The sequence below is a fragment of the Xenopus laevis genome, chromosome 8L, assembly GCF_017654675.1.
Source record: "Xenopus laevis strain J_2021 chromosome 8L, Xenopus_laevis_v10.1, whole genome shotgun sequence".
NCBI classification, from domain to species: domain Eukaryota; kingdom Metazoa; phylum Chordata; class Amphibia; order Anura; family Pipidae; genus Xenopus; species Xenopus laevis.
Window position 1 is genome coordinate 121,440,253 of NC_054385.1, and position 1,085,000 is coordinate 122,525,252.

Here is a 1,085,000-nt window from a genome sequence, read left to right on the forward strand (position 1 = left end):
CTATCTATCTATCTATCTATCTATCTATCTATCTATCTATCTATCTATCTATCTATCTATCTATCTATCTATCTATCTATCTATCTATCTATCTATCTATCTATCTATCTATCTATCTATCTATCTATCTATCTATCTATCTATCTATCTATCTATCTATCTATCTATCTATCTATCTATCTATCTATCTATCTATCTATCTATCTATCTATCTATCTATCTATCTATCTATCTATCTATCTATCTATCTATCTATCTATCTATCTATCTATCTATCTATCTATCTATCTATCATCTATCTATCTATCTATCTATCTATCTATCTATCTATCTATCTATCTATCTATCTCTATCTATCTATCTATCTATCTATCTATCTATCTATCTATCTATCATCTATCTATCTATCTATCTATCTATCTATCTATCTATCTATCTATCTATCTATCTATCATCTATCTATCTCTCTATCATCTATCTATCTATTATCTATCTATCTATCTATCTATCTATCTATCTATCTATCTATCTATTATCTATCTATCATATCTTTCTTTCGCTTTCTTTCTCTCTGTATCTACTTAAATCTGCTAATCACACACAGATGAGGAGCATGAGCAGTAACACCCACACACCCATTGCTACAATCCTAATACTAAACTCAGTGTCTCTCTACCATCCGTACAACATGCAGGCAGTGTATGCTGAGCTGCTGCTCTCCCTATCACTCTCCCTCGCTCTCCTTCCATCAGGTTAGTAGAATATTTACGGGTTTATTTGGTTGAATTAACCCTATGTTTTGTGTGTTTGGTCATATTAATTGTACGGGTGCAGCAAAGATCATTGTCATTATAGAGATAGAGGGTTAAATCGAGAGTTTATTAAATGTTACAGACTGGAAGTGAACATTCTATTTCTTTATGACTGATTCCTTTCAGCATGAGGGTCCTGGGTTCAGTTCTACTCAGAGAAATTGAGTCTGTGTTTGCCTTATGTATAGCAGTTCCCTTTTGTTCTCTAAAATACACAGGCAGGTCAATTGGCTCATGATAAAACTGAATCTATCTAAATGTAATAGGGACCTTAGATTGTAAGCTCCACTGGGGCAGGGACAGAACTGAGAAGTTTGTGCTATATAAATAAAGGCTATGGGGTATATTTATCAAAGAGTGAAGTTAATAGTGAAGTTCCGCCACTAGAGTGAAATTCCGCCACTTCCCATTCATTTCTATGGGGTTTTTAAAGACGTATTTATCAAAGGGTGAAATTTCACTTTCACCCATTGATAAATACGCCTTTCAAAATCCCATAGAAATGAATGGAGAGCTGCGGAATTTCACTCTAGTGGCGGAACTTCACTCTTTGATAAATTTACCCCTATGTTGTACTGATTTGTAAAGTGACATCTTCTGCAGAGTTTAGGAGAGAGAATCGATACAGAATCTATAACTCCTGTGACTTTCATCTAATATAATATTAAATGTAATATTTATCAGGGTATTACATACCCTTTAAATATGAAATGAAAAAAAAATGCATGGGCGTGCTTAGTGGCAAACTACTTTCTGGAATGTGTGAGCTTTTCCCGATGTTTTTCAATACTTTAGAAAACCAATAATAAAACATAATTCTAGGAAACTTTTCAAAATGCATTTGTTTAAAAAAAATGTAATTGTTTTGATGCTATTCATAATTTTAATTCCTATGGAAAGCAGCATCTGTCTAGTCTTTTGCATGCACTTGCACTGCTGGATTCTGACTCCTGAAATAATGTAGCAGAAGCCAGCAGATTACATTGTATATTTGGTCAGTGCTTAAAAAGACATTTTCTTGTAAAATGGTTTTAAGTGCAACACCCTATTTAAAGAAGCTTTAGCACCAATAAGGGTTTATGCAGCTTAGTTTCCATTAAGTAAAATGTACCTTAATTATTAATACAGGAAAATAGGAAGCCGTAAGAAATTAAAAACTGTTTGTTTAAATTTCTATCTGTAGCACTCCTAATATTTATACAATATCACTGTGTTTATTTATTTATTTATTTTGGCTTGAAATCGTAAAGTAAATGAACACAGTGTTGGGTGCTGTGCACTGAATCTTTCGAGCATCCAGATTCCCTTTATTATATGACACAGTTGAGTTTGGGGGTGAATATAATAACACCCTCAATCTAATCAATCAGATTGTCGCTTTGTTTGTTATGACTACACCGGACCAATGAAAACGAACTGCTACAAATGTTATACAGGTATAGGATCCATTATCTGCAAACTCATAAAGCTCCAAATTACGGAAAGGCCGTCTCCCATAGGCTTTATTTAATCTAAATAATCCAAATTTTTAAAAATGATTTCCTTTTTCTCTGTAATAATAAAACAGTAGCTTGTACTTGTTCCCAACTAAGATATAATTAATCCTTATTGGAAGCAAAACCAGCCTATTGGGTTTATTTAATGTTTACATGATTTTCTAGTAGACTTAAGGCACGAAGATCCAAATTACAAAAAGATGGTCCAGCGCATTCACGGGTCCGATACCTTTACCTTTTAGGGTAAGTTCACACCTGGAGATTCGGGGAGATTTAGTCACCCAGCGACTAATCGCCTCTTCTTTGGGTTGACTAATCTCCCCGAACTACAGGGGGAAGCAGATCGGGGAGATTAGTCGCCTCAAAAAAGAGGCGACTAAATCTCCCCAAATCTCCAGGTGTGACCATACCTTTACAAGGTTTCCCCTTTGTTCTCCTAGATATGCCTGAATGCCTAATGCTGGCCATAGACGCAAAGATCCGATCGTACGAATCCTCGATTTGTACGATTTTCAGACCGTGTGTGGAGAGTCCTGACATTTTTCGTCCCACGAAGATCATTCGTTTGGTCGATCGGACAGGTGAAAAGATTTCTGTCGGCTGCCGATAATATCTCTGCGTGTATTGCCGATCGGATGATTTTCAGTGGGAGACTGTCACTAGCTTTGTTGGACATAACTTTCGTACGATTGCTGTCAGGGGCAGAACATGGGCTGATCTGTTCTTTTACTACTTTATTTGATCTGAATGGTTAGTGGCAGGTCTGGAGATTAGAGATGTCGCGAACTGTTCGCCGGCAAACTTGTTCGCGCGAACATCGGGTGTTCGCGCTCGCCGGAAGTTCGCGAACGTCGCGCGACGTTCGCCATTTTGGGTTCGCCATTGTTGGCGCTTTTTTTTGCCCTCTCACCCCAGACCAGCAGGTACATGGCAGCCAATCAGGAAGCTCTCCCCTGGACCACTCCCCTTCCCTATAAAAACCGAAGCCCTGCAGCGTTTTTTCACTCTGCCTGTGTGTGCTGAAGAGATAGTGTAGGGAGAGAGCTGCTGCCTGTTAGTGATTTCAGGGACAGTTGAAAGTTTGCTGGCTAGTAATCGTTTTGATACTGCTCTGTTATTGGAGGGACAGAAGTCTGCAGGGGTTTGAGGGACATTTAAGCTTAGGTAGCTTTGCTGGCTAGTAATCTACCTTCTACTGCAGTGCTCTGTATGTAGCTGCAGTGGGCAGCTGTCCTGCTTCTGATCTCATCTGCTGACTGCTGCAATAACAGTAGTCCTTGTAAGGACTGCTTTTATTTATTTTTTTGTTGTTTTACTACTACTACTACTACTACTATAAGAGCCCAGTGCTATTAGTCTAGCAGTGTTGGGGAGTGGGACTGGTGTGCTAATCTGCTGCTCCTAGTAGTTCAGCAGCACCAACTTTAATTTTTTTTTTTTAATATTCATTTTTTTTTTATTTAACTTTTTTTTATTTTACTACCGCTGTAGTAGTGTATAAGTTGACCTTTTAGGCATTATTTGCCCTGTAGGCATTATTTGCACACTGTTTTCTTCAACCCGCCATCTAGCTGTGTGACCTTGTTCACATTCTGTCTAAATATCCATAATATTACCGTCTCCAGAAAAAACACCGGAGTGACTTTTTTCAAGCAGCCATAATATATTTTACGTAATCCGTATCCACCGCTGTAGTAGTGTATACGTTGACCTTGTAGGCATTATTTGCACACTGTTTTCTTCAACCCGCCATCTAGCTGTGTGACCTTGTTCACATTCTGTCTAAATATCCATAATATTATCGTCTCTAGAAAAACCACTTGAGTTACTTTTTTTCAAGCAGCATTCATATATTTTACGTAATCCGTATCCACCGCTGTAGTAGTGTATACGTTGACCTTGTAGGCATTATTTGCACACTGTTTTCTTCAACCCGCCATCTAGCTGTGTGACCTTGTTCACATTCTGTCTAAATATCCATAATATTACCGTCTCCAGAAAAAACACCGGAGTGACTTTTTTCAAGCAGCCATAATATATTTTACGTAATCCGTATCCACCGCTGTAGTAGTGTATACGTTGACCTTGTAGGCATTATTTGCACACTGTTTTCTTCAACCCGCCATCTAGCTGTGTGACCTTGTTCACATTCTGTCTAAATATCCATAATATTACCGTCTCCAGAAAAAACACCGGAGTGACTTTTTTCAAGCAGCCATAATATATTTTACGTAATCCGTATCCACCGCTGTAGTAGTGTATACGTTGACCTTGTAGGCATTATTTGCACACTGTTTTCTTCAACCCGCCATCTAGCTGTGTGACCTTGTTCACATTCTGTCTAAATATCCATAATATTATCGTCTCTAGAAAAACCACTTGAGTTACTTTTTTTCAAGCAGCATTCATATATTTTACGTAATCCGTATCCACCGCTGTAGTAGTGTATACGTTGACCTTGTAGGCATTATTTGCACACTGTTTTCTTCAACCCGCCATCTAGCTGTGTGACCTTGTTCACATTCTGTCTAAATATCCATAATATTACCGTCTCCAGAAAAAACACCGGAGTGACTTTTTTCAAGCAGCCATAATATATTTTACGTAATCCTTATCCACCGCTGTAGTAGTGTATACGTTGACCTTGTAGGCATTATTTGCACACTGTTTTCTTCAACCCGCCATCTAGCTGTGTGACCTTGTTCACATTCTGTCTAAATATCCATAATATTACCGTCTCCAGAAAAACACCGGAGTGACTTTTTTCAAGCAGCCATAATATATTTTACGTAATCCGTATCCACCGCTGTAGTAGTGTATACGTTGACCTTGTAGGCATTATTTGCACACTGTTTTCTTCAACCCGCCATCTAGCTGTGTGACCTTGTTCACATTCTGTCTAAATATCCATAATATTATCGTCTCTAGAAAAACCACTTGAGTTACTTTTTTTCAAGCAGCATTCATATATTTTACGTAATCCGTATCCACCGCTGTAGTAGTGTATACGTTGACCTTGTAGGCATTATTTGCACACTGTTTTCTTCAACCCGCCATCTAGCTGTGTGACCTTGTTCACATTCTGTCTAAATATCCATAATATTACCGTCTCCAGAAAAAACACCGGAGTGACTTTTTTCAAGCAGCCATAATATATTTTACGTAATCCGTATCCACCGCTGTAGTAGTGTATACGTTGACCTTGTAGGCATTATTTGCACACTGTTTTCTTCAACCCGCCATCTAGCTGTGTGACCTTGTTCACATTCTGTCTAAATATCCATAATATTACCGTCTCCAGAAAAAACACCGGAGTGACTTTTTTCAAGCAGCCATAATATATTTTACGTAATCCGTATCCACCGCTGTAGTAGTGTATACGTTGACCTTGTAGGCATTATTTGCACACTGTTTTCTTCAACCCGCCATCTAGCTGTGTGTATTATCGTTTCCAGAAAAACCAACTGAGTTTTTGTTGTTGTTGTTGTTTTTTTAAAAATAATGCCAGGCAAAGGCAGGCCGCCACGCAGAGGCCGTGCTAGGGGCCGTGCTGCTATGCAATCCTGTGGCCCTAGCAAATTGCCCAGTTTTAAAAAGCCAATGACCCTGAACTCCCAAAATGCTGAAGAGGTAGTTGACTGGCTTACACAGCACACCCCATCCTCTACCGTTTCTAACTTTACCACAACATCCTCCTCATCCTCCACTGCTATGGCCACCCCACGTAACACTTCCTCCACCACCGGTGCCCCTTCTTCACTGGGGTCAGAGGAGTTATTTTCCCATGAGTTTCTTGAACTGAGTAATGCGCAACCATTATTGCCAGAAGAAGATGAAGGAGATGAGGACCTTACACCAGATTTAATTCTGGCAGAGAACACGATAGAGATGGACATAATGAGTGATGAGGAGGAGGTCCCCGCTGCTGCTTCCTTCTGTGATGTGTCAGAAGAAATTGATGCATCTGAGGAGAATGATGATGAGGAGATTGATGTTTTGTGGGTGCCTAGTAGAAGAGAGCAAGAGGAGGGTAGTTCAGATGGAGAGACGGAGAGTCAGAGAGGCAGTAGGAGAATAAGACTTAGAAGAAGCAGGGAGGACAGCCCGCAGGGATCAGTAGGGCAACAACATGTATCGGCACCTGTGTTCAGCCGGCCAACGCACCCGCCATTGCCGCCAATGCCGCCAACTTCTACTGTTACCGCCAGATCGCACACTTCCAAAAAGTCAGCAGTGTGGGATTTTTTTAATGTGTGTGCCTCTGACAAAAGCATTGTAATTTGCAATGAGTGCAGTCAGAAACTGAGCCTTGGTAAGCCCAACAGCCACATAGGTACAACTTCTATGCGAAGGCACATGAGCGGCAAGCACAAAGCACTTTGGGAGCAACACCTCAAAGGCAACAGGCAAACTAAAAGCCACACTCCTTCTGGTCCAGCATCTTACTGCTCTACCTCTGCTCTCCTTGACCCGTCTGAACCACCCTCCACTCCGCCTTCCACCTTGACCACCTGTTCCCATTCCCAGTCATCTGCCACCAGCCAAGTTTCTGTGAAGGCCATGTTTGAGCGTAAGAAGCCAATGTCTGACTGTCACCCCCTTGCCCGGCGTCTGACAGCTGGCTTGTCTGCACTCTTAGCCCGCCAGCTTTTACCATACCAGCTGGTGGACTCTGAGGCCTTCCGCAAATTTGTAGCAATTGGGACACCGCAGTGGAAGGTACCCAGCCGCAATTTTTTTTCTAAAAAGGGAATACCACACCTGTACCAACATGTGCAGAGCCAAGTTACCGCATCTCTGTCACTTAGTGTTGGGCCAAAGGTCCATATGACTACTGACGCATGGTCCTCCAAGCATGGTCAGGGCAGGTATGTCACCTACACTGCCCACTGGGTGAACTTGGTAATGGCTGGGAAGCAGGGAATGGGTAGCTCAACAACAACAGTGGAGTTGGTGTCACCGCCACGGATTGCACGCGGTTCTGCCACCACCTCTACTCCTCCATCGCTCTCTACCTCGTCTTCTTCTTCTTCTTACTCTGCTGCTGGGTCCTCCTTCTCCTCCTCCACACCTGTGCACCCCCAGCTCCCCCTAGGCTATTCGATGTGCCAGGTACGCCGTTGTCACGCTGTCTTGGGGATGACGTGCCTGGAAAGCAAAAACCATACCGGATCTGTACTCCTGTCATCTCTGCAGTCACAGGCCGATCGGTGGCTGACCCCACACCAACTGCAGATCGGAAAAGTGGTGTGTGACAATGGAAGCAATCTGTTGGCAGCGTTGAGACTAGGCAATTTAACACATGTGCCCTGCATGTTTTCAGCATTTATATGGCATATTTTTTCTGGCAACTGTGCTTCAGTGGCTGCGTCCAAAAAAATGCATATTTTCTGCATTTATATGGCATAATTTTTCTGGCAACTGTGCTTCAGTGGCTGCGACCAAAAAAATGCATATTTTCTGCATTTATATGGCATAATTTTTCTGGCCTCTGTGCTTCAGTGGCTGCAACCAAAAAAATTTATATTTTCAGCATTTATATGGCATAATTTTTCTGGCCTCTGTGCTTCAGTGGCTGCAACCAAAAAAATTTATATTTTCAGCATTTATATGGCATAATTTTTCTGGCAACTGTGCTTCAGTGGCTGCGACCAAAAAAATTACTATTTTCAGCATTTATATGGCATATTTTTTCTGGCCTCTGTGCTTCAGTGGCTGCGGCCAAAAAAACTGGGCAAACAATGCCTACAAGGTCAACGACGTTGACCTTGTAGGCATTGTTTGCCCAGTTTTTTTGGCCGCAGCCACTGAAGCACAGAGGCCAGAAAAAATATGCCATATAAATGCTGAAAATAGTAATTTTTTGCCATACGTTGACTCAACGTATATGGCAAAAAATGACTATTTTCAGCATTTATATGGCATATTTTTTCTGGCAACTGTGCTTCAGTGGCTGCGACCAAAAAAAATGCATATTTTCTGCATTTATATGGCATAATTTTTCTGGCCTCTGTGCTTCAGTGGCTGCAACCAAAAAAATTTATATTTTCAGCATTTATATGGCATAATTTTTCTGTCAACTGTGCCTTCAGTGGCTGCGACCAAAAAAAATGCATATTTTCTGCATTTATATGGCATAATTTTTTCTGGCCTCTGTGCTTCAGTGGCTGCAACCAAAAAAATTTATATTTTCAGCATTTATATGGCATAATTTTTCTGTCAACTGTGCTTCAGTGGCTGCGACCAAAAAAATGCATATTTTCTGCATTTATATGGCATAATTTTTCTGGCCTCTGTGCTTCAGTGGCTGCAACCAAAAAAATTTATATTTTCAGCATTTATATGGCATAATTTTTCTGGCAACTGTGCTTCAGTGGCTGCGTCCAAAAAAACTGGGCAAACAATGTCTACAAGGTCAACGTATGGCGAAAAATTACTATTTTCAGCATTTATATGGCATATTTTTTCTGGCAACTGTGCTTCAGTGGCTGCGTCCAAAAAAACTGGGCAAACAATGCCTACAAGGTCAACGTTATGGCAGTTGTTTAAAGAGAACAGTAGATTACTAGCCAGCAAAGCTACCTAAGCTAAAATGTCCCTCAAATCCCTGCAGACTTCTGTCCCTCCAATACAGAGCAGTATCAAGCAGATTACTAGCCAGCAAGCTTACTATCATCTGTCCCTGAAATCACTAACAGCTCTCAGATTTTTCAGATACATTTTTGCCCTTGATCCCCCTCTGGCATGCCACTGTCCAGGTCGTTGCACCCTTTAAACAACTTTAAAATCATTTTTCTGGCCAGAAATGTCTTTTCTAGATGTTAAAGTTCGCCTTCCCATTGAAGTCTATGGGGTTCGCGAACCGTTCGCGAACCGCTCGCATTTTTGCGCAAGTTCGCGAATATGTTCGCGAACTTTTTTTCCGACGTTCGCTACATCCCTACTGGAGATGGGGAAGTCCCAGGATTCGAACAACCAGATCTTTGCACCTATGACCAGATTAAGTCTAAAGGTGGCCATACACGGGCAGATAAAGCTGCCGATATCGGTCGTTTGGACCGATTTGACAGCTTATCTGCCCGTGTATGGGGGCTTCCGACGGGTCTTGCCGATCGATATCTGGCCACGATATCGATCGGGAAGGTTGGATTTTTACCCGACTGACCCGTCAGAGCCCCTTGGCGCATCGTAATTCGATCGTTCGGCCATACGGCCGAACGTTCGAATTACCCCCGATATAGCCACGCAGTTTAGTGGCATATCGGGGAAAGATCCGCTCGTTTGGCGATGTTGCCAAACGAGCGGATCTTGGAGTCTATGGCCACCTTTAGGTTAATTAAAGTGAGATATCTGAAGTCCTAGACATCCTGGGACTTTGGCTGAACGGCACAATTATTTTCCTGTAATATTGGCAAGATCTGAAGGGAGGGCCAAAGGTTTGACCTCCAAGGAAGGTTTGAACTGTAAAAATCTGATAACCACTCCTGTAGATTGATATTTCTTGATGTAGAATACAACCCTTTATTGCATTTAAGCTAGTATAAAATTTAAAATTTAGAGGCCTAATAAAATGATTTTGTCTAGATCTGATTCATCAGAAGTAGTCACCGTATAGAGGGAAGCAGCTCATTACTCATGTTATCAAACCACAAACTAGAGCTGTGCAAGCGTGTGTTATTATAGATATTGTTCTAATCAAACGAGGTTTGGACTGGCTGGGATACTGGGGAATTCCACGAGGAGTCCGACTGGGCCTTTCCGCCTTTCTGAGAGAACAAAGCATTAACTCTTTACTACCTTTTTCTAGTTCAGACTGTTTATTTGCAGCAGTATTCTAAAATGAAAAGTGTGTTTAGCTTTTGTGGGTTTTAAGAAGAATGCATGATTCACAGTGCCTGGGGGATGGAAAATCATGTAAGATTTTTTTCATGTGAGAAAGAAAAGAAAAAGTTAGTTTAGGAGTCCAAGCTGGACAAGTGCCAGATTTCAAAATTAGCAGCCCCTTGGCTGACCCCCTACTGCGGCCCCTCATACACACCCACACGTATACACATCATGAGCTCACTTGTTCCTTCTGCTTCCCCCCATATCTCACACACCATCAGGGGAATGTAATAAAAGTCGCAAAGAGCAAAACAATTCGCACCAATAAGACTAACGGGGGAATGTAATAAAAATCGCTAACGGAAAAACTATTCGCAATGCGAAAAGTTATGCCTTTGCGCGAACAAATTTTGCTTTGTGCGAATTTAATATAGCTTTTGCGAGCCCGGAAACTGTTTAGCGACCACTTCCGACAGTGAAAGACCGTTTGCGAATTTTATAGTTTGCGCCAATGTAATAAAACTTCTTACTGAAAAAGTCGTTATGTTTGCTCCAAAAGATTACGACACCTTCAAGCACTTCTTATGCGTGCGCAATTAAAATTCGCAATGCAATAACAGTTTAAGGAACAATATTACTTTGCGAGATGTGGATTTTTAGTCTTATTGGTGCGAATTGTTTTGCTCTTTGCGACTTTTATTACATTCCTCTGTAAAAATCCACATCTCGCAATGTAATATTGTTCCTTAAACTGTTATTGCATTGCGAATTTTAATTGCGCATTGCGAATTTTAATTGCGCATTCAAAAGAAGTGCTTGAAGGTGGCGTAATCTTTTGGAGCAAACATAACGACTTTTTCAGTAAGAAGTTTTATTACATTGACTGCGCATTGGCGCAAACTATAAAATTCGCAAATGGTCTTTCACTGTCGGAAGTGGTCGCTAAACAGTTTCCGGGCTCGCAAAAGCTATATTAAATTCGCACAAAGCAAAATTTGTTCGCGCAAAGGCATAACTTTTCGCATTGCGAATAGTTTTTCCGTTAGCGATTTTTATTACATTACCCCGCATGTGTTCTAGAGACACTGCCAGACTGGACACAAGAGGTTTAAATCAATGTAAAAACCTAAAACCTATGATATACATGTAACCCTATAACTTGCTCCACCATATTGCTCTCCTTGACTAAAGGTTGCCATAAACACAATCAGGGCCACCATTAGAAGCCACGGGCCCATGCAACAACATTTTCGGGCCACCCTGGGCACCGCCCACACAAAAATTGAGGCCCAAGAGAATATTATTAAGGGGCCTATAGATTATTAAAATAATACATTGGTGGCCAGGGGATTAAGAAAAAAAACAAAAAACACTGGTGTTCAGTAGAATTGAACTCATGGCTTCAGGACTTCAACTTCGCCTCCTTTTGTGACTTCGGATCTTTTCATCGCTTCAGTACTTCAATTTTGTTTGTTTTTATGACTTCAGGTCTTCAGTTTTGGTTGTTTTTGACTTCGGGTCGGCCACTTCGGGACTTCGGCTTTGGCTATATTTGGGCTTTGAGTCTTTTCTCCGTATCGGAACTTTTAAGATCATACCCACATTAACAGTGGTGTGAACAATAGAGGTGTCACAAGTGTGAACAATACAGGGGATTAGAATCTGAATTTGAGGTTTAAACAATGCAGGGGCCAGTTTATCTCTGTAGTGATATCTTTTAAATCTTACATATGGTAAGTAGACACAGCATGTGGGGGGGCCACAGAATGATGGGAGGGGGGGTCGCAGGCCGCCACCAGTTGGACAGCCCTGATGTAGACAATTTGCAATTGGTTTTCATTTTGTATTATTTGTGGTTTTTGAGTTATTTAGCTTTTTATTCAGCAGCTCTCTAGTTTACTGTTTACTTAATGTGGTTGTTAGGGCCCAAACTACCCTAGCAACCATGCAATTATTTGAAAAAGAGACCAGAATATGAATAGGAGATTTGAATAGAAAGAGGAATAATAAAAAGTGGGTATAATAAATGTGTAGCATTACAGAGATTTTTACCTCATACCCCGGGCCGTGCTCCGATCAGTAGAAACCTGCATCAGTCTGGGGGCACCACTGAGAGATCGGCTTCCTTCTTCTTCTTTCTTCAAATTTCCCGGGGCAGACGCATGCGCAGTAGAACAAAATAGTTGACTTCTTCGTTAAAGTTCGGCTTTTCATGCTACTGTGCACGCACACCCATGCGAACAAAGAAGAAGAAGAAAGCAATCGATATGAGGTGCTCGCTAGAAGAACCCCAGTTTTCTGCTGATAGGAGCACCAGGGTTTCAGGTAAGTCAATACAATCACCCTCAAGTAAAGTTAGCCTTTCCTTGTTGACCCATGTATAGCATCAAAAAAGGATCGTAAACTCCATTATCCAGAAAGCTCTAAATTATGGAAAGGCCGTATCACATAGACTCCATTGTATCCAAATAATCCACATGTTTAAAAATGATTTCCTTTTTCTGTGTAATAATAAAACAGTAGCTTGTACTTGATCCCAACTAAGATATAATTAATCCTTATTGGAGGCAAAACCAGCCTATTGGGTTTATTTAATGTTTACATGATATTCTAGTAGACTTAAGGTATGAAGACCCAAATTTACGGAAAGATGTGTTATCCAGAAAACCCCAGGTCCCGAGCATTCTGGATAACAGGTCCCATACTTTATTATAAAAAAAACAATAAATAAGTATCAATACATATAGATTAAGTGCCATGTGGTATGAAACACAGTAGGAAGGAGGTCCCTGTCCTGTAGAGCTTACCATCTAAGGATATTAACCTTATTTTGGTTGATATTTTTTTAGATGTATCCTGTATGTTCAATGTATCCACCTATTTATTGTACAACCCTAGGGAACATGTTGGTGCTTTATAAATGTGTGTTAATAAATAATCAGGTCAAATCAATGTGAGCTGGTCATTTTTGTATAACTCGGACATCCCATCTGTCATTTAACTGGACACTGTCTGACAAGGAGTAAACTGCATGGTGGAGCATTCTGGGTGGTTAAGAGTTGGCATTGATGGAGCAGTGGGCAAGCGCGCTGCTGATATAATAGGGACTCATTAATGAAGCTCAGTGTATGGGTGAATATTTCTCTTAAAGGAGAACTAAACCCCAAAAATGAATGTGGGTAAAAATCCCATATTTTACATAATGAACTTATTGCACGAGGCTAAAGTTTCAGCTTGTCAATAGCAGCAATGATCCAGGACTTCAAACTTGTCACAGGAGGTCACCATCTTGGAAAGTGTCTGTGACACTCACATGCTCAGTGGGCTCTGATTGGCTGTTGAGAAGCTAAGCTTAGGGCTCGTCACTAATTATCCAGCAGAAAATGAGCTTCCTCTGTAATATAAGCTGATGCTACAGGTTTGCTGATTATTAAATTCTGATGCTAATCGCACTGGTTTCTGTGCTGCCATGTAGTAATTATGTGTATTAATTACTAATCAGCCTTATATTGTGACATTTCTATTCTATGTGTACTGTATATTGTGAGTGGGTCCCTAAGCTCAGTAAGTGACAGCAGCACAGAGCATGTGCAGTGAATCAGCAGAAAAGAAGATGGGGAGCTACTGGGGCATCTTTGGAGACACAGATCTTTTCTGCTAAAGGGCTGTGGTTGCCTTGGGCTGGTACAGAAGCACAGAACCTAATGTACAACATTTCGAGCTACTTCTTTAGTTAGGCTTTAGTTCTCCTTTAAGGTTCATTGCTGGGACAATCCAGCTAACTCATGAGAAGCCATTTTCATGCTTTTTAAGAGTGGCTCGAAAGCCACCTATCTGATCCCATATCAACACATAACATGAAAAAAACTGAAAATAGGAATCTTCACCACTGATCTCTCAGTGAACAGTACATTTTTCTACCTTACAGAAATGAGCAGAGACCTAGGGGCAGATTCACTAATCAGCAAATTTTCGCCACCGTCCATTTCGCACCCATCGCAACACTTCGCCGAGCGCAAATTCGCTCCGACTACACCAATTCACTAATATGTAGTTTCGTCCTGGGCAATGAACGCTGGTGACTTTTCGCTATTGTTACTTATAAATTATTATAACTGTTGATGCAAAAGGTTTAAGTTACCGGTTTATATTACACATGTCCAGGGAACCTTAATAAAGACAAGCATGGATGGATTGGGACTCAAAATAGGCCCTGGCATTTCAAGTACACGGAGGTAGTGATGGGCGAATTTATTCGCCAGGCGCGAATTCGCGTGATTCGCCGCCAGCGAATAAACTCGCGAAACGCCTGTAAAAATTTGCGGCAAAAATTCACCGGCGTCAAAAAAATTTTTCCGAAAAAACCCAAAAACGGGCGCCGGCGTCGAAAAAACGGGCTACCAGCATAAAAAACATTTTCAGCTCACATGATATGATGTAAGTGAAGATTGAGGGAGATCTAGCTACTTTATAGCACTTCGCCTGATCTGAGGTGGCGAAGGCAACTCTGGTGAAAGAGGTAATGCTCAGTAAAATCCGCAATTTAGTAAATTTGTGGAGTAACATCTGTTTGCTAAAGTGAAAAGTCACCTGGTGATAGAGTGCAAATGACCTCTAGTGATGGTCCCGTTCGCTAGCGAATTGGCGCCTGTGCCTATTAGTGAATTGGTGATGACCCTGTGGGTGGTAACGTTGGCGAAAAGTCACTAGCATTAGCCACTTCGCTCTTTAGTATATATACCCCTTGGACCGAACCCAAATCTCTTTTCATTATATTGCCAGAGAATTCCATGTCCAAGAAAAACTTACTGTTGACTATTTTCAGAAGGCACAGTATAAACTAAAGAACATGGCACATCTTCACCTTGTTCTTCTTGAATTTTTCAATATTCAAATGTTAAAAAATAAAGGTCCCTCCAAATCCATATCTTCTACAGAACAAATATGCAGCCAATACATTTTATTGATATATATACATATAATTTTCATGTATTAGTAGTTTACTTGACTGGACCACAGTCCACCTTTTGAGCTTGAGCCACCACAATTGTTACTTTGGCCTTCTGTTTGAGATCATTGTCCTGAATTTCCCTGTATTTTACCCCAATCCTTTTATTACAATCAGCTGCCCATTCTTTGTTAAAGGACAAGGAAAGGCAAAAAAATAAAATCCCATTTTTTCTCTCTTTAATGGAAAAGAAACCTGTCTCCAATATACTTTAATTAAAAAATGTGTACCGTTTTTATAAGAAACCTGACTGTATGCAGTGAAATTCTTCCTTTATTTACTGCTGTGGATAGGAATTGTCAGAGGGTCCCTAACTGCTGAGCAGGGAAACAATCATACTTATGAACAGCAGGGGGAGCCCCTGCCTTACTTCCCAGCCATGCAGAATTCAAGGAGCTTTGTTTATGCCGATCCCTAAGCAGACCAGACCAGACTGAGCATGTGCAGGGTCAGGCAAAGATGTTTAACAAAGTTACAAGATGGTGACCCCCTGTGGCCAACTTTGAAAGCATAAATCATTTGTTTGATTAGGCTTGTGGTGCAGTAAGTTCATGCTTATGTTTAGTATACAAAATACAGCATTTCTAGCCTTATTCTATTTTAGACTTTACTTGTCCTTTAATAAAAACTAGGGATGCACTGAATCCAGGATTTCAGTTTGGGATTTGGCCAGGATTAGGGCTTTTTTTTATCAGGGTTCAGCCGAATCCTTGTGCCTGGTCAACCCAAATCTGAATCCTAATTTGCATGAGAAAATTAGGGATGGGAAAGGAATTCACGGGACTTTTGTTCACAAAACAAGGAAGTAAAACATTTTTTCCCACTTTAGGATCTACAATACATTTGTACTAAGTGCCCTTATTAGAATAATCCATATTTACTCCTTTTTTCTATAGAAAGTTATCCTTCTCTGGTCCAGGTGAATGGACTCTTAAATCAGTCTATCCACATGTCAAACTATTTGAAACAGATGGATCCAGTTGAAGATGTTGTCTGGCATCATGAATTCAGGGGGAAAATTTTCAAAATTGCAAGTTTTGATCGCTCAAAATTAACGGTCAAGAAAGAAGAACTAATCGACCGTCTTGAATCATCTGAAGATGGAACTTCTTTAACCATCAGAGAGCTGAGGATGGAAGATAGTGGGACCTACCATGCAACTATTACTTTCAAAAACCAAGAGTCTATTAAAATCTCATTTCATCTCACTGTCTATGGTAGGCACTTTAACTTTTATGGCTCACATGAGGTCTGAAGTGATGTAATATTGTGGTGTCAGATGTTTCTCACAAAGGGGCGTGCCCCCAAAATGTTATTATGTTATGTAAAAAATGTGTAGGGAACATCCCAACTTCACTTGCAGTTTATGGAAGTCCCTTTACTGCTATAGCATCATAATGCCCCTATGTACAAAGTGGGGCCTATAGAACTGCTTTTTTTTTGTGATAGAACATGTCTGAACTATTACCTCAACCAAGCTGAACACCTTGGAATGAATACAAGATAGGCCTGACTGTCCAACATCAGGTGCCAACCTCCTTTACTGTTTATAAATGGAGACCAATCAATTCCATGGGGCAAATTTACTTACCTCCAACGTTGCACCAGTGTTGGCTTCACCGCACTTCGCCAGGGCGCCACTAATTCAATAAAATCCAAAGTTGCGCTCAGGGAGGCGAAAGGTAGCGAAGTTGCGCTAGCGTTACTTCGTCAAGCAAAGCGAAGTTACGCTAGCGATGCCTAATTTTCATATGGCGCCAAGTAAAAGTACAATGGACGTATATGTAGCAGCAAATACATTACACTACACAAGCCTGAGAAACCTTCATAAAATAAAATAGAGGTGTTATTTTGCCCTAAACATGTGCCCACTGCATAGTTTAGGTGCCATATGTTAGGAAAATGTAGGGGGGAAGGAGGGTACCCCCAAAAAAATTTCCGATCTTTTTCAGCCTATCACCCTTAAAAAAGTAAAAGACGCCAGCGTTTTACTTAGAAAAAATTTAAACTTTTTTTGAAGCAAGCCTACTCTATTGCACTTTGCCTGGTCTGAGGTAGCGAAGGAAAGTCTGACGTTACGTTCAGTAAAATGCACAAGTTGGTGAATTAGCGTAGTTACGTCCCTTCGCCATAGCACAACCTTGCCTGGAGTAAGGGTGCGAAGTAGCACTAGAGTAGGTCCACTTTGCTAGTGAATGTAAGCCAGCACCCATTAGTAAATCGGCGACGTAACGAAATGACATCACGCTGGTGAATTTTCACTAGCATTAGCCACTTCGCCCTTTAGTAAATTTGCCCCTAAATGTTCTAGTAAAAAGCTTTCTGAGAAGAGTAAATGTTGTTTTAGCAGCAAAAAGAGGACCAACTTCACAGTAATCCCTTTGGTTTTGCAATTAGATGTTGGACAGGCAGATGCCTACATACTTTTGGCCATACAGTGTAATTTTAAAGGTTACATTGGTTCTCTGATAAATATATTTGGAATAACATCTGGAGGATATACATTGTCTTCTGACAATTACCACTTTCAGTTTTAAGGGGAAGCTATATGTATATATGTATTACAATTCCATAGGTGTACAACTGAACATTTTAAATATCCATTTAATGCAGTTAATTTTTTGTTTCCTAACAGAGCCCGTCCCAGTGCCGAGCATATTAAAGACCATAAAGGGAACATCTCCTGAATGGTGCAATCTAACCCTGCATTGCTTTCTTCCAATAAACGCTTCACTGCACGTGGAATGGAAAGAGAAGTATAAAGATCTTGGATTCAAACCCTCTAAAAATGGGAGCTCAATTGAACTTGCCCTACAACCTGAAATGTGGGGTACAGAGTTTCTGTGTTTGGTGAAGAACCCAGTGTCTTATAGCAATGCCTCGTTATTAATACAACAGGAATGTAGGATTTTGGGTGAGTTGTCATTGTCTCTGTGTCGTAATCTAATTACAACATTGAAAATTGGCAATGAGTTAAAAGGAAGAATCTAGGATTTTATTTAATGGAACAAGTCATACAACTACAGTATATTGTCATCATGTTGTCCATAAAGATGTACACTACTTACAGACTGTTCCCTATGGATCACTCAGATACAATTGTCTAACTCTACACAACTCAATACAGGACATCTGGCAGTAATATACTAAATATCTATCCCAGAAAACTTGGTCTAGTAACCCATAGTATCAAGGAGTTAAATAAGGAGGTAGGGATTCCTCAATGTCCCTGTTTCTATCCACTGGATCAAGGTTGGACCTTTGATGCTCTATTTATTGCCTTTCACTCCAAAATAATACTAAAATCCCAATTTATCTCATTATTTAAATTAAAAAACCAGGACCAAACTCCCATACCTTTACTTTATATACAGTATTATTAGAAAAGTTTGATTTAATCGCTTCCCATAAAAACCTGATAATATTGAGCGAAAACCCAAATTGTATGGTTTTTTTTCTCGAATTGCTCGATTATTTCAGGCTTTTCCCAGAAAAGCCAGAATTTTTCGGATTTTTGCCCGAAAGTCCAAAGTGGTCGGATTTTCGGGTTAATTCCAGCACAGACCAAAGAAACTTCTAAATAGGATAGGGACCTCTGCCATTGACTTATACACAACCTCGGCAGGTCTGAGATGGTGGATTTTCAGATTCAGGCTTTTTGCAGCATTGGGCTTTAATAAATCTCAAAAAATTTGAGTTTTGCCCCAAAAAGCCTGACCGGAGTTTAGTAAATAATCTTCTGAGTGTCAATCTCATGTGTTATATGGTATAATGTACCCCCTACTGTAAATGATAAGGATATTAGAAGTCACTGAGGGGTTCTGTGACCATATAAAGGCACAAGGCTGCAGGCTGAGTTATACAGGGAACTCTGAGTATCACTCATGTATTATAAGGGATAATGTACCCCCTACTGTAAATGATAAGGATATTAGAAGTCACTGAGGGGCTCTGTGACCATATAAAGGCACAAGGCTGCAGGCTGAGTTATACAGGGAACTCTGAGTATCACTCATGTATTATAAGGGATAATGTACCCCCTACTGTAAATGATAAGGATATTAGAAGTCACTGAGGGGTTCTGTGACCATATAAAGGCACAAGGCTGCAGGCTGAGTTATACAGGGAACTCTGAGTATCACTCATGTATTATAAGGGATAATGTACCCCCTACTGTAAATGATAAGGATATTAGAAGTCACTGAGGGGTTGTTCTGTGACCATATAAAGGCACAAGGCTGCAGGCTGAGTTATACAGGGAACTCTGAGTATCACTCATGTATTATAAGGGATAATGTACCCCCTACTGTAAATGAGAAGGATATTAGAAGTCACTGAGGGGTTCTAAAAAAAAAAACCCTGACCAGTTTAATTTGAAGTTTAGTAAATAACCCCCTTAATGATAATGTATTAATAGGTTTGAACACAAGAATGCAACATTCCATTCCATTGACTGTGGGGGGTATGCCTAAATATCTAAGGAGCATTAGGTACCCCAGATAGGTTTCTGCAAATATTTAATAAGATTGAATTGCTTGATATAATCATAGCTCTTTTGGGATACTTATTTCAAAAGATTTAGTTTGATTTTGAAACATGTTAATTAAATTATCAATACAACTTGCAAAATTTATACAATCAATAGCATCTGTTTACCAAATGAGTGGATTCCTGCTCAAACTGGTCATATTGGTGGTAAGTTTATTTGATCAAGATAGTGGTATACATAAACGTGTCCGGAGAGATGTGTATTGGGCCATGGGATTTTCAAATCAGGTCAATAGAAGCCAGACAAAATTAAAATTAATAAGACATATTAGGTCTATATTGCAACACACTAAAATGTAGGTGATCTGTGCACTTAATTTAATCCAGGTCCCACACAAGGAACATAAATAACATGTTTGTTAAAATGGCTTTTTTGCAATTTTCTTTAATTTTCTGTCTTTTTAATGACAGAATACAGTGCTCATCACCGTATCTATATCTTCCTGTTGGCAGCTGTTGTGATCTTACTCCTACCATTAGCTGCAGGCATAATAATAAGCAGAAGGAAGACAAGGAGAAAAGGTAATCCATTATAACCCTACAATTTATTACTGTACTCTTTGTAGCTAACCTGCCTATGTTTGCTTTCTTGTTACCGTATATACTCGAGTATAAGCTGTCCCGAGTATAAGCCGAGATACCTAATTTTACCTCCAAAAACTGGGAAAGCTTATTGACTCGAGTATAAGCCGAGGGTGAGAAATGCAGCAGCTTCTGGTAAGTTTCAATCAAAAAATTTAGGGTTTCTGCTCCCATTGGAGGTTCCGGCGTCTCGTTTTTGGAAGCCGGCGACCATTCTTGGACGCCGGCGAATATTCTTGGTGACTATTCTTGGATGCCGGCGACTATTCTTGGATGGCGGCGACTATTCTTAGGCGCGGCGACTATTCTTAGACGCCGGCGACCGTTTTTGCGCTTGACCAGAGTATAAGCCGAGGTAGAGTTTTTCAGCATATTTTGGGGGCTGAAAAACTCGGCTTATACTCGAGTATATACGGTACATAGCTTTTCCCTTATCGGAATGAACAGTTAGCTAAAGCACAAAAGCAAGGGTTAATAACATAAATCTGTGTTCAGGTTTAGAAGAGGTTTAAAGGGCAACTGTGCCCACATTTTTCCAGTTGAAAAGTGATTAGTACAGGGTAATACCTATGGTGACAATGTAATTTGGTATCTTTGGCTCCTTAAACTTACATTGTTCATAGAAGACTCTATAAGCTAAAGCTTTTCCACTGCATTTTAAAGCATAGTGGGGCTTGTCGGTGTAGTGTTAAAATTTCTTATTTGAAGAGCATGAAATTTGTAATACATTTAATTGGAGTCCCTGGCCTGCCCACTCAAGCCCCCATTCTTACTTTTTCTCTTCCATGTAATCAAACCTCAATGCTCCCGTGTGTTATCACCCTGCCTTATTTTGTCACCAGCTTTTCCCTTTATATCTGACCCAGGCCCTTTATGGCACAACCCACCCCTTTTATGTCACGACTTGACTCCTTTTATCTCTGCCCCCTGCTTCGAGGTTTAACATTTTGGAAAATCCTAGTCAACTACTATATAAGTAATAAAGAAGATTTAAAACAACCACTATTAAATAGATAGGATATGCTAGGTGCTGTGGTTCAAGAGCAGGTTGAGGGCTACAAGTTGGACATCTTTAATCTATAGAAAATATATTCCTTTTACATGAGGTTCTTAGTCTTCCTGTATTGACAAAAACCCACCTTTTCTACAACCTGACATGCAGGACAATATAAGAAACTTGTGCTTTCGTCTCTGTTGTGGTTTTTCAGTGCACAAAGGATGTTCATCAGATGCTTATCTCGTTTTATAGAACCTGCTCCATCTACACGGGAAGTTAAATGTAAAGAACCTGCATTTGCAGTTGTGCAAAAGTGTCCTCAGGATGTTAGTGATCTGGTAAGAAAAATGTTTTGTGGTCACATATTTATATTCAGCCTTATCAACGTTTGTCTGTTCCTTATCGACCGCAGCACTTTTATTGTTTTATATATACAGTTCCAGTGTAGGGCATGCAAAGTGTTTACCCCCCCACAAATCCCAATGTCGGAAATTTCCCTGTAGTGCAAACTGTATCCTGGAGAGATGTCTCCATTTTGGCCCATGGATGTTATGGGTATTTCCTAATTTATGAAAGGGGATTCCACAGCAGAAGTAGTGAGGTTAGATGTTTCTGGGTGATCTAGATATGGAGACCTTTATGATAAGGAGAATCTTGTTTCTACAGTAAGTAAAATAGGTACTGATCATCATGCGTTAAACATGGTAGCTAGAAAGAACAGCTGTGTGTTCCAATGAGGAGACTGTACTGTAGGGAAGCTCCACAGACTGTAGGTTTCCAGTGGGTAAGACTCAGGGAAGTCCCCAGGGAAATCCCTTGGATGCAGACTAAGAAATTCTGGTATTCCAAGGCTGGACACCTGCATTGTGAGCAATGTCCAAGTGAAAGTGCTCTTATATGATCATCTATAGCAGGGATCCCCAACCTTTTGAACCTGTGTGCAACATTCAGCACTAAAAGGAGTTGGGGAGCAACACAAGCATGAAAAATGTTCTTGGGGTGCCAAATAAGGGTTGGGATTGGCCATTTAGTAGCCCCTATTTGGATTGTCAACCTACATTGAGGTTCTGTTTGGCAGAACACCTGGTTTTTATGCAACCAAAACTAGCCTCTAAGCCTAGAATTAAAAAATAATCACCTGCTTTGAGGCCACTGGGGGCAAAATCCAAGGGGTTTGAGAGCAACATGTTGCTCACAAGCTACTGGTTGAGGATCACTGATCTATAGTAAATATTCTGTGCACTAAGCGAAATACCTTTGTTGCCTACTTTGTCTAGTAATAAAGTTGGTGTTTCTATTTACAAATCACTGGTTCTGAAACCACTGTGAAGTGTGTGAGTAACAAGCGATGCCTCATACTTGCTGCCAAGCACATGCTCCTTAACCAGAATGACTCATTTTGTTCTATTTTGTTCAGGAGTCACATGTAGGTTTGTAACGTATAAACTGGAGATTGGCAGAATACTGAGCCACAAAGTAGACCAGAAGAGAAAGAAAGATAATTGAATAGTTGGTTACATGAAAACAACATTTCTTAGAGGCAAAGTCCAAAGGTTCATATCAGAGAAGGAATAATTATTCAAATGAAACAATAGTAAGAAGGCTTATTTACAAAAGCAACCACGAGTGCAGTGGGGAGTGCTGAAATGGAAACCAACCTGAGCCCATGTTGATACCACTGTGTTGAATTTACCAGATCTTCTTGCTCATTAGCTTATACAGTAATACAGGCATGGGACCTATTATAGAATGCTCAGGACCTGGGGTTTTGGATCTCCGTACTTTTTGTCTACTAAAAAAAAATGTAAACATTAATGGGCAGATTTATAAAAGGTCGACTTTCGAATTTATGTGATTTTTTTTTACTCGAATAAATTTGAATATACTCACAACTCAAATGGGAGGTTATTTAAGAAAAGATTTGAATCTCAAAATTCGATCAAATAGCCCCGACCCGAAAATTCTAATCTCATTCAAATTGAGTTTTCCCTCTTAAAAAAAAATCAATTGTCAGAAAGGCAATTTATACAGGTATATTCAAATGGCTCAACGGACCTGCCATTGTCTTATAAATTAACTTGGCAGGTTTTAGGTGGCGAATTTTCCAATTAGAATTGTTTCCATGGTCGAGGTGTGATAAATATCACATTTGGATTTACATTTAAATCGGGGGATTAAAATTAGAATGTGTGAATTTTGACACCAAAAAAAATTTGAAAATTCAAATGTACTATTTGGCTCATAATAAATCTGCCCCTAAATAAACCCAAAAGGCTGGTTTTGCCTCCAGTAAGAATGAATTCTATCTTATTTGGGATCAAGTACTAGGTAATGTTGAATTACAGAGGAAAAGGAAATATTTTATAAAATGTTCAATTATTTGATTAAAATGAAGTCTGTAGGAGATGGCCTTCCCGCAATTTGGCACTTTCTGGATAAAGGGTTTCTGAATAACAGATGATATTTAACTCTTAAAATAAGCTCATATGTAACTATACTAAAAGGAGGGTCAGTAGTGAACTCCCCTTTTAATAAAAAAGTTTAATTGTACTCTAGTTAAACTCAACATAATAAAGGAAATCCAAAATAATTAGTTTTCAAATTAACCAGGATCCGTGTGAAGAATTTGTGCTGGGCACCTCCGTAGGCTCACATCAATACAAACCCCCAAGAGTCATCACTCTTCATAGACTGTCAACCTGCCTCCACGAATCTCCCTTATACATATTATACATATTTATTATAAACAGGATAGCTTTCTTCACTGGGGTACACGCTCCCACCACCTTCACAATCTTGCTGCCATTTCTTCCTGGGCTGAGGGTGCTCCCCACAAGGTGGCATTTTTTCTTGGCCCTTTATCAGTTCAGCTATAAGCAGTTCTGGAGAAGGGGTCTTCTCCTCCAAACTCCTTTGGGAGCTTTCCAGCATCCTCTCCTATTGGTCTAAAAATTGCAGGATGATTCCTATTGGGTCTCTATGAGTACCAATTTCTAGTGGTTGAGGAATGTGAGAGAATTTTACCTTCCTGCTACATAATTAAAGGGACACTATTTGTATTAACTTTGTATTTGTTCCTGAAGAAACATCGTGGGGCAGATTTATCAAGGGTCGAAGTGAATTTGAGGGAATTTTCAAAATTCGAAAAATTTGAAATTCGAAATTTTTTGGATACTTCGACCATTGAATAGGATACTACGACTTCAAATTTACTTCGACTTTGATTCAAAAATCGTTTGAATATTCGACCATTCGATAATCGAAGTACTGTCTCTTTAAAAGAACGTGTTTCAATTCGATGGGCGAATTTCGAAGTATTTTTTACTTCGAAATTCGACCCTTGATAAATCTGCCCCCATGTGTCATGTTAAGTTAAGCAGAGTAGTTGTTTTTACTTAGTTTCGATTAGATCTTGAAATATTATTGTCAATGTTGTGATTGCAAAAAATAAATATTATATATTTATATATATAATATATATACATAATATATAAGTGGTTTGTCTCCTTCCTCTAGGTCTTTTGAGTGTATTCTGCCAGATACAAAATACATGTGTGTGTGTGTGTGTGTATGTGTGTGATACATATATGATATGATACATGAGGATGTGCTAGAGATATGTCATGAGCAAGATTATCATTGATCTATATGTAATATTATATTGTAGAATCTAATTGAAACTAAACCAAGATCTGAGCAGCCACCCAAGGCAAAAGTCCACACAATATATGATGAGCTTAGACCTTCAGGGTGAAAAGAAAAGTGAAACCTGATCTAGTTGTTTATACCAAGGTGAGACACTTATTAAAAACAATAATTTTACAAAAATGTGCATTCTCAGTTTGAGTGGGATGGTGGGTGATATTGGTTTAAAGTTACAAGGCTTTTAATAAATGCTTGTTGCTTGGCTCAATTGGTTGCCAACTGATTGCATTTAATGTTTTTGTTAGTATTCAAATGACCTTTGTAACAATTTATTACAGAGACAATATAAAACTAAAAAAACCTTTGCTAAAAAAAGAGTGCGATAAATTAAACTTATGTGAAGAATGCTTATTCTTTTAATAAAAGTAAACATAAAAATCCATATTTTCCCAATTGTGTGCCATCATAACGATTCTTTTCACAAATGGGCAGATTTATCAAAGGTTGAATTTCAAATGTATGTGATTTTTTTCTCTTTAATAAATTTAAATGTGATTGTCTAAAATTAGTTTGAATGGGAACAACCCGAAAATTAGATTCGTATTTTATTCGAATACGAACAAATTTCGAATTGAATTTTCCTCCGAGAACAACTTGAATATCAGGAAGGCTATTAACATCTTCAAATGGGTCAACAGACCTCTGCCATTGACTTGTAAATTAATTCAGCAGGTTTTAGGTGGAGAATATTCGAATTCAAATTAAAACTGTTTCCATGGTCGAGGTATGATAAATCTAAAATTCGAATTTACATTCGAATTGAGGGATTAAAATTTGAATGCATGAATTTTGACACCAAAACAAATTTGAAAATTTTAGTTCACTATTTGACCTTAATAAATCTCCCCCTAAATGTCCTACCTCTCCCCAAACAACCCCCCACCCTTGCCTAAACAAGATCCTTTGAACAGTTCATTATCAAAGGGATTCTCATTAGACTGGTAATTAGTTTTATCAGATACTTCTCTGCTCATCGAAAGTGACAGGAAGTGCTTAACAGAAATCGTTTTTTTTTTGTGTTTTTGGTGTCAGAAATAACAAAAACCATAGATATTTCTGAATTAAAACAATGTAAAACAAAACTATGTTCAGCATGAGCCCTATACATTAAGGGGAAGTATACCGTCAATATTTCTGTTGGAATTCTCCTTAGCAAAGAATAATAAGTTATGAACAAAGTTATGGGTTTATTAGCGCAGATTGTGCTTAGTACAGGGGACTACCCTTTTCGGCATAGTTGATGGATCGATACAAGAAATGGAAAGGCCTTAAGACTGTGTTAACTGACTATAAGTAGGTGAGTTCTCTAAGACCTAACATAGTAAAATAAACAGAATAATTCAATCCTAAAGGGTTAAATGTTTGGGGCATTAAAGATGACAAAGTACATATGCCTCTGTATTACGATCCTAAACTTTCTTTATTTTCTCAGTACAACCAGAGATCTCATATGTCTTCCATTATTCCTGACATGCTTGAGCGCTGATCTGAAGGACTTAATGTTATGAACCTCATCATCACCTCTCTTCTCTCCTTCTGGACTGCTGACTACTAAAGATGATTGGTCTGCACGATCAGTAAAACCTACTAATGTAGTTAATGTGCACTGAAGAGGATCCTCCAAGGCTAAACTCAAAAAGTCAAGTAGACATTGGATGTTTTGGAATTGGACATTTGTTTGAAAGGAAAGCCTTTCTAGATGGACACTTGGAAACACTGGTTAATTTTCTACTGAAAGGAGTACCATTGACTGGCAAAACACATAGGGGCAGATTTGCTAAATTTAAGGTTCAAATGGTAAATTCTAATTTTTGAGTTGGTTTTTTGGTCAAAACTCATAATTTCAATCTTAAAACCACCAAAGCAAATTCGAATCCGAGATTTATCATTCCCCTACCCTGGAAATAACTCGAATTTGATAGGTTGCCATCTAAAACCTGCCAAGTTCATGTACAAGTCAATGGCAGAGGTTGACCCAATAAGTTAACCAATTTGAAGATGTTGATAGCCTTCTTGACATTCAAGTTTTTTTTTCGAATTTGTTTCGAGTTTCCGGGTTCTTAACATTCGATCGAATTTTAGACCATGTTTTTTCATAAGTAAACTCCAATTCGAGTTGTGACTACATTTGAGTTTATTAGAGTAAAAAAAATTTGCATAACTAAAATGTGACCTTTGATAAATCTGCCCCATAAAGAGTGACTCTTTTTAAGTTATAAAACAAGCAGATATTTGGCCACTCATGTGCTGGGTCAAATCAGGATTATTTGCTGGTCTGGACCAATAACTGGATCATGATTATTGGATTGTGTTTGGATTCTACTGAGCAGCGTATGGCCAGATACATTAGATTGCTTTATGGGGCTGGATTAGCAAATACAGGGTTATTGAAAATAGCTCTTAGTAGAAAGCTGATCCTGGGTCTGGTCTGATTGCCATTTTTGGCAATTTGGAAAGGCTTCAGATGGGGCTTTTTTTACTTCTTATATGAAGCTAGGCTGATTTTATATAGACATAATAGGTTGAACTCAATGGACGTGTCTTTTTTCCACCTACAATAACTTACTATGTAACAAAGTAGATAAACACTGCATAATACTGTATGCATGCTATACGTATTATTATTATTTGTACAGCTCTACAGAATATGTTGGTGCTGAATAAATATGTGTTATTAATAATAACAATGTCTGATGCTGACTGTATCTATATCTTTTCAATATCTTTATATAGTGCTACTAGCATTCCAATACATATAGTAGCTATGTAGAACACATTCCCTGTCCCTTACAGCTTGCAATTTAATGCAGAAGCTTAATGATAGTCTTTTCTTTCTCTTAGGGCTTTTTTGGATATATTCCCAGAGCTGACATACAGGAAAAAGAAAGAGTAGTTAAAAGCAATGCTGTTTACACCGATACTTTATAGAAGAACAATAGATTTTATTACAAACGGTTTCCTCTACTATTCCCTGTTCTACCCTGGGGAAGGGAGTGTTGGAAGAATTCTCATGAACAAACAATGTGTGCAGATTGGCAAAGATATGGTCACGGGTCAAGGCAAATATTCTCCTATGTATTTATTCATAACTGTTACATTTATTTACCAAAAGGTGCTTCCGTTGTTACATCCCTCTCAGTCTTTGTAAATAAATATTTACATCTTAAACCACTTTCTAATATCAAATATATAAATAGTTAAAGAAAAATATTTCTAGAAGGCAAAAACTTTGACAAGAAGATTGACACCTGCTGGTTACACCTGGAAAAAGAATATATATTCTGATTTGTTCCTCATTTAATGTATGAATAAATGTAAAATAATTGGAACATATCAATAATCCATAGTTCTTATTTTATTATTGTCTTTCAAGCAATGTAACTTAATATACGTCTCCCCATGTACCGGTTAAGGTTAGGGGGTTATTTATAAAAGTCCGAATGTCAAAAACTTTTTTTTTACTATAAAACCCTCAAAAAACATTAATTTTTCATAATTTATTATACCCCGAGACTGGCAAAAGTCCGAATCCAAAAATACTCCATCTGCAAGCTGTTGGGGTCCTGTAGAAGTCAATGACAAAGGTCCCATTTCAAATTAGAAGATATCCTGGTCTGCATGGATTTTCAGCCCAAAATCTGATAAAATCACAGGTTTTAAAAAATTTTATGAAAAATTAGATCGTTTGGGGCATAAAACCCAAAAAAAATCGGGGGGGTTTTCGCAAAAACCCAAATTCAAATCGAATTCGATCAAACTCGATTCCAGTTTTTTCTCTGAAAAAACTCGAATGTCAGAAGGGCATCCTCAAATTGATCCCTGAACCTCTCCCCCGACTAAAACAGCAATTCGGCAGGTTTTAGGCGGCTAATAGTCAAATTAGAATTTTGAATTTTTGAATTTTGAAAGGGCCAGAGTATGATAAATCTTGAAAATCAAATTAAAAATGTTTTAAAAAACAAAACAAATTTGACTAACTCCCTAGTCGAAGTGTTTTGACCATAAAAACAATGTCACACATGGACATGATGTAATAGTGAATTTAATACTTTACATTTAAAGGGATTCTGTCCTGATTTTTTGGTGTTGTTTTTATTCCTAAATTACACTGTTTACACTGCAAATAATTCACTCCACCAGAGTAATCCAACAAGTGTATTTTTTTTAGTTGTAATATTGGTGTGTAGGTGCATCTCAGGTCATTTTGTCTGGACATGTGCTTTTTAGGATGGAACTGCTTTCTGATAGGCTCTTGTTTCTCCTACTTAATGTAACTGAATGTGTCGCAGTGGGACCTTTATTTTACTATTGAGTGTTGTTCTTAGATCTACCAGGCAGCTGTTATCTTGTGTTAGGGAGCTGTTATCTGGTTACCTTCCCATTGTTCTGTTGTTAGGCTGCGGGGGGGAAAAGGGAGGGATGATAGCACTCCAACTTGCAGTACAGCAGTAATGAGTGACTGACGTTTATCAGAGCACAAGTCATATGACTGGGGGCTCATGGGAAACTGACAATATGACTAACCCCATGTCAGATTTCATAATTAAATGTAAAAAATCATTTTGCTCTTTTGAAAAACAAATTTCAGTGAAGAAGTAACGGATGTGTTTTGAAAAAAAAAAAAACATGTTTTCCCATGACAGTATCCTTTTAACCTGGGATATTGATTTACTTGTTTTCTGCAGAACAAACATTTGGTTATACTAAACCATACCTCCTGACTGTCCCATTTTGAGCAGGACAGACCCGATACAAAGTTTCTAACTTAATTGGCTTTTGGCAGAGAGCCCAGAATAGATTGTTAGATACTTTTCTATCAGTTTTAGATAAGGAGGTCTCGTGGGAGAACTTAAGACTCACATCTTAAAGGGCAATTCACCTTCATTAGCAAAACTTTCATAACGTAAAGACCACAGAAATGTGTTCAAACTTTAATAAACTGCCACATTTTGTAAAATGAACATGGTAATCAGGTGTGTGGCCACAAAATGGGCACGGTCAAATCTTTTTGTCCCTCTTTCTCTTTCCAAAATGTTGGGATTATGCTTAAATCCAAATTTTTCAGCTCACGAGCTATTGACAATAGTGATTACATGTACACCGGGGCCCTAAATCTATTCTGAACTTCTCACAAGTTTAGTTCACTTTAATAAAATATAACTTTCAAATGAATTACCGTATATACCCTAGTATAAGCCGAGTTTTTCAGCATCCAAAATGTGCTGAAAAAGTCTACCTCGGCTTATACTCGGGTCAGCAGTACCCCACCCGAGTAGCTGAGATTGCAGTCACTTTTAATCATTCCTATACCAACAGTTCACTTGGGGAGAGACTGCAATATCCCACAATGCCCTCTGTTGGTTATATGAAAGAATAACAGTGACTGCAATATCACACAGCGCCCTCTGTTGGTTATATGAAAGAATAACAGTGCGCCCTCTGTTGGTTATATGAAAGAATAACAGTGACTGCAATATCACACAGCACCCTCTGTTGGTTATATGAAAGATTAACAGTGACTGCAATATCACACAGCACCCTCTGTTGGTTATATGAAAGAATAGGTACAAAATATTAGAACTTTCTTCCACTAGAACTTTTATACTTCTTATATGTGGGTAAATCGATAAGAGGTGCTCAAATGTTAGCTCTGCTGCCAAAAAGAGCTTTCATCAAATGTCCACAAAAATAGAAACAAATGGCACACTAACTTCAATGCTTCTGCATCAATTCAAACTGTTAACATCTTTATTTCGGTGAGATCCCAGCAAACGTTTCGGGGTCAAGCCCCTTCATCATATCACACAGCACCCTCTGTTGGTTATATGAAAGAATAACAGTGACTGCAATATCACACAGCGCCATCTGTTGGTTATATGGAAGAATAACAGTGACTGCAATATCACACATAGTGCGCTCTGTTGGTTATATGAAAGATTAACAGTGACTGCAATATCACACAGCGCCCTCTGTTGGTTATATGAAAGAATAACAGTGACTGCAATATCACACAGCGCCCTCTGTTGGTTACATGAAAGAATAACAGTGACTGCAATATCACACAGTGCCCTCTGTTGGTTATATGAAAGAATAACAGTGACTGCAATATCACACAGCACCATCTGTTGGTTATATGGAACAATAACAGTGACTGCAATATCACACAGCGCCATCTGTTGGTTATATGAAAGATTAACAGTGATGGCAATATCAAACAGCACCCTCTGCACATGGTAGTGGGACAGTGGGACAATGCACACAATAATCCGTTTGGCAATTCTCTGTCACCATCAACTTTGCAAAGAAGTCCGGTTGATCGCTGGGGGGGTCGCTTTGGCAGAATGTGCGCTGCTAGGAGACAGGGCTGTAGTTGTGTCTAGGCTTATACTAGAGTCAATCCGTTTTCCTAGTTTTCGTAGGTAAAATTAGGTACCTCGGCTTATACTCGGGTCGGCTTATACTCGAGTATATACGGTAGGTTAATTTAAACTAATAATCGGGGAGCACACTTAAGGGCAGAGACACATGTGGAGATTTGGGGAGAATATTCGCCCGGCGAAAAATCACCTCTTCTTCGGGCGACTAATCTCTCCGAATCACCGGCACCGTGGCACTCAGAGCAATTTGTTTTCCGAAGTTGCCTCGTGAACAAAAAGCGATTTGTCGATGGGCAACTAATCTCCCCCAAATTGCATCATATGGCTCTACCCTAATATGTATGTATATTTTTATTTGTATAATATTAGTTAGACTTCTCACAGGACTTAATTGCCAGACTTGTGTCTCACAGGAGCACCAATGTTTACTTCCACTTTATTTACTTAGCATAAAGTACCCTGTCATGTAAACCAGACATTTGTGGTATTTAATTCACCATGTTAGGACCTGGCTTGGCACTTTTATCAGTCATATTGACTAGGATGAAATGGGAGCAGCAAACTAACGCCAATTCGCGGTCCTACAGCTTTTCAGTGTAGCCTGAAATCTGTTCATTAAATAGTCAAAACTAGGGGGCAGATTTATCAAGGGTCGAATTTCGAAGTGATAAATACTTCGAAATTCGACCCTCGGATTGAAATACTTCGACTTCGAATATCGATGTGGAAGTATTTTTCACCGAATTTGGCCATCGTACGATCGAAGTAAAATTGTTCGATTAAATCGTTCGAACCGATTTTAGGGTACGATCGAACGATTTTATTTCAATGCATAAAGACTTAGAAAAATGGTCCCCATAGACTAACATAGCACTTCGGCAGGTTTAATTTGGCGAAGCATTGAAGGCAAAGTTTTTTTTAAAGAGACAGTACTTCGATTATCGAATGGTCGAATATTCAAACGATTTTACTTCGAATCGAATTCGAAGTCGAAGTCGTAGTATCCTATTCGAAGGTCGAAGTATCCAAAAAATGACTTCGAAATTCAAACTTTTTTAACTTCGAAAATTCACTCGAACCTTAGTAAATATGCCCCAATGTGTACACAGGTCAGCATTTTCCCTTACGTCAAACATGTATTGGGCAAACAAATACGTCACACGGCACCTAGCGTGGTTGCGTGCGGCCGCATTTGACTCCACCCTACACGTTTCGTCACGCAACTTCACTTCGGCAGGAGGCGGCTCAAAGCTTCTCGGTAGTGACGTAGCAGTTGTCGTAGTTACGCCAGACGCGCTATTCACTCAACTTTATTGTTCACTATTCGCAATTGCATCAGGAGCTGAAAGAAAGGGGAGATGTTCACATTTAAGTTACCAATTACTATGTTATAGAATGTCCTATGCAGAGCAATTTTTCAATTGGTCTTAATTCTTGATGTTTTTTTTTAAATATAATATGCCTCCCTTTGGCTTCCTCTCTCTAACTTTCAAATAGGGTCACTGACCCCAGCAGTCAACAAATTAATTGCTTTGTGAGGCTACAGTTTTTATGGTATTCTTTCTTTTTATCTTATCTTTCTATTATCTATTATCTCTTCTATTCAGGCCTCTCCTATTTCAGTCTTTATATTATATTATATATATAAATATATAATTATATTTCAGTCTCTCATTCACACCACTGCCTAGTTGTTAGTAGGGCTGCCACCTTTTCTGGAAAAAAATACCGTTCTTCGTATATTCTTGCCTTTTTTTCCTATTAATAAAATTGGCATCAAGCATCATTTTTACTGGCCATCCGGTAAAATACCGGCCAGGTGGAAACCCTAGTTGTTAGGGTAAATGGAACCCTAGCAACCAGATAGCTGCTCATATTCCAAACCGAAGAGCTGCTGGGCAGAAAGAGAAATGTAAAAAAAAAAGGCAAACATTTCAAATGAAAGCCAGCTGAATACTGTCTCAGAAAATCAATATAACCTACCAACACAACAGATTCCATTTTTTTTTAGCATCTAAACAATGAAGACGGCTCTGTATTGTTTGACGTAAAATATTGAAACAATTTACTCTGTGCGTGTGTGTGGTTAATCAATACTGATAATATTGGTGAGCAGCAGGGAGGAATCAGTATTATGCTATAGATAATTCTGTAGATTAAACGGGTACAGAAGTACTCAAAGTGTCCATGTGGTGGCAGCATGTTATTATTTTAAATTTTATCAAATAGAAAACATCTAGTATCGTTAGAATTAACTCATTTTGAAAGGACCTTGTCATTGTCAGCATCGTGATTTTAAAGTTATAAGTGAATACATTTGCAGTTACAAAAAAAAAAAAAACCCCCGTACACAATTAGGACAGAGAGCTGAAACAATTTTGATTTCAAGAAAAGAAAATACCAAAAGGATAACACTGTGACACATGGGAAAACCTGCTTGTTGCTAGAAGCTGGAAAAAAGGAGACCTGATCTTTTTGCAACTTAAATGTCTGGGGTTAATGGATTGCTCATTGCTCATTTCTGCAGTAAATTTACTGGCATGTCTGTTTTTGGACAGGAATTAGGGTTGCCATCTGTCCTGTTTTGACCTGGACAGCCCGGTAATTTGAAGGGCTGCCCGGTTTTCCAAACTAGGAAAAAACCGGGCAGGATTTCCCATGACTGACACAGCATCATAGCCATGCCCCTGATGTCACGGCCGCCCTGTGCCGCATCATTAAACCGCCCCTCTGCGTCACGGCCCCACCTCCTGCCCGGTCTCCACCAGCAGAAAAGGTGGCAACCCTACAGGAACCCACATCATCTCTATATGTAAACAAGTTCTCAGTTCAAAGGTGACTGCAGTCGGAAGGCCTTAAAATCCTCCTGTTTGTGCTTAAAGTTACCAACCCACTTAGACTGTAAACAGGGCCCAATTTATCTTTCTTGCCACCCTAGGCCCAGCTGCCATGATGCCTCTCTCCCCACCACATGTTACTCTTTATTAAAACACATAAAAAAATCTACTTATCTGGGATCCGACTCAGGTAGAGATATAACGTATTTGTCCAGCCTCACACAGAGTCAGCGCCGGATTTCTTTTCCGGCCGCACGGTCTGACCAGGCGTCCGCACGGTCCTAGCACCCACCTTCCCAGCGCGCCGCGAAAAAACGCCGGCGCAGCTGGTGTAGTTGAACGGGGATGCGAATGTCCCCATAATGTGGCTGGGCGGCATGCCGCCCCTATTTTTTGCCGCCCTAGGCCCGGGCCTATGCGGCCTTGCCGCAAATCCGGGCCTGCACAGAGTAACAACACCATGTTGTGTGCGCTAGTGCAGTCACGTCATTCCATCACTCTGCACGTGGCCATGCAAATATATATTTCTCTGAGTTGGATCAGATAAAGCGATCTTTATTCAATTTAATAAAGCACAGGCATGGCAGCTATGCAAGGCTGCAATTATGATATTAATTATGACATTATCCTATACACTCATTCTCATGGTGCTGCAGGTGGCCTGATTGCTGCCCTAGGCCTGGGCCTTTGTGGCCGTTCCCCAAATCGGGCCTGACCAGGGTCGGACTGGGGGGCTTGGGGCCCACCGGGACTACTGCCCCAGGGCCATGCTCCGGCACCCGCTGGCGCTCCTGCGTGCTTTATTGGGCTAGTGCGCATGCGCGCGGCGCCACGCTTGTGCGCACGCGCGCAGCGCTACCCTTGTGCGCATGCACAGATCTCCTATTCTACCGCGACCCCGACAAAGTGGGATCGCGCCACCCAACTAAGTAGCGGATGTGAGCCGGCGGGGCCCAAAAGAGCCCGGGGCCCACCATTTTTTTTGTCCGACACTGGGCCTGACTGTAAGCTCTACGGGGCAGGGTAGTGTCAGGGGCATGGCACTTGTCCTAACATTTCCTAAGTGCTAATATTTCACAAGTGCTATGAAAATGGCAGTTAAACAAGGCAGTTCCATGGAACTAACTCCTTTCTCTTTTCATTCCTACAAATAATTCTGCTCATCTGTGTACTGCTATATACACCACGCTATTGTAACTCCTGTATATTGCTTAATTATGTAATTCTGTTCATCTGTATACTGCTATATACACCTCTTTTGCTCTTTAACTTAAAGGGATACTGTCATGGGGGAAAAAAAAATTCAAAATGAATCAGTTAATAGTGCTGCTCCAGCAGAATTCTGCACTGAAATCCATTTCTCAAAAGAGTAAACAGATTTTTTTATATTCAATTTTGAAATCTGACATGGGGCTAGACATATTGTCAATTTCCCAGCTACCCCAAGTCACGTGACTTGTGCTCTGATAAACTTCAATCACTCTTTACTGCTGTACTGCAAGTTAGAGTGATATCACCCCCTCCCTTTTTCCCCCCAGCAGCCAAACAAAAGAACAATGGGAAGGTAACCAGATAGCAGCTCCCTAACACAAGATAACAGCTGCCTGGTAGATCTAAGAACAACACTCAATAGTAAAAACCCATGTCCCACTGAGACACATTCAGTTACATTGAGAAGGAGAAACAGCAGCCTGCCAGAAAGCATTTCTCTCCTGAAGTGCAGGCACACGTCACATGACTTGGGGCAGCAGGGAAATTGACAAAATGTCTAGCCCCATGTCAGATTTTAAAATTAAATATAAAAAAATCTGTTTGCTCTTTTGAGAAATGGATTTCAGCACAGAATTCTGCTGGAACAGCACTATTAACTGATTCATTTTGAAAATTTTTTTTTTCCCATGACAGTATCCCTTTAACCACTTACTTCTATCTGTAATGTAACTGTATTTTATAGGGGTCATTTACTAACAATCAAATTAAATTTTACTCCCATGCTAAGAATACGTGGCTTTCTCATTTTTTTAAAAAAAAAAAATCTGTAAAAATTACAGATGTATGAAGTGCAAAAACCGGGAAACCACTAATACAAAATTTCGCCAGGCAAAAGATGTTGAGGTCCCATAGTCATTGAGAGCTGTGCTGTTCCTATTTGACCCCTCTAAATCAAATCAGGCATCATGTGTGAGGCTAAAATGTGTTTATTGAAGTCTATTACCCCTGTTCATTCTCTGTATTGCTTATGTAGCCACAGCTTCTTGCCCACGTATTACTGTCGTAAACCTGAAGTGAAACATAATAAGGGCAGGAACTAGGAGTAGGCAGGAGCCTTAGTCACAGTATTGGGGAGGGGGTGCAGTTTTTGTTTAAGCACTAATAGTCTGCACTGGGCCCATTCCCTGCTTGTCTCTGTCCTCCAAGGTTTTAAGAGAAATGAGTGAGGGCTGTCTCTAGGGCTCGTGATCCACTAATATGTATTTAACACAAATGCACAAATGACCTGTAAATTATGTCCTTATAACTGGTCCTTACTGACGTCATCAGATAAAATTTGTACAGGTGATGTCACAGAATTCATTCAGAATTATAGGTTGTAAAAAAGAATGCACTTTTGAATTCAAAATATTAGAAGTCATCTCAAAGTTGCCTGTCCTGCCTGCAGCGTTGTGCCTTTATATGGTCACAGAACAACCCCTCAGTGACTTCTAATATCCTTATCATTTACAGTAGGGGGTACATTATCCCTTATAATACATGAGTGATACTCAGAGTTCCCTGTATAACTCAGCCTGCAGCCTTGTGCCTTTATATGGTCACAGAACAACCCCTCAGTGACTTCTAATATCCTTATCATTTACAGTAGGGGGTACATTATCCCTTATAATACATGAGTGATACTCAGAGTTCCCTGCATAACTCAGCCTGCAGCCTTGTGCCTTTATATGGTCATATACATAGTACCCCAATTAGTTCTTGGTACAGGATAATTTCCAGGAATGCAATGCATAATGGCAGTTTATATGTAAGTACTACCCTGGAATTTTGTGGGTAATACCTCTTTACCAAGCTGAAGGGAACACACTGCATGCACACACAAAATGTGTAACACGTCAACTCTAAAGGAAATGGTCAGGCCACATGCTAGTTTTCCATTTACCGGTAGTAGAGTTTCTGCATTCTAATATTTGATTACCCAATAATTTGGTTAACACATATCTACAATGGATTGTAGGGCGAGACTTTCCATTTTACTAAGGGGAGTCTGAAATGCCAGCCAAAGCACTCATGTCGGTATTGGAAGCCTCACCTATAACAGATATGGTCAGGCTCTGCTCGTCATTTCTTATGTAAAAGGTGGTCAGGATGTTCTTTTTCCTTTGTCACCTTCTTGTGTGGGAGAGACACCCTTCTTACTCTAATCAAACAAACATATATATATATATATTTATATATATTATATTTATATATATTTATATATATATCCAATCCAAAAATGCAAAGAGGTCCGCACTGTCAGGACTTCTTAAAGGGAAAAATTGTTTTATTGCAGAAGTTACAGACTGACGTTTCGACCTGGTCCCAGGCCTTTCTCAAAGTAAAAATTCAATATTGAAAATGCATTTTATACACATGATAAGGCGGGAAAACAACAGTCTGATTGACGTGATGTAATCGTCAGCATTTAGCGACTGCCAATCAAACCAACTTTCATGGCTGCACGTCAGTGTTGCTTAAATAGGTAATTTATCTAAACCCATTATAGGGAACCAAAAGGCTACTTATAAATAACAGTTTAAAACAAAGTTAAAAGCAAACCACAGTGTTGCAATGTTACTTGTTGAACTAATTATAGTAAAATGAAGCCCTTTTTGGGATCGGTGTGATACATAATTTATTGTATGGGTAGTTTACTTTGAAGTTATACATCCTTTTAAGAAGTCCTGAGAGTGCGGACCTTATTGTATTTTGGATTGGATATTGGCATGTAAACCTTTTTGTCAAGAGTGCTGGCAACATGGAGGTTATATATATAATACACAAAAGCCATGAATATCCTGTAAATTCTATCCTTATTAACGGTGAGTTCTGATGTCATCAGTTATAAACGGTGAGTTCTGATGTCATTTCTGTCACATGACTCACTGAAACGTGTGTATTATAATAAATAAAGTACCCCCCGTTGCAAAATATGAGGATATTAGAAGTTACCTCGGAGTTCCATGACCTGTATAAAAACACTCGGCCTTCGGCCTCATGTTTTTATATGGTCATGAAACTCCTCAGTAACTTATAATATCCTTATATTTTACAAGAGGGGGTACTTTATTCACTATATATCCCTTTTTTTCCTATAACAATTTTTTGTTATTTTTTAACTGGGCCCCCCCTATTTCTTCCCGATGGTTTCCTATGATTTATGAATAAGTATTTTATTGTAAAAATAAAACAGTTGTTTGTACTTCATGGGGACTAAGCTGCATGAAATCATGGGGACAAAACAATCCTGTTGGGTTTATCATGGGGCAAAATAATCCTATTGGGTTTATCGTGGGGGCAAAACAATCTTATTGGGTTTATCGTGGGGGCAAAACAATCTTATTGTGTTTATCGTGGGGGCAAAACAATCTTATTGGGTGTATTTAATTATTTTATTTCTTGCGCCTGCGTATGCGGAGTATAGGGAAGAGCCGAACTTTAATAAATAAAGTTGGCTATATCGTTCTACTGCGCATGTGCCTGCTCCAGGAAATTTGTAGAAAATCACTGCACTGCCCCTGAAGCTCGTCTGGCTAAATCAGATTTTTTCCGATGCTGAATACTGCTGTAAATTACACAACTAGTACTATGCAGAAAACTCCAACTATGTACAGTACATGTGAGCAAAGAGTTATGCTAACCCCCCCCCCCAAAAAAAAATAACTGCTCACAGATTGGAATATCTGCATTTCTAGTTATTGCCCCAACTTGTTTATGAAACTTCTACAGATAGAGCAGACGTGTAGATTATAATGGCTGCAGCATTTTTCCTTGTTTTAAAAGTTTTTAGCTGAAAACATAAGGCACTCGTCCTGAAGGATTCCCAGCTGACCAAACTTTAACATGTATAATAACACTAAGTAGTCTGAAGAGAGTGCTTTAATGAACTGTTATATTTATCAAAGCCATTGCACATCTGCAGTATAAAATTTACATTTTATTCTACACAGGGCTTCTTTGGTGAGTCCGGCATTAACAGACAGGTACAACTTTTTGCTATCCAACCTGTGAGTGCAAAGAGTTAGGCTTGTGAGTAGCAGCACTTGCCCCCCTCATGGTAATGGAGCCCTTTAATGTCTATATTTATAATATATAAATATTCCTCATTTGGGTTTGTTAAAATTAGAATTTACTGGCTAAACTGCAGATACATTATTGTATTATACTTTTATTTTAAAAGTTCCCAGTAATAAAATAATTTTCTTTTAATCATAAGCTATTACTAATACTCCACAAAACCGAATCAGGGAAGGGATATTTTTTGGTAGGTTTAAGTATTTTATGGACAATTCTCTTTTTTTGCTACACTTCTCAGCCTATGGGGTTTTTCAGGATTGATGTGGGTCAGCTATCCTGATGGACATGTTATGTCACCCAAGTGTCTGTCAGTTAAGGGCCTTTATAAGCCTGCACCATGCAAGTTCCCATTGCTTGATCATTGAAGCCTCAGAGTCAAAGTCTTATTCTTGTTCCGTGCCTGATTCCTGCCTTTGGTCCTGAGTAGTGATGAGCAAATCTGGCCCATTTCGATTTGACAAAAATTTTGCAAAATGGTGAAAAATTTGCGAGAACGCATTGAAGTCAACGGCCGTCAAAATTTTGATGCGAGCGACAATTTTTATATACGTGACTCTTTTGTCAAAATGCTTTAAAGTCAATGGGCATCCAAATAATTTTGACGAGTGCCAGTTTTGACGAAACTGTTCTAATTTTGCGACAGTTTCGCAGTCAGCAAAGGTGCAGAAATTTGCAGTGAATCCATGCCTGGTGAAAAAATTTGCCCATCGCTATTCCTGAGTCTATACCTGGTTCCCTGTTTCCATGCCCTGGTTCCTGTGCTCCTGTTCCCATACTTGTCTAACTACTGTTTGGACTCCTGGTATTAACTTTGACCTGTTTACTAGACTACCCTCTGTTTTCAGCTTGCCCCCAACCTCGGCCTGTTATATGGAATGTCATTGTTGCTGACTGCCCCTGACCTCTGGCCTGGTATAAGGACTTGAGTATTTCTTACATTTGCTTTGAATCTTGGCGTCTTCTTGTTTAGCATTAATAAATAGTTTCTGCATAGTAACATGACTTCTGCTTCTCATCTAGCCCCATTTAGGCTCCAACTTGACACTAGAACAGTCTGTTTATGCTGCATTTATGCTTTAATCCCTTAGTTGTTTCGATTCCTAGAAACCCTGCCCAGCCACTCATGTTTCACATACTAGCAGTTTACTTTCAGTTTAATATCTTGCATTGGAAAACTGCTTTTTGTACTCATAAAATGTTGTCTACTCTTACATCTGGGTTATAGTACATTGTTTTGTGAACCTTCTAATTTTTTTAAAAAAAATCTTACTGCCCAAAATATAAGGAATATAATGTTGACATTTTCATCTATATGTGGTCATGTCCTCTTATTAAAACATTTTGGGAAAATATCCAAAAATTTATAAGAAAGTTAACTAAATCCAAAATTAAACTTGTCGACAATTTGCACTGCTTGACCTTATAGATTACCTTAAAAGAGTCAGATGATTCAGTTTCTGATTTTTCTGTTGAAATGGTTAATTTTTGTTTTTTTAGTTATGGTAGCAACAATGAAGTCAATCTTCTTAAAGGGATACTGTCATGGGAAAAAAAAAATTTTTCAAAATGAATCAGTTAATAGTGCTGCTCCAGCAGAATTCTGCACTGAAATCCATTTCTCAAAAGAGCAAACAGATTTTTTTTACATTCAATTTTGAAATCTGACATGGGGCTAGACATTTCGTCAATTTCCCAGCTGACCCAAGTCATGTGACTTGTGCTCTGATAAACTTCAATCACTCTTTACTGCTGTACTGCAAGTTGGAGTGATATCACCCCCCTCCCTTTCACCCCAGCAGCCAAACAAAAGAACAATGGGAAGGTAACCAGATAACAGCTCCCTAACACAAGATAACAGCTGCCTGGTAGATGTAAGAACAACACTCAATAGTAAAAACCCATGTCCCACTGAGACACATTCAGTTACATTGAGAAGGAAAAACAGCAGCCTGCCAGAAAGCATTTCTCTCCTAAAGTGCAGGCACAAGTCACATGACTGGGGGCAGCTGGGAAATTGACAAAATGTCTAGCCCCATGTCAGATTTCAAAATTAAATATATAAAAATCTGTTTGCTCTTTTGAGAAATGGATTTCAGTGCAGAATTCTGCTGGAGTAGCACTATTAACTGATTCATTTTGGAAAAAAAAACATGTTTTCCAATGACAGGATCCCTTTAAACTGAATTACAGATGCTATTCCAGTTTATAACCTTTGTTTACAAGATGCAGTTAGATATAAAGTAGGAGATCATATAACAAGGAAACATTTTAGAACAAAATGGTCTATTTATTTAGAAACATTAGAGGGAACAAAAAAAACTATTTATTTACAAATTTTTGGGTCAAAATTGGAGTTCCGAACAGGTTACGTTACCGATCTAGATGAAATTTGAATTTGTTCCATTCACATAATTATAAATATATTTTCTGTTTTAGGTGTTTGTCAGACATAGAGTTGTAGTCAAACATTTTGGCCACATGGTAGTCATTAGCTATTGCTTAGTGCTAGTTATTTCTAGTTTTTACTAGTGTTGGTTGATATATTCTAATTAATTATTTTATTTTATTTACTCTCAAATGTCATGTTAACATTTAATCCAGTGGGTGTATTTTCAGTCATATTACTGGCTTGTGGTAACAGAACACTCATTTCTTTTTCTCAGGCATGTAGTCCTCTTTTTTTTTTTCTTCTTCTCCACATAATCTTATTTTCAGGGCATTGCTGCTTATTATTTACCCTCCTGTCTCATGTCTGGCAGTTCAGAAATCTAAAAAGAGGATGGAACACATTGAACTTATATATTTTCTCTCACTGGTCTTACAAACTTTCTGTGGTAAGTATGTGAGCAACAAAATAATGACAGTCTACTGTTTTATTATTTATTGAATTCATATTATACCTCTCCCATCTGTTTCTCTGGGATTCCAGATGGGTACAAGTATGGGACCTATTATCCAGAATGCTTGGGACCTGGGGCTTTCCGAATAATGGATTTTTCCATAATTTGGATCTTCATTAGTGATTGGCGAATCTGTCCCTTTTCGCTTCACCATAAAATCTGTGAAAAAGCAAAAAAAAACTCAAAACTTGCAAAACACATTGTGGCATCCAAATAATGGGCGTCCAAATAATTTTTACGAGCAACAATTCTGACGCGCAAATTTTAACAGCAGTTTCGCGAAAACATTCGAGGTACGGAAATTTGCCGCAAAACCATGCCTGCCAAATAAATTCGACTATTCCTGAGTCCATACCTCATACCTCCCAACTGTTTCATTTTCACTGGCACATTTCTGCCCATTCAGCTCATCCCGCAGTCCCGCTTTTGTACTGAAATGGCCCGACTTTCTCTGCACTAAACAGCCAGAAAATGAAACAAAATTTCGAACTTAATTGGCTTTTGGCAGGGAGCCCAGAACAACCAACAGGTGCACTAAGATACTTTTATAACAATTTTGAGATAAGCAATTGTAACAATTTAGATAAACAGGTCTCTTGGGAGAAGTTAGACTCACAGCAAAACTGTAATAACTGAAAAAAAAAAAACAGAAATATGTTCAAACTTTCATAACCTGTCAAATTTTGTAAAATGAACATGGTAATTAGGGGATGTGGTCACAAAAATAGGCCTGGTCCAAAAGATTTGCCGCATTACAACTTTTTTTGTCCCTCTTTTTATTTCCAAAATCAGTGGCATAACTAGATATCACTGGGTCCCACAGCAAATTATTTTTCAGGCCCCCAAAATTTTTAGCAGTTGACTTGTTTTACCAATATTTATTGAAACTGTATATGAATTAGGGCCTTGTGGGGCCCCTATATCTCCTGGGCCCCCCTGCAGGCACAGGGTCTGCTTCCTCTATAGTTACGCCCCTGTCCAAAATGTTGGGAGGTATGCATACCTGGTTCCCTGTTTCCGTGCCCTGGTTCTTGTGCTCCTGTTCCCATCCTTGCCTAACTACTATTTGAACTCCTGGTATTGACCTTGATCTGTTTACTAGACTACCCTCTGTTTTAAACTTGCCCCTAACCTCAGCCTGTTATATGGAATAGTCATTGTTGCTGACTGCCCCTGATCTCTGGCCTGGTATAAGGACTTGAGTATTTCTTACATTTGCTCTGAATCTTGGGATCCTCCTGTTTATCATAATAGTTTCTTCATTAACATGAATTTAATTTAGCCCCATTAGTGTGTTAACCACGTTACTCAGCATTTAGGCTCCAACCTGTCAGTTATGCATTAATCCCTTCGTGTGTTTCGATTCCTTAGAAACCCTGCCCAGCCACTCTTGTTTCACATACTGCAGTTTACTTTCAGTTTCATTTCTTGCACTTCTGATAAGCAGGAAAACTGCTGTATGTACTCATACAAAGGAAATGTTGTCCAACCCAGTGTGGGTGTATTTTCAGTTATATAAGTGCCTTGTGCTACAGAACACTCATTTCTTTTCCTCAAGGATGTAGTTTTTTTGTTTTTTTTTTTCTTCTTCTCCACATAGTCTTATTTTCAGGGCATTGCTGGTTATTCTGGATTCTCTTTACCCTCATGTCTGGCAGTTCAGCAATCTAAAAATAGGATGGAACACATTGAACTCATATATTTACTCTCACTGGTCTTGCAAACTTGCTGTGGTAAGTATGTGAGCAACAAAATAATGGCAGTTTTATTGTTTTATTATTTATTGAATTCATATTATACCTCTCTCATTTGTTCCTCTGGGATTCCAGATGGGAAAAGGTATGGGACCTATTATCCAGAATGCTTGGGACCTGGGGCTTTCCAGATAACACAGTTTTCCATAATTTGGATCTTCATTAGTGATGGGCGAATCTGTATTGTCAAAAAACTTGCAAAACGCGAAAAAATTAACAAAACGCTTTGAAGTTAGTGTTGTCAAAATAATTGACGCACAACAATTTTGACACAAGCAACCATTTTTATATGAACTACTATTTTGTCCAAATGTATTAAAGTCAATGGGCGTCCGAATACTTTTGATGTGCAAAATTTTTATGCACGCGCCAATTTTGACATTTTTTTTGTTGCAGCAAAATTTCAGCGCAGTTTCACTGAAACATTCACGGGCGGAGAAACGTGGAAATTCCCCGCAAATCCATGCCTGTAGAATAAATTCGCCCATAACTAATCTACTAGAAAATCATATAAACATTAAATAAACCCAATAGGCTGGTTTTGCTTTCAATAAGGATTAATTATATCTTAGTTGGGATCAAGTACAAGCGACTGTTTTATTATTACACAGAAAAAGGAAATCATTTCTAAAAAGTTGGATAAAATGGAGTTTATGGGAGATGGCCTTTCAGTAATTTGGAGCTTTCTGGAAAACGGGTTTCCGGATAACAGATCCCATACCTGTACTAATATCATAGCTGTCCCTAATTGCATCTGTATGTCACTGGCAAGCAGGGGGCTGTGGGATTTCTTTTCCTTCCCCCTGTATCCCTCTTCTCCAGTGCCTAATTTTACTAATAACCCTGTTCCCAATAACTGACATTTAATTTTATTTGATTTTTATATGAAATTAATAATTGCAAAAGTCATTTATTTGGGAGGAAGTTCTGAAATCAGTCAAAAAGAACGCAAGCAATGAAAATCTTGTGTTAGAAATGGTGTTTGCGAATGTTTTTTGCACTAACAAAACATTAGATTGCAAGCTCCATTGGATTCATGTGATTGATTTTAGATTCTCTGTTCAGTTCCCAGCTTGAGTGCAGCAGAAGTTTGGTTATCATAGTTGCCATTCCTTTTTTTTTATATCCTACAACATGCATAATTAGAAAATCAGGACAATGTAATAGCGTGTACAAAGTCTGTTGCTGGTCTACTAACTCATGGAAACCAAATAACAGTTGAGTAAATGCTTGGATACAATGGGTTAGTAGGACTGGAGGAAACCTTGCAGCAGGGGTTACTGAACATAACCACTACAAATTTGTGCAACTTGTAACCAGTCAACCAGCTGAAAGAAATCTGTTGCCAAAGCATAACCATTGTGAGATGAACTCCTTTCATGTAACCAAGGTCTTATCCCCATGCCAATTCAGCTTGTAGACAGGGGAAGGCTGTTTATTTATGTGGCATTAGTAGGGCACGGTAGTAAAGAGTGAAACTGTTTTGCTTTATTGAAAAATTTGTGTAACTGGAAAAATTGACTATTTTAGTGTCAGTATTACTTTAACACCTCTTCTCCACCATAAACAACCCCAACTTGCCCGGTGTTTCTTCATAACTGAGACTTTGTTTTCCCCTAGGTCCTTCTCCATTAAGGATTTGCCCAACTTAAGTTGGCCAAACGCAGGCTGATATTCAGCCCCTACACACCAAATCAGCAGCTTATTGGCTGTTTCTGGTAGAAAATCAGCCAAATCATTGCCATGCAGGTTTAGAAAGCCCTTCAGTTAAGGACCATCAGCACATTGATGAGATCCTTGTATGAATGATGTATGCCCCACTGTTCTGGTGGGACCAACAATCAGCTTGATTCAGCTTAGCTGATGGGTAGCCTAATTCATAGTAACATAGTAGGTTGAAAAAGACACAGGTCTGCAAAATGGCAATCGGACCAGTCCCTGGATCAACTTGTACTATGAATTATCTCCCATATCCCTGTATTCCCTCACTTGCTAAACACCATCCAACCCCTTCTTAAAGCTATCTAATGTATCAGCCAGCCAAAAGTCTACTTGTTTGGCAAGGTCTAAATGTAGATGACCTGCTTTAATCCCATTTTAGTTATGAATTTTATATGCCACTTAGGATTTAGACAAAACATTGCGAGGATGACATACCTTACACCTTACCCCCGAGCTCCAAAATCCATGTGCCTTATTTTCCCCCTCAACTGCTAACTTATTTAAATTGATTTTGTCAGAGAAAAACATGTTGTTTTACAAAATGCATTCATTAAGGGGCCGATTCACTAACTTCGAGTGAAGGATTCGAAGTAAAAAAAACTTCGAATTTCGAAAGTGTTTTTTGGGCTACTTCGACCATCGAATGGGCTACTTCGACCTTCGACTACGACTTCGAATCGAAGGATTGAACTAAAAATCATTCGACTATTCGACCATTCGATAGTCGAAGTACTGTCTCTTTAAAAAAACCTTTGACCCCCTAGTTCGCCATCTAAAACCTACTGAACTCAATGTTAGCCTATGGGGAAGGTCCCCATAGGCTTTCCTAAGTTTTTTTGATCAAAGGATATTCCTTCGATCGTTGGATTAAAATCCTTCGAATCGAACGATTCGAAGGATTTAATCGTTCGATCGAAGGAATAATCCTTCGATCGTACTATCTGCGCTAAATTCGGAGTCGAAGGATTTTAATTCCCAGTCGAATATCGAGGGTTAATTAACCCTCGATATTCGACCCTTAGTGAATCGGCCCCTAAAAGTACTTTTCCAGACGAATTCCATTTTCAAAAGAGAAAACAGATTTTTCTATATTTAATTTTGAAATTTGAGGTGGGGCTAGACATGTTGTTGATTTTCCAAGTGTCCTCACACATGTTACTTACTTTGATAAACTTCAATCACTCTTTACTGCCACATTGCAATTCAGAGTGCAATCACCCTCCCTTTCCCACCCAGCAGTACAACAGGAAGGTAACAAGATAACAGCACCCTGACACCTGCATTGCTAAAAATGCTGTAATTAAATACAAATGAGGGAGCACCACCCATCAAATGAGAGAAACAGTTGATGGTGTGCAGGGTTAAAGAGATAAATAGTAATTGAAAAGAGAAAAAGCTAAACCTTAAAGTTGCACCTCCCCATCATAGGATCCGGTATCTCAAGGAACAAATTAAAACTTAACGTTTACTAATAAATAACATAAAAACCATGGGTCCAGGAAAACATTTAAAATAAAGTTAGGAACAGGGAGAAGAAGAAACTGAATATAGGTTAAGCGATATGTGCAGGTCCTGAAGTAGGTGTTAGACCGATCTGTCTGCAGTGAGACGCTAAAATAATAACGGGGTGAGGATAAAGACAATTGTCTAGTAACCTAGAGAAAAAAAATGGGTATCAAACCCACCTGCCCAGCTTAAAACTGGTTCACTTCCAAACCCCAATTAATCAGACACCCCTTTACCCTCACTTTAACCCTCCCAGTTTCCTGGCATGAACGACGGGTAAGTAAAGTGGCAATTGCACGGATCAATTACACATAACCTGCAAACAATGGTCACAGACCCACCTGCACAATCCACCAACGGTACAATTCCCCTAAGTCTTTACTTACCCCTTGGTGCAGATTCTGTCCAGTGGATTCTGGACAGAATCTGCACTGAGGGGTAAGTAAAGACTTAGGGGAATTTGCCTGTGGTAGCAGCTAGGCTGGGGGGGGGGGAGGAGGAAAGGTAGTCTATGTAGGGTAGGGGTAGGGTTTTTTTTTACTTTAGGGTTGAATTCTCCTTTAAACCAGGCTTTGGATGCCATTGAACCATGTTATTATTTTTGTGGCATACAGATAAGTCAATACAATATGATATAAGATCAAAGAAAAATAGCAGAACACTGAGGAATCCTGCCTAACCCTTTGAGCTGGCATTGAAAGGTCAAACAACTCTCTAAATCATAATATCACTGTTTCCCATTCAAAAGGCTATGTTGGCTTTGTTGTTAATTAAAGGGGCAATTGTTGAACATGAGTGCAATGAATAAGGCTTGAGTTGAACATACTGTACTTCTTGTGTGTTGTTTTTGTAATTTTTTGAGCTTCATAGGACAAACAAGGAAAAAGGAAAGAACCTCCGTGTCTGGTTCTTGTGAGGTAGGGGTAGATAATAGATTTTTGTTAAAATGACAGGCAAAAGTATGTTCAGCCAAGTTGACAAGTTCAGCACCCTGACTATTACATTTTTCACTAGAACAATAAGTCAGGATCCCAAAATGAAGATTTTCCCCATTCCCTGGCAGTTGTAGGGGGTTATTTATCAAAGTCCGAATGTATCTCAATATTTTCTGCTACAAACTCAGCTCAGTCTTTCACACTTATTTATTATTACATTTTCCCAAAAATCTCCTTTCCGGGAAAAAAAATCTGATTTTCACGTTTTTTTCTGATTTTTTTCATCCGATTTTCATAAATTTCACGATTTTTTGGGAATTTTCACCCGAAAACTTCGGGGTATTGCACGAAACCCAGTGCACATCTAAAAGTCATTGGGACTTCTGCCATTGACTAATATGCAACCTCGGCAGGTCTGAGATGCCAGATTTTCAGATTCTGACTTTTTTATTAAATTCAGAAATATCTGTGACTTTTTTAAAAGTCTGATTTTATAAAAAAAAAAAGTTTTTTTTGTGATTTTTGCATTCGGAGTTTAGTAAATAACCCCCGTAGTGTTTTTGTCCATCCTATTGACCAGCTCAAATATGATTTATGTTTATGGCTAACACTGAGCTATATAAATGCTAATCATTTCCTATTCTTCTCTTTATTGTGTGACCAGTAACAGGGAAGGATCCTGATCCATTGACTGGCCATGTACAAGGGTCTGTTGAGTTGCTATACAATATTCCAGTTCCAGTTGATCTAGCAATTTGGGATTTTTCATGTAGTGGAAAAAAAGGTAAAGTGGCAGAATTCATTCAGCAAAAGTTTAGTATCACCCGGGAAGAATTCCGCAGTCGATTGGAATGTTCTAACAATGGAACCACATTAATAATCAGAAATCTGACTAAAGAGGACAGTGGCATCTACACTGTACAGATTTATGACACTGAACATGATAAATACGAAATGTCTTATAATCTCTCAGTATTTGGTAAGTATAATGTTTGCACTTCCTATGCAAATTAAACTTTTCTATTGATCTTCATTATATATGTTTTATAGTTTTTAATAAATTGCCACCTTCTTCTAACTCTTTTTTCAACTTTCAGATGGGGGGTCACTGACCCCCATCTAAAAAAACATCTTTCTATACAGACCCCCTCCTATTCATATTGCAGTCTCTTATTCAAATCAATGCATGGTTGCTAGGGTAATTTGCACCCTAGCAACCAGATTGCTGAAATTGCAAACTGGAGAGCTGCTGAATCAAATCTAAAAAACTCAAAAAAATCACAAATAATAAAAAAATGAAAACCAATTGCAAATTGTCTCAGAATATCACTCTCTACATCATACTAAGAATTAACTCAAAGTTGAAGAACCCCTGTAATGCTGAATTGCAGTTTCCTGTGTGTTATTAAACAATAAGTGGTTAAAAGTAGTGATGGGCGAAAATTTAGTGAAACTCAAAAATTGACGCTTGCATCAATTTTGACGCGAGCGTCTTTTCCGATGCGTGTCCAAAATTTTTTGATGGCAAATTTTTGCAGTCAAATTTTCATGGGATTTTCACGAATGTATTCACCGGCGGTGAAACGGTGAAATTCACAGCGAATTCGCGCCAGTCGAATTTATTTGCCAATCACTAGTTAAAAGGTACTCGATATTCGGTTTATTAAGCTGCTTCACTGAAGCTTCAGTTTTACATTTTTGAATTTTTGTTCATATGAACTTTTATCCACAAACCAAAGCTCAATTTTTTATTATAAATGAAAAATAAAGGAACAATTTTTTGCACAAACACATAATAGTGTACATATAGGGGCACATTTACTAAGCTCGAGTGAAGGAATAGAATAAAAAATACTTCGAATTTCGAAAGTTTTTTTGGCTACTTCGACCATCGAATTGGCTACTTCGACCTTCGACTTCGAATCGAACGATTCGAACTTAAAATCGTTCGACTATATGACCATTTGATAGTCGAAGTACTGTCTCTTTAAACTTCGACCCCCTACTTCGCCACCTAAAATCTACCGAACCTCAATGTTAACCTATGGGGAAGGTCCCCATAGGCTTTCTAAGCTTTTTTTGATCGAAGGAATTTCGTTCGATCGATGGATTAAAATCCTTCGAATCGTTAGATTCGAAGGATTTAATCGTTCGATCAAACTATTTTTCCTCCAAAAAAAGCTTAGAAACGAATTGCGGTAAATCCTTCGACTTTGATATTCGAAGTCGAAGGATTTAACTTCGACAGTCGACTATTGAGGGTTAATTAACCCTCGATATTCGACCTTAAGTAAATGTGCCCCATAGTGTACTTATATAGTGTACATATATTCATACCGTAATAAGTGATTTATTTCTAATCACAGAGCTGGTTCCCAAGCCACAAATCAAGGAAGAAGAGAAGAGGAATGAAACTGGCCAATGTAATTATACTCTTCACTGTTCCGTCCCATCAGACTCATCAGCTCTGTCCTACAGTTGGATGTACAGATATAATAACTCTGAGTATCATCACTATGCAAATGGGAGCACAATCCACATCTCATCACACAATAAACCACTGGAATGTATCTGCTTGGTACGAAATCCTGCGCACAAGAATAATGACACTTTTGTTTTACCAGCCTGTTCTGAGATACTAATGGAAGGTATGTATTTTACCCCAACACCAAACTATACGTAGAGGCCTATTTAGTCCGATTTTCGTAGTTTTAGAGGTTTTACTAAACCCACAAACTGTAAGGGGCAAATCTATTAAGGGTTGAATTGAAGATTCAAATTGTGAATTATCCAAACTCGATTTGGGTTTTGATTCGAATTTCAATTTCGAGATTTATCATACCCTGGCCCTTTAAGAACTCGAATTCGACTATTCGCCGAGTTCATGTATAAGTTAATGGGAGAGGTCCAGGGAGCAATTTGCACATGTAACAAAATTCGATTTGAGTTTTTGAGTCTGTAAAATTAGTGTGAGTTTTAGATATTAGATTTTTTTATTAAATAACCCCCCAATTGAATTGAAGATTCAAATTGTGAATTATCCAAACTCGATTTGGGTTTTGATTCGAATTTCAATTTCGAGATTTATCATACCCTGGCCCTTTAAGAACTCGAATTCGACTATTCGCCGAGTTCATGTATAAGTTAATGGGAGAGGTCCAGGGAGCAATTTGCACATGTAACAAAATTCGATTTGAGTTTTTGAGTCTGTAAAATTAGTGTGAGTTTTAGATATTAGATTTTTTTATTAAATAACCCCCCAATTGAATTTCGAGTGTATTCAAATTTAAAGGAGTTTAAAAAAACTCACATGAGTTCGAAATTCCACCTTTGATAAATGTGCCTCCCCATCTACGAATGTCATGACATTATTAAAAGATCAGAATAACTACAAATAGAAAACAATTTGATAAAAAATTTGAATACCTCTAAAATCTTGGACAATTCTGAACAAAAAAATTGGATTTAAAATGGTCCAATAGGATCAGCACGGCTCCCATTGACTCCTATAGGTCCTCGACAACTTTTCCCTGATGATGTTTTGTATTAGTGGTTATCATGGTTTTTACACTTAGAGGCATATTTATCAAGAGTCAAATTTCGAATTGAAAATACTTCGAAATTCGAATTCAAAAAGACAAACTGAAATTGAGTTGAAGTTTTTTTGGTCGAATAGGTCCATTTTCAGTTGATTATGTCCGTATTCGGCTGAGTTTAAATCGCTCGAATCGAAGGAATATCGCATTCGATCGAATGTGATTCAAAGTTTTACCCCAAAAAACTTTGATATTTCAAAGTCCACCAATTGACTCCAAAGAAGTTCTAGGAGGTCCCCCATAGGCTAAAACAGCAATTCGCAGGTTTTAGATGGCGAATGGTCGAAAACGAATTTTTAAAGAGACGGTACATGATGAATTTCTATATTCAAATTTTCATTGTTTTTTCAAATTCAAATCGAAATTTGGACTATTCCCTAATCGAAGTAAACACAAAATAGCTCGAAATTCTATTTTTTTTCATTCGAAAATTCACCTCGACCTTTGATAAATCCCCTTAAATCTCTAATTGTTTGAGCTTTTTGAAAAAATAGGAAACCCACAAAATTCTGTTGTTAGTAAATGGGCCTGTTAGTTGATATAAAGTGAAAGCATTAGGGAGTAAAGTCACAGGAGATGCAGCAAATTCAGTTTTACACTTACTACGGGAACAGTCAGGAACAGGCTGTAAAGTGATCCGGCTCTTTAGAGTTTACCGTCTTAAAGGAGTAGAAAAAGGACATGGGAGGCATCAGCATTATTTACCATGATTATATCCTGAATTACTAAGTGACATGTTTTTTTTTTTAAATAAGCTCAGCATTGTTTTCTTGCTCATGGTGGTAGTAAAATATAAAATGTACAAGCACAGATGATGTTTTTAATAGTAATTAAGATTTCGGAGACACATACATATTAGGGTAGTGCTGGCACATGGGCATGTAAATGACTGATAAGGACTCATTACTATGGACAGGGTCACAAGCACTAAGGAACTCAATTTAGTGCCGAGAGTCCATACTTTTGGCATTTTCGCCCCGGCTTAAAGGATAAGTAAAGCTTTAAAACAAGTGAGTGCACTTTGTCGAGAAGGAATTAGAGGGAACATTGTTTAGGGTTCCTTTGTGCCCGTCAGAGCAGCTTTCCTTATTAAAGGATAAGTAAACCTTTAAAATAAATTAATGTAAAATTGATGAGAGTGCTATTCTAAGACCGTTATTTATTCTTTTTTGTATTCCAAGCTATTAAGGGATACATGTACTGTTAACATCAAAGCAGCCTCTTTCTTTCTCCTGACAACTTCCTTGACTACTTGGTGATCAGAATGGTCAGAAAATCCTAATCTGGAAGGTCCTGGGTCCAAAGTATATCAGATTATAGGTTTTATACTGTACCTATACTTTATTTACAGAATGTACCGTATGTCAATTAAAGTTTAGGGAATGTAGGATTATTAGCAAAACTGAGGTTCATCTGTCATAGAAACTGATAATACTGGGCTGATTGTGTATAAACCAGCAGAAAAAAAGATGGGGAGCTTCTAGAGGCACCTTTAGAGCCACAGATCTTCCCTGCTAAAGGGCTTCATTGGAGTATACCTTTAGGGGCTAATCTATTAAAGGAGAAAGAATAACCACAATAGTGCAAGCTATACCACTATATTTATTCTGCAGAATGCTTTACCATACCTGAGTAAACAGCTCAAGAAAATCTCTCTGTTTGTTTAGGATAGCAGCTGCCATATTAGCTTGGTGCGACATCACTTCTTGCCTGAATCTCTCATAGCTCTGGGCTCAGATTACAGCAGGGAGGGGAGAGGGAGTGAGAGAGAGGCGCAAACTGAGCATGCTCAAGCCCTAGTCCTGGAGGTTTAAGTTGAAAACAGGAAGTCTGATACAGAAGCCCATGTGTACACAATAGAAAGAAATGCTGTGTTTCTTTTGACAGAGGACTCAGAGCAGCATTACTGTGAGGGTTTACTGGTGTATTTATATAGACCTTTCTGATAAGGCTTACTTAATTTTAGCCTTTCTTTCTCCTTTAATAATCAAACCATTGTTTTTTTTTTTCAAAAAATAAAAAAAACTTGTCTTAGGTGGCAAGTTATTTTTTTTTTTATAACCGCAAGACAATAAAAAGTACTAATAGATGATAAAAATGTGTATATAAGAAATTGCTGTGGACAAAATGATAAATAAGGCACAACTGACAATTTTTGGCACTTTGCTCAATGCATTCTGCCCTTTATAAATGACCGCAGGCCTCTCCATTTCGGCTCACAGAGACCTGTAGCTAGCCCTTTGAATAGAACACTGCTTAGGCACATAGACATACACACTTCCATCCCCTACCTGTCCCCTAACTTGAGCGCCCCCTAGTGCTCTAATACATGCCCCACAGGGAAAAGTAAATGCCCCCTATTGTGCTAAAGAACACAGTTGTGTTATTAATGACAACAGCCCCTAAAAGTGTGATTGCAAACACAGGAAAAAGACTTGGACAGTGTTATGGAGGCTAAAAAGAAAGGAGACGCTTGAGGACTAAAAGGGAAATGAAGTTGAAAGCTGCAGGAAGATCTAGTATTTGTATGGAGGAGTGTTCTATATAGACTTTTGCACTTTATTATTATTGAGCAGTGCTGCAGAGGTTTCTGTAGAATGTTATAGACATTTACGCAGATTATTGTCAATCTTGTCATGTTACCAGTAGGTCCTTCCAACTGACACAAGGTCACCCATTTCGATCAGAAGAAAAGAGGTTCCGCCTAAATATTGGGAAGGGGTTTGTTACAGTGAGAGCTGTGAAGATGTGGAATTGTCTCCCTGAATCAGTGGTACAGGCTGATACATTAGATAGCTTTAAGAAGGGGTTGGATGGTGTTTAGCAAGTGAGGGAATACAGGGTTATGGGAGATAACTCATAGTACAAGTTGGTCCCATTGTTATTTTGGAGTCAGGAAGGAATTTTTTCCCCTCTGAGGCAAATTGGAGAGGCTTCAAATGGGTTTTTTTTGCCTTCCTCTGGATCAACTGGCAGTTAGGCAGATTATATTTAGACTTAAAAGGTTGAACTTGATGGACGTGTGTCTGTTTTCAACCTAACTTACTATGTTACTATGTAATAGTTTGCTCCATCTTTAAATCCTCTATTCAAACATTTTTATTGTTTTTTTTAAAAATAAACAAGCAAGCATTTATAATGCAGCCAGTCATAAGTGGCTTTCTAAGAGATATGATATGTAGATATGACATTTGACAAATAGAAAAAACGAGACATTGACAAAACAAGCAAGGTCTAAAATGGTGCCATCTGTAAAGCAGACAAATCAAAAAAGAACCCAAGTTGTACACGTGAATATTACAATGGGCTTTTAAAGCACCATTTAAGTGAAAGGTATTTCTCTCAAATATCATACTTCAATATGTTTCAACGTAATATTTGTGTTTTATTGTTCTTTCCTACTTAATGCAGAAAAGAAAAGACGTCGAGATTCCCTGATCATCATGATCTGTGTATGTGGACCTTTTGCTGGCCTTGCAGTTGCACAAGTTTTTCTTTTTGTGAGAAAAAGAAGACAGAGGAAAAAGGTAATACAATTGGGTAACAAATCACATCATTCCTTTCCATTAATTCATTTCTTACGCCCACAGGATATAGCTCTAGGTTACACATACAAGGGTATTTCCCCGCTCCTATCAAATCTGCCCACAATGCTCAGTAGGAGGGTGATAACTCCAGCAGATGCACATTTTCTTAAAGAGCTACTTTAAATGACAAGAATGAGTTTGTTTTTCAAACTGTATAAAAAACGGTGATCAAATATACCACCTGATCATCAGACGTCAAACCGTCACTTTTTTCAAGTTGTGTATTCAGTTATGGGGGCCCATTTATTTAGTTCGAGTGAAGGAATAGAATAAAAAAAAACGTTGAATTTCGAATGTTTTTTTTGGCTACTTTGACCATCGAATTGGCTACTTCGACCTTCGACTACGACAACGATTCGAATTAAAAATCGTTTGACTATTCGACCATTCGATAGTCGAAGTACTGTCTCTTTAAAAAAAAACTTTGACCCCCTAGTTCGCCATCTAAAAGCTACCGAAGTCAATGTTAGTCTATGGGGAAGGTCCCCATAGGCTTGGCTAACTTTTTTTGATCGAAGGATATTCCTTGGATCGTTGGATTTAAATCCTTCGAATCGTTCGATTCGAAGGATTTAATCGTTTCGATCGAAGGAATTATCCTTTGATCGTTGGATCTAACTATCTGCGCTAAATCCTTCGACTTCGAAGTCGAAGGATTTTAGTTCCTAGTCGAATATCGAGGGTTAATTAACCCTCGATATTCCACCCTTAGTGAATCGGCCCCTAACATTACCTGTTACTAGTGATGGGCGAATCTGTGCAGTTTCGATTCGCAGAAAAATGTGCGAATTTAGTGCGAAAATAGTTTTGACGCGTCAATTTTTATACGCACGACTGTTTGGTCCAAATGCATTAAAGCCAAAGTAAGTCCAAATAGTTTTGACGCGCGTCAATTTCGACGCGGGAGACAATTCTGATGCATGGCAAATTTGTTTTGATGCAGCTGATTTTTCTGACTGAGGTTTCGCAAATTAATTCGCTTGCGGCGAAAGTCGCAAATTCGTGTCTGGTGAACTTATTCGCCCATCACTACCTGTTACCCCATTTTTATATTCATTTTCTTAAAATTTGCACCGTCTTGCAACCCATAACAGCCAGTCGGTTGGTGGCATTTATTGGACAGCTGTTTAATGCAAACATAGCATTGGTGGTTCCGCTTTAATATTTCGCTAATTAGTAGCCCTTATGGCCTTGCAATTTTATTGTCTGATGGATAACTAGCTACAGTATTTAACAGGGAAGAATGTCACACTATGAAAGCATAGGGAGTTCATTTAGCCTGAAGTGAATAATAAAATCTTGTTTTATTTTCCAGAAGAAAGATATGACATATAGTAAAATTCAATTTAACACACAGAAAAGTACCAACCAGGTGAGAAGTGGCCTCTGCTCTTTGTTATCCAAGAACCTCTCTCTCATACTTCCTACACTGTCCATAAATGCAAACATGACATAGAGTGACTGCTGAGATGCTACATATCTAATGCAAAGCAATAGGGATGCTCAGCTCATTTGACTAGTGATGGGTGAATTTGTCCCGTTTCAGCGAAAAATTTGTGAATTTCCAACAAAATTTGTAAAACGTCTAAAAACATGTGGAAAAAATAGATTTTTGACACCTGCGTCTATTTTTTTGCCCAGGTCAATTTTGACGCCCGCATTAAAGTCAATGGGCATCCGAATAATGTTGGCGCAAATTTTTTTGACGCAGCAAATTTTCGCCACAGTTTTGCGGTGGCAAAACGCGGAAATTTGCCATGAATTCGCTCCTGCCAAATTTATTCACCCATCACTACATTTAACCGCACATTAAGGGGCAGATTTCTCAAAGGTCGAGGTGAATTTTTGAATGAAAAAAATTCGAATTTTGAGCTATTTTTTGTGTACTTCCACTGGGGAATAGTCCAAATTAGAAATATAGAAATTTATCATGTACTGTCTCTTTAAAGATTCAACCATTCGCCATCTAAGACCTGCCAGACTGCTGTTTCAGCCTATGGGGAACCAATTGGAGTCAATTGGTAGAAAAATAGGTTTTTTTGGGGAAAATTTTTTAATCAAATTTGATCAAATGCACTATCGGTTCGTAGGATTCGTATTTGGCCGAATAATGACCTATTCATTTCGGTTGGTCTTTTCGAATACCAATTTTGAAGTTTTTTCAATTAGAAATTAGAGGCACATTTATCAAGGGTTGAATTTCGAATTCATGCGAGTTTTTATAAAACTCCCATAAACTCCCATGAACTCGAAATTCGACCAATCTAAATTTATTATAAAAATCTATTTTTTTTTATAACACGGATGAATATAATCGACCCGAAACCCCAAATCGAATTTGATTCGAATTAAAAAAAACTCGATTCGATTTTTTTCTCTGAAAAAAACTTTAATGTCAGGAAGGCTGCAAACAACTCAGAGTTTATCCCTGGACCTCTCCCATTGACTTAAACAGCAATTCGGCAGGTTTTAGGTGGCGCATAGTCGAATTTGATTTCTTAAGGGGCCAGGGTATGACAAATCTCGAAACTCGAATTTGAAATTTTTTAAAAACTCGAATCGAATTTGAATAACTCCTTAGTTGAATTTGACAGTTTTGATGAATCTGCCCTTAAAGATGTGCATAATAAAAGATAATGTAATTCTAAGCAATTGTCCAATATATAGTGAATAAAGTACCCCCTCTTGTAAAATATAAGGATATTATAAGTTACCGAGGAGTTTTATGACCATATAAAAGTACGAGGCTGAAGGCCGAGTGTTTTTATACAGGTCATGGAACTCAGAGGTAACTTCTAATATCCTCATATTTTGCAACTGGAGGTACTTTATTATAATACACAAGTTTCAGTGAGTCATGTGACAGAAATGACATCAGAACTCACCGTTTATAACTGATGACATCAGAACTCACCGTTTATAAGGATATAATTTACAGGATATTCATGGCTTTTGTGTAGTATATGTCCATTATAAATGTTTTAAGTTATTTCAAAATGTAATGGCCACTGAAAGCAGTGCCTGTCTGGCTGTTTGTATTTTCTGAATGGCTTTCTCTCACTCCTGATACAGTAAAACTGAAGCCAGTTGATTAACAGACCTGCAGAACTGACTATTGTTAAATAGTTCCAAGAGTCAGAATCCGAGACCAGAATGGGATAAGGAAACGCTGCTTTCAACTGCAATTACATTTGAACCTAACGTTTAATCATGTAAAATGTGTAATTAGTGTATATTGGAAAGATGCTTAAAATTAAATTTTCTTTCATTATGCAAAAACAAAACATTTTAGCCAGTGGAATTCTTTTTTATCTAACTGTAAATGATGCATTTGTGTTGAAATAGAACCTGCAGTCATGAAAGTGACTATAAGTGCCCTATACAGTAGCTCACTGAATTACTGAGCTTATGTAAATGTTCTTAAAGCTACAGCCACAACTGGCAGATTCTCAGTCTGTGGATAAACACAAACCAAGAAACAGCCCTTACGCTCCGATCAGCCTACCCTGTGTTTATCCGCAGGCTGAAAATCTGCCAGGTGTGGCTGTAGCCTAAGAGCAGAGACACATGTGGAAATTCAGGGAGATTAGTCGTCAGGCGACAAATCTCCTCTTCTTTAGGCGACTAATCTCCCCGAACTGCCTTCAGATGGCTAGAATTAAAATCGCCAGCGGGATGGCACTCAGAGCACTTTGTTTTCTGAAGTTGCCTCATGAAGAAACTTCGGGCGACTTCGGAAAACAAAGCACGCTGAATTCACTCCGGCGATTTGGATTCTAGTCACGGCAATGCATTTTGGGAAGATTAGTCACCCGAAGAAGAAGTGATTTGTCACTGGGCAACTAGTCTCCCCCAAATAATGCCTCTACCTTTATAGAGAGCTGTGTTAATTATGTGTAAATATTTGATTTTAATCTTCCTTTTAGAATTTACATCATTTCACTAATAATACATCTGCATTTCTCAAGGCAAAGCTATTTTGAATTTGTAACTCTAATTTTCTTTTTACAGACTGTGCCTAGCAGAAATGGATTCAGCAGCAATCCTTTGTTACATTCAGAAACAACCTATATTGATGTAAAGAGATAGCTAGGTAAGTAATATCTATGAGGATCCTTTGTTATTACAGTATATTTGGTATGTAACTGCCTAATATCAGTCAAAGTCACACTCCAATATTGCCATTGAATGGAGGAAGAACACATCAATGCTGATATGGCCAATTTTTGGGTAGATATGAGTTGGGCAAGGCCCCATACACACTTATAGTACAGCACTGTAACACTATGCTGTACTATACGGTACAAGGGATATTCTCTCTCTGTTAGTGTGATTGCGATTCTGATACCTCTGATGGATGCTTGGTCTATTGGCAGTTTGCGGCTGCTGGATGGAGGTAGCGCCGCTCTACTTAAAAGTTAATTACCGTAGCAGGGGGTTAAATAGTGTAATATGGTGGTTGAAGATTCTATTTAAAAAATAAAATAAAATAAATAAATAAATAATAAAATGTCTCTATTTGAAAGGAGATAGGTTAAATATTTACTATACAGAAGTATGAGCGGCCAATGAATGCGTGACACGTCTCCAGGGGACGAGAACTTCGCGCCTTTTACTGTACATATAGGGTTTGTCTGTAAAGGTGTATGTGACTTTGACAAAGGCTGCCGAAATGTTAGTTTATCTTTAATAAAGCATTTATATATTAGTAAGACCTGTGAGTGCGGCTTCTACTTTGGATGATTGTGTACATGATCAGTGACACGCACCCAGTGCTGTGATTTATATATAATATATATCTATATATATATATATACTATATAGAAAGAGATATTGCCGCACAACCCTCTTGGTTTCTGGGTGCAAGTAGTCAAAAAGGCACTGCCAAAGTAGCCAATATCATAGAAAAAATAAAAACTGACACAGCACTCCAAGTTTTGTATGCAAAAAAAGATATATATTGTAGAAAAACATACCAAAGCCCATAGGGCTATATATATATATCAGTCCAGTGAAAGCACTCACGGCATTGACTCCTCAAATATATATCAAAGGGCTTTTATTAGTGCATGGTGCATCAACGCGTTTCGATTCACATGGAGCCGTCGTCAGGATGAAGAAACAGGAAGTGAAGCAAAACATTAAATCAACCACATATCCAATCAACTTGTCAGTATTTAAAATACCACACATGTGAATTAAAAGGTATCCGCCTCTTAGCATTTATTAAGTATGAAAAAAAATCCACACAGTTCTATTAAATATCTATTGAGACCAAAATATCACAAGGTGACCATTAAAACCATTATGTTAAGAAGCCCTACATAGGCCATATCCCACACAAAATATTAAAAATTGGGTATATCTTTTAAAGTGTATATAACTGTCAGTGAAACCCTTCAGTAAACATGTATCATTTTGGTGTATCAAATGTGACATCTAAAAACGGTTGAAAACAATATGACTCGGAAACTGTGTAACTTGTTAATAAACCACCACATGTCTTACATCCCACACAGCGATAACAGCCATTTCTGTTCCTCCCCAACCAAGTGCCCACATCAGCATTCCTTAAGTCCGTTTTCATTAGGATGTCCCTTAATGATCATTCCTCATTCCTACAGGTAATTCTGCTATATCCATATACTGCTACATATCTATTGCAACTGTTTATTCTGGTTATTCTGCTATATCCCTACTTGTATCTGTTAATCCCAATAACTTTTGTCTGTCAGGCCTATTCTACTTTAGTTCTTTGATAAATATCTCAAGCACACATCTGTGTCCCCTCCTCAGTGAACAAGAGATATTTTTATAGCCCCAAACCTGGTTCTGGTGTCTGTAAAACTCTGCCCTTTGCTAGCTATTTAATTGATTAATTGATTAATTAGGCTCTGGTTTTCCCAATCAGCTACATATAAATTCAGACCCAGTATTGGGGATGGCACTCGTGTCTGGGGCATGGCAACAGTGCTTACATTTCACAAGTGCTAAAATTTCACAAGTGCTTAGAAATGACAGTTAAACAAGGCAGTTGGACAAGACATTGACAAGGCAAAATGAACCGGATTCCCCTGCAATCAACAGTGAACCATCTGGGATAAGAAGAATACAGATTTGTTTGTACCTGCTAGTTTGTTACTTCTTACTCCAAACATGCTTTATCCTGCATTTCTCCTCCTTTCACTCTCATGTTTCATAAAACATTTTTCACTACCTCCTCCATCAAATCCCATTTCTATACAAATCTCAGCCTCTCTACTCTCCTCTCCTTCCCTCTCCACACATGAAGTTTATAAAGTACTCTGTTTAGCTATTCCACAAAACTCCTCTTTTTCATACAAACTAAGAATTTACAAATCCCAATCTCACTTAGTCTTTCTTTCCTTTCTATTGCTGGCAGCTGGGGACGTTTCCCCAAACCCTGGCCCTTACCCCATCCCAGTTATATCACGGCCACGAGCTCCTTCTCTCCAGAGCAAATTCCAACATTACAGAACTCTTACTTCTATACCCTAAAACCCAGTTAATCTTTCCTGTGCTCTCTGGAATGCCAGATCTGTCTGCAACAAACTCACCGCTATACACGACCATTTCATTGCAAATTCTTTTAACCTACTCGCACTTACTGAAACCTGTCTCTCTCCTACTGACACTGCCTCACCTGCTGCCCTGTCCTATGGGGCCTACACCTTACTCATACTCCCAGACCTGGTAACAGACCTGGAGGTGGGGTAGGTTTGCTTCTCTCTCCCCGCTGTACTTTTAAAGTTCTTCCACCTGTTCCCTCTCCATCATTCTCCTCATTTGAGGCTCACTGCATTAGGCTCTTTTCTCCTGTTTCACTCTGCATTGCTGTTATATATCGACCACCAGGACCAACTGCACAATTTCTGGACAACTTTGCTGCTTGGCTTCCTTACTTTCTTTCATCTAACATCCCATCCATCATATTAGGTGACTTTAATATACCCGTTAACAACACTAACAACTCTTCTGTCTCTAAACTTCTTTCACTAACCTCCTCCCTAGGCTTAACTTTGTGCTCAGACTCCCCCTCTCACTCCAATGGTAATGCTCTGGATCTCATATTTACCAGACTCTGTTCAACCTCCAATTTTACTAACTCCCCATTTCCCCTCTCTGATCACAATATGCTCACATTTCAACTCTCACTAACTCCCTCCTCACCCCCTGCTATTCCCCAAACACGTACTTACCGTGACTTGCAAGCTGTAGACGTGTCACATCTCTCTTCTTCCTTTGACTCTCTTCACTCTAATATCTCAGCCATCTCATGTCCTAATGTGGCTACCTCTGTCTACTATAGGACTCTCACCACTACCCTAAATGAGCTTGCTCCTATAAAAACTAAACGTTCTAGACCCAAACCACTTCAACCTTGGCATACTGCTCATACAAAAGCGCTCCAAAGTCATTCACGTGCACTTGAGCGTCGCTGGCGCAAATCCCGTTCAGACTCAGGTTTTTGGAGCTACAAATCTGCCCTGCGCTCCTATAACTCCAGCCTCTTCCAAGCCAAACAAACATACTTTACTTCACTCATTAACTCCCTTTCTTAAAAAACAGCACAACTTTTCTCCACCTTTAACATTCTCCTTTCCCCTTCTCCACCCCCTCCATGCACATCTGTCTCTGCTCAAGATATTGCTGAGCACTTCAAAAACAAAATTGACACTATCAGAAGGGACATTACACTTCTTAACCCCCCTAGACTTCCACCACCCTCCCTCCACATTGCCCAGTCTCTCCTGTGCTCCTTCACCCCTGTCACTGATGAGGAAGTCTCAAAGCTTTTGGCCTCTCTGACAATAACCTGCTGGACCCCCTACAATCTGGTTTTAAGCCACAACACTCCACGGAAACTGCCCTGACTCGACTAACTAATGACCTTTTAACAGCTAGAGCCAACAATCATTTCTCACTACTAATACTGCTTGATCTCTCAGCCGCATTTGACACTGTAGATCACCCTCTCCTCCTCCAGTCCCTCCATTCGCTTGGCCTTCGTGACACAGCCCTGTCCTGGTTCTCCTCTTACATCACCAATCGTTCCTTCAGTGTCTCCTACAGTGGAGTAGCATCTTTTCCCCTACCTCTTTCTGTTGGAGTTCCTCAAGGCTCTGTCCTGGGACCATTACTATTCTCCCTCTATACTTCCTCCCTCTGCAAATTAATAAATTTGTATGGTTTCCACTACCACCTCTATGCTGACGATACTCAGATCTATCTCTCCTCTCCTGATCTCAACCCAGAACTCCTAACTCGTGTCTCCTCCTGCCTGTCCGCTATCTCTACCTGGATGTCGCAACTCTACCTTAAATTAAACCTCTCTAAAACTGAAATGGTTCTCTTTCCTCCAACTAACACCAGTAACATCCCGGAAGTATCCATCATAGTTAAAAATTCCACTATCACCCCCTCTCCCCAGGCCCGGTGCCTTGGGGTTATCCTAGATTCTGCCCTGTCATTCACTCCTCATATCCAGTCACTTATTAAATCATGTCACTTCCACCTAAGGAACATATCCAAAATACGATCATTTATCACCCAAGATGCTGCCAAAATTCGTATTCACTCTCTCATCATATCCCTTCTAGACTACTGTAACTCTCTCTTACTTGGCCTTCCCCTCCAGAGACTGTCACCTCTCCAGTCCATAATGAACACTACTGCGAGGCTCATATACCTCAGCAACCACTCCTCCTCTGCCTCACCATTCTGTTAATCCCTGCACTGGCTTCCGTTACCTTTCAGAATCAAATTCAAATTAATGACACTGACTTTCAAAGCACTTCATAACTCTGCCCCACCCTACATCTCTGAGCTCATCTCTATATACTTACCCAACCGCTTACTACACTCCTCTACTGACCTGCTACTCAACTCTTCTGTCATTACCTCCTCACATGCTCGCATTCAAGACTTTGCAAGGGCTGCACCCCTCCTCTGGAACTCTTTCCCATGGTCTGTCCTACTTTCTCCCAACCTTTCTGCTTTCAAGAAATCTCTTAAAATGCACTTCTTTCGAGAAGCCTACCCTCACTCTGCTTAACTACCAAACGCAACACCACATACAGTACCACATTTCTCACCCACTTAATTCGATCTTGCCCACTCCCACACCTTGTGTATTACTCCCTTCCCTTTAGAGTGCTCGTTCAAGTTCGGCATTGAGGAAAGCAAGTTTGTAGCCCCTCTCTAGAAAGATCCCGCATTTCTTGAGCCTGCTGTATAGCCGTATCCATATTAGAGTTAATCCTAAACACTCCCAGAAAGGTATTGATTTCAGAATGGAGGGAGAGTGGTAGCTATGGGCATGCAAGATTGTGTTTCGAGCTGTATTCTTTCTAAATAAAGTGGTGCCCACTCCCCCTACAGTGCGAAATATCTTCACATCCAAAAAATCAACCTTATCTTTATCCAAGGTCAGTGTAAATTTGACCGGGGTGGGTAGTGCATTCAACTCAGCTGTGAATGTCTGTACTGCAACGGGGTCCCCTCGCCAAATCAAAAAGATATCATCAATATGCCTACAGTATAGTATAAGATATTCAGAATACTTAGGGTAGATGTATGTGTGTTCAAAGTGATCCATATAAAGATTGGCATATGAGGGGGCCACATTGGATCCCATCGCCATACCGGTCTTTTGTAAAAAATAGGTTTGTTCAAATCGAAAATAATTACATGTCAAAAGCATTTCCAATAGGGTACACAACAATTTAACTGGTGGATGTACCTCAGGGTTCTTGCCCAATACCTCCCTACAAGCTGCTATCCCCTTCTCAATGGGAATGATAGGATATAGACTACTCACGTCGAGTTTGGCAAATACAGTATCATCTGGTAGAGGTCCTATTTGGCACAAAATGTCCAATAGTGAGGACTTATCAGCAATGTACGATGGCATCGTAGCACACAAGGGTTGTAAGACGCTATCTAGAAATCTAGCCACATTAGAGAATAAAGAACCCCTTGCTGATATTATTGGTCGCCCTGGCGGTGCTGTGGGGTGTTGGTGTACCTTGGGTAGGGTATAAATGATTGGCCTTCTAGGATTCACCGTGATAAGGTATTGGAGATACTTTTCACTGATCCACCCTGCCAGCTGAGCCCCTGTCAGGAAAGTATCAAGTTGTGATTTATCAGTCGGATCATTGGAAAGTCTCTCATACACCTCCACATCTGAAAGCTGTTGTAGGAGTTCTTGTCTATAGTAAGTATGATCAAGTAGCACTATTGAGCCACCTTTATCAGCTGGGTGTATGATTAACTCTTTATCACCCTGTAATGTTTCAATGGCTTTTCTCTCTGCTACTGTCAAATTAGAATAATAATTACTCGGCTGATGCAGTGCCTCAGAACATTCATTCTGTACAATGCCACAGTAAGTTTTAATGGACACGGCAGTATTGGGTGGGTCAAATGTGCTGACCGGGCGGAATGTCTCCTTCTCTGTTAACTCACAATTTCTAAAGTGGTCTCTTAGTTTTAATTTACACTGGAATCTAAAGAGATCCACTTCCTAATCAATTGCATCATTTCTATTAACTGGCACAAATGATAAACCACGTGAGAGAAAAGACACCTCGCCCTGCGTCAGCACATGCCCACTCAAATTGAAAATTACAGTGTCGGTTTCCTTGGTGGTCTGCCCCTTCGGGCCCCCACCCTCCCGCCTGACGTCCACCAAGAAGCCGGCACTCTCGACAAAAGAAAATAATATGCCTTTGTGCAGAATCATCAAATCCTCCACAAGACCCAAACATGAGCCGCACACTCACAGGACTTACAAAATAATAAAAAAAAAATTTAAAGGAGAAGGAAAGGTTAAAACTAAGTAAGCCTGATCAGAAAGGTCCATCTAAATATACCAGTAAAGCCCCAAAGTAGCGCTGCTCTGAGTCCCCTGTCAAAAGAAACACTGCATTTCTTTCCTTCTATTGTGTACACATGGGCTTCTGTATCAGACTTCCTGCCTTCAGCATAAACCTCATTGCCCTGGGCAAGAGCATGCTCAGTTTGCTCCTCTTCCCCACCCCCTCCCTTTTCTACTGTAATCTGAGCCCAGAGCAGGGAGAGACTCAGGCAGGAATTGATGTCACACCCCATTAATACTGCAGCTCCTATTCTAAACAAACAGAGAGTTTCTAGAGCTTTTTACTCAGGTATGGTAAAACATTCTACAGAATAAATATAGCATTCTAGCTTGCACTATTGCAGCTTATCTATTGGCAATAAAATGCCTCCGTAGCTTTCCTTCTCCTTTAATGAAGGTTAAATTAAACAATATTTTTATTATTTTGTAAGTCATATGAGTGTGGCTCATTTGTGGGTATTATATATATATATATATGGGTGGGTGTCAGGTAGAACTCTATTCTACCCCCCTAATTTCTACCTTATTCAGACATGTGTACATTAGGGAGTGCTGGAATGTGCAAAGTGCAGCAGACCCTGCAGGGTTAAGTTGCTGAAAGTCCTAAAACTGTGGTTGTGATCTTGCACTTGAGTAAAAGGCTTTCATAAATGAGCCCTGAGTGGCATAAACAAGGCCTTAATTCCACTCATTCTCATCCTAGGGCCAGTTGCTTACTCCTGTACCACAGACAAAAAGTTCTGTTACAAGGTATATAATATCCTTTTCTGTTTTAATTTATGTAATGTCCTCATTTCCTTAGAAGTGAAGTTACTGGATGTTGTTATGGGATAGGCTAATGAAAACTGGAACTTAAATGTTTTACTCATAATTGTTCATTTTCTTTTCAGATATTGATGAAACAGATAATGTTATCAATACAGTTACTAACTTCCCTAGAAGTGTAAAGTCATCACTCTCTGGTTGACAAGGTAATGGCATTGAGTATCCAGCTCACCTGGTGGTACATTGAAATATGCGCAGAATGGATAAACTAAACCACTGAGTACTGTATATGTTTATATAAATATATTTGTTAATTATGCTATATTAAAAGCTAATGTTAATAAATGTAACTTCTGACAATTTGCCAAAACGTAATCAAAAACCTGTTTCTTGGTTTCATTGTATAATTCATGAACTGAATGTCAATTTTGAGTCTAATTTAGGTTTATGTTGGGGAGTAAGGAGTATATAACCCCCAAGCTGTCAAATACTCGGTTAACTACTTAACTAACTGTCAGTAATAAAATATATGAAGCACCCAGGCCATCTGACATATTTTTAGGGGTGCAACGTTTTCCCATTTCTATATATATATATGTTTATATAGATATATATATATAGTACAGGACTACAAGTTCTAACTATGACAGAGTTAAAGAAGAACAAGGAATACAGTTCTCTTTGCTTGGCTGAAATAACCCTATATGTATTTCTATCCTTTCTTGGGAGGCTCCTTAGTGCCTCCTACAAGCTAAAGACTACCCAGGGTTATGCATTGACACATTACTGATAAGCTTAAAGGAGAAGGAAACCCCCTGGGTGCAAAACCCCTCCCCTGTGTTGCCCCCCTCCCTCCTCCCCCCTGGCCTACCTGTCCCCCCGGGCAAATGCCCCTAACTTGTTACTCACCCCTCTGCGCAGGTCCTGTCCACGGAAGTTCACAGGTGCCATCTTCTCCCACGCGCGTCTTCTTCCTGCTGCATGCGCAGTAGGAACATTTACAGGTACGAATCTACTCTGCATGCGCCGAATGTCACGAAGAAAACTTTTGGCTTTTGGCGCATGCGCAGTAGATCCGTACCTGAAAATGCTCCTACTGCGCATGCGCCAGAAGACGCCGGTCAAAGCAGGAAGAAGACCGCGTGGGAGAAGATGGCGCCTGTGAACTCCGTGGACAGGACCTGCGCAGAGGGGTGAGTAACAAGTTAGGGGCATTTGCCTGGGGGGACAGGTAGGCCAGGGGGGAGGAGGGAGGGGGGGCAACACAGGGGAGGGGGAGGGGTTTTGCACCCAGGGGGTTTCCTTCTCCTTTCATGTCAGGATAGATGGGTACATATATACATCAGGCCACAGGGAAGTTTTAAGTCTTCTCTTAAATGCGGCTGGTCGCATGCCTATGGTCTATACTTCAGACCAAAAGTTTTCAGGTTATATGAATCCTCAAAGTGTCTGTTAGATAATAGAGATGGCCTTTGTTCAAGATACAAACAGGACTGGCCCAGTATAGGAGTATTTTGCTTATACTGCCAGCAAACCAAAGCATCATTGTGGCTTAAAGGCCAGGTTTCTGCTCTGCGTCCAGAAGGCAGATTTATTTCGGGTCTGTTTTTTCTTCAGTTTTCCAATCCCCTAGTTAGTGTTTTTTTAGAATACAGGGCTGGCTGTTCTTCCATACCAGATAGGTAACTGATTAGACAGCAGATGGAAACATCCAATGAGTGCTATTTTTTTTCCTCTCTAATTTAGTGCCCTCTTGAACCACCAGCAGTAATCGAATCTGCCTCCTCACAGTTACATACTGGTGTTTCTACCTGTTCTATTGCCTCAGGCTGTAACGGACTTGATTATCCTGAGCAGGATCATAGTCTTCCCTTATGTGAGACGAATGCAGTTATTACAGTAGAGTGCATTCTCCTACATCTGCCAGCCTTATTCATTTCATTCTGAATGAATTGAGGATATTTAAGTATCTGTCCTGCAAGTCTGTCTAGCTTCAAACAGGATGTGTTTATGTCTGTGTTGTCCATGTCTATCACATTATTTCTTATACTATGGGGATTTACATTAACACTGGCTGAGAATTGAGTCTATTGTACATTCTCACAGGGCTCGCTGTCCAGGTAACTTTCCAGATGCGACACTTCTATTAGCCCTGCTTGTTCTCTGATTCACATTGCTGTGCCACTTCTGATTCATATGACCCAGCATGGCTCTAGTGGATTAGAAGCCCTTCTGACACTTACTGGAACATCCATAGGGCCTCTCCAGTCCTAAGGTCAGCTTCAATTAGGGAGTTCATATATGTAGTATAGTGGACTCCACATAAAAATATGTCCCTTACAGGTGGGATGAAAACACCGGTTTCGTGGGTGACTCTAACCATCTCTCCAGGGCGTACAATCTGCCTTCATGAGTCATGGGATTTCCCTTTCGCTGCACTGAGGTTATTTTGGATCTGTAACCTTAGGGGTATCCAGTTATAACTCTCATAAGACTAGGTTGGGTCAACCAACAAGGGCTCTTTTCCTTAAGTACTGTAGTTCCTCTGGTTTTCCCTGTTAATTGAGTCTACCTCAACACAGGACCTAACACCATGTAAGGAATTCTAACCCAATTTATGTCTCAGGTGCCCTTGTCCCTGTTCTTTTAGGATCTGTTTTCTGTTAAAACAGTTCTGACTGCTAGGAATTCTGATATGTAGATGTTTTTGGTATATGCCTTGTGGTACTTTGTTATAGTCTAAACAGGTCATACCTACAATGGGTCTGTTCTGGGTTCTTACTCCTACCAAGTGTGTCTTACAGGTACCTTGAAATTTGCACTAAGACTAGGCATACATGTAATGGATGCTTCTTGGTGAGTAGGAGAGTAAGTATTTCAGCTTGCTGAATTTACCATGTGCAGGGGTGTCTTCCTTTCTCCCTCTCCCTCCCTCTCTCTCTCTTCTGGAAGGGTGAAGTGGTTGTTATTGAACTCATTTGTTCCTCACTCTGACTCTAACACTCTCTCTATAGTATATTCTATACTATATGTGGCTATTCTTAGCCCCGTGAACTTATTCTGGGGTTTTCACTTGGTGTCTAGTGATGGGCGAATTTGCGACGTTTCACTTCGCCGGAAAATTAGTGAATTTCCTGCGAAATTCGCGAAACGGCGGAAAATTTGCGAAACTGCGTCAGCGACCCGTTTTTGACGCTGGCGTCCATTTTAGTGAAAAAAAATTTTTACGCCGGCAAATTTTTTCGATTGAATTTTCGCGGGCGTTTCGTGAATTTATTCGCTGACGGCAAATCGCGCAAATTCACCGCGGATTCGCGCCTGGCAAATAAATTCGCCCATCACTACTGGTGTCTCTATATTAACTTATAAAGGTTGCCTGATTGTGGACTATCTAGTCAGTGTTATTCCATTCCTGATTATAGATTCTTCTTAAAGTGTATTCCCTCCCATTGGGAAAATTGTAACTTGCTACATCCCGATAAGTACTGACATGGAGTTTGTCTAGGGAAAAAGGAAGATTATTTCATACTTACCATGATCTTCCTTTCCTGGACGAACATCATGTCAGTACAGCCCGTCCCTTTTTCCGGTAATTTGAGAGCTTGTAACAAAGACGCCAGTAAGTGGGTGGGGTTGGCCTTTTAAAGGCTTGGGTGAGGGTCTTTCTAATGGGAGCAGGGAGGAGGGGCTATCCCGATGAGTACTGACATGGAGTTCGTCCAGGAAAAGGAAGATCAGGGTAAGTATGAAATAATCTTCCTTTTTCTCCGCCACCAAAGTTGTGGCGTAATTCAGTTGCAGAATTTGCACAAATCTGTTAACCTTAGGGTTCATTACCCCTTATAAGACATGAACTCACCAGTACAAATGCATCACAATGTTTTATGCAGTGCCCTCCCAGGATATTAGCATAACTATAACTGCTTAAAGTTGTTGCAAAATTTCTTCAATTTGGTCTCAAAATTTATGATTGGCAAATGGTTCTCACTTGCAGGAAAATTACATATAATTGAATTGACATTAATGTTATGCTATTTTAAAAATAGCTTAATTAGAAATAGAAATTAAAGAAATATTAAAATTAAAGGAGAAATATTTGCTGTCTTGACTGAAAGGGTTTTTAAGGGGATATTTGCATTTAAAAATTAGCATTTTGCTGTTGATTTGTTTCATTTGATCAAATAGCACATTGGTTTATATGTTTATGTACATAAATACAGAACACATGCAATCGAATTATTATATGGTATTATTCTGTTGCATTTAGTTATTGAGTTATTGCAGTATTATCTTGCACCTTATTGATTCACTTACCTTTTCAGGTTTCCGTATATACTCAAGTATAAGTCGAGTTTTTCAGCCCCCAAAATATGCTGAAAAACTCTACCTCGGCTTATACTCGGTTCAAGCACAAAAACGGTCGCCGGCGTCAAAGAATAGTCGCCGGCGTCCAAGAATAGTCGCCGGCGTCCAAGAATAGTCGCCAGCGTCCAAGAATAGTTGCCAGCGTCCAAGAATAGTCTCCAGGAATAGTCGCCGGCATCCAAGAATGGTCATCGGCGTCCAAAAACGAGACGCCGGCACCTCCAATGGGAGCAGAAACCCTCAATTTTTTGATTGAAACTTACCAGAAGCTGCTGCATTTATCACCCTAGGCTTATACTTGAGTCAATAAGCTTTCCCAGTTTATAGAGGTAAAATTAGGTACCTCGGCTTATACTCGGGGCGGCTTATACTCGAGTATATACGATATATATTTATACACATATGAATAGGAAGGGTTTTTGTGTAAAGATTTGCACAGTAGGTCTTTAAGGCCTTAGTGCTTGGTGTTTTTATAGTATTGTTGCAAAGGCGTGTCCATAAATATCTTCAAAGGAACGAAGATTGTTACCAGCCATGATTATATACCACATATGAGCAAACAAGCGCTCAGGGAATGAGTGGTATAAGCAGCCAAAACCATGGATAAAAAGGCAAACGTGAAGGAGTCACACAAAAAAGACAATGGATACTGTTTTTTGTTTGTTTTTTGACTCAAAATCAATAAAAAAAATTTATTTCCAACATCATTTTAGTGCTGACTTAAAGGGGGTTATTTATCAAATTCTAAATTTATCTCAATATTTGTTTTTTTTTTTATGCTTATTTATTATTACATTTTCCCGAAAATTTGCTTTGCGGGAAAAAATCTGAATTTAAAATTTTTTTTCCGAATTTTTACTGAAAGCTCTGAAAACTTCGGGGTATTGCACAAAAACCTAGCGCACATCAAAAAAATAATTGGGACTTCTCCCATTGACTTATATACAACCTCAACAGGTCTGAGATGCCGGATTTTCAGATTTGGACTTTTCCATCCTCAGGGTATAATAAATTCCAAAAAATTCGTGATTTTTTAAAAGTCTGATTTTATAAAGAAGAAATCACACATTTTTCGTGATTTTTCCATTCAGTGTTTAGTACATAACCCAATTCAAAATCGGGAGTCCATATAGTTATTCAGCCAGGCCCAAGGGACTCGCCCCAGTTCAAAAAGGCATTCAACTGCAGAAAAGTTTATATCAAAAACGATATAAGTCCCAAGGCCTCTTCAAGTAAAAAATATAAATTTTTTGTTATTCACATTAAAACAGTAGCTAGTACATACTACCCCACATACCCCCAGGTCAGTCAATTAAATTTTAGTAAAAGTAACTTTAATGGGAAGGGACTGAAGTACAGAGAGAAATGCAGATGAGATAGAAAGGGGAAAGCAGAAGTGAATGGCACATGGGGGGTACAAGGAGAAGAGATTGGATGGAGGTAAGAATCGCACAGTTGCATCTGACAAAGGTGGAGTTTAGAAAAGGTCTTCAGTCCCCTACACCTGTCAGAAAGAACTTTAACTTACTGTTCATAAACATGTAGGACAATTCTTTATATGGCAGTGATGATTGGCTAATTGGGCAGATTAAATTAATAGTCCTGAAGTTGGCCAAAGTCATCTGGCTTGGTCTCTTACAGATATATCATGGCATTTATGAAATATGAATGAACTTCCACTTCACTGGTTTAAACAGCTACTGGTGCTACAGAAAAGGAATAGGATTTTCTTTTCTATGGAAATAATTAGGGGAAAATTGTGTGCGTATCCACATCTACTATAAATCAACACTTCTCCAGTCGGACTTTTGCCTACTCAAGTTTAAAAAACAAAATCAGTCCTTCTGCACAATTTCTGGTGTCCCTTAAAGAGGTGGTTCACCTTTAAGATAACTTTTATTATGTTACAGAATAATAAATACTCTATGGGGCAAATTCACTAAAGCGTGAAGCACCGAACGCTAGCGTTAATTCGCTAGCGTTTGGCATTTTCGCTACTGCGCAAATTCACTAACGAACGCTGGCGTAGTTTCGCTAGTGTTACTTCGCAACCTTACGTCAGGCGAATTTTTGCTAGCGACGAAACTACGCAAATTCACTAACTTGCGCAGTGTACTGAACGCTACCTTTTACGCTAGACTTCCTTCGCCACCTCAGACCTGGCGAAGCGCAATAGAGTAGATAGGGATTGTTTAAAAAAAAGTCAATTTTTTTTCTAAGTCCCAAAAAACGCCGGCGTGTTTTCTACATGATGGCTGATAGGCTGAAAAAGATCGAAAATTTTTTGGGGCTCCCCTTCCCCCCCCTACATTTCCTGACTCATGGCAACTTACCTAGACAGTGGGCACATGTGTAGGGCAAAATAAAAATTTTATTTGCTGATTTGAAGGTTTTCTAGGCATTTGTAGTGCAGATACGTGTTCCTCCATTGAAATTTGAATTTCGCGCCGTATGCAAATTAGCCTTCGCTAGCGTAACTTCGCTTTATATAGCGAATCAACGCTAGCGCAACTTCGCAACCTTACGCTACCCCTGTGCGCAACTTCGGATTTTAGTGAATTTGCGGAGCCCTGGCGAAACTACGCATCTTAGTGAATTTGCCCCTATGAGTGTGCCAGAAAATCTGCAATTATCAAGGTTTTTGCACTTTAGTAAACCTCCTCTGTTTTTGTTTTCATTATCATTCATTCATTCATTATCGCTGTCTATCGCTCTTTAGTTAACAGGCATCTTCGGCAACTGTTTACTAAAGTTGGGAAAATTTGTCATTGCTTAATAACGGTGCAAATATTTTATCTGCAGAATTAGTTATCACCGCTCCCATGTGACACTTTTGTCTTGTGATTAGTGGTGTAACTTACACAACGTAGCAATTAGTAAAGAGGGAACATTTTCAGCAGGTATGGATTTTCAGTTTCTGCATTTCACTATCTGTCAATATTTTGCAAAACAGTCTCACATTTTTTTCCATGAAAAAATCCCCAAAGAACCCAATGTACTTTACACAGAAAAAGACACTATGAAAAGACTCCCATTGACTTCAATGAGTTTTGCCACGTTTCCCGAGGTTTCGCAAAATTTTTCAGCTACGCAAAAACAGGAAAGATTTGCTCGTCATTAGAAGCCATTTGTTTCAGCTTTATTTCTTTCACAGTTAATTATTATCAATGGATTCTCTAATACTACATATATAAGTATTACTCTTCTGCAGTGGAATCACTCATTTTCACGGCTCATGTTAAAAACACGAAATCACATCTCTCTTACCGTATCATTTCTGGCACTTTTTTACTTTTAACACCCCTCTTAGGGTGGCTATAGAATTGTTAATAATGTTATATTTATTTGGTGATGATTCTGCTTATACAGCGTTGATGCAATAATAAGAGATAATATATATATATATGGGAGCCAGAAAATCTGCAATTACAGAAGTGTTCTCACTTTAGTCCACCTGCTCCTATTTTTCCTGGTGCAAGTCATTATCTCTGCCTATCAGATTCAAAAGACGTTTCCAGTGTCGGACGGGGGCACCTGGGGCCCACCAGAGAACCTGATCTCAAAGCCCATCAGGGAAAATAAAGGAAGTTCAGAACATTTTTATTTCTATGAAAATAGAATAGACTTATTAAACCAGATAACTGGTAGACATTAGTATATAATACACAAGAGCCATGAATATCTTGTAAATGATATCCTTATAAACGGTGAGTTCTGATGTCATCAGTTATAAACGGTTCTGATGTCATTTCTGTCACATGACTCACTGAAATTTGTGTATTATAATAAATAAAGTACCCTCAGTTGTAAAATATGAGGATATTAGAAGTTACCTCAGAGTTCCATGACCTTCGGCCTCGTGTTTTTATATGATCATGAAACTCCTCGGTAACTTATAATATCCTTATATTTTACAATAGGGGGTACTTTATTCACTATATAATCTACAGTCTGGTCATTTCCCTATGGGACCAGACGGTAAATTATATCCTTATAAACGGAGCGTTCTTGCGTCAGAACGAGCCGTTTATAAGACAGAGACAGCACCTACGCTGCAGCTCCCTCCCTGCGTCTCCCCTTCCATCTTACTTTCAAGCACTGAGTTCTTTTACTTCATGCGGCGCTGCTGTCCCTCTGCCTGTCAGCTATCCGCCCCTCAGTTTCTTTCCCTGCCCCTTCGTCTCGTTTCCCCTTCGTTTTGCTCCACCCTCCCATGATGCCTCTCTCAGGATCTCATGCGGGTCCCCCTCCCACTATGGCAAGTCTCCTCCTGTAGAGCAGAGCTTTTTGTAGATCCGGAGTCATAACAAGAGTCAGGGAGTGAGGCAATGGGTTTTTGCTCACTGTCTGCAGCAGGCCCTGACTGGCAATCTGTGGGTTCTGGCAAATGCCAGAGGGGCTGCTATAAGGTCCCATAGAAAGTCACTATTTAGTGGGCTGGTGGGGTCTGTTTGGGCCTCATTGTGGGCTGATTTTGGCCGCTGTGTACCTCAAATGCCAGGGCCTATTTTAATAGTCAGTCCTGACCTGGTCTGTAGTGCATGAGGAGCTGTGTGTGTAGGGAAGCCGAACAGCACAAAGGTCGCTAAGGAAAGTTCATGGGTGGGAGAGTTTGGTCCCTATACACTGTGCCAGTCACACTACCCGCCCCCACCTGAGACTGACAGCGATCAGCACAGCCAAGGGACGCACACACTTTATTCTGTGGCTCCCAAGCATGAGCGAGGAATGTGACCTGTCGTCTGGCAGTGGAGATAACTGAAAATCTCTCCCTCTATGTTTTACTCCCCCTCCCATGCTTCGTGGCTTCTCTTGACACGGCCTCACTCCTCACTCACTGCCTTTCCCCATCCTGTGTAGCAGCTGATGAATACACCCATGGCAGGCACAAAAGAACAAGCCGAACAAAACTGTATGCAACACAAATAGAGGTACAAACAACTACAGGGAAACAAAATTAAATAAGGTGAACACACACAGGGGGAACAAACAAATTTGGCCGACACAAAACTAAACACAACACAGTGTAGCACTTCGAAGAACATACATGAAAGCCATATATAAAAGTGAGATAATTGTAGATTATAATGCATAATGTACCCCCTACTAAAATTTATAAAGATATCAGAAGTCACCTCGGAGTTATGTGACCTGTATAAAAGGTCACATAACTCCTCTGTGACTTATAATATATTTATAAATTACAGTAGGGGTTCATTATCCACTATATCAGGGCTGTCCAACTGGTGGCCCGTGACCCCCCTTTATATGGCCCTCCACATCAAAGTCTGCCTGCTGTGTTTGTAAATTATTAAATAAACACTTGAAAAGTGCGCCCCTCAATGATGGTGCCCTAGTCAGCCACCTACTCTGCCTACCCCTAGTTCTGGCCCTGATCCCTGCAGTGAGCACCAACCATCTGGTTTTTTGGTGTGCTATTAATGTGGGCATGGTGTTGTGGTAACATGGGTGTGGTTTAAAGTGGGTGTGGTCTAAAAACAGGGTTTTTGTGTTTTTATATGGTCATGAAACTCCACTTAGGATAGGACCAACTTTGTAACTAAAAGAGTCTTTTTTAAGAAAGTTACAGATCAGTTGTGCAAGAATATTTTTTCAGGGGGTTATATATTGAGAGTGCTGGGGCTACCTTGTTTAATATATATATATATATATATATATATATATATATATATATATATATATATATATATATATATATATATATATATAAATGTTCATAAAGTACCTGCACTCCTTCCTTTCGGTATGGGTGGGTGCCTGGTCAGTCAGGGTATGTAGATTCAAGATGGACCAGCACTCCAAGTTTTTCAATCAAACAAGTGTTTATTTTAACATCACTCAAATGTCCAACGTTTCGGCCCACATTAGGGCCTTTATCAAGGATAAGTGTGAGTGGTCATGTGGGTGTTTAAATACAAAAAAAGGTGGGCGTCAGAATGACTTCATTACCAATCAATTAATGCAAATGAGCATCACAGTGCATACATGTGAATTTTGTGTTTCAATTCCTGATTTGACCTCTAGGTGTCAGCATTGTACCAATTACACCATTTTACTTTTTGTGATAATCTTTGTGGATACCATTTCGTGGAAAATTTGGTATACTCCTGTGTATTTAAATATGTGTGTACAATGTGTATCAAGAGAATTATTAAAAACAATAAAAGAATGTGTTATAAAGAAAGTTCTTTTGGTCGCTTATTGGACTGCTTACTTTATCTCAGCACAGTAGGGCTACACACACCATCTAAAAGAAAAAAATGTATATCACTGTTACAAATAATGTTGCTATTCATGTTTCATTTTGCATCTTATTATATTGTTTCCTTATTATGTTTCGCACCTCTACTCATCATTGCTATTTGAGACTGGGGAAAAAAGTTTTTTAAGTTAGGAAACAGTTAAGGTTTAACTGCCCATTTAGACCCTTTGGTGCCACGCAGTCCAGCTCATGTATCCAGCACAATTACTATCTGATACTAAAAATTGGGCACTTTCCCTGGATCGCGCTGAAGTTATGGGCGAACAGGGAAGGTCAAAAAGATGTAATGAAACTAATAAAAGAGAAAACCTCTACTATGTTAGTCAGTATGATATACATAGCATGTCTACCAAAAAAAGTGTGGTAGAACATTGGCCCATAATAACCACAGATGAGAACATCTCTAAATATCTACCTCGGAAACCGAAATTCAGTTTCAGAAGAGGTAGGAATCTAAAAGAAACCTTGAGCCCCTCTGACCCTGTGGATAAATACCTAAAAAATAGGGCACAACATTTTTTATCTGAACGACCAGGGGTTTACAAATGCACGGGCTGTGTGATGTGCGGGACATTAATACAAGGGACATACTTTTCCCATCCGCAAACAGGCAAAAAATACAAAATTAGACAAAGATTAACATGTGACTCAGCTGTGGTGGTTTACATAATAAAATGTCCGTGTGGGCTAGTGTACTGCGGGAAAACCACTAGGCGTTTGAAAGAGCGCATAGCAATGCACAGGTCAAGTATAAGAGCAGCTCTGGATCCAGATAGATCACAAAAAATTAAGAGTAAAAAACAGGACATTTCACAACAACCCGTAGCCAAACATTGGGCGGAAGCAAGGCACAGCCCCTCGGCATTCAGATGTATGCCAATTGATCAGATTCCCAAAAAAGTAAGAGGGGGCAACTATGATGAAATGCTTCTAAGGAAAGAGGCTTTCTGGATACATGAGCTGGACTGCGTGGCACCAAAGGGTCTAAATGGGCAGTTAAACCTTAACTGTTTCCTAACTTAAAAAACTTTTTTCCCCAGTCTCAAATAGCAATGATGAGTAGAGGTGCGAAACATAATAAGGAAACAATATAATAAGATGCAAAATGAAACATGAATAGCAACATTATTTGTAACAGTGATATACATTTTTTTCTTTTAGATGGTGTGTGTAGCCCTACTGTGCTGAGACAAAGTAAGCAGTCCAATAAGCGACCAAAAGAACTTTCTTTATAACACATTCTTTTATTGTTTTTAATAATTCTCTTGATACACATTGTACACACATATTTAAATACACAGGAGTATACCAAATTTTCCACGAAATGGTATCCACAAAGATTATCACAAAAAGTAAAATGGTGTAATTGGTACAATGCTGACACCTAGAGGTCAAATCAGGAATTGAAACACAAAATTCACATGTATGCACTGTGATGCTCATTTGCATTAATTGATTGGTAATGAAGTCATTCTGACGCCCACCTTTTTTTGTATTTAAACACCCACATGACCACTCACACTTATCCTTGATAAAGGCCCTAATGTGGGCCGAAACGTTGGACATTTGAGTGATGTTAAAATAAACACTTGTTTGATTGAAAAACTTGGAGTGCTGGTCCATCTTGAATCTATATATATATATATATATATATATATATATATATATATATATATATATATATATATATATATACATATATATATAATGCATGATACAGTTCCCTGATTTTACATTTTCCCCCAGATGTTACCCTTGTTTTCTGGTCTCCTAATAAACCTAAAATGGGGGTTCAACTGTATACAGTGTGTATAAACCACACACACATTTCTATGCACCAGTATTCCATCAGCTCCATAAATTGCATTTCATTTAATCAATTTGTAATTTATTAATTGACATTAAAACAATTGGATATGTTCAATTAATCAAGAAATAAATAATTCAGGGATCATTTCATTTATTTAATCAACTTTTAATTAATTTATTGTAAGCACTCCTACTGTAAAATAATTCAAAGCTAGCTCAATCAGGGGTACACGATGGAGACACGGAGGGCTGAAGCAGATTATGACATGCAATGTGTAGTGCATTGAGTAGGGGAAGTTATGGCTTCAAGATTTAAAAATATGTGAGACAGCAAACTAAAGGGGCAAACAAACATTAAGAGACCATGGGGGTTTAAAAGTAAAAGTAAGTTAAAGAATTAGTCCACTAGTGTTCACACTAGTAAAAAAAGTAGCAGCAGGAGCCCGATCAGCAGGCCGCCACTCCTTTCCTTATGCTGGCACCTCTGTCTCGCATTTGAAGGACACCAGCACCAGTGACATCATCACTATCTATGCATATGGCTGCGGAATTGGAAGTAAATATTGTGGAAGGAGGCTGTGAAGTTCCCACTGGAAGCAGTCCTGGGTCACAGAAGGGGCAGGTGGTCTAATTTCCAGTGGCGGAGGTGCCAGGACCCACAAGGACCAGAGCCCACCGGGAATTTTCCTGGTACCCCAGTGGGCCAGTCCAAGCCTGGATGTCTCTGTTAACTATCATGACCTTGATAAAGGTCTCAGAGGCAGTGGCTGGACAAGTCGGTGTCCTAAGGGATCCAGCCGACTGCATCGCCCCCTCCTCATGCATGAACAGGTGTGCATTGTTGAAAGAGTGCACACATCAAGGATGCATGCATGTACATGCACAGAATAGCACAAGTGTGAAAGATAAAGGAATTGCTGCTGCAGCTCCCCTAGTTCAGGGTCTGAACTAGGGGAAGGTGGCATAAGAGGTATGTGCCTGGCGCCCCTACACCTTTGTGCTCTAGGCATGTGCCTCTTCTATCTACACCTAATTTTGGCCCTGCTCAGAAGAGAGCAAAACATTGGCTCACAAATAAAACATTTCACTTCTGAGTGCCTTGGCTTGGGTCAATTTGTATAACTCTTTTGCTACATGCACCCAGGGTAAGACTGCACTGGCACAACACCGGAGAAACCCTGGAGGACCCGGCCAGTCCAGACCTGTTCCCCACCTCCTCCTGAACCTTTACACTCTCCGAGCTCCCAGGTATGCGCTTGCAGAGGGGGTTGCGGCTGGTGCAGGGGGCCTGTGTGCATTCTCAGCTAAATGTGAGTCCAGTTTTCTGGTGGGAATGAAGAAAATAGAACTATAAGTAGGGTTCCCAATGGAATGAGACTTAGGCCTAAGTGCTACTTGATGATGATGATGATGATGAGGATGATGAAGCTTATAATACTTTTTTCCCCCACTGTTCAGTTGTTGTCATTGACCTGTTAATAAATAAAAGAAGCAGTTAGAATTACACCACTCATAGCTTGTTAATAAGATGAATTACTGACAACGAAGGACTTCGGTTGCAGTGTTATACCCAGTAATAAACAGGTCCAGTTAGCAGTTTAGTTTTCTTAGACTTAAATGAAGTTAGGAGGGTTCAGTCAGAAGCACAAGCTACTTATTTTAAACACACAAGTCGTTGAATGATATATTTTTAAGTGAAAAATGTATTATTAGGTGACCAGACCTGATGTGACCTTGTATTGCTACCTTAAATGTTGTACGGCTAATCTATATTCACGGTTCTGCCTGTATTGTGAGGCATATTTATAAATGCATGATCATTTTTTGTAACTGAAGAAATTAGGGAAAAGCATATTTAGAAAGATGCATATTTCTGATAATCTGTCATTTTAAATCAGTAGAGTGTCAGCGCTGTAGAGTCATCTGTGAACCCCAGTGTGGCTGCTTCTGTGATCATACCTGTGAGAAGAACACCATTGGGAGGATATTGGCAAAAGTGCAAGTGTGTGACCTCTGTGTGAGGAAAGGTCTTGTGTGTGTGTCTGCTACTTGGGACCAACTGCCTTTTTCATGGTGAGGAACCTGGGGTGTTAAGTGGGGGAGAGACTTTGTGCCAGTAACAAAATTGTAAAGTATCATTAATTATATTATTTGTACACTAATAGCCAGCTTGTGTTTTGCTGGTTAGTCAGACAGATCACAGTGTGTTCCATGATTAAGTTCCAGGTTTCTTAGCCTCTCTCACCAATACATTCAAGGATTTCCAGCTTTGCCTGATCACATTCAGATAAGGGCTCTGTGAATGCTGGAATGTGATCTTGTTCTAAAAAAGTGTGGCAAAAATGGTTATAACATGCTGCAGTTGCAAAAGATCCACATGTAAAGTGTATCTTACCTGTAACTTCCTTTATTTAACCAAAACACTCAATTAGGGGGTTATTGAGTAAAATTTGAATATATCTTATCTTTTTATTACATCAAGCTTGGCCAAACTCCCATCTGTTATGTTTTGGTAGCCGAGGATGAGTAGAGTATAACAGTGCTTTATTAGCAGGATCATGCAGCTATAAGACAACAGTAAGCCATTCTAACACCACAAGCTGTATAGAAAGTATGCACAGTTTAAGTCTTGAAGACATCTACAGGTCATTTGTATAAACACCACACCATCCATGATTTTATCTTATTTATCATTAAAATAACTCTGAAAAAGACTAAAGAAAATCTGGAATCATACAAATTTTTCAGATTTTATGCACAAAAACTACAAATATTTTGGATTATTGGATAAAACCCAGTACAGATTACGATATCTTCAAATTGTAAAAGGGACATCTGGCATTGACTTATACTGTTACAGAGTCCCAAACCCAGAACTAGCGCCAAGGTCCCAGTCACTGCTCACTTTTCTGCCAACAACAACCACCTTTCAGGAGCCCTCCACTTCTCAGGTGCCGCCAGGTCTTAACTTGAGAGAACCAAGGATAGAGTTCTGGGCAGACAAGGGAACTGGAACGGAGAACAAGGAGCGTGGTCAAGGGACAGGCCGAGTCAAACACACCAATATTAAGTACACAACAGGATCCGAGAGAGTAGTCAAATAACAGGCAAGGGTCAGGTCAGGCAACAAGCAAGAGAAGGTCAGGGACAGGCAGGGTCAAGAACAAGGATCAGATAGTATACAAGCGCACCCAGGAACTATGAAGAAAGACCTACATTGGGTAATGAGTTTTTGCCTGTGGTCCCTTTTGCGCCTGGTCACGAGGCACGCCGAAGAGAAAGAACACACAAGCATTGACGTACACTTCAAACCTGGAAAAGCGATCATTGGCGTGCATTGGAAGACTAACACTGATCGGAGGACTAACACTGCGGGACCTACTGGACCACCAAGAATTCTCACATATACATGACCTCGACAAGTTTGCGATGGCAGATTTTTGGATTCAGAAATTGCAGTTTAGTAAACTTCCTAAGTGTTTTGTTCCTAATTTTCTATGTCTGTTTTACATTTTTTTTAACCAGTTTTGGTGTTGTAATGAGAGGAGTTTGATCAATAATGGCTCATGGTAATACTTTGATACAAATATATGACTTTGATAGAAATATAAGACATATAAGAACTGTTATCAATAGTGGCTCATGGTAATACTTTGAAGTTTTCATGGGGCCTTCCTTTATTACAGCCAGGGGCAGTATATGTACTCAAGAACTTCTAACTTATTAAATAATATTTATGCTTCAGATGTACTTATTGGGAGTCTGGTCAGATACCGATGAGCGCATGGGAAGCGAGATCTGTTGTTGACCAAGTTGTTGAATGTGTGAGCTCATTGTTTTTGAGCATATAAAACTGGGGGTCTCCATTTTGTTTGCTGAGATCTCTCCTGTGGAGTAGCACACGTACTGCCCAGGACCCTTAACTCCCACTTGAGACCTCTCTGCTGACTGAAACGGGATCTCCCAGTTGCTTGGACAGATGGTGCTGACTTAAACTGTGATATATTCTTGATTATTTGCTGATTTGCTGTTTTATTTTATTCTTAATTGTTTTTACTGATCTCATTGGTAATAAAACACGCTTACGGGTATATTTATCAAAGAGTGAAGTTAATAGTGAAGTTCCGCCACTAGAGTGAAATTCCGCCACTCTCCATTCATTTCTATGGGACTTTTATAGGCGTCTTTATCAAAGGGTGAACTTTCACTTCACCCATTGATAAATACGCCTTTCAAAATCCCATAGAAACGAATTGAGAGCTGCGGAATTTCACTCTAGTGGCGGAACTTCACTCTTTGATAAATTTACCCCTTAGTGTATTAAGTGTGGTCTTTGAATTATTTCTGAGAGACTCATAGTACCTCAATCAAAACAGGTGTATTTGACAAGCAAAAGTGACACCCACAGGTGAGTTACATTATTGCTGGTGGGGAAGCATTTGGAGGAGACTAATTGCCTGAGCTAGTGGACAGCTAATCTCCTTGTGTGTCAGCATCCTAAAAGTTCTGTGTTTGCTTAGTTTAGAGTTTATATAAATGAACTGCTGTGTAGCCACGGGGGGGGGGGGGGGGGCGTGCAACCATTCCAACTGGAAGCAGATATATAGGGCTTATCTGTTATCAGCTAAGTAACCTGAGCCTTTTCTTGTTTTTCAGCCTGAATGGCTGCCCCATGGCTACACAGCAGCCTATTTATATAAACTATAGTAGTCTTTCTGAAGCAAACACACCAGTTTTACCAGTGTACTGTAAATTATATTCTAATTACTTTAATATGCTTTCATTTTTTGGGGTTACCTTTATTATTGGTCTTCTTCTGCAACATAAAAAAAAGCTAGAATGGCAAGGATAACAAATGGCAAACATATGGCAATTAAGGGCAGATGATTTCTTCCAGTTTCTGAAATGAAAAAAAAAAAATCAACGTAGATTACAAAATATTTATCTCAATATATACATACCTTCTTAATTTATTTTCTGATTTGGAGAGGGCCACACAGGTCAGTTAATCTATAGGTGTGGCCGTATCTAATGTAGCATACTTCAATCAGGTTTAAGTATTCAGAGTTCATGCAGAGCTAGGCTAATACCATTGGAATACCTAGGGTTTAGTGGGCCTTCCTGAAGGGGAGCTTTAGCCCTCCCCACTTATTGGGGGTTTTGGTTGTGGGTTCCAGGGCAAATAGGATATGAGGTGTGCATATGATCTGCAGGATCAGACATGCTCTCCCGATACTTGCCAATAAAAATGAAAAGTTTTTGTAATGTCATTGAGGTTGGGGCAAGCTTTGTAGGTGTCTCATTAAATTCATTATTTATTTATCAGACTCTGACCAGACGGTGGAGACCTTCAACACCTCAACTTTGGCATGGTCCTATGGGGCCTAATTAAACCTATAGTTTATACACATGTGTTAGTTAGAGTGTCATGGTTTTGTAAATTATTTGAATATATGATTTGATAATTTAACATGGATGTTACAATGTCAAATGATAACCATGAAGTTCCAACATCAGTTATATCCAACCCCACGTCAGGAATGCTTGCAATACCAAAACAGGCTGTCTGTCAAGCTGGACACTTTTTGCAACAATGTTGAGTGGGTCACTAATGAAGGAAGAGATAATTTGGCAACAAGAGGCTTACGGGTGTCTTATATACAGCCTTGAAGAATGATTGGAAAGAGTGTAGGACAACACAGTCTTCCATTAACATCTGCACAAGAACATCTTCATTATTTCATGAGAAATTAAACTTACAAAGAATCTTAAAGCCACAGCTAATGCAACTTGCAGAAACACAGTTAGATTTTTATAAGATAGGCTAAAAGATAATTTAAAGCATGCCATAGCAAGTTTAGGAAAGTAGAGGGCACTATCACCACAATGCTGATTTTGTCACACCTCAGTCTGCAGAGAGTCATTAGATTAGGAGTTGAGTTGAGTGGGCTTTGGGACTCTCCAATGAAATGGAGTCTTATGGTTTAGCCTAGATGGGAGTGGGCTTTGGGACTCATATACAAATTAAATGGAATCTTATAGTTTAGCCTACTGTAGATGGGAGTGGGCTTGAGACCTCTCTACCAATGAAATGGGATCTATAGCATTGCCTTTAGAATACGCTACTTGCTGGTATTATAGACTACGGTTCAGTGCTGAAAGGTTTCATGTAACATTTCATGAAAGACACCAGCATTTCCAAAAAGACGCAGCATGTGGGTCCCCAGCATATCACATAACAGATGCAGTGTGTGACCCACCAGCTGTTCATGACACATATAGTATGTGGGTCCCCACCATTTCATGGCAGAAAAAGTATGACCCCCCCAAATCTTCATTACAGACACAATGTGACACCCCCAGCTCTTCATGACAGACGCAGCGTGTTAGTCCTCACCATTTCATGGCAGACACAGTGTGACCCCCTTCCGATCTTCATGACAGACGCAGTGTAAAAATTGTTGCTTGCATCAAAATTATTCTGACGCCCATTGACTTTAATGCATTTGGACAAAAGACTCGGGCATATAAAAATTGTCGCTCGTGTCAAAATTGTCATGTGACAAAATAATTTTGACGCCCATTGAGTTTCGCTAATTTTTTTCAGAGATTCGCAAATTTCTCTGCGAATACCAACAGGACAATCGCCCATCACTACTTGTGTATTCAGCACTGATTATTAAAGTTATATGATATGAAATATTGTAAATACTCTGAAAGCTGAAATATGATGCCTAGTGTTAGTGTTGTGTCCCCCAACCCCATACCTACCTTTTGTTTGTGTCTTTGTTTGTGTCTCATCACATGAATATAAAAGGACTGACACATTGTTGATATGAGCAGGATTTTGTACCAAGCAGATAAATTGTGTCCCCAATGTCTTACCCTTCAGTGATACACTGATTGTGCTGCCATTTGCATATAGTATGTCAGTGTCTTTATCTCTGTAGATCCAACTGTAGGACACACTTGTTGAGTTGGATGGGACAGAACAATGAAGATGACACAGATCAGTGGAATTTACATCTAATGTCTTTTCTATTTCTGGTGTAGGGATAGGCTCTGTAATTAGAAACAGATTATATTTACAGAATACTTATAATAAGCAATGTTTAAACATCAAGCTAATAGTTATAATGAAGATTTCTTTAAAAAAGCTTGCTGCTTGAGATTAATTGAGGTCCAAGGCACACATACAATCAAGTCTAATTCAACTTACAACCTAATGGTGATCAGTGCTCCCCTGTTTACCCAAGTGTCCACAACAGAGATCCTCAAATTAAAGGGGTGGTTCACCTTTAAGTTAACTTTTAGTATGTTATAGAATGGCTAATTCTAAGCATTTTTTCCATTGCTCTTCTCTATTTATTTTTTTTTATGATTTTTCAATGTTTTGCCTTTCTCTTCTAACGTCTAACGCTTTTGAACAGCGGTCACTTTCCCATCAAAAAACGAATGCTCTGCAAAGCTACAAATTTATTGTTTTTGCTACTCTACTGTATATTACTCATCTTTTTATTCAGGCCCTCTCCTATTTATATTCCAGTCTCTTATTTAAATCAATGCATGGTTGCTAGGGTCATTTGGATCCTAGCAACCCCAATGCTGAAATTGCAAACTGGAGCGCTGCTGAATAAAAAGCTAAATAAGCTGCCTTCAACTGACCCCCATCCAAGTGATAAAATCTGCTAGAACTACAAACGATAGACTTTCCCTTCTATAACTATTTTTCAAGACATTAGAATGCTTAATTTCTATGTTTATTTTTAGTATTCATGCAAGTTGCTAGTGCAGTTTTATTGTGTGATTTCTTTTGTAGATTTTACAACTGGCTTTAAAATTACTGTAAAAATGTGAATTGAGCATTTCAGCAGTTCTCTGGGCTGGCGATTGTGCGGCACTCTTCAGTCCATTGCCTCAATAAATTATATCAGGTTCATTTAATTTTTATATGATTTTCTAGTAGACTTAATGCACCAAGATCCAAATTACAGAAAGATCCGTTATCTGGAAAACCCCAGGTCCCAAGCATTCTGGATAACATGTCCCATACCTGTACTAAAATCAGTAAAACATATATATTTTTCCATATCTTAAAATATTCACTGGTTTTCCTTTAAAATTATGTATTCATTTTTAAATGTGTCTTTCACTTCTTTTCCTATCCAACCATCAGAAGGGAGCTATAGTGTGTGGACATTCTAGGTCTAGCATTGCAATCTACCTGGTCTGATTTTGAAGAACTTACCCAACACAGTGAGATTATAGGATATGTCTCTCATTTCTCCATTAACAGAAATCTGTGCAGTGAAGACTCCACTATCCTCCATTCTCAGCTCTCTGATCTGTAATGAGGTTCCATTGTTAGATCCTTCCAGACGGTTGAGGAAATTATTCTTATTCATTCTGATAAACTTCTGTTCTCTGAATTCAGCCAGGATTGTTCTCTTCCCATTGCAATTAAATATCCATGTGACTCTAACAATGGGATGTGTGAGATTCAGACGGGGTGTCAGTGTGACAGTCTCCCCTACACGGCCAGTCACCTGGAGAGGGATGTCTCCTCCTGCTGTAACACATACAAGTAGGGAATGATCAGCAATCCCACTCAGATTCACAATTTAAGGGTCAGTTTTTGGGTGAAAGAGAGTGGACAATTTTCTATAGGTGACAGTCTGAGAAGGAACTGTGTTGGTAACAGATGTAAGAGAATAGGGACAAGGGTTGCGTACCTTGAATTTGGCTTAACAGGAAGGAACATTGTCCCTTCTTTCTGTAACATTCTGCCTGGATTTGAACCTATTGTTTTCTGGCTTTCTGCATTGCCTCTGTTCTATGTGATCAGACAGCTATGGTCCTGGTTCACTCTTATCCTTGCAATTGCAAGTAAACATGGCTTGTTTCACCTGTTGCCAATCTGTAAACCATTAGTTTGCCCATATAGCCCCTGTTCTCACTGGCTACATGCCCAACATACAGTAGGTCTATTTCAGGCAATTCCTGGGTGTGATCTTTGTCTGATTTACTGTTCCATTGTGACCATTGCCTGCTTTTGACCTTTGCCATATCACTGCCTGAACCAACCTTTGCCTGTTATTGACCACTCTTTTGGATCTCAACTCTGCACCATGTTACCGATTGGATTGACCCTGGCCTGATTACACTGACTACGCTCCTGGTTCCTGACCCTATACTGTATTTTTTGATTGGTACGGTTGCTTCCTGTTCCCCGTTATACTTGTAAATGTTATGGTTCCCTTGTCTGCCCAGAACTCTCTACTTGGTCCTCTCACTTCAAGACCTGGCTGCATCCAAGTAGCAGAGGGCTCCTTCTGAGCAAAAACCAGTTGTTATAGGCAGAAGCGTGGGCTGAGACTGGGACCTTTGGGTTTGTTCAAGGTTTTGGGATATCTTACTTTAAATTACATTGGGCAATGGGTCAGTGCAGTAGTCACATTTGGCCAGGTGGCTTCAGTCTGAGCATAAGATGTTATTTCAAGTTGCAGTTGGAAAAGTGAGAGGGTAACTGGGAAGATATGTGATCCTTGACAGAGGTAGGTAACTTGGATAGAAAGGTTGGTCCTCTTGGGGGTTTGCGGGTATAGTTTACTGTTGTTTAATGTTTGCAGTACAAACGGTTCTTTTTAAATAAGTTATGGATGATTATATATATGCTAATGTATGTTAAATATCTCTGTTAATGGGAGAGGTCCAGTGACCAATTTGGAGATGTTTGTAGCCTTGTTGACGTTCAAGTTTTTTTCAGAGAAAAAACTCAAATTCGATTTGAGTTTTCAAGTCGGTAAAAGTCATCCAAGTTTGAGAGATTTGTTTTTTTTTTTATAAATAACCCCAGTCAAATTTTCAGTATATTCGAATTCATATTGACACATAATAATGCTTGTAATATAAATAAAAATTGCCTAGTCATTTTTATAACCTTACGTGTGTCTCTTGTTTTCATGGGGAATTTAGATATAATGGTACAGTATGTCAGCCCTAGGAGTTCTATACATTACACATTGGTTTAACTGGTAAATGTGTAGGTTTACAGTATGAGGCTTTGTAGCTTATAGTTTAATTTATCCAGGGTTGGACTTGCCCACAGGGACACCGGGAAAAATCCCCTGTCCACATTTACTGTATGTTGACATAAGTGCAATTTAGGGGCTTTTGTGGACTGTTCATATGGTTTTATGTGGTTAATACTGTGATTTTTGTGACAGCATCAGAAGCCAGTTCATAACTGTGATGTTTTGCATCCCCAGCCCTGTTGTTTATGAGAACAAAGAAAAACATGCACTGCCAAACAAGGGGGAGGTAAAAACATGACTGTCATCCATAAAGTCTTCTCTTTGCTTCCAGAATATTCAGAAAAACAAGATTTTTTTTTACTTGAACAATATTCTTTCTGGGTTTTTAATTAATCCTTCATCCCTCTGCTATATCTGCCTGTCAGTTTTTTCCCTCAACTAAAGCTGGCCATAGATGTTGAGATTTTTAAAAGATCAGATCCTGATCGTGAGACCACGATCTTCTCAGAACGATCGTACGAATTGACCATCAACGAAAAAGACCAATTTGCCAGGAAAACAAAGGGGAGCTGCCTGCTTGGCCCTGCAAACATAGAGAGATTGCACTGGGACCGACAAAGATTTTTTGACCTGCCCGATCAATTTCCTGACAGATGTCGGCCGAAAAATCGTAAGATGTACGATCGTTCGAATCCCACTAACCGCACGATAATTTCGAAGGATTGGTCGGACTTCCCTAAAATCGGTCGTTCGGCAAGAAGAATCGTCGCGTCTATGGGGAGCTTAACTCCCTTTTTATAAATTTTTAATCTCCAGTTAATGTGTAGCTCTATGAACCATTTTTCCTATTCTATAAATGTTTTTCCTGCATTTTTCATTTAGTAAACCCTGTCACAAGAAGAGAATAGATCACAGTATTATATCAGTTAAGGACACGAACTTGCCACCAAACTGAGTTTACTTATTTTCATTTCTAGCAATTGCAATACATTGGAAGGTGTAAAACAATGAAATAAAACACATTTTCAGAATTAGCAATGTCTAGAAAAGGGCATCAGTCTGATGAGTATCTGTACTTTAAGGCTTTTATACTTTTCTTTTATATGTAACCAGGGTGCACAGTTATAATTTATGTTTATCCACGAATTTCAAAACCGGCACACCCATATAAAAATCTTTACCTCTTTATTTTTAGTACATAATATCAGAGTCCAACGTTTCGGTCCTCATTGAAAAAGGTCCTAATGAGGTCGGAAACGTTGGACTCTGATATGATGTACTAAAAATAAAGAGGTGAAGATTTTTATATTGGTGTTGCCGGTTTTGATATCCGTGGATATATCTATATATATATATATATATATATATATATATATATATATATATATATATATATATATATATATATATATATATATATATATATATATATATATATATATATATATATATATATATATATATATACGTAGATATAGAGAGAGTGGTGTCAGCTCAGTACTGGGGTGGGGGTCCTTAAGTGGCTGGAGGAAATATAGTGAATAAAGTACCCCCTCTTGTAAAATATAAGTATATTATAAGTTACCGAGGAGTTTCATGACCATATAAAGACACGAGGCCGAAGGCCAAGTGTTTTGATACAGGTCATGGAACTCCGAGGTTACTTCTAATATCCTCATATTTTGCAACTGGGGGTACTTTATTTATTATAATACACAAATTTCAGTGTGTCATGTGACAGAAATTACATCAGAACTCACCGTTTATAACTGATGACATCAGAACTCACCGTTTATAAGAATATAATTTACAGGATATTCATGGCTTTTGTGTATTAAATAAATATATACATACAACAGATTTTGTCGTGTGAAACATTTTTTTTACGATCCAAAAACGCTTAGACAAGTTTGAAAATTTGAATGAAATTGGTCAGTGAATGGGACAAACAGAATTATCTTTAAATGAACATTCACTGTGCATGGCTTTTGCAGAGTTAAACAAAGGAACTGATAGGCATTGGTTAATATATAGTAGATCTTGCAGCCAGCGCAACACAAACACGGCAAAAGCCTCCTGACATGCATTAACCATTGATGAATGACTGGTTCTTTAAAACGTTTGGTTATCCGACAAGGTCTGGCCACATAGATATAAAAAAAAATTTGGGAAAAAGCCTATGCTAAAACTAAAGCAACAATAACGTAGTTAAAAAAATTCATATCGCATTAGAAAAATCACAATGAATTCGATTTGCAATGACAACAAATAACTTTTCAGATGTAAAAACATTGTTGGTTTAACAAACATTTCAGTGGCTCTACATGTGAAAAATTTAGAGAGACATCTAGGAAACAGATTGCCTTACAAGTAAAGTGTTTAGTGGAGGGGCCCCTGAATTTGCAAATGATCTGGAACAGGGGTCACCAACCTTTTGAACCCATGAGCAACATTCAGAAGAAAAAGGAGTTGGGGAGCAACACAAGCATGAAAAATGTTCCTGGGGTGCCAAATAAATGCTGTGATTGGCCATTTGGTAGCCCCTATGTGGATTGTCAACCTACATTGAGGTTTTTATACAACCAAAACTTGCCTCCAAGCCAAGAATTCAAAAATAAGCTCCTGCTTTGAGGCCACTGGGAGCAACATCCAAGGGGTTGGAGAGCAACATGTTGCTCACGAGCTACTGGTTGGGGATCACTGATCTGGAAGCTTTACCTTAAACATGAGCCAGTGTAGAGGTGAGTATAACCAACTGTGGAAGTTGAGGTCTTTTCAGATCTGTGGCAAATATAATGTAACGCCGTCATGTTTAGTCAATGCCTCTGTATAATATGGGACAGGAGACTGCTGAATATAATTTACTCACCACGGGTTAGGTGAAACGATGTCCATAAGATGACAAGGAATCCAATGAATTTCATCATGTTGTTTGCAAGCATTTTTTTTTCCAGTTGCGTAAGAGATGATGATAGTGTTGATAATCCCAGAAGATTATCTCCTGCTGTCCTTGGTATCTGAGCGGCGCTGCACTGGCATTGCTGAAATGAACGCCTGTATTTGTATAATATGCAAACTGGATTCAGTGCTCTGAATCCAGTATTGAGTTTGATTAAAAAGACAAGACAATAATACCTGTAGCTGCAGTCATCAGTCAACGATGGCCAACGTTTCGACTTCTTCTGTTAAGACCTATGCAGACGATTGTGAAAGCAACCGGGCAAATGATCTCAGAAAGGAGAAGATTTCAACAGAAAATAGGAGGGGGTAGGAAGTTTGATGGGGAACTGTTGAAGAACAAAAGGGTACAGAAAACATCGCTGCTACGGGACAAGAAAAAATAAAGATAAGGCAGAGCTTTTTTCTTGAGATTGCTGAAGAGTTTGGTAGTTTATCTCTCTGGCAATGACCACATCTGGACACACGGATAATGCTCAAACTCAAAAGATATGGTTTATTGAGGAGATGCACCAAAACTGCACATTAGCAAAAGCAGCAATCGACGGCTCCGGACAAAGAAGCGGATCCTCCTTTCATTAGTACATTCAATTGTATATTTATTGCATTTTGCTATTAAGCATTTTCTTTTATTCACCCCCCTTATTTCGACACAAGAAGAACAGCATGTTTGTTTCCCAATGTCCTTGGTACACCCCCGTCTATTGTACAATCAGTATCAACAGTGATTTGCCTGAATATCAGCAGTCTATGGAACACACAATTTGGACATGACAGGTATTAAAGCTGACCTCCTCCATCACCAGTATATACACCAAGACAACAGTAAAGACAATAATACTTGAAATATTGCAGAGGGGTATTCCCATTATTTTTTGCAGAGCTCATAAAATTTTTGGGCAGTGGTATGCCGCAATGGAAAAAGGGCACACTACTGTCTCGAAATGTTTGATCCTCCTATTCTGTGTGTCCTGAGCACAACAATATTATAGCAGGTAGTATTGTCTTTACTTTTGTCCTTGATATCAGCAGCCAATCCATAATTGATATGTGTTTCCATGGGCATCCACAGAAAATTTTCCAGAGGGGGCCAAAGTCATCAACCAAAAACAAGCTGTTTTTCTTGGCATGTGTATACAATAACTAGATGGTTTTACTATCCTTTTTCTTTTCTTTTCCAATAACTAGATGTACAGGTACTGCCAAGTTTGTAAGAATCACTTTATTGGTAAAGCCCATAAAGTCACTCACAACTTACATAATTAGGGGAACTGTTTAAGTAGAGCATACAGTATATCATGAGACTGTGCTCCACATTACATAAAATAATAAGTAAAACATTTATCCGGAAGCAGTCACTTATGTATATATATATGTATATATATCTAAGCTGGAACAAATAAAGGCTAAAATGACCACTATATGGGTTATAGGAGGGAGTACATAGACATATTGGCATTATTTTTTTTATATATTTTTCTGTATATATTTGATGATTTAAAATTGTGTATATTGGGAGACATATTGGGATAATTTAGAATCAGGATATGACTGAGCCAAAAAAACACTTTATGGGAAGTGATATCCACACAATAAAACCTCCCTTCTCCTAACAGAATACAGAGGGGTCAGGTTGGTGGGTATACACACACACACAATGGATAGATTGAAAGCATTACAGACTTTTCTTCTTTCTTAATGCTAGCATGAAGCTTGCCCGGCTCTGCCTCCCACATATCTAAAATTCCTGCATAATGATTAAAGGTGGCCATGGGTTCCATCTTTGAAATTAGGGCATCAAGGTAGGGCTTGGTGGGCCCTGGGCAAATATTATTGGTGGGACCCCTCCACCTGCAGCAACCCCCTCTGGCAGTCTTTTCCCTCAACCTTAAACATACAGACACACATATAGAGACTTGCACAGCCACATACACTAAGGGGGTTATTTATCTCAATATTTTCTGCTACAAACTCTGATCAAATCTGCTCTGTTTTTTTACAATTATTTATTATTACATATTCCCAAAAATTTGTGGGAAAAATCCGATTTTTTTTCGGAATTTTCATCTGAAAACTTTGGGGTATTGCACGAAACCCAGCGCACATCAAAAAAGCATTGGGACTTCTCCCATTGACTTATACGCAACCTCAACAGGTCTGAGATGTTGGATTTTCAGATTTGGACTTTTCCATCCTCAGGGTTTAATAAATTCTTAATAATTCGTGATTTTTTAAAAGTCTGATTTTATAAAAAAAAAAAATCACAAATTCTTCGGGATTTTTGCATTCCGAGTTTAGTAAATAACCCCCTTAGGGGGTTATTTATCAAAATCCTATTTTTTAAGTAAAAAAGTCAGACCAAACTAGAATCCACGATTTTAACTTATTCATCACTGAAAAAAAATCAATAAAATCTGTTCGGAAAAATTTGGGTTTTTGCAAAGAAACCTTGAATTGCTTAAATTTTTGTGAAATCGCTCGAAACCCCGGATTTTTGTCCGAAACTCACCGCAGACCATGATGTCTACAAATTTGAAATGGGACCTTTGCCATTGACTGCTACAGGATCCCGACAGCTTGGAGGTGGAGTATTTTTTTATCCGGATCCAGTCTTGGGTATAATAAATCGCAAAAAAATTCTAGTTTTTTTCCACCAGAAATTCAGATTTTAGAGTAAAAAATTGTTTTTATTTTTTTAGCTTTTGGCATTCTGACTTTAATAAATAACCCCTATGTCCTACAGTGCTCAGTGCAGCACATTATAAACCAGGGACAGTGGCTTTTGATTTGTTACTGAGGTGCCCAAGCCTTTCTTTGGTCTCATGCTCAGGTCATATTCTGTACGAGTGTTATATCATTTAAAGGTTATAGGACTGACATGTCTTACCACCCACAGCTGTTGAGGGGGTGCTCTCTTTTTTATATACACATAGTTATCTGAAGCTGAGAATAAAAGAGGCTGGAGTCAGAAAGTAAGGAGGGGGTTGGGGCTGAGTGTGTATCATGGTGTTTGGTTATTCTCTGTCCAAAAGTGACCAGGGAGCAAGAGATGACAGCAATGAGGAGATCAGGAAGGTCACATGGTCAGTTCTGCTCCCCACTGCAGCTGACCCATGAAATTAAATAGACTCATTTTCTTCAATGCCATCCCAATTTTTTACATGAACACACATCACACTTCACCAGTGCAGCAAAACTTTGAATGGGACAGGGTGGAAGATGTCGGTCTGCAGTGCAGTAGGGCAGCTAGTAAGAGTGGCCTGTCCCTTTTTGAAGGCAACATTCCAGGGGGTGGCATGTGCCTCCTCCCTTGCCCCTATTTTTGGACGCACATGTGTGTTGCATCTCCTGTCTTTCTGTTTATGAGAACAATTCTACCTTTTCCACATAAACAAAACCATGTATACCCAAACCAACAAAAGTGACTTTTTCATCAATCCGTAACTTTTCCTCGTGCTGTATGAAAAGTAAACATCAGTTCTTTCTGTTCTCTCTGTTGCCGGAGACTTGATACAGTAGGTGGGGGACATTTGTGCAAGAGGGAGGAGGATCCACCATTAGAGCCACATTCTCTATATTAGTTTCCTCATCATTTCATGCTTGAACAATACAACATAGCATTGACAAATACAAAATGCATCATATCAATTACTATATAAGACATTTCTAAAATTAGTAGAAGTAGGCAAAAATAAAGAGAGTAAAGAGCAGCAAAATGAAAAGAGGCCAAAGAAGGAGGGAAAGGAAGAAGTAAATATCAAAAGATATCAAATATATATCCTCCAACTATGGTTAAAACGTCATGTAAAGAATCAGAGATACATTCAGTTAGGAAGTCTGTCCTGATTTCATTTTATATAAGGGCAATAAGTACAGAATGTTTTTAGCAGAGGGGACCCTGGATTTGTCAAATGATCTGTAGGCTTTTCATTAAACATGAGCCCATGTAGTTGTGAATAACCAACTATTGAGATCCTTTTGAGATCCATTGCATTTGTTCTGATTATGCTGGAACTGCACCATGGATAGCCAAAGCCTCTGTGTAATATGTTGTTTGTGCTGAGTCTGACGAGGCTGACTTAAAAATAAATAATCCCAGGAGAACAATCTACTATTGCCCTTGGTACCTGAGCTGCACCGTACTGGAACAACTGAAAACAAGAGCTTGTATTTGTGTCCTAGTATGAGTAACACATACACCATCAGTTTTTGTAAGCAAATCTTCTTAAAGACAAATCTTCTAAAGACAACATCAGTGCGTGATATGTTCTGCAGTTGTATATTGCTCTGACCACTTGATCTCACTACCACATGTTACCGTTCTGCTGCACCTTTCCCTTTCCCCCGCACATGTACATGAGGGCCCAGATGAGACTGAGAGTCTGATCTAACTAGTACTCTACACCAGTTAAGTGGGAGCTGGTCCTTGGTGGAAAAAAAGGTTACAATTCCAACCCTGATTAGTGAAGTGGGCAGGTCTAAGGAGGAAGTTAAAACTATATTTTCAGTAGAAATGCACAACAGTCCCCCTAAAAGGAGTCACTTTCCTGTCACCCCTAAAACAATCACAAATGAACTATTCTTCCCAAACTGGAACATATCATCAGATGCAATGAAAATAAGGTAAGTAATAGAAATGTCGGACCTTGCCGATACCTTCATGCGACACAACACAACTGTCGGATGTGAACGCCGCTCATTGCGTCAGATGAACGCAGCGACAAGGTCCAACATCTCTATTACTTACCTTAGTTTTGTCACATCCATCTTGGCGCATCCGTTTCCTCTGATCTCGCCTGGATTGGACCTGCTCGCATCACGTGTTTCAGCCCTTAAAGGGGTTGTTCACCTTTGAGTTAACTTTTAGTATGATGTAGTGAGTGATATTCTGAGACGATTTGCAATTGGTTTTCATTTTTTTTTTTTATTTGTGTTTTTTGAGTTATTTCGCTTTTTATTCAGCCGCTCTCCAGTTCGCAGTTTCAACAGTCGGGTTGCTAAAGTTCAAATATACCATAGCAACCATTGATTTGAATAAATGACTGGAATATGAATAGCAGAGGCCTGAATAGAAAGATGAGTGATACAAATTAGCAATAACAAGATTTCTGTAGCCTTACAGAGCTTTTGTTTTTAGATGGGGTCAAGAATCCCCATCTGAAAGGCAAACAATTCAAAAACTATAACAAAAAGAAAAAGTTGAACTGAAAAGTTACTTAGAATTAGGCATTCTATAACATGCAAGTTGATTAGTTGCACAGATTCCACATGTAACCACTTGCCTGTGCCCCCATACCCTAGTCATAACTTCCCCTCCAGACACCCCACCCAAGCCACAACCCTCCTCTGGGCCTCCCACGTTTACAGGTCCTCTAGTTGGGACCAGGGGGTGAGATCAGGGGGCAGCGTGGGCCCTTGCAGGCAGTTGACGGGTGTGAGTCTGGTGCAGTGAGGTCCACAAAGGCCGAGTCCCACCGAGTTTTTACCCAGGTTCAGTATTGTTATTGAAATAGTCCTCCTGCTTAGCCAGGTGGTACTAATTAATTGTGTGAATCTGCCCCCTTAGGGTTCAATTTGGACACAACTACTAAAGAAAAAATATGGTCTGGCCAGTTTCAGGATACGTTTACATTAATTTGCCCAGACTCAGTAGACCTCCCTTTTCACCTCCCCAGTGACAGTAATAAGGTTTGAGGTTTTCATCACTTTGCTCCACTATTTCCTGTTTGTAGACCCTCCTAGCTCTGATATACCAGCGTTTGTTGTGGTCTTTCCACCAACTCATGTGTGAATTTGGATTACCTGTTGCTGAGGATAAGAGAGAAGGATCCACAAGAGTTATAACCTCTCTGGGTATCAAAATTGATTCCCGAAAGGTAATTTTAGGCTCCCCTGTGATAAATTGTTGTCCCTGTTGGTTCATAGGGCTAAGACATAAAGGAAAATGACTTTGAGGCAGGTCCAGTCCATGAATGCTCCTTAGCTTTTACAACCACAGTAATCCCTATGGGTAGAGCATTTAGCAGGAGGCTGTCTCTAGCAATCAAAGGCACAACAGACCCATATCACTTCATCCAACTGAGCAAGAGCTGATCTAATTGAGGTTTTTAGCTGAATTTCATGGCCAAAATTGTCAGCAGGAACCACAGATGTACCACACTAATTTAGAACTGGTTACAGACACTGCAGACAGTGTCAGTATGGGTGCATATTTTAAATAGTTAGGGGAGAACAAGGTGCTCCAGAATTGTTAGTAAAGTAACTCACTGAACAGCGGGTGCACCAGCCCCAGACCCCCAGCATCAGGGAGCGGTACAGCAGAAGATACGAAAGCAGAGCACTCAAACGGATCCACAAGACCAGCCCATGACTAAGCACCTGAGGGGTGCAAAACGCATAGGGTGGATGGAGATGCAGCTATATTTTTAACTTTTCTAGCAAAACGCATAGGGTGGATGGAGATGCAGCTATATTTTTAACTTTTCTACCAATAAATTTGTTTTTTAACTGAATATCTCTGGTCTTGTGGATCCATTTGAGTGCCGGTCAGCTCTGCTTTCATATCTTCTGCATATTTTAAAGGTGTGCTGCAAAGTGGCCTCCAGAGTGGATTGAGTTTACCTGTAGTTTACCTGTAACCTTACATTTTTAGAGCTGTTCCCCATCTTGGTAGCTGTAAATGTCTCAATTGAATGCCTTAAGACAGGTCAGTTAACTGTGTGACAACCTTAGGGGGTTATTTACTAAACTCCGAATTCAAAAATCCCGAAAAATCATGAATTTTTTGGAATTTATTAAACCCCGAGGATGGAAAAGTCTGAATCTGAAAATCTGGCATCTCAGACCTGTCGAGGTTGCATATAAGTCAATGGGGCAAATTCACTAAGATTCGAAGTTGCGCCAGGCGCAACTTCGCCGCACTTCGCCAGGCGTATTTTCGCCAGCGCTTTGCAAATTCACTAAAATCCGAAGTTGCGCACAGGGGTAGCGTAAGTTTGCGAAGTTGCGCTAGCGTTAATTCGCCAAGCGAAGCGAAGTTTCGCTAGCGATGGTTCATTTGCATACGGCGCCAAATTCAAATTTCAATGGAGGAATACGTATCAGCACTACAAATGCCTAGAAAACCTTCAAAACATCAAATAAAAATTTTATTTTGCCCTACACATGTGCCCACTGTCTAGGTAAGTTGCCATGAGTCAGGAAATGTAGGGGGGAAGGAGGGGGGCCCCAAAAAATTTTTTCGATCTTTTTCAGCCTATCACCCATAATGTAGAAAACACACCAGTGTTTTTTGGGACTTAGAAAAAAATTTGACTTTTTTTGAAGCAATCCCTATCTACTCTATTGCGCTTCGCCTGGTCTGAGGTGGCGAAGGAAGTCTAGCGTAAAAGGTGGCGTAAAGAACAATGCGCATGTTAGTGAATTTGAGTAGTTTCGTTCGTTGCGCAAATTCGCCAGGCGTAAGGGTGCGAAGTTACACTAGCGAAATTACGCCAGCGTTCGTTAGTGAATTTGCGAAGTACCGAAAATGCCAAACGCTAGCGAATTAACGCTAGCGTTCGGCGTTTTCGGCGCTTAGTGAATTTGCCACAATGGGAGAAGTCCCAATCATTTTTTGATGTGCGCTGGGTTTCGTGCAATACCCCAAACTTTTCTGAGTTTTCGGGTGAAAATTCCGAAAAATACGTGAAAATCGGATGGAAAAATCTGAAAGAATCATGAAAATCTGATGTTATCCCGCAAAGCAAATGTTCAGGAAAATGTAATAAGAAATAAGCGTAAAAAACCCGAGCAGATTTGATCCGAGTTTGTAGCAGAAAATATTGAGATAAATTTGGACATTGATAAATAACCCCCTTAGTGTTGTCCAAGTTATTAAGAGCCAGACATCGGCATCTGTTCCACTCCTTACTGTACTCAAACAGCTAACATTGAATTGCTTGCACCTTAAAGGAGAATTGAACACTAATAATGAATATAACAAAAAAATCCATATTTAATATAGGGAACTTATTGCACGAGGCTAAAGTTTGAGCTTGTCAATAGCAGCAATGATCCAGGACTTCAAACTTGTCACAGGGGGTCACCATCTTGGAAAGTGTCTGTGACACTCACATGCTCAGTGGGCTCTGATTGGCTGTTGAGAAGCTAAGCTTAGGGCTCGTCACTAATTATCCAGCAGAAAATTAGCTTCCCTGGCTGTAATATAAGCTGATGCTACAGGTTTGCTGATTATTAAATTCTGATGCTAATTGCACTGGTTTCTGTGCTGCCATGTAGTAATTATGTGTATTAATTACTAATCAGCCTTATATTGTGACATTTCTATTCTATGTGTACTGTATATTGTGAGTGGCTCCCTAAGCTCAGTAAGTGACAGCAGCACAGAGCATGTGCAGTGAATCAGCAGAAAAGAAGATGGGGAGCTACTGGGGCATCTTTGGAGACACAGATCTTTACTGCTAAAGGGCGGTGGTTGCCTTGGGCTGGTACAGAAGCTCAAAACATAATGTACAACATTTCTAGCTACTTCTTTAGTTAGGCTTTAGTTCTCCTTATCTGGTTTAGGGCAAAACATGTTCCAGGATTTGGCAATTGCGTAGCTGACTCTCTGTCTTGTTTTTTGTTCACCGAGTTCCAAAGACTTGTTCCTCATGTGTAATATAGATATGTTGCTGTATGTATGTTTTAAGTACAGTAGAACCCCCATTTTGCGTTTTTTATGGGACCAGGAAAAAATTATGTTAAATCCGGGAAAATGTAAAATCATGGAAATGTGCTAAAGTAACTTTTTCTTCAAGACCTGAAAGGATATAAGCACAGGAGTGTTAATGATACACTATAAGAGGCATGGGCAAGACTCTCTGTCAGTCACATACATGACCTAAAGCAATAAGTGATTGGTGCAGGACTGTATAAGGGACAGAATAATCAGAATTGACCATTTAAAGGCAGAACTATGACAAAATATACATCTGGTTACTATTTTAAACCTCTTTATTTCACAAATAATACAATTTTTTGGGTACATTAGGACAAAATTTGGGAAAACATTACTTAAAATCAGGGAAATGCACCCATTGAAATGCATTATAAATTTCTTGGGACCACAAATAAAAAATGGAAAACTTAAAATCAGGGTACTTAAAATTGAGGTTTTACTTTTGCCTTTGCATAGACCATGGTGTGCTAAATTTATTAAAGGGGACCCATCACCAAAAAAAAACATTCCAAATCCTATTTTATCACATTAGTCAAGCAAAATGAACTTTAATTACACTATATAAATTATTTGAATCTTGATTCCTTCAGTCTGGGAATTCATAATTATAGCAAGCAGGCAGGAGCCATTTTGTGGACACTGTTATTAAGACAAGTCTTGTATCATCTCAGAATCTTGTTTGTGCACCAGAATGGGGGACCTGATGTCCATCCCCATGTCCTGGCTACACAATTAAATGGTGAAGAGAACGGGGGAATGTGGGGAGAGCAGTGACATGTAGGAAGTGCTGAATGGAAAGTGAAAGTAATTGTCTGCCCCGCCTCTATGCCACTGGCATAGAGGAGTGGCAGACAATATTTGATTGACAGCTGAGATTTTTAAACGAGCTTACAACAGCTATGAATGCTTTAATAAAAAATAGAAATTGGATTTCATGTTTAATTTGAAAAGGACTTTTATTATACAGATTTTTGTGTCTGGATGACAGGTCCACTTTAAGGTGTGCATTGGGCTCACAATAATATACTTTAATGTCTTTGATATAGAATATGAAAAAAAAACATTTTATAAAAGTGTGCCCTCCTTACTTTGTATTTTGTCAATGTATGGATCCCATGGCTGCCAGTGGCAGATTCAGAGTGGGGCATCTGTGATCATAAGGACAGGGTAGAGGCCTCTTTTGCCCACTTTGTTACTATAAAGGATCTAGGGTGTTCTGGAGCTATGGTGGAACGGAACCTGGCAGTACTTTCTTTCCTTTTTCCAACTCTTCCAGAGTTCCCTATCAGGTACATGCTTAATGAATGGAAACAGGCTACCAAAACCAATAACTTAAAATGCCCAGTAACATTCCAGTTATGATACACCCTAACCAATGCTATACCAGAAATGTTCCAATCAAAGCCAGAGTCCTTGTTATGCCAAACCAGATTCTCTGTTGCCTTAGGCATACCATAGGCAAGCTAGTTTCCCAATCAGTGACCAGGCCGGGAGGGGTACAACTTCAGGACCTGCTTTTGTCACAGGATGGTGCCCTTCTAAAAATTAGACTTTTCCAAACAGACAGGTGGGAAAAGGAAACATTCTTGCCATATCAGCAATGGAGGGGGGGCTGTCGCAAAAATAACAAGATTGTTCTTGGCTTTAGTTGATGTGTATTGAGATACAGCAAACAGTTCTATTCCCTAGGGAATATCCAGTGACTGGGTGAGCAGGCTGAATGTAAAAATAACCTCACCAGATAGCATTGTGAAAAGACATAGAAAGGGTGGCATAATAAGTAATATTCTTAGGCTAACATTGATGTTCGGTAGGTTTTAGGTGGCGAAGTAGGTGGTCAAAGTTTTTTTTAAAGAGACAGTACTTCGACTATCGAATGGTCGAATAGTCAAACTATTTTTAGTTCGAATCGTTCGATTCGAAATCGAAGTCGTAGTTGAAGGTCGAAGTAGCCAATTCGATGGTCGAAGTAGCCAAAAAAATACTTTGAAATTCAAAGTATTTTTGATTCTAATCCTTCACTCAAGCTAAGTAAATGTGCCCCTTAGTGTTTATGTGCAGTGTTTCATATAATTCCAAGAACGCTACATTCATTTGTTTGATCTGAGAGCAGATATTGCAAGTTCTACATTCTTCTCATTATATATCTTCTTGTGCTATTGAGATGTAAAGAGTGTCACTGTAGGCCTGATAGTGGTCTATGGAGTCATCTACAATGAGTCATGAGTGATTTTCTTTCGCCCGGCATGGATTCGCAGAGAGTATGGGACATAAAGCATCTGTCAGAGCTGTGTTCTGCAACTTGAGTTGGTGTTTTTATCTAGCTCAAAGAGAGGAGCACAGAAATTCCCTAGGTTCAAATTATGGGTTATTGCGTACTAAAGGGCATGACATGGAAATTGGTATACATTGTTAGCAACTCCCTGGTTTTGAAGCAGGGACATGTAGCATTCCAGGCACTACTCCTCCTGCTTGAGCCACAGGAGGCGGTGTGGTGCTGGCCTGGTTCTAATGAGATGCCTGTTTCTGTTCCTGATCATTAGGGATGTAGCGAACGTCGGAAAAAAAGTTCGCGAACATATTCGCGAACTTGCGCAAAAACGCGAGCGGTTCGCGAACGGTTCGCGAACCCCATAGACTTCAATGGGAAGGCGAACTTTAACATCTAGAAAAGACATTTCTGGCCAGAAAAATGATTTTAAAGTTGTTTAAAGGGTGCAACGACCTGGACAGTGGCATGCCAGAGGGGGATCAAGGGCAAAAATGTATCTGAAAAATCTGCCTGTGTGTGCTTGGAAGAGATAGTGTAGGGGGAGAGCTGTTAGTGATTTCAGGGACAGATGATAGTAAGTTTGCTGGCTAGTAATCTGCTTGATACTGCTCTGTATTGGAGGGACAGAAGTCTGCAGGGATTTGAGGGACATTTTAGCTTAGGTAGCTTTGCTGGCTAGTAATCTACTGTTCTCTTTAAACAACTGCCATACGTTGACCTTGTAGGCATTGTTTGCCCAGTTTTTTTGGACGCAGCCACTGAAGCACAGTTGCCATAAAAAATATGCCATATAAATGCTGAAAATAGTCATTTTTCGCCATACGTTGACCTTGTAGACATTGTTTGCCCAGTTTTTTTGGACGCAGCCACTGAAGCACAGTTGCCAGAAAAATTATGCCATATAAATGCTGAAAATATAAATTTTTTTGGTTGCAGCCACTGAAGCACAGAGGCCAGAAAAATTATGCCATATAAATGCAGAAAATATGCATTTTTTTGGTCGCAGCCACTGAAGCACAGTTGACAGAAAAATTATGCCATATAAATGCTGAAAATATAAACTTTTTTGGTTGCAGCCACTGAAGCACAGAGGCCAGAAAAATTATGCCATATAAATGCAGAAAACATGCATTTTTTTGGTCGCAGCCACTGAAGCACAGTTGACAGAAAAATTATGCCATATAAATGCTGAAAATATAAATTTTTTTGGTTGCAGCCACTGAAGCACAGAGGCCAGAAAAATTATGCCATATAAATGCAGAAAATATGCATTTTTTTGGTCGCAGCCACTGAAGCACAGTTGCCAGAAAAAATATGCCATATAAATGCTGAAAATAGTCATTTTTTGCCATATACGTTGAGTCAACGTATGGCAAAAAATGACTATTTTCAGCATTTATATGGCATATTTTTTCTGGCCTCTGTGCTTCAGTGGCTGCGGCCAAAAAAACTGGGCAAACAATGCCTACAAGGTCAACGTCGTTGACCTTGTAGGCATTGTTTGCCCAGTTTTTTTGGCCGCAGCCACTGAAGCACAGAGGCCAGAAAAAATATGCCATATAAATGCTGAAAATAGTCATTTTTTTGGTCGCAGCCACTGAAGCACAGTTGCCAGAAAAATTATGCCATATAAATGCTGAAAATATAAATTTTTTTGGTTGCAGCCACTGAAGCACAGAGGCCAGAAAAATTATGCCATATAAATGCAGAAAATATGCATTTTTTTGGTTGCAGCCACTGAAGCACAGAGGCCAGAAAAATTATGCCATATAAATGCAGAAAATATGCATTTTTTTGGATGCAGCCACTGAAGCACAGTTGCCAGAAAAAATATGCCATATAAATGCTGAAAATAGTCATTTTTTGCCATACGTTGACCTTGTAGACATTGTTTGCCCAGTTTTTTTGGTTGCAGCCACTGAAGCACAGAGGCCAGAAAAAATTAAACCAGTAGGGTTTGCACCCTAGTTTGTAACGGTGGCGGAGGGAGGAGGAGGACGCTAAAGGACAGCTGTGTGTGGAGTCATGAGGCTTGAAGAGAAGGACAGCTGCATAGAAGTCAGAACAAGTCTTCCGGCGTGCAGTAACCCTCCGAGATCCACCCCTCATTCATTTTAATAAAGGTCAGGTAATCGACACTTTTGTGACCTAGGCGAGTTCTCTTCTCAGTTACAATCCCTCCTGCTGCACTGAAGGTCCTTTCTGAGAGCACACTTGAGGCTGGGCAAGACAAGAGGTTCATGGCAAATTGTGACAGCTCTGGCCACAGATCAAGCCTGCGCACCCAGTAGTCCAGGGGTTCATCGCTCCTCAGAGTGTCGATATCTGCAGTTAATGCCAGGTAGTCCGCTACCTGCCGGTCGAGGCGTTCTTTGAGGGTGGATCCAGAAGGGTTGTGGCGCTGCCTTGGACAGAAAAACATTTGCATGTCTGACGTTACAGACTGGCCAAAGGGCTTTGTCCTTGCAGGTGTGCTCGTGGCAGGATTACTGGCACCTCTGCCCCTGGAATGTTGATGAGTTCCTGAAGTGACATCACCCTTAAAAGCATTGTACAACATGTTTTGCAGGCTGGTTTGTAAATGCCGCATCTTTTCGGACTTGTGGTATGTTGGTAACATTTCTGACACTTTATGCTTGTACCGAGGGTCTAGTAGCGTTGCGACCCAGTACAGGTCCTTCTCCTTAAGCCTCTTGATACGGGGGTCCTTCAACAGGCATGACAGCATGAAAGACCCCATTCTCACAAGGTTGGATGCAGAGCTATCCATCTCCGCTTCCTCATTATCAAGGACTGCATCATCCACGGTCTCCTCCCCCAGCCACGTACAAGACCAGGGGTCCCCAAAAGGTCACCACTAGCCCCCTGGGAAGCCTGCTCCTGTTGGTCCTCCTCCTCCTCCTCCACAAAGCCACCTTCCTCCTCTGACTCCACTTCTGGCACCTCTCCCTGCGTTGCAGCAGGTGCCTGGGTTCGTTCTGGTGATTCCGACCAGAAATCGTGCGCTTCCAGCTCCTCGTCACGCTGGTCTACAGCCTCATCTGTCACTCGTCGCACGGCACGCTCCAGGAAGAAAGCGAAGGGTATTAGGTCGCTGATGGTGCCTTCGGTGCGACTGACCATATTTGTCACCTCTTCAAAAGGTCGCATGAGCCTGCAGGCATCGCGCATAAGCACCCAGTAACGGGGGAAAAAAATCCCCAGCTGTGCAGATCCAGTCCTACCACCCAGTTCAAAAAGGTACTCGTTGACGGCCCTTTGTTGTTGCAGCAGACGTTCCAACATAAGGAGCGTTGAATTCCAGCGAGTCTGGCTGTCAGAAATCAAACGCCTGACTGGCATGTTGTAGCGCTGCTGAATGTCAGCAAGGCGTGCCATGGCTGTGTAGGAACGTCTGAAATGGGCCGACACCTTTCTGGACTGGGTGAGAACGTCCTGGAATCCTGGGTACTTGGAGACAAAACGTTGGACTATTAAATTTAACACATGTGCCATGCAGGGCACATGTGTTAAATTGCCTAGTCTCAACGCTGCCAACAGATTGCTTCCATTGTCACACACCACTTTTCCGATCTGCAGTTGGTGTGGGGTCAGCCACCGATCGGCCTGTGACTGCAGAGATGACAGGAGTACAGATCCGGTATGGTTTTTGCTTTCCAGGCACGTCATCCCCAAGACAGCGTGACAACGGCGTACCTGGCACGTCGAATAGCCTAGGGGAGCTGGGGGTGCACAGGTGTGGAGGAGGAGAAGGAGGACCCAGCAGCAGAGTAAGAAGAAGAAGAAGACGAGGTAGAGAGCGATGGAGGAGTAGAGGTGGTGGCAGAACCGCGTGCAATCCGTGGCGGTGACACCAACTCCACTGTTGTTGTTGAGCTACCCATTCCCTGCTTCCCAGCCATTACCAAGTTCACCCAGTGGGCAGTGTAGGTGACATACCTGCCCTGACCATGCTTGGAGGACCATGCGTCAGTAGTCATATGGACCTTTGGCCCAACACTAAGTGACAGAGATGCGGTAACTTGGCTCTGCACATGTTGGTACAGGTGTGGTATTCCCTTTTTAGAAAAAAAATTGCGGCTGGGTACCTTCCACTGCGGTGTCCCAATTGCTACAAATTTGCGGAAGGCCTCAGAGTCCACCAGCTGGTATGGTAAAAGCTGGCGGGCTAAGAGTGCAGACAAGCCAGCTGTCAGACGCCGGGCAAGGGGGTGACAGTCAGACATTGGCTTCTTACGCTCAAACATGGCCTTCACAGAAACTTGGCTGGTGGCAGATGACTGGGAATGGGAACAGGTGGTCAAGGTGGAAGGCGGAGTGGAGGGTGGTTCAGACGGGTCAAGGAGAGCAGAGGTAGAGCAGTAAGATGCTGGACCAGAAGGAGTGTGGCTTTTAGTTTGCCTGTTGCCTTTGAGGTGTTGCTCCCAAAGTGCTTTGTGCTTGCCGCTCATGTGCCTTCGCATAGAAGTTGTACCTATGTGGCTGTTGGGCTTACCAAGGCTCAGTTTCTGACTGCACTCATTGCAAATTACAATGCTTTTGTCAGAGGCACACACATTAAAAAAATCCCACACTGCTGACTTTTTGGAAGTGTGCGATCTGGCGGTAACAGTAGAAGTTGGCGGAGTTGGCGGTATTGGCGGCAATGGCGGGTGCGTTGGCCGGCTGAACACAGGTGCCGATACATGTTGTTGCCCTGCTGATCCCTGCGGGCTGTCCTCCCTGCTTCTTCTAAGTCTTATTCTCCTACTGCCTCTCTGACTCTCCGTCTCTCCATCTGAACTACCCTCCTCTTGCTCTCTTCTACTAGGCACCCACAAAACATCAATCTCCTCATCATCATTCTCCTCAGATGCATCAATTTCTTCTGACACATCACAGAAGGAAGCAGCAGCGGGGACCTCCTCCTCATCACTCATTATGTCCATCTCTATCGTGTTCTCTGCCAGAATTAAATCTGGTGTAAGGTCCTCATCTCCTTCATCTTCTTCTGGCAATAATGGTTGCGCATTACTCAGTTCAAGAAACTCATTGGAAAATAACTCCTCTGACCCCAGTGAAGAAGGGGCACCGGTGGTGGAGGAAGTGTTACGTGGGGTGGCCATAGCAGTGGAGGATGAGGAGGATGTTGTGGTAAAGTTAGAAACGGTAGAGGATGGGGTGTGCTGTGTAAGCCAGTCAACTACCTCTTCAGCATTTTGGGAGTTCAGGGTCATTGGCTTTTTAAAACTGGGCAATTTGCTAGGGCCACAGGATTGCATAGCAGCACGGCCCCTAGCACGGCCTCTGCGTGGCGGCCTGCCTTTGCCTGGCATTATTTTTAAAAAAAACAACAACAACAACAAAACTCAGTTGGTTTTTCTGGAAACGATAATACACACAGCTAGATGGCGGGTTGAAGAAAACACTGTGCAAATAATGCCTACAAAGTCAACGTATACACTACTACAGCGGTGGATACGGATTACGTAAAATATATGAATGCTGCTTGAAAAAAAGTAACTCAAGTGGTTTTTCTAGAGACGATAATATTATCAATATTTAGACAAAATGTGAACAAGCTCACACAGCTCGATGGCGGGTTGAAGAAAACACTGTGCAAATAATGCCTACAAGGCCAACGTATACACTACTACAGCGGTGGATACGGATTACGTAAAATATATGAATGCTGCTTGAAAAAAGTGACTCCGGTGTTTTTTCTGGAGACGGTAATATTATGGATATTTAGACAGAATGGGAACAAGGTCACACAGCTCGATGGCGGGTTGAAGAAAACAGTGTGCAAATAATGCCTACAAGGCCAACGTATACACTACTACAGCGGTGGATACGGATTACGTAAAATATATGAATGCTGCTTGAAAAAAGTGACTCCGGTGTTTTTTCTGGAGACGGTAATATTATGGATATTTAGACAGAATGGGAACAAGGTCACACAGCTCGATGGCGGGTTGAAGAAAACAGTGTGCAAATAATGCCTACAAGGCCAACGTATACACTACTACAGCGGTGGATACGGATTACGTAAAATATATTATGGCTGCTTGAAAAAAGTGACTCCGGTGTTTTTTCTGGAGACGGTAATATTATGGATATTTAGACAGAATGTGAACAAGGTCACACAGCTCGATGGCGGGTTGAAGAAAACAGTGTGCAAATAATGCCTACAGGGCAAATAATGCCTAAAAGGTCAACTTATACACTACTACAGCGGTAGTAAAATAAAAAAAAGTAAAATAAAAAAAAAATGAATATTAAAAAAAAAAAATTAAAGTTGGTGCTGCTGAACTACTAGGAGCAGCAGATTAGCACACCAGTCCCACTCCCCAACACTGCTAGACTAATAGCACTGGGCTCTTATAGTAGTAGTAGTAGTAGTAGTAGTAAAACAACAAAAAAATAAATAAAAGCAGTCCTTACAAGGACTACTGTTATTGCAGCAGTCAGCAGATGAGATCAGAAGCAGGACAGCTGCCCACTGCAGCTACATACAGAGCACTGCAGTAGAAGGTAGATTACTAGCCAGCAAAGCTACCTAAGCTTAAATGTCCCTCAAACCCCTGCAGACTTCTGTCCCTCCAATAACAGAGCAGTATCAAAACGATTACTAGCCAGCAAACTTTCAACTGTCCCTGAAATCACTAACAGGCAGCAGCTCTCTCCCTACACTATCTCTTCAGCACACACAGGCAGAGTGAAAAAATGCTGCAGGGCTTCGGTTTTTATAGGGAAGGGGAGTGGTCCAGGGGAGAGCTTCCTGATTGGCTGCCATGTACCTGCTGGTCTGGGGTGAGAGGGCAAAAAAAAGCGCCAACAATGGCGAACCCAAAATGGCGAACGTCGCGCGACGTTCGCGAACTTCCGGCGAGCGCGAACACCCGATGTTCGCGCGAACAAGTTCGCCGGCGAACAGTTCGCGACATCTCTACTGATCATGCTCCAGTTTCTGCTCCTGTTCCTGATGTTGTAATCTTGTCCCCTTCCTGCTCTGTTCCTATCTGGTCCCTGTTTCTTCTGATATTGATCTCCTGGTTTTGACCTTGGCTTGTTTTTGACCTTTGACCTGTCACTCATCTTTTTGTTTGCCGCCTGCCCTCGAATTTTGGCCTGAATCTGGACTTGTTTTGCTGCTTTGTTGTACTATTCTGCAGAAGTCTGTGCACATTTTTCCCTCATTAAAACTGTTACACAGCAAATTAATTCCTGTCCCATGAATCTTTACATACACTCTCCTATCTGCCTGCTAAGTTGCATGTCATTCAAATGTGAAAGTAAAGAAACACCAGTGGTCACTTAGTACCAATGAAACCAGAAACATAAAGAACCTTCAAGGCAACCATGTCAAACATCCAAACAAGTTTATATACCCACAATCCCATAGGATTGATAGGTTTAATGGGATTGTGGGTATATAAACTTGTTTGGATGTTTGAAGTGGTTGCCTTGAGAAACGTCACGTCGGCTTTACATGTGATTTTCTAATACACTTTGACTATTCACGAAGCATCTCGATGTTGCTGGTCATTTGTCTTCATATATATATATATATATATATATATATATATATATATATATATATATATATATATATATATATATATATATATATATATATATATATATATATATATATATATATATATATATATATATAACCACTAGATGGAGATATCTGGAAAAGCAATACAGAAACAGAAATTAGATAAATAGAGCACTTCTTGACAGAGAAAGAAAAAGGAAATGTAATAAATAAGTAAATGCAAATAGCTGCCTGCATAATAAACCATGAAGGTAGTTACAGAATTCATCAGCTTCAGCTTTATGTTAAAATCCTGCGTCCAGATCCCAAAATGACATCCCTGTTCCACATTTTGATGTAACAGAGAAAATTATTGACAGCATTTGACCTTGTTACATTGTTATCAGGGAAGAGTTCATTGTGCAGCTCATTTGCTGGTAACAATTGATCCCAGTGCCACCAGGGAAAGGAATGTATTCTTTATGTAAGGAGTAAATACACACAGTACCATCAGAAAATAATACTCTGCATAGAAAGCAGTAAAATGCATTTTAAAGAACAGCTTGTATCCAAGTTATTGAAGATCTATGGAGTGTGTGAGTATCAGGTTGGATTAAAGTTGACACCACTGTTGGCCTGGGGGGTTTGGGTCCACCGGGGCTGCAGCATCAGGGCCCTCAAATCCCTTTGGGTTCCCCAAAAACATCCCTCCACCCCAGCTGCAAGTCCCCTCCAACCTTCTTATCTTCTCTTCATGATTGGGGCGGGGGAGCATCGATTGGGGCAGGGGGGAGCAGCGATTGGGTGCAGGGGGAACCAGCGATTGGGTGCACGGGGGGAGCAGCGATTGGGTGCAGGAGGGAGCAATGATCAGGTGCAAGGAGCACACAACCTAATGTGCCCATGGGGAGTGGGTCCAGCCCTGGTTGCCACCTTTTAAACTGGAAAAGTAAATTTCTTTGCACAGGTAGTCCTCTTCAAATCTGCCTGTCCGGACTTCAGAAGTCTAAACCTGGGGTTGCCATCTTTTCACCTGGACAGACAAGTTTTCAAGAGGGCTGTCTGGGTGAAAAGTGCCGGTCCAGCTTTCCAAATTAGGAAATTGCAGTATGCTACATCATAACCCCACCCCAACATCATATCCCACCCCCAGATCAGCACTGGGCCGCCCCTAATGTTATCTTTTTGCCCCTGGCAGCACTGGGCCGCCCCCTGGGTCTCTGCAGTTGGCCAATCATGGACTGCTGTTTCATAACCCCAATCCCCTGATATCACCAGCCCACCCCCCTATGTGTCATCATCCATCCCTCTTCCATCATTAGCTCCACCCCATATTCAAATTTTCAAAAACACAAAGGTGCAACCCAAGGCTGGATACTCTTCCCTCTAGTGCTACAGTAAGGGCCCACCAGAAAGAGAGTTATGTATAATCTTTTTTAATTACTAAATGCAATTTATTTCACAAGAAAAAAATGTTTTCTGTACAAGGAATGCAGAGACCGTCTTTGTCTCCTTTGAGTATAACTAATTAATAAATATTTATTAGTTATGTAAAATAAATATGTTACAATCCAATCCATAATCATACCATCCAATTACCATAGCAAATGAACTTTTTCAAATCGGTTACAAAAATCTCTATATACAGTATGTATGATAAGGTTTATTTTTATAATACCATTGTTTTCAATACTGATATTTTTAATACTTTAACTACTGTAAACTGTACATGTCAGCTATATTAAGACATGAAGCGCTTTGCACAAATGCAGTAAAATTAGACACAAAGTTGTTATCACTTATAGATAAAAGTTCAGGTACAGGTATGGGACCAAAACATTATACAACAACAACAGCGTGAACATTTTTTGAACCCGAAAATACTCCCAACTAAAACCTGTCGAAATCATGCAGAAGTCAAAGGCAGATGTCCCTTTTACAACTGGAAGATCTTTCTTTGATTCGTGGTTTTTGGAGGTTTTTAGGTGTTTTTGACGCTGGCTTTTGTGAGACAATATGGAAAAGTCAACGTTATCGCATGGCAAGCCAAAAAAGTCTTGGGTTTCATGACTTTTCTGCGAATTTTCACATTCTTTTAATACATTTCATGACATTTGTGGAAATTAGTTTATTCGAGCTTTCAAAAACGTCTAAACACTAAAATTCGACCTTGAATAAATAGGCTTTTGTGTATACTTACAATTAATTATACATTAAATAAACCCACTAGAAGTGTTTCGTTTTTAAATGGAAAACCAGGCAGGATTCGCTATGCTTGATCAGCCAATCGATAATCGCCGAAAAGTTTTGCTTGAATTTATCCTATCGATTTCAAGGGTGCATACCTAAGGGGTTTAATACAATTACATTACTCTCCATTAGTCTGTAAATACACACATAATCCAGATTAGCTCTTTGTAATGGGCAATTTCTGCATGATACTAAGGACTTCCATAGAGCGTTGTGGGTAACACCTCTGTACCACTGCAGGAAACAAGCAGATAGTCAAAGCACGCGCTATACAATGTAAAACACGTCATCTCTAAAGGAAATGGTCAGGCCACACGCTAGTTTTCTACTGGGAACGGTAAATGGTCAGAAGCAAAATAAATTTTTTTATAACGGTATTAAGATAAAAATTTATTATAGAAAAAACTTATCATACTGAAAATGTATCACATTCAGATATGGGATATATAAATATCCATATATACCTACATATGTCCAGGAGAAGCACTTGCAGGCCTTATGCAAAACAAAACTAAAAAATGTATTGATGCATCAGTGTTTGGTTCTGTAATTACACCTTTGTAAAGATGCAATGTACCCCCTCTTTGCAGGTAAAACTTAGTCCCTTTGTAAAATGTATAATGAAGCAATAGAATTCTTAATGAATCTGATGAAAATTGACCATAGGACTGGCCAGATATGGGATGACTTTGACGTAGTTGGCCAGCTTAAATATATTGCAATATATGGACAAACAATCCCTGTGTTGTTTAAAGGGTAAGACATTTTTAGTAGTTTAAGCAGGGCCGGAACTAGGGGTAGGCAGAGTAGGAACGCGAACGCATTCGCCTATTTGCGCATGCACTGAAGCGTCTTTTCGTGCATGCGCAGAAGCGCGCAGCTAGCCGGCACAGCAGGCTGCCTAGGGCGCCTGCCCGGCTTGGCCTGGCTCTGAGCTTAAGGCACAAAATGTTTCAATGTCCTTAATATATTTATAATGGTTTGAGTGTAGAGGACCTCACTACTCAAGTGCCACACTTTTGGCTTTTTCTTGGCTCTTATTCTACACGGTGTCTGTAACAACATAGGAATCACATTTTGTGCCCACCACCCTCAAACCACCATAAACTAAAGGATTTGTTGACCTATACATTAACTTTTAGTATGATATAAAGAGTGATATTCTGAGACCATTTGCAATTGTTTTTTATTTTTTGTTATTTGCGGTTTTATTTCAGTTATTTAGCTTTTTATTCAGCAGTTCTCCAGTTTGCAGTTCCAGCAATCTGGCTGCTAGGGTCCAAATGACCATGGCCATCGTGCATTGATTGGAATAAGGGTCTAAAATATGATTAGGAGAGGGTCAGAAGTAACAAAAAGTAGCAATGACAATATTTTTGAAGCATTACAGAGCATTTGATTTTTAGATGGGGGTCAGTGAGTTCCATTTCAAAGCTGGAAAAAGTCAGAGGAAGAAGGCAAATTATTAAAAAATGATAAAAAAATAAGGCCAATTGAAAAGTTGCTTAGAAATGACCATTCTATAACATGCTAAAAGTTAGCATAAAGGTGAACTAACCCTTTAAATGAATGCAATAAATGACATACAAGGTTAAAGTTATACTCCAATTCCCTGATTTGCTCGGGGGGAAACCACCTTGCCCAAACACTAAATACCTCAAGTATATAAAGGAACACAGTTCCTAATGCTGATGAAAGTGACATAAACTCAAATTGTGGGCATCGATCCCCTTACATCCATATTGGTGTATCGTGCACAACTGCAATAGACGCAATGATGATGGAGTTCTGGAGTAAAATTTGCTGTGTGGAAAAAATATGGTGATTTGGACTTAATCAATGAGCTTGCATATGGTTTGTTACAAAATTGTGTTTTCACCATTTAATAAATATGTCTAAACCTTGAGCATTTAGTTTACACTTCCTATATCTCTTACAGTGGTTCAAGCTTTGCCCAGTCTCAAGGGCTTCAAACAAACCACAACCCATTTGCTCTCATCTCCAGTTTACACAGATCTGATCTGAGGGTGTGTATTTTAGTTACACCACATTTCACTCCATTTTCTTTCTTTTTGCACTCAGAATTGTTTTTCTGCTTGTTATTCTTTAAGGAAAGTATCCTAACGGAATAACTATACTCTGCAGCACACGGAGAAAGGAGCCACAGTATTCTGGATTCACTCCTGTCTGGCAGTTCAGCCATCGAAAAAAGAAGATGGTAAACACTGAACTTAAATTGATTCTCATACTGGTCTATGAAATATCTTGTGGTAAGTGTCGGGGCTTCATTTATTCATTCAATTTAACAACATTTTTGAAATGATTACAATCATGTTACTAAAACTGTGTTTGAGTCCAAAAAAATAAGCAGATTCAGTGTCATTTAATTTTGTAAATACTGAACATACTGTACCTCTCCTGCTTGTACCCTGGGATTCCAGTTGGACCTTATAGAGAAGCTATTGGGAAAATTAAAATGTAATATAAGCTTCAGCATACTGAAATAAGAAACTTTCTAAATACAATCCATTATACATTCTATACTGTTTCCTAAAAAAGTTTATCTATTATCTTCACTATTCCTCTCTCAGCATCTGTTTCTATTACCCTATGGTATTAAATCTGAATATGTTCATATATATATATATATATATATATATATATATATAATATATATATATATATATATATATATATATATATATATATATATATTATATATATATATAGTGAATAAAGTACCCCCTCTTGTAAAATATAGGGATATTATAAGTTACCGAGGAGTTTCATGACCATATAAAAACACGAGGCCGAAGGCCGAGTGTTTTTATACAGGTCATGGAACTCCGAGGTAACTTCTAATATCCTCATATTTTACAACTGGGGTACTTTATTTATTATAATACACAAATGTCAATGAGTCATGTGACAGAAATGACATCAGAACTCACCGTTTATAACTGATGACATCAGAACTCACCGTTTATAAGGATATAATTTACAGGATATTCATGGCTTTTGTGTATTATATATATATATATATATATATAGTGGTGTGGATAAAAAACATATATTTACAGACAATCAAAATATACTGTAATGCTATGGGGCACATTTACCTAGGGTCGAATATCGAGGGTTAATTAACTCTCTAAATTCAACTGCCGAATTTAAATCCTTCGACTTCGAATATCGAAGTCGTAGGATTTTGCGCAATTCCTTCGATCGAACGATTCGAAGGATTTGAATCCATCGATCGAAGGATTATCCTTCGATCAGAAAAACCTTAGAAAGCCTATGGGGACCTTCCCCATAGGCTAACATTGGCCTCGGTAGGTTTTAGGTGGCGAACTAGGGGGTCGAATAAATTTTTAAAGAGACAGTACTTCGATTATCGAATGGACGAATATTCAAACGATTTTTAGTTCGAATAGTTTGATTCGAAGGTCGTAGTCGAAGGTTGAAGTACCCAATTTGATGGTCGAAGTAGCCAAAAAAAACATTAGAAAATCGAACTATTTTTCCTCTATTTTCCTCTATTCCTTCACTCGAGCTTGGTGAATGGGCCCCTGTGTGTCCCTTGGAGTCTTTCCAAGGCTTATCTATAGAAGAAAAGATTTTATTACACTAGTTTCAGCACAGACAAGGTTTGTGACAGTGAGAGACGGATTTCCTGTAGGGGAGTTTATGGCTAAAAATGTGATGTATAATTTCTAATCATTTTCTATACATGTCTTTTTGTATTGTGTGACCAGTAACAGGGAAGGATCCTGATCCAGTGTTTGGCCATGTACAAGGGTCTGTTGAGTTGCTATACAATATGCCAGTTCCAGTTGATCTAGCAATTTGGGATTTTTCATGTAGTGGAAAAAAAGGTAAAATGGCAGAATTCATACAGCAAAAGTTTAGTATCACCCGGGAGGAATTCCGCAGTCGATTGGAATGTTCTGATGATGGAACCACATTAATAATCAGAAATCTGACTAAAGAGGACAGTGGCATCTATACTGCACACATGTATGACACTGAATTTGATAAATATGAAATGTCTTATAATCTCACAGTATTTGGTAAGTATAATGTTGGCGCCTCCTGTGCAAATGGAGCCAAGATGTTGATCTAATGTTATTTAAGTTCCTTGGAAACTTTGATATAAAAATAAAAAGCTCAATGAAGACAGCTTTATAGTCATTACTGTTATATATATATATATCAAAAAATAGTAGTGATTACTATTATATATATAAAAAATAAGCACTACTGTACTAACAGGCATTTCATTGGTGCCTTATACTGTATATGCTGCTCAAAATCTTGTAAGGTCAGTTATATTTCATATTAACTCTTCCTTTAAGTTGGGGAAACAAGGGGTTCCTCAATGCTGAATTTGCTATGAATAAAATGTATACATATACAGGTATTGGACTTGTTATCCAGAATGCTCGGGACCTGGGGTTTTCCGGATAACGGATCTTTCCATAATTTGGGTCTTCATGCCTTATGTCTACTAGAAATTCATTCAAACACTAAATAAACCCAATAGGCTGGTTTTGCTTCCAATAAGGATTAATTAAATCTTAGTTGGGATCAAGTACAAGTTACTGTTTTATTATTACAGAGAAAAAGGAATCATTTTTAACAATTTAGATTATTTGGATAAAATGGAGTCTATGGGAGACGGGCATTCCGTAATTCAGAGCTTTCTGGATATTGGGTTTCTGGATAAGGGATCCCATACCTGTAATAACTTGTGCAGTCAGATTGTAGAGGGTCAAATGGGATAAAATCCCTTGGCAAAGACGCTGGGGTATTCCTAGATTTTTTCCTAGATTTTGGAAGCCTGTGCTCTCTATCCAGTAACATTGACTTTATGTAACATTCAGTCATGATGTTTTGTTGATATAATATTGGTAGGATTGACTCTGTTATAGCTGGCAGCCTGATATTACTATCGCAGAACCCATCTTCAGTGTCCTCTACCTTTTTGTTTTAATAGAGACATTTACTCCCCCAGTGCTGACTCCATAGAAGTCTATCAGTTTTATAAGACAACATCTTTTCTTTTGACTCCGGCCATGATTTTGTTTGCTGTTAGTGATGGGCGAATTCGCGGCCAATTTGCGCAATTCGCCGCCAGCGAATAAATTCGCGAAACGCCCGCGAAAATTCGCGGCAAAAATTCGCCGGCGTCAAAAAAAACTTTTCCGAAAAAACGAGACGCCGGTGCCGTTTTGCAAATTTTTCGATGTTTCGCGAAATTTCGCGCGAAATTCGCGAATTTTTCGGCGAAGCGAAACGGCGCAAATTCGCCCATCACTATTTGCTGTGCCTTGTTCTGCACATTATTGCACAATTAGTTGTTTAAAGCTACTCTATGTGCGGTTTATTGAGCTGTTTCCCTGCAGCTGCAGTATTACATTTTTTGAATTTTGTTCCTATGAACTCTTTTCCACAAATCAGAGCTCACACACAGATATGGGACCTGTTATTCAGAATGCTCAGGACCTGGGGTTTTCCAGATAACGGATCTTTCCATAATTTGAATCTTCATACCTTAAGCCTACTAGAAAAACATGTAAACATTAAGGGGGTTATTTATCAAAGTCCGAATTTTTATCAATATTTTCTGAAAAAAAGTCCTACCAAATCCGCACAGGTTTTTTGGGCTTATTTATTAATTCCCCTTTCCTGAAAATTTTGTTTACAAGAAAAAAAACTGAAAAAATCGTGAAAAATCAGATTTTCAGATTTTTCATCCAAAAACTCAGAATTTCACCTGAAAACTCTGAAAAATTCAGGGTTATTGCCAAAAACCCAGCATACATCAAAAAATCATTGGGACTTTCCCATTGACTTATATGCAACCTCGGCAGGTCTGAGATGCCGGATTTCTAATTCATGACTTTTCCATCCTCGGGGTTTATTAAATTCTGAAAATAAACCCAATAAACCTAAATAAACCCAATAGGCTGGTTTTGCTTCCAATAAGGATTAATTATATCTTAGTTGGGATCAAGTACAAGCTACTGTTTTATTATTACAGAGAAAAAGGAAATCATTTAAAAAAACAACGATTATTTGTATAAAAGAGAGAGAGTCATTTGTTTTCTGTACACCATTATAAACAACAAATGACCCAGGTGCTACTCACAAAATTTAATTAGATGCAGATCCAAGGTAAGTGGGGGCACACCAAGAGCCTTCAAAAGTATTTTTTAAAAAAAACAAATCTTTTATTAGAACACTTTTAAAAACAGGCCGATGTTTTGGTCTCCATCTTACATGGAGACGGAAACGTTGGCCTGTTTTTAAAATGTTCTATTAAAAATGTTGTATTTAAAATACTTTTTTGAAGTCTCCTGGTGTGCCCCCCACTTACCTTGGATCTGTATGTGTATATATATATATATGGAAAGACATCTTGAGAAAGGTTCAAGTCCAGGAACCGAAACGTTGATGTTTGTGCATCAAGTATGCTAAATAAATAAGTATTTTTACCCCTTGAAACGGTGTGCGTGGAACTTTGGATCCTTATATATATATATATACAGGTATGGGATCCATTATCTGGAAATCGTTATTCAGAAAGCTCCGAATTACGGAAAGGCCGTCTCCTATAGACTCCATTATAATCAAATAATCCAAAATTTTAAAAATGATTTCCTTTTTCTCTGTAATAATAAAACAGTAGCTTGTACTTGATCCCAACTAAGATATGATTAATCCTTATTGGAAGCAAAACCAGCCTATTGGGTTTATTTCATGTTTACATGATTTTCTAGTAGATTTAAGGTTTGAAGATCCAAATTACAGAAAGACCCGTTATCCGGAAAGCCCCATGTCCCGATGATTCCGGATAATAGGTCCAATACCTGTATATATATATATAGTATATCCAGGATTCGGTTCGGGATTCGGCCAGGATTCAGCCTTCAGCAGGATTCAGATTCAGCCGAATCCTTCTGCCCGGCAGAACCGAGTTCGAATCCTAATTTGCATATGCAAATTAGGGATGGGGAGGGAAATCACGTGTCTTTTTGTCACAAATCAAGGAAGTAAAAAAGTTTCCCTCTTCCCATCCTTGATTTGCATTTGCAAATTAGGATTCCGTTCATTATTCAGCCGAATCTTTCGCGAATGATTCGGGGGTTCGGCCGAATCCAAAATAGTGGATTTGGTGCAGCCCTAATATATATATAATATATATATAGATATATAGATATATATATAGATATATATATAAGATAATCAGGAAGCCGGCACAGCACGTCAAAAAGTCATCGCTGCCTGGGTGCAATATGCCCAAAAATTAAGTAGAGAAGTGAAGAAGCTCGCACTCACAGGACTTATCAAAATCAAAAATGGTGTTTATTTTTGATTTTGATAAGTCCTGTGAGTGCGAGCTTCTTCACTTCTCTAGATATATATATATATATATATATAGATATATAGACACATACAAGAGTATATATTTATATATATATATATATATATATATATATATATATATATATATATATATATATATATATATATAGATATATATATAGATATATATAATGATGTACAGTATATTAAAAATATTAATTTAAGTATTAATTTATTTTTAATCACAGAGCTGGTTCCCAAGCCACAAATCAGGAAAGAAGAGAAGAGGAATGAAACTGGCCAATGTAATTATACTCTTCACTGTTCCGTCCCATCAGACTCGTCAGCTCTGTCCTACAGTTGGATGTACAGATATAATAACTCTGAGTATCATCACTATGCAAATGGGAGCACAATCCACATCTCATCACACAATAAACCACTGGAATGTATCTGCTTTGTGCAAAATCCTGGACACAAGAATAATGACACTTATTTTGTACCAGCCTGTTCTCAGATACTAATGGAAGGTATGTATTTTACCCCCAACACCAAACTATACGTAGAGGCCTATTTAGTCCGATTTTCGTAGTTTTAGAGGTTTTACTAAACCCACAAACTGTAAGGGGCAAATCTATTAAGGGTTGAATTGAAGATTCAAATTGTGAATTATCCAAACTCAATTTGAGTTTTGATTCAAATTTATTTCGAGATTTATCATACTCTGGCCCTTTAAGAACTCGAATTCGACTATTCAACACCTAAAACCTGCCGAGTTCATGTATAAGTTAATGGGAGAGGTCCATTATTACACAGAAAAAGGAAATCATTTTTAAAAATTTGGATTATTTGGATAAAATGGAGTCTATGGGAGACAGCCATTCCGTAATTCGGAGCTTTCTGGATATCGGGTTTCCGGATAAGGGATCCTATAACTGTACTTCTAAAATCTTGGACAATTCTGAGCAAAAAAAAAAAAAACCCAAAAACTTCTAAGAGTCCGAATTGATTTAAAATGGTCCAATAGGATCAGCACCGCACCCATTGACTACTATAGGTCCTCGACAACTTTTACCTGATGATGTTTTGTATTAGTGGTTATCATGGTTTTTACACTTAGAGGCATATTTATCAAGAGTCGAATTTCGAATTGAAAATACTTTGAAATTCGAATTCAAAAAGACAAACTGAAATTGAGTTGAAGTTTTTTTGGTCGAATAGGTCGACTTTGATTCAAAGTTTTTCCCAAAAAAACACTGATTTTTCAAAGTCCACCAATTGACTCCAAATAAGTTCTAGGAGGTCCCCGATAGGGTAAAACAGCAATTCGGCAGGTTTTAGATGGCGAATGGTCGAATTTTTAAAGAGACGGTACATGATAAATTTCTATATTCAATTTTTCATTGTTTTTTCAAATCGAAATTTGGACTATTCTCTAATCGAAGTACACACAAAATAGCTCGAAATTCAATTTTTTTTTCATTCGAAATTTCACCTCGACCTTTGATAAATCCCCTTAAATCTCGAATTGTTTGAGCTTTTTGAAAAAAATAGGAAAACCACAAAATTCTACTGTTAGTAAATGGGCCTCTTAGTCGATATAAAGTGAAAGCATTGGGGAGTAAAGTCACAGGAGATGCAGCAAATGCAGTTTTACACTTACTACGGGAACAGTCAGGAACAGGCTGTAAAGTGATCCTGCTCTTTAGAGTTTACCGTTTTAAAGGAGAAGAAAAAAATAGGACATGGGAGGCATCAGCATTATTTACACACAGTGGTAAAAGGATATCAAAGGCTTTGGTAGTCCGCTCCCTCTGCCGGTTCCCAAAGGGGTCTGTTCTCCCTCAGACTTGTATAGAATCCAATTCAGAGTTGCGAAAGGAAACCAGCGCTAATCCAGCACGAGGTGTAGACAACAAGAGAATGATTCTCATATAGTGTAGTATTTTTATATAAATGTAATACACCACTTTGTGAAATTAGAGTAATAAAACAGTGCCCTTTATAAATTATACTGTTTGCCGTGCCACTTAGAGATGTCGCGAACTGTTCGCCGGCGAACTTGTTCGCGCGAACATCGGGTGTTCGCGCTCGCCGGAAGTTCGCGAACGTCGCGCGACGTTCGCCATTTTGGGTTCGCCATTGTTGGCGCTTTTTTTTGCCCTCTCACCCCAGACCAGCAGGTACATGGCAGCCAATCAGGAAGCTCTCCCCTGGACCACTCCCCTTCCCTATAAAAACCGAAGCCCTGCAGCGTTTTTTCACTCTGCCTGTGTGTGCTGAAGAGATAGTGTAGGGAGAGAGCTGCTGCCTGTTAGTGATTTCAGGGACAGTTGAAAGTTTGCTGGCTAGTAATCGTTTTGATACTGCTCTGTTATTGGAGGGACAGAAGTCTGCAGGGGTTTGAGGGACATTTAAGCTTAGGTAGCTTTGCTGGCTAGTAATCTACCTTCTACTGCAGTGCTCTGTATGTAGCTGCAGTGGGCAGCTGTCCTGCTTCTGATCTCATCTGCTGACTGCTGCAATAACAGTAGTCCTTGTAAGGACTGCTTTTATTTATTTTTTGTTGTTTTACTACTACTACTACTACTACTACTACTATAAGAGCCCAGTGCTATTAGTCTAGCAGTGTTGGGGAGTGGGACTGGTGTGCTAATCTGCTGCTCCTAGTAGTTCAGCAGCACCAACTTTAATTTTTTTTTTTAATATTCATTTTTTTTTATTTTACTTTTTTTATTTTACTACCGCTGTAGTAGTGTATAAGTTGACCTTTTAGGCATTATTTGCCCTGTAGGCATTATTTGCACACTGTTTTCTTCAACCCGCCATCGAGCTGTGTGACCTTGTTCACATTCTGTCTAAATATCCATAATATTACCGTCTCCAGAAAAAACACCGGAGTCACTTTTTTCAAGCAGCCATAATATATTTTACGTAATCCGTATCCACCGCTGTAGTAGTGTATACGTTGGCCTTGTAGGCATTATTTGCACACTGTTTTCTTCAACCCGCCATCGAGCTGTGTGACCTTGTTCCCATTCTGTCTAAATATCCATAATATTACCGTCTCCAGAAAAAACACCGGAGTCACTTTTTTCAAGCAGCATTCATATATTTTACGTAATCCGTATCCACCGCTGTAGTAGTGTATACGTTGGCCTTGTAGGCATTATTTGCACAGTGTTTTCTTCAACCCGCCATCGAGCTGTGTGAGCTTGTTCACATTTTGTCTAAATATTGATAATATTATCGTCTCTAGAAAAACCACTTGAGTTACTTTTTTTCAAGCAGCATTCATATATTTTACGTAATCCGTATCCACCGCTGTAGTAGTGTATACGTTGACCTTGTAGGCATTATTTGCACACTGTTTTCTTCAACCCGCCATCGAGCTGTGTGACCTTGTTCCCATTCTGTCTAAATATCCATAATATTACCGTCTCCAGAAAAAACACCGGAGTCACTTTTTTCAAGCAGCATTCATATATTTTACGTAATCCGTATCCACCGCTGTAGTAGTGTATACGTTGGCCTTGTAGGCATTATTTGCACACTGTTTTCTTCAACCCGCCATCGAGCTGTGTGACCTTGTTCCCATTCTGTCTAAATATCCATAATATTACCGTCTCCAGAAAAAACACCGGAGTCACTTTTTTCAAGCAGCATTCATATATTTTACGTAATCCGTATCCACCGCTGTAGTAGTGTATACGTTGGCCTTGTAGGCATTATTTGCACAGTGTTTTCTTCAACCCGCCATCGAGCTGTGTGAGCTTGTTCACATTTTGTCTAAATATTGATAATATTATCGTCTCTAGAAAAACCACTTGAGTTACTTTTTTTCAAGCAGCATTCATATATTTTACGTAATCCGTATCCACCGCTGTAGTAGTGTATACGTTGACCTTGTAGGCATTATTTGCACACTGTTTTCTTCAACCCGCCATCGAGCTGTGTGACCTTGTTCCCATTCTGTCTAAATATCCATAATATTACCGTCTCCAGAAAAAACACCGGAGTCACTTTTTTCAAGCAGCATTCATATATTTTACGTAATCCGTATCCACCGCTGTAGTAGTGTATACGTTGGCCTTGTAGGCATTATTTGCACACTGTTTTCTTCAACCCGCCATCGAGCTGTGTGACCTTGTTCCCATTCTGTCTAAATATCCATAATATTACCGTCTCCAGAAAAAAACACCGGAGTCACTTTTTTCAAGCAGCATTCATATATTTTACGTAATCCGTATCCACCGCTGTAGTAGTGTATACGTTGGCCTTGTAGGCATTATTTGCACAGTGTTTTCTTCAACCCGCCATCGAGCTGTGTGAGCTTGTTCACATTTTGTCTAAATATTGATAATATTATCGTCTCTAGAAAAACCACTTGAGTTACTTTTTTTCAAGCAGCATTCATATATTTTACGTAATCCGTATCCACCGCTGTAGTAGTGTATACGTTGACTTTGTAGGCATTATTTGCACAGTGTTTTCTTCAACCCGCCATCTAGCTGTGTGTATTATCGTTTCCAGAAAAACCAACTGAGTTTTTGTTGTTGTTGTTGTTTTTTTAAAAATAATGCCAGGCAAAGGCAGGCCGCCACGCAGAGGCCGTGCTAGGGGCCGTGCTGCTATGCAATCCTGTGGCCCTAGCAAATTGCCCAGTTTTAAAAAGCCAATGACCCTGAACTCCCAAAATGCTGAAGAGGTAGTTGACTGGCTTACACAGCACACCCCATCCTCTACCGTTTCTAACTTTACCACAACATCCTCCTCATCCTCCACTGCTATGGCCACCCCACGTAACACTTCCTCCACCACCGGTGCCCCTTCTTCACTGGGGTCAGAGGAGTTATTTTCCAATGAGTTTCTTGAACTGAGTAATGCGCAACCATTATTGCCAGAAGAAGATGAAGGAGATGAGGACCTTACACCAGATTTAATTCTGGCAGAGAACACGATAGAGATGGACATAATGAGTGATGAGGAGGAGGTCCCCGCTGCTGCTTCCTTCTGTGATGTGTCAGAAGAAATTGATGCATCTGAGGAGAATGATGATGAGGAGATTGATGTTTTGTGGGTGCCTAGTAGAAGAGAGCAAGAGGAGGGTAGTTCAGATGGAGAGACGGAGAGTCAGAGAGGCAGTAGGAGAATAAGACTTAGAAGAAGCAGGGAGGACAGCCCGCAGGGATCAGCAGGGCAACAACATGTATCGGCACCTGTGTTCAGCCGGCCAACGCACCCGCCATTGCCGCCAATACCGCCAACTCCGCCAACTTCTACTGTTACCGCCAGATCGCACACTTCCAAAAAGTCAGCAGTGTGGGATTTTTTTAATGTGTGTGCCTCTGACAAAAGCATTGTAATTTGCAATGAGTGCAGTCAGAAACTGAGCCTTGGTAAGCCCAACAGCCACATAGGTACAACTTCTATGCGAAGGCACATGAGCGGCAAGCACAAAGCACTTTGGGAGCAACACCTCAAAGGCAACAGGCAAACTAAAAGCCACACTCCTTCTGGTCCAGCATCTTACTGCTCTACCTCTGCTCTCCTTGACCCGTCTGAACCACCCTCCACTCCGCCTTCCACCTTGACCACCTGTTCCCATTCCCAGTCATCTGCCACCAGCCAAGTTTCTGTGAAGGCCATGTTTGAGCGTAAGAAGCCAATGTCTGACTGTCACCCCCTTGCCCGGCGTCTGACAGCTGGCTTGTCTGCACTCTTAGCCCGCCAGCTTTTACCATACCAGCTGGTGGACTCTGAGGCCTTCCGCAAATTTGTAGCAATTGGGACACCGCAGTGGAAGGTACCCAGCCGCAATTTTTTTTCTAAAAAGGGAATACCACACCTGTACCAACATGTGCAGAGCCAAGTTACCGCATCTCTGTCACTTAGTGTTGGGCCAAAGGTCCATATGACTACTGACGCATGGTCCTCCAAGCATGGTCAGGGCAGGTATGTCACCTACACTGCCCACTGGGTGAACTTGGTAATGGCTGGGAAGCAGGGAATGGGTAGCTCAACAACAACAGTGGAGTTGGTGTCACCGCCACGGATTGCACGCGGTTCTGCCACCACCTCTACTCCTCCATCGCTCTCTACCTCGTCTTCTTCTTCTTCTTACTCTGCTGCTGGGTCCTCCTTCTCCTCCTCCACACCTGTGCACCCCCAGCTCCCCCTAGGCTATTCGACGTGCCAGGTACGCCGTTGTCACGCTGTCTTGGGATGACGTGCCTGGAAAGCAAAAACCATACCGGATCTGTACTCCTGTCATCTCTGCAGTCACAGGCCGATCGGTGGCTGACCCCACACCAACTGCAGATCGGAAAAGTGGTGTGTGACAATGGAAGCAATCTGTTGGCAGCGTTGAGACTAGGCAATTTAACACATGTGCCCTGCATGGCACATGTGTTAAATTTAATAGTCCAACGTTTTGTCTCCAAGTACCCAGGATTCCAGGACGTTCTCACCCAGTCCAGAAAGGTGTCGGCCCATTTCAGACGTTCCTACACAGCCATGGCACGCCTTGCTGACATTCAGCAGCGCTACAACATGCCAGTCAGGCGTTTGATTTCTGACAGCCAGACTCGCTGGAATTCAACGCTCCTTATGTTGGAACGTCTGCTGCAACAACAAAGGGCCGTCAACGAGTACCTTTTTGAACTGGGTGGTAGGACTGGATCTGCACAGCTGGGGATTTTTTTCCCCGTTACTGGGTGCTTATGCGCGATGCCTGCAGGCTCATGCAACCTTTTGAAGAGGTGACAAATATGGTCAGTCGCACCGAAGGCACCATCAGCGACCTAATACCCTTCGCTTTCTTCCTGGAGCGTGCCGTGCGACGAGTGACAGATGAGGCTGTAGACCAGCGTGACGAGGAGCTGGAAGCGCACGATTTCTGGTCGGAATCACCAGAACGAACCCAGGCAGGTGCCAGAAGTGGAGTCAGAGGAGGAAGGTGGCTTTGTGGAGGAGGAGGAGGAGGACCAACAGGAGCAGGCTTCCCAGGGGGCTAGTGGTGACCTTTTGGGGACCCCTGGTCTTGTACGTGGCTGGGGGGAGGAGACCGTGGATGATGCAGTCCTTGATAATGAGGAAGCGGAGATGGATAGCTCTGCATCCAACCTTGTGAGAATGGGGTCTTTCATGCTGTCATGCCTGTTGAAGGACCCCCGTATCAAGAGGCTTAAGGAGAAGGACCTGTACTGGGTCGCAACGCTACTAGACCCTCGGTACAAGCATAAAGTGTCAGAAATGTTACCAACATACCACAAGTCCGAAAAGATGCGGCATTTACAAACCAGCCTGCAAAACATGTTGTACAATGCTTTTAAGGGTGATGTCACTTCAGGAACTCATCAACATTCCAGGGGCAGAGGTGCCAGTAATCCTGCCACGAGCACACCTGCAAGGACAAAGCCCTTTGGCCAGTCTGTAACGTCAGACATGCAAATGTTTTTCTGTCCAAGGCAGCGCCACAACCCTTCTGGATCCACCCTCAAAGAACGCCTCGACCGGCAGGTAGCGGACTACCTGGCATTAACTGCAGATATCGACACTCTGAGGAGCGATGAACCCCTGGACTACTGGGTGCGCAGGCTTGATCTGTGGCCAGAGCTGTCACAATTTGCCATGAACCTCTTGTCTTGCCCAGCCTCAAGTGTGCTCTCAGAAAGGACCTTCAGTGCAGCAGGAGGGATTGTAACTGAGAAGAGAACTCGCCTAGGTCACAAAAGTGTCGATTACCTGACCTTTATTAAAATGAATGAGGGGTGGATCTCGGAGGGTTACTGCACGCCGGAAGACTTGTTCTGACTTCTATGCAGCTGTCCTTCTCTTCAAGCCTCATGACTCCACACACAGCTGTCCTTTAGCGTCCTCCTCCTCCCTCCGCCACCGTTACAAACTAGGGTGCAAACCCTACTGGTTTAATTTTTTCTGGCCTCTGTGCTTCAGTGGCTGCAACCAAAAAAACTGGGCAAACAATGTCTACAAGGTCAACGTATGGCAAAAAATGACTATTTTCAGCATTTATATGGCATATTTTTTCTGGCAACTGTGCTTCAGTGGCTGCATCCAAAAAAATGCATATTTTCTGCATTTATATGGCATAATTTTTCTGGCCTCTGTGCTTCAGTGGCTGCAACCAAAAAAATGCATATTTTCTGCATTTATATGGCATAATTTTTCTGGCCTCTGTGCTTCAGTGGCTGCAACCAAAAAAATTTATATTTTCAGCATTTATATGGCATAATTTTTCTGGCAACTGTGCTTCAGTGGCTGCGACCAAAAAAATGACTATTTTCAGCATTTATATGGCATATTTTTTCTGGCCTCTGTGCTTCAGTGGCTGCGGCCAAAAAAACTGGGCAAACAATGCCTACAAGGTCAACGACGTTGACCTTGTAGGCATTGTTTGCCCAGTTTTTTTGGCCGCAGCCACTGAAGCACAGAGGCCAGAAAAAATATGCCATATAAATGCTGAAAATAGTCATTTTTTGCCATACGTTGACTCAACGTATATGGCAAAAAATGACTATTTTCAGCATTTATATGGCATATTTTTCTGGCAACTGTGCTTCAGTGGCTGCGACCAAAAAAATGCATATTTTCTGCATTTATATGGCATAATTTTTCTGGCCTCTGTGCTTCAGTGGCTGCAACCAAAAAAATTTATATTTTCAGCATTTATATGGCATAATTTTTCTGTCAACTGTGCTTCAGTGGCTGCGACCAAAAAAATGCATGTTTTCTGCATTTATATGGCATAATTTTTCTGGCCTCTGTGCTTCAGTGGCTGCAACCAAAAAAGTTTATATTTTCAGCATTTATATGGCATAATTTTTCTGTCAACTGTGCTTCAGTGGCTGCGACCAAAAAAATGCATATTTTCTGCATTTATATGGCATAATTTTTCTGGCCTCTGTGCTTCAGTGGCTGCAACCAAAAAAATTTATATTTTCAGCATTTATATGGCATAATTTTTCTGGCAACTGTGCTTCAGTGGCTGCGTCCAAAAAAACTGGGCAAACAATGTCTACAAGGTCAACGTATGGCGAAAAATGACTATTTTCAGCATTTATATGGCATATTTTTCTGGCAACTGTGCTTCAGTGGCTGCGTCCAAAAAAACTGGGCAAACAATGCCTACAAGGTCAACGTATGGCAGTTGTTTAAAGAGAACAGTAGATTACTAGCCAGCAAAGCTACCTAAGCTAAAATGTCCCTCAAATCCCTGCAGACTTCTGTCCCTCCAATACAGAGCAGTATCAAGCAGATTACTAGCCAGCAAACTTACTATCATCTGTCCCTGAAATCACTAACAGCTCTCCCCCTACACTATCTCTTCCAAGCACACACAGGCAGATTTTTCAGATACATTTTTGCCCTTGATCCCCCTCTGGCATGCCACTGTCCAGGTCGTTGCACCCTTTAAACAACTTTAAAATCATTTTTCTGGCCAGAAATGTCTTTTCTAGATGTTAAAGTTCGCCTTCCCATTGAAGTCTATGGGGTTCGCGAACCGTTCGCGAACCGCTCGCGTTTTTGCGCAAGTTCGCGAATATGTTCGCGAACTTTTTTTCCGACGTTCGCTACATCCCTAGTGCCACTTATAAAAATTCACACAGTGAAGTGAATCTTATGTGAGGGTACTCACGAACGTTTAAACGAGGTTTTGGCGTTTAGAAAGATAATGTAACATTCATCCTCTCACTTCTCTCCAGATTCTGTAGCTTTAAAACAATGCGCTGACATAGTGTAAAATCGTCACTTTTTTAATCTCAAAATATGCTATTTTGAGATTAAAAAAGTGACGATTTTACACTATGTCAGCGCATTGTTTTAAAGCTACAGCATCTGGAGAGAAGTGAGAGGATGAATGTTACATTATCTTTCTAAACGCCAAAACCTCGTTTAAACGTTCGTGAGTACCCTCACATAAGATTCACTTCACTGTGTGAATTTTTATAAGTGGCACGGCAAACAGTATAATTTATAAAGGGCACTGTTTTATTACTCTAATTTCACAAAGTGGTGTATTACATTTATATAAAAATACTACACTATATGAGAATCATTCTCTTGTTGTCTACACCTCGTGCTGGATTAGCGCTGGTTTCCTTTCGCAACTCTGAATTGGCATCAGCATTATTTACCATGAATATATACACCAATACTAGATCACAAAGTTGCATGTTTTTTTTTAAAAAAAAAAGTTTAAAATAGTTTTATTGCTCACGGTGTTGCTAGTTGCTAGTTGCTAGTTTGTTACTTCTTACTCCAAACATGCTTTATCCTGCATTTCTCCTCCTTTCACTCTCATGCTTCATAAAACATTTTTCACTACCTCCTCCGGCAAGTCCCACTTCTATACAAATCTCAGCCTCTCTACTCTCCTCTCCTTCCCTCTCCACACACGAAGTTTATAAAGTACTCTGTTTAGCTATTCCACAAAACTCCTCCTTTTCATACAAACGAAGGACTTATAAATCCCACTCACACTTAGTCTTTCTTTCCTTTCTATTGCTGGCAGCTGGGGACGTTTCCCCAAACCCTGGCCCTTACCCCATCCCAGTTATATCACGACCACGAGCTCCTTCTCTCCGGAGCAAATTCAATCAGTACAGAACACTTACTCCTATACCCAAAAACCCAGTTAATCTTTCCTGTGCTCTCTGGAATGCCAGATCTGTCTGCAACAAGCTCACCGCTATACACGACCATTTCATTGCAAATTCCTTTAACCTACTCGCACTTACTGAAACCTGTCTCTCTCCTACTGACACTGCCTCACCTGCTGCCCTGTCCTATGGGGGCTACACCTTACTCATACTCCCAGACCTGGTAACAGACCTGGAGGTGGGGTAGGTTTGCTTCTCTCTCCCCGCTGTACTTTTAAAGTTCTTCCACCTGTTCCCTCTCTATCATTCTCCTCATTTGAGGCTCACTGCATTAGGCTCTTTTCTCCGGTTTCACTCTGCATTGCTGTTATATATCGACCACCAGGACCAACTGCACAATTTCTGGACAACTTTGCTGCCTGGCTTCCTTACTTTCTTTCATCTAACATACCATCCATCATATTAGGTGACTTTAATATACCCGTTAACAACATTAACAACTCTTCTGTCTCTAAACTTCTTTCACTAACCTCCTCCCTAGGCTTATCTTTGTGCTCAGACTCCCCCTCTCACTCCAATGGTAATGCTCTGGATCTCATATTTACCAGACTCTGTTCAACCACCAATTTTACTAACTCACCATTTCCCCTCTCTGATCACAATATGCTCACATTTCAACTCTCACTAATTCCCTCCTCACCCCCTGCTATTCCCCAAACACGTACTTACCGTGACTTGCAAGCTGTAGACGTGTCACATCTCTCTTCTTCCTTTGACTCTCTTCACTCTAATATCTCAGCCATCTCATGTCCTAATGTGGCTACCTCTGTCTACTATAGTACTCTCACCACTGCCCTAAATGAGCTTGCTCCTATAAAAACTAAACGTTCTAGACCCAAACCACTTCAACCTTGGCATACTGCTCATACAAAAGCGCTCCAAAGACACTCGCGTGCACTTGAGCGTCGCTGGCGCAAATCCCGTTCAGAATTAGACTTTTGGAGCTACAAATCTGCCCTGCGCTCCTTTAACACCAGCCTCTTCCAAGCCAAACAAACATACTTTACTTCACTCATTAACTCCCTTTCTAAAAAACCAGCACAACTTTTCTCCACCTTTAACACTCTCCTTTCCCCTTCTCCACCCCCTCCATGCACATCTGTCTCTGCTCAAGATATTGCTGAGCACTTCAAAAACAAAATTGACACTATCAGAAGGGACATTACACTACTCAACCCCCCTAGACTTCCACCACCCTCCCTCCACACTCCCCAGTCCCTCCTGTGCTCCTTCACCCCTGTCACTGATGAGGAAGTCTCAAAGCTTCTGGCCTCTTCTCACCTTACCACCTGCCCGCTTGATCCAATTCCCTCAAAACTTCTCCGCAATACCAATCCTTGTCTAATCAAAGCCTTAACTCACCTATTTAATCTTTCCCTCTCAACTGGACTGTTTCCTTCTCAACTAAAACATGCTCTTGTCACCCCCATTCTGAAAAAACCCTCTCTTGATCCCTCCAATCTTGACAACCTCCGACCTATCTCTCTGCTACCTTTCATCTCTAAACTACTTGAGCGCCTAGTCTACAACCGACTTACCTCATTCCTCTCTGACAATAACCTGCTGGACCCCCTACAATCTGGTTTTAAGCCACAACACTCCACGGAAACTGCCCTGACTCGACTGACTAATGACCTTTTAACCGCTAAAGCCAACAATCACTTCTCACTACTAATACTGCTTGATCTCTCAGCCGCATTTGACACTGTAGATCACCCTCTCCTCCTCCAGTCCCTCCAGTCACTTGGCCTTCGTGACACAGCCCTGTCCTGGTTCTCTTCTTACATCACCAATCGTTCCTTCAGTGTCTCCTACAATGGAGTAGCATCTTCTCCCCTACCTCTTTCTGTTGGAGTTCCCCAAGGCTCTGTCCTGGGACCATTACTATTCTCCCTCTATACTTCCTCCCTTGGCAAATTAATAAATTCTTATGGTTTCCACTACCACCTCTATGCTGACGATACTCAGATCTATCTCTCATCTCCTGATCTCAACCCCAAACTCCTAACTCGCGTCTCCTCCTGCCTGTCCGCTACCTCTACCTGGATGTCGCAACGCTACCTTAAATTAAACCTCTCTAAAACTGAAATGGTTCTCTTTCCTCCAACTAACACCAGTAGCATCCCCGAAGTATCCATCATAGTTAACAATTCCACTATCACCCCCTCTCCCCAGGCCCGGTGCCTTGGGGTTATCCTAGATTCTGCCCTGTCATTCACTCCTCATATCCAGTCACTTATTAAATCTTGTCACTTCCACCTAAGGAACATATCCAAAATACGATCATTTATCACCCAAGACGCTGCCAAAATTCTTATTCACTCTCTCATCATATCGCGTCTAGACTACTGTAACTCTCTTTTAATTGGCCTCCCCCTCCAGAGACTGTCACCTCTCCAGTCCATAATGAACACTGCTGCGAGGCTCATACACGTCAGCAACCGCTCCTCCTCTGCCTCGCCATTCTGTCAATCCCTGCACTGGCTTCCGCTACCTTTCAGAATCAAATTCAAATTAATGACACTGACTTTCAAAGCACTTCATAACTCTGCCCCACCCTACATCTCTGAACTCATCTCTATATACTCACCCAACCGCTTACTTCGCTCCTCTACTGACCTGCTACTCAACTCTTCTCTCATTACCTCCTCACATGCTCGCATTCAAGACTTTGCAAGGGCTGCACCCCTCCTCTGGAACGCTCTCCCACGGTCTGTCCGACTTTCTCCCAACCTTTCTACTTTCAAGAAATCTCTGAAAACGCACTTCTTTCAAGAAGTCTACCCTCACTCTGCTTAACTACCAAACGCAACACCACATAAGTACCACATTTCTCACCCACTTAATTCGATCTTGCCCACTCCCACACCTTGTGTATTACTCCCTTCCCTTTAGACTGTATGCCTATGCATAGGGCCTTCCTCACCTTTTTGTACCTGTATTGATTGTGATGTTTGTTACTCCATATATTCTATGTATGTAATTCATGTGATGTAGTTGTATAATCACATTTACTTTACAGTGCTACGCAATATGTTGGCGCTATATAAATATATGTTAATAATAATAATAACGTGTCAGATGTGCAAGCACAAGTGATGTATTTTAATAGTAATTAAGATTGTATCTATTATGTATTTTACTTGTGTATGCTTACATTATATATTCTAATAGTTTTAAGGTGTGATGATTCAAAATACACAAAAACCTTTACTCTGGAAAGCCCCAGGTCCAAAGCATTCCAGATAACGGGTCCCATACTGTACCTATACTTTACAACATTTACTGTAAATAAGCCAGAGGTTCAACAGCCTTATAACAATAATAATCCATATCTACAAATTTGCCCAGCCATCTTCTGAGAGTGTTAGGACATCTTTTCAGTGTCAGTGGCACTGCACATGCTCTGTGTGTTCTGGGCTGCTGTTGACAACCTAAGTTTGAGGAATGAGGGATTATTAGCAGAAAGTGAGGTTCATCTGTCATAGACGCTGATGCTACAGGGCTTATATGTGGATCAGCAGAAAAGAAGAGTTACTGGGGGCATCTTCCCTTATTTAAGGTAGGGAATGGGGTATACTGTATGTAAGTATGAAAATGCAAGAATACCCTTTCCCAGTGTAACCCTTTACACTGCACCCATGAGCAACTTAAACTCAAATAGTGTAGAGCTCTCAGTCTCAGCTGGGCCCTTGCTTATATATCTGGTGGAAGGCAGAGGTGTTGAAGAACTATACCTCTCAGCTGCTCAGAACAAGATTTTTTGACGCCATGAGTTTTTAACCCAAATAACATGTTATTTCCAGTGACATGGTACTCGTACACTACACAAGTATTCAAGGCACATTCAGTAACAGAGCAAATCACACACTGACACCTTTGAAGACAAAATTGGCAAGAACACCACTTCTCCCCACTTCACACTTTAGTAGACTTGGATCACCTCCAGTGGAACCTCCAGGATTCCCTATCCACTATTCAGTGGACAATAACATTAAGTTCACAAAGGAAGATGTCCATGAGAACAAACTTGCCTTTTTGGACTGTTTGATATGTATACAAGAGGGGGGTAACTTGTAAATGGAAGTATACAGGAAACCCACTCATACGGATCAATATCTATTGTTTGACTCCCACCACACAAACTGGGTGTCATTAGAACTCTGCACCACCGGGCGGAATGTGTGGCAACTGATACAGAGTCCAAAGACAAAGAACAAAAACATCTCAGAGGAGCTTTGAAAGCCTGTGGCTCCCCAGACTGGGGCTTTGTCAAAACAGCAGCAACCAAGTCCAACAGGAACACCAATAGAAATAACCGCCCGGAGACACATAGTAGGCGAAACATAGTCATCCCATATGTAGCTGGAGTGTCTGAGAAACTCAGGAGGATTTTCGACAGCATGATAATTACATGATAATGTAATATTAATTAGAAATTAATTAGAAATAATTGGATGGCATGCAAGTGTGATGCAGAATTGACTATTATATGTGGCTTCTTTAATATTTATAGACATGTATAGGGCAAAAAAAAATGCTGAAGACTGAATGGCAAGTTGAACAGACCAGTATTAACAACATCTTGACTCATGGGGTCTATTAAATGGCTTTAAATCATTGCATAATGTTTCCAGAATAAATGATAAAACGACTGTATTGTTTAGGGATGTCTCATGATTTCTCAAGAATACATAATGTGTTTTGACTTCCTCTGGATCAACTGGCAGTTAGGCAGGTTAAAAAAAGTTAAAAGGTTGAACTTGATGGACGTGTGTCTTTTTTCAACCTAACTTACTATGTTACTATGTATATATAGTTAAATATACTGTAATATTCATGATAATTATTACATGTAATATTCATGTAATATTACATGATAATGTACTTATCTGTTATCTACTATTCATCCTGTGCTTGAATGGCTGCTCCCATGGCTACACAGCAGCTTGTTTATATAAACTTTAGTAGTACTTATCTGATATCTGCTGTGTATCCTGTTCTTGAATGGCTGCCCCCATGTCTACACAGCAGCTTGTTTATATAAACTATAGTAGTACTTATCTGTTATCTACTGTGTATCCTGTGCTTGAATATCTGCCCCCATGGCTACACAGCAGCTTGTTTATATAAACTATAGTAGTACTTATCTGTTATCTACTGTGTATCCTGTGCTTGACTGACTGCCCCCATGGCTACACAGCAGCTTGTTTATATAAACTATAGTAGTACTTGTCTGTTATCTACTGTGTATCCTGTGCTTGAATGGCTGCCCCCATGGCTACACAGCAGCTTGTTTATATAAACTATAGTAGTACTTATCTGTTATCTACTGTGTATCCTGTGCTTGACTGACTGCCCCCATGGCTACACAGCAGCTTGTTTATATAAACTATAGTAGTACTTGTCTGTTATCTACTGTGTATCCTGTGCTTGAATGGCTGCCCCCATGGCTACACAGCAGCTTGTTTATATAAACTATAGTAGTACTTATCTGTTATCTACTGTGTATCCTGTGCTTGAATGGCTGCCCCCATGGCTACACAGTAGCCTGTTTATATAAACTATAGTAGTACTTATCTGTTATCTACTGTGTATCCTGTGCTTGAATGGCTGCCCCCATGGCTACACAGCAGTTTGTTTATATAAACTATAGTAGTTCTTATCTGTTATCTACTGTGTATCCTGTGCTTGAATGGCTGCCCCCATGGCTACACAGCAGTTTGTTTATATAAACTATAGTAGTTCTTATCTGTTATCTACTGTGTATCCTGTGCTTGAATGGCTGCCCCCATGGCTACACAGCAGCTTGTTTATATAAACTATAGTAGTACTTATCTGTTATCTACTGTGTATCCTGTGCTTGAATGGCTGCCCCCATGGCTACACAGCAGTTTGTTTAGTGAACATAGGTGTTCAGTGTAAACTTATCTTTAAAATTTGTCAGGCAGTGTTATTCATCCTAGGCAACCGCAACAACTAAATAACTCAAAAACCTTCAAAAATAAAAAAATGAAAAACAATTGCAAATTGGCTCAGAATTTCAAAGGTGAACAACCCCTTTAAAGAATTAATTCACCTTTAAAGGAACAGTAACACCAAAAAACTTAAAGTGTATCAAAGCAATATAATGTACTGTTGCTCTGTGTTTGCTTCGGAAACTTTACTATAGTTTATATAAAGAAGCTGCTGTGTTACCGTGGGGGCAGCCATTATAGCAGGATAAAATGCACAGATACGCTCTGTGGATTACAATGGTGTTTTAGCGGTTATCTGCTGTGTATCCTGTTCCCTTTCTCCTTTTTCCAACTTGAATGGCTGCCCCCATGGCTACACAGCAGCGTGTTTATATAAACTATAGTAGTAATTATCTGTTATCTACTGTGTATCCTGTGCTTGAATGGCTGCCCCTATGGCTACACAGCAGCTTGTTTATATAAACTATAGTAGTACTTATCTGTTATCTACTGTGTATCCTGTGCTTGAATGGCTGCCCCTATGGCTACACAGCAGCTTGTTTATATAAACTATAGTAGTACTTATCTGTTATCTACTGTGTATCCTGTGCTTGAATGGCTGCCCCCATGGCTACACAGCAGTTTGTTTAATGAACACAGGTGTTCAGTGTAAACTTATCTTTAAAATTTGTCAGGCAGTGTTATTCATCCTAGGCAACCGCAACTTTTTCTTTCTCAGTGTCTTTGGTTCTTTTCGGAGGCGTTGGCTCCCATTCAGCAGCTTCCACTTTGGTAACTTAGATTAAGTTTTTATTTTCTTGTTGGCCAATGATTTGTCAGTTATTGAAACTGATTAATGTGTCTTTCCAGTCTTTAATATTTAATAAGATAGTACTGTAAATACCACTATAAATTCATACACCTGACTTTACCCTGATTTTTTTCTTTCATCCATATTTCAATTAGTGTTAATCAACCCCAGGACTAATGTTATCTTTCTCCTTTCTTTTAGATACAGATGGAATTTGCTGGATGAAATTATATATTTATCTTCCTGTTATTGCTCTACTCTCTGCAGTACTCGCTACAGTAATATTTGTTACTCGATAAAAACACATATGGACTGGCCATGGAACCAAAGTACAAGGTTAAACGAAACCCCATACAGCCACTTTATGGTAATGGCCCACTCAATTTGCTACTGTTACCGTCCCACATAATTAAAGGAGAACTAAACCCTAAAAATGAATATTGCTAAAAATGCCATATTTTATATAGTGAACTTATTGCACGAGGCTAAAGTTTCAGCTTGTCAATAGCAGCAATGATCCAGGACTTCAAACTTGTCACAGGGGGTCACCATCTTGGAAAGTGTCTGTGACACTCACATGCTCAGTGGGCTCTGAGCAGCTGTTGAGAAGCTAAGCTTAGGGCTCGTCACTAATTATCCAGCAGAAAATGAGCTTCCCCTGTAATATAAGCTGATGCTACAGGGCTGATTATGAAATGTTGATGCTAATTGCACTGGTTGGGCTCAAGCCTGAATTATGTACCAGGAAACACTCAACAGTTGTTTGTATAATAAAAGTATTTCCACAAATAGTTACATTTTTTACATTCTCTAAGAAGTATTGTCCAAAGGGGCTGATTCCTAGGATTACTTCTCCTTGATTTTGGACTCAAGGGGGATAGCACTGTGATATCACTGATGGGGGGGGTGGACTTCTTTTACCCCATCCACCACTTGATCTTTTAAATTTAATTAAAAAAAAAAAGTTTTTTTTATACTTCTCAGAACAGTCATGTTGTAGGACTTCTATGGTTTAACACCCTATTGTAGAACCTGCTTTAATAATAAGTCCCCTTAGCTGAGAGAGTGTAACCGCAGGCTCTGTCATACCTAAGAAATCTAGAGGGTTCCCTGTTAGCAATATCATTACTCAAGCTTTATTAGACCCTAGTCAATATACAATGATCATAGGTCCCATCTATCACTTAAGGTGGCCATACACGGGCAGATAAAGCTGCCGATATCGGTTGTTTAGACCAATTTGACAGCTTATCTGCCTGTGTATAGGGGCTTCCGACGGGTCTTCCCGATCGATATCTGGCAACGATATCGATCGGGAAGGTTTGATTTTTACTCAAACGACCCGTCGGAGTCCCTTGGCGTATCCTAATCCGATCGTTCGACCATACGGCGAATGTTCGGATTACCCCCGATATAGCAATGCCGTTAGTGGCATATTGGGGAAAGATCCGCTCGTTTGGCGATGTCGCTGGTACCGCTCTTGTGTCTGTACATCCAACTGTAGGACAGAGCTGATGACTTTGTTGGGGCAGAACAATGAAGAGTGAAATTGCACCAGTATATATATAAACATCCCCACCCTTCCTTCACAGCACCAGGAATTTACTCCCCCATACATGAGGGTGAGAAATGATTCCACACCATGACAGAATGTGCAAAAGCAACAGCGTAACACATTATACTAAAAGAGTATTTCACCTTATCTTTTAGTATTATACAGAAAGAAATATTCTGAGGCAATTTGCAATTCATTTTTTGCAGTCCTTGAATTGTTTAAAAATATTTTCAACAGTTGGCCAGTTTGGAAATTCAGCCATTAATTAGATACTAGGGTTTACCTGATTTATCTTAGCAACCAGAAAATGATTTGAAAGACTGACTGGGGAAGAACAGGAAGATAAGTAATAACTGCCAGTTGATCTAGAGGAAGGCAAAAAAAAAACCCCCATCTGAAGCCTCAGAGGGAAAAAAATTCCTTCCCGACTCCAAAATGGCAATGGGACCAGTCCCTGGATCAACTTGTACTATGAGCTATCTCCCATAACCCTGTATTCCCTCACTTGCTAAACACCATCCAACCCTTCTTAAATCTATCTAATGTATCAGCCTGTACCACTGATTCAGGGAGAGAATTCCACATCTTCACAGCTCTCACTGTAAAAAAACCCCTTCCCAATATTAAGGCGGAACCTCTTTTCTTCTAATCGGAATGGGTGACCTTGTGTCAGCTGGAAAGACCTACTGGTAAATAAAGCATTAGAGAGATTATTATATGATCCCCTTATATATTTATACATAGTTATCATATCTCCCCTTAAGCACCTCTTCTCCAGCGTGAACATCCCCAATTTGGCCAGTCTTTCCTCATAGCTAAGATTTTCAATACCTTTTACCAGCTTAGTTGCCCTTCTCTGTACCCTCTCTAATACAATAATGTCCTGTTTGAGTGATGGAGACCAAAACTGTACGGCATATTCTAGATGGGGCCTTATCAGTGCTCTATACAGTGGAAGAATGACCCCCTCCTCCCTTGACTCTCTGCCCCATTTAATACAGCTCAAGACCTTATTTGCCCTTGATGCTGCTGACTGGCATTGCTTGCTACAGCCAAGTTTATCATCTACAAGGACTCCAAGGTCCTTTTCCATAATGGATTTGCCTAGTGCAGTCCCATTAAGGGTATAAGTGGATATTCTTACATCCCAGGTGCAGGACTTTACATTTATCAACATTGAATCTCATTTGCCACTTAGCTGCCCAGATTGCCAGTTTGTCAAGATCCTGTTGCAAGTCTCACATCCTGGATGGAATTAATTGGGCTGGATAATTTTGTGTCATCTGCAAACACTGATACATTACTTACAACACCCTCCCCTAAGTCATTAATGAACAAGTTAAATAAAAGTGGACCAAAGTATTGACCTGTAACAATGAGGAGGGCAGGAGAGAGAAGGCAGAGCAGGAGCTTCTCACTGACCGACATTTTCCTCTGTCTCTCTATGTACAGTCATGTGACAGTGACCGGCGGGGGAGACAATCAGGGGCCACAGGAAATGTCTATGAGGGGACCATTAGTTACAACAATTCAGTTTTGGATTCATACTAAGCTAAATCCTTAATGCAAAAGGACCTCTTGATTAGGGATGTCGCGGACTGTTCTGCGGCGAACTTGTTCGCGCGAACATCGGCTGTTCGCGTCCGCCGCAAGTTCGCGAACGTCGCGCGACGTTCGCCAATAGGCGTTCGCGTCAAAATCGTTCGACCATTCGACCATTCGATCGCTAAAATCGAACGATTTTCGTTCGATTCGAACGAAAATCGTTCGATCGAACGATTAAAATCCTTCGATCGTTCGAATCGAACGATTTTCGGATGTTCGAAGTTCGCGAACTGTTCGCATTTTTTGCCGGTGTTCGCGAACGGCGTTCGCGAACACATTATCGGCGGTTCGCTACATCCCTACTCTTGATGCAATCCCACATTTATTGGCAATGTTCAATGATATCATGGTGGGAAAAATTCTGAAATTCTACATACCAACATTTGCGGGAAAAAACAGGTACTGGGTGGGATTGCCCAGATTGTCAGTAAAGGTTTATTTACTACTTTCGAGATATTTCAGTGGTTAAATGACTGTATTCTTTATTCGTTACTTTGCTTCCAACTCTTGTTTGTAAGGAAACATTTTAACTATTTTTGAAATTCAACCAAACCTGGTGATGCAAAAGCTGACCAATGAGGAATGACCATGAAGATCACAGGAGGACCTTGCCTTGTCAGGATAAGAATTGCAAAGTAATGTTTGTATAGAATGGTTATTATATAACATTCCTTCCTTCTTAGAACCCCTTAAACATACGGGTGCAAAATAATTTCAAGTCTTGAGTGAATATGCAAAAGCAGGTCCTGCAGCAGAACACATCATATTAAAGTGGTGCTTCACCTTTCAGGAAACTTTTATTATGTTATAGAAAAGCCAATTCTAAGCAACTTTTCAGTTGGTCTTCATTATTTATTTTATATAGTGTTATAGTTATTTGCTTTTTTCTTCTGACTCTTTGCAGCTTTCAAATGGGGGTCACTGACTCCCTTTTAAAAAACAAATGCTCTGTAAGGCTACACATGTATTATTATTGCTACTTTTTATTACTCGTCTTTCTATTCAAGCCTCTCCTATTCATATTCCAGTCTCTTATTCAAATCAATGTATGGTTGCTAGGGGAATTTGGACCCTAGTTACCAGATTGATTAAGATGCAAATTGAAGAGCTGCTGAATAAAAACTAAATAACTCAAAAACCTTCACTAATAAAAAAATGAAAAACAATTGCAAATTGGCTCAGAATTTCAAAGGTGAACAAACCCTTTAAAGAATTAATTCACCTTTAAAGGAACAGTAGCAATAAAAAATTAAAGTGTATCAAAGTAATTGCAATATAATGTACTGTTGCTCTGTGTTTGCTTGAGAAACTTTACTATAGTTTATATAAAGAAGCTGCTGTGTTACCGTGGGGGCAGCCATTATAGCAGGATAAAATGCACAGGCCACATAACAGATATGCTCTGTGAAATACAATGGTGTTTTAGCTGTTATCTGCTGTGTATCCTGTTCCCTTTCTCCTTTTTCCAACTTGAATGGCTGCCCCCATGGCTACACAGCAGCATGTTTATATAAACTATAGTAGTACTTATCTGTTATCTACTGTGTATCCTGTGCTTGAATGGCTGCCCCCATGGCTACACAGCAGCTTGTTTATATAAACTATAGTAGTACTTATCTGTTATCTACTGTGTATCCAGTGCTTGAATGGCTGCCCCCATGGCTACACAGCAGCTTGTTTATATAAACTATAGTAGTACTTATCTGTTATCTACTGTGTATCCTGTGCTTGAATGGCTGCCCCCATGGCTACACAGCAGCTTGTTTATATAAACTATAGTAGTACTTATCTGTTTATCTACTGTGTATCCTGTGCTTGAATGGCTGCCCCCATGGCTACACAGCAGCTTGTTTATATAAACTATAGTAGTACTTATCTGTTATCTACTGTGTATCCTGTGCTTGAATGGCTGCCCCCATGGCTACACAGCAGCTTGTTTATATAAACTATAGTAGTACTTATCTGTTATCTACTGTGTATCCTGTGCTTGAATGGCTGCCCCCATGGCTATGCAGCAGCTTGTTTATATAAACTATAGTAGTACTTATCTGTTATCTCCTGTGTATCCTGTGCTTGAATGTCCGCCCCATGGCTACACAGCAGCTTGTTTATATAAACTATAGTAGTGTTTCTGAAGCAAACACACCACTTTTACCAGTGCAGGGCAACAGTACATTATATTATAATTACTTTGAAACACTTTCAGTTGTTGGTGTTACTGTTCTTTTAGTATGCTGAAGAAACTGATATTCTGAGACAATTTGCAATTGGTCTTTTATTTATTCAGCTGTAAAACAGCTCTGGGTTTTCGGCAGATAATGTCTAATTTACCCTAACAACCAGGACATGGTTTGAAACAGTGGCTGGAAGAGGAAAATGAGAGGCCTGAACAGCAATACAAGCAATAACACGTAACCATAAGAGTAGAGCTTTATAAAACAATCGTTTTTGACTGTAGGTATCAGTGACCCCCATGAACTGACAGTTTTTAAAGCTGCAAACAGGAACATCGAAAAACTCAAAATTCTAGACTAAACTAGACGAAAAAGACTAGGTGAAAAATTCAGAACACTTCTTTGTTTAATACACTAGAACCATTACTGTTATCTATTATAGGTTCAAATCATGCAAATGATGCCCTTTCTTGTGCCTCCAGCAACAAACTCAATAGAGCAGGGACAAGAATCAATGTAATTTTATTCTTTATCTGTTTTACACAGGATTGGGGTCAATTATATTCACAGACCACAATAGATTCAGCACCGCAAAGCATTTCTTTAAAGTTTCATTGCTCAGTAGTCTTTTTACATATGACCCCATTTCTCTATTTGTTTCCTCAGTAAAGGTGGTGAGGAGGGTTTTGATGTTGCTAAAGATTGCTTTTTGTTCTGCTAATAGTCTCTGCGTTCTTAGTTGATTAATATCATCAAAAGACACCATGAGATGTTGAAAGCGTAGGAGAGGAGAGTTTTAGCAACATACAGTATGTCTCTCTGATCAGACTATCTGCTGTTTATCTTTCAGTCTTACTAGCGGGAGTGGGACCTTATCAACCAAATAAAGTGGAGAAAAGGTGTACATAATGTTAAAAAATCACACAGAATAAAAAAAAAGACCAACGGCAAATTGGTTTAGAACACCACTGTCTACATTACCCTAAATGATAATTTGAAGGTAACAGACCCTTTAAATCACCCCTTAATTAATTGCTCTACTTTAGACATATAAGGCACAGTTTACTAAGTTTACAATGGGCAAAAATTGTTCAAAAAACCTCCCAACACTGACATAGGAAATGGGGAATTTATATCACCCCTCAATCAGCCCAAACCACACCCATTTATACTCTGATCTGTCATAATCTGTGCTACTTATTTGCTCTTTTTGGGTCTGAAATTTGGACAATTACATGTATAAGGGCTGGGACACACTGGGCGATTTGCGGAGATTTAGTCGCCTGGCGACTAATCGCCACGACTTTCTGCGACCAGTCTTCGCCGAATGCCTTCCCTCGCTCTGCGCCTGGCTAAAATGAAAAATCGCCTGCGCTAATCACACGCAGCGATTCGTTTTCCAAAGTTTCCTCTGGAGGCAACTTCGCGCGACTTCAGAAAACGAATCGCCGTGTGTGATTAGCGCCGGCGACTTTTCAATTTATCCAGGCGCAGAGCGAGGGGAGGCATTCGGGGAGATAAGTTGCGGCGATTAGTCGCCAGGCGACTAAATCTCCCCAAATTGCCCAGTGTGTCCCTGCCCTAAAAGTATGCAATGATAATGGTTTATTGGTAGCAAGAAATGGATCTCAGTTACAATTACCCAAAGAACTCTAGTTAAGGTGATAATCATTAGTTGGTCCCAAGTGCCGTCTTGAATATCATAAATATAGTTTCTCAGCAACAGACCCACTCCAGGGCTTCATAATGCTGAGAAAATAAACTTTTCTTGAGAAAGGTCCTAAACGGACCCAAACATTGACATTAAACATTCTTTCTTTATTTTCACAGTATTATAAAACCCTGGAGTGCATCTGTTGCTGAGAAATAGTGATTTGTGGTCCGGTCCGATTCCTGCGGGACCTCGTACTCCTCTTCGCACCTTCAAATGCCGACTTCCTGCTTCCGACTTTATAGTCGTGTGCCTGCTTGCCCCGCCCCTTTGGTGATGTCATCGGTGGGGCGGGTTGGCGCGGGTCTATAAAGGGAACCTGGAAGTTAGATGTGGGCGCGGGTTGTGGGAGGGTGGGTCTAGGTTTTACCCGACCCGCACATCACTACTAAGAAACTTTATATATATATATATATATATATATATATATATATATATATATATATATATATATATATATATATATATATATATATATATATATATATATATATGTTTGTATACTCCTGATGAAGATCCCTGTGGGGGATCAAAACGTTGAGTCCAACTTTTTTTTTATTTGAACTTCCAAAAAAACCTGTGAATGTCGCTATTTTCTACTTTTTCTACTTTTATATTTATAAATACACATATATAATATGATACTGAGTAACAAGGGAATGGGCTTCCTGGACCAGCAGGTATCCATTGTATCATAACTGTATCCATTGAACCAAACACCCTTTTTATAACATTTTTACTTATAATGTCACACTTTATAACATTACATTGGCTTTTGCAGCTGCTGCCTGGCACTGGGCACTGCAAAAACCTTGTTATCCACTGTTATTCCAATATGCTTCTAGTCATGATTTGCCAGAAATAATACACTATAATTAAATTGCATGGTACTCCAGCTTGTTATATAGGACTACTGCCATTGAGACTATGTTTGGGGCATGAAGTCCACTGTGTGCCTAGCACCCAAATTATATTTTTATTAGTACAAAGACGTGACACCCTATACTCTTGACACTGCAAGTAGGCAGCATTCTTATCATTCTCCAGTGTCAGCAGTTTTAATTGGAAGCATCTATTTTTAGCCAAATAAAAAGTTCATCTCAGATTCACTGGCCCTGGTCCTCAGACCCAAACAGTGTCAGTATCATGTAAATATATAGCTATAATAAGATAATTAAATAAAGTGAATGTGTTATTGCTAATAGTGCAGTCATAAAGGAACACATCTCTGCCACAAACACTGACGTTCATAAGAAATGACGTAAGGAGCCTGACCATATCCGTTACAGATAAGGGACCCAATACCAGCTTGCGTGCTTTGGCCGCCTGCTTCGCTTCCTTTACATAGACGGAAAGTCTTGAACTAGTCTTGACTTGACTTGAAAGTCTTGAGCTTGGTATAAATGTGTTAGCCAAATAGTAGTTACACACTAAACCGAACTGACAAATTCAGATTTTTAAAAAATGTACTGGAAAACAAGAATTGAAATAACAAGACAGCTAAATGCTAAGAGATAAATATCCCCCACTGGAAATGCAGCCTTTAATATATATTGTAAATATATTACATATATTATAGTTTGTCTCATAAGTAGTTATATTATTTTGTTTTTGTGTGTGTCTCATAAAACTGCATTTCCAATAGGGAACATAGTATCTCAGTATTTTGTCATCTTCTTATTTTGTCATTTATTAAGGAGATACCCACATTCTTATCATATCAGTTAGCTAAAGCTCATCAACAGTTTACAAGGCCTAATTTAAATTAACAAATATGTTCATGAAACGTATCCATATCATTTTTTTTTTTAGGAATCTCATTTAAAAAGTATATTTCAAAACTGAAGAAAATGTAGATGGTTTCTCTTTGACAAATAATATTATTTAAAAAAAAATTAAAACGGTAGCTTATTTTTAACAAAAAAAATAAAATTTCAGACATTAGTATTGTAAAAAATCTAATTTTCTTTCGCATTTTTTGCAATACAGGTATAGGATCCGTTATCCGGAAATCCATTATCTAGAAAGCTCCGAATTACGGAAAGGCCATCTCCCATAGACTCCATTTTATCCAATTAATTAATCAAATTTTTAAACATAATTTCCTTTTTCTGTGTAATAATAAAACTGTAGCTTGTACTTGATCCCAACTAAGATATAATTAATCCTTATTGGAGGCAAAACCAGCCTATTGGGTTTATTTAATGTTTACATGATTTTCTAGTAGACTTACGGTATCCGGAAATCCATTATCCAGAAAGTTCCGAATTACGGAAAGGCCATCTCCCATGGACTCCATTTTATCCAATTAATTAATCAAATTTTTAAAAATAATTTCCTTTTTCTCTGTAGTAATAAAACAGTAACTTGTACTTGATCCCAACTAAGATATAATTAATCCTTATTGGAAGCAAAACCAGCCTATTGGGTTTATTTCATGTTTAAATGATTTTCTAGCAGGCTTACGGTATGAACATCCAAATAGATCCATTATCTGGAAATGCCCAGGTCCCGAGCATTCTGAATAACAGGTCCCATACTGTACCTATATTTACACTTTTTGTTCTTTAACAAAGGTATGAAATTTCGGCTGCTATTGTGTTGCTAGTGATAATTACCCTAACAACCAGGAACCAGCTTGTAATCAGAATAGAAGACTAGAATAGAAGTAGGAGAGATTTTTAAACGAAAGCAGTTGAAACCAATTACAGGTATGGTATCTGTTATCCGGAAACCTGTTACCCAGAAAGCTCCAAATTACAGGAAGGCTGTATTAATTAATTAGACTCAATTTTACAATAATTAAAATGTTTCAAATTGATTTCCTTTTTTCTGTAATAATAAAACAGTACATTGTTTTTGATCCCAACTAAGATATAATTAATCCTTATAAAACAACCGTGTTGAGTTTCTTTGATGTTTAAATAATTTTTTTAGTAGACTTAAGGTATAGGTATCTAAATTATGTATCTTTATCCAGAAAACCCCAGGTCCTGGGTCCTGTACCTGTATAACAATTAAAATTAAACCCTAGACGTCGTGGTTTTTTTTTTTTTTTTTTTTGTTGCTGGGTCAGTGACCCCCCTCGCAACAAAATATTAATTTTAGATGAAGAGAGGAAATAGAATAGAAAGGTTATTCATTGAAAAGAAAGCATGCAAAATAATTTATGAATAGTGATGGGCGCATTTGCGGCGTTTCGCTTCTCCCAAAAATTCGCGAAACGGCGCCGGCGTCTTGTTTTTGGTGCCAGTGTCACGAAAATTCGCCAGCAAAAATTCGCATGCGTCCAAAAAATGACATCGGCGAATTTTCACCAGCGAATTTTCCCGGCCGTTTCGCGAATTTATTTGTGAATTTATTTATGAAGGCTGATTCAAAGGTTATTTAGAATTGATTCTATAAAATATTAAAATATATTATTAAAGTTAATATTCATGCAAACATCCCTTCAATTAATAGAATTGAACTAATACATTAATAAAATAAAAACAAATTCTGGACTAGAGCATCTTCTCACCGCAGTAAACTGTCACTGGTATTTTACTCAGGAGCCACCTCTTATCTCCTGTTTCCTGTTATTCTCTATTACAGAGAGGACATTACTGTCTCTAACTGATAACTGCTGCCAAATTATTCTTATCATTCTTTTATCTCTTATCTACTCAAACTAAAGACTCACCAGATTTATTTGTTCATATTGAGGATTTGCTTGAGTTTTTATTTTTTTTATTTCACAGACAACGGACATGGGTTACCCATAGTGAAACGCAATTGTGGGTTTTTTGTTTTCAGCTTTACCCCCTGTAGAGCCGCTTATCAATCAAGAGCAGAAGGAGATTGTTCTTCAGGGATCATTATCTTTATTGTCAGCTCCTGTTAACTGGAAAACCGAGTCGCTCTCACCAACATAATGACATTTATTTCCTGGGATCTCCTCCTCGTCTTTTATGTATTTCTCATTCCCTGTGCTGAGTATATTTTATTCTGTCTCATATACAATATTACATTACATTGTAATTTGCTACTGTTATATTTTCAACAAAAACCAGAACAAATGCCAAGCACCCTGGTCTCGGCTCGTGCTTCACCTGTAGTGTGACCGCCTTTGGCCTCGGGAGGAGCCCTCAGCTACTTGGATGCCACCAGGACTTAAACGAGAGGTGCAAGGCTAGAGGTTCTGGATAGACAGAGGGGCACGATTGTTAGCGAGAGTCTTTGGGCAGAAGGTCGTAGTACAAGGCGTTAGGCAATAGAGTAGTCAGATCAGGTCGGGGCGGGGCAGTCAAAGTATAAACGTAGTCAGGCAGACAAGGGTCAAACCAGGAAGTCAATCAGAAGGTTAATCAGAAGAGGTAGTCGGTATTCAGGCAAGGGTCAGGATCCAGAAGTCAGAATAGTCAAAAAGCCAGGCAGGGGTCACAACAGGAATCAAACCAGGTTCAAAACAGGATTAGCAAACACTCAGAAAGCTCCAGGAACAAATTCCTATCACGGGCAATGGTCTATATGCCAAAATCCCCTTTTGAGCGTTTGAATTTCGCGCCATTGCGCGTCTATAAAGAAAATGAGACTCGGGTGCATGCGCCCTAAGGAGTGGTGACAGGGCAGAGAGAGGAGCGGCGGCCGTCCCCGCTGCACCCCTAGACCACCAGGGTGAGTTTCTTTTACTACACCTTTACTCGCTATTTTAGATGTTGCTATTGCTTTTATTTTTTTATAATGAAGGGAAAGTTGTGCTCACCACTAATTTTGAAACCATTAGACGGGGGTGCAATGAGGCTGTGATAAAAATATTCATACAGACAAATACAAGAGTCCTCAGCACTCAACCCATTATCAGTATATTAAGGACATTTTATGCCTCAAGTTTCTAAATAGAATGCCTTATCCTCTAAACAAAACAGGGATTGTTTGTCCATATATTGCAGTATATTTAAGCTGGTCAACTTTTGTGGTCACATCCTCATTGCACCCCCGCCTATTGGTTTTAAAAACTAGTGGTGAGCACAACTTTCCCTTGTTTGTTATAGTTCTACAGGAGCAGTGACCAGCTCCATGTTGTAGCTCCCACCCTTCCCAGCTATAGTCAGGTGATCCCACTGGTGTCTAATAAAAGGGCAGCCAAGTTTGGGAGTTTTACTTTGAAAGCAGCAAGTAAGTTGCAGGTAAAACTTAGTCCCTTTGTAAAATGTATAATGAAGTAATAGAATTCTTAATGAATCAGATGAAAATTGAGCATAGGACTGGCCAGATATGGGATGACTTTGACGTAGTTGGCCAGCTTAAATATATTGCAATATATGGACAAACAATCCCTGTTTTGTTTAAAGGGTAAGGCATTTTTTAGTAGCAGTATGCACAAAATGTTTTAGGGGCAGATTTATCAAGGGTCTAATTTCGAGTTCATGGGAGTTATTTAAAACTCCCATTAACTCCCAATTTGACCAATCAAAATTTATTTTTAAAAAATCTAATTTTTCAAAGTCGGCTGAATAGGATTGACCTGCAAACGCGAATCAAATTCGAATCGAATTTGATTTGAATTTTAAAAACTCGATTGGAGTTTTTCCCCCATAGGAAGGCTGCAAATACCTCCAAATGAATCCCAGGACATCTTCCATAGGCTAAAAAAGCAATTCGGCAGGTTTAAGGTGGCGAATAGTCGAATTTGAGTTCTAAAAGAGCTAGTGTATGATAAATTTTGAAATGTATGTATGTATGTATGTATGTATCTTTTTATTTGTAAAGCGCTCCATGAGGGCAAAGCACTTTCCAGCAAAAAAATAAATTAGTAGTAACAAACAAGGGGTCATTGGAATAAAAAGTAACAATAAGTGCATTATTAGAAATACAATTCACATAAATATAAAATATAATTACAATACAGATTAAGTGCTCAGTGCCAAGGAAACAAAAGGCTAGAGGACCCTACCCCGTAGGGCTTACAGTCTAAATGGGAGGGTAATATACAGACACAATTCAGAGGGGTATTAAGGTGCTGTGGGTTACAGTTTGTTACACTGTTATATAAGTGCCAGTTCAGGTATCAAATCAAATTGTAATAATTCCCTAGTCAATTTGACAGTTTTGGCCAGTGGAACCTCATTACAGATCAGAGAGCCGAGAATGGAGGATAGTGGAGTCTTCACTGCACTGATTGTTAAAGGACATGTAAAGGCAAAAAAATAAAATCCCATTTTTACTTTCTTCAATGAAAAAGAAACCTATCTCCAATATACTTTAATTAAAAAATGTGTACTGTTTTTTATAAGAAACCTGACTGTATGAAGTGAAATTCTCCCTTCATTTACTGCTGTGGATAGGAATTGTCAGACGGTCCCTAACTGCTGAGCAGGGAAACAATCATACTTATGAACAGAAGGGGGAGCCCCCGCCTTACTTCCCAGCCATGCAGAACTCAAGCAGCTTTGTTTATGACAATCCCTAAGCAGCCCAGACCACACTGAGCATGTGCACAGTCTTGGTCTTGCAAAGATGTTTAACAAAGTTACAAGATGGTGACCCCCTGTAGCCAACTTTGAAAGCATAAATCATTTGTTTGATTAGGCTTGTGCTGCAGTAAGTTTATGTCTATGTTTAATATACAAAATACAGCATTTCTAGCCTTATTCTGTTTTAGACTTTACATGCCCTTTAATTGTTAATGGAGAAGAATAATCTGACAGTGAGGCTCATTTATCAACACTGGGCAAATTTGCCCATGGGCAGTTACCTATAGCAACCAATCAGTGATTAGCTTTTTAAAGCCAGCTGCAAGTAGAACAATGAATGCAGCAATTTGATTGGTTGCCATGGGTTACTGCCCATGGGCAAATTTGCCCAGTGTTGATAAATGACCCCCAGTGTTGGGTAAGTGAGGTTATGAGAGATACTGCAGCTCAGAGCAGACAGACTTGAATGGAGGAACTGAATTTATTGTATAGAGGCTGGGGAACAAATCTTACTTTGTAAGTACTTACTTTGTTAGTAACAGGAAAGAGCAGTCTATTTAGGGTGTGGAAGGAAAGGAAGTTCTTCTCAGAAACTACCACATACGTGTTGCTCCCCCATTAGGTCAGAGACCAAACAATCTTCATTATTATGTGAACTTGCTCCTGATTGGCAGGCTGTATATTATCAAAAATATTTAAAGGTACAGTGCCCTGCAAATAAACTTACGAACCCTATCTCTGTGTTTGATTGTGGAACAGAGGCGTATTTAAACTCAGTCTGTCCTGATTCATTCTATTCTATTCTAAAGTGAGTAGTCAGACATCCAGTATTGTGACTTATACCTCCTGTAAATATAATCATTTACTTTAGACCCCGGGTCAGCACTTCTATTTGCTGTAAAGTGCACTGCCCATGTAATAATTCCTTTGAGCACCCAGCCATCATTTATATTGAGGTCCCAGGAATCTGAGTGTGAGTGCTGATGATTCCCTACTTGTATGTGTTACAGCAGGAGGAGACATCCCTCTCCAGGTGACTGGCCGTGTAGGGGAGACTGTCACACTGACACCCCGTCTGAATCTCACACATCCCATTGATACAGTCACATGGATATTAAGATGCAATCGGACAATAATACCCCTGTATATGTCCATGAGCCAGAAGTATTTCAGAGTGAATAATAATTATTTCCTCAACCGCCTGGAAAGATCTAACAATGGAACCTCATTACAGATCAGAGACCTGAGAATGGAGGATAGTGGAGTCTTCACTGCACACATTCTTGTTAATGGAGAAATAATAATAAATTCTTATATTCTCACTGTATATGGTAAGTAAGTGAGTGTAGGTACACAAGGGAGCAAGAGTTATTACAGCTCAGAGCAGACAGACTTGTAGGAACTGAATTTATTATTTTACCCCCCCCCCCTGCTGCCCTAAGATGGCTTTCATGCTGCTGCCACCCCCCCCTCCCCCACACTCACCTATCCAGGGGGGAGATCATGACAATCCACTATGCAATCCCTAATGGTTTGATAACCAGAAATAACCAGAAAATAGGTAACTGGTAACCTCAATTGGGCAGTGCCCCTGGTAGTGACACCTTTCAGTGGTTTAAACACAGAATATATCCTTATCTGCTGCTGGTTCTGTCTCTTGAAACAGCTTAAAGGGCAACTAAAGAAATGCTGTATTTTGTATACTAAATATAACCATGAACTTACTGCACCAGCAGCCTAATGAGTTATGCTTTCAAAGTTGGCACAGGGGGTCACCATCTTGTAACTTTGTTAGACATTTCTGTAATATCAAGACAAGCACATGCTCAGTGTGGTCTGGGCTTCAGTTGGGAGGCTAAGCTTAGGGATCGTCATAAATTATTAAGTCCAATAATATCTGCCATAGAAGCCAATACAGCAAGACTGATTAATAATCACAATATAAAGATTGCACTGAGTCTCTGGATACAAATCTCTACAGGGAATCCAATTTCTGGGAAGTAAGTATGATTGTTTTCCTGCAGAGCAGTTGGGGACCGTCTGAAAATTCCTATCCACAGCAGTAAAAGAAGGGGGAACGATACACATTTTTTAATGAAAGTATATTGGAGATACATTTGTTAGATTTAAAGAAATGCAAACGCTCAAACATTTATGTAAAATTGCCCAGTGTCTTCTTCTGAGAACTTTTACCATTTACATTCATATTTTTCAACTGCCTACAGTCGGCTGAAAATGAATTTCCTCGCCTTTCAGTGATGCTCTGCTTCTAAAATGAAGTCAGTGGATTGAACAGAGAAGCATTATATGTTTCTCCATTCAGTTACCTGAACGACATCACGAGATGTTTCTTTAATTTTCAGGAAATTCATTCTCAGCTGATTGTAGTCAACTGGCTAGCAGCAGGCAATCTTGTTTCAAATTCATTATTGGTTTAATAACACTAGAAAAAAAATAATGTAAATTGCTTAGAATACCATGCGTTTTGAGGGTTTCCTTTAAGCTTAAACTTTCATTTTCCTGGTGTTTCAGACTGACAGCTCAGTAGCCAGGGCAAACTCTCTAAACTTACTCCATTAGTTGATATATTACACTGAACAACACAAAAGGGGGGAGGGGCTACAAGTTTGTACTCAAATAATACATAGAAGCTTCCATCAAACTACTTACCCTTCAGCTACCATACTGCTCCTCAGGAAGTCAAGGGGTGCTGCACCTGTCTCAGTCTTTAACCATTTTAATGCTGAAAATGATAATTCGGAAATATATATAGGGTATATCTTTCAATACCAATCATATAGCAAATTAAATAATTTTTGAGTAAAAAAAATGATTTCAAAATTATGGACACATTAAATATGTATGGAAACCTAGTTCTCTTTGCAAAATCTTCAAATTGCCACTTGTATGATTCCCTGAAAACACAATGAACTCATCTTCTCTGGGACATTATTGATCAAATGTACATGTTTTAAAGGACAAGGAAAGGCAAAAAAAATAAAATCCCATTTTTACTTTCTTTAATGGAAAAGAAACCTATATCCAATATACTTTGATTAAAAAATGTGTACCGTTTTTATAAGAAACCTGACTGTATGCAGTGAAATTCTCCCTTCATTTACTGCTGTGGATAGGAATTGTCAGATGGTCCCTAACTGCTGAGCAGGGAAACAATCATACTTATGAACAGCAGGGGGAGCCCCCGCCTTACTTCCCAGCCATGCAGAACTCAAGCAGCTTTGTTTATGACGATCCCTAAGCAGCCCAGACCACACTGAGCATGTGCAGGGTTAGGCAAAGATGTTTAACAAAGTTACAAGATGGTGACCCCCTGTGGCCAACTTTGAAAGCATAAATCATTTGTTTGATTAGGCTTGTGGTGCAGTAAGTTCATGTTTATATTTAGTATACAAAATACAGCATTTCTAGCCGTATTCTATTTTAGACTTTACTTGTCCTTTAAAAAACTTTTGCTACATTGCTGGACAGAAAGCACGATAGTTTTCATAGGAAGTTGTGATGAGCAAATTGTTTCAGCAGTCATGGATTAGTGGCTAAATTCCTTGTTTCGCCATCGGTAAATTTTCTCTCAAAAAAATTGCTGGAAAAAAGTTCACAGCAAAAATAACACACATTAACTTCACTGCATTTGGAGACAGGGACTGCCCATGGACTTCAATGCATTTAGCAAGAGAAATAATTGAGCAAAAACAAAAACTCCCCTTGACTTCAATGCATTTTTGCATGAATAAAAACCCTGCTGTTTCGCAAACTTTTTGGGGAAGTGAAATGAGACAGATTTGCTCATCACTAATAGGAAGCAAAAATGGTGTATAAACTTTCTTTATTATATGCATTCTGATAATATATAACAATGTGATCTTTTTCTAATTACAGAGCCTCTCCCTATCCCTACACCAGTAATAGAAAAGACATTAGATGTGAATTCCACTAATCTGTGTCATCTTCATTGTTCTGTCCCATCCAACTCAACAAATCTGTCCTACAGTTGGATCTACAGAGATAAAGACACTGACATACTATATGCAAATGGCAGCACAATCAGTGTATCACTGAAGGATAAGACATTGGGGGCAGAATTTATCTGCTTGGTACAAAATCCTTCTCATATCAACGTTGTGTCAGTCCCTTTATATCCATGTGATGAGACACAAAGAAAAGGTTTGTATGTCCACTGCAATATTTTAGATTAGAAAAAAAATTGATCTTACGACAGATATGAGGAATTGATTGAAGAAGCGGATCTGACTTGTGGCAGTATTTATGTGAATTTGTATAAAGAAAAGAAAGAAAAGTATCCCCTTTCAATCAAAACAAAAAACCCAGGGCAGATCTTGGATCCCTGCTAACTCACTGTTTCTATTTGGGTGACAAAAAAGGAGGGGTAATGCTTGTCCCCTGTATTTCTGTATTAGGCTTGACTCTTCAATCAAAGGCTATCAGTTATCCTCACTGAGTAAGGGATCCTATAAAGTGTGAATGCTTAAATTCAATAAATTAATTAAATAACCTCTATTGAGGCTTTTAAAAACGTCATTTATATTTTTAGAGTGAGTCGGTGATAAAATAATATATGAATAATTAAGTGAAATTAATTTACAATGAATTGCTATATAAAATCATTTATCATTCATTGCCCGTTCATGTTTATTTTGTAAATAATATAGAATTGGTAATTCATTAATATTCCAAAACTAAAGTGCTGGAGTGCCAAAAAGGTTGATAAATAATCTAATTGATCAATTTTAATAAAAGAGGAATTATTAGCTCTGATTGTGGGAGAAAGTAGGAAAAGGAAATAAAGATGGGTGAAGGGGTGAAGGGGAGAAGTCCGACTGAGTGTGCTAGTTATAGACCAATTTCTTTAATCAACTTGGATCAAAAAATATTTGCTAAACTCATAGCAGTCAGGTTACAAAAATACTTACCGATGCTGATACAAAAAGACTAATGTGGATTTGTACCTAGAAGAGAAGGGAAAAATAATATAATTAGAACATTTAATCTGATAAAGATAATACAAAAAAGAAATCAGGAAGCGGTAATTATATCAATGGATGCAGAAAAAGCGTTCGATAGATTGTCTTGGGAATTTATGGAAAAAGTATTATGGTATATGGGATTTGGGATTTGGAGATAAGCTATTGAGAAAAATAATGTCACTATACATAACTCCAAATGCAAAGATAAAGATTAATGGCATTCTATCTGAGAGAATTAATATAGGAAACGGCACCAGACAGGGATGTCCCTTATCCCCTATATTATTTGTTTTATGTATTAAAACTTTACTTATTGCAATTAGAGAAGAAGAAGACATAAAGGGAGTTAAAATCAGGGGAACCCACCACAAAGTAGCAGCATTTGCTGATGATTTACTACTCTGTGTATCTCAACCTACAATAACAATACCGAACATTATGAGAATATTAGAGAGATATAGAACATTCTCAAACTTTAAAATTAATTATAAAAAATCAGAAATACTAAATTTAAATCTGAAAAAGGAAGAGGTAGAACAATTGAAAAAAAATTAATGTTAAAATGGTCAAATAAGGAAATTAAATATTTGGGAATCCAGATTACATCTCAAGTAAACCAGCTATATACTAGAAATGATGTACCATTATTCCAAACAGTAGGAAGAGAACTGGATAGATGTAAAAATATTAATATATCATGGTTTGGTAGAATGAATATTGTTAAAATGATGATCCTCCCACAGATATTGTATATATTCCGATATATATACCAAAGGGATTTTTTTCTAGAATGAAAAATATTATGATGAGATTTGTTTGGAAAGATAAACCACCAAGGGTGTCCTATGTGAATCTGATTGGGGGAAAAAAAGAAGGAGGAGTGAGTTTCCCATCTCTCCATACATATTATGAAGCAGTACATATATCAAGGGTATTGAACTGGGCTTTAAGATGAGTCATCACCATGGTTTAATGCTGAAAGAGGAGATAAGGGCATATTACTAGGAGCTGTTTTTGGATTAAATACAACACAAGATGTAAAAATAGATAAAGAAGAGCTAACAGTCGCGCCAACCCTAAAAATATGGGGAAGGAAAAATAGAAAATTAAATATAATTACGTACCCATCGATTATGAATCCAATATGTGATAATCCCATCTTCGTTCCAGGGCAAGAAGATAGACTATTGAAAAAATGGGAAGAAAAGGAAGGTAAAATAATGAGAATAAAAGATTTCATAGATAAAGATGGGATAATTACAATAGTGAATCTGATAGCAAAGTATGGATATCACCCTAGATCTGATGGGTATTAAATCAGATAAGACATTTCATCTGCTCCTTAAGATTGGAGGATAATATGAGACCCCTAACCTGGTTTGAGAAACTTATAGATAGAGGAGATAAAATACAACATAGTCTTTCGAGGACCTATAAGGAGTTAATTAAAGGATCCTTAAGTAAACCGTGTTTTTTTAAAAAAAATGGGAAGAGGAATTAAAAATATCTTTATCAGATCAAGAGTGGAACTGTATCTGTTAAGCTAATATAGAGATTTCAAAGGATACAAAACTGCAAGAATTTAGTTATAAGTTAATATCCAGATGGTACCATACACCAACTAAACTTCATAATATGTATGGAATGTCCGAGGTATGTTGGAGATGTGAAAAAGAGAAAGGAACATATACCCACCTATGGTTTGAATGTGAAGTGGTCAGGCCGTTCTGGGAATATGTTCTATCTGTAATAGAGAAAATGGGAACCTATATATCAGATACAGACATAACACAAATTGTACTGTTTTATGACTATAAAAAGAAGAAAATTATTACAGACCCAGTAATCAAATTAATGATAGCTGTTGCAAGGAATATGATACCACATAAATGGAAAACAAAAACACCAATAAATAAAATAACATGGATTAAGGAAATTGAAGAAATAAGAGGTATAGAAGAAATAATAGCCAAAAAAAGAGGTAAAATTAATAAACACCATAAATTATGGGAACAATGGTGTGATTTCTTAGAGAATGAAGGCCAACTAAGAAGGGGGTGACAGTACTAATTTCCTTATTATTATTTTTTTTTTTGTGTGTTTTTATGTGTTTATGTATACAGATAAATGTATTTAATGGGTCAAAGATGACTATGCAATGCGAAAACATTTATTGCTGTACTGTTCTGTTATGTACTTTATTCTTTGTTTTAACCAAAAAAAAAAACTGAATAAATAAATTAAATATAAAAAAAAAAAGTCCCGTATAATCGAACTGATCGAACTGATCATTTGACTAACTGCGGGACCCCACAAAGAGGGAGAAGTGAGTGCTTCTGGGACTGTGGTCTCAAATGTAACCTTATCTAGCTGTAATTATTTTTTTCTAAAAAAAAAAACACAATTCCCAGAGCACTTATAGTAAAAACTGAAATGAGAATAAAGTTAAGATCTCCTTGATCAGAGCTAAAAAGAAGGAGCAAAAATATCGTTAATACAGATAAGTAGGTGTTAGGTGACACACATATCACAGGAATATTTTAACAAATACTAAAAGGGACAAAGAGTTAAATCTGCCTGTGTTCTGGCTTATGTTTCTGCTACTTTTCCCCCACTTGCCTGTGTAAGGTAAATCCAGCCAGGAGGGAGTTTAACTGAATGAACCTCAAGTCATAGGGCCAAGAACAGGGGATATAATTACAGAGGAATCAGATCCTGGAGTCCAGGAGTGTAGAGACCCAGTAAACCCCTAATTAAGGAGTAGTTTCAAGATATCTTGATAGAATTGGTCAATTTACCAGTATTTAAATTGAATTTGATGTGGGGCCCACTAACGCCTACTTACACCATTGGACAAGAAATCAAAGGCCCCAGAATAAGGTTAGTATATTATTTAATAGGAGGAACTCCGCCCAGAAACTATGTTATGTACAACAGAAGAAAATATTCTAACCAACATTCCAATTGTCAGAGCCTAGAAGCTGAAAAAGGTTGGAGTTGGGACCAAGGATGAAGCTGTTATGCACATTAACAGATAAAAGTCCAGTTAGTGTTACAAATGAGGTTAAACAATTCAAGTTCAAAATCCAGACAAAAAATCAAGGGCAGGCAGCAATCAGCATAGTCAGTAACAAGTGAGAGATCAAAATCCAGGAATCAGTCAGTAAGAGAATTAGAGAACACTCAGGGGTAGAACCTATATTCAAGTAATGAACCTGGGACTCTGGTGTTCTTTTATTATAAATTTGGCACCAAACATAAATGCGTTGACAACATAACCATGCCCAACCCAATTTGGAAGCAGTGTTTAAAAGGAGAGGAGCACCATCGGGCGATCCTCACACTGATATACAAAACAGTCAGCAAAATTCATTCAGTGATTTAATAGTTATATGTTATATGCTGCCAAAATTCTTATTCTTATTCACTCTCTCATCATATCACGTTTAGACTACTGTAACTCTCTTTTAACTGGCCTTCCCCTCCAGAGACTGTCACCTCTCCAGTCCACAACGAACACTGCCTTCAGGCTCATACACCTCAGCAACCGCTCCTCCTCTGCCTGGCCACTCTGTCAGTCCCTGCACTGGCTTCCGCTACCTTTACCAATAAAATTCTAATTATTGACCCTGACATTAAAGCACTTCATAACTCTGCCTCTCTGCTAACTCTATATACTCACCCAACCGCTTACTACGCTCCTCTACTAACCTGCTACACAACTCTTCTCTCCTTACCTCCTCACATGCTTGCATTCAAGACTTTGCAAGGTCTGCACCCCTCCTCTAATTCTCTCCCACAGTCTGTCTGACTTTCTCCCAACCTTTCTGCTTTAAAAAGATCTCTTAAAAGGCACTTATTTAGAGAAGCCTACCCTCACTCTGCTGAACCACCAAATGCAATACCATATACATTATCACGTTCAGCCGCAGGGGAGCGCAGGAATAGACGGATTAAGCTTTTTTCAATGGGGCTGTACTCACACAGGCGCGTGTAGGCGCCGAACACAGGTTGAGACGCAACATGCTGCATTTTTCCTGCGTTCGGCGCCTACACGCGCCTGTGTGAGTACAGCCCCATTGAAAAAAGCTTAATCCGTCTATTCCTGCGCTCCCCTGCGGCTGAACACAGAAAAACGGAACACAGGGGAGCGCAGCTTCAACCGCTCGTCAGTAAGAGCCCTTAAACTGTGCCGGGGCCTTGGGTTTCGCTACATGAAGCTCACAAGACCTATTGGAAAACTGATTCCTACTATGTTGTAGGAGTCAGTTACTAAGAGTCAGTCACAAAACCAGTACAAATGTCTAATGAATAAATAATGGGAAGCTGCTTAGAATAACATTTACTTACAACGAATGAACAGTTGCTTAGATGTTACATTTTCTTTCATTTTACACAATTGTATATCTGGGTTTACATTTCCAAATGTTGTAGCTGATGTAGCATAAAGGACCAGCCTGTGTGTGCGGTAGATTGTTTAATAGCAAAGAAAATACCTGATAACATTTCGTATTGTGATTTTCAGTGAATGTTTTGTTCATCCATATTATAATTAGTGTTAAGCCAATGGTAGGACTGATGCTAATTACTGTTTTCCTTTCATTTTGGTACATGTGATTGCTGGATGAAATTATATATTTATCTTCCTGTGCTTGTCATACTCTATACAGTACTCGCCACAGTAATATTTGTCACAAGATAAAAGCCCACAAGAAACCAAATTGCAAAGTGAAACCAAACCACTCAAATATGTGTAGGGCCAAACAACAACAAATACCGAAGACTGAATGGCAAGTTGAACAGACCAGTTGAAGTAGGAACAATTTTGACTGATGGGGTCTATTTATATTTGCTTTAAATCATTGGATAATGTTTCCAGATTAAATTGAAAACTACTGTAAATATAGTTAAATATTCTGTGTAATAAAGATGTTTCCTAAACCCATTTGAAACATGGCTGAATAGTTATTTATGGGGTCGGAATGTGTAAGGGTTTATAGCTTGAAGCTTATCAACCACCTCCTGGCATTGAATACTCTTACAACAAAGGACACTGATTATGACACATTCTCTCCAAGATCTTATTATAAATCTTTGTTTCTTTTATTTATATAAATTCATTACAAGCTGTTGGCATTGGCTCAGTGTAATAAACACTAACTGATGCGTTTCATGCCTCATTTCTAGGCACTTCATCAGAGTATGAGACAGCATTCACAATTTGCAACTTTATAGGTACTCCTACCCTCAAGCAAATCCTTAAAGGTACACATGGAGGATGAAGGATAGAATTTTAGTACATATAGCCTGTATCGGGAGAAAGGATGTTCCATCCTCTAGCACACACCACATTTTAAATGCACATCAGCAATGACAAATATATTTCCTTCCGAAATGTAAAACTTGTAAAATTAGGAAAAACGACGGGAGATATAGAGAAATTATTGAATAAGAAAGAAGTGTGGTGGATGTGTACTTTATAAACAGAGAAACTAGTAGATATTAATAAAGATTGGTAACTAAACTACTATATAGAGTAGAATAGAAGAGGTACAGAATATAAGGGTATAGTTGAGTGGGATGTAACAATATAGAAATGGAATTATGTCTTATGGAACTATTATGTATTCTAGAGAAATCTTGAGACATCCCTAAAGAATAAAGTAGGTACATGTGTGTCAACTCATTTTATAGTCTAGTAGTGTTTTTTTTTTTAAAAAAAAAAAAATTAAAAAACTAATAAAATAAAATGTAAAACATAGCGTTTAGGGGTAATCTTATACCTTTAAGGATAGGGTAGGAGTACCTATAAAGTTGCAAATTGTGAATGCTGTGTCATACTTTGAGGAAGTGCCTTGAAATGGGGCATGAAACGCGTCAGTAGTTTATTACACTGAGCCAATGCTGACGGCTTGTAATAAATTCATGTAGATAAAAGAAAAGACTATTTTAAATAAGATTTTGGAGAGAACGTGTCATAATGGATTTATGATAAATGTTTTGAACTCTCTCTCAAACCTACATGCCGGCCCAGACCCAATGCCCATCAGTGCTCCCCCAGGCCGCTGATCTCCCTCCCTTGATGCACTGAAGGTAGGTTTAGGCTAGGGGGAGTGGTGGTGGCCCATGTAGGGGTGTGTGGGCAGCGCAGCGGGGCCCCTTGGGGGGTGCGAAGGGCCCTGGTATGGTAGCCCCAACGCCCTTCACCCACCTGTCTGATCCTGCCTACACCCCATCCATAACACAAGTCTGTTTGCAGTGGGCTTACACCTGAATTGTGTACTGTGTACACCAACCTTCACAGTTGCTTGTAGAATAACAAAGTTTGCACAAATAGTAACATTTTAATAAGCTTAAAAAATAATAAACACAAATGATACTCTTTGCAAAAACATACAAAGAGATATAGATAGATAGAAATCAGATAGAAATCGGCAGCCCTTGTGTTTTTCTCCATTCCTCTGTTGCACAGTTAAATGGGAACTCGTGTTCTCAAGAAATCTGGTTGAGGTTTAAGGGTCCTTACCATGGGGAGCTTACAACTGAAATATTTGTGCCTGGGGAAGGGGGATATATTTGTTGGGTTTGCTAAAAAGTACAAAAAATAAACTGTGAGACAGCAAGCACAGCCTGCATGCACTCAAACTTAATTCCAATTGGAAGAATTATAACACAAATTCAATATTCCATTGCATATCTAATGATAGGGGTGGAGTAAAATAATATAAAAAAACATTACTGGTCAATAAGCATGCACTCTAAGTGGCATTTGACCTTCAATATGTAAGGGACACTCACCCTGGTGGTCTAGTGGGCCAGCGGGGACGCCTGCCACGGTGATCTTTCTCCTTCAGAAGCCAGAGTTCCTATGGCACGTGGTGCGCACTTCCAGGTTTTACACAAAGCGTCGCCGGCATCATGACGTCATCAGGTTTTGCAGCGCAATTTGAATATTTCGAATCAAACTTATTGCCCCTTGTTAGGTCTAATTAATTACTTCCTGAGTGCGATATTTAGCCTGTTTGATTCCTGTTTTGACGCTTGCCTGACTTTTCTGAATTCTGTAATCCTGACCCTTGCCTGCCTGGCTACTCTGAACTCTGTTACCCTGACCTGTGACTGCTTGACCATTCTGAAGATCTTCTGGTTTTGACCCTTGCCCGTCTGACTTCACTTGAACTCTGCCCGCACTGACCTGGCTATTTGTCTTATCCTGTACTGTACCTTCCGCCCAAAGACTTTGATAACGACGGTGCCCTGTCCAGAACCTTTACTTGGCTCCTCTAGGTTAAGACCTGGCGGCATCCATTTAGCTGAGGGCACCTCCCAAAGTGAAAGGTGGCAGAAGCAGAGCCGAGACCAGGGAGCCTAGCACTGGTTCTAGATTAAGAGTGCTATTCGTGACACAATACCTTGAAGTCTTTGTTACTCATACACACCTATACCGGTGGTACTGCTTTCCTAGGCCCCTGGCATGGTGTCACAGCAATAAGCAATACTTGGAAATGAGGGACTCTCACTCAACCACAATGGATCTTAGGCTTTTAGTAACAGCCATACATGTGAAATTGTAAGTCAGTGTAAGATTAATGGGGTTATGTAATAAAAGGCACTGAGTTTGCCCAGGAGCAGTAACCATAGAAATCAATCAGCAGGAAGCTGAGTGATTGTTCACCTTTAAATTAACTGTTAGTATGATATAGATAATGATATTCTGAGACAATTTGCAATTGCTTTTCATTTTCCATAATTTGTGGTTTTTGAGTTATTTAGTTTTTTGTTCAGCAGCTCTCCAGTTTATAATTTCAGCAAACCAGTTGCTAGGGCCCAAATTACCATAGTACTTGAATAAGAGACTGGAATATGAATATGAAAGGGCCCAAATAGAAAGATGAGTAATAAAAAGTAGCATGCATGTACCTATGCATTAGTAGCCATAAATACTATTTTTTCTAGATGGGGTCAGTGACCCCCATTTGAAAAATGAAGAATCAGAAGAAGAAGAAGGAAAATAATTCAAAAACTTTTAAAAAAAAAAATGAAGGCCAATTGAAAAGTTGCTTAGAATTGGCCATTCTACATTGTAATATACTAAAAGTGAACTTAAAGGTGAACCACCCCTTGAAATGCAAACATCTTATTGGTTGCTATGGGTTACTGCTCCTGGCCAAACTTAGTGCCTTTTATTACATATGGGGGTAAAAGTCTAATCATCATCATCATCTTTGCCAGAGCATAAGCTGGAACATCACAGACCTCTTACACTCAAAAAGGTGTACCCAATATTGCAGGGGTGCATAAAGGAATCAAACAGAATAGACACGCTCATTATTTCACCAAACGATGAAAAAAAAAAAAATACAGTTGGCCCTATGTAAAAATCCAGATAGGGCCAAGAACATATTTCAAGTACCACCATCACAATAGTCCCTGGTCTTACTCTATAATCATATCTTCTCTTAATTATAGCAATATTATAAAATCCTATACAGGTATGGGATCCGTTATCCGGAAACCCATTATCCAGAAAGATTCAAATTACGGGAAGCCCAACTCCCATAGACTCCATTTTATTAAAATAATTCATATTTTTAAAAATGATTTCCTTTATCTCTGTACTAATATAACAGTAGCTTGTACTTGATCCCCGTTAAGTTATAATTAATGCTTATTGGAGGCAGAGCAATCCTGTTGGGTTTAATTCATGTTTTAATACATTTGGAGTAGACTTAAGGTATGGAGATCTAAATTACAGAAAGACCCCTTATCCAGAAAACCCCAGGGCCCGGACTGCCAATCTGTGGATTCCGGCAAACGCTAGAGGGGCTGCTTCAAGATGACATTGACAGTCTCTATTAATTGGGCTGGTGGAGGCTGTTTCGTCCTAACTGTACTTGGAATGCCAGGGCCTGTTTTGAATTCCAGTCCAGACCTGGTCCCGAGCTTCTGGATAACAGGTCCCATACCTGTACTAACATACCAGCATACTGTAACTATACCTATACAAATATCTGGGCTGCTGTACTGTATGCAGGGCCTTAATTAGAAATCACAGGGCTTCGTACAACAACATTTTCGGGGCCCTGCCCACCCCAGCCCCACAGATCCCACCCACCCCACACCCCAGTTAAAAGACCACACAGACCACTCAGCTCTAAAATCTGTAAACCCCTCCCCCCCCACACATAGTTATAAAAATCCATTGATGGTTAGGGGCCCCTTTAAGTTAAGAAAAACTGTGGTGCTAGACCCACCCAAAAATTTTTTTAAAAAAAAAAAATTGGTAGTCAAGGCCCCCCTACAAGTTAAAAAAAATAATTGGTGACTAGGGCCCCCTATAAGTTAAAAACAACAACACATTGGTGCTAGGGCCCCCCATAAAAACTTTTTAAAAAGACATTGGCGCCAGGGCCCCCCTTACAAGTTAAAAAAAAAAACATTGGGGCCCCAGAGAATATTTTTTAAAAAAAAACATTGGGGCCCCAGAGAATATTTTTAAAAAAAAAACATTGGTGGCAGGGGCCTATAGATTATTAAAATAATACATTGGTGGCCATGGGTTTAAAAAAAAATAAAAAAACACACATTGGTGTTCAGTAGAATTGAACTTGTGGCTTTAGGACTTCAACTTTGGCTCTTTTTGCAGCTTCAGGACTTCAAGTATAGGTCCTTTCATGACTAGTTCTTTTTGCGGTTTCGGGACTTCAAGTTCGACTCTTTTTGTGACTTCAGGACTTCGGCTTTTCGGGACTACGATGGTTCAGGACTTCAGAAGAGGCGGCACAGCTTCGTCGCTGTCAAGGGGGGCCCAGTTATTCAAAAAAGTGCAGCACAGCCAGGTACCCCTTTAGGCCTGGGCCCGGTACAGGAGTACCCCCTGATGGCGGCCCTGACTGTATGTACATACAGTACATTGCTGGAATACAAGTGTTTTTTGTCAAACGTATATAGAGGTATGGGACCAGTTATTCAGAATGCTCGGGACCTGGGGTTTTCTGGATAGTGGGTCTTTCTGTTATTTGGATCTAGTCTACTAGAAAATCATGTAAACATTAAATAAACCCAATAGGCTGGTTTTGCTTCCAATAAGGATTTATTATATCTTAGTTGGGATCAAGTACAAACTACTGTTTTATTATTACAGAGAAAAAGGAAATTATTTTTTAAACTTTAGATTATTTTATTATAATGAAGTCTATGGGAGACGGCCTTTCCTTAATTCGAAGCATTCTGACTAATGGGTTTCCGGATAATGGATCATATACCTGTACTTTAATACGGTCTGATGGCTCTATATAATTAAAGCTGGCCATACATGTTGAGATTTTTAAAAGATCAGATCCTGATCGTGAGACCACGATCTTCTCAGAACGATCGTACGATCGTACGAATCTACCATCAACTAAAAAGACCAATTTGCCAGGAAAACAAAGGGGAGCTGCCTGCTTGGCCCTGCAAACATAGAGAGATTGCACTGGGACCGGAATAGATTTTTTGACCTGGCCGATCAATTTCCCGACAGATGTCGGACGAAAAATCGTAAGATGTACGATCGTTCGAATACCACTAACCGCACGATAATTTCGAAGGATCGGTCGGCTTCCCTAAAATCGGTCGTTCGGCAAGAAGAATCGTCGCGTCTATGGGGACCTTAATGCCTAAAATATCTAAATACTAATGGGTAAAGGTGCATAGTAGGAATGCTAGTGAGAATGACATTGAGCTGCAGGGAGTAGCAGGTAGGGGTCAGTAAAGCTGCACAGGTTGCACCACAGGATAGGGATGTGGTCACCCCATGGTTTCTAACACCCAGTGCTGAATGTGAAAATAACTCTTTTTAAGAACAAGGCTAAAAATGTATTGGACCAGTATTGTATTATTGGACCACATAGCACTGCTTCTCTGTGTAACGGGACACGACTGATACTTATATACTGATATTTAATGCTTTATAAACTGTCTCTACTTGACTGTCACATGACTGTTCATTGAGAGAAAGAGGAAAATGTGGGTCAGTGAGAAGCTCCTGCTCTGCCTTCTCTCTCCTGCCCTCCTCATTGTTACAGGTCAGTACTTTATTCATTCATAACTCTCACTGATTCTCTCTATTTCCCTTACTACAAACTCGCCGGGAAATCAGACTGTAATGTGTTATTGAATATTTCCTTCTGCACTTTGGCATCACAGGAGGTTCTCAATTTTGTTTTTGGAAGTTTTCTTACAATCATATTACAGATTATGTTTGTTGCTCCCCAGATCAGTTTGACCCACTGGAAATAATGATTTTATTTATACCCATGTGTACGAAGTACTGTATGCAGTAAATATTAGTTAATTTATATATTTTACTCTGCTATGGTTTCATTTCTGCATTTCTTCTGTAGCTCAAGTCTCCCCAATCCAGGTGTCTGGACTAACAACCCAGTCTGTCAGTCTGGCACCCACTGAGCACTTGGCACATCCAGTAGAAGATGTCTCATGGTATTATACAAACAATGGAACAAGATACAGACTGGCAGATTTCAGGAACCAGCAGCTGAGTATCCGGCACAGTCAGTTCTCCCAGCGACTGGAGGTTGATAACAGTGGAACAAGGTTATGGATCAGGGAACTGAGGAGTGAGGATACCGGGAGTTACACAGCAAACATTGTACTTCAAGGCACAACACAAACAGTAGAACTGTCATTTACTCTCACTGTGTATGGTAAGTGTTCATATAATGGTACCTATTTATTATTATACTTTGATATGATGGATGATTTAATTGATATATGATGAGTAATTCACTAACACTTATATGATTGCCCTTCCTAGTCATCTTTTTTTAAGGTGGCTACTTAAAAAGCTTTTAGTTTATTGGGGGTCACTGACTAACTGCTTTGTGAGGCTGCAAGGAGGACCACCATTACCTCTTAGTATAGAGCATTGGGTATATGCCCTCCGGAGCTCACATCTGAATTACACACAAATTAAGTGATGGGCCCCCGTTTGCCTCTTCCCATTGCCCCCACTGCAGACACGGGTCTCTGTATTCCACTCTAGAGCCTGAGACAACTTTGCAAAGTGTAGGACACAAATGTGCAAAAACATTGGGATTTTTCACACTTTCTACCCGACCCTGTACTTTGCAAATAAGACCAAACAGAAGTCAGCTAATGTCCCGTAACTTCAATCCTCTTCTTAGACACATAGGGGCAAATCACTTACCTCCGGAAATTCGGCAGCTACGGCTTCGCTCACATCGCCGCACTTTGCCAGGTGAAAATTCGCCAGGCAACCGCTAATTCACTAAAATGCGAAGTTGCGTTCATGGAGCCGAATGATGGAGAAGTTTCGCTAGCGTTAATTCGGCAAGCAAATCGAAGTTGCGCTAGCGTTGGCTAATTTGCATACGGCGGGAAGTTAAAATTTAATGAATATGTTGCAGCAAATACATTACATTACACAAGCCCAAGGAAGCTTAATAAAATAAAATAAAGTTATTATATTGCCCTACACATGAGCCCAGTGTATAGTTTATGTGCCATATGTAAGTAAATGTAGGGGGGAAGCCGGTTACCCAAAAAAAAATTTACGATCTTTTGCAGCCTATCACCCTGAAAAACTGAAAAGTCACCAGCGTTTTTTGGGATTTAGAAAATTTTTCAAATTTTTTTTTGAGGAACTCCTATCTACTCTAGAGGTGACAAAGGCAATTATGGTGCAAGAGGTAACGTTCAGTAAAATCTGCATCTGAGTGAATTTGCGTAGTTACGTCCCTTCACCAGAGCGAAAATTCACCTGGCGTTAGAGTGCAAAGTAGCGCTACAGTCTTATCTCCTTCGCTAGCGAATTTACACCAGCGCCCGTTAGTAAATCGGCGAAGTCCAGAATTTTCACCAGCTTTAGTCACTTCGTCCTTTAGTAAATTTGCCCCATAGTTTTTACTTATTAGGAACAAGTTTAGACCCATTTATATGTAGTATGTAGCACACACACAAATAGGGTTTCATTTCTGCATTTCCTCTGCAGCTCAAGTCTCCCCAATCCAGGTGTCTGGACTAATAACCCAGTCTGTCAGTCTGGCACCCACTGAGCACTTGGCACATCCAGTAGAAGATGTAACATGGTTTTATACAAACATAGTAACATAGGAAGTAAGGTTGAAAAACATGTCCACCTTTTTAACAAACAATGAAACAAGATACAGACTGGCAGATTTCAGGAACCAGCAGCTGAAGTGCGAGAAAATAAATCACCTATATTGTATAGATTACAAATTCACTCATCTCATATTATAAACTTTGCATTTCCACTTGTACAACCTAATGTTTTGTTTATAGACTTCAAGCCTTATGTCATTTAAGTGTCCACACTGAAATGGAGAAAAGATGCATCAGATGGAAATGTCAGCTGCTACAAACTAAAAGTTACATATTTGCAGATGAGATGGACTTCTTAAAGTGTGCCTTATCTGTGCATCGTTACTTACAGTACCGTTTGCCAACAGAACTGACATAGGGGTCTTGTAGAAAAAATTAATTTCCTACTTGACTTGACAGTGGCCATTAGTTATGTGCAAGTTGACCTATACCTGACTCACAGCTGCCTGCTCCCAACCCACACCAGACCCGCACCCAACTAGAACTTTATTTATTTATAGACCCACGCCCAACCCACCCATCTCTGACATTGTGAAAAGAGTCAGGGCAGGCATATAAATAGTGGCTGTCGGAAACAGAATTTCCTGATAATCCTTTCTAGGCCTCAATATCATTCTTGTTTGCCTCACATCTGTCCAACAGTTTCCCAGCTCACCCTTCATCTAGGACTTTATTCCAAACACAATGACCGGTGGTCCCAAAGACTGTGCTGTGACCCCCAGTAATTATAGCTTTACCCACTACTTAATTGTGTTGTTTAGTTAATTTTAAGTAATCTGAAGCTTGACTATGGGTTTCTCAAGTAGCCCAAAGTTTCCTAATGAAGCAAATTCAGAAAGCCAAAACAACATGTATGTTTCCCCACTGGTGATTGTCTGTGGGAAGGAAACTAGGGAAGTTTTGTCACCTGTAGTCGACAAAATGTCCCACGTGCTATTGCTCTTAAAATACTCTTTTCAGAATTGGACAAGATAATCTACAATATTTCATTTCAGTTTTCTGTACAAGTAAAATTAATGTTTCTATACACAGAGCCTGTTCCCAGCCCAGAAATAAAGATGGAGAAGGTGCGGATTACCCCTGACTGGTGCAATTTCACTCTTCATTGTTCTGCCCCAACAAAGTCATCAGCTCTGTCCTACAGTTGGATGTACAGACACAAAGAGCGGTACCAGCCCTATACCAATGGTACCACAATCCATGTGTCACTGCAGCCTGAATCCTGGGATGAGGAGTATCTGTGCTTCATACACAACCCGGCTCATCACAAAAATGTCTCTATTGCCCTTCGGGAATTCTGCTCTGATACCAACCAAACAAAAGATATCAATGGTGGGTACCATTCAAGACACATTGCAGTAACACTGGTTTATATTCAGAAATGCTTGTCAGAGTCATGTTGGCGTCCGTGGGCATCAATGTCTTAAAAGAGGTTGTGCAGAAGGGGACAGTGATAGGTAAAAGACTACTTGGAACAAACATCATGGTGCAATTTTGCAGACCCGAGAAATGTCACATTTTCTACTTATAGTAAATTAAGTTAATGGCTGTAATGTCTATGTGTTTCAGATAAAAGCTGCAGGATGAAGCTGTACATCTACCTGCCAATACTCACTGCTCTCTCCTTGTCACTAGCAGCTCTCATCATTGTCACAAGAACTAAAGAATTACAACATCAGTAAATGAGATATTATTATCAATTCTTCGAGGGAAAGGAAAAATTATACTCATTTAAAAACACTTTCAGCTTTCCTAATTTCTTTGGTGCACAGATAACATGGGGCTTATTATTGCTGTCTATTGCTTCAGGTTCTGGGTTTAATTCTGAAATGGAAATATAAAAGAGTTTTGTATGTTTCCGCTATGTTTGTGTGGACTTTTATGTGGATGTTTGAGTTAAACTGAAGAAGCAACTTGGATGAGTGGGGAAACTTTTTCAAGAAAAACTCTGAATTCTACTAGATACTTTGTGTGGACTTGCTCCAGTTTCTATCCATAAGTCAGATATCCTGGTTTTTAGGTAATTGACTGACCCTAAGGTGTGTGCCTGGAAAATAAATAGTGAGTTTAACTATGTTGGTGGCCATATACGGAAAATATTTGCTTCTTTGGTGACATCTGCAAATTAGAAGACTTTACGTGCTTGCCCAGCTTTAGTTCAATGACCATGACTGGCAAATATGAAGATGAATATGAGTGTTGAGACAGGCAGTATATGACTTACTGGAGTCACTTGTATGGGTTTTGAGTGGTTACTTTTGCTAGGGTAAGAGTAGGGAAGCCCTGACAAGGACTGATTCAAAGTATGTAATACTTTTGCACCTAAATCCCCTTAATAAACTACGTTAGTAATAGTTATAGCTTTTCAATCTGGGCCCTACAGCAAATTAATTTTTGGAACCCAACATAGCCAGAGGTTGTCCTGTTTTACAAATATATGTTGAAATTGCTTGTTATTTGGGCCTCATGCAGCCCCCTATACCTCCTGGGCCCCCCTACAGGGTCCACTTACTCTGTAGTTATATTCCTGGGTATGCATCCTCAGATAAGGAATTCTCTATCTGTATGAGACCTTATACTTATACTATATTAACCTTTCTGTTCTGCTTATACAGGACTACTCTTTACCCTCAGCTTATTTCTAGAGGGTGCTTTTATAGGAGCTAGTCCACTATCTAGCTAATCATCTCTCATGGGATCCCTCGCACTCCCTTCATTGGGGGTGACCTCCTTACCTCAAGCCACTTCTTCTTTACTAGGACCTATTTAGCTTTGGGCATCATCTACCTTTCTCGAAGAGTAAAGTCTATAGGGGCTCATGTCTTCGATCATTTCTCCTTTATAGTCTTGGAAACCAACCTGGCACACCTGGAGGAATAAGGATCCTGTCTCAGGACATGCATCACCTGAATGGGAATTACCCCCACTTACACATACCTCTATATGACCCAATTTATAGATGTAGTTAATCCTAACTGGGGCATTCCCAAATAAGGTAATTGCTGAATGCCTAAATTCATCCAATGAGGAAAAGGGATGAAAAGGTAGAAATCTGGTCCAGAGCCTCTACTGTTCTGTTTTCTTGTTTACTCTATGGGGCAGATTTATCAATTTCGAAGTACAAAAAACTTCGAAATTCGACCATCGAATTGAAAAACTTTGAATTCGAATATCGAATTCGACGTTTTTTCATCGAATTTGTCAATCCTATGATCAAACAAATTTAGCGTACAATCGAAGGTTTTTTATTTGATGTGTAAAGACTTAGAAAATGTTTGTAGAAGGTCCCCATAGGCTAACATAGCAATTCGGCAGGTTTAATTTCGCGAAGTATTGAAGTCGAAGTTTTTTTTAAAGTGACAGTACTTCGATTATCGAATGATCGAATATTCGAATGATTTTTACTTTGAATCGAAGTTGAAGGAAATTCGAAGTCGTAGTATCCTATTCGATGGTCGAAGTATCCAAAAAATTACTTTGAAATTCGAACTTTTTGTACTTCGAAAATTCACTCGAACCTTAGTAAATCTGCCCCTATGTCTCAAACTCTTATAAGGCATGAAATACTGTTTTGTAATGTGAATAAATGTTATGTAAGCCGGAGCCATGGTTTTAACCCTTTTTTGGTTTAAACCCCCATTTGTAACACCTGCTTTAATAATAAGTTCCCTTAGCTAATAACAAGATAACTCAGAGATAATGTGTATATTGCCAAACCTAAGGAATCTAGAGGGTTCCCTGTTAGCAGTTTTCTTACACAAATATCATGTTCAATATACAGTGATCATAGGTGAGTTCCTACTCTGTGGGTGTAATACCCCGGATAATCCTTCTAACTCTCCTTGTTGCAGCTTTAGGCTGCTCACTTGCTAACCTGATCCTATCTCTCATTCCTGGAGTGAGCTATTACAGATCCATCATTACATTATCTTTAGTGATGGGCGAATTTGCGCCGTTTCGCTTCGCTGAAAAATTCGCGAATTCCGCGCGAAATTCGCGAAACGGCGAAAAATTCACGAAACGGCGCCGGCGTCTCGTTTTTGACGCCGGCGCCTGTTTTTTCAACGCCGGCGCCCGTTTTTGACGCCGGCAAATTTTTTCGGCGAATTTTCGCGGGCGTTTCGCGAATTTATTCGCCTGCCTGCCACATCTTAATCTGTCTCTCTATGTACAGTCATGTGACCAGCAGGGGGAGACAATCAGGGGCCACAGGAAATGACTATGAATTGTGTGACATGTGCATGTGACAAACAGACTTGTCTCACAAACAAAAGACGGTCAATGTAGAAACCAACACCATTTACCAACACACTTACATTGCTCGAGTGAAGGAATACAATAAAAACAAATTCGAAAGTTTTTTTTTGGCTACTTCGGCCATCGAATTGGCTACTTCAACCTTCGACTGCGACTTCGAATCGAACTAAAAATCGTTCGAATATTTGACCATTCGATAGTCGAAGTACTGTCTCTTTAAAAAAAACTTCGACCCCCTACTTCGCCACCTAAAACCTACCGAGGCACAATGTTAGCCTATGGGGAAGCGCCCCATAGGCTTTCTAACAATTTTTTGGTTGAAGAAAAATCGTTCGATCGATGGATTAAAATCCTTCGAATCGAACGATTCGAAGGATTTAATCGTTCAATCAAACTATTTGTGGTAAATCCTTCGACTTCGAATATAAGTTGAAGGATTTAGATTCGGCAGTCGAATATCGAGGGTTAATTAACCCTCGATATTCGACCCTATGTAAATCTGCCCCCAGGTGTCAGTGCATATTTGCACTCATTTGCTATGAGTTGAAAGCTCTGGAGTAAACAAACTGGTAATAAACCAGTACAAATAGAAATTAATGCAAATTGCAGAAGTGCTCGGGGGACTATAAGTAACTTTATATCTATTCATTTTCAGGTGTATATACCTATAATACAACTTAAATAAGTTCTTCATGGCAAAATGACTCTGGATTCAGTTCCACAGTCAATGACAATGTTCCGTGATATATGTTACCTCCTGAATCTCTTCTTGCCAACATGTTCTCCACTAAAACCTGGATAATACCACTCTGTTCTCTAAAATTATAGGCCAGTCCGTTAAGGGGCCAGTGAGAGCAGAATTCATTAGCTACATACGTCCAACACATCATGAATCAATTCATTCATAGACATGCATTTCATTTTAACCTTGTTGATCTAAAGAAATGAAACAATTCAGTTGATAATATCAAAACAAGAACAAAACCACACATCATGTTCAGCACTATAGTTAGAAATAGTAAAAAGCATGTGTATTATTATTATTAATGTTGTTATTATTATTATTATTATTAACATGTATTTTTAGAGTGCATTTGGCAAGCCAGGTGCATCTTACTGCTGTTCAAGAGAGGACAAATAGGATGTACTGCAATCCTTACAACTGTGAAACCAGATCGGGATCATATTTTTAAGTGTTTTTATATTTCATTAAATCCCTCTTTTGATTTTAAATGAACTATTAAATGTTATGTTTTATTGGGTGATTCCTTCTTCTACAGACTAGTGGAATGTGAACTGTTGCTTTGTAATTAGCACCCCTTACACTATTGCACTTCATTAACTCTTTATTGTTTATCACAAGATATAATAATGACAACACAATGAATTTATTTTGAATGAATTTATTTGCACTCATCAAAAACGTCTTTTAAGTAGTGATGGGCGAATTTATTTGCCAGGCGCGAATTAGGGGCGAATTTGCGCGTTTCGCCGCCAGCGAATAAATTCGCGAATCGCCCGCGAAAATTCACGTCAAAAACGGACGCCGGCATCGAGAAAACGGGCGCCGGCGTCAAAAAACGTTTCGCGAATTTCGCGCAAAATTCGCGAATTTTTCGGCGAAGCGAAACGGCGCAAATTCGCCCATCACTACTTTTAAGCCATTAATTATTCCTTTCATGGTTTCCAAGTTACACACACAATCCTAATTATATTCATTAATAAGGCTGTGCGACCTCGTTAGCTCTTCTTTGCAGTTCCTTTCTTTTTGGTACAAATTCATGCACAGAAGGGGGAGTGAAGTGTAGCTACAATTTTCCTAAAATAAGTATTCAAGTCATGTCTTTGAATCAGCAGTTACAAAAAGGTTCACGATTCGAATTGACGCATGATTTCGTCAAAACTTTTTTTGCATTGACTTTTTCAAGAAGAATTATTGGTAAATTAATAGGATTCAGGTTTGGGTGTTTGGTCACATTTTTTTCTTTTTTTTACTAGAGTGAGAAAAAAGTTTAGTTTTAATACATACCCCCCTATGTCTTCGGCATCAATATATAATTTTTACTCCTAATGGAAGTACAGGACTCGTACTTTAATTATCATATTCTTTACTCTTCATGTTGTCTTCAACTCATTTTTGCATATACACTTCATGCTGTGTGTCTTGTATTGCTATTAGAATATGTTGCAGCATGAAAGCAATTCACTTATATAGCATTAAAATAATACACGTTGTGATTTTCTCTGATATTCTTTATCTGTTTTAAACAGAATTGGGGCCAATTTTACTCACAGACCACAAGGGATTCTTTCTGCTTTCACATATTCAGCAACAGCGTCAGCACTGCAATGTATTTCAGTAATGTCTGGTTGCTCAGACGTCTTTCTTTCTAGTTTTTCTTTTCCTCTTGTCTGGTGAGTGTGGTTGTGATGTTGCTATTGATTTCCTTTTGTTGTGTCTCAGTGTAACTACCGTAAAATTATCTGCTTTCTGTCAATTAATATCAATATAAGACATTAACTAAAACACAGGAGTTGGGAGTTGTAGCCAAATAGAAGTCTCTGGTTGGTCTATACCTAATTTAAAGTTTATTATGAAGCTGGTAGGCTCAGTTTTTTTTACTGTTAATAAAGAGGGAATACATTTTTAAAACATTGTTTCCTATTACTAAAAGGGCAAGTCAGAGTGTAAATAGTGGTTTTGGGGGTGGTCTAAATTTCCCACTTTTTATATTCTAATGCTGGGACATATTGTGCACATGTTTTATCCTTTTCCCCCTGCCCGCACTTAGTAAATGACCCCTATATGTCAGAATTACTATTATATGATATTAAGTTACAAGGGTAGGGGCTTCCTCATTCAGAAGGGCATTGTATATATTTGTATGTGTAGAACACAGTCCCAATAAGGTGACCTTTTCCCAGAGAAAGTGACTAACAGAGATTACAGAGAGGAAGATTGGTTAGAGAGAATCACACTATTACTGTCTCTAAAGCTGGCCATAGATGCAAAGATCCGGTCGTACGAATCAATGTACGATCGGACTTTCCCATCTCCCGACCTGCAACTAACCATTCAGATCAAAGTCTTACCATTCCGATAAAAATAAAGTAGTAAAAGAACAGATCAGCCGATGTTCTGCCCCTGACAGCAATCGTACGATAGTTATGTCTGACCAAAGCCGGTGACAGTCTCCCACTGAAAATCGTACGATCGGCAATACATGCAGAGATATTATCGGCAGCCGACAGAAATTTTCTAACCTGTCCGATCGACCAAATGAACGATCTCTGCCGGACGAAAAATGTCAGGACTCTCCACACACGTTCTGAAAATCGTACAAATCCAGGATTCGTACGATCGGATCATTGCGTCTATGGCCAACTTAAGTGATAACTGCCTCCAACTTATCCTTATCATTCTTTTATCTCGTATCTACTCAAACTAAAGACTCACCAGATTTATTTGTTCATATGTTCTCTTCATATTTCTGATTGTTTTCTTTGGTTTGTTTTGATTCCACAATTCATTAATCAAGCACACAATTAGGATTTTTGCTAGATTTTGACGAATTTTTCCCAGATCTAATTAAATCGTGCTTTTTTAATAATAGATAAGGTCACACTGTGGATTCTAGTTTAGCCTGCCTTTTTTCATTTAAATACTGATAAATAAGGCCCATTGTATTGTAATTGTATCCGCTGCATCATATCTGTATCCATTGTATCAAACACATATAACGTCACACTTCTAGTGGCCTTTGTAGCTGCTGTCTATCAAATGTGCTCAGATGGTCAGTCATCATCTGTTCCTTTAACTCCCAGTGGAGTATAGGGCATCTATGAAGACTCTCCATTCAGTTCTATTTGTTGCTATTCTCCTGATCTCATTCCATGTTTTCCCATTTTTATAACTTATTCTTCCACTGATTTTCTCCATGTTTTTCGAGGCCGTCCACTTCTTCTTGATCCCTGTGGATTCCATTCTAGGGCTCTTCTTTCTATAGATTCCTCTCCCTCCCTTAGTGTGTGTCCCATCCAATCCCACTTCTTTTTCCTTAACTGAATTTCTAGTGGTACCTGGTTAGTGTTTTTCCACAGTTCTTCATTTGTCACTTTCTCCGGCCATTTTATATTCCAGTCTCCGTAGGCACCTGTTTACAAAGATCTGGATTTTTGTGGTAATGGTTGTGTGACCTTCCAAGTTTCACTTGCTTATGAAAGGACTGCTCTCACATTAGTATTAAAAATGTGAATTTTGGTTCTTTTTAAGATGTTTTTATTTCTCCAAATAGGGTACAACTGGATAAATGCTCCATTTGCTTTCTTTATTCGATATTTTTTGATCATCTTCTGCACCACCATCTTTGGTAACAGCACTTCCCAAGTAGAACTGGTCTCCACCAGTTCTATTTCACAGTCTCTAATATTCAATCTTTCTGTAGCAGTATTGTTTATCCTCATGTCTTTTGTTTTTCGTTGCCATTGATACGTAGCCCTGCAATTTCTGCTACGTTTTGTAACCTTTCCAGTTTTTCTTTTATATCTATATACCTTTGAGATAATAAACATATTAGGGATGCACCAAATCCACTTTTTTGGATTCAGCCAGATCCCAGAATCCTTCATGAAAGATACCGAACCAAATCCGAACCCTAATTTGCATATGCAAATTAGGGGTGGAAAGGGGAAAACATTTTTTACTTCCTTGTTTTTTGACAAAAAGTCACATGATTTCACTCCCCACCACTAATTTGCATATGCAAATTAGGGTTCGGATTCGTTTTGGCCAGGCAGAAGGGTTCGGCCAAAATCCGAATCCTGCTGAAAAAGGCAGAATCCTGGCCGAATCCCAAACCGAATCCTGTATTCGGTGCATCCCTAAAACATATGTCATTAGCAAATTCTAGATCTTCCAGTGTTTCTATCATGCTCTGTTCCCTTAGAACTCTTCTCATTACGCTGTCCAATACCAACAGAAATATTGTAGGAGACAGGACGAAGCCTTGTTTCACCCCTTGTGTTACTTCTATGTAGTCTGACAGCTTACCTTCATGCAGAATTCGGCATTAAAAGCCATTGTACATGCCCTTTAGTAGTGACAAAATGTTCCTAGGGATTCCATATTTTTCTATCGTGCTCCACATGAATCTTCTATTAAGGGAATCAAAGGCTCTTTCGAAGTCTAGAAATGTCAAGTATAGTGTAGTTCTCCATTCTGCACTTTGATCTAAAGATGGTCAGTGAGTTTGTTTAATTGCTCCCCAAAAATATAGAAATATAGGGGGTGCAGCTAATTGATAGGAGCTCACAGTGCTTCTCCTCATAAATCAGCCTCACTATATTTTATATCGCAGTTCTGCCACTGAGACTGTTTGAGATTGAGGTCCACTGTATCCCCCTAAATTATATTGTTTGCATTATCCAAAAGATGTCTCTCCCCTAGACCATTATGTGACATATGAAGTGACGCACAAGTTCTGACCATATTGGTTAAATGTGATGCCATGTCTCTGGCCGACTGTTTCACACCCCTTAGTAAAATAGAAACTCTCGCATTACAGTCTGGTATAAATGTGTTAAACAAAATGAACCGCAAAAAAAAAAAAAAAAGACATTTAAATTACAAGATAACAAATTACTGAGACTGTGTTCCCCACTGGAAATGCAGGCTTATAACATATACAACAACAAACATAATATACTATTAACGCAAATATGAATTTTATTTTATTGGTTTGTAAAGGTTTGGGAGATTTTTATATTTGTCTGGTAGGTTTAATAAGTATTTTCTTACAAGTTACTGTATTATATGATGTAGTTAGTGTGTGTTAAACTGCATTTCCACTGGGTAATTAATACTCATTGATTAGTGAGGCATACATCTGAAAGCTACCATCTTTTGATATTAATAAGCTTTAATTACCATATATGTTTATTAAATGTATTTTTTGTAATTGAAAATAAGGACACATTTAAGAAAACTAAAGAAAACTAGATGGATTTCTCTCTTTTATATATGAGGTCAATTTTGACACCTTAAAGGAGAAGGAAAGCTCCAAGACAGTTTACTGCCAATAGATTAGCCACAATAGTGCAAGCTAGAATGCTATATTTATTCTTCAGAATGCTTTACCATACCTGAGTAAACAGCTCTAGAAGCTCTCTCTGTTTGTTTAGGATAGCAGCTGACATATTAGCTTGGTGTGACATCACTTCCTGTCTGAGTCTCTCCCTGCTCACTTACAGCTATGAGCTCAGATTACAGCAGGGAGGGGAGGAGGGAGTGGGAGAGGAGCAAACTGAGCATGCTCAAGCCCTAGCCCTGGAGATTTAAGCTGAAAACAGGAAGTCTGATACAGAAGCCCATGTGTACACAATAGACGGAAAGAAGTGATGTGTTTCTTTTGACAGAGGACTCAGAGCAGCATTACGGTTTTCTGGTGTATTTATATAGACCTTTCTGATAAAGCTTACTTCATTCTAGCCTTTGCTTCTCCTTTAAAGTTACCTTTTAATGTAATATAGACATCATTATTCTAAGAGAATTTGTGATTTGTGATGCCTTTTCGTTCAGTTTTTTCAGAGCTGCCCCTGTGTTGCTAGTGATTAATTACCCTAGCAACCAGGAACCAGTTTAAAAGTCAAGATAGAAGAAGGAGAGGTTCTTAAATTACAATTAAGCAATTCAACATAAAAATAATAGAAATGAACCTTGAATGTGGGTTTTGGTTCCTGGGCCAATTACCCCCCTCTAACAAGTCAAATGAAGACTAGAAAGAGGCAAAATAACAATGTTATTCATTGAAAAAAACGTACAGGATAATTGATGAAGACCAATTGAAAGGTTGCAAAGTTAATTTAAAGGAGAACATTGTCTTAATGTATATAAATTGAATACATTATAGGCAGATTTTATTAAGATGCATTATATGAGTGGTGTTGCTGCACAGGAGTTTTTCTTATTATTATTATAATTATTATTAACATTAATAACAATCGCTGGTATATTACTCACAACCACTTCTTTACCTCCTGTTTCCTGTTAAACTGCCTCTTCTCTATTACAGAGAGAACAACTGGAAAGAGAGAATCACACTATTACTGTCTCTAACTGATAACTGCTGCCGACTTATTCAAAAATCAAGGGAGGCTGGGGATTGATCTTGTTGGATTATTATACTGATTTTCAGTTCATGTTTAACTAGAATAACTAGTTCACCATCACCATCAACATAATGACATTTAGTTACTGGGATTTCCTCTTCATCTTATGGACATCATTCTTCATACCATGTGGTGAGTAAAATATCAGCAGTCTCATTTTCTACTACTTTACAAATCTGTTTACTAATACCAATATGCAGTAAAAATCTCTCTCTCTCTCTCTCTCTCTCTCTCTCTCTCTCTCTCTCTCTCTCTCTATCTATCTATATACTATATATATATATATATATATATATATATATATTTATTAGTATTTAGCAGTAGAACAATAGACTGTGCCAAATACAGTACAGATAGAGCAGTTTGAATTAAGTAACAGTAATAGCGAGGCACATCTTCCTGCTTTGTAATTTATACATTTTATCTGGTTGCTAAGGTCACACTCACCCTAGAAATCTTCCATGACAGCCTGGAAGATGAACAGGAAAAGGACTGAATATGAGGATAAAGTATATAAGTAATAATAACACCAATAATAATACTGCTAATAGTTATAAGCAGAACAGAAAGGAAAATAATTCAAACACTAAGGGTCAAATTTACTTAAGGTCAAATATCGAGGGTTAATTAATTCATTCATTCATTAATTAATTAATTGAAATTAATTAATTGAAATCCTTCGACTTCGAATATCAAAGTCGAAGGATTTACCGCAATTCGTTTGATCGAACGAAAAATCGTTCGATCAAATGATTAAATCCATCGAATCGTTCGATTCAAAGGATTTTAATCCATCGATCGAACGATTTTTCTTCGACCAAAAAAAGAAAGCAAAGCCTATGGGGACCTTCCCCATAGGCTAACATTGACTTCGGTAGGTTTTCGGTGGCGAACTAGGGGGTTGAAGTTTTTTTTAAAGAGCCAGTACTTCGACTATCGAATGGTCGAATAGTTGAATGATTTTTATTTCGAATCGTTCGATTCGAAGTCGAAGTCGTAGTCAAAGGTCAAAGTAGCCAAAAAAAACATTTGAAATTCTAAGTTTTTTTTCCTATCCTATCTATCATTCACTCGAGCTAAGTAAATGGGCCCCTAGGAAAAAATGACGAATTGTACATTGTCACGCGATATTACTTTCTACCTCTTAGTAAAAGCTAATTGTTCAGCAATAGTTTCAAGAGTATATGGGGCAGCAAGTTAATGTTCAACTCGTATATCTCACCTAATTGAACTTAAAGGGATGATTCACCCTTAAGTTTTAGTATGTTATTGAATGGCCAATTCTAAGCAACGTTTCAATTGGTTTTCATTTTTTCTTTTTTTATAGTGTTTGAATTATTCACCTTCTTCTGCTGACTCTTTCCAATTTCCAAATGGGGTTGACTGCCCCATCTAAAAAACTAATGCTCTGTAAGTCTACAAGGTTATTATTAATGCTACTTTTGCTATATTTTATTACTCATCTTTCTATTCAGGCCTGTCCTATTAATATTCCAGTATATTTTTTCGAATCCGTGCATGGTTGCTAGGGTAAATTGGACCCTAGCAACCAGATTGCTGAAATTGCAAAGTGGAGAACTGCTGAATAAAAAGCTAAATAATTCAAACAAACCACAAATAATAAAAAATTAAACCCAAGTGCATTTTTAAAGGGGTAGTTCTGACCAACATTGTTATCGTGAGACAATTTGCAGTTACAGTATCTTTGTTTTTTTTATTTCTGCTTTGTTAAGCAGTGCATTCGTTTGCATTATCTTAGCAGTTATTTTTTTTTCTAGGGCCCAACTGACCCTTGAATAAGACACAGGCAGATGAATAGAACAGAGCTTGAATACAACGATAAGCAATAAGTAGTAATGAGCAAAATTTTCACCAGGCATGGATTGAAAAAATTGCCATTGGCTTCAATGCATATTGAGCAAAAATTGTTCTACAATTTTTTCAACATAGTGAAAATGGACACACTGTGGGGCAGATTTACTAAGGGTCGAATTTCGAAGCACAAAAAACTTCGAAATTCGACCATCGAATTAATAATCTTCGAATTCGAACATAGAATTGGAAGTTTTTTCAACAAATTTGGCAATCCTGCGGTTGAATAAAAATCAATTTTTAGCGATCGATCGAAGGATTTTTATTCGACCAAAAAATTTTTTTAGAAAAGTGCTGTGGAAGGTTCCCATAAGCTAACATTGCACTTCGGTAGCTTTAATTTGACGAAGTATGAAGTCGAAGTTTGTATTAAAGAGACAGTGCTTTGATTATCGAAAGGTCGTATAGTCGAACGATTTTCGAATCGAATGGTCAAATATAGCCTTTTCAATGGCCAAGGTACCCAAAAATTTACTTCAAAATTTGAACTTTTTTAAATTTGAACCCTCACTCGAGCTTAGTAAATCTGCCCCTGTCTCATCCCTAGTAATAGAATGTAACAATAAAAATAGAACGTCACAGAGCAAAAGCGTTTTGGTTGTGGAGGTCACTGACTCCCCATTTCATAGCTGGAAAGAGGAAGCATAGGAAGGCACATAATTAAAAAAATAAAGGCCAACTGAAAAGTTGTTAACAATAGGACACACTATACTGCAACTATAGTGTCTTGAGCCCACGTGAGTTCAGAAATTCATCACATTTTGAGTATATAACGTAAATAAAGGATGGTCCAACCTCACAACATGGGGACACAGACATCCTATCTGAATCTGACAGATCCCATTGAAGAAGCTGATGGATGTTTTGGAAAAATGGGAATAAACATTCCTGAATTAAGCCAGTAATATTCTCGTTTAAATATTACTGGCTTAATTCAGAATCCAGGGTCACTCCCTAACGTTCATGTCTAACTTACCAGTTGGGGGACTTATGAAAACAGAGCTGTTGAATGCAGACAGTGATGTATTTAAAGGTAAAGCACAGGTCTTTGCACGCCATTTTTTATATGAAGGATCAGAGACAGAGAGCTAAGAGATGATAAATATATATATATTAAATTCTCAACGTGTTTGCCATGTGCAGTGTTCTTGCATATTTGTTACCCATGAAATAAAAGTAGATATTAGATGGATTAAAGGGCATGTAAAGTCTAAAATAGAATAAGGCTAGAAATGCTGTATGTTGTATACTAAATATAAACATGAACTTACTGCACCACAAGCCTAATCAAACAAATGATTTATGCTTTCAAAGTTGGCCACAGGGGGTCACCATCTTGTAACTTTGTTAAACATCTTTGCAAGACTAAGACTGTGCACATGCTCAGTGTGGTCTGGGCTGCTTAGGGAGCATCATAAATAAAGCTGCTTGAGTTCTGCATGGCTGGGAAGTAAGACGGGGGCTCCCCCTGCTGTTCATAAGTATGATTGTTTCCCTGCTCAGCAGTTAGGGACCATCTGACAATTCCTATCCACAGCAGTAAATGAAGGGAGAATTTCACTGCATAAAGTCAGGTTTCTTATTAAAACGGTACACATTTTTTGATTAAAGTATATTGGAGATAGGTTTCTTTTTCATTAAAGAAAGTAAAAATGGGATCTTATTTTTTTGCCTTTACATGCCCTTTAAGCTGATGGCACATTAATTAACCCTCGATATTCGGCTGTCGAATGTAAATCCTTCGACTTCGAATATTGAAGTTGAAGGATTTACCGCAATTAGTTTGATCGAACGATTAAATCCTTTGAACAATTCAAAGGATTTTAATCGATCAAACGATTTTTCTACGACCAAAAAAACCTTAGAAAGCCTATGGAGACCTTCCCCATACGCTAACATTGAGGTTCGGTAGATTTTAGGTGGCGAAGTAGGGGGTCAAAGTTTTTTTTTAAAGAGACAGTACTTCGACTATCGAATGGTCGAATATTCGAACGATTTTTAGTTTGAATCGTTCGATTCAAAGTCGTAGTCGAAGGTCGAAGTAGCCAAAAAAAACATTCAAACAAGTTTTTTTTATTCAATTCCTTCACTCGAGCAAAGTAAATGTGCCCCTAGGGGTTATTTAATGTCACACTGCACACAAAAGCACACTCCAAAATACTCAATCAAAAAGCACTTGTATCTGTGGCATGGGTGAGCTTGGCACGGTCAATGAAATCCCGCAGTGAAAGAGAGAGTGAATTTCATGTGAAAATGTGTTTCCATGTTTCTACAATGGATAGAAGAAATCAGATGAAGAAAATGCCTAGTGTGACCTAAAGAGTCGGAACATGGGTAGGTAATAGAAAGTTGGGCAAAAAGCCTGAGAATAAATGACTTAAATGAGGGATGGTCCAAGCTTTATTGGGTGGGGCCCACTTTAACTCTTGTATTGGTTATTGATAGTTTTGTATGTTTTTTTTGTACCCCCATTTATTGCACAAAGCTAAAGAGTGTGAATGTGAGTGTGAGTGCTGATCATTCTCTACTTGTATGTGTTACAGCAGGAGGAGACATCCCTCTCCAGGTGACTGGCCGTGTAGGGGAGACTGTCACACTGACACCCCATCTGAATCTCACACGTCCCATTGTTAGAGTCACATGGATATTTAATTGCAATGGGAAGAGAATATTCCTGGCTGAATTCAGAGAGCAGAAGTTTATCAGAGAAAATGAGAATTATTTCATCAACCGCCTGGAAGGATCTAACAGTGGAACCTCATTACAAATCAGAGAGCTGAGAATGGAGGATAGTGGAGTCTTCACTGCACACATTCTTGTTAATGGAGAAATGAGAGAAATATCCTATAATCTCACTGTATATGGTAAGTAAGTGAGTGTATTTACATGAGGGAGTGAGAGTTGTTACAGCTCAGAGCAGACAGACTTGTATGGAGGAACTGAATTTATTGTTACACAGAGAATGACACAAGCCATTAAATGAGAAGCCAATGTCAATTGTGATAGTCACACACAGCAATCGTATAGTGTGTTAAATATCAACATTCCACGATAGACTCTACACACTTGCATACTTTATTTACATGTAAAAATAACCTTTAAATCTATAACATATTAGTCTTTTGAAACTGTCAAGAGAATATTATAACTGCTAAATGTCTGCGACTTTCAGTGAACAAATAAAGCCATTGATACAAAAAGCTAATTTATAAAGAATAGAAACAGTTCATATAATTGACTAACAGACGTTATTCCTTGAGTTGAAAAGTCTATGAGCAAAGCAAACATTTCATGCTGGTCTCTAAACGAGGGGTTAAGCGAATATATAGATAAATTGATCCAACCAATGGTAATGCAACTGCCCTCTTTTCTACGAGATAGCGGGGATGCTATCAATAAATTATCAAATATTGAGTGGAAAGAAGGATATATGTGGGTGACGATGGATGTCACGGCCCTATATTCCTCCATCAGGCATAGTGATGGGATTTTTGCATTACAATATTGGTTGAGAGAAAAAGGTCTTTTTACAAATGAACAGAACGAGTTTATAATAGAAGCAGTCGAGTATCTATTGACACATAATTATTTTATGTTTAATAATGAATTTTATTTACAGCGATGTGGGACAGCAATGGGGGCGCGGTTTGCGCCCTCATATGCTAATCTATTTATGGGCTGGTTCGAAAAACATCATATTTTTAGTGAACAATCTATATATAAGACCAATATAAAAGGTTATTACCGCTTTATTGACGATCTAATAATCATTTGGGAAGGTACAGAATTAGAGTTGAAACAATTTATTGACTACTGTAACAATAATGACAAAAATATAAACTTTACTTACAAGTGTGATAAGAACACAATAGAATATTTAGATATACAATTTATCACTACAGGTACTCAAATAGATACTGATATATATAGAAAGTCTATTAGCAGAAACTCTTTGTTGAGACGTGAAAGCAATCACCCTGGGCCTCTCTTGGAAGGGATCCCAGTGGGCCAGTTCATACGTCTTAGACGAAACTGCTCCACATGGGCTTCCTTCCACGACAGGTCCATGGAATTGTGGGATAGATTGACACTTAGGGGCTACAGCACAGAATGCATTAAAAAAGCCTATGAAACAGCAGTACTTAGTAACAGATCAGATCTCTTGATAAATAAACAAGGTGGGCACAGAGATAGGAAGAACACGTTTGATAAGAATAGAATGAAATTTATCACTACATATAGTATGGAAGCGAGGAAAATTCAGAACATAATTTTAAAACATTGGGGCATTTTAAAATCAGACCCTATCTTAACATCACTTGATTTAAAAAAACCTCAATTTATTTATAGAAGGGCAAACAATCTACGAGACATGGTGTCCCCGAGCATGCTACCAAATAAAAAGGATAAGACAAATTGGCTGAATGTGGTTGGAACATACAGATGTGGTGCGAACATCTGTAAGTGTTGCAGATTTATAAATGTGTCAAAGGAATTTCATAGTAGTATAACAAAGAAAACATATAATTGTCGAACATATGCAAACTGCAGGACATTAAATGTTATATATTTAGTAACATGTCGCTGCGGTAAACAATATGTCGGCAAGACCAAGAGATGGCTTAAGGACAGGGTACTTGAACATCTAGCATGTATAAACAGGTCAGATGTAACCTCAGCAGTAGCAGAACACGTAATACAAGAACATGAAGCTAATGAATACTTTGTATCTTTCCAGGTAGTTGAAGCAGTTAAACTGGGGAAGAGAAAAGGTGATATAGATACATTGTTGTCTAAGAAGGAAGTCAAATGGATGACCCTATTGGATACAGTTACACCATATGGGCTGAATAGAGAGTGTGAGATAAAAGCCTTTATTGGATAGACTGCCTTATTTATATTCTGAATTTGTTAGTCAATAAAATTTACTTTAAATTTATATTATTGATTAATTAAAGATATATTAATAGAATTTATTTCATTAAATATAACATAATTTTTGATTAGTTTTATATTAATTTGAATAATTTATTTATAATTTACATATGCTTATATGCAGTAGTGTCAGTCTTTCCAATACAGGTTTTTAGTAAATGATATTTTAAGACATACTAAATTTGGCCACTAATAATAATTCCCTATCTATTATACTGTTCTAACAAGTGGGTGGAAATTTAAGTAATAAATCCTAGTAATAAATAGAGATAAAGGAAATGCTTTCTTTTAAAAAAGTTTATGATAATTATAGTGATACCCTAATTAGGTTTCTTGGTGTTATATGGATGTGCAATTTTAAACGTGATTGGAAACACAAAACTACACAAATGAATGAAAATATATTCCTTCCCCCATTTGCTCACTAATGAAAGCACATCATTCTATCACTAATACACTTTTAGACCAAATTATTATGGTTAATGAATTACTCACCAAAGGATATCCCCCCTTTTTTATAAAATTAATCACAGATTATTGATTATTTATTTATTTAATATTTTATTCATATACATGAGTCTATTGAATTAAGTAATAATGTATACGACACAAATTTTCACTAGGATACTTCTTTGACTGTCATTTTGATACAGATATTCATATGTTTTATTTTATGTATATGTATAATTTTGAATATTTGTATATTATTTTGTGAGAATACTTCTTTTTCCCTTTAATCTATTAATGATATGCATAGGTGTCACTATTTAAGCACCTACACATGTATGCACTAATTACTCTGATGAAGTGTCAGGTTTACTGACACGAAACGCGTTAGTTGTAATCCCCCTCCACTGTACTTTTAATGCGCTTAATAAAGCCAACATCTTGATAATGAAACGCCTGACTCCGTGACTGCTTTGGACGGCGCTCCGCAGCGATACTATTGGAGTATGTGTTAAGCCGGCTAGAAGGAGCCAGATGTATCGCGAGAGCTGCGACTCAGCAGGAGCCGGCGTACCACGGGTGAGCTCCGCCATTAACCGCATCGTTTCTGTGTTTGTTATTTCATGCTGGTAACTGGTCTACAGACAGAAGTATTCTAAGATACTTTGCAGTTAACATTTTTCTGTGCTGTTCTTCAGTTTATCTGGTTGCTAAGAGCCCTTACCCTAGCAACCAGGCAGTTGTTTAAATGAAAGATTGGAAATTGAACAGGAGTGCTCCAAATAGATCATTAATATTATTAAAGGGATACTGTCATGGGAAAACATGTTTTTTTTCAAAACACATCAGTTAATAGTGCTGCTCCAGCAGAATTCTGCACTGAAATCCATTTCTCAAAAGAGCAAACAGATTTTTTTTATATTCAATACAGTTACAATTTGGTAGGCAAAATACTTGATCTTTTTCAGGTTTTGATCCCCTTTAAATTATTAACATGTTTAATAATATGTGGAGAGAATAAAGTATTTTTGATTAAGGGGCCGATTCACTAAGGGTCGAATATCTAGGGTTATTTAACCCTCGATATTCAACTAGGAATTAAAATCCTTCGACTTCGAATATCGAAGTCGAAGGATTTAGCGCAGATAGTTCGATCGAATGATCGAAGGATAATTCCTTCGATCGAACGATTAAATCTTTCGAATCGAACGATTCGAAGGATTTAAATCCAACGATCGAAGGAATATCCTTCGATCAAAAAAAGTTAGGCAAGCCTATGGGGACCTTCCCCATAGGCTAACATTGACTTCGGTAGCTTTTAGCTGGCGAACTAGGGGGTCGAAGTTTTTTTTAAAGAGACAGTACTTCGACTATCGAATGGTCGAATAGTCGAACGATTTTTACTTTGAATTCAAAGTCGTAGTCGAAGTAGCCCATTCGATGGTCGAAGTAGCCCAAAAAAAACTTCGAAATTCGAAGTTTTTTAACTTCGAATCCTTGACTCGAAGTTAGTGAATCGGCCCCTAAATGTCTGTGAAATTTAAGTGAATAAGAATTTTTTTTTTTTTAGAAAAGGCAAATTCATAAAACAGTTCCTGTAATTATTGTCTTACTTTCTACAGACATATGCAATTCAATTTATTATACATGTAGCAGATTATGATATGCATAAGTGATGGGCAAATTAATTTGCCAAACATGGATTCGTGGCGAATTTACAAATTTCATCATGTGGGAATTTTCTCGTGAAACTGCATAATTTGCATAAAAAAATCACTGTAAAGAAAAAATGCGCATGGACTTTAATGCATTTGCAGCAAGAAAAATTGCCGCTCGTAAAAACAGCCATCGACTTCAATGCGATTTGTGAAATTTCGCTGTTTCCTGAAATTTTTTTCGCAATTTTGCAAATTTTTCAGCGAAGTGGGACAGATTCCCTTATCACTATTATGCATCTGTCTTTTCTACTTGTATTTGTGGACATTTTCTATAATTTAAAGGAAATGTAAACCCCCAAGAATTAATGTAAAGTAATGTAAAAATGTGCATTTTAGTCTGTTACGGGTATAGGATCCCTTATCCAGAAACTCGATATCCAGAAAGCTCTGAATTACGGCATGCCCGTCTCCCATAGACTCCATTTTATCCAAATAATCTAAATTTTTAAAAATGATTTCCTTTTTCTCTGTAATAATAAAACAGTAGCTTGTACTTGATCCCAACTAAGATATAATTAATCCTTATTGGAAGCAAAACCAGCCTATTGGGTTTATTTAATGTTTAAATGAATTTCTAGTAGACTTAAGGTATGAAGACCATGAAATTAAAGAAAGATCCGTTATCCGGAAAACCCCAGGTCCTGAGCATTCTGGATAACAGGTCCCATACCTGTAATACAGAATAATGAATTTGAACCCATAATACAACTTGCTGGTCATTTATGCTACAGTCGGCTTGAAATGAAGTGAGAAAATCTTATGATAAAATCTTATCATAAAAATGTATAAAATTCTTTATCATATATATATATATTCTGATAATATGATCTGTTTCTAATTACAGAGCCTCTCCCTATCCCTACACCAGTAATAGAAAAGACATTAGATGAGAATTCCACTGATCTGTGTCATCTTCATTGTTCTGTCCCATCCAACTCAACAAGTGTGTCCTACAGTTGGATCTACAGAGATAAAGACACTGACATACTATATGCAAATGGCAGCACAATCAGTGTATCACTGAAGGATAAGACATTGGGGACACAATTTATCTGCTTGGTACAAAATCCTGCTCATACCAACAATGTGTCAGTCCCTTTATATCCATGTGGGGAGACACAAACAAAGACACAAAGTAAAGGTATGTATGGGGGGCAAATAAACAAAAATAATCAGTTTTGGATCCAGTGTTTTTGTAAATCAAAGGTAATTAGGATCAAAAGTAAAATGGCAGCACAATCAGTGTATCACTGAAGGATAAGACACAAGGTGGGACATTCACTAAGAATCGTAGTTGCGCTGGCGTTCGCTACGCCACACTTCGCCAGGCGTATTTTTGCCAGTGCTCCGAAAATTCACTAAAATCCAAAGTTGCGCTCAGGGGTAAGGTTGCGAAGTTGCGCTAGCGTTGATTCGCCAAGCAAAGCGAAGTTACGCTAGCGATGGTTAATTTGCATACGGCGCCAAATTCAAATTTCAATGGAAGTATTCGTAGCAGAACTACACAAGCCTGGGAAACCTTCAAAACATCAAATAAAATGTTTATTTTGCCCAACACATGTGCCCACTGTATAGGTAAGTTGCCATGAGTCAGGAAATGTAGGGGGGAAGGAGGGGAGCCCCAAAATTTTTTTCGATCTTTTTCAGCCTATCACCCATAATATAGAAAACAAGCCAGCGTTTTTTGGGACTTAGAAAACTTTTTAACTTTTTTTGAAAAATCGTTAGGTCGAAAGATTAAATCCTTCGAATCGTTTGATTCGAAGGATTTCAATCCACCGATGGAACGATTTTTGTTCGACCAAAAAAAGCTAGCAAAGCCTATGGGGACCTTCCCCATAGGCTAACATTGACTTTGGTAGCTTTTAGCTGGCGAAATAGGGAGTCAAAGTTTTTTCTTAAAGAGACAGTACTTTGACTCGAATAGTCGAACGATTTTTAGTTTGAATCATTCGATTCAAAGTCGAAGGTCAAAGTAGCCCATTCGATGGTCGAAGTAGCCAAAAAAAAACATTCAAAATTCGTATTTTTTTTCCTCTATTCCTTCACTCGAGCTAAGTAAATGGGCCCCTAGATGTTGCCTTTAGATGCATGCTATAAACACATATCAGCTGTTCTCAAAGAAGAAAGATTATAGAATGGGACACTGGCACAGATTGATGTGTTTGTAAAAAGATTTTAGATGTCAGGGTCACGGGAGATTTTATTTGCAGGGGTCTATGCACAGAAAATGAACACATGCCTGTTGCCATTAGTTACAAGCGTACTTTACTATTAAAGGGGTGGTTAACCTTTAAGTTAATTTTAAGTTAACTATTAGTATGTTTTAGTTTGTACGTATGTAAGCAACCTTTCAATTGGTCTTCATTATTTATTTTTTATGTGTTTTTTTAATTATTTGCCTTCTTCTGAATCTCCAGCTTTCAAATGGGGGTCACTGACCCCATCTAAAAACAAACGCTCTGTAAGGCTACACATTTATTGTTATTGCTACTTTGTAGGACTCATCTTTCTATTCAGTCCTCTCCTATTTATATTCCAGTCTCCTATTTGAATCAATGCATGGTTGCTATGGTAATTTGGACCCTAGCAACCAGATTGCTGAAATTGCAAACTGGAGAGCTGCTGAATAAAAAGCTAAATAACTCACAATAATAATAATAATAATAATAATAATAATAATAATAATAATAATAATAATAAAAAAACAAATAATAGCAAAATGAAAACCAATTGCAAATTGTCTTAGAATATCACTCTCTAGATGGGAGAAATGGTTAAAGGATATCTACACCTTTATATTAAGTTAATATAAAGTGCACCAGAGAGCAAATCTAAGCATTTTTGCAATTTGCATTCATTATTTTTCCAGGATTAAAACTAGATTTTAATGAAAATGTTTACAGGTACGGGATCCGTTATGTGGAAATCAGTTATCCAGAAAGCTCTGAATTTTGGAAAGGCTGTGTTCAATACACTCTATTTTATCCACATAATCCAAATGTTTAAGCATTATTTCCTTTTTATCTGTAATAATAAAACAGTAGCTTATACAGGTATGGGATCCGTTATCCAGAAACCCATTATCCAGAAAGATCCGAATTATGGAAAGGCTGTCTCCCATAGACTCCATTATAATCAAATAATCCAAATTTGTAAAAATGATTTCCTTTTTCTCTGTAATAATAAAACAGTAGCTTGTACTTGATCCCAACTAAGATATAATTAATCCTTATTGGAAGCAAAACCAGCCTATTGGGTTTATTTAATGTTTACATGATTTTCTAGTAGACTTAAGGTATGAAGATCCAAATTAAAGAAAGACCCATTATCCGGAAAACCCCAGGTCCCGAGCATTCTGGATAACAGGTCCCAAACCTGTACTTGATCCCAACTAAGATATTATTAATCCTTATTGGAGGCAAAACCAGCTTATTGGGTTTATTTAATGTTTACATGATTTTCTAGTAGACTTAAGGTATGAAGATCCAAATTAAAGAAAGACCCATTATCCGGAAAACCCCAGGTCCCGAGCATTTTGGAAAACAGGTACCAAAACTGTACTTGATCCCAACTAAGATATAATTAATCCTTATTGGAGGCAAAACCTGTCTATTGGGTTTATTTAATGTTTACATGATTTTCTAGTGGACTTAAGATATGAAGATCCAAATTATGGAAAGATTATCCGGAAAACCCCAGGTCCTGAACATTCTGGATAACAGGTCCCATACCTGTACTGCCAATATAATGAGATTTGTTATACCAGCACCACTTGCTGATCAGTTGCTAAACATATTGCAGTTGAGGGACTTTTTAGAAGAAAGAAAGAGGACTGTTGTGATGTTCCTTTGAGGTTTCTGATGTATTCACATGTGTTAACATACTGCACACGTATGCACAGACCCACACTAATACATTCACACACATTCACACTCTCACTCCTACAAATTTAATAATACAACCCATTGATGCCTGAAAATACTGCAGGAACTCAGATTCATCTTTTGCCTCCTTCTTCACCAACAATTCAATCAATTATTTCAGCTTTACTATTTAATAAGACACTACTGTAAATATCATATAAATCTCCCATCTGGCTTAACCTTGACTCTATTCATTTTATCCATATTTTTCATAGAATTTGGCCAACAACATAACTGATGCAACCTTTCTCCTTTTTTGTTACAGATGGTGTTTGCTGGATAAAATTATATATTTATCTTCCTGTTCTTACCCTATCCATTACAATACTGACTACAGTAATACTTTTTACAAAATAAAAACATGAAAGAAACTGAATTGCAAGGTGAAACCAAACCACAGTAAACCAAAGCCCATACAACCTTCTTTTTGGAACTGTCACTGTCACACACACCCAATGGCGCGGCTCTTCTCTTCCACGTCAGATCCAAAATGGCGGTGCCCACGATCTCCGTGCAGATGACGTCACACGGACCGGTGCCAAATTCAAAATAAAAGGACGTCCGGGACGCCGGTTCAATGTCCGTAGGTTTTGTTTTGAACATTCCTGTGTGCTTTATTATTCCTGTTGAACTGTTTTCTGGACTTTGACCCTGCCTGTTTATTGACTTTGCTGTTTATCTGCCAGCCTTTTTGAACATCTGCCTGGATATTGATTACGACAACTCTTAAACCCTATCTGTACTGCGAACTTGGACTTTGACCCCTGGGCTTCCTCCTTGGTCCAGACTACTCCCGCTGGGAGCCGATAGGCCCTCTGACACCCACCTAAATTTGATTGGAATATGCAATTATAATGCAGAATAAAGGGTTGGCTTTTCTAGGTACATTAATAGATGCTGCAGATGACAAAAGAGTGCTTGATTGATGGAGTGGAGATGGTAGGTACCGTGGCTGGTATGAAGGATCTCAATGACTAATTATCCTTATTCTGCTTCCCAAACACAGTCTAAATACTTGGATTGAATGGCAAGTTGGACAGACCAGTTCAGTACTCTCTCTAGAGAGAACTCACCCTTTCACCTGCTAGTCCTCTGACCATCTCTCATTTCCTTACTTCAGGACACTCCTTCTTTACTTGGACCTATTTAGCTTCAGACTTCCTGCATAATACACCCTTCTCTTAGAAGTGTTGTCCAAAGGGGCTCATGACTAGGAGCATCTCTCCTTTATCGGCTAGGAAACCCACCTGACACCTCTGAGACAATAATAAGTTCCTTCCTGTCTCAGGGCACCTGAGTGGGACTCACCTCCACTCATACCTACCTTTCACTCACACCTACCTTTCACTCACACCTACCTTTCACTCACACCTACCTTTAAATGGCCCTGCCTATGGATAAAGTTTTTCAAATAAGTGAATGGCTGAATCTCTACTCCACTAAATTGTTCAATGGGGCAGGGGGATGAAAATGTATGAATCTTCTACAGAGGATCTACTATTCTGTTTACTATTTGCTCCATGCCTCAGACCGTCTTGAGGAGTTGCATACTCCAGTGTATGTCAATACAAAGACTTTATTGCACCATTCCATAGTTTTTGAACGTTTTCAACTCTATTGAAGCACCAACTGCAATAACAAGTCCCCCTTAGCTAATGACAAGAGAACCCAGGGAGAGTGTAACTCCAGGCACTACCAGACCTAAAGGACTTGGGGTTTCCCCACTAGCATTATCCTAACACAAGCTTACAACATTGGTCTTATCTGTAACTTGAGGACATATTTATGGTCCTTTGAGGATCATGGTTGGTTAGCTAATGCATGGTTAAAATAAGAGCTAATTAGGAATAGGCTGCACCTGCCGGTTAATGCAGAGCAGCTGAATATAATGAACAGTGCCAGGGCTAGCCATAGTATCCTCAGAACAGAGTAAACACATACCCCTAATCTGCCTGAATATTAAAGAGTAAAGGTAAAAGGCTACAATACATAAGGTCCCTGGTTCAAACCCAGCAGAGGGATGATTCCTTACAATCTATCTATCTTGCTGGCTATCATCTGTGGATCTAACTAGGGGGTGAATCAAATGCAAAATGATTTATGGAAAATAAATCCCGGTCTCACAAACAAAAGACTGTTCTGGCAGGCAATGGGGCACGACTGTTTACAAGGATGCTGGAAGATAGGAAGCCACCAGGAACAGGCAGGCCGGGCCAGCACAAGCAGATAGAATAGTCGGACAGGCCAGAATCAGGATAGAGATCGTAGAATAGTTGGAGGACATGCAAAGGTTTCAGGATTGGAGAGGTCAACGTAGTTTCAGACAGGCAAGGTCAGGATTGGAGAGGTCGGAGTAGTAAGCAGGCAGGCAAGGGTCAAACACAGTAGATCAAGACAGGAATCACAAGTAATAACACCCAGGAACAAGCTAATTGAACATAACAATGGGCAACTTGCAGATAACTAAACTCCCCTTAAATACTGTTTGAATTTGGCGCCATTGCGCGCTGACGTCACACGAGTGTGCGCCTTTGAGGAAACCGGCATTAGATGGAAGGAGGAGCTGCGCAGCGGGCGTCCACGCCGAAGGAGCGGCGGTGGACCCTGCTGCCCACTAGACCACCAGGGTAAGTCCTGACAGTTTCCTATTACTAAAAGGGCAAGTCAGAGTGTAAATAGTGGTTTTGGGGGTGGTCTAAAATTCCCACTTTTTATATTCTAATGCTGGGACATATTGTGCACATGTTTTATTAAGTTCAGTGTCGGACTGGGACACCAGGGACCCACCAAAAGTTTTTAGACCAGGGGCCCACTCTCAGTACTATTTTCTTCCTCTCCCCACTTAACCTCTATTCTCCTAGTCTCTTTTCTCTACATACTATAATCTATTACTCCATTTATTTAGCCTCTTTGTTAAGGAAATAAGGAATGGCCATGAAATAGGCCAAATGAGGGAGTGTGGGCCCACTGGCACCTGGGCCCACCGAGAGTTTTCCTGGTATCCCGGTGGGCCAGTCCAACACTGATTGAGTTGTAAGGGTATTGGCTTCCTCATTCAGAAGGGCATTGTATACATTTGTATGTCTAAAATACAGTCCCAATAAGGTGACCTTTTCCCAGAGAAATTAACTAACATTAGTCAACTGTTTATTTTATTTTGAGCATTCCTTTAATTCGTTTGGTATTCCTTCCATGGTTGTGTTCTACTTCTTCCATGTTGTTTTGTAGATGGTTGCCAAAAACTTCACCCCATACTCAATATATGGTCTAAGGGCTCTTACACATGAGCGTTCCAACCTGCGCTCCCCTGCGTTCCGTTTTTTGGCATTCAGCCGCAGGGGAGCGCAGGAATAGACGCAAGTCATTATTTGAAATGGGGCTGTAGGTTCAGACGCAACATGCTGCACATTGTATTACAGGGCAACCCTTTTGAAATAAGTGGTATGAAGGTAATTAGTGATGGGCGAATTTATTCGCCACGGGCAAATTCACGGCGAATTACCGCAATTTGCCACCAGTGAAAAAATTTGCGAAACCACCGCAAAAATTTGCCGGTGTAAAAAAAAATGGACTCCGGCGCCGTTTCGCGAGTTTTTCGCAGTTTTGCATTTTTTTTTTCGGCAAAGCGAAACGCCCCAAATTCGCCCATCACTAAAGGTGATACCTTTATTGGCTAACTAATATAATCATAACAAGCTTTCAGAACAATTTAGTTCCTTTTTCAAGCTGATTACAATGAAGCTGTGGTGTTCTCTGGTATATTTACAACATTCAACTCATAGGTCAAATGACCAACAGAAAGGAATATCAATCTATGTGTGAGGTGTCAAAGTCATTTACTTGGGTATCTGCAAGAGACAAGCAGATAAGGTACAAGATAATGTGGGTCAAAGAGGCCGAGTATAAATTAGGGCGGAATTATTGGAGTGTAAATTCAAAGGAATTCCATATGATCTCTTAGTCCATATCCAGACATGTTGGTATTTCTGACCTGGTGCAGTCCTTTCTTAGTCCACATAATTAGCCATAAATCCAAGGCCCAGCTTTAGTCCATTCTTCAGAGAATTGAAAGTCTCCATTAATTTGTATTCACACACTTTTCTTTCATCTTCTTTTTTAAAATTGAACCAAAATTCTTAAATCCTTTATGGAGAGATTAGGCCATTGAAATGATTTCCTATTGGTGTGTCCAGTTTTTTTATTGGTAATAGTGAATCGGTGGTGTGTATTTCACTTTCCCAGGCTTTGCCCAGTCTCTCCGATATAAAGTTCCCTTGTTATGCATTTAGTGCATTGCATTAAGTACACCACATTGGAAGTAGAACAGTTGTAGTGACCATGGATGTTGTATTCCTCTAATGTGTCTGGAATTGGTATTTTGTCTGAAGTCAGGATGTGTGGGCAGATTTTGAATGTTTTTTGCCACAGGTATATGTTCCATTTTTGGTGGGGTGCAATAAGGCACTTCTTGTTATTAGTGACTTTAGGTTGGGAGGCTGTCTGAATGCTGGGAGTGGTGGGTCTGGAATATGCTTTTGAGCCTCTCGTCCTTATGAAGTGTACCTTGTAGATATCTGGCTATTTTTCTGAGGGTCCTTAGTTGTGGATTGTATGTGACCACTAGGGGAACCTGATTTATTTCAGGTTTTTGTTTATATAGTAGAAGATAACTTCTGGGAATCCTGGTGGCTGCATGAATGTATTGATCTACAATCATGGGGTTGTAGCTCCTGTTGATGAAGTCTGCTTTGAGTGTTTTAAGGTGGTGATCCCTTTCAGCAGTGTCCAAACATATACAATTGTATTCTTCCTCACTACACTTTGTATTGTAATTGTATCCGCTGCATCATATCTGTATCCATTGTATCAAACACATATAACGTCACACTTCTAGTGGCCTTTGTAGCTGCTGTCTATCAAAAGTGCTCAGATGATCATTGAGGGTTGGGGTGCAGCTGACTGATAGGAACTCACAGTGCTTCTCCTGATAATTAACCTCACTCTATTTTATATAATAGTTCTGCCACTGACTCTGTTAGAGACCTGAGGTCCACTGTATCATCCAAATTATATTTTCTGCATTATCCAAAAGATGTGCCTCCCACGGGCTAGTATGTGACATATGAAGTGACGCACAAGTTCTGACCATATTGGTTAAAGGTGAAGGAACGTGTGTGCTCTGGCCGACTGTTTCACTGCCCTTAGTAAAATAGAAACTCTCGCATTACAGTTTGGTATAAATGTGTTACACAAAATGAGCCACAAAATATGAACTAAAGATTGCAATATAAATGTTCCCCATTGGAAATGCAGCCTTATAACACATACAATAAAAAGCATAATAAACTATGACTATTGATGAACATATGAATTTTAGATTTATTGCTTGGTTTTTAAGGGTTTTATGGAAATGTATATTTGTCTGGTAGGTTTAATAAAATTTGTATTTTTATCATTAGTTACTGTATTATATGATGTTGTTACTGAATGTTTTAACTTCAAACTCTATTTCCACTGGGGAAATAATACCCATTGAGGCATACAGCTTTAACTCATCCAAAGCCTCATGTAAATGACCATATATGTTTGTTAAATGTATTTTACTACTTGAAAATGAGGACACATTTAAGAAAACTAAAGAAAATTAGGTGGATTTCTCTCTTTTATATATGAGGTCGATTTTGACACAATAAAATTACCTTTTAGGGGAAGATTTATCAAGAGTCAAAGTGAAATTTTGAATTTTGAAATTCTAATTTTTGAGTTTTTTTGTGAAATTCGACTAGGGAATTTGATTTAAGTTTTTTAAAAAAAATAGAATTACATTGTCTAAATCTATCATATACTGACCCTTTAAGAATTTAAATTTGACTATTTGCCACCTTAAACCTGCTGAATTGCTGTTTTAGCCTATGGGGGACATCCTGGGATCAATTTGGAGTTGTTTTCTGGCTTCCCGACAATTCGGAGAAAAAACTGAAATTGAATTTTAAAACTCAAATCAAATTCGATTCCAATTATCGGGTCGATCCTATTCACCTGAGTTTGAAAAATTCAAATCAATGAATTTCGATTGGTCGAATTTTGGTCTAATTTTGAGTTCATGGGAGTATATGGGAGTTTAAAAAAACTCCCATGTACTCGACCCTTGATAAATCTGCCCCTTAATGTAATATAGACATCAGCATTCTAAGGGGTAGATTTATCAAGGGTTGAATATTGAATTGAAAAAACTTCAAAATTCAATTTCAAAAAGACCAACCGAAATTACGTTTAAGTTAACCAAGATTGAGTTGTTGTTTTTCTGGTTGAATAGGTCCATTTTTGATCGAAATAGAAATAGGTCAGTCAAAGGAAAAGCGCATTCGAAAAACGCATTTGAAGTCCACCAATTGACTCCAAATAGATTCTAAGAGGTCCCCCATAGGCTAAAACAGCAATTCGGCAGGTTTTAGATGGCGAATGGTCGAAGTCAAATTTTTAAAGAGACAGTACATGATAAATTTCGATATTGCAATTTTTTAATTTTTTTCAAATTTAAGTCGACTTTGGATTATTCCATAGTCGAAGTACACAAAAAATAGCTCAAAATTAAAAAAATTTTTCATTTGAAAATTCACCTTGACCATTGATAAATCTGCCCCTAAGAGAAATTGTGATTTAGTCTTTGTTTTCATTTTTTTTTTCAGAGCTGCCCTTGTGTTGCTAGTGATTAATTACTCCAGCAACCAGGAGCCAGTTTGAAAGTCAGAATAGAAGAATAGAAGGAGAGGTTCTTAAGTTACAGTTAAGCCATTCAAAATAAAAATAATAGAAGTGAATCTTCACAATCAATGTGGTTTCTGGTTTCTGGGTCAATGACCCCTTATAACAAGTCAAATGAAGACTAGAATAAGGCAGAATAGCAATGTTATTTATTGAAAAAAAGCATACAAGATACATGAATAAAAATAAAATAAATAAAAGGTTGCAAAGTGAATGTAAAGGAGAACATCGTCTTAATGTATATATAAATGAATTACTCCACTTAACTATAGTCCTATTTTATTAAGATACATTTTATGAGTGGCATTGATGCACGGGAGTTTTTATTATTATTCTAATTATTATTACCATTAATAACAATCGCTGGTATATAACTCACAACCACGTCGCCTCTTGTTTCCTGTGAAACTGCCTTGTCTCTATTACACCTCGTCTCTACTTAAACGCAAGACTCGCCAGATTAATTTGCTCATAAAGTCTCTCCACGTTTCTGATTATTTTCTTTGGTTTGTTTTGATCCCACAGAACACTGTTTTCAGTTTTTTGTTTTCAGCAGCACCGACTGGAAATCAAGGGCAGCAGGAGACTGATCTTGTGGAATTATTTTACTTATTTTCAACTCCTTTGTAACTGGAATAACTGACTCACCATCAATATAATGACATTTAGTAACTGGGATCTCCTCTTTATCTTATGGCCATCATTCCTAATAACCTGTGGTGAGTAAAGTATCTTCAGCAGTCCCATTTGCTACTTCTTTACAAGTGTGTGTGTGTGTGTGTTAATTAGTATTTAGCAGTAGAGGATTGAACTGTGACAAACTGGTTCAGTACTAAGGGCGGATATAACCAGCTATAGCCTATTGTATTTCAGCTTAAACCTCCAGGCATGCTCAGTTTACTCCTTTCCCTCTCCCTCCTCCCCTCCCTGCTATAATCTGAGGCCAGAGCTATGAGTGAGCAGGGATAGACTCAGGCAGGAAGTGATGTCACACCAAGCTAATATGGCAGCTGCTATCCTGTTCTGTAACAAACAGAGAGAGCTTCTATAGCTGTTTACTCAGGTATGGTAAAGCATTCTACAGACTAAATATATCATTCTAGCTTGCACTATTGTGGCAAATCTATTGGCAATAAACTGCCTCTATAGCTTTCCTTCTCCTTTAAAAATTATTCTAAAATATGTACTTTTTAAATGAGAGTATTATTTTTCCAAACGTCCATCTTGTTGCTAAAGTCTCACTTACCCTAGAAAGTAACAATTCTAATAAAAAAAAAACTAAAAAAATGTGTGGAAAAAATTAGGAAAACTCAAATTGTTCAAGTTGACGCCCAAAACGCTCACATTTTTTGTGATATCGGGCAAAAACTGAGGAGACCATGATATCTTCAAATTGGAAATGGGACCTGTGACATGGAAATTTTGTATTTTCGGAGTCAGTGGTATAATAAATTCGGGGGTTTCAGGGTATAATAAATGAGTTTTATAGTGACATTTTTTTTTTCAAATTTTTCTAGATTTCCCTAATCAAACTTTAATAAATAACCCCTTTAATGCCACACTGCACACAAAAGCACAATCCAAAGTACTCAATTAAAAAGCACTTGCATCTGTGGTCTGGGTGAGTTTGGCACAGAATTGAACCCGCAGAGAATGTGAATTTCATTTGGAAATGTATGATTTTATGTATTCACAATGCACAGGAGGCAGAGGAAGAAAATGCCTAGTGGGATCTGCAATATTGGAACACAGATAGGTGAAAAACTAAATGAGGGATGGTCCAAGCTATTTTGAGTAGGCCCTTTTTATCTCTTGTAATGGTTATCGAGAGTTTTGTATGTTTTCGTGTATCTTCATTTGTTGCACAAAGCTGAAGAGTGATGAGTGTGAGTGTGAGTGCTGATGATTCCCTACTTGTATGTGTTACAGCAGGAGGAGACATCCCTCTCCAGGTGACTGGCCGTGTAGGGGAGACTGTCACACTGACACCCCATCTGAATCTCACACATCCCATTGATAGAGTCATATGGATATGTCGTGTCAACGGGAAGAAAATACTCCTGGCTGAATTCAGAGAGCAGAAGTTTATCAGAGTGAATGAGAATTATTTCCTCAACCGCCTGGAAGGATCTAACAGTGGGACCTCATTACAGATCAGAGAGCTGAGAATGGAGGATAGTGGAGTCTTCACTGCACGATTTCTTGTTAATGAAGAAGAGACAGAGATTTCATTTAATCTGACAGTGTTGGGTAAGTGAGTGTATGTGTGTTCCCTAAATCAAATTTTAAAAGCGTTTTTTTGGGAAAAACATCGAATTGAATTTGATACAACACACTATTCCTTTGATTCTTACGATTCGAATTCAACCAAATACGGACCTATTTGATCAAAAACGGACATGTTTGGCAAAAAAAAAAAACTTCGACTTAAATTCAGTTGGTCTTTTTGAATTAGAATTTCGTAGTTTTTTCATGCCCCTTAATCATATACACACAAATTGTTGTACAGCAATCAAACCTACCATGGATCTAATACTTCCCACTCGTATATATAGGTGGAAAAATTATAAACCTACCAACATATAGCCCAACATATAGCAAAGCACGGCAACAGCACATGGATGTATGAACACAACTGTGTGTTAAATATCAACATTCCATGATAGACTCTACACACTTGCATACTTTATTCACATGAAAAAATGATCAAATCAATAAAAAATGTAATCATATTATTCTTATAAATTAACTGCAACATGTCTTTGACTATTCAGTGAACAAATAAAACTGATACAAAAAGCAAATAGAAACAGTTCATATAATTGACTAACACAAGCAATTCCTTTAGTTACTAAGTCTATGAGCAAAGGAAATAGTTCATGCTGACAGGCCCGGATTTGTGGCGAGGCCACATAGGCCCGGGCTTAGGGCAGCACTTTTTTACAGGGCGGCATGCCGCCCAGTCGCTCTATGAGGAGCTTGCACGCCACCGCTCTTGTGCCTGTGTGAGGTAGTGCGGGCAGGCGCTATGACTGCGCAGACCACGCGGCCTAGGGGCGCCTACCCAGAAAATCCGACGCTGCATGCTGATAATTGGTCAATAGACAGAAGTATTCTAAGACACTTTGCAGTTCACATTTTGCTGTGCTACGCTTTATTTTATCTGGTTGCTAAGAGCCCATACCCTAGCAGCCAGGCAGTTGTTTTAATGAAAGATTGGAAAATGAACAGGAGTGGTCTATATAGATAGATCAGTAATATTATATAATAATATTAGTAATATTAGTACAGGTATAGGATCTGTTATCCGTAAAACCAAAAAGCTCTGACTTACGGGAAGGCCATCTACCATAGACTCCATTTTATAGAAATAATCCAAGTTTAAGAAAATGTTTTCCTTTTTCTGTGTAATAATAAAACAGTACGTTGTACTTGATCCCAACTAAGATATAATTAATAGTGATGGGTGAATCTATCCCATTTCACTTCGCTAAAAAATTTGCGAAACTCAGAAAAAATTTGCGAAACAGCAGAAAAATGCATTGAAGTCAATAGGCGTCAAAATAATTTTGAAAATCCATGCCTGGCGAATAAATTTGCCCATCTCTAATAATTAATCCTTATTGGAGGAAAAACCAGCTTATTATGTTTACTTGATTTTCTAGTAGACTTAAGGGATGAAGAGCCAAAATACAGAAATATCTATTAACCGGAAAACCCCAGGTCTCAAGCATTCTGGATAACAGGTCCCATACCAGCCTCATCATGAAACTGGTTTCTGATTACAAGGGCTTATGAGGGTCAGTATTTTACATTTCAGCTTACAAAGAGCTAGAGGAGAGGTAAATAAAACCGTGAAAAAAATTGCAAATTGTCTCAGAATACCATTGTGTAAATCAGAGGAAGAAAAGCTGGGCCTCCACCTTAGAATAAAACCTTAAATCAGTGAGCGTCCAACTTAAGACCCTGGAGTTACTGGTCATCGACAATTACAATGATTCTCTGTCTACTTGAGGCTATTTATGGCTGATGACATGCTGGTAATCATATATACAACATATATTACACAATCTAACAATATATACTTTATACTAGATAATATATAGTTAGTGATGGGCGAATTTATTCGCCAGGCACAGATTCGCTGCAAATTTACACGATTCGCCGCCAGCGAATAAATCCGTGAAAATTTCACCAGCGTCGGAAAAAAATGCAGTTTTGCGAATTTTTCGCCGTTTTGCGAATTTCGCTGGAAATTCGCAAATTTTCCGGCAAACCGAAACGGCACAAATTCGCCCATCACTATATATAGTAGGGATGCACCGAATCCACTTTTTTGGATTCGGCCGAACCCCCGAATCCTTCGTGAAAGATTCGGCCGAATACCGAACCGAATCCGAACCCTAATTTGCATATGCAAATTAGGGGTGGTAAGGGGAAAACATTTTTTACTTCCTTGTTTTCTGACAAAAAGTCATGCAATTTCCCCCCCGCCCCTAATTTGCATATGCAAATTAGGATTCGGATTCGGTTCGGCTGGGCAGAAGGATTCGGCCGAATCCGAATCCTGCTGAAAAAGGCCGAATCCTGGCCGAATCCCGAACCGAATCCTGGATTCGGTGCATCCCTAATATATAGTGTGTAAATACTACAGAATATTACAGTATAATAATGAATAATTTGTACAGTACTTGCACTAAGGACAAATCCCAAATAAAGGAATTGTTTAGTGTAAAATTAAAAACTGGGTAAATAAATAGGCTGTGCAAAATAAAAAATGTTTCTAATATAGTTAGTTAGGCAAAAATGTAATGTATAAAGGCTGGAGTGACTGGATATCTGATATAATAGCCAGAACACTACTTCCTGCTTTGCAGCTCTCTTGCTTTCCACTGATTGGTTACCAGGCAGTAACTAATCAGTGACTTGAAAGAGGGGGCACATGGGTCCTAACAGTTTTCTTTTGAATCTGAGCTGAATGTTGAGGGTCAATTGCAAACTTACTGAACAGTTATGTCCCATGTGGCCCCCCTTCGCTGACTAACTCAGAGTTAGAGAGCTGAAAAACAGGAAGTAGTGTTCTGGCTATTATGTTACACATCCAGTTACTCCAGCCTTTATACATTATATTTTTGGCTAACTAACTATATTAGAAACATTTTTTCACAGCCTATCTATTTACCCAGTTTTTATTTTCACAATGAACTGTTCCTTTAAGGGACAAATTATTTCTCTGCCTCACTTGAAAACTGACCCATAAAATGTGAATGAGTTTTAGGGGCACATTTACTAAGGGTTGAATATCGAGGGTTAATTAACCCTCGATATTCGATGATTGAAGTAAAATCCTTTGACTTCGAATATCGAAGTCGAAGGATTTACCGCAAATACTTTGATTGAACGAGCAAAGGATTTTAATCCATCGATCGAAGGCTTTTCCTTCCATCAAAAAAAGCTTAGAAAGCTTATGGGGAAGGTCCCCATAGGCTAACATTGTAGCTCAGTAGGTTTAAAGTGCCGAAGTAGGTAGTCAAAGTTTTTTTTAAAGAGACAGTACTTCGACTATCGAATGGACGAATAGTCGAACAATTTTTAGTTCAAATCGTTCGAGTCGAAGGTCGAAGTAGCCTATTCGATGGTCGATGTACCCAAAAAAAACCTTTGAAATTCTACGTTTTTTTTCGTTCAAATCGTTCACTCAAGCTTAGTTAATGTGCCCCTTAGTGTTGATCATTGTTTCCTTGAGAGAATCTACACACTGACAGACTTCAGCTACATTTTTCAAAACAAATAGAAAAAAGATTAGATTAGACAGATAATTATTTAAAGGGGATATAAAACCCCCAATACAATTTTCCCAAGTGAAAGACATAATTCTAAGCAACAGTGTTACATTCATTAACACATTTCATTGGTTTTGATATAAATGTGCTACATGTAACTGCAGTTAAAATAACTATTTTTTCTCTGTTTCTTTCTTCACTGCTGGTTCTGTCTCTCGAAACTGCGTAAAGGAACAGTTCAGTGTAAAAATAAAAACTGGGTAAACAGACAAAAATGTTTCTATTATAGTTAGCAAAAAATGTAATGTATAAAGGCTCGAGTGACTGGATGTCTAATATAATAGCCAGATTAGAAGATTACCTGAGCATTTTTATAAGGGTTTATAAGGGTTTCAATGATTTCCTTTAAGTTTAAACCTTAATTTTCTTCATTTTGGTGTTTCAGACACACAGCTCAATAAATCAGGGGCAGACTATCTAAACTGTTACAAGATACAATTATAGATCAGCGCCACAGGCTATGGAAAGAAACAAATAACAGAACCTAGTGCAATATTGTTAATATTCAGTGCAGTCACCAAAGTATTACAACACTAATCTGTGTGTGTCTTGAACCATAGAAAGTCTATGCACAGATTTTTCGTGTGTGTTTAAAAGTGCTAAAAATTTTTCTACAAGGTGCTATCTCCAAATTAAAATTATAATTAAGACAAACAAGGTGCTTTTAGTGCTTGCTTCAAAGGGTAAAATGAATTAAAATAAGGTGCAATGGTGTTTTCTTCAATCAGTAAAACTCAGCATGTGACTTCTCACTCTCTGGTGGGATTGGCAATTTACAAGATTCCTGATTTCAAAACAGAATAACAAAATCAGCTCCAGGGTATTTGTTTCTCTGTAAAGATTTTAAAAAGCAGGGACAGCGCCCATAGTGTAATTTGCCTTTATTTTTTAAAAGGTTTAAAAACTTTTTGCACTTACATAAGTCACACTTCTGAGCGTATATCAAACAATCCAGTCTTATGGTGCAAATCATGGAGGTGAACCTTTGCAATACAAAGAGATGGGTTTTGCTGGCGTCTCCCTCTCCTGTATGTTCCTCCTGTACATCCACTCACTGCTGAGACAGGAAGTGATGTCACACCTGACGCATTTCGCTGAGGTCAGCTTCTTCAGAGGACGCTCTTAACTGTTACACTTTGCTCCATTAGATGATATAGTATCAGTAGAAGTCAGCTGTTAGTGTATCAGTTGTAACAGCTGAATAGTGTTAAGGACAAGGAGAATGATCAGAAAGGCAAAGCCATAGAAATCAAAACAGCTATTAGACCAGTGTATAAAATTATTTATTATAAGTATAAATATAATATGATCTGTTTCTAATTACAGAGCCTCTCCCTATCCCTACACCAGTAATTGAGAAGATATTGGATGTGAATTCCACTGATCTGTGTCATCTTCATTGTTCTGTCCCATCCAACTCAACAAGTGTGTCCTACAGTTGGATCTACAGAGATAAAGACACTGACATACTATATGCAAATGGCAGCACAATCAGTGTATCACTGAAGGATAAGATATTGGGGACACAATTTATCTGCTTGGTACAAAATCCTGCTCATACCAACAATGTGTCAGTCCCTTTATATCTATGTGATGAGACACAGACAGAGACACAAATAAAAGGTATGTATGAGGGGCAGTGGATCCTAAGTTTATATAAAAGAAAAGTGTTTAGGATTTTAAATGTTACAAGTAAATACAGATCAAGCACTATATGTATCTTCTCATTCAAGGGTTCCCTTTCCTTCCCAGTGGGTTACATCAATGGGCAAAACTGCTGCCAGTCGAATCAGACCAATCATTAATGCTGTGAGCCAAAATGAATGCTCTCCCCATTATGAAAGCACAAAATTATTTTCTTTATGCAAAGCAAATTCGAATGAATACCCATATTGGTTCATTATGGAGAAGCTGCAATAACACTGTTAAAAGAAAACGTATGAGATTTGCTATAACAGCGCCACCTGCTGATCAGCTTCCAAACATAACCCAGTTGAGGGACTTGTCAGAAGAATGAGGACTGTTCTGATGTTCCTTTGAGGTTTATGATGTATTCACATGTGTTAAAATACTGTTCATGTATGCACAAACCTGTACTGATAGAATAGCTCCATTAGCTACAGACACCCATCACTCACATTCGCACTCTCACTCCTACATATTTAATCATACAGTCCATTGATGCCTGAAAATATATACTGCAGGAACTTGGATTCATCTTTTGCCTTCTTCTTCACCAATGTTTCCATCAGTTGTTGAAATTGATGAACACGTGTCTTTTCAGCTTTACTATTTAATACGACACTACTGTAAATATCAATATAAATCTCCCCATCTGCCTTAACCTTGACTCTATTCATGTTTTCCATATTTTTAATAGTGTTTAGCCAACTACAGAACTGATGCAACCTTTCTCCTTGTTTTGTTACAGATGGTGTTTGCTGGATGAAATTATATATTTATCTTCCTGTTCTTGCTATATTCGTCACAGTAGTCGCTACAGTAATATGTCTTACAAAATAAAAGCACAAAAGAAAGCAAATTGCCCATACAGCCTTCTTTTTGGAACTGTCACTGTCCAACCTAAATAAAGTTGATGGGAAACTGAGCAATAATAATGCAGAATAAAGGGTTGGGTTTTCTAGGTACATTAATAGATGCCACAAATGATAAAAGAGTGCTTGCTTGATGGATCAGAGATTGTAAATCCTTTTGGCTGATGTACAGGATCCCTATGAGTAACGGTCCCAGGAGATTAATGCACCAAATGTTATCCTGATTCTGCTTCCAAGACAGAGTATAAATACTGGAGACTGAATGGTGAGTAGGACAGACCAGTTCAGTATTAACAATTTCTACAAGATCTCGACTAATTGGGTTTATCAAATTGATTTAAAGCATTGAATACTGTTTTCTGATAAACAAGAGATAACGGTGGAACTCATTCCTTGGAGCAAGTCAACCAACCATGTCTGGGATGGACTCAAGCCTGAATTATGTACCAGGGAACACTCAACAGTTGTAGAGAAAAAGATGTCTAGAAACAGTAAAATCTTAGCAAAAATACTAACCACAAATGATACTCTTTGCAAAGTTATGACTTCTCTGCTATTTACCCTCACCGTAATCCTTACTCCTATTACAGGAGCTAGTCTTCAATCTAGAAAGCGCTCACCCTTTGGTCAGCTAGTCATCTGATCATCTCTCATTGTCTTACTTCAGTACACTTCTTCTTTACTTAATCAATAAAGAGCTCCTCCCTTACTCAGGTCATGCCTCTCTTGGGTAGGAATAACCTCCACTCACAGTCACACCTACCTCTGAATGACCCAGTCTATGGACTGTCTTAATCCTGGCTGGGACTTTCCTATATAAGAGAAGGTCTGAATCTATACTCCAGTCACTATTTCAAAGAGGGAAGGGGGGTGCAAAAATATGAATCTCTTCCAGCGGATCTACTCTTCTGTTTTACAAGTTTACTCCATGTCTCAAACTGTTTTGAGGAATGATTCCAATAAATGTGAATAAATGTTATGTAATCTTTATGAAATAACTTTTTTGGCACAGACTTTATTGCACATTTTTAGGCCATGGTGTTTGGACTTTTTTGGTTTAAGCCTCCATTGAAGCACCAGCTTTAATAACAAGTGCCCTTTGCTAACAAACCAGGGAGAGTGTAACTCCAGGCACCACCAGATCTACGGGATTTAGAGGACTCCCTGTTAGCAGTAGGTTTGCACAAGCTTACAACATAGGGCCTGTCTGACATTTGGGGACATTTAAGATCCCTTAAAGGCAGAAAAAGCAAGTAAGTTCCTGAACTCATGTTTTCTACATCAATAAGCAAAAATTAAAGGGATACTGTCATGGGAAAAAAATGTTTTTCAAAACTGTTAATAATGCTGCTCCAGCACTGAAATCCATTTCTCAAAAGAGCAAACAGATTTTTTTATATTTAATTTTGAAATCTGACATGGAGCTAGACATATTGTCAGTTTCCCAGCTACCTGAGTCATGTGACTTGTGCTCTGATAAACTTCAGTCACTCTTTACTGCTGTACTGCAAGTTGGAGTGATATCACCCCCCCCAACTGCCTAACAACAGAACAATGGGACGGTAACCAGATAGCAGCTCCCTAACACAAGATAACAGCTGCCTGGTGTTTAAGTATAACATACTTGCACAAAGCAAAACCTATAGAGAGAAATTTTTCTGGGATAGTAGTGCAAGAATGTGATTGGCCTACACAGAGCCCTGATCTCAATCCAAATGAACATCTATGGAATGAATTGGAACACAGATAAGAGCCAGACCTGATCCTCAACATCAGTACCCAATCATTTCTAACTCATAAGAATATATCACTGTTCGGTTGCTGTGGGTACTACTGAGTACTTCAATTAGTAAACAAGCCCATCCAAGCACTACAGAAGAGCCACACACCACTATCTGTGCTTTTCATCATCTGCAGGGTCAGACTGGATAGCTGGGGTGCTGGTTAAAAACCCGATGGGCCCCAGCTTTGGTGGGCCCTAGACCCTCTGGTTACATTGGTGGGTGATGCAGGAAGGATGAAGGAGGCCAGAGAGAGGAGCTGTAGTAGCCAGCCAGCAGGTTTGCCAGCCCCCTCCCAGACTGTACTTACTGAGGGCCTGAGGCAGTGGAGCGGTGCAGACGTGAAACGCGTCACCTCCATTTGACGCCAATGGCTTACTAGTCTGCTCAGCAGGTCCATCTTACCTGTTCCCTCCATTGCGGCGGAGGGGACAGGGAGAGACCAGCCCCACACAGTGCCTGAGGTACTCGGTGCCCTCCCTAAGGTTTCCCTACCTAAGGTACGTTCTGGGGTGGTTAGGGGCTGGAGAAGGGTTGCAGGGGAGTGTGGGGCCCTGATATTGCAGCTCCAGCCCCCCCCCCCAGTCCGACACTGATCATCTTTGCACACAAAAAAGGAAGGGCTGAAAGGTTCTCAATGCTTTTCCATTTGGTTGCAGGAATATAAATAACCTGTGCTAGTAATGTTCTGCCTTTTAGTTCTTGTGACAATGATGAGAGCTGCTAGTGACAAGGAGAGAGCAGTGAGTATTGGCAGGTAGATGTACAGCTTCATCCTGCAGCTTTTATCTGAAATACAAACACACACATCACAAAAACACTTTAAAGGACAAGGAAAGGCAAAAAAATAAAATCCCATTTTTTCTCTCTTTAATGGAAAAGAAACCTGTCTCCAATATACTTTAATTAAAAAATGTGTACCGTTTTTATAAGAAACCTGACTGTATGTAGTGAAATTCTTCCTTCATTTACTGCTGTGGATATGAATTGTCAGATGGTCCCTAACTGCTCTGCAGGGAAACAATCATACTTATGAACAGCAGGGGGAGCCCCCGCCTTACTTCCCAGCCATGCAGAACTCAAGGAGCTTTGTTTATGATGATCACTAAGCAGCCCAGACCACACTGAGCATGTGCAGGGTCAGGGTCAGGCAAAGATGTTTAACAAAGTTACAAGATGGTGACCCCCTGTGGCCAACTTTGAAAGCAGAAATCATTTGTTTGATTAGGCTTGTGGTGCAGTAAGTTCATGCTTATGTTTAATATACAAAATACAGCATTTCTAGCCTTATTCTATTTTAGACTTTACTTGTCCTTTAAAGACAGAGAGACAGGGATGCCTCTAATAAGGCTCTGATGTGAATACATTTTTATCTATGACAGATATGAAACCAATACTACTTCAACAAATCTTGAATTGTACCCACCCTTTATGCCTTTTGTGAGACTGGTATCAGAGCAGATTGCCTGAGTAGTAATAGAGCCATTTTTCTGGTCAGCCGGGTTGTGTATGAAGCACAGATATTCCCCATCCCAGGATTCAGGCTGCAGTGACACATGGATTGTGGTACCATTGGTATAGGGCTGGTACCGCTCTTTGTGTCTGTACATCCAACTGTAGGACAGAGCTGATGACTTTGTTGGGGCAGAACAATGAAGAGTGAAATTGCACCAGTCAGGGGTAATCCACACCTTCTCCATCTTTATATCTGGGCTGGGAACAGGCTCTGTGTATAGAAACATATTCACTTTCATTCTACTTGTACAAGAGAAACTGATATAATAGACTTTTTGGAAATTTAGCATCTAATTTGTTGCTAGGGTTTAATTTACTCAAGCAACCAGGAGATGATTTGAAAGACAGACTGGAAAACCAAAAGTAAAGACCTAAGTAGAAATAATTTATAACAAGCAACAATAATGATATGTTTGCAGCCAGTAGCTGAGGCCAGTGATCACCCAATAAGACAACAAAATTAGTCAGTTGCAAACTTCAAAGAGGAAGTCAAATAATAAAAAAAAACAACATTGTACAATGAAGACCATTTTAGTTTAGTTTAAAATAGTACATTCTATAATATATACTAAACTCTGCCTTAAACATGAGCTACTCCTTTAAATATGCTCTATTTAGGTGCCACTCATGAAAATGATACAAGTATTGTATATTGTGCACTTTTTTAATAATGTCTTTGTGCCTCCTGCAACAAACTCAACAGAGCAGAGACAAGTTATGGGTAAATTACTCAGTGTACATAAATTAAAACCATCATAACAAATTCTAATAATACAGGACGTGTCCTTATATGAGCACTTACCATACACAGTGAGAGTAAATTACAGATCTACTGTTTGTCCTGTACCTTGAAGTACAATGGCTGCTGTGTAACTCCCGGTATCCTCACTCCTCAGTTCCCTGATCCATAACCTTGTTCCACTGTTATCAACCTCCAGTCGCTGGGAGAACTGACTGTGCCGGATACTCAGCTGCTGGTTCCTGAAATCTGCTATTCTGAATTTAATTCTATTGCTTGCATAATACCATGCTACTTCTTCTACTGGATGTGCCAAGTGCTCAGTGGGTGCCAGACTGACAGACTGGGTTATTAGTCCAGACACCTGGATTGGGGAGACTTGAGCTGAAAAATACATAAATCAAGAAATATTTGTTTCTATATTACATTCTGTGTACATATGGGTCTATATTTGTTCCAAGCAACATAAAATCATTTTCTTCTGGTGAACAAGACAGATCTGAGAGCATCAATCATATCCTGTAGAGTCAGAGTAAGGTAACCACAAAAGCCACAAAAGAGAACTTACTGTGATGCACAAATATAGATGCGTAAGAAAGAAATATACAGTAAAGCCGTACAGTCTGATTTCCCAGTGAGTTTATAGTAAGGGAAATAGAGAGAATCAGTGAGAGTTATGAATGAATAAAGTACTGACCTGTAACAATGAGGAGGGCAGGAGAGAGAAGGCAGAGCAGGAGCTTCTCACTGACCGACATCTTCCTCTGTCTCTCTATGTACAGTCATGTGACAGGAAGAGAATCGAAGACCACAGGAAATGGCTAAGTGAGCATCACAAGTGTAACTGACAAAGACTCAAAAACAAAGCCTAGACTGTCAGTTTTGAGACCAATACCAGTTGTCAGTCCATGTTTGCACACATTTTGCTATGTCTCCTTAAAGGGGTGGTTCCCCTTTAAGTTAACTTTTAGTAGGTCATAGAATGGCTAATGCTAAGCAACTTTTCAATTGACCTTCTTTTTTAAATAGTTTTTGAATTGCAGTACTTGCCCTTTTCTTCTGACTCTTTCCAGCTTTGAAATAGGGTTCACTGACCCCCACCTAAAAATCAAATGCTCTGTAAGGCTTCACATTTAGGGGGTTATTTACTAAACCTCAAATTAAATGGTCGGGCTTTTTAGGGCAAAAGCTGACTTGAAGCACCAGCTTCAATATCAAGTTCCCCCTTGGTTAATAAGCCAGGGATAGTAAAACTGCAGGCACCACCAGATCTAAGGGACTTAGATGACTCCCTGTTAGCAGTATCCTTACACAAGATTACAGCATAGGGTCTGTCTGACAGCTGGGGATATATTTCTGATCCCTTAAAGGAGAAGGAAACCCAGTCGGCAGTTGCTTCCCCTCCCTCCTCCCCCCTGGCCTACCTGTCCCACTGGGCAAATGCCCCTAACTTGTTACTTACCCTTCTGCGCAGGTCCAGTCCACGGAATTCACAGGCACCATCTTCTTCCACGCGATCTTCTTCCTGCTTTGACCGGCATTTTGGCGCATGCGCAGTAGGAGCATTTCACAGGTATGGATCTACTGCGCATGCGCCAAAAGTCACGAAATTTTCCGATTTCACTTTGTGACTTTTGGCACATGCGCAGTAGATCCGTACCTGCAAAATGCTCCTACTGCGCATGCGCCGGTCAAAGCAGGAAGAAGATCGCGTGGAAGAAGATGGCGTCGGTAAACTCCGTAGACTGGATCTGCGCAGAAGGGTAAGTAACAAGTTAGGGGCATTTGTCCAGCGGGACAGGTAGGCCAGGGGGGAGGAGGGAGGGGAAGCAACACAGGGGAGGGGGTCAGGTTTTTTGCACCGACTGGATTTCCTTCTCCTTTAAGAAAAAGCAAGTGAGTTCCTAAACTCGTGGTGTGTAAATCAAAAAGCAGCAATTAAATGTTATAAATATGTTTGTGAAGATTCTCTTTCATCCAGGTCATGATATATCTGTAGAAATAAGTCAAATCAACTGGATTTGCTGTGGTTTTTTTTCTTTTTTTCTTGAAGACGTTTCACCAGTCACCCAACTGGTTTTCTCAATTCAGAATAACTTGTAAATACAATCTTTGGGAAAAATATCCTCTGGTATGTTGCTCCAATCAGCATAATCTGTTCATCGTAATCAAGCAAGGATGTCATGAAGTTAAGGTGTTGATTCTATTAAGATTATTAGAGTTTTGAGGTGTTAATAAACCATCCAGGAAAGGGTGCCTGAACAGCATCGTATGATGATGTTTGACAATATAGATGGTTAACCTGCCCTTAAGAGACTTAGGAGTAGTGATGGGCGAATTTATTCGCCAGGCGCGAATTCGCGGCGAATTTGCGCGATTCGCGGCAGGCGAATAAATTCGCGAAACGCTGGCGAAAATTCGCTGAAAAAATTCGCCGGTGTCAAAAATTTTTTTTCGAAAAGACGGACGCCGGCGTCAAAAAACGGGCGCCGGCGTCAAAAACGAGACGCCGGCGCCGTTTCGCGAATTTTTCGCCGTTTCGCGAATTTCGCGCGAAATTCTCGAATTTTTCGGCGAAGCGAAACGGCGCAAATTCGCCCATCACTACTTAGGAGGCCAGAGTGATGCCCCATTCTACTTTAAATCAAAGTGCACAGCAACCCATCTCGTAAGCAAGTTAGACCTTGAAAAGTAGGCAGGTGAACTACTGAAAACATGTTACTTTGTACAAATTCATTTATCCACAGAAAATTTGGGTCTGGAAATTACATAGGGGCAGATTCACTAAAGGGCGAAGTGGCCGACTCTAGCGAAAATTCTCCAGAAATCCTATCTGCAGGGACTTCACTAGTTTACTAACAGGCACAGACGACAATTCGTTAGCGAAAGAGACCTTTGCTCGGGTTAGTTCACACCCTATCGGCAGACAAATTTTCGCTCTGTCGAGCGGTCGTTACTCCGCAAAGTCACCAAGAAGCGAAGTTTACTGAACAATACCTCTCTTGCCAGCGTTTACTTAGCCACCACAGACCAGGTGAACTGATGAATGAAGCAACATCTTTCTCAATCTTATATCACTTATAAGTGACATCATATCCTGTATGCCAAAAGTCCTAACTATTAAATATGTTTGTGTGAACATTTTTTTTTTTAACTAATTTGAGGGGCATGCCACATTTGTTTAAGGGTGGGCTCATGTCTATGGCGTTAGAAGATCTCTTCTGTCTTTATTATGGCTCATTGAACATTTGTATGTCAAGCATTTGCAATGTGGAATGCTCGCACAGCTGAAGTAAGGCTATGAAGAATTTGCCAGCATTTGGCTGCTGAGATGTAACTAAGCATTTTAGTGAATTAGCATAGTGGTAACGAGTTCGTGCCTGGCGAAGTGGCGTGGAGTGTGTTGAATGGGTCGCTGGCGAAAATTCACACTTTAGCGAATTTGCCCCATTGTCTTTGCCATAAAGTTCATCTGCAGTCACACAGGCTTATTTGACTTATAAACCCTGAAGCTTCTGAAAGTGGCTGCACAAGTGGCTGGTGTGTATGTTCTTCCATAATCTCTTGTAATGACACTGGCTCTAATAAGGATATAACTATGAAGGATCTATATCTATGTGCACTATCTATCTATCTATCTATCTATTATCTATCTATATATCTATCTATTATCTATCTATCTATCTATCTATCTATCTATCTATCTATCTATCTATCTATCTATCTATCTATCTATCTATCTATCTATATCATCTATCTATCTATCTATCTATCTATCTATCTATCTATCTATCTATCTATCTATCTATCTATCTATCTATCTATCTATCTATCTATCTATCTATCTATCTATCTATCTATCTATCTATCTATCTATCTATCTATCTATCTATCTATCTATCTATCTATCTATCTATCTATCTATCTATCTATCTATCTATCTATCTATCTATCTATCTATCTATCTATCTATCTATCTATCTATCTATCTATCTATCTATCTATCTATCTATCTATCTATCTATCTATCTATCTATCTATCTATCTATCTATCTATCTATCTATCTATCTATCTATCTATCTATCTATCTATCTATCTATCTATCTATCTATCTATCTATCTATCTATCTATCTATCTATCTATCTATCTATCTATCTATCTATCTATCTATCTATCTATCTATCTATCTATCTATCTATCTATCTATCTATCTATCTATCTATCTATCTATCTATCTATCTATCTATCTATCTATCTATCTATCTATCTATCTATCTAATCTATCTATCTATCTATCTATCTATCTATCTATATCATCTATCTATCTATCTATCTATCTATCTATCTATCTATCTATCTATCTATCTATCTATCTATCTATCTATCTATCTATCTATCTATCTATCTATCTATCTATATCATCTATCTATCTATCTATATGGATCTACCTTTATGCTGCACAAAAGGTGAGCCACATGTAAACTGATTTATGGAAAATGGGGACATGGGTTTGGGATCTTAAATTTAACAAGACAAAATATACAATCATTCATACAAGATAGAGACTATAGACTGAATATGAATGCATTTTAAAAAGAGATTTAGACCAATAGTGTATATTTGCCAATGACAAAGAAAAGTCTGCAGAAACATATTTTTAAAATACAGTAGTAACTATACACTTATCTAAGTTGATGTATGGTGGTGTAAGAGCTAACAAAACAAAGAATATCAGCAAATACTGCACTACCTTAGAATATACAGCTTATACATTAGCATATATTAAGAGAATTAACAGTGTTCAAGAAGGAGCAACTGAAAGAAGTAGAAGCTGGCCAGACACTGGATTAATGATTACATGTATTATTTCCTGTTGTGTAACACCACACATTGCTCTTTTAATCACGTTTTACTGGCAGAACACCCCTATATTACACTTTATAAGTATGTGGGCACCCCTTCCACTTACATCAAACATAAACATAAAATAAAAGGGGCATACTGAATCGGGTTTAATGCCCATTTTTAAAATGTTCCTGGCTGTACTTTGAATAGTGTATTTGTGCTGTTATCAACAGTTCTTAGGTCTCTGCCTGTTCCTAAAATCTGTCCTGAGCATTGCCTGTTTTCTAACTAAAAGTTTGATTAATCCTCCGGATACAAAGTTATTGGAATTTGACCTGTTTTCCAGTGTTAATTGTAAGTACTAAATACCACTCTAAAGATCATACAGTTAAAGGGGACCTGTCACCCTAAGAAATCATTTCAAATTCTATACTATCATGTTAGTTGAGCAAAATAAACTTTACTTACACTGTATTTATTATTTAAATTTTGTTTCCATCTGTTTTGGAATTATACAATCACAGCAAGCAGGCAGCTGCCATTTTGTGGACATGGTTATTAAGGGAAATTGTGTATCACCCCAAAATCTTGTGTATGAACCAAAATGAGGGACCTAATGTCCATGTGCAGTGCCCTACACAATTATAGAGCCTGAGGAGGGAAGGGGGAATGTGAGGAGAGCAGTGACATGTAGGAAGTGCTGAATGGAAAGTGAAAGTAATTGACTGCCCCTCCTCTATGCCACAGGCATAGAGGCGGGGCAGGTAATATTTGATTGACAGTTTAGATATTTAAACACCTTTATAACAGGTATGGATGTTTTAATGAAAATTTTTTTGGGGTTCCATGTTTAATTTGGAAAGGACTTTCATTATGTAGTTTTTTGTGTGTAGGTGACAGGTCCACTTTAATCAATTCTTTGCTTTCTCTTTTGTGTCAACAATTTGGGGAACGTCCTTCATGTTTAAGTATAATAAACTTGACCAAAGCAAACCCTATACAGAGTCAGTTTCCTGGGATAGTAGTGCAAGAATTTGATTGGCCTACACAGAGCCCTGATGTCAATCCAAATGAAAATCTATGGAATGAATTGCAACACAGATGACAGCCAAACCTGGTCCTCAACATCAGTACCTAATCCTTTCTAACTTGTAGATAAGAATATATCACTGTTTGGTTGCTGTGGGTACAACTGAGTACTTGAAGTAGTAAATGAGAGCATTCAAATTCTACAGAAAAGCAATACCACTAATCCACACATCACCATCTGTGCTCTTCATCATCTGCAGGGTCGGACTGGCCAGCCAGGGTTCCGGGTAAAAACCCAGTGGGCCCCAGCTTTGGTGGGCCCTAGGCGCTCTGGTTACATTGGTGGGAGATGCAGGAAGAATGAAGGAGGTCAGAGAGAGGAGCTGTAGCAGCCCACCAGCAGGTCCGCCCATCCCCTGCCAGACTGTATTTACCGAGGGCCTGAAGCAGTGGAGTGGTGCGGAACTAAAACTTTTGATGCTAATGGCTGGCTGTTCTGCTGAGTGGGTCCGGCTAACCTGTCCCCTTCAGTGCGGTGTGCAGGGTTGGACTGGACCCTGGCCCTCAGGGGGCCTACAGATGATCTCCCTATGGTCTCCCTCCCTAAGATATGTGTTGGAGGTGGGGTAAAGGGCTGGAGGGGGTAGCAGGGGAGGGGGGTTGCAGGGGGTGCGGGCCCCTGATATTGCAGCTCCGGTGGGCCTGCCCCCCCGGCCCACTCTAGTCTGACACTGATCATCTGTGCACACAAAAAGGGAAGGGCTGAAAGGTTCTCAATGCTTTTCCATTTGGTTGCAGGAATATAAATAACCTGTGTTATTGATGTTCTGCCTTTTGGTTCTTGTGACAATGATGAGAGCTGCTAGTGACAAGGAGAGAGCAGTGAGTATTGGCAGGTAGATGTACAGCTTCATCCTGCAGCTTTTATCTGAAACACAAACATACACATCACAAAAACACTTTAGAGACAGAGATGCCTCTAATAAGGCTCTGATATAAATAACAAATATCTATTTATTCCAAGATAGAAACCAACACTTATCTTGAATTGTACCCACCCTTTATGGTATCAGGGCAGAATTTCTGAAGGGAAATAGAGACATTTTTCTGGTCAGCCGGGTTGTGTATGAAGCACAGATACTCCTCATCCCAGGATTCAGGCTGCAGTGACACATGGATTGTGGTACCATTGGTATAGGGCTGGTACCGCTCTTTGTGTCTGTACATCCAACTGTAGGACAGAGCTGATGACTTTGTTGGGGCAGAACAATGAAGAGTGAAATTGCACCAGTCAGGGGTAATCCACACCTTCTCCATCTTTATATCTGGGTAGGGAACTGGCTCTGTGTATAGAAACATATTCACTTTCATTCTACTTGTACAAGAGAAGCTGATATAATAGACTTTTTGCAAATTCAGCAGCTAACTTGTTGCTAGGGTTTAATTTACTCTAGCAATCAGGAAAATTATATGAAAGACAGAATGGAAAACAAAAAGTAGAGACTTGGGTAGAAAGAATTTCTACAATAGCAACAATAAATATATGTTTGTAACCAGTAGCTGGGGTCAGTGACCCCCCAATAAGCCAACAACAGAGCAGGGAAAAGTTATGGGTAAATTACTCAATGTACATAAATTAAAACCATCATAACAAATTCTAAAGATGCAGGAGGTACCATTATATGAACACTTACCATACACAGTGAGAGTAAATGCCAGTTTTACTGTTTGTGTTGTGTCTTGAAGTACAATGGCTGCTGTGTAACTCCCGGTATCCTCACTCCTCAGTTCCCTGATCCATAACCTTGTTCCACTGTTATCAACCTCCAGTCGCTGGAAGAACTGACTGTGCCGGATAATCAGATGCTGGTTCCTGAAATCTGCCAGTCTGTATCTTGTTCCATTGATTTTATAAAACCATAATGTCTCTTCTACTGGATGTGCCAAGTGCTCAGTGGGTGCCAGACTGACAGACTGGGTTATTAGTCCAGACACCTGGATTGGGGAGACTTGAGCTGCAGAAGAAATGCAGAAATGAAACCATTTTTTGTGTCTGTGCTGCAAACTACATATACATGGCTCTAAACTCCGGAGGGCACAGGCTTAATGGAAGCTACTCTATACTACATAAATAAATCAAGTAATATTTGTGTCTGTGCTGCATATTTACATATGGGTCTATATAAGTGTTATCATCATAAAATCATTTTCTTCTGTTGAACAAGACAAATCTGAGAGCATCTATCATATCCTGTAGAGTCAGAGTAAGGTAACCACAAAAGCCACAAAAGAGAACTTACTGTGATGCACAAATATAGATGCGTAAGAAAGAAATATACAGTAAAGCCGTACAGTCTGATTTCCCAGCGAGTTTATAGTAAGGGAAATAGAGAGAATCAGTGAGAGTTGTGAATGAATAAAGTACTGACCTGTAACAATGAGGAGGGCAGGAGAGAGAAGGCAGAGCAGGAGCTTCTCACTGACCGACATCTTCCTCTGTCTCTCTATGTACAGTCATGTGACAGGAAGAGAATCGAAGACCACAGGAAATGGCTAAATGAGCGTCTCAAGCGTCACAAGTGTAACTGACAAAGACTGAAAAACAAAGCCAAGACTGTCAGTTTCTGTCAGTGTCAGTCCATGTTTGCGCACATTTTGCTCTTTTTTGTTCACCTTTGAAAACCAACTGTTTACAGAGTATGTAATAAAATTTAAATAAGATACCTTTCGAGTTCATTTCAGGTAAAAAAAAAACCTCTTACACTCAACCTTTGATAAATAACCCCATAGTCACACTTATAAGATCACATTCTACTGGCCTTAGCAGCTAGGGTTGCCACCTGGCCAGTAAAAATGATGCTTGATTCCAATGTTATTAATAGGAAAAAATGGCATAAATATAGGAAGGCCGGTATTTTTTTTACAGAAAAGCTGGCAACCCTATTTGCAGCTGCTGTCTATCAAATGTGCTCAGAGCATGTAAAGGCAAAAATATAAAAGCCCATTTTTAATTTATTTAATGAAAAAGAAACCTATCTCCATTGTGTAAAAAAATGTGTACAATTTTTATAAGAAACCTGACTGTATGCAGTGAAATTCTCCCTTCATTTACTGCTGTGGATAGGAATTGTCAGATGGTCCCTAACTGCTGAGCAGGGAAACAATCATACTTATGAACAGCAGGAGGAGCCCCCGCCTTACTTCCCAGCCATGCAGAACTAAAGCAGCTTTGTTTATGATGATCCCTAAGCAGCCCAGACCACACTGAGCATGTGCACAGTCTTAGTCTTGCAAAGATGTTTAACAAGGTTACAAGATGGTGACCCCCCTGTGGCCAACTTTGAAAGCATAAATTATTTGTTTTATTAGGCTTGCGGTGCAGTAAATTCATGTTTATGTTTAGTATACAAAATACAGCATTTCTAGCCTTATTCTATTTTAGACTTTACTTGCCCTTTAAAGGAAAACTATAGCTCCAAAATTAATAATTAAGCAACAGATAGTTTATATCAAATTAAGTGGTTTATTAACGAATCTTACCAAACTGGAATATATATTTAAGTAAATCTTGCCCTTTTACATCGCTTGCCTTGAGCCACTATTTATTGATGGTCTGTGTGCTGTCTCAGAGATCACCTGACCAGAAATACTTCAACTCTAACTGTAACAGGAAGAAGTGTTGAAGCAAAAGACACAACTCTGTCTGTTAATTGGCTCGTGTGACCTAACATGTTTTGTATTTTTGTGTGCACTGTGAATCCTACGATCCCAGGGGGCGGCCCTTATTTTTTAAAATGGCAATTTTCGATTTATGATTACCCAATGGCACATACTACTAAAAAAGTATATTATTATTAAATGGTTTATTAACATGAAGCAGGGTTTTACACATGATTTTTATGCAATATCTTTGTATAGAGACCTACATTGTTTGGGGTATAGTTTTCCTTTAAGTAGCTGCCTCATAGGAGTTCACATTATTTCTCCTGATAAATAAGCCCCATTATATTTTATATAGCAGTTCTGCCACTAAGACTGTTTGAGACTTGAGGTCCACTGTACCCCCCATTATCCAAACGCTGTCTCTCCCACAGACTAGTATGTGACATGACTAATTTAATGACACACAGGTTCTGACACTTTTGGTTAAAGGAGATACAATGTGGGTGCTCTTTCTGACTGTCCCCTTAGTAAAACAGAAAGTCTCATACTACAGTTTGGTATAAATGTGTAAACCAAAAATGAACCACAAAAAAATAGACTCACTTAAATTATAAGATAAATTACTGTGTTCCCCATGGTAAATGCAGCCTCATAACACATGCAATAAAAAAACATAATATAATGACTATTTATCAAAATAACATTTTAGAAGTATTGCTTGTTTTTTAAGGATTTTGGGGATTTTTATATTTGTAGATAATATTTTTATTATTAGTTACTCTATGATATAATGTTGTTACTGTATGTGTTATACAACTTAAAACTGTATTTCCACTGGGGAATTACTACTTACTGATTAGTGAGGCCTACAGTTGAAATATCTTATGATATTAATTAATTACAGGTAATTAATTGAAGTAATTTACTAATTAAGTTAATTTACTAATCAATTTACTAATTAAGTTAATTAATTAAAGTTAATTAAGTTAATGTACTAATTAAGTTAATTTACTAATACATTTACTAATTAGATTAATTAATTAAAGTGTAGGAGGCCATCTTTAAATTACCATATATGTTTGTTAAATGTATTTTTATAACAAGACAGCATTGCCAGATGAAGACTAGAAAGACTCAGAATAGGAATGTTATTTAGTGATGGGCGAATTTATTCGGCAGGCACGAATTTGCGGCAAATTCGCTAAACCGCTGGGAAACCTCTGTGAAAATTCGCCCACGTCAAAAAAAGATGCCGGCACGGTTTCACAAATTTCTTGCCGTTTCGCAAATTTTTGGGTGAAGCAAAACGCCCCAAATTCACCCATCACTAATGTTATTCATTGCAAAAATAAAATAATAGATAAATGATGAGGACCTGCTAAAAGATTCTATAACTTATAACTCACGGAAACATATATCAAGTTAGTATAAAGGAGAACATCCTGTTAATATATATGAAGTAATTAAGACAGTTAGGGGCACATTTATCAAAGGTCGAATTTTTTTATTTTTTTTAATCTCTTTTATTTTTCAAAAATAGATATATTGACAGAGAATAACAGAAATATCTTTTCCAGTACAGAACATTGCAATTAGTTCACAACAGTACAACTCCAAGTAGTATAACATACATTAAACGCATTGTTTTGCTCAAGGTTGTAGAAACCATGTGAATTTTTTTTAACTAAATTTGGCGCTCAATGCTATACAAGTCTATGGGCGTCATTTTGCCTATCCCTACTAGTAACATCTTCAAATTAGTCACTGGACCTCTCCAATTTACTTATACATGAACTCAGCAGGTTTTAGGTGGCGAATAGTGAAATTGGGAAAAGTGATAAATCTAGAAATTCTAATTTGAATTAAAATTCGAATTGAGTTTGGATTATTAACAATTCAAATTTGACAGTTTTGACCATGACATTTTTTTTTAAAATTTGATTTTGAATTCAAATTTTCAATTCGACCCTTAATAAATCTGCCCCTTAAAGAAATAAAACATGAATTATGGGCCTATTTTATTGATACATATTTTTAAAGGAGAAGGAAATGCATTTTTACTTAAAAAGTTAGGCACCCCCACGTGATTTTATTTACTTACCTGACACCCCAGGCCGGTGCTTCTATCAGCAGAAAACTACTGAGCCTGAGGTTCTTCCAGTGAGCACCACAGAGCAATTGAATTCCGCCTTCTTTGTTCAAATTTCCCGCGAGAAGAAAGAAGAAGCCGGAAGACAATTGCTCCATGGTGCTCACTGGAAGAACCTCAGGCCGGCACAGTTTTCTGCTGATAAAGGTCATAAGGTAAGTAAATACACTGCCTAACATTTGGCACCCCCAAGTATACCATGCCTTTCCTTCTCCTTTAATTAGTTAATAATGCATTTCCAAAACATCGAATCAGTAACCATCACTGGTAGTAAATTCAAAACCACTTCTTTACCTCCTGTTTCCTGTTAAACTGCCTCTTCTCTATTACAGAGAGAACAACTGGAAAGAGAGAATCTCACTATTACTGTCTCTAACTGATACTGCTGCCAACTTATTCTTATCCTTCTTTTATCTCTTATCTACTCAAACTAAAGACTCACCAGATTTATTTGTTCATATATTCTCTCCATATTTCTGATGATTTTCTTTGGTTTGTTTTGATTCCACAGATCATCACTGATCAAACACAAATGTGGGCTTTTGTTTTCAGCTTTACCCCTGCAGTACAGACTGGAAATCAAGGGCAGTAGGAGACCGATCTTGTGGAATTATTATACTTATTCTCTGTGTAACTGGAATAACTGACTCACCATCAACATAATGTTATTTAGTTACTGGGATCTCCTCTTTATCTTATGGACATCATTCCTCACATCATGTGGTGAGTACATTATCCTCAACATTCTCCTATCTCATATTACTCACAGACATGTGTTACTCTTAAAATCCTTACAAATATAACAGTTCAGCTTTAATTTCTGAACAGGGAATTCCTCCTTGTTAGTGATGGGTGAATAAATTTGGCTGGCATGAATTCGCGGCGAGACGCCGGTGAAAATTCGCTGCAATCAATTTCCGATTTTCAAGTTTTTTTCGGAAAAATGTCAGATTTTCATGATTGTTTTTGTGATAATGTCCGATTTTCACGATTTTTTTGTGAAAACCTTTAAATTTTATGATTTGTTTTTGAAATCTTTCAAATTTCACGATTTTTTTGTGAAAACCTTCAGATTTCACGATTTTTGAGTGAAAACCTTCAAATTTCACTATTTTTGAGTGAAAACTTCCAAATTCCATGATTTTTTTGTGAACTTTCCGATTTCACGAATTTTTCGCCGTTTCGTGAATTTTGCGGGAAGCAAAATGCGAGTTCGCCCATCACTACTCCATGTTCCTGTTTAAGGTCTGGTTACAAGTTCATTTGAAAGCTCAGGAAAACCTACAGTTCTCTTTCATTAGATTAAAACATCTAATACCAATATACAATACAAATATATTGAAGCAGAACAAAGCCAACCTGGCATTACTATAGGCTGATATAACCAAATTTAGTACAACTATAGCCTATTGAATTAAGTAACAGTAATAATGAGGCACATTTTCTTGCTGGGGGATTTCATGTTTGACAGGAAAGCAATGAATAAGGCCTAAATTAAAGGGACCTTAACATTATTTACAGATATGTATTTTATAAATGAGTTAATAGTTTTTTGTGCTGTACATTTTATCTGGTTTCTAAGGTTACTTACTCTAGCAACCAGGCAGTTGTTTGAATGCCAGCCTGAAAAATGAATATGAAAAAGTTTGAATATGAGGATAAAGGCTATAAATAAAAATAATAATAATAATAATAATAATTCAGGCTCAGAATTCTGTTTCTGAGTGTCAGGGCTGATTAATTTCAGGTTCAACTGAAGCAGAACACATAGGCAAATAATTAAAACAGCGGAACAAATTGAAGATGAATTGTACATTGTCTCACACTATTACTTTCTACATCTTAGTAAAAGTTACTCATTCAGCAATAATTTCAAGGGTGTGCGGGACAGATGTTCACCTCATATATCTCACCTAGTGATGGGTCGAATTTGACATTTGCGAAACGCATTGAAGTCAATGGGCAGCAAAATAATTTTGATGCTCGTCAATTTTGATGCAAGTGGCAATTTTTAGACGTGCGACTATTTGGTCCAAATTTATTTACGTCAATGGGTGTCCGATTAGTTTTGACTTGAATTTTGACATGAGACAATTTTTTTTGACCCGGCAGATTCGTTGCAAATCATTGTCTGCTGAATTTATTTGCCCATCACTAATCTCACCTAATTGAACGTAATGCTTCTTGGAGAGCCTGAAAAAACAAACAGACATTCTACCCAAATATCACCCGAAGTAGAATTTAGTTTACATTTCCTAACATATGGCAACTCAACGATACACTGGGCTCATGTGTAGGGCAATATAACACCTTTATTTTATTTTTTAAGGTTTCCTGGGCTTGTGTAGTGTAAAGTAGTTGCTGCAGCATATAAGTCCATTATTTTAACTTTGAGACGTATGCAAATTAGGCATCGCTAGCGTAACTTGGCTTTGCCTAACGAAGTAATGGTAGTGCAACATTGCTACCGTTCGCCTCCCTGAGCGCAACTTCGCATTTTAGTGAGTAGCGCTGGCGAAACTACGCCTGGCAAAATGCGGCGAAGCTATCGCTGGAGCAACTTCAGATCTTAGTGAATTTGCCCCATAGTGGGAAGGAGGTCCCTGCCCTGTAGAGCTTACAGTCTATGTGGATGGGATGAAAAAGTGCACAAGGTAAGGCATAGTCAGTTGGGACAGGACTAGGCTAATGTTCTAGTGGGGGTCACTGACTCCATCTAAAAAGCAAATTCTCTGTAGGGCTACAAATGTATTGCTACTGTTACTTTTTATTACTCATCTTTCTATTGAGGCCTCTCCTATTCATATTCCAGTCTCTTATTCAAATCAATACATGGTTGCTAGGGGAATTTGGACCCTAGAAAGAGCTGCTAAATTAAAAGCAGAGAGGGGGCATCTAAGTGCATCTTTGAATACAGCAATGTTGGATGCAGGTAGTAAAGTATTTAAAGGGGAAGCAAAGGTCTTTGCACTACATTATGGATTAAGGATCAGAAAGTTCAGAGCTAAAAATAAACCCAATTGTCTTTGAATATCACAACATTCTTAAAGCTCAACTAAAGTTGACCTACAATGTAGGAACTCAAGTAAGTGAAGGAAAGTCTGGCCAAAAGGCTGAGAATAAGTGATGGGTGAATTTGTCCCGTTTCGCCACAAAATTCTCTAATTTCCTGCGAAATTCGCGAAACACGGAAATTCAACGTGAATTCACGCCTGACGAATCGCCCATCACTACTGAGAACAAATGACTTAAATGAGGGATGGTCCAACCTCCTTTGGGCGTGGCTCTCTTACCTCTTGTATTGGTAATTGTTTGTTTTGCATGTTTTGGTATATATGTTAAATATATACAGCCATTTATTGTTCAAGACTGTGGTATATGTTCATGCTTTATAAATACATGTCAATAATAACCTGGAGTTACAACTCTCATGATTCTCTGTCTGCCCGAGTCTAATCAGGGCTGTTGTAACTTGTATATTATAGTTGAACAATAACTTGAAGAACACATGCAGGGTGTGAATACTACTGATATCTACAGATATTACACAGTATAACATTATGTACTTTCACAAGGCAAAATGTCCAACTAAGGTACTGGGGCCTGAGGAAAAATTCTCACCTAAAAAATTTAAATGTGAGTGCTGATGATTCCCTACTTGTATGTGTTACAGCAGGAGGAGACATCCATCTCCAGGTGACTGGCCATGTAGGGGAGACTGTCACACTGCCGTGCCGTCTGAATCTCACACATCCCATTGAAGAGGTCACATGGATGATTTATGTTAATGGGAAACAAATAGTCCTGGCTAAATTCAGAGACCAGAAGTTTATCAGAGTGAATAAGAATTATTTCCTCAACCGCCTGGAAGGATCTAACAGTGGAACCTCATTACAGATCAGAGAGCTGAGAATGGAGGATAGTGGAGTCTTCACTGCACTGATTAATGTTAATGGAGAAATGAAAGACATATCCTATAATCTCACTGTATATGGTAAGTAAGTGAGTGTATGTACATGAGGGAGTGAGAGTTGTTACAGCTCAGAGCAGACAGACTTGTATGGAGGAACTGAATTTATTGTTACACAGAGAATGACACAAGCCATTAGCTGAGTAGTCAGACTTATAGTCAAAGCACAGACACTGCACATGTTTTCAGGTGATAGATAAAAGATATTGCATTCCATTACTTTTCATTGAAATACTGTACACATTGGCAGGCTTGAGCTACATTTTCAAAACAGATAATTAGATTTAAATGATATAAACCAAAAAAAAATGTAATTTTCCCTAGTGAAAGATGTAATTCAAAGCAACACTCCAGTGTACATTTATTGACACAATTAGTTGATGTAAATGTAACAGCAGTTAAATGCAGTCTTTTTTTTTTTTCTTCTATTCTGCACTGCCAGCTCTGGGGCAAATTCACTAAGATTCGTAGTTGCGCCAGGCGCAACTTCACCGCGCTTCGCCGCGCTTCGCCAGGCGTAGTTTCGCCAGCACTCCGCAAATTCACTAAAATCCGAAGTTGCGCACAGGGGTAGCGTAAGGTTGCGAAGTTGCGCTAGCATTGATTTGCTAAGTGAAGCGAAGTTACGCTAGCGAAGGTTATTTTGCATACGGCGCCAAATTCAAATTTCAATGGAGGAATACGTAGAATCACTATAAATGCCTAGAAAACCTTCAAAACATCAAATAAATATTTTATTTTGCCCTACACATGTGCCCACTGTATAGGTAAGTTGCCATGAGTCAGGAAATGTAGGGGGGAAGGAGGGGAGCCCTAAAAAAATTTCGATCTTTTTCAGCCTATCACCCATAATGTAGAAAACACGCCAGCGTTTTTTGGGACTTAGAAAAAAATTTGACTTTTTTTGAAACAATCCCTATCTACTCTATTGCACTTCGCCTGGTCTGAGGTGGCGAAGGAAGTCTAGCGTAAAAGGTAGCGTTCAGTACACTGCGCGCGGTAGTGAATTTGCGTAGTTACGTCCGTAGCGAAAATTCACCAGGCGAAGTAACACTAGTGAATCTACGCCAGCGTTCGTTAGTGAATTTGCGAAGTAACGAAAATGCCCAACGCTAGCGAATTGACGCTAGCGTTCGGCGCTTCAGCGCTTAGTGAATTTGCCCCTTTGTCTCTTGATGAAGCTTAAAGGAACAGTAATACCAAAAATAGGGATGCCCCAAATCCACTATTTTGGTTTCGGCCGAAACCCCCGAATCCTTTGTGAAAGATTCGGCCGAATACCAAACCGAATTTGCAAATGCAAAATAGGGATGGGAAGGGGAAAACGTTTTTACTTCCTTGTTTTGTGACGAAAAGTCACGCGATTTCCCTCCCCACCCCTAATTTGCATATGCAAATTCAGATTCGGTTTGGCCCGGCAGAAGGATTCGTCCGAATCCGAATCCTGGTGAAAAAGGCCGAATCCTGGCCGAATCCCGAACTGAATCCTGGATTCGGTGCATCCCTAACCAAAAAATTAAAGTTTTTTAAAGTAATACAAATATTAAGCAGTGTTGCCCTGCACTGGTAAAACTGGTGTGTTTGCTTCAGAAACACTACTATAGTTCATATAAACAAGCTGCTTGGGAGCAATGGTGGAAATTGAAAAAAGGCTATATGGCACAGGTTAAATAATGGATAATAGATAACACATTGGGGCAAATTCACTAAGATTCGTAGCTGCGCCAGCGTCCGCTTCGCCGCACTTCGCCGCACTTCACCAGGCATATTTTCGACAGCGCTACGCAAATTCACTAAAATCTGAAGTTGCGCTCAGGGGAAGCGTAAGGTTGCGAAGCTGCACTAGCGTTAATTTGCCAAGCAAAGCGAAGTTACGCTAGCGATGCTTAATTTGCATACGGCGCCAAATTGAAGTTACAATGGAGGTATATGTAGCATCACTACACAAGCCTGGGAAACCTTCAAAACAGCAAATAAAATGTTTATTTTGCCCTACACATGTGCCCACTGTATAGTTAAGTTGCCATGAGTTAGGAAATGTAGGGGGGAAGGAGAGGAGCCCCAAAAATTTTTTAGATCTTTGGGACTTATAACATTTTTTAACTTTTTTTGAAGCAATCCCTATCTACTCTATTGCACTTCACCTGGTCTGAGGTGGCGAAGGAAGTCTGGCATAAAAGGTAGCGTACAGAAAAATGCGCGCGTCAGTGAATTTGCGTAGTTACGTCCGTTGCGCAAATTCGCCAAGCGTAAGGGTGCGAAGTAACACTAGCGAATTTACGCCAGCGAATTAATGAAAATTCAGACCCAACAGAACATGAAAGAGAAAGGGACAGATAAAAGCTGCTTTTAATAGCAATTATATATACTGATGATTTTGAAGCCAATGATAATTTGCAATTAATGCTATTGAAAAATCATGAATAATGGATGTTCGGGTTTACATTGCCTTTAAATTATTGGCATATTTAATAATATGTGGAGAAAATAAAGTAACTTTATCAAAAGGATAAATAGCTAAATGACTTTGTTAAGTGACCTTTAAGTAAGCAAGGAAAACATTTGTTCAAAAAAGGCAAATCTATGAAACAGTTTATGTAACTTATTGTCTTACTGTCTATAAAAATAAGCAATTAGTGAGTTTATGCATGAAACAAATTATGATAGGCATCTATATTTTCTACCTGTTGCTGGGTGATCCATGAATTTATGCACCAAATATCAGTGACATAATGCAATGGTACCTCATTTATGATAATATTTATGACTGTTATTTAACATGTTACATTTGTTATCACAAGAGAGGAGCACTGATTACTGTATTGTTGTGAGTTGGATTGCACCCTAAACTATTAGATTGATGTATAGACATTCTTTATTATATGTTTTCTGTAAAAATGTTCATTGTCTAATTACAGAGCCTCTCCCTATCCCTACACCAGTAATAGAAAAGACATTAGATGTGAATTCCACTGATCTGTGTCATCTTCATTGTTCTGTCCCATCCAACTCAACAAGTGTGTCCTACAGTTGGATCTACAGAGATAAAGACACTGACATACTATATGCAAATGGCAGCACAATCAGTGTATCACTGAAGGATTATACATCAGAGGCAGAATTTTTCTGCTTGGTACAAAATTCTGCTCATACCAACAATGTGTCAGTCCTTTTAAATCCATATGCTGAGATTCAAACAAAACGTAAGTATTTCTGATGCAAAATTTGCAAAATTCATTCTTTGCTAAAAGCTAATAGTGTACAATTAAAGGAAAACTATACCCCTCAAACAATGTAGGTCTCTGTAAAAAGATATTGCATAAAACAGCTCATATGCACAACCCTGCTTCATGTAAATGAACCGTTTTTATATTAATATACTTTTTTTAGTAGTATGTGCCGTTGGGCAATCATAAATAGAAAACTGCCATTTTAAAAAATAAGGGCCACCCCCTGGGATCGTATGATTCACGGTGCACACAAATAAACCAAACATGTTAGGTCACATGAGCCAATTAACAGACAGAGTTCTGCCTTTTGCTTCCACACTTCTTCCTGCTACAGTTAGAGCTGCAGTATTTCTGGTCAGGTGATCTCTGAGGCAGCACACAGACCATCATGAAATGGTGGTTCAAGGAAAGAGATGTAAAAAGGTCAATAATTACTTAAATATATATACCAGTTTAGTAAGATTCTTTAATATGCCACTTAATTTAATATAAACTATCTGTTGCTCAAGTATTTATTTTGGGTGGATAGTTTTCCTTTAACTTCCCCAGCTTTCCCTCTCATTCATGTAGTCTTGTGTAATATCCTTGCACTGAAAACCATTAACCTGTACTGTCTTCTGTCCACATGACTGCAAGAAGTATGAGAAATGTAACCAAGTGAGGAGGTGTTGGTCTATAAAATCTGGGCAGATATTTAGAGGCATTTATGTTGTGCTTTTCACTCTCAGACCGAATTATGGTTTCACTCACACTCAGAGCTGCTCCAGCCATGAAATTAGGTGAGACCCTTGCCTCAGGTAGCAGTGATTAACTAGTTACCAGCAAAAGGTCACCTCTGTAACTTTGTTTTCAAACCATAAATGTGGCTCTAGTAGTGAAACCAGCTCATTAACTCTTGCTGCATTAGCAATGAAGCCCCCCTTTGACCTGCTCCATCACTAAGGTTTTAAGCACGGAGTGGAAGGGGGAGGCAGCATCCCAAGAAATCAGATGGCAGCAGCCCCAGAAATGTCGCTGCTCAAACTATCAAACTGATTATACTGTACTTCCATTTGAAAGCTGGAAATAATCAGAAGAAGAAGGCAAATAATTCAAAAACGATCAAAAATAAAAAATGAAGACCAGTTGAAAAGTTGTTTGGGATTAGCCATTTTATTAGATACTAAAAGTTACCTGAAAGGTGAACTACCCCTTTAATCTACACATAAGTGCACACCCATAGTGATCCAACTCTACAGATACCCCCCCTCACACACATTCACACATCCCTCCTACATATTAAAGCATACATCTCCTTACTCACATTGGGGCTCATTTATAAACAGTGGGCAAATTTGCACCTGGGCAGTAACCCACAGCAACCAATCAGTGATTAGCTTTTTTCAGACAGCTGCAGGTTGAGCACTGAAAGCAATCATCTGATTGGTTGCCATGGGTTACAGCCCAGGAGCAAATTTGACGACTGTTTATATATAGTCCCCATTGATTCTTGAAAATCCATTCTGTGGGAACTTAGATTAAGGGGGAAATTTACCTAGGGTCAAATATCGAGGGTTAATTAACCCTCGATATTTGACTGCTAAATTGAAATCCTTCGACTTTGGATATCGAAGTCGAAGTTGAAGGATTTAGCGCTATTCCTGCTATCGAACGATTAAATCCTTCGAATCGACGATTCAAAGGATTTTAATCCATCGATCGAAGGATATTCCTTCGATCAGAATATTGTTAGGAAGCCTATGGGGACCTTCCCCATAGGCTAACATTGGCCTCGGTAGGTTTTAGGTGGCGAACTAGGAGGTCGAAGGATTTTTTAAAGAGACAGTACTTCGACTATCGAATGGTCGAATAGTTGAGCGATTTTTACTTCGAATCGAAGTCGTAGTCGAAGGTCGAAGTAGCCAATTCGATGTTCGTAGTAGCCATATTCGACCATTCGAAATTCGAAGTATTTTTTCTTCTATTCCTTCACTCGAGCTAAGTAAATGGGCCCCTTTAAGCGTTTGTCTTCTTCATGGCCAATGATTTCTGTAAATTGTTCAAACTGATGAATGAGCCTTTTCTAATTTACAATTAATAAGACTACTGTAAAGATCAGTTTAAATCCTCCCATCTGCCTTAACTTTGACTCTTTTCATGTTATCCATATTTCCAATTGACGTTACCCAACCACAGGACTGATGCTACCTTTCTCCTTTTTTTTGTTGCAGATGGTGTTTGCTGGATAAAATTATATATTTATCTTTCTGTTCTTGCTATATTCACTACAGTACTCGCTACAGTAATATTTATTACAAAATAGAAGCAAGAAACCAAATTTCAAGGTGAAACCAAAACCACTCTAAGCTAAACCCCATACAACTATTTTATGCTAATAGCTCACCCTTGGAAGGGTAAAGTAAGGATGATTTGGAAGGATGCAAATATGATGCAGAATTCACTAGTACGTACAGTTGTTTTCTAGCTACATTGATAAATGCCCCAGATAGTAAAGCAATGCCTGCCTGATGGATCAGAGATGGAAGGTCCTAAAGGTGGCCATACAAGAGCAGATAAAGCTGCCGATATCGGTCATTTAGACCAATTTGACAGCTTATCTGCCCGTGTATGGGGGCTTCCGACGGGTCTTCCCGATCGATATCTGACCACGATATCGATCGGGAAGGTTTGATCTTTACCCAACCATTCGAATTACCCCCTATATAGCCATGCCGTTAGTGGCATATCGGGGAAAGATCCGCTCGTTTGGCGATGTCGCCAAACGAGCGGATCTTTGAGTCTATGGCCAGCTTAAGTCTGGTGAGTGAGATTGATGCACCAAAGTTATCCTGACTCTGGAATACTGGAAATTGAATGGCAAGTTGGACAGACCAGTTCAGTATTAACAATTTACGCAAGACCTCAGCTAAATGGATTATTAAATTGATTGATTATTACATTGATTTAAAGCATCAGATGATGTTTTCAAAACTACTGTGTATATATATTTATCTAAATATTCTATACAAATTATATTCTTTATAAAAAAATCAATTTGAAATATGGCTGATTAAATTATTATGGGGCATGAATGCTAATGATGGAACTCAATCCTTGAAGCAAATCAACCAAGTTTGTGTGAGATCTGCTTAAGCCTAAATTATGCATCAGGGAACACTCAACAGATGTTTGAAAATGAACTACCACAAATTATAATTTACTATTTACCATCACCTTAATTCTGACTCCTAAAGAGCGCTTTCTTTTCTTTTTCAATTGTTTTTATTGAAGTGTCAACAGACATTCAGATAGATCACAAAATATCAATATTATTGACAAGAGAATCAATACAGAAATTCAATCGAATGGTTGATAGCAAAAAAACTATAGTAAACATATTTAGTTAATTAATTGGTTAATTAGTTAATAACTTATCTCTCTGTTTTGGAGGAAAACAACATGCCAGAGTATTATATACGTGGAAAGTTGAATGTATAGCAATATAATCTTAAAAAAGTAGAGGTTAAAAAAAAAAAATCAAATTGTACATTAAGGGGCAGATTTACTTAGGGTCGAATATCGAGGGTTAATTAACCCTCGATATTCGACTGCCGAATGTAAATCCTTTGAATTCGAATATCGAAGTCGAAGGATTTACCGCAATTCGAATGTTCGAACGATCGAACGAATAATCGTTTCAAGGATTTTAATACATCGATCGAACGATTTTTCTTCAATCAAAAAAACATTAGACCTTCCCCATAGGCTAACATGGCACCTCGGTAGGTTTTAGGTGGCGAACTAGGGGGTCAAAGTTTTTTTTAAAGAGACAGTACTTCGATTATCGAATGGTCAAATATTCGAATGATTTTTAGTTCGAATCATTCGAGTCGAAGTCGAAGTAGCCCATTCGATGGTTGCAGTAGCCAAAAAAAAAACATTTGAAATTCGAAGTTTTTTTCCTCTATTCCTTCACTCGAGCTAAGTAAATGGGCCCCTTAAAATTGTACATAAATGTTTGAACTTCTTTTCTATCAGGTCTAGGTATATGGACCAACTATCTAAAAAGCATGTTCTCATTTTTAAATCACCATATCTAAATCTAATCACTTCCTAGAGGCAAAGAGATGTAAGATATGACAGATTTTCTTTCAATACAGGAGGTGCCTCTGTAATCCAACGTAAAAATATGGATTTACGAGCTGCTGCTGACACAAAAAATACAAATTCTTCAAGTTTTTTAATGGGATCCCATTAATTTTACATTCTTTGTATAAATCCAACAAAGCTATATGTGGGGAGACCTTTATTTTAATTTGGAAAGTTTTCTGTAAATACAATTCAACTTCCTTCCATATAGCTTTTATTTTAGGACAATTCCATAGGTAATGCAACACCTTTATGTTGTGTTCTTTACACTTAGGGCAGAAGGAATATGTTGACCCATCAGCATTTTTTAAATGCAGTAAGACATCTTGTAGCCTAAATGTATTAATCTATATTGTTGATCTCTCCAGTTTTCGCAATCGATATGTTTGTAATAATTCCTTATGAAGGAAGTTAGTAGTTGAGGAGAAATGATGGTATCTAAGAATAAAGACCATTTACCAGCCAGAAGAATGAAAGTCACAATTAGTTGGTTGAAATAATTAACTAGTAATTAGGGATGCACTGAATCCACTATTTTGGATTTGGCTGAACTCCCGAATCCTTTGCGATAGATTCGGCCGAATACCGAACCGAATCCGAACCCTAATTTGCATATGCAAATTAGGACTGGGAGGGGGGAAAAACATTTTCTTCCTTGTTTTCTGACAAAAAGTCAAGCGATTTCCCTCCCCACCCATAATTTGCATATGCAAATTAGGATTCGGATTCGGTTCGGCTGGGCAGAAGGATTCGCCCGAATCTGAATCCTGCTGAAAAAGGCCGAATCCTGGCCGAATCCCGAACCGAATCCTGGATTCGGTGCATCCCTACTAGTAATGACAGGTATTTTGTTTTGAGAATAGAGTGCTATTACATGAGCTAGTCTTAAGGTGGCCATACTCGGGCCGATAAAAGCTGCCGACAGACTGTGTCGGCAGCTTATTGGCCCGTGTATGGGGGCCCCCGACAGGCTTCCCCGATCGAGATCTGGCCGAAAGTCGGCCAGATCTCGATCGGATGGGTTTAAAAATCCCGTCGGATCGCGGCCGCATCTGTTCGTTGATGCGGTCCCGCGATCCGACCACCCGTTTGCCGAATGCTAGGATCCGATCGTTGGGCCCTAGGGCCCACGATCGGATCTGCCCGATATTGCCCACCTCAAGGTGGGCATATCGGAGGGAGATCCGCTCGTTTGGCGACATCGCCAAACGAGCGGATCTATCCATGTATGGCCACCTTTAGAGAGAACTCACCTTTTCACTAGCTAGTCCTCTGGTTATCTCTTATTGCCTTATTTCAAGACAGTGGACACATCTTTACTTGGACATATTTAGCTTCAGGCTTCCTGCATACTACAATATACAACTATTGTCCAAAGGGACTGATGCCTAGGATCATCTCTCCTTTATTGTATATATCAATAAAAGCAGCAGCACTCCGGTATTATTTGTAAAAATTGAAAAACTTTACTAAAGTGGCTAAAAGGCAATGTTTTGGGCTACTCTAGCCCTTTGTCAAATATTTAATTACAAATACCATCATGTGTTAAAACCAACAGGAAAGGGAGGGGCCACAAATGGTCACCTCCATATTATATCCATGATATACTGTAAAACATTTTAGTGTCTTATACAATATCCTTTGATACAATGTTGATAAATATCCAAAGTTTTTAATTTTTACAAATAATACTGTGCTGCTGCTTTTATTGATCTTTACAATGTTGCCCTGGCAGAGGGTACAACTTGCACCTGGAGCTGCAAAGAGCCTTCTCCACTTTTTGAGCACACGTTGACTGAATCTCTCCTTTATTGGCAACAAAATCCAACCTGACACCTCTTGGCCAATAAAGAGCTTGTTCCTTTATCAGGACATGCCTCTCCTGGGTGGTAATCACCTCCACTCATACCTATGTCTAAATGACCCAGCCTATGGATTGAATTTTGTTGGGGATTTTGCTGAATTTTGATTGAACACCTACTCCACTATATTGTTCAAAGGGGAAGTAGGATGAAAATGAATGAATTTTGTCCAAAGGATCTACTGTCTTGAGGAGTTACATACGCCAATGAATGTAAATAAAGTTATGTGAAGCATTATTAAATACTTCTCAGCACTGGAATCATGGTTTTAGGACTTGCTTCAAGAATAAGCCCCCTTAGCTAATAACAAGAGAACACATGGAGTGTGTAACTGCAAGCAACACCAGGCAGTTTGTTGGCATAGGAGTGGAAGAATTTGATTGACCTACTCGGAGCCCTGACCTCAACCAAAATGGACATCTATGGGAATGAATTGAAACACCGGCCCTGATCCCCAACATCAGTACATAATTATTTATCACTTGTTGACTCATTAATATATATTACTGCTGTGGGTACAACTGAGTACTGGTATGGGATCTGTTATCCAGAAACACATCATCCAGAAAGCTCTGAATTAAGTAGACTCCATTTTATCCAAATAATCTAAACTTTTGTAAATTATTTTCTTTTTCTCTGTAATAATAAAACAGTACATTGTACTTGATGCAAACTACGGTATCTCTAGTCCTTATTTGAAGCAAAATCAGCCTACTGTGTTTATTTAATATTTAAATTATTTTCTACTAGATGTAAGTGATGAAGATCCAAATGATAGAAAACATATTATCCGAAAAACCCCAGGTCCTAAACAGTCTAGATAACAGGTCCCATACCTGTACATCAGTATCAGTAATTGAGCCGATTCATGCAGTTGTGCAGAACAGCAATACCAATATGCCACACACCAATATCTGTGCTCTTCATTATCTGTGTACAGAAAAAACGCAAGGGCTAAAAGGTTCTCAATGCCGTTTCCTTCAGTTGCAGAAATACAGGGAATGTCTGTTAGTGATGTTCTTGCTTTTTAGTTCTTATGACAATGATGAGAGCTGCTAGTGACAAGGAGAGAGCAGTGAGTATTGGCAGGTAGATGTACAGCTTCATCCTGCAGCTTTTATCTGAAACACATAGACATTACAGTCATTCACTATACTTATTATAAATAATGTAACTTTTTCAGTATTTCTGCAATTCCCTCATGATTTATACCAGGATTCACTTACTACCTCCTTCAACACACCTACTTTACAGATATAGACACCCACTAATGCTATTAAGGCTCTAGTATAATATGTAAAAAAATATATCTATGTTTAAAAAACAAACATTACCCTAAATTATCTTGAAATGTACCCACCAGCTGTGCCTTCTGTGAGACTGGTTTCATTGCAGACTTGCTGAGCAGTAATAGAGACATTTTTGTGATCAGCCGGGTTGTGTATGAAGCACAGATATTCCCCATCCCAGGATTCAGGCTGCAGTGACACATGGATTGTGGTACCAGTGGTATAGGGCTGGTACCGCTCTTTGTGTCTGTACATCCAACTGTAGGACAGAGCTGATGACTTTGTTGGGGCAGAACAATGAAGAGTGAAATTGCACCAGTCAGGGGTAATCCACACCTTCTCCATCTTTATTTCTGGGTAGGGAACTGGCTCTGTGTATAGAAACATATTCACTTTAATTCTGCTCATACAGGACAAATTGAAAGGAGATGTAATAGAATTTTAGCAATTTGAGCAGCTAACCAGTTGCTATGGTCTAATTTACTAGGAAATGATTTGAAAGAACATAGAGGCCGGAGTTACAATAACAATTTTTGACTGCCTGGACCAGTGACCCCCAATAAGCCAACAGCTTTTTCAATTGCATGCTGGAAAAAGGATGAAGTAAAATGCTTAAAAAAAAAACTAAATAGAAATGTACAATGAAGACCAGCTGAAATGTTAAAAATTATTACATTCCATGATATAGTTAACATTACATGAGCTACCCTTATACGTTCAACTGCATGAACTATAAGACTTTTTTTATGTCTTTGCGCCTCCAACAAGAAACTCAACATAACAAAGCCATGTTGTTAGTAAATTACAGTGCACATTTATTAAAACCCCATATAAATTTATAATAATACAGGTACCATTATATGAGCACTTACCATACACTGTGAGAGTAAATGAAAATTCTACTGTTTGTCCTGTGCCTTGAAGTACAATGAATGCTGTGTAACTCCCGGTATCCTCACTCCTCAGTTCCCTGATCCATAACCTTGTTCCACTGTTATCAACCTCCAGTCGCTGGGAGAACTGACTGTGCCGGATAATCAGCTGCTGGTTCCTGAAATCTGCCAGTCTGTATCTTGTTCCATTGCTGATGTAATACCATGATACATCTTCTACTGGATGTACCAAGTGCTCAGTGGGTGCCAGACTGACAGACTGGGTTATTAGTCCAGACACCTGGATTGGGGAGACTTGAGCTGTAGGGAAAATACACCAATCAATAAATATTCACGTCTGTGCTGCATTCTATGTACATATGGGTCTATATTTATTCCCATCAACATAAAATAATTATGTCTGGTGAACAAGACAGATCTGGAAGCATCAATCGTATTCTGTACTGTAAGAAAATCTCAAAATACTAATTAAGAATTTACTATGATGTGAGAATCACTAAAACCTTATAGACTGACCTCCCAGTGAGTTTACTGTGCAATAAATAGAGAGAATCAGTGAGAGTTATGAATGAATAAAGTACTGACCTGTAACAATGAGGAGAGCAGGAGAGAGAAGGCAGAGCAGGAGCTTCTCACTGACCCACATCTTCCTCTGTCTCTCTATGTACAGTCATGTGACAGGAAGAGAATCGAAGACGACAGTAAAAACGTAAAGTCTAACTGACAAAGACATTGATAAAATGCAGAGTCTACGATGGCCAGTTTAGAAACCATTTATTAACACTGTAAAAGTTTGTTTGTCTCCATTGTTAATAAATTGTCTTCATTGGGAAAATTTACAAAACGGCTAAAATTCGCCAGCGACGGCTTCGCAGCCATCACAACACTAATTTACTAACATGCGAAGTTGCGTCCAGGGTGACGAATGCTGGCAAATTTTTGCTACTTCAGCAATCAAATCAGAGATGCGCTAGCGTTCAATTCTGCCTAGCGCAATTTCGTTAGAGGTCTTCGCTCAGGCTAATTTGCATGCGGCGGGAAATTATAAAGTTGAATGGACGTATATGTTGCAGCAAATACATTACACTACACAAGCCCAGGGAACCTTAATAAAGACAATAGAGTTGTTATATTGCCCTACACATGAGTCCAGTGTATAGTTTATGTGCCATAACATAACCCGGTTACCCAAAAAAAATTTAAGGACTTTTGCAGGCTATCACTCTGAAAAAAGGAAAAGACACCAGTGTTTTTTGGGACTTCGAAAGTTTTTCCACTAAAATATGATGTAAGTAGTGATGGGCGAATTTATTCGCCAGGCGCAAATTCGCTGCAAATTTGCGCGATTCGCCGCCAGCGAATAATTTCGCGAAACGCCCGAAAAAATTTGCCGGAAAAATTCGCCGGCGTCAAAACAAAACGGACTGGGACTAATTTTATTCACAAACCAAAAAATTCTTTCTGTTTTGACATATTCAGCAACAGCGCTGTCATGTATTGCACTGAGGTTCCATTCCATAGAAGTCTCTGTTGGTATTTACCTGATTTAAAGGTGTTTATTATAAAGGGGCAGGCCCAGCTGTTTGCACCATTGATAAAGAGGGAATATATTATTAAAATAATGTTTCCTATTACTATAAGGGCAGGTCGGAGTCTAAATAGGTGTAGTTTAGGGGGTGTTCTAAAATTTCATGGGACATATTGTGCACATGTTTTATCCTTTTCTCCCTGCCCTGCACTTATTAAATGACCCAGAATTATCATTATATTATATTAACAAGAGTTTTCCCTTATTTATTATTAAAAAAGCTGGATTTAATCAGTTCGGGTAAAAACTCGATAAAATCGAGCAAAAAGCCCAATCGTATGATTTTTTCGGGGTTTTTTTTGCCCCCCTGGCATTTTCCCGAAAAACACAATTTTTTTTGTATTTTTGCCCAAAAAGGCTGAAATGGTCACATTTTTGGGCTACTTCCAGCGCAGACCTCAGAAACTTCAAAATAAGATAGGGACCTCTGCCATTGACTTATACACAATCTCGGCAGGTCTGAGATGGTGGATTTTTGCAGCATCTGGCTTTAATAAATCTTGAAAAATTTGAGTTTTGCCCCAGAAATCCCGACCAGAGTTTAATAAATAACCACTAGTGCAAGTCACAATTATAAGATGACATTATACTGGCCTTTGTAGCTGCCGTCCATCAAATGTGCTCAGCTGTCTGAACTGGAACTCACAGTGCTTCTCCTGATAATTAAGCTTCACTCTATGTTACAAAATAGTTCTGCCTCTACGACTCTGTTAGAGACCTGAGGTCTACTGTATCCTCCAAATCATATATTTTGCATTATACAAAAGAAGTCTCTCCCACAAACCAATATGTGACAAATGACGCACAGGTTCTGACCATATTGGTTAAAGGTAAGACAACGTGCTCTGCCGGACTGTTTCACTCCCATTAGTAAAATAGAAAGTTTCATACTACAGTTTGGTATAAATGTGTTTACCAATAATAAACCACAAAAAAATAGACTCTTTTAAATAGTTTTCCCCATTGAAATGCAGCCTTTTAACACACTAACTAATACAAAACACAATCGAATGACTTTTAATGAAAATATGACTTTTAGATTTATGGCTTGGTTTGTAAGGATTGTGTGGATTTTTATTATTGTTTACTTTATTTTATGAGATTGTTATATGTGTTGTAAAAAATGAAAACTAAAAACGTATCACAAGTTTAGGAGGTCAAATTAAAGTTATGAAATATGGTTGTTAAATGTATTTTATTTAACTGAAAGTATTGACAAATTGAAACTGAAGAAAATGATTTGGATTGCGCTCATCTTTTAATATAATTTACACCTTAGGATTCTAAGACAATCTGTGATTAGTCTTTATTCACATTTCTTTTCCCGTTTTTGTCTATGAAATATAGCTACTTTTGTGTAACTATTGATTCATAAACCTAGCACCTTATGATGGGCGAATTTCTCCTGTTTCGCTGAAAAAGTTTAGAATTTCCGCCAAAACGGTAAAAAAATTGCGAAAAATCATGAAATCAGAAAGTTCACGTAAAAATTCTTAAAATTTGAATGTTTTCACGAAAAAATCATGACATTTGGCCGTTTTCATGATAAAATAGCGAAATTCCAACGGTTTTACTAAAAAATTGTGAAATTCAAACGATTTCACAAAAAAATCATGAAATTCGAACGTTTTCATGACAAAAAGTTGAAAATCGGAAATTGACACTGAATTTTGGCAGGAAATTCGCAAATTAATTTGCCTGCACCGAAACGCGGAAATTCGCTGCGAATTCGTGCCAGACTAATTTGTTCGCCCGTCACTACTAGCAACCAGGAACCAGTTTGAAAGTTGGAATAGAAGACTAGTGCAAACGTTTTTCAAATTAAAGTTGTCATTTAAAATATAAATAATAGAACTGAACCTTTCTGGGTTAGTGACCCCCTATAACAAGACTAATGGGGGAATGAAATGTTTCATTACCGCAAAAGACATATATAAAGACCATTTCGAATGTTAGCGACCATGTTTGCGTCCTTTTTGACTGATTACAGACCTCAATGTCTTCCTTGAAAAAAAATTTCAAAGCATATTTTGCAACTAAAATATTTAACGATACTCCAGAGCAGGTTTTTACGCTAACCTTTACTTAGCGATGTAATGATTTTGTAGCGAGCTAATGATTTTATATTGCGAGCAGAAACATTCTCAAAAATGCCATTTTAAACATCACTTGCAATTTTTCATTACATTCCCACTTTGGAATGTTAATTATTGAAAAAAACCATGCTAAATGAATTATGAAGACCAACTGAAAGGTCACTTAGAATAAATTATATAATATGCAACATACTAAAACATATATAAAGTTAAAGTAGAAGAGAACAGCCTCTTAGGGGGTTATTTATCAAGGTCCAAATATTCGAACCTAGAATAATTTCTGGTTTTCAGAGGGGAAAAAACCCACATTTTTCGAGATTTATTAAAGTCCAATGGTCTAAAAACTCCATATCTGAAACCAGTGGCGGAACTACCGGGGGAGCAGGGGATGCGAGCGGGCCAAGGCCCGCACCCCCTCAGGGCCCCCCGGCAGTCCGCGCGCCGCACATTACCGGACAGTTTCTGGGTGTACGGAGGGGGGCGAGGGCCCGGCTGTGCATCCTGCGCCAGGGCCCGCCCCCCTCTAGTTACGCTTCTGTCTGAGACCCCAGCATCTAAAAGCTCTCAAAGTCCTGTATAAGTCAATGGGGAAGGTCCTAGTGTCTGCGCTGCTGTCCATACCGATATCCGATGAGTTTGTGGTTTCTGCACAAAGAACTCCGAAAACTATGAAAAAATCTTAGTCTTTGTGCAAAACTCTGAACAATTCAGAGTTTTCAGGGAAAGCTCCAAAGTTTGCCCGACCCTATTTTTTCTGGCTTTTTTCTTCATAAATAAGGTCCATTCAGGCAATCGGAGTTGCTCGGATTTCTAACTTAGAAATACTGAGATAAATTCAGACCTTGATAAATAACCCCCTAAAAGTCTTTAACTTAACTAATAAAACATTAATTATTGGCCTATTCTGTTAACACACATATTTCTTTAATAGGCGTTATTGATGCATAGAAATTTTTAACAATTTTTAGAGCCTTTCCAATCACGGAATCAGTAACTATCACTGGTGTTAAACTCACAACCACTTCTTTACCTCTTGTTTCCTGTTAAACTGCCTCTTCTCTATTACAGAGAGAACAACTGGAAAGAGAGAATCTCACTATTACTGTCTCTAACTGATAACTGCTGCCAACTTATTCTTATCCTTCTTTTATCTCTTATCTACTCAAACTAAAGACTAACCAGATTTATTTGTTATATATTCTCTCTCCATATTTCAGATGATTTTCTTTGGTTTGTTTTGATTCCGCAGATCATCACTGATCAAACACAAATGTGAGCTTTTGTTTTCAGCTTTACCCCTGCAGTACAGACTGGAAATCAAGGGCAGCTGGGGATTGATCTTGTGAGATCTCACCATCACCATCAACATAATGTTATTTAGTTACTGGAATCTCCTCTTCATCTTATGGACATCATTCCGCATAGTATTTGGTGAGTAAATCATCTTCTACTGTCTCCTATTCCAAATTATACAGAGACATTTGATACTTTTAAAATCTTTACAAATATAACAGTTCAGCCTCCAGTTTTGAACAGTGAATGAAATACATCTTTTCCCTTTTTCCTGCTGAAGGTCAGTTAACAGATCATGTAAAAACTCAGACACCTCTAGTTCAAAAAGTAAATAACATTAAGGGGCAAATTCATCAAGGGTCGAATTTCGAGGGGTTAAATCCCTCAAAATTCGACTGGGGAATAGAATCAAATAGAATCGAATAGACAATTCGGGCGAATTTACGCGCTGGCGAATAGTCGAATTGGCGACTATTCGCCAGACGAATATGCGCTTGATCGAATATTCGATCGAAGGATTTTCATTCGATCAAATGCCTTTTTATTCGATCAAAAACTTGGAAAACAAGCCTATGGGACTTTCTCATAGGCTTTAAAGCAATTCGGTAGGTTTTAGGTGGCGAAGTAGGCAGTCGAAGTATTTTTAAAAGAGACAGTACTTCGATTATCGAATGGGCGAATAGTCGCAGCGTTTTTGTGCTCGATCCAGTACTTCAACTATCGAATGGCGAATAGTCGTAGCGTTTTTGCGCTCGATCTATTCGAATCATTCTACTCAGGCGAATTTACGCCAATTCGATAGTCGAGGAGCACAAAAATTCGAAGTTTTTTTACTTCGAATCCTTCACTCGTGAATCGGCCCCTAAAAAACAGGGCTTCTGCTTCCAAAGAACACATTTTTATACATAAAGAATAGAAATACAGATTCCAAAGGAATTTTCTTTTTTGTTTTAATTCACCTGTTTCTTTATTTGTTCACATATTGTTGGATTAAAACTTTGAATACCCATAATACTGAGTCATGTTCTCCTGCTAATTACGAATAAACATATCTGCATAGATATATTTGAACCGTTGCCTCACAATATTGCTGACTAGATTTTAGCAAAAGTAAATGATTTAGCAATAGTTTTAAGAGTATATGGGACAGCAAGTAAATGTTCCCCTCATGGATCTCAACTAATTGACCTTAATGCTTTGGGAAATCAAACAGACATCCACCCAAATCTCACCAGTGACATTCAGACAGTTTTTCCCAGATTCTTATAAAAATTACCCACATTTTTCTTTGATTTCCTGCACTGATGCCAGAAAAAGATACACAATTTCTAAAACTGAATTAAATAAGACATTTTTGACAGAGAGCCCAGAAACTAAGCACCTGCACTTAGATACAATTGCAACTAAGAAGATAAGCAGGTCTCTGGGGGAACAGACACTTGCCACTTTTTACCTCCATAGCAAAACACATAAAACCTGACCCTAGGGGGCACATTTACTATGGGTCGAATATCGAGGGTTAATGAACCCTCGATATTCGACCACCGAAGTTAAATCCTTCAACTTCGAATATCGAAGTCAAAGGATTTACCGCAATTTGTTCGATCAAACGATCAAAGGAAAAATCATTTGATCAAACGATTAAATCCTTCAAACCGAACGATTCGAAAGATTTTAATCCATCGATCAGAAATTGCTAGGAAAGCCTATGGGGACCTTCCCCATAGGGTAACATTGACGTTCGGTAGGTTTTAGGTGGCGAAGTAGGTGGTCGAAGTTTTTTTTAAAGAGACAGTACTTCGACTATCGAACGGTCGAATAGTCGAACAATTTTTAGTTTGAAACGTTTGATTCGAAGTCGAAGGTCGAAGTAGCCAATTCGGTGGTCGAAGTAGCCAAAAAAATACTTCGAAATTCAAAGTATTTTTCCTTCTAATCCTTCACTCTAGCTTAGTAAATGTGCCCCTAAAACCCCCCAGAAATGTGTTCAAACTTTCCATAACCTGGCACATTTTATCAAATGGGTGTGGTATTTAGGGAGTGTGGGCTCACAATGAGAGTGGTCAAACGTTTTCGTCCTGCTACACACGGTTTATCTTTTTGTTCCCCTTTACATTTTTCAGATGTTGTGAGGTATGTGGATTCTGTACTGGATCCAGCGCCGTTTCTGTATGCATTGCCGCCTGAGGCGGCTCCAGTAATGCCGCCCCCCCCAGCCCGATTCGATTTCCGGGGGGGAGGCAGCAACGCTAGTGCGGAGAGCGCAATTGCGCTCTCTCGCCCTAGTAAAGCCGAATTTCCGGTTCAAAAACCGGAAATTCGGCTCTTAAAGGCTTTTTGCCGCCCCTGGAAACCTAGCTGGCGATGCCGCCTGAGGCGAGCGCCTCAGCTCGCCTCATTGGCGGATCGCCCCTGACTGGATCATATAAAGGATGTGGATACTACACAATATTACATGTACAGTAAACACTTTGTACTTTCACTAAGGACAAATCCCAACTAATGGACAGATTCTCTCTCTGTTTCACCTGAAAATTGACCCATAAAAAGTGAATGTGAGTGTGAGCACTGATGATTTCCTACTTGTATGTGTTACAGCAGGAGGAGACATCCCTCTCCAGGTGACTGGCCGTGTAGGGGAGACTGTCACACTGACACCCCATCTGAATCTCACACATCCCATTGATACAGTCACATGGATATTTCATGTCAATGGTAAGAGAATACTCCTGGCTGAATTCAGAGAGCAGAAGTTTATCAGAGTGAATAATAATTATTTCATGAACCGCCTGGAAGGATCTAACAGTGGAACCTCATTACAGATCAGAGAGCTGAGAATGGAGGATAGTGGAGTCTTCACTGCACAGATTCATGTTGATGGAGAAATGAGAGAAATATCCTATAATCTCACTGTATATGGTAAGTGTGTGTAAGTGCAGTAACTGCAATGCATTACTTTTCCTTGGAAGACTCTGCACACTGTCAGACTTCAACTACATTTTTTTTTAAAACAGATAAATAGATAACCCACAAATTACATTTTCCATAGTAAAATATGTAATTCTAACAAACCTTCCAGTGTAAATGCATTAACATTTTTTATTAGTTTTGATAAAAATTCAATTGCAGATGAATGCAGTACGTTTTACTGTTCCAATCTGCACTGCTGGCTCTGTTCTTTAAAAACAGCTTAAATCAGTTACAGCTTAAATCAGGTGTGTCCTTCTTTACAGGTTACCGCTACATTGCTTCAGAATTCAGAATATGAAATAGAAAGGAACGCATACTGTAAATAATGCTTTCAATAGCAGTTATTAATGTTTACTAGTAATGAGTGAAATTTTAGCCAAGGTTTGCCGCAAAAAATGATGCCTATTGTCTCCAATGGGTGTAAAAAATTGATGCTTCTCAAAAAATGTTGTTGTCCATTGACATTTGGAGATTTTTCAGTGAAGCAAAATGGGTCAGCTTCACCCATCACTACTAATAACTTGCCATCCATGATGACTGATCCATGAATTGCTGCATCAATTATCAGTTCAGTGTTGGACTGGCCCACTGGTATACCAGGAAAACTCCCAGTGGGCCCAAGTGTCAGTGGCCCCTCCTGCTTGTAATCATTAGGCCTATTTCATGGTCATTATACATTCCTATAAAAACAAAGAGGCTAAATAGATGGAATGATAGATTATAGTATGTAAAGAAAAGAGTCTAGGAGAATAGAGGTTGAGTGAGGAGAGGAAGAATAATAGTACTGAGAGTGGCCCCTGGTCTAAAGTTTTTGGGTGGGCCCCTGGTGTCCCAGGTTGACACTGTGTGGGGGCCCCTGAGGTAGCAGTCCCAGAGGGCCCAGGACCCCCAGTCCGACACTGTATCAGTGATTGGCACAATACTATGGTACCTAATACACTTATGACTGATTTAACTTCAGGGTGTCTCAAATTTTAGGTAAGAAGAGTACCACTAATTACTGTATTATCCAGAGTTGGATTGAACCCTAAACAATAACCAAGGAATACTCAAAACAGCTATTATATCAATGTATTAAACATATTTATTATATGTACTATGATCTTCTAATTACAGAGCCTCTCCCTACACCGGTAATAGAAAAGACATTAGATGAGAATTCCACTGATCTGTGTCATCTTCATTGTTCTGTCCCATCCAACTCAACAAGTGTGTCCTACAGTTGGATCTACAGAGATAAAGACACTGACATACTATATGCAAATGGCAGCACAATCAGTGTATCACTGAAGGATAAGACATTGGGGGCACAATTTCTCTGCTTGGTACAAAATCCTGCTCATACCAACAATGTGTCAGTCCCTTTATATCCATGTGGGGACAGACAAACAAAGATCCAGAGAAAAGGTATGTATGGGGGAAAAAAACTGTTTTGGAGAGTTTATGTAAATCAAAGGTAATTAGGATTATTAACGTTACAAGTAAAGCAGGTCATGCACTATATGTATCTTCTCATTCCAGGGTACCTTTGCCAGTGGGCTACAATAACAGGCACAACTAACTTCTGCCGACTAGTGATGGGAGAATCTAAAAAATTTGCCAAACGGCAAAAAATTTGTGAAATGCATGGCGTCAAAATAATTTTGAAGTGCGACAATTTTTACACGAGTGACAATTTTTATACGCGCGACTATTTTGTACAAATGCATTAAAGTCAATGGGTGTTCAAATAATTTTGACACATGACAATTTTTATGCGCGTGACAATTTTTTTTGTTGCAGCTAATTTTTTGCCATGAATCCATGTCTGGTGAATATCTTCGTCCGTCACTACTGCCAACTTAATGACCCTAATCCCATTATTAATGAGTCAGAATTGATGCTATCCCCATTGTCAAAATGTCTACTGCAGCATGCGCGTGCAATTTACAGTATAATAAGCAAATTTGAATTTCTGCCCATATTGGTTCAATTCAGATAAACTGGGATTACAGGCACCTGTAGTAATGCTTGAATTCTAGGGGAAATGATGAATTGTGGGTAAGAAAGCATGTTGACTTGCATCTAAATAGTGTACTGTGACCTTGTGTTTGTGTAATTGAACCCTAATAAGTGTTGGTAAGAGGTTAAGTATAGTGGTGTGCGAATTTATTCGCCAGACGCGAATTCGAGACAAATTGCCGCGATTAACCGCCCGTGAATAAATTCACGAAAATTCGCCGGTGGCCATTTATTTGGACGCCGACGCAATTTTGCCAAAAAAAACGCAGCAAAAATTCGCCTGCGTCCAAAAAAACAGACGCTGGCGTCAAAAAACGAGATGAAGGGGCCATTTCGCAAATTTTTTGCTGTTTCGCGAATTTCGCTGGAAATTTGCAAATTTTCCGGCGAAGCAAAACGCCCCAAATTTGCCCATCACTAGTTAAGTACATTGAGATGAATTTGTTTCATTTATACACAGTGTAGCTGTACTGACCCACTAATGGAATGACGGTTACATTGGCCTAATGGCTCAGATAAGTAAATGAATTATCAGTATGGGGATTGCTATTACCCCTCTAATTCACTCCTGGCCAAAAACTGCCATTGAATTGAAAAAAAACAAGTTTTTCCTTCACAGAACCTATTTGCACAGTGAAAAAAATTGTCATTCTAAGTGAATTGCCAAAATACATTTATTACATATTTTAACTGCTTTATAAGTTACTTGTAAATGTCATTGCAAAACTGTCAGTTGGTTTTTATTGTCTGCACTTTTATTTAATAAACCACTGCAATTTTTAAACAATGTACATTGGAAATGCATCATTTATGTAATTGGTGTTATATCCCTGTCAAGGTCAGTGCTGTAAAAAAGGGGTAATATACACTGTTTAATAATTATATGGCAGACTTAGTTTTAATGGACTGTTAATAAAAGGGAAAACACTTTTCAATGTAAGATATAATTCCCTCCTACACTTCTCATAGCTCTGAGGACTGTACTGTTTGAAAGCTTTACATCTAAGCAGATTTGCACTGAACAAAGTGCTATTAATAAATGCAGTGCAAATCCCATTTTCCCCCACCAATATAACATATTCCCCCAGATTTCCTTAGTCATTACAGTCCCACTCTGGGTTACATTAACTACAGTATATTGTGAGTTCCATGGACTGCAATCAAATTTTCTACAGCAGGAATGGTGTCACTTCTGGAATACCAATGCTTAAGAGTCTAATACAAGTATAAGATCATTATCCGAAAACCTGTTATCCAGAAAGCTCTGCATTATGGAAAGGCTCCATTTTATCGAAATAATTATTATTTTTTTTAAATAATTAGCTTTTATCCTGTAATAATAAAACAGTGCTCTGTATTTGTGTCTTTTCAGCTTTATCATTTAAATAGACAGTACTGTAAATATCAGTATCAAATCATCTGTGCCAACCATTATCCTGATTTGTTTGTCCTTATTTTTTGTTAGCTTCAAGGCACCCTAACGACTAATGTTAATTACTCTTATTCTTTCTTTTAGTTACAGATGGAATTTGCTGGATGAAATTATATATTTATCTTCCTGTTCTTGCTGTACTCTCTACAGTACTCGCAACAGTAATATTTGTTACAAAATAAAAGCACACAAGACATCAGATTGAAAGGTGAAACCAAACCGCAGCAAACCAAACCCCATTCAACCTCTTTTTTGGAACTGTCACTGTCCCATCTGAATAAGGATGATTGGAAGAGAGGGCTAACCATTTTGCCAGAAAGACGTCTATTCATCCTTCATTGCCTTACTTCAGGACACTTATTATTTTCTTGGACCTATTTAACTTCAGGCTTCCTGCATCATCCACCCTCTTCTATAAAATTGTGTCCAAATCGACAGGATCATCTCTCCTTTATAGGCTAGGAAACCCACCTGAAGCTCCTTCTTTTCTCAAGGCATACCTCATCTGGGTGGAAACAACTAGGGATTGGCAAATTTTTTCGTCTTGTTTGACGCCCATAGACTGTGATGGGCATCGGCGACATTTCGCCGGTGGGGATTTTTTAGCGAAACGAAACAGGTCAAATTTGCCCAAGCCTAGAAATAACCTCCACTCATACATACCTATAAATGACCCAGCCTATTGATGAACTTTATCCTAGCTGGGGCTTTCCTATATAAGAGAAGGTCTGGATCTATATTCAACTAAATTGTTCAAAGAAGGAGGATGAAGAGTAATTAATCTTTGTTTAATCTGTTTTCATGTTTACTCCAAACTGTCTTGAGGAGTTACATACTCCAATGAATGTAAATAATGTTATGTAATGTTTATTAAATATGTCTTGGCACAGACTTTATTGCACATTTTACGTCATGGTTTTTGCACTTTGTTTTGGTTTACGCCTCCATTGAAGCACCAGCTTCAATAACAAGTCTTAGCCCTTATCTAATAACAAGAGAAGCCAGGGAGAATGTAATGGCACTACCAGACCTAGGGGATTTAGAAAGTTCCCTGCTAGCAGTGTCCTTACACAAACTTACAATATAGGTCCTATATGACACTTGGGGACATATTTATGATCCCATGAAGATTATGGTTGGGCAAAGGCAGAAAATACAAGTAAGTTCCCAAACTCACATTTTCTACAATTAATTAGCAGAAAATAAATCTTATAAGACATAGCGATTTTTGCCAATATACAGTAGATGGCTGAACGTCCTTGATTATGAGTCTTAAAAAGTCAGAGTTCTGCCCCGTTCTACTTTAACTCAGAGGGCACAACAACCCATCTCCTCAGCAAGTCAGGCCTTGTAATATAGGTTGGTGGGTCTAGAAATGACATAGGCACTTTCTGAAAAAAAAGAGAGAATTTAGCTTTTTCAGAAACTTCAAATGCAGTCACACAGGTTGACCTGGACCTATAAATCTCAGTGCTACAAATAGCCAGGAAATTAATTGAAATTGGCATTGTATAATATAGTTTGTGTATTCTGTTACCCATAATGCTTCTGGAGGTTGCTTCACACGTGCCTGATGTTTATGTTGTTCTCTCATCTCATCACACTGGCTATGATGAAAAGAAAATAATGAAGGATCTATCTATCTTGCTAGCTAGTTATCATCTATAGATCTACCTAGATGCTGCATAAAGGGTAAGCCAAATGCAAATTAAATTATGGAAAATGGGGACAAGGGGTTAGAAACTTAAATTTAATAAGACAAAATATAGAATAATTTATACAAGATAGAGAGTATATAGACTCATTATTACAAATATGTAGGCCAATAGGATATAATCACCAATAACAAAGCCAAGACATAACTTTTGAAGCCAAGTCTGCAGAAATATATTACAAAAAATAGTAACTATACAGTTATATAAAATTTCACTCATCACTAGGCACTGTTAGACTTAAAGGGCAACTAACGTCTAAAATAGATTAATGTTAGAAATGCTGTATTTTGTATATTAAATATAAACATGAACTTACTGCAACAGAAGCCTAATAAAACAAAAGATGTATGCTTTCAAAGTTAAACATAGTTGCAATACCAAGACTACACACATGCTCAGTGTGGTTTGGGCTGCTGTTGGGAGGTTAAGCTTAGGGATCGTCATAAATTAACAAAACAGCACAAGTTAAATAATATCTGCCAGAAGCCGATACAGCAAGACTGATTAATAATCAGAATATACAGACTGCACTGAGTCTGTGGATACAAATCTCTACACAGTTGCCGGCTGCTCTACGGGGAAACAAACAAAGCTGCTACTGGGAAGTAAGGCGGGGGGCTCCCCCTTGCTGTTTGTAAGTATTATCTTTTCCCTGCAGAGCAGTTAGGGACTGTCTCCTATCTGAAGCTGTCAGAGCAAGTTAAACAAAGGGGGAATTTCACTCCTTACAGTCAGATTTATTATAAAAACGGTACACATTTTTTAATTAAAATATATTGGAGATAGATTTGTTTTTCATTTCATTTTTGCCTTTACATCCCCTTTAAGGGATGTAGAGGGTTCCCTGTTAGCATTATCCTTACACAAACTAACTTTATTAGACCTTAGTCAATATACAGTGATCATAGCTCCTATCTATAACTTAGAGGCATATTTGAGATAGTTATTATATATCTAGGATCCCTTGACAATTATGGTTGGTCAAATTCTCTAAAACCACTTGTGTAATTTCTTTCCTAGCTCGACAAAAAACTTTTTTAAAAAAAAAAATATGCAAAACTCAACGTCTAAAACCCATCTGACTTTTTAATTTTGGCAGAAAAGCCCCTCATGAGAAAAAGAATATACACTTGGGTTTTTGAGAGAGGGTTGAGATTGCAGAGAATTCAGGGACAGCAAGATTTGGAACCTTTAGACTTTACATTCAGATGGATTGACATAAGAAAGGTATGAAGGCAAAATAAACAATGAATAAACAGTAATATATAAGAAACGTGAAAATGAAATCTTTTTTAAAGACAAAAAAATTGCCCAGTACTGATTTTAAACATGGAAAAAACTAATAATGTAAGAATAATGTAAGAGCTTTGCTTTTGGCAAAAACTTCAACTGCAGTTACAGAGACTTACGGGACATAGGAACCTCAATGCTGGACTTTTTATTACCCTTTATTGGTGTAGTACTGTACAAACATACTACTCCTTGAAAGTATGCAGACCCCTGTCACATACACTGTTGCTGGAATGATGACATAGATGACAAGGGTATGATGATGCCAAATCCAAAATAAAGGAGGCATCTGGAATGAGGATTCAATGCTTAAATGTGGGTCTTTTTGGGTAAGTTCCTGGGTGCTTTTTGTGTTTTTGCAGATTTCAACAGTTCTGCCTTTCCCTCCATTGTCTGTTTTTTGACTACAAGTTCGATTAACCCGTCAGATACCAAGTTATTGGAATGTTACCTGTTCTCTATTGTTAAGCTTCATTTTAAGTCCCAACTATTGCTTTAAAGGCCATGTGGCCCGGAGGACCTTCATCATCATCATCATCATTTATTTATATAGCGCTGTCAAGATACGCAGTGCTTTGAACCTTTGAAACCTTGAAGCCACAGCCATCATTGCTGAAATATTTACCATCATATTTACATCAAACAGTTGCATGCCTGACAATTCTGTGTAGTCATCAGATTGGGGAAGGCCCTTTTTCTGTTTTAGTATGACAATACCCGTGCACACAATCAAACCTATACAGTCATTTTGCTCAGATGGGAGCAGAAGAACATAACTGGCCTGCACAACCCAACAGAAAGCCAGAGGGAAGAACTGATCCCCAACATAATTGCCCAATCCTTTCTAACTTGTAGACTGATAAAAACATAGCTGCATGGTTATTCTGAGTACAGATAAGTACTTATATTAGTAATATCCTGCTCCATTCCATGCAGAACAGCAATACCACTATACCACATACCACTCTTGATGTCCTTTATTATCTGTACACACAAAAGCTAAAAGGTTTCCATTGCCTTTCCCTTTAGTTGCAGAAATACAATGAATCTGTGTGAGTGATGTTCTTCCCTTTTAGTTCTTGTGACAATGATGAGAGCTGTTAGTGACAAGGAGAGAGCAGTGAGTATTGGCAGGTAGATGTACAACTTCATCCTGCAGCTTTTATCTGAAACACAAACATCACAGTCAATCACTTAAATCTACAATATTTGGGTACAACATTTCAAGCATAAATGCAATTCTCCCATGATTCTTTAAAACACCCATGCCTCCTTCTATGTAAAAACGTTACAGATATAGATTCCAATTGATGCTAATATGGCTCTGACATAGAGTGAAAATTAATGTTTATAGTTACATAGTTAGTTAGTTACATAGTTAAATTGGGTTGAAAAAAGACAAAGTCCATCAAGTTCAACCCCTCCAAATGAAAACCCATCATCCATACACACACCCCTCCCTACTTTTAATTAAAATTCTATATACCCATACCTATACTAACTATAGAGTTTAGTATCACAATAGCCTTGGATATTATGTCTGTTCAAAAAATCATCCAAGCCATTCTTAAAGGCATTAACTGAATCAGCATCACAACATCACCCGGCAGTGCATTCCACAACCTCACTGTCCTGACTGTGAAGAACCCCCTACGTTGCTTCAAATGAAAGTTCTTTTCTTCTAGTCTAAAGGGGAGGCCTCTGGTACGGTGATCCACTTTATGGGTAAAAAGGTCCCCTGCCATTTGTCTATAATGTCCTCTAATGTACTTGTAAAGTGTAATCATATCACCTCGCAAGCGCCTTTTTTCCAGAGAAAACAACCCCAACCTTGACAGTCTACCCTCATAATTTAAGTCTTCCGTCCCTCTAACCAGTTTAGTTGCACTTAGTCTCTGCACTCTCTCCAGCTCATTTATATCCCTCTTAAGGACTGGAGTCCAAAACTGCACTGCATACTCCAGATGAGGCCTCACCAGGGACCTATAAAGAGGCATAATTATGTTTTCATCCCTTGAGTTAATGCCCTTTTTTATACAAGACAGAACTTTATTTGCTTTATTAGTCACAGAATGACACTGCCCAGAATTAGACAACGTGTTATCTACAAAGACCCCTAGATCCTTTTCATTTAAGGAAACTCCCAACACACTGCCATTTAGTGTATAACTTGCATTTATATTATTTTTGCCAAAGTGCATAACCTGCATTTATCAACATTGAACCTCATTTTCCAGTTTGCTGCCCAGTTTTCCAGTTTAGACAGATCACTTTGCAAAGTGGCAGCATCCTGCATGGAACCTATAGTTCTGCACAATTTAGTATCATCTGCAAAAATAGAAACAGTACTTTCAATGCCCACCTCCAGGTCATTAATAAACAAGTTGAAAAGCAAGGGACCTAGTACAGAGCCCTGCGGTACTCCACTAACAACACTGGTCCAATTAGAAAATGTTCCATTTACCACCACTCTTTGTAGTCTATCTTTAAGCCAGTTCTCTATCCAGGTACAAATACTATGTTCCAGGCCAACATTCCTTAATTTAACCAGTAACCTTTTGTGTGGCACTGTATCAAATGCTTTAGCAAAGTCTAAGTAAATCACATCCACTGCCATCCCAGAATCGAGGTCTCTACTTACATTCTCATAAAAAGAAATTAAGTTAGTCTGGCAAGATCTATTACGCATAAAACCATGCTGGCACAAACTCATAGTATTATGATTTGCTATGAAGTCCAGTATCTTATCCTTTATTAACCCTTCGAAAAGCTTTCTGGATATGAAACCAACATTACTACAACTTGTAGGGGGTTATTTATCAAAAGTCAAGTGTTGGAGTTTCTTTTACCTCTAATGATCGTGAAACGCGAATGTTATCTTATCAAATGTCTATAATGAGACTGAATAGGAATGCCGACAAAGTAATTTGAATCGAATTGGAGCGTAAATTGATCGTAACTCTTCAAATGAGTCAATAGACCTCTGCCATTGACTCCCACATGAATTTGTCAGGTTTTAGTTGGCGACCTGTTGAATTCGAGTTATTTTCAGGTTAGAGGTATGATAAATCTCAAATTCGAAATTTGTGTTTCGTGTTTTGGTGAATTTTGGACCAAAAAATTCTAATTTACCATTTGGACCTTAGTAAATGTGTCCAGTAGTGTTTAACAGCACACTTTTCAAGAAATGTTTCTTTATTCTTTGTTAATGCTTACTGTATAACATTAGAGGGCACCCTCTATAGCCGGCCATTTCTTCATGTAACTTATACAATCAAATTCTTCTGTGTTTGGGAGTGAAGACTTTACAAAACTGATCTTGAATTGTACCCACCAGTAGTGCTTTTTCTGATGCTGTTATCATTGCAGATTGTCTGAAGGGAAATAGAGACATTTTTCTGGTCAGCCGGGTTGTGTATGAAGCACAGATACTCCCCATCCCAGGATTCAGGCTGCAGTGACACATGGATTGTGGTACCATTGGTATAGGGCTGGTACCGCTCTTTGTGTCTGTACATCCAACTGTAGGACAGAGCTGATGACTTTGTTGGGGCAGAACAATGAAGAGTGAAATTGCACCAGTCAGGGGTAATCCACACCTTCTCCATCTTTATTTCTGGGTAGGGAACTGGCTCTGTGTATAGAAACATATTCACTTTATAAACTGAGAGGAAATGATAGTATATTATCTGATACCTTTAGTAAAGTATATAGAGGAACCATGAGACGTGCACAGTGGGTTTTCAATATTAATAGATATATAGATAACATAGAAAAACATACACAGGGCACAGACTGAATGGTATTTTACCATATTTTAATCCACAAATTCCAAAATATATTAAACCCCAGATTCTGTACCGCAACTAAAAGTGAAGGAAACACAGGGACATGCTGTGGTTGAATTACTCAGTGCACATAAATTAATACCATCAAAATAAATTCTAATAATACAGGAGGTACCATTATATGAGCACTTACCATACACAGTGAGAGTAAATGTTAGATCTACTGTTTGTCCTGTACCTTGACGTACAATGGCTGCTGTGTAACTCCCGGTATCCTCACTCCTCAGTTCCCTGATCCATAACCTTGTTCCACTGTTATCAACCTCCAGTCGCTGGGAGAACTGACTGTGCTGGATACTCAGCTGCTGGTTCCTGAAATCTGCTATTCTGAATTTAATTCTATTGCTTGCATAATACCATGTTACATCTTCTACTGGATGTGCCAAGTGCTCAGTGGGTGCCAGACTGACAGACTGGGTTATTAGTCCAGACACCTGGATTGGGGAGACTTGAGCTGCAGAGAAACAAACATAAATCAATTATTATTGTGTCTGTACTGAATTCTGAGTATAAATAGCCTACCCTTGTTCCCTGTAACATAACATTATTATTTGCAGTGGATAAGACCGATCTGGGGGGCATCAATCATATTCTGTAATGTAATTGTAAGAAAAACATCAAAAGACAAAATAAGAATTTACTGCGATGCTACAATATTCACTAACACTTGACAGGGACAGCGTCAATCTGATGGGCCCCTCCCAACAGCTTCTCCGCCTCAGTAACAAACCAACCACATGTGATATATTGGATGAAAAGGCTGCAGCTTATTTATTAAATCACATACATAATGACCAACATAAACCAAAACAGTTGATTGTCGGCAATGTACAGTAACATTTATATAATATTTAACTATTAAAGGAATTGTTCAGTGTGAAAATAAAAACTGTGTAAATAGATAGACTGTGCAAAATAAAACATGCTTCTAATATAGTTAGTTAGCCAAAAGTTTAATGTATAAAGGCTGGAGTGACTGGATGTGTAACATAATAGCCACAGCACTACTTCCTGCTTTTCAGCTCTCTTGCTTTCCACTGATTGGTTATCAGGCAGTAACTAATCAGTGACTTGTGGCCCCCCTTATAGTCACTGACTAACTCAGAGTTAGAGAGCTGCAAAGCAGGAAGTAGTGTTCTGTTCTGGTATGTTACACATCCAGTCACTCCAGCCTTTATGCATTACATTTATACATCACATTGGCTAACTAACTATATTAGGAACATTTTTTTTATTTTGCAACTGTTCCTTTAAAGGAGAAGGAAAGGCTTGGTGCACTCGGGGGTGCCAAACTTTAGGCACCCCAAAGTGATTACAATCACTTTGGGAACACTCCCTTCACTTCCACCCAGGAACTACAACTGCCATAATCCCTAACCCCCTCTTCCGGTTCACTCATTCCTATCTTTGTCATGACCCTGTTGTTCACAGTTCCTGATTCACTCCCCATGGGCATTCTGACTTCCCAGAGAGTTTTATTGTGCAGGAAATAGAGAGAATAAAATTGGAAGAGGGAGCTATGAATGGATATCCCTGAGTACTGACCTGTAACAATGAGGAGGGCAGGAGAGAGAAGGCAGACAAGGAGCTTCTCACTGACCGACATCTTCCTCTGTCTCTCTATGTACAGTCATGTGACAGTGACAGACGGGGGGGGGAAACAATCAGGGGCCACAGGAGCCACAGGAAATGACTATGAATAGTGTGAGTGTGACAAGTGCATGTGAACAAAAGCAAAACATAGACAGTCAGTTTAGAAACCAACCAAACCACTAAAACAGGAATTTCATGTAAATTGCAAAAGTTCTCAGGGGACCACTAGTAAACATTTTTGGGTTCATATTCCCTTGAATAAAACAAAGTCCTTGATGGAAAAGACCCCTGGATTCAATTCCACATTAAATGACAATGTTTAATGATATCACGTTGGGACACGTTACCAGCAGAAATTCTTCATGCCAACATTTGTGCTCCCCTAAAACCAAGAGAAGACCACTCTGTTCCTCAAAATTCTATGCCTCTTTCAGTGATAAATGTCACCCTTTGAATTCTTTCTAAGATAATAACCAGACAAATGAATCAGGTCATAGCTAAATTCATTGACCCAGACCAAATATAATTCATGCCAAGGCACCACACATGGGAAAACATAAAGTATGTGGTTAGCATATGTAACCCATTTTTGGCCGAGCCCCCCCCCCTGGTGCCAAGGTGATACATCACAATATTTACTGACTTACAGGTCCTGAGTCCCCTTTGCAAGGTGAAAGGGTAGTGGGAATTCTTCTCTCTGGCAATGCCTCCACCTAGTGATCCGGGAATACACCTGCGTGTGGCCCCATTAGGAATAACATGCAACACACACTTTGCTTTTATAAAAAACAAAGTGTTTGTATTCGCAAAGTGTTGCTCTTTGTGAATTTTATTACATTCCCCCTTAGAGAAGTTAAAAAATACACATTACAATTTGTGACAAAAATAGAAATTTGACTGTTCTAAATTGGTCCCATGGTGTAAATTTGAACATTTGTAAATACACAGACTTTAGGGGGCAGATTAATCAAGATTTCAAGGGAGTTTATGGGAGTTTTTATGAACTCTCATGAACTCAAAATTCGACCCTTGATAAATCTGCCCCTAGATCTCTGTGGGCAAAAATATCTCTCCTCCACAAAATATGCCTTGTTTTTATCTCACTTATGCTCTTTCATAAAGAAATAAGATTATAGCAGCCTCAAAAATACAGATACCAAAGAAATTGTTTACAATTACAAATACAATTTCATTTTAGGAACAATATGCAGTGTTGGACTGGGGGGGGGGCTGCCTTCTTCTTCTGACTCTTTCCAGCTTTTCAATGGGGGACACTGACCCCATCTAAAGAACAAATGCTCTGTAAAGCTACAATTGTATTCTAATCTCTCCTATTTATACTCCAGTCTCTTATTCAAATTGATCCATGGTTACTAGAGTAATTTGGCCCCTGGCAACCAGATTGCTGAAATTTCAATCTGGAGAGCTGCCAAATAAAAAGATAAATAACTCGAAAAAACACAACCAAAAAATGAAAACCAATTGTAAATTGTCTCAGAATATCACTCTCTACATCATGCTAACAGTTAACTCAAAGGTGAACAACTCCTTTAAAAAATGTAGAGCATGTATAAATGTCAATACTAAGTACTGAACTGTGCTGTAACCAATGATTTTTACACACTGTGCCCATTGTATCATACCTATTTCCTTTGTGTTAAGCACACTTTTTTTTAACATTTTTATTGTTTATTTATTTAACTTGATACATTTACGTCTACTAGCCTTTGCAGCTGCTGCCTGGCACTGAGCACTGACCTGAGCAACAAACCTTATTATCTGCTGTTACTCTTAGAAAGTTAAACTATGATTAAATTGCTTGTGACTTCAGTTTGGTATTATCATGTTAAAGGGGTGGTTCACCTTTCAGTTAACATTTAGTATGTAATAAAATGGCCAATTGTAATGATTAATTTTTTATAGTTTTATAATTATCTATCCTCTGACTCTTTCCAGCTTTCAAATGGGTGATGCTGACCCTGTATAAAAAACAAATGCTCTGTAAGGCTACAGATTTATTGTTATTGCTCATTTTTATTTCTCATCTTTCTGTTCAGGTCCTCTCCTATTAATATTCCATTCTGAGGTCCACTGTACATCTAGCTAGTACCCAAATTCATAATTTTATCAGTACATAAGCATGAAACACTATACACTCTGGGGCAAATTCACTAAGATGCAAAGTTGCGCCAGGCGCAACTTCGCCGCACTTCGCCGCACTTCGCCAGGCGTAGTTTCGCCAGGGCTCCGCAAATTCACTAAAATCCGAAGTTGCGCACAGGGGTAGCGTAAGGTTGCGGAGTTGCGCTAGCGTTGATTCGCTATATAAAGCGAAGTTACGCTAGCGAAGGCTAATTTGCATACGGCGCGAAATTCAAATTTTAATGGAGGAACACGTATCTGCACTACAAATGCCAAGAAAACCTTCAAATCAGCAAATAAAAATTTTATTTTGCCCTACACATGTGCCCACTGTCTAGGTAAGTTGCCATGAGTCAGGAAATGTAGGGGGGAGGAAGGGGAGCCCCAAAAAAATTTCGATCTTTTTCAGCCTATCAGCCATCATGTAGAAAACACGCCAGCGTTTTTTGGGACTTAGAAAAAAAAATGACTTTTTTTTAAACAATCCCTATCTACTCTATTGCGCTTCGCCAGGTCTGAGGTGGCGAAGGAAGTCTAGCGTAAAAGGTAGCGTTCAGTACACTGCGCAAGTTAGTGAATTTGCGTAGTTTCGTCGCTAGCGGACATTCGCCTGGCGAAAGGTTGCGAAGTAACACTAGCGAAACTACGCCAGCGTTCGTTAGTGAATTTGCGCAGTAGCGAAAATGCCAAACGCTAGCGAATTAACGCTAGCGTTCGGCGCTTCGCGGCTTAGTGAATTTGCCCCATATGACTCTCCAATGTAGAGCATTTTATATTTCAAATATATTGCATACATCTTTAGCCAAATAAAGTATTTATTCTAGATTCACAGGTCCTGGTGGATAGAACTGATCCCAGACCCAATCAGCGTCAGTGTTAGCTGAATCTATTATAAAGAAATAAGTTAACTGAATGTATTATTGATGTAGTACATTCATACAGAAATGTGTCTCTTGCACAAACATTGACCATTTGTTCATAAGAAATGACTCACAGGGACTGACCATATCCGTTACAGGTAAGGCTTCTAATACCAACATGCGTGCATTGGTCAGCTGTTTCACTTCCCTTAGTAAGAACGAAAGTCTCGCTCTACAGGTTGGTATAAGATTTAAAAAAAACTGAAGTGCAGTTAAATTCTAAGAGACAAATCGTACCCACCGGAAACAGCATTTAACACATATATTATCAATAATATAATGCCCGTTAAGGAAAATATAAATTTTAGATTTATTTATTTGATCTTTAAGGGTTTGGGAATTTTAATATTTTCCTTGTAGATTTATAAGTACAGTAGCTATATTATTTTGTTAATGTATGTTGTATAAAACTATACTTTCAGTCTGAAACATCGTCTCTCAGTATTTCTTCATCTTCTATTCATTTATTTGTGAGATACCCGAATTTTGAACATTTGTGTTTTGGAGTGGAAAGTCGTAGCTAGCTAAAACTCATTTACACTTTTAACTGAAAGAGAGGAGAGCTCTCAAACGCAGATTAACTGCTTGTGATTATTTATTAATCATGCTGCTTTACACGACATGTTTCAGGCAAGTGTTGCCCTTTCTCAAGTGTAAACATACAGGTACACAGTGAACCTTTTAAACACACCCCTCACACCCAGGTGATCTTCAACATCCAATCCTGGATAATTAGATAAGATAAAAGGTAAAAACCTAAAAAGATTTAAAAAAAATTCTCAATGTCTTTTAGTGGTTGCTTTTGGATTAATGTCCAATCCTGTTCATAAGTGCTGTTCAGTGCAATGTTGCCAATAAAATGATACATTAGTATCTAATGTGCAAAGTTCAAGAATACAGTTACAAAGTGTCCAGTGTGCACATACCATTCAATAAATACATAATAAGATACATTCAGCACAAAATCAACACCTGTTAAAAATACAAATACAAATACTTAGGGGCACATTTACAAAGCTCGAGTGAAGGATTCGAATTAAAAAAACTTCGAATTTCGAAGTGTTTTTTGGGTTACTTCGACCATCGAATGGGCTACTTCGACCTTCGACTACTACTTCGACTTCGAATCGAATGATTCGAACTAAAAATCGTTCGACTATTCGACCATTCGATAGTCGAAGTACTGTCTCTTTAAGAAAAACTTCGACCCCCTAGTTCGGCAGCTAAAAGCTACCGAAGTCAATGTTAGCCTATGGGGAAGGTCCCCATAGGCTTGCCTGTGATTTTTTGATCGAAGGATATTCCTTCGATCGTTGTATTAAAATCATTCGAATCGTTCGATTCGAAGGATTTAATCGTTCGATCTAACGAATAATCCTTTGATCGATCGCAGGATTTGCGCTAAATCGTTCAACTTCGATATTCGAAGTCGAAAGATTTTAGTTCCTAGTCGAATATCGAGGGTTAATTAACCCTCGATATTCGACCCTTAGTAAATCTGCCCCATAGTATCAAAAACTGGTAGTACTCTCAGTATTAATTAATTTTACCAACACTTTACCTTTAAAATCTTTAAAATCTACTAGAAAACCTCTTGAGGTTTTAACAAGTTACTTAGAACTATAAATTCTTAGACTATTTCTGCCGTTAATGTAACATTTTTGTTTCCTTTATGTTTTCTAGTTTCAAGGTCTGCAAAGTAAAAGGTTCCATTAAGCAAGTTTACAAATACGGTTTCAAACTCCAAGAATCATTTAATCCATCTGGATGGAGTGTACCTAGTTTTTTGATCCATCTCCCTTCAATCTGCAACAGTCTATTAATTCTATTATCTCCTCGCCTATCTACAGCAGCTTCATCAAGGACACACCAGCGCAGTTGCATCGGGTTATGTTTGCAAATAAAAACGTGTTTAGAGATAGAAGTGTCTGTCTGTGTGTTTTCTTTGAAATTTTTAATGTTCCTTTTGTGCTCTTGAATTCTTGTTTTTACTTCCCTTGAGGTTTGACCTACATAACCTAAACCACAAGGGCATTTAAGCAGGTAGACCACGTGAGTAGATTTACACATATCATATACGTTTAGGTTAATCTCATGTCCTTTACTGGGGTGATTGATCTTAGAGCCTTTTATTATAGACGAGCAACAATTACAGCTCAAACAGGGATAAGTCCCTTTCTTTTTCTTGCCATGAAACACAGATTTCTTATGGCGTGTATCTGATGGACAAAGTATATCTTTAAGACTACGACCCCTTTTATAGCAAAAACGAGGCTGCTCAGTAAATAAATGGCCAAATTGTCTATCTGCTTGTACTAATGGCCAATATTTTTTAATGATTTTCTCCATTTTGTTACTGTTAGAGTTAAATGTGGAGACAAATGTTAGTTTCTGATCACTACATTCTTTCTTTTTATGACATAGTAATTGATTACGGGGGATGGTACCCACTTCTTTCATGGCATTAATTATAATTTCTGACTCATATCCTCTTTCTATAAAGCTTTTAGTTAAACCTATTTTTGCTTCATTATATTTTTCTATACGTGAAGTAATTCGTTTTGCCCGAATAAATTGTCCTTTAGGGATTGCTTTTTTAACTTTTGGACTGTGAAAACTACGTACATGTAACATATTATTCTTATACACGCTCTTTCTGTATAGGTCAGTGTTTATTATCCCATTAGTTAAGCTTATTGTCACATCCAAAAAATTTATTTCAGAGAAAGAATATTCATATTTGAACTTAATTGTTCTATGGCTCTTATTTACTTCATCTATCATTTGTTTAAACAATTCTATAGGGCCTGTCCACATTAGTAAAATGTCATCGACAAATCTAAAATAGCCTAAGATGTATTGATAAAAGGGCTCTTTTTTAAGGAAAAAACAAAATAAATTTCTTACGGAAATAAATTTGCGTAAGAGGGAGCAACCGTAGCTCCCATTGACGTCCCTTGCGTTTGCCAATAAAAAATATCTTCAAATGAAAAATAGTTTTTCGTAAGTACCATATTTAGACAGTCCATAATTAAATAGATTTTTGAAGTGGGCAGATTAGTGTCCAACAACACTTCCGCCATACATTCCAATCCTTCATTATTTGGGATAGATGTGTATAAACTCTGAATGTCAATTCCACATGAAACCGTTTCTGGTTGGAGAATCCCCATATCATTTAATTTACAGAGTAGGTCAGTTGTATCTCTGAGACATATATTTATTTCTAACATTTCTTCCTGTAAGAAGGAGTCTACATGTTGTGTAAAGCAGCATGATTAATAAATAATCACAAGCAGTTAATCTGCGTTTGAGAGCTCTCCTCTCTTTCAGTTAAAAGTGTAAATGAGTTTTAGCTAGTTACGACTTTCCACTCCAAAACACAAATTTTCAAAATTTCAGTTAAAAGTGGATATCCTGGGATGATTGGTACATCTTTGTGAGAGGATTGAGGCATGCAAATGGGAAAGGATTACTAGGCAGAGCGCAGATCTACACAGCTTCTATTAAAACTCGTTTACAGTTTCATTTTAATTGTCAAAAATGTTCATTAAAGTGATACCGACACTAAAAAATACATTTTAAAAATATCAAAAGTTACCTAAAGTCACATAAATCATTTTTCACTGACAGTTCTGCTTTTGTAAGTAATTGTTAGTTGAAGTTCCTAAACCTGACGGTTTTGCCAACCTGACTGTCCCTTCTCAACCTGTCAGTTAGAGTTTCTAATACTAACAGACTCCTGCGCACAAATATGGCAGCCCCCTCATAGAGGAACATGGGGGTAAGAAAGGTAATGTAAAAGCATCAGGCAAATACTTTTATTAATAAATTATAAACAAAATAGCATTTGAAGACATTGTTATGATAGATATAAAAAAAAGTTTATTTTCTGGTGTCAGTATCTCTTTAAGGGGGTTATTTACTAAACCTCAAATTTCCTGGTCAGGCTTTTTGGGGCAAAAAAGCCTGAATCTGAAAATACGCAATCTCAGACCTGCCAAGATGTAGTCAATGGGGGATATCCCTATCTCAATTTGAAGAAATCATGGTTTCTGTTGGTTTTAGCCCAATATTCTGAAAAATTTGGGTTTTTTGGGCAAAAACCTCAAAAAAAGAATGATTCAGGGGAAAAGTCGGAAAATCATACAATTCAGGCTTTTGCTTTTTATAAAGTTTTTTTTAACGATCAAAAAAATCTGGGTTTGGGTCAAGCTTTTTTTATTGAAATAATGAATTTTAGTAAATAACCTCCTTAATGTTCATTTTTATTTTTTGGGATGTAATTGAAAATAAGAACACGTTTTATACAGCTTAAAATGGAAGAAAATCGATATAGTTTCTGTAGTTCGATTTTTACAAAAAATCTGTAATGGGTACAGATAGGTTTTCCTTTAAAATACCTTTAGTATGGTGTTTAAAAAGCAATGTTTAATTGGTCTTAATTTTTATTTTCTTGTGGTTGTTGCAATATTTGCTCTGTTTATTGTAATGTGACCTGTTATCCAGAATGCTCGGTACCTTGGGTTTTCTGGATAATGGACCTTTCTGTAATTTGATCTTCATACCTTAAGTCTACTAGAAAATCATGTAAACATGAAATAAACCCAATAGGTGGGTTTTGCCTCCAATAAGGATTAATTATATCTTAGTTGTGATCAGGTACAAGGTACTGTTTTATTATTACAGAGAAAATGGAAATAATTTTAAAAAAATGTGGATTATTTGGATAAAATGGAGTCTATGGGAGACTGCCTTTCTGTATTTCAGAACTTTCTGGATAACGGGTTTCCAGAAAATGGATCCCATACCAACCCTCAGAATTTCAGCTGCTACAGTGTTGCTAATAATTACCTGGAACAAGAAAACATACAAAATAAGCCATAAAGACCTTTGAAAAGGTTACTTTGAATACATTAAATGACATCATTAAAGTTAATGTAAAGGTAAAAATCCTTTCGATGGATGATATCAATATATCAACAAGATGATATCAAAAGAAATTAGTTGTTTTTTTTAGAGCATTGTTACACCATCATATGAGTAACCAACTCACAGTCACTTCTCCCCTCTTGTTTCCTGTTATTCTCTATTACAGAGAGAGCGATGGAATGAGAGTATCACAAGATTGCTGTTAACTGCTACCAACAAGAATGACATTTATTTCTTGGGATCTCCTCCTCCTCGTCTTCTATGTATTTCTCATTCCCTGTGGTGAGTACATTCTCTTCTGTGTCCTATCCCATATTACATAACAACAATTTATTTGCTACTGTTAAACTCTCCACAAATATAACAGATTTGAAGAGCTTTTAAAATCACAGTTAAAAGCAAGTTGCTGGACGGCACTAGTTCAATTTAAAGGGATGCAGTTCATGTTTATTTTTTAAAATTCATCAGTTAATAGAGCTTCTCCAGCAGACTTTAGTTCTGAAATCCATTTTTCAAAAGAGCAAACTGATTTTTTTATATTTAATTTTGAAATCTGACATGGGGCTAGACATATTGTCAGTTTCCCAGCTGCCCCCAGTCAAGTGACTTGTGATCTGATAAACTTCAGTCATTTTTTACTGCTGTACTGCAAGTTGTAGTGATATCACCCCCCTCCCTTTTCCCCCCCCCACAGCCAAACAACAGAACAATGGGAACGTAACCAGATAGCAGCTCCCTAACACAAGATAACAGCTGCCTGGTAGATCTAAGAACAGAACTAAATAGTAAAATCCAGGTCACACTGAGACACATTCAGTTACATTAAGTAGGAGAAACAACAGCCTGTCAGAAAGCAGTTCCATCCTAAAGTGCTGGCTCTTTCTGAAAGCACATGACCAGGCAAAATGACCTGAGATGCACCAACACACCAATATTACAACTAAAAAAAAATAAACTTGTTGGATTAGGAATGACATTTTACATGGTAGAGTGAATTATTTGCAGTTTACACAGTGTAATTTAGGAATAAAAACGGTATCATAAAAATCCCATCTGCATTTTCTAGATATTGCCCCAATCTTTCACATGAGATTGTAATGTTAGTTATACTATTTCGATCAGTATAAGGCATTAATGTAGGCTGTTTTTTACCTCTTCTTCTCTGTCTTACTTTTCTTCACTCTTCCTCTTTTTTTTAGATGTTTCTTTTTTTGTATAATTAATATTTTTTACCATTGTATAGACATGGCATAAGATAATATCTAAACTAGAGCACTTCTTTAGCAATAATGTTAAGTTGAGAATACTTATGGGGGTTATTTACTAAACCTCAATTGTTTCTGGTCTGAGTTTTTTGGGCCAAAAACTTGAATTTTTAGTGGAAAAAACTTCTTTTTTTGAGCTTAATTATAAGCCAATGCTGCAAAAAGTGCAAATCTGAATGTCCAGCATCTCAAACTTGTCGAGGTCATGTATACGGCAATGGCAGTTGTCCCTATTCCAATTTGAAGATATTGTGGTCTGTGCTGTGTTTAGTCCCATAATCCAAAAAATTTCAGAGAGATTGGGAGTAAAGTCAGACAAATTTGTACGATTAGGGTTTTCGTTCGATTTTATTGAGTATTTCTGTGATATGATTTTTTTGGGTTATTTTAATGATAAATAAGGTAAAATTGTGGATGGGAGTTTGGTCGAGCTTTGTTTAATAAAAAAAATTAGATCCATTTGGATTTTAGTAAATAACTCATACACAAGGGTGTGAGAGTTGTTACAGCTCAGAGCAGACAGACTTGTATGGAGGAACTGAATTTATTGTTACACAGAGAATGACACAAGCCATTAGGTGGGAAACCAGTATTATAGTTAAACCAGACCAACAGCTCATGCATTCAGCTCATCAACTATAGCGCAGCCTATTACTTTCCCTTTAAAGACTCTGCACACTGGCAGACTTTAGCTACACTTAGGGCAGAGACATGCGCTCAGATTTGGTGAGATTTGGTCACCCAGCGATAAATCACCTCTTCTAATGGGCGACTAATCTTCTCGAGTTGCCTCCTGCCTGCTAGAATCAAAATTACCGGCGGAAAGGCACTTGGAGCGCTTCATTTTCCGAAGTCGCCCAAAGTTTCCTCGTGAGGCAACTTCGGGCGATTTCGGAAAACGAATCGCACCAATTACCATCCCGTCTGTGATTTACATTCTAGCCGGCGGGAGGCAGTTTGGGGAGATTACTCGCCTCAAAGAAGAGTAGATTTGTCGCTGGGCGACTAACCTCCCGAATCTGAGCGTGTGTCCCTGCCCTTAACAGAGACGTGGATAAGAAAATGTTTAAATCAGTCACATATAAGAATATGCTAATTTTCCAGAAAATATAGTAACTGCAAACTGTCTATGACAAAATAAATATTTGGTACAAAAGGCACATTTGCAACTGTAGCGGTATTTTGTATTATGGACTAGTAAGAATTCCAGTTAGCAAGTCTGTGAGCAAATTAGTCCATAGACATGTGTATACTAAGACATGGTGACATTTATTTTGCTGCTCTTCACTTATTGGTTGCTAAGGGCCCACTTAACCTGGCAACCAGGCAGTAGTATGAAGGACAGATTGGTAAATGAGGGGAGTGGGTCTATACGGATAGATCAGTAATATTAGTATTAATAAATAATTTATCCTCAGAATGAATCTGCTTCCTGGTTAGCAGAGTTGATCATGCCCTGGATTGTATGTTTCAGGTTACAGAGAGCTAGAATTAAACAAAAATGTGCAACTTTTCTTAAAATATCACTGTGTTAATCATTCTCAAAGCTCATTTTAAGAAATTTCGGTAAGAGAAGAAAAGCTGGGCCTCAACTGAGATACTGACACCAAATAATGAGTTTTCAACCTCTCATTCTTTTATCATTGTACTTGTACCAGTTTTATAATGTCAATGTTATAGTCTCAATGTTATAATCTCAGTGTTATAATCTCAATGTTATAATTTCAACGAAAGATGGACTCAGAAGAAGGCAAATAATTCAAAAACGATAATAAAGAAAAAATGAAGACCAGTTGAAAAATTGCTTAGAATCAGCCATTCTATAACATACTAAGTGGCATATTTATCAAGGGTCAAATTTCGAATTGAAAAAACTACGAAATTCGAATTCAAAAAGACCAACCGAAATTAAGTTGTTTTTTTTTTTTTTGGTCCAATAGGTCAGTTTTCAATCAAAAAGGTCTGTATTCAGCCAATCATATGAATCGAAGGAATAGCGCAAGTTTTTCCCCAAAAAAACGATTTTTCAAAGTCCACCAATTGACTCCAAATAGGTTCTAGGAGGTCCCCCATAGGCTAAAACAGCAATTCGGCAGGTTTTAGATGGCGAATGATCGAAGTCGAATTTTAAAAGAGACAGTACATGATAAATTTCGATTTTAGAATTTTTTTCAAATTCTAATTGAATTTGGACTATTCCCTAGTTTTTTATTCATTGAAAATTCATCCTCGATCTGATAAATATGCCCCTAAAAGTTAACTTAAAGGTGAATCACCCCTTTCTGGAAATGCATACAATTTAATGGAGTATTCCAACACTGTCATGTGTCAATATCATGTTATTTGCATAAGAGCAATGACAAGTGTCCCATATTTGGTAAATAAATCTATATTTAAGTCTTTATTAAAATGTACCCCAATGGGTTACATTTTCATGTAGCTGCAGTTGGTCAGCACTCACCAATCTTCTCTGTCCCTAAACAAGTGCATTACACAAGCTGTCCACTTGTCAACTGGCTTAATCAATATCAATCCATTTTTAAAGGGAAAGTCAAACCCAAAATAAAAATGTGCCCAATAAAAGAAGACATCATTTTTTATATTTTTTCCAATATACAATTATTAACAATTGTCAGTGCTTTTAAAGTTATTTGTACAATTGCTATTGGAAGCAGCATTTGCTTAACTCCTGCTTGTTAGTGTTCAAACAAAGATGCAAAAGTGTTAGATCCCCAGCAGTAAAGACAGGTCTGTTAATCAGCTGCCCCGTCTCACATTGTATGAACAGTCTGAACCACCAGTGCAGAGAATAAAAAGGGGCAGACACTGCTTTCAATAGCAATACATATACAAATAAATCAAAGGAGTGGTTCATCTTTACGGTAACTTTTAGGGGCCGATTCATTAACTTCGAGTGAAGGATTCGAAGGTAAAAAGCTTCGAATTTCGAAGATTTTTTGGGCTACTTTGACCATCGAATGGGCTACTTCGACCTTCGACTACGACTATCGAAGGATTCGAAGTAAAAATCGTTCGACTATTCGACCATTCGATAGTCGAAGTACTGTCTCGACCCCCTACTTCGGCAGCTAAAAGCTACCGAAGTCAATGTTAGCCTATGGGGAAGGTCCCCATAGGCTTGCCTAAAATTTTTTGATCGAAGGATATTCCTTCGATCGTTGGATTCAAATCCTTCGAATCGTTCGATTCGAAGGATTTAATCGTTCAATCGAAGGAATAATCCTTCGATCGTACGATCGCAGAATTTGCGCTAAATCCTTCGACTTCGATATTCGAAGTCGAAGGATTTTAGTTCCTAGTCGAATATCGAGGGTTAATTAACCCTCGATATTCGACCCTTGATGAATCGGCCCCTTAGTTATAGAATGACTAATTCTAAGCAATTTTTCAATTGGCCTGCCCGTCATTATTTAATATTTATAATTTTAGAATTATTTCTGACTCTTTCCAGCTTTCAAATGGGGGTCACTGACCCCATCTAATAAAACAAATGCTGTGTAAGGCTACACATGTATTGTTATTGCTACTTTTTATTACTCATCTTCCTATTCAGGCCTCTCCTATTCATATTCCAGTCTCTTCTTCAAATCAGTGTATGGTTGCTAGGGGAATTTGGACCCTAGCAACCAGATTGCTGAAATTGCAAACTGGAGAGCTGTTGAATAAAAAGCTAAATAACTCAAAAACCACAAATAATAAAAAATGAAAAACAAATGGTCTGAGAACATCACTCTCTACATCATACGAAAAGTTAACTGAAATGTGAACAATCCCTTTGACCACCATAGAAGATTTATAATTAATGTACATTGCAAAATTACTTAGAATTATATTTTCTTTTACCAGGCAAAATTATTTTTTGGGTTGACATTCTATTTAAAAAGTCTTGGTCTCACATGACTCAGATCTCTGACCAAATATGATGTTTCAGGCCCAAACACTGTCTTTTTTCAAGTTAACCCCCCCACACACACACCATTGCACCCCAAAGCATGTGTCTCTTCTTTCTACCCCTAGTTCTGACCCTGGCCAAGTGTTTAGAAGAGCAGAGACTGAAGTTGCCCAGAAGTATGGGTGAAATTAAATAAGAGATCTGCCTATGGTAGGTGTTAGTGAAGAAAAATAAAGAAGAAAAGGATGAGAAGTGGCAGTTTGGGTTGCAAGGCAGTTGGTTGGTTTTACTATCAAAAGCAAAACAGAGAATTCCCGCGATTTTCCGCCGACGAATAAATTCGCAAAACCGCTACATAAATTCGCTGACAAAAATGTGCCAGCGTCAAAAAAACGGATGCCGGCGTGCAAATTTTTCGCAGTTTCATGAATTTTGTGGGAAATTCGCAAATGTTTTTGGCAAAGTGAAATGCGCCAAATTTGCCCATCACTATGCATGACCCATAGCTAGCTTTTGACACTCAATATTATTTTGAAAAGTAGGGTTTTTTTTTTTTTCATCTCAGTATCACTTTAAATTAGGGAGGGTCCAACAAAAAGCTGATATTCAGCTACAACTGCCATGTGTCTGTGTCTGCCTGAAGCTATTTATGGTCAATGGCAGGCTGGGAATTATAGGTCTAACATATATGATACAGTGTAACAATATACATTTATATATTCATATATAGAATATGAATCCTACAGATATATAACCAATATTATCATACAGTATAAAAATATAGATATATTTTAACTAAGGACTAATTCCCAACTAAGGGGAACAAATTACTTGAAAACTGACCCATAACATGTGAGTGTGAGTGTGAGTGTTGATCATTTCCTACTTGTATGTGTTACAGCAGGAGGAGACATCCCTCTCCAGGTGACTGGCCGTGTAGGGGAGACTGTCACACTGACACCCCATCTGAGTCTCACATATCCCATTAATACAGTCATATGGATGTTTAATTGCAATGGGAAAATAATAATCCTGGCTGAATTCAGAGAGCAGAAGTTTATCAGAGTGAATAATAATTATTTCATGAACCGCCTGGAAGTATCTAACAGTGGAACCTCATTACAGATCAGAGAGCTGAGAATGGAGGATAGTGGAGTCTTCACTGCACTGATTCTTGTTAATGGAGAAATAATAGATATTTATTATAATCTCAATGTGGGTAAGTGAGAGAGACAGAGACAGAGAGAGCAAGAGAGAGAGAGAGTATATATTAACATAACATATTAAACCGTGAAGAGAATAAAGTACCTGCTAAATGGCTGTTTTTAGTGAAAAAGTAAAGGAGCTGATACAAAAGGCACATGTAAGAGCGAAGAGATTATATCATGTATTGTCTAGTAAGATATATAAGCAATTTCAAAAATTAGCAGGTTTATTCAAATATACTGTATATACATTTATCATGTTTTATTAGTTAATAGTCCCAAGGTACTGCTGCTGCCCGTTTCCACAGTAACATGGGGAGAGGGTCTCCACATTTTTCCCAGTGTCCCGCCGTTTCAGTCCTACTCTGTCTGCATGATGCCTGATGTTGAGAAATTTAGTTTAAAAATAGCTGGAGCTCTACATCTGGGATGTGAATTATTATTATTATTATATATTGTATTATACAGTAACACTTGGGGGCCGATTCACTAACTTCGAGTGAAGGATTCGAAGTAAAAAAACTTCAAATTTCGAAGTTTTTTTTGGGCTACTTCGACCATCGAATGGGCTACTTCGACCTTCGACTACGACTTCGAATCGAAGGATTCAAACTAAAAATCGTTCGACTATTCGACCATTCGATAGTCAAAGTACTGTCTCTTTAATATAAACTTCAACCCCCTAGTTCGGCATCTAAAAGCTACCGAAGTCAATGTTAGCCTATGGGGAAGGTCCCTGTAGGCTTGGCTAACTTTTTATGATCGAAGGATATTCCTTCGATCGTTGGATTAAAATCCTTCGAATCGAACGATTCAAAGGATTTAATCGTTCGATCGAAGGATTATTCCTTCGATCGTTCAATCGCAATTTTTGCACAAAATCCTTCTACTTCGATATTCGAAGTCAAAGGATTTTAATTCCCAGTCGAACATCGAGGGTTAATTAACCCTCGATATTCGACCCTTGGTGAATCGGCCCCATATTGTATCTTGTAACAGTATCCACTTTGTACTTTTACCAATGACAAATCCAACTAAGGTAATTCCTTTTTATATCGAAGGTCCAATTTCCCTCTGTCTCACCCAAAAACTGACCCAAAAAAAGTGAATGTGAGTGTGAGTGTGAGTGCTGATCATTCCCTACTTGTATGTGTTACAGCAGGAGGAGACATCCCTCTCCAGGTGACTGGCCGTGTAGGGGAGACTGTCACACTGACACCCCGTCTGAGTCTCACACATCCCAATGATAGAGTCACATGGACGTTTCGTAACAATGGGAAGAGAATAATCCTGGCTGAATTCAGAGAGCAGAAGTTTATCAGAGTGAATAGGAATTATTTCCTCAACCGCCTGGAAGGATCTAACAGTGGGACCTCATTACAGATCAGAGAGCTGAGAATGGAGGATAGTGGAGTCTTCACTGCACTGATTCTTGTTAATGGAGAAATGAGAGAAATATCCTATAATCTCACTGTATATGGTAAGTAAGTGCAGGGGCGATCCGCCAATGAGGCGAGCTGAGGCGCTCGCCTCAGGCGGCATCGCCAGCTAGGTTTCCAGGGGCGGCAAAAAGCCGCTCCTGGTGCCTTTAAGAGCCGAATTTCCGGTTTTTGAACCGGAAATTCGGCTTTACTAGGGCGAGAGAGCGCAATTGCGCTCTCCGCACTAGCGTTGCTGCCTCCCCCCCGGAAATCGAATCGGGCTGGGGGGGCGGCATTACTGGAGCCGCCTCAGGCGGCAATACATACAGAAACGGCGCTGAGTAAGTGAGTGTATGTACATGAGGGAGTGAGAGTTGTTACAGCTCAGAGCAGACAGACTTAATACAGCACCACATGAGTTAGATCCACCATATTATCACCCAAAAAAGTGTAAGTAAAACCTCCTGACAAATTTAGTCACTTTTATTTAGCAACTTTTATTTATTTAATGATATAAAAATGTACTTTTACCTCGTTCAGAGAAATGCTAATGAGAGTTTTTGCACCTAATACTGTTATATGGTTAGAAAATCATTGCACCCTTACAATAGGCTGTTAATCCACATAAATATCTGGAGTCCCCCATACTGCCACCCAACTTGGGGTGAATGGAGTTTGGAAGAGGCAATGCAGAGCTGAAGTCACAGGGAAAAGTTACACTGAGCTTTACTCCCTTTTACAAAATCTTGTGAGAACATTTTCTGCTGCTCACCTTTAAAGTTTTTAGAAGTTGAAGGTTTTTTTTTTTTTTAAATCGTTCGATCGGTCGATTAAATCGTTCGAATTGTTTGATTCGAACAATTTCTACGTTCGATGGAACAATTTGAAATCGATCGAAAACTGCTAAATTTAATAAAAAAAAAACCTGTGACTATCGAATTTTTACAATTCGATGGTCGAATTTTGAAGTTTTACCACTTCGAAATTCTACCCTTAGTAAATGTGCCCCTTAGTATGACGTAGAGAGTGATATTCTGACATTATTTGCAACTTTTTTTTATTATTATTATTTGTGATTTTTGAGTTATTTAGTTTTTTTATTCAGCGGCTCTCCAGTTTGTAATTTCAGAAGTCTGGTTGCAAATGACCCTAGCAACTATGCACTGATTTGAATAAGAGACTGGAATATGAATAGGAGAGGCCTGAATAGAAAGAGGAGTAATAAAAAGTAGCCATAACAATACATGTGTAGCCTTACAGAGTATTTGTTTTTTAGATGGGAGTCAGTGACCCCCATTTGAAAGCTGGAAAGAGTCAGAAGATGAAGGCAGATAAATAAAAACCTATAAAAAATAAACAAACACACATAAAAATGTGCTTAGAATTGGCCATTCTATAACATACTAAAGGTGAACCACCCCTTTAATGACATATTCACAGATGTGTCTGTAAAGTGTCTTTCTTTCATCCAAATATGAGTCAAAATGTAGGCTGATTTATGTTTGTGAATATGGAGTTTGTATGTACACCACTTTTACTCCATAAAAATGCTTCCTTCACTCTTGTGAATTCCCCTCCCCCTTATGTAGTAGTCATTACACGTAGGGACAGATTTATGAAGGTTTGAATGGTAAATTCAAAATCGAATTTTCGTTTTTTTTGTGTCAAAACTCACAAATATAATTTTTAATCACCAACTCAAATGTAAATTCAAATGTGAGCTTTATTATACCTCAATGGCCATGAACCATTTGAATATGTTAATTGCTTTCCTGACATTTATATTTTTTTTTTTGGAGAAAAACAATTTGAATTCTATTTGAGTTTTCGGGAAGTGAGTTTTTCCATAAATAACCTCCCAATTCAGTAGAGAGTATATTCGAATTTATTATAGTAAAAAAATTTCACATAAATTTGAAATTTGACCTTTAATAAATAACCCCCATAGTCTAAACACATTAGAGGGGTTATTTATCAGGGTTATTTATCAAAGTCCGAATTTATCTCAATATTTTCTGCTACAAACTCCGATCAAATCTGCTCTGGTTTTTTATGCTTATTTATTATAACATTTTCTAGAAAATTTGATTTGCAGTAAAAAAAAAAATCAGATTTTCACAATTTATTGGAATTTTCACCCGAAAACTCCGGGGTACAGTATTGCACGAAATCCAGCGCACATCAAAAAATCATTGGGACTTCTCCCATTGACTTATATGCAACCTTGACAGGTCTGAGCTGCTGGATTTTCAGATTCTGACTTTTCCATCCGAGGGCGAGGTGAGCAGCCTGAATGGTTGCTGATTATATATTACCTGGCCTTTGCAGCCCCAGTCAAGCAGCAACCTGATTGGTTTGCAGTCAGCCAATCAGGGCTGACTCTGTCCTATTTAAGGCTAGCCCTCCAAACACTCCTTGCCTGAGCATTTGGTTCCCATCCTTGTATTGGGGCATTGCCCCTAGCTAAGGGTTCCTGTTCTAGCCTTCTTCCTATTCTGCCTTGCCTTACCTTGTCTTATCTTGTCTTGTCTGAACCCTTCCCTGTCTTGTCCTGCCTGGCTCTGAACCATGTCCTGTCCTGATCTGCCTTATCTTTCCCTTCCAGTTCTGCTCTGGTCCTGATTTAAACCTTGATCTTCCTTGCTTTTACCTTGCCTTGACCTTGCCCTGCTCAGCTTTCCTTGCTATTCTGAATCTTGCTTTGCTCCTCACTCCAAACCTGATCTTGCCTTAACCTTATTCTGCCTTGACCTTAACCTGACCTTGCCTTTCTGGTTCTTGCTTTCTGTTCTGACCTTTACCCTGTCTATATCTTCCCTGGTCTTGCTCTGCATCTTTTCCAGTCCTCTCATGCTATCTGCTCCAGTCCTCTCCTGCTATTCGATCCAGTCCTCTCCTGCTATCTGCTCCAGTCCTCCAGTTCCCGATGTCAAGCCTGCTCCCAAGCTACACCCGCACCGTTCTGTCCTATACTTGTAGTCTGCTCCTGTCTCCTGATCTAATCTACGTCCGCACCGTCCATCCCATCCAGTCTGTTCCTGTCCTGACCTTCGCCCTCTTCATCCTGTCTAGTCCAGTCCTGATCTTCGCCCTCTCTATCCTGCTCTGCACCTGTTCCAGTCTGACTCATCGCCCTTTTCAACCTGTACCTGCCTTCCCTTTACATGTTCCCTAGGCACATACAGCTTCTGCCTCAAGGACTCACCCTTCCCTCATCAGTCTCCACAGTGCCCCCTACCTAATCCTTGACATTACTAAATTTAAAAAATGTGTGATTTTTTTTAAAAGTCCGATTTTAAAAAAAAAAATCACGAATTTTGACTCTAAATGGGTTCTAGGAGGTCCCCCATAGGCTAAATTTTAGCAGGTTTTAGATGGCAAATGGTTAAAGTCAATTTTTTACATGATAAATTTCCATATTCGAATTTTTGAATTTTTTTTACATTTGAATCGAATATGGATCATTCCCTAGTCGAAGTACACAAAAATTAGCTCATTTTCGAATTTTTCCAATCAGAATTTTCACTTCAACCATTGATAAATCTGCCCCTAATTGTGTTAACACTGTATAACAAGATCATTGCGGATAGTACTATACATTCTGACACATAACTAACACATTCTTGTATAGTAGAGACTATGATAGCAATTCCATAGTTGAAAAAATGCAGATCTATCTCTTCTCTCCTGATTTCAGTAACTTTAGGATTATGATGAATTTTTAAATTTTTCTCTTACCAGACATGTGGCTCTTTCAGTGTAGATAGAACAATTATACTCATTACTCCATTGTTGCCACCACTACTCACATGGACGTGCTGCATCTGATCTGTTGCCTCAGGTGCTCCTGAGCATCCTTCACAAAATATCAAAACTATTATACCTAACTGATCTCAAGCAATGGTCAGAGGGTTCTCATAAGAATTGGGCATAAGCATTATTTAGTAATTTGATTCTGAAAACATGATCTCCTTCTATTTGCAGAGTCCATCCCTACACCAGTAATAGAAAAGACATTAGATGTGAATTCCACTGATCTGTGTCATCTTCATTGTTCTGTCCCATCCAACTCAACAAGTGTGTCCTACAGTTGGATCTACAGAGATAAAGACACTGACATACTATATGCAAATGGCAGCACAATCAGTGTATCACTGAAGGATAAGACATTGGGGACACAATTTATCTGTTTGGTACAAAATCCTGCTCATACCAACAATGTGTCAGTCCCTTTATATCTATGTGCTGAGACACAGACAGAGACACAAAGAAAAGGTATGTATGAGGATGGAAACTGAACACAAACAGTCTGTTTTGTATATTTACAGACAAATAAATATAAGAGGAAATCAGGGGAAAAATACAAATGCTAGCACACTTGCAAAGAACACACTGACAAAGGCAACTTGGGCCAAGCTCTAATGTGCTCATTCTGCCTGCTCTGATGAGCTGTGCCATGTCAAAACTGACAGTAATTCCAGGAATTCCTTAGCTGGTTGCATCCACAACTGATTTGCACCAAGTAAACTGGACACTAGTAAAACATGTAAATGTAGTAAAACATGACAGGTAGATACTGCTTTTGTTTGCAATTACAATCAACAATTGATTTCATTTTTATTTAGGGACAGACTTCTCAAAATGTCAGTTTGGAGCTTAATAAATAAAAATTCACCCACATTTTATTCATTCCTAAGGGATTTTTAGAATTGTATTTATCAATGGGTGAAAGTTAGAACTCACCATTTGATATAAACGGTTCTAAAAATCACACAGGAATGCATTGATTGTGGGTGAGTTTTCTATGTATTAAGCTCTAAACTCACATTTTAATAAATCTGCCCCTAAACAGGGCCGGAACTAGGGGTAGGCAGAAGAGGCAGCTGCCTAAGGCGCAATGATTGAGGGGCGCTGGGCAGCTACCTCTTCTGCCTACCCCTAGACCGGACACACCAACCACCCAGCTTGGGCGCTCTGCTACAAGAACATACGCACGTGACGTCACTGCACTTGCAACACCACAGCGCATGCGTGTGAGTGACTCCACCGTGCATGCGTGAGAGAGACGCCACTGTGCATGCACGTGGGTGAGGGAAAGGAGAAGGCTGGGTTGCCTAGGGCGCCCAGCCGGCCTGGCCCGCCTCTGAATAGTAAACCCTCAAAGTGATGCTGCTCTGAGTCCTCTGTCAAAAGAAACACAGCATTTCTTTCCTTCTATTGTGTACTCATGGGCTTCTGTATCAGACTTCCTGTTTTCAGCTTAAACCTCCAGGACTAGGGCTTGAGCATGCTCAGTTTGCTCCTCTCCCTCCCCCCTCCTCCCCTCCCTGCTGTAATCTGAGCCCAGAGATATGAGTGAGCAGAGAGAGACTCAGGCAGGAAGTGATGTCACAGCAAGCTAATATGGCAGATTGTATCCTAAATAAACAGAGACAGTCTCTAGTACTGTTAACTCAGGTATGGAAAAGCATTCTAAAATATAAAAATGACGTTCTAGCTTGCACTATTGTGGCTAATCTATTAGCAATAAACTGCCTAGGGAGCTTTCCTTCTCCTTTAATTTGTAAATTTACATTGAAAGGTTTTGTTCATAAAACACACTTTTATATTTGGTTTAACATTCCTTTTAAACCATATGAAGCAGATGAATTGACGCCCACTACTTCCCTTTGACATTTAAAATGTGAAAGTGTGTATTTCATAGTTATTTATTGGTGAACAATGCATATTTGAAATGTCTCACGTGGATTTTTAAAATGTTTTCAGAGCAAAATATTTTCAGGGGACACACTGGTATCCTCTGCCTTGTTACTCCTTCTGTCTTTTAAGTTCTGGAAGCAATAAGGGGTAATTAGTGATCGGCGAATTTACGCCGTTTCGCTCCACCGGAAAATTCACGAAATTCGCGAAACGGACAAAACTTTGCGAGACTTTTCGTTTTTGATGCCGGCGCCTGTTTTTGCCGCCGGCACCCATTTTTTTTACGCCGGTGAAAATGTTTTTTTTTTACGCCGGCAAATTTTTGCCTGCAATTTTTTGCGGGCGTTTCACGCATTTATTCACTGGCGGTGAATCGCGCAAATTCGCAGTGAATTCACGCCTGGCGAATAAATTCGCCCATCATTAGGGGTAATGTATGATGTTCCCAGGCAGAAGTGCAAGAGAACCAAGAGGTGGAAGAGAGTGTAGGGCTCTGTGTTCCAAAACAGAGTGCAGAGACGTGTGGCAATTCTGAGAGAGAGAGAGGAAGGCAGTGTTTATAATACAAGCATGATATTATAAAAAATATATAAATACATTCTGTGTAAACTTAGATTAAGCTTTTGCTTTGATTTTGGCCAATTCTTTTTAAAAAATGTTGAAATTAGTTGTTGTGTGTCTGTTCCTCAACCTCGGCTATTAAATAAGATACTATATGGTAAATACCAGTCTTTGCTTAACATCCTTGTTCGTCCCTATTTTAGTTAACGTTATAGGAACCTTATGACTAACACTAATTCCTATTTTCCTTTCATTACAGATGGAATTTGCTGGATTAAGATATATATTATTCTTCCTGTTCTTGCTGTGCTCTCTGCTACTGTAATATTTGTTATATTTGTTACAGTATAGAAACAAGAAATAGTGACAGACCCAAACTACGAGGAGATGATGACCACTTTATGGTAATGACCCAGTAATGACTTTTACAGTCCAAAGACAATGATGCAATTGAGATGGTGGATTTTTGATAATATGGCACTTCTTTACCATTTATAAATGTATATTTTATGTATAGGGTTATTAATGTGCTGCAGAACATTCATTTGAGTTATCAAGGTACTTTAATGCCATAGTTGGCACAGGAGTTCTTGCTTAGTAGAGTAGATGGAAGGTCCTGTAGCCTATCTCTTTGATCAATTGTCCCAGAAGACTTAGGCACCCAATATGATCTTGTTTCTGCTTCTCAGACAAAATATTTATACTGGAGACTGATTGACAAGTTGGAGACACGATTTTTAAAATTTCAAATGCTGTATATACGGTACAATTCAATATTCTGTGTAATAAACATATTTCTTAAAAGAGGACTAATGGTAGAACTTATTCTTTGAAGCTCATCAACCAGCAGTATTTCTGACATTGACAACTATCTGGCCACTACTGAGTCACTGTATTCTCTTGGCAATGTTAGTCAAGTGACTAGCTGCTTTCATTTTAGGTCCTTGAAATCTGCATCCCTGGAGTTTACTGAACCAGGTTTTTAGTTCTTCTTGTGAAATGTTAAATGGGCGATCCGGTTCCCAAGAGAAGGGGTTGATGTTTAAAGGGCCGATTCACTAACTTCGAGTGAAGGATTCGAGGTAAAAAACTTCGAATTTCAAAGTATTTTTTGGGCTACTTCGACCATCGAATGGGCTACTTCGACCTTCGACTATCGAAGGATTCCAACTAAAAATCGTTCGACTATTCGACCATTCGATAGTCGAAGTACTGTCTCTTTAAAAAAAACTTCGACCCCCTACTTCGGCAGCTAAAAGCTACCGAAGTCAATGTTAGCCTATGGGAAAGGTCCCCATAGGCTTTCCTAAGTTTTTTTGATCGAAGAATATTCCTTCGATCGTTGGATTAAAATCCTTCGAATCGTTAGATCGAAGGAATAATCCTTCGATCGTACGATCACAGTATTTGCGCTAAATCCTTCGACTTCGATATTCGAAGTCGAAGGATTTTAATTCCTAGTCGAATATCGAGGGTTAATTAACCCTCGATATTCGACCCTTAGTGAATAAGCCCCTAAGAGTCCTTGCCATAGGGAGATTATAATGGAAATATTTGTCTCTATAGAAACAGCTGCGTCTAAGTACAGCAAAACATAACAGATGAATAAAAAAAGACCGCAAGAACAATATGGGGCCGATTCATTAACTTCGAGTGAAGGATTCGAAGGTAAAAAGCTTTGAATTTCGAAGTATTTTTGGGCTACTTCGACCATCGAATTGGCTACTTCGACTACGACTATCGAAGGATTCGAAGTAAAAATCGTTCGACTATTCGACCATTCGATAGTCGAAGTACTGTCTCTTTAAAAAAAAATTCGACCCCCTAGTTCGGCAGCTAAAAGCTACCGAAGTCAATGTTAGCCTATGGGGAAGGTCCCCATAGGCTTTCCTAAGTTTTTTTGATCGAAGGATATTCCTTCGATCGTTGGATTTAAATCCTTCGAATCGTTCGATTAGGAGGATTTAATCGTTCGATCGAAGGAATAATCCTTCGATCGTACGATCGTACTATCTGCGCTAAATCCTTCGACTTCGATATTCGAAGTCGAAGGATTTTAGTTCCTAGTCGAATATCGAGGGTTAATTAGTCCTCGATATTCGACCCTTGATGAATCGGCCCCTATGTGTCCAGACTCAACTTGTATCAACTTGCAAGAATTATTAATTCTTCCATTACATATCCAATGAGGGGTGGAGTAAAATAACATAATACAATTATTGACCAATATTCCTGTAGTATGAATGGAATCTGATCTTTTCACAATCCCCAGTATCATTCTGGATGTAAATCACAGAAAGCATCATTTACGACTGGAAGTGCCATGTGCTAAATCCCCAGGTTATTTTCCAACAATGCAGTATTTTTTCTCCAAAACTCATTACACTTAAGGGGGAAGTTAGATTGCATTCAATACAATTGCTTCTGATGCATCAAAATAATCCCAATTGTGTTGTGCAAGTTGGAGCTAAAATCTTCATAACGGGAACAGGTCCCTTATGAAGTTCTGCAAGAAAATGGTGTTGGTGTGTGATCTTTTGGGCACAAGTCTGCTGAACTTAATGACACAGTCCACTGAGGAAACCCTGGCATGTTCAGAGTGGTGGCAGCTCCAGGATCCCCTAGCATCAGTAGAGGTAATGTGTGTTGGGTTTGGTGTTATTTCCTTACAAGTAGTAAAAGTTAGGATTAACAATAACACAGTGTGGCCTGACATCAATGGTGAAGCAACCAATTATAAAAGATGTAACTATACTTTTTAATGCATAATTGCAGCAGGGTGTGCTCTATACATTTTTGTTTCCTATACACTTAATAAATATCATCATAGTGCTTCTAAACCTCCCCATTCAATCAGTTTTGTCACTGATAACATAATGACATACTCATGCTGGTCACCCTCCCTGTGAGTACCTGCTGAAACTGGGTTGGTAGAACATCCCAGACCCTGTACACGCAAAAAGAAAAATTCCCCTTGATAAAGGCTGGGTGCCGAAACGTCGGGGTAATTTCCAATCATAGGCAAGGGTGTCCACTTCCTTATATTGCCTGGTTTTCCTGTTACAATTTGGTGGTATGTAGTTCAATATTATTGTGAATGTACTATATGTTTGATATATACTAATTGCACAGAGCATTTGTTGTCTACATGTGATTTCAATATACTGCCTATAAAGAGACTTTTTTTTAACAATACCACCAGTGAGTTTGTATAATTAGTTTTCAGTGTGCAGGCTTACAATGTTGAAATAGTATTCATAATGGCACCTTAAAACCAAACAAAATATTTCAAACCATAATGGCACTTTATGGGGGTGGATTGGGGCTTTCTTGCATCTCAGTTAACCTGTTAAATTGTCTGGGGGGATTATTTACTAAAATCTGAATTTATCTCATTTAAATAAAAAAAACACAACCAAACTCCCATATCCGATTTTACCTTATTTATTATTTATTTCAATACGTTTTTATTGGGGTTTTTTCAAGTTAAATTACAGCTTTTGGTAAAAGCCTAATATATACTTTAAGTAAAAGTTTTTACATTAACACATAATGACATTAATAATCACATTAGTTATTAAAATTTGTATAGAATTTGTCACAAACAATATGTTTATACAGTATTCTAGTAATAAACTTATATTTCAAAACATTGTTATAACAAACCTTATTGTTTGACTAAATACCTCTATTAATAGTAAGTCAAGGGAATTTTTCTAGAAAAGCTATAATTGTTTAAGGTAATAAAGTATTATAAGTATATATCTGTATTACACCCCTTATTTATTATTTAAAAAGCTTTATTTAATCAGTTCGGCTAAAAACTGTATAAAAACGAGTGAAAAACTGAAATAGTTTTTTCCCGAATCACTCGATTTTTTAAGGGGGGGGACCTGAATACGTGAGTGATACTCAGAGTTCCCTGTATAACTCAGCCTGTAGCCTTGTGTCTTTATATGGTCACAGAACCCCTCATTGACTTCTAATATCCTTATCATTTACAGTAGGGGGTACATTATCCCTTATAATACATGAGTGATACTCAGAGTTCCCTGTATAACTCAGCCTGCAGCCTTGTGCCTTTATATGGTCACAGAACAACCTCTCAGTGACTTCTAATATCCTTATCATTTACAGTAGGGGGTACATTATCCATTATAATACATGAGTGATACTCAGAGTTCCCTGTATAACTCAGCCTGCAGCCTTGTGCCTTAATATGGTCACAGAACAACCCCCCAGTGACTTCTAATATCCTTATCATTTACAGTAGGGAGTACATTATCCCTTATAATACATGAGTGATACTCAGAGTTCCCTGTATAACTCAGCCTGCAGCCTTGTGTCTTTATATGGTCCCAGAACCCCTCAGTGACTTCTAATATACTTATCATTTACAGTAGGGGGTACATTATCCCTAATAATACATGAGTGATACTCAGAGTTCCCTGTATAACTCAGCCTGCAGCCTTGTGCCTTTATATGGTCACAGAACCCCTTAGTGACTTCTAATATCCTTATCATTTACAGTAGGGGGTACATTATCCCTTATAATACATGAGTGATACTCAGAGTTCCCTGTATAACTCAGCCTGCAGCCTTGTGCCTTTATATGGTCCCAGAACCCCTCAGTGACTTCTAATATCCTTATCATTTACAGTAGGGGGTACATTATCCCTAATAATACACGAGGGATGCTTTTGTGCAAACAAATTGGCATCCACCTAGTGAATATGACTTTCCTTGCCCTTTAATGCAATGCTCTGGTATATGGACCATGCTCCATTTAATTTGCCTTATATGGGCAGTTAATCCTTTATGAATATCTTTTTGTAGACTGGTCTTGCAACATTTCATTCTAAATTATTGTTGAGTTCTCACTGGGAAGCATACCTCCTAACTATCCCATTTACAGCGGGACAGTCCTGCTTTTAACAGCTCAACCCGCAGTCCCGCATTTGCACTGAAAAGTCCAGACTTTCTCTGCACTGAACAGCCAGAAAAAGATACGAAGTTGCAAACTTAATTGGCTTTTGGCAGAGAGCCCAGAACAGCCACCAGGTGCACTAAGATACTTTTATAACAATTTTGAGATAAGCAAATAAGTAGTTGTAACAATTTAGATATAGAGGTCCATTGGGAAAAGTTAGACTCACAGCTTAAAGGGCAATTCACCTTCATTAACAAAGCTATAATTGAAAAAAAAAAACAGAAATATGTACTAACTTGTGAAATGAACATGGTAATTAGGGGGTGTGGCCCCAAAAAATGGTCAAAAAATGTTCTGCCAACTTTTTTGTCCCTCTTTTTATTTCTAAAATTTTTGGAGGTATGCTCTGTGCTGCTGTCACTTACTGAGCTTAGGGACCCACTCACAATATACAGTACACATAGAATAGAAATGTCACAATATAAGGCTGATTAGTAATTAATACAGATAATTACTACATGGCAGCACAGAAACCAGTGCAATTAGCATCAGAATTTAATAATCAGCAAACCTGTAGCATCAGCTTATATTACAGCCAGGGAAGCTCATTTTCTGCTGGATAATTAGTGACGAGCCCTAAGCTTAGCTTCTCAACAGCCAATCAGAGCCCACTGAGCATGTGAGTGTCACAGACACTTTCCAAGATGGTGACCCCCTGTGACAAGTTTGAAGTCCTGGATCATTGCTGCTATTGACAAGCTGAAACTTTAGCCTCATGCAATAAGTTCAGTATATTAAATATGGCATTTGTAGCCATATTCATTTTTAAGGTTTAGTTCTCCTTTAACTTCATTACTTATTTACTTACAACTCTTAGATCCTGTTCTTCTGTTATCACTGACAGTAAATCATTCTGAAATTAGCTTTAGGAGGTTACATTTAAAAGTTTACCTTATTGTAATGTATTTAAATCCCAAATGCTTGTGCAGTTCAATGATTCCACATAATGTGGTTACTAAAATAATATAATCTACTATACTTCATTTCAGACTTTTATGTACTGATAGTCAAGCTTGCAATAAGGAAGCACTCCTAAGTCCATGCGTGTTCATTGGCTGTGCTACTGCATGTAAAACCACCCACAGTCACAGAATGCGTAATCCAATAGAGAAAAGTCACATGGAGCATTAACACCATGGAGTGCACATATACATATATATATCACGCTTGATGCATTTTGTGGCCATGTCCACTTCCTCAAAAGCAATTAATCCATTCAGTGATACACACATACAGTAAACTGTATATATTGGAATGGGATATTGGAGTAAAGGGCATATTAATCTCATGAATATCAATATACTATACAATAAACACTAACTCGTAAATGTATAGTTTGCTTGTTATGTTATGTGCACTAAAATGAGGGGGTGATAAAGTCCATAATATCACTGGAAAATGAATTAGAAAAAGCACGTTACTTCCTAATCACAATTTTGTCCCCCATATACTTCCACAGTCCTGAGTTGATAAATAAAGAGTGAAAAGAGTGAAAGAGTGATATTCTGAGACAATTTGTAATTGGTTTTAATTTTTTTATAATTTCTGGTTTTCTGGTTTATCTTTTCCTCCAGTTTGCAATTTCCTTAATCTGGTAGCTCGAATCAAAATTACCTTAGCAAATATGCACTGATTTGAATAAGAGACTGGAATATGAATAGGAGAGGCCTGAATAGAAAGATGAGTAATAAAAAGTAGTACATTTGTAGCCTTACAGAGTATTGGTTTTTAAAGAAGGGGTCAGGGCCCCATTTGAAACTGGAGTCAGAAGAAGAAGGCAAATAATTAAAAACCTATAAATAATGAAGACCAATTGAAAAGTTGCTTGGCCAGTCTATCACATACTAAAAGCTAACTTAAAGGTGAACCACCTTTTAAGTCTGCTAAAAGTGATTTAAATATTAAATAAACACAATATTGATTATTTTGCCGCCAATATGGATTCATGCAGCTTAGTCACCATGGGAGATGGCCTTGATAACATGTTTCCAGATAAGGAGTCTCATACCTGTAATAATTCTGTCCTATTTTTATTTTATATAAAACTTTCCAAGGTGCCCATCATGTTCAGCCCATCAGGTAACAGAGGCAAATGGTCCGTTTAGTCAAGAAGCATTCACAACAGAAATGGACCCTCTACCCACTGAAGCCCTGATTTTGGAATTAAAGGGATACTGTCATGGGAAAAAAAAATTTTTCAACATGAATCAGTTAATAGTGCTGCTCCAGCAGAATTTTGCGTTGAAATCAATTTCTCAAAAGAACGAACAGATTTTTTTATATTCAATTTTGAAATCTGACATGGGGCTAGACATATTGTCAATTTCCCAGCTGACCCAAGTCATGTGACTTCTGCTCTGATAAACTTCAATCAATCTTTACTGCTGTACTGCAAGTTGTAGTGATATCACCCCCCTTCCCCCCCCATAAGCCAAACAACAGAACAATGGGAAGGTAACAAGATAACAGCTCCCTAACACAAGATAACAGCTGCCTGGTAGATCTAAGAACAACACTCAATAGTAAAAACCCATGTCCCACTGAGACACATTCAGTTACATTGAGAAGGAAAAACAGCAGCTTGCCAGAAAGCATTTCTCTCCTAAAGTGCAGGCACAAGTCACATGACATGGGGTAGCTGGGAAATTCACAAAATGTCTAGCCCCATGTCAGATTTCAAAATTAAATATAAAAAAATCTGTTCTTTTGAGAAATTGATTTCAGTGCAGAATTCTGCTGGAGTAGCACTATTAACTGATGTGTTTTGAAAAAAACATGTTTTCCGATGACAGTATCCCTTTAAGTTCTTAAGATTGTAATATATTTTACTCTTTGTGTATGTGCATTTATTTACTAAATTAATCTATGTGCCATAGGGTATTCCCTGTTTTATTGCTCCTCTCTGTAAAGAGCTTTAATTTTGTTCCTTTGCAGTTCACATAGTTCTAACCTCAGCAAGGGATACTCAGCAAGGGACACTGTAAGCAAAGAGCAATGTTTTTTCTCTAACTTAAAAACAATTTAAAACATGGGTAAAGTGGTGTAATTTTGAAAAAAAAAAGTTTTACTAAAAACAAATTTACCTTCAGCCTTGTTTTTATTAGAGATTAAGAACAATCAACATTTTTTGCCAAAGATAATTTCTGCAAGTGAAATTTTGCCCTTCACCATATTATTTCTATATTGTTTCAGGCAGGTGTGCAACATATTCCAGAACCATTGTGGGTATTCAAAAGATGAATTCTGAAATATACAATGCCTAACATTATGGGGCACATTCACCAAGCTCGGGTGAATGAATAGAGGGAAAATAACTCGAATTTCGAGTAGTTTTGTTGTGCTCCTCGACTATCGAATTGGCGTAAATTCGCCTGAGTAGAATGATTCGAATAGATCGAGTGAAAAAACGCTGTGACTATTCGCCCATTCGATAGTCGAAGTACTGTCTCTTTTAAAAATCATTCGACTGCCTACTTCGCCAGATTAAACCTACCGAATTGCTTTAAAAGCCTATGGGAAAGTCCCATATGCTTCTTTTCTAAGTTTTTGATTGAATAAAAAGGCATTTGATCGATCATTCGATCGAATGAAAATTCTTCGATCGAATACTTGATCGTGCGACTATTCGCCTGGCAAATATTCGCCCATTCAACTATTCGCCAGCGCGTAAATTCGCCCGAATTCCCTAATCGATTCTATTCCCCAGTTAAATTTAGAGGGATTTAACCCTTCGAAATTCGACCCTTGATACATCTGCCCCCATATATCTGACAACAACCGTCAAAGCCTTATTTTACTGGTCAGCTATTTTTTCTGTTTCCCAATCGGGTGGCATTGGTGTCTGCAGGTCAATGCAGGCTCAGTTTTTGGGTGTGATTTTTTTCTAAAGCAAAACTTTAGGGCAACGACACATGGTATGATTTGTTGTGGCTACAAAACTCCAGTTGTAATAAGGATGGTTCATTTAATGCTTGCCATACATGGACTAATATTTTCTGCAGAACTAGCCACTCCTAAGAAGAAAACACGTTGGCCTGTGAAAATGATGGCCTCTCTGGCCATATCTAAACCAGATATCAAACATACTGGCTGGAAATTCATGTCAGGCAGGGAATATAACAGACCATTGATGTGACACTCTTCTGAATAGTTTGCTCTGACTACTCATTTTATTCCATCATTAGCTGAGAACCAGATTATTGGAACAGCCTCAAGTGAGTGACCACATGCATGATAGAACCTACACATTGTCCAACAGCTCTACTAACCTCCACTAGGGTCTTTTTACGACTTCTTGTCCCTCTTCTATTGATTCCTGTCTAGTTGCCTGGAACAAGAAGGAAAAAAAGATGGAAGTGTCCATTGGGAGCGAAAAACAACTGTCTGTCAAGACTCATAGGGATGTTACCTGACTCAAGGTGAAAAGTGACTTTAGTGACTGTCATGAGAAAAAAAACACATTGATTGAGATTTGAAGAAAAGCCCTTGTGGCATATTCAGGCAGGAAAGCACTGACACCTGCACTTCTGTGTGTTTCCCATTAAATTCAGTGGGAGTCCCCAGAGGCAGTTCTGTACCAACAAAAAAACATGAGCAGGGAATCTGCTGTTTCTGACCTTTGCCTAAAGGTAACAGAGGGATGTAAATAATAATCCTGGCCCTAAACTCAACTGTCAGCTTATTCACTTACTGTATGAGCATGATACAGTGTATGGAGGTATACAGTATCTAAAGTCAATGTAGAGAACTGCAGAACTATTACATTCACTGATGCCATGTAAGGGAGAAATATATTATTGTTGTATGCCAGAGAAATGTATTCACCTTTTAACATTGTACATATTATATAATTGTGGCTTGTGCCCTTTATCTAATGCTATTTCTGTAGCATAATTTAGTTATTACTTAGTGCAGGCAGTGACAGAGCTGTCAACATATTTTTTGACAGAGTTTCCTAGTTTATGCAGCTCTACTGTATTTATTGCTTAGTTTGGAGTGTAACCTATTCCTGGTGCTCAGCAATAAATACAGTTGGACTGTTGACTTTTTGCAGATCTCTCTGCCCTATGGAACTAGCACAGTTAACGTGACCTCCAGCTGTTCCCTTCTCTTTTTGCCAACCTCTCAATACTGGATTCGCCCTTTCTTTTAGGTTTTCTTATTCTGTCCACTCACTGTTGCTGATTATTCAACCTGCTTATACTTTTTGGTTCCTTCCTAAGGGTTCGTTTTCTAAAGTCAGTAAGGAGTATTCACAGAAGGTCTTGACTCTTTCCCAGCTCATCTGTCCTTGCTGTTCATTGCATATCAGCATGACTCTTAGGGGGTTATTTCCTAAACTCTGAATGCAGAAAATCACGAATTTTTCTGAATTTATTAAACCCTGAGGATGAAAAAGTCTGCATCTGAAAATCCGGCATCTCAGAGGGTGCATATAGGTCAATGGAGAAGTCCAAATGATTTTTTGATGTGCGCTGGGTTTCGTGCAATACCCCAAAGTTTTCTGAGTTTTCGGGTGAAAATTACGAAAAAATCTTGAAAATCGAATGAAAAAGTCAGAAAAAATTTTGAAAATTTGATTTTTTTCCTGCAAAGCAAATTTTTGGGAAAATGTAATAATAAATAAGCGTAAAAAAACCCAAGCGGATTTGATCGGAGCTTGTAGCAGAAAATATTGAAATGAATTTGGACTTTGATAAATAACCCCCTTAATGAGTGAGGGCAGGTCATGATCAAACATGACTTAGCAGAAATCCAATTAAGATATAAACAGGAGCACCTACCGTAGGCAGAGTTTGTGGCAGAAAGAAGACCAACAAACTGACAAGTCATTGGTTTCAGTGATGCTTTTAACTTTGAATTTCTTGCAATCACTCCAGAGAGTGTGTTATGTGCCAGCAATTCAATGCAATAATATGTATTTGTTAGTGTATTGTTGTAACACTATTCAACAGGGCCCCAGCAGCTTGATATCAAAGCAGAATGAATTGTTGCAGAGATCATAAGGTAAGGAAATACTGGGGAGATTAAATAGAGATTTTTGTACAGAGCCAGTCTGGTTAGTGATACAGTCACATTATTATACATGTGAGAGTGAAGCATATTCATTAAAATATCTCAGATATGGATCCCTGTTTTTACACATTTATTTATAGATACATTTGTACTTAAGAAGTGGAGGACAGTTGAGTGGATGGAGGAAGCATAACCCACAACCTCAAGCACCAGCTATACAAATGACTAATAATGAAACTACTTGCCAGCCAGTATCCTTCTCTGCACCCCAAAAGTCATGGGTGCTGCTTTCTCTATAGTTGAACCCCTGGATACTGATACATTATATAAAAACTCACCAGTCATCTCCAAGTGGAAACTAAAGTGCTATGTACGATGCTGATACCTTTTTGCTGATGCTCGATGCAGTCCCTGAACATTCACAAGTTACTGTACATACAAATGTTCAGAAATGGGTAAATTTAGTACAAATTCCTTTTTTTTTTGCCCCTTTGTTTCTAATTATGAAATGTCAGGTGTGGGAAAATATAATTTTTTTGCACAGCTTTTTTTCCCTGCAAAATAGGAAAGATTTCACTATTTTTCTCTAAAAATGTTCACTATGGTGAAAATTTTAAATTTCCAAAGCTTTTATTATCAATGATGTTATTTGCCTACAATTAGGGGGTTGTTTACTTAACTCTGGTCTGGCTTTTGTGGAAAAACTTAAATTTTTGGGGTTTTATTTAAAATACTGCAAAAAAAAAAGCCTGAATCCAAAATCCACCATCTTAGACCTGCCAACGTTGTGTAAGTCAATGTCAGAGGTCCCTATCCTATTTTTACGTTTCTGTAGTCTGCGCTGGAATTAGCCTAAAAATCCAACCATTTCGGCGTTTAGGGCAAAAACTCCAAAAAATTCAGGCTTTTGGGGGAAAAACCCTTAAAAAATCGAGCGATTTGGTAAAAAACCTCAGGAAAAAATCATTTGATTCGGGGTTTTGCTTGACTTTGAGTTTTTACCAGGACCGATTATCGAGCTTTTCTAATAATAAATAAGGTAAAATCAGGTATTAGAGTTTGGTCGTGGTTTTTTATTTAAAAAGTGAGATAAATTCAGATTTTAGTAAATAACCCTCCTTTTTGCACCAGAATAGTTTTTATTGCAATCAAAATAAATTAGAAATGGAAACAGTAGCTGCACAAACAGGAGGTTATTTGGTGCTTAACCCATATATCGGATGCCACAGAATGCCTAAATGTTCATCAGCTAATTCTCAAAATGTTTTATGTTATTCCTTTAATAAGTATCAAAAGGCACCTTGAAAAGCGCTTTGGGCATATTGACTATCTCTTCATCTTGTAATAGTGGATAAAAGAACTAGTTCTTACTGACTGACAGTTATATGTACTTGAAATACAATGCTTTGGGTTCAGTTTAGATGCTGAGTACAAATAATAGGACACAAATCATATTCTGTCACTATTCTGTCACGTCATACTGTCGTATATCACAAACAGGTTATACAGGATTTCTCCCCTTGTGCAAGATGTCTAACATTCCTTGTTTGCTTTGAATCATTTTTTACTTCTTTGCAGCTTTCCAAGTCAGTATAATCTTTAGTTTTATTTCCTTATAAATTTGCCTAATGGGGAAAATAAAAGCTGAATATTTATTTGACATTGCTTTAGGTTTCAAAAACAGATGTAACTGGCTCAGCAGATACATAGTACAGTCCTGCTAAAATATATGCAAATATTGTGCTTATTGACACCATTTATAAGGGGATAATTTTGACCCCTTGGTTGTGCACACACCTCTTGTTACATGGTTCAAATAACAGCCGCAGTGGTAAATAAATAAGCACTAGTTGCACCGGAGTTTGATGACAGATACAGTGGTCCCCATTTCATAACACACTGTGGTACTTCTCGGCAGACAAAGTGTGTGACCCCCAGCACCTCATGACACACACAGGGGGTTATTTATTAAGTTCCAAATGGTAAAAACTAATTATTTTTACTATACTATACTATAAAATCCAAATTTTAAGTGTAGAAAAAAAATCAAATTTTTCGGGATTTACTAAAGCCCAATGCTGCAAAAAGTCTGAATCTGAAGTCAATGGGAGAGGTCCCTATCCTATTTGGAAGTTTCTGTAGTCTGCGATGGAATTAGCCTCAAAATCCGACTATTTTGGACTTTTCGGGCAAATATCTGAAAAAATTAAGCCTTTCGGGAAAAATCCAGAAAAATCGTACGATTCGTGCAATCGCTCGATTTACTCTGAAAAAAACGTACAATTCAGGTTTTTGCTCCATTTTATCGAGTTTGTCCCTGATCCGATTAAATTGTGCTTTTCTAATAATAAATGAGGTCACATTGTGGATCCTAGTTTTGATTTTTAAAATCAGAAAAAATGGATTTTGAAAATAACCCCCACAGTGTGGGTAGGGTTGCCATTAGTGAGGGGGGAATAAATTCGCCATACGCCATTTCACTGCAAATTTCCGCATTTTGCCATCGGCGAAAAAATTCATGAAATTTGCCGGTGAAAAATCTGCCACGTCAAAAAAATTTGGGAGTGTGTCACAATATTGACATGTATAAGAATTGTCGCATGTCAAAATTATTCAGACCCCTATTGACTTTAATGCATTTGGACAAAATAGGCTCGCGTATAAAAATTGTTGTGGGCGTCAAAATTGACACACTTCAAAATAATTTTGACGCCCATTGACTTCAATGCATTTTGCAAATTTTTCACAGTTTCACGAAATTCTCCCATCACTAGTTGCCACCTTTTTAGAAAAAAGAATACTGGCCTTTATATATTTTTGATATTTAGCCTGGAATTAGCCTGAAAATCTGATTATTTCGGACTTCGGGCAATTATCTGAAAAAAATTGGGCCTTTCGGCAAAAATCCAGAAAAATTGTACGATTTGTGCAATCGCTCAATTTACTCTGAAAAAACTTACGATTCGGCTTTTTGCTCAATTTTATCGAGTTTGTCCCTGATCTGATTAAATTGTGCTTTTCTAATAATAAATAAGGTCACATTGTGGATCCTAGTTTTGATTTTTAAAATCTGGAAAAAATGGATTTTGAAAATAACCCCCCAGTGTGGATAGGGTTGCAACTAGTGAGGAGGGAATAAATTCACCAGGCGCGAATTCACGGCCAATTTCCGCATTTTGCCACCGGCGAAAAAAATCTTGAAATTTGCCGGTGAAAAATCTGCCATGTCAAAAAAATTTGGGCGTGTCTCACAATATTGACATGCATAAGAATTGTCGCATGTCAAAATTATTCAGACGCCTATTGACTTTAATGCATTTGGACAAAATAGGCTCGCGTATAAAAATTGTTGTGGGCATCAAAATTGACACACGTCAAAATATTTTTGACGCCCATTGACTTCAATGCATTTTGCAAATTTTTCACTAGTTGCCACCTTATTAGAATAAAGAATACTTTTAGAATATTTTTTCCTTATCAACACTGACAGCAAACATCATATTTACAGGCCAGGCTGGTAAAATATCAGCCAGGCAAAAACGCTAATGTATGTGCTATGTATTATACTGTGTTGAGAACACGGGGGTAATACACCACGCATCGCCAGCCTTTCCCTTGTAAAAAAAAACAGTGTAAAAAATGGTGACGAATTTCTACGTCCGAAGCAATGCGGGATAAGGGCAGCAAATCTGGCATTCACATGGAGTAAAATTACATAAACCTTGATAAATTCGCAATTTATTTTACACAGCTTTTTACACCATTTATTTGGCAAATTTAAATTTACACAGCATTTTACGTCACAGCATTTTTGAGGTGCTGAGTATGACCAACAAAACACTGGGGCCCACAGACTGTATTATCCGTTTCAAATAAATAACAACCAATCTCATGCCTTGTGTGGGATTACATCTTCTCCTAAATGTACCCTATTTTGTCATGGTTATATTCGTATATTGTATACTTGTACTGTTTTGACTGTGACTTGATGTCATTTGTGTGTCCAAAGGAAATAGGTGCAAAGGAGCCTGGGAGAAAAGGGGGAGTGGTTTCCTGTGACAGGAGAGTGGCTGCTTCTCTTTGTTCTGAGGTAACTTAGAACAGAGTAAAGCAGCAGGAATAGAAATAGCATAGAAAGAAATATAATAGTACAGAAAAAGACAATGACTTATTATCATAGAAGCTGCAGGCAAAAAAAAAGAGAGTGAGAGAAGGATTCTGTGAGGTAATGGGAAAGTATATACCTCATATAAATGGTTTAAGAAATTGGCATCACAGTGAGCAATAAAAAAGCAAGTAAAAGTATAGGAACTGTTATCTGGAAACCCGTTATCCAGAAAGCTCTGAATTACGGAAAGTCCATCTCCCATAAAAATCAATTTTATTCAAATAATCCAATTTTATAAAAATGACTTCCTTTCTTTCTCTGTAATAATAAAACAGTCGCTTGTGTTTGATCCCAACTAAGATATAATTAATCCTTATTGGAAGCAAAATCAGCCTATTGGGTTTATTTAATGTTTACATGATTACATGATTGGCACCACGTGTAATGTGTTAATTATACAGTTAAAGTTAACAACTAGGGGCAAATTTACCTAGGGTCGAATATCCAGGGTTAATTAACCCTGGATATTTGACTGCCAAATTGAAATCCTTCGACTTCGAATATCAAAGTCGAAGGATTTAGCGCAATTTGTTCGATCGAACGATTCGAAGAATTCCTTTGATCAAAAAAACCTTGGAAAGCCTATGAGGACCTTCCCCATAGGCTAACATTGGCCTTTGGTAGGTTTTAGGTGGCGAACTAGGGGATCAAAGAAGAGACAATACTTCGACTATCGAATGGTCGAACAGTCGAACGATTTTTAGTTTGAATCGTTTGAGTCGAAGTCGAAGTAGCCCATTCGATGGTCGAAGTAGCCAAAAAAACATTCGAAATTCAAACTATTTTTCCTCAATTCCTTCACTCGAACTAAGTTAATGGGCCACCTAATGTTCTAGTTTATCTAGACAAAACTAGGGGTGTTATTTATTAAGCTCCGAATACCCGAAATTCCCCGAAATCCAAAAAAATCTTGATTTTTTTTTTATAAACTCGGACTTTGAAATAAATCACAATTTTTTCGGAATTTATTAAACCCCAAGGGCTAAAAAGCCAGAATATAAAAACACGGCATCTCAAACCTGTCGAGGTTGCATAAAAGTCAATTGGAACAGTCCCATTGATTTTTGGTTGTGTCGGGGGTTTCAGGGAATTTCACAATGTTTTCGGAGCTTTCGGGTGAAAACTCTGAAAAATTCGGAGATTTCGGGGGAAAATTCACGAAAATCTGAGCTTTTCCCACAAAGGTAATTTTCGGGAAAATGTAATAATAAATAAGCTTTAAAAACCCGGTTAGATCGGAGTTTGTAGCAGCCGGTACTGAGATAAATTCGGACCTTGATAAATGGGCCTCTAATTGTTTGCTGGATAAAAGACAATAGTGACAATTCAAAGGTCCATGATTCAGTCTTCACCGAATTAAATGAACCTCATAATACATAATAATACATAACCAAGCCATCACACAAGGGTACTCAAGGCTTCACCCACCTCTTCACCTCCTCATTGCAGCCACCACTCTCTGCTCCCAGTCGTCAACTCTTCTTTTTTTCTCTCCCTATTGCAGCTCCCCACTCAGAAATCCTGAACTCCAGCATCAGAGTTAGAAGAGGCACTAGAGGTATGTGCTTAGGCCCTAGTGCCCCACACACACACACACTATTGTGCCCTAGGCACCTACAACTAGTTCTGGCCCTGCCTCACTTCCTATTCCAACTCCACATTCCCTGAATATACCCTATGCCCTTTTTCCCTTCTGGCCATCGGTAGAGAAGAAGCATGTTTACCTGTCTAAGTGCCTCTGCATTATTCAAGTGCAGAAAGCATGTTGTCATGTTAACACGTGTTCTTCATTTTACATTTGTATGTACAGCATTGGAAGGAGGCCATGTGCATCTTCTCCCCTTACAAGACACATTGGGCCAGATTCAATTCAGTGAGAAAAAGGTTTATTACGTGAAACTCATGGATGAGATTCAATTTGAGATGCAATTCAACTCAGAAAAAAGTATCTCAAAGTTTATCACGTGAAAACTCTATTGAAGTCTAAGGAAAAAAAACTGGAACTGACTTTGGAGAAAAGTTTTTTCTCCTCTAATTGAATCTCATCCAAGATTTTTCACATGATAAATCAGGAGACAATTTTTTCTCATTAAATTGAATCTGACCCAATGTCTTTTCCCAAAAACAATGGAAATCCAGATATACTTTGGGCCATATTCAATTCAGGGAGAAAAAGTTATCCCCTGGTTTATCACGTGAAAAGTCATGGATGAGACTTCAGTACAGTGCAGTGTTTAAGTGATAAATCATGAGATAAGTTTTTCTGAATTGAATTGAATCTTGTCCGTGACTTTTCACGTGATGAACCCTTTTCTCACTGAATCGAATCTGGCTGTTTATTTAAACATTTACATGGTAACTGGGACCCCAAAACATTGCGTGTTGTGAAATGGAAACATTCTTAAATACAGTATATTTTGTTCCCTAGATCTGCAAATTCATGTGACAAACATTTACCTTTGTAACACACACAAATATTATACACACTTAGATCACTATGAAAGTATGCAGTCATGTATTCTATCCCCAAAGGAAAAATGTAAAGTACACATTTAAGCCTGAACTTCCACATATCTCAAGGGCTGTTTTCTCTGCATTTATTACCCCTTTTAGCCCTCTCTTTTTCACTGAAAAACTTATTTCCATTGTGATGCCACCCACACAAATTTGGCACAAGCATTTTGGCATCATCTGTAGAGGGCAAAATGATTAAGCAGCTTTCAAATAATTGTGCAACTTCAATTGAAAGCATTATCTGACTGTTCTTTAATGTTCACTGGTTGTAACTGTCAAAACAATGTTGCAGAAGTCAATCTCGTCCAGCCAAGACATGTCTGTTAATCAGCTGGCTTCTGCTGCATTGTTTCAAAAATCAGGACTACTCGCTGAATAGTTTTAATGAAGTTTAGATTTATATTTCCTATTCTGCAAAAATATGTACAGTTGGGTTTACTGCACATTTGTATAGTGGAATGCAGACAATAATCTGACTTCTTAGGCCTCCAAGGAATTCGGTGGCCAAACCTCCAAAGATGTAGCAAGATAACATAAAATGTCTATGTATAATATCCCAGAACACAACAGGATAAATGCATTATACTGTCCTTACACTTAGGGAGTTATTTACTAAACCCCGAATGCAAAAATCACGAAAAGTGTTTGATTTTTTTTTTTATAAAATTGGATTTTTAAAAAATCACACATTTTTCTGAATTTATTAAACCCTGAGGATGGAAAAGTCAAAATCTGAAAATCTGGCATCTCAGACCTGTCGAGGTTGTATATAAGTCAACGGGAGAAGGCCCAATGATTTTTGATGTACGCTGTGTTTCGTGCAATACCCTTTCGGGTGAAAATTTCTGAAAAAATCCATGAAAATCAGATATAATTTTTTTTTCCAGCAAACCAAATTTTCAGGAGAACTAAATAATAAATAAGCTTAAAAAGCCAGAGCGGGTTTGATTGGAGTTTGTAGCAGAAAATATTGAGATAAATTCAGACTTTGATAAATAACCCCCTTGGTCTTAACTTATGAAAACTCATGAACGAGATTTGAGATTCAGTTCAATTCAGAAAAACGTATCTCACAGTTTGTCACGTGAAAATTCTATTGAAGTTTATGGGAACAAACTGGAGGTGAATTTGGAGAAAAGTTTTTTTCAACTCAAATTGAATCTCATCCAAGAGTTTTCACGTGATAACTTTTTCTCTCTGAATTGAATCTGGCCCACTGAGTATTGCTTTGTAACAACATGTTGTCTTTTTTATTTGATGGAACCCATGATTTTGACACACTTTCACATGCTAATGATATTAAGATCAAAGAATAAAACTGCCATGTTTATCTCATCTTGCTATTGGAAATGAGTTCACTGTTATACTGTACCTGCAAACATTTTGTTTCCCACATCATCAAGCCTATGTTTTTTCTTTCTTTCACATAACAGACAATAACCTTTGCAACACACACAGTTCTGAAATTTTGAGGTCATGTATTCTGTCCCCACAGGGAAAAATGTAAAATAAACTTTTAAACCTGAGCATCCGCATTTCTCAGGCTCTTTTTGCATTTTTTCCCTGTTTTATGCCTTTCTTTTCACTGTAGGGTTTCCTACCACTAGTAAAATTATATTTTCTTTTATTTATTTTTATGTATTTACTATCTATTTAAAATACAAGACTCTTTAAATGTATTAGTTCATTTTACCATAATCTTATGCTTTATGAGAGTCACCCTCTAGTGTTAACATGCCATGTGGGAGGGAACAGATTTCTGTCGGCCTAAGGGGATTATGGGTACTCCTTAGTCTATAAAGGGGAGGGAAGCCCAGGCTTTGGTTTCTTTGGAGTCCAATCTATGAATGAAGCTGGATGTACTGGAGGGTCAATGTAAGACTACATTATTGGAAGGAAATACATTATTGGAAACAACAACTTTTTTGGAAAGGACCCTGTGAATTAGGACTAGAGGATTGAGTATTCTCAAGGCACCTGCACCAACTCAGACTCAATTGGGTTGGACCAGGGCAGTGCACAATCTCTAAGAGGCAACTGTCAGTTCTGGTATCCCGGGGTTGGACACTTCTGGGTAATCTATTTACATCATTGATCTGTATATGTCATTACTATTTTACTAAATTTAAGGAACAAAATTAAGGAGCAGTGGCAACCAAATTATTTTTAAGAATTGTGATGTGTTTATAATTCACTCTTTACCATCTGAAAAAGAAAGGGGCATGTAACGGTGCCAAACCTTGAAAGCAGCAGAAGCTAATTAAAGGGGTGGTGTACCTTTATTTTAACTTATAGTATGTTATAGCATGGCTCATTCTAAGAAACTTCAATTGACCTTCATTTTTTTCTTTTTTATAGTTGTTGATTTATTTACCTTCTTTTCTGACTTTGCCCAGCTTTCAAATGGGGGTCACTAGCCCCATCTAAAAACAAATGCTCTGTAAGGCTACAAATGTATTTTTATTGATACTTTTTATTACTCATCTTTCTATTTAGACCCTCTCCTATCCATATTCCAGTCCCATATTCAAACTAATGCATGGTTACTAAGGTCAATTGGACTCTAGCAACCAGGTTGCTGAAATGTCAAACTGGAGAGCTGCTGCAAAAACCCCACAAATAATGAAAAATTAATACCAGTGGCAAATTGTCACTCTCTACATCACACTAAAAGTTAATTTAAAGGTGAGCAACCTCTTTAATAATAACTTTACAATATCTTCTTTTTTTACAGATCCAATTAATAGTCTTTAGCCATAGTGGGACACACATGTTCAGCTTTGTTCCTGCAGTGCCACTCAGAAATAAGCAGTAGACTTACTTTCTGGAATTATTATTGCCCTTATTTTCAACGTGTTGTATATGGCAAACAAGCTCTCAATAAAACAAGATGAAGAAATTCACTTCTTTTGAGGCCCTGTTCCTCTTATGGACATCATTCATGATAACCTATGGTGAGTAAATTATATTAAGCTGTCTCCTATCCCACATTACACAGAGGCATTAACTAAAAAAACACACAAATTTTAAGTGATTTCAGATTCCACTTCTGCACCGTTTGTTAAAGAAACCTTTACACTAGTTCATGTTTAATGAGTTATATCAGTATAAGACACTGGTGAAGGCTCTTTTAATTTTTTTCTTCTTTTTTCCCTCTACCTTCTTTCTACTTCGTAGCTCATTAAACAAATTCCTTTCCATTTTTTATACATCTGTAACTGTTGAAATGTGTAGTAATAGCTTAAAAGGCACAAAGGGTTATTATTCTGACTTTTCACTTTTATTGAGCTCACAATATGGCTAGTTTGTGCAACACAGTTATTGGTCCCCTATCAGTCTTACATATTAGTCCTGCTGAAAGTGTTAAAGGGTACCTATCACTAAAGCAATGTCCACAGTAGAGTCCACACTAGAGATGGTGAAAACAATACTATTTTATGAATAATATGCCTTCATTTTGTGCAGTGCAGTGCACTGGAAGCCTACTCCGGGTGCAGGTGCCATGTTCAGACACCTGCATGTGAGTAATGAGCAAGTGCCCTGGCTTGCTCACTAGACACATGCATGTGATATAGAATTCAGGTGACATGCTGGGGTACTCGCTAATTGTTTGCATGCATGTGTTTTAGCATGGCAGGTTACAGGTGCAGGAGAAAAACCCATCATGGGTTGGGGATATGCTTTAGAAAATATTGTTTTCCCCATCCACTGTGTGGGCTCTGCTTAACCCACACATCTGGTGAGGGAAACAATGACTTGGTGATACAGTGGGTGTCCTTTAATGGATTATTGAAAAATTTGCTACTGAAATTCCAAGTAAGAATGCTATGCTGTGCCCCAGGCTCAGTTTGGGTGGATCCACAGGGTACAGAAATAAGGGGCACCATAAGAGCATTTTATAAGAGCCACACATGCTGTAGTAGATATTCTTTTAAGGTTTGTGGCGCTGTTATTTATAACTAGGGTCACTCCTGCCATGAGGCAGAATGAGAATCTTGTCTCAAGGGGCAGTGAGCATCCAGTTACCAGGGGCAACAAAAAGCCACCTCTGAAGAGCCACATTTCTGTTTTTTAAAACATGCAATAGCTCTCTCTGCATTAGCCATGCAGTCCCCCTTAACACACTCCAACACTAAAGAGACGGGGCAACAAAAGGGCTGCTGCCTCAGGTCGAAATCAATCTTTGTGTTGCAAGAGTAACAAGTGGATTGAAGAGAAAGGAGAGAAAAGGTGGAAATGGTTATAGGCAAAATGATGATAGAGAGATGGATATTGCCAAGGGCTGATATTTGTATGGGTCAACTCATGGAGATTCAGCATCAGCGCAAGGGGTGTGTTGTTATATTTGTACCTCTATGACCTCGTACGTAAAGGAAAACCACGAAATAGTGCAAGTTCAAATACAATGAGGTAGTTTATTGTGTCCAAAATACAAGACAATAGGTTTTGCCTGGGGAAGCAGTCGTGTGTCACCTGGGTGGTACCCGAATGCTTTTCCAAAGATACTCCCACATAACATAAGTTTATATACCCATCTTGATGTCATAGATGGGGGTGATAACAAATGGGGGTATGCCAATACCATACATGGTCTGACTCCTCCTTGTCCAATTAATGTCTAGATAATTTGCTTAGTCTTACAAGTATTTCAGACAATATTGCAACATATTGTTCTTAGTTCCAACGGTCCACGGTCTCGCAATCAGCTATTGGCTAAACATAGCCCTTGTGGTTATTCCAGTAAGTTTGAGCAACACTTATGCAAAAGGGGCAAGACAAACTGGCGTTATGCTGACACTCTGGAATTTAAGTAACAGAGTGGTGATCATTTATTTGTATGGCCTAGTATAAGCTATATGAGTGACCATTGTCCACAGTAGACCATTTAGCCCTTAAAGTCCATCCTGCCTTAGGCCATATAGCGTTATGGCGTCATAGAGGGCGGGGGTGACAAATATCAACCCTCTGACACTAGCCATTCGTCCGTCTTAGGATTTGGACCGTTCCAGCTATAAATTTCACTGTCAAGTGGTGGTGAGAAAATGAAGGAAAGCTATGTTAGGCTGAAAGAACAAATGGAATATATGAGAGGTTTTAGAAAGAAGGAAATCAGATTACAGTTGTGCTGCAATGCATTCAGAAAACAATCTGACCTTCAGCAACTGAAATGTTCATACAAAGCCTGAAGGCCCTTTGTAGGGTATAAGGCACAGGAAAGAAATGGGGTGTGATTATATGAAAATATCATTTTTATTTGTAGTACAACATGTAACCTATTTTTCATTAACATTTTGTGTATGTAATGGGATCTTCTGATTCCAGAAAGAGTGCTTTGCATTATCTGTACCACCATCTATTCTTCACTCCCAGTGATTGGTGTAGCTACCTTTAGCTGTGTGTACAAGCGGTGGAGTAAAATCAGAGCTTAAACACAGAAAATTATCTTCTTCTCTACTGTACATGTACACCACCCAGGGCAACAGGCAAGGACAGGGAGTGTCACAGCTCTCACTAGAATACCCCAGGTGTGGGAAGGATGAAGGGTGACCTGTGGTTTAAAGTTAAAGAATAAAATAATCACTGGTGGATGCCTAACATATTGGCACTCCCCAGTAATTAAGACTTTGGGCAAAAGAGAACAGCAGCCTGTAAGGCTGGACCTTGGTTAGGATTACTTTGAATGGTTCCAGATGAAGGGAAGTCTAAAGGCCCAGAACCTATATGAAGAGTTTGGGAAAGAGGGACATTTATTTAGCCTATTTATCTTGAAACAGGATCCAAAAAGTACAAGAGGTAGTTCTCTAATCAGGGACCAGTGCATCCAGGTTGACCCGGTATGTTAGCCAGAAGGTTATAGTCCTGTTATAGCTTACCTCTGAAGTGAAAGGCAGCCAGGCTAGATTAGCCTGGGAATAAACGAGCTGCTAGTTATTGCAGACAGTGTATTGTCTGGTGGGACATGAGGAGGAAAGTAGAAACTAGTCTCAGTTTTCATGAGGACCCAACTATATGCTGTTGGGCAACTATACTGTGAGGCTGCATTATTGCATTGTAACTAAGGTCCTTAATAGAAGGAAAGGAGAGAGAAACGTGACTCTGGATGTGTCTGTGGGCCATTAGTGCTGGAATAGCTGATTTAGTTATCAGAATTTATCTGAATTTTTTAATAAATGTTAGCCTCCTCTGTCCCACATACCCTAGTAATGTTGTAAGGGTTGATGATGCAACCAATTTCCCTCTTTCCCAAACTCTTCATATAGGTTCTGGGCCTTTAGAGAGAGGCAGATATCAGAGAAAAATAAAAAAAAGAGGAATTCCAAATTATGTCACAATGTCACTCTTGCATCTTGCTAGAAGTTAATTTTAAGACGAGCTGCCCCTTTAATAATTGGGGAGGTCCAGCCCACTAAAGAGAAGCTGTGATTCTCACCTTGAAAATAAACTACTTCAATCCTGAGTGGTCCAACATGGGACCTTTCAGCTGCTGATCAGCTGCAATTCTCTTCATTCCTTGTCTTCTTAAGCAACAACTGATGGGCCACATCTGGGATGCAAATACTGCAGATAAATAAATTGACGTACAAAAAATTCCATTTCTGCCCCAGCTAAACATAAACCCTTAAAATAGGACAGTGATATTCAATGTTGATAATTCCCTACTTCTATGTGTTTGCAGCAGGAGGAGACATCCAGGTAATTGGTCGTATAGGGGAGACTGTCACACTGCAGTGCCCTCTGAATTCACCAACAAAAATCTCATGGATGTTTGGTGACAATGGGGAAAACATACTCCTTGCTGAATACAGAAACCTGAAGTTTATCAGAGTGAATAACAAGTACTTCAGCAACCGCCTTGAAGGATCTAACAGTGGAAGCACATTAAGGATAAAAAATCTGAGAATAGAGGATAGTGGAGTCTTTACTGCTCGTATTACTGTTAATGGAAGTACTACAGACATTAATTATATTCTCAATGTCTTTGGTAAGTGAGTGTGTCTGTATGTGCATGTCATGTGAACAAGGGTGTGAGAGTTCTTGGAGTTTAGATCACACAGAATACAGAGGAACTGATTTTTTTGTTAAGCAGCATAAAATAACTTTGTTAAATACTGACTGTGTAGTGAATGAGTGAAGCAGTTCATACAACAGTCACATTTATCTAATTTTTTTTTTTAATAAACAAAGCTCGACCAAACTCCCATCCATGATTTTAACTTATTTATCATTAAAATAAGCCAATAAAATCGAGGGAAAACCAAAATTGTACACATTTTTCAGACTTTACTCACAATTGCTTGATCTTTTTTGGGTTAACGGCCGTAAACCCTGAATTTTTGTTATTATCGAATGAAACTCAGCACAGACCATGATATCTACAAATAGGAATAGAGTGATCTGCCATTGACTTATACATGACCTCAACAGGTTTGAGATGGAGGATTTTCGGATTTGGACTTTTTGCAGCATTGGAGTATAATATCTAGTGTAAATAATTCTAAAACAACTGGACTTGCTGAGTAATCATTGAAGACATTTCACTAATCATTTGAGTATCAATGATTACTCAGCAAGTCCAGTTGTTTTAGAATTACTTATACTAGATATACCATGACCTGGATGAATGAAAATCTTCATAGTCTTCAAAGTATAATAAATCTCGAAAAAAAAATTTGCCCAAAAAAACCCTACAAGATAAAGTTGAGGTTTAACAAATAACCCCCTAAATATCAGTTTAGAGACTGATGAGAAAAGCAAACAGGCTTAACATATAATAAAAATGTATCATACTACCTTACTAATAGATAATTTTAAGGTGAATTGTCTTCAGTAAGGGGTCCATGATTGCAAGGCAAACACCCTGTTGGTCTTACCCCTTAACTAGAAATCCAAATGTCCATGCTGATTACTCTCTACTTCTACGTTTCTATAGGAAGAGGAGACGTCATTCTCCAGGTGAATAGCCGTGTAGGGGAGAATGTCACATTGCCAACCTATCCGAATCTGGCAGCTGCCATTGAAAGAGTCTCGTGGATGTTTCATGTCAATGGGAAAAAGAAACTCCTTGCTGAATTCAGAAACCACAAGTTTATCACAGTGAATAAGAATTATTTCCTTAACCGCCTTGAAAAAGCTGACGATGGAACCTCATTACGGATAAGAGAGCTGAAATTGGAGGATAGTGGAATCTTCACTGCACACATTCTTGTTAATGGACGAAAGAGAGATATTTCTTATATTATAGCTGTGTTCGGTAAGTATGTGTGTGTCTATAAATGCATGCCATATGCACATGAGTGTGAGAGTCAGTGCAGACAGACTTGTATGGAGGAACTAAACTTAAAGTTAAAGAGAAAATAACAGAAGCCTAGTGATGGGCAAATAAATTAGCCTGCCACAAATTCGCAGCGAATTTCCAATTTTCACAATTTTTTTCGTGAAAACTTTTGAATTGCTCGATTTTTTGTGAAAACTTTCGAATTGCACGATTTTTTCATGAGACCGTTCGAATTTCACGATTTTTTTCATAAACTTTCCGATTTCACAATTTTTTGTAAATTTTTTGCCGTTTTGCGAATGTTGCGGTAAATCAGTGAATTTTTCAGAAAAGCGAAATGGGAGAAATTCCCCCATCACTACAGAAGCCATTAGGGAAGTAGACACAGGGCCTGAATTTATTATATAGGCCCCTCGGCCCTGTGCCTAGGATGGCAAAGTTTTGAGGGTCGGCCCTTAGGGTGCCTATTTTTTGTTTTTTTTAAAACCCTCCCCACCATCCACCACCAATTTTCATAGGAAATCCAGTGATGGAGCTAAGGGGGTGAGGGGTCCAAGGAAGACTGCAGAAGTGACATCACCTGAACGGCGTGCTGGCGTTACTTCCACTGAATAAGGCGTATGAGGTCAGTGCACCAGCACATGACATCAGAGCACACGACTTAGGGGCGTGTTTAGGTCCGATGCCTAGGGCGGCATCGGACCTAAATACAGCCCTGAGTAGACAGACTTATAACCAAAGCAATAGCACAAGGATTTAAGTGATGGACCTGTTGTGATGCAATAGATGACATCAGTTTCCCCTGATAGACTCTACACACCATCAGACTTAAGCTTCAGTTTATAAAACAGACACTATAAATAAACTCCTCCATCTTCTGTAGCAAACTATAAACCTCAAACTTTCAGGCAGATTATGGGAATCTCTTAAATAAGAGAGAAGTTTTTGACCATCGATTGTTGCATTTTTAGATACATTTGCTGTAATATTGGATGTACCTACTACTATAGGTCTTCCAGTAGAATTAAGACCCTAAAGTATTTTGGGATTCAGGTAAAAAAAAATATGATTTTACCATGGCATCCACGCTGAAGAGTTTCTCACTGGGTCACTATTTAATACGTTATATCTTAATCTCCAAACATCCATTATGATTTTTGTGTGCTTTCAGATTCTACAAAATGTCTCACTCTTACTCTTTAATACTTAATATTTCTTTATCTACAAGTCCCATTATCAAACTGTCAGGAAGTATAGCTGTGTAGACAGCTGTAATGAGCTGTCTAATAATTAAAATTATTCTAGTGCTGTTCAATATTGTGGACCTTGTTATTGTCCACCAGAAAGTGGTGGGAAGGGAACATGAACTGTAGAAAGTATTAAAGGGATTGTGATGACTACACCTACTTATGAGGTTTTAAATTGAGCAGCCATATGGGACAAGCTTCTCACCAGGAACTTCTGTCAGCAAAACATATTTGTCATACCAATACACCATGAAAAGGTTGGTATAGCTACTGTAGCTTTTGTCAGTTATATAGATTTTGGACTATATGAAACCAGGTTAGAAGAGTTTTTCTTCTGTAAATCTATACCTTAAGGTGAATAATCTTGGAACATTGTGTAACCCTCTCAGATAGATTCTTTTAACAATTGTTCACATCGTGGTAAACAAATCTGAAGGGAAAAAAGCTCCTCAAGGAGTAATTTATCATTTGGTATGGGTGCAAAGTTGAGGAGACTATTGCCTGACCACCAATTACCTAGTCAAGCTTAAAAATAAAAACGTTCACCCAAAATTAATTGTGATGCAAATTGTGGTGTCATATTTATATTTATTACATGAGCAAATGGTGCAATTGCATGCACAATGCCACTATGCCCATGTTATAAGCATTATATATGGCTATAATTGTGGGGAAGGAACTGAGGAAAAATTACCTTCTTATCTGAACTTGAGTGGGGAATTTTTCCTAGACAACCTCCATGTCAGTACTTTTCATACTGACATAGAGTTTATCTAGGAAAGAAGATCATGGTAAGTATGAGACAATCTTTCCCTAGACAACCTCCATGTCAGTACGTTAAGAACCGACATGGAGTTTGTCTAGGAAAGGAAGATCACAGTAAGTATGAAACAATCTTTCCTTTCTCTGTACAAATAGAATTCGATTATCCAGGTTCAAACACAATGGGGCAAATTCACTAAAGGGCAAATTTTCACCAGCAAAGGTTCTGCCACACATCGCACCACTTCTTCAGGTGCAAATTCACTACGACTTTGCTAATTCATTAAAATACGAAGTTGCGTCTCTGCAGCCGAACACTGGCAAAGTTTTCGCTAGCATTAATTTATCATTATCATTGCATAGCGAACTAGCGTTCATTTCTGCCTTGCAAAACTTCATTAGTACTCTTACACTACTCTTACACTTAGGTCAATTTGAATAGAGCGGGTACATATAGGTCATATATATGTCTTTATTAGATGTTAGTGCAAATGCTTGAAGTGGCCACTTATTATTACACATGTCCAAGGAAGCATAATGAATACAAAAGAGATCCTCTAATGTCCAAGACATGAGCCCACCCTAAAACAAATGTGACATGCCCCTCAAATTGTTGGAATAAAAATGTTAACACAAAAATCTTTCATAGTTAGAAGTTTTGAAGGCAATCCCACTTTAAAATATGAAAAAATACCAGCATTTTTTAGAACTTTTATGACTTTTCGGCATACAGGAGATGATGTCATTGACATAAGACTGGGGAGGATGTAGCTTCATAGTATCAGTTCACCAGGTCTAAGCTGGTGAAGGAAACTCTGGCAAAAGTGGTCATGTAATGTAAAATTAGAACTTTAGTGAATTTGCGGAGTAACAGTCGTTCACCTGAGTGAAAATTTGCCTGGGGATAGGGTAAATACTGCGCTATCGATGGTCTCTTTTGCTAGCGAATTGTCCTCCACGCTCTCCCTGTGAATGGCCACTTCGCCACTTTAGTAAATCTTCCCCAATATCTCTGAACTTGACGTACCTTATTCTGCACAATAAGGTTAAAAAAGGAGCCCTGATAACTATTGGATTGCCTGTTCTCGAGCAGGCATTTGTCCATTGATCTCAAGCAACCAGCAATGGCCAATGAGTTCTCACTGTGGACAAAGCACTTTTGAAATAAATATTATTATTGATAATTAACATATAATCACTAATAAATATATTTAAAATATGTTCTGTTTGTAATTACAGAATCTATACCAACACCAGTGATAGAAGTAACTTTTGATGAGAATTCCACTGATGTTTGTCATCTTCATTGTTCTGTCCCATCAAACTCGACAAAGCTGTCTTACAGTTGGGTCTACAGAGATAATGGCACTGACATACTATATGCAAATGGAAACACCATCAGTATATCACTAAGAAATATGTCATTAGGGGCAGAATTTTTCTGCTTGGTACAGAATCCTGCTCACAGGAACATTGTGTCATTACTTTTAAAGTCACTTGGTGAGAGACAAACAGATGTAAGAAAAGAGATACAAACAGAGACACAAACAAAGGTACAAACAGAAATATCTCCAGGAATACAAACAGAAATACGATCAGAGATACAAAGAGAGATTCAATCAAAGATACAAACGGGTATACAAAGCAAGATACGACCAGAGATGCAAACAGAGCTTTCTCCAGGGATAAGAACAGAGGTACAAACAGAGATACAAACAGAGCTACGACCAAAGATAAAAACAGAGATACGAACAAAGATACAAACAGAGCTCAAACCAGAGCTCAAACCAGAGATACAAACAGAGCTACGACCAAATATAAAAACAGAGATACAACCAAAGATACAAAAAGAGATTCGACCACGGATGCAAACGGAGCTACAACCAGACATACGAACAGAGATACAAACAGACATAAAGCCAGACATACAAACAGAGGCAAAGATTAAAGGTTTGTATGTATGCGGGTGGAGCAATCCCAACACTAGCAAACTGTTAAAATACTAACTTTAAATAAATAAGAAGTCATTAGGATTGATTTTAAACTCACATAAGCTATTGTAGTGTTTGTAAGTGTATTTTTACAGGGAAGCAGAATATGCATTGTATCCCAGCCTTAGAGAATATAATGTTCCAAGAAAGTCCAGAATATCATATTACAGTACATCAGTCTGTTTAGAGTCATGTGGTGAGACACAACAAAGGTAAAATGTGGGGGAAAACTAACTACATATTTGAATAGTGAGTTTATTACGCATCATATCCAGTCATCAACGGGTATGTGCAATATTTCATGCCCTAATCAGCTCTAAGAATGTCACATTACTCTTCAATCGCTTAATGCCTTCTTCTGCACAATGTAGCGATTACCATCTGTGAATCCCATTCAGAGTAGATAGGTATTTTCAGGTGGTCTGTTGCCACAGGGAGTGCAATTTCCTATGGAAGACAAAGCATCATATGTGTCATTAGTGCTGATACTTCAAGTTGCAAGTTCCCTTGCAATCTGTTTCTCTTCTTGTACGCGTGTGATTGAAAGGTTAACTCCATCTGGATTCATGTAATACTTTTCCCAAACACATGACATTTGATTTTGCATACTGTATTGTACTTGCTTGTAGCTGGGGGCAATAAACAACTCATACTCGAAGATGCCATGGTGAATAGAGTATATATTTTTTATTTTTAGTATGTCTTTGAGAAGTTCTGTCATAAACATTACAAATTGGTTATATACCCTACATGAAGGGGCCCATTTACTAGGGGCCCGTTCAAGTGAAGGAATAGAGGGAAAAAAGTTTGAATTTCGAATGGTCGAATATGGCTACTTCGACCATCAAATGGGCTACTTCGACCTTTCGACGATTCGAACTAAAAATCGTTCGACTATTCGACCATTTGATAGTCGAAGTACTGTCTCTTTAAAAAATTCTTCGACCCCCCTAGTTCGCCACCTAAAACCTACCAAGGCCAATGTTAGCCTATGGGGAAGGTCCCCATAGGCTTCCTAACAATTTCCTGATTGAAGGAATATCCTTTGATCGATGGATTAAAATCTTTCGAATCGTTTGTTTCGAAGGATTTAATCGTTCGATCGTAGGAATTGCGGTAAATCCTTCGACTTCGATATTCGAAGTCGAAGGATTTTACTTCGAAGGTCGAATATCGAGGGTTAATCAACCCTCGATATTCGACCCTAGGTAAATGTGCCCCCTAGTGTACTCTTTGCCAGTGCTATTTGATACATGGGGCTCAGCATAAAGTCAGCTATAAAATTTCAGGTGGCAGATGGACCTGAATCACTTCCATGCTTTACCCAGCTTCTTAAAATCTAAGTCACACAATAGTTGAGTTTAAAGGGGTTGTTCACCTTCCTAAATCTTTTATTCATTTCAGTTGTTTTTAGGATGTTCACCAGAAATTAAGATTTTTCAGTTGCTTTCCATTTTTTATTTTTTTACTATATTTTTCATAAAGTTGAATGTTGAAGGTTTTTCAGTTGGGAAGCTCAGTGATCCAGGTGCAGATTCTGGACTGTTACAATATACATTAGTTGATACATTTCTCAGCAGCATCTGTGGAATATTAGCAACTATTGTATATTCTATCAATTTAATGAAACTCAAGAGGGGCACATATACTACAGTGTGAATTTTCTCTTCACCTAACTTTACCAAAGTTTGCCTCACTTCGCTAGGTGTATTTCCACAACAAATCTCCATATTTGCTAAATATCGTAAGTTTGCTATCACTTTTGCAAGAGAAATGTGGTGAATTTTCTCCTGGCAAAAATTCTCTGCAAAAATTTGCCAGTGGCTGGTCTATCTTTATAATGGGAGTTCACCAGCCTGAACCTGGTGAAACAAACTTTAGTGATAACGGTAGCGCTCACACTTTAATATATTACCGGAATTTCGCTAGAGAATCTCAAAAATTCACTGGCGAAATGGTGCAATAATGAAACTTTACACTTCAATATTAGAAAAATGGTCACAAAATAAAATAGAAATTGGAAAATATCTAAAACAAAGTCTTTATTTCTGGTTAACTATTTCAAACCAATTGAACTGAAAAAAGTGTTGAAAGGTGAAAAACCACTTAAAAAAATTCTTGCAAGTAACTCCTACTTAGCTTTTAGATATTTAAGGGTCACCAATTCACCACTTAAAGGCCATCTTAGGCTTCTTATCTCTTTCCTGAGCAGAGCAACATCATAAAACTTCTCCATTTTTCTTTTGAAAGTTTATGGCTTTGAGTGTACACTTACAGGAACTAATGACAGGTGGCACTGTTGTTACAAAATCATTTTATTGTAATTTGATAAAAACTTACATAGTTCTGAACAGCTTTGGACTAGAGACTCCTGGGCCCACTGGGGCTACAATTTGAATGTCCCCATTGCAACCTCAGGGCTTCCCCTCCCAGTGTCCATCTTCCCCCTCCCCTGCCCATGAAATGCCACATACCATATACCTACTTCCTGTTCTTATATGGCTGTGGATGGGCAGATGTAAACAGACGAGGGAGCATTGGCAGCATCCCCTACGAGTGGGTCTGGGCTGGTGGCTGATAAAGGCTACAGCCTGTTTTTTTCTGTTATCCTGCCAGCCCAGAAACTGAAAAATTAAATAATTTATGTAAATTGCAGATTAACTTTTAATGTAACTTAGATATTGATATTATGAGACAATATGACCCTGGCTTTTATTTTATTCTCTATATTTTGAATTTTAAATAGTTTGTTGTAACAATATGCCCTTTATTCTTTCACCAAAAAAAATTCCAATCCAAGGGACTAGGGTCCGATAACAAATGCCCTCTCTGCCCAACCTGAAGATGAACCCTTAAAATAGGAAGGTGGGAGTCAGTACTGATTATTCCCTAATTCTTTGTGTTTGTAGCAGGAGGAGACATTCAGGTGATTGGCCGTGCAGGGGAGACTGTCACAATGCAGTGCCCTCTGAATCTACCAACAAGAATCTCATGGATGTATGATGATAATGGGGAGAAAGTACTCCTGGCTGAATACAGACACAAGAAGTTTGTCAGAGTGAATAACAACTACTTCATAAATCGCCTGGAAGGATCTAACAGTGGAACCGGATTGCGGATCAGAGAGCTGAAAATGGAGGATAGTGGAGTCTTCACTGCTCACATTACTGTCAATGGAAGTGTTATAGACATTAGTTATATTCTCACTGTGTTGGGTAAGTAAGTGTGTGTATGTGTAAGTGCACATGGGTGTGAGAGTTATTGCTGGTCAGATCACATAGACTTGTATGGAGGAACTGAATTCATTGTTAAACAGCATATTAAATATAATTTATTATTCAATGTATCTAAACACTAACAGACTGTAGCTACAGTTAGGTGGCAACTTATTAAAATTTAAATGCAAGTTTTTGCAGAGATTTATGAAATATTTTGTATTCACATATTCCACACTTACATTTTTGAGGTTTATCAATTGTAACAATCTTGAAAGCTTGAATATAAATATTCGGCAATTAAAACCTTCTATAGAAGTTAATGGGATGAGTATTCAATATAATTTATTTTTCAACATTTCTTAGATTTCTATAGACTCATTGAAAATAAATATAACAATTACTTTTTGCTGCAGTTGAGGTTTTTTTCTCGATGACATGTGACTGTTTCCCAAATCGATTTTCTAAATATGATAGCGATTGAAAAGAAAAAGGTGATTGTGTGAAAAAAGTTGAATCACAATTACTCTTTTATAAAAAAACATTTGAATCAAATCCATAAATGGAACTCCCTGCTAAACAGACAACTGCATATGACAATGTTTAAATCAGTAACATTCTAATCTGATTCAATTGTTGTTTTAAGAATACAATAACTGTTTAAATACTTTGACTGTTCGGTGAATGTGAAAAGAAGCTCATACAAGAGTCACATTTTTGAGGATAAATAATTAATGTTTGGTAAGACTCATAAGCAATATATTTAATGAGCACGTTTATGATCTAAGTTCAGTTTATTCTGGTAATTGGTTGGTGGACATTGGTATGTTAAGACAATTAGCAGTCACTCTTTATTTTTGTCTGTGGTTTTTGAATTAGTTATGGTTTTTTTGTGCTTCTCCGATGTATCTGCTTGCTAAGGCCAAACTTACATTAGCAACCAGACTGTTGTTTGAAAGTTCGGAAGATGAACAGGAGAAGATCTGAAAAGAAAGTAAGTGATAAAACAATAACAATCCAGCCTCAGAAAGAATTTGCAATTTTGCTTTCTGGTTTAAAGGGCTGATGATGCAAACAAACAAAAAGCATTATAATTTTTTGGAGAGAGGAGAAACAGTTCAGAAAACCACAAATCGTCACAAAACATCACTCTTTATATTATACTACCTTACAATGAATTAATTTTATGTTAATTTGATTTTATTATTTATTTATTATTAATATGTATTTTTAGAGTGCCAACATATTGTGCAGCGCTGTAAAATCAATTTGCTTATACATTGAAATCACATGAATTACATACATGAGTTACATACATACAACAGCAATCTCGTTTAAGGATCCGCACAAACACATACTATATGCTGTATGTTCAAATTTATTTAAAATACACCACTGTATCAACGTTTCGAGGGGATTTAACATCCCTTAATTATCAATCCTCCTGATGAAGGGAGGTTAAATCCCCGAAACGTTAATACAGTGGTGTATTTGAAATAAATTTGAACATACTGCATATAAATAGTGTGTGTGGGGATCCTTAAACGTGATTGCTGTTGCTGAGAGCCCTTGCCGGGTCGATGGATGACCAGAACCACCATTGCAGTGAGGTAAACGGCGGTGGATCAATTAAAACTTTACATACTTAACAAACAGTACCAGTACAAAAGGTGAGGAAGGCCCTGTGCAAAAGAGATTACAATCAAAAGGGAATGGAATGAGACAGAAGGTAAGGGAGTGGGCAATATCAGAAATAAGCAGGTGAGAGATGTAGCATATGGTATTGCATTTGGTAGCTAAACAGAGTGAATGTAGGCTTCTCAGAATAAGTGTGTTTTTAGAGATCTTTTTAAAGCAGAAAGGTTGGGAGAAAGTTGGACAGACTGTGGGAGAGAATTTCAGAGGAGGGGTGCAGCCCTTGCAAAATCTTGAATGTAACTTAAATAATAAGTAGTGATGGGCGACTTTATTCGGCAGGCGCGAATCCGCGTAAAATTTTCACCGCTGGTGAATAAATTTGCGAAATTGCCGCAAAGATTTGCCGGTGAAAATTACATTTTAAAATTAATTTCACACCGGCGACAATTCTGGCGCCGGCAACAATTCTAGGCGACCATTGACTTTAATGGGCGTCAGAATTTTCACCAGCGTCTGAATTGTTGCCGGCATCAAAAACACAAATTTTTTGCCATTTCGCGAATTTCGCGGGAAATTCGTGAATTTTTCAGCAAAGCGAAATGGGAGAAATTCGCCCATCACTAATAATAAGAAGGTGTTCAGGGGCCCAAGACAAATACTCTCTCTCTGTCTCACCCCATAAATGATCGATACAATGGGAAGCTGAGTATTATTGCTGATCATTCCCTACATCTTTATGTTTGTAGGAAGAGGAGACATCATTGTACAGGTGACTGGTCGTGTAGGGGAGACTGTCACACTGCCAACCTCTCTGAATCTGGCAACTTCCATTGAAAGAATCACATGGATATTTCATGACAAAGGGAGGAAAATACACCTGGCTGAATTCAGAAACCACAACTTTATCAGAGGGAATAAGAATTATTTCCACAACCGCCTTGAAAAAACTAATCATGGAACTGCATTACAGATCAGAGAGCTGAGAATGGAGGATAGTGGCATCTTCACTGCACACATTCATATTAATGGAAAAAAGAATGACATTTCTTATATTCTCACTGTGTTCGGTAAGGAAGTGTGTAAGTGTATGTACATGAAGTTGTGAGAGTTATTACAGCTCAGAGCAGACCGACTTGTATAGAGGACCTGAGTTTATTGTTACACAGAGAATGACACAAGCCATTATAGTCAAAACAGACCAATAGCACATGCATTTTCTTTGACGGACATTTTGTGATGCAATGTGTTACATAACAATTTCCTTTGACAGACTTTGATACACACCATCAGACGTTAGGTCTATGAAGATTCTCATTTATTCAGGTCACGATATACTGTACTGATCAGTTTCTAGTAAAATTAAGTCAGAGGCAACTGGACATTTAGAGTTTTTCTTGAAAATGTTTCACCACTCATCCAAGTGGCTTCTTCAGTTCAACTGAAGTGCAGGGGAATTCCCTACCACGTTTTCAAGTAAAACTGTAAATGTCCAGTTGCCTTTGACTTAATTCTACTAGATGCTGCATATCAGACTTTAGATACAATTTTTAAAACTATAAAATAAATCCTTCATCTACTGTAGCAAACTTCACACTGGCAATTTTTTTCAGGTAGGTCCCTCTAAAGTACTTGTAAAATGTAATCATGTCTCCTCACAGATGACTTCTCTTCAGTGAAAAAAACCCCAACCTTGACAGTCTACCCTTGCAGTTTTACTAGTTTAGTTGCATGTCTATATTGTCTGCAGCTCATTAATATGCTTCTTAAGGACTGGAGCCCAAAACAGCACTGCATACTCAAGTTCAAGCCTTACAAGGGACCTATAAAGAGGCAAAATTATGTTTTCTTCCCTTGAGTCAATGCTCTTTTTTATGCAAGACAGAACTTTATTTGCTTTAGTGACCACAGAATGACACTACCTAGAGTTACACAGCTTGTTATCCACAACAATACCAGAATTAAAACCAGCCACTCCACATAATTCAGCAATTCTAGCACAATGGTAGGCAAGCTGTTAAGTAGCATTCAGGTTTCTGTAGCATATTACTTCTAAGTGTCTGAACAAATATTGTCATTTTCAGTACCAAGGCAAGTAATGACAGTGCTCCATGCAGTTTGCTGAGCATGCACATTGACACCAAGCCCATGTTATAATGTAGGGGTCCCCAACCACCGGGCCGTGGCCCAGAACCGGGCCGCGGACAGTCCTGAACTGGGCCACCGAAAAATGAACGCAGTGTGCCGAATTGGACGCCGGAATGCCCGAATTGGATGCCGACCCCCTCCGACAACCTCCCCAACCCTCTCTGACCCCATAAACCATAGACTTTAGCTTCAGTTTATAAAACAGGCACTATAAATAAACTCCTCCATCGCCTCAAACTTTCAGGCAGATGATGGGAATCTCTTGAATAATAGAGTCGTTTTTGACCATCGATTATAGCATTTTTACATAAAGTTGCTGTAATACTGGATGTACCTGCTACTATAGGTCTTCCAGAAGAATTATTACGACCATATTCAAGTATTTTGGAATTTAGGGAAAAAAGATATGGTTATGTTACCATGGCATCCATGCTACAGAGTTCTTGTGGGGTCACTTTTTAATACTTTATATCTTTATCTCCAAACATCCACCTTTTGATGAAGTATTTTGGAAGTAATCTATCATGAATCCCATGTTTTAAAGGAGAAGGAAAGCTCCAAGACAGTTTATTGCCAATAGAATAGCCACAACAGTGCAAGCTAGAACGCTATATTTATTCTGCAGAATGCTTTACCATACCTGAGTAAACAGCTCTAGACAGTGGGGCTCATTTATTAAAGCAGCGCAGCGCATAAGTGGACGCAAAAGGTTGTCTGCGCCATCACAAGCGTGATCGCTAATATATTTGCGTGATATTGCGCATAACACAGAGCTTTTGCGATGGTTTTGTTTATGCGCATTGCGCAAAAGATTGGGCATTTATGTCGCAAACAATGCCGTGGTTGTTAGGGGCGTGGCTGTGGGCGTGGCTACAATGCGCTTGCACTGCGGCCGTCGCAGATTTGCGTCTGTATATGTGCAAAACTGCACCCGGGCAACAGCACCACAATTTTTACGCCTGCCTCTTCGTGGCGTAATAGTAACGCTCTTCAAAATGCGCATTCCTGCCCAGCTGCGCTAGTATATTCAAGATGAACAACCCTTGTAAAGTGCATATTAACCACGCCTTCCACCCAACATGTTTATATTGACCAAGGTTCCTTTAAGGGTATCAGGTAGGCTAAACACCTTTGCAACCAAACAAATATTAGCACAGAAACAAATGCAGATGCGTCTAAGTGAACGCAATATGCGCAATATGTGACGCAACTAATTAAAGCAGCGCATTCATACATGAGCACAACTAATCCTTACCTTTGCGGTATCTTCCTGTGCGCACAATTTATTATAAGCACTGCGACAGCTGATACGCAGTTTCACACGTCGCACCTGTCTTGTGTCTACATTAGCGCACAAATCGCACTGTTAAGGTATCGTGCGCTACATTATTAAATACTCGCATGCGCTGGGCAAATGTCTGGCCACTGCGCTCTTTTTAGCGCTGCGCTGCGTTAATAAATGAGCCCCACTGTCTCTGTTTGTTTAGGATAGAAGCTGCCATATATGCTTGGTGTGACATCACTTCCTGCCTGAGTCTCTCCCTGCTTACTAACAGCTCTGAGCTCAGATTACAGTAGGGATGGGAGGAGGGAGGGGGAGAGGAGCAAACTGAGCATGCTCAAGGCCGTGCCCTGGAGGTTTAAGCTGAAAACAGGAAGTGTGATACAGAAGCCCATGAGTACACAATAAAAGCAAAGAAATGTGCTGTTTCTTTTGACAGAGGACTCAGAGCAGCATTACTTTGAGGGTTTACTGGTGTATTTATATAGACCTTTCTGATAAAGCTTACTTAATTTTAGCCTTTCCTTCTCCTTTAAGAACAGAAATTGTACTAATTTGGTATGGGTACAAAGTTGAGGAGACTAGTGCTTGGCCACCAATTACCCAGCCAAACTTAAAAATAAATTTTGCCCAAAAAATTAATTGTAATGTAATGCAAATTGTGGTGTCATATTTATATTTATTATGTGAGCAAATGGTGCAATTGTGTACACATTGCCGCTATACACAAGTAATAAGCAGCAAAATGTTCACATGTGCAATTTTTCATTTTATTCTTGCACTGTAGAAGCACTCTGCTTTCATAGAAAAGTGCTAGAGCACCGCTTAGTAACTGTGCACATACCGGGGATAATGCCTATATTTATTGAAGTTGAGTGGGGCATTTTTCCTAGACAACCTCCATGTCAGTACGTTAAGAACTGATATGAAGTTCATCTAGGAAAGGAAGATTACATTTGTACACTGTGTTTTTACTGTGGACAAAGAACTAATAAAATGAATATTATTATTGATAATAAACATATCATATAATAAATCTATTTAAAAATATGATCTGTTTATAATTACAGAATCAATACCAACACCAGTGATAGAAGTGACTTTTGCTGAGAATTCCACTGATCTCTGCCATCTTCATTGTTCTGTCCCATCAAACTCAACAATGCTGTCTTACAGTTGGGTCTACAGAGATAATGGCACTGACATACTATATGCAAATGGCAGCACCATCAGTATATCACTAAGGAACATGTCATTAGGGGCAGAATTTTTCTGCTTGGTACAAAATCCTGCTCACAGGAACATTGTGTCAGTACTTTTAAAGTCACTTGGTGGGAGACAAACAGAGGTACAGAAAGAGATACAAACAGAGATACAACCAAAGGTACAAACAGAGATACCACCAGGGATACATACAGAAATACGATCAGAGATTCAAACAGAGATTCGATCAAAGATAAAAACAGGGTTACAAAGAGAGATACAACCAGAGATGCAAACAGAGCTACATTCAGGGATACGAACAGAGGTACAAACAGAGATACAAACAGAGCTACAACCAAAGATAAAAGCAGAGATACGACCCGAGATACGAACAAAGCTACAACCAGAGATACAAACAGACATACAAACAGAGCTACGACCAAATATAAAAACAGAGATACAACCAAAGATACAAAAAGAGATTCGACCATGGATACAAACGGAGCTACAACCAGACATACGAACAGAGATACAAACAGACATAAAGCCAAACATACAAACAAAGGCAAAGATTAAAGGTTTGTATGGGGGGTGGAGCAATCACAGCACTAACAAACTGTTAAAATACTGAGTTTAAATAAATAATAAGTCATTAGGATTGATTTTGAACACTACTGTAGTGTTTGTAAGTGTATTTTTACAAGGAAGCAGAATGTACATTGTATTCCAGCCTGAGAGAATATATGCAATATTGCATGTTCCAATAATGTCATGAATATCATATTACAGTACATCAGTCTGTTTAGAGCCATGTGGTGAGACACAACAAAGTTAAAATGTGGGGTTAGCAGGCCCATACAGGCTAGGGCTTGTTTTTTTTCTGGTATCCCACCGGCCCAGTTCGACCCTGGCTCTGAAACTGAAAAATCAAATAATTAATGTAAATTGCAAATTACCTTTAAATATAACTTAGATATAGATATGATGGGACAATATGGCCCTGGCTTTTATTTTATTCTCTATTTTTTTTAATTAGTTAATAGTTTGTTGTAACAATATGCCCTTTATTCTTTCACCAAAAATAAATTCCAATCCAAAGACTAGGACTCTGATAGCAAATGCCCTCACTGCCCAACCCGAAGATGAACCCTTCAAATAGGAAGGTGGGAGTCAGTACTGATTATTCCCTAATTCTTTGTGTTTGTAGCAGGAGGAGACATTCAGGTGATTGGCCGTGCAGGGGAGACTGTCACACTGCAGTGCCCTCTGAATCTACCAACAAGAATCTCATGGATGTATGATGACAATGGGGACAAAGTACTCCTGGCTGAATACAGACACAAGAAGTTTATCAGAGGGAATAACAACTACTTCATGAACCGCCTGGAAGGATCTAACAGTGGATCCGGATTGCGGATCAAAGAGGTGAAAATGGAAGATAGTGGAGTCTTCACTGCTCACATTACTGTCAATGGAAGTGTTATAGACATTAGTTATATTCTCACTGTGTTGGGTAAGTAAGTGTGTGTATGTGTAAGTGCACAAGGGTGTGAGAGTTATTGCTGGTCAGATCACCTAGACTTGTATGGAGGAACTGAATTCATTGTTAATCAGCATATTAAATATAATTTATAATTGAATGTTTCTAAACACTAACAGACTGTAGCTCTACGGTTAGGGGGCAACTTATTACAATTTAAATGCAAGTTTTTGGCGAGATTTGTGAAATAATACAATAACTGTGTTAAATAGCTCACCCTGTTTGGTGAATGCGAAAAGCAGCTCATACAAGAGTCCCATTTATGAGGAGAAACAATTAATTTTTGGTAAGATGCATAAGCAAATATCTTTAATTTTTTTTTGTAATTGTTGGTGGACATTGGTATGTTAAGACAATTTGCACTCACTCTTTATTTTTGTCTGTGGTTTTTGAATTAGTGAATTTTTTTTGTGTTTTTGTGATTCTCCATCGTATCTGGTTGCTAAGGCCCAACTTACATTAGCAACCAGACTGTTGGTGGAAGTTTGGAAGATGAACAGGAGAAGGTCTGAAAAGAAAGTTAGTGATAAAACAATAACAATCCAGCCTCAGAAAGAATTTGCAAATCTGCTGGTGATGAAGGGCTGATGATGCAAACAAACAAACAAAAAGCATTATGATTTTTTGGACAGAGGAGAAACATTTCAGAAAACCACAAATTTTCACAAATCACTCACACACATCACTCTTTATATTATACTACCATACTAAGAATACATTTTACGTTTATTTGACTTTATTATTTATTTATAATTACCATTTATTTTTAGAGCTACAACATATTTCGCAGATCTGTAAAATGAATGTGTTTATACAAAGAAATAACATGAATTACATACATAGAACATACAGAATTACATACATAACAATGAGGGCTGATACAAAAGGTGAGGAGGGCCCTGTGCAAAAGAGCTTACAATCAAAAGGGGAAGGGAATGAGACACAAGGTGAGGCAGTGGGCAAAATCAAAAATAAGCAGGTGAGAGATATAGCACATGGTATTGTGTTTGGTAGCTAAACAGAGTGAGGGTAGGCTTCTCTAAATGAGTGTGTTTTAAGAGATCTTTTGAAAACAGAAAGGTTGGGAGAAGGTCGGACAGACTGTGGGAGAGAATTCAAGAGGAGGGGTGCAGCCCTTGCAAAGTTTTGAATGCAACTTATAATAATAATGTGTCCAGGGACCCAAGACAAATACTCTCTCTGTGAGTGTCAGTGCTGATCATTCCCTGCATCTCTGTGTTTGTAGGAAGAGGAGACATCATTGTACAGGTAACTGGTCGTTTAGGAGAGACTGTCACTCTGCCAACCTCTCTGAATCTGGCAACTTCCATTGAAAGAATCACATGGATATTTCATGACAAAGGGAAAAAAATACACCTGGCTGAATTCAGACACCACAAGTTTATCAGAGGGAATAAGAATTATTTCAACAACCGCCTTGAAAAAACTAATCATGGAACTGCATTACAGATCAGAGAGCTGAGAATGGAGGATAGTGGCATCTTCACTGCACATATTCATATTAATGGAAAAAAGAACGACATTTCTTATATTCTCGCTGTGTTCGGTAAGTAAGTGTGTGTTTGTGCGTATGTGTATGTACATGAGGGAGTGAGAGTTGTTACATATCAGAGAAGACAGACTTGTATGGAGGAACTGAATTTATTGTTACACAGAGAATGACACAAACCATTAGTTGGAAAACCAGTATTATAGTCAAAACAGACCAACATGCATTTAGTTGATGGAAATTTTGTGATGCAATGTGTTAGCTACAGTTTTTAAAACTATAAACTATAAAATAAATCCATCATCTAATGTAGTAGCATATACTGTAAATTAGCTGTAAGTCTAGATGTACTTGCTACTGTAGGTCTTCTAGGAGGATCATTATGATCACTGCGTATTTTGGGGTTCAGGTAAAAATAAGACATTTTTGGGTATGTTACTATAACACCCAGGCTGAAAAGTAGGATTTCCAATTCTTACATGCACTGAAGAAAGTGTTAAAGGGATTTTGCTAACTACTACTACTTTTGAGGTTGCCATTGAAGCATTTATAGAGGACTTGTGAGCAAAATGTAGTAGTCGGCCCAGTATCTCATTTCAAGGTTGGTGTAGGTAAGGGGAACCTGCTATAGAAGTAATTGACAGTTATAATGGTCTCAGAATATATCAAATAACAAACAAGGCTTTTCTTCTGCAAATTACCACTTTGTGGTGCAGTTACAAATTGAGTTGCATAGTTAAGTATGGTTGAAAAAAGATTGAAGTCCCTCCAAATGAACCCCAGTGCATATATATACAAACGCTCATACTGACCTATCTATACACTCACATATATAAATTATATTTGCCATTGCCAATATCTGTATATTTAAGTATAACAATAGCCTATATTATTATTGTTGTTCAATAAATCATCAACCATTTAATGTATTAATAGAATCAGCCATCATAAAATAACCAGGCAGGGCATTCCACAAACTCACTGTTCTCACTGTGAAAAAGCACCTACACTACTTCAAATTAAAGATCTGCTTCTCTAATCTAAGGGAATGGCCTCTAAGATCTAAGATCCCTCTAATGTACTTGTAAAGAGTAATAATGTCTCCTCACAGATGACTTTTCTCCAGAGAAAACAACCCCAACATTGACAGTCTACCCTCCCAGTTTTTCTAGTCTAGTTGCACTTAGTCTCTGCATTCTCTCCAGCTCATTAATATGCTTCTTAAAGTCTGGAGCCCAAAAATGCACTGCATACTCAAGTTTAGGGATGTAGCGAACCGCCGAGTATGTGTTCGCGAACGCCGTTCGCGAACACCGGCAAAAAATGCGAATGCGAACTTCGAACATCCGAAAATCGTTCGATTCGAACGATCGAAGGATTTTAATCGTTCGATCGAACGATTTTCGTTCGAATCGAACGAAAATCGTTCGATTTTACCGATCGAATGGTCGAATGGTCGAACGATTTTGACGCGAACGCCTATTGGCGAACAGCGGCGGACACGAACAGTCGAAGTTCGCGCGAACTAGTTCGCCGGCGAACAGTTCGCTACATCCCTACTCAAGTTGAAGCCTTTTAAATGATGTTTTCTTCCCTTGCGTTAACGGCATTTTTTATGCAAGACGGCACTTTGCTGCAGTAGTTACAGAATGACACTGCCTAGAGTTACACAGCTTGTTACCCTTAAAAATACCCAATCCTCCTCAATTAAAAGAACAGTAACACCAAAGAATGAAACTGTTTTAAAGTAATTAATATATTATATACTGTAACCCTGCACTGGTAAATCTGACCTGTTTGCTTCAGAAACTTTATTATAGTTTATACAGTATAAATAAGTTGAAAGACAAGTGCCTGGCTACCAAGTACCCAGCCAAGCTTGGAACTGGCTCCCTACACATAATTCAGCAATTCTAGCACAATGGTAGGCAAGCTGTTTAGTAGCATACAGGTTTCTGTGGCATATTCCTTCTAAGTGTGTGAACAAATATTGTAATTTTCAGTACCAATTCACGAATTGTGGGTAAGGCAGGTGTTAATGACAGGGCTTCATGGAGTTTGCTGAGCATACACATTGACACCATGCCCATGTTATAAGGAGCTTTATGAATAACAGTTTCAAAAAGTGTGCAGGTTTTCCATTTGCTCTAAGCAGCAGTTTGGAGAATTCAGCCTTTGAAGAAAAATATTGCAGCAAGGCCTATCAATTCTTAAGGGGATTGATGGCTATATCTGCAGGAAAATAACTTTAGAATTTATCTGAATTTTAATGGGGCATTTTATCTGAATAAATGAGATAAGATAATCCAGGTTCAAACACAACGTGTAAATACTGTAGGTAGTTTAGCATCCTGCACTATACTATATGTCAATGATTGATTTTTTTGGACCATATCACTAAACTTGATACCCTGTGTTCTGCACAATTCCATTAATAGAGGAGCTCTGCTCACAATTGGATTGGCTATGCCCGAATAGGCCCACTATTCATCTCAAGCAACCAGCAATGTCCAAGAAGTACTCATTGTGGGCAATGAACTATTGATATAGAAAAATTCTGTGACCTGTTTTTACTTGCAGAACCTATACCAACGCCAGTGATAGACGTGACATCTGATGACATTTCCATTCATGTCCGTCATCTTCATTGTTCTGTCCCATCAAACTCAACAAAGCTCTCATATAGTTGGATCTACAGAGACAATGGTACCGATGTACTATATGCAAATGGCAGCACCACCAGTGTATCACTGAAGAATATGACATCAGGGGCAGAATTTATCTGCTTGGTACAAAATCCAGCGTACATGAGCAATGTGTCAGTTCTTTTAAAGTCACATGGTGGGAGGCGAACAGAGATACAAAAAGAGATAGAACCAGAGATAAATCTGAAGATGCAACCAGCAAGGATACAAACAGAGATACGGCCAGAGATACAAACAGAGATACGACCAGGGATACAAACAGAGATGCGACCTGAGATACAAACTGATATGCCAGCAACGATACATACAGTTATACGACCAGGGATGCAAACAGAGATGCCACCAATCATACAAACAGAGATACAACCAGCGATACAAACAAAGATGCCACCAAAGATACAAACAGAGATACACCCTGAGATACAAACAGACTTACAAACAGGGATACAAACAGAGGTACGACCAAGAATACAAACAGAGATACAAACAGAAATACAACCTAAGATCAAGACAGAAATGCTACCAAAGATACAAACAGAGATACAACCAGGGATTCAAACAGAGATACAACCAGGGATTAAAACAGAGATACAACCAGGGATTCAAACAGAGATACAACCAGAGATGCTAACAGAGATAGGACCAAAGATACAAACGGAAATACGACCAGGGATACAAACAGAGATACGACCCGAGATAAAAACAGAGATACGACCTAAGGCTGAAACCGAAAAGCCACCAAAGATACAACCAGGGATTCAAACAGAGATTCAACCAGATAAACAAAGAGATATACAATCAGAGATACAACTTAAGATACAAACAGAAATGCCACCAAAGATACAACCAGGGATTCAAACAGAGATACAACCAGATATACAAACAGAGATGCAACCAGGTGTTCAAGCAGAGATAGGAACAGGAATGCAAACAGAGATACAACCCAGGATACAAACAGAAATACAACCAAGGACACAAAAAGAGATACGACCAAGGATACAAACAGGGATACGTCAAGAGATGCAAAGAGAAACACAGATAAAAGGTTTGTTGGGGGGGTACCACAAAACTAATAAACTGTTAGAATACTACGTATATAAATGTCCCATGATCAAGAATGTCAATAATATATTACAGGAACAATTAATCAGTACTTTAAGGGCTATGTGGAGAGACAGATGTGAAATGTGGCATAAAACAACACTAATTAAGATTCTGAACTCATTTTAGTTACTGTAGAACAAGAAAGAGTTGTTATATTGTAAAATATTATGCCTCATATCTAATCCTCAGAGAGTGTGTGCAATATTCCATGCCCCAATCAGCTCTAATAATGTCACATTACTCATTGTGTTAGGGTAATGACACAAGGAGCAGTGCCACCTGTGGGAAATTACTCTCCTCATTACCACAAGAAGACAAAAAACTTCAATAGCTTAATATGTATTCTGCATTTTCACACAATTAAATAACTGAAGTGTTTTACCCCATCCATTTCAATATACCGCAACAGAAAGGTATTTTAGGGTGTTCAGTTGCCCCAGGGAGTGCAGTTTTCACCAAAAATATTTCAAAACCAAGGAACCAGGGAGCCATGACAATGCCCTCTCTTCCCCATCCAAAGATCAACCCTTTAAATGAGAAGGCAAGACTCAATGTTGATCTTTCCCAACTTCTATATGTTTGCAGCAGGAACAGAGATTCAGGTAATTGGTCGTGTAGGGGAGACTGTCACACTGCAGTGTCCTTTGAATCTACCATCAAGAATCTCATGGATGTATGATGACAATGGAGAAAAAATACCTCTGGCTGAATATAGAGATCAGAAGTTTATCAGAGTGAATAACAACTATTTCATCAACCGTCTGGATGGATCTAACAGCGAAACTGTATTACGGATCAAAAAACTGAGAATGGAGGATAGTGGAGTCTTCACTGCTCATATTACTGTTAATGGAAGCACTACAGATATTAGTTATGTTCTCAATGTATTTGGTAAGTGAGTGTGTCTGTATGTACATGCAATGTTTTTAAATTCAAATTTATGACTGTCAGTGCTGATCATTTCTTACTTTTGTGTGTTTGTAGGAAGAGGAGACATCATTCTACAGGTGATTGGCCTTGTAGGGGAGACTATCACCCTGCCAACCTATCTTAATCTGGCAGAACCCATTGAAAGAATCTCATGGATGTTTCATGACAAAGGGAAAAAAATAGTCCTGGCTGAGTTCAGGAACCACAAGTTTAGCAGGGTAAATAAACATTATTTCCATAACCGCCTTGAAAAATCGAATTATGGAACCGCATTAAGGGTCAGAGAGCTGAGAATGGAGGATAGTGGCATCTTCACTGCACACATTCATGTTAATGGAAGAAAGAGAGACTTCTCTTATATTCTAGTTGTGTTCGGTAAGTCTGTTTATGCGCATATCATGTGCACAAGGGTGTGAGTATTCTTGCAGCTCAGAGCAGACAGACTTGTATGGAGGAACTGAATGTATTGCACAGGAAATTACATAAACTATTAGGTCAGTAGACTCATAGCCTAGACTTTAGATACAGTGTTTAAAAGACAGTTTTGAAATTATAAATGGACTCCTCCATCTACTGAAGCACAAAAATGCTACAGTCAGGCTGATGTGGGGAATCTTTTACGAAAGACAATAATATTTTGACCATGGGTTGTAGCATATAATGCACATAGAGGACCACGTGGTCACCAAGAGCTTCTGTGAACAAAATATATTGGCTTTTCCTTTTTTCCATGAGAAGCTTGGTATAGCTAGTAGAAAACATGGCATGACATCACTCTCAGGTGTCATTTGTAATCAGTTTCAGTTGAAATGGGCTACACAGTGAAGGAGGCTAGAGAACAATTAGGTTTTTGTAGTATCTGATGTAGGGATACCAAAGGTGACCTGAGCAGCCAGAGACTTTTTATCAGTAGGAAAAAGATAATTAATGCATAGCAAAAAATTGCTTTATGTGATGGCCATTGTGATATTGCAACTCCTACAAAAATATTTGTCTGAATCGTAAACCTTAATTTGCATATTAAAATGTAAGAATTTTTGTTTTAAAAGAAACGATTGCATTCAGTTATCCAGGGATTTAGGTGTTTATGTAATAAAGGGCACTATGTTTGCACCGGAACAGAATCCTGGGCAATCAGAAGATAGCATTTACTGGTCACCTGTTTAAAAGCAACCATCTTATTGGTTGCTATTGGTTACTGCTCCTGGGCAAACTTATCGCCTTTTATTACATATGGGGGTTAAAGTCATATATGCTAATCCTTGGTTAATCCCTGCCAAACTTTCTTGGATATGGCCAAATTACGAATTGATTTCTGGATTCAGTATATCCTTTTATAGAGTCTGTATGCTACAGAGGTTGATTGATTAGTGAAGAAGATATGGAGGGAAGCATTCATGATTTGATGATTTATACGTATATGCAACAGTTTACTCGTTTAAAGGAGAAAGAAAGGTTAAATTACTGGGGCATGCCAAATGTTAGGCACCTTCCAGTGATTATAATCTCTTACCTGATACCCCAGGCCTGTGTTCCTGTTAGCATTAAACTGCATTGGCCCCAGGTACACAGGGAGCACTATGGAACAATCTTCTGCCATTTCTTTGTTTTTCAATGGCCCCCGGCCAGTAGAATGATAAAGTTGTCTTTTTGCTTAAACTTCAACTTTTCTCTCTACTGTGCATGTGCGCCTGGTGCAAAGAAGAAAGACGCAGGAATTAGACCACTCTGTGATTTTCACTTAGAAGTACCTAGGGGTCTAGTAACCCATATCAACCAATCAACAGGTAGCACTTACTAGTTACCTGTTTAAAAACAAACTTCCTATTTGTTGCTATGGGGTACTGCTCCTTGGTAAAAGTAGTGCTTTTTATTACATAAGGGGGAAAATGTACTAGGTACCCTAACATTCTGCACCATATGTCAATAAATGAGTTTTATACCTAAACTTGATGCTCTCTGTTCTGGACAATTACGTTTAAAGAGGAGCCCTTGTCATCCATTGGATTGGATATCTCCAAATAGGCCCTGTCCCTCTAATGCTCTAAAGAAACCAGCAATGACTAAGGAGGGCAGTTGGCAAAACAACTATGAGAATTACTATTATTTTTTATATATAAGCATTTTATAATGAAAGTATTTTAAAATATGATTTGCTTGTAATTTCAGAACTTATACCAACACCAGTGATAGAAGTGACATATGATATTTTTACTGATGTCTCTAATCTTCATTGTTCTGTCCCATCAAACTCAACAAAGTTGTCTTACAGTTGGATCTATAGAGATAATGGCACTGACATACTATATGCCAATGGCAGCACAATCAGTTTATTAGTAAAGAATATGGCACCAGAGGCAGAATTTATTTGCTTGGTACAAAATCCTGTTCACAGAAACAGTGTGTCAGTCCTTTTAAAGTCACTTGCTGAGAGACATCCAGAGATACGACCAGAGATACGACCAGAGATACGACCAGGGATACAAAAAGAGATACATCCAAAGATACAAACAGAGATACAGCCAGATATACAAACAGAGATAGAAGAAGAGATACAACCTGAGATACAAACAGAGGTACAAACAGAGATTCTTCCAAAGATACAACCAGGGATACAGCCAGATATACAAACAGAGATAGAAAAAGGGATACAACCAGAGATACGAACAGAGATACAAACAGAGATACGACCTAAGCTACAAAAAGAGACACGATCAAGGATACAGCCAGAAATACAAACAGAGATAGAGGAAGAGATACAACAAGAGATACAAACAGAGGCACAAGTAAAAGGTTTGTATGGGGCAGGGCAGGGCGAATGACAACACTAACACACCGTAAGAATACTGAGTCTAAATAAATAAGAAATAATCATCAGGTACTGTAGTGTATGTCAGGGTAAAAATTCGAAACGCCGAAAATTTTTCGAAACATCTGTCTGTTTTTTTGAGGCCGGCGTCCGTTTTTGGTGAAATCCATTGTTTTTTTTACGTCAGCGAATTTTCGCCGAGGTTTTGTGAATTTATTCGGCGGCGGCGAATGGCAGGAATTCACCGCGAATTTGCGCCTGTTGAATAAATTCGCTCATCACTACTTACAGGGCAGAGGATTACACATCATATCCATCCCCGGTGTGTATGTGCAATATTCAATGCCCTAATCAGCTCACATTACTCTTTGGGGGTTATTTATTACAATCTGAATGTTAAAATCTCAAAAACAAATAAATGTTTTTTTCACTAGAAAGCTCACATTTTTCCCTGATGCTGCTAAAAGCCGGAATCTGAAAATCAGCCATAAAAGACCTATTGAGGTCCTGTATAAGTCAATGGGAGATGCACCTATCTCAATTTTGTGGTCTGTGCTGGGTTAAGCCCGAAAATCCAACTTTTTTTGGGGTTTTCAGCCAAAAACTCGAAAAATTCCAGCGATTCGTGAAAAGAGCCCAAAAAATGTCAAGCAGTTCGGGAAAAAAGACAAAAAAATTCAAGGGATTCAGGTTTCCCTCGATGTTATTGAGTATATCTGTGATTATATCACGTTTTTTAATTAATAAATAAGCTAAAATCGGGCATGGGAGTTCGGTTGTGCTTTTTTTTAAATAAAATATGAGATATATTCTGATTTTAGTAAATAACCCCCCTGAGTGTTAGGGTAATGACATAAGAAGCTTTGTCTCCTGTGAGAAATCACTCTCCCAACAGGCAACAAAACACAGAAAAAACACCTGGTTGTTGCCAAAATTGCGAATTGCGGCATTAAAAACAATTAATTTGCTTAATGACTTCTTTGGCATTTTTTCATAATTTAGTGATTGAAGTCTTTTTCTGTAAATACATTTTATCACATTCCCCCAAACTTATCTTATAACCATAAGCGGATCTGGGTCACCCTGACTGATTAATAATATTTCCCCAGCTTAGTATCAAGTATAAGCTGCTGTTTTATTATTACAGAGAAAAAAGTAAATATTGTTTTTAAAATTGTGATTATTTGATAAAAATGGAATCTATAGGACATAGCCTTCCCATAATTTGGAACTTTCTAGTACAATACTTACTGGTAACTAAGTTGTGCAAACTGGTGGCCAGACAATCCTAATTGGGTTTATTTAATGTTTAAATGTTTTTAGTAGCCTTAAGTATGGGGATCCAAACAATAGGAAAAAACCCTAATCTGGAAAACCCCAGGTTCCAAGCATTCTGGATAACAGATCCCATACCTGTATAAGAGAACATACGTCATAAATTTCCAAAAGTGCCACAGAGATCATAATCACTGCCTGCACTTTAACACTTGATAATCAAATTAGATCCAGCTTGGAGCCTGCTATGCTGGACAGGGTCACATGTATATATCTATCCATGGCGCATTACAAAAGGATCAGACAAATGATAATGTCAAACAAATGAAGCAAAAACAATAAGACAGGGAGGGGAAATGAACATTTTTCACTATTCTGTTATGATGAATATATTATTTTTTGTAATTTCAGGACCAAAAGAAGATTCTCGGAAACTGACCGCAATAATTGCAGTTTCCGTACTGTGTGTAATAATTGTTGGTATAGGTCTTTATTATGGAATAAGACGAAAACTAAAGGTATGTGACTTTTTAAAATGTGGCTGCAGGGGGCCGAGGTGGTATAGGCGGCCCCATGAGGCTCTAATTAATGAGCATTTTAAATATATACTGGTAATACAGGACAACCTCTAGATACTGTATGTTGGGAGCTAACATAATTTGCTGTTGCGCCCAGTAACATATGATTACGCCACTGATACCAACAGCTAATTTATTCAGCACTGAATATAACTGGATCATCTTTGTGTTCTTCCATTTCACTAAAACGTGCTCAGATATTATCAATGATAACCCTTTCTTATCTAAGGTAGTGTGACTAAGAAGATTGGCAACATGACTGAAAAACTTTTCTGTGTTACAAAATGTCTAGAGAAGTCAGTAATAGCAACTGAGAAGAAGTGTGTAGGAAATAACTTAAACATCTTCCTCTGACTCTCTGTGGATTCAGAATACATTTTTATGATTGACAGTTAGGTCAAATACATTGATGTGTGCTCCCTTTGCCTAGACAATGTATTGGAGCTAACTGTCTTTCAAAATAACCGACTCTCAATCAAAGGATTTAAGCTGGGATGAAAATATCAAGTGTTTTATTTTTTCTTTCAGGATAAAAACAAGGCTGATACTATTACATACAGTAAAGCTCAAATAAATCCTCAGGTAAGGAAGGATTGTAAAAAAAATGTTAGTTCCTATATTAATTTGTATATATAATTTGTGTGAATGTAGGGAGGGTTGTGTGAATGGATGCTGTATTTTCATTTGGAGGGGTTGAACTTGATGGACTTTGTCTTTTTCCAACCCAATTTAACTATGTAACTAACTACGTAACTATGTAACCTGGTTTAAAAGTAATGCACTGTTCCTCAGTATAACATCCAGAACTGAGTTACTAACCTTAATGTACTGACTACCCATGCCACATTTACCCACTACTGGGTCTGTTCCTGGTCATCTCCCCTTCTCTTAAACCTGGACACCAATTTATTGTCAAACCAAGGGCTCAGAGATCACTATTCCTCTTAAATGGGCAAACAGGCATGGGTTACCTATAGACACTGATAATTATTAGGGACCTACAAACAATGCGATATACTAACCAGTAGGGATGGGTGAATTTTTTCACCTTGTTTCACGGTGGAAATGACGCCCATAGACTTGTATGGCGTCTTGCGTCCCAAAAAGAAGAAGACGCACATCAAAAAATGTCGCAGCTTGTCACAATTTTTTTGCTGCCCATAGACTTTAATGGGCGTTGGTGACATTTTGTCGGCGGCAAATTTTTGGCGAAATGAAACTGGTCAAATTCACCCATCCCTACTACCAGGCCATGCTCGGAAGTACTGACAAGTGAGAGACCAGCTCATAACCTCTTATTTCATCTGTAGGTTAAAAAATACAGAAAATATTCCCAGTATTACATTAATACATATGCTACTAATCTCCAGCCTTTGGGTCGGAAACAGAAACTATAAATATAGACCAACTGCCCGGACGCAAAAAAAAATAATCTTGAAAAATGCCATCTGTATTTTGATTCATGTTCCTTACCTTTTATTAAAGGTTAAAACACCTGGAAAATAGAGAGCAATATTGCTTTAATATTCAGTTTCTCATCTTGCTGGACTATAAAACTTTTCACATACTCTCCAGGCCAGTAGACAAATAAATGCAAGAACACCTTCCAATGAGATTCCTGCATACTCTATGTTCATTTTTATTTCATGCTATCACAGCTGAAGTCATTAATCTAACTTCAGCATTTATGACCTGTGATATTGGAGGAGGGTAATGATGTCAGATCTATGATGTTTGGGGAAGAGGGTGGAGTCTGAAATATGACATCAGGGGACATTGTTTGGTCAGTTTTTGTCCAGGTTTAAAGAATTCTTTTACGGTTATGCTACATATGATGGACAGTTGGGGGTGTGAGTAGGACAGCTTTTTGGAAAGTTTATGTCACATTTTGTTACAGTTTTTCTTTTCAAAGGAATTATATAGTTGGAATAAAAATAGCAAATCATTGTTTTATTATCTTTCAGGATAATGAACAAACAATGGACACTGTTACTTACAGCAACGTTCAGAAAAACAGTCAGGTAATGATTTTATAGTGGGGTTGTTTTTATTTTAGATTGGAACATTTAATTCTCCCATGGAATTAATCAATAAAGGTCAGACATGAGATTCAGGCTGCAGATCAACTAACAACTAAAGGGATAATTGTTTCATTTATTGTAACTACCCCGCTCCTTCTTGTATTTATATATTTTATAATATCAAATATATGAATACAAGAAGAAGATGGGTAGTTACATTAAGGGGCACATTCACCAAGCTCGGGTGAATGAATAGAGGGAAAAATACTCGAATTTCAAGTAGTTTTTTGTGCTCCTCGACTATCGAATTGGCGTAAATTCGCCTGAGTAGAATGATTCGAATAGATCGGGCGAAAAAACGCTGCGACTATTCGCCCATTCGATATTCGAAGTACTGTCTCTTTTAAAAATACTTCGACTGCCTACTTCGCCAGATAAAACCTACCGAATTGCTTTAAAAACCTATGGGAAAGTCCCATAGGCTTGTTTTCTAAGTCTTTGATCGAATAAAAAGGCATTCGATCGATCATTCGATCGAATGAAAATCCTTTGATCGAATATTCGATCGTGCGACTATTCGCCCATTCGACTATTCGCCAGCGCGTAAATTTGCCCGAATTCCCTATTCGATTCTATTCCCCAGTCGAATTTCGAGGGATTTAACCCCTCAAAATTCGACCCTTGATACATCTGCCCCTAAATATTATAGTCTTAAAGGATCACGTTTTGCCTGAAAAAAAGCACTAAGAAAACTGGCCTGCATTAGCCTATGATTGATTCAAAAGGGGAGGGTGGAGGTAGATCCCCCCCCCGTCTCCTAACTGCCCCTAATTTGAATATCATTCACAGCCCACATTTGAGTACTGTATTTACTACCTTCTAAGGCAGGCGTTAAGGACAAGGCTAGCTGCATGTCCTGCCACTATGCTCATCACTGAGCACTGGATTTTATCCAGCACAGTGCAGAGTGCAGCATACATAGGGGGAGCTCTAGTGACTTCTCGAATGAACATTAAGGGGTGCACTCATGCACCCCCTGGTCATACCCAACTCCTTACATTTACCCACTTCTGGATCTGTTTCTGTGGAATCACTCCTTCTCATGATCATATAGACCAATGTATTTTCAAACCTAGGACTCACTCTTTCTGTGCAAATCTTCTTAACTGCGCAATCAGGCACGGGTTACCTGCAGCCACTGAGGATTGACTAGGACCACATACTAAGTGGTATATTAATCATTTGGCAAAATGCAACCTTCATTTTGAATAATCTTCTATAATTACAAAAGCAATTCAATTAAACATTTGTTATAACAGAGAATGTTATAAGGATATGCCAGTCAGAGCTCCTTGGCTTGACACCCCATATATATAAATCTTCCATCAGCTTACCAGTACTAGTGGCCATAATAATGTCTCTTTACTTTATTTCTTTTCATAATAATTATTTAGCTGGAATGAAAATAACAAATCTTTTAAAATTCTTTCTTTCAGGATGAAGTGCAAACTAAAGACACTGAAGTTCAGATAAATCAGAGAAATATACAGGTTAAAAATGCACTCAGGTTTTTTTTACATTTTTGTTTGGTTTGGAATTTTACTCTTTGACATGTGAAGCTGATCAATGAAAGACAGACATGAGATCCAGGCTGCAGAGAAACAACTAAAAAGATACATTTGCAACTTATTGGAATTACTGTATCTGCTTATTTTTGAATTTGTTATGTAATGACATCATCTATACCCAATGTCATGGCCAATGACATTAGGGGGCACATTTACTAAAGGTAGAAGTGAATTTTCGAATTCAAAAACGTCGAATTTTGAAGTATTTTTTTGGGTACTTCGACCATCGAATAGGCCAAATTCGACTTCGATTCAAATTGAAAATACTTTGAATATTTGAACATTCGAAAATAGAAGTACTGTCTCTTTAAAAAACTTCGACTTCGACACTACGCCACCTTAAACCTGCCGAATTGCTATGTTAGCCTATGGGGACCTCCCAGAACCCATAGGCAACATTTGGCTAAGTTTTTAGAAGTCAAAGTTTTTTTCTTTGAAAATCGTTGGATCGAATCGCTGGAACGATTTTACTTTGACCAAATATGGCCATATTCAGTTGAAGTAATCGTTCGATCGATCAATTCGGTCAAAAATCGTTCGATCGATCAATTAAATCGTTTGAATCGATCAAACGATTTTACTTTGACCGAATATGCCCATATTCGATCAAAAAAAACTTTGACTTCAATATCAAAGTACTGCGATTCGATTAGTTTTTTCATTTCAAATTCGACCCTTGGTACAGGTAAATGTGCCCCTAGGGGTGGAATAATGATGTCACATTGGTGGATCTGTTGCATTCTATCACATTCTAAAAGTTAACTTAAAGGAACCACCCATGTAAATGTATCTAATACTTCTTTGTCTTTTAGGATAAAGAGCAAACTAAAAACACTTTTACATACAGTGAAAGTCAGAGAAATTCTCAGGTAAGGAAGTAAGGAATTTGCACCATATATTTCAATTTTGGCTTAGTTTGGAAATTTACTGGGTGTGTGAGTAGGATACTTTTATAGAAGGTTTATGTCCTTTAACATGTTTACTATTTAAATGAATTATTTAGCTGGAATGAAATATAAAATGATTTTATTTTTTTCTTTCAGGATGAAAAGCAAAATATAGACACTATCACATACAGGGCAGGTCAGATAAAAACTCAGGTAAGGAGTTAAGACATTTTCAGATTTATCTTAAGTTTAGTTTGGAATTTTTGAGTTTTCAAGGTTATTTCTGAGTCAAAAATCAATTTTGCAGATAAAAAAAATTAGAATTTGAGTTTTTTTCAAAAAATTTTTAAAGAATTTCTTCAAGATTTATTTTGCCCTGACCCTGAAAAAAGCTCGAATCATAAAATACACCGTCTAAAACCTGTCAAGGTCATGTAGAAGTCAATGGCAGAGGTCCCTTGAACCATTTGAAGATGTTAAAGGAACAGTACCACCAAAAAAGTAAAATGTATTAATGTAATTAAAATATATGAATATAATGAAAATACAGTATAATGTAGTGTTTTCCTGCAGTAGTACAAATGGTGTGTTTGCTTCAGAAATAATACCAGATAACAGATGCACACTGTAAAATGTCATTGTATTCTATTAACCAGCTTATCTGTTATCCACTTAGTAGCCTGTGCCTTTTCTCCATTTTCAGCTAGAATGGCTGCCCCCATGACTACACTGCAGCTTATTGTTATAAGGATGGTAGTCTTTCTAACGCAAACACATAACTTTTACCAAAGCAGGGTAACAGTATGTGACATTTGAATTGCTTTAAAATGCTTTTATTTTGTGGTGTTACTGTTCCCTTAATAACCTTCACGATTTTCCAATTTTCTTTTGAAGGGTTTTGCCCGAAAACTCGATCAATTCGAGCAATTTGAGTTTTTTTTTCCAACGAAAACTCGATCAATTTGAGTTTTCAAGTAGTTAACCGCAAACTCACTGGTTCGAGTTTTTGCAATTTGAGTTTTTTCTTAAAGGAGAACTAAACCCTAAAAAGTAATATAGCTAAAAATGCCATATTTATATAGTGAACTTATTGCACGAGGCTAAAGTTTCAGCTTGTCAATAGCAGCAATGATCCAGGACTTCAAACTTGTCACAGGGGGTCACCATCTTGGAAAGTGTCTGTGACACTCACATGCTCAGTGGGCTCTGATTGGCTGTTGAGAAGCTAAGCTTAGGGCTCGTCACTAATTATCCAGCAGAAAATGAGCTTCCCCTGTAATATAAGATGATGCTACAGGTTTGCTGATTATTAAATTCTGATGCTAATTGCACTGGTTTCTGTGCTGCCATGTAGTAATTATCTGTATTAATTACTAATCAGCCTTATATTGTGACATTTCTATTCTATGTGTACTGTATATTGTGAGTGGGTCCCTAAGCTCAGTAAGTGACAGCAGCACAGAGCATGTGCAGTGAATCAGCAGAAAAGAAGATGGGGAGCTACTGGGGCATCTTTGCAGACACAGATCTTTACTGCTTAAGGGCTGTGGTTGCCTTGGGCTGGTACTGAAGCACAAAAAACAATGTACAATATATTTAGTCTACTTCTTTAGTTAAGCTTTATTAATCCTTTAAATTAGAAACTATTTGAGTTTTGAGTTCATTTGAGTTCATTCAATGTCTAAAATTTACTCTTTGATAAATAACCCCCTTAATGTTATAACTTTACAACTTAATTTTAGCCAATTAAAATGTTTGTTTTGTCTAAAAAAAAGCAGGGAGAAAACCAGGCAAGGCACCACAAGCATCAGAAAGGAGAGTGGTCAGATATTGGCACAGGAACTTCACCAGATCTTAAAATGAATGACCTGTGGCAGGTAACTAACGGCCTATAGCACAGATTTGGACTTGTGTATTACAGTATTCTATTATCTATTACATTATTTTATTGAATATAAAGGAGTCTGTCAAGGAATGAGGGAAAAATGTAAATCTTTCCGTTCTGGCAAACTCCTAGCTTAGTTATAAGTGAATCAGTGGTATTTTGCAAAATTTTGTCCCGATGCATTGGAGTCCACTTTGTCATAAAGGAGTTTTCCATTTAGCAATAGCATATGTATTGCTACAAATGGTTCCCTAGTTAATAATTTCTTACAATCATGGTGGTGATTTCTCTGTAAATATCCTAGTATCTAGATATGATTTCTGCCAGTCCATTATATTCTTTAGTGAAGTTCTTCTACTCTCCAAGATCTCAGTCATCATTGCTGTTTGTACGGTACTCACTTGTAAATATTTAAGCCCTTTTATCCGTTTAAATTTTTTTCACAAAAAAAGTGTTTTGTTTTTTTCCTGAACAGAATATAGAAAATGTTGGTTGTCCTGCCCCTAACAGGCAAAACGTGATGAGCAGTGTATCTGGTGGTAAGTAAGTTGCTGTTTAACAAACATAAAAAAATCTTTAGAAACAGATAATATGGTTGATTTCCTTCACAAACTTAAATGAATGAAGCATACATGTATATGCTAAGGGGCCGATTCACTAACTTCGAGTGAAGGATTCGAAGGTAAAAAACTTAGAATTTCAAAGTTTTTTTTGGGCTACTTCGACCATCGAATGGGCTACTTCGACCTTCGACTACGACTACGACTTCGAATCGAAGGATTCGAACTAAAAATCGTTCGACTATTCGACCATTCAATAGTCGAAGTACTGTCTCTTTAAAAAAAAAAGCTACCGAAGTCAATGTTAGCCTATGGGGAAGGTCCCCATAGGCTTGGCTAACTTTTTTTGATTGAAGGATATTCCTTCGATCGTTGGATTAAAATCCTTTGAATCGTTCGATTCGAAGGAATTATCCTTCGATCGTTCGATCGAACTATCTGCGCTATTCGATATTCGAAGTCGAAGGATTTTAATTCCTAGTCGAATATCGAGGGTTAATTAACCCTCGATATTAGGCCCTTAGTGAATCGGCCCCCTAAATGTACTGAATCTGAAATACTTTGTTTATGTTACAGGGCTGAGATTAAGAATAGTCAATAATGATGTCAAGAAATAATGCATTCTGCCTAATGTTTCAAATTTGTAATTTTAATGTACAAAAATTCATTATATGTTGTTAGAATTTTACCTTTCAGATCGTCTTGAGCATTCTGGAGCAAGTCTGCATGGTGCCTCGTCACATCTGACCAGGTCTGCTGGATTATCAGAAGCTACAAGTCTATGTAAAAATTTCAATGAAGTCTCCATTCCAACCTCTGCATTATCTGCCTCTTTCTCTCCTGGATACCTTGTGTCCTCAATACAAAGCAACCATAAGGTAATCTCAGCAGGAATTTTATGAAATATTGTGAAATATCTAAGCTATTTCTACTAATGTTATACCCAGTGATGCTTGTGTTTTGTGTTGGGTTATTATCAGTGGCGTAACTATAGAGCAAACCGACCCCTATAGACCTCTTCCTCTATAATTGGAAATTATCACCCCCCCCCAGCTGCTCTCCTACCTGCAAGCAGAAGGGAGGAAGGATGTAGTTGGCCTGGAAGCGCCTACAGGAGGCGGGGAGTGGGCTGGAAAGGATCAGGCTGCAGGCCCCTTCGAAGATATTCTTGGCTCTCCACACTAGTTGCGCTACTTGTTATTATCATGTTAAACTGTGTTTTGGTGCAGGGTTGTGATGTCAGGTGTGGTGAATGTCCCAATATTTATTCAGATTTTTAAAGTCCAGCTGTGTAAATTAGTGGGAGCACTTACTGATCATCCCCTCGGCACCGACATGCTGCACATGTATTGTGATCCCAGACAGACGATTTCAGCGAAAAGTTCAATTAGGAACGGAGCACCAGGAAAAGCAAATGATTTTGCTTCATTAAACTTCATTTTTTAATCAACAAATATCGACTTCCCTTGTGCTAAGTTCCTAATTGAACTTTTCAATTTAGATTTTTAAAACCACCTATACTAGGTAGGTGGGTAGTAGGTGTGAAATGGTCAGTTTTGTGTGTTTTTTTAAATGTTTTCTTTTGGAAATTATTATTTAGATGGAATAAAAATAGCAAATGTTTATTTTGTTTCTTTCAGGTTAAAGAGCAAAGTAAAGACACTATAACATGGGACAGTGTTGGTCAGATAAATACTCAGGTAAGGAAGTAATGAACCAGGAGGCTAGTCAGTGACATTGGGGTGGGGTAATAACATCAGGTGGGTGGATCTGTTACATTTAGAAGCACGGTTCATTACATCATGAGCTGGGATATGATACCAGGGGTTGCTGTTTTATTATTAAATGTATCTATTAAATGTTTTATCATTTTTATTCAGGCTAAAGGAACTAAATATTCTAATACACACAATGAAGCTCAGAGAAATACTCAGGTAAGGAAGTAAGGAATTTGCAAGATATTAACATTTTTGTTTAGTTTGGAATGTTTTTCTACATATTTGTCACAATGGAGTTATCTATAAGAGCCAGACATGAGACCCAGACTGCAGAGAAACTAACAACTAAAAGGATAATGTTGTCACTTATTGCATTTATATATATATGTCTATATCTTTATTTATATAGTGCTACTCATATATACAGCACTGCAAAGCAGAACAATCAGTCAAGGAAAAGTTTAAGTTCTAATCGTTAACAAGCAAAAAGGAAGGAAGTCCATGCCCCATAGTGCTCCCGATCTAAGTGCGTAGCTAACCAGAATGAAAACTCATTTAGGTTCTATTAGCTAGTTCCTGGGTGCTTATTTCTACGTGTTTCCTTTTTGATCTTCTGGTGAATGGAGGTAGGTAGATCCCACCGGCCTCCTAACCACCCGTACTTTGGATGTCATTCACATCCGCATTGGGGCCATGTATTTACTACCTTGTTTTGTGACAAAAAGTCACGCAATTTAGCTCCCACCCCTAATTTGCATATGCAAATAGGATTCGGATTCGGTTCGCCCGGGCAGAAGGATTCAGCCGAATCCGAATCCTGCTGAAAAAGGCCGAATCTCGAACCGATTCCTGGATTCAGTGCATCCCTAATAATAATGTCTCTTTACATTATTTCTTTTCATAATAATTATTTAGCTGGAATGAAAATAACAAATCTTTTAAAATTCTTTCTTTCAGGATGAAGTGCAAACTAAAGACACTTTTACATGCACTGAAGTTCAGATAAATCAGAAAATTATACAGGTAAGAAATGCAAGAAATGTTTTTTTTTACATTCTTGTTTAGTTTGGAATTTTACTTTTTGTCATGTGAAGCTGATCAATGAAAGACAGACATGAGATCCAGGCTGCAGAGAAACAACTAAAAGATACATTTGCAACTTATTGGAATTACTATATCTGCTTCTTTTTGAATTTATGTTATGTAATGACATCATCTATACCCAATGTCATGGCCAATGACATTAGGGGTGGAATAATGATGTCATGTTGGTGGATCTGTTGCATTCTATCACATCCTAAAAGTTAACTTAACAGAACCACCATTTAAATGTATCTAATACTTTTTTTCTTTTAGGATAAAGAGCAAACTAAAAACACTTTTACATACAGTGAAAGTCAGAGAAATTCTCAGGTAAGGAAGTAAGGAATTTGCACCATATATTTAAATGTTGGCTTAGTTTGGAAATTTACTGGGTGTGTGAGTAGGACTCTTTTGTAGAAGGTTTATGTCCTTTAACATGTTTATTATGAATTATTTAGCTGGAATGAAATATAAAATGTTTTTCTTTTTTTCTTTCAGGATGAAAAGCAAACTATAGACACTATTACATACAGGCGTGGTCAGATAAAAACTCAGGTAAGGAGTTACGAAATTTTCAGATTTATTTTAAGTTGAGTTTGGAATTTTTGAGTTTTCGAGGTTATTTCTTAGTCAAAAATCGATTTTGCAGATAAAAAAATTTGAATTTGAGTTTTTTTTCAAAAAATGTTTTCAAGAATTTTTTCAAGATTTATTATGCCCTGACCCTGGAAAAAGCTCAAATCATAAAATACACCGTCTAAAACCTGTCAAGGTCATGTAGAAGTCATGGGCAGAGGTCCCGTGAACCATTTGAAGATGTTAAAGGAACAGTAACAACAAAAAAGTAAAATGTATTAAAGTAATGAAAATATATGAATATAATGAAAATACAGTATAATGGATGACTATGAAGATTTTCATTCATCCAGCTCATGCAAGTTCTCGGCAAATAAACTCTTCCACTAATCCAGTCACAATGGCACATTGTAACTCTTCAAAGAGGTGACATCTGAAGAAATTGATTCTGTGTAGTTACTGTGATATGATTATCCAATGTATCATGCAACTCCTAGATACAGGTGTTACTTGTGAGAGTTGCATGAATGGATGTGTGAAGTGTTCTGAAACCGCCGGGGTACAGAGTTAGAACAGCATTGTATGTAGCAGACAGGTGGTGTCGAAGGCCCCCGTCTCTATTCAGGGATGGTTTCTCCACCTTGACATGAATCGCCTCATTCAAACCAGCGATTTATCCAATATTTGGACCTTGCTATCTTCAAAGGAGTGTCCCTTGTCTTTTAAGTGTAGAAAGACAGCTGAGTTTTGCCCTGTAGAGTTCTCCCTCTTATGCTGAGCCATTCGCTTGGTGAGCAGTTGTTTTATCTCCCCAATGTATAGATCTGTGCATTCCTCCCTACACTGGACTCCGTATACCACATTGCTTTGTTTTTCTTTAGGGGTTGGATCCTTTGGGTGTACCAGTTTTTGTCTCAGTGTGTTGCTATGTTTGAAAAACACAGGGACGTGGTGTTTATTAAAAATCCTCCTGAGTTTCTCAGACACTCCAGCTACATATGGGATGACTATGTTTCGCCCACTATGTGTCTCCGGGCGGTTATTTCTATTGGGGTTCCTGTTGGGCTTGGTTGCTGCTGTTTTGACAAAGCCCCATTCTGGGTAGCCACACGCTTTCAAAGATCCTCTGAGATGTTTTTGCTCTTTGTCTTTGGACTCTGTATCAGTTGCCACACATTCCGCCCTGTGGTGCAGAATTCTAATGACACCCAGTTTGTGTTCCAGCGGATGGTGTGAATAAAACAACAGATATTGATCCGTATGAGTGGGTTTCCTGTATACTTCCTATCACAGTAACTACACAGAATCTACAACTCTGTGAATTTCTTCAGATGTCACCTCTTTGAAGAGTTACAATGTGCCATTGTGATTGGATTAGTGGAAGAGTTTATATGCAGAGAACTTCCCACACCAGTCAGTTGTACTGAAGAAGCTGCTCGGATGAGTAGTGAAACGTCTTCATTGATTACTCAGCAAGTCCAGTTGTTTTTAGATTTACCTATACTAAATACAGCATAATGTAGTGTTTTCCTGCACTAGTACAAATGGTGTGTTTGCTTCAGAAATAATACCAGATAACAGATGCACATTGTAGAATGTCATTGTAATCTATTACAGGGCTTATCTGTTATCCACTTAGTAGCCTGTGCCTTTTTCAGCTTGAATGGCTGCCCCCATGAGTACACTGCAGCTTATTCTTATAAAGATGGTAGTCTTTCTAACACAAACACATAACTTTTGCCAAAACAGGTTAGCAGTACATGACATTTTAATTGCTTTCAAATGCTTTTATTTTGTGGTGTTACTGCTCCCTTAATAACCTTCATGTTTTTCCATTTTTTTTTCTCGAGGATTTTGCCCAAAAACTCGATCAATTCAATTTTAGTTTAGTTTCTTTTTCACCGAAAACTCAATCAATTTGAGTTTTTGAGTTATTAACTCTGAACTCGCTGATTGAAGTTTTTGCCATTTGAGTTTTTTCTTAAAGGAGAACTAAACCCTATAAAGGAATATAGCTAAAAATGCCATATTTTATATTCTGAACTTATTGCACGAGGCTAAAGTTTCAGCTTGTCAATAGCAGCAATGATCCAGGACTTCAAACTTGTCACAGGGGGTCACCATCTTGGAAAGTGTCTGTGACACTCACATGCTCAGTGGGCTCTGATTGGCTGTTGAGAAGCTAAGCTTAGGGCTCGTCACTAATTATCCAGCAGAAAATGAGCTTCCCCTGTAATATAAGCTGATGCTACAGGTTTGCTGATTATTAAATTCTGATGCTAATTGCACTGGTTTCTGTGCTGCCATGTAGTAATTATGTGTATTAATTACTAATCAGCCTTATATTGTGACATTTCTATTCTATGTGTACTGTATATTGTGAGTGGCTCCCTATAGTCAGATATTGGCACAGGAACTTCACCAGATCTTAAAATGAATGACCTGTGGCAGGTAACTAACGGTCCATAGCACAGATTTGGACTTGGACATGTGTATTACAGTATTCTATTATCTATTAAATTATTCTATTGAATATGCAGGAGTCTGTCAAGGAATGAAGGAAAAATGTAAATATTTCCATTCTGGCAAACTCCAGGATTAGTGATAAGTGAATCAGTGTTTTTTTGCAAACCCATATAATTTTGTCCCAAAGCATTGGAGTCAATAGGAAGGGAAATTACTTTGGCATTTTCCACTAAGCAATAGCATATGCATTGCTACAAATGGTTCCCTAGTTGACAATTTCTTACAATCATGGTGGTGATTTCTCTGTAAATATCCTAGAATCTAGATATGCTTTCTGCCAGTCCATTATATTCTCTAGTGAAGTTATTCTACTCTCCAAGATCTCAGTCATCATTGCTGTTTGTACGGTACTCACTTGTAAATATTTAATCACTCTTGTCTTTTTAAATATAACTTTTATTTCACAAAAAAAGTGTTTTTTTTTTCCTAAACAGAATGTAGAAAATGTTGGTTGTCCTGCCCCTAACAGGCAAAACGTGATGAACAGTGTATCTGGTGGTAAGTATGTTGCTGTTTAACAAAAATGTGGTTTCAAAACTAATAAAAACATCTCTAGAAACAGATAATATGGTTGGTGTCCTTTACAAACTTTAAAGTGAAAGAAGCATACATGTATCTGCTAAGGGGGTTATTTACTAAACTCCAAATGCAAAAATCACGAAAAAATCGTGAATTTTTTTATATAAAATCATACTTTTAAAAAAATCACGAATTTTTCAGAATTTTTTAAACCCAGAGGATGGAATCTGAACATCTGGCATCTCAGACCTGTCGAGGTTGCATATAAGTCAATGGGAGAAGTCCCAATGATTTGTTGATGTGCGCTGGGTTTTTGGCAATACCCCGAAGTTTTCTGAGTTTTCGTGCAAAAGTCTGAGTTATTGGGTGAAAGATCCGAAAAAATAGTGAAAATCAGATTTTTCAGATTTTTTCCCAGAAACAACATTTTAGGGAAAGTGTATTAATAAATAAGCCCAAAAAAACCCATATGGATTTGGTCGGAGTTTTTTTCAGAAAATATTGAGATAAATTCGGATTTAAATAAATAACCCCCTAAATGTACTGAATCTCAAATACTTTGTTTATGTTACAGGGCTGAGATTAAGAATAGTCAATAATGATGTCAATAAATAATGAATTCTGCCTAATGCTTCAATGTTAAAAATGTAATTATAGAAATGTTGAATTTTAATTTAAACAATTCATTATATTTTGTTAAAGAATTCTACCTTTCAGATGGTCTTGAATACTCTGGAGCAAGTCTGCATGGTGCCTCATCACATCTGACCAGGTCTGGATTATCCGAAGCTACAAGTCTATGTAAAAATTTCAATGAAGTCTCCATTCCAACCTCTGCATTATCTGCCTCTTCCTCTCCTGGATACCTTGCATCCCCAATACAAAGCAACCATAAGGTAATCTCATCAGGAATTTCATGAAATATTATGGGATATCTAAGCTATTTCTACTTATATTACACCCAGTGATGCTTGTGTTTTGTGTTGGGTTATTATCAGTGGAGTAACGACAGAGGAAGCAGACCTCTATAGACCTCTTCCTCTATACCTGGAAATTATCACCCTCCCAGCTTCTCTTCTACCTGCAAGCAGAAAGGAGGACTCTGGTGGCCTGGAAACACCCACAGGAGGCAGGGAGTGGGTGGGCAGTGATAAGGCTGCAGGCCCCTTTGAAGATATTCTTGTGAGGGGGGCTACCCACACTAGTTACGCCACTTGTTATCATGTTAAACTGTGTTTTGGTACAGGATGGTGATGTCAGGGGGTGGTGATTGTTCCAATTTTCTTCAGATTTTTAAAACCACCTACTGGTGGGGTGTGAGCAGGTCAGTTTTGTGTGAGATTTATGTCTCTTTAAATTTTTTTTTCTTGGAAATAATTATTTAGATGAAATGAAAATAGGAAATGTTTATTTTTTTTTTCATTCAGGATAAAGAACAAACTAAAGACACTATAACATACAGCGTTGATCAAATATATACTCAGGTACGGAAGTACAGAATTTGCCAGGAGGCTAGTCAGTGACATTGGGGTGGTGTAATAACATCAGGTGGGTGGATCTGTTGCATTTAGTAGCACGGTCATTACATCATGAGCTGGGATATGATACCAGGGGTTGCTGTTTTATTATTAAATGTATCTATTAAATCTTTTATGTTTTTAAATTCAGGATAAAGGAACTAAATACTCTATTACACGCAGTGAAGCTCAGAGAAATACTCAGGTAAGGAAGTAAGGAACTTGCAAGATATTACAATTTTTTCTTAGTTTGGAACTTGTATACAGTACATATTTGTCACATGGGAGTTATCTAAAAGAGCCAGACATGAGACCCAGGCTGCAGAGAAACTAACAACTAAAAGGATAATTTTGCCACTCATTGTATGTGTATGTATGTAAAAAGCTTCTATATAGTGGGGTCTCTTGATAGTACAATGGTTACTCACCACGTCAATGAAGTGGCCCAGGTGCACCGCCCTGGGCCCTCAGCACAAGGGGCGGATAAACCAAAATCTCAAAATGGAGCAGGCACTCAAAGGCAAAAACTTCCACCAGGCAGATGTTCAAATGTGAAGAAGTTTATTGTTTTAAACAGCCTGACGCGTTTGGTGTGCCAAACACTTAATCATAGGCTCATATGTGTATGTATGTATCTATATTTTATTCATGTGTATAGTGCTACTTATGTACACATAGTTACATAGTTACATAGTTACATAGTTAAATTGGGTTGAAAAAAGACAAAGTCCATCAAGTACAACCCCTCCAAATGAAAACCCAGCATCCATACACACACCCCTCCCTACTTTTAATTAAAATTCTATATACCCATACCTATATTAACTATAGAGTTTAGTATCACAATAGCCTTTAATATTATGTCTGTCCAAAAAATCATCCAAGCCATTCTTAAAGGCATTAACTGAATCAGCCATCACAACATCACCCGGCAGTGCATTCCACAACCTCACTGTCCTGACTGTGAAGAACCCTCTACGTTGCTTCAAATGAAAGTTCTTTTCTTCTAGTCTAAAGGGGTGGCCTCTGGTACGGTGATCCACTTTATGGGTAAAAAGGTCCCCTGCCATTTGTCTATAATGTCCTCTAATGTACTTGTAAAGTCTAATCATGTCCCCTCGCAAGCGCCTTTTTTCCAGAGAAAACAACCCCAACCTTGACAGTCTACCCTCATAATTTAAGTCTTCCGTCCCTCTAACCAATTTAGTTGCACGTCTCTGCACTCTCTCCAGCTCATTTATATCCCTCTTAAGGACGGGAGTCCAAAACTGAACTGCATACTCCAGATGAGGCCTTACCAGGGACCTATAAAGAGGCATAATTATGTTTTCATCCCTTGAGTTAATGCCCTTTTTTATGCAAGACAGAACTTTATTTGCTTTAGTAGCCACAGAATGACACTGCCCAGAATTAGACAACGTGTTATCTACAAAGACCCCAAGATCCTTTTCATTTAAGGAAACTCCCAACACATTGCCATTTAGTGTATAACTTGCATTTATATTATTTTTGCCAAAGTGCATAACCTTGCATTTATCAACATTGAACCTCATTTTCCAGTTTGCTGCCCAGTTTTCCAGTTTAGACAGATCACTTTGCAAAGTGGCAGCATCCTGCATGGAACCTATAGTTCTGCACAATTTAGTATCATCTGCAAAAATAGAAACAGTACTTTCAATGCCCACCTCCAGGTCATTAATAAACAAGTTGAAAAGCAAGGGACCTAGTACAGAGCCCTGCGGTACTCCACTAACAACACTGGTCCAATTAGAAAATGTTCCATTTACCACCACTCTTTGTAGTCTATCTTTTAGCCAGTTCTCTATCCAGGTACAAATACTATGTTCCAGGCCAACATTCCTTAATTTAACCAGTAACCTTTTGTGTGGCACTGTATCAAATGCTTTAGCAAAGTCTAAGTAAATCACATCCACTGCCATCCCAGAAACAAGGTCTCTACTTACATTCTCGTAAAAAGAAATTAAGTTAGTCTGGCAAGATCTATTACGCATAAAACCATGCTGGCACAAACTCATAGTATTTTGATTTGCTATGAAGTCCAGTATCTTATCCTTTATTAACCCTTCGAAAAGCTTTCCTAATACTGACGTCAGACTAACTGGCCTATAGTTTTGAGGCTGAGAACGGGATCCTTTTTTGAATAGAGGCACCACATTAGCAATTCGCCAGTCTCTCGGCACTATGCCAGATCTCAATGAATCCTGAAAAATTAAGTAAAGAGGTTTGGCAATCACAGAGCTAAGGTCGCTAATTACCTTGGGATGAATACCATCTGGCCCTGGACCTTTGTTAATCTTAACATGTTCAAGTCTCTTTTGAATTTCTTCATGTGTGAACCATGCATCATTAGTTGTATTACTAGAATTGGGAGTGTTAAGAAGGAAACCTTCACTTACTGGTTCTTCATTTGTTTGTTCTACTTACACAGCACTGCAAAGTAGAACATTCAGTCAAGGGAAAGATTAAAGAGATATGGACACCAGAAAATATTATTATTATTATTAATATTAACATGTATTTATATAGCAACAGCATATTTTGCAACGATGTGTTTATACAACTAAATCACATTAATTACATACATAGAACATATAGAGTTACATACATCACAACCAATACCGGTACAAAAGGTGAAGGCCCTGTGCAAGGGAGCTTACAATCTAAAGGGAAGGGGATAAGACACAAGGTGTGGGAGTGGGCAAGATCAGAATTGAGTGGGTGAGAGATGTAGTATTGTATTGCATTTGGTGGTGAAGCAGAGCGATGGTAGGCTTCTCTAAAGAAGGGCATTTTAAGAGATCTTTTGAAAGCAGAAAGGTTGGGAGAAAGTCGGACAGACCGTGGGAGAGAATTTCAGAGGAGGGGTAAATAAAACTTTTGTGCATCTATCATAATATTGAGTTTGCATACTACTTATAATTTTACTATAAAGTATTGGCCTGATGATTTTCCATTACCTGTCTGACTCCCTGTGTTGGTCTATGAGGGGGCTGCCATATTTGTGCAGCAGGAGTCTGTTAATATTAGAAACTCTAACTGACAGGCTGAGATGGGGCAGGTTGGCAAAATAGTCAGGTTTAGGAATAAAATATTACATACAAAAACATGCAATCCAAAATTAAAGAAGGAAAAGGAACTCCAGCAGAATTACTGCAAAAAAAACCTTAATTTCGAGTGGTGGCAAGACATGTTTCGGGTTGTTAATGGTCCTATAATCACTTGATAAAGGGTATTGTACCCAAAACATGTCGCGTTTGCCACCACTCGGAATTAAGGTTTTTTTGCAGTAATTCTGCTGGAGTTCCTTTTCCTTCTTCAGTTTTGGATCACATTTAGTAGTTGCAGCACAGAGCAATCATAAAGGAATTGGACACAATTTGTTTGAAATTAGTACTGACCACCATTCCCATCTTCTATTTGGACTACGTACAAAAACAGACCTCTCAGCAAAAAACGATCAACTTGACCTATAGGTAACTTTGAATGTACATTCATATTTTAAAAAGTCGTTTTTTAATGTCATTATCATTTAAGTTCTAATTGTTAATGACTCTCATTAATAATGATAAAAAATAAAGTAAGTCCATGCCACATTGTTGCTCACCTATACCACAAATAGAAGGATATGTCAGTGTTGCAGGTAACAGCGGTTGTCACTATATTATAAGTGCCAGAAATTAGTCTAATATTTCTGCTCCATGAGGGATTACATTTTCGAAGAGCCTCCTTCTCAGGCAATCATAAAGAAAAAGCCACATGAGCTTTTGTAAGGAAGATACTTTACCAATCTTTAGAAGATTGCCGAGCCTTTTTTGGCACAAAACCCTGTGTGATTAGTAAACTCACATGGGGTTTACTTTACAATTGCATGAGCACAAAAGCTAGATATGAATCTATTGGATTTCATGAAACAAAATGTTTTATTTTATTTCAGGATAAAGAACAAACTAAAGATACTATTACGTACCATGAAGCTCAGATACATACTCAGGTATGGAAGTATGGAATGAGTAGGATAATTTCTAAAAATGATTGGTGTTGCTGAGCAGTAAAACGTTCCATCAGCCCTACGGCCAGATGAATTTAAGTGAATCTATGAGATTCTTGCCTGTTTTGTTTTTTTAAGATAAAGACATTAAGAACAATCTAACCCCAAATACACTACTAATTGGGATGCCACTTTTACTAGTTGTAAAAAATGGAATAAGGAGCAGGGTGATAATGCCAGGAGGCGGGGAGATTATATTGGAAGTTGGGTCATGATTTCTAGTGGAAGAATCTATGGTATTCAGGGATGGGGTCATGACATCGGGGGCTGGGATATGAAGTCAGAGGGTTGTGCTGCACATAAGCAATTCAATTAATGCTAAATAATAATTCAAAAATAATATGTAAAATAATTATATTAAATAAAAAACTAAAATAATTAAATGAAAAACTTGTTATAATAAAGGCTTAAACATAAACAGGGTTTTAAACCAGATTGTATATTAAAAAAAACGGGGCCGTCTAGTTCAAAACCAGACAGCAACCTAATTTCTAATGTTTGATGACAGCCAACATTTGCACCAACACTTTTCCCAATAGAGAGAATCATTTTTGCATCAATGAAAATTGCAAATGTGTTTTTTTTTCTTGCAGAATAAAGAGCAAACTAGTGACACTTTTGCATACAATGAAGTTCAGATAAATACTAAGAAAAATATGCAGGTAAGGAAGGAAGCAACTTGCAGAGGTTTTTTACATTTTAGTTTAGTTTGGAACTTTTCCAAATTTTGCAATTAATTGTAATTATCTGCTACTTTTTTAATCTTTACATTTTATATTATAGCTTTACAGGTTCATGCTATCTGAATAAAAAAAGTGTTGCTTTTGCCTAAAAAGAAGGAACCCACCCCATTAGGGTTGCCACCTTTACCAGTTATAACAAAACCAGACAAAGGGGTAAATGATAATGCCAGACGGTTGGTTGATGATATCAGAGCTGGGGTAATGACACTATCTATGCCCAAAAGGCTATTTAGCAATGTGTTTGCTCATCTAATTAGGGCTGCCAACTTTGCTAGTTGTAAAAAATGGACAAAGGGGCGGAGTAATGATTCCAGGAATCTAGTCAATGACATTGGGGTGGAGTTATGCTATCAGGTGGTTGATCTGCATGATCAGGCAGGGTCAAGATATTATCATGATATTATGGCCTGGGGTTGGTGTTTTATTGTTATATGCATATATCTATTAAATATTTTATTTTTTTCTTTCAGGGTAAAGAGCAAACTAAAGACATGATGACATATAGTGAATTTCAACCAAATACTCAGGTGAGGAAGTATGGATTTTGCACGATTTAGTTACATTTAAGTTTAGTTTAGAACTTTGCTGGAGAGCTGGGGGTGCAAGCAGGACAGTTTTGTAGAAGGGTTATGACTAAATTTGACATTTTTAAATTATTTGGCTGGAATGCTTTTTTTTTTTCTTTCAGGATGAAGTACAAACTAAAGTGCAAGTATACCGTAAAGGTCACATAAATACTCAGGTAAGGAAATTAAGGAATTTGCAGATTTTAGTTGAGTTTGAAACATTTCCACATATTCGTCACATGGGATTGATCAATGAGAGATACAGTAAATATGAGATCTAGTTTGCAGACAAACTGACAGCTAAAGGAATGTTTTCTTTTATTTACTCACTCCATATTAAATTCATATGTTTAATACTCTGATTTTATAAGTTTGTTCTGTCCACCAAATTCACTGAAAGGTGCATAATATTAATTTAATATTAATAATATTGCCCCCTCCCCAGTGATTTTATCGTTATTGTCCTTTACAGGAATATTTCAGTATAAAAATAAAAACTGGGTAAATAGATAGCCTGCGCAAAATAAAAAAAAAATGTTTCTAATATAGTTAGTTGGCCAAAAATGTAATGTATAAAGGCTGGAGTGGGATGTGTATCATAATAGCCAGAACACTACTTCCTGCTTTTCAGCTCTATTGGTTTCCACTTGGTTACCAGGCAGTAACCAATCAGTGATTTGAGGGGGGGGCACATGGGTCATAACTGTTGCTTTTGAATCTGAGCTGAATGCTGAGGATCAATTGCAAAACTCACTGAACAATTATGTCCCATGTGGCCCCCCTTAAAGTCACTGACTTACTCAGAGTTAGAGCTGAAAAGCAGGAAGTAGTGTTCTGGCTATTATGCTAGACATCCAGTCACTCCAGCCTTGATACATTAAATTTTTTGCTAACTACAGGTATATTTGAAACAATTTTAATTATATACAGTTTTTATTTTTACACTGAACTGTTCCTTTAATCTTACCTTATGTCTCTCAGTCTCAAACCTTAGAACTTTCTAAAAAAACTTCTAGATATGTAATCAGAAAATTCTTGAAATCACTGTTTCATGTAAAAATCCACAACATTTCACCAAAATGTGTTGGATGGGAAAGGAAATTCGTTTGTAGTTAAGATGTTTTTTGCTCAGCAAAATCATATACAATGTAATGCATAATGCATTACATTGCATTATACCATCTAGATATGCTTTCTACCAGCTGCTGATGCCACACTTTCTCAAAATCTTCTTCAGCCAAAACTCTTTTTTAAATGTTCATTTGTTATGCACTGTAGTGAGGTTGTTCTACTCTCCCACCAAGGCCTCAGTCATCATCGCTGTTTGTGTGATATTCCAACATATAGTTGTATTAGTCATGGACATGAGCTACTGAACAACATTGATGATGAATGATCTGTGGTAGAGGGGTGTCCCACTAACTCTGAGAAAGCCACACTTGTATGGAACAGAGTGTGCAGCTCAGTCTTTAAAGCTCTTTTATATGTTTAAAGGAGAAGGAAAAGCTAAAATTAAGTAAGCTTTATCAGAAAGGTCCATATAAATACACCAGTAAACCCTCAAAGTAATGCTGCTCTGAGTCCTCTATCAAAAGAAACACCACATTTCTTTCCTTCTATTGTGTACTCATGGGCTTCTGTATCAGACTTCCTGTTTTCAGCTTAAACCTCCCGGGCAGGGCTTGAGCATGCTCAGTTTGCTCCTCTTCCCCTCCCTCCTCCCACCCCTGCTGTAATCTGAGCTCAGAGCTGTAAGTGAGCAGGGGAACTCAGGCAGGAAGTGATGTCACACCAAGCTTATATGGCAGCTTCTATCCTAAACAAACAGAGACAGTGTCTAGAGCTGTTTACTCAGGTATGGTAAAGCATTCTGCAGAATAAATATAGCATTCTATATTGCACTATTATGGCTAATCTGTTGCCAATAAACCGTCTTGGAGCTTTTCTTCTCCTTTAAATATAACTTTTTTCACAAAAAAGTGTTTCTTTTCTTAACAGAATCTAGAAAAGGTTGGTTGGCAGGCCTCTAACAGGCAAAATGTGATGAGCAGTGTTTCTGTTGGTAAGGATTTTACTGTTTAACAAAAATATAGCATTTATAGTTTTCAAATAATAAAAAAATCCTTCAAAAACACTAAGGGGCACATTTACTATTGGTCGAATATCGAGGGTTAATTAACCCTCGATATTTGACCCTCACAGTTAAGTCCTTCGACTTCGAATATCGAAGTCAAAGGATTTAGCGCAATTCATTTGATCGAAGGAAAAATCGTTCGATCGAATGATTAAGTCCTTCGAATCGAACGATTCGAAGGATTTTAATCCATCGATCAAACGTTTTTTCTTCGATCCCAAATTGGCTAGAAAGCCAATGGGGACCTTCCCCATCAGCAAACATTGGTGCTCGGTAGGTTTTAGGTGGCGAAGTAGGTGGTCGAAGTTTTTTTAAAGAGACAGTACTTCGACTATCGAATGGTCGAATAGTCGAACGATTTTTAGTTCGAATCGTTCTATTCGAAGTCGAAGTCGTAGGTTGAAGTAGCCAATTCGATGGTCGAATTAGCCAAAAAAATACTTCGAAATTTGAAGTATTTTTTATTCTAATCCTTCACTCGAGCTAAGTAAATGTGCCCCATAATATGGTTGGTTTCCTTTACAAACATTAGAATGAATGAACCATGTATTTATGTGCTAAATGTATGGAATAGTTTGTATATGACTTATATGAGATTAACCAATATTCATGGTGGGGTTATTAATCTGAAGTGCTGAGTAGTTGAATCAAACACTAATTTAAAAATTAGTATTAAAACATTACTTAATTTCAATTTCCAGTACAGACTTTTTGGTTTAGAAAAAGTTTCCACATTCATACTGATACAAAACTGGTTTGGGTTCGTCAGATAGTTCTCAGTTCTGGACATTTGTTGCTGCAGCATGTTTTGCTTGCTCAATATTAGCAAAATGTATGCATTCTGTCTAATTTTCATTTTAACTTGTTTAAAAAATCTTCTTTCCAGATTGTGACGAATACTCTGGATCAAGTCTGTATGGCACCTCTCTACATCTGACCAGATTAGATGGATTATCTGAAGCTACAAGCGTAAGTAAAATTTGCTCCGGAGTCTCTGTTACAATATCTTCCTCTTCCTCTCCTGGATCCCTTGTGTCCCCAATAGAAAGCAGCCATAGGGTAACCTCAGCAGGAATTTTATGAAATAATTCATTTTTATTTTATAGTTCTAGCATGTCAGTAGGTCACATGATTCACAAGGCTGGAATCTGGACAGACACTTTTGAATCAGAGAATTCCTCTTCAAGAGCTATCCAGCTCAAAATTTTATTTTTTCTTTCAGGATAAAGCACAAACTAAAGACTCTATTACATACCTTGAAGGTCAGATAAATACTCAGGTAAGGAAGTAAGGAATTTACCATGAGGCTGGTCAATGACATTGGAGTGGGGTAATGATGTCAGGTGGGTGCATCTGTTACATTCAAAGGTAGGTTCATGACATCATGAGCTGGGATATGATGAAACATGTTGGTGTTTTTGCTTTTATTACAGAATAAAGAGAAAACTAAAGACAATATTACGTATTGTGAAGGTCAGATAAGTACTCAGGTAAGAAAGTAAGGAATTGAACATGAGGCTGGTCAGTGACATTGGGGTGGGGTAATGATGTCAGGTGGGTGCATCTGTTGCATTTAAAGGTAGGTTCATGACATCATGAGCTGGGATATGATGAAAGATGTTGGTATTTTTGCTTTTATTATTATTATTTTTTCAGAATAAAGAGAAAACTAAAGACAATATTTCATACTGTGTTGGTCAGATAAGTACTCAGGTAAGGAAGTTCATAATTTGCAGCATGGTATTTATTCTAGTTTTGGTACTTATTGTTATTTCCCACTCCTTTTTGAGCCCATATGTATTGTATGTATCTAAATTTGTATTTATATAGTGCTACTTATGTATGCAGATCTGTACAGCAGAACAATAAATGCATAGAAAGATAAAGTGCTAAGGGACAGATTTATCAAGGGTTGAATTTAGAAGTGTTAAATACTTCGAAATTCGACCATCGAATTAAAATACTTTGAATTCGAATATCGAAGTCAAAGTATTTTTCAACAAATTTGGCCATCGAACGATCAAAGTAAAATCGTTTGATCAACGATTTTAGCGTATGATCGAACGATTTTACTTCGAAGTATTGAAGTGGAAGTTGTTTTTTAAAGAGACAGTACTTCAATTATCGAATGGTCGAATATTCAAACTATTTTTACTTCGAATCGAATTCGAAGTAAATTCGAATTCGTAGTATCCTATTCAATGGTCGAAGTATCCAAATAATTTCTTTGAATTTTGAATTTTTTTACTTCAAAAATTCCCTTTAATTCACTTCGACCCTTAGTAAATTTGCTCCCAAGTGTTAAAGAAGAACTAGTAAGGAGGTCCCTGACCCATAAAGCTTACAATCTTAGATAATTTATAGGCTCAAATAGGAGGATATTAAGTGTTGCCATTTACAGTGGTTTTTACTGCATTATAAAGGGCAATAAAAGGTCAGATATTATGGGAGTGCTCCAAGAGGGAGCCTTTGAGTTATTGAGATTGGGCGAATATTATCTCCCCCTCAACATTTTGAATCATCTTCCTTGATTACACAGGGAATTACATTTAAAATTGTTATAGCTAGTAATGAGCAAATCTGTCCCATTTCGCTGTACCAAAAATGTGCGGAATGGCAAAAAATCAGAAAATGCCCCCAAAAACCCTTCTGGTAAGGAGGCTACCTTTGCTGGTTGTACAAACTGGACAAAGAGGTAGGGTGATGATACCAGGAGGTGGTCTGATGGATTTACAGTATTCACGGAAGGGGTTATGCCATCAGGGTTTGGAATAGGACATCAGGGGGTGGTGATTAATGTGATTTTGGATTGAAACAGACAGGCAGTTTCGAACCAGACAGCCCATAAAAAAAAAAAACAGGTTGTAAAGTTGAAAACCGGACACGTTGTAACCCTATTTCTAATAGTTGATGACTGTGTACTATTAAAAAGAAAAAAATTGCATATTCTTTTCTTGATTCTTAGAGAATCATTTTTCATCTATAATAAAGTTTAGGGCACCTAATTCATAGCTGGAATAAAAATAGTAAATGCTGGGTTTTTTTTTACTACCAGGTTAAAAAACAAACTAAAGACACAATTACATACAGTGACGTTCAATCAGATACTCAGGTAAGGAGGAAATTAATTTGCAGGATCACTTTTTGGTTCAGTTTGGAACTTTTCCACATATTTAATTCACCCTTTTTTTAAGAGAATACAGTGAAGCCTTAATTTTGCACCCCATGATTTTTAAATAGGAAACGTTTCATTTATTTCAGTTGATGAAAACTCAAACTAAAGGCACTACTACATACAGTGAAGGACAGCTAAATACTCAGGTATGGAAGTTTGGAAAAGTGTAGAATGTATTTTTGTTTTAAATTTAGAACATTTCCACGTGATTATCCAATGTAATTAATCAGTAGGAGCCAGGCATGATATTGAGGATGCAGAGAAACAACTAAATGGATATTTTTGTCACATTTTAATTACTCACAGTTTTTTTGTTTTTTTTTTGGAACTTCAGTAACTTATATCCTTATATTTTACAAGAGGGGTACTTTATTGATTATAAGTTACAGAGGAGTTCCATGACCATATCAAAACAAGAGGCCAAAGGCCATGGAACTCTGAGGTGACTTCTAAGATCCTCATATTTTGCAAAATACACATTTCAGTGAGTCATGTGACCGCAATTACATCACTAAGCTCCGATTATAACTGATGACATCACTAAGCACCATTTATAAGGCTATAATTACAAACAAGTGTTTCTTTCCTTAACAGAAGCTAGAAACTGATGCTTTTGCTGCTACTAACAGGCAACATGTGATGAGCAGTGTATCTGGTGGTATGTATTCTGCTGTTTAACAAAAATTTACAATTTAAAACTAATAAAAAACAGATAAAAAACCTTTGCTTACAAAGTGAAACTCAAATAGGACAGGTATTGAAAAAGCATTCTGCATTTTGCCCAATAGTTAAATGTTTAAGAAATCAACATTTTTATTATAATCAAAAAAAAATTTCATTTTATTTTGTTGAAACAATTCTACCTTGCAGATCATCTTGGATACTTTGGACAAAGTCTATATGGCGCCTCTTCACATTTGACCATGTTTGCTGGATTATCTGAAGTTTCAAGTCTATGTAAAGTTTGCTCCAGAGTATCGGTCCCAATCTCTGCGTTATGTTCCTGTTCCTTTACTGGATGCCATATGTCCTCAATGGAAAGTGGTCATAAGGTGATCTCAGGAGGAATTTTATGAAATACTAATTTTTAGAAAAAAATGTTTCCGTTATTTAACTACAATGCTGGGTGTCAGTTATTTATACTAATGGCATGACCAATGAAGCTTGCGTCAAGTGTTGCATTATTATCACGCTAAACTTCATGCCTAAACCTAAACATATACAATAATGCCATTTTATTTCATATATAGGTATGCGATCCCTTATCTTGAAACCCATTATCTGGAAAACTATTCCATTAAAAGCTCTGAATTACTAAAAGACCATCTCTCATAGACTCCATTTTATCCAAATAATCCAATTTTTTAAAAATGATTTCCTTTTTCTGTGTAATAATAAAACAGTAGCTTGTACTTGATCCCAACTAAGATATAATTAATCCTTATTGGAAACAAACCCAGCCTATTGGGTTAATTAAATGTTGACATGATTTTCTAGTAGACTAAAGGTATGAAGATCCAAATTACAGAAATATCCGTTCTCTAAAAACCTCAGGTCCCGAGTATTCCGGATACCAGGTCCCATACAGTACCTGTATATGAAATGTATGCTGTAGCATATTTAGATGCATGTTTGCACACAATTGTCTTTCTTCAAACAATTCTAGAAATTTAGATTTACACTACATAAATTGACTTTAGAGTAACATTTTAAGATTACATACAGAGATTGTGTGTATAATGAGAGTGGGTATTGGACAACACTGGCTGGCAATGATCTCTGTTTATAATCAATGTTTTTTTTAAACAGCTTGATAAATAAACAGCTTGAAAAATAAACCCCATAGAATGCTGTTTAAGGGACCACCATTTCAGGGATTGGTGGAAAGCAGGCCACCCCAGTTTTGAGAATCAGCACTCATTTAATAGATTATATAGAGTAATATCACTCTAATACTCAAGCTTAGATGTTACTGCACTACAAAACTGCCTATCGGCTCTCCAGGGCCAAATAAACGCAAGAAATTCTTCCAATCAGAATGCTGCATTTTTTCATAATATCCTTGCTGAAGGCATTAAATGTAATCCAGCCCCAAACACAGTAATGACAGTGTGTCTTTCTAATTATAGTTGCCATGTTTACTGGTCATAAAAACGAGACAAAGAGGCAATTGATATAAGGAGGCAGACTAATGATGAAGGGGCGGAAAATCAGTTTTATCAGATAGCCCCAAAAAAATTAGGCACTTTGGTTAAAAAACAGACAGTTGGTAACCCTACTTCCAGATTTATCAAGGGTCAAATTTTGAAGTGAAAAAACTTCGAAATTCGACCATGGAATAGGTGTAGCATGATAGTCAAAGGTTTTTTCCTTAAACTGAAAATCCTTCGAATCATTTGGTTCGTACGATTTAATCGTATGATCGTACGATTTTACAAAAAACCTTCAACTTCTCAAAACATAGCCAATGGCTCATATAGGTTAAACGGCAGGTTTAAGGTGGCGAAGTGTCAACGTTGAAGTTTTTTAAAGAGACAGTACTTCGATTTTCAAATGGTCGACTTTATGACGTTTTATCAATTCAAATCGAATTTTGGCCTATTTGATGGTCAAAGTACTCAAAAATTACTTCGAAATTCGAAGTTTTTGAATTCAAAAATTAATTTTGACCCTTAGTAAATGGGCCCCTTAATGTTTGATTACAAAGCCAAAATTATATTTCCTATTATTATTAATTTTGCATCTGTAATAAAGTTGAGGCCTAAGATGGTTAATTAACCCTCGATATTCGACTGTCTAAGTTGAATCCTTCGACTTCGAATATCGAATTCAAAGGATTTAGCGCTATTTGTTCGAACGAAAAATCGATTGAACGATTAAATCCTTCGAATCGTTCGATTCGATGGATTTTAATCCATCGATCGAACAATTTTTGTTCGACCAAAAAAAGATAGCAAAGCCTATGGGGACCTTCCCCATAGGCTAACATTGACTTCGGTAGCTTTTAGGTGGCGAACTAGGGGGTCGAAGTTTTTTCTTAAAGAGACAGTACGATTCTAAGTCGTAGTCGAAGGTCAAAGTTGCCCATTCGATGGTAGAAGTAGCCAAAATAAACCTTCGAAATTCTAAGTTTTTTTTTCTTCTATTCCTTCACTCGAGCTAAGTAAATGGATCACCTAATGTTTGATTAATTTGCACATTATTTGCCCTATTCTTATTAGTGAATCCTTTGGCATCTATAATAAAGTTTAGGCCAACCTCCACTAAAGAGATGAGGGTGTGCATAGGACAGCTTTGTGGAAGGTTTATGTCTCTTTACTATATTTATTTTCAAATGAATTATTTAGCTGGAAAATAGTAAATGTTATTTTTATTTTCTTTCAGGTTACAAAGCAATCTATTGAAACTATTACATACAGTGAAGGCCAGATGAATAGTCAGGTAAGAATCTGGATGGGCTGCCTGCAGAAACAGATGATATGGGACCTGAGACTATGGGGTGTGCTAACTATTTGACAAAAAGCAACCAATATTTTGAAGAATCTTCCTAAACTACATAGGCATTTACATTCAAAATATATTAAAACAGAGAATGTGTTCTAGAAATGTATGTTAATCAGAGCTCATTTGCTGCATTGCTAAAGGTTGAAGCATGTAGTGAGATAGGGACAAATATTGTTTTAATAATCTCTAATATAACTGGACTATAAAACTTTCTTTCCAGGACCAGTGGGTAAAACAATGCAAGAAAATACTCCAATACATGCTCCCTATACACCTGTTCATGCTATCTCAGTTGAAGGCATTCAATTCTATCTAACCTCTTAATAACAGTTTGTGCATGCCCTCCTAATTTGAGTTTGCTACCTTTGCTGGTTGTTAAAACTAGACAAATGGTCAGGGTGAAGATGACAGGGGGTGGGCTGATGATACTTAGGGGTGTCAGATGGATCTGTACAATTCAGGGGCAGGCTTGTGCTGTATGATAAGAATTCAGAAGGTGGTGATTGGCCAGGTTTTTGTCTTGTTGTCAAAGAGCTGAAATCCAGACAACCAGTTTAGTTTTGAATCATACAGCCCCTGAAAAAGAAAGACTATCTACTTCAACAGGTGGCAACACAACTTCTAAAATTTGATGATGGTGAAATCTTATAAACCCACATTCTTATCCCTGGTCTTATCAAAGAATCTGTAATAAAGTTTAGGACACCTATGCTGGAGAGTTTTTTCTTTTCAAAGGAATTATTTAGCCAGAATGAAAATAGCAAATTTCAGAATAAAAAACAAAGGTACTTTTCTATACAGTGATGGTCAGATAAATAAATAGATAGGAAGTAAGGAATTTGCAGGATTTTTTTTTTTTATTTTAGATTGGTTAGGAACTTTTCTATTGATTAGTCACTGGCAGTGATGGGCAAATTTGACCTGTTTCATTTCGCCAAAAATTCACCGCCGGCGAAATGTCGCAGACGCCCATTAAAGTCTATGGGCGTCAAAAAAAATTTGTCGCGCAGCGAAATTATTTTGTCGCACGTCTTTTTTTTTGACGCACGTCTCCATACAAGTCTATGGGCGTCATTTTTTCGGCGAAACAAGGCGAAAAAATTCGCCCATCCCTAGTCACTGGGACTGAGAGTAGACATGAGATCCAGGCTGTGGAGAAATTAGGGAAAATGTGTCACTTATTGTAAATACTCTGTTCTTTTAGCATTTATATATTTTTACAATATGTTACAAAGTTAATCTACTAAAATAAAATCAGCAAGGCTCCAGAAGCATCAGACATGAGAGTGGTCAGATATCAGCACTGATTAAGGTTGGCAGTTACAGAACTAACAGGATAATAGTGCACCCAGGAACAGGCATAGCTGAGATCTAAAATTGGCACTATTTCTAGGCTGAATTTGGTATTTAGGTGTTTTAACATTTAAGTGTTTAATGTTTTTGTGGCAATGTGCCTTGTAATGGCATTAAAATGCTATCCCTCCTTGCTTCGCATCATGATGTAAGAATTATGGGGCTGGTGAGATAAGAATTGTGGACTATTTTTCCCAGTAAATGGGGACTCTATGAACCCTATTGTGGTGAAAGCTATAACTGAATAGCAGCAGAATTGATGACTTCAACGATAGAGAGTGGATTAATTAATTTGGGGCTAAGTTTAAGGGAAGAAATCTGGTTAAGTAGTTCAGATGCTTCATTGGATTGAGGATGCTTATCTGAATAAAAATGAAATTTTCATCCTATGGGATTTGCAGAGGCATCTACAAGATTTAGGTATAAATATAAAGCATCTTTTAGAAATTTTCCAAAAGCAGCCCACTGTTTAGGAAAAAAAATCCCTAGCTGATGAGATAATCGGAGCAGAAACCAGGTCAGAAACTCAATCAATTGCACGAGCAACCACTAATCAGGCCCTTAAAGATGCAAACAAATTTAATGTAAAAATGCAGCATTTAAAAGTTGGAAAATCCATGTAGAATTCAATGGAAGCTGTCCTAGGCAAAGGGGAAGATTAAAGCTGATGAGATGAGTTTTCTGTGAGCACTAATTTTACACTTAGGGGCACATTTACTAAGCTCGAGTTAAGGATTAGAAGGAAAAAAACTTCGAGCTACTTCGACCATCGAATTGGCTACTTCGACCTTCGACTACGACTTCGAATCGATTAAAAGTATAAATCTTTCGACTATTTGACCATTCGATAGTCGAAGTCTCTTTAAAAAAAAACTTCGACTACCTACTTCGCCACCTAAAACCTACCGAGCACCAATGTTAGCCTATGGGGACCTTCCCCATAAGCTTTGCAAGCAATTTCTGATCGAAGGAAAACCGTTTGATCGATGGATTAAAATCCTTCGAATCGTTCGATTTGAAGGATTTAATTGTTCGATCAAATGATTTTTCATTCGATTGTTCGATCAAACTAAATGCGGTAAATCCATCGACTTCGATATTCGAAGTCGAAGGATTTTACTACAATGGTCGGCTATTGAGTGTTAATTAACCCTCGATATTCAACCCTTAGTAAATGTGCCCCTTAATCATGATAAATCTGCCCTAAGATGTGAGTGATTTAATTCAATTTGAGTTTTTCAAACCTCCATTATGTCCATATGTCCCTCCATATAAATATTTGGAATAAAACAATATTTTATTTTTATTTCTTTTAGAATGATGAAATACGTGAAGACAATATTACAGATGATATAAGGTAAGACATTTGCAGCTATTTCCTTTCAAGTTTTGCTTAGAACTTTTACACATATTTGTCAAATAGATGTGATCAGTAAATGCCAAAAATTTCAATTATGGATGAGAAGCTAATAATAAAAGACTGACTTACTGGGTACTTTATAAAAATACTACAAAAAGCCATCTCATGAGTTGGTCTGGATCCCAATAGGTTTTGAAAACACTATTTAGGAAAGGGGGCAGCAGCACTAGCAGGAACATTCACTGGAATGTCCAGAGCCTATGAATTCTATATTGGTCAGGCTCTAACGCAAATGCTCCCATCTGTGAGTTTGTGTCAGCATTGCTTTATGTGCAGTATATTTACCAGACGAATATAATTGCATTCTATGAGGAGGTGAGCAGGAACCCAGCAACGTACCTTTCCCTGGAGCACAAGTACTTATTAGTGGGCACTAAAGGGAGTGATGGCTTCAATAGAATTTTCTAATTGTCCCAGTGTTCTTAATAGAGTACCATATGGCTTTGTCCTGGGTTCTTTGCTTTTTAATCGGTTCATAAATTACTTTGTCTTATGGAAGTGTGTTAGGAGCCTCCTTAAGTGAGAAGGATTTGGGGATTTGTGTGGATAACAGACTGTGTAACTCTAGGCAGCATCACTCACTGTCAACTAATACAAATAAAGTACTGTCTTGCTTAAAAGGGTGCTGACTTGAGAGATGAAAACATAATTTGCCTCTTTTTAGATCCCTCTTAAGGCCTCGTCTTGAGAATCCAGTGCAGAGACGTGCAATTAAACTGGTTAAAGGAATGGAAGAATTAAGCTATGAAGAAAGACAATCAAGGTTTGGGTTGTTTTCTTACTCTTTACAACTACATTAGAGGACATTCTAGACATATAGTGGGGAATATTTACATAGTAACAAAGAATGAGAGGCCAGCTGTTTAGACATGGGGAACAGATCTTTTACTTGAACCAATGTAAATGGTTCTTCACAGTCAGGACAGTGAGGTTGTGGAATGCACTGCCGGGTGATGTTGTGATGCTGATTCAGTTAATGACTAGAAGAGTGGCTTGGATAAGCTATTGGACAAGCATAATATGCAGGGATCAGTATTCTCAATATCTACAATTAGTTATATCTATGTATGTTTATACATCAAAATACATGTTTATAAATTTATGTTTGTGTGTATATATGTGTAAATCGACTTATTTTCAAGCAGATTCTGTTGTAAAGATGTCCGTGGTGTGCCATCAATTTGCCCTCGATGTGTATATATATATATATATATATATATATATATATATATATATATATATATATATATATATATATATATATATATATATATGTATACTGTGTGTGTTTACTCACACTAGGGATCGCTTGCAGGGTCTGAATATGAAAGCCATAAATTAATGAATCGTCTCTTCCCATTCTTTTCTACAGTGGAAACTTTCCCCTGTAGCTCACAATCAAACAGACAGGGTCCATAGACTTGGGCAACATCACATCAACCTACATCTGTAGCCCTGAGAATTCTACTTCATGCAGTAAACATGTTACGAAGTCTGCACATACTTATAACAGTTTGCAAACTGACCTATGTGACAACATAATGAGGGAGAATCAATGAGTGGAAATGCACAGAAGAGACTTGCAGCCAACGGTTATAAGACCAGAACTTTGCAGCAATGGATTCCTTGAAATTCTCAAGACATGAGGGAGGACTAAAAATTGGAGAAATTGTGTTTGGAGGGCCCTTTACTTGTCTTTTAATTATTTTTTCTTTTTGAATCCAAATCAACTATTTGCTTATAATCTGCTTACATGGATGCTATTTGCTCATTTTCCTGCTATTAATTCAATAAGCATTACGGTATATCAATCAATGTGGTATTGTTGTTCATTCCTTTGTATATTGGCTGCAAAGCTGTTGATGGAACAACTTTCTTGACTACTTGGTGGTCAGCTGGCAGGTGGCGCTGTTGTAACAATATTCATTCATAGTAACAGTACGGGCCGATTCACTAAGGGTCGAATATCGAGGGTTAATTAACCCTCGATATTCGACTAGGAATTGAAATCCTTCGACTTCGATAGATAGTTCGATCGAACGTTTCGAAGGATTTAAATCCAACGATCGAAGGAATATCCTTCGATCAAAAAAAGTTAGCCAAGCCTATGGGGACCTTCCCCATAGGCTAACATTGACTTCGGTAGCTTTTAGATGGCGAACTAGGGGGTCGAAGTATTTTTTAAAGAGACAGTACTTCGACTATCGAATGGTCGAATAGTCGAACGATTTTTACTTTGAATCCTTCCATTCAAAGTCGTAGTCTTAGTCGAAGTAGCCCATTCGATGGTCGAAGTAGCCCAAAAAAAACTTCGAAATTCAAAGTTTTTTAACTTCGAATCCTTCACTCGAAGTTAGTGAATCGGCCCCTACATGTATCCCTTAATATCTTAAAATAAATAATGAATGTAAATGACAAAAGTTCTTAGAATAGCCCTCTCATCAATTTTACATTCACTTATTTCAAAGGTTTACTTATCCTTTAAGGAAAGAAACCCCAAGGTCCCGAGCATTTTGGATGGCAGGTCCCATAGCTGTACTATAAAGTGATTTAGGTATTTGACTAGTAGGGATGTAGCGAACGTCGGAAAAAAAGTTCGCTAACATATTTGCGAACTTGCGTCAAAAATGCGAACGGTTCGCGAACGTCGCGAACCCCATAGACTTCAATGGGAAGGCGAATTTTAAAAGCTAAAAAAGACATTTCTGGCCAGAAAAATGATTTTAAAGTTGTTTAAAGGGTGCAACGACCTGGACAGTGGCATGCCAGAGGGGGATCAAGGGCAAAAATGTATCTGAAAAATACATTGTTGACACAGCGCTGCGTTTTGTGCTGTAAAGGGCAGAAATCACACTACATTTCTAAACCTGTGTAATATAAACTGCTTTAAAACGTCCGGCATCTACATGCCAATCAAGTCGTGTAAAGGTTACAGCCTGTTCACACGCAAAGACGAAACGCGGCGCTTACTGCAACGCAAAAAAAACGCAAAGAGCTTTAATGAATGATACCGTCAAGTGAGCAAATAATAATTGTTAATTACTAGTTGAGCTTGTCACCTCCAGGATGTTCGTCCTGTTGGTGGCAATATTTCTGTAGTGGTGTGTTTAGCAGTCACCGTGCTTGTGCGCACGTGCACGGTCAGGCAGAGGTAATTCAATGTACAGTGAAGTGAACCAAAAAACACTGATTCTGCAGTGTGGGCCCAGTTTTGGTCTACTTTATTGATCACCTGCGGTGACCATAAAAGATGCGATTTTGCCACTGTTGCAGAACCCTGAAAAATTAGGCATGTGTACTTTCCTGAAAAATTATGTTTTTTTTGTCGCAGCCACTGAAGCACAGAGGCCAGAAAAAATATGCCATATGAATGCTAAAAATATAAAAAATTTTTGTCGCAGCCACTGAAGCACAGAGGCCAGAAAAAATATGCCATATAAATGCTGAAAATATGAATTTTTTTGGTTGCAGCCACTGAAGCACAGAGGCCAGAAAAACTCAGGATTTACCTGGATTCAAATGAAACCAGTAGGGTTTGCACCCTAGTTTGTAACGGTGGCGGAGGGAGGAGGACGCTAAAGGACAGCTGTGTGTGGAGTCATGAGGCGTGCAAAGAAGGACAGCTGCATGGGGAGTCAGAACAAGTCTTCCGGAGTGCAGTAACCCTCCGAGATCCACGCCTCGTTCATTTTAATAAAGGTCAGGTAATCCACACTTTTGTGACCTAGGCGAGTTCTCTTCTCAGTTACAATCCCTCCTGCTGCACTGAAGGTTCTTTCTGAGAGGACACTTGAGGCGGGGCAAGACAAGAGGTTCATGGCAAATTGTGACAGCTCTGGCCACAGATCAAGCCTGCGCACCCAGTAGTCCAGGGGTTCATCGCTCCTAAGAGTGTCGATATCTGCAGTTAATGCCAGGTAGTCCGCTACCTGCCGGTCGAGGCGTTCTTTGAGGGTGGATCCCGAAGGGTTCTGGCGCTGCCTTGGACTGAAAAACATTTGCATGTCTGACGTTACAGAGTGGCCAAAGTGCATTGTCCTTGCAGGTGTGCTCGTGGCAGGATTACTGGCACCTCTGCCCCTGGAATGTTGATGAGTTCCTGAAGTGACATCACCCTTAAAAGCATTGTACAACATGTTTTGCAGGCTGGTTTGTAAATGCAGCATCCTTTCGGACTTGTGGTACGTTGGTAACATTTCTGCCACTTTATGCTTGTACCGAGGGTCTAGTAGCGTTGCGACCCAGTACAGGTCCTTCTCCTTAAGCCTCTTGATACGGGGGTCCTTCAACAGGCATGACAGCATGAAAGACCCCATTCTCACAAGGTTGGATGCAGAGGTATCCATCTCCGCTTCCTCGTTATCAAGGACTACATCATCCACGGTCTCCTCCCCCCAGCCACATACAAGACCAGGGGTCCCCAAAAGGTCACCACAAGCCCCCTGGGAAGCCTGCTCCTGTTGGTCCTCCTCCTCCACAAAGCCACCTTCCTCCTCTGACTCCACTTCTGACACCTCTCCCTGCGTTGCAGCAGGTGCCTGGGCTCGTTCTGGTGATTCCGACCAGAAATCGTGCGCTTCCTGCTCCTCGTCACGCTGGTCTACAGCCTCATCTGTCAATCGTCGCACGGCACGCTCCAGGAAGAAAGCAAAGGGTATTAGGTCGCTGATGGTGCCTTCGGTGCGACTGACCATGTTTGTAACCTCTTCAAAAGGGCGCATGAGCCTGCAGGCATCGCGCATAAGCACCCAGTAACGTGGGAAAAAAATCCCCAGCTCTGCAGATCCAGTCCTACCACCCAGTTCAAACAGGTATTCATTGACGGCTCTTTGTTGTTGCAGCAGACGTTCCAACATGAGGAGCGTTGAATTCCAGCGAGTCTGGCTGTCGCAAATTAAACGCCTGACTGGCATGTTGTACCGCTGCTGAATGTCAGCAAGGCGTGCCATGGCTGTGTAGGAACGTCTGAAATGGGCCGACACCTTCCTGGACTGCCTGAGAACGTCCTGGAATCCTGGGTACTTCGAGACAAAACGTTGGACTATTAAATTCAGAACATGTGCCATGCAGGGCACATGTGTTAAATTGCCCAGTCTCAGTGCTGCCAACAGATTGCTTCCATTGTCACACACCACTTTTCCGATCTTCAGTTGGTGTGGGGTCAGCCACCGATCGGCCTGTGACTGCAGAGATGAAAGGAGTACAGATCCGGTATGGTTTCTGCTTTCCAGGCATGTCATCCCCAAGACAGCATGACAACGGCGTACCTGGCACGTCGAATAGCCTAGGGGGAGCTGGGGTGCACAGGTGTGGAGGAGGAGGACCCAGCAGCAGAGGAGGAAGAAGAGGAAGAAGACGAGGTAGAGAGCGAAGGAGGAGTAGAGGTGGTGGCAGAACCGCGTGCAATCCGTGGCGGTGACACCAACTCCACTGTTGTTGTTGAGCCACACATTCCCTGCTTCCCAGCCATTACCAAGTTCACCCAGTGGGCAGTGTAGGTGACATACCTGCCCTGACCATGCTTGGAGGACCATGCGTCAGTAGTCATATGGACCTTTGGCCCAACATTAAGTGACAGAGATGCGGTGACTTGGCTCTGCACATGGTGGTACAGGTGTGGTATTCCCTTTTTTGAAAAAAAATTGCGGCTGGGTACCTTCCACTGCGGTGTCCCAATTGCTACAAATTTGCGGAAGGCCTCAGAGTCCACCAGCTGGTATGGTAAAAGCTGGTGGGCTAAGAGTGCGGACAAGCCAGCTGTCAGACGCCGGGCAAGGGGATGACTCGCAGACATTGGCTTCTTACGCTCAAACATGGCCCTCACAGAAACTTGGCTGGGGGCAGATGACTGGGAATGGGAACTGGTGGTCAAGGTGGAAGGCGGAGTGGAGGGTGGTTCAGACGGGTCAAGGACAGCAGAGGTAGAGCAGTAAGATGCTGGACCAGAAGGAGGGTGGCTTTTAGTTTGTCTGTTGCCTTTGAGGTGTTGCTCCCAAAGTGCTTTGTGCTTGCCGTTCATGTGCCTTCGCATAGAAGTTGTACCTATGTGGCTGTTGGGCTTCCCAAGACTCAGTTTCTGACTGCACTCATTGCAAATTACAACGCTTTTTTCAGAGGCACACACATTAAAAAAATCCCACACTGCTGACCTTTTTGAAGCTGGCAATCTGGCGGTAATAGTAGAAGTTGGCGGCGTTGGCGGCAATGGTGGGTGCGTTGGCCGGCTGACCACAGGTGCCGATACATGTTGTTGCCCTACTGTTCCCTGCGAGCTGTCCTCCCTGCTTCTTCTAAGTCTTATTCTCCTCCTGCCTCTCTCACTCTCCGTCTCTCCATCTGAACTATCCTCCTCTTGCTCTCTTCTACTGGGCACCCACAAAACATCAATCTCCTCATCATCATTCTCCTCAGATGCATCAATTTCTTCTAACAGCTCACAAAAGGAAGCAGCAGCGGGGACCTCCTCATCACTCATTATGTCTATCTCTGTTGTGTTCTCTGCCAGAATTAAATCTAGTGTAACGTCCTCATCTCCTTCATCTTCTTCTGCCAATAATGGTTGCGCATCACTCAGTTCAAGAAACTCATGTGAAAATAACTCCTCTGACTCCAGTGAAGAAGGGGCGCCGGTGGTGGAGGAAGTGTTACGTGGGGTGCCCATAGCAGTGGAGGATGTTGTGGTAAAGTTAGAAACGGTAGAGGATGGGGTGTGCTGTGTAAGCCAGTCAACTACCTCTTCAGCATTTTGGGAGTTCAGGGTCATTGCCTTTTTAAAACTGGGCAATTTCCTAGGGCCACAGGATAGCATAGCAGCACGGCCCCTAGTGCCTCTGCGTGGCGGCCTGCCTTTGCCTGGCATTATTTTTAAAACAACAACAACTCAGGTGGTGTTTCTGGAGACAGTATTATTATTGATATTTAGACAGAATGTGAAAAAGCTCACACAGCTAGATGGCAGTTGTTTGAAAATGAAGAACACACTGGGCAAACAATGCCTACAAGGTCAACGTATACACTACTACAGCAGTGGATACGGAATATATTATTGCTGCTTGAAAAACGTCACTCGGGTGGTGTTTCTGGAGACGGTATTATTATTGATATTTAGACAGAATGTGAAAAAGCTCACACAGCTAGATGGCCGTTGTTTGAAAATGAAGAACACACTGGGCAAACAAATTGAAACAATGCCTGCAAGGTCAACGTATACACTACTACAGCAGTGGATACGGAATATATTATTGCTGCTTGAAAAACGTCACTCAGGTGGTGTTTCTGGAGACGGTATTATTATTGATATTTAGACAGAATGTGAAAAAGCTCACACAGCTAGATGGCCGTTGTTTGAAAATGAAGAACACACTGGGCAAACAATGCCTACAAGGTCAACGTATACACTACTACAGCAGTGGATACGGAATATATTATTGCTGCTTGAAAAACGTCACTCAGGTGGTGTTTCTGGAGACGGTATTAATATTGATATTTAGACAGAATGTGAAAAAGCTCACACAGCTAGATGGCCGTTGTTTGAAAATGAAGAACACACTGGGCAAACAAATTGAAACAATGCCTGCAAGGTCAACGTATACACTACTACAGCAGTGGATACGGAATATATTATTGCTGCTTGAAAAACGTCACTCAGGTGGTGTTTCTGGAGACGGTATTATTATTGATATTTAGACAGAATGTGAAAAGCTCACACAGCTAGATGGCAGTTGTTTGAAGAACACACTGGGCAAATAATGCCTGCAAGTGCACTACTATTGGTGCACTACTACGAAGAACAGCAAACAGCACTGGACACGTTAAAGAACAGTAAGATAAGTAAAATAAAAAAAAATATATATGTATATTAAAAAAAAAAATTACTCGGGTTGGTGCTGCTGAACTACTAGGAGCAGCACAGTAGCACACCAGTCCCACTCCCCAACACAGCTAGACTAATAGCACTGGGCTCTTATAGTAGCAACTAGCAAAGTAAAAAAACAAAAAATAAAATAAAAGCAGTCCTTACAAGGACTATTGGGTTATTACAGCAGTCAGCAGATGAGATCAGCAGCAGTGCCCACAGCAGCTACACACAGAGCACTGCAGTAGAAGGTAGATTACTAGCCAGCAAAGCTACCTAACCTAAAATGTCCCTCAAATCCCTGCAGAGTTCTGTCCCTCCAATACAGAGCAGTATCAAGTAGATTACTAGCCAGCAAACTTACTATCAACTGTCCCTCAAATCACTAACAGCTCTCTCCCTACACTAGCTCTTTCAAGCACACACAGGCAGAATGAAAAAACGCTGCAGGGCTTCAGTTTATATATGAAAGGGGAGTGGTCCACGGGGTGTGGGGGTGGTCCAGGAGGGAGAGCTTCCTGATTGGCTGCCATGTATCTGCTGGTCTGGGGTGAGAGGTAAAAAAAAAGCGCCAGCTAAGGCGAACCCAAAATGTCGAACGTCGCGCGACGTTCGCGAACATTCGGCGAGCGCGAACAGTCGATGTTCGCGCAAACAAGTTCACCGGCGAACAGTCCGCGACATCCCTAGTAGACATAAGGCATGAAGATCCAAATTATGAAAAGATCTATCTATCAAGAAAACCTCAGGTCCCGAGCATGAGTCTGCATTCTCTAATTCAGTGACACCCCAAGGCCCCAGTAACAACATACCTCCCAACATTTACGAAACAGAAAGAGACACAAAAAGATTTGGCGCACGTAGTGTGCTAAATTGTTTTTGGCCATGCCCATTTTTTGTGGCCACACCCCCTAATTACCAAGTTCATTTTACATAATGTGGCAGGTTATGAATGTTTGAACACATTTCTGTGATTTTTATGTGTTATTACAGCTTTGCAAATGAAGGTGAATTGCCCTTTAAGCTGTGAGTCTAACTTCTTATCTTATCAAACTGTTACAAAGAATGTCACGTATCTATCCTGGGCTGTCTGCCAAGACACAATTAAGATAGAAACTTTGTATCTGTTTCTGGCTGTTCAGTGCAGCAGATCAAAGAGAAACCCGGGACTTATCAGTACAAATCAGTGACAGCGGGTTGAGCTGTCAAATGCGGGACTGTCCTGCTCAATACGGGACAGTTGGGAGGTATGTAACAAGACAGACAAGAATGGTAGTGCAACTGAAACTGTAAGAAAGTATTCATTAGAAAAATGGCGATCAACAGCAGGACAATTTGTTTTTAATAGATCAGACTAAAACTGCAATAACTATAACAATTCAGCACGAATAGCCCCCTGAAGGAATCTCAAACCTTGGAGTGCACACCTACAGTAAGTCCCACAACATATTGTCAGCTGGATATAGTGTGTACTGGTGAGGGGCCCCTTACTGAGATGAAAAGACTGGATGGGCTGTAAATGACAGAGCAAAGTAAAAGGTAAACTCCACTTTATGTTAAAGGGGAAGTTCATCTTTGCGTTAACTTTTAGTATGATGTAGAGAGTGATATTCTGAAACAATTTGCAATCGGTATTCTTTTTTTTATTTTTTATGTTTTTTGAGTTATTTAGCTTTTTATTCGGCAGCTCTCCAATTAGCGTTAGCGTCAATATAGTTGCTAGGGTCCAAACGACCCTAGCAACCATGCACTGATTTGAATAAAAGACTGGAATATGAATTAGAAAGGCCTGAATAGAAAGATGAGTAATAAAAAGTGTTTGTAGCCTTGCAGAGCATTTCTTTTTAGATGGGGTCAGTGACTCCTATTTGAAAGATAGAAAACGTCAGAAGAAAAAGGCAAATAATTAAAAATAACTTTAAAAAAAAAAAGACCAATTGAATAGTTGCTTAGAATTGACCATTCTATAACATATTTAGGGGCAGATTTATCAAGGGTCGAATTTCAAACTCCAATAACTTTGAAAAAAAAAACTTTTCATCAAATTGTTCGAATTGAACTGAGATCATATTTGATCTACTTCGATTCAAAGTTTTTTTTTTAAAACAAAACTTCGATTTTTCAAAGTCCACCAAATGACTCCTAATGGGTTCTAGGAGGTCCCCCATAAGCTAAAACATCAATTCGGCACGTTTAAGATGGTCAAATTTTTACTTTGACCCTTGATAAATCGGCCCCTAAGTGTTAACGTAAATGTGAACTGCCCCTTTTAACTGAATTTTATCTATGAGTGTAAAGGCAACACAAGATGGCAAAAGTATAAATGGTGCTCCCTGTGGTTTATTTGGATGGAGGGGGAAGCTGAGGAATCTCTGAAGTCACCCGAGCAACTGTGCTGATGCACTGGAACAACACTCTCAGATGATGGTTGTAGTAAGTAGGGCCACATTGTGCATTGTGTAAACATCCAGCAACCCAGGCACTCCCCAGTTCATAGTAGCCACACAGTCTCCCAGATATAACAGGGCACTGTTAGGGCACAATATGTTTCTCCCGCCACTGGATGAGTAGGATAATGGCTGGCTGTATAACTTGTAACCCAAGAGTTAATAAGAAGGCTTTCTCCTCATCAACATGGCTGGCAGCGTCGGACTCGCCCACCGGGATACCAGGAAAACTCCCGGTGGGCCCAGGTATCAGTGGGCCCTCTTGATTCTAACCATTTGGCTTTTTCCATGGTCATTCCAAATTTCTTTAAGATGCTTGATAATGGAAGAAAAGAGTATAGTTTGTAGTGATAAAATACTAGAAAAATAAAGAGGAGTGAGGAGAGTAGGAATAATAGTTTGGAAGTGGGCCTACGATCTAAGGTTTTCTGGTGGGCCCCTGGCATCCCAGTCCGACACTACAGGCTGGATCTCACTAGGCCCTTGAAAAAAATTCCTTCAGGGAACAGCAACAACTCCCAGCAGGCTTCACACTGCAATGTTTCCCCCTGCAGATTAAAGGAAAACTATACCCCCAAAATGAACACTTAAGCAACAGATAGTTCATATCATATTAAGTGGCATATTAAAGAATCTTACCAAACTGGAATATATATTTAAGTAAATATTGCCCTTTTACATCTCTTGCCTTGAACCACCATTTCATGATGGTCTGTGTGCTGCCTCAGAGATCACCTGACCAGAAATACTTCAACTCTAACTGTAACAGGAAGAAGTGTGGAAGTAAAAGACACAACTCTGTCTGTTAATTGGCTCATGTGACCTAACCAGGGCCGGAACTAGGGGTAGGCAGAGTAGGCACGTGCCTAGGGCGCAAAGCTGAGGGGGCGCCAGGCACGTACCTGCTCTGTCGCCTACCCCGTGTCCGGTCCTTTGTCTCCCTGACTGGCGCCGGTAATTTGTTTAAAATGCGTGTAATTTCACGTATGCGTGCCAGCGCGTAGTTTCACGCATGCGCACCAGCGCGTAGTTTCACGCATGCGCGATTGAGCACACACGAAGCCGGTGTCCCTGCCCGGCCAGGTTGCCTAGGGCGCCTGGCCGGGTTGGCCTGGCTCTGGACCTAACAGGTATGGTTTGTTGGTATGTTTGTGAGTACAGTGAATCCTACGATCCCAGGGGGCGGCCCTTATTTTTTATCTCTTTATGATTACCCAATGGCACATACTACTAGAAAAGTATATTATTATGAAAATGGTTTATTTATATGAAGCAGGATTTTACATATGAGCTGTTTTATGCAATATCTTTTTATAGAGAACTACATTGTTTGGGGGGTATAGTTTTCCTTTAACAGCAGTCTCTCTGGCCAAACACTCAACAGGCTGCCAGTCTCTAAATATCCCGTTACATCTCTCCTCTCCTGGTCTTTGTGTTTCTCTTATTGTGGTCTGACTGTACCATAATAAAGATGGTTAACATAAAGCTTGTCTTACATGGATCCACATAATACATGCAGACTTGCTTGCTCCTGACTGTCGGAGAAGCCAGGGCATGGCCAGATATCAAGCAGCATGGCTGGAAACAATTATATCGCAATGAATGTGTCATTAACCTGATTGGTCAGCACCAACCCCCCATGTGACCCCATGATTAGCCTGTGGAGCAGACTATAACAACCTGATTTAATGTACCATATAGGTGACTAATTTGTGCAAAGATCAACTATATGTCCTTAGTGCCATTATTGCTAATAGAGGAGTCCAGTAGTTCCAGTAAGTTTTCAATGTGGATCTCACCTCTTAGCACAGGTCTCACCTGACTCCTTCATATTTTAGGGAGGTTTTGGTTACTTGGTGCAACTAAGTTTAATTGACATATACTTGTATGCAGGTAGACAATTAAGAACATAGAGTTTCAATATCTAAAAAGTAAAGGTCAAGTTTTTACATCAAATACACAATGGATGACACATGGCCCCAGGGCTGGACAGGGAGGTCCATTTACTTAAGGTTGAATTTTAGTTGCATTAGAGCTTTTTAAAAACCACAATCAAACTCTTATTTCTCCAAAATCACAAATGCCATTTAAAGTTATTAAAAGATCTGAATAAAAAAAGTACAGGTATGGGACCTGTTATCCAGAATGCTCGGGACCTGCGGTTTTCCGGATAACAGATCTTTCCGTAATTTGGGTCTTCATGCCTTAAGTTTACTAGAAAATCATGTAAACATTAAATAAGGCTGGTTTTGCTTCCAATAAGGATTAATTATATCTTAGTTGGGATCAAGTACAAGTTACTGTTTTATTATTACAGAAATTTTTTGATTATTTGGATAAAATGGAGTCTATGGGAGAAAGCCATACCGTAATTCGGAGCTTTCTGGATATCGTGTTTCCGGATAAGGGATCCTATACCTGTACAAATGAAAATGGCTGTCAACATTTTTTTTTTCTGACAGAACGAAAAGTTTGTCAGACAATAAATATTTTGATCTCTGAAAGGCTGACGTTTGCAAGAAAAGAAAGGGAAATTCCATTGATTTCAACATGACCTTGACAGCTTTTACTTCAATAACTTTTGTATTTGTAGATTTTATCGTTTTACACTTATTACAAAAAATGTGTTTGTTTGCGACTAAAACGTATGATTCAGAGAAACAAGTGTTCTATGAACTTTGTCAGCATGTTGAAGTATGCACCGAAAACATATGGTAGGCGTTTCCTGCACCAATAGATCGAAGTAGCAATTTTTAACTCAGGTGCTTCATGAGGACTACCAAAAATTCTTTGGGCCCTTTGAAACTTTGAAACTGTTGCATGCACTTTCACAAACCAGAGGCCAGCGGGTGGATTAAAAAGTAACTTTATTTCCAAAACTTTTATCCTCCTAACGCATTTTGTGTGTTAATATACATAGTCATAGGCATACCCTTTCAAACTTGCCAAACTTAAGGGGCCGATTCACTAAATTCGAGTGAAGGATTCGAAGTAAAAAAACTTCGAATTTCGAAGTATTTTTTGGGCTATTTCGACCATCGAATGGGCTACTTCGACCTTCGACTACGACTTCGAATCGAAGGATGCGAAGTAAAAATCGTTCGACTACTGTCTCTTTAAAAAAAACTTCGACCCCTTAGTTCGGCATATAAAAGCTACCGAACTCAATGTTAGCCTATGGGGAAGGTCCCCATAGGCTTGCCTAAGTTTTTTTGATCGAAAGATATTCCTTCGATCGTTGGATTTAAATCCTCCGAATCGTTCGATTCGAAGGATTTAATCGTTCGATCGAAGGAATAATCCTTCGATCGCAGAATTTGCGCTAAATCCTTCGACTTCGATGTTCGAAGTCGAAGGATTTCAATTCCTAGTCGAATATCGAGGGTTAATTAACCCTCGATATTCGACCCATAGTGAATCAGCCCCTTTATGTGCGGGGTTTCAATAAATCTGTTTTCGCATTTTTTCCCACTGTGGTTTTCTCTGTTCCTGTTAAATCTGAAATAGTTAGAAATATTTACTGAAAATCACATTGAAAGAATCTGGAAAGCACCTCCCACTGATCATGAGAATGATAATAGAGTGGTGTGCAGAAGAAGGTAAAGAAGAAAAGAAACACAAACAAAAACACAAATGATTACACTACATTATATTTTAATTACTTCAACAAAAGTTAATTTTTTTTGTGTTACTGTTCCTTAAAGATCTGTAATTTATAGAAAGATGATAAATTGACCCCAGTGCCTGTAAGGGCTGTGACATGCTTAATAGCCAAATTATAGACTAACCAAACCCTTTATAACCTTTAATACCCAAATATTATGCTGTGACTACAATACAATTAGGAATAGGAATCAAGCCCATTACAGACAACTTTCTTCCTCCGGACATGTTCTCATCTGAATTCCAAAGCCTTTGAGTTTTCCTTAAGCAATTGTTTGCAGTTTAATATTACAGTTCTGCAAATCCAGATACAAGTCTGACAACATTAATAAGGAGAAGAAGGAATTCCTATAATAGAAATGGTATCAGGCTGCCATGTTATTGTGTTGTTGAATCCTGGCAGATGCTGCGAAATGCAGAGGCAGTACAGGGATCCGTAACCCAGTATCCAAAAAGCTCCAAATTACAGAAAGGACATCTCCCATAGACTCCATTTTATCCAAATAATCCTAATTTTTAAAAATGATTTCCTTTTTCTGTGTAATAATAAAACAGTATCTTGTACTTGATCCCAACTAAGATATAATTAATCCTTATTGGAAGCAAAACCAGCCTATTGGGTTTATTTAATGTTTATATGATTTTCTAGTAGTCTTTAGGTATGAAGATCCAAATTACAGAAAGATCCCTGGAAAACCCCAGGTCCCAAGCATTTTGGATAACAGATAACAGGTCCCATACCTGTAACAGATCCATTAATTAAAGGTAAATCACATGTGCATTTATAGACTGTATACTGTTGTCTTGGTCTTGAGGGGTTTGGGTCAGGTTAGTCGTTTCTACACAATAATGATTAGTTACACAGAATGAAAATCAAATACAGGTAAGGGACTTGTTATCCAAAATGCTCGTGGCCTGAGATTTTCCAGAAAAGGGATCTTCATAACTTAAGTCTGCTACAAAATCATGTAAAGATTACATAATTATTAGAGAAAAAAGGAAATCATTTTTTTTAAAAAAAAAAATGGATTGTTTGTGAAGATTCTCATATATCCAGGTCATGGTATATCTGACTGGAAGGTTTTATAAGCCCTCAAAGCTCCAATCATGCTAATATAATAAACACCTTAACTTCATGACATCCTTGCTGATTATTAGAGATGAGAGAATCTCTCCCGTTTTGCTACGACAAAAAATTCACGAATTTCCCGCAAAATTTGTGAAAGATTGTGAAATCGCAAAATTCACGAAAAAAACGTGAAGGGAGACAGCCTTTCTGTAATTTGGAGGTTTCTGGATAATGGGTTTCTGGAAAAGGGATCCCATGCCTGTACTACACTATATTTTTTGTTTTTATCTCTCCTTGAATTCAGAAATGGTTCACGTCATACTTTACATATTTACAGACACCTTTCTGTGTATTCAAGTAGACACTCCCTAACTCACAGTCACGCACACACTCTCTGTATCACACAAATAGTGCACTGACTTTTTTTTATTAAAACATCCATACCTGTTATACATGTATTCAAATATCTCAGCTGTCAAGATCTCAGATCTCTTTACACTCAGTGGTCTAAACAAATTATCTGTAATTGCAGAAGAAAGTAAATTATGTTGTTTTTTTTAATTTGTTGTACATTTTCATTTCTTCTTTACAGCAGAGTTCACGTTTTGCACTGCTTAAAGGAACAGTAACGCTAAAAAATGAAAGTGTTTTAAAGTAATGACAATATAATGTACTGTTGCCTGCACTGGTACAACTGGTGTGTTTGCTTCAGAATCATTATTATAGTTTATATAAACTAGCTGCCTTGTAGCCATGGGGGCAGCCATTCAAAGTAGAAAAAGTAGAAAAAGCACAGGATACACAGCAGATAACAGATAAGCTGTGTATCCTGTGCTTGAATGGCTGCCCCCATGGCTACACAGCAGCTTGTTTATATAAACTATAGTAGTCCTTATCTGTTATCTACTGTGTATCCTGTGCTTGAATGGCTGCCCCCATGACTACACAGCAGTTTGTTTATATAAACTATAGTAGTACTTATCTGTTATCTACTGTGTATCCTGTGCTTGAATGGCTGCCCCCATGGCTACACAGCAGCTTGTTTATATAAATTATAGTAGTACTTATCTGTTATCTACTGTGTATCCTGTGCTTGAATGGCTGCCCCCATGGCTACACAGCAGCTTGTTTACATAAACTATAGTAGTACTTACAGGGCCGGATTTACCCTCCTTGCCCCCCTAGGCCCAGCTACTGTGCCGCCCCCCCCCCCTCCCGCACGCATTTTCTGGATGTGAATCTTTTTCCAATCAGGACATTTATGCAAAAGTGGATCAGATGGATCAACTAGCAGTTAGGCTTGTTTGAGATATGATATATCTATATATATTCTCTATATATAGACACCTTTTTATACATAGATGCAGAGAGAGATGTGTCCCTTGTTTTGATAAGTTTGTCAATTGTGCTCCAGTGGGCAGCCGCAGCATCAGTTAAATATTTATTATAAAATAAAAAAGTCAAATCTTGGCAGCAGCATAATCTTTGTAGTTCCTATTTCTCAGCAGACATTATCCCTTATAATACATGAGTGATACTCCGAGTTCCCTGTATAACTCAGCCTGCAGCCTTGTGCCTTTATATGGTCACAGAACAACCTCTCAGTGACTCCTAATATCCTTATCATTTACAGTAGGGGGTACATTATCCCTTATAATACATGAGTGGTACTCAGAGTTCCCTGTATAACTCAGCCTGCAGGCTTGTGCCTTTATATGGTCACAGAACAACCCCTCAGTGACTTCTAATATCCTTATCATTTACAGTAGGGGGTACATTATACCTTATAATACATGAGTGATACTCCGAGTTCCCTGTATAACTCAGCCTGCAGCCTTGTGCCTTTATATGGTCACAGAACAACCCCTCAGTGACTCCTAATATCCTTATCATTTACAGTAGGGGGTACATTATCCCTTATAATACATGAGTGATACTCCGAGTTCCCTGTGTAACTCAGCCTGCAGCCTTGTGCCTTTATATGGTCACAGAACAACCCCTCAGTGACTTCTAATATCCTTATCATTTACAGTAGGGGGTACATTATCCCTTATAATACATGACTTATGTATGACTCAATAACGTCCATTAATTATTTTAACCCCAATGAGACACAAAACAACATTTTATGGTGGAAAAAAGGCCGCAGCTTATTTATTAACACACACCAAGCTTTGTAAAACCATCCACCAACATACCCATAATATTAATCTTAATGTAACACATGCATAACCAATGAATAAGCTGAGACATATAAAATAATAGCCGCTTAAGGCTGCATAACATTTAACCTCTTAAGGCTGCATAAAATTTAACCGCTTAAGGCTGCATAACATTTAACATTATCTTATAATGCATTCACATAACTCTTCATAATCAACCCATTCTCCAGACTAAGCAAGCCTCCGTCCTGTTTTCTCCCTTACTGTGCCTCCTTGCCCCTAAGCCTAGCCCCAGGCCAATCTCACCTTAAGACTCCATCCCCCCTTTTTGGCTACCCATTAGGGCAGCCCCACACCGCCACTGCGCTGCCGGCTTAACCCCCTTATGCCGGCCGCGCCACCCCACCAATCAGCTGAAAGGCCCTCTCCACCCCAACTGTCAAATTAAGAGTAAACATATCCATGCCCACCTCCGACAGATGAACTCCGTCCCTCATGTAATGACTCGGCAAAGCCCTCTCCAACTCCTTATGTCTTACCACAACCCCACCGGACCTTCTGATGAAGGTGCTAAGCAACTTGTTCAGCTTCATCCTGCTCCGTTCCATCGCAGAATGATCCCTCGCCCACCGTCAGATGAGGCGAGGAACCATCTCCGACCACACCACCACCACACCCATGAACAATGAACGAATTTTATCAATATCAAACTTAATCAATCTCACCAGATCCTTTTGACTCATAACACCCATATCATTACCCCCAGCATGTAGAACCAGAACATGGGGATTTTCCTCCGTCCTTGCAGCCGCCACCAGTCTATCGAATAATCCAGGCCATTGAAGACCCGAAAAACCAAACCATTTTACCTCAACCTGGCGTTCCGAGAAGCCCAGCTGCCGACCATTGTTCCGAACTGCAGCTCTCCGTTCCGCCCGGCTCACAAAAGAATGTCCCACGATCCACACACGCCGACAATCACCTTAAACAAAAACAATAATCACCACCACCACTGTGAAAAAAAAATCCATTTTAACACCTGAAAACCACCCAACCCCATAAGGAAACATCACTGTAACAAAGTCGGGCGCACATAACTCCTAAATCTCCTCGACTCCCACCGCCCAATCCGTTTTACCACCTTATCGCCTAAGCCGAGGCGCGCCGCCTCCGTAGCAGCCCCAATACGGAAAGAATGTGACCCATACTCCAGTGGAGGTACACCCAGCTCCTCCAAGCCCAGCTTAAAAACCCTCACAAACTGAAATCTGGTCAGTGGCGTGCCATCCTCATGCAGTAAAAAGGGGCCGTCCCGTCCCGGGCGAGCAACCAAAAACTGTTGAACGTTTTCGTAAGGGCAAATTGTCCCCCCTCTCAATGCATACAGCACCACCTGCCGCCCTTTACCCATTTTATCCGTCTTAGACCTGCGGAGCCAAATACCTACATACTCCTGACACAATTCCACGTCCCACCTCTGAATACCCCCGGGCGCCGATTTGCTGCGGCTTACCAACTCCCCAATCCGAAAAGCGCCAAAAACGCCAAAATATACGCCACCCGGAATAACAAAACTTCGTATCGCGACCGACATATATTTTCCAAAACGCCGACCAATCCTTCTAACAGGCCAACCGACATCGGCCGTCTAGAATCCCGTTGTACGCGACCCCTCTTCAGCCCTTTCAACGCCTGCCCCACAACAAAACCTTTTGACAGGTCCTCCCACCCGTGCATCTTGAACCAAAAAGCCAGGGCCTCCTTACCCTTCTCAATCTGGGCCACCGAGCGACCCTGTTCCGCCATCCAGTACACCCACCACAGCATAATATCCTGCCTATCCCGTGGTGAGTGTGTATCCGAAGCCCATCGCACCAACCGCTCCCATTCACTCCAGACCTTACCGTATGCCGCCCATGTGGACTCGGCCACGGATGACTTCACCAACCCTCCAATCCTTTCGTCCCGAGCTGCCACAGGCACGTCGGGAAATGGTGTCCCTCCTCCTGCGCCCGCGGAGCCAATTGCCGAAAACGGTCCCACTGGAATCGAGACAAAGAGTCAGCAATCTCATTTCGCACCCCAGGAATGTGCACTGCCCTAAAACCCACATTAAGTAGCAAGCAGCGCAGAACCAGAACTTGCAAAAGTCGCACCACCTCAGCCGAGGAAGCCGACTGCTTGTTAATCGCCTGGACCACCCCCAGATTGTCCGAAACAAATATCACTCTCCGGTTGCACAAGCTATCTCCCCAAATGAAAAGAGCAACCACAATGGGAAACAGCTCCAAAAAACACAGATTCTTCGTCAGCCCGAACCTGGCCCAGTCCCCCGGCCACTCCGCAGCGCACCATTTCCCTTCCAAATACGCCCCGAAACCGTGACTCCCCGCTGCGTCTGTAAACAATTCCAACTCGGTACTAGTCACCTCCCGATCAGGAAATATCAACTTGCCGTTGAACATGTCCAAAAAGCGCCGCCAGATGCCCAAATCGCCTCTGACCTCCTTGGTCAAACGGACGTGGTGATGGGGTGCCACTGCCCCAGACAATAATTTGCCCAGTCTGCGACAAAACACCCTGCCCATCACGATCACGCGACAAGCGAAATTCAGCTTGCCCAGTAGCGACTGAACCTCCCGAACCGTCGCCTTGCGCCGACTCGCCAACCGATCCACCCAAGCTCTCAGGTCGCCCAATTTATCAAGTGGCAAGCGGCACTCACCTGCCCGCGTATCGATTTCCAACCCCAAGAAACAAAGGCAGGTCACCGGGCCCACCGTCTTGTCCGGAGCTAAAGGCACCCCAAAGTCTTTTGCCACCTCCTGAAGCGTCTCCAGCACATGCAGGCATTCGTCCGAAGACGCCGGGCCCACGCACAAAAAATCGTCAAGATAATGCACCAAACCTCTTGAATTAGCCCGCTGTCTAACTACCCATTCCAGAAACGAGCTAAATTTCTCGAAGTAGGCACAGGAAATCGAGCAACCCATCGGGAGACACAAGTCCACATAAAAGAAACCACCCAAAGTGCATCCCAGTAAATGATGACAATCCGGATGAATGGGCAGTAACCTGAATGCGGACTCAATGTCAGCCTTGGCCAGCCATGCCCCAACTCCCGCCCTCTTGACCACCTCCAAAGCGTGATCAAAAGAAGTATAGGAGACTGAACAAAGTTCCGGATCAATATCATCATTCACCGAAGACCCTTTCGGATATGATAAATGGTGTATTAAGCGAAACTTCCCAGGCTCCTTCTTCGGAACCACCCCCAGTGGAGACACCCTCAGGTCCTCCAAAGGAGAGGTTGCGAATGGGCCCGCCATCCGGCCCAGTTCCACCTCTTTGCTGAGCTTTTGCTGCACTATCTCCGGGTGTTGCACTGCTGACTTAAGGTTCCCATGAATCGCCCCCCCAGCCCTAGGCTGAAACGGTATCCTAAACCCCCGAAGGAAACCTTCCAGCAAAGTCTCTGCATCACCCCGCCTAACGTACCTGTCTAACCACGGCCGCATCACGTCGAGGTTCACCGGGGTCTTCCCCTTTGTGAGCCTCGGCTGGCTTGGCCCCGCCCTTTCCCTTCTTAAAACATCTAGCATAGGGGTGGGCCCCTCCGCAACCCGAGCACTCATGTTTATACTTGCAGGCAGTAGCCCACTTGCACTGCCCTTCATTAAACTGCCAGCAGAAGCCCGGTTTGTTAACTGCCGGGGAGGCTCCCTGCGAAGCCCCTCCGGCGCCTCTCTGAAAGGGATGAGCCTTCTGTGCCGTCATCAGACGCAATCATAGCGGCATATCCAATTGATCCCATCTCATCCCCGGGTTGGCCGCCAGCCTCTGACGAAACTGCTCGTCATAACGCCACCAAGCCAAGCCACCGTAAACCCGGTACGCCTCCCAAATCCCATCCACATAACAAAAAAGAGGGGAACAGTGTTCCGGCCGTTTTTCGCCAATGATGCTGGCTAAAATGCAGAAAGCTCTCAGCCAGTTGCCAAATGTCTTGGGGATCTTCCTAAACCGCTTGCTCCTCTCCTCCTCCTCTTTTTTCCCATCTTTCCTATCCTCGTCCTTCAACTCCACAGATTCCTCCAAAGGAAGGAGGGAAAAAATTTCCACAAATTCCCCCTTCCAAATCTTTTCACTTCTTTCCTAACATGTGAGCCGAGGGGGCCTGCAAAGGACACATAAGCCCCCCTCTGGGCAGCCTCCGGAACAATTCCCGACACCGGCGTTTCCCTGACTCCCGTAACCCCTTGCTCAAGCGAACCAGCCACACCCACTCCCACTGCCGCCACCGATCCCGCCGTCCCAGCGCAGAGCCGATCCCCTTCGGGCGCCGCAGACTCCTTCCTGCTAGGCTCTGCAGCCACCCTGTCCTCACTGCCAACCCACACCTTGGCCACCCCCTCCCGGGGCACCCCTGCCTCCCATTTTCCTAAAAATTCCTTCAACCCTTGCAGGAAACCAAGAGCATCAAGCGACCCAGATGCCCTGCCATTGGACTCACCGCCTGGCCCTCCGGAATTTCCGTCCTGTTGGGCCGTGCTCTGGACTCCACTCTGCCGCCGACTCCTCGGCCACGACTCACGGACCGCCGATCCACTGCCGTCACCTTCCAATCCACGTCCAGAGCTCCTAGGGGCAGACCCCCGACCAGAAGGAAAAACACAAGCATGAGTAGGGGAAACCACCGCCCTCTCCCCATCCCACCTGCGGTCCCTCCGATGCCTGCTGTCCCCCCTGCTGAAACGGCTCCCAGACCGGCTCCTAGACCTGGACCGACTACCGGGCCTGCTCCAGCCATCCTGCCCCCAGCCACGTGATCCAGCCCTGGAACAGGAATCCCCTCTCTGGGACCATCGACCACACGTGGACCTACTCCCACTGCGGCGCCATTCGGCTCCAGGCCTCCCTCCCAAGCCACCGACTGGGCTGCGTTCCCTCTGTCCCTCCCAGCTTCCCGGCCCGTCCACACCCTGGGCCTCTGGACCCGCCCCTACACTGGGCACGGCCCTTCCCGTGGCTGCCGTAACCTCCCCAGCCACCGCACCACTCCCAGCTGCACCCGCACTGCTGCCCTCAGCCCGACCACCAAGCCCCCCCGCCGGGGAGCTGCTCTGACCTGCAGCCGCAGCCGTCGCAGCCTGTCCCTGGCCCTGCACCTGCCGGGCCGTAAGACTCCGCCCCCTCCGGTGCGCACCCGACCCAGAGCCAGCCGGTGCCGATCCTACCACACCGCGCGTCCCCACTTGCCTGCCACTCCTCGCCGGTGTGCGAGCCGCGCAGGTCAGCGGCTCCCTGCTCCTGCCTCGCCTGCTCCCAGACGGGCCCGCAGCAGCCGACGGGCTCCCCCTGCGCCTCCCAGAGCCTCCGGTGCCAGGGCTCAATCGATCCGGGGGTCGGGTCCTCCTCTGCGGCCGCCTCCCGCCGTCCCCTACAGAAGCAGCGCCGTCGCCTGGGCTCCTGACCGACCCCAGCAGCGCCAACAGCTCCCTCCGTATCCTCTCACCCTCCTGGCCTGCCATCGCTATCCTGAGGCCCTGCAGCACGTCACTCCTGCTCTGGGCCATCCTAGGAGACCGAAACACTGCTCCCTTGCTTCAACTAAAGGTAAGCCTGCTCTCCCGCACTTTTCAGCTCCCTTTAAAGGCTCGCTCAGACCTGCCTACAACCCCCACAATGCCCCATTAAGACCTCCCCTTAATCTCCTATTCGTCCCCTAAGTCATGCCTTACTCCGCTCCACCTGTCCCAGGGTCCCTCCATAGGCCTCTTGAGTGATACTCAGTGTTCCCTGTATAACTCAGCCTGCAGCCTTGTGCCTTAATATGGTCACAGAACAACCCCTCAGTGACTTCTAATATCCTTATCATTTACAGTAGGGGGTTCATTATCCCTTATAATACATGAGTGATACTCAGAGTTCCCTGTATAACTCAGCCTGCAGCCTTGTGCCTTTATATGGTCACAGAACTCCTCAGTGACTTCTAATATCCTTATCATTTACAGTAGGGGGTATATTATCCCTGATAATACATGAGTGATACTCAGAGTTCCCTGTATAACTCAGCCTGCAGCCTTGTGCCTTTATATGGTCACATAACCCCTCAGTGACTTCTAATATCCTTATCATTTACAGTAGGGGGTACATTATCCCTTATAATACAAGAACTAAAATGGTTTTCATTTTGTAGGAAGCAGGAAAGGGACATAAAAAAATCTGTAACAGGTTTAGAAGTTAGAACACTTGTGATTCTGCACCTCCAGCAAATCTGCAAGTTGACTATGACATATTTCTCTACATGGCCGACATACAGCAGATCTGCAGGGGAAATGTTAAATATACATACCAGGAACAGATCACCTTGCTGGGACACACGCAGCACAGCAGAGGCAGCAGCAGGACGAGCACAGAGAGGAGTGGGAGGGGGCGGAGCCACAGCGGGAGATAGGCTGGAGGAGCGGTCCTAAAGCCAGCCGGATCTATCAGGAGCAGCCGATTTACACAAGATGTTATGGGGCGCCTTCTTGCCGCCCCTAACATCTTGCCGCCCTAGGCCCGGGCCTAGGGGGCCTTTCCCTAAATCCAGGCCTGAGTACTGATCTGTTATCTACTGTGTATCCTGTGCTTGAATGGCTGTCCCCATGGCTACACAGCAGCTTGTTTACATAAACTATAGTAGTACTTATCTGTTATCTACAATTGGGCCCCTGCATACAATGAACAGGTTTTAACGTTTTAGGGAATCCAAAAGGAAGGCCAGCAACCGTTTTTGTTCACAAACAATTGTTTCCCCCACCAGCAATGATCAGTCAATTTAACAGAACATTAGCATTTCAGAATCCCATAGGGATTTCTTACAAACTTAGCTTAATTATGATGTCTGTTTACCCCAAAATCACATATCTGCCCATTGGAGCAATTAGATGTTGCCGTTCCAAAGTATAGGAGAGTTACTTAACAGCAAGAAGAAGGGCAAAGCATATACATCATACTTATAAATGTGGTGAGCTTTATTCTGACTTCTGTCAGAACCACACACAGGGGTGCTTCGCCAATGAGGCAAGTTGAGGCTGTCGCCTCAGGCGGCAGCGCCCCTCTATGTACCAGGGGCAGCAAAAATGCTGCTCCTGGTACTTTAAGAGCGAATTTCTGAGGGAGGGGGGGCAGCAGCAACTGCTGCTGCCTCAGGCAGCCGATGGGCCAGGATCGCCCCTGACCACACACCTGCCCAACTGACCAATCAGATTATACTGTTTCATACTATCAGGTAAATAATCAGTTGGGCATTCTGCCAAAATGTAAAAGATATACAGTCCATAGTAGTTTTTCAGATGTGTTGAGCTTTAATTTGCTGACCCAAAAATCACCTACTTTGGCCTGATCATCTGAATGACTTGAAAAACAGCTGACCAATAACATTGCCTCATTTCAGAATATTGGAGAGGAAGCCATCAGGATATTGTGGCAAAGTATACAACAAAAATCCTCGGGGTGTTCATTGCTGCTGAGCTTCAGTGTGCCATCCATTTGCCCCAAAAATCACATGATCATCAAATCAAGGAGATTCTGCAATTCCATTGTACTGGATACTCAAGAGTATAGCACAGGTATGGGACCTGTTATACCTGTTCTGAGCTTTCTAGATAATGGGTGTCCTGATAAAGGATCCCATATCTGTATTGCTAAAGGAAAAACATGTCTCTAGGTGGTTAATCTCGGCTGTACATCCCCCCGAACAGATTCTTTACTGTGTGCCGACCCACCTACATTTCTGATTGATAACATAGATCTATATTACTGGAGAATTACTCAGCAACACAACAGGGATCATTAACACAATCATATGTGTTTCCTGAACTTTGCATTCTGCAAAGGCACACAAAGGCCTCTGCTCTTCAAAATGGAACACAAATCTGCATTATCCCCATTAATACAATGCTGCCTGCAAGACAAGTGTGCCTGGATTGCATATATGTTCCTGCCCTGCACATAAAAATTGCATCAACACAAAGTCAACACAAAGATCTGCATTCTCTCCACAAACATTTTCTTATAGTTATGAGAAGCACATGGAAGAAGAATGTTCTTGAAGGACAGGGCTGTATTGTGCCCACAAGTGCTGCACCATGATGCCTTGGATTATTTTTATCTGGTGTTAGATCCAAAGTGCAGACAGACACCAGATGGTAGCACAAAAAGTTCTCTTGGACTTCAGTCTGGCTGTATGGAAATGATTCCTAATGGTTTTTTTTACAATGTATGGTGCTGTTCATTTTAAGGGGTAACATCAAAATCTTTTTGTAAAATATGCTGACTTAGTAACAGTTTATTTTTTCATTAGTAATTTTCCAAAATGATGTCTGAAAACAATACATTGAAACCTGTTCAGTGAATGGTGTTATTGCTAAAAAAATCTAAAGATCACAAACACTTATTCTTGAATGCTTCTTGATACACATACCTGCTTTCTACCAATCATATCATTCCAGCTCAGTCTCACCTGATAATCAGTCAGTGGCCTGACATCTTTCTTTTAAGCTACATAAAAATGCAGCCCCAGTAAATATTTTGCAGATATTTACATTTTATAAATAAAAAGGGCTCTATAGACATCTTTGAGTGACATGATCATTATAAATTATACAGTGTCTGGCTCTTAAACATTTGATAAGACTGGCGCCACTAAATGCAAATAGTTGGACAGTCCAGGATTAAAAGCAATCCATAAAAATAGCAATTGCAAATTACAAATGTTCAGTATATAAACAGATAAAATCCCATGACTGTTGTAAGACTGACATACAAATGTTATAAATAATTAGAAAATACATTTTTAGGGTAATTTCTGCAAGCGAGAGCCCCTTAGTCCTCATTAGTGAAAAGCTTGCCGATCTGCTGCTTTCTGCTCCAAGGACCGGATGGAAAATCTAGTGCTCAGTGAAGGGATGTGTAAAATAGCCATCCCAGTATTATTTAGCAGGCAGTTTTCCCTATTGTTATAGCCACCTAACCGGGTCCTAAAATACAGTTAGGAGGGGTAACTGTTTCCTATTTCTGCTTTAGTCTGTGCTCCTTGTTGTTTCCCACAGTGACCAGTACCCTCTGAAGCCATGCTTTCAGTGTCCATCTTGTGCTGGCTCTAGTCTGAGCAGGCAGGCAGAGCTCGAGTGGAACCTAGACAGGTCAAGTCTAGCTAGTATAGGCTGCTCACCCTTATAGGTCACTCTAGGAGTGACAGACAGTCAGGATATTTAGTTGAGCAGCTTGAGGCTCCTTCAAGGATTGTTAGTGGGATTAAGATCCTGGGTACTAATTGCCCAGAAGTAGGGACTAAGTGTACAGACCTAGGGTAGAGTATTCCCCTCAGGTTCCACTTAGGGAAAAGGCTGAAAGCTGGGTGTACCTCCTCAAGGCTGCATACATTGTTCTCATTCATGAGGGAACTTATATTGACCAAGGTGCTGTGAGTATTATGCCTATCCAATGTTGATGTATGATCCTGCATGTTCTCTTTTATGTACACTCCGCTGAGGATTGTATATGTCCAATAAATCTGTTCAATATTTAAGTTATAAGAACCACTGGCGCCCATTTATTTGTACCCTGAATACAGTTACAGTTGCACTACACCCTTACTCCACACCGCTGTGAGGGCTTACTCCCTAAGATTTTAAGGTCTCATCCGGAGCACATTTATTGGGAGTGGAGCTTATAGTAGAGTAAGGTGCACTCAATTCACTATAGCGCTACATTTTGGCGCATAACGTGGGGCACGTACAGGGTAAAACTGTAACACAGTACTGCAGCCTAGTGTGAGAGGTGCTGCATGTGCGGACTCAATAGAAAAAAAAGGCCAGGAAAGAGGCAGGAGACTTCTGTGCTTCTTCTCTCACACAAAAACATTTTGGTGAAATCACAGTTTAGTACTGCGCTTGCAGTGAAAATGCCTACAATACTGCCCAAAGAAATGAAGGGCCATTCCCCCTTAGTTATCCCAGGATTGATAACTTCTGATGCAGTATATGCCTGGCTATCAAAGAAGGCATTAACCCTCGCCGAGCGGTGGTGATAGATGAAGTTCACCCACTCGCTCCTGTGTACCTAGCTGCATGGCCCTTAAATATGTTGCCAAGATTTGTAGGGTACAGATTCATAGCCCGTGCCCCTTCAGGGATTCTGGACATTGTTTGGCTATTGTGGCAAGTGGAAAATGAGCTCCCTGAGGATGGTGAAGGGCCCTCCATGATTTTTGCACATGGATTGCCTGACGGCTGCGCCTGTGTTTATGCAAGCCTGCCAGCTCAGTCTCCCGTGAAGGAGAAAATAGTCGCAATAACCCCTTCTGCTATGTATCTGTGGGCCCGGTTGAAGAATGTGGAGCCTTGTCAGGCCTTTGTAGTTGATGGCATACCTGGGTGCTGCCCCATAGACAGTGTACATCATGCTCTTATGGACTACCTGCTATTCGATGGGTTTGAGTATGTTACCCAGTGTGTTTCCTCAATGGAAAAGGGAAAGGTCTGGTTTCTATACTGGATCCCTGATGAGCCATTCAAGGAAACTTGGCCTTCCCGGGTGTACCCTATAGGAGCCTCTGCAGAGGGTTGCCCATGTGTATATCAGGATTTCTTCACTCCACAAGCTCATCCAGAGCACATTTATTGGGAGTGGAGCTTATAGTAGAGTAAGGTGCACTTAATTCACTAAAGCGCTACATAAGATTGACAACTAGCCCTGGCATGAAGGATGCCTGTTCTAGAATGGTCTAAAAGAGATCCCTTGTCCCAGAATGGCAAGTGAATAGTGAATAGAATTGGTAATAACTGTGCAGCAGCAAAAATTAACTTTGTATTAAGCCCAACCACACACACACTCTCAATCTTACAAGTACATTCCATGGTGCTTTTTTTTCGTTATATACAAAAAAAAATTATTATTTTTTTTTAATGTTACTGGTCCTTTAAGTTAAAGTTAGAAAAAGTCAACTAAATAGTAGACACAGTTACCATTCTGGAGGAGAATCACCACGCTAGAAAGTATGCAATCTTCTGGATCTCTGTTGGCACAAACATATTTGCCCCATGGGCATTTCAACAGCCGCACCTACTGGGATGCTTCAGCCAGAAGCTTATTCATTGTGTATTTCCTCATTCATTGTGCCAGAAATACCCACTAACCATTTTGCACTAGACTGTTCCCAGAGTGACCCACCAAATTTAACCACACCACTCGCATTATTGTGTGACTGCAATTAAAGATTTACTATTGAAGCAATTCACAACTGTTAATATTCTCATGATGTATTCAAATTCTTTGCTCTCTCCAGCAACTATAGATAAATTAAATTGTACCTCTTCCTTGGATAATATAAAGAAATATAAAAAGTGAAACTGCCCCATTCCGCCAAACCAAAATGATGAAATTTCATGCAAATTTTGACAAATGCATTGGAGTCAACAGATCTTTCTTCACCATGATTTTTTTTCCTTGTGTTTCTTGTGTAAAAAAAAAATGCTTGAGATGAGAAAATTCAAATAATGCACTCGTCATCTCTGGCCTCGGAGAAGCACAGAAGAAAATGTCGGTCACTCCGAGAGGCTTTGTAGCAATCCAATATGGCATCCACAGACAAATACAGCAGGGAAAGAAAGCAGCATTATATGCACTTTTAGAGAAAATGAATGTGGCTGTTTGGGTGGCAAGGTTGGTGCCTGTCATTTGGCAAAAATAAGTACAAGCAGGATGAAATACACACAGTTGCAACTGTTCCTGCTGCAGGCACTTGCACTTTGCTTAATCTCACTCTGTCTCCACCAGATAGACCTGGACATTCTGGTGTGGTTGTGCTACTGCCACACAGAGGTTCCCAATGTGGCAAGAATTTGAACCTTCAGATTGTGCACCAGCACCTGATCCCCTGGCCTGCAGAGGTGCTGGGTCAGCTTTTTGGGAGTCTCCTGTAATACAAAATTCCAGGACTCCTGCAGCCATATTCCCAGCACCCACACCCACGATTTGGGGCTGCATTCCAGGGGGCATCAAAAAACCAAATGCAGTCAGGCAAACAACTGCAAGACAGGGGTGTACCACACGGTGGCATGCACCATGTTATTACAAGCCCATACCACTTTAAAACATCTGGCAATCTCTCATGATACTCTTCCTCCAAAATCCTTAGTAGATTGAAATGGGTGGTACGGGACCTTGGAATTTACAAAGTTTGAAGACCAGTTGAAATTAAAATTTTGGCCCTGATCTGGCAGGGACCGCTGAGGGCATCCGGCTTTATGACATGTCCAGATCAAGTGTGCCATTTTTTGTGCTGTTTGATCCTTACAAGGGACCACTTCTGAAAACTTCGAAAAATGATCAATAAAAAAACAAAGTATAATGGTACCGCATCAGTTCTGCACCCCCCTGCAAAAAAAAAAAATCTTCAGGGGACACACACTGAAACCAGACCACACTCCAGCCCACCATAAATGAGAGAGCCAGGAACATTTCAACTTAGGATGTGGCTCGGGTCAGTGAACTGCAGTCCAGCTGGCCCCATGAACGGTCACAAAGTCCATAGCCACTAGCTCAAAAAGCTTACCAGTGCAAATCCACAGTAGCATGGTGTTATCTACTTGTACATCGTAGATGGGCCACTGTTGATCCATTGTTCATACCATAGTGCCTAACCCTGGGGCTGGCTAATTGTTCAATTTGACAGCCATAAAGTACCCCCATCCAGTTGTGTGCATTATAAAGCACAATTCCTGTAACTTATCTTGAGAATTACACTGTTCTAGCTGTTCTAGGGCACCCAGTTTTGTGGACCCTCGTGTGGAGGCACCCAAACATAGGCAGATAAGTTGCCAACTCAGTCTGAACCAGCAGATTAAATCTGCCCATGTATGGCTGCCCATGTTCAAAAGCTGCATGCAGCGTAAACTGAATTAAAGTACAATACACAAGAACTATGAATACATTGTAAACTATATATCCTTATTAATAGTTCTTATTGATGACGGACCGGTTATTATATGCTACAGATTTTGGGATTTTGATTTTGGGGCAGATTTATCAAGGGTCGAATTTCGAAGTACAAAAAACTTGGAAATATTAAAAAACTTTGAATTCGAATTTTAAGTTTTTTAAGCAAATTTGGCAATCCTGCCGTCAAATAAAAATCGTTCGATCGAATGATTAAATCGTTCGAATCGATCGATTGGAACGATATTAGCGTACAGAGAACGATTTTTATCAGATGTGTAAAGACTTAGAAAAATGTTGTAGAAGGTCCCCATAGGCTAACATAGCACTTCGGCAGGTTTAATTTGGCGAAGTATTGAAGTTGAAGTTTTTTTAAAGAGACAGTACTTCGATTATCGAATGGTCGAATAGTCGAACGATTTTTACTCGTAGTAGCCTATTCGATGGTCGAAGTATCCAAAAAATTACTTAGAAATTTGAACTTTTTGAACTTCGAAAATTCACTCGAACCTTAGTAAATCTGTCCCTTAGTGTTTTTGCCTCCTTCCTCTACCTCATATCTCCCAACTGTCTCATTTTCAGCGGGACAGTTCCACTTTTGAGAGCTCAACCCGCAGATTTTCTCTGCACTGAACTTGCAGAAAAAGAAACAAAGTTTCTTACTTAAACGGCTTTTGGCAGAAAACCCATAACAGCCACAGCAGCAGATAAGATACTTTTGTAACAATTTTGAGATAAGTAAATAAGTATTTGTAACAATATAAGATAACAGGTCCCTTGGGAGAAGTTAGACTCACAGCTTAAAGGGCAATTTACCTTTATTAGTAAAATTGTAATAACTAAGAAAACACACAGAAATATGTTCAAACTTTAATAACCTGTCAAATGAACATGGTAATTAGGGGGTGTGGCCAAAAATGGGCATGGTCAAAAAATTGTGTCCCTCTTTTTATTTCCGAAATGTTGGGAGGTATGCTACCTTAAATTTGAATCTCCCTTCAAGCACATTTTTTCAGCTTTCTATAAAACCTCTTTTCTCCTGTCTCTGTTCCCCCCACATCCTCCTCCCGAGGTTTTCTCCAATCGGACCATTTACAATTAGACATGTGCGTGCTTGAAGAGAGATTCACATTGTGGAAGGTGGAGGCATAAATCTACTGGAAGTGCTCTCTGTAAATAAACAACATACTGTATTTAACTTTTAGCTGGTGCAGCATTTTGTAATTGTAAACCAATACACATTCATTTAAAAAAAGTTCAATCATTTTAAAGTTATTTGTAAACGTAGCTGCCATTGAAAGCAGTGGGCAGCTCTGGTTCAGTCAGAACTCCAGTTCCCAGGCTTATAATTCATTTTTAGTAATACTGACATGTTCCTATGCATTTTCAAAGGAATATTTCAGTATAACTTTAAGTCGCTAGATGGCAGCAACCATGTGTGTGAATCCCTTGGGAAATTTCAAGCAAAGGGGCAGGTCCCAGTCATATAATCTATATAAGGGTGTTGGAATAGAAGAACGGCCCTTTTGCCTCTCAGAACATCTACAGTAGGTGTAGGTGTTCTGACACTGTATTTAATTTCAGCACAGTCCGATTTTGGATCTATCCTATCACAGTAAAGGCCCTAACAATTTTACTGAGGTGTCCCTATTTGCTTTGTCACAGGGACCAATAATATATGTTACCCTTTGTAATACAAAAATACAGATTCACTTTCAGTTTTGATTATCTACTACGGCTTAACAAATCAACAATGAAAAACCTTTTTTTCGTTCCTATATTAATGGAAAACAAGACTCTCAACCAAAACTTGAAAATGAATATACTCCTCTTCATATTATGGATACGGTTCCTGATAGCCGGTGGTGAGTAAATTATCTTTGCCTATCTCATATGATCCCATGTTACCCAGAGGCATTTGCAGAGCTCTCGGCTCGCGTTTGTAAACAGTCTGTTAAGAAATCGGATTAGTATACATCATTGGTGTAGGCTGTTTTGATTTTATTTTCTTCTTTCTTTTTCTTTCTGCATTGCTGCACTTTCTTAACACTCTTAGAGCTCTCTATTTAGTACTTGGTCAAGGAAACAAAAAGGAGAAGAAACTCTTGTGACTTTTATTGCTAGCTACCTCTGAAAATAACTTCATAATTTATTAAGGGTTACAAGGCAGCCAGGGTTAATATTCTGACACTACTAACGCTGAGATCACAGGGATATGGCCATGAATAGCTAGCCCACCATAATACTGTCCTATCAATTTCATGTAGTGCTCTTATTCGAGCTGATAATGAATGAACATTTTCTATTGTTATAATAAAGTTTATTTTTACTTCACTAAGGGGCAGATTTATCATGGGTCAAAGGGAAAATTCTAATTAAAAAAAATGTGAATTTCAAAGTAATTTTTGGTAGGGATGCACCGAATCCAGGATTCGGTTTGGGATTCAGCCAGGATTCGGCCTTTTTCAGCAGGATTCGGATTCGGCCTATGCAAATTAGGGACGGGTAGGGAAATCGCATCACTTTTTGTCAAAAACCAAGAAGGTAAAAATTGGTTTTCCCTTCCCACCCCTAATTTACAAATGCAAATTAGGATCCGGATACGGTTCGGTATTCGGCTGAAACTTTCATGAATGATTCGGAGGTTCGGCCGAATCCAAACTAGTGGATTCGGTGCATCCCTAATTTTTGGGGACTTCGTCTATCGAATAGGCCAAAATTTGATTTAAATTAAAAAATTAGACTATTCGAATATCGAAGTACTGTCTCTTTAAAAACTGCGACTTAGACTATTCGCCACCTTAAACCTGCCGAGTTGCTTTTTTTTTTTTTTTTTTTGTAACTTATATTTTTATTGACAGGTTTTAAAAGTTATACAAAGCTGAAAACATCAAGATAGACATCAGTAGCATATTAATACAGTGTATCTTTAAGAAAAACACCAAAAGCTAGGGCCGATATGGCCAACAACCAGATCTATGTCAATAAGCAAAATAATGCTCGCAAGTCCCGGGGGGAAGGCGAGACATTGTTTACAGTAGCATAAACAACAGGCAAAAGAAAAAGTTATCAAGTAGAAGGTACAACATCAAGGGTTCAAGTTAGGGCAGTACGAGTTCAAGTTCAGGCTATAGCAGCAGAGCGGGTGTGAGGAGCAACAGGAAGGACATGTGAGTGAGCTCAGGGATGGTCTCAGAAGATCTTAGTGGGGCAGGGCGGGTGCCATACCTCGAAGGTCCCATATGGACCAAATTTTGAGAAAACGGTCTGTGGTATGTTGGATGTGGGCTATGTTAGCCTCGAAAGACCTGTTGCTGTTCACCCTGTTAATAATCTCAGTCATTGTGGGAATCGTCCGGGTTTTCCATTTAGCAGCAATGGCTAATCGGGTGGCGGTCAGTATTTGATTAACAAGTGCTTGTCCACTCTTGTGAATCCGTGGCAGGGGTTTGCCCAGCAAAAACACTACCGGATCTAATGGCACTGGTCGGGAAAGCAGCAAGCAGAGAAGGTCCTGAACTTCCGAGTTGCTGTTTTAGCCTAAGGGGGTCCTCCTATAACCTATATGGAGTCTTTGGGTAAAGTTTGAGAAGTCAAAGTTTTTTTTATTGGTGAAATTGTTCGAATCATTCGATTTAATCGTATGATTGAACAACTCGAAATCGAATGAAAACAGACCAATTCGATCGAAAACGTCTTCGGTCGAAATTCAACCGTTGATGAATCTGCCCCTAAAAGTCCACCAGGTAGCATATTAACAAATCAGAGGGTTAATAAAACACGTCAGCAGAAAAAAATGGCCAAAATACAAACAAATATTCCCTTGTAAATAAAAGATATTACTGGAGTCACTGTATTGGGTATTAGACACAAGAGATGGGGTAGGATGTGAGAGTAAATAATAAGGGAACAGAAAATTATTTTTATTTTGTGGATTATTCCACATAAACTGTAACGTAGTTAGCAATGTATGTGAAATATCTTTATTGGTGAAAACTGCATTATTGAAAATATCATTTTTTTTTTTTTTTTAAAACCTTGATTTGCATGTTTTTTCTGTGGTTAAGAACAAAGAGTTTTGTAGGCAAAACTTGCACTTAACTTACTTAGTCTATGATTCATCTCAATGGAATGTTTAATAGGTGCACAGAATGTGGGTTTAAAGTTGTTATTCCTGTTTTGTTTTGTTTTTTACTGTTGCAGTTGTCAGGCTAGAAAAGTAAATGTTATCAGGTTTCTGAGGGTAAATTACTATAGCAACCAGGAAGCAGTCTTGAAAAAATGGAATGGAAAGAATAGAAGATAAATATCAGAGGGCCAGAGAACAATCTGTATGTAACACTAATTTGGTTACTGTCTCTTTAAATCACCACTTACCCTTGGCAATCCAGGGGCCCTGAGTCCCTTTTGCATTGAAAAGTACTGGGAACTGGGAATTACAGCGCAGTGCCTCCACCTAGTGAACACTGAGGAAGACACCTCAGGGGGTTACACTAGGAATAATAAAACACACAGTTTGCAATTTGAACCAATATAAACTTTATATAAACAAAAAGTAAACACTTGGGCAACTAATACACTCTGCACTCCTACACTGGGGACACGTGGGACACTCCCTAAACCACTATTAGGTGCTTAACTGTTGCTTCACACAGTCCTTGGTAGATATCACAGTCCTTGGTAGATATCACAGTCCCAATCCTCCTGAAGGGGTTAATAATAACACAGGTCAAATGATTGTCCCTTCCCCAGAGCTCTTACTCCCCAGGTAGCGCTACCTTATTCCCCAAAAGTACCTCTCCCTTTTGAATGTTGGCAGCAGCTCTCTCGTAGCAGGTAAAGGGTTAACAGCTGCCTTCAGTATGGGGCCCCACGCTTGTATCCGTGCCAGTATCCTCCCTTGGGTGGCTCACTCACCGGGGTGCTCTCAGAGGAATTCACACTGGAGATCACACACAGCTCTGCAGCAGAATCAGTCTCACTAGTGGCACCTTTCTCCTTCTGAGTTTGCAGCAACTTGGCAGGGGACAGGCTGGGCTCAATCTCCCCAGATTCAGCAGCTTCTTCTCTGCACCTCACAGTCTTACAGCTACTCACGCTGGCTCTCTCAGCTCTCTTCCTGGGAAACCCTGTGCTTTTGGCTCCAAAGTCAGGCACACCCTTTCTCCCCAGGATGCACTGGGGTTCCCAGCCAATCGGGTCACTATCCAGCATGCAACTGGGCTGGATGATGTCACTGGAAGACAAACAGGGGAAGTATTCTTCCTGTCCCCTACATTCTCCCCTTGGACAAACCGGCAACGACCTCGCTTGCCGTACGCCCTGGCATGCCTGAACAGTAAAACAGTCAATAATGTTGGTGTCACTACTGTTACCTGAGACCCTAACATTTGCCCTACATGAAGACCTGCGCTTACCCAGACCCAGTCCTTTAGATCTATCGGGGGTATCAGAGGTTTCAGGGACCACCTTCATGCCAATAGGGTTCTCCACAGTAGTCTTCTCTCGACTCAACACCTTATCCTCTTCAAGGGAGTCACTCTAACAGATGGAAGGCTCATAATAAGACTTCTGTACTGTAACATTTTTGTAAGTCTTACAATTCCGGGCCTGATGACCCATCACTTGGCACTTGTAACATCTTCCAAAGAAACTTCTACGCCTGCGGCGTACTTTACACAGTGCAGATTGGGTTTCACCTTCATCAGGAACTGGACAGTTTGGCTGGATGTGGCCAAGCTTGCCACACCGGTAACACTTAGGAATTTTCTTAGCCTCAGCTGGGGGTGGTCTGGCTCTCTCCGACAGTTGAGCTTTTAACTCCTCCAACTCTTTGCGAAGCTTCTTGTTTTCCTCCAACAGTTTAGCATCAGCAGGGGATTTCTCTGTATGCTCTGAAGTGGGACTTCGTCTGACCCTCACATAGGCATCCGCCTCCTCTCGCCGCACTCTCTCCAACAGAGCAATGTACCCAGGGGGTAACTTATCCTGGTAGTGTGCTCTAATTGTCATGGCAACAGGGTCACTATTCAGGGTCCCTCTCTTCAATTGGCGAATTCTCAGAGGATCCATTTCACCGTCTGAAATTGCACCACGGCTCACTAGCAGTCTCAGGCCTTGTTCTAGCCGCACAAGATAAACAGACAAATCTTCCTTCTCTTTTTGAAAGGTAGAGTGGAAGCGATGAAGCATCTCTGTAGCACTCTCTACAGGGCCAAACGTCACCTCCAGGACTTCAATCAGATCACCTGAAGTAGCATCAGGGTGGCCAACCATATAGGATTTAACAACATCCACGGCAGGACTGCGGAGACTCTCAAGGATCTTCCTTCTCATAGTCGTCTCGGGGCCAGTCCAATCTCTCACGGACACAACAGTGGAGTCTCTCCAGCTCTCAAAGGACTCTTCACCAGTAGGTACAGGATCTGTGCCGGAAAACACTTTAAGTCTCTTAAAATTACCATTCCAGGCCAGCTGTGTTAGTTGGTCAGTCAGTTGTCCCAGCGCGCTCACAATCTCTGGGGTATCCAGCCGGCAACCAGAGCTATGCCGACTCCCCTTGGAGACCACGCTCTCACAGGATGGACATCTCTTTACTTGACTCTTCCCAGCTGGTGAATCAAACAATGTCTTGTCCCGCAGCACACTTTCCTGTGCCTTCACAGCATACTGAGTAGTAAGGGCATCACCCTGGGAAGTTAACTCATCTGCATCATCAGACATATCAGGCAGAACAATCTTCCAGGGCCCTTCACTTTCAGCATCAATATCAGGGGGAACCCGGTCACGATCTATCTCTTTAGGGCTTTCTATAAGAACATTTAGTAGGACCCCAGCAGAATCTCTCCGTGACGCAGCCACTCTTGGGCGGTAAAAAGTCTGTTCCCCATCGAGAATTTGGTAAATAAATTCTTCTTTCACTCTGGGCACCATAGGCCCTACAGCGGCAACCTTTCGAGGGTTAAGTCCCAATGCAGTACACCACTGGCGAACAGTTTGTGGAGTTTCAAATGAAGACATATTTTCATCAAACATATCCAGCTTCCCAGTCGACATCTCAGCAGTGCCTCCAAAATGTAACACTAATTTGGTTACTGTCTCTTTAAATCACCACTTACCCTTGGCAATCCAGGGGCCCTGAGTCCCTTTTGCATTGAAAGTACTGGGAACTGGGAATTACAGCGCAGTGCCTCCACCTAGTGAACACTGAGGAAGACACCTCAGGGGGTTACACTAGGAATAATAAAACACACAGTTTGCAATTTGAACCAATATAAACTTTATATAAACAAAAAGTAAACACTTGGGCAACTAATACACTCTGCACTCCTACACTGGGGACACGTGGGACACTCCCTAAACCACTATTAGGTGCTTAACTGTTGCTTCACACTGTCCTTGGTAGATATCACAGTCCCAATCCTCCTGAAGGGGTTAATAATAACACAGGTCAAATGATTGTCCCTTCCCCAGAGCTCTTATTCCCCAAAAGTACCTCTCCCTTTTGAATGTTGGCAGCAGCTCTCTCGTAGCAGGTAAAGGGTTAACAGCTGCCTTCAGTATGGGGCCCCACGCTTGTATCCGTGCCAGTATCCTCCCTTGGGTGGCTCACTCACCGGGGTGCTCTCAGAGGAATTCACACTGGAGATCACACACAGCTCTGCAGCAGAATCAGTCTCACTAGTGGCACCTTTCTCCTTCTGAGTTTGCAGCAACTTGGCAGGGGACAGGCTGGGCTCAATCTCCCCAGATTCAGCAGCTTCTTCTCTGCACCTCACAGTCTTACAGCTACTCACGCTGGCTCTCTCAGCTCTCTTCCTGGGAAACCCTGTGCTTTTGGCTCCAAAGTCAGGCACACCCTTTCTCCCCAGGATGCACTGGGGTTCCCAGCCAATCGGGTCACTATCCAGCATGCAACTGGGCTGGATGATGTCACTGGAAGACAAACAGGGGAAGGATTCTTCCTGTCCCCTACATGTACATTTAATGCTGACATCAATGACAACTAGGGTTGCCACCTGTCCGGATTTGAACCGGACAGCCTGGTTTTCAGGAGGGCTGTCCGAGTCAAAACTGCCAAATTAGGAAAACCGGTCAAGATTCCCTAACATTAATACAGCGATTGGCAAATAGCCAACTGTCACAGCATAGCTCCATAAAGAAGAAATCCACGGCACACAGGCTGCTGCAAGCAAGGAACCCCTTGCACGTTTAATGCGGAAGTGAGCAAAGTTTCGGGGTCACGCCCCTTTGTCAAGCCTACGGTAATACAAGCATAAATAGCCATACAAAAGCAATGATTGGTGCAACAATAAAATCATGTGATAACAGTGCTAAGTGCATTTTGACAAAAATGTTCCAATAAAGATACAAACATTCTCATACATAGTAGAAAAACATTTTTTTTAAACATTTTTTTTAAAAAAACTTTTTTTGCAAAAATTGAAAAAATTGAAAAAATTCAAAGTCCTTTAGTGATACCAACCTAACTAAAGTCCATAAAGTTTCTAAAATTATAGAATAGGCAAAATTAGCGCACAAAATACAAAAAGTGTACAAAGATATAAAATACATTTATTTTCAATCAGAAAATCTTACCCTACCAGATGATGGGCAACGGGGTACAGTACCTGTCCCTGTCATATATTATGGGATATTATCTGTAAAAAAAGAACAACTGTCTAGTTGCCAAGTTGTACTCCTCATTCAAACCCTGAGGTTGCTTAGATTGTAGGCGCCAAATCCAATAACATTCTCTTTGGTGCAACAGTTTTTTTATATCCTGCCCAGGCCTAGTGACCACCCGCTCTAATATCTGCCAGCGCAATTGCGCCACCCGGTGGCCATGGGCAAAAAAAGTCTTGCCAACAACCTTTCTTTCCTCTCTTTTTTATCCTTTATCTCACCTTCCATCATACCTTCGACCGGTCGTGATAAGCCAGTAGCTGGTTTGTAATTCCTTATTATAGATTTATGCTCGTTAAGCCGAGTCTAAATGGGTCTCGTGGTTTGGCCTACATAGGCCATCCCACATGGGCATTTTATACAATAAATCACATTCGAAGTGTCACATGTAAAGAAACCTTTTGTCTTATGCTTAGTGCCGAGCGATGGGTGCATTACCACATCCCCTGGAATAATGCCACTGCATTGTCTGCAGTTTCTGCAGGGGAAAGTACCATTAGACTTAACCGAATGATGGACATCCATTTTACACTTTGGTTTGGGTTTAATTAAGTCACCTATATTTCTGCCCCTTCTGTATGAAAAGAGAGGTGGCGATTGAAACAAATGTCCATATTTCGGATCAGCCTTCAGAATGCCCCAATACATAATTTAGAGTTGGAATCATATGAGGAAATAAATGGTATACGTGTTGACACAGTACTGCTAGAAACCTTACGTTTTAATGTTTCATTTCTAGGGATTGCCTTAACGGCCTCCCTAGCCACAGCTAACTCCTTAGCGTCATAACCTTTATCACCGGATTTCTGCATGATATTTACGGATTCTGCCACAAATAATTCTTCTGTAGATGTAATGCGCTTAACGCGCAACAATTGACTCCTAGGCAAACCTTTCAGCAACCCTGGGGGATGAAAACTTGAGGATCTAACCAGATTATTCTTGTCGGTCGGTTTCGTATACAATGACGTAGAAAAGGAATTACCAGTATACTTAATCAAAACATCCAAAAAGTGTAGTTCACAGGGACTAGCCTCAAAGGTGAATTTAATGGTGCCATGAGTGTTGTTTAAATAGGTGACAAAATCCTGTAATTTGGTAAGGGAACCTGTCCAGATAAAAAAAGTATCGTCCACATACCTCATGTATGATTGTTTGTGTCTGGAAAATTCAAAATTAGAGAAGATAAAGGTTTTTTCAAAAAAATCCATAAAAATATTAGCATAAGCGGGCGCCATATTGGCCCCCATAGCGCAGCCCTGCTGTTGAAGGAAAAAATCACTTTTAAATTGGAAGTAATTCTTGGTGAGTACACACTCCAACAATGTACACAAAAAATTAACCATATAGGTAGGTAATATTCCCTTGGAAAGGTACGTCCGCACACATTCGATGCCCTCATCATGTGGTATAGATGTGAAGAGATCCTTCACATCTAAAGAACACAGAAAGAAAGGTTCAATAGGTATTTCTACATTGCCTAGTCTGGTGAGAAATTCAGTGGTGTCGGTTAAAACCGGTTCCAATGTGGGCAATACCTCCTGTAAGTACAAATCAATGTAAATGGAAAGGGGTTGCCAAATAGAGCCAACATTAGAAACGATAGGCCTCCCTGGGGGTTGTGTTAAACTTTTATGTATCTTTGGCAAAAAATAAATTTGCGGTGTCTTAGGAAATTGTGTTAACAAAAGCCTCCCAGTCTCATCTGGTATAATACCTTCCAAAATAGCCTCATTTAAAAGCATATTGATCTCATTCTTAAATTTACTGGTGGGATCACTATCAAGCCTTTTATAATGCACATAGTTATTTAGCTGGCGTTCTGCCTCTTTATCATAGTCGATGGTGTTAAGTATGACTATGCCTCCACCTTTATCCACTTTTAAAATGGTCACCTCACTATTGCTTTGTAAGGACTGTAATGCCCCTCTTTCGGCCCTTGTAATATTATACTGTTTTCCCCTAGTCTTATTGGCAAGTATTTTGGACAATTCACATGTAACCACAGACTCAAATGTATCAATAGCAGCAAAGATACCTGGTGAAATAAAGCTACTTTTTGAGCCTGGTTTTCAGGAGGGCTGTCCGAGTCAAAACTGCCAAATTAGGAAAACCGGTCAAGATTCCCTAACATTGATGCAGCGATTGGCAAATAGCCAACTGTCACAGCATAGCTCCACCCATCGACTCCCATGTTTCCCTGAGGCCTATGGGAACATTTTTGCACAGTGTGGCAACTTTTCATACCTGGTTAGTACTTCTATTGTGCAGATTTATTGTGTGGCAACTTTACATACCTGGTTAGTACTTCTATTGTGCAGATTTATTGTGTGGCAACTTTACATACCTGGTTAGTACTTCTATTGTGCAGATTTATTGTGTGGCAACTTTACATACCTGGTTAGTACTTCTATTGTGCAGATTTATTGTGTGGCAACTTTACATACCTTGTTAGTACTTCTATTGTGCAGATTTATTTTCTGGAGCAGGATGAAATACACACAATTCCAATTGTTCCTGCTGCAGGCACTTGCACTTTGCTTATGCTGGGTATATTTAGTTGACTTTTTCTAACTTTAACTTAAAGGATCAGTAACATTAAAAAAAAATTATAAAAAAAGTAAATGTTATCAGGTTTCTGAGGTAAATTACTATAGCAACCAGGAAGCAGTCTTGAAAAAATGGAATGAAAAGAATAGAAGATAAATATCAGAGGGCCAGAGAACAATCTGTATATTTAATGCTGACATCAATGACAACTAGGGTTTCCACCTGTCCGGATTTGACCCGGACAGCCCGCCCCTAACCCACCCCCTCCAGATCCGCACCCGGCCCACTGCTGCCCCTCTATAGACCCGTGCCTGACCTGCCCCGCAGTGAGGTCACAATAAATTTAGGCGCCGGAAGCCGGAAGTGCTAGGTCGCCCACTGAGCATGTGAGTGTCACAGACAGTTTCCAAGATGGTGACCCCCTGTGACAAGTTTGAAGTCCTGGATCATTGCTGCTATTGACAAGCTGAAACTTTAGCCTCGTGCAATAAGTTCTGTATATAAAATATAGTATTTTGACCATATTAATTTTCAGGGTTTAGTTCTCCTTTAAAGTTCAAGGCTTTATTCGTTCCTAATGGTTAAATGTATTAATTTTATGCATCAACCTTGCCTCACATTGTAACAGGAGGGGCTTTCTATTGCTACCTCTTTGGGGACCCCGCACTTCCTCCAGTACCAGCCATCGTAGTATGGTGGGCTATGCTTTGGTAAATAAATATGTTTTCCAACTTGTGTGTGTTTTCTTTTTTTTGGAATCATTAGTGGTAATTGAATATCTGTGTTACCTTATTCTAATCTTAATCTGCCTAGAGGTATGTCCTATATACACACAGGGGCATTCTAATGCATAAACCACTGATTCAGTGTTGCATGTATAGTATCTCTTAATTGGAAACCTGTATCCTTTCTAAGGGTGTGTTATCGTATCTCCCCTAATGATGGAGTTGCAGTTTCCACATCCAAAACAGGAAAAGGTTTGATGTTTATTGGAGCCGGGAATCTTGTTTTTTGCATCTATTTCTCATGTATCAGATTTCACCAGTTTGTCTGCCAGGTTACTGCCCATTTGTAGGAAAAAAGTAGTGGTGACTTACAGTGTTTCCCTATAATAGAATCTTTCTGTAGGATGGACCAATGGTGTAAAACCAATTTCTCTCATTTTTTACTTAGTGGGCCATACTGGCTAACAAAATGGTCCTTTGCTCTATATGCTTTTTAACAGTTGTACCTGTAAGTAGTAGGGATGCACCGAATCCACAACTTTGGATTCGGACTAACACCTAAGTCCTTTGTGAAAGATTCGGCCGAATATCGGACCGAATCCAAATCCTAATTTGCATATGCCATTAAGGGGTGGGAAGGGGAAAACTTTCTTTTTTACTTCCTTGTTTTTACAAATTTTCCAATGAGTTTGTAAGCACTGTGTAAATATTTTTCATCACTTGAAGCAATATGTCTGATCTGCAAAAATTGTCCCGTTGATTGTGACTGGGACCAGCGCCGGACTTAGTAGACAGGCGCCTGCACCAACGCTGGGGAGCTGTGCTCCCCGTAAACGGCTGGGTGGCACATCGCCCCTATTACTCTGCCACCCTAGGCCCGGGCAGAGGCAGATTTATCAAGGGTGGAATAGTAAATTTTAATTTTCGAGTTTCAAAATTCACACATTCAAATTTGAATCCCCCTATTCGAATGTAAATTTGAATGTGAGATTTATCACACCTCGACCATGGAAACAGTCCTAATTCAAATATTCGCCACCTAAAACCTGCCGAGTTAATTTACGAGTCAATGGCAGAGGTTTGTTGAGCCATTTGGAGATATCCTTCCTGAAATTCAAGGGGTTTTTTTTGGGAGAAAAACTCAATTTGTATGAACCAAATACGAATCGAATACAATTCGACTTTTCGGGTCGGAACCATTAGACATTCTAATTTTTTTTAAAATAACCACCCAGTCGAATTGTGAGTTGAATTAAAAAAAATCACATGAATTCGACCTTTGATAAATGGGCTTCTAATAGGGTTGCCACCTTCTTTACTGCTGAACTCCGGGGCAGGGGGGGTGGGGCCATGCTTTATGGGGGTGGGCTATGATGTAATGGGCTGGGCCAGTAATATGATGGAGGCATGCCACAGCATCAGGGGGCGGGGCTATGATATGGGGATCGGCAATTGGTCGATCGCTACATCAATACTAGGAAATCTTGCCCAGTTTTCCTTATTTGGAAAACCGTGCAGGCAGTTTTGACCCAGGCAGCCCTTCAAAAAACTGTCTGTCCGCTTCAAGAATGGACAGGTGGCAACCCTAGCCTCTAAGTATCCATTTACATCACAGGCCTGTACATCCAAATAATGGATACTCACTTTTTCACATTCGTCGTGAATTTTGTGAGTTGTGTTTGGAAAGAATGTTCTCTATAAACCATAAAATTAAGACTCATGTGATTTCCAGATGATGAAAACATCCACAAAATAACAGTGGATGAGATGATGGAACAGTGGATTCTGAAGTATAATTTTACATTCTAGACCAGAGAGTTACCATGTCCCAAAAATAAGCAAAGATATTCCTAAGGGTCAATGTTTGTGGGTCAGACATAATGCTTGTATAGGGACCCATAGGGTTAATGCTCCCCTATGGCTATAAATAGCTACACTTCCTTGTTTTCTAGTTGCTGTGCAAAAACTCATGTATCTACTTTTGCTTATAAGCATAATGTGTAATGCATATCATTGGCCCAGAGTCTGATGACTAGTGATGGGCGATTAAATTTGACAGGCGCAAATTTGCGACAAATTTCCTGTTTCGCCACCAACTAATAAAACTCACCAGCTTGGAAAACTCACCAGTGAAAAATCCGCACGTCAAAAAAATTTGGGCACACGTCAGAATAGTCGGCGCCTAAACATTGTCGCACATCAAAATTATTAGGACGCCCATTGCCTTTAATGCATTTGGCCAAAATAGGCGCGCGTATAACAATTGTCGCAGGTGTCTAAATTGACGCTCGTCAAAATAATTGTTACTCCCATTAACTTCAATGCATTTCGTAAATGTTTGGCGAAACGGTACAAATTCGCCCATCACTACTGATGACAAGAAATCAATGGATCGCCCGATCTCCTGTTTTGAAGAGGAGTGAAAGCAGAGTTTTGTTAAGTTATTTCTTAATAAAGGCTTTGCGATTTAAAAGTTATATTTGTCTTGGTGTTTATTTTTCTATGTATACTAACGAATTAAAAAAAAAAATTAAGTTACAGGTCCTTTAAGTGTGGTAAAAAAATTCATTAGGCAGGATAGGATATGGACCCACATATATGCTCTGTATTTGTGCAAGCAAACATTTAAATGAATAGGAGAATCATCAATAAAGTGACATCAGCACGCAAGGACACAAGGACGTGACTTTGGATTTGGGATATACACAGATGGGAGTCAAGAATACTGACAAAGAACTGAGCGTAACACTTTTGCCAACCACTATGTATTTTTTGAAAGAAGTGTTTGTGAGTGCACTCTTCTATATTGTTTTAAAGAATTTTTAACAGCCCATGCACATGCCACTTTTTATTGTTTCAGTAAGCCTAGACAGTAAGAGACAGTCAGAGAAAGCACTCCAGTTTTTAACCCTTGATGTACCTGATGTGTTATTGATAAGTCTGCTATTCAGTTAAACGGCTGCTGAATTTTTTTTACCACACATAAGAATGTCATCACTGATGTGGTAGATTCAATACGATGGGCACTTTGGAGACTTATTTCCACTTATTCTACCTAAACTGAATTTTGCACAGTACACTGTGATGTTATACAGAATATCAAAAATACTACACTATTATTTTGTTTATTCTTTATTTTCTTTTTACCCTTTCCTCTGGTTTGAGCTGATTCTAGCAACAGATATATTTAGAATTTCAAGTTGGAAGTAAGGAGAGACTTTTTACCTGTCTTTGGAGTGTGGGAAACAATTGAATTGGGACAATAATGTTTTATCTTTTTTAAAACTCCAGTGTGACAGCTACTGTGAGCATCCTAGTGAGTTACAATTGTGTGACCCCATGTGGGAATTGTGGAACTCACACTTTAGCAGACTGTGTTAGTCAGGCTGTCACAGAATAAAGTTGGTAGGCTAGAGTGTAGTATATGCAGTTTCTGCTAGGAGGTTTCAGGAAATGAACCTTGCCTGTTAATAAAGAGCAGCTGAGTAAAAGTAGTCTCTGCAGCATAAGGGTAAGGGCACACGCTCAGATTTGGGGAGACTTAGTCGCCCGGAGATAAATCGCCTCTTCTTCGGGGCGACTAATCTCCCAGAACTGCCTTTCCCCAGCTAGAATCTAAATTGCCGTCACTCAGAGCGCTTCGTTTTCCAAAGTCGCCCGAAGTTTCCTTGTGAGGCAACTTCCGGTGACTTTGGAAAATGAAGCGCAAAGATTGTCAGCCAGATTTACAATCTAGCTGGGGGGAGGCAGCTTGGGGAGATATAGTCACCCCGAAGTCTTCCCCGCTGGCAATAATATGCATCTTTTTTGCTTTCCAAAGCCATGTGAAGTATCCTTGTGAGGCAACTTTGAATGACTCCAGAATGCAAGCACCACAATGCAATGCAATTCACATTATTTCCAGCGGGGAACATTTGGAGGACATCAGTTGCCCACAGAAAAGGAGATTTGTCGCAGGAATTGCAGCACTACAATACGTAGCTGACGACCACAAATGAAATGTGAATACTACAGTTAACTCACATATATTGCACAATTAAGTGGTATCAACATAAAGGACAACCCCCAAGCAAGGTGGTTTCCCTCTTAGACTGGGTAGCCCAAATCAAATGCTTTCTCTTTCTTTATCTCTCTCTTTCTCTCCCAAAAACTGACCCTTAAAATACAAGTGTGAGCACTGATGATTCCCTACTTGTATGTGTTACAGCAGGAGGAGACATCCCTCTCCAGGTGACTGGCCGTGTAGGGGAGACTGTCACACTGACACCCCATCTGAATCTCACACATCCCATTTATAGTGTCACATGGATGTTTTGTGACAATAGGAAACAAATAGTCCTGGCTGAATTCAGAGAGCAGAAGTTTATCAGAGAGAATAATAGTTATTTCATCAACCGCCTGGAAGGATCTAACAGTGGAACCTCATTACAGATCAGAGAGCTGAGAATGGAGGATAGTGGAGTCTACACTGTACGGATTGTTAATGGAGAAATGAGCGACATATCCTATAATCTCACTGTATATGGTAAGTGAGTTTTCTGTATATGGGGGTGGTGAGGATAAACTACAAACGACACTAGCAGATATAGTTAAAGGTGACATTTTATATAAACTTCATATTCAGATATATGTATCAACTTTCCTTAAAATATGTAATGATGCAGAAAAAAATGCTTTGAAAGCAATTTACCCCCTAAAACTGTCATTATGTCAGAGCTGCACAGATATGTTCTCTCCGGTGTCTAAGTTGAAATGAGAGGTGGGAGTGTCTCTTCATTCTCTCACAGGAAAACATCACAGAAGTGACTGATAGGCTGGACTCTGCAGTCTCTCTGCTTGTCTGTGTCTCTCTACTCCCAGTCTGCAAATATTTGCTTTAGCCTGCTAACAGATCTTGCTTTTTGGAGCTGTGAATTCTGGATCACTTGTAAACTGTAATGACTTGTCAGTTAGGAACCTCTATGGCAGCTGGAGCTTTTTCATGCACATGGGAAGCCCTGCAGTTGCTGGTGTTCACCGACACCCAACAAGGAACTTGCACAACCCAAAGAGAGTTTATGTGTAAAGGAAGTACTGGCAAGGATCAGGCAAAAACGTAGTTCAGAAACAGGCAAAAACGGTTAAAGCAGGAATCGTGGTCACTGACAGGCAAGGATCAAAAAACCAGGGAATCAATCATTATAAAACAATTCAGCAGGATCTGTATGTAACGGGGGCCAGAAAAGTGCATGGGAATTAACCCTTCGTTACCTGGATGGACCACTGTCCATCGGTTGGGGGAACACCTAGAAAGGGGAACACCTGGAAGGAGACACAGCACTAAGGGATGTGCAGTCAAACAAGTCCTTTTTTTATTCATCACGGCATACAATGGTACAGCAGTTCACCAATAGGGCTCAATTCCCTGGCCTTTAAACACTTTCCTTTCCATGAGCACCACAGAGCAATCCTCTTCCGTCTTCTTCTGTCTTCTTGCGGCTGCACATGTGCATTAGAGTGAAAAGCCAAACTTTAACTAAAAATGCAGCTTTTTCATTCAACTGCGCATGCGTCTGCCCCAGGAAATTTGAAGACAGAAGAAGACGGAAGAAGATCATTCCGTGGTGCTCACTGGAATAACCCCGGGCCAGTGCAGTTTTCTGCTGATAGGAGCACCGGCCCGGGTTATCAGGTAAGTCAATACATTAACTTGGGTGTGCCTAACATTTGGCACCCCCAAGTGCATCTAGACTTTCCTTCTCCTTTAACTATTAATTATACCTTATACTTAAACAATTAACCATTTCACCCTACTACATGTAAACAGAAATCAGGCACTGGAAAGGCCTTTTAAACGAGAATTCAAACATTGCGCCAGAAAATTACATCATGACACCTTGCAACAAATGTGAGCCTCACATGCACGAGCGTCAGACGCCCGCGTGCATCGTCCACGCATGCGCACCACTAAGCGAGGATGGACGTGCCGGGAGGTAAGGGATCGCACCAATCTCCCAGCGCACCTTACATAAAGGTCCCTAACACACACTATGATCAATTTAATTCTAACTGAATCAGCAAGCCTGTATATATAAGGAGAAGCAAGACTACCAGAGGAAGCATTGTAGACACAAATTATAATATTAATATGCTGAAAAAAACATGTATTTAAGGCAGTTTCTCAAATTAATTTGCTTGCGGTAATTTGCCACAAATTCATGTCTGGCGAATTTATTCGGTTTCCGATACAGATCTGTGGAAATAGTTCCATCTTCACATAGGGTTTGGCCAATAAGTGATTTTGTGTATCAGGTTAATCACAGTTAATGCCTCTGAGTCCTCTTCTTTCTGTTCTGCCCTCGCTCCCAGTAATTCTGGCATGGGTATGCCCATCTGTCCCTTAACTCTCTTGCCCGCTCTTCTGACTCTTTTCTTTGTTCCAATCCTAAAAAAGAGGAGTCGTTTATCCTGGAATTGCTAGTGTGATGGATAGTCTCCTCATTTGATTTTTCAGATATTGAGGCATCACTTTGAGAAGTCTGTCTTCTATTACTGGCCTTCCGACCCCATTGAAAATCGTACCCACTGAGTAATCAGTTACATCACAAACATATTTCTGTCTTTTTTTTATCAATCTTTTCTTGCACCACTCTGTCTATTTCTGTATTAATTCTGGACATTCTAATTATAAGTTGTTCATTTTGGGAATATTCAGACATTTGTTTTTCTAGTTCACTGATCTTATTGGTTAGGTCTGTAACACCTATTTGGGCCATACGGGGTTAATTCACCAGCTAGTGCACTAGAGCATGGGTTACACGTGACTCTAACACTATATGGAAGATTAAAGGTGTGGTGTGGTGTAGTGTAACTACAACTCCCACAGGCTACTGTGCAATAACAAAAGACTTGGGCGCCAGGAGGTTCTTAATAAAACAGGAACAAGGTTTATTACGATGCACGAGGCAAGTGACATCAGGTTTCTACTCACACAGGAATTGAGGCAACAACATATAGAGAGATCACACAGATCTGCAGGTAGGCTCACCTAGAGTGATCACAGGCATTTCATGAGGAAGGGCCTCCATTAGGCATTTGCAGAATTCACACACATTCCCTCCTGGAAGTCAGGAAAGCAGCTTCTACCCTACAGTCCCTTTTCACTGAGGTCCCTGACTGGAGGCAACACATAAAGCCTCTGGGAAGCTACTCCCTTACTGCAAATCCTTGTTGGAGCTTCAGCTGCTCTTTCTCTCTATCCTCTCTGCCTTTCTCTCCTAGAGAGACTATGACAAGTCTGCCCTAGTATATCTGTTCCTCATTCACGGGGTTACCTGGTCCCCGACTTGGACACATGCCTTCTTCAGTCCCTCTAAGCACATCCAGCTGGAATCACATCCAGAGGAGAAAGAGGAAGTGGCCACTCCTTACACTCACTATAGTGCAGTGTAGCAGGAAGCTGTCACACCTCTCCTGGCAGATCACTCTAAGAAAAAGGCGGGGCCCTTAAAGCTGCAGGGCAGATTAACCCATAGGGGCCCCTACAGATCTTTGACTGTGTGGTTTTCATGTTCACATGAGTCAAAATTTGCATGGAGCATTTATGTAACACATCCTCCCACCTTTTTCTGAAGCTATCATCGTAGACCTCAAAGATGGGGAGGATTCTAAAATGTAATCCCCTCGGATATTATTCTCAATGTATTTATTATATGTGGAAACCATCCACCATGCTTTAGCGTGTTTGATTTGCTGTTGCTGATGGTTCCTAAGAGTTACCCTCCAATTACCCTCATCATTTGGTGTACTCCTATCAGCAGAAGTTTTAACCGAGAATACGTCAGATAGTTGAGTAGACAATTTGTCAAATCTAGACTGTATAGTTGGAATAGGATTAGCCACTATTAGATTTGAAAAACCTTGTCAGTGGTACAATGTGTGCTATACCAGAATTCCCAACCAAGGGGAATATAGCCTTAAATATATATACAGAGAGCAAATGGTAGCACCTTCCATTGAAAACCAAAAAACAAATAAGTGGTGTGCAGGGTAAAATGATTAAATAGGTCACATAATACAAGGAGAAGAACAAACCGAGCTCTCAAGAAAAGGGTTCTCGAACATGCATCCAACAGATTATGCCTTGGACTGGATTATGCCTTGGACTGGATCAAAGCCAACAGAAAATTACCTCCAGTCAGTATGCATTTTCTTGAGTTTCACAATAATTCCAGTAAGGATCTGAAAGCTACTGGCTTATTCAGGATAACCATGGGTATTAGGGGGTAATCTAGAATCCTCCCTTCTAGCCAAAGAAAGTGATGAATGATGAATGCCCTCACTCCAAATGGCTTAAATGAAAGCATCACTATGAATGCCTTCATCTGACATCATCTAGCGATGAATAATTCAAATATGGTTTATTGTAATTGTGTGCTAGATGATGAAACATTTGGTACACTTTTCTGTCTCAACCTTATATAAGTGTTCCACCAGATCAAGTGAATAGCAGATAACTTTCTTACACAGTATCATGTCTTTACATGAGTTTTCCACTAGATAATCTGTTAGTCTGTAGTATACAATGGGATTCTTCAGACCATATCCATTATCTACTGTGTATCCTGTGCTTGAATGGAAGTTTTGAAGTTTTGAGGTACTCTGATTTTTAGTGCAGAGTTCAGCGTCATTTTTCGTTTGCACTTTTTTAATTTATATTTTGTAATAAATCTCACCACATTCGCAGTTTTAGAGTTTAGTGGTGGTTTCAAAAACCACAAAATTGAGACTGTTATTATATAATTCCCTATTTCTCCAAAACCACAAATGCCACAAAATTGGAAAAAAACTCTGAACGATGCAAAAAAATAATAATAATAATAAGAAATATATATATATATATATATAAATTGTGTGTGTGTGTCTATGTAGGTACCGGCACTCACGAAAATGCAAAAATTATGCCTGGGTGCAAACATCAAATATCAGTATCCACATAGTCCATAGAAGAAGCACTCGCTGGTCTTATGGCAAAAAATACGAAGTCTTTAATATAGGCACACAAAACTAGCGTTTCGGCTGGAACAAAATGTCAGTGCTTCTCACCAGTGAGAGTGCTTCTTCTATGGACTATGTGTATATATACATATATATATATATATATATATATATATATACATATACATATAGAAATAGCTGTAATACCTGGTTCTTCAGACTTTGACTGCTTTTACTTGTTTTGTGGTGAACTGCTTTATAAAAGTTCTGTCAAGATTGCATCATTTCCACCACTCAATGCCAAAATAACATCTGCACCTATCTGATCAAGTTGCCTGAGTCTGTTAACATAGCCAATCAAACAAAAAGGTGATCCCTTGTTAAATAGATTTATCCTGCGGTAGAAGCGGAGGTCTGACCTTAGTCAGTACAAGTTAATGATTTAAAAGAGAAAAAAGTACCCCACTAGCTTCAAAACTCGCTCAGCAGTCTCTAGTAGTTTAAACCTGCCTAATTAAATAATCTCAATTGCGTGCAAATTAAATTAATTAATTTAATATATATACACAGTAAAAATCTGCTGATGGTTAAATTAATTGATCTACTTCATGCAGAAAGTTCCCCAACTGTTTAAGAATCATGACCGTATTAATAAGATGTATGGAGAAGTGTCAGAGGGCAGTTGCACAGTCATAGATTCCCCGTGTCGGATAATAGCGTGAAGCTATCTGGTTACCAGGACGACGCGTACAAGCTAAGACGTACGTGGGCGAGGACAGGCAAAGTCTCGCGATAACTCCTCAAAGTGACGCACCATACGGAAGTGTTTTAAACCCGACGGCAGGGGAGCTTTCTCATTACGCCTTGACAAAGCCAGTATTGCGAAACGCGCGTCGGCGTTCTGAGTCCTTTCTAACCTTAAACTTTTTATATTTAAGTCAATTGGGTTTTCAAAGTAGTGGAGGGGGTGGGGAGGTCTCAAACCTCAACCAGTGCTCGGTTCTTCGCTAATCTATCTGATACTAAAGCTCACAAGAGCCCGTGGATTTGTGGTTTTTTAGGCTTACAGTATATAGTTTTCTTCCAGTCTAGGACTAGATTAAAATTTGAGACCACAGTCCCGGGTACTCTGCCTTCTTTGACTTTGTGGTGTCCCAGGGATAGAAATAATTAGGTAGTAGATTTGGGACAACTCCACCTTCTCCTCTTTTCCATTTCTGACTTATTTTCTGAACCTGAGCATTGTGTGTTTTTTAATATTTATCCTATTTATTGCGGTCTCTATTTAATCAATTTTCTCAACTTTAATTTATTGCTAAGCACTATCGAGCACTTTAAATTTTATGAATTTTTGGTCAGTCCGGATGAAATTATTATTTTTCATTAATTGTTAAGCACTTGCACTTTAAAGTTTTCTAACTTAAAGTGATTGGAGGGGGTTACTATTAACTATTATATATCCTGTAGTAAAAGGATATACACTATCGTGAAATAAAATTGGCTATAGCTAAGGGTATATGTGTACCTAATTTTCCTAACTCCTGTATATATAATAGAATGAACTGTATCACAATTATTTAATGAATTCATAATCATTGGACTTTAATCAGTTTTATCATAGCACAAGCACTTTTTTGGGATTTATATTAAAGTAATTATTTAATTAGGCAGGTTTAAACTACTGGAGACTGCTGAGCGAGTTTTGAAGCTAGTGGGGTACTTTTTTCTCTTTTAAATCTGTTAACATAGCTGTCAGTGGGAACACTGGAGCTACCACCACCTTCAAGGGGTGGTAGCTCCAGGGTTCCTTTACATCAATCTGGAATGGGAAGTGCAACAATGCAGAAGTGGCTTTGGATGCATGTACCTTTAATGAATATGTGCAACAACCCTGTCTGTTTTAGCTTAACTGCAACTTCTATAAATGAGCCCCATCATATTATCAGGTTAAATAAATGTTGTGCTACTTTCTGGTCATTTGTTCGTTACCTAGTCTAAACATGCTCGTAATCCCTTGCATCCAGTACTGATGCACCTACCTGGCTTGCCTTGATGAATTACTTGCTGGTGCATGCAACAACACATGAGAACTTTGAAATTACTGGCACCCTGCTCAGTACAATATCTCTGGGGGTTTCGCTTGTGGGTTGGTTTCAATAGCTGCTACTAATTTGTGCCAAGGGAACTGGATTTTAATGCCAAAAATGATGCCTCAGACTAGAAGCAATGGCATCCAAATGCAATCCATATTTGCAACAACTTGTTCACTTGTTCAAAATGTACACATTCATTAGATAAGTACTGTTAAGTTATGTGTTGGATTAGGCAACAGGCAATGTCAACAGGAAGCAAAACAATCTTAAATTAAAATATGTATTCTGTAAATATGATCTGTTTCTAATTACAGAGCCTCTTCCTACACCAGTAATAGAAAAGACATTAGATGTGAATTCCACTGATCTGTGTCATCTTCATTGTTCTGTCCCATCCAACTCAACAAGTGTGTCCTACAGTTGGATCTACAGAGATAAAGACACTGACATACTATATGCAAATGGTAGCACAATCAGTGTATCACTGAAGGATAAGACATTGGGGACACAATTTCTCTGTTTGGTACAAAATTCTACTCATACCAACAATGTGTCAGTCCTTTTATATCCATGTGGGGAGACTCAAACAAAGACACAAACAAAAGGTATGTATGGGGTTGGGGATTTATCAAAGCACAAAACAAAATTTTGAGTTGATTTTATATATAAACAGTATGTGATGTAATTAGCATTTTAACCTAATATCAGATACTGAAGTGATAATGCATCATATCCCAGTCCCAGACTGTACTTGCAATGTCCCATGTTATACAAAGTTCCAAGAATGTTGGATTGTCTATTGATGATTATGTATAAATACTGTATATAAGGGGATAACATAATAATCTATATAATGCTTTATTTACCAGTAGGTCCTTAAAGCTGACATGAGGGCACCCACTCTGATTAGACTAGAGCAGGCCCAGACTGGCAATCTGTGGGTTCTGGCAAATGCCAGAGGGGCTGCTGTAAATTGCCATAGGCAGTCACTATATTTTGGGCTGGTGGGGGGCTATTTGGGCTGCTGTGTGGCCTGTTTGGGCCTCTGTGTACCTGAAATGCCAGGGCCTATTTTGGATCTCAGTCCAGACCTGGACTAGAGGATGGTTCCATCTGAAAGGGGAACTCAGGCTTCCACACCAAAATTCGATAAAGAGGCCACATAACACAGAAAAACCCTAATATACACATCACTGTTATCGGTTTCTTCAAAAAGCATGAATCAATGCCATTTTCTATGCTGAAATCCAGCTGTTTAACAGTTCTTCTCTTTCTGCATCATTTGAAATCCTGGCAGGGAAGGAAGGACTAAACACTGATGTTACAAATTGTAACAACTTCTCCACATCTTACAGACAGCATGCAGGAACTACATAACCCAACATAACCCAATGCCAGGGTTATGTTGGGTTATTAAAAATCATGAAAAGTCTGCATATTTTTTAATTGATGTATATTGCAAAGTTGCTTGAAATTATGTTTACTTTTCAAAAAGCTCAAGTTATGTTTGTGTGGAGTTCCCCTTTAATATTAGGAAAGTTAGGTTTGTTACAGTGTGAACTGAGAAATTGTGCAATTATTTTTTCAACCTAAATTACTAGATTACCATGTGTGAGATCAGATACTGAACTTCCATTGCAATTTACTGAAGGAATGTAATAAAGGTACATGTTTAAGACCTGTTCTCAAGAATGTTTTTTTCCTGTGATGCAAAGTTGTCTGTAATATTACATGATCATATTGAACCCATGTGGGATTTTTGATAAATGTTCTGACAGCAGCACTGCAGCATATTACGGACACATTTATCAAAAATCAGAGGGAAGCTTGCAGATGTGCAAAAACATTGTACCTAAGCAAGACTAAACCTGACTGTTATTATGCCCATGATTTATGATTTTCTACATATTTTTAAAAAAATCACATTCAGGTTAATCATTATTGTGTACAATTGTTATGAGACACTTGAATCATAGTTTTGCATACTTTTTCAAGCCATTTCAAACCACCACAACTGCAGTTCAATTTTCTGTTTTTCTTTTATCATGCTTATTTTTGAATTTCAGAAAGCAGCAAATTCCATATTTTTCTGCCACCGTTTTGAATTTAAAAAATGACGGCAAAGTCACAGTGCCATTTGAATGAAGTTTTAAATAAATTAGCCCCCAGCTTAAAACAATGAGCTTAAAGGGAACATCCTGCTAAATTGACTACAAAAATGCCTCCAGCATTTAAAGGATGTTGGTAGATAGCCTAACAAGGGCATTGTAAGAGCTGTTTATTACTTTCTAATCACCCATTAGGGACGTAGCGAACTGTTCTGCTGCGAACTAGTTCGCGCGAACTTCGACCGTTCGCGTCCGCCGAATGTTCGCGAATGTTTGGGAACATTCGCATTTTGAGTTCGCGTTCGATTCGAATACAAGTCGTTCGACCATTCGACCATTCGAATTCCTTCGACCGCTAAAAATCGAACGATTTCCATTCGTTCGAACGATTGTAAGCATTCGATCGAATGAAAAGCATTCGATCGAATGGCTTCGATCGTTCGATTCGAATGAAAATCCTTCGATCGAATGATTAAAATCCTTCGATCGTTCGAATCGAACGATTTTAGCGGGTGTTCGAAGTTCGCGAACTGTCCGAGAACGTTCGCATTTTTTGCCGGTGTTCGCGAACGCCGTTCGCGAACACCAAATCGGCAGTTCGCTACATCCCTATCACCCATGGCAACCAATCAGCAGGTAGAATTTACTCATCAACATCAGATTGGTTGTTATGGGTCACTAGACATCAGCAAACAGACTAGATTTAGGTTTGAGCGAATGGAAGGAAGTGATCTAAATCACCCATGTGCCAGCAACCTAACAATACCGTATACTAGAACTTTATCCTGACTGGATCATGATACATTAGTCACAGCCATACCTACATATCTAATCAACTGCAGGGTAACTTTAAAATATTGAGTCATGATAATTTGAAGGAAAAATAATGTTAGTGGAGCAGAAATAAGAAAGCTGGGAGAAAGTTTAGTTGAAGTATTTTTTTATTGTGTTATACTGAGTTGAACATTTTATCATTTACATTGTTGTTTTTGTCATTTCAGGAACTGGAAGAGATGGTCTTCAACCATTAATAATTACCACGAGTTTGATGTTTGTTTTACTTGTGTTTATCATTATATATCTATATCGCAGAAGAAGACTAATAATAAAGGTAAGTGATTTATATAATGTTTCATGTCATACCATGTGTAGAGTTTCCTCTTTTATTTTTTTTTTATAGCTTGATTTCTTTTTTCTAGCTTAAAGCATTGGGTGCAAGCACCTCTACACTGAATGCAGCCCTGGATTCATGAGGTGTTGACTGGAGAGGTATATGGACATCCCCTTTGACACACCCTAACTTGTACATTATTCAGACCTACAAGTTAGGTAGTGCCAACGGAGCAAGGTGCCATTCACATATGCATGCAGTTACCACCTACCTATAGCATCTCCAGCAACTCAATATAAGGACTTAAGCATTAATGGGTTCTTGATTGGGACATATCAAACTGTCACAAACACCAGCTAATTTGAACCATATATGTATTCACCTATATGTGGATTTTACTACTAATTAAAATGTGTCTGAAAATGTCATTATCCTTATGAATAGTTATTGAACATCTGTGGGGTGCCCCTGTGTCTGTATGGTTATCATTACCATTACAATGTATTTATTTACTTTTTTCTTCTACTTACAGTATATACATCTTTGGGTAAGATTTATTAGCTATAGCAATAATGAACTGTAATCTATGGATTGATTTTTAGTGGTAGATTCGATTTTTTTGTGTTTTAAGTTCATCTGCAGATTATTATTGTATCAAGTTATTACAGAATGTTTAACTAAATATTGTTGTATAGAGTCTCCAGAAACAATATACTTATGGAGGTGCAGTGTGCAAACTGTTATGTTTTAGGTAGCCGAGGATGAGTAGAGTATAACAGTGCTTTACTAGCAGAGTCAGACAGCCATTACATAACAGTAACTTTCACTTTCACTTTTAAGCTGTCAGGGAGTATGCACTGTATAAGTCTGGGCACAGTGACATCTACAGGCCATTTTATAAACACCACATATTCCCCCTATAGTAGGAAAGAATTTGAGCAGATGTAATAAACAACAACAATGCATCTTAAAGCAATAATATACATTATTCACATCACATAGTCCTGGGTCCATGCAGGTAGTTTTCTGATTCTCTCAGTACGCCTTATAGGTTCACTTTCTTCAGGCCTATTGCAGTTGACATCAGGAGTAGGAAAATGTCTTGCCTTGCATTTGGCTTGTTGACGTTGACAATGTCAGCAGTAGATGATTTTGTAGGCACAGTATTTTGTGGAAGTTTGATGTCTGCAACATGTAACTTAGTGCGCATCTGTGCTCAATCTGATGGTGCTGGAAACCTTGTAGCCGATACGAACAGACTGAGGCCTCTCTGACAGAAAGTCCAAGATCCAATTGCACAAAGAGGTGCTCAATCCCAGCTCTCTTAGTTTCCCACTCAGCTTTTGAGGGATGATGGTATTGAATGCTGAGCTAAAGTCTATAAACAGCATTCTCACATAACTGTCTTTCTTGTCCAGATGAGTTAGTGAGAGGTGAAGTACAGAACATATGGCATCCTCAGTTGACCTGTTTGGCCGATATGCAAATTGTAGTGGGTCCAGTGAGCGGGGGAGGGTGCTCTTGATGTGTGCCATCACAAGTCTCTCGAAGCATTTCATGATGTGGTTAGTGCAAGGGGGTAGTCATTCAGGCAGGTTACTGAAGATTTCTTTGGCACTGGAATGATAGTGGTGGACTTGAAGCATGTGGGGATGATCATCTGGCTTAGCGATGTGTTGAAAATGTCAGTGAAGACGTCAGCCAGCTGATCAGCACAGTCTCTGAGCACATGACCAGGAATGTTGTCTGGTCCGGCAGCCTTTCGTGGATTGACCTTGGTTAAGGTTTGCCTCACGTCGGCCGTGGGTAGACAGATGACTTGGTCAGTGAGAGGAGGTGTGGCTTTCCTCACAGGCTCTTTGTTTAGCGCATCAAACCGTGCGTAGAACTTGTTCAGTTCCTCTGGGAGTGTGGCATCTTCGTCGCTGCTGCTCCACGCAGGCTTGTACTGTGTGACAGCCTGAATGCCTTGCCATAAGTTGCGTGAGTCTTTTGAGTTGTCAAAATGATTTTGAATCTTCAGTGTGTACTCCTGCTTTGCTTGTTGGATGGTTCGAGAGAGGTTGGCCCTGGCTATTTTAAGAGCAACTCTGTCCCCTGATCGGAAAGCGGCATCTCTCTCTCTTAGCCGTGCACGAACCTTCGTTGTAAATCAGGGTTTTTCATTGGCTCTCGTGGTGACAGTTTTGGAGACGGTAACATCCTCTATGCATTTGTTGATGTAGCAGGTCACAGAGTCTGTGTACTCCTCCAAGTTGATGGAGCCATTGTGGGTAGCAGTCTCCCTGAACATGTTCCAATCTGTGCAGTCGAAACAGTCCTGAAGTGCTTCCACAGCTCCACTCGACCAGAATGTGATGGTTTTTCTTGCTGGTTTTGTGCGTTTTAGCAGCGATGTGTATGTGGGTGATAACATCACTGTCCGGTGGTCGGAGGAACCTATGTGGGCACGCGCGAAGGCTTTGTAGGTGCCGCACACGTTTGTGTAGACTTTGTCTAAACAGTTCTCTCCCCTTGTGGCAAAGTTCACATGTTGAAAGAATTTGGGAAGCACTGACTTCAGGTTCGCGTGCTTGAAATCGCCAGCAACAACGATAAATCCATCCGGGTGTGTTGTTTGAAGCTTGTTGATAGCCTTGTATAGCTCTCCTAGGGCCAGGTTAACATTTGAGCTAGGCGGCAAGTACACAGCTACCACTAGTACTGCAGTAAATTCCCTCGGCAGATAGAAAGGCCAACATTTAACAATTAAAAACTCCACTTGTGATGAGCAGTGGAGAAACCATTTGAGCCATTAGAGGAGGTGTCAGTATGGAACATGACATTGAAAGTTGTGCTGTGGGTAGCGATAACTTCAGCCTGTAGAGTGGGAGAAATATCAGCGTTAGCGGTATCCGAACCTCATACAGTGATTTTCAAGGACCGAGTAGTGTTGAAGCCCGCATTTCTTTGTTTTTTTACCAAAAGTGATCTCGAAGTTCCATATGAACCTGGAAGTTGTCCTGCCTTCCTTCTTTCCATGTCCTGCATCGAAGCAAGAGGCAGTACGGCACACTTTAGATTTAGTGAGTGCCATAAAAATCTATCTGGAGAGAATGAAGACTTGGCGGAAGTCAGAACGGTTGTTCATAGTGCCTAATGGGTCCAGGAAAGGTCAAGCTCCATCTAAAAGAATGATTAGCTCCTGGATTGTAACAGCAATTGCTAAAACATACAATGTGGCAGGTAGGAAGGTCCCCAAGGGGTTGAAAGCACATTCTAACAGGGAATTTGCAAGTTCCTGGGCAGCATAAGCCAGGGAGTCGCCAGAGAGCATCTGTAAGTCGGCAAGATGGTCGTCATTGAATACTTTTGTAAAACATTATAAGTTGGATGTTTTATCTTCCTAAAGAAGCAACATTTGGGAGAAAAGTGTTGCAGTCTGTAGCATATTCTGATGATTAAAGTTCTGTTAAAAGCATTTTGTTTCCCGCCTCTATTTTAAGCTCTGGGAGTTCCCATTGGGTGAATGCTGTCCATTGTGAAGGAAATTGTTTAATACTTACCGTAATTTCTGTTTCCTGGTCACTTCCATGGCAACATTCACCAAGGAGTTTCCCACCCCTTTTTTTGTGGGGACAGCTTTTATACTGAGACTGAAGGGGAAAGAGGAAGCAGAACTTTTGAACTATTGGGGGAAGTCCTGTCGGGTTGGGTGAATGCTGCCATGGAAGTGACCAGGAAACAGAAATAACAGTATGTGTTAAACAATTTCCTCTTTTTTGTTTAGTGACAGAAATAACAGACACCATAGATATCGCTTAATTAAAACAGTAGCAAAAAGTATGCTCAGCACTAGCCCTATTCTCTGAGCTCATGTATACTTGTCCTTTAATGAACTGGATTAATACATGCAACATTTGTTTCTATTTAAGCTCAATCACACTTATAGCTGCATTCATAAATGAGTATTTAATGAGAATTTAAGAGTTATAGTGGGAATCCACAAAAATGTCGGTAAAGGAAAATGTCATAAAGATGTTGCATGTTTGGACCGACAGGCCAAATTTCAAAAAATGGTGGCTATTTTGGTGTAATATGTTCAACCTTTTTGAGAAGTGGAGGTCTATTTATCAAAGTCGGATTTTAGTGGTTTTAGAGCAGTGGCGGAACTACCATGGGCGCAGGGGGTGCAATTGCCCAGGTCCCACACCCACTCGGGGCCCGCCATAACCTCAGTTATGTGGGAATCCAGTGCCAGTGTTGTGTCTTGAGAGGGGGCAGGGCGGGCTGCACGTCCTGCACCCTGGCCACATCAGTCATAGTTATGTTTTAGACGTTTTAGAAACTACAACTAAACTCACTTTCTCTAAGATAAAACTTTATAACATGAATACTTGCCATCTATAAGTGAGCAATATGCAAGGTTCCAAGGCACCTCTGATGAAGTGCCCAATGGCGCAAAACGCAATAGGAGGGAGTGGCTCACATGAGTTATGCAGACGGGGGAAGTCCGAACGGGAAAAGTTGCAGAACAGCTGCGAAAAACTCAACTATTTTGAGTTGTCGCAGACAAACTACGACTTTATCATATTTATGCACAAATGTCTGTTTCAAAAACATCCACAAACCTTTAAAATCACAAATCAAATAAAGATCTTACAGTAGTAATAGGAACATCTGCCATTGACTTTTACATTTTTTTGACAGGTTTTAATTGGAGTATTTTCGTATTCGGAATTGTCTCCAGTTTTGTAGCATATTAAATCCCCAAAAAGTCAAACTTTTTCAGATTTTTGGCTTCAAAAAGTCAGATCCAAATAAATAAATTGACCTTTTTGTTGTACCCACAACATTTTTACAGACATCCTCTCTGCCATAATGAAAATGTTGGGGGGGGAATGTTTATAGGTTCATTTGGTTTAAGTCTGTATAGAGAATTTTTTTTGGCGCACAATAGACATTTTCACAGTGCATTAACACCAGTTTTTACCGTTTATATCGTGTATATGGTAACACTTTTTAAATTTTGGTGGCATTGCGACAAATACATAAAACGACAAAATACCTTTTGTGAATTTTTTGTGCTTCTGACATTACTACAATTTGGCGACCGACACTTTAAGAACTGTGTATTTACCAACACTTTTGTGTATTCCCCCATAGATTTTTTTTGAAAAATTTTTTGTAAAAAACACTAAAATCAAATTTCTGATAAATTAGATTCCCTGTGTATATCAGAAATTGCTCCTACATATTAAGCCAGGAAGAAAATGAAAATAGTAGTGAATATAAGATATACAGTATATGGCGTATTTTGACACGGTGGTCAAATTATCCTTCAATCAGAAACAGTGAAGAGTGTTTCTAAGGAGAGATCCACTGCAATTGCTTTAGGCTATATTAATATTAGTATGCAAAGCTGTGACTAGGGGATAACTTTGCAGAGTTTTACAACCTACTTCTATTCTATTGCATTAGCCTACCTGATATTATGGCTAAATAATAAGAATACGTATTAAGAATATTACCATATATTATTTCTTGTGCAATAGCATGGTCCCACAAACAAGCAGTTTAGACACTGAAAAAAGTATTCTGAAAAGAATACACTAAAAAATACAGAACTGCAGTTCATGTGACATCATGAATTTATGATTGTTTAGTAAGGTTGGTCCTGTGCAGTATGTGATATGTTTTTTTTTTTTGCTATTTAAAGCACGAGTGTAACTATGGAGTACCTGTTTGCCGTGCCAAGAAATCTGAAACAGAGGATGCAGCTCTTGTGGAAAATAAAGTATAGTTGGTGAGTATTTTGTATGTACACTGATGGTTGACTCATGCCAATCATGCAGGAAGTGACATTTGAAAGATTGCATTGCCAAGAAATCAATGCAAAAGTGCAAGATTCCATAATTTTCATAAGTAGTTTTTTAGTAACCAGAATATTAAAAAAATATAAATCCCATGTAACTTTTACATCAGCAATAATTTGCTTTGACTTTAAAGTGGACCTGTCACCCAGACACAAAAATCTGTATAATAAAAGTCCTTTTCAAATTAAACATGAAATCCAATTTCTATTTTTTTATTAAAGCATTCATAGCTGTTGTAAGCTCATTTAAAAATCTCAGCTGTCAATCAAATATTGTCTGCCCCTCCTCTATGCCTTAGGCAATTACTTTCACTTTCCATTCAGCACTTCCTACATGTCACTGCTCTCCCCACATTCCCCCCATTCTCTTCACCATTTAATTGTGTAGCCAGGACATGGGGAATGGACATCAGGTCCCCCATTCTTGTGCACAAATAAGATTCTGAGATGATACAAGGCTTTCCTTAAAAACAGTGTCCACAAAATGGCTGCTGCCTGCTTGCTATCATTTTGAATTCCCAGACTGAAGGAAACAAGATTCAAATCATTTAAACAGTGTAATTAAAGTTCATTTTCCTTGACTAATGTGATAAAATCGGATTTTAAATAATTTTTTTGGGTGACGGGTCCCCTTTAATGGGTTATTCCAGGTCCAGATGGAATAAAATAGTGTAATTTATGGTGTGCCTGTACTTGTGATGGAATGAACACACAAGGGAATGCTGGCCCAGTTGTTATTCACTTGTGAAGAGTGCGGCCTGGACAATATATAAATAAATATATGTCTTCAGAAATGTCTCAAATGGTCACAGCGTCGTGACGCCAGCGTCAGAATGGCCGCAGTTTCACAATGCCAACGTCATGACATCATCACATCCGTTTTGGTGCCAAAAGGGGCCTATTTAAGATGCCAGAACACTATAGACATTCCCTATTATAGGTTCTACCTTGTGTGTTCCCGGGTGCGCTTTATTGTATACTATTTCTGATTCCTGTGTTTTACCTCGGCCTGTTTATTCGTCTTGAACCTTACCTGCCTGCATTGATCTATCTGCCTGGACTTGACCATTCTTCTGCCTCATCCTTGTTGGTACCTTGAACTGTGTTGGACTGGTGTTCATCCTTGGTCCGCTTATCCTACTGAGCCTTCAGGCCCCTTACACCATCTTAGACTGAAGTTAGGGAAGAAGAGCCACCATTTTGTCAATGCAGTTGAAAGAAAAGTTCCCCACCTGCCCTGCCCTAGTTTGGGGTTGGTTTGTTATTTTAGTTTGTAGTATTGTAAGTGTCATGCATGTGCCCTGGAGGGCTGAGGCACACAAGTTCTTAGCAAGCCAGATAAGGGGGGTATTAGGAAAATCTCAGGACATTGGAATTAGCAGGGTAATTGCCATAGCTAATGGTTGGCCCATGTCATTCTGCTAGGGGCAAAGTGGTTCTGTCAGATATTGGTTTTCTAAGATGGTTTAACCCCTAAGGTGGGTTACCATGGTGTGTGGACAGAATCTTGGAAAACATACAAAGTCTCTGGGAACTAGAAGCTAAGCAAGATCTAGCCATCCAATGTCTCCAGAGGTTGTCGGCAAGGTTGGATGTTATCCAACAACAACTGATTGCTCCTGCTCCAGCTCTTGCCCCAGGAAGCAGACCACTACCTAAACCCTGGGTAACATTATGGTGGAACCAAAGGTCCCTTTCCCTGACAAGTTCAGTGGGGATCTTAGTACATTTTTCGCCTTTCAAGAGGATTGTAAGCTACATTTTGGGTTCCTACCCTACTTCTTTCAAACTGAGTCTAGGGTAAATTTCTTATTACCTACTCCAGGAGGACCCTCAGCTATGGGTATTTAGCTTATCTCCGTCAGACTCAGGTCATTTCACTCTCTCTGTCTTCTTCAAAGCCATGGCTACTACCTATGACGACTATGACCATTCCGCCTTTGATGACTCTGCAATCTGTAATCTTAGGCAAGGCAAAAGAGGCTGATGACCATTACACTGACTCTGGGGTCAGTGTCCACCCTGGAACTGGATGGGTTGGTTCCACAACATAACATTGTCCAAGAAGACACTGGCACACAGAGGCTAGTAACAGCAGGGTTATACCCTTGCGTGTTTATTCTGCAAACGTGCAACGTTTCGGGGTCAGACCCCTTTGTCAAGGGTATAACCCTGCTGTTACTAGCCTCTGTGTGCCCGTGTCTTCTTGGACAATTTGCTGAGGGGGGTGCCGATCCCTCCGACACCGTGCACCAGGCGTCGAATTGCTGAAGGCCAGGGTTGTGCAAGCGGGCTACACTACATTCCACAACATAACAGCCAGCTAATTCATGCATGCATGTTGCCAAATACATAGTAAAAAACTTTCTTCCAAAGTACTCATTTTGGTCTTCTTAGATTGGGATAAGGGTTGCATAAAGAGTTCTGCCGTCTTAGATTCTGGGGCAGCAGCAAACTTTTTAGATATTAACTGTGCATCTAGACACAGAATACCCATACAACCCCTGGTCCCATCGCTCAAGCTTTTAACTTTCGATGGTAGCTCCTTAGGATGGGGGATAGGGTCCTCTAAATCTGAAAGTCTCCTCATGTCCTTGGGCAATCACTCTGAACGATTTTATTTTACATTGAGAACTCTCCTTGTATTCCTGTGATTCTAGGACTTCCACGGTTGCAGAAACACAATTCCGAAATTGATTGGGTCACTAACAAGATAATGCAATGGGGAACAGGCACAGATCCAACAGACACACACAGTACCGTGCATTAAGAGGATAGCCACAAAAGGGTTTTTTTTATGCTGTTCCAAATAATATAGAATATAGAATAGAGAAAGGAATTATTTTCCCTCTCCCTATGCTATGGGTGAATATATCACTCTGGCTTTACAGCAGCTGGCCACATTTTGCTATACCAAGGTCAACTTTAATGTCTGTGTTTTTTTCCATAAAAATGAATAAAAATAGACATAACTCTGACCAAGACTATTGTAGAAGGGTTTTCTGAAATAAAAGGTGATATATTATTTGTACTGTTATTGTATATATTTTCTATTATATGTGTGTTTCTTTCTTGCAGAATTCTGGTGGAAAAATTACCAACGATTCCTTTTATATACTTTTGTCCGGCACTGATATTTCAGCAGGTAGCATTTCTACCAGTTGGGCACTATCTGCAATGAGATATGTTGTCTGTAAGTCACCAAGGAGTTCCATATTCCATGTACAGTTATTAAAATTCATTTACCACAGATATAACTTTGTTTTTGTGTAGTTACATGTAGATGTTTTTACAGCTGAATGAATGGGTCCTCAGTTAATTGTGGAAAAATGTGGAAGAAGGCATTTTTCCATGACAGCACAGGATTGTTGCATGTAATGGTTTTTTATATGAGGCAATCTGAATGTTCGAGAAAAAGGCAGGAGACTTTTTTAGGAGATTTCGTTGCCTGGGTATTGTAGATTTCCCCTGGGCCTTGTGTGCCATGGTCGTAACAGTACAGTGCCCCCTCTTTAGTTGGAAAGCTGTTATTACATTACAAAAAATTAAAATAAGAGATATAATTGTCACAACTCAAATAGAAACATTAAAGTATTTTAATTAGTTGCCTTCCTCTTCTATATCTTTCCAGTTTTTAAATAGGGGGTCACTGATCCTGGCAGCCAAAAACAATTGCTCTGCAAGCTTAACAATTTATTGTTACTGTTACTTTTTATTCCTTATTTTTCTATTCAGTCCCTCTACTATTCATATTCCTGTCTTTGATTTAAACCTGGTTGCTAGGTAAACAACACCCTAACAACAAAATTGTGGCTGAAATTGCAAACTGAAGAGAAAAAACACTGAACAACCATACAAAATTAAACACAATTGCAAACTGTCTTACAATATCAATGTCTATGCCATACAAAAAGATAATTAAAATAAATTAAAAATGAAATATCCCAGTAAAACTGTTTTGCCACCAGTATGGATTGATGCAGCTTAAGTACAAGTACATCAAGTACATTAAGTACATCAAGTTCAAGTTACTGTTTTATTGTTACAGATTAGGCTTACTTGACTAAAATGGTCTCTATGAGAGATGGCCTTCCATAAATTCATAGCTTTCTGGATAATGGGTTTCTGGACAAGGGATCGTAACCTGTATAATAACGGACAAGTCTAGGAGCCATATAAAAAAATTACTTGGAGTTTTTGATTGAATTTGTGGGTTTTTAAGTAAAAAATAAATGTAAAAAATCAAAAGTGGATGGTCAGCATTCTGAAACAAATTTAAAAGATTATAATGTTTGTAAATTATTGAGGACTTATATAAATAAATCCACAATTTATATCCAGGCCATCAAAGCTTCATTACAGTAAGTCATGTTTTTTACACTCAGCATCCCCCTTTAAATAGTTGTCACCAAAGCGATTAGGTGGCAAAGGGCCCATATAAATGGAATATCCATACTTAGGCAATAATTGGTAAAAGTCAGGGCCGGATTTGGGTTTTTGCCGCCCCTAGGCCTCCTGGGTCCTAGCGCCCACTCGTGCGCATGCGGCGTCCACCAGGTCCTAGTGCCCGCAAGCGAACTTGCACATATCCTTCCTCGGCGAGCATGGGAGTGCGCAAGCCAGGCCCAGACTGGCGCTGTTTATATATTTTATATCTTTTATATCTGGAACAGTCTATTTCCTATGCGGATGAATGGCTAGTGTCAGAGGGTCGATATCTGTTACCCCCGCCCTCTATGATGCCATAATGCTATAGGGGCCCAAGGCAGGATGGACTATAAGGGCTAATGGTCAACTGTGGACAATGGTCACTCATATAACTTATACTAGGACATACAAAATGACAATAAAATAATGTTATTAACAATAGAATAATGAGAACACCCTATTCCATGACTGGTAATGGCTGGTATTTAGGACTATTAATATAAATTAAAGATCAAGACCCCTCGTCCTGGTACTTACAAATACAAAATAAATGATCTCCACTCTGTTACTTAGATTCCAGAGTGTCAGCATAGTGTCAGCATGTCTCTTGGGGTCCCTTTTGCCGAAGTGTTGCTCAATTACTGGCTTTACCACAATGGCTATGTTTAGCCAACAGATGTTTACGAGGCTCTTGATAGTTGGAACCAGAAAACTCTTATGTTGCAAAACTGCACATCTTGCAGGAATGTATAAATGTATATATCAGTAAGTCTCCTCGCCAGACCGTGTATGGTATTTCCTTGTACCCCTTGTCACAATTACTGTAAATGCCTCTGAAAGTTATATAACGCTTGGACCAAGAGGTGGGTCTTTGGTGAGTCTTTGGGTGACATTCTGTGTGTTACTCCAACAGCTTACCCAGACAAAACTGTCAAGTTGTATTATGTATGAATAAATTGCCTGACTATTACTAAAGGTTTTCCTGGTAAGAAGGGATTCACAGGACTATTGGAGGTACATGCTGTAACAGGTGGATGGGTCAGGGTCTTCCTAAACCTTCCCTTGGGTTACTATCCACTGGTTTCGGTACCCGGGCAAGTGGTCCAACTCCCAGCAACTCCAGGTAGGCACAATATAATTAGACTCTATCTTCAGGTGGGACCCCGCTTCTGGTATGGAGAAAGGGATTACCACTTGGTATAAGCACACACAGTATTCACTCTTGATCAAATAAACTTTGGGTGCCAGTGGTTCTTTAAAACAGCAGAACAATTATTGAACAGATGGTACACCTCTCAATGGTAAATCACATATTCAAGATGTATGCTCAGATGGTACACTTCACAAGTAATGCAGCAGGTCATTTACGCACAATTGTATTACTCACGGATACTATGTGATCCTTTGTTAGTCAGCTTTGTGAATTGAGCTGCCTTTCCTGCCTCTGGTGCACAATCTCGATTGAAGGTGAATCTCACAGTCGATTCTACGCTCCAAGGATCTCTCTATCCCTGAGCCTAATCACTTAAGTCCCTAACCTGGCGGCCTTGTCACCGCAGAGTACTAACCCTTCACTAAACTCCTCATTGGAGCCTTAGCTGCTCACTAACTTTCCTGAACTTCTGTCACTCCTATAGTGACCTATTACAGTTTCTGACCTGACACTTGCTTCACCTATACTGAGGCCTACCTCAGCTCCTGGCCATAGCAGCAACACCCCACTTCCAATGGGTGCACTGGACAGAGACAGAACAGTACACATGGCAACATCCCTTTTTATAACCTCTGTTGAACTACTCCCCCTCCCCTATGGGAAAAGGACCCAGCTTAGCTGGCTAACACATTCCCTAGGGTATAGGAAAACCTTACACTCCTATACATATATAAAGAATTGGCTGTATACAGTACATAGGCAACCTTTTTAATCAGTTTTATATAATATACAGTATAACTGTATGCCACTGGCAGTGCCACCTATCCTCACCCAAACCATCCAGCAGTGATGGACTAAAATGCTATATATCCCACTGCACCCATGGGATGGGCTCTCACTGCAGATATTTTCAGGCCGGAGAGAAAGTGATACCAGCAAAACAGCCCACTGGGTTACTTACTGACTCCCATGGATGCAGTAACTGTATGTGGCAGGTATGGGATATCTTATCTGGAAACCTGTTATCCAGAAATCTCCAAATTACAGGAAGCCCATCTCCCATAGAGTTCACTTTAAGCAGATCATTCTAATTAATAAAAATTATTTCATTTTTTCTGTAATAATGTATCAGTACTTTGTACTTGGCATCTAAGCTGCATGAATCCATATTGGTGGTAAAACAATCCTATTGGTTTAATTTAATATTTACATGAGTTTAAGCAGAGGTACAGTATGGTGTGGTTAAGGTATGGAGATCGAAATTACAGAAATACCCCTTACCAGGAAACCCCCAGGTCCTGAGCATTCCATATACCTGTACCAATAAAACAGCAAAGTGGTTGATATATATTGCATGCATGTAACTTACTGTATATATATGTGCATTACTGACAGTAACGTGGGCATATTACCTACATTATTCCACATAAGAGGAGACTGTTACTGTGGCATATTACTCCCATAAACATGATACTGTTGGGTGCCCCCTTCCTTTAGTGTCCCGTGCTGTCCCACCTGACAGGCTGCCCATCCAGCACTGCACAAAAAGAATAGCTGTCTCTGTCATACACAAGGCATTTGTTAGGAATATCTTTCACATTCAGGTATTTGGCACAACACTATGGGGTGTATTTATCAAAAAGTGAAGTTAGAGATCACCACAGTCCTCTATAGTGAAATTCCGCTACTCTCCATTCATTTCTATGGGATTTTTAAAAGAGTATTCATCAATGTGGGAAAGTGAAAGTTCATCCTTTGATAAATATGCCTTTCAAAATCCCATAGAAATGAATGGAGAGGACTGTGGCGATCTCTAACTTCACTTTTTGATAAATATACCCCTTGGTTCTGGACTTTACAGATACCCTGGCTGGCAGTTGCTTCTCTCTGTACACAGTCAGTGAGATTTAGTGAGCAGGTTGCTTATCTCTTGGAAGAGAGCAGGTTAAGCCCAACATCTTTTTTTCCTTATTTCCTTGTTTTTAATTTTTTTATTTTTACTGTCAGGGAGGTTTAGGGACACTAGCATTAATGAATATCCACCCATGATACACACATAATACCAATGTGTTATGATAGATGGCAGCAGTAAAGTCCCCCAGGGTTTCCCTCTCACCCTGTAATATCCTCATTACCTCTGCCAACTTGAAATACCCATAGCGGTTTTCTTTCAACAATATCAGGGTAATCGGTAATTCTTTTAGAAAATTATCGAAGTGCTTCTCTCCTTACTTGACGTATATTGTGGTCTCCACAGTCAAATTGATGTTTCCTGAAGTACTGTATGTAAAATCAAAGATGGCTACCACTACCTAACAAATTAGAGATTTGTCCAAATTGCCGTCCTGCTGTTTCCTCTTCTCATTCACACTATAGAGCTATAGAGGCGTCAGCAAGTGTCTCTATATAATGTATATACAGGGTAGGAACTATTTTACGTTCCATACACAGCACAGAGGCACTGTCAATATTTCCTCTATACTTATGGTAAGAGTACTGTACAATAATATGGTAACGCCTCCTCATATGTATAATTGCAAATCATATTGCAGAGAAGACCCTGTTAAAGGTGAAGTGCAAATTTAATGTAAACTTGCTCAGGGTGCTTTTCTAAGCAATTTACATTTTAGAGCCATTTAAAGGGATACTGTTATGGGAAAACATGTTTTTTTCAAAACACAGTTAATAGTGCTGCTCGAGCAGACTTCTGCACTGAAATCTGCTTTTTCAAAAGAGCAAACACATTTCTTATATTAAATTCTGAAATCTGACATGGGGCTAGACATGTTATCAGTTTCCCAGGTGCCCTCAGTCATGTGACTTGTGCTCTGATAAACTCCAGTTACTCTTTACTGCTGTACTGTAAGTTAGAGTGATATCACTTAAGCAGCCTAACAACAGAACAATGGGAAGGTAACCAGATAACAGCTCCATGACACAAGATAACAACTCCCTGGTAGATATGCGAATAGCACTTAATAGTAAAAATCCAAGTCCTGCTGCAACTCCTCCAGTTACATTGAGTAGAAGAAACAATGGCTTATTTGAAGGTAGTTCCTTTCTGAAGCACTAGCTCTTTCTGAAAGCACATGGCCAGGCAAAATTACCTGAGATGGCTGCCTACACACCAATAATACAGCTTAAACAATTCCGGAATTTTTTTTATATGGTAGAGTTAATGTATAAAGTGTAAAAAAAAAAAAAACTATACCATAAATATCATGACAGGATGCCTTTAAGTTGTTATTAACTGCCAATATAATGCATTTTGGGACAGTGTCACCTGCTGGTCAGTTCCTGTAACTGTACATTCAAAGAGATATGCTTGAGAAGTGTTCTGATGTTGCTCTGTTGAGGAAGGAGATGGGAAAGGGCACGTGAGGCTTCTAATCTCTTTCCTGAGAAGAGCAACACCAGAATACTTCTATATTGCAGTAGCAGTCAAGCTAACAGTCAATCATGTCATTAATTAAAGGTACTTGCATGCAAAATCACTATTTGCTCATTGTGAAACTTTTCTGGATGAATTGTGTGCAAATGCACCAATCAACACTTGGGAACCCTGGAGCTGCCACTACCTCAATAATACAAAAAGGGGTTAGCTTTACCTGAACATAGCTTGCATTTCATAACCTTAGTGGACTTAGCCAATCATATAACAATAACAAATTAACATAATTGTTGATATGAGCATGGAAGATCAATGATAAAATATTTTATCAATTGTGTGCAGCTCCTGCTAGTGGCACAATTATACTAGAATTATGAGAGGAAATGCAGAACTTTCGGTAAAAACATGGTGATTAGTGATGGGCGAATTTATTCGCCAGGCGCGAATTCACAGTGAATTTCCGTGTTTCACCACCAGCGAATAAATTCGCAAAAATGCTGGCGTCAAAACTCGCATTTCGCTAATTTTTCGTCGTTTCGCAAATTTCTGCGAAACGGGACAAATTCACCCATCACTAATGGTGCTTTGTGTTCAAAATTACATTTTGCACACTTCACTTTGGAAAGTAAACGATCATTTGTTGACTTGCAGTGATATTACTATCTGAGAATCTTTGCATTCATTTTATACTTTCTCTTACACTTGGTTGTTATGGTTAACTGCAGTGGTACCTATGTTAGTAACTCCATGTCCTGCACAGCACTAATAGTATCACTTCTCTTTATAGTCTGTGCAGAAACAATAATGGAGGTTTAAAGGGTTATCATGCTTTTCCATTCTGTTTCAGGAAGGCAAAACATCTCATTGATTGATGTTATACACTTTTGGTTCTTGTGACAATGATGAGAGCTGCTAGTGACAAGGAGAGAGCAGTGAGTATTGGCAGGTAGATGTACAGCTTGATCCTGCAGCTTTTATCTGAAACACAAATCACAGTCATTCACTATACTTATTATAAATAATGTAACATTTCCAGCATTTCTAAATTGCCCTCATGAATTATAACAGGATTCATTTGCTGCCTCCTTCAACACCCCTACTTTACAGATATAGACACCAACGAATGCTATTAAGGCTCTGGTATAACATGTAAAAAATATAGTTATGTGGGATAGGAAACAATCATTTTTATTTATTTTAAATTGTACCCACCAGCTGTGCCTTCTGTGAGACTGGTATCATTGCAGAATTGCCGAGCAGTAATAGAGCCATTTTTCTGGTCAGCCGGGTTGTGTATGAAGCACAGATACTCCTCATCCCAGGATTCAGGCTGCAGTGACACATGGATTGTGGTACCATTGGTATAGGGCTGGTACCGCTCTTTGTGTCTGTACATCCAACTGTAGGACAGAGCTGATGACTTTGTTGGGGCAGAACAATGAAGAGTGAAATTGCACCAGTCAGAGGTAATCCACACCTTCTCCATCTTTATTTCTGGGCTGGGAACAGGCTCTGTGTATAGGAACACACTGACTTTCATGCTGCTTGTATAGTAGAAAATGTAAGTAATGTACTAGACTATTGTATATAGTTTTAGTAACAGTATTTTGCTATTTTTTAAAGTGTTAAACATGAGGTAAACTTCAAAATAAAGAACATACATCACATAAATCCTAAAAACACAGATAGCTTTTCTTATAGAGATTTAATTAACCCATTGGCACTTCCAGTTTTTTAACATTATTAGTACTGTACATGTACACATTCTGCCTATGTTTGAAAGACCCGCAGTTTGCTAAGTAGTCTGTTATACCTCTGTCTATATGCTATATTCTAAATTCCAGGCTCAACACTGTAGGCAGGCTTTGTCTTCTCAACAAACTAGCCACAGTTGCTCTGAGTTTACCATCAACCTGCCTATAAGCTCCCTTGTAGGTAAAGTTAGCTTTTTCCTGGGTGCCTGGGTTTTGTACAGCTATATTCTGTGTACACGCTGGGGGGGGGGATATATTGTAGATGACCGGTATATATCCCCATTCTTTAGGTTTTAAAACTACTTCTTTAAGAGACACCATGGGGTTAACCAGCCAGAGGTGGGCTGGACATCCAAGGGGTGTTTAATGGAGGCGAGCAGCAGGTGAAAGGTTGGGAGGTTTTTTACAAGTGGTAATTCACTGCTGAGTTGAACAGAAAATGCTGTCTCTCTAAAAGACTGGAGAGTTCATCCCCTAAAGACTGGATGGTATATGTTTGGCAAGTAAGCTATTCTTATTTTGGACTTATATACTGCTGAAGTGAATCTGTTTTTATTTTCTGTACAACTATTTGCTGCTGAAAGCCTAACCTGAATTGAGAAAAATAAACAGACTGTTTACCTTCAATCTGGAGTGGCCTGCATGTCTGGTGAAAATACCCCACTATGATCCCCCAAACTTCACATCTGGTTTCAGCTATATTATGTCTTGCCCTGGTTTATTCCATGAAATTAAATTCCTGTTTTTTTTATCCTGATCTGCTTAGAACTTTCCCTCATTATTATTTGGTGGCTTATCTGTTTGTGAACCTTCCCAACTAACTACACCTAGCTATGTCCATATAGGTACCTTCTCTGAATCTATGTGTGGCTCCCTTGCTTGCCCCAGTAGAAATCTTTGGATTCTCATGCAGTATGGTCTGGCGGCAACTGAGTAGCTGAGGACCAGGCCCAAAAACAAAAGCTGTTATAGGCTTCCCTGGGGTTTGCCTTACATTACAGAAATATGGTGGACAATTACGCTGATGGATTTAGTAAGTAACATTTGTCTTCTATCAGAGCATACCCAAGACATTTGAGAAAGGGAAGCTATAAAAGCATCTCTATGCTTGAAGAAAAACTATACCCCCAAAATGAATACTTAAGCAACAGATAGTTTATATCATATTGTGTGTATGCAGATTCCCCTGTGAGCCCGCCTACATGGATGGATTCTGTTCTCAAGATAGCCTTGGTCACTAGTACCCTGACCTTGAGGGCAGAGCCACCTGTTTGGCTGTAAGAGCAGTTCTTTTAGTTTTTCTGTGCTGTGGAGAGATATTGTTATGCTCTCCCACTGGTAACTCCCTTTTTACAAGAGTATAAAAACCATGTGCTCTTTGTTTGGGGTTCTGCCTCTTTGGGAGTTCAGAACTCATGGAGCTCACGTTAAATAAACTTTGTCTTTTACCTCAAGTGATCTCTGGTAACTGAATTTCAACAACAATTCAAGCCATAAAGTAATTGTTATATACATCTGTAGGGTTAATTTGCCCTAGAACTCAGGAAGTCCCATCTTCTAACCTATGCCCTGGGAGAGGGATTTTTACCATTGGCACGGGGCATTGTGATCAGTTGCTGTCCATATTTGATACAATGGGAAGGAGCACATAGCACTTTTGTGATTGTCTTCACCTACAGTAGTACCATGAGTGGATATGTTGGGAATCATGGCGCAGAAGGCCCCAGTAACAAGCTCTGTACCATAAGTTGTCCCAACAACTTTAGTGAATTCAGGGAGCAGGAACGGAGTGAATGAGTTGAAGGTACTGTTGGAAGCACTGTCATAACATACTCATTATAAAGTTAGAGCAGTGCATATTTATTCACAAACGGCTGTATTGCCCATGTTTTTATTTTCTTGCGAATGTGTGTATAAATATTCGCAATTTGTGACTACTATATTGAAAAAGCTCTTATGGACATTTGCAGCGCAAATGTGCAATTCTGTGTGCACATTAATTACACCACTCTTATCCAGCTTTATAAATATAACCATGCTTAAGGCTAATATGTTCACTCTGTGAATCATTCTGCTCTGAGCAAAGTTTATAAATGGGCCCCAGTGAGTTTCAATGTATAGTAATGTTGCTCTGCTACTGGGGTATTTAAAGCAAAGTCTTTAGACTTCCCCCTTCTACAGGTAGCACTTCCAATTATTTTTCTGAAGAGAGTTAAGGCTCTAAACGGTAAGTACTATAATCTATAGTGATGAGCGAATTTGTCTGTGACGAAAAATTAGCAAAACATATTGAAGTCAATAGGCATCAAAAAATTTTTTATGCAAGACAATTTTTTACGCTCCAAATGCATTAAAGTCACTGGGCGTGTTTTCTTGTGGCGACTTTTTTTGTGTCTCTGCAACTGTTTGGTCCAAAAGCATTAAAGCCATTGAGCATTTTTTTTTCTTATGGCTACTTTTTTATCTCTGCAATTTTTTGGTTGCGGCAAATTTGTGCTGAAAAAATTCTCAAATGGCAAAATGCCATTGCAGCAAATCCATGGCTCTAGAAAAAAAATGCTCATTACTGATAATCTACTATTAATAACCAGTGTGCTATGAAATTACCTTTTTGTTCCTTTTATTTTTGTTAATAAATCTGTTTTGAAAATGTGTGTGAGATATATCAGTGATTCATATAATGGGACAGTTATGGTTTTTATCCTTGGATCAACTGCCCTTTAAAATACGTAGGCTTTTTTGAACACTGACCAGTCTGCTATCTCAAAAAAATATACAAAGCTGATCTAGAGTTTTTTTGGACCGTTTTTAGATGGCAAGGCCAATTTTGAAGCCTTTTATATATGTTGGCCATAATGGAGAGGCTATATGATCAGATTTGATCAGGTGTTTTCTTTTGCAGAAATATAAGGCATTGCTTATGTAGTAACCACAATTCCCTAGAAATTATCTCAACAGTAATATTTCCTTGCTGTGTCATCTTTGGCAAAATGTGCTAGTACCTGTTGGTGGCATCAAGGAGGTTCATAGTGGGGGGGAGGGGTTTGCGAGAACTCTTAAAGGTTGATATGTTTATTTACAGGACTATAACTTTTATATAAACAATATGCCAGCCAGGGGAAGTTTTATATAGTAACAGATTGTTTGACCTGGTGGGAGCCCCCTGATAATGTGACCATTTCTTTTGAGTCCAGAGAAGGACTCTCTTTGGGCTTCTATGCCCTCCCTAAAATAGCATGCATATAAGGCTATTTGTACTTGGGGGGTTTGGTTGTCTTTAAGGGGTTGTTCACTTTTGAGTTAACTTTCAATATGTAGTAGAAAGTGATATTCTGAGACAATTTGTAATTGGTTTTCACTTTTAATTATTTGTGGTTTTTGAGTTATTTAGCTTTTTATTCAGCAGCTCTCCAGTTTGCAATTTCAGCTCGTTGCTAGGGTTCAAATTAGCCTCGCCACCATGCATTGATTTGAATAAGAGACTTTGTCATGATACAGGCCTGTAAGAGTTAATAAAGCAGGCCAAATTACCATGAAAAAACATTCTGCCACTAACAGAAATTAAATTATTATATAGTTATAGTTAATATGGATTTCAATAATGAATGATGTCACTTCCTGTGAATCCCTTTAAATGTAGTATGTTGTACCAGATATATATATATATAGAGAGAGAGAGAGAGAGATATGCTTACAAGTTAAATATATCATTGTTGTCAATAGTGATGGGAGAATCTCTCGCTTCACAGAAAAATTTGTGAATTTCCCGCAAAATTCGCGAAACGGCTAAAAATTTGCAAAAAATCGCGAAATCAGAAAGTTCACAGAAAAATCGTGAAATTCGAATGTTTTTACGAAAAAATTGTGAAAGTCAAATGTTTACACAAAAAACTCAAGCAATTTGAAAGTTTTCACTATAAAATCTAGCAATTCCAACCTTTTCACGGAAAAATCTTGAAAATCGGAAATTGACACCAGTGAATTTTCACTGGCAAATTTTTGCGGGAGAGTAACGAATTTATTAGCCGGCGGCAAAACGCAGGAATTCGCACAAATTCATGCCAGGCGAAATTTATTCGCCCATCACTAGTTGTGAACAATTTCTTATCCTGTTGTCTGTCTTGAAAAGTGCAGCTAATGTCTGTCAGTATCTGTCACTGAGGCTCATTTATGGACAGATTTAAACACTTATTGCAGGTAGAATAAAGAAAGCCAATCTCTAATCAGTTACTGGGGGTTAGTTCTCTTGGGAAAATGTTATAAAATGTATCCTTCAACCAATATTTATGGACTATTGACTAGCAGTGCTATGGGCTTTGTCAAAAGTCTGGCCACCTAATGGCTTGTGTCATTCTCTGTGTAACAATAAATTCAGTTCCTCCATACAAGTCTGTCTGCTCTGAGCTGTAACAACTCCCTCATGTACATACACTCACTTACTTACCATATACAGTGAGATTATAGGATATGTCACTCATTTCTCCATTAACATGAATCTGTGCAGTGAAGACTCCACTATCCTCCATTCTCAGCTCTCTGATCTGTAATGAGGTTCCACTGTTAGATCCTTCCAGGCGGTTGAGGAAATTATTATTCACTCTGATGATAAACTTCTGCTCTCTGAATGTAGCCAGGACTATTTGTTTCCCATTAACATAAAACACCCATGTGACCTCTTTAATGGGATGTGTGAGACTCAGACGGGGTGTCAGTGTGACAGTCTCCCCTACACGGCCAGTCACCTGGAGAGGGATGTCTCCTCCTGCTGTAACACATACAAGTAGGGAATCATCAGCACTCACATTTACATGTTATGGGTCAGTTTTTAGGTGAGACAAAAAGCTAATTTGTCCTGTGGATGGGAATTGTTATTGGTGAAAGTTCAACACGTATATTGTTATATTATATAATAACTGTTGTTAGATATCAATAGCACTGATATCCCTGATGTGGTCCTATAGCACTTCCTATCTAACACTTGTGGTGGTCTGGAACTGGTGTCTGAACAGAATAGTAAAATGTCTGCCTTTACTATTCTTAGGGGCATATTTATCAAGGGTCGAATTTCAAATTGAAAAAACTTCAAAATTAGAATGTTTTAGATGGCGAATAGTCTAAGTCGAATTTTTAAAGAGACAGTACATGGTAAATTTCGATATTCGAACTTTCAAATTTTTTGCAAGTTCGAATTTGGACTATTCCCTAGTCGAAGTACACAAAAAAAAACTTCACCTTGACCTTTGATAAAGCTGCCCATTAATCTTCACATTCTTTCTTCAGAAGATACTGAAGCTAGGACCAACAAATTTTTTATTACGCACAATAGCCTTATATACATCCATAGGGATGAACAGGTTAAACACTATATCTATATCTATATATCTCAAAGTCCTTAAGTGCTTGCTTTATGATATTTTAGTATGTTATAGAATGGCTAATTCTAAGCCATTTTTCAATTGGTCTTCATTTTTTCTTTTTTATAGTTTTTAAAACATTTGCCTTTTTCTTCTGACTTTTTCAAGCTTTCAAAAAGGGGTCACTGACCCCATCTAAAAACAAATGCTCTGTATGGCTACAAATGTATTGTTATTGATACATCTTATTACTCATCTTTTTATTTGGGCTCTCTCCTTTTTATATTCTAGTCTCTAAATTAATGCATAGTTGCTAGGGTAACATGGACCATAGCAATCAGGTTGCGGGAATTGCATACTGGAGAGCTGCTGAATAAAAAACTAAAAAGAAAACAGAAATAAAAAATGAAAACCAATTGCAAATTGACTCTTTGACTAATTATTGTTGGTGGAGTTGTCAAGAGAAGGAAATTACTTAAAGGACTAGTAACATAAAAAAAAATGTTTAAAAAAAATAAACACGAAAACAAATGAAACTTTTAAATAGCAAAGCCTTTATTAAGAAATAACTTACAGAAAGTCCACTTCCTGTCCTCTTCAGAAATGGCAAAAAGGCGACCATCCACACTGCAGCGATTGATTTCTCCTCCCTGGCTATTCACCGACAGGCATCCTCCTCCCGACCTCCAGCAGCAGCAGTGTCACAGGCTCTCCTCTCCTTCACCTTGCATTGGCTTCTCACCTCCCTCTTACAAATGACGTCTGAAAAACCATCAGAAGTGGCGCCTGCTGAGCGATCCTGATCAGTTAGCAGCGATAGGGTTAATCTCAGGCCAGTTCCCACGTGGGAGTGGAGGGCTCAGACAAGGATCGCTCACTGCTCTTGTGGGCTGCTTGCTCACATTTGGAATATTGGACGCCTGTATAGGAAAGGCCTTTGCTGAAGAGTCTACCCCAGTTATAAAACTTGCCCATGTCGTAAAGGGAATTTTTAAACATTTTTTTTTTGATGTTACTGGTCCTTTTAGAGAAGGAGAGCAGCTATGTTGTAGATCAAGCTGTTAGAAGGGTCTGAATAAGGGAATGGAGTTGGCACATGAAAATTGTCACAGGGAGTGGTGTATTATATTCTATACTAGCCAGTATAATTCTGTATAATATGACATCAGTATCTTGTTAAGCACATTTAAGGTGCAGATTTATTAAAATAAGGGATACTGTCATGGGAAAAAATGTTTTTTCAAAATGCATCAGTTAATAGTGCTGCTCCAGCAGAATTCTGCACTGAAATTCATTTCTCCAAAGAGCAAACAGATTTTTTTTATATTTAATTTTGAAATCTGACATGGAGCTAGACATATTGTCAGTTTCTCATCGGTCCCCAGTCATGTGACTTGTTCTCTGATAAACTTCAGTCACTCTTTAATGCTGTACTGCAAGTTGGAATGATATCACCCCCTCCCCCCCAGCAGCCTAACAACAGAACAATGGGAAGGTAACCAGATAACAGCTCCCTAACACAAGATAACAGCTGCCTGGTAGATCTAAGAACAGCACTCAATAGTAAAAGCCAAGTCCCACTGAGACACATTCAGTTACATTGAGTAGGAGAAACAACAGCCTGCCAGAAAGCAGTTCCATCCTAAAGTGCTGGCTCTTTCTGAAAGCACATGACCAGGCAAAATGACCTGAGATGCACCTACACACCAATATTACAACTAAAAAATACACTTGTTGGTTCAGGAATGAAATTTTATATTATAGAGTGAATTATTTGCAGTGTAAACAGTGTAATTTAGAAATAAAAACGACATCCTAAAAATCATGACATAATGCCTTTAACCCTTTCCCTGCCAGCCGTTTTGTCCTAGATGCGAACATCTACTGCCAAGCAGTTTTTAGATATTTTGCACTCTTTCACTTTAAGGGCCTTTCCTGGGGTGGTCTTTTAGTTAACCCAGGAAAACAATATATTGTTTTTTTCAGGACAACCTGAACTTTCACAATATGCAAGAATTTTGGTGTAATTCTACTTCTGTAAAAAGAATATTGGATTCTAAGTGTCAAATAAAATGAAAAAAATCATGTTTCACGAAGAACAATCACATATATCAGAAACATCATTCATTTTATGTACGAGAACACAGCCGAATTAGAAAGGTCTATGTCTCCTGAACGCGACAATACCAAATATATATAGTTTTATGGAGATTTCTCACTTGTATAGCTCAAAATCCACAAGCAGTACACAACCAAATTTCCAAAGCAACGCTACCCAAACGGCATACTTTTGATTTCAAGGCCAAACATTCCGCTAACAGTAGGTTTACCCTAGAAAACTACCCATTACTAGAAAGAACAGATTCTGGTGAATCAAAAATGGGTAGAAATATCTTTGTACTCCAAACCACCAAGTTGCAATTGTTTCCTAAAGTTATAATGTTTTATAGAAATTGGTGAATTCTTTGAAAAATGACCTCAAAGCTTCCACTCTACAGCAACATATCTCCCACACATCATTAGGTATCAATGTAAAACACCCCAAATATAAAATCCTGGGTCCACTGAACAGTTTGATGCCCAATAAGAATAGATGTACCCAAGCACGTGGCATAGGGGGCCCCAAAAGGAAGACCCCCCGTTTGTTCTGTCATTTCAGATACTGCAAAATCAACACATTTACATAGTTTTGGGGGGCGGCAAAGGTAGAAAAAAGTGTGTTCACCCAGAAAACCATGTATTTTCGGAAAGTACACATTCCCCTGAATCCAAATTGGGTATGTATGTCTTTCTACACCAAAGTACCAAGCGGCAAACCATTCCTAAATTTGGTGATTTTGGCGACATTTCCAAAAATCACTTAAAAATGTCTACCCTGCAGCATCGTATTTCCCACATACTTTTAGGTATCAAGAGAAATCACCCCAAATATGAAAGCCTAGGGTCCTCTGAACAGTTTGATGCCCAATATATACAGGTGTACCCAAGCACGTGGCATATAGGAGCCCCAAAAGGAAGACCCCCATATGGTCTGTCATTTCAGGTACTGCAAAATCAACACATTTACATCATTTTGGGGGGCGGCAAAGATAGAAAAAGTACGTTTACCCCAGAAAACCATATATTTTTGGAAAGTACACATTCCCCTGAATCCAAATTGGGTATGCATGTCTTTCTACGCCAAAGTACCAAGCCGCAAACTATTCCTAAATTTGGTGATTTTGGTGACATTTCCAAAAATCACCTCAAAATATCTACCCTGCAGCATCGTATTACCCACATACTTTTAGGTATCAAGAAAAATCACCCCACATATGAAAGCCTGGGGTCCTCTGAACAGTTTGATGCCAAATACGTATAGGTGTACCCAAGCACGTGGCATACAGGGGCCCCAAAAGGAAGACCCGCATATAGTCTGTCATTTCAGGTACTGCAAAATCAACACATTTACATTGTTTTGGGGGGGGCAAAAGTAGAAAACAGTAAGTTCACCCCAGAAAACCATATATTTTCGGAAAGTACACATTCCCACGAATCTAAATTGGGTATGCATGTCCTTGTACTCCAAAGTACCAAGCCGCAAGCCTTTCCTAAATTTGGCGATAAAAGCAACAGTTTTTACATTTTTGAAAATTGCCTAAAAATATTGCAATTGGCCGCATTTATCTCACCCAATTTCTTACATACAATTCTAAAACACCATAAATACTGATGCCAAGGGTCAACTGAACCGTTTGATGCCCAATATGCATTGATATACCAAGGCAGCTGGCATGTGCGGACCCCAAATGAAAATAGTGCATATGATTTTTCTCCGCTGCCGATTCGCCTTCTGTGAACATGTGCCTCAAGACCCTCCTAACAGCAAAGACCCCCCCAAAACCATATATTTTTGGAAAGTACACATTCTGACGAATCCAAAAAAGATAAAGACGTCTTTCTACACCAAACTGCAAAGCTTTTCTAAACGCAGAGGTTTTTACAACATTTCTGAAAATTGCCTAAAATTGTTGCAGTTTGCCGCATTTATTGCACACAATGTTTTACGTATAAAGAAAAATCACCCTAAATATGGACGTCAGAGGTCTACTAAATAGTTTGATGCCCAATATGCATAGATTTACCAAAATATGTGGCGTGTACAGACCCCAAATGAAAAACATGCCTATGAATTTTCACGCTGGCCAACTAAGCTGCAGAAAAGAGAGCTCCAACTGTGCATTATGTGCCATAAGACCCCAAAACTGTAAAAAGACCCCCAGAAACCCATATATTTTTGGAAAGCATATATTCTGGCGAATCAAACTAAGTAAAATAAATCTTTCTATACCAAAGCACCAAACAGCAAAACTATACTAAAGATACATAAGGAACAATAATGCATGGATAAAATTGCAATAAAACCACAAAAATAGCGCAAATCAATGAAATAACAAAATAATTGATCCGGCAGCGTAATTAGTGGCCGAAATCGATTATCCAATAGTCACGCTGTCAAAATAACATGCTTTTAGGCAAAACAAACCGTACAATGAATAAGTAAAAAAAAAAAAAAAACACCTGTTTGTGAGTTTTTGTGTATACATATTTGTGCACTAATAAAAGTTGTCTGAGTGTGCAAATACATGTAATTAAGTGTAAATAAGTGTACAAAATCGACCCAAGTGTGCTAAAATAAAAAATAAAAAATACAAATTTTTTCTAAAATGTTTATGTAAGTGTATAAATGTACTGTAGGTATGTGTAAGTGCAGGAAAGTGTATAAAAAAGTGCACTTACCGTTTTTGTAGCAGGAGGATAGCTGGAACCGAAGGAGGACTCCTAGCAGCGTGTCTGCAGAGTTACTGCGCAGCAGGAAGTGAGTGGGCGGGTGGTGCGACGAGGAGGAGGTAAGCCAGCAGCAGCAGCGCTTACATTGCGCTTCTGCTACTTTGAAGTTGGATCTGCGACAATTGCGTCGCAGATCCGACTTGACAGCCCCCCAGCCACGTTGCCCAGGGGGCTGTCTACCCTCCTGACTCTCTGCAAAAGCCGCCGATGCAGAGAGAAGGGCTCAGCTGCAATAGAACGTACGAGGTACGTTCTTGGCAGCCTGAGCCCAGAACCGCCAGCACGTACGCGGTACGTGCTTGGCGGTTAAAGGGTTAAGGGTCGAATTGAAAATTTTAATTCAAATTCCATTGTTCAAAAAAATGTTATGGTCTAAATTGTCAAACAATTGAAATTGTCTTAAAAAATATAAATTACATTTTCAAGATTTATCAAACTATGGCCCTTTAAGAATTGAAATTTGACTATTCGCCACCTAAAACCTGCCAAATTCATGTACAAGTCAATGGGAGAGGTCCAGTGACCAATTTGAAGATGTTAGTATCCTTCCTAGACAATTTTTTTCAGAGAAAAAACTTGATTCAATTAGAGTTTTCTAGTCGGTAAATTTAGTCCGAGTTTTAGATATTCGATTTTTTTAATCGATTTTTCAGGGAAAAATCTAATTTATTAGAGTTAAAAAGACTAACATGAATTCATACCCTTGATAAATCTGCTTAAATGTTCTTTGATATTAGAACACAGGAATGCAAATAGAAGCTGCTAAGGAGTGATTTATTTAGAATATATTTTGACTGGGCTAAATATGTAGGTGAATTCATGCCAGTAAGTAAACCAGTGGTTCGCGACAGTAAAATATTTCCCTAATAAACCTGGGGATTTATAATGGGGAGTATCATTCCTTCATGAAGAAACTCCTTTGGCCTAGTTTTTGTAAAACATCAAAATTAAATACTGAACATCTATAAGTACACCATTTGCTCCATTTAAAGTAGACCTGTCACCCAGACATAAAAAGCTGTGTAATAAAAGTAAAATTCAGATTAAACATGAAATCCATATTATTTTTCTTATTAAACATCATAGTTGTTTTAAAACCATTTAAAAATCTCAAATCAAATATTGCCTGCCCCTCCTCTATAGAGGCAGGACAGTCAATTACGTTCACTTTCCATTCAGCACTTTCTAGATGTCACTGCTCTCCCCACATTCCCCCGTTCTCTTCATCATTTAATTGTGTAACCAGGACATGGGGATGGACATCAGGTCCCCCATTCTGGTGCACAAACAAGATTATGAGATGATAAAAGACTTGTCTTAATAACAGTGTCCACAAAATGGCTCCTGCCTGCTTGCTATAATTATGAGTTCCCAGACTGAAGGAAACAAGATTCAAATAATTTATATAGTGGAATTAAAGTTTATTTTGCTTGACTAATGTGATAAAATAAAATGGAATTATTTATTAAGGTCAACTGACTGGTGTGGGAAAGAACTTCCCACACCAGTCAGTTGAACTGAAGAAGCTGCTCAGATGAGTAGTGAAACGTCTTCAATAATTACTCAGTAAGTCCCGTTGTTTTTAAATTACTTTCGTTAGATATACCATGAACGGGATGAATGAAAATCTTCACAGTCATTATGATATCTTATAGCCACTTACAATACTGTTTTGGCTCCTCTCCCTGGAAGGTTTAATAACACATCAAAACTCCAATCTTGCTAATACAATCAACACCTAATTTAATGACATCATTGTGGATTATGATGAAAAGATTATGCTGATTGCAGCAACATTCCAGATGAATATATATATAGTTGGATGACTGGTGAAGCATCTTCAAGGGAAAAAAAAACAGCAAGTCCAGTTGATTTGACTTATTTCTATAGATATACCATTACCTGGATGAATCAGAATCTTCACAAACAGATATCTCATAAAATACATTAAGCGCTCTAAGACTGTGTGAGATCTCATTTCAATTTACAGAAACAATATCATTAACATGGAAGCCAATTGCCAGTTATCAAACTGCAAAGCTTTGCTAAATGTAGTCATTTTTATGAAATGCGAAGCTTGCAGATTACTACATCATTCCACACATGTCCTCAGATTCAACCATATAAACTTATAAATATTAAAACCAGGTGTCAGATGTTGATGCCCAATATTTATATAATTACAGAACTATGTGGCAAGTACATACCCCAGAATCACAATATTGCATACAGTGCATTTTTATGAGCAAATATAAGCCATCAAGAACAATGTTGAATGCAATAAAATCACCAACACCTGATAATACCAAAGCAATTAAAAATAGTTCACATATTAAGATTGCAGGTCAAAATCTCAGTTATCGTAGGTGGGGAAATGAGGGAGAAATGAAAGAACATCTTGCCGTCCCTTCAATCCCTGACCTGGGACTGTTGTATAATGTTTAGCAAATTCCTCTGTATTAAATGAGATAGGAGATTGTGGAACATCATTTACTCACCATAGTTTATAAGGAATGATGGCAACAAAATGAAGAGAAGATTACAAGAAGTGGATTTCATCTTGTTTTTCCAGTAATACAGGCACTGCATATAGAAGTAGTAATCCCATAAGAACAATTTACTGCTGCCCTTGATTTCTGTACTGTTAATATCACCTGAGGCAAGTCGTGGGTTTGAGTTAAATGCAAGTACATAAAAATAAAATAATATTAATATAAAAATATCTTGCTATTAGCGGTCAGTTAGTGATAGCACTAGACTCCTTCAGTTATCCACACAGAAAATCAATGAAAGCAGCCAAGCAAGTTCTCTCGGTAAAGTGAATCAGAGGAAGCAGTTTAACAGGAAACAAGAGGTAAAGAAGTGGTTGTGAGTAGAATATCAGTAATGGTTACTAATGTCACCAAACTGAACAAAAAAAAAAGAAAAATGAAACTGGTGCAATTTAACACTTAGGGGGTTATTTATCAAGTCTGAATATCCGAACCTCGAATAATTCATAGTTTTCGGAGAAAAAAACAAACTACAAATGATTTGAGATTTATTAAAGTCCAATGGTCTGAAAACTCTGAATCCAAAACTCCGGCATCTAAAAGCTCTCGAGGTCCTGTATAAGTCAATGGGGAAGGTCCCAGTGTCTGCACTGATGTCGATACCGATAGATGATTTTGAGCAAAAAACTCTGAAAAAAAATCATAGTTTTTGCAGAACAATTCAGAGTTTTCGGGGAAAGCTCAGAAGTTTTCCTGACCGTATTTCTTCGGGCTTATTTCTTTATAAATAAAGTCCAATTAGGTAATCAGAGTTGCTTGTATTTCTAACATAGAAATACTTAGGGGGTTATTTATCAAGGTCCGAATTTTTCTAAGTACAGGTATAGGACCTGTTATCCAGGATGCTTGGGACCTGGGGTTTTCCGGATAAGGGGTCTTTCTGTAGCACAGACATAGCAAAGAAAGAATATAACAAGAATCAAAGCAATACATATGAATTAACTAAATCTACTCCTTTACGCAACTAAATGGCCAGGCCCCCTAGTAACCAGTGCAGCAGGCCTTTTGAAAGCCCCACTAGGGCATGTGTATTGTCTTACATTATCTTGTCTAGATGAAAGAAAAAGTTGGACCAGTATATTAGCCACAGTGGTCCCTCCCAACTTTGAGGCAGTGCACCCTTATACTATGTATAGAGAATATGTAGAAGTTGCCCTTCCCTTACAATGTTAGTGTAATAGCTTGTGGGAGGGATGTAATTCTTTTGGCTCAGAGGTGTTATGGGAAATCCCTAGTTTACATGATGGCAGGGATTTCATAGTTTTTTTCTCTTTGGACTCCACTCATAAGGAAAGGGTAAATGTGCTGGAGGTAGGAGACCTCAATACAAGAGAAGCCAAGACCCTAAAGTTTGTTAAGCACCTTATTGCAGCACTTACCAAACTAGATATTCTTAAACTTGAATGACAGTTACACTTATATTCTTCCTATATCTTACTCATGTCATGAATTAAGGGGAGTCCTTACCTAATGTTGACCTTCAAGGGCATCCTGTCCAGAGGTTAGACCAGGAGTGCCCATACTTTACTAATGCGAGGTCTAATTTTAGTGATGGTGTCTCATGATCTACATCCATAAAAGCATTGTTACAATTCTGTTCCGTGGAAAATATTACTTAAATATTGATTCATGAGAAAATGTATATTGCTATATTTAACAAACCTCTATTTCTTATGTAACCTTAACATAATAAATATCTGAATAAAAGCATGAAACAGGTGATTTAGAGAAGCTGTTTGTGGACAGTGTCTTGAGATCTACTGATCACCAGCTAAAGGTCTACTGGTAGATCCCGATCTATCTTTTGGGCACCCCTGGGTTAGACCTTCAAGCTAGACTTGAGTGGAAAAAGTTAGTGGAATTGAGGTAAGGGGTCCCATGAAGGAGGACTTTTATACAGTGGCACAGTAGTTCTTGTTAAAGTACACTTCAATAGTGTGATGTACACTGTGAACTAGTAAAAGCGGCTGTGTACTCCACCAAGGAGATTATAGTTTCACACAGTTTACTAGCTGATACCCTGGTAGAGACCCTGTTAGTTGGAACCCATGTATCATGTGAAATGCCTTTGAGGAAACACTGAGTTCCTTGTATGCTGATGTTAGGATTTAGCAAGCCTAAAAGTAAAAGTACTAGCCTTAACAAGGCCTAAACTAAGGGGCAGATTAACTAAGGTTCGAGTGAATTTTCGAAGTACAAAAAGTTCAAATTTTGAAGTAATTTTTTGGATACTTCGACCATCGAAAAGGCTACTATGACTTCGACCTTCGATTCAAATGTTTCGAAGTAAAAATCATTTGACTATTCGACCATTCGACAATCGAAGTACTGTCTCTTTAAAAATAACTTAAACTTCGCCAAATTAAACCTGCCGAATTGCTATGTTAGCCTATGGGGACCTTCTACAAACTTTTTTAAAGTCTTTACACATCGAATAAAAATCATTTGATCGTAAGCTAAAATCGCTCGAATCGTTCGATTCAAACGATTTTCGTAACGATTTTTATTCGATCATACAATTGCCAAATTCGGTGAAAAAATTTAGAATTCAAAGTTTTTTCAATTCGATGGTCGAATTTCGAAGTTTTTTGTACTTTTTTGGCGCAGACGGTGAATGTTTTTGCGAAACTGCAGAGAAAATTCACAGTGGGAAAATTCACTGCAACAAAAAAATTATCACTCGTCAAAATTGTCACACGTCAAAATTATTCAGACGCCTATTGACATTAATGCATTTCGACAAAAGAGTCACGCATATAAAAATTGACGCTCGTGTAAAAACTGTCATGCGTCAAAATAATTTTGACACCCATTGACTTCAATGCGTTTCATGATTTTTTCACCATTTGGCAAATTCTTCCGGACATACTTTTGATGAGCAAATGGGTCTTGCAGCTGCAGGCTGGCATTAAGCACTGTAAAAAATGTTATTTACTATCAGGAATGGGATCCGTTATCTGGAAACCCGTTATCCAGAAAGCTCAGAATTACGGAAAGGCCTTTTCCCATAGACTCTATTTTATCCAAATAATCCAAATTTTTTAAAATTATTTCCCTTTTCTCTGTAATAAAAAACAGTACCTTGTACTTGATCTTAACTAAGATATAATTAATCCTTATTGGAAGCAAAATCAGCCTATTGGGTTTATTTAATGTTTACATGATTTTCCAGTAGATTTAAGGTATGAAGATTCAAATTACAAAAATAATTTTTATCCGGAAAACCCCAGGTCCCAAGCATTCTGGATAACAGGTTCTATATCTTTATTCCTAAATCATTTTACATTACGGATTTGCCTACAAATATACCTGCAAAACTATAATGAACTTGCTTGATACTCCTGCCAAGGTCCATGAATTTAAATTGTTTTGCAAGCTCAAATAGATGTCTCCCCACAATATAGGGCCATAGCTGTGGGCTATCACCTGATTTATGCATTAATATAGTTATGTTTTCACTGCAGTCACTCAGGAAGGTGTCCCTCCCACTCACATGTAGGCGACAATGGAAAATAAGGTTCTGACCATCTGTTCATAAGAAAATGCCTGACCATTTCCTTTACTGATGAAGCTTCTAATGCTTATATGTGTGCTTTGGCCGTCTGTTTCACTCCCCTTAGTAAAACTGAAAGTCATGTACTACAGCTTGGTACAGACGTGTTAACCAAATACCTTTGAACTAAATATCAGGGGAAACAGAGCTTACAGATACAGTTTTAAGAAAAACATCAAAAAAAAATTACTTCAAAAAGTAGTCTAATTTAAACGACCAGATATTTAACATTTGTGAATCTAAAACTCGAAAATTCGAATTCAGATTTACTATTCAACACTTGATAAATCTGCCACTTAAAGGACAAGGAAAGTCTTTTTTCACAGAGTTGATAATTGGATTTGTCACATTTCCCCCTCCTAGATCGCTATTTTTTTTTAAATACCTCCTGTGAATTCGCTACTTTTTTTTTTTTTTTAAACACCTCCTCTGAAGTCTATAATCTTTGCGTGAAGTTGATCTCCCAATTTAATGATCGAGTCCACCATTTTGGACTGGATGGTGTCACCATGCTCCTCCTTCCTGTTACATTGCTCATTTGTAATCTTTGCTCTGTTCCTCTCCTCTACCCCTGGAAGCTGTGCTGTGAATGTGATCCTTTCTGATCTGAGCTCCTGAGACTGATCCAGCCTCTGACTTCTGTGATTCCTGACCCTTGATTCCTGGTTCTTGTGTTCTCTGCCTGGTTCTGTGTCCATTGCCTGTTTTCCTTGCTCCTTTTCCCACCTGGTTCCCATTACCCGTCTTCTCTTGATTCCCCGGTTTGACCTTCGGCCTGTTACTCGACTCTGCTTGACTGCTGCCTACCACAGACTAGAGATGTCGCGAACTGTTCGCCGGCGAACTTGTTCGTGCGAACATCGGGTGTTCGCGCTCGCCGGAAGTTCGCGAACGTCGCGCGACGTTCGCCATTTTGGGTTCGCCATTGTTGGCGCTTTTTTTTGCCCTCTCACCCCAGACCAGCAGGTACATGGCAGCCAATCAGGAAGCTCTCCCCTGGACCACTCCCCTTCCCTATAAAAACCGAAGCCCTGCAGCGTTTTTTCACTCTGCCTGTGTGTGCTGAAGAGATAGTGTAGGGAGAGAGCTGCTGCCTGTTAGTGATTTCAGGGACAGTTGAAAGTTTGCTGGCTAGTAATCGTTTTGATACTGCTCTGTTATTGGAGGGACAGAAGTCTGCAGGGGTTTGAGGGACATTTAAGCTTAGGTAGCTTTGCTGGCTAGTAATCTACCTTCTACTGCAGTGCTCTGTATGTAGCTGCAGTGGGCAGCTGTCCTGCTTCTGATCTCATCTGCTGACTGCTGCAATAACAGTAGTCCTTGTAAGGACTGCTTTTATTTATTTTTTTGTTGTTTTACTACTACTACTACTACTACTATAAGAGCCCAGTGCTATTAGTCTAGCAGTGTTGGGGAGTGGGACTGGTGTGCTAATCTGCTGCTCCTAGTAGTTCAGCAGCACCAACTTTAATTTTTTTTTTTTTAATATTCATTTTTTTTTTATTTTACTTTTTTTTATTTTACTACCGCTGTAGTAGTGTATAAGTTGACCTTTTAGGCATTATTTGCCCTGTAGGCATTATTTGCACACTGTTTTCTTCAACCCGCCATCTAGCTGTGTGACCTTGTTCACATTCTGTCTAAATATCCATAATATTACCGTCTCCAGAAAAAACACCGGAGTGACTTTTTTCAAGCAGCCATAATATATTTTACGTAATCCGTATCCACCGCTGTAGTAGTGTATACGTTGACCTTGTAGGCATTATTTGCACACTGTTTTCTTCAACCCGCCATCTAGCTGTGTGACCTTGTTCACATTCTGTCTAAATATCCATAATATTACCGTCTCCAGAAAAAACACCGGAGTGACTTTTTTCAAGCAGCCATAATATATTTTACGTAATCCGTATCCACCGCTGTAGTAGTGTATACGTTGACCTTGTAGGCATTATTTGCACACTGTTTTCTTCAACCCGCCATCTAGCTGTGTGACCTTGTTCACATTCTGTCTAAATATCCATAATATTACCGTCTCCAGAAAAAACACCGGAGTGACTTTTTTCAAGCAGCCATAATATATTTTACGTAATCCGTATCCACCGCTGTAGTAGTGTATACATTGACCTTGTAGGCATTATTTGCACACTGTTTTCTTCAACCCGCCATCTAGCTGTGTGACCTTGTTCACATTCTGTCTAAATATCCATAATATTACCGTCTCCAGAAAAAACACCGGAGTGACTTTTTTCAAGCAGCCATAATATATTTTACGTAATCCGTATCCACCGCTGTAGTAGTGTATACGTTGACCTTGTAGGCATTATTTGCACACTGTTTTCTTCAACCCGCCATCTAGCTGTGTGACATTGTTCACATTCTGTCTAAATATCCATAATATTACCGTCTCTAGAAAAACCACTTGAGTTACTTTTTTCAAGCAGCATTCATATATTTTACGTAATCCGTATCCACCGCTGTAGTAGTGTATACGTTGACCTTGTAGGCATTATTTGCACACTGTTTTCTTCAACCCGCCATCTAGCTGTGTGACCTTGTTCACATTCTGTCTAAATATCCATAATATTATCGTCTCTAGAAAAACCACTTGAGTTACTTTTTTTCAAGCAGCATTCATATATTTTACGTAATCCGTATCCACCGCTGTAGTAGTGTATACGTTGACCTTGTAGGCATTATTTGCACACTGTTTTCTTCAACCCGCCATCTAGCTGTGTGACCTTGTTCACATTCTGTCTAAATATCCATAATATTATCGTCTCTAGAAAAACCACTTGAGTTACTTTTTTTCAAGCAGCATTCATATATTTTACGTAATCCGTATCCACCGCTGTAGTAGTGTATACGTTGACCTTGTAGGCATTATTTGCACACTGTTTTCTTCAACCCGCCATCTAGCTGTGTGACCTTGTTCACATTCTGTCTAAATATCCATAATATTACCGTCTCTAGAAAAACCACTTGAGTTACTTTTTTTCAAGCAGCATTCATATATTTTACGTAATCCGTATCCACCGCTGTAGTAGTGTATACGTTGACCTTGTAGGCATTATTTGCACACTGTTTTCTTCAACCCGCCATCTAGCTGTGTGACCTTGTTCACATTCTGTCTAAATATCCATAATATTACCGTCTCCAGAAAAAACACCGGAGTGACTTTTTTCAAGCAGCCATAATATATTTTACGTAATCCGTATCCACCGCTGTAGTAGTGTATACGTTGACCTTGTAGGCATTATTTGCACACTGTTTTCTTCAACCCGCCATCTAGCTGTGTGTATTATCGTTTCCAGAAAAACCAACTGAGTTTTTGTTGTTGTTGTTGTTTTTTTAAAAATAATGCCAGGCAAAGGCAGGCCGCCACGCAGAGGCCGTGCTAGGGGCCGTGCTGCTATGCAATCCTGTGGCCCTAGCAAATTGCCCAGTTTTAAAAAGCCAATGACCCTGAACTCCCAAAATGCTGAAGAGGTAGTTGACTGGCTTACACAGCACACCCCATCCTCTACCGTTTCTAACTTTACCACAACATCCTCCTCATCCTCCACTGCTATGGCCACCCCACGTAACACTTCCTCCACCACCGGTGCCCCTTCTTCACTGGGGTCAGAGGAGTTATTTTCCCATGAGTTTCTTGAACTGAGTAATGCGCAACCATTATTGCCAGAAGAAGATGAAGGAGATGAGGACCTTACACCAGATTTAATTCTGGCAGAGAACACGATAGAGATGGACATAATGAGTGATGAGGAGGAGGTCCCCGCTGCTGCTTCCTTCTGTGATGTGTCAGAAGAAATTGATGCATCTGAGGAGAATGATGATGAGGAGATTGATGTTTTGTGGGTGCCTAGTAGAAGAGAGCAAGAGGAGGGTAGTTCAGATGGAGAGACGGAGAGTCAGAGAGGCAGTAGGAGAATAAGACTTAGAAGAAGCAGGGAGGACAGCCCGCAGGGATCAGTAGGGCAACAACATGTATCGGCACCTGTGTTCAGCCGGCCAACGCACCCGCCATTGCCGCCAATACCTCCAACTCCGCCAACTTCTACTGTTACCGCCAGATCGCACACTTCCAAAAAGTCAGCAGTGTGGGATTTTTTTAATGTGTGTGCCTCTGACAAAAGCATTGTAATTTGCAATGAGTGCAGTCAGAAACTGAGCCTTGGTAAGCCCAACAGCCACATAGGTACAACTTCTATGCGAAGGCACATGAGCGGCAAGCACAAAGCACTTTGGGAGCAACACCTCAAAGGCAACAGGCAAACTAAAAGCCACACTCCTTCTGGTCCAGCATCTTACTGCTCTACCTCTGCTCTCCTTGACCCGTCTGAACCACCCTCCACTCCGCCTTCCACCTTGACCACCTGTTCCCATTCCCAGTCATCTGCCACCAGCCAAGTTTCTGTGAAGGCCATGTTTGAGCGTAAGAAGCCAATGTCTGACTGTCACCCCCTTGCCCGGCGTCTGACAGCTGGCTTGTCTGCACTCTTAGCCCGCCAGCTTTTACCATACCAGCTGGTGGACTCTGAGGCCTTCCGCAAATTTGTAGCAATTGGGACACCGCAGTGGAAGGTACCCAGCCGCAATTTTTTTTCTAAAAAGGGAATACCACACCTGTACCAACATGTGCAGAGCCAAGTTACCGCATCTCTGTCACTTAGTGTTGGGCCAAAGGTCCATATGACTACTGACGCATGGTCCTCCAAGCATGGTCAGGGCAGGTACAGATGCAGCCACTTTGGTTTGTCTGTTTGACATAGAATAACTAAACACAGATATCCCATTTATCTCATTTAACACAGAAAACTGTGACACAACATCCCATCTAATTAAAGCATTCACCATTGTGAACAATGGTGCTTTGGTATGCTAATGAAAAGGTTAAATGCATTAAATGAGTTAAGATAACTTTAGATAACACAGTTTCTTCAATTAACTCTGAGTCATGACGCATTTAACTCACAAATCCAAGTGGCTTCATCTGTATGTCACCTACACTGCCCACTGGGTGAACTTGGTAATGGCTGGGAAGCAGGGAATGGGTAGCTCAACAACAACAGTGGAGTTGGTGTCACCACCACGGATTGCACGCGGTTCTGCCACCACCTCTACTCCTCCATCGCTCTCTACCTCGTCTTCTTCTTCTTCTTACTCTGCTGCTGGGTCCTCCTTCTCCTCCTCCACACCTGTGCACCCCCAGCTCCCCCTAGGCTATTCGACGTGCCAGGTACGCCGTTGTCACGCTGTCTTGGGGATGACGTGCCTGGAAAGCAAAAACCATACCGGATCTGTACTCCTGTCATCTCTGCAGTCACAGGCCGATCGGTGGCTGACCCCACACCAACTGCAGATCGGAAAAGTGGTGTGTGACAATGGAAGCAATCTGTTGGCAGCGTTGAGACTAGGCAATTTAACACATGTGCCCTGCATGGCACATGTGTTAAATTTAATAGTCCAACGTTTTGTCTCCAAGTACCCAGGATTCCAGGACGTTCTCACCCAGTCCAGAAAGGTGTCGGCCCATTTCAGACGTTCCTACACAGCCATGGCACGCCTTGCTGACATTCAGCAGCGCTACAACATGCCAGTCAGGCGTTTGATTTCTGACAGCCAGACTCGCTGGAATTCAACGCTCCTTATGTTGGAACGTCTGCTGCAACAACAAAGGGCCGTCAACGAGTACCTTTTTGAACTGGGTGGTAGGACTGGATCTGCACAGCTGGGGATTTTTTTCCCCCGTTACTGGGTGCTTATGCGCGATGCCTGCAGGCTCATGCGACCTTTTGAAGAGGTGACAAATATGGTCAGTCGCACCGAAGGCACCATCAGCGACCTAATACCCTTCGCTTTCTTCCTGGAGCGTGCCGTGCGACGAGTGACAGATGAGGCTGTAGACCAGCGTGACGAGGAGCTGGAAGCGCACGATTTCTGGTCGGAATCACCAGAACGAACCCAGGCACCTGCTGCAACGCAGGGAGAGGTGCCAGAAGTGGAGTCAGAGGAGGAAGGTGGCTTTGTGGAGGAGGAGGAGGAGGACCAACAGGAGCAGGCTTCCCAGGGGGCTAGTGGTGACCTTTTGGGGACCCCTGGTCTTGTACGTGGCTGGGGGGAGGAGACCGTGGATGATGCAGTCCTTGATAATGAGGAAGCGGAGATGGATAGCTCTGCATCCAACCTTGTGAGAATGGGGTCTTTCATGCTGTCATGCCTGTTGAAGGACCCCCGTATCAAGAGGCTTAAGGAGAAGGACCTGTACTGGGTCGCAACGCTACTAGACCCTCGGTACAAGCATAAAGTGTCAGAAATGTTACCAACATACCACAAGTCCGAAAAGATGCGGCATTTACAAACCAGCCTGCAAAACATGTTGTACAATGCTTTTAAGGGTGATGTCACTTCAGGAACTCATCAACATTCCAGGGGCAGAGGTGCCAGTAATCCTGCCACGAGCACACCTGCAAGGACAAAGCCCTTTGGCCAGTCTGTAACGTCAGACATGCAAATGTTTTTCTGTCCAAGGCAGCGCCACAACCCTTCTGGATCCACCCTCAAAGAACGCCTCGACCGGCAGGTAGCGGACTACCTGGCATTAACTGCAGATATCGACACTCTGAGGAGCGATGAACCCCTGGACTACTGGGTGCGCAGGCTTGATCTGTGGCCAGAGCTGTCACAATTTGCCATGAACCTCTTGTCTTGCCCAGCCTCAAGTGTGCTCTCAGAAAGGACCTTCAGTGCAGCAGGAGGGATTGTAACTGAGAAGAGAACTCGCCTAGGTCACAAAAGTGTCGATTACCTGACCTTTATTAAAATGAATGAGGGGTGGATCTCGGAGGGTTACTGCACGCCGGAAGACTTGTTCTGACTTCTATGCAGCTGTCCTTCTCTTCAAGCCTCATGACTCCACACACAGCTGTCCTTTAGCGTCCTCCTCCTCCCTCCGCCACCGTTACAAACTAGGGTGCAAACCCTACTGGTTTAATTTTTTCTGGCCACTGTGCTTCAGTGGCTGCAACCAAAAAAACTGGGCAAACAATGTCTACAAGGTCAACGTATGGCAAAAAATGACTATTTTCAGCATTTATATGGCATATTTTTTCTGGCAACTGTGCTTCAGTGGCTGCGTCCAAAAAAATGCATATTTTCTGCATTTATATGGCATAATTTTTCTGGCAACTGTGCTTCAGTGGCTGCGACCAAAAAAATGCATATTTTCTGCATTTATATGGCATAATTTTTCTGGCCTCTGTGCTTCAGTGGCTGCAACCAAAAAAATTTATATTTTCAGCATTTATATGGCATAATTTTTCTGGCCTCTGTGCTTCAGTGGCTGCAACCAAAAAAATTTATATTTTCAGCATTTATATGGCATAATTTTTCTGGCAACTGTGCTTCAGTGGCTGCGACCAAAAAAATTACTATTTTCAGCATTTATATGGCATATTTTTCTGGCCTCTGTGCTTCAGTGGCTGCGGCCAAAAAAACTGGGCAAACAATGCCTACAAGGTCAACGACGTTGACCTTGTAGGCATTGTTTGCCCAGTTTTTTTGGCCGCAGCCACTGAAGCACAGAGGCCAGAAAAAATATGCCATATAAATGCTGAAAATAGTAATTTTTTGCCATACGTTGACTCAACGTATATGGCAAAAAATGACTATTTTCAGCATTTATATGGCATATTTTTTCTGGCAACTGTGCTTCAGTGGCTGCGACCAAAAAAATGCATATTTTCTGCATTTATATGGCATAATTTTTCTGGCCTCTGTGCTTCAGTGGCTGCAACCAAAAAAATTTATATTTTCAGCATTTATATGGCATAATTTTTCTGGCAACTGTGCTTCAGTGGCTGCGACCAAAAAAATGCATATTTTCTGCATTTATATGGCATAATTTTTCTGGCCTCTGTGCTTCAGTGGCTGCAACCAAAAAAATTTATATTTTCAGCATTTATATGGCATAATTTTTCTGGCAACTGTGCTTCAGTGGCTGCGTCCAAAAAAACTGGGCAAACAATGTCTACAAGGTCAACGTATGGCGAAAAATTACTATTTTCAGCATTTATATGGCATATTTTTTCTGGCAACTGTGCTTCAGTGGCTGCGTCCAAAAAAACTGGGCAAACAATGCCTACAAGGTCAACGTATGGCAGTTGTTTAAAGAGAACAGTAGATTACTAGCCAGCAAAGCTACCTAAGCTAAAATGTCCCTCAAATCCCTGCAGACTTCTGTCCCTCCAATACAGAGCAGTATCAAGCAGATTACTAGCCAGCAAGCTTACTATCATCTGTCCCTGAAATCACTAACAGCTCTCCCCCTACACTATCTCTTCCAAGCACACACAGGCAGATTTTTCAGATACATTTTTGCCCTTGATCCCCCTCTGGCATGCCACTGTCCAGGTCGTTGCACCCTTTAAACAACTTTAAAATCATTTTTCTGGCCAGAAATGTCTTTTCTAGATGTTAAAGTTCGCCTTCCCATTGAAGTCTATGGGGTTCGCGAACCGTTCGCGAACCGCTCGCATTTTTGCGCAAGTTCGCGAATATGTTTGCGAACTTTTTTTCCGACGTTCGCTACATCCCTACCACAGACCTTGCCTGCCTTTCAGACATTGCTAAGTCTTCCACCAATCTTGATGTTCTCAGCCCGTTACTGGATTCACTCTGTCTCTACCCAGGCCTGTATCTGATTTTTCAGTTTGCACTTGTTTATTGTTGTTTTCAGTTTAACCATTAAACCTCCTTCACTTCACCATGGCTTCTGCCTTTAATCCTGCAGTAAATGTGTGTCATGTGGGTTATCCAGCATATAGGCTTCGAACTGCTGAACATTCACCAGCATTCAAACATGAGACCAGCTATAGGTGAAATAACATTGAAAACAATATTAGTGGTGTAAAACTTTGGCTACAGGAAGAGGATAGCTACAAAGCCATGTCTAGTAGTGATAATTCTAAAGTAACCAGATTGTCTAAGCAATCTTGAAAATGTTTCACCAACTTCAGTCATTTTAATCAGTTCAACTGAGTTATAGGAGAGCCAGCATATTAAAAAAATTTTAAGGCGTTTTATAGCTTTCTGTCAATCATAAGTGCAAAGACTTGGGCTTGTGCTGAATATACTTTTTGCTGTTTTGTTTTATTCATTAAAAGTATATGGTTTTTATTCTATCTTAGGCTAAACAGGGCAAAGAAAACCAAATCTATCCCATGTTTGATCATTGTGAGGTAGATATTGAAATTTCTAGTGCACATATAATACACACCTCCCAACTGTCCCGTTTTCAGCGGGACAGTCCTGCTTTTGACAGCTCAACCCGTAGTCCCGTGTTTGTACTGGAAAGTCACAGTTTTCGCTGCAATGAACAGCTAAAAAGATACAATATTTTAAACTTTAATTGGCTTTTGGCAGAGAGCCTAGAACAGCCACAAAAATGCAGATAAGATACTTTGTAACAATTTTGAGATAAGCAAATAAGTAATTGTAGCAATTTAGATAACATGTCTCTTTGGAGAAGTTAGACTCATATCTTAAAAGGCAATTCACCTTCATTAGCAAAACTGTAATAACTGAACTCAGGGTGAGGCCTTACCAGGGACCTATAAAGAGGCACAATTATGTTTTCATCTCTTGAGTTAATACCTTTTTTAATGCAAGATAGCACTTTATTTGCTTTAGTAGCCACATAATAACACTGCCTGGAATTATATGTGTTGTCTACAAAAAAACCCAGACTCTTCTTAGTTAAGGAAACCCCCAAGTGACTGTGACTGAATAAAATACATTGAATTGAATTGGCTCTCCAGAGTGAACTTTGCTTGAAACCTCCAACACACTGCAATTTAGTGTATGACTTGTATTTATATTATTTTTTCCAAAGTGCACAACCTGCATTTATCAACATTGAACCTCATTTTCCAGTTTGCTTCCAAGTTTTTTAATTTAATCGAAACATTCTGCAAAGTGGCAGCATCTTGCATGGAACTTATAGTTCAGCACAATTTAGTATCATCAGCACAAATAGAAACAGTACTTTCAATGTCTCCTCCAGGTCATTAATAAACAAGCTGAAAAGCAAAGAACCAAATACAGAGCCCTCCAGTACTCCACTAACAACACTGGTCCAATTACAAAATATTCCATTTACCACCACTCTTTGTAGTCTATCTTTTAGCCAGTTCTCTATCCAGGTACAAATACTATGTTCCAGGCCAACATTCCTTAATTTAACCAGTAACATTTGGTGTAGTAGTGTATCAAATGATTTAGTCCAAGTAGATCACATCCACTGCCATCCCAGAATCAAGGTTCCTGCTCACCTTCTCATAAAAAGAAATTAAATCAGTCTGGCAAAATCTATTGCACATAAAACCATGCTGGCACAAACTCATAGTATTATTTGCCAGTCTCTCTGCACCATGCCAGACCAGAAGAGGTTTGTCAATCACAGAGATAAGTGTTTTTAGTACCCTGGTATGAAAACCATCCAGTCCTTTGTTTTAGACTCTTCTGCATTTCATCTTGTGTGAACCATCCATCATTAGTTTTATTACTAGAATTGGAACTATTAAAAAGGCAACCTTCATTAGCCTCGTTTGATTAGCCAGACAAAAAATTACAGTTCAGAATCTCTTCTTTTTATCTATTCTCATCAACCAACTGACCTATTCTCTGATATTAAGGGTCCCATCTGTTCCTGCTTATTTTTTTTACTATTTACATACTTAAAAAATAGTTTTGTATTCTTTTTACTTTACTTGTTAAAGGTGAACCACCCCATTACATGCTGAACTGGGAAGCTGAATTTTGTCTATGGGTGTAAAGGTTACACAAGATGGTGATGTGTAAGGGACACCTCACCATCTTGTGTAAATGTATAAATGGCACTCCCTGTTGTAATGTTTCTGATTGTGAGGTTTAAACTGTTCATAAAGACACAGGAGATATTCTTGTTGTAAGGGATCTGTATTTCTATCAGTCCAGCAAAACTTAAGACGGCTGCAGGACCTCCCACATCAACAAGTTACACACTGTTATGTATAAAGCATTATCATATTATAGCGACACCTAGTGTGCGCCACATTATATTACATCACCCTTCTTTTAAAGAACATACATTTTTCAGCTCCCATGTGTCCTTGATGTGTCCAGTTCTGTTCTCATGGATTTTGGTACTACCAGCCTGTCACCTTTGCAGATGATGTTGTCCATAAGAACCAGTTCTTCACAGAAATTCCAAAACTCTGCTGCTGCTGCTGGAGGACAGGCATGTTTTGACCTTGGCCATCCATTTAATATGACTTTACTCACTGCTGCTAGTTGAGGGTCCTCCACAGTTGCACTTCTGAGCTGTTTCATTTTCTGGTCTGAAATGGGAAGGCTTGACATAACTAAATGTACTTGTGTTTCAAAAACCTCTTCTGTAGAACTTTTTTCTTGAAGGGGTAATCTGCTTAGGGTATCTGCAACAGGAATCATGTTACCTGGTTTGTATATCACCAGAATGTTATACTTTTGCAGGCGCAACATCATCCTTTGTAGCCTGGCTGGGGCAGATGCAAGGCTTTTTTTCATGATTATTTCCAAAGGCTTGTGATCTGATTCCACAGTCACTTTCCGACCATAGATATACTGATGAAAACGTTCACATCCAAATACAATTGCATACATCTCCTTTTCTATTTGGGCATAATTCACTTCTGTGTCTGTGAGTGACTTGGATGCAAAGACAACAGGTTTCCCTTCCTGCAGCAGTACTACTCCAAGGCCTTGTTTGGATGCATCCACTTGAACTGTTACCTCCTTTTTAGTGTCATAATATGTTAAAGTTCCAGCATTGGATATGACCTGTTTCATTTTGTTAAATGCCTCATTCTGCTGAGATCCCCATTGAAAATCAGAGTGTTTCTTCAAAAGTTCTCTAAAGCTGGCCATAGACGCAAAGATCCTATCGTACGAATCGTGGATTCGTACGATTTTCGGACCATGTGTGGAGAGTCCCGACATTTTTCGTCCGTCGGAGATCGGTTGTTTGGTCGATCGGACAGGTTAGAAAATTTCTGTCGCCTGCCGATAATATCTCTGCGTGTATTGCCGATCGTACGATTTTCAGAGGGAGACTGTCACTAGTGTTGTCAGACATAAGTATCGTACGATTGCTGTCAGGTGCAGAACATTGGGTGATCTGTTCTTATTTGATCGGAATGGTAAAGACTTTGATCTGAATGGTTAGTGGAGGGTTGGAAGATGGGAAAGTCCGATCGTACGTTGATTCGTACGATCGGATCTTTGCGTCTATGGCCAGCTTTAGGGGTGACAGAACATCAGCAAGGTGTGGAGTGAATTTTGCCAGGTAATTAGCAAGTCCTAAAACCGTTTCAAGCTCTGACCGACTGTCAAGTGGACTCATATTAGCTATTGCTGCAATTTTGTTTGGATCAGGTTTTAGGCCTTCCACTGACAGGATATGGCCGAAGTATTTTACTTCCTTGTTTCTCAGAGTACATTTTTTCACATTGAATTTAACTCCCCTTTCCCTGGACCTCTGAAGCATGGCTTTTAAGTTGGAATCATGTTCTTCCAGAGTTTTACCATAAACCAGAAGGTCATCCACATAAGCAGCAACACCCTGAAGATCTGCATATGTTTCATCAACTTTTCTTTGGAAAACTTCCTGAGCAGAGTGAATACCAAAAGGAAGACGTGTAAAGTGGTACCTTCCTTGTGGTGTGTTAAATGTTGTTAACATAGAACTATCCTGGTCTAATTTTATTTGCCAGTATCCTTATCTGGCATCTAGGAATACTTTGCTCCTGCTAGTCTGCTTATAATGTCTTCTAGGGTAGGCATTTGATAGTGTTCTCGTTTCACTGCTTTGTTTAGGTCTCGGGGATCTAGACAAATCCGTAGTTCTCCTGTGCGAGGTTTTTCTACTATGACCATTTAATTTACCCATTCAGTGGGCTCATCAACTTTAACAATGACACCCAGTTTTTGCATTCTGTCAATCTCTTTGGAAAGTCTTTCCTTAAGGGCCAATGGGACTCTGCGAGGAGCAGGTACAGTTGGACTGATTGTTTTATCCACCTGAATTTTGTACTCCCCAGCAAAATGTCCAAGTCCATGGAAGACATCTTTGTATTCGTTAAGAATATCACAACAATTTTTATCAGGTGTCCCTGTATTCTGTGAATCTACCACAGACAGTACCAGCTGAATTAGCTATAAGTCCAGACAGGCCCTGAGCCTCAAAACAGGATTAGCCATAGTCTTGAAAACATAAAATTGCAGCGTCTGTTTATTATATTTATAGTTACAGTCCAAAGTGCAAATCCCTTTCACATCTAGTTGTTCTCCACCATATCCATACAGCTTGTGATTGGTTTTTCTGAGTGGTTCTGAAAACCTTTTCTGCTGAAATATATTTAAAGGTATCACATTTACTTGTGCACCTGTATCCAGTTTGAATTTTACCAGTGAATGTTTGCTTCCTATGCCTATTTCAGTGAAAATCTGGGGCAGATCATATTTTGCATGCTGAGGGCTGGCCTGCCTGTGCTGAGCCTGCACATAATGCTCCCTGCCAGCACACGCACCACATCAGTAACATCAGAGGTGTGGATTTCTGTAGAGCAGGCTGCAGGCAAAATCACTATGGGGCAGGAAGAGTCAACTGTGCTTAAAGTATCAGGTACTGACTGAATCTGTCTTTTTATAAGAATGAATAAAATAGTAATGGATGTGTACAAAACCATCGCCTCTTTACATGTGGGCTGCTTTGATTTTTTTTACCTGGGCTGCTTTTTACTCCCAGTCTGGCCCCGGACTGTACCATAAAGATGTTAATGCTGGCAATACATGGAACTATATACTACCTGCAGATCTGCTTGCTCCTGAGATAAATTGAGAAATCAATTTACTGATCAGGGCATGACCAGATATCAAGCAGCATGACTGGAAACAATTATCTTGCAAGTGTCATTCACCTGATTGGCCGGCACCAACGCTACATGTGACCCCATGATTAGCTTGTGAACCAGACTATAAGAACAACCTGATTTAATGTACCATATAGGTGACTAATTTGTCCTTAATGACACTATTGCTAATTGGGGAATCCAATAGTTCCAGTAAGTCTCTGGTTATTTTCAGTGTGGATCTCACCTCGTAGCACATGTCTCACCTGACTCCATGATATTTTAGGAATGGTTTGGGTACTTGGTGCAACTAAGTTCAGCTCGTGTCTACTTATATCCAGGTGTTCTAGACAATTAACACAATAGAACTTAAATGTCTAAAGAGTAAAGGCCAAGTTTTTACATCACATTCACAATGGATGACACATGGCCCCATGGCCTGTGTACTAAAGGTTACATTTTAGTGGTATTAGAGCTTTTTGAAACCACATTTAACCTTGGTTTTTCTAGAATTACAAATGCCATGAACATTATTAAAGAATTTAAAAAAAAATATATATATATTTTAAGATTTTCTTTTTAACAACCATTTAAAGTGAAAAAAGAAGAGAGTATAGAAGAGTTTGAACTTCTGAAGAGTCCTAGGTAGAATAGGAAGAGTGAGGAGGGGATGGGCCTCCTTTGGGTGTCTCAGAATAACATTGGAGCGGATAGGTCTAATTGGGCAGACCAAAGTGGAAGAAGGGGTATTGTTCAGCTACTGTCCCTATAAGTCAATAGGCCAAGTCACTTCATATCATGTATACACAGATCCCCTAGTACCCTCTATAGAGGGAAAGTGGAAGACATTTCAATGCTCTGGCTCTCCCCCAACAAAACATTCCATATTTTCCTAAATTTTCCTGGGTAGGCTCTAGCCATGTAAGTTAACTTTTGACTAGGAATAATTTATTTCCAGTCCCCTTCATTTAAATGGGGGAATTCAGGCTGCTATTTGTGGCAGAAGTGTTGGAGCAGATCAAAATCATCCTGCAGGAGAAGTGCACAGAGCCAACTAAGCGACCTCGCAATTTCAGGGTGTCTCAGGTATTTTTCTAGCATAGTCTCCACTACCATGGGGACATCTTCTGGAAACTGGGCTGAAAGTGCATGCCGTAATTGCAAGGATCTAAAAAAACTTGATTTTGCAAGCCAAACTCTTCCTTCAACTGTGCAAATTGCTTTAGCTCCCCAGATCTGACTACATCTCCTAAAAACTTAATCCCCGCTGCTGCCCATGTGGCAGCATCGGGCAACAGCCTCAAATGTGTCAGGGTGTCATTCTCCTACAGAGGGGACCATTTTGGACCACTGTTTTTTCTTGCGATAAGGGGATAACACCATCTTTTGGAAAACCGAACATACCTTCTTCATACCGGGTGTGAGATTATATATCGAGGCAAGTCCCCTATGCAACTGATTCGCTAGAGCTTTGAATGAGGAGAGTATTTCTGCCTCAAGAACTACCGCTTGGTTGTTTGGATTGGGGTTCAGCCACCACCAGGCATATGCCAACTGAGTTGCATAAAAGTACAGTAGTAAATTAGGAAGGGCCAAACCCCAATCCTCGGGCGTTCCCCTTCCCATATAAATCCCCCTATTATGGTGTCTAAATTCCTAAACCAGTTCCTGGGGGGTATAACTGGGGAGTTGTGGAAGGCTGTAATGGAAATGGAAGTCACTACTCACATCCAAGATGGCGACGGCGTCCAAGATGGCAACTCCTTGCCCCTCCATGTGGATCCTGCTGGTCACAGCACTATGACGCCAGCGTCTTCCCGCCTGCCGATTGGTCGCCGGCGACGGAATGGTCGCCGGCGACAGAACGTGCGCCGGCGTATAGACGCCAGCATCAGGACGCCAGCATCAGCGTCATGATGCCATTGCGCCCAAACTTTGGCGCCAATCCTGGCCTATATAAAGCCTTCTGGCAACAGACATTGCCCAAGTATAGGTTTAACTTCGTGTATTCCTGGGTGTGTTATTATTGATTGATTCCTGTGTACCAACCTTGCCTGTTATTTCAGATTGACCCTTCGCTGCCTGGATTGAACTTTTGCCTGGACTTTGACTACTCTCTTGCCTCATCCTTCTGTTACCACGAACTTTGGTTAGCTACCTGCCTCCTCCTTGGTCCGCCCTCCAACTGTGCCTTCGGGCCCTTACATTATACTTGCGCCATGGACCCTTCTGAGGAGGCCTCTGCCCAGCCTAACTTCGGAAGAGCTTTCCATGGAATAGCCTCACACATGGAGGCCTATGAAGCTTGGCAGACTCACTTTGGCCAAGCTCTTGAAGCTATTTTGGAAAAATTGTCGGCCCTCACACCTACGGTCCAGGTTCCTGCCTCTGCTTCGGCCACTATTCCTGTGGCGCCGGTTCATGTTTCCGAGCCTCGTATTCCGGCACCTCCACTCTTCAGTGGTGATTCTGTGGCTTGTAGAGGGTTCATTAACCAATGTGAGATCCAGTTCACACTGCTTCCCCATCAATATGTCTCGGAACGTGCCAAGGTGGGGTACATCATTACTCGCACATTGGTTGCCGAGACTGGCTGGAACAATGACAGCTACCATGCTGCTTTCTACAATGGGCTCTCTATGTGCCTTAAGGATGATCTAGTCTCCCGTGAGTTGCCTACACGCTGGGAGGATCTTATTGCCTAGGCAGTCAAGGTGGATACTCGGCAAAGAGAGCACCAAGCTGTTAAAGAACGAGTAAGGAAGTTTCAACCCACCCTGGCTCCTCGCTTCCAGAGACCTTTTCTCCCCAGCACTGCTGCATCCTCTTCCTCTGCTCCTGCTTCTTCTCCCACTCCCACTGAAGAGCCTATGCAGATTGGACGTGCTCGTCTTTCCGAACAGGAAAAATTGCGGAGAAGGGCTGCAGGACTTTGCTTATATTGTGGGGGCAAATCCCACTTTGCCCATGAGTGCCCTGTGAATTCTGGAAATGCCAACGCCTAGGTAAGTTTGGGGAAACTTACCTGGGCTGAATTGATCATCTTCCCCAATCCTCTGCTCATCATTTTCTTCTTCCGGTACAGAGGCGCCTGGCGTGTTTATAGAAAGACACTGTTGTTGCTCCCGTTCCATATTGCCTGATGAAGCAGGAAATGCCTGCGAAACGCGTTGGAATACTGTTTTGTGAATAAACTATTATTGAAAATTACCACTTTCGTTGGTGTCTGCTTGGAGGAGGTAAGTTCATTACTACCTCCTCTGAATTACCCATTGGATTTTTAAGTGCTTTTAGCTATTTTTATCCTTTTGGCGCCTCTGTTTTGTCTTACTACTATATCGAGTCCACCCCGAGTGGAGGGGTATCATCCCCTTTTTCTTTTTCTACAGAGAGCGACATCTTATTCCTGAGTGGGGTCAGGATAATCTCCCCACCTGCCTATACAGAGGTTGCCTATCGGTAACCCTGGTTTGTGAGTATTAACTTGTTTACTCTACCATTACTCCTTGTAAAAACATATTACACTATTGGGGCTCTTGGTGTTTCTTTTTGTCTTCTTCCGGTACAGATCCAGCTTGCATCCAAGACCATTTCTACTCAAGCCTTCCATGACACAGAACTGTCTTCCGGCTCAGCCCCTCGTCAAGATATCTTCCGTGGTTCCTAATCCCTCCATACCTCCTGCTTACCAAGACTTCTCTGATGTCTTCAACAAAAAATCTGCAGAAACTCTTCCTCCTCATCGGTCTTACGACTGCCCTGTCGAACTTCTTCCTGGCACTATGCCTCCTCGAGGACGTACTTATCCGCTCTCTCCATCTGAAACTGCAGCGATGAAAGAGTACATCCAGGAAAATCTCCTAAGAGTCTTCATTCGTCCTTCTTCTTCTCCTGCTGGTGCGGGGTTCTTCTTTGTTGAAAAGAAGGATGGAAGTCTACGACCTTGCATCGACTACCGTGGCTTGAACAAAATCACTGTAAAAAACCGCTACCCTCTACCTCTCATATCCGAGTTATTTGATCAGCTCAAGGGTGCCAGCATTTTCACTAAGCTAGACCTTCGTGGGGCCTATAACCTCATTCGGATCAGAGAGGGTGATGAATGGAAGACCGCGTTTAATACTCGTGATGGGCACTACGAGTATCTCGTGATGCCTTTTGGACTTTGTAACGCTCCTGCGGTTTTTCAAGAGCTAGTTAACGACGTCTTCCGGGACTTGTTGGGTCAAAGTGTAGTCGTTTACTTGGACGATATTCTAATTTTTTCCTCAAATCTCATTGAACATCGGATCCAGGTGCGGGAGGTCTTATCTCGACTGAGTAAGAATAATCTCTTAACAAAACTTGAAAAATGCTCCTTTGAATTTTCTTCTATCCCCTTTCTGGGGTACATTATTTCCCAACAAGGCTTCAAGATGGACCCAGCAAAAGTTTCGGCAATCCATGATTGGCCTCTCCCCACCAGCACCAAAGCTATTCAGAGGTTTATTGGTTTCGCCAATTATTACAGACAATTCATCAAAGGCTTCTCGTCCAAGATCTCTCCAATTCTTTCCCTCATCCGGAAAGGTGGAAAACCTCAATGTTGGTCCTCTGAAGCTTTAGAAGCATTCAAAACCCTCAGATTCCTTTTCTTCTGCTCCTATCCTCAGACACCCTGACCCTCTTCTACCATTCTTCATTGAGGTTGATGCTTCCGATGTCGGGGCTGGAGCTGTATTATCCCAAAGGTCTTCGTATGATGGGAAATTGCATCCTTATGCTTTCTTTTCTAAAAAGTTTTCTTCCCCTGAGCAGAACTATGACGTGGGAAACCGTGAGCTAAGTGGAAGAAGGGGTATTGTTCAGCTACTGTCCCTATAAGTCAATAGGCCAAGTCACTTCATATCATGTATACACAGATCCCCTAGTACCCTCTATAGAGGGAAAGTGGAAGACATTTCAATGCTCTGGCTCTCCCCCAACAAAACATTCCATATTTTCCTAAATTTTCCTGGGTAGGCTCTAGCCATGTAAGTTAACTTTTGACTAGGAATAATTTATTTCCAGTCCCCTTCATTTAAATGGGGGAATTCAGGCTGCTATTTGTGGCAGAAGTGTTGGAGCAGATCAAAATCATCCTGCAGGAGAAGTGCACAGAGCCAACTAAGCGACCTCGCAATTTCAGGGTGTCTCAGGTATTTTTCTAGCATAGTCTCCACTACCATGGGGACATCTTCTGGAAACTGGGCTGAAAGTGCATGCCGTAATTGCAAGGATCTAAAAAAACTTGATTTTGCAAGCCAAACTCTTCCTTCAACTGTGCAAATTGCTTTAGCTCCCCAGATCTGACTACATCTCCTAAAAACTTAATCCCCGCTGCTGCCCATGTGGCAGCATCGGGCAACAGCCTCAAATGTGTCAGGGTGTCATTCTCCTACAGAGGGGACCATTTTGGACCACTGTTTTTTCTTGCGATAAGGGGATAACACCATCTTTTGGAAAACCGAACATACCTTCTTCATACCGGGTGTGAGATTATATATCGAGGCAAGTCCCCTATGCAACTGATTCGCTTTTTTGAGTTATTTGATCAGCTCAAGGGTGCCAGCATTTTCACTAAGCTAGACCTTCGTGGGGCCTATAACCTCATTCGGATCAGAGAGGGTGATGAATGGAAGACCGCGTTTAATACTCGTGATGGGCACTACGAGTATCTCGTGATGCCTTTTGGACTTTGTAACGCTCCTGCGGTTTTTCAAGAGCTAGTTAACGACGTCTTCCGGGACTTGTTGGGTCAAAGTGTAGTCGTTTACTTGGACGATATTCTAATTTTTTCCTCAAATCTCATTGAACATCGGATCCAGGTGCGGGAGGTCTTATCTCGACTGAGTAAGAATAATCTCTTAACAAAACTTGAAAAATGCTCCTTTGAATTTTCTTCTATCCCCTTTCTGGGGTACATTATTTCCCAACAAGGCTTCAAGATGGACCCAGCAAAAGTTTCGGCAATCCATGATTGGCCTCTCCCCACCAGCACCAAAGCTATTCAGAGGTTTATTGGTTTCGCCAATTATTACAGACAATTCATCAAAGGCTTCTCGTCCAAGATCTCTCCAATTCTTTCCCTCATCCGGAAAGGTGGAAAACCTCAATGTTGGTCCTCTGAAGCTTTAGAAGCATTCAAAACCCTCAGATTCCTTTTCTTCTGCTCCTATCCTCAGACACCCTGACCCTCTTCTACCATTCTTCATTGAGGTTGATGCTTCCGATGTCGGGGCTGGAGCTGTATTATCCCAAAGGTCTTCGTATGATGGGAAATTGCATCCTTATGCTTTCTTTTCTAAAAAGTTTTCTTCCCCTGAGCAGAACTATGACGTGGGAAACCGTGAGCTATTGGCTGTCAAATTAGCGCCAGAAGAGTGAAGACATCTTTTGGAAGGTTCCTCTGTACCAGTGTCTCTTCACTGATCACAAAAACCTCGAATACATCCAGTCTCTCAAACGCCTTAATCCCAGGCAAGGTAGGTGGGCACTCTTCTTTTCTAGGTTCAACTTTGTTATCAGGTTCCGTCCTGGTTCCAGAAACAAGAAGGCTGACGCTGTCTCTAGAAGCTTCATTCCTGAAGACACTTGTCCTGAGGATCCTGAACCCATTGTGCCTCCTACCAAAATCATTGCTGCTTTATTTCCCACCATGGCTTCCCAGTTGCTATCTGCACAATCTTCAGCTCCTGACGATACTCCTTTGGGAGTCGCATTCGTCCCTCCAGAACTTCGCCACTCCATCCTGTCTCAGTCCCATAACTCCAAACAGGCCGGCCATCCTGGAATTAAGAAGACCACCGAACTTCTGTCTCGCCTGGTGTGGTGGCCTTCACTCCGGAAGGACGTTAAGAACTTTATTTCTTCCTGTTCCACTTGTGCTACCTCTAAGTCTGGTCACTCCCCTCCTAAGGGACTACTTCTGTCTTTACCCATTACTTCCCGACCTTGGACTCATTTGACGATGGATTTCATTGTGGATTTACCTGTCTCCCTTGGGCATACGGTCATCTGGGTCGTGATCGACAGGTTCAGCAAGATGGCCCTCTTCATTCCTCTGCGCAAGTTGCCTTCTGCTCAAGAACTTTCTAAATTGTTTATTCAGCATATCTTTCGCCTTCATGGATTCCCGGCTGAAGTTGTGTCCGACAGAGGTTCCCAATTCGTTTCCAAATTTTGGAGATCCTTATGTAAAGCACTTCACATTTCTCTCCAGTTTTCCTCTGCCTACCACCCTCAATCCAATGGAGCTGCAGAGAGAGTCAACCAAGCATTAGAGCAATTTCTTTGTTGCCATGTGTCTTTGTGTCAGGATGACTGGGCAGATCTACTCCCTTGGGCTGAATTTGCTCATAACAAGGCTATGCACGCTTCCTCCGAGGTTAGCTACCTGCCTCCTACTTGGTCCGCACTCCAACTGTGCCTTTGGGCCCTTACAAAGGCATAGAGGAATTTGGGTAAAAAGACAATTTTCATTATGTTTATGCGTCCAGGCAGCGATAAAGGAGTTTCCCAATTCTGTACTTTGAGTTTTAGAGATCTAAAGATAGGGGCCAGATTAAGGTCAACATATTTCTCATTGTAGGAGGGGGCCATGTCTTATGTCCCACTGGACTCCAGAGTCAATGGGGAAAATTAGGGATTTCCCCCAATTTACCCGGAGGCCAGAGAAGTCCCCAAAGCTAGCTATCTAATGCATGAGCTTGGATAGTCCCTCGGGTCTGCCAGATAGACAAGCAAGTCGTACGCGTAGAGTGAATGTTGCCACAAGTAGGGCCACTCTATGGTATTGAAGGCCTTTTCAGTATCTAGGGATACCACGATTCTCTCACCCACATTCCGATGATCAGCCGAAAATATTGGTATACAGGCGTCTAATGCTAATATCTGTGCCATTTTCGGCATGAAGCCTGTTTTGTCTGGGTGGACCAGATGTTCTATTACCAGTTTCAGGCAATTCGCTAGGATTTTGGACAAATTCTTAACATCAGAATTAAGGAGAGCTATCGGCCTATATGACCCACAATTTTCAGGGGGCTTGCCTTCTTTTAAGATCAACACAATAGTGGCCAGTTTAGAAGTGGCTGGAAGGGGGTACCCTAGATAATATCATTGAATAGAGAGGTTAATTGTGGTGTGATATCCCCATGGGCCTTGTACCACTCTATAGGTAGGCCATCTGGGCCAGGTGTCTTGCCCTTTGGAAAGGCAGAACTAGCCTCTAGTACTTCCTCTGTGGTTATGGCCTGATTTAGTGATTCTGTATCCTCTCTGAAGAATTTAGGGAAGGGAATGCTATCCAGATAAGGGTTTAGGGCATCCTGAGAGATTGCCACTATCTGTTTTGTAGGTTCTCTGGATAGCATTGCCAATAATTTGCTGCATTTGTTCCCCTTGTCATACCAACTAGCTACCCGGTACATCTCCCTCTGCGAGTATTTCTCCATATACGCTAGGTTGATATTTCTTTGGGCAGTTAACAGGGCCTCACCAGAATCCTCTGTAGAATTATCTGAATGTGTTTTTTCTATTTCCTCCAAAGCCTTAGGGACTTCTAGTAGATCTGCCTTACGTCTAGCTTCTTTAATTAATGAGATGTATGTACCTCATGTGAAGGCCTTGGCAGCGTCCCACACTGTTTGAGCCGTTGCTGAACCTTAGTTGATCTCCCAGTACATTTTATATTGATGTACAAACGCCTGCCTGATGAATTCAGGTTGAATTCTTTGAGGGGTAGTTTCCACTGCCTCTCATCTGGTCGATGTTTAAGTCTCCGATCCATCTGCAAAGGAGCATGGTCCAAGCAAATGCGAGTGGTATAGCTAAAATCGAGTCTACAAATGGTCGAAGTATAGGGGAAGCAAGGGCTATGTCAATACAAAAGAGGGAAGCAGTGGAGATCATAAAACAGGAAAAACTGCTGTGTTCCCGGGTAGGACCAGCTCCAAACATCCGTTAAATTGGATGCCCGAAGCTAGTCCTTAACAGCAGAGTAGTCCCTCTTGCTCGAACTCAGCATAGCCACTTTCCCTAGTATAGTCTGCAGGAGGGCAATGTCCTCTGGAGGTGGAGAGTAGACATTCACCATTATAAATGGGGTTGAGGCTATGATCAGTTTAATAATTATATACTGTATCTACCATACTGGTCATAGATAATAGATTCTATTGTGGGTAAAAGTGTTTTCCGAAAAATGATTGCCACTCCCCTTGAGTAAGTAGAATACTCGGTGTGGAAGGTGAGATGAAGCCAGTGCCGCCTGAGAGCCCATACTCTTTGAACTATTACGTGAATCTCCTGTAAGAGTGCGATGTCTGCTCCAAGTTTTTTAAAGTGGTCCAGCAACAGGGATCTTTTCACCCTATAATTAAGGCCCCTTACGTTCAAGAGATTATTCTAATTTTTCACCTGCCATGATGCATGTAATGTGTTGATTTGATAGTGTAAAATACCTTTAGACCACTCACAGACTGGCCACAGGTCCAATTTATAATCGCCTGGGGAGCCCATTCTGAAGGAATAGTCAGAAGCAGAAAAGAGAGGAAAAGAACAGTTAAGTACAACATTTTAAACCCCCACAAACCCACCACCCTGTATCACCACCCAAACCTGGAGATTATTCCCTTAACTATCAACTTCACTTGTCTTTGGGTTATACAGTATTCCTGTATAACCAAAGAAGTCTCCATTAATCAAGAAAAATCTAAATTGGGAGAGAAAAAAATCCCTCCAGAACATAGGAGTTCTTGGTTAACAGAAGTATAAACAGTTGATTAGAGTCAATCCTCAGGTGTGTCCGCTACTAGGGTGTCAGAGCTCCTCCTATTACAAGTAACTGTTGCATTCCTCTCAAAGGTGCAAGAGGAGTGCATGTTATTAGGTAAATAAATATGGGAAGTTCCATGAGCTAAAATTGCCTCCCCCTACTGGTACTCGTATTGCCATTGTGCTATAACAATCCTTATCTCTAGGGGTTTCTCAAATCTTCCAGTATGGAATCCTGCAGCCGAGATGTAGTTTGCTCTCATGACCCTCCGTCCACAAATCAAGTGGAAGGCGATTCTGCTGGAGAGGAGGGTGGGCTGGCCTGCTCTGGACGTGGGCTTCGTCCTTGCCTTGAAAGGCGTGTTTCCCGCCAGTGGAGTGCCCCTTCCGGATGTTCAAAGAACTGTGGTATGTCTCCATCTATTATGCGCAATTTGGCGGGGAAAATCATACTGTAACTGATTTCCAGGTCCCGAAGCCGTCTCTTGACTCCTACGAAGGAGCTGCGTTGTCTCTGTAGTGCGGCTGAATAATCGGAGTATAGTGAGACACGTGTGCCCTTGTAATGCAGGTGGCCTCTTTGTCGTGATGCCTTTAATGCTGCGTCTCTGTCCCAGTAGTTATAAGGAATGGATGTGGAGGGGCCCCAGGAGGTAGTGACTTAGTGGGGACATGGTGTGCCCTTTCAGCAAAAAAATGTGTTGAGAAAGTTTCTGCCCCAAGTAGCTCTTTTAGCCATTGCTCTGCAATGGTCTCAGGGTTAGCTCCCTCACATCGTTCTGGCAGCCCCACTACTCTTATGTGTGATCTCCTCTGCCTGTTCTCCATGTCTTCGAATTTGTCAGTGGCTTGCTTCAGCTGCTTTTGTAGCTGCATTACATCAATATGAACAGGTGCTGTGCGATCCTCCAATGCACTCCTTGATGGCCTGCACATCATTCTTGAGGAGGGAGATCTCCACCTAAACCTCATCTATCTTGGCTGTGAGGGTGGAAGTAATAGAGGACTGACACGTCACAATCGCAGCCATTATGTCCTGTGGAGACGGTGCAGATTCCTCCAGACTTTCGGCAGAGGTATTGGGAGATGAGGCCTGTCCAGGCAATAGGGTTGCCACCTTTTACAAAAAAAATTTACCGGCTGCTGGGGGGCGGGGCCTCAAAGGGGCGGGATGTGATGTCAAAAGGGGCGGGGCCACGTCATGGACGATAGAAAAGGTCAGTTGGGGGCGATTGGGGGCAGGCCGAGGGCTCCTTTTGATCGTATTACAAATTTACTGGCAGTTACATTGCCGGTAAATTTGTAATACCGGCCCCGGCCTTGGCAGGTATTTTGCCGGGTAGGCCGGTAAAATACCGACCGGGTGGCAACCCTACCAGGCAATGGATTGGCGCTGTGGGCACCATCTTGTCCCACGCTATAAGCATACTGTCCCAGCTTTGCAGCCGCTTCTGTGCATACCTTGTGTGTGCTTTTACCCATGTCTAGGTTCGGAAGCTAGCAGTAGTCCTGAGGTACCGTCCATTATCCCACGTTAAGGAGCTTTGAATGGGCTGTACAGGATTCTTTGTGTTGAGCTCCCGGGTTATGCTTCCTAATGGTTCGGCATTCGGCTCTGCCCTAAAAAAAAATATATATAAATAAATATAAATATATATATATATATATATATATATATATATATATATATATATATATATATATATATATATATATATATATATATATATATATATATATATATATATATATATATATATATATATATATATATATATATGAAATTAGCTGTCAAAAATATTTATAAACTCTGAATTTTTTCGTGAAGGAACAAAAACTTTGTGACAATGAATGTTTTAATCTCTGAAAACCATGAATGAAAGGCTGATAACAAAGGGAATGTCCATTGACTTCTACATGACCTTGACAGCTGGTTTTACACTTTAAAAATTGTGATTGTAGATCAATAATTGTAGGGACACGTAGCGTTAATTCCCCTATGGTTTGAACCACATGATGGAAATCCCATAATGTGAAAAATACAGGGTCTACCTAGAGCTTTGGGAGGGGCTGGAGCCTTGTCCCAGTGCAGCATGCCTAGCAGATATCGGAGGGTGTCACAAGGCATAGCTGCTGCACCACTTTTGTATAAATAGGAGATGCCATGTGCTCACAGCCATTGTTGTTATTGCTGCCAGTGTTCCACTTTCACTTTGGATGCAGGATGGAGTGATTGTTGGCTGTGGTGCTGCAGGGGCAGACCTTAGGTTTTGGAGACACACCGTATGGCTGCTATGCTCAGGGATAACTAGACCCTGATATGCGTGGAGATGGATGCCAAAAACTGGACTACGTGTGCTCGAACTATGGACAGTGTTGGGAGCTCTAGTTCAGCTGTGGATCAAGCAAGAGTGTGCTTGAGTTGGAACCTTTAAAAATGCCATCACGTGGATGCCTGTTTCAGCTCTGTGTGAGCCCCCGGGTGATTCTGCCTGGAGAGGGTAGAGGAAAAGGATCCAATGTGTCTTCTATTGTGATACAGGCTTTTTGTGTGCCTGTCACATGAGAGCAAGTACCTTGTCCATCGGGAAAGGTATTTGGGCAGTAGCGCTTCCTGCAACCAAGTGTGCTCTTTTGGGAAAAGGGACTGAGACTCTTTGTCTGCAAAGGAGTAGTGTGGGACTTCGCCTGGCAGGGAATTACCAGGATAGGACTGTCACAGGTTCATAACTATATGAAAAATGTGTTAATTTGCACTAAAAAGTAATGAATAATGACACTTTCAGCTGCAGGTCACTTTAGGTGTGGCTATCAGTGCTCAAGAGCTCAGTCTCTCAAACACTGTGTACACAGGTTAGACTAGCACAACAACACCCCAAACACCAACCAATACCCCCAAATAAAAATGTTGAGGTATACACTGAAAGGTATTTTGGGCATTTCTGGCGCCAATAGATCAAGGTAGCAATTTTGAAACTCGGGTGCTGTATGAGGATTACCTAAAACCCTTTAGGGTGTGTAGTTTCAATAAACCTGTTTTTGCATTGCGGTTTTCTCTGATCCTGTTAAATCTGCCTGGAGCTGAACTGGTTAGAAATATATAAATCACACTTAAATTTTATGGACAGCACCTCCCACTGATCATGAGAATGGCGTGCACAGTCAAACTCTGAAAACAATAAAGAAAATGATTAGCTTATCTGCTAACTGCTATGTGAACTGTGGCTTTCTCCCTTTTTAGACTAACTACCCCCATGGCAACATAGCAGCATATTTGTATAAACTATAGTAGCATTTTTGAAGCAAACTAGTTTTACCAGTGCAGGGCAGCAGTATATTATATTTTAGTTAAAAATTAAACTTGCACCAGCATAGTTAATAAAATTGTGCAATAACTTTAGGTGTTGTTCACAATTTTAATTGCCAGTGTGACCAACTGGCAGTGAAGGAACCAGACAGCGTGTCTTGCAACATAAGGTGCAGCTTTTGCTTTAATTGGAGTTTGTATATCAAACAGGCCGCCCCTTTAAGGCTTACACAGAACAAAATAAAATCCTACTCCTGTCCAGAGGATAAATAAAGACACTGTTCTCGGGTGGCAAAATTGAGTATTAACTATCGATAGTACCCCCACTAACCCAAGAAAGGCTATGACCTGTTTTTTTTTTTTTAAAGGGTAAGGCCGGTTTTCAATGGCCTGTATTTTGTTTATTTGGGCCTTAATTGTGCCCCTTCCTACAGTATAACAAAGGTTTATTTTGCCCCAATTTGGCTTAAAGGAGAATTAAACCCTAAAAATGAATGTGGCTAAAAATGCCATGTTTTATATATATATATATACTGAACTTATTGCACGAGGCTAAAGTTTCAGCTTGTAAGGTGATTGAAATTGATGTTGTATGAAAATTAATGAGAACAAGTGTTTGGTATGTGCATGTATGATATTGATGTTGAAAAGTATTGCAATGTTTAAATTGGTGTAATTATAAGGGTTGACCATTAGATGGCAGTAGTGTTAAAGATATGTTCAGGAGGTTACATGCTGGACAGCACTAGTAAGGCACATGTATAGGATATGTGTAGAATGTGGGAAAACACATGGGAGAGGCATGTTATAGTAATGCTCAGGGCTAAGGGTATAAGAGAGGATAGCTATAGTCAGGGTTGATGGAATTGGAAGCAGGACAATTAGTGAGGTACATGTTAAATGGGGCACTAGGTGCCTTAGTCAGTCAGGCAAGTAAGCACGGGTAGCTGACACCCCACCAAGGAGATAGAGGCCTAATGGCTGTGGCTCGGCCACAGACAGGACAATTAGAGACAGTCAGGACAGTGTGGACAACCCAGGCCATTGGTGTAAAATTCCTACCCAGAAAAGCCAGGGGCACTGCTGCGGTGGCTTGCTGGCTGAAGGAGGGAGGTGGCACATCGAAAAGTCCTACCGGGCCAGAGGTGGAGGGCTCGTACGTCGTACAGCGGACTACCTGTCCGGTAGGTGGTACAACGAAAGGCCAAGGCTGGGTTCGCAGGTCTGATGGCTGTGGGGACTTTAAACATATGCTGTACAGCTATGGAGTAAATCCTGTTCACGTGTTGGTGATTTGATGTGCCTGGAGTAAAGAAGATCTACAATAAAATTCTTCAAATTTTTATATGTTCGGTGTAGTGTGCCCTTTAATGACCGGAGGGCCCCTTACAAGCTTGTCAATAGCAGCAATGATCCAGGACTTCAAACTTGTCACAGGGGGTCACCATCTTGGAAAGTGTCTGTGACACTCACATGCTCAGTGGGCTCTGATTGGCTGTTGAGAAGCTAAGCTTAGGGCTCGTCACTAATTATCCAGCAGAAAATGAGCTTCCCCTGTAATATAAGCTGATGCTACAGGTTTGCTGATTATTAAATTCTGATGCTAATTGCACTGGTTTCTGTGCTGCCATGTAGTAATTATCTGTATTAATTACTAATCAGCCTTATATTGTGACATTTCTGTTCTATGTGTACTGTATATTGTGAGTGGGTCCCTAAGCTCAGTAAGTGACAGCAGCACAGAGCACGTTCCTTACGGCAAATCATTTTGTTCCTCTTTCTATTTCCAAAATGTTGGGAGGTATAATAAACTATAAGCTCAATACATGATGCAGCCACTTTGCAGAGCAATCTGACTAGCCTTAGACTGGGGAGCAGGCTAGCTCAATAATACAGATAGAGCCAGCCTGGTTTGTGTGTCTGGCGTGCTGTAACTAAATGGGATACATGCACTATGCGCACTGTATGCAGTTCCCCACGTTGCCTTGACGAACAACAAAAGTTTCATTCAACTGCATTACGGAAAATGAACACCAAGTGGCGCATGGTACACTTCGCCCTTAATAGGAAGAACTTGACATCAGCAAACTGCTTGGTGTGCAGAAAAGTAAATCACATAAATGTATTGATTTCGGTCTGGGAAACTTGGCAAAACATTCCTCCAACTTTAGTTACTATTGTGTGCCACAATTTGAAATTTTAGGGTATGTAAATCATTTTGCATAAAGTCAGCTATAGGTCTTGAACTCATGACCCTCTGTTTCAAAAACAAATACCTAAACTATTAGCCTACAGAGCCCAAAGGTAAAGAATGTAGGAATTAGCACTTCATTAGCCATATAGAATTTTATAGAATGGCTAATTCTAAGCAACTTTTCAATTGGTCTTTATTATTTTGTTTATATTTTTTTAATTGTTTGCTTTCTTCTTCTGACTCTTTCCAGCTTTCAAATGGGGATCACTGACCACATCTAAAAACAAATGCTCTGTAAGGTTACAAATGTATTGTTATTGCTACTTTTTATTACTTATCTTTCTATTCAGGTCTCTCCTATTCATACAACAGTCTCTTATTCAAATCAATGCATGGTTGCTAGGGGAATAAGGACCCTAGCAACCAGATTGCTGAAACTGCAAACTGGAGAGCTGTTGAATAAAAAGCTAAATAACTCAAAAAACACAAATAATAAAAAATGAAAACCAATTACAAATTGTCTCAGAATATCACTCTCCACATTATACTAAAAGTTATCTCAAAGGTGAACAACCCCTTTAATGCATTTGGACAAAATAGTCATGCGTATAAAAATTATAGCTCGGGTCAAAATTGTTCTGCATCAAAATTATTTTGACGCCCATTTACATCAAATGCTTTTGAAGCAGTCTTTTCTGCTCAGAATGAAGGATCTATTGTATTTATATGTGTCTCTTTATTTGCCAACAGTCAGAATATAAGTATATACTGCCTTTGAATTTTTCGCTGTTTTGCATTTTTTTACTCTGTTTTGTGAATTTTGCGGCAAAGCGTATCGAGACAGATTTGCCCGTCACTATTCTCTACCCTTTCCTACAAATGTCCTAGGTGTGAACCTTTTTACATTATTAGGGCAGAGACACACGCTCAGATTCGGGGAGATTAGTCGCCCAGAGTCAAAACTCCTCTTCTTTGGTCAACTAATCTCCTCAAACTGCTTTCCCCTGCCTTCCCGTCGGCTATTTAAATTGCCGGTGGGATGGCACTCGGAGCGCTTTGTTTTCCATGGAAACTTTGGGCGACTTTGAAAAACGAAGCGATCCAAGTGCTGTGCGACTAAATCTTCCCCCGATTCTGAGAGTGTGTCTCTGCCATTAAACCCTTGTTCTTTCAAATGAAGATGAGCTGTCTTTGGCAACCAAGGTCAGATGTACTTGGAACAATGCTGTCCAACTGACTCCTTGTATGGCTCCCATTAAAGTCTGGCTTCTGTGTCTGTACCTTTTACATTGTGCTGGTACTGAGATTAACTGGCCCCTGCATTGTTCCCTGGGACTAAGGTGGTGCAGGGAAAAGAGGCTTTATTGTGTCCTGCAATTCCCCCACTTACACAACTGGTTGAAGCTGAGTGTTCTTACAGTGTGATGAGTGCGTCCAATTGGGCTTCCGCTCCACTTTCACTGCAGTATCTGTAGCAAGAAGCACTTGAAATGGTCCATTCCAGCACAGCCAGAGCACCTTTTGATGAGGACCCAATTTCTGGAAGCAAAGCTAGGTGATCATGGAACATCTGCTGGATCTGGTAATGAAGAATAAACTCAAGAATACAGTTTGGTCAGTTCCAATGCAACTGGGTAACATACTGAGTCAAACTTCCATAGTTCATGCAAAGTAGATCAGCAAGAGGAAAGTATCGGACCGTGCATGCTGGTCTTCCAAAAGGTATCTGTGAGCCTAGTTAGGAATAAAAACTAGGTTCAATACATCTGGCCATATAGTTCTGGTTTATGCGCGCACCTTGCAGAGTCTATTTTAATGATGCAATTTAACTTTTCCACTTTAACTTATGGATGGTAAGATATGCAAAACTTGATGTATTACTTGTCCAGGGAAATATGTACCTTGGTCTGTGGACAATGCCTTTTGGCAGTCCATATCTGCACATAATCTCCTAAACATCTTATTGCCATTGGTCTCCAGCGAAGCCTTTGCCTCTGGTCAAGCTTCTAGCCAACCAGAGAATTGATCAACATAAACAAGTACACATTCTAAAATGCAACACTTAGATAACTGAATATAATCTATCTATAACATCTGGAATGAATATATTGCTTAAGTAAGATGCTTAACAGGTGTTGGAACAGTTTTACCCAGATTATGTTGTGCACAAATAGGTCTACATCTGGCATTAAGCATTTGTTCCTTCTTTTCAGACATACCTTGGTTCTGAAGACCTGGTAAAACACTGCTAGAGGCAACCGGTAGAACAGATTCTTTTACAATAATAGCTATGTAGATTATGCCAAGTACATTAACTTAGTATAATGAGGTCATAACACCTAGTGGGAACCTGATACTCAGTGATAGTGATTGCTGATGGAAGCAATAAAACTTTGATCAGGCAATAATTTATACAATAAATCAAAACTTAAAGAGGCAGTATATGCTTATATTCTGACTGTTGGCAAATAAAGAGACACATATAAATACAAAAGGTCCTTCATTCTGAGCAGAAAAGACTGCTTGTTCAAAGATATGAAAATACTCCTGGTTGTAGCTTAATGATCAGGACTAAACAGTGTCTAAAAACTGAGCAGATAAGAGTTCTGTTATCACAGGATCTTTCCCTAATCAGGGATAGTTGTTGCGCAAATATACTTTCCCCCTTGGTAAGATACTTTCTTATAAACATGTTCGAAAAATATTATGAACACTGGTGCTGCATATTTAGGAAAGCCTACACTATCCCTCCTTTTGACCAGAGGGTCACTTGAGGGTGTGCACTTTCCAAGTTAGTGAAAATATGAAGCTATTTAATTTCCTTAGCTAATGTCTTATGAGACAAGCGAGCCATAGAGTTTCAAAATAATACATAAACCGTACTCTATGGATATATATAACGCACAGGTACAGTAAGTAAGTGCAGAACTGTTGCTTCTGAAGGTTATGAAAATGGATTTATTTTAGGAAATTATATGTGGGGCAGAAACCATTCTGTCTTCCCCACCCTTAGCCATCACCTCTATCTAACCCAATTGGCTGGACATGTAAATGGCTATGGGCAGATCCCTTGATACAACCACAACTAGTGATGGGCGAATCTGTTGCATTTCCCTTCGCCGAATAATTCACGAATTTCCAGCGAAATTTGCAAAACGGCGAAAAATTCACGAAACGAGACGCGCGGCCCGATTTCGTCGCGTGTCAAAATAATTTTGTCGCGGGCGCATATGTGTTTTAACGTGCAACTTTATTTTTGACGTGTAGTGCAATTTGATGAAAACCATCTTCTGTGGGTGTTTAGTTTGTATAACCTTTTTTCACCTTTGGGGCTACAAATAAAAAATTTTCCCTTAGTTTCAAGCTTTGTAGTCTGTGATGATAAATGAATATGGTATCTTTTGCTTTGTGTCTGAATGTGCTGAATTGGATTGGACTCCATGGGAAGACCAATACACATGCGTGTTTCACTTAGTATACTGCTACACACATGCCCTGCATTGTTAGAGGACTCCTATCTTGAAAAAATGGCTCCCATTTTGCAAGTTTCTTAAACTTTTAACGTTTGTGGATTTTTTTACATTACCTCTGGTCAACTGGTAATGGTATCTACTACTACTCTATATCACTGTTTAACCAAAAAGTACCATCTGTACTTCATATATCTAATAGTAGATTACTAACACAAGTACAACTAATAAATCTGAACAGATAGTATCTGGATGCTTTGTATCTCAGATAAAAATGAATAAACCATATGTTTATGTGAATGAACCTTATATTTACATCATGTAATTGTAATGATTCTGAAATACTATGTAATGTAATTTTAATGACTCCGATTAAGAATAGTCATCGTTGTGTTATTAGAATCCAAACAATTTCAAGTACCATGTGAGTATTAGTTTAGTTAAATGAAAAATTAACTCCAAATATAGAGATATAAAAACTTTTTTAATATACAAAATAGCACAACGGTGCTAGGCCAACAGATATAATAAAATTACAGTGGAGGAGGAGGAGCAACGACCCTCTGCAGGGATTCCACAATCTCCCTGACCTCTCCCAGATCCTTTCTGATGGCATTGACCTGGTGGATCAGGGTGACCAGGAGCTCAGTGTGGTCATAGAAGGCATTTTCAGTCTGAGTGCCTACACTGAGCCCCTGGTTAGGTGGTGGTGGTGCCTGGTCCGGTGGTGGTGCCGCCGCCCGTTTGGGTAGTGGTGCTGCCCGGTGAGGTGGTGGTGCCTGGACAGGTGGCAGTGCTGCCTGGTCAGGTGGTGGCAGTGCTGCCTCATCAGGTGGTGGCGGTGCTGCCTGGTCAGGTGGTGGTGGTGGTGCATTATCCCCATCAGATTCAGGATCATCCTGGATCCACTCAGCTGGCAATGAATAAATTTCAGTTTGAGTAACACAGCAATTGCATTTGTACAGTATGAATTATACAGGATAAGGTGTCATGTTGTAACTACAGGAAAATTAACTTTATTGTAGTTAAGAAGGGAAACCTATTTATTCCGTTTAAATAAATCTACCTTTATGTGAAGTAAAATTCTTATTAGCCTTGTCACAGGCCTAAACAAATACACATTTGCTCCAAAATACCAAATTAAATAGGAATCAAGTGCAGGGCAAGATTTACATAGTAGGCACCCCTAGGCCCACTGCCATTCGTCGCCCCTGTCCCCTCCCCTTTATTCGGCAATGGGGATTGCTGCATGGGAAACTATTGTATCTCCTGTGCATCCCCAGTGTTTCTCAACCAATATGGGTGTGGTTGAGCAGCATGCCGCCCCCTAAAATCCTCCAGCCCTAGGCCTGGGCCTTGGTGGCCTTTCCACAGATCCGAGCCTGATCAAGTGGCTTTATTGTAGTTAAGAAGGGAAACTTATTTATTCTGTTTAAATAAATCTACCTTTATGTGAAGTAAAATTCTTATTAGCCTTACCACAGGCCTAAACAAATACACATTTGCTCCAAAATACCAAAATAAATAGGAATCAAGTGGCTTTATTGTAGTTAAGAAGGGAAACCCATGTATTCCATTTAAATAAATCTATTATAATCTGTTTACATAATCTCCATTTGACAGCTCATTTACTTGTTATCTAACTTGTCTGCAATTATGTCAGTCAGTCAAAGTCAACTGTTCCAATCCTAATTACAGTATTCACTTAAATACATTTTTGCTGTAAAATAGCAAATCATTATAAGATGTTTTCTTTTTAAATAACTCTACCTTCAACCACCAGCTCTTCAACAAATGCGCTGTGGCGACTTTTTAAATCACTCCAAATCCTCTGGAGCTCCCGCAGACTTAAGCGCACGCGGAACTCCCTCCGCAGCCTGCTCCTCAGCCACTCCATGATGCTCCGCCAGAGTGCCTGGATGCCTCTCACACCAGGAGGGATATTGTCGTATCCCTCCCGGTGCAGGTACCTGACGAAGTACCGCAGCTGTTCTTCATTCATCATGCCAGGTCCTGCCATTTTCAAACTGCACTCCTACAACTGTAAGCACGGGCGGGGCTATTTATAGTGGCGACGCCCATTTTTGACGCACGCATGCGCATGCGCAAGCGCAAACCTAGTTTTGCTATGACGCGCAGAGTCTCGTCGCGCGGCGCCGAATTTCGTCGCAACTGCGCCGAAATTGATAAATTGACTACTGTAACACTCAAATAAATTGATTTTTTTAAATAAATTATATTAAGTCACACTATATTTGGTAATTAGGCACTATTAGAAGTAACATTATTCCCCTAGCAATCATGCGTTGATTTAAATAAGAGACTGGAATATGAATAGGAGAGGCCTAAATGGAAAAAAGTAGCAATGACTAACAATACATTTGTAGCCTGACATAGTATTTGCTTTTTAGTTGGGGTCATTGACCCACATTTAAAAGCTGCAAAGAGTCAGAACTTAGAAGAAAATTAATTAAAAAACCAAAATAAATAAATAATGAAAACCAAATTAAAAGTTGCTTAGAATTTGCCATACTATTGCATACTAAAAGTTACCATAAAGGTGAACCACCCCTTTAAGGGCTTTGCACTGGATCTATGAATACGTTGTGTAAAGTGTTTGGAAACAAAGGATGGCGTGTGTTCTCTTTGAAGGTTATGGACAGCAAACTGGGACAAGACTGCTTGTGAAGTTGAAAGTTGCAAAATAGCAGATGCAGCTGAAAGTGGGATGTAAGATGGACATCATCTTGGAATGAAATTCCTCTTTCCATTAAGCAAACTGTGTTGTCTCGTTTATTTAACTCAAGGACAAAAGTATTCATAGAGGACAAATTCCATCTAAATTATTGCTTACAGCATGAATTTAAGTAGAGTTTATGGCTATGTTTGCGTCACCCAGGGTTGCCAGGTTGGTTGGTTTCCAGTCAAATTTACTGGGCTGATGGTTGGGGCCGGTTTGGGCCTCTGTGTAATTTGAATGCCAGGACCTATTTTGACTCCCAGACCAGAAATGGCTTTGGGGCTACCATTAAAACATTTCCCTTACTTTTAAGCTTTGTACACAGTGATAAATGTATATATGCCATGTTTTGCTTTGGAGTCAATGGGAAGAGCAATTTGGAATTTCGCACCTATGTTTCACTCAGTTACTGCTACACACACATGCCCTCCCTGTATACATTTTTAGAGCACTCCTATCATTTCAAATGAAAGAATAATGACTGAGGCACAGGACTTTTGGCCGCAGTCGTTTCAGGGGTAATAATAGTGTGAATACATTTGACAACCAAGCAGCAAGCATTGTTGTAATCAATTGTACTAGAGCCAGAAGAATTAAATGAGGCAGGCATCAACCCGAAGACATTAGCCCACTAAGCAGCAAAAATAGAAGCAACATAATTAGAAGCCATGTTAGGCCTCAACCTCCAGAAGAAATTAGCCAACAATGTGGCAGTATTCGAAGGAACATTTTTAGAAGCCATGTTAGGCCTCAACCCAAAGAAATTAGCCAACAATGTGGCAGTGTTCGAAGAAACATTTTTAGAAGCCATGTTAGGCCTCAACCACCAGAAGAAATTAGCCAACTTAGCGGCAAAATTATAAGCAACCTATTTAGAAGCCATGTTAGGCCTCAACCCAAAGAAATTAGCCAACAATGTGGCAGTATTTGAAGAAACATTTTTAGAAGCCATGTTAGGCCTCAACCACCAGAAGAAATTAGCCAACTTAGCGGCAAAATTATAAGCAACCTATTTAGAAGCCATGTTAGGCCTCAACCCAAAGAAATTAGCCAACAATGTGGCAGTATTCGAACGAACATTTTTAGAAGCCATGTTAGGCCTCAACCACCAGAAGAAATTAGCCAACAATGTGGCAGTGTTCGAAGAAACATTTTTAGAAGCCATGTTAGGCCTCAACCACCAGAAGAAATTAGCCAACAATGTGGCAGTATTTGAAGAAACATTTTTAGAGGCCATGTTAGGCCTCAACCCAAAGAAATTAGCCAACAATGTGGCAGTGTTCGAAGAAACATATTTAGAAGCCATGTTAGGCCTCAACCACCAGAAGAAATTAGCCAACAATGTGGCAGTGTTCGAAGAAACATTTTTAGAAACCATGTTAGGCCTCAACCACCAGAAGAAATTAGCCAACAATGTGGCAGTGTTCGAAGAAACATTTTTAGAAACCATGTTAGGCCTCAACCACCAGAAGAAATTAGCCAACTTAGCGGCAAAATTATAAGCAACATATTTAGAAGCCATGTTAGGCCTCAACCAGAAGAAATTAGCCAACAATGTGGCAGTATTTGAAGAAACATATTTAGAGGCCATGTTAGGCCTCAACTACTAAAAAAATTTGCCGACAATGCAGCACAGTAGTATCTACGATAGCAGTAGGAGCTTTGATAGGCCCCCACCATAAAAAAATTTGCCGACAATGCAGCACAGCAGCAGTACTACTAGGGCTAGTAGCAGACTACAGCAGCAGCAGCAGCAGCAGCAAGGGCAGCGGGTGCAGACAGATGGGGAATGGGCAATACTACTGGGGAGGAGAGTATGGGCAGCAATGGAGAGAGGAGGCTAAATCTGAGGAGGAGAAGGAGGAGAGGAGGCTAGTCTCTGCTGTCTGCAATGGGCACTTGGATATCCCCGCTTATCCATGCCTCATTCATTTTAATGAATGTCAGCTTATCCACGCTGCCAGTGGATAGCCGTGACCACCCCACCTGAAGACACGCTCTGACAGGACACTGGCAGGGGGGCAAGCCAGCACCTCCAGAGCGTACTGTGCCAGTTCTGGCCACTGGTCGAGCCTCGAGACCCAATAATGCATGGGGTCATCGTCAGGGCGAATGGAATCCTGCACGCTGACTGACCCCATGTAGTCAGCCACCATATGCTCCACCCGCTGCTGGTGGTGGCTTTGGGTGCTGACTGGGCCTGCTGCTGGCCGTTGAGGCTCGAAAAAGCTCTTCCACACACCCATGAGATCTCCGCCCTTGCTGCTGCTGCTGCTAGGCCCCCGTCTCTGCTGGGTGTGTGGAGTAGTGGAGGCCTGAGAAGTGTCAGACTGGGGGAAGGCCTCCACTAATTTTGAGCACAGAGCCTTCCTCAATTGACCCATCCTCCTCTCTCTCTGGCTGGGTACAAGGAACTCCCCCACCTTTCCCTTGAACCGTGGGTCAAGCAAAGTAGCCACCCAATAATCCTCCCGGTCTTTGATAGAACAGACCCGGGGATCGCTTCGGAGGCAAGTCTGCATATGGGCAGCCATGTAAAAGAGGTGCCCCCGACCAACCTCTTCTTGACTGCCCTCCAGATGCAGCAGGTCATCTGGCTCGACCTGCCCCTGCTCTGTACCCTCCCAGCCGCGGACAATAGCTGGGGTGGTTGGGTGGCATGTGCCCTGCTCCCCATGCTGCGCAGGCACCCAGTCCTCCTCTCCCTCATCCTCCTCATCGGGCACCATTTCCTCCTCAGCCCCCTCTGCCTGCCTACGGGGCCTACTCTCCTCCTCCTCCTCCTCCTCCTCAGACACGTCACCCTCCTCTAGCAGCCCATCCAACATGCACTTGAGGTGGAACACCAGGGGTATCACATCACTAAGACACGCATTGTCCCTGCTAACAAAGCGTGTCGCCTGCTCAAAGGGGGCAAGTACTTGGCAGAGCTGCCTCATTTGCTGCCACTGCTCTGCACTAAAGTACCCCAAATCCGCCCCCTGAGTACCCCTGGCACTGTGCTCCAGCAGGTAATTGCTGACCACCCAGCGCTGCTCTACGAGGCGCTCCACCATGTGCAGGGTGGAATTCCATCGCGTCGGCAGGTCACAGATGAGCCGGTGGGGTGGCAGACTATGCTGCCGCTGCATCCGTGCCAAAGACGCGCTGGCGGTGGGGGAACTGCGAAAATGGGCACATACCCTACATACCTTCTCCAGCATGTCACCCAACCCTTGGTAGCTCTTGAGGAAGCGCTGCACCACAAGGTTGAGGACATGTGCATAGCAAGGCACGTGGGTCAGGTGCCCTAGGTGGATGGTGGCCAGCAGGTTGCGACCGTTGTCGCAAACAATGTTACCTGCTTGGAGCTGGCGGGGAGTGAACCACCGCTGCACCTGAGTCTGGAAGGCAGCCATGAGCTCAGGTGCAGTATGACTCCTCTCACCCAGGGAGAGGAGTTGCAGCACAGCCTGACATTGCCTGTGCTGCACTGAAGCGTAGCTGCGGGGACGCTTCAGGGGTGGCTCATCCATAGTGGAGGAGGAGGAAGTGGACATGTGGGGTTTGCCCTGTACCCCACGGGGAGGCACCTGTAGCCTGAGGGGAGCGCCCCGGCTTGCAACCTCCCCAGCACTCATGAGGGTGACCCAGTGCGCAGTGTAGGTTATGTACCTCCCCTGCCCATGCCTGCTGGTCCACGTGTCAGTGGTGCAGTGCACCCTGCCGCCAACAGCATGATCCAGCGACAGGGACACATTCTCCACCACCTGCTGGTGGAGGGCAGGGACGGCCTTCCTGGCAAAATAATGGCGGCTGGGGATCCGCCAGTTAGGGGCAGCGCAAGCCATCAGCTGTCGGAAGGGGGCTGCTTCGACTAGCTGATAGGTCAGCAGCTGCACTGCCAGAAGCTTTGCCAGGCAGCCATTAAGCCTCTGCACTTGGGGGTGGCTGGGGGAGAGAGGCGTCTTGCGGGTGAGGAACTGGGGGAGGGAAACCTGGCGGGACAGGGGCCGCATTGAGGAGGAGGAGGCTGCAGAAGAGGCTGAGCTACACAGTGGCTGCCTCCGACTGTGAGCCCCAGAATCCTCTTCCCTTGCTGCAGGGTCTGGGGAGCTAGCACCGGAGGAGGTGGACAGGAAGCACCGCTGCCCCCCGGTGCCCTGCCACTTTGGTGCTGCTCCCACGTCATCCTGTGATGACGTTTCATATGGGAACTTAAAGCTGATGTTCCCCATATGTGACCCTGCCTGCCCCTTCGACCTTCTGCCGGCAAAGCTGGCACACTGCTACTGCCTGGTCCTCTGTCTGGCACGTGAAAAAAGCCCACACTGCTGAAGTGCGGGCCACTGCCTTGCCTGCTATGGAGGGTTGGGGATGGTCCCCATCCGTACGCCCATAGGCTTTGGACCTAGGCGCAGAGCTGCCCTGTTGCCTGCCCCCCCTAGCAGTGGTCGGTGGAGCCGGCTCTTCATCCTCATCAACAACAAACAGTTCCCCCCCTGAACTGCTGCTATTATCCTCTGGAGCCGGCTCCGAGGGTCTGTCTCTGTCATCATCCTCCCCCAGACCAGACCCTGCCTCATACATGGCATCAATACCCACATCCAGCATGCTGGTGTCTGACCCCACACCAGCAACTTGCTGCCTGCCATAGGGGACCCTGCCCAATATCCCCTACTGATGTGGGCTGTGACATGACCTCCTCCTCTTCATCAGACATGAATGCCCCCCCCCCCCATTCCTGCCTGATCATCAAAAAATCCTGGGTGTCTGGGCCCAAGTCCACCTCAGGATCAAATAAGAGGGATGGGGTGTCATCCCACACTGAGCTAGCAGGTGATGCCACCTCCTGCCGCTCACTGGTGCCCGCTGCAGACGAGGTAGCCTGGGTCAGCCAGTCTACCACTGCCTCTGCCTGCTGCGAGCGTATGGGTCGCGAAGCAGTGGCAAAAAAATCGGGCACAGTCCTACGTGTGCCAGTTGCCCCACTACGACCCAAAGCCACCTGCTGCTGTGGCATTTGCTGCTGCTGCTGCTGTTGTAGCGGCTACTGCTGCTGTTGTTGTTGCAGCTGCTGCTGCTGTTGTTGTTGCAGCTGCTGCTGTGACGGCAGCTGCTTTGATGGCAGCTTGTGCTGCGCTACAGTGCCCAGACTGGGCATGGCACATGAGCTGGGCTGTTGTGGGGTTGGATGCCCACGGCCAGCACCACGGCCTCTTCCTCGGCCACCCCTCCCTATCCCACCCTTCTTCCCACCACCCCTCCCCCCTCTCCCACGGCCCGTCATATTGGGCAACTAAACTAAAAAAACTAAAAATATAAGGGGGGGGTTTGGATATTTCGGGGAAGGAAAGGAGAAAAAAATAAAACCCTCAACTAAATCCCCTCAGCAGAAGTGTGCACCCACAAGGAGTACACACACCAGCACAGACAAAGACAGTTAGCCCTAAAAAGGGCTATTGGGTGGTGAGCAGGCAAGCAGAAGAGGGAAAACAGTAAACTGAAATCCACAACCTCAACTTGCACTGACTCAGAAAAAAAAAGCTCTCTACACAAACTCCACTAGCTAAATCACACACAAATCTCTCACTATCCTGCTCTCTCTACCTCTACCAGAAACGCCACGAGTAATGGCCGCCTCTGCAGCTCCTTATATAGACAGTGGGATGGCTCACATCTTATTGGCTGCTGTGGGTGACGTTCAGTTTGTCGCGCGTCTTTTTATTTTGACGCGCATTCGCGGCGTCGCGGCTCGTCGCGCTACGAAATTTCGACGTGCGGCGAAACGAGTGGCGAGGCAAATTTTTGCCGCAATTTCGTGAAAAATTCGCGAAACGCAGAAATTCGCCGCAAATTTAACTATGGCGAATTTATTCGCCCATCCCTACTTTTTACTATTAATATACTAAAGAAACTTTTTGGGGTTAGTCTTAGCCTATGCTGCATGCACTCCTCATTTGCAGTCTTTGCCTTCCAGTTTTACAACATTCATTATAGTGTTTATATACGTTAAATACAGCTTCTGTTCCCACAGACTTGTAGCCTTTCTCTTTATTCCTATTAACTTCTTTAACTCTATATTAAGCCACATAGGGTATTTCCTGGTGCTTCTACATTTACTTAAGGGAATACATTGAGAACAGTAACAATTTAATATCATTTTAAATGACAACCATTGTTGTTCTGTGCATAATGTCCCAATCAATGCTTTGCAGGGCAATCCTCAAGGAGATAAAATTAGCTTTTCTGAAATTCAGGGTTTTTGTTGCCCCAGTGTATATTTGTTTTTTGCACCAGACATTAAATGATATAACATTATAGTCACTGTTACCCAGGGGTTCAATTACTTGCACATTTGCTATACGTTCTGGGTCATTAGAGATCACTATATCCAGTATAGCATTTTTTCTGGTTGGCTCCTCAACGACTTGTGCCATAAAATTCCATGCAAGTTTATAAACATGCGACATGTGATATGTGGTCCTCCCTGTCCTTAACAGTACCTCCAACCGTATCTCTGCCCCCATTTTCATTTCCTATGCCCACTTCCTTATCTAACCTATATTCCACGGAATCCTTTATTTCGACCCTCCCAATGCCTAGTTTAAAATATTCTCCAACCCTCTAGTCATCTTCTCTCCCATAGAAGCTGCAACATCATCATTGAGGTACAGCCCATACCTAGCAAACAGTCTGTAGCCAATTGAGAAATCAGACCAGTTCCCCAAAAACCCAAATCCCTCCTCCCTACACCAATCTCTCAGTCACACTTAAATCTCCCTAAACTCCCGCTGTCCAGCGCCAGATTTACATAGCAGGTGCCCCTAGGCCTGCTGCCGTTCATTCCCACAGTCCCCTCCCCTTTCCCTGTGCACAGATTTTCACCATCGAGTCCAGCGTACTGGAGATTGGTGCACAGGAAATTTTAAAAAGTATTGTATCTCCTGCAAATCCCCAGTGGTTCCAGACAAATGCAGGTGTGGTTGGGCGGCATGCCGCCCCCCTAAAATTCTGCCACCCCAGACCCCAGGCTTGTGACACAGGTAATATCGCTGAGAAAATTACATTGGAAGTCCTCACTCTCTTTTCAACTTCACCACCTCCTCTAAGTTTGACATTGTTACTTATGTGTACCAAGACTGCCGGGTCTTCCCAAGCCCCTCCGAATAATCTGTCCACTCATTCCACCACATGCTGAACCCTAACACCAGACAAGCAGCAGACTGTTTGGCATGAAGGGAAAACCTGCCTTTCCTGCTTCACACTCCCCCACTACCCATGTTAGAGTCACTGCCTCCCAGGGTGCTCTGGGTGCTCTGAGAGTCAGCCTGCTCCATACATGCCAGTTCAGAGCTGTCCTCCCCAGCTTTTTCTTCCCACAATGGCAAATCTGTTTTGTTTTTTTTAGTGGATCAGCCCACTAACCTTCTGTCCCCTACTTCCCCTCTTGACTGTAACAAACCTGCCTCCCTCATTAGCCTCCACTGCCCCTTCTTCACCCCCCACTACACTGGTCCCTACCAATGGTTGCTCTGTGAACCTCCTTTCCTCCCCCACATTTGCCCCTCAGTGCTGCATGTTCCCCCCTTAGAGTCTGCAGTTCAGATTCCAAGATGAAAACCCACCAACATCTGTCACATATAAATACTGCATGGAACTGCTGCTCCAACACCACATACATGTGACAAGACACCAGTGTCGGACTGGCCCACTGGGATACCAGGAAACTCCCGGTGGGCCCAGGGGTCAGTGGCCTCTTGCTTCTAACCATTTGGTTTATTACATAGTCATTCCCTATTTCTTTATGGGAAAAAAGAGCCTTAATAATGGAAGAATAGAGTATAGTATGTAGATATAAAAGACTAGTATAATAAATAGGGATGTAGCGAACGTCGGAAAAAAAGTTCGCGAACATATTCGCGAACTTGCGCAAAAACGCGAGCGGTTCGCGAACGGTTCGCGAACCCCATAGACTTCAATGGGAAGGCGAACTTTAACATCTAGAAAAGACATTTCTGGCCAGAAAAATGATTTTAAAGTGTTTAAAGGGTGCAACGACCTGGACAGTGGCATGCCAGAGGGGGATCAAGGGCAAAATGTATCTGAAAAATCTGCCTGTGTGTGCTTGGAAGAGATAGTGTAGGGGGAGAGCTGTTAGTGATTTCAGGGACAGATGATAGTAAGTTTGCTGGCTAGTAATCTGCTTGATACTGCTCTGTATTGGAGGGACAGAAGTCTGCAGGGATTTGAGGGACATTTTAGCTTAGGTAGCTTTGCTGGCTAGTAATCTACTGTTCTCTTTAAACAACTGCCATACGTTGACCTTGTAGGCATTGTTTTCCCAGTTTTTTTGGACGCAGCCACTGAAGCACAGTTGCCATAAAAAATATGCCATATAAATGCTGAAAATAGTAATTTTTCGCCATACGTTGACCTTGTAGACATTGTTTGCCCAGTTTTTTTGGTTGCAGCCACTGAAGCACAGTTGCCAGAAAAAATATGCCATATAAATGCTGAAAATAGTCATTTTTTGCCATACGTTGACCTTGTAGGCATTGTTTGCCCAGTTTTTTTGGTCGCAGCCACTGAAGCACAGTTGCCAGAAAAAATATGCCATATAAATGCTGAAAATAGTCATTTTTTGCCATATACGTTGAGTCAACGTATGGCAAAAATGACTATTTTCAGCATTTATATGGCATATTTTTTCTGGCCTCTGTGCTTCAGTGGCTGCGGCCAAAAAACTGGGCAAACAATGCCTACAAGGTCAACGTCGTTGACCTTGTAGGCATTGTTTGCCCAGTTTTTTTGGCCGCAGCCACTGAAGCACAGAGGCCAGAAAAAATATGCCATATAAATGCTGAAAATAGTCATTTTTTGGTCGCAGCCACTGAAGCACAGTTGCCAGAAAATTATGCCATATAAATGCTGAAAATATGCATTTTTTTGGTTGCAGCCACTGAAGCACAGAGGCCAGAAAATTATGCCATATAAATGCTGAAAATATAAATTTTTGGTTGCAGCCACTGAAGCACAGAGGCCAGAAAAATTATGCCATATAAATGCTGAAAATATGCATTTTTTGGTTGCAGCCACTGAAGCACAGAGGCCAGAAAAATTATGCCATATAAATGCAGAAATATGCATTTTTTTGGACGCAGCCACTGAAGCACAGTTGCCAGAAAAATATGCCATATAAATGCTGAAAATAGTCATTTTTTGCCATACGTTGACCTTGTAGACATTGTTTGCCCAGTTTTTTTGGTTGCAGCCACTGAAGCACAGAGGCCAGAAAAAATTAAACCAGTAGGGTTTGCACCCTAGTTTGTAACGGTGGCGGAGGGAGGAGGAGGACGCTAAAGGACAGCTGTGTGTGGAGTCATGAGGCTTGAAGAGAAGGACAGCTGCATAGAAGTCAGAACAAGTCTTCCGGCGTGCAGTAACCCTCCGAGATCCACCCCTCATTCATTTTAATAAAGGTCAGGTAATCGACACTTTTGTGACCTAGGCGAGTTCTCTTCTCAGTTACAATCCCTCCTGCTGCACTGAAGGTCCTTTCTGAGAGCACACTTGAGGCTGGGCAAGACAAGAGGTTCATGGCAAATTGTGACAGCTCTGGCCACAGATCAAGCCTGCGCACCCAGTAGTCCAGGGGTTCATCGCTCCTCAGAGTGTCGATATCTGCAGTTAATGCCAGGTAGTCCGCTACCTGCCGGTCGAGGCGTTCTTTGAGGGTGGATCCAGAAGGGTTGTGGCGCTGCCTTGGACAGAAAAACATTTGCATGTCTGACGTTACAGACTGGCCAAAGGGCTTTGTCCTTGCAGGTGTGCTCGTGGCAGGATTACTGGCACCTCTGCCCCTGGAATGTTGATGAGTTCCTGAAGTGACATCACCCTTAAAAGCATTGTACAGCATGTTTTGCAGGCTGGTTTGTAAATGCCGCATCTTTTCGGACTTGTGGTATGTTGGTAACATTTCTGACACTTTATGCTTGTACCGAGGGTCTAGTAGCGTTGCGACCCAGTACAGGTCCTTCTCCTTAAGCCTCTTGATACGGGGGTCCTTCAACAGGCATGACAGCATGAAAGACCCCATTCTCACAAGGTTGGATGCAGAGCTATCCATCTCCGCTTCCTCATTATCAAGGACTGCATCATCCACGGTCTCCTCCCCCAGCCACGTACAAGACCAGGGGTCCCCAAAAGGTCACCACTAGCCCCCTGGGAAGCCTGCTCCTGTTGGTCCTCCTCCTCCTCCTCCACAAAGCCACCTTCCTCCTCTGACTCCACTTCTGGCACCTCTCCCTGCGTTGCAGCAGGTGCCTGGGTTCGTTCTGGTGATTCCGACCAGAAATCGTGCGCTTCCAGCTCCTCGTCACGCTGGTCTACAGCCTCATCTGTCACTCGTCGCACGGCACGCTCCAGGAATAAGCGAAGGGTATTAGGTCGCTGATGGTGCCTTCGGTGCGACTGACCATATTTGTAACCTCTTCAAAAGGGCGCATGAGCCTGCAGGCATCGCGCATAAGCACCCAGTAACGGGGGAAAAAAATCCCCAGCTGTGCAGATCCAGTCCTACCACCCAGTTCAAAAAGGTACTCGTTGACGGCCCTTTGTTGTTGCAGCAGACGTTCCAACATAAGGAGCGTTGAATTCCAGCGAGTCTGGCTGTCAGAAATCAAACGCCTGACTGGCATGTTGTAGCGCTGCTGAATGTCAGCAAGGCGTGCCATGGCTGTGTAGGAACGTCTGAAATGGGCCGACACCTTTCTGGACTGGGTGAGAACGTCCTGGAATCCTGGGTACTTGGAGACAAAACGTTGGACTATTAAATTTAACACATGTGCCATGCAGGGCACATGTGTTAAATTGCCTAGTCTCAACGCTGCCAACAGATTGCTTCCATTGTCACACACCACTTTTCCGATCTGCAGTTGGTGTGGGGTCAGCCACCGATCGGCCTGTGACTGCAGAGATGACAGGAGTACAGATCCGGTATGGTTTTTGCTTTCCAGGCACGTCATCCCCAAGACAGCGTGACAACGGCGTACCTGGCACGTCGAATAGCCTAGGGGGAGCTGGGGGTGCACAGGTGTGGAGGAGGAGAAGGAGGACCCAGCAGCAGAGTAAGAAGAAGAAGAAGACGAGGTAGAGAGCGATGGAGGAGTAGAGGTGGTGGCAGAACCGCGTGCAATCCGTGGCGGTGACACCAACTCCACTGTTGTTGTTGAGCTACCCATTCCCTGCTTCCCAGCCATTACCAAGTTCACCCAGTGGGCAGTGTAGGTGACATACCTGCCCTGACCATGCTTGGAGGACCATGCGTCAGTAGTCATATGGACCTTTGGCCCAACACTAAGTGACAGAGATGCGGTAACTTGGCTCTGCACATGTTGGTACAGGTGTGGTATTCCCTTTTTAGCAAAAAAATTGCGGCTGGGTACCTTCCACTGCGGTGTCCCAATTGCTACAAATTTGCGTAAGGCCTCAGAGTCCACCAGCTGGTATGGTAAAAGCTGGCGGGCTAAGAGTGCAGACAAGCCAGCTGTCAGACGCCGGGCAAGGGGGTGACAGTCAGACATTGGCTTCTTACGCTCAAACATGGCCTTCACAGAAACTTGGCTGGTGGCAGATGACTGGGAATGGGAACAGGTGGTCAAGGTGGAAGGCGGAGTGGAGGGTGGTTCAGACGGGTCAAGGAGAGCAGAGGTAGAGCAGTAAGATGCTGGACCAGAAGGAGTGTGGCTTTTAGTTTGCCTGTTGCCTTTGAGGTGTTGCTCCCAAAGTGCTTTGTGCTTGCCGCTCATGTGCCTTCGCATAGAAGTTGTACCTATGTGGCTGTTGGGCTTACCAAGGCTCAGTTTCTGACTGCACTCATTGCAAATTACAATGCTTTTGTCAGAGGCACACACATTAAAAAAATCCCACACTGCTGACTTTTTGGAAGTGTGCGATCTGGCGGTAACAGTAGAAGTTGGCGGCATTGGCGGCAATGGCGGGTGCGTTGGCCGGCTGAACACAGGTGCCGATACATGTTGTTGCCCTACTGATCCCTGCGGGCTGTCCTCCCTGCTTCTTCTAAGTCTTATTCTCCTACTGCCTCTCTGACTCTCCGTCTCTCCATCTGAACTACCCTCCTCTTGCTCTCTTCTACTAGGCACCCACAAAACATCAATCTCCTCATCATCATTCTCCTCAGATGCATCAATTTCTTCTGACACATCACAGAAGGAAGCAGCAGCGGGGACCTCCTCCTCATCACTCATTATGTCCATCTCTATCGTGTTCTCTGCCAGAATTAAATCTGGTGTAAGGTCCTCATCTCCTTCATCTTCTTCTGGCAATAATGGTTGCGCATTACTCAGTTCAAGAAACTCATGGGAAAATAACTCCTCTGACCCCAGTGAAGAAGGGGCACCGGTGGTGGAGGAAGTGTTACGTGGGGTGGCCATAGCAGTGGAGGATGAGGAGGATGTTGTGGTAAAGTTAGAAACGGTAGAGGATGGGGTGTGCTGTGTAAGCCAGTCAACTACCTCTTCAGCATTTTGGGAGTTCAGGGTCATTGGCTTTTTAAAACTGGGCAATTTGCTAGGGCCACAGGATTGCATAGCAGCACGGCCCCTAGCACGGCCTCTGCGTGGCGGCCTGCCTTTGCCTGGCATTATTTTTAAAAAAACAACAACAACAACAAAAACTCAGTTGGTTTTTCTGGAAACGATAATACACACAGCTAGATGGCGGGTTGAAGAAAACAGTGTGCAAATAATGCCTACAAGGTCAACGTATACACTACTACAGCGGTGGATACGGATTACGTAAAATATATGAATGCTGCTTGAAAAAAAGTAACTCAAGTGGTTTTTCTAGAGACGATAATATTATCAATATTTAGACAAAATGTGAACAAGCTCACACAGCTAGATGGCGGGTTGAAGAAAACAGTGTGCAAATAATGCCTACAAGGTCAACGTATACACTACTACAGCGGTGGATACGGATTACGTAAAATATATTATGGCTGCTTGAAAAAAGTCACTCCGGTGTTTTTTCTGGAGACGGTAATATTATGGATATTTAGACAGAATGTGAACAAGGTCACACAGCTAGATGGCGGGTTGAAGAAAACAGTGTGCAAATAATGCCTACAAGGTCAACGTATACACTACTACAGCGGTGGATACGGATTACGTAAAATATATTATGGCTGCTTGAAAAAAGTCACTCCGGTGTTTTTTCTGGAGACGGTAATATTATGGATATTTAGACAGAATGTGAACAAGGTCACACAGCTAGATGGCGGGTTGAAGAAAACACTGTGCAAATAATGCCTACAAGGTCAACGTATACACTACTACAGCGGTGGATACGGATTACGTAAAATATATGAATGCTGCTTGAAAAAAAGTAACTCAAGTGGTTTTTCTAGAGACGATAATATTATCAATATTTAGACAAAATGTGAACAAGCTCACACAGCTAGATGGCGGGTTGAAGAAAACAGTGTGCAAATAATGCCTACAAGGTCAACGTATACACTACTACAGCGGTGGATACGGATTACGTAAAATATATTATGGCTGCTTGAAAAAAGTCACTCCGGTGTTTTTTCTGGAGACGGTAATATTATGGATATTTAGACAGAATGTGAACAAGGTCACACAGCTAGATGGCGGGTTGAAGAAAACACTGTGCAAATAATGCCTACAAGGTCAACGTATACACTACTACAGCGGTGGATACGGATTACGTAAAATATATGAATGCTGCTTGAAAAAAAGTAACTCAAGTGGTTTTTCTAGAGACGATAATATTATCAATATTTAGACAAAATGTGAACAAGCTCACACAGCTAGATGGCGGGTTGAAGAAAACAGTGTGCAAATAATGCCTACAAGGTCAACGTATACACTACTACAGCGGTGGATACGGATTACGTAAAATATATTATGGCTGCTTGAAAAAAGTCACTCCGGTGTTTTTTCTGGAGACGGTAATATTATGGATATTTAGACAGAATGTGAACAAGGTCACACAGCTAGATGGCGGGTTGAAGAAAACAGTGTGCAAATAATGCCTACAGGGCAAATAATGCCTAAAAGGTCAACTTATACACTACTACAGCGGTAGTAAAATAAAAAAAAGTAAAATAAAAAAAAATGAATATTAAAAAAAAAAAATTAAAGTTGGTGCTGCTGAACTACTAGGAGCAGCAGATTAGCACACCAGTCCCACTCCCCAACACTGCTAGACTAATAGCACTGGGCTCTTATAGTAGTAGTAGTAAAACAACAAAAAATAAATAAAAGCAGTCCTTACAAGGACTACTGTTATTGCAGCAGTCAGCAGATGAGATCAGAAGCAGGACAGCTGCCCACTGCAGCTACATACAGAGCACTGCAGTAGAAGGTAGATTACTAGCCAGCAAAGCTACCTAAGCTAAAATGTCCCTCAAACCCCTGCAGACTTCTGTCCCTCCAATAACAGAGCAGTATCAAAACGATTACTAGCCAGCAAACTTTCAACTGTCCCTGAAATCACTAACAGGCAGCAGCTCTCTCCCTACACTATCTCTTCAGCACACACAGGCAGAGTGAAAAAACGCTGCAGGGCTTCGGTTTTTATAGGGAAGGGGAGTGGTCCAGGGGAGAGCTTCCTGATTGGCTGCCATGTACCTGCTGGTCTGGGGTGAGAGGGCAAAAAAAAGCGCCAACAATGGCGAACCCAAAATGGCGAACGTCGCGCGACGTTCGCGAACTTCCGGCGAGCGCAAACACCCGATGTTCGCGCGAACAAGTTCGCCGGCGAACAGTTCGCGACATCTCTAATAATAAAGAGGTTGATTGAGTAGAGGAAGAATAATAGTTTGGAAAGTGGGCCCATGGTCTAAGGTTTTCTGGTGGCCCCATGGTCTAGGATTTTCCGGTGGGCCCCTGGCATCCCAGTCCAACGCTGCAAGACACATACTGAGTAATACCAGCAAACCCACTTGCACGCATATTTACACTGGTACTTACAGTCTCTCAAGTGGAATCTCACAAAAACACCTTTTTATTTTTAAATGCCTTATGGTTTTTAACGCTGCTTAACACTTAATTCACATGCAACACTCGCTTAGCAGTGCCCACAATCATTGTACAGTCACAGACTTATTGAGGTTTCAATTTATATTGTCACATTAATAATGTTATATAATTGTAATCTTTCCAAGGGTGTTCTTGAACTCACCTGAAGGCAGTTGAATTTGCTGTGTGCTCAGCATGGGCAGGGTGACTACTGTGATTGTGCCAAATGTGAGTTACAGTTCAGGTGAAGTAGTCAAAAACGTGTTTCTTCCCCCTCAGCCTGTGGGACTTGACTTGGTAAAATTGCACATTAATACACTGGGCATTTTCCAATACCTTTACCTATAGTAAAGAGTAATTCTTTAAGTATTAAGCTTGACACAACACAATATATACCTATAGCAGGATACAAGCCTTAAACTGAACCAACACTGTCATAATACTGGATACTTAGGGGCACAATATGACATGAAATGATGGGATGGTGGGGGCCACTGTGTCTGTTTTAAAAACCATAGTGCAGGTCAATCACTTATACATTGTGCAGAATTGTACCTATTGTTTTTGTGTAAATCGGTATCTGTAGCACTATATAGTTATTGTATACTTCCCAAGATTTGAATTGCCTAATAAATAACCAGTAAATTAGACCATGCCCCCATTCCACCATGACCATGTGTACTTACACATTAACACTCCCCTGATCAGCCCAGAGCTCTCCATTTACTAACATTAACTGATGCTCCTCCTTTTTCATCTTATATATTGTATACCTCCCAACTGTTCCCAATTTACACGGGACAGTCCGGATTTTGACAGCTCAGCCCACAGCTCTCCATACATTCCCGAGTTTCTCTTTGATCTCCTGCACTTATGCATGACAAAGTACAAAGTTTCTGAAATGTAATTAAATAATAGGCTTTGGCAGAGGGCCCAGAATACTCAGCGCCTGCTCTTAGATACAATTATAACTAATAGGATAAACAAGTCCCTTGGGGAACTGAGACTCACAGCATAAAGGGTTAGTTCACCTTCAAGTTAACTTTTAGTATGGTATAAAATGGTCAATTCTAAACATCTTTTCCAATGGTCTTCATTATTTATGTTTTATAGTTTTTTTAAGTATTTCTTCTGACTATTTCCAGCTTTCAAATGGAGGTCACTGGGCCCCATTGAAAAACACATTCTCTTTAAAGCTAAAATTATATTATTATTGGTACTTTTTATTACTCACATTTCTATTGAGACCCTCTCCTATTCATATTTCAGTCTCTTATTCAATTCATTTCATAGTTGATAGGGAATTAGGACCCTAGCAACTAGAGTGATGCAAACTGGAGAGCTGCTGAATAAAAAGCTATTAAAAAAACCCTCAAACATAATAATAAAAAATGAAAACCAATTGGAAATGGTCTCAGAAAATCACTCTCTACATCATACTAAAAGTTAACGTAAAGGCGAACAACCCCATTAAAGGGTAATTTCGCCTTCATTAGCAAAACTGAAACAATACATAAAATATGGCCCTAAACCCCCCAGAAATGTGTTCAGGCTTTCCATAAATGTAGGTAATGTTGTAATGACAGAATGCTGTTTTTCCGGTTAGTCAAATAATATGCCTTACGGAAAATCTCCAGCGATCAGTCGTGCACATATTTGCCCTTAGACACTGATGATCCTTTTCTAATGCAGAATCAGTTCATATAGCCACTATTTCCCGCAGTTAGGGTTGTTGTCTTTTTAGGAAAACATTACTTTGGCAACTCTACCTGCTGTATGTGAATGTTACCCTATATTGGATTTCAAACAGGGTTACCAGGTAGTTTTTGAAGGGGATGTCCAGTTCAAAACCTCCTGTCTGGTTTGAAAAACAGGCAAATCACAGCTCATTGTGCAGCACATGACATCAAACCCCTCTGTCAGTGGCACAATCCCACCAACCCAAACAACACTGTATGTCACTGACCCCTCTGTGGAGCTTAAGCCACAGTCATCATAGGCCACCACCCCATAGAGACTCATAGGGGTAACAAAAGCTGTCTTGGCCCTGTTTTTCTGACAGTAGCTGCTTGACAAATCCAGGTAGAGGGCCGACCCGACACTCATTGGAACAGTGGGTTTACCCGTGGCTTGAGTGGGTTCAAGCCAATTTCCATACACCATTGCACCAGGTTCGGGTTGAGGTCTTTCTTCCTCTCACCCTCCCCGCGACCTTATTTTACCGACTTCTGTGTCCACTGCACGACTTTAATAATCTCATGCTTGCTTGGCCCCACCTCCTTCTGTGATGTTATAGTGGGGCAGGTGCAAGTTTATAAATTCCGAGTTGAACCCGGGTTAGGGTCAGGTGTAGGTAGTAGCCCATAGGCAGTGGAGTAACTAGATGTTACTGGGCCTCACAGCATATTAATTTTAGGGCCCCCAACATATCCAGAGATTGTTTTACCAATATATGTTGAAATTGTTCATAATTGTCGCCTCATGGGGCCCCTACACCTCCTCGGCCTCCCTGCAGCTGCAGGGTCTGCTTCTGTAGTTACGCCCCTGCCCATAGGATCTGACTCTCCTGACTGATCAAGCAACTTACCATTTCCTATTTTAAGGGGGTCTTTCCCACCTCAGTCAATAGCACCCATAGGGGGAAATTCACTAAAGGGCGAATTTGGCATCACTTCATCAGATGTTAATTCACAGCACATATGCTAATTAATCAAAATGCAATTCTACATCTCGGCAGCCGCATGCTGCAAAAGTTTCGCTAGTGTTAATTTGTCAGCGTGAGCGTTTTATAGTGAACTTTCACTAGCGTTCATTTCTACCTAGCGAAACTTCGTTAGTACTCTTGTGCTTGGGTCAGTTTGAATAGGTACATATAGGTCATATACAGTATAAACGTCTTTATTAGAGATGTTGGTGCAAATGCTTGAAGTGGCCACTTATTATTACACTTGTCCAAGGAAGCAAAATAAAGACAAAAGAGATCCTCTAATGTCCTAGACCTGAGCCTAAGCTAAAACAAATGTGGCATGTCCATCAAATGGTAAAAAAAATGTATTAAAAAAAGTATATTTAACAGTTACAACTTTCCAATCTAATGGAGCCTATTTTACCACCAGTACCCACATGCTCAAAGAAGACCAGGGTCTTAGTAGTCACCTCAGAGCCAGTGTCCAACAGGCAGTGGAACATCTTTCCTCCTAACTCAGAGATCACAAAAGGCCAGGCCCTGACCAGACTCTCATCCTACCCCACAAAGCGCTTATTGTCCTCCCTGCCATTGGCCCCTTAACCATGGGTTGATCTAGTTTAATTGTAAATCCTCACAGTTGGGGCATGTGCAGGGCTGCCATCAGAAATCACGGGGCCCCGCACAACAAAATTTTCTGGGGCCCCCCCTCGCCACCCCTCCCTCAGTATGAAGGCCACACAAGACACAGGCATTAAAACATGAAGTGCCCCCTACAAGTTAAAAAAATAACTTTGGTGCCCAGACCCCTCCTACAAGTTTTGGTGGTCAGGTGGTGGTTAAAGAAAAAAAACATTGGTGGCCAGGGCCCCACACATAAAAAAAAAAAAAACAATTAGCCAGGGCCCCCACGCATCTTTAAAAAATAAAAAACAATTAGCCAGGGCCCCCACACATTTTTTTTAAAAAAAAACAATTAGCCAGGGCCCCCACACATCTTGAAAAAAAAATAGCAAAGGGCCCCCACACATTTAAAAAAAAACACAATTAGCCACGGCCCCCACACATTTTTTTCCAAAAAAAACCCAATTAGCCAGGGCCCCCACAAAATAGCAAAGGGCCCCCACACATTTAAAAAAAAACAATTATCCAGGGCCCCCACACATTTTTTAAAAAAACTATTAGCCAGGGTCCCCACACATCTTAAAAAAATAAAAAAAATAGCAAAGGGCCCCCACACATTTAAAAAAAAAAATCAATTAGCCAGGGACCCCACACATCTTAAAAAAAAAAGCAATTAGCCAGGGCCCTCACACATGTTTTTTAAAAAAAAACTATAAGCCAGGGACCCCACACATCTTAAAAAAAAAAAAAATAGCAAAGGGCCCCCACACATTTAAAAAAAAAAACAATTAGCCAGGGCCCCCACACATCTTAAAAAAAAAATAGCAAAGGGCCCCCACACATTTAAAAAAAAAAAAACTATTAGCCAGGGCCCCCACACATCTTAAAAAAAAAAAAAAATAGCAAAGGGCCCCCACACATTTAAAAAAACAATTGGTCAGGGCTCCCACAAGTTAAAAGAAAAAAAAAACTGCACGTACCTTAGCCAGGGAATTCAGATGCTGGTATCTTCAGTTTCTTGTGCTCTGATTCGCCAGTGAAATGTTAGTCCCGGTAAAGGCGCATGGTGATTGGATAAAGTTGAGGGGAGGTTCAAACTTCTCCCAACCAATCAGCATGTGGCTTTACCGGGACTTACATTTCACAGCCGAATCAGAACACAAGAAGAAGTCATTCGGAGCTTGGATGCAGGGGAACGGCTGTGCAAGTAAGTGCAGCACGGCCGGGCCCCCCTTAACTCCCCAAAACATCCGGGCCCGGGACAACAGTCCCCCCTGTCCCCCCCTGATGGCGGCCCTGGCCATGTGTTCCAGTATCCTGCAATACCAACAACAAGGGATTCCTACTCCATCTGCTCAGTATTGTTCCCTCCCCAGCAGTGTACAGCTCAGGGGCACAATACGGAGGCTTGCTATTTCCTTATTGTGGGTAGGGACTCCCATAGCTCATTCACCTTCCCTTCCAGACCTGGAGATGCTCCTTTAGCAGCTGCAGGAACAGTACTCGAAGTGCCGAGATACGGGCACGAAACACGTTAGTTTGCAATACACTGCTGTAAATTGTATATGTATGCTTTAATAAAAGCCGTGTTGATATTATAAACGTCTTCCCCTCTTGGATCAGCGCTCGCTAATACGAGGTAAATGTTACATAGTATAAGCCGGTTGAGAAGGTGCCGGGATCTCGCGGGAGAAACGACCAGATGGGATTTGATGATCAGGGTGAGCTCCGCCATTACCACAATACAATCTGTTAAATTGTTTGAGAATGCATGGCAATTTAGCAAAATCCCACCTACCTACATGGTAACCTTGATTCCAAGTGATATGAGATTTTATTGGACATAAAGAAAATCCCCTTTATCCATTTTGTTATTTGGTATTTGATCATGTATATGTTTATGCAGTGTATATCTTTATGTAGGGCTACTTGTGTGCACACAAATAATACATGAATAGTACAGGCAGGTGAAACAAACATTGCAATTAATAAAAGTAAATGTGTAATTAATATTGTATAACTGCTCCCATGCAGGTGCTTCATAGGTGTCCGCCATCGCCTCCCCATCTCAGTGCCAGTACCCAAGGGAGATATTAGGCAGCTAGTGTGGCAGTCTCAGGCTTCCTAATACAGCTGTCACTTGTAGTATTAGGAGTGAAGGGCAGAAGCAAAGTAAGAGTCAGCCTGAATAGGAAAAGTTACCTGGTAAAAATAAGATGTTACAATTAAGTAATACTGACCTTTTGGGCAATATGATTAAAGGACTTTAACTGAAACTCATCACCTTGCTCTTAGAACCTACTGAGTAAACCTTTATACAGTTTACCTTGCTTATAAACGGATCAGCTGCTAGTATTGTATTACACTTCTCCTCTGTCATGCTCAGTGTCGGAAAAAACCTGGTGGGCCCTGACCCTCATGGGCCCCCGCTGAGCCAGACCCCTTCTCCAGACTACCACTCTCTCTAAAAACATATTTTTTTTGTTTGGCGATGTGCAGCGCGGGCACCGAGCAGCGTTGTGGTGGTGATGCTTGACAAAGAGTGGAGTGCCACTCGAAACGTTGCATGATGTTGCTGTCCAAATAAGAATAAAGACGGTTTTATTGAAAAGGGAGTGCTGTCTACTGGATTAAATTTGTATAACTTGGAGCAGCCATTGTGAATAGGCTACTAGACGTGCACCCAATTATCAAACTTGGGCAGATAAAGTAAGTGCGGTCTGATTTGCATTTTCATGGTGATGTGCGCACATGAGCTCCTCCATGCGTACGCACAAGAGGCTCATCGGAGTAGCGTGGCGGGGGCTCTGGACAGCAGTCCCGACGCTGGTCATGCGCTTGTGTTTGTTGTTTGTTGTCATTATAACTGAGCAACCACTGACTGTTTGCTTTGAGATGCAGTCACGCCAAGCGTTTCTATATTTGAGTAACATTGTTATTATGATCCTTTAATTACAGAGAAGCAACACAGTCTGCAGGCTCTCAAGCCTTAGACGGAGGGTGATTTTTTTGTTGGAACAGGCTAACTCTAATATCAATTCTACAGTTTCTTCACCTGTGATTTTCCACTGGCGGATTCAGTCCCATATCATAATCATTGGCAATAAGGTGTAATTCACCTGTCTGAGAACACAGGGAATCTGCCCCATACATGGTCTGACTTAAGAGCTACTAACTGATGGGCTCACAGACTGCATGATTAAAGCGGTGGTTCACCTTTAAGGTAACTTTTAGTATGTTATAGAATGGACAATTCTAAGGAACTTTTCAATTGGTTTTCATTTTTTGTGTTTTATAGTTATTTGCCTTTTTCTTCTGACTCTTTGCAGCTTTCAAATTGGCGTGGCTGACCCCTTCTAAAAAACAAATGCTCTGTAAGGCTACAAATATATTGTTATTGTTAATTTGTATCACTCGTCTTTCTATTCAGGCCTCTCCTATTCATATTCCAGTCTCTTATTCAAATCAGGCTAGGGGCATTTGCACCCTAGCAACCAGATTTCTTAAAATGCAAACTGGAGAGCTGCTGAATATAAACCTAAATGACTCAAAAACCTTAAATAATAAAAAATGAAAACCCAATTGCAAATGGTCTCTAAATATCACTCTCTACATCATACTAAAAGTTATCTGAAAGGTGAACCACCCCTTTAAGTACAAAGTAATTTCCCACTTGCCATGGATGATGTCCAGACTATTTTGAAAATAATATTCATAACGACTATGAAGATTTTCATTCATCCAGGTCATGGTATATCTAGTATAGGTAAATATAAAACAACTGGACTTGCTGAGTAATCAATGAAGACGTTTCACTACTCATCCGAGCAGCTTCTTCAGTACAACTGACTGGTGTGGGAAGTTCTCGCCATATAAACTCTTCCACTAATCCAATCACAATGGCACATTGTAACTCTTCAAAGAGGTGACATCTGAGGAAATTCACAGAGGAGTTGATTCTGTGTAGTTACTGTGATACGATTATCAAATGTGTCATGCAACTCCTAGAGACAGGTGTTACTTGTGAGAGTTGCATGAATGGATGTGTGAAGTGTTCTGAAACTGCCGGGGTACAGATGTTAGAACAGCATTGTATGTAGCAGACAGGTGGTGTCGAAGGCCCCCGTCTCTATTCAGGGATGGTTTCTCCACCTTGACATGAATCGCCTCTTTCACGCCTCGTTCAAACCTGTGGCCTTCTTTATCCAATATTTGGACCTTGCTGTCTTCAAAGGAGTGTCCCTTGTCTTTTAGGTGTAGAAAGACAGCTGAGCACTGATTTTTTATGGTGAACAATCTGAAAATAACTCAACTGAAAAAAAAGTGTTTGGAAGGTGAATACCACCTTTAAAGGGATACTGTCATGGGAAAAACAATTTTTTTCAAAATGAATCAGTTAATAGTGCTGCTCCAGTAGAATTCTGCACTGAAATCCATTTCTCAAAAGAACAAACAGATTTTGGTATATTCAATTTTTAAATCTGACATTGGGCTAGACATATTGTCAATTTCCCAGCAGCCCCAAGTCATGTGACTTGTGCTCTGATAAACTTCAATCACTCTTTACTGCTGTACTGCAAATTGGAGTGATATCTCCCCCTCCCTCCCCCCCCAGCAGCCAAAACAAAAGAACAATGGGAAGGTAACCAGATAGCAGCTCCCTAACACAAGATAACAGCTGCCTAGTAGATCTAAGAACAACACTCAATAGTAAAATCCATGTCTCACTGAGACACATTCAGTTACATTGAGAAGCAAAAACAGCAGCCTGCCAGAAAGCATGGTTGAACTATTCAAGTAAGTGTTGGCTGAAACTCACACAGGTGAGAAAGTGTCATCTAGTCACAATAGTACCGTAACGACTGCATCACACCTTCACAGTTTCAGCTAATACCTACCTGAATAGTTTAATGGAACTGCCTTAATGAAAATCCACCTATGCCTGATCCCCAGAGAAAACAACCATCCTGGGTAAAGTTCAGTCTCGCCTAATAACTGTGTTTCGCACAAAGATCAGCTCATAAACTTTCCCATCTAAAATCTCACAGGATTTCCAGTGCAAAATTTCATGATGATATCACTAGAGTCACCAGGTAGGGATTTTCGAAAGACATTAGTCAGCACCGCCCCTTGCCCCTCCCCCAGACAATCTCAAATATATACATTGGTGAGACAGAAGATTTTTTTTTCATGAGAAGCCCATGCTGAAGAAAAGATACACAGCCTTTTGCACTAGAAAGGAGAAACATCAAGAGATACTAAAAAGAATACCAGCATTATTATTCCCCTTTACAAAGAAAATACTGTGGGACTGGGTGCTCAACCTCTTGGATGGACCACCCAGACTCAGCCCCTGTTCATGCCTTTCATGTGCTTAGGTGCTTAACCTACGGCTATTTCCCACCACCACTACCACTTGCACAACCCAGTGGCGTAATTAGATTATTACTGGGCCCTACAGCAACCTATCTTTCAGCTCTCCAAAATGTCTAGAGGTTGACCTGTTTTGCCAATATTTATTGACATTGTGAATTAGGGCCTCATGGGGCCCCTATACCTCCTGGGCCTTATAACCATTAAACCAGCCATATGCCAAACCTTGTCAGGAATGAGCCTGAGTGGGACACATTATACAAAATCCGGGGGGTTGTGGAAGCACTCTTAAGGCTAAATTAAAGTATATTTAGGTATAATGGAAGTGCTACTTACAATGCAGTCCCCCTGAGTGGGACACAAGCAATAAATTCCGGATTTAAGTGATTATTTAGTCAACAAAATGAAAACCAGTTGTAAACTTTTTCAAAAATATCTGTCTAAACGAAAAGGTCAGTTAATATAAACGTCCCCTTTAATGTTCTTTAAGTTTCAATTCCTTTTAGTTTCAGATTCTTGGAAAACACAAGCTGCCCGCCACATTCTTACTCAATATCCTGGAGGGAACAAACACCAAGAAATACTAAACAAATACCAGCATTAGTATTTCCCTTTACAAAGAACAACCCACAGGCTAGAATTGAAAATGTAGGTCCTGCAACTGCTCTTAGCACCCCCACTCCAATGGCGTAATTAGATATTGTTGGGGTAACCTGCTACTGACGCCCAGGGTCACCTTCACAGCGCGTCCGTACGTCCTCGGATCTGGGAGTTTGTACAGAGAGACACTAGTAGGCAGTGAGACTCATAACAAGTTCAGTTTATTGTCAGTATTACAACAGCTTATATGAAACTCAAGGACAAGGAATATTCCAAAATATTGACGTGTTACATGCGTGTAATATAAACTTGAGATCTGCAGCTGCGAAAAACATGTTTATGCTAAGTACTGCATATACTCATATTGTGCAAGAATATAGCGTAACAGAAAGACAAGGGGGCAAATTCACTAAGATTGTAGTTGCGCCAGGCGCAACTTTGCCGCGCTTCGCCACACTTCGCCAGGCGTAGTTTCGCCAGCGCTCCGCAAATTCACTAAAATCAGAAGTTGCGCACAGGGGTAGCGTAAGGTTGCGAAGTTGCGCTAGCGTTGATTCGCTAAGTGAAGCGAAGTTACGCTAGCGAAGGTTAATTTGCATACGGCGCCAAATTCAAATTTCAATGGAGGAATACGTAGAATCACTACAAATGCCTGGGAAACCTTCAAAACATCAAATAAAAAAAATTTTTTTCCCTACACATGTGCCCACTGTATAGTTAAGTTGCCATGAGTTAGGAAATGTAGGGGGGAAGGAGGGGAGCCCCAAAAAATTCTCTATCTTTTTCAGCCTATCACCCATAATATAGAAAACACGCCAGCGTTTTTTGGGACTTAGAAAAAATTTGAACTTTTTTGGAAGCAATCCCTATCTACTCTATTGCGCTTCGCCTGGTCTGAGGTGGCGAAGGAAGTCTAGCGTAAAAGGAAGCGTTCAGTACACTGCGCAAGTTAGTGAATTTGCGTAGTTATGTCCGTAGCGAAAATTCGCCAGGCGTAAGGGTGCGAAGTAACACTAGCGAATCTACGCCAGCGTTCGTTAATGAATTTGCGAAGTAACGAAAATGCCCAACGCTAGCGAATTGACGCTAGCGTTCGGCGCTTAGTGAATTTGCCCCGAGGTGTCTGGGTCAGCAAAAACTAAGGACAGTCGCAGGCCATAACACAGGATAGAACAAGAGACAAGAAAAGTAACCCTTCAATCCCCCCTTTGATCATAACACGATCATAAGACAAAGAATACAAAGTTAAGCAGGATTGTAGAGCTGGTCATGAAGAAGGGATAGCTGAGATTGCTCAGCAGTTTGAATAAGAGAATTAACACAAGAACGAAAAGAACAAATGCGATACAAATTAAACAAAAGAAAAAGGATTAAGATAACAGTAACAACAAGAATAGGATAAAATATAGCTTGCATCATTTGAGAACCAGTAGGAGACCAACCAGTAAACACATCATACCAATGGTGTTGTAAATCATCTTGTAACTGAGATCCGAGAGACAATAGTTTGTGTTTGGTAGCAACAGTTTTAACAACAGCATCATACAATTTATCAGTGTGTTTGCGATATGCAGCAACAGTGTCAGTATGATGATGAATAAGTGAACGAGAGAAACAGGGAGTTGATAATTGGCAATAGGTAACACTGGTGGGAAGTAGGTAAGGGAACGATAGATTGAAGGAATAGGAGAGAAGAATAAAAATGGGAATGCCATTGTAACATAGTAATATTAGAGAGACAGCCAACAAAGGGTAATTAGAATCAACAGAAGGAATCCCAATGGGAAGAGAGGTAACTAAACTGGTATGCTTTAAGGTGGGTTAGGGTGGTTTCCCACCATAACCAATAAGAAAAGAGTATTCAGTTTCAGAAATAACAAGTATTGAATGACCGTTCACCTAGTCCTGTGTAATGGGATCAACCTTGAACAGAGGCATAAGTTGTTGGTGGATGGTGCTTAGTGTCATGCTGACATACAATGTGGTTTCTGCTAATAGGAAAAAGACAACTTAAAGTGGTATACAACCATGTATTAGATATGATCTATGTGATTATAATAAAGGCCACTTTAACATTCCCCCCCTTTTTTTACACCCATGACCAAAATTAACCTAAACTATAAACTCACCTAAATGCAAATAACCGTATTGAGACTACTATGCTCTGAAGAGGGGCTAGGCCTGTCTTCAAAACCAAGAACCTATTCTTGACCAGCAGAATTAACACAACTACATGCTGGAGAATTCCTAATCCATCCCAATCTTGTTATTTACCTAACTACACAAACTACTTCAAGAATTAACATGAAGTATTACATCTCTAATTCAACCAACACCCAAAAGATTCCATGCCATATATTTTGAAATATTGTGTTTAATAAACATAAGTCTCTTTATCCATGTTCCAGTGCCGTTTAGAAAAGATGGTTTGAACTTATTTATAGTAAAGGCATCTGCAAAGGTATTGTCTCAAGTATAGTTCTTAGAAGTGATGAACTTAGTATACTTGCATCTCCATGATATAGTCGTGTTCTTGTAGAGACAGGTGTCAGCAAACATTGTCTTTAAAGTGCTTTGGAAAGAGACATGGAAAAGACGTCCGTAATTAAAGGGAACTGTGAAATAGGAATGGTTCCCATCTATCACCGATTTCGAATTATCAATAAAGAGTGTTCATTTGAAATCATTATCATCATAAACATGTAGCAAGAAAAACGATTGCCAAAATCTTCCACATGCTCAGTTGTTTATCTTGTTAATGCTTTAATAGTGCTATTTTCCAAGCCGTATATAAATAATAATTGTTATTGTTAAACTAGTTTATGAGCAGAAATTGGGAAAGCTACCATGGGTAGTCCCATTGAATCAGTTGGCCTAATGCCACGCACCCAACAATTAGTTCTATTTGCTTCCTTAGTTATTCTTTTTTTGTAAAGTTATGTAATGATTTGATTGTTCATAAAATTACTTTTGCTAAAGGACATATGAATGAAACCAAAAACCATTAGTACTCAAAATACAAATACATGCTTGTTGGGTACACTTGCTCTACATGAAACGTATATCTATATAATCTACAGTCTGGTCATTTCCCTATGGGACCAGACTGTAAATTATATCCTTATAAACAGCGCGTTCTTGCGTCAGAACGCGCCGTTTATATAGAACATCACTTCCGCCGCTGATCTCTCCCTGCAGCTCTCCCTACACGCTTCCCCTTTCCTGTCTGACTCGCAGACTCAGATTTTACTTTTACAGGACGCTCCCCCTGCCGATCCCTGTCTGCTCCGATCCCCCTCCCCTTCTTGTTAGAGCGGGGAAATTCCTTGGGGAGGAATAATGATCAAAGGGGTGACGAATGGATTGTGGAGCATTGCAGGTAATGCTGCTTTCTGTGTCCGTCCGTGCTGGCTGACAGGATGATATTAGCTCCTTCCCATTTCACCCGATATTGCTCTGGTGCTGTTCCAAAACTCACTGCAGATGGGGAGGGGCGGGCAGGAAGGGTGATAAGCGTCTGGCACTGCCTTGGGCACAATTTGCCCAAGGCCTGGCACTGACAGTCTTACGGTGGACTCCCTGTCTCTTGGTGTCTGCTCTGTCTAGCCCCCTCTCTGGTCTCCCTCCCCCCTCACATGGTCTCTCTCCATTCTTGCTTATCAACTCAACCAAATTTTTACATAACCTCCCTCTCAAATTACACTTTCCCTCCCACCTCAGTCTCCAGTCCTGCTTTAAGTTTTCCTACTTCCTTGGCCTTTCCCCTATGACATCAACTGTGGCAGGCAAGGGCAGAACAGAGCCAGACATCTTTAGGAATCAAGACACTGCACCCACAAACTGTAGATTATAATGCATAATGTACCCCCTGCTGTCATTTATAAAGATATTAGTAGTCACCTTGGAGTTATGTGACCTGTATAAAAGCACTCGGCCTTTGGCCTCGTGCTTTTATATGGTCATAAACTCCTCGGTGACTTATAATATCTTTATAGATTACAGCAGGGGGTACATTATCCATTATATATCTTTGTTATGTAATTTTACTGAAGTAGGTGTTATTGATTGCACTTAGAAAGGACCTTCAAACCTTGGGTCCAAGCTGTTCTTCATGTGCTTTTTCATCACTACCCAGTCACCCGGTTTAAGATAGTGTGAACCAATATTGACATTTGGATCTGGAATAGAATCAAAAACATATTTGTGTATTTCATTTAGACATTTCTGTACAATAGCTACTTATACAATCCCATTCTTAGGGCTGACCCAGACAGAATGTCATAGGGTGACAGTTTGTAAGGGCCTCTTGGATTGGTGCATATTGAGAACAAAGCAATGGAAGGCAGTTAACCCAAGGTTTTTTTGTTTTTTTTTTAGAATCTATTAAATTTTATTTTATATAACATCATTTAGGCTTTCAACCTTCCCAAAAATCTGAGGGTTATTTTTTATTATAGACATTATCTGCCCTGTAAAGTGTGTACCCCTGTTACTTACAATGTAGGTTGGTAAAGAATACCTACAGATTACTTTATTTAAAGTTTCTTAGCAGTTGCTTTTGTTGTATCCTTAGCAACTGGCCATGCCTCAGGCCATCCTGAGAACATGTCAATACATACTGGTACATATTCATATGGACCTACTTTAGGCAGTCGGCTGTAGTTTATTTGTAATCGCTGGAAGGGTTATTCTGTTTTAGCAAAGTGCTGTCTTGGAGATTTGACTACCTGACCAGGATTATGACGTAAACAGGTAACACAAAAAAAAACATATTTTGCAACAAATGCTGGAAACCCAGGTGCTATCCAACTTTTCTGATCTGAAGCAGCCATTGCATTCTTACCTGAGTGTGCAAGTCCATGAGTTAGGTGTGCCATCATAGCATACACTTCTTATAGATAGTATAATAGGCCATTTCTCCATAGACCCATGCCATCCTTGGAGGCTCCCAGCTTTGACCACCTTCCTTTTTCCATCTCAGGGGCCTAGTCCTGTATTATAGCCAGGATATCCATGTCCAACAGCCCTTTGTGGTCTTTCTGGATGCAACTTACTGTCATTATAGGTAAGAGGGCAGCTGACTTGGCTCTCTCATCAGCTTTTGCATTTCCTCGTAGCTTCTGGAGGTTGAAGCTTTGTGTGCGCTTGTACTTTAAGAATGGCTACCTCAGCTGGAAGCTGTAATGCTAACAATAACTGTTTTACTAAATTTGTATTTTTATTCTTATTTGGATTACCTGATGATATCATAACATTTCTGGCCCTCCAAATCAGAAGATAGTCGAGACAAATACCAATACAGTACCTGCTATCAGAAAAGATGTTTGCGCTTTGACCTTCAGCTAGTGTGCATGATGTGATGAGTGCTTATAGCTCAGCTTCTTGAGCTGACATATGTGGAGGTAGATTCTGCTGAACTAAAACATCAAACACATGTTACAACAGCATATGATATTTAGCATCCGAGAACCATCAAAAAACAATTCACAATAAGGATTTAACAAAGGTTCATCTTTTACATTATCAAACCCATGTACCGCACTTTGCCAGGGTGTGTGAAGCATTTGATGTATCCCAATGTCTTTACAGATTTGTTGCATTACCTGTCCAGTGAAATGTGTACAGGGCCGGATTTACCTCTTGTGCTCCCCTAGGCACAGCTGCTGTGGCGCCCCCCCAGATCAATGGCTCGCTCACTCCACTCTTACAAATGAGAACTGCACGACCGCGGCCGGCATGCAGAGTGACGTTGCGCCGGTGTGTGCGCATGCGCGGCGCAGTCGCGCGATGATGTCATTACGCGCGCTAAAGGAATAAGTTGTTTGCGCTCCTTTTCCTTTTGGGGCACAGTTACACAGTTATATAGATGTTAGGGGCGCCTGCTTGCCGCCCGGGCCTAGGGGTCTCTCTCTAAATCCAGCCCTGAATGTGTACCTCGGTTGGAGGATAATACCTTAGGCATATCTGCAAACAATCTCTGCAGTCGAAGCTTTTGCAATGGGCCAGGCTTCTGGCCACCCAGAGAATGGGTCAACACAACCGAGTACATATTCATAAGTACAACACTTAGGTAGCTGTATGTAATCTATCTGCAATATCTGAAATGGGTACATTGATTGTACATATTTGGCTGTGATAGATGAGAACCCGGGGCAAACCACACTCTTGATACTGCATCACACCTCCCCCCTTTTGAAATGTAGGTGAGACCATGAGAGGCAGCAACCAAATATGGTAAGAGAGCACGGGGTGCAACAGGGCAATCGCCTAAGCGCAAAAAAGAAACATCACCTTCTGGAGTTTTGCAACCTGCTTTGGTAGTCAGATTAGGCACTACCGGATAGGATGCAATAACAACTTTGTTAACTGCTGTGAGATCCTGAACAAAACGCCACTCATTCTTGCCGGGCTTTTTAATTGGCAAGATGGGCTGATCAACAGGTATGAACAATAATAGCAGGTTTGACATGAGCAGTCAGAACCTGCAGCCCCACTTTGGGCACCAAAATTGATAAGGACACAAACAGTCCTGAGGATATCTATTCCCATCCTAATTAGATTATGGGTGTACACCAGAAGAACCACACTGACACAAGATGTTCAGTATAGAAAAAGCTTCTGCCCATCCTGCTATTTTATCTACCTATGGGTCTACATAAAATCCCCCTGTGGGGCTACACCTATACACATATTGTTTACACATTTTCTCCGTAGACCTTTAGAACCTTTACTTCACATAATGGGAAAATTTCACAGAATTACAGTATAAATAGGTTGCAATGAATCAGGCGCTAGATAAAGCTGTCTTGAAATCAGAGGTCCCGACAAAACTTTCATTCATTTTTCGAGATAAGTCTTAATATTGCAACAAATTTAGATAATTGGTAAATATAGTGCAAGAAAGCTTAGTAAGGGTAGGCTGTTTTGGGATGAGATCCTGACAAAACCTGACACCTTAGTTCAGCGGTAATCCTTAATCTTTCAAAATATTTAGGATGCAATTAATGACAAAAACACAAAACACTTACCGGTATAACAAGACAATTATGACATGCACAACATGTAAAGAACACAAGCGCTGCAACCTTACAGGGTCACCCATCTCAAGTAGCAAAACCTGAGTTTACTACAAAATCTTGAGCTTACCAAAAACTCTTTGTGAGTCCACCACGACTCCTTGGAATTTAACCTAAAATTCCTATTAGGTCCCTCGTCAGGGATCCTCTTTATCTAATAGTCACCAGAGCTATTAGTACCCCAAACCTATACTTAGAGACACAGCATTAAGCATATACGGGTGGCAAGGAAAAGATCGTCAATAAAACAGATTTTTACCTACCCTCCATGCCGCTTGCTGTATCCCACTTCTGATACCAGATTGTTGGGGTAACTACTGACGCCCGGGGTCACCTTCACAGCGCGTCCGTATGTTCCTCAGATCCGGGAGCTTGTACAGAGAGACACTAGTAGGCAGTGAGACTCATAACAAGTTCAGTTTATTGTCAGTATTACAACAGCTTATATGAAACTCAAGGACAAGGAATATTCCAAAATATTGACGTGTTACATGCGTGTAATATAAACCTGCGGCTGCGAAAAACATGTTTATGCTAAGTACTGCATGTACTCATATTGTGCAAGAATATAGCGTAACAGAAAGACAAGATGTCTGGGTCAGCAAAAACTAAGAACAGTTGCAGGTCACAACACAGGATAGAACAAGAGACAAGAAAAGTAACCCTTCAGATATTACTGGGCCCCACAGCAAATTATCTTTCAGGTCCCCAAAATGTCTACAGCAGGAGTGCCTATACTTTACTAATGTGAGGTCTACATTTAGTGGTGTTGTCCCATTAGGATCTACATCCATAATATCACTGTTAGCATTCTGTTCCATTGAAAATATTATTCAAATATTATATTGATTTATAAGAGAATTTATACATATTTGGGATCTGTTATCCAGAAAGCCATTATACAGAAAGGCCATCTCCAATAGACTCCATTATAATCAAATCATCTAAATTTTAAAATATGATTTCCTTTTTCTCTGTAATAATAAAACAGTCGCTTGTACGTGATCCCAACTCAGATATAATTAATCCTTATTGGAAGCAAAACCAGCCTATTGGGTTTATTTAATATTTATATGATATTCTAGTAGACTTAAGGTATGAAGATCCAAATCACAGAAAGATCCTTTATTGAGAAAACTCCAAGTCCCAAACATTCTGGAGAACAGTTCCCATACCTGTTTTACTATTTTTAAAAAACAACTATTTCTTTTGTAACCTTAGAAGAATACATATCTGAATGAAAAGCATGAAACAGGAGGGTGATTTAGTCAAGCTGTTTGACAGTGTCTTGAGATCTACTGATCACCAACTAAAGGTCTATTGGTAGATCCAGATTTACCTTTTGTGCACCCCCGGTCTAGAGATTGACCTGTTTTACCAATATTTATTGACATCGCATATGAATTAGGGCCCCTAAGTACTCTGGGATTTGTGGTTTTATAGAAAAGGTAGTTCTTACAACAGATAGATAATGGTAAATTACTGAGACCACAGTCCCAGAAGTCCTGACTTCTCCATCTTTGTGGGGTCCTGAAGGTAGAAAAAATCAACTTAGTTTTTATGGGACTTCTCCACCCTCTTACAATTCCTTTTCAATCATCTACAAAACTTGAGCAATTACATTAATTCTACTGGACCAATTGTTAACCTTGGCACTTCATCACTTATAATTTATTAACTGGAGATTTAATCCAACCCAGTGGTATTTAAAAGTATATACAATGGTGGGTATTAATTACCAGTGATTGGAAAGTTGATAATTAAATTTGACTGATTAATCAATTTAGCACTTAGTCACTTTAAGCAGTGGTGGGAATTAATTACCAGTAAGTGGGAGGTTGATAATCAAATTTTTGACGCACTAGTGACTAATTTAGTCACTTTAAACTGAGCACTTAGTAACCTTAAATTAAAGGAGAGCATTAGCATTAGAAGTGTAGGGGAGAAGAGAAATCCTTCCCCTGCTTTTCTGTCTGTGACATCATTCAGCCCAGTAACAGGCTGGAGAGCGACCTGATTGGCTGGACACCGCATTGCATCCTGGGAGGAGAGGGTGTGCCAGACTGTGAAGCTGTGTGTGTAGGCCCTGCTGGATCTAACACGTGCTGTGGAGAAAGGATCAAAGGGGAGCCAAGTCCTGCAAGAGCTGCTGGATCTGTGAGTCTGCAGGACTGCAGAAGAGAGGCTGTCTGACCCTGCCACGCTGCTAAAGCTTCAGAGGAGGAAAGTGCCATTTGAGAAGAGTTTCCACTGTGATCTGCCTCTGAGAGAGATTGCTGAATAAATCCCTTGAAGAGAGGATTTGCCACAGTACTGAGCCTAACAGGAAGACAGGCCTTGTGTGATTTTGCCTGCTACGTGGGAAGCTGCTATTTTCCAAGGGAAAAGGTACTCTGGGGAAAGGTAGCGCTACCAGGGGAATAAGAGCTCTGGGGAAAGGGACATTGCAATTTGAACTGTGTGCTTTTAACCCTTCCAGACAAGTGGGACTGTGATACTATAAGAACTGTGTTTGAACAGATAGTTAAAACCTAATAGGGATTTAGGTGGTGTCCCTTATATTCCCATACAGGCGTGACTTGTGTATTAGTTACTACTTTACAGTTTATATAAAGTTAAATATTGTTATCCGCAAAGTGTGTGTTTATTATTTCCTAGGGGATTCCTCTGAGGTAAGTTCCTCAGTGCTCCCTAGGTGGAGGCACTGCGCTGTGATTCCCAGTTCCCAGTACTTTTCGACTTGCAAAAGGGACTCAGGGCCCCTGAATTGCCAAGGAAGCTATTATTTAAAGGGACAGTAACCAAAATAGCGTTACATTGGAGGCACTGCTGAGATGTCGACTGGGAAGCTGGGGATGTTTGATGAAAGTATGTCTGCCTTTGAAACTCCACAAAGTGTTCGGCAATGGTGTACTGCATTGGGACTTAACCCCCGAAAGGTTGCCGCTGTTGGGCCCATGGTGCCCAGAGTGAAGGAAGAATTTATTTATCAAGTTCTGGATGGGGAACAGATTTTTTACCGCCCAAGGGTGGCTGCGTCACGGCCGGATTCTGCCGGGGTCCTGTTGAATGTTCTTATAGACAGCCCCAGAGAGATAGATCGTGACCGTGTTCCCCCTGATATTGATGCTGAAAGTGAAGGGCCCTGGAAGATTGTTCTGCCTGATATGTCTGATGACGCAGATGAGTTAACTTCCCAGGGTGATGCCCTTACTACCCAGTATGCAGTGAAGGCACCGGAGAGTGTGCAGCTGAACAAGACGTTGTTTGATTCGCCAGCTGAAAAGAGTCACATAAAGAGATGTCCATCCTGTGAGAGCGTGGTCTCCAAGGGGAGTCGGCATAGTTCTGGTGGCCGGCTGGATACCCCAGAGATTGTGAGCGCGCTGGGACAACTGACTGACCAACTGACACAGCTGGCCTGGAATGGTAATTTTAAGAGACTTAAAGTGTTTTCCGGGACAGATCCTGTACCTACTGGTGAAGAGTCCTTTGAGAGCTGGAGAGACTCCACTGTTGTGTCCGTGAGAGATTGGACTGGCCCCGAGATGACTATGAGAAGGAAAATCCTTGAGAGTCTCCGTAGTCCTGCCGTGGATGTTGTTAAATCCTATATGGTTGGCCACCCTGATGCTACTTCAGGTGATCTGATTGAAGTTCTGGAGGTGACGTTCGGCCCTGTAGAGAGTGCTACAGAGATGCTTCATCGCTTCCACTCTACCTTTCAGAAAGAGAAGGAAGATTTGTCTGTTTATCTTGTGCGGCTAGAACAAGGCCTGAGACTGCTAGTGAGCCGTGGTGCAATTACAGACAGTGAAATGGATCCTCTGAGAATTCGCCAATTGAAGAGAGGGACCCTGAATAGTGACCCTGTTGCCATGACAATTAGAGCACACTACCAGGATAAGCTACCCCCTGGGTACATTGCTCTGATGGAGAGAGTGCGGCGAGAAGAGGCGGATGCCTATGTGAGGGTCAGACGAAGTCCCACTTCAGGGCATACAGAGAAATCCACTGCTGATGCTAAACTGTTGGAGGAAAACAAGAAGCTTCGCAAAGAGTTGGAGGAGTTAAAAGCTCAACTGTCTGAGAGAGCCAGACCACCCCCAGCTGAAACTAAGAGAGTTCCTACGTGTTACCGGTGTGGAAAGCTTGGCCACATCCAGTCAAACTGCCCAGTTCCTGATGAAGGTGAAACCCAATCTGCACTGTGTAAAGTACGCCGTAGGCGTAGAAGATTCCATGGGAGATGTTACAAGTGCCAAGTGATGGGTCATCAGGCCCGAAGTTGTAAGACTTACAAAATTTCCACCATACAGAAGTCTTATTATGAGCCTTCTGTCTGTGAGAGTGACTCCCCTGAAGAGGATAGGGTGTTGAGTCGAGAGAAGACTACTGTGGAGAACCCTATTGGCATGAAGGTGGCCCCTGAAACCTTTGATACCCCCGATAGATCTAAAGTACTGGGTCTGGGTGAGCGCAGGTCTCCAGGTAAGGCCAATGTTAGGGTCCCAAGTAACCATAGTGATAAAGACATTTTTGACTGTTTTGCTGTCCAGGCATGCCAGGGCATACGGCAAGCGAGGACGTTGCCGATTTGTCCAAGGGGAGAATGTAGGGGAGAAGAGAAATCCTTCCCCTGCTTTTCTGTCTGTGACATCATTCAGCCCAGTAACAGGCTGGAGAGCGACCTGATTGGCTGGACACCGCATTGCATCCTGGGAGGAGAGGGTGTGCCAGACTGTGAAGCTGTGTGTGTAGGCCCTGCTGGATCTAACACGTGCTGTGGAGAAAGGATCAAAGGGGAGCCAAGTCCTGCAAGAGCTGCTGGATCTGTGAGTCTGCAGGACTGCAGAAGAGAGGCTGTCTGACCCTGCCACGCTGCTAAAGCTTCAGAGGAGGAAAGTGCCATTGGTGAGAGTGATTCTGGAGAAGAGTTATTTGTGATTCCAATGTGATCTGCCTCTGAGAGAGATTGCTGAATAAATCCCTTGAAGAGAGGATTTGCCACAGTACTGAGCCTAACAGGAAGACAGGCCTTGTGTGATTTTGCCTGCTACGTGGGAAGCTGCTATTTTCCAAGGGAAAAGGTACTCTGGGGAAAGGTAGCGCTACCAGGGGAATAAGAGCTCTGGGGAAAGGGACATTGCAATTTGAACTGTGTGCTTTTAACCCTTCCAGACAAGTGGGACTGTGATACTATAAGAACTGTGTTTGAACAGATAGTTAAAACCTAATAGGGATTTAGGTGGTGTCCCTTATATTCCCATACAGGCGTGACTTGTGTATTAGTTACTACTTTACAGTTTATATAAAGTTAAATATTGTTATCCGCAAAGTGTGTGTTTATTATTTCCTAGGGGATTCCTCTGAGGTAAGTTCCTCAGTGCTCCCTAGGTGGAGGCACTGCGCTGTGATTCCCAGTTCCCAGTACTTTTCGACTTGCAAAAGGGACTCAGGGCCCCTGAATTGCCAAGGAAGCTATTATTTAAAGGGACAGTAACCAAAATAGCGTTACAGAAGTTTTGCACTAGCACTTTATTATAATACAGTATATAGGTTTTAAGTGCTGCCTATGGAGGCAATCTCTTGATCTGTATTATACTACAATAATATTGTATTTTGTACCTTAACACGTGGTATAATTATTGAAAAAAAAAATTAAGCTTTATAGATTTTTTTAGCCAATATAAAATACAGCTCTGAGAAAAAGGGGATATCTTTTTGTTTCAAGTATCATTTCTCAATTCACTGACGCAAGTCAGATCCCTCTCTTTAATCAAGGTACCAATAGATAGATATTTTCTCTACTCAATTCAAAGAAATATAGAGCTGTCAAATCTCCTGTGTGTCCCCAGTGCTTTGGAAAAAATTAGTATATGGCTGGGCGCCATGCTCCCCCTAATATTTTGACCCCCTATGCACGAGCCCTTGTAATCTTTACACAAATGCAGGACTGAGAACCATTAAACCAGCCATATGCCAAAGCTTGTCAGGAATGAGCCTGAGTGGGACACTAGTAACAAGTTCCGGATTCCAGATTTAAGGAATTACTTAGACAAAATGAAAACCAGTTGGAAACTGTCTAAATGAAATAAAAATATCTGTCTAAATGAAAATGTCAGTTACCATAAACGTCCCCTTTAATGTTCTTTTAGTTTCAATTCCTTTTAGCTTCAGATTCTTAGAACACACAAGCAGCCCGCCACACTCTTACTCAATATCCTGGAAAAAACGAAACTTTAACCTCATTTTTTGTCTAGTTTCCACTATTTAATTTTATGCAGCAGGAGATGACTATTATGAAATCTTTCCTGGCAACTGTTCATTTTTCCTAGTTAATGAAAATTTCGATATGGTTTACACCACCTCTCCCAGAACAGAGCTTTAGTAATCAAGTCAGTGGTGTAACTAGATATTACTGGGTCCCACAGCAAATTATTTTTTAAACCCTCAAAATGTCTAAAGATTGACCTGTTTTACCAATATTTATTGAAACTTTATATAAATTAGGGCCTCATGGGGCCCCTATACCTCCTGGGCCCCCCCCTGCAGCTGCAGGTTCTACTTCCTCTGTGGTTACACCCCTGAGTCAAGCCTCATTCTGATGGTCTGCTGTTCAGTTTAAAGCAAGAGATAATGGTTACATACTTCCTTTTCTACCTTTTCCCATTTGGGTCAAGACCTTTCCCATGTTCTGTCCTTCTTCATGTTTCTCTTTATTGTTCCTTATTTATTTCTCCTGTATTCATTTCTCTTCAGCACATTTCTTTTCTCAATTCTATTTCCTTCTCTGCCCAATATCAGTTTTGCTGCTGTTCACCCCCACCTGCTTCTCTTCTTTCTTCTCTTTTACAACTTTCTCAGTGTATCCTCTTGATCAACCAGTGAATAGAAAAACATTAAAGTAGACCCACTTGTTCTAAATCAGATCAATAAATAGGGCTTGTACTACACATACTTTTTGACTATTGTTTTATTTAAAAAAAAATGTTTTTTTCTGCAGCTAAACATAGAAACTGAATATACTTAATGTTTGGTCCTTGCAAGGTAAATAATTAGATCCTAGTGCAGGAGTTCATTATATAAGAGGTTAAATAATATTTAGCCAACCCACCCTCCTCCAGCAAAGCCTGTTATAAGCTAAGTAACCCACCGAAAGCCCTGGGTCAATAAGCAATAGTGATGGGCAAATTTGTTCTGTTTCGTTTTCCCGAAAAAATTCTAGAATTTCCAGAGAAATTCGCGAAACGGCAAAAAATTCACGAAACGCCGGCGTCAATTCGCGGGCTTCAAAATTGACACCGGCGACAAAAAATTGTCAACATTTTTCTTTTTCTGGAGGCAACGAATTTTAGCGTTAGTTTTGCGAATCTATTCGCGGGCGGTGAAATGTGGAAATTTACTGAGAATTCGCGCCTGGCAAATAAATTTGTTCATTAGCTATCTCCTCTTACAGCAGTGTAGTAACTAGAGTTTGGGGCCCCACCCTGAAGACAAACATGGGGGGCCCCCTCAAGGACAAATGAATCATATACTAGCTGGTAGATCCATACACTTAAAGAACAGAAAGAAGAACATACACTGTGGCACCTGCATTTCACGACAGTAAGATCACTGTAGTTAACACCAGACATGTCAGTAAGATCATTGCATAAATGGATAGATTGGAACTTGGAAGCATTAATTCACCCAAGCCGTAAGCCACAACAACAAAACTCACTTAAATCACTTATTCCATTTAACACAGATAATTGCATCACAGCATCCCATCTAATTAGGGAGTTTTTTAGCTGAGGGCTCATGTTGTAAGGTCTTGGAAAGATTAAATGTGAGTTTACATGAGTTTCGGTATCTTCGGGAAGTGAGCCAAGTTTTTAGCATATGTGCGGTTGGAGCCGGAAAGCTACGTAAATTTGTGAAAAGAAAGAAGAGAATCCGAAAGATACCGAAGCTACTGAACTTGGTGATCCTGAGCTCTGCTGCTCTACTCTGCACATATAGGCCCTGGTATTTCAAGTACACAGAGGCCCAAACAACAGCCCAATAAATAGTGACTGTCTATGGCAACTTACAGCAGCCCCTCTGGCATTTGCCAGAACCCACAGATTGCCAGTCCGGGCCTGTTTATAGATCAGTGTTGCTGGAAGGTGAGGAAGCAGGGAAGGGGCCGGTGGAGGGTGTCAAATGGGGGCTTTTAGCTATAGGGGGGTTTACTTCTCCTTTAAGATAACACAATTTTACACCACTGACCCACAGAACATGTTTTACCTCATTGGCCCTTGGCTGAATCTAATGCTAATGGGGGAGTTTATTGCCAATAGATTAGCCACGATAGTGCAAGCTAGAACACTATATTTATTCTGTAGAATGCTTTACCATACCTGAGTAAACAGCTATAGAAGCTCTCTCTGTTTGTTTAGGATAGGAGCTGCCATATTAGCTTGGTGTAACATCACTTCCTGCTTACTCATAGCTCTGGGCTCAGATCACAGCAGGTAGGGGGAGGGAGAGAGGAGCAAACTGAGCATGCTCAAGCCCTAGCCCTGGGGGTTTAAGCTGAAAACAGGAAGTCTGATACAGAAGCCCATGAGTACACAATAGAAGGTAATAAATGCTGTGTTTCTTTTGACAGAGGAATCAGAGCAGAATTACTTTGAGGATTTACTGGTATATTTATATAGACCTTTCTGATAAAGCTTACTTTAACCTATCCTTCTCCTTTAAGAGAACAAAGAAATTTCAACTGCCCACATTGTTCAAAAAAGAAAGGTAGTTGGAAAGTTGGAAAATGTCCAGAATAGGAGCTCCATGGTTACTCCTTGTCACAGCAAAAGTCACTTTATATTGTCATTTGTCTCCGGGAAAAAGGAAAAGCACAGAGTGTTCATTCATGTTCTGGAGTATTTATTGACAATAACATGGGAGAAAAGTCCCAAAGTTGCCGAAATACAATTGCACTTCTCCAACAGACAGTGAAAGGACTGCTCTTGTATTCTGTTACTGAAAGTGATAAAGCAACGTTTTGCCAATTATTATAACTACTAGACATTAAGCCCGTTAAATTAACGGGCGCTAGAGGTCCATGGGGCACATGCGCTTTAAAAGGCTCTGTGTGCTGTTTCTTTCTCATCTGGGTAGATGTCCGTGGGGCACATGCACAGTAGTGCAAACCCACCGACACAGGGACTGGACGCAGAGACACTTCAACTTTATTATATAGGATTGTTGGGGGGCAATGTGTCAGGGATATACAGACATATAATAGATATTATTGGGGGGCGGTGTGAGAGGGATATACAGACATATAATAGATATTATTGGGGGGCAGTGTGACAGGGATATACAGACATATAATAGATATTATTGGGGGGCAGTGTGACAGGGATATACAGACATATAATAGATATTATCGGGGGCAGTGTGACAGGGATATAATAGATATTATTGGGGGGCAGTGTGACAGGGATATACAGACATATAATAGATATTATTGGGGGGCAGTGTGACAGGGATATAATAGATATTATTGGGAGGCAGTGTGACAGGGATATAATAGATATTATCGGGGGGCAGTGTGACAGGGATATAATAGATATTATCGGGGGCAGTGGTGACAGGGATATACAGACATATAATAGATATTATTGGGGGGTGTGACAGATATGTTTGTGACAGGGATATAATGATATTATTGGGGGGCAGTGTGACAGGGATATAATAGATATTATCGGGGGGCAGTGTGACAGGGATATAATAGATATTATTGGGGGGCATGTGGACAGGGATATACAGACATATAATAGATATTATTGGGGGGCAGTGTGACAGGGATATAATAGATATTATTGGGGGGCAGTGTGACAGGGATATAATAGATATTATTGGGGGCAGTGTGACAGGGAATAATAGATATTATTGGGGGGCAGTGTGACAGGGATATACAGACATATAATAGATATTATTGGGGGGCAGTGTGACAGGGATATATATAATAGATATTATTGGGGGCAGTGTGACAGGGATATAATAGATATTATTGGGGGGCAGTGTGACAGGGATATACAGACATATAATAAATATTATTGGGGGGCAGTGTGACAGGGATATACAGACATATAATAAATATTATTGGGGGGCAGTGTGACAGGGATATAATAGATATTATTGGGGGGCAGTGTGACAGGGATATAATAGATATTATTGGGGGGCAGTGTGACAGGGATATAATAGATATTATTGGGGGGCAGTGTGACAGACATATAATAGATATTATTGGGGGGCAGTGTGACAGGGATATACAGACATATAATAAATATTATTGGGGGGCAATGTGACAGGGATATAATAGATATTATTGGGGGGCAGTGTGACAGACAGGGGAGGGAACAGACGTTATTTGGGGGCAGTTGGAAAAGAAGACATAAGTGTTTCCCACACATTCCTATTGCCACACAGAGAAGGGATAAGAACTGTGGGTTCCAGTGTCAGACAGGCCCGGGGAAGTGTCAGACAGGCCGGGCCAGGCCCCACTCTCACCTTGTTGAGTTGTGTCTCGGCCGCCTCCCGCAGGGCCGAGTCCATGGTGCCCCGCAGGGCCTCGATCAGGATGTTGGGGTCCATGTTTGCACGTGTGGGAGCGGCAGAGGCGCGGGTCTGTGGTACTGACCGAGGCTAAGAAGCAGCTGCGCACATTGAGCCGCCACACACCACAGCAACTGGCGCGAAAACCGGGCTGTAGCTCTGCCGCCATTAAGTGTCCCGTCTCGGAGCTTATGTCAGTGCCGCTATGCATGCTGGGGTTTGGGGGGACACTGGAGCAGTGTTTGATTACAGGGCAATTGAGCCCGGGGATAGCGGAGCGGGTGGGCGAGCTCAGTAGGGAGAGAGTCCGGGGAAGGCAGCGCTTGGCAGCAGGAGTCTACAGGTCACTGAGGGTCCAGGTAATACAGGGAAGTGTATGCTGCCCAACAGTCCCGTATTTCCCAACCAGGGCCGCCATTAGAAATCACGGGGCCCCGTACAACAAAATTTTTGGGGCCCCCTGGGCCCCGCCCACACTGACGACCAAGCTCCGCCCCATATCCCGCCCACATCGCAGTTAAAAGACCACACAGACATCAGCGCTAAAAAAGTAACCCCCCCCCACACAAGTTGTAAAAAGCTATTGATGGTCAGGGCCCCCTTATAAAAAAAATTGGGGCCCCAAAAAAAAAAAAATTAAAATTTTTTTTTTTAAAAAACATTGGTGGCAGGGGCCCCCTGTTAAAAAAAACTTGGGGCCCCAACAAAAGAAAATGTAAAAAAAACTAAAAAATAAACAAACATTGGTGGCAGGGGCCCCCTTCTAAGTTAAAAACAAATTGGGGCCCCAAAAAAAAATTTGAAAAAAAATTAATTTTTTTTTGAAAAAAAAAAAAAAACATTGGCGGCAGGGGCCCCCTTATAAGTTAAAAACAAATTGGGGCCCCAAAAAAAAATTTTTTTGAAAAAAAAATTTTTTTGAAAAAAAATTTTTTGAAAAAAAAAAAAAATGGTGGCAGGGGCCCCCTTACAAGTTAAAAAAATTTGGGGCCACCAAAAAGAAAATTAATTTTTTTTTTAAAAAAAAAACCCAAAAAAAAACAATGGTGGCAAGGGGCCCCTTACGAGTTAAAAAAAAAATTGGGGCCCCAAAAACAAAAGTTTTAAAAAAAAGATTGGTGGCAGGGGCCTATAGAATATTAAAATAATACATTGGTGGCCAGGGGATTAAAAAAAAAAAAACACAAACTGGTGTTCAGTAGAATTGAACTCATGGCTTCAGTACTTCAACTTCGCCTCCTTTCGTGACTTCGGGTCTTTTCACCGCTTCAGGACTTCGGCTTCGGCTGTTTTCGTGACTTCGGGTCTTTTCGGCGCTTCGTGACTTCGGGACTTCGGCTTTTTCCGTGACTTCGGGTCTTTTCGTCGCATCGGCTTCGGCTTTTCGGCACTTCCGCATTCGGCACTGAAGAGGCAAGACGTACGGCTCGGGCGCTCGTAAGGGGGGCCCGGATCTTCAAAAAAATGCAGCGCTGCCGGGCCCCCCTTCATGCCCGGGCCCGGTACGCTTGTCCCCCCTGTCCCCCCCTGATGGCGGCCCTGTTCCCAACCCAGCCCGCAGTCCCACACCTCCCAAAAAGCTCCACACAGAATCCCAAAGCCGCAAATCTCATCACGCGAGACTGAGATCGCGACTAGGCGGAAGCTAGAGGTCCGTGGGGCACATGCGCAGTAGCGCAATCCCACGGACACAAGGACTGGACGCAGAGACACTTGAACTTTATTATATTGGATGTGTACAGGTATTGGACCTGTTATGCAGAATGCTTGGGACCTGGGGTTTTCTGGATAACAGATCTTTCCATAATTTGGATCTTCATGCCTTAAGTCTGCTAAAAAATCATGTAAACATTAAATAAACCCAATAGGCTGGTTTTGCTTCCAATAAGGATTAATTTTATCTTAGTTGGGATCAAGTACAAGCTACTGTTTTATTATTACACAGAAAAAGGAAATCATTTCTATAAAATGGAGTCTATGGGAGACAGTCTTTCTGTAATTTGGAGCATTCTGGATAAAAGGTCTCCGGATAAAGGATCTCATACCTTTATAAACTAGGGAGATCAAATCGGGAAAGTTGTTTGGCGCGGTGTAGTTGTTCAGAGGTAAAACACATTTGTTTATTTGTAACTTACATTAGAATTAATGAATCATCTTCTAATTCTTGCCTAACTGCCACTCTTTCTGCCTCAGAGGCGTAGCAATTTGGCACTGGCCCCCCTGCAAACAGCGCCGGATTTCAATTTGCGGCGCCCCTAGGCCGCGCGGTACGACCAGGCGGCCGCGCGGTCCTAGCGCCCACCTCACCTCCCCTTCCCAGCGCGCCAGCGTTTTTTCGCCAGCGCAGCTGCTGTAATTGAATGGGGACGCACGCGTCCCCATAGTGCGGCTGGGCGGCATGCTGCCCCTATTTTTTTGCCGCCCTAGGCCCGGGCCTATGCGGCCTTGCCGCAAATCCGGGCCTGCCTGCAAAATAATCTTTGGATGGGCCCAGCATGCACTGCAACAGATCAAACCAACTGCCTCATCACCCACTCAAGTGCACCGGCACACCCTGTCCCCCGGGGGCCTCTCATGCATTCCTGTCCCCTGAGATTCCCCCCTCCCCCATGGGCGTGCACGACAGCTGGATCCGATTCCTATATAATTACTGTACACTGTACTTCAATGCATTTGGAGTGAGAAAAAAACACCCATTGACTTCAATTGTATTGTGTGTATCACAGTGAAAAAAGCGCCCATTAACATCAAAGTGTTTTGCGGATTTTTTTGAGGTTTTGTAATTTTCCGTGAATTTTTCAATCATCATTAGTGATGGGTGAATTTATTCGCCAGGCTCGAATTCGCGCGTTTCGCCGCCAAATAAATTCGGAAATTTGCAGCGAAAATACATTTGTATTTGTGTAATAAAGATATAGCCATCGGGGGGGGGACAGGGGGAGAGTTGTAGGGGGGCCCTGCCACGCCACACTTACTTGATTAGCCGGGCCGCCCCCCTTCTTTCTGAGAACTGCTGACTTTGGGAAGGTATGGATGTTTAAGGGGCCCTGGCCATCAATTTTCTTATAATGTGGGGGCCCTGGCCACCAATTTTTTTTTCTCATGTGGGGTCCTAGCCACCAATATTTTTTAATGGGGGGGACTGGCCACAAATGTTTTTTTATGGGGGGCCCTGACCACCAATATCTTATTATTTTTTATTAACATGTGGGAACCCTAGCCACCAATATTTTTTTTTGTTTCTTTTTACTGTGTGGTGGGGGGCGGACCTGTGGGGTGGGGAGGGCGGACCTGTAGGTGGGGCTTGCGGTGGGTGCAGCCCAAGGGGCCCAGGAAATTTTGTCGTATGGGGCCCTGTGATTTCTGATGGCGGTCCTGACTAGGAGGCCAGTGTATAGCGATTTTCTGTTTGTTTTCTGCCTTTACTGACTCAGCTGGCAGTTTTTCCTTCCTTTTAACCTCCTATCGCTATCCTGTTGTGTTATAGTGCCCAGACATGACGCCAAAGTGATGCATGGCCTGTTAGCTGAGTGCCATAATCATTCAGATAGGGCTCTAAATGTGAAAATAACGTTTAGCACATTTTTCCATAGTCACAAATTGCTTTTCCTGCAGGTTAAAAGTGCTAATACAGATGTAGATTGAAGAATTGCCTTTACTAGATCAGAGCCGGGCCACACTGAGCAGGCGCCCTAGGCAACCTGGGCCGACGCGGCGCCGCTGATTGTGCGCATGCGCAAGTTGACGCAAGCGCGCATGCACAAGTTGATGCTGGCGCGCATGCGTGTGTTAACGCCAGCGCACATGCGCAGAAGCAACAATCGATTGCAGGAAGACGGGGAGTGAGAGGACCGGACATGGGGTAGGCGCCCTCCCAGCTTTGCGCCCTAGGCACATGCCTTCTCTGCCTACCCCTAGTTCCGGCCCTGTACTAGATAAAGAAATGCAAAAATGAACTTGGGCTCAGATATACATACACTGTCCTACTGTTCATGACTTTCCCTCTGGCAAATGAAAGTCCTTAGGTTCCTGTTAGATCTTGTTAGATTCCAGGTGTAGCAAGGAAAATGCAAAGCATGTGTCTGTAAACACACACGGAGCAGGTTTCAGTATGTGCTTGTCATATTACTGTTTGCATTTCACTCATGAAGTCTAAACTAATGACCTCTTCAATGTTTTAGTTAGAACTAGATGTTGCCCAATGATATTTACATATAATCATGAGCTTTACCAGTGTCAAAGGGTACAAAACCTGTTTTTTGCTTTGCATCAATTAAACGCTCAGCAGATCCAGTTCTATTTTCTCTTCAAGCTTGGCCTACAGGAATATTAAAGGGGACGAGAAATCACCATTCCTCTGTCACCAAACACATGTATGGGATCTGTTATCCAGAATGCTCTTAATTTGTATCTTCATCCCTTAAGTCTACTAGAAAATCATTTATACATTAACGGGGTTATTTATCAAGGTCCGAATTATTGCAGTATTGCTAACTTAAAAACTCTGACTGCCCGAATGGACCTTAGTTATCATTAAAAAAGTCTGAAAAAATTGGGTCAGGCAAAAATGCGATAACTTCAGAGCTTTTCAGTAAATACTACAAATTATTCTGAGTTTTTGGTCCAAAATCCCCAAAATTATTGGATATTGGTATTGACAGCAGCGCAGACACTGCGACCTTCCCCATTGACTTATACAGGACCTCAAGAGTCGGACTTTTAAGACCATTAGGCTTTAATAAATTCTGAAAAATGTGTAGTTTTTTTTTTTAGTCTGAAAACTATTTTTTGAATTATTTGAATTTCGGATATTTGGAGCATAATAAATATCTCATGTCGCTTTCCCCATCGTAAACTCCTCTAAACAAACTTTGTAGTTCAGTGACTAACTCTGGGACTTCACTCTTGCAATTCTCTCATCCTGTGACACAACTGAATCATTTTGTTTGGTTAACTACCTCTAGTTAACAAATATCAACTTTAATTCCCCAGCGCAACCTGCGTTCCACCTACTTTTGGCGCTTGGATGTGCCTGTGTGAGTACAGACCTCTAAGACAAAATAGGCTGTGTTTCATCCTGCACTCCCCTGGGGCGGAACGCAGAAAAACAATGGAGTGCGCCCATGTGTGATGTCAATGCACTAAACAGTGAGCTCAAGGGATGGGGCAATGTTGCTGGCTGGGTTTCCTAGGGCGCCCAACTGACGTGACCTTGCTCTGTCTCCAGCAACAAATACAGCCACCCAAGAGGATGGTCACTTTCTTGATCTGGTCTTCACAAACAACTAAACCTTTCAGCACACATTTAACAGTAATCCATTTATCTTTTGGTTCATCTTTTTATCTCCTATACTTAATGCCCCCCCCCACCAGGGCAGCCGACAGGGGGGAGAGTTGTAGGGGCCCCCGAGGGTAAGGGGGGCCCAGCCACGCGACACTTACTTGATTAGCTGGGCCCCCCATCTTTCTGAGAGCTGCTGACTTTGGGAAGGCATGGACACTTAAGGGGCCCTGGCCACCAATTTTCTTATAATGTGGGGGGGCCCTGGCCACCAATTTTGGCCACCAATTTTTTTTTTCTCATGTGGGGTCCTAGCCACCAATATTTTTTAATGGGGGGGGCCTGGCTACAAATGTTTTTTTATGGGGGGCCCTGACCACCAATATCTTTTTATTTTTTTTGTTTTTTTACTGTGTGGTGGGGGGCGGACCTGTGGGGTGGGGAGGGAGGACCTGTAGGTGGGGCTTGCATTGGGCGCAGCCCAGGGGGCCCAGGACATGTTGTCGTATGGGGCCCTGTGATTTCTGATGGCGGTCCTGCCCCCCACTACAAACCCTAAGTCAAAGATCATGATTCATAACAATCGCACTGTTGGCACATTTGCTCTATCTCATTCTTTCAGTTTGTGCTTCTCTGATCCTGATGCAATAGTCACTACCTAAAATTCAATTCTGTCTTCCACAATCAACGCCCATGCCCCTGTGCAACGTAATGCAGCCGTGACCTCAATCCCTGCGCTTGGCTATAGCTTCAAACACAATTACTGCACTCATACTCATGATCCTCTGAGCACATTTGCATGAAATCCCACACAAAAACTGATTTCCTCTTTGTAAATTTCCCATGGCATGCCTCAAATCTCAAGATCACTATAGCACACTCATAATAAATCAAATTCACACTGCTTATTTTTTCCATTTTAAGCTTCCTTCTTCATCCCTCACCAAATACATTGTTCACATTTGTACATACCTCCCAGGGCTTTTTCAAGAGCAAAGTTGATGCTTTCTGCAAACAAATTCCCTCCTACATAAATTTATATCAAGCTTCTTAAAGGGGATCTATTGCGAAAATAACATTTTAATATAAGATAGAGCTCATGAAAATAGTACATTTTGTAAATATGTTTGATTAAGAGATACGTTTAGTTTATTAGTTATACTTTTTTTTTTCTCATGACTGACTCTCTGCATTCTCTCTCCGTCTGTTAACACGACCCGCTCTAGGTCGGGTCGTGTTTTGATTGACAGGTGAAAGTCTGCTTTTTATTGGTTGCTAGGCTATGCACAGCTCTTTCACCTGCAACGTTTTTTTTTTCGAGTTTGTTTTTTACAATCAGCGGGGCACCCTGAAGCCATGAGATCACTGGGGGAATATGGGCACTAGTGATGGGCAAATTTATTCGCCAGGAGCGAATTCACTGCCAATTTGCGAAACGGGCACAAAAATTCGGCGGCATCAAAAAAAATGGATGCCGGGTCCGTTTTTTTGACGCTGGCGCAATTTCGCCAGCGAATGTGCATTGGCTTCCAAAAAAAGGACATTGGCGTCAAAAATGGACGCCGGCGTGAAAAACGAGATGCAAATTTGCCCGTCGCTGATGGGCACTATTGGAGAAGCTAATACTTAGTGGGGTTGAGCTTTGCGCAGACAACGGATCTATTTAACTTAGCTGCACCGGTGTTTTTTGTGGATCCACCTGTCCACTTCATTCAATATGAATTATATGGGATTAGGTGCGCTGATTTCTGCTAGAAAAGGTAGTTCCCAAAGACCTAGATAAAAAGACAATATATAGAGTAGTACGTCCGAAACAGATGGCTTATAAATTTTATATGAAACTACTCACATATTCATTGTTTAAATACGAGTTTATCGTCTTCGATGTAATCCTAAAACAAAGAAGGCTTCAAATGGTGTTATATCGTCGGAACTTCAGAGTTGGCCCTGCGGGCTGTTTGCACTTACCGAATGGTAGTGAAGGGAGAGCTCGGTATGTTTATCAATTCTGGCGTGTAGTCAACGATCCAAAGTAGTGCAGAGATGCGATCCTTTGCTGGCAGATGAAATGTAATGCTTCCTATTGGATCAGACAATGGCGGCGTCTCTGCATGAAGGCTAGCGTTCGTGCTAGTCTAGCGATTCAAGTGTCTCCCAGCCTTATCAACTCGGTGGTCCGGATTTTTAGGGAAAGAACTTATTCAAGCAGAGGTTAGAGAACAAATTATAAATAGATTTTATTTGGTTATTACAAGCCCAACGCGTTTCATATCTCCTGATACTTCTTCAGGGGCATCGATGCCCATGAAGAAGTATCAGGAGATATGAAACGCGTTGGGCTTGTAATAACCAAATAAAATGTATTTATAATTCTGCTGCTAGAATACTCCTGCTCTTTCCTAAGAGGGAACCTGTTCAACTACACGTAAAATTTCTATCATCACTGCCTGTTGAGCAAAGGAAAGCATATAAAATCCTTCTACTGACATACAAAGCCCTTCACTCCTCAGCTCCTCACTACATCTCTTCACTTCACCGTCTCCATCTTTTCACACCATCCACACCCAATGCTAACTCTCCTCTTAAACTTCCTATGTAGGTTACTCAGTCTTTTCACAAAGAAAGTCAGATCCTACCATTTGCAGCACTAGAACATATCTTGTCTGGAACAGTCCTAACACTTATAGCCAATGCCGAAAACTCTATAGACTTTTACTGCTGATTTGTGTCTGTATATAAGCTCTGTGGGGCAGGGATGTCCTTCCTAATATGTCTTTTAGCACATGACACTTAATTTCTGTATATTTATATGTATTTCTTACGATGTTTGTTACTTTTATATTATTTATTATAATGCTTGTACTTTTCTACTTGATTGTAAGGGACTGACCTTGATGGGCAGTTGGTATTTTCAACCCAAATTAACTATATATAACAATAAACATTGAAACAGATAGTAAAAAGCTTCTGCTGGAGTTTTGCCATTTTCTTAACAATTAAAAACACATAATCTTATACAGGTATGGGACCTGTTATCCAGAATGCTTAGGACCTGGGGTTTTCCGGATAACGGATCTTTCCGTAATTTGAATCTTCATGCCTTAAGTCTACGAGAAATTCATTTAAACATGAAATAAACCCAATAGGCTGGTTTTGCTTCCAATAAGGATTAATTATATCTTAGTTAGGATCAAGTACAAGCTACAGTTTTATTATTACACAGAAAAAGGAAATCATTTTTAAAAATTTGGATTATTTGGATAAAATGGAGTCTATGGGAGAGTAATTCGGAGCTTTCTGGATATCGGGTTTCTGAATAAGGGATCCTATACCTGTACTGTCATATGATCTTCCCTGAAGGAAAAATACAGGTTTCAACCTGAGATCGTATTTCTTACCTCAAGCCTTTTCTTTCCTTCTACAATTAGTGATAGGGCCCAAACCCTCATAGTGGCTAGGGATGTAGCGAACGTCGGAAAAAAAGTTCGCGAACATATTCGCGAACTTGCGCAAAAATGCGAGCGGTTCGCGAACGGTTCGCGAACCCCATAGACTTCAATGGGAAGGCGAACTTTAACATCTAAAAAAGACATTTCTGCCAGAAAAAATGATTTTTAAAGTTGTTTAAAGGGTGCAACGACCTGGACAGTGGCATGCCAGAGGGGGATCAAGGGCAAAAATGTATCTGAAAAATCTGCCTGTGTGTGCTTGGAAGAGATAGTGTAGGGGGAGAGCTGTTAGTGATTTCAGGGACAGATGATAGTAAGTTTGCTGGCTAGTAATCTGCTTGATACTGCTCTGTATTGGAGGGACAGAAGTCTGCAGGGATTTTGAGGGACATTTTAGCTTAGGTAGCTTTGCTGGCTAGTAATCTACTGTTCTCTTTAAACAACTGCCATACGTTGACCTTGTAGGCATTGTTGCCCAGTTTTTTTGGACGCAGCCACTGAAGCACAGTTGCCAGAAAAAATATGCCATATAAATGCTGAAAATAGTAATTTTTCGCCATACGTTGACCTTGTAGACATTGTTTGCCCAGTTTTTTTGGTTGCAGCCACTGAAGCACAGTTGCCAGAAAAAATATGCCATATAAATGCTGAAAATAGTCATTTTTTGCCATACGTTGACCTTGTAGGCATTGTTTGCCCAGTTTTTTTGGTCGCAGCCACTGAAGCACAGTTGCCAGAAAAAATATGCCATATAAATGCTGAAAATAGTAATTTTTTGCCATATACGTTGAGTCAACGTATGGCAAAAAATGACTATTTTCAGCATTTATATGGCATATTTTTTCTGGCCTCTGTGCTTCAGTGGCTGCGGCCAAAAAAACTGGGCAAAAAATGCCTACAGGGCAAATAATGCCTAAAAGGTCAACTTATACACTACTACAGCGATGGATACGGATTACGTAAAATATATTATGGCTGCTTGAAAAAAGTCACTCCGGTGTTTTTTCTGGAGACGGTAATATTATGGATATTTAGACAGAATGTGAACAAGGTCACACAGCTAGATGGCAGTTGGTTGAATAACACACTGGGCAAAAAAATGCCTACAGGGCAAATAATGCCTAAAAGGTCAACTTATACACTACTACAGCGGTAAGTAAAATAAAAAAAGTAAAATAAAAAAAAAAATGAATATTAAAAAAAAAAAATTAAAGTTGGTGCTGCTGAACTACTAGGAGCAAGCAGATTACCACACCAGTCCCACTCCCCAACACTGCTAGACTAATAGCACTGGGCTCTTATAGTAGTAGTAGTAGTAGTAGTAAACAACAAAAAAATAAATAAAAGCAGTCCTTACAAGGACTACTGTTATTGCAGCAGTCAGCAGATGAGATCAGAAGCAGGACAGCTGCCCACTGCAGCTACATACAGAGCACTGCAGTAGAAGGTAGATTACTAGCCAGCAAGCTACCTAAGCTTAAATGTCCCTCAAACCCCTGCAGACTTCTGTCCCTCCAATAACAGAGCAGTATCAAAACGATTACTAGCCAGCAAACTTTCAACTGTCCCTGAAATCACTAACAGGCAGCAGCTCTCTCCCTACACTATCTCTTCAGCACACACAGGCAGAGTGAAAAAACGCTGCAGGGCTTCGGTTTTTATAGGGAAGGGGAGTGGTCCAGGGGAGAGCTTCCTGATTGGCTGCCATGTACCTGCTGGTCTGGGGTGAGAGGGCAAAAAAAAGCGCCAACAATGGCGAACCCAAAATGGCGAACGTCGCGCGACGTTCGCGAACTTCCGGCGAGCGCGAACACCCGATGTTCGCGCGAACAAGTTCGCCGGCGAACAGTTCGCGCCATCTCTAATAGTGGCATTAGTTATCTACTACAAGTAAAGGGGATCAAACTATTTCAGCAACATTGAAACTTTTGTGGTGTTTTTTTGTTGGAAAATAAACTAAAAGGTACTTACCATTTCCCAAATTTTACCCAGGTTAACCTCTGGATCCAATGTCTTGGGTATTATATTTTATTTTCTTAGGAGGCTTGAGGATCTAGGGTTACTGCACATTTGTATCTAGCTCCCTATGCTTCCTAAGCAATATGGGCCTGGAAAGTTGGATGGCCGATCGTCTAAGAATCTACCTAAAAAAAAAAACAAGAGTGTGTGATTTCCTAGATATCAGTTACTGAGAATAACATGGGTTAATGATACTAGATAATTTGTAATCAGGCAAAAATAAATCAGTTCAGTCCGGCTTAATGGATGTTTAGAATAATCAGCAACTTCTCACATGATTTGGTAAGCGTAACATCATCATTATAAAAATAAATATAACAAATGAACGATGTCTCATTGAGGCATATGCTACATTATAAGTATTTCTTCATTTCTGTTTCATTTACTGTCTCTAGCTCAAAAAAGTGAAACAGGGTATGAAGAGAGAACAGAAAGAAAAAGCCTGTGCATAGGGATCCTCTGTCCAGTGTGCTTTCATTTCCCCTACAGAAATAGGGATTGGTAGCACTGAATCTTAGTATTTACTGATTCCTTAGTGCTACAGTCCATAAAACTGAACAAGTCCAGCCCAGTCCTGTCTTTTTGCCTTTCTGGTTCTCCATCATTTTACCTCCCCCGTGGAGCTTACAGTCGAAAGTTCCAATCACATTCTCACATAGTGGGGTCAATTTTATAAGGAACCAATTAACCTGTCTTTAAGTTAAAAGTTATTTAACAAAGGTCGAATTTTGAATGGATGTGATTTTTTTTTGACTCTAATAAATTTGAATGTACTCACAAGGGAACTTAAATGGGAGGTTATTTATAAAAAAAAATGGAACGACCTCTATAAGAGAAGCCTGTGCAGCATGTCAAATAAATCTGAATGATATGATTGGTCTTTTCTATTCCGTAGTATCGTAGGTGGTGATGGGTGAATTTATTCACCAGGCGCGAATTCGCTGCGAATTTGCTCGATTAGCCGCCAGCGAATAAATTCACGAAACGCCCGCGAAAATTCGCCATAAAAAATTTGCCGGCGTCAAAAACAAGACGATGGCGCAGTTTCACGGATTTTTCGCGCCATTTTGCACGAAATTTTTCGGCGAAATGGCGCAAATTTGGCCATCACTAATCGTAGGGTATTGTAAGTACCCTGCAACGTAATATGGCAAGGATGCATCTAGGGCAGTGATCCCTAACCAGTGGTTTAGGAGGAAAATTTTGCTCACCGACCCCTTGGATGTTGCTCCCAGTGGCCTCAAAGCAGGTGTTTAATTTTTGAATTCCAGGCTCGGAGGCAAGTTTTGGTTGTATAAAAACCAGGTGTACTGCCAAACAGTCTCCTGTAGGCTGACAATCCATATAGGGGATATCAAATAGCCAATCACAGCTCTTATTTGGCAACCCAGGAACCTTTTTCATGCTTGTGTTGCTGCCCCCCAAACTTTTTACATTTGAATGTGGCTCACTAGTAAATAAAGTTGGGGACCCCTGATTTCAAATATAAATTTACCCAAAAATCAAAGATCTGTCAGTATCTCCTAGTATCAGCAGTGCATTGTTGTAAAGGGGAAACAACATACACAGGGATTTTATTTACGTGGTCTTTTTCTGCAAATATAATTACTTTATCAGCCAATGCTGGGTACAAACCTGTCTAGCTTTCTGACCAATGACATTACAGCTTTCACGAGCACAGGAGAACTTTTAAGCAGCACAGCTTTGGTTGTCTTGATAAAAGAAAAAACTATATTTAATTTTCCTAGGTAAACTAAACGTCTCCTGCAAACAATGCTCCTAAATTGAAAGCAAGCAAGATGTTCAAGAACTGTCTGACAGTGGGTAGAACTGAGACGCAACTGGAAGGGTCAAATAGGTGACGTGACAACTCTTAACTACAAGTTAAACTAAAAAATACTGTTCAAATGTTCCTCAACTTGTATGTCAACATTTTTTGCAGGCAGTTATATTTTGTTTATCACATACCACATACCATGTTTTTATTGTTTTCCAAGTTGAACAAGCAACAAAAGATTGAAGCAGAACAACGAGGCATTCCTATACAACTTGTAGCAAAAATAGGTAAATGAAGAGTAAATATGATTGGCGAAGCTCAGCGCTCAGCGAATGTTACTAATTTTCAAAATTGTACCAGTGTAAAGGGCTGTAAACAAAGAAAATATTTAAACATATCCATTGAACCCCCAAAGATTAGCTTATAAATGTAACAAGCGCATCGTGTGTGTTTTGAAGCTAGAGTCAATTTGATCCCAGAATAATGACTAATAGTGATGGGCGAATTTGTGGCAAATTTCCGCGTTTCGCCACCGGCAAATAAATTCGTTAAATCGCAGAGAAAATTCCCAGGCGAAAATTCAATTCAATTGATGCTCCGCCACGATATTCGTGAATTTCCAGCGAAATTCGCGAAATGGGATAGAAATTTTACAAATTTTGACACTGGCGTCAATTCACAGGCGTCAAAATTGGTGCTGGTGACAGTTTCAACGCCAGCGTCAAAATTCGCATTTTGCAAATTTTTCACCCGTTTGGTGAATTTCGTGAAAAATTCCCGAATTTCACGGTGACGCAAAACGGGACAAATTCTCCCATCACTAATAACCAAGTTTCAGTAAATGACTGTTTGGGATGTGGTTCTGCTGATTTAATCCTTATTGCTTCTTGCCAGCAGAGCTGGTTTAGGAGACTCGGAATGTCAGCCAATGAAGGAATGGACTCGGGCAGCCAATGTAAAAAACAGAAAAAGTAGACTTAACAATGGGTCTCTCTGGGATTTGGGTTGCTCCTTCAGTCCAAGCCCTGGGGAATCCAGATGTAGGAGAGCAAAGTTAGGGTTAAGTTTAATGTTAAGCTTTAGTTTTAGAATCAAAAACTTTTCCAAGGGTGACCATAACTTGTACAGTTTTGGACAACACCATAAGTAGTGACCTAGGTCCACATCTAGTTGGGTACATTTCGGACAGAAGGTCTGAGAACCCACACCTAAAGACTTTTCATATGGTTTACCATAGCCCAAGTGAACCTTAACTGGCTATGGTAAACCATAGCTGCACTTAGATACATATGTAACAATTAAAGATAAGCAAAGATACAATTGTAACTATTTAAGAGGATGCTTCTTCATTAGGATAACTTTTAGTCTGTTATAGAATGGCTAATTCTTTTTTTCTTTTTAACAATTCTTTATTTATGATTTCAAAAAAAAAGGGGGGGGGGGTACAGAAGTACAGAAGAAAGAAGGGAAAGGAGGGGGTAACAAATATCCACTTTGAAATATCATATCTCAAATGATTTTAGCAAGAAAACAACAAGTTCTTCCTCAGATCAAATACCTATACAAATAATTGCATCAATACTACAGATCAGATCCTATATATTCTCAACTGATCTATACTATCTATCTATTCTATTCTATCGGTATTTGCTATAGTGGTGTTAGAGGGCTTCACCTGTGTGTTAGTTCAACAACCTCAAAAATTTCACCCAGGGGTGCCATATTTTCCAATATTTATTGCTTTGATTATGGATGAGGTATGTAATTTCTTCCATTTGTCTCACTTCTTCAACCTTTCCCAAGCCATTTTCTAAGGGGGTTATTTACTAAACTCCGAATGCAAAAATCATGAAAAATTAGTGATTTTTTTTTATATAAAATCGGACTTTTAAAAAAATAACGAATTTTTCAAAATGTTTTAAACCCCGAGGATGGAAAAATCAAAATCTGAAAATCCGGCATCTCAGACCTGTCGAGGTTGCATATAAGTCAATGGGAGAAGTCCCAATGATTTTTTGATGTGCGCTGGGTTTTTGGCAATACCCCGACGTTTTTGGAGTTTTCGGGTGAAATTCTGAGTTTTTGGGTGAAAAATCAGAAGAAATCGCGGAAATCCAATTTTTCATGATTTTTTCCCACAAACAAAATTTTCGGGAAAGTGTTTATATAGTGTTAATAAACAAGCCAAAAAAACCCATGCGGATTTGGTCTGAGTTTTTTTTCAGGAAATATTGAGATGAATTCGGACTTTGATAAATAACCTCCTAAATGTGGGGACCTCTACTGATTTCCACATTATCAGGATTAACGCTTTAGCTGACTGCAGGAGATGTAAGGTAAGTGGATCCTTTATTACTTTATTAGTATTGTGATGTATATTTAGTAGACTCAGGATTGTCAGTACAAATGTTAGATTCTGTCACATCATTTTTTGTCTTAAGAACCTCTTTCCAATATGAATGTATATTCGTACAAGTTATCCACACGTGTATGATTTCCCTCAAACATGTTACATCTCCAACAGATCCCTGTACTGTTAGGGTATGTTTTTTTTCAATTTCATAGCTGTATGGTGCCATCGTGTGATCACTTTGTATACTGCTTCCCTTGTTTTAGCAGCTTTAGATGTCTTATATATTGATTTGAGAATATCTCTCCACATAGGGGCAAATTCACTAAGCTCCGAAAATGCGCTAGCGACGGCTTTGCCGCACTTCGTCACACTTCGCCAGGCGTAGTTTCGCCAGGGCTGCGCAAATTCACAAAGATCCAAAGTTGCCACAGGTTACCGAATTGTTGTGAAGTTGCACTTGCGATAATAAAGTTACGCTAGCGATGCCTAATTTGCATACGGCGTGAAGTTAAAATACAATGGACGTATATGTTGCAGCAACTACATTACACTACACAAGCTCAGGGAACCTTAATAGAATAAAATAGAGGTGTTATATTGCCCTACACACGTGTCCACTGTATAGTTTAGGTGCCAAATGTAGGGGGAAGGAGGGTACCCCAAAAAAAATTTTGGATCTTTTTCAGCCTATCACCCAGTAAAAAACTGGACCATTTTTGAAGAAACTCCTACCTACTCTATTGCACTTCGCCTGGTCTGAGGTGGCAAAGGCAAGTCTGGTGCAAGAGGTAACGTTCAGTAAAATCCACAAGTTAGTGAATTAGCGTAGTTACGTTCCTTCGCCAGAGCGCAACTTCGCCTGGCGTTAGGGTGCGAAGTAGGGCTAGAGCATGTCTACTTCGCTAGCGAATTTACGCCAGCACCCGTTAGTAAATCGGCAAAGTAACGAAATGATGTCACACTGGCGAATTTTTGCTAACGTTAGCCACTTCGCCCTTTAGTAAATTTGCCCCATAGAGTCATTTATGGCAATATTCATCTCTTTTGCCCATTCTAGGCGTTGAGATTCAGGACTTATAGCAATTGCTTCTAATAAGAGTTTATATGATTTATATGATTTATATGATAGGGGTTTACTTATGTCAGTCAGTGAAGACACTAGTGTTTTCCCAGCGTGTTTCAGGCGTATACAAGTCTCCGGAGGTTTTTGACTGGATATACATGTAGTTGCTTATAACCCCATACATCTCTGGGATGATGTCCTCATCTTTTTTGTATCTCTGCTAGGGGGATCATTTTTCCATTTTTGATAAGATTCTTTATTTTAGTCTCTCTGGTGCCCAAGTTCTCCCATCTAGTAAATGACCCTTTTTAGATACTTGGAGAGAATTCTGGGTTAAACATTAGCGGTTGTAATTTATAGGGAATCTTTGTTAATCCAAGTTTCATTATATTATACCCTCAATCTAGCCCCTACTAATGGGAGTTGCTTCTTTAGGAATATATTCTCCCTCCGTCCATAAGATATTGACTAAGGGATATCGTGTTGTTAGATGCTCTAGTTCACACCAATCTTTTTTCCAGATGACCAGTCTAGGATACGGACTAATGTGTAGCAACATAGTAAAGGCAGGGATCTGGCAATCCCAGTTCTTTTGGTGCGATTAATAGATTGTGCTTTAATCTTGGATTTTTCCTACCCCAAATCAATCTTGATATCAGGGATTTGATAGATGTAAAAAAGAGTGAGGAACTGCTATTGGTAACACCTGGATGAAGTATAAAAGTTTAGGCATAAGGACCATCTTAATGGCTTGTATCCTGCCATGTGAATAAGGATCATTACTCCCAGGGATTTCTTGATTATTACTCATATATATTTAGGGGTAATGATGCAATTTCATATGATTAACTTTAAAATGGATCATTACAATCAAGGCTTTATGCTTTCTGCATTGTTGGAGCATGTGTGACCTTTTAACTGGCTCATTTAATCCTTTTACATTTAATGAAAATATATTCTCTTCCATATCTGATGTTTTAGACACCCCATGGGGAAAATGCCAACGTTCATGAAGTTTCACATATTTGTTGTTTACTTGCAGAGTGGATGTGAGAAACCTGGGGTTGGGGTTTGAGGTGAAAGGGGAAGTATAAAGGGTTAACATATGCCGCAATAGACTTCTCAGGGTAAAGTCCTGAGCTGATATCGCTAAACAAATTAAAGTCCATAGTCATAAATTATGTCCACTGTACTTCTCTGGTAAGTTGGTAAATTAACCATTAAACAGAAGTTCTTTGTCAATCCTCGGTCCCTTTGGGTGTAATTAGTAGGAAAGTATAAATTCAGTAGAGGTCTCATTCTCTTCCTGCAATATTTCCTTAATATCATTTTTAGAAGGCAATTTGGCAATGTATGAGTTTATATCTACCTCATCTTCCATATCGCTCTCTGCCTCAGACTACTCTCTATTGGAATCAGCTTCCTCCCCTTCTCCTCTCGTGCTGCCACCAACTTGGATTTCAGCACACAGCGTTGTTTTTATTTAGGACTAATGGAGCAATTTCGCTGTTTGAGGGCTGCAATCTGCGCCCAGGAGTTTTGTACTTATCGGACTTTGTTTAGTGCATTTTCCCCATCGTGCTGCACAATCCGGGGTCGCCGGTTCAGGTCAGGTAGCACAGAGCTCTCTGCTTATGCGTGCATTCAGCTCAGCGTCAAGCCACACCCCCATAGAATGGCTAATTCTAAGCAACTTTTTAATTGGTCTTCATTATGCAATTTTTATAGTGTTTGGATTATTTGACTTCTTCTGACTCTTTCCAGCTTTCAAATGGGGGGGTCACTGATCCCAGCTAAAAAAAAAAATACTCTGTAAGGCTACAAATTTTATTTATATTGTTATTGCTACTTTTTATTACTCATCTTTCTATTCAGGCCTCTCCTAGTCATATTCCAGTCTCTTATTCAAATCAGTGCATGGTTGCTAGGGGAATTTGGACCATAGCAACAAGACTGCTGAAACTGCAAACTGGAGGGCTGCAAAATAAAAAGCTAAATAACTCAATAACCACAAATAAAAAAAAATGAAAACCCATTGCAAATTGTCTCAGAATATCACTCTCTACATCATACTAACAGTTCATTAAAGGTGAACAACCCCTTTAAGATAAGTAAGTCTCTTGCAGCTTAAAGGGTAATTTCACCTTCATTAGAAAAACTGTAATAATAAGTAAAACCTGACCCTAAAACCCCAAGAAATGTGTTCAGACTTTCCATAACCTGACAAATTTTGTAAAATGAGTGTGGTATTTAAGTAGTGTGGCCACAAAATGGGTGTAGTCAACAACGCACTGCAGATCTTTTTGTCCATCTTTCTATTTTTCAAGTGTTGGGAGGTATGTACAAATAATCAGACTAATGTTATTGTGCCCTTTCATTGCATCAGAAAACTATTGATCAGATCAATTTAATAGGTAAAACCATATACACAGGGGGTTGTTCAAGGGTGCTGAGTTTAGTTATGTGGTTTTTACTTACCTGCAATAATGATGGTTTACCAGCCAGTGTGGGGTACAGGTCTGCCTATCTGGCCAGGTCTGTACTACTGGTTCTGTAATGTAATGTACCCCCTACTATAAATGATAAGGATATTGGAAGTCACTGAGGGGTTCTGTGACCATATAAAGGCACAAGGCTGCAGGCTGAGTTATACAGGGAACTCTGAGTATCACTTATGTATTATAAGGGATAATGTACCTCCTACTGTAAATGATAAGGATATTAGAAGTCACTGAGGGGTTCTGTGACCATATAAAGGCACAAGGCTGCAGGCTGAGTTATACAGGGAACTCTGAGTATCACTCATGTCATGTATTGTGTAGCCCAATTTAAAGTGGATGGTAAAAAGTAGCATTGCAGGATTTACATCTTCCATGGGTTGCAGATGGGTGGAATGCTTAGCTGTGCCCAGGATTCTCCTTAGCTCCTTACATAAGCATGAGCTCTTCGCATTTCCACATAGTTGCGCTCAGAAGTGATCAGTCCATCCCGTCTTCCATTACGAATTGAGCACTGCTGTGTCTTTTGATGCACAACACTGTGCAAATCCTGGCGCTACCATCACTCCAGGCAGTCTATGAAAATATTCCATGCAACTGCATCCAATTAACAGCGAAGCGCATACATAGTTGTATCCATTTTGATGAATGAAACACAGTTGCACCAGACTTACATGCACCATAGCATAATATGCCATAACAGTTTTACCAGCACCAGGCATTTTTTCTTATGTTTTTTTGTTTTTGAGTGTACCAGATCAGGACTTTGTTTGTATATATATATATATATATATATATATATATATATATATATATATATATATATATATATATATATATATATATATATATATATATATATATATATATATATATATATATATATATATACATATACAGTATATATAGCAAAATAAATACCACACTCAACAGGCTCAGTTAGAGTAACTGATGTTAATAAACAAATAAAAGAAATTACTGTGTGTGTATATATATATATATATATATATATATATATATATATATATATATATATATATCTATATATATATATATATATATATATATATATATATATTCAAGAAGATACCAACACTCACTGGATTGTAGAATAAATACATAAATACTCACTTTATTGGCACGATCAATGTTTCGGCTTTTAACCCAGACTGTGTTAGACAAATTCCAAGTTGCAGTACGTTGACAATTGCCATCCATTCCGAGTGCCTAATAAATATGGACGTTGACAAGGGGAAAGTGCTGGAAGGGTTAAGCTTATGCTGCTCCTACAGAAACAGGGGAGGACATAGCACTGCATACTGCAGCTTATATACTGGAACATCGGAAAATGGAAACATTGAGAAAGTGTTGGAATTTGGAAATTATATTTAGGCAACCCTGTTAACTTTCTGAAAAGCCCCACTCCTATAGTATCATAAAATTATAGAACATTCCAGATCCAGCACAGGTACGGGACCTGTTAAACAGAATGTGCGGAACCGGGGGTTTTCCGGATAACGGATCTTTGTGTAAATTGAATCTTCATACCTTACGTCTACTAGAAAATCATGTAAACATGAAATAAACCCAATAGGCTGGTTTTGCTTCCAATAAGGATTAATTATATCTTAGTTGGGATCAAGTACAAGCTACTGTTTTATTATTACAAAAAAAAAAGTGAATCACTTATTTAGATATTTGGATAAAATGGAGTAAATGGGAGAGGGCTTTCCCACAATTCAGAGCTTTCTGGATAATAGGTTGCCAGATAATGGATCCCATACCTGTATAGCGTTCAATTGAATTTTAGTGTTTAATTCTTTGGATGTTTATTTGTATATTTATTGTATTTATTTATTGTATTTCTCCATTTAAAGACCATCACTCAATACCAATACCTTTACTGATGTACTGGGTCCCTTGGGCTGCCCTTTGTGTGTTATGTCAGATTCTGTATTATTAAATACTCAGCTGGTACAGGGCTGCAGAACTAATATGCTCTATACCAGTGGTATTTTATGCTAAAGGGAAAGATATTTCACCTGTCGGTGTCCTTGCATCTGTCTTTCTGATGTTGGATGATATAATAATATTAGCAAGCCAAAGGAAAAAAGAAATCAATGATTGGGAAACCTGGTACAGCTATGGGACCTGTTATCCTGATTGCTCGTGACCGGCTGTTTTTTGGATAACAGATATTTCTGAAATTCAGATCTCCCTACCTTAAGTCTACTTAAAAATAATTTAAACATTAAAAAGAAAACAATAGCATTGTTTTGCCTCCAATATTAAGGATTAATTATATGGGAATTAATTACAAGGTACAAGGTTTTATTATTTACATTTGTTTTTTTTTTTTTAGATGTGACTTATTTGATTATAATGGCGTCTATGGGAGATGCCCTTCTCTTAATTCAGACCTTTCTGTATAAAGGGTTTCCATAGCTGTACTGATATATATATATATATATATATATATATATATTTACGTTCGTACCAAACCATAGTGCACCATTTGACATTTGTGAGAGGAAGGCGTTAACCAAAGCAGACACACATCACATAGTATAAGATTTTATCTCTATAAGATATATCTGGTCCTATCTGGTACAAGAGGGACGTTTCCGGCCTTTTATCTCCAAGCATCAGCATTAGCTAACTACACATGTGGTCAGAAAGTTTTTCTGGTAGATTTGTGGGTATCAATTTAAAAAAAATCTAACATGTTAACACTCATTTAGAAAAGCTACACACTCACACTTCTGGTATAAATAGTGCGGATCAGTTATTGTACCCCAACATTGGTCACAATTCTTTTTTTTTTTGTGTTGAAATATTTTATTTGATTTTCACATTAAACAAATAAAATCAATAGACAGCAAATATTATGCCGAAGAAGAGAGAGAAAAAAAAAAAAAAAACGGTTTGTCACAATTCTAAAAATGTAGTTTGGGGGTTCAGCTAAAAAGTTACTGTTACCGCTTCACTGGAAGAGTATAACAGAGATAAAATTGCAAAAACAAACACAATTTGCAAGATTAAAGGAAAAGTAAATGTTTTCCTTTGCTGATCTTTTTCACAGTTCCTCCACTGGATCACTAAATCAAGATTTCAATTATATCTCAGAGCCACAGGCTTTGGAAAAAACAAATAACAGAACCAAGAGCAATATTGTTAATATTCAGTGCAGTCACCAGGGTGTTACAACACTAATCTGTGTGTGTCTTGAACCATAGAAAGTCTATGCACAGATTTTTCTTGTGTGTTTAAAAGTGCTATAGTAATTTCTATAAAGTTCTATCTCCAAAAATAAAACTATAATTAACTCAAACAAGGTGCTTATTGGTGCTTTCTGGTGTTTTTTCAATCAGTAAAACTCAGCATGTGGCTTTCACCATAATTTACAAGATTCCTGATTTTCAACAGCATATCAATATCAACTCCAGGGTATTCCTTTTTCTGCAAAGACATTACAAAGCAGGGACAGCGCCCACAGTGTAATTTGCCTTTATTCTTAAAAAGGTTTTAAAACGTATTGCACTTACATAAGTCACACTTCTGAGCGTATATCAGACAAGCACTTTCTCCAGTCCTATGGAGCAGATCATGGAGGTGAACCTTTACAATACAATAAGATGGGTTCAGCTGTCTCCCTCTCCTGTGTATCCACTCACTGCTACAACTTTTGCACCTTAGGTTCATTTAATTATAATTAATGTTGTACTTAATTATAATTACATTTTTTGAGATAGCACTTTGTAGAAATTACTATAGCACTTTAGATCACACAAGAAAAATCGGTGTGCAGATTTTCTCTGGTTCAAGACACACACAGATTATTGTTGCAACACCCAGGTGACTGCACTGAATATTAACAATATTGCATTCGTTTCTAGGAGTCCTTTTGCACCTTACTTTAATTCATTTTACCTTTTGAAGAAAGCACTACAAGCACCTTGTTTGACTTAATTATAATTTTATTTTTTGGAGATAGCACTTTGTAGAAATCACTATAACATTATAGAACACACGAGGAAAATCCGTGTATAGACTTTCTAGGGTTCCAGACACACACACAGATTAATGTTAGAAAACCCTGGTGACTGCACTGAATATGAACAATATTGAACTAGGTTCTAGGAGTCCTGTGTACCCCAAACACAAACATCACTAAACAAAGTAGGACCTCAATGAACAATGTCAGTCTCATCCCTCTCGCAGTGAAGAGGTGATATGGAAAGAGAGAATGGAACAGTGATGTTTAAGCCAAGCAATAAAATAGCGTCATCTGGTATAAGCAGGGCAGCCATCAGGGGGGGACAGGGGGGAGAGTTGTAGGGGCCCGAGGGTAAGGGGGGCCTGGCCACAGCCACACTTACTTGATTAGCCGGGCCCCCCAACTTTCTGAGAGCTGCTGACTTCTGGAAGGCTCTGGCCACCAATTTTCTCATAATGTGGGGGGGGGGGGGGGGCTGGCCACCAATTTGTTTTCTCATGTGGGGTCCTAGCCACCAATTTTTTTTAATGGGGGAGCCCTGGCCACAAATGTTTTTTATGGGGGGCCCTGACCACCAATATCTTTTTATTTTTTATTAACAAGTGGGAACCCTAGCCAGCAATATTTTTTTTGTTTTTTTACTGTGTGATGGGGGGTGGAACTGTGGGGTGGGGAGGGCAGACCTGTAGGTGGGGCTTGCAGGTGGGTGGAGCACAGGAAATTTTCTTGTATGGGGCCCTGCGATTTCTGATGGCGGTCCTGGGTTTAAGGGCTGCTAGTCTGACAATCTGTAGCAGTGTAAGAGAGCTAAAGCTCTACCAAAGAATGATATTATGACTAGTAATTCAGTGATATCAACCCCCAAGGAACTTGTTTGTATTAGAGTAATACATGATGATAAGTTTGCTTCGAAGAGTCTCAAGAGTTAAATGCAGCACTCAGCAGGAGATATAGAAACTTTCTTTTAGATTTTACTAGTTTAATCATTCACATGGGAAATGCCTCAAGGGCAAGTTTCTCTATTCTTTTCATTCTCTGGAATGTATTATTTTTCTTGCAAGGGACAACGTTCTCACAGGCCCGGATTTGCAGCAAGGCCGCACAGGCCCGGGCCTAGGGCGGCATCAATTAAAGGAATTGTTCAGTATAAAAATAAAAACTGGGTAAATACATAGGGGCCGATTCATCAAGGGTCGAATATCGAGGGTTAATTAACCCTCGATATTCGACTAGGAACTAAAATCCTTCGACTTCGAATATCGAAGTCGAAGGATTTAGCGCAGATAGTACGATCGAACGATCGAAGGATTATTACTTCGATCGAACGATTAAATCCTTCGAATCGAACGATTCGAAGGATTTAAATCCAACGATCGAAGGAATATCCTTTGATCAAAAAAACTTAGGAAAGCCTATGGGGACCTTCCCCATAGGCTAACATTGACTTCGGTAGCTTTTAGCTGCCGAACTAGGGGGGTCGATGTTTTTTTTAAAGAGACAGTACTTCGACTATCGAATGGTCGAATAGTCGAACGATTTTTACTTCGAATCCTTCGATTCGAAGTCGGAGTCGTAGTCGAAGGTCGAAGTAGCCCATTCGATGGTCGAAGTAGCCCAAAAAACACTTTGAAATTCGAAGCTTTTTACCTTCGAATCCTTCACTCGAAGTTAGTGAATCGGCCCCATAGACTGTGCAAAATAAAAAAAAAATTCTAATATAGTTATTTAGATTTAAATGTAATGTATAAAGGCTGGAGTGACTGGATATGTAACATAATAGCAAGAAAAATACTTCCTGGTTTTCAGCTCTCTTGGTTTCCACTGATTACCAGTCAGTAACCAATCAGTGAATTGAGGAGGGCCACATGGGTCTTAACTGTTGCTTTTGAATCTGAGCTGAATGCTGAGGATCAATTGTAAACTCACTGAACAGTTATGTCCCATGTGGCCCCCCTTATAGTCACTGACTAACTCAGAGTTAGAGAGCTGAAAAGCAGGAAGTAGTGTTCTGGCTATTATGTTAGACATCCAGTGACTCCAGCCTTTATACATTACATTTTTGCCTAACTAACTAAATAAGAAACATTATTTATTTTGCACAGCCTATTTATTTACCCAGTTTTTATTTTTACACTGAACTGTTCCTTTAAGGGGCAGCACGTCGCCCAGTCGCACAAGCAGTTTTCTTGCCGGAGCACTAGCGCCGAACGGCTAGTGCTCCGAAACCAAGCGAACAGGATGCGCATGCACGCTATGTTTACAGAGGGAGGGGGCGAAGGAGGACACCAGCCTCCGGGCACCCTCAGGGCAAATCTGGCCCTGGATTCTCATACACTTTAATAGCAAAGCAACTTGAGAATTTTTAAGAACGTGGATGATCTATTGCTCTATATCAGCAGGTTTGAGCTACCAAGATGGAAAACATATGAACAGGAAAAAATATCATCTATGGGAAGCAATTAATAATCTCTGGCTGCGTGTGTGTGTGTGCGTGCGTGTGTGCGCACGCACTACAGTGGCGATTTTCCCCCTCCCCCGGAAATTCGCTCTTAAAGTACCAGGAGCAACATTTTTGCTGCCCCTGGTACCTAGTGGGGCGCTGCCGCCTGAGATGACAGCCTAAACTTGCCTCATTGGCGAAGCGCCCCTGGTGCACTATAGCCAAAATCTACATAGGTAACTGTTACTTCTATTTCCCAAATGTTTAGGGAAGCATTTGCTCTTATTCTAACTAGGCTGCACCACAATCAAGACTGTGTTCTGCGTTCGGGGCCTGGTCAAATGCCCCTTTTGCTCATTCATTAAGGTGGCCCTAGCTGATCACTGCTTATATCAAATGCAAATATTATTTACATTGTTGCCACTAAGTCAGGCATCAGGTAGATTTCAATTTAGTGCTCCTTCAAGATGTGGCCCTCCCACTAGCCTAGTTCTACCTTCAGGGGCCACACTGGGCTTAACGAGGAACAAAGAAGATAATGAGCTGTAAAACAGTCAGGACACGTACTTGGAAAGCTAATGAAAAGATGTAGCGATTGTTTCACAATATTATCTATTTACTTATTAACTGTAATTATTAAAGTATTATTTCATTATTTATCCTTTTTTTAACTGTCATATCACTGAACATGCAAATGCTAATATTAATTCACTTTTTTTTTTCACTGACATTTTTCTTTAGCTGAATCCTTGAGTTCCGTTTCATCGGTTAACACGTATCTATACCGGACCCTAGTCGGAGACTTTGCATCTTACTAAGGGGAGTGAAACAGCCGGCCAAAGCACGCACGTTGGTATTGGATTACATACCTGTAACGGATATGGTCAGGTCTCATGTGTCATTTCTTATGAAAAGGATTTTTTTTTCCATTGTCACCTCTGTGTTTGTGGGAAAGACACCTTCCTGTGTGACTACAGTGAAATCCAAAAAAAAAAAAATGCATTAACCCCTCTCTCTCTCTATGCGGGTGTGTATATATATATATATATATATATACATATATATAGTGTGAAATGATGGCACGCACAGGATTTTAAACAAAAAAACAGGCAAAAGGTGTCAAAAAAGAAATAAGGTTTATTCATCCAACGTTTCGGTCCATACTGCATATCTTGTCGGCGCTATATGAATAAATGATGATGATGATGATGATATATATATATATATATATATATATATATATATATATATATATATATATATATATATAAATATATATAAAATCATCAAAGGATGGAGCAGAACTCCAGTTCTGATAAATAATCGTGCTTTTATTCACATATCATCGTGCGTCCAACGTTTCGGCCCGCATTGGACCAGCAGTTCCCTTTGGGAAACTGTAGATTTTTATTTCAATACACATATTAGTGTCCGAAACATTGGAACACTAATATATTTTAATAAAAATCTACAGTTTCCCAAAAGGAACTGCTGGTCCAGGGATGCATTATTCCTAATTGAAGTAAATGTCCAAATATTGACTGCGCACCCCATAGATCACTAAAGCAGAGTGCGGACTCTTAACAAAATGTTGGTATATATATGTGTATATCAGCCAAACAGATCCGCACTCACTTCGTTAACCCTTCGTTGGTCCGCCCGGGTGCCGCTCCTGGGATTCAGGTAAATATAGAAAAAGACGGTAGCGCACTCCAGGGGCTTGAATAAAAATATGTAGTTTATTTAAACATGGTACAAAATCGACGTTTCGGCTCCCCTCTAGAGTCTTGAGAAAGGCTCTAGAGGGGAGCCGAAACGTCGATTTTGTACCATGTTTAAATAAACTACATATTTTTATTCAAGTCCCTGGAGTGCGCTACCGTCTTTTTCTATATATATATATATATATATATATATATATATATATATATATATATATATATATATATATATATATATATATATATATATATATATATATATATATATATATATATATATATATATATACAGTAAATATATTAATAATACTAATAGAGGCTCACTCCAGGATTGTTTGGATTGTTTATTTAGTTAACACTTTAATGTCCTCAGCTTCAACTGAACCAGAGTTGAATGCACAGGGGTCATGAATAACATGTAAAATCTTTCCTTTATAATTTCGTTACTTATGTGCTTAGAAATCTCAGTATTGGAACCTCTGCATCATAAAAAAAATATAGCTCCCTACTTTAAAATATAAAGATGTAATTGTTAGTATTTATTTTCTTACAGGCTGAGACCATTGCTTTACCATGACATTTATAAAGACTTACAGTATATACTTTCATATCTCCATATGAGACAATAGGGAACTGCTTTGTAGATACACGTGTCCAAAAAAGGATACGATGTTTCCCCACATGCAGATCTATTGAATTGTTGTGCCATCCAGCCATACCTTAAAGTTTGCAGGGACATTAATAAACAATTGCCAGCAACTGATAATTTATATTGAAGTTTATGTTCCAAATCGGTGCTAAATCACAGAAAGGATTCCTGTGTCCCCAGCCTCTCCAGTCAGATAGCGTTGTGTCCGGAAAAGAGGTCGGCGCCTCTCCAATATACATAGAAACGAAAATCTCTCCAGACACTCAATGAGGAATTCAATTTGAATTGTTACCTGTAATGTCAGCTTGTGTCAATTTTTGTTGCTATGCTTAATTCTTTGTAGTTACAATGTGTCTTTTATCCCCTCTAGATTGTTTCAGTGAACGTGATTAAGACCAGGGAAAGCTTTCACCTAGGGTAAAGTAGTCTTTTTTTCTTTAGTAGTTTTTGCTGCTTGTAAATTTTGTACTCGTTTTGATATGTGTAAACGTTTTTAAATTTATTATCACTGGTTTTCAGGTAATATGTATCTTGCATTAATAGGTTGATTTAAGCATTAAAGGACAAGAAGAAAAACACTGGACATTTTCAGATTTTTTTGGATCACAGGATTTTTTATTCACATTTTCCCCACCCAAAATTTTTTTTTCAAAAATGTTTTTATTCACAAGGTTTTTTAACGACTTTTATGTACAATGTGGGTTTATATGGTATAGTATACAAAGGGTTATTAGTAAAGCAATGTCTTTGACAAATGTGTTGGGTTTTGTACTGGGAATTTGAATTGCCATCAGGTGATAAGTGTATGTAGTTATGAGGGTATTTATGTTGTGAGTGCACGCTATTTTGCATGTCTGAGGAACGGCTCTGCCCCTGAAACGTTATATCACAAGACTTGAATAAACACGCAGGGGTCCGCCCCGCTTCACTTGCTGTTGAGTGTCTGGAGAATTTTTCGTTTCCAAATCGGTGCTAAGCCTTTGATTTAATTTCATTATGAAATGTGAAATTTACAGTAAATGTAAATTTTAGATACCCAAACACAAGTATGGGATCCAGAAACCCGTTATCCGGAAAGTTCCAAATTACGGAAAGGCTGTGTACCATAGACTCTATTATAATCAAATAATTCACATTTTTAAAAGATGATTTCCCTTTTCTGTGTAATAATAAAACAGTACCTTGTACTTGATCCCAACTAAGATATAATTAATCCTTATTGGAAGCAAAACCAGCCTATTGGGTTTATTTAATGTTTACATGATTTTCTAGCAGAAATAGGGGGGAATGTAATAAAAGTCAGAAACGGAAAAAATATTCGCAATGCGAAAATGGATGCCTCTGTGCGAACAAATTTGCCGTGTGTAAGAGCCCTAAGAAAGAGTATCACATTGCGAAATCGAAATGAGACTTGTTCTTATTTGTAAGGCACAGAGACAGGTGGATAACAAAAGGGAAAAGAGAACACAAACAAGGAAGGGATAGGGTCATTCTCATGTGACAGAATTTTTGTAAGTAAATGTCATGGTTATTTTTACACTGGATTCAATACAAATGAACCTGCACACGATTTTGACTCATTTGTTTAGCGCTTGTTGTATTCATTCTAATAACAGAACTGTAGATGTCACTGGAAAATGAGTGCGTTCTGATTTTTTAAAGAATTTTTTTGAAGTGTTCAGAAGTTCCAAATAACATAGAAATTCCCATGTATGCTATGTTTATTGGCTCTTATTTTACATACTAACTGAACTTTCTAACGTGAGTTTATCCAGTCCTGTAGTGAGGGTGAGAATTTGGCTTTCTGTTTCTTTGGTATTGATAGTCCACCTTCCTGTTACTGATTGATTTTATTTTTATCTTTAAAGGGACACTGTCATGGGAAAAAACATTTTTTTCAAAATAAATCAGTTAATAGTGCTGATCCAGCAGAATTCTGCACTGAAATTCATTTCTCAAAAGAGCAAACAGATTTTTTTATATTCAATTTTGAAATCTGATATGGGGCTAGACATTTTGTCAATTTCCCAACTGCCCCAAGTCATGTGACTTGTGCTCTGATAAACTTCAATCAATCTTTACTGCCGTACTGCAAGTTGGAGTGATATCACCCCCTCCCTTTTTCCCCCCAGCAACCAAACAAAAGAACAATGGGAAGGTAACCAGATAGCAGCTCCCTAACACAAGATAACAGCTGCCTGGTAGATCTAAGAACAACACTCAATAGTAAAAACCCATGTCTCACTGAGACACATTCAGTTACATTGAGAAGGAAAAACAGCAGCCTGCCAGAAAGCATTTCACTCCTAAAGTGCAGGCACAAGTCACATGACCAGGGGCAGCTGGGAAAATGACAAAATGTCTAACCCCATGTCAAATTTCAAAATTGAATATAAAAAAATCAGTTTGCTCTTTTGAGAAATGGATTTCAGTGCAGAATTTTGCTGGAGCAGCACTATTAACTGATTCATTTTGGAAAAATTTTTTTTTCCCATGACAGTATCCCTTTAATTTAGGACAAGGAAAGATGGATTTGATTCCTTATATTAAATCTAAGCTCCATAAATGGGTTTGCAACCAAAGTATGAATGGAGATCCTAAATTTATGTTTCAAGGATAAGTAAACTTTTAAAATTGACGAGAGTGCTATTCTAAGAGCTTTTATAATTTACATTATTTTTTTTATCCCAAGATATTAAGAGATACACGTACTGTTAATATGAATGAATTTTGTTACAACAGCACCACCTGCTGGTCAGTTCCTGACCAGTCTGACCACCAAGTAGTCAAGGAAGTTGTCAGGAGAAAGAAAGAGGCTGCTCTGATGTTCTTCTGTTGCTTAGGGAAAAAAAACAGAAAACCTTCTCAAATTTTTCCTAAGCAGAATAACATCAGAGCAGCCTCTTTCTTTCTGAATTGCACTTCGCCTGGTCTGTGGTGGCGAAGGCAAGTCTGGCGCAAGAGCTAACGATCATTAAAATACGCATCTTAGTGAATTTGCGTAGTTATGTCCATTCGCCAGAGCAAAAATTTGCCTGGCGTTAGAGTGCGAAGTAGTGCTACAGTCTATCTCCTTCGCTAGCGAATTCACGCCTGAGCCCGTTAGTAAATCGGCGAAGTCCCGAAATGACGTCACACTGGCGAATTTTTGCTAACGTTAGTCACTTCGCCCTTTAGTGAATTTCCCCCATTGACTTTAATGCATTTGGACAAAATAGTCGCCCATATAAAAATTGTCACTCATATAAAAATTGTTGCGCATAAAAATAATTTTGCCGCCCATTAACTTCAATGAGTTTCGCAAATTTTTCACGTTTCGCAAATTTTTCAGGCCAAGTGAACGGGACAATTACTGTAATAAATCCACAAGCTGGCAGCTGAAGACATACATGAGACACAGGGGCATAGGATTGGGCTAAAACTCTTACTCTATCTGTGTGTTACGGGGTCAGCACTATTTATTTAGATAGAACCTATATATTATCACAAATCTCAGCACTTTTGAGTGGAGTTTTTATGCTGTAGTAAAGGAGCTCTGACCCACAGAGCTGGGATTTCTGGATTTATCTTCTCCCTTAAAGGTTAATTTAGTTTCAGGGAGGAGTTCTATGTGTTAGTTTCATTTCTCCAGTAACGACACGGCTGCCTATATCTGTTTACCGCTGAAGGAGATTAATGAATCTGAGATTAATGAATGTTAGTAATGAATAAGGCGTGTGTGCATACAGTACATGTTAGTTATCTAATCTCGCAGGAGATAAATATAAAGTATTTTATTTGCAACTGAAAGTAATTTATCTGTTTCTGCACTTTGTTCTCTGCACAAGTAGATAAGTTTCACTTGCATTTAAAATACAAATTATACAACTAAATCAAAATGTGTAAAGTTGCTTAGAATCATATTTCCTTTCCTTGTACAAAAATAAATTGGTAGAGTTTGCCTTAGATTAGAATAGATCACAAGACCTCCTTAGCTAACTCCCAAGCGGTTTTTATATGGTTCAACCATAAGGGCTCTTACTCACTGGCGTTCTGACCTGCGCTCCTCTGCGTTCCGTTTTTTGGCGTTCAGCCGCAGGGAAGCGCAGGAATAGACGCATGTCATTATTTCAAATGGGGCTGTACTCACTCAGGCGCTTGTAGGCGACGAACGCAGGTTGAGACGCAACATGCTGCATTTTTCCTGCGTTCGGCGCCTACACGCGCCTGAGTGAGTACAGCCCCATTTGAAATAATGACATGCATCTTTTCCTGCGCTCCCCTGCGGCTGAATGCCAAAAAACGGAACGCAGGGGAGCGCAGGTCAGAACGCCAGTAAGTAAGAGCCCTAACTGAGCTGTTAAACAAACTGGCACAGATGGATAGTTTGAGGGGGAAACGGCTGTCATCAGTGAGGGACAGCTGGGACTGCTGTAGAGCTAATAGAGCAAGTTTTTTTACATAGTAAAGGTGGCCATACACGGAGAGATCCGCTCGTTTGGCGATGTCCCCAAACGAGCAGATCTCTCCCCGATCGGACTGATCTGATCGTGGGCCCTAGGGCCCAATGATCGGATCCTAACGAATGGTAACGGGCGGTCGGATCGCGGGACTGCATCAACGAACATATGCGGCCGCAATCCGACGGGATTTTTAGTCCGACTTTCGGGAAGCCCGTCGGAGAGCCCCATACACGGGCCAATAAGCTGCCGACTCGGTCTGTCTGCAGCTTTTATCGGCCCGTGTATGGCCACCTTAACATAGTAAGTTAGGTTGAAAAAAAGACACACGTCCATCAAGTTCAACCTTTTCACTTTTTTTTGACCTGCCTAACTGCATTCCGGTTTTATGCGTTCAGCTGCAAGCGAGCGCAGGAGTAGATGCGCTGAATTATTTTCAATACGGCTGTACTCAAACAGACGCATGTAAGCGCCGAACGCAGGAGAAATGCAACATACTGCGTCCCAACCTGCGTTCAGCGATTACATGCCTCTGTGTGAGTACAGCCGCATTGAAAATAATTCATTGCGTCTACTCCTGCGCTCCCCTGCGGCTGAACACATAAAACCGGAATGCAGGGGAGCGCAGCTTCAAACGCCCGTGAGTAAGGGCCCTTACTGACAAGGGTCCTTACTGTACCGGACAATCAACATTTAAAAAATGCATACGTTTTTTCTGACTATGCTGGCTGCTTTTAGCAGTGTCCTTGTTAAGCCACTCCCTGTCCCTCCCCTTCTAGTTTTGCCTCCCTGATCCTTATTACTGAGCAACCTTGCCTGACTGCTTTTATTCACTCTCTGTGTATTACAAGAGACCTAATGATTTGCCTTTGCTTATAGAGCTCGGTGGTACTAGCAACAGTTGGAAAAAAATGTAGGCTTTAGGCTTCTGCTTTGCCTGTACTGTATAGTTTAAATATTAAGGTCAGCGGGACACTTGTTTTATGGGATTATTACCCCTGGAAAACCTGACAAACAACATGGTGAAATTCACTGAAAATCTCTTTGTCGTATCAACATTATTCCTGGTAATCTGTGGTGAGTATATTATCTTTATGAATATGTTATTATAAAGTGCCAACATATTCAGCATTGCTGTACAATAGGTAGATGTATACATTGAACAGAGATTACAGGCAATTATTAATAAATAACAGGAAATTAAAATTAAGCGCACCCTGCACAATGGAGCTGACACTCTAAACACCTCGAAGAATGCGACTGATTCGAATAGATTTCACCTGTTTCTAAATAATGTGTTAAAGTGCACCTCTAAATTATTTCACATTAAAGAAAATTCTAAATTAGTAGAAGACTGCTGTGGGATCTTTTTAGTTTAAATTCTTTGTTTCCTTATTCTTTCGATCTCTGTGCTTTTTGCATCTGCAACTCTCCCTCTTTTTCTAGGGAGCACTAGTCTTGGTATATTTGTTAGTACATTATGAAATGCATGCTAATGGCTTTAAATAACAAAGAAAGGAACAAAAGAATGAGGATTCCTATTTAGACTCATTTACAGAATAAAAAAAAATGTTACAATGTATTCTTATCATTTATAATAAACTCAGGCAGTACATATTTATTATTAAAGAGGGGAAGCAGAAGCGCTCAAACCACCCGCCACACTTTAATATCACAGATTGGAAGCTCTTTCTATATAGCGGTATGTTATAACATTCATTACAAGTGCGCTCACCGCTGTTTTAAATTGGCTCGGGTGCACTTGCCCCGGGCCCTCCGCTTAAAATATTCCAATATGGTAAGACTGCGGGTCACTCACCGCTCCTGTTTGGTGGTCCGGGTGCTGCACCCCGAACCCTCAGCATGGGGGAGACATCAAGGTAAGAAAACAACTGCTTGGCACGCACTCCACAGGACTCCAGGTAGCGGTAAAAAACTTTTTACTTTATTGCACAAACATATATTATCCTAACGCGTTTCGTGTGTTACCACACGTAATCATAGGCATGTGCAATATATATGTTTGTGCAATAAAGTAAAAAGTTTTTTACCGCTACCTGGAGTCCTGTGGAGTGCGTGCCAAGCAGTTGTTTTAGTACATATTTATTACACACACTAAGGGGCAGATTTATCAAGGGTCGAAGTGAATTTGTGGGAATTTTCGAAGTAAAAAAAATTCGAAATTCGAAGTAATTTTTTGGATACTTCGACTATTGAATAGGATACTACGACTTTGAATATACTTCGAATCAAAGTAAAAATCATTTGACTATTCAATAAACTTCGACTTCAATACTTCGCCAAATTAAACCTGCCAAAATGCTATGTTAGCCTATGGGGACCTTCTAGAGTCTTCACATGGTTTAATTGTTCGCTCGACCGATTTTACTTAGATCATTCGATGGCCAAATTTGGTGAAAAATACTCAATACTTCAATAATGCGGTGGTCGAATTTCGAAGTATTTTTTCCTTCGAAATTCGACCCTTGATAAATCTGCCCCTAAAGGAAAAGTATTTTGCCAGGGTTATTGTTCTGGCTTTTCGCTCACCCTGAGTGCACAAGGACAGGTGAAATTCATGTTATTGAATTTACTTATGGGTGTGACCAGAACTATACGCTTTGCAACCATATTAAACCTATAACTCTTAGTTGTTTAACTGGTTTACTACCTTACACAGTAACATAGTAGTTGAGGCTAAACACAAGAAACAATCTAGAACAGGCTTTGTTTTAGTGCGGTGCATTATTGAGAAGAAGGATTAAGATGACAGCCAACAACTCTGCTATATTATACTATTCCAGGAGAGTGTGAGCTTTAAAAAAAGCAGAGAGGGATAATTGGTTAAAGCCACTGGGGAGGGGGTGTTGTTATAATGAGATATTACACAACAACACTGAAGCCAACCAAAGTATTAGTAGTCTAAGAAAAATTACCTTTTTGTTTAACAAAAACTAACCAGGAATGTGAGTGTGAGTGCTGATGATTCCCTACTTGTATGTGTTACAGCAGGAGGAGACATCCCTCTCCAGGTGACTGGCCGTGTAGGGGAGACTGTCACACTGACACCCCATCTGAATCTCACACATCCCATTGATACAGTCACATGGGGATTTAATTGCAATGGGAAAATAATATTCCTGGCTGAATTCAGAGAGCAGAAGTTTATCAGAGTGAATAAGAATTATTTCCTCAACCGCCTGGAAGGATCTAACAGTGGAACCTCATTACAGATCAGAGAGCTGAGAATGGAGGATAGTGGAGTCTTCACTGCACTGATTGTTAATGGAGAAATAAGAGAAATATCCTATAATCTCACTGTATATGGTAAGTAAGTAAGTGTATGTACATGAGGGAGTGAGAGTTGTTACAGCTCAGAGCAGACAGACTTGTATGGAGGAACTGAATTTATTGTTACACAGAGAATGACACAAGCCATTAGCTGAGTAGCCAAATAACAGCAAATGAACAGTACATTAGCACTCAAGTACTAAGAATAAGGAAAGCACTATGTTTTTGTACTTTCACCTTTTGCTATATGTTTGTAATGAAGATTAAACAATGGCACCTGTTGTATAGTATATATACATAATATAGGGGATAATCATGGGTGGGGTGTGGTATTTCTCTACAATTTGCTGCACTCATGACATACAGGACAGGAGCATCAGATGATGCTAAGTGCAAAGAAAAAAGTGCAAAATCTGGTAACGGAATTAAGGGAATTAAGAGAGAAGGGAGTACATAGTGTTGTCTGTGTCTCTTCATTCTTTCTTCGTGTAGGATTCAGAATTATATTTAGACTAACAGGTCTTAGACCTCAGTGGTGGGGTGGGCTCTAGTTGCCTTCAAGATGTATTATCTTAATCTTTCAAAATAATCAATTCAGACATAAAATATGTCTCTTTGCATGAAGCCTTTGTGCTGCAGTTGGTTATTTTTAAAGACTGAAAACTAATACATTGTCTAGGATATTGCTGTCCAACTTATTTGGTACAAAGGGCTGGATTTTTTCTGGCCTAAATGATGGAGGGCTGGTAATGGAATCCAGTATTTACCCCCCCCCCCAATTTAACCACACCCTTTAAACCACATCCGTGTTAACATTCCTACTTTTTAGACTTCATCTGATTTAACAGAAACCACAAGAGAGATGGTTATTACAAAGTTGACAATGAATGCTTTCTGATACAATTGGCTCTTCCTCAAAGGGCTAAACAGTGAAGGAAGAACACAGGGAAGCAGGCACAGCCCAGTTTACTTGCCAGATGTCACAAGAAGCCATACAGCTATTAGACTATTGTTTACACATTATTTAATAAATGTATTTTTACATTTTGTTGTGTTTCTAATTACAGAGTCTCTCCCTACACCAGTAATAGAAAAGACATTAGATGAGAATTCCACTGATCTGTGTCATCTTCATTGTTCTGTCCCATCCAACTCAACAAGTGTGTCCTACAGTTGGATCTACAGAGATAAAGACACTGACATACTATATGCAAATGGCAGCACAATCAGTGTATCACTGAAGGATAAGACATTGGGGACACAATTTCTCTGCTTGGTACAAAATCCTGCTCATACCAACAATGTGTCAGTCCTTTTAGAGTCGTGTGATGATGAACAGAGTGGAGGTATGTAAGAAAAAACCCCATAACATTAACAAACTGGATATTGTATTAATTCATATTAAGAAAGGAGGATGACACTTTCCTGCTGATTTTGAAAGTTTCTAGACATGCTTTGCAGGCAGGGTACTGTTGAAGTTGCAGCTATACAGATAATTATGTTTTTCAGCAGAAGCTCACACAATTTTTTAATAAAAATAAAGTAGAACTAGATGTGAGAAAGATGGGTAATAATTCCTTAGGATTCTATGTTGGGGGCAGGGAAAAGATAAGAGGATAAATGCATTGCCACAGATAAGCAAGAGAATTCAGGGAGCTGGTAATTACAGTATATAGGGCTGGCAGGTGGACAGTATCAGATTGGGGTGTGCAGGGCCACTGGGACTTGACTTCATGAGTGCCACCCTCACCCGCCACACCACCAACCTCACTTAGTCCCTGCAGATGTGATGTGGGGGAGCCACAGTCAGCACCCACAGTTGGAAGCAGACCCAGCAGGTGGAATTTTTGCACTATTCCAATGAGAGCAAGAGCTTTATAATCTAGACAATTTAATAAATGGGCAAAAAGGACAGTTGCCCAGGACTCACAATCACACCTTCATCTGATTTGAGTTTTGACTAAAGCAAAAATGATAGATCTGGAAGAGCTCTACTACATAAGCATTAAATGACCAGTAATACCAAAATATGTTAAAACCTCCCCAAAAAATGCTATAATAATAAGTAAAGCTTACCCCCGTGGATTTACTGAAAGCTTAAAGGGATTCTGTCATGATTTTTGTGATGTCTTTTTTATTTCTAAATTATACTGTTTACACTGCAAATAATTCACTCTAGCACATAAAATTTCATTTCTGAACATCAAGGGGCAGATTTACTAAGGGTCGAATATTGAGGGTTAATTAACCCTCGATATTCGACTAGGAACTAAAATCGTTCGACTTCGAATATCGAAGTCGAACGATTTAGCGCTAATCCTACGATCCCCATCTCCGTGAGTCTGGTTACTCTCGATATTCGACTAGGAATTGAAATCCTTCGACTATCGAAGGATTACTCGTTCGATCGAACGATTAAATCCTTCGAATCGAACGATTCGAAGGATTTTAATACAACGATCGAAGGAATATCCTTCGATCAAAAAATCTCAGGCAAGCCTATGGGGACCTTCCCCATAGGCTAACATTGACTTCGGTAGCTTTTAGCTGCCGAAGTAGGGGGTCGAAGTTTTTCTTAAAGAGACAGTACTTCGACTATCGAATGGTCGAATAGTCGAAACGATTTTTAGTTCGAATCGTTCGATTCGTAGTCGAAGTCGTAGTCGAAGGTCGAAGTAGCCCATTCGATGGTCGAAGTAGCCCAAAAAACACTTCGAAATTCGAAATTTTTTTAATTCGAATCCTTCACTCGAGCTTTGTAAATGTGCCCCCAAGTGTATTTTTTAGTTGTAATATTGGTGTAGGTGCATCTCAGGTCATTTTGCCTGGTCATGTGCTTTCAGAAAGAGCCAGCACTTTAGGAGAGAAATGCTTTCTGGCAGGCTGTTGTCTCTCCTACTCAATGTAACTGAATGTGTCTCAGTGGGACTTTTTTATTTTGATCTACCAGGCAGCTGTTATCTTGGTTACCTTCCCATTGTTCTTTTGTTTGGCTGCTGGGGGGAATGGGAGGGGGTGATATCACTCCAACTTGAAGTACAGCAGTGAAGAGTGACTTAAGTTTATCAGAGTGCAAGTCACATGACTGACAAACTGACAATATGTCTAGCCCCATGTCAGATTTCAAAATGAAATATGAAAAAATCTTTTGTTCTTTTGAGAAACAGATTTCAATGCGGAATTCTGCTGGAGCAGCAAACTAATTTTAATATTTAATTTTGAAATCTGACAAGGGGCTAGACATGATGTCCATTTCCCAGGTGCCCCCCAATCATATGACTTGTGCTCTGATAAGCTTTAGTCACTATTTACTGCTACACTGTAAGTTAGAGTATCACCCCCTCCCTTCCCCCCAGCAGCCCATCAGCAGCCTATCTACAGAACAATGGGCAGCAAACCAGACAGCAGCTACCTGATACCTCTACTGAGGGATATGTTTATATTGCTAAAAGTGCCCCACCTTGTGGTAGACATAAGAATACCACCCAAGCAGGAAAACCATGCAAGGAGCATGACTTGGGTCATTTGAAGGACACTGAGAAGGGAAGAAACAATAGCTGTCTCAAAGCAGTTCTATCTTGAACTTCTGGCTCATTCTAAAAGCTCAGGATCAGGCACAATGCACTGAGATGCCTCCACACCAATATTACAGCTAAAAAAAAGAACATTTAGCTTTTTAATTTTTATTACAATGAAATGAATATTTTATAATTTACATTGCTGTTTTTTGTCATTTCAGGAACTGGAAGAGATTATCTTCAACCCTTAATAATTTCCATGAGTTTCATATGTGTTACACTTGTGTTTATCATTATATATATATCTATATATTGCAGAAGAAGACTGATAATAAAGGTAAGGATTTATAAAATGTTTCAAGTCATACTGTCAGCAAAGTTTTGTCCTTCAAATTCCATGACATACTTTTTATACATATAAAAACTTGAGAAGTGTGATATATGGAAGTCAGCCCTCACATAGAGGTTACTGGTACTTGTGCTCAAGCCAAAGTCTGTGTGAGGGTTGACTTCCAACTCAGCCTGATTTACCTTTGATGGAGCCACGTCATGCCTGTCTTTAGACTTCTGCAGTGTCCCAACCCTACACTCAGTCACAGAGACCCTGTCTCCTTGTCCCTATAATCAATTTCCCCATCATCTTTTATCATTCCCTCACCTACTCTGTTCACTCAGTAATCTCCAGCCTCCTCACCCCCATTATCACCATCAGTACTTATGGGCGAATAAATTTGCGTAGTTTTTCCACATTTCGCTGCCGGTGAATAAATTCTCAAAACTAGGGTGAAAATTCCCCACACAAAAAAAATTGTCACGAGTCAAAATTATTCAGACGCCCATTGACTTTGATGCATTTGGACAAAATAGGCACGAGTATAAAAATTGTCTCAGGCGTCAAAATTGACATGTGTCAAAATTTTGACGCCCATTGACTTCAATGTGTTTAGTGAATTTTTCGTCACTTCGCAGTAAATTCGCTAATTTTTCTGCGCAACGAAGTGGAACAAATATGCCCCTCACTAACCTTCAGTGCTGTCTCCTTCAGCTTTAAAAAGATCATTGAGTCTTCTCTCCCCCCCCCTTTTTTTTGGTTTTAGGGTTACACTCTTTCTCGAATCACCTTAATTTTGAAATTGCTTTCTTGATTCAGCCCTGGCATATTTTTGAATTGGAAAAGCATATTTTAAGCTATAGTCAGTGCCACTTTATTATAATAATAATGAGACATACAGGTACAGGTATGGGACCTGGGGCTTTCCGGATAACGGATTTTTCCATAATTTGGATCTTAATACCTTAAGTCTACTAGAAAATCATATAAACATTAAATAAAGCCAATAGGCTGGTATTGCTTCCAATACGGATTAATTATATCTGAGTTTGGATCAAGTACAAGTTACTGTTTTATTGTTACAGAGAAAAAGGAAATTATTTTTAAAATTTTGGATTATTTGGATAAAATGGAGTCTATGGGAGACGGTCTTTCCGTAATTGGGAATTTTCTAGATAATGGGTTTCCGGATAACGGATCCTATACCTGTACTAACAAACCAACATATTCAGCAGCGTATTCAATATACAATGAATATATAGATCTCTCACTTTGCTGGTTCCTGATTTTGCCCAATATCACATCTTGTGTCTCCTGACTCCTCTCCAGTTACACTGTCCTCCTAAGCTTCTGTATCAGTCAGTACAGGTATGGGACCTGTTATGTAATGGATATTTCCATAATTTGGATCTTCATACCTTAAGTCTACTAGGAAATCATGTAAACATTAAATAAACCCAATAGGCTGGTTTTGCTTCCAATAAGGATTAATTATATCTTAGTTGGGATCAAGAACAAGTATTTTAAACATTTGGCGTATTTGGATAAAATGGAGGCTATGGGAGATGGCCTTTCCGTAATTCAGAGCTTTATGGATAACTGGTTTCTGGATAACGGATCCCATACCTGTATTTGTATTTATCTATCTGAGGTACTTCTGTGGTACACAGTTGTGGATTCTGTTGGTACATGTTGATGATACTTGTTATGATAATAAAACACAGTCTTGAGCTAAACAACTTAACAGCACTATGTCCACCGTCCTTCTGTTTGGTTACAGTGAAAACACACAGCCAAATTGTCAATTAATTCCCCTGTTATTAGATAGTCCCTTTGCATGTTGACATTTAGGGGCTGATTCACTATGGGTCGAATATCGAGGGTTAATTAACCCTCGATATTCGACTAGGAATTGAAATCCTTCGACTATCGAAGGAAAAATCCTTCGATCGAACGATTAAATCCTTCGAATCAAACGATTCGAAGGATTTTTAATCCAATGATCAAAGGAATATCCTTCGATCAAAAAAACTTAGGCAAGCCTATGGGGACCTTCCCCATAGGCTAACATTGACTTCGGTAGCTTTTATCTGCCGAACTAGGGGGTCGAAGTTTTTTTTAAAGAGACAGTACTTCGACTATCATATGGTCGTATAGTCGAACGATTTTTAGTTCGCATCCTTCGATTCAAAGTCGTAGTCGTAGTCGAAGGTCGAAGTAGCCCATTCGATGGTCGAAGTAGCCAAAAAAAACCTTCGAAATTCGAAGTTTTTTTACTTCGAATCCTTCACTCGAAGTTAGTGAATCAGCCCCTAGGTTCATCTATTTTGGAGAGGGGAGGGCACAAATAGCAGAGTTTCATTGAAACGTTTATGTCCCCTATTTTGAATTAAAATTGCAAATGTTTTACATTGTTTCTTTTCAGGATAAAAAAATACCTAAAGATAATATTATATACACGGGAGTTGTATTTCCTGCCACAAATAATAATCAGGTAAGAAATCTGAAGGGATTTTTATTATGTCTATTTCCTTTGGAACATTCCAACATATTTGTCACATGGACACAATCAATATACATTAGACATGCTGAGAAACTAACAACTAACACTTTATTTTGTCAGTCATGGTTATATTTTAATGACTTTCATTTTTATCAAAAGCTTTGCATGGATACATAAATGCAAACGTGTTTGTTTTTGTTTGGAAAAGGCCTATAAAAAAGCCTTTTATTTATAGTGCAACTTTGCTGCCTGTTGATGTGATTAGAAAAACAAAGTGGCAGGAAAAAGGAACCAAACAAAAAAAAGCAAGTTCAATGAAATTTTGAAATTGATTTTTTTAACGAAGACAGAGTCTTATGGCTAAAAGTGATTTTTACAGTCATTGTGCCGGTAATATTACATACAACCATATTTATTAGAAAAGGTTATAAAGCAGTAATTAGGGGCAGATATATTAACAATCAAAAATCATATTGGGAGATTAATGTAAAAAAAAAGCCTGATAGAGATCTTTGGAGATTGTGTATGTTAATTTCCTTTTCCCTACAGTTGTGTTTATTTGTTGTGTATTGTTTGATTTGTGGGAGAGGAAAGCTTTCAGTATCAAACTCCCAACAAAGATAAAGCTATCAGGTTTTTGACTTTATACTCCGCAAACATGATCTCTGATTGTTAATAAATCTGCCCCTTATAGATTTAGTGGCTTCTGATAAAGTACATGTACATGGAATCCTACAACTGAGAGGGAGTAGGATATATAAAATATATTTCCACAGGCTACTATAGAATGTCTATAGGGCTCATTTATTCTGGAATGCAAGGTGCTAGTAGCAAATACAGGCACCCATAGGTGAGTTTAGATTAATCCTGGCATTTAGTGAAAATGTACCTAATTTTTCAGGGACATCTCAAATTTATTTATAGTGTGAACTGATAAGATGAAGCAACATCCTCAACATTATTATGCCTGTGACATCATATCCTGTATTCAATAAAGTCATAAAAAAAGACAAAACACTGGCGTTTTTCTTTCATTGAGATTATGCTTACAAGTTGTAACTGTTAAATATAAGTTACTTACACTTTTTCTAACCATTTGAGGGGCATGCCACATATTTTTTTAGGGTGGGCTCATGTCTAGGGCATTAGAGGATCTCTTTTTCTTCCTTGGACTTTTTTAATAAGTGGCCACTTCAAGCATTCGCACCAACATCATAAAGACATATACAGTATATGACCTATATGTACCCGTCATAAATTGGCGTAAGCATAAGAATGTTAATGAAGTTCCGCTAGGCAGAAATGAACGCTAGTGATATTTTGCTTAGAAACTTTCGCGCTGGCGAAAGTATGCCAGCATTTATTTGCCAAGACGAAACTTTGCTTTTTGATAAATGCGCATATTCACAGCAAAATAATGTCTGATGAAGTCGTGAGAAGTATGGCGAAGCCTTCCGAGGCAAAAATTGACCCTTTAGTAAATATGCCCCATAGTCCTCAGGAATCTTGTACAGGGCTCCCTTGTTGTACCGATAACCAAGTGCAGGGTTCTCTGTGAAGCAAGCCTTTATGCCTTTACTCATAAATATTATAAATCAATTTTAAACATTAAATTAAGTAAATATTACACACCTACAATTGTGTGTTTAATATTGCAATGTTATTTTCACATGTATCATTCCTACCCCCCCAAATTTCTTAAATTAAGCTCTAAAATAAATGAATAAAATAGTTCATAATGATTATACAAACATATAAAAAGATTCATTCTAATAAATATGGTGTGCAGGACACAATTCAGTTTGGAAACAATATGGTCCAGGGATTGGCAGGATTTACAGTACTTACAAATACAGGAATGGGGTCCTGTTTTTTTCTGGATAACAGATCTTTCCATAATTTGGATCTTCATACCTTAAGCCTACTAGAAAATCATGTAAACATTTAATAAAGCCAATAGGCTGGTTTTGCTTCCAATAAGGATTAATTATATCTTAGTTGGGATCAAGTACAAGTTACTGTTTTATTATTACACAGAAAAAGGAAGTCAATTTTAAAAATGTGGATTATTTGGACAATATATATATATATATATATATATATATATATATAATTCAGAGCTTTCTGGATAACAGGCCTCTGGATAACGGATCCCATACCCGTATTACAAATTCTAATATGAATATGCCATTTCCTTTCAGTCTCTTACAATACTGATGGCCATACCTCCAGCACATTAGACATTAAAAAATAGACAACTGTGAATGTAGGTCATGTGTTATCATACATGCATTGCCATTTTTGGTCATTTCTGTTTGTTGTTTATAGGGTGTGAGTAAGCTTAATGTTAGCAATTGCTGTACTGAACCTAAGACAACAAGTGAGGAATCATTATATGCTGAGCTTTTAAAGCCCAATGGAGTGACTGAGGAGGTTTAGTTGGTGAGTATATGTTCAATAGCACCCTCTTGTTTGTCTCTCCCCCATACTATCTGTATCATTTGCATCAGTCCAGTGTAACCACACTTCTTCATACTGTTATATTAGTGATCCCCAACCAGTGGCTCATGAGCAATATGTTGCTCCCCAAACCCCTTGGATGTTGCTCCCAGTGGCCTCAAAGCAGGAGCTTATTTTTCATTTCAGTCTTGGAGGCAAGTTTTGGTTGTATAAAAACCAGGTGTACTGCCAAACAGAGCCTCCTGTAGCTGCCAGTCCACATAGGGGATACCAATATCCAATCCCAGCCCTTGGCACCCCAGGGACTTTGTTTATGCTTTTGTTGCTCCCCAACTTTTTGTTATATTATACAGGTAAAAAAGGTTAGGGATCCCTGAATTATGTGAATCATCTTTAATGCAGCAGTTGGAGTCCTGAGTTTGATTCTGGCTTGGCAGCTATTTTCAATTAGTGTATGTTTTCCCCATCTCCGTGAGTCTGGTTACTCTGGATTTCTGCCACACTCCAACTACTGATAGAGACATTCACTGACGGCAGGTAAGATCTGTGTACAAGGACACCTCCCTATTATTAGCCAATAGCCCCCAATTAGTGTCCTCTGATAAAAATGACCCAAAGCAGATGAATGAACAAAGGGTTAAACGTAACATTCAAATTCAAAAGCCTAGAAACAAGTTTAATGTGAAAAAAGCCAAAAGGTTATCTTACGCACACATGGCAGAACTGAGACATAGTGAATACAACCCCCCCCCCCTTTGCTTTTTAGTAACCTCAGACCATAATGCTAGTTACTTGGAAAACAGGACTTTACAAATCTATTTACTACAATAAATAATAAACCCTCGATATTCATACCTCGAAGTTAAATCCTGCGACTTCGAATATCGTAGTCGAAGGATTTACCGCAATTCGATCGATCGAACGATTGAAGGAAAAATCATTTGATCCTTCGAATTCGAAAGGATTTGAATTCATCGATCGAACGATTTTCCTTATATCCCAAATTGCTAGGAAAGCCTATGGGGACCTTCCCCATAGGCTAACATTGTTCCTCGGTAGGTTTTAGGTGGCGAAGTAGGTGGTCGAACTTTTTTTTTAAAGAGACAGTACTTAGACTATTGAATGGTCGAATATTCGAATCGTTCGATTCAAAGTCAAAGTCGTAGTCGAAGGTCGAAGTAGCCAATTCGATGGTCGAAGTAGCCAAAAAAAACTTCAAAATTCAAAGTTTTTTTCATTTGAATCCTTCACTCGAGCTAAGTAAATGCGCGCATGCGCTGTGGGCGCATGCGCGCCTCCTTTTATGCATGTGCGGCTTCGAGTATGGAGGCCAGGGGGTCCTTGGACAGTGGTCCTGGTGGGCACTGGGCCCCCAGTCCGACCCTGTACACAAATGCACACCTGTACCTGCCATATTTATTTTCCACTGTTTCTCCACCTTAAATTATTCACACAAACGTCATCTGTTTGTCAGGCATAATATATAATGGGCTCATAAATATATTATGATAAATACACTGGCAAACACACAAGCAATAAGAGTGGAGTTTTTAGGAAATAAAATTTGAAACATATTTTTCTTCTCTCTCACTGACTGTGGATGAGCAGTAATCTAGCAATACAAAGCAAGATGTGGTGATTTAGCCAGGTTGTCAAACAGTGACCCAGTTGCTAGCATTTCTGCCACATAAGAGTGCATCTGTTAAATTTAACCTTTTTATATAATTAGCTACCTGCATAAGGGCCCATATACTAACAACTGCATTTCATTTTTTTCCATGAAGCTCTTAAAATGTGTGGATTTCCTATTTTTTTTTTTAAAAAAAAGCTCTAAAAAATTGAACTTTGTTATGTTTAAAAACCACAAAACCCACTACTCCCGACACGTAAGTGGGTTGGGCAGGGGCGGCATTGCAGGAGCCGCCTCAGGCGGCTCCTTAGTCTGAATCGGCGCTGCTGCTAACTCAAATGTTTTCTATTTTAAGAAAAAAACTCGAATGGAAAAAAGTTGAATCAGAGAATTCAGGAGTCAAATTAATTAAGTTTTCTGCTGAAAGTTGAGTTTTTGAGCAAAATTAGTTGAGTTTTTGAGCAAATTAGTTGAGTTTTTGAGCAAAAACCATTGAAAGAACCTGAACATCATGAGGTTATTAACATGTTCAAATGGTTCAAGGGACCTCTGCCATTGACTTCTACATGACCTTGACAGGTTTTAGCTGGAGTATTTTCAGATTCAAGCTATTTCCAGCTTTGGGGTTTAATAAATACATGAAAAATTCAAGTTTTTTTTTACCTGAAGTTTTGGCTGAAAACTAACCTCGAAAAACTCAATTTTTTCTGGAAAATACAACTCTACCTTTGACAAATAACCCCGTAAGAGTTTGTGGGGCTTATTTATAAACTTCGTGCAGATTGGTTCACACAGTGAATATATTTGCCCTGCACATAGTTACATTTATAAAGCTGAATAAGAGGGTGCAAACAGAATTGTGAATTTTTTTCACACTGCGAATGTCTATAAGAGCTATTTAAAGAGCTATTTAAGTATGGCAAAAATTGCAAATTGTGAATATTAGGTGCACACTCTGTGTTTGAATTAGGCCACAAAACAGTTTTGCAAATTGCAAATTTAAGTTACTGTCAACGCTATTTTTGCACACACCAACCTCACACAGTGGGCGCACTCATGCAAACACCTGCGAATTCGCAAAAACCTGAAAGAGGGGCAGAGCAGTGCAATATTTTAGCGTTCAGGAGAAAACATTGGTAATACAACCAATTCCGAAAAAATATGTGCTGCTCAAACTTGACCCCCTGTGAGTTTAATTGTGGTTTCAAAAACCTCTAAAACTACTAAAATCTGACCTTTTGATAAATAGGCCTCTTAGACTACTATATCTCCCAGCACAATAAAAAGATTCTGTGAGACGTTCCGCAGCTATTAACACATTATTTATTTTATTTACAGCTCATGGACTATCCCTAGAAAGAATATAGATAGGTAAAGCTGGAAACCTGGATCCAGGGACTGAAGAATTAAGGTGGGAAATGTGTTACTCCAAGGATCTCTCCACTGCTGTTTATGATGTTGGATTCTAACTGTCAGTTATATCAGTCACTATACATGTGTATATGGAGATCACTTTCTGTTATTCTGTGTTCTGTAAATATGAGTATATAACTGAGTATATAGAAGGAAAGTATGAATGTGATATTGTATAAGCGATGCCTAGCATATGTATTGTAGTCAGAACTTTTTTTTTAATACTTTCTTGCACCTCAAGGTCTACAAAAAAAAGGGCAGTTGTGGGAGCACTCCAGTGCCAAATACAAAAGAAGTGCAGCTGATGTGGCCAGGATAGTTACACGCATAAAAAAAAAATAATCAACACATATTCCCTGGTCCCGTTTCACAAATAATTTAGTGGCTAAGCGAATGCATGTATTTTGCAAAACAGGGTGTTTTTTTAGTTACAAAATTATGTTCTGTTTAAAATATTTTATTTGATTTTCATATTAAACAAATGAAATCAAAATGACAACAAATGTTATGCAGATGAAGAAAATATGTTGCAAAGGAGACAATGGCATGATAGTATCAAAACTATATCATTCATGAAAAATAACAAAAAAACGAACTAAAAATTAACTAAGCCAGTGGATGCACAAGTAATAAAAGAAAGAAAAAGCCCATTTATCATCTGGAGTGTCAGATAGGTCATCTAACTATTGAAGAAAGCGCATTATTTGATCGCCAGTATTGGAGTTACAGATTTCAAAATAAGGAGACCAAACCAGCCTGAATGAATCTTTGGAAATACTTCCTTTAGTTTTAGTTATTAAGGCTTCTTGCCAACTAAGCTGATTCATATAAGAGATGATGTCCGATAATGAGGGGGGTTCCTTTTGTAACCAGAAATTAAATAAAGCTTTCCTTGAAGCAGCTAGAAAAAAGGAAGTCAATAATTTACTCTCATGGGAGATAATATTTGACTTAGGATTTGCAGAAAGCATATTAATATCTAGATGCAGTAAAGCAATACACGGAGATAGTTTAATTTTTATCTTCAGTCTAGAATTCAAAAAATTAGTAACTTCCCTCCAAAAAAGGTTAATTTTTGGACAGGACCATAAATAATGAAAAATTGACACATTAGTCTCGTCACATTTAGGACAAAATGATATAGGACTATTAGAGGTACTTTTAGCAAACATTTTCCCATATCCTAAATGAATAAGCTTAAAGTGTTGTATTCTCCAACTCTCTGCCAAAATTAATTTATTATAAGTATTAATAGATTTCACCAAATCTGAGGGAGACACTTGACATTGTAAAAACTCAGTCCATTTAATGGACGATTTAGATAATGGATGTGAGTCTGACAAAATGATGTTGATAAGATTGATAAGCCGCACCATATCACGTCAAGGTAAACCCCATAGGTTGGTCCTAACTGGTTTGGCACCTCCCTGCATAACTGCATGTCTCAGGGTCAGTGTCTCCAGACCAAGGCATCGGCTTAAATGGGCTTGATCCTCCGCGACGCCAGTTGCATTTTATAAGAGGAGAGGTCGCCAATACCAAAGCATTGATTTTTTACTGAGGCTTGTTCTTTTCTCCCCACTTAAAGGACCAGTAACATCAAAAAAAAGTTTTTTTTAAAATTCGTTCGTATAAATAGAAAAAAAAAACCAAGACAAATTAAACTTTAAAATCGCAAAGCCTTTATTAAAAAACAACTTACCGAACTCTGCTTCCGCTCCTCTTCCATCAAACTGCGTTCAATTCTCCTCCCTGGCTATCTCCTATAAAGAAGTCAGGGAGGAGAAATCGAGCGCCACACGATGGATCGCCCGATCACTTTCTGAAGAGGAGCACAAGCGGAGTTTCATTTGTCTTTTTTCAATGTATACTAACATGTTTTTTTGTAAAAATTTTTGATGTTACTGGTCCTTTAAGGTAAAAGAGAGTGATTACCCAGACCAGCACTGAAGTACCGATCTAACTAGGCATTAGCCTCTCCTTTGTCACAGCATTTATAGGGGAGAAGTTGCTCTGATCTAAGCAATGGTTTCTTTTAAAAGAGAGTGATTACACCTCAAGGTGTATTAATTATTAAAGTTTGTGTTGTAATTAGGGTTGATCAATTTTAGGTAAGAATGGTTGTCTACCTCTGGATCAATAGGTTTCCTCTGGACAAAAAGGTTGAATTTGTGAGAGGTGTCTAGTTTTAACCTATGTTACTATGTGACTGATATTTGTCTATGACTTTCTATTCTTTGCACTGCTGCTTTGGACTTTTGAAACAATGTAGCACATGGCATCTAATCCTCCATATATATATTGTATATAAACATATCTGGATGTATTTTTTTTACAAATAAACACTGTCTACATGTAGTCATTATGCATTTGTTCATGAACTAATTGCCCCCAGTTTATAATGGTCTTTCTGTCCTCTCTCTTTGGACTTTTAATTCAACAACAGCTAATGGTACATTGATGCAGCAACAATGACAACAATAACAAGTGGTGAAGCACTAAGGGGTGCTTCGCCCCTTAGTGAGTTTATTATCCCACTGTTACTATAATCCCACTGTTACTATAGACACCATCTCTCCCTACTATACCTGCTATCCCACAGTCACACTTCCTTCCCAGAGACTATTATATCACTGTTACTATAGGCTCCATCTCTCCCTACTATACCTGCTATCCCACAGTCACACTCCCTTCCCAGAGACTATTATCCCACTGTTACTATAGGCACCATCTCTCCCTACTATACCTGCTATCCCACAGTCACACTCCCTTCTCAGAGACTATTACCCCACTGTTACTATAGACACCATCTCTCCCTACTATATCTGCTATCCCACAGTCGCACTCCCTTCCCAGAGACTATTATCCCACTGTTACTATAGGCACCATCTCTCCCTACTATACCTGCTATCCCACAGTCACACTCCCTTCCCAGAGACTATTATCCCACTGTTACTATAGGCACCATCTCTCCCTACTATACCTGCTATCCCACAGTCACACTCCCTTCCCAGAGACTATTATCCCACTGTTACTATAGGCCCCATCTCTCCCTACTATACCTGCTATCCCACAGTCATAGTCCCTTCCCAGAGACTATTATCCCCACTGTTACTATAGGCAACATCTCTCCCTACTATACCTGCTATCCCACAGTCACACTCCCTTCCCAGAGACTATTATCCACTGTTACTATAGACACCATCTCTCCCTACTATACCTGCTATCCCAGTCACACTCCCTTCTCAGAGACTATTACCCCACTGTTACTATAGACACCATCTCTCCCTACTATATCTGCTATCCCACAGTCACACTCCCTTCCCAGAGACTATTATCCCACTGTTACTATAGACACCATCTCTCCCTACTATACCTGCTATCCCACAGTCACAGTCCCTTCCCAGAGACTATTATCCCCACTGTTACTATAGGCAACATCTCTCCCTACTATACCTGCTATCCCTCAGTCACACTCCCTTCCCAGAGACTATTATCCACTGTTACTATAGGCACCATCTCTCCCTACTATCCCACAGTCACACTCCCTTCCCAGAGACTATTATCCCACTGTTACTATAGACACCATCTCTCCCTACTATACCTGCTATCCCACAGTCACACTCCCTTCCCAGAGACTATTATCCACTGTTACTATAGGCACCATCTCTCCCTACTATACCTGCTATCCCACAGTCACACTCCCTTCCCAGAGACTATTATCCACTGTTACTATAGGCACCATCTCTCCCTACTATACCTGTTATCCCACAGTCACACTCCCTTCCCAGAGACTATTATCCCACTGTTACTATAGGCACCATCTCTCCCTACTATACCTGCTATCCCACAGTCACACTCCCTTCCCAGAGACTATTATCCACTGTTACTATAGGCACCATCTCTCCCTACTATACCTGCTATCCCACAGTCACACTCCCTTCCCAGAGACTATTATCCCACTGTTACTATAGGCACCATCTCTCCCTACTATATCTGCTATCCCACAGTCACACTCCCTTCCCAGAGACTATTATCCCACTGCTACTATAGGCACCATCTCTCCCTACTATACCTGCTATCCCACAGTCACACTCCCTTCCCAGAGACTATTATCCCACTGTTACTATAGGCACCATCTCTCCCTACTATATCTGCTATCCCACAGTCACACTCCCTTCCCAGAGACTATTATCCCACTGCTACTATAGGCACCATCTCTCCCTACTATACCTGCTATCCCACAGTCACACTCCCTTCCCAGAGACTATTATCCACTGTTACTATAGGCACCATCTCTCCCTACTATACCTGCTATCCCACAGTCAAAGTCCCTTCCCAGAGACTATTATCCCCAACTGTTACTATAGGCAACATCTCTTCCTACTATACCTGCTATCCCACAGTCACACTCCCTTCCCAGAGACTATTATCCACTGTTACTATAGGCCCCATCTCTCCCTACTATACCTGCTATCCCACAGTCACACTCCCTTCCCAGAGACTATTATCCACTGTTACTATAGGCACCATCTCTCCCTACTATACCTGCTATCCCACAGTCACACTCCCTTCCCAAAGACTATTATCCCACTGTTACTATAGGCACCATCTCTCCCTACTATACCTGCTATGCCACAGTCACACTCCTTGGTGTGGCATACAGTAGTTCCTACAACAGAGAGGTGAGGTGTAGGGATGTAGCGAACGTCGGAAAAAAAGTTCGCGAACATATTCGCGAACTTGCGCAAAAATGCGAGCGGTTCGCAAACGGTTCGCGAACCCCATAGACTTCAATGGGAAGGCGAACTTTAACATCTAGAAAAGACATTTCTGGCCAGAAAAATGATTTTAAAGTTGTTTAAAGGGTGCAACGACCTGGACAGTGGCATGCCAGAGGGGGATCAAGGGCAAAAATGTATCTGAAAAATCTGCCTGTGTGTGCTTGGAAGAGATAGTGTAGGGGGAGAGCTGTTAGTGATTTCAGGGACAGATGATAGTAAGCTTGCTGGCTAGTAATCTGCTTGATACTGCTCTGTATTGGAGGGACAGAAGTCTGCAGGGATTTGAGGGACATTTTAGCTTAGGTAGCTTTGCTGGCTAGTAATCTACTGTTCTCTTTAAACAACTGCCATACGTTGACCTTATAGGCATTGTTTGCCCAGTTTTTTTGGACGCAGCCACTGAAGCACAGTTGCCAGAAAAAATATGCCATATAAATGCTGAAAATAGTAATTTTTCGCCATACGTTGACCTTGTAGACATTGTTTGCCAAGTTTTTTTGGACGCAGCCACTGAAGCACAGTTGCCAGAAAAATTATGCCATATAAATGCTGAAAATATAAATTTTTTTGGTTGCAGCCACTGAAGCACAGAGGCCAGAAAAATTATGCCATATAAATGCAGAAAATATGCATTTTTTTGGTCGCAGCCACTGAAGCACAGTTGCCAGAAAAATTATGCCATATAAATGCTGAAAATATAAATTTTTTTGGTTGCAGCCACTGAAGCACAGAGGCCAGAAAAATTATGCCATATAAATGCAGAAAATATGCATTTTTTGGTCGCAGCCACTGAAGCACAGTTGCCAGAAAAAATATGCCATATAAATGCTGAAAATAGTCATTTTTTGCCATATACGTTGAGTCAACGTATGGCAAAAAATTACTATTTTCAGCATTTATATGGCATATTTTTTCTGGCCTCTGTGCTTCAGTGGCTGCGGCCAAAAAAACTGGGCAAACAATGCCTACAAGGTCAACGTCGTTGACCTTGTAGGCATTGTTTGCCCAGTTTTTTTGGCCGCAGCCACTGAAGCACAGAGGCCAGAAAAAATATGCCATATAAATGCTGAAAATAGTAATTTTTTTGGTCGCAGCCACTGAAGCACAGTTGCCAGAAAAATTATGCCATATAAATGCTGAAAATATAAATTTTTTGGTTGCAGCCACTGAAGCACAGAGGCCAGAAAAATTATGCCATATAAATGCTGAAAATATAAATTTTTTTGGTTGCAGCCACTGAAGCACAGAGGCCAGAAAAATTATGCCATATAAATGCAGAAAATATGCATTTTTTTGGTCGCAGCCACTGAAGCACAGTTGCCAGAAAAATTATGCCATATAAATGCAGAAAATATGCATTTTTTTGGACGCAGCCACTGAAGCACAGTTGCCAGAAAAAATATGCCATATAAATGCTGAAAATAGTCATTTTTTGCCATACGTTGACCTTGTAGACATTGTTTGCCCAGTTTTTTTGGTTGCAGCCACTGAAGCACAGAGGCCAGAAAAAATTAAACCAGTAGGGTTTGCACCCTAGTTTGTAACGGTGGCGGAGGGAGGAGGAGGACGCTAAAGGACAGCTGTGTGTGGAGTCATGAGGCTTGAAGAGAAGGACAGCTGCATAGAAGTCAGAACAAGTCTTTCCGGCGTGCAGTAACCCTCCGAGATCCACCCCTCATTCATTTTAATAAAGGTCAGGTAATCGACACTTTTGTGACCTAGGCGAGTTCTCTTCTCAGTTACAATCCCTCCTGCTGCACTGAAGGTCCTTTCTGAGAGCACACTTGAGGCTGGGCAAGACAAGAGGTTCATGGCAAATTGTGACAGCTCTGGCCACAGATCAAGCCTGCGCACCCAGTAGTCCAGGGGTTCATCGCTCCTCAGAGTGTCGATATCTGCAGTTAATGCCAGGTAGTCCGCTACCTGCCGGTCGAGGCGTTCTTTGAGGGTGGATCCAGAAGGGTTCTGGCGCTGCCTTGGACAGAAAAACATTTGCATGTCTGACGTTACAGACTGGCCAAAGGGCTTTGTCCTTGCAGGTGTGCTCGTGGCAGGATTACTGGCACCTCTGCCCCTGGAATGTTGATGAGTTCCTGAAGTGACATCACCCTTAAAAGCATTGTACAACATGTTTTGGCAGGCTGGTTTGTAAATGCCGCATCTTTTCGGACTTGTGGTATGTTGGTAACATTTCTGACACTTTATGCTTGTACCGAGGGTCTAGTAGCGTTGCGACCCAGTACAGGTCCTTCTCCTTAAGCCTCTTGATACGGGGGTCCTTCAACAGGCATGACAGCATGAAAGACCCCATTCTCACAAGGTTGGATGCAGAGCTATCCATCTCCGCTTCCTCATTATCAAGGACTGCATCATCCACGGTCTCCTCCCCCCAGCCACGTACAAGACCAGGGGTCCCCAAAAGGTCACCACTAGCCCCCTGGGAAGCCTGCTCCTGTTGGTCCTCCTCCTCCTCCTCCACAAAGCCACCTTCCTCCTCTGACTCCACTTCTGGCACCTCTCCCTGCGTTGCAGCATGTGCCTGGGTTCGTTCTGGTGATTCCGACCAGAAATCGTGCGCTTCCAGCTCCTCGTCACGCTGGTCTACAGCCTCATCTGTCACTCGTCGCACGGCACGCTCCAGGAAGAAAGCGAAGGGTATTAGGTCGCTGATGGTGCCTTCGGTGCGACTGACCATATTTGTCACCTCTTCAAAAGGTCGCATGAGCCTGCAGGCATCGCGCATAAGCACCCAGTAACGGGGGAAAAAAATCCCCAGCTGTGCAGATCCAGTCCTACCACCCAGTTCAAAAAGGTACTCGTTGACGGCCCTTTGTTGTTGCAGCAGACGTTCCAACATAAGGAGCGTTGAATTCCAGCGAGTCTGGCTGTCAGAAATCAAACGCCTGACTGGCATGTTGTAGCGCTGCTGAATGTCAGCAAGGCGTGCCATGGCTGTGTAGGAACGTCTGAAATGGGCCGACACCTTTCTGGACTGGGTGAGAACGTCCTGGAATCCTGGGTACTTGGAGACAAAACGTTGGACTATTAAATTTAACACATGTGCCATGCAGGGCACATGTGTTAAATTGCCTAGTCTCAACGCTGCCAACAGATTGCTTCCATTGTCACACACCACTTTTCCGATCTGCAGTTGGTGTGGGGTCAGCCACCGATCGGCCTGTGACTGCAGAGATGACAGGAGTACAGATCCGGTATGGTTTTTGCTTTCCAGGCACGTCATCCCCAAGACAGCGTGACAACGGCGTACCTGGCACGTCGAATAGCCTAGGGGGAGCTGGGGGTGCACAGGTGTGGAGGAGGAGAAGGAGGACCCAGCAGCAGAGTAAGAAGAAGAAGAAGACGAGGTAGAGAGCGATGGAGGAGTAGAGGTGGTGGCAGAACCGCGTGCAATCCGTGGTGGTGACACCAACTCCACTGTTGTTGTTGAGCTACCCATTCCCTGCTTCCCAGCCATTACCAAGTTCACCCAGTGGGCAGTGTAGGTGACATACCTGCCCTGACCATGCTTGGAGGACCATGCGTCAGTAGTCATATGGACCTTTGGCCCAACACTAAGTGACAGAGATGCGGTAACTTGGCTCTGCACATGTTGGTACAGGTGTGGTATTCCCTTTTTAGAAAAAAAATTGCGGCTGGGTACCTTCCACTGCGGTGTCCCAATTGCTACAAATTTGCGGAAGGCCTCAGAGTCCACCAGCTGGTATGGTAAAAGCTGGCGGGCTAAGAGTGCAGACAAGCCAGCTGTCAGACGCCGGGCAAGGGGGTGACAGTCAGACATTGGCTTCTTACGCTCAAACATGGCCTTCACAGAAACTTGGCTGGTGGCAGATGACTGGGAATGGGAACAGGTGGTCAAGGTGGAAGGCGGAGTGGAGGGTGGTTCAGACGGGTCAAGGAGAGCAGAGGTAGAGCAGTAAGATGCTGGACCAGAAGGAGTGTGGCTTTTAGTTTGCCTGTTGCCTTTGAGGTGTTGCTCCCAAAGTGCTTTGTGCTTGCCGCTCATGTGCCTTCGCATAGAAGTTGTACCTATGTGGCTGTTGGGCTTACCAAGGCTCAGTTTCTGACTGCACTCATTGCAAATTACAATGCTTTTGTCAGAGGCACACACATTAAAAAAATCCCACACTGCTGACTTTTTGGAAGTGTGCGATCTGGCGGTAACAGTAGAAGTTGGCGGAGTTGGCGGTATTGGCGGCAATGGCGGGTGCGTTGGCCGGCTGAACACAGGTGCCGATACATGTTGTTGCCCTACTGATCCCTGCGGGCTGTCCTCCCTGCTTCTTCTAAGTCTTATTCTCCTACTGCCTCTCTGACTCTCCGTCTCTCCATCTGAACTACCCTCCTCTTGCTCTCTTCTACTAGGCACCCACAAAACATCAATCTCCTCATCATCATTCTCCTCAGATGCATCAATTTCTTCTGACACATCACAGAAGGAAGCAGCAGCGGGGACCTCCTCCTCATCACTCATTATGTCCATCTCTATCGTGTTCTCTGCCAGAATTAAATCTGGTGTAAGGTCCTCATCTCCTTCATCTTCTTCTGGCAATAATGGTTGCGCATTACTCAGTTCAAGAAACTCATGGGAAAATAACTCCTCTGACCCCAGTGAAGAAGGGGCACCGGTGGTGGAGGAAGTGTTACGTGGGGTGGCCATAGCAGTGGAGGATGAGGAGGATGTTGTGGTAAAGTTAGAAACGGTAGAGGATGGGGTGTGCTGTGTAAGCCAGTCAACTACCTCTTCAGCATTTTGGGAGTTCAGGGTCATTGGCTTTTTAAAACTGGGCAATTTGCTAGGGCCACAGGATTGCATAGCAGCACGGCCCCTAGCACGGCCTCTGCGTGGCGGCCTGCCTTTGCCTGGCATTATTTTTAAAAAAACAACAACAAAAACTCAGTTGGTTTTTCTGGAAACGATAATACACACAGCTAGATGGCGGGTTGAAGAAAACAGTGTGCAATAATGCCTACAAGGTCAACGTATACACTACTACAGCGGTGGATACGGATTACGTAAAATATATTATGGCTGCTTGAAAAAAGTCACTCCGGTGTTTTTTCTGGAGACGGTAATATTATGGATATTTAGACAGAATGTGAACAAGGTCACACAGCTAGATGGCGGGTTGAAGAAAACAGTGTGCAAATAATGCCTACAAGGTCAACGTATACACTACTACAGCGGTGGGTACGGATTACGTAAAATATATGAATGCTGCTTGAAAAAAAGTAACTCAAGTGGTTTTTCTAGAGACGATAATATTATGGATATTTAGACAGAATGTGAACAAGGTCACACAGCTAGATGGCGGGTTGAAGAAAACAGTGTGCAAATAATGCCTACAAGGTCAACGTATACACTACTACAGCGGTGGATACGGATTACGTAAAATATATTATGGCTGCTTGAAAAAAGTCACTCCGGTGTTTTTTCTGGAGACGGTAATATTATGGATATTTAGACAGAATGTGAACAAGGTCACACAGCTAGATGGCGGGTTGAAGAAAACAGTGTGCAAATAATGCCTACAAGGTCAACGTATACACTACTACAGCGGTGGATACGGATTACGTAAAATATATTATGGCTGCTTGAAAAAAGTCACTCCGGTGTTTTTTCTGGAGACGGTAATATTATGGATATTTAGACAGAATGTGAACAAGGTCACACAGCTAGATGGCGGGTTGAAGAAAACAGTGTGCAAATAATGCCTACAAGGTCAACGTATACACTACTACAGCGGTGGATACGGATTACGTAAAATATATTATGGCTGCTTGAAAAAAGTCACTCCGGTGTTTTTTCTGGAGACGGTAATATTATGGATATTTAGACAGAATGTGAACAAGGTCACACAGCTAGATGGCGGGTTGAAGAAAACAGTGTGCAAATAATGCCTACAAGGTCAACGTATACACTACTACAGCGGTGGATACGGATTACGTAAAATATATTATGGCTGCTTGAAAAAAGTCACTCCGGTGTTTTTCTGGAGACGGTAATATTATGGATATTTAGACAGAATGTGAACAAGGTCACACAGCTAGATGGCGGGTTGAAGAAAACAGTGTGCAAATAATGCCTACAGGGCAAATAATGCCTAAAAGGTCAACTTATACACTACTACAGCGGTAGTAAAATAAAAAAAAGTAAAATAAAAAAAAATGAATATTAAAAAAAAAAATTAAAGTTGGTGCTGCTGAACTACTAGGAGCAGCAGATTAGCACACCAGTCCCACTCCCCAACACTGCTAGACTAATAGCACTGGGCTCTTATAGTAGTAGTAGTAGTAGTAGTAAAACAACAAAAAAATAAATAAAAGCAGTCCTTAAAAGGACTACTGTTATTGCAGCAGTCAGCAGATGAGATCAGAAGCAGGACAGCTGCCCACTGCAGCTACATACAGAGCACTGCAGTAGAAGGTAGATTACTAGCCAGCAAAGCTACCTAAGCTTAAATGTCCCTCAAACCCCTGCAGACTTCTGTCCCTCCAATAACAGAGCAGTATCAAAACGATTACTAGCCAGCAAACTTTCAACTGTCCCTGAAATCACTAACAGGCAGCAGCTCTCTCCCTACACTATCTCTTCAGCACACACAGGCAGAGTGAAAAAACGCTGCAGGGCTTCGGTTTTTATAGGGAAGGGGAGTGGTCCAGGGGAGAGCTTCCTGATTGGCTGCCATGTACCTGCTGGTCTGGGGTGAGAGGGCAAAAAAAAGCGCCAACAATGGCGAACCCAAAATGGCGAACGTCGCGCGACGTTCGCGAACTTCCGGCGAGCGCGAACACCCGATGTTCTCGCGAACAAGTTCGCCGGCGAACAGTTCGCGACATCTCTAGTGAGGTGGGTAAGGCCCATGTAGTTGCCAGCCAAAAGTTAGAAGCATGATCCCTGCAGATGTGAAGCAACAGAAGTAGTGTGCAGTTAGTGGCAAGAGCTCCCTCGGTAGGAGATAGTAGTATGGAGAGTGTCATCTCTAGATGGCAATCCCCTATACAAGTTTACGAGAACCACATAGTTTACTAATCAGCCAGTGAGGAGGGCACCAGGAACAGGAGCAGGTTTGGTGAGCACAACAAATTTATGTTCAATTCTCAGAGAAACAGGTTAAGCAGCAACAGAAGCAGAAGAAACAGTGGGCACCATAGTGGCACAGGAAAGGTAGCAGGGAGGTTAAGAGTTTAGATGGGGTTCACCCGGGCAGTAAGCCATAGCAACCAATCAGTGATTAGCTTTGTTCAGTCAGCTGCAGGTTGAGCAATGAAAGCAAATGTGCCCAGTCTCCTCACACAAGGTGGTTCATGAGGTTCTTAATGCTTCAATGTCTGCAAATATACAAAAATCAAAAGTAAGCCCAACGCATTTAGAACATATTGGTCTTCCTCAGGGGCACAAATAACAAACAAACAAAAAGAAAAAGGCAGGATCTACAAATCTTATCAGCGTGCTGCAGCATTGTGGCAATTAGTAATTAGTGAAATTATTCATTCTGGTTTCACTGACAAAACACACCCCTATACTCCAATATATTGTGTGCGGAAAAAATTGCTGCAAAATAATAAAGTCAATGCAGCTGGGAAAAGACAAAAACACCCGTTGACGTCAATGCATTTCATAAATGTTTACAGTTTCTCAAATTTTCCAGTAAAGGAAAATTTTCGATCACTAGTGGGAATTGCAGTCACCTGGGGTAAACACCATGCTGTCTGTTTTTATTTATAATCTCACCAGCAACTTCTCCTCCCTGAGGCACCTATGAAAGCTCATCGCTGCACCTTCAGCAGCTAATGCTTATGCACATATGTTCATCATGCTAGTCAAAATGTTATAAATATTGGGTTACATTCATGTATTTTTGTATTTTTTTTTTCGTATGTAGGGTATACACTAATCCTTTTGCTTTACCACCTCTTCCATCTTCCTTCCATTCTAAGGGGCCGTGGGTTTGTGGCTTTTTAGGGCTATTTAGCCTCTTTTAACTGTTAGGGCAAGTTAAGTTACAAGGCCACAGCTCCGGTTACCCTGTCCTGCCTTTACTTTGTGGTGTCCCAGGCCTTAGAAACAAAATAGGCAGTTAGTTTTTGGGACAACTCCACCCTCTATTTTTTCAAATTTCCATGAACTTTATCTCTGGAGTATGACCGGATGACTTTTTAACCCATACTGAATTTTTGGCCATTTTTTAATGATTCCTTTTTAACTAATTAATTAATTACCAAGTCTCATTTTTTAGCCTATTTATTGCACTGCACTTTACTGGTGGAACTTAATTGCAATATCAATTTGCCAATTCTTTTTGATTAATTGCACTTTATATATTAATTAATGAATGAACTTATTTATTAAAGGAACAGTAACGTCAAAAAATGAAAGTGTTTTAAAGTAATTAAAATATAATGCAGTGTTTCCCTGCACTGGTAAAACTGCTGTGTTTGCTTAAGAAACACTACTCTAGATTTTATAAATAAGCTGCTGTGTAGCAATGGGGGCAGCCATTCAATGGAGAAAAGGTTCAGGTTACACAGCAAATAGCAAATAAGTTCTGTCTGTCTAATGGTGTTATCTGTTATCCATTAGTTATCCTGTGCCATATAGCCCTTTTTCAATTTCTGCCATTGCTCCACAGTAGCTTGTTTATATGAACTATAGTAATGTTTCTGAAGCAAACAGATCACTTTTACCAGTGCAGGGCAACACTACATGATATTTTCATTACTTTAAAACACTTACATCTTTTGCTGTTACTGTTCCTTTAAGGGGTGTAATTGGAATCTATTGGTGGGTTAATATACCCTTTGAATTCAGGAATAATCAATTTTTTCATCAGTCCTCGGACTGTTTGATTTCACTTTATTTATTTGCACTAGCACTTTACCTAAGTTATTAGACAGCACCTTTTATTAATTATTTTTATCATTAATTATCGCGGTCCTGCAATTTAAGGTTTGAGTTTACTTGGTATAGATACAGTATTAACTATTTGGTGGGGTTTCTTTTTCTTAAAAATACTGTTAATTGGGACTAGCATTGAGTCATACAGAAGAAATACAATTCCCACAGAAAAACACATGAACAGTTGTATTATCAAGTGAAATCACAGTTCCCTGTATTACCATTTTTATGTGATTCCCACGTGTATCAATTGGAAGTAAATGGAGGTGATTTAGAGCATTGCAATACTTCCTAGGGTTAGCTAGTAATAGTTGGTTTTGGCATATTTGCTCTAGGAGCAAGAGGAAGGTGCAGGGAAGATAGTAAGCAGCTTTTGCTCCAACAAGGACCCTGTAGTGTGTGAACCACTAGTGCAGGGACTTCAGTGGGTGAGTTGAGGAGCAGGTAGGGTGCCAGGATACAAGAGCCCAGCCTGAGGATCCCCTATGCACAGTGATGTACTCTCAGGGATGAGTTGCTTATGTTAATCTATCCCTCACTTGTTTCACCTTTGAAAGGGATCTTCTACTATTGTATTGAATCACATCAAAGTGTCTGTAAATTCCTTTATTTGGAGTAATTGTAAATAAATGTATTTGCTGCAAGAGACCTCTCCTAATGGAAAGAGGAGTATTCAAGGTGCTGGGAGTTGCTCAGGTACAAGAGGGTTGGTGGCACAATACAAGCAGCAATAGTTCTGTTCATACACAGTAATTCACATTGCTAAAGCACACTCAAGGGTGTGCTACACCTGCACCTTTTATTTCAAATTAAATGACTGCCTCCATGTCTACAAAATAAACAATAGTCGCGCCTTTGAAGCAAGCATACATTTTTTACTAATTCAGGATAACATTTAATTGTTTTTTTTTAATGTGTCATTTCTTCTAGAGCAATTCTGCTTAACTAACATTATTGTTTTTAATACAACCTTTAGGGTTGATTTAACAAAGGTGCACATGCTAAGCACACCCAGGGGTACAATAATACACATCTAATGATTACTCAGCAAGTACAGTTGCTATTGATTTACGTCTACTAGAAATACCATGACCTGGATGAATGAAAATCTTCATACACATGGCACCTTTTAGCACTTCACACTGATGCCTTCCCCTGGGCCCATTGATGCAAGGTGATTCTACTATTGTACTGTTATTTTTTATTACTTATTACTTTCTATCCAGTCATCTCCTAATCATCCAGTTTCTCATACAACCACTGCCTGGTTTCTAGGGTAAACTGGACCCTATCAACCAGGTAGTTGCTGGAATTCCACCCTGGAGTTGATGAACAAAATTGTAAATTATTCAATAACCACAAATAAATGAAGAGTAAATTGCAAATTGTCTCTGAATATCACTATCTTCATGATCTGAAAAATTTAATTTTAAGGTGAAATCTTAGCATTATAAAGAAAATATCCTCCCCAGGTGCCGAAGAAGAAGATAGGCAGGTAAGTAGCGAGAAATTCTTGAACTTATCCCACTGAAGTTGTTCCCTGTATACCTCCCAACATTTTAGAAATAGAAAGAGGGACAACAAGATTTGCCGCAGCAAATTTGTTTTGACCACGCCCATTTGTTGGCCAAAGCTCCTAATTACCATGTTCATTTTACATAATTTGGCAGGTTATGAAAGTTTAAACATATTTCTGTGGTTTTTATGTGGTTTGTTAATGAAGGTGAATTGCCCTTTAAGCTGCAAGTCGCAGCTTCCCCAAGAGACCTGCTTATCTTAAATAGTTACAAATTTATTCAAGTATATATTCTAGGCTCTCTGCCAAAAGCCAATTAAGTTTGAAACTGTGTATCATTTTCTGGCTGTTCAGTGCAGGAGATCAAATAGAAAGTTAAATTTCAGTAACAATCGAGGACTGTGGGCTGAGCTGTCAAAATCTGGACTGTCCTGTGAAAAACGAGACAGTTGGGAGGTATGGTTCCCTGTAAGGGCGCAGGCACAAAGCCTGTGTCTGTGTGCGGTTGGTCGTTACCTAGCAACTGGCTGTACAGTGATCCCAGAGCTGCAGGAAGTTACACAGCTGGGGAGGGGTGGCAGGAAGAGGAAGTAGCAGAACCTGGCAAGGAGCAGCCTGGCAGAAAGAACCACAAGGTGGACAGAGAAAGAGGCCAGAGAGCTGCTAGTGGGCCCAGATAGCTGAGAGGCTTCACCAAAAGCAGACATTGGGATCAGACTGACACAGGGACGCCAGATACTGTGCCCGGATTGACAAAGAGTGTGAAAGAAATCCAGATTGGAAAAACCAGCATCAGCAGGGGATTTCCATCTGAATATACAAAGGGGCTGGTAGTCTCACTGCAGGGCTGCAAGTAATGGACTCGCCTAAAGGATCTGTGTGAATCATCCCATGAGACTTTTGGAGTTAGAATCCTGTTTAAAGTAACAAGGAGTGCTTGAAGATTCAGAGACTTTGTTGTGGAAATACATTAAAGAAATTTGCCTTCTTTTTGTTAGGCAGATAGTTAGTGCAAGAGAGTTAGATAGTGAGGCCCCTATTTCCACCTGGTTAGGAGTGCTGTTTGTACTAGATGCCCATTTAATTCAGATAAACAGTTATTCAGTTCACTAAATACTGTGTGTGTGTGTTATTACTTTATTCCTAGTTGGGCAACCCGTAGGTTTATTGCCAGATCCCACTAGGTGGGGTTCACTGAGTTCACTGCAAGTCTCTGGTGTTCAGAAATAAAAGGGGTTTATCTGGTTCCGCCAGTCAGCCATATTTCTTTCAATCTTTGTTTTTATAAATAAGAGCTGCGAAAGAGCACACAATGGCCTCCAGTAACCAAACAAGCATTAGGAATGCAAAACAGTGCTCATGTATCACGCAACTCTCTTTCTTCTACAGAATATAGTATTTACCAATGGCGGGTTTATTTAACATCTCACAAAACAAAAATGACAGCTGTCCTGGAGGGGGGAAATGAATGTGTTATCCATCTGACTGCCTCATCAAATATTAACTCAACCATGTAAAGCTACATGGAAACTATTATACAGAAATAATGCAGTGTACCATTAGATCAATAGAATTTATCTTCCTTGTGGCACTCATTTTCCAGTCTTTCTTAACCAGGGGATTCAGATGAAATAATTTTAATTATTATGACCTGCATAGTACAGTGAAAAGGAGTATTTATCCCAGTGCTTAAAGAGAATTATGGTATCTCAGCCTAAACAGTGTATAGGCTCCATGTTTGGGTCGTGACTTAGAAATTAAAGTTTAAACTGGTTTGAGGATCACAAAAGTTGGGTTCCAGCTTTAAAGTGTTGTTTACCTTTAACATAACTTTTAGTATGACGTAGAGAGTGATATTCTAAGGCAATTTGCCATTGTTTTTAATTTTTTTATTACTTGTGGTTTTGGATTATTAAGTTCTTTATTCAGCAGCTCTCCATTTTTCAATTTCAACAATATAGTTTCTAGGGTCAAAATTACCCTAGAAACCATGCACTGAATTGAATGAGAGATTTCAGTGCAGAATTCTGCTGGAGTAGCACTATTAACTGATGAGTTTTGAAGAAAAAAAACATGTTTTCTGATGACAGGATCCCTTTAATTTAAAGGTTAACCACCCCTTTAAGTCCATTGCCAGTTTATTTTGACATGGGAACCATAGCACTATCATCCAGTGATAAAACAGGGAGAGGATTAAATCCAGTGAGAACTATTTATTAGTAGTGTAGGAATTCTCTGTACTGTTAAGACACTACTTAGATCTTTGTCTCATCTAGTTTGCCTAAAGAATTTAACTGTCCCAAAGCTGATGCACAATGAGAACTTTTAAGAGAACGTTAAGATCTATGGAACATGGAGTGATCCTCAAGCTTTTGGCATAAACATCAGCACCAGTATTCCCAACATTGTGCCTCTGCTGTTCCCCAATGCCTGGCCTAGTGCACATTTTTAGGCAATAATTGCTTGAAATTCACCAGTGCTGATCAGTATGTGATTTTCCTTGTGTGCCATTGGTCATTCACCTGCACCAACAAGGATATGCACTGGGAAATTAATGGGTGTATGCAAAATATAGGCAGGTATAACATGTACAGGTATGGGACCTGTTATCAGGACCTGGGCTTTTCCAAATTAAAGGTAATTAAAACATTGAATAAACCCAATAGGCTGGTTTTGCTTCCAATAAGGATTAATTATATCTTAGTTGGGATCAAGTACAAGCTACTGTTTTATTATTACAGAGAAAAAAGGAAATCATTTTCTGAACTTGCCTCATTGGTGGCGCCCCCCGGTACTCCCCATCCCAGGATTCAGGCTGCAGTGACACACAGATTGTGGTACCATTGGTATAGGGCTGGTACTGCTCTTTGTGTCTGTACATCCAACTGCATAAACATAACCTTTATATAAATAAATAAATAAATAAATAAATAAATATGTGTGTGTGTTCTAGAATCCTGCAGCGGGTCGGGTACACGCTGGTACCCGTGGGTTGCCCGCAAAAACCTGAGATACCCTGTGGGTTGCGGATAGAAGTTCTGGGTGCGGGTATAGACGGGGGTCGGCGGTTCTGTGGGTTTGCGGGTCGGGCCACGGGTCTTCTCAATAGTGATATTTACTCCTTTTTTCTGCTCACAGCTACTTCAGATAACGTCACTTCCAGATTACAATGACAGCACTTCCTGTTTTACTCCTTTTTTTTCTGATCACGGCTACTTCCGATGATGTCACTTTCGGTTTACAATAACCGCACTTCCTGATTCTTGATAGTCAGCGCGTTGTGGGTCCGAGTTGCGGATAAGGTACTTGCAGGTTGGGTAGCGGGTCCAAGCGGGTAAGAATTCGGTTTGCGGGTCTGGGTTGCGGATTGCAGGTTGCGGGTACAGGTCAGGTACAGGACTCTAGTGTGTACCCTGGTTAACACTGCCCTCTTGTGGGAAATTTAACACATAAGACATTAACACATATCTCCTGGTTTATCACATGAAAACTCATGGACGAGATTTAATTTGAGGAGAAAAAACTTTTCTCCAAATTCAGTTCCAGCTTTTTTTCCCCATATACTTCAATAGAGTTTCCACATGATAAACCGTGATATATGTTTTTCTGAATTGAATTGCATCTCAAATTGAATCTCGTCCATGAGTTTTCTGCACAAAAACGCGTCGGATCGCGCGGGAATCGTCCGTGGAGTCCTGCCCTTAATCATCAATTAACACAAGATGTTGGTGCCTTTTTAAAACATACTTCCATAACAGTTAGCACCACCAGCTGGCAGTCCAATAGATAGTCCATGGGTTGGGGAGCAACATGTTACTTGTGAGCCACTGGTTGGGGATCTCTGATATAACACATGGCACTGAATCAGCTACATGAAATAAAGTTATACTGAGAATACGAAATACTACGAATAGCAAACAAGCCCATGATAATTGTACAACAGTGCCGCTGCATGGTCAGTGCCTGGAACTGTACAGTCTGAAAGCAGTTGTGTGTTGCTATTGTTAAAAGCACTCAGGCTATTAAAGGAACAGTAACACCAAAAAATTAAAGTGTTTTAAAAGAATGACAATATAATGCGCTGTTGCCCTGCACTGGTACAACAGGTGTGTTTGCTTCAGAAACACTACTATAGTTGATATAAACTATTGTAGAGTTTCTTAAAGGGGTTGTTCGCCTTTGAGATAACTTTTAGTATGATGAAGAGAGTGATTTACAGGTAACCTGCCAGCCAGGAGCAACTTCACTCAAATAACACAGCTATTGATCTCTGGACTGCTGAAGGGAATCCCCACTTATGTGGCAGTTGCTTCAGAGCCCTAAGAAGGACTTCCTTTGGCTTTCCGTGCCCTGAGAAGAGCAGGCTTTGTTCTTTAGAGCCCTGACAAGGACCCCCTTTCCTTCCGCATCCTAAAGAGATGACGCTTTTCTGCCACTGGGGTTCCCTATTAAGTTTCACACACAAAACTCTGGGAGAATGTACACTGTACTTGTAGTCTGCTGATTCTATATCCCAGCAGCACTTCCTTTCTCCCTCTTCCTTCCTGTCAGCTCACAGAGGGTGGGGCTCCTCCCCCTCCTTGCACAGAAACAATACAGAGGAGAGACAAGTTTACACAGCTCTCCTACACCGGTAATTAGGGTCCCAATTACCCTAACAACCATGCATTGATTTGAATAAGAGACTGGAATATTAATAGGAGAGGCATGAAGAGAAAGATGAGTAATAAAACGTAGCAATAACAATACATTTGCAGCCTTACAGAGCATTTGTTTTTTTAGAAGGGAGTCAGCGACGGTCATTTGAAAGCTGCAAAGAGTCAGAAGAAAAAGGCAAATAACTATAAAACTATATAAAAAAAATAATGAAAACAAATTGAAAGGTTACTTAGAACTGGCCATTTTATAACATAATAAAAGTTACCTTTACGGTGAACCACCCCTTTAAGCAAGCTTACCACTTTTACCAGCGCAGCACAAATGTACCTTATATTTTCATGACTTTAAAACACTTTAATTTTTTGGTGTTACTGTTCCTTTAAGCAATTATGTTAGCAAATCAGTCCTTTAGAAAGCAGCACCGACATTAAAACGGTGTCTGTAACTTTAGCATCACCACCACCACCACCAGCAGAACAGATAGAGCACTGCAGGAATAAGAGGGCAGCTTCTTTACTGTCATTCAGTAGTGGGCTCTTTCTAGATAGTGACTGGTGCCAATCAGTGATAGGTTCAAAACAGTGGCTAAAAAGTAAGGATCCACCAACTCCTGCTTTTCAGGGTTCACCTGAATCAGTGGAATACCAAACCAAATCCTAACCCTTATTCAGTTCTTGAAAAGTCATCGCACCAGCAGAAATACCCTGTGTGAACGTGAAGAGCACACCTAAATGATTTTTGTCAATTAAATTAGATTTGGTTCAGCCATGCTCTTGGAATCAGCCAAATCCAATTCCTACTCTCGAATTAGGCTGAATCGCAAACCAAATCCAAGATTCAAAAGGTTGAATTTAATGAACGTGTGTCTTTTTTCAACCTAACTTACTATGTTACTATGACTGAGAGAAGATTTGGGATGCTGTGCACGTGGACCAATCAGCGGTTGCAGTTGAGCAAGCCAATAGGTGGCGCACGCAGGTGTGGGGGCACATCAGGAATGTCCCCTCTGCTGCATAGTAATAAACATGAACAAACCTTTCCTAAAAGAGCTGCTGTTAAACACTACAGGTTCATAAATGGAAGTTCTTACAAAAAGCTGAGAAATATAATGCTGCACTTATAATGATTGTAGAGAGAGAAAAGTGTGCAAAAAATAAATATGATCATTTTAGGTGATATGGCTATTCTTATTGTAGTTACCTGCTTGTGTGGCCATTTTGGTTAAGGGCATTCCTGCTGTTTTGCCATTGTCTTATGATTCACTCCTGTTCCTGTTTCCCTCTTCCTGTCTAAACTGAGAGCAATAATGGGACAGGCCACACCCATAGGCGTCAGAACCGGGGGGGGGGGGCTAGGGCGGCTGTAGCCCCCCTAGAATTGCCACACTCGTTTTTGTAAGCTGCAGGCTTACAAAGTTTATTGTAATTTTTTTTTTCTTTTTGTCAATTTTATTTTTAATTGTCCGACTGTGCCGCTGCAGACTGAGACTGTCAGACTGAGGGGGTGGGGGTATGAGTGCAGAGAGGTACTCCAGCAGCTACCTCCCCCCATGAAAGGCTTCCCCTGGCAGCTGCCGACGGCTCGAGTTGATTTGCCATGGAAGTGAACATTTCGCATGGGAAGGGGAGGGAACTTAGCAGGCAATTGTTTATCGGGCACTGTTAGTGTAATAGGATCTGTATGTACATTAATCCTATGTAGTCATCATTGTAGGTACGGAACACAATGGGTCAGTAACTTCTAAACTAGGATCACTCCCTAAGTAATCCCACCCCCCCTTGGAGATCCCCCCCTTGTACAGTCCGAAATGAAATTTTTCCCCCGTATGTAACTGGTAACCGGATCCCTTCATTCACTGCTTTTGCCCCATGTACACACAGTCTGGTGGTGCATCTTGTCAGGACACAGTCCCCCCCAGAAGGAAGAAGCTGCTTGTGACAATATGAGTGAACAGCAGGATTGAGAAGATGAGCCTGATGGTGACTCTGGAAAAAGCAAGCAGGCAGAACTGCAGCAGGAAGAAGAGCTGCAGCTCGTATTACCAATTCACTCATTCAAACTTCCCGCCCACACACAGGCAGTGTTGGGAAGAATTTTCATTCTGGGCTTTGCAGTAATTTTGCAGGCTACTTTACATATTCTCTCCCCCCCCCCCTCAGGAAGGAGAAGACTGGTAAGAATCCCAGCCTTAACTCTTTCCTTGTTGTCATCTGTCATTACCTCTGAAAATGTAATGTATGTGTATTTGTATAAATGTGCTGAGGCTGTAGTAAACAAAATTTTTCTGCCGCGCACTGCCGCTTATTCTCTTTCGGGTAGCCCCCCCTGCCAAAACCATCTTCTGCTGCCTATGGCCACACCTACCTGCCACCTGAACTAACACAGCAGAATAATTTAATCCAATACCAGCCAGTTTATCACAATTACATCTTGCAGCCTAACCCATCACAGGCCTAATAACATCTGACAAACTCCCAGGGGCATATATATCAAGGGTCGAATTTTGAAAAACTTCGAAATTTCAAATTCAAAAAGACAAACCGAATTTACGTCGTTTTTTTTTTTTGGCCGAATAGGTCGGTTTTCAAACGAATAGGTCCGTATTCGAACGAATTTGAATTGTATGAATCAAAGTTTTTCCTAAAAAAAACTTTGATTTTTCAGAGTCCACCAATTGACTCCAAATTGGTTCTAGGAGGTCCCCCATAGGCTAAAACAGCAATTTGACAGATTTTAGATGGCGAATGGTCGAAGTCAAATTTTTAAAGAGACAGTACATGATAAATTGCGATAATCGAATTTTCAAATTTTTTTTCAAATTCAAATCGAATTTGGACTATTCCGTAGCCGAAGTACACAAAAATAGCTCGAAACTCTAAATTTTTTCATTTGTATATGATTGTTAGACTCCAATGTCTCCTCCTAGCTGCAATCTTTCACCTGTTAGGTTTTAGCAGTCTCTTTATAATGTGCTTAGCTATAGTTCAACTACTACATAATAGGTTTAGCCAGAGATGTGGGAATGATCTATCCCGGTTTTTGGAAGGGCTGCCTGGGTGAAAAGTCCGGATTTCCAAATTAGGAAATCCAAACAGGACACTGAAGTAAATGACAATCGCTGATTGCTACATAATCATTCCCACCCCTGATGTCTCCTGCACTGCCCCCTACATCACTAGCCCACCCCATGTCCATTTTTGCTGAAAAAAAAGGTGGCAACTGTAGACTGGAAATATGCCACATATTCTGTATAGTATAATGAGTGGGTCTTATGAGACGTCTCTAGTTAGCTATAGTTCAACTACTGCATAATAGTTTTAGACACAGATGTGTGACTGATCATGTGCACACATATTCTGTATAGTATGATGTATAGGTCTTATAAGCAGCCACTCATAATACATATATAGTATTTTCCTTAGTGTGAGTTCACATTTTTGCAACAAGACTGAGCTGCTGAACTCCATCCGCCAGTGGGTCAATCAGCTGCTTTACTGAGCCACATATACCAGATTAATCCAATGGGAAACATTCACACATGGGTAGTCTCTGCTCACTCACAAACTGTTACACTGCTTTTGACAATGCTGCCATAGTGATGAAAATTAAGTTATGTAGTAGTTAAACTACAGCTAACTATGTGACTAAGAAACTGCTTATTTGGCCCACACATCATACTATACAGACTGTGTTTGTATCCCCAGTGTCTGGAGTGGCTGACTAAAGGTGGACATACACTGGCCAATAAAAGTTGCCAAAAGAGCTGCCTAGGGCCCACAAACGGATCAGACGAACATCACCCAGTGTCCATACTGGGGCAAGATCTGCTCGTTTGGCAACCTCTCCACTCCAGACAATGGGGACACACACATTCTGTATAGTATGAGTAGGATTATAAGCAGCTTCTTGGCAGTTTCCATTTCATCACTATGGCATTTTGTGAATGAGCAGAGACTACTCATGAGTGAAGTTTTCCCATATGGATTAATCTGGTAAAAAAGCTGAATGACCGACTGGCGGATGGAGTTCAGCAGCACAGTCTTGTTGAAAAATTCTGAACTGACTCTAAGTAAAATACTGTTTTTCTAATTCTATTATTGTATGACATGCACCTGGATTGCTGCTGGGCAAGGAACTCCGCAGTTCAGATTTGACAGTATTAATTATACAATGTCCCTAATTAGTGATGGACAAATCTGTGCCTTAAAATTCTCAAAACAGCAAAAATTCCCAAAATGCAATGGGCGTCAAAACAATTCTGACCCGTGTCAATTTTGACGCGAGCTACTACATGCAACTATTTGGTCCAAATGCATTAAAGTCAATCGGCATCTGAATAATTTTAATGTGTGTGTCAATTTTACTAGCGCCAATTTTTCATTTTGATGCAGCGGAATTTTTGAGGGCAGATTTTTTTGCCGGCAAATTAATTTGCTTGCAATGAAATGTGGTAATTCTCAGCGAATTTGTGTCTGGCGAATTTATTGGCCCATCACTAACCCTAATCACCAAGGTTACATATTGTACCACATAGAATTTAGGGGTCATTTATGACTACAGTTGCCATGTTTTTTTTACCACAATGCAGATGAGATGTCTGACACAGACAGAAATGTCTTTCAGGCCCCTAAAATGTCTAGTGGTTGACTTGTTTTACCAATATTTATTGAAATTGTATATGAATTAGGGCCTCATGGGGCCCCTATACCTCCTGGTCCACCCTGCAGCCACAGGGTCTACTTCCTCTGTAGTTACCCCCCTGCTTCTGCTACATTTATTACAACATGGCAGGTAGGTGTGGCCTGCCCCATTATTGCTCTCAGCTTACACAGGAAAAAGGAAACAGAAACAGGAGTGAATCATAAGATAATGGCAAAACAGCAGGAATGCCCTTAACCAAAATGGCCACACAAGCAGGTTACTAGCAGCCATGTGGAGCGGAGCTGGCAACTTCTCATCTTGTTTGTTATATGGAAATAAGCTTTGTTCCTATGGGTTCAGGAGTGTGACTGACAGTGTTGCTTCACAGAATGGTTATTTTATCTGTTTTGTGAAAGAAAACTTTCATTTTGTGGAAAGAATGAATCCTGTACTATAAAATTTTGCTTTCTGTCACAAATATCGATTTTGTCATTCAAAGCTAGCTTGACATGCACTAGTTAGTTACACTATTATATATTATGTCCAAGTTTTTTTTTACATAATTCATTCTGTAAGTAACTTTGCACATAAGTGTGTCTGTTACATGTAGGTTATACATTTGTGAGACAGATTGCTTGTTAAAATGTACAGAATGGAGTTTGTGATATAATGACATCCTTTTGTGCACTAACCAGATTTTGTTTTCATTCTTTAATAGAAATAAGTCTTTTGTATATTTTTTTATCTGTGTATGGTCACAAATATGTATATACCATGAGAGACATTCATTCTGTGTATTAGGGATAGTTTTGTATACAGAATGTATTTGGGACAAACGGCACCCCATATGTTACTGCAAGAACTTTTAAACAATGTCCACATGTATCACTCATATGTGAAAAATGTAAGTCGTATTAAAACCTACCCTTAAATCCATATGCCTCCTCCTCCCCTGTGGATAACACAGCACCCCCCCCCCCCCCACACACACACACAGGATTAACACTTCAGGGGCCCCTAACAACTACTTCCAAATGCTAACAAACCCCACGAGCAACCCCCTACCAGGTCCATGTCCCACAGAAAGCATAGGGAAGTCAAGAGTTTCACACACACATGCAGAGTATGATACACACAGGGACCATAGTGCAGGCAATGTATGGCACACATAGGGAGCAGAGGGCAGGCAGTGTATGACACACACAGGGAACATAGGGTAGGCAGATTATGGCACACAGGGAGCATAGGGCAGACAGAGTATGGCACACACAGGGAGCAGAGGGCAGGCAATGTATGGCACACACAGGGAGCATAGGGCAGGCAGAGTATGGAACACACAGGGAGCATAGTGCAGGCAGAGTATGGCACACACAGGGAGCATAGGGCAGGTAGACTATGGCACACACAAGGAACAAAGAGAAGGCAAAGTATGGCACACACAGGGAGCATAGGGCAGGCAGAGTATGGAACACCTAGGGAGCATAGGGCAGGCAGAGTATGGCACACACAGGGAGCATAAGGCAGGCAGAGTAAGGAACACCCAGGGAGCATAGGGCAGGCAAAGTATCGCACACCCAAGGAGCATAGGGCAGGCAGAATATGGCACACACAGTGAGCATAGGGCAGGTAGAGTTTGGCACACACAGGGAGCATAGAGAAGGCAAGGTATGGCACACACAGGGAGCATAGGGCAGGCAGAGTATGGCACACCCAGGGAGCATAGGGCAGGCAATGTATGGCACACACAGGGAGCAGAGGTCAGGCAGTGTATGTCACACACAGGGAGCATAGGGCAGGCAGAGTAAGGAACACAGAGAGCATAGGGCTGGCAGAGTATGGCACACCCAGGGAGCATAGGGCAGGCAGAGTATGGCACACCCAGGGAGCATAGGACAGGCAGAGTGTGGCACACCCAGGTAGCATAGGGCACATAGAGTATGGTACACACAGGGAGCATAGGGCAGGCAGAGTATGGAACACCTAGGGAGCATAGGGCAGGCAGAGTATGGCACATACAGGGAGCATAAGGCAGGCAGAGTAAGGAACACCCTGGGAGCATAGGGCATTCAGAGTATCGCACACCCAAGGAGCATAGGGCAGGCAGAGTATGGCACACCCAGGGAGCATAGGGCAGGCAGAGTATGGAACACCCAGGGAGCATAGGGCAGGCAGAGTATGGCACACACAGGGAGCATAGAGAAGGCAGAGTATGGCATACACAGGGAGCATAGGGAAGGCAGAATACAGCAGGAGACAGGGAAACTAGTCATGACCTCTCTAAGATGAACAGTTCCTGCTGTGCATACATACAATGACACAATTTTGGTGCCCCTCCAGCAGTTTGTATGAATGTGAATAGGTGAATAATGTGGGCAGTTTCAGTCTGGGTCTGAGATATGAACATTACAGGGCTTTAGGGGTGTGCACAATAGAGGTGTTACAGGTGTGAACAATGCAGAGAGGATTACACGAGTGAACAATATAGGTGATTACAGTATGAATTTGAGGTGCAAACAATGCAGGGGCCAGTTAATCTCTGTAGTGATACCTTTTAAATTTTACACATGGTAAATAGACACAGCAGGCTGACTTTGATGTGGGGGGCCACACAAGGGGGGTCACCCTTAAACCTGCCAGGAACCTAATAAGTCATAAAATAAAAGTAAATTGTTTATTGAATTATCTTTTATTTCCTCTAAAAGCTGTGACAAGTGAATTTTTATTTTGGATGGGGCTAAGAGCTTCCCCTCAACAATTACTTCTTTGCAACTGTGCCATCAAGTCTGCTCCTCTACAGACTTGATGGGCAATGTATGTGCAGAGTTTACTTACATGTACATAATGTAAATGCTGAGACTTCATAACTTTGTTAGTAACATCTGTAACCATAGTTAGAGGCATGTCAGATGCCACTAATGGTTGTGGAACACAAAATGAATTCAGACAATCCAACAGTATGCCCTATGAAGTCTTTTTGGATTCAGTAAAGCTTTACTGACACATTTGTATGAAAATCCATAGGAACGTGTCAGTATTAAGGGGGTTAAGGCTCCACCATCTATTTGCCCAAATATCCCCCCCAACCCTACCTTCCAGTCCAGAATTATTCAGTCCTGTCTGATCGTGTTACCGGAGGCAGCACAATCCTTCAATAGGAAACATTAGCTTTTAAATTCATAACCAGCCTATAGAAAATTCTAACCATGACACAAGATATTAACAAACCTATGTTTTCAAAACTGCAGAAAGGAAGGCACTTACACCCATTGGTGGTATTCCTGCAAATGTTTAGATATTTACTGGAAAAACCTTATCGACACTATAGAAACTATTAGGTCAAAACAGAGTTTGTAACTAAACTAGTCCTTCACTAGGACCCTATATCAAATATGGTACTCAGGAACCAATAAAGCTATAATAAAGCATTGGCGAAATGCACGTTGGCAGAATCTTCATTTTGATTTTAGAATCGATTCCGAATTATTTTTTAATCCATTTGTGAATTCTGGATGTTATCAGTTAGTCCTTACCACATTTAAACCTTCTCCACCTCTTGTTTTACTACATGGCACTGGAGGATTTGTGTTCTTATAGGGTTAAATAGTTCTTCATACTAGATAGAAAAGGAACAAATGTGACCACAGTCCCCAGTGTCCTACTTTCTCCCCGTGTGGGGTCCCAGGGCCTATAAAAATTCAACTTGTTTGAAGCTTATTTCAGACATCTCCACCTCTCAATTTCCTACTCATATTTCTTAAATGCCGGTTTGATTTAGGTTTTTTAAATTGATGAACTTGTTTCTTAACACCTTTCAGCACTAGCTATGTTTTATACCATTTCTAATTAACTTTATTTAAATCACTGGCAACCTACGGTTGCAATCAGGCTTAAGACTAGCACTGTAATTTAAATCAATTTTATCGGTGTATGATCAAAGGTTTATATTTAAAATATACTCTCATTTATTAATGAGCTAATATATTGACTCTAATTAATTGATATACAGAACTTGGAGTATTGACACAACACAAATTAAATTAGCACAGGCACCTTAATTCAATTGATTGAAAAAACATTATCAACTAATTACAACATTAAGAAATTTACACCATTGTTGACGTGGCAGTGGCTAGAGATTAAGGGGCAAATTCACTAAAGGACGAAGTGCCTAACGCTAGAGTTAATTCGCTAGCGAAGCGCATTTTCGTTAATTCGCCGATTCACTAACGGACGCTGGCATAAATTCGCTAGTGTTACTTCGCACCCTTACGCCTGGCGAATTTGTGCAACGGACGTAACTACGCAAATTCACTGACGCGCGAATTTGTCTGAATGCTACCTTTTACGCCAGACTTCCTTCGCTACCTCAGACCAGGCGAAGTGCAATAGAGTAGATAGGGATTGCTTCAAAAAAAGTTAAAAAATTTTCTAAGTCCCAAAAAACGCTGGCGTTTTTTCTTTTTTTATGGGTGATAGGCTGAAAAAGATTGAACATTTTTGTTGGGGCTCCCCTCCTTACCCCCTACATTTCCTAACTCATGGCACCTTAACTAGACAGTGGGCACATGTGTAGGGCAAAATAAACATTTTATTTGCTGTTTTGAAGGTTTCCCAGGCTTGTGTAGTGATGCTACATATACCTCCATTGTAACTTGAATTTGGCGCCGTATGCAAATTAAGCATCGTTAGCGTAACTTCGCTTTGCTTGGCGAATTAATGCTAGCGGAACTTCGTAACCTTACGCTTCCCCTGAGCGCAACTTCGGATTTTAGTGAATTTGCGTAGCGCTGGCGAAAATACGCCTGGCGAAGTGCGGCGAAGCGGACGCTGGCGCAACTACGGATCTTAGTGAATTTGCCCCTAAGAATTGGTTGGTGGTTGTAGAGCGGGCTTTCCTTTTTTTTCTTCCTTAAAGCTAATCTCAATCGAGTAATTTATACCTCCTCTCTCCAAGTAGAAATTTCTTGGAAATTAGCAATATTTTCTTCTTTTAACAATAATTCAGGTATCTTAAGCCTTGATCCCTTAGAAATGGAAAAACACAGAACCCCCAATATACCAAGGACTGGGTCAAACAAATGAAGGGGACATGAAAAATAATAACATTCATAAATGCTCAAAAATCTGGAACCCGTGGATAAACCGCTTCCATAAATCTAACTGAAAGATAATTTTCATCCACTAGAGAGAGCACTAAAACAAGACGAAACATTCCCTAGAAAGTTATACCCGAGACAAATTGCAAACGTATAACGATATACTGCATATTCAGACTTGTCAAACTAATTAAACTCATATTAGTAAGGTTGGACTATGCATTCTCCTACTTTTGTAATTTCTGTTGTTGAATTTACATGTGTGTGAGCTGATGTTTTTTATGATTGTAAATACAGACTCTGATATGTATGCAGACACTTCTCGGTCTTTTCCTGTGTTACCCTACTCAGCCCCTTCTTTTTCTGTACCACCCACTTTTTCTTCAGCTGAAAAACAAAACGGAGTCTGGAACTTATAAAACATTGTGTGTCAGGTTGGAGTGTATTCTGTCACATGTATATGATCACTGAGCAGCAGCTCCAGGGGACATTCAATTGTGAGAGATGAATTTATTTAATCTGGAAATCTGAATTACAGTATCTAAGGGGGCATTTTACAGCATTGGTGGGTGCATACATGGGCAAACATATGTGGCTCAGTTGGCAGCCACTGGCAGGAGCCAATGAAGTGGGGGTGGAGAAGGAATAGTTGATATAAAAAAGGGAGACAGGTTGCCTGACCATTGGACCCACCTGCTGTCTTCTTTACAGTCTCTTCTCTTCAGGCCAGTGTCTCTATACTCCACAGATCAAATGAACAAGGGTCACTATGGGCCTATCTAGTCCTAGTTCCCACTATACTGTGACTGACCCTTTTGTAACTCATTGTTGAAGCATTAGCTGCTCAACTAGCTGGCCAATATTTTCTTTAAGTCCCACATGTTAAGAAGGGAGACACTCATTAAGATGGTACATGCTGCTGCACACACACTGTCTGTAACTACCAACAAGTCTTTTACAGCTAACTATTGCACAAGTCAAAACAGTGAGACCTCTGGTGGCCAGTTGTAATTTACCATATTGCTACATCCTTTCTCATTGAAGAACACAAAAAATAAAAAATCAGAACAGCAAACATTGTCCTTAATAACAGTGCACAACCTAAAATCTTATATTGTGGCCAGTCTTATGTAGTCCTTGATGTGAGCTGCACATTCTCCCAGCTCTTTACACATATGGTGTTTCTTTGGAAGAATGTGGTACTTCTGAGGCATGCAAATCATTGACTGCTATGGGCTCTCCATTTTCTTGCTCTCCATATATTTCACCTGCTTCCTGCAGTATCTGTTATTGATAAACTGCTGTTGGAGTTTTTGTTGAAGGCCAAGTTAGATCTTCATCAAATGGTCTGTATGGATTCCAGTCATCAGGTTCTCCTGTCTTCTTTATATGCCTATGATTTCTTCTCAACACCTTTCCTTCCACTGTTCTGACTAGATAAGACCTATATCCTAGGTTCTTTATGAATTTTTCTGTTTGCCAGTGCTTACTATATTTTTCCAGTGTTGAACCCAAACATTATAATTTTTCCGAAGAGTTTGTTGATCTCTTGCAGATTTTATATTTGATGTGAACTGCAAGTTTGGGTTCAGAAGTTATTAAGTTATTGGTAAGAGAGCCTTTGTGTGTCTGTTCATTAGTCTCTAAACTGGACTACTCTCCAAGCCTTGTTTGGGTGTATTTCTTAAATACAGTAACATAAGATATTAAAATATGCCCTATATATTGTACTTCAGTCATTTCAAGCTTACATTTTTTCAGGTTGAGTTTAATTCCTTTTTATCTACATCTTTCCAGGAACTGAATTATTTTCAGAGCGTGATCACGGGAAGCAGATTCTTGGTTGTAACCTTCACCAAAAATATCTATGTCATCAGATATTGTCTTAATACCTAAAAGTCCCTCTAGTGCTTAATTTAGCCTTTGCTGAAATACTTCTGGAGCTGGACTTATTCCCCTGGGTATTCTGAGTCATCTATATCTCTCAAATGTGGTGGAAAAAAGTTGTCAAATACATCTTCTCTAGTTCCACATACCAGAATCCATTTTAACATCACATAATGAAAATATCTGGACTTTTGATAAATCTGGCAGAATATTTTCGATTGTTAGCATTGTGTAACGATTCCTTTTCAGGGCTTTGTTAAGTTGTTTAGGATCTTTGCATATACAAAGAGGCCCATTTATCAAAGGTTGAATTTATGTGAATTTTTTTAATTCGAATATACTCAAAATTCAACTGGGAGGATATGTAAGAAAAAAATTGAATGTCTTATATATGTAACCAGGCAAAAGGGGCATAACTTTATGCAAAAGTCTTTGGGCAGAAGGTCGTAGTACAAGGCATTAGGCAATAGAGTAGTCAGATCAGGCTGGGTCGAGGCAGGCAGAGAATAAGCATAGTCAGGAAGGCAAGGGTTGGCCAAAGGGACATTTTTCATTTTCACACTGCCCGTTATAGGAGTTTGTTCCTGGTGCTTCTGAACTTTAAGCTAAATCTATCTGAACCTGTTTTGATTCTTGTAGTGACCCCTGCCTGGCTTTTTGACTATGCTGACCTCTGGATCCTGACCTTTGCCTGAATACCGATTACCTCTTCTGCTAAATCCTTTCTGATTAATATCCCGATATTAATCAGAAAGGATTTAGCAGAAGAGGTAATCGGTATTCAGGCAAAGGTCAGGATCCAGAGGTCAGCATAGTCAAAAAGCCAGGCAGGGGTCACTACAAGAATCAAAACAGGTTCAGATAGATTTAGCTTAAAGTTCAGAAGCACCAGGAACAAACTCCTATAACGGGCAGTGTGAAAATGAAAAATGTCCCTTTGGGTACATTTGAATTTTCTCGCCTTTATACCAGGAAGAGACGCCGCTCGCGCCCTAGGAAACTGGCACCTGCGTTGGAGACTAGCGCGCGGGGGTCCCCACTGAGGGGGCAGCAGACGTCCCTGCCATCCCCCCACTAGACCACCAGGGTATGTTTTAACTACAATATATTATGGTTCCAACCTAAAAATTCTAATTGTATTTGATTCATATACGATTTGTACGAATCAAGTTTTTCTCCCGAGAAAAAAAACTTAAGTATCAGGAAGGCTAGGAAGGCTATTAACATCTCCAAATGGCTCAACGGATCTCTGCCACTGACTTGTAAATGAACTAGGCAGGTTTTAGGTGGCAAATATTCAACTGGTTCCATGCTCGAGGTGTGATAAATCTCACATTCAAATTAACAATTGAATATGGGGATTAAAATCAAAATGTGAGAATTTTGACACTTATCGAGTCAGTGCTTTTATGAACTGGTTCTATAATGTGTCTGCTGTGTAAATCCTGAAGTTCTTCTTTTAGTGGTTGCATCATAGCTACAAGTACTTTCCTTGTGGGTAGCCTGGATGGTTCCATGGCAGTTACATGCTCAGTGATGGAGGAATCGGCACCCTCCTAATCTTGGAAAGAGAAAGAAATTCACTGACACCCGTGGCAAATGCAAGCAAGTGTTTATTTGTGAGTGCAAGGTTTTGTTATACATACGTTCTTGCCCAGTGTGCTCTAGTTTAACCTCTTAAGTAAATGGAAGAGAATAACATTGCAGCTTGCTCCACAGTCCAGCTGAAACGTAATGGTTTTATAATCTAAAAAAACATTTACACTCTCTGTTGCTGACTGTTTGTGCAATGAGGCTGTTGCCCCATTGCACACCACCCACCTATAACCTCAGGGCCGGGCCAAGGTATTTTGGTACCCTAGGCAAGAGCTTCAATCAATGCCCCCCCACCCAGTCCATTTCCCACCTTACCATTCATATTGCCCCATGTACCTGTGCTAGCAGCCATCAAATTGCCCCCATTTGTACCTGTTCCAATGGAAGTCAATCCCTCCGATTGCTCCCTAGCCCACAATCAGTACCTATGTCACATGCAGCTAAAAAAATTCATAATTTTGCCCCTAATTTGTACCTGTGCTAGCAGGTGCCAAAAATCCATCATATTCCCCCACAAATCTGTGTACCTGTGCCAGCAACCATATTGCCCAATATACCTGAGCCAGCAGCAAAACCAATCCCTCATTTTGCCCCCAATCTTTAACTGTGCCAGCAGCAGCCAAAAAATCCACAAAATTTCCCTCAAATATGTACTTTTTCCAGCAGGAGCCAAGAGGGAGATGGGGAGTGCTTCTGCCCGCAGTATGAATCACGGGCAAGAGGGGTTTGGAACAGGCTTTTTATAAAATTGATACACTATTAAAGGCAAAGCAAACCAGGGTTTGAAAAAAATATCCCCTTAAAAGTGCGCCCCCCCCATGATTGCACCCTAGGCGGGTGCCTACTCTGCCTGCCCCTAGTTCCGGCCCTGTTTAACCTGCACCAGTGGGCTTTGCTCAGAGATTTAGAGGGTGGTTCCCCACTGACCCCTTAGCTATGCCCTTTTATTAGCTTCCATGTGCTCAGATGCCCCAGCACTCACCCTTCCCAGGTACAGCTCCTCCATCTGCTCGTCCATCCATTTCTCCACATGCAGGCGCTTCTGCAGCTCTTTGCTATCATACTTGACAATGACCTGGGCCTGTCGCCTCTGGATGCCTTAGTTGGACTTTTGGGTCTTAGATGGGGAATGAAGTTTATTTGTGAGCTTTTTGCAGACTTTATTGGCTGCTATTGTTGGGACTCCCAGACAGTGAGTGACAATCAATCCCTTGTGCTTGCGCAGCAATTCAATACAACTCAATGAGCACCAAATACAAAATTAATGGTAGCACCTCTCAAGCTCCAGGAGATTAACTGCAGTAATGAGTGGCCATTAACAAGATCAACAACAGCTAGCAGAGAGTCTTTAGCTAATGCTGCAATCTGTTTAGGGCCGACGCAAAGTCTCATCTCGCGAGACTTTTGACGTCAAGGCCAGGAAGCGCCGTTTTAACTCCTGGCAGGTCGAGGTCTACCAGGAACAAATCTGGGTTCTAATGGTAGACCGCGATCAATGTCCTGGGCACCCTTTTCTTAGAGTTTTAACTTCCCTATGTAAAATATATAATGAAGCAATATAATTCTTAATGAATCAGATGAGAGTTGAGTGTAGGACTGGCCAGATATGGGATGACTTTGAAGTAGTTGATCAGCTTAAATATATTGCAATATATGGACAAACAATCCCTGTTTTGTTTAAAGGGTAAGGCATTTTTCAGTAGCAGTATGCACAAAATGTCTCTGTCTTAAATATATTGATAATGGGTTGAGTGCAGAGGACTCTTGTGTTTGACTATATGTATTTTGTGGTCACAGCCTCATTGCACCCCCACTTAATGGTTTTAAAAATAAGCAATAAGCACAACTTTTCCTTTTTTTGTTATAGTCCTCTGATTCTTTGTCCTCAGGGCCGGATTTCTATTTCCGGCGCCCCTAGGCCGGCCACGGTCTCTCCGCTCTGCGCCTCCCACCGGTGCGCTCTGTGTTTACAGATCTGTAACTCGCTGCTCTGCCTGTACTGAGCTGAGAAATTATTTCTTTTGCTACAGACCCTACATGTAGGGCATTTCTCTTTGTCCCTTTCACACCTTTTACAACAGTATTTTCACAGTATTGATGTTCCCTGGATTTTATATTTTATTTTCCCTTTGACAGTTACTGCATGTACCATACTCTTAGGGGCACATTTACTTAGGTCCAAATTTTCTCTTCAGACATCTTCGCCATTCTTCAACTTTTTCAAAAGGTAATGAAAAAGCTGATAGTGAAACATGCATCAGGGCAAAGATTTGGCTCTAATTGATTTTAGTGCAATCCACCGAAGGGTGCGTTGGTAGTGGCGGTAGGGAATTTTAGCGACAAACTTTTCCTTGACTCTTTACTAATACTAATTATCCTTTCCAATATCTGTTGCGTTTGTGTTTTATTTTAGGGTATAATAGCCTCTTTCCACAGAGAAGTAGGAAAGGTAATAATCAAGACCGCAGCCCCCTCTCCCCTTCCCTGCTGTAATCTGAGCCCAGAGCTATGAGTGAGCAAGGAGAGACTGAGATAGCAAGTGATGTCACAGCAAGCTAATATGGCAGCTGTTATCCTAAACAAACAGAGACAGTGGGGCTCATTTATCAACACTTTGCAAATTTGCCCATGGGCAGTTTACTAGAGCAACCAATCAGCAATTAGCTTTTTACAGCCAGCTGCAAGTAGAAAAATGAATGCAGCAATCTGATTGGTTGCCATGGGTTACTGCCCATGGGCAAATTTGCCCAGTATTGATAAATGACTCCCATTGTCTAGAGCTGGTATGAAAAAGTATTCAAAATAAATGGCATTCTAGCTTGCACTGTTGGGCTAATCTATCAGCAATAAACTACCTTGGTACCTTTTCTCCCCCTCAAAAGCATGAGAATATAGTGACCCATCACCATCAGTGGTGTAATTATAGAGGAAGCAGACCACCATGGCCAAAGGGGGGCCAAGGTCTGCTTCTTCTGTTTAGGGGGCCTGCAGGGTGTCACATACTTTAAATCACCACTGGCCCACGATATTTTGCATGTTGAAGCTGATCCATGATATTTTGTTTGTTGCCAATTTTGGCCTGGGGGGATCCAAGACCCAAATGTTACGCCACTGATCCCCACAACTATATCTGACACAATCCATTCCAAAATAACTGCAAATCTTACAGAACAGATTCAATTTGGAAGCTGCTTTTTTTCTAAAACTGTGTTTGTGAGTGATCAAGGTAAAAATGTCAAAGCTTCCTGATGTGAGTTTTGTCTCTGTCCTATCACAGCGACATGATTTTGCACTTGGCACTGCTATTGATTGCAGGGTTCATTCATGCCACAACAAAATGCAGCAATTGGATGTGAATCACCACATTCTTTTTCCCCTCAATGTAACGTAATTGCCATAAACCAGGGTCATTGTCGGCACCCACAAAGTAGTATGGATCTCCATAACTTAAGTCTACTAAAAAATAATTTAAACGTTAAATAAAAAGTGAATCATTTATAAAAATTAGAAATATTTGATTAAAATGAAGTCTATGGGATACAGACTTCCCATATTTTACAGTTTTCCTGAATAACAGGGTTCCGGATAACAAATCCCACACCTGTATAAACTTAGTCCTTATCAGCTGTTTATTTTATCATACATTTGGGATCATTGTTTTTTTTTATTTTTTTTATTTGATTTTGAATAATGAACTGTTTATCAGTTTGCTGTCGTTTATTAAGCAGTAATCCAAGGTGGAGTCTTTGGTATGTGTTCAGGCATTGGACCTAAAATGCCAATCTTTAATGTGTTAGGGTTAGGCACAGGTTATGTTGCCGCAGGTTAGGGCTGGGTTTGAGAGTTTTTCTGTTCCCATGCAGAAATATAGCATAAATATACAGGTGTATAGCTTTTAACTGAAGTGCCCCAAACATTCATGTGGTGACAGGCAGAGTGATATTATCTCCATAATGCAGTTATTAAAGGTATAGGATGTATTAGATCTATAATTATTGGGATCTGGGGTTTTCCAGATAAAGGGTGCTTCTGTACCCAACAGGATTATTTTGCCACCTGGATTCATCAAGTACAAGCTACTGTTTTATTATAACAGAAAAAAAGGAAATCATTTTTAAATTAGAATTATTTGCTTAAAATTAACTCCTACAATTCAGAGCTTTCTATATAACGGGTTTCCAGATCCCATACTTGTATATATATTGTACAAATTGGGCTTTGGCTTGTTTTTTTTTTTAACAATTCGATTTTATTGAACACACAAAAGAAGGAAAAGATTTTACAATATCAGTGAATGTAGTAGTGTGGTACATGTGCTACATGACACCGTGCAGGGTGTAGTTAAACAATTAGACTAACAGTATCGAGAGTATAATTTACATATACACTGTAAATATATGTCACATATTACTACATTAATTGCAGATTTGCGTTAGTGGAGGTGTACTTTGTGGTTTGGCGGTTGCCCGCCTGTTGTGCCCCACTCTATGCATAGTAGTTACACACAACTAGGGGGAGAAATACGGGAGAAGGAGATGTATTTGTTGTCTGGGGAAGCATTTTGGAGTTGGCATTTTGAGTTTAACATTTTTTTTGTTGAATTAAATAAACTATGTGAAATTAAAATATAAAGTCATTAATAAAAAGAGAACTTCTTTTAACCAAAGTGTCTTTCCTTTTTGTTTCAGTCTGACTAGTGATGGAAGTGGTTTAGCTTTGCGGATGTGAAGGGTTACCTTTCTTTACATAGTATCTATCCATGGGTCCCATACTTTTTCGTATTTTTCTGGGCATCGAAGTCTGATATAGATAAGTTTGTATAAAGGGATTACTTTTACTTGGTTAAATTGTTGTTGCCAAAAAGACAAGGTCGGTGGTCTATGAGCTTTCCAGTGGAGGACTATGCATTTCTTTGCCATTATGAGAATGATTGCTAGTAGTGTTCTGTATGCTCTGGTAGGAGTCAGTGCTTCCACCTGATTAAGGAGTATAACACTGGGATCTAATTGAATTGGTATCAATAGGGAATCCGTAATAAAACTACAGCTGGAACCCCAAAAACATTGAATCTTGTGCCAGGACCAGGTAATATGAATAAAGTCCGCTGGGGACTAGTTACATCTAGAAGAAGCGGAATAACATATGGTTGGGTAGTTGGAATTCATTCTTCATGTGTTGGAAGTCAGTTATCAGAGTTCTGTAAGAATCTTTTAAATGTTTTATATTGTATGTGGCCCATAGTTGGGGATCAGGGATGGTCATTAAATGTGGAATGTTGGGATTAAACTTTACCACAGCGGAGCGAAGGGTAAGTAATGGTTTGAGGAGTGGGGGGTTAAGTTCAGAGCAATTTGCAAGGTTTGAACCGTAGCCCTCATTAAAGGGGTGGTCTTGTTTGTGCATTTGTACCCTCTATATAGCAGGTTTTTGAGCTCCTCATTTGAGCCTATAATTCGGGCTTCTAGAAAGGTTGCTGGGTTGTGTTCTGATATGGATGCACCAAATATCGACATATTTTCATACCATTCCATAGGGAGTCCTTCCTGTACCTCCTGTATAGTGATTGGTGACTCTAGAAGCATGTGCATATCCTCATAGAGGCCATCCATATCAATGCTTTGTACATAGTCTTTAAGTTCTGCCTCCCCAAGTTTGGACTGGTACAAGTCTGAATAGTATTTGTAAAAGACTGCATTTATTTGGTCAGGTTGCGTGGTGAGTTGACCACATTCTAGCAATATGTGTGGTACAGTGGCAGAACTACCGGGGGAGCAGGGGGTGCGATTGGGCCAGGGCCTGCACCCCCTCAGGGCCCCCCGGGAGCTCACGTGCCGCTGTTTCTAGGCCAAAAATCATGTACGGAGGGGGGCCCGAATGTGCGTCCCGCACCAGGGCCTGCCCCCCTCTAGTTACGTTACTGGTGTGGTATAGTTGTGTTTTGGAACGGATCTTTTGCCAGTTGAGCTAAGAGTTTGCCGAATTCATCACCCAAATCAAGTAGGTTGGCCTTATGGTACAGCATACTCTTTTTGATTTCTGACGTTTATGTGGTTCAAGGGGAAGTAAAGTTTAAAATAGAATAAGGCTAGAAATGCTGTATTTTGTATACTAAACATAAACATGAACTTACTGCACCACAAGCCTAATCAAACAAATGATTTATGCTTTCAAATTTGGCCACAGGGGGTCACCATCTTGTAACTTTGTTAAACATCATTGCAAGATCAAGACTGTGCACATGCTCAGTATGGTCTGGGCTGCTTAGGGATCGTCATAAATGATCAAAACAGCACAAGACACATAAAATCTGCCAGAAGCCGATACAACAAGACTGATTAATAATCAGCCTTGTAAAATTAATAATGAATGGAGGGCACACCAAAACTTTCAAAGATTAGCGAGAGGTGCAGAAACAAATGTTACCCCTACTGAAGGTAACCAATATCTATAATTAATCTACTTGTTTGCACACTCAAAATCAAAGCAGAAACAATTCAACGTGTGGGTGGTTTGAAAAAAATAATTTTTACTTTTTGTTCAGAAACATTTTACATAGACAACGCCTTACAACATATGGCATAATTTATACAATTAAAAAAAAAAAAAAAGTAGCATAGAATATCAACCACCCATTAGTTATATGTAGCAAGCAAGAAATCAGCAAGGGAGCGGATACACCTACCAGAAAAATGAGAATGGCCCCAACGTTTCGGCACCAAGGCCTTTCAGAATCCCCTTGACAAAGGCCTTGGTGCCGAAACGTTGGGGCCATTCTCATTTTTCTGGTAGGTGTATCCGCTCCCTTGCTGATTTCTTGCTTGCTACATATAACTAATGGGTGGTTGATATTCTATGCTATTTTTTTTTAATTGTATAAATTATGCCATATGTTGTAAGGCGTTGTCTATGTAAAATGTTTCTGAACAAAAAGTAAAAATTATTTTTTTCAAACCACCCACACTTTGAATTGTTTCTGCTTTGATTTTGAGTGTGCAAACAAGTAGATTAATTAATAATCAGCCTTGCCCAGAGTGCTGGCCATTGTCGCAACCTGTCTAGGAAGCACTGATTATGTACAAATACCTGCATTACTGTGTCCCGCACCTGTCACAGTTTTTGATGTTCCGTTGCTGTCTGTGTTATGAGGTTGCTTTATGTGTCCATTTGGTCTTAACATGGTGGTGATCTCCTGGCCTTTGTCGCAAATCACGAGAAGACTTCCTCTGGCTTCTCAAAAAAGTGAGCATGTCCACTGTCTTTTACTCTAAGTTTAACTGGGAATAGCATAGCGTTGGGCATTTTCTGTTGTCGCAGTTTCTGCTTAGCGTAGTTTCCATGGAGAAGTCTGGGTAAATTGATACCCTGGCATTGACAAATCTGTTGCTTTTTGCAAGCTTCCAAAAGTATCTTGTTCCGGTTTCTATAATTAAGTTGTGTCGTGCAATAAAGGTTATTGGCGGGTGCTCTGTGGTGGAGGATGATTCAGGATGCGGTGTGCTCTCTCCACAACAAATGAGGCAGATAACAGTATCATTGCCCATTTGTTTATGGAGTCAGAATTCCAAGTAGGGCTCTGGGTTGTTTCCCTCCGCTCCTCTCTGAAAGGCCCACCAGCCTAACGTTGTTCCTTCTTAGTCTGTTTTCTAAATCGTAGGCTTTTGATTCAAGAGCTTGAATCCTACGTGTGAGGGTCGATATGTTCTCTGGTATGGGGGCTATGGTATTCCCCAGAGTGCCAATGCGTTGCTCTGCTTCAGTTGTGCGCTCTCTTATTTTTTGCACTTCTTGTTTTAGGAGTGTTAGATCTGTTTTAGATCATCAAATTTACTAATAGTAACTGTGTGGTTGTTAGTTTTAAGCTGCATAATTTCAGCAAGTGTAGGTTGGCCTGAGAGAGCCCCTTGAATTGTTTGATCATCTTATGGGGTGCAGAATGGGGAGGGCACTGGGGAGTCATATGGGGAGCTGTCCTGTGTTACTCCTGCCTGACTGTTGTGGCCACTTGCGTCCCCACCCTGTCCCCTGACATACCTCAGGCGTTTCTAAACTGCTGTTGGACCTGCAGTGTGGTGTTCTGTGGTGCCCATATTGCCTCGATGGGTTCCCTTATTGCGCCTTGTGTTATATGGGAGGCGTCTGCCTCTGCATCATCTTGCCTCGTGGTGAAGGGAGCTGCCGCATTTTGTTTATGCTCCGGGGCTCTGTTTTTCCCCATTATGAGTTGGCGGCAGTGGTTTGGATTTTTTGTCGGCACGGGCAAAGAGAGCACATCCTATAGCACGTCCTTCCTGCTCAGTTCATTGCCCCGCCTTCTAGCTAGTTTTTTTATAGACATTAGGGCACAGGTACGGCCGCAAGTGCAGTGAGCAAAGCACAATTTCAAGCAAAATCACCATGTTCCTTCCCGCAATTTCCAAGAAATCCAGCACCACTACAGTCACAAGGGGGTGATGCATTACAATTCTGTATGATTCACTAAACTCAGTGTAACTGCATGTGCACTTAATTGCAATTGACCCAAATATTTTTGCACTCTGTCTGTTGTCATTTGCCATGTTCAGCACGACAGTGACATGTGCTCCCTATTCTTTAGGGGCAACTGAACTGCACTGATTGATGGAGGCTACTGAGGGAACCCTAGATCTACCACCTGGTCCAAAGGTGACATTAACTCCAGGGTTCCTCTTCATCAATAGGTTCAGTAGCGATCAATTCGGAAACAGAGAGCAGGAAGGACTAAGCAGCGATAAGCACAATTATGCGAAAGTGCAAGCAGCGCATTTTGACATAAGTACCTTTAATGAAAGTGGTCTTACACACAAATAACTGCAGGAAACTTGCGGTGTCAGCAAGTGTATATGTGGAGGTAAATGAGCCCTTTTGTCTGATTTGGAAAGTAGACCAATAACCCTGCTTGGTATCCAATAGAGGGCACACACATACACACTCCAGGAAATAAACTGAGTTTGCATACATTTAAAAAGTAACAATTTGCTAACGGCAGAATAGCTAAGAATGTCACAGAAACAGGTTTAGTCTTAAACATGAAAACACCCATACCTGTTGTAAAGGTGTTTAAATATCTGTGCTGTCAATCATATATTGCTTGGCAGGCTTACTTTCACTTTCCATTCAGCACTTCCTAGATGTCACTGCTCTCCCCACATTCCCTCAGTTCTCTTCACCATTTAATTGTGTAGCCAGGACATGGGGATGGACATCAGGTCCCCCATTCTGGTGCACAAACAAAATTCTGAAATGATACAAGGCTTTAAAAACGTGTTGATCATTGTATTGTTTTTGATATTATTACATATTTATAAGACAACAACATATTCAGGACTGATGTACAATAAATGGGTGCATACAGATAAACATGCATAAACAGCTGATTTGAAAATGTATGCCAGTTTAGCAAATAAACAACTTTCAAGTGACCCCACTAAGACCTTCCATACAGCCTTATCCCATATCCTCAAAAAAGGACTAGATAATAAAGTATTGAATCAAGACGAATTTGACTTCATGACTGTTAAATCACCCATAATTCCTACATTTTACATCATCTCCAAAATACATAAAAACACTCAATGCCCACAGAACCTGCTAGCAAATATATTGATGACATTTTGAAAACTTTTGTTATGTGCCTACCATCTTTTATACAGGATACTACTGATGCGATAAGACACATGTAGAGTATCTATTTACCAGTATCCCACATAAGGTTGGGCTAATCGCTGTTAGAGATACGCTGATGCAACGGGGACAGCAATTCACTGAACACAATGACTGCATGTTAGAATTCCTTGAATTTGTGTTTACTCACAATTACTTTACATTCAATAGTAAATAGTATCACCAACAACATGGGACAGCAATGGGTAGTACCTGTGCACCATCATACGCTAACCTTTACTTAGGATGTTGGGAGAGAAATTGGGTATTTGGAGACAACATGGCAGAATACACGCAACACATACCACTCTGGGTTCGCTGTGTAGACTATAGTGCTAATATGGACAGGTACTAACCATGAATTTTTGTCTTTTGTCAGTGCTCTCAACATTAACGATATCAACCTTAAAGTCACTTCCCAAATTGATAGGAATGCCATACATTTTTTGGATATCTGTATCTATCGAGATCCCGGAAATAACAATCTATCCACCACCGTTTACTGTAAGGAGACAGCCACTAACAGCTTTTTACATGCCCAGAGCCAACATTCCAGAAATACCATCCTAGGTATTCCCGTAAGCTGAGAGTCAAACGGCTATATAGCACCATCGAGGAATTTTTACGGTTGAGGCAAAAAAAAACTTTATTGGCGGTTTAAACAAAGGGGTTATAGTAAAAACTCTCTTAAAAAGGCCTATAACAGAGCACTGAAGTAGAAAAGAAAGTCACTCCTTGTCACAAAGAAAAAACTTCCCCTTCAATCCGACTCCAAAGATAAGACTATCAGACTTATAGGGGATTATAGCATGGAACAAAAATAAATCACCCACATACTTAATAGACACTGGCACATCTTACAACAGAATACGGAACTATCCAAAGTGCTGGGCAAGAAACTTCTTATTACATTTAGGCGCAGTAGGAACCTGCGTGACCAACTTACACAAAGTCACTATGTCCAACCCACTAGGGATACTTGGCTTACCAACAGACTGAAAGGGTGCTATAAATGTGGGAATTGCGTGGCTTCCCCATTTGTACTAAAAACCACCATGATCACTAAAGCACAATATTGAACAGTTTATTAACTGTTAGACACAAGGTGTCATTTACATAATGCAATGCAGTTGTGGCATTGAATACGTAGGGAAGACCATTAGGGAATTCCGGCGTAGAATCATGGAACATGTAGGCGATGTGAAACATAAAAGAAACACCTCTGTAGTGAATCACATCAACACAGTACATAATGGTAATACCGACATGATTGGCATTGCAAAGGTCCATAATACTACTCGAGTCGGGGACTTAAATAGAAAACGCCTACAAAAAGAAGCCGAATGGATCTATTCAATGAATAGTAAGGCACCACATGGGTTAAATGAGGGTTTTACATTTGCTCCTTTCCTGTATAATTCATGGTTCCAGTAACATAGCGTGTGAGCACACATCAGGTCACAGAGTATACATGAGATCCTTGCCATACGTTATATAGTGGATAATGTTCCCCCTACTGTAGTTTTGTAAAGATATTATCAGTCACCGAGGAGTTATGTGACTATATAAAAGCACGAGGCCGCAGGCCGAGTGCTTTTATACAGGTTACATAACTCCGACGTGACTTCTGATATGTTTATAAATTTAAGTAGGGGGTACATTATGCATTATAATCTACAGTTTTTGCATGTCTTACATCCTGGCTTTCATGTATGGTCTATAAATGCTACACTATGTTTTGTGTCTATTAACCCTGTTTGTTTCCCCTGTGTGTGTTCACCTTATTTAATGTTGTTTTTTTTGTGTTTGCCTGTACTCCCTTGTTTGTTGCATTTATTTGTATTCCATTTGATTTTGTTTAGCTTTTTTTAGTTTTACCTGCCATGGATGAGATCATCAGCTCTGCCTTTAACGGAGCATGAGGAAAAGCAACACGAGTGAGACTGGACACGGAGGATGGGAGGGGCAGCTGAATATGAGAGGGGGAGAGAGATTTTGCCATGGTGGGAGGCATAGGAGAACACATGCAGCAAAGGTATTTGTGCGCAGCATGTACTAAAATGCATTCCGTAGGAGAGGCATCATGGGTGGGCGGAGAGCAACAGGAAACCGGAGACGGAGGGGCTGGGAGAGAGAGACCTAAGTAAGAGCGACGATAGTTGAGAGGGACAGAAGCAGCGCGCCTGTAAAGTAAGAGAGTTATGTATGGAACACAGGTGGGAGGGGATTACAAATGGAGAGAACACAGTAGGGAGAGTGCAGCAGCTGCAAGTGCTGTCACTTTAAGCTTATAAACGGCGCGTTCTGACGCCAGAACGCGCCGATTATAGGGATATAATTTACAGTCTGGTCCCATAGGGAAATGACCAGACTGTAGATTATAACAATATAACGTCAAATATATTAATATAAATTATTCAATATGAATTTTCAAACTACAAAAAAACTTTTTTGGCTTCCCTCCATATGGTGTTATATCCCTTTAATGATGCGCTAGTTCCAACCACTATGACCAGCTGGCAGGTTTCCGTAATATTGCATCTTTAATAAAGGCAATCGGTACTTGTACATGTGTCACGGTCGGCACCCTAAACCATAACTTGTGCCAGGCTCCCTGGTCTCCGCTCGGCTTTACCAGTAGTGTGACCGCCTTTGGCTTCGGGAGGAGCCCTCAGCGTACTCGTGCACCACTGAACTACTTATTATTAGTAGTGAAGCTCTAATTTTTATCGCAGTTTAGCAGAAAACCCACCAAACTGGCAACTTTGACCAAGGTCGTAAATGAGCTATTTTGCAATGCAGTTATTCTTTGTGTATATATATATATATATATATATATATATATATATATATATATATATATATATATATATATATATATATATATATATATATATATATATATATATATATATATATATATATATATATATAAAACAAGTATTTAGCAGCACTCACTGTATCTTCAGCTTAACAAATGTGGTTGGTGCAGCGCCTTTAGGGAGACTTCCGTGGGCTTCCCATATAAATACAGAGTAGACAAGAAAAAAGGCAGCACTCGTTGTATCAAAAAAGTGAAAAAAGTGTATTGAAGTTAAAAGTTCATTACATGACCTGTTAATGGCAGAACATCTCTCCGCCTGCGACGTTTCGGGCCTGCAGCGTGCCCTTTCTCAAGCATAACAGGATAATGTCAGTAACACATGCCAAACATTTAAACATCTCAACAGGAAATGACATCAGGCTCATTAGCTATCAGCATTTTTAACCCATTCCCTGCCATCCCTGTTGTTACAGAGAGTCATAAGCAATTCACCTAGAAATTCAGGAATCAAATCTAACACACCTACTTCATATCATGCTGCTATATTGTATCACAGAAATAAATACAGATCATAGTCCCTATTTAACCTGGATGGTGCCAGTGTCTTCAACCTGTGAATCCACCACACCTCCCTTTGCTTTAATTTTAATTCCCTATTGCCTCCAAATTTGAGGGGTGGAATTCCCTCCAGAACCATGTATTTTAATTGGTCTGCTACATGGCCAGCTTCTAGGAAATGTTTGGAGACAGGTAGTCTCATGTTTCCCAAATTGATAGAGGATTTGTGTTGAGATATGCGTGACTTGACCATCTGTGTGGTTTCCCCAATGTATATGAAACCACATGGGCAGGTCAACGCATATATCACATATTTGGACACACAAGTAAAATGTCCTCTCAATGATATCTTTTCACCCGAACTAGGGTGTATAAAAGCTTCTCCTTTAATAACATGTGAACATTGTACACATCCCAAACAGGGATACATCCCTAGTTTTCTCCTTCCTAGGAAGGCGTCACTCCGCTTGATTTGCGTTTTAACCTCAGACGAAGTGACCATACCACCAATAGTTTTACCCCTTCTGTATGACATGACTGGGGGAGCCACAAATTCTCCTATTTGAGGATAAGCTTTGCTTAGAATGTGCCAATGGCGGCGTAAGACTTTTCCAATGTTGTCGCTAGAATTACTAAATTCAGATACAAACGGAATACGTTTGTTAACCGAATCTGTATTCTTCCTACCTGTCTGTTGTGTTACATTGCTCGCAATCTTCTTTTGTGCCGTTAGGAGCACTTTCCCAGGGTATCCCCTATCCATAAATTTTTTGCACATTAATTGACGTTGTCTCGCCCTTTCCTCAGTGTTGCTGACAATTTTGTCAACCCTCATCAATTGGCTAATAGGTATAGAATTTTTTGTATGTGGTGGATGGTTGTTATGGAAATGGAGAATCTGGTTACGGTCGGTGGGTTTTGTGTATACTGATGTCTCTATCCCATTCATGGAATTTCTATAAACAAGCACATCTAAGAATTGTATCTTCTCAAAATCATAAGACAATGTGAATGAGATTGAAGGATGTTGTTTGCAAAAAAACAACAGGGATGGCAGGGAATGGGTTAAAAATGCTGATAGCTAATGAGCCTGATGTCATTTCCTGTTGAGATGTTTAAATGTTTGGCATGTGTTACTGACATTATCCTGTTATGCTTGAGAAAAGGCACGCTGCAGGCCCGAAACGTCACAGGCGGAGAGATGTTCTGCCATTAACAGGTCATGTAATGAACTTTTAACTTCAATACACTTTTTTCACTTTTTTGATACGAGTGCTGCCTTTTTTCTTGTCTACTCTGTATATGTATATATATATATATATATATATATATATATATATATATATATATATATATATCCTGTATTTCATTATTAGGATTATTATGTTATGAGTGTGCCCATGCTGGTGCTCCATAGGTGCCCCCCATTGCCTCTCTTTCTGGGTGCAGGTAGCTGGTATGCTTATAGGATAAATAAATAAAAAATAGGTGAATGTGAAATTGAGTGTTATTCTAAGAACTTTTGTCATTTACATTAAATTTTTTTTTTATTCCAAGAAATTAAAGGATACATGTACTGTTAACATGCATGAATTTTGTTACAACAGCGCCACCTGTTGGTCTTTTCTGACCATTTTGACCACCAAGTAGTCAAGGAAGTTGTCAGGAGAAAGAAAGAGGCCACTCTTCTGCTTAGGAAAGATTTGAGAAAAGTTTGTAACTTGATGGTCAGACTGGTCAAAAACCGTCTTGCAGCTGGCGCTGTTATAACAAAATTCATTCATATTAACGTCACATGTATCCTTTAATATCTTGGAATAAAAAAATAAATTAATCTAAATTACAAAAGTTCTTAGAATAGCACTCTCGTCAATTTTACATTCACTTATTTTAAAGGTTTACTTCTCCTTTAACGAGGTCACTATGTCCTTCACCTGAAAACTGATCATCTTGTTCTGAACATGTTTGCTTTGGTAATAAACCAGCAGCACAACAGTATTGTATTGCCTTTCTCCTATTTCATGCTTATATATTAAACTGTGCTTTGTTTACCCATACAAGCAAGCAACCAATAACCTACATGACTCTGAGCTGCAGTCACGCAAGCTGTCATGCCATAATTATATATACTGTATATAGTTCATGTACATTATCCTTTAGTTATAGGGTATGTTACTGATGACAAACATGAAGAGGTTGAGAGTGGTAGTTGTGGATTCTCTGCCTGATTTTTCCCTCTGGCTAAGAGAGGTGGGTTTCTCAGAGGCCAGTTAGTAGCAGGTTGCAGTAATCTAGACAGAATAGGATAGGATAAGGGCATGGTTAAAAGATAAGTAAAGTTTAACAAACGTGAATGTAAATTTGCTTAGGGGGCTTTTCTAAACAGAGCTATTAATAATATAAATATATAATTAATTTTGTGGTCAGTTCCTGCAACTGTTAAGTCAGAGAGATATAACTACAGAAGGAAAGTGGAGAAGTTTTCTGAGGTTGCTCTGCTCAGTGAGGAGATAGGAATGGACATCTGAGACTTCTCATCTCTTTCCTTTCAAACGCAGGGGGGCTCGACTCACGGCAATTTTCTACCACCCACTGCCATTTTCACAACACAGAGCCACCTCATGAACAATTAGAAACACTGAAGCAGTTTCTTTGTCTAACTGAAAAGTTAAGTTATCCGAAGCGCGCCATTTATGTTCTTTAGGTTAAGTTTCAATTCCTTTAAGATTTTGAGAATGTAAAAAAAAAATATCCTGGTGTAAACAAAGCTCTAACCTATTGACTTAGTTTTATTCACCAATGACATTTCATTTTATGCTGGGAATATTTATTATGAAGTTATTCCTGGGCAATAGTTCAATAGTTCATAGTTTCATTGTTAATATCAATATAAATATGATCTACTTTATGACCTCAGAACAGTGTTATTTTACCTCTGTCAGTCAGGCCTCATGATGTGGTATAGAAATGCAGTTTGAGGAAGAAATACCTTTTTACACCCTTTCTATTTCTAGTATTGCCTTCCCCATTCTTTCCCCGTGTTTGACATTTTTGCTTTCTCTTCCCCTTCATGTTTCTCTTTTGCTCTTCCTTGTTCCCCATTAATTTACCTGATTTATTCTCTTAATTCAAAAGACACTGATTAGCTTCAGATTCCTAGTTTTCCCGTTTAGCTCAGAAAATAACAAAAAGCTTAGATTTTATTTTGAAAAAATATTTTTAACCCAAGCCTTAATCGTTGTCTTATTCATGCATTATTCATTGGCTTACTAATGGGCTGGTGACTGGATAAAGCAACTATATCAAATCACCAAAAAAGCACAAGTGGGTTTTATTAACTGTTATTTAAAGTACAACATGTTTGTTGTTTTTTAATGTTTAAAGTTTTTGCTGTCTTATGTGCTAAATAACAAAGTTTGGTAGTTTAGACTATACGGCTTACAGCGCGTTTGCCAGAAACAGTGGCGGAACTACCGGGGAGCAGGGGGTACGATTGGGCGAGGGCCCGCACCCCCTCAGGGCCCCCCGGCAGCTCGCACACCGCTTGAAACCGCTGATGCGCACTTAAAATCACGTACGGAGGGGGGCCCCCTCTAGTTACGTTACTGGCCAGAAACTACATTCCTTTACAGTTTGGCCAGGAGCCTGGTATCTCTAGAAGTAGTGGGGAGAAGAGCAGAGCCACAAGAGATTGTGGTTATAGTGGATAAAATTAGGAAAGTGGATAGGGTAATCTGTTGCTGAACATTTTGCTGTCTTTTTGGTGCAAGGGTTCGGCATGTTGTTGATTGGGTAGACAAAGAATTGGGTGAGGCTGGGCATGAACCAACTTTCTTGGTACATGTAACAATTTATATTTCTTGTTGTGTGTGTTTTAAAGTGATACTGACACTAAAAATTTTCTTTTCAAAATATGAATGTACATTAAAAGTTACCTATAGGTCATGTTGATCATTTTTCACTGCTTTTGTAAGTAATTATTACTTGAAGTTCCTAAACCTGACTGTTTTGCTAATCTGACTGTTCCCTCTTAAAGGAACAGTAACATCAAAAAAAATTCGTTAGTATAGAACGAAATAAAAACACCAAGACAAATGAAACTTTAAAATAGCAAAGCCTTTATTAAGAAATAACTTACAGAAACTCCACTTCCTGTCCTCTACAGAAAAGGCGCTCAATTTCTTCTCCCATCTTCTACTGGCAGCGTGTGGAAGGCGATGGCGGCACTGCTGTAGTAACAAATGCTCGGATACAACAGCCCTCCTTCTTGGTGCCCTGTGCCACTGTCTGGTAACTGTCCTCCGAGAAAAGCTGCACACACACTGCCGGACGTGCTGTTATCCAAAGTGTTCTGTCCCACACAGATCTCCCCCGCTCTGAAATTCTCACGGCCACTGGAAGCCAAACTTGTAAATGAGCGCCTTGCAGCCCTGCCTGGCTCTCTTGCACAGCGACCGGCACGGGGGATGATGTTTGGGTTAGCCTGGGAGTATTGGTATTTTTTATAGTCCCTTTTTTATTTTTACCCACTTAGTACACCTGGTGGACGGACCTACCCCCCCCCCAGTTTCGTCACTGTACATATTGGTACTAATGACAAAATTGGTAGAGGAGCACCTTAAACTGAGTAAATGAGTTCAGGAATCTAGGATCTATGATTAAGAAAAGATCTTTCAATGTAATTTTTTCTGAAGTTTTACCTGTGCCTTGCACAAGTTTAGGAAAGCAGCGGGAGCTTAGGGAGGTAAAAGCGTGGCTAAAGTCTTGGTGTGGGAAGGAAGGATTGAGGTTCCAAGAGCACTGGGCTGATTTTTCCTTGAGGTACAACCTATATAGTCATGATGGATTGCGCCTCAATGGAAGGGGGTCCACTTTTCTAGGGCTATGAGGTTGGAGGAGTGTTTAAACTTGGCAAGGGAGAATGGGTGAGCTACATAATTATGGGATCATTTTCATAGGTTAATTAATTACATGAACATATTCTGATTACATTTCATTCTATTTTAATACACACTGGCTGATGGCAAACACCTATTGTTCAGTTAAGCAACTTCTTCTTTTCTTATATAAATATATTTAGATGTTTATCATATAAAATGTCCTAGGTGCTTTTCATAAGTCCGTGCCAGTTTTCAATTCCTATTTTCTCCTCACTTGCAAACATATAATTATAATATTTGTAACAGCTTAGCCTTTTAAGCTGGTGCAGGTAGCTTGACCTGACTTTGAGGCCTACTAAATTACTTTTAATCTTCACAATGTGCTGAAAATGATCGGTATCAGGACCTGGTGGGATTAAAGCATTGGGTTGTGAATTCAAATAGTTAGACCTCTTTTAGGAGGGACAGGGGATTTGAAAAGGGTGGACAAGTTTGTCTGTATGTAAAGTCAGAATTAAAGCCGTGCTCTAAAGAAATAGCCAGGCATAGCACTGGGGAGGGTTGAAATCCCTTTGGGCAGAGATCTGGGCTGGGCAAATGGTTACAAAGAAAATGAATTATAAGTTCTCTAGGTCAGCTGATATGATATCAGGTACAAGGAGGCCAATAAACCATGCAAAAAGCTATCAGACAAGCCAAAATTGAGATGGAAAAGGTTATTGCAGCTGGGAGTAAAAATAATTAAAAATTACTTTTTAACTTTTAAACAGTAAAAACCCTTAATATTGGGGAGGGGGTCAGTTGGTTGATGAGAACAGAGAAAAATCAGAAATTTTGAACTTTTATTTTAGTGCAGCTAACTGAGGAACCAGCTAATGAAGATTACCTTTATAATAGACCTAATTCTAATAAAATAAGTATTGAAAGATGCTCATAGACTACAATGGGTGAAAAAAAATGTTGTGTGGCAAAAAAAAGAATTGTCGCCCATAGACCTCAATGCATTTTGGCAGATTTTCACAGTTTCACAAAGAAAATTTTCAGCAAAGCAAAAAGGGTCAGATTAGCCCATCACTACTCAGGAGGAAATTCAAGAGACTAGAACATATACAGCAAAACAAAGGTCCGGGGCCAGATGGTATTCATCCCAGTGTACTAAACAAGCTTAGCTCTGTGATTGCCAAACCTCTTTACTTAATTTTTCAGGGCTCATTGAGGTCTGGCATAGTGCGAGAGAATTGCTAGTGTGGTGTCGCTTTTCCCATTCAAAGCCTGAAAACTATAGGCTGATGAGTCTGACGTAAATGGTAGGAAAGCTTTTTGAAGGTGTTATAACGGATAAGATATTGACTTTATTGCAAATCACAATACGATGAGTTATCCCTAATGTTGCTGCAGAACAAATTCCAGCATGCTTTAATGCTGCCCAAACAGAGCCAGTTTTTCTTGCTTGTTAAGATCCTTTAAAAAATGGATGTGGGCCTGAATTGTCCACTCACTATACTGGGCTGATCCAATTGTTGGCCCTGGGATCAATGATCGGTTCATACACTAGGGCCTACAGAGGCCTGACAAACAACTGAGATCATGTGTTTTCAGAGGCACGAGAAAATAAACAGTTAAAGAAATATTGCTTTGAATATCAATTACATATTAAGTTAAATAACTTTAAATAAATGTGCTTTGGAAAACTGTTCATGATATTTGATTTCATTATGGAAAAAAATGATTTGGGTGGCGTTTCCCTTTAATTTGAAGGCTTCATGCTGTTTTATACATTGAAATATAAGAAATATGAGCCTATATTTATCCTCTTTGATGAGAACACAATACAATGTAAATAACAATGACAGAAAGCTGAGAACTGACCCAGCTTGAAGTAAATAATAGTGGGAAAAGCTGAGATAATTGTATAGGTCAGAACAATGACTTACAGAATGTCTGAAATAGGATACACTGTACAGTTGGTACGGGACAAAGCACTAGTATCCAGCTACACCCTGAATTAACTGGTGAACATTAGTGGTGAGTGAATCTATCCTGTTTTGCTTTGCCGAAAAATTTGTCAAACAGTGAAAAATTTGCATTAAGGCCAACTGGTGTTTTTTCTCAAGTTTTCTCTCATTCCAAATGCATTAATGTCAATTGTGTGGTTTTTCTCAAGGTTTTTTTTTCTCATTCCCAAAGCTCGCTATAGTCAAAGAGTGTTTTTTATCCCAAGGTTTTTCTTGCATCTTTTGTGGTGAAATTCTATATTGCAATTTAATGACTCAATTGAATCTATGCCAAACATGGAATTTTATGGCAAATCCATGCCTGGCAAATAATTTGCTCCTCATTAGCGAACATAGAAATATATCAGTTTTCATCAGACTCCAGCTCCACATACTGTGCTAGGGGGTGTCTAATGACCAAAGTTTGATGGGAATCCAGAAGTTCCCACAGAGAGAGCTATGAAGTCATTTACACAAAGTGTATAAGTACTATGCACAATAAAATCTGGCACCCATAAAAAAAAGTAAAACTGTTTGTAAATCAAGTGTAGAGTGCAGTCATCAGCCTGTGGTTATTCTCTCTTCCGAGCACATTATTTGCAAACTGATTTGCCTACATGTGCAAAGTGCTAATAAAGGTCTAGTCATGAGAGGTGCCCTACTAACTTACTATGTAACTATGTTAGTTAATATGTAATGTATTTTGCTGTAGGAGAGTCCTGGAAATCCAGGTGCTATTTTGGTGTCAACAATCACCCCAACCCTCTCCCAGATCCTGCAGTTTATAACTTAGATTTTTGCTTTTGAATATTCCCCAAGTGAGATTTCCTAAGGAAATTAACCCACTCAGAACTACAGTACATGAGGGAACAGGAGAGGAACCTAAGGGAAATACAGTATATCTCCCTTCAAGCTCGTCTCCAGTTACCAGTTAACACAAATTATATTCAAAGGTGAAACAGAGCTCATAATGGTCCACCAGAGTAAAACCCCCCTTCTGTTCATAGCTATGGGTTTAGAGTCATATGAAGCAAAAAGTGAAAATTCACCCTTTGCTATGTTCTGTTTTAACTCTGCCTGTCCCTGATCTTCTCCAGTGCACTGCCTGGCCTGATTTTGCCTATACCTTGACTATTCTTCTGGATTCTGATTTTGTACTGTGTTTTGGTGTTTGACCGGTTTGTGACCTTGACTCTGCTTTGTCTATTGATTCCGTACTGCACTGCCCGATTGGTAACGACCCAGCCTGTACCTTGATTACCCTTCTCCACTCCAGTACCACGTTTGGTTTCTTTGCCTGCCTAGAGCTCTCTCCCTGGTTCTCTCACATTAAGACCAGGCAGCACCCAAGTAGCAGAAGGCTTCCCCGAAGCCAAAGGTGGTTGCTAAAGGAGGAAGAATGAGTCGTGACCGCTACCTTGGAGTTTGTTCTGGGTTTGGGATTCCGTTCGTAACACTCCTTCTACAATTGAGCTCTATAAATAGCTAAAGAACAGTACTTCTCATCTTTAATCTCCTCTCTATTCTCTAAACCACAGCGATAGTTCACCACATTTAAATCACTACTATACCCCCTCTGCACCCTCCACCCCATCCACCCATTAATGTAACTGCCCAAGATCTTGCTAATTTCTTTAAAGAAAGAATCACTCGTTAGACTAAGCATACCATCTGATAACAGTCTCAGATTATCTTGCAGTCCACTCACATCCACTTCGCACTCCTTCACCACGCAAAACTAGACAAAGTTAGCAAACTTCTATCCTGCTCAGACCCCACATTTGATCTCCAAATACACTGCTTTATGCAACATTCGCTCTTCTTCTGACTTTCTCCTCTCTTCTCCTCTCATCACTTCTGCCCATTCTCATCTACAAGACTTCTCTCGGGCTTCTGCTTTTCTCTGGAACTCTCTGCCTCCAGCGGTCAGACTTTCTCCTTTTTTCCAAACTTTAAAACGCTTCTTAAAATCCACCTGCTAAGGGAAGCATATTCAATGTACCTTAATCAGCCATTGCTGTAAAGTCAGTAGGGTCCTCTAATTCTATAATACCCCATAAACCCTTTTTTATACACCCTTTGTTCCCTGTTTTTTATAAACAAAGATAAAGCACTGCGTAACATAAGGGCCCAGAAGGCTGTTAGTAGTGCGGACCAAGGAGGAAGCAGTTCGTAACACCAAAGTTCATGGAACAAAAGGGTTCAACAATAGAATGGTCGAAGTCCATGCAAAGGGGTCAATCCAGGCAGAATAGGGTCAATATGCTTTAACAGGCAGAAGTCGGTACACAAGAATCAAAAGGCTAGAGTCACTACCAGGAATGCACAAAGTGAAACATATATTTGAGCAATGTTGCAATCTTCAGGCTCCTTTAAATAGGCCTCTTTTGGCGGTGGTATAAAATAACTGTTTTTTTAAGAAATAGTTTTCCCCTCTGGGGTCATTGTTATCTTATGCATCTCCACATCTGATCTCTATCTAATTAAGCCCCAGGGACTCGCCCCAGTTCTAAGGCAATCACACTCAAAAATTCCTTTATCCAAAGATAATTGTCCCAAGGCTTTTCTCAGTAAAAAATTTTTCTTTATTTAAATTATTTACTGCCTGTAATGGGGGAGACTTGGAATTTTTCTGCATTCAAGGGATAGAGAGAGTTAGATTGGGAGAGAGAGGAGGTGATCAGTTGAGTCTTCTAGAAAGGAGAGAAGTATTTTGGATTTTCCATCTAGGTACACGTTTGCCCCTGGGTCTTAATCATGAGTTTGACGTCACGTGTTATACTTGAAGGGGTTAATAGTGCTTTAGGTTTCTAGATGGGGTGATTTATAATAAAGAGAGAGCTAGTGACGGTTTTTCTATATATATAATAACAAGTGCAAAAAAAGTGAGTGCAATTTACTTTCGAAATTATACTGTTCAATGTGATATATGATGTATATACTTTACAGATATTGTTAAACTTTAAATACAATTTGGATTTACAAACAGTGACACATGTAAAGGGATACAAACACCCCACACAGGTCATTATGGGACTAAAACTAACTAAGTAGGGTTAATCCCTCATAGATTTTGATTGGTTTTAAAGTAAAGGGGAGGGATTAATAGGGTATAAATACCGCAGAGAACATGCTGTTTTCAGTCATTGTTATCTTGTCATCTTAGATGACATCTTACACATACATAACATTTTTAAGTGATTTTGGCGGTATCATATGGGAATGTATTGTAGAACAGGCAAAGCTGGTTTAACAGAGAACAAATCCTTAGATCAACTTGTCGGCAAAAACAACGATTTTTCATAACTGTCGTATGGTTCTTAAAAAACATTCCCCTACTATGATGTGGTATAAAACATTACAACCTAAGGCATAATTAAGGATATTTTTCAGATTTCTATAAAAATATCACATGAAAAAGTTGCTGACACTACACATTGAAATTGTATTATTAGATGTCAGAGAAATCGTCTCCCTCAGGTCAGAATACATTTTTGTATTTGTTTGGATTTCATCAACAGGGTCAAGTACATCTATACACAGGCAACTCCTTTGGCAATTAGTGGGAGTTTTTCAAATCCTAAACATGGATCTAACATACCTATTTCTGCTCCCAGATCAGCAACTGGTGTAGGCAGGGAGACTGGCATTGGATCAGGCAAGGAGACTGCAGCAGACATGGCAGTGAAAACTAGAACAGGAGCCAGCACTTGAACAGGTTTGGGAGCCGGAACTGGTTCAGGCTGGGAGACATACAGAGAAGCCAACAAATCTTTAAGGACACCAGGTAGATCTTGTAAATTTTCAGAGACCACTGACATCCAAAAAGAACAGACAATACCGAAGTAAGACCCCTAACAAGAGCTTTGAACAAGAGACCAATCTGTGGTTGGACTCTGAAGGTGGAACCAAGGTAGCCCTAAAATTATAGTCTTTTGTCATGTTAGGCCCCTCACCTTAGGGCAACTCTCCAGTGGTCTTAAGAATCATACCAAAACAAGGAGATCTTAATTGCTCACTTTACAGTCATTATGCCCCATAAAAAGCACAAGGGAACAAATACCCTGAAATTAATTACAAAAAAACATTTGATATTAAAATGTTAATTAAACCCATTTGTGACACTCCAATTGGGGAGTACAGAGTGTATTTACAAAAAGTCCCGAGATGATCTAAGGCATGTTCCCTATTACCTCCCCTCCTATAAAGTTTAACCTGTTCTATAACCCTTAAAGGAGAAGGAAAGCTCCAAGACAGTTTATTATTAAACAGATTAGCCACAATAGTGCAAGCTAGAACGCTATATTTATTCTGCAGAATGCTTTACCATACCTGAATAAACAGCTCTAGACACTGTCTCTGCTGTTTAGGATAGAAGCTGCCATATTAGCTTGGTGTGACATCACTTCCAGCCTGAGTCTCTCCCTGCTCACTTACAGCTCTGAGCTCAGATTACAGCAGGGAGGGGAGGAGGGAGGGGGAGAAGAGCAAACTGAGCATGCTCAAGCCCTGCCCTGGAGGTTTATGCTGAAAACAGGAAGTCTGATACAGAAGACCATGAGTACACAATAAAAGGAAAGAAATGCTCTGTTTCTTTTGACAGAGGACTCAGAGCAGCATTACTTTACTGGTGTATTTATATAGACCTTTCTGATAAAGCTTACTCAGTTTTAGCCTTCCCTTCTCCTTTAATGTAATAATGTTAATTATTAATATCTGAAGTATGAACTTCCTGAAAGTGTCTATAGATAAGAATTTCCTGGAAGAGTATCTTAAAGGGGCTGTTCACCTTTATATTAACTTTGAGTTTGTTGTAGAGAGTGATATTCTAAGACAAATTGTTATCTGCTTTCATTCTCTATTATTTGTGTTTTTTTGGGTTATTTAGCTTTTTGTTCATCAGCTCTCCAGTTTGGAACATTAGCTATGGTCCAAATTACCCTAGCAATCAGGCAGTGGTTTGAAGGACAAACTGGAATGTAAATATGAATATAAGTAATAAAAATAAATAATAACATTTTAGCCCCAGTATGTTTTTGGTCAGCCAGTAACCCCCATTTTAAATCTGGAAAGAGTCAGAAAAGGAAGGCAAATAATAAAGACCTATGAAGGAACTATAAAAAATGAAGACCAATTGAAAAGTTGCAAAGAACTGGCAATTCTATAACATACCAAAAGTTAACTTAAAGGTGCTCCACCACCTTTAACAATACAGATATGCTCATACACCTAATCCTAGGTTTCTAGTCGTCTGGCCTATATAATGTGGTTTACACGTACATTTGAAATCACAAACTACATATTTAGTTTACAAAATGTTTTACAATGAAATGCTTAAAAAGATATTCTCCTGAAAAAGGACCTTCCTGAGGCAGAAAGAACATTGCAGACAATGTCCACATGCTCAAAATGTTATTTTCAATTTTCAAGTCTTTAATTAGAACAATCCTTCCCTGGGTATTATTCATAATAGTTATATCCTAAGTACTCCTGATTCTGTAAAACTGTTTTATTTTCTTACATATAACTGCTGCTGTATTTGGAAATCATTTCTGTAAGACAGGGTCTAAGTTTAAAATTGGCAAAAAATGGTTAAGGATATTTAGGATCCTACCTCATTGATAGTGATCACAAATGTTAAACCACCAACTCCTCCGGTTGACTCATTCACTCTTTCTTCCTGAACTTGATTTATATAGGATTTATAACCTTTAGTATGTTTTCTATTTCATATTAAACAAATTTGAATTGGACAGTAGTGATGAGCGAATTTTTTCTCCGTGCATGCATTTGCGGTGAAATTCCACATTTCACCGTTGGTGGATTTTTTTGAGCAAGTGAAAAAAAAAAAATGGTGCAGAGAAAACACACCCATTCAAAAACTGAGAAAAAACACCCATTGACTTTAATGCAGTTGAAGCGAGAAAAAATGTCGCCCATAGACATGGGGCTATATCCTTTTATAGTTTCAAATGCTGCCGACTAGTGGGCAAACCATAACTAAACCAAATTACCTGGACCCAGGAATGGAGACATAGCTGCCTAGGTGAATCTAAAGGACCACTTTACGTGTCCAACAATGCAAAGAGAAAACTGCCTGAGAGATGTCTAACCCTCAGGGTCTCTATAAGTGCAACTGTACAAAGGTGAAAGACGTGTTTGAATGGAGTACCTTCCACACAACATTTTCAGTTTTTAAATGAGGTTTAGCATTCCTTACTCAAAGAATCCAACATTGCTAACTAAAAAAGTACTGGTGATTTTCATCATGAAAACATTCATTAGTGAATTCCTGGCATAAAAAGCACCATTAGTAACACTGTTAGGCATTCCCAGTTCAAATAAGTCTGGGGAGGTTTAGGGGCTTTTTTGCTTTCTAATATACACTACCGGAGAAAACACATGCTGCCCTTTATATGTAAGAAAAGTTAGCCTGCCCTGTGATTCATTCACCATTTTATTTTGTCCTGCACACCCAAACCCTTTAACTGTTTATATCCTTAAAGAGAAAACTGCCTGAGAGATGTCTAACCCTCAGGGTCTCTATAAGTGCAACTGTACAAAAGTGCAAGACGTACGAGAATTTGGATCATACGACTTTTTCGAGTTTCCGGCCAAAAACCTGACTTTTTCAGATTAGCGTACCTGTGCAGGTAATGATGTCAAGAAACATCTTCATATTGTAAAAGGGACATCTATCATTGACTTCTACATGACCTCTGCAGATTTTAGCAGGAGTATTTTTGGATTTGGATTGTTAGCAGCTTTGGGATATAATAAATGCAAATGTTTCCCCTTTAAAGTCTCTTTAAAAAATAGGCCCCTTAGTGTTAGCATATGTGCTGCATGGATAATTTGAACAAAGATGTGCTGACAGCATACAATTCGGGTACTAAAGACAGAGCTGTGTCCACTCATTGGATGTTGTAAAATATGATTTATGTGTGGACTTGTTTGTGTGTGAGTACAGTGAATCATACAGTCCTGTGTGCAAAGCTAAGTATTTAAAGAAAAACTATACCCCCAAAATGAATATTTAAGCAACAGATAGTTTATATCAAATAAAGTGGCATATTAAAGAATCTTACCAAACTATATATTTAAGTAAATATTGTCCTTTTACATCTCTTGCCTTGATCCACCATTTCATGATGGTCTGTGTGCTGCCTCAGAGATCACCTGACCAGAAATACTTCAACTCTAACTGTAACAGGAAGAAGTGTGGAAGCAAAAGACACAACTCTGTCTGTTAATTGGCTCATGTGACCTTACATGTTTGGTTTGTTTGTGTGCACAGTGAATCCTACGATCCCAGGGGGAGGTCCTTATTTTTTAAAATGGCAATTTTCTATTTATGGTCACCCAATGGCACGTACTACTTAAAAATTATATTATTATGAAATGGTTTATTTACATGAAGCAGGGTTTTCACATATGAGCTGTTATCTTTATATAGAGACCTACATTGTTTGGGGGTATTGTTTTGCGCTAAACTGTTTAATTAATCTGATTTTAATCGATATAAGACCTGTAAAACCAAGAAGCAACATTTCAGAAGTGCCAAAGGTGGACAGCGAATTGGTGAAATTATGTTTCAGTTGGTTTACTTGCAAAAAATCTGGATTTTGTTAGAGGTGTATCAAAAGTGGTTTATTAAGCCCATATACATCACAAAAGGGCAATGTTTCGGACCCCTCCGGACCCTTTATCAAGCTTGAGCCCATGAGTATGCTCGGTAAGTGGGTGCGAAACGCGTAGGGCGGATGGAGATGCAAATATACATTTTTAACTTTGTATAAATATAAATATATATTTCTTTTTAACTAATTTTTACTGGTCCTGTGGATCCGTTTGAGTGCCGGTAGGCCCTGCTTCTTCTTCATATCATATATCATCTCTGCCGTACCTTTCTCTAGTCTCATTACACTGTTGCCAAAGTATTTTAGGTTTTTAAAACCTTATCTAGGTCATAAGCATATGCATGTAGAGATATATATATATATATATACGTTTTTTCCAGTCTGACGTGGATCGTTTATGAATGCCTGGTATCTGATTAACATATTTATACCACACAATTTTCCATGAGACGTGAGTGAGAGGCAGCAGTTGACCAAATCACAAGCCTCACATTGTGTAAGATCTTATCTAGATAGGATATGAACTGTTACACGCTCACTTCTTCCGGACTTTTTATCTTCACACATCAACTAATGGCCTATGTGGTCACACAACTTTGTAAGTGACATATAGCTATAGTTACATAGTTAAGTTGGGTTGAAAAAACACCAAAGTCCATTAAATTCATTCCCTCTAAAGGAACCCCAGTGCGCATATCTACAAATTCATAGTTTCCCAAAATTATTTAGTTGTGGCTTACTTTTGTTGTTCAGTAACTGTTAGGGGCACATTTACTAATGGTTGAATATCGAGGGTTAATTAACCCTCGATTAACCCTCGATATTCGACCCTCGAAGTTAAATCCTTTAGCACAAGTAGTTCGATCGAACGATCTAAGGAATAATCGTTCGATCGAACGATTAAATCCTTCGAATCCAACAATTCGAAGGATTTTAATACATCAATCGAACGATTTTCCTTCGATCCCAAATTGGCTAGAAAGCCTATGGGGACCTTCCCCATAGGCTAACATTGATGCTCGGTAGGTTTTAGGTGGCGAAGTAGGTGGTCGACGTTTTTTTAAAGAGACAGTACTTCGACTATCGAATGGTCGAATATTCGAATGATTTTTTTAGTCGAAGGTCGAACTAGCCAATTCGATGGCCGAAGTAGACAAAAAAAAACTTGGAAATTCGAAGTATTTTTTATTCTAATCCTTCACTCGAACTTAAAATGTGCCCCTTACTGTCAGTTTATGAACAGCTTGTTTCTATTCTGAGTAAGCTGCACCCTATTGGTAACATGAGTAGTCCAGAATATTCTGCTGAAACCTGGTTCTCCATACATGACCCACCAGAGGTATTTGTGGACTGAAGTAGCAGTAGTTGCCTTTCAATGTAAAAAAACAAAAATGCATGTAAAGTCCTTATCAAAGGGGAATTACCCTTTCATGATATCACATTTCAAACTCTATCTCAAAGTACTGCAGAAATTCCTTTAATGTATTCATTTGTTCATTTTAATTATTAAGTGTTATTTCAATGTTCTATGTGGAATTTAGCTCAATGTCTAACTTCTAAACATTAGGAAAGAACACTCAATTTGATTTGGTTTGGGATGGAAAAATATGCCATTATTTTTAAGTTTAGCATTGAAGATACAAATGCTTAATTGAATGACTATTTACTTCTCACATATTAAACATGTTTTTCCACTTAAAAAAAGCTCAATATTCAATAGATTATTTTTGGGAGTTCTTTGTATTTGGTTAACACATTTATTTGTAGTGCGAGACTTTACATCTACGTATGGAAAGTGAAGCGACCAGCTAAAACACGCATGTTGGTATTGGAACCCTTATCTGTAACGGATATGGTCAGGCTCCATATCTCATTTCTCTTGAACAGATGGTGAGGCTTTTTTTTTAAATTGTCACCTACATGTTTGTGGGAGATTCAATTTTTCTGTGCAACTGCGGTGAAATCCATCATACAAAAATCCGTTTAACCTTTTTCTTTAAAGTGATACTGACACTGGATCTTTGGGGTCTGCTCTATAAACCAGCACTGAAATCTACAATAGAGTGAACACTGGGCAGCTTAAAACAGAAAATAGAAAGACTGCTTTCCTCCTGGACTGTTGAGATGGCAGCCACCTCGAAGTGTGAAAATCATAATAATCCAGGCTTCAATACTAATATATAAATATCAAAATTAGGCAAATAATAAGTGCCCCATTTAAGATCGTTTTGCTGAAACTGCACAAATTTACTAATCACAAAAGGTTTTTGTGGTGAAAAAAATCTTGTCTTCGTAAGTTTGCCTGAGCAGCCTTTTGTAACAAAGATATCAGCAGATTTGAATGAGCGATTCTATAACATACTAAAAGTTAATTTAAAGATGAACCACCCCCAAGCACACTGCCATTTAGTTTAGAACTCACATTTATGTAATTTCTACCCAAGTGCATAACCTTGCACTCTTCTACATTGAACCTTATTTGCCAGTCAAATCTCTCTGCAAAATAACCAGGTAGGGGACCTTTTATCCAGGGACCTGAGGTTTTCTGAAAAGCAGGAAGGAGTGTTCTGGCTATTATGTTAGACAACCAGTCACTCCAGCCTTTATACATTACATTTTTGCCTAACTAACTATATTAGAAACATTTTTTATTTTGCACAGCCAGTTTTTGTTTTTATACTGAAAAATTCCTTTAAAAATGTGGATTATTTGAATAAAATGGAATCTATTCAGAATTCAGAACTTTCGGGATAAAAGGTCTGAAGCCTATATATGCTACATGAAAATGAAATTGGTATGAGCATGGGTTACATTTGGACTCACACATCAGGATCAGGGCCTTCGCTAAGTGGAAGCATTCCCTCTAAGGCGTAGTTCAACTACAACCCTCAGGCTACTGTGCATACAAAACATCCAAATGATTGGGCGCCAGGAGGTTCTTATGATGCAAACAATAAACTGTTTATTAGTCTGAAGACAATGTCCCCAGGTTTACTCACGTACACAGATGAGGTGTTAGCACATGACACACAGTCCCATCAGGTAATAGGCAATTGCAGTATTCAGTAGCCATTCCCATACAGTGCAATGTTCAGGAAGCTGACAGCTAACCTAAAACTCTCTTCACTGAGGTCCCTGACTGGAGGCAACACACAGAGCCTCTGGGAAGCTACTCCCTTACTGCAAATCCTTGTTGGAGCTTCAGCTGCTCTTTCTCTCTATCCTATCTGCCTTTCTCTCCTAGAGAGACTATGAAAAGTCTGCCCTAGTATATCTGTTCCTCATTCACAGGGTTTCCTGGTCCCCGACTTGGACACATGACTTCTTCTGGCCTATTGCACTCAGTCCCCCTGAGCACATCCAGCTGGAATCACATCCAGAGGCGAAAGAGGAAGTGGCCACTCCCTGCAAACACTATAGTGCAGTGTGGCAGGAAGTTTTCATTACAATGACCAATAACACTTGACCAATAACACTGAGCTACACAGGATTTTGCCTGGTATCTGAGAAAAGGGTAGGGCCTTAAAGGAATTGTTCAGTATAAAAATAAAAACTGGGTAAATAGACAGGTTGTGCAAAATAAATAATGTTTCTAATATAGTTAGTTAGCCAAAAATGTAATGTATAAAGACTGGAGTGATTTGATGTATAACAAGTCAGTCACAACTCTACTTCCTGCTTTTCAGCTCTCTTGGTTTACACTGACTGGTTGCCCTGGTTACCAGGCAGTAACCAATCAGAGACTTGAGGGGGGGGGCACATGGGTCATATCTGTTGCTTTTGAATCTGAGCTGAATGCTGAGGGTCAATTACAAACTCACTGAACAGAAATGTACCATGTGGCCCCCCTTCAAGTCGCTGACTAACTCAGAGTTATAGAGCTGAAAAGCAGGAAGTTGGATTCTGGCTATTATGTTAGACATCCAGTCACTCCAGCCTTTATACATTACATTTTTGGCTAACTAAGTATATTAGAAACATTTTTTATTTTGCGCAGCCTATCTATTTACCCAGTTTTTATTTTCACACTGAACTATTCCTTTAAAGCCATAGGGGCAGAGTAACCCCTATGGGCAGAGTAACCCCTATGGGCCCCTACACAAATATTACACCTCATGAAGAGTGCCCCAAACTGCTATGTGTGTGCTGAAATAACATAAATCAATGTATAGAAAAAAAAAACAGTCACACTCTATAGGTTAAGTGACATCCATAAAGTATCAGGCTGGTAATAAAGTGCTTTAAGCTTTTTAAATGCTAATCCAAAGGGTTTTTTTACAATGGGATGTGTGCATTAACACACAGGTATTTAATAGAGTGATATCTGTGCAAAATAACCAACACTTGCCAGTTATACAGAACAAAAGATATATAACCACACATATTATTAGTGTATGTATAACTGCTGACCTTGGTAGACTCTGTTCTACACTCACAGTACAAGTATACTCAACTAAATGATAACTCGGTTTACTCCCTGTAGAATTCTTTGATTATACTTTCTTTGATTATACTTAAACTTCTTAAAGGGATGGCTTTTAGTATGTTATAGAATGGCTAATTCTAAGCAACTTTTCAGTTGGTCTTCGTTTTTTCTCTTTTGTAGGTTTTGATGTGGCTTCTTCTTCTGCACTTTCCAATTTCAAATGGGGGCCAGTTACTCCCATCTAAATGAAACAAATGCTCTGTAACACTACAAATTTATCGTTACTGCTACTTTGTATTAATCGTCTTTCTATTCGGGCCTCTAGGGCCCACATTACTCTAGCAACCAGATGGCTGAAATTGCAAACTGGAAAGCTGCTGAATAAAAAGCTAGAAAACTCAAAAATCACAAATAATAAACAACCAATTACAAATTGTCTCAGAATATCCCTCTCTACATCATACTAAACGTTAATTTACAGGTGAACAAATCATTTAATTGTTTATTAAGACCAGTGAGCTTTGAAAGAAGTTAAATGTTCTTGTTTGATGTCATAGGTTAAATCAGTGGAGAATATATACAAGATATACTGTATGTCTGTAATGGGTTCTCTCTAAACCCCTAGTGAATATGGCCAAATGGTCTGGTCCCTCCCCTCTGTGGGAGAGGAAAGATCTCTGTCACTGTTCCGGTAATCAAATAGTATAATATTCTGTTCTAGAGGTTACATTTTACTCTGCAATACATTGTATACTGTAAATGTAAGGTGGCTGAACTTAAGTAATGTTATGTTCCCCTATAGTATCAGAAAGTTAATCAGCAGTGAGTAATCATATATGTAGGGGTTTTGAATGGTACTGAACTTGCTCATATAGGATACATTATGGGGCAGATTTATCAAGGGTCGAATTTCGAATTCAAAAAGACCAACTAAAATTAAGTCAAAGTTTTTTTGGGTCGAATAGGTCAGTTTTCGATCAAATAGGTCCGTATTTGTCCGAATTCGAAAAGTTGGAATCGAAGGAATAGCGCATTTGATCAAATTCGATTCGAAGTTTTTCCCCAAAAAAACCTTAGATTTTTCCACCAATTGACTCCAAATAGGTTATAGGAGGTCCCCCATAGGCTAAAACAGCAATTCAGCAGGTTTTAGATGGCGAATGGTCGAAGTCGTATTTTTAAAGAGAGAGTACATGACAAATTTCGATATTCGAATTTTCTATTTGAAGCTCTGACCCACATCCACTTTACTTGTTGGTTGCTCTGTATGTAAATTGATAAATTCATTGTTGTTAGTTTTGTCTGTAAACCTTTATGCATGCACTCATTTATTGTAAAGAGAGGCGTAACTACAAGGGGTGCAATCGCACCTGGGCCCGCACCCCCTTGGGGCCCTGCAGAGTCCAGACACTTGCACCGATGCAAAGGAACACAGAATACTGCAGGGGGGTGGGTGCACCCAGGCCCGACCTTCCTTAGTTACTTTACTGATTGAACAGTGCTGTAGAATATGCTGGCACTTTATAAATACATGTTAATAATAATACATTTCTAATCTAGCTTTGTTTTTTTATTAGTACAGGTATGGGACCTGTTATCCAGAATGCTCGGGACCTGGGGTTTTCCGGATAACGGATCTTTCCGTAATATGAGTCTTCTTAAGTCTACTAGAAATTAATTTAAACATTAAATAAACCCAATAGGCTGGTTTTGCTTTCAATAAGGATTAATTATATCTTAGTTGGGATCAAGTACAAGCTGCTGTTTATTACAGAGAAAAAGGAAAATCATTTTTAAAAATTTTGGATTATTTGGATAAAATGGAGTCTATGTAATTCGGAGCTTTCTGGATATCGGGTTTCCGGATAAGGGATCCTATACCTGTACAAAAAACAGGCGCCTTGGGGAACACAAAACTAAAAGACATGAGTTTATAAGTAATTATAACCCTAATAACATATTAGAAGAAAAAGTAATTCTAAGAGTTCTAAAGTTTCAACATCAGTTGTAAATGCAATTGCCATTGAAAGCATTTTGTTCATTGCTGCACTGCTGGTTCTGAGTTCAGACAATGTAGCAAATGCTAGTTCCCACAGTGCCCCGCATGCTGCTTCACAAGACAACTGTTAAATTACAGCAGTGCACTAGTTAGAACCATCCAATCATCATTTTGTTTCCAGTGTGTTATGTTTTTTAAAAATAATCTGGGGAAAGAGTTAACCTGGTGTTAGTTCCGCCCCTTATTATAATAAAAGGCTGTCTCTGATACTGGTTAAGGAGTGCACTGCCTTTGTTGCTTTCATTTTCAACTCCGTATTTATCTGGACAGGAATATTTTCAACTAAGTGATGTTTTCTACTAACAACCTGGGTTTTTTGTTATTCATTTTTATAGTTGTTAGAAGCAGCTTTTATGTGTAGACAGTGAGACAACTAGTTGCATTATTTTGCTTAAACATGTAGAGAAGAAAATCCTCTAAAATACTGTTACTATCAAAGAACTAAAAACATTTGCTGAGTCTTGGGTTTGAATAACTAAGCAAATTATTAAATCCAAGGTTCATCGGATGAAGTTATGATATTATCAGTATTTAAGAGGCTTTTATTTAATTACTATTTTTTAAAAAGCATACAAATCTACTTATAATAGTAATACTTATACTAATGCAGGTTTGAGATTTTAGATTTGCCTGTACAGTATAGCATAAACATTAAGAGCAGCAGGACCCTGGTTTTATGGGATTATTACACCTGGAAAACCTGACAAACATCATGAAATTCACTGAAATTCTCTTCGTTATATTGACTTTATCCCTGGGAACCTACGGTGAGTACATTATGTCCTATGCCATATTATACAATTACAGATTTGGTAAAAATGATGCAGTTATAATTATTGCTACTAACCAGTATCCATGAGACAACAGAAAGGTGTATACATCACACATACATAGTACATAAAAATAATGACCAATAACAGGAGGTAAAGAGGACCATGCAACAGATCTGAAAAGCTCCCAGTTTGTGAACTGCAACTTTAAATTAGCTCAAGCTGCATGAGTTTTATAGGTTAATATATGTTTTATTTTGTATTTCTTTTTCTTCTCTTTGCTAAAGATTAATACTAAAAAAAAATCTTAGTTGGTATATTTGTTTGTGCACATTGTGTTGCATTTCAAATGGTTTAAAAGGAAAAGGAAAAGGATTTGGAGAAAGAATCAGAGGACTCCTATAATAATTTTGGGATTGACTTGCCCTTTAACTGTTCCATTTAATTTAAATTTTAGCTATTCACTTAAAGGGATCCTGTCATCGGAAAACATGTTTTTTTCAAAACGCATCAGTTAATAGTGCTACTCCAGCAGAATTCTGCACTGAAATCCATTGCTCAAAAGAGCAAACAGATTTTTTTATATTCAATTTTGAAATCTGACATGGGGCTAGACATTTTGTCAGTTTCCCAGCTGCCCCTGGTCATGTGACTTGTGCCTGCACTTTAGGAGAGAAATGCTTTCTGGCAGGCTGCTGTTTTTGCTTCTCAATGTAACTGAATGTGTCTCAGTGGGACATGGGTTTTTACTATTGAGTGTTGTTCTTAGATCTACCAGGCAGCTGTTATCTTGTGTTAAGGAGCTGTTATCTGGTTACCTTCCCATTGTTCTTTTGTTTGGCTGCTGGGGAGGGAGGGGGGTGATATCACTCCAACTTGCAGTATAGCAGTAAAGAGTGATTGAAGTTTATCAGAGCACAAGTCACATGACCAGGGTAGCTGGGAAATTGACAAAATGTCTAGCCCCATGTCAGATTTCAAAATTGAATTAAAAAAAAATCTGTTTGCTCTTTTGAGAAATGGATTTCAGTGCAGAATTCTGCTGGAGCAGCACTATTAACTGATTCATTTTGAAAAAAAAAATTTTCCCATGACATTATCGCTTTAAAAAAAATTTGACCCGTTTTGTCAAAATTTGCTGCCAGCGAAACGTCTATCTATGGGCGTCATTTCCGTGGCGAAACAAGGCAAAAAAATTCACCCATCCCTAAGAACACAAACCTCACTCTGGACAGACTGGATATGAAGTAGACAAAGTGCAATTGTTAGAGAAATATAATAACTCTATTGTGGGATACTGAGGGCGGGTAAGCCGGATATGTTTTTTGAAGATGTTGTTGGAAGCAGTGTGTCATGGAGATGCATTTGGATGCTAGGTGTGGCTATACATATTACATGCTCTAGCAGCAGTCTTTTGCTTACTTTACCCACAGAAGCCACAGAGTACAATCACACCACTCACTCAGACACTATACCCCAAATTCACTGCTTCCACCCCATTAAGGCTGTAAGACACTCCCGATATACCAGCTAACATTATGATATTGCTTCCTAGCATTTAATTGTTCCCTTTATACTATTCCAGCAATTGCTCCAACAACTAAACTGTTAAATTTACATTTAAACACACGTTTTCTTTCTGCCAGCAGTTAATGGGTTGAGGTAGAATGTGTAAACAACAATGGATTTGTTTAGACATCAAGGGAAAACTGTGGTGTTTATGCATATGACCTGTATATGTCTCTGTGCACAAGACTTAAAGGGGCAGATTTATCAAAGTGTGCATTTAGGACTCACCACAGAAAAACTCACTCACTTCCTATGGGATTTTTATAATCTATGGAGTTCACCGTTTGATAAATATGCTTTTAAAAATCCCATAGGAATGAGTAGAAAGTGAGTCAGTGAGTTTTTCTGGTGAGTTCTAATCTGGCATTTTGATAAATCTGCCCCTTACAGTATGCTTTATATTACATAGTACTGCTATAAGTGTTACAGTTGAAGTTACTCATTCTCGCCTACAAAACATAACAAAAACGTTATAGTTCTAGCTTTAGTACATGAACAAGGCATATGTACCAAATAATATTAGACTAGAATGTTAAAAACATGAAAACACACATACCAGTAAGTATAACCTTATGGTCCCTAGGGTAGGTGGAAGAACAGATTTAATGGTCCTCAAAACAAATTGTATTTGCCATTCATAGTTTTATTTATTTTTTTACACATAGGGGCACATTTACTTAGCTCGAGTGAAGGATTAGAAGGAAAAAAACTTCGAATTTCGAAGTTTTTGTTTGGCTACTTCGACCATCGAATTGGCTACTTTGACCTTCGACTACGACTACGACTTCGAATCGAGCGATTCGAACTAAAACTCGTTCTACTATTCGACCATTCGATAGTCGAAGTACTTTCTCTTTAAAATAAACTTTGACTACCTACTTCGCCACCTAAAACCTACCGAGCGCCAATGTTAGCCTATGGGGACCTTCCCCATAGGCTTTCTAAGCTTTTTTTGATCGAAGGAAAATCATTTGATCGATTGATTAAAATCCTTCGAATCGTTTGATCCAAAGGATTTAATTGTTTGATTCAACGATTATTCCTTTGATCGTTCGATCGAAGCATTTGCGGTAAATCCTTCGACTTCAATATTCGAAGTCGAAGGATTTTACTTCGAGGGTCGAATATCGAGGGTTAATTAACCCTCGATATTCGACCAATAGTAAATGTGCCCCTTAATATGGTATCAGGTATCTGGACACCCCCACACAAATGTAAGGGGAGTAGCCTTTAGCTGGACAAAGCTTGGGTTTTATGGCCCCTGAAGATATATGGATTACACCAATAATATCATGCACATAACCCGTTCTATGAACATGGTAGAACAATGATAACCTCTGTCCATAAACTTACATTTGATTAAAAAAATGTGTATTATAGTCAAGTTTACACTTACTGGATAGCTGTTAATGCATTAGACCTGTATGTTATATTGGGGGAGAGTAACTTGCAGACACAAATAGGAGGATATTAAATGCTGCACTGTACTGTAAATGTATGCTGGTTCCAGTCCTTAGTTTAAAATTCCTCTTAAAATGTTTTGTGCCCTTTTACCAGCAAGTAAACTTTTGCCTACAGATGAAACCTTGAGCTGTGCCAGTTTACCCGTATATAGCCTTTATTGTCACATAAAATATATTTGAACTTAAGTGCAAACATTGGATTGCAGGCTTGTGGCTCCCTTGTTGTTTGTGTATATGGTTTTATTATATATTTTATTATATTTATTTTATATAGTGTATGGGAAAGGCTGAGTTTTTGACAAGAAAAATATATTCTGTGAACCTATTTAATCCTATTCTTCTTTAAAGCTAACTGATTTACATTTCTATTAGTTGACCTTAAAAACAAGAAGGAATTCAGGCAAGTTCAATCCATTGTTCAGGTAAACAAAACAAGTATATATGTTTTCTATAGCTACCCATAGAGACATAACTTGAATTCTCTTGGGTACCATAGAAATATCTTGTTTGTTACAAGCATTAGTCACAGTCACACACCTCTAAATTAGGCATAGTACTGGGTTGTATGTTGACATATTATTATTATTATTAACATGTATTTATATAGCATATACATTTTGCGTAGCACTGCAAAGTAAATGTGATTATACAACTAAATCACATGAATTATACATATAACATATGGAGTTAGATACATTACAATCAATACCTGTACAAAAGGTGAGGAAGGCCCTATGCAGAAAGAGCTTACACTCTAAAGAGAAGGGAGTAATACACAAGGTGTGGGAGTGGGCAAAATCAAATTAAGTGGGTGAGAAATGTGGTGTATGTGGTTGCGTTTGGTAGCTAAGCAGAGTGAGGGTAGGCGTTTTAAGAGATTTCTTGAAAGCAGAAAGGTTGGGAGAAAGTCGGACAGACTGTGGGAGAGAGTTCCAGAGGAGGGATGCAGCCCTTGCAAAGTCTTGAATGCGAGCATGTGAGGAGGTAATGAGAGAAGAGTTGAGTAGCAGGTCAGTAGAGGAGCGTAATAAGCGAGTGGGTGAGTATATAGAGATGAGTTCAGAGATGTAGGGTGGAGCAGAGTTGTGAAGTGCTTTGAAAGTCAGTGTCATTAATTTGAATTTGATTCTGAAAGGTAACGGAAGCTAGTGCAGGGATTAACAGAATGGCGAGGCAGAGGAGGAGCGGTTGCTGAGGTGTATGAGCCTCGCAGCAGTGTTCATTATGGACTGGAGAGGTGACAGTCTCTGGAGGGGAAGGCCAATTAAAAGAGAGTTACAGTAGCCTAGACGTGATCATACGAGAGTGTGGATAAGAATTTTGCAGCATCTTGGGTGATAAATGATCATATTTTGGATATGTTCCTTAGGTGGAAGTGATGTGACTGGATATGAGGAGTGAATGACAGGGCAGAATCTAGGATAACCCCAAGGCACCGGGCCTGGGGAGAGGGGTGATAGTGGGATTGTTAACTATGATGGATACTTCGGGGATGCTACTGGTGTTAGTTGGGTGAAAGAGAACCATTTCAGTTTTAGAGAGGTTTAATTTAAGGTACCAATGCGACATCCAGGTAGAGATAGCGGACAGGCAGGAGGAGACGCGAGTTAGGAGTTCTGGGTTGAGATCAGGAGATGAGAGATAGATCTGAGTATCATCAGTATAGAGGTGGTAGTGGAAACCATACGAGTTGATTAATTTGCTGAGGGAGGAAGTATAGAGGGAGTATAATAAGGGTCCCAGGACAGAGCCTTGAGGAACCCCAACAGAAAGAGGTAGGGGAGAAGATGCTACTCCATTGTAGGAGACACTGAAGGAACGATTGGTGATATAAGACATACTTTCAGGGTATTGGTGTATGGCCTAAATTGTACCTCTTTTTAACATTCAAGTGTTGGGAGGGATTTAAAAGGAGCCTGAAGGTCAGTTAAGGGGAGATATCCTGGGTTCCCTTGGAACTATAGCAGGGTGACTGTTACCCCAATGTTTCTATATATCTGTAACCTTGTTATGAGCTAAGGGAGCCCAGTCTGAAGGTCAGTTAGGGGGAGATTTGGGGTGAGTGCTTATTTGTGCCCAAGGTACCCCTGGAACTATAGTAGGGTGACTGTTACCCCAATATTTCTATATATCTGTAACCTTGTTATGAGCTAAGTGGGCCCAGCCTGAAGGACAGTTAAGGGGAGATTTGGGGTGAGTGCTTATTTGTGCCTTGATTACCCCTGGAACTATAGCAGGGTGGCTGTTACCCCAATATTTCTATATATCTGTAACCTTGTTATGAGCTAAGTGGGCCCAGCCTGAAGGACAGTTAAGGGGAGATTTGGGGTGAGTGCTTATTGGTGCCTTGATTACCCCTGGAACTATAGCAGGGTGGCTGTTACCCCAATATTTCTATATATCTGTAACCTTGTTATGAGCTAAGTGGGCCCAGCCTGATGGTCAGTTAAGGGGAGATTTGGGGTGAGTGATTATTTGTGCCCTGGGTACCTCTGGAACTATAGCATGATGACTCCTGGCTACATCTCTGCCTTCACTTTTAGTAGACTGAGATTTCCTTCTCATTGAATTGGAAGAAGGCCAAAAACTGCCTTCTGAGCATGCAGTGGCATGACTATAGAGGAAGCAGACCCCACAGCTGTGTGGTGGGGAGCAGAGAGGGGCTGATGCTTTACAGCTGAGGAAGGAGGGTTAATATCATAACAGCATTGCCCAGTTAGGTACACAGTGTAGAATTGTATGGCTAAGTATGGCTCTTGTACCAATAGACATGTCTCCTTTAACATGTGCTTCAACCCGGACCAGAGCCAGGAAGGTCCCAGAGTAAAGGAGAGATGCAGGGAGTTGGGCAAATGTAACATGCTATAAGAGAATAATCTGTAAATTATCTGTTTAAGTGAACTGGTGATTTTGTGACAGGTAAAAGAATGGTAACACTGCACTGTTAACTATTAAATAAAGTCTCTTGCAAGTTTATACACAAGACCTTTGTGGTTCTCTAATTTATTTAACACTAATTTGCCTGCCAAAAAGTCTCCCTGAATTGGTGGTGTGTAATCTGGCCATACTACAGGGAAATAATTGTTCCCCATTACACCAAGTTACAAACCTAATAACCTTCAGCTACAATTCCAATAATTCCCTTTATGTCTGAGACTATTCATGGTTTTTCATTTCACAAAGGACAAATTCTTGCCAAAGTATTGAGGGCCTAAGACAAATACTCTTTATAGTATCCAAATCCTGACCCATAAAATGTGAGTGTGAGCACTGATTCCCTACTTGTATGTGTTACAGCAGGAGGAGACATCCCTCTCCAGGTGACTGGCCGTGTAGGGGAGACTGTCACACTGACACCCCGTCTGAATCTCACACATCCCATTGATACAGTCACATGGATGTATCATATCAATGGGAAGAGAACAATCCTGGCTGAATTCAGAGAGCAGAAGTTTATCAGAGTGAATAAGAATTATTTCATCAACCGCCTGGAAGGATCTAACAGTGGAACCTCATTACAGATCAGAGAGCTGAGAATGGAGGATAGTGGAGTCTTCACTGCACAGATTAATGTTAATGAAGAAATAAGAGACATATCCTATAATCTCACTGTATATGGTAAGTAAGTGAGTGTATGTACATGAGGGAGTTGTTACAGCTCAGAGCAGACAGACTTGTATGGAGGAACTGAATTTATTGTTACACAGAGAATGACACAAGCCATTAGGAGTAGCCACATAAACATAAATAAACATAAATAAACAGTGCATAAATGCCTAAATTCTGACTGTGGACTTATTAGGACTCATTTACTATGGAGGGAGCAAATTGTGCTTATTTAATGTTTACATGATTTTCTAGTAGACTTAAGGTATGAAGACCCAAATTACAGAAACATCCCTTATCTGGAAAACCCCAGGTCCTGAGCATTTTGGATAACAGGTCCCATAACTGTACATAGTGATATAGTTCACTTGGGTTGAAAAAAGACCAAAGTCCATCAAATTCAACCCCTCCTAATGAGACCCAGTGTCCTTACACACACCCTGACAAATATTCACATAAATTCTATATATCCATATCTATACTAACTATAGAGTTTAGTATCACAATAGCCTTTGATATTGTGTCTGTCCAAAAAATCATCCAAGCCATTCTTATAGTCATTAACTGAATCAGCATCACAACATCACCCGGCAGTGCATTCCACAACCTCACTGTCCTGACTGTGAAGAACCCCCTACGTTGCTTCAAATGAAAGTTCTTTTCTTCTAGTCTAAAGGGGAGGCCTCTGGTACGGTGATCCACTTTATGGGTAAAAAGGTCCCCTGCTATTTGTCTATAATGTCCTCTAATTTACTTGTAAAGTGTAATCATGTTCCCTCGCAAGCGCATTTTTTCCAGAGAAAACAAAACCTACAAGGCAGGCGTTTCAGAGGACAATACACAGAAAGAAAAAAATTGAACAACTGAAAAAGAAATTAAGGGGCAGATTTATCAAAGGTCGAGGTGAATTTTCGAATGAAAAAAGTTCGAATTTTGAGCTATTTTTGTGTACTTCGACTATGGAATAGTCCAAATTCCAAATTTATCATGTACTGTCTATTTAAACAGTCGACTTTGTCCATTTGCCGGTGGGGAAACTGGCAAATTTGCGCCTGGTGAATACATTCGCCCATCACTAGTGAAAGACTCATGAAAGGCTCAAACATGCCGAATACATTATTTTAGGCAAATTAGTGAAAGCTTTAAGATATAATAACCCTAAAATGTGGTTTTAGTTATCTCTGAACATAAAATATTTCTTCATGAATAAATGGTAATAAGAATTAGGAGCATCAGAACCAAAAATATAACAGTAAAATAGGTTATAAAGCTGAAATCATTTAAAAAACGTGGGGGGTTATTTATCAGAGGTTACAATTTTTTTATCTCAAATGAACTCTAAACTCGAATGGTGTCTTGAGAAAAAACTTGAATGGAAAAAATCTGATTTTGAGAGTTTGAGTCCAGCAACTCGAAAATGCAAAGAATCGGTTTTCATATGAATGAGTTTTTAGGCAAAGCCCTCTGAAAAAAATGAACATTAAACGGGCTGTTAACATCTTCAAACAGTCATTTACTCCTACATGACCTTGATGGGTTTTAGATGTTGTATTTTCAGATTTGAGCTATTTCCAGGGTCGAAGTATAATAAATCTTGAATATTCAAGTTTTATTAAAAAAACTAGAATAATTTGAGTTTTTTTTATCCCAAAATTTTACTTTTGACCAAAAAATACAACTTGAAAACTCAAATATTGATGGAAAAGAGACCTCGAACCTTAATAAATCTGCTCCTTAAATTGCAATAGTATATTTATAGTAAGATTTCTGGATATGGATATTTGGATAAACCAAGGACCACTAGGTTATAAACTGGCTTTGGCTAGCCCAGCAAGTAGGCTTTGGCCCACGGTTTATGTCAAACAACATCCAACGGCCAAGTGGTTTTCATAATAACTATTTGAATAATTATTTGAATGATGTGTAAACATTATTTGGTCTATGAATTCTGAAAATTGTATCTAACTTTTATTGCAGAGTCTCTCCCTCTCCCTACACCAGTTATAAATAAGACATTAGATGAGAATTCCACTGATCTCTGTCATCTTCATTGTTCTGTCCCATCCAACTCAACAAGTGTGTCCTACAGTTGGATCTACAGAGATAAAGACACTGACATACTATATGCAAATGGCAGCACAATCAGTGTATCACTGAAGGATAAGACATTGGGGACACAATTTATCTGCTTGGTACAAAATCCTGCTCATACCAACAATGTGTCAGTCCTTTTATATCCATGTGATGAGACACAAACAAAAGGTATGTATGGGGGGCAAATAAACAAAAATAATCTGTTTTGGATCCAGAGTTTTTGTAAATCAAAGGTAATTAGGATCAAAAGCAAAATGGCAGCACAATCAGTGTATCACTGAAGGATAAGATATTGGAGACACAATTTCTCTGCTTGGTACAAAATCCTGCTCATACCAACAATGTGTCAAATCTTTTATATCCATGTGTTGAGACGCAAACAGGAACAAAACAAGAAGGTATTAAGAGAAATGCCCAGTACTAACAAACTGGATACTATATTTATATAAATAAGAGACACCAAGGGTTTAAAACTGATATAGGTACTGTAGTGTATGTAAGTGTAGCTTGGCAAGGAATAAAGATTATGCATAGTTACTTACTGTACCTTCTCAAACATTATAATTGTTGCTTAAAGGTTAAGTGCATTTAGATTTACTTGCAACATTTTACATACAAGGGCTCATTTATGATGACAGGCGCAATTGCGTATAAAAAACACACTCCTTGGACTTGCATGTATTTGCACCAAGCTCCATTGTTCTTGCCCAGTTTGATGAACTGTGCGCAAGTAGTAGAATTTTTAAATTAAAGTAGGCCTTTTTTAATACAGATGCAAGTTTACATTTGCTAAAATGATTGCAGTTGCATATTGATTATTCACATTCAAACATGATCCCTGTGCTTCTTTGTATTTGCTTCAAGCTTCATTGCACCCAGACAGCTTTTCTGATGAATCATGTGTAAGTGTGCCTATTGAGGTAGGGGTACCATGCAACTACTGCTGCGATGAAGTTGGTGGTAATTCCAGAGATCCCACTGCAGGCTGCATCAATAGGCACAGTAGTATTGAACCTAAAAAACATCACACCAATGTCATTTTAACGTTGAGCATCAGAAATGGAGCAATGCCCAATGCTGGAATTGGGGAAATGTTGCATTATGGGTAAAAAGCATGGTAAATTGCATCCAAACTTACATTTTGCACACTTCACTTGCATTCATAAATGAACCATACAGTATCCTACACTGATGTTTGTACCTTCTTTAGTACTTATACGTATTATTTTTTTCATGATTAAAGGAGAAGTCAACCTGTATGGGGGAAAACCCTTCCCCCTCCCCTGTGTAGGCCCCCCTCTCTTAATCCCCCCCGGCCTACATGCCCCCCTGGGCAAATGCCCCTAACTTGTTACTTACCCCTCCTTCCAGGTCCTCTGCTGTGGAATTCACAGACGCCATCTTCTCCTGAGCGCTCTTCTTCCTGCTTTGACCCGCATTTTTTGGCGCATGCGCAGTTTGAGGCATTTGCTGTTACAGAGCTACTGCACATGCGCCCGAAAGTCACGAAGTTTCCAATCTTTTTTTTCGGAAACTTTGTGACTTTCGGAGCATGCGCAGAAGATCCTTACCGGTAAATGCCTCGTACTGTGCATGCGCCAATAAATGCGGGTCAAAGCAGGAAGAAGAGCGCTCAGGAGAAGATGGCGCCTGTGAACTCCACAGCAGAGGACCTGGAAGGAGGGATAAGTAACAAGATAGGGGCATTTGCCCAGGGGGGGCAGGTAGGCCGGGGGGGATAAAGGGAGGGGGCCTACACAGGGGAGGGGGAGGGTTTTTTCCCTGTACAGGTTGACTTCTCCTTTAAAGCACATTCGATTGTACAACACTTTTTTCACTAGCAGTCACTGGGGGTCATGATAAACGCTGGGAAAATTTGCACCTGGGCAGTAACCCACAGCTATCAATGAGTTTTTTCAGCTAGCTCTAAGGAAAACAATGAAAGTATAAGTCTGTTTAGTTGCAATGGGTAACTATCAAGGTGCAAATTTGCCCAGTGTTTATAAATGACCCCCACTTTCTTCAGCCTCACACTTGCTAACAAATTAGTTGACAAACTATTATTGTCTCCAACTCCACAAGGTACAACAATTATACCCTGATATGGGAAATTGCAGAAATATTGTAACGTTTGAGCTGACCCTTTCTGCATCTGTAGCAATTTGCACTATATTTACATTATGTTTATTATTATTATCATATATTTTTAGATTTTTAGATTGCCAGCATAAAATGAATGGGTTTATACAAAGAACGTACAGAATTAGATACATAGAAACTGGTAATAGATATTAAAGGTGGAGGGGGCTCTCCCAAAAGAGCTTACAATCTGTCAGAAGCTACCATCCAACAAAATTCAACACTGACTTACAAGTTGATCAGTTGCATTTCTACAATATCAACCATGCAGATGTGATAAAGGAAAAATATACTATACCCTATGGTGATGAAAGTTTTCAGGCATAATTTGCAATGCCGTGTTAAAGGGGTAGTTCATGTTTTAATAAACTTTTAGCATGATGTAGAATAACATAACATACTACATATTATAACAATAATAATAACAAATTAACAATTGTAGCCTCACAGAGTAATAGTTTTTTTTTTTAGCTGCCAATTTAAATTTAAATCTAAAAAGAGGCAGAAGAGGAAGGCATATAATTTACAAGCCAAAAAAAAAAATAACCAATAGAAAAGTTGTAAAAAAGAGTAGGACATTGCATACATACAAAAAGTTAACTATGGGGCAGATTTACTAAGGGTCGAATTTCGAAGTTAAAAAACTTCGAAATTCGACCCTCAAATTGAAATCCTTCGACTTCGAATATCGAAGTCGAAGGATTTTTAGCGTATTCAATCGATTGAACAGAAATCGTTAGATCGAACGATTAAATAGTTTGAATTGAACGATTCCAAAGATTTTTAGCGATCGATTGAAGGATTTCTATTCGATCAAAAAAAAGTGCTGTGGAAGGTCCCCATAGGCTAACATTGCACTTTGGTAGCTTCAATTTGGCGAAGTATGAAGTCGAAGTTTTTTTTAAAGAGACAGTACTTCGATTATGGAATGGTCGAATATTTGAACGATTTTTACTTCGAATCAAAGTCAAAGTAAATTCGAAGTCGTAGTATCCTATTCGATGGTCGAAGTATCCAAAAAATTACTTTAGAAATTCAAACTTTTTTAACTTCGAACATTCACTCGAGCTTAGTAAATCTGCCCCTTAAAGTGGAACAAGCCATTTATGTCTGCAGAAAGACATATGGGAGTACATTAGATGAACCAATTGCTCATAAAAGCTGTAGAGCCATCTGTTAGACCATGAAAATACCACCAGAGATGATCTATTATATACACATCTTTAAGACATACATTTATTTCAACAAAGTTAAAAAATTAACATTTTTTTAAAACTCATTAGACACATGTTCTATTATAATTGGCACATGTGTATATGTCAGAATGCTCAATATGCATACCTAGTGACTAGGTCAAAGGGGTTGTTCACCTTTGAGTTAATTTTAGTATGATGTAAAGAGTCTTATGTTCTGGGACAATTTGCATTTGGTTTTTTCATTTTTTATTTGTGGTTTTTGAGTTATTTCGTTTTTTATTTAGCAGCTCTCCAGTTTGCAATTTCAGCCATTTGGATGCTAGGGTCCAACTTACCCTAGCAACCATGCATTAATTTGAATAAGAGATTAAAATATGAATAGGAGAGGCCTGAATAGCAATGTGAGTAATAAAAAGTAGCATTAACGATAAATGTGTAGCACTTACAGAGCATTTGTTTTTAGAAGGGTCCAGTGACCCCGATTTGAAATCTGGAAAGAGTCAGAAGAAGAAGAAGGAAAATAATTGAAAAACTAGAAAAAAAATAAAATAAATGAAGACCAATTGCTTAGAACTGGCTATTCTATAACATACTAAAAGTTAACTTAAAGGTGAACCATCCTTTTAACCCTTACAAAATAACAAATAATTCTGCAATCCTGATTGGTCAGACAAAAGGAAGCAAAAAGCAACTATGGCTTATTGTCATTTATTGCTGTTCAGATCATTGTTGACCAGAAGAACAGAACAACTAAAAGGTGTATACATGTATATGGTATGGTTATCAGGTAATCCAAGGTATGGCCACATTAACACTGCACGAACTATGCCTTAAAAAACTCCTGATAGAACCATGCTGTTTTAGTTACCGGCACACATATATACTTAACCACCTATGACCCTTTCCATTGAACGAGACACATTATAATGAAAAGAAAAATATAGTTAGCGGTGAGATACAAGAAAATAGGGAAAGTTTAGCTGAACTGTTGTAACTTTTATTATAGTGAGATTAAAATGTTATAATCTACTTTGTTGTTTTTGTCATTTCAGCAAATCAAAGATATTATTTTGCACTCTTAATAATCACCATTTTGGGGATTTTGATATTTGTAGTTGGAACTTTATATTGTTTCAGAAGACGCATAAAAAAGGTATGTTTTATGGCATTAAATCTGCAAACTTTCCTCGATGACACTTAATAGCTAATCAGCTAATAGAATATAGAATATTTTACACAATTTTTTGGCTAACTTTTGCTAAACTGTTTTTGCCATCTCAGGCCTGATTTAATCCTATTTGTCTAAGGCAGTGGGATGAGAAAGACTAGCAAAGTGAAATCTATCTACAATTGTCCCACCCTTCAGATAACAATATACTCAACTTCCAAAATCTCATCTTTCCCTATTCAACTCTTTTGATCTTGTAACTGAATCTCCATGCTTCTCCTGTCCTCTCCACCTACAACTTGCTTACTTGATCCCACCATGCCCTCACCATAACTATAACAGTGTGCTCCGTCCTTACTCCAGCAACGTACTCATATGTTCAATTACTCTCTAACTTCTGCTACTTTCCCTTATTATTTAAACAGGCCTGTGTCAATCCCATTCTGAAAAAGCTACATTGGACCCATCCTGTTTGTCTCTCTCCACTAGCCTCTAAACACTTAGGGGCAAATTCTCTAACCTCTGTAAATTCACCAGCGATGGCTTCGCTCATATCGCAACACTTTGCCAAGCGAAAGTTCGAATGGACAATGCTAATTCACTAAAATCAAAAGTTGCGTCCATGGCACTGAACAATGGCGAAGTTTCGCTAGCGTTCATTTGGCAAGCAAAGAGAAGTTGCGCTAGCGTTGGCTAATTTGCATACGGCGGGAAGTTAAACTTAATAAAAAACCTTAATAAAAGAGTTGTTATATTGCCCTGGACATGATCCCAGTGTATAATTTATGCGCCATATGTTAGGAAATGTAGGGGGGGAAGCTGGGTACCCTAAAAAAAATGTATGATCTTTTGTAGCCTATCACCCTGAAAAACTGTTTTTTGGGTCTTATCTACTCTATTGCACTTCGTCTGGTCTGAGGTGGTGAAGGCAAGTCTGGCACAAGAGGTAACGTTCACTAAAATCCGCATCTTAGTGAATTTGCGTAGTTACGTCCATTCGCCAGAGCGCAAACTCGCCTAGGGTTAGCATGCAAAGTAGAGCTAGAGTCTATCTCCTTCACTAGCAAAGTTACGCCAGTGCCCGTAAGTAAATCTGTGAAGTCCCGAAATGACGTCACGCTGTCGAATTTTCGCCAGCGTTAGTCATTTCGCCCTTTAGTAAATTTGCCCCATAGAATGACTTGTCTTTTTCTGTATCACTAACTTTCTCTGCACCCATAATCTGTTGTACCCTATGTAATCTGCTTTATGTAGAGTTGCAAACAATCTCCAAACTGCCAAGGCCAATAAACACAGCATCAGATTGGCGCAACACGGGGGCTGCTGCCTCAGGGCCCCCCAACCCAGCTGTAAACCCCCTCTGTGAAAGTATTTCACCCCTAAAATAGTGGAAAGTGGAGTGGAAATAATAGCCTAGAGAGTGTCATTGAAATTTCCTACACTATAATAGCCAAACTTTCACTCAAACAATGTAGATTGGTTATTAAAAGTATCTTAGGCAGCCAATAACCATGTTCACCACAAAGTTGTCTCCAAAATCACAGAAAACTGATCATTACACCCCTTGTCTCATTACTGGGTACACATCCAGGGGTGATTCTGGCCTTTCTGCTGCCTGAGGCGAAACCATGGCAATGAGCCCCTGTCACGCCCAGTGCCACACCCCCTATATGTGGATTTGAGTATGAAATGCTGCAATGCAAATACAAGCAACACAGTGTTTATACTGTATAAATAAACTGGATCATATAGTTAAATTGAATAAATGAGTCAGAAATTGTTCACATGTCTGAGGCTAATTGGATTTGAGAGAGGCTTTCCAATTATGGAATAACTAGCAGTTAGGCAGGGCTTGACTTAATCTGCACAAAAATGTTTTACTTCATGCATGAACCAGGGAACATGCCTTTTTTTTTTACTTTACTTTTTTTTACGTAAGCCTCTATTATTTATTAATCAATTGTCAACAATTTTATTTTGGGTATTAATCTACATTTATATATACAGTATAGGCACAATAAAATAGGCAAGGGCACCTGGGTTGCGCCAAGCGATGATTTTTATAAATACTGGCTTTTGATGATGACACACACTGAGAATTCAAATAACAGGCAGAAATAGTAGTATAAAATTATTCCAAATATTCATGTACCTGAGTAGTTCTGAATAAACCCCTGTCTCTGCCTGCCCTGAGCTTGCAGCACACAAAAGATGCCAGCAGACTGGTCCATTCCCTTCCATTTCCAAAGGCAGCCAATACCTAGCGAGCACAAGAATTCACGCGATCTGCGCGGAGCTGTAGTGTGGTGACGTAAGCAGAAGAGCAATGTGCGCAGCGACGCACCACACTGGACCGGACAATGAGGGCAGCAGGAAGGGAGGGATTGCTACTCTCTGTCACGGACGTTTTTGTCACAAGCAGGTTAGACCTTAACCGCACTGTCCGCACACTTTATTTTATACACAGAGTTTTAAACTCTGCAGATATTGCGCAGCAGCGCAGCGGCTAAAGTGCCGCCCCTTGTCTTGATCCGAATTTTGCCGCCTGAGGGTCGATTCTCAGGCCGCCTCATTATAGAAGCGCCCCTGTACACATCTAAGGGATCCATCGTGCGGTGCTCGATTTCTCCTCCCTGGCTACCTCCTATAGAAGGCAGGGAGGAGAAATCGATGCCGCACGATGGATCGTCGCCCTGACGCCGTTTAAGAAGAGAAACGCATGCAGAGGATCGGTAAGTAATTTCTTAATAAAAGCTTTGCGAATTAAAAGTTTAAACTGTGTTGGTGGGTTTTTTTTTTAAATTACTGTTTCTGGTCCTTTAATGAGCTGCTCAATAGCTGCTGCTTAGATAAGGGAGAGGTTTGTTTTAAGTTAGATAGGGAGCTCTGAACCAATTGCCCTGTTTGTAAAGGAAACAGAAGTTGAAATGAGTGAACATAGCCCAACTTTCAAATTAGTGCTTAATAATGGCAAAAATATAGGAAAACTAAATTACATTTGTAGCACTATAGTAAATTTGAGTGCACCTTACTCTACTATAAGCTCCACTCCCAGTCAATATGCCCCGGATGAGACCTTAAAATCTTAGGGAATGAGCCTTCGCAGCGCTGTGGAGGCAGGGTGTAGTGCAACTATAACTGGATTCAGGTTGCAAATAATTGTGCGCCAGTGGTTCTTATAACTTAACCATAGAACAGATTTATTGAACATACAATCCTCAGTGGAGTGTACATAAAGAGAGCATTGCAGGATCATACATTACAAGGGATAGGCAATAATCACAGCACCTTTGGTCACTATAAATTCCTTCAAGAAGAATGAATGCAGCCTTGAGGAGGTACAACCAGCTTTCAGCCTTTTCCCTAAGTGGAACCTGAGGGGAATACTCTACCCTAGGTCTGTACACTTAGTCCCTACTTCTGGGCAATTAGTACCCTGGGATCTTAATCCCACTACAATCCTCGTAGGAGCCTTAAAATGAAAGCATGGCTTTAGAGCCTCTTATACTCTAGCACAATGCCATCTGCTGGTCACTGTGAGAAACAACAAGGGGCATAGCTTAAAGCAGGAATAGGAAACAGTTACCCCTCCCAACTGTATTTTAGGACCCAGTTAGGTGTCTATAAAACTGAGGGACTGCCTGCTAATAATACTGGGGATGGCTATTTTACACATCCCTTCAGTCTCCCCCTGGTGAAATCTTTACGTCCCGGCAAGGAACATATTCAAATAACAAGCACCAAAATACTTTACAACAATAACACGGTATTGCATTTACAGTACGGTTAACATTCTCTCCGGTAGCCTCTCCATAGGCCTACCAGGGAACCATGGTTAACCTGAAAATCAAGCAGTTAAGGCACATCTTGCTAGAAACCCTTTTAGAACCAAACACTTTACCAAAAGTGATATTTACCTTATAACCTCTTCGGGGTCACTCTCCTGAGTGTACCCAGGTACAATGGCATATCTGAAAGAAAACAGCAGCATAGAAAAACAGTTTACTGTCACTGGACTGTGCCTATATTAGCTCATTGCATATCTTTATTGCAACACCATAACATTCATCACATTATATAACCACTCTTGGGTACTGTCCAGGTACCCTTGGTCAATGAATCTCTGAAAAGGAAGGCACAAGTTAGACATATTATTTTCCTCAAATACTTTAGCATTTCAGTCTATATAAGAACCGCAATTAATTTTGGTTGGTGAGACAACTATGGTGCATTTTCTCTTTCCTCAGGATCTCATCAATGTTCAATATTTATCAATGATAAAGTTCAGATACATGGGTGTTTTCCCCTGGCTCACTAGGGGTTACATGCACCATCACTTTGGGGTTTGAAGACTTTATGGGTTCACTAACCACTGATCTCTGACACTAGCACCTAATTTGTGCAGTGTTCTCTGACACTGACTTCCAGTCTTCATCCTCCTCCTGGAGGGAAGTCAGCTCTTTCTCCACTTGACTCTCAGGCAGTGGGGGATCTCTGGACCCAATTCGCCCAAATGAGAACTTGCGCCAATCAATATCATGAGTTAAGACTGGAGCACAAGTCGTTGTGGTAAGGGCAGTGTTCGTGGTAAGGGTTAAGTCCACCCAAGATCCCGAATTACTCAACCACACCTTACTGGTTGAGGGACACTCTTTGGGGCCTAGCACGGAGGTATCTTCCAGTTCATCCTCTGGGCTTTTCTCCTCTACATTAAACACGTCATCTGCAGTATTCACCTCCTGTGAGGTATCCGACTCCACAAGCTCCAACATCATTTCAGGCTGCAGGGTCTCCACATCAGGAAATACCGCTACAGCATCAGGCCTGAAATCTGCAGTAGGCTCTGATACGACTTCACTGTCTGCGTCTCCCACTAGTGCAACCGTCACTGTTGCCATTGAGGGTAGGGGCGTTAGCGACGCCATAATGTCACCCCCACTATCTGGCTTTTCTAGGACAGGGGTAACGCCCGCATTGACTGTCCAGCCGGACGGTATTACACCACTAACCGCATCTGTGGTCTCTAGGGCCTCACCTTCTAGCGAAACAACTTCGGAGGGGAATGCACATTCCTTGTTACTGCAGACCTTACTGTGGGGAATAGCTAGATGGGAGTCCGGTGCGGGAGTCGCAGCCGCTGACACCCCTGGGGCATCCTCTTTTTTTTCGTAGATTAGTGTAGAGTTACCGCTCACCTCATCCTCGGTCTTTCCCACCAATGGAAGCTGGTCAGCCCGATGAAAAGGTACCATCCATAATTGAGAGCCGCATTGCAAACAGGCTCCACCGGGATCCTTTAGGGCATTGGGCGCTTCCAGGTCCCATAGGCCGCATACTGGAACCATCATTCCCCGGGCACTGGGTGAGAAAGTCCCTTGATATACATACTGCCGCTCATGCTCCACAAGAGTAGGAGCGCACGGCACTGGCTTTATTTCAGGTGCTTGAACCTCCAGTTCAACAACAGGCTCTGCCATCTGCTTTTTCGCCTCCGCTAACTCCAGCAGGGTTGAAGCAAGATACAAAATGGCTGTGGTATTATCTTCTAGACTGGGGCGCCTCGCCATGACTCTGAAAACACCTCTTCTGTTTGGTCTGGCACGTGTCCTTTGTCTTTTTTGCGTTCTCACCAATTTAACCCCTACTAAGCAGGGTACTGACGGTGAGCATGGCGCAGTACAAAATTCCACAGCAGCAACTTCTTTGGAAACTCCCCCTGGTGGATCACTCTCAGCAGAGGCACATTTGGGCATTATATTAACACAGGCAGCTTCTATGGCAGGGGAGCGCAACTGGGCTCTCAGGATCAAACATTAGCTCAGCAGCAGGGACCTTCCCTTGTCGAGGAATCCCCTCTATCAGTGGATTCAATTAGTCCCTGTGTAATGACTCTACCGGGCTATCCGGCTCAGACGGTAGTTCGCCAGTGGGGACCCCGGATTCTTCCGGGTAATCTACTTGGTCAACGGACCCAGTAACTCCGACACTCTCTTCATCTTCAGAGGGCGGATTACAAAAATCCGTCGCACTTGCATCTCTAATTTGCTGCGGTGTAAAATAGTCCTGATAGGCACACGGGCAGCCTTCTGCAGGGGCTCCTATGGGATACACCCTGGAGGGCCAAGTTTCCTTGCAAGGCTCATCAGGGACCCAGTATAGGAACCTGACCTTTCCTTTTTCCATTGAGGGTCCCTGGGTGACATATTCAAGCCCATTGAATAATGGGTTATCCATAAGAGCGTGATGCACACTGTCTGGGGGGCAGCGCTCGGGTATGCCATCAACTACAACTGCCTGCAAGGCTCCACTTTCTCCAAAAGAGCCCACAGATACACAATAGAAGGGTTTATCACAACCATTTTTTCCTTTTTGGGGGACCATGCTGGCAGGCTTGCATAAACACAGAGGCAACCATCCGGCAACCCATGGGGGAAAATCATGGAGGGGCCCTCACCATCATCAGGGAGCTTATTTTCCACTTGCCACAATAGCGCACATTGTCCTGAATCCATGAAGAGGCATGGGCTATGAACCGGTACCCTACAAATCATGGGAACATACTTAAGGGCCATGCAGCTAAGTACACAGGAGCGAGTGGGTGAACTCCATCTATCACCACCGCTCGGCATGGGTTAATGCCTTCCTTGATAGCCCAGGCATACACTGCATCAGAATTTATCAAGCCCGGGCTAACTGAAGGGGAATGGCCCTTCATCTGTTGGGGCAGTATAGTAGGCATTTTCACTGTAAGCGCAGTACTATACTATGATTTCGCCAGAATATTTGTGCGGGAGAGAAGAACCACAGAAGTCACCCACCTCTTTCCTGGCCTTTTATCTATTGAGTCCGCACTTGCAGCACCTGTCACACTAGGCTGCAGTGCGGTGTTACAGTTTTACCCTGTACAGGCCCCATGTTGGGCGCCAACATGTAGCGCTACAGTAAATTTGAGTGCACCTTATTCTACTATAAGCTCCACTACCAGTCAATATGCCCCGGATGAGACCTTAAAATCTTAGGGAGTGAGCCCTCGCAGCAATGTGGAGGCAGGGTGTAGTGCAACTGTAACTGGATTCATGGTGCAAATAATTGGGCGCCAGTGGTTCTAATAACTTAACCATAGAACAGATTTATTGAACATACAATCCTCAGTGGAGTGTACATAAAGAGAACATACAGGATCATACATCAACAGTGGATAGGCAATACTCACAGCACCTTTGGTCACTATAAGTTCCCTCAAGAACAAGAACAATGTGACCTATAAAGGTGAGTAGCCTATCCTTACTAGACCTGACCTGTCTAGGTTCCACTCAAGCTCTGCCTGCCTGCTCAGGCTAGAGTCAGCACAAGATGGACACTGAAAGAATTGTTCAGATTTTTGTTTATACTCTACCACAGTTCCATCTGCTGGTGACTGTGAGAAACAGCAAGGGGCATAGCTTAAAGCAGGAATAGGAAACAGTTACCCCTCCCAACTGTGTTTTAGGACCATGTTAGGTGTCTATAACACTGAGGGACTGCCTGCTAATAATACTGGGGATTGCTATTTTACACATCCCTACACATTTTTAAAAAATGGGCAGGATGAAGGTTAATCCTCCTAATGTTGGTTCAAAGGCAGTGCTATGTATATTGCATGAAACATGTGAATAACTTCTGTTTTAAGACACCATGGGGCTCATTTATAAACAGCGGACAAATTTTCACCTCAGCAGTAACCCATAACAACCAATCAGTGATTAGCTTTCTTCAACCAGCTGCAGGATGAACACTGATAGCAATCATCTAATTGGTTGCCATGGGCTACTGCCCAGGTACAAATTTGCCTACTGTTTATAAATAACCCCCCATGTCTTCCATGTCCTTTTAGCCTTTCTCTCCCTAACCAGTATGGGTATTTGGCTTCAGTATTTGTATGTATTTGTATGTCTGATGTGTACATACAAATGGAATACAGGTATGGGAATCATTATCCAGAAACCCATTATCCAGAAAGCTGTGAATTACGGAAAGGCCGTCTCCTAAAGACTCCATTGTATCCAAATAATCCACATTTTTAAAATGATTTCCTTTTTCTCTGTAATAATAAAACAGTACCTTGTACTTGATCCCAACTAAGATATAATTAATCCTTATTGGAAGCAAAACCAGCCTATTGGGTTTATTTAATGTTTACATGATTTTCTAGTAGACTTAAGGTATGAAGATCCAAATTACAGAAAGATCTGTTATTCAGAAAAGCCCCAGGTCTTGAGCATTATGGATAACAGGCCCCTTACCTGTATATTGGCACTTTATAAATAATTGTTATTAATATTGTTAAAGGTCATGTTTTCAGTGTCCTAATGAATGCAAGGAAATCTTCCAAAATATTTCTTTCTGCTCTTTGTACATCTTTTTCACATTATCACTTCTGTAGGCATTAAACCCTAGCACCAAACACCAAAATAACACAATTGTTTCCACCCTCTGATGTTTGATTACAAATTAATATTATCAAGCAAAAACTGCACATTCTTTTTCCTGTTCAAATCCTTTCAAAACTGTGATGAAGAACTGGGGGTGCAATCAAAAGAATATTATTTAAAGTTTTATATTATAAAATGTTATTTTAAGGAGCTTATTTAGCAGATATCACAATAGTAAATGCTGTATTTTTCTCTCTCTTAGTGTATAAAAACTCCTAAAGAAAATGTTACATACAGTGACTTTAAGGAGTTTCCTAAGAGAATTATGAATCAGGTAAGAGATCTGTAGGGATCTATATTATGTCTTATTATTATGTCTTATGTCTTCTTCTACAATGCACCTGCACCCCCTGTAGTTTTGCTTAACAATGGTGGGCCCCCTAAATGGAGCACAAAAGGTTGTGACTGTGTTTATAAGGTTAATTGCTTCTGCCTGCCAAAGCAAACATACAGATGAGCTGGACATCCCCTTGCATACCCCTTCCATACAATGAAGTGCAGTCAATACACAGTGCACAGGAACCCTGTACTGAGCTCTCTTGCTGTACCCATAACCCAGTACAATATGATCCAAAGCTTGGCAGGACTCACAGTACTTTCACAAATAATTTCCCTAATATGAATATCTAATTTGCTTTATGAACCTCTGTGCAATGCTAAGGCCCAAACAAGAGATTAAAAATTAAAGGAGAAGGAAAGCTGCCAAGGCAGTTTATTGTAGAACACCATTTTTATTCTTTAAAATGCTTTTTTAGAACAGCTGTAGACGCTGTCTCTGTTTGTTTAGGATGGCAGCTGCCATATTAGCTTGGTGTGACATCACTTCCTGCCTGCTTTTCTCCCTGTTCACTCATAGCTCTGAGCTCAGATTACAGCAGATAGGGGAGGAGGGGAGAGGAGCAAACTGAGCATGCTCAAGCCCAAGCCCTGGGGGTTTAAGTTGAAAACAGGAAGTCTGATACGGAAGCCCATGAGTACACAATAGAAGGAAAGAAATGTGGTGTTTCTTTTGACAGAGGACTCAGAGCAGCATTACTTTGAGGGTTTACTGGTGTATTTATATAGACCTTTCTGATAAAGCTTACCTAATTTTAGACTTTCCTTCTCCTTTAAACCACAAGAGCAAAGTTCATGTGTTATCATATATGTATCATCTATTAGTAAGCTTAGTCTTGTAAGCATTTGTTTGTTTGCTGTATACAGGGCAACGCACCTATGAATGGTCACTGTAACATGGCATGTAACCGAAAAAGTGAAGAGGCAGAATATGCCCACCTTTCTGTGAATATTGAAATTAATGTGAAGGTGTAGTTGGTGAGTAAGTGTGCAATAGCACCCACTTGTGTGACCCTTTCTGCCATTATCTGAATATTTTTGTATCAATCTATTGCCATATATAGGTATAATGATGTAATCAGCTGGCTGCTGGAAGGCTGTTTTCAAAATGACATGACATGGGCAGAGACAAATACCTGCCTCATTTCCCCAAACTGGCCTAGAAATAAATAACTCTTACCACTTGTTTTACAACTGGAATCTTTGTTGGCCACGGCGTTATTACAATACATAAGCGCCTGCAATACATACATGCCTATGACTATGTGTGGGATGACACGAAACGTGTCAGGATAAGATATGAGCCAGTGAAATAAAGCTGCTTGAACTTTTAACCACTGCAAGTGGAAGTATGCTGTGTTAATTCATTAACAATACATAATCATAAATACAGTATATAAATAAATAGCAGTTCCATATTAACAGCATTATAACGATAAAACATCAACCGTAATATGACAGTTACCTAGTAACTTACCATCTGCAAGACCATGGCAATAGGCAAAAATTAGGTGCATGACAATCATACCAGCCACCAGCTGGTGTGCTTGTGCTTTCCAGCATGATGGGCACGCCGGATTGCATGCTTCAACCAATGTAACATACCCTCCCAGAGACCAACGCTCTAAGGGGGAAATTTACTAAAGGGTAAAGTGGCAAAAATTCGCCAGCGTGATGTCATTTTGGCACTTCAACGATTTACTAACGGTAGCTGCCGTAAATTCGCTGACGTAATTTCACCAAGAAGATAGACTCTGGCGCAATTTCGCACTCTAACGCCAGGCGAATTTTCGGTCTGGTGAAAGAGCGTTACTATGCAAATTTACTAAGTTTTTGATTTTACTGACCGTCACCTCTATCGCCAGACTTGCCTTCGCCACCTCAGACCAGGCGAAGTGCAATAGAGTAGATAGGAGTTCCTCAAAATAAAGTTGAACATTTTTCTAAGTCCTAAAAAACATTTTTTCCTATTTAAAGGGTGACAGACTGAAAAAGATTGTACATTTTTTTTTGGTGTATGCTCCTTCCCCCTACATTTCCTTACATATGGAACATAAACTATACTGTGGGCTCATGTGTAGGGCAATATAACAACTTTATAACATTTTATTAAGGTTCCCTGGGCTTGTGTAATGTAATTGCTGCAGCATATACGTCCATTGTACTTTAACTGCACATTGTATGCTAATTAGCCAACGCTAGCATAACTTCGAACTGCTGAGCGTAATTTTGCTGGCGTAATTTCGCCAGCATTCGGTACCCTGTGCGCAACTTCGGATCTTCGTGAATTAGCGATGTCCAGACGAATTTACGCCTGGCGAAATGTTGCAATGTGGTTGCACTTTTCTAAAAATATTTAAAAATATAAAAATCTGTAAACTACATGAAAAATTTGTCTTGAATTGACACAACTGTCGGAACCGAAAACTCTACTACGCCATATATATATATAGTGCTAACGCACAGACCACTGCACCAGCTGTGTTTGAAAAGGTAGCTAGAGAAGGCTACAAAAGGGCTTGATATCCAAGATATATAAATTACTACAAGAGACCCCAATACACCACTCATATATGGGGAAGTGGAATAACATACTACCACAGCCATTAAAAGAAGATGAATGGGGTTCTCTACGGCGGAATGCTAGAGGTTTGGTAATGTGTCAAACAGAGGGAACATATATACAAGATAATGATGTTCTAGTATCTAGAAACTGAACAGATTTTTTTCTGGATCATTCTGCCACTTGCTGGAGAGTATGTGGGGAAATAGGCTTGCTTCTTCACATCTTTTGGACATGCCCTTTAATACAATGATTTTGGGAGGAGGTGGCAAAGCTCCTTGGCACTGTTTTACACCGGCCTATATCAAAGGATATACCGACTTTTATACTTGGCAAACCTTTCCCCAAAGTAAAAAGGAAGATGCAAAAACTGGTAAATCATATATTGACTGCAGCCCAACAGACAATTGCAGCAACATGGAAAACACCACACTCACCAACGATAACAGAGGTGCTCACCAGAATTGATACTAACAAAAACTTTGAATCTAGAATAGCCTATATTCAAAACACTACGGCACAATTCCTGGAAATATGGACTCTATGGGAACTACGAAATAGGAGCTAGAATGGTTCCAAACATAGTTACTCTCAGTAAAACCTGAAGCAGGAGATAAGGGAAAGCTAAGACAGACCCTTCAAGACAGACCCTTCTTATAATGATAAATCGAAACTTACTCTTGAATGGTTAATTTACCAAACACCGTCAATCTACTTATATATTCCTATATGTCTTAACTACATATGTAAAACTAAGCTGGCACGCATACTGTTTGTTATTTATTCAATGTAAACTTTTGAACGTTTTATTTGATGAAAAACTTATGTTACAAAAAAATATTTTTTTTTTTGTTACACGCTGAGATACACTGACTGTTGGATTAAGCCAAAATAATAAACAATAAGGCACCCAACTTTTATCCTTTTTATCCTAATTCAATTCCAGATTTTTCCATATTCTTCATGTGGTAAAGCTTGAGATGTTTTTCTCATGAAACTAAATTTGGCCCTTTGGGCCATGAAGTTTTTGCCATGAAGTTTTCATAACATAAACCATGAGATAAGTTTTTCCCATTAAAGGTGATGGCCCACTCTGCTATTTGGGGAGATTAGTCGGCCAGCGACAAATCAGGCGACTAATCTCTCCGAACTGCCTTTACACTGGCTAGAATGTAAATTGCCGGCGGGATGGCACTCGGAACGCTTCGGTTTCTGGCAGGATGGCCTTACTTGAATCTGGCCCTTAGATTTCCCATTGGAGTTTTGATGGAAAAAACTTGGAAATAAATTTGGCTTCCAGTTTTCCATACTGTATCTGAGAGAAATCCAGCAACGTCTTATTTCACCTAATAGAATATTTTCCCTCCACTTGATTAATCAGATTTACTTCTCCAGGCTTTTGATTAACCTACTACCGTCAACAGGCTTCAAATCTGATTTATTTTTTTATTTACAGATCAACCACAACAAATGAATGGTGTCAAAACTCCAAGCACAATCAACGAAAAAAATCAATGTCTCCACTGTCTGACTCAGTGGGCTTCTCAGAGTATCTGGGGAATAGTGGGACCTAGTGCCACAATTGTGAATAGTTCTGATCCTACCTTTTTTCTGAGCAACTGGATTATGTTATGGCTATACTAATGACTTCTCCATTCCAAATACTGCTGGCTGCATATAATATACACTTAGGCAAGTCCACAAATCTGTTTCTTCTCTGGGTTGAATACAGGACCTGTTGTATCACTGGAGTTTTCAGTCAGACCCTTGACAGTCTATAAGGGTATCTTGCCATATTTTGCAAGCCTAACATACTTGTGTATGTGTGTGGAAAAAACATACAATGATCAATGTAATAAAGAACAATTGTATCAGCCCTACTTTAAATTGCATGGAACCTGTGCAGGCCTATTGGCAGCAGACGAAACTGGATCTTCCAAATTGCAGCATCAATATCTTCAAGATGCAGAGAACACTGCTCCCAATCACAAGGATACCGTATGCTCACAGTGAGAACTAATTACAGGGCAATAAGGTGGGTGGCACGTGCAAAATACAGGCAGCAGAGTTGGGTGATAACCCTAAACCATATTCATAATGAATTTGTAATCACTCACCTCAACGCTATTGTTTTTTTTTTTTTTTTAAATGTTTTTAAAATGAATTGCCATAACTGTTAATCAGGAGCAGGTTTGTATGGTTCCCTTAAATATTCCATATGTCAATAATTTAATGTGTAATTTTACATTTTTTTAATTGATCTCTTGTTTAGTGCCATGTCAAAGGGAGTGATCCAGATTACAATTCAGAAGGTGGTCAAATTTTGGACAATTTCATTTGCTGTTTTGAGAGAGGTATAGATCTGTGGATGGGTCTGTGGGCCATGTTCTGGAAATATACTGCAGCTGTTATCTTGTGTTAGGATTACTTTTCCATTGTTCTGTTGTTAGGCTGCTGTGAGGATAGGGAGGGGGTGATATCACTCCAATTTGCAGTACAGCAGTAAAGAGTGACTGAAGTTTATCAGAGCACAAGTCACATGACTGGGGGCAGCTGAGAAACTGACAATATGTCTAGCCCCATGTCAGATTTCAAAATTAAATATAAAAAAAACATGTTTGCTCGTTTGCCAAATGGATTTCAGTGCAGAATTCTGCTGGAGCAGCACTATTAACTTTTGCATTTTTAAAAAAACATGTTTTCCCATGACAGTATCCCTTTAAAGTAAACAAATTAGTACAATAAAAAGTACCCAAAAAGGTGTTTGAACACGTGCACCCCACACCAGATCATGTTGGAACACCAAGTCCAGAAAAATGTGTTTGTTTGTTTTGGAGCACCCCACTTCACTTTCAGACTTCCAAAGTAGGGCTGAATGGGCATGTGAAGGATAAATAACAGATAAGTAACAGGGAATGAAATAAAAATATGTATATTGCTTTAAACCGTTATGTGACCAGCAAATATTCAATTATCAATGTGCTCACTCCTAATGTGCGTCTACTCACAGACTCCCCAATTCATGCATTTAATTCGAACTCTCTACCATTCCATATCAATTCCTTCATCAGAGGCTAAATAGTGTCTGCAAATCCCTGTTCATGTTTGATGTATACAAACTCTTTACATCTACAGTGGTCAGCAGTCTCTCATCGTCTCATTATATCCCATCCATTATCTTCAGCACTTGGGTAGAATCCTGAAGACATGAAGGCAATTTTTTTAACATATGGTTGTAATTTCATATAAAAAAAAATGTGAAAGGTTACTGGTTAATGAAAGAATGTCTGAAATAATGGTTCTTCCAGGTGTTTCCACTAAATTCTTGTGAATTTTAGGGATACAATATTTTATTTCTAAATATTGTTTCTCTATTTGTGTTAAAACACCAACTCTAGCTGCTTCCGCTATCTTTGTGTCTAATTTATTTTTAAAATCATTTAGTGGGTTCTTTTGTAATTCTTTGTAAATTCAGTTATCCTTATCTCATATTACTACTCCCCTCCCCTTGTCTGCTGGTGTAATTGCAATATCTGAAATTGTCTCCAGTCTTCTCAAAGCTTCTATTTCTTTCCTTTTAAAATTTAGAAATCCCTTCTTTTTCTCTGTGACCCTCCTCCTGATTATGTACTAAGGAGAATTTAATCTTTTTTTTATCTTTTAGTTGTGGGAAAATTAGATTTTGTTTTTTAATTTATATTTTTTTTAAATCATAAACAAGATTTACAGTTGCTTTGTCCATATTATTGCATATATTGCATATATTGCTGTAAAGCCATTTTTTACGAAAAAAAAGTTAATTACATATCCTGCCTACTGTAAAAGATGGGAACGGCAGTAACCAAGAAACAAATGCAGTATCAAACTGTTTTTCTCTTTTAGTTGTGGGAATATTGGATCTTTTTAAAAATGTCTATTTCTATTTCATAAAACCATGAACAAGATTAATGGGCAGATTTAACAAGGGTCGCAGTGAAAATTCAAATTTTCAACTTTCAATTTTGAATTGTTTTATGACCAAAATTGTCAAATTCGGGAATTGTTAAAATTTGATTTGAGTTTTGTTTAGAAACTTTAAGAACTCAAATTCGAATATTCGCCACCTAAAACCTGCCGACATTCGAAACGAGTTTGTAAAACTGAAATGTAGTTTTCGGGTCAATCCAATTCACCTGTGTTTAAAAAATGTAAATTAAATAAGAAATTTAAATTTAAAAAAACTCCCATGAACTCGAAATTCGACCCTTGATCTGCCTCTTAGAGTTGCTTTGTCCATAGTCCATATATTACTGTAAAGCCACTTACATATCGAAAAAAAGTTGTTAATGACATATTGTGCTTAATGTAAAAGATGGAAACGCCAGTAATCAGAAGAAGAAAAGAAAAACAAAACAAAGAAACAAAAGTAGTATCAAACAGTTTTCCCCTTACTCATTATTTCTTATACAGACTTCATTCTTTAAAAAATACTTCTTTATTCATATTACATGCGTGTTTGAAGAATTCATAACTTTTTAATGAGGAACTGCATGGTGGTTTATGAATTCTCCGAGTTTGCATCCTCGCATTCCACTTGGTCTGAATTACTCTTATGATGTGATTTGCTATACCCAATAGTGCTGTAACTGTTTTCAATTGCTGTTATTTAATATTGATGTAGAGAAGTGATGAAACTGGCCATGAAAACTGATAGTTTTATAATAATGAATGGTGAGCACTGGATTTAATTGTACTTTACACTAATTGCAGTGTGTATAGAGATTGCCATGTCAGCTCTGTAAGATGAATATCGAATATAAAGCTGACCAAATAATGATGAAATAAATAATGATTGGTGTTAGCTTGATTGGTGGGTGGGGTTTGTTGCTTTTTTAGACACCTTTGGTGATTTGTGTTTTGTAGTGTATATAAATACACTAAAAAACACAAGTGGAAGGAGTTTGTATTTTATCACGGCTGCTGTGAAGTTTCTGATGTTGTGTACACAACATCAGGTGATATTATCTTTGTAAGCATTGTTTTGAGTCTTTCATCATACACTTTATTAAGGACCTTGTAATGCATATTCAGCATAGACTGCTTTAGTGTGATATCCAGGGCCAGAACTAGGGGTAGGCAGAAAAGCTACGTGCCTAGGGTGCAACTGTTGAGGGCCACTGGGCATATACCTCTTCTCTTCTCCACCCATATGAGGCCATTTTGCATGTGAGGGATTCTCTATACTCATATGGGGAGTGGGGTAATCGCAACCTGATTTAGATAATAGTATGATACAGGTCATAGTCATATCATGGGGTAAATCAGGGGAATTTATCATACTCGTATGTGCCTGTGTAAGACGGAGGGTAGCTTTTGTTGTGGATGCCAAAAATCAACCTTGTTTGTTTCAGTCAATAAAACGTTATGCTGTTTTAGTTTAGTTTTGTTGGCTGATGTCTTTTATATGCATTGGTTGCCTTCCACTATACTCATTTGAAATGATGAGGGTTTTTTTTTTTAACATTTAGCAATATATGATAGGATAGCCAAAATCATATGGCAATGTTAACAAGGTAGTTGTTATCTTCCTTATATTGTTTCACAATATATTGTTCCATGTGTCTACGAGACTGTTTCTTAATCTTTGTGAATGAACCAGAAATTTGGACATACGCCATTCATAGGGTAGTCTTGTTAATTTGTATGGGGTGTGGTCCGAGATTAATATAGCTTGTCATGCCAACTCTTCATTGTTGGGATAGGGTATATTGGTTCATCAATGCATGATCAATTCTATTTATGTGTGAGTGATATGTAGGCTTGGGGGCGAATTTGACCCTTTTCATTTTACCAAAAATTTGCAGACGGCAAAATGTTTTGACACACAGCTAATTTTTTTTGAGGCGTATCATTTTTTTTTTTACGTGAGACAACATACAAGTCTATGGGCGTCATTTCTGTGGCGAATCAAGGCGAAACAATATGTGAAAATATGTGTTTTCGTGTTCTAGTGGGTGGCTTATCAAGCTTTTTTTTAAAAAAAAATAAACATAAAATTTTAGAGACTTTTGAGATTCGGGTTAAAATGTCTGCAGATATAGATTTTTAGTTCTTTGGCTGAAAAACAAAAGATCATACATTTGTCAAAATCTGAAAATGTCATTATTATGAAGTAGTGGTACGCATGCTATTTGTTTATCAAGTTTTTAACTTACAGTGAAATATAGGAGATCAAACATTTGTCAAATTCTGAAAATGTCATTTTTATGAAGTACTGGTACGCATGCTATTTGTTTATCAAGTTTTTAAAGTGTTATATATTTATGTTGTTTTTATTCTATTTACACTTTGAGGAGCCTATATGTGACATCATTTTAATATGTATTAACAAGTGTATAATTTTATTGACAGTAATTTTTCCTTGAATCCTTTGTTGTAAAAAATGGCTCTGCTGTTTTGAACACTTACTGATCCGGCCCATTGTTCGATGGCCAATCACTAGTGGGACTAGATGTCCTTCTAAACATGTTTCTCCAACCTTTCAGTTCCCAAGGCCCACTGGAATGTAGGGCCCTAAGCTAAGAACCCCTTTCTGCAGGCTCCTCAGCGCAGTTCTGTGCTGCGTCACTGTCGGAAAAGAGATGTCTTTTTTGTCCAAAGTCAAATTTACTTGCTGTTAGTTAGCCATACACTGCCAGATCCACTTGTTATGGTGAGGTCCATCAATGAGTGGATCTGGAAATGATTTGGTCACCCATATGCAGGTCCATATCAGGTGGATCTGATCATTGGCCCTGACACCAAAGATGGGATCAAGCATTGGAATCTACAGAGGCTTGTCAGATGAGGACTACATCAACGTGTTAACGCTGTCCTCATTCCATAGGAGATCCTGTCAACTATTTTTTTTTACAGGCATATGGGCTTTTATTTTCACCCGATTAAGTGCATTAAATATCCAACTCCGAGTTGCACTGCAAGTTCAACTTATTTACCTTGAAAATATATAGAGACACATTTCACCCCCATTTTACTTAAACTTAAAAATCAGGGGATGTAATATGGGGTTTCTACTGTACATAAAATACCACTTGTTTGATTTTGATTCCTTTTAGGCAAGTGGTGCAATATTTGCCTTACATTTTTAAAGTAGCTTTGCACAAGTCTCTGTAACACCATTTCTTCCAGTTGTTTAATAATTGCCATCAGGAAGTTCATCAAAGCTTTTTCTTTACAAAAAAGCATCAATATTTAAGGTGACCAACGTATAAAAATGGGGGTATTTTAGATACTATTATGGATTGCTGTTTTCTACTGTGTGAAAAAATGTAAGTATCGGTTTTATTTTTAAATAAAGGAAAAATATCCAAATGCAGTGCATTTATTTTGACTCTTAGCACAACGGCTCAAGAACTCAAACTGTAAATTGAATGTGTATAATTTACAAAACACAAGTACACCCAGTTTTAGCATCAGTAAGCGCAAACTGTGCTCTCCATTTTGTTCCAGATCAGGTGAAAAGTTCAAACTGAAGATCTCAGGGGCACAAGGAAGCCATATATTTAAAACCGGCTAAGTAAGTGCTTTCTTATCCCTGGTACTTTCCTGTTCTAATATACGTGCAAGCTAGTTCCAGGAATTCCCACATGATTCCCGCCTCCAGTCTTTCTTGTATGCGATGTTGAAGAGAGAGCCAGACTAATATTTGGTCTTTGCTAAGCACCCTCTGTAGCCTACCCCTGATTTTTGCATGTTTAGTACGTTTGGTGTATATTCACTGATTGGGTAGAGGAGATGGGTCAGACCCTCTGTCACGGCCGGCACCCAATACCAGAACAAATGCCAAGGACCCTGGTCTCGGCTCGGCTTCACCAGTAGTGTGACCACCTTTGGGCTTCGGGAGGAGCCCTCAGCTTAATTGGGTGCTACCTGGACTTAACGAGGGGTACAAGGCGAGGAGTTCTGGCAGGCAAAGGGGCACGACCGGATAGCAAGAGTCTTTGGGTAGAAGGTCAAGGACAAGGCGTCTGGTGGAAACGGTACAGACTTGATCAGGACAGGCAGATAACAGAATCGTCAGGCAGGCAAGGGGTCAAAACCAGATAATCAGACAGACTGGATAAGGCAGAAGGATGGTTAGACAGGCTGGGTCGAGACAGGCGGATATCAGAATCGTCAGGCAGGCAAGGGTCAAACCAGGTTGTCAATCAAAGGGTTAAGCAGGAATCGTTGTCGTAGGCAAGCAAGGGTCAGAATACAGAATGCAGAGTAGTCAGGAACAGGCAGGGTCAAACACGGATAATCAGTCAGGATAGCAAATTCAGGAACAGGTAGCAAAAAGCTCAGGAAACCTCAGGATATGATCCTATAACGGGCACTGGCTACAGGTCTGAATGGGCCTTAAATAGGGATCCAATTGGCTCCAAAACGTGCACAATTTCGCGCCATTGCGCGCTGGCGCAATCACACCAGCGCGCCTGCGCCTTTAAGAGGTGCACCCTAGGAAACAAAGATGGCGCCAGCAAGGCAGGATAGGAGCGGCGCAGCGGGCGTCTACGCCAAGGACGCGGCATGGTCCCCGCTGCCCACTAGACCACCAGGGTAAGTTTCTTAGACCCTCCTCCTCAGGACAATTGTTGGTTTTACGAGCAAATGTCCACCAAATGGGAGTTTAAAAATATGTGCAGAATTTATGGCCTTTGCAGTGCATTCATTTGCCTTCCAACATGCAAATACAATTAAGGATAATTACAGATAGGAAAAAAAGAGTGTTCTGTGCTGGTTTTGGCTCTTTTGGGGTTAATAAACCGTTTGTCGCTGGCAACTTCATACAGTTCTTGCATAATAATGTAACTAGGGAATACAAATGCTTGTAGGACAAACAATAATGTGTGTCAGCTGTAACTTAGCTTTACTTTTGTAGATATATTATATCAATGATCACTCAGCAGCACAATAAACTAAATTTGTGTTGGCGTCAGTAAGGCAACCAACAGTCTAGCAGACGCCAATAAATAACATGCTGACAGGGACATTTTAAAGGAGACAACAATAATTTAGTCTTCATTTGATACTTTCTAAATTAGATATAAACATTGAAAAATGAATACTGTATATAATTACATACTTTTACTTTATTATCCCTAGCTTTTGTGCAGATTCTGCCTCGTGTCAGCCTCCATCTTTTATTGACTGGCTGAACACAGCAGTGCTACCATCCTCCTAAATTTGCTGACATAATCTAATATTAATATAGCCACCAGAATGCAAGGCTTACAACCAAGAAGCAATTTCTAGCATCAGCAGTTAGAAATAAATTGTACTTGTGTAATAGAATTTTGTCCCTCAAATGTCTGCTTTGGTCGACTCCAAGAGAACATTTGTCACCACAAGTGATGGGCGGATTTGTCCCGTTTCGCTTCACCACGAATGGTCAGGAGACAGCGATTTTGATGCCAGTGACAATTCAAAGTTGGCTTCTAAATGGGCGCCTGCATAGGAACTGTTGCCAGCGTTTAATTTTGACACTGACGTTGAAAACGTCACTGCAAATTCGCAAATGTATTTGCCAGTGGTGAAATGGGCAAATTCGCCGTGAATTTGTGCCTGGCGAATAAATTTGCCCGTCACTAGTCACCACAGACTCTAGCCACCTAAATATGGGCCTCTCTCACTTCTAGGGTTAATTAACCCTCGATATTCGACTGCCGAATTGAAATCCTTCGACTTCAAATATCAAAGTCGAAGGATTTAGCGCTATTCCTACGATCGAAGGATTTTAATCCATCGATCGAAGGATATTCCTTCGATCAGAAAATTGTTAGGAAGCCTATGGGGGACCTTCCCCATAGGCTAACATTGGCCTCGGTAGGTTTTAGGTGGCGAACTGGGGGGTCGAAGAATTTTTTAAAGACACAGTGCTTCGACTATCGAATGGTCGAATAGTCGAACGATTTTTATTTCGAATCATTCTATTCGAAGTCGAAGGTCGTAGTCGAAGGTCGAAGTAGCCCATTCAATGGTGAAGTAGCCAAAAAAAACATTCGAAATTCGAACTATTTTTCCTCTATTCCTTCACTCGAGCTACGTAAATGGGCCCCTTACTTTATAGGGGAACATGAACATTTGTCATTGGGTAACCTAAACTGTACCAGACTTGGATTGTTCTTGTAACTTCAACTTTTTTTTTTTTTTTAAACAGACTGAATAAGCAATATGTGCCATGAAGGACTAACGACATAATTCGATGCTTCAGTAAATCTCTGTGTAATACAATTATATGGCCCCCGTGAAGAAGTGGATTCATGTTTTGCCTGTGCAACTGAACTGACATTTTTAAAAATAATTCCTATTAGTAGGTCTATCAGAAATATTAATTGAATCAATTACAGGTATGGGATCTGGTTTTCAGGAAACCCGTTATCCAGAAAGCTCAAAATTATGGAAAGGACATCTCCCAAAGACTCGATTTCATCCAAATAATCAAAAATTTTAAAAACGATTTCCTTTTTCTCTGTAATAATAAAACAGTTGTACTTGATCCTAACTAAGATATAATTAATCCTTATTGGAAGCAAAACCAGCCTATTGGGTTTATTTAACGTTTCTTGTAGACTTAAGGTATGAAGATCCAAATTAGGGAAAGATCCTTTATCCGAAAAACCCCAGGAGGTCCTGAGCAATATGGATAACCGGTCCCATACCTGTATTCACCGCTGTCCTTTTCCATTACTATTATTATACATCCCCCCAATAATCCAATGATAAGTTTAATTCTACATCAGTCACAACCCTTTCCAATCCCTCTATATAAAGTACAGAGTCTGCTGTGTCTATGATTAAAAACACAGGGACATCTGAACTTTTCATATAAGAAGGAATAGATTTCACACTGTAAAGACAGTTCATTTACATTTAGCTGTTTAATGGTTACGGGGTTGTTGTAGTTCAGCTAGATAATTGGGCCTGCATATTGAATAGCCTTAACTGAATAGTTTGTTTTTCTCAGGTTTCCTAGGCTCCTCTGGGGAGTGCGTGCTAGTAACCAGTGTGTCACAAAGGAAAACTCTGCAAAAAACCCTTCTCCATCTTTAGTTTACTGCTCTGTCTATAGATACCACTTGTGTATAATAGTGATCATCATCATTTATTATATAGCGCTAACAAGTTACGCAGTGCTTTATCTTATTTATAACAAACAGGGAATAAATGGAGGATAACAAACAAGGGTTACAGATACAATAGGATTAGAGGGCCCTACAAATTAGAGTTTACAAAGTAAAGTTTTGGGTACAATTGAGACATTTGAATTTTAGAAACAATTTGTGATTTATGATACAGCAATGATTGATTAATTAAGGTACATTGAATAAGCTTCTTGAAACAGTTGGGTCTTTAAGAGCGCTTGAAAGTTTGGAAAGAAGGAGAAAGTCTGACAGCTTGTGGCAGAGAGTTCCAGAGAAAAGCAGACGCCTGAGAGAAGTCTTGTAGATGAGAATGGGCAGAAGCGATCAGAGGAGAAGCGAGGCGAAGATCAGAAGCAGAGCGTAGGTTTCGTGAAGGAGAGTATTTGGAGATCAGAGATGAAATATAGGGAGGGGCTTCATTATTAAGGGCCTTGAATGTGAGTGTAAGTAATTTGAATTTGATTCTAGAAGAGATTGGGAGCCAGTGAAGGGACATACATATGGGAGCAGCTGATGTTGAGCGGCGAGATGGATGAATGAGTCTAGCGGCCGCATTTAGAACAGATTGCAGGTGTGAAAGGTGATTTTGTTGGAATACCTGCCAGGAGTAGGTTGCAGTAATCAAGGTGGGAGATGATGAGAGACTGAATCAGTGTTTTAGTTGATTCTGAACTGAGATAGGGTCGTATTTGGGCAATGTTGCGCAGTTGAATACGGCAAGATTTTGCAAGTGTTTGAATGTGTGGTGAAAAAGACAGATGAGAGTCTAAGATGACTCCTAGGCAGCGTGCCTGTGTGGTGGAATGAAAGGTGGTGTTGTTTACGGTGAGTGATAGCTGAGGGACAGGGGAAGATCTTGGAGGAAATATAATGAGTTCTGTTTTTGAAAGGTTCAGTTTCAGGTGGCGCTGTCACATCCAGGAGGAGACAGCAGAGAGACAGTCTGTAACTTGGGAAAGGACAGAAGGAGAGAGATCAGGAGTAGACAAGTAGAGTTGGGAGTCATCAGCATAAAGGTGATACTGAAGTCTAAATGACTGAATATGTTTTCCTAGCCAAGTAGTATAGAACAGTAGAGGGCCTAGAACAGAACCCTGAGTAACTCTGACAGAGAGTGGGAAAGTAGTAGAAGTAGAGTTAGAGAAGGCAACTTTAAAGGAACGGTCAGACAGATAAGATGTAAACCATGAAAGAGCAGTGTCACGAATGCCAGCTGAGTGTAGAATGTCTAGGAGGAGTGTGTGGTCAACTGTGTCAAAGGCTGCAGAGAGATCTAGAAGGATTAGTATGAAATAGTGACTTTGCCAATAGAAGATCATTGATTACTTTGGTGAGTGCAGTTTCAGTTGAGTGTGATGGGCGGAAGCCAGATTGGAGGGGGTCGAGGAGGGAGTTGTGAGTGAGATGCTGGATCAGGTGTTTGTAAACAAGCCTTTCCAGTAATTTGGACATGAATGAAAGAAGGGAAACCGGGGTGTTTTTTTGAGGATAGGAGTGATTAGTGCTTGTTTGTATAAAGATGGAAAAGTACCAGTAGAGAGTGAAAGGTTAAATAGATGGGTAAGTGCACGTCAACAAACATTTGGGCTACACCCGACCTTAACCAACTCACACCCAATCCAAACTTTGCTGGAACCTCCATTTATAGACCAGTGCCCATCTCTGGTGGCACGAATGAAGCCAGGGTGAGTCAGGCCTATAAATGAAGGTTGCCAGAAGCAAAAGCCAGCAGAGTAAGACCGCGGGTGGGGAAAGCAGAAGAAGAGCTCAACCCGAAACTGCCAGCAACCCGCAAAATATTTTTCAAATTCAAATTGTTGGTCCTCAAAGGAGAAAGTGTCAATCACTGGTGGGGGGGGGCAAATGTTAGGTACCCCCAAATGATTGCGACTTTTCTTCTTCTTTAATTCTGTTTTAATCCATTATATTTGTTCCTCAGTTATCATGATGTGTTGAAAGGCAATACCAAACATGAGCTCATCTCAAATATTTACTCTTGGTATTTACTTTTCCTTTCCCACGCTGGTTATGTCCAGGATGCAGGATATTTGTGGATTTATCGGATGACAGTGATACTTTTTCTCCCACATCAACATCTCACTCACATGTGCCTCACATGCTACAGGTATGGGACCTGTTATCCAGAATGCTTGCGACTTGGGGTTTTCTGGATAAAGGGTCTTTCTGTAATTGGGATACCCATACCTTCAGTCTATTAAGAAATCATTTAAACTTTAAATAAACCGAAAAGATTCTTTTTCCGCCAATATGGATTCATGGAGCTTAGTTATCATCAATTTTAAGGTACTATTTTAATATTGCAGAAAAAAAGGAAATCATTTAAAAAAAATTAATTATTTGATTAAAACTGAATCTATGGGAAATGGCTTTTCTGGATAACGAGTTGCAATACCTGTACCCTATTGCCCGACCAACTATGTATATCTTATGCAACCCCTATATTGGCTGCAGTGGTTTATTCTCTTGCCTGTTATATGCCTTCAGCTATTTAACTATTCCAGTTTGGGGAGGGGGGGCAAAGAGGAGCAGCCATTGCTCTAGCAAAAGGCCAATCAGTGTAATTTCACTTGGTATAGTAGCCTTACACCTTATTGATAAGATGCTAGCATTTAATACAGACCCTAGTTGCTTGAGGTTGAGAATTTAAGCACACAAAATTGAATTAGATGGCTAATTAGTTATCAGAGAGAATGAATGTGTAAATGTACTAAAGAGTTTCTAGACTGCAAGTTGTTAAGCTAGCAATTGGAACTTGGAACCCCAGGAGGACTAGGTAAAAATAGTTTTCCTGTTAGGCAAACAAGATTAGAGAGAATAACAATTCCCAATGGAGTACAGGGAGAAGTGTAGCAAGCAACAGGCAAATACATTGAGAGCAACTGAGGTGGGTTTCAGAATGGCGGGTGCATTGTGGTGAGGTGCTTGGCCAAGGAGTATTGCCTTGGGTGCTTAAACTACTTGGCCAGATGGCAGCCCTAGTTGCATATCCTCAATAATACACAAACTCAGGGTGTTGCCTGGGGATTCCAATGTACTCCCATGTCCTGGTCCAGGATTATGCAGAACTGCATGAAAAGAGAAATGGAGCTGATTGGGAGTAAAAACACTTGTACCTTTGGGTAAGTTAGGTTTTGGGTGCAATTAATAGACAATGACTCACAGACCTGTAGCTGTAGGTGACCGGGTGGGGGGGGGGTTAAATCAGGGTGGCATGTCTGGGTGGACACCAACCCTACTTCACCAGTCACAACAGTCCCAGTGGTGGTACAGGGGGAGGGATTTGTCAGGACAGGCACTAATGTGGTTTAGGTACGGGAACAGGCACCTCTGCATGAGGGTAATCAGTTAAAACTATAAGATAGGGTATGATTCTTCTTTAATTGTTCTGGGTACACCAATTTTCAATATCCATTAAGCCCAAACTGTAAAGTGAGTCCATGAATACCTTAGGGCAAGGGTCCCCAAAATTTTTAACCCGTGAGCTTCATTCAAATTTAAAAAAGAGTTGGAGACCAACACAAAAATGAAAAAAAGTTCCTAGGGTGCAAAAAAAAAAAGGATATGATTGCCTATTTGGTGGCCCCTATGTGGACTGGTAGCCTACAAGAGGTTCTTTTGGCAGTGCACCTGGTTTTTATGCAACCAAAACTTGCCTGGAATTGAAAAATAAGTCCCTGCTTTGAGGCCACTGGGAGCAATATCCAAAGGGTTGGTGAGTGACATTTTGCTCCTGAGCCACTGGTTGGGGATCACTGTCTTAGAGACTGTCCTATCCTATTGCAATTACATGTCCAGACAATGCAGAAACAAGGCAATGCACTTGGATCAAAACATGCTGAAACAAAAACTATAGAGCAGGACTGTGCTCATTCACTGTGTTTCTCCAGTACATCAAGCAGCCCACCTGGAAAATAGATGCCCCAGCTAAGAAGAGCCACCATAGGTAAGACGTACATTAATTATTGCAATGTGGGTCCCATACTGACCAGTGGAACTGAGATACATATTATTTTAAGAGTGTGGAGCTGTAGATTTCAGCATTGTCATAAGCAGGTGTTCAAGCTTTGCAACTCAGGGAGTCACCCATGGGGCATTGTGCAAAATGCAAATAACACTTTTCTGAACTTTGCATGTATTTCCATACATGATAAATCAGCCCTTATGTTTGCACAACCCAGCATGGGTGTGTGCAAGCATAGTATCACGTACGCCTATATTAAATATTTAACACAAACAGAAATGGGATAAGGCTTGTTAAAGATGCAAATGGAAAGCAAATATGTGCAGGGGTGTCACACAACTTCCTATCACTCTCTATATTGGCAAGTAACTGAAATAATGGAGCATTATTTATATAAAAAAAACCATGACCATACTCCCATACCTGATTTAACCTTATTTATTATTAAAAAAGCTTGATTTAATCAGTTTGGGTAAAAACTAGAGATGGGCGAATTTCTCCCGTTTTGCTTTACAGAAAAATTCACAAATCATCCACAAAATTCAAGAAAAATTTGCGAAAAATCGTGAAACCTGAAAGTTCACAAAAAAATCCTGAAATTCGAACAATTTCATGAAAAAATCGTGCAATTCGAACGTTTTCACAAAAAAACCGTGCAATTAGAACGTTTTCACAATAAAACCGTGAAGTTCAAACGTTTTCACGAAAAAAATCGTGAAAATCGGAAATTGACGGAGTAACGTGGAAATTCGCCTCGAATTCATGCCAGGTGGATTTATTCGCCCATCACTAGTAAAAACTCGATAAAATCAAGAGAAACCCAGAATCGTGCGATTTTATGGAGGTTTTTTTCTGGATCGCTCGATTTTTTTTCAGGCCCTTTCCCGAAAAGTATAACAGAGTAAAACTGCAAAAACAAACTTAATTTGCAAGATTTAAAGGCAAAGTACACCCACCAAATTTTTTTTACAGTTCATCCACTGGGCCATCAAATCAAGATACAATTATAGATCAGCGCCACAGGCTATAGAAAAAAATCAAATAACAGAACCTAGCGCAATATTGTTAATATTCAGTGCAGTCACCCAAGTGTTATAGCACTAATCCGTGTGTGACTTGAACCATAGAAATTCTATGCACAGATTTTTCTTGTGTGTTCTAGAGTGCTATTGTGATTTCTACAAAGTGCTATCGCCAAAATAATATTAAAATTATAATTAAGACAAACAAAGTGTTTTGAGTGCTTGCTTCAAAAGGTAAAATGAATTAAAATAAGGTGCAATCGTGTTTTCTTTAATCAGTAAAACTCAGCATGTGGCTTCTCACTCTCTGGTGGGATTGGCAATTTACAAGATTTCTGATTTCAAAACAGAATATCAATATCAACTCCAAGGTATTCGTTTTTCTGTAGAGACATTAAAAAGCAGGGACAGCACCCATAGTGTAATTTGCCTTTATTTTCTAAAGGTTTTAAAACTTATTGTACTTACACAAGTCACACTTTCCGAGCACATATCAAACAATCCAGTCTTATAGTGCAGATCATGGAGATGAACCTTTGCAATACAAAGAGATGGGTTCTGCTAGTTTTGTCCCGAAAAGCCAGACCAGATTAGTTCTGAGTTCAGTAAATAACCCCATAAAAAATCAACAGACACATAAAAAAAAGCGGTGGCAGAGCTCCCAGGAAGGTATAAAAAGTTTAATAGCAACATAAAAAGAGTTGGCAGCAGTCTGATTAGAGGAGAAATGAGGTTTGTTAGGGATACAGCATTAGTGCCAACAAGGTTTTTCATTAGTCACGTAACCTGGCACAGTTGTATATAAATGTTATGAATGCAGGATATTGGTGGAGCCTGCAATCTGTATATATGGCTTTCTGGATAAATATATTCTCAGGTGCCATTCGTTTTTAATGCCTATTAACTGTGGGCAGAACAGTTCTCACATATTGTTGGTGCTTAATTGAAAATATATGACTTTTGTTGGATTTGACATGAGTTTGTTACTTGGTAGGCTATTGGAGTTTAAAGGAGAATAAAACCCCCCTAATGTGAAAAGCCCCTTCCTCTACCCTTATAGTGTCCTCACCCTGCTTCTGCCCCCCATAGTGCTTTAGTGAAAAATGTGCTCCTAATTGTGAAACTCGCAGTGCAGATTAGCGCAGCGGAGCTCAATGGTGCCATCTTCTGCATCTTTCCTTTTCTTTGGATCCTCTTCCTTACTTTCAGCCATTTACCAAGTTTCCGGCTCATACGCAGTTGACGCGAACACCAGCCTGCCACCGGACTGCACATGCGCCAAATATCTCTGTGTCGGAATACCCTTCTGGAAGAAAACCAAATGGAAAAACCTATGGAAGTAGTAGAAGGGGCTTTTCATATTAGGGGGGTTCTGTTCTCTTTTAAAGGGCATATAAAAAATCTAAAATAGAATAAGGCTAGAAATGCTGTATTTTGTATACTAAATATAAACATGAACTTACTGCACCACCAGCCTAATCAAACAAATAATTTATGCTTTCAAAGTTGGCTACAGGGGGTCACCATCTTGTAACTTTGTTAAACATCTTTGCAAGACTAATACTGTGCACATGCTCAGTGTGGTCTGGGCTGCTTAGGGATCGTCATAAACAAAGCTGCTTGAGTTCTTCATGGCTGGGAAGTAAGGGGGGCTCCCCCTGCTGTTCATAAGTAGGATTGTTTCCCTGCTCAGCAGTTAGGGACCGTCTGACAATTCCTATCCACAGCAGTAAATGAAGGGAGAATTTCACTGCATACAGTCAGGTTTCTTATAAAAACTGTACACATTTTTTAATTAAAGTATATTGGAGATAGGTTTCTTTTTCATTAAAGGGATCCTGTCATCGGAAAACATGTTTTTTTCAAAACGCATCAGTTATTAGTGCTACTCCTGCAGAATTCTGCACTGAAATCCATTTCTCAAAAGAGCAAACAGATTTTTTATATTCAATTTTGAATCTGACATGGGGCTAGACATTTTGTCAATTTCCCAGCTGCCCCAGGTCATGTGACTTGTGCCTGCACTTTAGGAGAGAAATGCTTTCTGGCAGGCTGCTGTTTTTCCTTCTCAATGTAACTGAATGTGTCTCAGTGGGACATGGGTTTTTACTATTGAGTGTTGTTCTTAGATCTACCAGGCAGCTGTTATCTTGTGTTAGGGAGCTCTTATCTGGTTACCTTCCCATTGTTCTTTTGTTTGGCTGCTGGGGGGAAAGGGAGGGGGGTGATATCACTCCAACTTGCAGTAAAGCAGTAAAGAGTGATTGAAATTTATCAGAGCACAAGTCACATGACTTGGGGCAGCTGGCAAATTGACAATATGTCTTGCCCCATGTCAGATTTCAAAATTGAATATAAAAAAATCTGTTTGCTCTTTTGAGAAATGGATTTCAGTGCAGAATTCTGCTGGAGCAGCACTATTAACTGATTCATTTTGAAATTTTTTTCCCATGACAGTATCCCTTTAAAGAAAGTAAAAATGGGATCTTATTTTGTTGCCTTTACATGCCCGTTAATGGCATTCATTATGAATATTTTAAATTAGAGATGCACTGAATCCAGGATGCATGTGCAGTGAATAAGCAGAAAAGAAGATGGGGAGCTACTGGGGCATCTTTGGAGACACAGATCTTTACTGCTAAAGGGCTGTGGTTGCCTTGGGCTGGTACAGAAGAACAAAACAAAATGTACAACATTTTTAGCTACTTAGTTAAGCTTTAGTTCTCCTTTAACAATGGGGTACCAATATTTAATGTATTTTTTTATCTGGGGCCTGTGCTCCTCTTTGCACCAGCCATAGAAAAAGTGTCTAAGCTCTGCACCCTCATTTACCTTCCATATGATTAGCTTAGGCCTAGGGATATGCACATAAAAACTCTATCTCTCTATATATATTTATGATAAAAGATCAGCACTTTAAGATACTTTCCAGTCTGATGTGCTTCTTTTTTAATTGAACCAAGCCATTGTGCATTTGATGTTTCCATCCATGTTGGGATCTCATAAGATATATTGTGCATGTGAAAATGTAAATAAGATGGGTGATAAATAACCGAGGAAGGCATACCTTGAGATCCTCATAAACACACATTAACATGGGCACTGCCCCAAATGTGTTAGGTCGGCCAGTGTAGCTCATATAATTCACAGATATGGGGACGTGTGCCCAAATACTGGCACAAAATCACTTCTGGTGAGGCATTGACTATAATTCTCATTTCTATCTGGGCTGGTTAAGCAAGAAAATAATATGAATTAATGTATTACAATATGTTATGTTTAATTTTACTCTGCAGGGGGCTATTGTGTTTCTAGCTCATTGCAAATTCTTCATTGTAACCTTCCACTCTTTATGGATAATGACAACGTTGCCATCTAGTGGTCACATTTAATTGGAAGACTGTGTATGTATCATCACTGTTCCTTTTTTTACTGACATATGATTAATAAAGTATTACACCCTGCAGGTGCACAGCATCGTGGTTTTATTAAAAGAAACACATGAAATTGAAAAATATCTCCTTGCTGAACCTTGTTCTTTATATTCCTGGTTTTGTCTGTTCACCGATTAAATTATAAGTTATAAATTATAAGTGCAGAAACTTTCAAAACTTCATATATAAATATCCGGGTGTAATAATAATAATAATTTAGGATACAGAACAGTAGAAGGCAGTAGAGTGCAACACATCATTAGAATTATCATCTAATTCAGATGATAAAACTATTTGTATATAGTATATTTGTATATATTCTACATTAGGGAAGACATTATCCGCTATATAAATTGCACATATTTAATTATTATAGCTCAGCCTTTTTCCCTGCCAACACAAAAGCAGTTTTTCCTTGAATTGAGGAAATCATTTCCCCCGGAGCTGCTGTTTTTCTCCCTAATTATCCTACAGAAGGGATTTCAGTCCATATATCCATAATGCTGCCATAGCAATCACAATCACTATCCTATAGAGATTAATTAGCAGATCTGAAAGCTAGAGATTATTCTCACCTTGTATTGTCAGTAGAGTCTAATATTTTTAATAAGGAATGTAAATCTCTTTTTTTTTTTTTTGCATTGGTTACATTAAAGTGCTTTTGTGGTTCTGAAAGGGAATATCAGGATATAATTATATAGGAACTGGTCCGGCTATCCACCGTTTGGAGCACCAAGCCTAAAACATTCAATTGTTTTTAATGATGTACATGTTAGAGGATGGGCAGGGGGGGAGTCACTTGGGGGTTTCGTACACGGGGGTAATCAGCAGGTCTTGAAATGAGTGTAGAAACTTGTGTCAATTCAGACATCATGGAAGGCAGGGTACAAAGTGGCAAACATTCTGATGTTTTACAGGGTGAAATGAGCAAGGTAAATGCTCTGGCTGCAGCTTAGAACAGCATGAATCTAACCTTAACCCCCTTCTTCTGAACTATAAGTAATGGCACAAACATAAGAAAACATCTCCAGTGATAAATAAACTGTGGGAAAGTTTAAAAACCTTATCTGTAAATGAACCTTAAATAACCTTCCTGGCAGCTGGCGTAACAACTCTGGGCTTGGCCCCAAGTGAAATATCTTTAAAGGAGCCCGGTGTTGACTGCAGGGAGCAGAAGAAGATCAAAAAGAAAGTCGGGACATTTCAGTGACAATCCGGGACTGCGGGCTGAGCTGTCAAAATCAGGACTGTCCCGTAGAAAACGGGACAGTTCGGAGGTATGGATTACAGGCCAGCAACGCTGGTTGCTTTATTACTGTGCCTCTCTGCCATGCACTATCCGCGGTCATGGGGGGCTTGTGGAAATGGGGGCCCAGTCAGCTTCCACCTGCTATGGCAGATATGCATGAACGGGGGCGGGAGAGGAAGTTGACACCAAGATCCACCCCCCCCTTTTCCCCAAGTCCTCAATGACCGCGGGTTCTGCTTCCTCTTTAGTTATGCCATTGCTTCCTGGTACATGTACTATATAATACAAAAAAGCAGATTGTGTAAGGCAGAGAAGCACAGTAATAAAGCAACCGGCATTGCTGGCCTGCAGTCCATACCTCCCAACTGTCCCATTTTCTGCGGGACAGTTCTGATTTTGACAGCTCAGCTCCCACTCCCAGGATTTCTTACTGAAAGGTCCTGACTTTCTCTTTGATCTCCTGCACTGACGCCAGAAAAATATTCAATGTTTTTGAAACTTAATTAAAATAAGAGGTGTTTTGGCAGAGAGCCCAGAACAGTCAGCAACTGCACTTACATTTGTATACATTTGTAACAATTTCAGATAAGCAAAGAAACAAATGTAACTATTTAAGATAAGCAGGTCTCTTGGGAGAACTGTGACTTGCAGCTTAAAGGGCAATTCACTTTCATTAGCAAAACTGTTATAACACATAAAACATTGCTCTTAAACTACCAGAAATGTTTTCAAACTTTCATAACCTGCCAAATTTTTAAAAATTTAAATGGTAATCTGGGAGTGTGGCCAGCCAAAAAATGGGCGTGCCAAAAATGTCAACGCACTGAGAGCAGCACAGGTTTTTCTACTTCTTGTTGTTTTTCAAATGTTAGGGGATATGCAGTACTGGGGTCTTGAGTCTTGAACCAGGACATTACCTGTGTAGAGTTTGTGTTTATGTGGGATCCCCCACAGACCACAAACTTTTGGTTGTTTAAACTGTTACCCTTTTATGTGCCTTTGGCGCTATTTAACCCACAATATATGTGTCATTATACTGTGATCCATGGCCAGTACCAGTTTACCTGTGGGGGCAGAGTGAACTCTTCCTGGTTTTCATATTGCTCTGCCCACACTGCTTAAACAGTACCTGTGTAAAGCTTATTACTTATAGGCCGTTAAAGTGGTACATTTTTGACCATACTAGACAATACTTCCCCATGTCTTTAAGTTGACAGTTATATACATGCCTTTTTTCATCTGAGAGATCCTGTAGTATTTCTTAGGGTTAAGTTCCCCTATTGTCTGAAAATCCAACATGGTTGGAAATCCCCAGGTGTGGTCAGCTAAGTGTTGGACCTAAATTGGATATTGATATTGAAGACTTCTCTGAGACGCTGTTGATGCTTGTACTAGTTCTGTGAGCCCTCGGCTAGTGTTCTGTCTGAGGAAAGGGTATTGTCAGTACCAGCTCTGTGTGAGCCCTCTTGAGTGATCTGCCTGTGGGAGGGTTTTGAAAGGTTCCAGCATGTGTCCCCTGTGTGAGGACAGGTGTTGTCCATGTGCTGCTACATGGGAGCAACTACCTCTGTCCAACAGGAGAGGTATTTGGGCAGATAGTGCTACCTGGGAAAAGTTATGAGCTCTTGGGGGGAAAGGAAGCGTGATTCTCTGTATCCACCAGGAGTGGAGTGTGAAACTTTGCCTGGTAAGGACTGTGCCAAGGTTGGACTGTCACACGGTAAACAAAGGGGATTCAGGACCTGTGGATGGTAAGATATTAATGCTGTATATCCTATGGCATAGGGGGTGGCCAGGATGAGGTTACAACCTCTTTGTTATTTGCTATTGGGGGAAATCTGTCAGCAGTCTTGCTAATAATTTTTTATTCAGTATATTTTTTATACAAACCTACATTGTTGGGGTATAGTTTTCCTTTAAGCTTCCAATCAGTGATTGTGATATCTGTATCCAGTGTTCTCTCTTTCTCTCATGGGAAAATACCAGGGCTTGGAGAGGATAATATATCCTGCTGATAAACCTTTATCCTTCCATTCTGTCAGGTCTGCATTATGCACAAGACTAATCTATTCTGCAGCTGTAAGAGCATATTATATATTTTATGAATTTGCTGAGTAATTACAAGATTAAGGAACAATTCATCCAGACAAAATGGCGTCCCATTAGTGAGCACTCCTTTATAAAAGGGATACTATAAAAATAAGTTGTTTGTTCAGCCTTGAATATAATGGGTTTTTTTTAAAAGATTTTATTTTCAAGCTTGATACATCCATGAAAAAAACCCAGTATTAAAGGAGAAGGAAAGGTTAAAACTAAGAAAGCCTAATCAGAAAGGTCCATCTAAATATACCAGTAAACCCCCCAAGTAATGTTGCTCTGAGTCCCCTGTCAAAAGAAATACTGCATTTCTTTCCTTCTATTGTGTAAACATGGGCTTCTGTATCCGACTTCCTGCCTTCAGCTTAAACCTCATTGCCCTGGGCAAGAGCATGCTCAGTTTGCTCCTCTCCCCCCCCCACCCCTCCCTTTTCTACTGTAATCTGAGCCCAGACCAGGGAGAGACTCGGGCAGGAAGTGATGTCACACCACATTAATACTGCAGCTCCTGTTCTAAACAAACAGAGAGTTTCTAGAGCTTTTTACTCAGGTATGGTAAAACATTCTACAGAATAAATATAGCATTCTAGCTTGCACTATTGCAGCTAATCTATTGGCAATAAAATGCCTCCGTAGCTTTCCTTCCCCTTTAAACAGTTCAAATTTACACCAGTCTATCGTGTCCCTGCATATTCATCACTGCAGCAATACCTACTTAGACTGAAACAGGAAAAGATGGTACAAGCATTTTTAACCTTTTTAACAGAGGATAGCAGGTGTGATAGAGGGAAGGGTAACAGAAGGAAAAGAGGGGGGGGTAGGCCGAGGGCGATGCAACATAAGCAACTCAGTATATATATCTTGTAGCACATTAACCATTGTCCTGCACAGAGGCTGTGTCGAGTTCATCCAACCATCGGCCCCAGATCTTTCCAAACTGGTCCGGGCAACCTCTACTTAGGTATGTCAATTTGTATAGGGAAAGAGCTGCATTCCAACATTTTAAGGAGGGAGCTCTGGGTAACTTCCAGACTAGGGTAATCGCCTTCCTTGCATAAAAGTACAGCAACCTCAATAAAATACGTTGGTATTTGTCAAATGTAATGTTTTCAACCAAACCTAGAAGGCATGCCTCCGGTGTCCGCACACTCGGTATATTAAGAGTTTGTGTGACGTAGTTAACTACCTTGTCCCAAAATTTGATCAACTGCGGGCATGTCCAAAAGGTGTGGAGATAAGTGCCCGGATCTATCCCACATTTAAAGCCTATATTATCAGCTTTAAGTCCCATGGAGTGCAACCTCGCCGGAGTAAGGTAGGTTCTATGTATCATACGGTATTGTAATAGGATATCATTGCTACCTATTACTGAAGGCAGATAGGAATGCGTACTATCATCCCAGTCATCCATATCTAAGTGTGGTATGTCTTGTATCCATTTGGTATGGCATTGTGCATAGGGGTTGTCCCTTTGTTTATTAAGTGTGTTATAAATGCGAGACTCTAGCTTCCCCTGATTCGGTGACCTTAGAGTTTCCTCAACAAGGAGAGGGACAACTTGAGGGCGGTCGGAAATTGGCAAAGTGCTGCATGTCTTGAAAATATCTGTACCACATGTTTCTTGGAAGATTAAACTCAGTTGCCAGGTCCTCATATGATTTAAACCCCTGGTTTTCATAAAGCTGGCCAATGTATTTGATATTATATCTTGCCCAAAGTGCTGGGTCCGGTATTGTCAGAAAGTGTCTTAGTTTAGGATTGCACCATATAGGTGTGTAGGGGGAGACATCAATTTGACGTGTTTTGTCGTACCTAAGGGCTGTTTCCCAAATTGAAGGTAGCATCTTTAAAGTTGAGGGGGGACAACCCCTATGGGTAGTTCCCCGGAGTATAGTATTGGTGAGTGCCTCAACCGACCCGGCTGCTTCTGCCAAGATAGGGAAGGCAGCGTGCTCAGCTGATGGGTTAAGGCTCCATGCTACATACACTAGTTGAGCCGCCAGATAATACAACAGAAAATGCAGGCAAGCCAGACCTCCAAGTGTTTTAGGGGCTGTCAGTGTTTTGAGACTTATACGAGCTTGTTTGTTGCCCCATATAAACATGAAAAAGAAGATACTGGCACACAAAGCATTTACAGCAGGTAAACCTTGCTTTAATTCAAAAAGTGCGGAATGTGCAACGTTTCGGGGTCACGCGTGACCCCGAAACGTTGCACATTCCGCACTTTTTGAATTAAAGCAAGGTTTACCTGCTGTAAATGCTTTGTGTGCCAGTATCTTCTTTTTCCTGAATTGCTTGGGAGGCTGCCGTGTCCTCTCATACTGAGCACCAAGCTACAATCGCTAAGGACTGCCGTGGGTGTGCGAACGCTCTATCCTGTTTCAGTACCCATATAAACATGCACACAAGCGAGTCAAGTTTGGTAAAAAGATTTAGGGGCAAGGGAACTGGGGAATTATGGAAAAGATACAATAACTTGGGAAGAACCACCATTTTTAAGAGATTGATGCGTCCTAATAGATTAAGTGGGAGTCCCGACCAGTTGGTAAGGTTCACGGTCAGTTGCTGGACTACCGGGTCAATGTTAAGTTCCTTAAACTTGTACGGGTTTGGAGAAACCCAAATTCCCAAATATTTAAATGTCTCTACCCATTTCAAGTTTGCAGACATAGAGTGCAGGGAGGGCTGCTGTCCATTAATAGTCATGTAAGTAGATTTCTGCCAGTTGACCTGCAGCCCTGAAAATTCTCCAAACTGGTCAACTATCCTGAGGAGGGCCCCAAGCGATTGTTTAGCATCTGCTAGAAACACCAAGGCATAGTCTGCATATAGGTATATCCGCTCCTCCACCCCACCAAAGCGCATACCAGTGATGTGTGGGCTTGCACGTATCAAGGTTGCCAGAGGTTCTATAGCCAGCGCAAACAAATGTGGTGAGAGCGGGCACCCCTGCCTAGTACCTCTACCTAAGATAAAAGGGCTGGAGACTATCTTATTAGTTTGAATTCTAGCTGACGGATTAGCATATAACAGTTTAACCCAGTTTATAAATTTAGGACCAAAGCCCATGGCTGTCAACACGCCCCACAAAAAGTTCCACTCAACAGAATCAAATGCTTTCTTTATATCGAGGGAGACTATTACCCCTGGGTAGCCACCAAGTCGGGCCAAGTCAATATTGGTGAACAGCCTATGTATGTTGACATCAGTTGCTCGGCCTGGCATAAAACCAGACTGATCAAGATGTACTACAGAAGAGATTATTTTGGTGAGACTGTTGGCTAGCACTTTTGCCAAAATCTTAATGTCATTACAGAGGAGCGAGATAGGCCTATAGGCTGCACAGTCCAGCAGGTCGCCACCTTTTTTGGGTATCAGTACTATAAGTGCTTCCCTAAGGGACTGGGGCAGAATATCGACCTCCAGTGCAGATTCATATAAGCAAAGTAGTCTAGAGGCTATACTATCTATATTGAGCTTGTACCAATCTATCGGGATGCCGTCCAACCCTGGCGCCTTACCCGGAGGGAAGGATGAGATAGCATCCATAATTTTGGCAACTGATAATGGCACCTCCAGTGAGAGGCTTTCATGTGGAGTCAGGGTTTCCAAGGGAATGTTACTCAGAAAGTCACTTAGGGTTTGGTGCGTCATAGTAGTTGTGGATTGGTAGAGGTTATGGTAGTAGTGTACGAAGGCGTCGGTAATGCCTCTAGGGGTATCCCGCAGATCACCCAATGTAGACTGTATCTGCGTGATTGGGATGGGAGCAGTGGATTCCCTAAGCAGAAAGGCCAGCAGCTTGCCCGCTTTATTACCTTTTTCAAAAAGGAGGTGATTAGTGTATAATAACTTTTTTTCCATTTTGTCCACTAAGTGAAGGTAATACTGTCTGTGGGCCTGTGTGAATATAATGTTTAGTATCGTGTAAACTAGTGGAGTACTGGATAATTTCATGCAGTCTAAATGAAGTTACTTTTTAATCAAATATAAGGAGGTTTTCCTGCAAGGACTCCATGAATCTATTCATATCAGGAGATATATGTGGGTAGGGATGTGGTGCTATTTGTCTGCACATAAATGCCACTGGGACATGAACAGATCAGTCGCCCCATTGTTAAAGGGGTGGTTCACCTTTAAAGTAATGTTTAGTATGTTATAGAATGGCCAATTCTAAGCAACTTTTCATTTGGTATTCATTGTTTGTTTTTTTTACAGTTTATGTAATTATTTTCCATCAGTGCATGGTTGCTAGGGTAATTTGAACCCTAGTAACCAGATTGTTGCAATAACAGTGCAGAGCTGCTGAATAAAAAGCGAAATAACTCAAAATGAAAACCAATTGCAAATTGTCTCAGAATATGGCTCTCTACATCAGGAGTGCCCCTACTACTGCTACTTTTAGTGAAGATGTCCGATTATGATCTACATCCATTAAACCAGGAGTCCCCGAGCGCTGGGCCCAGTGCCGGGCCTTGGACATACCTGAGCTGGGCCGCCGAGCCCGCATTTGATGTGGCATGCGCCTTTGATGCAGGCATGCTGAATTTGATGCTGGCTCGTCTGAATCTGACGCGGCACGCCCGAAATTTATGCGGAACTGTCCAGACAGGGGCACGGAGACTGTGGACAGTTCCTATGTTCAGAAGCATAATGTTTTAAGTAATTGTAATACAGGTATGGAATCTATTATCCAGAAACCCATTATCCAGAAAGCTCCAAATTACAAAAAGGCCATCTCCCATGAACTCCAGATAATACAAATGTTTAAATATGATTTCCGCTTTTCTCTGTAGTACTCTCAAATACTCTGTTGTACTTGATCCCAACTAAGATATAATTAATCCTAATTAAAAGCAAATCGAGTTTATTTAATGTTTATATGATTTTCTTATAGACTTAAGGTATGGAGAGATTATGGAAAGATCCATTATCTGTAAAACCCCAGGTCCTGAGCATTCTGGATAACAGGTCCCATACCTGTAGTAGCTTTAATTCCACTGGTAAATAGGTTAGTACATTGGCTGAGTAATCCACTAGAATATCCACTTTGTTGATCCCCAGCATTCACTTACAAAGGTGCCTAATGGTTGTTATTGGAATCCAAGGACAGGTATAGGATCCCTTATCCGGAAACCCGATATCCAGAAAGCTCCGAATTACGGAATGGCTCCCATAGACTCCATTTTATCCAAATAATCCAAATTTTTAAAAATGATTTCCTTTTTCTCTGTAATAATAAAACAGTCGCTTGTACTTGATCCCAACTAAGATATACATAATTAATCCTTATTGGAAGCAAAACCAGCCTATTGGGTTTTTTAATGTTTACATGAAATTCTAGTAGACTTAAGGCATGAAGACCCAAATTACGGAAAGATCCATTATCCAGAAAACCCCAGGTCCCGAGCATTCTGGATAACAGGTCCCATACCTGTACTAGTGATGTGTGGGTCAACTAAAATCAAAGCAAACCCAACCCTAACCTGATCTGCAAACCCGACCCTAACCCGGCTCTCTCCTCTGTTTATATACCTGTGCCAGCCCCTGCTTTGATGTCAAGGAAGGGGGCGGAGAATGCTGGCGTAAGTTTAAAAAAAGGAGTGCGTGGAGTTGGAACTGAGGCAGTAGAAGGTCACCTGAGAACATTGTGTGTAAGAAGGCCTGAACCCAAACGACCACGTGTAAACATGCAGCTCCCGCAGCCTGCACATCACTACTGAGTACTGTAACCAACCAACAGTCTTTTGTATATGAATGTTGCAGTACATTACTCACTTTACCATTGACGTCTGTAATGATCCTATTTCCAAGTAATAAATCATTCACAGGTGGAAAATAACAAAGCTGCATGGATGATTAGCTTCCCAAAGAACAGATCATCTGCTAAATTCATATATAATGAAGTGGCCTCTGAAGGAAAGGGATTTTATTGGTCGGCCTAAATATATTATCGCCAAAAGGATTAATACAGTAAGACCGGCTGACTGTGCGCTCGATTGCGCATGTGCGAAACTGCACTCGAACGTGCATGTGCAAAATGGCGTGCATGCATGCGCAGAATCGCATTTACTCAAATAAAAACCAGCGGCAGTCAGGCAGAGACGAGACCGGACATGGGGTAGATGACAGCGCAGGCATTTGTCTACTCTGCCTACCCCTAGTTCTGGCCCTGAGGACCAGTAACAACCAAAAACAACTTCAATCAATGAGATGCCAACATGAATAAACATAATATGCTGGGTTCTCTATAGTCAATTTATTTCAATAAACTTCACCATAAAAACCTTTGAGGCTGGCCAGCCTACTAATCAAGAACACTAAGGGGCAGATTTATTAAGCTTCGAGTTGTGTATTCAACCGTTTCGAGTTTTTTCACGTGGAAAACTCGCTTAATTTGAGTTTTCGGGTTTTGTAACTTGAAGTCGCAGAATCAAGTGTTTTCCATTCTAGTTTTTTCTTAAATAAGAAACCATTAGAGTTGGGAGGTATGAAAAACTCTAACATTCGACCTTTGATAAATAACCCCCTTAATCAGTGTTGGACTGGGGGGTCTGCAGCCTCAGGGGCCCCCCAACCATCCCCTGTCCACAATCCCCCAGCCGCAAACTCCTCTATGCTGCAATTCCTCCCTCCCCCCGCATGCACATGTGCGTGCATATGCTTGTACATTTTCTGACCAGTGGCGGAACTACCGGGGGAGCAGGGGGTGCGAGCCCACCGTAGTCCGCGCGCCACTTTGCGCCGCATATTCCCGGCCAGTTCCAGGTGTACGGAGGGGGGCGGGGGCCCGGCTGCGCGTCCTGCGCCAGGGCCCGCCCCCCCTCTAGTTACGTTTCTGTTTCTGACGCTGCAGCATGACCGGAAAGAAGTGGAAGCGCAGGAGCGGGTCTGGGCCAGCAGGGCCAAAAGAGCCGGGTCCCACCTTTAATATCATATTCATTTCATCACTCTGCAAATACTTAGGGATTAAAAAGTTAAAAACTTCAATGGGAAAATCTGTAAAATAAATACAAACAAAAGAGGGAGGTTTCCTTGGCTGCGGTGTTAGTTCATGGGTAATTTTCAAGATGGAATCAATCACTGAAAAGTTGATTTCACACGCTTTTAACTTTTGAATCTGTATGAATTGCTGAGTGATACATGAATGGAGTAGCCACAGAATATATAGACATAGGCGGAGGGTGACTTTTTTGTTTGGGGAGGCTAAGGCGTATGTCACATGAACAGTTTCTTTGCCATTGATATTCCACTGGCAGAGTAACAGCTGATTCAGTCCCTTATTATGTGGCATGGACAAACATTGTAATTCACACAGGGTGGATTTTTGTCGTAGGCTACTGCATATGACTCCAAGCCCCTCCACTCCACTCTACTCTTGGGTGTTTCTGCACCTGGAGTCACTGCGATGTGCTGGGTACAGACACACAGAGAGAATTTTGGCTTCTCTGGACCTGAAGAATTTGCTGTCCTCTTGCACTTGTAGTTTCTGTGCCTCAAAACTTGGTGATGTTTGCTCATCTGAGCTCATTATTAAAGGAGAAGGAAAGGCTGGAGACACTTGGGGGTGCCAAACATTAGGCACCCCCAAGTGATTGTAGCGACTTACCAAAAACCCAGGGCCGGTGCTCCTATCAGGAGAAATCTGCACAGGCCCCGGGTTATAGGAGCGAGCACCACGGAGATATCTACTTCCGTCTTCGCGCCGCTGCACATGCGCGTTAGAACTAAAAGCCGAACTTTAACTTTAAAGTCGGCTTTTTCATTCAAATGCGCATGCGTTAGTCAGCTGCGCGAAGACGGAAGTAGATATCTCCGTGGTGCTCGCTCCTATAACCCGGGGCCGGTGCAGATTTCTCCTGATAGGAGCACCGGCCCTGGGTTTTTGGTAAATCGCGACAATCACTTGGGGGTGACTAATGTTTGGCACCCCCAAGTGTCTCCAGCCTTTCCTTCTCCTTTAAAGCCGCTGAGCCTATGGAACTTTTTGTCTTCAAAAAAAAGGGCTATCAGCAACTTCAGCTGCTGCTCTACTTGCAACAATTATCCCATTTTTTTTATCTTTATTTTCTGTGCTGCTTTTAGCTCATAAAGTACCAAAAATGTTCTTATCTCCATGTTCTCTGATAAATCTAATGCTGAATAATCTGGTATTGTTTCTTAATGCAAATATTGAGATTTAAAATAACACACTGTTAGGCAATATTCCTCAACAATATTCTGTATTTTAAACTATAAATTACATATGCTGATTGGTATTGCTTCTATTTTTTTTTATATATTACTGTAACCTGCAGAAACCATACATATTCTTTCATTAGTGTAAAGTAGCTTGCAACTAAACATTAATTCCTAAAATGCCAAAAACAGAATAATTGAAAATGTGGCTAAACCAATCTATGAACTATAAAGTTTGGTGCTGGCGGAATCATTCTCTAAATCTGTTTTTCATGGTTTGTGTGAGGTACTCTGGTTCCAGCGAGAGTGAGAAAACAAGAAGAGTCACCTCGCACACCCTGGCCGTCCGAATTTTGCGAAACCTGGTGCTCGATGAAGGAGGTATTGGCAGCCTCCACAACAGACAGATAAGTAGAAAATCACCGGCACAACTGGATATTTCTGGCAGGGAAAACCTTACTCGTTTATTTGTGGATGCAATGTTTCGGGCGTATGCTTGACAAAGGGGTTACGCCCCGAAGGGGGCATATTTATCAAAAGATGACCTCTCACTTTCACCCATTGATAAATACTCTTTCAAAATCCCATAGAAATGAATGAAGAGTGGCGAAAGTTCACTCTAGAGGACCGTGGTGATCTCTAACTTCACTCTTTGATAAATATACCCCATGGAGTGCAATCAGACCAGTCCCTGAATCAAAGTACAAAACAGGCATGTATCATGTATGCTGCAATCTAAGCAGTTTTTTGAAGGTGCTGTCAGCGCCGATCCGCGCCTTTATGCCGCCTGAGTCGGCCTTTCGTTGCCGCCCCGACCCCTCCTCCCGGCGCTCACATTTTCTGCGCAGGAGGGGGTCGGGGCGCTGCACGACGCTAGTGCAGAGAGCGCAATTGCGCTCTCTGCACTAGAAGAGCCGAATTTCCGGGTTGAAAACCGGAAATTCGGCTCTTAGTTACCAGGAGCGGCATTTTTGCCGCCCCTGGTAACCAGGGGGGCGCTGCCGCCTGAGGCGAGTGTCTCAACTCGCCTCATTGGTGGAGCGCCCCTGGGTGCTGTGAAGAGTGGGTATTCACAAAATCTGGAAGTTGCTTCACAAGTGTAGCGCCCTTGTCCAGTACTGTTATAATTGAAAGTTCTGTGCTACACAGACCTGAGGGCATGTTGGACAGCCAGGGTATGTAATATATAATGAAATACGGTAGCACCTGTAGATATCAGGGTTTTAGATTTAAGCCACAAGTGGTTATTATCAAAGAACAAAGATTATAGAACATGACACTAATACAGAATTGCTGTGTTGTAGAAGACGCTCAAGGTTAAAGGAGAAGGAAACCCCCTGGGCGCAAAAACCCTCCCCCCTCCTTTTTAATTTGTTTCTGTTTACCTGACACTGTAGGCCATTTTAAGGGAACTGATTATTGTAAAAATACTGGGTAAATAGACAAACAGTGTCTATCTAGCCAAAAATATAATGTATATAGGCTGAAGTGAACTTATTTTGAATGTTATAGACAGAACTCAACTTTCTCCTTCTCTCTAACCTGTTATTAGTCAGCGACTTAAAGAAGGGACCATATGTTCCCCTGCCCCCTTTATAGTCGCTAGTTGGGTTCTGGCTTTTATATTAGACATGTAAGCAGGCCTGAGTAAGGGAGCACCACCCCTAAGTTTGAGAGAAACAGATAGATGGTGTGCAGGGTTCTGGAGATAAATAGTAATACAAAAAGAAAAAGAAATTAACCCTTAAAGTTGCACCACCCCATCATGAAATCTGATGACTCAAGGAACAAAATTAATTAAAACTTAACTTTTAATAAATGAAGTAAAAACGTAGGTCCAGAAAAGCATTTAAAATAAAGTTAGGAGCAGGGAGACAAACAACCCAAATCAAGTCAGGCAATAAGTACACAGCGTGGGGTGAATATTGGGCTATCAATGGGTAACCAGCCGACCTGCCAGACTTGGCATACGAGTGCTAGTGAGTCTCAATTGGTCTTGATTAATTAGCCATAGGCTAGGTTAAATCTTACACAATAGCTTTTGAGCCTTGGTATTTCTGCCACCCCTTCACCCTCAGGCGCACCCTCCCATTTCCATAGAGGGAGAAAATATACCAAAAAACCCCGAATTGAGTCGGGCAATATATACAAAAACTGCCAACCTTGGCATACGGGTGCTAGTAAGTATCATACGGGTGCTAGTAAGTAGCAGAACTCAATTGGTTAGTCGTGGACTAAACTAAAAACTTTCAACGGTCGCTTTCAAGCCTAGGTATTTCCACCACCCCTTCACCCTCAGGCGCACCCTCCCATTGCCATAGTGAACAACCTGAATTGTTGTATTTAAATGAAAAATGATGTTTGATTCGGTCCCCCTGCCTAACAAATCTAAAATGCGCATTTTAGATTTGTTAGGCAGGGGGACCGAATCAAACATAATTTTTAGGCTATTGTTTCACAGCAGAAACGGGTGGGAAGCTCTGTGGGTAAAGGGGTGGGCTTCTTTGGTTGGGATAGAATTTGAACTCCCATGCGAAACTCATTTAAATACAACAATTCAGGTTGTTCACTATGGAAATGGGAGGGTGCGCCTGAGGGTGAAGGGGTGGCAGAAATACCAAGGCTCGAAAGCTATTGTGTAAGAATTAACCTAGCCTATGGCTAATTAATCAAGACCAATCGAGACTCACTAGCACTCGTATGCCAAGTCTGGCAGGTCGGCTGGTTACCCATTGATAGCCCAATAGTCACCCCACGCTGTGTACTTATTGCCTGACTTGATTTGGGTTCTTTGTCTCCCTGCTCCTAACTTTATTTTAAATGCTCTTCTGGACCTACGTTTTTACTTTATTTATTAAAAGTTACGTTTTAATTAATTTTGTTCCTTGAGTCATCGGATTTCATGATGGGGTGGTGCAACTTTAAGGGTTAATTTATTTTTCTTTTTGCATTACTATTATAATAGACATCCAGTCACTCCAGCCTTTATACATTACATTTTTGGCTAATTAACTATATATTTTTTATTTTGCACAGCCTATTAACCCAATTTCATTTTATGCTGGCCTGTTCCTTTAAAACGGTGCTGTCCAACTTCTGTGGTCCTTAGCATTTTGAATAAGGTGTGAACCGGTGAACAATGTGGGCAGTTTCAGTCTGGGTCTCAGGTAGAACAGCACAGGGTTTAGGATATAAACAATAGAGGTGTCACAAGTGTGAACAATACAGGGGGATCACAGGTGTGAACAATACAGGGGATTAGAGACTGAATTTGAGGTTTAAACAATGCAGGGGCCAGTTAGTCTCTGTAGTGATACCTTTTAAATATTACATGTGGTAAGAAAACACAGCAGGCAGACTTTCACGTAAAATGGTTGTCGGACGCCAGTTGGACAGCCCTGCTTTAAAATGTGATTTAGTACCAGATTTATTCTGTATTTGTATGCATGCTGCAGCAAACTACATGATGCTAACTCCTTTCAAAATAAGGAGTCCCTTGACACAAAGGGGCACATTTACTATTGGTCGAATATCGAGGGTTAATTAACCATCGATAATCCATCGATCAAACGATTTTCCTTCGATCAGAAATTGGTTAGAAAGCCTATGGGGACCTTCCCCATAGGCTAACATTGATGCTCGGTAGGTTTTAGGTGGCAAAGTAGGTGGTCAAAGTTTTTTTAAAGAGACAGTACTTCGACTATCGAATGGTCGAATAGTCGGGCGATTTTTAGTACGAAGTCAAAGTCGTAGTCGAAAGTCGAAGTAGCCAAAAAAGTACTTCGAAATTCGAAGTATTTTTTATTCTAATCCTTCACTCGAGCTAAGTAAATGTGCCCCTAAGGCTTAGCCTCCCCAAGCCTTAAAGAAAATCCGCCCATGTATATAGATAAGTGGGAGCGCCTTCTCACAAACACATGAGCAGATCCTGTTTGAAACAAAAGAATAAAGAGCCGAGTTAAATATACATTACTGAAGGTTCTCCCATGGCCCAGGTCTCTGCTTTATTCTAGTTCGCTTTGCATTATTTAATGGTGTAAATAGCTTAGATAGCATTACATCTGCTAGTGTGGTACCAACCAATCGCTTTCATGTGAATGACAGGGATTAGTTGGTCAAATCCATTGAAAACATTATATGAAACAAAATTTAAAAATCTCAACTGTGAATCATATCTTGCCTGCCCACCCCATAGCTGGCAATTGCTTTCACTTTCCATTCAGCACTTCCTAGCTGTCATTACACTTTCCTCATTTCCCTTCCCTCCTCCCCATCTAATTGTGTAGCCAGTGCATCAACATGTGCATCAGGTCCCCAATTCTGGTTCATAAACAAAATGTTGGTATGACGCAAAGCTTGTCTTAATAACAATGTCCACACAATGACACTTACCTGCTTGCTATCATTGTGAATTCTAAGACTGTATAAAACAAGATTTAAATCATTTATGTAGTGAAGTAAAGTTTATTTTGCTTGACTAACATCATAAAATAGGATTTGGAATGACAAGGGGACTCCTCAATTGGCCCTTCGCCTTCAGCTATCCCATTGAACTCCATTGTTACACACCGTAATGAAACATCAGGAGCCAGAAATGGTGTAAAATAGCCACAGCATTTATTTACATTTTATCAAATAAATAGGACCTTGCCAGCCTCATCCCAAGGTAATATTCTTAGCCAGAATTCCATAAGGGATCATTACTATGCTCTGCCGCTCCTCACTTGAGATCAGCACTTATGTCATTATATCCACCACTGAGTATAAGGCTGCCTCTACCTACAGAGAGGATGGCCCCAAATCTACTACCGTATACAAAGTATAAATGTTGGTGCAGGGCACACTGGTAACTCACGTATTGATCAGACCAAAGTTTATGGATAAAAAATGAATACTTTATTTATTTAATCATCTCTCGCCTGACGCGTTTCGTGTCCCTGGGACATTTAATCATAAGCTAGCCATTGGGGCAAATTCACAAATTTTTTCTAAGTCCCAAAAAACGTTGGTGTTTTTTCTATATTATGGGTGATAGGCTGAAAAAGATAGAAAAATTTTTTGGGGCTCCCCTCCTTCCCCCCTACATTTCCTAACTCATGGCACCTTAACTATACAGTGGGCACATGTGTAGGACACATGAAGGTTTCCCAGGCATTTGTAGTGATTCTGCGCATTCCTCCATTGAAATTTGAATTTGGCGCCGTATGCAAATTAACCATCGCTAGCGTAACTTCGCTTCGCTTAGCGAATCAACGCTAGCACAACTTCGCAACCTTACGCTACCCCTGTGCGCGACTTCGGATTTTAGTGAATTTACGGAGCGCTGGCGAAACTACGCCTGGCGAAGTGTGGCGATGTGCGGCGAAGTTAAGCCTGAATCTTAGTGAATTTGCCCCTATATGAGTAAGTGTCCCAATGACACGAAACGCGTCAGCTGGGTCAAGTTGTTTCTATGGGTGACTTCAATTATCCAGACATTGACTGGGGTAATGGGGTTGCTAAGACAGACAAAAGCTAGTAGGTTTGTAAATATGCTGAATGACAACTTTTTATTCCAGCTCGTTCAAGAACCTACTAGGAATAACTCTCTTTTGGACCTTGTAATGACTAACAATACTGAACTCATCTCTAACATTTGTGTGGGGGAGCATTTAGGGAATAGTGATCATAACATGGTCTCCTTTGAGATTCTGTTGCAGAAGCAATTCTATAAGGGAGTAACTAAAACACTAAATTTCAGACGTGCAAACTTTGACAGTATAAGGGCATCTCTGCAACATATTAAGTGGGAAATGCTTTTCACAGGGTTAAACACAGAACAAAAATGGGAAGTCTTTAAAATGCTGCTTAATAAATATACATTTCAGTATGAAAAAAATGTCAGGGATGAAAACATAATTCTGCCTCTTTATAGGTCCCTGGTGAGGCCTCATCTGGAGTATGCAGTGCAGTTTTGGACTCCAGTCCTTAAGAGGGATATAAATGAGCTGGAGAGAGTGCAGAGACTAAGTGCAACTAAACTGGTTAGAGGGAGGGAAGAGTTAAATTATGAGGGGAGACTTTCAAGGTTGGGGTTGTTTTCTCTGGAAAAAAGGCGCTTGCGAGGGGACATGATTACACTTTACAAGTACATTAGAGGACATTATAGACAAATAGCAGGGGACCTTTTTACCCATAAAGTGGATCACCGTACCAGAGGCCTCCCCTTTAGACTAGAAGAAAAGAACTTTCATTTGAAGCAACGTAGGGGGTTCTTCACAGTCAGGACAGTGAGGTTGTGGAATCTGCCGGGTGATGTTGTGATGCTGATTCAGTTAATGACTATAAGAATGGCTTGGATAACTGTCACGGTTGGCACCCTAAACCAGAACTACTGCCAGGCTCCCTGGTCTCAGCTCGGCTTCACCAGTAGTGTGACCGCCTTTGGCTTCGGGAGGAGCCCTCAGCGTACTCGGATGCCACCTGGACTTTTCGAGAGGAGCAAGGCGAGGAGTTCTGGCAAGCAAAGGGGCACGACATTTGTTAAAGTCAGTTAGGCCGAAGGTCGCAGTACAATAGGATAAGACAGATTTGTGGTCAGACTGGCCGGGTCGAGGCAGGCAGATAGCTAGAATCGTCAGGCAGGCAAGGGTCAAATCAATCAGAAGGAATGAGGCAGAATCAGAGTCAAATAACAGGCAGAGGTCAAACCAGAAGGTCAATCAGGAGGGTAAAGCAGAATCGAGGTTGGTTTCAGGCAAGGGTCAGGTTCCAGAGATCAGAGTAGTCAAATAGCCAGGCAGGGTCAAACACAGGGTACAAGGGACCAGGAACATAACCTATCACAGGCAATGACTAAAGAAAAAATGTCCCTTAAATACTATTTGAATTTCATGCCATTGCACGCTGACGTAATCACGCCAGCGCGCATGCGCCTATAAAATGCGGAAGTGCGCGCACGGCATGCACTAGGAGGCCGGCAAGGAAGAAGCAGGACGACGCGGCGGGCGTCCCCTCCGATTGTCCCCACTGCACCACCACTAGACCACCAGGGTGAGGATTCGTAACAATGACTTTTTGGACAAGGCTATTGTGATACTAAACGCTATAGTTAGTATAGATATGTGTATTTAGAATTTAATTAAAAGTAGGGAGGGGTCACTAATCTGTCATCACTGTTTAGCTTTTCTAGCACATATTGTATAGCCAACTTACTATGTGTCTGCTATAATTTTGTAGATCACTTGATTGTATTCATTTTGTACATTGTAATACTGCAATCTTTAATACTGTAATTGCTATCTTCCTACTGCATCTGCATGATATACATGTGATGAAAATCTAATAAAAAACCATTGTTATAAAAAAAAAAAGTAGGGAGGGGTGTATGTATGGATGCTGGGTTTTCATTTGGAGGGGTTGAACTTGATGGACTTTGTCTTTTTTCAACCCGATTTAACTATGTAACTATGGTGGCAGCCAGTGTCGTACTGGGACACCAGGGGCCCACCTCAAAACCATAGACCAGGGGCCCACTCTCAGTACAAATATTATTCTTCTCCTCAGTCAACTCCTATTCTCCCAGTCTCTTTTCTTTACATACTATAATCTATTATTCCACCTATTTAGCCACTCATAGACTAGGGAATGGCCATGAAATAGGCCAAATCTTTAGCAGCACAAGGGCCCCTGACACCTGGGCCCACCGGCAGATTTCCTGATATCCCGGTGGGCCAGTCCGACACTGGTGTCAACTACATGCCAGCCCTTGGGCTGTTTGCAGCTCTAAGAGCCAAAATGCTACTCTTCCTTTTGTGAGAGGGTCTATGCAATGAGAAACGTAGCTAACTGCTCAGCCCACAGATGGTCCAGACCCTTCAGAAAAATAAGAGGGAATACAAGGCAACAGGGTACTTGGATGGTTTAGTGAACCAGGCTCTGCCACCTTAGGATGAACCAATAAGATGGAACTGGGATCTTCCAAAATGTGTATGTAAGGAACATCAGAAAAGCTCTTTTCCTTCCTCCTGACAACTTCCTTGACTAATTGGTGATCAGAAACTGTCCAGCAGGTGGGGCTGTTGGAACAAAATTAATTTATATTAACAGTACACGTATCCCTTAATATCTTGGAATGAATAATAATAAATAATAAATGTAAATTACAAAAGTTCTTAGAATAGAACTCTCATCAATTTTACATTCACTTATTTTAAAGGTAACATAGTAACATAGTAACATAGTAACATAGTAAGTAAGGTTGAAAAAAGACACATGTCCATCGAGTTCAACCTTTTTTTTTTTTTTTTTTTTCCTTTTTATTAACTACCTATCTGCCAGTTGATCCAGAGGAAGGCAAAAAAAAACCCATCTGAAGCCTCTCCAATTTGCCTTAGAGGGGGAAAAATTCCTTCCTGACTCCAACATGGCAATGGGACTAGTCCCTGGATCAACTTGTACTATGAGCTATCTCCCATAACCCTGTATTCCCTCACTTGCTAAACACCATCCAACCCCTTCTTATACCTATCTAATGTATCAGCCTGTACCACTGATTCAGGGAGACAATTCCACATCTTCACAGCTCTCACTCTAAAAAACCCCTTCCGAATATCTAGGCGGAACCTCTTTTCTTCTAACTGGAATGGGTGACGTTGTGTCAACTGGAAAGACCTACTGGTAAATAAAGCATTAGACAGATTATTATATGATCCCCTTATATATTTATACATAGTTATCATATAACCCCTTAAGCGCCTCTTCTCCAGCGTGAACATCCCCAATTTGGCCAGTCTTTCCTCATAGCTAAGATTTTCAATACCTTTTACCAGCTTAGTTGCCCTTCTCTGTACCCTCTCTAATACAATAATGTCCTGTTTGAGTGATGGAGACCAAAACTGTACGGCATATTCTAGATGGGGCCTTACCAGTGCTCTAGATGTACTTACCGTTTAATGAACCATATCATATATTCCTCTTCCTCTGTAATTAAATGCTGACCAAATGGTCGAACCAGGATGGGCTCCGTGACCGATTGTCCTATTCAGTTGCTGTATCCTAGGCCAGAGATGTGTCTATAGGTACAAACATAAAGCAGTTCCATTTTAGAGCAAAAATGACATTGTGATATTTTTAACCCAAAAAAACGAAGTTTTAATGTATTTCTTTAAAAATATGTGCATGGTCCTACACAGACACACGCTTGGTTACTGTATCCATCCACTCAGTACAGGATGTGCGTGGTCTCAGCAGTGTATCAGAAGTTGGGGTTATGTAATGGTGGGTGTAATAGCGGGGCCTTTTCTCAGAAATGCTGCTCGGCGTATAGATTCGAAACTAGCCAAACAGCTTGTTGCTATTAGTAAATATTAATAAAGACGTTTCGCTTGAGAATTTCCCACAGTACTCATAAATGTATTACTAATGATTGTTTAATAAAGTAGAACTAAATACGCTATTTGTCAAAGACAGGCATCCAACTCATTTTTGGAATGAATGGCCATCAGGTCCATTATTATAGTGATCTGCAGGTTGAACATATCCCCTCTAAGCTTAGCACCTCTGTTCTACACAGAATATACTTTTGTTTGCAAATTCTTTGAAAGTCTAACTGTCCTGTACTTTAGTTAGTCTGGCTGATCTCCGAACCAAGTCTTCCATGTTATTTTTTGTACATGGTGATCTAAAAGCATATCGAAACTTTGCTTGATTTTTGTCCAAGGTTTAGCCGATTTACAGCTTTTATAGTGCTGTTCATTAAACTTCTGTGCAATATTGTGATTTAAATAACTTGCATTAGCTACAAAATAGAGTTTAAGAATTGTGCTGATCCAGAGTCCTTTTGCATCTAACCAATGTTAGGCCAAATTATTGCATCAATATTAATAACATCTATTTTATAAACACTTTTGCGAGTATTTCAGGCACAGTAAAACCAGGTGTGTTTTCAATTGCTATTCCTTTTGCATTACTGATTTGCCTTTCAAACGTACCTGTTCCTATGGCCTGGATACATGAATTTGCATTTATCCACGCTAAAGCTCATTCGCCTTGTCTCTCCCAACTTAGCCCTATTGCCCAGGTCTTTTTGTAATAAGCAGAAGTCATATTCTCACTGTCACAGAATTAATTACAATATGTTAATACGGACACATTAATTTCAGTATCATCTGCTATGTCATTGAAAAATATATTGACCAACTATGATCTCTGTTATTTTGCTTACAACTCAGTTTCCTACTGAAACATAAACCTGTTCCTCTGCACCTACTGCCCTTATTCAACAGGTCTAACATCGAAAAATCAAAACCATATCAAGCCCTATCAAATGTATTGTTTTCCACCCTATAAATGTAGCTCATGTTTGTTTAACAATAGAACAATGTAAACGAATGATGAGCAGGTCATATTTTGCAACCCAACCCTGACCCAATACTTCCCAACCTGCACTCACCCCAGTCCAAAGTCCTCTTCTACTTTATGACCCTGACCCAACCCGACTCTTTTCTGATGAGTCTCTGATGAGTGGGATGTGCCACCACAGAGAAGAGGTCAGCATTATTACATCACCAAAGGTAAGGGGCCCTGTTTGAAGTTTGATTTACCACCTGCTTGAACCCACAAAAGTAGCTATCCTTGGCCCAAACCTGCTCAATCTATAGGTCCCGCAAGGTTTCAAGTCAACCTATTTATCACTAACTCCAAGGTGCACATTTAGTAAGGGTCAAAGTTAATTCGAAAAACGTTGAATTTCAAAGTAATTTTTGGGTACTTCAACCATTGAATAGGCCAAATTCGACTTCGATTTGAATTAAAAAACTTTGAATATTCGACCATTCGAATATTGAAGTACTGTCTCTTTAAAAAACTTCGACACTTCACCTCCTTAAACCCGCCAAATTGCTATGTTAGCCTATGGGGACCTCCTAGAACCTATAGCCAACATTTGGCTAAGTTTTTAGAAGTCAAAGGGTTTTTTTTTAAAATCGTTCGATCGATCGCTAAGATTGTTCGAATCGTTCAATTCCAACGATTTCTACGATCGATCGAAAGATTTTAATTTGATCGAAAACTGCTAAATGTAATCCCAAAAAAAATTAGACTATCGAATTTTTTCAATTCGATGGTGGAATTTCGAAGTTTTACCACTTCGAAATTCGACCCTTAGTAAATGTGCCCACAAGTCTCTACAATAAACAGATAATTTAATAGTAGATTTCTGTGAACAATCTCTTCATATCTCATCAAAACCTTCACATGCAGCCATTCAAAATTTGAAAATATGGTTCAAATTTCAGATTCAATTATGAAAAAACTGATTTGAAATTAAAGGGCAACTATCACGAAAATTTAATATCAGCTTCAGCATACTAACATAAGAAGTTTTCTAAATACAATCAATTAAAAACTCTGTACCGTTTCTGAATTAATCAAGTTTATATTCACTATCCCTCTCTCAGCATCTGTTTCTCTTCATTCTGTCTTCATGCAGCAGTTGGGTGTCAGATATTCATTGACAGTTAGATCCAATATATCTTATAGGGAGGCTCCTTTTGCCTAGAAGATGTATTAGAGCTCACTCTATTAAAATCACCAGACAGCATGTCTCTCTACATGCAGGATTTGTGCAAAAGGCAGTTATTTTGTTAGATTTTGTTTGTACTGGAATCAGTTATTTGAGTGAGCTCTAATACATCTGCTAGTAAAGGAAGCCCCCCTATAAGATATATTGGATCTAACTGTCAATGAATATCTGACACCCAACTGCTGCATGAAGAAAGAATGAAGAGAAACAGATGCTGAGAGAGGGATAGTGAACATGAACTTGATTATTTCAGAAACAATGATGCATTTTTAATTGATTTTATTTAAAAAAGTTTCTTATTTTAATATGATGAAGCTTATATGAAATTTCAATTTTTCGCAGTAGTTCCCCTTTAACGTTCTCCTCTACATAGGATAAGAAAGTGCTCCTTGTAGCATTATGTTTATATATGTTTTCATGGAAATAAAGTTTAATATACTGTAGCATGTGGGTAATAAGTACCTTGCCTACATACTGTCAACGTGAAAGGGTTTCCTTTAAATGATTTCTCTGTTGTTTGATGGCTATGGTAGCTATAAACCGCATTACTTTATGCAAGAAACAGGATGTGAACCATGGCTTGGTGGGATATTTCTCTCTCTCTACCTCATCTGACCAGTTGGTTACATGCAAGTTTGTGGTGGGGCAGAAGCTGATAAACCTGCATAATAGTCAACACTAGGCAGTGGCTAGGGAAGGGACTAGATGTGCTGGATAGGCTGGAGAGAAGATTATAGCATGAACCAACAATGACCCAGAGGGAAGCCATGATGGATTTGCAGGTGACCTTTTATATCCCTTCACTCTGTTATTTAATTTCTTGATTTAATACCCTATATAACTATTCACTGTAATTAACCTTTATTGGTGTGTTTTCTATGTCTGCTTTCTCTTAAGGACCACATCTCTTTTAAGATCATATAATATTATAAAATCATACAATGTCTGGACTAGACAATAGACTGAGGTCTAAAAAGCAGTTCACCGTGTATAAATGGTATGGTTCGCTATATATACCTCCTGTTACCAGTACCAGTTGCATTCCCTCCCACGTTCCATATACCATCTTTCTTCTCCAACTATTTTAATACAGGGTGTTCCTTTCTTCTCAATTCATATGCAATCTGTAAAAAAAAATCATATATCCCCAAAATGCTTTTGTCTACTATAATTCAGTTGTAAGGCACATCCCCCAAGAAGTTGTATGGAATTCTTGTCACTTTCCCCACTGAAGGTTTTGACTGGATATTATAGGTGTTGGGTGGTCCCTGCACTCCAATCTAGCATGTGTGGTACAGGTATCAGATCCGTTATTCAGAATCCTGTTATCCAGAAATCTCTGAATTATGAAAACATTATTTCCAATAGACTCCATTTTAATCAAATCATTCAATTCAGATAGAATATAATTAATCCCAATCCCAACTGGGAACAAAACAATCCTAATAGATTAAATTAATGTTTAAATTATTCTCTAGTAAAGTTGAGGTATGGAAAGATCCTGAGCATTCTGGATAGCAGGTCCCATACCTGTACTGGATACTGTAGATATACATCAAGCATATAGGTAAAGTTCCAGAGTTGGTGTCAGGATCAGCGCGGGGCTTGAACTCTTGTTGTGTTGTTCTGAACTCTTGCAGCAGTTACCTCATGAGCCACTGGGGGCTCTCAGGACTGATCCTGAACTCTTGTGTTTAATGTGCCTGTTCACAGTATGTTTCCTCCCTGTTTTCCACCCACCTCATTTACCCTCATGTGTCTCCCATTCCTAATCACCTTCCCTTTATAAACCCCGCCCTGAGCTTTGCTCAGGGCTGAGTCATTGAATGTGATTTGTTTGTTCCTGACCTGTTATCTGAATCTTGTTCCTGAATCTTGTTCCTGAATCTTGTTCCTGAATCTTGTTCCTGAATCGTGTTCCTGAATCCTGTTCCTGAATCCTGTTATCTGTATCCTGTTACCTGGAAACCTTCATTTTTTCAATACCTTGTATTTTGTTCCTGAGTGAGTACCTTTTGTTCCTGTGTTCCCCATTTTTTTCCCTCACCGTGTGGATACCCTGATTAGCCTTTTTTGCCTGTTCCTGCCTTTTTGTTTTCTGTGTTCTGGCTGCCAATAAATCTACTATTTACTTTCATCATCATGTCTTTGCCTCCAATCACCTATGGCTACACCCCTGGGCTCCCACCATATCCACTCCCCATGGAGTGGCTATCCTCGGTTACAGCGGTTCCCCATTGTAAACCTTACAGAATGACTGCAGGAAGCCTTTGGGAAAGCCTTCCATGCTTTCTGACTCCATTGTTAAACTGCAACTCCCTTGGGGTGGAGAGGATAAGGCAGAAGACGCCATCCATTTCACTGATGATGTCTGGCAGGATTTTGTCTCTGATGAGGATGAACATGAACTACAAACTGCTGTCTGGCCTGTGTCAGATCGGCCACCTCCTGTTTTTTGGCCCTTGTCTCCCCCACAACCTTCTGCTCCTGTGGCAGCTGCCAAACCCAGGTCCCCCTCTTTTTCTCTCAGACCTGAACCCCAGTTTATTAGTTTTTCTATGGTTTCCAAGCACCCTCCACTGCCCACAGCTTTGGTGCCGGCTCTCCAGTCTCCAGCTTTGGTGCTGGCTCTCCAGTCTCCTGCCTCTGTGCCGGCTCTTCAGTCACCTGCTCCTGTGCCGGCTTCCCAGCCAGTCCTTGCTCCTGTGCCGGCTTCCCAGCCAGACCTTGCTCCTGTGCCGGCTCCCCGAAAGCTGCCTGTGCCCGTTGCCATGCCTAGCTTCAGGTTCCAGCCTCTGCGCCTGCAGCCCAGCCGGTTCCAGCCTCTGCGCCTGCAGATCAGCCGGTTCTAGCCTCTGTGCCTGCAGCCCAGCCGGTTCTAGCCTCTGTGCCTGCAGCCCAGCCGGTTCTAGCCTCTGCGCCTGCAGCCCAGCCAGTTCCAGCCTCTGCGCCTGCAGCTCAGCCAGACTCAGTTCCTGTGCCAGCTCGCAGATGACTGCTTCTTCCTAAGCCAGTTTCTGCCTCTGTACTATCTTCCCTGGCCTCTGGGCCTGAGGACCTGTCTGTCCTGGCCTCCGGGCCTTAGGACCTGTCTGCCCTGGCCTTCGGGCCTGAGGACCTGTCTGCCCTGGATAGTTCCACTTTCCCTGCTACTGGACCTGGTAGGGCGGTTAATCCTGTCTCTATCAGGTCTATTGCTGTAAGTGGTGGTATCGCTGTCCTGGCTTGCCTCTTCCTGTTTCTAATTGGTGCCTGTGCTCCTGGTCTGCCACCTGTGATGGGTGCCTATGCTCCTGGTCTGCCACCTGTGATGGGTGCCTATGCTCCTGGTCTGCCACCTGTGATGGGTGCCTGTGCTCCTGGTCCGCCACCTGTGATGGGTGCCTGTGCTCCTGGTCTGCCACCTGTGATGGGTGCTCCTAGTCCGCCACCTGTGATGGGTGCCCGTGCTCCTGTTCCGCCACCTGTGTTGGGTGCCCGTGCTCCTGGTCCGCCACCTGTGTTGGGTGTCCGAGCTCCTGGTCCGCCACCTGTAATGGGTGCCTGTATTGGTCTTGTCTATCTTCATGTCCTGGCTTCCGACTCTGGCTGTGATGTCTTGGCTCCTGATTCTGGCAATGATCCTGATCTGGCTCCTGAACCCAGCGACTTCTTTGTTCTGTTTTCCCATCCTGGGGAAGCTCCTGTTCACGTTTCTGTTTCTGGCAAGGCGTCTGTCCATGTCCCCAGTGTTTAGACTAAAAAGGATGGGGGACCATTTGATCCTGGGATCGCCCAGAGGTCGATCCTCAAGGGGGGGGGAATGTCAGGATCAGTCTGGGACTTGAACTCTTGTTGTGCCGTTCTGGACACTTGCAGCATTTACCTCATGAGCCACTGGGCTGATCCTCAACTCTTGTGTTTAATGTTTCTGTTATCTGCCTGTTCACAGTATGTTTCCTCCCTGTTTTCCACTCACCTCGTTTACCCTCATGTGTCTCCAATTCCTAATCACCTGAATCTTGTTCCTGAATCTTGTTCTTGAATCCTGTTATCTGTATCCTGTTACCTGGAAACCTTCATTTTTTCAATACCTTGTATTTTGTTCCTGAGTGAGTACCTTTTGTTCCTGTGTTCCCCATTTTTTTCCCTCACCGTGTGGATACCCACATTAGCCTTTTTTGCCTGTTCCTGCCTTTTTGTTTTCTGTGTTCTGGCTGCCAATAAATCTACTATTTACTTTCATCATCATGTCTTTGCCTCCAATCACCTATGGCTACACCCCTGGGCTCCCACCATATCCACTCCCCATGGAGTGGCTATCCTCGGTTACAGCGGTTCCCCTTTGTAAACCTTACAGTTGGACAATGAGTATTTCCAAACCAACAAATGTGCACACAGGGATAACATTCACATAACCTGATGTAACTGTTCCCTGGCTTTAATGTGCACTTCTCCTGATATAGATTTGCAATGATATAAGTTCAAAGTGACGACCATATTGTTTTCCAGTGTCCATTACATGATACCCAGTGCAGGTATAAAGTAACCAACATGGAAAACAGCAGATCTACACTTCAGATTGGTGACGTTCATATAGCATTATAATTATGGACTAGCAGACATCAAAGGGAAAAAAAAAATTACCGGGGAATGTAAAAGTCGGTAACAGAAAAACTATTCGCAATGTGAAAAGTTATGCCTTTGCACAAACAAATTTTGCTTTGGGCGAATTTAATATAGCTTTTGTGAACACAGACTGTTTAGCGACCACTTCCGACAATGGATGACCGTTTGCGAATTTTATAGTTTGCGACAATGCGCAGTCAATGTAATAAAACTTCTTACTGAAAAAGTCGTTATGTTTGCTCCAAAAGATTACGACACCTTCAAGCACTTCTTAAGAGTGCGCAATTAAAATTTGCAATGTAATAACAGTTTAAGGATCAATATTGCATTGCGAGATGTGGATGTTTATTCTTATTGGTGCGAATTGTTTTGCTCTTTGCGACTTTTATTACATTCCCCCGTTTTGGAGAGCACTCTTTGCATATTTCTCTTTTTTTTTTTTTTTTTTTTTTTTTTTTTTAGAGTTCATTCCTCTTAACTGCTAAAAGTTAATGTCACTACACCTACATTATCACTCTGTCATTAATAGCAGACAAGAGTTTAATTTACTGATTGGCTGTCTTACAAACCAGCCTGTACATAGGAGACGTATCACCACTAACATAGCGTGAGACATGAAAAGAACTGCTACAATATACCGTTTAGTCAAAAACCACAGTATAAAGTCTGCCCAAATTTCCTACCTCACTTGGAAACACATGCCCCATACCAGTTATAAGAATATTATAACTGACTCCCACCCTGGCGGCAGCTTGTTACAGTAGCTTTTTTATATACAGTGTGTATGTAGATATTTATTTGTATATCACTACATGTATTCACAGAGTTATGCAATTTACAATACATATGTCTGGAATAAACATTACAATATGGGGCCCATTTACTTAGCTCGAGTGAAGGAATAGAGGAAAAAACTTCTAAATTTCGAATGTTTTTTTTGGCTACTTCGACCATCGAATGGGCTACTTCGACCTTCGACTTCGAATCGAACGATTCGAACTAAAAATCGGTTGACCATTCGATAGTCGAAGTACTGTCTCTTTAAGAAAAAACTTCAACCCCTGAGTTCGCCACCTAAAAGCTACCGAAGTCAATGTTAGCCTATGGGGAAGGTCCCCATAGGCTTTCTAATGTTTTTTAGGTCGAACAAAAATTGTTTGATCGATGGATTTAATCATTCGATCGAACGATTTTTTGCTTGATCGTTCAATTGAACGTATAGCGCTAAATCCTTCGACTTCGATATTCGAAGTCGAAGGATTTAACTTCCACAGTCGAATATCGGAGGTTAATTAACCCTCGATATTCAACCTAAAGTAAATTTGCCCCTAAGTGTTATACATACATATATGTGTATATGCGTATATATAGATAGATAGAGAGATAGATAGATAGATAGATAGATATATAGATAGATATAGAGAGAGAGATAATTGATGCAGGGATCAATCCCCAGGTGGGGACCGAAACGTTGGACAATGCTGTGTTACAAATAAAAACACTTTAATTCACCTTTACCAGAGTATGCTGAACGCTGCATCGATTGTATCATTCCAATTGATTGTGCACCTCGCCTGCGACAAAGACAGAGTGCGGACACCCAAGCATCTTTTTTTATATATATATATATATATATATATATATATATATATATATATATATATATATATATATATATATATATATATATATTATATATATTTATAATTACAATGTTTACTGCAATAATTGTCAATGAGAATCCCCCTGCAGAGAAGCTTTTTGTAGTCTGCATTATTTGTTATTTGGCTCTATTTTGGAAAGATCCTTGACTTTTCCACCATTGTTAAATGTGTATAAAGGGAATGCCCTCCATTAATTGCTGTTTTCTGTTACAAAGGAAAAAGCCAGTCCATAAGGCTAAGGTCACACTGGGCGACAAGTCGCCCACGATTTTTAAAAGCGAGTCCTGGCGACAAGTCTTTCGTTTTGTCGACACATCAAGATTCATGCAAATCGCGAGCTAATATGTACACAGTGCGATTTGAGATCGCATGTAGCTTTAAAACGTGCAGAGACCCTTTTTGGAGCGATAGCTGAGAAATAGCATGTACATAGAGAAGCACATTAATCTCCCACAAACACACACAAAGAATAGTAGCCGCGATAATATGGAAATTTTCGTGCTGACATCAAGACGCTACGAGAGGCCGCACCAGTACAGACAAACAGCGTATGGACGTAGCGCACAGCACTCTGGGATGATAATCGCTTCCTGGTAAAAGTCGCTCTAAACTTTCCTTCTGCACAAATGCGATCGCCTTGTCGCCGCAACTTTCTTTTAAAAATCGCGTGACCTTAGCCTAAGGAAAACTACTGAATTTTAATAGGACTCGATAGGTTGAGAGATGCTACTATCAGGGTTAAGGTGAGCAAATCACCTCATGCTTTTTATGGTGTCGTTTTTATTTCTAAATTACACTGTTTACACTGCAAATAATTCACACTACAATATAAAATTTAATTCCTGAACCAGCAAGTGTATTTAGTTGTAATATCGGTGTGTAGGTGCATCTCAGGTCATTTTGCCTGGTCATGTGATTTCAGAAAGAGCCAGCACTTTAGGATGGAACTGCTTTCTGGCAGGCTGTTGTTTCTCCTACTCAGTGTAACTGAATGGGGTCACAGTGGGACATGGATGTTTACTTTTTTTTTATATTTATATTTTTTATATTTTATATTTATTTTATTACTAATTTTTCTATAAGATCAGCACTCAATAGTGCAGAGAGGAGGGTGATATCACTCAGATTTATAGTACAGCAGTAACGAGTGATGGAAGTTTATCAGAGCACAAGTCACATGACTTGTGTCTCCTGGGAAACTGATAATATGTTTAGCCCCATGTCAGATTTCAAAATTAAATTGTAAAAAAAAAAAATCTGTTGGCTCTTTTGAAAAACGTATTTCAGTGGAGAATTCGGCTGCACTGTTAACTGAAATGTTTTGTAAAAAAACATGTTTTCCCGTGATAGTACCCCATGAAAGTGCAAACGAGTTAACTTGGCCAATTAATAGCATCTAATGGAACAAAACAACAGCTACAGCTCTGCTTCCTGTATAAGGCAAACTATTTTCTTTAGAACTAATTAGAAAAAAATATAATATCCCCACAGCTGTAAGAAAAGAAGCAAGTTACAGCCTTTCATGAGAACTGAACCAATGTAAGATGTGTTTTACACCCACAATGCAATAGGGCTTACTGTTAACCACATTGACAAATGGAACACCGCGGGGCTTCTCTTTCTGCCTAAAAAGGTCTTGTTTCATTTACCAGTTCCTTTATTAGTTTTGTAACACACAATGGTAGCCCCGTTCTGAAATTTGGTGGTTACTGAGCATAAAGCAGTGATCCCCAACCAGTAGCTCGTGAGCAACATGTTGCTCTCCAACCCCTTGGATGTTGCTCTCAGGGCCCTCAAAGCATGTGCTTATTTTTGAATTTCAAGCTTGAAAGCTAATTTTAATTGCATAAAACCCAAGTATAGTACCAAGTACAGCCTGTTGTAGGCTGCCAGTCCACACAGGGGCTACCAAATAGCCAATCATAGGCCTTATTTGGCACCCCAAGGGACTTTTTCACGATTGACGAACAGTATTGGGAATTGGATGTGGATCTGCATAGGGCAACTATGTGATCCAATCATTTTGGGGAGGAGGTTGGATTAGTGTTTTATTGCCCAACAACTTGACTAAGATGTTCTAGATTTTTATTTGGGGTTGGGGTGGTGGTTGAGGTTGCAGCAGTTAAAGGAAAACTATACCCCCAAAATGAATACTAAAGAAACAGTTAAGTTTATATCAAATTAAGTGGCATATTAAAGAATCTTACCAAACTGGAAAATATATTTAAGTAAATATTGCCTTTTACTTCTCTTGCCTTGAGCCACCATTTTATGACGGTCTGTGTGCTGTCTCAGAGATCACCTGACCAGAAATACTGTAACAGGAAGAAGTGTGGAAGCAAAAGACACAACTCTGTCTGTTAATTGGCTCATGTGACCTACATGTATGGTTTGTTTGGTGTGTTTGTGTGCACTGTGAATCATACGATCCCAAGGGGCGGCCCTTATTTTTTAAAATGGCAATTTTCCATTTATGATTACCCAATGGCACATACTACTAAAAAATATATTATTATGAAAATGGTTTATTTACATGAAGCAGGTTTGTACATATTAGCCATTTAATGCAATATATTTCTATTCCTACATGGTTTGGGGGGTATAATTTTCCTTTAATAGTATGGCTATGTAGGCGATTGCCAACATCTCCGTCTTTCCTTGCCCATGTTTAGCCACCTCACCAAATAAGTATTGGTTTGGGTATAAAATGACCATAGAGGTGGTGAAAACATGCAGTTGGCAGCAGTGCCGGGCCAAGCTGGCTGGGCGCCCTAGGCAACCCAGTCAACTACGTCACCCCCCTCCCCAAGCGTTTTTGCACATGCGCGGAAGCGCGTGCGTGCGCATGCGCAAAAGCGCACAATGAGGTTTCTTGCTGCCGACCATGGAGACTCAACGCCCGTGCACAAGCACGTGTGCGAGGAAGAGCGCAGGTACGCGCTGAAGAGGAGGAACTGCTCGTTGTGAGGAAGCAAGGGTCTGAGCTAGGGGAAGGTGGAAGAAGAGATATGTGCCTGGCGCCCCTCCACCTTTGCGCCCTAGGCACGTGCCTCTTCTGCCTACCCCTAGTTCCGGCCCTGGTTGGCAGCTACAGGACTACTTTATTTAATGGGTCTCTGTCTGTCCCAGACCTGACCATAACTAAAGAATAAACATTAAATGGAATAACCCTAACCCTCCCCATCTCTTTTATTTTTTGTGTTAATGTAATATTTCTACCCAAACGCTTTTGCTGTATTTCACTCTAAAACTTTCATTGTTTTTCAGCCTAAAATACATTACAAGGTGACACATTCTAACCACATCTTCATGCACGTGGGCTGGCGTGACGTCTCACAGGAAAGCCTGCGGCCTGCGCTACTCGAGCCTGTGGTCTGAAGGTATTGTGCAACTGGTGGATGGACTGGTAAATGGAATAAATCTGCAGGTGGGGGTGTGGGCTGCACCACTCTCTGCAGACAAATAGGGTTTTTGTTACTTTTTTTGCACTGCTATGGAATCTGAAGTACATAACATCCCCATCACTACACTTCGCCAGGCGAAAATTCATGCAGACATCGCTAATTCACTAAAATTCAGAGTTTTGTCTTGGGCGCTGAACGCTTGCGACTTTTCGCTAGCTTTACTTTGGCAATGTAAGCATTTGAAAAAGAATTCAAATCTGCCTAGCGCAACTTCGTTAGAGGTCTTCGCTCAGGCTAATTTGCATATGTTTCAGCAAATACATTACACAAGCCCAGGGAACCTTAATAAAGACAATACAGTTGTTATATTGCCCTACACATGAGCCCACTGTATAGTTAATGTTCCATATGTTAGAAAAATGTAGGGGGGAAGCCGGTTACCCCAAAAATATTTTAAGCACTTTTGCAGCCTATCACTCTGAAAAAAGGAAAAGACGCCAGGGTTTTTTGGGACTTTTTCAACTCATAACATGATGTAAGTAAGATCTATGCACTCCAATGCACTTTCCCTGGTCTGAGCTGGTGACGACAAGTCTGGCGAAAGAGGTAACGTTCAGTAAAATCTGCATCTTAGTGAATTTGCGGAGTAACGTCCATTCGATAGAGAAAGTCGCCTGGCGTTAGAGTGTCCTTTGGTAGCATAGAGACACCTGCGCCCGTTAGTAAATCGGCAAAGTGCCTAAAAGCAGTAACGCTGGCAAATTGTCGCCAGCGTTACTCACTTCACCCTTTAGGAAAATCTGGGGAATTTTGGGAAGGTAAACACGCCAAGGGGTCGTTCATTAATGGGGATTAATAAAGCACTCACCCTATTAATCTAGATTGTCAGTTCACTATTAAAAGGCTGGTTCACCTTTAAGTTAACTTTTAGTATGTTATAGAATGGCCAATTCTAAGCCACTTTTTGAATGGTCTTCATTATTTATTTTTTAATAGTTTTTTTTAATTATCTGCCATCACCTTCTGACTCTTTTCAGCTTTCAAATAGGGATCACTGACCCCATCTAACAACAGATGCTCTGTAAGGCTAAACATTAATTGTTATTGTTACTTTTTATTGCTCATCGATCTATTCAGGTCTCTCCTATTCATATTCCAGTCTCTTATTGAAATAAATGCATGGTTGCTAGGGTAATTTGCAGCCTAGCAACCAGATTGCTGGTGAACAGAAAGCAAAATAACTCAAGAACCACAAATAATAGAAAAAGAAAACCAATTACAAATTGTCTCAGAATACCACTCTCTACATCATACTAAAAGTTAACTCAAAACAACTCCTTTAAGATGTCTTAAAGTGGACCTGTCACCCAGACATAAAAAGCTGTATAATTAAAGTCCTTTTTAAATTAAATATGAAATCCAAATTCTTTTTTTAATTAAAGCATTTATAGCTGTTAAACTCATTTAAAAATCTCAGCTGTCAATCAAATATTGCCTGCCCCTCCTCTGTGCCTTAGGCAATTACTTTCACTTTCCATTCAGCACTTCCTGGATGTCACTGCTCTCCCCACATTCCCCCGTTCTCTTCACCATTTAATTGTGTAGCCAGGGCATTGGGGATGGACATCAGGTCCCCCATTCTGGTGCACAAACAAGATTCTGAGATGATACAAGGCTTGCCTTAATAACAGTGTCCACAAAATGGCTGCTGCCTGCTTGCTATAATTATGAATTCCCAGACTGAAGGAAACAAGATTCAAATAATTTTTATAGTGTAATTAAAGTTCATTTTGCTTAACGAATGTGATAAAATAGGATTTGGAATGTTTTTTTTGGGTGACGGGCCCCCTTTAAGATGTCTTAAAGTGGACCTGTCACCCAGACATAAAATGCTGTATAATTAAAGTCCTTTTTAAATTAAATATGAAATCCAAATTCTTTTTTAATTAAAGCATTTATAGCTGTTAAACTCATTTAAAAATCTCAGCTGTCAATCAAATTTTGCCTGCCCCTCCTCTATGCCTTAGGCAATTACTTTCCATTCAGCACTTCCTAGATGTCACTGCTCTCCCTACATTCCCCTTGTTCTCTTCACCATTTAATTGTGTAACCAGGACATGGGGATGGACATCAGATCCCCCATTCTGGTGCACAAACAAGATTCTGAGATGATACAAGGCTTGCCTTAATAACAGTGTCCACAAAATGGCTGCTGCCTGCTTGCTATAATTATGAATTCCCAGACTGAAGGAAACAAGATTCAAATAATTTATACAGTGTAATTAAAGTTCATTTTGCTTAACGAATGTGATAAAATAGGATTTGGAATGTTTTTTTTGGGTGACGGGCCCCCTTTAAGATGTCTTAAAGTGGACCTGTCACCCAGACATAAAATGCTGTATAATTAAAGTCCTTTTTAAATTAAATATGAAATCCAAATTCTTTTTTAATTAAAGCATTTATAGCTGTTAAACTCATTTAAAAATCTCAGCTGTCAATCAAATTTTGCCTGCCCCTCCTCTATGCCTTAGGCAATTACTTTCCATTCAGCACTTCCTAGTTGTCACTGCTCTCCCCACATTCCCCCCGTTCTCTTCACCATTTAATTGTGTAACCAGGACATGGGGATGGACATCAGGTCCCCCATTCTGGTGCACAAACAAGATTCTGAGATGATACAAGACTTGCCTTAATAACAGTGTCCACAAAATGGCTCCTGCCTGCTTGCTATAATTATGAGTTCCCAGACTGAAGGAAACAAGATTAAAATAATTTATATAGTGTAATTAAAGTTTATTTTGCTTGACAAACATGATAAAATAAGAGTTGGAACATTTTTTTCGGGTGACAGGTCCCCTTTAAATATCATCATGACCTGCTTCTGGGAGTGTTCAACATTATAGAAACAGGGTTTGTGTTACTGCCACATTGCAACAAATATCTGTGGTACCACTCAACAAAATTTTGAATCAAAAATACAAAATTATAGTAAAGATAATAAAGGAGAATACACTCACAGTTCACCTCAGTCCCAAGGTGCAGGTTGTATAGTTACAACCTTGTACAAACTAGTGCAGTGGTTGTTCCTCAACAAAAGTCTATAATGTTGAACAAAAATACTGTGTCCAAAAAGAATGTGAGGATCTCCAATAATAAAGAAACAAATATAAAAAGTAGAAAAATGTATTAGGACATGAGACCTAATGCGTTTCGTGCCTATTGGGGCACTTACTCATAGGCGAAAAACCTCAGGCTTTTATCCTTTATGCATAATGTAAAATAAAGACTTTTGTACTATTTAAAAATGTTGGACCGAAATATATATATATATATATATATATATATATATATATATATATATATATATATATATATAATTTTCACAGCTGTATTAAGTGCAAATTAAAAATCCATTTGCTGACCCAAGAATAGGCATAGTCACTTCGGTCAGCATTGGGTGCACTGTACTGTGCTATTGATTTAGGCACCTGCCCAAAAGGTAGATTGGGATCAATAGACCTTTAGCTGGTGATCAGTAGATCTCAAGACACTGTCAATAAACAGCTTGTCTATATCACCCTCCTGTTTCATGCTTTTCATTCAGATATTTATTATATTAAGGCTACATAAGAAATAGTTGTATTCTTAAATAAAGCAATATACATTATCCTATAAATCAATATTAAAGTAATATTTTCCATGGAACAGAATGCTAACAATGCTTTTATGGGTGTAGATTATAATGGGACAACATGACTAAGGGGGCTATTTATCAAAGTCCAAATTTATCTCAATATCTTCTGAAAAAAACTCCGACCAAATTTGCACGGGTTTTTTGGGCTTGTTTATTAATCCGATTTTCACGATTTTTTTCATTTTTTTGCCTGAAAACTCATAAAACTTCGGGGTATTGCCAAAATCCCAGAACACATCAAAAAAAATCATTGGGACTTCTCCCATTGACTTATATGAAACCTCGACAGGTCTGAGATGCCGGATTTTCCGATTCTGACTCTTTCACATTCTCGGGGTTTAATAAATTCTGAAAAATTTGTGTTTTTTTTTTTTTTTTTTTTTTTAAGTCAGATTTTATAAAAAAAAAAAAAATCATGAATTTTTTGTGATTTTTGCATTAGGAGTGTAGTAAATAACCCCCTAAAAGCAGACCTCACATTAGCCACTGGGTGGAGTCGATGAGAAGATCTAATGTTGCACAATACACCTCCCACTGTACAGCTTTACTGCTGTTTTGGTTCAAGTTGAGACATGGAGTTTAAAGCTCTGGATTTTTACAGAAACATGGAACTGTTGATTATCTTCCCGTTACTCTACCTGCCTTATCATGGTAAGTGTTTCTATTTTCCTCCCAAGCAGTGCCAGGGAATGATACTCTGTATTCACTATGTAACAGACATGTGTCCTGCTCCTTTTGTTCTCTCCTTTTAGAAACTAAGAGCTCAGCCCAGCAGCAGACTGTTATACTCACTGGGTTTATCAGACTGCCAGCAACACCGGGTATATAACTAACAAAGTACCAGGATCTATTGTACTATATACAGTGTGTCACGTCTTCTGCTTATGGTTGCTTTGTTTTTGTGCTCTGCAGTAAGATGGAATAAGTTATTATAGAGCCTAGAGCACATTCATGCAGTCCTTACTTTGTTATTTCATATATGCTTTGTCTGACTCCCATGCTGCACAGTCTGGACATATTATGAGGGCTCTTTGCCTTTATGACTAGAATACTGGAACAGTTTATATATCACAAGTTTTAGTAGTTTTTAATAAGCAGATTGATGAAAGATTTTCTATTTATTTTAGGCATCCATTGTCCATTGTTGGTTTTGTTCTAAGCAAAAAATAAGTAAACGCAAACATGATATTTTCTGCAAACTTTGATGCACAATATTTTGCTGAATTTCATAGATTAAGTGGGAAAAGGGGCTCATTTACAATGGTGAGGCAAGATGCAAGGGCGTGCTCCACTTTATGTGCCCCGAGGTGCCACTTTTACTACTCTTGGGGGCAGATTCATTAAGGGTGGAGTGGCCAGCTCTAGCAACAATTCGGCCAGAAATCTCATCTGCTGGGACATCGCCAACAGGTGTAGAGGACAATGCGCTAGAGAACGAGACCATCGCTAGCGTTCGTACCCGCCCTATTCAAATTAACTAAGTGTAAGAGCGCTAGCGAAGTTTGGCTAGACAGAAATGAACGCTAGCAAAAATTCGGTATGAAATGTCCAGCTGAAGTAACACTACGAGAACTAGGCATTTTAGTGAATTAGCGTAGTGGTGACCAATTTGCTCGTGGCGGAAGGTCACTGGTGAAAATTCGCCCTTTAGTGAATTTTCCCCCTAGAATGGAGCTGTGCAAAGAGCTGTTGAGTTCCAATTTAAGATTATATAAAATAGTTAGGTGTTAATAAAAAAAAAATATTAATAATCCTTATTTGATGCAAAACCAGCCTATTGGGTTAATTTAATGTTTAAATGATTATCTAATAGACTTCAGCTCTGAAGAACCAAATTGCGGAAAGATCCATTATCTGGAAAACCCCAGGGCCCAAACATTCTGGATAACAGGTCCCATAACTGTATAATTGTATATATATATAATTATTATACATAATGCAGTAATAAGTGATATAATTCGAAAAGAAGGGCTCCATCCATATGGGGTGCTATCAGATCTTTGAAAACTCATTTTATTTCTCTGCACCAGCACTTAGAGTGTTAGCTCTATGGGTGTAACAAAGTCAGAAAATTCTCCCTGCAGGGATGAGCCAAATGCAAATAAAAGAAAAGTGCGGATGACAATAACTTGTCAATATTGGGCTAAGTCAGCAGGAAAACTAATACTAAATAAACCCTTCAGGCATCTTTATCAACTGCTTTTATCTGTTTCATGGGAGAATAGAAAACCCAAGATTATGGGAGATATTTATTAAAGTCCGAATGGTAAAATCTCAAAAACATTTTAGTTTTTTTTCACTTAACTCCAATTTTTCATGGAACAAAAAAACTCTTAATTTTCAGACAATTATAGTATTATACCCTGATGCTGCAAAAAGGCAGAATCTGAAAATCTGCCATCTCAGACCTGTCGAGGTCCTGCATAAGTCAACGGGAAAGTCACCTGTCGCAAACTGTCCCAAAGTTATCAGGGTCTTCAGTGGGTTTGGCCCGAAAATCCAACTTTTTACAACAGAACTGTCATACTAGAGGTCAATTTTGAGCTACAAAATTGTACAACCTACAGTATCTAAATCACACACACAGAGAAGGACAGATTTCTCTCTTAAAACTAATATCTCCAAAGTTTTTCATCAACTTTAATAGGGTCTCCAGAGATTTCTTTTCATTTGCAAGTACATGTATTCGATTTTTCATCTAATTTGGATCTCCGTACCTTAAGTCTGATAAAATCACTTGAACATTAAATTAGCTCAAAGGGATTGTTTCGCCACCAGTATAGATTTGTGCAGCTTAGTTACCATCAAGTACAAGCTACCATTTTATTAATACGGAGAAAAAGCTAATTATTTTTAAAGATTAGAATTAATTGCTTAAAATGCAGTCTATGGGAGACAGCCTTTCCGTAATTCGGAGCTTTCTGGATAATGTTTCCAGATAAGGGATCCCATATCTGTCCTGTATATTATAGCCTCATCTGTGTATATTTTTTTTATCTTTAATCTCTTTAGAAGAATGAATGGCTGCCAATAAAGGGTCCAACCATCACCAGTGTAAAAATGGCCAGGGATAAGGCCTTAGTTACCCTCTCCCCATATAGAATGAGTTTTTTTAAACAGTAGTTTAACCAATCATAGAAATCCATCCAATGTATTTGTTTGCTGGATTTCTGTGCAGCGGTAACGTCATTCAGGACTATTCAAGCATCAAGTGACACAATCACTGACACCAGGACAGTGGCATTGATATAAAAAATATGGAAATCAAAAAATTTAAAGAAATTTAAAAATGTTGTATTATATGAAAACGATACGTTTTGCAAAGGTCCACTAACCCTTGAATAAAAACAGATATATACAAAAAAATAACATTAATGGCAGGGTAGGTAACTGTGATAAGTGATGCTGTTGTCCCCATGTCCCTGGCTGATACAGTTATTCATAAGAAATCATTTGGGAAACCAGATACAGGGCCGGCTGTGGAATTTATCATGACTAATGAAAACAAAGAAATAAAGACATAATGTGACGATATGGGATTTATTTATAAACCAAAAGAACTGAATTTTCATACAAAAAACACACTTGAGAAAGGGCTAAGCCCGAAACATGTCGTGCGATTTGTAGTCAGTAAAATACTTTTCTAGCAGTAACTGCTATTTGAGTGCTCTCCTCTATACTGCAGAATTGTAACTGAATTTTCATGTAATGGTTTATAGAAAAATAAAAAAAAAATGTAAACCTATAAATAAGGGTTAATTCAAAATTCAAGAATTACATAGCATTTTCAATGAGTAAGAAAGCTATGTTTTTTTTGTACTTGCACTAACTTTTCAGTTTCTTTCCCCCAGTATAGTCTGTTATGGGGGGGGGGGCTTAAACCACAAAATTACAAAGAGAGGAAAATAGCTGCAAGGATTCTCTTTGTAAGTTTTTCCTTTGATCTAAACTATAGCAGGCACGCCATGTGCTCCTATTCAAAACGCAGAATATTCTCACATTAGGTTTCAAACAGTTATGATGATGATGAATAAGGTTATTCTTTAACTGCTCTCGTGTGCTATAGGGAAAGCAGTAGTCATTCCCATAAGCGATGTGCGGGTCTAAAATTGTCAACCCACACCGACCCTAACCCGCAGCTGAAAACCAATACCTGACCCAGCCCATGGGCCCGTTTCTATTTATATACCCAAGGCTGCCCCTGTCTCTGACAACACAGGGGGGTGGGCAGAAGTGGGGCACAGTTAGGTCGCAGGTGAGAAGGGTGGCAAGAACAGCAGAAATAATTCAGTCCAAACCCGTCGACAGCCCCAAAGTTGCCCCCAGCACTGCCCCATCTTTTTAGGTTATTTTTTATGTGTAAGTGGCACTGCACATGCTCAGTGTGCTTTGGGCTAAGCATAGGGGTTTCTGGGCTTCCATGTAATGTGAATTAATTACTTATCAGCTTTGTATTGTAACTTTTATGTTATGATTTATCTACTGCATATTGTGAGTGGGTCCCTAAGTTCAGTAACTTGTGGGCCCAGGTGCTGGATGTGCATTTGGGCCACCCCTACCCCTATAGATGCACGTTTTCTTTACTGCTTTCACATCGGAGTGGTCTCCAGCGGCCCAGGGTGCAATCGCTTCCCTGGTAGTTACGCCACTGCCTAAGCTCAATAAGTGACAGCAGCCCAGAGCATGAGCATGTGCCTGTGGTTGCCTTGGGCTACTACCAAACCCCAAAACATAAGACGAGTAATTTACAAATACAGTTCACAATCCAAATTGCACATGACAATATTTTTATCCATTTTGGGGCAAAATGTACTTTTGCTAGCGAAAATGTGCCAAAAAGACACTTCATATGGACATTGGCAATTTACTAAAAGGCGTAGAGGACAATTCGCTAGCAAAAGAGCTCAGCGCTAACAAAGTTTCAAACTCTTTCGTCAGGCGAATTTTCTCTCAGGTGAACAATTGTTATTCCGCAAATTCAAAGTGCGAAATTTCCAAAATGTTACCCTTTTCTCCAGAGTCTGCTGTGGTTATACCTAGCGAACAAATAAGATGAAGCTACATCCTCAACATTATGTCCGTGACATCATATCCTGTATGCCAAAATAATTATATTTTAAAGGGGGATTATGTTTAAAAGTTGCTTGTTCAAACTGTTTAATATTTTTTTAACCATTTGAGGTTCATGCCACATTTGTTTTAGGGTGGGCTTATGTCTAGGGCATTAGAGGATCTCTTTTGTCTTTATTTTGCTTCCTTGGACATGTGTAATAATAAGTGGCCACTTCAAATATTTGCACCAACGTCTCTAATAAAGACTCATATTTGACCTATATGTACCTGCCCTATTCAAATCGACCTAAGCATAAGGGTATTAACGAAGTTTCGCTAGGAAGAAAGTAACACTGGTGACAGCTCCCTTAGAAACGCTTGCACTGACAAATTTTGAATGAATGCATGAATGCACTTGTGGCTATGTTCATAAATGGCCCTTCATGTGTAACCTAATTGTGTTTAGTCTCCCTTTATGTTGTATAGCGTATCAGTAGTTATATATGCTCTGCAGATCCATTGACAATAAGTAGCTCACCATGAACTGTGACGAAGGTATGAAGCATGACTGTCCCAAAATACGTGTAGGTTATGGATCCCTTAAAGGATTGTTCAGTGTAAAAATAAAAACTGGGTAAATAGATAGACTGTGCAAAATAAAACATGTTTCTAATATAGTTAGTTAGCCAAAAATATAATGTATAAAGGCTGGAGTGACTGGATGTGTAACATAATAGCCAGAACACTACTTCCTGCTTTTCAGTTCTCTAACTCTGAGTTAGTCAGTGACTATAAGGGGGGCCACATGGGACATAACTGTTCAGTGAGTTTGCAATTGATCCTCAGCTTTCAGCTCAGATTCAAAAGCAACAGTTTAACCCATGTGCCCCCCACAAGTCTCTGATTGGTTACTGCCTGGTAACCAATCAGCGGAGACCAAGAGAGCTGAAAATCAGGAAGTAGTGTTCTGGCTATTATGTTAGACATCCAGTCACTCCAGCCTTTATACATTACATTTTTGGCTAACTAACTATATTAGAAACAATTTTTTATTTTGCACATACAATCTATTGTTTTTTTTAATTTTTTAATTTTTACACTGAACTGCTCCTTTAAGAATGAGATGGAAAAGACAGCAATATATGTAAATGTGATAATTACTTTTCATTATGAACAGATGAAATTAACACATAAACAATTATCACCTGTGAACATGGATGGATAGTTGTATAGGTGTGCCATATACTCATCAGTGTCGGACTGGCCCACCGGGATACCAAGAAAACTCCCGACGGGCCCAGGTGTCAGTGGCCCCTCATGCTGCTAAACGTTTGGCCTATTTCATGGCCATTCCCTATTTCTATGAGAACAAAGAGGCTTAATAGATGGAGTAATTGATTATAGTATAAAAACAGCAGACTAGGAGAATAGAGGTTGATTGAGGAGAGGAAGAATATTAGTACTGAGAGTGGGCCCCTGGTCTAAGGTTTTATGGTGGCCCCTGGTGTCCCAGTCTGACACTGATACTCATAGCAATTTCAGTAGACCACGATGAGTTCACGCTGATTGGAACTCTGGCTTTATCCATTAGTATTTGTAAATTGTGTGGGAAGTGGCTGCAAATTAGGAGGGATGAGATAAAGAGATACTGACCTGTATCCATATTTGCAAACATTTAATCCTGATACTATTGTGTCTATACAGCTCTGTATTTGAACCAAGATGAGTGGACATTTACGAGTTGTAATGTGTATACAGCACAGATGGAGAACAGGAATGATATATAATCTCTGTAAAGTGCTGTCGTCCTAAATCCACAGCTCGGGACTTTCCCCACCTAAATAAAGACAGCTGGTAAGCATGATGGATAAACATCATAGCTCACTAATTAAAGTCATATACAAGCAGCACTTCCCCTTTTACAATAGTTAAATCTGCTTGTTGCCAACAAGGTTTCATAATGACTATACTCAAAAAAATATAAGGGGGGATCCCTTGCATTCAGTAATGAAAACTGCAGCTGTACAATATCGCCTATCGCCCCCTGCGTCACAAACCTCACACCACAGATTCCCAAACTGTGGGGCAATTCAGGTCAGATTCAAAGTGCATAAAGTGCCATGATTTTGGTATTTTAGCATCTTGCCCCAACAGTATGTGCTCCTTGCACCCTTAGGGGGTTATTTATTAAAGCCCGAATGCCAAAAACCCAAAAACTAAGGGTGTTATTTACTAAACTCAGAATGCAAAAAAAATTTTTTTAATAAAATTGGACTTTTAAAAAATCACTAGTTTTTCCGAATTTATTAAACCCAGAGGATGGAAAAGTCCTAATCAGAAAATCCGGCATCTCAGACCTGTCGAGGTTGCATATAAGTCATCGGGAGAAGTCCCCAGGGCCGGAACCAGGGGTAGGCAGAGTAGGCACTTGCCTAGGGCGCAAAGCTGGGAGGGCGCCAGTCACGTACCTCCTCTGTCGCTTACCCAAGTCCGGTTCCCTTCTCTGCGCATTTCTTCATGCATATTGCGCTTCTGCGCATGCGCACGCAAGAGTAAATTTGCGTATGCGCACGCGAGTGTAAATATGCGCACACTAATCAGGCACCGCGACTGCCCAGCATGGCCCGGCACTGGAAGTCCCAATGATTTTTGATGTGAGCTGGGTTTCGTGCAATACCCCGAAAAATTGTGAAAATCTGATTTTTTTTTTCCCCACAAAGCAAATTTATGGGAAAATGTAATAATAAGCGTAAAAAACGCAAGCAGATTTGATCAGAGTTTGTGGCAGAAAATCTAGGAATAAATTCTGAGTTTGATAAATGAGCCTCTTAGTGTACAGCAATTTGCAATCCTAGAATGGAGCTCAAAGAGATATTTCTCTCTTCATGCATTACGGCCTGTGCATGTGAGCGGGGAGCAGGGGCTGCGACCAAGGACGGGGTGGGTCTGGCAATCCTCCAGGACTCTGAACTAAACATAGGCAGAAAGAAGTGCCCTAGGCATGTGCCTCTTCTGCCTAACCCTAGCCCCCTCAAATCATGCCCCAGCCACACAGTCTTCTCTGCTGCCAATCAACCCCCCCCCCCCCCGAGTGTACGTACCTTTTCAGGCAGGGCCCAAAAGGGCCGGGGCCCACTGTGTTTTTTTACCATTGTCCTGCCGGCCCAGTCTGACCCTGTCCCCAAGCTAAATCTGAAGGAGATATCCCATTTGTCCAGGAGTTTGAATCACTAACAGGAATAGATGATGATTACTGGAGTGTGCTATTACGGTACATAGGAGTTGGTTATTTTACAAAATTTGCAAATTTCTTGTCTCCCTTTAATAAACAAACCGTATAAACCTACGTGGGGATGTTCTTACTGACTGGACAGCTGTACACTTTCTGAAGCAATAGAACTTGTGTTTTTAGAGTAAAATGAAACACACTAAACGGAAAATGATTTGTTTTGGAGGACAATATTATCCTTTAATACATATCTTGCAGGAAAAAAAAATTGTTCCGAGGCCATTCGAAGAACAAAAGGGGTAAACGTTTCCTAAAAATACATCCACATGTGGGAGGTTGCACATTCCCGGAATCACAAGACAGGATGCTCTGTTTACTTATATGGAATTCCCTAGCCTTTTTACGGGAAATGATTATGTTTAGGAAGGTTCTGCTTGTATTCAATTCTCCTCTTTGCACACTGCAGAGCTCTACAAAAAAAAAAAACAAAAAGAAAAACTATAAATTAATTAAATAAATGTATAACCATCAAGCTGGTAAAGCAGGATACAGAGAAAAAATAACATTCAGCCAAAGTGTCCAACATTTGCCTGTATATGTAAAGTACAGTCACAAGTCTAATGGATTCATGGCTCTCTTACTTGTATGAGTGACTGCTGAATGAATTGAGGAAGGATTGTGCTGGTATATTTGGCCAACAATGTCTGATAATCTGCCTGTTTAGGAATCAGACTAGAAGGGCAGATCTAAATGTAATAACTCAGCTTTAGGCAATGGCACATGGGGCAATCCAGGTCGATATATTGTCCAAACAGTATCAGCTCACAGGCAGGTGACAAGACACTTCAAATCCCCCATCATTTATTTTAATGGCAGTTGCTTTCAAGGATCATGAAATTGTCACTCAAATACACCCAGGGTTGCCATGGAAAAGACAGCCTTTCTATAGATTCTATTCCATAACTGTCTGTCCTATTAATAACATTGGCATCAAGCATTTTTTTTACTGGTCAGGCTTGAAAAATAGCAGCCAGGTGGCAACCCAAAGGAAACGCTTCCGTGACACAATAAAGTCCTTACTTACTCCCTGAAACAATAATCAAAGCAATATAGCAGCTATCCTTTAAAGAGGTTGTTCGGCTTTAAATTAACTTTCAGTATGATGTAGAGAGCGAAATCCTGGGACAATTTGCAGTTGGCTTTCATTTTTAATTATTTGTGGTTTTTGAGTTATTTCGCTTTTTATTCAGTGGTTCTGCAGTTTGCAGTTTCAGCAATCTGATTGCTAGGGTCCAAATTCCCCTAGCAACCATGCATTGATTTGAATAAGAGACTGGAATATGAATAGGAGAGGGACTGAATAGAAAGATGAGTAATAAAAAAGTAACAACAACAATACATTTGTAACCTTACAGGACATTTGTATTATTAGATGGGGTCAGTGACCCCCGTTTGAAAGTTGAAAAGAGTTGGAAGAAGTAGGCAAGTAATTAAAAAACTATAATAAAAAAAATAATGGTGACCAATGGAAAAGTTGCTTAGAATTGGCCATTCTATAAAAAGTTAACTTAAAGGTGAACCGCCTCTTTCAATGAACAATAAAGTAAAAAAATGAAATAGTTTTTAAGTAATAAAAGTATAATGCAACACTACTATAGTTTATATAAACAAGCTGCTGTGTAGCCATGGGGGCAGCCATTCAAGCACAGGATACACAGTAGATAACAGATAAGTACTACTATAGTTTATATAAACCAGCTGCTGTGTAGCCATGGGGGCAGCCATTCAAGCACAGGATACACAGTAGATAACAGATAAGTACTACTATAGTTTATATAAACAAGCTGCTGTGTAGCCATGGGGCAGCCATTCAAGCACAGGATACACAGTAGATAACAGATAAGTACTACTATAGTTTATATAAACAAGCTGCTGTGTACCCATGGGTGCAGCCATTCAAGCACAGGATATACAGTAGATAACAGATAAGTACTACTATAGTTTATATAAACAAGCTGCTATGTAGCCATGGGGGCAGCCATTCAAGCACAGGATACACAGTAGATAACAGATAAGTACTACTATAGTTTATATAAACAAGCTGCTGTGTAGCCATGGGGGCAGTCATTCAAGACACATACAAGAGTCCTCTGCACTCAACCCATTATCAATATATTTAAGACAGACATTTTGTGCATACTGCTACTAAAAAATGCCTTACCCTTTAAACAACACAGGGATTGTTTGTCCATATATTGCAATATATTTAAGCTGGCCAACTACGTCAAAGTCATCCCATATCTGGCCAGTCCTACGCTTAATTTTCATCTGATTCATTAAGAATTCTACTGCTTCATTATACATTTTACAAAGGGACTAGGTTTTACCTGCAACTTACTAGCTGCTTTCAAAGTAAACCTCCATACTTGGCTGCCCTTTTATTAGACACCAGTGGGATCACCTGACTATAGCTGGGAAGGGTGGGAGCTACAACATAGAGCTGGTCACTGCTCTTGTATAACTATAACAAACAAGCTCTATGTTGTAGCTCCCACCTTTCCCAGCTATAGTCAGGTGATCCCACTGGTGTCTAATAAAAGGGCAGCCAAGTATGGAGGTTTACTTTGAAAGCAGCTAGTAAGTTGCAGGTAAAACCTAGTCCCTTTGTAAAATGTATAATGAAGCAGTAGAATTCTTAATGAATCAGATGAAAATGAAGCGTAGGACTGGCCAGATATGGGATGACTGTGACGTAGTTGGCCAGCTTAAATATATTGCAATATATGGACAAACAATCCCTGTGTTGTTTAAAGGGTAAGGCATTTTTCAGTAGCAGTATGCACAAAATGTCGCTGTCTTAAATATATTGATAATGGGTTGAGTGCAGAGGACTCTTGTATGTGTCTATATGTATTTTGTGGTCACAGCCTCATTGCACCCCCGCCTAATGTTTTTAAAAAATAGTGGTGAGCACAACTTTCCCTTGTTTGTGGCAGTCATTCAAGCACAGGATACACAGTAGATAACAGATAAGTACTACTATAGTTTATATAAACAAGCTGCTGTGTAGCCATGGGGCAGCCATTCAAGCACAGGATACACAGTAGATAACAGATAAGTACTACTATAGTTTATATAAACAAGCTGCTGTGTAGCCATGGGGGCAGCCATTCAAGCACAGGATACACAGTAGATAACAGATAAGTACTACTATAGTTTATATAAACAAGCTACTGTGTAGCCATGGCGGCAGCCATTCAAGCACAGGATACACAGTAGATAACAGATAAGTACAACTATAGTTTATATAAACAAGCTGCTGTGTAGCCATGGGGGCAGCCATTCAAGCACAGGATACACAGTAGATAACAGATAAGTACTACTATAGTTTATATAAACAAGCTGCTGTGTAGCCATGGGGGCAGCCATCCAAGCACAGGATACACAGTAGATAACAGATAAGTACTACTATAGTTTATATAAATTAGCTGCTGTGTAGCCATGGGGGCAGCCATTCAAGCACAGGATACACAGTAGATAACATATAAGTACTACTATAGTTTATATAAATAAGCTGCTGTGTAGTCATGGGGGCAGCTATTCAAATGAGAAAAGGCTCAGGTTACAAAGCAGATAGTAGATAAGTTCTGTAGAACATAATGGTGTTATCTGTTATCCACTAATTAACCTGTACCATATAGATGTTTTTAAATTTCCACCATTGCTACACAGCAGCTTGTTTATATGAACTATAGTAGTGTTTCTGAAGCAAACATATCAGTTTTACCAGTGCAGGGCAACACTGTATTATATTTTTATTACTTTAAAACACTTTACTTTTTTGGTGTTACTGTTCCTTTAAGACCCATTACATTTAAGAAAAACATTTAAATAAAATTTCAAAGTCATTAAATAAATAGCCAGACCTGCAACCCATGCTCCATACAGATACCAGTCTAAAGGAAATATTCCCTGAACTACCTTTTCTGTCTTATAGACAACCTCTTAATTTGGGGAAAATGATTGTCAGAAGTACAACAGCAACATATGTGACAGCTGCAAATACAACCTGAGCAAAGATCAAGTTGTTATACCAAATACACAAAAAGTCGACATCATTCTGGACTACTATTCGTGTGCTTCATCCAATGTGGTATACACGATTATATGTACTACGTGCTCTACAGGAGGCAGATACATTGGTGAAACAGGACTGCGCACAAGGATGAACCATCACAGAGATAAGATGAAGACCAAAGCCTGTGATACACCAGTGGGGCAACACTTCTGCAATCAAAATGACAGTTTTCAGGACATGAAGGTCTTTATTCTAAAGGGGAACTTTACAACTGAACAGGAAAGGAAGATCAATGAATTTGAATGTACGAAGTTATTTAACCCATTAAGACAGGACCATTTAGAGTCAGGTTTCATGTCACAGTATGTGACCTTATTGAATCCAGACCCCTGGACTATTTACAACCTACACTAATTACTTTTATTATCTTTACAAGTTATCTCTATCTATCTATCTGTAACTTTCTAATTTGTAGCCCATAAACTCTTTTTCGGCGATCTAACAGTATATGCGATGTGCCTTTTCAGCCTTCATTTGTATTTTGCTTGACGAAAGGGCGATGGTGCTCCGAAATCTTGCAATGTATTTTTATTGTTAGCCAATATAGGTATCACTTCTTCAATACTTTTGTATTTGTTTGTGTTTTGTTATCTTTGCTTATAGTTGTGGGGAGGATGGTACTTAAAGGGGACCCGTCACCCAAAAAAATGATTCAAAATCCTATTTTCTCAGATTAGTCAAGCAAAATGAACTTTAATTACACTATATAATTATTTGAATCTTGTTTCCTTCAGTCTGGGCGTTCATAATTATAACAAGCAGGCAGGAGCCATTTTGTGGACACTGTTATTAAGACAAGTCTTGTATCATCTCAGAATCTTGTTTGTGCACCAGAATGGGGGACCTGATGTCCATCCCCATGTCCTGGCTACACAATTAAATGGTAAAGAGAACTGAGGGAATGTGGGGAGAGCAGTGACATCTAGGAAGTGCTGAATTGAAAGTGAAAGTAATTGCCTAAGGCATAGAGGAGGGGCAGACAATATTTGATTGACAGCTGAGATTTCTAAATCAGCTTACAACAGCTATGAATGCTTTAATAAAAAATAGAAATTGGATTTCATGTTTAATTTGAAAAGGACTTTTATTATACAGATTTTTGTGTCTGGGTGACAGGTCCACTTTAATAGAACTCATGCAAGGCAATGTTTATGGCACTGATCCCTCATATTTCAATAGGTATATTTCTGTATGTTACAGGCAAGTAATGTACAAGCAAACTATGGAGCACCTGCAGGAATGGGCAGCAATGGAGTCCTTTGTTTTCTGTTTTGTATTTTTGGCAAAATATGTACTGTATATGGACGCACTTTATAATTCCCATGTCCTCAGTTGTAACCATCAATTTAAAGATGCAAATGGTCTCAGAAAGCAAAATCAGCACCCGGATAATTAATTGGGAGAGTATTTTTTTTCTTTCCTTATGCTCACCTATGCATGAAGTTTATTGTTACCTGTATGATATATGTCATTTAATTTTATGATTATGTCACAGTCAGGGTGGCTTCAACATACTGTGTATATATATATATATATATATATATATATATATATATATATATATATATATATATATATATATATATATATATATATATTTTCCATTTCAAGTAATTATCATGTAGCAGAGCTTTTTGTGAGATATATGTAGCCTTGTCTGGATCTGCACTGAGGACGTAGAAGGGTTAGTTCCCATTGCATGATATTACAGTGACAGCATTTTTCACTTTGGAGGTAATGTGATAAAGAGAAAATGTATGCCCCAAATGTCATAACCCATGAAAACCATTAGTAGCATTGGAGTAACTATTGAAGAAGCAGACCCTGCGGTCGCACGGGGGCAAGGGGAAAAGGGTCAGTTTCCTCCATAGTGTGGAAACAAACGTCTGATTGGTTGCTATGGGTTACTAAATGGAGGAAACTATTGTGCCTATCACATTCTCCCATCAATGAGAATGTAATGTAATGGTAATTAGGGGGTGTAGCCACAGAAAGGGGTGTGGTCAAAAAATTTCGCTGTTCTAAGTGCGAAAAAAAAATTTGTCCCTCTTTTTACTTCCAAAATATTGGTAGGTATGCATAGTAAAATCATTATAAATGTTGTACCGGCCCATAATGCATTTGAATATATCTTGCAACAAACACAGGTTCTGCACTGGAACTGATATTTGTTTTTCTAAGGTTAAAAACATTTGTCTGCACTATATATCAGACACCATAGAATAAAAAAACAGAATTGGTGAATGATGGGAACTACAACCAAATACTTATTACTGGGACTTTATAAATCAATAACAAGAGGGAAAGCAGTTCTACTGGTCTCTAGCTTCTTCTGCCTTTACCTGATAAAATGTAATTATCTGTTCACACTGTATTCACAGTAAATGTATCTTCTTTTTCTCTGCAGCACTACAAATCTCTCCAATCCAGGTGTCTGGACTAATAACCCAGTCTGTCAGTCTGGCACCCACTGAGCACTTGGCACATCCAATACAAGATGTAACATGGTATTATACACCTAACAGGACCAAACTCAGAATAGCGGAATTCAGGAACCAGCAGCTGATTATCCAGCACAGTCAGTTCTCCCAGCGACTGGAGGTTGATAACAGTGGAACAAGGTTATGGATCAGGGAACTGAGGAGTGAGGATACCGGGAGTTACACAGCAGCCATTGTACTTCAAGGCACAGGACAAACAGTAGATCTGTCATTTACTCTCACTGTGTATGGTAAGTAATTACACCAAGGAATAGCTCAAGTAATAGTGACTGCCATTTGGAGTATACCTACGTATAGCTGTAACTGGCTGAAATGTGTTGTTTTTTCATTCAGACAATGAGATCCTCCCAGTGTAGTCAACTGTAAATTGTTTTTATATTCTTAAGGCCAGGGCCAGACAATGGAGGATCTCGCCCTGCGTTTCTCTGCTGCTACTCTTCCACTCCTGCTCTACCTGCACCTGGAAGCATTGTTTCCTCTAGGGTGCTAGCATACCCCACGCACTCACCTTTATGCCCTGGAGGGGGTCGAAGGGGGTCCACAAAGCCAGCAGAGAGGTCCAGGAGGTTAGTACAGAGAGCGCAATTGCGGTCTCTGCTTAGATGAGCCAGACTTCTAATTTGAAAACCGGAAATTCGGCTTTTAAAGTTACAGGAGAGGTGGATCCGAACATTTTGCGTTTCGGCACCAAATAAAAAGCTAAATACCGTAAATCAAAAACCACAAATAATAAAAAATGAAAAACATTTGCAGATTGACTCAGAATATCACTCTCTACATCATACTCAAAGGTGAAGAAGTTTAAGCTTTAAAATTAAGTTATATTTAACTTTAGGCTGGTGCAATAAATTCAGTATATAAAATATGGTATTTTTAGCCACATTTATTTTTAGGGTTCAGCTCTCCTTTAAACAACATTCAGCTGATTATCTTATTTGCTGTACTTAATGAATGGCCATTTCTATCATATTTCAAACATTACATGGCAGTTGAAGGAAATTATTTTCTGTGGAGAACTCAAAGAGGAACTATTTTGAAAATGAACTCATGTGAGCTTCATCTCATGGAAATATTCTAAATATAATCAATGAACGATTCTGGACCAGTTCTGAAATAATTACATTAATTAATAATTATTAGCAACATGTCTCTTCATGCAGGAGTCAGAGTCAGATTTTGACTGACAGATCATATATTGGTGTGTGCTCCCTTTGAATTGACAGGGTATTAGACCTGCAGTCTTTCCTTCAAAATAACTAAATCCAACAAAAGCTGCATGAAGAGAGAATGAAGAGACAGGTTCCTGAGAGGGAGATAGAGGGAGATTGTGAAGAGTAACTTTATTATTTCAAAAACACTACATCATTTTTAAATGATTATATTTAGAAAGTCAGTCACAGATATGAGTATACTTGTTCCTAGTTTGTTACAGTCAAATTTGTTAAAGATGTTTTGATAACAGGTAAAGCTTTAGATATACCTGTGTTCAACGGGTTTTAATAACATTTGTTCTGGAATAGGAAAGTTGGTTTCCGATTGTGGAAGTGTCTTCTTCTTTTTTCTCATCAGACCCCTTCTCTCAGCAGTTCCATGTCTATGATTTTAATTTATATTTTTTTAAAAAAAAAAGAGTGTTTCAGTGTTCTAGAAGTCTTGTTATTCTGATTTAGCTTCTTTATGCAGAGCCTGTTCCCAACCCAGATACAAAGGTGGAGGTGGAGCAGAAAACGACTGACTGGTGCAATTTCACTCTTCATTGTTCTGCCCCAACAAAGTCATCAGCTCTGTCCTACAGTTGGATGTACAGACACAAAGAGCGGTACCAGCCCTATACCAATGGTACCACAATCCATGTGTCACTGCAGCCTGAATCCTGGGATGAGGAGTATCTGTGCTTCATACACAACCCGGCTGACCAGAAAAATGTCTCTATTACTGCCCAGACAGTCTGCAATAGTACCAGCTTCAGAAAAGGCACGCCTGGTGGGTACAGATCAAAACATATAACAGTATTGATGCTTTCATATTTTAAATACTTGTAAGACCTCGGAGTTTCATGACCTGTATAAAAACACTCGGCCTTCGGCCTCGTACTTTTATATGGTCATGAAACTCCTCAGTAATGTATAATATCCTTATATTTTACAAGAGGGGGTACTTTATTCACTATATATAATACAGTATAGTACTGTTGTATTTGCTGCAGTATTCTCTTCAATCCCTACCTTAGTGGAGTTTACAAACTAAGGTCCCTATCACAATCATATACATTAGGCCCCTCATTTAACATAAGTCCTACACTGCCTATTAGCATTCTAAAGTCTATAATGCAGTTTTATCGGGAGCCATTTAACCTACGTGTATATTGTTTCATTGTGGGAGAAACCCTAATTGGTTAAAGGATTAAAACAGGATTTTATACAACCAAAGAATTTCATGGTAATGCAATTTCCATGGCCAAATGCACTGACAAGACATAACTGGTGCTGATTAGTAGCCTGAACTGATTGCTGATTGGCTGCAGTGAGTAATTTCATGTGTGTGATTTGCCATCTATACTAGTGAATGAGCCATCAAGTCCAGTTACTACTTTTGTCTTCATTTCAGCTGGTTTAAGACACCATTATCTTTCATTCATTCTCATTCTGCCCTTGGCTCTTCTGTTATTCCTGGCGTGGTATATGAGAGCAATGAAGAAAAGAAAGAAAGGTAACTTCAAATCTCACATTAATTATATACATATGAATTGCAATGCATATGAATACAACTGATCATTAATAATTTACAAACACCCGAGCAACAAGTGCAAAAGCACTAAGGGGCTCAAGAGCTTGCTCATTCAGGACTTCTTCCCCAGGTTTAGTTGTCTTCCCCAGGATTAGTTGTCCTACCATAGGAGAACTTTGGAATAGGATATGTGTATGGTGCATTAAGTTGTTTTTATTATGAATTTCTAGCACTGACATTTTTATTCATTTAATTAAAGTTATGTATTAGCCAAACTTGTCCTAAACTAAACAGCTGCCTGAGTTGGGTCCTCTCTAGTTACCCTCGCATTTGTATCATATTATATATTAGTATATATTTTCTCAGACTCACTTTGTTAAGGGATCACAGTCAGAATTAAGTTCAGGAGAATGGCATTATGAGCAGCAATCAGCACGGCTTTATGAAGGATAGGTCATGTCAGACTAATTTGATTGCTTTTTATGATGAGGTAAGTAAGATGCTGGACAGTGGGGGAGGGCAGTAGATGTGATCTATTTGGATTTTGGTGTTTGATACCATGCCCACAAACGACTGCTTTCTAAACTAAGGTCTGTTGGGATAAATGAAGTCGTTTTTGGATAGGAGGATCAGGTAGAGGGTGGTTATTAATGGTACATTCTCTACTTGGAGTAAGGTTCTTAGTGGGGTCCCTCAGGGCTCGGTATTGGGTCCACTTTTATTTAACTTGTTCATTAATGACTTAGGGGAGGGTGTTGTAAGTAATGTATCAGTGTTTGCAGATGACACAAAACTATCCAGCCCAATTAATTCCATCCAGGATGTGGCACTTGCAACATGATCTTGACAAACTGGCAATCTGGGCAGCTAAGTGGCAAATGAGATTCAATGTTGATAAATGTAAAGTCATGCACCTGGGATGTAAAAATATCCACTTATACCCTTAATGGGACTGGACTAGGCAAATCCATTATGGAAAAGGACCTTGGAGTCCTTGTAGATGATAAACTTGGCTGTAGCAAGCAATGCCAGTCAGCAGCATCAAGGGCAAATAAGGTCTTGAGCTGTATTAAAAGGGGCATAGAGTCACGGGAGGAGGGGGTCATCCTTCCACTGTACAAAGCCCTAGTAAGGCCTCATCTAGAATATGCTGTGCAGTTTTGGTCTCCACACTTTAAAACAATATTAATAAAATAGAGAGGGCAGCTAAGTTGATAAAATGTATTGAAAATCTCACTTATCTTAATTAAGAAAGACTGGCCACGTTGGGGTTGTTTTTGCTACAGGAATATTCATAATTAATGAGCAGCTGATCAGGCCCATCATCGCGTTTAACTTCAGGACTCATCCGTAAACCATCTTTATTGCATTTGGACTGGATCTGTTCATAACCCAGGCCTCTCTTGACATTAGCTGGGGACTGTCAAGTCTATCGGTTACACAGTATGAGAATCAAGAAATGAAGTCTAAATGTAAAACTTACTTATATTTTGTTTTTAAACACAGGTCCACCATCTACTGTCCACAGTCAACTCGAAGAAGTGCAGTATATAGAGATTCATCCGTGTCAGCCCAACAGAAGCCTTCAGGTATAGCAGAAAGTTACTAGTGAATTGCCTTCTGCGACATTAACATATCATTTTAAATATTTTTAAGTGGTTATGAATATTAATTAATCTGACATGTTCTTTTCACAATGCATCATGTTCCCCAGATTCCAGCTTCATAATGTTGCTGCTGTTTGTAAATGGCTCACAAATTGCATTTGTACACTCAACAGCAGTTGCTTGTAATCCCATCTAATATGTCACAAGGAGGTAAGGCCAAGCCCTTCAGGGGATGGCATGACATTATTGGGGGCCTGCCCACTCTAACAGGGTACCCTAGTTTACATCACAACCTGTACAAAGAGATAGCATAAATATAGGCCTGAACCTTACCTTCCTTTGATAAATCTTAGGTTATATTGGCCCTTTAATGATGACAGAGTAAAAGCAGACAGATGCAATAGGAAGTTGTTGCTGATGGTTCCCTTTAAATAATTCATTAGTTCCCCTAGCAAACCCGCCCTTGGATCTTTCCATTACGTTTTTCATTATCCATCTGCTAAATGATCTGTTTCTGGGAAACCTGGAGCCTGCCTTCACTTAGATCTGTAATGGAGTAAAATGTACATCAAAAAAAATCCATTAAAGTGTGTTTGTTCAGCTTTCCATTAGCCTTGCTAAACATAGACAGGTTCCCAGCCATGTAGCATCCAACTAATAATAAGTGAAATCCTGAGTTAGATCTCTTTTAGGCTAAGGCAATTGTGGTGTTTGTGCAGATGGCCTGTAGATGTCTGCGCTCAGACTTATACTGTGTATGCTTCCTGGACAGCTTAAAAAGTGAAAGTGAAAGTAACCGTTGTGAAATGAACACAATCTTCAGGCCTATTGTAGTTGACAGGAGTAGGAAGATTGTGAATTCAACACTGTGGCCTAATAATGCACAGTCACAGGCAAAATACATTGCTAAGGAAAGGGATTCACTGCAAAACCGTGCAGTAAATACAAATAAAAAACACTGCTTTCGCTGTGGTTCAACACAACACACTGCAAATCATGTTACATGTCCTGCAAAAGCTTTACAGTGCCACAAGTGCAAAAAAGTAGGACATTTTGCTAAGATCTGCCGTAGTTCTGCTAAAGATGTTCATGAAGTCACTACTACAAATGTTACAGTATTAACTGTGTATAAAGCTGGTACATTTATTCCAGACAAGTTTATATGCACTGTCAGTGTCAATACTGCTTCTGCTGACCAGCGCCGGATTTCTTTGCCGGCCGGCCGCCCCTGGGCCGCATGGTCCTAGCGCCCGCCTTCCCAGCGTGCCGGCGAAAAAACGCCGGCGCAGCTGGTGTAAATGAATGGGGATGCACACGTCCCCATAATGCGGCTGGGCGGCATGCCGCCCCTATTTTTTGCCGGCCTATGCGGCCATGCCGCAAATCCGGGCCTGCTGCTGACAAGGGATACTCCATTAACCTGATGCTTGATACAGGTTCAGCTGTTTCTATACCACCAAAGGATATTTTCTTGAAATACTTTGCAAAAGATCTGCTTGTTGCACCTGCCCTGAAACTGGTCGGTTACTTAAAGGATCCAATCAAATACTGCAAAATGTGACTTTTACATGTGAATAAGGGTACTTCTATACTTGGAAGGGATCTCTTTGCTGCATTAAACTTACAATTAGTTGATGGTCTCATTACTACAGCCCCAGTGCCTGCCACACAGCCAGTGTCTAAAATGTCACCACAAAGCAACACGTCCATGGGCTGTTCAAAGAACTTTATTCACAAAGTCAAGTTGAGACCAGATGTAAGACCAGTACGCCAGAAATTGAGGCAATTGCCGTACTCTATAAGGGAGACTGTCTCACAGGAACTAAAGAAACTGGTAGAGCAAGATGTGATTGAAAAATCAGAATCCTCTGAATGGGTTTCACCAATTGTTGTAACAATGAAGAAAATTGGAGGTATTTGATTGTGTGTTGATCTCCGTGAACCTAATAAAGCAGTTGTTATAGATAATCATCCCTTGCCACACATAGAGGAAATATTTTCAGAACTCCAAGGAGCAAAATAATTTTCTTCTCTGGATCTTCAGAGTGCTTATCATCAGGTATTACTACTGCATGAGGAAAGCAGAGACCTCATTGCATTTATCACCCATGATGGTTTGTTTTGGTTCAAGCGTGTACCTTCTGGACTGGCTTCAGCACCGATTTGTTTTCAAAGTCTTCTATACTCCATGGCATACCTGGTGTAGAATGCTACTTGGATGATATAATTGTCTACGCTCCAACTATGGATCTTCATGACAAGTACCTAGAAAAGGTTCTGAAATGCATTGATTCTGCAGGACTGAAACTGAACCTTTCCAAATGCCACTTCAGACAAAGACAGCTGTCATTTCTGTCATATAATTTCACAAGATGGATTACTGCCTGACCTTGACCATGTCAACGCTGTTACACAAGCACCTACTCTATCTGATTTCCAGACCTTACAAGCTTTCTTAGGTCTTACTTCATGGTATTCTAAGTTTATTCCCAACTATGCTTCAGTTGTGGAGCCACTTAGAGCACTACTACGTGGAACTTTAAGTCTGGTGTGGTCAGAGTTTGCGCAACATAGCATTGAAATAGTGAAACAGCTAATTGTGAACAGATGCAGGTGTATTCCCTGAGGATGTAGTCAAGGCAGTACAACTTCCCTTCAGGCAGAAATACCTCACACGTGGTCTGGATCTCACCCAGTGGAGGGGTCAGGGAGGGGAACCTAAAGCCTGACACCCTATCCACTGTCCCTTCACTGTAGGCAAATCTTACAGTCTGGGAAGCTACTCCCTGATATACCTCCTTGATGGAGCACAAAGCTGCCCTTTCTATCTTCCCTCACTATCTTACTCTCCTAGAGAGTCTATAACAATTATATTCCTGTCACTCACTAGCCTCATTCATGAGGGTCCCTGCTCCACGACTTATCTCTCTAGAGGTACTGGTCCCTCTATAGCACATGGCTCCACTGGACCTTGCTGTACCCAGGCTCCCCTGGGCACATCCAGCTGGATCAGCATCCAGAAGCCAAAGAGGAAGATCCAGCCCTTCTCACTCACAAAGTGTGACAGGAAGTGGTCACAGTGCCTTCTGCCCATTAATTCAACTATGCACATTACCACTAGCTACATGGGCATCTGCCCATCAACTAGGGAGATCAGGAAGTGTAGGGAATTAAAGCCATAGGGACACATTAACCCTATGGGTCCCTACATCTTTTCTATTCTATCTCTCCTATTCATATTACAGTCTCTCATTCAAATCAATGCATAGTTGCTAATACATTTGGGACCCTAGCAACCACATTGCTGAAATTGCAAAATGGAGAGCTGCTGAATAAAAAGTTAAATAACTCAAAAACCAAAAATGATAAAAAAAAAATCTAAACCCAATTGCAAATTTTCTCAGAATATCACTCTCTACATCATACTAAAAGTTAACTCAAAGGTGAACAACCCTTTTAACTTAAATCACAAAGAAGTGACATTAAATTGTTTTGAAATAGATAGCTATATCTACTGCAGATTTTGCTTACTCTAATCATCTCCACCCTATTTATTGAAATGCAAAGCTGGCTACGTTGAACAAAAAGACCACAGTGATAGCAGAATGCTTTAAGTGAGTATAATGTCTGGATATCACTTTAATGGGACATTTTCTTTCCATTTCAGACAGTTTATTGCCTGGAGCAGAAACCTGCCAGTCCTCGTGAGGCAAGGACACAAACAATCTACTCTGATTTGCAGAATGTTCATAGAACTTCCCAGGAATAAGGCAGCAAGGCTCTTCCTACCCACCATTGTTGCCTTTTCAATAACAGGAAACCAGTGTATTCATCCTGTTCCACATATATATATCCTGGAATGTAGTGGATGTCTAATTTCCAAAAACAAAAGGTCGATAAACAAGAGGAAGAGCATGCAGAGATACCAGATCCAGCTTCAGGCAAATGGCTTTAAGCATACGTCCCAACATTTCAGAAAAAATGGAAAGAAAGACAAAAAGGTGTGTGAAAAGTGTTTGACTACGCCCATTTTATGGCCACCATGTCCATTTTACAACAGAAAAACATTTTACAAATCAGAAACTTTGTATCTTTTTCTGGCGTCAGTGCAGGAGATCTGAGAGAAAGTCCTGACATTTCAGTAAGAAACCCAGGACTGAGGCTGAGCTGTCAATATCAGGACTGTCCCACAGAAAATGGGACAGTTGGGAAGTATGCTTCAAGGACAATATTCAGACAGGGCCAGATTTGTATTTCGGCCGCCCCTAGGCCGCGAGGTCCTAGCAGCGTCCACCCGCAACTCCCGCAAGTCCAAATTTCAGAGCACTGCTCCTCAGCAAGCGGCTGGACAGCATGCCGCCCCTAAAAGTTTGCCACCCTAGGCCCGGGCCTTTGTGGCCTCGCCACAAATCTGGGCCTGTATTCAGATATACCCCTATTATATAGGTGATGACAAGAAATATCTGGAATGAGTATGCAGACTTGGTGTATTGGAGTATGGATACTGCTAAGCGGTTGACTTTGGAATGTAAAGAAAAGTAATTTAAAAGGTTCATAATGACCTTAAACTTATCAGTGTTTTATGTACACAACTGGTCTGTTTACTGTATGTTTATTGCTATTATTATTATATTTTAGTAAATACTGAAGCTTGGCTTCAAATTGGATGATGATACACACAGCCTGAGCTCTTGTCTTGCCTTGTCTGGGTGCTGGGGTATATCAGGAGCCAATAAAATCTGATGCTGCTCAGATCTTCCAAGTAGTAGAATGGTGAAAATACATTTCAAATCTTCTAATTTATTGCTTACTACAAAAGCTTATGACATATAGCATTCTGTATTACGTTCATTTTTCAGTATCTATTCATTTCATGTAGCATGTTGAATATACTGTATGTACCATATGCCATTCTTGTGACTATACAGCTGTGTGAGGCATTCTTATTGCTTGATATTAGAAGTCATTTCAAATAGAAAAGCATTTCAAATAAACAAACAGTATTCAAATGAAGAGGGAAATAAATAAACCCCAACATACCCTTTAGCTTGAAAGCACTTGTTCTATACTTCTAGTTAGTTAAATTATTGTAAGAACCCTGTTTGATAAACTATTGTAAAGCCATTCTGACTCCTCTGATGACTGGTAAGCTTAGGGTGCAGGGGGTTGATTGCCTCTCCTAGTTATAATATATTTATTTATCAGTATTTTATATGTACAGATTTGTGTGTTCTCGTGGGTAAAGCTGACCTTGGAGGAATGCAAGTAGAGCATAGGGTCAAGCAGAGAGTGTTGTCAACTGTCAACTGTCAACTTTGAAACATAATCTCATTAAAATATGAAAAAACTCTAGTGTTTTGTCTTTTTTTTATGACTTGGCATACAGGATAGGATGTTACTGACATAAGATTGTTGAGGCAAAACAGAGCAAAACTTTTCTAGTGCTGAGCTTTTTCGCTAGCACTTTTATACCAAATTGTGCAATTTATTGGCATATAAATATATTTGCATGTTTATGTTCAGTATATGCCTCTAAGACTCACATCTTTAGTTCTTCAGAGCAATAGCTGGGGCAAGAAGAAAAGATATTTATTTAGATTTTCCCTCTTAGTTACAGACAGATCTCAGAACCAGATTTTTAATAAACTTCTCTTTAATGAATGTGCTTGAAACAAAGAGTATTGAGGAGGGTACATTTTAGGAAGAACTGACTTTAAGGAAACGCTATAGGGGATAAAAAAAACAAAACCATGTTTAATGCATCTTCAAGAACCAATTTTTTGCTATTAGAGACTAGGGAAGGACAAATTCAGTAGAAGTGTTTTTGGTCTCCTATGTGTTAAGCAGAAGTTTAACTTGACCCTTTGAGTGGTTAATAGTTAACTGGAATTAACACAGAATTCTGAAGCAAATTCTGAAAAGAAATACAAAGTGAAATGCAAATTTTAACTAGAGGCCTATGCAAATACATTTGTAAAAATGGAAATTTCTTCCCTATTCTAAAGGGCAAAAAAGAGACACATACACTATAAACCTAACCCTAAAGTTTATTTACAATAGACAGCAATAATGACCTGGAGAGAACAGGATAAACGTTCATTACATCTGTCATTGCTGATTTTTGGGTGCAAATGTATGTTATTGCCGGTTATTCTATCCATGCTATATAACTAGCTTTGTAACATGTTCTGAAGTCTAGAGCCAGAATAATTGCCAAAAAGCACCAAAGTTGTTTTCAGTTTCTGTTGCCACACAAAGAATGGCGTTATGTGAAACACATTAATTGTATAACTGGTGGGATATTGCATCAGTTTTTTTTTTCTTACATGAGCAGCGATAATGATTGTGTCTAAGAGGGATTAATGGTGATCATAAATATTTTAACATTAAAGTAATAATAATGGCTATGTCATAAAAAGTATGAATTTGTTCATTCTGGGGTCCATTTTTTTGAAGTTTGCAATATTTTTAGTGTCCTTCTCATAGATGAACCGTAGAGTAACTTTATAATCCATAGTCACACACACACACCATGTTTTTTTAATTTACCAGTAGGTCCTTCCAGCTGACAGGAGGTCACCCATTCCAATTAGATAAAGGAGGTTCCGATTAAATATAATCGAATGGGTTTGTTACAGTGAGAGCTGTGAAGATGTGGAATTGTCTCCCTGAATCAGTGGTACAGGCTGATACATTAGATAGGTATAAGAAGGGGTTGGATGGTGTTTAGCAAGTGAGGGAATACAGGGATATGGGAGATAGCTCATAGTACAAGTTGATACAGGGACTGGTCCCATTGCCATTTTGGAGTCAGGAAGTAATTTTTACCCCTCTGAGGCAAATTCGAGAGGCTTTAAATGGGGTTTTTCGCCTGCCTCTGGATTAACTGGCAGTTAGGCAGGTTAAAATAGCGTTAAAAGGTTGAATTGTGTGTCTTTTTTCAACCTAACTATGTTTTTACACAGTATGTAAAAACTGTACAATATATATATATATATATATATATATATAACAAAACATGTTCAATAGGTATGCTGTCAGGAATCATGGGGTCCGATACACCAGCCTAGCTATAATTGATATTCACCCAGTTCCATCTTGGCTTTACCCAAGTTCCACCGCTTTGACAGCACTGTGGGGCCACTGCTTGGATAGAGCCTCTGGCAAGACTTTTCCCTTCCAGATGGCATCCCTACGTGTCCTGCAGCAGATGTGATCTATTTACACTATCAGCATTGCTTCTGGCCTGTGTCAATTCCAAATAACCGGCAACACACCCAGTTGACAGATATTTGATTATGAAATTCATGCTTAGTTTCATTAGACATCTGTTACATGCAACAAAATGGACCCCACAGTTACCACAAACACCTGCCTAATGAAATTATTATTTACCATGTAAACATATTATTATTTATTATTATTAACATGTATTTATATAGCGCCAACATATTGCGTAGCACTGTAAAGTAAATGTGATTATACAACTACATCACATGAATTATAAACATAGAACATTTGGAGTAACAAACATCACAATCAATACAGGTACAAAAAGGTGAGGAAGGCCCTATGCATAGGCATACAGTCTAAAGGGAAGGGAGTAATACACAAGGTGTGGGAATGGGCAAAATCGAATTACGTGGGTGAGAAATGTGGTACTGTATGTGGTGTTGCATTCTTGAAAGAAGGCTTCTTGAAAGAAGTGCGTTTTAAGAGATTTCTTGAAAGCAGAAAGGTTGGGAGAAAGTCGGACAGACTGTGGGAGAGAGTTCCAGAGGAGGGGTGCAGCCCTTGCAAAGTCTTGAATGCGAGCATGTGAGGAGGTAATGAGAGAAGAGTTGAGTAGCAGGTCAGTAGAGGAGCGTAGTAAGCGGTTGCGTGAGTATATAGAGATGAGTTCAGAGATATAGGGTGGGGCAGAGTTGTGAAGTGCTTTGAAAGTCAGTGTCATTAATTTGAATTTGATTCTGAAAGGTAATGGAAGCCAGTGCAGGGATTGACAGAATGGCGAGGCAGAGGAGGAGCGGTTGCTGAGGTGTATGAGCCTCGCAGCAGTGTTCATTATGGACTGGAGAGGTGACAGTATCTGGAGGGGAAGGCCAATTAAAAGAGAGTTACAGTAGTCTAGACGTGATATGACGAGAGACTGAATAAGAATTTTGGCAGCATCTTGGGTGATAAATGATCATATTTTGGATATTTTCCTTAAGTGGAAGTGACATGATTTAATAAGTGACTGGATATGAGGAGTGAATGACAGGGCAGAATCTAGGATAACCCCAAGGCACTGGGCCTGGGGAGAGGGGGTGATAGTGGAATTGTTAACTATGATGGATACTTCCGGGATGTTACTGGTGTTAGTTGGGGGAAAGAGAACCATTTCAGTTTTAGAGAGGTTTAATTTAAGGTAGCGTTGCGACACCCAGGTAGAGATAGCGGACAGGCAGGAGGAGACGCAAGTTAGGAGTTCTGGGTTGAGATCAGGAGATGAGAGATAGATCTGAGTAACGTCAGCATAGAGGTATTAGTGAAAACCATACGAGTTGATTAATTTGCCGAGGGAGGAAGTATAGAGGGAGAATAGTAATGGTCCCAGGACAGAGCCTTGAGGAACTCCAACAGAAAGAGGTAGGGGAGAAGATGATACTCTATTGTAGGAGACACTGAAGGAACGATTGGTGATGTAAGAAGAGAACCAGGACAGGGCTGTGTCACGAAGGCCAAGCGAATGGAGGAGGAGAGGGTGATCTACAGTGTCAAATGCAGCTGAGAGATCAAGCAGTATTAGTAGTGAGAAATGATTGTTGGCTGTAGCGGTTAAAAGGTCATTAGTTAGTCGAGTCAGGGCAGTTTCCATGGAGTGTTGTGGCTTAAAACCAGATTGTAGGGGGTCCAGCAGGTTATTGTCAGAGAGGAATGAGATTAGTCGGTTGTAGACTAGGCGCTCAAGTAGTTTAGAGATGAAAGGTAGCAGAGAGATAGGTCGGAGGTTGTCAAGATTGGAGGGATCAAGAGAGGGTTTTTTCAGAATGGGGGTGACAAGAACATGTTTTAGTTGAGAAGGAAACAGTCCAGTTGAGAGTGAAAGATTAAATAGGTGAGTTAAGGCTTTGATTAGACAAGGATTGGTATTGCGGAGAAGCTTTGAGGGAATTGGATCAAGCGGGCAGGTGGTAAGATGAGAAGAGGCCAAAAGCTTTGAGACTTCCTCATCAGTGACAGGGGTGAAGGAGCACAGGAGAGACTGGGGAGTGTGGAGGGAGGGTGGTGGAAGTCTAGGGGGGTTGAGTAGTGTAATGTCCCTTCTGATAGTGTCAATTTTGTTTTTGAAGTGCTCAGCAATATCTTGGGCAGAGACAGATGTGCATGGAGGGGGTGGAGAAGGGGAAAGGAGAGTGTTAAAGGTGGAGAAAAGTTGTTTTTAGAAAGGGAGTTAATGAGTGAAGTAAAGTATGTTTGTTTGGCTTGGAAGAGGCTGGTGTTATAGGAGCGCAGGGCAGATTTGTAGCACTGACACAATTACTCAGTGTTTTACAGGTAGTATAAATCGTCACATTCAAACACATTAGGGTCAAATTAAAGGAGAACTAAAGCTCAACAAAGCAATAGTCTAGGCATATTACACTTAGAAGTTATTTAATAAACCTTGTTTTTTTTCTGGTAGGGGTTTTTAGGGAAAAAACTCAGATTTTTCGTGAAAAAAACTCTTGAAATTTTTTTATAGATTTATTATACCCTGATGCTACAAAAAGCCGGAATCCAGCATCTCAAACCTGTCAAGGTCATGTATAGATCAATGGCAGATGTCCCTATTTCTGTTTGAAAATATCATAGTCTGTGCTGGGTTTAGTCCAATAATCCAAAAAATTCTGGTTTTTCTGGCGATAAAACAAAAAAATCAAGCGATTCGTGATTAAATTCCAAAAAATGTGTACGATTCAGATTTTCACTCGATTCTATCCAGTCTTTCTGTGATCCGATTTAAGTTATTAAAAAAATTATTTTAATGATAAATTAGCTGAAATCATGGATGGCAGTTTGGTCAAGCTTTGTTTAATAAAAAAAATTGTTAAATTTGGATTTTAGTAAATAACCCCCTTAATGTTTTGGACTTCTGTACAATCAAGGTCACCAGAGCCCTTTAGAAGTAAAGATCTATGAATACAAAGATGCCCCAGTAGCTCCCCGCCTTCTTTTCTGCTGATTCACTGCACATGCTCTGTGCTGCTGTCACTTACTGAGTTTAGGGACCCAATCACAATATACAGTATGAATAGAATGCACAATACAAGGCTGATTTATAAGCAGTTTAATTTATTTTATATGGAAGAATCGAAACCAGTACATTCTGCCTTTGAATTCAATAACAATCATCCATGTAGTATCATTTTCTAGACAGATGGTAGACAGACTGTTTCTGCTTTTATGATTTCCGATGACCCTTAAACATAGCTTCCCAACAGCAGACCAGAGCATACTGAGTATGTGCAGTGCCACTGACACAGCAAAGATGGCCTAACAAGATCCAAGATGGGGAGCTGCTGGGTACGACCTTGAAGTCCTGGATAATTACTGTTATATGGCCACTGAAACTCTGGGCTGGTACAGTAAGCTCAGTATATAACAGCATTTTTTTAGGCTTTAATAATGCTTTGACTAGAAAGAAGACCAGACAGAGATAGTTAATTGGTCAGCATCAGACTGTAGATTCCCAGCACTGCAAAGGAGCTGAATTAAAGTCACTTTACTGCCCATGGTTTTACATTTGTAAATTTAGCCTTATAGATCCCGAGTACCTTGTCTCTTCGTTGTTGGCTAGCAGCCCTGTATAATAGACTGATAGAAGGCTATAAATATGCAGTACTGGGGTCTAGGCATTTAGATCTATGCACATACGGCTGTTACACATTATACCTTGTTATTCTCCTCTTTCTATATCCAAGTAGCAGTCCCATGGAGCTGAAAGCAGTTGCATGGAACTGAGGGTGGTATTAGTTTATGAAGAAATTCAGCCTTTTGTACTTTGAAGCTCTAACAGCTATTTTCAGTTATCAATATAGAAGGAAACCTTTGAGCACAGAAAAGCAATTAACCAATATTCTGACTTCCTTTTTTCACATATAGACTTCCTTTTTTTTTGATGATAGCGTGTAACTAGTTAGATAACACATGACTGAAGTTCCACTTTTTTCGTTCCATTGTAAATAAATATTTCAAAGTTTCTAGCGGTGTAATCGTTTCCTCATAAAACAAATAGTTTGTACGCACCAATAAAGCTAAAAGATTTATATACAAAATGTTTTAACTGGCAGGATACCCAGAAATTCCCATGGTAGGTCCTGCCCTTATCACATTATGGAGCACAAATCATAAGAGAATAACTAAACCTTACAAAACAATTAATGTAAAATTGCTCAGGTTGCTTTATTAAGCACTTCTGTAATAAGGGAACCGGACATTTTTTTCAGTTTCAAATTTATTTGTTTTAATAAATTGCCAATTTTGTAAAAACAGCACCACCTGCTGATCAGTTCATGTACAGTCAGAGAGATATACCTTCAGAAGGAAAACAGAGAAGTGTTCTTATGTTGCACTGCTCATGTAAGAGAATGGAAAGGGCAGCTAAGGCTTCTGAACTCATTCATGAGCAGAGCAACATAACACATCTCTATTTTCCTTCTGAACATATAACTTACAGCTGGTGGGGCTGTTGTTACAAATCTCATTATATCGGCAGTTAATAAAAACATAAATAGCTCTGAAACGAAAAAAAAATACTCTCTATTTTCCTTCTGAACATATAACTTACAGCTGGTGGGGCTGTTGTTACAAATCTTATTATATCGGCAGTTAATAAAAACATAAATAGCTCTGAAACGAAAAAAAAAATACTGTAAATGGCAAAAGAGCTTAGAAAAGTGACATGAGCAATTTTACATGACATTTGTTTACGGTTTACTTATCCTTTAAGTATTTAGTACATTTACTAGGTTTGGCTTTTGTTTTTATTTATTCCCAGTAGTGTTAGATTCTTTTCCCAGGATAAAATAGTGTAAGATTGTCAGGGAGAGCTATAACCTCTGTGACAATCAACCACAATCTGCTTCTTCTAAGGGAATGGATGGGGATACCTAAGGCTGCCACCTGTCCAGTTTTGAAAAGGATAGCCCAGTTTTTTCTTTGAAGTTTCAAAACTGCCTGTCCAGGTTTAACAGCTCTGAAACATGGTAAATCTTCTGGACAATCACTTTTCCCAATATGCCAAATCCCTGCCCATTTATTTCATACCCCTACGCTGAACGCAGGGTTGGAGTGAGGTACCCAGGGCCCCCTCTAAGCCCAGACACCCCCTCCGCGATTGCGTGGGTCTGGCCTGGTGAGGCCCATAAGAGCAGGCCCGGATTTGCGGCAAGGCCGCATAGGCCCGGGCCTAGGGCGGCAAAAAAATAGGGGCGGCATGCCGCCCAGCCGCACTATGGGGACGCGTGCGTCCCCATTCAATAACAGCAGCTGCGCCGGTGAAAAAACGCCGGCGCGCTGGGAAGGGGAGGTGAGGTGGGCACTAGGACCGCGCGGCCGCCTGGTCGGACCGCACGGCCTAGGGGCGCCGCACACTGAAATCCAGCGCTGCATAAGAGCCGGGGTCCACCGGGTTTTTTTCCTGGTGTCCCTCCGGCCCAGTCTGACCCTGGTTGAACGCCATGGCAACAGCATCAAAATACCCCCCCCCCCTTATTATTGTCCCTGCTCATATGATGCCATCATTGTGCTCACTTTGTGTCACCAAAAACATGCCAGCCCCCTTAAAATACTGTGTTGATTTTTTTTTTGAAGAAACATTCATGTGTGCATCTGTTTACATCACTAATAATTTATTATAGCAAGTCTTTTGTAAACTCCACACAAATATGTGGGGCCTCAAGGCAGATATATGTAAGAACAAGTTACCTAGGTTCAGTAAACAGCCTTTTAATCCATACATTGTAAAAAAGTGATTACCATTGCTTAGCTGCATAACCAACACGTCATTTAGACATAGAAGATGTGGTACATAATAAAACGATATAAAAAAATCGATAAAACACACAACCCATCATAATCTGATCGCCAGACACTGCCATGTAAAAATGTATAGTCTATATCATGATGTGTTTATTATAGGTGTAACGTTTTCACCATCAATTCTGTGTAAAAAAAACATCCTACACTGTAACCATTTCCTGGCAGTGACTCCCTCTCTGAGGGGCAAATTCACTATGCGCCGAAGCGCCTAACGCTAGCGTCAATTCGCGTTGGGCATTTTCGTTACTTTGCAAATTCACTAACGGGCGCTGGCGTAACTTCGCTAGTGTAACTTTGCACCCTTACGCCTGGCGAATTTGCGCAACGGACGTAACTACGCAAATTCACTAACGCGCGCATTGTACTGAACGCTACCTTTTACGCTAGACTTCTTTCCCCACCTCAGACCAGGCGAAACACAATAGAGTAGATAGGGTTTGCTTTAAAAAAAGTTTACATTTTTTCTAAGTCCCAAAAAACGCTGGCGTTTTTTCTATATTATGGGTGACAGGCTGAAAAAGATCGAAAAATTTTTTGGGGCTCCCCTCCTTCCCCCCTACATTTCCTAACTCATGGCAACTTAACTATACAGTGGGCACATGTGTAGGGCAAAATAAAAATTTTATTTGATGTTTTGAAGGTTTCCCAGGCATTTGTAGTGATTCTACGTATTCCTCCATTGAAATTTGAATTTTGCGGCATATGCAAATCAACCATCGCTAGAGTAACTTCGCTTCGCTTAGCGAAACTTCGCAACCTTACGCTACCCCTAAGCGCAACTTCGGATTTTAATGAATTTGCGGAGCGCTGGCGAAACTACGCCTGGCAAAGTGCGGTGAAGTTACGCCTGGCGCAACTACAAATCTAAGTGGATATCCCACTATGTCTCTCTGAGGTGATCATGTGACCAGAAGTCCTGCTCATACAAACACCTCAGTACAGGAAATGGAGGCATAGTGCACACAATATAGAGCTGCCCCTGAATACAGGGAAACATGTGAATGATACCTCTCTGTCATTATGCCCTAGTCAGTGCCAGTCATTTACACTGTGACCCATGTACCGGCAGTGGTATTGTGCAGACATTCACTATAATTACGCTATTTATTCATATTCAGATATACAGCCCTGACCAGCTGATGATATTGCTTCACACACACTGCACTGCCACTGGGCTGTTTCTCCCTCACCTTGTGACTATAGAGGAATCTGCTTACATATTTGGCCTAAATTGTCATGCTATCAACCAAAATTTGAACAATAGAATCATTAGCTTGGACTGCATTTTACCTCATGTAGCTTATGGAACAGTAACATCAAAAGATTAAAGTGTTTTAAAGTAATACAAATATAATGCAGTGCTGTTCTGCACTGGTAAAACTGGTGTGTTTGCTTCAGAAACACTACTATAGTTTATATAAACAAACTGCTGCGTAGCCACGTGGGCAGCCATTCAAGCACAGGATACACAGTAGATAACAGATAAGTACTACTATAGTTTATATACACAAGCTGCTGTGTAGCCATGGGGGCAGCCATTCAAGCAGAGGATATACAGTAGATAACAGATAAGTACTGCTATAGTTTATATAAACAAGCTGCTGTGTAGCCATGGGGGCAGCCATTCAAGCACAGGATACATAGTAGATAACAGATAAGTACTTCTATAGTTTATATAAACAAGCTGCTGTGTAGCCATGGGGGCAGCCATTCAAGCACAGGATACACAGTAGATAACAGATAAGTACTACTATAGTTTATATAAACAAACTGCTGTGTAGCCATAGGGGCAGCCATTCAAGCACAGGATACACAGTAGATAACAGATAAGTACTACTATAGTTTATACAAACAAGCTGCTGTGTAGCAGTGGGGGCAGCCATTCAAATGAGAAAAAGCTCAGGTTACACAGCAGATAAGTTCTGTAGAACATAATGGTGTTATCTGTTATCCACTATTTAACCTGTGCCATGTAGCCTTTTTTCAATTTCCACCATTGCTACACAGCAGCTTGTTTATATGAACTATAGTAGTCTTTCTGAAGCAAACATATCAGTTTTACCAGTGCAGGGCAACACCAAATTATATTCTCTTTACTATAAAACATTTTCATTTGATATTACTGTTCCTTTAATATTTTTTGAGATATCTGTCGAGGATAGAGGAGATATTTTTTGTCTTTTCTACCTCTGCTGGTCAGCACATACAAAAACAAACTCGTTCATAATCTCATTACTTCATCGCTTCTCGTGTCTGTCCTACACCATTCTCAGCAATGAAACACATTTTACTGTGTCCAACATGGCAACAATAGGTTTAAAAGCCATGTGGAAACCTGTTGTTTGCAGATCTGAAATGCTAAAGCATTTAAACATTAGTTGTTCCCTTAGGAATAAAACCTTTAACTTTCCGCTGAGCCATATGAGTTTTGCAAATTGTTCAGTTTGCTCTGTGTTTTGTGAAACACAAAGGTGTGTCCTAATGATTGGCAGCTGTGAACAAAATTTGAGTTTTCTTTTTTACCTTTTGTGTTGTAATCTTTGCAGACTGTTATGTACATGAACTTGTAAAAATTGGAATTATTGTTGAAATGTAATATTTGTTTATTTAAAAATGTATGATGTCACTGAACAGCAAAGCATGCTGGGAGCCTTGGGTATAAAAGCCAGCAAGCGTCAGTTTGGTTTTGACTCTCTGCAGGGAAAGACCAGCTGCTCTGAGCTTCTGCTTTAAAGAAATAAAGCTACCCTTTCATACCTCCCAACATTTTGGAAGTAAAAAGAGGGACACAATTTTTTTCCACCCGTAGAACAGCGACATTTGACCACGCCCCTTTCTGTAGCCACATCCCCTAATTACCATGTTCATTTTACAAAATTTAGCAGGTTGTGAAAGTTTGAAAATATTTCACCTTATCTAAACAGTTTTTTGTGTCTCAAGATTGTTACAAAGTATCTTATTTGCACTTGTTAGCTGTTCTGTGCTCTCTGCTAAAAGCCAATAAGTTAGAAACTTTTTCTGGCTGTTCAGTGCAGAGAAAATAGGGACTTTCCAGTACAAATGAGGGACAGCAGGTTGAGCTGTCAAAAGAGGGACTGTCCCTCCGAAAAAGGGACCGTTGGGAGGTATGCCCTTTTCATTGCCTAGCAAACTTCAGCAAACTCTGTAAATGTGCCCACACCACACTCCCAAACTAAAAATCAGGACCCTGATATTTGCTACAAAAAGTAAACAGTTTTAGTTAGGTAAACCCCCAAATTATACGGCTTTTTACTTTGTTTTAGCATGCAGTCCATGTTGTGATCTTTCTACATAGTGATTTAAATTCTGCTTGCTTATCTTGCATTTCAAATAACCAGAGGCCAGGAACAAATACTGCACTTGTATCACATGGCAGTTCTAGTTGCACATGATGTTTCAACGTTATTTCAACTGAACTATAAAGAGGGCTATGTTTTCTAAGAATTGAGGAAACAATAAAAATAGGGCGAAATAATGATGCCAGCCCTCCTTACAAAACTACAATAACTTCTCTATTTTACTTTCAGTCTGTTTGGGATGCATAGCTTGATCCAAATAACTAGCTCTAAATATCTAATAGAAAGGATGACAAAAAATACAGAATATGTAAGTTCCAGATTCAACACAATACAACAAAATAACCTGTGATATAAACTGCTCACCAAAAAAAGATAATCATTAATGATATATTCCACAGCAGAATCATACACAGCTTTCCATTATATTATATTTTATAAATCACCTTTAAAATATAGTCCATTGATATACTTATAAAAGCAATAACAGACAAAAAATTTTTAAGAATTTGGGAATAGCATGGCATTTTGACAATAAGAATCTATTGAAAAGTTGCATTGTTTTATTTACAGTGGTTGCCTGGGCTCAAAAAAACAGACACGTAACATGCAACACTGGGATTATGTGGGTCAAGACCATGAATTGGGTCCCCTTGAATGTAAGTCTCAATAATATCCTTTAATACAATGACGTTTCTATATCTAATTATTATTATGAATTGTCATCATGCCAGTTTCAACTCATGGCGACCATATGGACAGTGTTCCTCTAGAATGTCTTGTTTTCTGGCTGGTTCTTCAGTTTTCTCAATAGCATGTTTATGATTGTTGTGATTGAATCTATTCATCTTGTTGCTTTTTGCTAGTCTTCTTGCTGTCCAGTTATAAATGGCAAATGCATGGGAACTCAATGATCTATTGTTTATCCACTGTAAGCTCTAGGGTCTTTTCTCATAACTAACAAAATCTCTTGACATTTGAGTTATTCTCTTTGAAATAAAAGTACAAAGGCTTCTTTCAAAAGCAGGATCTTTGAAGAAGCTGGACAAGGCTTACATATATATTATATAGTGCTTACATATCCCACACTACATTACAGAATTGTACTTCATTCGCATCAGTCCCTGCCATAGTGGAACTTACAATGTCAGGTCTCACACATACACAATATGGTCAGTTTTATCATGTGCCAGTTAAATTGAATATACGTTTTTGAAGAAACACACTCAAGCACAGGGACAATATACAAGCTTGTTACAGACAGTACCCTGACTTAAAACTAGGACACAGGATTGCAAGGCAATAATGCTAACCATTTGGCTGATAAGAGTCCAATGACAAAAAGAATAATTAGGCCCCAGGGTAAAAATTAAAGGAACAGGCTAGCTTAATTGGTGCAATTACTTTGGTCAGCTACCTGATACAATTCTCATCTTTCCCAACGTCTTTCAGGTGGACCATGTGGTATCCAATAAATATCCTTTTAAATTAAATTGCTAGTAAACAGTAGCTCAGATACTTATGTACGGTTACACAGTAAGAGTATTCTCTTGCATTAAGTATCACAGAAATACTTTGACAAAGAAGGGCTTGTGTCTTTAAACAGAGTAGCATAGATCAAGAGATAGTGTTAGATTGCATCAGCAGGTCAGTTTTGATCTAGGATTCTCTTTAGAACAACCCAGGCCTCCTAGAGTCCACCAGAGAATTTAACATCAAGGTCCCACTCTCACTACAATTGGATATAGACATATCTGTCATCTAAGTGCCAAAATAGAAAGAGTATTGAGGAGAGTGGAGAGAAGAGGACAACAGAGAAAGGATAGAAGGGAGGGGGGAAGATACCAAAAGATGAGCAAAATAAAGGAAGAGAAAAGGTGATTTTAATTGAGTTATTTAAGATAGACGGCAAGTTTCGGATCTTCGGTATTCTTCGGGTCCTTTTCCTTCCTTTCAGCAATTCACAGCACTTTTGGCACATGCCACTTTTAGTACTCTGCACCGATACGTAAGCAATGTATTCGGACACTTTGAACTATGCGGGGGGGGGGGAGCAGGGAGGAAGACTATTTAGGGTAGTAGGGGCTTTTCTTATTGGGGGTTTAGTTCAAGTTTAAGCCTTTTATCTGAATGAAAGTAAAAAGATAACTGAAACCAAATAGAAATAGGTTTCATTTTTCCTGGGGAATTCAATGGAGTAAAAAAAAGTTTGGATGGAGTTCCCTTTAATACCATTTAAAGTTTGGTGTAAGCTTTAAAAGTTCCAGGCCTTTTAGAGCGTGGATGACCTTTTAAGGGATCATTTACAAAGTATCTGCAGTTGTCAGTCCTGTAAATGAGGGGCAGGCAAGGAGAGGCAAATAAAAATCCCCCCCTGCCCGTCCCCTAACTTGTGTGATACCTAAACACAAAAGTTAGGTAGCGACAGCAGCCTTCACCAGTATCCAGAGTAAATTCAGTGCAAAACCAAACCTCAGACATAAGTGCTTTTTGAATTAGCACTTTTGCTCTAGTACTTGTGTCGGGGGTACTAGTAAATTACCCCTGTAGTCTCTCGTTGCACCTCCCTATCTTTCAGTTCTGAATCTAGGCTCCCCAGGAGTCCACTTTTGCTCACTGTATTGCCCAGATTAATCTCGTAATAGATAGATGTCAGAATATTAACACTATTAATACAGTAACTGTTCTGGTCTTTTAAAATAAAGCAAAAGTTGAGCCTGGGCTTTAGTTTGTGCTAAAACAGACTCATTGCTCACATTTTATGTTGTCACAGAGAATTTAATTTATTTGTCATGAGTGTCAGAAACGGTGTGGTCACAGCTAGACATACACCCAAGCACAAAAATCAATATTCTCTGTATACTCACAAACAGTGGAAATGCTTTCTCGGTAGGTACCCCTGGAACTATTCACAGTGATTACTCACTGCCCCTACACTTTGGGAACATACACCAGTTATAACCATCAGGGTAGTGACCTCTCTAGTGCTCAGGCTATTTTGATCTACTACAGGTCTATAGAATAACTAGCAGTAAGGCAGATTTCATATACAGTAGATCAAAACCATTAACGTTATAGACATCTCGTTTTGCAACCAAATTACTATGTTACTATGTATGTTACACAACAGGACATTATCCCTTACTGAATCCATTAGAGTGGATAGTACCTTTTTTATAGTGTACTGTGCTGGATTCAGACTCTGGACTCTCCTGATTGATAGGATCTAAGAGACTAACTATAGCTCCATAGTAGCCTTTTATTTCTCTGGATGAGCTGGTTAATTCTACTGTACATATATCAGGTTAGACTCTAATGCAGGTAGGGCTACCAGAAATCCTTCCACCAGTAAACCCTACCTATTAAACATTAGCCATACTGGTAGGTTTTTAGTCTTCTTCTTAACAGGGTCACTTACTACTGGGGACTCTTATTTGGTATGAATGTCTTATATACCATGTCGCTGCTCATATTCCTTGAACCCTAACCTGTGTAAGGCAAATTTTATTTAGAACATTGCAGTGTGACAGTGCTATCATATGATGCGATCTAGTGCCACATATTTACATCACAGGAATAGGCTATGTTTACGTCACATATAGGAATAGGACTGTTGTAAAACAAAATTATGAACAATCATAAACAAATAAAATAAAATGTCCCCAACTTCTCTTTTTATCTCTACCCCATAACATCTAGGTAGAGATGTGAAAAATTCCAAATCCCTAAAATACCTAAAAAGCAGTCTAAAATAAACCAAAATCCACCTCGACAATGGCGGAATGGGTTCTTTTTTAGGGTGTAGGGACCTTTAGTCTCACAACTTCATGGAACCATTTCACCTTTTCTTTATGGAAGAGATGGGTTCCCTCACCTTCCAACCGTTACACGCCAGTTTAAATGTTGCTGGTAGACTTTTCTCTAAATAAAAAAACCCAATTGCAGCCCACTTTGCAAAATGCTATCCTTGCTGTAATTTACCGCTTAAGGGTTAAAGGAGTCCTGAGCATCTTGATTATATGAAGCAGATCAGCTGTGCATATCCCAGAACATAACAAGTATATCCTGTCTCTTATCGCTGCTTGAAAGCTATTAGGTTTTGTGGTAGACAATTTCTGGAAAATATTGAGCAGATGTTGCTGATATATGAGAAGGCTCACTGGTTATTAATAATTGACTAAGTTAATATAAATACAAGTTTTTCTCATTAGGCCCAGCAATTTAGAGGAGAGCTAAACCCTAAAATCAAATACTGTACTGGCAGTTCCTGGGTAACGTACGAGATAGGGTCTGTAGGTTTGTTCTTGAGTTGAATTGTAATGTAAGTTGAAACAAATAAATTTACTTATTAAATGCAACTTAGACAGATGTTTGTTTTAAAATAGCATGTATCTTTACTTTTCTGTGCTCTGAAATAGACAACACACGCCAAACAGGTGGTTTACTAAAGCTAAATGCTAATAAAGACTAAGCAAACTACAGTACATTACTGTAATAGCCTCTCTGTTTGTAAGTGTGGGTTGTATGTAAGTCGGATGTATGTAACCAGGGGACTCTGTGTACTTTGTTTACAGAATTTACTGCACCGGATTAACGCTTAAGAATCTCTATAACAATTATTATTCTGGACTTAAAGCACCCAGGGTGTCACCATTTTGAATTTTGTTAGGTGTGTCAGTGGCACTGCACATGCTCAATGTGCTCTGGGCTCAATGTGCTTCTGTTGAGAAGCTAAGCATAGTGGTTGTTGCAAATCATTAAGCAGAAAATGAGGGTTGTCTATCATAGAAGCTGATGCTGCAGGGCTGATCATTAAAGAGGTTGTTCGCCTTTGAGTTAACTTTTAGTATGATGTAGAGTGTCCAGAAATCCATTATCTAGAAAGCTCAGAAAGCTTGGCCTGGCCCTGCCTCTACCTGTTGGGCTCCCTTCATTGATCAGATGATTTACTGCATGTCACTGCTTCAAATGACACAATCTCCATTTCCACCGGAACCTCCCCTTTTATAACTTTTTGAGTCTGCAACCTCTGAGACTTACCTCAAACTCTCTGACACCATTTCCACTCATCAGCTCCTGCTAGAGACCCTGTATTTTTATTACACCTGTACATTTTTACTGTATTGTAATTATGCCTATTACTTTTTACTGTACTGTAATTACACCTATTCATTTTACTTAATCTAGTGGCCAAAACAAGCAATTATCCCGACATCAAATGAACATTACTCCAACATTACATTTAACATGCCTTTCCTCCATTACATACTTGTTTGCAACACTTTAGTTCTTGCAGCTGTGCACTTTCTGCTAAGGGATCACCTGACACTGTGGCTGAGAGGACCCTTATAATTACATTTGTTCCCTTTATAGTGTAATGGTAATTTTATGAAAGGCATGTATATTTTCCTGTGAAACTGTTACTTAACAAGACTATAGTTATCATTTCCGTGTCTTTCTGTGCCTTCAGGACTAAGGGCCAATTACTAAGGGTGATATAATTGCACTCATTAGGACCAATACAGAGAGTGCTTGCACCTGTAACCATGGTGGGTGCAAACTATGCCTTGTGTGAAATAAAAGATCTGAAGCAAGAACTGTGCAAACATACTAGATCACATAAATATAGAATTGCCTGCATTCTGTAGCACTGTATTCACGGAGGGCAGACTGTATGTAGGCATCAACTCTCCTGCCCCCTAACTCCATCAAACCACAAGGTGCAGAGTGCAACCAGCAACTCTCTCTAAGTTCACCAACAGTGTTTCTCCAGATCCAGCCTGGCTAAGATAGTATGAAAACAACCTCATGGGCAGAGAAGCTTGTAGCATCAAAGAGGGTGCTCTTGTGTTCTGTTACAGGTCTTTACTGCAACCAGGGCTGTGTTTTGGTCCAATGCTGACCTAGGCACTTTACCTCTTTGCTCCCATAGAAGTATGTGCAGGAATATAAGCATGTGATATAGGCATCCGAGGGCCACCCCATTAAAGCTGCTGTCCTAAACACAGGACACAGAACACTACACTCTATGACTGATCTGCAAACAGTATGATCACCTTCCTAATGTTCCCATTATTGTGCAGATGATCAGATCAGCAGGCCAGCATACATAGATGCAAGAAATAATATCTGTGTTTGTATATGGCCAGCTCAAGTCTTGCTCCTAGAGTAAGCTCCACTTTCCTCCATCCTGTCACTGTGTTTAATACTCATATTATTTATGTGACATCAGCTCAATTGTAGATGCTTGATTTTATGTTCTTATAGGACAGCACATATAAATATAGAATATTGCCAGTTTGTAAAGGACAGACACTGTAGGGATGTATAGGGCTAGAAGGAAAATTTAGAAGGTGGTACCCGTTGCAACCGGAATGCAATATGTTCCATGTACTGTATGTCTATGAGGACATCAAACCAGGCAAAGAGAGAGAGAGAGAGAGAGAAGATGCAGGGGTAATATTAACAAGGACTTTCAATACTGGGAAGGCTGTATTAAATGTTTGTGTCTGTTAGGGATGCACCGAATCCAGGATTCGATTCAGGATTCGGCTTTTTAAGCAGGATTCAGATTTGGACTAATCTTCATAAGCTGCCGCAATTAAATTCAGCTTCTTGGATCACCACAGCAAAAGTGTTTACAACCAGTAAATGCATAAATCAACATTATTTTCCCAAGCAGATGTCAGACCTTGTGACTCAGTAATCCACCAAATACTGCATGTGCTATAACCTGTCATTTGTTTACATTCATTCTATTAGTTTCCAACAATACAATCATTATATTGGTATATAATGCTCTAGATCATTGCAGGTATACTCATTTGAGCTAACCAAAAAAATATACACTTAATTAAACAAGAACAAAAAAACCAACAAAAAAAGGTAGTAACCTATATTACATCTGTATGTCTCCCAGGGTAGTTACAATTCATAATCAAAAGAAATAACACATAAACTGTATATGAACTCGATTTTGACCTTTGACATTCAGGGTTGGTAAGCTTCCAAAACAGTTTTTTCCCCCTAAACTCCTCAGCACTGCTTTTTTCTTACTCTAAATTGTTGGTCACCTCTCTTTGTACTATATTACTAGGGACATCTTGTTTTTTCCAATTTCTAGCAATCAAAAGTCCTCAAGCGTTAAGTATTTGGTAAGTCAGAAATTCTGTTTGGAAGTTTTTTCATAAAGATTCAGCAGCAAAACTTCCGGGGACTGTGGGATAATTTGTCATGTTATCTCTGTAATTAAAGATCTCAATCTCTGTATGTTCTCATATGCCCACCAAATATGGAGCATGTCCTATTAGATATTTGAAGCTCCAGGATACATTTTTGAGAATCTTTAAGGGGTTAGATACCAGTTGAATAAGATTTTGTAAGAGCGCTAACACATATAGTGAACTGTTGTGTTGCCATTCCTTCATTGTATAGTTTTTCTTGTCTTTGTTCCCACTTGATCATGTGTGGTCTTTTCTGTACTTCCTTTGGTTCTCCTATTAGGCCATAAATCTTTGCCATTCCTTTTTTCATGAACCATCTTAGAAGTAACTTTCAAGCTTGATAGTAATGTTCCTGAAGAAAGATCCTATTTACAATTTATTCTGAATTGAGAAAGCCAGTTGGATGACTGGTAAAACGTCTTCAAGGAAAAAACACAGCAAGTCCAGTTGATTTGAGTTATTTCTACAGACATACCATGACCTGGATGAATGAGAATCTTCACAAACATAGGAACCTTATTGTTCCATATAAATTGGTTGAACATATTAGAAACTTTAGCAAAAAAGAGGATGGGTTTGTAATGGGGATAGTATGCAGGACATATAACAATGTTGGGATCATTTTTGTTCTCTTTTGATAATTTGAATTCTGTTAAATGTAACTGGTGGCTAATAAGTGAATTTAATGAATGGAAAACAAAACAGCAGTTCATGCTTAGGAGAACGCAACCCCCCAATTAAGAAAAGCCCCTACCTACTAAGCTAGATAGTGCCCTCCCTGCTTCCCCCTCCCACATACTTCAATAGCCCTGAAAAAGTTCCTTAAATATTTCTCACCTAACGGTGCAGAGTAAATGCAGTGAAGTTTGCTGGTGCCAGTCTTCATCTGTAATAGAGTTGGAGCAGTCTTCCGGAGGGTACCGACTGCGCATGCGCCAAAAGTGCTGGAAATTGCAGAAGATGACCCAAATTGCTGAAGAGACCCTAAGAAATTGAGAGAGGACCCGAAAAAAATCTGAAGATCCGGAAGATGGCACCTGTAAGGCTACTCACCGTTGTGTGGAAGGGATGTCAGGCCCTGTCCATCCCTGCAGGCAAGTAGTTGGTCGCAGTCGCCGGCGAAAGAGCGCCTGTCCGCGAGCGTGCGCCTTGATGCGCGTGCGCATTGTCCCGCGCTTGTTTTGGCACGCGTGCGTACGCTCGTGCGTTGCGTCGCTATGCGTTTCTGCGCATGCGAGTTCACGCTAGGCCTATATCAACTCAGTTGACATACAAACAAATTGCTAGGTTATCTTAGTTCATTTCCAAGAGACCCAAGCATTATATATTTGATCTCCTGTTGTTGACCCGGCTATTCCTGACTCGCTTGAACTCTGCCTGCACCCAACCTCGGCCTGATATTGACTACGAACCTAATCTGCCTGCATCTGACCTCGGCCTAACTCCGTTTATGAATCTGAGCTGCCCGCCTCTGACCCGGACCTGTTTGACCTCGTCCTTCATACCCTTGTTACTTCGTCCGGACTCTCCGGCCTCTTTTCACAGCGCATTCTTCCTGTTTCACCTTCAGGTTAGTCTGTCGCTGGTGGAAGCTGCTTGTGAGCCCACTTCTACAAATTGATCCGCATAAAGCCTTATAGGCACCCACAAGCTGTTGTTAGTCTCTTTCTGTTTATTTGTTGTTTTTACAGCACTTAAAGGAACATTAACACCAAAACATAAAAAAGTTATGAAAATATAATATACGGTTGCCCTGCACTGGTAAAACTGGTGTGTTTGCTTCAGAAACTGTACTATAATTTATATAAACAAGCTGCTGTGTAGACTTGGGGGCAGCCATTCAAAGCTGAAAAAGAAGAAAAGGCATGGGTTACATATCAGATAACAGATAATCTTTATAATAAACAGTGGGATTCTACAGATCTTATCTGTAATCTACTGTGTATCCTGTGCTTGAATGGCTGCCCCCATGGCTACACATCAGCTTGTTTATATAAACTATAGTAGTACTTATCTGTTATCTACTGTGTATCCTGTGCTTGAATGGCTGCCCCCATGGCTACACAGCAGCATGTCAAAGTGGTTGGTTGACCTTACCTCTGAACTAGGCATGTACTGCTGGAGGGGAGTCTCTACAGAGAGGACGGGCTGCTACAGAAGAAGCATGGTAAGTGGTTAGTTGACCTTACCCTCGGAGCTGGGCAGGGGCAGCTGAGGGCCCCCAGAGCAGATGGGCAGGCTGACCTACACAACCATTGTCATTAAAAGAAGGGTAAGTTTGGTATCCAGGATGGAATCAAATTGCCTCCGAAAGGCTATATTTGCGTCATAGTCTACCTTGTGGGCAGAGTAAATGGTAAGTTGTTGATTGGAGAGAAAGGTATCCCTTCTTTATCAAAAAATAAAATGTGTTTTAAGTTACCTATAAACTTTAGTAGAGCGACTTCTTGAGATGAAAAAGGATGATATATACCCCTTGTTAATAACAACTCATAAATAACAACACTTTAAAAGGTTATCTCCTTCGATGCTACTTAATAACCAAAAAATCTATGTCTAAAAAAGTGCCAGTGCATTCAGGTATTTCAATTCATTAACTTCCTCTCATTGAGGCTTAGGGGCAAATTTACTAAAGGGCGAAGTGACAAACGATGGCAAACATTTGCAGATTTATTAACATTCGCTGGTGTAACTTCGCTAGCGAAGGAGATAGACTCTAGCGGTACTTAATTCCCTTTGGCTAATGGACGTAACTACGCAAATTCACTAAGATGCAGATTTTACTGAACGTTACCTCTTGTGCCAGACCAGAAAAATTCTCACTCCCTGCACTCACTATATAGGAGTGAGTCAGAGCAGTGTCATCAAATCTCTCAGCCTATCACTGTAAAGGTTATTTTGTAACAGGGATTCTACCCAATAACCCAAGGAAATGGTGAAAAGATTAACTCTATAGGGCCTGTATCCCTATAGGGCCCTACATAACCTCATCAACACACCCAACCCACCTGATGAATATCATGCCTGTTCCAGCATAAAATGTATGCTCTGGGGGATCACCCCTCCTGTTCCTGCCTCTGATAACACTTTAGTTGCTATGGAAACACATAGTAATAAATACAATGGACAGGCCAAGTATAAATAAAAATAACTTCCCTATGATTAATTGCCACGTGGACACGAAACTTTTGGAAATGTTATTTAATCCAAGTCTTTTTTATTATTTTATACTTGACTGCAAGTCCTGATTTGTTTCTATGTTGTTCAGCTCCTCTCAGCTGAAGGTTTGGGGCTTTGCACTTAAACCCATAGCTTATATTGGTGAGCTTGACTGTTTATAGACTTGGGGTTCTACATTGGATGCATACTATAACCACACGTCGAAAGTAATTGCTAATTACAATTTACTATAAATATATTTCATCCTGGTCACTCCCAGTGCTCCGTAACAGTAAATATTATGGCAAGGCATGAAAATTTGTTGCCATATTTTGCTTTGGTGGATAAGGTTGTGGAGACTAAGTAGTATGAGGCCCAGCCCTGACCCAGAATTATTTTTGACACAGGGATGCCCTGTAGCTACCACCAGTGATCCTGTATGAGTCCATACAGCTTCAGTATACAAAGCTACATTTAGTACAGTAAAATTCAGTTTTTCCTTATGTCTATTTTATTTCCATAACTTTTCAAATGCAAAAATTCCGTCATGTTTTTCTCTTGACTCTCTCACAAGGTCTATCAAAAAGGAAGGATCAGACGACAAACCTTTCAGTACAGGATTAATGACTTCCTTTTTTAACATGCAGACTTCTCTATTTCGGTAGCTAGCGTGCAGACACTAGTTTGGAATATGTATGTGCTATCGACAAAAAAAAGCAGAAAGAAGCAGAAGCTGGATTTTCTGACGTAATTTTAGTTCCTTTAATGGCTTTGGTTTTCATAAAACTGACCAGTCACTATCACATAAAACAGCCCATGTGTGGAAATACTTTTGTAATCGTATGTGTTTAATGCATTGAAACATTTCTATTTATTTCCTTTAAAGTCTGCCCTAAGGCTGGCACAAGAAACCAAGAGCACACAAACATGCTAGGTTACATTGGCCAATGAATGGACAGAGCTCTGTATTTTTCTCCCACACTTCTTCCTGTTGCAGTTAGAGCTGCACTATTTCCAGTCAGTGAATGACACATACACCCCATCACAAAATGGTGCTTCAAGGGAAAAGATGTAAAAGGGGTAATTTATACAGTCCATGCATAGTAACATAGTAACATAGTAACATAGTAAGTAAGGTTGAAAAAAGACACATGTCCATCGAGTTCAACCTTTTTTTTTTTTTTATTAACTACCTATCTGCCAGTTGATCCAGAGGAAGGCAAAAAAAAACCCATCTGAAGCCTCTCCAATTTGCCTCAGAGGGGGAAAATTCCTTCCTGACTCCAAAATTGCAATCGGACCAGTCCCTGGATCAACTTGTACTATGAGCTATCTCCCATATCCCTGTATTCCCTCACTTGCTAAACACCATCCAACCCCTTCTTATACCTATCTAATGTATCAGCCTGTACCACTGATTCAGGGAGACAATTCCACATCTTCACAGCTCTCACTGTAAAAAACCCCTTCCGAATATTTAGCTGGAACCTCTTTTCTTCTAATCGGAATGGGTGACCTTGTGTCAGGTGGAAAGACCTACTGGTAAATAAATCATTAGAGAGATTATTATATGATCCCCTTATATATTTATACATAGTTATCATATCACCCCTTAAGCGCCTCTTCTCCAGCGTGAACATCCCCAATTTGGCCAGTCTTTCCTCATGGCTAAGATTTTCCCTTTACCAGCTTAGTTGCCCTTCTCTGTACCCTCTCTAATACAATAATGTCCTGTTTGAGCGATGGAGACCAAAACTGTACGGCATATTCTAGATGGGACCTTACCAGTGCTCTATACAGTGGAAGAATGACCCCCTCCTCCCTTGACTCTATGCCCCTTTTAATACAGCAGGTTCACTGTACAATGTACCATTTCAGACATCACTCGTACTGTTTTTTTAAACCCATATGCAACATTTCTCTCCATTAATTCCAGTGTAATTGTAGCCACATGCGCAATGCAATAAAGGAGAAGGAGATGTTAAAACTAAGTAAGCTTTATCAGAAAGGTCTATATAAATACACCAATAAATCCTCAAAGTAATGATGCTCTGATTCCTCTGTCAAAAGTAACACCGCATTTCTTTCCTTCTATTGTGTACTCATGGGCTTCTGTATCAGACTTCCTGTTTTCAGCATAAACCTCCAGGGCTCGGGCTTGAGCATGCTCAGTTTGCTCCTCTCTCCCCCTCCCTTCTCTCTCTTCTCTCTCCTCCCTTCCTCCTCCATGCTGTAATCTGAGCCCAGGGAGAGACTGAGTCAGGAAGTGATGTCACACTAAGCTAATATGGCAGCTGCTATCCTAAACAAACTGAGAGCTATTAGAGCTGCTTACTCAGGTATGGTAAAGCTTTATATGGTAAATATAGTGTTCTAGCTTGCACTATTGTGGTTAATCTATTGGCAATAAACTGCCTTGGTAGCTTTCCTTCTTCCTTAAACATTTGCAATGCTCGTGTTTTCTGATGGATCTAAACCAAGTTGTGATCAATATTTTCAGTTGAAATTGCATAATTTTCCTTTCTCTGTGTCAAAATGACATTTACAAGTGATTTTTTATGCAGCCTGCAGTGGGGTCCCTAGCCCCAGGGTTCCCCTGTGTCAATAAGCACACTTATATGCAATTCATCAGGCAGATTCGGAGGACATCCATAATGTAGCAAATAAATCCACTGGAGATCAAGTCAAACTTCTGTGTTGTTTATTTAAAGATGCATAGCACTACATGTTTCGGACCTCTTGAGTCCTTCCTCTGGTGCAGTTGAAGAACACTAATTTAGAGTCAGCCTATTTAAGGCCACCTACCCCCACACCGCATCATGTGAAATAAATCAAAATTCCCAGTATACACCAACTCCATCTTGTGGCCAGGTGTAATAACATGCTTTTCAGATACTACCATAGGTCTATTATATAACTGACACATTGGTAACATATAGTATTTAGCAATCTTCATTAGTAATAAAGTATAATAAATCCTACCATCTGGTAATATTCAGTCCATAGTATATTGTCCATATTAATTCATAGGATAACCCAGATGGCTGAAAATTTGGGAAATAGTTTTTTGGTTAGTATATGCTTTGTTTTACAATCAGTTCACAATTCAGTTACAAAAAGCATTTTAAGTTCCATGCTTCGTTCATCCCTTTCGGTTGAATAGTATTCAGTGTTACGATCCATCTTGCCTCATGTCTTAGAAGCACAGTTTTTCTATCTCCCCCTCTACTTGGCATTTCATGTTGTAAGGCCATCCAGGGTAAACTCGCTGCACTGTGTTTTTCATTAAAAAAATGCTTTGTAGCTAACCACACTTTCACATTACATACCCAGGGACACATTATCAAAGTGTAACTACAGTCTGCCAGTGGGAATTTTCACCACTCTCAGTTTGCTTGTATGGGGTATGTAACAAAAGATCCATTTTCTCCCTTAGACAAAGGCATCCTTTATCTATTTCTACAGAAGTGAATAGAGAGTGATGAAATGTTCCTCTTAGTGTGACATCACAAGTTGTGGCCCCTGTCTGTTGCTTGTGAGCGCCAGATACCAATAGTTTCTGTCTGGGTTTGCAGAACAGAAACAGACTTATTTCTCAGTATTCCTCCAGATTATGAATGGCTTACTGTACATAGTTAGTATCATATATATCACATAATTTGCTATTTTATATGAGAAAGCCCTATAACTTTAAATTTTTATATGAAAGGTTGAGCAGCCAAATACACAATAAATTGCAATTGATAAAATTGCTAACATCCAATATTATTGTATTTTATTTTTAAACTACCACCATTATTGATAAAGGTTATGAAGCCCCTTTCTTGTACAATTTCTCCAACAGCAGCATGGTAATACTTTACTCCCAAAATACCTGGCAGGAAAAATACAGGGCCAGTTCCATGTACAATACCCCTGTACATATAAAAACAGTTCTAATTCCATGTATAATACCCCAGAACACATGGCAGGATAAATAAAGTGCCAATTCCATGTATAATACCCCAGAACACACTGCAGGATAAATACAGTGCTAATTCTATGTATAATACCCCAGAACACACGTCAGGATAAAAACAGTGCCAATTCCATGTATAATACTGCAGAAAACACATGAGGATATGGTTGGGATCCGGAGTTTTCCGGATAACGGATCTTTCCATAATTTTAATCTACATGCCCTAAATCTACTACAAAATGATGTAAACGTTAAATAAAGCCAATAGGCTGGTTTTGCTTCCAATAAAGATTCATTCTATCTTAGTATGGATCAAGTACAATGCTCTATTTTATTTTTAAAGAGAAAAAGGAAATCACTTTTAAGCATTTGGATTATTTGGATAAAATGGAGTCTATGGGAGATGACCTTTCTGTAATTTTGGAATCTGAGAGACTAACTATAGCTCCATAGTGGCCTTTTACTTTTTCAAAACAGTTGCTTATTTAACTCAGGTAAGACTCTAATCCACCTGGAATAACTCTTGGTAGAGCTACCACAAAGGCATCCACTTAGTGCTGGACTGGGGTTCCTGAGCCCACCGGGGTTATAGCATCAGGGGTCCACCACCATCCCACCTCCCATACCTGCCTTTTCTTTTTGACGACACGATCGGGCTTCAGTGGAGGCGTCAGGGAGCAGAACCCAGGGGGGCAAATTCACTAAGCGCCGAAGCGCCGAACGCTAGCGTCAATTCGCTAGCGTTGGGCATTTTCGTTAATTTGCAAATTCACTAACGAACGCTGGCGTCGATTCACTAGTGTTACTTCGCACCCTTACGCCTGGCGAATTTTCGCTACGGACGTCACTACGCAAATTCACCAACGCGCGCAGTGTACTGAACGCTACCTTTTACGCTAGACTTCCTTCGCCACCTCAGACCAGGCTAAGCGCAATAGAGTAGATGGGGATTGCTTCAAATAAAGTCAAAATTTTTTCTAAGTCCCAAAAAACGCTGGCGTGTTTTCTACATTATGGGTGATAGGCTGAAAAAGATCGAAAAAATTTTTGGGGCTCCCCTCCTCCCCCCCTACATTTCCTGACTCATGGCAACTTACCTATACAGTGGGCACATGTGTAGGGCAAAATAAAATTTTTATTTGATGTTTTGAAGGTTTTCTAGGCATTTGTAGTGCTGATAAGTATTCCTCCATTGAAATTTGAATTTGGCGCCGTATGCAAATGAACCATCGCTAGCGAAACTTCGCTTCGCTTGGCGAATCAACGCTAGCGCAACTTCGCAAACTTACGCTACCCCTGTGCGCAACTTCGGATTTTAGTGAATTTGCGGAGCGCTGGCGAAACTACGCCTGACGAAGTGAATTTGCCCCAGGGTCTCAGCGGGGAGATGGTCTGGGTCGGCAGACCCACAGTTCCAATCTGATCCTGCTTCCACCAGTAGACCCTACCTATTACCCATGAGCCATACTGATAGGTTTCTAGTCCTCCACCGCTCAACAAGGGCACTTACTACTGGGAACTCTCATATTGCAGGGACGTCTTTTATATCACATCCCTGCTAATGTTCCTGTCACATTATTGCTTGATACCACTTCGGTTTTGTATATTGGATGCCAACATCATGCCTGGTCCCTGTTTTTATTTATGACCAATTCTGTTAAATTCAGTACATTGCAATATAGAAGCCTTACGCCCTGACAGTGCTATCTTGTGATGCCATCTAGTGCCACATATTTACATCACAGCAATAGGCCACTGCTTCATAAAATTAGCATTTTGTATCAAGACAGTTGTAAAATAAAATTATTAATACTTTGCTCACAAACACATGAAACAAAATCCCCTCTTCTTCTCTTTACACCACATTTATTAGGGTGTGGGGGTCTTCAGTCTCACAACTTTATATAGAAGTTCACATTTTCTCTATGGCAAAGATGGGTTCTCTCACTCTCCAATAGTCAAAGGCTGGTTTAAATGCATTTGGTAGACTTTTCTTGTATGTTACCATCCTTGCTATAAATTATGGCTCATAGGTTAAAGGAAGACTGAGAGCCTGAAAGAGATAAAACAGTTCAGTTAACTATGAATATCAGAAAAGATATCAGTTACATCCTGTCTCTTATCTGAGCTTGGAAGCTTTTAGGTTTTGTAGACGTCCAATTTCTTGGAAATGTGGAACAGATTTTGTTGGCATGCGAGAAGGCTCCCTGAGTATAAATAATTCCCTATAAATGCAAGGTGTTCTGATTGGGCCCAGCTCTTTAATGCTGATTTGCACTTTCATTTCTGCTAAGATTGCAGGGATTTGTTTATTCCCTTGATAGTGTAATGGGGATTTTATACACAGAGCGCCTTCCAACCACAATATGTGCAAACGATGCCTTATGTGGGATGAATAATCTGAACAAATAAACTAGATCCCCCAAAAAATGGGGATTTGCTCCTGTTTTCTGTACAGGTATTAGATCTGTTATACAGAAATCCATTATTCAGAAAGCTCCGAATTACAAAAGTGCATCTCCCGTAGATGCTGTTTTAACCAAATAATCCTTTTTCTGTGTAATAATAAAACAGTAGCTTGTACTTGATCCCAACTAAGATATAATTCAATCTTATTGGAAGCAAAGCCAGCCCATTGGGTTTATTTAAAGTGGACCTGTCACCCAGACACAACAATCTGTATAATAAAAGTCACTTTCGAATTAAACATGAAATCTAATTTCTATTTTTTATTAAAGCATTCATAGCTGTTGTAAGCTCATTTAAACATCTCAGCTGTCAATCAAATATTGTCTGCCCCTCCTCTATGCCTTAGGCAATTACTTTCACTTTCCATTCAGCACTTCCTAGAAATTGCTGCTCTCCCCACATTCCCCCGCTCTCTTCACCGTTTAATCGTGTAGTCAGATGGACATCAGGTCCCCCATTCTGGTGCACAAACAAGATTCCCCTTTAATGTTTACATGATTTTCTAGTAGACTTAAAATACGATGATCCAAATTACAGAAAGATCCGTTACCTGGAAAACCCCAGGTCCTGAGCATTCTGGATAACAGGTCCCATATCTGTACTTACCTGTGTGTGACCAATAAATACAGCACTGCCAGGCTGTAGGGTAGGACTGGAGCATTGGGGGCCCATTGGGTTCCAAACTTCGGGGGGCCCTTGCACGCATGCACCGGCGGGCCTTTCTGCACCTCTTCTTTTTCTTTTGTGGTTCCGGCTGATCGGGGGAGCGGGTCTGGGACCCCCATAAAGGCCGGGGCCCACCGGGTTTTTTCCCGGTGTCCCGCCAGCCCAGTCCAACCCTGCTGCATTCTGTAACATTGTATTCATTAATGGCAGAATAAATAGACACTTTCTAAAATATATTTATTTATAAAATATATTTATTTATTTTACTTCCTTTATTGTTTTTAGGTTAAGAGGGCTCACTAAACATTGCTAGAAGGAACCCTATTGGTCCCCATTGCAAGTAGAATGCACTGTTTGTCTATGATGATGTGTATTGAAACAGAAAGAAAAGGATTGAAGGGTAATATTAGCAGGGAGTGTCAGTGTTGGGAAGTCTGTTCTAAATACTGAGATTAAATTCAGCTTCGGTCCATGACCGTACAAGTGTTTACAAGTACAAGCAGTAAAGGCCTGAATCAATATTATTTCACTAGCTCTGTCTGACCCCCTTATCCTTCCTGAGCATGTCAGACATTCTTGCTGAGAATCGTAATGCAGTAATCTACCAAAAACTTGTGTTATTTGTTTACAGTCTTTCTAAATGTGTTCAGCTTTTCCACTTTTTTTGGACTTTTTCGGTATCAGACAACAAGATTAGTATGAATCACTATCACTTCTAGAAATTCCCGTTAGAGCATTTCCAGTAAAACATCAGCGCTGTATCCTGTATCCGGCAGATGAATAATCACTGTGCATCCTTATCCCTCACTGGTGATAATGTGAACTCTGATTTATAATGTAACTTGCAGCTGATAAGTGAATATATTGAATCAAAATCAAACAGCAGTTCATACTTGAGAGCTTCCCTCGCACGCATGGGCTTTCTTTGTTTGTTTCCTTATCCTTATTTTGTTCAAGTCCCCCTTGAAGAAACAACCTCTGGCAGGGCCGCCATTAGAAATCACGGGCCCTGTACACCAAAATTTTCAGGGCCAGCCCACCCCAGATCCCACCCACCTCACACACATAAATTATAAAAAGCTATTGATGGTCAGGGCCCCCTATCAGTTAAAAAAAAACTGTGGCACCGGGCTCCCCATAAAAGTTTTTAAAAAAAACATTGCACCAGGGCCCCTCTTACAAGTTAAAAAAAACATTTTTGCACCGAAGAATGTTTTTTTTAAAAAAAAACATTGGTGGCAGCGACCTATATTATTATAAAATACAGTGGAACCTCAATTTTGAATCCCCTGATTTTAAGTTTTCCCTCATTTTGATTTTGTGGTCCCACCTATATATTATGCATAATACATTTCCCTGATTTTACATTTTCCTGGATTTTACGTTTTTTTAAAAATCTTTTTTTTTCAACTAATTGACTCCAAATAGGTTCTAAGAGGTCCCCCATAGGCTAAAACAGCAATTCGGCAGATTTTAGATGGCAAATGGTTAGGGATGCAACGAATTCTACTATTTTGGATTCGGTCGAACCCCCAAATTCTTCGTGAAAGATTCAGCCGAATCCTAATTTGCATATGCAAATTAAAGGTGGGAAGGGGAAAACATCTTTTACTTCCTTGTTTTGTGACAAAAAGTTGCTCAATTTCCGTCCCCGTCCCTAATTTGCATATGCAAATTAGGATTCGGTTTGGCGGGGCAGAAGGATTCGTCTGAATCCGAATCCTGGTGAAAAAGGCTGAATCCCGAACCGAATCCTGGATTCGGTGCATCCCTACAAATGGTCGAAGTCTAATTTTAAAAGAGACAGTACATGATAAATTTCGATATTCTAATTTTTTTGATTTTGGAATTTTGGACTATTCCCTAGAAGAAGTACACAAAAAAATTGCTTGAAATTCGAATTTTTATAATGAAAATTTTCATTTTGACCCTTGATAAATCTGCCCCTTAATATTCTGTCCTTTACTTCTGAAACCTTTGAATTAACATAGAAAACAACCTATCTTTCATAGGAAAATGTTTCCTGTGCTTGACATTTAAGTGTCCTTATCTAATTTTCCCAATGTCATGGTCCCCTAAAAAGCATAAAATTGGCATTCTGCTGTGTGTATGTATATAAGCCTTTTCCAGCTGCTCTTAGAATGCTATTCCATTTGCAATCCTCCTTCTCCCTTGCGATGGTGTTAGAGGAAAGGAATAATGTAATAGAACTACAGCGTAAATGCTGTGATTATAAAAGGGAGACAAGTAGTTCTTAGCCATGAATTTGATGTTTATTTAACATAAATGACTTACTAGGTATAATGGATCCACGTGGGGTAATTTGAGAATTCAGTGATTTAGCAGATAAATATACACCAGTACTCATAAAGAGATAGAACTTGCCAAGGCTTAAACCAGTGGAAACATACCCCTGATGGTCCAGATCTCCTCCAGTGGAGCATCTCAGGAAGGAAAACTAGTCCCTTTCCAGATAGACAACGTATCACCTGGGAGAGCTACTTCCACTCTACTATTCCTCGTCAAGTGCTTCTCTTGCTAAGGTATCCTGGCTGTATTTCTGTTATTTTAGGTTTAAACCTAAATAAGAGACACTAAATCTCTAAAGTCCTTCCGTTGCCAGGAAATGACTGGCTGTGTGTTCCTGTACTTGCTTTGACACATTCATTATTAGTAGCATTGGCAGGATGCATGTGGTTTGTATGTAGAACACGAGGTTTTCACAGTAGGGATGGTACTGTGGTACTTACTTGCCCTTATTCTCAGAAGGTCTAAGTAGGTAATTCTCAACTATAGTAAAATAATAGTCTTTTTCGTATCCTATTCAAAAACAGGCAAAAGCAAAAGGCCTGATGCATAAAGGGCTCTTCTGCCCTGAATCATATGCAATAATAGGAATAAGAGCCCAAATGCATCAGTCCTTAATTCCTTTGCCTGTTTTTGAAGTGCAGCCAATGAAGACTATTATTTTAATTTATTGTATCTTTATTTTATATTATTTTAACTGGAGTATGTGCTCTCCAAACTTTGAGGAGTATGTTTCAGGCCTTGGGAACACTTGAGGACCACGCAGCCTCCAAATACGGATATATATTATGTCCAATAAAAAGAGTGAGGGAAGGTGTTCGGGGAGATTGGTCACTGCAAATACGAGGCGATCGGCTGCCAGGCGACTAAATCTCCCCGAAACGCCCAGTGTGACCTTACCCTTAAGGTCAACATACTTGCAGAGATGTCCTTGTTTGGGGAGGTCACCAAACAAACTTCTCTCTCCTCGATATGCCCACCATGAGGGCAAGATCAGGATGATATGATCATGGGCCTGGAGCCAAACAATAAAATAACAAAGATGAGAATTCAGGAGGTCGGACTAAGGACCACATCAATGAACCGATGAGGTCCTCAATCCGACGGGATTTTTAAACCTGGCCGATTTTCAGCCAGATATTGATCAAGGAAGCTAGTTGGAGGGCTCCATACACTGCCCAATAAACTGCCAACATAGTCTGTCAGCAGCGTTTAGCAACCCATGTATGGATATCTTTAGGGGCTAAATTCTTACCCAAGAATCCAAAGTTATCAAGTCCAAGTAAAGACTCCTGACCAAGGCAAAACAAAGTTAATGATGGAAAGTCAGGATCATGGCTGAAATGCTATTACTTTTTAATTCTTTTGTATTGGTCTGATCTGAGCTCATCAGCTAGGCTAGGAAGACATGTCTGTTGTCAGCAGTACCTAAAAGCTCCTAACCGAGTCAAGACCTAGGCAACAAAATGGAGAATGGTGGAATATGAAAGCTCATGGCTGAAACTGTTTTTTTTTCATTGTTATGTGTTCTTACAAACTAATACAATGTGCTTGACTTCAGCAAAGGCTTTCTAAATTCCTCTGAGGATGGATTGAGCTATAGGGTCCTGTACCTACTGTATGTACAAATAGAAATACTATACTGAGGATTGGTTTATTGGCATCTGATCACCACTCCTCTGGGCTTTTGTTAACTTTTCCTGCATCTTTTGTCACACTTTATGCATTGAGACCAGTGGTTCTCAGCCTTTTCCCATCAAATCCTCACTTATCAGATCAACATCTGCGCCTGTTCTTTTTGGGACATCAATGCCAAAATTGCAGTTTAGGTTGTATTTGTTTTTTGAAAGATTACCATTATGAAAGCTTATCGTGCAGTGGTTATGAAATAAAGAACTGTTTAGACTGTAAACTATACAAGTAAAAGCAGCTACTGTGGTCTGCACCGGGGTTTCAAGTGAACCTCATAAGTCAAGTTGGTCTGTGTTTCACCGTTTCAGATATTTCTGACTAGGCTTTGCAGTTTGCATTGTATGAGACGGGCATGAGTTGATTCTGGGAAATGTTCTAATCTTAGAAATTTAGTTGGGTACATTTGAAATATATCGCTTTTGTTTAATAAGCACAGTGGTTATTTTCTTTAATTCCCTCTACACTTTGTTCAAAATGTGATGTGGTCAAATTATAAAGTGAGTTCTGAAACCTCATATGTTGAGAGATATGAACTATCAACCTACTAACATGCAAAGGAAAAAATATATATAAATATGGTGCACCAGAAAGCTGCTGCTGCTAGTTAAGACAAATTAGTATCAGATTGAGCTGCACCACTAGGTCCCTTTGCTAAACAGGATGTTGTCTGGGGCCTTGAAAGCCTTGTAAGACTGAGCCAACCATTATTATATTCTCTCTCCACCAGGAAGGATTAACAAACCCATTTGTCAAGATGTACTTCAGGTGTAGAACTGACTGGTAGGAGTTTATGTGATCTGAGCCTTGAGAATTCGTGGAATGGTTTGATGAAGGCCAGAAACAATGCAATAAAAGTAGAAAGCAGAGGACTAACATGGAGTACTACAGGTGGCGATAACTTTTATTAGTATATTTACCCACACCAATATGGGACTTATCCTCTAAATGCGAATAAACAATACTAGATAACCAAGTCCATACATATGGTATTAAAAAGCAATATTTATTATCACCATGCCAAAATTACTAAAACCATTTAAAATAAGCAGCGCTGCTTGGGCGTGAGAATCCCATTATCCCTATTTAGTTACTGTTAGATACAATGCAGTGAGAGAGGCTGCGTGCACGCTGTTAATGGAGGCCAATGTTTCAGTTTTTTCTTTTTTTTCTTTTCTTTCTCTTCCCCTTTTGATTTGTGTTTTTTTGGTTTAGTCTCTTATCGAAGCGACCTATTAAGGTAACTTGGTGTTACCATTATATTGCATTAACTCTTTCTACAATGATTGAGAGTTTAATTATATAATTTGATACATATACACTCATAATTGAGAATCCTAATCAAAGGTTCATGGCCTACTGGATGATTTATTGACTGTAATTTTATCACCATGCCTTAGGGGTATAATAACATAGTGATTAATCAGGTGGATACTGCCACAACACGGCCTATCCTTTTATTTAACATATGACGAATTGACTTGTCTCCCTTTGTTTAAAGATTGCTTTCAGATTATGCATTATGTTACCACTGTCATCGTATGGATACTAGTGACATTTAAGGCTATACGCAACAGTGTTGCGATAAATACGATCACTGAAGTCATGTGACCTTACCCTTAAAAGGACGTCATTTCCGGTTTGGCGGTCTCTTGACAAAGCCACAGGTAGCGGCAAAACAGCTGTCGAGGCACAGCGCTGCAAGGGGAACTTTGAAATCCCGCTTCCCTCCTCTCCTCTCGAGGATAATGCGCAATAGAGGAACAGGCGATTGTGATTTTCGGATGTGAGTATGGAGCGTTGAGCATTCGGTGTAGGAGTTAATCCACTACGGTCAGTATTTTTTCTGTCTTTGATCAGCGGTCTGCTGCAGTGTGGTTGGACGAATATGATAGCATAGCGATTGCTACACCACCAAAGTATTGGGATCCGGATGCCCATTGGATACAAGTAAGTGTTCCCCTCCTTTTCAGCGCTTCATTTTCTTATCATATAGCCTGAACTATTCTGGGCACTAAATGTTTAACCCCACACCGGCTCCGCCCTCACATACCGTTATACATTATACCACCTATTAATTTTACTGGATCAATCATTTCTTCCGCCACTGAACTGAGTACTCTATTGGCGATTTATACTACAGATGCGATGATGTATCGCTTTTCTCTTCTGATGAACATTTGATTACGGATCTTTCCAGATTGATGTTCCGTGCACCTGATCAAAAGTTTGTTACAACTGAAACAATTGGAGGCCTCCATTAACAGCGTGCACGCAGCCTCTCTCACTGCATTGTATCTAACAGTAACTAAATAGGGATAATGGGATTCTCACCCCCAAGCAGCGCTGCTTATTTTAAATGGTTTTAGTAATTTTGGCATGGTGATAATAAATATTGCTTTTTAATACCATATGTATGGCCTTGGTTATCTAGTATTGTTTATTCGCATTTAGAGGCTAAGTCCCATATTGGTGTGGGTAAATATGTCACCTCTCTAATGCAGGCTACCAATTAGCTGTTATCGATTGCATGCACCTTGCTTGGGTTAAATGGGTACTTGAACTTTTAGTAGTAAACGGCTAAATTAACTTTAAAGAACACACCTCAATTACATAAATGAGAGACCTGTAGCTGAATGCTTAGAAAATTATAAACTGGAGGTCTACATGATCTTGCCGAGTAAAAGCTTAATTCCCAGTCACTAGCACAGCTTCTGCAATGTTCCACATTATTCCCAATAATAGTCAAATACAGTACAAGGATTCCCAAGCTACTTGGCCTCTCCTGCTGCTTACATTGCAGATGCTCTTCTTCGGGTCAGGTGGCTCTATGGTTCCCAGGTCTATCTGTTATACTTGCATTATTTAACACAGGATATCAACAGGCTAATTCAGGGCACCACACTTTGGTAAACAAGGGAGCGGTGTCAAGTTTGGCTGGAAAATATTAGTAGCATTATTGAGCTATGGGATTAGTAATGTTTGGCTACCGGGGGCCAGAGGGTGGAGAGGCAGGAACTATAAGGTTGTACAGAAGTTGCACTTACGGTTACAAACAGTTAATTACTGTTTGTACTGAAAATCTATCAGGCCTGCAATTAAAAACCTTATACCCAAGGAAGCATACAAACAATCACTAACCAGATCCCTGGTTCTGATCCAAGCTGGCCCAACAAGCTGCAGCATGAACATGTTATGTTTACAAGCTATCCAGCTCAGTGAGTAGCTGGGTCACCTGCTTTATTTTACTCAGTACTAGTTCTGACCCCATCTAGACGTCATAGTGCGAGCTATGCCAAGGTTCTTATTAAAGTTCCATCATCATATCCACTTCCTGGACCTGCTCCCCATTGTGGCACAACCCAGCATCACTATCCATTAATTCCACAGTGACAATATCAATTCCACTCTGCCAGTCTCCTCTGAGGCCACAAAGGTGACAATCCATGGCTGTTTGGACAGTCACTGCACAATTGGCTCTGACTCCTGAAATAATGTAGAAAAATGTTGATTACTAGACCTGGAGGAGAACTTGACTTCTGCTACATTGTTTCAAAAGGAAGAAGTAGAGAACTTCTGCCTCTGGAAACTGTTTTTTTGGTGGAGAAACCCTTTCATTATTATTAATTTATGTTTACTATATAAATAAATGATGATGATGTAAAATTTCTGACTACTCACATATTGCTTAGATATGGCTGTCCCAGCTACCAGAATGGACTGTCCAATCTGGGAATTCTGGATGGCCCTGCCCCCCAAGGCTTGTTTCTCTGTCTGCCTGTCCATCCATACCTTCGAGAAAGACATTGGCCAAAGTGTCTGGTGGTGGTGGAGCAGGGTGGTGGCCAGTGTTGAGGCCTTAGATGTCTGGTTCTCCAGTGGTTCTCCAAGGTACCCCAATTCTACAGTGCCGCTACACAAGTGGACTGCAAGTATATTGTTATAGACGTGAATATGCAGATAGAGGAGGCAGTATTGGTGCATATGGTATAGACATTATACATTGTATACATATCTGAAAGGGTAAGAGTGGTGTGGCTATGTGTGCAAAATGATTTGGATATGTCTGCTATATTTATTCTATAATGATTGAATATGTTTTTTCCTGTGGCTTGAAAGTGTTTCTGTGATCAAATGTAAAACTATAATTATTGTATCCTATTTTACTTTACAGGGGGGTGGCCTCAATAATCCCAACAAACAAAGAAACAGATCTATAGAATGTAACCTGCATCATAAAATCAAATAGGTTAGAGCAAATAGGTGTCTAAACTTCCTTCATTGTTTTCTCTTATTCCCTTCAAACACACAAAACCGCATGAAAGCCATCACGTAGGCCACATGTGTTCCGGTGAGATGTCAATTTCTATTTGAAGTCAGGCAACACGGAGCAGCAAGGTGTTTAACAGGATGCAAGTAAAGCTTCCTAGAAATGCCTTCAAACTTCTGGAACTATCAGAGTGAAAAGGAACTCACTTGTCTGGTTTGTATCACCTCTACTCATTATCTAAGAGATGAAGGGGACTGATTTATTAACACCAACCAACCAGATATTTGCTTTCATTTTCTAATAGAATGACTAGCTTCTCATTGTGTGCTTCTGGTAACTGCAATTCATACTTATGTTACTAAATCAGACCTAACATGTTCAGAAAAGGTAGCTATGATCTGTTTGGACACCCCCGCATCTATGATGCTAATTGGTACAGCCCAGAAATGATCACATTCTAGGATTATTTGGGTTTATGGGGGGGAGTGGAAGGCTATAAAAACATTTTGGTGGAACTTGGTGGTACAAATGAATTGCTTTCAATTTGTTAAATGCTAGATTAGTAGGGTATCTGGTTTAGAATCTGTATACAAAATCGGGAGTCCATATTAATCAAACCAAGCCCACGGGACTTGCCCCAGTTCAAAAGGGCCATCAACTATAGAAAAATTTATATCAAAAAATGATATAAGTCCCAAAGCTTTCTTCAAGTAAAAAATATTAATTTATTGAAGTACATTTTAAAAGAATTAAAGCTGGTACATACTACCCCCCATATCCCACCTTACGCGTTTCGCACCCTCCGGCGCTTAGTCATAGGTGTGTCTTACACCCATGACTAAGCGCCGGAGGGTGCGAAACGCGTAAGGTGGGATATGGGGGGTAGTATGTACCAGCTTTAATTCTTTTAAAATGTACTTCAATAAATTAATATTTTTTACTTGAAGAAAGCTTTGGGACTTATATCATTTTTTGATATAAATTTTTCTATGGTTTAGAATCTGGTTTGGAATCCTTTAAGGAATTTCAGTCATCAGTGGCCTCTCCCTCCCACAAAAACACTTAAAGGACCAGTAACATACATTTTTTTTTTACAAAAAATTCATTAGTATAAATCGAAAAAAAAAACCACCAAGCCAAATGAAACCAAAGGATGAACCGGTGCTGCGACCTCATCTGCCGGCACGACTGCTGCTGGGGAGCCCTCTGACTTCGCCTTCCTCTGTGGCTTCCTGCTCTTCCTCCAGCCTCCTCCGCAGGGCGCCCCCCTGCAAGTTCAAGCTTTGGTGTTCTTCTTGTGATGAAGGCAATGGGACTGGACTGCCAGGAGAACAACTGCCTGCGAGCCCACCAGCGCATCCGATGTTCCAAGGACCACGGCTCCTTCACATGCTGAAGAATATCTGAGATAGCCAGGGAGGAGAAATCCAGCGCCGCACGATGGATCGTCGCCCTTTCGCCTTTTCTGAAGAGGAGCGGAAGTGGAGTTTCTGTAAGTTATTTTTTAATAAAGACTTTGCAATTTTAAAGTTTCATTTGGCTTGGTGGTTTTTTTTCGATTTATACTAACGAATTTTTTGTAAAAAAAAATTGATGTTACTGGTCCTTTAATAGATTTGAGACCAGTGAACCCCAGAATTGGTACCTTTTACATATGACCCAAAATACAAAATGAATGAAACACAGGACGACCCATTATCTCTGGTATTGGAACATTAACTGAGTGCACGTCTGGCTGGGTATAAAATGTCCTGAAGCCAATTGTCAGAAAAGCAACGAGCTTCATACAGGACACCACTGACCTTTTAAACAAACTGGCCAAAATAAGTCCACTTCCAGAGCGCACCATCTTAGCTACCATGGATGTGGAGTCTCTGTATGCCACCATCACACATGAAGATGATATTGCAACCTGCCAATACTTCCTTGAAAAATTTAATACGCCCACGGGTCCAACTGATCAGATTTATACTGACACACAACTACTTCTCATTAGGGGATGCCATATACCTCCAACATTAAAAAATACGTACTACATGCTCTACAGGAGGCATATATATTGGGAAAGCAGGACAAAAACTGCGCACAAGGATGGACATCACAGACATAAGATCAAGACCAAAGCATGTGATACACCAGTGGGGCAACACTGCAATCAAAATGACAGTTTTCAGGACATGAAGGTCTTAATTCTAAAAGGGAACTTTGAGGATACCTGTGGTGCCCGCTGCACTCATTCGCGAGATTAATCTTTTTTTAACGTGCGATCGCGTCACTTCCGCGCTTTGATGCGAGCACCGCATCTGAAGTCATCTCGCTTGCCACAAAATTCAAATATTTAAAGGCACCATCTCCCTATTCACATTCCCCAATTTAGGTATATTTTCAACAGCTCCTTGGTGCAATTTCTAATCTGTCTTGTCTGTTTCTGACCTAGTCTGCCCTGACCTCTGTCCTTTTAATAACCATTTTCTCTCTCCTGTTTTTTGTACTGTAATATTGTTGGTTTTGACCCAGCCTGTGACCTTGACTACATTCTTGTCTTCTGTACTGCTTTGCCTGATTGGTATCGACTCAGCCTGACCCTTGACCACGCTCCTTGTTCCTCTAGTTCAAGTTAAGTTTCCTTGTCTGCCGAGAACTCTCTCCTAGGTCCTATAACTACAAGACCTGACGGCATCAAAATAGCAGAGGGCTCCTCTCGAAGTGAAAGGCATTGGTTTATTATCTCTACAAGTTATCTCTGTCTATCTGTAACTTCCTAATGTATTGCCCGTGAATGCTTTTCAATGATCTAACAGTATATATGCTGTGCTTTCATTTGTATTTTGCTTGACGAAAGGGCCTCGGTGCTCCAAAACTTGGAATGTATTTTTATTGTTAGCCAATATAGGTATCACTTCTACAATACTTTTGTATTTGTTTGTTTTTTATTTGTTGTTGTTAAGTCTATATACCTTCAAGTGATTTTCTTCTACCATATGGGGGTAATATTATAAATGTACATTAGCTATAGGCCCAGTAATCCACATGTAGCCCTTTTTGTTATATTATGCCATAAGCCTTCACACCTAAAAGGATCACACGTGAATACTAAAGGTGGCCATACACTATAAGATCCGCTTGTTTGGCAAGGTCGCCAAACGAGTGGATCTTAACCAGATATGCCCACTAATGGCTGGGCAATATTGGATGAATCCCAACGGATTCGGATTACAATATTACGAATGGGCTCCAAAGGGTCGCAGGACTGCATCAACTAGCCAATGCGGTCCTTGATCGTACAAAAATCTATTTTTGGCCTGATATCGATTGGGAGAACCCGTCGGGAGCCCCCACACATAGGCAGATAAGTTGCCGAATCTGTCTAAAGGACCGATATCGGCAGCTTTAATCTGCCCGTTTATGGCCACATTAAGAGACAACCTCCCCTTGGTGATGCTTAAGACTACAATCTTTTTTTTTGAAGAGGCTTCACCCCACCATCTACAATGAGGCCTATATTACATCAATCTCCTGGTATCATCCACACTTCTCCATCAGCAGAGGGCAACGGTCTGAAAATTACTTATCTCCCACTTTGTATACATCTAAAGGAAAACCATATAATATCCCTTCACCAATGGGAACCTGTCCACCACCAGCAAGGCATGCCTTCTTGTGATTGGGCTGCCAGCTTTTCTAGAAAAAATACCAGCCTTCCTATATTTTTTGCTTTTTTCCTATTACTATTTTACTAACATTGGCATCAAGCATCATTTTAACCAGCCAGGTCGGTAAAACACCAGCCAGGTGGCAACCCTATTAGTGATGTGTAGGCCATGAAAAACTCAACCCACACCTTAACCTGCAAAACCTTAACCCGCACCTGACCCTAACACACAAAATTGTGACATTGTAGGACCTTCACCTAACCCATATTTACATCTTCTCAGTCTGTTAGGTACTTCTGTGCACACCTCAGATTCCAACATAGGGACATTTTGGAAGCAGCGGAGGAGTGTACTTCCCCAGTCTGACCTGCACCCAACACTAACCTGCAATGGTTGACCAAATTTCAACCTGAACCAGCTCAACTGGTGGTCAACCTGTGGGTCACAGGTCAATCCACACATCATTAATGCCCACAACTGGATGTTACATCTTCTCCAACCTATGCCCAACACTGAACCAGCACTCAATCTAAATGTGGCCATACACAGGTCTACCCTTTCTATTGTTACTCTCAATCAGGTCAATAGCCTAAACAACCAGAACATATCATATATATCATATGCACCATTTATATTTCATTGGTTTTGCAATTATTTTTTAACAACGTGGCAGAAGCCAGCTAAACCCCTAGCTCTCACTTTGTCTCGCATACGTCTTTGCAGCATAGTTAATCATCATCCCTCTGCTACATTGTTTCTTGCTCAGGAACCAACAGTGCAGAGGATAGAAAGAGCACACAAATACGGCTTTCAACAGCAATTTAATCATTGTGTTTATGTTACACATTCTGCTTTCATGTAATCTATATGTAAACAGCTTGCTGAAAACCCCGAAGGAGCATTTATAGTACTCCAGGGGTGGGTGTGCTGACTCCTCCTTGCCAAACTGCTTGATAAGGGAAAAGTTTATTTGCTTAGAGAAAAGGAAAATCTGGAGTTTGTGATTTTAAATATTTTTTGGTGAAAGTGTTTTTTTGCAGATAGTGTGGTTGCAGTGCAACAGTAGTATCTGTTCTGACTTGCAGGCATACACCCACTCTTTTTTTTTCCCTCCTTCACACAGATCAGAACTACAAAAACAGATTGGCACCACTGTTTTGGCTCCGAAAATGGGGCAAAAAGCAGAGGCATGTCCTCTGTTACCAGTGAATTAGTTCCACACAATGGACATAGGGAAGCAGAAGAAAAGAACCAGAGTCTGATACATGTTTATTATTCATGGACTCATTGCTGGATATGGGATGTAACCCCATGAGTGTGTAACAGCTGATAACAGAGATGCAGATCCTACTGGTCGAGCTGCTTTGCTTCTTTACAGCCCTTACGTTTGGTGAGTAAAAGTCTCTTTTGCTGCTCCGGTTACCCATGTGCCTTTGTTCCATTGCAAACGACTGTTGAACAGATGGGATATTGATATCAAGTTGGACCATAATGATGGCAGCATATGCTTGGGTGGGGTACAAATCCTGTATTTATACACATGTACAGGTTATACATTGTGTCCTCCAAATGCAGTTGTTATATTGAGGGTAGAGAGAGAGTGGCCACTGGGCTCTTGATGCAAATTTTGAATCTTTGTAGAAGGAAAAGCAGCAACTGAAAGGAAAGAGTATTTAGAAATGTATCTGCACTCCCCTGTAATATTTCTTCCCATTTTCCTCCTTTTTTTTATCACAGCCATACCTCAGCGTCCAGCAGGAATAATTCTCCAGCTGTAGTGCAGTTCCTATGCAGTAATCATAGAGTAAAAAAATGACATTATATAGTGAATAAATGATAAGGATATTATAAGTTACCTCAGAGTTTCATGGCCATATAAAAACACGAGGCCGAAGGCCGAGTGTTTTTATACAGGTCATGGAACTCCAAGGTAACTTCTAATATCCTAATATTTTGCAACAGGGGGTACTTTATTTATTATAATACACACGTTTCAGTGAGTCATGTGACAGAAATGACATCAGAACTCACCGTTTATAACTGATGACATCAGCGTTTATAAGGATATAATTTACAAGATATTCGTGGCTTTTGTGTATTATAGATGTATATTACACAACGCAAGCCATTAGTGCTCCTTTGTGTAAATAGAACACACATCTACCATGAGGTTGTGAATTTCCTGGCAGTACAAATAGAACAGTCCCTGCAAGTGCTGCTCATTGCTCTGCCCAACCCTGTACAAATGTAACTTTCCAGCAGTGAATTTATCACTATGCTGATTTAGCAGCAGTACATTACACATTCCTCTACACCCCTAAAACATAAGGGGCATAAATACAGATGAAGCAGACTCTATATATGGTTGCAAGAGGCCCTACTTAATGAACAATGTCATTATATACAGTTATGGGATCCATTATGCGGAAACCTGTTATCTAGAATGCATTGAATTACGGAAAGGTTGTCTTCCATAGACTCCATTTTATTCAAATAATCCAGTTTTTTAAATATGATTTCCTTTTTCTCTGTAATAATAAAACAGTAGCTTGTACTTGATCCCAACTAAGATATAATTAATCCTTATTGGAAGCAAAACCAGCCTATTGGGTTTATTTAATGTTTTACATGATTTTCTAGTAGAGGTAAGGTATGACGATCCAAATAACGGAAAGATCAGTTATCTGGAAAACCCCAAATCCCGAGCATTCTGGATAACAGGTCCCATATTGTACTGTATTCAAAAAATATGTCGACCTCGATCCTAAAATTAATTTGCTCTGGAGCCCATTAACATCTAGTTATGACACTGACCCCCAAGCAGAACATTCTGCTCTTCTACCAGTGCCCCAGAAGCAGTACATTGCATTAACCCCAATGCTAGGGTCCAAATTACCCTAGCAACCATGCACTGATTTGAATAAGAGAATAGAAAGATGAGTAATAAAAAGTGGCAATAACAATAAATGTGTAGGCTTACAGAGCATTTATTTTTAGATGGGGTCAGTGACCCCAATTTACAAACTGGAAAGAGTCAGAAGAAAAAGGGAAATAATTCAAAACCTATAAAAAGGAAAAACTGAAAAGTTGCTTAGAAGTAGCCATTCTATAACATACTAAAAGGTAACTTAAAGGGATCCTGTCATCGGAAAACATGTTTTTTTTCAAAACGCATCAGTTAATAGTGCTGCTCCAGCAGAATTCTGCACTGAAATCAATTTTTCAAAAGAGCAAACAGATTTTTTTATATTCAATTTTGAAATCTGACATGGGGCTAGACATTTTGTCAATTTCCCAGCCAGGCCCGGATTTGTGGAAAGGCCACCTAGGCCCGGGCCTAGGGCGGCAGAATTTTAGGGGGGCGGCATGCTGCCCAACCACACCCACATTGGCTCAAAAACACTGGAGATGCGCTGGAGATACGATCATTTTTTAAATTTCCCGTGCACCAATCCCCGTTGCCCCTGTCCCCCTGGAGGGGACAGGGGCGACGAACAGTAGTGGGCCTAGGGGTGCCCACTATGTAAATCCAGCCCTGTTCCCAGCTTCCCCCAGTCATGTGACTTGTGCCTGCACTTTAGGAGAGAAATGCTTTCTGGCAGGCTGCTGTTTTTCCTTCTCAATGTAACTGAATGTGTCTCAGTGGGACATGGGTTTTTACTATTGAGTGTTGTTTAGATCTACTAGGCAGCTGTTATCTTGTGTTAGGGAGCTGTTATCTGGTTACCTTCCCATTGTTCTTTTGTTTGGCTGCTGGGGGGGGAAGGGAGGGGGTGATATCACTCCAACTTGCAGTACAGCAGTAAGGGCTATTCCACACGGGGAGATAGCCTTGCGTTTGCGGTCGCGGCGACAAAGCGCCGCGCCAGTCGCCGCGACCGGCGCAGGCGACAGTTTTGTATGGGCGCCTATGTAAAAACGCCTGTGCTAACCACACGAGGCGATGCGCTTTTCAACAGTCGCCTGAAAAAGCCTGGCGATGCATTTTCAGGCGACTGTTGAAAAGCGCATCGCCTCGTGTGGTTAGCACAGGCGTTTTTACATAGGCGCCCATACAAAACTGTCGCCTGCGCCGGTCGCGGCGACTGGCGCGGCGCTTTGTCGCCGCGACCGCAAACGCAGGGCTATCTCCCCGTGTGGACTAGCCCTAAAGAGTGATTGAAGTTTATCAGAGCACAAGTCACATGACTTGGGGCAGCTGGGAAATTGACAATATGTCTAGCCCCATGACAGATTTCAAAATTGAATATAAAAAAATCGGTTTGCTCTTTTGAAAAATGGATTTCAGTGCAGAATTCTGCTGGAGCAGCACTATTTACGGATTCATTTTGAAAAAAATTTTTTTTCCAATGACAGTATCCCTTGAAAGGTGAACCACCCCTTTAAGCTAAATCTAGCAATAAAATGCACAAACTAGCGATGAGCGAAATTTTGTCGCCACAAAAATGGCACCCATAGATTCCAATGGGTGAAAAAATTGTTGCACGTCAAAAAGTTGTTGCCCATAGACTTCAATGCTTTTTGGTGAATTTTAGCTGTTTTGCGGATTTTTGGCAAAGCGAAATGGGTCAGATTCGCCCATCATTACTGCTTGCTGGGACCATTATCCTTACTAACCAGTTAGCATTTTCCATTTCATATTGGAAGCGGCCAATTACAAAGGGCAAATCGTTTCAGCTGAACGCAGTCAATTGAAAGGGGGTTATAGGGCAAATAACTGCTAAACTGTGTTTTCGTTTATACACAGGAAGATAAACAGGATTCAGTATAGCATTTATAACGCCCTGTGGAACAGGAAAGTGAAAACCTCCAATATAAAATAAGATATTTGTGTATATTTTACATTATTAAATGTAAAACGACATACTTTTCACTTAGAGGGGCAAATTTATTAAGGTTCGAATGGTAAATTCGAATTCAAATTTATTAATTTTTTTTTTGTTTTGTGTGTCAAAACTCCCAAATTCAAATTTAAAAGCACCAACTAGAATGTAATTTTAAAAGTGGGATTTATCACACCTCGACCCTGGAAACAGTTATTATTCAAATATTCACCGCCTAAAACCTGCCGAGTTCATTCATTTGAATATGTTAATTGCCTTCCTGACATTCGGGGTTATTTTTCGGAGGAAAACTCGATTCAAATTCGATTTGAATTTTCGGGTCAGGACTGTTCGATCGCATATTAGACGTTTTGAGTTTTTTTTTATAAATAACCTCCCATTCGAGTGGTGAGTACATTCAAATTTATTAGAGTAAAAAAAAAAATTCACATAAATTTAGAATTCGACCTTTGATAAATAATCCCCCTAAGGGCTCTTACTGACGAGTGGTTGTAGCTGCGCTCCCCTGCGTTCCTTTTTTCAGCGTTCAGCCGAAGGGGAGCGCAGGAATAGACACATTTAGCTTTTTTTCAATGGGGCTGTACTCACACAGGCGCGTGTAGGCGCAGAACGCAGGTTGAGACGCAACATGCTGCATTTTTCCTGCATTCGCCGCCTACATGCGCCTGTGTGAGTACAGCCCCATTGAAAAAATGTAATGTGTCTATTCCTGCGCTCCCCTGCTGAAAAAAGGAACGCAGGGGAGCGCAGCTACAACCGCTCTTCAGTAAGAGCCCTAATGGTTACTGGCCCTATGACCATTGAAGCATATGATAAAGATCAGGCTGTTGAGTAGAAAGAGGGTGGTTCACCTTTAAAGGGATACTGTCATGGGGAAATTTTTTTTTTTAAAATGAACCAGTCTGCACTGAAATCCATTTCTCAAAAGAGCAAACAGATTTTTTTATATTCAATTTTCAAATCTGACATGGGGCTAGACATGTTGTCAATTTCCCAGCTGCCCCAAGTCATGTGACTTGTTCTCTGATAAACTTCAATCACTCTTTACTGCTGTACTGCAAGTTGGAGTGATATCACCCCCCCTCCCTTTCCCCCCCAGCAACCAAACAACAGAACAATGGGAAGGTAACCAGATAACAGCTGCCTGGTAGATCTAAGAACAACACTCAATAGTAAAATCCAGGTCCCACTGAGACTCCTTCAGTTACATTGAGAAGGAAAAACAGCAGCCTGCCAGAAAGCATTTCTCTCCTAAAGTGCAGGCACAAGTCACATGACCAGGGGCAGCTGGGAAATTGACAAATGTCTGGCCCCATGTCAGATTTCAAAATTGAATATAAAAAAAATCTGTTTGCTCTTTTGAGAAATGGATTTCAGTGCAGAATTCTGCTGGAGCAGCACTATTAACTGATTCATTTTGAAAAAATTTTTTTTTCCCATGACAGAATCCCTTTAAGTTAATTTTCAATGTTATACAATTGCCAATTCTAAGCAACTTTTCAGCTGGTCTTCATTATTTATTTTTATAGTTTTTTTTTAATTATTTGCCTTTCTCCGTCTGACTCTTTCCAGATTTCAAGTCACTGACCCCATCAAAGAAAATGTGCTTTAAGGCTAAAACTGTACTGTTATTGTGTCTTTTTTACTACTGATTATTCTTTTCAGGCCTCTCCCATTCATATTCCGGTCTGTTATTCAAATCAGTGCATGGTTGCTAGGGTAATTTGGACCCTAGCAACCAGATTGCTGAAATTGCAGCTGCTGAATAAAAAGCTAAATAATTAAAAAACCACAAATAATAAAAAATGAAAACAAATTGCAAATTGTCTCAGAATATCACTCTCTATATCATATTAGTTAACTAAAAGGTGATCAACCGCTTTAAAGGCTCTTACTCACTGGCGTTCTGACCTGCGCTCCCCTGCGTTCCGTTTTTTGGCGTTCAGCCGCAGGGGAGCGCAGGAATAGACGCATGTCATTATTTCAAATGGGGCTGTACTCACTCAGGCGCGTGTAGGCGCCGAACGCAGGAAAAATGCAGCATGTTGCGTCTCAACCTGCGTTCGGCGCCTACACGCGCCTGAGTGAGTACAGCCCCATTTGAAATAATGACATGCGTCTATTCCTGCGCTCCCCTGCGGCTGAACGCCAGAAAATGGAACGCAGGGGAGCGCAGGTCAGAACGCCAGTGAGTAAGAGCCCTAAGAGGGTGTGTGTGTGTAGTGAAATGCTACAGAAATTCAGTTGAATTATGGCAGGAAATTAACAGACAATACGAAGAATAATAGAGAGACAGACTGCCAATAAACTGCAGACAGCTGCACTCGCAAATAATTCTTGCTAAATGCCCCACCTGTTTTATTCCTTCCTTTAAAGTGCAGACTTCCCATAGAATAACTTCTAATATATTCTGGCAGCATGAGATGTTTGTGCCATGTGCTTTGCATGTGTTTTACAGACAGTTTAGTCTGATTTTAAAGAGCAAGACTGAGCTGATTAGCATGTAAAACCACATCTATTAATCACACAAAAATCAGACGCATGCAACAATTTAGGGCATTTCCGTGAAGATTCGTGAGAATGTGCTATTTACCCTGAATAATCACGACACGCTTTAACTGAAGCTGCTTGATCTTGTTGATCAACTCGGCCACTCCAGACCAAGTCATCAGCTTTAAAGTTCAGAGTGTTAGCAACCTTAAAGGGATCCTGTCATGGGAAAACATGTTTTTTTCAAAACGCATCAGTTAATAGTTCTGCTCCAGCTGAAAACTGAAATCCATTTCTCAAAAGAGCAAACAGATTTTTTTATATTCAATTTTGAAATCTGACATGGGGCTAGACATATTGTCAGTTTCCCAGCTGCCTCCAGTCATGTGACTTGTGCTCTTAACTGCTGTACTGCAAATTTGAGTGTTATAACTCCCAACCCCCCCCAGGAGCCTAACAACTGAACAATGGGAAGGTAACCAGATAGCAACTCCCTAACACACAGGGTAGGATTTCTTTTTGGGCCGCCCCTAGGCCAAAAGGTCAAATGCCCGCCCCTCCCCTCGCGAGCGCTCCCTTCCCATTAATCTAACGAGCGCTCCCTCTCCCACAAGCACGTCCTCCTCCCCACACATGCACCCACATGCCAGAATACTCTGTGCGCACCAAGATCAGCTGCGCTCACGTGCAGTTTTGATGCTCTTCTGCTCCCAGTGAGGCAGATCGATGCGGCTGGAAGGCATGCCATCCCTAAAAATGTGCCGCCCTAGGCCCAGACCTTTGCCTTGCCACAAATCCGGGCCTGCTAACACAAAATGACAGCTGCCTTGTAGATATAAGAACAGCACTCAATAGTAAAATCCAGGTCCCACTGCGACACATTCAGTAACATAAGCATTAGCAGTCCCACTTTAACACCCTCACTGGTGCTCACACAGACTCAGCTTTTACAGCTTTCACCATACACAAGCCCCAGAATCCTCTCTTGGACTCAATCTTTACATTCTGTCTCCTGGGAGGGGTTTCTCTCTTCCTCTCACCAGTGCTTTGGAGCTCTCTCCAACACTTTAACTCATTGGGGAATCACACTCTCTTTCCCAACTCACCCTCCTCCACTCAAGGGAGAAGCACTGAAGTGTAGTCTCATTATCCAGCTTTTCCTGAGCCGGTACACAAATACAGCCACTCCAGCTGCAATATTATACATCTTTCCCTGGAGTTTTCTAGTCACCAGTCTAACAATGGTGAAATACACACAAAATGGTGTACTTTTTACACACATATCTTACAGTACCTAAGTAGGTCTCTGGAGAGACTCCCCAGATCATGATGTCTTTGGAGCTGTTTGATTTTGTTCTACCTCTTTATGGTGTATGTCAAGGACAAAAAAGGATTTACCTGGGGAGAATGTAGGGTACTGAGGAAGTTAAGTTCATTGTAGCATAGGCTGTGCCAGTTAGTTGTAAACTATGCCCTGGAGAGGGATGTGTTCCCCCAGACCCAGGGGAGAGTGAGTTGGTCCTGCCCATAGTTTATTTAAAGAATGGTGCTCTTCCTCCATGGAATTCATCTGTCACTCATGCCTCTGGGGAGCCTGGAGCATAAGACCCCAGTAAAAAGTTCTGTGCCGTAGGGATTGAAGACCCTTACTGAGGTCAGGGAATGGGACCCTGTGAATGAGGTCTAAATAGAGGATACCAGATCTTGTTATAGTTTGCTCAACTATAGTGACTGTGGGTCAGCTCATCAGGTGGAGTTAGCAAGTGGATAGGGAATACTCTGTGTAATTCCATGAAGCAAACTTGCAACAGACTGAAACTCTGGGAGACATTATCTGCTGTGTGTGAATACACCCCCAAAATAACTCAGTGGGTGTTGTGCCACTGCATCTGGAATATTGAATTTACTGAGAACTACTTTTTGCTGTTAAATAAATCATTATTTGGTTCAAGAAACTCTGGTAAGTTAAGAGTTACAGTTCAGCCACAGCTGACCCGTTCCTCCACCTGTACAAATTCATCTGAAATATTCCTGCCAAGGAGCAATTGCAGTTAGGCCATTACAGCCAAAACACGGCTACATCTATAATCATAAAGATCTATCACTTTTTCATCAGCATGTTTAGGACTATATATATATATATATATATATATATATATATATATATATATATATATATATATATATATATATATACAGAATAATACACCCGAATGTGGAACAAGTATTATCCTAAAGCGGGGCGACTATAAATACACAGCCCTTTTATTTCCAACCCCATAACCCACTTATTAGCAGAAGCGAGCTGCTTGTTACCACACTGTGAAACGGTTTCTGCGAATAGCAAGGCTCTCGTTTTTCTTTAATTAAATGTATGGTTTGTGGTGACTGCGCTGGGCCTTGGTGTGCTTCCTATTTCTATACATTAAGCACAGGTTTGTGCCATTAATAGTTATTGTTTCAGGATGTTTTTAAAGGGATAGCATTGCCAGAATAGGAAGTATTTACTTGTAATGTGAAACTGTAAGGGTTTTCATGGGCATTCATAATCTGCCTGTGTGTTCCTTCCCTAAGCGACAGGCAGTTGTCGGTCTCATTGCACATGGGGTTGATTAGGGTTGTTATCTTATTTCCCTATTAATAATATTGACATTATATAAAGGAGTCTTGTGTAATATAGCCAGCTGCATGCCTTAAATCAGTTATCTCTTTCCTGTAGGATGCTTTTATCATAGTGACTTTGCCCCAGTGTCTGTAGGTGAAATTTAGCTCATCTAAAGAGAAGCTCACCCACAATTAGGGGGGGACCCTTATTACTGCTCATTTAAATGTAAGCTATTGAGCAGGTGCGCTGTAGAGATAAGGGTATATGGCAGGTAATATACTGTAGATAAAGGGCAGGTTGATTTAGGTTTTAAAAAGATCATTCACAGAAAATTGATATTCAGGTCAAGGAGTGTTATATTATAACGACAAATAACATGTGCATAGTATAATAAAGTCTGTATACAGTAAGATTCAATAGAAGGAAGGCAGCACATAATATATAAGAGATATCAGAATGGGCCGAGGGAGTTGCTGTGAAATGTAGGACCCCGGCTAGTCTTGATCAGGAATTTCCCATCACCACTGCAATGTAATGATGTCCCACCAGTCCCAATAGATGGGAAAGAGAGAAAAAGTGAAAGCTGAGCATAGGTTTATAAGGGGAGAGGAAGAATAACAGTGAGTGGAAATCAGTGTGATAGGTAGAAAAGAGAAATGATAAAGGGTAGATGAAAGGATGGAAGAAGAATAACTGGGATGTTGAGAAACGCTAGGCAGGGGAAAAGGTGGATGGAAGAAAATAGAAGATAAGGTAGCAGTAGAACTACAACTTAATTATATGCAATCTAACTGGCAGCAGGAAAATCCATTCAGTGACAACAGTTTAAATTTCCTGCCCAATTGCCTGTATAACAGTCACAGTTCTATAGACCCAGGTACCTTGCTTTTTGGTTGGGTGCAGGGGTGCAAGTGAGTACTGCATGGATATAACATGTGAGGGGTGCCAATACCTATTGTTCCTCACTGTATATTAGGGATGCACCGAATTCACTATTTAGAATTCAGCCGAATCCCTGAATCCTTTGTGAAAGATTCTGCAGAATACCGAACCCTAATTTGATTATGCATATGCAAATTAGGGAAACAGTGGGTAACATTTTTTATACTTCCTTGTTTCGAACAGTCACGTGATTTCCCTTCCAGTCCATAATTTGCATATACAAATTAGGATTAGGATTTTCCTGGTGAAAAAGGCTGAATCCTGGATTCGGTGCATCCCTACTGTACATATTCTGATTTGGATATCAGTACCCACTGTCTCTTACTGTACATGTAATTGGGTGTCAATACCCACTGCCTCTCAATGTATATGATTTACTTGGGGTGTTAGTACCCACTGCCTCTCACTGTGTACAATGTGCTTGGAGTGTCAATACCTGCTCTATACTCAGGGGCACATTTACTATGGGTCGAATATTGAGGGTTAATTAACCCTCGATATTCGACTGTCGAAGTAAAATCCTTCGAATATCGAAGTCGAAGGATTTACCACTTTTCCTTCATTCGTATGATCGAAGGAAAAATCGTTTGAACGATTCGAAGGATTTTAATTCATCGATCGAACGATTTTCCTTCGATCAAAAAAACCTAGGAAAGCCTATGGGGACCTTCCCCATAGACTAACATTGATGCTCGGTAGGTTTTAGGTGGCGAAGTAGGGGGTCGAAGTTTTTTTTTAAAGAGACAGTACTTCGATTATCGAATCGTTCGACTCAATGTCAAAGTCATAGTCGAAGGTCGAAGTAGCCAATTCGATGGTCGAAGTAACCAATTCGATGGTCGAAGTAGCCAAAAAAACACTTCGAAATTAGAAGTATTTTTTATTCTATTCCTTCACTCGAGCTAAGTAAATGTGCCCCTCAGTGTTTTGTTTATTATACTGTACTTACCTTATGTAAAATGTGATTGCACCTATATAAAACTGGTGTAAAATATACCGTCTAGTGTTTTTCTTGTTGTGCATGTGATTCATTTTTTTACGGTTACTTTCCAGAATGAAACTGCAAGACATTGCTTTCTAGCCTTAAGCTACCATAGATATACTGTAATGTTTTAGCTGATACTTTAGGTTATCAAATAAAAAGTGTGACTGGCTGTGACTAAGTTTACTCAATTTGTCATTACAGCAGAAAATGCTCCGCTTGTGGTACAAGGGCTGCTAAACCAATCTGTCCGTTTGTCTTATCCAAAGCTGAATGCGCCTCTCAATGCCGTGTACTGGAGTTTCACTCACATAAACGGAACGGTTTGGGACAGGATAGCCGATATCAGGGATCAACAATTAACTGTCCATTCCAAACAATTTGCCAATCGCACAGAAACCAATGAAATAGAATTACAGATCAGGAAGCTGAGAATGGAGGATGCCGGAACCTTCAAAGCAATTCTAATTCCTGAAGGCAGTGAACAACTAAAAGATCAGACGTATGATCTCACTGTGTATGGTATGTATCTGAGAAATGTATGTTCCCTGTGGATTAAGAAAAAGAAAACATGCCTGGAATATTCAATTCTGAATCCTGATTTCCAATTTCTGGAAAAGTTTAAAGGAGAAGGAAAGGCTTCCTGCGCTTGGGGGTGCCAAAAGTTAGGTATTGACTTACCTGAAACTCCGGGCCAGTGCTCCTATCAGCTAGGGATTCGGCCGAACCCCCAAATCCTTCGCAAAAGATTTGGCCCAATCCGAATCCTAATTTGCATATGCTAATTAAGGGTGGGAAGGGAAAAACATTTTTTACTTCCTTTTTTGTGACAAAAAGTAATGGGTTGTTCCTTTCCCACCCTAATTTGCACATGCAAAGTAGGATTCGGATTCAGTTCGGCCGGGAAGAAGGATTCGGCCGAATCCGAATCTTGCTGAAAAAGGCTGAATCCTGGCCGAATCCCGAACCAAATCCTGGATTCGGTCCATCCCTACTATCAGCAGAAAACTGCACTGGTCCGGGTTTCTTCCAGTGAGCACCATGGAGCGATCCTCTTCCGGCTTCTTCTGTCTTCAAATTTCTCGGGGCAGATGCATGTGCAGTTAAACGAAATAGGTGACTTTTAGTTAAAGTTCGGCTTTTCGTTCTACTGCGCATGCGCAGCCGCGCGAAGAAAAGAGGAAGACGGAAGAGGATCGTTCAGTGGTACTCACTGGTATAACCCTGGGCCCAGTGTCAGACTGGCCCACCAGGATACCAGGAAAACTTCCGGTGGGCCCAGGTGTCATTGGGTACTCCTGCTTCTAAACATTTGGCCTATTTCATGGCTATTCCCTATTTCTAGGCTAAATTTAAAAAAAGGAGGCTAAAAAGATGGAATAATAGATTATAGTATGTAAAGAAAAGAGACTAGGAGAATAGAGGTTGAGCGAAGAGAGGAAAAAAAATAGTACTGAGAGTGGGCCCTTGGTCTAAGGTTTTCGGATGGGGCCCTGGTGTCCCAGTCCGACGCTGCCCAGGCTAGTGCAGTTTTCTGCTGATAGGAGCTTCAGTTAAGTCAATACAATCACTTGGGGGTGCCTAACATTTGGCACCCCCAAGTGCACCAAGCCTTGCCTTCCAGTATCGGACTGGGCTGGCAGGACACCAGGAAAAAACTCGGTGGGCCCCAGCCAACTTTTTTGGGGCAATTTAAAAATGGAGTGAAGTTCATCAACCAGCCGTGCATCCCTGTACTCTAACACTCTTTACGGATGGTAAAGCTTGATCTAAGTATATATACAGTATATATATGTAGGGTTGCTGCTTTTTTAACACTCCATGATAATAAGGGGGAAACCTGTGATGTCATGAGGTGGGGGAAATGATGAGTGGGCGGAGTAATGATACAAGTGGGTGGACTGACGACATGAGTGGGTGAAGCAATGACATCAGTGGCAAGTCTCAATGGATTGGGCAGAGAAAGGGGTGAGAATTATTGGGACAGACCAGGATGGAACAAGAAGGTGTTGCAAATTTACTAGCAAGTACGTTACCAGTAAATTTGCGATACCAGCCCTGTCCAGGCTTTACTGTCCGGGTGGCAACCCAATTGTAGGTGCATTATTCTGAGCATTAATGAATTTCGAGAGCAATATATGCTTTAAATGAAATTAAAATGAGGGTTCTCGCATACTTGGGATATGCCTTAGTACACGGAGTACTTGACCCTGTATCCAAATTAAAAATGCAGTGCACAAGATTACAAGTGAGCTCTGGACTTAGCATTTGTTATAAGCAGACGTTGAGTACATGCCAGCGATTCCATGGGTCATTCATGTGGCACACAAGCAACTTTTATAATTACACAGCTTAAACACTGAGTATTCTTTTAGGTTGTCCGCATTTCTTCAAGTGCCTCCAAAATACCTATTCCCAGGTGATTTCCTATCCAATTGCTTCTGAGATGAGCGAAGAGTGGTTCTTTTCAGGGTGGTATTGCTGTAGGCAAGCTATTACAAAGGGAATTCAGAGGAGGTATTCCATCCAAGTACTGGGCTCTGCTTGGTAACCAATTATAGACACAATCAGGTGCTTTCAGGGTGGTATGGTCTGAACAAAAGCATGTATTGCCAAGTAAAAAAGTTTTTTTTTATATTCTATTTTTATTTTATTTTATTCTATTTATTAAAGTTTCTTTCTGAGAATTCCGAGAATTTTAAACAGGAAAAGTGACATTTATGCCCTAATGCTCACAATGTGGCATCTTCACTTGCAGGGACTGCTATTACTGAGCTGGTTTCCAAGGGAGTCCTAGGCTCCTGGACTGCAATACTTTTGCAGTCCACTTTAATGTGGGCATATTGGGGAGAGATCTGCTCATTTGGTTACATCACCAAACAAGCGGATCTCTGTGTCTATGGCCACCTTAAGAGCATTTTTGGTTGAGAGGTCTCTTATAGTTCTTTGTAGAGAAGGAGTCTATATTTCCCAGTTTATATCTTCAAATAGTTAGAATATGCCTCTAAAATACTGAAGTCTATAGCTCAGTGTTTTCCCTGTATGCCAGCATAATAGATTCTATAAGACTTGACACTACTTTGGGTCAATGCTGCTTTCTAGCTCTTGGGGTGACAAGGGCTTCTGCAGAAATGGCATATTTGTTAAATTGTTCCTGAGTGATATAGGGGTTGGGGTAGAATGACTAATAATGATGGTTCCTTCCCCACTTAATTTCAGTTTCAAGCAGTCTTCAAAAGTTGCCTATGAAACTCAATGCTCAGCACGTTTGGCACCCACTCCTTCCGTGCAAATGATGATAGGGGCATGTGTGAAGTTAATTGTATGAGATTGGGCTACTGAAATCCCAGCTATGTTAACTTATACTGTATGTTGTGTTTGGTCGGCCATTTGTTTATGGTTGCCCATCTTGCTTAGATCCACCAAAAAGGAAGGGACCTACCATTGGGTAATATGGGGTTTCAGTACTTTCAGGTACTTCTGGAAGTCATTGATTTAAGTAGAATTATATGGTCCTTCTTCTTCAAGTGGGGGAAATGGCAATTGCTTCATTAGGGTCATGGAGTTTATTTCTGTGGCTCAGTCTGATATGGAAACGTTCCCTCGTATATTTAGTAAAATATTATTGGCTTGGTCTGAGGTTGTTCTTGGTGTGGCATTGTGCAGGGGACCTGCTTTAGAAAGGGCTCATAGGTAGGGGTTTCAAATCTGTTAAATATAAAGGCACCATCAGCTGGAAAGTGATAGCACCTAAGTGATGAGGGTACAGTTCCCTTAACAATGTAGACCAAGATGTTTTCCTTTCAGGATGACACCAAGAAACTTAATTTTCTCATGGGCTGGAGACAAACTCGAGGTTCTATTTATATTTTTTAATATTTGGTATAGCTCATGGTGTCTATGTAAATTAATTGTGACCTTCGTTCACCCATAATTTTAATCTGTCTATTTATTTCATTAGGCCATGTCTGTAAGTACTTAAAACATGTCAGTTCTGCTACTAGCTTTTCTTTAAAAAAGGGTCGTAAAAAGACATTTTAAATCTTACTGTAACACAATAACGCTTTATTATTTTTGCAGAGCCTGTTCCTGTTCCAAACATAGAAGTACTGGAAACGCATAGTGATGACCTGTGTAATTTTACACTTGAGTGTTCTGTCCCAACCAACACAAAAGCCTTGTTCTTTAGCTGGAAGACCAGGCACAGAGATCTTGCATTCCAACCCTACATAAATGGAAGCACCATCTGGGCCTCGCTGAGGCCTGAATCATGGGGCAATGAGTATCTCTGCATAGTACAGAACCCTGTTGATCAGAAAAATGTATCTGTTACTGCCCAAGATATCTGCCTTAAAGGTAAGAGTCTGAATTTTAACTATTGGCTTAATAATGGGTGGTTGTTTTAGAAAAAATCTAAAAAAATTGGTTGACTTTCCAACTTTCCTTTATTTTAGTATTATTTATAGTATTTAAACTATATTACTTATACTGCATGATTATGTTATAAAAAGCTTTGTAAAAAATGTTCAAAGCTCCTATTTATCGCCTCTTGGCCTCCACTAAATCACACCATAGGAACAGCCTCTCCAGCAAACCTTCCTACCCAAGAAGAAAACCATAAAGAGGGTAGCAGGTCGCTACCTCCTGCCCCAATAAAGATAATAATAATAATGGCTCAACGTTAAGCTTTGCACTCCAGTACAAGTGACATAGGCTCCTCCTCTTTCCCAAACCATCCAGCCAATCCTTGCTTTCCTCTTTCCTAGTACAGCCAAATGCAGTTTTTGCCAATAATATTTTATTTGCTGATCAGCAAATCTTTATATATTTATAAATCTAATACTCAGCATCTAATACTCCATCATCCTTACATTCAAATCCCTATTATAACTTCCAGTCAAAGTCAAACCTCCTATTTATCGCCCTCTTGGCCTCCACTAAATCACACCATAGGAACAGCCTCTCCAGCAAACATTCCTACCCAAGAAGAAAACCATAAAGAGGGCAGCAGGTCGCTACCTCCTGCCCCAATAAAGATAATAATAATAATGGCTCAACGTTAAGCTTTGCACTCCAGTACAAGTGACATAGGCTCCTCCTCTTTCCCAAACCATCCAGCCAATCCTTGCTTTCCTCTTTCCTAGTACAGCCAAATGCAGTTTTTGCCAATAATATTTTATTTGCTGATCAGCAAATCTTTATATATTTATAAATCTAATACTCAGCATCTAATACTCCATCATCCTTACATTCAAATCCCTATTATAACTTCCAGTCAAAGTCAAACCTCCTATTTATCGCCCTCTTGGCCTCCACTAAATCACACCATAGGAACAGCCTCTCCAGCAAACATTCCTACCCAAGAAGAAAACCATAAAGAGGGTAGCAGGTCGCTACCTTCTGCCCCAATAATGATAATAATAATAATGGCTCAACGTTTAGCTTTGCACTCCAGTACAAGTGACATAGGCTCCTCCTCTTTCCCAAACCATCCAGCCAATCCTTGCTTTCCTCTTTCCTAGTACAGCCAAATGCACCTTTTGCCAATAATATTTTATTTGCTGATTGGCAAATCTTTATATATTTACAAATCTTTATATATTGCAATTTCGAATATGCTTTTCTTTATTATAAACAATGTTACGTTACTTAGGCTGGTTTTGCTTCCAATAAGGATTAATTATACCTTAGTTGGGATCAAGTACAAGCGACTGTTTTATTATTACAGAGAAAAAGGAAATCATTTTTTAAAAATTGGATTATTTGGATTAGATGGAGTCTATGGAAGATGGCCATCTCCTAATTTGTGACTTTCTGGGTAACTGGTTTCTGGATAACGGATCCCATACTTGTACCCTACCTTAACTTTTGTTTCTTTCTCAATGATTGCAGACAGACAAACATTCTACTTCCGTTCCTATTTTCTACTCCTGCCTTTGAGCCTCATTCTGTTACTGCTGATAGCAGGGCTCGTTATACTACTGCGGAGGAAAAATAACAAAGGTAATTTATATTTTTGTGCCACATTTCTAGCTCATTGGTGTCATTTTGTGGTAAAAGCAAAATATTGGCAGGCAGACTGGGTAAAACCATATTTCAGACACACCAGAATTGTTTCAAGAATATTATAAAAAAAACTGTATTACCATGAAAAACAGATTAAAGGTGAACAATAAAGGTGACCTATCTGGGTCATTATAAGCTGTCTTGAGCTGTCCCGACTTGTGCGCGTGATAATTCCACATGAATAATGGCAATTTATGATCAACACAAGCAATGATATACACAGTATTTATTATTTTGCCAGAACCTGCTCCCACCGGAGAAAATCTATACAGTGAAACTCTGTATATTGAGGTGGAAAGAAATCAGCAGAATGAAATCGAGCAGGAGAAAGAGGTTGGTATTTGCACATCATATTAACCCTGTCATCTCTGTAAAACGCAGTGTTTTATTTTGTCAAGAATAAAAGAAAAGGATGCGGTCATTATGAAGATGTCTCCAAAATTCTATTGTTTCCAGTGATGTTAGTGAGGTCAGAACTTGCCTTGTGACTCAAGTCAGGTCACATGAAGGATTACCTGTGTGTGAATGTCTTAATTCTACCGTTTTAAAGGCTTTGAGGGATAAAGTGCAACTTTTTTATGACGACATGGCAACTTATTATAGGCTTTATTAGCCCTGTGTTGTTCTCCATAACAGCCCATTAACTAATTCAAACGCATGAGCGATGCCTCTGATTAAGTCATTACATATAAACAAAAGTCCCATTATGTTGCTTGGATCTAAATCTTGTTTATATATTGACGTAATGGTATCAAATGGCTGCCTGCAGTCCGATCAATGCAAGAAGATCACGCGGGGATAATGGGTGCCATTTATCAAGGCAAAACAGGGATGACATTTCATTCTGCGTCATCAAAGAAAAACTCCAAGTCATGCGGCTGTCTGTATGGCCCGGGCAGTAACCTTCTGGTTATTATCTGCTCTGATATAAACCACTGGGCCAGGAGAGCAGCAGACAGTCTCTTGGTGAATATGATCCCCTTACTTGCCTTTTCCATTGCTGCTTTAGCAGCCTTATCTGAAGCCAAATAATTAAAGCTTGCTGTGTCTTAAGGTGGCCATAGATGCACAGATAATATTGTACGAAACTAATTTTCTTACGATATTCGGTGCATGTATGGTGGAATAGCAGAAGACAGAAGTCGGCAGAAGACTTAGATATCAGTTGGCTCGTCGATCAGGCTGGCCATAATATTTCGAAGGCACCCAAACATCGGTCATTGTTACGTGCTGAAATGTCAGATACGGGTAGAATTCTATTGTTTCTACCTGGATATCTGACGATTAAGCTCTACATTTGTATACTGAAATGAACAATCTTTCTTGGAAGGATATTTTTCAAGATTGTAATTGTTACGTCTATGGCCTCCTTTAGTTATAAATCAATGTGTATAAGAAACGGATCCGCACACACGCTGATTAATGCAGCCGGGGGAATATCCCCTTTTATTCAGCCACGTGGCTGAATAAAAGGGGATATTCCCCGACTGCATTAATCAGCGTGTGTGCGGATCTGTTTCTTATACACATTGGTTGCTAAGGGACCCGGCCGGGTCAACGGAAGGAACGAACCACCAGTTGCAGGATTGGTGAACTACAGGTGTGCGGTAGGAGAATTACATTGTAATCACCTTTAGTTATACCCATTCTCCCACCTGAGCTTTAAGGTGGTCATGCACAGACCGCTTTCATGGTATGAAACTATCAATTTTAGCACAATGCAATAAAATCGTTTACCTGTTGTTATACTGATGGGGTGCAAACGATTGCAACGTTTCAACAGTCCAAAGAGGGGAGCAGAATTTGGAGGTATGGATGGGGACAGGGTGTGGCCAAGGTGTACTGGAACACAACCAAGACACTACCAAAACATAACATTTCTAGCTGGCGTATTCTTGACTCTCTTCAACTAAGTGTGGCCATACAAGGGCAGATTAAAGCTGCCAATATCCTTTAGACCAATTCAGCATCTTATCTGCCAGTGTATGGGGCATTCCAATGGGTCATCCCAATCTATATCAGGCCAAAAATCAAGCAGATATCTATTGGGCATGTTTGATTTTGTGCCGATCGAAGACCACAATGGCTAGTTGATGCAGTCCTCATCCCGTCGGCGGCTTTTTCCTTCGCTGTAATCCAATTGTTTGGCCCTGGGGCTGAACGATTGGATTAAGCCAATATCATCCTGCCTTTGATGGGCATATCTGGTTAAGATAAATAACGCAAATCAAAATTGCTGGGGTGTCAATTTGCTAAGCCCCTAGTAATTCTGATCACTAGCCTATCAATTTGTACAACTATATTTCCCAAAGAGGATCTATGGGAAGAAGAGCTAAAATGACCACAAAGCACTCTCCAGTGGCAAGTTAGGCTTATACAGTAAGTCCCCTCTAACCATAAAATATATTGTGGTATTAGACTTTTTAAAAACTCTGTACTGCTATGATATAGAAACCTTCATGATGCTAAGCTTAGACCAATATACACCATTAACGGAGAACTAGAACCTAAAAAACTACTGACACTTTATAATTCTCTCTGGTACTCTCAATTTAAAGGAGAAGTAAACCCTAAAAATGAATGTGGCTAAAAATACCATATTTTATATAGTGAACTTATTGCACGAGGCTAAAGTTTAAGCTTGTCAATAGCAGCAATGATCCAGGACTTCAAACTTGTCACAGGGGGTCACCATCTTGGAAAGTGTCTGTGACACTCACATGCTCAGTGGGCTCTGATTGGCTGTTGAGAAGCTAAGCTTAGGGCTCGTCACTAATTATCCAGCACAAAATGAGCTTCCCCTGTAATATAAGCTGATGCTACAGGTTTGCTGATTATTAAATTCTGATGCTAATTGCACTGGTTTCTGTGCTGCCATGTAGTAATTATCTGTATTAATTACTAATCAGCCTTATATTGTGACATTTCTATTCTATGTGTACTGTATATTGTGAGTGGGTCCCTAAGCTCAGTAAGTGACAGCAGCACAGAGCATGTGCAGTGAATCAGCAGAAAAGAAGATGGGGAGCTACTGGGGCATCTTTGGAGACACAGATCTTTACTGCTAAAGGGCTGGGGTTGCCTGGGCTGGTACAGAAGCACAAAATATCATGTAAAACATTTCTAGCTACTTCTTTAATTAGGCTTTAGTTCTCCTTTAATCACTCTTACACTGATTTAATATATGTTCTCTTTGGGGACTTTTAATTATACATGCCACTCTAACACATATTTCCCCCAGCAGGAACCCCCACTTGTTGGCCATTCTGCCAAGGGTGCACTAATCACTTAAAGAGCCTTTAATTATGGTGCGCAAGAAGGGCAAGTTCTCATAAGCTTTTGATGTAATACAAATCCTCATCAGCAATTACGTGAAGCATAACTAGAACACAAGTTCCGGGAAGGGGCTTGTTTCAGGCATATCTAGTTTCCCTTTACAAGCATTTTCCTAAGAACAAATATTTTAAGAAAAATTGGCTTAGCTCCCAGGCATCAGCATTAATGCAGAGGAAAATATACATAATATCAGTTAAAGCCAAGAGCATGAGAGGCAAATATTTATCAAATAACACGCAGAGATCAGCACACAGTGGCTTCCAAGAGATTATTATCACTGTTTCTCAGAAACCCTTAAAACACAACAAAATGATTCTCTACTACTGGAAATATTGTGTCCTTTTAATACAGGACAACATGCTGCAAGTGCAGTGTGCAATGTTGGAAGAAAAAGCCATAATTCAGCGTTTTTCATTACAATTCAATTTTACCTTACAATTCTGTCCAATGCATCAATTGCACTTTTTACAAATCGGATGCATACCTTCCAACTGGAAAGTCCCGTTTTTCTCTGCACTAAACAGCCAGAAAAAGAAACAAAGTTTCTAACTTAATTGGCTTTTAGCAGAGAGCCCAGAACAGCCACAGCTGCAGATAAGATACTTTTGTAACAATTTCAAGATAAGCAAATAAGTAATTGTAACAATATAATATAACAGGTCCCTTGGGAAATGTTAGACTCACAGCTTAAAAGGGCAATTCACCTTCATTAACAAAACTGTAATAACTGGAAAGAAAAACCACAGAAATAACCTAAAAAAAAAACTTTCATAACCTAAATTTTGTAAAATGAACATGGTAATTAAGGGGTGTGGTCATAAAAATGGGCGTGGTCAAAAATGGTCCCTCTTTTTATTTCCAAAATGTTGGGAGGTATGCAGATGCAAGTTGCATACAGCATTTTCAGGAGTGTGCATTCAAAATGGTGTTTAGGGCTGGGCGAATTTTTTCGCCTTGTTTCGCCGAAAAAATGACGCCCATAGACTTGTATGGTGTCATGCGTCAAAATAAAAAGACACGCGTCAAAAAAAATTTTTGCAGGGCAACAAATTTTTTTTGCCGGCCATAGACTTTAATGGGCGTCGGCAACATTTTGCCGGCGGCGAATTTTTGGTGAAACGAAACGGGTCCAATTCGCCCATCCCTAGTATTTGCATCTGATTTTCTGGCACAGCTCACTATGGTTCAGGGTGGGTGTAGCTACTTGGTGTTTAGTGTTAATAGATGCATTTTGGCTCCATTCATCATAAGAGGCAGGATAGTTATTGGAAGCCACATAGCAGTGCAGTCGTGTGTTTATTAATTAATTGCACTATGCATTCAATTACATAATGGGGGTTGGGTACTAAACATCTGTAGTATTAGGGTCTTCAAAGGTAAATGATTAGTCACCACAATAGGGAAGTGGCCCAGGTGCACCGCGCCCTCAGCCCTCAGCCCTCAGCAAGGGGAGCGGACAATCTGAAAAACCAATTGGGAGCTGGCACTCAAAGAAGGCAAACTTCCACCAGGTCAAACGTTCATAGTGAAGAAAGTTTATTGTGTCCACAGCCTTACGCGTTTTATGTCATCAACACTTCATCATAGGCTGCCCATAGCCTAAGATTAATGACACAAAACGTGTAAGGCTGTGGAGTGGACACAATAACCTTTTTTCACTATGAACGTTTGACCTGGTGGAAGTTTGCCTTCTTTGAGTGGCAGCTCCTAATTGGTTTGTCGGTTATGTACTAAACCACAAATTTATCTCATAATTCAATGGGGGAAAAAAAACACGACCAAACTCCCATGTTGATTTTGCTTTGTATTTATAAAACAACTCAGAAAAATCTGTAAAAAAACCTGATAAAATCAAGGGTAAACCCAAATCATACAATTTTTTTCTGGCTTTTTTCCTGAAAAGCCCTATTATTTAGAGTTTTTCCCCAAAAAAACCCAAATCATCGGCTAAACCCAGCGCATTTGGCCTTTTTGCATTATTGGAGTATAATAAATCCCAAAAAATTAGGGTTTTTTTCCATGCACAATTTGAGTTTTTGCCCCAAAAAGCCTGACCAGATAAATGCATGATTTAATAAATACGAATTTACTAAAGGGCGAAGTGGCTAACACTAGCGAAAGTTCGCCAGCGTGATGTCATTTGCCACTTCGCTGATTTACTAATGGGTGCTGGCATAAATTCGCTAGCGAAGTGGACCTACTCTAGCGCTACTTCGCACCCTTATGTCAGGCGAAGTGCAATAGAGCTATGGCAAAGGGATGTAACTACGCTAATTCACTAACTTGCAGATTTTACTCTTGCGCCAGACTTGCCTTCGCCACCTCAGACCAGGCGAAGTGCAATAGAGTAGATAGGACTTGCTTCAAAAAAAGTTCAATTTTTTTCTAAGTCCCAAAAAACGCTGGCATCTTTTTTCTTTTTTAAGGGTGATAGGCTGAAAAAGATTCAATTTTTTTTGGGGTACCCACCTTCCCCCCTACATTTCCTAACATATGGCTCCTAAACTATACGGGGGCACATGTATAGGGCAAAATAGCACCTCTATTTTATTTTATGAAGCTTTCCCAGGCTTGTGTAGTGTAATGCTAAGTAAATTTGCCCCCTAGAGTAGCTACTACATTCCATTTTACTGCTCAGTTATATTTACATCTTGATCCTCAAGGTATGGAGGAGTATATATATATATATATATATATATATATATATATATATATATATATATATATATATATATATATATATATATATATATATATATATATATATATATATATATATATATATATATATATATATAAACAGTTATCCCCAACCAGTGGCTCACAAACAACATGTTGCTCCCCAATTCCCTGGATGTTGCTCCCATTGGCCTTAAAGCAGGTGATTATTTTCAAATTCTTTTCTTGAAGGCAAGTTTTGTTTGCATAAAAACCAGGTGTACTGCTAAGCTCCCATAGACTGCTAGTTCACTGCTATAACAGCCCTTATTTGCCCCCCATGATTCTTTAATGCTTGAGTTGCTCCCCAAATCTATTTACAATCAAATGTGGCTCATGGGTAAAAAAGGTTGGGGAGCCCTGATCTATATGATCATGATCACAATAAAGGGATTGTGCAAATGGAGGGGAAATGACAGTATGTGCATAGAATAATTCTTTAGATATCATGCTAAGTCCCTTTCAAATGTTTTTTTTTTTTTTCTTACAGGTTATTTATAGTCAGCCGAAAAAGAGAAACCTACCATCCAAATCAAGGACAAATACGATCTACACTGTCATTCAACACAATACGTGAAAACCTTGTGCTCTCTACAGAGCCTATCTTCAGACTGTTCAGTGCCATAGGGTGGTCATCCTGAAAAACCGCACTGTTGGAGACCCTCATGTGAAAACCAAGGGATCTGATTCTGCTGTACTCTGCCGAACTACTAACTAAGCTTGTACATAAGATATACAAGTCTGTAAATTTCAGGTCAGCACATTTACTTTATGTGATTTTAAGTGGGTAAGGCTGATACCACCCAGTTGGCCATACACTGGCAGAATAAAGCTGGTGCTTTATCCTTCAGATTGAAGGTCAGAACTTGGACAGCTTTGACCTCATCGGTTCATTGATGTGAATCACTTTCAACAGACCTGCTAAGGTGCCAACTATGATTTTTTGGCTAAATGATCAGATTAGCCTGTTTTGCATAAGAATGTACAAACGATTCATTCATTTGGTGGGGCCACCAAACAAGCAGATAATCATGTGTATGGCCAAGTTTTAGGGCAGAGACACATGCAAAGATTCAGGGAGATTTAGTCACCTCTTCTTCGGGTGACTAATCTCCCCGAAAAATCCTTCCCACCGGCTAGATGGCAGTATGCCACTCGGAGTGCTTTGTTTTCCGAAGTCGCCCAAGTTTCCTTGTGAGGCAACTACATCTCCCCGAATCTTCGCGTGTGTCTCTGCCCTTAGACTCAACTTGAAAAACCCTACCTGAAGGATAAGTCTTCATATTTACTGACTGCTCAGGTTGTTACACTGTATAATTGGATGGATAAATGTATATTAGTATTGGTTAGTAGATTGGTTTGCTTTCTAGCATCTACTAGTGCTTAGGCTGCCTGTTCATAGAGCTCAGTGGTTAGTTCTTCTGCCTTGCAGCACTGGGGTCTTCAGGTTGAGTCTCCCCCTAAGCACTGCAATTAGATTGTATGTTTTACCCACATATACTTGTCTTTCCTCCCATATTGTCATCTGTGCTCTATTGAAATTAACCCTAATGTGATCTCCACTATGGCTGGTAAACAATCTCTCTAGAAGTGTTATATAAATGTATTTTTTTACTTTATAAATAAAGGAAAAGGTTATTACTGTTTATTTAAGTTTGTTTTCATGGCAGTCCCTCGGATTATTGCTTCTGTTGATTGTAAACGGAGATATAGAGATGCATGACCACTAGATTGAATGACAGATTTTTATATACAGTATATACAGGGGCATCCTGGGGCAATTGCATAACTACAAGAAGTAACCGTGGCTGAAGAGTGATAGCAATGTGTTAGATACAGAGATGTATAAGCCTATATTTCCAACACACACTTACAAACATTGATTGCTGAAGCGTCAAGCTACCTGGTCATATTAACCTTCTCACTAGTAGAATAAAGACCTGTCCCCCATTCCACCAACCCCAAGAACACATAAAACACTCCAGTATAGGAAGGAAAATGGACGCAGGTTTTATTAAACTCAAGTACAAGCTGTTACAGAACAATATACAGTTGTAACATATGAATAAAAGCAAATTAACTCAATGTGAGAAATATAACATCCCCAGGAATGCAAAGTTAACTTCAGAATGGGCTACTGGCTGTGCAGCTCGTTGGATGGGCACATAGGGCAATCAACCAAAACCCAGATCTGCTGTGATCCAAACCTGCAGAGAGGACAACTAATCACACCTAATTGCCATATGAACCCAAGTATAAGCCTGCCCCTTGGCATGAATTCCACTGCATAACCCATGTTGTTGTGACATAAAGAACCCATTACCTCCAAACTTTGGGGAAGACCCCAACTGTGACTTTCCTTCCCAACCTAGCTGCATCTACCAGAGACATCAGACTGGGTGGTCCTAGCCCACTGGGGCTGCCGCATCCTCCAGGCCCACCTACGCCACCCCCAGACCCCCATCCCCGCCGCAGCCTCCCTCCACCCGCCTTTGTATCTCTTCATGCAGTTGTGACATGGTGGGGGAGGTCAGGGAGCAGCACATAGGGTCTCAGTTGTGGGGAGCAGATCTGTGCCACCTGGATTTTTCCCGGGGTCTCACCAGTTCAGTCCAGCCCTGCTCGATCAGTTCCCTGCTTCCTATTAATAAAGCACCTCTTCCCACCTCAAGGCGACAGGAATGAAGCTTATCTATTGTTATAAAGAAACAAATAAAGGATAACAGATATCTATAAACAGTAAACTACTGAAAACTATGCAATTTCTGGACCAAAAATGAAGAAGGCTATTGCTAGACACGGACCCTGCAACCTAGAGGTGTTCCATGTCCATACAGAGTTGTGGATCAGAGCGAGACAAATATATTGTATATATCACTGTGTATTTAAAGATATGTCACAAATACTTTAACCCCTCCAAAGCAGGCCACTGAGATGGAAAGAAAGGCGTCAGTTCATGGTAGGGTCATGCGACCACTTCCCGTGTAAAGTATGGGCAGGGTTTCCATGTAAAGACTGAGCACAGGAGACATTGTGGCTTCCTGCTTGAGTAGGAGGCCCATAGACTGATAGTAAGCTCATATTGCTGCCTACGTAAGACATTGTATCCATGGCAACACAGACTGATATATTATGAAACAGGAGTGCATGCTACCCTTGGTAGATATTGAAAGGATGTCCCACATACTCTTTTATCTGACTTTTAAAAGATATCAAGTACTGATGAATGATCACTGCCCTTTCTCTATTTATAAGGAAACCTTACTACACAGGCACCAGATGTAATTGGGTGCTGGGTCTGCTGCTTCTGGGCCCCCCACCCCACCGGCGAAGACGTCTTGGCTGGGCCCTCCCCCTCTCCGCAGCCGCAACCTCACTCCGGCGGAGGTTGGAGGGGCAGTGCCAATAACATGCCCTTAATGCCTCGGGGCCCACCGGGTTTTTTCTCGGTGTCCCGCCAGCCCAGTCTGACCCTGATTGGGTGTAGTTGCACACATAGCTCATGATCATAATGATAAGGTGTGTTTGCCTCCCCACTACATCACATTTTCATTATATCATATGGTTCAATGTCTTTTTAAATATTTAAGACAAGTCTGAATATTATATGGGAAGCCTAACATCTAAGATTTTTTTCCTAGCAAAAAATTTTCATATAGGGAAAGTAACCTTTAAAATATGTGAATGTGAAATTGATGAGGGTACTATCCGTTTGCAATTTACATTCATGATTTATTTATTTTTTTCATTCCGAGATATTAAGGGATATTTGTACTGTTAATATGAATGAATTTTGATACAACAGCGCCACCTGCTGGTCGGTTTTCAGCAGTGAAAAAGAGGTATGGCCTGATATTCTGGTTAGGAAAAACATTACATAACTTTGAATGCAAAATAAATTCAGGGAGGTTGCTACTGCTCCTGGTGGAACCCCCCAGCTGTAATGTCACTTTCTGCTCTGTAGACTTTCCTGGCTCCTCCCACAACCGTGTTTGTCCTATAACTGGTTATAGTAAGTAAATGAGGACTTGAGGGAAAAAGTTTGAGAACCTCTTGACTTTTCTTTAGGCTTTTTATGCCTTTGAGTATTTGCCTGCCTGGAAGTATCATAATTAAACCATTATCTTTATTGTTTCATGTATGGGATCTGTTATCCAGAAACCAGAAAGGCTCCATTATCCAGAAAGCTCCAAATTACGAAAAGACTCCCGTAAACTCCATTTTATGCAAATAATCCAAATTGTTATACATGAATCCTTTTTCTCTGTAATAATAAAACAGTAGCTTGTACTTGATCCCAACTAAGATATAATTAATCCTTATTGGAAGCGAAACCAGCCTATTGGGTTGATTTAATGTTGACATGATTTTCTAGTATATAGCCTATGCCTCTAAGGCACGAAACGCGTAAGGCTTTGTTGAGATGTTTTTGCTAAAATAAAACTTTTTTACGACATCAATTTTACGGAGTGGGGTCTGGCCCTTTACGATTATCCATTTGCAAAAAATTGCCTCCCCGAGCTGGAGGCCTGGGTCTTGAGCACCTGGACCCCCCTTTTTTCTGGGTAAATTAACCCCATTTATTACTGTAGTCGACACTGAACGCCCCTTTTTTATGAGTTTAATGATTTTCTAGTAGACTTAAGGTATTATGATACAAATTACGGAAAGACCCGTTATCCAGAAAACCCCAGGCCCTGAGCACTCTGGATAGCAGGTCCCATAGCTGTATTAGAAGTCATTTGAGAGTACTTCTCTCAGCTGCCCAACCCCAGTGATGTCACAAACTGACATAAAGAAAGCCTGGACAACTTTTTAGTCAGACTTTCCAGGTAGCAGCCGATGTTGAAGTGTCCTAGAGCATGAAACGCATAAGGCTGCAACTGTCTTGTGTTTACCTAAAATAAAACTTGCTGTTTCTTTTACTCTGTCTGTCTGTGAGATCTGTTAGTGCCTGCTACGCATCCAGTGGCGTAACTAGTTGTTACTGGGCCCCATAGCAAATTCAATTTAGGGCCCCAAAATATTTATAAGTTGGCCTATTTTACCAAGATATATTAAAATTGCTAATTAATTAGGGTCTCACTGGACCCCCTACACTCCTGGGCCCCCCTGCAACCGCAGGGTCTGCTTCCTCTATAGTTACGCCCCTGTACGCATCCATGGTATGAGACTTTCCAGGTAAGCCTTTCAACCATTACTCTTTTTTTTATTTATGATAAATGTGGGTAATTATAGGATGAAATATAATGAAATGAACAATGCCGACATCATTTGAAAGGGAACTGTTTGTTATTGGGCTGCTGGGCTAGAGTTACAGTTCAACTATGTTAGTGAATAATTCTCAGTAGGCAGACATGGATTTAGGAACCAAATATACCTGTAAATGTTTAGAGCTTTAGTTTATTTCATCTGTTTTGAGTGGCATATTGCTTTGAAGCCCCTGAGCACTGCAAAAGTGCCGGTGTCAAAAAAGAACGTTGGCGTCAAAAAAGGACATCGGCCTCATAAACGAGACGCCGGAGCCGTTTCGCGAATTTTTCGCCATTTCACGGGAAATTTTTTGGCAAAGCCAAACACCCCAAATTCGCCCATCATTACATACAGATACTATGTGAAATTCTACATGGGTTATATAAAACGTGAATGAATAACAATATCAGGTTCAAGTACAAAGGTTGTTGCATGTTCTGTATGAAGCGTATAATAGGCATACTCATTACTGAACAAGACACCTGCCCTAAAGCGACCATAAAATAAACGTCCACCTGCTGTTGTTTTTCCACAAGGCAATCTATCTTCTGTTTGAACAGATGCTTGTTAGTAGATAGTGCTTAAAGGGCATGTAAAGGCAAAAAAATAAAATCCCATTTTTACTTTCTTTAATGAAAAAGAAACCTATCTCCAATATACTTTAGTTAAAAAATGTGTACAGTTTTTATAAGAAACCTGACTGTATGCAGTGAAATTCTCCCTTCATTTACTGCTGTGGATAGGGATTTTTATTAAATAATTTAAATAAAAACAAAATACACCAATCTTTAAATTTTCAAATCATAGGCAGATTATGAGCAATTTATAATAAAGCAAATTAAATATCATCAAAAGAAATTTCCCATGTAAAATTAATTCCCCTCCACCAAGTTATATTAAATTTATTTTTACTAATTTCTTTAAATCTGACGAAATACAAATCCTTAAGAATTTTCTTAACAGTCAGATCCATGGTTCCTTCCTCCCTCCCAAAGGTTTTGCCACACCTACTCATCCATAAGTGATACCGAACTACAGAAAAAATAATAAAAAGTGTTTCTTTCTCCAATGAATGTTTTCTGCTAATGATACCATAGGCCCTTTCCTCATAAATTCCCCTACAAAGGCCCTTAATACCCAGTATTGTCAGGACATGGTCATAAAACTTGTGGGAAACGGAGCAGTTTATCAAAAAATGGTCTGTAGTTTCTTCTTCTCCACATCCCCAAGGACAGAATCTTTCTATAATATTGAGATAGCTCACGTTTCCTCTCAAGAAAAGTTTTCCCTGTAACGCCAGCCATGCATTGTCGAAAAGCTTCCCAGGTAGCCTGTGGCCATTCAAAAATTTAATGCAATCCCCCATACTTACCGTAGGGCAATCTTTCAAAATCGGTGCAGAAGTAAAAAAGGAATTAAGCACCAATCTATATAATTCCTTTCTAGGGAGATTTTCCATGTCCCTAAAACTCAAGTTCCTTTTCTTCAGAAGCTTTAACCCCAGAAGAATGTGCTGCAGAAACCCACCCTCCCTTATCCGGACCCCCTTCACTCTACCGCCCTTCATCCAGTCTCTGATAAAAGGCGAAACCCAGGACCTGACACAGTTTTCCCACGGAGAACACGTCCTTTGACCCAGGTTCCCAAAGTTGAATTTAAGGAAAATGATGCCAAAGAAGGCGATTGGGCAAACCATCCCTAAACCTCCTTCTTTCCTTTGTAGGAATGTTACCCCTCTTTTTACTGGGTTCAGTCTGTTCCCCCAAAGCATCTGGAAGAACAGACTGTAGACCCGAGCATAGAGAGATTCTGGCAAGGTTAACACATAAGCAATAAAAAGAAACAACGGGATCAAAAAGGTCTTGATCAGATTAACCCTTTCTCTATAGGTCAGCTTCCAAGATCTCCAACGCTGAACTTTCGCTAAACCAGCATCCACTTTCTCTTCCCAATTTAGTCTGCTATTATCATCCCTTCCAAATTTCACTCCCAAGATTTTAACCTGCTCTGTGGCCACTGGGAAATTTCCGGCCTGAAAATCCGGTTCCCCTCCTAGAGTCCAAAAAGCTTCCGACTTTTCATGATTAACTGAGGAGCCAGAGGCCCTTGAGTAGCTTCTGATGCAATCAGTGATCACCTCAACCTCCGCCTGCTTAGAAATGACCACTGACACATCATCCGCGTATGCTACAAACCTGAGTGGCTGCCCAGCCGGGCACACAGACCCCCTCCAAGCCCTTCTCCTCCAGCATCCTCAGGAAGGGATCCAGAGCAAATACATAGAGAAGAGGACTCAGAGGGCAGCCCTGCCGCACCCCGGCCCCAACATCAAAGCTTTCACCTTGCCAGCCATTAATTAGTGCGAAGCTTTTTGCCCCTTCATACAAATTCTTTAACCATCTAATAAATTTACCCGGGATGCCGTATTTAGACAAAACAGCCCATAGATAGTCATGGTTAACCTTATCAAAAGCTTTAATTTGATCTAAAGACAACAGGTATTTGCCCCAACCATGAGCTTTGCATGACTCCAAGGCTTCCCTTAAAGTAAGGAGGGCCCCAAAGATGCTCCGCCCCTTCACCGTGCAGAACTGACAGGACGATAATAAAGTGCCAGAAAACAAAATCAAACGTGAAAAAAGAATCCGCGCCAGAATCTTTCTGTCAGAATTGAGAAGGGCAATTGGCCTCCAGTTCTCAACCTTCTCATCATCCTTCCCCTTTGACAGCAAAATTAAAGAAGAACACCTCATTGCTACTGCTGTGGATAGGAATTGTCAGACGGTCCCTAACTGCTCTGCAGGGAAACAATCATACTTATGACGATCCCTAAGCAGCCCAGATCACACTGAGCATGTGCACAGTCTTGGTCTTGCAAAGATGTATAACAAAGTTACAAGATGGTGACAACCTGTGGCCAACTTTGAAAGCATAAATCACTTGTGGTGCAGTAAGTTCATGTTTATATTTAGTATACAAAATACAGCATTTCTAGCCTTATTCTATTTTAGACTTTACATGCCCTTTAAAGGAGAAAGTCACTTGGGAGTTCAAAATGTTAGGCTTTTTCGTTAAAGTTTGGCTCTTTGCTCTACTGAGCATGGGCAGCTGCGAGGAGAAAGAAGAAGCCGTAAAAGGATTACACCATGGTAGGAGCACCGGCCAAGGTTGTCAGGTAAGTAAATACAATCACTTGGGTGTGCCTAACTTTTGGCACCCCAAATGGCAAATTACTTTTTTTATCCTTTAAACTAATTGGAAAGTGTTCAACTCATAATATCACGTGACTTTTTGTCACAAAACAAGGAAGTAAAAAAAATTCCCCTTCCCACCCCTAATTTGCATATGCAAATTAGGATTTGGATTCGGTTCGGTATTCAATCGAATCAAGGTTCGGCTGATTCCGAAATAATGGATTCGGTGCATACGTAAGAAATAAGCACCTGCTTTAAGGCCACTGGGATCAACATCCAATGACCTGGTGAGCTCATGAGCTACTTGTTGGGGATCACTGCCTTAAAGGAACAGTAACACCAAAATATTAATATATATCAAATTAATTACAATACAATGTAGTGATGCCCCCACGTTAATAACATTTCTGTGAGAGCTTCAAAAATACTACTGCCAGCTGCTGTGTAGCCATGGGGGCAAGCTAAAAAAAAAGGAGAAATGCACAGGTTGCATAGCAGATAAGCTTGGTAAAACACCATTCTAATTTACAGAGCGTATCCGTTATCTGCTGTGTAGCCTGTGCCTTTTCTTCTTTTCTAGAGCGAATCAACATTTATTGATTTATTTATTTATTTATTTATATAGCGCTGACAGGTTACGCAAGTTACATTTAAATATCGCTGACAAGTTACGCAAGTTACGCAGCCTTGGTTTTAACAAACGGAATAAATGGTGGATAACAAACAAGGGTTACAGAGTACAATAGGATTAGAGGGCCCTACAACTTAGAGTTTACAAACTAAAGGTTAGGGTACAATTGAGACATTAGGATTTTAGAAACAATGTTGTTATTTATGATACAGCAATGATTGATTAATTAAGGTACATTGAATAAGCTTCATGAAACAGGTGGGAATTTAAAGGAGAAGGAAAGGCTAAATTTAAGTAAGCTTTATCAGAAAGGTCTATATAAATACACCAGTAAACCCTCAAAGTAATTCTGCTCTGAGTCCTCTTTCAAAAGAAACACCACATTTCTTTCCTTCTATTGTGTACTCATGGGCTTCTGTATCAGACTTCCTGTTTTCAGCATAAACCTCCAGGGCAGGGCTTGAGCATGCTCAGTTTGCTCCTCTCACCCTCCCTCCTCCCATCCCTGCTGTAATCTGAGCTCAGAGCTGTATGTGAACAGGAAGAGACTCAAGCAGGAAGTGATGTCACACCAAGCTTATATGGCAGCTTTTATCCTAAACAAACAGAAACAGTGTCTAGAGCTGTTTACTCAGGTATGGTACAGCATTCTGCAGAATAAATATACCGTTCTAGCTTGCACTATTGTGGCTAATCTGTTGACAATAAACTGTCTTGGAGCTTTCCTTCTCCTTTAAGGAGCGCTTGAAAGTTTGGAAAGAAGGAGAAAGTCTGACAGCTGGAGGCAGAGAGTTCCAGAGAAAAGCAGACGCCTGAGAGAAGTCTTGTAGACGAGAATGGGCAGAAGTGATCAGAGGAGAAGTGAGGCGAAGATCAGAAGCAGAGCGAAGGTTGCGTGAAGGAGAGTATTTGGAGATCAGAGATGAAATATAGGGAGGGGCTTCATTATTGAGGGCCTTGAATGTGAGTGTAAGTAATTTGAATTTGATTCTAGAGGAGATTGGGAGCCAGTGAAGGGACAAGCATATGGAGCAGCTGATATTGAGCGGTGATATAGATGAATGAGTCTAGCAGCCGGTCTAGCAGCCGCATTCAGAACAGATTGGAGTTGTGAAAGGTGACTGTAAGGAAGCCTTACCCTGGTGGCCTAGTGGGTAGCGGGGTCCATCGCCGTGTTCTTGGCGTGGACGCCAGCTGCGCTGCTTCCTCCTCCTGTGCCGGCTACCTCTAAAGGCACGCGCCGTGCGCACGTTCTTCATTTAAAGACGCAGTCGCGCTGGCGTGATGACGCCAGCGCGCATTAGCCGTGAAATTCAAATGTATTTAAAGCCCATTTGGATTACAGGACCTTGCCTGTTGTTAGATTCTATTTGCCTTGTTTCGGGGTGCGTTATCACTTCTATTGATCTACTATTATTCTATTGATTTACTGTGTTTTGACCCCTGCCTGCCTGTTTGATTACGTTTATATCTCCAATCCTGACCTTGCCTGTCTGTGACTACGTTTATCTCTCCAATCCTGACCCTGCCTGTCTGTGACTACGTTTATCTCTCCAATCCTGAACCTTTGCCTGTCCTCCGACTATTCTACGATCTCTAATCCTGATTTTGGCCTGTCTGACAATACTAACTGCTTGTGCCGGCCTGGCCTGCCTGTTCCTGTTGGTGTTCTTCCTTCCAGTATCCTGGTGAGACGATCGTGCCCCTTTGCTAGTCCAGAACCGTTTGCTTTGCTCCTCTCTCTGTTAAGACCTGGCAGCATCCAATTAGCCAAGGGCTCCTCCTGAGGTGTAAGGCGGCGGTTAAAGGCAGAAGTGAGAGCCGAGACTAAGGAGCTTAGCTTGGGTTCTGGATATAGGGTGCCGAACATGACAGTGACTTGTTGGAATACCTGCGAGGAGTAGGTTGCAGTAATCAAGGTGGGAGATGATGAGAGACTGAATCAGTGTTTTACTTTATTCTGAACTGAGAAATGGTCGTATTCGTGCAATGTTGTGCAGTTGAATACAACAAGATTTTGCAAGTGTTTGAATGTGTGGTGAAAAAGACAGATGAGAGTCTAAGATGACTCCTAGGCAGCGTGCCTGTGTGGTGGAATGAAAGGTGGTGTTGTTTACTGTGAGTGATATCTGAGGGACAGGGGAAGATCTTGGAGGAAATATAATGAGTTCTGTTTTTGAAAGGTTCAGTTTCGGGTGGCGCTGTGACATCCAGGAGGAGACAGCAGAGAGACAGTCTGTGACTTGGGAAAGGACAGAATTAGAAAGATCAGGAGTAGACAAGTAGAGTTGGGAGTCATCAATAGGGTTGCCACCTTTTCTGGAAAAAAACACCGGCCTTCCTATATATTTAGCTTTTTCCCCTATTAATAACATTAGGATCAACCATCATTTTTACCGGGCAGGCCAGTAAAATACCGGCCAGGTGGCAACCCTAGTCATCAGCATAAAGATGATACTGAAGACTGAATGCGTTTTCCTAGCGATATAGAGCGAGAACAGCAGAGGGCCTAGATACACTTGATGATGGCTTGATACACTTTAATTTGTCAATAGTGTTACTGTACCTTTAAATATTATTTGCTATTAAAGTTACTTCCTCTCCAGGCAGGCACCTCTGGAAATTAAATTATAAAAATTAATATAATAAAAATTATCTAACAGACAGTGACTTCATCCTCCTCAGCAGCAGCAGCAGCAGCCCCCACCAAAAAACAATGAGTCTACTGTTAATTATTATGCTGCCGTTTATCTAGAGATCACACGCAAATCCAGTTCAAATATTAACTTCTCTTTGAAAACCCCATAATCTTCCAGTTGGAGCTCATTAAATATATGTTAACCTTATTATTAATGTATATTGTTAATGTGTTCTTGATGGCTAATGTTCCTCTTCTAAGGAGTGATATATATACTGTATATGTAATGTGCTGTAGCTGCTCTCATGGGAGCTGTCAGTAGGATCCTATAGCACCAGTGAGATGAGAATACATGTCATTAGGGGTAAAGGACTAAGCAGAAAACAACAAAGTACAGGTATGGGATCCGTTATCCGGAAACCCATTATCCAGAAAGCTCCGAATTGCAAGAAGGCCATATCCCATAGACTCTGTTTTAATCAAATAATTCAAATTGTAAAAAATGATTTCCTTTTCCTCTGTAATAATAAAACAGTAGCTTGTACTTGATCCCAGCTAATATATAAACATTTATATTATTATTATTGGATACAATTATTGGGTTTAATCAATGATTTAATTACTTTTTAGTTGACTTAAGGCATGAAGATCCAAATTACGGAAAGGCCCCTTATTTGGAATACACCAGGTACAGAGCATTCTGTATAGCAGGTCCCATACCCGTACTAATACTGCTATTCCTTTAGCTACTGCTACCCCCATAATACTTTGGGAGTATTTCCTTTCAGTAACATAATGTAGGAAACCATGTGACTAATTCCCCTATGGGATGGTCCATCATTTACTAGACTATTTTTTCCTTTATTTCTAAATCCCGGTACCTGTATAAATAGTTACTTGAGTGGACTAGTTATTCCTCTATTGGGATTGAAGGAGAGCGATCCAACACTGGATACGTGAGCGCACCTCAGCGGGCCGCGTGGCAGGTGTAACCGCTAGATCCGCTCTGGCCGCGGCAGACAACAATTCAATAAGATAGGGTTGCGGACACCTCCAAATAGTATGAACACGTGCGAACCGAAATGTTTAAAAACGATCCATCTTTATTGAACAAGTTAAAAAGTGGCGGGCAGGGGAAAAGGGAAAACAGGCTCAACGCGTTTCGTGGCGCTAAGTCACTTCATCAGAAGCTTCTGATGAAGTGACTTAGCGTCACGAAACGCGTTGAGCCTGTTTTCCCTTTTCCCCTGCCCGCCACTTTTTAACTTGTTCAATAAAGATGGATCGTTTTTAAACATTTCGGTTCGCACGTGTTCATACTATTTGGAGGTGTCCGCAACCCTATCTTATTGAATTATTCCTCTATTGGCCCAGACAGGTATGACCATTTCCTGTTTAGCTTTAATAAATTGACTGGAACCCAGGTCTCTACCTTTTTGGCCTCCATCTGTTCTACAGGTTATACGTCTGCTGGGGAGCCTGGGACAACAAGGCCAAAGAAAAAAGTTCTGTCTTTAGTGATCCACACTGGAACTGGGGAAGATGGGCAACAGGGTGTAAGGAAATCTTACCTGGCCTTCCAAGATGGCGTGTCCCAAGATGGCGGCGTCTTCCATGTGGTTCCTCCTGGTCGCAGCTCGGTGACATAAAACAAGGCGCCGGCGTCGGATTGGTCGCCGGTCCTGAAGCGTCAGCATCAGAATGGACGACGGCGTCGAAAACGCATGCGTGAGGATGCCAGCGCCATGACGTCACTGCGTCTAATTTTGTCACCAAAGGAGGCCTATAAAAGACACTGCTCACCTTGCCCTACAATAGGTTCTTCCTTGTGAGTTCCTGGGTGCACTTCTAGTGTTATAATCTTGATTCTGTGTATTGTCCCTTGCCTGTTCTTGTTTACTGAACCCTTCCTGCCTGAACCGACCATATTGCCTGAACTTGACCACTCTCATTCTAAACCCTTGCCTGTACCTCGAACTGTTGGACTGGTGCTTCCTCCTAGGTCCGCTACTCCTGGCTGAGCCTTCGGGCCCCTTACACAGGGATACTGTGAATGAGGTTTACTCCCTGAACATTTCTACTAATGGGGATCTGGGCAACTAGCTGGTAGCTTTAAATGTGTATCTTACAACCAGTCAAAATGTCTCCACTGTGTTGTCCTTGTTTGTTTCCCTGTAGAGCAGTCGGCGACAGTGTAGAGATTTGTATTAGATTTTATTTTTGCCTTTACATCCCCTTTACTGTTTCCAACTCCAGCTGCAGGGACAAAGATCATGGAGCCAGATTTAAACAGATAAACTGGGATTCTATTTGGAGGATTCTTTTGCTGCAGCCACTGGTTCTGCAGAGTTGGAGAAAGTTTGTATTAAACAATACAAAAACTATAAAATCCACATTAGATTACATGACAACACAGGATCCAGTGCAGTCTGCATATTCTGATTATTAATTAGTCTTGTTGAATCGGCTTCTGGCAGATATTATTTCACTTGTGCTGTTTTGATCATTTATGATCCCTAAGCAGCCCAGACCACACTGAGCATGTGCACAGTCCTGGTCTTGCAAAGATGTATAACAAAGTTACAAGATAGTGACCCCCTGTGGCCAACTTTGAAAGCATAAATCATTTGTTTGATTAGGCTTGTGGTGCAGTAAGTTCATGTTTATGTTTAGTATACAAAATACAGCATTTCTAGCCTTATTCTATTTTAGACTTCCCCTTTAAATGTATATTTTTTATACTGACACTTCTCCTGTACTAGTAGTTACCCTAATGAGGCACCATCCAGAAGGTCAATTAGGGTGAATGCTTAGTGATATGTTGAATCTCTATCAAGTACAGTTGGTTGACTCTTCCATGAACTTGATCTCTAGCCAAGAGATTTTGAGGTTGCCGGTTACCTCTATCACTGAGCACCAAGTGGATTTGGATTTGTCTGTTTAGACAGGTGCAATCACCAATTTGTACTCTAGTCAATAGATACAGCCACAGGCTGGGGCACAGCCATTTCTTTATACATAATCCCATGCACAACAACAGGGAGAAAGTCAGTGCTTTCAATTTAGCAATTTAGTTCCATCTGGTCTTTTATTTAAACCACAAAGGAAGGAGGGTAGGGATTAATTATATTAATTCATCAATCCACTGAGCCCCCCTTCAGATGGGGTTTTTGTCTTCCTCTGGATCAACTAACAGTTAAATAGGTTTTATATAAACATGAACTTGATGGACAAGTCTTTACCACAGTTACTGCTGCACCTGCCAACCGAACATGCAAAGTCATACAGGTATGAGATCTGTTATACAGAAACCCGTTATCCAAAAAGCTCCGAATTACAGAAAGGTCATCTTCCATAGACTCTATTTAATACAAATAATCCAAAAAATGATTTCCTTTTTCTCTGTAATAATAAAACAGTATCTTGTACTTGATCCCAACTAAGATATAATTAATCCTTATTGGAGGCAAAACCAGCCTATTGGGTTTATTTAATGTTTACATGATTTTCTAGTAGATCTAAGGCATGAAAATCCAAATTACAGAGCAATATGTTATCCGGAAAGCCCCAGGTCCTGAGAATTCTGGATAACAGGACCCATACCTGTATATCATTTCTGCACCATATTATATATGTCTGCTGCTATAACTACATCACACACTACAGGGGAAATGTAGTATCACAGGGACAGCCTTTCATAAATAGAATATATTTGGAATTAAAACAAAAAAAGTTACAAAAATTTGTCTTAGATATAGCGCTGCATACAATGTGACCAGGGTGGTTTTCAGTCCTGCAGGTCACAAGATACAGTATTTAGAAGTGGTGTAACTGCGCCCTACAGGACAAAATATTTAGGGACTCCCCTTTAGCTTTGGGAATAAATAATAAATATTGATGATGCTCACGATGCAGCAAAATAGATGCAAATTTAGCATTCATTTGGCAAATCACTTGCAAGTAGCAATGGATATAACATATTCATCTTCTATTTTTAGTGGTTTCTAAACCAATAAGTAGAGATGTCGCGAACTGTTCGCCGGCGAACTTGTTCGCGCGAACATCGGGTGTTCGCGCTCGCCGGAAGTTCGCGAACGTCGCGCGACGTTCGCCATTTTGGGTTCGCCATTGTTGGCGCTTTTTTTTGCCCTCTCACCCCAGACCAGCAGGTACATGGCAGCCAATCAGGAAGCTCTCCCCTGGACCACTCCCCTTCCCTATAAAAACCGAAGCCCTGCAGCGTTTTTTCACTCTGCCTGTGTGTGCTGAAGAGATAGTGTAGGGAGAGAGCTGCTGCCTGTTAGTGATTTCAGGGACAGTTGAAAGTTTGCTGGCTAGTAATCGTTTTGATACTGCTCTGTTATTGGAGGGACAGAAGTCTGCAGGGGTTTGAGGGACATTTAAGCTTAGGTAGCTTTGCTGGCTAGTAATCTACCTTCTACTGCAGTGCTCTGTATGTAGCTGCAGTGGGCAGCTGTCCTGCTTCTGATCTCATCTGCTGACTGCTGCAATAACAGTAGTCCTTGTAAGGACTGCTTTTATTTATTTTTTTGTTGTTTTACTACTACTACTACTACTACTACTATAAGAGCCCAGTGCTATTAGTCTAGCAGTGTTGGGGAGTGGGACTGGTGTGCTAATCTGCTGCTCCTAGTAGTTCAGCAGCACCAACTTTAATTTTTTTTTTTTAATATTCATTTTTTTTTTATTTTACTTTTTTTATTTTACTACCGCTGTAGTAGTGTATAAGTTGACCTTTTAGGCATTATTTGCCCAGTTTTTTTGGCCACAGCCACTGAAGCACAGAGGCCAGAAAAAATATGCCATATAAATGCTGAAAATAGTCATTTTTTGCCATACGTTGACTCAACGTATATGGCAAAAAATGACTATTTTCAGCATTTATGTGGCATATTTTTTCTGGCAACTGTGCTTCAGTGGCTGCAACCAAAAAAACTGGGCAAACAATGTCTACAAGGTCAACGTATGGCGAAAAATTACTATTTTCAGCATTTATATGGCATATTTTTTCTGGCAACTGTGCTTCAGTGGCTGCGTCCAAAAAAACTGGGCAAACAATGCCTACAAGGTCAACGTATGGCAGTTGTTTAAAGAGAACAGTAGATTACTAGCCAGCAAAGCTACCTAAGCTAAAATGTCCCTCAAATCCCTGCAGAGTTCTGTCCCTCCAATACAGAGCAGTATCAAGCAGATTACTAGCCAGCAAACTTACTATCATCTGTCCCTGAAATCACTAACAGCTCTCCCCCTACACTATCTCTTCCAAGCACACACAGGCAGATTTTTCCAGATACATTTTTGCCCTTGATCCCCCTCTGGCATGCCACTGTCCAGGTCGTTGCACCCTTTAAACAACTTTAAAATCATTTTTCTGGCCAGAAATGTCTTTTCTAGATGTTAAAGTTCGCCTTCCCATTGAAGTCTATGGGGTTCGCGAACCGTTCGCGAACCGCTCGCGTTTTTGCGCAAGTTCGCGAATATGTTCGCGAACTTTTTTTCCGACGTTCGCTACATCCCTACCAATAAGGCTGTTTAGTCACCTGCAAGAAATCTGCTGTACTGCAGGTAATTAATCTCCATGTGTGCCAACAGCCTAAAACTGCTAATATTTTTTTTATGTTTTAGAAACCACTAAAAATAGAAAATGAAACGGACGCTAAATTTGTATTTATGTCGGTGTACAAGCTGTGATGGACGAAGTTAGCTTTTGGCTCAACAGCTCTTTTTGAAGGCTCAGAGTGTTTACAATTCCAGGATTAAGTTAAGCCTCGGGCTGCTGACTCTAACTTGAGCCAAAAGCTTGCTATTTGCAGTCTAATAAAGCAAATATCTTAGAAATGACCAAAAATAAAAATGAAATGTAATTGACTCAGAGAAGTAGCCAAGGTTAGTTTATGTAAAGTTTTTGTACATTCTACTGATTCCCAGAAGTCCAGCGCCCTCTTGTGTTTTCTCAGAGCGACACTATTTTTAACCTACTGGCAACTTCTTTTAATGATTATAAAAATGCAGTTATTCTCTATATGGGGCAAATTTACTAAAGGGCAAAGGGCGAATTTTGCCACTTCGCCGATTTACAAACTGGAGCTGGCGTCAATTTGTGGACCTACTCTAAAGCTTCTTCGCACCCTTACGACAGGCGAAGTTGCGCTCTGGCGAAGGGACGTAACTACGCTAATTTACTAAGTTGCAGATTTTCGTGAACGTCAGAATTTACCTCGTCACCTCAGACCAGGCGAAGTGCAATAGAGTAGAAACAAAAAAAGTTGAAATTTTTTCTAAGTCCCAAAAAAACCACTAGCGTCTTTTACTTTTTATAGGGTGATAGGCTGAAAAGCATCGACATTTTTTTTTTAGGGTACCCTCCTTCCCCCCTACATTTGATAACATATGGCAAATAAACTATACTGTGGGCACATGTGTAGGGCATAAGAATACATGTATTAAGGTTCCCTGGCCTTGTGTAGTGTAATGTGTTTGCTGCTGCATATACGGTAACTTCGAACCACTGATCGTAACATCGCTAGCGCAACTTCACAAACAATCGGTAACTTGTGCACAACTTCGGATCTTCGTGAATTTGCGCAGCCCTGGTGAATCTATGCCTGGCGAAATGCGGCGAAATCAACGCTGGCGCAGCTGCGGAGGTAAGTAAATTTCAAGTACAAGCGACTGTTTTATTATTACAGAGAAAAAGGAAATCATTTTTAAGAATTTGGATGATTTGATTAAAATGGATTTTATGGGAGATGTTCATTCGGTAATTTGGTAATTTCTGGATAACGGGTTTTCTAATAACAGATCTCATACCTGTAATGTGTTTGCTGGCCAGCAACAGAGTAAACTGGGTTTTAGACCCATCAGGTGAGATGATTGTGAATGCCGGCAGCTTGCGTGCAGTGATATCTCATTCCTTATCTGTCCTCTCTCTGTAACCCCTGGAAGGCTTGTAGGAACATGAATTCCCTAGAGGCACATTTTTTCTGAGCCTTCTTCACCTTCTGTTCCGCAGCACTGTACAACAGCAGAACATAAGCATTCCATACACATACACACTGATATAGGAGGTACAGTAAACAGGGTCCTGCTTAGTGGCATAAATATAGAGGAATATTTAAAAAGTATAAACATGATTTAGGTGAAGGTTTCCTTTGTTATTCTTGTGTATAAGGTTCATCACACAGAGCCAGGCACCGCCATACCTCTCAGTCTCAGTGATCAACTGTATCACTCTGGAGAACCGAAACAGCCAAACTGTGATCCTTTTATTGTGTTTCAGGAAACATGTGATTGTCTAAAGGATCACAGTTTGGCTGATACAAACTATTATATTCTCTGGTTTCAAGGGCATTGTTTTCTCAATTAACATGCAGAACATTTGTCACCAATAAGTGAAATAAACAATTTTTCTGAACTTTTGTGATTTTTTTTTGTAACTCCATGGGCAGGGGGCACAATGCTCAAATCCCACCCTCATTCACTTGAGTCTCCAGAATATCCTGGTGCGCTACCTTGATAAGCGATTATATTTCAAAAACGGTGGTAACATTTGGGCCATGGTGATTATTTCCTATTGCATGTCTCTGAGGTTTGAAGGCAGGGCTTCCATATAGGTTGCCATCAAGCTTCTAGGTGGTGCCAGTCATCGTCGGACTGGGACACCAGGGGTCCACCCAAAAATCTTAGACCAGGGGCCCACTCTCAGTATTATTATAATTCCTCTATTCTACTAGTCTCTTTTCTTTACATACTATAATCTATTATTCAATGTATTTAGTATCTTTGTTCTCATAGAAATAGGTCTTGGCCATGAAATATGCCAAATGTATTGAAGTAGGAGGGCCCACTGACACCTGGGCCAGTCCAACACTGGTGCCAGTACGTTAAGTACGATTCTTGATTTTATTGATTGTGGTTTGAAATGGGAATTATACATATTATATTATGTTATGCCAATTATGGGATTTCCCAAGTACATTGATAAAATAATGTGCTCTCACTGATGCCCAATGCTCCATCAAAGCCTTTTAGATGCCTCTAGAGATCAATGGGCATCTAAAGGCTTTGATGGAGCTTTGAAGGCAAGTGAGAGGCCCCTTATTTGACCAACGACTTTGTGCTGCCCATGATAAATTTGTTTGAAAAAACTTAGACCTTTCAATAGGGTCCAGGCCTTGTGCCTGGTCATGGAAAAGAGAACAGTCCAGGAACAAGATGTACAAAGAACCAGAATGTATCTACTGGGGTAAATGGGGGATGTTCCAAGTGGAAGTGATGCCAATGGGGCAGATTAACTAAAGGGCGAAGTGGCAAACGCTGGCAATAATTCACCAGCGTTACCGCCTGCAGGGACATCGCTGGTTTACTAACGGGCGAAGGCGCCAATTCGCTATTGAAAGAAACAGGCGCTAGCTCTCATTCTCACTCTATCGCCAGGCGACAATTCCATCTGGCGAATGGACGTTACTCCGCAAATTCACTAAAATGCGGATTTTACCGTACGTTACCTCTTTCGCCAGACTTGCCTTCGCCAGCTCAGACCAGGCAAAGTGCAATGGAATACATAGATCTTCCTCATTCTTCTGTTACTTACATCATGTTCTGTGAGTGGAAAAAGCATCAAAGTTTAAAAAACCGCTGGCGTCTTTTCCATTTTTCAGAGTGATAGCTTGCAAAAATTTTTTTTTTGGGTAACCAGGTTCCCCCATACATTTCCTAACATATGGAACATAAACTATACAGTGTAGGGGATTATAACAACTCTATTGTCTTTATTAAGGTGCCCTGGACATGTGGAATTAACAGTGGAAATGTTATGTATTTGCTGCAACATAATAATATAAAGACGTCCATACAACTTTAAATTTCCCACCGTATGCAAATTAACCTGAGCAAAAGACCTCTAGCGAATTTGCGCTAGGCAGAGATGAACGCTAGCGCATCTTCGCTTTCAACTGCTCGCATTGCCGAAGTAATGCTAGAGAAAAGTTGCCAGAGTTTGGCGCCCGTGGTAAAACTCTGCATTTTAAGCGAATTAGCGTTGTCTGACGAAGTATAGTGATGGGCGAATTTGCGCCGTTTTGCTTCGCCGAAAAATTCACGAATTTCACGCGAAATTTGCGAAACGACGAAAAATTCTCAAAACTGCGTCGGCGTCTCGTTTTTGACGCCGGCGCCCGTTTGTTGATGCCGGCGCCCGTTTTTTTGACGCCAGCGAATTTTTGCCGCGAATTTTCGCGGGCGTTTTGCGAATTTATTCGCTGGCGGCGAATCGGGCAAATTCGCCGCATATTCGCACCTGGCGAATAAATTCGCCCATCACTAACGAAGTGTAGTGATGGGTGTGAAACGGACGCTGGCGACTGGTTAGTGAATCTGCCCCTATGTGTTATCCCACGTGGAGCAGCACATTTTTGAGACATGAAGAACAAGCATATTTTATAGCTTTTTAAATTACTGGCACAACGGGATTCTAGTAGTTTAAAAAGTATTTACAGTTTGTACTTTCCAAAGATAAAATAATAGACTTGTGATTAATGTTTATTCATCATCCCACGCATATAATTGGACTGAAAGCAAACAATAATGCCCCATGGGTATTTGGCTTATTATTAATACTTCTTCTATATTTACTCTGGAGGAATGACAAAGAGTCTTGGTAAACTGAATCTTAATAACAGACCTTGCTGTCTGGCTACAAACAGTAGACCGCAGAGTCCAATTTTGGTTACATACGAGTTTTATATGTGACGAGGCTGGAAAATACACCCTTCAAACTCATATCTGCTCTTATACCATTCCTACTTAGGTACAAGGTGGTCCACAATAAGGAAGGCAACAGCAATGAAATAAAGAAGATCCAATCTGTCTCACGTGGGAATAATCCTGACTCACAATATGACAATTACTCCAGGCTCTAGATCCCCTTTGCAGCGTGTGTATTATTTCACAAACAATACAGATTTTTTTTGTAGACGTTATTCAGTCGTTCTTTTCAGCTGTCTGTTGTTTCTGTTTTTTTTATGTATTTTCCCTTTTCAAGTGGTTGCAGACGAAACATAAACAAAGAACTGATAGAAACACAGACAAAGTCAGCCGAATCGCATTCTGCAAGGTATAATCGAGATGAACTTCGTTCTGTTGAAACTCTGTTCAAAAGAAAACATTTTTTGATAAAAAGTCAAAGTAATATATAATGTTTGATTCTTTAAGAATTACCATTATGTTCTGCCTATGCTGGCATAGTTTTCTGGCACCTGTCTGTAAGGGGAGTTATGGGATTTCCCTAGTACACTGATAAAGTAAGATGCTCTATTGGTGCCTAATGTTTCAGCAAAGCCTTCGAGATGCCTCCTTGCTGGAGCTTTGAAGACAAGTGAGAACACCTTATTTTACCAACTGCCTTGCACTGCTCATGATAAATTTATTTGGAAAACCTTAATCAGACCTTGGGGCAAGGGCGAGTGCAGACATAGCGACTCAATATATTGAAATCTCTACTTGCTGGAGAATGGCAAGGTTAGGAAGGATTAGGGCCTTTTTGACTATTGTCTGTTTGGTCAACCATTTTTAAAACCCATTCTACTTACCTGTCTTTCCCCTCTAACCAGGGTGCTTTTATGGGCAGTGTCAAACTGGATCATCATGGTCAACCTGCAAAATCTTAACCCACACCCAACCTTAACCCATAAAATATTGTCATTGTAGGACCCACACCCACATCCTCTGGCTTTGTAAGCTACTTCTATGTGCACCGCTGTTTCTAAGACACAGAATCTTCAGGAGCAGTGGAGGAATGTCCTTCCCCAGTCTGAATCGCACCCAAACCTTCAATGGTTGGCCAAATATCAACCCAAACCTGCCCAATTGTGATCAACCCACACATCACTATATGATGAGCCCATGAGACACCATGAGTTCAAGGTTCACCAACCACTAGTATGTTACAAGTATCTATGCAAACCAGTGCCAACATTAAAGGGGTTGTTCATCTTTAAATTAACTTTTAGTATGATGTAGAGAGTGATATTCTGAGACAATTTGCAATTGTTTTTCATTTTTTATTATTTATTGTTTTTGAGTTATTTAACTTTTTATTCAGCAGATCTCCAGTTTGTAATTTCACTTATCCGGTTGCTAGGGAACAAATTACCCTAGCAAACATGCACTGATTTGAATAAGAGACTGGAATATGAATAGGAGAGGCCTAAATAGAAAGATGAGTGATAAAAAGTAGCAATAACAATAAATGTGTAGTCTTACAAAGCATTTGTTTTTGGATGGGGTCAGTGACCCCAATTTGAAAGCTGGAAAGAGTCGGAAGAAAAAGGCAAATAACTAAAAAAAACTATTAAAAAATAATAATGAAGACCAACTACAACTACAATTGCCCATACTATAACATACTAAAAGTTAACTTAATTTTTACTTGAAGTGACAACTTTGGGTGGATATGCAACATTTCTGAAGTGAAAACACTGATACTGTACAACAGCTGCACTGAGCAATCTGATTGGATGGCAATGGATTTAGTGCTAGATTTAGGGGTGCAGTGCCTTATTTTTGCCGAAGAATTTAGTATGTATAGTACATTACAGTACAACCCATAGTAACCTCTCACCTTTAATCTGGATATACAATGTATTGCTGATTTTCTTAATTCTGCTGGCAACAGCTTCCACTTCACACGTGTAATACCCGGACTGTTCCACCCATGCTCCCCTAATGTGCAGCTCATTGGATGGCTGTATGTCCTGCATGCTTCGTCCATCTTTGTTGAAAACAAATCTGAGCTCTGTACTTCTTCTCGCAGGGGTGAGGGTAGAACTGCATGTTACTGTCACATTAGCCCCAACTCTTGTCTCATTGGAACTCACTTGTATGTGCGGCTTAGAGAAGAGATCTAAAAATAAAAATATATATGATATAATAAGCTATATAATTGCAGAAAATGTCATTTTCCACATGGAGCAGAAGACAGGATAGAGTTAGACGATCACAGGGGCAGAATCTGTATTTACCTTTCACAGAAATAAAGGCTTTGTCGGTAACAGGCCTTGCATTAAATATGCTCTTTGAGCAACGGTAGGTCCCAGATGTGTTCTTATACACTGTTCCCAGTGATAAACTTGAGTCGCTGGATGAAGATTTTAGGGCGGTGCCATCCTTATAGAACGCCGCACCACTTGAAGCTCCAAAAACAGGGCTATGGCATCTCAGGATCAAGGAATCACCTTCATAAACAGTCGGAGGAGTCTGAAGGGTGACATAACCTGCAGCAGTGACATTTTTTAAAGGATGAGCAAAGCACTTCCATGATGGATACTGAGTGCCCCCCCATATATCTGTGTTCTATGACTGACACATCTTCTTCTATCAGACACAGCTCACCCTAATGATCACATGAAGTTCCATTTGTAAAGGTGGCCACACATGGGGTGATAAATGTTGCCAACTATGGTGCTCCAGACTTATTGGGCCATCTATGGGGCCTTTTTCTGTGGCCTGCTCAACCAAAAATCTCATTGTTTGTTGACTGCACCAGTATTTGGATGTGGTCCTCCACAAACAGGTCCCACAGGCCTTTAGTACGATCTGATCATTGTTAGTGACAATCTAATCATTGGCCCAGCACATGAGTGGCAAGATTGGGCAAAGATTCACTTCTTTAGTGACCTTATCAAAAGGAGTGGGTCTTCACAAGTATGCCCAGCAGAGAAGGAACAATCAAAACTTACAACAAATAACTCACCTTCAGTCACTTCCAGCCTGACGGCTTCACTTCTCTCACTGGTTCCAGTCTGGCACTGGTAATCCCCACTGTTAGCACCCAAGGCAGCATTGATATAAAGACGTTGCCCAGAACTTATTCTCTTGTTGTCTCTGTACCAGGTATAGGTCTGTTTTCCCTGCTCAGGAGAGGCCATGTTACATGTCAGGGCTATGGACTCTCCAAAGACTATTTTGGCCACATCCGGTTGAAAGGAAACCCAAGGTCTGGCTGTGACACCTGCAGAGTGATAAATATCTCAATCTTAAGAGAGAAAATACTTCTAGGCACTTATCACTATCCAGTAACCTTATGCCTGGGAAATGACCTCAAATAGGTGAATGGAAGACATCTCTTTAAAAATAGGGACGACTCCCCAGGGAGTAAGATTAAGGTTTTAGCAATAACTGTTAAACCAAACCCAAACCTTACCTTCAATGGCCTTTAGCCTTTCATATATGAGAGCTAAATATAATTTACCCTAATTTCCCTTATCTGGCATCTATTTGGTTCCCTCTACCTTAGCTTGTTATAGGGATCCCAGCATTTCATTATCCCTGATTGCCATCTAGTGGAGGTAATGTGAAATAAATGCCACTATTTGGTTCATTGTGGATTTCCTAAAAGCATACACTTGAACGAGCAGTGAAGTATTTTAACATGGAATGTCATTTGTCAAGGCACATTAAGCTCAACTGTCCTAACCTGTATGAGGAGTCAAACTTGGCTTTTAAGTTTATCTTAACACCCACACTGTTGCAGTCATAATTTATCCACAATTCACATTTGTTTGCACAATTTATATTATCAACTGGCTAATTCTATATATTTTTTACAACAAATTACATGCTCTCCCTCAGGATAAATAGTCCTGCTTTGTGTACAGGCATTCCTGCCCTCCATATTAAGGCTCTTCAGATGTAATCATTGTAACCAGGTCTAGTAACCCATAGCAACCAATAAACCCCCTCCACCACTTAACTCAAGATGCCAAATCAAATGTGTGAGCAATCGGTGTTGGTGGGGGTTGCACACCACACAAGAGGATTTGATCCAGGATCTCTTCCTTAGGATATTCTGGGGGTGGGGGGCAGCGAATCCGATGATCAGCTAATTGTTTGCTGTGAGTTTCTGGACTGGGTACAAGATTTGTAACTTTTATTATATTACACAAGTAGTTCCCGAACTGAGAGGCTGCTGGGAGCAGTGACAGGGTGTAGAATTAACCAGTTAGGGTAAAATTTGTGGATAATGCGTATACACTGTGACATACTTTTAAAACTCATGAAAGTCAATAAGGTGAGGTTTGGGGTGAAAATATATTTTTAACAATAGCTGAATGGCTAATGCACCTATTTTTTGTGTGTATCTTATCCTTGTGCTAAGGGGACCCAGCCTGAAGGTCAGTTAGGGGGAGATTTGGGGTGAGTACTTATTTGTGCCCTGGGTACCCCTGGAACTATAGCAGGGTGACTGTAACCCCAATGTTTCTATATATCTGTAACCTTGTTATGAGCTAAGGGGGCCCAGTCTGAAGGTCAGTTAGGGGGAGATTTGGGGTGAGTGCTTATTTGTGCCCTGGGTACCCCTGGAACTAGCAGGGTGACTGTTACCCCAATGTTTCTATATATCTGTAACCTTGTTATGAGCTAAGGGGGCCCAGTCTGAAGGTCAGTTAGGGGGAGATTTGGGGTGAGTGCTTATTTGTGCCCTGGGTACCCCTGGAACTATAGCAGGGTGACACCCCAATGTTTCTATATATCTGTAACCTTGTTATGAGCTAAGGGGGCCCAGCCTGAAGGCCAGTTAGGGGATGAAAGAAAAGCAGCGGTACTTACAGACAAAGAGCAGCATCACCTGCACAATCATAGCAACTCCCTGGTGCTCAGACAAAGCAGATTCTAAAGGCAGAAGTTGCGATAGAAGAGCTTTTCCTCTTACGGAAACCCAGCCCCTGTCTATGAAATACTTACATTATTTTGTGGTTTTTTATTCAGGATATGCTCAAAAGTGCAACCCACAAGTCTAACCTCAATGTAAAATGTGGTCTTCACAGGAGAACCAACACAAAACCTTCTCTGGTTTATCAGTGTAAATTCAGCAACGACTGGTGGTATTTCTTGCAGTAGGATTATTAATACGATGGGGCTTGGCTTCTAGTTGGGAGTTGGTCATGGTCTGAATGTTCAGTTGCAGAAACACTACCCTCCTACCCCCTACATTTCATTATTGAAAGAGAAACAATGTAGACCAGTGATCCCCAACCAGTAGCTCGTGAGCAACATGCTGCTCTCCAACCCCTTGGATGTTGCTCTCAGTGTCCTCAAACCAGGTGCTTATTTTTGAATTCCTGGCTTGGAAGTTAGTTTTAATTGCATAAAAACTAAGTATAATGCCAAGCAGAGCCTCCTGTAGGCTGCCAGTCTACATAGGGGCTACCAAATAGCCAATCACAGCCCTTATTTGGCACCCAAGGAACTTTTTCATGCTTGTGTTGCTCCCCAACTCTTTTTACATTTGAATGTGGTTCACAGGTAAATAAGGTTGGGGACCCCTGATGTAGACCAACCCTGATACACCTGGCCATACCCAGTTATTTATACCCAACAAGCACCCAATCTACCCGTCCACTTACTGGTATGCTTTAATTTTTTGGGGATTAACGCCCTGAAAGGTATGGGGCGTCTTCCATATGTACAAGCTACTGTTTTATTGTAACAGGGAATAAGGAAATCGTTTTTAAAAAATTGGATTGCTTGGGATAAAATAAAATCAGGTCAAGTCAAGAAAGATTTCTTAACATCTCTGACGCATACAGAACATGTACAACGAGATGAAATTACAAGTTACATATTTCTCCCACCCGGCTCCCAACCAGACACACACACCTAATTACCACACCCAGTCTATGGAGTCTATGGGAGATGTCCTTTCCATAATTCAGAACTTTCTGGATAATGGGTTTCCGGATAACAGATCCGATAACAGATCCAATCCTAATTAATTCTCAGCCAGCTCTTCTTGCAAAGCCAGCACCCTGACATAATGTCTAATACAAGCCAAAAGGATAGACTTTTAGTACAGGGATGGGAAACGTTTTCTGGAAACCCGTTATCCAGAAAGCTCCAAATTAAGAAATGACCATCTCCCATTGACTCCATTTTATCCAAATAATCCCCATTTTTGAAAATGATTCCCTTTTTCTCTGTAATAATAAAACAGTAGCTTGTACTTGATCCCAACTAAGATATAATTAATCCTTATTGGAAGCAAAACCAGCCTATTGGGTTTATTTCATGTTTACATGATTTTCTAGTAGACAAGTTGGAAAATCTAAATTGCAGAAAGATCCATCATCCAGAAAACCCCAGGTCTCATGCATTCTGGATTAAAGGTCCCATTCCTGTACTTAAAATAGCAGTGTTTCTGTATGGAATGGTTCCTTTTGTGCTACTATTAAAAAATTTATATTTTTCATGAAAAGACTTTGTGTATTAAATATACTGATTTATGCTTAGGAGGAGATAGACTCTAGCGGTACTTCGCTCCCTAACGCCAGGCGAATTTGTGCTCTGGCGAATGAACGTAACTACGCAAATTCACTAAGATGCGGATTTTAGCCAGACTTTCCTTCACAACCTCAGACCAGGCGAAGTGCAATAGAGTAGATAGGACTTCCTAAAAAAATAGTCACAAAAAACGCTGGTGTCTTTTCCTTTTCCATGGTGATTTTTTTTGGGGTAAACGGCTTCCCCCCTACATTTCCTAACATATGGCACATAAACTATACACTGGGCTCATGTGTAGGGCAATATAACAACTTTATTTTATTTTATTAAGGTTCCCTGGACTTGTGTAATGTAATGTATTTGCTGCAACATATACGTCCATTCAACTTTAGCTTCCCGCCGTATGCAAATTAGGTAACGCTAGCGCAACTTCGCTTCAATTTGCGCAGTAACGATAGCGCAACTTCTCCAGCGTTCAGTGCCCGGGACGCAACTTCGGATTTAAGTGAATTAGCGTTGTCCTGGTGAGTCTACGCCTGGCGAAGTGTTGCGATGTGAGCGAAGCCGTCGCTGGCAAATTTTTTTACACTTGAGAAAGGGCATTGAAGGCCTGAAACATGTTGTGTATAGCAGTTTGCAATAAATGAAAATCACAAGCAGTTAATCGGCATTGGAGTGCTCTCCTTTTTCTCCTTTATATGCTGAATTTGTTAGTGAATTTGGCCCCTTGTGTCTACAAATCTGCACTGAATGAAAAGGCAGCTGTGAGCTAATGCCTCCTGCTTCTCGTTACGTTGCACAAACATATTGCATATGCCCAGACTGTCTCTAGGAACAGATGATGAAACTTCAACTCCCCTACCCACAAGCTGTCATTCATCATATCCGCTTGTAAGGCACATGGTGTAGTTTGTGTAAGTGTTGCGCAAAAGGAGAGCTTAAATGTGTTTAAAAGTGCTTTGCCTGCAGATTTCCGAAATTGCAATGGACAATGTTCAAGGGGGGGGGTTCACCTTTAAGTTAACTTTTAGTATGTTATAGAATGGTCAATTCTAAGCAACATTTCAATTGGTCTTCATTATTTATTTTTTATCATTTTTTAAAGATTATTTGCCTTTCTCTTCTAACTTTTTCCAGTTTTTAAACGGGGGTCACTGACCCCATCTAAAGACAAATGCTCTGTAAGGCTACAAATTTATTGTCATTGCTACTTGTTATTACTTATCTTTCTATTCAGGCCTCTCCTATTCATATTCCAGTCTCTTGTTCAAATCAGTGCACAGTTGCTAGGATACTATGGACCCTAGCAACCATATTGCTGGAATTGCAAATAGGGGAGCTGCTGAATAAAAAGCTATATAACTCAAAAACCACAAATAATAAAAAAAATAAAAAACAATTACAAGGGCGGAAACCCCTTTAAATTATGGGTATAAGGAGAATAACATGCATGATAAATATTACAAAGATTTTACACAGTTTGATAAATAGGCCTGTAGGAGAGTACCCGAGGCAGCAAGAAGTATGGGCTTAAAGGAAAACTAAAACAGAGCACCTGTTCGTGTGGTATATTGCCTTATCGTGAGGGCTCATTGGTGAACACAGGTGTTAAAGAGGTTGTTCACCTTTAAATGAACTTTTATTAGGATGTACAGAGTATATTATGAGACAATTTCAATTGTTTTATTTTTTTATTATTTGTGGGTATTAAGTTATTTAGCTTTTTCTTCTAGTTCGAAATTTCTGCAATCTGGTTGTTAGGGTCCAAATTCCCCTAGCAACCATGTATTGATGTGAATAAGAGACTGGAATATGAATAGGAGAGGGCCAATAAGAGGAGTAATAAAAAGTAGCAATAACAATACATTTGTAGCCTTGCAGAGCATTTGTTTTTTTAGATGGGGTCAGTGACCCCCATTTGAAAGCTGCAAAGAGTCAGAAGGAGAAGGGAAATACTAATAAAATAAATAATGAAGACCAATTGAAAAGTTGCTTAAAAGTGGCCATTCTATAACACACTAAAAGTTAACTCAAAGGTGAACCACCCTTTTAAATATGCAGCTACTCATAGCAACCGGTCATCAATAAGAAAACAGTAGGATCGTTACTGCAATAGTTTAATTACCTTACTATATATCAAGAGTATAGTTAAATAAAATACACTGAAGAACATGCAGGTAGAGCTTCTGTGTAGTTTATTTTAAAGATGTCTAGCACTACATGTTTCCGACCTCATGGGTTCTTCCTCTGCACCAGACTCCATGAGGTCTGAAACATGTAGTGCTATGCATTTTTAAGGAAAACTAAAGCCTAACTAAAGAAGTAGCTAGAAATGTTATACATTATATTTTGTGCTTCTGTACCAGCCCAAGGCAACCACAGCCCTTTAGTAGTAAAGAGCTGTGTCTCCAAAGATGCCCCAGTAGCTCCCCATCTTCTTTTCTGCTGATTCACTGCATATGCTCTTTTTACTCCAGGGGCATCTAACTACATATGAATGTACACTGTCCTGACAAAGGGATTTACAGTTTAAATGTGGCAGCCGCAAATTAGCTAATTCCTGATTAATTCTTCAAATTCTTTCAAACTGGTTGGTAGACCCCCAAAAAATTGAGATTGAACTCGACTGAGTTTTATTTACAATCACTAGGAAAAAAAATGGAAAAAATGATCGAATCACAGTCCACTTTTATTTAACTTGTTCATTAATGACTTAGGGGAGGGTGTTGTAAGTAATGTATCAGTGTTTGCAGATGACACAAAATTATCCAGCCCAATTAATTCCATCCAGGATGTGACACTTGCAACACGATCTTGACAAACTGGCAATCTGGGCAGCTAAGTGGCAAATGAGATTCAATGTTTGTTGATAAATGTAAAGTCCTGCACCTGGGATGTAAGAATATCCACTTATACCCTTAATGGGACTGTACTAGGCAAATCCATTATGGAAAAGGACCTTGGAGTCCTTTTAGATGATAAACTTGTCTGTAGCAAGCAATGCCAGTCAGCAGCATCAAGGGCAAATAAGGTCTTGAGCTGTATTAAATGGGGCATAGAGTCAAGGGAGGAGGGGGTCATTCTTCCACTGTATAGAGCACTTGTAAGGCTCCATCTAGAATATGCCGTACAGTTTTGGTCTCCATCACTCAAACAGGACATTATTGTATTAGAGAGGGTACAGAGAAGGGCAACTAAGCTGGTAAAAGGTATTGAAAATCTTAGCTATGAGGAAAGACTGGCCAAATTGGGGATGTTCGCGCTGGAGAAGAGGCGCTTAAGGGGGTGATGTGATAACTATGTATAAATATTAGTGATGGGCGAATTTGCGCCGTTTGACGCCGGCGCCCGTTTTTGACGCCGTTTTTTAGAAAAAAATTTTGACGCTGGCGAATTTTTGACGCCGGCGAATTTTTGCCGCGAATTTTCACGGGTGTTTCGCGAATTTATTCGCTCGCGGCGAAATGCGCAAATTCGCCGCGAATTCGCGCCTGCCGAATAAATTCGCCCATCACTAATAAATATATAAGGGGATCATATAATAATCTCGGAAGGGGTTTGTTACAGTGAGAGCTGTGAAGATGTGGAATTCTCTCCCTGAATCAGTGTTTTTTTTTTCCTTCCTCTTGATCAACTGGCAGTTAGGCAGGTTATATACAGACAGTGTCGGACTGGCCCACCGGGATACCAGGAAAACTCCCGGTGGGCCAAGGTGTCAGTGGGCCCTCCTGCTTCTAAATATTTGGCTTATTTCATGGCCATTCCCTTTTTCTATGAGAATAAAGAGGCTAAATAGATGGAATAATATGTTATAGTATGGAAAGAAAAGAGAATAGGAGAATAGTGGTTGACTAAGGAAAGGAAGAAAATAATACTTCGAGTGGGCCCCTGGTCTAAAGGTGTTTGAGTGGGCCCCTGGTCTAAGGGTTTTTGGTGGGCCCCTGGTGTCCCAGTCCGACACTGTATACAGACTTAAAAGGTTGAACTTGATGGACGTGTGTCTTTTTTCAACCTAACTTACTATGTTACTATGTATGTTACACAATTTCATAAATTCTATTAATGACATCATATAATAAAAATTCACAAGAATAAAAAAGTGTGTTTCACAATGTAATAATGTTTATTGTTATGGTTTGTTACTTTGCAACATTCAATTGCTCTGTTATACATATTTAAGCTTGAAGGTGGCTAAGTTGTTTTGAAGCTACAGTATACAGTATATGGTTAAACCTCAATTTTACATACTCTGATTTTCCCTCATTTTACACCATTTTTTGTGGTCCCATCATTATTTAACACATAATAAATGTAAGTGATTTTACATTTTCACAGGTTTTACCCCCCTGAAAAATGTAACATGGTTGTGGTTCTACTGTAACTGCTTTTTCAGTGGACTTTTTAATATATACACTCCGAGGCAAATTTACTTATGGTCGAATATCGAGGGTTAATTAACCCTCGATATTCGACTGTCGAAGTTAAATCCTTCGACTTCGAATATCGATGTATTTAGTGCTATTCGTTCGATTGAGCTTTTAGGTGGCGAACTAGGGTGTCAAAGTTTTTTTTAAGGAAACAGTACTTCGACTATCGAATGGTCGAATTCAAAGTCGTAGTCGGAGGTCGAAGTAGCCCATTCGATGGTCGAAGTAGCCAAAAAAAACATTCGAAATTCAAAGTTTTTTTTCCTCTATTCCTTCACTCGAGCTAAGTAAATGGGCCCCTCCATGTTAGCACAAATAAAAACAAGCAATCTCTTTTTACTATGTGTTGGAGAATTACATCTTAGCTATGCAGTGAGTAGTGAGTTGCAATATTTATTATAATTAATAATAATAACAACATGTACAGTATTTATAAAACGCCAACATATTCCGGAACAATGAAAATTAGATGGGTGTAAATATCAGACATACACTCTACATACAAATATTGGCAGGAAAAGGGGCTCTGCTCAATAGAGCTTACAATCTAAAAAGAAGAAAGGGTTATAGGATGCAAGAGAGCTCATTTTTGTGACCCCCAGGCTCAAGACTATAAACTGAGCCTCTAGATCAATGGATACCAAACTGCGGGGCTGCCCCATATGGAGGTTGGAGCAGTGTCAGGACAGACTTTGCCTGAAAGCCATTTAAAGTGAGAATTGGAGGAAATGTGATCTCATAGTTACACCTAAAAACCTTGAAAAAAGGCAGTTAGGGAGAAATGTGTGTCAAATTTATCTGCAGTCCTAGATATCCTTGAAACTATGCCTGAAACACTGATAATTTCCAACACCAGAAAAACCTGTGCACATAAATAAAGCTTTGAGTGTCAAATCAAGTGTAGGTTGCTTCATATTGGCAATTTTTTTTGTTAAACAGGTTTAGGGGATGGTAGTTTAGACAGCTCTTAATTGGCTCATTACTTTTAATTTTATCATGTTAACTTAACTCCAAATAATCCATACACAGGAACCTCTTCAGTCTTAAGAGAAGGAACACTCCCTGCCTTGGGCTGCTCTTACTCTTCTGTAAGTTAAATCAAAGGATTTTCACGGGCCTTTCCGAGATGGTGGATTTCAGGTGCGTATTTGTCTTCAGTATTGAGTATGTAACACCCTGCGTAATAGAAAAGAGAAAGACAGTCACAGATTGATGGCATGCCTTGTACCAGGTTCATAGATAGCATGATATGTACCTTATATACTGTGAGCTATCAATTGGAAAGATTAAGGGGCAGATTCACTAAGGGTCGAATTTCGAAGTTAAAAATACTTCGAAATTCGACCCTCGAATTGAAATCCTTCGACTTCGAATATCGAAGTCGAAGGATTTAGCGCTAAACGTTCGATCGAACGATCGAAGGATTTTAATCAAACGATCGAATGAATATCCTTCGATCAAAAAAAGTTTAGCAAGCCTATGGGGACCTTCCCCATAGGCTAACATTGACTTCGGTAGGTTTTATCTGCCGAAGTAGGGGGTCGAAGTTTTTTTTAAAGGGAAAGTACTTCGACTATCGAATGGTCGAATAGTCGAACGATTTTTACTTCGAATCGTTCGATTTCGAACGAATTCGAACGAATTTAACCAATTCGATGGTCGAAGTAGTCAAAAAATACTTCGAAATTCGAATTTTTTTTCATTCGAATCCTTCACTCGAAGTTAGTGAATCTGCCCCTAAGAGTGTGGCAGTTGAACCAATCATTACAAAGAAACATAACTCAACTCAAATCTAAATTCCTCTTGACTTTTAGAGTAGTGGCTACATAAACTGAACTGGGTAGATTTTGGATGGATGTTCTAAATATTCATGAAAGCTCAGCTTGAAGACCATTTGGGTAAGGCTTGAGGGATATATTATTTGCTGTTCTAGATATTCTTGGAATGATGGCTACTACAGATTTCCTATGTCTATAATCTTGCTATGAGCTGGAGTGCTCCTCACCAAATGGGGGCTTATAAGTTTAAACACCTCTGTTTTAGACTTTAATTTAGAGGGTTATTTATTGAAGTACTAATGCAAAAAATATGTGGGTTTTTTTACTTTAAAATATGATTTTTTTGGGGGGGAAAAACTCAAATTTTTCTGGATTTATTAAAGCATAATGCTGCAAAAAGTCAGAATCTGGAAATCCAGCATCTCAGAACTGCAGAGGTTGTATATAAAGTCCATGGGACTGGTCCTTATCCTTGTAAAGAACAGTCTAGTGGTGGTCTAGTGGGCCGGTGGGGATGCCCGCCACGGTGATCTTTTTCCTCCAAACGCCGGTTCTCCTATGGCGCGCAGTTCCGGATTTTACGTGCCGTGAATGTCGCCATGACGTCATTGAATATTTTTTGAATATTTAAAGGGGCTTTATATCCAAACTGATTGCTCGTTGTAGGTTCTACTTGCTAGTATCCTGGGTGTGATTTCTTGTGTTTGATTCCTGGTTTTAATCCCTGCCTGTCCGATTATTTTGAACTCTACCAATATTGACCCTTGCCTGCCTGACAATCCCAAACTCTGATTTGCTTGGTTCCTCTCTTATTAAGACCTGGCGGCATCCAATTAGCGGAGGGCCCTCCCGAAGTGAAAGGCGACTGCTACAGGCGAAAGGAGAGCCGAGACCAGGGAGACTAGCACTTGTTCTGAATTTAGGATGCTGGTCGGGACAATCCTATTGGTAAATTTCTGCGGTCTGAGCTGGTATTAGCCCAAAAATCTGACTATTTTTAGCTTTTCTGGCTAGAATCTGAAAAAACTTGGATTTTAGGGAAAAAGCCTGAAAAAAATCAGGGAAAAAATCCAAAAAAAAGTTTTTCCCTCGATCCGATTTAATTGTGCTTTTTAAATAACATATAAGATCTAATTGTGGATTTTAGTTTGGTCAAACTTTTTTAATGAAATACTCGGATATTGATAAATAAGGCCCTTAGTATTTCATATTTTATAGATCAGACCCACCCATACATGCTTTTAATAATAATCACTACCCTTGACTGAAATTGATTGAAATCCTTATGTTTTATCCCTAATACCAACCTGGGGGCAGGTGAATTTTCTCTCTGGCGAACTTACTTAACTTCGAAAATTCACTAAGATGCGGATTTTACCGAGTGTTGCCTTCACCACTTCAGACCAGGCGAAGTGCAACACAGTGCATAGAACCTCAATTTTTAGTGCAAAATTCCCAAAAAACGCTGGCGTCTTTTCCTTTTTTCAGAGTGATAGCCTGCAAAGGTCCGTAAATTTTTTTTTTGGGTAACCGGGTTCCCCTCTCCATTTTCTAACATATGGAACATAAACTATACAGTGGGCTCTTGTGTAGGGCAATATAACAACTCAATTGTCTTTATTAAGGTTCCCTGGACTTGTGTAATGTAATGTATTTGCTGCAACATATAGGTCCATTGAACTTTATCATTTCCCGCAGCATGCAAATAAGCCAACGCTAGCGCATCTTCGATTTCATTGCCGAAGTAACGATGGTAAAAATTCGCTGGATGAAACTTCGGACTTTAGTGAATTAGTGATGTCCTAACGAATTTACGCCTGGTGCGAAAGGCTGCCGTCGCTGGCAAATTTTCGCCGGTTAGGGAATTAGCCCCAGAATTTCCATTGAGCTTCCATTACTGCACTGTTTTTACAAAGAAAAATGATACTCACCTCATCAGAGGTTGGTGATGGGGAATCTAGAAGAAAGGAAGCAATACAACATTGTACTCAATCAATTGATACAGAATACCCTTATGTGACCCTTATTTACTGTTCATTGTCACAATAAAAAAAAATCACACACACACAACAAGAAAACACACAACTAGTGCTACCTAGATAAGGATACTTTAAGCTGTGTATATTAAAAGAGCATTGGTATATTTTAGGGGTTCTCTGGTAATTGAAGAGTTAGGATTCAGTGAATTGAAAGATTCTTCTTAACAATGTTAATATAATTAGAGAAGTTCTTGCCTATGGAGGTGCAAGGTTTGTAGAACCATTTTGCAACCTTGTGTCTAATTTGGGGGGGGTGCCTTCTTATGAAACAAAGTAAATAATCAATTATACCCTTGAAAGGCTGAACCTAGTGGATCTGTGTGATCCTTGGCTTCTATATTACTACTGCACGTTACTAACCTTTCTGTACTTTGATGAAATCAACGCGGGCGTAGCACAAATCTTCTCTAGTAACAGGGTCTCGGTCAGGAACTAAAAAAAAGAGGAGACAACATTATTTAGGGGGTAATTTATTAGGATTCGAGTTGTTTTCCATGACAATTCGAGTTTGCAAATAGATTTTTTTTTAGTCAAAACTCACATTTCAGGCTTAAATAAAAAACAACAATTTTTTCACTCTTTTAAAAACTTCCGAGATTCATTATACCCCTACCCTGAAAATAGCTTGAATCCGAAAATACATAATCTAAAACATTTCGGGGTGACGTAGGAGTCAATGGCAAAGGTCCCTTGAACCATTTGAAGATGTTAATAACTTGGACAATGTTCAAGTTTTTTTCGGAGGGTTTTGCCCAAAAACTCGATCAATTCGAGCGATTGGAGTTCTTTCCCACCGAAAACTCGATCAATTCGAGCGATTGGAGTTTTTTCAAACCGAAAACTCAATCATTTTGAGCGATTGGAGTTTTTTCCCACCGGAAACTCGATCAAATCGAGTTTTCGTGTTTCCTAACTCGAACTCACAGAATCAAGTTTTTTCCATTCAAGTTTTTTCTTAAATATTAGTTGTGAGTTCATTTGAGATATCAATAATTCTAAAATTTGACCTTTGATAAATAACCCCCTTAGGGTGGTGGCACATTCTCCGATTCGTTGAGATTAGTCGCCCAACGACAAATCTCCTCTTCTTCGGGCAACTAATCCCCTCGAAAACTTTGGGCGGCTTTGGAAAAGAGAAGCGATCCAAGTGCCATCCGGCCGATGATTTACATTCTAGCAAGTGGGAAGGCATTTCGCGGAGATTAGTCGCCCCGAAGAAGAGATTTGTCGCTGGGCGAATAATCTCCTCGGAATCGACACGTCTGCCACCAGCCTTAATGTCTAATTTTCAGAGGAGGTGAAATAGAGGCAGTCCCACAACAGTAAATAACTTGGTAAATACAAGGAAAGCATAAAAATATAATGTATGTTCCTTGGTTTGTTTGTACTACAAATGATTACATTTCAATACTTCCAGTAGGGGGCACAGTCCTTTCCATTGAAAGGACTGGAGTTGATGTACTGATGAACACTGTGGAGCAGAGGCTAAATACACAAGGGCAGTTGGGGGGTCACTTACCTGGAGGCGGTGGGGGCAGTCGTTGGTCAGTGCATAAAGCTGAACATTTCTGTCTGTACTTGAAGAGAAGGGCAACACCAATGATAAGTAAGATGCCTGGGACTGCAGCAGAAATAACAATGGGCAGGAAGTGTCTCTGGTGAATAACTAAAGAGAAATATCAAGTTAAAGGGATTCTGTTGCGATGTTTCTGATGTATTTTTTATTCCTAAATTACACTGTTTACACTGCAAATAATTCACTCTACAATATAAAATTTCATTCCTTAATGACAAGTGTATTTTATTTACTTGTAATATTGGTGTGTAGGTGCATCTCAGGTCATTTTGCCTGGTCATGTGCTTTCAGAAAGAGCCAGCACTTTAAGATGGAACTGCTTTCTGGCAGGCTGTTGTTTCTCCTACTCAATGTAACTGAATGTGTCTCAGTGGGACATGGGTTTTTACTATTGAGTGTTGTTCTTAGATCTACCAGGCAGCTGTTATCTTGTGTTAGGGAGCAGCTATCTGGTTACCTTCCCATTGTTCTGCTGGGGGGGAAAGGGAGAGGGGTGGTATCACTCCAACTTGCAGTACAGCAGTAAAGAGGGACTGAAGTTTATCAGAGCACCAGTCATGTGACTGGGGGGCAGCTGGGAAACTGACAATATGTCTAGCCCCATGTCAGATTTTCACTTTTCAGTGCAAAAGTCTGCTGGAGCAGCACTGCTAACTGATGCATTTTGAGAACACGTTTTCCCATGACAGTATGGTTCAATTGCAAGCACAACATTAGCATATATATCAAAGGCTGACCCTCTGCAATGCTGCAAATATTCCAGTTGTGATAGAGAACTTTACTCTCATCTCAACCTGCACAGGTCAGCAATTCCACTCCAACTCAATAGTGTCTCCTCTATCCTCTCCCTATACCCAAACTGACTCCATGTTCCTGTCATTCTGAGTGTGACTCTCTGGCAATGTACAGTAGAGTCAGGAGATTTGACAGTGAGAGGCAGGGAACCCTACGGGGGAAATGTAATAAAACTTGCAAAGAGAATAAATTTGCTCACAAATAAGACTACAAATTTGCATGTTGCAATGTAATATTCTTCAATAGGCTTTTATTGCATTGCGAATCTTAATTGCGCATTGAGAACCTTTAGCACCTGCTTGAAGGTGGCTTAAACTTTTGGAGCAAACGTAACAACTTTTTCAGTTCAAGAAGTTTTATTACATTCACTGCACACGATCACAAACATAACACTATAACATCTATACTGTTGTGTCAGGGGAACAGGGTTCTCAAAAGGTTTTCAAAGGCAAAATTGCTCGGAATGTTAACATTTTTCCGTTCCTGATAGGGTTGCCACCTTTTAGTTCTGGCCCTACTGGCCAGTGATGTAGGGAGTGGGCCAGAGAGGGGCGGAGTTGTGCCATTTTGGGGGTGGGGTTGTGATGTTTCGGAGTGTGGTTGTGACATTTTAGGGGTGGAGTCATAAAGTTTCAAAGCCGGTTTGTCCAGGAAGGAACTGCAGCGCTTGGATTAGGTGAGTTGGAGAGCTCACCTATTGCGGGCCAATGGCGGAACAAAAGGGATTACAAAATTGCTGGCTAATACCGGCCCTAGCCGTAGCTGGTATTTTACTGGCTAGGCTGATGAAATACTGGCCAAGTGGCAACCCTAGTTACCGACCTATATTACAATCCCCCTTTGGTATTGACCCCTGTTTGTAAACATAATCCCCTTTGATATTGTGACTCCTGTTTGTAAACGTTATCTCATAAACGGCATGTTCTGATGTCAGAACACAGCATTTATCACTTAAAGGCACAGCAGCAGTGACAGGTATTTCTATGGCCAATTAAAAATTGCAGGAGCGAGCCTACGACAATGGCTGTCACCACTGCTACTTATAACACTTAAAGGAAAACTATACCCCCAAAATGAATACTTAAGCAACAGATAGCTTGTATCAAATTGAATGACATATTAAAGAATCTTACCAAACTGGAATATATATTTACATAAATATTGCCCTTTTACATCTCTTGCCTTGAACCACCATTTCGTGACTCTATCTGTGCTGCCTCAGAGATCACCTGACCAGAAATACTACAACACTAACTGTAACAGGAAGAAGTGAGGAAGCAAAAGGCAGAACTCTGTCTGTTAATTGGCTCATGTGACCTTACATGTGGTTTGTATGTGTGCACAGTGAATCGTACGATCTCAGGGGGCGGCCCTTATTTTTTAAAATGGCAATTTTCTATTTATGATTACCCAATGGCACATACTACTAGAAAAGTATATTATTATGATAATGGTTCATTTACATGAAGCAGGGTTTTACATATGAGCTGTTTTACTCAGTATCTTTTAATAGAGACCTACATTGTTTGGGGGGTATTTTAAACACTTGGGGGCAGATTTACTAAGCTTGAATGATGGTTCGAATTTCAAAAAATTCAAGTAAATTTCAAAGTAAATTTTTGGGTACTTCGACCATCGAAGTTTTTACCAAGTAAAAAACGTTCGACTATTCGACTATTCGAAGTACTGTCTCTTTAAAAAAAACTTCAACTTCATACTTCGCCAAATTAAAGCTACCGAAGTGCAATGTTAGCCTATGGGGACCTTCCAGAGCACTTTTCTACTTTTTTTTGGTCGAATAAAAATCCTTCCATCGATCGCTAAAAATCGCTGGAATCGATTGATTCAAACTAATCGTTCGATCGATTTCTATTTGATCGTCCGATCGATCGAATACGGTAAAAATCCCTCGACTTCGAAATTCTAAGTCGAGGGATTTCAATTCGAGGGTCGAATTTCAACGTTTTTTTAACTTCGAAATTCGACCCTTAGTAAATCTGCCCCTTGAAGTGTTCCAGCAGACCTGCGTGCCATTGGATTTTTCTTTTGGACTATTGCAAGGAGGTGACGAACCTCCACCTGTGTGCACCAGGCATCTCTGAACCGCCTATTGGGCAGGGTGTGCGAGCTCTTACACCATTTGTATCCTGTCACCATTGCTTCTTTGCCACCAGAGCTAAATAAAATAAAGTAGTAACCCGAAGGATTCAGTTGAATCTATAGTGTATAAGACATTCTAGGATATAAGCACCTCCTGAATTGGATTTAGTACAAACAGTAGCTATTTCTTTTGTACTTACACTGGGTGTCAGTTTCCTCTTCTGAGTCCTTGTCCCGTCCAAAGGCTGGAGAACATTTAAAAAGTCAAAGAAAGAAAGCATTTTACACTAATTGCTTATCTTAAATAACAAGTATTAGATTTCTATGTAAACATTAAAATGTATGGAGACTATGATATACTCTATATCATAGAAGAAAGAGAGAAGAAGATTAAGTTGTTTTCTCCAGCCTAGTGATACATATAATTTGCATTTATAACATTATCTGGGCATGGACATTTGTATCACTTTCTTCTCCTCAATCTTCTACCATAAGAAGGGGACCCTCCAGTTTAGAGAGTGGCAAATGAAATTTCTGTGACTGAGGGTAAACCTGCAGCCGGGGAGAACCAGGAAAAGGAGACCAGCAATTATCCCGGATATATGGAACAATACTTATAGGGATGTCCCAGCGCTGTCACCAGGATAAACATCTTCACAGAGGAAAGGGGGGGAACTGTTGAGGTAGCCATAATAAGAAAAAAGAATGACCATGGCTTTGGTCACAAGACTCCTCAGTAGTGATGAGTAAATCTGACCCGTTTTGCTTTGCCAAAAATTCACAAATGCATTGAAGTCGATGGGCGTTTTTTCGCGCAACAGTTTTTCAAATCGATCCACATTTTTTAAAATATCCATTATAGTCTATGGGTGTATTTTGTTCATCCCTAGTCCTCAGCTCTTTAAGGCTTTCAAACAAGTCATTCTGTTGCTCGGGCAATGTAGGTGGGTGAGACACTCACCCCCTAGATGTGAACAGTCCCCTAAAATATCTGGTGGGTGATTGTGGAAAGCACCTGTATATTAGTTATAACAGCCAGTAGAAGCCCGACAGAGAGTTGCAACCAACAAGAGCGATAGACTTCGATGCCAGAGCAGAAGAAAAACTTGCAGAAATGGGTCAAGCTGAAGGGTTAAATAATAGTACCAGCACAACACACATCTTCTTCAAGTTTGAAAATCAAAAGAAAGATTTAATTGTTTATAATAGTGCAATGATGCAAATAAGTACCTGTTAGAAAATATCAGAAAATAGCCATTTAGATTGCCATATGAATTACACTGAGTAGAGTTCTGCTACAATCAGTAGTAACCGTATACAAAAGAAAAGGTGCAGGGCTTTGTTAATAAATGAGGCCCGTCATGTCACATGGGTAAAAGCCTCATTGAATTTGAGATCCTGGATGCAAGACTGACGTCATTTGGTGATGAACCAATAGGGAGTACAGTAGTATAAGTTCCACTGAACCTCGGCCCATAGAGAGGGAATATGAGGAAGCAATAGTGGGTCCAAGGGACATTTCATAGATTAATTGCATTTTATAATCCAGACGCTTGTTGTGCACAGTATTAGTACTTAAGGCACATGAAAATATTAAAAATGTCTACCTTAAAGGAGAACTAAACCCCCTTAGGTACAACAGCCCCCCTTAACTGCCCTCCTTCAGCCCCCCCCGATATCAATATTGTCCAACCTTGTATAAAAACAATTTGGAACATACTGCGTAACTGGAGCCCAATGTTATACAGGTATGGGACCAGTTTTTCTAGAATGCATGGGACCTGTTGGTTTCTGGATAAGAGATCTTTCCATTATTTGCATCTTCATACCTTAAGTCTACTAGAAAATCATATAAACATTTAATAAACCCAATAGGCTGGTTTTGCTTCCAATAAGGATTAATTATATCTTAGTTGGGATCAAGTACAAGCTACTGTTTTATTATTACAGAGAAAAAGGAAATCATCTTTTAAAAATGTGAATTATTTGATTATTATGGAGTCTATGGGAGATGGCCTTTCCATAATTCACATCTTTCTGGCTAACAGGTTTCCGGATAACGGATCCCATACATTTACAACTGAAACTAGACACATAAGCCTAATCCACCCTCTCAGAATCAGCAATGATTGATGTTTTATTAGAAAGCACCAGACTAACCCATGTCTGATGTTGGGGGAGTTTGGGTAAGAGGGGCCTATTAGGACTGGGACCTATTTGGTTTTTCTCTGTTCTCTGGTGGTTCAGTCCAAAACTGCATATGTGCAACTGCAAGAACACAGAGTGATATGAGAGACTCAGATGATAGATAACGATGCTCAACAATTACCAATGCGGAGTGTTTGGCTCCTTTTCTTGACCTTGTCATCTCTTGTTCTCACTTCACAGGTATAGTCTCCGGAATCATTCATTTGCATTTCGTAAATCTGGTATTTTTCAGTTGAAATGACTTCCTTCACCTTCAGCCCATTTTTGAGGAAAACAAACTGCAGTGGTGCTGAACCATTCAAGATGTCAGTGCTACATATTAGTCTGTTAGTGGCACCTTCTGACATTGAATGAGGACTCACTTCTATTTTTGGGGTAGAGAACAACTCTAGAAAAGAAATTGATCCAGACTTAATCTATGAATTATCTCCAAGATCACAAATTCTTAACTCAAGACAACATAAGACAAACATTGGGTCTGTAGGGTGGGTGGCTATGATCCTTTTTTCTAGGACTTAGGGGTACAGTTACTAATGGTCGAATTCCGAAGGTTAATTAACCGTCGAAGTTAAATCCTTCGACTTCGAATATCGAAGTCAAAGGATTTAGCACTTTTCGTTCGATCGAACGATTAAATCCTTCGAAACGAACGTTTCGAAGGATTTTAATCCATCGATCTAACGATTTTCCTTTGATCAAAAAAAGCTAGGAAAGCCTATGGGGACCTTCCCAATAGGCTAACATTGATGCTCGGTAGGTTTTATGTGGCGAAGTAGGTGGTCGAAGTTTTTTTTAAAGAGACAGTACTTCGACTGGTCAAATAGTCGAACGATTTTTAGTTCAAATCGTTCGATTCGAAGTCAAAGTCGTAGTCGAAGGTCGAAGTAGCCAATTCAATGGTTGAAGTAGCCAAAAAAAACATTCGAAATTCTAAGTATTTTTTATTCTAATCCTTCACTCGGATTTAGTAAATGTGCCCCTTAGTTTACACAGCCATAAAGAGGTGATATAAATCCTTCATATATCAGATCCCTGGGCTGAGTCGGAGACTTAATTTGGTCCTAACTAGTTCAACAATAACTAGTAAAGGTTCAGAAATAACTAGTAAAGGTTCAGAAACTGCTCCAGAGACACTGTTAGCCCTATTAGTCTGGTCAGTCTATAATTATAGTATGAATAATACAGAAGTGCTTGAAAGCAAACAGTATATTTCATAATTCTGTGGATTTTAGTGATTAATTGCTTGGGAAACTGGCTGACTAATGAACATCTCATCACGGATTTAGTAAAATGCCAAATAATGGTGAGATTCAGGAAATTCATCACATGACATTGGGACTGGACAGATCTTCAAAGCAGTGGATGGGATAGGGGCTGACCTGAATGTTAATAGGGATAACATTTGTACGGCTAATGTTTCTTTGCTGCTGTGGATAACCTTCATACTGTATCTAACTTTACTTAAACAAGGGATTGGCTGGGCACCAATTGAATTTGGACACAAAGAAGGAATTTATTCAACATGCTAGGCAATAGAACGGTACAGATAGTATACAATACATTAATTAATGTAGTCTCCCTTTACATAGCATTTTTGGACTTCCTCGGTTTCAAACTCTGCTCTAAGCACTTGTCCCCCATTTTCATAAAAGGCACAAGCATTTCCTCATAGCAAGCAATGAAATATTTGCTTTAAAGAGGCAGCACAACCCCCTGATGATGTCCCTATTTTGGCAGATCTCTCACAAAGATGCCAACTCCAATATATCCCCTGGTGGAGCACAGGGTTGCTCAGCTACCGAGTACTGTCTACTTTGTGCTTCTAAAGTACTAGCCCTCAGTCTAGTTCCTTAGATAGAGGGCCCTTGCCCTTACTTCAGTGGGTTCTATACATACTAGGCTCTGGAAATGTTCCACCTATTTCTTGGAATATAGGTAAAAGAACTTAACGCCTCCTGCGGGAAGGGATGGCTGATGATGTGCATGTATATCAGAAGATGTCATTGCATGTCATATAAAGGGATTCAAAGAAAGAAGGTCTTTTTAATTTTGTGCCAAAAACACACTGAATATGTTCAAGAAACCCTGGAGATGATTCTAAAAGCTTACACAAAATGTATCACCTGGCACTAAGATCACTTAAGGCACAAAATGCTATTTATGGGTTAGTGGCTTGGTGTCCAAGGCTATAGATCTGTGGATGGACATGCTTAGAGCTGTAGATATGGGCCAACCCCACACTGGAAATTTTTAAGGAGGGATCAAATGGCTTATTGCCTGTGATTGGATAGGTCTTTAAGAAAAGATCATTGATACAAACTTATAATAATCTCTAAGACTGTAAAAGAAAATGAAATGATGTGTCATTCAGCCTCACCAGGTACTTTTATGCGTGTAGATGCCCTTCTCGTGTCGTTTGGAGCTTCAGAAAGTTGTACAGTGCAGGTATAATACCCAGAAACATTTGGTGACGCTGAGGAAATGCGGTATATGTGCTTGGATCCAAAGTCCTGCACAACACGTCCATTTTTAGAGAATGAATACATCTTCTTTGAAGTTATTGTGTTGAAATCATTAGGCATGGAACAGGTGAAGGTTATTTCATCCCCCTCTTTCGGCGGATTTGGGCTCACTGATAACTTTGGGTCAGAGAACTGGGCTAAAAAAAAAAAAAAAAAAGGACATATTAAAGGGCTGGTCCCAAATGTTTACTCATCTATATCCTCACTTTTTTTCCTCCCAAGTTGAATTTCTTCTCAATTCCCTTTCCTCCTTTGGACACAAGTCCAAACCTAAAAATCTTTAGACACAAGTCGCCGCTAATTCACTAAAATCCGAAGTTGAGCTCAGGGAGGCGAACAGTACCGAATTTGCGCAAGCGTTAATTCGCCAAGCAAAGCGAATTTACGCTAGCGATGCCTAATTTGCATACGGTGCCAAGTTAAAGTACAATGGACGTATATGTAGCAGCAAATACATTACACTACACAAGCCTGGGAAATCTTCATAGAATAAAATAGAGTTGTTATTTTGCCCTATACATGTGTCCACTGTATAGTTTATGTGCCATATGTTAGGAAATGTAGGGGGGAAGGAGGGTACCCCCAAAAAAATGTCTTTTTCAGCCTATCACCCTTAAAAAAGGAAAAAACGCCAGCGTTTTATGGGACTTAGAAAAAATTTCAACTTTTTTTGAAGCAATCCCTATCTACTCTATTGCACTTCGCCTGGTCTGAGGTAGCGAAGGCAAGTCTGGCGCAAGAGATAACGTTCAGTAAAATGCGCAAGTTAGTGAATTAGCGTTGTTATGTCCCAATCGCCATATCGCAACTTCGTCTGGCGTAAGGGTGCGAAGTAGCGCTAAAGTAGGTCTAGCGAATTTACGCCAGCGCCCGTTAGTGAATTTCTGCCAGCGTTAGTCACTTCGCCCTTTAGTGAATCTTTAGTATGTGCCACTTGCAACAGTAACACAGTAGTTGTATAAATCAAACACAACTGCTTTGTGAATGGCATTTTAATGGGAGTAATTATGTTGTACCTGTCACAGCACTTAGCTTTAGAAAATGAGGGAGAGGCCTAATATTTAATGACAATTGTATTCTTTTATTTTTTTGAATTAGAGTAAGGGCATTAGATAGACTACATGATTTGTTTCTTTGTGTATAAGCTGGGGCAAATGTTGTACTGATCTTAGCTGTCTATAAATGTAGATTTGCTGCAGGTCTCAGCATTGTTTTGGATTTGTTTTTTGCAATGTTCGGCACCCATATATCCACGAGGCTACCTCATGACTCCCCCTCTCTGCCCGTCCCATAACTTCTTAAATCAGACTGGCAAGATAGCCAACGCCGGTTCGCACGGGCCACAATGGTTATTTAGTTGTTTTTTGAAAAAACATCAATCATCACAGCGCAATTGTTGGAATGTACATTGTAGTTAAATACCAATAAATTCATGAATCTCAGTTCATTGAAAGGACTAGGAAAGTGAAACTAAAGAAGTAGCTAGAAATGTTGTACATGATGTTTTGTGCTTCTGTATCAGCCCAAGGCAACCACAACCCTTTACCAGTAAAGATCTGTGTCTCCAAAGATGCCCCAGTAGCTCCCCATCTTCTTTTCTGCTGATTCACTGCACATGCTCTGTGCTGCTGTCACTTACTGAGCTTAGGGACCCACTCACAATATACAGTACACATAGAATAGAAATGTCACAATATAAGGCTGATTAGTAATTAATACAGATAATTACTACATGGCAGCACAGAAACCAGTGCAATTAGCATCAGAATTTAATAATCAGCAAACCTGTAGCATCAGCTTATATTACAGGGAAGCTCATTTTCTGCTGGATAATTAGTGACGAGCCCTAAGCTTAGCTTCTCAACAGCCAATCAGAGCCCACTGAGCATGTGAGTGTCACAGACACTTTCCAAGATGGTGACCCCCTGCAGGGCCGCCATTAGAAATCACGGGGCCCCGTACAACAAAATTTTTGGGGCCCCCTGGGCCCCGCCCACACTGACGACCAAGCTCCACCCCATATCCCGCCCACTCCACATCGCAGTTAAAAGACCACACAGACATCAGCGCTAAAAAAGTAACCCCCCCCCACACAAGTTGTAAAAAGCTATTGATGGTCAGGGCCCCCTTATAAAAAATTGGGGCCCCAAAAAAAAAATTAAAAAATTTTGTTTTTAAAAAAAAACATTGGTGGCAGGGGCCCCCTTATAAGTTAAAAAAAACTTGGGGCCCCAACAAAAAAAAAATGTAAAAAAAACTAAAAAATAAACAAACATTGGTGGCAGGGGCCCCCTTATCAGTTAAAAACAAATTGGGGCCACAAAAAAAAATTTGAAAAAAAAACTGGTGGCAGGGCTCCCCTTACAAGTTAAAAACAAATTGGGGCCCCAAAAAAAAATTTGAAAAAAAAAAACTGGTGGCAGGGGCCCCCTTACAAGTTAAAAAAATTTGGGGCCACCAAAAAGAAAATTATTTTTTTTTAAAAAAAAAAACAATGGTGGCAAGGGGCCCCTTACGAGTTAAAAAAAAAATTGGGGCCCCAAAAAAAAAGTTTTAAAAAAAAGATTGGTGGCAGGGGCCTATAGAATATTAAAATAATACATTGGTGGCCAGGGGATTAAAAAAAAAAAACCACAAACTGGTGTTCAGTAGAATTGAACTCATGGCTTCAGTACTTCAACTTTGCCTCCTTTCGTGACTTCGGGTCTTTTCACCGCTTCAGGACTTCAATTTCGGCTCTTTTCGTGACTTCGGGTCTTTGCGCTGCTTCAGGACTTCGGCTTCGGCTGTTTTCGTGACTTCGGGTCTTTTCGGCGCTTCGTGACTTCGGCTTTTTCCGTGACTTCGGGTCTTTTCGGCGCATCGGCTTCGGCTTTTCGGCACTTCCGCAAGAGGCACGCAAGAGGCAAGACGTACGGCTCGGGCGCTCGTAAGGGGGGCCCGGATCTTCAAAAAATGCAGCGCTGCCGGGCCCCCCTTCATGCCCGGGCCCGGTACGCTTGTCCCCCCTGTCCCCCCCTGATGGCGGCCCTGACCCCCTGTGACAAGTTTGAAGTCCTGGATCATTGCTGCTATTGACAAGCTCAAACTTTAGCCTTGTGCAATAAGTTCAGTATTTCAAATATGTTATTTTTAGCCGTATTAATTTTTAGAGTTTAGTTCTTCTTTAAAGTCATGCATATGTAATGTACTCACCTGCTGTAACCACTGATTGTACTGCAAAACAGAACAGAAAGATAGTAATTAATTTAATCTAATTATGGCACAGTGATTCTACATGGCATGCAACAATCCAGAAAGCTATGACATACAGGAACGCCCTTTATTATAGTTGAAACAAACAATTGCTTTTGATCTTTCTGCATCCAGTGCAGCGCTGCAACTCCAGTTTGTTAGTGTCCCTGATGTTTGAAGTATTCCGAAAGTTTCTATTTTAATATTCTGCAAATTACTGCAAATCATATAAAGACGTTCAATGCCACACTCCCGGGGGTCCAGGTAAATAGGTTGTATTAAGACACATTACAAACATAACGGGCCACCAGGGGTGGAAGATGGTAGAAGTGTCTGTATAGGGCAATACTTAAAGGGGTTGTTCACCTTTGAGTTAACTTTTAGTATGATGCAGAGATTATATATTCTGAACCAATTTGCAATTGGTATTCATTTTTTATTATTAGGGTTTTTTGAGTTATTTAGCTATTTATTCTGCAGCTCTCAAATGAATAATTTTAGCATTCTGGTTGCTAGGGTCCAAATTACCCTAGCAACCATGCATTGATTTGAATAAAAGACTGGAATATGAATAGGAGAGGCCTGAATAGAAAGATTAGTAATAAAAAGGAGCAATGGCAATTGATATGTAGTTCTATAGAGCAATTGTTTATAGATGGGGTCAGTGACCCCTGTTTGAAATCTGGAAAGAGTTAGAAGAAGAAGCAAATAATTAAAGAACTATGAAAGATAAATAATGACGGCCAATTGAACAGTTGCTTAGAATTGAAATCTATAACATACTAAAAGTTAACTCAAAGGTGAACCACCACTTATACAGAGATACCAGCAGCGTCAGACTGGAGGGTTACAGCCTTAGGAGTCCCCCCCATACACACCCCTTGACTGTGAAGTCCACTCAGGGCCACAACCCCCCCCCCCAACCCTTCTCCCCCCAGTGTATACCTGATTTTCAGTTTTTGCCACAATCAGAAGCAACAGGGGGTCAGTGGATAGCACAATGGGGGCTGGTCTGGTCGGGGCCCACCAGTTTTTTTCCTGGTGTCCCCCAGCCCAGTCTGACCCTGGATACCAAGGGTTTTAAATTGCTTATTAACAACATTGCTTTTATTTTATTTAATAACATAGTAAGTTGGGTTGAAAGACACACGTCCAGCAAGTTCAGGTCAACTCTATATATAACCTGCCTAACTGCCAGTTGATCCAGACGAAGGCAAAAAACCCATTTGAAGCCTCTCCAATTCTCCTCATAGGGGAAAAATTCCTTCCTGACTCCAAGATGCAATGGGACCAGTCCCTGGATCAACTTGTACTATGAGCTATAATTTTCCACTGCACTGGAATACCAACTTCCCAGCAATCTATGTTGGAAATAAGGATACTTAGCTAAATAGCCCTGGCTGTCTTTTTACACTATAGGTTATAGCCCTGCACTTGTTAATCCTTTTAATCATATTCCAAACTTTGCCTTATTTCAGGAAAAATGGCCCAGGTTCCAGACAGACAGACACATCCTCTCAAAAGTCATAGGGGAATCTAAAATCTAGAGCATCTTCTATCTATAGTTATGATACATATTACTGTCACAGAACATAACACTATGGGGCAGAATTATCAAGGGTCAAAATTTCGAAGTAATTGGAGTTTTTTCGAACTCCCATAACTTCAAAATTCAAATAAAAAAAGACCAACCGAAATTTATCCAAAAAAACACGTTTTTTTTACGGATGAATAGGCTGTTTTCATTCGATTTCGAAGTAACATTGTATTCAATCAAATTCGATTCAATGTTTTTTTAAAGTCGACTCCAAATAGGTTCTAGGAGGTCCCCCATAGGCTAAAACCAGGCTTTGTAGTCTGAAATAAATCACTTTGTAGCAGTAAACCTGCTTCTGGATTGCTCTCCTCTTTATCTGCAATTTATAAAACAGCAATTCGGCAGGTTTTAGATGGCGAAATGGTCGAAGTCGAATTTTCAAAGAGACAGTACATGATAAATTTTGATATCCGAATTTGAGAGTTTTTTTCAAGTTTGAATCGAATTTGGACTATTCCCTACTCGAAGTACACAAAAAATAGCTCGTAATTCGAATTTTTTTACTTCAAATTTTCACTTCGACCCTTAATACATCTGCCCTAAAGAGTGGGGCAGCCAAAAGTTCTCTTAATGCTTTTGCAAACCACCCCCCCCTGTATAGGTATGTACAATAACGGGTGCAAATTTTATGTCCCAGCTGCACTTGATTCAAGGACTGGGGCTGGATTTCAGTGGTCACATTAGTGCTAGAACTCTCAGAAAGCATGGTGCTTTAAGGGTAAAAACATGAACGATTTTATTATTGCTTTGCACTCACTTTATTTACTAGCTCTTTACTAGCACTAACTTATGAACTTGCATTCCTGCGATTCATGTAAAATTATTTTTGGAGAAAAAATGTAAAATAATGGGGTCACATATAAAATTAGGGTGTGTGAACAGTTCCCAAAACCTCTCACAATATTAAATACATTTTTGTATAGAAGAAAAGAAAGAAAGTATCCCCGTCTTTTTCAGTAGAAAAAACACACAAAAGTTATATATTGTCACTATGTAATTTGATTTCAATTAAATTGAAATCAAATTACATAGTGACAATATATAACTTTTGTGTGTTTTTTCTGATCAAAAAGACGGGGATACTTTCTTTCTTTTCTTCTATACAAAAATTGAATACTGACAGAAGTCAGATCCCCTCCTTTTAATCATTTTTATACATCTGAAGTTAGATCATTCCTTTTCATTGAAATATTAAATAAATGTAACTTGTGCAGGATATGCAGCCATTTCCCAACTACTCACTTACTAATGTCCTTATGTCAAATACTTTTTGCAGCCACTACCTTGTGTGAACCACCAGAGGGAGCCAAGCAGTGTCGGGTTCTCGGTCTCAAAAGAATTACAGACGCAGCTCATTTATCACCCCAAAGTTATTGTTTTACAGACCACCACCATTAAAGCCATACTACTGTCCTTTTTTGGGCCTCCACAATTGTACAGCAAATACAGGGGGAGTTGTGTCCAATGCAGAAAAGCAAACGCAACTGCCACTGCATTTCTTGGCAAATTGTGTGCAGGTTGCAGCTAGCATCTTCGGCAAGTGTCACTTCCAGATTGTCAACTACAAGAGGTCCTCTGCACTCAACCCATTATCAATATATTTAAGACAGAGACATTTTGTGCATACTGCTACTAAAAAATATCTTACCCTTACCCTTGTTTAAAGGGTAAGGCATTTTTTAGTAGCAGTATGCACAAAATGTCTCTGTCTTAAATATATTGATAATGGGTTGAGTGCAGAGGAATCTTGTATTTGTCTATATGTATTTTGTGGTCACACCCTCATTGCACCCCCGCCTAATGGTTTTTAAAAAATAGTGGTGAGCACAACTTTCCCTTGTTTGTTATAGTTTATACAGGAGCAGTGACCAGCTCTATGTTGTAGCTCCCACCCCTCCCAGCTATAGTCAGGTGATCCCACTGGTGTCTAATAAAAGGGCAGCCAAGTTTGGGAGTTTTACTTTGAAAGCAGCAAGTAAGTTGCAGGTAAAACTTAGTCCCTTTGTAAAATGTATAATTAAGCGATTGAATTCTTAATGAATCAGATGAAAATTAAGCGTAGGACTGGCCAGATATGGGATGACTTTGACGTAGTTGTTCAGCTTAAATATATTGCAATATATGGACAAACAATCCCTGTTTTGTTTAAAGGGTAAGGCATTTTTTAGTAGCTGTATGCACAAAATGTCTGTCTTAAATATATTGATAATGGGTTGAGTGCAGAGGAATCTTGTATTTGACTATATGTATTTTGTGGTCACACCCTCATTGCACCCCCGCCTAATGGTTTTTAAAAAATAGCGGTGAGCACAACTTTCCCTTGTTCACTTCCAGATTGTGCCATTCAAAAATGATATCTATGTTTGATTCTTTTGATGCGATCCTAACACAACCTCTGGCTGTGGAAACCCTGGATTTACTTCCGTATTAAGAGTGTTGGTAGCTCTGGGAAATGAAACGCGCAGGGCGGAAGGAGATGGTGATTTTTTTAACGCAACTTTGAATAAAGCATTTTACTTTTATTTTTGTGACCCTTTTTGGAACCCTTTGGTGTGCCTATTTGGCCATTCTGCTATTGGCCAAAAATTGAATAGCTTCAAAGAAATTATTTAGTAAAATATATAGCTGCCAGTCTAAATTGGCCAATATGCTACTGGGGTATTGCCCCAGTTTCCAAGGCACCACTTATAAAAATGATACCACTTTACAAAAAATATATCCCGTAGCTCAAAGTCCATAAAAAATCCAGTTTTATTCAATTCACATAAAATTGTTTATATACTGACCCCTCAACAGTCCACCTTATGCGTTTCGCACCTACCAGTACCTAACAATAGACGATAGTCACATATGATCTCCTATAATTAAGTACCGGCAGGTACGAAATGCATAAGATGGACCATTGAGGGGTCAGTATGAAAATAATTTTATTATTTGAATTGAATAAAACTGGATTTTTTAAGGACTTTGAGCTAAGGGATATCATTTTTGTAAAGTACGTCAAATTGAATAGCCACAATTCCACAAGAATCAGCGGAAGAGGCAGGACAGATGCAGCCGTGCTTACCACAAATTTGAGTGTTTGAATGTACCATGAATGGAGGGAATAAGTGCAACCAATTCTTCCATTGTGGCTGCATTTGTAAATAACCCGTTGGGTCTTGAAAAATGAAACTTTTTGAAGAAGTCAAACTTGCTTGTATTTATTATAAGCACACGTGGTTCTCAGACAAGTTACTTTTGTCCTTTCTTCAAAGAACTGCGAAGCTTGGCATTACATCAGTTAAGTTTCTTGCCAATCCCTTTTATATCATATTGTTGCATCCGTTGGTCTCCGTGCCGCTAAGTGGGTCGCTTTATTTGCTCAGACATGTGCCCTAAATTCTCTGTCAGCAGATGAACTACTTTTGACCGTATTTTGGTCAGACTCTTACAGACTGTGCTAGTAAAGCTTCCTGTGATACATCATGGCTGGAAAAACGCTAAGATCCAGAGCAGTGACTGGGGTAAGTATTTGGAGTAGGTACTTATTTATTACATACAAACCATTTTTTGCTCCTCTAGATACCCTTGTTATGAGCTAAGGTGGAATCTCATCAAATATCAGGGGGATTCACATGGCTGGGGACTTGACACCAATCTACTCCAACCCACTCACATCTTCACTTATGGGACAATGTGAGAATAGGAATCCTGGAAGCTCTCTCTTGGGATGTGGGACCCGCTGGCAAAGACACAGGCTAACAGGAGCACCTCTAAAATGTCATGGGGAATTAGCTTGCCTAAGGGATTCACTGTAGATGAAGGCAAGCAAATAACAACCCACCAGCCTACCTAAAGTCACCGTGACTTTTCTCTACAAAGACCTAGACCTAAGTTCAATGCACTTCCCGACCTTCCTAATTGCTGTTTGTCCTGCCCTTTGCATAAACCTTGAATATAATATTGATTAAAACACATAGAACTTGCCAACTCTTTGCCCCAGAGTCTGCTCCCTCCAGTACATTGAATGTACATTCAATACAGGAATTTTCAAACCAATGAGAAAGAGGCACACATTTAAGGACTCCACTGGCCATTAGATAAATGGGGTCACTTAGTAATCTGACTTCAGGCATAGATATGGTGGTTCAATGGCACACACCCAATGCTAATGACATCTGCCCCAAGCTAATCACACAAACTCTTCAACAATGTACTTTTACTTCTGCCCTCTCTCAGACACCCTCATAGACAAGACACCCTCTACCCAATATTCTTATAATATAATAGCAAGCCATTACCTTTTGTAAATGAGACTGAAAAGGGGCTTCAAATAGGGGGTTATTTACTAAACTCCGAATGCAAAAATCCCGAAAAATTAAAGAAACACGATTATTTCAGAATTTATTAAACCCTGAGGATGGAAAAGTCTTAATCTGAAAATCCGGCATCTCAGACCTGTCGAGGTTGCATATAAGTCAATGGGAGAAGTCCCAATGATTTTTTGAAGTGCGCTGGGTTTTGGGCAATACCCTGACGTTGTAGGAGTTTTCGGGTGAAAATTCAAAAAAAATTGTGAAATTCGTGAAAATCGGATGAAAAAATCAGAAAAATACGTGAAAATCAGATTTTGTTACCGCAAATTTTCGGGAAAATGTAATAATAAATAAGTGTAAAAAACCCGCGCAGATTTGATTGGAGTTTGTAGCAGAAAATATTGAGATAAATTCGGACTTTCATAAATAACCCCCATAATGTCTGCTATTGTACTAATTAATATTACTGGTATGGGATCCATTATCCGGAAACCCGTTATCCAGAAAGCTGCAAATTACTGTACAGCAAAGCCTTCTCCAATAGACTCCATTTTATCCAAATATTCAGCCTTCTCCTATAGACTCCATTTTATCCAAATATGCAAATTTTTTAAAAAGAATTTCCCTTTTCTCTTTAATATTAAACCAATACCTTGTACTTGATCCCAACTAAGATACAATTAATCCTTATTGGAAGCCAAACCAGCCTAATGGGTTTATTTCATGTTTACAGGATTCTCTAGTAGACTTAAGATATAAAGATTTAAATTACGGAAAGATCCGTTATCTAGAAAACCCCAGGTTCCCAGCATTCTGGATAACAGGTCCTCTACCTGTACTGTCCATTAACCCGAAATGATTGTTTTCTTAATTTCAGTGCAGAGTATATAAATAGCTACGACGACGGTCAAACTGAAAACATAAAATCAAAAAGAGATTTGAAGACATTATTCTTGATAATTTGCCATGAGAACCTTTCATTATATGTGTTTTAATGGTTTTCCCTTTCTATTGCCGGTTTCTTGCGTGAAATGTACAACCAAATCACAGGCGTTCCGTGATCATTCAGCTTCGTTACCCAGTTATATCCCTATGTATTCTAACAACCTCCTCCTTATGGACAATGAGAAGCTCAATATTGTTTCAAGGTCAGTATGGCTACTCACTGGCCAATACAAGATGCTTATAATAAATTACACACAACCGACTAGTAACTGCCTATGATTTAATGGAAGCCCTTATTGCACAATTCTACTCCAAGACCTACATAAGCACATGTGACATTTTTATCCCAACTATCTGCTGCCAAGCTGATGTTGAAATGATTTAGAGGGAATCAATAGAAGATCTTTAATTATGTATGATGTAGATGTTCCCACACTGCTGCCTTCTCAGTAGAAACTTAAATGTATTTATGTTTAAATTCAACCTTTTGCTAAACCAGTGAATCAGTATAATAATTTAATTACACCAATAAAATAATACTTGATGAATCCTTGTACTTACAGAAAAAAATGATCAGTGCTGACGCCGAGCAAGACATGGTGAGTTGTAGAATCAGATGTAGAATAAGATCTTGCACTATAAGGACGGAAATTTCAATTTTTTTTCTTTCCTGTTACACAACTCCCTCCGAAAAATGTGTTGTCTCTTGCAAAGCAACAAATCAATTTTCTTTTGTAAAATCAATGCGGGGAGAATGAATTACACATTATTGTTGTAAATGCTATAAAAGAAAATTTCAAAAATTAATTAATGGTGAGCAAACCTGATGAAGTTAGGTCAGGGATCCCCAACCTTTTGAACCTGTGTGCAACATTCAGACGTAAAAGGAGTTGGGGAGCAACACAAGCATGAAAAATGTTCTTGGGGTGCCAAATAAGCTGTGCTGTGATTGGTCATTTTTAGCCCCTATTTGGATTGTCAACCTACATTGAGGCTCTGTTTGGCAATGAACCTGGTTTTTATACAACTATAACTTGCCTCCAAGCCTGGAATTCAAAAATAAGCTCCTGCTTTGAGGCCACTGGGAGCAACATCCAAGGGGTTGGAGAACATGTTGCTCACAAGCTACTGGTTGGGGATCACTGCAGTAGGTGAAACAAATATTTTCACACTTTATCAGGTGCGAGGTTAAATAAGGAGAAGGAAAGGCATATTTGCTTAGGGGTTCCAGAAGTTAGGTGGTTGTATTTACTTACCTGGGGAAAAGTAAATGGTCAAGCAGCAAGAGCTAATCAACCATCTTGAATCTTCTGAAAATGGAACCACTAGAGATCAGAGTATGGAAGATAGGGACACCTACCATGAAACGTTTACTTTCAAAATCCATTAGAGTCCATTAAAATCTCATGTTATCTCACTATAGACCAGATTCAGTTCAGGGAGAAATCAGGTGAAAACTCATGAATGAGAATCATTTTGAGATGCAATACAATTTAGAAAAAACTTATCTCATGGTTTATCACATGAAAACTCTATTGAAATCTATGGGGGAAGAACTGTAAAAGAATTTGGAGAGAAATTTTTTCTCCTTGAATTGAATCTTGTCCATGAGTTTTCACGTGATAAACCATGAGATAACTTTTTCTCACTGATTTGAATCTGGCCCACTGTATGGTAGGCATGCACAGCTTGTGGTTAGTGATTGGTGAATGTACGGCGAAAAATTTGCAAAACGGCACCAGCGTCTCGTTTTTGACACAGGCGTCCGTTTTGCCGCAAATTTTCGTGGCCGTTTCACTAATTTATTCGCCTTCGGCGAATCGCGCAAATTCGCCGTGAATTCGCAAATCACTACTTGTAGTTGTTAATTTATTTCATTTATAGCAAAGTTGTATCTCAATGAATCATTTTATTGAAGTTGTATAAGTGACAGAGGCCCTCAAAGAATTGATCCAAGGGAATTATTCTACACTAAGGGGCATATTTATCAAGGTTAGAATTTAGAATTTGAAAAGCTTCGAAATTCAAATTCAAAAAGACCAACCGAAATTAAGTCAAAGTTTTTTTTTGGCTGAATAGGTCGGTTTTCAATCGAATAGGTCCATATTTGGCCAAATTCGAATTGTACGAATCAACGTAATAGCGCATTTGATCGAAAGTTTTTCCCAAACAATACTTCAATTTTTCCACTAATGGACTCCAAGTAGGTTCTAAGAGGTCCCCCATAGGCTAAAACAGCAATTCGGCAGGTTTTAGATGGCGAATGGTGGAAGTCGGATTTTGAAAGAGACAGTACATGATAAATTTCGATATTTGAATTATGTTTTTAAACCATTGGATTGTAATTAAAATACACATAGGGGCAGATTTATCAAGGGTCGAAGTTAATTCGAGGGAATTTTCGAAGTAAAAAAATACGAATTTCGAAGTAATTTTTTGGATACTTCGACCATCGAATAGGATACTACAACTTCGAATTTACTTCGAATTCGATTCAAAGTAAAATAGTTTGAATATTCGCCATTCGATAATCAAAGTACTGTCTCTTTAAAAAACTTCGACTTCAATACTTTGCCAAATTAAACCTGCCGAAGTGCTATGTTAGCCTATGGGGAGCAGTTTTCTAAGTTTTTAGAAGTTGAAGAAAAATCGTTCGAACGATCGCTGAAAACGATTGGATTCGAACGATTTATCGTTTGATCGAACGATTTTACTTCGACCACAGGATACCCAAATTCATTGGAAAACTTCGAATTCGATATTCCAATTCGAAGTATTTTAATTCGATGGTCGAATTTCGAAGTATTTTTATCTTCGAAATTCGACCCTTGATAAATCTGTCCCATAATCTACTATGCAAAGTGAACCTTGCAGTTTACCTTTACTATTATAAGTGACATATTCTATATAAATGGTATTATAGTGAATCTTCCAATTTTATATAAAGATGAAGAGAAACACACACTCCAACGGGAACACCTCAGCCGAAGTTAAAAATAGAACTTTATTTCACAATATTAAAACCTATTGCGTTTCGTTTCGCAATATACGTATTAATAGGCTACATTACACTAAATTTGAAAAGCAGTTAAATAGGAAAGGTGAACACTAAGGGGGTTATTTATCAAAGTCCAATTTTATCTCAACATTTTCTGCTACAAACTGCGATCAAATCCGCTCGGGTTTTTATGCTTATTTATTATTACATTTTCCAGGAAATTTGCTTTGCGGGAAAAAATCTGATTTTTACAATTTTTTTGGATTTTCACCTAAAAACTCAAATTCTTATGCTTTTTGGCCAAAAAAACTCTGAAAAAATCGGGATATTGCACAAAACCCAGCACAAGTCAAAAAATCAATGGGACTTCTCCCATTGACTTATATACCTCGACAGGTCTGAAATGCCAGATTTTCTGATTCAGACTTTTCCATCCTCTGGGTTTAGTGAATTCCAAAAAATTTGTGATTTTTTTTTAAAAAGCCCAATTTTATAAAAAAAAAAATCAAAATTTTTTGGGGATTTTTGCATTCGGAGTTTAGTAAATCACCCCCTAAAGAAGTGACGTCCCCACAAATTAACATAATTAAAATCAATTAGCAATGAAGCAAAATCACAAGTTCATCACAACAGAAAGAAAATAAACACAACCTTGTAAAATAAAAATCTTATGACAAATATCTGCAAGCTGAAATAATGATGCAATTAATGAAACAATGTAAACCTAACAAATCAATAAAAGCATTACAATATAAAAATGGGTGCACTAAGTAAAGCTTGTCATTCAGATTGGCTGAAAAGACCATAAACTGAGGGAATTGATGAACATCCTGTAATTCTTTTTAATTTACTCTATATCCAGACTATAAAAAAGTAAATAAGTAATAAGTCCATGATGTAGAAAGTAAAAAAATTGGATTGCTACATAAATTTTTATATAAATTCATAAATTTCATACTGCTGACTTAGACGCTCACTGGAACAGATTAGCACCAAATACAGCAGCCAACATTATAATAAATATAAACTTCTTTTTTATTTATATTCACTATCAAAAAAAGCCTCATAATTTGACCAAACTAAACATAAAACAAATTGACAAACCAAAAAAACAGTATCCAAAGTAAAATAATAACAGACCTACTCATAACACGTTACGACAAAGACAGAGCAAATTCACTAAGATTCGTAGTTGCGCCAGCGTCCGCTTTGCCGCACTTCGCCAGACGTATTTTCGCCAGCGCTGCGCAAATTCACTAAAATCCGAAGTTGCGCTCAGGGGAAGCGTAGGGTTGCGAAATTGCGCTAGCGTTAATTCGCGAAGCAAAGTGAAGCTACACTAGCGATGATTAATTTGCATACGGCGCCAAATTGAAGTTACAATGGAGGAATATGTAGCAGCACTACACAAGCCTGGGAAACCTTCAAAACAGCAAATACAATTTTTATTTTGCCCTACACATGTGCCCACTGTATAGTTAATGTGCCATGAGTTAGGAAATGTAGGGGGGAAGGAGGGGAGCCCCAAAAATTTTTTAGATCTTTTTCAGCCTTTGTTTTGTGAATTTCGCGGTAAATTTGCGAATTTTTCAGCGAAATGCCCCAAATTCGCCCATCACTAGTGATAAATCCAACATTCAAATTTACATTCGAATAGGGAGATCAAAATTCAAATGTGTGCATTTTGAAACTCAAAAATTAAAATTTACTGTAGGCCCTTGAGAAATCTTCCCCTTATTCTTTGTATCCCTCAATTTTATATACCCTGATTTTACAGTTTCCCATAGTATACCGTATAATGCAATATGCATTTTTTTTCTGGTCCCCTGAAAAACCTAAAATTGGGGTTCTACTGTAGTTCATTAGTAACAGAAGATTACAATTAAATAAAAAAGATAAAATGGTAGATTTACTATACAATGTGCATGGTATGCACTGACATACTGGGGCTCATTTATCAACACTGGGCAAATTTGCCCATGGGCTGTTACCTATAGCAACCAATCATTGATTATCTTTTTAAAGCCAACTGCAAGAAGAACAATGAATGCAGCAATCTGATTGGTTGCTATAGGTAACAGCCCATGGGCAAATTTGCCCAGTGTTGATAAATGAGCCCCACTGAGTCTTTTCTCTGTAGATAAGTTACACCCTCTGCTCATGTTGGAGAAATTGGAAAGTAGTGCTATTTATCATTTTTTTGATACATAAGAAAATGAAAGGTAATTTAGATATTGAACTGACACAATGTCTACTATGGTAGATGGCAGCAGAATAAAGTGGTTGCACTGAGCCGTTCCAATTCTTCATTTAATTTTATCACTATACACTACTGTGTTACTGTATGGGGCAGATTTATCAAGGGTCGAAGTGAAAATTCTTATTTTCGATTTTTTTTTTTAGTGGAATTTGACTAGGGAATAGTTAAAATTCAATTCAAGTTTTTAAAAAGATTCAAATTTGATTTTCAAAATGTATCATGTACTGGCCCTTTAAGAATTCAAATTTGGTTATTCGCCACCTTTAACCTGCCGAATTGTTTTTTTAGCCTATGGCAGATGCCCTGGGATCAATTTGGAGTTGTTTGATCAATTTGGAGAAAAAACTATAATCGAATTCGATTCAAGTCTGTGGGTCGATCTCATTCACCCAAGTTTGAAAAATTTGAATTTTTTAAAAAATTTCAGTTGGTCGTTTTTTATTCGAATTTCAAGTTTGTGGGAGTTTATGGGAGTTTTTACAAACACCCATGAATTCTAAATTAGACCCTTGGTAAATCTGCCCTATATGTTGGTAAGGTCCTTTAGAAAAGGTTTCGAACAGTGGCCTAACTAGATATTACTGGGCCCCACAGCAAATTATTTTTCACGCCTCCAATATGTTTAGAGGTTGACTTGTTTTACCAATATTTATTGAAATTGTATCTGAATTAGGGCCTCATGGGGCCCCTATACCTCCTGGGCCTCCCTGCAGCCGCAGGGTCTGCTTCCTCTATAGTTACGCCCCTGGTTTTTAAATGGATAGTGTTATTTATACATTGGCTCAACTAAGTAAAAATTCAAGGGGAAATGAAACACAGCTTTCAAGTTTGCCCGGTCTTTCACTTACTTAACTTGACTGATACCAGTAGGTGGCAACCAAGAACCAGCTGTGTTGGGTCTATCTGAAAATAAATCATTTATTCTCCCAGAAAATGTACTTGAGCTGTAAAATGCACCACATGGGGAAGAAGGTAAAATAATTCTGTGTGTTAAAATGGATGTTGTTGGCCTTATGTGTTATTGGTTTCATCTTGCTAAGTTGTCTTCATTGCACTTAATAGAATTTAATGTGGTCTGATGTCCAACTAATGTAGTTTGCTACAAAAATGTAGAAAATGTCAACAACAAAAAAGTTTCTCTAATTTTTCAGCGAAACAAAACGGGCCAGATTTGCTCATCACTAGTGAAAATACCTTAAATGCAAAAACTCTCCAAAATCAAAGGTTGCCATATACCATACAGTGAAACAACGGTTTAAAATGAAGGAGGAAATGGGACCTAGCCCTTACCCTATACTAAATAATCTGGAATTTACACCAGGCATAGATACTGTACCTTGATGAAACAATGGTGTGAATAAAGGTAAACTAATAAAAGTAAAAGACTATATAGAAATAAATTAATTCTATTCAAACAATAATCTCTTTACATGGGGCACATCTAAGACTAATATATGGTTATATGGAAAAATAAACACCTATGTTTAAGCACCAGTGGGTACGAAACGCGTATGGTGGGTCATATGGGGTCAGTATGTACTAACTTGTAATATGTTAAGATGTTAATTGAAAAAATAGTGGACTTTTTATGGATTATGAGTCACAGGACATATATCTTTGATAACTAGTTATTCATATGGAAAAATGTCACATTATATACAATCTATGAATATACTAAACCAATATAGAGAATGTTACTGGTTTGAAGATTTCGCTGGCTATAGATGTCCAAATTATTGGGCTATATCGGATGAACAAAGTCAGTTCCAATCTTCCGACCTACAACTAACCATTCAGATTAATATGAAGTAGTTAAGAGAACAAACCACACAATGCTAGAGCCATTAATTGACAGGCAGCAATAGTAAGAAAGTTATGTCCAACAAATTCCGAACCTTCATCACGTTCAATGGTATCTCTGGGGGTTATTTACTAAACCATGAATGCAAAAATCACGAAAAATTTGTGATTTTTTTACTATAAAATCGAACTATTAAAAAATCACGAATTTATCAGAATTTATTAAACCCAGAGGATGGAAAAGTCCGAATCAGAAAATGCAGCATCTCAGACCTGTTGAGGTTGCATATAAAAGTCAATGGAAGAAAGTCCCAATGATTTTTTGATGTGCGCTGGGTTTTTGTCAATACCCCGAAGTTTTTGGAGTTTTCGGGGTGAAAAATCTGAAAATATAGTGAAAATCGGATGAAAAACTAAAAAATAAATTGTGAAAATCAGATTTTTCGCGATTTTTTCCCGCAAACAAAAATTTTCGGGAAAGTGTATTAATAAATAAGCCCAAAAAACCTGTGTGGATTTGGTCAGAGTTTTTTTTCAGAAAAGATTGAGATAAAGTCAGATAAATAACCCCCTTCGTGTCTATGGTCAGCTTTATACCTATAAACTAATTATAGCACAACATAATATAAAATCATCATTTGCCAATAAGTGTGTGGGGAATAGCTCAAAGCAGCGGGTAGGGCTCAGGTAAAACAGTTCTTACAGAGGAGACAGGAGGCTTAGGTTTACAACAAAAATGAAACAGGCTCCTGCCTGGGGTTTTATTGTTCAAACCGGACAACTTAAACAGGCACAAGTTCCGTGCTATAACAGTCAAATAAGGAAAAACCTCACCGGTTTGCAGTGTTACAGTCCATAGGAAAGTTCCTTGCAGTGGTAACAAAACAGTCGCTCTTTTGAGTTGCAGTTAAATTCACAGTTTGTTCACAAAACACTTCACAGCGTGTGTTCAGAGGTTCACTCTCTGACTCCCAGTACAACACACTCCCACTCCCCGCCAGGCTCCCTTAAACAGCCCCACCTGCGGACTAATTGGGCAGCATATTGAACTAAAAAAAAAAACTTTACTACTCAACTGCTGCAGTCTATATAGGCCTGTCAAAAAGGGCCAAATGCTGGAATATAGCCCCCAACTCTAAAGGGCACTCAATTCAAAAATTCAAAGATATATTTCCAGTCAATTCTCAAAGTTAAAAAATCACTTTTTATTCATCATAAATATTAAAAAAGTAGGCATACAGACCAATTCATACTCCGCCTTACGCGTTTCGCACCCACAGGCACTTATTCATAGGCATGCCTATGAATAAGTGCCTGTGGGTGCAAAACGCGTAAGGCGGAGTATGAACTAGCATACTGAACAGTGGCGTAACTAGGGAGGAAGCAGACCCCGCAGCTGCGGGGGGGCCCGGGAGGAGAGGGGGCCCGGCCAAAATTGATGTCCTCCTGGCTCCTGGCTGATGAATGCAGCCAGCATCGCATCGGGTGTTTGATCCGTCATCCGTCTCCACTGCCACTGGCCCTACCTCCTCTCCAGGCATCCTCCCGAGTTACGCCACTGCTCCCGAGTCCGCCTCATTCTTACTTCCGCCCTCTCTCTCTCTGCTCGTCTGACGTCTGTACTCGCCTCTCGTCCGCCCTCCCTCTTCCTCTTGTGTCGTCATGTGGACGTCGCAGGTTGTGATGTGAGTCACGTGACGTGACGGACGGGGCAGGTGAGGCAGGGAGAGCGGAAGAAGCAAGATTAGGCAGAGGCTGCCTGTCTGCACTGGCACCGCGTAACTGCTGGACTCGGGGCGGGCTGGTCGGACTAGGAGCTGCCTGTGCTGCTGCTGCTGTGCATGTGAGACAGAGAGTGGAGACGAGTATGTACCGTACGTTTCCCACTTTCCCCCCCTGACCCAGTGTTTGTACCTGTGTGTGACTGTGGATGGTGCTGGCTGTGTCTCTCTGTACTGTATACCTAATAAAATGTGTGGGAATACGATGCTGCAGGGTCAAAGTTTTGGGGGGATTTTTGAAAGTTTGAAAACCAAACTACAGATGGAGGAGAGAATTGGAGAATGGAAAATTGTAAAAAAAAAAAAAAAAAAATTTTAAAAAGTAATAAATCATAAGGAAAGAAGAGACCAGATAGAACACAAAAGGGGAGCAGTATAAAAAGTGCTATAGAGATATTTTAACAGAAAAGGAACTGAGATTAAACAGGTAAAGGGGTTTTGTAGAAAGGGAGAGAAAATCATTGCTATCATTAATAACTGGTTTCCTATTAATAAAATTGGGATCATATCACTGGCCTTCATATATATTTATCTTTATTCCCTATTAATAACATTTAGATGATAAATCAACCATCATTTTTACCGGCCAGGCCAGTAAAATACCAACCAGATGCCAACCCTACCTACAAATTGTAAGCAGCAGTCCTGCCCTGCTTTATGGCAGCTGAGATTCTAGCTATCTGTATAACAGTGCATTCTGTCCCAGCAGCTGCACAGTTGGGGGGCCCATAATTTTTCTTTTGCAGGGGGGCCCTGTTACTTCTAGTTACGCCACTGATACTGAACTATCCTTGCTCCAGGGTCCTAACCTGTCTTACCCTGGAGATTTAAAGGAGCCAATACCTCAGGCTGGGTGCTATATACCTCCCATCATATACAGGCAGCTTATTGGGACATAGCTCTTTGTCACAAGTGGTATAACGCTAACAGCTGAAGAATGGGAAAAAGTTTGCCAAAATAACGTGAACATTTTTGCAACAACTAAGCTACAAAAAGCTATGAAATATTATCTTGCACCTGTTAAACTGAAAAAGATCTGGGGATCTACAGATGCAAAAGTAAATAAGGCACATATGAACTTTTATGGTATACAAGTGAATTACTTAAATCCCTTTTGAAATCAAATACAAGAAATAATTAATACAATTATGGGCCCATCACATGCCATTGCTTCAAATTCCTTTATTGAACTTGAATGCTCATTGGTGCTTTGCTTGGTTTAATAATTAAATATTCTAATCAAATGTATTATTTTTGGTCTCTTTGGATTTATCCTTTTTTTGATCCTTCTGATGAACACTTTCCTGGCTTTCATCGAATGTCTCATTTAGATTTTCCTCATTTTGTTTTTCTTCTTTTTTCAGTTTTAAACAGTTATGTATATTAAAACCAAGTCGTCTTGGCTTCTTTCTTTTCTTTCATGTCTGCAGGCTCGGATTTGTGGAAAGGCCACCAAGGCCTAGGGTGGCAGGATTTTAGGGGGGCGACATGCTGGCCAACCACACCCACATTGGTTCAAAAACACTGGGTATATGCTGGAGATACAATCATTTTTTAAATTTCCCATGCAATCCCCAATGCTCTGGTCCAGATGATGAACATTTGCACGAATAAAGAGAAGGGGAGAGGGGCGACGAATGAAGGGAAGGGGGCGACACTATGTAAATCCAGCCCTTCATGTCTGAATAAGATTGCAGAATGGAAGAGTGATCAAAATATCTGATATCTTGATTGTTCTCAAAGGGGGGAATGTAATTAAAGTTGCAAAGAGAAAAACAATCTGCACCAATAAGAATAAAAATCCACATTTCGCAATGTAATATTGTTCCTTAAAATGTTATTACACTGCGAATATTAATTGCGCACTCATAAAAGACCAGTAACATTAAAAAATTTTTTTTAAAAAATGTGTTTCTTTGTAACGAAAAAAAAAAAACACCAAGACAGTTTTAACTTTTAAATCGCAAAGCTTTTATTAAGAAATTACTTACCGATTCTCTACATGCTCTTCAGAAACGGCGGCAGGGCGGCGATCCATCGTGCGGCGCCCGATTTCTTCTCCCTGACTTATCTCCTATAGAAGGCAGGGAGGAGAAATTTATGTTACTGGTCCTTTAAGAAGTGCTTGATGGTGTCGTAATCTTTTGGAGCAAACATAACGAGTTTTTCAGTAAGAAGTTTTATTACATTTAGGGGCCGATTCACCAAGGGTCGAATATCGAGGGTTAATTAACCCTCGATATTCGACTGGGAATTAAAATCCTTCGACTTCGAATATCGAAGTCGAAGGATTTTAGCGCAGATAGTACGATCGAACGATCAAAGGATAATTCCTTTGATCGAACGATTAAATCCATCGAATCGAACGATTAAATCCTTCGAATCGAACGATTTAATCCTTCGAATCAAACGATTCGAAGGATTTAAATCCAACGATCGAAGGAATATCCTTCGATCAAAAAAAGTTAGCCAAGCCTATGGGGACCTTCCCCATAGGCTAACATAAAACTTTAAAAAAAACTTTGACCCCCTAGTTCGGCATCTAAAAGCTACCGAACTAGGGGGTCAAAGTTTTTTTTAAAGAGACAGTACTTCGACTATCGAATGGTCGCATAATCGAACGATTTTTAGTTCGAATCCTTCGATTCGAAGTCGTAGTCGAAGGTCGAAGTAGCCCATTCCATGGTCGAAGTAGCCCAAAAAAAACTTCGAAATTCTCGAACAGTCTTTCACTGTCAGAAGTAGTCGTTAAACAGTTTCCAGGTTCGCAAAAGCTATATTAAATTCACGCAAAGCAAAATTTGTTCGCGCAAAGGCATAACTTTTTCGCATTGCGAATAGTTTTTCTGATACCGACTTTTATTAAATTCCCCCGAAAGACTTTATGCTACAAAAAAAGAACTGCACGAAGACTGAAACAATCATTGAGCTAAGGAAACATATTCTAAGGGGAGCAATAAATAATAACAAGGATTCAATACCTAATTCTATTATGTTACATGAGATGTGTCATAAAATAATAACCTGCCATCAGAAAAGTGTTGATAAATAGGGAATCTTATAAAAATCCCTCTGGAATCCCCAGTTCAATGTTTGAGAAATTGGCCACTAACAGAAGATAAATCAAGAATAAAATGTAAGTAAATAATGTATAGGTTAAAATGGAATACAAATAAAACTAACAATTAAAGAGGTCATGTAAAGGGAATCTGTTTTTAATGAATTTTTTGGCTTTTACTAAAAAGGTACACTGCAAGAAATACTTTTGGAAAAAAAATCTTAATATGGGGCTTCCATATCTGCTCATTAAACATTCAAACTGTGTTGCACCAACAACAGGCTCAGCCTTAGTGTAGTGAAAAATTTGCGAAACTGTGCCGGCGTCTCGTTTTTCTGACGCCAGCGTCCGTTTTTTCGATTTTTTATTTTTAGATGAAATAACTATTGCTTCATTGCTCAGTCCTGAACTGTCATGCCCTTGCAGCAACCAGTAAGTATCTGACTATCTTCCTCCAAATTCCTAAATTTCCTCCTTTTTAGTTTCTGTCGGTTTTCCCTGGTTTTCCCAGATCCCCTGTGCCACCCTCACTGGCACACTCTGCTAAAGCCAAATTTCCTAGCACACCACTGTCTTTCTCTTCATGCCCTGCTCACAACTGTCACTTTTCAATATGGCGTATCTAGGGTTGCCAATTGCCACCTTTTCTGGAAAAAAATACCGGCCCTTCTTTTTGCTTGCCATTTTTTCATATTAATAATATTGGCATCAAGCATAAAAGGCCAAAATGGACCCAAACGGACACCCGCAGGTCCAGTAAGAATCATATACAAAGTGTTAGTTCTGCTTTCTCCACATAGTACAATGCCCTCCATTGTAAAGGAACTACAATATTCTATTAGCTTGTGAAAACGTTACTCTTTTGTTGTATTGCTGTTTGCATAACTATAGTACACTAGGACACAAAAATTATGAAATAAAGATTTGATTTCTTTATGGCATCAGTGCAGAATAGCATAGAAATAGAGCCCACCACTCAATAATGTTTCAATGTACTCTCGCTAGTGACGGTAGAGGAACGCAGTCCTTACTAATTTCATGAAACACTTTATTTGGTTTCATCAATCTTTTAAATACTGTGGGTCTAGAAACATAATGCATGTAAATTAAGCATTTGAGGCTCCACCAGAAGGAATCATTAAAATTCACTGCTGGGATGAAGTGTGAGTTGCCAAATATTTGCACTGCAGACAACAGTGGTGAAAATGTTTTTTTTAATTATGTCCCAGGATTGAAAGGCTTTTAAGCAAAAGACATTGAAGCAAGAGACATTGGGGCAGATTTACTAAAGGGCCAAGTGACGAACATTAGTGAAAATTCACCAGCGTGACGTCATTTCAATACTTTGCCAATTTACGAACGGTCGCTGACGTAACTTCGCTAGCGAAGGAGATAGACTCTAGCGCTACTTCGCTCCCTAATGCCTGGCGAATTTTCGCTCTGGCGAATGGACTTTATGCAAATTCACTAAGATGCGGGTTTTACTGAACGTTACCTCTTGCGCCAGACTTGCCTTCAACACCTCAGACCAGGCGAAGTGTAATAGAGTAGATAGGACTTTCTTAAAATTTAGTTGAAAATTTTTCCCAAAAAATACTGGCGTCTTTTACTTTTATCAGGGTGATAGGCTGCAAAAGAGTGTAACATTTGTTTGGGATAACCGGCTTCCCCCCTACATTTCCTAACATATGGCACATAAACTTTACACTGGGCACATGTATAGGGCAATATAACAACTCTATTTTATTTTATTATATGTATTTGTGTAATGTATTTGCTGCAACATATACGTCCATTCAACTTTAAATTCCCACCATATGCAAATTAGCCAAAGCTAGCGCAACTTCACTTCGCTTGGCGCAGTAACAGTAGCGCAACTTCGCCAGCATTCGTTGCCCTGGTTAATCTACGCCTGGCAAAGTGTTGCGATCTGAGCGAAGCCGTCGCTGGCGAATTTTCAGAGATTAGTGAATTTGCCCCATTATCATGTCAGCGCCTCTAATTTCAAGTACTGCTCTGCAGGTTCCTTTCAATTGCACAAAGCAGAAATATTTTGCCTAGGGCTTCTTCCATAAACGAAAGTACCTTCTTCACGCTTAAATGGCATCACGGATAACGTAAGGTCAGAGAATTGGCCTAAAAATACAAATGATGTGCATTAAATGTTTTATTGTTGCTGCTAGGGATGGGCGAATTTGAGCCGTTTCGTTTCGCCAACGCCCATAGATGTCTATGGGCGTCAAAAAAATGTTGTCGCGCGGCAAAAAATTTTGACGTGCGTCTTTTTTTTTTGACGCACACCGCCATACAAGTCTATGGGCGTCATTTCCATGGCGAAACAAGGTGAAAAAATTCGCCCATCCCTAGTTGCTGCACCTAGCACATCATCAATAGACAGACTTAATTATTAGTTTAACAAAACTTTACTCTTTTCTTCTGAATTCTAGGAAGGAACAATATCTTTACTGCCTATATATATAACTGAATTGTGTCTTTTCAAACTGAACTATGGGGAAGATTTACTAAGGTTCAATCGGTAAATTCGAATTTTCAATTTGATTTTTGATCAAAACTCACAATTTTGAGTTTAAAACCACAACTTGAATTCGAGATTTATCATCCCAATACCCTGGAAGTAACTCGAATTCGATAAGTCAAACCCTAAAACCTGCCGGGTTCATGTAGAAGTCAATGGCAGAGGTCCGCTGACCTATTTGAAGAAGTTAATAGCCTTCCTAACATTCAAGTTTTTTTCAGAGAAAAACTTGATTCGACTTTCGTTCGATTCTTGTTTTTGGGTTGGTAACATTCGTTTGAGTTTTAGACCTTCAAGTTTTTTTCTTAAATAAGATACCATTCGAGTTTCATTCATTCATTCAGGATAAAATAAACTCTAACATTCGACCTTTGATAAATCAGCCCCTGTGTGTATCCAATGTTTACTAGAAGTATTTATGTAATGCATTGAATTCTTGAGAACAATGCAAAAGGGTGGGCCAGAATATGTCCCAAGTGATAGGCATGTTTAGGCTGATCTTTGGCCCCTTTCCCAAGTAATATCACATGGGAGTCTCTTGCTTATTGTATCCAGTAAGCTCATCATTATTAGCCTCATAGACAGGAAGATAATCAGGTGACTAGATTATAACTGGCCAAACAGTCAGACAATATCTTCTAACGTTGTAATAGGACCATATATGTGTTTCATTTTTCCCATCAGTTTAAGGTCTTCAGTAAAAATCAGACGTCTGTGCAACAATGTGTTGTGCTTGATATTGGGGCCAATTCAAATGACAATAAGTTCTGTATTGTAAATGTAACTTACTCACCTCCTGTAACCGCTGATTGTACTGCAAAACAGAACAGAAAGATACGAATAATAATCCATATCAGAGTATTGCTCAGTGAGGAAAAACATCCAGTTTTAAATACAAATACAACCAGTTTAAAAGATATTCAGGCTTCTATATGCATAGCTTCTGTTATCGGGAAAGCCATTGTCCAGAATGTTTTAAAATTCAAGTATAACATTATCTATAGTGTCTGATTTAAATAATTTAAGAGCAGTATTCTCAATTAGGGAGGGAGGAAGGATGTGGTGCTGTGCCTGGGGTTGGTGGTCCCAGTAATAACAAAGCCTATGGCAGAAACCTCCCTGCAGCATCTGCACCCACCAGGCCACATTAGGGCTGCCACCTGCCTGGAGTTCACCCGGACAGCCCTGTTTTTGAAAGGGCTGTCCAGGTAAAAAAAGTGGCTGTCCGGATTTCTCAATTAGGAAATCCAGACAGGCCATGGACGTTAATAACATGGTGATCAGCTAATTGCTGATTGCCACATCATCAGTCCCCTGATGTCCTTTTCCCTGCCCCCTTATATCACTGGTCTACCCTGACATCATCTGTTCGCTGCCCAAAGTCATCCTTCCACCCCTTTTCTTTCAAATAAAAAGATAGGACTTTTCACTAGAGCAGTGCTGTCCAACTTCTGTCATATCCAGGGCCAAAATTTTACTGGCCTATGTGGTGGAGCGCCGATAATGGAAGTCAGTGTTGGCCACTCCCCTTTTAAACAACACAACAACTGTAAACCACACCCATATTACCACAAGACCGATTAAGATCATATCCACATTAACGGTGGTAGCACACCAAAAAAACCAAATGGTTGGTGCTCACTGCAGGGAAATCCCTTATCACTCATATGTGAAAAATTGAAGTCCCACATACCCTTTAATCCATATGTCTCATCCTCCCCTATGGAAAATACAACAACCCCCAAAACATGATTAAACACCTTAGGGGCCCTTAACAACAGTTTCCAAATGCTAACAAACCCCAAGAACAAACCCCTAACAGGCTTACATCCCACAGGTAGTGTAGGGCAAGCAGAGAATGGCACACACACAAGCAGCACTGGGCAAGCAGAGAATGGCACACAAGCAGCACTGGGCAAGCAGAGAATGGCACACACAAGCAGCACTGGGCAAGCAGAGAATGGCACACACAAGCAGCACTGGGCAAGCAGAGAATGGCACACACAAGCAGCACTGGGCAAGCAGAGAATGGCACACACAAGCAGCACTGGGCAAGCAGAGAATGGTACACACAAGCAGCACTGGGCAAGCAGAGAATGGCACACACAAGCAGCACTGGGCAAGCAGAGAATGGCACACACAAGCAGCACTGGGCAAGCAGAGAATGGCACACACAAGCAGCACTGGGCAAGCAGAGAATGGCACACAAGCAGCACTGGGCAAGCAGAGAATGGCACACACAAGCAGCACTGGGCAAGCAGAGAATGGACACACAAGCAGCACTGGGCAAGCAGAGAATGGCACACACAAGCAGCACTGGGCAAGCAGAGAATGGCACACACAAGCAGCACTGGGCAAGCAGAGAATGGTACACACAAGCAGCACTGGGCAAGCAGAGAATGGCACACACAAGCAGCACTGGGCAAGCAGAGAATGGCACACACAAGCAGCACTGGGCAAGCAGAGAATGGCACACACAAGCAGCACTGGGCAAGCAGAGAATGGCACACATAAGCAGCACTGGGCAAGCAGAGAATGGCACACACAAGCAGCACTGGGGAAGCAGGGAATGGCACACACAAGCAGCACTGGGCAAGCAGAGAATGGCACACACAAGCAGCACTGGGCAAGCAGAGAATGGCACACACAAGCAGCACTGGGCAAGCAGAGAATGGCACACACAAGCAGCACTGGGCAAGCAGAGAATGGCACACACAAGCAGCACTGGGGAAGCAGGGAATGGCACACACAAGCAGCACTGGGCAAGCAGAGAATGGCACACACAAGCAGCACTGGGCAAGCAGAGAATGGCACACACAAGCAGCACTGGGGAAGCAGGGAATGGCACACACAAGCAGCACTGGGCAAGCAGAGAATGGCACACACAAGCAGCACTAAGTAAGCAGAGAATGGCACACACAGGGAGGGAAGGCAGAAGCAGGAGACAAGGAAAGCTCTCAGTCTAATATGTACTACATACAGTGACACAGTGCTGGGGCCCTATTAGCATTTTGAATAAGGTGTGAACAGGTGAACAATGTGGCAGTTTCAGTCTGGGTCTCAGGTGTGAACAGTACAGGGGCTTTAGAGATGTGAACAATAGAGGTGTCACAAGTGTGACAATACAAGTTATTAGTCTGAATTTGAGGTTTAAACAATGCAGTGATACCTTTTAAATCTTACATATGGTAAGCAAACACAGGATGTGGGGGGCCACAGAAAGGGGGGGTCGGCCAGTTGGACAGCCCTGCACTAGATGGTAACTAGGCTGATGTTGGTGGGAAAATAATTCTGTTTTTCTGTTCTATGCTAATTATTAATGTATAGTGCTCTACTTCACATAAAAATTGGGATCACGTGCATTCTGAATAATACATCCCATTCCTGTATTTCAATGTTTTAAACATTTAAATGATTGATAATTTGTTTCTGCAAATTAGTGATGTTTGTGATTTTTATAAAAAAAAATTGATATACTGTATAACGATCGTACAATAATATCTCTAATGCTTTATTTACCAGTAGGTCTTTCCAGCTGACACAAGGTCACCCATTCCGATTAGAAGAAAAGAGGTTCCGCCTAAATATTGGGAAGGGGTTTGTTACAGTGAGAGCTGTGAAGATGTGGAATTGTCTCCCTGAATCAGTGGTACAGGCTGATACATTAGATAGATTTAAGAAGGGGTTGGATGGTGTTTAGCAAGTGAGGGAATACAGGGATATGGGAGATAGCTCATAGTACAAGTTGATCCAGGGACTAGTCCCATTGCCATTTTGGAGTCAGGAAGGAATTCTTCCCCCTCTGAGGCAAATTGGAGAGGCTTTAAATGGGCTTTTTGCTATCCTTTGGATCAACTGGCAGTTAGGTAGGTTATATATAGACTTGAAGTTGAACTAAATAGACGTGTGTCTTTTTTCAGCCTAACCATGTTACCATTAAAAGACAAAACAGACTCAGGGAAGATCAGTAGCAATACAATATTTTGTGTAGTATCAGGGTTAATAGCAAAAGATTCACTGGCACATGGGTAATGCTGGCAGGGTAATACCAGGTAATGGCAGGTCCAGCACTCACTTTAGTATGTCTACATTTCAAATAATAACTGAGGTAACTACCAGAGGAAGCAAAGATCTCGGCCCCAGATTGTTACTTTTTTCCCTATTCAGGGGAATAGGAAAAGAGCAGGAAAAGTCCTTCAGGACAGTCCTTCAGTCTGTCATCTCAATGAGTGAAGCAGTGCTCACAGTTTGGGAACAACTAATTAAGTGCAAAAGTGTGTAAATATATCCTGACTTATAGGTCTGTGTCCCACTCATTCATAATTGCTCCAAGATGCCTGGACAGTTGCAGTGGCTTCATCCTCTGCCAACACCTCCAAGATCCTCGGAGAATCTGTAGCCCAGTGTGTGCCTTGTATTTTGTGTGTTTCCATAGCTTTACAGCAGCGTATGTGCAAGTACAGGTCACTGCCCTTTGCGTGCACAGCCAAAGTAACGCTAGCGAAAAGTCGCCATTGTTCGCAACCCAGGACATAGCTTTGAATTTTACCGAATTAGTGTATTCATAGCGTATTTGCACCTGGCGAAGTAGTGCGATGGGTGTAAAGCTGACGCTGACTAAACGTTGCCCTTTCGTGAATCGGCCCCTTGGGGTGCAAACATACACAGTAAACACAGTTTGCAAAGTAAATTGCTCTCTCTTATGTGTAAGTTTCTCTAAATATAAAAACAAGTTATTGGAAGTTAATTTTCTTTATATTAACTGTAAAGCACTCATAGTGCTCATTGTAAAGGTTCCCTGGAACATTTGGTTTTGTCCTTCATACATACAACAAACCACTGGGTTTGGCTCATGTCTCAGACTGCTAAGCCTGACATAACATGGGTTAATTTACTCTCCAATATATGTAAGTAAAATATTACCACATACCCAGTGTCTCTAAATAGAACTCTGCATGAATGTTGGTCAAGGTGATACTTCCTGCAATACAGCAGCAACAGAGCTGAGAGGAGGGCAGCCCAAATGTTGAAATTGAAATAGAAAGCATACATAATGCTTGAAAACCTAGATGAACAAGTCTAATAGGGAGAGATTTTGGATAAACACTTAATCGCTACCCTTTAATGTCTTATACACCAAAACTTCCATATATTGTATCCTTGATATGAGCTATTGGAGCGCTGACCAAATGTTGGACCTCAAAAGTGTCCCATATAATGGGTCTCCCACTTCCCTGCCCTATGCCTGAAGGAGGGGACCTGATGTCTCAAAAGCTTGTCATAGGTACATCTTACATGTCTATCTACTCGCTGAGAGGACAAAAAGATGTCAGTCAGTGCTGATCCCTAACCCAACCTCATTACTACGGAGTGGAAGGAGCCTTCAGCAGACCCTATTTTACTCTGATCCATCTACCATTAAAAATAAAAAGACATGGAGCTCCTCTTTCTTGTGTCTTCCGTGTACCACTGTACACTGCAAGAAATACTTTTGGAAAAAAAATCTTAATACAACATATTAAATAGTTATATTAGATTTTATTTTGGCATTGGGGCTTCCATATCTGCTCATTAAACATTCAAACTGTGTTGCACTAACAGCAGGCTCAGCCTTACGTGTTTGCTTGGAGGCAACCGCTTTGTTAAAAATCCAAGTCGGGCTGCGACTTGGGAATCTCACTGTATACTCCCTCTTCATCTATGTGCACACGTGTGAGATATCAGTATGAGAGACACCATGTGCAGAGAGGACACTACTTTCAGTTTGCTCCTTCCTGAATGCTCTCCAGTGTCCACAAGCAACTCCCCCTCGCACAACAGTCAGAGATCCATTTGATCTGTAAGTTTGCTCTCAGACAGCTTTAGGGCCATGTGTAAAAAGCAGATTTGATACATTTTCACTATTGTGGGTGACAAATCTCCTGAAAATAATTGGAAAGAGGGAACTTTCAAATCTCGCTGGCTCATTGATAGATAGGATAAAGGAGCCTTTGAGTGAGTTCCCTTTGGTATCCCATCCCCCATACTGACCTTGCTCCTTTTTGTGCCAACACTGTTTATTTTTAGATGAAATACCTTTTGCTTCATTGCTCAGTCCTGAACTGTCATGCCCTTGCAGCAACCAGTAAGTATCTGACTATCCTCCTCCAAATTCCTAGATTTCCTCCTTTTTAGTTTCTGTCGGTTTTCCCTGGTTTTCCCTGATCCCCTGTGCCACCCTCACTGGCACACTCTGCTAAAGCCAAATTTCCTAGCACACCACTGTCTTTCTCTTCATGCCCTGCTCACAACTGTCACTTTTCAATATGGCGTATCTAGGGTTGCCAATTGCCACCTTTTCTGGAAAAAAATACTGGCCTTTCTATATGCTTGCCATTTTTTCATATTAATAATATTGGCATCAAGCATAAAAGGCCAAAATGGACCCAAACGGACACCCGCAGGTCCAGTAAGAATCATATACAAAGTGTTAGTCCTGCTTTCTCCACATAGTACAATGCCCTCCATTGTAAAGGAACTACAATATTCTAATAATAGTAATAGCTTGTGAAAACGTTACTCTTTTGTTGTATTGCTGTTTGCATAACTATAGTACACTAGGACACAAAAATTATGAAATAAAGATTTGATTTCTTTATGGCATCAGTGCAGGAATTCATGTTTATTTACATATATGCAGTATATATGTGTATTTGTTTATGCCCCAATTCTGTGGTTCCTTTGCTGCGAATGTATAGTGTATTGTGTGCTTTCCTTTATGTATATGTGTATGACACTCTGGGGGTTACTTACTAAACTCCGAATGCAAAAATCACAAAAAATGTTTGATTTTTTTTATTATAAAATCTGACTTTATTGACTGAATTTATTAAACCCCGAGGATGAAAAAGTCTGAATCTGAAAATCCGGCATCTGACACCTGTCGAGGTTGTATATAAGTCAATAGGAGAAGTCCCAATGATTTTTTGGTCTGCGCTGGGTTTCGTGCAATACCCCGAAGTATTTGGAGGTTTCGGTGGAATTTTACCCGCAAAGCAACTTTTTGGGAAAATGTAATAATAAATAAACGTAAAAAACCCGAGCGGTATGGCAGTCACATTAAGTTTGTGATACCATCTCAATAAAATACTCAACTAGTTTTAAATCTTGTAGCACAAAGCTGCCCGACTGATTATCGATCTCCTGATATTATCACACTTTTAGGGCAGAGACACACGTGGAGAAGCTGGGAGAGTAGTCGCTCGGCGACAAATCGCCTCTTCATCGGGCTTTTAATCTCCCCGAACTGCCTTTGTGCCAGCTAGAATCTTCTTTGAGAGCTTTGTTTTACAAAGTCACCCAAAGTTTCCTTGTGAGGCAACTTCGGGCAACTTAGGAAAATAAAGCGCTCCTAGTACCATCCCGCCGGTGATTTAGATTCTAGCCGGCAGGAAGGCAGTTCGGGGAGATTAGTCGTCCGAAGATGAGCCGATTTGTCGCCGGGCAACAAGGTCTCCACGAATCTCCACGTGTGTCTCTGCCCTTAAAGAGAGCTTTTTTGGATGATGCTATGGGATAGTTACTTTCCCTTTCCCTTACTTTTTTGTAGTGCTATATTCTCATCTAATTTTATTGTTTTTACCCAATTTTTCAACCCTCCAGCTGGGGTGGAAGAACTAGCATCATGACAATAGTTTTTCAATAAAATTTTAAATCCAACATTTAGGGGGTTACTTACTAAAATCCGGATTTATCTCATATTTTGTTTTAAAAAACCACAACCAAACTCCCATGCCTGATTTTAGCATATTAATGAAAAAACTCCATTTAATAGGATTGCAGACAAACTCGATAAAATCGGGCAAAAACCGGTATGGCTCGAAATTTTTTTGGCTTTTTCCTGAATAGCTCGAATTCTTTCGACTTTTTCCTGAATGGCTCAAATTTTTCCAGCATTTTTCCGAATGGCTCGAATTTTCAAAGTTTTTGCCCAAAAAAAGTCTGATTTTCGTGCTAAGTGAGAGTTGGTGGTACCTGTAGAAATAGCATAGCAGAGAAATAGAGCCCACCACTCAATAATGTTTCAATGTACTCTCGCTAGTGACGGTAGAGAAACGCAGTCCTTACTAATTTCATGAAACATTTTATTTGGTTTCATCAATCTTTTAAATACGGTGGGTCTAGAAACATAATGCATGTAAATTAAGCATTTGAGGGTCCACCAGAAGGAATCATTAAAATTCACTGCAGGGATGAAGTGTGAGTTGCCAAATATTTGCACTGCAGACAAGTGTGGTGAAAATGTTTTTTTTAATTATGTCCCAGGATTGAAAGGTTTTTAAGCAAAAGACATTGAAGCAAGAGACATTGGGGCAGATTTACTAAAGAGGCAAGTGGCGAACATTAGTGAAAATTCACCAGCGTGACGTCATTTCAGTACTTTGCCAATTTACTAATGGTCGCTGGCGTAACTTCGCTAGCGAAGGAGATAGACTCTAGCGCTACTTCCCTCCCTAATGCCTGGCTAATTTTTGCTCTGGTGAATGGACTTTACGCAAATTCACTAAGATGCGGATTCTACTGAACGTTACCTCTTGCGCCAGACTTGCCTTCGCCTCCTCAGACCAGGCGAAGTGTAATAGAGTAGATAGGAGTTCCTTAAAATTTAGTTGAAAAATTTTCTAAGTCCCAAAAAACGTTGGCGTCTTTTCCTTTTATCAGGGTGATAGGCTGGAAAAAAGTGTAACATTTGTTTGGGATAACCGGCTTCCCCCCTACATTTCCTAACATATGGCACATAAACTATACAGTGGGCTTATGTGTAGGGCAATATAACAACTCTATTTTATTTTATTAAGGTTCCCTGGGCTTGTGTAATGTAATGTATTTGCTGCAACATATACGTCCATTCAACTTTAACTTTCCACCATATGCAAATTAGCCAACGCTAGCGCAACTTCACTTCGCTTGGCGCAGTAACAGTAGCGCAACTTCGCCAGCATTCGGCTCCCTGGATGCAACTTCAGATTTTTGTCAACTAGCGTTGTCCTGGTGAATCCATGCCTGGCAAAGTGCTGCGATGTGAGCGAAGCCGTCGCTGGCGAATTTTCAGAGATTAGTGAATTTGCCCCATTATCATGTCAGCGACTCTAATTTCAAGTACTGCTCTTTCAATTGCACAAAGCAGAAATATTTTGCCTGGGGCTTCTTCCATAAACGAAATCACAAGATTTTGAAGGGTCTTCTGGGATGGTGGATTTCAGATGTATATTTGTCTTCAACACTGAGTATGTCACAGCTTGGGTAATAGGAAAAGATAAATATAGTCACAGATTGGTAACATTTCTTTTCTTTTTTTTAAATATTACTATTTAATTATTATGATTAATAGGAAGAGGGAATACAATTATAAACAATTACATTACAATAATTATATACAAATTCTAATTATCATTTTTAATGCTTATCTGGTTTGATGAATTGTGAAATAAAACTGTGCATTTTGATATTCATGAATTTATAGCAGATAAGGATCTTGTGACACAAAGTTATTTTACTGGTGGAAAATCTGCACCTTCAATCCCCAAGGTCCTAGTGAGGATAAATGACAATGTACAAAAAGCAAAATAGAAGGTGGATTGCAAAGCCAGTATATTAAAAAAAAGTGTACAATTTATTACTTATATATAATCTCTAAAACACTGGCCGGCCAGGAAACACCGTGAATAAATTAAGAATATGCATAAAAACAATGATAAATTCAATCCAGGTGGATAATCACTTTTCCTGTAGAAAAAAAAATACAAATAACCGTTCTTCGGTTGCGGTGTCTGCTTGTAATTTAAAAAACAAGAAAACAGTTGTAGTTGTAGTTCAACAAATAAGAGAATAAATTATTTCAATTGGGGTTGTGACCAGGATTTTTATCCCCAATATGGTGAAGCAATGAGATATGCACAGTGCTTTACTCTTAAATGTAGAGAGCAAAATTTTCTATGGGATGTATTGGGGTGTCCCCCACTCCCTCCTCCTTGCCAGCTGTAAAGCCCCCCAAAATAGATTGGAATAGTCTAACCAGATTCTAAGTTCCAGAATTCATCAGCCGGGTTTGAACTCTCAGCAGCCTCAAGCCTGTTTCACGAATTCACCTCTCTGCAGAAGTCCTTTTCACGAAGATCCAAGATGGCGCACCGTCTGTTTTAGTGCGTGCGCTCCGCAGCAGAACGAAACCTCCGAATATTTTTCACGATCTTACACTGCTTCACCGATTTCGCAAACTAGCGGGTCACAAAGTGCCGGCAGATTATAAATGTTTTCATTTTTTCATTGCTTGAAATAAAAGCATCCAAAAATGAAAGTCCAACCTAAGGAGTGATTCCACCTGGGTACTGAGTAAAGCACTGTACATATCTCATTGCTTCATCATATTGGGGGATAAAAATTCTGGTCAAATACAATTGAAATAACTTTTTCTTTTTTTTGTTGAACTACAACTCACAACTTTTTTCTTGTTTTTTAAACTTACATGCATACACTGCAGCCAAGGAACAGATTTATCAAGGGTCGAAGTGAATTCGAGGGAATTTTCTAAGTAAAAAAATTTGAAATTCAAAGTAATTGTTTGGATACTTCGACCATCAAATAGGATACTACGACTTCGACTTCAACTTCGAATTCAATTCGAAGTAAAATAGTTTGAATATTCGACCATTCGATAATCAAAGTACTGAACTTCAACCTGCCGAAATGTTATGTTAGTCTATGGGGACCTTCTAGAGCATTCTTCTAAGTTTTTTGAAGAAAACCACTGGCCGGTCAGGAAACACCATGAATAAATTAAGAATAAATCGTTCGATTTGAAAGATTTCATCGTTCGATCGAACGATTTTACTTCGACCGCAAATGGCCAAATTCAATGTAAAAAAACTTCGACTTCGATATTCGAAGTCGAAGTATTCCAATTCAATGGTCGAATTTTGAAGCTTTTTGTACTTCGAAATTCGACCCTTGATAAATCTGTCTCTTACTCTACAGGAAAAGTGATTATCCACCTGGATTGAATTTATCATTGTTTTTATGCATATTTATTCTTAATTTATTCATGGTGTTTCCTGGCCGGCCGGTGTTTTAGATATTATATATAGGTAATAAATTGTACACTTTTTTAATATACTGGCTTTGCAATCCACCATCTATTTTGCTTTTTATTCATGAATTAAAACTGATCAATAAAAAAATCAATTAAGTATTTTCAATTTTTAATTAAAACAGTGAGAAGGGCTAGCGTACAATACAATACAATACAATACAATCAGTTGATATACTGTTAATGGCACTCACAGAGCATAGTTCTACTGTTTTGGAAGCTACAGCACTTACAGTAAGTGTAAGGCAATTCCAATACCAGTACGGGTATCGGATGCCTTATCTGAAAACCTGTTATCCAAAAAGCTCTGAATGAGGAAGGCCATTTACTAGATTTTACAAATCATTTGAAATTAATAAAAATGATTTACTTATTCTCTGTCATAATAAAAGAGTTCCTTGTACTTGATCCCAACGGAGATATAATTATTCCTTATTGGAGACAAAACAATCCAATTGGGTTTATTTAATGTTTAATGATTTTTTTAGTAGACCAAGGGGCAGATTTATCAAGGGTCGAAGTAACATAGTAACATAGTAAGTAAGGTTTAAATAAGACACATGTCCATCGAGGTCAACCTCTTTTTTTGAAAATTGGAATTTCGAATTTCGATTTTCGAATTTCGAATTTTGGATTCGACTTTTGAATTCAAAAATTCTAATTTTCGAGTTATTTTTGTGTAATTCAACTAGGGGATGGTCCAAATTCTATTTGAGTTTTTAAAAAAAATCAAAATATGAATTTTGAAATTTATCATGTACTGATAAATTCAAATTAGACTATTCACTATTTAAAACCTGCCAAATTGGTGCTTTAGCCTATTGGGGACATCCTACAAACAATTTGGAGTAGTTTGGTGGATTTCTGAGTTTTTTATGGGAAAAACTCAAATTTTTAGAGGGAAAAAAACCTAGAATTTGCTTCAAAGCTGCTAAAAATCCAAATCTGAAAATGATCCAGCTAAAACCTGTCAAGTCATGTAATAGTCAATGGCAAATGTCCCTTTTACAATTGATAGATGTTTCTTGCCTTCGTGATCTTCGAGGGTTTCAGGCTGGTTTTCGTTCGATAATCGAAACTCGTTTTTCGAGCATCAAATCAGAAAAATGCACGATTTGATCTGACGCATGATTTTGACGCAACTTTTTCCCACACCGATATTTGAGATAGGATAGTTTTGTTTCCCTAAAAAAAAAATCTTACCCCCAGAAACTACTATGAGTGTAATATAAGAGATTTAGCACCAGCAAAGAAGGGGAAGGGTCAATAACATGAAATTCTCTGCAAATGGAAATAGCTGCAGATGCATTTGAAAAATGAATAGATGGGTTTCCAGCTACTAAATTCATTGACAAAGGAAGAAGGTGACTGATGTGTATTTTTAACCCATTGGCTGGTATATTAGTTTGTTACTAACCTTTCTGAAATTAATGTGGGCGTAGCACAGATCTTCACGGGCAGCAGAGTCTCTGTCGGGTACTAATAGAAGAGAAAGCAGCATTAACCAGAGTTTCGTTATTCTGAAGAGCCAAAGGCTGAATTATGAACCCCCAATACATTTTTGGTAATGGAAAAGAATGCATAGATGCACAGTTAAGTTGTACCCTAGTAAAGTCCTTGCTAGGTGAAGCATGCAGCTACAATTTACTAATTTACAATTAGCTACAAACTGCACTTTAGAAATCTAAATGCACTTCTAGCTCAGTGCTGGGGACAATTTTTTGATTCAGGCAACCCCTTAATGATATCAGCCCATTCCCCGGCCAACTTATTTGGGTAGCTGAAGAAATGAAGGAAAAAATAAAATGGAAGAGCTCCTTGAAAAAAAATAAATTACAGATATTGGAAACAGTATAATTTCCTAGGAATTTGGAAAAATTTAAATATATTCTGATAGCTTTCAACCCTGTTCACAAAATAGTTTTTTGAAGACGTATCAATTTAAAATTCTAGAAATTAAAATGAAAGTTCAATAGGGACAACATTGATTATTTACGGAACCAGTTGTATAATTGGGGATAGATGTAAGGAAACAACTGTGCAGAGTTTTATTTTCTGTGCAGAGTTTTATTTTCCATTTTTTAAGTCCGTTTTTCTAGCACTGACTATAATTTCCTTGTGACCAAGCAGGGATTTTAATGTCTTTGATGTTAACTAATTTGGACACAGAATCGTCTTTCAGCACTTTTTGCAGAATGAGAATAAGTAGTGTCTGACCACGGGTGTGTTATTAAGAATGAAGAGTGATCAGTTATAAACAGTTCCACAATAAAAACAGGAGTAACTTCTTTCTTCAGAAGAGGCCTTAGGGGAATTAAATAAACATATAGTAAAGAGAGAACATAATTTGACAAAATTAGAAAAAAACAGGCTCTTTTAGAAATGCCCTAAATGCTAGACTGCTGACGGGAAGATTTGTCACACTAGGGGGCAAATTCATCAAGGGTCGAATATCGAGGGTTAATTAACCCTCAATATTCAACTGGGGAATGAAAATCCTTCGAATATCGAAGTCGAAGGATTTTGCGCAAATACTTTGATCGAACGATTCGAAGGATTTTAATACAACGATCGAAGGAATATCCTTCGACCAAAAAAAGTTAGGCAAGCCTATGGGGACCTTCCCCATAGGCTAACATTGGATTCGGTAGCTTTTAGGTGGCGAACTAGGGGGTCAAAGTTTTTTCTTAAAGAGACAGTACTTCGACTATCGAATGGTCGAATAGTCGAACGATTTTTAGTTCGAATCCTTCAATTCGAAGTCGAAGTCGTAGTCGAAGGTCAAAGTAGCCCATTCGATGGTCGAAGTAGCCAAAAAAACACTTCGAAATTCGAAGCTTTTTTTCTTCTATTCCTTCACTCGAAGTTAATGAATTGGCCCCTTAATTATTTCTGCGTGACTGAGGGCGTCGAATCTCCTGTAAATGGTCTCCAGTGGAAATAATGGAAATTGCTGGAGATATAAACCAACATATTACAAAGTCACATGAAGTTTCCTCCAGAGACTTTCAGGAGATTTGCCACTCGCAGACATGCATAATTAATATCCCCGTCAGTCACTGCCCTTAGAACTTAAAAATGACAATACTTTAGTAATCAAGTATACAGACAAAGGGGGATTAGTTACAGGATTCCCTAATATATGAATACTGTATATAGACAACTTGAAAATACAAGTGCTTATATCAGACTAGTAACCCAACAAAAATGTTCTTTTAGAAAAGTAGACTGTATTGGTTGATTGAGCCTTAGAAAAGGGAAAGATAGATCCAGGAGAGAGGAATTATATTGTTCCTAGTACAGTAGTGGTGCCCACTTTTTATCAATTGCCAAAAGTGCACAAGGAGACCAGACCAACGATGGGCAAGTCAATTATTTCAGGTGTCGGATCACTTAGAGCACTTGTCTGATGGGAACGATTGGATATGCTGGTGTATTCATGTGCTTAATGACTGCACTGGTGCATATACATAAAACATTTTCCAAGTGAATCCAGCTCAGGATAACTAGTGAAACCATTAGAAATACCTAGTGATAATCTATACATTCCCTATTGCTCGTTCTGAATTGTGTCTTGGGATCCCATCTACCTGTTGCTATCTAATAACCACTTCTCTACTGCATCTGCTTCTATCTCTCAAAGTCATCTTTGGCCCTATCAACATATTCCTGATTCTAGACCAGTCTACAAGTGTTAATGCTGTTTTTTCACTACTACTCCTATCTAACATTCAAGTTTTACTGGCGCCTCCAATCCTGCCTTCTATTTGCTTCAAACTTCCGTTGGCAAATAAAGCTGAATGGGTGAGAAGTCAATGAATGTTGTATAAAAGCAGCATCAACCCCTGAAATGAAAAGGGCATGTTACAGGGACAAGATCATGGCAATTCCGATTCTCAGTGTTCTCTCTTGGGTTTAGAATAGTCACTTATAATATTTTCTCTGGGACTTGCAATTGCATATATGTTATCCATGAAATAAAATGTCAAATTCCTACTGGTCTGGAGATGACGTACAACACTAAGATGTTACACAAAGCAGTCATTTACCTGGTGCTGATTGGTGCGAGTGTCGGCCAATAAATAAAGCTGAACATTTCTGTCTGTATTTGAAGAGAAGGGCAGCACCAATGATAAACGAGAGGACTGTAGCCAGTGTGAGAGCTGCCACAATGGTTTTCTGATGTACATCTATAAGAAAACATTTAGTGCAACTCTATTAAATGATTAATTAAAGTGGACCTGTCACCCAGACACAAAAATCTGTATAATAAAAGTCCTTTTCAAATTAAACATGAAATCCAATTTAAATATTTTATTAAAGCATTCGTAGCTGTTGAAAGCTCATTTAAAAATCTCAGCTGTCAATCAAATATTGTCTGCCCCTCCTCTATGCCTTAGGCAATTACTTTCACTTTCCATTCAGCACTTCCTACATGTCACTGCTCTCCCCACATTCCCCCGCTCTCTTTACCATTTAATTGTGTAGCCAGGGCATGGGGATGGACATCAGGTCCCCCATTCTGGTGCACAAACAAGATTCTGAGATGATACAAGACTTGTCTTAATAACAGTGTCCACAAAATGTCTGCTGCCTGTTTGCTATAATTATTTATTCCCAGACTGAAGGAAACAAGATTCAAATAATTTATAGAGTCTAATTAAAGTTAATTTTGCTTGACTAATGTGATAAAATAGGATTTTGAATATTTTTTGGGGTGACGGGTCCCCTTTAAATATAGTAACATGATTAATTAAATATAGTAATCAGAGTCAGTCTGACACCCTAAACTCAAATGAAGGTTCGGCAAGGACACTGCAGCTCATAGTGTCTCCTCTCTACCTTCTCAAGGCCCTAATGCTAAATACAATAGACATGGCAGGTAGGAAATACTTAGGGCCCTGTTTGTTGAAATTTGAGTTAGCGAAAAAAAACCCATTTTAATGTGAAAAGAACAGACAAAACAGGCAACATTATTTCCCCATTGATCAGTACCTTAGGATAAAACATAACACAATATTTGTGGGTTCGTATATCCCATGCTGTTTTACTTGACCATCCCTTGGCCATTGTCTGTAAGGAGAAACCCATCCGGAAACCTATATCCAGAACGCTTTGAATTGCAGAAAGGCCATCTCCCATAGACTCCATTTTATGCAAATAATCAAATTTTTTTAAATGATTTACTTTTTCTCTGTAATAATAAAACAGTAGCTTGTACTAAATCCAAACTATGATATAATTAATCCTTATTGGAAGCAAAACCAGCCTATTGGGTTTATGGGTTTATTTAATGTTTACATAATTTTCTAGTAGACAAGGTATGAAGATCCAAATTACAGAAAGATCGATTATGTGGAAAACCACAGGTGCTGAGCAATCTGGATAACAGGTCCCATTCCTTTACTAAAAAACATTTAAAAGGTTATAATAATGGATAAGTGAAATTTTTCGCCCATATGTATTGAGAAAAAAAGTCACAAGGTTTGGAATATATTGCGGGAAAATCCACCCATTGATGACTAATGTAGTATATACCTGTACATCAAATTTCTATTTTTTTCCATGAATCTTGTGTGGTTTTCCTATAATAAAAAGCTTTTTTAAGTGTAAAAACCACAAACTTCTAATGCAAAAATTTGCCAAGTCAAAGTTGTCACGGTTCTATGATAGTCAGTGGGAGCTACACTGATCTTATTGGACTGTTTCTAATCAATTCGAATTTTTTTTTTGCTAACAATTGTCAAAGAAACTGGAACTTTGACAGGTTTTAGAGGTATTCATATTTTTTAGCACTTTTTTAACTTGTACTTTTTATATTCAGATCTTTTAATAAATCCAACGACATTCGTGGTTTTGGAAAACCACTAAAATGGGACTTTTGATAAAAAAGCCTCCACATGTGTTTTGAACTGAATTCCCTTAATTCTTCTTATGTAGAAAATTTATTTTACAAATTTTTATCAACAATTCATAGGGTATCATGAAAATAACCACTACAGAAATATGCAGAACATGTTGTACTACAATTCTCCATTGAAAGGGACATGGTTCATCCGTAAACACCAAGTAAACACTAAAAACACATTTATTTCGACCTCTTAATCAACCGTGTTTTCTCTAAAACTGTTGTTTCCAAATGTGTAAGCTTATTTGGAACCCCAAAACTTACTAACACAAGTAATGTCTATAACAAATCATTTTCTTTTCAGTTGGACCCAAAGAATTCAGATGAATTTGTCATAAAACAAATCTGAGATTTGGGCACATCCAAAATTGGAATTCTTATTTCACTATTCATTCTGTACTTACATTGGCTGTCAGCATGTACAATTTCCTCTTCTAGATCCTCATTCACGCCAGAGACTGGAGAACAATATTAAAAACAAAAAAAATAATAATTGCAATGACAGAAAAGCCATTGGTTATTAAATTTACCTAAAATAACTATTTGTAAAGTCAGGACATTCCATCAGGCTTCCATCACTTTCATGATCAGTCTCCCACAGTTCCCATTGACTTGAATGACAAAGAGACAAGCAATTTTGGGTAGGAGATTATTTAAACTGAAAACCCACTCACACTTTCATTTCCACACATATACTGTATTCAAGTCAATAGGAGCATCAGGAAGTAGTCATGGGCATTTTCTAGCTTCAGGCCACTAGTCTAAAAGTGCAAATGTAAGGAGACTATGATACTGTATATAACATATATAATAAGTTAAACAGATAGATGTGAAAAGTGGAATACAACTTTTAGCAAGAACAGATTATTTTAAAACTTTATTAGTGCAGGGCAGTAATGGGGATGAAGCAAACATCTATTTTCATCTTCACTGTAGAGAGCCATGAAAAAGCTATGCCATTTATCAAGGTCCAAATTTATCTCAGTATTTCTAATATCCAACTTATTTATGAAGAAAAAAGCCTGAAAAAATAGGGTCGGGCAAAACTCCAAAAACTTCAGAGCTATCACCGAATTGTTCGGAGTTTTCTGCAAAAACTAAGATTTTTTTGCACCTAAACCCTGAAATCATCGGATATTGATACAGACATCAGCACAGATTCTGGGTCCTTCCCCATTGACTTATAAAAAGTGACACCATTTATCAAGGTCTGAATTTATCTCAGTATTTCTAATATCCAACTCCAAGCAACTCCGAATTCCCAAATGGACCTTATTTATGAAGAAAAAAGCCTGAAAAAATAGGGTCGGGCAAAACTCTGAAACCTTCGAAGCTTTCCCCGAAAACTCCGGGGCATGAACTCCGAAATCATCAGATATCAGTACGGACATCAGCACAGACTCTGGAACCTTCCCCATTGACTTATACAGGACTTCGAGAGCTTTTAGATGCTGGGGTTTCGGATAATAAATCTCGAAAAATTCGTAGTTTTTTTTTTTTGCTCTGAAAACTACGAATTAGTCGAGGTTCAGATATTTAGAGCTTGATAAATAACCCCCATAGTGTTCTTCAGAGATGTTTCCTAGTTGTGGTTAAAGTAAAGGAGGGCACTGTTGCAGTAATATTAAGAATGACAAAGGGGTTTGGTCACTTAGGGCTCAATTTGGTGAATTATGTGTCAACTCCTTGTTCAACAACCTATGTAAGTTGGTAGTAACTGTCATCTGCAATTGTCTCCTGCTTGGTAACAGTCCCCTCAATAACTGGTTGGTAATCGATGGTGACATTCTATGGACTGACTGCCTCTTTTAAAGCTGAGATGTTGTTGGGAACACACGGTAAGCGAAGCACAGGAAGCAAAGATAGAGTGCAACAGTGAAGCAGCTTTGCCCGAGGTTCCACATGAACAATGTCCAACTCGTATTAATATTTTTTAGCCGTGTATTGGTGTTAGCTCATAGAAATAATATATAATAGCAAATAAAAAAAAGTAGGGTGTCACAAAATAATGAAATAATATTCTTTAGTACTGATTTACCTTGTACGTGAATGCTGAGCATCTGGCTCATTTTCTTGACCTTGTCATCTCTTGTTCTCACTTCACAGGTATAATTCCCAGAATCATTCCGGTGAATATTGTCAATCCGGTATTTCTCGGATGAACCGAATTCCTTTACATGTTTCCCATTTCTGTGGAAAGCAAACTGCAGCACCGCTGAACTATAGGAGCTGTAACTGCTACATGTTATTGTCACATTGGCACCTTCTGCCACTGGATAATGGTTCACTTTTAGTTCAGGGTCAGAGAACAATTCTACAAAAGAAATAAAACCACAATGGGCCAGATTCAATACAGTGAGAAAATGGTTTATCACGTGAAAACTCATGGATGAAATTCAATTTGAGATGGAATTCAATTCAGAAAATTCAATTATTACGTGAAAACTCAATTGAAATCTATGGGAAAAAATGGAACTGAATTTGGAGAAAAAAATTGAATTGTATCCCGTCCATGTATTTTCACATAATAAACCAGCTGATAACTTTATCTCACTGAATTGAATCTGACCCAATTTGTTTGGAAAAATATATTCTAAATCAGGTTTCTTTAGTGCAAATAAGGTTATAAGTTGTGGATTCTAAGGCAAATCCCAGATCTTGGGGTTGAGTTCCCGACTTAATTTGGGTCCAAACTTGTCAAGGTTACAAATTTTGTCTACACAAATTTTCTACTTCCAAAAGGACTTGATTGGAAGTGTCCACAGAACAGTGTTCTGACTGATTAGGAGGAACTTTGTATGTCTAAGAAAGTATCCAAGCCCCTCTTGGCATTCAAGAAAATTTGCCATAATCAATATTCCATGCAGAACAGGGCACAGTAAAAAAACCATTTGTGTTGCTTCTGACAAAAATGCCTGTCTCCTGTTTCTTAAAGGGGTTGTTCACCTTTAAATTAACTTTTAGTATGATGTAGAGCAGGAGTCCCTAACATTTTTTAACTGTGAGCCACATTCAGATGTAAAAAGAGTTGGGGAGCAACACAAACATGAACAAAGTTCCTGGGAGGACTGGCATCCTACAGGAGACTCTGTTTGGCCATAAACCTGGTTTTTATATAACAAAAAGTTACCTCAAAGACTGGAATTCAAAAATAAGCACCTACTTTCAGGTCATTGAGAGCAACATCCAAGGGAGTTGGTGAGCAACATGTTGCTCACAAGCCACTGGTTGGAGATCACTGATTCAGAGAGTGATATTCTGAGACAATTTGCAATTGGTTTTCATTTTTTATTTGTGGTTTTTGAGTTATTTCGCTATTCAGCAGCTCTCCAGTTTTATCAGTAGTTGGCTTTTCTCAACCAGCTGCCGGTTGAACAGTAAAAGCAAACATTTGATTTGTTGCCATGGGTTATTAAAAGTTGCCCAGTGTTTATTAGGGATGCACCGAATCCAGGATTGGGTTCGGGATTTGGCCTTTTTCAGCAGGATTCGGATTCGGCTGAATCCTTGTGCCTGGCCGATCCGAATCCGAATCCTAATTTGCATATGCAAATTGTGGGGAGGGCAGGATTTCACATGACTTTTTCTCATAAAACAAGGAAGTAAACCAATTTTTCCCACTTTTTTCCTTCCCCGCACCTAATTTGTATATGCAAATTAGGATTCGGATTCGGTTCGGGATTCGCCAAATTTTCCAAGATGGATTCGGCCGAATCCAAAATAGTGGATTCGGTGCATCGCTAGTGTTTATAAATGAGCCCCACCTGTTATCAAGTTGATTTCCATTTGTCATCAGCACTATCATTGGTATAAAATATTTATTAGACAAATCTTTATTCTGATCTTTGTTTTAACATACTTCACTATAATACATTACAATTAAATAAATAAATAATTTCTAAACCCTTATGTATGTTGTTAACCCCCTGCTCATATATTACCTTCTGTCAGATGTCAAGAGAAGTAGAGAGGACATGTCATTGGGACTCACCTTGTACCTTTACATGCTTAGTTGTTTTCCTTGTGGCACTGAATTGAGTTTTTACATCACAGGTATAATTCCCAGAATCCTTTGGAGTCGGTGAGGAAATGTGATATGTATTGTTTGATCCAAATTCCTGCACAACGTGTCCATTTTTATGGAAAGCAAATGTCATTCCTGTATTATTTCTGTTCGAGTCAGTCTTCAGTGAGCATATTATGGTCATGGCAGTACCTTCTTCAGGCTTAAATGGGATCACGGATAATGTAAGGTCAGAGAATTGGCCTAAAAATACAAATGATGTGCATTAAATGTTTTCTTGTTGCTGCTAGGGATGGGCGAATTTGAGCCGTTTCGTTTCACCAAAAATTTGCGGCTGGCGAATTGTCGTTGACGCCCATTAAAGTATATGGGCGTCAAAAAAATGTTGTCGTGCGGCGAAATATTTTTGAAGCGTGGCGAAATTTTTTTGACACACACCGCCATACAAGTCTATGGGCGACATTTCCATGGCGAAACAAGGCGAAAAAATTCGCCCATCCCTAGTTGCTGCACCTAGCACATCATCAATAGACAGACTTAATTATTATTTTGACAAAACGTTACTCTTTTCTTCTGAATTCTAGGAAGGAACGATATCTTTACTGCCTATATATATAACTGAATTGTGTCTTTTCAAACCACACTATGGGGAAGATTTACTAAGGTTCAAACGGTAAATTCGAATTTTCAATTTGGTTTTTGATCAAAACTCACAATTTTGAGTTTAAACCACAACTTGAATTCGAGATTTATCATCCCAATACCCTGGAAGTAACTCGAATTCGATAAGTCAAACCCGAAAACCATGTAGAAGTCAATGGAAGGTCTGCTGACCTATTTGAAGAAGTTAATAGCCTTCTTAACATTCAAGTTTTTTTTCAGAGAAAAACTTGATTCGACTTTCGTTCGATTTCGATTCTAGTTTTTGGGTTGGTAACATTCGTTTGAGTTTTAGACCTTCAAGTTTTTTTCTTAAATAAGATACCATTCGAGTTTCATTCATTCATTCAGGATAAAATAAACTCTAACATTCGACCTTTGATAAATCAGCCCCTGTGTGTATCCAATGTTTACTAGAAGTATTTATCTAATGCATTGAGGGTGGCCCAGAATATGTCCCAAGTGATAGGCATGTTTAGGCTGATCTTTGGCCCCTTTCCCAAGTAATATCACATGGGAGTGTCTTACTTATTGTATCCAGTAAGCTCATCATTATTAGCCTCATAGACAGGAAGATAAACAGGTGACTAGATAATAACTGGCCAAACAGGCAGACAATATCTTCTAACGTTGTAATAGGACCATATATGTGTTTCATTTTTTCCATCAGTTTAAGGTCTTCAGTAAAAATCAGACTTCTGTGCAACTATGGGGTCCGTTTACTAAAGTGCGGTAAATCTGACTTTAAGTTTCCGCATGTTATCGCTGAGAATATTTTTACGCCAGAATATTCGCAGCGACTAAGTTTACTAAACAGCGATGCGCTCAGAAGTCATTGCGATCACTTGCGGTAACTACGTTAAGGAACCAGCTTACGTTAGCGGTAATTTTAGCGAGTTGCGAATTTTCTGGCGAAAAATTACGTTTTTGCGAATATTTATGCTATAAAATAGTCTTGTTTTATGGCGGTTATTATGGCAATTTTTACTGTGACATTTATGGCCAGAAATGCATCTTCAAAACTTATAAACTTTATTGACTGATGATTATACCATCCAACAACATCACCAGAGTAACACCAATCAAACATGTCTGCATCATATAAACTCTTCTGCCAATAGAATCATATGAACAAGAAATGATACCAGTCAATCTCTTTGCTTCATAGAAATGCACAGTTTAATGTAGCCAATCCCAATGAAACCAAAAAGTGTAGAGGCTGACGAATCCTTGGACTGTGATGCCACTGCCAATAATACGACTCTGAGCTGAAACTGCTGCTGTTGCACCAGATAGAAGCAGAAGCCAAAACATCCTGTCAGCAATAGCTACAGATCTCCCTCCTGTCAGCAAAGAATGATGGGTAAAAAAAAAACATTATTATGGGATATTTCCTGCCCCTTGAGAATTTTCTGGCAGAAAAAATACTTTTACGCCACTTCATATGTGGCGGTAAAAGTTTGCGAATATTCTGGCGTTAATTTTGTCTTTAGCACATTTCGCTGTTTAGTAAACCATGCGTTAATGTGTACGTAGCGTTATTTTCAGCAAATGCGATAACTGGCGAACAATTATTCTTGCGCAAGAAAATTCGCAAATTTATATTTACCGCAGGTTAGTAAACTGGCGATAACATATTTGGCGAAAATTCTGTCTATATATTGTGCGAATATTTTTAACGCACTTTAGTAAACGGACCCCTCAGTGTTGTGCTTGATATTGGGGCCAATTCAAATAACAATAAGCTTTGTATTGTATATGTAACTTACTCACCTCCTGTAACCGCTGATTGTACTGCAAAACAGAACAGAAAGATACTAATAATAATCAATATCAGAGTATTGCTCAGTGAGGAAATACATCCAGTTTTAAATACAAATACATTCAGTTTAAAAGATATTCAGGCTTCTATATGCATAGGTTCTGTTATCGGGAAAGCCATTGTCCAGAATGTTTTAAAATTCAAGTATAACATTACCTATAGTGTCTGATTTAAATAATTTAAGAGCAGAACTCTCTATTAGGGAGGGAGGAAGGATGTGGTGCTGTGCCTGGGGTTGGTGGTCCCAGTAATAACAAAGCCTATGGCAGAAACCTCCCTGCAGCATCTGCACCCACCAGGCCACATTAGGGCTGCCACCTGCCTGGAGTTCACCCGGACAGCCCTGTTTTTGAAAGGGCTGTCCAGGTAAAAAGTGGCTGTCCGGATTTCTCAATTAGGAAATCCGGAAGGACCATTGACTTCCTCTGCCAACACCTCCAAGATCCTTGGAGAATCTGTAGCCCAGTGTGTGCCTTGTATTTTGTGTGTTTCCATAGCTTTACAGCAGTGTATGTGCAAGAACAGATCACTACCCTTTGTGTGCACAGCCAAAGTAACGCTAGCGAAAAGTCGCCGTTGTTCTCCACCCGGGACGTAGCTTTGCATTTTACCGAATTAGCGTATTCATAGCGTATTTGCACCTGGCGAAGTAGTGCGATGGGTGTAAAGCTGACACTAACTAAACGTTGCCCTTTCGTGAATCGGCCCCTTGGGGTGCAAACATACACAGTAAACACAGTTTGCAAAGTAAATTGCTCTCTCTTATGTGTAAGTTTCTCTAAATATAAAAACAAGGTCTTGGAAGTTAATTTTCTTTATATTAACTGTAGAGCACTCATAGTGCTCATTGTAAAGGTTCCCTGGGACATTTGGTTTTGTCCTTCATACATACAACAAACCACTGGGTTTGGCTCATGTCTCAGACTGCTAAGCCTGACATAACATGGGTTAATTTTCTTTCCAATATATGTAAGTAAAATATTACCACATACCCTGTGTCTCTAAATAGAACTCTGCATGAATGTTGGTCAAGGTGATACTTCCTGCAATACAGCAGCAACAGAGCTGAGAGGAGGGCAGCCCAAATGTTGAAATTGAAATAGAAAGCATACATAATGCTTGAAAACCTAGATGAACAAGTCTGTTAGCAAGAGATTTTGGATAAACACTTAATCGCTACCCTTGAATGTCTTATAAACCAAAACTTCCATATATTGTATCCTTGATATGAGCTATTGGAGCGCTGACCAAATGTTGGACCTCAAAAGTGTCCCATATAATGGGTCTCCCACTTCCCTGCCCTATGCCTGAAGGAGGGGACCTGATGACTCAAAAGCTTGTCATAGGTACATCTTACATGTCTATTTACTTGCTCAGAGGACAAAAAGATGTCAGTCAGTGCTGATCCCTTACCCAACCTCATTACTACGGAGTGGAAGGAGCCTTCAGCAGACCTGTAACACCGGCAGCGCGCCAACACTGGAGCGCGTCAACTTAGGCGCCGGTGCATAAACACCGGTGCACGCCAAAATGGACGCTCCTGCCAAAACACTGAGGAGCTATGACCTCTAAATTGGGCGCCTGGCTTCCTATTGGTCCCTGATCTGTCTGTCTTCCTCAGCCTGCTCCTGATTGGTTCCTGTCCCCTTAAATACCTTCCTCTTCCTCCTCACATTGCCCAAGCTGGGTTCTGTTTCCACAGTTCCTGCTCAAGCCCCGTTTGCCTGCTTTCCTGTTTATTCGATCCTTGGCCTGTTAATTCAACCTTGTACCTTCGCTGCCCGGACCACTGCTTGAACTTGACGACGCTTTTGCCTTATCCCTTGGTACTTCGCTTCTCTGCTTCCTGAAACCGACCACTGCCTGTAATTGACTACGCCTTTGCCTGATCCCTGGATACTTCGCTTTTGGTTAACACGCTTGGCTCCTTTGCTGACTCCGCCGCAGAAAGTCCGGGGCCCCAAAAGGGCGTCAGTGAAGACCGGAGCCGTAGAGGAATTCCAGTTGCCATCTGTCCGCCTAGGACCAGCTGTCCTCCTCCGGGATCCCAGGTAACAGATCGTTACAAGACCCTATTTTACTCTGATCCAACCACCATTAAAAATAAAAAGACATGGAGCTCCTCTTTCTTGTGCCTTCCGTGTACCACTGTCCATCAAACACTCCCTACAAGAGCAGCCTTCATGACAACTGAATGACATTTTTAATCACATAATGTGATGGAGAATAACTACCCTGTAAGCTGAATCATTTAATGTTGGACCTCCAAGCTAAAACCTAGAGTCAACCTCAAGCAATTTGCTTGCTCATTGGTTTCTCCAAGGGCGATTGCTGCCCGCCAACCTTTCTCTTTCTCCTTAGTGGTATTCTCACTTGGTCCTGGTCATCAAGGTACCCTTCAATAACAAGTGGTAGAAGGAAGCAGCCGTTATCCAAGTCCTGGTTCTATTTTTTTTGGTAGTGATACAGCTGTGATTATAATAACTGTGCACAAAGGTGAAATGTATTCACCAACAACATAGGGACAGATTTTTAAGGGTCCCACACACCATTAGGAGGATGATGTAGGGTGAAAGGGGCTCTTGTCTATAATTCCCCCACCCCATGCAGCCAGGGGTCAAAGGGGAGGGGTTCAAGACACAGACTCAGCTTTACTGCTCCATAATGACCATGCGTATACAGGTATAGGATCCCTTATCCGGAAACCCGATATCCAGAAAGCTCCGAATTACGGAATGGCTGTCTCCCATAGACTACATTTTATCCAAATAATCCAAATTTTTAAAAATGATTTCCTTTTTCTCTGTAATAATAAAACAGTAGCTTGTACTTGATCCCAACTAAGATATAATTAATCCTTATTGGAAGCAAAACCAGCCTATTGGGTTTATTTAATGTTTAAATGAATTTCTAGTAGACTTAAGACATGAAGACCCAAATTACGGAAAGATCCATTATCTGGAAAACCCCAGGTCCCGAGCATTCTGGATAACAGGTCCCATACCTGTACTACCTACTTATTATGGGAAGTGAGAAATTTTTCATTGACTTAAGGTAGTATAACTGTTTATTTACCTTCCTAATGGTACTTACAGATCCATAATAATTATAATAAATGAAGGGCATCTTGTTAGTAGCTTTGTCTGGTTTAAGGGAATCCATTAGCACAGTGCACATCTTTTATTGATATTGGGGCCTATATCAGTATATGTAACCAAATTATATAATTATCCACTGTCATGCTGATGTTATATTTGGTTCGGTGGAGCATAAAAATATACTATAGGATGTTTTTCCAGCTCTGCTAGAGTCATTTGTTTTAAATACACCATTCTGCTAAATCAAAGCATTAGTAAAATAAGCAATTTTGTAAAAGCAATTGAAAAAAAAAGTCAAATAATCATTGTACTTACAGATTAAAATGATCAGTAGCGAACAAGACATGGTGGGTTCAAAAGAAGCTGCAGAATAACGTCTTGAACTGTAAAGACGGAAATTTAAATCTGTTTTCTTTTCCTGTTGTCGGACACCACCCTCCACATAGGAAAATGTTAGTCTTAACTGTACTAATAAACTACACTATAGTAAATATATATAAAAAAAAGCCCAAGAACCTTCAGATTTGAAGGAATGACCACAGAGGTGATATGGATAGAGACAGAGTATGGAGAGCAAGCCAGCTGGTTACCCCTGGAACTATAGCAGGGTGACTGTTACCCCAATGTTTCTATATATCTGTAACCTTGTTATGAGCTAAGGGGGCCCAGTCTGAAGGCCAGTTAGGAGGAGATTTGGGGTGAGTGCTTATTTGTGCCCTGGGTACCCCTGGAACTATAGCAGGGTGACTGTTACCCCAATGTTTCTATATATCTGTAACCTTGTTATGAGCTAAAGGGGCCCAGTCTGAAGGTCAGTTAGGGTGAGATTTGGGGTGAGTACTTATTTGTGCCCTGGGTACCCCTGGAACTATAGCAGGGTGACTGTTACCCCAATGTTTCTATATATCTGTAACCTTGTTATGAGCTAAGGGGGTCCAGCCTGAAGGCCAGTTAGGGTGAGATTTGGGGTGAGCCCTTATTTGTACCCTGGGTACCCCTGGAACTATACAGTAGCAGGGTGACTGTTACCCCAATGTTTCTATATATCTGTAACCTTGTTATGAGCTAAGGGGGCCCAGTCTGAATGCCAGTTAGGGGCAGATTTGGGGTGAATTTTGTGCCCTGGCTACCCCAGGAACTATAGCAGGGTGACTGTTTCCCCAATTTTAATTCAAAATGTGTAATGTAAATGTGTAACCGGTCAAGTCTATGGGGCACATTTACTAAAGTTCAAAGTGAATTCGAAGTGAATTTTCAAATTCAAAAACTTTGAATTTCGAAGTTATTTTTGGGTACTTCAACCATCAAATAGGCCTATATTCAACTTCAACTTCAACTTCGATTCGAATTGAAAATACTTTGAATATACAACCATTCGAAAATCAAGTACTGTCTCTTTAAAAAACTTCAACTTAGCCACCTTAAACATGCCGAATTGCTATGTTAGCCTATGAGGACCTCCTAGAACCTATAGCCAACATTTGGCTAAGTTTTTAGAAGTCAACGTTTTTTTGGAAAATCGTTCGATTGATCGATTAAATCATTTGAATAGTTCGAATCAACGGATTTAATTGTTCGAACGATTTTACTTTGATCGCATATGGCCATATTCGATCAAAAAAAAAACTTTGACTTCGATTATCGTACTACTGCAATTCAATGGTCGAATTTCGACGTTTTTTCACTTCGAAATTCAACCCTTGGTGCAGGCTCATTGGGTGCGTCCATAAAACACGACAATGGATTATTTTAGATTGTTTAGATTATTTTAATTTCCAACACCAAATGCACGGTAGTTTATTCTAGAATGAGTTCAATTTTTCTTACAACAAAATAATTTTTTGTTCAATTGACAATACTATTTACAGACTAGGGGGGCCGTGATGCAGCTCTGCAAATAGACATTTGGGTAGCTGGGAGGAACAATATATCTGGTTCCCCTTGGGTCCCCCTGGTCTGAGACTGTATCAGTGATTTGCCGATAATATGGGACACAAAGGTTTTACTGGGGGACCATTTCTTTACCAATATGAATTTTGAATTCTAATTATGAGGGGCTAGTTTTTACTTATTTAACAGATTCAGATCAAGTAGTTTTTCTAGAACTAGTTATAATGAGAGAATAACAAACAACAATAGTTTTGGTTTCCGCAAGTCCCACAAACGCACTTCCGGTTTCTTGAGCGACTTTATTCATATGGGGTCTAGCCATGGAACCAGGTGGCAGAAGGAACTCCAATGACCAAAGCAGATATGGTCTACATGGTCTCCATGTTTCAGAAAAAGGATTATGACTGTAAGGAGGCACAATACTCTAGACCAGGAAACCAGGAAAAATGCAGTTCTTGAAATGGTGACAGCTAAGAATGTAGTGTTCTGACCTGAAACTACAAGAAGCTGAACAACTGACCAGAATCAGGAAGATTATTTCAAAAAGTAAGTACTCATGATAATCCACTATTTGCACGTGTAGCTGCACTGCCACAATGCTTTTTGAAATGTCGGCGAGTAGCCTAGTCCCATATGGCTTATAGTCATAGTAGTGTGTGGTTTCTATAGCCTTCCCTTTCTGCCCCTTGTGACACATGGATCAGCAGTTACAGTATACAGAATAATATATTTAAAAAAACATTCTCAGGTCTGGGTTAGTTGGTGGGGGGGGAGGTTCACGCATGTACAATGAACATGAAGCGGCCATCTTTATGATTTTAGAGCTGGTAATATGGTGCCCATGGAGCTGATATTGTAAATCTGCTTTAAATAACAGAAAAATAATCATTATTGGGCAAAATGATTGTAACGGTCGGCACCCAACACCAGAACAAACACCAGGCACCCTGGTCTCGGCTCGTGCTTCACCAGTAGTGTGACTGCCTTTGGGCCTCGGGAGGAGCCCTCGGCTTACTTGGATGCCACCTGGACTTAAACGCGAGGTGCAAGATGAGGGTTCTGGATAGACAGAGGGGCACGACAGTAAAGCAAAGTCTTTGGACAGAAGATCGTAGTACAAGGCGTTAGGCAATAGAGTAGTCAGATCAGGCCGGGTCGAGGCAGGCAGAGAATAAACGTAGTCAGGCAGGCAAGGGTCAAACCAGAAAGTCAATCAGAGGGTTAATCAGAAGAGGTAGTCGGTAATCAGGCAGGGGCCAGAATCCAGAAGTCAGAATAGTCAAATAGCCAGGCAGGGGTCACAACAGGAATCAAACAGGTTCAGGATACAGGAAACAAATAGCACAAGGCTCAGGAGCACCAGGAAACAAGCACCAGGATCCTATCACGGGCAGTTTGTAAAAAGAAAATGTATCTTTAAATACATTTAAAATTCTGACGTCATATGTCAGCGCGCCTGCGTTTTTAAGATGCAAGAAGACCCGGCGCGCGGCCCTAGGCGCAGAATATCCCCGCCGACCCCCACCACCCCTACCGGGGTAAGTTGTTACAATGATATTAGCGATTAGGTAAAGGAAAATGTCATCTTTACAATGGATAAAACTTATCGGAAATGGTTTCCTTGTCCTTTAATACTATTGCTGCGAGAAGTGCTATTGCTTGCATTCATTTTAGTGATGAGCTAATCTGCTCTGTTTAGCTTCTTTAAAAAATTCTCGAAACCGCTGAAAAATGTGCGAAACAGAAAATGCATTTTTTGTAACAAAATATATTGCTGTCTATGGCCAAATTTTTTTTACCAAAATATATTAAGGGGCCGATTTACTCAAACTCAAATTAATCCCATTGTTTCCTGAAAAGAAATCTGACCATGCTCCTTTCCACCATTTTAACACATTTGTTAATCATTTTTCTCAAAAAAGTCAATAGATTTTTTTAGTTTTCGCTGCAAAAACTTGAATCTTTCAGCTTATTGCCCAAAACCCCAAATTTTTCAGATTATCCAGTGTAGATCACAATGTCAAGAAACAACTACAGGGACATCTGCCATTGACTTCTACATGGCCTTGACAGTTTTGAGATGGCGTATTTTTGGATTCAGATTTTTAGCAGCTTTGGGGCATAATTAATCTTAAAGAATTTTAGTTTTTATTTTGCCACTAAATATTTTCAGTTTTCCCCCCTAAAAAACGTAACCATAAAAAATGATATAATAAAAGGGGTTAATACCCCTTAACCAGCTGACAGCCCATAACCTACTGACACCCCTGAACTGGTTGACACCCCTGAGGTTAATGACACCGCAAAGCCTACTGACAAGACTAAGGAGGAAGTTGTCACTGCCAAAAATAATGATACCATCCCTCACCAGTATCCAAAACCTGCACATGGTTCATGGTATCTGAGAAGATATTGTTAATGCACTTAACTAAAACTGTTCTGTAGTGATGGGCGAATTTATTCGGCGGGCGCAAATTCGCGCCAAATTTGCGCAATTCGCCGCCAGCGAATAAATTCGCAAAACGCCCGCGAAAATTCGCCCGAAAAAAATCAAAATGTCAAAAATGGGCGCTGGCGTCAAAAACGGGCGCTGGCGTCAGCAGTCATCATAAACCAGATTGCTTAATCGTATGTAGTTTTCCTTTATCCTTTGGGCTCACCCTCTCAGGTCACACCATAAAGGCCAGAAATTCAGTAATTCACATAGAACGAAGGAGGCCACAATCCCCGCAAAACTGTGCTGCTACTTTTTATTCCATATTCCACAACATGTTTCAAGTCAACAAGGACCTTTGGGTCCTTTTTGACTCGAAACATTGTGGAGTATGGAATAAAAAGTAGCAGCAAAGTTCTGCGGTGATTGTGGCCTCCTTCGTTCTACGTGAAACCAGTTTGGTTATTGGATATCCCCAAAATCCAGTTTATTAGGATAAAACACAAAAGTAGCAGAGGTTAAGATTTTTTTTTAAACTGAGCTATTTTCTTTTTATAAATCATTAAATTAATAAAACAAGATTTTAAATGACAGTGATAGTGATGTGCGATTCGAGAAAAACTCAACCTACACCCAAACCTGCCCGCAATCAACCCAAACTCGCCTGCACCCTCCTCCTCTCCTCTTTTTATAGACCTGCCCAGTTGATAAAAACTGCAAGTTGGAAGTGTATAGTCTGCGACCCACAAATGGTGTGCTGAAACCGGCCTGAACCCACGACCCCCGGGTATCGGACTGACCCGTCAGTAGACAGCGACCATTTGACAAAAGTTGTATTCTCCACGTATAGTTTTATAAATGTACTCAATCAATTTGTCTTTGCTGGAGAGATCAAGTGGCCTTCCAGTAAATTATAACCAGTGAATGAGGGAGCAGACCCCTTTCATGTCAATCCTGGGTTTGTGTTATTTTGTAGTTTGCGGAATAGTAGGCCAAGAAAAAATGGTAAAAGCAAAAAACTAAGAGGGCTGACTACAAAGAGTACCAAGGAGAAAAATTAGATTATAAACTTTAGATTACAACTTTTATACAAAATGTTATATTAATCAGATTCAGGAACTCAAAGTGAGAGTCACAGGCAATGAGCCGATTTGGCATTTGTGACCAAATATCAGTTATCAATTAGACTCCTAGATATTCTTAATGCTTTTAGGAAAATGCTTAGATTAGATCCAATTCTTCAGAATATATTACTAGATAAAGTACCGGTTATCTGTAGTAAGAACAAGACTTGAAAATATTTGTTAGCTCCATCTTGGTTATGGAAACATAATAATAAAATTGGTATAATGTTTTTGGTTCTGTTCATAGAGGTGATTCAATGCTAAAGGGATGGCACAGATGTAGTTTTTTCCCTTAAAAAGTCCTCAATTTTAGGGCACACAATTCCCTTGTTAAATTTAAGACAATTTGTTTATTGTTCTAGTGATTTTGTAGTATGTTTAATTGAATGTCCTTGTAACCACCAAATGTTTTAAAATAAGATTACATGAACATGTATCTTAAGGACTCCTATTATTTTATTTTTTTAGAAAGTTCAGACATAAATAGTGATGGCGAATCTGACCCTTTTCGCTAAAAAGTTCACCAAAATGCATTGAAGTCTATGGGCGTAATTTTTTTTGGACACTTGACAAATTGTGCAACAATTTTTATGGGTATGATTTTTGCAGCAAAACTTGTCGTTGGGGAACTACACAGTGGTGCACCCTGCTAAGGAAACACTAGAATTGCAGACAGTTAAAGGAACAGTTAAAGGAAGCCCCAAATTCAACAGTGCAGGCTGAACTAGGCATCAGCGCTCCCTGGGAGATGCCAAGGAAGACTATACAGGCTCAAAAATCCTGACGGACAGCTTTAGTGCTTCGTACTTGTACTTGTTTATATATCTCTAACTAGTAAAAAAGTTATAAGAGCTACTTTTATTGTGATGTTCTACTAATAATGATTCTAAGGGGCCGATTCACTAAGGGTAGAATATCGAGGGTTAATTAACCCTCGATATTCAACTAGGATTAAAATCCTTTGACTTCGAATATCGAAGTCGAAGGATTTAGTGCAGATAGCTCGATCGAACGATCGAAGGATAATTCCTTCGATCGAACGATTCGAAGGATTTTAATACAACGATCGAAGGAATATCGTTCGATCAAAAAAAGTTAGCCAAGCCTATGGGGACCTTCACCTTCCCTACTTCGACTATCGAATGGTCGAATAGTCGAACGATTTTTACTTCGAATCCTTCGATTCGAAGTCGTAGTCGTAGTCGAAGGTCGAATTAGCCCATTCGATGGTTGAAGTAGCCCAAAAAAAACGTTGAAATTCGAAGTTTTTTACCTTCGAATCCTTCACTCGAAGTTAGTGAATCGGCCCCTTAGTGTTGTTTCTGTTTTACAGAATTACCTTTTTTTCCAGTTAAGACCCTGTTTGCATGATTTCATACTATAACTCCTATACTTGATGTACATGTCTGCTGTTTGGGTATTCTACTACAGCCCTCACTCCTGTGCTGCTATGAGACCTCCTGCCCTGCCTTCAGTTGTCTACCTGCCTGATCTGCTGCCTTTCACTGATTTCTATTTGAGTTCTTTTGTTGTTTTTGCCTTAAAATGTTGGAGTAGTACATACTGAACACACACAGATTCTAGTAAAATTGCAAAATATTATCCTATGAGGATTAACATCATTCTCCAAACTGTCTACAATAGCAAAAGCATTGGCCCAAGGTCTTGCTGGTTTCTGAAGAACTTTTCATTCTGCTGCTTTGCTTCCTTCCATTGAATTAATTGCAATCAGTGAAGTCAAACTGTACAAGATTCAGGGTTGGGTTTTATCCCTTTCAACTGGTATTCTACACATATTGGAAAAACCCAAGGATTTTTGTCCTGCCAAATTGTAGCCACGAAACGTGTTGAGTAGACTTTGTCTGTGCTTCATGTTATTTTAAGATAATGAAATAGTTTTAATGGCTCCACTGGTGCTCCGTGTGAAGACATTTCTGACAAATTGTAATTTAGCAATGAATCCAGAATCCGAAATAGCAATACAGATGATCCAGTTTACTTTTCCAGTTCTTAGAATCAGTTAGACTGGAATGTTCCTTAGCTATGTCTAGAGTTGCATGTGTCTGGTTTGGTGGAACAAAGAGCATTCAGGCTTTTACCTGTGTATATGTCACGTCCTGGTGAAAAAAATGCATTAAAAAGTTGCTTAGTAGTATATATTCAACCTCTCATAATGCAATAATGCTTTCTCTGTATGATACAGTAGTTATTATATGGGGGATTTTGTTGATTAGTTTTAAGTTGCTGGTTATTGAATCCTTGACCATTCCAACAGTCTCCATGAAGGAATGGTTCCATAAGAACCCGTTGATACCCCATCCCAGTATAACTTTCAGAACAATGTGGAAATGTTACAAATATTAGAGTGAAGCATAGGGGCAAGTCTGGCAGGATAGAATTTTGTAAAGATTCTGTATGGTTTAGGCGGTGGGCAAGTACAATAAAATATGGACATTTCTAAAAAGCATATGCAACAAATACACTTGCTGCTTATACTGGGTTCCAAAATAGTGCACCATACAAAGGTTTATATGCTTTAGGCCCTAATTTGAGTTCAGTATTTGGAACTTTCCAATTGGAAACATGGTAACCTCTGGATAAAATTTGGTTATAAAACTCACCCTATCTATAACAAATAAATATTCAACCCAACTTTCATTCCTACTTGGCTTTTAGGATGTCTCTCCTTGCCCAAACCTTCCCCATTAGCATGTATAACCCTACGGGTCGGGTCACACGCTCAGATTCGGGGAGATTAGTCGACTCTTCTTCAGGGTGACTAATCTCCCCGAACTGGCTCCCGCCTGCTAGAATGTAAATCGCCGGCGGGATGACACTCGAAGTCGCCTTGCCTCACGAGGAAACTTCAGGCGACCTCGGTAAATGAATCGCTCCGAGTTCCATCCCGCCGGCGAATTACATTCTAGCCAACGGGAGGTAGTTCGGGGAGATTAGTCACCCCGAAGAAGAGGAGATTATTCCCGAATCTGAGAGTATGCCCTGACCCTAAAGTTTGGAAAACCTCTTAATAACATTATATAAAATCTAAAGATAAGGATAATGGTGTTACAATTTGTTTAACATTCAGGGAATTCCCAGTATGAGCAAAACCATGACATGACTTTGCCACAATACTTACAGTGTTAGTGGTTTGAATTACCGGATCTGCAAGACAAAAATTAACATAATCAGTTGAGTTACTAAATCGTTATTAACTAGTAAGCATGTTACTGGCTAATAGAAGTGAGCACTCAAGGAGATTTTGTAGGATGGTGTCAGATCGACCAAACGCATCCTACAAGTCAGATGTAGTCACATGGATCAAAATATAATGGGACTGATACAAAAATTTGGTGTGTGAACTACATGGAAAATGTTCCATCCAACGCAATGCAGATGCGAACGCTGCATGCTGTGACTTCATCCGAGATAAAATCTGTGGTGTCTGACCTACTTCTTTTTTCCATTGAAATACAGTGACTGTCGGATGTAGATGCATAAACAAACTACAACATCTAAATTTATCTGATCTAACTTTAGATTCTAGTTATATCGAGATCAGATTTCTTAAATCTTGTGCTGTTGCGTGGCAACATCAGATAATATCTGACCCACAAAATCTGATCAAAATCTGTAGTCTGGTTTCTGACTGTAGTTTTGACTGTAGTCTGATGGTGTCTGGCCTACTTCAGACTGTAGATGCATAAACAACTACACCATCTAACTTTATCTCCTCCAACTTTAAATTCTAGATATAGGGGGATCCGATTTCTTAGGACCCTACAAATCTTGTGCTGTTGTGTGGCACAAAATCTGATCAAAATCTCCCGTGTAGTTTTACCAAGACAACCCCAGGTCACCTTAGTTTGACAACTATTCTAGAAGAAGTTAGATGTGGTTAAAGGATAAATTGGTGAATTCTGATCCTTCTTCAAAAGCAACACTATAGCATGGCTGTAAATTCATAGAATGGAGCCTGAGTATGAAAAAGGGACAATAATCCAGTCCCACTTACCTTTCTGAATGGAGGAGAATTCAATAAAGGAGTAATATGGGTCTGTCTCAACTAACAGATCTGTGGCAGGACCTGTAATTGAGAAGAAACAGGACTGTGTACTGCAGAATGGTGGAGAGCACAATGTCAGGCAAACATAAGCTAATTTAAATACATTAACCTTTAGGCTGTTCAGTTTGTTCACCAATAAGAAAAGGCTCTGCCACCTACTCGCTGTGGCTGGATTCCTATTTCAAAGTTGGCAATGCTCTGGGGCTCATTTACTAAGGGTATAGTACAGAGTGCTACAACTTAGCGGAACATGATCTGTGAGTAGTGGGTGAATAGTGCAGCATTCTGCGGTGCTGTGCATTTGCCTTGTAGTTATAGGTGGAACTGGTTTATGGTGTATAAGTGTTGAGCTGCCTTATAAATCGAATTATGGTTCATTGCAATGGGCAGGTTATCTTACAGTTTATTAAGCATCTTCCTGACAAGGGCCCAAGGGACACAGCTGTGTAGCACATACTTCATGCTATGTACAAATTTTGCACACAGATCACCAAATGGGCTCCTTTATTTACAGATCTAGAAATGAAGCTAAAAAAATAAAAACATATCCATTGAAGCCTCTGGCAAACCAGTTGCCCCATATTGCTCAACATATAGACACTGATCAGCCAATATGGTTCAAATTTGGTCAACTAAAAGACCAGGGCACCTCAGGAAGGAATCTGAATGTTCTTAGGTGAGGATCAAGGACAGCAGTAGTAATACCTGCCTGAAATCTGCTGAAGTTTGGAACTTGTCATGGAAGGTACTATAAGGCAGGCAAGTAAAGTGGCTAGACCAGTGGCGGAACTACCGGGGGAGCAGGGGGTGCGAGCGGGTCAGGGCCCGCACCCCCTCAGGGCCCCCCGGCAGCTCACGCTCCACTGACAAAAACGGCCAAATGCGGCCGAATGGAGGGGGCGGGGCCCGGCTGCACGTCACGCACCAGGGCCCGCCCCCCTCAAGTGACGCTACTGGGCTAGACTGAATGCAACAATTGTTTTCTTCCCTGGCTCACTCACTCACCCAATCCAATTTAAATTCATAATTTGGTACTTCTCAACTCAATGTAAGATAACCTAAATGTTATAAAAGCCAAATTATAAAAGTTACCCCTCTATCCAATACATCAAATAAATATTGTATCTCAATTCTCATTGTATATGGTCTATAGTAGTGATGCCCAACCAGTAGCTCGTGAGCAATATGTTGCTCTCCAACCCCTTGGGTGTTGCTCTCAGTGGCCTCAAAGCAGGAGCTTATTTTTGAATTCCAAACTTGAAAGAACGTTTTAATGTATAAAAACTAAGTATAGTGCCACGTAGAGCCTCCCTCCACATAGGGGCTACCAAATAGCCAATCACAGCCCTTTTTCATGTTTGTGTTGCTCCCCAACTCTTTTTACATTTGAATGTGGCTCACAGGTAAAAAAGGTTGGGGACCCCTGGTCTATATGATGCCTTGCCCTACTCCCACATTCCCCACTAGTACAATCCCGCAGTTTGCTCTTGGAGCCTGGTTTTCAGACTTCCTGGGTTCAGTCCCTCTAGTATCTGTGATCACCTTCTTTCAATGCAATACATGGTTTTCATTACATATACCATATATTGCTATAGGTGCTCAACTGTAAATCCAGAGCCTATGAGTGGATAGTGGAATGAGTGGACATTTTCAAAGCTTTGCAAAATTCAACTGGTAGGCCAGTTTATATCACTGTACATGTGGAATTATGAAAACCAAGAGTAGCAAAGCGGCAAGAAGTCTCATTTGCTTTGCTTCCCTGAATGCACCCACCTCCTTTATGGAGCCAGAAAAATGATGGAATGGCTAAATTCAGCATATGGCAGACCATACAAAGTGTGGGTCACATACACAAAACAGTAACAATATCTTCAGTTACCTGGATGAGACCGATATGTGGTTGTGAACACAGCTAATAGTTTGTGCTTGTACTTTATCAGAAGAGCAACCACAACGAGTAGTAGGATGAGTGGAACCAAAACTATTAGATGTACGTCGTTCTGTGGCACATCTGTGAGAAATAAACACACGTTTTATTCACTGGGAATATTAACATTTCTATCACACAAGGGGAATCAGCTACAGCAGCAGAGCAAGAACATATTGACATGAGATGAGATGATGAGTTAACTGTTATTAACAGAAACATGTTGCAAATGGTCCATAAGCATTAATGAGCATAATTAAAAAATAATTAGTATGGTATAATGTAGGGATGCACCGAATCCACTATTTTGGATTCGGCCGAACCTGCGAATGCTTTGCAAAAGATTCGGCCGAATACCGAACCGCATCCTGGGAAGGGGAAATTTTTTTTACTTCCTTGTGACAAAAAGTCACGCGATTCCCCTCCCCACCCCTAATTTGCATATGAAAATTAGGATTAGGATTCAGTTCGGCTGGGCAGAAGGATTCAGCCGAATCCAAATCCTGCTGAAAAAGCCTGTATCCTGGCCGAATCCCGAACCAAATCCTGGATTCGGTGCATCCCTGGTATAATGTAACCACCAAACTCTCCAAATATGTCCCAGGTTAAACAGAATTTGCCTCAATAAGAAAATAACACATGGGCAGGGTTCCTAGATATCTGTTTTTTTTTATAAATCATAATATAATGAAAATCAGGGGCAGTGAAACTTTTCTATATGATACAGGAAAGGTATAACTCCTAGTTTCCTCCCCAGCTAACTGAGCCTCAGATAGTAAGTCAATCTTACCTTCTATACTGGTTGAATTTGTGCCGGTGTCATTACTTGCAAAAACTGCTGAAAACACAAGAAAAATTATTTAATTGCTGTTTAGTATTCCAAGCAAAAAAGCGATTAGGTAAAAAAGAAATGCAGTTCCAGGTCTGACACCGAGATATCAAGAGTAGGGTGACTGCTTCAACATTTATTTGTATCTCTAACCAAAGTGTGAAATAGGGGTAAACTGTGTTTTAATGTAAAGGTAAAGTTAAATATAATTCCCAGTCACCTGAGGACAGCAGCACATAAGACTGGTCTTAGTATACCCCAAGAAGGTTTTAACAGAGATGGAAATTCTAAGGTCCAGAGCATATAAAGAATAAACAGGGGCAATGACCTCTTTGACCTGACACAACATCACAGATACAGTAGGAGCTTTGATTGACAGGATCTGGGTGGGTGCAAGCTGAACAAGACTTTTCCGACTATTACTGTATTGTGAGTGCAAAGCTAAAGTGGCTCAGGGGATGCCTGGGTTGTATTGGCATTAATTGGCAGTCCAGCCTACTGAAATCTATCTTGGCCAGTAAGTGACAGCAGCACAGAGCATGTGCAGTGAATCAGCAGAAAAGAAGTTGGGGAGCTACTGGGGCATCTTTGGAGACACAGACAGGGGGGACAGGGGGAACAAGTGTCCCGGGCCCGGGCTGCATTTTTGGAAAGAGCCTGGCTCCCCTTACGAGCGCCACAACCGTGCGGCCATTTCGCAGGTTGCTGGATGCGGAAGTGCCGAAAAGCCAAACAGCAAAAGCCGAAGTCCCGAAGCGGCGAAAAGACCCGAAGTCACGAAAACAGCCGAAATTAAAGTCCTGATGCCGCGAAAAGACCCGAAGTCACGAAAACAGCCGAAATTAAAGTCCTGAAGCGGCGAAAAGACCCGAAGTCACGAAAACAGCCGAAATTAAAGTCCTGAAGCCGCGAAAAGACCCGAAGTCATGAAAACAGCCGAAATGAAAGTCCTGAAGCGGCGAAAAGACCCGAAGTCACGAAAACAGCCGAAATTAAAGTCCTGAAGCTTTGAGTTCAATTCTACTGAACACCAGTTTGTGGGTTATATTTTTTTTTTTTAATCTCCTGGCCATTTTTTGGGGGCCCCAATATTTTTTGTAACTTGTAAGGGGGCCCTAGCCACCAATTATTTATTTATTTTTATGTAAAAAAAAAAATTTGTAATTTTTTTTTTTGGGGCCCCAATTTTTTTTAACTTATAAGAGGGCCCTGACCATCAATAGCTTTTTATAACGTGTGTGTCGAGGGGGTTACTTTTTTAGCGCTGATGTCTGTAGTCTTTTAACCGTGATGTGGAGTGGGTGGGATGTGGGGTGGGGCGTGAGGTTGGGCGGGGCCCAGGGAGCCCCAAAAATGTTGTTGTACAGGGCCCCGTGATTTCTAATGGCGCCCCTGGACACAGATCTTTACTGCTAAATGGCTGTGGTTGACTTGGGCTGGTACAGAAGCACAAAACATCATGTACAACATTTCTACCTACTTCTTTGTTAAGCTTTACTTCTTTAACAGAAAAACATCTGACTGTAGTTTCAACAAAATAGCTTAATAACAAAAGTTTTTTTTTCTTAATTTGAGACTGTGTGAAATAAACCTTTTACTTTGTTATTGACTCTTAAGTGTACAGGTTGCCTGTCGGTGCCGCAGCAGAAGGTTCCAGGGCCCCTAAGGGCCTTCCCCCCGGCTACAATGTAAATCGCCGACAGGATGGCACTCGGAGCTCTTCGTTTTCCAAAGTCGCCTCACAAGGAAACTTTGGGCGACTTCAGAAAGTAGAAGCGATCAGAGTGCCTTCTCACCGGCGATTTACATTGTAGCCAGCGGGAAGGCATTTAGGGGAGATTAGTCGCCCGAAGAAGAGGTGATTTGTCACTGGGCGACTAATCTCCCCCAGTAACAGTGTGTGCCACCTCCCTTAGGGACCCCAGGACTTTTTGTTGCAGCAATGACAGGCATCCTGTACTCTTAAGAGTAGGGTTGCCACCCTGTCTGTAAAGAAAAACAACCTTCCTATATATTTATCTTTTTTCCCTATTAATAACATTGGGATCACTGACCTTCCTATATATTTGTCTTTATTCCCTATTAATAACATTGGGATCACTGACCTTCCTATATATTTGTCTTTATTCCCTATTAATAACATTAGGATCACTGGCCTTCCTATATATTTATCTTTATTCCCTATTAATAACATTGGGATCACTAACCTTCCTATATATTTATCTTTATTCCCTATTAATAACATTGGGATGAGCCATCATTTTTACCGGTCAGGCCTGTAAAATACTGGCCAGGTGGCAACCCTACTTAAGAGCCAATAACAAAGTAAAAGGTTTATTTCAAACAGTCTCCTAAATTAGCTCATCTCAAGTTGAGAAAAAAAAAACTGTGCCTTGATTGCACAAAATGACTCCCCTGACAGCAAGTAGCTCTGCCACCAATTACTATTTATTTTCCCAAGCACAAGTAAATAATGAATAACTTTTGCATAACAGCTTGATTCAATTGTCTATTCCCGCCAAGCCAGAACTCCAATTAGCAAAGAGAGAAATCATTAGGGGGATTGGGATCTTAGGGGTTCTGCTGGCAGCAGGGACAGTATTTAGGGTTGCCAACTGGCCGGTATTTTACTGGCCTGGCCTGTAAAAATGATAGTTGCTCCCAATGTTATTAATAAGGAAAAAAGATAAATATATACAAAGGCCAGTATTTTTTTCCAGAAAATGTAGCAACCCTAGACAACATAGAACCACAACAAAAATGTCTATCCCACCCACCCCGCAAAAGTTGTTTCTTCAAGCCCAGAATAATTAAACCGCGTCAAAAAGCCGTCCACACTACAAAATACCGCCAGTTACTAACAGCAGACTTTCCCTTCTACACCACTAACACCATTATCATACAGCGAACTAACTAGCCACACCCACTGCGCTCATATACGTAGCGGGTGACATCACGGTCTCGCAAGACTTCAGGAACCAGTGATTCGGGACTGCAGCCTTGGGTTAGGGTTGCCACCTTTTCTGGAAAAAAATACCGGCCTTCCTATATATTTATATTTTTTCCCTATTAATAACAATGGGATCAACCATCATTTTTACCGGCCAGGCCTGTAAAATACCGACCAGGTGGCAACCCTAACTGGGGTTTCTGTGGCTCAGGAGTATACAATAGTCAGCCAGCACTCACCACTTTGATTTTTAAATGTAGCGACCAGGTGCACGTCAATTGGTGTCCACTTCCACCAGCTTCAATATCCCAAAATCACAGTAGACAGCACCAGTCTTGAAGATTTGTTTAAAAAAGCCTTTATTGGAACTTCATGGCTTTATCATCTGAACAAACGCAACAACGTTTCAAGCCGCATGGCCCTTTATCAAGTTAATGTTTCACACATGGTTACACATTTTTACATTACCTTGTATAGCGCCATCTTGTGGCTCAATCCTTAAAAATATCACAAACTACAGATCACAAAAGATTTAATCATGCTATATTTTGTTTTGTCGGTGGAGTCTCCTTCTCCATTTCTATGCTGCTATTTCCTTGTTCAAAAATCTGTAATATTAAAAACATAAATAAAAATCCAGTTAAAAACATACTTAGCGGAATATAGAGTGTAAGTCGTATTCACGATTTAGGCCATGGGGCTCCATGGTTTCTAAGCAACGTATCCACCATGCTTCTTTTTTTAGCAGTTCCTTATTTCTATCCCCTCCCCGTCGGAGTTTGGGCACATTATCTACAACTTGGAACTTTAATTGTTGGACCCCATGGCCTTTTTCCACAAAGTGGCTTGCAACAGCCTGATCTATTTTCTTTAACCTTATGGCGGACTTGTGTTCCCGTATCCTGTCTCGTATCATGCGAGTGGTCTGCCCCACATATAAATACCCACAAGGGCATTTCACAATATACACCACAAAAGTGGATGTGCAAGTGTAATATCCCCTGATCTTGATGGGGTTACCCTTACGTGGATGATACACAGTGTCTCCCTTTTGACAGTTGGAACAACAGTTACAGGAAAGGCCCGGGAAAGTCCCATTATTTTTTGGGCGTAATACACCTTGCCTCATTTGTTTGCCCCCCAGGTCCGATCTCACCAGCATAGAACCAAGGGTTCTATTTTTCTTGTATGACATGAGGGGTAAAGCTTGAAAGGCTTCCACAGATGGTATCCCCTCCTTAAGTAAACTCCAATGTCTATTAATAATGTTGGCCACATCTTTATATGTATATTTAGAATATATCAGAAGCTTCTGATGAAGTGACGTATTGGTCACGAAACGCGTCAAGCTACTCTCCCTGCCCTCGTGTATATTTGGTTTTACTCGGATCAATAAAGATGAAGTTTTAATCTACATTTTGGTTCCACCTTGAATGAATTGGTTCCCGGTTGCCACCTGCTTGTCAGTACCCTATGAGAGTCACTAAAGTAGTGTCTATGACCTCTATTTGTAGCGCCTCCTTTATTAATTCATCTATTCTCCTTTTTATATCAAAGAGGGGGTTGGTGGTAACCAATTTGTATGTTTCAGTATCACCTAATTGGCGCTTAATCTCTGTTACATACAATTCTTTATCCATTACCACCAACGCCCCTCCCTTATCTGCTGGTTTGATTACCAACAACTGATTATTTCTGATTTCCTGTAATGCCTCAAATTCCTTTTTATTCAAGTTCCTGGACTGTACATTAACCTCCCCATGAATGTATTTTTGCTCTAATTTGGCTATCTCCCTTGTGACATTAGACATAAAAGCATCCACAAAAACATTAGATATATCTGGTTTGTATGTGCTCATGGATTTAAGGCCCATGGTATGCCCAGTAAAGGTACCAAATTTTTCAATCCTATTTTCCACCCCCGCATGTCCAAATTGTACTTTAAGCTGTATGTCCCTGAAAAAGCGATAAAGTTCAATGTCTAGTTGGAAAAAATCCGGGTCTGACACTAATGCAAAAGACAGGCCCTTTGTTAATACCTGTTGTTGTTCCATCGAGAGGGGCACACTAGAAATGTTCACCACTGTTTCCGTCTGTAGCAAGTCGCAGCTTGGCCTTTCTTTTTTGTTATGCTTTTTTCCCCCTCTTCTCTTGCTCCTGGTGCGACTTCCATCGTTTGTGATCCACCTAAAAAAAGAAGATGCTGACGAGGAGGCAGACTCCGATCTTGGCCCTGGGGATATATCATCTCTCCTCCGTTGTTTAGGGCGGGTTTGTCGTTCCCCCGCAATGAATCCACTATCTCCGAATGATTCTTGGGTTGGGTGCCTCCATCTGTAAACCCGACCGTTGCTATAATCATTAGCGTCGTGCTGGAACTTGGAGCGCTTCCGCGTCTCCACCTCTGTGCGGAAGCCTTGCATGTGGTGCGCCAGTTTCTCCTTCCCCTGTGCAACAACGTCTGGTGCAAATGCGTTCCGGATCTCCGTTCCGTTTAAAAAATCTGGATAACCCACCAGGCCGTCCGATTGTTTCTTGTATAAACTCCATATTGTCTCCCTTCTCTATTTTTGTAGACCAGGTGATTAAGATGTATGTACCTAACCACAGATCCTTTTTAAAGGACACAAATGATTTTTTATCAAAATTGCAAATGGTGTCAGATTTACCGAACAATTTCTTGTTGGTAACTTTCGATGTGGAGAGCCTCTACACCTCCATCCCACACGATGGGGGTGTAGAGGCAGTCCGCATCGAGCTGAGACACGATGAGAGTTTGGATGCATCTCAAGAAAATTTTTTGATTCGATGTCTCGAGTTAATACTACATAACAATTACTTCTTATTTCAAGATGAGTTCTTTGTACAGATCAAAGGCACAGCTATGGGGTCTAATGTGGCCCCGTCCTATGCGAACATATTTATGAATAATTTTGAAACCAAGTATGTGTATGTAAATGAGTTGTTTTTGCAATATTGCAAGATATGGTTAAGATTCATCGATGACGTGTTCGTAATATGGACGGGGCCACTATGTACCCTTAAAGATTTTCACCAACAAATTAATTTGGCGTTTCCTCATATTAAATTTACATTACATGCCGATGAAAGAAAAATAGCCTTTTTAGATACTATGGTATTAAATCAGGACGGGAAATTAGAAATAGACCTTTTTGTTAAGCCAACTGATAAGAATACACTCCTCCACTATGAGTCATTCCATCCAGTCTCAACAAAAAGGTCATTACCAAAATCACAATTCCTACGGGTAAAAAGGATTGTTTCCAACAAAGATAGACAGAGTGAACGTTTAGAGGAGATGCAAGATAAATTTGTTCAGAGAGGGTATCCGATGCCTTTACTAAAACAGCAACGGAAAGAAATTGAGGGTGATCGAAAGGAGTGTAAACATCAGGACAAACATAAAAATAAAACTAAGAGAGTTCCATTTATTTCTAAATATACATCTTTAAGTAAAGATGTGGCCAAAATTATTAATAGACATTGGAGTTTACTTAAGGAGGGGATACCATCTGTGGAAGCCTTTCAAGCTTTACCCCTCATGTCATACAAGAAAAATAGAACCCTTGGTACTATGCTGGTGAGATCGCACCTGGGGGGCAAACAAATGAGGCAAGGTGTATTACGCCCAAAAAATAATGGGACTTTCCCTGGCCTTTCCTGTAACTGTTGTTCCAACTGTCAAAAGGGAGACACTGTGTATCATCCACGTAAGGGTAACCCCATCAAGATCAGGGGATATTACACTTGCACATCCACTTTTGTGGTGTATATTGTGAAATGCCCTTGTGGGTATTTATATGTGGGGCAGACCACTCGCATGATATGAGACAGGATACGGGAACACAAGTCCGCCATAAGGTTAAAGAAAATAGATCAGGCTGTTGCAAGCCACTTTGTGGAAAAAGGCCATGGGGTCCAACAATTAAAGTTCCAAGTTGTAGATAATGTGCCCAAACTCCGACGGGGAGGGGATAGAAATAAGGAACTGCTAAAAAAAGAAGCATGGTGGATACGTTGCTTAGAAACCACGGAGCCCCATGGCCTAAATCGTGAATACGACTTACACTCTATATTCCGCTAAGTATGTTTTTAACTGGATTTTTATTTATGTTTTTAATATTACAGATTTTTGAACAAGGAAATAGCAGCATAGATATGGAGAAGGAGACTCCACCGACAAAACAAAATATAGCATGATTAAATCTTTTGTGATCTGTAGTTTGTGATATTTTTAAGGATTGAGCCACAAGATGGCGCTATACAAGGTAATATAAAAATGTGTAACCATGTGTGAAACATTAACTTGATAAAGGGCCATGCGGCTTGAAACGTTGTTGCGTTTGTTCAGATGATAAAGCCATGAAGTTCCAATAAAGGCTTTTTTAAACAAATCTTCAAGACTGGTGCTGTCTACTGTGATTTTGTGGCTCAGGAGTACTTTAGAGTTAGCAGTGGTTTTGCCAAATGCAAAATATTAAAATATCTGAACAAACTAATCTTTTTTTTTTTTTCACTTCCAAAAGTTTTGGAGAAAGGGAACTGTAACTGCTGAATACAATAAAGGCAATAGGCAAGGGACTACTACATGAATGTGCCATAAATCCTGGAAGAAGTGAAGGCTGCATTTATATAAACCATGCCTTGAGAAATAAGTGTTCCACAATGCTGCCATTTGGTCTCCTTTCACAGTATTTGCCAATAAATACTTAGCACAGGGTAGTTTATAACCTATACACCGGGTGGCACCTTTATTTTTGTTTATTAACTTGTCCTAAGACTTTACGATGATAGTTGTTTGACAGGAGATTATATAATGGGATTGCTATCAAATAATTAATATGGAGGGCGACATGTTGCAGGATTTGCACCTTGTCCTGGAAACTCTGACTAATCCTGATTGCAGAGATCCTGATTGGACAGAGAATTAAAGGAAAACTATACCCCCGAACAATGAGTTTGCCATTGGGTAATCATAAATAGAAAAATGCTATTTTGAAAAATAAGGGCTACCCCCTGGGATCCGATGATTCACAGTGCACACAAACAAACCAAACATGTTAGGTCTAGGGTTGCCACCTTTTCCCCCGGTAGAGACTGGGCAGGGGGGCTGGCCATGATGCGGAGAGGGCGGGCTGTGCCATAGAGGGGCAGGGCTATGACTCAGCAATGTCAATCATGGGGAGTAGGTGTGCAACACATGAAAAATGTTCCTGGATGGTGCAAAATAAGTGCCATGATTGGCCATTTCTTGGCTCCTGTGTAGACTGGCAGCCTACAGGAGGTTCTGTTTGGCAGTACGCCTGGTATATTATGCCCTTGCATCAAAGCCAGGAATTCAAAAATAAGCTTCTTCTTGATCACTGGCAGTGATCAAACAGCAACATGGAGCCAGATATCTGTAGCAGATGAGCGGTTATACAAAACTAGGGATGCAACGAACCCAGGATTTGGTATTTTGCCAGGATTCAACCCTTTTCAGCAAGATACAGATTCGGCTGAATCCTTGTGCCTGAACGAACTGAATCCGAATCCATAAAATCATGTGAGTTTTCGTCACAAAACATGGAAGTCAAATTTTTCTTAGCTGTGCACGCTGCTTTGCATATGCAAATTAGGGTTCGAATTCAGTTTGGTATTCGGCTGAATCTTTCACAAAGGATTCAGTGGTTCGGCCGAATCCAAAATAATGGATTTTGTGCATCCCTATACAAAACCAAATTTCCTATGAGAAATGCCACCATATTGGGAAATGAAGGGCAATCACCTGTTTATCAACCACATACATTAACAAACTTACAACTATTAATTAGGGAGGTTTTCTGGACAATTGCTAAAACCATGAACCACATAAAGACCAATCACATACCCGATGTTTTGTGACATCCGGTCTTAGAAATGTTTCTGTAGGTCACAAAGCAATTGACAATTGCCTCGAAATACTGATGTCACCATTTTTTTTTTGGGGTGGGGACATTAGGCTACAGTCACACCAGGAGATTTGTAAGTGTATTTGTGCATTTGTGGGAGATCTTTTTGTTCAAAGCAGAAACCAGAAAGCAATAAGAGTTATTGTAGACAAAAAGAACATCTGAGATGCTGGTACATCTTGTAGTGTGACCTTAGCTGAGAAGCTTGTCTTTTCAGAGCAATGGAAACATTCTGCACCAGGTGCATAAGCGATTAAAGGAGAAGGAAATGTTAAAACTAAGTAAAGGTCAACCTTAATATACCAGTAAACCCTCAAAGTAATGCTTCTCTGAGTCCTCTGTCAAAAGAAACACCACATTTCTTTCCTTCTATTGTGTACTCATGGGCTTCTGTATCAGACTTCCTGTTTTCAGCTTAAACCTCCAGGGCTAGGGCTTGAGCATGCTCAGTTTGTTCCTCTCTCCCTCCCTTCTCTGCTGTAATCGGAGCCCAGAGCAAGGAGAGACGCGGTCAGGAAGTGATGTCACACCAAGCTAATATGGCAGCTGCTATACTAAACAAACAGAGAGCTTCTAGAGATTTTTACTCAGTTATGGTAAAACATTCTACAGAATAAATAAAACATTCTAGCTTGCACTATTGCAGCTAATCTTTTGGTAATCAGGGCCGGATTTACATAGCGGGCGCCCGTGGCCCACTACCGTTCGTCACCTGTGCCCCCCCTTTATTCATGCAAATTTGTATCTTCTGCACATCCCCAGTGTTTTTGAACCAATGTGGGTGTGGTTGGACAGCATGCAGCCCCCTAAAATCCTCCAGCCCTCGGCCCGGGCCTAGATGGCCTTTCCGCAAATCCGGGCCTGTTGGTAATAAAATGCCTCCATAGCTTTCCTTCTCCTTTAAAGAAGGCTCAGTGAATGTTCTCTACTCACCTTGTACTTCGATACGGATTTCTCTACTTGTCTTCACTGTGCCATTTATACGGGCATCACAAGAATAATTCCCAGAATCCTTTAGCTGAACTGATTTAACATAATAATTATTGGATAAATTCTCATTCTGCACCAGAACGTTGTCTTTGTAAAATCTAAATCGAAGTTTAGTTGTGTCCGACTTGCTGACTGTGCTGCATTTTATAGACAGATTTTCCCCAGGCGTCACTGTGTGTGGGGTCACTTTTATTTCTGGGCTAGAGAATAGCTCTGTAAGAAAAATAATCCAAATTACACAGGTTGTTGCTTGGCCCCAGACACATATAGAACAATCAAACTGAAATTGTTGCTAGAAGTAAACAAGCCATTGCAGCTGCTAATAACAGAACAAGTTGATGTAATATCCTCTCATTATCTGTGGTCTGTAACTTACGTTGGCATCTTAACCTAGTCTCCTGAAATTGTCATGTTTGGTTATACCAAACGACATTGGGAAATCAGCTTCAAAACTGACATAACAGCAGTTATGTCCCCTTATTTCCTTACTATTTTCAATTGTAGAAAGACATTCTTTAGTTTTATTAAAATGGATCACGGAGACCCACCATTGACCTATGGAAAAATGGTGTCCAAGTCACTAAAGGGCAAAGCGGACTCTTTTTTGTGCCAATTGTACTATAATGTAATTTGAATATAATATGAATTAATGGCTTACTAGAGACTCCATCTGTAACCACCTTATATTCATTAAGGGTTGACTACTCAATATAATTAGGGTCACCTTCAGAACCTTTTTAGTGCAGGTTTAGTTCTATTACAGGGAAGAGCAAGCTGTACTCACCTTGTATGCGGATTGATACTGTATTGCTCATCTTTGTTTCACCATTGGTAGAGGTTCTCACTTCACAGGAATATTCCCCAGAATCCTTCATTTGAACTGGGAAAACTTGGTAAGTACTGAATGTTGTGAAGTTTTGCAGCACCCGGCCGTCTCTATAGAAAGCAAACTGTAATCTCCCTGAAGAAGTTCCTTTCTGTTGGCTGCCTTTGATCACACAATCCAATGACATTTCTGCTCCTTCAGTTACCGGATCTGAACTGGCTGTTATATTTGGCACAGAAAACAATTCTAGAAGAGAAATTAGCATCATAGTAAATTATTTAAGTAAACATAAAATATTTAGCACACTCTTGTGCTCTTGTGCTGCTGAGAAGCTAAGCTTTGGGGTTAGTGGAAAGCATCATGTGGAAAGTGATCAAATAATTTCTGGAGAGGCATCCAGTGTTGGACATAGTAGGAAACATAAGTTAACTTACCAAAACTAATATGGGATCCAGACCTTCAGCTTGGGGAGGCAAACAATATGCTTTATATGAAGTTAACTGCATCAAGCATTGGAGTGTGGTCCGGTTTGTGCCAGCCTACTACTACATACAGGGTTGGACTGGGCCGACGGGACACTGGGAAAAAACCCGGTGGGCCCAGGGCTTAGTGGATCTGCACCCTGGTTTTCCTCCTGCCGCAACCAGTCAGCAGTGAGAGTGCGCATGTTGAAGTGCACACATGCGTGGCAGGGGGGTTTCCGAAAGGGAGGCCCCCTAAGGCAGCAGCCCCGGTGGGTCCTGGTCCGACCCTGACTACATATAAAGCATGTGGAAAGTAAAGCAACATGGGAAACAGAATATGATGCTTCATGGCTAGTTGTCTAAGGGGTGGTTGAACTTTATGTTAACTAAAACCATAAAAAATGAAGACCAATTGCAAATTATGATAACAATTATCATATCAAATTTTCATAACATTGTGGTGAACCCAAAATGCTTAGCACTGTTTTGCATTTCCCTTTCACATGAATGGGAGCAGCAGTCCGGTGTTGAGAAAAGCATGATAATTAGATGAATATCAAGAACTGGGTACATAGAGGTTAATTTATCAAAGAGTGAAATTCCGCATCTCTCCATTCATTTCTATGGGATTTTGAAAGGCGTATTTATCAACGGGTAAAAGTGAAATTTCACCCTTTGATAAATACGCCTTTAAAAACCCCATAGAAATTAATGGGAAGTGGCGGAATTTAACTATTAACTTCACTCTTTGATAAATATACCCCATAGTCTTTAATCTGCATTGTATAATCCTTCATTAGAAAGTCACACGCTCACCTGCATGTTCCTTAGACATCCCTGCAAAGGAAAACAGAGAGATTAATATGCATTACACTATGGCAAAAGCCCAAAACAAAAATCATGGGGAAGTCTGCAAATCATAGAACCGTTGGTGTTATCAAACAGTAACTCCCACAGTCCTTAGTTAACCAATGTTTTCCTATTTCTGCATGTAATTCATTGAATGTGTTCACAAAAATATAGCTAGAGTCTCAAAGCAGGACAGGACTGCTGCTTACAATGGGGATCAGATAGGATCTGTGCAGTCACTGGGACAGAATGCTCTGGTATACAGATAACTAGAATCTCAGCCATAAAGCAGGGCAGGACTGCTGCTTACAATGAGGATCAGATAGGATCTGTGCAGTCACTGGGACAGAATGCTCTGTTATACAGATAGCTAGAATCTCAGCTGCCATAAAGCAGGACAGGACTGCTGCTTACAGTGGGGATCAGATAGGATCTGTGCAGCCACTGGGACAGAATGCTCGGTTATACAGATAGCTAGAATCTCAGCTGCCATAAAGCAGGACAGGACTGCTGCTTACAATGGGGATCAGATAGGATCTGTGCAGCCACTGGGACAGAATGCTCTGTTATACAGATAGCTAGAATCTCAGCTGCCATAAAGCAGGACAGGACTGCTGCTTACAATGGGGATCAGATAGGATCTGTGCAGCCACTGGGACAGAATGCTCTGTTAAACAGATAGCTAGAATCTCAGCCGCCATAAAGCAGGACAGGACTGCTGCTTACAATGTGGATCAGATAGGATCTGTGCAGCCACTGGGACAGAATGCTCTTTTATACAGATAGCTAGAATCTCAGCTGCCATAAAGCAGGACAGGACTGCTGCTTACAATGGGGATCAGATAGGATCTGTGCAGCCACTGGGACAGAATGCTCTGTTATACAGATAGCTAGAATCTCAGCTGCCATAAAGCAGGACAGGACTGCTGCTTACAATGGGGATCAGATAGGATCTGTGCAGCCACTGGGACAGAATGCTCTGTTAAACAGATAGCTAGAATCTCAGCTGCCATAAAGCAGGACAGGACTGCTGCTTACAATGGGGATCAGATAGGATCTGTGCAGCCACTGGGACAGAATGCTCTGTTATACAGATAGCTAGAATCTCAGCTGCCATAAAGCAGGACAGGACTGCTGCTTACAATGGGGATCAGATAGGATCTGTGCAGCCACTGGGACAGAATGCTCTGTTATACAGATAGCTAGAATCTCAGCTGCCATAAAGGAGGGCAGGACTGCTGCTTACAATGGGGATCATGTAGGATCTGAGCCACTGTGAGCTGCCACCTCTGGACTAAAGTGATACAATCATCATATTATAAGTTTGTATTTTAGCAGAGTATGGGGGGGAGGTAAGAAATACATAAACCTAATGAGGAATAGTGAATGGCTACAATGGCTTCCTTTATCTGAAAAACCAGCAGCTCAGTCACGCTTTAAGGTTGAAGTCAACGGCATAACTAGACTGCACTAGGCTCCCCCAAGAAAAAATCTTTGGAGGAGCCCAGCACATACTTCAACCCCTACCCCTATATCCGGTAACTAAAAAGTGGCCAGCATTAATTAAAATAAACAGGAATGAGATAACAAGGACAAGCAAACCCACGAAGGCTGCTGGGAGGGTCACCGATTTCTTCTAATGGAGAAACATAAACATAATATAATGTAGATCACTGATACCCTATTAGGACATAACTGATATTACTGGTTCCTTATATCCTATGCCACGTGTTTCTTCCAACTTCCCAGAATCAACTACCTGTCAATTTTGCTGCCCTGCCTACGAGCTCTTACATCTTCCGTCATATAAAATTGGAACTAACATACTTATCGTTTACATTGGACAGTTTCTCCCAGTGACATCTAATAAAGGGACCCTGAGAATATTGAGTGGAACAAATCCAAAGCCAAAATAAAGTCAATAAAAAGTCAACAGCACTTACAGGTGAAGACCAGCAGAACCTGCATCAACATGGTGACTTCAAACACAATATCCACTTCTTGCATCAAGGTTGAAACCAAAAACTGTTTCCTTTCCTGTGTGCAGTGACCTATTTGTGTGAGACTTTTACGCTGTTCAAAATGACGCCTAAGGGGGGATGTGTCACCTCTTCAAAATACAAATGTATGTGTTCTTTATACATAACTTCCGTTTTACCCTTTAAATGTACTTTTTATTACCAGAAATGATTAAGGTGATTTTTTTCAGAGATTCTAAATACATTCTGTAGGTGCTCAATGGTCAGATACAAAATATACATGAGGCATATCCAGCTCTGTCCGCTGCCATTTTTATTTTTGACTTGTTATTTGTTGGTCCAAACTGGTGGTGGAGCTTGTGATGTATCTAGAGATGAAACTAATGGTCAGCTGCCTGCGAAATAGAAGGGTCAGGGTAAAACTTGGAGGGGGAAGTGAATTAGTGACCAGCTGTGGGACATGAACGCAATTGGTGTAGAAACAGGTATGTGGTAGCGGGATGGCAGGCGAACAATCAATGCAGGTGATGGAATCAGTAAGGGAAAGGTTGTAAGCAACTGTCAGCAGTCTTGGGCCCCAATAGAACTTGGCCCACCATGAATGTTCCCTTACACCAGCCAAGGAGAAGTGTCTGTCAGGCAGGGTAGCCATATTTCTTCACTCTTCCTACTTGTCGAACCATCTAGGGACACGGGCACCTAGGAGGTCCAGGAGCCTCATTCATGCCTTTTATTAGATTGTAATGCTATTTTGGACCATATTCAACCAAAGAGGTTAATCCATAGAGCATGGGTTACATTGGACTCTAACACTTAAGGCAGGGCCTTCACTAAGTGGAAGGAAGGAAGGGTGTAGTGGTATTACAACTCCCATAGGCTACTAAAGTGCATAAAAGTAAAATAAAGGACACCAGGAGGTTCTTGCAGTAAACAAAGGAACAATTTATCTACAAAAGGAAAAATGGATCCGAAGGGATATATTCACAAATCCACAGAGGCAATTGCAGGCAATTGTTAGAATGCCACCACAGTCGGCCGAGACAGCCCATTGTGACACCATGCGGTTGTAAGTAGGGTAGTTTAGGTACAGCCCTAGGATGCAATGCCCAGACATGGTCCGTATCCCATATAGGTGAACAAACAGGGAGAATAAATCTAAAGCCTGGAACCCTATCCAACTGCAGTCCCTTTACTGTAGACAGACTCAGCCTAGAGGAGAGCTACTCCCTACCACAATCCTTGTTGGAGCACAGGCTGCTCATTCTATTTATCCTCACTATCTTACTCTCCTAGTGGCAAATTCACTAAGATTCGTAGTTGCACCAGGCGTAACTTCGCCGCACTTTGCCACACTTCGCCAGGCGTAGTTTCGCCAGCGATCCGCAAATTCACTAAAATCCGAAGTTGCGCTCAGGGGTAGTGTAAGGTTGCGAAGTTGCGCCAGCGTTGATTCGCTAAGCGAAGTTACGCTAGCGATGGTTAATTTGCGCCAAATTCAGATTTCAATGGAGGAATATGTAGCAGCACTATAAATGCCTGGGAAACCTTCAAAACATCAAATAAAATTTTTATTTTGCCCTACACATGTGCCCACTGTATAGTTAAGTTGCCATGAATTAGGAAATGTAGGGGAGAAGGAATTTTCGATCTTTTTCAGCCTATCAGATCTAAAGAGGACTTGTTAATATCGCATCTTCGATAATCAGCCTATGATTAAGGGGCCAATTCACTAACTTTGAGTGAAGGATTCGAAGTAAAAAAACTTCGAATTTCGAAGTGTTTTTGGGCTACTTCAACCATCGAATGGGCTACTACGACCTTCGACTATGACTTCGAATCGAAGGATTCGAACTAAAAATGGTTTGACTATTCAACCATTCGATAGTCGAAGTACTGTCTCTTTAGGAAAAAACTTCGACCCCCTAGTTCGCCATCTAAAAGCTACCGAACTCAATGTTAGCCTATGGGGAAGGTCCCCATAGGCTTTCCTAAGTTTTTTTGATCGAAGGATATTCCTTCGATCGTTGGATTAAAATCCTTCTAATCGTTCCTTCCATCGTTCGATCGCACTATTTGCGCTAAAATCCTTCAACTTCGATATTCGTTAATTCGTTAATTAACCCTCGATATTCGACCCTTTGTGAATCGGCCCCGATGTGTTTGTAACATGAAACGCGTGCGGCTGTGGACACAATAAACTCTTTTCACTTTGAACTAACTGCCTGGAAGAAGTTTGCCTTCATTGAGTGCCTGCTCTAAAGAATTTTCAATATCGCACCTTCACCAACTGAATTCCAGATTGTGTCTGCTGCTGGTGGGGACATTACTAATATAAAATAATCTGGGCTTTTTTGTTTTTGCTTATAGTAATCTAACAAAACATGTCATGCAACACGAAGCGTCAGGTTTACCAAAAAATTGTTAAAAGGTTTCAATGAATCATCTTTTGGAGGCTTTATTTTTGTATATAAGGATATGTGGGAGAAAAGAAGAAGCTCATTAATTCTTGAAATACAAAGACAGTGTTCACTGATGATGTTGCCGCCATAGCAAACTGGTGGTTTATGGGCAGTGTTTGTTTGTACAGAGCTAAATGTCACACTTCCACCTCTGTAAAACCGAGACAGGAGGATAAAGGATGCTTATGTGGTGTCTTCTGATCTTCTCACCATCTTCATATGATGCAGCAATACCCAAACTGTTAACATAAATACACATGCAGAGAGCACCAGTCGTACAATGTTCTGCATTTTGTGCACCTCCGTATCCGAGCTTCCTAAAAGAGAGGGGAAGATATATTAAACTGCATAATGGCAGCTGCTTTACTTGCCACATATTTATAATATAGAGATAGAGTTGCTACATTGCTTGTCTTTGTTGGTTATCCAACTTCATAGATACAGAGGGCTGTAAGTACATATACATCTTTAAATTTGTAGGTATACAAGCATTTATTATTAAAAAAAAAAGCTTGATTTAATTGGATTGGGGAAAACTTGATAAAATCAAGCAAAAATCCAAATCATATGATTTTTTCTGATTTTTTTTCCCCGAATCGTTTTTTTCCTGAATAGCTACATGTTTTTCAGTTTTTTTCCAGAAAAGCCAAAATTTTTAAGATTTTTGCAGAAAAGCACCAAATAGTCGGATTTTCATGCTATTTCCAGCCCAGACCACAGAAACTTCCAAATAGGATAGAGACCTCTTTTATACAACTTTGGCAGGTCAGAGATAGCACATTTTTGGATTCAGACTTTTTGCAGCCTCGGGGTATAATAAATCTAGAAAAATTAAAGTCTGTTTTTTTCCACAAAAAATTCATATTTATTAGTGAAAAGAACTAAAATTTTTAAAGTTTTTAGCATTGGGACTTTAATAAATAACCCCCCAAGTGCGATGTAGAGCGAAATATTCGGAGACAATTTGTTTTATTTTTTATTATTTGTGGTTTTGGAGTTATTTAGCATTTTATTCAGCAGCTCTCCAGTTTGCAATTTGGATGCTAGAGTCAAAATTAACCTAACAACCATGCATTTACTTGAATAAGAGACTGTATTATGAATAGGAGAGGCTGACATAGAAATATTAATTTAAAAAAAATAGCAATGACAATATATTTGTAGCCTTACAGAGCATTTGTTTATGAGATGGGGTCAGTGACCCCATTTGAAATCTGTTAAGAGTCAAAAGAAAAAGGCAAATCATTGAAAAACTATGCAGAAGAAAAAAATGAAGGCCAATTGAAAAGTTGCATAGAATTAGGCATTCTATAACATACTAAAAGTTAGATTTAATGTGAACCACCCTTTTAGGATAAATCCAGTAGGAATTGCAAACCTACTTCACACCCTTGTAATTGCTAGTATTTTCTATCTGGTATATTTATTAATATGCATATCATTCTTTTGCCCTGTGCACCCCTTCTTTTTTTTTCTTGCACCATGTTCACCTGCTATCTTTTTAATTTTTTTATTTGATCCTTTAGTCTTTTTTTTGCTTCTCAATATCTAATGCATATAAATCCCTTTCCATCTCCCCTCTTATACCCTTCAATCCCGGCTTTTGTGCAGTCCTTTTCCCTCTCGTGTTCTATGGTCTGCTCCCCAACCCCCTTCCATTTTGGTTGTTTATCCCCATAGTATATATATATAAATATCTTAATATTTCTGTAGGCTGTGCTCATAGCAATCATTATGACAGCACACTCATAGCACTGGTAAAACCTGGCAAGAAAAAGAGCCACATGGAGGCATTGGGTTTGGAATCTCTAACAATCCCTTTCTCGTGGGCTTTATGTACATGAGACTTTTGGGTGATTTCTATTATAGAAACTGTAGTGAAGGCACAAACATCAGGTAACAGGGTACAGCTGGGGTCTGGGTGTGACTCAGTAGCCACCAGTAGGACAGCCCTATTTTAGCAGATTATGTTTTTCGTGGACACCAGTGAGGCTATTGCAGCCACTATACTATGTGTTCTAAAGGAAGTACAGTATTAAGCTAAATGGATATTTTTCACTTTGTTTTCTCTAAAATTAGCGGAAGGTGCTGCAGGGCCAGTTTCCGTTTTAGCCTTGTCTAAGCAACCGCTGTTTGTAGTGATGGTGAGTCTTTCTCATCACCTCCCACGGAATCGCTCTTCTATTGCAATAACAAGATGCACTAGATCATCTATAGCAACTAATCTCATAGTAAGGCTCATACATGTAAACTGCCAAATAGATGAAATTAATAAATTTATTGGAGATATACAGTATATATATATATATATATATATATATAATATCAAAACAGGGGGGTTGTGGGAGCACTCTAAAGGCTTTAAAGTATATATATATATAAGTATAATAAATGCTATTGCATTTGGATTTAGCCCTCAGTGAAAAAACAGCGTTCAATGGACATTGATTACAGGTAATGCTAAAATGCACATAAAATATAAAATAAGTTAGGGACCGCCATTCGGGGTTTACCTTGACGTGGTATGGTGGCTTATCAATTTTATGATCATAACTTTGTAACAAAATAACCCCTATTTGGGTACATATGCAATAGCATTTATTATACTTATATATATACTTTAAAGCCTTTAGAGTGCTCCCACAACCCCCCTGTTTTGATATTGTGTATATATATATATATATATATATATATATATATATATATATATATATATATATATATTAGCCTGGTTTGTATTTTCTGTATACAAACATGAGAGGGGCAGCCCTTGGGTTCCTATATATTAACTTTTTTTTCAAGTTAAATGTTTCACTTTTGTCCAAGAATCCACAGATATCTCATATTTTACCCCGACCTTCCTTTTGACTTTCCACAGCCTTCCTGTTGGGTTGTAAACCCCCTTGGGAGACGTATCACTTCAAGGTAAAATAACACAACACTGCAAATCTCCCCATTTACTATGCATAGTAAATGTACTTACACAGCACTGCAGTGTTCTATGGGTTGAAGGCAGGCCCGGACTGGCAATCTGTGGGTTCTGGCAAATGCCAGAGGGGCTGCTATAAGGTCCCATAGAAAGTCAGTATTTAGTGGGCTGGTGGGGCTGTTTGGGCCTCTATGTGGGCTGATTTGGCCTCTGTGTACCTGAAATGCCAGGGCCTAATTTAATTCTCAGTCCGGACCTGGTAGAAGGGCTCTCAGCTCCTAAGGGGCTCTCAGCTTCCCTCTGGAATTTTCATCCAGCACAGAGTGGTAAGTGTATCAGTATTCCCGGTGCAGGTTGCACAGTACATGAGCACTACAGGGAAAGATTTTGCACCCCTTTTTGCTCATGAACCTGTGGCTAATGGCTTTAATAAGTGAGCCCTGAATTCTCCTGCCCAGCTAAACAGGCCTTAAGAATAAAGCCATTCTTACCTGATGCTACTAGAATGGTTGAATTTTCATAGTTGCCACCAACTGTGAAAAAAACTGAACAAATAAAAAATAAATAAAAAATAAACAAATCAAAAAATGTTAAGGGGCAGCTTTATCAAGGGTTGAATTTCGAGTTTATGGGAGTTTCTAAAAACTCCCATCAACTCCCATAAAATCGAAAATCGAAGAAAAACAAAAGACTGAATTGGCTGTGGGAAGCGCAATTAACAGATGAGAAGGGAATGTGGATAGTGAATGGCCCTTTGAGTACAAGAATAGATATTACAGTGTTGCTTCATGTTGTGACTGACAGCACAATTTGGACATTTACATTGAATGAGGGTTGATTTCTGCACAGAATAGTGATGCTTACAGACAAAGACTAGAATTCATCTTCATTCAACCACATCAGATATTGGGTGCTGTGATTTGCTGTTGGGTTACAGTACAAAGGCAACCTTGAAAAAGCAAGATGCAGGTAATGTAGTAAAATACTGTGCCACACAGCCTCTTCTAAAACAACTCAACAACTCAACAATTCTATTGGAGATGTAGGGACTGCTCCTATCTGGTTTGGGCAAAAAAAATCCAGCATTTGATATGCTTGGAGACCAATTGACTGAATCAAGCCCAACATATTTCACAATTAAGTGTTAGTATATATTAATAACAAACTTAAATGACAAGTCCCGAGGGCCTAAATCATATTTTCATGAAGGCAAGTACCATCAGGCCATACTTGGCTGCCCTTTTATTAGACAACAGTGGGATCACCTGACTATAGCTGGGAAGGGTGGGAGCTACAACATGGAGCTGGTCACTGCTCCTGTATAACTATAACAAACAAGGGAAAGTTGTGCTCACCACTAATTTTTAAAACCATTAGGCGGGGGTGCAATGAGGCTGTGACCACAAAATACATATAGTCAAATACAAGAGTCCTCTGCACTCAACCCATTATCAATATATTTAAGACAGCGACATTTTGTGCATACTGCTACTGAAAAATGCCTTACCCTTTAAACAAAACAGGGATTGTTTGTCCATATATTGCAATATATTTAAGCTCGCCAACTCAGGTAAAACCAAGTCCCTTTGTAAAATGTATAATGAAGCAATAGAATTCTTAATGAATCAGATGAAAATTGAGCATAGGACTGGCCAGATATGGGATGACTTTGACGTAGTTGGCCAGCTTAAATATATTGCAATATATGGACAAACAATCCCTGTTTTGTTTAAAGGGTAAGGCATTTTTTAGTAGCAGTATGCACAAAATGTCTCTGTCTTAAATATATTGATAATGGGTTGAGTGCAGAGGACTCTTGTATTTGACTATAAGTACCATCAGGCCATAAACATCAGCCAGAGCAACAAGACTGTAACTCTTAGGCTGCCAAATAATGAGTAATGCAACTAGGCTACCGATTGGGTATTGATAACAATTCTGTGGTTTGGGGGTGTAAGATTTAGATTATGAGGGTAGTCAAAGTTGTCAAGAGAAGCCATGTCAGATGAAGTGCATCAGCAGTGACATCAAGGTGCCCTGTTTCTTTTTTTGTTTCTCTTAACTTCTTTCCTGTTTTACATTTTTCTCAATTTTTCTCTTTTGCCGTTGTTATCACTGCATTGGTTGAAGTATTTGCCATTAGTGTTATGGTATGTGTCCATAAATTTAAAATTAAAACCTCTTGATACCATTCTTATAAATGGGAAGTATATGACCACTGGTACCGATGCTCTTCAGGCCAAAAACACTTAGGGGCAGATCTATCAAAGGTCGAGGTGAATTTCGGACTAGGGAATAGTCCAAATTTGATTCAAATTTGAAAAATAAATCAAAAATTTGAATATCGAAAATGTACTGTCTCTTTAAAAATTCGACTTCGACCATTCACCATCTAAAACCTGCCGAATTGCTGTTTTAGCCTACGGGGGACCTCCTAGAACCTATCTATCAAATTTGTAGACATCCGTAGAAGAACTATCCACACACACATCTGTTTAATCTACATTGTATTATTATTCATTAAAAAGGGGCTCTCACCTGCATGTCCCTCAGCCATTACTGCAAAACAGAACAGAGAGGTTAATGAGCATCACAACCAAGCCTACTAAAGAAACAACAGTGAAGTCTACAAACTGAAAGACCTCCAGCTATTATAAAAATACAGCTCCCACAATCTTCAGCTAACTATAGTTTAACCGGTGTTTTGAAGTGAACCAGATATTTAATTTTTGTTGCAGTCATGTACAAGAAGTGCCCTTCTTTGTAGACACACAAAGTGACACTCCATTCCCCGCTCTCTCTACGACTTCGAACCTCCTTGGTGAGGCAACAGCAGGACCACTATCAGAAATCAGAAGGCTCCATACTGTTAGAAGGCTGGATAAAACTCTTTATAACAGAGCAGTCTCTCTGGGTTTTCAGATAGAACACACATGGCAGGTCCAGGGGCTTCTGTTGCCTCAGTTGCCACAAACAGTATCTCTTTCAGCCTCCCCAAAGCAGACAGGACCTTCCTGATACAACTACTTCTACTGCTCATCAGTCTTGCAGCCTGGCCTACAAGTTCCTATGTGTCAGACTTTCTGTTAGTCAGATCTGAACCTAAGCTAAGTTTTATATCATCATGCTATTTGTTTACAGATATGCATTTAATGGAGGTCTTACAAAGAGTTCTGAGGACATCTGAGACACTCATCGCAAAAAATAAAAACAAAATCAATTAAATTGTCAGTACTTACAGATAAGAAGCAGCAGAGCCTGCGCCCACATGGTGATTTTAGCCACAAATGCCACGTCTTGCATTAAACTAGATACCAGTTTCCTTTCCTGCATTCAGTGACCAAGTTGTGATCTCACCTACTAAAAATAAAAAAAAATGTGCCCTATTTATATCTTTCTATATAACATTAATCACTGGGTTTTTTTTGTTTGCAGTACTAAATCAGTGTCGTAACTACCAGGGGTGCTGGGGATGTGAATGCACCATACCCTGTTCCCTGAAAATGTATAGTACAGGTATGGGATCCGGAAACCTGTTATCCAGAAAGCTCCAAATTACTGAATGGCCGTCTTCCATAGACTCCATTTTATCCAAATAATCCACATTTTTAGAAGATTTTCTTTTTCCTCTGTAATAATAAAACAGTACCTTGAACCAAACTAAGATATAATTAATTCTTGATGGAAGCAAAACCAGCCTATTGGGTGTATTTAATGTTTAAATGACTTTTTAGTAGACTTAAAGTATGACAATCCAAATTATGGAAAGATCTGTTATCCAGAAAACCCCAGGTCCTGAGCATTCTGGATAAAAGGTTCTATATATATATATATATAATATCAAAACAGGGGGGTTGTGGGAGCACTCTAAAGGCTTTAAAGTATATATATAAGTATAATAAATGCTATTGCATATGTACCCAAAACAGGGGTTATTTTGTTACAAAGTTATGATCATAAAATTGATAAGCCACCATACCACGTCAAGGTAAACCCCGAATGGCGGTCCCTAACTTGTTTTATATTTTATGTGGTGATCCTATGCTTTTAAAATTGGGCGTTTGTTTTGGGAATATCTCTCCTTTAAAAGCCTGATTGCTGGCTGGGGAGGATTTAGCCCTCAGTGAAAAAACAGCGTTCAACGGACATTGATTACAGGTAATGCTAAAATGCACATAAAATATAAAACAAGTTAGGGACCGCCATTCGGGGTTTACCTTGACGTGGTATGGTGGCTTATCAATTTTATGATCATAACTTTGTAACAAAATAACCCCTGTTTTGGGTACATATGCAATAGCATTTATTATACTTATATATATATATACTTTAAAGCCTTTAGAGTGCTCCCACAACCCCCCTGTTTTGATATTATATATATATATATATATATATATATATATATATTGAAAATGTTTTTATCAAGCTTACCAGTAGATGGTGCGTTTGGGCTACAAGTCATAGTGGTTTGCCCACCTGCCAAGACCCACTGTTTACAATAATTCTCTGTTCCCGATGTGCAGTCACTGGGCTGTCAAATAAGGTCCCAGATGTTTAGTAGCCTCCATCAAATTTCTCACTGCTTGGCTTGTCTTTCAGATGTGACCCAGGTTCTCAAGCAGGGGAACAACTCAACCTGAGCTCCACTCTCTACAGCAGCAATTATCATGTAAAAAAGGTCCAAACTGGATGTGGCCCTCCAAATAATTTATATTGCCCCCAGTCTGCTCAGAGGCTCCATAGACTTCAATATATGACATCATATAGTTACATTGTTAAATCGGGTTGAAAAAAGACAAAGTCCATCAAGTTCAACCCCTCCAAATGAAACCCAGCATCCATACATACATACTCTGACCCCTCCATACACTCACATAAATTATCTATACTCATACACTAACTATAGAGTTTAGTATCACAATAGCCTTTGATATTATGTCTGTCCAAAAAATCATCCAAGCCCCTCTTAAAAGCATTAACAGGGAATGGAAAATATGATGTGATTGGTGTGGCCAAAACATGGCTGAATGAGTCGCATGACTGGGCAGTAAATATCAGTGGATATACTTTGTTTCGGAGGGACAGAGGCAATAGAAAAGGAGGAGGGGTAAGTCTGTTTGTTAGGCAGGATTTAAAAGCTCATATAAAGGAGGAGATTATGTTAGAAAATGAGGGGGCAGAAGTTTTATGGGTGGGTTTCTTCACTAATTGTAAAGAGTCCAGCAAATTCAATGTAGGAGTATGTTATAGGCTCACTAACCTACAGTACGTGCGGAGGCGGAGGAGGCGAAGCTCCTGATGCAAATAGAAAAGGCTGCTAGTTTGGGTAAAGTAATGATAATGGGGGATTTTAATTACCCAGATATTGTCTGGAGCAACAGTACTGCTTTTGCTAGAAACTTCTACCTAATTTACACTCCTGGGGTGTCTATCACAGAACTAATTCTGTAGCTTTCTAAGCACATTCTTAATGGGGTCCCTGTTCCTCAACTTCTCTAAAGGTGTTGTCCTTCTAGGATACAACTCTTTACTGCGGCCTTGTTGGTGCAAGTTTCCCAACAGACATCTACCCTGGTCAGAAGATAGAGACCAAAGTGGAACAGAACAGGGCTTTCAGGCACTATATTAAAGCTCAAATGAGGTGGTTACTTTCCACCTGGGCCAATAGGGAACAGGTACTAAACTAAAATGAAGGGAAAACCTAATAGGGAATTTCCCACCCAACAGGGCAATTAAACCTATGGGTCCCTACCGTGCACTATGAGTCTTGGACACTCAAATCCAATTAGCACACAAAGTCTTGTCTATGGCCCCAAGTACTGCCCAAGAGTTGTGTACACATTTTATAAGATCATTGTTACATTAAAAATGAGCCTTCAAACAATACTGGATGTTCTGCCCACTAAATTCAAAACCAGCTGCTAAAAAATATTTAATTTACAAATTTATTTCATCATTTATGACAATTCAATTAGCATTAATCCCATATTTCTTTGACATGAGAAGACAATACAAATTAAGGCTTATGCACCTGAGCACAAAGGAGGAGGTGCATGGAGGCTGAAATGAAGGCAGCCGGATGGACATGGGCTCAGCTGAAGAAGACCGCTGCGAACCGAGTTCGTTGGAGGAGTGTCGTTGAGGCCCTATGCTCCCCGCTGGAGCAAACGGACTAAGAGAGACCTGAGCACAAAGAAACACTGTTGGGCTGGATATCTGCTTTGAGTTGATAACAGGAAACTCTGTGGCCTTGATGGTGACAAAAGACGTGCAGGTCATTTCCCTGTTAGAACATAAGTATGCTTTGAATAGAACTCCTCTGCAGCGTTAATTAGTCAGCTTCAATGTTGTTCTAACAATTTGAAGTCTGTTATTACTTTTAATAACATTGATTTTACCCATATATGTACGCACTTATTAGTAAATATATTGTACATTTACACACATGCTTTATGGACAAAAGAATCTGGACACATTTTTCAGATGGAACACTCACTACCAAGCTATAGACTGATCTAGGATCAGAACAGTTGGAATCATGTTTTTTGTGATCAAGCAGCCAGACACAAGCCTAGCGAGCATCACCATGATGGATTAGGCTTCTCCGTCTGGTAGTCTGATGCCAAAAGAATGCTTAATGGCACGGTGGAAAAGAAATTATGGTCTGGGCTGTTTTTAATAATCTATAAAAAATATAGAAATAATCTAGACTTCCGGGTTCGGCGCCTAAAGGGTATGGAGGCTTAAAATGATACTGACACTAAAAAATTAATTTTAGCATATGAATGTAACATGTAAATGTTACCTATAAGTCATGTTGATCATTTTTTGCTGAGAGGTTTGTTTTTGTATATAATTGTAAGTTGAAGTTCCTAAGCCTGACTCTCTGACACTCTGACACTCTGACTTTGCCAACCTGACTGTCCCATCTCAGCCTGTCAGTTACAGTTTCTAATACTAATGGACTCCTGCTGCACAAATATGGCAGCCCCCCTCATACAGGAACATGGGGGATCAGACAGGGAATGTAAAAGCACCATGCAAATACTTTATGGCAAAGTTAGAAGTAGCTTGCAAAGCCAATATTATAATAGATGTAACAAAAAGTTTAATTTCAGGTGTCAGTATCTCTTTAAGAGCGGTCGCTCCAGGGACCAGTGCAAAAGTCTGTCACACTTGCCTGCTTTTTCCTGCGGCTGGCTTCTTAGGTCAAGGAAGATATTGGCGAGATTCTTTGGAATAATCCATCCCGTGTTCCTGTGAGGCCGGCTTTTTCCTGAGGAAGTGTCCTGAGGTAAAGGTTGAAGAGAAAATGGCGGCTTAGGGTCCTGGCTTCTTTATTACGGGCTTTCCAGAGAGGCTCTCTAACAATTAAGACCACTGGCGGCTTTACAGCTTACCTCCGTAGTTTAAATTGATGGTTATGGTGTCCGGAGTCTCTGCTACGTTGAGCTCGGCAGTGAATGTGAGGTTTTTCATCAGTGCAGCAGCACCGTCTTGTGGCAGTTCCTAAGGATCGTTAATTCTGAACTGCAGCTTTGACACAAATACTTCTATTCACAATTATTTGAGCTTGACACACGGTTTTGGTCAGGGGCGTAACTATAGAGGAAGCAGACCCTGCGGCTGCAGGGGGGCCCAGGAGGTATAGGGGCCCCACGAGGCCCTAATTCATATACAATTTCAATAAATATTGGAGAAACAAGTCAACCTCTAAACATTTTGGGGGCCTGAAAAATAATTTGCTGTGGGGCCCAGTAATATCTAGTTACGCCACTGGTTTTGGCGTGGGTACTTTGCTGATATTTTCTGAGACACTCACTCCTTAAGCTACTTTTTGGCTAGAACAAAAAAAACATAGGAAAGAATATAATACTGTAAAACAGCCAAACAAATTAAAAAAAAATGAATAAGAAGAAAAATAGAAAACTAGTAATTACAAAAAATAAATAAATAAATTTAAAAAAATAATAAAAAAAACACACACAAGAAAAAAGGAGAGGTTGTTTTTGTCGGATTTCTCTGATATTGGTTGTCATCACCAATTTTTATCAATTCCCATGATGTCATCCAAATTCATGGGTAAAACATATGAGAAACAGGGTAAGAAAAACACAAGACAAACGATTCCTAATTTGCCTGTTCTATGTCAATCTCAAAAAATTCTTTCCCAGGAGTCTGCTGTTGACCAAGAGCACACAGCAATAGCTGCCGAAGTGGCAAGGCTTCTGAATCCAGTCATTGAAAAAGCCATCGATAAAGCTATAGGAAAACCTCAAACGGAAATAAGTAAAATCTCTCAGCAACTGGGTGGTCATGACAAAAAAAATCTCGGAAATGGAAGCCACAGTTTCGTAAATTTACGATGACACTTTTAGGGCTCAGAAGAAAATTGACTTTTTAGAAAAATGTACACAAGAACTTTGTCTTAAAGTGGATGATTCTGTGATTTATTTTGCCAGCTCAACTTTACACTAATGTTGCCTACGTGACAAAATGGTATTGAATTTTGTTACATGGAATGTGATTGGTTGTAATCCTTACATTAAAAGAAAAAACATGTTACAGCAGCTTAAAAAACTTAAATGTGATATTGCCCTCTTACAGGAAACCCACCTTAAAGGAAAACTATACCCCCCAAACAATGTAGGTCAATATAATAAGATATTGCATAAAACAACTCATGTGTAAAACCCTGCTTCATGTAAATAAACCATTTTCATAATAATATACTTTTCTAGTAGTATGTGCCATTGGGTAATCATAAATAGAAAATTACCATTTTAAAAAATAAGGGCCATCCCCTGGGATCGTAGGATTCACTGTACTCACAAACATACCAACAAACCATACATGTTAGGTCACATGAGCCAATTAACAGACAGAGTTGTGTCTTTTGCTTCCACACTTCTTCCTGTTACAGTTAGATCTGCAGTATTTCTGGTCAGGTGATCTCTGACAGCAGGCCTGGACTGACAATCTGTCTTTTCGGGCATTTGCCCGAGAGGCTGCTCTATTTTTTCTTTAAGTGGGCCGATCCTGATCTCTACACCTTATTAGAAAGTGCTTTTCATTAAATCAGGCGGGCTCTAGGACCGCTCCTGCATCCTCTCTCCCACTGTTGCTCTGCCCCTCCCACTCCTCTGTTCTGCTGCTGCCGTGCTCTATGCAGGCCCGCGCGCTATCAGGAGGCTACAGTCCCAGGCCCAGCAAGATTTAGATTTAAAGGGGGGCCGGCTGTGCTGCTCTTTCAGGATTAGCTGGCCCCCTTTAAGATCGTGAACATCGCTGAAGACCGGATCTCCCTCTGTACTTCGTTTCTGTGAGTCTTTGTCACTCTCTGTCCCTGTCCCTCTCTGTCTCTCTCTCTCTGTCTCCTGTCTGTCACTCTCTCTCTGCACTCTGACTCTCACTCTCTGTCACTCTCTCTGCACTCTGACTCTCTCTCTGTCTACTTCTGCACTGTCTGTCACTCTCTCTCTGTCACTCTGTCCCTCTCTCTTCCCCTCTCTCTGTCACTCTGTCTCTCTCTGTCACTCTGTCCCTCTCTCTTCCCCTCTCTCTGTCACTCTGTCCCTCTCTCTTCCCCTCTCTCTGTCACTCTGTCCCTCTCTCTTCCCCTCTCTCTGTCACTCTGTCCCTCTCTCTTCCCTTCTCCCTGTCACTCTGTCTCTCTCTGTCCCTCTGCCCCTCTCTCTGTCACTCTGTCCCTCTCTCTTCCCCTCTCTCTGCAATCTCTGTCATTCTGTCCCTCTGTCCCTCTCTCTGTTTCTCTCTGCACTCTCAGTCACTCTGTCCCTAGGAACCAGACTGCTTTAATTACAAACTGGAGAGCTGCTGAATAAAAAGTAATAAGTCAAAAACCACAATTAATAAAAGATGTAAACCAATTGCAAATGGTCTCAGAATGTCCCTCTCTACATCATACTTAAAATTAAATTGGAGGTGAACAACCCCTAAGGCAGCTCTTAATGTGCATACATTTTTTCAGTTTTACCCCAATATATGAGTGGATGTGTACAAGTCAGACCATTGTGTCTTTACATGTGGGCTGCTTTGATTTTTTTTTGCCCGGGCTGCTTTATACCCCCAGTCCGGCCCAGATCTCTGAGGCAGCACACAGACCATCATGAAATGGTGGCTCAAGGCAAGAGATGTAAAAGGACAATATTTACTTAAATACATATTCCAGTTTGGTGAGATTCTTTAATATGCCACTTAATATGATATGAACTATCTGTTGCTTAAGTGTTCATTTTGGGGGTATAGTTTTCCTTTAATGAGGGGGATAATGGTATGCTGCTTAGAGAATGGGTGGGTGAAATGGCCGTCTCTCCGGCTATTAATATAAAAAGGGGGAGTAGCAATTCTATTCCACCGAAACTTAAATGTCCAAATTCTTTCAACGCATAAAGATGAGCAAGGCAGATATGTTTATGTAGAAGTGTTAATCCATGATAAGAAATGGCATCTTATTTCGGTTTATGCCCCGAACCACACTAAAGAAAGCTTTTTTTGTGGTTTTAACGAAGAGAATTTCATCAATCCCACAGTCTAATGTTGTTCTAGGAAGAGATTTTAATGAAACTCATGTTTGGTCTTTAGATAGGACTTATTCCAACACTAACTTTACAAGGAAAAAATCTCAATGGATTGAGGAGTTCCTTTCATCTTCTAATCCGACTGACATCTGGAGGTTGCTGCATCCCACAGAGAAAGATTTTACTCATTTTTCATCACAACATATGGTGGGCACCAGAATTGACTATATTTTTGTTTCTAATAACATTATTGCTAAGACAGTTGCAGTTGACATAGGTCCTATTGTGCATTCTGACCATGCTCCTATGTTAGCCCAAATTATCACTACCTATCACATAGTGTTAAAGACTATGTACCTTGGTCTTTTCCAACTTCTTTAGCAGAGCAGCCAGATTTTTATCAAATTGCTACTAGACAGGTGGGACTTGTTTGTTACAGAAAATAGTAAGAACTCTGAAAAACCAACTCTCTTGTGGGATTCTTGGAAGGCTGTGTTACGTGGGGAGATATCAGCCTTTAAATTTCGACTTGTACGTAATGTTAATGACAACTTTTAAGCACCCAGCAAAAGGATTGTTATACCGATTTAAAAAACTTTCCCTCTCAATCTAATTGTATTAAGTATAAGGAAGTCTCTGCCTCCACTTTGCCACAAATGGATGAATATGCCCTTGAACCTTAAGGGTAAGGTCGCTCAAGATGTTGATATTTCCTAAGTGAATCTATCCCTTAAACAGTTTACCTATTCTGATTAAACATGCGGATATCAAGTCTCTGGATAAAGCATTAAATTATTTCATTTGGGGTGGTAAGAAACCCAAAATTGCCTTACCTAAATTGCAAGCTCCTTTTACATTTGGAGGACTAAAATTACCTAACTTTAGAACCTTTAATTTAGCCTCAATTTCCAGATATCTCATAGAGTGGGTTCTAAATGGTAAGAAATTCATAAATCCTTCTTTAGAACTTTTTGCTGTGACCCATACTCACATATTGGAGGTTCTTCACTTGAAATGGAAGGACATTCCTCTTGAATGTAAACTTAATCCACTGTACAGGGACTCTATTTTCACCTGGAAACTTTTATTTTCCAGACATTGTTTGTTAACTCATTTTATGCCTATCCAACTCCTTTGGAATAAATCAAAACCTGGGTATTCCTCTTTTTTCTCTCTTTCCAAGAAGCGTCATCCATTGTTGATTAAGGATTTGGTGGATCCTGTTAATGGTAATCTCCTTACTTGGGCAGGTCTAAAAAAGCAAACTAATATGAAAATGTCTGACCACTGCTTATATATGACCATTAAAAGTGCATTCCTCTCAGTTTCTAATAAAAAGTTGTTTGCTATTCAAAAACATTGGGTTGTGAAGGAGATATCTGATATAGGTGACAACCTAGAATTTTTAAAATTTAATTATTTAGCGAGCAAATTTTGGAATCCCGACTTTGTCCAAAAACATCCCCGTTCAGAAACAGCTTTGAAATGGTCAAACTATCTTTCATGTGACATCACCACTACTCAATTAATTGCATCTATAGTTAAATTTAACAAATGCTTCTCTTCGGAGGACTGGAAAGTTCAACACTTTAAACTAATCCATCTAGGATATGGGAAGCTATATCGTTCCTATAAAGGCTTAGGTCAATTATCATTCTGTCCCAAATGTAAGCAGGAAAATGTGAACCATTTTCATTACTTTTGGAGCTGTCCTCACATTTCTCTAGTCTGGCAAAAATTAAGAGATTTTATCTTGGAAATCAACCTAGTGCTATCTCCAGTCTATGCCCTTTTACACATTTGCCCTCCCTCCTTTACTTTGAATAAACATTGTAATTCTAACCCCAAGCTGATTTCTAACTTAATTCTATGCTTTATGGCGGCTACAAAGAAGGCCATATTTCGGTTCTGGATTATGGAGTCTCCCCCTCCACAAAAGAAATCTTATCACAATTAAACCAACTCTGTTGGCAAGAGGCCATTAAAATTAAATCAGAGGAACCAGACTTCAAGCTCAGGTTTACTGATATTTGGTCTCTTTATTTTGATCAAATAGACTCTAAACATGAATCTAAAATTTTGGAGCTACTAAACTTTTAACTAACTCAATTTTAGGGGTATTAGAAAAGTGTTATCACAAAACTTTCTTGAACTGTAAATCCACCATGCGAGATTTGGGGGCCGATTCACCAAGGGTCGAATATCGAGGGGTTAATTAACCCTCGATATTTGACTGGGAATTAAAATCCTTCAGCTTCGAATATCGAAGTCGAATGATTTTAGCGCAAATAGTTTGATCGAACGATCTAAGGAATAATCGTTCGAACGATTAAATCCTTCGAATTGAACGATTCGAAGGATTTAAATCCAACGATCGAAGGAATATCCTTCGATCAAAAAAACTTAGGAAAGCCTATGGGGACCTTCCACATAGGCTAACACTGAGTTCGGTAGATTTTAGATGGCAAACTAGGGGGTCGAAGTTTTTTCTTAAAGAGACAGTACTTTGACTATCAAATAGTCGAATAGTCGAACGATTTTTAGTTCGAATCCTTTTCGATTCGAAGTCGTAGTCGAAGTCGAAGGTCGAAGTAGCCCAATCAATGGTTGAAGTAGCCCAAAAAACACTTCGAAATTCAAAGTTTTTTTACTTCGAATCCTTCACTCGAAGTTAGTGAATAGGCCCCTAAATGTGAAGTGGTTTGGTTATATACTATTTTTACCCTGGTGTCTTTGTTTTTCCTGGTTCATTTTCCTTATGCCTAATAGTTTTCATATACAATTGTTGTATATTCTTGTACTGTAAGCTGCATGGTATATGATCATATGTAATTTCATCATTTTAGATATGCTTTGTTAAAAAGTAAATCTTTCATGCTTTGGAAAACCCAATAAAAATGTCAAAATAGAAATAATCTATAAAAACATGAACATCAATTTGCTTCAATGCTTCAGCTACACCCCCACTGACTTTTATAGAATTTCGTCGGGTTTTAGGCGGTGAAAGTTTTTCATTCAAATATTCAGGATTTTACATTTGTTATATCTTGAAAAGTAGAGCTTGAAAAATTGCAGTTTTAATATATGTAAGTCAAATCCTTTCAAAACTATAAAATAGACATAAATCTAGACCAATTATAAACTTTGATAGAATTACTGTCTATATGGTACTAAAGATTTGCATTAAAATAGCCTTTTAAAAGCATAAATTTCATTCCAGACTCAGTTGAAAAAGCAAAATCCATTTAAACATTTCCATTCTTACAGAATTCAGGAGATAATTGTATTTTTTGGTAGCAATATCTGATTGTTGTGTGTTATGGTTGTGGAAGTGGTTGTGCACTTTTCTTCTCAGAGTTCAGGTTAAGGCTTTGATTTGAATCTCAAGCCAATGTGGTTTTTGCACCAGACCAATATTAGATGCTTTGCCTCAGCCTTTGCATGACAGGTAATGTTACAATATCATGGTGCTTTTTTTTATCATTTCTAGTACTTGCATGACAGTTTCCTTCGACTTTTAAAGGGGACATATACCTTCATTTTATACATTGTGCCCATAGATAGTACAGAACCTAAAATTTAAAAAATGAATCACAACTTCCGGTTCTACTTTATTTGAAAAAATCTGAAAACTACTCATGTTCCGCCCTTTCCCATTCTTCAGGTCTGAGTCTTTTCTCTAAGCCTCTGTGGAGCCACCAGCACTTTCCCATTAAGTGAGTGCCCCACCACGTCTGGGTTGCTTGATGTAATTTAAAATAGCAGGAGCAAATCGGCGCTTGCTATGCTCCTTACTGGCTGATGATCTATAATGCTGTGATGGGCAGGGGGAACAGAGAATCGGCTTCTTTCTGTGCTTTACTAACTTTTTGTCACTTTTTTTTGGACACTATATATCCTTATCAACTGTCCTATGGGCTGGCCTGCTTCATTCAATGATGCCCTCTGCACACTTTTGCCACCATATTCCCGCTAAATCTCATTTAACTGCCACCTTGTTGCCCATTGTAGGTTTCATATTTCTAGGTTCCTGGGAGTGTTTCTATCCTGTTGATAGAATGGATGCTTGACCTGTGCCTGAGTACACTTGCCTGGTGCCTGTCCTGCCCTTGACTTCCAAAATAAAATCTTGTTTAATCCCTCTCGTACTCCACTGTTGAACTTTCTGCAAGACTCACTCGCCATCTTTCTCCTTAGTCATTGCTTCCTGATTCTGATGGCTTTGCTGCCTGACAATATTACTTTTAAGAAAAGATAGACAAAGCATGGAAAGAACTGCACCTAGTGCTACAGGGAGATATCTCAACACTCAATCATTACATGGTACAAAGGGGCAAATTCACTAAACGTCGAAGAGTCTAACGCTAGCGTGAATGCGCCAGCGTAGCGCATTTTCGTTAATTCACCAATTCAATAACGGACGCTGGTGTAAATTCGCTAGTGTTACTTCGCACCCTTACGCCTGTGAATTTGCCCAACGGACGTAACTACACAAATTTACTTACGCGCGAATGATTCTGAACGCTACCTTTTACGCCAGACTTCCTTCACCACCTCAGACCAGGCGAAGTGTAATAGAGTAGATAGGGATTGCTTCAAAAAAAGTTAAACATTTTTCTAAGTTCCAAAAAACGCTGGCGTTTTTTCATTTTTTATGGGTGATAGGCTGAAAAAGATCGAAAAATTTTTTGGGGCTCCCCTCCTTCCCCCCTACATTTCCTAACTCATGGCAACTTAACTATACAGTGGGCACATGTGTAGGGCAAAATAACAATTTTATTTGCTGTTTTGAAGGTTTCCCAGGCTTGTGTAGTGATGCTACATATACCTCCATTGTAACTTCAATTTGGCACCGTATGCAAATTAACCATCGCTAGCGTAACTTCGCTTTGCTTGGCGAATTAACTCTAGCGCAACTTCGCAACCCTACGCTTCCCCTGAGCGTAACTTCGTATTTTAGTGAATTTGCATAGCGCTGGCGAAAATACTCCTGGCGAAGTGCGGCAAAGCGGACGCTGGCGCAACAACGAATCTTAGTGAATGTCCCACATATACTCTGGGATTCTGTGTGATTTTTATGGTGTCGTTTTTTTTTTCTAAATGTCACTGTTTACACTGCAAAAAATTCCCCCTACTATATAAAATGTAATTCCTGAACCAACAAGTGTATTTTTTAGTTGTAATATTGGTGTGTAGGTGCATCTCAGGTCAGTTTGCCTGGTCATGTGCTTTCAGAAAGAGCAAGAGCACTATGGAGCTTTCTATTTTATTAATTACAAAAATTTTATTGAGATTGAGAATGGGCAAAATAATATGGAACATTTGAATGACAGCAGATTCAAGATCAAAACAACAGCAAGATTGAAGATACAAAAAAGATTAATATAAAGTATTTTTTATTCTAATCCTTCACTCAAGCTAAGTAAATGTGCCCCTAAGTATTTGCTATTTTCAGTAGCTACTTCTAGCTCAGTACTTCATTAGAGGCTACCTATAGAACAATATATGAGTACTGCCATCCTTTGGGACTATATTATTGTATAGACTACCTTAAGCACAACAATGTTTCGTTTTTCTCAGGAACATTATTTTAACTTGTGCTCCTACCATATTTACCACTCCCTTATAGATTGCCTCCTGCTTGTTAACACCTGCAGTTTTGGATTTTCCCTAAATGATTTCTCCATACTGATCCATACTACAGCCTAGACTTATGTAATATTGAGGGAGTCGCAACTGTCAGCCTGAAGGGGCAACCCAAGAGCACTGCCATATGATATGTAGATTATTGGTATGGGTATGATGACCCACCAATCCTGACCAATATCCATGCACCAAGGAAATTGCTTGGTCTGGCAATTGGGCAGGTTTTATCTGCCAATGCACCATGTCAACCAGTACATGGTGCATCAGCAGATGAGGTAGGGAACAGAAGCCACAGCCTTTCACAAAAACAATCTGAACAATACTATAGGAAGGAGGCTATACTGTATGTGACCCCTCGTACACTCTCCGTCAAGTCATACTTGGGCAGCCTTTGCTGTCCCATTATTTAGTCACAAAAAATTAACTCCAGGTTCCAATATCCCCATCTTTCTCTGGAGCAATAAACTCAAGGGCTATCTTGTTATATTCGTAAAGTTTTCACATTGGGGGATGTTCATTTAGCCTTTTCCAACCACTTAATAGTATACTAATTGAACTTAGGCTTATTAAATTAGTATTAGGGCTGCTCTACTCCTTTAAACATTTGGGCAAAAAGCTAAGGTCTACCCAATGTTCTACATAAGTCCCATACCTGTAGTAAATACAGACAGTACCCTCATATAATAAATAAATATTAAAAGAATACACTTCTGATAAAACCCAAACTTCCTGGACCATTTCAGACGGAATATAGAGAATATAGTCAGCAACCGTATAGACTCAATAAAACCTTATCAAGAAAGAAATACGAAATGTATTTCATTTTTAAAAAATCCTCTGAACTTAAGCAAAAATGGTGAAATAAAATAAAAAATTACAAGGGAAACTCATCCAATTTGATTTGACCGATCTTAACAATGCAGCGTACTGTTTTGTCTACGTTTTTGTGCCAGTAACTGTAAAGTATATGTATTCAATTACAAATTAGGTTTAAAGGAGAACTAAACCATAAAAACGAATGCGGCTAAAAATGCCATATTTTATATAGTGAATTTATTGCACGAGGCTAAAGTTTCAGCTTGTCAATAGCAGCAATGATCCAGGACTTCAAACTTGTCACAGGGGGTCACCATCTTGGAAAGTGTCTGTGACACTCACATGCTCAGTGGGCTCTGATTGGCTGTTGAGAAGCTAAGCTTAGGGCTCGTCACTAATTATCCAGCAGAAAATGAGCTTCCCTGTAATATAAGCTGACGCTACAGGTTTGCTGATTATTAAATTCTGATGCTAATTGTACTGGTTTCTGTGCTGCCATGTAGTAATTATGTGTATTAATTACTAATCAGCCTTATATTGTGACATTTCTATTCTATGTGTACTGTATATTGTGAGTGGGTCCCTAAGCTCAGTAAGTGACAGCAGCACAGAGCATGTGCAGTGAATCAGCAGTAAAGAAGATGGGGAGCTACTGGGGCATCTTTGGAGACACAGATCTTTACTGCTAAAGGGTTGTGGTTGCCTTGGGCTGGTACAGAAGCACAAAACATAATGTACAACATTTCTAGCTCCTTCTTTAGTTAGGCTTTAGTTCTCCTTTAAGAAGTGAAGTGCTAGAGTAACTCAAGGCAGAGTAAAATAGATATAGCCAACCCTGAGATTGGTATGGGGCCAGGTAAGTTCATGGGCCACTGGGTGTCCAATTTTAGGTTATAGGATCATCTCCCCAAAGGTTTTAATTCCTCTCTAAAAATATAACACCAAACGCATATATTTTACATTACTTACAGTACACAGTTTCCATTGTGTTTTTGTGTTACTTTATAAACCTTGTGTGTTAGTAGAATACCTATTTATGTTATAGAAACCCCCCACAGCCTCCTCTTACTGTTATACTTAAAGCTACTCAATAATAAAGTACTGACAGAAGAACGCCATCAGGACCTGCATCAGCATAGCAAGTGAATGTGGCAGAACAGCATTGTTGTAAAAATGGAAACTTAGTGTCATCTCTTTTCCTGTATTTAGTGACCACATCTGAACTGCTGTACAGGGTGTCATTTTCACACTGCCCTTGCAGTTTTGTGTTTTTTTTGCATCAGGTTAAAAACAACATACTTTATCAGCCATTGCAGGACAGTATGAGCTTTCAGTATGGTTGTGTTCCATAAATGGCACAAGCTCAAAATATTCATAAAAAAAACTGTCAGGAAGGACTTGAGGCTTAGTTTGGAAGGCTTTTGGTGGAATGTTTATTTGAGCTTCTAGATACACCTAAATGCAAACCTCGAAGGACTGTTATAGGGATAATACAGTATATGCTCTATTTGTCCTTTGTGGTTACTTATTCTGTGTGTACCTCTCACCTTATCTTGTGTCTCAACAGGAAACATCATGGTTACGCTTCTGTTTGTGTCCCCACTGTAACCCACAACAAACTCGACATAGACGGCACTTCTGGACAGGATTTATTGTAGCAGGTTGCTGGACAAAAGAGTCTAACGCGTTTCAGGATGAGATCCCTTAATCATAGGCCTATGTCGAGTTTGTCGTATGATGTTAGGAACGCATTTATTCAAAATGTCAAAAGGCAGCTCAATAAACATAGTACAACAACAAATCACACTAGGGAGACCATTTACTAATAATCATATTTTGATGTTTTCCACCAATCTCTAAAAATTCAGGATTTTCTCACTATTTTAAAAAGCTCTAAAAATTTGAGATTTATTTAGTGTAAAAACATAGTAAGTTGTATTAAAAAAAGACACACGTCCATCAAGTTCAACCTTTTATGTTTCTATATAACCTGCCTAACTGCCAGTTGATCCAGAGTAATGCAAAAAAAAACCTCTCCAATTTGCCTCAGAGGGGGGGGAAATTCCTTCCAGACTCCAAGATGGCAATTCCCGAATAGAAACCCCTTCCTATTATTTAGACAAAACCTCCTTTCTTCTAATCGGATTGGGTGATCTTGTGTCAGCTGGAAAGACCTACTGGTAAATAAAACATTATTATATGATAACCTTATATTTTTATACATAGTTATCATATCACCCCTTAAGTGCCTCTTCTCCAGCGTGAACATCCCCAATTTGGCCAGTCTCTCCTCATAGCTAAGATTTTCCCTTTACCAGCTTAGTTGCCCTTCTCTGTACCCTCTCTAATACAATAATGTCCTGTTTGAGTGATGGAGACCAAAACTGTACGGCATATTCTAGATGGGGCCTTACAAGTGCTCTATACAGTGGAAGAATGACCCCCTCCTCCCATGACTCTATGCCCATTTTAATACAACTCAAGACCTTATTTGCCCTTGATGCTGCTGACTGGCATTGCTTGCTACAGACAAGTTTATCATCTACAAGGACTCCAATTCCTTTTCCATAATGGATTTGCCTTGTGCAGTCCCATTAAGGGTATAAGTGGATATTTTTACATCCCAGGTACATGACTTTACATTTATCAACATTGAATCTCATCTGCCACTTAGCTGCCCAGATTGCCAGTTTGTCAAGATCATGTTGCAAGTGTCACATCCTGGATGGAATTAATTGGGCTGGATAATTTTGTTTCATCTGCAAACAATGATAAATTACTTACAACACCCTCCCCTAAGTCATTAATGAACAAGTTAAATAAAAGTGGACCCAATACTGAGCCCTGAGGGACCCCACTAAGAACCTTACTCCAAGTAGAGAATGTCCCATTAACAACCACCCTCTGTACCCGATCCTGTAGCCAGTTTCCTATCCATGTGCAAACGACTTCATTAAGCCCAATAGACCTTAGTTTAGAAAGCAGTCGTTTGTGGGGCACAGTATCAAACGCTTTAGATCTAAATAGATCACATCTACTGCCCCCCCACTGTCCAGAATCTTACTTACCTCATCATAAAAAGCAATCAAATTCGTCTGACATGACCTATCCTTCATAAAGTCATGCTGATTGCTGCTCATAATGTCATTCACTAGGACACAATTTTGAACCACGTAAACCACTAATACAAAACTTCACCAGTAAAAGTTGTCGAGGTCCTATAGAAGTCAATGAAAACTGCGCTGATCTTTTTGGACCACTCTAAATCAATTCAGACTTTTAGAGGTTTTCGTATATTTTTTCACTAAGAATTAGTGTAATGTTCCTTTCCTTTTTTAATCAGATTTTTTATATACCCACGGTGACCCGCCGATGACGTGACAAAAGGGGTGAGGTGAGCCGTCGCGCGGCTATAAAGCAGGATGTCGGAAACCGTCATTTGAAGGTGGCAGAGCGGAAGAAGATGTCAATCCGCACCCGCCTGTGAAGAGGAGTGAGAAGTAGGCCCGTACCCGCCCGACCCGCGGGTACGGGCAGGTAATATATAGTATGTATGTACTGCCAAACAGAGCATCCTATAGGCTGCCAGTCTACCTAGGGGCATATTTGCCACCCCCAGCAACATTTTTCATGCTTGTGTTGCTCCCCAACTCTATTTATATTTGAATGTGGCTCATGGATAAAAAAGGTCGGGCACCCCTTATCTAGAGTGTTGTTATTAAGACTTGAAGCCTCACTTTGGAAACATACTTGGTATTCTGTAGAAGTAATACACTCCATTTTCGCAGACAGTAAAATATAATGGTGCAAGTATATTTAATCTATGACGAATATTTTTAATGGGTTCTGCCATATTGCTCATGCACTCTGCAAAATCTCATTGAATTCAAACATATTATACCATTTAATCATTACCATGAAAGTAGAAAATATTTATTTCCTGCTAAGTGGCACAAGCTGAAGAGACCAAAGTAGAGAAAAGCTAGAGTGTCACATGTTGCCCACCAGAAACAACGATAAATGATTTCAACAGCATTATTGCTTTGGCTACAGTACTACCATTGATTGGGTATTCCCAGGATATCAGCATTTCTGAGACGGTTATTGTTGGGTTCTGTATTGATTAAGTGGGTAGATGTTTATTTTGGTTTGGTCAGACTAAACATGCTGTGCATTTACCTCTTTCTTATTAAGGTCCCCATAGACGCGACGATTCTTGCCGAACGACCATTTTTAGGGAAGCCCGACCAATCCTTCGAAATTATCGTGCAGAGATTCGAACGATCGTACATCTTACGATTTTTCGGCCGACATCTGTCAGGAAATTGATCGGCCAGGTCAAAAACTCTTTGTCGGCCCCAGTGCAATCTATTTATGTTTGCAGGGCCAAGCAGGCAGCTCCCCTTTGTTTTCCTGGCAAATTGGTCTTTTTAGTTGATGGTAAATTTGTACGATCGTTCTGAGAAGATCGTGGTCTCACGATCAGGATCTGATCTTTTAAAAATCTCAACATCTATGGCCAGCTTTAGGCTCTTTCGCCCTTTCTCAAGCAAACTCATGACACTACTTCTGTGTTTCCAATAGAAAAGCAGTTGAGTCTGTTTGAGGTTGTAGGAAGAGTTTTGTTGAGGTAACAAGAGGGGAACAATGCAGTTTGTAGTTCACAGGATGAGTCCACTGAATCAGAACTCCATAGGTCTCAGACAACCAATGCCAAAACAATTTTCCATTTTTTTTCCTCCTTTATCATGTTAAGTAAACCAGAATCCCAAACCTATATGCACAGTAAGGCTACTAGACATTTAAATTTCCATAAACAAAGTCTTGCTCAGCTTTAGCTTGTTGGTGGAATCTTGTCTTCAATGTTGCATATGAAACCCCCTGAGCATAAAAAGAAAAAGTCATAAATTGGTGGAATTTTGGCAAATGAGTCACCTTTTCAAATAAGTAAGTAAGTTTATAAAAGTTATTGGAATTTTCAAAATATATTATTGGGCAATACGCTACGTGGTCAGGAGGGTCAAACATCTTCTATGTGCATTCAAGCACGACCTCTTTGGTTTTCTTCACTTTTTACTATTTTATACTATTGAGTTGATTTAGACAAGAGAATGTGCAACAGTAAACAAGATCAAAACAAATCCAAGAGCATCAAAATTTAGTCTTTATACCAGTCTTTGCACCAAGTACAGCATTGGGTACTGCAAAAATTCTCCTGAGGAACAATAAAGTTCTAATGGTCAAAAATATTGTTTCGGCATTTTAAATACTTTTATTTTGTAATCTAGTATAGTCTGATATGCTTTGGATATCTTTCATGCCATAGAGTAAATTAAATCTGCATAGTCATAAATATACACAAAACCTTTTGTACATCATTAAGATACTCACAGTATCTGTGGCCTGATTTGGAGGATCTGAAAGAAAAGAGTAGTTTTAAGATGGCCAATGAAGGCCCTATTTGAGAAGTTCAAACTGTTTACATTATTGATAACCAGAAACAGAAATAAAAATGCCCTAAACATATTTGCCCATAATGTGATAATTAAATTCTAATGAGCAGCACTGAACATAGAAGATCAGGTGGGGCTTTGTTAGGACAACATATAAAAGATGAAACCTGCTGTAATCAAAACCAACGCTTCTTCTTCAAACAAAACATTTTAATACGAATGAAAAAAAATTAGTTAAAATCATATTTGGTGTTATCTGTCCATAATGAAAATGCAGAAACCTGAACCAAATCAGTGCCACTTACCTTTCCTTGATTTAAAATCAATGTGGGCATAGCATAACTCTTCTCCCACCTCCTCTTCTTCGACCTCTTTATGTAGTTCATCTAAATATCAGGAAAAGTCTCATAATCTCATTCAGGGGATGAACAAATGTAAAATAGATTAAATCTCTTTATATTGTAATTTTAATTTTCCAGACTAACATCACAAATTAAAGAAGAATAATGATGCTCTAGTTTCAAGGTATCTTCTCCCTCCCTCACTCCACCCACCCTCAATCAGCTTTCCTTCTTGTCCTGTTATTTCATAGTCACTTAGAATCAGTACAGAATTGTGTGTCCTTTACCCTCCCCCCATATTCCCTTTAAGTATCCAATAGTATTTAGAGGACCTTCAACATGCTATGGGAACAATAGAACAGAGAGGGATATTGTCATTTGTTACCTCATTGTGGTTCGGAATGGGATGTCCAACAGGCATTGAGAGAAGCCAGTAGTTTGTTTTTATAATTAAACGCAAGGACAAAGCCAATGAGTAGAAGAGTGAGCAGGACCATACTGGCTATTAGAAGGGTGTAAGTCTGTGGCTTCTCTAAGAGTAAACACAACGTTATGATTATTACATACTGTATGGAACCCTTTGTTTTACATGCAGTGTGTGTGTCTGTCGTTTTAAATATTTTGCATGCCCTCTATGTGCCTCAGTTAATGTTGCCATAGTCTGACCATGACAGATTTATCTGCTATTACTTAGGATTTTGCCAGGCATAGAGTTTATATTAAGAAAATAGGGCAATGTGTTCATCTTATGGTGACCTATGGTGTTTTTTACAGACTGAACTGTTTGTCAGCATAGTTTTAAAGTGGCTTGAGTCCAAACCTACCACTTACATGGAAATACCACCAGAAGCAAATACTGCCACTTACAAGTTAATAATAATGGCATCTGGTATTAGTAGGGCAAGAACTTAGAAATATGACAGGTCTTCATGAATGATATTTATAGTCAAATGTTTGTTCCTCTGGGGGTAGAAATACACATTTTTATCAAGAGCCCTTCATAGAAGAACTGTTCTTTGACTGTGAGTTATGTTTACATAGGGAAAAAAGCACCATAGCACCATACATGACAGGTGTAGGGACCCATAGGATTAAGATATAATCTAGAGCAGTGATCTCCAACCAGGGGCAAAATGGTACTCCCAGTGGTCTCATATTAAGTGCCCAATTTGAAATTCCTTGGAGGCATAAAGACATGTTTTCTCTAGCAGGCCAAATGGGACTATCAATTACAGCCCTTATAAGGTATCCCCAAGGATTTGTTCTTGCTTGTGTGTCTCCCCATGGTTTTTACATTTGAGTATGGCCATGATCAGATTGGGCTGCTGCCTCAAGGGCCCACTCCGGGCCCCAGCCGCAACCCACTTTAGAGTTGTGAGAGTTAAGAGTTGTGGCTCCTTTTTATACTCACCTTGTATATGGATATCTAACTCTTGGCTTATCTTTTTAACGCTACTGTTTAATGTTTGTACTTTACAGACATAAACCCCAGAATCCTTCAGTTGAGCCAAGAGGATGTGATATTTATTGGAAGCACTGAAATTTTGCACCTGCTCCCCATTTCTGTAGAAAGCAAATTGCAGTTCTGTATTTTGGCTAATGCATTTCTGAGTGATACAATGCAAGGTCATTTCTGAATCTTCTGCAATTGGAAATGAACTTGTGTTCAGTACTGGGGTAGAGAATAACTCTAGAAAAGAAAAAAATATATAGTGACTAACAGAAAATGAATAAAAGTTTTCACAGGTTTAAAGGTATGTGGAAAAAATAGTAAAATACTACTAAAATAAATGTACTCTGCTCTGAATCCCTCCACTATGAAATACAACATCTACCCTGGCAGGTGTCACCCGGGAACTAAACCCATGCTGCCTGTCGAGCATAGAACTCCTCATTCTAGTTGGCCCTTCTTACATCTCTGGAGCATTTCTGACAGCAGTTAACCACTAACTCCCTTTCTACTGTAAGTCTTCCACTTAGATGTCCTCCATAATTTAGAGTCAAGGCTTCTCCTCTATGAGACCTCTGATTTTCTATCAGCACCCACACCCTTATAGAGTAGAGTCCGAATAGGAAGAATATGGCCACTCCTCCCTTTTTATACCTTGGGATACCCAAAACACCCAATGACCAATGAAAGCACAACCCTCCCACAGATCATAGGTTACACTTTACCCAATATTGGGGGGCACATTTACTAAGGGTCGAATTTTGAAATGAATGAAACTTCGAAATTCGACCATCAAATTGCATTACTTCGATAAGTAAGTAAAATCGTTTGATTAAATCCTTTGATTCGAGCGATTCGAACGAACGAACGATTTTACCAAAAAAAAACTTGGACTTCTAAAAACTTAGCCAAATTTTGGCTATAGGTTCTAGGAGGTACCCATAGGCTAACATAGCAATTCGGTGGTAAAGTCAAAGTTTTTTAAAGAGACAGTCCTTCGATTATCAAATGGTCGAATAGTCTAAGTATTTGTACTTTGAATCGAAGTCAAATTTGGCCTATTCAATGGTCGAAGTACTCAAAAAATTACTTCGAAATTCTAAGTTTTTGAATTTGAAAATTCACTTTGATTCCACTTCGACCCTTAGTAAATGGGCCCCTAGATGTTAATACCTTTACATCCCCTATGTGCCTATGTGTTCAGCAGAACAGAATGAATTAAGGTATGAACTTGCCACTCACCTTGTACATTTATATTGACTTCTTGGCTTATCTTCTTAAAGCGAATGTCTAAAGTTTTTACTTCACAGAAATAATTCCCGAAATCCTCCAGTTGAGCTGAGTATACGTGATATTTATCGGATAAACTAAACTGAACAAGCTCTTTGTCTTTGTAAAATCCAAACTGCAATTTTAGGGTGCCTGATGATTGATAACTGTCTATGTCACAGGATATGGATAAAGTGTCCCCTTCAATGACTGAATTGGGGTTCACTCTTATTCCTAGATATGGAAATAGTTCTGGAGAGATGGATAATACAAGTTAGATTTCTTCTAGTTCTTGTAACAATATAGATATCTACATAAAAGGGCTCATTTTTTTAATGGCTACATTGACAACATTTCATCACAATACATTAGATCTCTATGTTATACGTCATACCTTACCTAAAGAAAGATCGTATTAATAATGAAACAGTCCAAGTTACCATGTACAGTTATAAATAGATAAAAATCAGATAAAAATCTTAAATATTCAGAAGAACCAGAGGAGAAACTATGAAGTTGAAAGGTGAAAAGCTGAAAGTTAAAATAAGGAATGACCTGTTTACAACCTGTAAAGATGGCATACCCATAGACCAGTGGTCCCCAACCACCGGCTTGAGAGCAACATGTTGCTCATCAACCCCTTGGATGTTGCTCCCTCAACACAGTAATTCCCTTATATTTGAATTACTGGCTTGAAGGCAAGTTTTAGTTGCATAAAATACATTTTTACTGCCAAATAGAGCCTCCTGTAGGCTGCCAGTCCACATAGGGGCTACCAAATACCCAATTTACAGCCCTTATTTGGCATCCCCAGGAATATTTTTCAGGTTGGGGGCCCCTGCCATAGACCTTCAGCTATCAGATGCTATGATTCTATGTATCACCTGATATGAAAACTTCTAATTTTCCACTCATCTTCCTGACTGTGGTGATCAAAGTTCTTGCCTCACATGTGTAATCTCCAGAATCTTCCACTTGAGCTGGACTAAGTTGAAATGTTCTGTTGAATGTAAAGTCTTGCACAGTTCGTCCATCTTTGTAGAATGCAAATTGCAATTCAGTAGTAGCTCTAGCAGGACTGAGACTGGTAGAACATGTCAGCATCACATCAACTCCTTCTGTAATCTTCTGGGGGTTGACTCTTATTTCTGGTTTAGAGAACAATTCTAACAAGGAAATCACAATATGTAAAAATAGCCCTGACATACAAGTCAAAGTTTTTGTGTACAAGGACGTATTTACCCATTTTAAATTCTCCATAATTTGGTTTCTAGAAACCAAATCTGCACCTATCTACTTCTTTCCAGTTTCTAGCTACATTTACTAAATCCAAATGTATCTCATTTTTTTATTAAAGAAAGCTCGACCAAACTCCCATCCACAATTTTACCTTATTTATCAATATGAAAAAGTCAGGCCAAGAAAAAACTTGATAAAACTGAGCAAAAACTCGAATCGTACAAATTTTTCTGACTTTACTCCTGAATCACTTAAATTTTTGGGATTATCCGGCTAAACCCAGCTCAGACCAGAATGGGGGGAATGTAATTAAAGTCGCAAAGAGAAAAACAATTTGCACCAATAAGACTTAAAATCCACATCTCGCAAACTATGTAAATATAAAAAATCTCCAAAAAACTGGGGGTTTTTTTGCCCAAAAAAATCCTAGTTTAAGAAAATAATCCCCTATATGTTAACGATAGTCTTCCTTTAACTGTGGATTTTAAAGACACTACAGACAAAAATTTCATGCATAAAACTTACAGTACGGACACCCCCCGGGTCTTTACCTATAACAGAAATGTAAGCTTCTGCCGTGTAAAAATAAAATAACAGATCATGGTAAACATATTTGGAACACATGTATGTTCCCTTTACACAGTCCCCTGTGTAGATATCACCCAATGAGTGTAAATCCTTATTGTCTTTGTAAAAGGTCGTTTCCTTTGATTTATAGCCAGGAAAACTGTGACATCTTAGAATAAGGGGATCCCCTTCATAAACAAAAGGAGGTTTCTGCAGGATGACGTACCCTGAAATAAAGAACAGCTTATGTTAATCAGTTATATTGAGTTAGATCCTGGTGAATTGGCTGCAGGAGTTCAGTGCAAGATATCAAACAGGACCTTTTTTGTCTCCTAAGACAAGCATGCTGTGATATCTTTATGTACAGGTACGGGACCTGTTATCCAGAATGCTCAGGACCTGGGGGTTTCCGGAAAATGGATCTTTCTGTAATTGTATCTCCATACCTTTAGTCTAGTTGAAAAATTAAACATTAAATAAACCCAATAGGCTGGTTTTGCTTCCAATAAGGATTAATTATATCTTAGTTGGGATCAAGTACAAGCTACTGTTTTATTATTACACAGAAAAAGAAAACTCATTTTTAAAAAATTGAATTAGTTGATTACAATAAAATCTATGGGAGACAGCCTTCCCATAATTCATAGCTTTCTACATAACAGGTTTCTGGATAATCGACCTACATATACAGTATATATAGCATATTTTTTTTCAGCAACACAAAAATGTTTTAGGTTAGCTAGCGGCTGGTTATCCCATATCATAATAGGCTTGGAATCATGACAATCTAGACTGAAAATGGCAGATCTAATCAGCTGATGATTACGTTTGTACACCTTTGCAATATGTATGACTTTACTGTATAGCCAAAAAGTAAACAGGTTGTAGCTTTTTTTTTTTTTTGCATGAATAGATTCAAGTCAAATGTTCTTTGGCAGTAAAGAGCCTTGTAGTTAAATAAAAGTCCTAATAACAACAGACCTAGAAAACTATCTTGTGCATCAGATCTCCTCTTGATAGTATTGTCTTTGATTGAATAGGATATGTATGCTTCTTTGATATACTAGACTGATACATACAGTGTAGCCAGAGCTATTCTCAAAAGTGATATTGCCATAGGATGATATAACCAATATCCCTAGATGGAGCAACTGCAGTTTTTGGTCCATCTAGTTTTTTGGCTTCTTCTTTCCATCTGACTTGCAGTTCTTTGAGATCGCACCAGAATATATGACCATGTGGGGAAGAGATCATTCCCCAATACACAGGGCTGAATTTATAGAGCCTGCACTCCTAGGCCCCCACCACTACTGCATCCTACCCTCCCCCCCACACTACTTACACCCAACTCCAGACCCCCCTCTCAAACTCCCGGCTTGCACACAACCCCGCCACTCACATTTCTCTCACCTCCCCGTCATCTCTGCTGCTTCTGGCCATCCATTTCATTGGGGACTGGGCGGGCAGAAGATTGAAACTGCTGTCAAAATCTCCCACCCAGTCCCTGTAAAGATGCAACCAACGGGCAACATGCCGCCCCCTAAACTTTGCCACCCTAGGTCAGGGTCTTTGTGACCCGCCCACAAATCCAGGTCTGCCGACACATTTTGGTGGAAATTGACTGATCTTGAATCAACTGAATGCTTCTCATCTGTTTCAATCTCAATTTAAGATTTAAATCTGTTAAGGTAATTTTTCCCTATTGTTTTTAATATATAGATCATTTGCTCTACAAGTAAACATAGGACAATGCACAAGATGGCAGTGGATTCCAATATTAATCAAGTTAATGAAAACGTTAGTGTTGTTGTTCATCCAACTGTTGAACCATGTGAAGAGCTCCATTACTATGAGTGTTCCAATCATATGGCTAGTGTCCTTGGTCATTGAGTGATTAATGTCCTTGCTTAGACTCTAGAAGTGATTCTGCATCTCTCTCTTTGCTGCCTGTTTGTTCCTATTGTTGATGAAATAATGGGCAAATAGAGGTGAAAACATATTGCAAAGGCAATATAGCCAGCTTTTCTTTAGACTTCTTATAGGTTGCCCAGGTTTACGTTCCCCCTCAACTTTTTTAAGGGAACACTGTTGCTTATGAGGACTGTCTACAGCAGGGGTGTCCAACCTTTTGGCTTCCACATTGGAAAAAGAAAAATTGCCTAGGGCCACACATGAAATACACAAACACTTTTGATTTGTAAAAGTAAAGAAAATACACAGAAAAGAACTACAATACCAGTTGGATAACCGGATGGAGCTATACACTGGAATATGGGACATCTGGATATTAAATAGACATATTATTATATTATCATGATGTTTCCTCGGGAACTGAGCATTTCAAGCTGGGCCTCATTCTTATCCATCCTGGGCCGCATGCGGCCTTCGGGCTGCAGGTTGGACACCCCTGGTCTACAGGGTTAGGAGCCAGCATTAAATTAACTTTACCAGTGTCGGACTGGGCCGGCAGGAAACAGGGAAAAACCCCGGTGGGCCGCGGCCCTCTTGGGCCCCGGCTAGCCAGTCCCGGTCCTAGATTGGCCCCCGAACGGAAATAAAAGTTGATCGGCGCTGTTTAATCGCTATTGGCGCATGCGCGCGCTGGGCCTGACGTTCGCGCATGTGCGCATTGGGCCTGACGTTCGCGCATGTGCACTAGTTTTTGCGCATGCGCACGGGGCCCCCGAGGTTCACAACCCGGTGGGCCCCGACTGCGCCAGTCCAACCCTGAACTTAACACAAGTTCAAAAAGTGAGTTCAAGGCCAGTTGACTATGTTCCAGTAGCCCTAAGTGTGTTACATATCAAAGGTCAAGGTCTTCAATAACCATCTGGTGTTTATAAGTATTTTGGGAAATAGAAGATTGTTTGAGCCTCACTTGCTCAGCCTATGATTAAGTGTTTGTAACACGAAACGCGTAAGGCGGAGGACACAATAAATCTTTTCTACTTGATTTCTACAATTTTGTTGGAAGATCGCCTTTATTTGAGTGCCTGCCATCAGATTTATGTACGGAAATAGAAGTTGCTCCATAAGTTGGTTTTCTATATTCCAGAGTTCCTCATAAAATGTGGAGGCCTATTTGCTCATTTTCCGAAGTCTTGCTGCCATCTTGTGTAGCTTGTGACTATTGCACATCGTTTGAATCTAAAGGGTGCAGTATAAATGGCAGCGCTTTTATATAATACATGATTATCTCTGGCTTTGCAAAGTAGCATTGATCTAGAACCAGCGATTCAGCAGTAAAATTAATTAAATGTTATTTTATTTTCCTGTGGAATTTATTCTTAAAACCAAGTTGTGATTTATTTTATTCTGTACATATATTGGACCTTTTATCGACATGCTCGGCACCAGGAGTTTTCCGGATAAGGGGTCTTTCCGTAATTTGGTGCTCAGTACCTAAATCTGTTAAAAAAAAATATTTGAATATTAAATTAACCCAATGGGCTGGTTTTGCCTCCAATTAGGATTAATTATATTTTAGCTGGGATCAAGTACAAGCTACTGTTTTATTATTACAGAGAAAAATTTCTAAAATGTGAATTATTTGATTAAAATGGAGTCTATGGCTGTCCTGTAATTCAGAGCTTTCTGGATAACAGGTTTCTGGATAATGGATCCCATACCTGTATATGGAATGTAATATAAAAGTCATTGATTCATTCATCTTGGGCGGGGGGGGGGGGGAATCTAATAACAAGCATAACATTTGCTCCAGTTCTGGTAATCCATAGTACCCAGCAATCAGAAGGTGGAGTTTACTAATCTGCTGTTTGAAAGTATGAATTCAATTGGTTGCTATGGGTTACTAGACCTAAAGCAAGAGTCTGTTGTTGCTTAATCCCAGTCAATCTTATAAATCATTTGCCAGTTATCCGAGCTGCCCTATTTATTCTTCTTAAGATGTTCACATAATAAATGTACCGTATATACTCGAGTATAAACCGAGTTTTTCAGCCCCCAAAATATGCTGAAAAACTCTACCTCGGCTTGTACTCGGGTCAAGCGGAAAAACGGTCGCCGGCGTCTAAGAATAGTCGCTGGCGCCTAAGAATAGTCACTGGCATCCAAGAATAGTCGCCGGTGTCCAAGAATAGTCTCCAAGAATATTCGCCGGCGTCCAAGAATGGTCGCCGGCATCTAAAAACGAGATGCCGGCACCTCCAATGGGAGCAGAAACCCTCAATTTTTTGATTGAAACTTACCAGAAGCTGCTGCATTTCTCACCCTCAGCTTATACTCGAGTCAATAAGCTTTCCCAGTTTTTGTAGGTAAAATTAGGTACCTCGGCTTATACTCGGGACGGCTTATACTCGAGTATATACGGTAATATTAATCTTTTGGCCCATGTCATCTTATTTTCTTATCATTGGTTCATTAAAGTGCATTTAACTCACCGTGGCTGACGTCGAGTCGGACTGATTCACTTCTCTGGCTCGTGCCAATCTTGCACTGGTAGTCCCCTCTGTCCGTCAATGTCGCAGAAGAAATAGTTAAACTCTGCTGGTTTCTATGTAGGTAGATATTGTTTTTATACCAGTAATATATCTGGCCTCTATGTGCAGTAAAAGCCAAGTCACATTTCAGAGTTATAGATTCTCCTGTGAATATGATTTCCCAGTTTGGAAGGAATGACACAACAGGTCTGACTGCAGAACCTAAAGAGCAATGAGTTGTATAAAGGTGTAAAAACATTTAAAAAATACTATTTGTTTGATATACCAGTTTCAAGGTACAAAGAAGAGTCAGACGGAGATGTCATCTGCATATTGGGCAGCAAGAACAAGAACAGGAACATCTCTAGAAATAAGTCAAATCAACTGGAACTGCTGTGTTTTTTGAAGACATTCAACTGGTTTTCTCAATTCAGAATGAATTGCAAATAAGATGTTTCGGGAATACGTACCTTGGAATGTTGCTCCAATCAGCATAATCTGTTTATCATAATCAGCAAGGATATCATGACGTTAATTGGCCGATTCACTAATTTCGAGTGAAGGATTCGAAGTAAAAAACCTTTGAATTTCGAAGTGTTTTTTGGGCTACTTCGACCATCGAATGGGCTACTTCGACTACGACTTCGACTTCAAATCGAAGGATTCGAACTAAAAATCGTTCAACTATTCGACCATTCGATAGTCGAAGTACTGTCTCTTTAAGAAAAAACTTCGACCACCTAGTTCGCCATCTAAAAGCTACCGAACTCAATGTTAGCCTATGGGGAAGGTCCCCATAGGCTTTTCCTAAGGATATTCCTTCAATCGTTGGATTTAAATCCTTGGAATCGTTCAATTCGAAGGATTTAATCGTTCGATCGGAGGAATAATCCTTCGATCGTACGATCGAAGTATTTGCGCTAAAATCCTTCGACTTCGATATTCGAAGTCGAAGGATTTTTATTCCCAGTCGAATATCAAGGGTTAATTAACCCTCGATATTCGACCCTTGGTGAATCGGCCCCTAAGTGTTGATTGTATTGGAGCTTTGATGTGTTATAAAACCTTCCATAATATGAAAATCAAATAAAATATTTTAAACATATAAAACCTTCCAGGGAGAGGTGCCAAAACAGCATTGTATGTGGCAGACAATAGGGGGCAGATTTATCAAGGGTCAGATTGAAAATTAGAATTTTCGGGTTTTTTATGGTCAAAACTGTCAAGTTCGACTACGGAGTTACCACGTTTTAAGAAAAATTCTAATGAAATTTTCAAAATGTATCATACTCTTGGCCTTTAAGAATTCCGAATTTGACTATTCCCCACATAAAACCTGCCAAATTGCTGTTTAAGTCAATGGGAGAATTCCAGGGATCAATTTGGAGTTGTTTGCAGTCTTCCTGACATTCAAGTTTTTTTCAGAGAAAAAACTCGCATCAAGCTTTTAAAATTTGAACAGAATTCGATTCAAATTAGATTCAAGATTTTGGGTCACCCGAGTTTAAAAAATTTGATTTTTATAATAAATTTCGATTGGTCGAATTTAGAGTTCATAGGAGTTTATGAATTCAAAATTGGACCCTTGATAAATGTAGCACCCCCCCCCCATGAGAATCTTCACAAACACAAGAACAGAAACAGACAGGAAGGGGCACATTTACTAAGTGTCGAATATCGAGGGTTAATGAACCCTTGAATTCGACCCTCGAGGTAAAATCGTACGAATTCGAATATCGAATTCGTATGATTTACCACAAATCCTACGATCGAAGAAAAAATCATTTGATAGTTCCGAAGTATTTTAACCGATCGATCGAAGGATGTTCCTTCGATCAAAAAAACCTTAGAAAACTGATGGGGAAGGTCCCCATAGGCTAACATTGTAGCTCGGTAGGTTTAAAGTAGGTAGTCAAAGTTTTTTTTAAAGAGACAGTACTTCGACTATCGAATGGTCGAATAGTGGAACGATTTTTAGTTCGAACCGTTCGAAGTTGTAGTCGTAGTCGAAGGTCGTAGTAGCCTATTCGATGGTCGAAGTACCCAAAAAAAACTTGAAGTTTTTTTACTTCGAATCCTTCACTCGAGCTTAGTAAATGTGCCCCGAACTGTACAGGAGTCAAAGAACCAAAAGATTGAATATATAAAAGACCTAGCAGGGTAGATGTACAATCAGGCAAGGTAATTAATCAATAACGCTCACAATATCAATCAAAATTGTTTTCAATCAAATTTTTTTTCCCCACAATGATGTCATGGTATAGGGCCAAATGATGTCAGCAGGGATGAGCAAATATTTTTCAGCTCATACAGTTTTGTGGCAAAATTCACATTTTAGTCACTGGGGAAACAAAATGGTTCAGTTTCAACTAAATATCACACCAATTTGTAGTTGTGCCATATTTATACCTTTATAAGACATTGACAAGGCTTACCTGAGATTTCTGCAACCAGCACTGCAAAACAGAAGAGAAAGATTCACCTGAGTTAATATTCTTTTACTGTTACAGCCAGGAATGGGAACTGGTAGCCAGGTACCCCACCCAATAGGCTACAGGTTTTGCCTCCAATAAGGATTAATTATATCTTAGTTGGGATCAAGTACAAGCTACTGTTTTATTATTACATATAAAAAGGAAATAATTTTTAAAAATTGCAGTTATTTGATTATATTGGAGTTTATGGGAGACAATCTATGCATAATTTGTAGCTTTCTGGATAACGGGTTTCCCTATAACAGATTCTATACCTGTATAATGTCAGTTGTTACAATATTCTGCCTCCATTGCTGTTACGTGCATTAATGGACACACTAAGGGGCACTAACATTCGGATTTCCCTTTATTTCACAAATCATATTATTTCCCTAAAAATTGTTATGGGGCAGATTTATTAAGGTTTCAAATGATAAATTCAAATTTTCGAAAAAAAAAATTCACAAATTCGAATTTTAAATCACCAACTAGAATTTGAATTCGAATATGAGATTTATCACACCTCGACCCTAGAAAGAGTTGAATATTTGCCACCTAAAACCTGCTGAGTTCATTTACAAGTCAATGGCAAAGGTCCATTGAACCATTTGAAGATGTTAATTGCCTTCCTGACATTCGATTTTTTTTCTTTATTTGGAGAAAAACTCAATTCAAATTCGATTCATATTTCAGGTCGTTCATATATTCGATCAAATATCACAGGGAAGATTTAGCAAAGGTTGAATTTCTAATTTATATGATTTTTTTTTACTCTAATAAATTTAAATATATTTAAAACTCGAATGTTATCTTATTTAAGAAAAAAACTCAAACATCAAGGGGCAGATTTACATAGGGTCGGATATCGAGGGTTAATTAACCTTCGATATTCGACTGCCGAATTGAAATCCTTCGACTTCGAATATCGAAGTCGAAGGATTTAGTGCTATTCCTACGATCGAAGGAATAATCCTTCGATCGAAAGATTAAATCTTTCGAATCGAACAATTCGAAGGATTTTATTCTATTGATCTAAGGATTCCCCATAGGCTAACATTGGCGGTAGATTTTAGGTGGCGAACTAGGGGGTCGAAGTTTTTTTTAAAGAGACAGTACTTCGACTATCGAATGGTCGAACGATTTTTACTTTCAATCATTCGAAGTTGTAGTCGAAGTAGCCTATTCGATGGTCGAAGTAGCCATATTCGACCATTTGAAATTCGAAGTATTTTTTCTTCTAATCCTTCACTTGAGCTAAGTAAATGGGCCCCCTAAAATTTGAACTAAAGTTACTGACCCGAAAACTCAAATCGAATTCAAATTCAAATGAAACTTCTAGTTTTTTGAAAAACGTCTTCAAATGGGTCAACGGACCTCTTTCATTGACTTGTAAATGAATGAGACAAGTTTTAGGTAGTGAATATACAAATTAGAACTGTTTCTGTGGTTGAGGTGTGATCATTCTCACATTTGAATTTTTATTTGAGTTGCTTTTAAATTCGAATTTGTGAGTTTTGACACAAACATTTTTATGAAAATTAAAATTTTAATTTACCATTCGAACCTTAATATATCTGCCCCTAGATGTTTTAGGGGCCGATTCACTAAGGGTCGAATATCGAGGGTTAATTAACCCTCGATATTCGACTAGGAATTAAAATCCTTCGACTTCGAATTTCGAAAGTCGAAGGATTTAGTGCAGATAGTTCAATCGAACGATCAAAGGATAATTCCTTCAATCGAACGATAAAATCCTTCGAAGGATTTTAATCCAACGATCGAAGGAATATCCTTCGATCAAAAAAAGTTAGGCAAGCCTATGGGGACCTTCCCCATAGGCTAACATTGACTTCGGTAGCTTTTAGATGGCGAACTAGGGGGTCGAAGTTTTTTTTAAAGAGACAGTACTTCGACTATCGAATGGTCGAATAGTCGAACGATTTTTACTACGAATCCTTCGATTCGAAGTCGTAGTCGAAGGTCGAAGTAGCCCATTCGATGGTCGAAGTAGCCCAAAAAAAACTTAGAAATTCAACGTTTTTTACCTTCGAATCCTTCACTCGAAGTTAGTGAATCGGCCGCTTAGTGTTTTCATGAATAACGTCCCATTCAAGCTGTTAGTACATTCGAATTTATTACAATAAAAAAACTTTGAAATTCAACCTTTGACTCAAATACAAAACTTCTCCAAGTAAAAACAGTCAAGGTCCTGTAGAAGTCAATAGGGGCTTCTTAAGCCATTTCGTGGGGGGGGGGGGGGTTCTAGTAATTGTACGAAAAATATTCATATTTTTTTAGCACATCAATTAGCTTTTTTCCGTTCATACTTTTTATATTCGTATATTTTAATAACTTCCACGGCATTAGGGTTTTAGAGAAATAGAGTTTAATCGTGTTTTCAAAAAGCTCTAATACCACTAAAATTCGACCTTTAATAAATGGGCCTCAAATAGTGTGACTGTGCTCTGGTTACCATGTGTTAGGTTAATGTGGTTTTCTAGATGACTATCTTTCCCCAATATAATCTTTATTTGATATTTTTCCACTGACAACGATAAATGGCCGAAAAACCAGCAACTGTGAGGCTACTGCAAAGATTCAAAGTGCAAAGATAAATATCAACTGTTCCAAAGCAAAAGAATATACAAGAATATTTTTTTTGGAAATGTTGTTTATTCTGTTTATAGCAAGTGAAATGTCCCAGTGTTTGCTTTCACCAGTATATAATACACATTTATCTTTATCAACGGGATTTAATCATAATAAATTGGTAAAGAACGTTTGTCAAAGGGGATAAATACCCATTCATACAATTTAATGTAAAATTGCTCTTAATTCTGTTCTTGAAAAACCAATTTGGTGCTTGAAAAAACACCCTGAGCAACTTTTACATTTATTTTTGTTACCACCTTTAAAACTCTACAACAACTTAGTGAATCTGCTCAGTAGTAGTAAGTTCTTAGGGAGTCCCATTTATCAACATTCTCGTTTTAGTGGTTTTAGAGGCTTTTGAGACCACAAATAAAATTCCGATAGGATCAGCAGAGCTCCCATTGACTTCTATAGGACGCCAACTGCTTTAACTTGGCTTTAACTTTTGTATTAGAGTTTTTCATGGTTCTTACACTTAGGGGCAGATTTATCAAGGGTTAAAGTGAATTCGAGGGAATTTTCGAAGTAAAAAAATTCAAAATTCAAATTAATTATTTGGATACTTCAACCATCGAATAGGCTACTACGACTTTGACTTCGAATTCGATTTGAAGTAAAAATACTTTGATTATTTGACGATTCGATAATCGAAGTACTGTCTCTTTAAAAAAACTTCGACTTCAATACTTTGCCAAATTAAACCTGCCGAAGTGCTATGTTTGCCTATGGGGACCTTCTAGAGCAATTTTCTGAGTTTTTTGAAGTCGAAGAAAAATCATTTGATCGATGGATGAAATCCTTCGAATCGTTCGATTCGAAGGATTTCATCGGTCGATTGAACGATTTTACTTTGACTGCAAATGGCCAAATTCAATGTTAAAAAACTTCGACTTCGATCTTCAAAGTCTTCCAATTCGATGGTCGAATTTCGAAGCTTTTTCTACTTCGAAATTCGACCCTTGATAAATCTGCCCCTAAATACATCTCGCATTTTTAGAATTAATATGATTTGTGAAAAAAACAGAAATTGAAATTTTAGTGTTCTTTCATGATCTTAATTGCAGTTGCCAACACCCACCAACCAATCTCAACTTGTAGTAGGCTGTTCTGAATGTTTGCTATATATTATTAGTGATGGGCGAATTTGCGCCATTTCGCTTCGCCGAAAAATTAGCGAAATTCGCGAAACGGCGAAAAATTCACGAAACTGCGCCGGCGTTCGTTTTTTCCGACGCCGGCGGAAAAATGTTTTTTGACGCCGGCGAATTTTTGTGCGAATTCGCGCCTGGCGAATAAATTCGCCCATCACTATATATTATATAAATATATTTATATATATATATATATATATATATATATATATATATATATATATATATATATATATATACACACCAACAAATGGAACGCACAACCCTAAGTCCAAAAAGAAACCTGGGTGGCAGTCTGAGGTCAAATAAATTTTTGAATAAAGTGAAGGTATTTATCCTACGTTTCGGTTCGTCAGGGAGAACCCTGTTAGGAACTGAAACGTAGGATAAATAAACCTTCACTTTGCTTTACCTTTTGACTTGATGTAAAATTCCTTGGAGTGCCATCACTTGTTCAAAATAAAATATATATATATATCTTATACTATTTCTATTATACTATTCTATTACCGTATCAAATAGTCCTATATACTATGGGGTTATTTACTTAACTCTGAATTTATCTGGTCAGTCTTTTTTAGGCAAAACTTCAAAATTTTTCAGTTTTTTTTTTTTTTTGAAAACTCAAATTTTTCGAGATTTATTCAAGCCCGATGCAGCAAAAAAGCCTGAATCCGAAAATCCGCCTTCACAGATCGGCCAAGGTTGAGTATAAGTCAATGGTAGAGGTCCCTATCCTATTTGGAAGTTTCTGTGGTCTACACTGGAATTAGCCCAAAAGTTCAACAATCCAAAAAAAATTTGGTTGATTCAGGAAAAAACCCCAAAAATATCATATGATTCGGGTTTCGCTGTTTTTTTTGGGGTTTTTACCTGAACCAATTAAATCAAGCCTTTATAACAATAAATAAGGTAAAATCAGGTATGGGAATTTGGACATGGTTTTTTTACTTAAATAATGAGTTAAATTCAGAATTTAGTAAATAACTCCCTTTGTGTCCTAAATATAAGGTAGGAATTATGGACTCCGATGAAGTTTGTGATGTGTGAGATGTTTTCTTTGCTGCTGCATATGACACCAATATTTTTTTGTTTCCCATATCTATGAAAATAGCTACAGAATAATATTCCGGGAGCAGACCTTGCAGATGTTTCAACAGTACTACTGAAGGATTTTTGTAAAAGGAATAGGAAGAACATTTTTTTTTTTTAATCTTTTGTATAAACTGAGAACTACATATTTGAATGGCAAATTAGAAAGTATTAATATGAAAATGAAAGTTAATGAATGACAGAGAACGTTGCTCCGGTACTATCTAGAATAAAGTGATCGTTTTTTTTTTTCATTATGTGACCAGTAAATGCTTGGGCTCAATGAACCCAAAAACCTTGATCAATTAGCATGAACATTATTATCAGATTCATTTTTTTGTGCTCTCTGGCACTTAAAGGGGAACTATCGCAACAATAAGATTTTTATATAAGTGTCATCATACTGAAACATTTGAACATACTTTCTAATTATAATCAATTAACAATCCTGTACCATTTCTTAAATAATCGAGTTTATCTTCTTGATTATCTGTTTCTCTTCATTCTGTCTTCATGCAGCAGTTGGGTGTCAGATATTCATTGACAGTTACATCCAATATATCTTATAGGGGGGTCCTTTCCTAGTAGATGTATTAGAGCTCACTCAAATAACGGACTCCAGCTCAAACAAAAATCGAACAAAATAACTGACTTTGGCACAAACCCTGCATGTAGAGTGACGGTATTTCATGTAATTTTAAAAGATTGAGCTCTACAACATCTTCTAGGCAAAATGACACTCCCCAAAGGCTGTATTAGACTGTAATTCAAAATCAGACTCCCAACTCCTACATTAAAGTGATACTGACACTAAAAAATTAATTTTAGCATATGAATGTAAATTAAATGTTACCTATAGGTCATGTTGATCATTTTTTGCTGAGAGGTTTATTTTTGCATATAATTGTTAGTTGAAGTTCCTGACTCTCTGACTCTCTGACACTGACTTTGCCAACCTGACTGTCCCATCTCAGCCTGTCAGTTAGAGTTTCTAATGCTAACGGACTCCTGCTGCACAAATATGGCAGCCCCCTCATACAGGAACATGGGGGATCAGACAGGTAATGTAAAAACATCAGGCAATTACTTTATGGCAAAGTTAGAAGTAGCTTGCAAAGCCAATATTATAATAGATGTAAAAAAAAGTTTAATTTCAGGTGTCAGTATCTCTTTAAGACAAAATAAAGAGAAACATATACTGAGAGGAGGAGAAAGAAGAGCAACTAGATTATTTCAGAACCAGGTCAGAGCTTTTAATTCATTATATTTAGAAAATGTCTTATTTTAGTATGATGGAACTTGCATTAAATTTTTATTTCTACAATAGTTCATGCTTTAAAACAACAGTCCAAGCACTAAGCTGACACTGTAAATTCAAAAAGAAAATGTTGTGTTTAGACAAAAGGCACTGCATTTACTAAGCTTCCAAAACATTATTCCAATGGAAACTTCCCTACTGTGAGAGGGTTATTTATCAAAATCTAAATTTTTCTAACAATGTAACCAAACTAGAGTCCACAATTTGACCTTATCTATTATTTAAAAAGCTTGATTTGATCAGTTCATATAAAAACTGGATAAAATTGATCGAAAACCCAAATTGTGCAATTGTTTTTGTGCAAGTTTTTTTTTCCGAATCGTTTGATTCTTTTCTAACTTTTTACCGAAAAGCCAGAATTTTTCAGTTTCTTGCCCAAAAAGGTTGGATTTTTAGGCTAATTCCAGCACAGACCACAGAAAATTCAAAATAGGATAGGGACCCCTGCCATTGACTTATACACAACCTCGTCAGGTCTGAGATGGCGGTTCTTTGAAATCTGACTTTTTGCTGCATATGGCTTTTAATAAATCTCAAAAATTTTTAGTTTTTAAAAAAGGTTTCGCCCAAAAAAGCCTGAGCAGAGTTTAGTAAATAAACCCCTAAATGGCATGTGTAATAATTAATCTGAATCTGAAGGCCAAGATTTGTAATACATGGTAGAGCAATAGCATAAATGCATTAGACTTGTTCTAAAAGGAAAGTGGAAAGGTTTCAATTACATTTTTATAACATGTACAGTTTGTTATACATTTTATCATTAGGAATTTAAGCTATAAGTGCCCTTTCTATAATGCTGCATGAAAAACCCACTGAATATGATTGTACTTACACAAGATGATCATGAGCCCTTGCATCAACATGGTGTCTTCAATCAAATGGTGCAGAATTACAGCATGTAGCACTGAAGCGGAAGCACAACATCGTGTTTTCCCCACCCCAGACCACAAATGAAAAAGATAGTTTTGCAGCTAGCCCATTCTGGACATCCAGTATGCTTTTATAACAACATCAAATAATACATATCAGGCCCAAAGTTTCAAGGTAGCTCAACTGATTATTTTGGCTTTATTCTATAAATTGAGGTTTTATGGTATGGGTACAAAAGAGCTATTTTATTCCATCTACCCTGCTTAAAAACTGTATTAGAGTTATAACCAGACTGAGCGACTGCTCCATTTAGCAGTTGATGAGCTGCCAAGCCTGAAAGCAGAGTTAAGGTGGCCATGGGCATAGAGATCCGCTTGTTTGGCGATGTCGCCAAACGAGCGGATCTCTCCCCGATATGCCCACATTGAAGTGGGTGATATCGGGCTGATCTGATCATGGGCCCTAGGGCCCAAGGATTGGATACTAATGGATCCAATACAGGCGGTCAGATCGCGGGACGCATACACGCATAGATGTGACGGGATTTTTTAACGTGCCTGATCGAGATCTGGCCAACTTTCGGCCAGATATCGATCGGGGGAAGCCCGTCGGATGGCCCCACACAAGGGCCAATAAGCTGCTGACTCAGTCTGGTAAAAAAGGTGAAAAATAAATCAGCGCAATGATAACCACTATGTTAGGCTACGTGGAAAGACAGCATTTTATGTATGTGTAACCAAGTAATGGTCTGAAGAGGTATTGTAATAAAAAACACTCACCCTGGTGGTCCAGTGGTGCGGCGGGGACGCCAGCCATGCCGCTCCTCTTCGGCCGCCATATTGGATACTTAAGGTGCATGTCTCGTTCCTTATATTGACACGGACGCAATGGCGTAATGATGCCGGCACGTAATGGCGCAAAAATCAAGCGCTATATAAGGCTCAATTGGGCTTTCAGACCTTGCCCGTTATAGGTTTATCCTGGTGGTGTTTAAGCTTTGAGCTATTTGATTCTGATCTGATTCCTGTTTTGACCCCTGCCTGGCTTTTGACGATTCTACCTTCTGTAGCCTGACCCTTGCCTGATTACCGACTACCTCTTCTGCCTCATCCTTCTGATTGACTTCCTGGTTTGACCCTTGCCTGCCTGACTACGTTTATACTCTGCCTGCCCCGACCCGGCCTGATCTGACTACGATTCTCAACGCCTTGTACCTCGACCTTCTGCCCAAATACTTTGCTTTTTAGTTGTGCCCTTCTGCTTGTCCATAACCCCTCGCCTTGCACCTCTCATTTTAAGTACTAGCAGCATCTGAGTAGCTGAGGTCTCCTCCCTAGGCCAAATGTGGCTGCTACAGGCAGAAGCACGAGCCAAGACCAGGGTGCTTGGCATTGGTTCTAGATTTAGGGTGCCAACCGTTACAGGTATGAACAAGTATCAGGGTTTAAATCCAACAAGTTGTGACAAGCTGGCTGTCTGTAGACAAAGTTTTCAGGGAATTAGCAATGGTAGGCAGGTTACAGTAGCATCTGGAGTACAGAGACAGGGACACCACGTCTTCAGACAAAACACAGGTTTATTTCGGGCAAACTCTTCCTAACATAAAGGTCACAGAAAAAAGTTCAACAGCATTTAAAAAAAAAACATCCAGGGTGGCTTCCATACTCTTGGACAGTCTGGCCTTTCACAAAGCCCTGCTGACTCTTCATCAGTTCACAAGTCAGAGGCCAGCCTTGCCTTCTGGCAGCACCACAACTCCCTCCAGAGAGCACTGAGGTTTATTTTATCTGCTGCTCATCTGCAGCCTAATCAGACCTATAACTGGGCAGCTGCAATAAATAGAATATGGAATGGAAGACCCATCCTACCTTCACTCCAGGGACCCATTTTCCAGCTTTCCTAAGCCTGCAAAACAATGCAGACTTGCCTGCTTCAGCAGACATTTACATTGGTGAAAAACATGCCTAAAATTATCTTGTCCATTGTATCTCTTACAAAATAAAAAGACTTCTACTCAAAAACTCATTAACCCCTTTTAAAGGATATTGGTAAATCAACTCAACCTCTAGACATTTTGGTGGCCAGAAGATTTTTGCCCCAAAATTGTCTGAAATTGAGGAAAGTCACCTTAAAATGTGAGAATGCTGAAGAGTGACAGTAGACTGGGGTACAGAGTCCAAAATCTGGTAACTCCCGACTTCTACCCAACTCCCATTGCATGCTGGGTATTGTAGTCTTACATTAAACATGGCAGTTGGAATACTGTTAAACAAAAACGACATTATCCAACATGCATTGGGAGACGCAGGCTTGGCACATTAGGGCAAGAAAAAACTTTGGCTGGTTTCCAAAGTATAAACCAGCCAAAGGCCCAAAAAGTAGCCCAAATCTGTATCTTGACTAGTTTGTACTTTCAAAACCTGCCTGGACTTTAAATAAGTAGCCCAATTTGGCTGGAAAACCACCAACCTGACAAACATGTGCCTGCTGTGCTATAGTGGGGGGGGCAATCAATATATGATTGACAGTACAGATATTTAAATACATTTATTACAGTTATGGATGTGAAAAAAGATTAGGGTTTAATTTGCAAAATACTTTCATTATACAGCTTTTTATGTCTGAGTGACAGATCCACTTTAATGTACGCCAAAGCACATTTTAGTAAATTGCTGATATTAATTTTTGCTAAAAGTTTTTCTAATTTGACTATCATGAAAATGAAAATTTAATAGAAGCTTCATTTCACTGAAGTATGACACTTTCTAAATAGAATCAATTAAGTATCCTCTCTCAGCATCTGTTTCTCTTCAGTCTGTCTTCATGCAACAGTTGGGTGTCAGATATTCATTGACAGATCTTTGGGGGCAAATAAATAAATAAAGTATATGCTAAATTTTCATTTTCTCTGTAGTTCCCCTTTAAAGGAAAACTATACCCCCAAAATGACTATTTAAGCAACAGATAGTTGATATCAAATAAAGTGACATATTGGAGAATCTTCTCAAACTGGTATATGTAAATCTTGCCCTTTTACATCTCTTGCCTTGAGCCACCATTTAGTGATGGTCTGTGTGCTGCCTCAGAGATCACCTGACCAGAAATACTGCAGCTCTAACTGTAACAGGAAGAAGTGTGGAAGCAAAAGACACAACTCTGTCTGTTAATTGGCTCATGTGACCTAACATCTTTGGTATGTTTGTGTGCACCGTGAATTGTATGATCCCAGGGGGCGGCACTTATTTTTTAAAGGAAAACTATACCCCCAAAATGAACACTTAAGCAACAGATAGTTCATATCATATTCAGTGACATATTAAAGAATCTTACCGAACTGGAATATATATTTACATAAATATTGCCCTTTTACATCTCTTGCCTTGAGCCACCATTTAGTGATGGTCTGTGTGTTGCCTCAGAGATCACCTGACCAGAAATACTGCAGCTCTAACTGTAACAGGAAGAAGTGTGGGAGCAAAAGACAGAACTCTGTCTGTTAATTGGCTCATGTGACCTAACATCTTTGGTATGTTTGTGTGCACCGTGAATTGTATGATCCCAGGGGGCGGCACTTATTTTTTAAAACAGCAATTTTCTACTTAGGATTACCCAATGGCACATACTATTAAGGAAGTATATTATTATGAAAATGGCTTATTTACATGAAGCAGGGTTTTATATATGAGCTGTTTTCTGCAATATCTCTTTATAGAGACCTACATTGTTTGGGGGGTTATAGTTTTCCTTTAAGTATATATGCCCCATAGGCTGGACCAGCGATCCCCAACCAGTGGCCTCAAAGCTTATTTTTGAATTCCAGGTTTGGAGGCAAGTTTTGGTTGCATAAAAACCATGCGTACTGCCAAACAGAGACTACTGTAGGTTGCCAGTCCACTTAGGGGCTACCAAATACCCAATCACAGCCCTTATTTGGCACCTCCAGGAACGTTTTGCATGCTATTGTTGCTTTTTTACATTTGAATGTGGCTCACAGGTTGGTTAGATCTGGTTAGATCTTAAGCCCTCGACGGTGAAGTTAAGATCTAACTAAAACATGTAGTGAACTGTATTGGCAGTTAATGTGGAATGTGACTTGGGCTGTGATGCTACCTTAGATTGAAGGATACCTGAGGGGTGCACATGGGCATCATATTATGTGCCACAAGCAGTTCTCATGAATGTTTTTCATATAAAGCTCATTGTGAGACCCCATAAGTAACCCACATATCCTACAGCCATTGCTTATACATGACAGCCACCAAGAATGTAGGGGCCTGGGCTCAATGGCCAATAATGGTCTATCTTTCTGGTTATGGCTCAGAACATTGGCTCCCATGGCAAGTGCCTAAACTATAATTCTGTTCACCCTTTGTGATCCCACAACATTGGCAATTGCCAAATGCCTGTCCCCCAGTGCAAGCTTCCTGGCTCCAAATAGCATGATTAAAGGACAGCTTTAGATTGTTATTTGGCAAGGCACGGAGATCTAGATTCTAAAGTTGAAAAGCTTGGAGCCTTCTTTTAGATTGTAAGCTCTTTTGGGAAGGTCCCGCTTCACCTTTTGTATTGGTTACTCATCACTATATAATTCTAAAAATACATGTAAACAGTATACTACCTGGCACAAAAGAATTGTGGTGCTTCGATAACTGCTCTGCCTGCATATTGGTATTGCCACCATTTGGCCATTTTTACATTTGCATTACTAAGAAAATAACTCCTTAAAGGAGAACTAAACCCTACAAATGAATATGGCTACAAGTTTCAGCTTGTCAATAGCAGCAATGATCCAGGACTTCAAACTTGTCACAGGGGGTCACCATCTTGGAAAGTGTCTGTGACACTCACATGCTCAGTGGGCTCTGATTGGCTGTTGAGAAGCTAAGCTTAGGGCTCGTCACTAATTATCCAGCAGAAAATGAGCTTCCCCTGTAATATAAGCTGATGCTACAGGTTTGCTGATTATTAAATTCTGATGCTATTTGCACTGGTTTCTGTGCTGCCATGTAGTAATTATGTGTATTAATTACTAATCAGCCTTATATTGTGACATTTCTATTCTATGTGTACTGTATATTGTGAGTGGGTCCCTAAGCTCAGTAAGTGACAGCAGCACAGAGCATGTGCAGTGAATCAGCAGAAAAGAAGATGGGGAGCTACTGGGGCATCTTTGGAGACACATATCTTTACTGCTAAAGGACTGTGGATGCCTTGGGCTGGTACAGAAGCACAAAACATAATGTACAACATTTCTAGCTACTTTTTTAGTTAAGCTTTAGTTCTCCTTTAAATAAGAATGGTAAAAAATAGTGGCCAATACTGAAAAAGAACCTGTTACGGGCTGCTAATAAACTGGGAGAAAGGCATCTTTCTGCAGGACAATGATCCCAAACACAATGCCAAAGTAAAGGTGGCCATACACAGAGATCCACTCGTTTGTCGATTTCACCAAACGAGCGGATCTCCCCCCGATATGCTCACCTTCAAGGTGGGCGATATCAGGCTGATCTGATCGGCGGTCAGATCACGGGACCAATTCAACAAACAGATGTGGTCCGCGATCTGACTGGATTATTTCCCCTGCCCAATAGACATCTGGCCGACTCTCGGGCAGATATTGATCGGGGAAGCCCGACGGAGGGTCCCATACACTCTGTTGGCAGCTTTTATTGGCCCGGGTATGGCCAGTTTAACACTGGACTTTCAAAAACAAAAAGTTGAACATCCAGCGGTGCCCTCTGAATTGCCTTGATCTCAATGCAGCTGAGAATTGGTAGTTGGTAGTCTCCCTATGTATTTATTATTAGTCTCCTGTGCCTGTAACCCCTCGTTAAAGAGAACAAAACATCCCATAGCAGGGTGGGGAAAAAAAAGCTTTAATCGCAGCTTGTTGTTTTAATGTTTCTGCTGCTGAATTTATTTCAGCGGTTGTATTGCTTTTTTTTTTTTTTTTTTACAAAAGTATTATACTCATATACACACACAAGTTCTGAAGGAAAGACCATCCATAGAGAGATGTGGGCTGTACTGATGCGTCTGGAAGTGACCATACGTGCAAGCAAGTTTCCTTTTGTTCTGGATTTGAATCTCTAGCCCATGTGATGTACATGAACAGTGGGAATTATGGTTGCTCCGCACAGCTCTGCCTGGGTTAGTACCAGTAGGATTTCCTGTGCCTGCGGTTTTCTGCAATGCCCGTTTTCTCCATTATTTCTTCTTGGAATGTCTTCAGGGATGGCACATAGGTCCTTTCTAGAGCATCTTCCACAGAGGTGTCCTTGGGACCGTCTAACAAGAAAGTAAGGGTAAGTGTGGTCATTTATAAAGTAGACAAATTGTGCATGTAAGTAGACTGGCGGCTATCCAAGCATGTGAGTGCCTATTCAATTACACTGTGAGGATGCGAATAGAAAAAGACAGTCCAAAAATGCACAGACAATGGCTGCTAGCACCCCACTCTTTAGAGCTGGTAGCTTATTGGTCATCTTATGGGTTCAAAATAGTGACTCTCCTGAGTGATGATTGGGCTTCTTAGATATCAACTGACAGGCTAGATAATTCCATTGACAGAGGAGCATACTGGGACACAGGCCTGTATAGAGCAGCAAATTGTTGATTTTAGAGCCGAACGATCAGTGTAACCCCATCTCAGTCAAAGACTATTTCACCTGAACTCTAGATGGGAACGTGCTGTATTGTCCAGCCACTGAATATCAAGGGATCGCTTAATCCCACACATGTGCATTCCGCTCTCCTTTAAAGGAGAAGGAAAGCCACCGAAGCAGTTTATTGCCAATAGATTAGCCACAATAGTGCAAGCTATAACACTATATTTATTCTGCAGAATGCTTTACCATACCTGAGTAAATGGCTCTAGAACTCTCTCTGTTTGTTTAGGATAGCAGCTGCCATATTATCGTATTGTGACATCACTTCCTGCCTGAGCCTCTCCCCTGCTCACTCATAGCTCTGGGCTCAGATTACAGCAGGCGGGGAGGAGGGAGGGGCAGAGGAGCAAACTGAGCATGCTCAAGCCCTAGAGGTTTAAGATGAAAACAGGAAGTCTGATACAGAAGCCCATGAGTACACAATAGAAGGAAAGAAATGCTGTGTTTCTTTTGACAGAGGACTCAGAGCAGCATTACTTTGAGGGTTTACTGATGTATTTATATAGACCTTTCTGATAAAGCTTACTTAATTTTAGCCTTTCCTTCTGCTTTAATGCCCATTCCATTATAATAATTTTCGGTCTTCTACAGATCGCCTGCCCCCTGATTTCTCACTAACCCACTGGTCCATTTAACATTATACTACTTGCCCCTTAGTCTAACTAGTAAAAAATCTTATCCAACCAATGACCATCCCTCACCTTTCCATTGCTCAGGGATGATTCCATCTCTTCTCTGCAGCACAGGCTTAGGAATGATGCGCCCAGATCTCGCAGACACCCTCACGCGCTCACCCTCCTCTGTGTATCGCCATTCTATCTCGGTGGGCTTCCTTACAGGGTGAGAGTAAATAAACACGTATTATGTAACTAGAGTGAAACCTCAATTTTATTTCCCGATTTTTAAGTTTTCCCTCATTTTAAACTTTTTTTTGTGGTCCCACCAATGATTTTTAATTTTCCTGGATTTTACACCATTTTTTTCTGGTTATATGTAGTAGTAGGCTGGCACAAACCAGACTCCAATGCTTGATGCAGTTAAAAAAAAAAAGTTTTATTTTTGCTATTTAAAAAAAATGAAATAATTGAACAGTCAATTATCCTTTATTAACCTTTATTATAGGAAGTACCTTTTAAAAGGGTGCACTCAGCATAATGTGTTGACCTTCACTTTCCATCCTGAATCCATAATGATTGCAGCACTCCCAAATGGTGACATTAAAACCACCTTTATTTCATATATGGCATAGCAGCAATGCTTCGTACCTAACTGGTACTTTATCAAGCTTACCGGTCCATTGTCAAGCTTACCGGTCCATTGTCAAGCTTACCGGTCCATTAGAATGAAGTCTATGGGAGATGGCCTTCTCATTATTTGCAGCTTCCTGGATAACATAACCCATACCTGTACTCACATTAAAAAATTAAGCATGGCCAGGGGAAGCCAGTGGTGTAATAATCAAGGCCTAACACTGGAAATATCAATCCACTGACCATGCTCCTATCCTGTACAGCGAGATGCCAGAAATATTTAGAACAGTTATTCCCTTATATAGAGACTAATCCAAACCAAAGATTGCTCGTAGTCTATACCAAGTGAACCATAACATTATACCCAGTATAGGTATTCCACTGTACTAAGCACAATTCAGCAGGAACAGCCCCCTAAGTTTGCTCATAGCCTGTACAGAGAGATCCCATCAAACTATGGTAGTACAGATATTCCCCTGTACTAAGCACAATTCAGCAGGAACAGTCCGTACGTTTGTTCATAGTCTGTACAGAGAGATAAGATCTTACTACCTGTCTGTGGGATCGATCAGAGACACCTGGTTCAGTAGAAGTGGCGCTTCACTGGCAACATATGTTCCTCTGTATTCATCTGTCCGACCCACATAGCGGAAATGCTACAGACAAATAAAGCAAATATTAATGCCATATGCACAGGCGTTTGTCCTTAGTCTAATGAAGGTTTATTATTGTACAGTTAAACTTTGCAGGAATACACAGGTGCTCAGTGAATTATTCCCATTTTCTTTGCATGCTACACTGTATTTAACAAGGTGTCCAATCAGAATCTGTGTGAGTAGCTTTATCCCATGCAGAATTCTGCCTGTGTTTACCCAGCTTTACTCCAAGTGTCTAGACTGATTAATTACACAAGCACATTGCTTGCTATACATAAACCAGCTAAAAAATTATTTTGGCACAATGAAAGAAAATGTCTTTCTCAGCAACTTTAATTCATTACACGTTATCAATGTTCCAAGGATTATTTGTAAACGCAATTGCTATTGAAAGCAGCGTCTGTTTATCCCTTTCTGAACTGATGAGAACAGACCTGTGGAGATGCATGGCGTTGTGAGAAATAAAATCTTGACTGGAGCACAGACGATTTCTGCTACATTGTGTCAAAAGTCACAACCAAGAGTGCAGGAAGGGACAGAAATATTCACCTTTCAGTTGCAGGTACAAATACAAAGAACTTTAAAACCACTGACAATCTATAAATAGCAATGGGCGACTCTTACCCATTTCACTTTGCCAGAAATTTGTGAAAATATTTTTTCACCCATTGGTGTCTATGGGCGTAATTTCTAATCACTATTATAAGGTATTAACATTGGAAAGTTGCAGAGAATTATACTTACTTTAATTTTAATTGTGAGTTTACATTCCCTTAAATTAAAGTATTTTTAAAGTAATGAAAATGTCATGTACTGTTGCCCTGCACCGGAAAAACTGCTGTGTTTGCTTCAGAAACACTACTATAGTTCATATAAACAAGCTGCTGTGTAGCAATGGTGGAAATTGAACAAAGACTATATGGTACAAGTTAAAGTGGATAGCAGATAACACAATTATGTTCTACAGAGCTTATCTGCTGTGTAACCTGAGCCTTTTCTCCTTTGAATGGCTGCCCCCATTGCTACACAGCAGCTTATTTATATAAACAATAGTAGTGTTTCTGAAGCAAACTTAACAGTGCAAGGCAACACTGCATTATATTTTTATTACACCTTCATTTTTTGATGTTACTGTTCCTTTAAAATCAGCCAATTCCAAGATTCAGGGGTCATCAGTGCTGTATAAATGAGGGGCTAGGAGAAAGCACATAGACATCCCGCTCTCCCTCATTCAAGGGATTATGTCATTATTTTTATGGTGTAGTTTTTATTTCTAAATTACACTGTATAGACTGCAAATAATTCACTCTACAATATAAAATGTCATTCCTGAACAAGCAAGTGTATTTATTTTAGTTATAATATTGGTGTATAGGCTCCATCTCATGTCATTTTGCCTGGTCATGTGCTTTTCAGAAAGGATAGAACTGCTTTCTGACAGGCTGTTTCTCCTACTCAATGTAACTGAATGTGTAACAGTGGGACCTGGATTTTACTATTGAGTGCTGTTCTTAGATCTACCAGGCAGCTGTTATCTTGTGTTAGGGAGCTGTTATCTGGTTACCTTCCCATTGTTCTTTTGTTTGGCTGCTGGGGGGGGAGGGAGGGGGTGAGATCACTCCCAACTTGCAGTACAGTAGTAAAGAAGCTTATCAGAGCACAAGTCACATAGTTACATAGTTAAATTGGGTTGAAAAAAGACAAAGTCCATCAAGTTCAACCCCTCCAAATAAAAACCCAGCATCCATACACACACACCCCTCCCTACTTTTAATTAAAATTCTATATACCCATACCTATACTAACTATAGAGTTTAGTATCACAATAGCCTTTGATATTATGTCTGTCCAAAAAATCACCCAAGCCATTCTTAAAGGCATTAACTGAATCAGCATCACAACATCACCCGGCAGTGCATTCCACAACCTCACTGTCCTGACTGTGTAGAACCCCCTACGTTGCTTCAAATGAAAGTTCTTTTCTTCTAGTCTAAAGGGGAGGCCTCTGGTACGGTGATCCACTTTATGGGTAAAAAGGTCCCCTGCTATTTGTCTATAATGTCCTCTAATGTACTTGTAAAGTCTAATCATGTCCCCTCACAAGCGCCTTTTTTCCAGAGAAAACAACCCCAACCTTGACAGTCTACCCTCATAATTTAAGTCTTCTATCCCTCTAACCAATTTAGTTGCACTTAGTCTCTGCACTCTCTCCAGCTCATTTATATCCCTCTTAAGGACTGGGGCAGCTGGGAAACTGACAATAGGTCTAGCCCCATGTCAGATTTCAAAATTAAATATAAAAAAATCTGTTTGTTCTTTTGAGAAACAAATGTCAGTGCAGAATTCTGCAGGAGCAGCGCTATTAACTGATGTGTTTTGAGAAAAAAAAAATTCCCATCACAGTATCCCTTTCAGACACAGAGTGTGAGCGCGCCAAGACTCCTCTGCATGTGCATGACATTTCCTGCCCTTGCACTTCTGTCTGGGATCTTCATAAATGACCCTTCATCTTCTTTACCTTGTTGACAACTAGCAGCACGCTGTGACCGGGCTCAGAACCACCAAAAAAAAAGACCATTCTGAGCTCACCCAAAACCAGCATTCTTTTCATAAATGTCTCCCATCGACTTACTGTGTTTAAACCGTCAACCACAACCCAGTTGCGTGCTCTGACCACTTGGGTCACCTTCCCTTGCTTCCCGGCATCTTTCCCATGGAGAACTTCAACCTAGAGAAAGAAACGAGAGACGTAAGTTTTCTTTTTATGAGCTGAACCCCAACGAGGGAGGTTAAAGACTTGTAGTCTGAAAAACCCCCGACTTACAGTGTCCCCACGGAAATACTGCCATTCCTCCTTACTGACGGGCTCTACAAACACTTTGGATCTTCTCTTGCCCGGGGGGTTCCTCCTCTTTGCTGCCAACGTAGACGGGCGGCTCATTCCAAAGCGGTAATCGTGAGGTAATTTGAGCTTGGCGGCCATCTCGAGAAGTAGCGTCAGACGCATTTCTGGGGATAAAGGTTTTTTTTCTAGTTTGGTCTATACAAACCCCTTAGAGTCAACCTGCTGGATAACCCTTCCCTAGTGCACACACTTTCACTTTCCTTCAAGGCCCTTGGAGCTTTATTATAGAAGGTATGAGGTACCAAACAAGAGGAACCAGGGCCGTAACCACAGAGAATGGAGGCACTGTAACTACTGTGGGTTCCAGGAAGTATAGGAGACCTGGTGATGAGGAGAACTGGCTAATAATGGTTTCAAGAAAACAGAATGTCATAGTCCCAGTTCATGGGGGTTAGGGCCAATTTTACAGTAAGGCCTGAGGTATAAACAGCACTGAGTAGGGGTGAAAACAAGGCTGTGACCTTATGAGGAGTGGACTGTTCTAATAATGTGAAGGAGGGGGTATAATGGAGCTCAGACCTTCCAGTCAGTTCAATGCTGGGGACCAAGGCAAATCCACTTTAAAAACTGGGCCGTGAAAAGAAGCCAGTCTATAAACGAGGCAGAACTCACCTGCACCTGAGAATAAACAGACCAGATGTCAGTGTAATGTGCAGGAAGCGCCCCCCTAAGGCAGCACGTGTCTCTTCCGCCTCTAATTGTGACCTCTACACTGTCACCTTGGCTGCGCCGCCTCAACCCCACGCACAAACCAGCGAGACCGGACTAAAACCCAGCCGTGCCCTGTCTGATCTGAAACTGGAATTTCTATAGAAATAGCGAAAGGGACTTACTTGCACGGAACCCGGCTGCTCGTTATTAGCGACGTCCGCGGCGCAAGGCATTCTGGGTGTCGTAGTTTATTTCCTTAGCGGCTGCCATTTTCTTTTGTCAACAACAACAAAAAAAACTTTATTGAAACGAACAGACGGGCCTGTAATAATAATTTGTGTTGCGATTTCTACAAAAAAAATGTGTGCCTGGTTTATGTTGGTTGTTGCCTGGTTTAATGTATGATCTCTGGATTCATTCTACATACCTCCCAACTGTCCCTTTTTCGGAAGGACAGTCCCTCTTTTGACAGCTCAACCCGCAGTCCCTCATTTGTACTGGAAAGTCCCTCTTTTCTCTGCACTGAACAGCCAGAAAAAGAAACAAAGTTTCTCACTTAATTGGCTTTTAGCAGAGAGCCCAGAACAGCCACAGGTGCAAATAAGATACTTTGTAACAATTTTGAGACTCAAAAACACAGTTTAGATAAGGAGAAATAGTTTCAAACTTTCATAACCTGCCAAATTTTGTAAAACAAACATGGTAATTAGGGGGTGTGGCCACAGAAAGGGGTGTGGTCAAAAAATTGTCCCTCTTTTTACTTCCAAAATGTTGGGAGGTATGATTCTATAATATTGCTCATTGTTTTCTGTGGTTTGAACAAGCACAAATGTATAGTAAATTATAATAAAAGGCAATAATGGTCTGTTTCAGCAAGTTTGTGGGTTTGGTATTGGAACTTCGTCCCCACCATTTATTATCATTTTCTTTCCCAAGCCAGTGCTCTTCTAAGTTCGTATTTAAAAAAAAAAACACAGGTGGTACATTCCTGCAGAGTGCACAGTGGACATCTTTGTGCCTGGCTTATGAATAGGGTTGCCATCTTTTCTGGAAACAAACTACCGGCCTTCCTATATATTTATCTTTTTCCCTATTAATAACATTGGGATCAACACCGGCCAAGTGGCAACCCTAGAATAGTCTCTATTATATATTGCTATAAACAATACTTAGCTGAGTAATTTTGTGTCACATTCCTCACAGGAACATGTGTATTATAAAAGATAGTGTACCACCTGCTCATAGGGTTGCCACCAGGCCGGTATTTTACCGGCCTGGCCGGTAAAAATGATGGCTGATCCCAATGTTATTAATAGGGAAAAAAAGATAAATATATAGGAAGGCCAGTATTTTTTTCCAGAAAAGGTGGCAACCCTACCTGCTGAAAATGTGAGAATATTGGAATTCTCCTTCAAGATTAATGGCCTTTATAAACCACTTTGCAACCCTGTGCCTTTATATGGTGAAAGAACCCCTTGGTCACTTCTAATATGCAGTACAGGGTACATTATTGTTTATAATACATGCGTGTGCCTTTATATGGTCAAAGAACCCCTCTGTGACTTCTAATATTCTTAGAATTTACAGTAGGGGGTACATTATCCTTTATAATACATGAGTGATACTCAGAGTTCCCTGTATAACTCAGCCTGCAGCCCTGTGCCTTTATATGGTCACATAACCCCTCAGTGACTTCTAATATCCTTATCATTTACAGTAGGGGGTACATTATCCCTTATAATACATGAGTGATACTCAGAGTTCCCTGTATAACTCAGCCTGCAGCCTTGTGTCTTTATATGGTCACAGAACCCCTCATTGACTTCTAATATCCTTATCATTTACAGTAGGGGGTACATTATCCCTTATAATACGATACTCAGCGTTCCCTGTATAACTCAGCCTGCAGCCTTTTGCCTTTATATGGTCACAGAACAACCCCTCAGTGACTTCTAATATCCTTATCATTTACAGTAGGGGGTACATTAACCCTTATAATACATGAGTGATACTGTTCCCTGTATAACTCAGCCTGCAGCCTTGTGCCTTAATATAGCCACTTCTCTGTGACCTTTAATATTATGCAGTATAGCTGGATGTTATACCCTATAAATACCCACGAGCCTTTCAACCAGTATAAACCTGATTTTATATACCCAGAAATGATGATGTGGTTCAATGCAGGTAAGCACTGTTCCTTCTTTTCTGCATGTTTCAGTTTCCCTGAATTGACTTGGTTCTTTTAAGTCCTGGGGAAACAGTAATACTAAGTAGTGTTCTACTATATGGAGTTTATTCCTGGAGGAGGAGCTTGGTGCAAACAAAACAGGGGAAGGATTGTAGGCAAATCACCAACAAATTCATACGATTTGTGGTTTCTAAGGCCTATGTATGAGGCTGATTATTAGCCTAAGTAAAGAGCACTTTTTTTTAACACCGATTTAAGGCTTTTGGCAGTTCACCAATAGACATTATCCAAGGCTCCATTGCACACAGACAGGGTGGAGGGTGTTTAGATTACAAATGAAGGAAGACTGAACACTGCAGAGAAGAAAGCAGGGAAATCTGTTGGACACCTTTCTACTTGCAATAAATATTTTAATTCTAATATTAAGCATGCCACAGGGGCCCGGCGCGGAGAAGGCTACATAGGTACGTTGATGGGGTCCCCCGACGGACTACATTGCGCCATTATGATACCAACGATTGGATCAACCAGATATGTGCAAACACCTAGGTGGCAATGTCAGGCATAGATCCGCTTGTTAGGCAACCTTGTCAAACGAATGGCTTGTTTGGTGTATGGCCAGCTTTAGATATTTGTTTTTGAGATATTGGTTCTTTAAAAGGCAAACATTAACCAGGGCATTGGCCGCCCTACTCAACCATAACCATAAGGACACCCGCCTTATCCTAATACTAACACTAAGGAATGAAGTCTGTGATTCTGGCTGTTGCCAAATCCAGAATCCTTCTCACCAAATCTGGAAATCCCAAACGGAATCCAAACCTTTGCTACTGGTAAAAATTGGCAAAATGTTCCCATTTTATAGGGTTCAATGAGGCCAGATTCTTGGGGGCAAATTTACTAAAGGGCAAAGTGGCTAACGCTAGCGAAAATTCGCCAGCGTGACATCATTCAGTTACTTCACCAATTTACTAACGGGCGCTAGCGTAAATTCGCTAGCGAAGTGGACCTACTCTAGCGCTACTTCTCACCCTTAGTTGAGCTCTGGCAAAGGGACGTAACTATGCTAATTGACTAAGTTGCGGATTTTTGTGAACGTTACCTCTTGCGCCAGACTTTACTTCGCCACCTCAGACCAGGCGAGGTGCAATAGAGTAGATAGGGATTGGTCCAAAAAAAAAACTTTTTTAAGAGTGATAGGCTGAAAAAGAACGACATTTTTTTAGGGTACCCTCGTACATTTGATAACATATGGCACCTAAACTATACTGTGGGCACATGTGTAGGGCATTGCAATACATTTATTAAAGTTCCCTGGCCTTGTGTAGTGTAATGTGTTTTCTGCTGCATATACGGCCATTGTTCTTTAACTGCACGCCGTATGCAAATTTCCGATCGCTAGCGTAACTTCAAACCGCTGATCGTAACATCGCTAGCGCAACTTCGCAATTGATCTGTAACTTGTGCGCAACTTCGGATCTTCTTGAATTTGCGCAGCCCTGGCGAATTGCGGAGGTAAATTTCGGAAGTAAATTTGCCCCTTGGATTCACTGGCAATTAGCAGAGGACTGTAAATCTGACAACAGACGCAAAACTTTTTGTACGATTTTCGGAGCATGCCGACATTTTTTGTGCCATGGCAACCGGTCCTTTAAGGCCCCCATACACAGGCTGATAAAAGCTGCCGACAGCTTATTGGCCCGTGTGTGGGGCCATCCGACAGGCGTCGCCAATCGATATCTGCACCACAGTTGGGCAGATGTCGATAGAGCACGGAAAAAAAATCCTGACGGATCACGGCCGCATCTGTTCATTAATGCAGTCTCGTGATCAGACCACCCGTATTGCCTCTATTCTGATACGATCTTTCGGCCCTAGGGCAACGAACAAGTGTTTGTCGGACAGAAGGCTATATCTTCACATCTATGGCCAGTCATAGGAGCCTCCAATGTGCATTTTCAGCATAGCGCGAGAGCAGGGCCATTCAAGCAGCATCCTGGGTTAGGTAGAGCAAGCAACAGGGATTGGGCCATTTTTTTATAGGCCCAATCATATGAAAATCATGTGTAGAAATGCGGTTAAAACGTTTAAGCAGAGCAACTAGGGCCACAGCAGATCCCTGGGCCTCCAGCAGGACAGTCCTGCCTTATTGTAAAGCGACATTCATAAAAGAAACACACAGAGACAGCGCAACCATTTTATAATAATCTGTTTATTTGTCCTAAATAACTGAAATCTACAGTTTTCAGAACTATTCCAAAAGCTAATTTGTTTTAACAATTGCCTTCATCACAGCCGCCAAAAAACAAAAATCATAAAAGTTCCAAAAAAAAAAATGGGGGGGGCCTGTTGTAAATTTTCCCATCTCTGTTACAAACAGTACGATTACATCACATAAGCCATAAAAAGACAAAGTTGGAGAATTGGGGGCAAAAAAAACAAAACAAGTTAAAAGAATAAATGTTAAAAATGACAACTAAAAATTTCAGCTGGCGAGGTCGTAGCTTTTGTAAATCTGGGGTTTTTTTGCCACTTTTTATTTTATTAAAAATGTTAACTACAAAATCTTTTTTTTTTTTTTCAATCATTATGACCCATATATAGTTTATGAAGCAGATCAGAAATTAATTTTATAATGAAATCCACAACAAGAAAGAAACGAAGCACAGGACAGTGAGTGGGAGTAGGTAGATGTCGATTGGTCGATCCAAGATCGGCCATGAGAACTGCTAGGGGCTTTGACACCCGCATTAACACAAACGTTCATAGGTGCAATGATAGATTTGTGCTCTGGGTAGGGATACAAGGATCTGAAGATCCACATGGATTTCTGCAGGTAAAGATTAATAAAGGAAATATTTACATTGTGGCCCATGTCATACACAAGCCAGAAGTGAAGTGGAGGATGGGAATGTGGCCAACCTAGTTTGCTTGCTGCTTCTGCCTGGCACTAATCAGGGCACACGGATTCAGATCTACCTTGGATCGACACGCTGGAAGCAAATTGCATCACAGAGCAAAAAAGTCAAATTAACTTGATCTAGAATAGTCCTGCCAAAGCCTCTCCCTTAAAAAAAAAAAAAAGCCAACTATGTGATTGTGTGATGCACTTAGAGTTACTTTTCCTTTTTTTTTTTTTTTCCTTTAAAAGGATCCTCACCCTATTAACGAGGGGCATTTGAATGTTGATTGTTTCAGTACACAAGAGTTTATTGTAAACGAAGCAAGGTAAAATGACTGGAAGGTGACGATTTATTAGGCAACCTCTGCTACCTGGGCCTGCACTGCTTCAGTATACTTACTTCTGAGCATCGCCATGCCCTCCCCTTCCATTTTCCAGACATTCCCCCTGGGCAAGCACACACGTTGCACTTCAATAGACAAGGGTAATGTCCGAGAACATAAAAGATGCTGTCATGGCCCTGAGAAGAACATACTACACTGAGTAGCTCTAGCATGCAGTAGGTTAGAGATTGGAATCACTGAAGGGTGCCTAACAAACAAGGAACCCCTTTACTTTTCCTTTAAAGGAGAACTCAACCCAAGAATTAAGAAAAGCCCCTACCTACTAAACAAGATAGTCCCACTTACCAGCTTCCTCCTCGCATAGTTTAATAGGTCTGAAAATGTCCCTAAAATGTTCCCACCTAACTGTGCAGAGTAAGTGCAGGGGAGCTTGTGGGCGCCATATTCCAGATCTTCGGATTCTCTGCGGGGGCCCGCCTCGGATTCTCTGCGGGGGCCCGCCTCGGATTCTCTGCGGGGGCCCGCCTCGGATTCTCTGCGGGGGCCCGCCTCGGATTCTCTGCGGGGGCCCGCCTCGGATTCTCTGCGGGGGCCCGCCTCGGATTCTCTGCGGGGGCCCGCCTCGGATTCTCTGCGGGGGCCCGCCTCGGATTCTCTGCGGGGGCCCGCCTCGGATTCTCTGCGGGGGCCCGCCTCGGATTCTCTGCGGGGGCCCGCCTCGGATTCTCTGCGGGGGCCCGCCTCGGATTCTCTGCGGGGGCCCGCCTCGGATTCTCTGCGGGGGCCCGCCTCGGATTCTCTGCGGGGGCCCGCCTCGGATTCTCTGCGGGGGCCCGCCTCGGATTCTCTGCGGGGGCCCGCCTCGGATTCGGGCCCTCCTCGGATTCTCTTCGGGGGCCTCTTCGGCAATTTCCGGCACTTTTGGCACATGCAAAGTTGGTACGCCTCGGGAAGACTGCTCCAACTGTGCATGCACCAGTACAGCGCTTTATTTCAGATGGACTCGAGATCCGGAAGATCTCACAAGCTCCACTGCGATTACTCTGCACGGTTAGGTGAGAAAAATTTTTGCGAAAATTTCAGACCTATTGAACTATGCGAGGGGGACTATCTTGCTAGGTAGGTGCTTTTCATAATTCGGGGGTTGAGTTCTCCTTTAAATGCAAATACTAGAAGGGGAAAAAAACCAGACTGACATTGTACTACCAACGGATAAACGAAGAAAACTATTAATCCTTACTGTGAGCTTTAATCTAAGAGAGAAAGATACGATTTCCAGCAAAGCACTAAGACCCAATTCTTGAGAATAGAATAACTGCGGTTTCAGAACTGGAGTCAGATTTAATACACAATTTCCGTGGAGTAGCAGAAATACACACGCACAGATGAAATACACAAAAAAATCCCACAAGACCGCAATTTCAGGAGTCTGCCCAAGCAAGTGGCAACTGCCATGTGAGACGTTCTAAAGAGACATTTACTTTGCATTAAGATAAAAAAAAAAAAGCAGCGTAGAAAGATGTAAAGCCATTGGAGAGGGCACGATTTATACAATAAAGACAGATTCTACATTAATATGTCCAGTTCTAACGGTAAAAACTCTACGCATACATAATGGAGGACTTGCTTTTAAGCTTTATAGAGGAGAATATCTGGAAAGTTGTGACTAACCCTAATGAAAATAAAATATCGAAGCAGGATAAAACGTAGACTTTGATACAAAAAAAAAAAAAAAAAAAAAAAAAAAAACACTATAAAATAGTGGTGCTGCCCACAGAAATACAATTTTCATACTGATAACCTAGTTACCCCCCGACAACAGGCTTCCTCTATTAGCCCTGATGCACCATGGGAACAGTTAAGCTGCTGCAACCTCTGAAGTAAAAGCAATATCTGCCCAGTTTCACTGCTGGAATAGCTGCTAATTTGGCAGCAAATTAGACCTTGTAAGATTCAAGTTCTGTTAAACGTTTCCAACAAACCCTGTAACCACCTAATTTGCCCATTGCACACCTGCAGCTTAAGAGGAAACAAACTGGTTTAAGAATGGGCCCTTAAAGGACTTTGCTAAAAACAAATGAATTTAAATGAATTACCATGGACAGGGACCAATCTAGAATGAGCTGAAGTCACTGAGCACAAAGCAGAGACAGAGAGCACTAGAATTGAACAATTTTGCAAGTTTGTACTGGCACAGAGAACAGCAACACATTGAAACGATGAGCGGGGAAATGAAAAGGCAAAACGTTGCATCAGAGTCCCAAGATGCCATAAGAAGCCTTTTATTTTTAAATAAGAGTCCAAGATGCTGTTTGAAAGGTCTCCATGATGAGATTTGACTTGAATAGGCTGTAGGTGTGGATAGGTGAGTGTTTAATCCCTATTTTCTTCTTTTAAGCTCCAGAGAGTATAATAAAAACAATGAATGAATTCTGCCCAGCCAGGAGGGGGAAAGCGTTGATGAGGACGATGACGGCTACAGGCTGAAAGGGATAAAAGTGAGAAAATAAACGCAAGATGAAATGCAGTAATTGCAAAACTGTAAAAATGTAATTAAAATCATTTTGTTACCAGTAACAAGAATACATTGTGACCCATATCGTATGGAACGAGACCCCAATGCTGCTGCCATAATGCAGGGGATTTGATGGAAGTGATTTTATTGCTATTGTTGAGTTGGTGCAGCTTAATAGGCAACACAACACAGGCCAGAAACACATTAAGGGTTTGTTCACCTTCCAACACTTTTTTCAGTTCAGTTGGTTGGCTTCAGACAGTTCATCAGAATTAAAGGCTTTTTCCAATAACTTTTTACTGTTTTTCTAGTGTTGAAGTGTAAAGTTTAATTTTTCACCTTTCTAAAGCAGCTCTATAAGGGAGGTGGGTCGCCGACTCTGTATCTGTTCTAAATTGATACATTTAGTTGATACATTTCTTATGTTTGTCCCTGCTGAGCAGAATCCCTGGATTTCCTTACAGGCAGCTGTTAGAATTGATACAATAGTTGCTTATACTTCAGAGAATCTCCTGAGAAATGTATCAACTAAATGTTGCAAAATTGTAAGGGTGAGGGCACACGGTCAGATTCGGGGAGATTAGTCGTCCCGCGACAAATCTCCTCTTCTTCGGGCGACTAATCTGCCCGAACTGCTTCCCCTGCCTTCCCGCCGGCTAAAATGTAAACTGCGGGCGGGATGGCACTCGGAGCAATTAGTTTTCCCGAAGTCGCCTCACGAGGAAACTTCAGGCGACTCAAACACCAGAGACAGGAACATTAAGTTTTAAGGGGCAGATTTATCAAGGGTCCACTTGAGAATTCTAATTCTAATTTAATCAAATTTTTATGGTCAAAACTATCAATTTCAACTAGGAAGTTAATCAAATTAGATTAGTTTAAAAAATTCAAATTAGATTTTAGACATTTAATCTAAGGCCCTTTAAGAATTCGAATTAGATATTCGACACCTAACACCTGCCGAATTGCTGTTTGAGTCAATAGGAGAGGTCCAGGGATCAATTTGGAGTTGTTTGCAGCCTTCCTAACATCCAAGGCTTTTTTTTTTGGAGAAAAAAAAACTCGTATCGAGTTTTTTAAATTCAAATTGGGTCGATTTAATTTACCAGTTTTAAAGATTCTATTTTTTTTTAATAAATTTCAATTGGTCGAATTTATGGGAGTTTAGGGGTGTTTTTAAAAACTTGCATGAATTCAAAATTCGATCTAGGATAAAATGTGCCTCTAAACTTAGATTTTGGAAAAACGATAAAAATAAAGAATGGAAAGTAATTGAAAAAAAAAAAAAAATTAATAAAAAAAAAAAAAGTCTTTTCTGGTGAACAATCTTAAAACAACTGAACAGGAAAAGGGTTTGAAAGGAGAACGACCCCTTTAATTGCAGGATGAAAATAGAGATCTGTACAATGACAATGCCTAGGAAGGAAAGTAACCTGATGTGGGGTAATAGACAATATTTATGAGTGAATTGAATTGTTTTTGCTGCCACACACACACAAAAACTGACAGATAGCTGCTCATGGACTATAGTGTATGACAGCAGCAAGGCGGCCCTGAATGGAGCACCTAAAAGAGGCCCAATTTAAACAGATGCATCTGATTCTAAGCATGTAACTTTCAGATGAAGGCTTCCAAAACAGGCAAATGATGATACTTATTAAAGACCTACCTCTCCTGCTGCTCTTTTGTCTCGCCCTCTGCAGCTGGCTTCTCCTCAACCTTCTCTTCTTTATCAGACTCCTCTGCTGGTTTGGGGGGTTCGCTTTTCTTCTCTTTATCTGCCTCCGGCGTTTGCACGCTCTCTTCCGGCTGGGGTTCATCTTTTTCATTTTTCTCTGGCTCTTGATCATCCTCTACTTTTGCTTTTTTTGGGGAGCTCTATGGACCAAAACACAGATGTTACACCTATTTTGCAAAAATGTTGTTAAATCTGGAGTGGCAAGAATAAAAAATATATATATATATATATTATAGAGAAAGGCTGGTGCCACAGCCGAAACGTTAGTCTTTTGTGCCTACAATAAATATTTTTTTGGATTTTCTGCTAAGACCTGTGAGTGAACCTTTTATACATTCTATGATTACTGACCTTTAAGGATTGCACCCAGGCGCTATTTCACAATTTTACCGGCTAGGCCAGTAAAATACCGACCGGGTGGCAACCCTAACTCCTGCACATGCTCCTGGTCTGCAATAAAACCTCAGGAGAGGAAGTCAGACCGAAGCCAACCCTGCTACATTACTTTATCTGTTATGAGGTGGGGCTGAATCAGGGTAGTGGGTGGTGCAGTTTAGTAGGGAGGTCTCTGCAGGAGACCAAGGTTGTGTAACAAGGTTTCATCCTCAAACCTGTTGTCAGTAAGAAGGTTTAGGGCTTTAGTAAACGGGCAGATTCGTGGAGATTTGGTCGCCTGGACACTAATCGCCTCATCTTCAATCTCCCCGAACTGCCTTCCGCCTGCAACAATGAAAAATCGCCTCCGGCAAGGCACTCGAGGCACTTCGATTTCCGAAGTCCCTCAAAGATGCTTCACGATGAATCACCCCGAAGAGGCGATTAGTCAACAGGCGACTAAATCTCCCCGAATCTGCCCGTGTGCTAAAGCCCTTAGTGTTCCAATAAATGATGTTTTATAACTAGCTGAACGCTAGAACGCTAGAACGTTACATCCTCACCTCTGCAGTATCCTCTGCTTTCCGTTTATTTGCTGCCTTGTCACTCTTCTCCTTGGATTGTTCATCTATCACGAGCTTTCCCTCTTCATCGCTGCTGCCTTCTGCATTTCCTTTTTTCTCGTTGTCGGCTTGCTCTTTTTCATCAGCATCAGCCTCCGCATCTTCGTCTTCTTCAAGGTTCTTCTTTTTGGCTGCCTGCAAATCCCCCAAGAACAGAACATTCTTCATTTGGACACCAATGATAACTACCTGTGCAGATACTGACTCAACTTTTCATGGTGCCGTTGAATTGCTAAATCTGTATTTATTATCTGGACATCTAACGAGAGGGCTGCACAATGATGAATTAGACAAGAATCATAGATTGGCTTACCTTTCCGCTATTTTTGGCTGAACCTCCACGCTCAGCTTTTGTGGTAGAGCTTCTTTTTCGTGATGGCTGCAATTAGAAGTTGGAAAACTTAAGCCAAGAACAAGGACAATGGTACATTATTCAAGTGACCACCTCCCACTGCAGCCATTGACTTCAATGTTAAATGCACAATAAAAAGCACAAACCCATGTCCTAATGTGCATTTAGCATTTAAGTCAATGGGAGCCAGGAGAGGTCCCCTACTTTGTGCTCATTACACAATGGAAGATACCATCAGGTATATCCTTATACACAAGAGCCATTAAAGGGGACCTGTCACTCTATGAAATAATTCCAAATAAGTTTCTATCAGGTTAGTTGAGCAAAATAAAATTTACTTACACAATTTATTATTTACATTTTGTTTCCTTCAGCCTGGGAATTACACAATCACAGTACGCAGGCTGAAGCCATTTTGTGTATACTGTTATTAAGACAAGTTGTGTATCACCTCAAAATCTTGTGTATACACCAGAATGGGGGACCTAATGCCCATACACAGTGCCCTAAACAATCAAAAAGTGTTGGGGAGAAGCAGTGACATCCAGGAAGTGCTGAATGGAAAGTGAAAGTAATTGACTGCCCAAGCTCTTTGCCTTAGGCATAGAGGCAGGTAATATTTGATTGACAGCTAAGATATTTAAACACCTTTATAACAGATATGGATGCTTTAATGAAAAAAATAATTTGGGTTCCATGCTTAATTTGCAAACGTTTTTTTTATCACACAGCTTTTTACGAGTAGGTGACAGGCCCCCTTTAATCGGGTTGTTCATCTTCCAAACACTTTTTTCAGTTGAGTTGTTTTCAGATTGTTCCCCAGAAATAAAATCCTTTTTTTCAATCACTTTCCATTATTTATTTTACGTTTTTTCCAAAATCAAAGTTTAACGTTTAATGTCCCTGGGGGTCATTTATCAACACTGGGCAAATTTGCCCATGGGTAGTAACCCATGGCAACCAGATTGCTGCATTCATTGTTCTACTTGCAGCTGGCTTTAAAAAGCTAATAACTGATTGGTTGCTAGAGGTTAACTGCCCATGGGCAAATTTGCCCAGTGTTGATAAATGAGCCCCCCCCCCTTGTCTCTGGTTACAATTTTGCAACATTTAGTTGATCCATTTCTCAGCAGCATTTCTGGAGTATTAGCAACTATTGTATCAATTCTAACAGCTGCCTGTAATGAAACCCAGAGATTCTGCTCAGCAGGGACAAAGATAAGAAATTTATCAACTAAATGTATCAATTTAGAACAGTTATGGGGGGTCGGCGCCCCCCCCCCCGCCAGAGCTGATTTAGAAGGTGCAGAACATGCAGTGAAGGGAGAGATCCCAGAACAGACACTGCAGATACAAAGGCTGTAGATTTAAATACAAACACGAATCACCCCTTGATTCCTATCCCTCTAATTCCGGTGGAGGTCTGACTACAGTCAGTATTCAAAAATTTCACAATATCCAAAGAATAGAAAAGAACCCCCACTAGAACAGACTAAACTCAGGCAGTCACAAAGTATTATTGACACACTTATTTATAGTAAGTTGAATAGACACTTGAATATGCCACTTATTAAATTGTTATAAAGTGCTGTGCAATAAATTATAAAGTGCAGTGCAAGGATTATTAGTGAGGAGCTTGAAAGACCAAATTTCTTCTTTCCCACAATATTATTAGACAATTAATAGAGTGATACCAAATTGATCACCAATTTCTAAATTACTAGTAGTGCTAAAAAAAAAATTTTTTAATTATAATTGATTGACTAAAATGAGAATATTGAATATATTCGATTATAAAGTGCTACAGTGCTAAATGAATTTAGTAGTCCTTCCTAATTAGTAAGGTTAAATTCGTTAAATAACTAGACTGCCATTAGATAGGATAAAAATAAGAAATTAATTAAATCATTGCTCAAATTCATGAGAAAAGGAGGAAAATGAAAAAAGAGAGGGTGGAGTTGTCCCAAAACTACTACCTAATTTGTTCTATCCCTAGGACACCACAAAGATGGAGAAGGCAGAGTAACCGGGACTGTGGTCTCGTGATTAACTAAGCCCTAAGCTGATTTGAGAGACTACGATATCCTATAAAATCACAATTCCACGGTCTCCTGGGAGTTTAGTATTGCAGAGAAAGAGAAGGAGTTGAACCGAGCAAAGATTCTTTCCACCACCCTCCAAAAATTGTTTGACCCCAAGTTGAGTATATAGTTTTAAAAGATAACCAGATCTGGAAATGAAACGCCGACGCGCGTTTCGCTATGTTAGCTTTGTCAAGGCGTAATAATAATGTTCCATGGGACGCGAGGTTTAAGTTACTTCCGCGTCCTGCGTCACGTCAATCAGTTCTCGCGAGATCTCACCCCGAGATCGCGCGTACTCACACGCTCCCACTACACCTATCGCGAGGAGTGCGTGTACCTCCCTCCTATTGGTGCCGCCGTTGCCATGACACCCATGCCGCAACTCGGAGCCATCTCGCCAGACGTGACACCCCTTGTGGCTCGCCCTTACTCATTCCAATTCTTTACTTGCAGATCCTGCATTAATCTTACCACATCAAGGGCTTCCATACACACAGGGACATTGGGGAGCATTTATTATTTATTTATATAGATCTATATAATAAATGCTCCCCAATGTCCCTGTGTGTATGGAAGCCCTTGATGTGGTAAGATTAATGCAGGATCTGCAAGTAAAGAATTGGAATGAGTAAGGGCGAGCCACAAGGGGTGTCACGTCTGGCGAGATGGCTCCGAGTTGCGGCATGGGTGTCATGGCAACGGCGGCACCAATAGGAGGGAGGTACACGCACTCCTCGCGATAGGTGTAGTGGGAGCGTGTGAGTACGCGCGATCTCGGGGTGAGATCTCGCGAGAACTGATTGACGTGACGCAGGACGCGGAAGTAACTTAAACCTCGCGTCCCATGGAACATTATTATTACGCCTTGACAAAGCTAACATAGCGAAACGCGCGTCGGCGTTTCATTTCCAGATCTGGTTATCTTTTAAAACTATATACTCAACTTGGGGTCAAACAATTTTTGGAGGGTGGTGGAAAGAATCTTTGCTCGGTTCAACTCCTTCTCTTTCTCTGCAATACTAAATTCCCAGGAGACCGTGGAATTGTGGTTTTATAGGATATCGTAGTCTCTCAAATCAGCTTAGGGCTTAGTTAATCACGAGACCACAGTCCCGGTTACTCTGCCTTCTCCATCTTTGTGGTGTCCTAGGGATAGAACAAATTAGGTAGTAGTTTTGGGACAACTCCACCCTCTCTTTTTTCATTTTCCTCCTTTTCTCATGAATTTGAGCAATGATTTAATTAATTTCTTATTTTTATCCTATCTAATGGCAGTCTAGTTATTTAACGAATTTAACCTTACTAATTAGGAAGGACTACTAAATTCATTTAGCACTGTAGCACTTTATAATCTAATATATTCAATATTCTCATTTTAGTCAATCAATTATAATTAAAACATTTTTTTTTTAGCACTACTAGTAATTTAGAAATTGGTGATCAATTTGGTATCACTCTATTAATTGTCTAATAATATTGTGGGAAAGAAGAAATTTGGTCTTTCAAGCTCCTCACTAATAATCCTTGCACTGCACTTTATAATTTATTGCACAGCACTTTATAACAATTTAATAAGTGGCATATTCAAGTGTCTATTCAACTTACTATAAATAAGTGTGTCAATAATACTTTGTGACTGCCTGAGTTTAGTCTGTTCTAGTGGGGGTTCTTTTCTATTCTTTGGATATTGTGAAAGGCTGTAGATTGTAATTAATATTTAAAACCCTTTCAAAACATATATATAATAGACACAATGACCTGTATTAAAAACATGCTTTTATTTATGGTCACGTATCCCTCAGTAGTAGGGCTCATTTATCAACAAAGGGCAAATATTCAGCTGGGCAGTAACCCTTAAATCACAGATTAGGTTTTTCCCCCAGACACCTGCAGGTAGAACAATGAAAGCAAAAATTGGTTGCCCCTACATACTGCATGAAGTCAAATTTTGCAGTGTTGTTAAAGGGGTGCTTCACCTTTAAGTAAACTTCTATTATGTTATAGAATGGCTAATGCTAAGCAACTTTTCAATTGGTCTTCATTGTTTATTTTCTACAGTTTTTTTTTCTTTTTTTAATTATGTGCCTTCTACCTCTGACTCTTTCCAGTTTTCAAATGGGGGTCACTGACCCCATCTATAAAACAAGTGCTCTGTAAAGGTGGCCATACACCACTATAAGATCTGCTCGTTTGGCAAGGTCGCGGATCTTAACCGGATATGCCCACTAACAGTTGGGCGATAGTGGGTGAATCCGAACATTAGGCCCTGGGGCCGAACTATCGAATTACAAAACTGCAAATGAGCGCCGATGGGTCGCAGGGCCTAGCCGATACAGTCCTGGATCTTAGAAAAAAATAACTTGATCGATCAATATCGATATTTTTGGCCTTAAATCAATCGGGAGGACCCATCGGGAGCCCCCACACGGGCAGATAAACTGCTGAATCGGCAGCTTTAATCTGCCTGTGTATGGCCACCTTTAGGCTACACATTTATTGTTATTGTTTTTATAAAACTCATCTTTCTATTCAGTCCTATTCATATTCTAGTCTCTTATTCAAATCAGTGTATGGTTGCTAGGGTAATTTGGACACTAGCGACCAGATTGCTGAAACTGCAAACTAGAGAGCTGCTGAATAAAAAGCTAAAAAACCACAAATAAAAAATGAAAACCAATTGCTTATTGTCTAAGAATATCCCTCTCTACTAAAAGTAAAACCCCTTTAAATGAGTCCTTCGCAGTTATAATTTATTTTAAAGATATTTATTATCCTCTACAAGCATGACAATATCCCCTTACGTATGCACCTATTTAGAATGTGATTTGCAGCTGTAAGATGCTCCAATAACCACACAAAATAAACAGTTACCTGGTGTCCAGAATCTTTCACTGTGGGGTTATTTTCAATTTCCCAGAGGCCTTCGCTGAATCCTTTCCTCTTGTTTGTCTTGCCAAACTTCTCTTTGGTTTCCTCATACGGGAAGATATCTTTAGAGCCGAGGTACGCCCTGCAAGCCAAACACCGTAGTAAGTTACTTCAGTTTTCTGATTCAGTAAGAAAGAAGCAATGTCAAGCTAAACATTACTATGCTCTGGAAAAAGCAAGGCATCCTATCAAAAGTCTAAAGTCTAAAGGAACAAAAACACCCACAAGTTAAACAGAGAGAAATACACCAGCCGCTCACTATTTAATAGGCGGTGCTTTTTTTGTAAGATAAGGTTTAAAGCAACAAGTATTTGTAATAAGGGTCAGGATATTCTGCAGATTGGACCTAAAAGCAAATAAATAAATAGACATTAATATGAAGAGGATGAGGATCTCTGCAGATGTGTCTCTGCTTATTATAACAAAACAAACAGGGAATGTCCTGGAATAATGAAGTTTATATTGGCAGGTAAAGAAACTACAGGCGTTACCAAGAATGCTCAGTAACTGGGGCTTTCTGGATAAGGGATCGCAATAACATAACATTAAATAAACCCAATAGGCTGGTTTTACCTGCAATAAGGATGAATTTTATCTTAGTTGGAACCAAGTACAAGGAACAGGTATGGGACCGGTTATCCAGAATGATCGGAACCTAGGGTTTTCCGGATAACAGATCTGTAATTTGGATCTTCATTACTTAAGACTACTAGAAAATCATATAAACATTAAATAAACCCAATAGGCTGGTTTTGCTTCCAATAAGGATTAATTATCTTGGGATCAAGTAGAAGTTAAAGTTTAATTATTAAAGAGAAAAGGAATTTTTTTTTTTTTTTTTAATGGGATTATTTGGATAAAATGAAGTCTATGGGAGATAGCATTCTGTAAATTGGAGCTTTCTGGATAACGGATTCCATGCCTGTACGGTTTTATTATATATCTATATATAGATCTATATATATTTAAACATCTGAATTATTTGATTAAAATAGAATCTACAGGAGATGCCCTTCCAATAATTCAGTGCTTTCTGGTTAAAAGGCTTCTGGATAACAGATCCCATACCTGTACCAGAATTCCCAACTACTAGTTAAAAGTTTACAAACCACTCTTTTTTTTTTTTTTACACTTACTTTCCTTGTATCATTAAAATATAATATATAGTTATATAGGTATGGGATCCTTTATCTGGGATCCCATCATTTGAAAAGCTCTGAATTACGGAATGGCCATCTCCCATAGACTCCATTTTATCCAAATAATCAAATCTTTAAAAATTATTCCTTTGTCTGCGTAATAATAATAGTAGCTTGTACTTGATTCCAACTAAGATATAATTAATCCTTATTGGAAGCAAAACCAGCCTATTGGGTTTATTTAATGTTTATATGATTTTCTAGTTGACTTAGGGCATGGTGCACACGGGCAGATTCGGGGCGACAATCTCCTCGAACTGCCTTTACTATGCCTTGCGTCCGCTATAATGAGAAAACGCCAGGGCAATGGCACTCGCAGCGTTTCAATTTCCAAAGTCGCCTGAAGTTACCTCACGAGGAAACCTCGTAAATCGAAGCGCCGCGAGTGCCTTGGCGCAGGTGATTTTTCATTTTAGCAGGCAGAAGGCAGTTCGAGGAGATTGTCGCCCCGAAGAAGAGGTGATTAGTCGCCAGGCGACTAAATCTCTTAGTATCTGTCTGTGTGCCGCTGCGCTTGAGGTACGAAGATCCAAATTACGGAAAGATCTGTTATCTGGAAAATAAGGTCAGGCCAGGTCACAAGCATTCTGAATTCTGAAGCATTCTGAATAACAGATCCCATACATGTACTCCTTTTAAACACACTGTTTCCCCCACTTACGTTTCATGCGTGCCAAAGAAGAACACTTGATATTTATTAGCAGAAGACTTTGCGTTGGGTTCTGGGACTTCGTCAACCTGAGAGAATAAAATAAGAAGTGGCAACAGATTAATTGGCATTTAGCAGTCGACACTTTGCACACACCCTTCAGGAGTCAGGGTTCTGTCTGAGTTACAGGTTAATGTCATTTAGATTAGAATGTCATGTGCTGATAAACGCAGGCAGAGAATCAGCCCCTAGGCGAGGGACTAAATAAACCCTTTAGAAGAAGGGTTTTTAAAGGAACAGTAACATCAAAAAATTAAAGTAATAAAAATATAATGCAGCGTTGCCCTGCACTGGTAAAACTGTTGTGTTTGCTTCAGAAACACTACTATTGTTTATATAAATAAGCTGCTGTGTAGCAATGGGGGCAGCCATTCAAAGGAGAAAAGGCTCAGGTTACACAGCAGATAAGCTCTGTAGGTAGGGTTGACAGCCATCCGGTTTTCACACAGAAAGCCCTGTTTTCAGAAGGGCTGCCTGGGTCAAGACAGACTGCCCTCTTTTCCAAATTAGGAAAACTGGGAAGAATCATCCTTGATTGACAAGGCAATCAGCCCCTCCTGGGATGTATCTCACATCCACCCCATAGTGTCACCGCCCCGTCCCTGTGATGTCATCGCCCCACCCCCTCCTGGGATTGTGAGCCACAGAAAGGCGGCAACCCTATCTGTAGGACATGGTGTTATCTGTTATCCACTATTTAACCTGTGCCATATAGCCTTTTTTCAATTTCCACCATTGCTACACAGCAGCTTGTTTTTATGAACTATAGTAGTGTTTCTGAATCAAACACATCAGTTTTACCAGTGCAGGGCAACATTACATTATATTTTTATTACTTTAAAACAATTTCATTTTTTGATGTTACTGTTCCTTTAAAGAGCAGCTATCACAGCCAAAATCAAACACACATTAACAATCTGACCAGTACAACACGTTTAACCAAACTACATATATAGTTTTTTTTTTTATGTAGGTTTTAAAAAATCCCTTACTTTGTCAAATGTGTTGTTTCACTGAGGGAGGCCATACTGAGACTATAACAGACCATAACATGCACATTTGAGGAGCATGCTCAGATTGTAACACTGCTTTGAGTATTCTACCCAGAATGCCTAGCTTTAGTAAACTCCTCCACTAGAAGTATCAGGAGATTTCCCCTATCTTGTCCCCTGCTGGTGATGTCATTATGCAAATGAAGGACACACAGTAACTTCCAGCAGGTGGCAGCACTACTGAACAGCAGCTAACACACACAGGTTTGGCTGATTTGAAAATAGGTTAGAAGGGTTGATAAGCAACCAAGGAATTTCAACTGAGCATGTGTGAGATTTCTGAGCTGCAGTTGACTGGGAAGATATAGGTAGGAGTGAAATCCAAGATGGCTGCCTCAGCTAGAACTGGAGATAGGGGAGATCTTGCAGAAGGAATAGTGAGCTGACAATTTACATTATACAAACAATTCTAACCGTTTTAAAAATCGGATTTCTTGAATTTTCACAGTGTATTTACTTAGGAAATTATTTAAGTTATGAATGGTGCCCTTTAAGTTAGCAAAATTAATAACACTGCAATCTAACAGATGTCGTTTATAGTGAATAAAGTTCCCCTTCTTGTAAAACATAAGGATATTATAAGTCACCGAGGAGTTTCATGAGCATATAAAAACACATAGCCTAAGGTCATGGAAGTACAAGTTTTAGAGTTATTTAGCTTTTTTATTCAGCAGCTCCCCAGTTTGCAGTTTCAGAAATCTGGTCGCTAGGGTCCATATTAGCCTAGCAACCGTGCCCCGATTTGAATAAGAAACTGGAATATGAATAGGAGAGGTCTGAATAGTAAGATGAGTAATAAAAAGCAGCAATAACAATACATTTTTAGCCTTACAGAGCATTTGTTTTTAGAAGGGGTCAGTGACCCCCATTTGAAAGCTGGAAAGAGTAAGAAGAAGCAAATAATTAAAAGAAAATATAAATTAAATAATGAAGACCAATTGAAAAGTTCCTTAGAATTTAACATTCTATAACATGCAAAAGTTAACTTAAAGGTGTACCCACCCTTTAAAAAATGGAGGAACACTGGCAATTTTGTGGGCACTGAGGCCACAGTTGTGACGTGGAGGCTGCCTCAGTGACATTCACAAATATCTAAAGAGCCATAGTTTGTTTATCTAATGCCCACACTCAATGATCATTTAAAGGGTGGTTCAGCTTTGAGTTAAGTTTAAGTATGATGTAGAGAGTGATTTTCTGACAATTTGTTGTGGTTTTCATTATTTATTATTTGCGGTTTTTGAGTTATTTAGCTTTTTATTCAGCAGCATTCCAGTTTACAATGTCAGCCACCTGGTTGCTAGGGTCCAAATTACCCTAGCAACCATGCATTGATTTGAATGAGAATATGGAATATTAATCGGAGAGGCCAGAATAGAAAGAGGAGTAATAAAAAGTAGCAATAACAATAAATTTGTATCTTTACTGAGCATTTGTTTTTAGACGGGGTCAGTGACCCCCTTTTGAAAGCTGGCAAGAGGCAGAAGAAGAAGGCAAATAATTCATAAAAAAATAAAAAATAAATAATGAAGAACAATTGAAAAGTTGCTTAGAACTAAGAAAATTTTCAATTGGTCTTCATTAGTTATTTTATAGTTTTTGAATGATTTGTCTTTTTCTCACTCTTTCCAACTTTTAAATGACCCCATCAAAAACAAATGCTCTGTAAAGTTATACATTTAGTGTCATTGTTACTTTTTATTGCTCATCTTTCTATTCAGGCCTCTCCTATTCATATTCCGGTCTCTTATGTGGATCCATGCATAGTTGCTAGGGGAATTTGTACTCTAGCGACCGGAGTGCTGAAATTGTAAACTGGAATGCTGCTGAATATAAAGCTAAATACCAAAAACAACAAATAATAAAACATTACAACAAATTGTCTCAGAATATCACTCTCTACATCAGACTAAAAGGTAATTTAAAGGTGAACAACCCCTTTAATACTCTACGTGCGAGGCTATGAGCAGAATGAACATTGGACGTATGATAAAAAGCAGCAAACAATGTGGGAAGTTATTTTGCCATTCATGTGTATGAGCAGTGAAGAATAAAGCGAGACTGACAGCAGAGCCGACGACTTCTTTTCATTTTTCCCCCAACAACGAGGTCAGGGCTCATGTTATGTCAAGCTCTGGGGAAATGAGGGCAATGGGATGGAAATGAGGGCAATGGGATGGAAATGAGGGCAATGGGATGGAAGGTGCCAGCCACTAGAAGCATTTAGCTGCAATATGAAAAAGAATAAAAACGACAGAAGCAATTCATTTGGGAGGGTGAGTTATTCGTGAGTTCTCTCAATGCTCAGTCTTTGATTCTCCTCTACGTAAACATCTGACTGGTTATAGCTGTGGGGATTGCTGATAAGCTTCCTCCTTTTGTCTGTGCTAAAAACAAATCCCAACTGGTTAAACAGTGGACAATACAAGTGGCTAGTGGCACAGACAGAATGCCGAGCCTCCCTGGCTTGTGCACAAGTTGCCGATGATGACTCTGTTGTTGCCGAGCACAGACACCTTGCTGCTTGCCCAATGCTGGGTATATGTAAAGGGGTGGTTCACCTTTCAGTTAACTTTTAATATGTCATAGAATGGCCAACTTGAAGCAACATTTCAATTGGTCATTATTTTTTTATAGTTTTCTAATTATTATTGTCTTTTTTCTTCGTACTCTTTCCAGCTTTCAAATAGGGGTCACTGACCCAGTCTAAAAACAGATGCTCTGTAAGGCTACACATTTATTGTTATTGCTACTTTTCATCACTCATTTCTATTCAGGCCCTTTTCTATTAATATCCCAGTCTCTTACTCAAACTAGTGCATGGTTGCTAGGGTAATTTGGACCTTAGCAACCAGACTGCTTAAATGACCAGTAACAAAATATTTTTTAAAAAAATGTTGTACTTAACGAAAAAAAGAAAAAAAAACAGACATTTAACTTTAAATTAACAGTCTTTATTAAGAAATAACTTAACGACTCTCCGTGTGCACTCAGAAACGGCCATCGTGTGGCGCTCGATTTCTCTTCCCTGGCTATCTCCTATAGAATGCAGGGAGAAGAAATTGAGTGCCGCACAATGGATCGTCGCCCTGTCGTCGTTTCTGAAGAGGAGAATCGGTAAGTTATTTCTTAATAAAGACTTTGTGAATTTAAAGTTAAGTGTCTTCGTGTTTTTTTCATTATGTAGAAAAATTTTTTTTTAGGTTACTGGTCCTTTAAAGGAGAATTCAACTCTTAACTAAAAAAAACCCTACCTCCTACCCTACATAGACCCCCTCCCTCCTTCCTGCCTAAGTGTTACCTTGGGCAAATGCCCCTAATGTTTTATTTACCCCTCAATGCAGATTCAAGCATCAGAGTTCACAGGCGCCATCTTCAGCCACTTCGGTGATCTTTGAAAAGAGACCAGCGCTTCAACAATTTGTGAGTTTCGGAGCATGTCGCAAAACACAAAATTGCTCCAAATCGGCATGCGCCGATACTTCGGTATCATTACGAACATTTCCGAAGAGAAAAAGATGGCACATGTGAACTGATGTCTGAATCTGCACCGAGGGGTAAGTAAAATGAATTTTCCCGGGGTAACACTTCGGCTGGGGGGGGTTTATGTGGGGTAGGTGTTTTTAATGTTAGAGTTGAATTCTGCTTTGAATAACAATCCGGAGAGCTGCTGAATAAAATGTTAAATAACTCAAAAAACACAAATAATAAAAGTTGAAAACCAATAGCAAATTGTATCCGAATATCACTCTCCACATTATACTAAAAGTTATATTTAAAGGTGAACAACCCCTTTAATATACATTCTAAACAGAAAATATATTCTGCTTTTATAGCTTCAGCCACTGGTGAAGAGGTTCCAGCAGGAGTGTCCAATCCACCAGTAGACCTTTAGCTGGAGATCAGTAGATCTCAAGACACTGTCAAACAGCTTGACTAAATCACCCTCCTGTTTCATGCCTTTTATTCACATATTTGTTCTGTTACATAAGAAATAGTTGTTTGTTAAATACAGCAATATAAATTCTCTCATAAATCAATATTTACGTAATATTTTCTATGGAACAGAATGTTAACAATGCTGTTATAGATGTCCATCATAATGGGACAACATTCCTAAAACTAGACCTCACATTAGTAAAGTATGGGCACTCCTGGGTTACAGAAACCAACGACTACATTATACCAATGTTTGTGCCAGTTTGGCCGCAAGTTCACAAACATTCATTAGCATTCCACTACGATGTGAATACGCAGCCTAACTGCCACATCACACTGGCGGTGCATACGGAGCTCACAGGCGAGCGCTGCCAGACAGCTAAGAATATACGGCAGCTGCTCAGTTGGCATAAGCACATACATTCTCTAACTATAGGGATAGTAACAGGCCGGTGGCCATCATAAAAGATAGAATATGAGCTAAAACCCTTAAAATAAATAAAATTGGACACTGCACTGTGGGTCATGCAATCTCCCCAGCAAGGTAATTCTAAGCTATCAAGGGATCTGTCTCATCATTCCATTTGTCTGTACAGAAAGCCATAACAGCAAAGTAGCTAGCACTCACACAGAGCTTTCACCAATTTGGCCACTTAAATACTGGGCAAAATCGGCAGGATCCCCCTGTCCTGGAACAAAACAGAGACCTGTGCAGGCCAGAGGAGAGGACCACATCAACATGAAGACACCGGATAAGGACCTTGTCTCTATAAGCAGCTTAAATCTTCCAATGCATGACCAGCTTTAAAATTTGCACAGACCAACCACAATTATACATTTAAAGGAACAGTAAAGCTGGCCATAGATGTTGAGATTTTTAAAAGATCAGATCCTGATCGTGAGACCACGATCTTCTCGGAACGATCGTACGAATTGACCATCAACTAAAAAGACCAATTTGCCAGGAAAACAAAGGGGAGCTGCCTGCTTGGCCCTGCAAACATAGATTGCACTGGGACCGACAAAGATTTTTTGACCTGGCCGATCAATTTTCCGACAGATGTCGGCCAAAAAATCGTAAGATGTACGATTGTTCGAATACCACTAACCGCACGATAATTCTGAAGGATTGGTCGGGCTTCCCTAAAATCAGTCGTTCGGCAAGAAGAATCGTCGTGTCTATGGGGAGCTTAAAACCAAAAAATTTAAGCGTTTTAAAGGAGAAGGAAAGCTACGGAGGCATTTTATTGCCAATAGATTAGCTGCAATAGTGCAAGCTAGAATGCTATATTTATTCTGTAGAATGTTTTACCATACCTGAGTAAAAAGCTGTAGAAACTCTGTTTGTTTAGGATAGGAGCTGCAGTATTAACATGTGTGACATCACTTCCTGCCTGAGTCTCTCCCTGCTCTGGGCTCAGATTACAGTAGAGAAGGGAGGGGGTGGGGAAGAGGAGCAAACTGAGCATGCTCTTGCCCAGGGCAATGAGGTTTAAGCTGAAGGCAGGAAGTCTGATACAGAAGCCCATGTGTACACAATAGAAGGAAAGAAATGCAGTGTTTCTTTTGACAGGGGACTCAGAGCAGCACTACTTTGGGGGTTTACTGGTATATTTAGATGGACCTTTCTGATAAAGCTTACTTAGTTTTAACCTTTCCTTCTCCTTTAAAGGAATGACAATATCCAGGATTCGGTTTGGGATTCTGCCTTTTTCTGCAGGATTCGTTTGAATCCTTTTCCACGGCCAAACCGAATCCAAATCCTAAATTGCATATGCAACTTATGGGTGGGAAGCGAAATAGCTTGACTTTTTGTCACAAAACAAGGATGTGAAATATGTTTTCCCCTTCCCATCCCTAATTTGCATATGCAAATTAGGATTAGGTTCGGTATTTGGCTAAATCTTTCGCTAAGGATTCGGGGATTCGGCCGAATCCAAAATAGTGGATTCAGTGCATCCCTAATGACAATATAGTGCAGTGTTGTCCTGCACTGGTAAAACTGATGTTTGATTAAAGGAACAGTAACACCAAAAAATGTAAGTGTTTTAAACTAATGAAAATATCATTTAGTGTTGCCCTGCACTGGTAAAACTGATGTGTTTGCTTCAGAAACACTACTATAGTTCATATAAACAAGCTGCTGTGGAGCAATGTCGGAGATTGAAAAACAGCTATATGGCACAGGTTAACTAATGGATAACAGATAACACCATTAGACCGACAGCGTTTATTTGCTATCTGCTGTGCAAAGAGATAAGCGCTGGGAGAACTTGCACAGCACATAATCCAGGGTCGGCTCAGTGCCAGTTATTCTGACATGCTGTGGGCACACACACACACACACACACACACTACAGTGCTCATTACACAAGCCACAGAGGTCAGAGAAAGAGCAGTGACTGGCAGATGCCTTGAAGCCTCCCAAGAGACTTACATATAGGCCAGCCCTGCTGCAATTAACGTGTGTGTGTGTGTGTGTGTGTGTGTGTGTGTGTGTGTGTGTGTGTGTGTGTGTGTGTGTGTGTGTGTGTCTACACAAAGATATAGAATCTGTTATCTGAAAACCCATTATCCAGAAAAAAAAAATTACGGAATGGCCCAAACCAACACAGGTCCCAAGCATTCTGGATAACAGGTCCCGTACCTGTACAAACATACAGCTTATTAGAAGCAAGGTTGTAAAATTAAATATTTCACCATTCTTGGTATATGCCCAGCAGAGAGTGATTTTCTATGAAGGCTGTAGGACCGTACTGCTCAGACAGGGTGAAATCATAGTAAGCACTATGCATATTAAAACAAATAAGCCAATATTTGTGGAAAGTAAATTAATATTTACAATCATAGAGTACTGCTTCCCTTCTAAGATTCACGCAAGATAACTTGGTGGGTTTATTATTTGATCGGTCTCAGAAGACTGCAACCCATGTTTAAAGGCAAAAAGCACATTTGTATGTTAATCCAATTTCTTGTAAATTATAATGAAGGTATACAGATAGAATTCAAGTTTAGCAGCATTCTGCATGTTTATACAAGAGCCGTGATTTCTTAAACGTTGGCACGACTATATGCATAACCCTGTGCAACTCAAGACATGAAATCTACAAAGCAGAAGAGCTGGGCCAAAGTTTCAGCAATGTCTCTAGTGCATTATAGTGCTAATTAAAGGGATAGTAACACCAAAAATGTAAGTACAACTGGTGTGTTTATATAAACAAGCTGCTATGTAGCCATGGGGACAGCCATTCAAGCACAAGATACACAGTAGATAACAGGTAAGTACTACTATAGTTTATATAAACAAGCTGCTGTGTAGCCATGGGGACAGCCATTCAAGCACAGGATACACAGTAGATAACAGATAAGTACTACTATAGTTTATATAAACAAGCTGCTGTGTAGCCATGGGGGCAGCCATTCAAGCACAGGATACACAGTAGATAACAGGTAAGTACTACTATAGTTTATATAAACAAGCTGCTGTGTAGCCATGGGGGCAGCCATTCAAGCACAGGATACACAGTAGATAACAGGTAAGTACTACTATAGTTTATATAAACAAGCTGCTGTGTAGCCATGGGGACAGCCATTCAAGCACAGGATACACAGTAGATAACAGAGAAGTTCTGAAGGACCCCACTGTAGAATACAGAGTTTATCTGTTATCTGCTGTGTATCCTGTGTCTTTTCTCCTTTTTCAGCATTGAATGGCTGCCCCCATGAGCACACATTGGCTTCTTTATATAAACTATAGTAGAGTTTCTGAAGCAAACACAACCAGTATAGCACAACAGTACATTTTATTTTCATTACTTTAAAAGACTTTAATTTTTTGGTTTTATTGTTCATTTAAGGGCACACATTCCAAGGCATATCACTAGCCCCCCCCCCCCCAATCAATAAATAAGTGATTTGAGAGTCGGTTGGGTTCAGGCCGACCCCCCCCCTTTTGCGGGTGGGTCTGGGCCGAGCTCTTCCTCCTGCTCTCCCACCCCCCCCCCCGGCGCTTTCAACTAACAGCTTCCGGCTTTATACACACACTTGTCATGCTAATATTACAATCTGCATGTTTATTACCCAATGCCGCCTCAAACACTAGCAATTAAATGCAACTTTACATCTCCTTTAAATCAAGTTTCAAATTGCAAGCCATCTTTCAATTGCAACAATTAGCAAGTCTTGCACACAGGAAACCCAGTGAAACCCTGCAACATTTTGCAATAATTAAGTAACACATCCAATGCTTTTCTGTCTAGGGATGCCCCTTATTGATGAGCGGGTCGGGTAAAACCCGACCCTGCCCTCCATCTACCAAATTCTGGGTTCCTTTTATAGACCCCCGCCGATTATGTCACAAAAGGGGCAGGGCGAGCGGCTATAAGAGAGGAAGTCGGAAGCTGGCAGTGTAAGTTGACAAAGGGGGTGCGAGATTGGCCCATGCGCGGGTAAACCTGCAGGCCCCTCGGGTATTTGCCAAGCCCGCAAATCACTACAGCCCCTTACAGTCAAAGTAAAGATTTGTGGCCTCGAAATGCAGAACCCTTTAATACATCGATCAACTTAGCTTAAATTTCAAGTACCAATCAAATGTTTCCCAGTAGAGGCAAATAAATGACTTCTTATATATCACATTATTCACAGATCTACAGAAAATGAAAGGTGGCTATAGACTGACCATCAAACAAGCAGATTTGGTATGGCCGCCTTTCTTTTGTCCCGTTATTTGAGCTGCCAGTATAAATGTACCAAAAACCATATGAAACACAGAATGGGGTTTCTTTACTAAAGTCTGAATGCCAAAAAACTCAAGTTTTTTTAAAATTCAAATCAAAAAATGTTTTGTGATTTATTATACCCCGAATCCATCTCCAAACTGTCAGGGTCATGTAGCAAAGGTACCATTTCAAATTTGAAGATATCATGGTCTGTGCTGAGTTTTGACTACAAATCTAAAAAAAATCAGGGGTTTGCAAAAAAAAAAAAAAAACCCCATTACATAGTTTTTTTCAATGATAAATAAGGTGGATGTGGATTCTAGTTTGGCTGGACTTTTTTTTTTCCTTAAAAAATCTGGGGGGGGGGGGGGGGGAAATTGGCTTTTGAAAATTAACCCCTCGTGTGTATGGTCAGTAGAATGGCCAATTCTAAGCAACTATGCAATTGGCCTTGCTTTGTTCTTATTGTTTTTGAACGATTTGCCTTTGTCTGGTTCTGTGCAGCTTCCCAATGGGGGTTATATCTATAAAACAAATGCTGTGTAAGGCTACAAATGTAGAGTTATTGCTACTTGCTATTACTCATCATTTTATTTAGGCTCTCTCCTATTCATATAGTTTCTCAATGAATTCAACGCATGGTTGCTAGGGTAATTTGGACACTAGCAACCAAACTGCTGAAATTGTTAACTGAAAAGCTGCCGAATAAAAAGCTCAACTCAAAACCCACAAATAATAAAAATGAAAACCATTCAAGCGAGGTTACACAATAATGCCATTTTATAACTTATTAGCACGCGCCATAAACATAATCAATGTGCAATATAGCATACTTCAGCAATGTTTGCCTTCTGCAGAGTGCTGGGAAGATGTAACATTCCGTTTGGCCCCAAGTTAATTCCAGATGTAGAGGTTAAAGGCACATTACTGTTCCTTTAATGTGCCTGGGGTTACACAAAACCGATACAAAAAAAATATTTCAGGCTTTTTTTTTTTTAATCAATGTCCTGTCTTTGTGCAGCTGCTCCTAATACTAAACACAGATGTATATAAAAACTTTACACATGGACACAAACAGAGACACTTGCAATTATGTGTATACTGAAAAACAGGCAAGGGAAGTAGATACAAGAATATAGGTCAGAGAATCTCTCTCTCTGGAGCATTCTGGATAACAGGTCCCATACCTGTACAGGTATAGGACATGTTATCGAGAATGCTTGGGGCTGGAGTTTTCCGGATAACTGATCTTTCTGGAATTAAAAATGAAATAAACCCAATAGGCTGGTTTTGCTTTCAATAAGGATTATTTATATCTTGGTTTGCAGGAAGTACAAGGTACTGTTTTATTATTACTGAGAAAAAGAAATGTTGGAAATTTTTTTATAAAAATGTAGTCTATGGGAGAAAGCCTTCCCATATTACAGATACCATACCTGTAGTTTTACAGGGGCCTATGATCACACACCATGAGTTATTAAAAGCTCAAGACAGTTCCACACATAGGCAGCCTTAGCGTTTCAGAAAGCCAAGCAAATGCAGAAAACATGGGCTATATATATATATATATATATATATATATATATATATATACATACACACAGTCTATAATTTATTATGTGATTTGTCTTTCCCTTGTGTACTTATATATATATTGTACTTTTATGCACTGTACAGCGATGTGGCTCCTTAACAGCACTTTACAAATAAAGATAGGAAAAAAAAAAATATATATATATAGATATATATATATATATAGATAGATATATATATAGATATATATATATATAGATAGATATATATATAGATATATATATAGATATATATATAGATATATATATAGATATATATATATAGATATATATATATATAGATATAGATAGACACACACACCTAGGCAGCCTTGGATTGTTAGCATCCGATGGCAGCCACAAGCATGTACAAATAAAGTTAGACAATACCAGTTCCCTCCACACACAGCCTTGTAGCCATAGCCTATTAGTAGCCCACACGGGCCTGGAGCAAGAAAATACATGTGACCATACACACAGAGGCAGTGAGACATAAGCACACAGGTAGCAATGGTTTGTTAGAATACAGCTGCCATAGATGAGACTATAAACATTATTAGCATTAGATTATTAGCAGCCCAGGCCACTCATACAAAGAAAGCCACGGACTGTTAAAGGAGAACTAAACCCTAAAGTTAACAAAATCCTACCCCCTACCCTATATAGGCCTGCCTCACTCCAGCCTAGCTGTGACCCCGGGAAAATGTCCCTAACTCTTTACTTACCCCTCGGTGCAGATTCTGTCCAGCAGGGTTCAGAGGCGCCATCTTCTTCTCTTCGGTAATCTTCGGGAAGTGCCGTATCTGCGCATTCGCAGTTTTCTGTTTCACGACAACTGTGCATGCGCCCGAAACTCACTGAAGCGCAGAATCTGCACTGGAGGGTAAGTAAAGACTTGGAGGGCATTTGCATGGGCTAGCAGCTAGGCTGTGTGGAAGGAGGGTCTATGTAGGATAGGGGGGTGGAGGTTTTTTAACTTTAGGGTTTGCTTCTACTATACAGGGGTTGTTCACCTTTAAGTCAACTTATAGAATGATAATGGGAGTGATATTTTGAGACAATTGCAACGGGTTATGTATTATAAATGGTTTATACATTTTCAGCAATCGATCTGCTATGGTCCAAATTCCCCTAGCAACCATACACAGAGTTGAATAAGAGACTGGGATATGAATAGGAGAGAGCCTGCATAGAAAGAGTTGCAATAAAACAGCAGCAAGAACAATAAATGTGAGAAGGCGGCGTATTATTAAAAAAAAACTATAGGCAATAAATAAAGAAGACCAATTGAAATTGCCTGTTGTGTAACATGCTCTAAAAAGTGAACCCCCCCCCCCCTTTAACCTACATCAGCCCACCACGTGGTTACACAGAGAAGAATATACACAGATAGGAAAGCAAACAGTTATCATGGCTTATTATCAGCACAGGCCTCAGACATGAATTATAAGCAGGTCAGTGCTCACACACATAAATACCTTGTTGTATAAAGACAGGCTGCAGGAATAAGTTACTATAAGGCCTCAGCAGCCATGATAGCAGCCAGTGCTGTAAATGTAAACAATCGTTCCCCGTCCCAGACTCACCCTAGCAGGCCAGTGGGGGTAGCCCTTCATTTTGGCGAACACCAGGTCCCCACATTTGTACTCCTTCTGCCTGTTGGAGCGGGACATGGCGGAGATTACTCGGGTACAGCAGCAGCTTCTCCTCCTCAGGCCGCGGGCGGGTGCAGGGAAAGAGCGGGAAAGGCGCCGAGAAAGAGGCAGGGACTGGAGCTGGTTCACTCCTCACACGGGAAGGTCAGACTGGAGCTAAAATACACCCGGAGCGGCGGTGGCTGCTGTTACTACTACAGGACACGGCTTGAGGCCTGTACTGACTGCTGCCCAGAGAAGGCGGGGATATCGGTGTCCGGCGGTGGGTTGGTGCCCATCCACTTGTTTGTGTTTGAATCTCTCCTCTCTCGCGTTGATTTGCTCCCTCCTCCGCTTCCCAACCCCCTTTCCTCTCTCCTCCTACAGGCCAACACGATCGATTGCTAATGCCTGACAGGTCTTCAAAGTGCGCCCGAAGAATTTCCCGCCTCTGCGTGACGTCACCAGCCCACCTAGCCGAACGCAGCGAGATGGATTGTTGTCCAAGAAACGGCTGCGCTGATATAGTGGTCACGTGCTATAGGGCTGAGCGGAAGTAACCGTTCATTAGCTGTTGCTATTGTAGATCAGCGTCTGTGCTGCGTGTTTCTCATGAATAAAGTTGCAGATTTACAAATACTAACATTGTGATGTAACAACCATTCAGCAATTCATTCTGCTCACACTACCTCGAGATATGAAAATCAAAACGTGATTGGTTTGCTGTGGGTACTGTACTGGGAAAATGAGCAATTTCTGTTATAATTGCCCCAAATAATTTGTATACAAGCTATACTATAAACTAAATGCATTACAGGCAGCTGTTAGAATTGATACAATAGTTGCTGATACTCCCAGAGATGCTGCTGAGAAATGGATAAATAAAATGTTGCAAAATTGTAACAATTCAGAATCTGCACCTGAATAACTGAGCTGCCAGACTCAGACACCAGAGACAGGGACATTTAACTAAAAACTAAGATTTTGGAAAAATTAAAAAAAAAAAAAGGAAAGTAATTGAAAAAAGTCTATTTCTGGCGAACAATCTGAAAACAATTGAACTGAAAAAAGTGTGTGGAAGGCAGGGCCGCCATCGGGGGGACAAGTGTCCTGGGCCTGAAGGGGGGCCCGGCAGTGCTGCCTCCCTTACAAGTGCCCGAGCCCAGTAGCGTCACTAGAGGGGGCGGGCGCTGGTGCGTGATGCGCAGCCGGGCCCCGCCCCCTCCGTACAGCCGCTTTTTCAGTGGCTCACGAGCCGAAGCCAAAGTCCTGAACGGCGAAAAGACCCGAAGTCATGAAAAAAGCCGAAATTTAAGTCCTGAAGCGGCAAAAAGATCCGAAGTCACAAAAGGAGCCAAAATTAAAGTCCTGAAGCGGCGAAAAGACCCAAAGTCACAAAAGGAGGCGAAGTTGAAGTCCTGAAGCCTTGAGTTCAATTCTACTGAACACCAGTTTGTGGGGTTTTCTTTGTTTTTTTTAATCCCCTGGCCACCAATGTATTTTTTTAATATTCTATAGGCCCCTGCCACCAATGTTTTTTTTAAAAAAAAAATTTTTACTTGTAAGGGGGGCCCTGGCACAATTTTTTTTTAAATTTAAATAAACTTATAAGGGGGCCCTGACCATCAATAGCTTTTTATAACTTGTGTGTGGGGGGGTTACTTTTTTTGGCGCTGATGTCTGTGTGGTCTTTTAACTGTGATGTGGAGTGGGTGGGATATGGGGTGTTGCTTGGGCGTGAGGGCAGCCGGGGTTTTACTAGGCCCCGTGATTTTTAATGGCGGCCCTGGTGGAAGGTGAACAACTCCTTTAAGGTTTTTGTGAATATAATTACTATTGAAAACAGTATTTGCCTGTACTTTCTTCTCTGTGCTGCTGGTTCTGACTTTTGAAACAATGTAACAGAAGCCAGCTGATTTTAAATACATACATGATTTTAAGGGGCATAGTTATCAAGGGTCGAATTTTGAAAAGAAAAAATGTCGAAATTCGAATTCAAAAAGACCAACCGAAATTAAGTTGAAGGTTTTTTTGGTCGAATAGGTCCGTTTTTGATCGAAAAGGTCTGTATTCGGCCAAATTCCAATCGTACGAATCTAATTAATAGCGCATTCGATCGAATACGATTTGAAGTTTTTCCCCAAATTTTTCAAAGTCCACGAATTGACTCCAAATAGGTTCTAGGAGGTCCCCCATAGGCTAAAACAACAATTTGGCAGCTTTTAGATGGTGAATGGACGAAGTAAAAATTTTTAAAGATTTTTCAAATTCAAATCGATTTGGGAATATTTCCTAGTCGAAGTACACAAAAAATAGCTCGAAATCCAAAATTATTTTCATTCGAAAATACACCTCGACCTTTGATAAATCTGCCCCTAAATGTTCACTATACATTTTAATTTTACACATTTTTTTTGGTAAATTTTACACATTTTTTTCAGCAAAGTCTGTTAGAAAGTGGCTTAGTGATACGTTTTCTTTTATCATGCATAAAAACTTTGGGTGTATAGCCTTTAAGGTAAAGTTACCAGATCACTTGAAAATTCGGGGACACTTTTAAAAGATGTATCTTGCAAGACTGCAGTGAATGTATTTAAATTAAACTGCAATCAATGCAAGCATTCTAACTGAATTTTCTAGACACGTCCCTGACTTTTCCAGTGATCTAATTACTTTAAGCACTCCGACTCTTGCTCTGATGTAAACTGTCAGTTTCAGATACCACAGTGTTCAGCATCACTAATGTTTCTTATGTATTCTCTGGTGGGATTTTACGAAGGGAGGCAAAAACTGCCAGCAAATAACTTTAAGGGTGGTGGCACATGTAGCGTTCCTCGTGAGGCAACCTTGGGCGACTTCGGAAAACGATGTGATCCGAGTGCCATCCCACCAGTGAATCACATTCTAGTTGGCAGGAAGGCAAATTAGGGAGATTAGTCGCCCGAAGAAGAGCAGATTTGTTGCTGGACGACTAATCTCCCCGGAACGCTATGTATGCCACCACCCTAAGAGCCAAACTTCCACTGGCTTTTTACTGAAAGCTCTGTGTAGGAAAGCTTAGTAGCATTATCTACAGTACACCAGAGACTACCCCAGGTCTGAGAAGCAGTACAAGTAAAGAGGAAGGGTGGCAAAATGGGCAGAAGTTGCAGAAATGCTTCATTATGAAGACAGAAGTTATATTCTCAACCACAAAGCAGTAAAGAACTGCTGATTACGATGGGTTTCAAATTGGATCCAGCACTACTCCAGTCTGAATGCTTTATTATAAAGACATTGGTCATACACAGTCAGATCTGCTTGTTTGGTGAGGTCACCAACTGAGCAAACATGGGCCTGATTTAGCCATCTACATACTGGGCCAAATAAGGTCCAGCAATTGAATCATAAAGTGAGGCCCCTTTAGACAGCATGAGAAGCTTATCTTTGTATGTGGCCCACCAATAGGCCTATATGCTATCTGGCTGCAATTCTGTTAAAAAACCTGTGCCAATACAATTCAAATGTACATGATTGATAAATGGACAGGACTGGACATCCTGTGACAGCTATAATAGCCATAAAGCAGAACATAACGTACAGATTCCTACAGTGGGATTCTCTTGTAAAATATCCTTTACAACCATGTATTCTAAAAATTAATATACTCCTCCTTTAATGTGTTTTTTATAGTCATGGGACTCAATAGTGACTTATAAGGGTATATTTATCAAGGGTCGAATTTCAAATTTGAAAAACTTCGAAATTCAAAATCAACAAGACTAACCGTAATTAAGTCAAAGTTTCTTTTGTTCTTTTGGCCGAATAGGTTAGTTTTCGATCAAATAGGTCCGTATTTAGCCGAATTCGAATTGTACAAATCGAAGTAATAGCGCATTCGATCAAATTCGAACTTAAGTTTTTCAAAAAAAAAACTTAGATTTGACTCCAAATGGGTTCTAGGAGGTCCCCCATAGGCTAAAACAGCAATTCGGCAGGTTTTAGAAGGTAAATGGTCGAAGTCAAATTTTTAAAGAGACAGTACAAAATAAATTTCGATATTCTAATTTTTTTCAAATTCTAATAGAATTTGGACTATTCCCTAGTCGAGGTACACAAAAATAGCTCAAAATTTAAATTTTTTAAATTCAAAAATTCACCTCGACCTTTGATAAATCTGCCCCCTGATGTTCTTAAAATTTAAAATAGGTTGTACATTAATCCTTATATTTATCTGATATAGGACTATAGGATATCTTATTCTGATGAAGATATTGTGGTCTAAAGGGCCTCTAATGTTAAAGGAGTGGTTCACCTTTGGGTTAACTTTTAGTATGTTATAGAATGGCCAATTCTCAGCAACGTTTCAATTGGTCTTCACTATTTTTTTCAAAGTTTTTTTTTATTATTTGCCTTCTTCTGACTCTTTCCATTTTTCAAATGGGGGTCACTGATCCTATGTAAAGCGTAATTGCTCTGTAATGCTACAAATGTATTATTGTTGCCACTTTTTACTACTCATCTCTCTATTCAGGTCATATTCCAGTCTCTTACTCAAATCAATGCATGGTTGTTAGCAACCAAATTGCTGAAATTATCAACTGGAGAGCTGCTGAATACAAAGCTAAATAACTCAAATACCACAAATAATAAAAAACAAATGCAAATTGTCTCAGAATATCACTCTCTACATCATACTAATAGTTAACTCAAAGGTGAAAAACCCCTTTAAGAATTGCATTGAACGTGTTCAGACATTGTAATAAATATATTGTATTTGTACCACAGCATTATCAGTCTAGACTACAGACTTTTTGGCATTTACTTGATTACATGTGTAATGTTTTTATTTGGGAACTCTTTCCATAAGCCTTTTATGCAAGAAGGGTAGCTTACTTCTCCCAGCAAGCTCTTTGCTGCTTTTGTTGAGAGTGAAAAACAATTTGGTGAAATTCATTTATGCTGGTGAAGGCAACAGTTCATGTGCAAATATTCATGCAGGGGGTTGAGCTGTCTTTCACAGTTGTATATCAAGTGCTTTGTTGGGTTTATTTACCTTTTCAAATTAAAATTAAATTAAAATTCAGCGTCTTTGAGCAGAACAATGTTAGCAAAATGTAAATGGCCACACCCAGGAACGTTCTACAGACACTCATGGAGGGACAGGGGGTCTACAACAGTTACATTTAAGCTGGCCATACATGTTTATATTTTATTTCTCATATGGTGAACATTCGGATAATGATTGTACAAAACATCCATTTGTGCGATTATATCTGTGCATGTATGGCCAGCTTTATCTTGTCTGCAAAATGATCACTGGCACTTAGGGGCAGATTTATCAAAGGTCAAGGTGAATTTTCGCATAAAAAAAATCGAAACTCTAGCTATTTTTTGTGTACTTCGACTAGGGAATAGTCCAAATTCAATTTGAATTTAAAAAATTTTTTAAAAATTTGAATATCGAAATTTTCATGTACTCTCTCTTAAAAAACCTGCCGAATTGCTGTTTTAGCTTATGGGGACCTCCTAGAAGCTATTCGGAGTCAATTGGTGGACTTTGAAAAATCAAAGTTTTTTTTGAAAATTTGAATTTGAAATTTGAAAATCGAATTTGATCGAATGTGATATTCCTTCGATTCATACGATTCAAATTAGGCCAAAAACTGACCTATTCGATCAAACAACTTTGGCTTAATTTCGGCTGGTCTTTTTGAATTTCGAAGTTCGACCCTTGATAAATATGCCCCGTAGGGTGACATTTGGGGAGAATGCCTATTTTCTCTTGTCTAGTCTAGATTCTCTTGGAACCACTATCCTTCATTGGAAGGAAGTTTGGGGTGCGCACTTATGTAATGTCATAGATAGCCTTGAAATTATGGCTGAATAGCTTATAAAATATGTATGAGCTAAAGTAGCCCTGACCAAATTTCAAAGAGTAAATTGAACCCCGAAAGTCCAAAAAACACTGGACTGGACACTGAAGTGTAAAAAGCAGGCTTCCTGTTCCTCCACTTGCACAAGCCAAGGCATGTGCGGAGTTGTGGGTCACCAGTAATTTTCAACGTGTCCCGGGTCATTTATTGCAGGCCCCCTGTATAGAGGAAGCAGATCCGGGCCCCAGCAACAGACTCATTTCCTCTTTAGATTCATCATTGTAACTGCACCTTCTTTATGCACAGTTTGGGATTACCATGAAAAGAGAGATATTACTCATGTGAATTTGTTTTCAGAAGTCACCTGAATGTTAACATGGGTATTTGGGGTGGATCAAGGCATACTGGGAGTCTAACTGCACATGGCCAATATGTGCGGGTGGCCAAAACAATTCTGAAATGACGTGTAAGGGACTTGGCTTGGCACATGGCATCATGTGTTGTTGACCCACTATTGTGTATTGTGTGCTAGCCTTCTTTTCACTGCAGCTGCACTTCACGGTTTCCCTGAGCCAAGTATTATTGCCTTGGATGTCAATACTACTTGGCTATTATACATTATTATTATATTTGGTATTGGGAATTGTTTTATATCTCATGTTGCATTATAGACTTACACATTCAGGGCCCCCCATTAGAAATCACGGGGCCACATACAACACCATTTTATGGGCCCTGCCAAGGTCCCCAAGCCCCACCCTAGATCTAGGATTGCCATCTGTCCGGTATTTTAACTACCTGGCCAGTAAAAATGAAGCTTGATCCCAATGTAATTATTAGGGAAAATGCATAAAAATATAGGAAAGCCGGTATTTTTTTCAAGAAAAGGTGGCAACCCTTCCTAGATTCCACCGACTCCCAAACCACAATTAAAAGGGCACACAGACATCGGCACTAAAAATGGTAAACCCCCCCCACACAAATTATAAAAAGCCATTGATGGTCAGGACCACCCTTATAAGTTAAAAAAAAAACATTTGTGCCAGGGTCCCCCATAAATTTTTTTTTAAAAATCATTGGTGCATTGGTGGCCATAGCCCCCCCTTACAAGTTAAAAAGAAACATTGGGGCCCCAGAGAATATTAAAAAAAAATATTGGTGGCCTATAGAGTATTAAAATAATACATTGGTGGCCAGAGGTTTAATAAAAAAAAAAATACTTTGGTGTTCAGTAGAACAGAACTTGTGGATTTGAGTCTTTAGCTTCAGGTCTTTTTGTGGCTTCAGGACTTCGAATTTGGCTCCTTTTGTGGCTTCGGGTCTTTTTGCGGCTTCAGGACTTCAAATTCAGCTCCTTTTTAGGGATGTAGCGAACTGTTCGCCGGCGAACTAGTTCGCGCAAACTTCGACTGTTCGCGTCCGCCGCAAGTTCGCGAACGTCGCCAATAGGCGTTCGCGTCAAAATCGTTCGACCATTCGGTCGCTAAAATCGAACGATTTTCGTTCGATTCGAACGAAAATCGTTCGATCGAACGATTAAAATCCTTCAATCGTTCGAATCGAACGATTTTCGGATGTTCGAAGTTCGCGAACTGTTCGCGAACTGCTCGCATTTTTTGCCGGTGTTCGCGAACGGCGTTCGCGAACACATACTCGGCAGTTCGCTACATCCCTACTCCTTTTGTGGCTTTGGGTCTTTTCGCAACTTCAGGACTTCAACTTCGGCTCCTTTTGTGGCTTCGGGTCTTTTCGTGGCTTCAGGACTTCAACTTTGGATATTTTCGCAACTTCAGTTATTCTGGACTTCAGTGGTTTGGCATGGCTTTGGTGCTGTCAAGGGAGGCCAAGCTATTTTGAAAAGTGGAGCCTCCCTTTAGGTTTGGACCTGGTGCAACAGTAACCTCTGTGTCCCCCTGATGATGGCCCTGTACACATTGCACTACATATTTTACGACAGTTGGTGTTAGAGGAGCCCTCTCTAACACAGTGATCCCCACCCAGTGGCTCGGGAGCAACAATGTTTGATTCATGTTATTCATTTAGGAAATCTGGCACTGAACAGTGGACCAGGGGCGGTTGACTGAGTGATAAGCAGGGTATAATTTGGATTGGGTATGTAACTGGCTAGGCCCAGAGGCATAACCATTGGGGGCTGACAGTCCAGAACTTAGATAGATTGGTGTAATACTGGCCATGTGGAAACTCTGTTTATTGTACTAATATCCTCAGAGAGGCTGAGAAAATGTCCTTGGAATTATTGCTTTCATATGTAACTAGGGTTGCCACTTGGCCGGTAAAAACAATGAATGATCCCAATGTTATTAATAGGGAAAAAAGATAAATATATAGGAAGGCCATTATTCTTTTCCAGAAAAGGTGGCAACAACATGGGGCAAATTCACTAAGCGCTGAAAATGCGCTAGTGACTTCGCCACACTTCGCCAGGCGTAGTTTCGCCAAGGATGCTCAAATTCACTCCAATCCAAAGTTGCACCCCGGGAGGCGAAAGGTAGCGAAGTTGCACTAGTGTTAATTCGTCAAGCAAAGCGAAGTTACGTTAGCAATGCCTAATTTGCATACGGCGCCAAGTTAAAGTACAATGGACGTATATGCAGCATAAACTACATTACACTACACAAGCCTGGGAAACATTCATTAAATAGAGGTCTTATATTGCCAAACAGTAACACATGTAAAGCACTGCGTATCTTGACAGCGCTATATAAATAAATGATGATGATGATGTGCCCACTGTATAGTTTAGGTGCCGTATGTTAGAAAATGTAGGGGGGAAGGAGGTACCCCAAAATGAATTTTCGATCTTTTTCAGCCTATCACCCTGAAAAATGTAAAAGACGCCAGCGTTTTTTTTGGGATTTCATCTATTTTTGAAGATCCTCCTATCTATTGCACTTCGCCTGGACTGAGCTGGCAGAGTCAAGTCTGGCGCAAGAAGTTACGTTTAGTAAAATCCGCAAGTAAGTGAATTAGCGTAGTTATGTCCCTTCGCGAGACTAACTTCGCTTGGCGTTAGGGCAGAGCCGGGCCAACCCGGCCAGGCGCCCTAGGCAACCTGGGCAGCCACGGCGCTGGCTGAGTGCGTGCAGGAGTGCACATGCGCGAAATTATACTCAGGTGCACATGTGCAAAATTACGCTGGAGTGCGCCTGCGCAGAAGCACAATTGAGGAGAAAATATCAGCGCCAGTCAGGGAGAAACAGGACCGGACAATGGGGTAGACAGAGGAGGTACGTGCCTGGCGCCCCCCCAGCTTTGCGCCCTAGGCACATGCCTACTCTGCCTACCCCTAGTTCAGGCCCTGCGTTAGGATGCGAAGTAGCGCTACAGTATGTCCACTTCGCTAGCGAATTTACACCAGAGTAAATCGGAAAAAGTGCCAAAATGACGTCACACTGGCGAATTTTTGCTAGCGTCAGCCACTTCGCCCTTTAGTAAATTTCCCCCTATGTGTAACTGTTGGCAAATAAAGGTTTATGTATTTCCTTGTTTAAATTCAGATAAAAGTGGCATTTTTCTCAAAGTGCATAAAGTTTAGCCTAAAATATTTTAGTTTTTACGTGTAGTGATTCTTTTCAAACGTGTTTTTGTTGTGATTTTTCAAATTTCCCTCATTAAAATCTTCCCACAATGGCCTTCTCTGTAAAGTGACACACACGCCATTATATTTGCACATTCCTGTCACGCAAGAAAAACTATGAAAACATATTTATTTCCCTTTCCTTCTGAACTGTTTCTGCTCTTGTCATTCTTAATCATTTAATGGGAAAATTATCCGATAAATCACGTCATTTTTTTTTAGATATCGAGCAGCCATGACAGACATGAAAGGGTTATAGTGAAACGAATGTCAGGTAAGACGCTGTTTCGAGAAAAAAAACTACAATCCCCACAATGCCTCACGGTCGAGCATTCCGTACGCGATTGTTGACTGGCTCTCGCGGTGCCCCCTCGGGAGTTGTAGTTTGTGTGGGGCGCCATTACGCTTGAGGCCCGTGAGGAGGAGACGGCAGCGGCTTTGGCGGCTGGAGTGAACGTGGCTACTGGAGCTGAGAGGGCGGCCCGGTATTGGAACTCAGGTGCCGCCATGTCTCTAGTGGCCTATGCTAGCAGTGAAGAGAGCAGTTCGGACAGCGAGGCGGCTCAGGAGCCCGAGGCGAACGTAGAGGGGCATCACCAAGAGGCCGAGGCTTATCCTGGGGCCTATCCGTCGCAGACTCAGTCTAAGGGTGAACAGCAACAAGCCAGCCCTGGATACTTTGGGCCTCCTCCGGGGCTCGGCTACCAGCCGCCTGGCTACTACGGGCATGGGGGCTATGGTGCGGGGCCTCCAAGTTACCCCCCTGCTCAGGGGTATGGCAGCTTTAATAACAGCCAGGGCCCTTCTGCTTATCCCCATATGGGTTATGGGCCCCAGGGCCCGAGTCATGCCAACTTCCCACCCCCTGGCCATAACATGCCTCCCCCACAGCATGGGCACCATCACCTTCCTCCTCACCAGGGGGGCCCTGCAATGAACATGCCTCTTCCTAATCAAGGAGCCCATGGTCTAAAATTGCCTCCACCTCAGGGTGGGCAAGGACTTAATTTGCCTCCCCCACAGGGAAATCGTGGACTGAACTTGCCAATTCCTCAAGGAGGACATGGGATGAAATTACCACCCCCACAGAGTGGTACAGGCATGAATCTACCACCCCCACAGAGTGGCACAGGCATGAATCTACCACCCCCACAGAGTGGCACAGGCATGAATCTACCACCCCCACAGAGTGGCACAGGCATGAATCTACCACCCCCACAGAGTGGCACAGGCATGAATCTACCACCCCCACAGAGTGGCACAGGCATGAATCTACTGCCCCCACAGAGTGGCACAAGCATGAATCTACCACCGACACAAGGTGGCACAGGTATGAATCTACCGCCCCAACAAGGTAGCACCGGCATGAATCTGCAGATGCCACACAGTGGCTCGGGCATGAGTTTGCCTCCCCCCCATGGAGGCACGGCCATGAATCTGCCTCCCCCACAAGGTGGCTCAGGTATGAATCTGCCACCGCCACAAAGTGGTTCAGGCATAAATATGCCTCCCCCTCAAGGTGGCACTGGATTAAATCTGCCACGCCCCCAAATGGGCGCAGGTATGAATCTGCCTCCACCTCAGAGCAGTCCAGGAATGAGTTTGCCGCCACCACAGGGAGGGCGTCCTCAAAGTGGTACTGGAATGAATCGACCGTCACCACCAAGTACTGAAAGAATGAGCCAGCCTCCTCCCCCAGGCACATCTGGAATGAGTTTACCTCCACCACAGGGTGGCTCTGGGCTCAGTTATCCACCACCAAATCATGGTATGAACCTCCCTCCATCTCACGTTAGCTCTGGACTAAATATGCCTCCTCCTCAGGGTGGCCATGGGTTAAATATGCCTCCTCCACAACTAAGTCCTACTTCTGCAAGTGGAATGGACCATCGGATGCCCCTTCCTCCACCTGGCTACAATGTAAACCTGCCTCCGCCATCTATTGAAAACGTAGCTAATACCAAACCAAAGAAGAGAGCCGAGCCAGTGAAAATCACTGTCCCTGAACTGCACGCAGCAGGTGTGAGTATCAAGAACCGTGGGTATAACATGCTCACTAGGTATATCGAGGGCCAAATTGCATAAGCCAATATATGCAACTCATCTTTATGATCAGTAGTGCTTGTGCCATCCCCTCTAATATCATTTTGTGCAATAATCCGAAGATTTAGTGGGTTTTGGGCAAAACTCAGGAAAAAAGTTTTCAGATGGAAAATTGGAAAAATTTGGACTTTAATAAATGGGCCTCTAAGTGTCAGAATGAGCTCCCCAGATAATGCTATGTGCCACATAGGTAAATCTTTGGCTACACGGTCCAATTAGGGTGGTGGCACACAGGTAGAGTGTCGTCTACGATAAATCTTCACAACTTCGGGCGACCACTCCGAAATGGGTTCCCACCGGAAAGAAAGTGAATGACCAGCTGGATGGCAAAATTGTTGATTTTGTTTTCCAGAAGTTGTTGAACAAGGAAAGTTCGGGCGACTTCGGAAAAGCGAAGCGACAAATATGCCCTCCTGCTGGCGAGTCACAATCTTGACAGCGGGAAGGCATTTGGGGGAGACTAGTCGTACGCAGTAGCGAAGCTTTATCGCAGGCGACTAAATCTCCCTGTGTGCCACCCCCTTAGAGGCCCATTTATCAAAGGTCTCATTTCGAATTAATGGGAGTTTTTTTTTTTTTAAAACTCAGATGAACTTGAAATTCAACCAATCGAAATGTATTACAAGTATCAAATTTTTAAAACGTTGGCGAATAAGATCAACCCGAAAACTCAAATTCGATTTGAGTTTTAAAAACTAGATTTATTTTTTCTCCGAAAAAAAAAAAACTAGAATGTCAGGAAGGCTGCAAACAACTCCAAATTGATCCGTCATCTCCCATTGACTAAATCAGCAATTCGCCAGGTTTTAGGTGCCGAATAGTCGAATTCGAGTTCTGAAAGGGTCAGAGTATGATAAAGCTCGAAATTTAATTAGATTTTTTTGAAAACTCAAATCGAATTTGAATAACCCCCTAGTCGAATTTGCCAGTTTTGACCATAAGAAACTTCAAATTTTCAATTCAATCCTTGATAAATCTCCCTAGTATCTGATTGAACCTAGATCTGGGAGCAAGAGCAGCTTCCTACCATAGGTGTCCTATACTATCTACAGCTCAGCAAAACAAATTAATGTTTCCTGTCCAGTGAGTAGATTTCTTTTTTTTTTTTTTTCTTAGTCTGATTCGGAGGAGGATGAACCGACTGTGAAGAAAGCAGTGATCCAGGTATGATGTCCTTGTTTGCCTGTGCTGGTGGGGGAATTGAAATGCTTGGTATTTTGATTGCATGTGGAAACCAAATTCCAAGAATGTCAATATACATAATGGTTACAGACTTCCCACTATTCTTTGTTTTACCTGGAAGATATTGGGTCAACATCAGCTTCATTGGCAGTGGGACTGAATTGTCTAACTGCAGCCATACATGTGCTCACATTCTCTGCACTATGAGCATTTACCGTATATACCCGAGTATAAGCCGAGTTTTTCAGCATCCAAAATTTGCTGAAAAAGTCTACCTCGGCTTATACTCGGGTCAGCGGTACCTGACCCGCGTTGCCGAGATTGCAGTCACTTTTAATCATTCCTATACCAACAGTACACTTGGGGAGAGACTGCAATATCCCACAGTGCCCTCTGTTGGTTATATGAAAGAATAACAGTGACTGCAATATCACACAGCGCCATCTGTTGGTTATATGAAAGAATAACAGTGACTGCAATATCACACAGCGCCATCTGTTGGTTGTATGAAAGAATAACAGTGCGCCCTCTGTTGGTTATATTAAAGAATAACAGTGACTGCAATATCACACAGCACCCTCTGTTGGTTATATGAAAGAATAACAGTGCGCCCTCTGTTGGTTATATGAAAGAATAACAGTGACTGTAATATCACACAGCGCCATCTGTTGGTTATATGGAAGAATAACAGTGACTGCAATATCACACAGTGCCCTCTGTTGGTTATATGAAAGATTAAGTGACTGCAATATCACACAGCGCCCTCTGTTGGTTATATGAAAGAATAACAGTGACTGCAATATCACACAGCGCCCTCTGTTGGTTATACGAAAGATTAACAGTGATGGCAATATCAAACAGCACCCTCTGCACATGCGTGGGACAATGCACACAGTAATCCGTTTGGCAATTCTCTGTCACCATCAACTTTGCAAAGAAGTCCGGTTGATCGCTGGGGGGGTCGCTTTGGCAGAATGTGCGCTGCTGGGAGACAGGGCTGTAGTTGTGTCTAGGCTTATACTAGAGTCAATAAGTTTTCCCAGTTTTCGTAGGTAAAATTAGGTACCTCGGCTTATACTCGGGTCGGCTTATACTCGAGTATATACGGTAATATGGCTCCCCCTTTTCCCTTCCTCATGTATCCGTGCAACAAGAACCAATAGTTGTACAAAATGATGTTATTGATATGTGTATGGCCTACACACGGGTGCATCATGTACTCCAGTGTATATTTAACATTCTTTTGATTGGGCACAGACCTCTAGAAACCTACCAAACCACCCAAATGCTGTACCTTTTTTTAAAACGCAGAGTATTGGAGTGGGGTTGGTGGCTGCCATTTCTTAGTGCTTATATTAAGCACTAATAACCTGTTGTTTTTAACTACCTTTCTTTCCCCCTGTAATCAGGAGAGAGAATGAGCTTTGTATAAACAAGCCCCTCCACACATTAGCCCATGTCTCAGGTTTGAAGACTTCTACAGGTATGGGACCTGTTATCCAGAATGCTCGGGACCTGGGGCTTTCCGGATAACGGATCTTTCCATAATTTGGATAATTCTAATTTAAGTCTACTAGAAAGTCATGTAAACATTAGATAAACCCAATAGGCTGGTTTTGCTTACAATAAGGATTAATTATATCTTAGTTGGGATCAAGTACAAGCTACTATTTTATTATTAGAGAGAAAAAGGAAATCATTTTGAAAAATTTGGATAAATTGGAGTCTACGGAAGACAGCCTTTCCATAATTCAAAGCTTTCTGGATAACGAGTAAAGAAATATTTTAGATTTACTGCCATTTAATACAGTATGTCAAGGTACCTTCCCACCAGCTTGAGCCCATCAATGCCTTGCATGGACTTTAAAGGGGTTGTTCACCTTCCAACATTTTTTTTCAGTTGGTTTCAGATAGATCACCAGAATAAAGACTTTTTTCCATTTGCTTTCTATTTTCTGTGTCACCGTTTTTCTAATATTGAAGTGAAAAGTGTAATTTTTCACCTTCCGAAGCAGCGCTGGGAGGGCGGGGTCGCCGACCCTGTAAACTGTTCCAAGTTGATAAATTTAGTTGATATATTTCTTATCTTTGTCCCTGCTGAGCAGAATCTCTGGGTTTCATTACAGGCAGCTGTTAGAATTGATACAATAGTTGCTAATACTTCAGAGATGCTGCTGAGAAATGTATTCACTATATGTTGCAAAATTGTAACCGTTCAGAATCTGCACCTGAATTACTGAGCTGCCAGACTCAAACACCAGAGACAAGGACTTTTAACTTTAAACTTAGATTTTGGAAAAACTGTAAAAAATGGAAAGTAATTGAAAAAAGTCTTTATTTCTGGTGAACAATCTGAAACCAACTGAATTGAAAAAAATGTTGGAAGATGAACAACCCCTTTAAGGGCCTCTTCCTGATTGCATGCAAATAATCTCTATATTTTATGATGCTGCTGAAAAGAAAAACTTGTTTTAATAAATGCTAATAATTCCCTTTCCATTTTCTGTGAATGCTGATATCAGGGATCGAGAGAAGGCTACGGCTTATCCGCTTTGCTGCCTCAGCCGAAAAATGCAGATTCAAAACGACAGCTTCTTCCATACAGCTTTACAAAGAAAGCCTCCAATTCAGCCAGTGATCCAAAGCACCCCAGATCCACTTCTGTAACCAAACCGAAACGTTCTTCAAAACCTGAAGTGTCGAACACACCATCTCCATCGGCCATCAAAGCTGCAGCTAAGAATGCCGCCCTGCAGGTCACCAAGCAGATCACACAAGAAGAAGACGAGGAGAGTGACGAGGATCTCCAGCAGGGCAATTTCTTCTCTCTGTCAGATACGAAGGAGACCCCTGCTACTATGAGCGAAAGTTATCCATACCCTGTCCCTGCAGTTGATGATGCTGCACCCCCCGGGGTTGAGCCTGTAGAGTTGCAGAATGATGCAGCTAATGCACCCCTGGATTTTAAGACAGCAGAAGGATCAAGCGACAACAACCAATGGGCCGTCCCCAATGCAGAAGCTTACACTAGCCAGACGTACAGTCAGTATCCGGAGTATGCCGATACCTCTGCATCAGGTTATTACCAGGTAACACAACAGCAGCTTATGTGTGGTGATACTGTTTCTTTTAAAGGGGGAACTATTGCGAAATTGAAAATCCAATATAAGCTTCATCATACTAAAATACAAAACTTAGTAAATACTAGCAATTAAATATTCTGCATCGTTTCGGAAATAATCAAGTTTATGTTCTCTATCCCTCTCTCAGCATCTGTTTCTCTTCATTCTGTCTTCATGCAGCAGTTGGGTGTCAGATATTCATTGACAGTTAGATCCAATATATCTTATAGGGGGCTTCCCATTCCTAGCAGATGAGTTAGAGCTCACTCAAATAACGGATTCCAGTACAAACAAAATATAAAAAATAACTGCCTTTTGTACAAATTCTGCATGTAGAGAGACTGGATTTCTGGTGATTTTAATAGAGTGAGATGTAATACATCTTCTAGGCAAAAGGAGCCCCCCCTACAAGATATATTGGATCTAACAGTCAATGAATATCTGACACCCAATTGCTGCATGAAGACAGAATGAAGAGAAACCGATGCTGAGAAGGGAATAGTGAAGATGAACTTGATTATTTCAGATACGATGCAGAATTTTAAATTGACTGTATATAGAATGCTAAAGCTTATATTTAATTTTCATTTTCGCGATAGTTCCTCTTTAATACCAGTCATAGGTTGCTATCGGTTACTGCTCCGGTGCAGATTTGTTCAGTGTTGCTAAATGAACCCCACCAAGTTGTTACTTGATCATATAAAAGCGAGCGGCCATGGACCAAGTGTTATTATACAGTAGGGATGCACCAATTCCAGGATTCGGTTTGGGATTTAACCTTTTTCAGCAGGCTTCGGATTCAGGCCGAATCCTTCTGCCCGGCCGTACTGAATCCAAATCCTAATTTGCATATGCAAATTAGGGCAGGGTGGGAAATCGCATGACTTTTTGTCACAAAACAAGGAAGTAAAATATGTTTTCCCCTTCCCGCTCCTAATTTGTATATACAGATTCGGTTCGGTATTCTGTTGAATAAGGATTCGGGGGGTTCGGCCGAATCCAAAATAGTGTACAGGTCATGTAACTCCAGGCTGGCTACTATTATCTCAGTCTTATGACTAATGTTCTAGCTTCAAACGAAAAGAAATTCACTGGCACTCGGGTAATGCTCGCAGGGTGAAACCCTTGCTTTAAATTTATTCAATGCGGCATGCAACGTTTCGGGGACAACCCCTTTATCAAGCATGGTAAAGGGGTTGTCCCCGAAACGTTGCATGCCGCATTGAATAATTTTAAAGCAAGGGTTTCACCCTGCGAGCATTACCTGAGTGCCAGTGAATTTCTTTTCGTTTGGACTGATGAGGGGTTGGTCGATCCCCTATTTCGCTGGGCACCAGGGATTCAAGTTTCAGGAGGGCCAGGGTGTGCGCTTGTAATTTGGAGAAGCTAATGTTCTAGCTTCCTCTGTGTGATTTACGTATCGGACGGTTAGGCTAAGCAGTTCTTTTTTGATCATATGAAAACTTAGAACAACCGTATTGAAGATCTAACATTTTTTTTTCACTATATTTTCAATTCCATCGCTGCTGGCCACATTTTACATTGACTCTGTTCGAAGTCGAAACCATTCAGATCCAACATTTATTCTCCTTTTGGTTTATCTCAGGATTATTACAGCAGTGGCTACTATCAAGAATCTGATCCGTCTTCTACAGCTCTTAAAGAGACTGCCGCCCCAGATTCCTTCATGGATGATGAAGCAGTAAGATTCAAGTGAACCTTTGTCATTGTGTAATGGGTGAAAAAGCGGAAATGACATTATTTTATGTTAAATAGTAAAAGTAGTTTTACTAAGGGGGAAAATAATAATGCTAGACTTTATTAATAGCTTCCCATATTTAATACAGCATTTATTTCTGTATTCATCTCTACTCTCTGCCAGTTTGTATTATGTAGAGTGGGCATGGTGGTGTGACGCAGCTTTATTTCATGGTATAGTAAAAGTATATTATATATTCTTTTGCTTTACTCAAGTGTTCGTGTAATGCTGGCCATAGATGCACATTTTTTTCTTTGTGCGACGAACGAACAAGTCTTAACGATCTACTATTAACCATTCAGATTGAAATAAGTAGGAAAAATAACAAATCAGACAATGTTCTGGCAGTTAATTGACAGGCAGCAATCCTAAGAACATTGCATCCAACAAATAGTAGTGGCCCATTGTTATTGTGAAATAGAAAATACAAGCAAGTCACCTTTAAGTTAACTTTTAATATGTTGTAGAAATGCCAATACTAAGCAATTTCTCAACTGGTCTTCATTGTTTATTTTTTATAGTTTTTTAGTTATTTGCCTTCTTCTGAGTCTTTCTAGATTTCAAATGGGGGGGTCACCGGTCATCTAAAAACAAATGCTCTATAATGCTACACATTTATTGTTATTGCTACTTTTTATTACTCATCTTTCTATTCAGGCCTCTCCTATTCATATTCCAGTCTCTCATTCAACTCGATGCATGGTTACTAGGGTAATTTGGACCTTAGCAACCTGACTACCAAATAGTGCAAACTGCAGAGCTGCTGAATAAAAAATAACGCAAAAACCATAAATAATAAGAAATTAAATCCAATTGCAAATTGTCTCAGAATATCCCTCTCTACAACTTACTAAAAGTTAATTTGAAGGTGCATAACCCCTTTAAGGCTAGGAACATGCACAGTTGAAGCTGATCTGGTCATTCCTTCAATTGTACATGCTCCTTGCCAGCAACCACCTGAGGTGGCCACCAACCCCTACTACTACTATTCTGCCTTTTATTAAAAGGAATAGGTAAGTGGGCAGTTTTGGGCAGTGCGGGTGGTGGAGTTGCAAGGGGCTACTGCTGAGGACATATGAAGTATATATGAGTTTCCTTGTCCATTGAACTACATTTTTCTTTATCAGTGAAGAGGGACGGCAGCCCAGGTTCAAAGGTTAGGCCCCATGTTAGCAATTATATTTATTTTTCCTTGTCCTTTTAAAGTTATGGGCATAATTCTGTAAGGGGCTGTGTGCATAGAATCCATACTGTGATGACCAAGTTGGTAGGAAATTAACTCTTGATTCTAGAAACATCTGTTTTTTCCTCTCAAGTTTAACCTGTGACCACTTATTTCTAAAAGTTTAAACGTCTGCAAGGAAAGCGGAACCGAGGCAGAGAGGAAATTAATTTTGTCGAGATTAAGGGGGATGATCAGCTAAGTGGGAACCAGCAGTGGATGACAAAATCATTGACAGAAGAGAAGACTATGAAGTCTTTCAGTAAGGTAAGTCCCCTACAGGTATATGGTGTCTTACGTTTTTTTTTCTTTGTGTCACATACTAAAAGCAATGTCTCACATATAAATGTAGCCTAGGGGCTAAAAAATAAAAACTGGGTAAATAGGCTGTGCAAAAAAAAAAATGTTTCTAATATAATGTATGAAGGCTGGAGTGAATGGATGTCTTAAAGGGGACCTGTCACCCTAAGAAATAATTGCAAATTATTTTTTATCATGTTAGTTGGGCAAAATAAAGCTTACTTACACTTCATTTATTATTTACATTTTGTTTCCTTCAGTCTTGGAATTACACAACCACAGCACACAGGCAGGAGCCATTTTTTGGACACTGTTATTAAGACAAGTTGTGTATCACCCCAAAATCTTGTTTATGCACCCGAATAGGGGACCTAATGCCCATACACAGTGCTCTACACAATTATAAAGTGTGAGGAGGGAAGGGGCATGTGGGGAGATCAATGACATCTAGGAAGTGCTGAATGGAAAGTGAAAGTAGTTGACTGCCCCACCTCTATGCCTCAGGCATAGAGGCGGGGCAGGTAATATTTGATTGGCAGCTCAGATATTTAAACGCCTTTATAACAGGTATGGATGCTTTAATGATAAAACTATTTGGGTTCCATGTTTAATTTGCTAACTACTTTTGTTATACAGCTTTTTATGTGTAGGTAACAGGTCCACTTTAACATAACAGCCAAAACACTACTTCCTGATTTTCAGCTCTCTAACTCTGTTAGTCAGTGATATAAGGGGGCCCACATGAGACATAACTGTTCAATGAGTTTGCAATTGATCCTCAGCATTTAGCTCAGATTCAAAAGCAACAGTTATGACTCATGTGCCTCCCACCTCAAGTCACTGATTGGTTACTGCCTGGTAACCAATCCGTGGAAACCAAGAGAGCTGCAAAGCAGGAAGTATTGTTCTGGCTATTATGTTACATATCCAATCACTCCAGCCTTTATACATTACATTTTTGGATAACCACTAATAAACTAACTATATTAGAAACATTTTTTTTTATTTTGCACAGCCTATTTATTTACCCAGTTTTTATTTTTACACTGAACAATTCCTTTAATATACTACAGGGGTGATGGGCAAAGAAGAGGCTTCTATTGATCCTGCCATGATAGTGTCCTGCTGCCTAGTGGAAAAGTTTTATTTGTTAATAAAATAAATATAAAATAATAAAGTTCATCACTGTTAGATAGGGCTTCATTTTCAATGAAATGGAGTAACAGTATTTTGCTTTAGTGTATAATTAAAAGAGAAAAAAAAACAGGTGTTGCAGACAAACGCCAAGCCACTGACATTCCTACTAAATTTCACCCTGCCTGGTCCATCCCAGCCAATGCTCAGGGCACCCCTAGGAGATCTACCCCACAGTTGTATAAGGAGTAAAATAGAAAAACTTAGACTTAGCAGTGTGCCTTACACAGTGTCTTGCTTAAGGTCTCCTAGTCCTTTCAATGAGTATTTTGCCCATTAGCTTCTGAACCATTCTCTCATTTTTTTTTGTACATACAGCGGAAAGGAGAGCAGCCAACAGGGCAGCAAAGAAGAAAGCACCAGATCACATACCTCATCCATCAGGTAAGTGCAAGGTTCATGCATTTTTTTTCTCAAATTTATTTTTTAATTTAAACTTTACATTAAAATGTTTCTCTTAACGTTTACAGGCTAAAGAGAGGGAGCTAGAACTGAAGAACAGCTGGTCAGAGAACAAGATGAGCCGAAGGCAGACACAAGCAAAATATGGTTTTTGATTTGGCCTCTTTGAACTTGGCAAAATGGCCGCATGTGAGAAGTCGGAAAGCAAGACTGTACTGCTGTGAGCTAGTGCTGACAGTTTCATGACACCTCACTCTGCTAGCTTGTCCTGTCCAAACCATTAGAGGTTTCTCGGTTCCGACTGGAGTAGGGAAAGGGTTTATTTGAGGATTACTACTATCGCTGGGATTGTTTTGTTCAGTTAAACTCCTGCTCTGCCAGAATCTGTGACATGTAGCATCTGTGTTTTTAGCGGGTAAGGGAGACATTAAATCGGAGGGTATGAAACAGACTCCAAGGTGTAATGGGATGCTGCCCTTGATTTGTATTTAAATGAACAGTAACACCAAAAAATTAATGTTTTAAAGTAATGAAAAAATCAAGTAGTGTTGCCCTGCACTGGTAAAACTGGTATAGTTCAACAAGCTGCTGTGTAGCCGTGGCGGAAATTGAAAAAAGTCTATATGGCACAGGTTAAATAGTGGATAACCGATAACACCATTATGTTCTACAGAGCTTATCTGCTGTGTAACCTGAGCCTTTTCTCCTTTGAATGGCTGCCCCCATTGCTACACAGCAGCTTATTTATATAAACAATAGTAGTGTTTCTTAAACAAACACAGCAGTTTTACCAGTGCAGAGCAACACTGCATTATATTTTCATTACTTTAAAACACTTTAATTTTTCTATGTTACTGTTCCTTTAAGCTACTACTGTGATGGGTTGTTAGTGTCTCCCGAGACTGATTCTCTTTACACATCCGTCTGTGCAACTAAATTTATCTGCCACGATAGAGGCCTGCTTCTTACTAGATTGCTCACAATAGGCGGATACAAACTGAACATAAATTCATTCTCCCAGTATTTTAACCAAGCTAGTGAAATTCACACATTATTATGTATTTTGTGGGGTTATCTTTGTAAATAGGGTAAACTGTACATATATATATATTTTTTTGAGTTTCTCCTGTAGATTTTGTTTAATCCAGTGGCTCAAAAGAAAAAAAAGAGGCTGTTTGATTTAACTATAATATTTGCAGTTGAGCACTAAGGGGAGTGCAGCTGAGCCCTATTCCCAATTGTGTTCCATCTTGCAAAATATTTATAGAATTTGTTTTGCTCCAGTGCTCATCAGTCTTCTAAAAGCAGAGTCGGGTGTGTGTGTGTTTATCAGGAGGTCCATTGCCAAAGGCGCTATTCTCTGCATCTGCCTGTCTAGTGCAACATAATGCTTCCAAATCAGCCCTTACAACTTTACTTTATTCAACACTGTTCCTCGCTGATATTTCTTATTGGTGTTTCTGCCACCGGAGAAAGTAACATTTTGTACACTTGGTAACCTAGTAAAGGAAACTGTTTATTGTATTTTTCGATTATTTTGTATTATTTGGAATGGTATAAAATATGTGAAATTCCAGTTCACATATTCCGATTTTTCATTTGTCTTTGCATTTACATTTTATTATTGTTACATATTTTTGAATAGTATTAGAGCAGCTTCAAGGTATTCTTAAAGGAAAGCTTAACCCTAAAATTGCCATATTTTATATATTGAACTTCTATATACCAGCCTAAAGTTTCAGTCAATAGCAGCAATGATCCAGGACTTCAAACTTGTCACAGGGGGTCACCATCTTGGAAAGTGTCTGTGACACTCACATGCTCAGTGGGCTCTGATTGGCTGTTGAGAAGCTAAGCTTAGGCCTCGTCACTAATTATCCAGCAGAAAATGAGCTTCCCCTGTAATATAAGCTGATGCTACAGGTTTGCTGATTATTAAATTCTGATGCTAATTGCACTGGTTTCTGTGCTGTCATGTAGTAATTATCTGTATTAATTACTAATCAGCCTTATATTGTGACATTTCTATTCTATTTGTACTGTATATTGTGAGTGGCTCCCTAAGCTCAGTAAGTGACAGCAGCACAGAGCATGTGCAGTGAATCAGCAGAAAAGATGACGGGGAGCTACTGGGGCATCTTTGGAGACACAGATCTTTACTGCTAAAATGCCGTGGTTGCCTTGGGCTGGTACAGAAGCACAAAACATAATGTACAACATTTCTAGCTGACTTTTTAGTTTAACTTTCCTTGTCCTTTAAACGAGAAGGAAAGGCTAAAACTAAGTAAGCTTTATCAGAAAGGTCTATATAAATACACCAGTAAACCCTTAAAGTAGTGCTGCTCTGAGTCCTCTGTCAAAAGAAACACCACATTTATTTCCTTCTATTGTGTACTCATGGGCTTCTGTATCAGACTTCCTGTTTTCAGCATAAACCTCCAGAGCTAGGGCTTGAGCATGCTCAGTTTGTTCCTCTTCCCCTCCCTTTCCCCCCTCCCTGTTGTAGTCTGAGCCTAGATCTATGAGTGAGCAGGGAGAGACTCAGATGGAAGTGGTCACGCCAAGCTAATATGGCAGCTGCTATCCTAAACAAACAGAGAGCTTCTAGAGCTGTTTACTCAGATATGGTAAAGCATTCTACAAAATAAATATAGTGTTCTAGCTTGCACTATTGTGGCTAATCTATTGGCAATAAACTGCTTTGGTAGCTTTCCTTCTCCTTTAAAGCTGTAAACACTTCAGTGGTCCTGCAATTCCATTAACTTTTGTGCTAAATCCCCATACCTTGCCTCTACCCTAGGGTTATATATGGTATCTAGAGTAAATACGTAAGTTTGGTAGGAAGGGGCACAAAACAAGCAGGATTATGAATACTTTATTTTAGTGTTGCTAGAGCCGCTATTCTCCAGAGTGGATTTTCACCAGCAATCTGGTTGCTAGAGTCCAATTTATTCAGGCATTGGTGTACATGAGAGACTGGATGACAAATAGGGGAGGTCATAAAAAGTAATAATATACAGATATGGGACCTGTTATCCAGAATGCTTGGGATCTGGGGTTTTCCAGAATAACGGACTAATTTTCCGTTACTAACCTTGTCTATTAGAAAATAATTTAAGCATTAAATAAACCCAATAGGCTGGTTTTGCTTCCAATAAGGATTAATTATATCTTAGTTGTGATCAAGTACAAGTTACTGTTTTATTATTACAGAGAAAAAGGAAATCTTTTTTAAAAATTTGGATTATTTGATAGATATGATAGACAGCCTTTTTGCATAATTCGGAGCTTTCTGGATATCCAGTTTCCAGATAACTGAACCCATACATGTCGTTGTAGCCTCACAATGCAATAGGTTTTTGCCTGCTAGGGGGAGTGACTTCCATTTGAAAGCTAGAAAGAGGCAGAAGAGGAAGGCAATTCAAAAACGCTAAAAAAAAAATCAAGACTAGTAGAAAGGTTGCTAAGAATATGACATTTTCTAACACAGCGGTCCCCAACCGTTTTTTTGGACCGGTGCAAAATGTATTTTTCTTTTTGCAAGGACCGGGGATGGGGTCGGCAGCAAGTTTAGACACACTGTATCCAATTTGGAAGCACCATCATCCAATAAGGCGCACCTTGTTTTTATGCGCTGCTGCTAGTTTCGGGCCCGCGCCCGGTGGTTGGGGACCCCTGCTCTAACATACTAAAAGTTACCTCAAATGTGAACTGCTCCTTTATCCATGAGGCAACTCATTGTTCTTGCACCAGGGCATGGAAAAGAACGGTAACGGCACAGGAACCCAAGAGTATAAGGAAGGTTCAGTCCTATACGGCCTTGGGAGGTTTAAGTGCAGTCCTATTCCAATAACATCTTTTTGGTGTCGATTTGAAAGTATTTTTACGGGGAATCTCTCAGCTTTGCACGTTGGCTTGTGTGGATTTTGAATGCCATGGATATTCTGACAAGCGCTGTTGCAGGAGATACATGAAAACTGCAATTTTTACTGCTGACCTGTGAAGCAGAGCATTGAGACCAGGGATTTTAGCCTACACTGAACCACACCAGCATTACTGTGCACCTTAAAGGAGAAATCAACCTACACTGAACCACACCAGCATTACTGTGCACCTTAAAGGAGAAATCAACCTACACTGAACTACACCAGCATTACTGTGCACCTTAAAGGAGAAATCAACCTACACTGAACCACACCAGCATTACTGTGCACCTTAAAGGAGAAATCAACCTACACTGAACTACACCAGCATTACTGTGCACCTTAAAGGAGAAATCAACCTACACTGAACCACACCAGCATTACTGTGCACCTTAAAGGAGAAATCAACCTACACTGAACTACACCAGCATTACTGTGCACCTTAAAGGAGAAATCAACCTACACTGAACCACACCAGCATTACTGTGCACCTTAAAGGAGAAATCAACCTGTGGGGAAAAAACTCCTACCCCCAACCCCAGGTAGCCCTCCCTCCTCCCCACACGCTAACTACCCTCCCAGGGAGATGCCCCATACTCAATACTTACCCCTCGCCGTAGATTCTTCCAGCAAAGTTCCAAGCGTCCATCTTTCGGCTCCTCTGTAAGCTGACTGAGAGATCGGCAATATCCGTGTAATTCAGCGCGTGCACAGTTGTCGCAAACCGGCAATCTGCTCCAACTGCGCATGGGCAGAAATACCCATCTCTCAGTCAGCTTACCGAGGAGCCAGAAGATGGACGCGTGGAACTTTCCAAAAACGGCCATGGGTTGTGGTCTAATTCATTTGAAATTAATGCTGTGACCAGGGTCACCCTTAGTATATGATGTAGAACAATGGCAGCCCATTGCTTCTTTGATAAGCTCTGTACAAAGAGAGTGGTTCCTCCTGTTGATATGGAACGGTGATTGCTAGTCTGGCACTGTTCTTTGTTCACAGGTTGAGGGTGAATACTCCAAAGGTTGGCCATGGCTGCCTTATATCATACCAAAGTTTGATCCATCTCTAGGTAGGTTTTATTTGAAGCAATTTCTGGCTGTAGACATGATGGGCATGCCTTGAATGACCATAAAGACACTGATCTGTAGCTTGCCAGTAGATTTTGCTTCAGCTAAGTAGCATTGCAGCTTCTGCTCATATGTAAAGATTTCTATATGCAGAGATGAACACAAATGACTTTTATAATTTACTCTCAATTTGTGCATAATTTAAGGGATAAATTAGCTACTTAGATCTACATAACCATCCATGTTCTGAAAGGCTTTTCTGAATAAAAAAAGAGGGATAGTTGAAGGTAATCTAATATTTTGACCAGCAGAGGTCACTGTTAGGGCTATTGAGTCAGGTTGCACGTATGTATAAATTAAGACCAATATGCAGATAATTAAGTCTGTGCAGATTAAATCATGACAATGGTGGTCAGACTCAATTCAAGTCCAACCTTTGGTCAGCGCCTTCATTAGTTCACAAAAAACTTACAGATGTAGGAAATATTGTTGTATCAGTCATTTAGCCATAGATCCAAGAATATTTAAGGCAGCATATAAGCTTTTACTGCAAATCTCCCCACCTTGACCTTCAAGCTGGGTGTTTCCGATGTATCTAGAAAAGCCATTCTCCCAAAATGTTATCCTAGTGGAACCCCCACCACTGTTCCAACTTCCAAGACCCCAAAAGGGACCATCCCCATAGTTTAGAATCTGCTGAGCTTTGATCTTTTCTAAAGCATTCAAAAAAATGGAAACTCTGCTTATAATATAATTTTCTTTTAGATAGAAGCACCAAATCACATCATTAATCTTCTGCAGACCTTGGATTCAAAATCCTTGTAAAGTGCAGGTCCAGACCTCTGAGCATTAGAGAAAGTCATTGCAAGTTCTTCCCCTGTCTATCAGCTTGGCTTATGATTAGCTGATTGATTGTTTTTAAACGTTTGGATGCAGTCATCTCTGATCTTTTCATATATGTCCTCCTGATCATCCTCTTGGTTGGGGGAAAGGTATGGGGCAACTTCATGTTGTGTAGGTTTTGCACAAGTTGTATCATTGTTCTTCCGTGTTTTCGATACCTGTAGGGAAAAGAATAGAACAGGTTAGCATTTAATCACCCAGTTCTTCTTATTCACACATCATGAAAACATCATGGGATTCATTGATGTCGGCCACAATGAGTGTTTATTCGATTATGGTTCCTCTTTGGGGTCTAAATTCCATAACTGACCTTCCCATTAAAGGTTATAGTTTTAGGAGGGAATGTAACAATGGGTAACACTTTGTGTCTACTAGAGAGGAAGCAGACCCTGCAGTTACCCTAATTAATAAGCAATTTCAATATATCATGGTAGAATAGATCAATTTACCAATGTTTTGGGGCTCAACATTGAATTTGCTGCAGGGCCCAGTTATACCACTGCACAGAAGCTTATTGTTTTAAAGCAAACATCTGCTTGAAGGCTAAAGACCTGGATTGCTTGACCTACACCCTGTTGAGCTTTTGAGAGGACTCGTTTGTTCTGAGTTCAGAGTTCTTGCCTCAGTGTCTTTCTGTCATAAATACAACTGGACTTGCACTAATAGCACTGCAGTCTAGAGAGACACAGGTTGGCCTAAAGGTGGCCATACACTATAAGATTTGCTCATTTGGCAAAGTCGCCAAACCAGCGGACCTTTCCCTGATATGCCCACCAAAGGCAAGTGATATTGGGCTTATCCAATGATTTAGCCTTGGGGCTGAATGATTAGATTACAATGATGGGAATAGACACTGATGTGTTGAGGACCACATCAACTAGCCTCGATCAGATGCCAAATTGGTCTAAAGGACCAGAGCTTAAATCTGCTCATGTATGGCCACCTTTATACTCAGAGGTTGGATGAGGTTGCTTTGTAGCATGCACATCCAGATTGGGTTTGGCTTGGACATGGGTTGCTTCTTAAAGGGCATGTAAAGGCAAAAAAATAAAATCCAATTTTTACTTTCTTTAATGAAAAAGAAACCTATCTCCAATATGCTTTAATTGAAATTTTGTACCGTTTTTATAAGAAACCTGACTGTATGAAGTGAAATTCTTCCTTCATTTACTGCTGTGGATAGGAATTGTCAGACGGTCCCTAACTGCTCTGCAGGGAAACAATCATACTTATGAACAGCCCGCCTTACTTCCCAACCATGCAGAACTCAAGCAGCTTTGCTTGTTTCCCTGTAGAGCAGTCGGCGACTGTGTAGAGATTTGTATTGGATTTTATTTTTGCCTTTACATCCCCTTTACTGTTTATAACTCCAGGTGCAATGGCAAAGATCATGGAGCCAGATTTGGAGAAAGTTTGTAATAAACAATACAAAAACTATAAAATCCACATTAGATTACATGACAACACAGCCCCAGTGCAGTCTGTATATTCTGATTATTAATCAGTCTTGCTGTATTGGCTTCTGGCAGATGTTATTTGACTTGTGCTGTTTTGATAATTTATGACGATCCCTAAGCAGCCCAGACCACACTGAGCATGTGCACAGTCTTGGTCTTGCAAAGATATTTAACAAAGTTACAAGATGGTGACCCCCTGTTGCCAACTTTGAAATCATAAATCATTTATTTGATTAGGCTTGTGGTGCAGTAAGTTCATGTTTATGTTTAGTATAGAAAATACAGCATTTCTAGCCTTATTCTATTTTAGACTTTACAGTACTTCCCCTTTAACAGCCACACCACAAAGTAATTTTAAACTGTGCATATTTTTGTTTGTTGGTTGGATAGTAGGATGTGGAGCCTGTCCCCCTTTTACATCATCTCTGATGCCACCATAGAGGGTGGTCATGCAGATATAAAAGTCTGTTCTTATCAAAAAGGGTTGGGTAGGGTGGCCATGGCTGAGAAAGTGCTATTTCAACACTCACCTGGTGATCTCTCAGCCTGGCTTTTAATAAACCCTTTGTCCCTTTGGCATGTTTGAATATGAAGAGCCTGATGGAGGCACTTATTCCTGCCCTGTTGCTTTGAATGTGTGCAGGGCAGTAAATTCACAGCTAGGTGATGCTGAGAGCTACAGAACTGTAGCAGTCTAATCCAGCAGAAGAAAGAAAAAAGATACTAAATTAAGAAGGAAAACTAATGTTAGTAACAGATGTGCCCCTGTTGTAATAAAGAAATTTACCTTGGATTCAGAAACAGGCTTTAATGAACTTCCCCATGTCTTGCTGCAGTCTTCCAGCTGCACAGGTGACTGTTTCTTCTGACGGAAGGAAGAGTGGAAAGGTGTGGGTTTATTCCTCAATGGTTTGTTCATAGTCTTTGCAAGAGTAGTCATGGTGGCTCCACATTTTGACTCTTTTTGGAATCCGTGAGATACCACAGCATTGAGGTCCACCTCAGAATAGACATTCTCCTGATTGTTCTTGCAAGACCTGCGCCCCATGGCATAAAAAGCTATGGGTTCTTCCGTGTCATTTAAAAGTTTAGGGTCCGTTGCCACCAATCTAGGAGGATCAGAGTACGTATGGAGCTCCTCTAAGGTAGAATAAGGCTCTTCTGGAGGAGGTGTCCTAGATTTGTTTTGAACCGTGACTGCTGGCATCTTCTTAACATGTGCATATGCAACTGCTTCAGTCTCTTGCACTGAGAATTTTAAGGATTCTTCTCTTGAAATGGGCTGTTTTGTCCTGGGTGGAGGCGATGCAAGTTTAACCTAATGGACAATATATATTATTAGCATTGACTGTAGAAATCCATTGTGAAGACATGTGATCTTAATGTGACACTGAACTGTCAACAACTCCTCATGGTTAAGGCCATAGATAAGAATTCTTTGCAGGCACTCTCAATATAATATCAAGAAGAAGACCTCAGTAATGTTGAGAAAAGTTTGTTTTTGTCCTATGTTGGCCAACTAATCAATTCATCATTTCCAATACAACCTCTACGCTGATGACACTCATATTTAGCTCTCCCTGCCCCTATACCAATAGTGTCCCGGAAATCTGTTTTGCAGTTAATTACTCCACTATCTCCCCGGGCCCAGTGCTTACAATCAAAATTCATTCTGCCCTCTCCTTCACTCCTCATATCCAATGAATGTCAAATTCACCTACAGACTTCACTCTGTCTCATGTCAACTATTGACTACTGTAATTCTCTGTTGATAGGCCTACTCCTCCAAAGACTACCACGACTCCGGCACATCACATATGAAGCTGCCAGGCTCATGCATGTCACCAACCATTCCTCCTCACTTATGCCCCTCTGTTGGTATAAAAATTAAACTATTGACTGTTATGTGTAAAGCAGATCACAACTCTGCCCCATCCTATATCTCTCAACTTGCCTGCAAGCATTTACACAACAACTTAGCGTACTCTTCTTCTGAGCTCTTCCTCAACATCACACTTGGTGGGACATTCACTAAGATTCGTAGTTGTGCCAGGCGTAACTTCGCCGCACTTCGCCAGGCGAAGTTGCGCTAGCGTTGATAAGCGAAGTTACGCTAGCGATGGTTAATTTGCATACTGCACCAAATTCAAATTTCAATGGAGGTATATGTAGCAGCACTACACAAGCCTGGGAAACCTTCAAAACATCAAATAAAATGTTTATTTTGCCCTACACATGTGCCCACTGTATAGTTAAGTTGCCATGAGTTAGGAAATGTAGGGGGGAAGAAGGGGAGCCCCAAAAATTTTTTTCGATCTTTTTCAGCCCATCACCCATAATGTAGAAAAAACGCCAGCCTTTTTTTGGGACTTAGAAAAATGTTTTACTTTTTTTGAAGCAATCCCTATCTACTCTATTGCGCTTCGCCTGGTCTGAGGTGGTGAAGGAAGTCTAGCGTACAAGGTAGCGTTCAGTACACTGCGCGCGTTAGTGAATTTGCGTAGTGACGTCCGTTGCGCAAATTCGCCAGGCGTAAGGGTGCGTAGTTACACTAGCGAAGTTACGCCAGCGTCCGTGAATTTGCGAAGTAACAAAAATGCCCAACGCTAGCGAATTGACGCTAGCGTTAGGCACTTCGGCGCATAGTGAATTTGCCCCTTAGTCTTCTTCACTTGCTCACATTCATTCATTTGTTAGTTTATCGGTATTGTATATAGATATTTCATGTCCCATTAAGATCCTGAGTAGGCCACAAACCCTGCACCCATTTTATGTATGTCCCGCTCACCCACAACTGAAATTTTGTAGTTTGATAAAATAAGCTGGAAAGCAGTAGCACACCTGAATATTATGCAGAGGGGCAAATATCTTTCTTTTTTGCCCTTATTAGGATAGTATGTGACAGACCAGATGTATATTATATTTAACATTGAATAGGGCTTTACCTTGGTTTTAATTTTGGTTAGTAAGTCCTCTCTTTCTTCAAGAGAATTGGATGGAGAAAGCTTTGGGTCACTTGGTGCATTTGTCCCCCTAGTGACACTGCTGTACAGTTTTTCCTTTTGATTCTCATCAGCTGGATTTTGCAAGGAGCCACCGGAGTCCTTACTTTTAAGCTTCGGGATAACAGAACATTGTTACATTTAGCACACACAAGAACGTTTGTTTTTGCATATGAAACCTCAATTCTTCTAATGTCAAGAGACAACCTTGGGTCTCCAGAAAGATCTATTAGTTTGGTGAATACACATTATTGCAGGATCCCTGTATGTTAAACGTAACTCTCTTTTGCAGGTATACCAATACTTTTCTTATAGCCTAATGACCTTATATCCAATGGGTTCTATAGTGCAAAATTTGTAGCTCGACTCACAGAGGAGTACTTAGGAGAGGCTGCATCATGTTCTCATAGACCAAAACAGACAATAGGCAATTCCTATGGTCCATAACCGCTTTCTGCTTTAACTCTTGCTCTGTGTCTTAACTTTGAGACCTCAGGTACTGGTGGACTACAGCACAGAAGTCTATGGATTTCTGCAATCCATTCATACTATTCTTCCAGATTATATTATTTGTAGTGTTGAACCTTTGGTCCTCAACACCATTTACAGATTCAACCCCATGGTCTCCAAAGCAAAATTTTGGCCATCTCAATCCAGTATCTCTCCAACCCTAGATATAAAATTATTGGTTTATTATGCTGCACCAATGTATCCCACTGAGATTCTTGGGCCTCAATGCTGCCACAACTCCTGCACATTCTTATTTATGTCCCTGCTTGGCATCCTCTGCTAAGATTTGTAGGTCAACAAATTCAACATCTGGGAAGAAGCAATACTCCGTACCAAGTTTATGCCATGGGATAGATTTCTTCCTTGTCCTCACTAAATTGTTCTGTGGTGTGATATCTACACCTGCAGACCAGACGTTATACATAACAACGAAAAGGGCCTTACCTTGCTTTTTATTTGGACCAGTAAGTCCCCTCTTTGTTCAGGAGAAGCAGGTGATGAAAGCTTTGGGTCACTTGGTGCATTTGCTTCTTTAGTGACGCTGCTGTTCTCCGTTTTATTTTCTTCAGCTTGATTTTGCAAGGGGCAGCTGACATCCTTACTTGTAACTTTCTGTAGAAGATTATAATTTTTATAAAAACCAATAAAATGTAAGCGTAATTAGCATGTCATGGGAAATGGAAGGGCCCTTGCTTCTCAGCCTGTTCCTCTCAATTGCAAATAATCTGGTGATAGGATCCTGTGACCACAGGCCAATGATTAGACTGATGGAGCAACATGTGAACTTTTTAGGGAAACCGAATAAGTCGTCCAGGTCAAACTTATCAAGATAGGGTTGTTGCCAAGACTTGTTCCTTATCAGATGGACTGTATGACACAATTCCTACACAGAGCTCCTTTATTATTCTGCTTATACAGTTGCTGCCTGGTTTCTAGCCAATTAGAAGCTCTCATGGTCCCACCATACCTTAGCACAAGCAGTCGTGAGACGTTCTTTGTAGGGTTCTACAGGATAAACATGGTAATGATCTATTAACTCTTGTAGGCTGGGGTGGACACTGTCCTCTCCCTCGATCACATAGCGGTCATCTTCCAGCAGGTCAAGCACGAAATGGCGACAACGCTCAGCTCCTCTGGGGAGTAAACAAGGCAATTACTTTTATTATTGAGTGGGTCACTGGGATTTTCCAGCAAAGCAAATTTACAGAGGCAGCAAATTCTGGAAGTGGAAAGAAGAGTCACCTGTATGAAAGGACAAACCCGACTCGGCTTTCACAGAAACGGATCAGAAAACATCCTGGAGGCTTCACTTCCAGCATCTCCTCTGTCCTTCTGGGTAAAAAAAAAACACACTGGCATAGTACAGGGAACATTTAAGCTTTTCATCTTTTCATTACTCTATAGAGGGAAAGTTCAGCTTCATCAATGTTTTTTCTTGTACATTTTGCTCTTTTGTGTATATTCTTTTTATCCTGCAGCCCAGGCTCTATCAGCATGTGTATAACAATAGGTTCAGCAAACTCACCAGCTGATGGCGGAACGCATGAACCTTGAGAACGCAGTGTGACATGACATTGTTGCTGTTTGGCAGAAAACAGACAATCATGGAAGGCCATTGCTCAATTTGCATGATGGCTCATAAGTCTCTTGTTGACCCTAACAAAAGTTTCAGTGGGATTCAGGAACTACAACTTTACTCCACTGCCTTGTAACAAGCCAGTAAATTGAAAAACACAGTGGGATAAAAGGAATATACACGTAAAAAAAGAAAGTAGATCATGTTGATCATTTCGATCATAGAGTATAAGCGTGTGTGTTTATATATACTGTATATATATATATATATATATATATATATATAAGATAATCAGGAAGCCGGCACAGCACGTCAAAAAGTCATCGCTGCCTGGGTGCAATATGCCCAAAAATTAAGTCCAAAAATCACTTCTATATATACATATATATATATATATATATATATATATATATATATATATATATATATATATATATATATAGCGCTATGGATCTCTCATAACATTTAAAGGACAAGGAAAGTTAAACTAAACAAGAAGGCTAGAAATGTTGTACATGATGTTTTGTGCTTCTTTACCAGCCCAAGGCAAACACAGCCCTTTAGCAGTAAAGATCTGTGTCTCCAAAGATGCCCCAGTAGCTCCCCATCTTCTTTTCTGCTGATTCACTGCACATGCTCTGTGCTGCTGTCACTTACTGAGCTTAGGGACCCACTCACAATATACAGTACACATAGAATAGAAATGTCACAATATAAGGCTGATTAGTAATTAATACAGATAATTACTACATGGCAGCACAGAAACCAGTGCAATTAGCATCAGAATTTAATAATCAGCCCTGTAGCATCAGCTTATATTACAGGGGAAGCTCATTTTCTGCTGGATAATTAGTGACGAGCCCTAAGCTTAGCTTCTCAACAGCTGCTCAGAGCCCACTGAGCATGTGAGTGTCACAGACACTTTCCAAGATGGTGACCCCCTGTGACAAGTTTGAAGTCCTGGATCATTGCTGCTATTGACAAGCTGACACTTTAGGCTGGTGCGATAAGTTCAGTGTATAAAACCAACATTTTTAGCCGCATTCATTTAGTTCTCCTTTTAGAACCAGCTACATTTCCCTTGCCAAATAGCACGTGAGAACTGTATGTATCGCATGAAGCTGTTTTTAGACCAAGTCGGAAACCACAAAAGCTTCCTGTTCAGCTGTGAAAGCAAACACTGATTCTGCCATCTCTAGTTGTGTTATTGAATAAACATTTCCCAACACACCCCCCCCATCCCTTGTCACCCTTATCAGGGAATAAATCCCCAAGGCTAACTTGTACGTAGCAGAGTAACTAGATATTACTGGGCCCCACAGCAAATTAATTTTAAAGCCCCCAACATATCCAAAGATTTTCCTGTTTTACAGAGATGTGTTGAAATTGCTCTTTGGGCCTCCTGGGTCCCCCTGTAGCCGCAAGATCTGCTTCCTCTGCCCATCAATGCAATGCAGAAGAATTCATATACTTAAACCCATAACAGGTCCACACAAATCAGGAATCCTACTACGCAGTCAAGTAAATAATGTGGGATTTTTTTTATATTTGGATCAAAAGGGAGATTTAGCAAAGGATTTAATGTAATTTATCAATGCTTTCCTGACTGTATGGATAGATCTCCCAGTTAAAACAGCTGAATTCCATTGTTCCATACAACATTTGAGTTAAAATATTTATTTTAACACAGGCAGAAGACTAGTCCCTGCACCAACATGTCCCATTTAATTCATCAGTCTCCAATTTCTTAACTTGTGAAAAGGCAACCAACCCTCCATCCTATGTATCTGTCATTATACAGTAACTGTTGTATGGAGAAAGTTGTACCACTTTGGGGCTCCTTTAATCTCTTAGGATACTACTGTGTTCTACTGTCATTAGAAATCACGGGGCTTGGGCACTAGTGATGTGCGGATTTCGAGAATTTCTTGACCCGCACCCGACCCTAAACCGCCCGCTCCCTACCCGAATCCGACCCGGGCCCACTTCTCCCCTTTATTTATAGACCCGCGCCCAACCCACCCCGCAGTGATGTCACAAAATGGGCGGGGCAGGCGGAAGTCTATAAATTCTGGCGCCGGAAGCCGGCAGTACTAGGTCGTGGGCAGGGAGAGCAGGAGAAGAGCTCGACCCACACCCGCCCTCAACCCACGCATTTTGTCCAGGGGTCGTCCCGAACCCGCCCGACCCGCAGGTAAACCCTCGGATCGGCCCGCACATCACTATTGGGCACCCACCCTCGCACCCAACCCCGCCCCAGACCCCACCCACTCAGTTAAAAGACCACACAGACATCAGCGCTAAAAAAGTAACCTCCCCACACACACAAGTTATAAAAAGCTATTGATGGTCAGGGCCCCCTTATAAGTTTAAAAAAAAAAAAACATTGGCGCCAGGGCCCCCCATAAAAGTTTTTTTAAAAAAGCATTGGTGCCAGGGCCCCCTTACAGGTAAAAAAATTGGGACCCCAACAAAAATATTTTTTAAAAAAACATTGTGCCAGGGCCCCCCTTACAAGTTAAAAAAATTGGGGCCCCCAAAAATATTTTTTTAAAAAAACATTGGTGGCAGGGGCCTATAGAATATTAAAATAATACATTGGTGGCCAGGGGATTAAAAAGCGTTCAGTAGAATTGAACTCATGGGTTCAGGACTTCAACTTCGCCTCCTTTTGTGACTTTGGGTCTTTTCGCCGCTTCAGGACTTCAATTTTGGCTGTTTTCGTGACTTCGGGTCTTTTCCCCGCTTCGGGACTTCAGCTATTTTCGTGACTTCGGGTCTTTTTGCCGCTTCGGGACTTCGGCTTCGACTGTTTTTGTGACTTCGGGTCTTTTCACCGCTTCGAGACTTCAGTTTCGGCTATTTTCATGGCTTCGGTCTTTTTGACACTTCAGGACTTCGGCTATTTTCGTGGCTTTGGGTCTTTTCGCCACTTCGGGAGTTCGGCTGTTCGGCTTTTCGGCACTTCCGCATTTTCGGCTGTTTGGCGCTCACAAGGGGGCCCGGCTCTTTTAAAACTGCAGCACTGCTGGGCCCCCCTTCATGTCCAGGCCCGGGATACTTTTCCCCCCTGTCCCCCCCTGATGGCGGCCCTGCCTACTGTAACACGTTTTTTCAAACAACAACCAGCATAAAATTCTTGTTTAGCAGTCGTTCTAACTTTGTTAGTCTGCCCCTTCCCCCCCCCCCTCCTGGGGGAGCCTGGAACAGTGGAAGAGGGACTCAGCTTGAAAACCAGTTAAGGTGAGAGCTGAGGACAACTGCCATCTAAATACACCTGAAAGCCCAGATTGAATGTCAAGCAAACTTAGAGCTATCATGGGTCATTTTGATTGCCAACAGTGATGCATATTTTTGGGTGATAATCATCTGTTCAAGTCAGTGGAAAACAAGCCGTGGTGGGTGGGCTGATCCATCTAACTTTAGTTCCTAGTGAGTGGTGATTGGTCACTATTTTTTTTGATGTTCAGTCTCTAGGTTTCATTAATGTATCCTGTAGCTCCATAAGAAAAAGGCTAAACTTGCAACCTTGGCACAAACAATTGTTACATTCAGACTTTGAGATAGATTGTGTCACCAATATTTTTCTCTAGGTGCTTCTTCTCTATTATAAGGACCTTTAGATAACCAGTCCAGTCATTAGGCATTCAACAGAGGCCATGTTTTGACATAACGTAACATTTCTCCCAGAGGAGGAAATGAAAGTAAATGATATATATATTTTTTTTTGCAATAGAATTCTACTTTAGGCAGTACTAGTGTATTTTTAAATAGCGGCCAAATGCAAGGGTATGTCGATTGGAGTTCAGTTCAGAACTTCATTATTAGAATTCAGAGCAAAGAGTTTTTAATAAAGAACAAGATTGGTTTTAACTGGAAAACACATTGCAATTTCCTTTCTGTATAGTTTAACATTTCACAAGATTCAGCCTATAGTAATCTCATTCTAAAGAAAGGCAATTTATTTTAGTTCAAAAGCAGTAACTCGTAGCAACTGGTCAACAGTTGATTGCTGCAAATCAACACCGTGTCCAATATCTAATGCAAACCTTACCAGAAGTGTAAAGGGTGTTCTAACAGGGAAGGGACTAATAACCTTGGTTTTTGGATTGAGATTTTGCACAAGCAGATATCCACATACTGTTGGTACGGCTATGGTCTTTGAGTGCTGCTATGCTGGAAAATTAGCTATTCATTGAATATCCATGGAGAATCTGGATACCTTCAAGGTTCTCTGCATAGAGGGTTGTGCTGAATGCTGTAAAGTTGAAACCACTTCTCTCCAACTCACCAAGTTCTTTTGATAGCATATACTGTTATCTTCCTTGACCTGAAATGCTTTCTAACATACCTTGGTAACAGATTTGCCCCGAGGTAAATGGTGAGCTGAGAGATTGGATTGACTGGAAGCTTGTGTTGGGCTTCAAAGAAGAGACTTTGAACTTCTAGTTCTAAACTTTGAACAAAATTGCCGGAGGACCAATCGGTCGATTTGCCTAGCAGCTTCTCCTTGAAGATCCCCTTCAATCATCCAAAAATATACATCATTGCTTGAGATCAAAACAGCCCATCATAGTTCTAAGTTAGACCTAGAGGTCCAATCTTTTGCCAGGGCCACCTTGGGCTGCCAGCACAGTAGCACTCATGCAGAAAGGGCCACTGCTTGCACTGATACTTAAAAACAAATATCTTCTATAAGAAAAATGTCTTGAATTAGTTCATGTTGCTTTGTTTGGTAGTATGTTTCCTGATCTTTTCTCTGGATATTGTGTGTTTGAGGGAACCATAATCAGTCAAGCCTAGGGCTCCTGGAATAGTGTATGGTAAGTCAGTCTTCTGAAAGTAATGGCCTTATGATTCTGCATATATGCTATGAATAATGGTTGTTTAGGGAAACCGCACTAGTATTTCCCTGATTATTCACGGCTGGCGACATAGAGTTGCACTTCACTCTTCAACATTTTTAAATCCAATGCAAATCAACAGTCTTGAAATAGCACATTTGTTTTTCAGTGTCGGCATACTTTATTTTCTGTAAAAGGCAATGTCTGGTTTATATCTAGAAGGGCATTAAGTTTTAAAGGAGAACTAAAGCCTAGGCCTTAGCCTAGATGACCGGCCTCAAGCATTCACGGTTGAAATCAGGTCTGGATCATCTGCATTTGGGCTACCGTTCCCCTTAATTTCACAATGCATTTAGTGCTTGATCTATACACAAATACCAAGCTAATGTGAGACATGCTGGAAAACAAAGAACCAAGAGTAAAAAAAAAAGTTTAAGCAAAAGAGCCCAAGTGGCATAGAAAATGTTATTTGATGCCCTTTATTAAATATGTCCAATTAAGTTTAATTCTAGAGATAACGTCAGCTCCTTCCTCAAAATGTCATACATTTCCCCTTTACAACACCAGAACACTCACTTCCTTTTATTAACATCTTGGGGTTTATTTTGTTGTCTTCCTCTGTTCCCATGGTATTTATTTTGGCCCTCTCTAAAAATGGTCTGGCTCCTTATGCAAATAGGAGAATACAAGTAAATAATAGGACACAAAGCACATCAGAGCACGAGTAATTGCATGGGTGATATAGGTAAAGCTTTTTTAATGAAATTAAAAGGAGTATAGAACCTTGTTCAGATACCTTTGTCCCATATGAAGAGGTTACTATTCACAACATTGCAATTATTTTCCTAGCATGTTATAGGATTGTTCTGTATCTGGTTCTGGCATGTTAGTGTTTATGAGTTCACCTACGACCCCTAGTATGCACACTCGTGGAGTTAGCACCTTGTGAAAGTCTAATTTATCTGCTAGGAGATTCATAACTTCAGTCCAAAACTTGGCCACCAGTGGGCAGGATCAGAAAGAGGTTACCTTTTAATAAGTTAAAATAAATGTTAAATAAACAGAAAGACTGATTATACTCAGACTAGAAGTAAGAGTGTGGCTCCAGGTAGAATAGCATACATGCATTTATACCAGCAAGGACAAAGCAGGTGGCAAGTTTTGATCAGTGTTGTCCTCTCAAAAATAACCAGGTTGATCAAACCATCATCCACTTAGAGAAGAACGAAGAAGATCAAACCATTATCGTCTCCAGAAGAACAATGAAAATCAAACCATCATCCTCTAAAGAAGAACCAAGGAGCTCAAACTGTCTTCTCAAGTAGAACCAAATAGATGAACCGATTATCCTCTTAAGAGGATAACCAAGAAGCCCAAACCATTATCCACTCAAGAAGAACCAAGGAGCTCAAACCATTATCCTCTCAAGAAGAACCAATGATCTCAAACCATTATCCTCTCAAGAAGAACCAAGGAGCTCAAACCATTATCCTCTCAAGAAGAACCAATGATCTCAAACCATCCTTCTATCCAAGCAGCCACTTCTCACTCACTATGGGAAAACCAACCCTCTCAACTACAGGCACAACTATTTTTGTATTGACATTACCCTGCAATATGTGACCTCTAAATGAGAGTGGACTTATAAATGAAAGGGAAAACTATAAATGGAAGGTAAAGCAGCCAGAAGAAAGCAAACAAGGGACAGAAGTTGTATTATAAGTTAGAAATATAAAAATTTTCAAGGAAGTTCAAAGAGATAAAAAAAGAGTTTTGAAGGACAATAGAAGCATCCAAAGTTGATACCAGTGCGTTACCCCAAAGGTGTAAGGTTGTGATTAGCTCTACCAAGCACATTCAACACATCACCAACTAAACATCTTCTCATAAACTCATTAATGATCCAGTGGCTTCTCAAACAATCACAGCCAATTCTTCATTCTTTATTCTAACCCTCTGGATGGAATTCAAGACACATACTCAAGTTGCTTTGCATTGTAAAGTGAAGGCACTTACTTGCGAGTAACAAATCCATGGAACCATTCTGGAAACACCCCATTCTTGACAAGCCTCATCCTCTGTGTCTTTTCGAACCAGTTGTGTGTCTGTTCTTTTAACGTGCCTGCTGGAGTCTCAGAATTATATTTCTGGGCACCATTCTGTGAAGAAGGGACTTCTTCCTTCTATTAAAAAACACAGGAAGTTCTGAGTCTCAAACACCTTTTTTTAATTCAGTTTTGGCTGAACGCTGCAGAATTTATTTAAATTAACAATACTTATTGTATTGCTGGCAGCTGTGGTTTGGAAGGATACAGAGGAAGTAATCCAAATATAACAGTTTGTGTATTAAAAGCAAATGTAATTCTAAACATGAATAATATATTTCCATATGAAATTGAAAAGGGTAAACAAATACTGTTTTCACAATGACATTACCATTATCAGTCACATCAGTTCTTTCACTTTAACTAGGAAGCTGTTCAGGCTCTATTTATTTTCTTTTCTCCCTTTCTTTGAAACCTCCCAGAGTAACTCAGGGAAGGACTCTCAAACTATGATTGGATCAGAATAAGTAGCAAGGGTACTTCCCGTAAATGCCTGCCCTTCTATGGGCACTGACACACAGGGCAATTCAGAGTGTTTTGCTCCTGCACAATTAACTGTAAATTAATACTTACCCCACTTTCCATTTTTTTGTCTCCATCTTGGATCACTGCTTTCGATACTTTAGAGTGGACCAAATTTGCATTTCCAGACGGATGTCTTTGAGGTTCTTCCTTGTTAACAGGAATAGGTTTGAAGGTAATAAAGCGGACATGAGGAAAATCTGTGGAAGAGGGGGTGCAATGGACACGTTTACATTAGATTTACTTCTTCAGATCCTCCTTCACACTTCCACAAAATGTTATAGTACTTTTTGTACATACATGTGTGAGTAGACTTGTGAGTGTGACCAGACATGTTACGGTGTGAGTGTCTTTGTGTTATGTCAGGAATTCTAGATATACACTTAAACTGGCCATACATGGGCAGATCCGCTCATTTGGAGAGGTCACCAAACAAGCGTATCTTGTCCGATATGCCCAACTTGAATGGGCAATATTGTACTGACCCAATCATGGGCAATGAGGCCCAGCAATTGGATTAAAATGCCAGGAATGCAGGTGGTTGGTATGAGGACCACATCAATGAACCAATGTGGTCCTTGATATGATGGCCGATCTACATGTGTCCAATTTTCGGCCACATAAAGGTCGGGGAAGCCTGTCAGAGGGAACCATACACTGGCCAACTTAAACTGTCTGCAGCTTTTATTGGCCACCTTAAGGATTAAGGTATGGTCTACACACCGGCTGTGTCAACATTCATGATCTACATACCGAGCAGGGTCAAAAGGCTCAATTACATTTTTTATACCTCAGAATAAACGTGGGTATAACAATATCACTTTTTTTTTAACTTCTTTATTGACATCAGTCAAATATGTTTACAGCAACACAGAATGTAATATTGTACAGACATTGTACCTTTCACACCATAATCAAGGTCACCATAGTAGCTGAACGAAGCATTCTGTTAAACAGCAGTATCAGGAATAAACATGTGCAATAACACATATCCGAAATATAGCCAAACTGTAAATACGAGAAATAAAAAAACAAACAAACATACGGAAGGTTTCCCAAAAAAAAAAAAAAGGGGGGGGGGAAAGGATCAACCACACCATGTAGTGGAATCTGCCTCAGCTGGAAGTGAGATTCTTGTTTTGATGCAAGTTGAGAGATAAGAGAGAGGGCCATAAAAAAGCAAATAGAAAAGTGTCCAGACCGTGGGTCCTTCAAGCCTATTGAGTACGTTTTCCTCTGTAAGTTACCCACGGCTGCCAAATGGCATCATAAGTGGAGACTCGATTTTCATTATGCGCCGCCATTAATTCCATATCCGCTCTTACATCCATTGCTGATAATATGTGGTCAATTGAAATTGGTCCTCCAGGTTTCCAGAATTTGGCAATCAAGCTAGTGGTAGTGTTAAATAGGTGAAAAAGTAACTTTTTCGTAAACTTAGGCACATGGAACAATATCACTTTTAAGTAGAGCAGCACATGTGCTTACAAACAGGATGTGGACATGCGCAGAAGAGGACAGAAGAGCACAACGTGAATTGATTGGCATTTGGTGGAGGTAACTGAAATGTCCGAAAAGTTAGGTGGGGCTTGCTTTGAAAAAAAGGTTGCACTTGATGGACATGTGTCTAGTTTAAACTCTATCAAATTATTTTATAAGAAAATTGGTCGCCCCTTTTTTATGTAAAAAAACTTGTCCCCCAGAAGTTTAAAAAAAATGAGGTGCCCAGGGCCCCACCACACAACAGGGACCACAAAGGATTACTGCCATGTTACACTTACTTCAATTAGTGTGGCCCACCTGCTGTCAGTGAGCTGCCAACTACAGAAGGGAGGAGGGGAGCACAGGTGGCTGCATCTTCTTCCAGTGACATGATTTTCTTCCCTTATTGGTCAAGAATTTCAAGTCCTGGTAAAGCTGCATGGTGATTGGATGAGCTGGAGGAGAAGTTCAAACCTCAGCTATCCAATCCCTGAGCAGCTCAACCGGGACTTAAACTCAGTGACCAATAAGGGGAAGTAATGGACAGAAGATACCTCCCCTTGTGCTCCCGCCCTGCAGCTCTCAGAAAGCAGGGGGGCCCGGCTAATCAAGAAAGTGCGGTGTGACTGGCCCCCCCTTACCCTCCGGCCCCCTACAACTCTCCCTCATCTCCCCCCCTGATGGCTGCCCTGGCAACATGACTCAAATAAACGGAAAGCAAAACAAGAAACCTGTGGCACAGCTGATGCGGTTGATTCAGTAATCAGTGTTTTATTTAGCTCACAAAACAAAGCGGCTTTGTTTTGTGAGCTGAATTAAACACTGATCACTGAATCAACCGCATCAGCTGTGCCACAGGTTTCTTGTTTTGCTATGTACAGTTCTTGGGCTTTGGGCAGCTTTGGGCCCAATACCTGACGGCACTGGACACCAATCGGGTGTTTCAGGCCTGGAGCAGCACTCCATTGTTGGGATTGTCGAATAAACGGAAACACTAGAAGTTCCTTGGTGAAACATCAACATTATTAGATTTTTTAAAATTCTATTTATACACAGTGCAAACCCTTCTTAAATCATCTGCATAATACAATTATACCTCAAGACATTTTGGATAAAACCCCCCCCATTTGCCCTTTTTTGCACTTGAAATTTGGTCAGACCTCTCAGTTTAAAACAGGGTTACAGGCAAAATACTACAGTATATAATCTGTGGTCCAGACCGAAATCCGAATATGCAAATTAGGGTGGGGAGGGAAATCTCATGACTTTTCGTCACAAAACAAGGAAGTAAAATAATTTTTCCCTTCCCACCCCTAATTTGCATATGCAAATTAGGTTTCGGATTTGGTTTTGTATTCGGCTAAATCTTTCACAGAGGATTCGGGGTTCGGCCGAACCCAAAATAGTGGATTCGGTGCATCCCTAAAAATCAAGGAAATGTATTATACATAATATACATTATAGGTGGGACCACAAAACAACAATGTAAAATGAGGGAAAACTTAAAATCAGGGGATGTAAAATTGAGGTTCCATAGGAGCCCATGGCCATGCCTTTTAGGTCACAAATTGCTTTAATCAGTGTTATAAAATGTGATCCTGTCTGATCCTTACCCCTTTGCTGGGATTTTTTTTAATATGCATTAGGGATGCACCGAATCGAGGACTCGGTTCGGGACTCGGCCAGGATTCGGCCTTTTTCAGCAGGATTCGGATTTGGCCGAATCCTAATTTGCATATGCAGATTAGGCTCATGGAGGGAAATCGTAGGACTTTTTGTGACAAAACAAGGAAGTAAAATATGTTTTCCCCTTCCCATCCCTAATTTGCATATGCAAATTAGGATTCGGTTCGGTTTTCGGCCGAATCCATAATAGTGGATTTAGTGCATCACTAATATGTATCCATAATAGAGAAGCCATGTTGCTTGCCTTTGAAAATGTCAACAATGGGAAGGTTCCCAGATCCAAATAGTGCCGCTTCAGTATAAAGTGCTTTATACACTTTGCAGAGGGAGTAACAGTTGAACGTAGATGCAAAAACTTAAATATGGATATATATATACATCACAGACAAAGTGCCAACTGTCAAGATACACAGAAGATGACCAGTAAAGCTGACATTCTAAGCCAGGGATCCCCAACCTTTAGAACCTGTGAGCAACATTCAGAAGTAAAAGGAGTTGGGGAGCAACACAAGCTTGAAAAATGTTCCTGGGGTGCCAAATAAGGGCTGTGATTGGCCATTTGATAGCCCCTATGTGGATTGTCAACCTACATTGAGACTCTGTTTGGCACTGCATCTGGTTTTTATGCAACCAAAACTTGCCTCTTAACCTGGAATTCAAAAATAAGCTCCTGCTTTAAGGCCACTGGGAGCAACATCCAAGGGTTTGGAGAACATGTTGCTCACAAGCTACTGGTTGGGGATCACTGTTCTAAGCTTTCAGAAGCAATTCAGTAGTTCCAGCTGTGCAGAGAATTGTTCTGTGCATGCAATAAGCATGGGTTATGATTTAGAGCAAGGGATCCCCAACCTTTCTTGACCCGTGAGCCTTATTAAATGTAATAAAAATTGGGGAGCAATGAAAGCATGACAAATATTCCTGGAAGTGACACATAAGGGATGTGATTGACCATTTGGTAGCCCCTATGTGGGCTGGTAGCCTACAGGAGACTCTGCTTGGCAGTATATTTGGTCTTATGCAACCAAAACTTACCTCCAAGCCAGGAATTAAAAAATAAGCACCTGCTTTAAGCCCACTGGGAAAAACACCCATGGGGTTGGTGAGCGATATATTGCTTCTCAGCTAGTGGTCGGGGATCACTGATTTAGAAAGACATTTTGCAAAGGAGCAGTCTGACCTCATCTAAAACAAAATCAGACTCAGGAGACATAGTGGAGCAGGAACACTTCTCTCCCTAAACTGCAGTAAATATAATTGGTTCATGCTTCTGGTGTGACTTTAACTCCATGGCATGATGGGAATTAATGTTACCTGCATCAGAATCACTTACCCTGCTGGTAATTCATTGCATTGATTTGGGGATCTGGTGGATGTAGCAGCTGAGATGTGTCCAGTGTGTAAGCTGGTCTGCGTGTGGCCACGTTCTCTGTGTATCAGTTGTTTCTCAAGCTGCTTGCAGGAAATTGCTAGCCACAGCATCTTATCACACCGCCTGAACCCAGCCTGAAAACGTGCTTAGCTTTCACTGACGCAATGGAAACAGAAGAGACAAGATCTGGGTGTGAAATTGTTTAACATAGTGATGTGAGCTCCCATCTATAATTCTGTTTTAAACTGGCATTTGCTCTCTGTGTTATCCTGTGTCCACTATGGGGGTCGGCATAAAAAATGCCTCAATGATGGATGAGTAGAGCTGAGGCTCTCCAAGGAAAACTGAATTGCATCTCCCTCTTTAGACAAAATATTCACTTTGGGGGGAACTCATGAATGAATAAAAATATTTTTAAGTTGGAAAATGACTGACCAGGCGTGAAGTATGTGGCTCCCTTTGAGCAATGCACCCAAACACTCAATTTAATTGTACCTCTAATATAGCATACAGTTTGGAAGTGGGGAAAGATAGATGCTTGTGGCTTCCCACACCGTGACCAGAATGATCTGAGTACAACAGGGGTGCCTGATCCAAGGGTTGTGTTGGTTTGCAGTACCTGAGATTAAGCTGGAATTAATGGAAAAAAGAACTTGAACTCAGGCCCGGATTTGTGTAAAGGCTACATAGGCCCGGGCCTAGGGCGGCAGATATTTTGGGGAGCGGCATCCCACCCAACCACACCCACAATGGTTCAAAAGCACTGGGGATTTGCAGGAGATACAATAGTTTTTAAAATTTCCTGTGCACCAATCCCCAGTACTCCAGACCCGATGCTGAAAATTTGCCCATGTGCACAAAGGAAGGGTAGGGGACGGGAGTGATGAACAGAAGCGGGCCTAGGGGCACCTGCTATGTAAATCCGGCCCTGCTTGAACTTGTTTTTTTTCACTTTGCACCTAGCAGTCAATTTGATGAATTGGTCTTTGGAGCTGGAGGGTCTTGTGTGCTGGCTGGAGGGAACGGAATAACAAGTTTTTCTGGCTAAGTTACATAGTAACATAGTGACATTTTAACATAGCAAGTTAGGTTGAAAAAAGTCACACGTCAATCAAGTTCAACCCTCTAACGCTATATTATCCTACCTAACTGCCAGTTGATCCAGAGGAAGGCGAACCCCCCATTGGAAGACAATCCAATTTGCCTCAGAGGGGTAAAAAATTCCTTCCGGACCCCAAGATGCAATGGGACCAGTCCCTGGATCAACTTGCACTATGAGCTATCTTCCATAACCCTGTATTCCCTCACTTGCTAAACACCATCCAACCCCTTCTTAAATCTATCTAATGTATCAACCTGTACCACTGTTTCAGGGTTGTTCTGGATTCTATTATGTTACTGTAGGGGACAAGAGGAATCCTTCCCCTGTTTTTCTGCCTGTGACATCATCCTGCCCAGTTACAGGCTGGAGAGCAATCCGATTGGATGGGCACCCCAGTGCATCCTTGGGTGTGCCTGACTTTGGAGCCAAATGTACAGGGTCTCCCAGAGAGCTGAACAGAGCCAGCACGAGTAGCTGTAAGACTGTCAAGTACAGAGAAGCTGTTAAATCTGTGGAATCTGTGGATCTACAGATTGAGCCCAGCTTGTCCCCTGCCAAGCTGCAGGAGAAAGGTGCCACTGGTGAGATTGATCCTGCTGCAGAGCTGCCTGTAATCTCCAGTGTGATTGCCTCTGAGAGCACCCCGGTGAGTGAGCCAACCAAGGAAGGATACTGGAACGGATACAAGTGTGTGGCCCCAAAGTGAAGACAAGTCTTGTGTATTTACATGCTACGTGAGAGCTGCTGCTAAATTCCAAAGGGAGAGGTACTTTTGGGAAATGGTAGCGCTACCTGGGAAATAAGAGCTCTGGGGAAGGGATATTTCATTTGAACCGTGTTTATTAACCCCTTCTGGAGGATTGGGGCTGTGATATTAAAAAGGATTGTGTTGGAGCAACAGTTAAGTACCTAATAGTGATTTCGGTAGTGTCCCACATGTCCCCAGAGTAGGAGTGCATGATGTATTAGTTTGCCCAAGTTTTACTGCAGTTTATATAAAGTTTATATTTGTTTTATTTGCAAACTGTGTGTGTTTTATTATTCCTAGTGGAATCCCCCTGAGATGTGTTCCTCAGTGTTCCCTAGGTGGAGGCACTGCGCTGTAATTCCCAGTTCTCAGTACATTTTATACGCAAGTGGGACTCAGGGCCCCTGTATTGCCAGGTTAAGTTGCTATTTAAAGAGACAGTAACCAAATTAGTGTTATATTACTGTCAAGGAAAGTGAGTGGATCTTCAAAATCCAGCCTGGCACATATAATGTATAGGTGATACCCTGGGATGCCTCAGTAATCATGGGGCCTCATACTGATAAAGTAGCAGGGCCCTGCCATGAGGGGGCACCAAGTTTAGCCCATTTATCCCCTGGGTCCCTGGGTGGTGGGCACTGCCAAGAGGTAAAATAGGGTCCCAGTTAAAAAAAAAAATGTCCTTCTCATGAACAACGACCTGATCCACTCCAACCACTTCCAGTTCTGCCAACCTCAGCCCACCTGAGGCCCACACAGTGTCCAGATTCAGTATATAAACAAGCCAAAACTAAAGATAAAAGCCAAAGGGAAACACTGCAAAAGAAGGTGCCATTCGGGATGGAGCCCTTCCTCAGGTATTCTGGTATTACCACTACATCTACTTGTTTTAAATACCCTGAAACCCAATCACTAAATTAACCCCATCAATGCCAAATACAAAGAAATATAGTTTATAATATATATAATACTTTTTACAATTAAGTTTAAGTTGCCAAAAAAGTCCTAAACAAAGACCTTAAACAAGGCAACATATATTGATTCCTATAAAAAAACGACATGAGCTTCAAGCAGTGCATGTTGGCTCCATCTACATAACTCAGCAGTACAAGGGTTTCTACCAGCAGCAAAGGTGATACTCTATATCTCCCAACAGGGCTGCTTTGAAGGGGCTGGTCAACTTTATGTTATTGTTAGATAATTTGCAATTGGTCTACATTTTTTACTATTTGCGGCATATGAATTATTTTGATTTATATGCTATTCTTTAACATAATAAAAGTTAACCTGAAGGTGAACCACCCCTTTGAAAGTTTGATATTGTAAGTTACACGTATGGGACCTGTTATCTGGAAACCCATTATCCAGAAAGCTCAGAATTTCGGAAAGGCCGTCTCCCAGAGACTCCATTATAATCAAATAATCCAAATTTTTAAAAATTATTTCCTTTTTCTCTGTAATAATAAAACAGTCGCTTGTACTTGATCCAAACTAAGATATAATTAATCCTTATTGGAAGCAAAACCAGCCTATTGGGTTTATTTCATGTTTACATGATTTAATAGCCTTCCTGACATTCAAGGTTTTTTTTGGAGGAAAATTCGTTTTGAGTGTCGTGCGTATTCGATATGAATACTAAACTCATTTTCATGACGTTCCCATTGGATCGAATTTTTGACATTCTAATTTTTCCATAGATAACCTCCCATTCAAGTTGTGAGTACATTCACATTTATTAGAGTAAAAAACAATTCCCATCAATTCAAAATTCGATAAATAACCCCCTAAAGGGATGAAGATGCAAATTATGGAAAGGTCCGTTATCCAGAAAACCCTAGGTCGCGAGCATTCTGCAAAACAGGTCCCATACTGTGTATAATGTGCATGTGTAATAGTGAAAGCAAATGGAAATGGCAGCAATAGCATCACCTAGTGGACAATGTAATGTAAAAAACTGACACCTAAGTTCCCAATAGATATGAAAGAACTAATAATCTCTCAGGAAAGGGCTGATCCAGTATTTTGCCAACTTCCCATTCAGTCGTTTTTGCCTCTGTATTCCTGGTGGGTTCTGTGTTGTAATTGGATAAAACTATACAGCACGGCATGTTGGGTCTGATCAGGCAACTTATTATTTGACACTTTTGCTAAGGGTTATCTATTAAAGTTCGAATGTCATACTATAAAATCCAAATTTTTAGTGGAAAATAAACCCTCAGATTTTTCGTGATTTATTATACCCTGAAGCTACTAAAAGTCAGAATCTAAAAATACTCCATCTCCAAGCTGTTGGGGTCATGTAGAAGTCAATGGCAATGGTCTACGCTGTTTTGGGCAAAAATCAGAAAAAACCTGGGGTTTCGAGCGTTCTCACAAAAGATTTGTGCATTTCAAGCATAAAATCCGAAAATTTCCTTTTTCTTTTTGCAAAAAACTGAATATTTTTAGTTTTTTTCCAAACCGATTTTATCGAGTTTTTTTCAATGATAAATTTGTCAAATTGTGGATTCTAGGAAACAGGATCCTCCAATCACTTGTTCCCTTTCTATCTTTACCTTCTCTTAAAGGGGACCTGTCACCCAGACATAAAAAGCTGTATAATAAAAGTCCTTTTCATGTTCAACACAAACCCCAAATTCGTTTTTTTCTGAACACACCCATAATTGTTATAAATTTGTTTAAAAGTCTCAGCTGTCAATCATAAATTGTCGGTCCCTCCTCTGTGCCTAGTACTTTCACTTTCCATTCTGCACTTGCTAGATGCTAGATGATTTTGGCATGCGGCAAAGCTTGCCTTAATGACACTTTTTACAAAATGGCAGCTGCCTGCTTGCCGTGATTGTGAATTCCAACACTAAAAGAAACAAGATTGAAATAATTTATACACTGTAAATAAAGTTTCTTTTGCTTGACTAACACCAAAAAAAAAAAAATCTGAATTATTTCTTAGGATGAGAGGTCCCCTTTAACATTTTATCTTCACTTCTTTTCTCTTCTCCGGTTCTTTGTTTTGCTTCTTCTTTGCCCTATCATACTTTGTATTTTTTCCACCTAACTTTCTCTTCTGTTGGTATCACTGTTCTTCATCCAACCTGATTTCCATTCTGTATTACATTTTGTATAAATGGTGGATACATTCTTTTGGTTACAGTTTGTTAAATTTTTGTACCATCAAGGACATTTTTTGCACTTTTTTAATCACTCTGTGTAGTATGGCCACATCCCCCACAACCAAGATGGGGGATTGGACAATTTTTACACGGGAAAAAAACATATTTAAAAAAAAAAATTTCACACTGATACTTTTCTATTGACTTTTAGGGGCAGATGTATGAAGGGTCGAATATCGAGGGTTAATTAACCCTCGATATTCGACTAGGAACTAAAATCGTTCGACTTCGAATATCGAAGTCGAACGATTTAGCGCAAATCCTGCGATCGAACGATCGAAGGAATATCCTTCGATCAAAAAATCTCAGGCAAGCCTATGGGGACCTTCCCCATAGGCTAACATTGACTTCGGTAGCTTTTAGCTGCCGAAGTAGGGGGTCGAAGTTTTTCTTAAAGAGACAGTACTTCGACTATCGAATGGTCGAATAGTCGAACGATTTTTAGTTGGAATCGTTCGATTCGAAGTCGAAGTAGTAGTCGAAGGTCGAAGTAGCCCATTCGATGGTCGAAGTAGCCCAAAAAACACTTCGAAATTCGAAGTTTTTTTAATTCGAATCCTTCACTCGAGCTTCATGAATCGGCCCCTTAATGTGATTATGCACTTGTGATTATGCCCTTGTAAGCTTTGCTCTTCACGGATTGGAGGAAAAAACTGTGGGTGGTTTAATTGGTTAATTAAAGTTTTGTCTATTCATATGCACCACATGTATGCTTCATATGCTTGACAAAGGGGTCCGCCCCAAAACGTTGCACCACACTCCGCAATAAACAATTAAGGTGTTGCATTAATCCTGTGTGTCGAATTCAAAGTTTTTTTCAGCGAATTTGGGTATCCTGAGGTCGAAGTAAAATCAGTCGATCGACCAATATAGGATTTAAGCGATCGATCGAACGATTTTACTTCGACTTCCAAAAACTTAGAAAAATGCTCTAGAAGGTCCCCATAGGCTAACATAGCACTTTGGCAGGTTTAATTTGGCGAAGTATTAAAATCAAAGTTTTTTTAAAGAGACAGTACTTCAATTATCGAATGGTCGAATATTCAAACTATTTTACTTCGAATCAAATTCAAAGTCGTAGTATCCTATTCGATGGTCGAAGTATCCAAAAAATTACTTCAAATTTCGCATTTTTTTACTTCAAAAATTCCTTCAAATTCACTTCGACCCTTGATAAATCTGCCCCTTTATGTCTACTAGAAAATCATGTAAACATTAAATAAATAGGCTGGTTAGCAATTAGCATCAGAATTTAATAACCGGCTCTGTAGCATCAGCTTATATTACAGGGGAAGCTCATTTTCTGCTGGATAATTAGTGACGAGCCCTAAGCTTAGCTTCTTAACAGCCAATCAGAGCCCACTGAGCATGTGAGTGTCACAGACACTTTCCAAGATGGTGACCCCCTGTGACAAGTTTGAAGTCCTGGATCATTGCTGCTATTGACAAACTGAAACTTTAGCCTCGTGCAATAAGTTCACTATATAAAATATGGCATTTTTAGCAATATTCATTTTTAGGGTTTAGCTCCGCTTTAATATGTGTTATTTTTCTATGAACTTTTGTTATTAAAATCAGAACTGATAGTGCTATATTTTTAATTTCGCTTAGCTGCTATGAAGGTTTTACCACCTCATCTTGTAGCATTAGCCTTACCTCAACTACTAGTGCAGTTGTCTGACCATAACCCTCCTTGTAGCCTTAGAAGAACCCAGAATTAGGAGTGGTCTGACATCACTGTGAGCACTGCAAGAGGAAACTACTTGAAGAAAACATATTAGTTAGCCGACACTATGCAGAAAACTTTTCTTCTATGAGAAGAGAATGGTTTTATAGGCACCATTGCAAAATAAAATACAGTATGGTCCAATGAGAGGGGAAAAAACAAATGTGGACTAGACCAATAATATATATGATACGTATGATATTTAGGCCAGTTGTTATGTTTCACCTGGGGGCACCACCCCATTGTCCTCCTCTTTGATCAAATCAGGTGGTAAATGGGTTTCTACCTCCTCATATGTATACCAAGCTGTATATCAAAATACTTTAGAACTTTCATTGGGGAGAGGACACCCATATCTTTCACCCATGTTGTTAAAGGGGAAGTAAAGTCTAAAATAGAATTAGGCTAGAAATGCTGTATTTTGTATACTAAACATAAACATGAACTTACTGCACCACAAGCCTAATCAAACAAATGATTTATGCTTTCAAAGTTGGCCACAGGGGGTCACCATCTTGTAACTTTGTTATACATCTTTGCAAGACCAAGACTGTGCACATGCTCAGTGTGGTCTGGGCTGCTTAGGGATCGTCATAAATGATCAAAACAGCACAAGTCAAATAACATCTGCCAGAAGCCGATACAAAAAAATTTGTATATAGATCAGCACCTATGGCAACCGAAAAAGAAACAGAAAATATTGTAGTATGCCTTAATATCACACCGCCACCTAACGTCAAAGTTCTTTTCTGAGGTGTATTTCCCCTTTAAACTTCCACTCATATTGGTGACATGCAAAATTCCTCCAGTATCTTTTCACCACCGTTTGGCTGAAATGCCTACTTACAAACTGTAGATCCAATATATGGCTGTAGTATGTAGCAGATCTCTCGCCTTCTCTTTTCAGCTTCTCATATCCCCATAGAAAGATATAAATCCAGGATAGTCTAACAACTTTTATTAAAAATATAAAAGATTATTTAAAAACAAATGTGGACTCACATTTCGGGGCACATTTAGTAAGGGTCGAATTTCGGAGTGCTTAAACTTAGAAATTCGACCATCAAATTTAAAAAATTCGATAGTCTAAGTTTTTTTTTTTGATTGAATTTAGCAGTTTTCGATCAAATTCAAATCGTTTGATCGAACATTGAAATAGTTTGAATCGAACAATTGGAACGATTTAATCGATCGAACGATTTTCAAAAAAAAAATTTGACTTCTAAAAACTTAGCCAAATACTGGCTATAGGTTCTAGGAGGTCCCCAAAGGCTAACATGGCAATTCGGCAGGATTAAGGTGGCGAGGTGTCAAATTCAACGTTTTTTAAAGAGACAGTACTTCGATTTTCGAATGGTCAAATATTAGAAGTTTTTTCAATTCAAATCGAATTTTGGCCTATTCGATGGTTGAAGTAACCAAAAATTACTTCGAAATTCGAAGTTCACTTCGACCCTTCATAAATGTGCCCCTTAGTATGAAGGAACGATTACATATAGGGATATATCTTTGCACAGGCTGCAATTTCTGTAAAGGGGCCCTGCGGGCGTGTATAAACCCCTCGTGGCTCTTCGTGTGTTCCCTGCATGATGTCACTTCCTGCCTGACGAGTTTCGCCAATCAGCTGGCTTTTGTTATTTGTTTGTTATACACTCTCACTAAGAAAACAGAAGCCGATACAGCAAGACTGATTAATAATCAGAATATACAGACTGCACTGGATCCTGTGTTGTCATGTAATCTAATGTGGATTTTATAGTTTTTGTATTGTTTAATACAAACTTTCTCCAACTCTGCAGAACCAGTGGCTGCAGCAAAATAATCCTCCAAATAGAATCCCAGTTTATCTGTTTAAATCTGGCTCCATGATCTTTGTCCCTGCAGCTGGAGTTGGAAACAGTAAAGGCAAAAATAAAATCCAATACAAATCTCTACACAGTCACTGACTCCTCGACAGGGAAACAAACAAAGCTGCTTGAGTTCTGCATGGCTGAGAAGTAAGGCTGGGGCTCCCCCTGCTGTTCATAAGTATGATTGTTTCCCTGCAGAGCAGTTAGGGACCATCTCACAATTCCTATCCACAGCAGGAAATGAAGGGAGAATTTCACTGCATACAGTCAGGTATCTTCTAAAAACGGTACACAAGTATATTGGAGATAGGTTTCTTTTTCATAAAAGAAAGTAAAAATTGGATTTTATTTTTTTGCCTTTACATGCCCTTTAAAAACATTTTTGATAAAGATTTTTTTTCATGGAGAGAAGACTCCAGCCAGCCCATGCAGTAATCAAATTCCACTCTACTTTTTACTAGGGATGCACCGAATCCACTATTTGGGATTCGGCCAAACCCCCGAATCCTTTGCAAGAGATTCGGCCGAATACTGAACCGAATTTGAACCAGCGGAAGGGGAAAACATTTTTACTTCCTTGTTTTGTGACAAAAAGTCATGCAATTTCCATCCCGCCCCTAATTTGCATATGCAAATTAGGATTCGGATTCGGTTGGCTGGGCAGAATCCTGGATTCGGTGCATTCCTACTTTTTACTAATTTTAGTGTAGGAAGTTATGGGGATATCCAGTTTTGCTCAATGTTTTTTTCCCTTATTTAAACTATAATTAGTTTTCCTTAATCTATAATTAGTTTTCCTTATTTAATCTATAATTAGTTTTCCTTATTTAATCTATAAATCAGACTTAATATGGGCTTTTCTATGGGTGTTGTATAATATTCATTGATATATTGCTGGGGCCTCTGTGTCATGAAATGCTGGGGCCACTGTGTCTTATAATTCTGGGACTACTGCTATATGTATTGCTAAGGTCACTAGATTTTATGTGACTAGTTTATGTGCTCTCCAAAGAGGGAGGCTGGCGAAGCGGAAGACCAACTCAAAAGTCATCAATCTCCCACCCATACTGGGTGTCATTTGTGCAACATGTCTGTAATTTTGCACCCTCTTTTTTAAGACATCAGATATGGCCTTATCAGGTAGATACAGAGACTTGTGTGGGTCTAAAAGAAACAGACCTACCCAACCATCTAACTAATGACCGCTAAAGCCAACAATCATTTCTCACTACTAATACTGCTTGATCTCTCAGCCGCATTTGACACTGTAGATCACCCTCTCCTCCTCCAGTCCCTCCAGTCACTTGGCCTTCGTGACACAGCCCTGTCCTGGTTCTCTTCTTACATCACCAATCGTTCCTTCAGTGTC

At 39.9% G+C, this 1,085,000-nt stretch overlaps 25 protein-coding genes, 1 long non-coding RNA gene and 2 pseudogenes across 39 annotated transcripts; 16 read left to right on the forward strand and 12 right to left on the reverse strand.

Annotated features, from left to right (window-relative positions):
* Positions 1 to 662: 662 nt before the first annotated feature.
* Positions 663 to 28,318, forward strand: LOC121397193 (SLAM family member 5-like). Of its 2 annotated transcripts, none has more exons than XM_041573523.1 (7): positions 663 to 752; positions 16,037 to 16,357; positions 17,776 to 18,054; positions 20,142 to 20,210; positions 21,520 to 21,605; positions 24,935 to 25,059; positions 26,405 to 28,318. In XM_041573523.1, the coding sequence occupies exons 1-6, from the start codon at positions 689 to 691 to the stop codon at positions 25,019 to 25,021; spliced, it is 906 nt and encodes a 301-aa protein (XP_041429457.1). In that variant the 5' UTR covers positions 663 to 688; the 3' UTR covers positions 25,022 to 25,059; positions 26,405 to 28,318. The 2 variants fall into 2 exon arrangements, with proteins under 2 accessions (XP_041429457.1, XP_041429456.1); XM_041573522.1 differs by having other exon boundaries at positions 20,100 to 20,210; positions 26,405 to 28,315.
* Positions 28,319 to 43,833: 15,515 nt separating this feature from the next.
* On the forward strand, positions 43,834 to 67,727 carry LOC108699378 (T-lymphocyte surface antigen Ly-9). 4 transcript variants are annotated; one of them, XR_005963575.1, is made up of 8 exons: positions 43,838 to 44,150; positions 48,999 to 49,313; positions 50,701 to 50,982; positions 55,342 to 55,457; positions 56,833 to 56,889; positions 59,529 to 59,610; positions 67,124 to 67,170; positions 67,311 to 67,727. XR_005963575.1 is itself a non-coding variant. In XM_041573532.1 (7 exons), exons 1-6 carry the CDS (start codon positions 44,096 to 44,098, stop codon positions 59,604 to 59,606), a joined length of 708 nt encoding a protein of 235 aa, XP_041429466.1. In that variant the 5' UTR covers positions 43,834 to 44,095; the 3' UTR covers positions 59,607 to 59,610; positions 67,311 to 67,727. The 4 variants fall into 4 exon arrangements, 3 of the variants coding, with proteins under 3 accessions (XP_041429466.1, XP_041429465.1, XP_018086905.1); XM_041573532.1 differs by lacking the exon at positions 67,124 to 67,170 and having other exon boundaries at positions 43,834 to 44,150; positions 48,999 to 49,118; XM_018231416.2 differs by lacking the exon at positions 67,124 to 67,170 and having other exon boundaries at positions 43,839 to 44,150.
* A 49,459-nt stretch (positions 67,728 to 117,186) lies between these two features.
* On the forward strand, positions 117,187 to 161,453 carry LOC108699107 (annotated as a pseudogene).
* A 6,654-nt stretch (positions 161,454 to 168,107) lies between these two features.
* XB5762037.L (uncharacterized XB5762037 L homeolog) lies at positions 168,108 to 751,488 on the forward strand (the record flags this gene model as incomplete). Its single annotated transcript, NM_001095434.1, is given in 5 exon segments — positions 168,108 to 168,426; positions 744,856 to 745,155; positions 745,780 to 745,881; positions 747,406 to 747,488; positions 751,174 to 751,488. Coding segments are annotated over 5 exon segments (906 nt in total), but the record flags the coding sequence as incomplete, so codon positions are not given.
* On the forward strand, positions 181,750 to 191,552 carry LOC121397337 (CD48 antigen-like). Its single transcript, XM_041573972.1, has 3 exons — positions 181,750 to 181,797; positions 185,499 to 186,024; positions 191,105 to 191,552. The coding sequence occupies exons 1-3, from the start codon at positions 181,750 to 181,752 to the stop codon at positions 191,512 to 191,514; spliced, it is 984 nt and encodes a 327-aa protein (XP_041429906.1). The 3' UTR covers positions 191,515 to 191,552.
* LOC121397338 (CD48 antigen-like) lies at positions 202,817 to 209,197 on the forward strand. Its single transcript, XM_041573973.1, has 3 exons — positions 202,817 to 203,201; positions 208,121 to 208,417; positions 209,175 to 209,197. The coding sequence occupies exons 1-3, from the start codon at positions 202,832 to 202,834 to the stop codon at positions 209,195 to 209,197; spliced, it is 690 nt and encodes a 229-aa protein (XP_041429907.1). The 5' UTR covers positions 202,817 to 202,831.
* Positions 210,920 to 214,357, reverse strand: LOC108699383 (annotated as a pseudogene).
* On the reverse strand, positions 219,073 to 221,795 carry LOC108699384 (T-lymphocyte surface antigen Ly-9). The gene is made up of 4 exons (XM_018231421.2): positions 221,690 to 221,795; positions 220,955 to 221,275; positions 220,319 to 220,603; positions 219,073 to 220,188 (listed from the first exon to the last, which is right to left on the reverse strand). Exons 1-4 carry the CDS (start codon positions 221,748 to 221,750, stop codon positions 220,034 to 220,036), a joined length of 822 nt encoding a protein of 273 aa, XP_018086910.1. The 5' UTR covers positions 221,751 to 221,795; the 3' UTR covers positions 219,073 to 220,033.
* LOC121397339 (CD48 antigen-like) lies at positions 228,754 to 232,259 on the forward strand. Its single transcript, XM_041573974.1, has 2 exons — positions 228,754 to 229,066; positions 231,961 to 232,259. The coding sequence occupies exons 1-2, from the start codon at positions 228,847 to 228,849 to the stop codon at positions 232,257 to 232,259; spliced, it is 519 nt and encodes a 172-aa protein (XP_041429908.1). The 5' UTR covers positions 228,754 to 228,846.
* On the reverse strand, positions 239,061 to 239,917 carry LOC121397194 (SLAM family member 5-like). The gene is made up of 2 exons (XM_041573533.1): positions 239,623 to 239,917; positions 239,061 to 239,383 (listed from the first exon to the last, which is right to left on the reverse strand). Exons 1-2 carry the CDS (start codon positions 239,894 to 239,896, stop codon positions 239,271 to 239,273), a joined length of 387 nt encoding a protein of 128 aa, XP_041429467.1. The 5' UTR covers positions 239,897 to 239,917; the 3' UTR covers positions 239,061 to 239,270.
* Positions 245,499 to 249,866, forward strand: LOC108699108 (CD48 antigen). The gene is made up of 3 exons (XM_041573975.1): positions 245,499 to 245,559; positions 247,972 to 248,340; positions 249,508 to 249,866. The coding sequence occupies exons 1-3, from the start codon at positions 245,499 to 245,501 to the stop codon at positions 249,849 to 249,851; spliced, it is 774 nt and encodes a 257-aa protein (XP_041429909.1). The 3' UTR covers positions 249,852 to 249,866.
* Positions 254,582 to 255,992, reverse strand: LOC121397195. The gene is made up of 2 exons (XR_005963576.1): positions 255,420 to 255,992; positions 254,582 to 255,349 (listed from the first exon to the last, which is right to left on the reverse strand). It is a non-coding gene; the product is annotated as an uncharacterized LOC121397195 (long non-coding RNA).
* On the reverse strand, positions 258,135 to 260,283 carry LOC121397340 (T-lymphocyte surface antigen Ly-9-like). Its single transcript, XM_041573976.1, has 3 exons — positions 260,223 to 260,283; positions 258,811 to 259,131; positions 258,135 to 258,463 (listed from the first exon to the last, which is right to left on the reverse strand). Exons 1-3 carry the CDS (start codon positions 260,281 to 260,283, stop codon positions 258,135 to 258,137), a joined length of 711 nt encoding a protein of 236 aa, XP_041429910.1.
* Positions 263,451 to 283,044, forward strand: LOC108699109 (CD48 antigen). Its single transcript, XM_018230969.2, has 6 exons — positions 263,451 to 263,510; positions 268,431 to 268,546; positions 274,300 to 274,661; positions 275,807 to 276,127; positions 280,053 to 280,343; positions 282,589 to 283,044. The coding sequence occupies exons 1-6, from the start codon at positions 263,451 to 263,453 to the stop codon at positions 282,678 to 282,680; spliced, it is 1,242 nt and encodes a 413-aa protein (XP_018086458.2). The 3' UTR covers positions 282,681 to 283,044.
* Positions 321,657 to 328,160, forward strand: LOC121397341. The gene is made up of 5 exons (XM_041573977.1): positions 321,657 to 322,352; positions 322,982 to 323,287; positions 324,561 to 324,881; positions 327,405 to 327,985; positions 328,068 to 328,160. Exons 1-5 carry the CDS (start codon positions 321,734 to 321,736, stop codon positions 328,158 to 328,160), a joined length of 1,920 nt encoding a protein of 639 aa, XP_041429911.1. The 5' UTR covers positions 321,657 to 321,733.
* Positions 328,190 to 367,985, forward strand: LOC108699114. Of its 5 annotated transcripts, XM_041573524.1 has the most exons (39): positions 328,190 to 328,574; positions 329,219 to 329,524; positions 329,618 to 329,938; positions 331,733 to 332,356; positions 334,059 to 334,165; positions 334,754 to 334,807; positions 336,190 to 336,246; positions 337,743 to 337,796; positions 338,687 to 338,743; positions 338,918 to 338,974; positions 340,537 to 340,638; positions 341,122 to 341,185; positions 341,888 to 342,084; positions 342,847 to 342,906; positions 343,087 to 343,140; positions 343,882 to 343,947; positions 344,281 to 344,337; positions 344,506 to 344,562; positions 347,544 to 347,607; positions 348,346 to 348,524; positions 349,056 to 349,112; positions 349,297 to 349,350; positions 353,101 to 353,157; positions 353,808 to 353,876; positions 354,428 to 354,484; positions 354,646 to 354,699; positions 356,522 to 356,585; positions 357,544 to 357,626; positions 357,880 to 357,936; positions 358,091 to 358,147; positions 358,314 to 358,370; positions 359,713 to 359,769; positions 359,919 to 359,978; positions 360,427 to 360,490; positions 360,703 to 360,884; positions 363,217 to 363,273; positions 366,006 to 366,046; positions 366,774 to 366,872; positions 367,482 to 367,984. In XM_041573524.1, exons 1-39 carry the CDS (start codon positions 328,358 to 328,360, stop codon positions 367,498 to 367,500), a joined length of 3,999 nt encoding a protein of 1,332 aa, XP_041429458.1. In that variant the 5' UTR covers positions 328,190 to 328,357; the 3' UTR covers positions 367,501 to 367,984. The 5 variants fall into 5 exon arrangements, with proteins under 5 accessions (XP_041429458.1, XP_041429459.1, XP_018086462.2 ...); XM_041573525.1 differs by lacking the exon at positions 358,091 to 358,147 and having other exon boundaries at positions 367,482 to 367,985; XM_018230973.2 differs by lacking the exons at positions 342,847 to 342,906; positions 343,087 to 343,140; positions 343,882 to 343,947; ... (2 more) ...; positions 347,544 to 347,607; positions 348,346 to 348,524 and having other exon boundaries at positions 367,482 to 367,985.
* LOC108699380 (CD48 antigen) lies at positions 397,806 to 431,644 on the forward strand. 2 transcript variants are annotated; one of them, XM_018231417.2, is made up of 6 exons: positions 397,806 to 398,157; positions 412,460 to 412,777; positions 419,636 to 419,926; positions 422,431 to 422,540; positions 428,239 to 428,325; positions 431,473 to 431,644. In XM_018231417.2, the coding sequence occupies exons 1-5, from the start codon at positions 397,971 to 397,973 to the stop codon at positions 428,320 to 428,322; spliced, it is 990 nt and encodes a 329-aa protein (XP_018086906.1). In that variant the 5' UTR covers positions 397,806 to 397,970; the 3' UTR covers positions 428,323 to 428,325; positions 431,473 to 431,644. The 2 variants fall into 2 exon arrangements, with proteins under 2 accessions (XP_018086906.1, XP_041429463.1); XM_041573529.1 differs by lacking the exon at positions 431,473 to 431,644 and adding an exon at positions 431,055 to 431,425.
* Positions 437,223 to 456,146, reverse strand: LOC108699115 (SLAM family member 9). The gene is made up of 4 exons (XM_018230975.2): positions 455,834 to 456,146; positions 443,565 to 443,885; positions 438,579 to 438,878; positions 437,223 to 438,344 (listed from the first exon to the last, which is right to left on the reverse strand). Exons 1-4 carry the CDS (start codon positions 456,144 to 456,146, stop codon positions 438,241 to 438,243), a joined length of 1,038 nt encoding a protein of 345 aa, XP_018086464.1. The 3' UTR covers positions 437,223 to 438,240.
* LOC108699381 (CD48 antigen) lies at positions 565,327 to 579,904 on the forward strand. Its single transcript, XM_018231418.2, has 7 exons — positions 565,327 to 565,590; positions 567,523 to 567,840; positions 568,872 to 569,150; positions 571,544 to 571,659; positions 574,079 to 574,147; positions 576,485 to 576,598; positions 579,585 to 579,904. The coding sequence occupies exons 1-6, from the start codon at positions 565,497 to 565,499 to the stop codon at positions 576,593 to 576,595; spliced, it is 987 nt and encodes a 328-aa protein (XP_018086907.1). The 5' UTR covers positions 565,327 to 565,496; the 3' UTR covers positions 576,596 to 576,598; positions 579,585 to 579,904.
* On the forward strand, positions 647,045 to 674,510 carry LOC108699382 (CD48 antigen). Its single transcript, XM_018231419.2, has 7 exons — positions 647,045 to 647,581; positions 653,914 to 654,234; positions 656,200 to 656,484; positions 660,704 to 660,804; positions 669,493 to 669,564; positions 670,494 to 670,604; positions 673,646 to 674,510. Exons 1-6 carry the CDS (start codon positions 647,491 to 647,493, stop codon positions 670,599 to 670,601), a joined length of 978 nt encoding a protein of 325 aa, XP_018086908.1. The 5' UTR covers positions 647,045 to 647,490; the 3' UTR covers positions 670,602 to 670,604; positions 673,646 to 674,510.
* A 43,054-nt stretch (positions 751,489 to 794,542) lies between the features above and the next one.
* On the forward strand, positions 794,543 to 818,351 carry LOC108699385 (SLAM family member 5). 2 transcript variants are annotated; one of them, XM_018231422.2, is made up of 6 exons: positions 794,543 to 794,672; positions 805,350 to 805,667; positions 809,226 to 809,501; positions 811,038 to 811,148; positions 811,453 to 811,544; positions 817,756 to 818,351. In XM_018231422.2, exons 1-6 carry the CDS (start codon positions 794,621 to 794,623, stop codon positions 817,840 to 817,842), a joined length of 936 nt encoding a protein of 311 aa, XP_018086911.1. In that variant the 5' UTR covers positions 794,543 to 794,620; the 3' UTR covers positions 817,843 to 818,351. The 2 variants fall into 2 exon arrangements, with proteins under 2 accessions (XP_018086911.1, XP_041429464.1); XM_041573530.1 differs by having other exon boundaries at positions 794,584 to 794,672; positions 805,353 to 805,667.
* Positions 818,352 to 838,367: 20,016 nt separating this feature from the next.
* Positions 838,368 to 843,768, reverse strand: XB5960289.L (provisional ortholog of Fc receptor like 4 L homeolog). Its single transcript, XM_018231667.2, has 5 exons — positions 843,610 to 843,768; positions 841,754 to 842,011; positions 841,023 to 841,274; positions 840,623 to 840,904; positions 838,368 to 839,150 (listed from the first exon to the last, which is right to left on the reverse strand). Exons 1-5 carry the CDS (start codon positions 843,638 to 843,640, stop codon positions 839,023 to 839,025), a joined length of 951 nt encoding a protein of 316 aa, XP_018087156.1. The 5' UTR covers positions 843,641 to 843,768; the 3' UTR covers positions 838,368 to 839,022.
* A 61,061-nt stretch (positions 843,769 to 904,829) lies between these two features.
* On the reverse strand, positions 904,830 to 908,554 carry LOC121397342 (Fc receptor-like protein 2). Its single transcript, XM_041573978.1, has 3 exons — positions 908,257 to 908,554; positions 906,268 to 906,579; positions 904,830 to 904,876 (listed from the first exon to the last, which is right to left on the reverse strand). The coding sequence occupies exons 1-3, from the start codon at positions 908,471 to 908,473 to the stop codon at positions 904,830 to 904,832; spliced, it is 576 nt and encodes a 191-aa protein (XP_041429912.1). The 5' UTR covers positions 908,474 to 908,554.
* Positions 908,555 to 920,584: 12,030 nt separating this feature from the next.
* LOC121397196 (Fc receptor-like A) lies at positions 920,585 to 937,137 on the reverse strand. The gene is made up of 7 exons (XM_041573534.1): positions 936,815 to 937,137; positions 935,974 to 936,243; positions 926,101 to 926,148; positions 925,263 to 925,394; positions 923,333 to 923,404; positions 922,457 to 922,482; positions 920,585 to 921,434 (listed from the first exon to the last, which is right to left on the reverse strand). Exons 1-7 carry the CDS (start codon positions 937,122 to 937,124, stop codon positions 921,405 to 921,407), a joined length of 888 nt encoding a protein of 295 aa, XP_041429468.1. The 5' UTR covers positions 937,125 to 937,137; the 3' UTR covers positions 920,585 to 921,404.
* Positions 937,138 to 992,111: 54,974 nt separating this feature from the next.
* On the reverse strand, positions 992,112 to 999,277 carry mrpl24.L (mitochondrial ribosomal protein L24 L homeolog). Of its 3 annotated transcripts, NM_001087684.1 has the most exon segments (7): positions 992,788 to 993,029; positions 993,031 to 993,142; positions 994,224 to 994,354; positions 995,325 to 995,428; positions 998,061 to 998,156; positions 998,253 to 998,437; positions 998,946 to 998,963. In NM_001087684.1, coding segments are annotated over 6 exon segments (831 nt in total). In that variant the 5' UTR covers positions 998,436 to 998,437; positions 998,946 to 998,963; the 3' UTR covers positions 992,788 to 992,824.
* Positions 999,278 to 1,005,754: 6,477 nt separating this feature from the next.
* On the reverse strand, positions 1,005,755 to 1,030,185 carry hdgf.L (heparin binding growth factor L homeolog; the record flags this gene model as incomplete). The annotated part of the gene is given in 7 exon segments (NM_001094691.1): positions 1,005,755 to 1,006,901; positions 1,008,603 to 1,008,811; positions 1,009,610 to 1,009,804; positions 1,009,983 to 1,010,048; positions 1,014,977 to 1,015,115; positions 1,016,894 to 1,016,970; positions 1,029,805 to 1,030,185. Coding segments are annotated over 7 exon segments (780 nt in total). The 3' UTR covers positions 1,005,755 to 1,006,894.
* Positions 1,030,186 to 1,039,663: 9,478 nt separating this feature from the next.
* On the forward strand, positions 1,039,664 to 1,052,113 carry prcc.L (proline rich mitotic checkpoint control factor L homeolog). 2 transcript variants are annotated; one of them, XM_041571978.1, is made up of 8 exons: positions 1,039,664 to 1,040,398; positions 1,040,432 to 1,041,327; positions 1,042,525 to 1,042,572; positions 1,045,113 to 1,045,679; positions 1,047,319 to 1,047,414; positions 1,048,817 to 1,048,960; positions 1,050,506 to 1,050,571; positions 1,050,658 to 1,052,113. In XM_041571978.1, the coding sequence occupies exons 1-8, from the start codon at positions 1,039,813 to 1,039,815 to the stop codon at positions 1,050,742 to 1,050,744; spliced, it is 2,490 nt and encodes an 829-aa protein (XP_041427912.1). In that variant the 5' UTR covers positions 1,039,664 to 1,039,812; the 3' UTR covers positions 1,050,745 to 1,052,113.
* A 3,014-nt stretch (positions 1,052,114 to 1,055,127) lies between these two features.
* LOC108699386 lies at positions 1,055,128 to 1,075,077 on the reverse strand. The gene is made up of 9 exons (XM_018231423.2): positions 1,074,997 to 1,075,077; positions 1,070,550 to 1,070,698; positions 1,069,888 to 1,070,054; positions 1,062,694 to 1,062,783; positions 1,062,419 to 1,062,584; positions 1,061,896 to 1,062,063; positions 1,060,885 to 1,061,055; positions 1,058,727 to 1,059,257; positions 1,055,128 to 1,056,640 (listed from the first exon to the last, which is right to left on the reverse strand). Exons 1-9 carry the CDS (start codon positions 1,075,010 to 1,075,012, stop codon positions 1,056,464 to 1,056,466), a joined length of 1,635 nt encoding a protein of 544 aa, XP_018086912.2. The 5' UTR covers positions 1,075,013 to 1,075,077; the 3' UTR covers positions 1,055,128 to 1,056,463.
* Between the last annotated feature and the right edge of the window lie 9,923 nt (positions 1,075,078 to 1,085,000).

What these genes read in the sequence shown, in the direction of transcription:
- LOC108699114 (XM_041573524.1), top strand. Translation starts at nt 328,358, where the DNA reads ATGCCACCAAAGATACAACCAGGGATTCAAACAGAGATACAACCAGAT. An exon ending in TAAATCAGAGAAATATACAG is followed by an intron (nt 337,797 to 338,686) that starts GTTAAAAATGCA and finishes TTTGTCTTTTAG; the next exon opens with GATAAAGAGCAAACTAAAAA. An exon ending in CAATGGAAAGTGGTCATAAG is followed by an intron (nt 360,885 to 363,216) that starts GTGATCTCAGGA and finishes ATTTTCTTTCAG; the next exon opens with GTTACAAAGCAATCTATTGA.
- LOC108699109 (XM_018230969.2), top strand. Translation starts at nt 263,451, where the DNA reads ATGCGTGCATTGGTCAGCTGTTTCACTTCCCTTAGTAAGAACGAAAGT. An exon ending in TGTATTTCTCATTCCCTGTG is followed by an intron (nt 268,547 to 274,299) that starts GTGAGTACATTC and finishes ATAACATGTGAG; the next exon opens with TGTGAGTGTGAGTGTTGATC. An exon ending in TTATTATAATCTCAATGTGG is followed by an intron (nt 274,662 to 275,806) that starts GTAAGTGAGAGA and finishes TATGTGTTACAG; the next exon opens with CAGGAGGAGACATCCCTCTC.
- LOC121397338 (XM_041573973.1), top strand. Translation starts at nt 202,832, where the DNA reads ATGAGTGTGAGTGTGAGTGCTGATGATTCCCTACTTGTATGTGTTACA. An exon ending in ATTTAATCTGACAGTGTTGG is followed by an intron (nt 203,202 to 208,120) that starts GTAAGTGAGTGT and finishes TTCTAATTACAG; the next exon opens with AGCCTCTCCCTATCCCTACA. An exon ending in GACAGAGACACAAATAAAAG is followed by an intron (nt 208,418 to 209,174) that starts GTATGTATGAGG and finishes TATTTTTAATAG; the next exon opens with TGTTTAGCCAACTACAGAAC.
- LOC121397340 (XM_041573976.1), bottom strand. Translation starts at nt 260,283, where the DNA reads ATGTCGGTCAGTGAGAAGCTCCTTGTCTGCCTTCTCTCTCCTGCCCTC. An exon ending in TGCCCTCCTCATTGTTACAG is followed by an intron (nt 259,132 to 260,222) that starts GTCAGTACTCAG and finishes GTTTCTCTGCAG; the next exon opens with CTCAAGTCTCCCCAATCCAG. An exon ending in ATTTACTCTCACTGTGTATG is followed by an intron (nt 258,464 to 258,810) that starts GTAAGTGCTCAT and finishes TTCTATACACAG; the next exon opens with AGCCAGTTCCCTACCCAGAA.
- LOC108699382 (XM_018231419.2), top strand. Translation starts at nt 647,491, where the DNA reads ATGGGATTATTACACCTGGAAAACCTGACAAACATCATGAAATTCACT. An exon ending in TTTATCCCTGGGAACCTACG is followed by an intron (nt 647,582 to 653,913) that starts GTGAGTACATTA and finishes TATGTGTTACAG; the next exon opens with CAGGAGGAGACATCCCTCTC. An exon ending in TGATGAGACACAAACAAAAG is followed by an intron (nt 656,485 to 660,703) that starts GTATGTATGGGG and finishes TTGTCATTTCAG; the next exon opens with CAAATCAAAGATATTATTTT.
- LOC121397193 (XM_041573522.1), top strand. Translation starts at nt 689, where the DNA reads ATGCAGGCAGTGTATGCTGAGCTGCTGCTCTCCCTATCACTCTCCCTC. An exon ending in ATTTCATCTCACTGTCTATG is followed by an intron (nt 16,358 to 17,775) that starts GTAGGCACTTTA and finishes GTTTCCTAACAG; the next exon opens with AGCCCGTCCCAGTGCCGAGC. An exon ending in CTCAGGATGTTAGTGATCTG is followed by an intron (nt 21,606 to 24,934) that starts GTAAGAAAAATG and finishes ATTATATTGTAG; the next exon opens with AATCTAATTGAAACTAAACC.
- LOC108699384 (XM_018231421.2), bottom strand. Translation starts at nt 221,750, where the DNA reads ATGTCGGTCAGTGAGAAGCTCCTGCTCTGCCTTCTCTCTCCTGCCCTC. An exon ending in TGCCCTCCTCATTGTTACAG is followed by an intron (nt 221,276 to 221,689) that starts GTCAGTACTTTA and finishes TTTCTTCTGCAG; the next exon opens with CTCAAGTCTCCCCAATCCAG. An exon ending in ATTTACTCTCACTGTGTATG is followed by an intron (nt 220,604 to 220,954) that starts GTAAGTGTTCAT and finishes TTCTATACACAG; the next exon opens with AGCCAGTTCCCTACCCAGAT.
- LOC108699108 (XM_041573975.1), top strand. Translation starts at nt 245,499, where the DNA reads ATGTTATTTAGTTACTGGAATCTCCTCTTCATCTTATGGACATCATTC. An exon ending in ATCATTCCGCATAGTATTTG is followed by an intron (nt 245,560 to 247,971) that starts GTGAGTAAATCA and finishes ACCCATAAAAAG; the next exon opens with TGAATGTGAGTGTGAGCACT. An exon ending in CTATAATCTCACTGTATATG is followed by an intron (nt 248,341 to 249,507) that starts GTAAGTGTGTGT and finishes TTCTAATTACAG; the next exon opens with AGCCTCTCCCTACACCGGTA.
- LOC108699386 (XM_018231423.2), bottom strand. An exon ending in TCACGACTGCTTGTGCTAAG is followed by an intron (nt 1,062,064 to 1,062,418) that starts GTATGGTGGGAC and finishes AATCTTCTACAG; the next exon opens with AAAGTTACAAGTAAGGATGT. An exon ending in TAACCAAAATTAAAACCAAG is followed by an intron (nt 1,059,258 to 1,060,884) that starts GTAAAGCCCTAT and finishes ATTGTCCATTAG; the next exon opens with GTTAAACTTGCATCGCCTCC.
- XB5960289.L (XM_018231667.2), bottom strand. Translation starts at nt 843,640, where the DNA reads ATGATTGTGCAGGTGATGCTGCTCTTTGTCT. An exon ending in AGCCTTTATTTCTGTGAAAG is followed by an intron (nt 840,905 to 841,022) that starts GTAAATACAGAT and finishes TTTTATTTTTAG; the next exon opens with ATCTCTTCTCTAAGCCGCAC. An exon ending in ATTGTATATCCAGATTAAAG is followed by an intron (nt 839,151 to 840,622) that starts GTGAGAGGTTAC and finishes TCTTTTGAACAG; the next exon opens with AGTTTCAACAGAACGAAGTT.
- LOC108699115 (XM_018230975.2), bottom strand. Translation starts at nt 456,146, where the DNA reads ATGGGAACCAGGTGGGAAAAGGAGCAAGGAAAACAGGCAATGGACACA. An exon ending in GATTATAGACTTCAGAGGAG is followed by an intron (nt 443,886 to 455,833) that starts GTGTTTAAAAAA and finishes TATGTGTTACAG; the next exon opens with CAGGAGGAGACATCCCTCTC. An exon ending in CTATAATCTCACTGTATATG is followed by an intron (nt 438,879 to 443,564) that starts GTAAGTAAGTGA and finishes TCCTATACACAG; the next exon opens with AGCCTGTTCCCAGCCCAGAA.
- prcc.L (XM_041571978.1), top strand. Translation starts at nt 1,039,813, where the DNA reads ATGTCTCTAGTGGCCTATGCTAGCAGTGAAGAGAGCAGTTCGGACAGC. An exon ending in ATTACCACCCCCACAGAGTG is followed by an intron (nt 1,040,399 to 1,040,431) that starts GTACAGGCATGA and finishes CCCCACAGAGTG; the next exon opens with GCACAGGCATGAATCTACCA. An exon ending in TGAAGAAAGCAGTGATCCAG is followed by an intron (nt 1,042,573 to 1,045,112) that starts GTATGATGTCCT and finishes TGCTGATATCAG; the next exon opens with GGATCGAGAGAAGGCTACGG.
- LOC108699378 (XM_018231416.2), top strand. Translation starts at nt 44,096, where the DNA reads ATGGAACACATTGAACTCATATATTTACTCTCACTGGTCTTGCAAACT. An exon ending in GGTCTTGCAAACTTGCTGTG is followed by an intron (nt 44,151 to 48,998) that starts GTAAGTATGTGA and finishes TTGTGTGACCAG; the next exon opens with TAACAGGGAAGGATCCTGAT. An exon ending in TTATAATCTCTCAGTATTTG is followed by an intron (nt 49,314 to 50,700) that starts GTAAGTATAATG and finishes TTCTAATCACAG; the next exon opens with AGCTGGTTCCCAAGCCACAA.
- LOC121397341 (XM_041573977.1), top strand. Translation starts at nt 321,734, where the DNA reads ATGCTGTCTTACAGTTGGGTCTACAGAGATAATGGCACTGACATACTA. An exon ending in AACAAAGGCAAAGATTAAAG is followed by an intron (nt 322,353 to 322,981) that starts GTTTGTATGGGG and finishes TTGTGTTTGTAG; the next exon opens with CAGGAGGAGACATTCAGGTG. An exon ending in TTATATTCTCACTGTGTTGG is followed by an intron (nt 323,288 to 324,560) that starts GTAAGTAAGTGT and finishes CTGTGTTTGTAG; the next exon opens with GAAGAGGAGACATCATTGTA.
- mrpl24.L (XM_018228694.2), bottom strand. Translation starts at nt 998,435, where the DNA reads ATGCGTCTGACGCTACTTCTCGAGATGGCCGCCAAGCTCAAATTACCT. An exon ending in AGTATTTCCGTGGGGACACT is followed by an intron (nt 998,157 to 998,252) that starts GTAAGTCGGGGG and finishes TTCTTTCTCTAG; the next exon opens with GTTGAAGTTCTCCATGGGAA. An exon ending in TGGTTGACGGTTTAAACACA is followed by an intron (nt 995,429 to 998,060) that starts GTAAGTCGATGG and finishes ATTTGTCTGTAG; the next exon opens with CATTTCCGCTATGTGGGTCG.
- LOC121397339 (XM_041573974.1), top strand. Translation starts at nt 228,847, where the DNA reads ATGATTTATGTTAATGGGAAACAAATAGTCCTGGCTAAATTCAGAGAC. An exon ending in CTATAATCTCACTGTATATG is followed by an intron (nt 229,067 to 231,960) that starts GTAAGTAAGTGA and finishes GTCTAATTACAG; the next exon opens with AGCCTCTCCCTATCCCTACA.
- LOC121397342 (XM_041573978.1), bottom strand. Translation starts at nt 908,473, where the DNA reads ATGACCATAATATGCTCACTGAAGACTGACTCGAACAGAAATAATACA. An exon ending in TAAGCATGTAAAGGTACAAG is followed by an intron (nt 906,580 to 908,256) that starts GTGAGTCCCAAT and finishes TTTCTTTTGTAG; the next exon opens with AATTGTTCTCTGACCCTGAA. An exon ending in GAATATTATTTCATTATTTT is followed by an intron (nt 904,877 to 906,267) that starts GTGACACCCTAC and finishes TTGTCATTCAAG; the next exon opens with TCAATGGGAACTGTGGGAGA.
- LOC121397194 (XM_041573533.1), bottom strand. Translation starts at nt 239,896, where the DNA reads ATGGAGAAGGTGTGGATTACCCCTGACTGGTGCAATTTCACTCTTCAT. An exon ending in TCTCACAGAAGGCACAGCTG is followed by an intron (nt 239,384 to 239,622) that starts GTGGGTACATTT and finishes TATGTGTTTCAG; the next exon opens with ATAAAAGCTGCAGGATGAAG.
- LOC121397337 (XM_041573972.1), top strand. Translation starts at nt 181,750, where the DNA reads ATGACAGCCTGGAAGATGAACAGGAAAAGGACTGAATATGAGGATAAA. An exon ending in GGACTGAATATGAGGATAAA is followed by an intron (nt 181,798 to 185,498) that starts GTATATAAGTAA and finishes GAACATGGGTAG; the next exon opens with GTAATAGAAAGTTGGGCAAA. An exon ending in CTATAATCTCACTGTATATG is followed by an intron (nt 186,025 to 191,104) that starts GTAAGTAAGTGA and finishes TTCTAATTACAG; the next exon opens with AGCCTCTCCCTATCCCTACA.
- LOC108699385 (XM_018231422.2), top strand. Translation starts at nt 794,621, where the DNA reads ATGCAGATCCTACTGGTCGAGCTGCTTTGCTTCTTTACAGCCCTTACG. An exon ending in CCAAGATATCTGCCTTAAAG is followed by an intron (nt 809,502 to 811,037) that starts GTAAGAGTCTGA and finishes CAATGATTGCAG; the next exon opens with ACAGACAAACATTCTACTTC. An exon ending in AAATCGAGCAGGAGAAAGAG is followed by an intron (nt 811,545 to 817,755) that starts GTTGGTATTTGC and finishes TTTTTCTTACAG; the next exon opens with GTTATTTATAGTCAGCCGAA.
- LOC108699381 (XM_018231418.2), top strand. Translation starts at nt 565,497, where the DNA reads ATGGGATTATTACCCCTGGAAAACCTGACAAACAACATGGTGAAATTC. An exon ending in ATTATTCCTGGTAATCTGTG is followed by an intron (nt 565,591 to 567,522) that starts GTGAGTATATTA and finishes TATGTGTTACAG; the next exon opens with CAGGAGGAGACATCCCTCTC. An exon ending in TGATGATGAACAGAGTGGAG is followed by an intron (nt 569,151 to 571,543) that starts GTATGTAAGAAA and finishes TTGTCATTTCAG; the next exon opens with GAACTGGAAGAGATTATCTT.
- LOC121397196 (XM_041573534.1), bottom strand. Translation starts at nt 937,124, where the DNA reads ATGATGCTAATTTCTCTTCTAGAATTGTTTTCTGTGCCAAATATAACA. An exon ending in AGTATCAATCCGCATACAAG is followed by an intron (nt 936,244 to 936,814) that starts GTGAGTACAGCT and finishes TTTTTCTTACAG; the next exon opens with AGCTATTCTCTAGCCCAGAA. An exon ending in ATTCTCCTCCATTCAGAAAG is followed by an intron (nt 922,483 to 923,332) that starts GTAAGTGGGACT and finishes TTTGTCTTGCAG; the next exon opens with ATCCGGTAATTCAAACCACT.
- LOC108699380 (XM_018231417.2), top strand. Translation starts at nt 397,971, where the DNA reads ATGTTACCCTTTGTAATACAAAAATACAGATTCACTTTCAGTTTTGAT. An exon ending in AACAAAGACACAAACAAAAG is followed by an intron (nt 419,927 to 422,430) that starts GTATGTATGGGG and finishes TTGTCATTTCAG; the next exon opens with GAACTGGAAGAGATGGTCTT. An exon ending in GAAGAAGACTAATAATAAAG is followed by an intron (nt 422,541 to 428,238) that starts GTAAGTGATTTA and finishes TGCTATTTAAAG; the next exon opens with CACGAGTGTAACTATGGAGT.